General features: G+C 44.2%; 1 protein-coding gene across 9 annotated transcripts; it reads right to left on the bottom strand.

Moving 5' to 3' along the window:
* Window positions 1-226,441: 226,441 nt before the first annotated feature.
* On the bottom strand, window positions 226,442-1,044,793 carry EYA4 (EYA transcriptional coactivator and phosphatase 4). 9 transcript variants are annotated; one of them, XM_069607660.1, is made up of 20 exons: window positions 1,044,323-1,044,457; window positions 853,595-853,706; window positions 556,304-556,353; window positions 476,694-476,818; window positions 476,308-476,373; window positions 399,891-399,983; window positions 357,195-357,261; window positions 335,064-335,206; window positions 334,792-334,935; window positions 323,342-323,421; window positions 317,361-317,544; window positions 304,226-304,362; window positions 300,083-300,166; window positions 264,750-264,839; window positions 254,854-254,912; window positions 254,583-254,743; window positions 246,045-246,159; window positions 235,647-235,768; window positions 229,624-229,724; window positions 227,130-227,357 (listed from the first exon to the last, which is right to left on the bottom strand). In XM_069607660.1, the coding sequence occupies exons 2-20, from the start codon at window positions 853,625-853,627 to the stop codon at window positions 227,277-227,279; spliced, it is 1,935 nt and encodes a 644-aa protein (XP_069463761.1). In that variant the 5' UTR covers window positions 853,628-853,706; window positions 1,044,323-1,044,457; the 3' UTR covers window positions 227,130-227,276. The 9 variants fall into 9 exon arrangements, with proteins under 9 accessions (XP_069463763.1, XP_069463762.1, XP_069463767.1 ...); XM_069607659.1 differs by lacking the exon at window positions 229,624-229,724 and adding an exon at window positions 229,486-229,586; XM_069607662.1 differs by lacking the exon at window positions 476,308-476,373 and having other exon boundaries at window positions 226,442-227,357; window positions 1,044,323-1,044,793.
* Window positions 1,044,794-1,153,433: the final 108,640 nt, after the last annotated feature.

Below are 1,153,433 nucleotides of genomic sequence, written 5' to 3'. Positions count from 1 at the left end.
TATTGAAGAAGGAACCAGTAAGCATAGTGCATATAGTGAATGACAGATGCCTAGAGTCATGGGCCAAATACTCTAAGTTACTAACATGGGTCGACCATGAAGCAGGACCAGTGTCTATAATACCACTAAAGAATGCAGCAACCTGCTGCAAGAATGAAGGCTCGGTTCTGGTTGGAGAAAACAAAGGATGTGAACAGACATTTGAAGTCCTTGGGATGAATGGAGGAAATGCAGTATTGATGGACCGATATACGGCATGTGGATCCAGAGCTTAAATGCAGTTGCCTAAAAATTAGGGAGTAGTATGCGCCCATCATAGTAATACTTGTTCAGCATTAGTGATCCCTCAAACGGACCTCAATATCGATGAATTTCCAAAAATGAATGATCACCAGAGGAGAAAGAGATCACTCAATCTACGCCGGCTGAAGAGGGAGAACTACTTCTCATCAAAATCAATAAGGCCTTCTGAGTACATTACAGATGAGCATAAACTATTCACCAAGACAGCAATGATAATGACATCTATATTCATGGCAGGACTTCAGACTGCAGTGAATACCAAGTGGCTGCAGATTACCAGATGGGAGCTGTTACAAACGATCAGTGCAACAATAAAAGAATTCGACACAATCAGAGAAGAATTAAGAGTCATCAGGCTGAGGACTCTCCAGAATAGGTATGTCCTGGACTTAATTACAGCAATGGAAGGAGGCGTGTGCGCCAAGGTCAGGCTTCTTGCTTTACATTCACACTGTCTCATGATGGAGATAATGGAACCCTGATGGAAGCAATAACTATGCTGACGACCTTGCATACGAAGATGATAGATGAAGTTGTGAGACAGCAGGAGATGACTGGTTCTCACTCCTATTATCATGGATTCCAACTTGGAGCATTATTAGTGTGGGTATTGCTAGGATTTTGTCTCATAAGGATCACCTTAGGACAGTGCCATGAACCAGCCAAGAAAGCTATTGGGATGAATATAATGATTGACATAGATTCTGAAGTGGGTGAGAAGATGCAAGATGAGAATGTAATGAAAAGTCAGCTGGCACCTTCAGGAACAAAGTTCTACTGCCCTAAGGATCATACAAGATATGTAGGATGTTAGATATTCTGTGCACCATCCAGAGAATGCAGTTATATGACCTGGAGTGTGGATGAACATTTAAAGAATGCAGGTCACCTGAGGTGGGGTGGGGGGTGACAAAGCTATGGATCCCAAAGAAACAACACTATGAAGAGAAGATGAAGGAGATTGAAGAGGAAAATATGGTTGAGGACTCAACCACAGGGGGTAATGTAGAGTAGAAGGTAAACTCATTTTCCCTTGCTCGCACACCCACACCTCTGTCATACTGGAACAGCAAGAGAAGAGCTATATGTGGAACACCATGTGTTATGCCTATACTGCATTGAGTGTAGGAAACAATATGCACTCAGGCAACCATACAAAATGTACCCTGGCACTGAAAGAGTGGAAGGATGTCAGCATACACAATTGGACATCTGATGAGGCCAGAGTGATGACATGAAGAAGATATACGCGGACATACAGAAACTATATGAAAATACTTAAGAGTGATGATGTAACTGAAGTGACAAGAGAAACATGTACACATGATAAAGCAATCATATATACAAAGAAAATAAAGTTACTTGCTGACCAGTAAGTGTAAATATGCAGTAACATAAGGTAGATGAGATATATATAGGATGGCTATAGAGGAAAATATAACGTGGCTAAGGCGGCCATGAAAGGAAGATGGAATTTGGCTTGTGTCAAGACTCAATCCAGCTACCTCAGAAACATACCAGGGCTGCAGAATCAGGAGATGGCGGAGAAATAGCTTTGTGTGCAAAATAAAGAGGAGTCTAGGTTGGCCTGGGATCAAGGATGTTATTTTAAGGAATAATTGCAAGGCACAAAGGGCGGCAGATGGATAAAGCTATGTACAAAGACGTATTTCTCCTAGATTAAAGAAGAAGAAAACATTTGCAAGAGCTAAGTATTGGAATATTAACAATGAATAAGGTCTAGACAAGATGGAGTGAGCAAGCCTCTAGAGGCCAAGAGGACAAGAACACCCAGTATAATTAAATCAAATAGCAGTAAATAGGAGGTTGTGATGCAAAGGTCGAAAACAACGGCTATTCTTTAAGCTTCAGATGAAGATAATGATGTGCTTGGACTCCCTCAAATGTCCTAGAACAGAGAGCTGGTTACAAGGTCAACTTCAGACAAGAAACGTTGACGTATGGTTGGGCTGGTGAAAGATGATGGACTAATTGGGAAAGTGGGGAGTAATCGGACTTGACTCGAGCACCAGGGATTCGTTTTGCTCACGTGCTGCTAGCGAGCTGAAAGTCCAAGGTTGGGTGAGCATGCCAACCAATCAGAGGGTCTATGGGGCAATGTCTTCAACGTCTTATACAATGTTGCATAGAGCAATCTGCTGCCATTTTCTTTGCTATAATCAGCATTATACATATTTAGAGGTAGTTCAAGGCGTGCCCTACAGATAAGGGGCAGCAAATTAAGTATTAACCCATACATATTCTTTAGGTACACATGTTCCCCTAACTAATCCTTCCTGTCAATAGGTTTTACAGTTTGCCACATAGGAAGACTTAATAGATGATACATGATTGGGGTATATAACCCTTCTATAATCAAATTTGTGTGTGAGTGTGCAAGCATCTGTCCATTGTTCGTCAGTTCGCCTTGCTCTATTAAATTGAGAACAAAGTAGTATTTTGACATATTTTCGTAGTCTGTCTGGTTATTTGGTCTGAGATCTTTATTGGTAATTCCATCTAATACAAGAGGGGCTTCAACATTGCAACATTGCAACATTTCTAAATGATTTAACACAGTCTAGCGTAATGGCGAAAATCCACTGCTGGCAAATTAATGTGTTTGTGCATCTGGCATCTCATCCAACAGATATATAATCTTCAAGAATGGCAATCTACTGTGCCGCCATGGAAACCAAATTCTTCACTTGTGCAACAATCTATGTCAACAGGAAATACATGCATTAATGTCCAGCTGGGGGGAGTTCAATTCAAGGGCCCTTAACTGATATTTAGTAAACAAATAATACATGGCTACGGAACATTTTTGATGTTCAAGACTTTATTTCAAACAGAAACAATGTGCTTGCCAATAATTAGTACAATGTTTTGCCAGGATATGCATTTCCCATAGTAAGCTGCTCTATTGTAATCATTTAATTTTAACAAATAAGCAAAAGTATGGGGAAAAGTAGGGTTAACGTCATGTTAACCATGAAGAAAATATTTCCTTTTCATAAAAAGGAAAGAAATAAACATGAGTCAGCCATAGCACGTTATAGTTTAGTTACACTCCCAAAAGGAAGAGCACCTTTTCAGATTCCAATATAATGGCCCCAGTCAACTGCAAAACTACAAAACCTTACAAAGAATAAAGATCAGGCTATGAATCTTTTTGGGAAAGATTAGTGATATCCTGTCCTATAGGGTAGGGGCAAAGACAAGAATAGGGTGGAGGTGCCCAAGTTTGCATTTCCCATGTCCGCACTCAGTTGGACACACCGTGGATGTTCTCATCTCTGCAGACATCCCCATATCCAGCCCTCTCACTACTCCTATCTCCTAGTCTGATCATGGTCTCTTGTCCTCTCACCTGGACCTCCAGTGCACCCGGCTAGGCCCCCACCTGCACTGCCAGTCTCCATCTCCGTCATTCAACCTATGAAGCGAGTGTCCGTTGCTGCTTTTGCCACCGCCTGCACTCCAACTCCTGCCACTGACCCTCACTCTGTCACAGCCCTTACTAACCTTCAACTCTCCATCTCCAATACTCTGGACATCCTTTGCCCTGTCATGAGGATCCGCATGAAGCCTGCCTCCAAGCCCAACACATGGTATGACTTTGACCTGGCCTCTCTGAAACGCAAGTGCAGAGCTGGTGAGCGGAAGTGGCAGGTTTCGAGCACATCCTCTGACAAACTGGCATGCCATCTGCTCCAAAGGAAATACAGACTTTCCATCTGCATGAGGAAGAGAGCCTATATCCAGGACCACATCTCTGGGGCCACTAACAACACGGCTGAACTTTTCAAAATATGCAAGGAACTCACCAATTCTACTGCAGTCTCCATTTGTCCTCTGCCTTCCCTGGCCCTCTGCATTTCAGTTGGCCTCTCACTTCATTAACACAACTCAGGACATCCTGTCCTCACTCTCCCTTACACCACTCCCTTCTGCCTCACCAGCTGTCAGGTTCCCTTGGCCCCTCCCCCCTTTTCTTCTACACTTCTCTTTCTCTCCCAAATCACCCAATGAGGATCCTAGAGAAGTCCACTCTATGAAGGTCCCATCCAAACAGGTTCTCCCCTCGTCCTCCTGAACCATCAAGGACAAAATGGTCTCCCTTGCTCCAGCCATGGCTGATTTCTGCAATCACTCCTTTGCCACTGCTTCCTTCCCCTTATCCCTCAAGCACTCTCTTGTGCACAGTTTCCTCAAAAAGTCTTCTGCCGACCCCTCCTGTCTGGCTAACTACCTACCTAACTCCATTACCCTCCTCCTGGGCAAACTCTTGGAGAAGCTGGCCATCTGCCAGTGTATCCACCACATTGAATCTGTTGGTTGTCTCTATGACCACCAGTCTGGCTTCAGAACTGCCAGAGTCATTGAAACCGCACTCCTGAACACCTGCGACGATATGCTCTATACTCTAATTTCCAACTCTCCTTCTGTTCTCATCCTTCTTGACCTTTCCTATGCCTTTGATACGGTCAATCATACCACCCTTATAAATTGGCTCTGTGATACCCTTGGCATCACAGACCTGGCTCTGGACTGGTTGTCCTCCTTCCTCTCTGACCGACCTTCCCAGGTTTAACTGGGCTCTTTTCTCTCCTCCATCTCACTCTCCATCTGTGGTGTCCCTCAGGGCTCTATCCTCTCACCTTGGCTTTTCAACATTTACCTTGCCTCTCTAGACCATTTGATCTCTGCCCTCTCTCCTAACCTCCAGTGTTATGCGGACGACATGCAGCTCTCCTTCAAGCTTCCCTCCTCTGCCTCCTCCTCTTCCTCTCTCATTCCCAACTGTCTGTCTGCTATTCAGGAATGGTGCACTGCTAACAAATTCTGCCTTAATGCCAGTAAGATGGAGATCCTTCTCATTGGGACCCCAGGTCCCTCTTTTCCTCTACACTATTGCCGCCCTCCATGGGCCCCCTCCTCTCACCCTGCTGTGAGGCAAAAAACCTTGGTGTGATCTTCAACTCATCTCTCTCCTCACATCACAGACCTTGCCAAGAAGGCCCACTATCAGCTGCACCTCCTCAGAGGCATTTTCTCACCTGCCCTCAGAAACTCAATGTCTCCTGGGCTCTGGTCCTCTCCAGACTAAACAACTTAAAGAGCCTCTTCTTCAATCTGCCTAACTCTTCCCCTCACCCCTTCAACTAATCCAGAATAGGACTGCAAGACCTGTTCTTAAGCCGATTGGCCGCATCTCTACAGGTCTAACGTCTCCCCACTGGCTCCCGGTTGCTGCAAGTTTCAAGTTCAAGACCCTGTTCATCTCCACAAGGCTATCTGAGGCCTGGGACCCTGCTACATCCAACCTTCTCTCCCTAAATACCTCCCTGCTAGAGCCCTTCGGTCTCTCTGCAGATCAGTGCTTATCCAAGCAGAGAGTTGCAGTAGATCTGTCTTCTCCGCAGGTGCCTCGCTCTGGAATGGTCTCCCTTCCCCTCTCAGACCTGAGCCAGATCTCCTAGAGTTCCCGAAGCTTCTCAAGACCCTCCTTTTCTCTTTCTCCTACCCTCTCCCACTCCGCCCTGACCGGCACTTCCCCCCTTCCCTCTCCCCCTCACTTCTCGTTACTGCACGTCCACGATCCAAAGGTCACAAGACCTAGTGGAACTGTTTTTGCTTTTTTCATCCCTGCCCCGTCCCTTTGTCTTGTTAAGCTTTGAAACACATTGTGCTTAGGCACATTATAAATACTCAATAAATAAAAATAAATACATTCCAAAAGAAATGTTTGTACTCACCATGAGCAAAAACTGCAGCACATTTGTTCACCTAGCCTGCAAGATAAGTTTGTGTCTGGTAAAGCTCATGAACTTAATTTGGTCTAGTGAACATCTGTGCAAAGGATTTATTAAAATAAAATAGAAATAAGTGTGTTTAAAAAGTAAAAATAGAGTTAGCTTTATTTCGAGCTTGCAGGCAAATTCACAGACTCACCTCTCATTTCAGAGCAACCCGATTGGATGATTTCATGGATCAGCCAAGCGTGGTTCCTCATATTCTGCTCAGAAAAATATTGGAAATAGGGAAAATAAGTACTCTGAGAACAATATACACCTCGGAAGAGAGTAGTATTGGCTGGTAAATGCAATTGTTCCTAAATTAGAAGTTTTGGGCTATTACCAGCCGGTAATGCCCCCCTCTGAAGTGTATATTGCTATTAGCACCCCGGGCAAGCGTGCGCTATTGCTAATAGCAGTATTTTAAATTTTGCATGCCAAGGTGAGCAGAGAATTCCTTTTAAAGAGACTACAAGCAACGGTGACCACCATGGAAAAAGAAACTATTCTTTTGATTATTTGGGGGTAAGCTTCTATCCATGTAGTATGATATGATATGATTGGTTATTTATAACACGCTTAATACCCAGAGGTTTCTAAGAGACCCGGGGATTGAACCTGTGCTGCTCCGTCTTGCTTCCAAGGCGAGCGCATTGCCCCTGAGCTATCCTCCCGACACAATGGCCACTCGCACATTGAGAAGTAGCTGTTTAGGATGACCCAAACCATAGGTGGGGGATTTACTCTAATGATGGGGATTTACTCTAATGATGCAGAGATGTGGGGAGCAGAGTCAGTGGATGGAACGCAGCGGATTGCAAACACATTTGGTACAGATCTATTACCCCTCTTACAAAGTGTGCCCACCTTCTCTGTTCAATCAGAAATCGGTATGGGGGTCCATTGAGGATTGATGTACAATAGTTCCTGCTCTGATGTGGCTTTCCACCTGGGCAAACCCAACAGCTGTACTATGCAGGCAAATAATGACAGTTCTAACGGGCAGAGCCTGTGCCAGCAAGATCAGATGGCTGACAAATATCAACGCGACTCAGGCCTGTAGAAATACAAGTCTTGAAGTTGGACAATCCTGGCCTGGTTGGCAGACCTAATACGGGGAGGGCCAAGGTATTATTAATGGATCCAAGTCATGTCAGAAAAGAAAAAGTGGGCCTCCTGAAAACCTGAATTGGAGCCCATTCACATTTCAAATCTTTACTTCAGAGGTTAAAGTCACCATAAAATAATGCAGTACAAATTAAAAGAGTTATGCACAAGATCACAATAGTAAAATCCATACGAAATATATAAAAACAAATTGCTCTGGCGACATCCTTCATTCAGTGATAAAGCTCCTTCAATGAAGGAATATGCAATGTAGGCAGGTCGTTTGATCGGCACCAAACGCAGGTATGTTTTCGCATCAGCTATTGTTGTGCAATTATTCTCTTTTATTAGCAGAGTTAAAAGCCTCGTTTTAAGGGCAGGCAATAATGAGCAGAAGAATAGCACGAGTGAGATCACCGTGTGATCTGTCTTTGCAAGGACAAAGAGCACTGGAATGATGACCACGTGCATCTGTAGGAAGGCTCAGCACAGTGGGTATAGGTGGCCAATTGGCCTGTACGCCGAATACCACACTCCTCTTGCACGGACTCGAGAACCAGCGTACATAATCAGCTTTGGCTTGATGGCAACCATGTGCAAAACAATGGTAAACTGATGTCTCCCCTATCTCAATACTATGGCGCAGGTTCCTTTGTTCCACATATCTCGAATGCACCAGAATTGTGTCCGTTTTCCATATATTAGCGAAAGTTTGGTGAGGCCAAGGGTACTAAATTCCTTTTTTAATTGATTAAACCAGGGGATTCAAGAAAACACATCAGAGACTAGTAACTTTAGGTTTGGCCTTAACCTGATCCAGAATAATAGTGGTTTGAGAATGATTTGATCACTTATATAATCCATAGCAGCTTCCTGGTGTAGCAGATGTATCGGGTCACCTTTTGTAACTCCAAAGAGATATCGCAGGAATATATTTTCTATAATTTGGGTTGATGACACGGGAGAAAAACCCCACATTTCAGCGCCAAATGCACTAATTGCAATTGACCTAGCCTGATAGATTTTGAGATGAGTGAGTCATGTTAATCCAGTGGTGAGTAGACGTTGAGTCAGTGTCAATAAGGGGGGGCTCCTTCTGGGTCGAGTCGGCACTTGAGACGAGGCAAGACGATGAGTCCCAACAGGTCAAGTTGGCGGTCGTGTTGGGTTGAAATGATGCTTCCAATGGGTCGCCTCAGAATGCAAAATGATGGCTTCCTGCAGTTCAAGTCAGCATTCAAGTCGAGTTGAGATGATTCTTCTTCAGGGTCAAGACAGTGCTTGGGATGCAGTGAGTTGGATGTTTCCAGAGCAGCAGGCTGGTACTCGAGTTAAAGAAGTATGCTCTACACTGGTGCAAAACAGTGTGCACGCAGCTCAGAGAATCAGGTAGACAGTCTGAAGATTGAAGCGTGCCAAAAGCAGAACAACAAGTCCTTCAACTATTGAGCTGGCTTGCATACACTTGAACTGATGAAACAGGGTCCACAATGTTCCTAGAATTCTGGGTTACTGGAAGGCCTATACCATGGTCTACATTACAAGGTGGGTTCTTTAGTTCTGCACTTCCACTCAAGGGGGTTGTCTTGCATCTACAGAGGGTCCTTCACCTATAATGAAAAGCATTCCAGTTCAAGTGAACAGGCAGCATAGAAGCATATTGTTCCCTGGGGAGGTTAGAGAGCAGAGTGTGCCTCTGCCTTGGATGCCTTCTATTTTGTACCCTCCCTGACAGAGTGATTTGCTATAGACTCTATTCCCAATAGAGGTCCCATGAATTATCATTTTTGTGTTGAGAGTCCAAAGATGAATCAAGTAAGGAGAGGATTAACCGTCCTTATAAAGTCAAAATGTCACAGGGAATTCATCCAAACAAGCCTGTTCTAAGTGATCCAATCCAGGCTTTTATGACAAGTGCCCTTTGCCTTCTGACATACCAAAAGTGCTCTCTCTGCAGGAAAGGGAGAGGATAGGAAGTTGTAGAGCACCTTAACAAAAACCTCTCCTGGTCTCTAACTCCACCCCCTTCCCATATATATTCTGACTTCAAATAGGCCCTGTGGTCATCATGCGAGCGTGAGTGTGACTTTAATATGTCATTGCCGCCTTTGAAGCTCTGATTCCCAGGAGCTCTACTGAAGAGGGTTCCTATGCTCTGGGAGAAAGGTTTTGGCCTTCCTCTTGGGATCCAAGAGGCAGATTCGGGCCATTGTCCTACATGGTAGTTGTTGAGAAATCCATGCCAGCTGGATACTAAACCTTGCCCTATCATAACTGAGCCCTGTTCTCCAAAGCCGACACTATTGTGATATCAAATTGCTTTGGCTGTTTAATTGTTTGACCATAAAAGCCATCATACCAACACAAGGCATAACTTCTATTTACAGTTTAACATGACACATGGATGAGTAGTTAACACAATTGTTATAATATGAATCAGAAGTGCAGACAAATGAATAAACATCTCTGCCTGCTTTCACTTTTTATTCCAGCAACTGTTAAGGAGATGCATGTGACATTTGAACCTGCCCTTTTCCACTGCAGGGCTGCTGCTGATGGTGTTGGGAAATATTTACCCATATACACATGCTTGCACAGTCATTTTGCCATGTAGCATTTATAAGATGGGGGGGGTCCGATTAGCAAAACTCTCGTTTGGAAACACAGTCATCTCCATCATATTAATTACACTAAAAAAAGGCTAGCGCTTTGATACCCTTGCAGAAGGCAATCTATCTGAGTGTGGTTAAATATTATGCTTTGGAAAGAGTTAGGTACTACCCACTGATGATAACCAGACTGGGGTTTCCCAACCAAGAGTAGATCTGCATTTGGAACATTCTCTCGGATTTCATTAATATGTGTGTGCCTTTCTTTCCCAGATAATCTTGTTCAGATAAGGGGACGTTTTCTGGATTTTGGAAGTTCCAGCAATTGGATCTTCTTTTTGAGCAGTAATTAAATCAATATCTGGAGCAGTTCTACTGCATTGGACAGTAGAGAGTTTACTTTCAGCATGAGATGGTAATTGACTGCTGCCATTTGTATTTCTTCCAGGGTGTGTTCAACATCAATCAATTTCCCTTGAAGAACTTCAGTTTTTGGCTAATTTATCTGCCAAACAATGTCAAGTTTTGTCAAGATGTTCTATCTTAGAGTGACCTTTACGTTTCTTCTAGTAAATTGTTATGGTTAGACATAACCAAATAAACAATTGTTCATATTAATTTTCGATGTTTAAAGGGTATGTTGTTAGCGCACTGCATAGTACTGGCTTACTAGTTTATTCAGTGCTCTATAAAACATTTTGGGCATAATCAGTAACTATCACTTGTTCCTGGAGTTGATGATTTATGTCATTGAGAATAGCTTCATATAGGGCCATCAGCTCCGCCGCCTGACTACTCTGGGAGTCATTTTCTAACTTGTTACAGATTCCGGGCGGACTTTCACCCAAGCATTTCTGATGTCAGCTACTAATTTGTTCTTGTTATTTTCTGTGATATGGTAGGAACATTCATTCACATAAATTATAGGTATTCTTGACAGGTCTTTTGTTCATACCACTTGTCATGAGCAGGTAGGTATGCCCCATTGTGTCAGTTGTTTTTAACTCTTCATCTTCTACACAGATATACTTGACCTAGTCACTTAGATTTTATAATCCTTGAGCCATAAATGTATTGTTATGTTTGCCATATCTGATCTTTGCAGAGAAAGAATCCAGGAAATTATTCTTGAATTAGACACATTCCCAGTACGTATCTGGTCACTTTACAACATTGCAGAGGCTAGTGGGTGATCTCTACTATAATGTGAGCCCCATTGATCAACAGACAGTCGTTTTTCAATCCTCATAAAATTTCCAGGAGTGATTTTTAGCATTCATTAAACTTAATTTGGACAGGTGGTAATGTACAACTGTACAAATTACATTATTAAGCCGGTCATGCTTCTAATACAAGACCACAGTTCAACAGGTGTCAGAAAATCCTGTTTCCTGGAAAAACTCTTTGTTATTGATGGGATGAGACACACAGGGAACTTGGGATAGACTTCTTTTCATTTGCTTGACAGTTTATGTTTGAGGTTCACCCCACTCCCACCTCACCCCTGTCTACAACTGATGTACTAAGGGTGGTCCCTGACAAATTATTTATAAATTTACAATGGTAGTTTGTCAATCCTAAGAGACTTCCTAACTCAACTGATTTGTGGGGTTCTTCAAATTTAGTAAAGCTTCACCCTTCTATTTCATAGGATTATGCCATCAACTGTAATTTCATTGTCTTGGAAGTTTAATTTTCTTCTGAACCACTCTGTCTTCTATAGAGATGGATTCACACCTGCATACCGTAATTGTGTCAGCAGATGACAGATTCCAAAAAATGTTTTTGCAAAGTTTTAATTTTTATTAGTAGGTTATCTACAAAGATCAAGTTCCCTCTATCTACAAAATCAGGCATGGCTTTAGGTTGAATTTGTCCCAATTGTTCATGCACCCAAATGGCATACACGTCCACGCATACTGCTGCCCCTAAAGGTAAAGGAAAGTTTATATTGGTGTTACGTAGTACTGAGAAAGTCCAATATTCGGTTGTCAAATTGAGATAAGAGTATATTTACAAACGTGTACCTCATCAATGTAAGAGTCAGGCCACCTTGAGATGTGTATGGTCTTGTTTAGTTACCTTAGGAATATTTTTGGAGTACCAATTTCTGAAATACTTGGAGAGATGTCTATTCATCATATAAACCTGGATGGATCTACAGGGATGGATTATCTCTTAATATCAAGGTAGTTACTACTGTAAGGAAGGCATGGTATCAACCGTAAAACAGACACAGGAGACTACAGTTCAAGGGTGTTTATTGAACTTCAATTGGGTTTGAAAAACAACTATCTAATCCTAGATCTAAAGATGGGAGCAAGCTATGACCATCAAATAATAATAACGCAGTCCTAGTGGTGTCTTGTAAAAAAAAAATGGCCTATATTAATAAACCTATTGCCAATCCGGAACTCTAAATACGAATAATGTGGGAAACAATGATATGCAAAAGAGAAGTGTTCAAGAAATGATATGTCAGGATATTCAAGCCGTTGGCTTCCCTTTCCCATGTTTTTGGCATGGGATAAGGCAGCAAACTCGAGCTTGGCACAGTCTGTGGCTTCTCTAGCTCAAGGGTGCAGTTCAAAACTTCAGCATCATATTCTTTTGTGTCAAATCTCTTTGCCATTCAAAGACTCTTCTTTCAGAGGGCCTGATGCAACAAACAAACAATACAGTTGCTTTCCTTTTTGTATTTCATATATACACAATTTTCTTAGGTGATTTACTATTGACCTCGGATCCCCGTTCCGCCAGGCTCAGATCTGCTTTGACATAAAATCTTTAATCAGCTTCCCTTTGCTGGGCTCGTACCAATTTATCTATTGTAACATAAAACTTGGTTCAACCCAAAACTTACAATTGATCTCCCTTTGACAGGCTTGGACCAATTTTGTCTGCTTGTTACAAACTTTCTTTACTGTATCAACTTCGAAGACTTTCAATTGTGTGTGGAATTTTGCTTGACCCTTCGCAGGACCACTTTGATTCACAATCCTTTTCCACTCTTTCACTTTTGTCAACTCTCAGCTGGATACCTTACAGAGACCTTTGATTGAGCATACACGCAGTGCCGGGCCACTCTGTCAAAGGTATCGTATCTTGGTTTCAAAGTTCAATAACTCATCTGCAGCTCAACTTTACTCACGTTGGTTATCACATGCGTTTCATACAACAATGTTCATTCCAGCTCTCGCCATACAATGTTGCCGCTTGTAAACTTGGCTTCAACACAGATCGGTCTTATATCAGTCTCCCCAACTCACTTGCTGTGTTGATTTCAAAGATGTCGCTTTGTTGTTGGAGCCAAAGAAAGTACTACGGCACCTAGTGATTCTCCCCACCTTGATTATCGATGTGGGAGGTCTCCGGGTACCTCCGACACACAATGCAGGATTCCTGAGCCTAGTTTCCTGGTCTTACGCTTTCTCTTGTTGAGGCTTTTTGAAAGTAATGGTTCCTTGTTGAAAAGGTCAAGGGAACTTCCCCCCTTGTGATCCCCTTCTGTTTTGCCATCTTTCTCCTCTGCTGTTTCCTTGTGTGCTTTGTCTCTCTCAACGTGTGCTCTTGTGCTCTGCCTTTTATCCATGTGGTGAAGTGTAATGAAAGTCAGGTGTGTGTGTGATGATCATTAATTCCCTGACCTTACCTGACCATTGTATTGAGACACATCAGGTATATGGCTCGAATGCTAGTCCGGTTTCTCTCATAGTGTGCTTGCTGTCTGTGAGAAAGTGTTTGTGTTGTAAAAGGGGGGGGTGGGTTGATTCTCTAAATATCCTACCGTGTAGGATGGGGTAAAGGTGTTACAGGGAAGGGGATACTGTGTCTCACCATCTGGTGTCAGACTCCTACTCCCAGAAAGAACCCTCACACAGGTGATCCTCCCACACTGGTCCACCCCCAGGGACTGGATCCAAAAGCAATGTCTGTGTCCTAGACACCTGGAAGACAGATCCCTGGGGACTAATGGGTGACGCGCCATCTTGCCCAGAGACCCAAGCTACTCCTCACTGTTGATGCCAAACAAGCCTGAAACATGTCTGGGGATTATTGTAGTCTTGTGCAGAAGGGATGTGACCTAGCAGTTTGGGCTGGACTGCCCATAGCTGCAGCGGGACCAAGCCTGATTTACGTATGGTCTTTCCCCTTCTGTAATAGCTTGGCGGGCTGAAAATACAATGGTCTAGAGAGTTGCCCAGAGCCGTGCCAGTGGTTATGATTAATTCAAAACCTTCCAGCCATCACCTTTTGGTTTCGCTTTAGTCACCTTGAGTGGGACGTGTATGCCCAGACATGGGTCCCGAGCTTGCTGGGCCTAGAGGCTCAGGTTTCTCCTCACTGATAACGCCCAACAAGGACGAAATATGTCTGGGATGCTTGTGGTCTTGTGCAGAAGGGACCTGACCTAGCAGTTCGGGCTGGACTGCCCAATGTTGGGGTAGGACCAAGATTGATTTGCATATGGTCTTTTCCCTTCTGTAATGGCTTGGCAAGCTGTAAAATGATGGTCTGGAGGGTTGCCCAGAGCTAGGCAAGTGGTTATGATTAATTCAAAATCTTCCAGTCAATACCTTTTGGGTTTGCTTTAGTTGCCTAGAGTGGGATGGGTATGCCCAGATGTGAGTTTAAAGCCTCCTGGGCTTAGAGACCCAAGTTACTCCTCACTGATGATACCCAACAAGGCCAACACATGTCTGGGGATGCTTGTGGTCTCGTGCAGAAGGGATGTGACCTAGCAGTTCAGGCTGGACTGCCCTTTATTGGATTGGGACAAAGTCTGATTTGCATATGGTCTTTCACCTTCTGTAATGGCTTTGCAGGCTGAAAAACGATGGTCTGGAGGGTTGCCCAGAGCTGTGCCAGTGGTTATGATTAATTCAAAACCTTCCAGCCATCACCTTTTGGTTTCTCTACCTGGGTGGAAGCCAGACCTAGTCCTTCCCCATAGTGGGATTGTGGCAGTGGGAGGGGGGGGGGGGGGCAAGTCCATGTCCCTTCATTATGTGCCTGTGTGTTTGGCAGTAGTATGACTGTTGATCACCTGACACTTATTTTACCAGATGCTGGCCGGTTTCTTCCTTATGTGAATTTTAATGATTGTAACACCTCCCGGGAGTAGAAGACAAGGATTAATTGTCACAGAGAACCAGAAATAGAGAACATTTGGAGGAAGTTGGGAGGGCACAGGAAACAGGAAGTCGTGGGTTGTTCAGGTCTGGTCATAGGAGGTGGTGGTGGACCAAGGGAGCAGAGGAGGAAGGATGCTGTAGAGGACCCTGAAGGTGATGTATAGAAACTGTGAGAAAAAGCATGTGATTGTGCATGTAGGGTGTGTGAGTGAGATTAACAATGGGAGAGTAGTAGGTTAATGAAAGGGTGACTCAGGAAATGAAAAGACAGTGATAGAGGAATATGAAGAGGAGGAGTAGTTGTTGATAGGCAGGAGTTGCAGTGTTGTGGAGGAGGAAGTAGCAGTCGTGTGTAGGAGGACATAGTAGTGTTGTTGAGGGAGGAGTAGTTGTGTGCAGGAGGAAGTAGTAGTGCTGTGGAGGAGGGAGTAGAAGTAGTGTTGTTTAGGAAGGAGTACTTGTAGTGTGTAGAAAAGAGTAGTGGTGTGGAATAGGGTGTACTAGTAGTGTGGAGAAGTGGGAGTACTAGTGGTGTGGAGAAGGGAGAATAATAGTGGTATGGAGAGAGGAGAATTTTAGCAGTGTAAGAGGGGGAGAGAAGTTGGAAGAAAATAGAGATATCAGAGGGATAGCAAGAGGTATAGAGGGCGATGAGAGTGTAAGGGAAAATAAGGACATTAGCGTGGAACATAGAAAGGGTGTACAATATCAGCGAAAGGAGAAGAGAAGCATGGAAGACCAGGTGAGGGCCTGCAGCAAATAAAAGGCACCATCCCACCCGTGTCTCTGATAGGTGTCAACTAGATTGGTCCCAGAGAAAGTCTAGATAGATAACGTTTGTGCCTATAGTTCTTGACGAGAAGGCAGATATATTTTAGGTAGTAGGGATCACCAATCGATAGTACCCATTTGGGGTCAAAGGATGCCTGGCTTCAAGTGGGACTGCAATCCCTAGGTTAAAGAAAGAGGAACGGACAATAGGCCCATTTCTGACATTTCAATCAAAAAGCCCTTGAACTATAGCTGAGCATGGTATTCTTGAGGCCCTCTGTGAAAAAAGTAAATGGGCCTCATTACAAGTAAGATGGTCTGGAAATAGTGGTGCCGGTAGCACGACACTGGCACCATTTTCTGGACAGGCACATTCGGAATCACAAGTGCAGAAAAACTGTCACTGCAAAGTGAACCCCACGGTGCTACCGCACCCGGTAGCACAGTGACTGTAAATAGTCAGCGGACGTCCCTGAATTACCAGCACAGCAGAAGTACGAGCACTTTCAGAGTTCCGGCTACACTGAAACACCACCATAAAAATGGCGGTGGCACCGTGACCACCGCACCTGCAATACCAGCACCGTGGACCAGGCATTAAACAGTACCAGGTGAACAGCAACAGGCCCCAGGTGTAGTAAATCAGCCTAGCTGCACACCATTTGCCACTCGGAATATCCAAAAGCACCACACCCAACCCACCTCCCAACACAACCATGCTGGCGGATGCTGTAGCAGCAATTGGGCTGGGGACCCTGCGAGGAGCTATTGATGATGAAGCAGCACAGAAGCAGAGGAGGTGGCGTAAGTGCAGGAGGTGAATGAGGAACCAGTTGGCCATGCCTAACATCAGTGTGCAACAGGTAGCACCCCGCAAGCAGCCACCAATACCCTGAATCAGGGCCTCGCCCTGGAACCTGACCCCAAGCCAAATCCACACCTTGTACCGGCTTGACTGGGAGAGCAAAATATCAATAGTCACCCTTATTAATGACGACATCAGGAGCAGGATAAACATACGGACTGCAATTCCACCCTTGCTGAAGGTAGTGTTGGTACTGCACTTGTGTAACCGGCACACACCAGCACACTGTGGGTGAGCTGCACATGCTGTCACAACCCTGTTTTTCAAGGATTTGATTCCAGGTACTGGATGCACTGCTGTACCATGTGGCAGACCATATTGACCTACCCCGAACCCCTGCCCAGGTTAATACCACCAAAGTGGCCTTTCATGCCCTTGCAGGCATGTCCAATTGCATTGGTGCGTTAGATTGCACCCATGTGGAGTTGGCGGCCAGGCAGTATTTCAAAATCACATATAATTCCATTCCCTCAACATATAGATGGTCTGTGATGCCGAACACATCACAATCCATTGCTGTGCACATTCTCCTGGATCAACACACAAGTTAATGGTCTTGCGGAACTCCACGTTCCCAGGGTACATTGCACGGCACATCGGAGAGAGCACCTGGCTGTTGGGTGAGTAGAATGACCAATGCTTGACCCCTGTGTAGTGTGGGGGGTAAATAGGCACTCATCAGAGTGCACCTGGCAGTTGGGTGAGTAGAACGACCAATGCTTGAACCCTGTGAAGTGGGGTGGGAGGTAAATAGGCACTCACCAGAGTGCACCTGGCTGTTGGGTGAGTAGAATGACAAATTATTGACCCCTGTGTATTGGCGGGTAAATAGGCACTCACCAGAGTGCACCCAGCTTACCACTGTATGAGTTCCATGACAGTTTTCCATGTCACAGGAATCCATGTACTGGCTAAAGTAAATACGCCCTAACCATGGCGTGGCACAGTATGTAATGGTGAAAATACAACAGATGTCCAGACTTTGGTGGAACTCTCCCGTCCCTTGCACACCCTATGTGTGTTGTAAATACAACAAATCAATAACTTGTCTCTTGTGAAGAGATATTGTCATGTGCAAGGGACGGGAGAGTTCCACCAAAGTGTAGACATCTGTTGTATTTTCATTGTAGATACCACCTGGTGTCAGGGTTGGTTAATCTCCCTTGCACCCCACTATCTATCTCAAATACCAGAAAAGTAATTAAGGATAGGTGTGCTCCTAGTCTTTGGATAAACAGTATGCAATGGTGACATGTACATGGGATTATTGCCACTGGTGAGAAAGTAGAAGGTGCTCCAATGTGCACAATGCCTATTGGCCCTGCTGCGCGCAGCATTGTCTTGACTCTTGTGTGCTGTGGATGCAAAACGCAGATTGTTAGCACCATACAAGACATGAGGCTCCTAGTAGGCAGGCACACACCATTGTGTACATTGAAAGGAATAACACATGTAGTAGCATTGCAGGCTATATCATGATTGCAGATATTTTGCAGGCCAAACAGTCTCAGTAGGAATGAGTGACCAAAGTTTGGAATATATAAAAGTTGTTGCAATCAAATTTAGCTACATTCATTTGGTCATCTGTGGCAAGTACTATGTTGTGTGCTAACGATATCCTGAGAATGTGTACATGGTTTCATCAATGACTAAAAATGTCCACAACAAACATCCAATCACCTTTCGGACACTCCCATGCAGGTGATGGCCCCTCACGCCATGGTGGATGACACCCATAGAACAGGCATGAGGAGGCCTACAACCGGGCATACATCCATACACGGGGCATCATAGAACAGACATTTGGACTGCTCAAGGCCATGTTCTGCTGCCTCAGCAGATCCAGTGGGGCACTAATGTATAGCCCCATAAAGATTGGGAATATTGTCCTGGCATGTTCCATGCTGCACAATATGTGTATTCGTCGGATCATTGCACTGCCCCCAGACATGGACCCAGCAGATGAGGTGGAAGGGGAAGACGATGATGATGTGATGGGAGTGCGACCCCGGCGGGATGCCATGGATGGGGAAGCACGGATTCACAGTGTTCTTTTATCAATCCTCACAAGCAAATGGAGCACATTTCCACACACGTAATTTGTAACACTTTCATTAAATAATTAATTCACACACAGAAGAAGAATGTTCACTCGTAATTCAGATGCAAAACCCAGGGTATTATGATCAAGACAAAAGAAACAGGTGCACCAACAATATCCTCCCAAACGTACCCTCCCACCTCCCAGGCCCCAACTACCTATCCCAACTATGCCCCACATCCCTCCCAAACCTACCGTCCCACCTCCCAGGCCCCAACTAGCTATCTCAACTATTGGATCCCCCTTCCAAACCTACCCTTCCACCTCCCAGGCCCAAAATAACAACATGTGGAACAAGAGTCAATGAATCAGCACTACTTCCTGCCATGCTTGGCGGCATGTTTGTCCCTCTGAGCTGAGCCAGACAGGTGCATTGACCTTCTCCTGGGGCTGCCTGCCTGGGAGCTAGTAGGCATGGGGCTGGAAGAGGGCATTGGGGTGTTTTGAGGCAGTAGGCATGACATGATGGCCTGTAGGGCCAGTGCCATTGTTTTGCCAATGTTAGATTGGGCACTATTACCCTTCCATGCCATGAGAACAGTAGCATGGGCCGAAAGCCCACTTGCACAGGCAACCCATCACCCAATAGCCGGGTTGCTCTCCCTCTGAAGCCGTGACTCCTCTAAGTGCTGATGCACCAGTGTGGTCAGTGTGTCCTGGCACTCCTCCATCCGTTGGAGATGCACATTGAGCTCCTGGAGTGATGGGTAGGGCGAGCGCATTGGACTTCTAGGGCTCATGGGGCTGAATGTGCCCAGCACATCGGGGGTGTGCTCAGTGTCCTCACCGGTGTTTCCTTCTGCCTGAACAGCCACATCATCAGCACTGCTGTCGGTACCATGAGACTCGGCCTGTTGGGGTAGTGGTGCAGCAGGTCTCAGTGGGAATGCACATGTGGCAGCAGGTGGGAAAGCCAGAGGGTCTGCCTGTGTCACGGGGGAAGCAGCTGGGACAGCCAGAAGGGCTGCCTGAGTGAAGGGGGCAGCGTGGTGTACCATTGCAGTGGTGACTGCCCTAATGGCCCAGGTGCTTGCAGCAGAGGTTGAGGGACATTGCACTGTGGGCCTTGCATGTCCACTGTCCCTTTATGTTCCTGCTTGACAGCCATTGGTGTCAGATGATGTTCCTGTGGCTGAATGAAAGGCATGCTGTTAGGGGACTAACTGGATGAGTATTGTACGATTACAAGCAACATGGTCATATGTCTAGCTCATGCATGGGTTGTGTTGACTCAGCTGCAGGCACTGTGCAGATGGTACATGTGACACAGATGTGCTGGGTATGCTCACATTTACACCCACATTGGGCTGTGGGTAGTGCCATGTGTTTTTGCCCATGTACAGATATTTGGGATGTGTTTCAAAGGTTGGGGGTGGGCCCGGGTGCGTGGACTACGCCATAGCCATGCAGTAAATGCAGTTGCATATGGGTGTCCCTGCATGGGTGTGTGCTGCAGTATCCAGGTGAAACTGTGCCTCATTGTGAGTGATGTATTGACCATGCCAGTACTACCGGCACCTTGCTACTGGAGCCATTACCAATGTACATATGCTGACATAACAGTGCAACTGTGATGTTCTAAGTCCAGGGCCGAGGAAGTCAGGCAGCAGGATGTTCTTGATTCACATTGAGTCCCATACAGTCCTATTTGGGTGGGTGGGCATGTGTATGTGTCAATGTTGTGGATGGTGGCAGTGATTACATGGCAACTCAGCATGCCAGGACAAGAGCACCCGCCACAGACAGGCATGTTGGCTGCTACAGCCCTGGCAGCGACTGTGATGGGACATCCTCATGTGTTTGCTGAACCTGTCATGTGTGGCGGTCTACTTACATGAATCATATTGTCAATGCACACACAGTCATGTGTGGTTCATTATCATGTGGTTGTGTATGGGTCATACTTGGGGGCAAGGAATGTGACTTGCTTTGCACTGTATTCAGTGAGGAGAGAGGATTGGAGTACTGGGTGTGGTCAGGTGATGTGGACAGTGCTATGGGCATTTATGTGCATTGATGGTAGAGGGGGGGAGGATTTGCTTGAGTGAGCTTTATAGTTGTGCACTTTCTGTACTCACCAGCATCTACAGGTGTCCCAGTTCCTGCCTCTGCTGCACCGATTCCCTCGATGCCCTCTAGATGCAGCACATTGCTGCGCTTGTCCTCCCATTGAAATTGCGTCAGGGGTGAGGGTGGTCCGACACCTGTGGATGTGCATTTGAGCCTGTGTGCAGCCAGAAGTTTCAGCACCCTTAGCCGGAGGGCATCCAACCGCTTGTGGCAGTCTTTTTCGCTCCGTGTTGTCACACCCACAGCGGTCACCTTCCGGGCTGCTTCTTCCCATATAGCCTTGCACCGGAGCTGCATGCTGCACCGCTGGTCTGCAGAGAAAAGCTCCACTGCATTGGCCACTATTTGATCGACCAGCATGGTGAGCTCTGCCTCACTGAAGCATGGCTTCCTCTGTTGGGTTTGGGGAATCCTTGATGTCATGTCCCTGTATGTGTTGGGCCACTCACTAAGGCTGGATGGCTTCAAGTACAGGGAGATTGAAGTGGCTTGTGATTTTTGTAATGGCCGACGGCCTCATTCCAGTTCCGGCGATCATGTTATTTCGGGGACCGGTGTTTCCGCCCACGAGTAAAAGGTGCCGCTATGTCTGACATGCATGCGGCAGAGGTGGATGCACTGCCAACATTGGTGACGTCCATCTACACCAGTGTTTCCGTGATGATGGTGTCACCGGTTGCGCGGGTAAGGGATGCGCACAGCCGACAAGCCGCAATCCAACCTTGTTTGTGGCACCACGCAGATTTTTACTGCCAGACTCATAATGAGGCCCATATCGCTAGTTTGTCTGATTAGATATGCAACATTTTTCTGCTACGCACCAAATTCATGTAAGGGCTAGAAGTGTGTTGAAAATCCTTAAATTGGAAGGTGCAATCTTGAGATATGAATTCCGAAAGAGGAGTGTTTTTCGGTCTATGGGAAACGAAAAAAGCAAAAAATACAATTGTTCAAAAATATTTTTACAATGAGGAAATCCTGGAAATTTAACCAAATGTGTCATGGGTGCTCATATGTTGTCAGATATGTTCCTTGCCAAATTAGTGAACATTCAGGGACTAGGTCAAAATTTACAATATAAAGAGATTTTTGATTTTCTACGGAAAAGTGTCATGTAAATTTAACTACGGTATCACTAACATGGCATTAAAGTTATGTTGAAAACTATGAATCATTCAATTTTTGTTTAAATTCTTTTATTATTACTTTTGATTTGTTTGATGTGTCTGTCTGAAATTTGGCAAAGAAAAAGTCTGTCTGCGGTCCCCCTAAATTTGCAAATCTGGACAAATTCATTAAATTGTTTAAAAGTTATTAAGCATCAGAAAAATCTTCACGGCACTAGATGGGATTGCACCAAATACGAAACAAGCTGCCCACAAAGCAGTGCAGGTGTGTTTTTTGTTGGTACGGTGTAACTATTCCAGTAGTTTTTTTAAAATAATTTGACAGAATTATATTTGAAGAAGGAAAAGGAGTGTTCTCACATCAGGGTAGAGCTGGGGTGGGTAAAAGTTGACCTCTTTGGGAGGACTCTTGGGGGATATTTTAGTGCAATTGTTCCATATTTCCTCCAAAATATCCCAGGATTACTGCAGGCAATTTACAGCGTTATTGCAGGAATTTAAGTGCAGCAAGGAAAGAAGTGAAGGAAAAAATATATTATGAGAACGGGCTGAGGGCAGTTGGATCTTAGGAGGATCTGGGGAGACTAAAAAAACTGACTGAATTACAAAGCTTTTCACTGAATTTCATAGGTTTTTGTTAGTGAAACCTAACCATAACCTCCCTTTAACAACATTGTTTCACTGAATGTCATAACTTTGTACCAGTTCACTTTTAATTTGCTACAAGTTCCTTATATTGTGCTCACCCCCAAAGTAGCAGCTCTAGAGTCCACGGACGGTATGAATGTAATGTCCATGGACAGTAGGTAGCATTCACAAAGCCCAGAAGCACAGCTGACAACAGAAAATGTTGTACCTCTCAACCAACAAACACAATAACATTACTTACACTTACTACACCCAAATATACCTTTTTGTACAAATCATCATTTGAAAATGTACAAAATATGTTTTCATTTGGTTGTAGGTGAAAGGGTCGACTGCAATTGATTCGAATGCAATAGTTTCGAGTCAAAAGGACCGGAAAAAAAGGTTGAATGTTTTTTTTTTGGGGGGGGGGTGGGCGACCCAACCAATCCCCCGTTTTTGGTGTAAAAAAACATTTTTTTCCTATACGGAAGCCAAAAAATAAAAATACATTTTAAAACAGGCATTCGACCTTTTTTTCAGTCTTTTTGTTTCAAAACTATTGTAATTTCGAAACAATGTATTCGACCCTTTGACTGGACACCTTTCATTTAGCACACACTATAATGGAATGGACTAAGCACAAACCATAACTGTACACCTCATATTACTACTTCAAGACAACTCTTCATACAGACTCTCATACACCACATAAACACATACACAGACTCACATACACCAGGTGGTCATTGGAAAACTACCTCTTCCCAAATAGTAAGTACACTGAATTTATTTCTGTAGTATTACTATTCATTATGCAAACATTTCCTATAAGTGAAAAGCACTAATTTTCAATTTTCACAGAAATGGCAAACACACTGGAATGGTTGGAAGAAAACTTCCCAACAGAAGAAATGAGTGATGATGACATCTCTATTGGTAAACAATACATCTTTCAACATAAACAAATAAGGTAATGTATGCACAGTTCATTCAAATGATATCTTATTTTCTTAAAGCACATACTTTACATGAAGAAACATCCCAATTTAATTATGGAGAATACCAAGAAACACAAAGACAATCTCTATGATCTTGCCTGCAAAATTGGATGAAGTAATGACTTCAAGTAACTTTAGAATTTTGTTAAAAATCATGTTATTAGAAATGTTGTTTATCACTGTCCTTCTTGTGCATGTTCCCCTTACCCCGAGCAATCACCCCCATCAAATTCCCAAAGTATAAATGAAAAATGCTTTGATGAAACTTCACTCCCTCCCTCTCCTGATGATCATTGTATAGAAATTCCAAATTCTCCTATGCATGTTTCCCATTCCGATACTCCATCCCTTTCATAAATAAATGTATGCTGTATACTATAAATATCTTGTATATTGTTCTGTCATTTTTATTTTTTAAATCACCAATTAGTAGTCCGCAGACAATACCACTGTCTGAACATGTCCGTTCTCTCATGATGTACTTTTAATTAGTCTGTGGACAGCACGCCAATTTGCAGACACAAACGTGCATTCGCTCGGCGGTCTCCCTCTTGATGGTATTCATGGACAACAGTCAGCCCCGCGGACGTCCGGTGACGTCATGTGATCACACCCATGCAGCGAGACGGCCTGCTGCGAACGGTGTCTGTGCTCCGCAGACAGTTTTAACCTGCATTTTCAGCCAATATGTGTTTAAAGTTGAAATTTTACCCTTTCAGAGCTCTAGACCCAATAGCAGGTGATCTGGCAACTGTTTACTACTTTCCAAGGCCTATTTGGGACTTGGTTGTCCATGGACAGTCAGCTGGTCCACGGACAGTTCATCTGAAGGGACCCACTCATTCATTTCAGTCATTCTCAATCTGGCAATCTGCTCTAATTGCATCTGTTATGGCCAGACAGCCAGGGTGAGATGCACTGAGTGCGGGATCATACTCTGTCACAGAAAACCTGGTCTGGACTCCTACAGAACCACCTCCATGCAGCGCCACACTAGATCCAACCACTCGGGTGCTCTGAGAAAGACGGTTCCTTTCTCAGGGAGAATCAGGTTAACAGCCTCTACCACATCTTCCTCGACTGCTCCTACCACCACACAGACTACTCATGTTTGGTAGAGAATCCCAGTGTCCGCCTCGCAGGCCATACAGAATGCTGTTGACCCTTACCTTTCGATGGTCACAGTACTATGTTTGTACTGCGAGGAACCAATCTGCTTGGAGGAGCAATTTCACAGTTCTTTCGAGACTGCGGTCAAGGAGCATGAGAAAAATTGACCCTTACCTTAAATTTAAGGCCCGCCCAACATCTCCCCTGTCCACCTGGCCCTCCATCTCTGTGGTTGGTGCCCATACCCTCCCCCACCTTACCTTGTCTCTTCTGAATAAAACTGAAAAAGTCTCCTTTTATAGTTAAAAATTAGAACAAAAAAAATCACAGGCCCCTTTTGCAGGCTACATGGTCTGTGGTCACCTGGAAAATTCCAGCCATGGGGTAGGGGAAATGAAACCATTTAAACTGTTTTTTGTTCAAAAATGTTGGCTCTTAAAAGAGCCTTTTATCAATTTCTGGCTGTTATATATATAGTTTTGATTATTTGCTTTTATGTACTGAACTAACAAATGTTCCGCTGAACTTAATTATTTGTTCTAAATTTCGCAAAAAGTGCTTCTAATTTTGCTTTCTGTTTTTCGTTTGTGTCTACTTCAACTACTAAAAAATACTTGAATGCATATTTTATGTGTTCAAACTGCTTCAATTCGTTTTGAACATTTTCAAGAAAAATCTGATTACCCACATTAGTCACTCCATCTCTTTAAAAAATGTTAACAATATCAAATTTGATATTTTCATTATGAAAAGATGTCATGCCAAAATCCCACAAAAGGGCACATACAAATGTGCTCAAATTGAGCCTTACTTTCTCACTTTGTGGACACAATACATTTGAGCGCATCCATATTAGTCTCTGAGCTATCTGAGAAAAAATAACTTTCGACTGTGAAAACAGCTCCATCAACTTTCCAAATGTATCCTTCATTGCAAACTGTAACATAGCCTAAACTGTTGCTTCCACACTGAACTACAATGATGTCCAGATGCTTCAAGTGAACCATATTCTCACAAAATGGGAGGAATTCCGCCCACTTCATTCCTCGAACTCCATACCATGGAACTTGAAATTCATCGGATCCAAGAATCTCAGACAATCCACAGTGCTCAGAATACATCTTCAGCCAATGGATCCAAGATTCTCCCACAATCCGTACACTCTGCTTCCTCAAGATCATAGCCACCTTCGGTGCGCTCACCAAACAAAACTCCTGCTATCCTCTCTTCCTGTACATCACACCCGGGAAACCTGATTGGCTGATCCCTGAAATTCACAGACATCCACGCCTTTCTGCAGTCTCTGCAGTCACCTTTCCATCCTTAAAAGACCTGGATGGCATGTGCTGTGTCTGCGGACTACCACCTTGTCTGCAGACGGCATGGGCAATTAATGAGGGTGGAGAGGTTTACGCTCAAGTAAAAAAAATGTATTCTCCATTTATTCTTCATGCAAGCCTTTTTTTTGTTTTTTCCAGTTTTCAGTTTGTTTTCTCATTTTTATATCCTACACCTACTAAAAAATGCTTTATTATGCACTCCACATTTTCCCATTTAAGTTGTTCATATGAACTTTTTCAAAGCATTTTTAACATTGAAAAGAAAAATTTGATTCCCAACATCATTTAAATGCACTCCATTGCTCCGAAAAGTCTTCACACCATCCAACATGATATTTTCATTCTTAAAAGATGCCATCGCTGAAGCAAATAAAAATGTACATACACCTTTATTAACAAGCTTCCTCGGTTTTTCCATGTCTGGAATGAACGCATTGGGACATCTCCACATTTGCCTTAATTAATTTCAGAAATGAAAATCTGCACAGTTGGAAACAGTTCCATTAGGCTTTTTAAGAAATCCTTAATGACAAGCTGCAACAATACAGCCGTCACATGGCTCAAACTGGTCCCTCCACAATGCACAATCGTAATGTGTGGATGTTAAGAGTAAGTCATACTCTCACACAATGATAATAAAGGTGCAAAGTTTACCCCAGAAACTGCATTCCAGGAAATGTCCACTTCTTGCAATCCAATACCACCACAAGTGCCACAACATTCACTATAGACCTTTAATGCTCACATCCAACAATCTCCCACCATCCACACACTCTGCTTCTTAATAGCAATAGAAACATCCACCTTCACTGCACAGAACAAACAAAACACTTGATACCCTGTCTTCCTATAAACCACAAAATGCAATTAGCTAATCCCAACAGTCCTCTTTCCATTCCAGGCACCATTAAAGAACCCGGATGGCACATCCAATGTCCGCAGACTACCGTGGTATTCACAGACCACACGGCACAAGGCAGCCCAGCCACCCTTTCTACGTTCATGTTTGTAACACTCCCTCATTGGCTGCTTTCAAACAGTCGCACATCCATCCACCAACCACATCCAAAAAATGAACACCTAACCCTTTAATCTTAGTTCAACACTTCAGGTGCACACTTAAACTCCAAGAGCACATATCTCCTGTTAATCAGAGCCACCTGCATCAAAAGGAAGTTGTTGGTTTGAATATAACAGCAGCTCCATTACTCCAAAACATAGGTTACCAGCAAATCTAACAAATGCCTACTTAATATTCCTTCAACCCAAATGTACTCACTAAACTGCAGCACAACAAACAGAATACACCAATGGGTGTCTAACTCCATCCCTAATACTACAATAGTACTTTTAAAAGCCAAAATGGTGAGAATGCGCCAACAGGTATCTGTCAAGGTCATGAAGTCAGGGGCACAAGCATGCAGGGGTTGCATGCATAGGAGACCTGGGTGGACACAGTCCTGGCGCCTTTGGCTCCAGGCTCATCAACAAAAGTAAACAAGAACATCCATTTCAAAAAGCTTTTATTATGGACATAGCACTTCAGATGCATTAACCTTGAACATTCCATCCATTAAGCAGAATGCATTAACCTTGAACATTCCATCCATTAAGCAGCACCAAGTGTATTTTTGGGTGTGGCTGCTAATGGATTGCCTTCGCATGTGCTCACTTTCTAGGAGTGGCAGGGTGTGGCTGGTAAGCTGGCCCTAATGGGCGTGCCCACGATCTCAGCTATATAAGCTGCCCTGATCCTCAAGACAGACGTTTCGCGTTATTCTGCACTTGCAAGCAGCATATGCGCACTGTCGCCTGAGGTCAGACTTACCTTTGAAGATCCTGCTTCCTGGACATTCTGCTTCCTGCCAGCATACTTACCAACTGGGGGAAGCTGTTCTTACCTGCACATCTCTTCGGCGAACCAAGTATTCATCTTTACACTTTCCGGAAAGCCGATATCTTCATCTTGGCACCGCAGCACGACACGCTCCATCATCGACAGCAGCGCCTGCAAGGAAAAACAGAAGACGAGGGTAGACATCGAAAAAACAGTCAGTTCAAGGTTGCGCTTCGCCCTCCTTTGCGCTTTTCCTTAAACCATCACTTACCTGCTGTCGAACATTGCGGTAGCATCCATCTCCCATCCGGCCGCGTATCGCGTCTCACAGCTGCATTGAGGGCACATTTCCATCTAAGGGAAGAAAACAGAAGAGAGACATTATTGCGGGCAGAAATAGGAGCAACATATAAAGACATTAAACAGAACGAACAGCATCACAAGAGCTTAAGAAAGACTTACCAATCATAAGGAGAAGCATAGTCGCATCTGGACTGGACTAATCCTTATCAGGGATCAGTGAAGAAACTAGATCCCATTCGACACGCCCCTGCCAGAAGTAGCAGGATGGAGAGCTTATCTTCCATAATTCACCGGTGAGCTTTAGGGGCCGGCATATGCTCACAGAAACCGTACTTTGTAAAGGGTTCGAGAAGTACAACAATCACAGATTTGCGCACTCAACACTTATCGCCACGCAGGAGCAGTATCACCACATACCACCACTCACAGCTTTTCTACTGAGGGAGAGGCCTGAAGGGGGTGATTCAAGTTCAGAGAGGGCTGCAACCGTGCCCCAACACCTATCCAACATGTACGATATCCACAGACATCACGCCACCTGTTAATTGGCCCAGACATGTCCGCAGTCACCAAATCGAGAAGTGAGTCTGCAGACGGGACCCAGATATCACTAATTTGTTTTGACCTACATTTTGCCCATTTTTAAAAAACTTCTGGACTGATTTACACCAAAGTTACAAAAGCATGCTTTCAGGACCAGGACATCAGTCCTGCCGCAAATGTGGTGAAAATCCGTTTAGCTGTCTGGGCTGTAGGCGCGAGCAAAACTTTTTTTGCATTGCGTTGCTGAGGATTTCCACACATTTTAGGAGCTCCCCTTTAACTTTACCCCCATGGACGAAACCACATGAAACTTTGCAGAATCATTCCAAGGGGGCTATATACTCTTTTTTCAAAGTTTGGTGAGGATTCGTCTGTAGAGGGCAAAGTTATAAGACTCCCAAAAATGCTCTATTAGTTTAGCAACTTAACCACAATTACAGGGCCACTACCGTAGGCCCAGTAATATTTATTTTAAATTCTACACCGAGATATCAGGTATGACCGTAAAGATAGAGGTAATTTCTTCAGACACTATGCTGGAGTTAAAACTGCACACATTAAACGCAATGTTATTTACTTTGCGCAGATATACAGGGAGGGGGCGAAGTCGGCCACTTGCATAATGCATAATAGGAAAGGGACATTTTAGGAGTATTTATAACAGAGATGATGCATGGACTTTATAATTAAATGCCAACACATTGAGCGATTCACCCGTTGGAATCGCCATGAAAAAGGGGACTTTACTCTTTGATAATAAATGACAAACATCTCGGAGTCTGCTCAGACCATGCGAGCTCTTAGTACCAATGGCCGGCCACCACTTTCACTTTAAAAAGCGGAAACAGCTGTGCATTAGGGGATACTCTTTTTCCTAAGAAATAGCCTTGCATACTTCACGCGCCATTTGATGGAGTGCTGCAGTGGCGAACTTTAGTAGTCAAAACATTTTGTGGAACGGGTGACGTGCAAGTTGTCCTGTTTCCCTGCCGTTCAAGAAAGGATTGCAAGGCGGCCCTGGGAAACTCTTACATGGGTGGCCCATCTGAGAACGATGAACGTTGCGTCTTAAATCAAAAGGAAATCTCCCCGACAAAACGCAAAAATGTTGGCTTTCAGTGCCCCCCACCACATCAAGAAAGGCAGGGTATTTAACAGCAAATCCATCAAGGATGGTGTCCCTGCCAAAAAAAAGAAGCAAGCAATGGGTCTTGATGCAAGAGTTCATAGGCCCCAGAGCCCGCCTAGAATGCCACGTGACATAAGGACCTCTCGGCATAATTGGATCACATCAACATCAGCTTTCTGCCAATGGGAGCTTTCATCAGGAATTCATCTTTTTATACTTCAAAGATCATACTGAAGTAATGTCACTTTGAAGGAGTCAGAATTAATTTGTAAGTGGACTGCTTGCCTATTTGTGACTTTTGCTGCTGCGAGTTTTATTTTTTTTATATAAAGCCGAATGCTGCAGGTTCAAATGTATCAACTTATTTAGATGTATAATTGATTATGGATTTAGGGGCAGTCACGTGTTAAATTCAGTGAACTTTCAATGTTAAGTATTTTGTGTGTTTTAATGTTACGGATTTTAAGCTTTAGAATGCTTTCTCCTGTGATGTGTATTGACAAAATATATGCATTTAGCTTGTAAAACAAACAACCCTCATTAGGAGTGAGTCGGTCTGAAAATAAGTTGCTGGTAATTTACTGCCACCTTTTCCGGACTGCCTCACTCCAAGTCTGCCTGTAGGGGCTGTGAACTACCGGCAGGCCTGACATCCCTAGTTCAGGCCCCCACTGGCAGAGAATAACTGAAGCACCAGCAGTGTTACTAAAGGTGCCGGTGCTTCAGTGTTCCCATTCCCATGGAGTCTTATATGGGACTCCACAAGAATAGTAACTTACCGTTCCATCACTGCCCCTAATATCCCTGTATTACCGGGATATCGGGCAGCGGAAATGGAAAGCCAAGGTTTCCTACCAGCAACCTCATAATGAGGGCCAATACGTCAAACAAAGACAGATGATGATGAGTAAAATGATAATGTTGCATACGTAGTAGGGTTTCCAGGTGTCTCCCTATCAACAGGAACAACATGTGCCCCCAGTCAGTTGGCTTCTGGGAGTTGCAGTTTTGGGTCCCTTGAATAGCATAACATGGACTAAAGTAAAGCTAAAGTACAAGCAAAGCCCAGAACTTTATTAGGATGTACCAGGTACCATGGAGTCATCTGGTAACACTGTGAAATAGCATATGCAAACTCAAGGGCCAAACCCGCATAAAGGACCATACTGACAAGCAGAAGTTCTGCTGCGACTCTTCTGTGAGACTCTGTTCCCTCAGCTTGCATCACTCATTCTCCAAGACACTTGCTGAAAAGAAATGGCGTCAGAAGGCGTTCATGCCTCTCCTAATTTATTTAAATATTGACTTCACTACGCAACAATAAACTCCAATGATGTCAATGTCCACTCAGATTACACAATAGAGGGATGTTGAGAGCAAATGCTCACAACATCCCTCTATTGTGTAATGCAATAGCTGATCACGACTCAAAATCTGAACTTCTTGACACAGAATTTCAACATCCAGCCAATACAATCTTGACCAGTCACACAACAGCAGTACATTTCAAACAGAGCATCTTTGTTTGTAGAAAGTACATTGGAACACAGTGCATTACACCCATATTACTGTTTTCCATTATTTCTCCATTGTCGACTGTACTCTGTTCAGAGGCACATACCCTTGTCAAGCCACCATATCTGGCCTTCATGCCGCACACTAAAACGCATGTATGCTGGGCCCCGGCACTAAAGAAGAATAAGGCACCAGGATCGCCCAGCAAGAATCTGTTTCTTCATTACCCAAACGACTTACATTATAAAGTAGAGGTTATAGGTGACCCCAACAATCAGCACTTGACAACTGTAGCCTTGAACTATCAATGGACATGGCTTCTGTGAGCGGACACCTCCGATTCCCAGGTCCCCCTGCTCACCTGCACATGCCCTACTGCCAAGCCATTGCATTATGATATTTCAGACTTCTGCCGGTTAGAGGATCATGTAGCCCCTGGAGTGTAACGATATATTGATAGACCACTCCTAACATGGGTAGATACTCCCCACTGCAATTAAGGTGCCACACAACACAACTGTTATTTGGATTCTGGCTAGCACTGTCTTTGACTCCTATAGAGCCACGTAGATCCCTCCCCCTGTGCCACCAATCAGCCAAGAACCAGGCCGGGGTACAGCAAGAATATATATTTATTAAATAATAGGTTCAATGAATATTTGAACCAAATGATTACCTTCTCTGTGGCACAAAACCAAGCTTAAATACAAAACTCAATTTTGGGGATTTTCTGTTTGTTTGGTCTCATGTACACAAACACAGGCTAAATAAACAGTTCACAAACCCCTTTATGTGAACATTAAACAATACTTAGGAACATTACCTGATCATGAGAACTAGCATTCCCTGATAAGGTATAGAGTAAATCAAATGCAACATATTTCTATTTTCAAAAGCAATTTCACACATGCAGCCCTTTGTATGTTTAATTTCCCTGCACACTTTAAAATGCTAGCACTTCTGAAATCACAACAGACTTTTGATACTACTTTGGATTGATAGAACCCTTCTTCCTTCTTCACGACCAAAGCAATACAACATCTTTCTCCTATCAGGGCCACTTTCTCACTCTCAGGAAAGAATGTGCATTTTTCAATTGGGAACTGAATTTGGTTTCATTTAACGAAGCACTTCTCTACCTAGCAGCAAAAAGCCTGACTTCAGTTACATTCAGCACCCCTCTTCTTAAAGGCCATGTCTGGGGAGCGGTGACAGGAATTTATTTCATTTTTAGCCAAGGACACCCCCTACCTTTAGAGAATTCTGGGGTTGACAAGGAAATAGGTTTATCCAATTACTTTATATGACTATATCTTGATTTAGCGCTAGGAAAAAGAGCAGAGGTTTCAAACTCCCCCGAGGTCCCCCTATGCCAATAACTATATGGGAGTTAATTAAATTATCATTCAGTAAAATATTCTATGGGTCTCCTCAGTTTACTCCCCACCCACTATTAAGGGGAAGATATTAACTCAAACAGATCCCCAACAAATTTGTTTCTCTTGGACAAACTACTTACATTGGAAATCTCAGTTTTTGGTGCTCAGGAATGTCTTCAGGGCTCCTCTTACAGGTACAGGACAGGGGCATCAAAATCCACCATCACTCAGGGATATTCAGCAGGCTCAATCTGTCAATTCAGCCTCTTTCCCCTCTCCTGGTGTGGGTCCCAGCCAGCTTCAGTATTTCCCAATTGCTGTCTCCCATGTAAAATTAATCCTGCAGCAATCTGTAGTCCTTCCACCCAGATGATGTTTAGGTGGTTCTCTCAGGATTCACTAAGATGTTTTTTAGGCAAGTCCCTCCCTTGAAGATCTATAGGCAGCTCTCCCCATTTCCATTGTGCAAGGCCTTTTTATCCGCTAAGCCGCACCTCCAAAATATTAAAATTAGAATGTGCCAGTTTATTGCTTCTGAATTTTCATTGGAGATTATTCCCTTCTCCTCCCCTAAGATTCAACCCCTCTCTCACGATAGGCTCTTGGAGTTCTGAACTTGAATTGCTGGGACAGAGGAAGACACCTCCTGGAGTTTTTGTAGCACACTTTCAAATGTACAGCTTTCTTCATTTTAGAAATAAGCACAACATATATATTTCTACAGTCCGCGAATCATGGCAGACTAATTAAAATTACTCCCGTCTCAGCAGGAGGTTGCATGTATGAACTGTGGTTTTTCGCCATTTACACACAAATAATAAAATGTATTTTCACCAAACTTTACACCCAGTTACATGGTTTGCTATACAACTACCACCCCAACATTCAGTCTTGTGATATTTTCAAAGGAGCTAGAAATTTACCGGTTTTCCAAAAATCAGATTTGTATACAAATTGAATCAACACAACAGGCTCCTAATAAGCTTTAACACAATTCTTGTCCCATTTATGTAAGTGTCATGGTCCAATGATTAATGGGCAAAATGTAATTCCTAATATAAACCTTTCATTTCCCCAACAGAACATAAGCTCTGAGCATCTGTTCCTTCATTGTTGACTTAATCCTTGGGTAAAATGATCAATCTTGTGAAGTCAAAAGCTGGGCTAATGGATGCTGAAGAGATTTTCTCTCTCTGGACAGATGGGTCTCTGGCATCATGTGACAATCTTGATTGCAGGCCATCTCCAGTCAGCCCAAGGATGGTCCATAAACATCTTGAATGTTGGTGATTTTACAAAGTTTAGCCCAAAGTTTATAGTCATTCAGTTGCTTATCTTAGAAAACAGTTCCCATAAGATCCCTTGCTGGTCACCAGTGTGTCCTGAATAGAAACTGGCTCCTTCTCAGGAAACAGAAACTTACAGTCATGTCTCTAGCAACAGACACTTATTTTGGTGAAGGCTACATTTCCTTGGGCACATGAGTCCATTTTATTGTTAAATCAGAAACAAAATACAGCTGTTTCAATCTGTTGCATTTACTTTTCACGTGAACCCTTTTAATATGTCTCATCATGTCATCAATGTCCATTTCACTTTATGATCTTTATTTGAAAGGTTTAGGCCAGGGGGTTTCACTGTAGAAGAATTCCTTTCCATCCAAACTGTTTAATGCCACATTTTCAAGGCATCTTTCATTCATCAGCAAAGTTACCGGTGTTGAAAATTAGGCCTCAATCACATGTAATGAAAGGTATTTTCATGGTTTTTAATATTGTATTCAAGGCCCATTTTGTATAGTGTATGTCTCTTTATTTGAATACCACATATTTAATATTTAATGTGGCAGCTGAATGAAATGCTGCCTTTTTGTCTGTCAGCTCACAATGTGCCTTTATAATTCTCTTCTTTAGCCCAGTTTCATTTTTCACATGTTCCTTGTTTCAACTGCAGAAAAACACACATCTGAATCCACTAGGCCCCTTGGCTGTGCTAAAGTTTGGAGGCTGGCTTTTCATTCTGCCAGTGTGCCTTTACATGACAAGAATGTATTTCAGCACATCAGAGGCCTAACATGGCCTTTCTGTTCATTTGATCCTGGGGCTGCCATTAAACCCTACAGGAGCAATCATGTTCTCATCCTCATTGTGACATGATAGTCAATGCTTTGCCACTGGGGCCTTGTTTCATTTCATGTCTGACCGGCTTGGAGACATTTTGTAAAGCTTCCATAGAGAGACTGAGCCCAATGGAAATCACTCAATTTTGCAGTAATTGATGGATGTGGATGTCCACAGGTTTTTCAAGAACCTACTAAACACTAAGGAAAACTATGATTATGCATCAGGACCTGTAGCTTCAACAGCTCATTTTCACCTACAGGCCAACTCAGGCAGTGGCCACTTACAACAGACTAAGCAGTGCCCTAGTAAATTGTATGAAGCCTTCCATGCAAGATTTAGGCAACTTGCAAAGTTGCACTAACTGACTGATAAAGGTGATGAGATCAGAGTACAGGATATCCAAGGATACATGTTGGTGGAATTAAGACACAATATTCTCAGTAATCCACACATTCTTCCATGGAAAATTCTGTACATGACCAGAAACTCCAACCTTGCAAACTCCTAGGCATCAGTGATGGAGAAGGCAAAGGTCAGAGCCAAAAAAGGTCCACATATTTCAGGGCACTGCCTCCAGCATCTACCAAAATCTATACAGGTGCCAAGAAAGGTGGTGAGGGAAAGGTTTCTGGTAATGATGGAGCAGAAATGCCAAAGTGCTCAAATTGCACATATGACTGTAGGACTTAAGGACTGCCTGGCCAGAGTTTCATCTGTGGTTCCTGCAAGAGGTCTAAGCACTATGCCAAAATATGCAGATCACACAAACACGATGGAAGCTTACAAGGCAATCATTTGTCAGAAGGAACCAGCTGAAGAGCACAACGTGCCTGACAGAGCAGACTGCTTGAGTAAAAAGAAGATGTTCTTTGTCTATGACGTTCACAAAGACTCCCAACATGGGAAGACAAAGCCTCCTGGTGCAAAATTGCTAAAAATTGTCTCAAAATAGCAGTCATGATTGAGACCAGAGCCTCTGTCAACATACTCCCAGCATTCAGGTTTCAACATATTATTCCCATTCCACAACTGCAACAAGCTACAGTAAAGATATTTTCTTACAGCACTAAAACGTCAATCCCCATCAAGCAGGTTCTCACTCAAATTTTCTCCCATAATGCTTTCAGCACACTGAAAGAGTATTCATCATAGATGCTGGATCCAATATACTGCCAAGTTGTGACATGGCAGAAGCACTTAACCTCATACTGTTGACCTTACAGCTGCATGCATTACAACTCAACAACCTTCTGGAGGACATTCAATACCTCATTGATATCATTTGGTTACTCAAAGCAAAACCAGTCAAACTTCTCATTGATCATTCCTGCCAATCAGTCAGCATGCATTGCTGAAGTGTCTGGTTTCACATTCGGCAGAAGGTTGAAGGGGATGCCAGAATAAATTAGAAATTGTTGTGGTCCATGCTTAACATAGTATGAATCTGAATAGATATGCATTGGTGAACAAAGCTAACAAACAGGAATGCCATATCACCCCTACCTATGAGTGACTGTTGCCCATTTTTCATCAGTGACCATTTCTTCTCTGAACTACGCCCAGAATCTGCCTATCACAGATTAAAGTCAGACAAACACTAATGAGCAGTCGTCACCTTCTCCACTCCATTAGGACTCTGCAGGTACAAATGCCTGAAGTTTCAACTGGACTTCCAAATTGTTCCAATACCATCAGTAGGTCCCTTGCCAGTCTTTAAGGAATTCTGAATGTCAACAATGACATCCCAGTATTTTCCAAGTAAAAAGATGACCAAGATGCTAGAATGTGCAAAAGAAAAGATGTATAATTGTATCCACTCTAAACCAATAACAACTTGAAAAATCCCAGAAACAAAAGGGGTGACAATCAACTCATGGAAAATAGCAAGGACTGCTGATAAATGCCGTGATAAAGACTTGGTATCCTTTATAAGATGTTTCGATATTGTGTACCTTCAAGAAACCTGGGTAGATGTTTCCTGGTATCTTCCTGGAATCTTCCTGGATTATATTATTTTTCCCAGAAGGCAGTGCATAGTTAAAAGGGGGTGTAAGAATGGGTGCTTGATGATGTTAATCCGTTGTAACCTGTTTGTAACAGTAAAGATCATTGATGATTTTGAATATGGCTTTTTGTCCTTCTACTATATAATATAAACAGGGTTAGGGCATCCTCGGTTTAAGTTAATGTTTACCTACCACATTCTATTCAAGCTAAGAAAGCACTATGAAAAGGTGGTTACCTGAAACATTTCTTTGATACCTACAGAGATAAAATCCATCTTGCTTTATGGGATTTTAATGCTAAAATGTCAGGGTACTGGGTGTTTTCCGGCAGATATTCCACCTTACCCTACCTTCCTTAGTGATAATAATTAGTTAATAATTGATTATATTTTAATTCATACTTTTAGCCTTCATCACCTTACAGGACATTGACTGACTTGAAAGTGTCATAATCCTCTCTTTTGTAATTTGAAAATGCTGTCTGATTATGTGGTGAATAGCCGAGACTGGGACATGAGTTGTAATACACATGGGAACCCAGAGTTGATCTAGAATGAAAACAAGAAGGTGGCTGCTGTTAAGGATCTTTTATTAAAATTAGAATTTCTAAGGGCTCAAATTGTAACTTGGGGTACGGACAGCAATGGATATAATCTGTTGGAGGATTTTTCTCCCCAACATGATTTCATGTCAACCACTGCCTGGCAAAGTCTGAGCTATACAATTTTCTTAAGTGTAATAACATTTGTAATGAAAGGATGACTGCATTGTAAAAAGATTACAAATGATTAATTACGCAATTTTTAAAACAATGGGCCATGGTCTGGCAAGCTTCTAGGAGGGAGGCTAATTGTTCATCATGGCACTTAAATGGTAGCTAAAGGTACAAATGCTGCATCAAATTCTACTGAATATCGGATTCAGATGAGAAACTGGGTGGCCCACTTCCAGAAAATGTTATATGTTTCTGATGCTGTCAATGTGTCTTTTTCAGCTCATCCAATCTACGTTGATCCCCCAAACATGTGCTGAAATCCAGGAAAGGCTTAGGTGTCTGAGAAGAGAAAAAGCATGCAGCTGTGATGACCAGATTTTCAAAAAAGGGCGATGATTTAGAGCCGTGTTGCTGTATCGTTGCTCAATATTTCAGGAAAGCTGCTTACAAGCTGGATTGCCAACAGAATACAGGATTAGAAAAATATCTGCAACATTATTCCAAAGGATCAGGCCTGTTTTGACCATCCTACTTATCTACAGGTCATGCTCACTTAGTAGACTAAGTATAGAGGCTCTCCGTGCCCCCGAAGGGTGAGAGGGCTGGAGCCCTTCCCTTACCGCCAAGACCACGACCGACGTGATCCATGCCACTCGACCAGCACGTGATGCCTGACCTCAGCAGACTAAGCATCCAGCTTACTCCACGCACATGGTGAGGCCAATCTGCGTCCATATAGGCCACTTGAAGCCAGCAGCACCTACAAGCTGGTCTTTTCCCCTGCCAGATTTGTCCATCCGTGCTTTTGCACACCTTTGCACCGGAGGTGCACCATCTTTGTCCTCATTTCCGGCCTGACCCCAAAATGGCGGTCGCAACGCGGCACCGAAACGAGGCTGCCACTAGTTGCTGAGCAACTAGCTTTATCCGTGCCCAATCCGCAACGCTGGCAGGCGGAAGCCGGCTCCCGGAAGAAGGCCCGTGGAAAAAGGCCCTGTTCCACCCCAGTGAGCCTCATTCTCTCCGTGCCCCCGAAGGGTGAGAGGGCTGGAGCCCTTCCCTTACCGCCAAGACCACGACCGACGTGATCCATGCCACTCGACCAGCACGTGATGCCTGACCCCAGCAGACTAAGCATCCAGCTTACTCCACGCACATGGTGAGGCCAATCTGCGTCCATATAGGCCACTTGAAGCCAGCAGCACCTACAAGCTGGTCTGTTCCCCTGCCAGATTTGTCCATACGTGCTTTTGCGCACCTTTGCACCGGAGGTGCACCATCTTTGTCCTCATTTCCGGCCTGACCCCAAAATGGCGGTCGCAACGCGGCACCGAAACGAGGCTGCCACTAGTTGCTGAGCAACTAGCTTTATCCGTGCCCAATCCGCAACGCTGGCAGGCGGAAGCCGGCTCCCGGAAGAAGGCCCGTGGAAAAAGGCCCTGTTCCACCCCAGTGAGCCTCATTCTCTCCGTGCCCCCGAAGGGTGAGAGGGCTGGAGCCCTTCCCTTACCGCCAAGACCACGACCGACGTGATCCATGCCACTCGACCAGCACGTGATGCCTGACCCCAGCAGACTAAGCATCCAGCTTACTCCACGCACATGGTGAGGCCAATCTGCGTCCATATAGGCCACTTGAAGCCAGCAGCACCTACAAGCTGGTCTTTTCCCCTGCCAGATTTGTCCATACGTGCTTTTGCGCACCTTTGCACCGGAGGTGCACCATCTTTGTCCTCATTTCCGGCCTGACCCCAAAATGGCGGTCGCAACGCGGCACCGAAACGATGCTGCCACTAGTTGCTGAGCAACTAGCTTTATCCGTGCTCAATCCACAACGCCGGCAGGCGGAAGCCGGCTCCCGGAAGAAGGCCCGTGGAAAAAGGCCCTGTTCCACCCCTGTTCGCCCCGGGACGCCACGGACCTGCGGCCACATATGCTCGAGCAGCTTCCACTAGCCACAACCATTTGCTTGGACACTGACTACTCCCACCCTTAATGCTCTGCACTGCTACACAAGACCGTTACGCACAGGGGTCAGAGCAGGAGCTCCCCCACAGCAACCCGCACTGCAGGAGCAACACAGAGACACCTTGTCCCTTGACCTTTGTCCTATAAGGTAAACCTGCGGGCTTTATCTACCCCTTGCACTATCCCCAGACATGCATGTTACTTTCATATGTGCCGCTCAAAATGCCATAGTCATACTATTAGCTACGCACTCAATGCATATGTACCTTGCTAGCCACTCCTTGTCCTGCCCAGTCTATGCCACTAAAAAAATTATATGCCTACCCTACCTCAAAAAAATCAGCCTTCATTCCATAGTGTGCCCATATAAATTCGAATCTAGCCAATTGCTGTGTCACCCTGCCATTCAAATCTTGCCATTTTAATGTGATATTCTGCCATTCGAATCTAGCCATTTTGATGTGATACTCTGCCATTCGAATCTAGCCTGCCCTTAGCGGCCTTGATCCACTGCGTAACTGCCTGCCCTAGCGGCCCTGCCCCAGCGGCCCTGTACTGCCTGCCCCTAGCGGTCCTGCTCTATTGTGTTATTGCATGCCCCTTGCGGCCCTGCTGTACATCTCTTATCTACAAATGCAGCCCCCTGGCTCACACCCCAAAGCGCCTACACACCTCCCTTCCTCTCTATCCATCTCCTTCACATCCCTCTCCCTTCTGGCCATCTACAGCATGACGCATGCGCACCCAGACCTGCATGCCCACCCATGCCTTACCCCACCATCTGACCTCATACACACCACAGCGCCATCTGCACTCCAGTCCACACTCAACTACCCCACCAATCCGACCGGACATCACCCACTCCACCTCAGGCTCTATAGACTAAGAATACGCACCAAACACCTCCTAACTCTCCGCAGCACTCCACACTCCGCACTCCTTAGGAACAACAGACTCAGCTCTCGCACCCATACATCAGCCGCCCAGACTCACCTCTCTGACCACGCTCACTACCCTAGCACCCATCACGCTGCATCTATCACGCCCCAGCTTCACACACCCAAATACGCATCGCCCACCCCCAACACCACCAACGCCAACACACACACCCTACAACCAGACTTAAGATGCGCTCTCATCAATGCGCGCTCTATCCATGCCCATGCCATTGAAATCAATGACCTTATCACCACACACAACCTTGACCTACTTGCCATATCCGAAACATGGCTCCATGAAGCCTCCAGTCCTTCCATCCACCTCGCTCTCCCTCAAAACTATACCATTCTCAGACAGGACCGAAAAAACTCCAAAGGTGGTGGCGGCGTCGCCCTCATCTTTAAAGACACCCTCTCCATAAGAATGTGTAATCAACAATGGGACAACAACGCTGAGCTACTCACGGCTAAACTAGCCCTCTCACCTAACTGCACCATAAACTTCTTTATCACCTACAGACCACCAGGATCACCCTTAGACTTCCAAAAACAACTCCTCCAAAACATAGGCAACAACCTCAAAAGCACCACCAAAAGCATCCTTCTAGGGGACTTTAACCTTGGTCTAGCTGACCCAAAGGACAAAGCAGCCGCAAATCTAGCCAAAGAACTATCAAACATGGGGTTCGAACACAAAATTACTGCCCCTACTCATAACAAAGGCAGATCCATTGACTGGCTAGCGGATCACAACTGCTCATCTGCAATTACCTCCATCTCGGCCCTTCCATGGACGGACCATTACCTCATTCAATTCTCCATTCCTACCACGCCTACTCATAAAACCTTAACTCATGCCCCACCCGCTAAAGTAAGAAGCTCCAAAAAACTCACTGCTTCCAACCTCGCCCCTCTCCTCGACATCCCTGAACTCAAGCCTCCTTTCATCCATGACCCTACCTCTCTAGCCAACATCTACTCCAGCACACTCACTCAAGCCATCGATCTCATTGCCCCTCTAGAAGAAAAAAAAGGGAAAAAATCTATGCACTGCAACTCATGGTTCACTGAAGAACTATCTGACCTTCGCACCAAGAAACGCAAAGCCCTATCCAGATGGCAAGCAGCACCTAATCAATCCTCGCTTAAAGATTTTTAAGAGATCTCCTTGACCTACAAAAAAGCCATATTCCATGCTAAATCCGAATCCTACAATCAGAGAATTACTAATGCCAGCTCCAAATCAAGAAAAATATTCTCCATATTCAAAGAACTCTCCACACCTGTCTCCGTCCCAGATGAAATCATCAAGGATGAAGCCTGGTGGCTATCAATGGTCTCTGCCTAAACGGAGATAAAACCGAAATCATCATCCTAGCCCCCATCGAAACACTAACCAAACTTAGCCCCAACTATTTTCACATGATCGACAGTATTAGCATACCTGTCTCCTCCGCCGTCAAGACCCTAGGAGTCTACATTGACGCCACACTCTCAATGACTAGACAAACCAGCGCCATCGCCTCAGCTTCTGCTCTGACCACCAAACTCATCTACGCCATAAAACCCTACCTCACCACGCCCAACTGCCTCTCCATAGCCAGAGCTACTATAGGAGCCAGTTTGGACTACTGCAACGCCCTCCTCGCAGGCACATCGTCAAAAAACCTAAGCAGACTCCAAATAGTGCAAAACAATGCCCTCCGCGCTGCACTACACATCCCCAAAACTAAACATATTTCACAGGCCAGAAGATTTGTCCACTGGCTCCCAGTCAAGGAAAGAATCAACTTTAAAATCCTCACTCTCACACACAAGTGCATCAATCATACAGCACCCCCTACCTATCTGAAACTATAACTAAGAACTCTTCCACCCGTCCCAGAAGAAGCCACCACGCCAACCAACTCCGAGTACCCACTGTAAAAAGAGCCAAAGCCGGCGGCATTGGCTTCCCACACATAGCTCCTAAGCTCTGGAATGCCCTCCCTAACGCACTCAGAGCAGAACCTTCTCTGTACTCCTTTCGCAAATCTCTAAAAACCACTCTATTCAACTAACTCCATCCTTCTGTCACCCACACCAGCTCGCATATGTCTGTTACGAAATATGTCTGATACGAAACGTGCCTTGTAATGAAAACTGCTTTGTAACCATCTTCCTTCCACGGTAACCAGATTATGTATGTCCTCATGTAACAGCGCCACGATGCCCCCGGGCTGACGTGCGCTTTAAATAAATCCGAATAAATAAATACAAATAAATAAATAATAAATAGAGGGCTCATGGGAGGAAGCTTTGTGTAGCATTTTCAGATCTAAAGCACACTCTTGATTTTGTGAACAGGAACATTTTAAGGTGCAAACTGGACAATTTGGGAATTCCAGAGGGGCTTCTTAAATTAATTTAGCTAGTTAATGAGAAAACATAATTGGTGGTAAGGTGTGGGACCAGGACCTCTGCACCCTTTAAGTCCAAAAGGGCAGTCAGACAAGGCTGTCCACTGGCCCTGGTGAGAAACCTAGGGGTGTTCTCTCGAGTAGGGCCCAGGAATCCCTTATCCAGGTGGCCAGGACACGGCCATCGCTGTTGGATCCAGTTCCTTGGGGTGGACCAGTGGGGGAAGGATAACCTGGGTAGGGGAGCCCGAGATTATGCTCGGGGGGATGCCCCAGTTGAGGCGCAGTACTCTACCGCGGAAGAAGAAGAGAAGGAGAAATCAGGAGATCTTCTTTGGTTATTCCATACACTACCTTCTTTCCACTCAAAGGAGCTCCCTTAACAAAATCCTGCCACCCAGACAACTCTGATAGACCAACTAAGAACCCTATTACCCTTGGGAACCACATCTCCCAGAATCCAAATCATTCTTCCTCCTGCTCCTCTGATTATAATTTTTTTCAACACTCCCAACCTGCTCAGACAAAATACCACAGTTCCCACAATCCCCCTTGTTCATTTAACGGTCCCAATTGTTCCAGTTTGTCCCGTAAAACCTATCATTCCTGTCCCTCTGATTGTCACTTTTTGAACTCTCAGTCGAAAGCGTACACCACTTACAATTCCCAACATCCCCTATATTCTGTTTACAATCTTGGTCTTTTCCATTTCACAAACCTTTCCCATCATACCCTGAGGGACAATCCGGCAATTCCTTTTGTCCATCCTACCCCATAGGACACTCAGGAACTCTACCACCCTCCTTTTCCAACCTGAACGCTTCCTCACATTGTGACAGACAACAGACTTGTAATGCACCTGTTTACCTGACATGTCCCGATACAAGGTTCAGGCAAAGTCAGGCAATTAATTTAAATCACACACACCTGACGGTCCTTCCTTTTCCCCACAGAGATAAAAGGTGGAGTAAGAGAGCAGAAGAGGAGCCAGGCGAGCATGGCAGACAGCAGGATGAGATGGCTAAGCAGGCACAACAGTTCAAATGAAAGAGAAAGGCGGGGGGGCGAGGAGAGAAGTGACCTTGCCCTTTTCATCCAAGGCCCGCAGAACCTTCATGGAAGAGAGCCTAAGACTGCAAACAATAGCACTAGTGTCTTGCAACAGATGTCAACGGTACACAGGGCAAGCTTACTCTGATTTGGTACCGGCCTTCACTCCAGAAAAGCCAAAAGCCAAGCGGTTCATCACAACCGGTGAGTCAAGGGGAGAACCAATAGAAATGGGCTGTGTTGAGTGACAGAATTGCAAAGTGGCAAGTTTTGAACCAAGTTCAAGGAACTGTGAATGAACTGTAAAAAGGTGTTAGACGGGAGACCAGCTGCAGAGGGAAACAGGCACCATGTGTGTGCTAAACTCAATAGACTCTGGTCTATCCCCATCTGAGTGAAACTACAATTACCAGAAGGCCGGAGGAGGGTTAGAGAGATAGTTCAAAGTGGTCATACAGAGGGTCAAGAAAAATCTGCTTACAATCGAAAGACTTTGATCTAGAAGCAGTGTGAAAGAAAGGGAAGCGAATCCTGAAACAGTGAACTGTATAAAAAGTAGACCTGTTAAAGGAAAAAGGGGTCAGTGACCAGAACACTGGGACCCTGGGGTGAGCCACTATCACCCTGATCGAGAGCCAAAGTAAACCTGGTTAGGGGTAAGAATCGAGAGGGGCCGGAGCCCGGGTTAGTGTGATCGACGGGTGAAAAGTTGTCATCCTAAGATTGAGAAAAATGATAGCAAAAGTTGAAAGACGGCAGGAGTGAACCCAAAGGAGGGATGCCAGAGAAGGGAGATCCAGAGGTGAAGTTATCACCCAAGTACTAGAAGTCAAGAGGGGTCTGAGCTCGGCAGAGGGAGAACCAGGGGTGAAGCCATCACCCGAATACTACCAGTCAACAAGGGCCCAAGCTCAACGGAGGGAGATGCAGGAGTGAAGCTATCATCCAAACTTCAAGTAAGAGAAGAACGGCCATATGAATTGAGGGATACAATACATGAAGGGTCAGCGCCCAGAAGAGGGGGACCCAAGGGTGACCCCATCACCAAGTGAACATTGTAAACAAACTTTCATTTGTTAAAGGAACTGTTGTTTTTGTTATTCGAACACGTCAGGCCCCAAAGGCAAGAGACTTTAGAAAGGAAATGAGACTTGGCCATCAATGGTCCTGAAAACTGCCATTTGAACTGTTGTCTCGTGCTGGAGAAGCCGAGACAGTACTGTGTTCCAAACTCCCATCTTACCCCGTACACAAAACGTGGGGAAGGGAGACCCAAGCTACTGCATCCTGACATATTATTTGAGAACACTTCTTCCTTTTCTTGAGAACTATCCCACACACATTTTTTTATTAGTAATTAGTATAAGGTTTGGCAATAGGTTTCTTAGTATAGACCCCTTTGATTTGACACAACCCCACTAGGGCTGCCTTATTTTTCATTTGATGGTTGGTGCTCGCTTCCATCCATAGATTTAGGTTTAGATTAGCCATTTTTCCAACCTACATACAGCATTTCCTCATTCAATAAACACCATTGAACTTTGATCACTTGTGTCTATCTTACTTGTTGCCACCATGAGTTTCTCACACCCCTTAGCTATTTATATCAATGCTGGTAGAAATTGAATGCTGTCTGGCTGATCATCAACATGAAGCACGCCCTCAAAGGTATCACATATTGCTCACTGCTGTATGCAGATGATACCATTCTGATGGGCTCCAGTAGGTCTACAAAGAACTCATAGCACTGCTTAGGAGTATTTTGAGTCGATACATTCAGAACTGAATCCACCGGAAAACAAAGTCCTGCCATTTGGCAAGAATTTCTTTTAATTTAAATGGTATTTAGATGGTATATTTGCAGAGGAGGTAAATACTACACATATTTAGACACCACTTTCTTGAAAAACGGTTCCTTGTTAGCACAAAAACAAAGCATTAGGAACTCACTAAATCTGAGGGTGAGAGTACATTTAATCATGGAATCCCAAAAAAAACAAAATTTTGCTAGGGGTATCAGGAGATTTAAACCTTTGTGAACTGTGCCCACACCGTTTCTAAACCCCAAATGACTATCAATTAAGATTATTTTATCAAAGATCCAATCAAACAATCGGCATGAACGACGCAACAAAGAATTGCCAAGGTCCCAAATAATAGAAAAATAAGTATTTAGTCTTTTGGAGATGTACTCTTCACTTTCTTGTGTAAGGGAACAATTGCCCCTATTCGCCAGAACTCTGGCATTCTACCTTTGATTAAGCATGCATTAAAAGAGAGTCTCGGAACCCATAACTACTTTTCACATTTAAAACCACCACTATATCAACATCATATCTAATGGCATTTAACCGTTGTGTGAGTTTATTTAAAGCTTGAACTACTTCCTTCCAATTAAAAGCAGGAAGGTCAGAGTTCATAATCCCTCCACATATGCTGTCCCGCTAAGCAGCTACTGTGTATGGCAGCATCTCATTAGTGCCTAGTGCATAATATCAAAAATACATCTTCACCCATTGCAACCCAGAGCCATGCACTTTTAAGGCCTTATCTATTTTTTGTAGCATTATTTTCTACAATAAGTTTACAAAACTTTGAACAGTCTTTTCTATCAGCAGCATCCAAGAGGTTATCCCAAAGTACCTCTTTTGTAGCACATCTTTTATGCTCTGGGGCCATACGTACCCTCTTTTAAACGCGAAAGTTTGTTTAAGTGCATTAAGCAGAATCCTCTTTGAATGTATACACTGTTGATCGGCCAATGATCTGGTGACCCTTGGTCTGCAAATACCAGGCTTCAACATTAAGGGCCCAATAATAACATCAGAGTTTGAAATCTTTTACACGTTCCAATTCACTAGGGTTTTCCTCTAAACATAATTTGATTAATTCTAATTTCAAATTCTAAGTCAGCTTGTCATATAAATCAAAGTGCGTTGATAAGTACCATTTTATTATCTTTACTTTGTTAGTCATTTCGGATGGATTGCTATTGTCTGCCTTAAACTACAATCATCTGCAGCCAAATGTAAGAGAAGTGGGTTATGATCACTTGTGAGTCAAGAGATCATTTCAAACCATATAATCTCAAATATCTATAGGTAGCAAAATGTAATCCATTACACAATGGGTACTTCCATAATGAGAAGTATATTTGGTGGGAAAATCAGGATCTATGCATTGATTGGCTGCTCTAAAGCCAAATTCTATTAATAAAGATTAAATAAGCAGTCTTGTTTGGCCTGCCACCTCCACACAAGTTCATAATCCCCAAATATTGTGAAACTCCTCATTTCGATCATAATGAAGCTCTCTACCCACCCTGTGTCTTGCATTAAAATGACCCACAATCAGCTTACACCGTCATCGCATCTATCGCTGTTATTAAACCATAACTGAAACAACGTCTTGCAATTTATAATTTAAAAGTTTTCTTTCCCTTTGCTTAACTATTGTAAACGTTTGCAAGAGAATGTTTCATGCTAGCCTAATCATGAAATACAATAGCTTGTACATGTTCCAAAAGGATAGAATAACAGTTTCTAAATCCAATTCAAAAGGAATAAAATACTAATGCCATCTACCAGTCGTCCCTATTTTTAAGTGTGGGTACGAAATATGAAAGAAAACTTTCCAAATCTACCTGATCATTTTTTTTTCTTGAAGAAGGAGCATGTCAAATTGATTACAATTATTTGGTAACTTTCCATCCTCAATTTTGAAAGCCAAACCTGCAATATTCTATGATAAGGTTTTAATTATCTGGGGATCAGCTGACAAACTCTTGGAATTGCTTTTGTGGTTGTTACCAGCTATTATCCCCGCCTCGCTGGTGTGTTGTATCTGTCATACCCAGGCAAATAAGAAGCTTCCTTTACAATACCTATTGAAAGAGCAAAGCCGTCCCGCCCGACCCCCCAACAGCTCTGCTTTCTATAACCTTGATATACACTTCACTTATTGGGTCACTAAACTGCAAGGAGAGTATGAGTACTAGTCGAGAGTGTCAGTAGATATAGAGGCAGGATTTTCCATTTGGTTTAACTATGCACACCCCAAGGCATTGTGTTTTAAAGGCAGTCTCAAGCTCTAAAGCAAGCCTAGGTTCCCACAGCTCCACTGGCAGACAGGTCCAGGGTGGGTAGCTTTCCCAAAGTTGCAGCTGGGTGTATAGCTGGGGTGCACTTCACTGCAATTCCAGAACCATTTGTGTTTGATCCTCCATTAGAGAATCCTGAAGCTCCTGGTAGGATTAATACTACAGCCAAAGAATGTTATGGGTGGAAGGTTTTGAAAACATCTTAACCACTGGCAGTGCTCTCGACATCCTTCCATGCCACTGTTTTGTAGCTCCTCTGTACCATTGCAGGTGGTGACTATCCGTATGCAAATCAGTCTGCTACTGCCAATGGGGGCAATCCAACCCAAACTGTAAGGCCACATTCCCTCTGTACGGGAACACAAGCAGACCCAGATATGCGTTGGCCTTGCTGGGTCTCAGCAGTGAGGTACAGATTGCTTCTCTATGGAGGAGATAGCAAGGAACAATCTCTCTCAAATAGGGAGACAAGCTGCAGCCAAAAAATGCCATGTGTGGAAGGTTTTGAATAAATCTTAACCACTGGCAGTGCAATAGCCAACTTTCCACACCACCGATTTTTAGCCCATCTGCACCACTGCAGAAGAGAACCAGCCATATGCAAATCAGCCTGCTACTGCCGCCAGTAAGGGTGGTCCTGGCCAAACTGACATGCCAAGTCCCCTCTACACAGAAATACCGAAACCCCAGACATGCTTCAGCCTTGTTGGGCTTCATCATTGAGATGCAGCTTGGTTTCCTATGGATTAGAGAGCAGGGGACCCATGTCTGGGCATACCCTTGCTCAATACTACAACCAATGGTTCTTTCTTACTTTTTTCTAATACCCTTGTTCTCCAAGCTCCTCCAACTGCAGACTTGAAAGCTGGGTGTCAACAGGCTAAAACATTCCACATGAGGTGTATGATGACTCTCTCAGCTGTTAGTAATATCAGTATGGTAGAAACAACGGATGCATCTGGCTGTATCACGATAGAAAAATTGGGTTTTCAACTATTTCCAATCTCAGTTCCTTGGTCCAAGTGCAGGATAATCTAGTGGGCCTAGGCCAGAGTAGGCAATACTTATTCTGGATATTCTAAATTCAGGGTAAATCTGTGTAGGTCTGGGCGACATGCCTTACAAGTCTGATAGGGTGTCTGGTGCATTTTGGGGATAGCAGGCTTCAGCCCTATCATGCATTTACAGCCACAGTGCCCGCAATGAACTTGGTAGAGCAGCCGCTGCCTTATCCTACTTAACGCCTTCCTACCTAAACTTAAATGTTACTTAGGTTCACAAAATATGGCTTGTTCAAGTAACCCCTTTTGCCCCCGCCTGGAAAGTCAAAGGTATTGACACAGAAAACTGCCTTAGCCTAAGATCAGGATATTGTCTGCGATTTCGACAGGTGGTTTTGGCATGGCAGGGTCTCTTGCTATAGATACTCACATTAGCTGCAACGATCTACTAACATATGATGGCATGAGCCTCAGGAGGAAGGGGACTCCCCCGACCCCAACCCCACTGGATGGTTAGGAGGTCTATTTAAATCCGGGTTCATGTTTCCCTCAAAGGGATGCATAGGACGATGCAAGCAAATCAAGGCACAATCAAAAGGCCATAGGATTTTACTCCAATCTCCATTCTTCCATCAGACCGTATGCTACAAGAGGTCCAAGAACTATGGCTTCATAGAGGGATTAGTTTAAAACTTTAGGGACCAAATCAGAGAGTGGGAAATGTAGTTTAGTGGGTCGATAATTTCATATTGAAACAATGTTGTTCCATAATAATGGGAAGTTTGTGGAGCCTTAAAAAATAGAGCAGATTTGAGCAACGATGGTCATAGAGTTTACTGTGTACCACGAATAAAGGATAGAAAGATAAAGGCCCTACCCAAAAATTCATATTGTTTTCACTTATACATTAATGGAAAATCTGATTGTACCTCTAAAGAAAGGATAGCTTTTTGGCCTGCGCTATTTTTCGAACCTCCTGCCAGAAGCAAAAAGTAATAAAAGTAGGTAGGAGTTTAAAAGGTTGATTAATGAATTTAAGGGCATGGCAGTTAAGGTGTTTCTGCAATGCTGTGCCTACTTAAAGGTTAGATAAGATAACTCTGCCCGCTTTGCATGGACTAAAGAGCAAGATTTGTCTCCTTAAGTGTGGGATAGACTGGGGAAGGTGCATGATCAAGGCAATTGAAAAGTGATAAATGCCTTGGAGAGGGGCAGGCATTTGTAGTGCTTTCCAAGGTTGATTTTAAGCCTGTGCTACTCTCCCTGGGATCCAACTTTGAGGGTGTTAAGGCACAATTGCACTTTCACAATTCTGCACTTTCTGTATCAGGGTGTACTTTTAGCAAGAGTATGCCCTTTGCACTCCTGTTTGGGTTCCCTTTGTGCTTGGTATATGGAATATACAGGGTCTCAAGAATATTTCCTCCTTAAACTAACTTAATGCGGATTGCCTTGACCTTTTGTAAATAATTACACACCGTTTTGCTCTAAATATTTCTATGAGACCTCCCTTTTATTTTAGGATGATATTTGGCACTTGTTAGGATGTGCAGTGTTTCCAATGTTTACCTGTTAAACCATGAGTGTATAATATTTCCTTCACTATGTCTATTGTCACTTAGATACTATAGAACATAGAACTGCATCTTATGTAGCAGGGTTCCAAGGAGAGCCAGTGAAGAAGCAGGGCCTTAGTGGGAAGATTGTACTCCTCCTGCTGGGGGTCGTCTTATGTCATCAACTTGCAAATAAAAGGTTCTTTACCTTTAAACTACTGGTTATGTGAAAGCCTCCCTTTGTACATAACATTTGGCGACGAGGATTTTGACTGGGACCCGGAGGACGACCCCCAGCGCCTTTTCTACAGATCTAGTGTGCTGGCTGTGGAGCGGAGCCAGTCTGACTTGCCTGAGGGAGGGCCTTTTTCAGTGGATTATTGACGGCCTGACATCCAGTGTGTGGCATCCACCGGAGGGACATTGCTAGCGCCAGAGGTAAACCCCTGGAGGCTCCGTGGTCTGTGGGAGCTGGAATTGGACCCCTGCAATTTTGTTGAACTTGTGGAGACCGGGCTGGCAAAGACACGGCTTTGGCACTTTTATAATTGGATTTTGGGTTGTGTGTTTTCCGAGCGGCCATTGGACACCCTGGCCCCACACTGAGCAAGGTTGAGAAAGGAGTCGCCGCCGATGACCCTGGTGAGGCGCTCCAGGGTGAGTACATAACCAAGCAGCTATCTTTTAATTAGTGTCACCTACCTGTTTGGGTGGGAGCTCTATTGGTTAAACCAGAATTGCAAGCTTGTTATTTTATTCTGCAACTTTGAGACATGGCAAATGTGCCTGCTCCTGTGTTTTTTCTGGCAGTGCCAGGTGAACCCAGGGTTAGATGGGAAGACTGGAAGGAAGGATTCAGCAAATATGCCTTAGCAGTGTTTGGTGCCAACTACTCCAATGAGCGCAAGGAGGCATTGCTATTTCACTGTTTGGGAACTGCAGGCCAAGAGGTCTTAAAGAGATTGCCGGAGCCTTCTGACATTTTGGATGCTGGTCCATATGAAAGGACATTAGCCAAACTGGACAGGCATTTTAGAGTGGAGGAGAACATTATATTGGAAAGATATAAATTTGCCACGAGAGAGCAGAAGAATGGGGAAAGTATCGAGGATTTTGTCACGGCTTTAAGGGGCTTAGCAGTGAAATGCAAATTCACTCACTGTCAGGATGAGCACTTGAGAGACCAGCTAATGATTAAATGTTCCAATGACAGTATTAGGAAAGAACTATGGAAAGAGAGGAACCCCACTTTGGATCGAGCAATTGAGATAGCGAAAATGGTGGAACACACAGATAAGTGCATTGAAGTTCTTCAATCGGATACTGTGAACAATGGTAAACCCAAGTTGGATGAGAGTCAGGGTTCAGTGCTGAAGGTGTCAAAGGTTGTTCAGAGGCAGAGTACGTGGAATCCAAGACGTGCCTCGCAGAATGCTAAAAGGAGCGAAGAGAACAGACCGGCAACTGGCAGAGGATGGCGTCAATGGGTTCCTGCAAAAGATAGCAGAGGGATTCCCAAAGACATGAATTCTTTCAAGATGGTTAGGGATTCAGGACAATCCAGAGGTTTTCCAGGGAGAAGATGCTTTAGATGTGGAAGCTTGTCGCATATAGCCTCGGATAAGGATTGCTTTGCTATTCATATCATATGCAATGAGTGTGGTGTGAGAGGGCACATTGCCCGATGTTGTAGAAATTTTAATGCTGGGTCAAATCAAGTGCATGAAATAAGTGCAAGTTATGAAGATGAGTCATATTGTGAGGATGGCAGAGAAGTGGTATTTACAGTGAATGCTGTCAATGGCAGAGTGAAAATGCAGAAACCTTATGCTGAGGTTGTAATTCGAGGTGTACCCGTACGCATGCTAATGGATAGTGGTGCTGACTACACCTTGATAAGTGTGGAAGTGTGGAGGAACAAATTCGATAGTTGTACTCTGTGGGAAAATACTGTTAAAGCAAATGCTTATGGAGATGTTCCCATAGATATTATAGGTTGCTTTGATGCTGAATTACAGTTTAAGGACAGGAAGGCCAAAGGTTGTGTGTATGTTACCAACAGAGGGGGTGAATTGTTGTCATGGAGTGATCAAGCTGAATTGAAGATAAGGCTTGAGGCAAGTCATCCCGAGCAGGTAATGTCTGTTGCGGGAGGAGAGCCCACAGAGATACAAACCACGTTATCTGGGAAATTGGGGTGTCTTAAGGGCTTTGTACATGTAATTCGCCTAAAGAAAGGAGCTGTCCCTAAGATTGCAAAACTGCGAACTATTCCTCTTGCTCTTAGAGGAGATGTAGAGGAAGAACTCAAGAGAATGGAAAGAGATGGTGTCATTGAAAAGATAGAAGCATCTGAATGGGTCAGTCCTATAGTTGTAGTCAGAAAAGGCAATGGGTCTTTGAGGCTCTGTATAGATCTTAGACATCTAAACAGCATGGTTGTGGCAGACAGGTTTCCTCTTCCCCGAATAGATGATTTGATGGTGGGAGTAGCTGGGTCAAAAGTGTTCTCCATACTAGATCTTAAATCGGCCTACCATCAGGTTGAATTGCACCCTAATTCCAGGGATCTCACCGCCTTCATCACCCCGATTGGATTGTTCAGGTGTGTTCGCATGCCATTTGGTTTGGTCTCAGCCGCAAGTGTGTTTCAGAGTATTATGCATAAATTACTTGGGGGTGAAAAAGGGGTGATGTGTTATCAGGATGATGTTCTTGTATGTGGGAGCGATGAGAAGGAGCATGATGTTCGTTTGAAAAGAGTTTTGGATATTTTGAAGGAGGCAGGCCTCACCGTTGCCTTGGAAAAATGTACTTTTAAAGCCAACAAAGTGGTGTACCTGGGTCATGAGATCACTGGGGAAGGGGTTAGACCCAAGGAGGAGGCTATTGAGGCCATAAAAAGAATGGAGGAGCCTAAGTCTAAAGGGGACATACTATCATTTTTGGGACTGGTGGAGTTTTACGGCAAATTTGTCAAGGGGTTAGCAGAAATGTCGAGGAATATGAGATTTCTCACTCGCAAGGGAGTTGTTTTTAAATGGTGTGACCGGTGCAAGAAAGAATTTTTGATGATAAAAGAGGCTATTGTCAATGCTCCCATTTTGAAAATATTTGAGGAAAGTAAACCCACATTGCTTTTTGTTGATGCCAGTGATTATGGTGTTGGGGCTGTTCTGATGCAGGAGGATCAGACAGGTTTACAGACTGTGGCTTTTGCGTCCAGGTCTTTGAAGGGCCCAGAATCTAGATATTCAGTTATTGAGAAGGAGGCTCTAGCATGCGTTTGGGGTGTCGAGAAATTTAAAAGATTCTTGTGGGGGAGGAGTTTCACCATTTGCACTGACCATAAACCCTTGGTTGGAATTTTTACGAAAGGTGGTTTGGAGGGAGTGTCAAGACGCATTATGAAATGGGTCACGGCATTGCAAGGGTTACAGTATACCATGCTCCACGTAAAGGGGGAGGTTAATGTGGTTGCAGACGCCTTGTCTAGATCTGTCCAGAGGGAAATTTCTGACGATAGTGACTTTACAGGTTCAGAGGAGAGTGCAGAAATATTCCAGGTGCATGAAACATTAAAGAAAAGTGAGTGGGATGTGTCTTGCACGGAGGATGTTGTATATCAAGGAGTACTTACTCTGGTTGCAGAAGGTAAAATTAAGAGCCACAGGGGCGAGATGAATGGTTTTGCCAAAGTGAGGGAGGAGCTATGGATTCAGGATGGTTATTTATACAAGGGTCACCAGATGGTTGTGCCAGTCGGTATGAGGAAGTCTGTCTTGGAGTTGGCCCATGTTGGGCATTTAGGTCTGGCCAGGACAAAGGGACTGGTGAGGTCTGAATTTTGGTGGCCTGGTATCGACAAGGACATAGAGGAACAAGTCAAAGACTGTGTGGAATGTATTGAGGGAAACAAAGGCTTGAAAGTGCAAAAAGTTCCCATGGTAGTGAGGGAGTCCCCGCGTGTCCCTTGGGACGAAATTGCGTTGGATCTCCTCGGTCCATTTAATATTGGTGGTGGCAGAGATAGCTACCTATTAGTAGTCATGGATTTATTATCAAAATGGCCAGAGGTATGTGTACTCAAGGACATATCCAGTAGTAGTATAATCAGATTTTTGGAACAACTGTTTTGGAGAGAAGGGTTTCCAAGAAAGTGTTTGTCTGACAATGGGACCCAACTTGTTTCCAGAGAGTTTAAAGAATTCTTAGAGAATCATGGGATTGAGCAGGTGAATACTTCTTTATATCATCCCCAGAGTAATGGGTGTGTGGAACGATTTAATAGGACTCTGATGGAGGCTATTAGGATAGCGGTGGCTACTGGAGGAGATTGGGTGAGAACAGTGATGGAACGCACGTTCCAGTATAGGCTAACTACCCATAGTGTCACAGGCGTGAGTCCATTTGAGATCTTGAGAGGAAGAAAACCAAATACTCATTTATGTCCAGGTTGGATGGGCAAATCAAAAATGGTGGATGTGGATCTAGAGAGTGTAAAAAGGAGAATTTTTGAAGCTGGAGTTAGATCCAAGGAGAGGTATGATCAGAAGAATTGTTGTAGGGAACTCAAGGTCAAAGAGGGTGATTGGATTAAAGTCAAGCTCCCCACCAAAGTTCGTAAAGGAGCCTCGTTGTTTTCTGAACCCAAGCAAGTTGTGAAAGACTTGGGTTCGTCAGTGTTGGTCAAAGGAGGAGCTATTTGGAATAAGGAAAGGGTGGCTTTTCCGTTTCAATGTTAATTTGTCTTCAGTTAGTTGGAGACAGGGACTTTCTTGTGACTCTACCTAATCAAACACTAGATGTCATATATCTACGCTCTTGATTTGTGCCAGGACTTGCAGCGCATCCAATGTTTTACCTGTTAAACCACGAGTGTATAATATTTATTTTACAGGTTTCAATTTCAGTTGTTCAATATGTGTTTTACAGGTTTCAATTTTAGTGGGTCCTCACCCACACAGTTACTTGTTATGTTTAAGGAGGAGAGGTGTTAGGATGTGCAGTGTTTCCAATGTTTACCTGTTAAACCATGAGTGTATAATATTTCCTTCACTATGTCTATTGTCACTTAGATACTATAGAACATAGAACTGCATCTTATGTAGCAGGGTTCCAAGGAGAGCCAGTGAAGAAGCAGGGCCTTAGTGGGAAGATTGTACTCCTCCTGCTGGGGGTCGTCTTATGTCATCAACTTGCAAATAAAAGGTTCTTTACCTTTAAACTACTGGTTATGTGAAAGCCTCCCTTTGTACATAACAGCACTTCAGAGGGTAAGTACATTCTTATATATATATGGGTACGAGTGACATAAAGCATTGCTCTTATTTAAGTTATATATGTTTCTAGAAGACACAGATTACATGCACTCTACGGTCACTGTTTATTTATATGTGCATTCATATTAATCGTTCTGAACAATTGTTTAGATTCAGGAAACGTCTGTGGCATTCAACGTGATTTTTGTATTTGCTTTTTCAGTCTATGGATTGGTTATACGTGTTTACCGTATACTGCACTCGGCCTAATTTGCACTCTTGGGGACATTATATCTGCCTGACGGGAGCGCCTTAAAAAGCCTATTCTGAAACAGTGACTTAAAATCGCTCAAATAAGACTGATGTTGGAGAGGGACACCTTCCAAAGGCAGCACCACTCTCTCTTTCTACACCCTCCTTATCTATACTTTTGGAAGGTCCCCCTGCAACACCAATCTCACTCCGTGCCACCCCAGACACAACCACACCCATCCCTGTGCCTATGTTTCCCCAACGACCCTTACATGATTCACTCAGTCCCATTTTTAATTTCTGCATTCCGCTTGTGGGAAGCAATCACCATTAGGAAAAGAGGAGCCCTCAATTCTGTAATTATGGCCCATGAATTGGTGGATGTGTGGAGGAAAAAGCATGTGAGGAGATACTCATTCTTCTCCAACCTGCATGGTCATTATGGCAGGGATGACTTCCTTTATGCAGGGATAGAGCTATTTGGGGTAGCTCAGGCTGAATCCTTGGGGGATCACATTACCAGACCATGCCCGCCCCCCTCACCACATAAGCAGATGGTCAGGAAACTGTGTAGGCTTTGGTCTTTTAATTGTAGGTTTTTGGGAGGCAGGCAGTTTTGTACTTTGAGCTGAGGGAATTTGTGGTCAATAATTTGAGGTCTGCAAATGAGAATACTGTTTGGGATGCCATATGTGCAATCGTCACTGAGCTGGTGATCAGCTCTTTATCTGGGTTCATTGGAGGGCTTCAAGCTGAAATATCATTTGCTGACAAGGATGCAGTTGGAGAGTAGGCAAACGGAGGGGAATTTTGGCCAGGTGTTTGCTCTGGAGCAAATCATTGTAAGGGCTGCTATTTAAACACTTTGCCAAGAGGCAGTGACCAGCAGGACTTGGACATATAAAGACTGAACAATGGAGGCTGGGAGAGAATATTAGCACTGTTCTAGCTCATCAGATTAAATTAAGGTTTGACATACAGGTATGCAGGAAGACTTTGGGAGCGCAAGGGGAATCTGGGCTAGTCTTAATCATTTGACTTTGCTATCTCTTCCATAGAGGCTCCAAACAGCACATCCGCCCTTTTCTTCATCACAGAAAAAGGCAGTCTAGAGCAACTTTTCTCGTTAGTTGTAAGATGGCTGCCCCCATGTCGTTCCTGTGTAGAAATGTTTTCCTTTGAAGTACCTTGTGTCAGTCTTTCACTATTTGCAGGTAAATGAAACAGACACGGCCTGACTCGTGGAAGCGGGCAACGATTGTGGTCATCTCCATGCAAGGTAATGCACCTTAGTGGTCTCATCCTTTACTTAATGGGGACAACTAAATACATTCACGGGTCTTAGTGTGATGACTCTTGGGGGTCCTCGCTCTATAATAGAAAGAGGACCAACACTGTTTTGTGACAGGCAGGTGCACGACGAACATACAAACATGATTCAGTTGCTATTCAAGAGGTATGTATTTTCTTTTCCTTATGTTTTTTGTTATTTCCAGTGATATTATTATCATATAAAGATTAACAAAAGGTTAAACTAAAAACGCAGCATTGGCCATTCACTCTTTAAGTACAACAATGCCACACAATAATGGAAATTGCAACTCTTCTATGTAAGGGAAGGTAAAAGGGTGGAGAGGTTTGTAGGAAAAATGGGGTACTTCATAGGTGCACAGTAGCAACTGTATTCTTTACATAACCGACGTTTCAGATATTTCTGAGAAACCATAGGTCAAGTTGAGTTGACTGAGCAATCTGCTCCCCACTGTTTCCTCCCCTGGTTGCTTGTAGATTCCTTTGGCCAAATTGCCTGCCCTCCCACTCCGCCGTGGTTAGCTTCCCGCTGCCTTGTACTGATCTCTTGCAATCTGCTTTCCTGGCAGCGTACCTTCCCCTATGACTTGTAAAGTGCTCTGTTGCTTCCTGAGGCTAGGTCCACACTGAATAAATACACTAATAGCTATAACAATAATAAGGTTCCTCTATGTGAAGAGGTCTCTGCAATTATGGCTCAAGAGCTATTTGTCCCTTATAAGCTTATAACAATGTTCCTTTCCTCAAAGCCCGTACAAAACTCGCTCCAGAGATGCCAGCATGGTCATTTTAGTCAGCCAGGTAGTAATGGAGATTTAATTGTTGTCCTCATTGTCTCCGAATATTTTGCTGTTTGTTTCTATGCCCACCACCACACCTCTCTTTTCCATGCTTTGACGTCCATAGGAATACAGCCCATTGTGCTCAGATAAGTAAACAGGACAATTTTTTTTGTTAGTGATATTATAACTTCTAGGCTTTCAGTCAAACTGGCGATTGCCAACCACTCTGAAATCCTAATAGCTCCATAGCCTGTGACATGAGCCTACCTTTGTGTTATCACATAGCTAGCATTTGCTGTAGTATGCAAGTCCTATGACCTCATTATAAGTGTGCTGGTCTGGAAAAAATGCTGGAAGAAGTGTCGGTAATTCCAGCTCTGGCATTTTTTTCAGTACCAGCCCACTTCACGTCTGGCGGTGAGGGCCACAGATCTCCTGGCAGGCCTATCCTCCTGGTAGTTGAGGCTACTACTGGCAAAGAAATGCCTGAATCACTGGCACCAGTAATACCGGTACCAGTGATTCAGGCAATCCCATGCCGTGGAGTCCTGTTGGACTCCATGGGAATGGGAATTTACCAGCTCTCCACCTTCCCATAATATCCCAGTAATACCGGGATATCAGACAGCGACAATGGTAAGGTCAGGTTGCCAGTATACTGGCAAACTCTTAATGAGGGCCCTAGTCTTGGAGCTTAGCCATTGCCCAATATAATCTTAGCGCTATTATTTGCTGAGGATGGAGTATGGCTAGTCTTAGGCCCGGTTATTAATGTGTATTATTATACTCGACCATTTCTCACCCTGCAGCTGCTCATCCAGTTCTTTTCTCAATCTACTAACCTTGTTTAAAATTTTGTTTTTTGCCTCAGAGATACATTTATAGGTTGTAAATTCAGAGATACTGAAATTCTGATCTGAAATCATTCTCCTCATCAAATGTGCCAGTGGCGATTGATCTGAGAGCTGCAGAATATAGGCATGGACGCATTCTCTAACTACAGATATCTTTCTGTCTTTGCTATTTGTATCTTGTATGTCTTTTTGATTGTCTGGAAAATCATCTTTCTTTTACATTCCATGATATGGGGCAGAATGGCTATTCCCTTGCCCTTTCAAGCTCGCCTGGTCCATCCAGATTAAGGTGGGGATTTTTCAGAATTGGTGAGTTTAGCATTCAAGGGAATGAACCAAGCTTTGTGCATACCTGTTGATTCATCTTTCAAGTGCACACCATTGGTTCACACAGTTTTTAATTCCATGTTCTCCTAGAGCGTGAGGCGTTTGAAATAGGGATGAGCCTTTAGTGTCTCACTGCCGTCATCCTCCTCGGGTCCGGGGTTCCTGAGCCAATGACATTTGAGATTGTGGAGGGTTGCTTGTTTTCTCTCAAAACCTCCCTTGCCCACTGTTTTTTCATCTAGTGAGAGCCCATCTCATCACTTGTGCCAAAACATGTTCTGAAAATCTAGCCCATCTTTTCTCAAAATCCATATGCTATTTGTTTAAGCCTATTTGAGCGATAATGACCTATAGCTCAACTTGATTTGCAGTGAATTGATCATTTACCAACCTTTTATTCAAAGGTCTGAACCGGAATTCAAGTCGAGCATTTTAAGGCTTGCACATCCATAGATGTGATCGTCCTTATTGTGTTACTTAATGTGAAGCATCTGTTGTATATTTGTACTTCCATCATGACACCTTAAAAACCCCTACCTGGTTAGGCTAGATGATACTCCCAGACCTCATCAGCTTTTTGTCAGTCTTGCATAGACTAACAGCTTTAGCTCCACACATACTGTGATCCAAAAAGCTATAGTATGGCAGAAGGCGATTGGTCTTCACCCAGTATATTTTAGCCCACACGCTCAGATTCAGCTATCCCTAGATCACACGTTCTATGTGCACAAATATCCAATCTGTATTTTTTATTTGAAAGGAGGTTCACTTTCTTCCATGGCAGCAGGATTCCAAGGTTTTTCATCTCCTTTACCCATTTCTGCAGAAATATAGAATAGTCCTTTTTGTCCACCATAATGTTCAATTTAGACCACTTAATTTTGTAAGAAAGAATAGTACTGAATTAATTGATTAGATTTAGTAGGCAATATGATCAAATGCTATCCTCCCACCCATATAGCACATCCCATTCCTCCTCCATTACAGCATCACTTCCAACCTTCAGGCTACTTCCACCTCAGTACCAGAGTCCTACCACACACACCCTCATCTGGAGTAACACATGCTATAAGTCTGATTTTCTCACTAAAAAGTGAAGAGTTGCAACACAAAAAAAACAATCTGGATCTCCCTGAGTCATTGAACCCACTCCTCGGAGACAGGAACATGAACACACTCACACCAACATAGACACTAATGATTAGTGAAAGGTTTTAAGGTTGACCTCCCTGTGCTATAGAACCTACTCCCAGAATATGCCCAAATGAACAAAAATGCAATAACACCGAAACCCTTGAATCATTGAAAGCCCAAAGTATGCTAAAACACAGGTATTCTTACATCAGTGAGTAGTTTGAACCCCAAATCCTGAATAAGTACCATAGAAAAACGACTCCTGTATAATACACAAATGAACTAACTTCACCAATACTGAAACCCAAGAGCTGTGGAAAGCCCAAACCCTGATCAAACTCAATACCAACACACATGCGGTCACAGAAAGTCGAATGTCTGACCATCCTGTACTATCACAACCACTCCCACATACCACACAACACAAATAAACAAATTTGCACTGACATCCAGGAGATTGAGGAGGCCCAAAGTCTCACCCCGTGTGCCAAATACCAAAATAAAAAATACACCCCTAAGGAGGAACTTGCATATATCTAACCCAATTTGGGATCAGGGAATGGTGCTCTTTGGTAGAAACTACTGACTGTTCCAAGAAGCCTTGATAAGTAACTAATTATGTGGTTTTAATGAAATATATATCTTGGCTGAGCTACAAGTTCTACAGCCTGCCTGATGCTGGAAGGCAGCGGCATTTTGTTGTTGAAACAGATCTATTCCCTTGGACTAATGTATATGAAATAGTAAAGGTTATGGCACATGAAATGGGTTTATGGAGTTTCACCAACATATTCCACAAAAACAGTATAGCCTGGTGAGTGGTATTGGTGGCTCCTTGGCATAGATGCATGTATGCTTTGGAGTACAGAGTTTTGTAGAGATCTGAATCACACGGAAGGTGACCGTTTTCTCTATAGATACATAGGACCTTCAAACATGGTAATAGTGTGGCTAAAAGTGCATAGCCCTGAGATTTTTTGACCAAGATCCTCTTATAGCACTTCTTGCTAAACAAAACCAATAGGTTACTAGTTGGTTCGATCTTCAAAGAGTTAAATACAAGTCCTGCAATATGATCTAAGAGACCCCCACTGTGGAAATCACAAGATGTTGCCCTGAACCTCTGATCCCTTTCTGGATTAAGATCCGATTAATGGCAATGCTAGATAATTAAGCCACAGAGCTGGCTATGACTAAAAGAAACATAGCAATTCACATCAATTTATTGTATCTTTATTCAAACTCCATTTCCTGTCCCAGAGGGAAAGGTGAGATTGTTTAATTTTGCAATCTGTAAACTCAAGAATCTGAAGCAGGGAATTGATGCACCCGTCACGTTGCTTGCAGAGGTCAGGGGACCTTCAAGAAGTATCAGGATTGATCTATGGACTGCTCACGTGACATATGAGCTCAAAACTGCCATCTCTGAAAGGCTTTTCCACCTCCAAAACAGGCTTCATGTGGGCTGAGAGCAATGCAGTGTTCACCATGACAGCACCAGAGGCACTCATTCCATCTGCTTAAAGCTGCCTGCAGATGCAGCTTGGCTCCCCCTACCGGCTCCTGCTCCCCTCATCAACATGCACCAACATCAAGCGACAAACAGGATGGCTGGAGCAAGGCTGCATCTTCTGTCCAGCCCTGCTCTGTAGAAGCAGGCTGGTGGTCCCATCTCCCCCATTCCATCATTGGATGCTCCTCACCATTTGCAGTACTTGACTTGGGGGTGACTCAAACCCGGGCAACCCAGCAGTGGTCAAAAAGCTAAGGGCCAAATTCCAGCCTTTCCAGCAGCCTCTTTGCCTTTGAGTTATTGCTTTGTTGTGTCATGCTACTCGCTTGTGAGTACCAACTACGTCTTTGCTCGGCTCTGCCCTCACCATGCACTGATCTTACCATCTCTTGCTTTCCCTTCTATCTCTATCTTCATTCACCTCTGTTCAAAATCATTTCAACTCTGTTCCTCCCCCATCAGCTCTTTTCCTCAATGCCACCCCTCTTCTCACTCACCTTCTCTCTCTATTCACAAAACCTCCACCGTAACCTTCATAACACTTCCCCTTCTCGCATCTATGCCCAGCTCCTCTCTTCTTCGCAGACTCAACATCAGTATGCTTCTACATATTCCTCTTGTTATATTGCTCTTTTGAATGTGCAATCTGCCTGTAGGAAGACGTCCTTTACCTCTGACGTCCTTCTTTCCCATTCTCCCTCTCCTGACTTCATTACCCTACACCTTCACCCACACTACCCACCCAACTGGTGCACCTTCCATGCTTTGTATCTCTCCCAGTCCCAAATCTCCCGCTAGTTCTCACTCTTTCGAATATCTTATCTCCCCAATCGGTACTCCTATGGCATTCATATTATGTCTCTCTATCATCCAACTGACCCCACTGGTTAATATGTTGACCAACTCTCCCAATTCATTGACTAACTTCCTTCTCATCATTACCTCATTGCCACTGGTGACTTTAATCTCCCCTCTCTGTGTCCACTCCTCTATCCACTGATTTTAGCACTCTTCTCCATAACCACTCGCTCTCTTCTGTCCTCTCTGTGCTCACCCATTCAAATGGTAACTCCCTTGTTCTTATTTTTATCTCATCTCAACTCTCTCTCAACTGTTCCTTCTCCCTCTGATCATTCCATCATCTTCACCTCAATCTTCACTCCTACTTCAACCCTACACACGACATCACCACATTCATTACCAAGCACAGTAATCTATCACTCTGACCTACATCACTCTCTCTCCTGAATGTAAAATTCACCATTCCATCCACTGATAAAGCCTTATTAACATGAACACCTCTCATAATGCTCCCTTTTCCTCTCCCTTCCCTCTTACTACATTCATTTTTAAACCCTCCCCCTCCACGGCCTTAGATTACACCCACCATCTGCAGCCGGAAAGCAAAAGTGAGGGAAAACCTTCACACACTAGCAAAGATCTAGACACTGCTCAGATCTCCATTTCTACCGGACTGATCTTCAAATCTACTGCTCTGATCTCGACTCTGCTAAACGTGACCTCTATCTCTCTCAACCATTTTGCATCAATCCTCTCAACCTCTGTGCCTCCAAAATTCTCTCAACTCAATTCTCCCACCTCCTAAACCCTCCTTCATCTCCTCTACCTTGTATGCAAACAATTGAGATCTCTACTATGCTTCTAACATGTCCAACATACAAAATACTCTTGCAAATGTCCTTCTCTCCCCCTACCTTTTCACCTTTCTCTACCTTCTCTGCCCTCCTCTCCTTGCGACAATGTCTTCATTTGCCCCCTCCCACCTTGATAGTATTCTTGACCTTCTCCTCAGGGCTAACACTTCATGTGCCCCCATCAACCATCTTTTCCCACAAATAGTAAAGCTCATAGCTCCCACTGTTGCTCCATATGTTACTTCCCTCTTTAACTCCTTTCTTGACAGTGCTACTTTTCCATCATCTGCTACCGTCATCCCCATCCTTAAGAAACCTGACCTAGAATTCCAAGATGGTGGCCGAGCAGGGCAGACGTGCGTGAGCGTAGCTCCGTCCCCCAGCTCGGGCCGCGACAATAAAGAAATGAAATAAAGCAGGCACCAAGGCCTCCAAGACTCGCCTACCTCCCCCGGGAGAGGGAGAAACGATCACCTCGGAGGCGACAGAGTAAAACTCTCGATCCGGCCCGAGATAGTCTTCCTGCCGGTGCCGAAACCCCGACAGAGCAGAGATCCGGAGCCCGCCAAGGCCCTCGAGACAGCACCCGGACCTCCTCCGGAGTGAACCCCGGCAGAGATACAAGGGGCCAGGTAGAGGACCCCGCCCTGTCGAGACACCGGAGAAGCGAAGCAGGCAGAATCCGGAGACATTGCAGCACCGGTAAGAAGAGGACCAGACAAGAGAGAGGCCACGCGGGAGAAGACGACGGCTGGGCGAGAGGAGCCATACGCCCGACCGGCCCGGGAGAGAAGATTCCAGAAGCGGGCAGCGTGGAACAGTCAACCGATCCTAGAGGAGCCCAGCGGTCCAGCCGGAGCCACTAAATGAGGTACACGGCGGGGTGGAGAACCGTGGACAAGCGGGGAGGGAGCCGCCCCCCCAGGCATGGACAGAGACGCGGCCCGACACAGCGGGGGTGGCTCCCCCCCCAGGAACTAAAATGGACAGAAATTGGGAGCCCACCCCCCTGAAGCAACAGAGACCCGGTCTCCCCACACAAGGCGGCCCCCCAAAGGCATAAAAACAGGGAGGAAGCCCCTCTCTACTACCGTGCGACGAACCAGGGGGGGAGCCAAACAACCCCTCGAGTTCAGACCCCCAGGCAAACTGTTCAGCACCTAAACGAAGAGACCCAAGAATCAAGAAACGGGACATATATCATTTGAACACGCAAGAAGCGGTGGGCCCTGTTAGGGAGAATTCTCTGTTTAGGCTGAATTTCCTAACCTAGTGAGTCCCCCAGCAGCTTTGCTGGATTTTTGGGGTTTATTTTTTTCTCCTGCCAAGAGTGAGACTCTTTTACCCTCACTCTTGGACATGATTTGAGTGTGTTCTTTTGACTCTGGATGTGTTTAATGGGCTATGGGGTCTTTTACTCCATAGGGCTTCATGTGTTTTTGTGATGTGTGTTACACAGCACCCTCAGTGCAGTAACACAGGGGTGTCATAGTGACTCCCCAGTATAGATTCCATATCCTTGGACTGACTACTGTCTCCCAGGGTCTGTAAAGTCACCATTGACTTTACTAGTCTTAAATTCTGAACAGAACCAGTACAAACCATCATATTGTGGACGTACTGGCTGGGGCAATTCGACTGCCCCGGGGTCTGTTAGTCGAGGGGGCACGTCTCCGTCCCCTCTGATCGAGTTTTGGCTGGTGGCAGTGGATACTACTTTTTATATTCAACCGTGAATATTTCTCTATGGGATTTTCCCATTGTTCGAGGCTACTATCTTTATTTATTTAATTACGATAGCCTCGAACATACCGCCGGTTTATTTAATTAATATTAATTCTCCGGTTGGTATTTTTTGCCAAAACTCGGTTCTAAAATGGCGTTTGTGTTCTCTTCTGTGACTCCAACACAAGTCGAGCCCTTTGTTTCACTTTTTGGCAGGCTTCTCCACAGAAGCCCTCCAAAGTGGTGCCACTCTGTCTGGGGTACTTAGGAGGGGGATTTAGGCACCCTGGACTGAGTTGCCTAGGCAACTCAAGTCACACTCCGTCCTGATTGGCCCAAGTGGTGAGCCGGCCGGCTCACCACTTAGCATGTTTGAGTGACAGCTAGGCTGAGTGAATGGGGGTTTTCTGCATAAAAGCAGGGCTTTGGGGACTGGAACTTCAGAAGTCGCCACAGGACCTAAGAATCCAACGAGGGAGAAGCTGAGCCGACCTGCCACGACGACACCACCGGTGGAGCCCTGCTGGACCGTCTCACCACTTTTCCCAACGACAGAGGAGATCTCCAGCCGGAGAGTCTTATTCTTTTGACTGGTGGGGATAACCAGTTTCTCTGTCTTTTCGCCTTCCCGACGTATTTCGTGGCCGCCTTGCCTGTGCCAAGCACCCCGGCAACCGGGATACCACATTTTACCACAACCGCGAATTAAAGGGTAATACCTTTAACCGGAAAACTCTGCGGCTGGTTTCTTCCCTGGCAGTGCAACGACCTTCATCTTTCCTCCAAGTCGAGATCTTCTCTTCCCCTGGACGATGACAAGACTTGCACGCGCTGCCAGGAACAACTGCCCCCGCTGGAGTATCCTTCCCACTTAAGGTACTGTGTCCCGCCCGGCTTCCCTTGCCACTGACTGTACGGGGTAGATTTAGCCCCCGGCTTTCGAACCTGGGTTAGCCTGGGACACCCTGGCTAAACTTTTCTGAGCCTCTCTAAACTCTTTTCAAACTCTCTGCAAGACTTTCTAAGCCTAGTGTAACTGTGTGATCTTGGGCGCATTTGTGCTCTGCTCTCTCTAAGAATGGGCCCAGCCTATGGACTTCGGCTCACAAGTGACTTTTGCTCTTCTGCCTTGCTAATAGTGTTCCTAAAGCTTAGAGTGGTGTACCTTCCCATATTCTGTCTTTTTCCCTCCCTTCTTCATGAACTTATTGGAGTGCCATCTATAGTTAAGCGCTCACCTCTGTATGAAAATAAGTGGTGTTAACTAAGACTTACCGAAAAAGGACTAAGGGTTGTATATATTATAATAGTAACTGTGTTTAGAGTGTTTTACAATAAGAGTGCTGGAGTGTTTCAAACAGTGTGTTTTTAAATAAATAATTATATACTTTGATACCAAAGCTCTGGTCAGTGTTTGCTTTTATTGTTGTATCTGAGTGCCTATTGTGTATACTTTGCATACTGCCTAACTCTTCTTGAGAGAAGTCTGACTGCTCAGCCACAGCTACTAGGTAAATCTGGGTGGTGCAGACTGCTACCAAGTGGGTTTACTGCTAACACCTGTAGTCCTAAATCTTTTGCAGTGTTCCCAAAGGGAACTGCACAGGTTTCTGCCTAACACTGGTGTACAGAGGTGGGATTTGTATTGAGTATACATTTTAGAGTGCTTTAGGATACCTTAGTACAACTAACCACAAAGCTTAGCACTGAAAAAGTAATCTTTCTAACATGTCAACTATGGAGAATTATAGTCAAGAGTCCCTTGCTACAAAAACTGCTGATTGTTTAAGAGTTCTCTGTAAGCATAAGAATCTCCTGACTAAAGGCAAGAAAATGGAATTGATAGAAAGGTTGTTAGCTAACCAAAGTCTGGATGATGGTTCAGAGGAACCTACCATGCCAGAAAATGTAGATAACAGTATAGAGATTGATGTTGATCAAAATATTGATAATCTTGAGGAAGAGTCAGAAGAGGAGGGTGAGGCTGCTGTGACTGTCCCCCCTAGGCCTCTGTCTGCTCTGCCAGCTGTACCTACTGGACCTTTACCAGGTCCCACACTTAGTCCTCAATATCTTGAGCTAGAAAAAATGAAACTTGAACTAGAGTTCAAGAGACTGAATACTCAGGCTGAACAAAGACACCAGGAATTGAATCAAGAACTAAGGCTAAGGGAAATGGAGCTCAAGCATGAGCTAGAAATGAAGAAATTGTCTGTTGAAAATACTTCTCTCTCTGGCTCCTCTAGAAGTTCCAGCCCTAAAAGACCCCGGATGCCTAAAGAATTGGTTGGTATGTATGAGCCTAAGTTGGATGTGTTGGATTGGTTGTCTCTGTTTGAATATAATCATGGGCTCCAGAACATCACAGGAAATGACTTGCTCACCTGGTTGTTCTCTAGGCTTCCCCCTGTTGCAACTGATGTGGTAATGGAGTTGGGGGAGGAGGATAGGAAAGAGTATGAATGTGTGAAACTAGCTCTGATAGCTAGATTTGGGAAGACCCCTTCCCAGTATCTTAAGAGGTTTAGAACCCTCAAAAAGCATGACGGTAACCCTTGGGCTACCTGGGTGAGTGAAGGGTTGAAAAACGTAGAGGGATGGATTAAGGGTTACAAAGTGAACACTTATGAAGGTATGAAGAATCTTTTTATGTTAGAGTCAATTTATGATGCCTGCTCTCGTGAGCTCAGACAGCACTTGGCTGATTCAAAGGAATTAGATTCCCAAAAGCTAGCTAAGGCGGCTGACTTGTGGGTTGCCAACAGGGCCACTCACAAGGATTCTGGGGTAACTCAGAAAAAGGATGAGGGCAAACAGCCTAAAAAGGACTCCAAAGAGAATTCTAATACTGCAAATTCCAAAGAGGGCCCCATACAAAACCATAAGGGTAAGCCACAAGGGAAACCACAGCAGAATAGTGTACCCTCTGGTGCCAAACCTGAGGGAGGCCGGAACAAGCCACCATTCCAGAAGGCATTCAGTAAATGCTTTGTTTGTGGTTCTACTGACCATGTGAAAGGAGATCCCAGATGCAAGGGTAAACCTTCAGGGATCCAACTTGCCTCCTTAGCCTTCGCTCCAGAGGAAGAAGTCCCAATGGCAAGTGGAAACTTTGTACTGCTGGCTGATGAACCCATTGGAGTCTCAGCCAGTGTTTCTTTAGTCTCTCTGGGGTTGTGGGAACAACAGAATTTAGATGTGTATAATTCTATCCCAGATAATACTAAAGAGTATTATAAAGACAGTGTCCAGGTGAATGGTCAGGAGACTCCTGCCATTGGAGACACTGGGGCCAGCATAACTGTGGTGGATGAATCATTTTTCAAGGCAGAGGAGGTTGCTAAGGCACCCAAATGCCTCACCAAGTTAGCTGGAGGGCCTGTGCAGATGTGTCCCCAGTTACCAGTTCTCATCCAGTGTAATGATATGGCTGTAAAGATACCTGTCAGTATACAATGTGAAGTACCAGGTAGGGTTCTGTTGGGTAATGACCTGAAAGCTCTTGGAGTTGTGTCACACACCCCCAGACCGCCTAATAAAAGGTTACAGGAGCTCACAAAACCTGCAAGAGAGAAAACCCTGCGAGGGTTATCTAAGGAGATGATGACAGAGATCACTCCTTTACCACTGGAGCAACTCACTGCAGTAACTACCAGATCAGGAGCAAAGGGGCAACCAAAGACTCCTAGGAAAAAGCCAGCAGCAAGTACTGCAGTGCTTCCAACAAGGACTTCCCCTCGGTTATCCACAGTTACACCTGTAACTCCACCTCCAGCTGAGGCTGAGAGGGAGGTACAACCCTGTGTGGTTGAACTAGACTCTGAAGACGAGCTAGTGGGAGGCCAAGAACTTATTGGAGATCTGGACCCTGAGAACCATCCTGAACTGCAGTCTTTACTGGCCGAAGGTGGGCCCACCAGGGCAGCTTTCTGTAAGGGACAAAGAGAATGTCCAACTCTGGAGGGTCTCCGCCACCAGGCAGCTGCTCAGGCTGATGGGCAAGAGCCTGGGAAGTATAGGTTGCACTGGGAAGATGGCCTCTTCTACAGTGAACCAACTGAGTCTGAACCTGGAGACTACAAGCGCCTTGTAGTACCTCAAGAAAACAGACAACAGTTCTTGCACTTAGCCCACGAGATTCCTTTGGCTGGTCACTTGAGTTTCAAGACGACCAAGGAAAGGCTATCACTCTACTTCTATTGGCCAAAAATGGGGGCGGAAGTAGATAAGGTTTGCAAGAGCTGCCATACCTGCCAAACTTCTGGTAAGGTTGGCTCCAGGAATGTGGCACCTTTAGTGCCTCTCTCAGTTGTGGGAGTCCCATTTGAGAGGGTAGGTATTGACATTGTTGGTCGCCTTGATCCCCCAACCTCCTCAGGCTACAGGTTTATCCTTGTTGTAGTGGACCATGCTACTAGGTACCCTGAGGCAATTCCTATGAGGACTGTTACAGCTCCGGCTGTAGCTAAGGCCCTCCTTGGTATTTTTACCAGGGTTGGGTTTCCTAAGGAAGTAATATCCGACATGGGTCAAACTTTATGTCCCACTACATGAAAGCCATGTGGAAGACCTGCAGAGTTACTTACAAGTTCTCAACCGCATACTAACCCCAGACCAATGGGTTGGTAGAAAGGTTTAACAGAACCATGAAGAGCATGATGGGTGCTTTAGAGGAACCCCTGAAAAGAAAGTGGGACCTTCTACTGCCATGCCTTCTCTTTGCTTATAGAGAAGTGCCTCAGGAGGGAGTAGGTTATTCTCCCTTTGAACTTCTCTATCGACATCCAGTCAGAGGTCCGTTGGCCCTGATTAAGGAGGGATTGGAAGGTGCTCCTCCCCTCAAACCAGTCAGAGTGACTGACTATGTGATAGGTCTCCGAAGGAGAATGTCACACATGATGGCAGAAGCTAGTGATTACCTGAAAGCTGGACAAGCTTTGGTCAAGCATTGGCATGATCAAAAGGCTAACATGGTTGAGTTCACTCAAGACCAGCTAGTGCTCATTATGCTCCCCAGAAGGCAGAGTGCCTTGCAAGACAAATAGATGGGACCCTTCAACGTTGTGGGAAAACTTGGGGAGGTCAACTATCTGGTGGATCTGGGCAGACCCAGGGAAACTCCTAGAGTCTTCCACACCAACCGACTGAAAGCGTATGTCTCCAGACCTGAAGTAGGAGCCTTGCTTCTAGCTTCAGCAGCAGAGGAAGAAGAGAGTGAGTCTCTCCCTGATCTCCTCAGAGGTGTACCTTTAGATGAGAAAATTGAAGGAGTCAATCTCTCTTCAGATCCAACACCTGAGCAACAAGAGGAGTGCAAATCTATGTTAAATCAGTTTGCCTCCATGTTCTCACTCTCACCAGGCTTGACCCCTTGGGGACAACACAAGATACTTACTGGTGACTGTCTGCCAGTCAAAAGCAGAGGATACAGAATGTCAGAAAATGTGAGAACCCATATCAAAGGGGAGGCCAAGAAGATGCTTGATCTCGGGGTAATAGAGCCCTCTACTAGTCCATGGTCTAGCCCAGTTGTGTTAGTACCAAAGGCAGGATCAAAAGACTTGAGATTCTATGTTAAATCAGTTTGCCTCCCTGTTCTCACTCTCACCAGGCTTGACCCCTTGGGGGCAACACGAGATACTCAATGGTGACTGTCTGCCAGTCAAAAGCAGAGGATACAGAATGTCAGAAAATATGAGAACCCATATCAAAGGGGAGGTCAAGAAGATGCTTGATCTCGGGGTAATAGAGCCCTCTACTAGTCCATGGTCTAGCCCAGTTGTGTTAGTACCAAAGGCAGGATCCAAAGACTTGAGATTCTGTGTGGACTATAGAGCTCTTAATGCAGTCACAAAGACTGATGCCCACCCTTTGCCAAGGACAGATGAGTTGGTGGATAAACTTGGTGCAGCCAAGTACCTCAGCACATTTGACCTTACGTCAGGCTATTGGCAAATAGCCTTGACAGACCATGCCAAGGAGAAAACTGCATTTTCAACCCCAGTTGGCTTGTACCAGTTTAAGGTCATGCCTTTTGGATTATAAAATGCACCTGCTACATTCCAAAGGATGGTGAACCAAGTTCTAGCTGGGATGGAGGACTTCTGCATGGCATACTTGGATGACATTGCAGTCTTCAGCCACTCCTGGGAGGAACATGTGAACCACCTAGGGCATGTTTTGCAGGCTCTTGAGCAGGCCAATTTGACTATCAAGGCAAGTAAATGCCAGATAGGTCAAAGTAAAGTGGTCTACCTTGGGCATGAGGTAGGAGGTGGAGAAATAAGGCCTTTGCTCAGCAAAATTGAAGCTGTGCAAAATGGGACAACACCTACTACTCAAACCCAGGTGAGAGCCTTCCTAAGCCTCACTGGGTATTACAGGAATTTCATTGAGAACTATGGGACCATAGCTTCTCCACTGAATGTAATCTCCTCTCCAAAATTCCCTAAAAAGGTCAAATGGAATGAGGAGTGCAATCAGGCCTTTGAAAAACTGAAGAAAGCTCTTTGCCAAGCTCCAGTACTGAGAGCTCCCGACTACCACCAAACTTTCATTGTACAAACTGATGCTTCCAATGTAGGTATAGGTGCAGTTCTAAGCCAACTGGATGAGAAGGGTAGGGAGCACCCCATTTGCTTCATCAGCCGTAAGCTGAAGGATCCTGAGACAAGGTGGGCAACAATCGAAAGAGAATGCTTTGCTATTGTGTTGGCACTGAAGAAGTTTAGGCCATACTTGTATGGTTCTATTTTTGTCATTCAGACTGACCACCAACCCTTGAGATGGTTAATGCAAATGAAGGGAGAAAATCCAAAACTATTGAGATGGTCAATCTGCCTGCAAGTGTTTGATTTCACCATTGAGCACAGGTCAGGGTGTCACCATCAAAATGCTGATGGACTCTCTAGGATGTATGTCATCGACTAGAGGTATGAGGTTCATCCAGGAGTGGATTAAATCCTCCTGTCCCTTAGTCTGGGGGGGGCGATTGTTAGGGAGAATTCTCTGTTTAGGCTGAATTTCCTAACCTAGTGAGTCCCCCAGCAGCTTTGCTGGATTTTTGGGGTTTACTTTTTTCTCCTGCCAAGAGTGAGACTATTTTACCCTCACTCTTGGACATGATTTGAGTGTGTTTCTTTGACTCTAGATGTGTTTAATGGGCTATTGGGTCTTTTACTCCATAGGGCTCCATGTGTTTTTGTGATGTGTGTTACACAGCACCCTCAGTGCAGTAACACAGGGGTGTCATAGTGACTCACCAGTATAGACTCCATACCCTGGGACTGACTACTGTCTCCCAGGGTCTGTAAAGTCACCATTGACTTTACTAGTCTTAAATTCTGAACAGAACCAGTACAAACCATCATATTGTGGACGTACTGGCTGGGGCAATTCGATTGCCCCAGGGTCTGTTAGTCGAGGGGGCACGTCTCCGTCCCCCCTGATCGAGTTTTGGCTGGTGGCAGTGGATACTACTTTTTATATTCAACCGCAAATACTTCTCTATGGGATTTTCCCATTGTTCGAGGCTACTATCTTTATTTATTTAATTACGATAGCCTCCAACATACCGCCGGTTTATTTAATTAATATTAATTCTCCGGTTGGTATCTTTTGCCAAAACTCAGTTCTAAAATGGCGTTTGTGTTCTCTTCTGTGACTCCAACCCAAGTCGAGCCCTTTGTCCCACTTTTTGGCGGGCTTCTCCACAGAAGCCCTCCAAAGTGGTGCCACTCTGTCTGGGGTACTTAGGAGGGGTGGAGGGGGATTTAGGCACCCTGGACTGAGTTGCCTAGGCAACTCAAGTCACACTCCGTCCTGATTGGCCCAAGTGGTGAGCCGGCCGGCTCACCACTTAGCATGTTTGAGTGACAGCTAGGCTGAGTGAATGGGGGTTTTCTGCATAAAAGCAGGGCTTTGGGGACTGGAACTTCAGAAGTTGCCACAGGACCTAAGAATCCAACGAGGAAGAAGCTGAGCCGACCTGCCACGACGACACCACCGGTGGAGCCCTGCTGGACCGTCTCACCACTTTTCCCAACGACAGAGGAGATCTCCCGCTGGAGAGTCTTCTTCCTTTGACTGGTGGGGATAACCAGTTTCACCGTCTTTTTGCCTTCCCGACGTATTTCGTGGCTGCCTTGCCTGTGCCAAGCACCCCAGCAACCGGGATACCACGTTTTACCACGACCGTGAATTAAAGGGTAATACCTTTAACCGGAAAACTCTGCGGCTGGTTTCTTCCCTGGCAGTGCAACGACCTTCATCTTTCCTCCAAGTCGAGATCTTTTCTTCCCCTGGACGACAATGAGACTTGCACCCGCTGCCATGAACAACTGCCCCCGCTGGAGGTTCCTTCCCACTTCAGGTACCGTGTCCCGCCCGGCTTCCCTTGCCACCGACTGTACGGGGTAGATTTAGCCCCCGGCTTTCGAACCTGGGTTAGCCTGGGACACCCTGGCTAAACTTTTCTGAGCCTCTCTAAACTCTTTTCGAACTCTCTGCAAGACTTTCTAAGCCTAGTGTAACTGTGTGATTTTGGGCGCATTTGTGCTCTGCTCTCTCTAAGAGTGGGCCCAGCCTATGGACTTCGGCTCACAAGTGACTTTTGCTCTTCTGCCTTGCTAATAGTGTTCCTAAAGCTTAGAGTGGTGTACCTTCCCATATTCTGTCTTTTTCCCTCCCTTCTTCATGAACTTATTGGAGTGCCATCTATAGTTAAGCGCTCACCTCTGTATGAAAATAAGTGGTGTTAACTAAGACTTACCGAATAAGGAATAAGGGTTGTATATATTATAATAGTAACTGTGTTTAGAGTGTTTTAGAATAAGAGTGCTGGAGTGTTTCAAACAGTGTTTTTAAATAAATAATTATATACTTTGATACCCAAGCTCTGGTCAGTGTTTGCTTGTATTGTTGTATCTGAGTGCCTATTGTGTATACTTTGCATACTGCCTAACTCTTCTTGAGAGAAGTCTGACTGCTCAGCCACAGCTACCAGGTAAATCTGGGTGGTGCAGACTGCTACCAAGTGGGTTTACTGCTAACACCTGTAGTCCTAAATCTTTTGCAGTGTTCCCAAAGGGAACTGCACAGGTTTCTGCCTAACAGGCCCAATCAGTAACGGGGGGGAAAACGAGTCGCACAACGCCAAGAAGCGCTCCGGCAAAGATCAACACACATGTCCAAAGCCAGGACGAGGGTTGGGTCACAGGCAACGGTGACAAACAAAAGCGGAGATAAACAGATCCAAGACCTAACCCATATTTGGGGAATTGGAAGCGCAACACCAAAGCAAACAAATAAACTGAAAAATAAAAGGGAAAACCCTATAGAGCGAAACGAAGACCTAGATATGGCCTCAAGAGACGATAATAAAATCCTGGTTTAAAGAATTTCAAGATCAGTTCATGGTCACAACACAGTCGCAATTTGACAACATGAAGGGAGAACTGAAACAGGCAGTCCAGGAACTAAAGAAAGACATTGAATCCCTAGAGGAGAGGATGGACAATCTGGAAAGGACAGTCCAGAACATGGACGAGGAGTCGCTCCAACAAGCAGAAGCACAAGACCGCCTCGCACGTCTGGCGATGGAACTGGAATCGCAATGCGAAGATTTGGAAAATAGATCTAGGAGATCAAATATACGCATCAAAAATATGCCGGAAACAGTAGAGGAAAAAGACCTTCGCACAGCAGTACAACAAGTATTTTAAGACATTCTGAAGGATGGCCCCGGGGAAGATATTCACATTGATAGAATACACAGAGTAGGCCCAAGGAGAGTAGGGGACCCTGGATCCCGCCCAAGAGACGTTCTAGTGGCCATGACACTCTACACACAAAAGTAACGAATCCTGAGGAAGGCCAGGACGTTAGAACAATTAAGAATGAAAGGCAAAGAAATTCTGCTGTTCCAGGACTTAGCACAATCCACGCTCATAAACAGAAGAGAAATGAATCAGCTTACCAAAACCCTAACCGAAAAAAAAAATCCAATACAAATGGACATTCCCCTTCGGCCTCCTATTCACGTGGGAAGAAAGACAACATCGAATCACAACATGCGAAGAGGGCCTCAAGATCATGGGATGCCACGAAAATGAGTCAGAGCCCACAAAAACCAGGGAACCCCAAAAACAACGAAGACAACCGAAGGGCTGGCAAACGGAGAAAAGAAAAACAAGACTCCAATCACGCAACCGGGAGTAAAACTTGCCACCCCATGAAATGAAACTTTAACGCAAGATCGGAGAGAGAGGCAACACTGGCACAGACAACCCAGCTAGGGCAGATGCCTATCGGAAAGCACAGCAGAGCCCAGGACTGCCGAGGAATCTGCATCACAAGCAGGGTTTAGGAGCCCCTGCGAACAGTTACCCTGAGAAGTTAGTGGGCTTGGAGCAAAGGCGCAACGCCGGAGCAACCATAGGGCCCAGGGCCCTCCTCAGGGACAAATTTTGGGGGGGGATGGGTTGGGGGAGGGGAGGGAGTTCAGGGGAAAGTTGGGAGGGGAAAAGACTTAAACACCGGTTCCGATGCACGACCCACAGGACACACACATTAAGAAACTACAGACACTCACGAAAGAATGGGGCTGAAAATCTTAACATACAACATCAGAGGGCTGAACATGCCAGTGAAGAGGAAAACCCGACTGAACACTTTCTACACAGAGAGCAGTTCGACATAATCTCACTCCAAGAGATGCACCTTCAGAAGAAGAGAAAGAGTCAACTCCAACTGAGAGGATACAAACAAATCATACAATCCAACGCCGAGGAGAAAAAGAAAGGAGTACTCATTGCCTTCGCGAACCATCTTCAGGTCCGAATCATTGCAACATTAACGGATAAAAACGGCCGCTTCATCTTTGCAAAGACCCAGATAGACAATCGCAATTTGACCATCGCAACCCTATACGCCCCAAATACGGACCAGGAAGGATTTATCAAAGACACAATCAACAAATTGGAAAACTTCGCGGAAGGAGCAGTGATCCTGACAGGCGACTTCAACCTGGCTTGGAACCTAACAGAAGACCGATCGAACCCCAAAAACACCCAACAAGGGACCCCAACACCAGCGCTCAAACAGACAATGCAGAACTTGGCACTAGAGGATGTATGGAGAAGGCTCAGAGGCTCAACCAAAGGATATACGTATCACTCACACGTACATGATACCAGCTCCAGGATCGACTACATATGGGCAACGGGAACCTTAGTCGGAGAAATACAGGACATCGAAAAAGGCATATCATCACTTTCAGATCACGCACCATTATGGATCACCCTTCCCAAACTACGGCAAGAGAATCAATTAGAGAAAATATAGAGGAATACTTTGAGCACAACGATACCCCGGACGTCCCCCAAGCACTACCTGGGAAGTCTTCAAAGCAATGATAAGAGGCCGAATAATAGCATTGAAAGCACAAAAAGATGAACTCTCATACAAATGGGAAGATGAACTGGGGAAAAAAAACTGGAAGAAATGACCAAAAACACCTCCAGGAAAATAAAGAGCGCATATCGACATGTCCAGAGCCAGATAGACCTGATAAGGACCAAAAGGGCCGAAACACAATTATTGCATACGAAACACTGGTACGCGATGAAATCAAATAAAGCGGATAAACTACTAGCACGACAATTAAAAGGCAGACGGCAAGATCAAACCGTGAAAACCCTGATAGACGGACAAGCTACGAAGAAAACACAGACGAAAGACATCAAAGAAATATTCCAAGATTTCTACCAGACCCTATACACCTCTCAACGCCCGAGCGAAGAGGCACAGGAGGCATTCCTAACAGAGATAACTCTCCCAACAGTATCACAATCAGAAAAAGAGGCTCTTGATGAACCGATCACAACAGAGGAGGTGGCGAAGGCAATACGGGACCTCCCGAAGAATAAAGCACCGGGTCCAGATGGCTTCACCGCAGTGTTCTAGAAAACATACGCGGAAATCTTAACCCCCTATCTAACCACTCTATTGAACACCTTCAAAACTACGAACAACATTGCAGCGTCCATGAACAAAGCAAAGATACTAGTCTCCACAAAAAGGGGAAGGAGCCAGAAAAACCGGGCTCATACCGCCCAATTGCCCTAATCAATGTCGATGCCAAACTCTATACAAAGGTCCTCGCCAACAGACTAGCACCCCTGCTCCCCAAACTAATCCACCAAGAACAATCAGGCTTCATCCCAAACAGGAAAACCCATGACAATATCAGACGAATTGTACATCTCATAGAGAAGACAGGAATCATGGAAATCCCCTCGGCAATAATCTCGTTAGACGCCGAAAAAGCATTCGACCGGGTTGAATGGACAATGCTATTTGCAACACTATGGAAAATGGGCATGGGTAATGACTTCATAAACATGATTCGGGCCAATTACAAATCACCGATGGCCAGGATTGCAGTCAACGGGGAACTATCGGAGCCCATCAAAATAGGAAGGGGCACAAAACAAGGATGCCCCCTGTCACCTCTTCTATACGCAATCTTCCTAGAACCCCTCCTAGCAAAAATCAGAGTGGCCCCAGATGTAAGGGGCATAGAAATGGGAGGACATATGCACAAGACAGCGGCTTATGCAGACGATATGCTGATGACCGTGGCTGACCCAAGCAACACGCTCCCCCTCCTCATCCAGCTGATAGACAACTATGGGAAGATCTCGGGGCTGAAAATAAATAAGCAGAAAATATCGGTAATGGCCCTGGCAGGAGACAAAGATGAAATATACAAGACGACTAAAGACCTTCAACTACAAACTGCCGAAGAAGGAGTGAGATATCTGGGAGTAACATTAACACCACAGATCAAAAACCTCTACAAAGGGAACTACCCCAAACTCTTAGAAGATGTAAAAAGCGACTTAAACAGATGGAACCCGCTGGCAATTTCATGGTGGGGCAGAATAACAGTCATCAAAATGACGATCCTACCCAGACTGTTGTACTATTTCGAAGCCCTCCCTATCCGAATTCCACCGGCATTCTTTAAGACACTCTCCAAAACAATCACCAAATACATATGGCAAAACAAGACACAGAGATTATTGCAACAGGCGCTCACAGCACTTAAACCAGAGGGAGGTATGGCGCTCCCCCACTTTAAGAAGTACTACGAGGCGGCACAACTCTGGGTCATACAGGAATGGATCTCAGACACCTCAGAGAAATGGTGGGAGGCACAGGATAGAGCAGTCGCAAGATCAAATCTGCGCCACGTCCTATGGAGGAAACCAGAACATAGACATCAAAACATCAAACTAAGCGAAGTCATGAGTACCATCATGGAAGTATGGAACAGAGCAACTCCGAAAGAAACCCTCACGATAGATCCCGCACCGTTTATACCAATTTTCGATAACTCAGACTTCCCCCCCCCAGGAATGGTAAAAGGATCTTTTCAAAAATGGCGGGAAGCGGACTGTACAAAAGTGGGAGATATGCAAGAGGGACATCAGATCAGAACCTTCATAGAATGCCAGGAACTGCTGGGCCTCACGGATAGGGACAGATATCAGTACAAGCAGCTCCACCATTGGCTCACAACGCCGAGAATAACAAAGGCACTGACAAGGGACCTCACCCCATTCGAGACACATATGATGACCCAAACGGGTGAAAAGAAATTTGTCTCCTCTCTTTACAAGTTCTTAAACTCCCAAGGAGAAAACATCACCTGGCAGTACATAAAAAAGTGGGAAACAACACTAGGGAAACAAATAACGAGGGATCAATGGACTTACCTTTGGCAAATAATCCCGAAAAATGGACAAGGGCAATACAAACGAGGGAAGCCTGGACCAAAGTGATGATTCAATGGCACTATACGCCGGAGAGAATCCACAAAAGGTTCCCAACAACGCAAGGGAAATGCTGGAGGCGCTGTGATTCCATGGGAAGTTGGAGGCATATATGGTGGGACTGTAAAGAACTGCAGCAATACTGGGGGGAAGTGAAAACTCAGATGCAGGACATTTTCAAGGGTGCAGCCAACCTAGGAGAAGAAATATGGTTGTGTGGCATGTGGGCCCCCCGAGACAAGTCCTTCACAAAGACACAAAAACTGAACTTTATGGGATTCCTCATTGCAGCGTGGCTAGCCATATCACAAAAATGGAAACAAACGTCCCCTCCAACCACACCTTGACAACAACCAAGCTCCTTCACATACTATCATAAATAACTTGGAATTATGCCCACTACCAAAACCCTTGCAACAACTCAATTTATATGAGAGCATCATAATTCAAACAGAGCACCCATTTCAAGCAATAATATGGCTTCAACCAAAACAGCTAAATTACCTCCCTCTGAATTAGTGAAAGGCATTTGTGGCAAAGTAGTTTCTTTACCATTAGATCTGAAAGAAAATATGAACACTCTGGGAGTACAACATCCAATAGAGCAATCTTTAATTGTCTTTGTAAATGGTGTATCTACAAAAGACAAATACATTTGTTAACAACTCGTAGACTTACATAAAGTTAGACAAGCCTTGTAATATCTAAAAGACAATAATGAATACTACAAAGAAATGAATATTGAAGAAAACTTGAAGGAAACCACTAAAATAATTAAAGAGTCAAAAGAAACTGGTCAATTTCAACTTCTAGATCCTGCTACACTATCCAATATTTTAGACCATTATACAATTCACCCATTACACTCTAGTGACACCATAGATGATGCACTAGAAAGGTACCAAATGCGACAAACCAAAGGATCACCAATCAGCATATGGGAAAAATATAGAAGCACATGTTTTTCCACTACTCTTTCCTACTGGAAAAGGAGGAAGGTACGATGATAGGCCCATTCAGATAACAGCATCATAATACCGCTCATTACAAATGTATTCTGAAGATCACAGATTTAGACAAAATGTGGAATACATATTCCACCTACTCTTTGAAAGTGAAGTAGCAACTCCATGCTAGGGAGTTGCACACACATTAAAATCAGGTACCCAATTCCAAAATATGCCAGCTACGCAATTACTACAAAAAGTGCAAGAAAAAGATGAGGTTCTACAATCAAGCATAACAAATCTGTTAGCAAACATGCGTGGTACTAAAGAGTAATGGTTCAGACATCACAGAGATGTATGTTGTATGATAAGAAACCTTGGCCTGCCCACTTGGTTTGTTACATTAAGTTGTGCAGAATATGCATGGGAAGATTTACATGATTTCCTATGCATAGCAAACAAAAACAAAACAAACAGATATACTAACCCCCGGAGAACTTTGCTCTCTAGATCCTGTTTATGTTTCAAGATATTTGCATCATCGCTTCATTGCTATGCTACACTTTATTTGTAATAAAACTGTTCCTCCCCTCGGAGAAGTGCAACACTTCTTTTGGAGAAAAGAATACCAAGCCAGAGGAGCCCCACATATCTTCATGCTTTTATGGATTAAAGATGCTCCTAAATTTGGTCAAGACAGTGATTGCACTGTTTTACAGTTTATCGAAAAATATGTCACTTGTGAAATTCCATCAAAAGCAACAAATAGTGATCTTCATGCACAAATTGAACAATTTCAAAGACACAAATGTGGGAAATATTGTCGTCGCAAATACAAAACCAAAGGGAAATACTACACCAAATGCCGCTTTGGTTTCCCTAGACCAGTTAAAGAAACTGGTGAAGTGGACAACTTCATGTCTTCAGTTAGACATAGTGTTAAAGGTAAATCACCTAAAAACACATATTACATAAAAAGAACAGAAGAAGCAAAACATATCAATGATTACAATGCAATCATTGCCCTCTTATGGAATGCAAACATAATGTGCAGTGCATTGCAGACAATTCCACTGCAGTTGCATGGTATGTTACAGCCTACTTAACCAAAGCAGAAAAACAGAGCTGCAAGACCTCTGGAATGACCTATCATTGGACAAAACACTGTCTCAGAAATTGTACAGCTTAGCCATAAAAATGCTCTCCCATAGAGAATGTGGCTGCTATGAAGCTGCAGATTGTTTAACCGGTACTGCTTTATATGGACAATCTGACAATATAGTATGGCTAAGTCTTGGTCCTGCTAAATCTAGAAAAAGAGTTCTCAAATCATACAACGACATAGAAACAATATCCAGAAATGATCCCAACAGCCAAGACATTTTAAAAAAACAATTTACTAGACACGTACTACCCAAACAGAAGTACCACTTTGGAAACCATGTGTCTATACCACATAGCCCAAAACCTCACCTACAAAAATAATATAAAACCCGATGAAAACAAAGAAAGATACAGAGCAACAAATTTTGAAGGCAACTCAGTGAAACTTACCAAAAGAAACATAATTAATCATATAAAATTGTCATTAAAAACTCCTCAACATAAAGAACTATATTACATGTCCCTGCTACAACTTTTTAAACCATGGAGAAAAGAAGAAGAGATACTAGGTATCTAGGACTCTTATGAAGACGCTTTCAAAGCAAATGAAAGCACTATAGCCGATGTAAACTGTGCACAGTACAAAACAATGTTGCAGAATGAACAGCAACACAAAGAAGAACTCCAGGCTCAACTAGATAAGGACACTCCTGACAGTAGTCAACCTTCTGTAACAGGAAGCCAAGAACCACTGGGACAGCCACTAATAGCTAATGAGGCGGAATTAGCTATGCCAGAAGTAGAAAACACCATGTGTCGCTATGAAGAAGATACAGAAGACTTAACTGTACTACAATCAAAACTAAACCAAGAGCTGCATACCATTTTTCAAGAAGTAACAAAAGAAATTGGACATGGTGTACAACATGAAAATAAAGAATGTACCTGCCAAAATTACAAACCTATACTACTATATGTCAGTGGTGAAGCTGGTTCAGGCAAAACATTCTTATCAAAATCATCAGCAAGTTCGTTCAACAATTGACAAACAACAAACTGTCAGCTGTTGTAACTGCCCCCACAGGTTTAGCTGCCTACAACATAGGCAGTGTCACTTTACACCGATTACTACTCCTTCTAATAGAACACCAAAACAAATTGGAATCTTACAAACTTTCTAAAGAAGCTGCAATGGAATTACGCAGAGTGTTAAAACAAATTAAAATGCTGCTAATAGATGAGGTGAGCATGGTCTCCAATCTAATGTTGGCTTTGATTCACCTCAGATTACAAGAAGTACTCAAAACAAACTACGAAGAGCTCTTTGGAGGAAAACACATTGTTGTTTTCGGAGATCTTCAATTGACACCCGTGAAAGGTGAACCTATTTTTAAAACCTTAGGACACACCCTGCCATAAAACTGTTGGTAGCATAGGAAATGTTAACCTTTGGCAACATTTCCATTACAGAGAATTAACAGAAAACATGCGCCAGTCTGCAGACCTCACCTACGCCAGCATTTTAAAAAGTATTAGAGTTGGTGTACTATCTCAAGAATCACAAGCAAAATTAAAAACCCGGCACATCCATGCACTTTATGGCCATAACTCATGTGCTACTGACGTCATGGAACAATTGGCACACAAAAATGTCACTTGTATGTCCTTGATGCCAACTCTTGCAAGCTGTTCCAAGTTCAATGAAACAATGTTGAAAAAAGAAATGCAACCAATAATTTAATTTTTTTTTTTTTTTTTTTATTTTGTTTGGCTTACAAATTCAATCTTTCAAAATTACTCCTTTAATTACAGCATAATTAAACAAATGATTATTACAAAAGAATACATTACATTGTTTTTCTACAGCATTACAGACAAAAACACTATTATAGTGTATCATCACGCTACAACAAATATTGAAAATAAGACAAGTATGATTGGAAATTCATGGACAAGAGATAAAAAGCAGTTTTTAGTAAAAGAAAGTCTGTTTCATAAAATGTTTAGAATCACATTCGAATTAGCCAAAATCTATTACAAAACATAATACATTATAGTTTTTCATTTTTCATTAAAAGAAAGATTACGCGGCAGAATTTTTTTTATGAACTGTGTAAGGGCAATATATATAACATTTCTGTTGCTCGTAATTAGAAGACTCCATATTTCATAAGAAGAGCGATCACATGAAAATTGCAATACATTGCGGAAATAGTGTTCTCGTAACCCAGACAGTGCAGGACAATCAACTACTAAATGAGATAAAGTCTCTGACTGCCTTACATTTTTACAAAATCGGCAGAAATTTTCATTTTTAGAAATGAAACCTCTTCTTGCCAGAATTTGATTTGTCAGGCATAGATTTAAGCGTAATCTTAGCATTTCAGAGCGCACAGAGGGAGAAGGACATTTTTTGAGATAGTATCCCATTTGTTTAAATTTCTTATGTGGGAACAGGTTTAGGTCAAAATCTATATAACTTGTACAAGACTGTTGAGTCAAGATCCAATCATGCCGATATAGTTGTCTCTTACCTTTTTCAGGATTGGTAAGTAACAAATCAACTGATATATCAGCATCAACAAGCACATTCAAGATGACTTTAACCCACTTCTTTGGAAACTCATTTTTTGATGAGCAAATATACACTGCTACTGAGCCTAAGATGTTCGGTGTATTAACTCCCAATAGACATTTTCGATAAAAGTTACACATCTTCCAAAGTACCAACCCAAACATTGAAATCGAGCCCAATTCATATCTAAGAAAGCAAATCGGAGTGCAAGCGGGTAAACAAAAAACTGCTTTCCAAATTTCCCTTTCAAGCGGTCCCAAAATGTTCTTGGTTTCGGTAGTTGTGTATCCGCTCCATAGGAGAGAATAGGCACTGCTTTTTGATTAAAGAAGGTAACAACATGGGTTGATGTGAATTTGCCATACTTGTGCAATATTATCTTGGCTTGGGATATTAGTGTCATTGTTTTGGCCTTCAGAGTGTCATCATAGATCTGATTTTTCACGGGTCCTGCAAATGGAAGACCTAAATATTTATAGTAGGGGACTACCTTTATTGGAGAAGTCTGAAGAAACCATTGGTAGTATGCCATTTTTGCGTTCTTATTTCTTTGGCATACCACTATTTGCGTTTTAGCCACAATAATGGTCAGGTTGTTATTGCAAACATAAGCATCTAATTTATTTAACAATTGTTGCAGGCCTTTAGGTGTTTGGGAAAGTAATACAAGATCATCGGCATATAAAAGCCATATGATCTTTTGTAATCCCAACTTCGGAGAATCAGACTCAATATCTTCAAGAGAAACTCCTATATCCAACAGAAAAAGGTTAAACAATGTCGATGCCAGTATGCACCCTTGTTTGAACCGTCTTAGGGTCTTGATATTTGCAGATAATAAGCCATTGAGTGAAAGTCTGACTTGCATACTGGTATTTGTGTGAAGTTTTTTAATCACAGTTAAGAGAGAGGATGGGCAACCATATTTTTGTAATTTATGGAATAGTAAAGTTCGATCAACCGAATCAAACACTACACAGAAATCCACGAATGCCATGTAGATTGGTTGGTTGATCTCAGAATATTTGGACTTTAGCATATTTAAAGTGAAAAGGTTTACAGAAGTCCCTAATCCAGCAACGAAGCCAGTTTGAAACGGGTCTCTTTTGCACTCTTGAATGGTCCACATGTTCAGTTCTTGTAAAATAATGTGACTGTAAAGTTTTCCTGGGGCATCTAATAAAGCAATGGGTCTATAATTTTCCAGAAGACACTGATCGCCTTTTTTATGGATAGGGACAATTAAGGAGTGTTTCCAAGAAGATGGTATATTTTGCGTGATGTTAATGTGTTCAAAGATTTGGTAGAGAATTGATTACCATATTTTTGGATGTTGTTTGAAAATGTTATTAGACAGGCCATCAGGACCCGGAATTCTTGACTGACTTATTTTATTAATGAAATACAATATGTCAGATTTGGAGATAGTAATATGAAACGGGCTGTGAGAGACCGTCTTGGAGTCTAATCCTAAACAGGAGGGAAGCGCATAGATTTTAGTAAAATAGCTATTCCACTCCGCTTCAGGAACACTATGAATTTGAGACATGGTCTGAGACGGAGTTAGAACATTATTCAACACTTTCCAAATTTGGGCACTATTCTGATCAAGAGAAACTCGTAACATTAACTCACCATCCTGTTGAAACAATTTGCTACGATGCCATCGCAGCCAATTTCTGTATGTGGTTTTAGCTTTGGTTATCACTTTTGATCTTAAGCTCAAAGGTAACTTCATAGCTTCCTGCTTTTGGAAGCGAAATTCAGTTTTCCTATTTTTGACTTCCACGTCAAACATGTGGTTACCTCTATAAGACTGGCGTTTACGTGCATTTTTATCCACAAAGCATTGCATAAGATCGTAATAGGGAGTGTCAATTGCTAGTGTATTTTCTCGCGAGTGATGAAAAGCAACTTGTAAAGATTTGTCAAATGCATTCAAGTTTGTTTCATTCCAATTTATATGATTTAAGTGATTGTTAACAGACAAAGTGCTTGTAAAAACTATTGGACATGGAGTGATAGGGGCCACAGTAGCCAACCATTCAACAATAAGCATTTGATGGTCACTGTTTGTTTAATTTTGACTTGATGTTTAAGGTTTTAATTTTAGGGAATAATTTGTCATCAACATAAATGTAATCAATGGTGGCTTTTAAGGTGCCCTGTTGCCAAGTGTGTTTAAGAACACTATTATCAAGACTACTCCCGTTTAACATGCAAAATCCACTAGCGGTCATAAGTTGTTCCCACATTATATGTCTCGAATCCTCAACAGCATTCTTTTGCAGAAAAGATGAAGATTAGATCGCCAGCCACAATTGTATACTGAATCTTCGGAACAAGTAGAATATAATCCAACATAGTGGAAACATCAACTAAAAACCTCTGATTGTCAATGCCTTTGGGATTGCAGTATAAGTTAACTATTGCGTATAAAATTTGTTTCGATTGAAATAACAGTTAGTTGGGAAAAGGAGTTTGGTGCATGAGTGAAAATGATGCTAGTCTTTGAACTCAATTTCGAACCAGTCAGGAGACCTGACATGGGACGACCTTTTTCTCCCTTCAGGGCTGGCAAAAAATGAAGCGCATGGTTGTCCCAAGAAGGTTCGGTCGTTAACCAAGTTTCCTGTAATAAAATCACATCAAGGTTATTGAGTGTATCTTGCTTATTATTAAGTTAATGATGGAAACCCTGAGTGTTCCAAGATGCAAGAGTTATAAGACGTTCATTTTCAATTTTATACTCTAGTTAACTTCTGGAATCACAAATACAGCAGCATTTGGAAGTCGCTTCAACTACTGATTTTGCAAATGGAACATTTCCAAGGGCTTTAGTGGCCATTTCAACCCACGCACCTGCTTTTGGGAGTGCATTTTTGGAGCTGGTTGGCCCCAATAATAATAGAAAACCTAATCCTAGGAGCTGTAGCCTCCCAGATGAGATTTCTGACCACTCGAGACGTGAGCCACAAACACGCCGTACTCACAGAGCTGTCATTGAAAAACTCTACTTGTTCAATGTCTGCTGAGCCAATGTCCTGCAATAACCGAATATCTGAAAACAATTCTAATATACTGTGCCGATTGAAGACATATTGAGGATGAGGCGGCGGGCGACACCCCAAAATTAAAGCAATGTCATGCTCAATTTGCACTTTTGTTTTCAGAATTTGCTTTGCAAGTGGATTTTTGTTTTGGTGTATTAGAGCCGCAGCAGGAGCAGGCTTGTTTTGGAGAGGGCGCAGTGATTGTAGCAATTTTGCAATTTCCACATCATGAGAGGACGAAGGGGGAAAGGTGAATTCTACTTCAGCACTTTCATTGCACTCGACTGTAACTGTGGGTTTAGGTGCACAGTGCTGATGGGAATCACTGGGCAAAAAGAAGGTGCTTGAAGTATCGGTATGGATGAAAATCTGCTCATGTAGGAGTCAACTTCTTTTCGAATTTCTTGTCTCCGAATTATTAGAGCAGCTTGCTCATTTTCAGCGCATGTGTTGGTTTTATTAGCCTTGGGGTGCAGCACTGGGCTTGGATTCTTTTCCTTTCTAGTCAAATCAACAGCGCTTTTCAATGAAACTTGCTCTGTGTTAGCACAAGCCGCCGCTATGGAATTCTGGACTTCCAACCCGGATTGCTGATTTTCATGGTGCTGGACCGCTTGCACTAAGCTATCTAGTGGTGCATAAGGCGATATAGACGTTGGATTATTTTTTAAGGTTGCGAGTTTTAGTTTGCGGACTTGACTCAATTATATATATTTTTTTGTTACCGCAGAGGAAGCCATCTGGCTATGCTTAGTTGGAACAGTAAGCATTTTGATAAATTGCTTTGAACTTGCTGAGGTGCCAGTTTTGCTTGTTTTAATATTTTTGGATTTTTTCTCATCTACAGGAGTCACTTTTTTTTTCAGTGGAGGGGGGTTTTTACAAAAAAATCGTATACGGCTCCTTGTGCTGGTACGTTAGTAGTTGCACTTGGGGGTACAGCCGCACAGTTTTCATTGCCAGGATTTTGTTCTCTGATAATTTGGCCAATATAAGGTAGAGAGCACAATATGGCAGAATTGTCTATGGTGATAGGTGACATTTGACTCATCAAGTTTGGATTTTACGAGAGACTTGTCCAGCAGAGGCTTTGGCCAACTTGAGAAAGTATTAGTTGCAACGGATGATGTTAGGATTGCAGAAGTTGTAATCTTTATCAGTGATGAACATTTATCCACTAATACAATCGGAGTCGTAGTGGAATCACTTGTAGATGATTTCTTTTGTGCCCAGAATATCTCCTGTTTTGCCTGCCATGCCAAAACAGATATCAACTGAGTACTTTGGACATCCAATTTAGTGTTTAGAGTGTTAAACAATTGGGTGATGGTTTGCATAGTTAAATGCATGGCTTCCAAAGTCAATTCAACCACTTTCGGCACGTTTGGAGGAGGTTGGCACTTTTTTATTGAAGTGCACTTTCGAGGAGTGGGAGCTAGAAATGACGTGGTTATATTAGATTGAGTAAGACCGGCATTAGTGAACATTTTAGGTGAAAAGGATACATTTTCAAACGTTTCTTGGAGCATAAAATTAAACCCTTGAGATGGAAGGTCAATCACTGCTACATCATCAGAAGTTTTTGGAGTCGACTGGCTTCAGATATTTGAATCATGGAGTCTCCTCTTAAGACCGTGCTATCCGATAAAGAGACATGTAAAGTAGTACACTGCACGGCCTGGCTCTCAATGGCTATTTTGGGAGGAGACTGACTGCTAACTACATTGCTCTTTTGATCCTGTGTTTTAACTATGCAATCAGGATAAAAGAAACGTATGTCATTCGAACTGGGATTTTTTTTTAACACATTTAGAGGACGGTGAATAACTCGCTTTTTTATTTTAGCGCCAGCATTCGAAATGCCTCCTACTGGCCGAGGTGTTGAAACACATGGAGCTACTTTGACTTGTTTGTCACTTAAATTCAAATTTATACAATTCAAAGATGGCATTCCGGTCCGCAAAGTATACAGATTTCGCTTAATTTATATTTCAGAATAGTCTAATATAAGCGAATCAAATTCCAAGATCAGTCGATTTCACAAGAGCCAGAAACACACATAAAAAGTGAAACGCTCGATTATCCCCACCTCTTTGTATTCACAGAAGCGTTCACGGAGAGTAACTCGCTTTGCTCGCGACACCGCGGCGAAGCGGCAAAGCGGGACTTTCCGGGACTTCGCCCACTTAAATAGGCACAGGTGGAGTCACAGCGTAATGAAAAGAAATGCGGAATTATTATACGTTAAATACGTATTGTCAACAAACACAGCTGGTTTGGAGAAAATATTAAAATTATCCCTAAACTGTAGAGTAATGCTTAAACGTAACCTTGACGTGGAGCAAGGACTAGTTAATGGAGCACTTGGTGCAGTTGGGTAACGCTCACCTGGTATCCCACGGGGCCGTCACTCAGCCTGTTCTGACCTCCTATGACCTCGAACCCTTCCCTGGAGGCTATTCGACTGCAGACTGGGCCTGAAACACAGGATTGGTAGAGTTTAACTCCCTATTGTCTCTGTGTGCTTGAACCCCTTCTTCCCCGGGGTCCAACCCTTCCCTTTGATCCACAGCTCATCTTGTTTTCTTGGATAGTGTGCTCTCCGTCCTGCCTTCAGCACAGGGGTGCGTTGATTGATTCGGGCTCGTTGCTGCCTAGTTACTTCACTGGCAAGAGTCCGACAGGTAAGTATAATGAGTCTTTTGAACAGTTCTCCAACTTCGTTCCTTTCCATCCTTAGATGATGGCCGGAGTCCGGGGATGGCGGCATGCTGCTGAGATGAGTAGCACTGAAGGTGAGTGGGAGCGCGATGCGGGATGCACCTCTTTCGTATTTGCATTGAACTGAGTTCTTTTTCTGTGTCTTTTAGGTGCCGCGACGTTTTCAGCGTGGATGCCGGTTATGAAGTACAAATGCGGTGGTTTAGCGCAGTATGCGGCGCCTCTAGATGTTTCCACGCTAACCTGGAGTGTCTTTTCTCTCTTGCAGATGGATGAGAAGTTCCGGAGACAGAGTTCCCCCAGAGCGGCTGGGATTCAGGTAAGCGTTTGAAGCTCGTACAGTATTTTAAAATAAGCGAGATTTGCAGAATGCTTACTAATGCCTTTTTTCTGTTCTTTTCCCTTTTCCTTAGGAAGCGGCATGCCGGGATGGGAATGACACTGCCGAAGATGCCCGCAGAACAGAAGGAGCGATAACTGATGGGCAGAAGCGCTGCTAGGTAAGGATGTTCCTAACAGTGTTCTTGGTCTTGCAGGAGCTGAGCGCAGAAGAAAGATGCTGGTCTACTGGAGACCGATCCGAACACGGTGAGTGTCATGCTGCAGGTGCAGAAAATGCAAAGCATGTTTCTCAGCCTGGGTGTGGCTTAAATAGTCTCTGGGTATCCCAGGTGTCTCTGGAACCACACCCAAAAGACTAGACTGCACATGCAGTTCTGGGAACCGAATATGTGGGGGCATGCATCTTGTCCCCATCAATGCACTACAAGTCCAATCCCAATGTTATCCTATGGGAGTGAGTGACTCTGGAGCCACAAGCGCCAAGTCTGACTCCACGTGGGTCTTTGGAGGGATGGAGAGGCCCTTGAGGGCCATGTAGGTGATCGTGGCCTAGCTCCAGCCTGACATCTTGGAGGGCTGGGGACATGAGGGGCAGGAATCATGACAGTTGTTGGCTTTCAAATATACCCACATGACAACAACATTCAGTTTGTCAATATTCTCTTTGACAAACTACCAGAAGTAAAAAGAATAGGATGCTCAATAGCTCGATTCCTTCTTTTCAAAGACATGTATGTACGCAGAGAGCAATTTTCTCTAACTCTAGCATACGCAGTCACCATTCACAAATCACATGGTCTTACCCTAGATAAAGCATTAATAGATATTGGGAGCACAGTCTTTAAAGAAGGCATGAGCTATGTAGCACTATCACGCTTATGTACACTTGACAGTCTATTTCTAATCAATTTTGATGCAAGTAAACGCTGATATTCCTTGCATTTTAGAATACAATAGACTACGTTCACTGTACACCCCATCTAAACACCTATCCTCTTCCACAAAAAGCAAAACGTTATAAAAGAAAACTACTTCAAACAGAAATGCAACAGGATCTCACTGCAAATCCTCCAAAGAGAGTAAAAGAAGCTAATACTTCATCAATTGCTACAACCAAAGAAGAATGTACTACTCAAAGTAACTCAGAAACTTCTTCAAAGAAGCAACACACACTCCAAAGAAATTTCTTGCACACAGAACTATCTGGTCCATTCAAATTTTCAAATGTAACTGGTGTAAATTGATATGCAAACACAGCAATAAATATTCTATTTCAATTGCCACCAATTATTGACAACATTTACTTACACAATACAGACCAATTGTGTTTGCAAATGTTAGTCCTTCATAGAAATGCAACCAACAATCCTGACAACACTTACAGTGTTCATGGAATAAGACAAGAATTGGACTACTGTGCTGGAATGGTGAAATTCACTATAAACTCAATTTTGCTACGCATACAGCTTTAGTAAATAAAATGTACACCCTCATTCAGGCATGGATGGCAACCCATGGCCTCTGCCTGAATGACGAAAAAACAGAGATCCTCATTCTAGGCTCACCTAACAACTTAAAAAAACTTGATTCCAACTACAGTTCCTACAATATCGACGGCAACATAATCCCCGTCGCCAAAGAGGTGAAGTCCCTTGGTTTCTACTTGGACTCCACCTTGTCCTTAAAGAAACAAGTGAACTCCCTGGCCTCATCCACTGCCTACACTGGCAAACTCATTGAAGCATGCAGACCCTTCCTCTCACCAGCTAGCTGCATTATCCTAGCCAATGCACTGATCCTCTCTAAACTGGATTACTGCAACGCACTTTATGCAGGCGCTAACAAATACATCATCAATAAACTCCAAACCCTGCAAAACAACGCGCTCAGAACGGCCTTGAACCTCCCAGTCAGAGAGCACATTTCAAATGCGCGCAGAAACTACAATTGGCTAAAAATCAGCGATAGGATCACCTTCAAAATTGTCACACTAACATTCAAATGCCTGAACAATGCTGCCCCCCCATACCTCAGGGACAGAATAATAAGAAAAACCTCTTCACGACCAACCAGAACAGCCAACTCTTTCTGCCTCCAAACCCCAAGATTCCGAAAAAACAAATAGGAGGCAATAGCTTCCCCGTGCAAGCAGCTCAGTACTGGAATGCCCTACCAGTTGAACTAAGACGGGATCAGTCCTACAACAGCTTCAATGTATACAAAAGAGGGACTCCCAAAGGTTCAGGAACTTAATGGAGAACAAAAACTATCTTGAAACACAAGGGTGTTCCTGAACAAACTCAGGTAAAGGTATCATTTACATTAGCTATCAGTATTTATTCAACTGATAGCCTAAACAGCCTGTGACATAATCCACGTCAGCTTGTGCAATTATCACTTATTTAACTGTTAAACTAAAAAGCAATTGTATATTTTGTTTATGTTGCTGTTCTCTTTAGCTGAAATTAGGCTCTATACACAGCATTTTGTGTGATATTGTTTATGTTGCTGTTTTCTTTAGCCGAAATTAGGCCCTATACACAGCATCTATTGTTTGTTGTATGATTTGTGTCACTGATGCTGTCTCTTTTAACAAGGAGACTCGCCACGAATGTTTGGATTAATTTTATCCCTTAGATAAAATTAAGGGTCAGCCAGGGTTAGTTCAACTCTCATTAGCTATCTCTGCATTTTTTGTTTATATTAAATAGTGTTCATACTTTTGTTATACTTAGTTACATTGTATGAATAACTATCGCTATTGGTCATCATTGATCCTTTTTTCGTTAGTGTCCATATGTTGTCTGCATATGTACAATCCGATGTGGGGTTGTACTCCTACTCCTGTTAATTTTATTCATGTATGACTTTGTTTCCATTAACCTAATCAACCAAATATTTTTTTTTTTCTGTAAACTGTATTCTTCATGTGCGTTTGTTGCTCTATTTTCTACTTATTAAATTGGTTTATTTTTGTTCCAAACAATAAAACAACAGAAATTTTATTTCCAAATTAGTGTACCTATTCCCTTCTTATAGGGTCAACTTGATTGGTGAGATACCAGAAAATCAAACACTGACAATTTGATGTATTGTGCTGTTTAGGCTATCAGTTGAATAAATACTAGGAGCTAATGTAAATGATACCTTTACTTGAGTTTGTTCAGGAACATCCTTGTGTTTCTACAACAGCTTCAGGCACCATACCCGCACCTGGCTCCGTCGCAATGACCTTTGAAACTTGAGACCTTGTGTATTGTGTACTGATACCATACGCACCTCTCCACTCTATCATGTAAAACGTACATAATGCATCTCCTGTTTATAATATGTACCTACATGTAAAGTAAAGATTGTATATAATGTAATTACTGTATATAACATATAATACCAACATGTGATAACCCTGTAACCAAGTTCTAAGTATTCTTGTTACTCTGTGCGCCCAGCTACCCAAGGGTTTTCTGGCACCCTATAAATAAACAACCAACCAACCAAGAAGATCCACAAGAATTTCTAATGTACTTACTACAAGTACTGGAAAACAAAAATATATCTATAAATGAAATCTTACAACTTGTACAAAATGCAAACCATGGCAGATTATGTACTACCTGCAATTCAGATAATCACTCCACCTTAGAAATACAAACGCATAGTAAATATGTAATACTAATGCTTTTACGTTACAATGCAGTTGGTACCAAAAACAACTGCAAGCTGACTGGATTCACACATGGTCAAGTATCACTTGGTAAGAAAACATTTACAACAATATGTATAATCTACCATACAGGAGCCACAACCAATGCAGGTCACTACACTGCATATATAAAAAACAATTGTGGATGGTTTGAATGTAATGACAATACCATTACTCTAAAGCAAAGATTACCAGCAAATCTTATTTAATATTCTTAAAACCAAAATTTAATAACTAATCGGTGCATAAACATTAATAAAACTTCAATTAGAAAACTATAAACAGTTACAATACGCCAACAGTTATCTAACTGCCCCAATATTTTGCAACAACCAAACAGATAAATCAATACCACTAAATTATAAAAAGAAATAAACAGTTAGAATACACCAACATGTGTCTAACTGCCCCAAGAATCTGCAACAACCCAACAGGTATATTAGCAAAGTTAATAATATCAATAAAAAACTATAATCGGTTACAATTCGACATCAGGTATCTAACAATCTGCAAAAACCAACAGATACAACATTAGCCAGAAACAAGTAAACACTAAAAACAAAGAAAAAAATGTACTGTACCATAACAAAAAAGTTTTTTTTTTAATCCAACATGGATTTTATTTTTCCCACAGACCCAATGATTTAAGCAACAAACACAGAAACTGAGCAAATTGCACAGTGCAGTGGTTTGTGAACTACTAAATATGAGGGTCGAAATAAAGCAGAAATGTCTATTATGCAATGTAATAAGTGTTTATAAACTACGTACACTAACATGATCTTTTCTTTTATCACAGAAATTGAAAAAGAATATCTGCTCCAGTTACCCACATCATGAAAAAAATATATCCAATCACAAAAAATCAAACAGTATAATATAATAAATTATAATAATTATAATAAATACAAATCATAAATACTGCTCCATAACACAACCATTTAAGCAAACATCTTACTTTACCCCACAATACAAAATGTTTACTTGTATGAATATGTTATACTGCAGTGCTTGTTACCAAACTCTACAATCTGAATGACATGACGTAGCCAAAACATCACATTCAAACTATACAAATCAAACACAACACAAACTGTAGATTTGCAAATATTTGATAGATGTTTGATTCTATGGGTGTGCTCTATGGTTGTGATATGCTGCGGTGGTTGTGGCCAGGTCCTAGAGTCTTGGGTGCATGGCCTACGGCCTTGACATCATCCCCCGTTCAGTAATGTCATCAATGACATTTGTGATGTCATCTTTTATGTCCTGGGTGTTAGTCTTAGCAATGCACGGTGCTGGCGCGAGTTATGGTTGCGTAGCTTAACATAACTGGCGAATTTCAGGGGTTTTTCGGTTTTACTTTGAACCATAACGTCCCTTTAACAAAGTTTTTTTACTGAATTTCATAGGCTTTTAGTAGCACAACTTAACCATAACGTCCCTTTAACAAAGTTTTTTTTACTGAAAATATAGAGGAAGTCAAACCGCATTCCAGGCGAGCAGATAAGAGTATCTCCATAAACAGTGTCCCCAAAAAAATTAAAACTCAAATCAACAACATACAGTCTAATCAGGGCAACAATGCCTTACAGTTTTCAGAAAATAAATGCATAGTGTAAAATACTCATAGAAAAAATTAAGAACATAGAATTTGAGAAATATGAAGCACAGACAGCAGCATTGAATAAAATACAAAATAGTGCATGATCACACATATAGCAACATTATGAGTAAAGTACAAAATAATGCAACATTGCATAGCTAGCAGCATTGGGAATAATGAGCAGAATAGTACCTGGTAATAAGTAAGCATATAGAAGCATCAATATTCAGAAATGAAGCATCGAGAATAAAGTGCAAAATAATGCAAGATACATATTGGCACTAAAGATTAAATGCAAATTAAAACATTATTGTAAAAAAGGCAGCATTGGAAATAAAGTGCAAAAGAGTGCATGATCATACATATGTAGCAGCACTAATATGCACAGTCATTCATTTTTGCACATTCATTGAAATAATGATCATAGAAGAACACAGGACATAATTGAGAGTACAAGATGTATAGCTCCAATCTAAAGTGCAAGTGCATGCTGGTCAAATACAACAGATGAGGTGCAATATCGTTACACACCTGTGGAAAAATTAAATCAAGCGTCTGAGTGTATTAACTGGCAGGCTGACAAGCAAATGCAAACAGCCATAAATGCCTGGCAATATGACAGATCAGAAACACTTCCAGATTAATACAAAAGGACACTCAAACCACTCAAAAAGGAAACAATTCAACAACATACAGGAAAGATACTCAAGAAAATCAAGATACTCAAATGAGCACTGATGTTGAAAACCATCTCACATACCCGTACATCAGTGCAAATTAAGGATAAAAAATAATTAATCCTAAAATGGCCGCAAGAATATACCACAAATACCAAAATTAGCCAAATATAGAAAAACTATGAGTTCAAACAATAAGCACTAAAAGAATTGCAAGAGGCATCAAAAAAAGGGGCCGGAGGCAAAAGAATAATTTGCAACCACACAGATAATACCAGACAGAGCAAAAACCAAACAAGAAAGGGTTGGTGCAGGAGTCCCCCAAAGGTCAAGATAGTTCCACCAGCCAAAGAATTAAAGAAATATAAATGGAAATCCACAGGCCACAAAAGGACCAACAATAAATAAAACGAACAACAAAATGGGCCAAAATAGCAAGGTGAAACAGCAACATGGCACCATTGTACCAGTGAACAGTAGAGCAAATACAGATGTTTACACTCCCAGGAAAGTATAGAGCTCCTCGTCTATATTATGGCCATTAGGAGTTTTAGTGTCAAAATCAAGAATAAGGGATTCCAAGATGGCGGCGAGGAGGAGTGGACGTGCGTGAGCGGAGCTCCGTCTTCTCCCCTACCAGCCACGCCAATAAAGAAATATAATTTAGACGTTTGCGGTCCCCACATTTATTTCCCCTAGAACGCTGAGGGTGTGGACTATCAACGGACCAGACAACCCAGACCTATAGCGGCCCCCTGTCTCCGGGAAGGCACCATGGGAGAGAGCAGAAGCGGGCAGCCCCAACTGCAGCTCAAGAGGCCACGGAGCATCGGAGAACGCTGACCGCCGAAGCAGGGGCTCCTCCTCCCAAATTGACTCTGGCTCCTAAAGAAGAAGTGGAAACAGCTGCTGGAGCCGTAGCAGTGGTTGAGAGGAACCGGAACGGGCAGAGGGGGTTCCTGCCCCCCCCAGGGACAGACGGAGGACAACGGCAAGGAGACCGCCAGCGGGGGAGGAGCCGGGCGGCGACCATACCCGCACGCGGCAGCCCGAAGCACCAGACGGGCGACAAGGAAAGAGAGCGGGAGACTCGGCGGGGGACATCCAGAACGCAACAGCAAGCTCCACGACGGGACGACGATCGGCGAACTCCATCAAAAGACAGCGGAGGGAGACCCACAACGGGGCAGCCCAGGCGAATGGTGGCAGACCACAGAAGCAGACTACAAGGGGACTCTGTCTCCCCTCCCCCTCAGAAAAAGGTACAATTTGAATAGGGCAGTAGCGGGGGAGCTACAGGAGGGGGTGGTAAATAATCGAAAAGGGGATAACATAAGCTCCCACAAGGAGGGGCGCACAACCATAATAGGAAGCAAAAGGAGAGGCAAACCACAGGGGGGAGGAAAGCAGAAGGACATCCAAACGAGAACTGTATGAGGGGGAACCCCCTCTAATCCCACCCCCCCCTGAGGTAAAAGGACACACTGTGTAAAGCACATAACGCTTCACAGAAACCACCCCCAAAGAACCACGGATCGGCGAAGAGAGCCCCAGACTGTACAAGAAAACCCGAAACACGCAGGTCGCACCACCGGGGACGAAATACAAACCAAGATAACCGTGAAAGGAGGTAGTAGGGGACGGATATACCACTGCATCTATGTCCAGATCCAGGGGGAAAATAACGCACCTACCGCAACTGTCACCCCAAAGGAAACGAGAGCAACGCCTCACTCAACTGTGGGGAACAGAGGCAGGTGCACCAGCAAGCTCAACAAGGAAAAAGACGCAAGAGGCTCAGAGTGCCAAGGCGGGAAACACAGAGATGGAGCAGGAAGAAATGGCAACGAAAGAAGACATGAAGTGGTTCACGGAATTCCAGGCACAGTTCATGGCCAATGTACAGACTCAATTTGAAACCCTAAAATCAGATATGAGATCCATGGTACAAGAGCTCAAGACAGAACTAAAGGAAGTGGGGGAGAGAACAGACACCCTAGAGAAGATCACGCAGAATCTGGATGAAGAAGTACAACAACAGGCGGAAGTCCAGGAGCAACTACTGAGAAGGACCCACAACCTAGAACTGCAATGCGAAGACTTGGAAAATCGGTCAAGGAGAGCGAACATAAGAATCAAAAACATGCCAGAAACGGTGGAAGAAAGGGACCTGAAAGAAGCAGTCCAACAGGTATTTAAGGACATCCTAGAAGTCAACGAGGAATGAGAAATCGCAATAGACAGAATACAAAGAGTGGGCCCAAAAAGGACAGGGGAACCAGGTGCAAGACCCCGCGATGTTCTGGTGGCTTTGTCCTCCTATCCCCAGAAAGAGCAAATCCTCAGGTGAGCCCGGACAATGGAGCATATACGAATGAACGGGGAAGACATCCAAATATATCAGGACCTGGCACAGTCCACACTGCAAAAACGAAGGGAAATGGCCCCGGTGGTAAAGGAGCTCACCTTGAAACAAATTAGGTACAAGTGGACCTTCCCATTTGGCCTGTTGTTTATGTGGGAAGGAAAGCAAAGAAGAGTAACTACATGCGAAGAAGGGAAGCAAATACTGGGAATACAGGACCAAGAAGGACCTACCCAAAGAAGACGATCCGAAAAATGCACCCAAAACAAGCCAGAATGGGAATGGAAGAGGATCGACAAGAGGTTAAAAGGGCCTCTACATAAGGAGCGAGAACCCGAGGACCCGGTTGGAACAACTTGAAACACATGGATCTCTGTGATCCTCAGAACCAGAGACACCCCAATCGACCGTGCATCCTAACAGTAAGGGGGAATGTGGGACCGCCAAACACACAGGGGCGGCGGAGAGAGGGGAATAGAGTTAATACTCGGAAACCAGAGGGGTTTTAGTATACCCCACAAGTTATCCCTGAGACTAAGTGGGCATGGCGCGGATGGCGCAACGCCAGAGCAGTCATAGGAACCAGAGTCCACCTCAGGGCAGTTTAAGGGGGGAGGGGCGAAATAGTTCGAGCAGGTTGGGGTTTGCTCAGGAGGGGGGAATGTACACTTACGGGATTGACCAGACACACTTAGACTCTGTCCGGTGTATCCGCAAACAAATATCCAAAACAGAACAATGGGGCTAAAAATACTAACATATAATATTAGAGGCCTTAACTCCCGGTCAAAAGGAAAAAAATGGAAGGTTTTTAAGACAAGGGAAATACGATACATTGATGCTCCAAGAAGCTCATATACGGGACAAGATAAAAATAAAATAAGACTAAAAGGCTACAATGTGATTCTGCAGGCAAACACGCTAGAGAAAAGAGACACCCTCAATCCACATATTCTCCAAATAGAAGGGGATAAACAGGGGAGATTCTTATTTATTAACACAAAACTGGGCGGAATCCCCATCACCTTAGCATTAATATACGCCCCAAACTCTGGACAAGATGGTTTTCTTAGAGAGACGTTAAACAAATTGGAAACATTTTCTGGGGGGGAGATCATTCTGGGAGGAGACTTGAACATAGCGTGGGATCCCGCTCGTGCTAGATCAGGGCGCAGACAACAGGGGCAGGGGATCCCGTCAAAAGCTCTGAAACAGAAAATGTGATACCTAACCCTGGAATATGTGTGGAGGCATACCAACCCAACCCAACAGGGATACACATACTTTTCACATGTCCATGGGACAATGTCCAGGATAGATTATTTATGGGTCACTACAGGCTTGTTGGGCAAAATACGGGGCCCACATACAGGTTCCATCTCGTTATCAGACCATGCCCCCCTTTGGGCAGAGATAGCTCTAATTCACAAACCACCGGGGCTGTGGAACTGGCGGCTTCCGGAGGAGATAATAAGGGATCTGGTGCTAGGGAACACACTGCGGGAACATATCACGGAATATCTGGAAATAAATAGTCTTCCGGAAATCTCCATAGAAACGCAATGGGAGGTTCTAAAAGCAGTTACCCGGGGACACTTGATAGCCCTAAAGACTCAAAGGGAGAAACAAAACGCCCTATGGGAAAGAGAACTAGAGGAAAACATAGCAAAGATTCAGGCAGAACCCACCCAGAAATCTACCCCAAAGCTACACAGAGCACTCGGACACGTCCAAGGCCAGCTAGACTCACTCCGAACAAAGAAAGCAGAAAGGAACCTGTTGCAACTGAAGCACTGGTATTATATTAAAGCCAATAAGGCTGACACATATCTGGCTAGACAACTCAAAGTGCAAAAACAAGAGAGGACAGTAAAGGCGATGATAAATGAGGGAGGGGAAAGAAAGACACAAACAAAGGAGATAGGCCAAATATTTGCACAATTTTACCAACAGTTATACACATCTGACCAACCAGATGAGAGTCAGCAAACCACATATCTGAATGACATCGATCTCCCAAAGGTATCTGAATCTGATAAACAAATGCTAGACGAGGAAATCACTCAGGAAGAAGTCATGACAGCAATAAGGGCCCTTCCAAGGAACAAAGCCCCAGGCCCCGACGGGTTCACCGCACAATTCTATAAATCATATAAGGACATACTCGCTCCCGCACTAACAAAGCTATTCAATTCCTTTAAGAATAAGGGGGACATTACGAAATCAATGAATGAAGCAAAACTGCTAGTTCTACATAAACCAGGGAAGGATCCTCAACTCCCAGTTCCTATCGTCCCATAGCCCTGATAAACATAGACGCTAAATTATACACAAGAATATTGGCCTCCAGACTTAAACAAGTACTCCCGAAACTAATCCACCAAGATCAAGCAGGTTTTGTCCCGGGCAGACAGACTCACGACAACATTAGGAGAGTAGTACACCTGGTGGAAAAATCGGGGATTAAACAAACACCAGCGATAATCCTTGCGCTAGACGCCGAAAAAGCGTTCGACCGGGTAGAATGGTCGCTCCTTTTTAAAACACTAAAGAAGATGGGGGCGGGAGAAACATATGTCCAGATGGTAAAGGCAAATTATAACTCCCCCAGCATATGTGTGGCAGTGAATGGGAGCCTATCGGATAAGATATATATCAAGAGGGGGACGAAACAGGGTTGCCCGCTCTCCCCACTCCTATACACCATCTTCCTAGAACCATTGCTGGAAAGAATAAGGGCCAACACGGACATTAAGGGCATAGATATGGCGGGTTACTCCCACAAAATAGCAGCTTATGCGGACGATATGTTGGTAACACTGGGGGATCCGGAACACTCACTCCCATGCTTGATGTCGAATTGGACACATTTGGAACACTGTCGGGCCTGAAAATTAACAGACAGAAATCGGAACTCCTAGACCTGACAAGGGACACTGCACAAACTCAAAAAATGGCAGAAGCTCTACAGTTTAAAATGGCAAAAGCAGGTGTGAAATACCTGGGAATAACACTGACAGGGAAAATACAAGACCTCTATTCACAGAACTACCCCGCAATCCTGCAACAAATTCAACACGATTTTACGAGATGGAATCTCCTATCAATATCATGGCGGGGAAGGATAACGGTGATAAAAATGATGGTACTCCCAAGGCTGGTGTATCTATTTCAGGCTCTTCCAATCAGAATCCCTCCATCCTTCTTCAGAACACTAACAAAGACTATCACGACATATATTTGGCAAGGGAAAACCCCGAGGGTGTCTGGGTTGGTCCTTACAGCCCCAAGAAGTGAAGGCGGGTGTGCACTCCCACACTTCAAAAAATGCTACGAGGCAGCCCGGCTATGGGTGCTGAAGGAATGGATACCAGTCGAATCTCAGAAACTATGGGCGGCCCAGGACAGAGCAGTGGCGACTACACACACCAGACATATGTTCTGGATAGGGAAAAAGCAGAGACACCCAAACGTACAAATCAGCGACATCATGAAAACAACACTGGAGATCTGGGACAAGGCCACACAGAAAGGAACGCTAAAGAAAGATCCGGCTCCCCTCAATGCCTCTCTTCGGAAACCCAGAGTTCCCGCCAGGCCTCGAGAAGGGGGCGTACCAGAAATGGGATGAAGCAGGGTGTAAAATGGTCGGTGATATGCACGAAGAACAAAGCATAAGGTAATTTGAGGACTGCACATCCTTACTAAAACTCAAGGAATCAGACAAATTCAGGTATGACCAACTATATCACTGGCTGGACACGCCAAGAATCAAAGAAGAAGTCTCAAGGGAGCTAACCCCTTTCGAAAAATTCATAATGACGAACACAGGTTCCAAAAAATGTGTGTCCATCACTTATAAATTTATAAACACCTCTGTGGAAGAAGTGAAATGGAACTACATTAAAAAATGGGAACGCACGTTAAACTCCATGGTCACTAAAGGACACTGGGAATACATATGGAAAATGATCCCATAACTGACAACAGCAATCCAAACAAAAGAGATGTGGATGAAAATCCTACTACAATGGCATTACACCGGAGAGGCTTGGTCAAATGTTTCGAACTTCGTCTAAAATATGCTGGAGGGGCTGCGGATTTGAGGGAACTTGGAGACACATATGGTGGGATTGCCCTAAAATGCAACAATTCTGGGACGAAATCAAGGCACATATGGGCTTGATGTTCCCATCGATGGGGACCATAGGAGAAGAGATATGGATGTGCGGACTGTGGAACCCCAAGGACAAAAATGTTACCAGAACGCAAAAAAGGAACTTCATGGGACTCTTGACAGGCGCATGGCTGGAACTGGCCCATAAATGGAAACAGAAGCGCCCGCCCGTGTCTATAGACTGGATAAGAAGGGTGTGGTCCCTTTGGCAATGGAAAGATTAACATACAATATACAAGGGGCCCACCAGAAATTTCGAGAGGAATGGAAAGAAACCCTGGAATACCTCCAGAGTGACTATATGGATAAGGATTTTGGACATGTTTAATTAAGATAACTAGGAAGAACATCTTGGACAGACAGAATGAAAGATGTGGACATTCCCGGGGGAGGGGGGATGTGCGGGGGGCAGTTGGGGGGAGTTGAGTATGTTGCTTATAATAACCTGTAAAAACCAATAAAAATATATTTAAAAAAAAATATCAAGAATAAATCTTGTTTCTAGCTGCCTTCAATTCAAAATCCGGTCACCCTCTCTTTGGTGTATCGGAACATGTGCCACTGTAAAGAAAGTTAATAGGCAAACATAATTTCCGTGTTCTTGCTTGAAATGTTTAGCCATGGGGTACGTAGGATCTGAGTTATTTATAGCTCTTAAGTGCTGAAGGATTCTCAAGTTCAGCTTGCAGGTAGTGCTGCCCACGTACCAATTCAGGCAAGGACACAAAAGTACATATACTACGAGGGCAGTGTCACAATTGATAAAATGATTGATCTCAAAGTTGGTATCTGCAATTGAATGCTTAAATGATTTTTTTCACCATAGCATGAACACAAACCTTGCATTTAGAGCACTTGGTAAAGCCTAGGGGTGAACCGGAAAGCCAGTTAGTCAAAGAGCTCTTGTTGAGGGGAGGCAGGAAACTTGACACCAGCCTGTCCTTAAGAGATGGTACTCGTGTATAAGTTAGCGTTGGGCATTTAGAAAGTAAAGGACACAAATCTTTGTCCAGAGTAAGTATGCACCAATGTCTCTGGACAATTTTGCAGACGTCGATGGAGGCATTATCGAAAATAACAATGAGACAGGGGTTATCATTCTTGATGGATTTGTCAGAGCCGGTGCCCTATGGAAGTCTATTCCTGGAAAGGCCACGTGCCTTCATATAGGCAGATTCAATGATTTTTTTTATCATAGCCTTGCATCAAGAAATCAACTGTAGGCAAAGCACAACATTGATCATATTGCAAGATATCAGTGCAATTACAGCAAAAGCAAATAAATTCACCATAAGGAATGCTATTCTTGCAAGAAGGTGGATGGCAGCTACGGGCATGCAGTGGAAGGCCAGTATTGGATGATTTTTTATACAGGGAGGTACGGATATCTGATGCATCAAGCGTGACAATAACATCAAGGTATACCATTTCAGTATAGCTATGGCATTCTGTACATTTTAAATTAACCAAATTAGTCTTAATTCTGCTTACAAATAACCACTCCACCTCAGTGCCCTTCCAAATTATAACAACATCATCGATGTACCGCCACCATGAAACAATCTATGTTGGAAAACTCAAAGAAAGTAAATCAGACAAAAAGGTTACCTCCCACCACCCCACCACCCCATGGTCATGCTAGCATAACATGGAGCAAAGGTACTGCCCATAGCAGTACCGCTGACCTGTCGGAAGAAAGAACCTTCAAATAAAATAAAAAAACATTTGTCAAACAAAACAATAACATTTCCAAGATCATGGTAGTAGGTCCCAGTAGATTCAATGATCGAGTGTCCAAAAAGTGTTTACAGGTGGTCATACCAACCTTGTGGTCAATGGAGGTGTATAAAGAAACAACATCAAGTGTGGCCAAAATAAATGCCTCCTCCCACATGTATAAAAGCGATAACAAGAGTAAGGATAGGGAATCTCCCCGAGTGGGGGGAGAAGGTGGCAGCCACAGTGCACTGTCCCGACCAGTGCGGAAAAATGGATATAAGGAGACAATTAGGAGCCCTGTATAATTAGAGGTCTCTGGAAAAGTAGTGATTGTTGTTTTAGCTTGTTATTTTAGTTTGCTATTCTTGGCTTATTTTTCTTATGTGCGTAGGAGGCAGAGGAGGGGCGTGTATGGTGTGTGTGTATGGGTGAATACGAGTAGCATTATGAGAGTGGAAGAAGGTGTTCTAGGAGAGGAATACTTAAAATATCTACATATGTAAGACCGTACCACTATATTGTGAGACTATCAAAAAGTATCACAATCAATGGGTAACAGAAACTAAAGGAAAAGGAATGCCCCACTCCTGAAGAGGGGGGATCCTTCGACATGTGTGCCTTAGACCATATGACGGCCAAATATAAGGAGAGGCCACTACAGAACAGGTGAGAAATACTGGACTTATGGAGAATGTTTGAAGAGACAGAGACCCCGAAAAAGGAAGGGATAACACCAGACAAGGGGATCGTCACCAACACAGGGGAAAATGAAAAGACGGGGAGAAAATGAAGATGATTTTCCTGTTGTTAAGCAAACCAGCAGAGTGGTACACGTATCCAACATATATGTCTGGAGGAACTATGTTAGCGGACACCGCACAGCCCTGCCCCCACAGTATATTGCACCCCCAGCCGTGTCCACCAACACAGGACTAAGCGCTAGAGACCTTGCAGTAGCATTGTCCACCACACATACAGAATTAGTTAAATTACGAGCAGCTTGTGAGATAGAATGAGCACCAGAAGTTCCAGTGCTGCCCCTGGGAACCCCACCCATACCACCTGGGGACGAGTGGAAATCTGGGGACTTTTTGTTCAGGATTGACAGTACACCCTTAAGAGACATACATGTAGAAAGGAAGGGAGAGATGGACAGCTTGGGGTAAGAGTACATCAATCCACAATAGGGGAAGAGGAATACTGGAGTGATTTCAATGACACAGATAAAGGGGCAACAGGATGAGCTGAAGCAGCACCCCCCACCACACCAAGCGTTGAAAGCTCGTGGGACGGAGGTTGAGGGAAAGGTTCGGGATAATAGCATTGGCAGAGAAAAGGGGAGGTGGTCTGAAGATGGGGAAAGTTCAAACGAAATTGTGAATGCCCCTAATACACAACAATGCAGGACGCCCTCATTATGTCCCTTGACGCAGATGGACAAAAATAATCTCCTCAAGGCCCACCCCCCACTCACTGCAGGGGCGGGAAATGGATTCATGCTTTTGAAAAACGCACCACAAGAGTGCCCCTCGCGATAGGAGACATTAAAAGTTTATTGGTGTCAGCAGTAGGAGATCAGGCAGAATTAGTGTGGGTGAAGGCAGGGTACCCAGGAGTAACACTGAGTAACGACTCCCATGATGGAGTGTCCTTCAACAATATCAGAGCATGTGTTTGGGGGGCAGTGTGGAGAACCTTCCCGGATACTCTGATTTACAATCAATTATGGAATGCACAATAGGAGATGAAGAAGATACTGCACAATACATTGTTCGAGTTCAGGAGATGTGGAGAACACAGACGAGCAGTGCATGGGACCAATCAACGTCTTTGTTTTATTTCATTGTGAAGCAGGGGCTCTCTAAGGAAGCACAGAAGGCGCTCGATAAAATAGCAGGGTGGAAGCAAAAGGTTGGCCTGAAATCCAAAGCATCATAGTGCACCATTGTAGGAGTATCAAAGAGCGTGAAAAGGAAACTATCCAAAGAAGGCAGGCAGAAGAAGCAAACTAGTTCAAAATAAACTAGTGAAAGTAGCCGCAGTGTCAGTGGCACCAGCCCCAGAACAGATGGGAAAAAATGGTGTGTCTCCATGGCCACACAGGCAAGGATGGCAGCTGTATGGGCAGACAACAGGCACAGACAGTGGGAAGGAAACCAATACTATACAGGACCCTACTCTGGATAGTTCCATTCTATTAGAAAACATAATAATAATATGGGAACAGTTAAGGAAGACTGGCTAGAAGGATCCTGATTGGATTTAGAAGAATATCACTACCATTTAGGTAAGAGTATTTTTTTTAAACAGACCCTGTTTGGAGTAGATGTTATTTTTTCATGGTTTTTCTGATGGATGAATTGGTTTTCAATTAACAGGGACACTTTTTGGAATTGTTGATTTCAATGGGAGATGTTTGAATTATAAGGAGAAGCTGAGGAATAGTACAAAGATTTGATACAATTGGGGAGTCGTTCAACCAATTGAGCGGTTATGAGATACTGTATTTTAAAGATGGGTTTAGCCCAATTATCTGTTTACTATTCCTGTTTGTTATCTCTTACAGATACAAATTCAACTGGGGAATCGCACCAACTTGGGTGCATTCTCTCTGAATATCCTTGTGACGTGTTTTGCCCATACAGCACCAGGGTAAGGTTTTTGTACCATGTATAATGACAGCTCTAGCTTTTAAAAGGATTATCAGCGTCCAACTAAGGTGTCATGTTGTTATTTTTCTGATTCAGAACTCGGTTTTTTGACCAATTTTGGTGAGTTATTATCTCTTTACATTGGTATATGTGCTGTTGCATGTGTTCTAACAATAAGGTGGCACCTGGCTGTCCATGATATATAGATATATAATAATTTCCAATTGGACAACATTTTCACTTATGAGCACATATAGAATCAGTCCTTGGTTTAACATGGGACACACTAAGTGATGCTAATAATCACTTCAGTAATATACAGGGGTCAGCACAACCCCTCAATAATGAAACTGGCCTCTCACGCTTTCTAGCTTTTGAACTAACTACCCATTTATTCAGTATTAACTTAACACAGGAAAAGCACCTGCAACACATGGGGCATAATAATGTATATTGATGTTATTCTAATGAACTAACCATTGTATCTCTGTCTCATTTTTCTCTACCTGCTCACCCTAGCCTGATACTGATTTACATCTTGGTATGTAACAACCAATGCTTGATACTATGCTAATATTTTCTTTGCGTGATACATCAAATGTAATGGTAATTTTTATCTACACAGGATACATCTGGACATTATATACATAAGGACTTCTACGCATTAATGTTTACGAACTGACAAATGGAATCATGGTCACTGCGCTGATCAGCAACATACACTCTCGTTATATGATTATACAGGAACCCAATGGCATGGAGGGCCGCAAAGAGGACAAAGTGGGTTGTGAGGACAGACAGAAGGGGGATTTTGTGGACAGGGGTCAAGGGGTGGTGGACAGGGGCAATGTTGGTCATGTGGTAGATGGGGACACTGTTCCAGAGAATGTTGTAACAGACAGGGGGTGGGGGACTACAATTACAAGCATATGGGCACCCCCCGCCCGGGAAACCCACAAGGATCATCCATGGGTCAACCATGATCCCATACAAAATACACCAAGCATACACTAGTTACCTCCCCAAATCCCAGGCCCATATCGACCACCACCACAACAGCACGCTATGCAGCAACACCAGGCCCGCCCCAAAACAACAGGCTGAGGGAAGCAGACACCCTTTTGCAACTGCCCCCATTGGTGCAGTGGACCCCTATCAAGGGGCCACCGTGGTAGGAGGGAACCCTTTTTTGTTCCCAGGGACAGACACCTATCCTGACTAGGACAGCCCACAGAGAGCACTTGCATGTCCAGTACTATCGATGACCGTGCATCCAAAAGAGGAACCACTGGTGGGGGCAGAGATGGGAAATAATCAATTCATCATCATGGCGGACTCAGGGGCGTTAAAGTCATGCATAAGTGAAGGTGACTTCCCGCTGCCAGGAAAAGCTCTCGACACTCATGGATTCTCTGGGGCTGTAGTTACGGTTCCATGCACAGAGATTTAGATGTCAAAATAGGTGGGAAGGTTGCACGGGCACCACTCCCATATTATGAAAGCTCCCCTGTCAACTTACTGGGATGAGACCTGCTCAGCAAACTGAACATGACCATATCATTTACAGATAGAGGAAATGCCTGTGCCACCCTTTGCATGTGCCCCCTCCAGGCAATGCTAGTGATACATGCGGTGGCTAATGAGATGGTGGTGAGAGGGATACCTGTGAACCCAGATATGTTCATCTATGGCATTAGTGTGCTTGCCTGAGTGGTGGCCCAGATTTCAAGGAATGAATGTAGAGTGCTCGCTGATTTCATTTTCTGACCTGTAGCACTCCTTGAAATGGTTGCTGGTACTGTCTTGTCCCTAGACTTAGAAGGGTTACAGGTGTCAGCAAAGAGAAATGTAGTACTGGAAACAGATATGCATGGGTGCCAGTGGTGCACAGTGTTATGCATTAACCCTAATATACCCCTACAAGGACTAACAGATGAGGACTTGTTCGAAGATGACAATAATGATGGATAAATAGTGCTTGAGATATGTATACCTTCTGAAATCATGATGCAATATCAAAAGGTGCAGGGCCCACTCATAGCTATTGTTAGTAGGCTGCCCCCGTTCGGTGAACAGGACCTAGAGCAGGTTCTCTCTAAGTTATGGACCACCAACCCGCATGATGTACGGATGTTAAAGGAAGTGATGCCAGTAAAAATAGACGCAGTGTTCCCAAGAGTGAAACAGTAACCCCTGTCCAGAGAAGCAGAGGAAGGAATACAGGAAACATTACAGGGCCTATTACAGTAGAGGATTATAGGGCCCTCCACGTCACCATGCAATACCGCTATCTATCCGATCAAAAAGGCAACCAGGGGTAGTTGTAGGATGATGATTCAAGACTTGCGCCCCTTAATGATATTGTGCAGAAAGAGTTTCCTCTCGTTCCAAAACTTGCCTCTATCCTGTGCAGCAATCCAAAGCAAGTCACCCATTTCACTGTGGTGGACCTAAAATATTCCTTTTTCTCAGTGCCCCTTGAACACCATTGCTTGCCCCAGGGGTACTGTGAGAGCCCAGTATTATGAACAGAATCCTGCATGAAGACCATGGCAACATTCAGGTGCCCAGCACGATCATTCAATACGTAGATGACCTACTGGCCTGCAGTGACAGTGAGCAGGGCTGTCGAAGGGACTCTATTGCCTTACTCCAGTTTCTAGATCACAATGGGTACAATGTAGATAAAAACACACTCCAGTACTGTTTGTAAGAAGAACTCTACCTGGGACAGCTCATATCCAAATACTACATTACTGGGAATAAAACACAAGATGTGCCTCATTTACCACCCACAAGTGAATGGAATGGTGGAGAAAATAAACGGCCTACTCAAAAGCAGACTCTCCAAACTATGTAACATGCAGTAAAAGAATTGGGTATACTGCTTATTCCTGACATTATTTCAGTTAGGCACACAACCCAGCAAGGGCCATCACCTGTTCCCCCACAAAATAGTGACTGGCCAGTGCATGCAGACACCACTGTCACCAGTAAGGAGAGCATCAACCCTTCTAACTATAGGCCTATCACCACTGTGCCATTCTTATTAACAATTCTGCACCGTGCTGCCTATCTCCAAATTCAGGAATACCTTGAATCAAACCACCTATTGGGACTCCGTCAATCAGGCTTCCGTCCTAGACATGGTACAGAAACCGCCCTGATTGACTCAAACGCTCAAATTGAGGTTCTAAAAGACAAGGGTAAGCTTGCACTACTCCGCCTACTCGACCTTTCTGCAGCTTTCGATTTGCTTGATCATTAAATTCTCTGTCACCACCTCAAAACTGCAGCTCACTTCTCTGACGAGGCCTCATCTTGGATCAGTTCTTTTCTGGCCAATAGAACCATGAGGGTCTTTTCTCCTTTGGCTTCAGCAGATCCAGCACCTGTCGATTGTGGAGTCCCACAAGCATCCTGTGTTTCCCCCACGTTATATAACGTGTTTACAAAGCCTCTCTTTGACATACTTGACTATCTGGGTGTCTCCTACACTAACTATGCTGATGACTATGCATATCATGGTTTAGGATTAGATGCAGTTGAATACCTTCGCCATCCCGAACATTCCAACAGTTGGTACTCTGACATGAGTGCAAGGGAAGACAAACGACTAATGGGAGTTGCTATGTTTGTTCCTTAATACTGCATGCATCTGGGGCACCCAAAGTCTTAGTACCACAAAAGGTATCCTTGGTAGAGAAGCAATGTCTGATTCAGCTTGCACTATGTAGGGTAGAAGGCACATTTTAGGCACGCAGCGTCCACCTACAACTTGAGCCAGACAATTGAAAGCGCAAGACGAGCTCCACCAACCCCAACTATTTCAAAGAAGCACACCTAGCCATACATGGGGAAAAGTATACAGACAATAAGTGGCAAAAGACAACTCTCGTTTGCAAAGCAGAAGGACTAGTCGGCTATCCAGAGAAAACACTAACCCTTGTAGAACAAGCATGTGCGAAAATATGGACAGAACATGTTGCAAAACTGACATGGATCACAGCCATTGAGAAGTCAGTGAAAGTGCACCAAGAAGAAAGTTATGAACTATGTTTCTACAGCAAAGGTACTGTTCCCGTGGGGTCAAACAAAAAATGTAACCAAACATTACTCATTCCAGACCTCCAAAAAGGCTTCACAGCACTGATGGATTACTACTGGGTCTGTGGAGAGAAGGCATACTTGCACCTCCCGCCATTTTGGAGGGGCTACTGTTCACTTGCAATGCTGCGTCGGCCCTACTAGTAGTACCAGAAGAACACCTAAAGGGGGGACCCTTGCCCGGTGAAGAACAAGAAGTGGTTAATGAAACCACAGAATTAATAGCCACCTTGCCACCTCCAAACTTATGCATCCTCCCTGAAAAAGAACGCCATGATCAGCTCAAAAGAAAGAAGCGGTCGTCCAATTACTTGTCTCAAGATTCATCTGACCTGCTTGCACAAATACCTGATGAATATAAACTGAACAGCTCTGTAGAGAAATGTTTTGCATCCCTAGTGCCCAGCATCCACACACGGGCCAATGCCAAATGACTCCAGATTGTTAGATGAGAGCTGATCCAGCTGGTAAATGACATTGAGGAAGGGTTCAACGGTATCAAAGTGGAATTAAGGGCCCTCAGACTAATGACAATGCAGAATAGGTACGTTCTCGACCTCCTGACAGTAATGGAGGTTGCTGTTTGCAAAAGGATCGGGAATTCATGTTGCACCTTCGTACCTTCTGAAGATGCTGAAAATGGGACACTATCACATGTCATCGCAGCAGTACACAAACTTGGGGTAAAAATGAAAAAAGACGCCGAAGTTCAAGAAGAAGATTGGTTTACTATGGCTTTCAGCTGGGTCCCTTCATGGCTCAGAATGTTGGTGAAAATGCTGGTCCCTATATTCGTGGTTATCCTGGTGCTTTTCTGCATGTGCCAATTGGGTCCCGTTGCTGTGCCGAAGCAGTTCATAATAGTGCAATGATGATGGTGACGATTGGAAAAAACTAATAATAAGGTACCTCATAATACGCAGGAAGTAGAGATCCAAACTGAGCAGGACGATGACCCCAAATACCGCATGGTAGCTGTTTGTATGGGTGATGTGGTAGACACCCTGTACAACACCACCAGTGTACCACCCCCAGTCCCGATGAATTACAAGGAAGTATGGGTAGATTTGGCAGGGGACGGGGGATGCATATATATTACCTGCATGTCTAAACAGTATGCAGTGTGGGGAAAATTTAAGACATGTCTGTAGAGCATTGATGTCCAAAGGGCACACCTGCATGGGATGAAGCAGAGAGATGCAACAATGAATGGAAGTATGGGGGGGATTCGTTACTGTAGAAGTAACGAAAGGGGGGAATGTTGAGATAGAAATGAGACTATCCCACCCCCCTAGGCACTTCCAAATAAGACAAACCCCATTTGAGTCAATGTAACCTACAAGTAGGGAGCAGTACACATTACCAGGTCTCATATAAAGGCCTTGCAGCGCATAGAAGTAAGTGTCTAGCACAGAAAATGCCCACAATCCTTGACACCATTTTATATTAGGTCCAAACACAACAGGCTGCACATTCACGCTGCTCATGTTTCTAGATCACAAAGCCCAATTTCCATGCTGCATTCTGGCTCCACTCAAGCCCTGTTCCCACGGATGTCCATTTCCATCTCATCTCTTGAGTTTTGCAAATATTTAGTATTGCCTTGAGGAATGCACCCACAAAGAGCGTGTGACAGCACCAGGTTCTGCGTCGTGTCCATTCAACTCCACTAAACTGCCATTAGGTCCCTAACGCCCAACCAGCCGGGCCAGAGCTGGCCACACACCCCCAACCCACCCCCCACACCTTTGAATTCTTGATAAGCACAAGACCCCCAGGTCCTAACCTCCATAAAGAGTCCACCACAAATCTAAAGCCTGCATGGCTGTATTTCGCTCTAGCAACAACACCCACCTCCTGTAACATTAAGTACCAGGAGGGGTAAATCAAAGATCAATTCCCCGGGGGTAGACATTGGGTTTGGGAACTGCAGTATCAATAAAGCCCTGAATGTATGGATCAGTACGACTGTATTTTATCCTCCCCTCTCCCTGCCACCCCTTTCCTGTGCCACCCAGGTGTGCCTGCCATACCGATTGAATAGTCTGCCTTAGTTTTTTAGTTTAGCCAGAAACATTGTGTTTTATGCATGCCCTGACCTTCACCGTGAGGATGAGCCCAGCTGACCCACATGCACCAAGATCAATGGGGAAGAGCCAGCCAATTACTGCCTGGCATCCCCTATGGGGCAGGCCCATGTGTAGGGTGCCTCCAATTAGTGGCACCAACTCAACCCATATGTGAATTACGATTTCTATGTTTATAAACCCATGTTTGCGAATGTAAGACCAGAGCACTCTCAAGCAGCAGAGTTCTTTGCTGGCATTTTTATTTTGTATTTCATGCATTCTGAATCAATAACACAGCATCTATGACACAAATCTACAAAATTCTTCAGCAATTTTGTGCAAACATGCATTGAAATGATGGATTAGCAGCTCACAGCACCATATTTACATGGGAAATTGTATGTATGTGACAGCACTCTGATTCCAGCATTTGTTGGTGTTATTGGGGAAAGCAACATTTTGAACATTTGCCATGTAACTTTATATGTAATTTAGATACACTTTGGAAGTAAAAGGAATTCTGATACAATGACCGCAAGCAGCAGAATTAGGACTATAATGCTTCTTTCTAATCAGAATGAAACCTATAGAGATTTGAATATACAAATGTGTGAGAAACAGCAGGATTTATGCAGGCAGATTATTATCATGTGTTGCTGACATGCTGTTTGTCAGTGCATGGTATTGTGGTGACTTTACCTTCATAATGATTGGGGGCCACCTTTGCATTAATTCACTACAACATATATAGCAGTTAATTTCTGCCACACATACATAATATCCTCTATTTATAGTCATGCCAAAAAAACACTTTGCCCATCTGGAGGTGGAGTGCTCATTAGGTGTGGCACATCATGGCCATTAATTATTTTAATTAATTATGAGGGTGCTTCTGTAGTACATGACAATCAGAATATGCTGATCACGCTCAAAATATCAAATGCTGCTCTTTTCCTCCCAAACTGTGCCAGCATAGTCTATCAATGTAACAACTGTCTTAAGGGCCCCACAGATCCTATGAAGTACAGTTGAAATGATAAAGGAGACTTTATCTCCCAGATAAGAACAATGTTCTATGAATTTGTTACATGCTATAAAAGCGAGAACGTGTACTTCGTGTTGACACTGATTATCAGACTTTATCAATGTATTTGAATGTCTAACATGGATAAAACTATGTTATTATGAATAACAATAATTTGGAATGTTATGTCTTGCGGGCAAGAGATATGGAAATAAAAAGATTAACTCAAAAAAAGAACAAGTAGAAATATCAATTGAATATGAATTATAAGATGTAACATCAAATGGCTGCACATGTAATATAGCCAAGCTATGTTTTGTAAACATACCGAAACCATAGCTCTATAATGTCACTGCACTCCAGACTTCTATGCCATGATCACCAGGAAGAATGGATATAATAATAATCACCGATTCAGTGGGCTTTGTTGGCCTGTTAAAGGACTTGTGCCCAAATTAGAGGCCTGAGCAAAGCACAGGGCCCTGATATTGTTAACATCTCAAGGCCAACCATTGCCATACTAAAAGCAGTTTAAAAAAATACCAACCGTGCTACTTCGTTTATTGCAGCTGATGAGAGGTGTCAGAGCCCCTCTTGCATTTACATGGCTGCATGAGGAAGGAAGCTGGAGCAGTTTGGGCCTTGTGGCTGAGGGAGGCCGCTGAGTTCAGGCAGGGAGAGGTGGTGAAGTGGTGTACGGGGGCTTAAGCTGGAGGTAGCAGGGGACACAAGAGGATTACAGGCAACAGGCAGATGGAATGAGGGGGGGGTCTTGGGTTGATCAGAACCTGGGCTTGGGTCACTGAGGGCGCTACTGCAATCATCAAACCGACCCAAGGCGCAAGAAGTTGAAGCAAGGACTTTATGGGCCTCATTACAGGTCTGTGGGTCCAGAAATAAGGGTGGCGGTAGCAACGTGCCAGCAACTTGTCTGGACCACCAGGCTAGGAGAATGCCTGCAGGGGCCGTTGCTCCTGTGGGACTCCACGGGAATGAGGACATACACTTTCCGCCTCCTGACATCCCGGGCCACCAGGACTTATAATGTCCTGGTGGCACGGAGATCTCAGGCGAAGGAACAGTGTTACGAGGGCTGCACAGGCGGGTTACCGTGACCTTGTAATGAGGCCCTATGACTCAAACAAACATGTTCGACCAGGAAGCATTGTTGTAAATGATTTTATTACTTGTGACTGTCAATAGTCATGTATGTGTATGATGCTGCAATAACATGCATTGTTTCATAGTTGTCAGCATGTACAGAGGTCTGGCTTTCTGTGAAAACAGCAGAACTGTTCATTGCACTCTCCAGGCTGTAATAAATTGCTTGGCTGCTTCCTTTCTAGGGTTTGATGGTGTATAGGGCCTTGACTATTCCGGACCCGCAAGCTTCAGCCAGTGGATATGTATGCTGTTTGATGGGTTTGGGGACTTGGGAGAGTATGGACCTCCACAGTGGCAAGGAACTTCAGACAGAACAGGAGAAGTCAGAAATAACACCAAGCTGTTGGGCTGCCGTAGCCAGAGGAAGATAATAGGGAGGAAAACACGGCTAGAGACGTAGATAGAAAAGAGGACAAAGAAGAAGCTGAAAAATAAAGATTTTGAGTTTTAGAAGGGGTTAGGTAAAGCGAGTGAGTAAGAATCCATGTCTGGATAGCAGAAATACAAGAGTAAAGATTAGAATGAAGTGAGTCTGAGAACCTAGAAAAGGAGAACACGATTTCAGAAGCTAAAGTAAAGGAACAAAAACAAATTCTTGAGGAGCACTATACTGAAGAGGATTGGAAGAAGAAAATTGACCAGCCATTGACATAGGATAGGTCTGGCCAGAGAGATAGGAAGAAAACCACTGAAGAAATCTAAGAGGGGAGCAGCTAGTGCTATACAGTGTTCACTGTGCGGAAAACAGCTGAAACATCTAACAGAACAAGTAATGAAGATCGTTTAACAGAATGAGAAGAGGGTTAGTAAGGTGAATAAGAGAAGTTTCCCTGGAATTACATGGTCGACCTCCTGTTTGAGCTATGAGTAGAAGACAAAACTGGACAATCAATTTGATACTCAAAACTAGCAGTAACCAGAAGCCCCCTAGAAGAGGTTTTGCATTACTAACTTGTCTCACATTTTTAAAGGGACTGTTAAGTGCCTATAAAAACCACCCAGATCTGAAATAGTCAACTAGTCTTTAGGCTCACACCAAATCACATTCTGGTACTTGTAGTCCTCTATTTATAAATTATGCAAGAATTCAAAAGGACACTTCCAAATAAAAAGATTCATAGAATATGCCTTGAGTGCATGTATGTTTGAAACACAACGATGGAAGAAGCAGATGGGTGATACAAGGGGGCAGTGATAAATCTGTGTTTTTACCTGTAAAACGTTCACACAAAACTTATTTTGCACATAGATTACTTTTGTACACAAAATACAAACACATTTACCTATGCATGTAAGGGGTATATAGTGCAAACATACCGAGCAAACAAATGAGCGCTACGCAATGAAGGGGGAAAATGAAAAGGTGAAATGGGGGTGAGAGGGATTAATCAGAGGGTTTGTGCCCTGTTTCCAGTTTCGAGATCATGTAGCTATCCAGTGATCTTTGTGGAGCTTGCAGGCAAATGTTTGTTTCTGGCAGGGGGCCATCCTGCCTTTCATCCTTACGCAATCATTTATTTATGTATGTAACTAAGTATAAGCAACTCTGTAACAAGCGCCACGATGCCTTCGGTCTGCTGTGCGCTCAACAAATGCGAATAAATAAATAAATATGTGTTTATTGTTTGCTTGATACAGCAAGTAAAATACCGTATCAAAGCACCCACAGGGCGAGGGGAGGGAACGGGGAAGTGAAATACATTACAATCACAACATTTAATAAGAGCGGAGAAGAGGAAGGAAGAACCTACTATGCCTTGCGAGTATTCAGAACGCAATTGTTACCATTTAGGTGGGTAACATTACAATAGCCTATAACGCTCACACATCGTCCTGGTCCAAGGAGCATGCAAAGATAAACACTCCAGTTACATGCTTACAGTTCATGGAGGGCTCGGCCCACTTGCACACTAAACAAACCAGCTTGTAGAAACATTCCGGCTACACCTGTGCCCAGCAGGCTTGTGATAGAAATGGAAAAGTTCAGGAAGTCGCGACTGCAGATAGTTGATGCTCCTGTTAGCACTCCCTGTCCTCAGTAGTACAGGCAGTGCATACATCTTTTGCTACCCAGAACCGGCACAATGGGAACATTTGCAAATGTAAATGTGGCTTGTTGTATAATTATTAGGAGAACCGTTCAGTTGGGACCTGGGCCACTGAGCAGTACTTGAGCTGCACTTTTAAATTGCTCCACCAGAACGAGTATTACACAGCATATTCCTAGCCATTTGGGAAGATGTATTGCGGTAAATGCGAATTTGCATGTTCAGAAATCTTTGCAGCATCGCCATGACTTTCTTGGGGACCATTATATTACTGGGAATATCTCTTAGTCAGCATCACCCTGTCGCATCAGAGGCTCCTGGGCAGTGCAGGCACACCCCACCGGTCCTTGAAAGGTTCCATTGGTGCAAAACCCTCTGTTGCAGAAGCACTTCTAAACCTGTACATGCTTGTAAACGTGCATTTATGTTGCATGAAGGTACGATAACACAAAACAACACCTTTCTGGGATCTGGGTCAGCACAGTGCACGTTCAGTGAAGAAGATGTGTTCAATGGCCTAGCCACTCTTTGTGAAGAAGGTGTGCCATGTAACTGGGCAAAGCAGTGGCGGCTCGTCCATAATGGGCAAGGCGGCACAGACCCACCAGTACCCTCACCCAATATGGAGGAGCCGAGTCAGCCCAGTGTAAACACTGACCAAAGCAGCTGATGGAGCGCTCCTGGGCTGGCTTCCATTTCATCGTTAACTAGGACCCAAGTGTGCGTGTCCAATGAGCCATGCAAGGCCGGGGCGTTTTGTTTCCCCAGCTTTACATGGCTCATTGGTAATGCAGGTTGTAAATGTGAGAGGGGCGCTCTTGTTCCTACACACACATATATGGGCTAAAGGAGCAGCGAGATGGAGGCGTTCCAGCTCCACTGCAGTGGTCGAAGTGAGTGGGAACAGTTGGGAATGGTGTTCCATTACTTTTATTTTTTACTGTTAACAGTTCCACTACTTTTTTTACACTTCTCCAACACCCATTAGCAGTTCCAGTTAAAATTAGATCTGCATCAACTCAATTGGCTCCCAGCCAGCATGCCTGCAACCTTTGAAGAACGTGTTACACGTTGCTCCTTTTGTGCCTCTTCCGTCCCCTGCCAGGGTCACAGCTCCACTACTTGTTTGGAAACACTTCTACCCCTGTCCACTGGGCACTTGCAGGAGCCAGGAAGGTTCCTGTTGTATGGCGTGTGGCAGCTAGTGGGCCTTCATTGCAGCAGGCAGCATGAGGCAGAGAGGACAGGACTGCGGCGCAGGGCAGCATGTAAGAAAAAAAGAAAATGTATGGAAGTAGATGCGTGAATCAGAGAGTATATGTTGCTTGGGTGTGTGTGTATGAATAAGGGAGCGTATGAATGCTGCATGGGTGACCGCGTGGGTTAATGTGAGTGAATGAAGAATGGATGATTAATGCTGTATGAATGCTGGTGCAAGTTTGGGAACTTGAAAGGCTGACTGAACAAATGCCGTATGAATGCAATTGCATGGGTGTGAATCATGTGAAAGAATGAATGAACGAATGATGCTGTGCTATTGCTGATGCGTGTGTGCCAAGCCCTGGGAGCAGGCCACTGATTGTGGGGGAGGAGGAGCTGAAGGGGACTGAGGGTGGAGGGACGGCAGCTCCAACTGTGCCATCGTATTTTTTGCTCAGTGTCAAGTTGATGCTGAGTAAATAATGCCATGCAGGAGTGAGGCAGTAAAATGACATTTCATAGTAAAGATATGTCCAGACTGGACCCACCAATGTAGGCCAATATCACACAGGAAAACTCATTATGCTGCCTTCACCCTTAATGCCCAGTAAAAACTGCTATGGCAAAATAAAATAAAAACACCTCCAGACAGGACCCACGAATGTGGGCCAGTATTATATGTCATATGGTATTTGTTTTCGCTGCATCAAGAGTGAAGGCAGTGTGATCAAGGTTGCTACATGGTAATGTCCCACATTGGAGGGTACAGTCTGGACACATTTATTTACTGTATCATGGTCATTTTTTCCGAGCGTCAAGGGTGTAGCAGCATGATGAGTGTTCCTATGTGGCACTGGCACACATTGGCGGGTCCAGTATGGACATTTTTCTTTACTGTGGAATGGCATATTTTACTGGGCATCAAGGGTGATGGCAGCATGAGTGTTCGTACATGGTAGTGTCCCACATTGGTCTCTACAGTCTGGAAATATGTATTTACTGTGGCATGGCATGTTCTGCTGGTAATGTGAACAGGAGTAGGTTCTTATATGGTAATACTGGTATATAATGTTGCAGCCCCCATGGATGTGTATGGCCACATGTTTTTTATTCTGGCAAAGGCAACATGAAAAGAAGTTAGAGAATGCTCCTGTGCAATATTGGTAACTCGTTTCATCGATTGGATTTTTACATGTGTTACACTACAAAACCTTTTTCAAATTGTGGCTTTTTATCATTTTTTTTACCGAAAATGTACTGCAAATGTACAATTTGAACACACTATTTTTTAGAATTTTCTTCGGGCGAACCCGACTCCCAATTGGTTGATTTAATACTCCCTCACTACGGTCGGTCGCTTCACAAAGTCAGGGAAACCCCTCCAATTAGAACATTAACTAGCTGCCAGTCCGAAAATGTCCCATCAGGCATCTTAGCATTGTGAAAGGAAACTATAGTGCAGACAGTTGGCACATTATGATTACTACTAATATCAGAGGTTACCACATGGGGTTTTTCACGTCAGGCGGCAGAGACATTTCCAGCTGTTTCCAGTCGCATCATGAAGAACATAGGAGCTGAGTACATGGGCATAGAGGAGGCACCCCTTTCACCCCCGTTCTCCTTCACCAATGGGGGCAGGAGTGTCCCTTTGCCCCCAATGAGATTTTGCAAGTGTTTGAATGGCGACTGGTGGCAAGCGTGAGCAAAAAAGAAAAAAACAAAATCCGGAATGAACGACACGTTCTGCCCGAAGACTGGCCCAAAAGGCAAGCATGTTGTGACACCATCACTGGATACTGCAGGGCTTCTGGCACCGCTCTCACCCCTGCAGGGGTCGGGCTTGGTAAAGCGTAAGCACACATCTTGCGCAATTAGCAAGTGCTGCTCACTTCAAAGTGTGAAGGCCTTCTTAGTCAGGAGCGACAGGCAGAGCTGTTTAGCAAACCGTTCTCCCTCTGCCTGTTAGGTTGTGCTTAACCCGGGGACTACCGCATGCAGGCCTCACTCCACCCGTCCTGGAAAGGAACACTCAGACACAGGTCCTGTAGAATTGGGCTCCTGGTGCTTGCTGCTGAGGTGCGGGACCAGCCCCTTTATTTGTAACTCCGTGCAACGGTTTAACGTGGCCGTTGCACGTCACGTCACCACCTCACATTCCTCCTTTTTCATAATGTACAAATGAAATACCTCTCTTCATTGTTGACAGTTTAAACATAACCGTCTTAAGGTAGAAAGCATGGTAACATACCAAACTGGTTTTGGCCCAACGTGGGCAAAATCGGTTGGCTTCATCTTGACCCTGTAAGTTTGAGCCTATTCACCCATTATATAGTCTTTAAATTGTGTGGGGAACCTCCTGTTCTCTTGGCTGGGGTATCTGCTTTCGCCTGCTTCCTCTGTGATGTTATCTTTGACCCTGGCTGGCATCAGTGTCTCATTTTCCCACATGTCTCCTAGTCCTGGCTCTGCTCCCGAGGTTCCGGTTGGGAGTAACTCGTCATCCTGTTCTCCTATTTCCTCATTTTCACCAACCTTTCAGAAGAAACTGGAGTTTTGAGTCACTGTCCCCCTTTGATCTGCCGCGGTCACCATCAAACTCTTGATTTGGACAACAACCATGGAGCAGGGCTAGTAGGTGAGAGACAACTTCTCCTCTGGGCATCGATTTTGCACAATTACGATGTCTTCTATGGCTATGTCAGGTGGCTTGAGGTGCCGTCAGAGGTTTACGCATTCATTGTGAATCCTCTGATCCTCCTCTGTTCTCTCTTCGTCGATGGTCCCTGGGTGGCGGCCCTCTATCTCTGGGATGAGCCCTCTTGGGCATCTCCGGAATAGTGCCTCCGCTAGGGCAACTACTATGGTGTGGTGGGGCGTAGATCTGTATTGCCGCAGGAATTGGTACAGGGTCCATTTTAGCGCATTGCCTTGGCCCTGTGAAATGCGGAACACCTTATTCAACGTCCTCAGAAAACGTTCGGTTTCCCCATTGGCCGGGGGCCAAACTGGTGTGACTTTGCAGTGGGGGATTCCACAGTCTCTCAGGAACTCTGCAAAGGTCTCCCCTTGAAACGGGGGCCCATTGTCAGAGCATGAAGCCGTGCCGTGGGTTGCAAACATCTTCTCCATCACCTGCGCAACTTGGTCAAAGGATATGGATTCGACTAGCTCAACCTCTGGGTACCGAGACCACTGGTCCATCATCACTAGGAAGTGCATCCCACAGCCTGTGGACCCAAATTCTGCATGTACAACATCCTACACCCTGATGCTGTGAGGCATGGACTCTATCCCGGGCTCTTTGTTGGCTGGGGCAGCTGCTTGACACCATATACAGTTTGCGACAAACTCGTCCACTTTTGCCTCGAGACTCGGAAACCATACCTTCAAATGTAGCCTTGACTTGGTTTTGGCTGTCCCCTGATGGCCACTGTGTGCCAGTTCGATTGCTCTTTTCACCAGTGCCTGCGGGATCACCAAATTGCGTCCTCTTGACAGGAGCCCTTCTTCCGTTCTGCTCCAGGTTCTGCTGCGCTCCTCGGTCCCTTCGGTGTGGGCTGGACAAGATGCTCTTCCAGTCTCCATTGACCATGGCCACTGACCACTTCAAAACACATGTCACAGTTTGATGCGTCCTCCACTTCTTGAATGGAGAGCGCTTCATGTTTAGCGGCCTCCACTACCATGCACACATGCCTTCGACCGCAATATATTCGGTACCTTCCCCTCCCCCCCTGCTATTTGGGTGAAACGCGAGGTAGTCTGCTGGATTGTGAGCCCCAGGTCTGTACATCAGACTCACCCCGTGCTGCATCAGTGAGAGCATCCAGCGTGCAATTCTCTGGGGCCGTTTAGACGAGGACCGCGCCATGATGGGTAATAGTGGTTTGTGGTCGGTCACTACAGTTACATGTTTGCCAAGGATGTAAATGCAAAAGTATTGGCATCCCCATAGGACAGCTAGTGCTTCCCTTTCAATTTGGGAGTAGTAGTGTTCTGTATTTTTTAGCGCTTTTCTGGCATAGCTATTAGTCTTATCTGTCCTTGTGTGTCCTGTTGTGACAGAACTGCTCCCAATCTGACAGGACTGGCATCAACAATGATCTCCGACTCCTTTTGCGGGTCAAAGAAGGCCATGGATTCCTTTCTGGCGAGTGCCTGTTTGATGGCATTGAAGGCGTTCTGCTCTTTTGCGGTCCATTCCCTCACCCTGTCCTTTCTCGTGAGCATTCCGAGGGGCTCTTAGAGGGTGACCAGGTTTTGGATGAAATGACTGCAGTACATCACCATCCATATGAAGCTCCTAATTTCTGACACATTTTCTGGCGGGCTCACATCCCCGATGTCTCAAATTTTCTGCAGGTCCAGGGATCTACCGTTTTCTGAAACATGAACCTGAAGAACTCTATGCTGTTTTGCAGGAACTCGCACTTCTCAAGGTGGAGAGTGAGCCCGAGGAGTTGAATTCTCTCTGTCTTCTCGAGTCATCCAATATGTTCTGCTTCCGACGTGGCGTACTCCAAAATGTCATCACTGAAGTTTATGACTCCATCAAGACCCGCCAAAGCCCCACATATCACGTTCTGGAATACTTCTGCTGCAGAAAAAATCCCAAAGTGTAAGCGTTTGTATTGATAGAGGCCTGGGTGGAGTTCCAGTTGATGGTACCCAGACTGCAGATCCAGCTTCGAAAATACTGGAGCACCCTGTAGTTCACCCACCACGTCATCACGAGTCAGGGTAATGTGTCATTTCCTCCTGATGGCCTGATTCGGAAGTCTCACGTCGACACAAATACCTACCGATCCTGGTTGCTTTGGTCTGCTTGCAACGACGATGGGTAGACCCATGGAGTGCATCCTTCCACTCTTTGTATGATGTCTAGTCTCACCAGGTTTTGTAGTTCCAACTCTTCCTGCTCTCTGAGGTGGAAAGGAATCTGAATGTGTTTCAGTGCGGTTGGACGGACTGTTTCATCGATGTGCAGCTTGATGGGTTCGCCTCGCAGCTTGCCAAGGCCTTCAAACACCGTTTTGAATTTCTCAATTACTTCATTGATGTCCTCAGCGTATACACCAAAAGCGAAATGAACGATACCTAAGGCCTCTGCCACCGCACAGCTCAGTAATGACTGAGTACTTATGTCAGTGACAAAGAATTTGCATTTAATTTCCTTTCCTTCATGGACCACTCTGGTGATGAACACACCCCTGAGGTGTATTGGGTGCTGCCAAATGTCAAAATATTGGCCTGGACTTTGAACAGAGTTGGGGGCCCCAGGAGGGCTTCATAGTGGTGGGTTGCCATCACACACACACAGACGCTCCCGTCCCTACAAGTACTGGTGTCTTTGCTCCCTCCACGGACACAGTGCATATGGGTTTTCTCTTTTTTTTTTCTCATGGAGTCTATGCTGGAGATGAAAAAGATCTCTTCCTCCTCCTCCTCCTCCTCATCCTTCTCCTCATCCTTCTCCTCTTCCTCCTCCATCAGCTCCTGACTTGGTGACTCCTGTTCAACAACTGCCAATTGTCTTCATCGCCTCTGGGTCTCAATGGGCGTCCTGCTTGGTCCTCTGGGGATGGTCATGGGTGGGGGAGGGGCTTTGCACATCCTTGCGAAGTGACCTACTGCTCTGCATCATCAACACACACTTCCACTTGCTGAGCAATCCCCTGCGTGGGGCAGGGCATAAGTGTTTCAGCTCTCCTCGTGTTCTACCAAGGTTTTGCCGGACCAGTGCCTTGTTGCAGCCCATCGCGCAAACGTCCTCCAATATAAGTGACCGGATTGCAGCGTCCATTTTGGTGGCGCGGCTTTCTACCAGTTCATGTGAGCTGCCCATTTCCATTATGCGAGCTAATGTCAGTCCTGTGTCACGCAGTACTTGACGGCGCAGATTCCCTGAAGCACACCCTTGTATCTGTTGGTTCCTTACCATGTCCTCCTCATTCTCCCATGAGCATGTGGTTGCCAGATGTCGGAGGCTGCCATAAAAATTGTCTAGAGACGACTCCTTCTGCTTGGCACCGCACATAACAAACCTCTCATAGTGCTGGTTCGACCAGTGGCAGGAAGTGTTCCTTGAGGCAGTTCTTTGCCGCTTGATATGAGTTGTTGATGGGAATGAGGGACTTGAAGATTTTGTGAACCTCTGACCCAGCAGAGTATATAAGGGCTACTTTTTTGGCCTCGTCATCATTCTCCCCGGTTGCTCTAAAGTACCTGTCCAGCATTTCTATCCACAGCAGTCATTTCGGTCCCAGACTCGAACGGTTGCCTGAGATATCAAAGTCCGTCATCGGGGCTAGTGTGCCTTGTTGATGTGGTGTTCATCTTCCCTGAGGGGGGCTTGCAACATCCTGTCCGGCTGCCTGTTGACCTTGGTCATCACTCATGGTCGCAGGTCACACAGGCACCTCTTATGTGAATGGATGCCGCGACTTGCAATTGTTGATGCACTTAGGGGGTTGCAGGGTATCGACAGCAGCTGTGGCGCATCAGCTCTGTCCTCGGCAGGGCCACTAGTCCCATTATGGCTATCTCTACTATCGACCACGCCAGTAGGAATAAGGAAAACAAGGGGGGTGAGGGGAGAAAGAAAAAAAGTCCCCCAAAAAATGTTTTTGGATTGTTTTTTAAATGGGCCCTTGGTGTACTGCAGGCAGTCTCTTGCCTAGTAGCCGTAGATTGTAGGTTCCAATAATTTCCCACACGGCGCACAAGCATTCCATGTGTGGAGCCACTGCCGTTGGGAGCACAAAATGGTGGTGTTTGCCTTACCGCGATTGGGAAAGCATATGACAGGTGTCGGACCAGGTCACCGTGGACAATATCTGCGTCGGAGTGCCTTCACCCTGCCCTGATGCATCCTCGTCGCCAGTGTTAGGTTGTGCTTAACTCAGGGACTCCGGCATGCAGTCCTCGCCCCATCTGTCCCGGAAAGGAACAATCAGACAAGTCCTGCAGTATCGCGCTCCCGGCACACACTGCTGTGGTGCGGTACCTCCCCCTTTATTTGTAACTGTGTGCAATGGCTTAACATGGCCGTCGCGTACCACGTGACCACCTCACACTGCCTGGGCCTTTCTTAGAAAATCCCCACCATCAAACTGATTTCCGGCAGTTACATTGTGTGATTAATTGCCCTGCTCCCTCCTTTGAACATATATTTGTATTTATGTCCTCTATGTTTCTGGTTTGTTTGCAACGTGACAGTCACCGAAGTTTATGGCCAGGATTTTGTGCCGAGTTTTAAGCATACAGCAGTTTATTGGCTCCCGTGTTTTAACTTGTGCCATTCTTTCCTTGGGTTTTCCTAATTTAGCTCTCTTTCCTTGTCTTCTTTTCTCTCCCATTGCTTTCCCTTTGTTGTTAAGTTTCTTCCTTTGACTTTCTGCATTTCTCTTTATTTCCATTCTTTCTTTCCTTACTTTTTCGTTCTTTCTAAATCATTGTATCCGGTGGCCGGACATTTCATCAAAAAAATTCATCGATAGGACATTTGGTCGGCGTAATTTCGTCGAAAACCAAATGGTCAAATTTTTTTTTAATTATATATATATTTTTTAGGTTGTAGTTTAGGGAAAAAAGGGTTTTTTAGAAAAAAAAGGAGGTTGGGGGGACCCCCCCCAAAAAAAGGGGTAAACATAAAAAAAATAAAAATTAGACCATTTGGTTTTCGAGCAAATTGGTTCAACCATTTGTCCAGTCGACCAATTTTTTTCTATCAAATGTCTGGTAACCATTGTATCCGTCCATCTCACCTGCCAGCCCCCTTTCTTTGCTTCTTTTGTGCGTCCCCTAGCAACCATTATTTTGCTGCTGTCTCCATCTCTCTATTTTTCCTAAACCGTGACTTAACCCTCTCTCTCACCTGAGTCACATCTCTGGCCGAGCGGATCCCCTGCACCGCATTCCCACCAGCGCTTTCTGAAGCCTTCCTGGTGCTCACACTCTCCACCTGGTGTCTTGATATATAGGTCACTGACAGGTTTACATTTTTTCTATTGTGCTGTATAAATGAGTGCCAAACACACCCACTTCCCTTTGTGGGGGTGCAACCTCATATTCACTCCACTGTCAGGTTTCAGTGCACCCTCCTTACCTGTGCACCCTCTCTCGCATTGTGTGTCGGGGACCTCCCACATCAGAACAAAGGGCAGGGATGCCATCCCCCTTGACAGACTCAGTACACTTACTGTGCAGGACAGATAGTCTTGTGCTTTGCTGGAGGTAAGGCATGAGACCGGACCCCAGTTTCAAATGATATTTCTCCTCTCATTCTGCCGCAGTCCGCGTTTATACCAGCATTTCCCAGCCAGTAAAATAGAGGGTATGACGACATCAGGCTGCAGCAATCTGCACCTTGTTTACAAATCATATGGGCCAGGCCACCTGCAAGATAGATGAGTATTTTAATACAAGCGAACACCTGTTGCAGAGATCTGTTATCCCGAAGGCTCCACGCTTAAACCCCAATAAGATAGCTCGGCATGTTAATGCGCCTGCTGCGGTACACTATGAGCAACCAGAGGCTGCTGCTGCCCAAGAGATTGGGCGAGAAGACTCGGATGTAAAGATGGAGAGAAAGGAAAAAGATAGAGATGAAGGTAGGTAAAGACATGGAAAGAGGCAGGCAGAGGGGTAGGGATAGAAATGCGAAAGGTAGAGGAGGGAGGGGGCAGAGAGGTGGGGAGTGAAAGAGCATGGCTAAGTGGGTTTGGGAAAAGACGAGCAAGGAAGAAAGAATGAGGGAGGGATGGGGAGTGATTCGTGGAGGGAAAAAAGGAGGGATAAGGAGGGACAATTGAGGGGGTGTGAGTACGAGAGATGGAAGGAGCAAAGGGAAGCAAAATGAAACAATTGAGGAATGGAGAGGTGAAGCGGAGTGATGGATGGGAACATATAGAGGGAGCGGAAGGGTAGGGCAGGTGGTGAGTGGAGGCATATTGAAAGGAGAAGGGAGTTGGGAGAGGGGTGGATGCAGGGATTGGGTAGATACACCAAGTGGCCCATCATGGTGCAGGCCCACCACCTCGAGATATTTACACAAAGACAGACACCCTGGGAAAAGAGAGATTTAAAACAGAAAAATAAGCAATGCCCCTGCAGAGGCCGGGAGGATCCAGGAAGCGATTTGCCACTCCTATCCTGTGCAAAAGATCCACAGACCATCTCAAGCACAGTGCCTCTCTGAGACCCTCCCTCTATGGGGCAGGGAACACGCCATCCAATCATGGAGGTATTCATCCCAGTTCCCAAGCATTGCTTTGGGGACCATAGCTTGTTGTCTGTTTCGTTTTGCCTTGTATAACCCTTCAGCCCTAGAACGAGGGTGATAGGCTCTTCCAACCCATGTTCACGGGCTTGACTTTAATTTATGCAGTATTGGCCAAACCTCAAGAATGTTTTCCGTGTGTGACACAATTTTCAATTTTCAGTGGGAAGGCGGTTGCTTATATCGACCTGAACATCATTGTTTGCTGTGCCAGCTGAGCGGCTGTGGCTTGAATGGCCATGCATTATGGCCTACCTCACTCTTCTCATTTGGGCAGCTTTTGGGTCTCTATAGGGGTGTAGCAATATCTTGATTTACAATTATTATTCTGATATACTGAATGTTTGGACATGAACGCCATTATGGATGCATTTATTAGATGTGCAACTGTACATGAAAATAGATTTGCATGGAACACTTGCCTGTAATAGGTGCAATTTCAGTCAATTGCATTTCACATTTAGAATGTCTTGTCTGTCCTAGTCTCCTGAATAAAATGCAAAGCATTGTGCTCTGCTCCTTTAGACACCTTACAACAGCATCCCATGCTTTAACCAACTACTTGAAGGTGTTTACAACGTGCTGGTGCAAAATGTGCTACGCTTCGCCTTATTTGCGTTAAGGATTCGGTAAGTGCAAAACAAAAATGTGGACCCCATGATGAAGAAAGTAATTTCTATTTAACTCGTGTAACTCACAGTGTTTACATTTTCCTCCAAAAACACATCCTGCAACTGTAGACAACAGAAACATGTGGTAAGGCAGGTTATGAATTTGAAAGTTGCAGAGTGAAGTCATGCAGTTAGGCCTTCTGCAGTTCTTAAGTGGTCCCACTGACCAATGCGTTAAAAAGGATGGTTGTACATTTGAAATATGCAGTAGCAGCACCATAATAAAAGGTCTTAGTGTCACCTCATTTAAGATACTCAAATTATTTACGTCGGGAGGATGAAAGGCTGCGCTACATGCAGTTTGAACTCGTGTCTGCGAGTTGCACGCGGAGGGGGTTGCTCAATTCGGTGAGTATGTTGCCATAAAGCCTCATTTGCACACCGAGCAAAGGTAACCTACTACACTTAAAGTAGGCATAACAAGAAGCGAACACAAAATGACCCTTCATTTTAACCTGCAGTAAGAAATGGTTTTAGTGATTATTCCAACTTCTCGAAAAATGTGTCGGACTCTGAAAGTGGCAACATGGGTAACATACGCCATCTAGTGGCTATAACAGAGATAGCAATTTCATGAAACAAATTTATATCTTTGGCCATTTCCACCCGCAATAGGAATTTCCCAATAATGATACTCGAGCTGCAAGTTTTGGCTTCGGAAGGGTGAACATGGAGAAAAGGGTACACGGAATAAAATAAAATCCATTCTTAGAAGTGCCGAGGGAACACATTCCTGGAAATATTCCAACACGAGAGGAAAGCTACAGTGTTGGGTAACACAAGAGGACTGAGACTGCAAACAGTTCTTTCCCTAGTTTCACTTTGTTAGAGTGGTTGGGTTCTGGTTTGTAGGTATACGCGATGTGCGTTGAGTCTTGGGTTTGAACTGGGTAAGGAAGTCAGGAAGGTACTAGGGATCATTTTTTGGTCTTCATTTGGATTCTTGGGTCAAATTAGTAACAATCAGGGGGATTCCAGGGTGTGGCCAGTGCTTTAAGTGGGATTGGAAATCGAGGGGGGGCCTAGTTAGGGTGTGCGGCCTAAGGACACGCCCCCTAACGAGCCCCCCCCCCCCGATTAAGGACGGTGGGGGGGCGGGTGGTAAAAGTTGGAGCTGATGCACACTGGCATTATTACCTTTGATGCACCCAGCCCCTCCTTTTAAACAAAAGAAGGGGCTGGGCGCACCAAAAGGTGTGACACCAGTGTGCTCCAGCTCGCACGCAGCAGGCAGCCCTTTCATTCAAGGAGCCGGCTTTAACCACGGGCTCCTTGAATGAAAGGTCTGTACCTGAAACAGGAGGAGGGCTGGAGGGCCCAGTCTCTCCTACTGTTTTCGAGTAACTAGTCATCAACCAGCATCATGCTGGGTGATGACTAGTTAGTTACTCCAAACAAAAGGAGAGCTGGGCAGTCCAGCCCTCCTCCTGTTTCGAGTACATAGACATCAGGTAGCACGCACTGTCCAGTTACGCCTGCTGCTTGCAGGTGTCAGTACTTCGGTTTAGAAAAAAGAAAAGGCAATGTTTTTTCTTTTTTCTAAACTGAAGTACTGACACCTGCAGGCAGCTCGTGTAACCATGAAGCCTCTACGTGGGCTGCCTGAGGTGTCGGCTGGCTAGGGCTAGTCGAGGTTGGGCCCCGGCAGGGCTCCGTTTTAGGAGCCCTTTCTGGAGACTGCCAGGGCCCGGCCTGGCTGGCCCCGGCCCACTTAAAGCCCTGGATGTGGCCCATTTTGTCCGAGCAGAAGATAACCCTAGCTGTGCAATTGAGCACTAGTTGAAGTTGTTCTATGGGGCTTGAGCGAGGCCAAGATAAACAGCGTAGCATAATTGGTTTTGTTCAGGACAAGCAATGGGATGAGATGGACTTTATGTCAGGGGTAAAGAAAAGGGATGTTTGAGTTGGGCATATTGGGTCAGAGCCCTAACTTGCTATATGAGTTAGATTGGAGCCTTGGGCGCTGCCTAGGTGCACGTTGTATTAGTTGGGGACAGCCAAGGATAAAGAAGTCATGGGAATCTGGGCGCTGAAATGCCATTTTTATTTACCTCTGTCTGGTTGGAGCTGAAACAGAGTGTGCTGGGATGCATGTACCAATAAGAGGCATTCAGATATTGGAAGGGGGGGGGTGGTTAAGGTTATTGTAGTTTGGCGCTGTACCGTTTTGGTATAGGCAAGCAGAAGGTGTAGAATATGGTTCAGAAGTTTAGGATGCATTTAATCAATCTTGCTAGGCAAACTCATAGAATGGCCTGCCCCCTCAATAACTCATTTTTCTCAATGTGATATTACAGTTAAGTAAAGCAGGTTACCATTCTCACTACAATTCTCTGACGGTAAAGAGATGAGAGCTGGAGGCAGAAAGCCCGGATGCCTGTGGTCTGCATAATCCAAGAAATAAATCCCCCAAAACATCAATTGGAAAATCCCACCACTGTCTATTATATTAAAAGCACCAAAAATAGGAAAAATGCGTCAAAAATAATCTGTGTCAATTGAGATTGACCATGCTGCCAACAATAGCTCAGTCAAAAAATAGTAGTTAATCTCAAAAGCAAAAATAATAAGTACTTTTGGGACTCAAAAAGCCAAAAATCCAATTTGATTTTCTTTAAAATCAGGCACAAAAGGGAGGGCTTTCCCAGCTTCATCAGAACAGCTTTTTTGCTCACGCCAGATAATATATAGTTTTGGAGCTTTGTTTTACTTTAAATCGTTAACACCCGTCTCTGCAGAGTGCCTCAAGTGAGTTACTGTCCCCCTTCCCTTGCAGCCAGCACGGTACCTGAACCTTCAGCCCAGAAGCAAGTTGCTGTATTATCTCTAAACCAAGTGTAGAGGAGCAGCTGCAGGCCCCTGCAGGAAGACCTGGCCCCCTACCTCCAACATGTTGGGGACCCAAGATTGTGCAGTGTTTGACACCAGCAGTTGTGCTAATACTGCAGTGTGCGTTCGAAAGAAGACACCCATTGAGACAACCCTATGGAATGTATCCCCGAAGGGATGACAACTTGAGGGGGTAACTCCCTGAAGGAAAATGAGAAGGAGCAGAGAAAAGAAGCCAGTGACATCACAAAAAGTATGCACAACGTCTCGGGATACTGACTGAAGAGAATGTATGGATCCTAAAGAAACTAATGACGTAAAGAAACAAGTGAACTCTCAAATATAAAGAAAAAAGATTACACATGCATGAAGTTCTGCAGAAAATCGACCGTTCAATAAGTGTACTGACGCTGAAATGCAAGGTAGACCAATTCATAATAGAAGCTGGCTATATGTAATGATTAGAACGCAGGTGAAGCCACCATTGTATAGAGACTGGACATCGGTATCATGAATTTAGTAAGCCACGACCCATGAAGCGGGAAGGGAAAGCTGTGTTGCAGCAAGAATAAGTGGAATCATGGAGCTGCAAGATGAGGTTGTCTGGCCTGGAGTAAAGACTGAAGCAGCCAAGGTCAGCTATCTATTCTGGAAACGGGTGAAGGATCAATCATCACTCGTTAAAGTTGTAAGGAAAAAGGACTTGCAGGGCTGGAAAAGGCCTTCATTGGGTGTGTTTAGTGCAAAAAAGGGAAACTACACATCCCATGAACCTTTGGGCGGCAGTTGGCTGAAGTGATATAAGTACAGCCAACTGCTATTTAAGAGCTCCTTCGGCCCGTGCTCCCTGTTGGTGATTGTTGGCGTGGCACGGCCCGGAGGGAGGAGGTGTTCTGATGGAGCTTGGAGGATTTGTTTTCATGCAGGGCAGGGTCTGGTGGTGAGATCATGATGACCTGGCGGTAAACGCTGCGACAGAAGGCAGCTCTTCGCTGGGAGCGGCGCACAGCACGGCAGGAGTCTGTACATCGTAGGAGAAATCACTGCCTGGCGAGGTGCCAGTGAGTGCCCCCAGGCCTCAGAAAATTGTTGGCATGAATGTGCATGATCATTGGCGCTGCAGCTCTAGTGTGAGTCTTATGTGAGGTATATTTGCTGTGTCTATAACAGCTCTACGAACTCACGCACAACTGTTCAATTAAGTGTGCGTACTGGTCATGAATTAGTGCACTACTATTCTGTTAGTGTGCGGACTGTTGCTACGAACTAGGAGCACAACTGTGCTTATGAGGGTGCGAGGAGACAGCACACATGGTTACCTTGCTTAGAACGCGTGTTAGCATAACACGGGCATTTGCCAGACTGTTAAAAGCACTCACAAGAGTGAAAGCAGTGATTTGAGCATATTGTTAAGTAATGCTATGTTTGTTTGTGGCAACTCATTGTCTCCTTTTATGTTGTATCCATTTATCATGTGTTAAGTAAAAAGATCCATGTTGGGGGCATTACGAATCAAGAGGTTCCTGCCCAGTAACAATCCTTCTTGGTACAGGAGTATAGAAGTGTTTCACGTGTTATGTGCATGTCTTCCATGCTTTATGTGCTTCTGTTTGTGGCAATCTCAGGACATCTTCACCAAGGCAGGGTGAGGAGATAGTGTTCTAATTAAGAAGAATACTAACTGTAAAAGTTCTGAAGTAAGGTAAGTTATGCTAAACCGTTCCATGCTTTGTATGTTATCCCATTCCCCTTTTCCGGTTATCCTAAACACCCCCTCCCCTATCCACAACCTCTCCCTAACCAACTTCCCCCCTTAGGCTGCCACGGGGTACCTGTGTTGTCACAATCAGGAGCCTGTGCCAACCAAGGGTGGAGGGGTCACAACATTTGGCTTCCATGTCTAGGAAGGAGTTGTGTATGCTCGATGGGTGTGACAAAAGTGCAAAGAAAGAACACCAAGAGTGCCGAGTTTAATTCATTTCAAACATTTAAAAGCTCCAAAATCGACCAAATCATGGTCTTCGGTCACATGAGCCAAGGATGAACATAGAGTTTGAACTTGGAGTCCCAGAACACGATAGTGAGTGCTCTCACTCACATGCATTCTAAAAGACAAGGATACTTTGCAAGTACAAGTTCAAAGACAATCTTCATGGCAGAAGGCATGGGCGATGAGATGCTGGGCTAATTGGGTGGGGAGGTTGTGTCATGGCCCGCGGTCATGATGCCTACTCCTGGAGAACCAGTCCAGGACCAGCGTCCCCGGAAGCAGACATGTTCCCGGGGAAAAGGCCAGCAACCCCTAGTAGGGGCCCTTTGGACACTGTCCTGGCGCCTTTGGCGCCAGGCTCATTTTGGACCTCAGTCCTGGCGCCATAGGCGTCAGGCTCATAAAGGGAGTGTTTATGTGAACTTACCTGATGCAGACCGTGCTGCCAGATCCAGACCTCTTTGAGGCCTGAAAGGGACTATTTTACCTGTGGGACTATTTTGCCACTCGGGCGTGGCCAGGGAAGAGTACGTACCGGGAACTACTTTGGGGGCTATTTAAGCCACGCCCAGACAGCAGCTCACGCTTCGCGTTGTTCTGCACCTAGCAGCTGGACGCTCACCGTGTCTGCTCCTGCATCCTGACTCCAGCCACGCCCGCCTCCATCCTGGAACACCTGAAAGGAAAGAAGAGAAGGGGAAGGTGAACAGAAGAACATTACCTGCTTCTACCCGGACTCCGGAGTCATCACGCCGGCGATCCTAAGGGAAGACATTTATTTTAAAGACGCATCGCGTTGCTCGCTGCAGCACCGCGTTCCACTCACCTGTTCACGAGGCATCTCCGTGCTCCTTAACGACCATCTGCACGATCTGCCGCATACCTGCGCCTAAGGGGGAAGAGAAGAACAAAAGGTGAGCAAAAGGAACATATTGAGGAAAGCCAGATTTTCACCATAAGACTTACCTGATTATTGTTGGGAGAATCTTTCCTCATCTCGGGTCGGCGCCGCTTCTTCGGCAGTACCGTACCCCGGCCCCTATGGGGGGAAAAAAGACACACGCATTAGTGGGTGTATATAAGGACATTAAAGGAACCACCCATCATAAACTCACCTGAGTTTACCTTCGGCGAATTGTTTCCTCTACGCAAAATCTTCACTCAGCACCTGTGATAAAAGGGATAAGAGACGGACTACTGAATATAAAGGCAAATAGAAAAGGAGGCCAACTCTTGAACTTTTACAACAGTATACTTACGGCACCTTGCCAGGAAAGTCAAGTAAGCTTGGATCCTCACCAATCCGAACACCAGTGAAGTAACTGGATATAATCGCACCCCTGCACCAGAAGCAGGATGGAGAGCTCGTCCTTTCAAACCTTAAGTGAGAGTTAACCGGGAATTTCGGAGGTGGTCTGAGGAGAGTGAAAGAGGGAAGTGGGAGGCCGACGCGCTACTCCGCAGGTAGTTAATCCCCTTTCTCCATCTGCAGAAGGATTCTCCTGCGAATCAGACAAGCAAGATTTGGGGGTCCTGTCCAGTCGGTCTTCCAAGTTCTGCGCATCACCTTAGAAGAGGCCGCAGCAGTCCAGACCTGGTCAGCGTCTCCGTGGGAGTCAGGTGAGCGTTACAGTCATCTCCTTGCACCTAGTTCTGGTTTTACATGCTGCTAAGTGAACCAAATGTTCTAGACCACACACAAGTTCGCTAACCAATTACAGTAGTCCATATAACAAAGGACCTTATTGTTTGAAAACCAATGAGAAACTGTGTATCTAATGTTTCTGAAGATTACATGTTTTAGAGGTAGGCATATGTTATCCACCTGATAGTGGGCAGCCAATCACAATCCTAGTTCCTAGTAAGCCTAGTAATTGGATATATGAACCCCCCGCTTATAGTAGTGACGATAGTCCGGAAGAGAATAAGAGAAAGGAAAATATTTTTAAATTCATACAAGACCAGGAAGAAAGAAGTGAGCGGTCGAAATTGTCGACAGATATAACTCGAGAAATCGAGAGATGGAAAGGAGAAAAAAGAAGGCTGGCGAGCCAGTGCTCGTACAAAACAAATGGAAGGGAGGACAGATATTACTTAAGATAGATGGGAAAAGCATTGAGGAAGGCAGGCACGGAGAAGATGTGGACTAACACAAGAGGAAGGAAAAGGAACAAGTGAAGAGATTAATGGAAGATGAGCAAAGAAGGAAAAGCAGGGAGCGGCAAGAACAAATATATCAGGAGTAGCAGGAGAAAGACAAAAAATAGGCAGAGGAACAAAATGTATTACAGTAGACAAAGAGCAATAGAAGAGACCGACAGGAAGGAAAGAAAGAGAAGATTACAGAGACGAAAGGAGGAAGAAGAACAAAGAGAAGGAGTAAGAACGGAAGAAAGAGTTAGAAGTGATTTGAGAAAGCAAAGGGAAGTAGATGAGTAAACAGAATGAAAAAGGCGATATCGAGGTTTCGATGCCAGTCTCATTCGGAAAGAACAAATGAGGCCGAGCCCAGAAATATGACGGGACAGAGTGGAAGAGATTCTTCCAACAAAGGAAGGAACGCCAGCAGTATCGAGAGTATCGCTAGAAGATAAAAGAGATTATGCGGAAAGCATTGGAGAAAGGATTGATAAGGTCTATTAGCAATTAATATGAGATAGTGAGTATCGGGCTCGAAGGAACGATGATCGATCCCCAGTTTCTCAATCACAAAGTGAGGAAGAAACCTTGTTTAGTGATGAACGTCAAGCATTGTCTTTAAGCAGATTGAATTTGGACAGAGGGGAGGAGGATGTTAGTCATACTAGTTGGGCCCTAGACATGTCGGACGAGGAAAGTCTGGTCTTGGGGCAGAAGAAGGGTGCGCATACGCCCCTGTAGAAAGCCCACAAATGGATAAGGAAGTGAGATCGCCAGCTCTGGAACAGCCTAAAGATAAAACACCAGATCCCATAGCATATCCTCAGCAGCCCCAAGGATGATCGGGCAGTGAGAAGGGATAGTCTCCATCATATGTTAGTAGTTTAAGGTCATTACGACAAGGAGACCGCCATGGACAATTATCCCTGCCATGGATAAATGTATAGTGGGATCCGATTGTGGGATGGGGTTCATGCAGTTCCCCTTAGAGAAGGGAGGGCAAGACCGCAATATATTACATGGCCACAGATGGATAAGGATAACTTAAAATGTATGCTCCCTAGTTTAACTTTGGGAGCTGGGAAATGGATATACGAATTAGATAAAATGACAGGAGGAAATACACTGGTCATAGGGGACATAAAAGGTCTCCTGGCAGCCATTCTTGGAGAGAGGGCTGAGGACATATGGTGGAAAGCGGGATATTCAAGTGTGACTGCAAAAAACATAGCGAATGATGGAGCGCCATTCAATAATTGTAGGGCAGATGTTTGAAGGACTCTCAGAGTACAGTATCCTGACACATTAGATATGGGTGCAATTGTGACACGTAAAATGAAAGAAGAAGACCCTATTGCTTATATTCAAGATATTCAGGAGAAATGGCAGCTTGCAACTCGAACCATGGGAAAAGACAGTGGCATTTCTTTAACCATATTCTATGCCAAGGGCTGCCCGAGTCAGCCCAGAAGCAATTTAAAAAACAAGTGGTGATGGAAGCAAGGCCATGGACTGAGATACAGTTGACAATAGTACACCATTGCTGATTGTTACAAGAACAAAAAGAAAGATGAACATTGAAAAATTGAGGAAGCCAAGTTGGTTCAGAAAAAGTACATTTGCCATAGAAGGGGTGGTATTGACAAGCGGAGAAGGAATGGGAAGGCAGGAACCAATGGGTAGATCACAGGCAAATAATCTGCGCCTGATGGACCAAGGTGGGTACGGGTTTACACCACTAGGCAGAGGTAGGGGTCATAGGGGAAGAGGAGGCGGATTTCTGAATAACCAAGGTGGGCTTCAAAACCCACAGAGCGAGAACCTGAGTGTTCAGGGAAGATAAAACCAAGGAGGGATTGTTGGAAGGGTTCCCCCAATAATTTGGAATTGTGGAATGAAAGGACATATTGTGTGTCTGTGTGAAAGCTGACGGAATGTAAACAATTGCCAGTTTTCCAGAGGCAGGGACAGCTTATCCTCTGCCATACAGCACACAGACCAGAAAGGGCTTTGCCCAAGATCATACATCTTATCAGACACAAGTACTGCAAGTACAGCAGGTACCGCAGCAGGGACAATAACAAATGAATCCACCACAGCCCCTATGCAGACACACAGCAGGTATCCGGTCATTGCATTGACAAACAAAGCATCTAATGCCATACATCTAAAAACAAGCATTAAAAAAAGCATCTAATGCATTTTTTTTAGATAGTAAAGGGTTTAGTTTAAGAAAAATTGGTTTTAAAAGTCAAGAAAGGGGGGTAGAGGGACCACCCCCATTAAAAAAAATCTTTTTAAAAATGCATTAGATGCTTTTTTTTTAGATGGTATGGCATTAGATGCTTTGGCTGTCGATGGAATGACTATAAACTGACACAGCAGTATGTGAATACCGGACAAGTATTGAAACCTAGAATAGGAGGTGTCACTGTGGAGGGAGGAAATCCTTTTACAGGGATGGGGGTGAGTTATACCCACAATAGGACAGCTCACAGGGTGACCTGATGTGTTCAGTACTATCCGTGACACTAGACCCACAAGAGGAACCAAGGGTCGATGTGACACAGAAGGCAACTCCTTTTCTTTTCTTGTAGACACTGGAGCAACTCATTTGTGTATACAAGAGGGAAAATATCCAATGTCAGGTATTGCCATGAATGCTCAAGGGTTCTCTGGAGCTACGAGTCGAGTTCCTTTTACAGATACAGTACCAGTCTCCGTAGGAGAATGTGACATGTCCGTTCCTTTGTTACATTCAAGACAGACACCAGTGCCCAATCCCTAACCATCTTCCATGTCAAGTTCACACTTTGTTGCACCATCCAATCACCTCACACTAACCTCTAACATTTGTGTGCAACATTTAGAGGTGGTCGCAGGAGGAGTCACAAGATATGTTTCACTCAATCGCCACACTAACCGCTAATAGAATGTGTATATAGTTTAACTTACTAACCAATCCCTAACCTTGTTAGGCTTTCTAGGATGTAACTTCATTTTGTGACATCATACATTAACAAAACTGATTGACAGGCTCAAGATCAATGAGAGCGAGTGTGGAGAATGCTGCATTGTTCAAACTGCAATCTCTGTCATTGAATTCTTAATAAAGGTAGCAAAACTCTATGGCTGGATCTTTCACTTTTTGACTAAAATTCAGGTGGTAGCAGAGGACGGTGGCTCAGACACCTGGCAATTAAGACGTTTTCCCCCACCACGTGCCCGAAGGGATGTCGCGACCCACGAGGACCAGATTGAAAACCACGCGTGGACACAGAGGTCATCAGGAGTTGCCTTGGAGAAAATCCTGCCCTCTCACCGTCGGACGCCAAGCAGACCAAAAGGCAGAGTGGCAGGTTGTGGGAAAGACAGTGCCCGAGGGCTTTAGTGGATCCACAGAGTGTAAGTATAGACTCCATATGACAAATATTGGGGAGGGAAACTGTTGTGATTCATTTTGCTTTATACATGAAGTAGACCCGTTTTCAGGCGTTTAAATATGATACAGATGAATTATTTATGAGTTCCATTTTTCTAGGTGCTAGCTTAGTTAAGCCGATGATTAAGTGTATTTGTTTCTAGGCGCTAGCTTAGTTTATGGATGAATTATGTGTGTATACCTGTATAGGAACTCGTTTAGGTCACGGAAGGTGGTTTCTTACTTTATCTTTATAGGTGTATTCCTATGCTGCTTTATAGAAGAAGGACCACATATTTGTTTGATTCCCCTGTGATTTGAGAAGGAGGCTGTATGTTGTATTGTTGTGTCTTGGGGTATTGTGGGAATTGAGAGGAAACTCAAAGTATTGGGATGTTTGTCTTGGGTTAATAGGACATGGCGTGTCGATGTAGGGGTGAAGGCCCACATTGGGGCACTGACTTGTTGGTGAGAGAAAACAAGAAATCTGGGAGAAAACAGTGGTTTTTAACTTGACACAGTGATGTTGAAATTGTAAAAGTGTTCTACCATTTGGGTTAGGCTCGAGGAGCACATGAAAGGATTGTGGCTTGGCCCTTAAGGACAGAAAATAGGGTGTGGGATTCAGTAAGCCAGAGAGGCTGGTGGAATATGTCGAGAGCTGCTGTGGTTTCAGAGAATTTGTTTAAGAATTGATGATCATTGTGATATATATAATTTGACAAATTGTTGAACGTGTAAAAAAAATCCCGCCATGAGGTCAGGTAAGTATTGGCAGTCAGAAAGTGACGTGCCACCATGTGGGATACACCACTTCAGCATTTGTGCAAGTCTCTTCTGCGGTATCAGGACCAAATTTGTATAGCACGGAAAGGGCCCGTGACACAAAGGGCAAAATGGCAAAGCCATGACTCTGGCACAGCAGTCTTTCCAAATCTGTGCTGCAACACATGACCCCGTATTTACATGCCGTATTTAAATGGAAAACATGGAGTAATCAATTAGCGATATCGAAGCTATGAAAAATCTTTAAGGACTAGGAAGAGGACCCACCAAAGAAAGACTGGATACTAAGCAAAGTGCCTATGTCGGCTCCTCCCCCTCCTCAAACCACAGACTCTATGAAAGAAGGCCAGGGATTTTACCCCTTGAAAGAATTAAAAGCAGCATCAGATTATACCAACCCCGTTTATGCAACACCAGTTTATAGCAGCGAGGACACACTTATGCGAATAAAAGAATAGCGACTATGACTGATGAATGAAAGGAGCGCAGCCACCTGCAAGTGAAATTGACTGGGAGCAAAAACGTGAAATCAGGACCTAGTGGGGATAACAAAGTGACAGCCTGCCAAATGAGTGGGTAGGAGGACAGATACTGCTTACATTGGACAGAAGGGATACAGAAGAGTATAGAAGTGCTGAGGAGAAAGCTCAGAAAAGAGGGAAGGAAGAGAGAAGCACAGGAACGGTTGAGAAGGTAGGCAGAGAAATCAGAAGAAAAGGAAAGAGGGGAAAAGGCAGAACGCAATAGAGGAAAAGACGATGAAAAAAGTCAGAGGAAGAAAAAGAGGCAGTTGTGAGTGAAGAGAGAAAGGAGGAAACTGAAAATTCAAAGACTTGTTAAAGAGCATGGGCATAGAGAGGAAGAAGAAAGACAGAAGATAGGATTGGGAAAGAGAGAAGTAGAGAGAGACGCCTCAAGGAGGTAGAGGACATCATGATGGGACCAAAATGTTTATATGACTAGGAGGAAGCAGGGATACAAAGAAGAATAGGGATACTGCATAGGCACAGATGGGATAGCGCCTCTGCCCCCAAGGCAAGCAGGAGTATAGCAGGGTCTCCATTGAGGGGGTAGAGCTACTCACTGGACAGAGTAACGGGGAAACGACAGAGGAACCATATGCGGAGGATGCTTAATTTTGAAGATGAAGAGAACAGCAAAGGAACCATGGGGTCAGATGAGGACCTAGGGGAAAGTGATGACGACGACGAAGGTAGGAGGCCAAACAACCCCTCCAGGGAAGTAATCCCTGAGGGGGAAACACTGTGTGGCAGAGAGGAAGTCAATGAGAAGGGAAAGGTAGGACCCGAAGGATGCATTGGGCGTTCCAAAGGCAGATCGCATAGCACAGACAAATTTACTCCATATGCACATATGAGAGCCTTGCTGGGATGGAAAAGATTAGCTATACCGAGCTATGTGGTCCTCTTTTTAGGGGCCGTGTCGGTGAGAACTAAACTCTGTCAAAACAAACAAAATCCCACAATAACTGCTTCCTCCCTCTCACGCTATGAGTTTGTCTTTAGTATCTGCCTACTACACATACACGCTACCCATTCAATATATAGGTAGACACACAAGGCCTTTAAAAAAATAACACATATTAATGTCTATCACAGCCAGAAAAAACTATAAAACACAAATAATACATGTAAAAGAACCCTAATGGTTCATACAACAATACATCTTTTCACCATTTCATTAAGTATGCATCTAAACACCCTCCGTTATGTTTGTACAATCAAGCATAACATGTGGACACACCTTAGTTGTGCGCTCTTATTACAACGTTCTCCTCTTCTTTGGGAAAAACAAATGTGCCAACACTAAACATGTGTTTCTAGAATCTATACATTTTTTAAGAATACAATCAAATTAATTTCCTTTGTATTTCGTCATAGATTCTGTTTTCAGGACACTGTTTCTTTCTCACGCAGTCATGTTAAAATGCGTTGCATACCAGGGGCACCATCGTGTTCCCAACGTAGACCTAAAAAGATTTAAAACAAGACAGACATCTATATCAAATATCATGTGTGGTTTCATATAATATGTAACAAGGCAGTGCTACTACATACATAATCTCCTATTGCTTCTTAGCTTGTGGGATAATTTTTACTCAAGCCCTGATCGCACCTGAATCTGGGCCGCACCAAACACCAAAAAATGAGTTGTGTGCTTAATTTACAAATTCATTTACTTTTGGGTCTTCCCTGTCGCCATATGCATATCAATATCACATGCAGCTTCTATGCCCATATCCTAAATTCAGCATATCACAAAAGAACATATTCACAAGTCATCTATGGTTATCATTATTTCCTTATCTGTTCGTTTCCACCATCACATTTTTACTCACTTGTAAATGAGCTTGGATGCTGTGTAAGTGTTCTTCACTTTGTTTTCTTAGTAACCTCCTTCAAACACTTCTAGTGCACAACCACGTACTCTCATGTCGCTGACTTGCCGTGATTTACCTATTAATTAATCACAATAGAAACGTTTCCCCAAAACTAACCAAAGTCTCAACCCATTTCAAAATAATGTCACCGCCTCTTCTAATGCTTACAGCAAATTGGCAAAACCAAGAGCAACTTCCTCGTTATTTCAATGCTGTGTATCCTGTAGGAATTTCTGTTTGTAGCCTTCAAAGCTTCACATCAGCAAACCTCTAAACATAAAAATGTGCCGTAATAATAGCTCTTAATGCCTATGAGACACCCCTCTTGCTGACGACAAATTTCCCTGAAGTTACCTTAGTAAAGGAATTAACGCACCTCTCGTTCGTTCACTTCCCAAGTCTCTGTTGTGACGAGTGGTCACTTTTTTTCATCTCGTGACAGCGGGGCGTGGGACAAAGGACTACTCGGAGCCCAGGTGGTCATGGGCTATGTAGTCTCCACATATACTCGCTGTATTACTCTTAAGGAGCCTGATTTCTCATTGATTTTATTACTACTAATGGTCATAATATACAATATAGAAACAGATGTGTTTGTTGTAGATAACTATGCACGGCATAGGATTAAAACCGAGCAGTGACCCCCCCATGGTCCACAAAACGAAATATTTCGAGTGCAAATGGAATCGGAAGATATTCCATGCGCAACAGATGTTAAGGCAAAAGCACCCAAATGGTGAACATTAAAGAGCACAGTGTCAGTGTATGAACAGGCCCCATTCTATTGCAATATTCAAACCGTCCTTGACCGTGTTGAGGTCAAAAATCAATTTTTGTTCCATTTTTCTTAACTTTAAATCTCTATCCCCCCTCTAGGATGGGGGCTAATTGTCTGAATAATGGTCCAGTGGATGTCTTCATGGGTATGTTTCGCTGAAATGAAGTGTGCCACTAATGGTTTGTCGGGGACCCTGTTCTTGATGCAGGATCTGTGTTCACAGATCCTTTGCCGTATGGGTCTCTTGGTCTTCCCAATGTACAGCAAACCGCATGGGCAGTTTATAACATAAATGGCCCATTTCGTATTGCAATTGGAAAAATGTTTTAATGTCCACTTCCTACCTTTCAATTCAATTTCTTTGGTGTTTGATGTAAGATTACATACTGAACATTTTCTGCACTTGTAATGGCCCGTAACAGGTTGTGTATTCCACAACGTTGACTGTGTGGAAGTTATTGCTGAGTCTGTGGCTTTATATGTATGGACCAATTTGTCACGTAGGTTCGTCATGCGTTTAAACGCAAAACAGGGTTTCCCTAATGAGAAATCTTCTGTGTTAATCATCCCCCAGTTTTTCAATATACTGCGTCGCAGTGCATTACTGATCGGTGAAAAGGTTGACACACAGGTGATTTTTTCTTCCTTGGTTTGCGCCTGTTTTTTCAAGCACTCTTGTCTATTCGTATTTCTGGCTCTCTTAAAGGACCTATGTATTATATGCGGATGGAAAAGAGCCAGTATGATGAGAAGGTTCACTACCACAAAGGACATAGGGAAGCACAACAGAGGGGTAGAGCTGACACAGTTTGGCTGACGATGTTTGGAAACACGGCGCACAATGGTGTACTGTTCAATAACTGCATAGCAGCCGGCTCAGAATAAAATATGCAGACACATTGGACATAAGCGTGATCATGGCACACAAAATGCATGAGGCTGAAGACCCACTTCAATATATTCAGGAGATAGAAGAACGTTGTGTCTCAAGACACGAGAACCATGGGACAAAACTGTGGGTTTATTTTATCACATATTAAACCAATATTAATCCAAGGGTTACCAGAGCAAGTACAGAAGTAATTAAATACAACAGTGGGGATGGAGGTGAAGCCATGGTCTGAAATTCAGGTAACTATAGTACATTATGGGCAACTAATGCAGGAAAACGTGAGAAGGAAACAGGAGGAGAGAAAACAGGTGGAATCAAAGTGCCGTAAAAGCTATCAAAGTATACAATGGAAGGGGCGATGCTGACAAGCGGAGAGGGAGTAGATACTCAGAATGCACAATATCGGCAGCAGGTGGAAGTTTTGCAGGAGGAGGAGATACTAACTATTGGCCACGGGGAAGAGGAGTTATGTATCCGATGCACCAGAGTGGAGGGAGGTTTAACAGGAGAAAGCCGAGACCCATGGTTGGTCCACAACAATGTTGGACGTGCGGTTAAGTGGGTCACATATCATGAATTTGCAGGAGTAGAGGTGGAATGTAGCACAGCACAATGGGGGGGGGGGGGAGAGGCTGACATATCAGCCAACATGCCAGGCCAACTAGCCTATTATGCACAAGATCTCATGCAGACGGAGATACAGTTCTAGGTGATTTTAGTGAAAGAAATGTCAAAGAGGGATGTTTTACTGAAAGTTCTCTATTTGGGGGGGATCCCTAGCAAGCCCCTCATTTCCCTATGATTTTAACCCCATGCAAGCCCCTCCCCCATTTTACCCCCTTACCCCACCATCCATATATATGTTTTTAAAAATCAGTATTTTTTTGGGTAAAACTTCCCTCTGTGAATTGTTTCCCGTTAAAATCACGATACCAGCAGACACATGTGCCACAAATGGCACCAGCATAACAGGCACCAGGACAGTTACAAAAGCCCATGGTGATCACACCATAGACACAATGGTACACACAGCCACCGCACCCAGCACAGCAAGCCCCGGCACAGCAGAATGCTGTAGCCATGAGACACGCAGACCCCATAATGCAGACTCCCATAAAGAGGACAAGGGGGAGCGACAGTAGTGGGGAGCAACCCCTCTATGGGGGCGGGGATGACTTTATATCCACAACAGGATAGCCCACAGATGGACCTCATGTGTTCATTCCTATCTGTTACACTCGACCCAAATGAGGAATCACCTGTTTAGGTGATGAGATGTTTTCTTTTCTCGTGGATACGGGGGCAACCAGATCCTTTATTAGGGAAGGGAGATACCCAATGTCAAGCATTGCCATGAATGTGCAATAATTCTGTGGGGCTACATATTTGGTTCCTTTTACTGACAAGCTTCCGATTTCTATAGGGGAACATGACTTTACCATGCCACTGTTATATTCCCGACAGACACCAGTTAAAACAATGGGAAGGGATATGATGAGCAGACTTAACTTGACCATATCGTTTATTGAGCAGGGGGTAGTATGTTCTACCCCAGGAATTCACTACATAAATGCACAACAATTAATTCATGCATTTTGCGGTCAGACCGTACATAGGGGGGTGCCTATAGACCAAGAGTTGGTTCAATATGGAGTGGAAGCACTATTAGCAAGGCTTCAAAAGATACAGGGCAAACGGCTTCATCCACTAGGCCTACTGACATTGAGATTGTGCAAGTACAGGGGAGAAAAGAAGGGGAAAAGTGCCAGGGGAAGGGGAGTAGGAGCAAGTGCAGGACACAGGATCAAAAACGAGTAGTGCAGTCAGAAGGTGGCAGTGCAAGGGTTAAGTGCAGACAACAAGTGTCCGATAAGAGCAGGTAAAGGGACTGCATGGTTACAGATACAGACCCAAGTGCAAGGGTTGCCAGGAGGCAGTGTAGGTGTGCAACTGGGCGGGCGGGAACCTGGGTCCACAGTTCAGAGGTAGCCAGGTGACCCATGCAGTATCAGACAGGAGATAAGCAGGGAAGAGGAAGAGAGAAGGCAGAAGCAAAGAGGAAAGTCTTGAGAGCCTTCCAGAACCGGAGATGGTTCTGCTCAAGTTTCATAGAGGCTGGGAGGCTGTTCCAGAGGGAGGCGCCAGCCAAAGAGAGAGATTTGCCCCCAACTCGTTGCTTGGAGAAGCGACTGAGCCTCAAGGAGTTGGAGGTGGAGGAGCAAAGAGCTTGAGTAGGAAGATATTTCCGAAGAGAGAGTTGGACTTATTGCAGTCCCAGTCCCCAGAAGGCCTTGTGGACAATGCAAAGGGTCTTGAACTTGATCCTTGCAGCCACTGGGAGACACTGGAGAGATTTCAGGGCCGGAGAGATACAATCCCTGGGCTTGAGGCCAAGAAAAATTCTTGCAGTCCTGTTCTGGATGAGCTGTAGAGGCAGGCAGATTTAAAGAGAGGCTGTTGCAGTAGCCAAGCCTAGAGAGAACCAGAGCTCTGGAGACAGTGAGCTTCTGGGGGAAGGAGAGGAAAGGAAGAATACCCATGAGGAGGTGCAGCTGGTAGTTTGACTTCTTAGAGATGTCAGAGATGTGAGGAGAGAAGGAGAATGCGGAGTCGAAGATGACCCCAAGGTTCTTAGCCTCACAGGTGGGAACAGGAAGAGGGCCAAGGGAGGCCGGCCAGAGAGTGGCAGGAAAAAAAGGTGCAGGTGTGCCGATGAGGAGGATCTCCATGTTACTGGCATTCAAGCAGAGGTCATTGGTGGCACACCACTCCTGGATTGCAGACACACAAGCAGGGATGACAGAAGGAGAAGAGATGGCAGAGGGGAGTCTGAAAGTAAGCTGAGTGTCATCCGCATAGCACTGGAAGTTGGAGCAGAGATCAGCAATGCGGTGGGAGAGAGGTGCCAGGTATTGGTTGAACAACCAGGGAGAAAGGTTAGACCCCTGGGGAATACCAGAGGTAGAGAGTGATAGAGAGGAAGTACCCAATTTGGACCTGGGATGGTCGGTCTGAGAGGAAAGATGTCAGTCAGGCCAGAGCCTGATTAGTGATACCCAGGTTATCACGGAGACAGTTGAGCAGGATGGTATGGTTGACTGTTTCAAAGGCAGAAGAGAGATCAAGGAAGATGAGGACAGATGGGAGATTAGCATCAAGGTTAGAGAGCAGGTCTTCATGGATGTTCAGGAGAGCAGTTTCCGTGCTTCTGGCTGCTCTGAAGCCAGACTGATCGTCATGGAGACAACCAACAGATTCAGTATGAAGATTAAGCTAGGAGAGGGCCAGCTTTTCCAGGAGTTTGCCCAGGAAAGGAGTGATGGAGATCGGGCGATAGTTGGCCGGACAGGATGGGTTGGTTGAGGGTTTCTTAAGAAGAGGCTGCACAAGAGAGTGCATCGGGGGGGAAGGGAAGGTTCCAGTGGTGAAAGAGTGGTTGCAGAAGTCAGCCAAGGCTGGAGCAAGGGTGTCAATGTGGTCCTTGATGGTTTTGGAGGAACATGGAAGAACCTGTTTTTACAAGGCTTTCATAGAAGGGGGAGGTGGCCGCACGGGGGCCGAAGGAAAAGGAGAGAGTGGGGAGAGAAGCAGGAGAGGACGAGATAGTTGACAGGATGTCTTGGGTTTTAGAGATGAAATAAGAAGCCAGGGCCGTGCAGAGGGCATGGGAGGAGACAGGAGAGGTGGAGACTCTGGCAGGATTGGCCAGCACCTTGCAAATTTTAAAGAGTTTTGCTGAGTTCTTAGACGCCACAGAGACGCAGGCTTGGATGTGGAGTCGGTAGGTATTGCCTTAGTAACAGTCATCAGGCGAGTTTGCCAGAGGATGTACAAGATGCCAACCATTTCCTCTTGGCCACCCTACACTTGCGTTTAAGGGTGACAAGGTCTAAGTCATACCAGGAGTTGCACTTGGCTTTAGGCTTCATGCAGATCCTAATGACAAGGGAAAGTACATTAAGCATGTCAGATATAGCAGAGTGAAGCATGGAAAGGGGTGTTCCATGGTGTGAGTCAGCCAGAGGTGCAGGAGGGGGAGAGAAAGAGGTAGGTGAAAGCCTCAACTGACAAACGCTTCATGGGTCGAATGACCGAGAAGGTGGGTGGCAGTGTGGGGGATGGCTTGGCCCGAGGGGTAGAGAGGGAGACAAATGAGAGGAGAAAGTGCTCACTCCAGGAGAGAGGAGTCGTGAGAAGGTTAGAGAGGGGGAGGTCTGAGGAGATTGGAACATCAAGAGTGTGCCCTGCAGAGTGAGTCGGGCCAGACTGAAAAATAGGGAGAGAGAGTAACAGAGGTCATGAAAGAGTCCAGTGGAAGGACAGGAAGCATCCAGGTGGCTGTTGAAGTCTCAAAGCAGGTGGAATTGAGTGGTCGAGGCAAGGAGGGAGGAAGAGAGGTCCACCCACTCGAAGAGGAAGGAGTAGATCTGACCAGGTGGCTGGTAGATGGTAGCCACTGTGAGAGAGTGGCCAGGAAAGAGAGAAGTCTACAGACCAGGCATTTGAAGGAGAAGTAAGCCTGTGTGGAATGATAGAAGTAGGAATCCACTCAGAGGAGATCAATGCTATACCCCCACCGGAATGGTTGGATCCGGGCGCAGAGCGGATCTTGTAGCCATCATGGAGTAGAGTGTCAAAGCTTGTGACAGAGCTGGCCGTGAGCCATTTCTCGGTGAGACCAAGGACATCAAGGTCGAATTCTTCCAGCAGATGTCAGAGGAGTGTTTGACAGCTGAATGAGAGTTAAGAGTGGCAAAGTGGAGAAGGATGCCATCATTGAAAGACTTCCGGGGGGTGGGGGGGTACACATCAGAGGTACTCCATGTGGAAGTGTATAAGGAGCCCAAGGGTGGGCAGAGGAGGTGGAGGAGAGGGCAGAGTAACCAAGGAGGAAGAAGAGGGCACCAGAGAAGTGGCAGAGGGGGAGGCACGGGAGCCAAAGAGGGGAGAGAAGGGACTGCAGGAGAGGAAAGGAAATTGATAAAGAGCGGGAAGTGTATCAAAGAGGGGGAGGTTGGCCAGAGGTGCCATTCAGGTAAACATTAATGATGACCTTAGAAGAGTGGAAGGAAGCCAGGAGGGCCTCCCACCGGATGCCACCATTAATGGTAGAGGAAGAGAAAGGAGAGATCACAGAGACCATATGAAGAGTCCATAGGTCTGGCGAAGGAACGACAAAGAGGATGTCAGTGAGGGGCTGTCTGGAGGAAGTGGTGGTGTAGGTATCGGCAATAGGGAGGCCTGGGTTGGAGACCAGGATGTCCTTTTTGAACTTCTTCCTGCCAGACCTAGTGAGAAGGGTAGGATAGTCAACAGAAAAGCAGGGGAGTAGGTGGGGAGGGAGAGAAAATGGTAGGGGAGGGAGGAGACACTGGGGGAGAACAAAGGGGGGGCAGAAGAGAGAACGAGACAAGAACAAGCGGTAAAAAGATAACTAAACTGAAGTAGATAGAGGGTGCGGGAGAGAGTACCAAAAAACAAAGGGCAGTATGATGAACAATAACCAGGTTAGCAGGGCAACAAGAAACCAGAGCAGTTAACAAAAGAGAATTTAGAGGGAAGGAAGAGCACAGCAGTACAAAACATAAATCACAGCAAAAACAGAACAGATAGCGGACGAAAGCAGAACACTGAGGTACATAGCAACAACCGGATAGTTTATGGAGGACCTAGAAGATGGAAGTGAGCAGCAGAAACAAAGAGCAATATGAGCAAAACAGAAACCAAAGAGATGGGGGAGAGAACACAATCAAGGATAGTGAGGGACCACACGGGGTAGGACATGCAGGTGGAGTAGTGGCCAAGGATGTAGGAGGCATGTTTTTAGGCGAGGCATGGCATTCCCCTTTCCCTGGTGACCGTAAATGTTACGCTACCCTACCTTCATAGGTTGTTGCCAATCATTTCTTCTAATTTCCCCTCAGTCAGACCACTCTAGTACTGGGACGAGGAAGAGGTGACTAGGAGTTGCACACACTAACATACAATTATACCACTTTAGAACTGAGACGAGGAAGAAGTCTGAAAACTATTGTGAGGGTCAGGCATGTCCAGGCAATTGGACTCAAGGGCTCACACCTGCAACCTGTTAATATGTTATAGGTACATTAAAGGTGGAACCGAAACCAAGGAAGGCGAAACTTTGACAGTGGGGCCAGAGCGGGCAGTGAAACGGTCAAGGCTGACAGAATCCCCTTGGTCTGGTGCCCACAGCAGGAGCTGTGGGGCATGGAGGACTTACAAGTACTGAAGGCCACTTGTACCATCCGTGAGCGACTAGCAGAGGTTTTGGCAACCCACATCGGGATTCGTAGCAGGCGAGCACTGCTCGCAGATATCCAGAGAAGTGCACGCAGAGCAGAGGAGAGAGACAACATCCCCAGAGGAACCACTGAGGACCATTGAGTGAACCAAACACTTGTACTGGGGTGTTCCTGGGGCTAATGCAGGGCATATGGTGATGCCGGCCGAACAGAAATTTGTGCAAGGGACAGTGAACCCAAAGGAAGGTTTTTTTTTTAATACAACGAGCATTATTGAATACTTAACTAAAGGAAAGCTAAGCAAACATTATTGAATTCTTAACTGAAGGATAGCTTTAAGACGCCTATGAATGAAATGTAAAGAGGTGTGAAACAAACGTATTGAACATTTAAAGGCAGAGAATGAAAGATTGTGAATAAAGTGGAAAGAAAGTGATGAGCATGTATAAACATTGTAAAAGCAAGGTGGTGAAAGAAAGTGGGTACCCCGGAATGAGTTATGTGAAAGAACACATTGTGGCAAAGCCAAGGGACTGTCAAGGAGGATTCAAAGTGAATATGAACCAAAGCCCAGGCGCAGTGAGAAAGACACCTGTGTTGCCAAGAGAGCCAAGGGTTATCGGTCGCATGACCTGTAAAGGGTGGACCATGTGGTCTGACAACTGTGCCTAGACCGAGGATACCCTGTCTGGAAAAAGCCTGGGAATGTCAAGATGACTAATTTTCACTTGTGCATTAGATTACTGAAGTGAATACAGAATATAGCAATCTGTATAGACTTAGTGAAGAGGCTTAAGGATTGTAAAGTTGACCTGCAATAGGTTTTGAGACTTAAGAGACTTGAACTGATTGTGAGTTTGCAAGCTGGAAGAGCGGTCGTCTTGGGGAAGGGAAAACCAAGACATTGTTACTGTGTTGTCGCCTTGGGGAAGGGAAGCCTAAGACCCATCTTGGAACTGTGGTGTTCCCTTGGGGAAGGAAACTGAGGTCTTTTTGGAACTATTTTGAGATTGGCGAAGGGGGGCTGGAAAATAAGCATATTTGGAACACTATTTTATTGGTTGCTGACATCGCTAGACATTGTTTAGCTTTAGTTGTGAGGGTAAGTATAGGTTTTGAACATAGACAGACTTAAGTTGAACTTACTGACTTGGACTATCCTTATTTTCTTTAGGTAGGGAAATCCCACCTTAGCATAGGGCAAGTTAGGCCTTACACCCGCCTGACATTTAAGTTAATAAACCTCTTTTGTTTGAACTTTGAATCTGTTGTCTGTTTCTTACTTCATGATGCCTTCACAATTGGAACAGTATTACTGCAGAAAAGCCCGATTGGTCCAACAAGTAATAAAAATGAACATCAGGAGGTTTTGCAAGCGGTTTTGTGGACTCAATGGACAAAACGGGTGGTGCACAGCCGTACAAGACATCGAAGATACGGCGAGAACAATTACGTTGACATTTTCTGGATTTTGTGGTCTCTACCTCTTTACCCTCTTTGCATTACAAAAAGTTGCATTGTCTCACGCACATGTTATAGTACATGTTAACACAACCCCTATTCCTGCTATTACTGAAGCCATGTATTGGCGAGTAACTAATGCTGCAAAAGACTTGGCGAAGCGCAGACATAGATTTTGAACACGCAAGCGCATATCTAGCCATTTCTGCCCATGCGTGGTATCAGCACATGCCTAAGGTGGGGAGAGGGACAACCATGGAGAGCTGCTATGTGTGCTCGTTCATCCCTTATGCAATGAGTGCTTCCAGAACATTCGTAGCTACAGAAATCCGAAGGGCCAGAGAACAATGCCTCATGCACCTATCGCCCTGTAAAACAAGACGCTGATTTCAAGGAAGATGGGCCACACTGGAACGGATGTCACAGAAGATGTTCCCATATGAAGATCGCTACATCAAGATTCAAGAAATGATAGATGACTATTGGAGCACAGACAAGACAATAGAATAAGTTCCTGATGGCTCAAACAAAGGAGAAGCCTGAATAGTGACACAAAAGGAGTTACAATGCCCAAAGACAGGACAAAAGGAAGCAGGAGGGATACCAGGATGGACCTCAGCTGCTAGTATATGGACAAACATTCACAGGAGGTCATATACTCTTGACAGTTCCAATAGAAGTGATGCCGAAGGAAAATGACGACAGCCTCAAGGAATGGGCAGCAAGTGCAAAACTGCTCATGTGGGTGGAGAATGATGCAGGTCATATGTCAATCATACCGCTTAAGAATGCTTCCATGTGCTTCCAGACCATCTGTGCTTCCAGATGGTCCAGTGAAGGTTGGAGAGAACAAAGGATGCAAACGAATATCGAAGATACCATGCATGAAGGTCGGTACCGCAGTGCTAATAGATCACTACTGGGCATGTAGGTCCAAAGCATACACGCAGCTACCACCAAACGGGGGAGGAATAGGCTCTCTAGTGCAACTGAACACACTAGCATTAGTAGTACCTCAAAAGGATGAACAACTAGTTGGGTTCCCCAAAATGAATACACACCAAAGCAAGAAGAAATCTGTGGAGCTGACAAGAGTAAAGAGAGGAAACTATGCGTCAACAAGGATGGAAGATGCATTGGACGCATTACCACAAGAGCACAGAAGTTTTTAGGAGAACCAACATTTGTTTGGGTCAGTAGTCCCAGGAGTTCGGGCCAACGTGAATGCCAAATGGCTCCAAATCACCAGAAGGGAACTGTTGCAGACACACTTGACTGTCAAGGGATTCAATGCTATCTAAGAAGAGTTGATAGCTATCAGACTGATGACTCTACACAACAGATACATTCTGTATTTCTTCATATCTATACAAGGAGGCATGTACACCAAGATTGGGCCTTCTTGCTGCATGTATGCACCTTCCCATGATCAAGAGAATAGGACACTGACTCACAGAGGCAAGTGAAAAACCCCATACGAGAAGATTAAGATTGGCTGACATACATCTTTTTCTGCATATCATCATGGATGGCTAGAAGACTGAAGGTACTCATAGCTGCCTTATTGCTAGTATTATTTGCCTTCTGCATTGTTAGAGTAGCTACAGCACAATGCAAGAAGACTAATATTACAGGATGAAGCAACAAAGACCGTGAGACCCAGACTTTTGACATACTGCAATCACACCTGAAACAATGTCCTCTGTTCCTGACAGGCACAAGGTTATCATTTCTCCCAGATCCACACAACTATTGGGAAAGATGGGTAAGGTGCAAACCTGATGGAATCTGCTGCTATATGATCTGAAGCTTAGACGAACAAGTGAACTATCACAGACACTTGGGAGGAGTGGCGAAAGTATGGATCCCAAAGCATCACATGAACCTAGAGAACGGTCAAGGAAGTGTGGTCAATTTATCGACCAGACAGGGGATTGAAGAGGGAGACCGAAACGTGGCCCTCATTGCAACTATCCCGCTCTCATCTCACCAACAGAGAAATGAGGTGTACATCATTCCTGGGCCCTTCCTCCCCATCATTGATGTATCGCAGGTGAGAGAAATGCCACTCACTCAGACAACCGTTCAGACCCTATCCTGATGACAGTGTTGAAGAGATGCATCTGCAATCAATGGAAAAAGTTGCCTGACTAACCTCAAAGAAAGTCGATGACGTCACAACTGACACCATGACATAGATGCGCTAGACATAAAGCACATAGGCATCCCTGCATGAAGTTATGCAGACACTTAGATTTATTGCTGGCAGATACGAGGAACACGCTTATGGTTCACATAGAGGACTGACACATGTACACCTTTGCCACACGGAAACCGCAAGATGCACAAGAATACACATGAACTGCTTGCTGACACTTAAACGCATCTGAAATGGGCATCCATATAAATCAAGATGGAAGCCACTAGTACACTGGAGTGAATGGAAGGAGCAAAAAGGACTTGAGGATACAAAGAAAAGCAGAGAGGCTGATCCCGCTGAAGCATGCAGACCAGGTTTCCAGTGCAGCCACCGTGCTCAGCCTTTCCAAGGGCACAGGGAGAAGGGAAGTTTTAAGTCAGCAGAAGAGATAGGACACCTGCAGGGAATACAAGATGAACATCCTCATAATTGCAAGCAGGAAAAATCCATTGTGTGGTCCCTACACACATGATCTGAACCTGCAAGACAGAGCCTATTCATTCTAGCTAGACTGAGGGGGCTGTTCCCATCAAACGGAAGGCAGGATGATACAGAGCAATATTAGGTTCAAAACCAAACGTTCTGTCTCAAGGCCTAGGAGATCAGAGATGTTAGCTGGTTGAGTACATTAATCACCTTTGGGGCCGTTCTCACCACCTTGAATAGTTGCACTTTGCCTGGTGACTTTACAAAGATCGAAGGCCGAGAAGACCTTATTGCCCAATCCCTAACCACCTTCCACATTAAGCTCACACTTTGTTGCACCTTCCAATCACCTCACACTAACCTGTAACGTTTGTATTTGCAACATTTAGAGGTGATCGCAGGATGAGCCAACAGATATTGTTTACCCAATTGCCACACAAATCCCTTATAGAATGTGTATATAGTTTACCTTACTAACCAATCCTGAACCTTGATAGGTTTTCTAGGATGTAACTTCATTTTGTGACGTCATGCAATGACAAAACTGGATGTCAGGCTCAAGATCGATGAGAGCGAGTGTGGAGAATGCTGCATTGTTCATACTGCAATCCCTATCATTGAATTCTTAATGAAGGCAGTAAATCTTTGTCATATGGCTGGATATTCTGTTTTCTGGGGCAGGGGATTTCCTCAGCCCTGTTCTTCTTGAATGTAACTGGGGAGATTGATTATGGTTCCCCTGCCTGTAATTCACAACCACAAAGAGCACTGTGGCCATACAAATGGGTAAAAGGCACTATGTAAATGACTAAATACAATGTATGTCTGCAGATGAAATAAAGAATTCCGTCACACGAAAGGTTCCAAACATTTCTCATCTGTCATTAAGGCTACAGCTTCGGTGCATTGAACAAGTTTTCTGTTATTGGTCATAACTAAATAAAAAGATGATCAGCGACAGGAGGAATCCAGCTGTGAGGGTGTAAAGCACAGGTGTGATCCCAGAGTCTATATTTCCAAATAGGTGCAACATGCTTATCAATAGATTGAAGGAGATATCTGTATTCATCAGCCAGTCAGTAATGGATCCCAGGATGGTGCTCCCATTCATTGGAGTGCAGCTCTCCAGTAGGGCTTGAATCTCTTTTGGCCAATCTGGTGTTTTCTGCAGCAGCATTCTGGCCACCTGCAGACACCTGTTCAATACTTCTACTAGGGTTTCTGTGGGTCTAGTGATTTGTTTCTTCATTTTCAGGAGATATGACAGTTTCAATGATAACTGCGGGAAGATCAGAGGAAATTTCTCCACTTCCGGCCAAATTAATCGCAACAGCTCAGTTTGCACTGCAGAATGAAGGATGATGTTGCAACATTTTACCACCTTCAGGATCAAGCTGGCAATCCCCACAGGCACACCGCAGCATGAGGCAGTAAACTGCACAATGTAAGATCCATTACGTAATAAAGCTCTGCTATTAAAGGTTTCCATCCGTATTGCATGCAGCGCACATTTGGTTGAGTTTGAGTTCCACTTGCATGGGCTGATATTAGCAATGTCCTTGCATATTGCATGGGCTGTTCCCCCACAATCTTTGAGGAGTACAGATGAACTGTATAGTCCCCATGCACCACACAGGCATGGCTATTTGGCACCTGATAGATGGTTTGTATCCATTGGTTGTCTACCTGGTGTATGGTGCCCCAGGACTGCAATACTTCACACAACAGTGGTGCTCTTGCCGGCACGAGAACGTTCAGGATCCTATAAAATGTCCAGGACATCAGGTCTTTGTCCATGCCGATATGCCATAGAATGTCTTCGTGAGAACACTCAGCAGAGTGTAGGTGGACATTGAAGTGGCCCGTCTCTGAGCCTGTATTGATAGGTTAAGATCTGTCAGTTGCTGTGGCAAAGTGATTGGAGTCCTGTAGACAGTGTGTTCCGGAAGTCTGTAACATTCAGAAGTTCAACAACTGCGTGTTCATCTTGTAAAGTTTCCAAGTCTTCTTGGATGATCTGTACCATATACCCAGTACCATATTTCTCAACATGTAGATTCCCTGTTGCAATGCAACAAAGATGTCATAAGCAGCACAAAGTCTCAACTTTATGGACCAGCCTGCCATTCTTTGGGTTTCCAGGACAGCTTCTTTCCAGGTGTAGGAAATTCTGCTTTTTTCACCTCCTTTTTGGTCTTAGCCTTTCCTAGTTGACCTATCCTATCTAGGATTGCTGATCAATTATGTGACCTTCACCATGTTTATCTTGCTAAGAACCCCATTTAAAGGTGCTTGCTTTGCCATTAATGGACATGCTTTGCCGATGGAAATGGCATAGGTTTGTGAAGCGCTTTTTGAAACATAAGCTGCATAGGGACCTCTGCCTATACCTTTGTATCTTTTATAACACTCATTGGTGCTAGGATTGCAGCTTACCGGAATGCCTGAGGCATCTGTAATATGTTTAGATGTGTGTTCTGGCATTGGTTTGGTAAGCTGCTCAGCTGTCAACCAAACTGTACCCTGTTTGGCTATACAATCTGGATAGTATGTTTTAAAGTTAGAAATACAAATTACTGCATAATCAGTGTAATTGAGGAAGTGCACTAAATGCAGATTTCTACATGCTAAATCTAAATGTCTGTTGAAGATTTGAAGATAACAATACTTTCTCTGTTCCATGAGCTTGCCAGGATTCCCCCAACCCATGTCATGTTAAAGAGGGACCAAATCTTGCCATGTTTCCTCTGTCATTGTGGCATAGAACGTTTTGTCATACACCATGGAATGTGTGGACCACACAAATTGGACATCTGCAGGTGGTGGGGGACATTTGATAGGTTTTTATTACTGCAACTTAATGTCCCTTTAACATATATATATGTATATATATATATATTAGGTGAAATAACTTTGTTAAAGGGACATTATGGTTACAAGTAAAACCAAAAAACCCTTGAAATTTGCTAATTATGGTATGCTAACCAACCATAACTCGCGCCACCTCTGTGCAATGCTAAGACGAACACCCGGAACATCAAAGATGACATCACAAAGTATATCTTCCTCTACCACTCCCAGCCCCTCTCTGGCCGTCTCTCCTCCTTTCTCTCCTCCTTCCCAATGTTCACTTCCGAGGTTGTCTCTAGACAAGTCTGATCTATGAAAGTCTCATCAAAAGAGGTGCTGCCCTGCTCCTCCAGAACCATCAAGGACCACACCAACACCCTCGCTCTAGCCTTTTGGCCAATTTCTACAATCACTCATTTGCCATTGCAACCTTCCCTTCCCATCTAAAGCACCCCCTTGTGCACCCCCTGCTCAAGAAGCGTTCTGTCGATCCTTCCACTCCGACAAACTACTTACCGATCTCCATCACTCCTTTCCTGGGAAAACTCCTGGAAAAGCTGCTCATCTCCCAGCTTACTTTCCATACTGAATCTGATGGTTGTCTCCATGAACACCGGTCTAGCTTTAGATCAGCCAGAAGCACTGAAACTGCTCTCCTGAACACTCGTGAAGACATGCTCTCTAATCTCGACTCAACCTTCCTTCTGTCCTCATTCTCCGGGATCTATCCTCCACTTTCGATGCAGTCACCCACACCATCCTAATCAATCATCTCCATGACAACCTGGGCATCACAGGTCAGACCCTAGCATGGTTCCCACCTTTCTCTCTGATCGACCCTCCCAGGTCCAACTTGGGTCCTTTCTCTATCCAACCTTTTTCTCTACATGTGGTATTCACCAGGGTTCTAACCTCTCACCCTGGCTCTTCAACCATTACTTGGCTCATCTGGCCCACTTCATCTCTACCTATTGGTCTAACTTTCAGTCTTTTGCAGATGACACTCGGCTCTCCGGCAAGCTCTCCTCAACCTCCTCTGCTCTCTTGCTCATTCCGGTCTATCCGCGATTCAGGAATGGTGTGCCTCCAACGATCTCTGCCTTAATGCCAGTAAGACTGAGATCCTTCTCATTGGGACTCCTGCTTTCCCTCTTTCACTCTGGCCGCCCACCCTGGGCCCTCCACCTGCACCTACTTGTGAGGCGAAGAACCTTGATGTCATCTTCAACTCCACCCTCTCCTTCTCCCCTCACATCTTGGTCATCTTTAAGAGGTCACACTATCAGCTGCACTTCCTCAGAGTTATTCTTCTTCTTCCACTTTTCCCCAGAAGCTCACTGTCTCCAGAGCCCTGGTTCACTCTAGGATGGACTACTGCAACAGCCACTTTCTAAATCTGCCTGCCTCTACTGTTCACCCTTTGCACCTAATCCAGAACAGGACAGAGATTTGTGACCTCAAGTCTAGGGATCGTATCTCTCCAGCCCAGAAATCTCCCCGCTGGCTCACGGTGGCTGCAAGGATCAAGTTCAAGACCCTCTGCAACATCCACAAGGCTTTCTAGTGCCAGAGACCACACTACATCCAACTCTTTCTTCCTAAGCATCTTCCTTCTCGAGCCCTCCGCTCATCCACATCCAACTCTCTGAGGGTCAGACGCTTCTCCAGGCAGAGAGTGGGGGGTACATCTCCGTCCTTGGCCGGGGCCTCCCTCTGAAATAGCCTGCCTGCCCCTCTCAAACTTAAGCAGGACCACCTAAGGTTCCGGAAGCAACTCAGACCTTTTTTGCTGGTGCTATCTCTTTCTCCTGCTGATGCTCCTGGCTGCTGTGCTAACTGGTTACCTGGCCACCCACTGAACCTCCCCTGCACAGCCAGTAGACCCTTGCACTGCCTCTGAGGAGCCACCACCCTGGCAGCACTTAACCCGTCTTGCCACTGCAATCTCCCCTCCCCCCAATTTCCCTGGCACTTAACTTCCCTCCCCCTCGCACGATCTGAATGACACAAGGCCTAGTAAGATCGTTTGCTTTGTCCTCCCTTCGTCTACACTTCCTTAACTTGCTGCACCTAGAAACACTTGTGTACAGGTGTGAAAACAAAATCAAAATATCGAGGCTAAATACCCCAAAAGGAAATACACCGGACACGGGTTACAAAGGAAGATACAAAGTACTTTTATTTATACTGAATCCAGTTATGAAGAGCATAGCAAAATCAGATAGCTATCGGCCCTCAGTGCAACACAGCGAACTCCAGCGTGGTTCAGTGTGTTCAGTGCGAGACGCTGTACATTAGAATGCATTGGTCTTTTATACTCTTCGTGAGCACAATGTCCAGCCCTTACTCTGGGTTAATATTCCACTAATACATCACCGATCTAGGGTTCATGCAGAGTTTCGCACATCCACATGTAACTGGTTTGCCTTTAATACGTATATCAATAAGCTTATATGGCAACTGTGTATTCCGGGATTTCCCATGCAGGTCTTCTCAAACATTAATACAATGTAGTTAAAGAAGTGTTCTACGTTCAGTATTTGAATACATTGTTTTTAACATATGCCTGTGGATTAGTTTCATTGCATGAGTAATCCTTTACACACAGGTCAACGAAGGACAAGGTCTCAGTTCACGACCTCGACAAGTGGCCTCCAGGCAAGTTATATATTAGCTACATACAGAGTTCAAGACGGCCATGTTGTATTCCAGAATGACATCGTCCACCATTTTAACTCACTTGGTGACTTTACAAAGCGAACCTAAAATGGCGGCTTACATTGATTTTAAGGTCAGGACCTTGCAACACGGATTTCTTCGCAAGCGACTTATAAGCAGCTTGGCGTAGGCCAATATACATATATTTATTGCAATAGGAGGCACGATATAATTTCTCATTTGACAAACCCTACTTTTGGCCTATGCCAAGTGCTAAAACTACTTTGGATCTCCTTGCAAATAACTCCATGCATCATCGTCCATGCACCCTGAATCGCTGTCGGAAATATCTATTGCCATTAGGTAATTCGCTAAAATTTCTTTCAACACATATTCTTTGGAAGTTTTATCTGGGGCATACACTTCATGTCCTATCGTACCTATCGATTGTGCACAACATCCCCCTAGCTTCGAACATATACTAGGTAGACATTGAATACAGCAACAAAGAAACAACAGGATTCCCAAAATCATCAGCAAGACCGAAAGTACTTTCCAACCCCAAGATCGCAAGAAGTCCCAGAACCAAGCGCTAAGATCCCAGTTTCCCTCGGGAACATGCACTTCTGAACTAAGGACGTGCAGATTCTGTATTGCCTTGAAGATAGTTGGGGAGGAATCTGGCACAAAAAAACAGCAAGCGGACCCCACTAATTTACACACTCCACCACGTTCAGCCAGAATGACATCTAATGCCATCCGGTTTTGAAGTGCTACTAGTCTTATCGCCTTCTGTTCTAATGTCATATTATAGAGTATGTCTGTGGTCCAGTTGATGGTTCTCTCCAGTACTCTCGCTAGTCTTCTGATATCTTCGGAATTCGCTATCTGCCCCCAAAATGGCACAACTGATTTTGCTATATCTCCCAAGATTTGTGCCGGAGTATCACCATTCTAGTCCCGCCGTGGACGAGCCTTTGGAACTTCTATTGTACTAGCTATAAACACCCCAGGTAACAGGATCCCTAAATAACAGATTCCCTACCAATCCCTGGGCAACCATGGGAATGCAACATTACCGCAGATTAAGTAGACAGGTTCGCCTACATACAAAGGTCTGTTTTCCCCAGTCAAATTTGCAACGTTGGCACAACCTAGAAAATCTCCCATTGACTGCGTACCATTCCTCTGTATGCAAAAAGAAACTGAATCGGGGCTATGGTTGACAGTATAAGAAGGAGGCATGGCATCCTTATTGCCTATCGGAGCCATCTTTTTTTTCTTAAACTCTTTATTTCTCATTTTCAACAAGTTACAATAAATAGCAGAATTAACATCCTATGTCATTGAATTGAAAAATACATAACAGTGGAAAACAAAATAAAACAATTCCAAACCATAAGTCTTTATTCCAACATATGAAACTTAAGACTAACCTAAAACAAAGCCAGATGTATCAAACAAATGACAACAAACAAGTAAGACCACACAAAACAACCACATAGCCAACACAAACCCCCTCCCCATATATTAATGCTAATAGACCAATGCACTCCACTCCAGAACCTAATCTAGCATCATCCATAAAGGTCAATAAAGCTCCCCCACATTTCCTCATAAAGGGTTTCCTTGTTTTGTTTACAATACATCATTTTCTCAAGTCTGGATACAATTCTAACATCTATCGGAGCCATCTTAAAGGAGATCAAAGATTAGAAAGGACGGGATAGTCTATCAGAAGGCCTAATAGAAGTAACGTTAGGTTTACTCCTGTTTGCGAAAAGCGAGCATCCCAGGGGAGTCAAAACACGTTTCTCAAAACTATTCAAATTAGTGCCGTCAAAGTTCCCTGAGATGCTATCATTCCAACGGTCAAAGAACAGTGCTCTTAGAGAAGCATAAAAAGCAGTTGTCAAAGGTAAAGGATGAATATACCAACCTAGCCCCTTATCCCCATGTTGCGGTAAATGTGAGCAGACCCAACAGTTAGACTTATTAAAAATGGCATGCGTGGCATTCATGATAAGTAGCAGAGTATCATTGTGGTACCTTTGTCTATGCTGAGAGTCCCTAGGGGACAGAGTATGCAAATGTACAAAGGGAGTAGGAACAGTAGGTACACTTTCAGTAGGCAACAAGAATTCTACAGGATGAGTTTCCTCAAGGTACCACAACCCTAAGGCAGTGACTATTATAAAACTAAATATCATTATAAAAACACAGCAATACGTTTTCGGGGCCCAGGCACACTGTCCATTGTCCCGGTTGGTCACCCTATCATTTATAAGTCCCATATGAGCGGTAGCGGTGGCAGGCATTGTAGTCTTCAAACGGAAACCCCCAATGTTCGTTGCTGGCGACTTCCCGGCCGTGCAACTTCTTAGTCCTTCGAAAACCCTAGCCAGCAGAATCCCCTTTCTCAAATTTGGGCAAAAACAAGCCCTCGGTGATCCTTTTCTTCTTTGAATGCACAGCAAAACCGTGCCGTAAGTCTATTTTCTTGGACGCAGATTGTACCTTGCTTTTCCTGGTACTGATTGATCCGGAAACAATGTGTCGTCACTTCCCGTTGGGAGCAACGTATCAGAGACAAGTGAAGATCCCGAATTTGGAACAGCAGTTTCTGGATGCAAAACTTTTGGAGAGTGTGGAGACAAAATGGCTGTTTCCCCAAGTCTCACGGGCTCAGAAAGATTCTCTGACACACTCTCGGTGCTATTTACTGCTTTAGGATCGTTGGTTGCAGCGTTAACGAGGGGTTCTGTTTCTTCTGTAACGTGTGGCACTGGGTGAGGAAGTTTCTTGACATGGGACGCGTGGATCCAGTTCTTTCTTCCAGAGACCCGCACCGCTGTTTGGGTGACCAACAGGACCTGGAACGGGCCACGCCAGCGAGGTGCAAGGCAGAAAGAGTGCTCAAATGCCTTGATGAGCACCCAACTTGCAGGCCGTATGCTGTGGCCCAGGCCCTCGTATCGCACAGGTAAAGCTTCTCGTACCTGGTGATAAATCAAATACAGGTTTTTAGTCAACTGGCTGCAATAATCTGAAAGTAATACATTTTCAACATTTCTTAACGAATGACATTTAGGAAGTTTCGAGATATTGGCAGGTCTCCCCATTACCACCTCAAATGGAGAGAGCCCAGTCTTAGTTTGAGGGGTTGTACGCATGGATAATAACACGATCGGTAAGGCGTGCGGCCATTTTAACTTAGTGCCGGCACACATCTTAGCGAACTTGTTCTTGATGATACCGTTGTGTCTTTCTACTAGTCCAGCGCTCTGAGCATGTGTGGCCGAATACAACCGTTTGTCGATCTGTAATGCCACACATCTGTAGAATTACAGCAGCGACAAAATGTGGACCATTATCCGACCAGATAACTCTTGGGAGCCCGAACCGTGGAAAATATTCCTTTGACATGGTTTTCACAGTAGTCATGGCTGTAGCATCTTTGACGGGGAAAGCCTCAACCCATTTGCTAAAAGCACAGATGACCACTAGCATGTATTTCATATTGTTGCACCGCTCCATTTCAATAAAATCAAAGTGGATAACTTCAAAGGGGACAGAGGGTGTCCCAAAACATCCCCTTGGAGTTCTGTCCCCTTTCCCACATTGTGTTGTAGGCAAATCATGCAATCCTGGACATAGCGCTGGGCAATTTTAGAAATTTTGTCATTTGCCCAAACTTTCTCTAAAATTTTTGTCATTTTCTGGGCACATACATGCATAGGACCATGGGCCATGATGACTATCATCATTATATATGCGTCAGGGAGTAGCCATTTCCCTTCAACTATGTACACCCAAAACCCGTCATCATCAAGTTTCCCCAAGCCTTCAGCCCAACTCTTGGATTCTTCTAACGTGGCATCAGCTTGGATATCCCGTACAGACCCAACACCCTCATCCATTGCATAAGCATTTACAGTCTCCTTTGAAACATACATCTCTGGAAGGGGATCGATAGCAGTTTGTCTAGCTATCTGATCAGCGAAAGCATTCCATTTTCCTATGTCATCTGTAATCTTCGATGTGCTGCACATTTCATAACAGCTAACTGAGTAGGGAGCGCAAGCGCTGAGAATAGTTGTACTATTAGGGAGCCATGTTGGATTTTAGTGACGTGAAGTTAAGAACCCTCTCTCTGACCAAAGTCTCCCAAAGTTGTGAACCACCCCAAAGGCATACTGACTATCAGTATATATGTTTACTGCAAGCCCTTCAGAAAGTTCACAAGCTTGGGTCAATGCTATAATCTCTGCGGCCTGCGCAGAGTTTTGCGTGATTCTCTTGGTTTCCACGACCGTGCTTAATGTGGTGTTTGCATAAGCAGTTGGTGATGTACCATCCGGAAGTTTGAAGCAGGAGCCATCACAGAACAGCTCTCCTTGCGGATTATCCAAAGGAGTGTCTTTCAAATGAATTCTACTCTTTGTTTCTTGTTCGGTAGTATACAATCATGTGACTCTTCATCACGCAAGTAGTATCTTGTGGGAAAGGTAGGAGTTCAGCCGGATTAAGAACACAACACCTCTTAATTTGAATGTGAGGAGCAAACAAGATCAATTCATATCTTGTCAACCGTGCAGAAGTGAGGTGCTGCGTTTGGGTTCGGTTCAGTAGAACATCTACAGAGTGAGGCACCATCAGGGTTAGATCATGGCCTAGGACCTTTCCCTCACTCTGTTTTACAGATGCAGCAGCAGCAGCGATAGCTCGCAAACATCTTGGAAAAGCGCATGCTACAGGATCAAGGGCGGAAGAAAAGTAAACGCACAGCCTATTCTTCCCTCTATGTTCCTGCGTTAATACAGCCAAAGCACATCCATCACATTCATGCACAAACAACTCAAAGGCCTTATCATAGTTTGGTGTGCCCAAAACTGGTGCAGAGCATAATGCAGTCTTGAGCAAGTCAAACGATTGCTGGTGTTCCGCGTTCCATGGCAATGGCGAAGAAATGCCCTTCTTCCTTCTGTGTATTTGGGACAGACATGCCAGAAATGTGTTTTATTCTTTCAGGTGTCAATCTTCTTCCCTCCTTTGACAGGAGATAGCCTAAATAGGCGACCTCCTGTCAACAATATTGAAACTTTTTAAGCGAAGCTTTGGGACCATGCTTAGCTAGATGGATAAGCAATAACACAGTGCCCTCCTTACAGGCGCTCTCAGAGTCAGCAGCTAAAAGCAAGTCATCAACATACTGAATCAATGTACAAGTAGAGGGCAATTCAAGGGTATCAAGCTGTTCTTAAAAAGCCCTACTATAGATGCTAGGACTCTCGGTGTACCCTTCAGGTGCACGAGTAAATATGAACGAGCGTCCCCCTAAGGTGAACGCAAACAAGTATCTACTATCCTTGTGTATAGGAATACTAAAGAAAGCATTCTTTAGATCCACAACACTAAAGTAAGTAGCTGTAGCTGGAATCATGGTTTAGATTGTCGTCACATCAGGCACAATTGGAAATTGTGGAGCGATGACTTTATTAATGGCACGTAGATCAATCATGAAATGGAATTGCATTATTGCCTTTCTTGTGCATGGGTAAAATCGGACTATTGCACAAACTTCCACCCCGCGATGCACAAAATCAGAAACAATGCATTTCAAAGCTTGCTCACCCTCGACTGAAATCTTATACTGGGGAATGCTTGGCAGCTCAATTCCATGTTTCAAAACTATCTTAACAGGCTCAATCTTTTATACACTGACATCATTGTCGTCAACAGCCCATAAGCTCTCTGGTACATCAATGAATTCTGGCGGCAAAGGCCTAGTCAAGAATTGCGAGACAGAAAATTGCTGTGGTGAAATCGTCAAGCACACTCCATCAGAATAACAATAAATCACTGCATTTAATTCTTTTAACAGGTTCAACCCCAGCAAGTTCTCTCGACAATTCGAAGTCAACAGAAATGGACAGTGGTCCATAAAGGGACCCAAAGAAATGGCTACCGGCAAAGAAACTGTATTAACAACTGGCATGCCAGAAAACCCTACAGAAACATTGGTTTGCCCTGACAGTGGAATGTTTGGAACCCGTGAATGATCAATGGAACACTTCTGTGCTCCAGTGTCTATCAAAAACTGATGTTTCCTATTTCCCACCACCATTTCAACATAGGGACCTTTCTGATTGACGGGAATAGGTGTAGGTTCCAAACCCTGCTTCGGGCAATCCTAACAAAACAGAATGTTATCAAAAGGAAGCTCTTCAGATAAATATGCAGCAGAAGGATGATCAAATATGTTCCTTGTATCCACTCTTGGAGTCCGATTATCCTGTGAAAAAGGTTGCTGAGGATTCTGTGCAAACTGACCTCTGCCAGGGCCCCCTACACCCGGGCAACCTCTGGATCATCTACCCATATTCCCAAATGTGTTATTCGACCTCTGTCGAAGGACGGGGCATTGAGCACGCAAATGACCCTCTTGACGACAATAGGCGCACTGGTTAATGTTCACAGGACCCGACGGTACATTCCCTTGCGGGACATACTGACCTCTAATCTGAGAACTACCCCCTCTGGGGCCTCTAACAATTTGTTGTAATAGCACTTTAGTCTTTAAATCACCTTTTTGTTTTTCAACTCTATCTTTTTCATTATTGACACGATTCTCGTAGTACTGAGCCATATGCAGCATTACTGATTGGGACTTCACCTGCCAAACGCTCTCAGAAGACATAATGTGTGACTGGATGTCAGGCAGCAATCCACGCACAAATTTGTCCACAAATAACCTTTTCCCAGACTCTGTGCCTAGGTCTTGTCTGCTGAAATCCAAGAATACCTGTTCGAACTGATTAAAAAACTCGGTAGCACCCTCAGACTTCCCTTGGACACAGGCCGTAAGTTTCTCCCAAATAATTCTTTTCTCTGGAATTATAGTTTTCAATTTTGCAATGATTCTATCAGGCAAAGTTAGTATCACCTGAGGCGGTCTTTCACTAGCTGGCCTTTCTTCATCGAGTTCTCTTTATATTCACCCATATATCTCCCAACCCTGGCATGATATCTATAGTTCTAACTTGTTTCCACAAATCTACAGCAGGAGTACAGGAAATAATAAATCAATATCTCCTAAGGTGAACACTGAGGACTGCAAGACGGACTCTATTTCTTTATAAAATCCTGTTGGAGTTTTCCTAATATCAGGAATAGATTGTCTAATAGTATTCACTTACTGTCTTGAGAACGGGACGTGAAAAAACTGCGATACAGAATGTGCAGGAATGTCCACAGCGACTATACCCCGTGCCGCATCGGCCGCAATCTCGACCTTCGGGACAAATGTCGGAGGAACCCCTCTCATAGGCAACTGAGAAGTAGGCGACTCCGAACGCTTACTAAGCAACAGAGCTAAGTTGAGCGCTAAAGCAGGTGAAGTGTCAAGTGAAAAAGCTCTCTTATAAATACTCAATAACTCTGTGGGACAACTAATCTTGCTTTTTACACAATCATCCTGTAGGTACTCTATCATTGTAACACACAAAACAGAAAATGGACAGCAGGCTTTACCTGAGCCAATTTCTTTATTGCACCATCAATGCAGCCCTAACACTCTCCCTAGAGAGGACACACTATCCTAGCCCTTCATGATGCTCCTCGCCCTAGAAAGCGCTGGTGCACCGACTAAGAGCGGGGGGTACATGTGGGCAAAGCTCACCCTGTTCGTATATACGATGAGATGATATTCAGATAGAATTTTTCACAAAAATTGCATTCAACCCAATATTGATTCTGGCCCAAACAAATTAAAAATTAACTGTGGATGTACTCCAAAGCAAGAGCTTATTTGTGGGTTCTGATATTTATATTCTTAAAATGTTCTAGACATTATACTTGGGCCAACCAGACACACCTCACGGAGGGAAAATAAATTGTGTGAAGCTTGACGCCCAATCCCATGTGAACTGTCTGTTTGACCATTTTAATTTGTTTGGGCCAGAATCAAAATTGGGTTGAATGGGATTTTTGTGAAAAATTCTATCTGAAAATCATCTCATCGTATGTAGGAACAGGGTGAGCTTTGCCCACATGTACCCCCCACTCTTAGTCAGTGCACCAGTGCTTTCTAGGACGAGCAGCATCATGAAGGGCTAGGATAGTGTGTCCTCTCTAGGGAGAGTGTTAGGGCTGCATTGATGGCGCAATAAAGAAATTGGCTCAAGTGAAGCTTGCTGTCCGTTTGCTGTTTTGTGTGTTACGGTTATAATTGATAACAGAAAGGATTCTATACCCGTGTTGGAGGTAATGTGTATCAAAGGAATTCCCTGTGTATTAGAGGTACTCTATCATTACCTGTAACACTTTCCTCTGCATTTCTGGCGTATACTGACTATATGTGTCATATACTTCAACTGGAGTTATCGACATATCTGAAATCCTTCTAAGCGTGTCCTTCGTACAAATTCGTGCTTCCTCAGATATCGATTTACAACAAGGAAGGAACCGTTTCTGCACATACATACTTTCCCCCTCGTCATCCTCATTCTGTAACCTTTCTAACTCCTTTCTATACCAAAATAAACTCTCAACATGCTCATTTACTTTCTCCACAGTGTCTCTAGAAAACGCTAAAGTATTTAGATCCCTAAACCCTTGCGAGAGATCCGCATTATTCAATTTACCCCACATTACACATAAATGAATCCCTAAACCTTCAATAAAAACATTTTTCTCAGGAAAATTGTCCATATTACAAAGTGTGGCAGAAACATTAGCTTGATCATCCCTCTCCATAAAATGCTTGGCCCATGCAATCAAATCACGTTTCTCCTCTGGTGGTACAGTACTGCGAGTGACAACCTTCGACCCTGCACCTCGATCGACTACAAGTGGCTCAGGACCACTTGGAAGAGAGGGAGCAGGCAAATTCAATGGAGGTACTGTCACAGGTGCGATAAGGAGAGGTGGAGGAGCTGGAGGAAGAGGAACATTAGGAGGAGCAGGAACAACGGGAAAAACAGCAGGTAGAGCAGGAGGAAGAGGAACATACGGAGGTGGCGCAGAGGCAGCAGACCTTCCTTCATTTAACAATTTGTCTATGAATTCGTCAGAAACATGGAGTTCTTTGGAAGGATAGATTTTCTGAATTCCAAGTGAGAAAGCCCTATCCATAATCCTAGTCGACTCAGAATGTTTATCTTGGTCATACAATAATGCTTTTTTGGCATTCGTCTTATGACGGCGCGCATGTTTTTCTCTACTTTTAAGTTGCTGCAACGCTTCTTTTTTCCAATTCTGCAAAACATCAAATGCTGCAGGTCTAGCCTTTTTCTTTAATAGAATTGACTCTAAATACTCAATATGAGGGATTTCAAAACTACCATTGATTGGCCACTGAAGTTTGGAGGCATGTCTGGTTTGTCTGTGCCAAATGTCATTAAAGACTATACTTCCAATGCCATGCTTACAGTACATAGTACAAGCCGGCGACCCCTCCTGTGGTGTCGCACGGCTAAATTCCAAAGATTGTCTATCGCTGCGGAACAACGCCCGGAAGCAGGTAGACAATTTCCAAGGCATATCAAATTATTGGTGTTACCTGGTCAATAATTGTGTCTGCAGATACAATACGCCAAAATCAAATTATCAGGATTAAATTAAGAGTCGGGTCACGACTCGCCTGATCAAGCCTAAGGAGGTCTGATCGGATTTCAAAGAATCTTACCCAACTTAATCTTACCTCGTGAATGGTGATTTCGGCAAATCTGCCCGCCTCGATAAGTGGACCCTCGTCAAGATGCTGTCTCGGACCACAAGCTAATCGTCCAGGGATCGGGTCGTGCAGCGCTGCTGAGGTGTCGCGTCTCGTTCAGTGGGGCCCCTTTTTGTCACACCATCCGATCCCGGTCCGATAGCCTGCGTCAACCTTCAACAATCCGGCATCGATCTTGAGGGTCCCTATTCGGGCACCAACTGTGAAAACAAAATCAAAATATCGAGGCTGAATACCCCAAAAGGAAATACACTGGACACGGGTTACAAAGGAACATACGAAGTACTTTTATTTATACTGAATCCAGTTACGAAGAGCAGAGCAAAATTAGATAGCTATCGGCCCTCAGTGCAACACAGTAAACTCCAGCGTGGTTCAGTGTGTTCAGTGAGAGATGCTGTACATTAGAATGCATTGGTCTTTTATACTCTTCGTGAGCACGATGTCCAGCCCTTACTTTGGGTTAATATTCCACTAATACATCACCGATCTAGGGTTCATACTGAGTTTCGCACATCCACATGTAACTGGTCTGCTTTTAGTACCTATATCAATAAGCCTATCCGGCAAATGTGTATTCTGGGATTTCCCCTGCAGGTCTTCTCAAACATTAATACAATGTAGTTAAACAAGTGTTCTACGTTCAGTATTTGAATACATTGTTCTTAACATATGCTCGTGGATTAGTTTCATTGCACGAGTAATCCTTTACACACAGGACAACGAAGGAAAAGGTCTCAGTTCACGACCTCAACAAGTGGCCTGCAGGCAAGTTATATATTAGCTACATACAGAGGTCAAGATGGCCATATTGTATTCCAGAATGACATCGTCCACCATTTTAACTCACAGGGTGACTTTACAAAGCAAACCTAAAATGGCAGCTTACATTGATTTTAAGGTGAGGACCTTGCAACACGGATTTCTTCGCATGCGACTTATAAGCAGCTTGGCATAGGCCAATATACATATATTTATTGCAATAGGAGGCACGATATAATTTCTCATTTGACACAGGAGCATTATAAATGACATGACCTATATCATTGATATCACATATGAAATACATTTTGATGAAGTCCCTGGGTTGTGTTTATGATGTTGGTAACAAGTTGTCAGGGGTGATCGGGAGACTGATCATGAACTACTTAATGTGTTAAATAATATACTCATCTAAACAAAACATATTGGAGTGTTGTTATCAGTACAGCAACCAAATCATACATAGGCAATGGCTGCAGCATGCACCATAGAAGTACAATATTTTTAATCTGGTAATTTTGGATTTTAAAATAATGAATGCTATCTTAATAGAGTTTTGAATAATGTTAAACATGAAATAAATAACAATTCAGGATTTACTACACACTTGTGTTAGTACAAACAATATATTTGATCACCCACAATACAGACAAATCAGAGGCACATACAGGGAAACTAAAATAAGGAAGAAAGAAACAACATCACCAGATAATGTCATGTCAATAGCATTGAAGTTCATTGTTATGTATACAAATGAATTGTGTGTTTGAGGCCTGCTTATTGTCCCATATATGCACCATGAATGGAGACCAAACCCTAAAGAAAGTACTTTAACATATGACAAGTGTAACGTCTAGCACATTTTGAATTTTCATATTCTGATTGTGAACAAAAACACCTGGCCAAGATATGTCAGCCAACAAAATCAAGTGGCCTAGATATGGGATATCATCAGTGGTGTCATTAATGCCATTTGTAATGTCATCTTTGATGTCCTCGGTGTTAGTCTTAGCAGTGCAAGGAGGTGGCGCGAGTTATGGTTGCTTAGCTTATCATAACTGACACATTTCAAGGGTTTTTTGGTTTTACTTGTAACCATAACGTCCCTTTAACAACTTTTTTTACTGAATTTCATAGGTTTTTGTTAGTGCAACTTAACCATAACACCCCTTTAGCAAGGTTTTTCAGTGAATTTCATTGGCTTTCACTAGTGCACCCTTAATCTGCTACAATTTCCTTATGTTATACTCACCCCCAATGTGACAGATAGGGAGTCCGCGGACAGAGCGGTAGTCCGCGGAAGTCATTCACAAAGCCCAGAATCATAGGGGAGACCCAAAAACGTTTTACCCATCAACCAACAAACACATGTACATAAAATCATAATTATTGTTTACGACACGCACATATACCTTTTTGTACAACACTTAAAAAATATGAAATATTTTTTCATTTAGCACACATTACAATGGAACGCACCAATCTGAAACCATAACTGTACACTTCATATATTCTCCTCAATAGAACTCTGCATACAGATTGACAAACAGCAGGTGCTTATTGGAGAACACATTCTCACTAAATAGTAAGTGCATTGTACTTATTGCTCTATTATTAGCTTTCATTATATAAACATGTGTTATAAGACAGAAGAACTTTTTTTTCTCACAGAAATGGCAAACACTTGAGTGATTAGAGGAGAACTTCCCAACAGAAGAAATGAGGGACAACATCTGCAAATGCACATAATAAATATTTTAATGTAAACAAAAATAGAATGTGTACACTCCTTCCTAAAATAATAATTTGGGTTTTTCTTACAGTACATAATTCATGAAGAAACCATGCCCCAGTTTAATTATACACAAATCCCAAGAATCGCAAAGAGAAGCCCTTTCCCCAACTGTACATAAAAAGATCATGAACTGGTCTAAGAAATTGGATGAGCTAAGTAATGATTTAAATGAACTTGTACAATTTGTGAAAAATGTCAGTAAAAATGTTACTCATTACTGTCCTTCTTGCACCTGCCCCCCTTGTCCCCAGCAATCATCCCCATCAAATGAATTTTTTTTTTTTAATCAAAGACACTTTGATGAAACCTGACTCCTTTCCTTCCCTCATCATTATTGTACAGAAATTCCTAATTCTCCTATTTATGTTTACCATTCTGATACCCCATCCCTTTCATGAATAAATGTATTTTTGAAACTATAAATGTGTTGATTATCATTTTGTGACACTGCGATTGTCCAGGGTGTCCACACTCAAAATTGAGGTGCCCCTGTACAGGCGTGATGTCCGGACATGTCCGGTTTTGCATGATGCAGTTTTAATTAGTCCACAGACACTGCGCCTGTTCTACGTACACCCAGCACATCCGCCCCCTGCGATTCCCGTCCCGATTGGTGTGCATGGACGGCCATCAGGGCCGGGAACATCATGTGACCACACCAGTGTAGCATGACGGGGATGTCGGCGAAGGGTGTTCGTGACCATGGACAGTTTAAAAATGCATTTTCTACCAATCTGGGGTGTTTCAAGAGCCGAACCTTTACCCATGCACAGCTCCCAGATCCATTCCTGATTGATCTGGCAACTTTTAACAACTCTTAAAGGCCTATTTTTGGCTCAGTAGTCCACGGACAGCATGACTGTCCGTGGACGGTTCCTCAGAAGGGACCCACCCATTACTTTTCCTCATTCTCAATCTGGCTATTGTAAGGAACTCATGGTGGCAACACAATAAAGACAGACACAAGTGATCACAGTTCAAGGGTGTTTATTAAACTGTATAGATAGGTTGAAAAACACCCAATATAAACCTAAATCTAAGATGGAAGCAAGCTACGACCATCAAATAATAATAAGGCAGTCCTAGTGGCATCTTGTCAAATAAAAGGGCCTATACTAAGAAAGACCAATTGTCAATCCTGACAACTAAATCCAAAAAGAGTGTGGGATAGAGTTCACAAGAAATAAAGAAGTGTTCACAAATGATAAGTCAGGATGTGGTAGGCGGGGGTCTTTCTTCGCCACGTTCTGAGCAAGGGACAAAGTGGGACTCCTGAGCACAGCACACGCTCAAGCTTTTCCGGCATGGGACCACAGTTCCCTTCTCTGGAATCAGAACCTTCTATGCGGTAAGCCCCTTTTCTACAAAGTCTTGTGCCTCCGAGGACCTGATGTGTTCAAAATAAAAAACAAAATGTTCCTTTCTGATTGCACTTGTGTGAAGATTCTTCACCCCTGGGCTCCCCTCTACCGGGCTCAGACCCCTCTCGAATATCATCCTCCCAACATTGGGCTCACTCTTGCTTGTATTCAAAAGATTTGATCTGTTGCATTAATGTGTCGGTGGGTGATGACTTTTCAACCCCTGGATCCCCCTTGTCTGGGCTCAGGCCCTTCTCGGTTATTTGCCTCCCTCCGTCGGGTTCACTACAGCTTTTCTCAAATGAATTTCACCTGTGGCCTTTACATATTTGTATGTCTTTTTAAACAGTCCACTGTGGAAATCCCTCCGTCGGGTTTACTCTTGTCAACACAATGTTCGTTTGGGGCATCAGGCTATGTCCCGTTCCATCGGCATCCCTCTGTCGGGTTCACTCTTGCAAACCACACAGTTCTTTCTCCTTTCTCACTATGCAGCATTCGTCTCCCTTTGCTATCCACTTTCATGTAGTTCAAAACTTTTTGACTGTACAGGGGGATTTGCTAGACCCCTGTATGACCACTTTGACCTTTTCCTTCCGGCTCTCCCAAGGCTTTCTTGTATTGGTAGTTTTAACAAACAGGAGGGTATCAACCAGAGTCTCTTCAATGGGCACCCACATGGTGCCGGACATCTCTGCAGCTGGTTTCCCCTTAATGTTAACAGTTCTTTATTTTCCCTTTAACTTTGGCATTTGTAACTTTCATTCAACACAGTTCGTTTTCTTAGCAGTTCTCCCCTTGACTCACCAGCTGTGATGAACCCCTTGGCTTTTCTTGCTTCCGGAGTCAAGGACGGTACCACAGTAGCAAGCATATCCCCCTGTCCTTCTTATCAGTGTACAAGGGCTTTGTGTACTGTTGACATCTGCTGTAACACACACTGGCTATTGTTCCCGGTTTTACTCTTCCTTCCACGGAGGCGTTGCAAGTCTGTGTTGGAAAGGACAAGGTTGCTTATCTCCGTGTTACCCTTTCGGTTCTTGCCGCCTTTCTCCTCCTCTTGAACTTCTGTGCTTGGATAACTGTCTTGACATGCGGTCTGCCTTGCTCGTAGTGTGCTCTTGTTCTCCACCTTTTATCCTTTTATCCATGTGGGGAAGGGAATGGGCTGTCAGGTGTGTGTGTGTGTGTGTGATTCTGTTCAATTTCCTGACCCTTGTGTTGGGGCATGTCAGGCAAACAGCTCCGGTGTTAGTCCATTGTCTTTGCTAATGTGTGAAAGTGTTCGTGTTGGAAAGGGGAGATGGGTAACGTTTCTGAGTATCCTAGATGGTAGGATGGGGAAAAGGTGTTAAAAGAAGGGGGATACCACGTCTCACCCGTCAATGTCCCTCTTCCACTCCCTGAGGATCCCCCACATCTAGGTGATCCTCCCTCACTGGTCCACATCCAGGAACTGGATCAAATAGTGATGGCCGTGTCCTGGCCACCTGGATGACAGATCCCCGGGGACTAGTCAGGGAGACACCTTCAGGTTTCTCACACTATCCTGGAGCTTTGGAGTTTACTTGCAATACTGCATCAATGGCATTTGCTATGGCCATCTCTGCTTCCCAACCACCACCATCACCATCTGGAGGGCCTGGACAGGGGAACTGGCGCAGAGAGACAGATGACTATCAAGAGGAAGTAGAGGAGGAAGTCCCAATCTCCAGTGCTCGGAGTGAGTCTTGGGTGTGGACATTTTTACGACCATTGGAAATGTCCCAAAGACTTATGCAAGCAAGGTGAAATGCACTGAGTGTACTCGGTCATGGAAAACCTGGCTTGTATTCCTATGGGACAACTTCCATGAGTCACCACACCAAATCGAACCACCGTACTTCTCTGAGAAAAGCGATACCTTTCTCAGGTAAGAATAGGTTGACATCCTCCACCCCATCATCTTCAAGTGCTCCTGTTACCACAAAGGATACTCCTTAGGGGCAGAGGATCCCAGTGGCAGCTTTGCAGGCCATACAGAACGCTGTTGACCCTTACCTTTTGAGGGTCGCAGTGCTATGTTTGTACTGTGAAGCACTGATCGTAAGGGGCAGCAGAGTGATTTTGAAGCTGTGATCACGGAACACACTGCCCCCACCTTAAATTTAGACCTGCCCAACATCTTCCTCTGTCCACCTGCTCCTTTGTCTCTGTGGTTGGTATCCCTACCTTCCCCTACAAAAAAAGTCAAAAATATTACAAAAACAAAAACAAAAAAACACAAAAAAGGGTTCCTTTAGGAGCCAACTTTCACAATTAAAAAATACAAGTGAGAAAAAAGGTCACAGGACCCTTTGCAGCCTGCATAGTCTGCGGACAGCGTGGTAGTTTGCGTACACCTCCAAAATTCCAGGCATGGGGCGAGGGCATGAAAATCATTTTAATTGGTCCAAAATGGTGGCTCTTAAAATAACCTTCTTTGTGTTTTTGGCTTTTATATATTTTAATTTTTAATTTGTTGGTTTTATAGACTGAACTAAGAAACATTTTACTGAATTTCATTATTTCTTCTCACTTTCACAAAAACTGCTTCAAAGTATTTTGAATGTTTTCCAGAAAAATCTGATTACATCAGTTAGATGGACTCCGTCTCTCTGAAAAATGTTGGCAATATCAAATTTAATGTTCTCATTATTAAAAGACGTCATGCCACCATCTAGCAGAAAAGCATAGACAGCTTTATTGACGTTGCACATCACTTTTTCCATTTGCGGACCAAATAAACTTGAATGCATTCACATCTGTTGGAGCAATGCAAGAAATAATTTTTGAATTTGTGAACATTTCCTTCAACTTTCCCAATGTCTCCTTTATTGCAAACTGCAATGAAATTCCAGTCACATAACCCAAGCTGTTTCCTCCACAATGATGAAAATAATGTCCGGATGTTTCAATTGAACCATATTTGCAACAAAATGGGAGCAAGTCCACCCACACTTCATCCCTTGCACTCCATACCATGACACTTCAAATTCATGGAATCCAAGATTTTCCGCCAATCCACACTGCTCTGCATATACTTTCAACCAATGGACCCAAGAGTCCCCCAAAATCCACACGCTCTGCCTTCTCAAAAACATAGCCATAGCCATTGTCAGTGCTCTCACAACTCCTACTAACAAAACTCCTGCTACCCTCTCTTCGTGTACACCACACCCAGGAAATTTGATTGGCCGATTCCCCGATGTCACCGGACATCCACGACTGTCCTCGTCTCCGCAGTCCCATTTCCATGTCAGGCATACTTAAAAGACCTGGATGTGGCAAATGCTGTCCGCGGACGTCACATCCAATCAAAGGGGTGGGGGCAGTGTAAACTCAATTTCAGTTGTTTGTTCTTTAGTCGTGGCTCTGAAAATAACATTTTATTTGGGGGGTTTGTTAACAAACACCTTTTTTTGCATTTATCTACAGTAGTACTGTACTCTCTACATCGTCTCTTAACATTTTCTTACAGGAACTTTTTCAATGCATTCCTCACATTGTAAAGGAAAATTGCATTTCTGACATCTGTGAAATGAACTATCTTCACACAAAAAAGAATCACACCATCAGACCTTATATCATCATTCTGAAAAGATGACCTTCGTGCAGCATATAAAAAAGCAGATACTGCTTCATTGACAAACTGCCTTGATTCTTCCATTTGTGGACTGAAAAGGTTTATTGGAGATCTCCATGTTTGCCTCAGATTTATTTCAAATGATCTTGGTAGCAGGAAACAGTTGCATTAGTCATTTACAGAAGTCCTTCAGTGAAACCTGCAATTACACTGGAGTCACATACCTCAAATTGTCCCCTCCACAATGCACAGTTACAATGTCTGGACATTTAACCCTTTAAGTGCCAAAGAAGCCTGTGCTTTTTTCCTTGTAAGAGCTACGAACAAATGGTTTGCTGTGCTGAATTCCCCAATTTCCTGGATTTTAAGAAGAGGTTGAGTGGAAATGATAAAAAGTTATTTTGATGTGGTTATCAACCGTTTTGTGAAAGGTAGTCGATTTTGGCCATTTTTGCCAATTGGGCAACGGTGGACGAAATGGAAGAAAAGGGTAGGAAAGCCGAATTGGCGGACAGAAAGGCATACATTTCGGGAAAGTAGACAAAATTCTAAGTTTAGGAAGGGGTGATTTGCGCAGGTCAGGTAACAACTAGGTAGGGGAAAATTCCATAGTTTGGGGAAAAAGCAGGAAAATGACCGAAATAAAGGTATGTGGTGGACATGGTTGGCTTGGTACGGCAATGGCTTCTATACATTTTGAGAAAACAATGCTCTGCTACATTCCCCAGACTATTGCAGTTAGGAAATCACACATTTTTTGTAGTGTTTTACAAAACAAGCAATACCACAAGCCAAACACTGAGCCATGGTACACAGGAGTTTTATGCTTACGGCCTGAACAGACGTACTTAGCATGTGTAAATCAGGAAAACCAATGCATTTTTTGAAAGAGCACAGGCAGACCTTTTCAAGGGTAGATGACTTGTGTAGGTTACAAAAGTGTAGGGTGCCTAAAGCAGCGACTAAATGTAGGGCACATTTGGCAAATGAAAGGGTTGTGTGACAAAGGGCACCAGTAAATGGGTTGAAACGTTATGAAAACCACACAGACACAACAAATGTCATACCTTCCCGCGTTCCCACATGTTTCCCGATGAAAACGGTACCTTACATGTGTGGGTGCACCTACTTGGGTGCCAAGGGGAAAGCCTAAAACACGGCTAACCCCAAGTCTTTTCCGACAGCTGAATTTCACTATTTTTTCAGAAGGGCACACCATACAGATACGGGCCTAGGGTGTCCAAGCCACCAAGGAAAACAGAGAACCCCATGCATATCCGAAAAGAGGGTATCCGCGAAGTCTGACTTGCGCAAATCGTCCCAGAATTTATTACCCAGAAACCACAGCAAAGTCCGAAATGTGGCGAAAAAAAACCCAATTTCTGCACATTTCACTCTGCTCACCCACCAAAATACGCCGCCAACAACACATGGCCTACCTTCCTGCATTCCCACACGTACCCCGATGAAAACAGTACCTCACATGTGTGGGTGAACCTACCTGGGGGCAAAGGGGAGAGCCAAAAACGCAGCTAACCCCAAGTCTTTACGGACAGCAGAATTTGATGAATTTTGTGGAAGTGCACACCATAGAGATTTGGGCCTAGGGTGTCCAAGCCACCAAGGAAAACTGGGAACCCTATGTATTTCTGAAAAGAGGACACCCGTGGGAATCCACAGAGGTCTGACTTGCGCAAATCGTCGCAGAATCTACTACCCAGAAACCCTGACAAAGTACGAAATGTGGCTAAAAAACACAATTGACGCACATTTCACTCGGCTCACCCACCGAAACACATGGCCAACAACACATGGCCTACAATGCTGCGTTCCCACAGGATTCCCGATGAAAATAGTACCTCACATGTGTGGGGGCACCTACTGGTGCACAAAGGGACGAAGCCGAAAACATGGGTAACCCATACACTTTTCTCACAGCAGTATTGCAGGATTTTGACTCATGTGCACACCATACAGATATGGGCCAGGGGTGTCCAAGCCACCAAGGAAAACTGGGAACCCCATGCATTTCTGAAAAGAGAACACCTGTGGGAATGCACAGAGGTCTGACTTGCGCAAAGCGGCCCAGAATTTATTACCCAGAGCCCCCGACAAAGTGAACATTGTGTTTTTTCCCCACCAAATATCAGAAATTGTCAGGGATTGTAGCTAATAAAAACTGGGGCAATTTGTGAAAGGCAGACCTCTGCGGGTTCCCACAGGTGTGCTCTTTTCGGAAATGAATGGGGTTCCCTGTTTTCCTTGGTGGCCTAGACACCCTTGGCCCAAACCTGTAGGTTGTGCGCATGTGCAGAATTCCTGAAATTATGCTGTGCCGAAAGACTTGGGTTAGCCGTGTTGTAGGCTTTCCCCTTTCTGCCCAGGTAGGTGCACCCACACATGTGAGGTACCATTTTCGTTGGGACACCTGTGGGAACGCGGGACAGTAGGCCATGTGTTGTTGGCAGCATATTTTGGTGGGTGAGCAGAGTGAAATGTGTGGAAATTGGGTTTTTTACCCCCAAATTTGGACTTTGCCAGAGGTTCGGGGTAATAAATTGGGGCCAGATTTGCGCAAGTCAGACCTCTGTGGATTCCCATGGGTGTGCTTTTTTGCGAAATGCATGGGGTTCCCTGTTTTCCTTGCTGGCTTCGACAACCTAGGCACACATCTGTAGGTTGCCCACATGAACATAATGTGCTGTGCCGAAAGGCTTGGGGTTACCAGTGGGTTAGCCTTTTTCTTTTGCGCCCAGGTAGGTGCACCCACACGTGAGGTACATTTTCGTCGGGACACCTGTGGGAACGCCAGAAGGTATGACATCTGTTGTTGGCGATGTGTTTTGGTGAGTTGACATAGCGAAATATCTCGGAAATTGGCTGGAAATAAACACAATTCTCACATTTTGCTCTGGCCACCTACCGAAACATGCCGTCAAAACCACATGGCCTACCCTCCCACATTCCCTCATGTGTCCCGATGAAAACGGTACCTCACATGTGAGGGTGCACCTACCTGGGCGCAAAGGGGAACGCCTAAAACACGGATAACCCCAAGTCTTTTCCGAAAGCTGAATTTCAGTATTTTTTCAGAAGCGCACACCATACAGATATGGGCCTAGTGTGTCCAAGCCACCAAGGAAAACAGGGAACCCCATGCATTTGTGAAAAGAAGACACCCATGGGAATCCAAAGAGGTCTGACTTGCACAAACCTCCCCAGAATGTATTACCCACAAGCCCCGCCAAAGTCCCACCTGGGAGAAGGGTGCCCAAGGCCAGGGATATTACCGCCGACTTTGCTGGAGCTTTGGCTGGCCTGCGTTACAGTTTATCTGCACCAGGGAGTCCCGGCAGTGTGCCAATACCTCCCCGAAGGGAAAAGCTGTAATGCAGCCCCGCCACAACTCCAGGACGGTTGGAGGTGATGTCCCCGGCCTTGGACATCCATGTACCATCTAGGTGTACCATCCCCTAAGCACAGCAGTAGCTCCAGGGATCCAATGTGCCCATCTGCACCAAAGCAACTTTGGTAAAAGAAAAAAATTGAAACTGGTACACTACACTTTTCCTCCGGGGAAATTTCCAATGTAAAGGGGGGTGCCCCCCCCCCCACAGCCCTCCCTGGGGACGGATAAGAGGGGGGCATCTCATGCAGCCCTCCCTGGGGTCAGATGACCCTTCCTAGGAGCAGATATCTGCCCCCAGGGAGGGCTACCAGGGGTGCCCACATTTCCCCTTGGGGTGAGGGGGAGAGGGCCAACCCCCTTCTCCATAAAATAAATCCCTGGTGGCTAGTGGGTAGCTCGCCCTTGGCACTTAAGAGGTTAAAGTGAGCCATACTCTGACAAAATTAAAAAACAAGCTTGCTCAGTTTAAGCCCCAAACTACATGCCAAAAAACTTCCACTTCTGCAAATCCAATACTTCCAAAGAGTACATGATTTACAGCATACACCTTCAATGACTGAATTGAAGAGTTGTAACGCTCACCTGATTCCCGGAGAGGCGCCGGTCTTGACTGGGTGAATGCCGTATCTTCAAAGGTGATGTGTAACACACGGTTGGCTCTTTGGGCTGGACCTCTGTGCACTGTATGTCTGACTCGAAGAGTAAGATGTCTGCAGATAGAAAATATGGGATTAATGGACTGGGGTTATTGGGTGCCTCTCTCCTCTTCCCTTTCTCTTCTCCTGTAGAACCCCAAAGGTTAACACCCTCACCTTAGGTAAGTGAACGCCCAGCTCTCCATCTGCCTCGGGGCAGGGTGCCGTAACCAGTTTCTTCACTGGATAAGGGTGCAGGCCTCTTGACCTCAGAGGACTGCTGTCCGTCGTTAACTGCACGAACGGTAAGTTCTGGGCACTTCAAATGTCTTAAAAGTCTTTTGTAATGATATCTCTTGTTTTGCAGGGTTCCGGCGATGGCGGATGGCGGGCTGATGAGGGTTGAGGATCGAACCCGCGTGAGGAATAGAAGCGCCTGCAAGCACGTAAGTAAGCGCTTGTAGCCTGCTTCACGATGCGCACTAACTGTCCCTTTTATCTTGCAGGTACAAGTTCGGAGCTTTAGAGAAGCTGAAGGATGCTGGAATACCCACTGGATTCGGCGTGGGAAGGAGTAATGGCACGTGAGTAATAAAGTTGCCCAACGTCTTTAAACGCACCTTCTTTTGTCTTTCAGATGCGGGATGCAGCGCCGAAGGTCTCCGGAGCGTGCGAAGAGCTGGTAAGCTTTTGTCTTTCAGATGCCGGAATGCAGTGCGAAGACCTCCGGAGCATGCGAAGAGTAGGTAAGCCTTTGTCTTTCAGATGCCGGAATGCAGCGCGAGGCGTTGGTGACAGCCGATGGACCAGGTAAGAGATGCGCTGCCACTGAAGACCGTAGTGCTAACCTGTTCTTTCTTTGTCTTAACAGGTGCTGCTGAAGACTGGATTGCAGGATGGTGAGCCTTTGTTCCCTTAGGCCCAGGATCAGAAGCAGAAGACACGATGAGCGTTCTGCTGCAGAGAATGCAGAATAACGCAAAGCAAGATTCATCCATCGGGTGTGGTTTAAATAGCCTCCTGTAGTGCTTAGGTGTCTCCTTCCACAGCCACGCCTAAGAAAAGAGTTCCTGCTTTCCAGAAGAGTTCCAGTGTTCTGAACCTAGGGAGTGGCTCCTGCCCCACCCAACAGGAAAAGTAGTCCCAAACAGAAGAGGATCAGGGGTTCAACTGGCAGGTAAGTAAGCAGCATGGTCTGCTGCAGGTAAGTCCACCCAAGCATTATGAGCCCGGCCCTTCCAGCGCTGGGATTGGGCATCTTTATGAGCCTGGTGCCACTGGCGCCAGGACAGGGTCCAAAAGGTCCCAATTGGGACTGGCTGGCACTCGGAACCGGGGTTATGGGTCTGCTTCCAAGGGAGTCGGGCAAGTCCTGATCTTTTGGAAGCAGAGATCATGACAGCACCCCCCTCAAGGCCCCTCCCAAACCGGGCTTCTCCGGGGGTTTGGGCTTGGTAGGAAATGTTCGATGAAATCTTTTGATTAGACAAGGCCCGTGGACATATTCTGCAGGTTCCCAGGATCTTTCTTGGGGACCGTAGCCTTTCCAGTCAATCAGGTAAAATAGTTTAGATTTGGAGATCTTGGAATCCAGGATGCTTTTGACTTCAAACTCGAGTTCTCCATCAACTAGAATAGGTTTTGGAGATGTAGTTAGTCGGGTTTGAGGTTGCACGGGTTTTAATAGAGAGACGTGGAAGACCGGATGTATCTTCATGTGGGGGGGCAAGTCCAACTTGACCGCTACTGGATTTACTATGGTAGTGATGGAATAGGGACCAAGGTATCTTGGGTTGAATGTGCGTGGTCCTTTTAGAGGTAGATATTTGGTGGATAACCAGACTTGATCTCCTACTTGATATTTGGGGGCTTCCTTCCGATGTTGGTCTGCTCCTTTCTTGTATTGTTCTTTAGCCCTTTGAAGGTGAGAAACGGCTTCCTTAAAGGCTTGGGTGATTGTAGAATGCAGGTGGTCTACTGCTGGTGTTCCAAGATCTTGGAGTGGATCCAACTCCGAGGTTCGAGATCAGTGATGAAGTCCATAGAAAGCGTATGCCAAGGGCGAGGCGGGATGTCAATAGGGCGTAAGAGGCCGGCTGGTTTTTCCTTTTGACTCTTGTTTTGGGCGCATACTCCACAGGACATTATAAAGTCTCTGATATCTTTTTTCCAAGACGGCCACCAGAAGTAGCGCTTGATCTTTTCCGAGGTCTTGGTCATACCGGGATGTCCTTCCATTAAAGAATCGTGATAACAAGAGATTACCTTTTTCTGTAAATCTGTGCTGGGCAGGTATAACCGTTCTTGGAAATATAATAGGTTGTCCTTCACCGTAAAGTCCTTTCCCTGCAGATGCCAATTCTGTATGTCTGCTGGAGTTACCAGTAGCCTGGCTTTATCCTTAACTTCCTCTATGGATTGTGTGGCGATTACACCTAGAATTCTTTGTTCGGGAATGATAGGTACAGGTTTAGGATTGATCAAATGTTCTTCCACTCCCATCCGAGAAAGGGCATCAGCTTTACCGTTTTTTGTACCAGGTCGATAGGTAATTATGAAGTCAAACTCGGCAAAGAATAGTGCCCAACGGAGTTGCCTAGAGGATTGAGCTTTTGCGGTTTTCAAATATTGCAGGTTTCGGTGATCTGTAATTACAGTAATGGTGTGTCGGGCCCCCAGAAGATAATGCCGCCAAGCCTTAAAGGCGGACTTGATAGCTAGAAGTTCCTTATCAGTAATAGTGTAATTGATTTCAGGAGGCGAGAATTTGCGGGACCAAAATGCCACGGGATGCAACTGATTGGTTACTGGGTCCTTTTGTGATAGAACTGCCCCCATGGCAAGGCTCGAAGCATCAGTTTCAACAATGTAGGGGAGTTCTGGGCGTGGATGTTTTAAGATCGGTGCAGAGATAAATCTAGTCTTGAAATTCTGGAAAGCTTGTTCCGCCTCGGTAGACCATTCAAAACGTTTGTTTTTCTTTAACAAGGCGGTGATGGGCTGGACTATTCGAGAGAATTCGGGGATAAACCTGCGGTAAAAGTTAGCGAAGCCTAACATGCTTTGAACACCTTTTACGGAGGATGGCGATGGCCATTTGAGAATTGCATCGACCTTCTTTGAATCCATACGCACTCCGCTAGGTGATGATATGAATCCCAAGAATTCAACTTCAGTCACGTTGAAAACACATTTTTCCAACTTAGCGAAAAGTTTGTGTTGACGCAATCTCTCGAGGACCATTTTCACATGTTTCCGATGTTCCGTTTCGATGAAGAATAAACAAGGATGTCGTCAATGTAAACAACAACACACACATCTATGAGCTCTCTGAGGACATCGTTCATAAAATATTGAAAGGCGGCCGGGGCATTGCAAAGTCCGAAGGGCATGACCTGATATTCAAATAGCCCATACTTGGTGCGGAAGGCCGTCTTCCATTCATCGCCCTCTTTTACTCGTACCAAGTGGTAGGCTCCTCTAAGATCCAGCTTTGTATATATGCATGCTTTTCTGACTTGGTCCAGGAGTTCAGGGATCAAAGGTAACGGATATCTATTCTTAACGGTGATCTGGTTCAGGGCGCGATAATCTATACAAGTTCTAAGGTCCCCTTCTTTTTTTGGAACGAAGAACAAAGCTGAGGAAGCAGGGGACTTGGAAGGACGAATGAACCCATTCGCTAGGTATTGATCCAGGTATTGTCGGAGGTGAAGATTCTCAGGCTCGGTGAGGGCATAAATTCTACTACAAGGAGGAGTAGATCCAGGTATCAGGTCTATCTGGCAGTCATAAGACCTATGAGGAGGTAGAGAGTTAGCCTGATCCTTCCGGAAAACATCTTGGAATTCTAGGTATTCAGGAGGTAACTGAGGAGCCTCTGAGGAAATTGCTGCCAGTGCAACACCAGGTCGAGGGTGACAAGTGGAGGCACAATCTGGAAACTGAACCGTTCTTGCTCGCCAATCGATCTGAGGATTGTGCTTCTCTAACCAAGGAATTCCTAGAATAATCTGGAACTGGGGGGCCTTGATCACATCGAACACGATCTTCTCATGGTGTCCATCTTGACTTACTAGCGTCACTTCTTGGGTGGTATGCATTACTGGTCCGGAGGCTATCTCCGTACCATCCACCGTAGTAATGACGTCCTTTACAGCCTTTGGACAAAGAGTCAGATTCATCCTCAAAACCATTTCATGATCCACATAATTGCCGATGGCACCGCTGTCGACGTAAGCTTCAATCGCATGTAATCGATCCGGATGTTCAGGGCTAATGAGGACCATAGGTATCACGAAATGCGAGGTCACGGAACTGGTTTTAACGCTCGGCAAGAGGACCTCTATTCTTGTCGGGCGAGGTCGTTTCCCTGCTCAGAGTTTGTGACCCTGGTAACTGCAGCTCCTACTGCCTTCTTGGCTGGTTTCACAGGACAGTCTCGAAGAAAGTGCCCCGAGTTTCCGCAATAGAGGCATAATTGCAGCTGTTTTCTCCTTTCCCGCTCCTTTTGTGTTAGTGGTCCTTTCAGGCCCCCTATTTGCATGGGTTCCCCGGAGTCTACTCCTTTGGTAGGAGTTGGTGGTTTGGAAAATACTCGAGCATCAAACTTGGAACGATCGGCCTTCCTGTTCTGCAGTCTGTGGTCAATTTGAACGACTAAGTCAATATAGTCCGAACAGTCTTGCGGGGGATTCACTACTTGGGCTAACACATATTTGAGCTCTCCACGTAGACCTCTATAAAACAGCGTAATCCTTTTGTCCTCAGGCCATCGAGTTTCCACTATCAGTCTGTTGAAAGACGCAATATAAGCCAAAAGGTCTTGATTACCCTGTCGCAATGAAAGGAGCTCATTGTCCAAGGCCTGCCCCTGTGAATGTCTTGCAAACAGTTTTTCCATACTGAGCTGAAAAGCTCGAAAATCATGGAGAACCGGATCATCTTGATTAACTAGAGGGATCGACCAGTCTGCCGCATTGCCACTAAGGTACGAAAGCACGAAAGCTACCTTAGCTTGATCGGTTGGAAAGGCTGCTGGCCGGCATAAGAAGTGCAACCGGCACTGATTAATAAATACTGCAAACCTCTTTGGGTCACCAGAAAATCGTTCGGGCGGAGCCAGAGGTACATTCCCAGGTAGGTTGATCTGCACTGGGTTCGTAGAGGATGTTGAAGGAAGATTTGCCCCTGATGCGGGTAACGGAGTTTGTCCGGCTTGTGACTGTAGCAATTGTCTAGCGAGATCGTCTGTTCGCTCCTTGGAAATCATCAGTTCCATTCTTAGAGCATTTGTTTCCTGACGGGCTGCATGCACTTCTGCTCTTAGTTCCCCAAGTAACTAGGCTAGCTGGTCGGTATCCGAGATTTCCATAGCGCCTGGGTGGGAGTTTTGCGATAGGCTTTGCGTTCTGTAACGCTCACCTGATTCCCGCAGAGGCGCCGGTCTTGACTGGGTGAATGCCGTATCTTCAAAGGTGATGTGTAACACACGGTTGGCTCTTTGGGCTGGACCTCTGTGCACTGTATGTCTGACTCGAAGAGTAAGATGTCTGCAGATAGAAAATATGGGATTAATGAACTGGGGTTATTGGGTGCCTCTCTCCTCTTCCCTTTCTCTTCTCCTGTAGAACCCCAAAGGTTAACACCCTCACCTTAGGTAAGTGAACGCCGAGCTCTCCATCTGCCTCAGGGCAGGGTGCCGTAACCAGTTTCTTCACTGGATAAGGGTGCAGGCCTCTTGACCTCAGAGGACTGCTGTCCGTCGTTAACTGCACGAACGGTAAGTTCTGGGCACTTCAAATGTCTTAAAAGTCTTTTGTAATGATATCTCTTGTTTTGCAGGGTTCCGGCGATGGCGGATGGCGGGCTGATGAGAGTTGAGGATCGAACCCACGTGAGGAATAGAAGCGCCTGGAAGCACGTAAGTAAGCGCTTGTAGCCTGCTTCACGATGTGCACTAACTGTCCCTTTTATCTTGCAGGTACAAGTTCGGAGCTTTAGAGAAGCTGAAGGGTGCTGGAATACCCACTGGATTCGGCGTGGGAAGGAGTAATGGCACGTGAGTAATAAAGTTGCCCAATGTCTTTAAACGCACCTTCTTTTGCCTTTCAGATGCGGGATGCAGTGCGAAGACCTCCGGAGCATGCGAAGAGTAGGTAAGCCTTTGTATTTCAGATGCCGGAATGCAGCGCGAGGCGTTGGTGACAGCCGATGGACCAGGTAAGAGATGCGCTGCCACTGAAGACCGTAGTGCTAACCTGTTCTTTCTTTGTCTTTACAGGTGCTGCTGAAGACTGGATTCCAGGATGGTAAGCCTTTGTTCCCTTAGGCCCAGGATCAGAAGCAGAAGACACGATGAGCGTTCTGCTGCAGAGAATGCAGAATAACGCAAAGCAAGATTCATCCATCGGGTGTGGTTTAAATAGCCTCCTGTAGTGCTTAGGTGTCTCCTTCCACAGCCACGACTAAGAAAAGAGTTCCTGCTTTCCAGAAGAGTTCCAGTGTTCTGAACCTAGGGAGTGGCTCCTGCCCCACCCAACAGGAAAAGTAGTCCCAAACAGAAGAGGATCAGGGGTTCAACTGGCAGGTAAGTAAGCAGCATGGTCTGCTGCAGGTAAGTCCACCCAAGCATTATGAGCCCGGCGCTTCCAGCGCTGGGACTGGGCATCTTTATGAGCCTGGTGCCACTGGCGCCAGGACAGGGTCCAAAAGGTCCCAATTGGGACTGGCTGGCACTCGGAACCGGGGTTATGGGTCTGCTTCCAAGGGAGTCGGACAAGTCCTGATCTTTTGGAAGCAGAGATCATGACAAGAGTCCCCCAAAATCCACACACACTGCCTTCTCAAACACATATCCATAGCCATTTGCAGTGCTCTAACGCCTGCAAACAAAACTCCAACTACATTCTCTTCCTGTACACTACACCAAGCAAACCCAATTGGCTGATCCCCCAACAGTCCCCCTTCCATGCCAGGCATCCTCAAAAGATGTGGCATTTGCCATCCACAGACTACTGCGGTGTCCACGGACTCAATGATTAATGTCAATAGAACAGCAGTGTGTCATACAAAGATGTTTTTCCAAACAGTTCTTAGAATGTATGGTTTATGAGGGTCTAAAAAAGTAAATGTATATTCAAAATCTTATACAATTAAAGCTTTTAAACTATCCAGTTTAACAAATTATACTGTTTCTTATCGACAGAAAATGAAGCAGATATTCCAGCTTCATAACAATATGGAACTAAGTAACCATACCAAGTATAATCAAATACATATTCTATAAGCACCATCCTCAATTGTACTACAATCACAAGTGCCATATACAGTTCAATTATATCTTTCCACCATATTACAAACACTTTATACTGACGCTACATTATCTATATGTACTATACACAAATTACTACTGTGGTGATTCTGGTCGTACTCCTACTACATTACCTATAATTCCTATAAACATTACTGCTGTGGTGGGCGTGGCCACTGGCAACAACCATCACAATAAAATTAACCGTATAACAGGTCTGTACCATATAACAAGTACGTACCATACACCATCAACTAATAAAACTCACCCTGAACACCTCATCATCAAAATGATGTTCGCAGACAACGACACGGACCGCAGACTCTGCAGGATCTACAAATCCTTTTTTCCACCTATAGAAACAGCTCCATATATCATCTTTATTCCACTCCCCTACCCTTTCCAAATACTCTTCCACCCACCAAATATCTCCAAGTGTGTCTCCCATGATGTCCTTTCATGGCACTGTCCGTAAACTACGACACCTGCCTGACCTTTTACCACCTACAAAAATATCCCCATATCTTTTTTCCACTCCCCTACCCCTCCAGGCCCCTCTTTCCACACCCAAATAACCCAAAATGTGTTTTCCAGACTTTTTCCCCACCGCAATGTCCACGGTAAGCAGCTACTGTCCGCGATATACAACATGGTGGGCGTTTCAGAAAATATGACGCACCTCATGCTTTTCACCATCCAATCAGTGGGCACGTCTGTTGTCTGCAGACCTCACACCACCGTATGGATCAATTGGAGGCCCGTCCGCAGACCATTTTCAAAATAACTACTGGACGTATTGATACTAAATTTACAAAAGCACGGTTTTGGGGACAAGCTGCAGCTCCTGCTGCAAATTTGGGATGTAGGCATGAGCAAATCATTTTTCCATTGCGTCCATAGGAAAAAACACACACTTTGGGACCCCCCCTATAACTTTGTCCCCCCTGTACAAAACCTAACCAAACTTTGCAGAATCAATCTGACAGGGCCGTATACTTTTTTTTTGCAAAGTGTCGTGAGGATTCGTCCAGGAGGGGTAAAGTTATGAGCCACCCAAAAAGTGCTCTTCCTATGGGTTGAGCAACTTAACCATAACTACACGACTGCTACTGCAGGCCGTGTAATATATATCCACCTCTGCCCCCTATTCCTCTGTTGAGAGTTTTGTTATGTATGGGAATTGTGCCCTTAACCCTGGTGGGGAATCTGGTAAGAACAGGACAGTGCTCCCAGTTGGCTTCATTTGGCCACTGCACTGATCTTTTTTTGTAAAATAAGAAAGGTGTCAAAATATTTCACAAAAGATACATGATCTGCCATGTCATGTAATTTTTCCAGATAATCTTCAGTATCCAAGAGTGCTCTTTGAACAAAAGCTTCTATTGTGGCTTATTTATTTTATTTATTCCGCGACGAAGCCCACTAGCATCAGGGCACTCAACCAGTTCCTGTAGGTATCTATGGCATGCATCTTAGGGGACACTATCCTAGATGAATCTCTTCACTGACAGTACGTGTACCTGGAGCTGCTGTTTTTTAATGGTGTGCTCAGAATTGCCCTAATTCTAGAGGCTATATGCTTATTTTATGTTGAGATTCCACCCTGATCAAGAGCCTATACCTCCCTTTTATGTAGTGTATATGCTATAGCTAAAGGTGTTATATTTAAATGTCTGCCGGTCATCGGGATAAAAAAAATGTAGTTAGGACAATAAGACAAAAAAGGTGAGAAGACTTATCCACAGCAAGGTGTAGAAAAGGATAATTGCTCTTGGTGCACTTAGGATGGTCAAAAATCCTTCTGATGGACCTCACCATTGGGTCTACTTCTAGCTTTATTTCTATCTTATCTGTTCCTAGTAAAATAAGAAATATTTTCATGGGATCCAGAGGTTTCTGGAGAAATTGTCAACATCTCGTGTTTTATTCTTGCCTACTGGTCAGGTTGTTCAAGGTAGAGGGTCTCCTCCCTCAGGACATGGGTGTAAACATCTGGAGCTGGTTTATGGTGGTCAATGCACGTATCCGCATGAATGACTGAAAACCACCCACAAATGGTGTATTTGTTTGAATTTCATCCAATTTGTCTTGGTGAAGCACCGCAGCACCAAGACAAATTGCAGATCACCTTGAAGTCTGGGGACTACATCCTGGAGAAGATACACAACAAAGAATCACTTGGACCGTGCTACAGACCTCCCATGAATGTACTCTTAAATCATTGGCTAAAGAACACCAGTCCTACCAGCCCTGCCTTCTAAGGAAAGTGTAAATTGATGGTTGTCCATGATTTGATCGATTCAGAAATGTCAGAGGGAGAATAAATGAAAATGATTCGTTTTTTTTTTCTCCCGACATTTCTGGTAACCGCACCCTGCCATCCCTTTGCTTACCTTTTGGTGGCCCACTTTGCTGTGTGCCGCCGACTCCCTGTCTCTCTGCGACACTGGTTCCCTTCACTTCCGTACACATTGTGGGAGGACCTTATGAGAGGGACTCTCCTACTGGGGATGAGAACGACTACCTGGTTGATAGGCGACACATCACCTGAACCTGCTGAAACCTCTAGAACCGTTTCACACCCCCTCTCTGACTGACATATCCATTTTCTATCGTAACATCATGTCAGTTTTACCAACTGAGATGAAGAAGATCCTCTGAGACAAAGATTACTCCCAAAGCAATCATTGAGAAGTGGCACCAAGGAGCCATGAAGAGTGGTCCTTTGGAACTGGAGGAAACATTCTAGTGCCGTGCATGGGATTTTTCACCTAAGAAACAAAAATAGATGAATGGCTCAGTGAAAGAGAGAACAGACCTGGATGCCACCAGCCCAGGAGGAGAGCAGCATGGGAGACAGTCTAGCCGGGGAAAAGAAAGGAGACCCAGAATGCTCTGCAGAAGCTGAAGGCAGTCATCTGCTGGAGACCGGAAGCAGGCAGCAAGAATCCTTTGCCTGGTGGTGTGGAGCTGGCCAGGAACGTGACTAGAGGGTGGGAAGTGATGGCACAGCCTCTGAAAGGTGTACTGTGTGGACACGTGGAGCGAGATCAACAGAGACAGAATGCTTGTGCAACGCTCCCAAATTAAGTATGACCTATGAGAAACATGAGGGTATTCTCCAGAGTAGATTCCCGGAAATCCCTTATTCAGGTGGCCAGAGAAGAACTAGCCCTCTCTTATCCCAACCCTAGGAGTGGCCAGATAGGGAAGGATCACCTGGGTAGAGGGACTCAGAGTTATGCTCAGGGAAGTAACCCAGAGACGAGGTACACTACCGTGGAAGAAAAAGAGAAGAATGAAGTCCGTGAGATCCTCTTTGGTTATTCCATAGCTACCTCCCTTCTGCCCAAAGAAGCACCCTTAACAAAATCCTGCCACCCCCACAACTCCGGTAAACCAATTAGGAAACTCGTTATCCTCAAAAACCACAACACTCGGAATCATTGTTTTCCACCCGAATACTCCCAACCACTCTTCTACACGTCCCTGTGATTATTCTTTCCCGAACACCCAATCTACCTTGACAAAATCCTACCAATCCCGTCCGTCTGATTGTCATTTTGCGAACTCTCAAACGGCATTAACAAAACATTACCATTCCCACAGTTTCCCCTGTACCTTTCACAATAATAATCCTGGTCACAGTCTGTTTCACAAATCCTATCCATCTCATCCTTCAGAGTTAACCAACTAACCCCAGGCTTATAATAACTATTTCCCATTTTACCATGTAGGGTAATCAGATACTCTAACCCCACCCCCTTCCCAACACGAGAACTTTCAGACACCACGAAAGACAACGGACTAAGTCCAAAGCGGTTTCAATGACATGTCCCAACCCAAGGGCCAGGAAGAGTCAGGCAATAGTCCCGAATTACACAGACCTGACAGCCCTTTCCTTTCAACACAGGGATAAAAGGTGGAGCACAAGAGCCCAATATGAGCAAGGCAGACTGCACGACGAGACAGCTATCCAGGCACGGCAGTTCAAGAGGAGAAGTAAGGAGGGAACATCGAGAGGCTGACAAGGAGAGACAGTACCTTACCCTTTTTGACACAGACACGTGAAAACTCTGCAGAAGGAATCGTAAGACCGCAGAAAATAGCTCAAGTGTGTTGCAGCAGATGTCAACGGTACACAGAGCATGTGTAATGCTGATAAGCAGGACCGAGGGAGGCACCTGCTACCGTGGTACCGGCCTTGACTCCAGCTATTTTGAAAAGCCAAGTGTTTCATCACAGCCGGTGAGTCGAGGGGAGAATCAATAAGAAAACCGAACTGTATTGAATGAAGCCGCAAAGTAGCAACTTAAGGGAAGTTCAAAGAACTGTAAGAATAAAGGGGAGACCAGCTTCAGGGGGTTCCGGCACCACATGGGTGCTTACTCGAGACACTCTGGTCTAAACCGTGTTTATTGAAACTGCTCATACCAGAAGGCCTTGGGAAGGCCGCAAAGGAACAGTCAAAATTGTCTGTACAGTCGAATGTCTTTGACTGACAGGTGATCGAGAAAGGTACAATTGATAAGTTGGCTAGAGTGAACCCTGGCAGAGGGCTGCTGCCAAAAAGGGGTGAAACCTGTAGTGTGTAGGAACAGTGTTGAAAGGAGTGTACCCAACCTAAGTATGTCCACAGTGAACTGTTTAGCAAAAGGGGGCCAAAGTGAACCCGGCAGAGAGAGGCTGACAAAAAAGGGGGGAACCCTGAGGAATTGTTTAAAAAGACATTAACATTTGTGAACCAAGGAAAAGCCAGAGTGAACCCAAAAGTGTGAGGCTGAAAATTGAGAAGGGTCTGTGCCCCGAAGAGGGGGATCCAGGGCTGAGTCATCATCACCCTAACTACCATATAAAAGGAACAATTTGGTTTGTTATTTTCAGACCCTCGAAGGCAAGAGACTTTGCAGGAAAAGAGACGTGGCCATCAAGGTTCTAGTAGGTTGAGAACTGAACTATCGTCTGGTGCTGGGGAAGCCCGAGAAGTGTGCTGTGCTCAGAGGTTCCACCTTATCCCATGCTAAAAACGTGGGGAAGGGAGATCCCGACTACTGCATGCTGATACATTATTTGTGAACACTTCTTTCTATCTTTCTCATGAAACCTATCCCAAACTCTTTTTGTAATTAGGGTAAGGATTTGAAATAGGTTTTTCTTAGTATACGCCATTTTATTTGACAAGCCACTAGGACTGCCTTATTTTCATTTGCTAGTCGAAGCTTGCTCCCATCTTAGATTTTGTTTTAGATTAGGCATTTCTCTTACCCACTTTTGCAGTTTAATAAACACCCTTGAACTGTGATTACTTGTGTTTGTCTTTACTGTTGTGTTTGTCTTTACTTTACTTACAGACCCCATGAAGAACAGGCAGAGCGTCCCAGAGCCAGTGAAGGCAATGGGTGCAACTCAGGAACCGGTAGTGGTGCAAATTTGGTGAATGAATGTAAAGTAAATGAAAATAATGATATGAGTAATCTCCTTCATGGCAGTACTTGGCAGGAGAGTGAACGAGGTGGGCCTAGCACAAGAGGGAGAGAGAAGGGTTTGGAACCAAGCAAGATAAGGGTCTATATGACCCGAATCGGCACCAAGCAAATACCAGAGGGAGGCACACTCCAGACCGTGGCAGAGATAATCCCACTGGCCACCAAGGGAGAGTCTGTCCACAACCGCAGTGGGGAAGAGAAGCCCACTGATCACCAGGGTAGGGTCTGGGACCTTGACCACTGTAGTGATGGGGAAGAGGAAACCACTGGTCAAACAGCAAGGGTCTCGGACCCCAACCAAAAGAGATCAAAACAGAAGCAGTCTTCCTCAATTTACTGGCAGAGATAGGTCCACTAGTTATAAGATCTGGGATCCTAATACGAATTGGGACATTGTTGAAAGCAAGTCACAATGGAAAAATGTTTATCAAGCTGGAAGCACTGAAAAATGAGTGTATAAAGGAATACCAGGTGAAGGGAGTCATTCTCCTAGTACCACATTAGAACTTTCAATAGAAGCAGCAGGGCAAGGGAGCCATTCCCCCTAGTTTTATTGGAAGCTGTGCAGAAACACAGAAGGGACCCATTCTACTGGAGGGAACATTGTGTAAAGACTTTCTGAAACCTGCAAACCAGGTGAAGGGAGTTATTCCGCCTGGTAGATTTGTGTTGAAGGAAACATTTTTGTAAACGCTATTGACAAAGCGGGTGAAGGAAGCCATTCTCCTAGAAGAAGACATTTTCTGTTAAGTTACCTTTTTAGTGGTACTGTGAGGGACAGAAGTAGGTTATAACACAGGAAGGTGGAATTTACATTTACGTACATCTGACAGACACTTTTAGTATTTGTTTCTGAGGCAGGAAAACCCTGTAGAAGTTAAGCATAGTGAGGACCCTTTTCACCGGAAAATAAAAGTCTATAACCCAATTTTCACCATCTTTGTGTCAGTCTCCTTCTTCAACACCATTACAGATGCTACCATATTTTGTACAGTCCGCTGTCCTGCAGACTAATTGGCAAGCACATTGTCCGCAGTGTGCACAGAATCATTTCTGTTTGGTCCCGTGCCTGCTGGGCCTAGAGACCCAAGCTACTCCTCACTGATGAGGCCCAACAAGGCTAAAACATGTTTGGGATGCTTGTGGTCTCGTGCAGAAGGGATGTGACCCAGCAGTTCGGACTCGACTGCCCCTTTTGGGGTGGGACCAAGCTTGATTTGCATATGGTCTTTCCCCTTGTGTAATGGCTTGACAAGCGAAGAACGATGGTCTGGAGGGTTGCCCGGAGCAATGGCTAAGGTTAAGATTCATTCTAAAACTTCCAGCCATCACCTCTTTGTTTTTGTTTGGTTTTGCATGCATGACCCAGAAGAGAGGTCTAGACTTTTTGATGTCTGATACTTTTTGCCAAAGTTGTTTTGACAATATTGGATTGCCTTTGGAATCTCTGAATAAGTCGGTTTACCAACATTGAAGGTCAAAATGATAACTGCTTGTTACATAGTATGAATCAGACACAATTAAAGTTGACTTATGTGGGTTTACTTGTCACAGTGCAAGGAGGAGGCCTTGTAACTCACTTATCTGAGCTGATGCATCTTCGAAATGTTTTGTTTGGGTATCCTGGTGTTCAAATTTATTTTTATGGTTAAATCACACTTTTACAGCAGCACAGGCAGCAGAATACTTAGAGCACTAACGGTGTGTTTATGTGCATATACCTATTAGCAGCTAATATGTGTTCCTTCTGCACTATTATTTGAACTGCAGCCAGAATGTTCTTTTCTGGTGCACACTTCTGCTCTGGAATTGTATAGACATGTGAGTGGTATATTTTAGGGTAGATATCTCCCTGTACGTAATCACCACTCCTTGCGAGTCCCCCAGCACTTTATGCTGTACATCATGATTTGTCATGCTAACTCTACTGGGCGAGTAGGTCCCTTTTTCCACACTCACCTCTTTTTAATCTGATCATATAACCTTTTTCATTTCTTTTTGGGATTTCATTTTGGAGTAATGCTTTCCTCCGACTTTTAGGCATCTGCTTTTTACTAAAGCAACATACAACACCTTCTGTGCAGTGCTGTGAAGCCCCTAAAGCTTCTCTTTCTTCATTTTTCTTTTCTTTTGCGGACTAACTCTTGCAGTTACCAGGGCAGAGGGATAATTTGTATCCTACCTGTGTATTATTTTTGCTAGATCAGCACACACCACCTTATTTTGGGTGCTGAGGGGATAATGTGCGTCCCTTTTCTAAACTCTCCAGTAAATCTTTGTTACTCTGACAAGCCCATCTGTTCAGGCTGGTGGCAGTGTACCTTTTACACAACATTTTCTATACTTCTCACTAGAGGCTGTAATCGCAGCTCCAATGACGTTACCTAGGGAACCTACTACCCAAAATGTAGGACCTACTTTTTTAAGCCCTGAACAAGATGGGTTTTTCTTTCTGATCCCTTCTACCATGCAAGGTGGGAGAGGGTCCTCTTGTCCCTTTGTCTTAACTGGGCTTCCCTTAGGATGCCTGCGAAGGGTCCTTGAGTGCCTGGCAGGACAGGAAGTGGGGGGAGGTAAAGTGAAACTCCCCTGCCTCTCGTTCTGCAGTGTGCCTGGCTGAAACCAGTTCGGACAGGGCGGGAGGCTGTTCCCATTGGACCGCCATCTCCAAGTTTGAATGGTACATAGGACATTAATGGCAGACTCAGCCGGTGTTCCTGGATACATTCCAAGGTCCTGGAGCAGAAACCAAGAGTCGACCACTGTAACATAAGTATCCGAAGAGGACAACCAAGAAGGATGTTACCAGCTCTTCCAATGACCGCCAAAGCCTGTTGAGTTGCTGCTGCTTTTCTGACTTCAACACTCCAATCGAAAGGGATGATCTGAAGAAGAGGACTTCCTTCCATAGACGGGTAGGCTTAACTTGTCTCGAGACAAAACTACAATTTGCACAAGCATAGTGAGGACCCTTTTCACCGGAAAATAAAAGTCTATAACCCAATTTTCACCATCTTTGTGTCAGTCTCCTTCTTCAACACCATTACAGATGCTACCATATTTTGTACAGTCCGCTGTCCTGCAGACTAATTGGCAAGCACATTGTCCGCAGTGTGCACAGAATCATTTCTGTTTGGTCCCGTGCCTGCTGGGCCTAGAGACCCAAGCTACTCCTCACTGATGAGGCCCAACAAGGCTAAAACATGTTTGGGATGCTTGTGGTCTCGTGCAGAAGGGATGTGACCCAGCAGTTCGGACTCGACTGCCCCTTTTGGGGTGGGACCAAGCTTGATTTGCATATGGTCTTTCCCCTTGTGTAATGGCTTGACAAGCGAAGAACGATGGTCTGGAGGGTTGCCCGGAGCAATGGCTAAGGTTAAGATTCATTCTAAAACTTCCAGCCATCACCTCTTTGTTTTTGTTTGGTTTTGCATGCATGACCCAGAAGAGAGGTCTAGACTTTTTGATGTCTGATACTTTTTGCCAAAGTTGTTTTGACAATATTGGATTGCCTTTGGAATCTCTGAATAAGTCGGTTTACCAACATTGAAGGTCAAAATGATAACTGCTTGTTACATAGTATGAATCAGACACAATTAAAGTTGATTTATGTGGGTTTACTTGTCACAGTGCAAGGAGGAGGCCTTGTAACTCACTTATCTGAGCTGATGCATCTTCGAAATGTTTTGTTTGGGTATCCTGGTGTTCAAATTTATTTTTATGGTTGAATCACACTTTTACAGCAGCACAGGCAGCAGAATACTTAGAGCACTAACGGTGTGTTTATGTGCATATACCTATTAGCAGCTAGTATGTGTTCCTTCTGCACTATTATTTGAACTGCAGCCAGAATCTTCTTTTCTGGTGCACACTTCTGCTCTGGAATTGTATAGACATGTGAGTGGTATATTTTCAACACCTATATAAAAGATAACCAGACCAGAGAGTCAGACAATTTATAAAGAACAAAGAAGTACTAAGGATAAGTGACATCTTGGGATCAAGATGACAAGACTTATGCCACAACCCTGATGGAGATATTTAGATAGTTTAACAGTGTACAGATGCAATGAAATGCAAGCAGCAATGCAATCATGAAGCAAGCCACATGCTTTTAAATAGATTAGACCGTGGCAAGCGCCAACGTATACATATATACACCTCAGTAGATACATATGAACAAATAAAGGATGAATGTTCCCGCTACGTATATAAGCAGTACTGAACAAGCAAGAAGGCCTCATTCAGTGTCGCAGTTGAGAAAAGCAATTGAATTAAACAGAATAAAAGCTCAGCTAAGGAGTTGACAGAGCCAAGAAAGCCAAGGTCTTCTCAAACTGGAGTTGGCTGAAATTGGATACAATTAACATGAAAGAACAGAGGCTTCTGTGCAGAAAGGTCAAGAAAAAACAAAAGACGTCAGAGGACTATTGAGAATAAGATCAAATACATGTAAATGCTAAATGTCATGGTGTCGAGTCAGGTGATAGAGGGAAGTCGGACGAGTGAGATGATCACACCTATGCACGAAAGCCGGATAGTGCCCATACTCCTTAAAAATTCTCAGAGAACAGCACAAACTCAAGGCAAACTTCAAAGTACTAATCGACACTGGTCCATTGAGGTGATGATGGATATTTTAATTGGTGGGAAGCTGGTATGAAGACATGCTTATCTGCACCTGGTTGTTCAGTCTGCGTGCTGCTAACGTAGGTAGGAAAACTGCTGATGGGGGGGTCAAAGCAGGCCAGTTGTAGGGGACCACGTAGTTGCGGTTCCTATAGTATGTGTAGCCAACGGGACGTCGTACATTTAGTGACGCTCATAGTGGCCATTTTGAAGGGAGGGCTTAGTCGCCCCACCTGATGTTGACTATCCAATTACCTCTTTCTGTTACTCTATTCAGATATAGAACCCATGCTTCGTTACTCATTTAGAACCAATCCCGTTTCCCGATAGGTTTTAGTAGTTGGCCAAGTAGGATGATGTTGGTAATGACACAGGTCAGCACGTCAGTGATGACCACTTTTGGGTACAAAAGCCCAGCTTTTTTTATGCAGTAGTTAAGAGTCAGAGTATGGAACGATTGCTGATGTTAGTTGTACTCCTTGTTTTAAGATATTTGACATTAAAACAGATGAACTTTGCCTAACTATTTGTGTCGTCTTGATTATTGATGTATGAATAAAATCTGCATCCCCATCTATCTCCATGGTACCGCTACGCATCTTAAAGGACTGGAAGCCTCCAGTTCACTTGTTATCTGAACAGAACTGTAATTCCTCAGCACATGTCTGCTGTCACCAACCTCAGAATTGTATTGAAGTGACTGGTTATTGTCGTAGCCTTTGTATTCTCTGGCTTCGACGCTGTTCTTTTTGTTGCAAAGTGCAGCCCTCTGGCTTTAATTAATGAGTTCTCTGTTACTATTGAAATTTGTCCTGTTACTATGGTCTGTATTGTGCTCATTTTGTTTGGGTGTGTATTTCCTTGTGTGCCTTGTTTGTTAACTGTATGTTCTATGTACAGCGCCCAGATGCCTGCCGGCTTTCGGCGCTATGTAAGCATACAAATAAACAATAAATAAATTGGTAGCAGAGATTGATGGTTAGATAAGATTCCATCGGCCGTCGACTTAAGTAATTTTTGAGTATCGGCAATATCGCACGACCTTTGCCATTTGGCTGACAGGACGTGAAGCTCCCCGTTGAAGTGGTTAGAATAAGTAAACTCCTTGCAAGGGACGGTTTGACGGGTCCCCTATTTTAAGATAGAAACCCCTCCCATGTCTACGTGAAGCGGCTCGGAAAGCGGCTCGAAGAGGCGGTAACGAAGGAAGTGATCCCAAGGGTCTGAAGACGAAAAACATGCAAACGGTGAGTGAATAGACCAAAGAGTGAGGCAAAGGGATGCATGCACAGTGAATAACAGAGTAACGGAGGGAGGGGGATAAAATATAACGCAAGAGTAAGAGTGCAATATATATATATATATATATATATATATATAATACATTACTCACCGTAATCGTATTTCTGATGCTTGTATCTGCTTAGATTCACATGCTGTGCATAGGCCGACATCTAGTGGAAGCTGCGGAGTATTAGTTTGTTTTTCGAAACTCGAAAATGGGCGTCGACACAGGGCGTGCCAGTAATACTATCCCTAGTGTGACGTCCACTGTACCCAAGATCCCTCACGCGTCTAGGATCCTCAGATTGTATTTTTTCTGACATGAGGTAGCATGAGGAGTAGCGTGAGTACAGATAATCCAAGCAGATAGATAGAAAGGTAAGACTACAAGCAACCATGCGCCTTCTCTCAGAGGGGAGGAAGGGTGGGTCGCATGTGAATCTAAGCAGATACAAGCATCAGAAATACGATTACGGTGAGTAATGTATCCCTTCTGAGGCTTGTGGAATCTGCTTAGATCACATGCTGTGCATAGATTAGCGAGCAGTACCTGAAGAAGGAGGTGGGATGTGAGAAGGGTCATGAGCAAATAAGTGTCTTAGAACCGCTTATCCCACTTGTGTATCTGCCTTGGAATGGGTGTCAATGCAGTAATGCTGAGTAAAAGTGTGAATAGAGCTCCAAGTAGCTGCTTTGCAAATGGTGTCAAGGGGTACATTTGCAATGAAAGCCAGAGTGGCCCCAATGCCTCTAGTAGAGTGGGCTCTTGGCGTGAAAGGCAGAGTTCTTTCAGAGAGTGAGTAACGCAGCTGGATACAGTTAATAATCCACTTCGAGATGGCACCTTTAGAGACGCGATCCCCCTCTCTGCCTGTAGCTACGAAGACAAACAGTTAATCTGTTTTTCTTAGCGGTCTGGTTTTATTTACATAGTAGAGGACCGCCCTATGCACATCTAGGGTGTGTAGTTTCACCTCAGCCGAGCTTTGAGAGTCCTGGAAGAAAGCCAGAAGCTCGATGGACTGGTTTACATGGAATTTTGATATAAACTTAGGTGAGAACCTAGGGTGTGTGCGTAAAACCAGTTTGTCTTTATGGACAGTAAAGAAGGGATCCTGCACTGACAGAGCCTGAATTTCACTGACCCTTCTTATAGAAGTAATAGCTACTAAGAAGGCCGTTTTATAAGTCAGGTGTTTGAGACTGCTTTTATGCATGGGCTCGAAAGGGGGTCCCATGAGCTTGGCTAGCACCACATTAAGGTCCCACCTTGGTGGTGGGTTAGAAATAGGAGGGTGAAGTCTCTTTACTCCTTCCATGAAGGCTTTAACTACTGGTACTTTCCACCACGAGACCTTGCTATGGGAAGTGGTGTACGCCGACAGGGCTGCCAGGTGTACTTTCAGTGAGTTAAAAACCAATCCTGCATCTAGCAGGTGGAGCATGTATGTAACAATAGTGGAAGGAGTGCAATCAACAGGGTTGATTTGTCTACTCTGGCACCAGATAACGAACCTCTTCCACTTGTCAAAGTAACAGTGCCTTGTGTTTGGTTTCCTAGATTCCTTTAGGATGTCCATACACCTCTGTGGTAAATTGAGATGTCCAAACTCTATGACCTCAGGAGCCATGCTGCCAGGTTCATTGAGTTGGGTTGCTGGTGCACTGTTTGACCTTGGTGCTGGGACAGTAGGTTGTACCAGGCTGGAAGTTTGATGGGCTCGCACACCGCCATCCTGCGTAGGTGTGGGAACCACGGTTGTCTTGCCCACATGGGAGCAACTAGGACGAGCGTCATCGACTCTCTGTTCATCTTGTTCACCACTTTCCTGATGAGAGGATTTGGGAGAAAAGCATGCGCAAACATCCCTGACCAGTTCATCCACAGGGCGTTCCCCTGGGAGTCTGGTTGGGGGAACCTGGATGCAAATCCTGGGCATTGTCTGTTTTCGCTTGTGGCGAATAAGTCTATAGTGGGGAAACCCCACTGAGAGAAGATATCTTCTACGACCTCTCTGTGTAGAACCCATTCGTGTTCCTCTGGGAGGGAGTCTCTGGTCATAGCATCCGCTAGGGAATTGAGCTCCCCTGGAACATATTGTGATGACAGGAAGATGTTCCGTCTGAGTGCCCATACCCAGATTGTCTGGGCACGCTTGGACAGATTTGGCGAACGAGTCCCTCCTTGCTTGTTCAGGTAGAACATGGCTGTTGTGATGTCCGTCCGGATCTGCACTGACAGGTTTAGTAGGTGGGGCTCGAACGCTTGAAGCGCTCTGAATGCTGCCAGAAGCTCTAGCAGGTTGATGTGGTTCTTGGCCACTGAGGGAGACCAGAGACTCTGAGTTGTGTGGTGAAGATGGTGAGCTCCCCACCCCGTCAGACATGCATCTGTAGTGACTACTGCCTGTACTTCGGGATCGTAAAAGGGTTTCCCCTGTGCGAGATTCTCTCTTGTCCACCAGTGAAGGCTTTGTACTAGTGTTGGCGAAACGACCACTAGATCGTCCCACTGACCACTTGCCTGAGATCACTGTTTCGCCAACCATTCCTGCATGGGACGCATGCGCAGGCGCGCGTGGGGGACCAGGTAAATACATGACGCCATCATGCCCAGTATACGCATTGCTTTGCGTACCGTTATTTGGCGACTGGACTGATAATGCGGAATTTGCAGTAGTATATTCCGAATTCTTTCCTCTGAAGGAAAGGTCAACCCCTCTTGAGTATCTAGGATTGCTCCTAGGAACTGTTTGGAGGTGCTTGGCACCAGGCTTGACTTTTTCTCGTTGATTGAGAAGCCTAACTCGTGGAGGAGGTCGATAGTCCTTTGAATGTTTGTCCTGCAAATTACTGGGGTTTCCCCCGTTATGAGCCAGTCGTCCAGATAAGGGTACACCGGGATTGCCTCCCTGCGTAGGTGTGCAGCCGCCACCGCCAGTACCTTGGTGAATACCCTTGGTGCTGAAGCTATCCCGAAGGGCAGTACCTTGAATTGGTAGTGTCGACTGTCCACCTTGAAGCGCAAGTACCTTCTGTGCGCTGGGAACATGGAAATATGAAAATAAGCATCTTTCATATCCAAGGTTGCCATGTAATCCCCCTTTTTTAGGAGGGGGATTACCTCTTGTAGCGTAGTCATACGAAACTTTTGGGGCTTGACATACTTGTTGGCAGGCCGTAAGTCCAATACTGGGCGCATTGTCAAATCTTTCTTTGGCACAAGGAAGTAAGTTGAATAAATACCCTTGTTTACCTGGTGTCCCAGGACGAGTTCTATCGCATCCTTTTCTAGCAGAATGGCGATCTCCTCGAAGAGAATCTTCTGATGTTCTAAAGAGTGTACTCTTTGTCGTGGAGGATGGTTCCGGGAACGCTGTAGTAGTTCTATACAGTACCCTGTGGATACTGTTGACAACACCCATCTGTCTGATGTGATCCCTTCCCAAGCCTGGGTGAAGTTACCCTCTGCGGAAATCCGAGCTAACTGGCCCTTTAAGGGTTCCGGAGCAGAGGCTATGAGTGCCGCGACTTCTTCCCACTGATGGCAGTTGTAGCTGGCCAACAGGGTGGTGGAGTTTGCAATCCTTGCCTGATAGGCGGACGTTGAGGCTACTTTCCTGCCGAAACCATATAGTTTTTTGCTCTCCTTGTCTGGAGGGGCTTCGGACGATGACAAGGGTGTTCCAGCCCTCTTACGAGTGTTAGTGACAACTAGAGAGTCTGGCTTCAGATGTCCTCTTATATAGAGAGGGTCAGACTGGGCTGTCCTGAAAAGTTTTTCAACCCTGGGATTGACTGCTCTGGTGAGGTTCGGGTTCACCAGGGATGGGTCTATTCTTCGCTGAATGGACTTAAGGATAGGGATGGTCTGGGCAACAGGCCTCCTTTCTCCCACCAACTCCTCTGAGAAGTCCCTCTCCTCCTGGACACCGTGGGTGTCAATATGGAAATGTTCTGCTGCACGTGCGAGAACCTCGTTTAGGAGGGGTTGGTTATCGACAGGGGAGTCAGTAACCGGGGCTTCGTTTTCTACCGGGGAATCTACTCTGTAGGTTCCAGGGTCTTCCTCTTTCTCTTCTTGGTCCTCATCATCCCCATAGTAGCCCGTCCCGGTTTGCTCTTCTATCATGCCAAATTCTTGGTCCTCACAAAAGGAAGCCTCTCCTTGATACAGTGAGTATAATCTTGAGTATGGTGGGTTTTAGGCTCTAGGAGTGGAACCTGCCAGTGCTAAGCTCCTAATTATTGTGATTTCAAATTTACGCGAGATCACAGGAGCGGTTTTTGGGGTTTAGCCTAAGCCCCAGTTTGGTAAGTTGAAAATCAGAGGTTTGTTGCTCCCGGCTATCTTGCTTGCAGTTTGTGAAATAAATAATATGACACTTTGGTTAATACGAATTAATTCGTTTTATTATTCGGCGTTTTTTCTAGTGATTTAATCTGGATACATGTGTTTATGAGAAACACTTTTTGGAACTTGACGAGCAAGTTTTCGGTCAGCCGACACGTGTTTCGACCTTACGGTCGTTCTCAAGGCTGAACAATATTCAATTTGTGATCAAGTAGTGACATATTGCATTATTTTCAGCAGTGGTGTTTTAGGTGATGTGCCCACATAGTGATAGATAGTGACATTGCATTAAAACACATTGATGTGTCGGTATGTAACAGTTTTGGAAAAAAGTAAGAAAATCATTGGAAGAAAAGGAGGGAGGAAAAGAAAAGAAAAGTAAGTTGCTGGTAATTGGACTTGTGGTGTATTAGATTGAGGTAATTGCCTCTTACCCAGTCGTGGCTTGCTGTGTGCCCTCAGTAGGGTTCTAAATTGTGAACTGTCCTTTACGGCAGTTCCGGCTCCTGTTGGGCCCTTTGGGAGAAAGAGAGTGGAGGGGATGGTTGGTGGGAGCTTTCACAAAAGGAGAGCCCCCAAGGTGCATTATAGTCACATTCGTCTCATTGGATTAAATCGGCTGTGGTCATTGCACAAGTAACGGGTGGAAAACATCAAGGGCTTTTCTTGAATAGCCCTTGTGTATTTTCACCTGTTGAGCGTGTTAGTAGTGATAGTGATAGTATCATCTAACCGTGTACTTCCTGATGGTTGGCCCCAGGTAGTGAAGATGACTGCGGTTGGTGAATTGGATGGTCCTAGATGTACATCAGGGGCTTTTTAAGCAGAGAGCTCCTGTGTGTACCCAGCCATAGATAGCATTTGTAATACATTTCCTATTGTTGGAAAGTGAGCATGAAGAAAATTAAGATTAGCGCTAAAAAGCTAACTATATCCCTTAGTTGGGCAAGGTACTTACTGTCTCTGGGATGGGCTAGGAAGCTCACCTGTGTGCTCTGTCTGACGTCCCAGGCGGTGCTCTGCTGCTTCTGCACACCGCGCTGGGTGCCGCCATTATAAGCTGTTTGTTGACTCACGTTCGTCTCGGGCCGCACATGCGCGGTGGTGAAGTGTCTTAGCGCTGGTCCCGGCGCATGCGCGTCGTAGTGCGCGACTTGCGCATGCGCCGCGGATCAGTGAAAGGCCTTCACCGGGAATTGCTTGTGATTAGATTGGAGGATCGAGGGTGGGTGGCCCTAGCCCTTGGCTATGTGGCAAAAGGGATCTAGGTGAGCTTGAAATGAAATGGGTTGTGTGTTTCTAGTCTGTTGCGAGGGGTGTCAATTAGAGTGACGGTGTGTGTGGCATGGTCTCATGTCGATTCCGGAACTTAAAACCAAATCCAGATTCACGCCGCAACTCTATGCAGAAAATTACATCGACACTTTTCATCAAGCAGTAACCATGGATTTACACAAATTGGAAGACCAACGGACGCATGAAACAGAGAACAAGGGCAACCTAACCAAGGAAGAACAGACCATTCTCAGAAACCTACGAGAAGAAACCAATATCATAATTAAGGAAGCTGACAAAGGTGGAAATATAGTAATAATGGATAAATCAGATTACATCAAAATGGCACTTAACCATCTGGAAACACCCGGCAATTATGTCAAATTGGACAGCAACCCACAGGCGAAGATTCTGAAAGAACACCAGGAACTACTAACTAATTACAAAGCGATGGGGCTGATAACAGAGGATGAATACAACTACCTTAGGACAGACCACCCCATCATGCCAACAATCTATTTTCTGCCAAAAGTCCACAAAGCTTTCAACACTATTCCAGAGGGCAGACCAATTCTGAGTGGTATAGGAGGAATCACGGAGACATTAGGCCAAATTCTCAGGCTGTCCCATCTTCAACATCACTGAGCACATTAATTGTAGAAGTAAATTTGTAATTTATGCAATCATTTGTGTTTGTAATAAAATATACATAGGCAGCACCATCCGAGAGACACGCTTCAGGATCAGAGAGCACATGAACAGTATACACTCACAGGACCCCAAACTGCCATTGGCAAACCACTGGCAGAAGAACCACCAAATGGAGAACAAGAGTGACATAAGGTTCATCGGACTTAAGTTGGTCCGGCTGGGCCCAAGAGGAGGAGACAGAATCCGGAAACTGAGACAAGAGGAAGCACGTTTAATTTGTCATTTTAGATGTGTGAAGAATGGCCTTAACAAAGACCATGATTTAAATGTCTTCCTATAAATCTTCATCATCCTCCTTTTCTACAATTTTTCTCTACCTAAATCTTAATCATCAAACCCCGGCAGGGATAGTGACCCAAATGTGGGTATGACACGGCCCGACATGAGACCATGCCACACACACCGTCACTCTAATTGACACCCCTCGCAACAGACTAGAAACACACAACCCATTTCATTTCAAGCTCACCTAGATCCCTTTTGCCACATAGCCAAGGGCTAGGGCCACCCACCCTCGATCCTCCAATCTAATCACAAGCAATTCCCGGTGAAGGCCTTTCACTGATCCGCGGCGCATGCGCAAGTCGCGCACTACGACGCGCATGCGCCGGGACCAGCGCTAAGACACTTCACCACCGCGCATGTGCGGCCCGAGACGAACGTGAGTCAACAAACAGCTTATAATGGCGGCACCCAGCGCGGTGTGCAGAAGCAGCAGAGCACCGCCTGGGACGTCAGACAGAGCACACAGGTGAGCTTCCTAGCCCATCCCAGAGACAGTAAGTACCTTGCCCAACTAAGGGATATAGTTAGCTTTTTAGCGCTAATCTTAATTTTCTTCATGCTCACTTTCCAACAATAGGAAATGTATTACAAATGCTATCTATGGCTGGGTACACACAGGAGCTCTCTGCTTAAAAAGCCCCTGATGTACATCTAGGACCATCCAATTCACCAACCGCAGTCATCTTCACTACCTGGGGCCAACCATCAGGAAGTACACGGTTAGATGATACTATCACTATCACTACTAACACGCTCAACAGGTGAAAATACACAAGGGCTATTCAAGAAAAGCCCTTGATGTTTTCCACCCGTTACTTGTGCAATGACCACAGCCGATTTAATCCAATGAGACGAATGTGACTATAATGCACCTTGGGGGCTCTCCTTTTGTGAAAGCTCCCACCAACCATCCCCTCCACTCTCTTTCTCCCAAAGGGCCCAACAGGAGCCGGAACTGCCGTAAAGGACAGTTCACAATTTAGAACCCTACTGAGGGCACACAGCAAGCCACGACTGGGTAAGAGGCAATTACCTCAATCTAATACACCACAAGTCCAATTACCAGCAACTTACTTTTCTTTTCTTTTCCTCCCTCCTTTTCTTCCAATGATTTTCTTACTTTTTTCCAAAACTGTTACATACCGACACATCAATGTGTTTTAATGCAATGTCACTATCTATCACTATGTGGGCACATCACCTAAAACACCACTGCTGAAAATAATGCAATATGTCACTACTTGATCACAAATTGAATATTGTTCAGCCTTGAGAACGACCGTAAGGTCGAAACACGTGTCGGCTGACCGAAAACTTGCTCGTCAAGTTCCAAAAAGTGTTTCTCATAAACACATGTATCCAGATTAAATCACTAGAAAAAACGCCGAATAATAAAACGAATTAATTCGTATTAACCAAAGTGTCATATTATTTATTTCACAAACTGCAAGCAAGATAGCCGGGAGCAACAAACCTCTGATAATCTTGAGTATGGTTGTACCTCGAAGGGGTCTGTAGACCTCATCGGTGTTTCAAACCGGGGCTTCTTACTTGGGGGGATAGGATCATTAGAAAGGAAATGTTCTGGATTTTTATCGTAAAAATCAGCCAAAGAAGACATCCTTGACATGACCCTATCTACGTCTTCACTGGACCATTTTTTGGAACTGGGAATGACTCTCTCAGCAAGTCTAGGGGATTTATCTTGAGTAGATTTGCTGGTTTTAGACATATCAGCAGACCTGGTCTTATCTGTATGTTTAGGGGGAGTGGTGTGTTTCACAGGTGTGGAAGAGTGCAAAGGTTGCTTCTTCTGCTGTTTTCCCCCCTCCCCGTGAGTGGAAAAATGTTTTCCCTGTCCCTTTGTGGCTCCGGAGGTTTCCGACGCCTGGCGTCGAGGATCGGGGGTAGGGTCCCTGTCCTTCGAGCGTGGGGCCTCACTGATTTTGTCTGCGGGCTCCGACTCCTGGAGCGCGGCCTGGGGGTGGAAGTCGTCTTCGTCCTCCGACGATCGAACTTCTGTTAGCCTAGGGAGCGAGGCACTCTTGGCAAGAGTGGATGATTGCCTGGAGTCATGCGGCGATCTCGATCGAGAATGCCCAGAGGACACCGAATCGGACCGTTCTGTTTGTGCCTCTTTCCGAGAACTCGACATCGTCGAGTCTCGGTTGGACTTCGTGTGTTTAGTGTGTGTGGTGTGTGAAGCGCTTGTGTCGCCGGGGGTGTACCCCATAGCCGCCCTGCCGGACGACCTGCCGAGGTCGGGGACTTGCGCTCGGCTGTCTTTCGACGCCGTAATGCCCTCACCGTCCGAAAGTACGGCGCCGCCGCCGTCGCTGAAGGCGCCCTCCGCTGCCATGGCCGCCTGCCTGGCGTGGTGGGCCCAACGCTTCGTCGAACGGTCCTTAAGTGTCTTAGGTTTAAACCTACTATACGCTCTGCAGTTCGCTTCGGGGTGGTCCCTCGGCAAGCAGAGATTGCACGTGGCGTGCCTGTCGACCCAAGGGTATTTGCGATTGCACTTGGGGCAGAATTGAAAAGGGGTACCCTCCATACGCACCTTGAGGCAGCGGGCTAAGTGTAGGAAATGTATAAGGTGTACCTATATACCAAGAGTGTAGAGTATGTACAACCCCCCACTCTCCCTACATGCAGGGCCGAGGCCAGAGGCCTTCCAAGGCCCGGGCCGAGGCCTTCCGAGGCCCAAATCCGTCGTGCAGCAGCCGACGGTCGATTTCTTCTCCAGCCGGCGTCGAGTGTCGAGGTTCGACGTTGGGATGGGGAAGGATGTAAATAAATTAATATTTTAGCAAAAGTATGGCTAAGGCCAGGGGACTCTGCAAAATGCTTCCGACCAGTATGGCGGAAAAAAACAACTGGCACGCCCTGTGTCGACGCCCATTTTTGAGTTTCGAAAAACAAACTGTAATACTCCGCAGCTTCCACTAGATGTCGGCCTATGCACATCATGTGATCTAAGCAGATTCCACAAGCCTCAGAAATATATATATATGTGTATGGGAAATAAGACATTGACTTGAGAGTGGCCAAGCAATATATGAGGAAGAATAGTCGGGAGGGTGGCCACACTATGAGGATACGCCCAGTTCCTAGGCTTTAAAGAGTGCTAGCAGAAGTTTTAATTCAGAGACCCTTATGAGGGACATATAGAAGACAAAATTGGTTGAAGACAATTTTAAAGGAATTAGCTCAAGTTCCAAATCGGAGCAGATTATAGAGGGAAAGACGAGTCTTAAGGAAAAGACTATGCATAGTATATGTGGCCGGTCAAGTTTGTCGGTTTGTTTTATGTGGTTGAAAGAGGTGTGATGACGTCAGAGTTGAAAGAAGAAAATGTTATGTAGAGAAGAAGTGTGAAGTTGAGACGCAAAGATTGATTGTTTAAAGATTAAACTTTGATGGTTGTTTTTTAGCAAGATTAAAGTAAAAAATTGAGTTGTGACGTCATTGGAGCTTGCGACGATTGGTGCTCGCTCATAAGTGCATTTTTGAAAAAGAAGTAAATTAGAAACTGTGATTAAAACATAAACAAGGGTTAGCAAAAAGAAAAGTGAAGGTTAAGAATGTAGGAAGTTGCTCCATTAGTGCACCTCTGCAAACAGCTACCGAAACATGCACTTAAACTTAAACAATACAGTGCAGAGTGGGTTAAAGGAACCACGGACAAATGTTTATGCCATGGCCACAAAGCGGGTCATTATCAAGAGCAGTTTTGCAGCACATGACGACATATTTTCATGCAGCGTGCACAGAAAAAAAGAAAAGTTAGAAAAGCGCCTAGAAAATGTATGAACATGAGAAGGACGAGACTCCTTTAGATTCGATACTCAATATATGCAACGAGGGGCGTGAAGAGCCTTCTGCTCCGCCTGAAATAAAAGACGAAACTAAGAGTGACAAAGGGTTATACCCATTAAGGGAACTTAAAGCAGCGACGGGATAGAGCAATCCGTCATATGAATCACCTGGGCAAAGTAGTGACGAGGGCCCAGAGAAAGATACCGAGAAAGATATAACCTCCAAAGTCCCGAAGGACAAGGAGAAACGCGACGAGGAGAGAAGTGATCAAGCAAGTACATCTCTAAATAGAAAGGAGAGAAATAAAGAGATGGAAAGGAGACAAGGATAAAACTGATGAGATGGCGTTCTTACAGAATTAATGGATAGGAGGTCAGAGTTTGCTTAAACTTGATGGCAAATCTATCGATGAAGTAAGACATAGGGGAGATCAAGACAAACAAGATAGGAAAGACAAAGAAAGGGATGAACGATTAAAAGATGAAGGAGCGAAAAGGAAGGATAGACAAAGACGAGAACAGTTGTATCAAGATGACCAAGCTAACAAACAGGAGAGAGCAGAAGAGCAAAGAAAACGTGACAGTAGAAAGAGAACAGCCAATGAACAGGAAAAGCTAGGAAGAAAAGAATAGAAGATGAGGAACAGGAAAGGATAAGAGAGAAAGGAATACAGAGACAAAGGGATGAAGAAATACGAAGGGCATATGAACGAAGGGATATGAAAAAGAAAGAGGAAGATAGAGTGAGAGAAGAAGCGAGAGCACGCGATCTTGAGTATTTGGAAAGGGAGGTAAGAAATCCCAATCCACGCGTAGCATGGGAAGATTTAGAGGAATTAGTTCCCGAAACCGAGTCGTTACCAGACCCATCTAGAGTAGATCTAGAAGATGAGTTTGACTCGCGGTGTATTGGGGAAACAATTGGTAAAGTTTACCACAAAATGCAAACCCAGAAAGACTGCCACTATAATACTAAAAGCAATTTGTTTTAAGATTGAAAGTACAAGGAGCCAACTTGTTTTAAGGTCTAATATCCATTTTATTATGCTTTTAGGAACGAGCGCTTTTGTAAGTAGCTGGGTAGTAGCAGTTTGGCAGTTCGGTAGCTCGGTTGTTCGGGGTTGAGGCAACATTGGGTTTTACTCCCACGTGTGGTGTAAACTGCCTAAAACCACTCACTCGTCTCAAATAAAAAGTAAATTGGGAGAACGCGCAAGGTGAATCTTCAGATACACTCATAGCACATATACATTGGGTCTACAGCTGCATAGAGGCAGGTCGACGAGGAGGACACAGATACCCGCAGAGATTTACACTTTTGGGTTTTGCTCATAGTAAATGTTCAAAACAAACGGGATAGTAATGAGGTGTTATTGAGCATTTAAACAGTGATTTGATATTTTGTGTTTGCCACTAGATATAATAATAGCGGCACCCGCAGGAGGAGGTTCGCTAGTGAAATTAACTAAAACACAGTAGTAAACTTGTTGCGCTAATTTGCAAGGGCTCCACTGAGAAGCATAGAGAAGGGTAGTCTGAAAGTGGATGAAAAAATAGATGGTAAACTATACTTAACTGATGCTAAATACAGCTAACGATTTAAAGAACTTAAACATCCCATGCTTGTAAATCCTCCTGGAACTGGGTGTTATATAGAAGTGGGAAAATGGGACCCAGATTGAGGTCACAGAATCTGAAAAAGAAAAGGGATAATAGGGGTGTTTCACCCATTAACTGTCCAGTAGCCAGTAAATATTCCCATGTGGGTAAAAAAGGCACTACAGAGAAGGTAAGGTTGGAACAATCAAAAATATCAAGCTTTCTGACAAAAAAGTAGGTCTTAAAAGATATATTGGCTGAAGCAAGAAATCCATCACCTGGAAACAGGTCCATGATCGACAATAATTCACTCTTGAACTTATGCCATGATTTCAGGGGACACTATGAGGCTTTTGCTGGGTGGGGTACCCCCAAATTGGGAAATGGCATCGAGAATTTAGAGAGCATGGACAATGTAATAGGGAGCAATCGGTCAATGACACCAGACTTAAAAAAAACTGGTCCAAGACAACATTTCAATGAATGATGAGGATTGCTCTAGGAATAATCCTGGAAGTATAGCCGATATCGCCATTAATTTGGGGGGGCGGATATCGATATCACCATTAATTTGGGGGGGAAATTGATTAATTCATTACAGTAGATATACTCGGCTCATAAACAAACAACAAATTGTTAAAAACCTAGTTGAACAAGTTATGGAGCAAATGAAAATAATGAGTGAAAAACTCTTTGAAACAAGTGAAAACAAAATAAATAATATCGAATGGGGGGAAAATTGATAAGGAAGTAGGAGATTTGAGTGAGCTCTGTATGATGGTGAATGAGGAAGCTGTGGTGATGAATGATATGGGTATAGAGCTACTAGAGATAAGTAAAAATAGAATAGGGGGAAGGTAGTATAAATAAGGAGATGCATTCCAATGGTGTCAATTCCCAATCACAAGGATCAAAAAGAAGGTTGCATCGAAAACGCAATTATAAAAAAATGGATTAAACCAGTGGTAAGGGGGGTAAAAGTAGAAAGACTACCAAGGTGAAAAAGAATAGTGCTGCATTGGTGGAGAGATCTCCAAAGGATGTAGAATGTGTGGAAACAGATTTGAGCTAAATTTAAATCTTAAAGAAACAGGTGAAGGAAGTAAAAAATCAAATAAACAAGAATTGGGGATTGACAAAAGGTTGAATCGGAAAAATGTGTTAATGTGTTCTGATGTAATAACTGCTACTAATATAAATGAAGACACCAGTGCCCTGGACGAATGCAATGAAAGGGTGGTGAAATACCTAGATGTACAAGTAAATAAAGATTCTTTTTTTTTTTTAAATACTAGAGAAAAAGAAGTATACATGGGGGAAATGGAGAGACTGGCAATGAGCAGAAATAAAGGAATTGATTGCAAAAAAAAAATGGTTGATAGGGTCAGGGACAAAGAGGAGCTGGTGATGAATTTGAGAAAAAAGTATTAAGATTAGGGAAAGAAACCCAAAGGAAGAAAGCCCATATTTAAACTGAAATTGGTTATTGGAACGTTTACAGAAGATCCCACATCTTCAATGTATAAAATTCACAGATATAGGGAGAGTAAATTACCAGAATACGGCAGCTGGGAGAACAGGTCAATTATACAGTTCGGGACAGCAGTAATTGTAGATTTAATTAGCAAATACTCCAGCGCTCTGTGTGAAATCATAATATGTAATAGCAGAGAATACAGGTGTGAATGGGAATAAAATACTGAAGCAACACGTGAAGAAAGATGTCCCACCCAGTAGAGTAAGTATGGAGAAGTGGGTACTGAGTAAGTACTACCTGGAAGATTGTTGAGATAAGGAGGTGGACCAGGAAATCATTATTTCCTGGAATAGTAGAGGATTCCGCTCCTTTTCGGATAAAGATGGATTTAATCTTGTGAAAAAGTGATGTGTTTGCCTTACAGGAGACATGGGTCAATGGCTCAATACTTCTAGATGGTTATAATATTTTGATGAAATCGGCCATTGCTGGGGGGAAGGTACAACCAGTGGGGGGCTATGCTTAGGGGATAAAGGCCCTCTAACTATAAGAGAATATGAAAAATTCAGCAGCTCCCCCTTTGTATTGAGTGCTATTATAGGAAAGCTTGGCAAGTTTGAAGACATACTATTCATAAATGTCTATTCACAGCCGGGGGCGTTAACATAGAAGCTGTGGGAAAGTTGATATTTGACACAATTGATGTATAGTTGATGGAATCCCCCCAACTGTGAGGTTATAGTAGTGGGGGATTTCAATGTCTATTGTGAAGTGGCTTGGGAACATATGGAGAAAAAAGCAAGATCTATGTGGGGACTTTGAGATAATTCCTCCTTCTGAACTGGGTAAATCAGGAAATAAGAAGAATCACTCACTGCAAATAGCAAATGGGATTACTTGGGTTAATCTGTTACAGAGCTGTGGTGTCACTTATCTAGAGCCAGGTGTTCCAAGAAAAGTAATTCCAACTAGGTTTAATGGTACAGTGAGCTATCGCCGAGATTATATCTTCACAACTCAGGAGATACAAAAATACTTGACAGATTTCGAACATATTTGGACACCTGTTAGTGATGACAAAGTGATCAAATGTAAATTGTCTATATCCCAGCATAACAGAGGACGAAAAGGCAATAATATGAATATACAAAGCACTGCGGGGGAAATAGGATTTTTTGGACTGAAAAAAAATCTTGACAAGTTAGATAATATGTTTAATTTACTCCCCATAGATGGTCATGAGATAACCACTAATGGGTTGCAGGCAATTGGTGATCCTTTGGGTATGTTAGCAGACACTGGTAGTAGAGCCACAGAAACACAAAGTAAGGCAAAAAACATGTCTCGAGAGGATAACTAAGGGGCAACATGCTCGCCTTGGAAGCAAGACGACACGGAGCACCACAGGTTCAATCCCCGGGTCCACGCTTAGAAACCTCTGAGTATTAAGCACGTTATAAATAACCTTTCATATCATATCATAATCATTTGTACGATTACCAGAGAAATGATAAGAAAAAGGTGGTTAAGTCAGCCATAACTAGAGTGAAAGGAGGTATAGAGTGGCCATTATACGAATGAGGTACAAAAATTGGTTAAAAGTACATAAGCAAGATGTCCACAATGCCAACTGGAGGATGACTTTCATCCTATGTAAGACACACAACGCCAAATAATTCTGGTACCTGTACAGACCGCATCTGCTAGAAAAAGAGAATAAAGATGTAAATGTCATTACATTGCAGGAATGGACTAAGTATATCTCCCAATTATATTATGTGGAAAAGAATTTGAATGGATTAATTAGAAAGATTTGGGAGGGTGATGGGATGACTTTCCCTTTTGGTATAGTTGACATCCTAAGAACAATAAACAAGATGAAATCCTCAAGAGCCCCAGGCCAGGATGGGTTGGCAAACATTGTAATAAAAAGGAACCCAAAAAAATAAGCGGTTATACTATTAGAACTCTTCACTCCCATATGGAAAAAGGGCAAACTACCAGATAGTTTTCGAAAGGCTATTTTTGTCCTTATTTATAAAAACGGGGATAAGAACGTCCCCAAAAAATTACAGGCTACTAGCCATGGCAGATAGCTCTAAAAACATTTGCTCACTGTTAATGCAAAGTATAAATAAATTGAGTAGGGAAAGAGCCTATTACTATCACTAGAAACAGGCTTTAGGCAGGGGTATAGTACCCTAGATAACTTGGTTATGTAGAACCACATTATTGCTGATATTATTGATAAAAAGGATGCAAAATTATATGCATGTTTTATCAACTACTCCAGAGCATTCGACTGCCGATAGAGACAAGCTCTGGAGTAAATTTGCAGATTGGCAAATCGGCCCCATAATACTCAATTTTTTTGGAGAAATGTAGCAGGAAACCATGGTAACTTTACGACTAGATAAGGGTATTAACATCTCACTGGTTATCAAAACACATTTGGGGCTAAAACAGGGCTGTGTAACATCTCAAGATCTATATAATCTATATTTGGCAGATATGTGGAAAAGGTTTGAGAACATAAATAACCATCCACCCAAAGTTGGGGAGCTTGTCATCAGCTGGATGATGTATGCAGATGACAGTTATTTTAGATAAAACCCCAATAGGAAAGCAAAGGTCGATGAATTAGTTATATTATTCAAAGGAAAACAACTAAGATATTAATGTGGAAAAAACTAAAATCATGATATTTGGGGCTAGTAAAAGGAAGAAGGAAAACAACAAATATAACTGGAAAATTGATACAGAATTGATTGAAGTGGAGGATATACACCCTTATCTAGGTATGTCAATTATGAATAATCCCCCTACCCCGAAATTTCTACCATGATATGGTAGAGAATAAGGTAATAAAAAAATTGAATGCCATAAGAATATACATGGCCAAAAAGGGGGAACACTCTATAGACGGTTTAATAGAAATGTATAAAAGGTGCATTGTACCAGGTGCTTTATATGCCTTAGAACCGGCAGGGACAAAAAACACAGAGGCCCTGGGTAAGATAGAGGGTAAACTATGGAGGCCTGTGATGAGGTTGGCAAGATCAACACCTGTGTAGGCTTTGAGATGTGAGTTGGGACTTATCTTAGTCACACTGTGGAAAATTAGATTTTTGCAGGCTATACGTAAAAATAATGGTAACAGACAATACAGAGGCGAGTTTGATGAGTGTGATTGGGTGGAGGATGGCCAATAGGGAGAATACAAATAGTTTCATGAAGGACTTGGAAAAAACTGTCCTCTCCCTTCTAAAAGAATTAAATCTTGACCTGCCGGGGGAACCAGAGGACATAAAGCATTGGTATAAGCGTATGAAATTAAAAGCTTTAGATTGGGATGTAATTGAGAACCTGGCCATCTTGTCCAAATCCCCCGAGTTGCCTATGGAAAATTCGAAATAGGGATTTTTTTCCATATTTATAACAATGATGAGATTTAACATACTGCCATGTTATGAGTACATCGGAGCCTGGAATGGTGTCCACGGAGATAAACAAGTGTGCAGATTCTGCTTAAAAGAGATTGAATCGATTAGGCATCTATTAACTGCTTGCCACAAAAGACATCAATTGTATTATATGGGATATAAGGAGCTGGTGCATGACCTAAGGATGAGAATAGATGACCAGTTTTGGTCAATTATTTACATGGCCGAAAAAGTAGTATATATTTGGGCAGCTTACTACATATGGAAACGAAACTTGAATGAATGGAAGAGAACTGGACAGGAGTTGGTGGGTTCAGAAGATGTATAGAATTATTTCTATGTAATATGATGGGATGCACTAAATGAGGGGACTCAAACGGAATTAATGTAAAAATAGTATAATATGGAATTCTTAAAAGTGTATACGGTTTTAATTAACCAATTACACTATAAATAAATAAAAAAAATAGATGCTGTGGAAGCTACGGTATACGCAGGCCACAGAATGCATCAAACTTTCTCAACCACTCTCCCTATTTCACGTTCATTGTGCTGCAGGGGGATGTGGGGGCTGAGCTACAAAACAAATTGTCAAACTTGGATATTCATTTGTGAATGGTAATTTTATCTACATTCTGGGAGTGGACCCAAGGCTCTTCCTTTACTAAAGCATTATTATTGTATCGCATTAAGGGAGAGAGGACGTCTAGATTTCCAATTATGCCACCTGAGCATACGCCCAGTACTATCGTACAGTATAAGGGCATACAACACTGCAAAGGCTGAAACCATTTGATATAAACTAGCAATAGGCTGGGCAACTGATAAAGCAGCAGCCACAAGTGGGCGATGGGAATCAGCACTTAAAGTTTCTGTTGATGGGAAACAGTGGACCAAAATGTTTAGCCTAACTAAGTATATATCTGTAAACCATAAATATAGGTTAATGCATTTCAAATATCTGTATCAAGCCTATTACATGCCTAGGAATGTACAGACATTTACCCTCCTCTGCTTCCAGTTCTGACCCCAAATGCAAACAGGAATATGCGTAATTTGTACATTTAGCCTGGTCAAGCAGTAGTTTTTCTTCTTTTTGGTCTGATATTATCACTATGTCTGAAAAAACACAAATCATTGCTACTGGATCCTTTATACTTTTTACTAGGTTTGGCACTACCAATCGGTAGAATTATCAACATAGCATACCTCCTGGCACGCCAATGTGTCACCCTAACTTGGTTGAACTCTAAGCCCCATCTATATCAAAATGGATACAAGAACTAAAATATGTGATCGTGAGGATACCTACCATGAACAGAGGCACAATGCCATGAACCCAAGGACATCTGGTCGTGCTTCAGAAAATACTTGGGGGAATCCTCCGGAATTGGCAAACAGTTATTTTAAGGCAATCAGTTGAAGCCTAAATCAATGTAAAGAAGTGTCAATTAGATCATGTGGAAGCATTGGCTAGAGATGAATCCCTAACCATAAAACCGGCCGATAAAGGAGGAGCCATTGTTGTCATGGACACGGATGATTATACAAGAAAGTGCCTGTCACTACTTAATGAAGTTGGCACCTATACTAAACTGAATGGTGATCCAATCGTGAGAATCAGATCGCTGATTGAAGAGATCATCGAGCAAGCCTTGGACAATAAATGGATTAGCTGTAAAACAAGTGAATTTCTGATTAACCAGCATCCAATCACGCCGGTGTTTTACGGATTACCAAAAATCCACAAAAATCAAAATGATCCTCCATTAAGACCGATTGTGGCTGGAACGGACAGCATCTTCGATCCACTATCCATTTATATTGACCGGTTACTTCAACCACTCATTCAGAACATTCCCACGTACCTTAAAGACACGACAGACTTCCTAAACTGTATCCAAGAAGTCAGAGCACTCAGCCCAGATTGCATATTGTTCAGTATGGACGTATGCAGTTTATACACTTCCATCCCACATGTGGAGGGCATTCAAGCAGTAGAATGGCTATTGTTAAACTCACAGGCAACGAGGGGTGACCCGGAGCTGATTGTGAAACTCCTTAGCTTAATACTGAATAACAATTACTTTAGATTCCAAGGGAATTTTTACCTCCAAGTTACGGGAACATCTATGGGGTCAGCAATGGCCCCTGTATATGCTAACACTTTTATGTACAGATTCGAGCACAGACATGTCCTGGAGAATGAGAATTGGTCAAGCAGAATACTGCTATGGAAACGCTACATCGATGACATATTTGGAATTTGGTGTGGCACTAAGGATGAACTCACATCTTTCTTCAATTTCTTAAACTCAGTACATCAAAATATTAAATTCACGATGGAGGTAGGCACACCATCCCTACATTTTCTGGATGTCAGCCTGGAGATCAAGAACAATCGAATTGCAACTAACGTCTACCACAAACCGACAGATGTGAACAACCTATTGCACTTCTCGAGTTTCCATCCAAAGTCAATGCTAAGTAGTTTGCCCTACAGCCAAATCCTAAGGTTGAAAAGGATAGTCTCTGATCCTGAAGGACTCGACGTTGAATGTGCCAAGTTGTTGGATAAATTTGAAAAGAGGGGCTACCCACAACCTGTCCTGGAAGAAGCCAAGGAGAGATCCTCTAAGGTTAGCAAGGAACAACTTCTCACGCCTAAAATCAAAAATAAGGAGACTCCAGTACTCTATATCTCAAAGTACTCCCGGCAAAGTTTTCAAGTAGGGAGAGCAATCAAGAAACATTGGAGTATTCTCCAGAATGATCCATTGCTTGAAAGACTATTTCCCAAATACCCAATGATGGCCTTTAAGAGAGGCCAGAACTTGAGGGATAAACTTGTGCGAGCCGAGAAGCCACCTAAAGATAAACAGACGTTTCTACAGACAAAAAAGAAGGGCACATTCCCATGTCTGGGATGTTCCCATTGTAACAATGTAATTAAGGGTGAAAACATATCACATCCCCTTACGGGCAAGAAATTCAAACTCCGGGATTACGCGACCTGCATGTCGACAGGTGTTATCTATTCAATCAAATGCCCCTGTGGTAAACTATATGTGGGCCAGACCACAAGAGCGGTGAAGGAAAGAATAACAGAGCATAAATCCAACATCAGGTGCAAGAACACGAAATCTCCATTGGCAAGACATTTCATGGAACACCACCACACGGTGGCCCAGATCAAGTTTCAAGTCTTGGAGGTCGTCAAGAAGCCACATAGAGGGGGAGACTACCAATCCATCCTCTCCCGTAGGGAGAAATTTTGGATACACCAGCTGGACACACTTAAGCCGCAAGGGCTCAATGAGGAATTTTCCCTGAGGTGCTTTATCTGAACTTAATAGACCCCTGGCTCTCTCGTAGAGAAATGGTGTCCCCACTATGTAGTGTAAAAAGATACCTTTTTCTTTTTTCATCTGCCCCCGCTGGTTTATACTACTTGGGGTAGAGGACATCTTAATTAATTCTCTTCCTATTCAAAACTATTTACTGGATTTTTTTCACCACAATTCCCCCGTATTTCTTCCTCTAGTTAATTAATTGTACTTATGTAATAGTTAAAATTTCTACCTGAATAGACATATCAAATGTCATTAGCCGTTACCAACAGTGGAATAACTGTTAAAGTCTAATCAGTCCGGGACATGTTGACCGGCCCACTGTTCATAAGCTCAAGCTCTGAAGTATGGTGTGGGTTCTATCTACAGCATATTGGCATCCGTTTCTTTTCTGAGGTGTTTTCCACTTGGGTGCGAGTTCGCTTTCCAGACATACACATTCAATCTGAACCAAACCATGGAAATTGAAATGTTGTTCCATCAGGGGGATCCTTACTGTGGCCACAGTGTGTAGTGCGCACGCTTATTTACCATAGTCAATTCACATAACTAACCCTTTTCTTTGGTTTAGACCAACATGAAGGACTTAACATTTTACATTCCTTACTTTACACAATATAGTGTTTTACGGGTCCTTAAATTGTTCTACATTAATGAGCAGACATTGTCTATATGCTGCAGCAGTCACTTTTTCCATTCTACAAAGTACATTCCAAAATGGCGCTCCCATTTGCACCAGTCTAAGAGCCACTTTTTGTATTGTGTGCTCACTTAGGACGTCTTCTATGTTTACCACGCACACACTTAGTCCTAGATGGGCTACTGTCTGTGTCAAGGGTTGTCAGGGTTACCAGTAGACCCACCTCAGCCAGCACGGGGGACGCATCCTCCTGCTCGGAGGCGCTCGCATTCGGGAAGCGTTCATCCGCTATTGCGGCTGTTTTTCTACACGTGTCCAAGTATCCCTTTGGATTCCATTACAGAGGTGAATATAATATTTGTTTACAGATTGTCAACTCAATGCAGACACAGACCCCGCAGTTCCGCCTTGTGGAACTGATTGAGCTCTCTTATCTCTCTCTTTCTCCATACAGAACAATCTGTCCTGTTTGCGAAATAACCTGGGACACTTTAAGATCACCGTGCTAGCGGAGTACACACTCGTTTTCTCCCGTCAGATTTTACGACTTTAGAGGTAAGCCGTGACTTTATAATTGGCCCTGCTTTTTAGCGCTAACTATATAAAAACCATACTAGTGTGTTGACCTCTTATGTGGGAAGTTAATATTTGATCCTTAGAATCGCTTTGTTCTTGTTTGACCCGTAGGCACTATGCACTTTTGAAAAGAGCAGTTCTCCTTCACTGACCGGCGGAAAGAATTGGCACAAACGGTTTTACCATGCTTTGAGTGGAAATTTACACTTGACCTTGATTTAAACTTAAGGTACGCCACTATTCGAATTCCTTGAATATAATTAATGGAGGCTGATGTAACTGATGGACATGCCATTATTTGCATTATTTGAATGGCTTTGATATATGTAATGGAGGCCGTTGACACTGATAGGCAACCGCTAGCAACTCTTCTTGATTACTTCTGTAGTAATTAATGTACACTCTCTGGCGCACTGATCCCGGGTGGGACCCCTCTAACTGGGATGACTCGGATTAACATCCTTTATAGATGTCTTTGAACTACACCCAATTGGATAGACCAATACATGTAATGTCTATGTGAGATCAATAATAATTACTTTGTTTAATGTCTAATATATGAACATGTTGTGTATTGGAACAGCTCTTTATGTTTATTTAGGTTCCGCAGTCCAAATCAACTAGGCTCAAGAAGAAGGGATATGTATCCCGAAACGCGTCAGCCATAAATTGTATACATGGACTATCATTGCTTATTGTTTTCATGGTATTTTTTAGACAGTCATTTTGGCTTTTTGTACACTAAGGCTTTATGGTTAACTAATTGTGACTATAATTAAAACCACCTTTTGGTGTCTTTATGAAATCATTGAATGTTTATTTTTATTTTCTATCTAATTTGAAAACTATTGTTTAACTATTACTAATGCTTTTGAAAGTTTGTTGAACCATCCTTTGATGGATTTATGATAGAGTGCAGGGGACGGGAGGGTTCCTACTTTTGGATCCTCGTTTTTCCTCTACATATACTGTTGCAGTGATCCTGTGCCAGGTTCACGTTTCCTTCCCCGCACCTCAAAAAAAGTATTGATATTATTTTACACCATTGATTAAACTAATTTCTAAATATATAATATTAGGTAGTGCTTCTACTGATCCACCCTTTTTCGAAGCCTAAATGGCTCACTGTTCTAAGTCTATGTAGACCAATTTCAGAACATCTATCTTAATAAGCCTGTTAGTAGGTAGAATGTCTTGTGTGAACAGGCTTTGATAGTTCACTCTTTTGGTTTACGCTCAATGCACCACTATTATGTTCAGTTTTTGTCTAAATGAATAAACATAATAAAAAAAGAAATACATTTCCTATCTCTCCTAGAGTGCCTTGCTGACTGTGCAATCTCCCCTGCCTCCATTTGAGCTCTTATATCGAGTATTCAGATTATCGTTTCATTGAATAACTCCTCCAGTTGGTTCTTCTCGATCCACATTCCTGTTTCATCCAGGACTGACACTGAATTGATCCCCAAAGAGTTAACTGTGCTCTCATCAAGTGCTTCACATGCAGACATTCCCACTCCCTTTCCATGTGTTTGGGCTCAGCAAAGTTCTGTGTTGGTGGTGACCAAGGGTTTAAAATCCTGGTCTGTCATTTGAGTGTCAGACTGTCTGTGCTCCAGGCTGGTACAACAGAAGTCCTGGGACACTAATCTGTCAAGTGTAAAGGTCAATAAAACCTTCAATTAAAATGGGAAACCCCATAGCCTTGAAGGAAATGACAGTTGCTTGCAGGTGGAGGAAAAAAAGGGATCTAGTGACAATGGACTGCCTTTTGGTTACAAAGACTATTTTATAAAGAAACGTTAAAGACATTTTATCTCTGCAGCAAGAATTAGTAAAAATGTAAAAAGTTTGCAGTCTCAAATCTAATTTCACAGGCTTTCTTTTAAAACTTGGTAGAACTAATTGCTGCATGGGGAACAGAAGTTACAAAATATGACAGATTCCAAGAAAGTATCAATGTTGCAAACATAACATTTTGTACATACTTCCCTGGGGATAATGCGCATCTGTGTATAAAATTGTGGAATTTTAGACCAAATCTTACATGTTTAAAATTACCAAAATGTATCAGAAAGGCAAAACAAGGTCACACAGACTGGAGGATTGGACTGAACTGTGCTGCACATAATATGTAACCTGTGTGTATAATTTGGTTTATAGTGACTTTTTCGAATGCCATATTTCTGAAATTCCATTTTGTCTGCACCAAATTGCCGGAAAAATATGTTCTAATGTTTTTATTCATTTATTTATTTTTTAAATGGGGGTTCCCCAAACCCTCATTTTTTTAACACTTTTTTTTATTTACGAAAAAAAACATAATAAAAAATAATGCATTCGGAAAAAAATATTTCGCCAAATTGTTTTTGACAAAATGGTATTTCAAAAATATGTTTTCGAAAATATGACCGGATACTGTATAATTTGCCAAGAGATTGTAATTGTAGAAATGTATGTTTTTGGCAAAATCAGATTTTCAGTAGATTAAATGTGGGAGTTTCTAGACATTGTAAAACTCACCTCATAGACCCGACATCATTCCCTTAGAAATCCAACCCGTTGAGAGCAAGACGGAGACTAGCACCCCTGCCCAATCCAACCAGTTTAGGGGCGTGCGTAGTTAACCCTGCCCAGCCTATACTTTGATGATGTCATTTTACACTATAAATAAGGGTCCCTGACAAGACACTGGGACACCTACACACACCCACAGACACTCTTGTTGATTTTCCTGCACAGGCGTCCTGTTCCTTTTTCATCTATCCAGACTCCATATCCCAACTACAAGGCCAAGCATTGCTGATCCTGCTCCAGCAAGGCCTACAATATTAAAAACCCACTAATCTCCCATTAACCAGGAGAAAACTTTGGTACTTTTGGCATCCTGATCCAGATTGGCTTGCTGCCACTCACTGCATGCTGATGCCATCCTGCTACCCTGATGACCTATATTATCCAGTGAATTGCCAGTCCAGAAGTGCTAGCCGGTAACCAGTCCATGCCCAGCTGATCCTGTCCCGCTGATTTTGTCCAGCTGTCCTTGGTAAGACCAGATCCGTGTGGTGACCAGAGCGCTGACTGTCCAAAATCCAAAAACTAAAAAGTGGACTGAGTATCAATAGGAACCATAGAAAACCATAATATAACTTGCCTTGCTTTGTTCCATCCCAATCTCTAACCTATCCTATTCTGACCCTGATATCTTATTAAAATTGTCAGCATCATATGTAAAACCCTGCCTTTGATTCCTAGTGTTGGCGCTGATTTTCTTTTCATTTTCGTTTTGCATAGAATATAATCCATTAGCGATTTTGATTAAATAAATTAATTTCCCAAAAAGGAAACTGGGTGCACCATGTGAACGGTTACAACGGCTGCCTAACTATGGAGATTCACTGGTGGCATTCTCTTTTTCTTAGTCATTAAATCCAGTTTAAGTATAATTTGCAATCCATTTGAAAGCCGCTTTTCTGTTTTTCACTGCTCTATTTCCTAAAAACGAACCTCACTCTATCTTGCATAACTCACTCAATTTACAAGCTAGAGATCTAATTTCATAGTGTACCTCTGATCTATAGCTACACTCCAACACAAAAACCGCACTGCAATTTACAATATTTCACCCGTTTTTTATTAAAAACTGTTTTGGTAATTTCAGGCAGAAATTGCAAAAGTTTGCTAATTTTCCAAAGTGTCATTTGCTGCAAACATGTTTTAAAACCTGCCACTCATTTTCGAAATGTATGCTCTTGATTATACATTGCTTGTGATTGTTAGTACCTTTACATTGTTGCTCTAGTGAAGAATAATATTTGTTTCAAAGTTTTTGCACACATTCATTATTTCATTCATCTATTTCCAAGTGTCATTTTTAGCATTGCCAGGGTTTAAATCCGTTTTTCTCTCTTGTTTGGGGAGGGAAGTTCGGACTTCAATCCTGTTTTCCATTGTTCATTCCTAGTTACCTGCCATTTCTTCATATCCACTCAGCATTGATTATTTGTGGGTGAAGGGGAACATTGCAGGAGGAAATTCTAACTCAAGTGCTATCTTACCTAAAATCAAAAAGTGCTCCTATTCCCTGGTGTTTTGTAGAGGTGTCAATAGAAGGTTAAACTAAGTGCATTGATTACATTCCTATTGTTATTATCACCCCATTGGTGATTGCTGCCCCATATTAAAAATTGAATGATTTCTTTTAATTTTCAAATAAATAAATATTATATTTTACCAACCAGCCTGGTTCATGGTCCATTGTGACCGGGGGTATTTGAAAAGGGGGTGTGATATGAGTGGTGTACCATCTCAATATTGAATCTCTAAAACATATTCATTTCAATTGCATGCTGCATACTGGGCTGAGACTAAGGTGTGCGTCGCCTGATTGAAATCCTTAACACATTTAAATGAACAGATGCATTGCTGAAGTGCCACTCTTTGCAGAGTGGTTTGGAGGGTGGCTTAACTTGATAAACATTGGTGGGGGATCTGCCAACAACTACACAGACTGTCTTCCGTTATTCTCTCCTGGTCTTGACTGGGCATTATGAAGCATCTGGCAGAGGCAGCTGCTCTCGTCAGAAAGGAATGTCTGGGCAGTCTATGTGAAAGAAGCTTAATCAAGACCAGCATACATGTGACCCTTTTTTTCCTCATTCTGCAAGCAGCAGGGTATGGGGGAGGGGACTTGCTCCAGACTTCCTGTGGCGCACTGCTAGGGAATTTAAGCAGGGTCTCAAGGAAGTCCTTTTTCTGATGCTTCCCAGTCCAAACAATCTATAAGGGCATCAAATATTTCCAACAAACACTTATCTGATGTTTGCTTCAGCCTGCAACCATGGATACCTAAAGAATAATCCATTAAATCATCACTATGCTGTGTTGTCTTGGAGTATCATAACGCATTTGTTCATGCAGGACTCATAAAGCTTAAACCTTTACCATGGCTCTATGAGGCATTCAGCTACTCAATGGCTATATCGTGAAGAATTCACCAAGTAGCCTTATACTGAGGATGTTTTCTGTAGAAACAGTGTTTCCTGGCTCCCACACTGATGCTTAAACTTATGAATAAATGTATGCCCCTCCAGATGCTTCAGAATACATCTTTTCCATGATATACCACGACTATGTTGTAGTGCCAAAAATAATTCAGGAGGGCCACAATTGAGTAATGTGACCTACTTGATGTAGCAGAGAAACTTGACATCAGCAAAATACAACATACCAGAACAGCCTATGAACAATATCAAAAGTTTGCAGTAAAGAGTAAAATATTGCTAACATAAAGACACCATCTCAGAACAAAGGGCGATATGATTTATCGTGATGACTCAAAGTATACGAAAAATGTTAATCAACAAACTTACTTTCTGCTTGCAGGGTCTGGCGCTCTTCTGCGAAAAGAAGCATTAATGATCCAAATAAAAACACATACTTGTCTTTATTTATTTTATAAACTGCAGCAAATAATTATTTATGATGCAGTTTTCCCCGCCAATAACGTGAACTTGAAATTTGGTCATGTCAAAAAAAAAAGATCACAAAAGATTTTTTGTATCTACATATTTTTAACCAAAATTACATTGTAACACACAAACACTGTCTTTTCCTCTTAAGGCACAACACATCATTATACACATTCTGATCGCCAAACTTATAAAAGAGACAATAATATATTTCCTTCCCGACCCCAAAAAAAGAAAAAAAGGAAAAATTGCATCCACTTCCAAAGTCAGCTGCTAGAACGATCACAGTAAATTATTTCCATCAATAATTTACACAAATTACAGGTCTAGACATGATTGTCGTCACACAGTCCGAGTGCATTCCAATTCATATTTTCTGGGTTAGGTAGGATAAAGTCTGATTCAAACCTCAGTGTTGAGATATATCCCGTGTTGAGGAATGTTGAACACCACCTCGTCGGTCAGAAAACGCATGTTGGTGATAGGCTGGCAGAAGTCCTGTACCAAAGGCTGTCCTCGCTCTGCCTAGGGATCGTTCGGTGTGTGCCAGCAACCTCCATAGTTTTTGTTCAGTAAAATGTTGCATATGTAAGACCATAGAGTTTCCTTATGCAGCACTAAAATGTTTACTCCTTTCAACAATCTGAATTCCTCTTCAGTCACTAAGAGTTCTTCCCTTTTTTTAAGACAATCCATGTGTGTGTAAAAAGCAAGAGCTTGGATCACACACAGAAATTCAGTGTACTTGAATTATAAAAAAAAGGTTCTCCAACTACAGAACACAGTTACAAATACTCTAGTTCCAGTGCTTGATGTAGCGCCAAGAGGTCAGAATGGCTTGATATCCTCCAGAAAGGCATGTTGTGCTGTGTTCATCAGAAGAAGTTGGAGGAAGGAAAAACAGCAACGGTCACACCTCAATATAAATGACTTCATTTCAACTCAATAGCAGCTTCCTCTTTAGGGCTGGTACCGTATAGCCACCAAAAGTCTAAAATCAGGGCATGGTTGCATGAATACCAAAAACATGCAAACAACCTCAATTACAATACACTTTATGTCATTTTGTATAATGCATATTAATTGTGGATCTCCTGAATACCGGAGAGGATTTTTCTATATAGTGCTTACAAGCCCAGCCCTGCAATGCATTAAACAGTGCATATTTTTATATCAAAGATGCATACAAGAAAACTTGGAAAAAGAGATATGAGATTGAATCGCAAATCTGGAGAAGCGTATAAGACCTTTGGGAAATGCATTATTTCCAGGTTTCACAATTCAGATACATTTGTCAACACAATTTTATTGTCGCTATGTCACATCCACACAAACCGCATAGCACAAAACCATGCAAAACAAAAACTACACCACCCAAGCATTTCCTGCGCAACACACTAGGCTACAACTTTATACCATCACCACTTATTTAAAGAATCTATACAGTTGTAAAAGCATGTTGTGTAACTGAGTCCGACCGAGTTCAAACAAACCTGTGATTACAGGTCATTACTGAACCCTACATGAGAACCTCCAATGTTTTGCAGAAATTAATTCCATGTATAAGTTAAATGAACAGGATAAGAGGTTTTAAGAATATTTTAAACACGTATACTGCATTGTTGTGTAACATTGATTTCACCTCACAGTAGGAGGGCACCGAAGCAGTGTGGTTATGGTGGTGTGTGTCTCATTCAACACCCACCTTTGGCATAATATTTCAATTCTATCAGGTACTGGAGCACAAGCACTCTTCGTGCACATAGGTCGGTCTCATTTACACAGTTGCTTTTACTGCCATATAAACACTTTAAATTCGTATCAGGGAACCATTTGGTAACAGCATTTTACTTATTTTAGCTTAAGGAAATAAAACATGGCTGCACCTGCATCTCGTTGGACCGGTACAGTGGTGGAAGGATTTTACTTCTCAGGAATATTGTTCAAATACCAGACTGGCCCTTTAGATTCATCACACTGCTGTATACCTTAGATATTTAATTTACTACTGACTAGAATAAGTTCCTGTTGCCCATTAAATATAATCCTGGGTAGCACTATATTGTTTGCAAATGTGTGGTGTAACAGCAGATAACACTAATTCTTGCACCAACTTGAGTATTTGCATACACCTAGCTCTATAAACTATGCTGGTATATATGTAAAAGGCCCAAATAGATGTAAATTGTAGTGTGTTGTTAATAGTCTACCATATGGAATTTTAAGAATGTGAACCAATGATTGCAAAGAACATATGCATTAATGAAAGAGCAGGGTCTTCATTTCTTCCCTTTGGCTAAGTCACTCATAAGGCATTGCCCTTGCCTTGAAAGAAATGCATTAGAAGATGCTAGAACATCAGTTATATGAATGTTCATTAAGGAGTCAAGGCTCATGAAGGGCCGTGCAAATACTCTGCTCACCGATTCAAAGCATTTTACCGTACTCTATTCTCGGGCTTTATACAAATGCAGTAGCAGGATTTATTTTGCACCACCCTCCATAATGTATTGAGAAACTTATTTTCACTAATATGGCAGACATATTACATTAATATATTATATTTTAATTGGAAGTGTGTAGATGGATGAAAGACACTTTTTCTGTCCATTGTATTTCTTTCGGGTCTGTGTCCAATGTCCACCTTTTTCACCTATTATTTTGTCAACCACACATTATTTGTCCTCTGCTTAATTGTCCTGCCTTGATGGTTTAAAGACACCTAATTTTGTCGAAAGTCCAATGGATGGACATTTATTTAGTTCAGTCTTATTTTCAGTAACATACCTTAGCGCACAAGGCGCATTAACAAATGCTGGAATCCAAATGGTTGTAATTTTCAACTTAATGTATAGCTATGTGCATGCTCAGGCCGCTTTTTTCCATTTGGTTAACATATTGGTTGGAACCGGACATGGTGCAAAGCTGGGTAACGCAGACAAAAAGGCTTGCACTAGTAACTAAATTTCACACCAATATTATGCAAGATATTACCTTCTTTGCTGCCTGTTCTTCTTCTACACCATCCCCAATTACAACATACACTACTTTTCTGCCAAACCTTTGCATTATTCGCTCAAAGCAACTTTCTTTCCCTGGAAAATAAACAAGATAGGTTCAGCGCTAAGTTACCTGGTTCGCTGCATGCTCCTCATCGCGGGCATCTCCAATCACAACATACGTTATGTTGGTGCCAAATCGGGACACTATACGTTCAAAACAGCTTTCTTTTCCTGAAAAGACAATGCAGTTCTTATTCTCCAAAATACAAGCCAAATTGATTTAATTATTTGAAAGGATTACTTAGTATTTTTTCCATACCAATGCTTCGTAGGCAAGTAAAACAAAAATTCTGTGGGGTCTCCAAAGTATTTTTTTTAGCAATTGATGTATCTTGCCATTTACACTGCTCCATAGGCTATTACAATCTCAACACAAGAAACCCTCAGTATCCTAATCTCTTTACAAAACGTTCCCCAGCAACATCCTTGAAATATGTTAGGTATTTTCATACCACAACATCAATTTAAAAGGAATTGGCTTATGCCACAGTGCAGTATGCCATACCCTTTCAAGGACTGGGTTAGTTTTCATTTGTAATGCCAGTTTGCATATTTGGAGATAAGTGTTGCTGGTGGAGCCCTCTCCCCAAATAAATTGGAGCCCTCTCTCCAAATTAACTCCACTTATTCTTGGAATGGACAATTTAATAGTCTAACAACATCCTGAGAAATATCTGTGGTCAAATCCTTGATGGTGGGTTACGCCAATTCTTTTCACGTCAATATTATGTTGTGGAAGTTCAGGTCTAGATCATTGTTGAGGAGATTTCTGTGATAAGATTATGACTAGATTCCCAAAATATTAATTGGAGGCAGTTCGAGAAAGAAAGTCAATGAAAGATTTTATAGTTGAGACTCTAAACTGATGATTAAGTAACAAACAAAGTACTTTTCATCTTTCTGAAGGGTACAATCTTCCGAACACAGATTTCTCATTTTAAAATAGCTCAAGGTGCTCTCTGCATTCAGTAATCTTAAAGTTGCAACCAAATGGTGCGGCATGACGCCATGAACAGTGCGCCACTTATTTATGAGCATCGCCAGTAACGGCTAAGGAATAGCTGGCACATATACATATGGAACCATACGTGCTCCCATACCTCAGTTAAATACAAATTCACATGACTCACTAAGGTGAAAAAAGTAACTTTAAAAGTAGGACAACTATAAAAGCAAAACAGGCTCGATTAAGCTTAATATTTCAGTAGGTTGAGGGATAAGCAAAACATTGGTGACTGGGGAGGAACGGAATGCAAGTTTATTTTGTCGATGCAAGCCTGCTTTCCCAGCCTCTTGATTGGCAGGTGCCCCACCCCGCATGATAATGAAGCCAGGTAATGTATTCCTTTATTGTATTCCCCTATCCAACCGATTCTCATCTTTTAAAAGGCTCCAAAACCATAAAATAATAGAAGATGACGGTAAGGAGACTACAGGAAACCAGATGAGAAATTGCTCCAAGGTGACTGCCTAAATTGGACATTGTGCTCTGTTATGGCATTAGTCAGGGATAATTAGTAAAGTTATTGTATGCAGACAAGAACAAGAGGCAGCAAGACAGACGTCCTGCATGGAAATTCTCCTCTGCACATGGCCACCCAACCAGAATGGGACCTAATGCTGTCAGATCTCATCCATCTGAGCTGTGGAGTCCCCCAGGGATCTTCCCTGTCTCCATTGCTATTTAATTTGTATATCAGACCTCTTCTGGAAATCTTAAAACGCTATGGACTGGATTTCCATTATTATGCTGATGACACGCAAATATTTGTACAAATTACTAATTTTCAGGAAGCATTCAGCAAATTGGAGCAATGTCTGGTAGAAGTGAGCAACTTGATGTCAAATAACTACTTACAGCTTAATGCTGCTAAGATGGAACTTATATTTTTTGGTCCTAAGCATTTGCTGACGACTGCTAAGAAACTGCCTGTTCCAACATTGCTGGGGAAAAGTTTGAAATTCGTATCAAAGATTACAAATTTGGGATGCATGCGGCAAGAAGATCTTGGCAGTGAAACACAGGTGGGAGCTAAGACCAAAGCAGTCCATTTTGTTTTGAGACTATGACGTCAGGCACTTCCTTACATCCCTAAAGAGGATCATGCTTCGGTAGTCGGGGCACTAACTAGTGCCCATCTTGACTACTGTAATAGTCAACTGTTAGGCATTCCTTCTAAACAGCTTCAGCGGCTCTAGAGAGCTCAGAATGCAGCTGTTAGACTGATTTTTAAATTACATAAATCTATTCATGTGTCTCCATATCGTAGGGAGCTACACTGGCTCTCAATTGCTGACGACATCAAATTTAAGACAGCCTGTATTGTCTTTAAATGCGTAAATGGCATTGCCCCTCTGTATTTAAGGGAGCTAATTCAACCATACCATCTTGTGAGACAACTACGCTTTAGCAATAGCCATCTCCTGATCATTCCTCACTCTACCTATACATCCCGAGGTGACAGAAGATTTGCTGTCTTTGGCCCCAGGCTGTGGAAATCGCTACCGCTACAATTTACGACCACGAGTTCTCTCCTGCAATTTCACCAAGCACTGAAAACTTTTCTCTTTAGGTAGATGATCCCCTTTTTTTTGGGGATCCTAAACTTCGTTACATTATCTACCCAGTTTACACCATCTGTGCCAATATACGATTGAGTTTGTTACGTGCACTCTACAAATGCAAAAATTCAAATCAAATCTAATGCTGTTGGGAACCTCCTTGTTCAACAACTCATAGCAGCGCTTGATGCACATGACCATCCAGTGATATTCTTTTTAGTAATGGCCTTGGCTTTCTGTCCTCTAGTAAACCAAAAACAAAATAGGAGTCTCAGCCGAGTACACCATGGACCAAGACACATAAAAGAACAGTGCCTCTTGGCAATGAAAACATCTAAATCAGGGGATGTACCCAACTCTGTGGCCTCATGCAAATCCTATACATTTAAATCAGGGGTGGGCATATAAGTGACTAAGGGTTCCATCAGTTATAAGTGCATGAGGATGCTGAAGTGGGAAGGCACTGGTCAATCATCATCAAAAGAGTCATTCAAAATGGGCTTGAGCTTGCAGCATCAACAGTCACTGGATGCCATATATCTCCAGCACTGGAGACAATAGCCAGCTTGGTGCAGAGAACAGTGCCTGACTCTAAGCCAGGAGACTGCCAGGGGAGCCTCTCTGCTGAAACCGATCTTCAGTGATGTTAACACGGAGCAGACCCTGGAAGTGATCGCCAAAAGACTGACCCCAGAGTGGTATGGTGTTTTGTGTCCACACAGTTCAGCTCTGCAGGCTTCAGGGTGATTGGCTGGAAAATGGCAAGCATGGACTGATCGAAAGTCCACATTTTAGCCAAAATGGAGGTCTTGTAGGGAAAAGGTAGTCACTACGCAATTGATTTATTCTGAGAACTATGCTCTCAGAGTTCAATGACCGGCTTTTATGGTGTCGCCTCTTAAGGTGGGGTCCAAAAGAAGAAGACACTTCGGAACCTGGATCTCTTGTACTTCCTGAACGTATCCTTCTGTTATGGTTGAACAGCAGGGTCAGCGCCAGGGTCATTGGGCCACCTAGGTGACAATTGGTGCCAGAGTTTGGAGGGGAACGAGGGAAGGAACAAGAATGGCTTGCTCCAATGCAGTCGACACATGTGTTTCCTGCTCCTGGACAGCCTTTTGGTGCATTGCCTTTCAAACATGGCATGCATTGGCATTGTGAACCATTCCCCAGTCACACAAGTTTGAACAACAAAGCCTTCTGTTAGAGGCACGCTATAAACGCAATGGATTTAGTGAACACACAGTTTCTAGTTCCAGGAGCGGTGTTGAGGCATGTGGGGGGAAAAGAAACTGCTATACCTGTAGCAAAACAGGAACAAAAACACACTTGCTCGTCTCCTCACAAGCAAATAATAAATACATGCACTATACAGATGCAATGCTTATCACCATGCCGACTATTACAATTCCTGGGGGCCACAGACACCTTCAGGAGCTCTTCTCCCAGTCAATGTCCTATAAAATCAGCATCTATGAGAAGTCATCATTCAAGGCACACAAACATTTGTCAAACCTCGGAAGGTTGGACAAATGTTTCATGTTCCTTCCTGCCCAACGGGTCTTTTGCAAAGAGACACCACGCCAACTTTTGCAGCTTCAGTCCCGTCTCAGCAGATCTCCCGAGCCCGGCACCTTCCAGACCCAACCTGTGACTCAGAGGAAGAGTGGGAACCAAATGTGACACAAGCTAAGAACAAACATCAGAAATGGGCTATACCCAGGAAGGTAGTACCATTAGACCAGACCCCCTTCACCCAGTCCGTGTTCCATGATCTAAATCTCCTTGCAGCTACTAAATACAATTGGGATAACCCAGCCCCACCTTATGGCTTGAATAACCTCCAACCCAGATGCACTAATGCTCGATCTACAATTAACAATGCCTCCAACATAAAACATTGTGTAGGCCAAAAAATGAGCATGCTTGACCTCAATAGAACCATGCTTCTCAGATAATTTCACCACAATCATCAACCCTTTTATTCCGATTGACTCAACCATGGTAAATAAAATTAACAAAAAGGACAAAAAAAATGTCCTGGTTGTATCCAATAGTTTAAAATGCCACATCATGCATGACAGGAGCCACACACCATTTGAACCTAGTGCTAAAAGCCTGCCCTAACACCCACAATGGTGTACTGATCACCTCTGTCTACTGCCCTACAGAGCTTAAACCCAAATTCCTTACTCAATCGAGTGCTTTCATGGCAAAACAGTCTAATGCAGCTGATAAAATCCTCATTATGGGTTTTCCCGAATACCAGAATTGACAGTTAAGATCATGGGACTGCATGCGATCTCTATAATGGTTCCAGGTCATTTCATCGACAGTAATTACCTTGTGATAATTTACTATGAAGTAATTACTTTGACATTTTACTTTAAATGTTGTTTTTATTTTGGGCTACCCCCCAACCCCTCTTTCCCCTTCATTACTTCCCCTCCCCAATACCCTCTTCACCCTCTTTTTACTTCTTAACCCATAAATACCCATATTTGTTGAAGTAATTTCTTCTAAGTAATTACTGTTGGGAAAGCAACGGGATACCCTTAGCAATACCATGAAAGGCACAGGTTTAATGCAAGACACGCATGGCCCCATCCATTACCGTTGTCACACATTGGATACCCTCTTCCGCTGCAATTGCGTTGTCTCCAACACCTTGAAACTGCAGGTGCACACATTCAGATGCCCTTTGTGCATTTCGGTGCCCCTGTTTTTGGCACAAGTGATGAGCTGCACCAACACTTGTGTATCTAATGTCTCAGAGGTTTGAGAACCTGGCCCTTAGTATACAGTCTTCGGTCAGTGTATTCTAGTGCAGTGGAGCTTGGAGAATTAGGAACTTTCCAAACTTAATGAAGGTGTTCGTCACTGGCTTAGACGAAGACATAAGTGCCATCTCTGTGTATTGTGACTGCATCCAACAAGTAGTCCCTGTGGGTGCTAAAAATCACCACTGTCTCATGGGTTTGGATTGGTCGGTGGGTTTTTCCGTCGGTGAATCAATGCTTCGCTACTATGCCACTGGTCCCAGAATTCCTATTAAAATGATACCTATAATTACCCGTGCATATGCAGCTGGTATGGGGGCAACCTATGGGAGCAGGCATCTTTGGCACCTCTTTAGTCCCCCTTTATTGAGCAGCCTTAACAAGTAATGCTGCACAAAATAAATGCACATAAGAAAAATATATGAACAAGACTTGAACAGCTGGAAAGAAAGTATGAACCTCTGAAGGGTATGTATGCAGTTAGATACAAAAGTGAAAATGAGGTTAATATTCAGTTATAGACACGATGTCACCCCTCTAACAAGTGCTGGTGGCAGTGTACGGTGTGTACTGTGTGTCATTTGGCCCTGCTGCCCAACAGCGGACACACATTATACAATCTCTTGCTCTGGCAAGTGCTTCAAGGAGCGCCAGCAAGGCAGACACCATTCATGAAAACCAGCAAACACACGAGTTAAAAGTGCATTTAAACAGTGAACCCCAAGTTTACTTAATAATTAAGCATGCTTACCTATTTTAGTTGCACTGTAAATATTTTCTATCGGAAAAGCGCCACCTAAACTGTACAGCAATACTTTTGCAAGTGCAGGGATAAGTTGCGTTGTTGTTACCAGGACATTTACACAGTTACTCCTACAGAGAAAAACACATATATTAAACTTTAAGACACTCCTAACAGGTTCAATAACTAAATAAGGAGATACACAAGCACATTTGATAAAGGGCTTCACCACACTCCCAGGGTGTGCTAGAAAGCAAACGGGACACTCGATAAGGATATTAATAATTATCGAACACAAAATAAAAGAAAATTAACATTAATTCTATGAGCCTAAAGTTGTGTTTCATGCACAAATATGTCAACACTTGATTAATTCTAAACTTCGTTTTTTAGTGCTAAACATTCCCTAGGTCACTGATAAGGCTGGCTGTGGCCCTGGGACTTTTTATCAGGAACCCAAGGGTCAGAACTGTAAAAATGTGTAAATACACCCGTCCACATCTCCACGTGCGTTTCTAATTCAACACTTTGTATTAATATCTGCGGGACGCATCTGCTTAAGTCTTCATATGATGGCTGCGCTGTTAAGCATCCAGACGCCCGGGGTGACTTGTAGCAAGCCTGGCGCGCGCTATTCGGGGCAGCACATTTGAATTAGTTGCGCATGCTAAGCAGTCCTTCTATGCTAAGCATGTCTTCCCGCCAGGATGCTATTCATTACTTCTTTTCGGGAGATCATATTCCTGGCGCTAGCCACACCAAATATAAAAAGGTTGTGTGTCTTCCTCAATCAAAGGAATGGGACCACCAGGGACGCCGGCCGGGTCAGGTGACATTAGTGGGTAACAGAAGCCCTCCTCACCCAGCTGACTGCTTTCAGCCCAAATAAAGACAATGGTTCGGATTGTCTCTCTAGGAAGTGAGTATTTCGTTCTAAAACTTGGAGGGAGAGACTGCATTCAAGCCATAAGGAAAAGTGTTACTTAGCTGCAACTGTAGATTTGTACCATGACGTCAACTATAGATTCACACGCTGAGCCTATTCCTGGAGGAGACATTGGGGGGGTGGGGACTCACCTGAAAGTCACGCGGCTCACTTGTGCAACTCTCAAAAGGCTCAGAATACTACTGGATGGCAAAGTCTTCAGAAGAAAAACATGCAACTTTCTGCACAGGTTGCGCCGAAATAATCAAAGGATTCCATGAGATAAGTGCAGGGTTTCAATGGGTTTCTTGTGCTGTGGAACAGGTGCAGTCAGACTGTCAATGGTATTCCAGTAGAGCCAGTACTGTACGCTCCAGTTATGGCCACGCGGAGAGCGCAGCAAATACTACGGGGAAGGTGCAGCCTTTCACTGATGCCCGCCACAGCAATGTAGCCACATAAGACATAATTTAAAAGTCAGATGAATGTGTCACCTGAATGCTAAGTTTATTCATCAAAAGTATTGCAGACATGCATTTAGACAGAGTTGTGGTACTATAAAGTGTGAGGGGATATTAAAATAAAGCTAAGAAAATATGACTTACTCGCTGATAAGTCTTCAAAAATTGTCACTGTTGATGCGAGGAAAGAAAATGAAGTTTGCGATATCTATCTCGGATAACAACATTTTTTGACACCCAACAGTATCCACTACTTAAACGTGGATCTCGTGAAGCACACTTCATTTCCTGCACTTGCTGAGCCGTCCACAAACAAACGCGGCTAAAATAAGTCCATAGTTGAGAGTCAAAATAATGTCCTCTGTACTAACCTTCTACTGCCACAACGATCAACGTTTGCTTTTGGCACCAACTAGTTCAATTATTTACCACCACCAGAGGGGCACTACGGATTTTCGTTAAGAGTGACCCAAAAAGACTGATCAAAGGAGTCCAAAATCGAAGAGCAAAAACGCAGAATTAGAAAGGCAGCCAGATCGATAAAATGTACACGGCACACCGCTGCAGGAGACCACACAAGACAGCATTGCATTAATACATAGTTTTTTAAAAAGAGCCTCACCTGGCAGGTTCAGTACCTCCAATCAGAGGGAACAAGTGGGGCAGACTGGCATAGGACTGTACACACAGCAACGGGAGAGACTACACCGTGGCAAAAACCTGCAACTGCCAGGAGATGAAGTGCAATGTGGAGACGGAGGCAGCCCATGATGAATCGGGCAAAGAGGAATCTATGCTTTTAAAGCCACTTCCTGTATATCTTGAGCGGTCTTTGTGTCTCTGCAGATATACCGTGCTGGAGCATGAGGGAGACTGACTGCTCTGAACTGCAGCAGTATGATGGAACCCACCAAACAGAGGACATGCTCCTAGTACAGCGAGGCCGACATAACTCCCATTTCTCGATTTACATTCCCTTTACAAAGCTTGTTATATCTTAACAAGTGGCGTGCATGAACTGAAATCAACCCAGCCTTGTTGCAACATAGCTCACTAGTTTAATCTGCAACCGGGAGCAATTTTAAGGCGACTCCGGTACAATGATACCAAATCTCTGGTGTTTTTTAACCGGACTAGTAGTGCTACGAGTATGCAGAGCTCTCAAGTTTCACAATTCCATGCATGAGAAAGCCACTCAGTCCTGTTTTTTTTCTTGGAATTTTGTTAAGTGGCAGCTGGTGATTTTTTAATTGATGGGGCGTAAATGTTTCCCATGAATATGTGGGAGCGACCGAACATAGTGAGGGAGCACAAACCAACCAAAAAGGGATCGGGGGAGGGGGGGCCAGGGGAGAGGTCTCTCCCAACCACCTGATAAATTTGCTAACGATAATGGGTTAAAATAGAGCATTTTACAGCACACTTTTTGGAATGAAATGGGTAAAAAGCCACAGTTTCCAATCTGTTTTTTAAGTTCACTCATTAAGAAATTCAAAATACGCAAGTCATTAAAAGTGCACAGATACATGATAACTTTTCCCACAATCAGTGCCCCCCCCCGCCCCCGCAGACATTTTTCATAGGGGTGGCCTGATGAGGCCACATGAAATCTTGGGGTGGAACACCAAAACAAACACAACTGAATTTCAGGAAATCTTTTATGCTGATGTAGTATATAGTCCAGTTGAAAACTATGTATATATGAGAGTTAACGAATTGCATATTGATCTAGTTCCATGTATTATTTAACAGTTAACTAATTAATTTATCTGATGCGCATAGACTAATACCAGTACCAGATACAAACATGCATACAATCCCAAAATACAGCCCATGAGACCCCAACCTCTAAAAATCCTTATGCTACAAGCAAAACACTCCACATGCATACATCAAAAAATAAACAAATTATAACACTGAATACCACTAATAGGGAATCCACATAGTTTCTCCTCTTGTATTCATGCACAGCCCATCCAAAGACCATAGCGCAAAGACATATGATATGCCATATGTGCAACTAGTCATCGTTAATTCAGTAAACAACGCATAAACATACAGATGTTACATGTTGTTACAGATGGTACATGTTGCTACCACACCAGGAAGAGCCCAGCCAAATCTGAGTGGCTACTCAGGTAGATGTACTTAGTGTACACGGTAAGTGTGGAGCCACTAAAGACCAAGTTAGCAGAGAATGTTCCACGTGGAGTAAAGATTGTGGAAGAGAACAGCTGAATTATCCTGTTTTGTGGAAAGGGAGCGTTGCAGAAAAGGAACACAGAATGGCAAGCCTGGGACTAACACCTTCAGCCAAGTTGTTGGACAGTCCGCTAGAACCCATTACAGAGTGGGAAGATTTGTTCAAGTTTTATTTACTAGCAATGAGTGGCAACACATTTTCGGATGGACCCAAACATACCACATTAATGAACTGCTCGGGCAAAGAGGCAGTAAGCGTTATTAAGAATACCCCCAGATCCACTTCCAGCAGCGCAAGGTATAAAAGCAGTGGTGACTAAGAAGAACAAAGCGCTAAGTGCTCAAGGAAGTTCATCAGTGGGAACAAGCTTCAAATGTGCTCGTTTCTGGTATGAAATCCCAGGTCACATGGTGTCAGACCCACATTATTCAGCAATAAAAGGGGTGTTTTGGAAATATAGCAGGCAAAGACAGTTTGCTAAAGTGTCTCAATCATATTATTCTGGGAGGAAGCAAACTGGTACGAAGCTCGAGTGGACATAGTGTGGATGAGGCAAGAGCATATTCTATGGTGGTGGTCAGGGGAGTATCCAGCATTGCAAGAGTGTGGGTGCGAGCCACTAAAAAAGTCCTGCTACTTTCCCCCCAAATGCAGTGCATGCAATTCCATACAGTCTCATTCGTGCCCCCAGCCCGCCCACACCGGCCCCAATCTACTTTTTTGGTAACATTTGTGGCAGATGGTTTTTAACGCATAACAAAAAAAAAAAACAAAATTGCAGAATCATTACAGATGCAGGGAACTCATCTATTAGAGCTCTGTCCAGGCGCTCTGGGCCAAAATACATGCAAACCTTCAAATGTGCATATGGATTGCACCAACAGAAGTGACTTCACAGAAAGGGACATTTCAAGGAGTATCATCAATCTTTGATACTTGGAGGCACCATGGAAGTGCCTTTAGAATACACACCAAAAGATATCCACATCCTGACAGTTCTGCAGAAATGGAAAGAACTGTACGCATGTTTGTATTAAATAAAATGCATATCGTCGTTAAAGAAACACTATTTTCAATTCAACAACAAAATAAAACCTCTAGCTCTGGCGATGGTGAACCGAAGATGTAAACCACCGGCCAGACCCTACCCAATTGTTCCTAAAAGCCTTTTGCGCACAACAACCTACATGCAGCGAGCCGAGGATGGTAACCCCGAAATAAACACAGCCTGGCTGGATGCGCGAGATAAAGCAGAAATGCGCGCGTCCAGGCCCAGGCTGGGTTTATTTCAGGGTGCGTATACCGCCATGTTGTCTGCGGTCTGCTTGTCTGCGTTTCTGCAAGATGAGTGCCCGTTCATGTGTTCTTGCCTTTCGCCTTTGCTATATGTTTAGTGTTGCAGTGGCCTCTCATGTTCTGAGGGTCTAGATATGCACAGTGTGCTTATTCCGATACTTGTTCATTGTGGGAACCATTGCAGGATAGTGGCGGTCGTGGGTAGGCATTGCATGCACAGCCATGTCTGCACTGAAAGCAAGGCTTGTTTCCTGCAGCCATCTGTGAGTGGAAGTGCAAATTCCCAATTTTGAGACGTACTGTACAGATGTTCCAGTGTTTAAATTACATTTTATGGAATTGGTTTATCCCTCTTATACACCTTAACCTTTGTTTGGGTCAGTACTTGCTTATAATTATGCATCAAACATACATCCACTTTTCCTAGTACGTGCAGACGCGGCATGGTAATAAACATGTTCTTATAGTGCTCTCAGCATCACTCTTTGTTTCCAGTTCTGAATTACTTTCACTTGGGTTCCCTACACAAAGCAGTTAAATAATTAAATATCCATTAGCCTTCATGAGGGACAGCTACTGCATATCTACATTGTTTGGGGATAGCAAAAACTCTATAGTAAAAAGGTACTTTTTAGTTTTCATGTAGTGCTTGAAACAGGGTTTAAGTTATTTTGAATGCTCCCAATTGTGCCAAATGAGGGGATTTAGGACAAGCGATATAAGGTGATTTGCCAAGAATCACACAAATTGCTTCAGTGGAGCTGGAATTGGCCTGGCCTCCCAGTTCATACATCAATTTAGCAGCCCTTTGTTGCTTTGTTGAGTAAAGGTACAAATAGGAGCAAATAATGCTATAATTTACATAGACTGGGGGGGATAGCTCAGGGGCAACTTGGCAGTTAGACAACACACATAGCAACACAGGTTCAAATCCTGGTCTTGCACTTAGAATACCTCTCTGGTGTAAAGCGCGTTATAAAAGAATAATTATAATAATTATAAAGATATTATAAAGATATCCTGGTAACACATGCTCCCCACAGTCACCCAGGGATCTTTTTATTTTCCCAAGGGTATCATGAATTCAGCTGTACAGGGACCTTCACTACATGTTGAGTTGTAGTATTCTTGCTGAAGAATCTTTATTGTCTCCTTTGGCAGTGGAGATTGTGGTTGTCAATGCTTGTGAGTAATGGCACATCCCGTGTTCAATGGGCTGAAAGTGTGCACAGCTGAAGCAATGATGACCTGCTCAATGCGTGGGCGTGTGTGTGTGAGTGTTTGGCGGCAGAGGTGCATGGCGGTCTTAAACTTTAGTCTTCCCTGTTATAGTCATTTCATTATCGTCCCAGGTATGTTTTAAAAAGATAGTTTAAAACCTGAGGGGGAAGTAGTCCACGTAGCCGTGATGTTTGCGGCATGCATGGGCCTGTGTCTGGATGGGATGACACAATGGCCTTTCGCCCAGAGCAACAACAAAAACGTTCACTGCCACAGCTCCAGTGCTTATTCTCGTGTGCACTCAGTACTAATAATAATGTGTAGTGTGGAGTGAAGGGTTTCATGTTCATACATCTCTATGTAGTGGGCTGAGAGAAAGAGGGTGTTCTGTAAGGACAACGGCTAAAATTAAAATCTCAGCAAGTTTTTTGCTCGTTTGTTCAGAAGATAGAAGGACCCAACTCGAAAGGAAAATGTAACTAATTTACGCCATGACTTGGAAGGAGTGGGAACCGTCACTTTCCCTGCATGTGCTTTCTCTACCCCCCACACCTCCTCTGTAGTCGCTGAATCCCCAGTCCACCTGCTCTTGCTTCCTCCCTCCCATCTTTTGCGTCCTCTCTCCCACATGTATCTCTCAAATGATGCCTTTCTACTACTCCACCTCATGCCCGCACTCAGGGTCCACTGGCTGAGCATGTGTGATCAGTCATCAATAGGGGGCCACCATCATACGTTGCTCCCTGACCCCAGACCGCAAAAAAAAAGCCAAAAAGAAATACTTTTTTTTCGCACTGAACTGTGCATGTTATTTGTCCGTACACAAATCAGTGTGAAAAAAAAGTATTTTCTTTTTTGCTTTTTCGCGGGGTGGCTGATGGGGGGCCAGCATTTTTATGAGGGTGGCCTCCCTTGGTCACCCCTTGGTGGCGACCCTGCCCACAATATGGCAGATTGAAATAGCATTTCCATGCTGGTTGTGCCTATACATTCCATGCTGGAAGCACCAATATATGCCAGTATTCCCATATAAGAACATACACGTTTGCTTGAACAAAATGCCAGTGATAACAATATAAGAAAGCATGTCAATTCTGTACTTGCCAATATATGTTAATACCCCTACGTAAGAACAAACTCCTGTTGGCTTTGCCCAAAATGCCAGTAAATAATGCATGCCACTTCACACTTGCATACTGGCTGCACTAATATAGCAGAGATGGATTTGCAACAACGCCCAACAAACCGCAATGTAGGCCAATCTAGCTGCATAATATAATGAGCCCCATCCAGAGGCCCCTGCCGTGAAACAAATGCACAGCACAAACAGCATACACTCCCTCATTCACATGCACACCTATACAATACATGCATATACTTTCTCATACGCACGTACACCCATACAACATAATCTATCCCATTCATTCACGTACACACACACTTACAGACACGAAACCACACATACACATACATTTGTACAATTTGTTTCTTAATTACAACCCTGATCTCGTCTCTGCTCATTCTTATGCCACTTGCCACGAAGGTCCTCTGCTTCCCGCGCAGCACACCACAGAAACTAGGAAACAGCAAGAGCCAATTGTCCAGGGTCCCTCTTCTCCCTATTCCCTCCTGCATTGATGGTAGAGATCCTAGGAGAAGCCTGTATTTCTTTCCTGTGTTGCTGGCACTTTCGGTGGCCCAAGATTCATGTCCTAGGAACCGAAACTAGCAAACCCAAACATGTGGGAAAGAGCCTCTTACTCAACAGGTTGCTTTGCACTGCTGGAGTCGTTTTTGCCAAAAGTACCGATGTTGAGTACCTGTGGGCCCATCTCCACCACGAACCAGGTTAGATATTTTAACCTGGTTTGTGGTAGAGATTCTTGGGAGGTGAGAATTTACTGCAATTCCCCATAGACTTTCATTGGGGTGTGGGGGGTTTCTCTGATTCTGTAAACTGTTTTTGCTGGGTGCAGAGTCCATCTTCCGAACTCTGAAACACTTCCTTGGGGTCTCCTGTGGCCTTCACTGGCATTGATCATCTCAGCATCTTCACCTGTGGGGTAGATCTGTGCTTACCACAAGTGTGGATTTGCCTCTAACATTTCCCTCAGTTCTATGGAACTGTGAACTGATACAGGAACGCTCAATAAAAGTGACTCTTGGGTACTTTACCTGCCCATGGCAAGGGATGCATTCGTTTTCAAAAATTGATTAGCAGAGCTTGCTAATTAACATTTTCATGAAAAACAAACTTATTTGATTAGCAATTTTGTACTCGTTTTTTTTATGTCACCAGATGTTATTTGTACCAAAGACATACAATTAGCAACAAAACAGCATTTTTTGTGTACCTCTGAAGACAATAGTTGAGTTGAATGGCTGTAAAATGTAAAGGTTAGCTGCATGAATGGACAAATAGATGTGATGAAAAGGCTCTGCAAATACTTTTCAGTACAAGTCTCTGTGCAGCTGGGTATAGTCCGTGCTGCACTGGACACAAGCCCTGCCTGCCCCATCACTTGAGGAGTTCAGAAGTTACATAACTAAGATCACAAAGTTAAAAGGAAGACATAGATGCAAACTTAGTACTTAGTATGGCGTTGCGGCATGCAGGGTAATTTTCAACACGTATATATAGCGTTAAATGCCACTTTTGGGGGAGTTAGGGCTGGTACCATACCTCAAGACCAAGCAACAAAGGCCCAAGCACAGCATACCATCCATGCACACCCAGAAAAGCAGTATTTATCGCTATTAGCACCCTGAGCCACTATCTAAGGTGCCAATCCTTTTTATGTTTGTTTTTGAGGGAACCAGGGTTTGTGCAATTCAACTTTCCCTTCAAAAGAAATTACACGTGTGTCTGCAATTGGAAATAACTATTTCCAGGGCCAGGAGGTGGGCCGGTGAGTGGCAGCACAGTTTACTTGGGGGATCAGATGGGGAGGGGACAGACTCCAGTAAATGGAACTAGTTTTAGGCTTTTTTTGTCAAATCACCCCTTTCTGTTGCATCCTTCAAAAACAAAATCATTGGCAAAGCCAATAGTTTTGGGCGTTTGTAGTTTATTGTATTTCACATTTAGCATAGAGATAAGGAATGATAGCACAGAGAGGAAGAAATTACAGCATGCGAAGGAATGAAGGGCCAAGCCGGGAATAAGAGAAGCACAGTGGGCGTCTGGGGGCGGGGGTAGAAATACATATTCAAAGAAATTGTTCCTGGTGGAGACATACAATTTTTAAGAGAGTTAATTATTTGGTGTCAGAATTAATCCAGAGGACACTGAACTGGGTACAAGAAGGTGTGTTTAATTTTTACTCGTAAGTAGTTTCCTTTACACCTTATTTGACAATTAGAAATACAGACATATTCATCGACTTATTAACATCTGTTCAATTCTTCAAGGAGGAATTTTGTCATGGCGAAAGACTATAGCGTTGGGTGCATAAAAGAGGAAAGTATCCCAACTACTCCCAGTGTAGAGTGAAGGGAGGTGGGATATATGTGCATGAAAGGGTGTTTTTAGGTGCAATGAGTAATAGCAGCCTAAAGAAATGGTATTAGGCCAAGGTGGCAACAACAGGAAGAATGAAACAATCCAATGGATGAACGGTAGACCAGCAACAGTAAACAGTAGAACTGTACAACAGTTGAAGGAAGGAGTGACCGTTACATGTGATTTTACCTAATGAAATAATTTGAGGGCCCCCCAAACCACCTGTTTCTCTTAGTTTATAATCCTACTCCAACCCCCTCATCATCCAACCCCTTACCCCACCCCCCCATATATATAGTGACAGAGCAAGGGGGGCAGAGCGACAGAGCAAAGGGGACAGAGGGACAGAGCAAGGGGGGACAGAGTACCAGCATAAGGGGGGGCGGGACAGCACCAGGGGGGAGGGACAGCAGCAAGGGAGGACAGCACCAGGGAAGAGGGACAGCACAGGGGAGAGGGACAGAGCATTTGGGTTTAAAATCAAAGACTGTGCCTTGTAATACTGTTTTGAAGGACTATTAATAGCATACATGCTTCAAGAAAAACTTGCCTTTTAAAAAATCATCGAATTCTAGAAATGCAACCGTTTTTAAAGAAAAAGAACATCTGAGGAAAGAATACTTTCTAGTAAATGTACACATGAAAATGATGGCTTTAGCAAAGGCTATGCAATAATGAAGACACAAAAATAAAATATATTGGCTATGACATTGTACCATGTCTAATACAAAATAAACACATACCAAATGTCAAAAAGCTGGCAATTACTGTTGCAGTCCATATGCACAAGTGAACTTACCTTGTGCTAATAATGGACAATGATTTTAGTGCATTTGACAACCAGGAATCCGTCAGAGCTTCAATCTCTGCCCTTAACTGCAGCCAGGCATCCCTTTTAGCTGGGCCAAGGAGTCCTTCAATTATTAAGTGGAAGAGGAGGAAATAAAATGTACACCTGATGACAGATTCAGAGAACATGCCTACATATACATATATTAATTTCTATAAACATCTGTACATTTGAATACAATAAAATGGGCATAACATCACCTCTACCATTGACATACAATGTTTTTTTTTTAAATCAATATTCTTTATTCAGCATAAAGCCATTATCTTAATAAATAGAAATACAACAAAATCACATACAAAATAATAATCAAAGGTTTCCTGTCGATTGTATAAAATACATTGAAAACAGATATTGCATATAAACAGTGAAAGCAGGGCTTATTCTCATGTATAGAACAAGTCAATAAAAAGCATAAGACAACAGCCTAAATATACAATTGCAACCCCATACATGCTGTAGTCACTGGCATAACAGGGGCCCCTGCAGCCCCCTCGGTTCAGTCCTTTACGGAAGTAATTTCTTTATGAAGTCAGAGTGACTTCAAAAAGAAGCAAATTATTTTTGAAGTATTATGACTCCCCTCAACCCCATGACGTGTGCGTGTGTGAGTGATTCGTGAAAGAGTGCACACAAATGTATGAATGGCTGGGTGTGTGTGTACAGTGAGAGGGTGAACACTTAAATGTGTGGGTGGCTGCATGTATGAGTGTCTGGTAAAAGGGTGCACACAAATGTATGGGTGGCTGGGTGTGCGTGTACGGTGAAAGTATGCACACTTAAATGTAAGGGTGGCTGCCCGGGTGTGCCTGTATGGAGAAAGTGAGCACACTTACATGTATGGGTGGGTGCCTGGGTGTGTGTGCATGTATGGTGAAAGGTTGCACACTTAAATGTATGGATGGCTGGGTGTGTGTGTGTATATATGGTGAATGGTGTGTGTCCTTGAGTTCAGGAGTGCAACAAAACCTAAATTTCAGAGGGGCTAACCCTTTAAATGTTGGGAGAGGTGCTAACTTCACGTCTGGTGGGGAGGAGCAAACCTATTTGTGTGGGGGCATCTAACTTCTTTACACATTTAAATGAGATTATTCTAGTGCAGCTTCAATGTTACAAGCAGTTAACCATCTCATTTAAGTCTGAAAGCCCCACTTATGGACTGCTGTGAGAATGACTGGTCTCATGTTCCCTCTCTACCCATCCCCTGGCATGCAAGTACTAAACCCACATCACAATTTCAATTGCTTAAAGAATGTGGCATTTGAATGCAGGTACTTACAGTAAAATGCTGTACATTACTCATTGCTGGGCCGGGCCTTTGTTAACAGCAGAACCCAGGTGCCGTTTAACATCTGTGTCCTTTTCTGTCCAGCAACTGCTCTGTAGGTCAGCCACTCCAGGGCCTGATTCATGATGCCCAGGCCAAGTCAACGTAGCCCACAATTTCAGGGCAGGGGGTGGGTGCCGAAGCCCAGTCAGCTCAATGGTGCTGCACCACTACTTGTGTTTAATGCCTTGATTACTTATTGGTAATCTTCATTACTCCTAGCCCTATTCTTCCTCATCCCAGTACATGTGTATGAGGCAGTACTTGTGTATGAGGCACTATGCCTCATACACAAGTACTGAGATGAGGTAGAGGTACATGAAGGTAATTCCTGACTTAGCTATCTGTAATCTTCATTACTCCTAGTCCCACTCATCCTCATCCCAGTACTTACCTATGAGGCTGGAACCTCATACATAAGCACTGCGACGAGGAAGAGGGACGTGGAGGTAATTCTGGGCCAATGAGCTGATTTTGGAGGTTGGGGTAGGGAAATGGGAGGAAGAGGGGATATGTGATGGGGTGGGATTGTGCAATAAATCATAATGGTTGTCTATGTCCATGCTAAGCAGGCATGATATGTGGTATTAGTTGCATTTTGGTGCAGTCAGTCTAGTCTTTCCTCAGTTTGGTATGAATTTTTTTAACTGGGCATTTCTGATAAAGCAGTCCTGCTAAGTGTAATTACCTGGCTAGACTGGCATTTGCGTTCTGCCAGTCTAGCCATTTCTTACTGCAGCACTGTTTATTTTTCTGGGCATCTGTGATAAAATTATATGATACGGTAAGTCATATATAACGAGCCTGTACACAAGTGCTTTTAGGCACAACAAGACAAGGGAAGCAAAATAGAGGGAGGACAAGACAAACGATTTTACTAAGCCTTGTGTCATTCAGATCGTGCAAGTGCGAGAACAAGAAGTGCAATGGGAAGGGGAGGTGGGAAGTGCAAGGGAGAGGTGAGGGGAAAACAGGCAGCAATGCTCTGAGTAAGTGCAGCCAGGGCAGCACAGCTCTGGGTAGTGCAAGCAGAACAAGGGACTCTAGGGTTACAGTTACAGCCCCTAACTGCGTGGTAGGCCCGGAGGAAGTGCAAGGGTGACTGATCAAGGAAGAGCCTGGACTCGGTGAGACTGAGGGTAACCAAGCATCCAGTTGGTACAGAAGACAGGTAGGTCAGCAGGGGACGGAGAGAGAGAGAACGCAGAGGAGAAGAGGAACGTTTTGAGCTGTTTCTGGAACTTCAGGTGGTCCGGCTCAAGTTTTGGAGGGCCAGGGAGGCCATTCCAGAGGAGGCACCTGCAGGGGAGAGGGACCTACACTCCCCCCCCCCTCTCTGCCTGGAGAAGCATCTAACCCTTAGGGCTCCAGAAGGAAGGTATTTTGGAAGAGAGCGTTGAATGTAGTATGGATCCCAGCCCCAGAAAGCCTTGTGGACAACGCAAAGGGTCTTGCACTTGATCCTTGCAGCCACCAGGAGCCAGTGGAGAGATTTCATGGCTGGAGAGTTATGGTCTTTGGGCTTGAGGCCAAGGATAAGTCTCTCAGTCCTGTTCTGGATTAGTTGCAGAGGGCGGAGAGTAGAGGAAGCCAGATTGAGAAAGTGGCTGTTGCAGTAGTTCAGCCTAGAAAGAACCAGAGCTCTGGAGACAGTGAGCTTCTGGGGGAACGTGAGAAAGGGAAGAGTCACTTTGAGGAGGTGCAGCTGGTAGTGGGACTTCTTGGTGACGTCCGAGATGTGAAGAGAGAAAGAGAGAGTGGAGTTGAAGATGACACCAGGAATGAGTGAGAAAGGAGAGTAGGCTGAGGTGAGCCTCAATGAAAGCTGAGTCTCATCCGCATAACATTGAAAGTTAGAGAAGGTAGGGATCAGGTGGGCCAAAGGGGCCAAGTAGAGGTTGAAAATCCAGGGTGAGTGGATAGAGCCCTTGGGAACGCCACAGGTGGAGAGAGTTGGCAGAGTGAAAGGGACCAACTTGGACCTGGGAGGGGCGGTCCAAGAGGAAGGAGGTCAGCCACTCCAGGGCCCGATTCATGATGCCCAGGTTCTCACAGAGTGCTTGATCAGGATGGTGTGGTTGACCGGGTCGAAAGCAGAGGGAAGTTCAAGGAGGATGAGGACAGAAGGAATGCTGGAATCATGGTTAGAGATCAGATCTTCACAGGTGTTCTGGAGAGCAGTTTCCGTGCCTCTGGCAGTTCTTAAGCCAGACTGATAGTCATGGAGACAACCAAGAGATTCAGTGTGGAGAGTAAGCTGGCAGATGACCATCTTTTCCAAGAGTTTGGGAGAGGGGAAAGATCCAGTGGCAAAAAAATTATTACAGAAATCGCCCAAGGCTGGATCAGGGGTGTCAATGTGGTGCTTGATGGTTTGGAAGGAACAGGCAAGCATCTGTTTCGATGACATTTCCATAGATGGGACTTGTCTAGAAACCTCGTCAGGTGTTAGAAAGAAAGAGGAGAAAGGAGAGGGAGAGATTGACAAAGGCGGCCGAGAGAGGAAGAGGAGATGGTGGACAGGATGTCCTGAGTTTTAACGGAGAAGCGAGAGGCCAAAGCTGTACAGAGGGCCTGTTGATGGAACAGGAGAGGTAGAGACTGCAACAGGATTAGCCAGTTCCTTTCAGATTTTAAAGAGTGTGGCTGTGTTGTTAGAGGCTGCAGAGACGCAGGCTTGAATGTGTGCTCTCTTCTTGATGAGTCTTATTGCTTCAACTGGCATTTTGGTGCAACCAGTCTAGGTATGTCTTAATTTGGCCTAGCATGCTTTACTGTAATGTTATTATGTGTTTACACTGGTCTACATTGTGCAGCCAGTTGGACATGTTTTCATTGTGGCATGGCATTTTTAATAGCAAAGCATTAATTAATTAATGTTCATGTGCATTGTTGGTGACTTGCATGTATTGGATTCTTGTTACTCTACAAAACAATAGAAAACACTGGCTTTTTAGCAAATGTTTCTCAGAAAGTGTGCTGTATATTGCATTAAAATACATATGTATATCTTTCTCCTAGTGCAGTGTGTGGCATACCCCTTCAGCAGCATGTTAGTGCGTATTGTGCAAGCGTGGTAATCTAGGCTGGCCCCGAGTGTGGCGCGGCCCATGATTTGTTGCCGAGTTGGGGGGGGCCCTCAGCATAGCTCGCAGGGGGGCCCCCCACATCTTGTGTTACGCCACTGGCCGTAGTATTCAATATAACCAGCTGCCACGCAGAGATATGCCATGCATAGCACAGCGAGAGGTAACTCGCAGCACTTTGGTTACTTCAAGATATATCTTAGTCAGGGGGAGGGGGGGGGGACTTGCAACCCTGTACACATGTAAGTTTGTTAAGTTAACACAAAAGCAGTATCGGGTTGAAAACAGTGAACCAGGCGGACACAATGAAACAACATCATTTCTTGGGCCTCTTAAGCCAAACCCGATTAATACATTTGGCTACTAAAATGACAACAGACTGATCCCGAGTGCAAACCAGAAGAGTCATTGCATCGCTGATGGTCACCACGCTGGTCACCCTCATAATGGGTTTCAAATAAAAAGACCTCAAGACTTTAAGGATTGTGCAAAAAAACAGGAAATGGTTCACAATCTCTATATCCAAACTACACAACAGGCATATATCTATACAACCACTGCCCCAAAATTGTGTATACAAGGCCAGTCTCACCGTGCCCATCCAGAAGTCTAAATATAATGCCCGTGCATACGAGTGTTCAATATAGTTTAGGCACTTTTTCAAAGCCAAAGTCGAACTTCCTTTCAGGATATTTCTTTGCCAGCTTCAGTTTTTTGGCAATTGGTAACCATAGTTAATCTATCTGTGAAATGACGGCTTTCTTAACCCTGTTTAAGTCTGCTTTGTTGACAGACTCTGGATGCCACCAGAGATCTTGTTCGTTCTTTGTGGTCAGGGTTTTCTTCACATGATAGCGCGCTGTAGGCTCTTCCCTCTTCGCCAAACTGAGCAGGTGCACAATAGCATCTCGGTGTAACTCCAAAACTGGGTTGCACCACAGCCTTAGCTAACACACAGCCGGTTTCACCATTAACTAGGCAACCAGCGCTAAATAAAGCATAAGTGGATATGGTGACCCACGAGATAGCAGTTACAACTTCTTAAGAAATTAGTTTTCTGCATTAGCTATATCTGGGTTGCTTACATAACCCCAGATGTAATGAAATGATAAGCTCGTTTCCTGTATAGCTCAACTGCGGGATAAGTGGCTCTCCTGCCATGTCATTTATAAAAACTCAATATCCCCACACAACATTTGTACAAGTTGGTGCAAGCTCTATCAATTTAGCAGGACAAGCACCCGTTCTCATTAAATCGAACCCCCAAATAATCATAAAATGTAACCTACTCAAGCACACAGTCTTCAACTCTACCACAAATTTAGTTTTCCCTATATTAAGGGTAAGTTTAAGCTCGCCACACTTTTTCACGAAGTAGAGAACAATACGGCATTGTCTGCAATGATTAACAATGAGCCACTAGCACACGGATAACGTGAGAATTTGCTTTACACTAAAGTGCATAATTCAGATATTTGCACCAACAAATCTTGCTCATTCGGTCATATGTCCCATCAGTGGAAAAACATATATTTAAACAATAGAGTATACAAAATATTTGTTTTATTATCATTTGACCCCGTAAATAATAAAACAATTATTAATACATTAGATACATTTAACAATGGGTTTGGGAAAACACATTTCTTTATTTTGTTAGACCGTCTAGTTATGCTATAAATGTCCACTGGGGGGCACCACATAATAGGGAAACGATATACGATGTAAATGTCTAAACTTTGTTTATGTAAACGTTATGGATGTTGCGTTATTTATCATACACGCTGTTTTTCCAGCGATTTAATGACCTATGTATTCTGTCATATATTGTAGCCACAATGACATTAAATTATCACGGCATATACGAATTTCAATAATGTATAGTGCACAAAACAAGAAGCATTATCTATTGTTGCTTAAGTTACTATCCAACTTAATCGCACTAATGCTATTTAATCTGGAAAGATGTAAGAATCCAAGTTGGGCCTTCTAGTACCAGAACATGTGACCAAAAGGTGGCACACAGTCCTCTTCACTGGGTGCCTACAAAGCCAAAGAGGCTACAGCTTCCTGTATGATGTTTATGAAGGATACATGTATGAATGATATCAATCAATCGGTACACACACATCCTGAAGGTGTTAAAACCGGTTAGCTTTTAAGCTCAGTTTCGTAAAGTGGTATTGTTTGATTTGCTTCCCTTTTAATTGTCTCTGCGTGTGCCACCGTGACGCATGCAAGCAAATGAGTGAGTGAGGCAACTCTGTAGAGGTAATTTCAATGAGGCATCTATTGCGTCTTGCTGCTATGCCAGCGTGCCTCAGACAGGGAAAAGAACGCAGAGCCACGATGACCCGCCCTCGCATAGGACAGCTAAACACCACCCCATGAGACAGTCCAAATGCCCGCCATTCCAAAGCTGCATCTGCATACAACGCTCGAGGTGATTCCGACAGCAGGACGAGGACACAGCAGTGGCAAATGGGCACAGTACAGATGCCAATTAACATGAACAAGCAGTGCAGTTTTATGTCTTTACTACCAAACCGAACGATAACGCCCATGTTCAGGGGTCAATTATGCAAGGGCAAATGTGGAGCTCTCCAACGGTTTGCACATAATTTACTGGTGAAGACGGGTACAGAACCCCAGAAAGCAGAATGAAGGACAGGGGCATTACTCACTTGAGTATCCAGATTATTTGTTCATAATTATGGCTACATATACTGTGAGACTTGAGTGCAGCAAAGCAAAGTAAAGATGCAATCGCTAGATGCGCAAAACGATGCAGCCAAGAAGTACACATTCAGAAATGCAATGGGATTCCTTAAAATAAAACCGTATACTGCCGTTAAAGGCAGTACTGATAGAAATGTCACGTATAGGGCAATGTTCATTTTATCCAAGGATCACGTCTATACAATTTATTTAAAGAGATATTTCCTGGTGATTTTCTGGGGACAACAGCGGAAGATGTCAGATGTGTGCGTAGGCGTGTTACACTTCCTGCAAAGAGCTGAAGCTCTAAGACCACCTCCAGGATGGTGGACACTAGGCCCTGGCGGCTGGCAATGAGGCAAGAAAGAGGTCTCCAGGGAGAATTTTATGGGCACGCATGATCTCGTGTATCCTATTGAAAAAGCACTTGTTTTTTTATGTCCCCTGTTCACTGGTGCTGAGCTTTATGGACCAAACTGCGCCTTTATGAGCTCCCACAAATGTGTGGTTCTTTAGGATTTCAATTGAGTCAATGACTTAACACATACACATAAAATTAGTTGGATAAATAACGTAAACACTGATAAAAGTACAGCCTATAATGGCCCTTGTGTTAACCTAAAAGAGACATTTAATTGTGCAGAGGTGATGCTAACATATTGGAATATCTGCACAGGGAGCTACGCGCAAACCCACCAGGCCTGCTCACTTAGCACCAACTCACAGGAGTGTAATAATGGTCCTTAGATTACAGCACTCTCCCATGAATGTCGGCATGGTTCTTTAAGGGACAGCTCTCTTATTTTCCTTAGCACCTATATTTTTTGGGTCTCCAAGTGAGCTGCATAAGATAAAGGGATGTTTGAGGGTTTTTTTTTTCAATTCATCAGTCCCTTAAACATAATTTTCCAATGCAAAACATGCCACAGTTTGCAACAAAATCCTGCCATGTGTTTCCTTAGCCAATATATGGGATAGACATGATGTATACAATCTGTATTTAATTTTCAAGATTCTCTGAATGTTAATGAATGCAAAACAAATCTCAGGTTACTTAACCACCCGTGACAACCATGCAGTGTTGTGTTGCATAAATAAACAGCTGCCAGGCACTTAGGTCAAACGTTAAAACTTTTTAACATCAACCACGCAGGTAGCATTAAGTCATATCAAAGAGAAAACACTTAGTTGTTAGCTATAAAATGCATGGAAAGATTGTCCCCCCTCAAACAATGAACTTAATGCAAAGATCCAGACTGTTGGATTGCGGACATATGATGTTTACAACTGTTCAAAAACATGAAATGGGATGCTTGAGTTATGTTTTCACATATGCATTGCTATTTCGAAGCATACCTCCAACGTTGTTCTTGTACGTATTGTATAGTTCTTTTACTCGTCGATACCGGAACGCCAGCTTCCTCATCCAGTCTACTCCTCCCCTTACACCGGTTGGCAAACAAAGGTTTGCGCTGCTGGCCGCCGCGTGGAAGCCATCTGTCGCAAAACTGTAGGTGCTAAGAAAAGGATAAAGCATGCAAAGGAGTATTGTTTAGATCATGGCTGAGGGAGTTCTAAATGTAAAGCATGGCCAGGAGGTTGCAGAATGTGTGACGAGATCTCTTACCTCAAATCCTGCCCATTGTCATCAGAGGACACGTCATCTATGTGCACCTGGTCGCATTCCTAGGAAAAGAAAACACCACCACATGTTTCTATCATGTCCAATGTTTACACATTGTTTATATTTAGGGTGAACTACAGGAATTAACTAAGTAGATCACAGTTGTGTCAAGTAGTAGGAAAAGTGCCTAATCTTTATAGAACCATCCACGAGTTGGACAATGAATGGGAGAGCACGGCAGTAAATTCATCATCTTTAATGCAAACCAACATGACACAACCTACACAAATGGCCACTTTTAACGGCACAGGCATTAGGTGGCTCCGGGGTGTACAAAGGGCAGCACTGAGCAAACCGTGGGTACCAGTGTTGCAGTAGATGATCAATGAATGGGCATAGGGCTAACGTGGTACGCAAAAAGGAGAGCACAGTGTTTGTGACCAATTGGGTGCATCCTGATATCCCCCCCTTCTGAACTTATCCTCCACTCCCTCCCTCTTCTGTACCATCTGTGCACTTGCACGATCTGAACGTACCATGCATTGAAGATTGTCTTTCCTTTCCTCCCTGTCTCCCCTCCCGCATGTTGGCACCTCTATGTTCTTGGAAAAACATCAGAATAGTTGTTCGACCTATTTGTTGCTATCTACACTCTTAATTGTACTATATGCACTTACTCTGCCTGGCAGACTGGTTATCGTTCAGAAACTCAAGGGCTCTGAATGACTTTTTCTCCCTTGTTCCCTCCCTCCTTGAGTGCCTTGAAACAATTGCCTTGTGTATTTTTACAAATTAACATTATAATCGCTAGTGATGAGTGGCGGCTGGTCGCGCCCGAGTGCCTGTGGAGCAGAATACGCTTCTTCAAGGAGCTTGGGGTTGGCCCTCAGTAGATCTCACAAGGCGACTCATTTTTTATTACAACACTGGTTGTCCCGAAACAGTGATTTTAGGCAGTAGGTACCACATCTTTATCATCAGCAAAAGCCAAAGCACTACACTCGCCAGATAATCACCTGGGGATGCTACCTGTACTTCTGCATGATTTCTATGTAGATGCTAAAATGTGGCTTCTCAAAAAACTCAGCCAAAACAAGTATAGTATAATCTTTATCTGCATATTGGTTGTGCAGTATGTTCGGATCTAAACCAGTAGATGGCACTGTACATCAAGATTTGCCTTCACAAGAAAAATCTATTCACGAGAGACACAGCAGATTTGCCTTCTCTCCACTACTAAGAGTTTTTCCCAGAAATTCTAGCTATAAGGCGATGAAATGAGTGTGCAGTCGAAGAATAGCATTCACTTTTTACCTTTAAGCATTTCAAGAAGAGGTATCGCGGGCCACATGTGACTGCCTTGTGTGAACCTTTGATGGCATGCATGTAATCAATTTTGTTTTCGAAACAGCTGCCAGAGACTGAGGGACCAAGAGAGGACCTGAGACGACATATATTTGCTTTTTAAAAGGCTTTATTCAGTACAAAAACACATGGATTGGTGCAAGGATGCCACAAAACAAGTGCAAGGATACAACCAAACAAGGATGCTTCTCCATAGAAAGCAAATGAGGGTCAAAGAAAAAACTGAGGAGAGCAAGGTGCTCAGAAACAAATACTAATCTCCAGTGGAGTCCAGGGCCCAGTTGCAGTATCTAGGGCCAGGTCTACTATGATCTCAACTCCCCTATCCATCCTGTCACTATATATATATGTCGCTATGTACGTCCCCACCGTTCTGCTCACATGCCCGGTCTCAGGCACTTGTACTGATATCCACCATTTCACACCACTATGCTTACTCTCTTCTACACACCATCATTCAACTAGAACACAGCTATACCATGATAATTCGGCCTAGCTGTTCTCATATGAACACGACCCCACGAACACCTCATCACCCTAATAAAACGCAGCTAGCTGAGCACATTCCGGCTAGCTTAGGCGTCTCCTCAGGCCTAACGCAGCCAGAACCCAGTCTGGGTGTCCACCCACCAGACTGAACACATCCAACTGATTTCATCAGCACCACACCTATCGCTATAAAGCAGCTATCATCCAACAACCACATCATCTGCACACATATCCAGTGCACCCACGCACCATACGACACTCTTTCTCTCTACTGACTTGAACTACGGTTCCCGAGGGTGTTCGACCTACCAGCGCTTTGAAGTCATACCAATGATACATAAGGCGCTATATAAATGCCAAGTAACATAACCTAACATAACAAGCATTTGGGTCCTGGCTGCACTCCAGATCTGGCTCTACTGGTCCTGTTTTCTACCTCTCAGCACCCCATTCAGCATTTGGACCTCCCTGGCTTAGCGCCAGTTTTACTCTATTCTGAAATTGTACAGTTCACTTCCATCACCTTCCTGTGTCTCCAACCATGCTCTGCCTCCATCTGTGCCCCCCCCTTCCTCTCTCCTCTGCTCTATTCCAAACTCCTCCCATTTGAATTGCTCCGTCCGACCTCAGACTCTGCCCATTCCTCGTTTCTTCCTGTCCAGGGATTGCCCTTCTTTAACTCCATCCTTGCCCTGTTTGTTCCCTCTCTTGCTTCACTTAGCCCTACACCTCTGCATTTTCAACTAGTCTCCAAACTCAAGTTTGGTCGGTCTACCCACTTTTATATGCATGCTTTGGATGTAATTTGGTTCTGGAATGGTTTATCAGGGACACACGGGTTTGGATAGTCACTGGTTTGAATAGTGGCTCTTGATCCGCCCCCGCCCCTGCTCCATTTGTGCCTAATGTGGTATGTACTATTTGCAGACGGTCCATAGCTCGGAGGACTGTCCTGGATAATGGGTGCACACCATCTTTTAACTGGGCAGACCCGTCATGTTGACCCCCCCCCCCCCCGAGTTTGTTATGGTACCCTCGGCCTGGCAAGTGCTATTATCCCTGAAGTGTTGTTATTATCCCTGAAGTGCTGTTTGCATTTGTTTGTAGTTCCCCCTAGATTTCCTGCCAGAGGATAAAAAGGAGGAGAGGAAGCAGGAAACGCTGGGTTTTGGAGTGATGTCGCAGAAGGAGGACCAACAGACCAGATGGAAAAAAGGACAGTTGAGAAGAGTGTGGAGGGGAATTGCTGAAGGAGTGTGCAAGGTGAGGTATTGGTTGGTGAGAGATAGTGTTACTGGGGTGTGGATTCGTTGAAAGGGTGTGAGAGAGAGTAGGATGATAAGATGTCTTGAAAGAGTGAAAGGAGGGTGGCTGTAGACGGTGCAGGCGGAGTAGTATTTTTGTGGAGAGGGGAGAAGTAGTAGAATTAGTGTAGAGAGGGAACTAGCAGAAGCATGAAGAGGGGAGCATAGTTGAACAGAGGGTAACATCGGAGTCTGGATATAGACAATAGAAAGGAGGAGAAAGGGGAACATTGCAGGGATAGAATAGGAAGTGCCAGGGAGAGAAAGGAGAGTCGGTGTGTGGAGCGGTAGGTTGGAGAGAGTAGAAGCAGAAAAGGGAGAGAGACAAAAAGGAACAGGAGGGTGTGGAAGGAAGAGACAAAGTGGGACCTATGTCTGAAAGGCAGCTATCCTTACAGTACACTATTGTTGGGGAACACCTAGATTGTTTGCAGTGGGAGTTAGGGAGAGAAGGTATTTGCCTTTAGGCTGGCATGCCCAGTCAGACAGTTTTTAGATAGTAGGGGTTACCAATCTGTAGTGAGAAGCCTTGGGTTAAGGGGCACCTGGGCTAGGGAATTAACTGCCCACATTGAGAGGGAGGGAAAGCGAGAGGCAGGGGGGTGGCACTTAGCGAGCCCTTTCACTCTTGAAACAATAAAAACCGTCAACTGTCTTCAAATTAGTGTGTTTTTGAGGCCATCTGTTAACGGCTACAATTGAAATGAGTTCTACATAATCCATTTATATTGGTTAGATGTGGCTACTCCAGTTAACCAGCGATTCTCAATGAATATTAAAGTTTTGAATGCAGATGAAAGTTGCAGTTTTGAACAAACAGCACAAAGGCTGGGTGCAAAAGTTCTTATTTTCCGACAACACTGTGGAACCGCATAGATGTAAAAGCTCTTTTGTCTTGAAAGATGAAGTTGTCCATTGATTCACTATGCCACGCATTGGTGTCCAAGATGGCTTTACTGTACTGACGAAAGGGAGGGGTGCATGCACAGATTTCTTGTGGGTTATAAGAGGGGCCCAATAATATATGTCTTTTACTCTGAGGCAGTGCCTTGAAAGCTTCTTTCTAGCATCATCATATCTTTCCAATAGGGATGAATAAAGACCTCCTGTTTACGAAAGCGAAGATTAATTGGAAAATGTTGATGGGTTTTGGGGAGTTTCTGGTGGGGCATGGCAAGATATTAGCACTCTCATGACTTCCAAATTGAGGTCTTGGGAAAACGTAACCTCCAGACACCCATTGGAAATTTAGAAATTAGAAATTTGGGATGAAACCTGGCATGTTAATAAAGTGTGCTGAAGAGAGGGTCTGTGGAATGCCCTCCCTCACCCCGATGAACATGACGGCCCAAAGAGTCAAAAATTCACAAAGTCACACATTAGTCGGACAGCCCTCGGTAGGACCAGTGACTGACACATACAGAAAGATATTCTCTCAGACAGCCTTTCAAACCTTATCCAGTGAATGTCTTTAACGATGCAGGTGCTTCAACATTGGTCATGGACTCAAATGCCTTTATGGATTGCATTGACTAATACAGAGAAACCACTGAGCCGACGTCATTAGTGACACCATGACTTAGCCACTTTTGTCACGAAGTAGACTTGCAGCCACGCACGGAGTTACATGAACACACACTCGTATACAGAAAGAACATGCTTACACAGTTCTGTAGATCGAGGACAGATGCATATAAATACTGTCAAAGCTTTTATTATTTTTCTCATTAGCTAAACGCAGATGTTTATGGCAACTAACCCTATGGAACTACAGGATCACATAAGGAGCCTGGCAGAACCAAATACGACTAACCTATAGGAAACATAGCACGATATAGATGTGTAGAAATCATAGTACAAGTATAACGAGGATCACATAAGGCCATACGCCGCAGGACGAGAGAAAGCAGAACCAGGCTGCACAAAACAGGAAGGCCAGGGCTCACAGCCAAGGTCAGAGACCAGCAACACATTCGAAACGTAAAACGACAAAGGGCCAGCGGCAGAAAAACAGAATAAATCCTCAAATTGCACACCAGAAGAGCTCGATTTCGTGGTCCTCTACCATGTGATGCGGTCGTGCTAGACAATGGTTATTTACACATGGTGAGAAGACTAACAGTTCTCAGCAATACAGACATTAAATGAAACATGAACAAGTTAACAATGTTGCATCATTGAGGGCACTCTCACAGGCAAAAGTGGTACTGCGAACAGATACATTGGGAACACAGTCATTCTCATCACCTTGAAGAGGTGCACAAAGTGCAGAGAACAGAGCTGGGGACAGAAATCCAGGAGACAGAAATCCAGGAGTGGATGGCAGGGGGCAAGGGCCAATGGTAATCCTGCGACCCCGCAACAATGTAATAGATAATTTCGTGGGGATGGGTCTGGCAGCCACCTGACATGAGAGGGCCAAAATTCCTAGCGGCAATCTATACGGTATACCACTCTGATCACCCAACCAGAAAGCGGGATAGGTTTTTTGGGGGAAGGGCCCATGTTGTGATGTTTCTTTGCAACAAAAAGGCCTGACATGGGTTTGGGAGCAGAGACTCTGGAGATTTTTGAATGTCCTGTATGATCCCTGTCAGTTTTTGTAAGAAACAACAGTTCTAACGTCCCCTTGGCAGAGTCCTCCGTTTGTTACTGGGGGAGGGTTGTTGGGCCCTGGGAGCTGAATGGGGATGTTCGTGGTAACCCCCAGACCTCTGGCATACCATACCTCACAAATAGTCCTCAAGAGTGTGAGCAATGTACACCTTTCATAACGACCACAAACTTCTAAGAAGCCTTCAGCTTTGCCATATACTTACACGCACAGAAAGGCAGAGGTGTACAAAATATGTGGTGATTACAGACATCATGGAGAGATAAACAGAATTGTCTGGTATTTTATCTCAGAAAAAGAAACAGGTAGCAAGAGAAGGCCTTTATTTTGCAATCTGAAAAATTGTGAAAAATAATTCACTGGCAGTCGAATATTAAAATGTTGTCCCAACCCGTGCAACAAAACGGAACACAACGCAAAGTCCCACCAGGCAGAAAGTCTAAGTCCTTTAAGAATCACACCTGCTATAAGAGGATTAGAGTTTCATTAAAAAAAACCTTGATAAATATGCGAGGATTTGGGGTGCATTTAATGATCTTTATGCTTAGTCATTTAGTCGTATTGTAGGGTTCTTACTTTACTTTATTTTTGTAATGTTACTCTTTTATTTATTTGTTTAGCTGGCTTTCCATTACTTTACTCCTTGACTTCTGGCCTTCTCTGTTATTCATTTAAAGATTAGACTACAGATTGTATGTGAATAAGTATCACTTTGTACATTTGAATTATTGTATTGTGTTTTACCATTTCTGTAAGGTACATAATGAATAAATAAATTATTGGGGCGGGGAAACAGATTTCTTTTGTTGGTACAATTGTCTGGAGGGATGCCTGTAGTATGAGGATACTCTGTGACCCAAGAAAACTGACCTACCAGGTCCTCATTGCCAGAGCTTTACGCTATCTGGAAGGTGTACAGGATGGGAGTAACAGGTCGCTGGGAGCCATTCTGCAATCTTAAAACCAAAGATCATAAGATAATGCCAAGAAGCTCTGCCGAGAACCCTTCAGTCATGAGGTATGCCATATATGAGAAGGCAACCACACAGAGATTTGAAACAGACCCACAGACTGGGAAAATAGGCAGGAAATTGTGCAACATGTGATTCAGCCATGCATCATACTACATTTCAGCAGAGACCCCTGCAGGGAGACCCCACTCTGAGAAGGCTATAGCACGGATGATGTGACGACAGCCCGCCCTGCCCCAGGGAAATCTCAAAGGAGCTGTAAAAAGCCAGAGTGGAGTAGAGCGAGTAAGGCAGGACTTCCACTTGAACTTAATATGGCAGCTAAGGCGAGTGAAGTCCCAGGATGCTACAGATGTGCGACACCTGGTGCATATGAGACAATTATCCACCAGAGCGCATCCCAACACCTCCCACAACCGAAAGCAGAAACAAACCGGTGTTGGCCAGAGAAGTTTGGTCTGTGAGGGGCACCTGGTGCATATGAGACAATTTGGTCTGTGTGCGACACCTGGTGTGAGATATGAGACCTGGTGCATATGAGACAAGTTTGGTCTGTGTGCGACACCTGGTGCATATGAGACAATTATCCACCAGAGCGCATCCCAACACCCCCCACAACCGAAAGCAGAAACAAACCGGTGTTGGCCAGAGAAGTTTGGTCTGTGAGGGGTGATGCCTATAGAAGGTGGGAGATAGATGGAGAAAGGGGAGAAGCAGTCAGCCAGTCACCATGGAGCCACAGGAATGGAGAGCACACCAGCCAGAACTCTGAGACAGAGCAGAGACTGGATTAGACTATGCTGACTGAGAGCGTAATAGTTCCTGGGAAAGTTTTAATGGCTAACAATGTGTTTTGCCCTGAGAGAACAGAGAGGCATGGAAGGCTGGAAACCAGACACAACGAAGTCCTGGAGCTGATGAACAGTGAGCCAGGCACTATATTCTTTGGTCGGGCTGGGCACTCTATTCCTGAAGGGTACAATTGGCACCAAATCCCTTGAAACATAAAGAAAGTAAGGTAGGCACTATAACCTCTGGTGGATTACAAATAGAGAACTGGGAAGTAGAGCCTCTGAATGAGGAAAAGCATACCAGGCACTATATCGCAGGGATAAAATTGAGATTAGCGAATTCAAAGGGAGACCAGTAGAATCCTGATGCCGAATTGTTAACCTTAACTTTGGCTTAGCCTGTAGTGAGGACATCTCTTTTCTGGTGTAGATCGAGCCATAGTTCCTGCAGTGTTAACAAGTCTAGTAGATTACATTTCAGTTGGATAAGAGAAAGATCTCCTATCCTGTGGGGTATATATAACCGTAGTAGACTAATAGCTCCGGCAGCTTCATAGTTGAACCCATCATGATATACCCTTTGCTCAGTCTGTTTCAAGATACGAACACCATTTACAGTTGTAGATAAAGCCCCATTCTCCATAGGAACTCCTACCAAAATCACCCTGGCAATTTAAAAAAAGGTTGAAACTATGTATCAGGGTCATATGTTGTGTCAATCTGCCACAAAAGTCTGTAGTTTTGCATGAATCTGAACCTCCCCTCAATCACTCCTCAGTTTTGCAAAAGTTACCCTGAGTGGCCCTGATGGGGGTCTCCAAACTTGGATTGGTTAGAGACCCAAGCTACACCTCATTCAAGATGTGATATGAGGCAAAGGCATATCTGCGGCAGCTGGTGCAGAAGAGATGCGATCTAGCCTTTCAAGCGCGACTCACCTTTCGGCATTGGACCAATGCATGATTTGCATATGGTTTTCTATATTATAAATATCAATGGTCTGGATGGTTTCTCAGTTCAATGCAATTCTATTATGATTCATTCAAGACCTTCCAGCCATCACTCCTCCATTTTGCTGAAGGTCTTTCCTGAACGGCCGCTCAGTCTAGTTTTAGAAGGTGAAACAGAAGTAAACTCGTACCGTAGACCAACAGCGGAAATGAAGGGGTGTTTCAAAATAGACGGTCAAGTATGGATGCAAAAGCATTTATTATTCTTTTCTAAAACTGTCAGTTTGAGAAGTAAGAGTAACTGCAACTTCCTTAAGAATAACCATATTACAAAACAATCAGTTTGCAATTGCGGTTTTGAGGAAAACAGAGTGATGCACCCTTGTGCCAACTCTTGTTTCTTGAGTATCATCAATGTGGAGGGGTTCTATGTGAAATTCCTGCATTTTAAGACTGATTTATCTTCGTCCGATTTGGCTTTAAAATAAATGCTGAAATTCGGACTTCCCCCGCCCCCAGGGAAGGCGATTCCACCCCCACTGTCTCTATTCCTGGTGCGATTTCAATGATACACCTATCATACCCCGCTGCCACCTTTCCCAGCCCAACGCATTTCCTTCCGCTAAACCTCACCAACGAACACGCAAACACAGTTTTACCCGCTTCCACGCTCCCTTCCTTCCCCAGCATACACATTACCCCTCCTCTCCCACACAGACACTCACTCACAAACACACACATTCATACATACAAGCACACACCCTAAACACTCACTTCACTCCCACGACTTCCCTCGCCTGACAGTCCCTGCGCGCACGCGTGTGCAGCACGGACACGACAGTTTGAATTAGAAAAACAGCTCAAAGCATTCTCCGAGCACTCTTTCTAAAGAAGTCTTTTTAAATTTTCCAATTTTAAAAATACCTTTTCACATAATACCATGTGGCAATTACTACCGCTGAATGCCAAGAACATTCAAGTAAAATGAATGAGGAGAAATCGTGTTCTGCATTGCATGCCAGAAACGTAAGGAATTATTTGAAATCAGTTGCAAACGATTTTTGAAATAAAAAACTTCGAGAGGAGATTCGAGTCTTTTGGGTGTTCAGAACGGATGAATCTTTCCCAGTGCACATTAAAAGGGAACAAACGCCATCGTGCAGTGACTTAAAAGTAACACCTATTTTTGAAGAGATTTCAACACGGTGCTGAGCCGCTGGGTAATATGCTGTCGCTCTGCGCCACCAGCTAGTATTTAGCCTCCCAAAAAATGCAGGCATCCAAATGTACGCTTTTCGCAGTTGGTTTGAGTACCCTTAGAAAAATGGATCCATAACGCAGTAAGGGATGCACGAAGCTGATATTACAAATTGCTGTATGCCACAGTGCAACTGTGAAATATGAACAATGCTTACCTCCAAGTCATTAAAGAATAAGTGCGTATCTGCAAGGTTGAAAATCATTTCTTCCATTCGAAGCCCGAGGGTCACTGCCATGGGTGGATCCTTAAAAACAAGTTGCCAAAGACTGTTAAAACTAGACATATGCAATAATGCACATGTCTGCTACAGCATTCAACAAAAACTTAACAGTGGCAAAAAATATCACTTGACACGTTTGAATAATTACACCGTGAAATTGGTACAGAAAGTTCAATAAAATGCTATAAAGACAAAATCTTCCAACCAAACCTATGCATCCTGCTCTGTCATTTGAGCCACACGTAAGTCGGGTGAACCGAATAACAATTGACTATGTAAAGGATTTCCATTTGCATGTAAATGTCTCTCATTAATATTAAGATATTCTCTGAACTGGACCAGGTTGCAGACCGGGCCAGCTGCAGCGGAGCACCCGTGCCTTCTCTGTGTGATCCTCTAATCTTTCCTGTGGAAAGTATCTGCCGGAAGAAGCATCTCCAGGGAGCATCAGACCAACATTAGCAGCTAGTCACACTTTATGTTGCTACGTACTACGGTATATCATTTTCTAAAAGTTGAAAAAAAATGGACAACCTTGCCAAAAAAACGAAATAATTCTAATACAAATATTAAAAAGAATGATGGGCAATTAGTAAGGATGTGTGAACAATCTCTACATAGATCTTAGGTAGGCTCAAACTAGCATCTAACTCAAGTGAAAACAGCAACATTTTGCTCTCAGCATACAGCTTCAACAAAAAGGAAGGGTCTGAAAATTGCTAATTCTCCACTTTGCTGGTTGTTGACCTAGAAAAAATGCTTTGGTAGGCCATTATTGCGATTGCTGGATTTGCTACATATAAAAAAAAGAATGTAGAGCCCCCGACGCCATTTAGCTAGATCCCAATAGAAGTGCAAAATGGCTGCTTTTATTTTGCATGTATTGCATTTGATCCCATTTTTGCAATGGTTTTCAATGATGGGGTGGGACCGATCCCAAGCCCATACACATTCCTAGGCACACTTTCACTGGCTGGGTGCTTTGCAGCCTCAATGTTCTGACCACTCCCTGCCTGCTCCTATAGACAGTTCCCTCAGGGCAAATACCACTAGCAGCTTACATCTCACTATTTCCTAACAATATTACCTTCCTCTTACAGGTTCTCTATAGTGAACGAGCCTTGGTTTACTGCCAAAAGCAGTGTTGTTGGCTGCCTCACCATCAGCTCACTTTCTTTAGTGCAGGTGGTAAACAATGTGTAAGTGCCTGCTCACTACTGTGGTCTGTCACACTGGTTCCTGCTTCAGCAAGTCTCTGTTTTTTTGCTGTCTTTATAACACTTTTTTAAACCAATTTTTTCCAAGTTTATTTTTGCATGTTTTTATAGTCTGGTTTTCCATGATAGACATGGCTCCAAGGCAACAAGCAACTGTTTATGGTTTACTACATCCCTGCCCATTAAAGTAGTGCCACTCCATGTAGTTTCAGAAGGATTAATGTAGGATCAATGTAGAAAAACGAATCTGTCTAAATGAGAAAGATCTATTAGGATTTTGCATCATGCAATTTTGTAATACTTCGATGGCAAGCTGCGGATAAAAGCTCAATATCTTCTGTACGGAGAGGTCAATTAATTGCACTCAAAGTATTTTTAATATTGTATCTATCAAAACATTTGCTTTCTCTGGACATGAACCCAACAAATGCACCATTTCCGCTGCTTTGTTAGAACAGCGAGGGGTCAACAGCATTGGAGAGAATTTTTCAATCTTGTGCACCCTACAATGGAAGCAGGATATCACACTGATGGATCTGTTGGTTTGAGAACATCTGGAACAAATTAGAAAGATTTTTCCCTATATAACATACTCTCCCCACCTAGATTAGGACAATCTGAGACGGTCATTCTGATATTACAAGGCGAGATTTGCTTCCAGAATAGTTAAACAAAATATCTAAACATCTCTGATCATTTATCTTACGTGAAAACAGCCCAAGTACATTAGTTCTCCTGTTCCCGGACAAATATTTCCAAACTCATTAAGGCAATAAGGGCTTTGCCTCGTTGAATCATAGTTATACTTTTGGGAACTGGATTCTAGCATTCCAAACGTTAAGAATGGCCATTGCCCTCATCACTTGGAGGTTCTTAGGCAAGTGAACTGTCGAGATCACAGTAGGTTTCTGAGTTACAAGTATTTTAAGATAAGAGGCTTTTAAGAAAGTTCCCATTTATACTAGAAAATATACACATAGTGGTACATTCTTCTGCAAAGCTCTGTTTGTATTCCTTTCATCTTTCTGGATTCTGGGCCATGATATATAAACACGCATTGGCAATGCAGCAGTTTTGGCTTTTGTGTAGGCATGGGAACGGCATTTGGCAGGCCTTTCCATAGTTGTATAAGCTTACCAGCAATGGTAGCAGCTGCAAAACTGTGCGAGTACCTGGGCATCTAATAGCAGTGCATGGCAAATGCCTATTACTCATACATAAGCCATAACTGTTCACTTTGCCAATGCTTGTTTTAAGAGGCCTTCAGTGAAGGACACGCACAGTCCTTATAAATCGAGTGGCTGAAGGCAGACCTGGTTAAGACATTTTTTATTACAGAAGAAGTGTGTTTACAGCTTCAATAAAGTCATTAACTCTGAGAAGACTGCTTTGAAAAAACACTGGCAGGCACTTCGAGCACAAAGTATGATGGAAGAGCTTGATAAAGCTAGCTCAAAGAGATGCGTTTTGGGCAGGAAGTGGGTGGCAATGGCCATAGGGATTAGTATGCCATGGGCAGTAAATGGGTGGGAAAATAACCAAACAACACCTACATGCTTTGTATCCTTCCTCATATGCCATTCCTCCCTAGCTGTATTGTAATGTAATAATTTCTACTTATACATTGGGCTTTTGTGCCATCTAATAGCCAAAACTGAAAATATGGCATATGCTATTCAATATAACTATAGTGTGGAAATAGGTTATGCTTATCTGATCAGTAGCAGATAGGAAAGTTTAGACATTCAGAGTGCCCTGAATATACTAGATTGGCCCCCGTGGAAAGCAATATATTCAGATGTTTACTAAGGGCCTCATTTAAAGTTTGGCTGTCTTTCCTGTGGAACTACCGCCAAACACAAATATCATTTCCGGGAAGGATCTGCATGATTTAGAGTCATTTATTGCACAGCCAATCTCTAAACGTAGCCCTTAGAACATCTTTAGTGGCAACTAGATTGGATCACTTTACCTAAGAACCTCAGAAAAAGCATTACCGTGGATTGTGAGAAACATGAGGGCGTCCTCACATCTACTCCCCTAGGGTCTTCATCTCAGGTGGCCAGGGAAAGGCCATCTCTTTTGGATCCTAAACATGGGTGTGGAAAAGCGGGGGAGGATCACCTGGGCAGGGGGTCCTTGGGGATTGGGGCCGAGACATTCTCGGGTGGGACACGGTATTCCGCATTTGTCTTTTATAAAGAATCCTCTATCTCAGAGGCAGTAATGGGATATTGTTATCCCTGTCCCACTGACCAAGAAAAGGACAAGAGATATCACCAACCCAGAAGCATCAGAAAGAGGGTGGAAAAGAGAGGGGTTAAAGCTGAGGTAGGCGAGGCATGGTATCCCCTTTCCCCATTGAAGACCAACTAAACCCTCCCCCGGTCTTTATAGGCTACTGTAAAATATCTCCCTCATTTTCCCACATTTTCCTGATGACAGTACTGGGAAGAGGAAGAGGCGACTAAGAGTAATGAACACTAAAACCTAATTTCACCACTCTGGTACTGGGACGAGGAAGATGCCGGCAAAGTACTGTGAGGGTCAGACATGTCCCTTTAACTATGGTCAGGCTAGTCCAATTGAAAGTCCACACCTGCAACCTGTCAAGTGGTTGTGGGTGTGTAAAAGGGAGACCAAAAGCACAGCACAGGGAGCAACAGGGAGGCCTGCGTGGGAGAGACCAGCAGGGGACCCTTCTTGTGAGGAGACAGCCGTGGTGGGTTCTGAGAGGAAGCCTGGATGACAGCCAATGTCCTGGAGGACCTGTGGAGCCCAGGGTGAACTGGGCTGCTATGCTGCCACAGGTGTGGGAGCCTACATGTTGGGGAGAGAGCAGCTGGAGCTGCGAACAAGGAAGAAAGAAGAATGGACACTGTGCACATCCCTGTCGAAGAAGCAGAGCTGCAGGCATGTGTAGGACTGCATCCGGAGTGCGAGGGGGCTCGCAGAGGCCGGGCTGAGAGGCAGAGAGGAAGCAGCAGAGCCGCTGGAGAGGAACGCTGAGGACCGGTGAGTGTAGGGGGAAAGTCACTCAAAGCTGAGGTGCTCCTAGAGAGCTTCACATAAGTAACAAAGTGCTGTATGCCTCATATTGAATCCCAAAATGTATGAAAACATCAAGCAAAGTTAAGACACACATTGAATACCAAACTAAATGAAGATGTGAAACAAAGCTAAATTACACATATTGAATACCGAATGGAATAAAACTCTATGGGCAAAGCTAATAGCTGATGAAAGCTAAAAAGGGAACATGCCCAATTGAAAGCAACCTACAGAAAAAAAGAGCGCAGTGCAAGTATGAAAGAGTGCAACATAAAGGTAGGGCATGCACAAGACCACCACAAAGTGAACTTCATGAATAGATACAAAGTGGCAAGGCCAAAGACACGCAAGAGATGTGTGACACATTATGGCAAAGCCAAGAGGCTCACCATGAGAAGCAAGGAGAGAGTGAAGCTACACATAAAGCCAAGAGGCCGACAAAGTGAATGTGAATCTGCACACAAGGGCAGATACAGAAGACCTGTGTGGGCTGAAGAGCCTAGGGTTTCTGGTTGCGGGACCTGTGATGGGTGGACTGTGTGGTCCGACAACTGCGCCTAGACCAGCAAGCCTTAAATTGTGAAAGCCAAAGACATTGCAAAACAAGCCGAGAGGGAGCACTGCAAGTGAACTGGTGAAACAATCCAGAAGGAGGGTCAGGTTGACCTACAATTGTGTTTAACTTTGAAAGACAAATGTACCAGTTGCTACATTGCAGTCTTGGGAAAGTGTATAGGAGGCATGGTATCACAAGCATGACACTGACACAAAAGGTACAATTGTAAAACATTTATTACATTTTCTGGGTTTGGAAATCGCAGAATCCTATGAAATAGGATTGGTAAGATGTACGAGAAAAGGGGGAATACCACATCTCACCATATGTCACCTCAACCTCAGTCCCCAAAGACCCCTTACCAAGGTAATCCTCACGCACTGATCCACCCCCAGGGTCTGATTCCAAAGGCAATGGCCGTGCCCTGCCCCCCTGAGAGAGATATCCCTGGGGACTAGTGGGTGAGACACCATTTGGTTTCTCACAGAAGGGAACCCTTAGATTTCATCAACTGCAAATGATGTCTCGAGGATTGAGCCTCAAAACCCTTTTATTTTAAAATGCATTGCCTGAAACTTGGGGAAAGGAACCCCGATGATTGTGTAGAACTGTGTTGCAATGAACCTGGAAAAAGTAAACTTGAGATTTTTGTGGAACTTTCTTGAACTTAGGGTAGGGGAGCTGAAAAAGACGCCAGGAGCTGGAAGAAGCTCAGAACATTGTGTTGATCACTATTTATTTTATTATTGACATCCCTAAACGTTGTTTAGCTTTAGTTGTGGGGGCAAGGATAGGTTTTGGACACAGGGAGACTTGAGTTGATTCAGACATTCCTTAGTTTCGTTCAGGTAGGGACATCCCACCTTACCATAGGGCAAGTTAGGCCTTCTACCATCCTGACATTTGAGTTAATAAATCACTTTATTTTGAACGTTGAATCTGTTGTCTGAGTCTTGCTTCATGATGCCTTCAGAGGATGCGTGCATTACTCTCAGCTCTAGAAGGTTGAGGTGAGGCTTCTGCTCCTTCGTGAACAGAGTGAATTCACTGGGCATTACCTGCTGTAAGATCCGTAAGCAAACGCCAAGGACAAACGTGGCAACAGAGTCACGAAGGGGCAGATTCTCAAAAGGTTCCACTTTTGGAAGTCATAAACTCGCAGCACAATAAGAACGAAAAGATGCTGCAGGGAAAACATAGATGGATCTGAAAATCTTGTTCATTTAACGTATGAGGATATGAGGATATGAGACTTAGAACCCTTTAAAAGAAACATAATAAAAAGCTTTCTGTGGAATTTGCATTTTCAGTGTAAGGGGTAAAATGTTTAGATTTTTTTAATATGGTATAGCATCTTCGGGATAAATGCTTTGGAAGAATGGAGTACTGGCTAGTAAAGAGAACAGTGAAAGGTCTGTTTTATTGATTCATTAAACAAACTCAGCAAACCTAATTACCTCTAGGCACTACAATTGCAAGATGAGAGGGCACATGAGGGTAGGGTGGAAAAAGAGACAACTAAGACAATGGAGACATATGCAAGTTTCCAGTTTGGTTCAGAAGAGTACATTGGCAAGGATCACAAGAGTGGGAGACAAGATAGTTTGAGAGTAGAGGACCAAGGACAAAATCATGTGCTGTACCCCATTTTAAAGTTTGATAGAGGCATGGCAATAAGTCCTCTTTGGATCTCAGTGGTTGTGTTGGGATTCAGCTGGAAATTTTGCATAGCAAGTATTTGGGCACAGTTTTGTGGAAGCTTTTATATAAGAGGCTGAGCAGTTTCAATTGGACCCTGGAGTCGACTGGTAGCCAACTAAGGTTTCATGTTCGCATTTTTTTAACATAAGAAATCAGGCTGATTGGACACTTTTTTTGCGTAGTCTATTCGGACATTGAGCAAGGAACACACCACCATACAGTGCTTCTCTCTGGGAATTAATGACAGGAGCTGGTTTAGGGTTAAAGTGATAGAAACTCCTTTAAACACCACATTGATTTGAGAGTATTGTCTCATACCATGGACCTATATAAAAAGAGGTATACATATGTTTAGATTTGGACCATGTCCCTGATAAATGTCGGTGGAGGACAACATTATCCCCCATGACTGGAAAGTAGATGTTGTGGATGCTGAAAAAAACCTGCCCAAGCAGCACTGCTCAGTTCACCCACATTAAAACTGGCTTATAATTACACAGCGATTTGGCTATACTAACTTTAGAAGGGTCACTCTAACAATGCCTTTTCATAGCATAGCCTTGTGCAAGTGGGGTACAAACCTACCTGCAACCCTCACAAACCATCACACAGAGGCCTTCCTTCAGAGTCAGAGGAGAGCAACACACATTTCCAAACTCGATTTTAATGAAAAACAGCCACAGTAAGGTGACATGTATTGGTGTATGTCCCCTGTTGGATGCTTATGAAACCAGCTAAAAGGTAGCTACATATGGGGGAGTGGGGGTCAGTGGTGACTAGTCTTAAGACTTTCTGGCAAACAATTTAATGAAGAAAAAGTGCTTTTTATACGAGAGTGTAGTATCTTCAATAAGGGGTGTTTTCAAAAGGAACTGGGCAAAATATCAGCAACATGATAAAACCCTTCCTTGATCCTGTCCAGTAGAGGGACAATGGATCTCTCTTGACCCTAAGTGAACTTAACCTCAATAATTAGGATGCTTGTAATAGAAAAAAAGTGATGTCGTACAGGAACCAGCCTCATCTGAATCAGGAAATACAGTAACTGGGGTGAGGTAGCCATGGTAAGAAGCAGACGAGAACATCTATTTTGCGAAAAGCTGTGAGCAACTATTGTATATGCCCTTCAACGGTCTCTGGGTGGCAATGAAAGGAGAGCTGCTGAGTCAATGAAACTGCCTTGAATATGTGGAAAAATGTCAGTAAGGGAATGGGACCGGTGTGTCATAATGCATGTAGTGACATTGCCAAAGTTCATCGTGATTAGAAGAATAGTTGAAGAAATGAGGAAAGGAGTATCAAATGCTGGCAAATGTCACCAAAGACCGCTTCTGCCTTTTGGTTGTGCAGAAGCATGGGACTACCAGTGACATTCTAGGGTTGAGGTGGAATGGTGAAACGTGCTGTAGAAGAACACTGGCCTTGAGCCATAATTGGCCAGGTGGACAATGCAATCGTCTTGAAAATTAATTCCTGAACAGGGAGCCAGTGAAGCATTTCAATGGCTGGGAATTTGGAGTCTTGTTGCCAGCAGGTGCCAAGTGGTGTGTCGGTCAGGGCTTCTGATCCCCTGAGAGAGTCGATAAGCAAGCCACGAAACTCAGAGACTAAATAAATCTTCCCCACAGATAGGATGGCAATAGTAGAGGATACTTTGAGTGGTAGGGCACAAAATGAAAGATTCTTCAAAGCAATTTCAATTGGTAGGAGACGTTCTACGCAAGAGTTGTCTTGGAAGACAACAGAGGTGCTGGGCAAGCATGGCACCAGAGTTCAGGACAGTGGATGCTGTAAACAGGAGCTATTGGCAGGCAGAGTGGAGTATCAGGGCCCAAACTTGGTATAGGCAAAATAGCCAGAGACATAGCAAACCCCCCATGGGCTAATGTAAAATGGCAAACCATGACCAGTAGGCAAGTTAAGCATGCTTAAAGTCTGAGTAGTCACAATGCTTTGCTTTTTACCTGCTCATTCTGATACCGACAGATGAGACTCAGTGCAGATTAAAATGCAGTTGGTTTCTAAAAAGAAAACAAAGAGGCAGTAAGCAATCTTTTAAAGAGCATTTTCTCTCTAGGCTAACACATATTTTGTGTCTCCCTTTCAAGATTGCTTACTACCTACTGTATTTGCATTTAAGAACACTGCATTGAAATCAACGGAATTAACACTTAGCCATAGAAAAAAGCCCAATTTCTATACCAGCGTTTACGTCTTACAAATCAGTGTGCAATCTGCTTTTAAGTGCTCCTAGACCTAGCACAATTGAGGCACAAGGACATAAAATGATTTGCACAAGGTCTTACAATTTTACACAAGTGGGGATGCCACTTGTGGCTGAACTATTGCAACAGCCTCTTCCTTAATCTTCCTTTATCTTCCCTTTGCCGCCTTTAACTAATTCAGAATAGCACTGCGAGACTTATCCTTGGCCTCAAGCTCATGGACCGCATCTCTCCAGCCCTAAAATCTCTCCATTGGCTCCCGGTTGCTGCTAGGATCAAGTACAAGACCCTCTGCATCATCCACAAGGCTTTCTGGGGCCTGGGACTCTGCTACATCCAACTCTCTCCCTAAATACCTCCATGCTAGAGCCCTTCAGTCTTCTAGCTCCAACTCTCTGCAGATCTGACACTTCTCTAAGCAGAGAGTGGGGGGTAGACCTCTTGCCACGGCAGGAGCCTCACTCTGGAATGGTTTCCCTGACCCTCTCAGTCTTGAGCCGGAATTCCCTAAGTTCTGGAAGTGCCTCAAGACACACCTTTTCTCTTCTTCCTTCCCTCTCTCCCTCCCCTGCTAACACCCCCGTCTGTCGCAGTGACTGGCTGCCAGGTTCCCTTCGAGTTCTACAGGGCACCAGGCCCCTCCCATCCAGTCGACCCCCCTCCTCGCACTTAGCATGTTTACCCTCACGCCTGACACCCCATGTAAATAATCCCTGGCACTTGCCCTCCTGTCCTCCTCTTACCACTCACATAGCCCCTGTGACCAGCGTTCCCCGCTCTTCTACCCCTCCTTTTCACTTGTACTCTCTCCTCTCTACCATGCACTTCCCAACCTAGCACTTCATTTTCCACGCAGACCGACACTCCTCCACCATTCTTCTTGTTATTGCACTTGCAAGATCCGAATGTGCCAACACCTAGTAGGACTGTTATTGTTTTCTTTCTCCCTTGTCCCCCCTCTCCCTTTTTGTCTTGTGATGCCTTGAAATACCATCTGTTGTATAGGCGCCTCACAAATATCTGATAAATAAAGCCTAAAACCCACATCTTCTTATTCCAAAGGGAGCGTTTTCACCTACTGCATCTGTCTATTAAAATACAAAGAGGGCATGCTAACAACAATGCTTAATGCACAGTTCTTCTGACTTGAAGATATAAATCAGAGCCTCGCGTCACAAGAGAAGCATCATGAGCAGTAAAATACAATGGCAAAAAAGTGACATCTGTCTTTGCAGCATGAGCAATAAAAGACCATGGTGAGAAAGGGTCAGCTGTCGTGTTCCAGCATAAAACGTTGCACAAGCCTTTTGAGATATCAGATGTCCAAAGTGTGGCATTGTTTGCAGATGCCCAGTATTAGGCCACGGTTTGGAAACATTGGGCTCTGTTGGAAGGGTAACCACTAAATGGTATTTTCTTAATCTGGCTTCGAATTTATTCATTAGCATACAGTTATTCAATTATAAATGTAATTTACTCTGATTTTTTTCAGATATAAATATTTTTAAGATGCTGTTGTGGTTTTCTAACGATGTACAATGCAAGTGACTGATTGAGCAGTTGAAGCTCAGAGACCCATTGAGCTGCAATTATAAGAAAGCAAAACTACTATAACTAGGATTTTGCGGACATCCCATTTGTAAATAAGAGGCAAAGTTGTGATAGTCTTGGGATGATAAAGAATGGTATGCATATGTTACTCGATATTTACAATGCAGCCATCACCACCGTAGTGATTTTATGGCGCCTGGCCTCATGAGAGAAGTGGCATTATTGTGACCTCACAAGGGTGTCACCAGAACTTTTTCTGAGAGTATGAAAGCAGGGGGTGAGATGATAGAAAAGGGGGATTAGTCAATAGAGACAATTCATTGTGGTCACATTGCAATAGATGAGTGGGGTTGTGGTAGCTGGAAAGCAAGCTTTTTTGTGATATATTTTTATTGACTTTGCCCGTAACACAACTATTTTTAAAACCAAAGATATGACACTTACAACGCAGTGTATATTGTAGCATGTTGCCCTCGCATTTCCAACCTCACCCAACCCCCAATCCTCCTTCCAAGGATTCCATAATCTCTTTTCTTGGCAATGAAAGTATACATCCACATTAATTCAAGTCCAGGAGTAGAAGCCTCTGAGGTCACCACTATTGAACATAATAATCCTTTAGAAAGGTCAAGACCTTAGTCCATACTTGTCTGTAGGCTGCTAGATCGGGCCTTAATAAGTACAACAGCCACTCTAGAGCTACAAACTCCCTTATTTTCTGCACCCACTCACCATAGGTAGGTATATTGCTCTCCTTCCAGTTCTTGGTGACAAGGAGCCACGCAGCGGCTAATAGGATCCCCACTGATTTCCTATCCACCCCTGAGAGCCGTGGTTGATCCAGGAACCAAATTTCCAATAGTTGTGATCGTATCTGGAATAAAAGGTGGTCGTATTTGGTAGCAGGAATCCCAACACCTTTGGCAGTGTGTTTCCTACTGCATCCCAGAAACCCTGTGTCTTTGGGCAGCTCCACCAAATATGCAGCCAATCCACTCGTGCTGCGCAGTCTCTCCAGCAGTCAGGAGATATTCTGGAATTCATAGCGTGTAGCCTGGAGGGTGTGTAGTTCAATTACAGCATCACTTTATATCAGATTTATCTGATTTGAATGTCTTTGGCGGTTTTGTGGTTATTTTCTCACAACTCCTCCCACTACTCCCTACCTACATCCCCCTCCAACATGGCTTCCCATTTAATAACCTACTGCAAACAATCCTCTGGTGAGGCTTCTACAATTATGTTATATAGGGATAAGATAAGGTGTTTAGCCTGTGTGAGTGAGGATATGTGAGGATATATGTCTCCAACAAGGTGAAGCCCTTCGTTGAAGCCCCCTTAAGTGCCAGGTTAGAAACCCAGCGCCTGAGTTGATTTTATCTCTGTCTCTCCTTTTCCGTTATCTGAAAGGTATCCTTGCATTCTACAAAAGAGCACAAAGATTCTTCATCAAAGAGATCCTGGACACTTCTACACCCGGCTGTTTCTCAATTGATAAAAGCCTGACCCTGCAATCCCAGACTAAATTGCATCTTGCGGAGCAATGGTGTGAACAGTGAGGGAAAGTTTCATAAATGGCGCCTACAGACCAGATCATCCCAGACGTTTCCCAGCAGTCTTGTGATCTGACAGATTCATATTTTCCAGTCAATCTTCCTTAGGGAGCCATACTACCTCATCCATTGGGGATCCCACTATTGCCCTGTCATTTTAGCCCAAAGCTTAGTAGATGCTGGCAAAAGCCATTCTTTAATGACTCGAATTTAGGCCACCTCATCAATATGCCTTAAAATCAGAGAAAGCTAGACCCCACTTTAATCTTGAGTAGCATTAGCACCACACGTTGACACCCTTGGATTCTTACCTCTCCAAATAAAGTCACTCATCACTTAACAGTTCATTTTTTAAACATTTTTTATTGTTTTAATCAATAAGATTTTTACAAAAGAAGAAAAGAAAACATTTCGTTTTCAGTGAGAAACTACAGTAGCAAGTAGAATCGTCAGTGATAAGATCGGGAGAAGTATTGAGGCCGGAACTCATCGAAGGTCATTGGGCGGACCAATCAACCTGAGGACGGTCGACTAAGAAGTTCAGTGTTTACATAGACCAACATTTTATAGGTGGCCAGCTGCCATGAAGGTCTGTCTCCGGCCATCAATCTGGACCAACAAACGTCCTGGTCACTTAAAATGTGCTCCGAAAAGATCTTCGTCAGGTAGACTGTTCGGATACTGGCTGTGCGGGGACATACTAAGAGCAAATGCCTAATCGACTCTGGTACTCCCGGCGTTTTGCAGAATCGGCACTCGTTCGATGGAGAAAGCCCTCTGATTGCTAAGATTTCGTTGGTTAACAGGAGATTTAGTCGCGCTCTCATTATTAAATCACGGGCGTGTCTAGAAGGGAACTTTTTGATGTACGGTTGTAAATCGTTGAATCTTCTGATGTTTGGCGGGAGATGCTGTGTCAGTTTATTCTTTAGAGCTGCCTCGCTGGTTTGGATCCAGTCGATTTCTTTCAGTTTTTTTTTAATTTTTGTGGGGTTTCTGACGAGTGTCTCTTTGTCACACTCTGTGGTAGCCAACAGTTCATTAAAGAATGCAGGGGGAAGAGAATTTGGGAGGGCCAGAATACAGAAGTTTGGAGATTATTGACATTTTAACTGTTACAATGCATCCCAGCCAGGAAATTGTCAGAGGCTCCATTTAGAGAAGTCCTTTTTTGATGTATTTAATTGAAGGGGGGATTGGCAGTATACACAGCCTCCAGGGTCTTATTTAGAGTAATTCCCAGATACCTAATCCCTTTCTTAAGCCATTTAAAGGGAGAGCTTGCATTCACCTCCTGGGGGAGCTCAGCTTGAAAGAGTTAAATTCAGAATTTCGGATTTATTCAGGTTGATTGCCTCCTTGGCTGCCAGTCTGACAACTACCCTGCTGTGTGATTGACAGCCTCGGCTGTGCATGAATGGAAGAAACCTGCTTAAAAGGCGAGTGTTTTGGAACTACAGGCAGAGTCGACCACTGGGAGAAAAACCCGAAGAAACCGCTTGCTGCAACCTCCTGGACCTTTGAATTGCCTGGTGAAGCCCTGATGCTGTGCTGAACTCCTTTTTCACCTTGACAGAGAAGCATCGGACGGAACGACTAACCATGTGTCAGGGATGGCACTCTATTAAGAGTGGCACAGGACACCCAGAAAGGGTTTGGGTGGTTGTGCCAAATAAAGTGGACAGACAAGAACACACACAGCGGAAAGGAAAGAGAACGAAGAGTAGGCAAGAGTAGCAAGGGAAAAGATACAGAATGAATACCCTCTTGGGGTGTATGCAGATATAGGAAAAGAGTATTCCACAAACCTTGGAAATACTCTAGCCTTCTGCACAGTTTGCTATAACAGAGGCCCACGCTGTTTGCTCATGACTTGGAACAGCAGCTATGGGTGTCTGTAATGTAGAAACGAGACAAGGGAAGGGGCAGAGGTTGACTGATGGGAACCAACAGTCAAGCTCTGTACAAAAGGGTCTACAAACAGTACAAGAGAAGATACTACAGACAAATCCAGCAAAGGAGGTGATAGCAAACTAGCAGAAGGAAATGAAAGGAAAGACGTGTAACAGGATAGGATAGCAGAGGACAGTAAGGAACAAGGTTGAGAGCTCAGAGGAGCAGGAAAGCAATGAGTAAGCCCACAGGAGTAGGACTGTAAGGTAGAACGCCCAGAGGAAATGGGCTTAGGGCAGCAGGGTACAGCAGACTGCACGGCAAGGATCCCGTAAGGCCGGGCAGTAAGGAGTGAACCCTGAGGGACAGGGCCGCTGAACATAGAATTTAGCAGAGGACTGTAGAGGGCTGCTAGGCCGAGAACCCAGCGGAAAAGGTAGGTAGTAGGCAGCGGAGCGTGATAAGCTGCAAAGTAGGAAGGCCCAGAAGAAAAGGGCTGTAGGTAGCCAGAGAGAGGTAGGCTGCAGAGCAGGGAGTCCCAGAGGACAAGGGCTAAGGCAGCCGGAGTGAGGCAGGCTGCAGAGCAGGGAGCCCAGAAGACAAGGGCTGAAGGCAGCCGGAGTGAGGCAGGCTGCAGGGCAGGGAGCCCAGAGGACAAGGGCTGAGGCTAGAAAGCAGCAGAGCGTGATCAGCTGCAATGTAGAGGGTCCGCAGGGCAAGGGCGGAGGCTGGGAAGCAGCAGAGCGTGATCAGCTGTAATGTAGAGGGTCCGCAGGGCAAGGGCGGAGGCTGCAAGGCAGCAGAGCGTGATCGGCTGCAATGTGGAGAGCCCGGCAGAGCAAGAGCGGAGGCTGGAGGGCAGCAGAGCGTGATCGGCTGCAATGTGGAGAGCCCGGCAGGGCAAGGGCGGAGACTGGAAGGCAGCAGAGCGTGATCGGCTGCAATGTGGAGAGCCCGGCAGGGCAAGGGCGGAGGCTGGAGGGCAGCAGAGCGTGATCGGCTGCAATGTGGAGAGCCCGGCAGGGCAAGGGCGGAGGCTGGAGGGCAGCAGAGCGTGATCGGCTGCAATGTGGAGAGCCCGGCAGGGCAAGGGCGGAGACTGGAAGGCAGCAGAGCGTGATCGGCTGCAATGTGGAGAGCCCGGCAGGGCAAGGGCGGAGGCTGGAGGGCAGCAGAGCGTGATCAGCTGCAGTGTGGAGAGCCCAGAGGAGCAGGGCTGTGAGGCAGGGAGCCTGGAAGGCTATGGCTGGAGGCAGCAGGGTGGAGCAAGCAACAAGGCAGGGTCCAAGCAGGAGTGAAGGTAAGCAGCATACAAGATCCGTAGGAAGATGCAAAAGGTGGAGGAAGGACTCTCAGATGCAAGAGGCTGAGCCACTGGGAACAGCAGCTTTTATACTGCCTAGCCCAGCACAGTGGCAGGCTAATTGGTTGCACCTGGCGAAGCACACCTGCAGGCAATCGGCCACCTCCCTTTCTGTTCCTGGGCTGGTGGAAGCAGGGCAAGTCCCTAGGGCTTCTGGGGGGTGTAGTTCCTTTGATAACCAATAGGAACAGCCAGGAATCGATGCTTGTAGCCAGGTGCATTATGGTATGCGTAGTTTGTTGGAAATAATAATAAAGCACCAAAGTCTCGCAAATGGGAAATAAAGTTCCCAAAGTAAATATAGATGGATCCAAGAGTCTGTTGTAAATAAATGATAAACATATAGTCCAAATTGAGCGTAAATGGATGCGCCCATGGCGCAGGCATGACAGTATGCCCCTCTCCAGGCCCCTCTCCAGGCTCCCTGAAGACCGACCTACAGGAAGAATGTCTGTCACACCGTACAAGAGTCTTAATCCAAAAAGGCACATCATGAAGCACCAGAAACGGGTTGCAAGGTGAGAGTCTTCAATGACGGAGATAGTACCAAAGTTCTGAACTTTTGATGTAGAAATCAGAATAGACGAAGTCTTTGGAACACAGACCCCAACTGTGTGTGCATGAAAAGAGGAACTGCGAAAAACTGCTGCAGGCTCCATGATAGATTTTGCTTTGACGGGCAACAATATGGTGCTGGAAAGTGGAGCCATAGGTACAGCAGAGTTGGTAGCTTTAGGAAGGCTTTCCAAGACATCCGGAGCAGCAATGACAACGTTAGGGTTAGCCGCAGAGAGTTCAGGAGTCACAGCAGCGGTTTTCCCATGATTAGTAGACAGATCAGAGGTTACAGCAGCAGTGAGATCCTGAATGGCTGTAGAGAGAATCAAGGCTGTAGCAACTGGGTGTGTGGGTGTCATGAGAGAGCCAGCGGGCTGGAACACACCTGAGACTGGTAGAGTAGAGTCTGGCAGTCTTAGTGCTACAGATACACCAGCAGGAACAACTGGAGCAGTAGTCTTAACAGGAAAACCCTTCGCTGACTTTGCAACAGTTAGCATGGCGGATGTAGGATCAGGAAGAGAAGGTGCTGAGGGATCAGGTTGTGTAGCAGAGGATTCTGCTGCAGCGAGCACAGCTGCGAAGGAAGTAGAAATCTGGGCATCGGGAGCATCAGAATTAGCAGTAGCTTCAGGAATCACAGTAGCTATAGCAACCTCAAGATTTGCAGCAGAGACTTGAGGAGTCTCAAATGTGGCAGGGAGTTTAGGAACCACAGCAGCAGGGAGATCATGAATTGCAGTTGGAATTTCGGGTGCTGTAGCAGCTACAGACAGTTCAGGTGTTGCAACTACTGGTGGATCGGGTACCAAAACCACTGGCGATTCAGGGGGTATCGAATAAACTGAAGATGTTGATTGCTCAAGAGTGTTGTCTGATAGCACCGCCACACTTTGGCAAGCCCCGCTTGCCAACTCAGCATGCTCCGTATGAACTGCGCCAGTCTCTTCAGCTGCCATTGTCATTTCAGAAGAGGTGGTAAGTGTGAGTACTGGACAATAGGCAAGGGTGAGGGCGGAACCATCCTTTGACTCAGAGGGATTTCCAATCAGAAGACCACCCTTGTTTTGTGGTGTAATGGCTGTGTGCGTGATTTGACCCACCGGAGGAGTTAATTCTTTTCTGTCAGTACAACAACCTGAGTTTCTGTGGCTGGAAGGTGAAAGAGCTGTGTCAGTCTTTAGAAGGGATACATATGCTATATTTAGGTCTTCCATCTGCTTGGTATAAGTCTGTATACCTTTCTGAATGGCAATTCCAGGCCTTATCATGTCGATCTCTAAAGATAAGATGTCAGGTGTTGGACATAGTGTCAGATGGTCTGGTGACTTGTGTCCCTTCATAAGATTCTTATAATGCAAATAAACAAAGTCATCATAGAGGTCTTCGGTCTTTCTTTTAAGGCGTAGGAGTTGTTCGTGTAGCAGGTAAGTATCATTAGTTTGATCTAAAGCTTCAGAAGCTGGTGTGGCATAAAATTTGGTTTTGTAGCAATGGGAAGACTGACCTTAGGGTTATTGTGGTTAGTAGATACTGTGGAGGCATTAAGACAACCGATGGTTAGTATAGGTCTTTTGTACCCAGGACCAGATGCACAAACCTCAGGATAATGACTGCCTTGTCCTGTCAAATAAGGGTTTCCAGCATTCTGGGGAGCTTGCCAAGCTGATCTTGCGCATATCACTCTGGCAACAGCATATTCTGGTTTAGAGTCTCCCACAATGAGTTCAATATCCTTGGCTGTTGCGGTGTTAGAAGGCTTGTCAGAAGACGCAGGAGTGTTTTTCACTGTTTGGTTTAACAAGATCTGTAAGAATTTATTATCTTGCTGTAGCTCTGCAACAGATAAGGACTGCGGGTCATAGTCGCAAATGTCATAATAATTGTACATGGAAGAAGGGTCAGCTAGCCAGTGAGTATAGTACCGTGCTTGTAAATCCTTGTTTACTGAGGCGAGACTGTCCTTTAGACTAAGGTTCTTGTTTGCTGTCTTTAGGGAAACCATAGGTTTATGCAAAGGTTTCTTAACCCGAAAGGAAAGCATCTTTGTTCTGTGTGTGCCTTTCCGGCCTATGGAACAAGAAAATTTTGGCTCTTGCATTCTGTCAGGGATGGCACTCTATTAAGAGTGGCACAGGACACCCAGAAAGGGTTTGGGTGGTTGTGCCAAATAAAGTGGACAGACAAGAACACACACAGCGGAAAGGAAAGAGAACGAAGAGTAGGCAAGAGTAGCAAGGGAAAAGATACAGAATGAATACCCTCTTGGGGTGTATGCAGATATAGGAAAAGAGTATTCCACGAACCTTGGAAATACTCTAGCCTTCTGCACAGTTTGCTATTACAGAGGCCCACGCTGTTTGCTCATGACTTGGAACAGCAGCTATGGGTGTCTGTAATGTAGAAACGAGACAAGGGAAGGGGCAGAGGTTGACTGATGGGAACCAACAGTCAAGCTCTGTACAAAAGGGTCTACAAACAGTACAAGAGAAGATACTACAGACAAATCCAGGAAAGGAGGTGATAGCAAACTAGCAGAAGGAAATGAAAGGAAAGTCGTGTAACAGGATAGGATAGCAGAGGACAGTAAGGAACAAGGTTGAGAGCTCAGAGGAGCAGGAAAGCAATGAGTAAGCCCACAGGAGTAGGACTGTAAGGTAGAACGCCCAGAGGAAAAGGGCTTAGGGCAGCAGAGTACAGCAGACTGCACGGCAAGGATCCCGTAAGGCCGGGCAGTAAGGAGTGAACCCTGAGGGACAGGGCCGCTGAACATAGAAGGTAGCAGAGGACTGTAGAGGGCTGCTAGGCCGAAAACCCAGCGGAAAAGGTAGGTAGTAGGCAGCGGAGCGTGATAAGCTGCAAAGTAGGAAGGCCCAGAAGAAAAGGGCTGTAGGTAGCCAGAGAGAGGTAGGCTGCAGAGCAGGGAGTCCCAGAGGACAAGGGCTAAGGCAGCCGGAGTGAGGCAGGCTGCAGAGCAGGGAGCCCAGAAGACAAGGGCTGAAGGCAGCCGGAGTGAGGCAGGCTGCAGGGCAGGGAGCCCAGAGGACAAGGGCTGAGGCTGGGAAGCAGCAGAGCGTGATCAGCTGCAATGTAGAGGGTCCGCAGGGCAAGGGCGGAGGCTGGGAAGCAGCAGAGCGTGATCAGCTGTAATGTAGAGGGTCCGCAGGGCAAGGGCGGAGGCTGGAAGGCAGCAGAGCGTGATCAGCTGCAATGTGGAGAGCCCGGCAGAGCAAGGGCAGAGGCTGGAGGGCAGCAGAGCGTGATCGGCTGCAATGTGGAGAGCCCGGCAGGGCAAGGGCGGAGACTGGAAGGCAGCAGAGCGTGATCGGCTGCAATGTGGAGAGCCCGGCAGGGCAAGGGCGGAGGCTGGAGGGCAGCAGAGCGTGATCGGCTGCAATGTGGAGAGCCCGGCAGGGCAAGGGCGGAGGCTGGAGGGCAGCAGAGCGTGATCGGCTGCAATGTGGAGAGCCCGGCAGGGCAAGGGCGGAGACTGGAAGGCAGCACAGCATGATCGGCTGCAATGTGGAGAGCCTGGCAGGGCAAGGGCGGAGGCTGGAGGGCAGCAGAGCGTGATCAGCTGCAGTGTGGAGAGCCCAGAGGAGCAGGGCTGTGAGGCAGGGAGCCTGGAAGGCTATGGCTGGAGGCAGCAGGGTGGAGCAAGCAACAAGGCAGGGTCCAAGCAGGAGTGAAGGTAAGCAGCATACAAGATCCGTAGGGAGATGCAAAAGGTGGAGGAAGGACTCTCAGATGCAAGAGGCTGAGCCACTGGGAACAGCAGCTTTTATACTGCCTAGCCCAGCACAGGGGCAGGCTAATTGGTTGCACCTGGCGAAGCACACCTGCAGGCAATCGGCCACCTCCCTTTCTGTTCCTGGGCTGGTGGAAGCAGGGCAAGTCCCTAGGGCTTCTGGGGGGTGTAGTTCCTTTGATAACCAATAGGAACAGCCAGGAATCGATGCTTGTAGCCAGGTGCATTATGGTATGCGTAGTTTGTTGGAAATAATAATAAAGCACCAAAGTCTCGCAAATGGGAAATAAAGTTCCCAAAGTAAATATAGATGGATCCAAGAGTCTGTTGTAAATAAATGATAAACATATAGTCCAAATTGAGCGTAAATGGATGCGCCCATGGCGCAGGCATGACACCATGAGACGAACTCCACTGGACCACTATCCCCAACTTGCTGTGCCTTTGTTGCTTCAGAAGCCCAATGCCAGAGGTGCAGGACCAAAGGAGTGAAGGAAGTCGAACCGGTATCCATGATCCACATTAGTGCTGTTTGCTAAACGTTGAAACCGCAAAGTGCTGCTAAACTGAAAAGAGCCAATAGTTGCCGACAACCTCCCAAGAACCACCGCAGGAGCCCTCCAGACATCCTCCCTCTTGTCCCCATGGCTGGAACAGGAACGAGAATCCAGGTGGATCACTTTTCTTCTAACCAGAGGTACTGTTTAGGCTTGGGGTACTTACCTCACTGTCTGTAGCCGCGCCTTTCTCACTTGGTAATTTCATTGGCTTACCTTCTTTTCGAGTTGATTCCAACTCCATTCCCACAAGTTTACAGCTTGTGATCTTAGATTGATTTTATTGAACCTCTCTAACTTTGTGCAAGACTTTGATCAAAGAAGTGCATCAGATCCACAGACTATGTCCCAAATGACTGACTGTCCTGGCTCCCTGAAGACTCTTCTAACTCAATTGACTTTGATATTGTTTATCCCTCAAAGGTGGTAGCCTGTTGTGTATTGGTGCTGCTGGGAAAGGCTCATCGAGACTTCATTGGAGGATAAAGTTGTCCTCACATTTACATAGAAACTGTTCTAATCTTTTTACTTCCCTAATCCTTTCCTTTCTACAAACCTCAGACTCTGCAAAGTTTACTAGTGAGATATATAAATGCCATTACTGTCCTTGTGATTGAAGTCATCTCAGTGTGTAGAAATTGTGTAAGAAGCATTTCCAAAGATTATCCACAAACTTGTTTTGAGTCTGAAAAGTAATTTTAAAGCCTATTTACATTGTTACAACAAATTGCCTTTTTAAAGAATGCTTATTCAAAAATTGATGTTAATTAAATAAATAACTATTTATAATTGAAACCTTGAGCATAAGTGTTACTTGGTTACATGTATCGACCAATTACATTTGTACAGCTCACATTTACTCTTGAGCTCACTCTTGAGATGTGCTCAGTCACACTACCAACTTGTGTAGTACAGACCTATACCAAAAGGTGGGTTACCTAATACCAAGCAGATAAGTGTTGTGCAGTCTCACACAGTGCGACTGCACCAATTCTTACCTAACATAATGTAGTAAGCGGGATATGTGAAACAGTGTTAGGCTACGTTACGTAGTGTGTGATGGAGTGAGTTAATCGAGTTTACCGATTTCATATGGGCCAAGTGGCAATGCTGGGTTGAGAAAACATTTGGTGGAGTGCCGCATGTACGGTGAGTGGAACGAATTAGTGAGAAGAGCACAGGAAGGGAGTATAGTTTTTGGAGACTGCGAAGCATGTCATGGTTATGACATGATAGGATAGGATAGGTTATTTAGAAGGCTCTTAATAACCAGAGGTTTCTAAGCGCAGACTCAGGGATCAAACTTGTGTTGCTGAGTGTTGTCTTGCTTCCAAGGCTAGCACGTTGCCCCTGAGCTATCCTTCTGAGGTTATGGGTAGAGTGATGTCATGACAGGACAAGGTAAGAAAGGTGGGTGGATGAGTAAATGGGATAAGTTCAGTGGGTTGTGGAGTGGCCTGTGCAGGGAGAGTAATTGGTGATGGGGTGTTTGATACGACTGAGAAACAAGAGGTGGAGTTACTGAGGGAGTAGATGAGTGTGCCGGGTGATCGAGTCAGCTCAGTAGTGGAGTTAGATAAATAATGGCAAGGAGAAATTTGACGGGAGAAACAATTGGCGAGTGAGAGGTGGCGATAGGTGATGGGGGAAATTAGGTGAGTTGAGAGAAGAGAAGTGAGTAGACTGAGGTTGACTTGGTGAGATCATTCGGTCTATAATGTAAAATGATGTGGGGAACATTAACAGAGATGTGTACATTAACAAACATGAACTGTGTAAAAGCTTGCATGGCTTCAAAGGGTAGCCAAGATAGTTTAGAACTCATCTTGAGGCATGCAAACCAGTGCTCACTAAATGCACCTCTTGAGGCACCTAGTGGTAAGGAGGCTCTGGTGATGGCTATGCCGTTAGTAGGGCTGATGCTTTAGAAAATATTATTACAGTATTTATTGAGTATGCACCTAGCTTCAGGAAGCAACAGAGAGCTTTACAAGTAATAATGGGAAAGACACATTGAGGGAAGCAGAGATACAAGGGAGGGCAGAGCTAACAAAGGAAGAGGAGAAGTGTGTGCAATTTAGAAGTAAGGAATCTATAAGCAAAAAGTGGAGGAAACAGAGGGGAGCAGAACCCCCAGTCTCTGGTTAGGTGGGGAGAGGAGGGTGTTTGAACATAGGAGTTAGGGAGAAGCCATTCATTCCCTGAAGAGCACAGTTTTTAGCTTCTTCCTGAAATGTAGAATCAAGTGGGTGAGTCTGGTGTCGATTGGGAGGAGGTTCCAGAGACTGGAGACATTGACAGAGAAAGCCTGTCTTCTGATGATTTCCTTTCTGCACCATCAGAGTTGAAGTTCAATATTGAGAAATCTGTTACGCAACCAGAGTGACAGGCAGAATTAGTTTGCTTTTCTCAACAGCTTGCAGGCGTGTAGTCCCACATTTCCTTTGGGGGTGGGGGCTCATATAGCAAGATGTCCACCACTCATTTGTTAAGCGAAACAAGTAACAAATCACTAATGGTGTTTAATAAGTCACCACCCAGTGAACTGTGGAGTGGTTGTCCACATTTTATAAAGTATGCTGTTGCTAACATCCTCACTCGAGAGGGAACTCTTAGAGGGACATCCTGTCAATTAAGAGCATGAAGTAAAGAACATGGCACAAGTCATTATGGCATCAGTTACAGGAAATTAAAGACCATGACTGCAAGCACAGAGCACAGTAGAGGAGGCTGAGAAGCAAAAGTGAATTAATACCTTAGGAAATAGCGTAGAGACTGGCACATAATTTTGATTTCAGGGTACGTGGCCTATATTTCACTGAACAGGATGGTGGTTTAGTAGTTGTCAGTTTAGATTTGTTCTGCTGTGCTTGCAAAATTATTGAAAACAAACGTGTTAAGGAATGACGGAATAGTAGGTACCTAAAACTAAAATCTAGAATTAAGCTGGCTTAAAAATTAGGTTTATTATTACAATGAGTCTTGCTAAGAGGGGATCAATAAACGAGCCTAGCAACTGCCCAGGTCCACAAACCATTTAATACGAGGACAGAAATGGGGACCAATCACCTTTTTTGCATGAGGTTAACTAGTCTACTGGCTATCACTTGAAAACACCATGACTTCCTAAAAGTCTGGTACAGAAAAAGGGTTGCTCAATCGATTACTGAAGGAACAGAAGAATGCCAAAATAAATGGTTACCCTACGTGGGAAGGCCCCAAGTGAATGAGAATTTTGGGGATCACAGTGCCAAGCAGCCCTTTAACTTGATCGTTCATGCCCTCGGTTTTTCCTCTTACAATAGTGCTTGAAATAAGATTGGTTGATGAAGAGGCGGTCTCAGCACAGAAACCTTTCTAGGTTGCGAATGGCACAATTATTTAAAGCCACTCCCTTTTTCCTACTTGTGCTTGTAACATTTCTCTTTATAAAGAAAAGAAAATTAAATGAGACATTTCGACTTGGTCTGATCAATGTCTGAAACAAATGGCATCTAGGTGTGAGAACCAGGACAGTGGAGCAGGTAAGGCTCCAGCTGCTGGGCAACCACCCAGCACACTGCCAGCCAGTGGTAGTGGCAATAATGAGCATCTGACTGGTCCGGATCAACCCTCCTTGATGGTCCTGCTTAACCCTGATCAACCCCATGCAGTCAGAGCCTGACTCGGGTGTGGAGACATTGGCACATCTTCCTAGCACAGAGCTGGTCAGTAATAAAAACTAACTTGGTAATTAAGGCTTTAAAGTATATCAACAGTGATTCTGGCCCGGAGAAACAAGTCTGCCCCAAAAGGCCTGTATGAGACTCTTAACGCTACCAAAAACATTTTGCACCCATTATATCATCGCAGTCCCAGATAATTTTTCCTGTTGATGATGCAGTCAATTGTCATTCAGCATATCCCTTCTTTCCAGAAGGGATCATGTCTTGTCCAAAGGATACACATAAGTAACACATCTACCCGAGTAACCTCAACACCAAATGTTCACTTCCACATTGTGATATCACTTTCTAGAACGTGTTACGTTATGGCTTTCACACCCCGGCAGGAGGGCAGACATGGCCGGTAACAGCTTGCCAGCCTGAGCCATGGAAGCCTTGGCGAGGGCTGTGGGCTGTTAGCAGCCATGTCCACCCCTCTGCCATGGTGTGAAAGCCATTCGCACCCCAGGGTTCATCCGGGGTGCAAATGGCTTTTTTTCTTTCCCATCGGTAGAGTCGTGCTGCTTGTGCAGTTAATTAGGGGTGGGAGGAAATTTTAAAAAAGAACCCCACCACCATAAGGAAAAGGGCTAAGGTCCCTTTTCCATTTTCACTTGCGGCAGCCAGAGCAGGAGGGGAACGGGAGGTGTGGCGGACTGGAGCTCAAACCTCCACTCCCCCAGGTACGTATGGAGGGAGGGAGAGGTTTTGTTTGTGGGTTTGTGGGCTTGGGAGGCAGCAGGCAGAGGCTCTCTGTTGCATACCCACATAAAATTATTTTTTAAATTGTGCCACCCAGGGAAGGGCCTCGGGTGGCTGGCACAACAGGCAGAGAATGTATACTTTCTCTGGCTGTTCCAGCCACCTGATTGAACAATGGCCTTCCACAGGTGTCCTTACTCTATCATCACCTTCCACATAATGTCATTAAAACATATTTATAATTAAGCAATGCACCCGACCGGGGGGGGGGGCATTACCATTTCAGGTAATGCCCCGGGGCCCATGGTTATAGGCCCGAACGAAAGCAAGGGGCTTCATGAAGGCCCTGGGACATTACCTGAAGTGGTAATACCGCCCCCCCCCCCGCGAGGTGCTTATTGCTATTAGTACCCTGGACCATAAAACCAGGGTATTAAAAGCATTTTGAGTGTTTCGGAACAGAAACAAATATGTACAAAAACAAATGTACAAAGAAAAGGCTGCCGGGGAAGGAAAAATGAAGTTAGTTTTCCCTTTCCATTCCATAGCGCCCATTAAAAAAAAAAAAATGGCCATCATCGAAAGGAAGAAGGGACTACGTGTAGTCCCATCTTCCTTTCCATGATGGCCTGTCACATATCGGGAGCAGACGAAATGGGGACATAAGTGTTGCCAGCGCGTCCTCTTCCAAAATAGACTTCAAAGAAGGTAAGTGGGGATGTGGGGTGGGGAGGGAATTCTGTGGATGAGGGGGGGAGGGGAGAGGGGGATCACACTCACCTTGTTCCCCGGCAGGGGGAAGATGGCAGCCTTGAGGAGGCTTGGAGCAGGGGTGGGAGGATTACTGCTGGCAATTCCCCCATTCCGAGCCTTCTCATTGGCTGAGAAACAGCCACCCTCCCTCCATCCCGACTGGGTTCTAATAGTGAAAAACATGATTGTACAAAAGTTGAGGCACACTAAATATTTAGGGAGTTAGAAATTGCCCAAAAACAAAACACCTCCTCAAATGAATGGTGTTGTCAAAAATGTTCTGTATTGCCAGAATGATGTAAAGACAAAAACGCATAAATGGGAAGCAGTTCCACCACCACGTTTGCCACTTGATAAGAAAAGCTAATACATATAAAACACTACATTACAGACAAACATCACTCTGAATAAGGTTCTAGCTTAGCGATGGTCTATTAAAGCTTGGCTAACTATGACAACTATTTTTCCGCTCATACTAAACAAGATAACCTAAACCAATCACCACTCTTCAAAACTCAAGGACATTAACACAGAGCTCCCAAGACAATTGGAAATCAAAGCCAAGCACAACGAAATGTTGCAACTGGTTTTAGCACCTTGGACCTTACAGTGCTTCTTGGACAATGTTTTTTTCAAACGGACGAACCTGCATGTCACAGTTTAAATATTGCTGCTGCATATAGCTGTAATTCACCTGACGAACAGAACAGAAAATAAGTCCAACACTTGGTACTGAGACGAGGTAGAGACATGGTGGAACAATGAGGATGACTAGAAGTGGTAAGCAAACAGTGCGTTCTAATTTAATACCAGGAAGTTTAAAACACACACAGCTGAACAGAATTCGAGTGTGAGGCAGAGACAGCAGTATAATGCAGCTTGTGAGGATGCTGGTTGGAACACTGGAGGTAAGCACACTGTGGAAGGCAGCATGGAGGCTGACGAGAAGGGCCAGAAGAGAGACTGGGCCAAGAGAAGCTCACTGCTTTATTGCTATAGGCAGCTGGAGCCGATAGAAGCAAAGGAAGATAAAACGGGAGTCCAACAGCCAACGGGACCCACCCCCAGTCAGTGAAGCGAAGGAGAAGATGACGTAAGGACTCGAGGAACACCAGAGCTGCCGTTAAGCCCCGGGAGAGCGAGTGAGTTACCGCTTGACGGTGAGTGTTGCATATCATTAACACTGTGGGAAAGCCCAATTAAAGTAGTTAAAAAAAACTGATACAAATACAAACAATGTTACAAAAGGGTCGGGCCCAAACTTTGGAACGTGAGATTGATACAAATACAATGTTGAGAAAGGGTTGGTGACGCCATAGTTGGAAAGAGATTGATACAAATATAAACAGTGTTGAGAAAGGGTCGGTGACCCAATATTTGAAAGGAGGATTTGATACCTATTAAGAACTTTACTGAGAAAGGGTCCGTGACCCAATACTAGAAAAGCAATATTTCTTGGATGAAAGAAAAAGTGAGCAGAGAACAGAAAAGCCCTGGCAGGGCACTGTGCAAGTCTTGGACCTGCACCCAAGAAACTGAACTGTGATATTTTGGCAGAAGAGTAAATTAGGAGTGTGAAGAGAAGTAAACCTGAAACCATGGAACAGTAAGAACGAATACAAAAGCGAAGACCCATAAACCCTTTTAAGCATCAGCGATAAAGTCGCAATACCCTGGCACGAGAGTACATCGGGGGGTAAAAAGAGGAACAGTCAAAAGAAAAGGGAAGAACCATACCCCTTTAAGGTACATTGAGATAAACTGAAGATTCAAGGAAACTGTGTTTAAAAGAGACTCAAGGGAAGACTTATTCCCCTTGGAATATATTTGATGGTGAAAAACAGAAAGAACAAAAGGAAAGAGTTATTTTCCTTAAAACTGTGTAAGCATAATAAGTGGAGAAGCTCAAGCGCGGAGTCATCCCCCTTCAAACTGTGAAGTGAAATATTGAATAAAAAAGGAGGCACGAGGGGAGAGCCCTTTGAAACAGTGGAACATTGCTTGACTTTTTTCCAGAAGTACTGGACAGACAGTGAAAGACCAAAAGAAACATGGTACTTTAATTCCTTTTTGTTTTCAGCACCTTAGACCCTTATGTTTGGAATTCTGAAAGGAAGCTACAAGTGCATAGCTTACAGAAATCCCCCTGTACACATTGTTTTAGGTTTAGTATCTAAGTGTCAGTTTAGGGTTTTGGACACAGGACGGAGGACACTCTTTGATGTCCATTTGTTTTGTTGAGGCAGGTACACCCCTCCATTGAGGCAGGTAAACCTCTAAGACATAGGGACAGGTAGGATTTCCCCAACCCATCTGTAAGGTAAGCATTGATGTAGTAACACTGTGTGAGACTGCACAATACTATCTGCTTGGTATTAGGTAACCCACCTTTTGGTATAGGTCTGTACTACACAAGTTGGTAGTGTGACTGAGCAGCCAGGCCTATCTCAAGAGGGGTCAATGTGAGCTGTAGAGCTGTAGCAATGAAATTCGCGAATACATGTAACCAAGTAACACTTACACTCAAGGTTTCAGTTGTAAATAGCTATTTATTTAAAATCAATTTTTAAATAAGCGTTATTTAAAAAGGGCAAGATATGTAACAATCAAATATACTTTAAAATACTTTTCCAGAATCAGCACAAGTTAGTGGATACTCTTTGGATATGCTTATTACAGACTTCCTGTAAGGACAGTGATGGCATTTGTATATCACCAGTTATACTTTGCAGATTAAGGTTGCAGAAAGGAGAGGTTAAAAGGAAGGAAAAAGGTTAAACAGGTTCTCAGGGCATGTGAGTATACTTAAATCTTCAAATGAAGTCTAGACAAGCCTTTCCCAGCAATAACAGTTTAAAACAAATTACAATTTATGAGGGACAGAAATATCAAAGTCAATGGACTAGAAGAGTATGCAGGGAGCCAGGACAGCAAAAGTCAATTGGAGCACAGTCTACGGAGAAGAGGCACTTCTTAGCTAATAAAAGTCTTGCACAAAGTTAGATAGTTTTGTAGAAATCACTTGTAGGGTCAGAAGCCATAAAGCCTGTGAAAAGCAGAGTTGGGATGAACTCTAAGGGTAAGCCAGTGCAAGTCTCAACTGAGAAAAGCACAGCTCAAAAGATAATGAGGTAAGTACCCAAAGTCTAAACAGTACCTCTGATTTGAAGAGTAGTCCAGCTGGATTCTGTCCTGCTACAGCGGTGCAGACCCTGGGTTCATGGGGATAAGAGGGAGGGAGGCGCTTGCGGCGGCAATTTGGAGGTCTTCAGCAGCTACGGGCTCTTTTCAGGTCAGCAGCACTTTGCGGTTTCAGTGCTCGGTAAACAGCACCACTGCGGATCTCAGATACCGGTTGGGCTTCCTTCACTCCTTGGGTCCTGCACTCTGGTGAGTCGACTCTGGCCGTCCTGCTTCTGGAGGGTCCGTAGGGGACACCTGGAGCTTCTGGCAGGATTTCAGACGTTTCCCTCGAATACGGATTCTCGACTCGGTTCTTGCAGCAGCGAAGAAGTAGACCCAATCAGGGAAGATGTTCCAGTGGAGTTCGTCTCAGGGTTAGTTGGTCCCACTAACCCAAGGGAAGAAGTCGTCGCTTCCGGATGGATTCAGCAATTGATTCATGGTTTCAAAATGGATTCATGGTTTCTTCGTCGGGTGTTTCTCCCAGTGGTCGACTCCGACTCTAGTCCTAAAATCCTCGCCTTTTAAGCAAGTTTCTCCCATTAATGCACAGCCTCCGCTGTCAATCACACGGCAGGGTGGCTGTCTTGAATGGACAGGCAACCAGCCAATCAGGACTGGTTGCATTCAGACATACCAAGATACAAAGGACAGGGGAGTTTCGGGAACCTCCCTCACATCCTGCCTTTCCAGACACACTGGAGCCAAAGGCAGGCTTCAGGGCTGAAGCTTGCCAAAGGAAAAATGAACAAAGGTCTCAACTCAGCCTCAACGCACAAAGTAAAACCCAAGAAAGACCTCACAAACAGAAAATGGTGAAACAAGAAGACCAGGGCCATTTTGACAAAATGGTCATCCATGGGTGCTGTACTGCAGCTGAGGATTCAGCCTGCGGTAGAGAAGCACCGAGACCTTAGACCTAGGGCCCTTTAAGATGAGGTAGCAATACTTAGAAATAGATGGGGATGCAGAAGTTACTCAAACATCAATAATCAAACCGACTCAGGAAGTTGCAAAACCTGGTCTGTTTTATTTGCAATTGTCTAAAACAGGGAGTTACAACAGACGTTCGCTCGATTTCTCTCAGTGCATATCACAAAAACATTACTTTTATAGTCAAAACTCATCATTAGTGACGTCACACTACGTGGCAAACTACAAAAACCTACTTGGGGATGTGATAGGCTTACAGGGAACATCTAAGTATATGTTCCATACTGACAGAGATGTGATTGGGTCTCTATTGTCAGGTGGGCAACTAAGCCCATCCCAAGTGCAAGTCATCATCCGTGCCACACTAATACTCAACATTATTGGTTATACAAACTACAGGGCTCTTTAATATGTGGCCCTCTACAATTGGTTTGGCACCCTCGTACCCTTCTGGAATATTCCACATGCTAGCAGCATGCAGGCTACCATCCCAGGTGCAGGGAGGGTCGGCGTGATCATGCCTCCCCACCCAATTAGCCCAACATCTATCACTCTTGCAGTCTGCCAGTCAATTAAGGCTTTGCACTTGGCCTTGCAGAAACTCTCTGTTCCTGAGAATAAAAAGGGAGTATCTTCTTGGTTTTGGTGTAGCTCGACCCAATATCTATATTGATCTGACCATGTGACTAGATCCCACATTTTCAAGCCCTTTGCAGCGTTTAGTATTATTAAATGAACTCGACGCCTTCAGTGTTTTTCCATGTCACCTCAAACAGAGGTTTGTTTCTTTCTCACATTCATATAACTACAGTGGCCTCGACTTCTTGGTGCTGGACCAGCCAAGCTTTTCTTGTATTCCTCCATCGCCTTTAGTTATTTTCCAACTGCGCCACACTGAAAAAACCTTTCCAATCATGGGGTTTCAAGCCTTGCTTGAAGTGCATTGTGGAATATCCAGGTTCAATACATTCCTATGTATTATACATTGGCGCACTGCCGCAACTATTCACTACGTAGCCAGCCTTAAGATCACTATGTCTACTTGCGTTACTGCATCTGTACAAGTGTAAACTGATTTAGCATTTTCTTCAACGTTTCTGTGGCATGAGCATCTTCATCTTGAGCCCGAAATGTTGTTCATCTTTACCATCTCCTCTTCAGATTTTATAGAATGTCTATGTTCTTTTACCTCTCATCTTTTCTGGGCACATTAGCTCTGTTCCGCATGACATCACCATTCTTCTTTTTCACTCATTTTCAATTTTCACTTTGTCCAAATGGCCATTATTTCTTTGTGAATGCATATAGGGTTTTCTCAATGGATACCTCATTTCCAATATTCTCTGTGGTACAGGCATTCTCACTGGTACTGCACGGGTCACAATTTCCGGTTCCCAACATATAGATAACATGGGGGCAGAGCTTTTGGTGTGGGTACTTGACTCCTCCTCTACAGCACAATGGTAGGAAAATTAAACCACTGCCACCAGCCATTGAAGGTAGTGAGAGGAACAAAAAATGTTACAGGTGATGTAGGATAAGGGGCTACTAGGTAATCCCCCAGCACTTCGAATCAGATGGTGAGTGCTGGACCTACAAAGAGAAAAGATAAGTAAAGTCAATTTCACTTTACTAATCTTGGGAACAGTAGTTCACACAAGAAAAGGTATAAACCTTATGAGAAATCTAAAGGATTTACCTGTGACACTGCACTGAAGTTGCTGTGTGTTACCATACAAAAATACGATGCCTATGGAGTTTGTCAAACTACAAAAACTAAGGAAACCCAAAATCCAAATCAGGTCAAAATACATGAGACAGTGAGAAAAAGTCTCACTCACTCCGGATTAAAATTAAAAATTCCTAAAGTCCAGCAAAAGAGGTTCTCTAAGGTGGGAGGAATTTAGCAGCAAAATGCAAATTCTCCCTAACACCTTATTATTTTGACAATAAAGGTCCCATTTCGTACTGAAACGTGTTAGTGTGCCTGAGTCTTAGTCTTGATCCCTTACAGTAGTGTGTGTGCAAATCCCCAAACCAACCTCCAAAACAAGTTATTGCCTATCCACCGTACCTTTTCAGTTCAGGCATGCGCATATACATGCAGCAATTCAAGTAAAGTAGGGGGCAGGAAAGATTTTAAAAAGGGAGTAATGATATACGATATACATGATGTGGCATTTATAACACGCCTGTACACAAGTGTTTCTAGGCGTGACAAGACAAGGAGGGGGAAACAAAGAGAGAACAAATTAATGATCTTACTAGGCCTTGTGTCATTCAGTCTGCCCAAGTGCGGGGAAGAGGAAAGGGGGGAGAAGTGCAGTTAACTCACAAGTGCAGCCAGTGGGTGGTTCATATGTGTAGAGAGAAGGGACTGTAGGGTTGCAGATACAGACCCTTAAGTGCTGGGGAGCCCGGGGGCAGTGAGAGGGCTCCCCCAATGGTACTGAAAGTGTGAGTGTGAGACAGCGAAACAGGGTTTCAATAGAAAAGTAGGCGTGTTACACTTTTGTAAGCAATGCATAATTCATGGCAGGGATGTCAGGTGCTCAGTCCTGGGACTTCATTTGAATCATGGAGTGTGCACTGGCACTTCTGGAAGTTTTGTTTGCCATGCTTCTTCTGCTACACAAAGCAGCTACAACATTCTGGCCTGCCCCTTGCAAAGCAGCGGTTTATGATGTAAATCAGAACGCTCCTGATGGGTGCAAAACATCCTTTTTTCCAGCTGTGGAATAATAACATTTTGGAATACTGTACCACATTCATTTTCAAGTATTGGATTGGTGTAGTACTGTCTCTTAATTGGGGTCAAATCTATTTCTGTTTAGACAATATAGTTAGAAATGGATTTAAAATGCAGTAGTTGTCCCAGAAGAGTATGCGCAAACGCATAGCTGCACACTGAGAAATAAAATAGAGGGAACGTTCCCTGTGTTTTCCCTAGTTACACAGACCCATGTTATTTAATCAATCAGGTACTGAATTGTCTTGAGTCCTAAGCATTCAGTGTTCTTGTATTCAATGTGGGACAACTTAGAGCAATGGAGGGCCCAGGCACCTATTATTTTACAAATAAAGCCTACTAAACTCATTCATGGTCTGCCTTCCCTCCCTCTGATTTTCACCAATGTCTTGATGCATTGGTTCTCCATTCGTTTCAAATTCATGGTCAACCCTTGATTTCTCTGCCAACCTCTGTCTCTGCTCTGAGGGGCTCCCCCACTGAGAGTCCCCTATGGAGCTAATTGTTTTATGTAGACCATAATACTGATCGTCTCTTTCTAGGTACTACAATTTTTAGTAGATAAGGTAATTATAGCACAGCTTTGGTCCTCTAGCTCACAGACCATGACCAGAAATTTTGAAAAGGGACTGGGCCTCAAGTGTCCAATTCAACAAGACAATTTACATCGCTAATAACAAGCACATCTAAACCTGGACAATGGGTGTGGAATTGGCACCAGTTGATACATAATGCTCCCAAAATACCTACAATTGCTAATATTAAACTATATAATATTCTAGGACCATTAGGTGTACATCGTGTTGTGCTATTTGTAACACCACCATGTACAAATAGGTCATTTTGTGAGGATTGTGCATTTTCCGCTTAAGAAAATTCAACTGGGGCCCACTTCTGGGGCTTCAACCTTTCACAGGTTGTTGATTAGTTCATGTTTGATACAAGAAGACATTTGATCAGCAAAATGCAAGGAACATGTTGGAACTCCATTCCAAACGTCCTATTGTTTCTTCGTATTATTAAAGTGTTGTTTCTCTTTTCAAATAAAACATACAATATATTTTAACACAAAGCACCTGCCCTTTTAAAAATATGAAACCAAAAACAATGTGAAAAGAAACAGATAGCCCTTTCTGAATTATTCCCACTTCATTTTCTGGCTGGCAATAGCAGTTTACACAAATCATTATTTGCTAAGCTACTGTGCCTTAGGCTCTCCTTCAGGTGAATGCAGATGTAAGGCCTGGTCCTAATGAGCATCAGCTAGTTTGGTCTTCACTAGACAGATGTAAATTATTTACAATGAGCGTAAGCCTTAAGGAATGGAATGCTGTGAAAAGGGCTTGCCTGCCTCAGTTTCACTAAAAGACAACTGCATACTTTTCTGCTCATTATTCTGCATTAACATCCAAGGCCGGGGGAAACCGGTTAGTAGCTTGGAACGCTGGGCTGAATCCCCTATTATACACAGGTGTTCCAAGAGGGCTAATCGCTGCTCACCCACGTGCTGGTCTCCTTGCTGCTATTTTCCGCCCCTTCTCGCAACTGCCTGTTTGCACACGACTCCGGCTCCTCCCCCAAATTTGCTGCTGGACCTGCTTTCCAACTTCTGCTCCAACAACCTGGTGCGCCATGGTAATCGAGAAGGGACTGGCACCTGTGCCCCACTTGTGTCATCATGGCGGCCACCTTCCCTTGAGCTGTTCTTCCCTTTGATAGATAACTACACCACGGCATACTCCCCAACAAAGAAAATATGTTCTCCCAAAAAAAGAACACTCAGCACCCTAGAAAATGAAACCCATATTCTGGGATGGACATGGGCGGTAATGGTTCTAAGCCCTCACTGTAGCCCTTGTAGCTAGCAGGCTGTTATCACCCAAGCCCACCCTGGAACGCAGAGTTCATATATGCTATGTGCAAAAGGAAGGTCAGGGTACAAGCTTTGGAAGCGGATGGACAAAAAGGGCTCTTCATTTTTCCCTAGAAGCAAGCCCCTTTAGGAGTTGGTTTACACAAAATGTAAATTATGAAATTTAGACCAGAGTATTCCCCAGTTGACTGACTAAGTTCTGAGAAATGGCAGACTTAGCTTGTGGCAGTGAGGAAAGACTACTTTCTCACAAACGTTCTGTCGACAGAGAGAACAGACTATGTGGGAACTAACACACACCTACTGGGATCCTATGCAGGAGTGCTATAGGACATGACAATGCGTAGTTCTCCAGCCAAGACAGAAAGGGGTTGTGCTTGTAAATCAAAAGATTATAATTTACATGGCTCAAGGAAATGTGATGATTTAAGGTTTTTCAGGAGAGTCACATTTTATTAGCACGCTGATGGGGGGGCACAAGCTAATGAGAAAGCTCAGAACGCTGGCTGTATTCGGATGCGGGTGGTAAGGGCTCCATAGAATTTGCAATAAAAAACAGACCTTACGCAGCTGTTCTGAGCCGCAAAGTACCGCCTCCCCCCCACACAGTCCCTTTTCTTCATTGAGGACTTTCTGGTCATCAGCAAAGAAAAGGGACTTCACAAGAAAGGAACTCTACTTCCCTGCATATCCCAGCTCTACATTCTCTGATCTGCCATGACCCCATGTAAGTAAGTACATTATCTCATTTTAAAAAGAAATAAGAGATGCGAACGGCCATAATCATGCATACGGAGGGCCGTACTGGATGGTAGTGGCTTGGTGCCCGTGTTAATAGGCTAGAGCATATGGAACACATGATAATGGCTTAAATGACTGTTCGGTACAACGTCCTTTCATCGTGGGATGTTTTTTCATGTTTTTTACCGCAAATGTTTTGCCGCAGAAAACTCATTGGATTTTTTTTGAGGGGGTTAGAAAAATATATAAATTCGGTGTGGGTGTTCGGGAATATATAAAATATTAAAGGGGATGGGTGTATTGGGAGGGGATTCTCCCCCCCCCAAAACAAAAAATGTGTAGAGATTTTTTGGAAAGAAATCTGTGGTAAAAAAACAGCAAAAAAAATCCCACAATGAAATGACATGGAACCGACTGTTCACCTCCCAATATTATTTGGAGTGCTCACTATATCCGTATGGAACTTCATATCACTTACAAAATTGGTGAAGGCATTAGATGTGAGTACGAGACCTTCAGTTAACTTACATAGTGTGACATCTGGCACTCACATTTTAAGAAATAGCAAAAGATGCAATTTTATACCAGAAAAGAAATTACATCGAGCACAAGATCCTTTAAAACTGCAAATATACTTTCCACTAAAAGTGTCCTACCTTGCCATATTTCTGTGCATAAGATCCAGTGAGTAACGAATGGAAAATGATGATTGTTTCGTCTAAATCCCAAACAAATACTCGCTGAAACAAAAGAAATTAACATGTCAGAACATCATCTGTAACATTTGAAACTATCATGCTTCTGTCTGAAGTGCAATGGTGATCCACAAGGTTCTCATTTGAAACCAACAAATAAATATGCCTGCTAGGGCGGCGGTTAACCAAGCCAAAACTCCAGTTTCTACACGACCTGATCAAGATGAAGGTCTAGCAAGTTAAAGAGATGCCTGCAGAGCTGTGCTTCATCGAGCAGATCTCGCGCTGGGCTATAAACATTAAACTCCATGCTCGATTGCTTTCCATTCTTTGTAAGTCCCAGGCCTGGAGCATGCTCATTCTTCCCGAACATCAATGGCATTTCCATATAGGGTTAGCCGAGGGCAAATGCTAGTTTTGCTTATTTCTAGAAAAGTGTGATCCATTGGCTCAGGCATGCAACACTCTGAATAGAGTCTCGGAGAAACACAATCTTAACATACTGTTTATCATAATCAACACTGTCAGCCATTCTCTTTGCTAACAATACACTACTTTAGATGTAAAATATATATAAATATATATATATATATATTCTATTTTTTTTTAATTTGAGTTAATAAACAACGATAATATGACTGGATACCAGTTTACATAGGATTCTGCGTAACATGTTCCCACTTTACAGTGTCTTTCTATAGAGTTTATTCCATTCTTAAAAGCATAGTAAAAAATATTATTCATTCGTATTGCTTAGGCTGGGGTGCCGGTGGAATTTGAGACAATAGCTGGGACAATTGGCTCCATTGCTGGGAGACCATGCAGTCACTAGAGAGGCCACAATTACTGTGTTTTGGACAAATCATTAAAGAGACGATAAGTTTCATCATGGCTGAATGCATGTGTTAGGCAGAAACCTGTGCAGTTCCCTCTGGGACCACTGCAAAAGATTTCGGACTACAGGTTTTTGGCAGTAAACCCACTTGGTAGCAGTCTGTACCACACAGATTCACTTGGTAGCTGTGGCTGAGCAGTCAGACTTCCCTCAAGAAGAGTTAGGCAGTATACAGAGTATTCACAATAGGTCAAGAGAACACAATAGAACAAGTAAACACTGACCAGGGCTTGGTGTAAAAGAGATATAATTATTTATTTAAAACCACATCTAGAAAAACACACAGGCACTAATCGTAAGCAATTCAAAAACACGGTCACTAAAAGATATACACTCCCTTAAAAGAATATTCGACAAGTCTTAAGTAAAGCCCCACTTATTTTCAGACAGCGGTGAGCGCTTAACGTAGATGGCACTCTAATAATTTGTTTTAAAAAGGGAGAGAAAAGCAGAGAATAAATTGAAACAGATCCCAACACTTTTTTCACGAACACAACAAGAGAGGAAGGCATAGTAACACCGTGAATTCAGAATCAGTAGGCCGGATCTGCTTTAAGAGGATCAAAACGAAATGTGTCCAAGGTCACACGGTTGCAGTGCACAAAAGTCTTGTAACGGTTCAAAAAGGGGTTGGACCAAAGAAAGGGACCAGTTAGAGGGTCAAGACGGCCAGCCCAGTCCAGAAGGTTAAGGGGTTATTATTACCTTGTAGCAATCTTTAGAAAGGGAGGCATGGCGGACACGGTACCTTAAAGTGGTGAGAATACTCCAGCGGGGGCAGTTGTTCCTGGCAGTGGATGCAAGTCGGTGCTTCGTCCGGGGGAAGAGAGGATCTCGTCGGGGAGGAAGACAGGAGTCCGTTGCACTGCCAGGGAAGAAACCAGCCGCAGAGTTTCTCAGGTACAAGGAGCGGTCCGTTGATTCGCGGTCCAGTGGTAAGTGGCTATCCGGCTGCCGGGGTGCTTGGCACAGGCAATTCGACCACAAACCGGTCTGGGATGCGAAGAGAAGAAGGTAAAATGGCTGTGCCCACCAGTCAGGGGAAGAAGCCTCTCCAGCCGGGAGATCTTCTCTGTCGTCGGGAAGTGGTGAGTCGGTTCCGCAGGGCTCCACCGGTGGTGTCGTCGTGGTAGGTCGGCTCACCTTCTCCCTCGTCAGATTCTCAGGTCCTGTGGCGACTTCTGAAGTTCCAGTCCCCAAAGCCCTGCTTTTATGCAGCATACCCCCATTCACTCAGCCTAGCTGTCAATCAAACATGCTAAGTGGTGAGCCGGCCGGTTCACCACTTGGGCCAATCACACAAGAGTGCGACTTGAGTTACCAAGGTAACTCAGTCCAGGGTGCCTAAACCCCCTCCCACACCCCCTGTGGTACCCAGACAGAGTGGCACCACTTTTGGAGGCTTCTCTGGAGAAGCCTGCCAAAAGGGGAACAAAGGGCTCGACTTGGGTTGGAGTCACAGAAGAGAACACAAATGCCATTTTTGAATCGAGTCCTGGCAAAAAATACCAACCGGCGAATTAATATTAATTAAATAAACCAGCGGTATGTTCGAGGCTATGAGAATTAAATAATTAAAGTTGGTAGCCTCGAACAATGGGAAAATCCCATAAGGAAATATTTGCGGTCGAATATAAAAAGTAGTATCCACTGCCACCAGCCAGAACTCGATCAGGGGGGACGGAGACGTGCCCCCTCGACTAACAGACCCCGGGGCAATCGAATTGCCCCGACCAGTTCGTCCACAATATGATGGTTTGTACTGGTTTCTGTTGATAATTTGGGACTAGCAAAGCCAATGGTGACTTTATATGCCCTGGGAGACAGTAGTCAGTCCCAGGGTATGGAGTCTATGGTGGGGTGTCACTATGACACCCCTGTGGTACTGCACGGAGGGTGCTGTGTAAAACACATAGTAAAAACACATGAGACCCTATGGAGTAAAGGACCCCATAGCCCATAACACATTAAAAGTCAAAGGAACACCATAAATCATGTCCAAGAGTGGGAGAAAAAGAGTCTCACTCTTGGCAGGAGAAAAAAACAAACTCCAGAAATCCAGCAAAGCTGCTGGGGGACTCACTAGGTTAGGAAATTCAGCCTAAAGAGAGAATTCTCCCTAACAGCATGTCAGGAATTTAATAATCAGTGGACCAAAAGCATTGCACTGGAAACCCTTGCATCCAAGAACACCTTTAATAATGTAATTCATTTTGGAGCCCAACACGTTTGAGTGCAACAGCCAATTAAACAATGACACAAGCACACTGCACCAGAGAGGAGTTGTTTGGCTACCGACAAGAGATAAGAGTTCCGTTTTTCCGCACTGGCGGTGCAATCATTCACATAATTCAGCTTACTTCAATTACCCGTAACTGGGGTTAAGTTAAGGAACGCAGTACAACCTGGAAAAAGACCTATGCTCGAAACACACGTCGGCTGTGTTATTCTTATTAAATATTGCTTTGTTTGACATCCTTTGTATATGCGCAGTATGGTTGTGTAACTTAATTGGCTGTTTTACTGGACACTCTGAGCATAGGGTCCATCTTGACACAACCACCCGCTGCAGTTACACTCAATGTATTATTCAGTTGCAGTGCAATAATTATATTACTCTTATAAAAAGATCATAGAACTGAAGCGCTTTGGGTTCCAGTTGTATGCCCCATAAGTCGTTTCAGTGCAATCCATCCATTATAATGTTCACTAGACCAGTTTTCCAATCTTTGCACTTCCGTGATCTGGAGAATCCCTTCTGCTTTGCAGAACTTCCCAGTGGAGCCTCTCAACCAAGCAGGGGAGCCAATGCAAGGGGAGCCAATGCAAGTCTGGAACTATCAAGAGAGAAACTCCTCTGCTGGGAATAAAGACGCAGGACTACTGCAAGATGTTTAGAAAAAAGGCCCATGTTCTGGAAAACCTTTCAACACTATGTACGAAGAGGGGTGTACAGCATATATGTGCTGACCCTACACACAAGTGTGGGGAGATCGGGTTTCCTATTCTGCACCTGAGCGATGCATTATTTTCAGTTTACCTAAGATTTTTTTCACATATTTTTTGAACTTTCAGGTCGAATCTTTGTAGGTTAAATAAATGTTTTTGTTGATGTCAGCATTTTATCTCGTGCTGTTGCTTCGTTGATTTCCAACAGCCTTGTGGAGCACGTTACCGTTTTGTTTCTACGCAAATAAAATAAAGCATACCTCCAGGTCGCTGTCCGGTGGCGGTGACGGATTATTCTTTCTACCCCTTCCTCGAGATTTTGATCCCGAGGTCCTACACGTCCTGTCATCGAGATCCTTGATAGGGGTTGAAGGACTCTGCACCGTATCGAACTCTCCTGAAGAGGCAACAAGTATTAAAATGTCAATGCTTGAATGAAATGAACCAGAGAAGAGCATTCATAAGCTGGTTCCATTTCCGACAATATTTGGGACAATTTATGCTGTGATACCCTTGGGTTTGGGCGGGTTTGGGCGTGTAACAAATGCAATAAATAAATAAAATAATTCTATAGACAATACCAGAAACTGCATAGTAACAACACTTGAATTGCAGTAACACTCCTCCTTATGATGCTTCATACTACCGACTACTAGGAAACTTGCGCAAGCCAATGCTGAACATGAACTCTTGTATACAGCTTATAAATTGTGAAGCACTATCACCAACACACACAATTCTACTATGCAGCCATTTCCCTGCCCCCCCCCCCAATTACATCCACTCTCTGCACTTCACACTTGATTCCAGATATGCAGCCTTCTGGTTACGGACTATTTTTGGCCGAGAGCATATTCAGGGATCATGGAAATGAACCAAAAGAAAAAGTAAATGATAGAAGGGCTAGGGGTTATCCTGATGTCCATCTCCATCAGATTTCGAAAAACAGGGGACATATTAAACATTTATTGAAGAAGTGTGCCAGTGGCAAGCTTGAAAAACAAATGTTACAAAGATCAGCTTGGTCAAAATACGATTTTGCTTGGGACTGAAATCCATGGAGCAATGATTCCAGAGCATTATAAAGGTGAGCCACATGCCACCCTACTGACTTCTTGGGACTTTGACACAGCTCTGAAAAATCACAAATGTTAATGCATCGCTTGTGCAGTAAAAATTTGAAATGTTTATTTCGGATTAATCCGCAGGTATAAACAAAACCCAGTGTGATATAGCATGAAACAACCCGATAACATTAAAATTCAGTAACAGCTTACCATGCAAAGACACGCCATCTAAAGAGCACAAAACATTGAATAAAGTGCATGGGTGCGTATCATTGTTTCAAATCCTGGCATAATAAAATTTGATATTTATAGGAACAGTGTAATGTGACTAAGCAAAGAGCCAAATTCCATTACAACTTCATTAACGGCATGCAGTGCAAAAGCGTGCCACAGGAAGAGCTTAGACCATGACGTAAAAATATACTAAATGTATTGCACGTTTAATTGCAGCATTGCCGCCATTCTCCATGATATATTGTGTACATGGAAAGTTGGCTTCTTCCAAGTAGCCATGCACGATGGATGTACTTTGAGAAGGCAAACATGGTCAGCTCATCTGTGGACAATTTAAACAGTGTTAATGCATCTGTCATATGTCTAATATTGAGGCGATATGCCCCGAGGTGGCGAGCCCACCCTGTGGGTAACAGCCCCCCGCCCAAGTTAAGGGCCGGCGCGAAGGGAGGGTCCCTTAACGACGGTGGCGGTTTGTTACCCAGAGGGTGGGCCCAGCCACCGAGGGGCAGATCACCATTAGCACCAGTGTAGCATGCTACTCGGGTGCTTTTTTTTTTTTTAATGTAAAGTATTTTCTTTCCGTGAACAGACGGAAAATACTGTGCCAACATGGCCACCATGGAATAGGAAGGCAGAGTTTCGTATGGAGCCCTCTTGCATTTCCATGGCGGCCAGAGCGGGGTTGGGAGCAGCAGCAGAGGGACTCGTCACCACAGTTAAGTGAAATTGGGGGGAGGGATTCAAAGAAAGCGGGGGCATCGGTGGGGGGGGGAGATTGATGGCAGGGGAGCAGGCCGTCAGGCGGCATAGAACGCAGGCTTTCACTGGTAGTGTCAGCCTGCGTTCCTAGCCACCTGATTGGCTGGCTCCCCTGCCCAGGGAGCTAATATCTTTTAACAAGTTGGGTTCCAGGTAACATCTCCTAGAACAGTTGTAATATGGACAAAGAAAAAGAAAGTGTTCTACGTTCTCTAGCTCTGCAGCAAACACGTGGAAATGCTCAGACTCTGCCATATGCCAGGTATATAACTGCGAGGCCAGGGGCAAGGGAGTGACTTTATGCCTTATGGACAGAGAACGTGCAAAAGATGGTGTGATGACATCCACATACCTCTCTAGACCAAAAACTGGTTTGAAGCCTTGGTGTTCAATGGCTTGTGAAGAACTAAGGAAGTATCTATTTTGCCCTTCATCTTTGTTGCAAATGTGGCCTGAACTTGTTTCTTAGTGTGGCCATTTTTTAACTTGGAGTTGGCTCATAAATGCGTTAGATCCATAGAGGCTAATCCTGCTTTGACATGCCTACATCAAGAAATATCCTTCCCTCCATTCTGAGACAGGAGGTCCGATAATGCTCCTCTATATTTCATCAAATCTGGGGAAGTCCAAAGGTGTACCCAGTACAATATCGGGCAGTTAGCCATCACATCCGAGATACTGTTTTGGGCTGATTCTACCCGTATGGCCATGTTTCATGTACTACTGGGGAGAAGAGTGGCCTTTTTATAGGAATTTATTCTCCACTATCTGCAATGTTGCAGTTTTGACGTGAACCCAGATTTTGGCCCCATAAACTGCTGCGGCTCTGGCCTTCATATTCTAAATCTGCAGTGCAGGCGATAGGGCACCATTGCCATGTGCATGGGCCACTTTTAGAGCGGCAATTATTTTTCTATCAAGATTTATTGTTGATTTCTCCACCTGAGCAGATCAGCTGCCACTGCTTTAAGTTCTATTGCCTAAATAATCAAACCTATCAACTTGCTTGACTGGGAGTCCCTCGATAGTTATATATATTTGTGGTTGTTTTTTATACGATGGATGCAATGCGATCACTTTTATTTTACTGATATTGCCACTTGTGCAAATACTATGCAGCAATGATATTGGGCAGTAGTTTCCCAGGTTCATCTTCCCATCCTTTTTTATAAATTGGCAATATTTCTGCCAACCGCCAGGATTCTGACACAGGGCCTCATTTACGACTTTGGAGGTAGCCATGCCCTTAAGAAGGGCATGGCTACCTCCAATATTGGGTCCGGGGTCCCTGAGTGGGGAAATACTGGGCCATTCCGACTTTAGAGGGCCCGGTATTTCCTCCTTCAGGGAACCCGGACCCGGTCCTTCCCCATTCCCATTTGAGCCCCCTTAGGGCTCAATGGGAATGGGGAGGGAGCTAACAACGGGCCCGTTAATAACAGGCCCTTTTATAGCTCCCTGGTCCCCTCGCGGGACCCGCTCTGGACGTCTGGTCAAACCAGACGCCCAGAGCTGGTCCCGCAGGGGAACCTCGTAATAGGGCGGAATGGCATTAACGGCGCCGGCACCATTACCAGCGCCGTTAATCACATTCCGCCAGCCTCGTAATGAGGCCCACATTGTTAGTGTTAATGCAGGCCCTGAAAAGTTTCCATAAAATCGGTGCCCAAATAGACAATTCTTCCTTAGCGATGTTTATAGGACTTATCAGGGCATTTTCCACATCTCCAATGCTAAACAGGCAACCCTCCTCGTTTACACTGTCACAGACATCAGTTGTTCCCAAGACAGCTGTCTGCCCCTCTCCACCATACAGGGCACAGAAATGAACTAGCCATTCCCCCGCTATTATGGAACACTGTTTTTTCAACATATCTATTTAGGGGAGTGCCTCTCCACATATACACATGTTACCATTGCTCCTGCACAGGCAAGGTGAAATATGTGCAAAATGTTGCTGCATATTGTTAGGGGTACTACAGCTGACACTCTGCCCAATTACAATAATGTCCCCTATGTCACTAATCTGTTAGGATATGGTAGGGCTAATATTTGTGGTGCCAGGATTCTCATCCTTCATACCCATATCAGAATATAGTTACCCCAATGAGGCAAATATATTGCTTGTTGGTATGTTATGCTGGATAAGCATGTCAAGCTCACCTGCTTCCCCTCCCATCTTACCCAGTAACATTTCACTTCTTTTGATAGTGCGTTCCCTGGGTGTCTTATGCGTGAGAAATGCAAGTCACTTTCTGAGCGATACTGGCATGTTGGAAACAGCAACCTACACATTAATCAACAAGCTATAATCAAAAAGGTAAGGACCTGAGTCACACTCTGTCATTTGGGACTTCAAAATGTTGGCAATTCAAATGAACACCACTAAAAGTTACTTCAAGGCTTTTGATGGGTAATGATATTTACCCAGTAGCAGCCTGCAAGCCCGTCCCAGAATAACCAGCATTCTTAATAAAATTTCAATGCCCATATCCTCTTTTATTAGAGAACCACATCCCCTATGGAGTCTCACTATTTATATAAGCATTAGTACCCGGTGCTCCACAAAAAGAAACAAATCTACACACCGATTGGTGTGTTTGCAAGCCTTACCTTACGGTAATCCATTTCACGTTGCGGCGTGCATCTCACGCCGGTCACCAGCATTGTGCCGCTTAGAGGTTTCCATCATCAGGCCCCCATGAAAAGGGAGAAGGGACTATGCTCTGGCCTGTAACTATGGGTTCCTGGGGCATTACCTCATATGGTAATGGCCCCCAGGCTCAGAGCTTATTGCCTAAATATTGACAACCCCTCCTCTTAAAATAATGTCTTTCTGGAATTTCAAGTTGACATAGAATATTGCATTGTTGCATATGGGTTCCATTGAACCCATTCAGACACTATGCAGCATTTTGAAAGTCATATTTCATTGAGGTGACGTCACACACCTGAACACCTACCTTAGGCCGATGGTCCAAAACAAGAGCTCACTGGGCCTCATCCTTACGCTGCCCCCATCGCCTCCACCACAGTCCAGAGCCCACTTCCTGCTGCCTTTATTGCCTTCTCTGGAATCATGAAGCGACAGCCCCCTTAGAGGCACTGACTCGACCCTTTCTTCCAATAAGCATAATTGTTTGAAAGACACTGATATACAACATAAAAGCTTACATGGGTGACTATCAACCCTGGGAAATATATACAGTTTTAGAGTTGGAGCATAGACAACGCAAGATTCACAATTGTAGTCTACTAGATGTGACTATGAAGTCCAGAGTGGAATATTTCCCCATAGTGGATAGCCACCCGTGTAAAATTCAATATGCTGCTAGTGATTACCTCTGCCTAAGGAACTCCAGTCTACTGGAACATACATTATTCCACTGGAGCAAGACTGACCTCTGTACTCGTCCCGTATGCATTCATTCTAAGGGTGAAATTAAAGGTCCACGTGGCACATACATCTTTGTCTTTTCTCCTTAGTCTTTCACCTTGGAATCACTAAATGCCAGCTGGGGAATCCCTGTACTAATGGAATATGTAAGGATGGAGATTTTCTAACCTGATTGTCAGTCAATCGCAGACTTTTGTCGTCCATGCCACCAATGCGACTAGAAAACCACTCTGTGTTTTTCATTGTACATCCTGTTTAGTTCTTCCACTCAGGTTAGGTCACTTCCTCAGCCTTTTTGACATTCCAAATCTTGGGAAGAAAAGGTGGTACATAACTCAACCATCTTTCATTTCCTGGAACATTTAAGAATGTAAGAATTGCATAGCACCCAGAAAATAATTCACAGAATCTTTGTTAAAGGTAACTTGCAGTCCACTGAAAAAGCATGAACATTTCCAATGCATCACAAACGCATTGTCTACGAAATGAGAAGAGAACGAGATCCTCAATGATGAACTGGGCCCTGGGTGGGCGACACAGCTTTGTGTCCAGAAATAAGGGCTTAGGAAGCCAGATCACCATTACTCCTCAAGCTCCTGAGCATCAAGACCTATGGTTCATTCATTTAAACTTATTCCATTTTCGATTGATTTGCTAAATTACCTTTAAGCTAAAAATCTGTTTTTGACCCTTTGTAATGTCAGGGGAGCACAATGCAATGCTCTGATTACACAACATCTTAAACTCTTCCTTTTTTGTGAAGTGTTCCAATGACCATTTGGAACAGGTGATCTGGGACTCATGATAACGCCATGATGGGAGTGGAGGTGAGAAATAAGGCATTCGATACTCTACCATCAGATAAGGCAGCAGAATTTCAAATGGGTTTCAGAGGTGAAGATGGAGATTTCCAGAAGTATCAGCAGGTGCATCCAATTCATTTTAATCATTGGAGAGGAAAGTCATTTTTCTGTGAAATCTAAAGGAGGGGCCGCCCTGAAAAAAGTTACCTTTGCACTTTGGCTTCAGGAAGTTCTCAGACTAATAGATGGTTGCCCACAATGCTTTCCAAGATATGAATAGCCTTGATTCAATTGAGGGAATTGTGGTGTACAACCTCAGAGACAATGAGAATGCTCAGAGAGGGAGTATCTGCTGCTCGGGGTCCAAGAAAGATGGCCATGTGGCTCTCAGAAAGTTGCTGCTCCGTTGGTTTACAGTCGGTGCAGACTTCCATCAAATGATGCATAATTTAAAAGGTCTCCAAAGAATGTATGGTGAGTCTATCTTGACATTTTGAGGTGCTTTCAGTCAGTTCGGCTGAGCATAATTTGTCAAGTTATTTGGAATGATGTGTAACACAAAGTCAGAAAATCTCATGGAGCTGCTGCAAGTCACTGGGTTAAGATCACTGCCTTTACTCACATTCTCGATTAGAACTCATATGGCCATTGCAAGTAAAGACAAACTTCTTAACTGGATATTAGCTTCCAAGCCACCGCAGAGTTGACCTCTACCTGCTCCTGGAAGCCTATTCCTGTCCACACCCACCAAAAGCCCAGCTGACTGATAACGAGCCAGTCGCGTGTTTGCACAGCGAGGGGTGAGGGTTGGTTTTGACATGTGGCCTTGGAGATATGGCGTGGTAGGATAAATCCTTCAGAAAAGCTGTTAAACTGCGTTTGTGTCTTTTGCCATCTCAGTGGATACAATGGAGGCTAATTTAAACTATGAACTTTGTAGGGCACCCGTCTGCTCCCCTTCCCAGACTTCCTTGCCCCTCTCTGGTGTGCTTTATAACTGTGTTCTTGAGAGGATGGCTAGGGGTACGTGACCCACACAAACACCAGTCACTGATCAGCAACATGTTTTATCATACTCCTCATTTGCCTCTCTGACAGCCAAAAGCGCTTCAATGCCATGAACAATGGCAGTAGGTGCTATACAAATGCAAGATAACAAAGTTACTGAAGATATCCCTGAAAAGGGATTGTAGCAGTTGACTTTCACTCCACAGGCCATTAAATGAGGCGTGCTACACGGTAGTTGAGCTTCAACCCCCGATTCTTCTTGCTTGGATTGTTATGGTCTGTGAAAGTCTTAAAGTTGCTAAGTATGTGCAAAGCATTCTAGCATTATCTCGGTCCTCTCATCTTACAGGTGAAGGCTGGACCTGGAATAGGCAGACAAAGCCACCGGGTAAGCATAGTTCTAGGCTGGGAGCATGGGTTTATATTCAAGTTTCAAAACTAACCTTTTATCTTCATCTGTTTGTTTCCACAGTGCCCACGAGGATTCGAATCTGGAGTCACCAGAGCATAAAGAGACGAGGTATGCTTCAGCAGATAAGTACGCTTCCTGTAAAATCTTGTGTTCTTAATCAAATGCATTTCTGATTCTTGTTCTTTCTTCTTGCAGGGGATTTGGGAACGATGAGCGTTGAGTGCAAAGAACCGTCCCGGTAAGCCGCCCGGGACATCTGGCATGTGCTACCTGTAGGTGGAGCCTTGTGTAGACTCACGGGCGGAGTCTTGCAATATTTCGTTCGAAATCTCCTTGTCGGGTGTGACTGCCTCCCCTGCCCATTCCTGTCTGCTTGGGTTGGCCTGAAAACCATCTGGTGTGCTACTTATGGACCCTAGCTGACCTTGTGTCCTAGGTGGGCCCTATATGAGGGGTTCCCGAATTGAGGGTGCGCCCTTTGAATGTGTCCATGACACTCTAACCTCCAGTGGTCCTTGGAATATAGCTTTGACCCTAAACAATGGAAGTAAAAAAAAACTCTCTCTCATGAAAAGAAACAGTGAGTGCTCAAACACCTGCAGGTCTTTTGTCCCTAAGTGGTGACAATTGTCATCCCGGCACAGCCAGAATCAAACTGTAATGCATCGACCTTGGAAGGTTTGGAACCGATGGAAGTACACCTAACATGGATGCTGGAAGCTTTGTGTTGCGGTCTATGCATCATCCAAGATGGCCGCCAGCACGTATTTACGCACAACGCACCAGTGCTCTGATGCGTTATATCAAAGTACTTTCGTATCTTACCAGCGCTGTGTTTCTGAATCTCTCGCTACCTATTATTGCTTCCACTATCTTACACCGAGGTTTACGTACTATTTTTTGGGAAGCTTTCCTTTATACGGTTGGATCCCTGATAATCGCACTTTGAGGTTAGTTCTTTAACTCCTCAGTCTCTGTATCTATCCTTCCTGCTACGTACCTTGTTTACTTTCTCCTTGCCTACCGTGTCTTTTCTTCTTACTCTGTTTCTTCCGCCTGGAGTTTCTTCTCTCTAGTTACAGTCTAACCTTTCTAGGCTACTAATCTCCAGTTCGTTGGTTCGCCATCTTGGCGTTCTTCTACCATCCGGCCATTTTTCCTGTGCCTCAGTTCCTTCGGCACCACCGGCTACTATATACTGCCTTGTGGACACGAATTCTCAGTTCTACACCGAAGAAAGGACTGGACTCGCTTCTACTCTTCTACCCAACCTGAAGAAGACCATTCATACAGGGTTTTTTCAGCTTATGGCTTTTTCCCCTGGAACAACGGGTTAGCTCCTGGGAGGCTTCTGGGATTTGGTTCCTATCCCGTCACGGTGGCCTGTGGGGAGTCACGCCCGTATTTGCATCAAAGAAGGAGTAAAGAAGCCAGAAAGACACGAAGGAAAAAGAAGACGGAATTCCAAGAAGATTCCGCCGGTGATTCAGGTGAGGAGGAGTTGGAAAGGAGGGAAACCAGGGTTGCTGTGGTACTCTTGTTCAGAGGAGAATTGCCTAGCATTTCGGTGCTGGACTGCCCCTGGGCAGGACAAAGACTGATATGCGGGGAAATTTCTTCTCTGTGAAAAGAACAGTGAGCTAAAGACTTGGTTGAGACTCTCCCAGGGGCCATCCACCCAAGAACAAGTCAATGGGCTGTGTTCGTGCTGGTAGAGAGTTTCCCAGCCCCCCCTTCTTTTGCATAAATTAACTTTGGGTCTAACCCTAAGTTACCAGGGCGATCCAGACGTGGACCCCTTGCTCACTGTTCTTAGAGAGGCGCAGCTTCACCTCACTGATGATGCCCAACAAGGCTGAAACACGTGTATGGGGTTGCTGTGGTACTCTTGTTCAGAGGAGAATTGCCTAGCATTTCGGTGCTGGACTGCCTCTGGGCAGGACAAAGCCTGATATGCGGGGTAATTTCTTCTCTGTGAAAAGAACAGTGAGCTAAAGACTTGGTTGAGACTCTCCCAGGGGCCATCCACCCAAGAACAAGTCAATGGGCTGTGTTTGTGCTGGTAGAGAGTTTCCCAGAGCCCCCTTCTTTTGCATAAATTAACTTTGGGTCTAACCCCAAGTTACCAGGGTGATCCAGACGTGGACCCCTTGCTCACTGTTCTTAGAGAGGCGCAGCTTCACCTCACTGATGATGCCCAACAAGGCTGAAACATATGTATGGGGTTGCTGTGGTACTCTTGTTCATAGGAGAATTGCCTAGCATTTCGGTGCTGGACTGCCCCTGGGCAGGACAAAGACTGATATGTGGGGAAATGTCTTCTCTGTGAAAAGAACAGTGAGCTAAAGACTTGTTGAGACTCTCCCTGGGGCCATCCACACAAGAACAAGTCAATGGGCTGTGTTCGTGCTGGTAGAGAGTTTCCCAGACCCCCCTTCTTTTGCAAGGAGGGGAACCAGGGTTTCAAGTTTTGACACAAACTAAGATGCAGGTAGATAAAAATATTAATCTCTCAACCTGGTCAGGTGACGAGGCTGCATTTATTTATATGTCCCGATGAATTGCCATTTTTCCTAGCAATAGGAAGCCTTCCATCACATCATCTTCTACCTTGGGGAAAAACAAAAGTTGACTTTTCAGCTTATGAGATATCATTTCTCAGTTTAGTCCATAGAGGTAGATGCTACAACACACGCTGGAATTTTCTGGGCAGAGCTCTCCATTGAGAAATCATCAGTGTGTTTATATTATTTTCCTTAAAATAAAAACACTAAAAAAACTATCCAATTATCAGTTTTTTACAATGGTCGTTTTTGTCCTACAGGGAATTTTGATCAGATAGCTGAGTAATTGGTGCAAAAAAGTTCACACGTTATGCTTTTGGAAAGAGGAAAAGTAAAATTGTGATTACAGGTATGTAAAATTATAAAAAGATTAGAAAGCTTCATAGCTACCAAAATGCAGTGCCGGCATGCTTAATGCCACCTGCACAAGGTTCTGCGTCATCACCGGAGTGTCATTGAACAAAGAGGCTTCAGATAAAGTTTGGCCGGGCCCCAGTCGCAGTTGAGGTGGAAATGTAGGATAAGACGAAGAAAAATATCCGGGGCATGCAGTGTATTTTCAGTCTCGTGATTCATAGATATTTTCATTTGTATCTGACCACAAGCAAACCCTGTTCAATGCCCAGTGAATTGCTTTATATTCCTTCAATCCGACTAATGATTTGCAACTATAAAGCCCTTTGCTTAACAATATTTGCTGCTAACATTCTGTAGCCACATTTTTGGAGACACAGCGTACAAAGCGACAAATAGAACATAAACGTGCTATTTTTGCACCATGCAACGGTTAACATGTGTCAAGTGCTGCTTCCATAAAGCATGCGTTTATATAATTATGCACCTGTAACATTACCGCTATTCTGGTGTCTTTACTCAAAACATGTCAGGGTGGCTGTTTAAAATAAAAGAGCTGACTGTGGACAATTGTATTTCTTTTACGCACTGCCCTTGACCCATCAATGCACGCGATGTCTCGACTCGAAGAGCACCGTGCCTTCCTCTCCCATGTGCTGGCGATGCAGATCCTCGTGCAATTCATTAGGCTAATCGTTAATTCGGAATGAGCAGCTGCCCAAGCGGGCACAAGGTATGCTTCTATTTTGGAAGTGTACGAGCATCAAGGAATGGTGTTGGAACAACTGTAGGTTTTAGCTGCACGACCGTCTTTAAGAGCAGTGCTAACCCGTGCTAGAGCATACAGTGACCAGACGTCCCCTCGCCCCGAGTTATTTTAATTTAAAAACCTCAACCTGGTTATGCAGAATCCTAGCTGCCAGAGTACACATCTTAAGCTCAGCGGCTCCACAAGCGTGTTCACCAACACACCCACATATTTGCTACAGCCCAAAGAAATAATAACATATCTGTGATCATTCAATTTAACAGATCCTACCCAGGCTTCGGCCCCTCGAACCACCTACCTTTCAGGTAAGAGCCACGTGCATTAACTAATTGTGCTGGTTTTATAGCCAGCCTTCAAATAGCAAAGCAAAGCGGGCTTACAGCAGGCACAGCCAAATCTGCAATTTGTATATTATGGGGAAGGTCCTGAATATGCTCCCTAACCCTGTTTTCCACTCCTGAAGTCTCGTGCTGTTAGCCTGTAGTCCTACTTTTATGTCGGTGGCTTGTCCCGGTTTGTGATTTGGGGAATCTGGTCACACTAAAACAGCAGCTTCTCCCCGAGAACTGTACGTAAAGACTGTACACTTACTAAACATTTAGAGTTTTGATCAACCATGAACGTGTATCGCAAATGAGTCGTACTCAAAACAATTGTGGCCATCATTGCTTTAAACAAACTATCCCACAATGCTCAACTCCTCCCACTGTTCTTGGAACACTGAACTTCAACAAAAACGTACGGAAAACTCCAAATTTCCCCGATGAAGTACAGACCTGACCTTTGGTAATTAGCAAAATAAAAATATGAAAAATACAAACGTGTGCAGAAATTTCGAAAATAAGATATCCTGCTTGGATCTAGAAAATGTTAACATATAGGGCCTCTTTACAAGTTGGAGGCTAGTCCGGTAGTAAGTCTGCTGGAATACTGTCCAACGGAATTACCGTTACCGCCACTTGGTACGGCAAATTTATCGCCAGATTACAAGCAGTGGTGGCGGTGTTAGTCCCCATTAATTTGGAGTCCTTAGGACTCCTTGGGGGGATTTCAGCAGAAAGTGGGCGATTTACCTCCAGCATGATGCTTAGTATGGCAGAGAGGCAAAAGTGGCATCAATTCCGTTACTGCCACTTTTTTCCCGCACCGCCATTCTCTTAATGAGCCCCATAGTATGTTATTGTACATCTATTAAGAAATTGCAAAGTCAACTACATCTAATGTATGGTTTCAAAATCTTTGCTTGGCATTACATTTAATTATCTGGTGTTTTCACTGAAGTGCTTCTCCCAACCAGTCATTTTTATCTGCCCCTTTTTTATGTTGCCAAAGTTTCCATCTTGTTCTTCCACCATTTGACATTCTGTCTACGGTCCTCAGTTAATCGACAATAGCTAACCAAATTCTTTCAATTCAACAAAATGTATTTCATCTAAGACTCCTCTGGCTGTGACTCGTGTCTTGCTTTGTCACACAACAAAGAAAGAAATAGCGTCCTTCCTATTCGGAAAATGCATTTTCCATTTCTAGAGTGGTATCATTATATTAAAGGATAATGGTTTGGCATTTTAAACATTTTATTTCACCTTCCCTTGTACTGCAGCTGCTCTTGTGGCCGGTTTACTCAAATATGTGATTGCAATATCTGCAGTTTTTGTTCACCGAAACGCAAAATACACCAACATTATATTAATTTGGTGTACACAGACCCCCACCAGAACACACTAGCAGAAGATAATACATTCAGCTTGGATAACACCAACAGTAGGCCCCCATCTCAATTAAGAGGGAGTACAGCGGGGTCTCATTTTTAGAAACAGTAAATACAAAAAGTTAACCGGACAATGGGCCACCAGCGAAGAAACGTCAACATTCACAAATGCAGTAATAGACTGCCTTTACTGAAAATATATCACTACGGATTAACCTTGCACTTTGCATTTTTATGATTAAGAAATGGGTGCTCTTATTAAAGCATGATAAAGGTATTCAAAGAATAAAATCCTATCTTCAAGGTGTTCTCACCCGGATGTAGGTCTGTTGCTGGTTGGCTGTTCAGCCCCGGCAGAGTTTCCTGTAGCTGATACGTCGAGGAGGAGGATGAGGTACCGTCTGTTGTGCTATTTGAGGTCATGTATGCACCATACGTTGATGCGGAGTAATACTGTGCATATTGATTTTGGCCAAATGTCGTGTACGAGGGATAATCCTAGAACAGAAAGAGCAGTTTGTTATGCGAGATGCAAAAAGTTGAACTATTTTAGTTTCCAAAGACCAAAATATGAATCCGACATGAAAATGAGAGGTCAGGAACAATGGTAAAAGCATGAGAGGGTTCAGAATTAAAGATACAGGCTAAAATAAAAACATATCTGACTTGCATGAGTTTGACTCAACACGCTATGAACACAAATACGATCACAATACAAAGAATAGAAGATCAAAAATGCAAAAGAGGTGGCGAGTGTGAGCTTGATACAGTGACTCACAATGGAGGATAGCGCTCTGTTCTATGAAAACACTGGGGGGGATGTGAAGCGTATGGTGTTTAACAAGGAAACACACTGAGGTTCTTACCCAGTACCATTACTTCTCCCTATGATTTGTACTCTTTCAAATGTGCCAAACTATAAGAGTCGTGGCTCTCAGCATGTGGACTCCAGAGTCCATTCTAAAAATAAAAAAAAGCAAGAAGCAAACAATTTACTTTGCACACCCATGTGCTCTGAGGCATGAGCATCCATATTGCATTACAGGAATCGTCCATTGAAAACTCCAGACTTCACTTGAAAGTGGGTTGCTGGTGCAGAAACCCTTGGTCTAGAACACTGTATGGCGACAACTGATTTCACTGGGTAAGCAGTATGTTCTTGCTTTGCACACATCATTGTATGGCGGTACAGGAGGTGGGATAGCTCAGGGGCAACGTGCTAGCCTTGGAAGCAAGACGACACAGAGCACCACAGGTTCGATCCCCGGGTCCGCGCTTAGAAACCTCCGTGTATTAAGCGCATTATAAATAACCCATCATATCATATCAGATCATTGTCAAGAAATAAGGGGCGGCTGACCTAATGCTAATCCAAACCCGTTCGTATCACCAGCGATAAGACTGAATCAGAATTATGCAGAGGAGTCCAAGCATTTGGCCCCGATCCAGCCTTCAAGAAAGACAGGGAACATGGAAAGCTTTTCTTCTTTAATGAATGCATTTAACCGCTATCCAAAGCATCATGCTAACTGGAGTGTGAGTGAATCTATAAGACTGGCTCAAAGGAAACATTCCATCCATCTAGGGTGAGCAGTGGTGTGATGCGATATGATGTCGTGAAAGGTACTCTCTGCTCTCTCCTCTCCAGTGTTTAAGGTTTCTGCTACATTAGCACTGGGGATTGAGATAAACACAGAAGCTGAGGACTTCCAAGCACTGGAATGGTGGTGGTGACTGATTAGCTATGCTGGCATCTCCACACTACCGGATGACTGAGAGGATTTGACCATTCCTGTTCATCATTTTTGTGAAAATACAAAAAGCCATTCCAGCCACATCACATGCCACATCATTCCACATTATCCATCAATGGAAGTTCACCTCCAGTTCACAGCCACTGAGCAACGAATTGTGGGTATGCAAATTAGCTCAAATGCTTTCTAGCTCCAGGAGAATGGTGAGGCCTACATTTCTTATACTACTTTTACATTTTAGGTGCAAGGGTTTGTTCCTGCTTTCATAAACGGCCCATAACTTTGAAGGTGTTCACTAAACACAGCCCATTGTTCAAACCACAATGATATCAGACTATACTTCACTGATGACCCCTGAAAAGAGTGAAATGTGTGTGCGGTTGTCTGCATCCTTGACAGTGGTCTACCTTAGGCAGATAAAGCCATGTATAAAGGGGCACTTCGCTATGAGACACAATTTAGTGAAGCTAAAAGCAAGCATCTGAGCTAATTTGCATACCCACATTGTGTTGTTCAGTGGCTCTGAACTAGAGGTGGTGTTCAATGGCTACCAGGTGGTACTTTGGCATGTGAGACTTGGCTAAAACGACTTATACTACTTTCACATTTCAAGTGGAAGGCGTTTTCCCTGCTTTTAGAAACCCAACATAACTTTGATGGTGTTTGTAATTCTTAAAAATTAGGCATCCCAAAAGTCTTGGGGCAAACGTAGATGGTTTAAGATACAGTTATGCTCGAGGAGGGCACATAAAGGCATAGCAGGGTTCGGCGGTCTGATCTTTAGTGGGACTACCATTGTCTAGTTTATAGGTATTGTGAAGAATAGTGGCAATAGCCAAGTTATTTGCAAAATGCAAACACAGAAAATATTCGGTGGAGAGGGCATCTCTATGGGATTCTAATGGAAATTGTTGCTTCAGCTAGCCCCAAAGGCATTTCTCCTGCTTTATTCGAAGCATCCAGAAAGTTGGTTTCCTATCCAATTTTTCATCAGAGACAGCGGTTAATTCTAAAGTTAATAAGGAGCACCAGAATGGCTTTATTAGCTTATTGAAGGGTACATTCGATCCTGCTGGCTTATACCTCCCCCCACCCCCTGTCCTTACTTTAATGGTGATCTCCAAGCCTTCTGCCACCCGGTCTCACTGCCTCCTGACCCACATCCGCACCTCCTTACCTGAGCTTCACTTTGGGCACCCCACTCGTAGGCCGCCTCTTCCCCATCCAGCCTCCTGCATCATGCTGAAGCCTCCCGCACACACCATGAAACTGGAAGAAGCACTCCTCTCTGTGCCCATGCTTCTCATTTTTTAAATCCAAAACACTGGTTTCGCACTTGCTGTGGAATCCGGGTGTTTGGTCTGTTCTTCCAATAGCCGTAATGTTCCATTCCTCATGGTAATGGCACACAGCCTGTGTTAAAGGCCCTTTGCATAGCTCATGCATATTAACTTGTGCCGTGGGCAGATACCGCCTGTTCTGCCCTCATAATGTGGATTATTTATTAGTTATAGCACTGTGCTGCAGCCTGGAGTATGTCCTGATTCCACAAATAGGCCCGTTATTATTTACTTCTGCCTCAGCTGACTCCCTAGGAAAGCAGAGGTTGAAGTAGTGGTGCCCTACCACTGCAGAAGCACCTTCGATGCAGTACACATTTGCAGAGCTTGTCAGTGTGCTGTATAGATTACATTCTCTCTTTTCCATAACTCCCTGTTACTGATATTTTTAAGCCAATCAAAATGCTCAAAACATGGGCTGTATTCACCAAGGACAGCCAGCGCTCTGAACAACCAGCGCCTCTTGCCCTTCCCGCTTCCCCCGTCCCCTCACCTCTTAGCATCCAAATGTCAATAAACGTACCTTTGTTGAGTGGCCAGGCGCCATGCAGTGCTGTCTTCCCAGCAGTCCCTTTTCAATGTTCATTACAGCAGTCATGAACATTGAAGAGGGACTTCCCTGAATGACAGCACTGAGCGTCGGGCCACGCCGCAATGCTAACTTTTTTTAAAGTAAAAAAAAAAACATTAGTGTTGTAATGTGTATCTGAGGTGAGGTGGTGACATCCCTGTTAGATGGAATGTTGTGATGTCAGAGTGTGTGGAGTGTTGGGATGTTATTCTCTGAAGCTGGGTTCTATGTTTTACAGTTGAGCGACATGCTGGCTTGAGGGGACATGTCAATGTTGTTCCAGGCAACTATCTTACAATAAACCTACTTATATCTTACCTGCTGGTCCTGGTGTTATTTCAGGTACCAAGATATTACAAGGATCTACACGGGTGCTAATGGTGATATGTCCCTTGCTGGGCGGCGACCCTTTAGGTAACGGCACCGCCACCCTGGTTAAGGGACTCTCGCTGTGCTTGGGCCCTTAATTTGGATGGTGGGTTGTTACCTACAGGGTTGGCCCGCCACCTCAGGGCATATCGCCTCAGTACATTATTGCAGTGTGTGAAAAAATAATTACTTACCAATTTTGGAAACTCACCTCGTACAGGTGCTCTATTCATCAAATACAATTAAATGGAAAAGAATAGAGCCTGTATTGAAAAGGGGTATTAATATGCTAGCAATATCCAATTTGAGCTGGCTAGAACAGTGATAAGTCTCATATATACAATACCTCAGTTGAGCGTCCAAGGAGCTATCAATTCAGGCTACTTATATAAAAGCCTAAGCCTTCATCTCAGAAATTACAGGTTTTTTTTTTTAAGGTGTCTGGGAATGTTTGGCTAGCACAGGAAATCGTTTTAAAGAAGCATCCCGGACAGCAAAGGCAGACAGTTGGCCATGAAGACAGGTTTCATGTAAATATATGCCTCTGCCTCCGGGCTCCACTAGCTGGGTTTAGCATATCAGTATCACTGAACCGTTAGAGCCAGCTGGCAAACGATCAGGATTTAGACCAGCCAGTAGCTAATCTAAAACTTGCCAGTGTCCCAGTGTGTGAGTAATGAGCCTCCCTGAGTCCTGGGACATGAAGCACGACCTCAGGCAACCCCATCAAACAGAGGATGGGCCATCAATGACCTCATATCTAGGGGTTCGGGGGGCTCTACATGCCATTCCACCACACCCACCGAGCAGGGTCATTTCTACTACACTGTCGATTGGACAGCTGGTCGTAAATTGGAAAATGGTGGACATTATCTGACGAAAATGGGGATTCTTTCTGTAATTATACTCTTCCTGGGTGGTGAATATCACAGTCAGCTCAAGCGGATGGTAATGTTTGGCTGCTGTTGCCCCTGCCAGGGCTCTAAAAGTTGAATAAAGTTCTATGGTAAGTAAGATTTATTTGAATCGAAAATGTCAAAACTGGTAATTTTTTGGTGAGCATATCTGCGCTTCAATACAAATGCTTGATATGGAGCAATCAACAGAGTAAAAGGTCAATACATTACTGGGTAAGCTAGTAAACACTAACCATTCACTAAAGCTGGAATCTATTCAGCCCTGGGGCCAATCACTATAGAAACAGTACCCACTCGCTCAGAATTGAACTCTTTTTGACGTGGTTGTGTGCGGACTGGAACCAAACGTCCATTGACTACACTCCGATTTTACAGCGGTCATACCCTAGGAATTACAAAACGAAACAGATTGCAAAATCCACCTGGAGGCGGAACATACATGAGGGTAGTTGTGGGTATCACCTGCCACTGAACGCATTTGCCACACAGATTTAGAAAGGAATATTCTGTACATTTCTTCCATTGAAGCCACATTTAGGAAATATGTAAGCTGAATAAAGCGCTAGAAGCTAGACAGCGTTATCACCACACGTCCGACCAAAAAGAGCCCAAACCATATGCATTGTAAAGTCACTTATGCTGCAAGATACCCATAACCCGCAGAAACACTGATTTTTCCCCTACTTGAATGAGTTCTTGATGCACCCAAGTAGAGGAAAAGGTATTGTAAAGTGCATGTTTCTTTCCAGTTTTTTTCCACTTTTTATGAACTCTTTCTTTAAAATGCAAAGGCATGTATTGCAAATACTAAAGGTTATTGATATGTAAATGTAGACAGCCACTTACATGGGTTCTAGGCTCATTTTTTTGGCGTTCATTTCTTCAATGGGGTTTTTGACGATTTTTCTCTTGAAAAAATGCATCGAAAAAAATCATTTTTATTTTATGGTGGGGGTTCATCCCACTCCCCTCTTCCACTATTAATTTAACTCTATTACCGACCCCCCACACTTTATATTCCCTTCCACACAACCCCTATGCTTTTCGATGGGTTTTTTCAGTGAAAAGAAAATCGACAAAAAAAATATCCAACAAATGACTTTCGATGTATGAGCGTTGTACCCTTACAGGGACACACTAATCACAGGTTGCCAAAGAATGCTTACTTGCCAACAATTGTGATCTACAGCGTCGAGTAGTCGGGCAAACATTGACAGTGCCCATGTTAGGAAGACTTTCTCCCAAAACTCTGCATGTCATGCTTACTGATTAACTTGAACATGCACACACTGAAATATCTGAATTCGCATTGGTCATCAGATTGCAAGGCTAGCCTCGATGTACCTGCTGTGAACTACTGAAGTTGGTTGAATTAGAGACTGAATTGTTTGCATAGATACCAGATGATGGAGTAAAACTCGAACCTGTAAACAAAACAAACGATAGAAATCAGTGCATATGTTATGTACGAAAACCGCTGGCAATGCAAAAATACATTTTTATGCTGTCGCACGAATTTTGACCTGATCAACATTCTAAACACATTTGTCGGCCTGTGCGTAAGCCCAACAATCACCTATGTTTTTATTCTGTCTATCTGGTCACACGTTAACACAACATGAACTTTGGAAAGCTAGGTCTCATTTGGAGGATGTTGGAAAACAGCACCAGAGCATCATATACACATAAAACAAGGCAAAACCTATCATCAAGATGACATGTTGGGACAACGGTTGCTTTCTTGGTGCATTTTGGAGGGACGGGCAGAAACAGGCAGTAGAGGCAGGATCACGCCAGTTTCTAACCTAAGTTTCCTGTTATTAAATACAAGATAACTGGTAAAACACGCAATAGAAAAAACAAAGGTGATGGCTGGAAGGTTTAGAATTAATCTTAACCTCTGGCATAGCTCTGGGCAACCCCCCAGAACATTGTTTTTCGCCTGCCAAGCCATTGCAGAAGGGGAAAGACTATATGCAAATCAGGCTTGGCCCCACCCCAAAAGGGCCAGTCCAGCCCGAACTGCTAGGTCAATTCCCTTCTGCACGAAACATGTTTGGCCTTGTTGGGCCTCAGCAGTGAGGAGTAGCTTGGGTCTCTTGGCCCAGCAGGCACGGGACCCACGTCTGGGAATACCCGTCCTACTCGGGGTGACAGAGCAAAAACAAAGAGGTGATGGCTGGAAGGTTTAGAATGAATCTTAACCTCCGGCATTGCTCTAGGCAGAAATGATATGCAGCTTTGGATCTCTTTCAACCTGTCCCATTCTCCCAAGTTTTTCACACTATTCACTGGATCCATAATGCGTGGGAGTTATTGATGGCAGATGCTATTTCTTTTTTAATTAATGTTAAATTGTTTTCTAGTGTTTTGAGTTTTGCTTGATTTTTTATGATCCACTTCGTAATATAAGTATCATGCCCTTATTATTTGAAAGGTTTGAATTGAACATCACAGTGTTGATTCATGTTTTTAGGAAGTAAATAAATACATGCCAGGGTAATTATGATAGACTGATTGGCAGTATGAGGATTTCCAGGGAATACTTCTTTAGGCGGCAATAGATACATACTCCAAGTGCAGACAAAGTAAAGGAATGATGATATCAATAGTCACCTTACTATGCTGCGAAAACCAGGCTAGAATGTGGTTTGGTGCAAAGGGAAAATCTACCAAGCTTTAGGTTAGAAATGTGTACAATAATAGTATGTTATCCAAACGGTTTGTCTATCAGTATAAATGAGGCAGTACATCCTCGTGGAAGCTTTGGACTACTACCTGTGCAGTTCTAGGTCATCAATGCAGTTTTCTTGCATAGAACCAGAGCTGAAGCAAAGATGTTACTTGGTGCATTTTAGAACTTTATGAACGCTGCGAACCTAAAAATCGATGCTGGGAAAAGAAATCTGATCATTTCTAGTGGAAAGAGGAAGCACTAATATAATGTGTGGGACAAATTGAGGTGGTGAGGTTGCACTTTGGACCTCCGAGAAGCATTAGAAGCTCTCCATAAAGAAACCACACAGAGTCAGACTGGACAGTAGGGGCCTGCTGTCCAACAACATTAAATCAGAGAATGGCCTGAAGTAGGGCTGTCGTCTAGCAACAGCTGTATTTTGTCTGTTTATTTCAGACATGGACGAAGCCTTTGCTAGACAAGATGCTTTCCACCAAAGATGGCAAGGAAGTCAGTAGGCCGACTGCTTTTCGCGGACGATTTGCTGCTGTTGGATCAGACTGAAATCGCCCTGCAGAGGCAGTTAGAGGCCTTTGTCACCTATGTAAAGAACAATGCTCTCAAGATCAACACTAAGAAATCTAGGATTCTAATACTGGGAGATTGTAGAAGTACCAGGATGACCAAAAAAAAGCATTGGACTTTGGACGGCGATATTATACCCGTAGTTTCCTCGATGGTGTATTTGGGGACAACTTTAAATGACAGCCTAAATGATGCACCTGGGGTGGAGGCTCTACGAAGTAAGGCCAAATATTTGGCATCACAAGCTCAGATTATCAAACAAAAATATTTTAAGTTCTCGTTGCTACCGCTACTGGTCTTTTATAAACTCAAGGTTTCGCCAATTCTAACATACGCCGCTAAAGCTAACTTCTTCATAAAACCATCAGTTTGGTCCAGTCTGGAGGGACTATTCTGGGGACGGGTTCTCCACTTACCCAACTTGTTGCCAATAGAGTCCATTAGGAGAGAGTTGGGCTTAACATCCGTGTACGTCTCCATGGTTTGGAAATCACTGGCGCTCTTTAGAAAATGCCTAATTACGGCAGGTCCCAGTGGTTTTAACATCATTAAGTTGGAAATGGAAAGGAAACTGGACCCGATTCTGATTGTATGGCAGGAAACCTGTGTTTCTATAATACAGAATGTTGCACTAACCAAAGACCTGCTAATGTCAAATCCAGCGGGGGTTAAAAAAAAGCTGTTAGATTTGGACTGGATCCAAACTAAGGAAAAACTCAGCACTTACAAGACCACAGTTCAAGGTCCAGACGAACACTACAAACGAGGTGTGGATCTGCCATATTTGAGGAGGTTTACAGCACAGGTGGAAAGGCAAAACTTCTTGAGGCTACGCTTGAACCTTGTCGCAATCCGGGAGGTCACTGAAAGGAGAAAACTGGAACGGGTTTACAGAGACTGGTTCTGCCGCCTTTGTAAAAAAAATGTTGGAGTCGTTGAAGCATTTAATTTTGTTTTGTGAACCACTACTAGCTTTGAGAGAAAGGTACCTGGGGAAATTCTTTGAAGAGCCACAATAAGAACACTGGATGAGTGGTGGCCAATTTTGAGGTGGGGGGAGGGGGTTGTCCTTGACATTGGCTCTTTTAAATATGGTGAAAGTAATTTTAGAATTACTGGAAAGAGCTGAAAAGGGTCTGCAAGACACAAACCTTTGATAAAATCACAGTAAAAAGGACCAAAACCGCGATTTTAGATTAATGCAGTTCGGGCCTTTGTGATTATTGAGATTAGTTCATGATTATGTTATGATTTTTCATGATATACTGTGAATGAGTGGTGTAAAGCTGTTGGATGTAGCATCAAAGGTTTTCTTTTTCAAATCAATTGAAGCTAAAAAATATATATATATATATAGTTATTATAAGAGCAGAAACGTTACAACTCCTCCTTGGGCTGGTACATTTAGGGGGTACAGTTCTTGGTAACAAAAAAGATGGTTTGCCCATATTGTGAAAACTATTACTAAAGATGATCATGCAGGAGGGAGGGGAAGGGTTATTTAACAGGTGCCATGTTCCCAACTCCCAGAAGGCATTTACTAAAGCCTGTACTAGAAGATCAAAGTCAATTGCTGTGTACACTTCAGAGATGTGGGCATTGGGAAGTCCATATACCTGAAAAGTAGTGCATTACTTACAGAATACATTGGGTTAGTACAGCAGCACATGAAATAACGTCATATTGGATGAAATAGGTATACCCCATACGCCACATTTAACCAGAGTTACTCATTAATATATTTGATACATCTATAGAAGGCTACTATTGAAACAAAGTCGTAAGGCATTTTAGTTTAGGGCAGTTATTCTCAAAACTGAGCAGTGCCTCCATCTGTCCATATGAATCATACATCATACACACCTTAGTAAGGTAGTCCTTCAATTTAAAAACTAAAAAAATGCTGCTGTAGATATTGTGCAAATGTTTACTTTTTACAACATGCAAAGTTGAACCAGGCCTACTACCGGAAAAAAAGAGGAATTTGAACAAGATAGCTCACAGTTACTAACAAGTTATGAGCAACATGTGTCTATGAGTTGAAATAATTGCACACTCACCAACATGCAATTTGAAGGAAATGTTAAACTCAAGCCCCATCTGTCGTGGATCAACTATAAAAAGTACAGGATCATTTTTTTATTGCTTCTCCCTCCACCAATTCCTAGTTGCTGATGTGATAGGAGAATAGAAGGTACAAAAAAGAAAAAGGTATATGTTGGTTCAGTGGCACTAAGACCACTCAGCCTCTGCTCTTATGTTATTGAAATGAACCTACTATGATTAAATGGCTTACTCCATGTAGGTCAAGCCACTAGCAGAAAAGGTTAGTATGGGTCTAAAAACTTCCTTTAAAACAAGCCTCAACTCTTAAAGTTTGTTTTCCGTAGACATCTTAGGCCATGACCTTATATTGCCATGTTCAGGGCTGAAAGGGTGAGCTGGACAACGTTAGGCCTGCAAAAGTGTTGGTTTTCGAGGAACTGGCTATTTTTCTGGCTGCCTCTGTTGGTGCTTTCCCAAGCAACCCTTGAGGTGTCTTTGGAAGTGGCTATCAGCATCCTCTTCTCTGTTATAACACTGCTTCAATTTTGTTGTCGATCTAATTAGTTGGTCCTTAAAATGAAGGACTTAACGGGCCAGCATTGTCTGGAAACACCCCTTTCCACTGCACCTGCTTCTGGCTATTTAACACCTTGAATATCAATACGATTTTAAATAAATCTATCTTCTCGCATGGACTCGTCTCCAGCTCCTCGAGTCTCATAGTCCGATGCTCAACCACCAGAGGAGGCAGGACTTTCAACTACATGCCTGTTTCATTACTTTAAAGCCTTGGGTGATGCCCGTTTCATTTATTGATCAGCTATGATAGCGCTTCAAATATTCAACGCTTAAAACCTTTTGCAGAATACAGACGCATTAAATGGCAAAATAAGATGTTTATGGAACTGGTGTGTCTTCGTTGAAATACTCGCCATATATACCAGAAACTTAGCCAGTTAACCTTTTCTGGTTTTGTATAATTTATGAGTCATGAATCCATGGGAACTCCACTGAGCGCACAATTCATGGTTCTGGGTCAAAAGGCGTTATTCAGGACTATGTACACAATTGTCCAACTCATAAGGTGGGGTCAGAATGGCAAACAAAGGGACTTGCTGCTTCAGAAAGGTTCCCAGAGAAGTCTCTGCCAGACTCCTGCTGGTGTTGCTCACAGACTCGAAGCACAGGGTCTCAGGGATGTCGTCTTGGTTCCAAACGGGCCTCTCATTGCTGCCATGGGTTGTGTCGTGTTTATTAAGTAATGCAAACACTATTCCTGAAGTTACAAGGTTTGTTGTAGCACGACCTACAATGTCTCCCAGAGGTGAGGGAAGCTAGAAGTATAGGATAGGTGTAGGGCCAGATACAACAAAGTTTCCCGGTTCCAGAAGTCTCCTCGCTGAACTGATGCTCACTCCTACCTGGAGACTTTCTCCATGTATCGATTCTGGCCCTTCAGCTTGCTGTAGGTTAGCCGTCGATCTGATTTGCCACAAGCTTGTTCCTCCTCCCACTTCTCCCGGAAACGATATAGACTGATTGCATCACTGCGATTGTCTCTGGCTCTTCAGCTGCAGAGAATGCAACCTCTGATCTTACCAAAAGCCCCTTTTCTACTTCTTCAAGAAAGAGCCTGCCCTCCTTCCTGTGGATGATTTGTCTATCGTTCACTCCTTCTTAGCCTCCTCCATCATCTGTGGTTCTCTACACTCCTGACCTTTACGACCTCCAGTTCCTACTCCTCATCAATGTTCTTCACCTTCAAAATGTTTTGTCCTCTACCCTCCTCGCTGATGTTCCCCTTCAGCTTTTTCTGTATTTCCACTTCCTCCTTCACCTTTAGCTCGATCTGCACCTCCACCTCTTTCTGTGCCATTAGCTTTAAATGCACCTACACCTGCTTCTGCACCTTCAGCTCTATCTGAACCTCAATCGCCTTCTATAAGTACAGCACCCTCTGCACCTCCACCTCCTTCTTTACCATCAGTTGTCACTGTACTTCCACATCTCCATGTGCCATTACTCTAAACACCCACACCCTATGTATGACTGCATGGGTTTATATATGACCTCTTTCCATACCCCTGGCTCAGCTTCAGTCTATGGCTTGCAGATCTGCTTTTGGGATTCGCTATGCAGTAATGCATCAAGTGCAGGGATTTCCCCACTGTATGTTGTGTTCCATGGACCAGGCCTTTAAAAGGCTGGTCCACCATCTTTGAACATGCAGACTTGGTGAAATGGGAGGCAGTGGGACAACCAACTGCTTAGAGTCTTGCTGGTGAGAGGTGCCCAAGAGGGAAAAGACTCATTGGGGCTCAAGTGGGAAAACCAGGACTTCTCATTGCTACTAATGCATGATGCACCCTGCAGGAATGCAGGCCACAGCGGTTGACTCTGCTGCTTGAATTAAATTATCTAAAGATTCAGAAACAAAGGTGGAATCCATGGGATGTCCCTTGCACCAGGTCCCAGCTACTGCAGGGGGCAAGGAGGGAGGGACCAGCCAATCCTACATAGGCCAGCTGGTGGCCCCCTATTATATATCTTTAGGACCAGGCAGGGGGTGCTGTAACACACCCTATACTTCCAACAAATTGGTTTGAATTGTACTCATTTCTCTTATTCTGTTTGAACAAGTCCCTCTGATACTGCCAGAAGTCAAAGTGAGAGAGCAAAACAGGGTGTGATTGGTCCTTCTCACTTGGAATGCTTTCCACATAAAATATGAACTGATAAATGTATACTGCTTTTAAGGACTTTGATTTCCTCTGTACTTGGTGCCATGCTCCTGTATGGACTGGCTCTTCTCTTCTATTGAAAAGTAATCGAACCACATGTCAACAAATCATTTGACTTTGTTCCAGGTAGACCTGGATGTTACTTTACTAGTGCGGCATCTGTAATGCGCTCCATGGAATGGGGACCACTCATGCCATTCTCTGGCTTGACAGGCTGGGTGCTTTAAAAATCAAATTCTTAACGATTTAGCCAGAATATGGACATTTAAGCAAGGAAATTAGAGTGTAGATTTGGAGATTATTGCTCAGGATACTCGTTACCTCTACACAGTACCCTATGCTTTTGAGTGCCTCGGTCTCAGACATTAATGATCATTACTGGCGTCGATCAACCATCGAGACAAATCCTCCCTTTAGTGAAGGAAAAATGTTCAAGGACTTCCATGCAGCAGGAATACCTTTCAGCATAACAGTCTTCTCTGATGAATCCAGTTTGGACGTGTTGGCACACGGGTAACTTTTCCACTAAAACCAAATAAACCTGGGAGTTTAATATCCACAACAACATTTGAGAAGTCAGAAGAGTGATGCTGTTCCCCAAGTCGTCTTTTCCTAGTCTCAAATATACATCTGCATTAGCCACGATGGACAAGGTATTGTTCACCTTCTCCCTAATAAAGCAGGGAGGCGTTTCTATTTTATGGGGGAGAGCAATAGAAAGAAGATGCATGAACCAGACAAGTGACACCCACGTGCCTTTGCTAGAAACGCACTCAGTGGGGAAGTGGGATGTGTAGCACGATGGTCCTGAATGGAAAGGTCCAGCCGAATTAGCAAGTGCAAGGAGGTCAATGTTTGTGCCAAGAGATTGACAATGGGATTCTTTTGCAAGATGTTCTACAGTTCACTTCTGATCTACATGCCTGTGTGATGAATCCTTGGATGTTACCTCTTCTTCCCTAGGGGGAGCCCCTTCCCATGAGGCCAGGGAGGAGAGGCTGCTACCCGACAGTCCCCACTGGGGGTGGTACTCGCAAGGCAGATCTCATGGGGAGGGATCCCCCCCTATGGGACTAGGGATTACAGTCTGTGAGGAATATGGTAGATACAGAGCATATCCCCACCCACCTCATCCACCTGCCCTATAGAGGACTCCCATAATTCCACACACTTCAATGTATCCAAGTAAGATAGATGACATGACCTCTCCAGAATATACTGGGACGAGGAAGAGTAGGAATCACCCCTGTGAATCACCTGCAGAAAATGGCATTTCAGTGTAAGAACATCAATACTGAGAAGAGGAGAAGGCGTGGAGCAATGCGGAGTGCCCCACGGAACCAAGACGAGCCGTCCAGATAATGTGAAACAAACAAGTACACACCGAGGATAAAAAGAGAAGAAGGACTTGTACATAACGAGGATAAAAAGGGAAGAAGGAAACTGTACGACCTGGCAGATCCTTCCTGGAGGAGCATGGAATTCAAACGCAGTCAAAGCAAGGGAGATGCCAGGAGTGCAGAGGCATCCCTGGTAACTCCACCGTGGTCCGAGCAGAGAAGAAGCCACAGGTAAAGACAACCAGCCGATGAGGAGGGCTGGTGTGCGCAGAGAGCTGGAAGTGCACCGGCCTGGAGCAGAGGTATGTAGCGAGGATGCTGTGGTTCGTGGAGAGACCGCGAGAAGCTCGAGTGGGAGGAAGAGATCACACAGAAAACCAGAGGTGGCCGGTAAGAAGTCTGGAGAGGCCCGGGTAGCTGGGACGATTGGTGGGAACCCTGAGCAGCGGAGAGGTTGCAAGAAACGGGTCTGGGATCCGCAAAAGATAAACTGCCTCCAAAGTCATCTCAGTCACAGTAACTGACAGGATAGTAAACCAGGTCTGCGACATAGAGAAGAGAAAATCTCATGGGTCTGGAACCCGCACCCTTTTCTGAAGAGTAGCCCAAATCATCTTCACAGTCACAGTGCATGGCACGGTATACCCCCTGGTACTTGGGAACATTGTAGTAAAGTTTGTGAAGGCCAAGAGAAGGCATTACAAGAAGCCTAAGAGAGACCCGGGGAAGAGAGCATACACCTTGGCATTGTGCAAGCCTGAAAGAGGCCAGGGGAAGAAACATACCACCAAGCCTGAGCAAGATCAGGGGAAGAAAAGCATACCACCTACTGCTGTTTGTGAACATTGTGACGAGTCTAAGAAAGGCCAGGGAATGGGAGTCATTCCCGCTGATATTTGTGAATGTTGTGAAAAGCCTGGGAAAGACCAGTGGAAGGTTGTAATTCTCCTGGTACTAAGATTTTGAGTTGGAACTTAATTTGGAACTGAGACTTTTAAATCTGGAACTTTTTTGTGCCTTTGAGAAGAACTGGGGACTGGGGAATGGAGTCATTGCCTCAGGAAATAGTCCCTTCAGAGTACTTGCAAAGTGGTCCACTCTAAGTAAAAAGAAGCCATGCTGTATTACAAAAAACGTGCCAACCTTTTTAGTTGAGTTAAAAGTTTAAGGGATGGCAACAGGCTTTTGACACTGGACGGTGGACTATATAATTTCAACAGACTTCCTGGCAGAACACTTATGGAAACCCCTCTTTGAGTTAGGGATAGTAATAGTTTTTTCTCCTTTATTTTCACCAAATAAATGTTTGTAACCACAACAATGCCACCTGTGCGTCAGTCTCCTCCTCCCACACGTCAGATGTAGATCTGTTTGCCATGCAATGCCAAGGTTTTGCTCCCAAGTGGCAAGGGCCAGAGTGCTTAGGCATTGGCCTCTAGGTAGTTTTGCAGAATGGTCTCATTGTAAAATAAGAGTGTAGGAAGAAATTGAAACTTGCACTTTCAGTGCGCTGCACTGAACGTTCCCTTAAACAGCAGGTGCATGTGTTTGGGGGTTTGTATTGTGCTTGCGAGGGGGCATGGCAGTGTATTTTCTGGGGAGCGGGGGTGGGGGGGGTAGGACAGTAGGGAACAGTTCCACTCCTTTTCGTACACTTTGACCACCGGCCCAGTCAGTATTTGGGCATGGTGCTTTATGCATACAATTGAGAAAAGTGACTACGGTGGCTGACACACATACTTAACACCTTAATGTCTCAATAGAGAATCAGTTAAGTAAACCCTGTATCTAGCAGACGTGAGCATTACACACTCATCAATTAGGAGTTATGTTGCTAAAACAACAACTTGCAGGCCAAGCCCTTCCACGTGATAGTGGCACCCACTAATCCTTTTAGAAGGCTTGTCAAGCAATTATCTCTTTGTTGTTAAACTGGCTCCTGTGTGGGCAGAAAAGTTGGCAATGATAAAGCAGTTCTCTCACATTTCTTCCTACCTGTGACCCTTAATTTCTCTTTCCCACGCCTGACCTCAATTGGAAAGTAACTTAAAACCAAAAATCACATTTAAATATTACCAGATACCACACGCTATACCCACATCGACACAACAAGTAGGTGTAAAAGTGTTGACAAATTCACCCTCTTATGTAAAATATAAAGGAAGGTTTGAGCGTCTCCTAGTTAAATTAATGATTCCGAAATAGCTGATGGTGAGGCTTCAGGTTCTACGCCCTCCCCCCCAAATGTGGTATCTTACTAACCCAATATAAGAAATGTGAAGATTTGCTGGTGGTACTGGGGCGAATGTCGTCCCACTCTATAAATATTACAATGGATGTGGTACCACATGCTTACAAATGAAACCTTATATTGCAGATAATATATTTAGTCAACTACTGCTGAAGAACTTTTCACTCCTCGTTGAGCTCGTTTTCATAGGTACAAGTTTATTTTTCAGAGACGGTATCTCATAGACTTTGTCCTGCGAGTACTATAGGAAAGGTGCCTGCATGGTGAAAGCCGAGTATTATATTAATGCCGTGTAGCACATTGTCTGAAATAAGCTTGCATGGCATATTTCTGTGTACTGTGATACTGGAAAGATCCCTCTTCATACTCTTAGTATGGCACTTTTGTTTATTAAATAAAATCTATCCGATTAAAATGTTGCAACGGGAACCTACATTTCTTTAAGATAAATGGCCCAGAATAAGTCAGCAGAGCAAATGTGTTATAGAATTTTAGTGGGGTCAGGCATTTTTCCAAAAACTAAGTAATGTTAACATCCTTGCATTGATACCAGAAAAACACTTCAGTTGGTGCCGTGTTTTCGGTTAAGGAAAGTTGCGATCTATGTTGTTATAAAGCATGAACAGGGTTTCTATGGCTATTTTCATGGAGAATGCTGACACCCAGTGGACAGTTGTGTGAATGAAATGCAAAGAGCCTCCAACAAAGGAAAACATACATTAATAATTCGGTTCAAGTGTATTAAGCATCGTTTGGTTTTCTTGCATCGTCCACCCATATCGCCCACTTTCAGCCTGTTTTGAAAACCTAGTCAATTCAGCGAGTAATGATGTTTTTACTCCTGCAGCATCGGCGATGGAACACGAAGCTGCGGAAATTACAAATGCTAATTTACTGTAACGTAATAAAATGAATGCATTTTTACTTAGGTCTAAAATCCTACAAGGCTGCAAAACTCACTAGCCCTATGGCCCGGCTCAAAGAAAATATGGGGTTGCTCTAGAATGAAAGGATTTCCAGAAGATTTAACATTTATACTATACTCCCTCAGAAAAATGAATACAGAAATAGGTAATGGTCTCATCAACGTCACTGGATCAGCCGATTTACTCACATTAATTTACAAATGGGGTCTCATGTTAGCGAATACCAACCTGGCATTTGGTATGAATAAGGTGTTTGGCCGGGTTGTGGGGTTGAAAACCCAGGGCTGTAACTGAGGCACCCACTCTGTAATGGCGACTGCGTTTGCGGGAGTCCACTTTCTGTCTTTATGCCTGGCAACATCACACCCAAGTCTGTGTAAGCAATTAACAAAACATATTAGGTGAATTTTTTGGAAATAATAAATGTAAACATTACAAAAAATCATGCTTTTAAACATTGAATTTGGAAAAAAGGTACTAAGCAAAAGCCAGTGGAGTACCGTAGGTGGGTAAGCTGTAAGGCTGGCCGCTCTGCGAGTAGGCGGTGTAGACTGCTGGCTGCTGCATTCCCGAGTACTGCGTCTGACCAGCATAGGCCGACATGCTCTGAGCGGCTGGAGTAGAAAGAATGTGTGGATAGGGCCTAAATGTTAGGAAACATAGAATTAGTAGAATAAATGCTTGCTTTACAATTTCAGGGTAAATTATCTCATTAAAAATCTCCTGTCCTCGTATGTTTGTGGCAAAGTATTTATTCCATTAGAAAATTCCCCTCTCGGTGCCGAGAAGCTGCAAACAGGAATACATGGTTCAAAGTAACAAGGATGCTCTGTGGGGATTTCTGGATCAATGGATTGCTGGCCAACCAGTTCTAGTCGGCTCTCACCGCTAATCATATTTAAGAATGGCTTCTGAATTGGGGCAGTGATATATCACACATTTTGTCTGCTACAGTTTGGCTTTTGTGTAGGCCTGGGAAAGGCATTGTCAGGCACTCCTGTATTGGTTTTAACTGGCCATCTAAAAAAACATGTGAGAATACCTGGCCATATAATAGGAGTGCCTGGCAAATGCCAAAAACTTACACACAAGTAAAAAATGTTTGTTTTGCCAATGCTTGTTTTTAACAGGACTTCAGAGAAGGACATGCATAGTGCGTATAAATCGAGTGGCTTGAGGCAGAACTGCTTAAGACATTTTATTACACTAGTATCATGTTCACGGCTTCAATTAAAATCATGAACTCTCAGAAGATGGCTTTGAAAAAAGACTAGCAGGCCCTTTGAGCTAGCTTTACGAAGCCCTGCCATCAAACCTAAAGCTCAAAGAGATGCCAGGAGGATGTGTTTTGAATAGTCAATGGGTGCATAAAACAACCAACCACCACCTACAAGCTTTGTGTCCCTCCTCAAATGCCCTTTCTCCCTAGTTGTATTTTAATGTAATAGTAAGCAAAACTAGTAACAGACTGATCTACAGATCAGGTTCCTTTCTTTCACAACTCTCGTTACCAATGAATGTTCTATCCTAGCTCAAGAAAAGGCCCTAGAACTGCTCCTGGTTTTGCAAATGGAATGATGGCCCTGTGTCACTTCATGTATGGACTATGCACCATCACATGGAAGCTCGTGGACCTTGTGGGGCACCGCCGCACTCATTACTCCAATGTGAACTAATTTAATATATGGATAGGGTGTGCATAATTCAAAGCAGAACACACTCCGACACATTTCGAGTCTGAAAGAGGGGGCACATCTCTACAGGAAAAGGTGCCAATTCCAGAACTTCGATAGCTAGTGCTGGCTCCAACACTCGTTCAAAGTCGTGAGAAGCAGTGCAAATCACTTATCTTCCCGTTACAAAATTATAAAGATGTGTGCCGTACAAAGATAAACAAATAAAATTACAAATATCTATACATTGTGCTCTCTACCGTTGTTCCGATGACATGCCCAGTTCAGCCCACCTACCCTTCACAGGTTGGTTTCTGCGCAGGTTCAATCTATTCAATACACCATACAGGTCCACCATATGCCATGTCTGAGTTACACGTGCTATTGTATTTATTTATTGCATTTGTGTAGTGCTGAAACCCTTGGGTGTCACAGCACTTGTACCAAGAAGGTGAGGTGAAAGGACGTAACATCGGTAGAGACAAAGTCACCTGGGTCAGGCACTGAATGAGGCTACTTAACTAAAAACTCAGAAATGCATCAGTAATATTTGTTTAACAGCCAAGCTTTTAGTAGTTTCCTGCAGATGTTATATGAAATTTTTGATGACAGTGGGGAGTGTTGCAGAGGGTCGGTGCAGTGACAGTTAAGCTGGAAGCACCAGCTTGCATGTTTTGAGAGAAAAAGAGAAAAACGAGAGAGAAAGAGAGACAGATTGAGACAGAGAGCGACAGAGAGGGAGAGAGACAGACAGACAGAGGGAGAGAGAGCGAGAACCTTTCTGGAAATACAGTAGTTGAGGAAGGATGGTGTGGAACTACATCGGTGGGGGTAATAGATAAGATTCTGAAGTCAATGTGTGCTTTGATACACGTCTGGCATGCGAGATGTCATCATAGTGCCTTAAACCCCTGGCAGCTCCGAGGGCTTTGTTTTGCAATAATTGAAGTTTTGAATAGGTTCTTGGCTGAGTTGCCAATGAGTAGTGCATTGCAATAGTCAAGTGTACTGCCTATGATGGCCCTGGCGAGTGTTAGGCAAATGTCAGGAGATAGAAATGGTCTGCTGAGGTTGACGAGTTTGGTTGTGTAGGCTGTAGAGGACGCTGGGAAGTTGACATGTTAAGCTTTGCACCCAGATAGACCCAAAGAGTTTTTACATGCCTGTCGACAGGGAGGATGACGCCATCAATGGTGAAACGTGAGAACGCAGGGACAAGGTTTTTCAGGCAAAGGGGAAGCCTATGATGAGCAGCTCTGTTTTTTCATCATTAACGAAGAGGTGGTTGTTGGCCATCCAGTTCTGGATGATGCCAAAGATTTGATTAAAGGCAGTGGTGTCTTGGGTGTAGTTGTCTGAGATGGGTAGGAGGATCTGGGTGGCGTCAGCAAAATTAGTGTATGGAATACTGAGATTGTATACGTGGTCCAATAAGATAGTGTAGATGCTGTAGAGTGGGGGAAATGCAGGGGCTTTGAGGGACAGGTATGGGATATGTGGCAGCTTTGCAGGGAAGACTCGATGTACCTTCACTGAGGACATTTCTTACCCCAGAAGCTGCCTCGGATGAGAATGAACAAGTTACATACCTGTAACTCTTGTTCTCCAGCATGGGTCTTGCATGGATTCACATGCTCATGAATATTCTGTGTCATTGGGCTGGGAATCCTCAGTCAATTTAATGCAGTTTAGCTTTAAACTAAACATTGCTCGTCTGCTCTATACCCCATCAGTGTCACTTGGGTCATACTGCACTAGCAATACCCTTACCCCTGGAACAGACTCACCTCAATCAAACAGGTTGCGTAGCATTGCCTGACCGAACCGGGACACCTCCCTGGAATCCCTGTAAATGCAGTAGAATTTACAGATGTTGGGCAGGGGAACACCACAGAGAAACGCTGCTGTTGCTGCAATGACTGGTGGACTGGGCTCTTGGTTGGCATGGAAGCGGTCTGTTAGCCAGACAATGACAATTAATGATACAGCCATAGATCCACCTGGAGATGGAATCCTTAGACAGGGCCTTCCCATGTCCCACAGGTCCAAAACTGACAAAAGGCTGAGATGTCTTTCGAAGGTCCTTCGTGCATGCAATATAAAACCTCAGGGAACGCGCAACATCCAGCATATGCACCGCCCTTTCAGCAGTCAAAGAAGGATTGGCGAAGAAAACTGGCAGAATGAAAGTTTTGTTTAGATGGAAGTCCAACAGAACCTTTGGCATAAAGGAAGGATGAGTTTGTACAACTACTTTAGCGGTGTGGACGGCAAATACGGAGGCTTACAGGAGAGGGCTTGCATCTCCCAGACACTCCTGGCTGAAGTTATCGCCACCAGGAAGGCGGTCTCCCACGATAGAAACTTCAAAGGGCTTGATTCATTGGTCAAATGGAGGCCCCATTAGTTTAGACAATGCCATGTTGATCTCCCATGCCGGCGTGGGAGCCTTCACCGGAGGGAGTGTTCTTAAGAGGTCCTTAAGGAATTCCTTAAGAAGCCTGTGTGACCGCAGGTGGAGCTTGTCTGGGCTCTGTGTGTAAAGGCATATGGTGACCAGGTGGACCGTGATAGATGCATGGGCGAATCCTGCCTTGGCCAGCGAGAGCAGGTATGGTAGAAGCTGCTTAGCAGTCACACACAGTGGTGAAATCTTCTACGTCCGGCACACCTCTGTAAACCGCTTCCACTTGTGCTTGTAGCAACACAATGAAGGGAGATCCCCTGGCTTTAGCTGGCATCTTCTTGCATTCCAAAGGCAGCAAATAGTGTCCAAATTCTAAGGCTGCAGGAACCAGGGCGTGAGGGTAAGAGACGCTGGTATGTGGTGCAGTATTGAAGGCGCCCCTGGTTCTGCAGGCATCAGTTCTGCCACTGGAATTGGCCCAGGTGCTGGAACTAGAGGTGTCAGCTCTGCAACCAGAGCTACCAGAGACATGGGCAATGGTGGGGGTGCAGGCTGCACAGGTACCGGCTGAGGTGGCGTGTGGCGCCAGCATCTCCTGAATAATGCCTTTAAGGATGTTCCTCATCTGTGGAGATCACAAGGGTAAAACAACTTGCTGCAAAAACGATCTTCGCAAGCAGGTTGGGTGCTATCTTGCACCAGCGCCGGCTGCTGTGGATTAAAGGCCTGTTGCATGCCCCCACCTTGTGAGTACATGCCCTCATGGTACCATGCTTGACCCATGAAGCTTGGATATGAAGTGGTCCACTTGACCAGAGTCAATGGAACCCAATCCGCCCTGGCCATAGGCTTGCACTGTTGGCAGGCTTCTGTCCTGGGCACCATCTTGTTTGCACAGCCCGCCATCTTGTCTGTACCTTCTGCATGTGGAGCCATGGAGGACGCGCGCCTGGGCTCGGCCTGCATGTCTTAACGCATCGGCTCTGCCCCAGCCTGCACCTCAGGCGTGGGCCTGGTAGGCAGTTGGCCCGCAGCCATGGGGCCAGTAGTGCTGCATGTAGGTGCCCCCTCAGGTGTGTGCCGGTAACCGAGCTGAGCCCCTTGGGATGTGTCCCAGTACCAGAGACAGTGGCTCCTCGGGTGGCATAACCGGTAGGGCCCTTAGACCCCTCGGCCATTAAGCCAGTAGCTACAAGAGCGTCGGTGTCCTTGCTGCCGGTGTGAGGATCCACCTGAGCCCTCCCGTCAGCAGTTTTCCCCGGGAAGGAGTTTCCCCTGCAGGGTGCTTTTGATAAGAGTACACTTATCTTCTTGGTCTTTATGTGTATGTATTCCTTAATACTCTATGGCGGAGTCCTGTAGAACAACTCTCTCCAGAACGCAAGGCAGTTTGAGGGACCGGGGCGTGACAGCCGAGCAGCTTTCCCAACCATGTTCTTTCCCAAGGCACTGGAAGTAGAGCACGTGTGAATCCGAGGTGGGAAAGGAACCGTTGCATGACGGGCACCTGCTTAAGTCAGCCGCAGCCGACATACGCCGGGGACCGGTGGACGTTGTTCCCAGAAATGGAAATTTGAAAAAAAGCAAAAGATTAGGGAAAGCGCATGGCTTGAGGCCTCATGCATGAGCACTGTTGAAAGCAGTCTACTCCCATTGACGCTGAAAAGAGAACTGAGGTGTGGCGCTGGTTGGCAGAGTTACGGGAGTGCATGCTCCCAGGGCTGCGCCCCCGCGCGTGTATACATTTGAAGGGGAAGTGTTATTTTTCTGGTGAAAAAGGTAATGTTCCTGTCCCTAGAGAGGGATGCCCATACAGGATGGAGGAAAGGGGACAGGACGTAGGAGTATAGGAAAGCATAGGTGAGGATGGTGGGAGCGAATGGGGAGGTTGAGTTGAAGGTTAGGGATCATCTTAGTCCGGCAGCCCCAACAGATTCTCGATATACATATGTCTGTTAAAAAAAACGCCAAAACTTAAGTGTGGCAATAGCAGGCATTCTTGAACACGCCTATCTGACTGACTATAAATTGCACAGGATATCTTAATATCAAGAGCTGTACCATTATTAATTCTACAGAGTTTGTTGGCAAAAAAGTTAATTTGTGGAGATCAAGAACTAGTCACTTCTGTCTGCAACCTCAAACTATTCAAAATAGCTACACCTAGCAAGGTGATTTCTCTGCATAAAAATGCAACATGAATTTTTCATTCCTCAGTAGTGTGGGCAGTCCAAAGCAAGAAGCAGTCAAAATATGGCGTGTACAAAACTGGGAGTGCACACATTCAATTAACTTACCTTTGCCTATACTAAACATGGTGCTAAAATATGACTTGACAAAATCCACATAGAGAGTTAAGTTACATATCTGCCACTCCAATTCTCGAGCATTGGGTTTTTCCCAGATTCCCATTCTCTGAATATTCCCTGAAAGGCTGGTAATCCAAAATTATAAGTTACCATTGAATTAATGATAATTTATAAAGTATAGTCATATCTGTAACCTATTGCTTCATTTGCACACCTGTTAATGAGAGATTGAGCGTCTCAGCTCTGACCTAAGAGCTCATGATCAGATTTTAACAGCCTAGAGTTGCACTCATCCAAACAGTTTGAGCCTTATTGAGGGATGTGTGGGAGGGGAGCATCTGGATGTATGAAAAATACCAATGATGGAGAACTGGAGTTACAGATAGGTAACCAACTACTTCTCCAGCATTGGATCTTTCATAGATTGGCATGCGCTGAATAGATTATAAAGACGTAGTCCTTGAAAAACATGCACCTAAAGTCCACAGAGAAGGTAGTAGGGGCATGAGGGTCACTTTGCTGGAGAAAATGTTGAGGAACTGTTCGGCCCACTTCTGCCACGTTCTTAACTGTATGTGCAGGCAGTAGTGTCTCGTGAAGGTATGGAGAACCAACCATGTAACCACCTAGCAGATGTCTTGCAGCAGCACCCTTGTCTACATCGCAGCAGCTCGATCAACTGCTCTTGTAGTGTGTGCACAAACATTTGCTCCTTGAGGTTTACTGGCGATTGCCATGGAACTCTACTGTGCAGTTTATTGAGACAGCATAAACAGAACTGTTTTTGTGTGATTTTCAAAGCCACATTGATCACATTTTGTGAGGCTGGTGTTAGTAAGTGACATGTATAAATGTTTTGTTTCAACAAAATGTTTGTCGACTCCAGTTCATGGCAAAATAATAATAATAACAATTGCCATATGCGTGGACAACAGTTTTGCCCATCTGTGTTTTGTCAAGGCAGTTTAGTCAGATAGTATAACCATGCAATATTTAGGAGTCATACATTACCATATGGATTCTAACCATAATATTACATGTCAGTGAGTACACAGGGGAGAAAGAGTAAGAAGCGAGGGGAAAAACACAGAAGGAGGAGGGGAATAATAAGGTTTTGTTTGCTAGTGTTAGCTAGGATAGTTTCAAATATGCTGTACTTTTTTGTAGCAATTGCCTAGATGTTCTAGGAGCAAGCATGCAGTGGTATTGAGTAAATGCATACATTGCTAGGTTGCTTGCTGTCCTGTGAAGGTTGGGGGGGGGGGGTGAAAAAGATTATTTGTGTATTAAAGCCCGAAGGTTGTGTTGCATATATGTTTGCGTGAGATACACATAGGTATCCGGGGTGGATTAGGGGTGTACCTTGGAGAGCAGCCGGGGGACTATTGGTGGTTATGCGCCGTGATATTAAGATGTCATAGTCATGTTAGATCTAGGGCAGCTGTGGTGTAAGACTGGACCCTGCCATACTTACATACAAGGTTCAAAAGGATAGACTATAATATGGCATGTATAGGTCAGTGGGTTGTAGGTCAATTGGTTGAATCTAAATGGTCGACAGGACAAATGGTCGACACCAAAAGGTCGACAGGTCAAATGATTGAATTTTGTTTTTTTTGTTTTTTCACTTTTTTTGGGGGGTCCCACCCAACCCCCTTTTTTTTTGCTAAAAACCCCTTTTTTTCCCTAAACGAAAACCTAAAAAATATATATATAAATGAAAAAAAAATTCAATCATTTGTCCTGTCGACCAAATTGTGTCGACCATTTGTCCGTCGACCATTTGACTAGACACCGGTCACACGCATGATACATTTGGATGCCTACATTAGAACAAAGGTAACCAATTATAAGTAGTCAATTAATTGTGGTATTTTAAGGTTCTGGTTGTTATGTATAAGTTGAGTTGAGCTTGGTTGTGCATGGAGTGCAATGAACTAAAAACTGCCATTGATCTGCCGAAAGGGGTTGTCAGATACTGGTTGGAAAATTATGGGTGTCCCACATGCTGTTTAGTAAGACCTTTAAGGGGAAGACAAAGTTGTGTGTAGCTGTGATTGGTTGGGAAATAGTGTGCCCAGTATGTGCACATGTACTATCAGATGCTGGACCTAGTTGGTACCCAATTGGATTAGTGGAGAGGAGAATGAAGACAGCTTGATGATGGCGAAGCACTAAAATAAGTGGTCACACAAATAGGGGTTGCTAAGAGTAAGAGAAATGTGCATGCTAAGCTTTGTCCTATAGAGGAGTTGATCTGCGCCTGAGGGATATCCCAAGTTGGGGTAATGAAAGGCCTGAGTTGTGCATACCAGTTTAGTAAAGCTGGTAAAAAGCATGGCTCGATTGCGAGGGCTCAAGTAGATGACCCGTCTGGCGACCAGAGCTGGTAATCCAATAGGGTATTGTGAGTTGCCTGCTGTGGTTCACTAGTGAACAATATGCTGCAATATAGAGTTAATCCCTCAAGTCAGAGTGCCCTGTGGTCAAGGAATTACCAAGCGCCACAATTAAGCAATGCATTTACCAGCTTTACTAACTGGTAAATTATTTGGAGGGGGCAGGTAGGTTTTTGCGAGGCCTATCATGGTAATCTAAAAAATGCACATTTCTTTGATGGAGACATTTCTACTGGAAGTTACGGTAGAACATTTATGAGTCCAAAAATACACCCATGTCACATACTCAAAATATATTTAACCTACGAAATTAAGGGGTCTATTTCCTGGGAGCAATGTTCCCTCTAATTATTTTTCTCGAAGTGCGGTTGTGGTTGGCTTTCATGCGCACATTATTTTCCATGTGCGCAACTGAATAACGAGGCAAGCTATTTTGTGAGCATGGGTAGTTATTTAACTATAATCTCTGAAGAGATTTTGTAGGAGATGTATCCCCTTCCGAACCTTTGCAATTCTTTACAAATCAGTGAAAAAGGTGCATGATACAGCAATTTTTCCGAAGATCTAGGCTAACAAAATGTTTTATGTGATTATAAAGAGAGCTTAACAACCAGTCCAAGACTTCAAGATCTGACACAGTACCTAGCCAAAGTACTCCTATGCCCAGAAAAATGTGTATAAACAGAAACAAAAGATATTGTATGCTCAGTATTAAGCAATAGTTTTAGATGTGGCTATTAATTTGTTCACACTGCTCAAAGACATTACAGAACATGTTTTATGCCATTGCGGGGAAAAACACTAGTGTTTTACAAAAAACAAATATTGCTCCTCACAACTGATATAGCTGTCAGAAAAGACATACATGATATATTTTTTTAAGATGAAACAATGACAGCTAAAATGAGTGTGCCAGAAAACATGCCAATAAGAGTTAATGTGCCACAGGAGAACATGCCTCAAAATGTGTCAGGATGGTAAATTGCATCATAATAACTACACGCAGGTATGATTATCATGATTCCTGTGCCACTGCTTACCATCAACATTATATTGTCCTGGGGACACAGCAGTGACAACACTTACTCAAAGCAAGCCCTACAAATGAGGCATACATACCATCCTACTACACTCCCCAAAAATATGGAGTACAAATAAGGCCAACAAAAAAATTGGAAACAATGAACAAATCAAAGCCTACCTCCTTCTTCTACACACAATATTCCACTGAAATTTTGGAATCAGTAACCAACAGCGCTCTGGCATAAGAAGAAAGGAGCTCTAATAATATTACTGCCCTATCTCAAGACAAATAAGAGGAAAGAACCTTAATTTTATCCCCCCTAAAAATATAATTTGATTCCAAGTAAGGAGCAAAATCTGATTCCTGTTTGTAACCATTGCATAGGAGGTGAAATGACTGGGCACGTAATAAGCCGATAGTCCTCTCCCCTATACCCCCCAGCCTAGACCCAGCCTAGACGAAATTAAGTGAGACCCTCACTGCCGCCTCTTTGAAGAAACTCACATAAGAGTGTCTTAAGTTAATAGCAGCAATGCTTAGATGTACAACACATCGAGTGCCTTCTCTTGTAAGCATGTGTCTATCTTCTGCTTTTCTCTGTTATCCATTAAACAGAATGCATGTGGATGCTAGAGGCTCTAAAAACGGAAACAATGATTATGTTGAAAAGCCCTCAGCAGCTGAACATTGAAAGAAACAGAAGGTACAGTTTCCTAGGCTGTTACTAGAGTTCTATCCTTATAGCAAATAAACAACAGATGTCCTTCATTGTACTATACTGTACTGCCCGAACATCTAACTGGGATTTTTTTAAAGTTGCTATTTTGTTCTTTACCCCCACCCTCTCCGCAGGAGTGTCCTCCTGTGCCCTCCCCTCTCACCTACGGATCGAGTGCTGACATTCAATACTATTTGACAGATCTCTATAAAAGGTGACGGACTATGGCAGTAAAAAAACTCTCTGGGATATTTGCATACCCACAAAACTTTGGAAGCAAAAATATTGAAAGCCTCACCATGACATTATGGGCAGTTTAAGAAAATGTCATGAACATACATAAACACAATTATTTTGCAGTGCAAACCAGATTGTTTGCAACATTCCCTAATATTGTTGGCTAGGATTATACAAGTGTTCAGTGAAATAATTTTTGTATAGGAGAGAACTACCATAGCATTTGGTAAGGTTTATGCCCATGGAACTCGAAAACCTAGAGAGCATGCAGGATGTGTGACAAGGAATGCAGCTATTTGAATATTCATTGCCCTAATGGAATGTATGAGTAGTGCCAGGCATATTGCATACCCATAATCGCTTGTATAGCAAGTAGATGATATTGTAATGTTGCTCTACATTTGAAGGGTAACATTAGTTATGCCAACATAGAAGAGATTGAAAACAGTATTTGCCTACTCGAAATCCTTAGAGGGCACATTAATATTTGCGTTTTATAATCCATTAACTTCCAAAGATACCCCTTGAAAGTGCCTGTGTGACATAGAATAGGTATAATGGTAAGAGGTTACACAACCAAGTAGCCTGCTTACTTACAGTCAGTATCCAATATTTGAACTGACAGTTGGGTTACATGGTGTGGGTGACGCTTTTGCTAAGGCACCATTGTCTATAGAAATTCTGGTGCATGAACGTTATTCATATTACAACCAACATAAAATGGCTGTGGCTTGTGCCTTTCCAGTTCTTGAGCAGGTGGGAATTGTCTATGTGCACTGCTTAAACTCTTCTGAGTGGAACCCAGGAGGTAGCTGGGCAAGCGCACATGCGCACAAGCTTAGCGGGAACATTGCCTGGGAGTGTCTTCCTGTTAAGCCAGCCAATGGGTAGATTTGACCAATAAGAAGAGAACTTTGGAATTGTGAAGGCTGCAGAAAGGGGAACCTCTGTCCAAGTGGGTGAGCACTGAGGTGGGATGACATCTTGAATGATGAGAAACACCATGGGCCTTGTCTAACAGGAAGACAAGTAGATTTAACCTGAAGCAGGCCTGATTCCTCAGATGTGGTTAAAGCAGAAAGCAGAGGTGCCTGGGCTGACTGGGGAGATTACCCTGAGGTTTTGAGGGAGCTTCCTGGCACTGTGTTATAAAAGAATTATCCAAATGGGAATATGCAAAGCCCAAATGCAATTAGATATACACCCTCCACAATCATTTCTCTCAAGTCCTTGGAACGAGAACTGGGAGAGCCAGCCATTGAGAGTGACTGGCTCCAAAGAGAATGCTTTTCAAATTTAGTGTGAAATGCAACCTGCTGTTTAATTATAGTCATACCCAAGTTAGATCGATTTAGTGTAGAACAAATAGCATTCACCTGCACACAGAAAGCATGATAAACTATATCCAGTTAAATGTAAGTAAAACATTATGGCAGGTCAGTGTGAAATGGCTCCTGCTCTCTGAGCATATTCAAAACCAAAGGATGATTCATTTAATATGGAACCCAATAGCATTTCTGCACAGGGTGCACAATTCATTGCAAACAAAACCAAATACATTGAACCCTGTAGGTTTTCACAGATTTGGAAATAACCAAGGCTGTGGGCCTATGGCCAACACCTTAAAGCCTAACAGAGTTTATAAATCAGAACCAATGAAATCATAGTCATTTAAAAAAATAATAAAAGTCATTTGGATAAAGGGAGCTGAGCTAAACCACTTCCATTACCATAGAGAATTATGAAATTTTAAATGATCAATCAAAACTTGCAAATGACATTCATTTTAAGTGAGAAGACGTTGAAGTAGTTACACCCAAATCATCCAAGGGGGATAGTTGTTTTTAGAAAACCATAATTAGGGGTTGATACGAAGTGTACATTAAAATCAATATGCTGTGCATTCTAAATCGACACTACAGCTTTAATCAACTAAAGTGTGCAGATTTAGAGGCAACCCACCCATGCTTGTATTTTATTTACATGTACATAATAGAAACTCACAGCACTCACAAATATCTAGGGGGGATTCATTGAAATCTAACTCATATTAATGTTGATTTTTTTGCAACTTTTCTCAGATACCAATGGGGGGTCATTGATATTGGAGAAAATAAAGTGTGACAGTAATATAGTTCAGCGGGTTGAGCGCCCACTGCTGCAATGTGTGTGTGATCTGCTGGTCCGAATCCCAGCAGGCCAACTCGGCCTTTCATCCTTCCGAGGTTGATAAATGAGGACCAACTTTTAGTGGGTGAGAATTGTACGTAAATATGCTCTGTGTACACATCTTTGGAGAAAGCTATATATTAATAACAACTCATTCATTAAAACAAGGACAATGCATGTATATGTGTATGTATTTGTGACATAGTGCTTTACACTAAAGCACTGAACAGAGAACACACTTAATAGTACAATAACATGCAGGGTTAAAAACTACGAAGATGTATTCATGATTGTCGTTCTAATCAAAAAAGATCGGTCTTAGGAGTAGTACGAAATAGAGAGTAAGAGGTAATAGAACGATTGGGCATGGGGGGACGAGGAACTGATCATACAAAATTGAGAATGAGAACAAAACACATGCAGGAGAATAAAAAGAGACAAGAAAGGAAATAAAGGCGCAAGGCCATAGAAAGATTTAAAAACAAGGGAAAGAAAGTTTTAATTTGAGACAAGAGTGAAACGAAAGCAAGCCAAGAGAAGAAAATGGTGGAGAAATTGAGTTACAGGGGGAAAGAAGGTATAGGAGACGAATACATGCACTGATAACAGACTTTAAATGGATCAAGCAAGAGACATGGAGTCCAAAGAGTGTGCCAGAGCAAAGGAATAATCGTGAAAAGATAAGTGAAGAATTCAAAAGCTTGGTGGCATCAAATGTAAGAAATGGACAAGATTTTCAAATGATAGACAGATGATAGCGACAAGCATGTGAAGTAAGAGATGTGATGAGAAAAGTATCAATAGTATCAAGATAAAGACCAAGATTATGAGCAGAAGATGAATTAAGTAGTTGTGAAGGAGGAAATGTGAAAAGGGGGAGGAGTAGGATAAGGAATAGTATTAGTGGGAAAAAAAGAGAATAGAAATTTTAGTAGCATCCAAGATTTAATAGGTAGAAGACAAGAGGTAAGATTATTATGTAGAAGCTGAAAAGGAATAAAAGGACCGAAAAAGACAGCTATCATCAGCATAGACATGATGAGATACCCCAAAAGACAAGATGATGGCAGCAAGAGGAGATGTTTAGAGAGAGAGAGAGCGAGAGAGAGAAAAGAAAAGGTCCTAATAGAGTACCTTGAGGAACGCTGTGAAGAAGAGGTAGAGTGTCAGAAGAGGACCCAGCCCAAGATACTGAATACGTTCAGTTAGGTAAATATAACCAAAACCAAGATGAAACAAAACCAGAGAACCCAAAAGAAGAAAAATAAGATAGGAAACGAGTATGAACCACAGTGTCAAAAGCCTGCGATAAAGCCAATAGAATCAAAAGAGAAGAGTGTTTAGAGTAATCACAAACAGAAAGGAGAGCAGTTTTAGTGGAGTAGAGAAGACGAAAGACAGACTGGGAACAAGGAAGAATAGAGTTTTCAGCCTGATGAAGATTTGTGTATCATCCACATAGGAATGACAGCTTAAATTTAACTCAGAAAAAATGTTTAACAATGGCCGAATGCAGATATTTAACAGTGGGCGGGGGGGACAGGACGCTTGTGGAACCCCACACGGAACAAGTAGAGAGTCAGCGGAATAATAAGCTCTCATTTTAACTTGCTCTTGTCCAATTTGATAGAAAAGGAAATTAACATTTTAGGGATTTCTCAGATACAAAAGCCACCTTAGACAGTCCAGAGGCAATAATGTCAAAATCGACTGTCGAACGCTGCAGATAAATCAAGCATGACTCACATGCTTAAATCCCCTTTGTGAACAGCCCAAAGAATATCATCCCAAAATGCTACCAGAGCAGTTTCAGTCCCATGGCCAGGTAGGTGTCGAGGATACCATATTCTTCCAATAATTTCTGCAAATGCACCATCATTATTTTTTCTAGCATCTTGATGGGCCATATCAGTCCCGCAATGGGTTGATAATTGGAGAGCAGATTGTGGTCCAGTGATGATTTTTTTTATGTAAAGGGGTTAAGCAAGATTTTGTTTAGGTCAGAGGGCGCATGACCTTGGGCCATGCAGGCATTTAACAAAGGCAGTGATAACATCACTTAATAAAGGAGCATGCTGTTAAGCAAGACAGACCAGGATTGGGTCGTAGTTATGATTAACGGGTTTAACTTTTCAAATTAATAGCTCAATTTCCTCTAGGTAAACCGGATTAAACGTACATGTAGAGGACGTTGATAAAGAAGACCTAACAATGTTGGTCTCTGACCTACAAATTTGATGATTTGTAAACTGAGAGTCGATATTAGATCGCATGAGATTGACTTTATTCATTAAAAATTCATAGAATTCATTCGTCAGTTTAGGCGAAGGAGGAAGACTAAATGTTGTGCATTCTGGGGTAATCACGTGTTTTTATTACTGGCAAGAGTTCTTTCAGTCTATTATTGGTGAGATCAATCTGATTGTATAGAAATCGAGATTTCTTTTGTATTTGAATTCAGTGCTGTTTTATCAGCCTGGTAATCAATGAGATTTCTGGCCTTAAGCCAGGGTTGTATACGAATTGTTTGAATGTCAATTGTTCGAATAACAATTGACCTTCTGCACAATTGACCAAATTTAAACGGTCAATTAGGATACATAGGCAGGGGAAACACCCCGCAGCCCTCCACCCAATCCAACGCCCACCCCAACACCCCTCCCAATCCCCTTATATTATTATTACACCAACCCAACCCATAATATATATTAAAATGACCATACGGTCAATTGTGCAGAAGGTTAATTAGGACCCCTATTATTCGAACAATTGTGTCATTTGAACAATTGTAAACGAACAATTTGGGTAATACCTAAGCCAGCACTACTACTTATAGTATTCTTTCTTGAGATTCCTAAATGATTGGGAGCACTAGAAGTTGTTTTCAGTTTTACATTTTTTTAATGGTTTTAAGGGTGCAGTTGAATTGCTATTTTTATGTAGAATTAGATTGTTAGTAGTCTGCACAGTTAGATTCGGTAGAGACCGATGTAAATTCATAAGTCCATTGTGAACCTGTAATGCTAATAAGATCTTTTTTACTAGGTGATAGAGTAATGGTAGCCGGGGAGCTTAATGAGGACCTACTTGATATATCAGGATGAGAAAACAAACAACAAAGCGATCAGACAAAAAAAATTGGAATATTTTCTTGGTGAGATAAAACATAACCTCTAAACATTACTAAATACAAATATGTATGGGAAGACTTGACTGCAAGTAATGAGAGGTCATGTGATTCAGAATGCCATTGAGCGTAATACATTCTGGATCTTCAGGAATGTCACACCAGATGTTAAAATCTCCCAGAATTAACATAACGAAGAGCTTCAGTACCAAGAAAGAGATCAAAGTTTTCAAAAGAAATACGGCATGGGGGACGATACGAAAGAACTAATTTGTAGGAGTCATTGGATGAGATGGAAAGAGTACAGGCAAAAATGTGAGATATCTCATGCCAATTCAGAGAGTGAAAATTAGACAATGCCAAGAATGACTTGACAATGATGGCGTGCCCACCCACCCCCTTTTCTAGTGGTCACAATTTAGACATTTCATTTGGAAATTGTCAGTAACAAGCTTGTGAAAATGTGCAGTAAAACGAATAGTAAACCATGTTTCAGTTGTAAAAAGCAGAACTAAATTTGCAGACAAAATAAGTTCTTGAATTGCAACTGTGTTTTTTACAGCGGATCTAACAATCTGTGCAGCACGAAAAGACAGGTTATGATCATTAGAAATAATAGTGTGTGGGGTTTTCGCGGTTCATTTGTTTTGAAAATGCCACAGTCTCTGATTTTAATAAGCGTGCAAAGGTTGAATGAGCCCTGTCCATTATTTAAAGCAAGAAGAATTTATCTGCTAAACTGAAACATGGCTCCTAAATAAAGTATAACAACGTGAGCCTAAGACACGACCTAGATGAAGTCTCCTTTCATGGATGGTGGCTCGTAGATGAGTCATGTGATTTTTCTTGAGGCTGTCCATTCATGGACAATGCGTTGTCAAAGAGCCGTGATCTTGTTTCACAAATGGGCCCTTTTCCTTCTAGGAAGTGATGCTGTGTGTCCTGGGGCAGGGTTCCTTGCCTGGAGCCCAAGTCGGGTGTATACCTTTGACCCTTTTAACCCTTTTAAAAGACCCCCGTCTTTGGCTTATTTATTTCGCGCCGGAGCCCAAAAGGCATCAGGGTGCACAAAAAACAGACAAAAACATCCTAAAAAAGAGAAGAGACCAGGTAAGCATATCAACTGAACAGTAGAGTTTTCAGATGCTTACGAAAGGTTAGTAGAAAGGTTAGTAGATTCGTCTCTAAATCCACTGGCAGCTTATTCTAGGCCAAAGCCACTTGGACTGGAAAAGAATGGGCAGGTTCCTCTGGCACACTCGAGGACAGGTTAAAATACATAGCATTACTAGACAGAGTCACACGTGTTGACTGCAGCTGTGCACAATTCTCACATAGATAGGACGGTGCCAGTCCATAGAGGCATTTGTGCGTCAGTATATTGATCTTATAACAAATTCTGGCCGCAACCACAACTAATGCAGGCCACTTCTATGTGTGGTGATGTGTTCCTTCCTAGATACACCTTTGAGGATGCGAACAGCATCGTTCTGCAGAATGTGTAGTCATAATACAGCCTTTGCTAGCATCGCTCAGTAGAGCGCTGCAGTAATCAAGTCTCAGCATTATAGTCGACAGTGCCAATGTTGTACAGTTTTTAGTAGAGACATATGGCTTGACTAGCCTCAGCAATCTCAGGTGGTATTGAGACTTTCACCACATTATTTACCTGGGCATCGGCCCCCAAGATGCTTCAAAAGACTTCTAAGATGTTCAATTTTTTTGCTACATCAATATGCTGGTTATCAATGGAGAACCCCCGACTACTGAGCTCCCAACTTAGCGCTTGCCTGGACTGAGCCAAAAAAAAAAAATAAGCTCAGTCAAAGCCAATTCTTTGTCATATATTCTTGGATTTTCTCAAAAGTATGTGAAATGTTCTCTGCATCCTTGTTGTAGTTCCCACTCAGCATCAGCATCATTTGTGAATTGCGCTCCCATGTGCTCAAGTAGATCACATAAGCAGCGAATGTACACACTGCAAAGTGCCGGAGAAAGGCAGGTGCCTTGGGGTACACCACAAGTAATCAATGCTGGATACGAGGTAGCATTTCCCCAGCAGATTTTTGACTTCCTATTTTTAAGAAATGACTTGATCCATGCAATGGCTTCTCCAGAACAACACCCTATACTTGACAGGGTATTAATAAGCTTCTTGTGATACATGAGGTCAAAGGCTGCTGATAAATCTAATAACATCAGCAGCCCCAATTTACTTTTGTCAATGATATTCAGCATATGGGTTTGCAGATCCACCAAAACACACTTGGGGCCGTGGTAGGAGCTGAAGCCCGATTATGTCGGGTGTAAGAAAGCCAATTCTTCCAAATGTCCTTCAAATTGTACAGTTGCGATCTTGTTGACTATCTTTAACAAAAAAGGAACGTTCGTAAAGGGTCCAGGGGTGGACTGAGAACTAAAAAGAGGCCCTAGAAATAATGTTCAGAGTGGCCCCATATTATACATTTTCAGCAAGTCCAACTCTTAACCCATGGGAACATTTGGAAATACCACTCAAAGAGGCCCTGGGTGCAGAAGCCTACTGGGAAATCTCCAGATTTCTCCATGGGCCAGTCCACCACTGAATGGGTCTTAGATTGCTGTCTATCTTAGGATCTGCTCTATCTTTTTTCTTGTTTACGAGCAGTAAGGGCCGATGTAAACCAATTCTGATTATTGGATCTTTCTCCAATTATCCTTACTTTCTTGGGGGCCACTCGATCTAGTAAGGCAGTCAAGTAACTTTCATAGTTGGCTGCCAGTGTATGTGGAGAGTCGGAATCTGAGGTGGCCTCCATAAGCCTGGCCACACAGTTCCCCTGCATGCACATTGTTAACATGTCTGTCTAATTACTTTTTCAAGCACGTTCTTTTTCTGAGCTAAGTTAGTCGGTAGAATGAGTTCAAAATTTAAAAAACAGCGGTACGACCAGACACATGGTCTGATATCTAGGGGACCAAGGTGAAGGTTCCTTGTTGGCAACCAATCTAACATCTTGCCCTTAGTGTGGGTTGGCCCTTTACTATGAATAACAAAATTGCTATTCTGGAGCACTTGCTAGTTTGTCCTGATTTTAGTTTAGCACCTTCTATTTTTAAGCTTTGAGATGCGACAAGTATCACAGCAAGCTACATTTTTAGTCCTTTTCTAAGGGAATGGGTCCTTGTTCTCAGAAAACTCAGTGTGTGATTTAGCTACAACATCAGCTGAATGGGGTGAAAATCCTCTTGGAACAAGATGCTGGCAGACAGCCAGTTCACAATACGAATACTTTGCTGTGCGGACATTCTTTGTTATTGAGGACATGGTAGAGCTCTTGGTTTTGCCTGGGGCGCCATCTTTCCCTCTCTTGGGCCCTGCGATAAATGATTAGCTGATGAAACAGTGGGAATTGCAATGCAGGTCAAACAACCAACGAAGAACATGCCACAGTTCCAGTACCCAGTAATTTTACCGAAAATAAAACAGAGTGGTATGTTTCACTGAAAGCCAAAATATCGAAAAGGTGAATTAAATATATATATGATGGTGGGGTAAGGGGTTCAACTGGGTGGGGATGGGTTAAAAGGGTAGAAAAACCAGGGGTTGGGGGGCCCAAATAAAAAAAGAATTGCCTACTCTGAAATGTACCACTCAGTAAATTCACATATAACCCAAATTGCCACCTAAGAGCATCACCTCACTTGTGCCAAAAAAGGTGCACCCCAATCCAGAAAGGGCATCTCAATGTATGCATCTTGGATGGACACATTCAGGTACCCTTTTCATTTTGCTCAAAAAAGGGGGGCCTCTCTGCATTTCAATGTGCATCCCGAATCCTAAAATGGAATGTGCTTTGAAATACAATGGGAGTCCCTCGCGTGTGCCTGTTTGGACTAGGTGCAGGGGAAGATGCAGTGCATCACATGTTCATTTCTGAACCTTTCATGCATTGTCTTTGAAGTGGTAGAACAGTGGCCTGAAACGTTGCTCTCCCACTTGCATTTCTATCCTTCAAACAAAAGTAGGAATGCTTTTTTTTTTTTAATTTTGATGCTTTGCACAGTGATAGGCCCTTTAAGAACCTGCCTCTGTGAAAAGCACTCCCAGAAACCACGTTGTTGCTGGGAGTCAGTGATCCACTAGTGTTGGGGAACAGGCTCCTGACACTAATGTATGCAAGGTGGCTGGATCGTTTTGCTATTATCCAGGCCCTCTTGAAAGGCGCAGGTCACCTTGGAGAATAAGGTCACCCTACGTATTTCTAGAAGTAACGCAAATGAAATGAGTGCATTACCACCACCGTTTTCATTTGTGCTACTTTTTCAGAATCTGGCCCCTACTCTTCACCACAAGACTTTGAATATTTTTTTTAAAGACCAGCATAACTCCAAGCGAAAAGGCTTGGCTTGGGTCCCATTCCATGGGTATCTCTCGATGCAAACAGCAAAGGAACTCATCACAGGTGTGGAGCGCTTACCTTTTCAAATGGTTGTGAACTGCTTTAATCCCACTGAGAAACGCCATCTATTGTACCAGGGGCAGCTATGCACGTGGCAGAGGAATTTACCTATTGTAAAACACACTGTCGCAACATGTGCTTAATCGACACAAGGCACACACCTTTCCGGTACCAGATACGTAGAGGCAATAGCAAACACAGAGTAGTAGGGGTTGAACGCTGCAGTAGAAGCGGGTAACCACCTGTTGGTAAACATAGGTAAATCTTTTTTTTACAATTGTGACTTCCAATTCATAAATGTATCTTTGGCCACGTACGTCCTAAATTCTGAATTGACAATATGAATTAAAAAGGGGGAAAGAGGTTTGGACATTCTACTGATTTTGTATAGTAAAGTGAAAGCTCTGGCTACAGGGTCCAATGGATAAATTTGGCGGGCATTTTCTTAATATGTCTATTTCTCTCGGAGTATTACACCAATTAGTCTGAAAGCACAACCAGCGCAGTGCACATCCCATGAGGTGTTCACCGAAAATGAAAACCAATACCCGTTTGCGTATATGATGTTCCGCACACAAATCAATCTGAAACAATGAACAAATTCCGTCTGAATACGGAATTTTTTGCGTTCACTTTGAAATGAAGCATTCACGCCAGCCTCGATAACTGGCTGCCAACTGCGGCGTCGCCAGGAAGCCAGCAGAGCGGCGTCCTAATGCTGCCAGCTCAAGCGACGCGCGAGATTCACGTTCTCAGTTACAACAAGCTGAAGGATTTAGGATGAGATGTAGACACGCAGGTTCTACTATTGGATGGGGTCGGTGAGTGCGCCATTTAGGAAAAGCTTTCAATGGTGTCCCTGTCAGAGGAGCCGAGGTATCCTGCCAATGTCTATGAAAGCACAAAGAGCTCCACCTAGTGGCTGCCCCGTTTCTACTTGTACATCCTGTAGAAGCTAGACACAGTAGGACGAACGAGAGACCAATATAATGTGGCAAGATACCATTTCACCCTCATTAACTCGGACATCCTCCCAAAAAAGGGAAATGCAGGTTGCCGGCAGTTAAAGGCTCTCGATTTCTTAAGCTACATTAGCGTGACCAGATTTTCATGGCAACAACACAAAAGTAGGACTAATATCATTCACCCTCAGCTCGACCTCCCCCCTCACCATCCCACTATACCTGCATAAAAATGGTGAGGTTGTGACAGTTGATAAAAGAACGTGAATACCAAAGGAGCTGTTGCTCTGTGTGACATTACATGCCTTACTATGTGCTTGGTTCTCAGCCAGGGTCTGAGAAGCACGCAGTTAATGCATATGGCTGGTACCTGGAAGGTTTAGGGTTCGAGTCCATCCTAAGATGGCAAAATTAATAAAAGATAATGTTTATTTCGTTTATAATTGTTGGCGATTAAATAAAACTGGACTATCACCCTCCCTTTCCACAAAACTGGGACAGTGTTTTTAAATAAAAAATAACTCTTGGGACAGGGGGAGTAGCGGGCCCAATACCAGGATGTCTTGCCACCCTCAGCTACATATTTTGCGTGATGCTGCCAGCACCCTTGTACAAGATAACTTACAAGGTGCTAAATATCATTTTGATATCTGAAGCATCTATGAGCCAAATTCTTTACAAAAAATAATAAGCAAAGAACAGGAGACACTAGATTAAATGCTTATGGTCCCACCAATATGTAGTACTAGATTTAACCATGTGGCCACAATGAACAAACATATTTGGCTGAACAAAACCTTTATCATAGTCATGTGCTCAATCTCACCATCTCCATCAAGCTTTGTGATCCTGGGCAAATCATTGCGCTGTGCCTTGGTTCCAACTCTGAAAGTCCTTAGAAGTGGTCAAGGGCCCACCATGTGGACATTAACATCGTTAACGAGAAGTGGACACACGTGTGTAATTTCGTTGGTTACATTTTGTGGAGTAGGGGGTCTGCAACCCTTGGCTGTCCAGAGGTTTTGGACTACAACTCCCATCAACCCTTGCCAGCATGGTCAATGGTAAAGAATCGTGCTGCCACAACAAGCAAAGTGCATTTCGACAGCCTGACTGGCATGGAGCTGGGTGTGCAAGTGCTTAGGGAAGCGTTTGGTCACTTACTTGGTAGGGTATAACTGAGGAGAGTATTGGTGTGCCGATCTTGGACTGTAGCCACTGCTTGTGATTACTGTAAAACACAAAAACAAGCTCACAAAACTTAGTGACATAAAGATTTAACATTCTCTCACTACCAGAGTCATTGACTGCGTAAATATATCTGCCAGCTCAGAGCCCCACACAAAACAGGAGATTGACATCAAAATGCAAAAGCAACGAGCAGCATAGCTCCGCAACTGCACCATAACTCTTGGAACTACAGGCAATGCGCATTCATGACATTCCTCGCCATGCTTTAGCGGTTCGTATTTCATACATGTGGGGATTTTGAGGGGGAAATAGCCTTCCCAATACGATGCAGGTCACCCCATTCCATTTGGAAGATGATAGTCCAGCATAAGGCTTTTTTTTTAAATATCCTGGGCTATTTCCAGTCCTGCTCTTCCACCACAACAAATTCACAAATTCAGAACTACAAGTCCCAAAATGCAAAGGGAAAAAAAACTAAGGCTGGACTAGCATATCCTGAAAGCATCGGTCATGTTGGTGTGTATGCGCCCAACAATTAACACTTTGCATTTTGTAGCAATCAAATGCTTATTCGTGGCTTGTTGGAAAGGGCACAGGTTATGCGACAGATAGAATCAAAATGGAGAAGACACATTGGGCCTCATTACACGGAAGGCGGTAAGCCATGGCGCTATTAGCGCTATGGCTGCCGCCGGTACCTTACCGGGTCCGCCTTGGTGGATGGCGGAATTAGCGCCATATTCCAAGGTGTGTGGGGGCGCTAATTCCGCCATCCACCATTGCCCCTTCACCATTGCCAGTCAGCCCCATAGGGCTCCATGTTAATGGTGAAGGTGCTAATTACGGTACCGCAAATTGCGGTACCGTAATTAGCACCAAGGTCCCTTTGCGGGTCCCGTACTTAACGCCTGTAAAAACCAGGCGTTAAGGGAGGACCCGCAAAGGGACCTCGTAGTAAGGCTATAAGGGTTTACCGGTAACGGTAAACCCTTACCGCCTTCCGTGTAATGAGGCCCGTTGTCCGGGGTTGATTAGATGGTTATTCCAATTGTTATATATTAAAATAAAAAAAAAAACAATTCTTAAGCTTGCAACAAAAGGTACATGCACTGGGCGCTGCAATTCTGAACAAGCAATCCTTTAAGTTAACTATGCGAAGCCGGGAGAGGTAGTGCAAAAAAACACCTGACTGTTCTAATAGAGCATGCAGAGCAGCAATAACACAGGGAGTCCAATTAAAATATAATCCCAGTGCACTCCCCAACTGGTCAGCTTCCAAAGGGGCTGGACAAGTCGTCTTGCTTTGCCATCTGTCCCGGTGTAGACAGATGTAGTCCAAATATATGCTCTGAATGTGCCGAGCCAGTCCCTTCGGAGCAAATCCATACTGGGCAGACGGGGTGGGTCTTTCTTGCCATCTGCTCCCCATTGCCGTCAAGCGAGATGAAAGCCGGCCACAGTACGAGGCGGCGTGGCCGTTCCCGCCTCATCAATCTTAATTTTAAAGCCCTGGCGCTTCAGACGGGGTTTACTCGAAGGTTTCCGTACATTAACTAAAAATCATACAGTAGACTCCAAAAGTGGGATGTTTTTACGTTTAAGGCACCGCTAAAAAGAAAATGTTAGCGCGATAGAAGTTGGTGGCAGTCAGAGCTGTGTTAGTGTGCCTCTGCTACCGAGATGGGGCTTAACAAGTACTCGAGTCTTGGGAATTGGGGTACAATGTTCAGCTCACAAAAAGGACCGGTTATTGAAGATAAAACATTTAAATTAAATAACTCTATTCTAAGGGAAATAAACTGACTCAAGTATAGCACATAGTACCCACTGTTGAAATCCATTTCTATATATAGATAAATACCCATTGGAAAGATGTGTGTGCTTTATATAATGATGGCATCTGGCTTATTGCAGCCGTTTATTTTTCTATGCACTATTCCAGTATAAAAGCATAGTAACATAACATTTCCTTTTCATGGTTTGCAAAAAAAAGTGTTGCAAGCATGTGATGTTTCAGAAAAAGGGACAAACAGTAGATGAAATCTACTTGTGTCCCATCTTTGTGGCCTAAATCAATTAAATACGGCTTACAGATATTTATTAGCCCATCCATGAGAAAAGCAATGCAATCACCAGTGGCTAAATGACTACTGCTCCACACGAGCACAGGAATGAGAAGTGGCTAACCCGCCTACTCAGCCCCTCACTATTACTAAACCAGCAGTGATCCCAATCATGAAGGTGAAACGGGCAAGGCCCAAAAGGTATACCCGGCTTGCCTCTTTAGGGAGCTCAGGTTGTGGTAAGGCTATATCTTCAGGAGGTTGTGAGCAGATAACAGTACCAACCCAAAAAATTTAATGCAATGATGCCAAAATAAAAAAATGCCCCATCAGGGGTCTATAATAATATTGAGTTTTAATCATTCAATAAGTAACAAGTTACTTACCTTTAACTGTTGTTCTCCAGCATGGGTCTGGCATGGATTCACATGCTCATGAATATTCCCCATCATCAGGCTGGGAATCCTCTGGGCCATCACCTCTGCCCGAAGAGTAGGTGAGATCCAGGCCCTGTCCTGCAAGCAGCCTTATTTGACTTTCCACGAGACAAGGGTGGTGCTCGGGATACACCCCTCCTTCATGCCCAAGGTTCAGTTGGAATTTCATCTCAACGAACCCTTGGTGTTACCTGTGTTTTTTCTGACACCTTCGTTGCCGGCTGAAAGGACTTTGCACTCGCTGGATGTGGCTCGAGCGCTGAAGTTTTATGTGGCTCACACAAAGAATTTCCAGAAAACTTTAAAAGAAAAAACAGTTTCACTTTCGTTTATAAACTGTCTTTCTCCTGTAAACTAATCACTGAGCTTTTGGCCATACTGCCCAGCCACTGACTGCCCTCTCTCTAAGCCCCTCCTCTGGCAGCCATCTTCATATGTTGGTAGCACGTAAAGTATCAGTAGGACAAAGAGAAGAGCCACAGAGGGGTAGGCTGGAGGGTTTGCATGTGAATCCATGCCAGACCCATGCTGGAGAACAACAGTTACAGGTAAATAACATGTTCCTTCGCCAGCACGGGGTTTGGCATGGATTCACATGCTCATGAATAAAGAATAAACAGTAATACACAATTACACAACCACGCGAGGTGGCAAGTCTCAACAGAAGCAATCACTCTTACCTCCTCACCAGGCTCTCCTTCAAGCAAACTGGTTGCGCAGCACAGCTTGGCCGACTCTAGACTCCTCCCTGGAATCCCTGTTGACGCAGTAGAATTTCATGAAGGTGTGAGTTGACCTCCATGTAGCAGCCCTGCAAATGTCCAGCAGGGGCACACAAGACAGGAACACCATCGTTGCAGCGATTGCTCTGGTGGAATGGGCTCTCCGAGGGCAAGGCAACGGTCGGTTTACCAACCAGCGACAATGAGTGATACAGCCGGAGAGCCACCTGGAAATGGAAGCCTTGGACAGGGCCTTCTCATGGTTCACAGGGCCAAAGTTCACAAGTTTTCCGGCAACTCTTTGTGCAGGCCACATACAATTTCAGCGCTCGAGCCACAACCAGCGAGTGCAAAGTCCTTTCAGCCTGGGACAAAGGCGTTGGAAAAAACACAGGTAACCCCAAGCGTTCGTTGAGATGAAATTCTGACGGAACCTTGGGCATGAAGGAGGGGTGTGTCCGCAGCACCACCCTCATCTTGTGGAAAGTCAAATAAGGCTGCTTGCAGGACAGGATCTCACCAACTCTTCTGGCAGAGGTAATGGCCACAAGGAAAGCAGTCTTCCAAGACAGAAACTTGAGTGGAGTTTGATGCATAGGCTCGAATGGGGGCCCCCCATGAGCCTGGTCAGTACCGCGTTGAGTTCCCACGCCGGGGCCGGAGCCTTGACCCGCGGGAACAAATGGAACAGTCCCTTGATGAACTTTGTGATGAGATAGTGCGACCAAAGAAGATTGTCCTGGAGAATGTGTGTAGCCATGGATAGCCGCCATGTGCACCTTGATGGAGGTGTGACTCAGCCCCGACTTAGCCAACGACAACAAGTACAGAAGCACTTGGGGTGCCGTGACCCTCAGAGGGTTAATCTTCTGTGATAGGCACCAAGTTGCAAAACGCTTCCATTTAGGTCTGTAGCACTTCAAAGTCGACAACACCCTGGCCCTGGCGGGGACCTCCCTGCAGTCCGCCGGCAGCTCATAACCGCCAAACTCTAGCACTGCAGGAGCCAGGCCTTCAGGTTCAGCGACACAGGGTGGTGGTGCAGAATTGCGCCTCACTCCAAGGCAAGGAGATCTGCGACCACTGGCAGCTTGACTGGAGGGGACACCGACATGCTGTGAAGGTCCAGGTACCAGATCTGCCACGGCCACACTGGTGTAACGAGCATCATCCTGCACCAGTACCGTCTGAGTTGATTGATGACTCGTAGCAGTAGATGCAACAGGGGCAATGCGTACAGAAAGAGGCCTTCCCAAGGGAAGGAGAATGCGTCCCCCATGCTAACCAGCTGGGGGAATCTGCTGGCAAACCTCCGACAATTGGTGTTCGTCGCCATCGCAAACAGATCGATCAGGGGACTGCCCCACTTGCGGAAAAGGTTGTCCACTTGATCCTGCTGAAGTTTCCACTTGTGGCAAGAGCGCAGCTCCCTGCTGAGAGAGTCGGTGACGGTGTTCTTTACTCCTGCCAGGTGAAATGGAATGAGGAACATCTCCTGGAAGATGGCCCAATGCCACAAGTCCTGTGCCCTTTTGGAGAGCGCTGGGGATCTGGTGCCCCCTTATTTCCAGATGTAAAACATTGTGGTGGTATTGTCCGTGAAGACCCTCACCACTTTGCGCTTGAGGGCCCAAAACACTGCCCATAGTTCCAGCACGTTGATGTGAGTTTTCTCCTCCGGCAGCCATAGGCCTCTGGCATGAAGACGCTGGTGTGGGGTCCCCATCCTTCCAGGGAAGCGTCCGTCATGACCGTCTCCTGGTACGTGGGCTCTGGAAGTATGTGCTTCCGGCAATGTCAGAGCGCACGCCCCACCACCTTATCGCTCGACGGAACTCCTGGTCGAGCGCGATCCTGTCCTGGAAGCCTCCGGACACCTGGATCCAACGGGCTTCCAGGAATTCCTGGAGCAGACACATCCGCAATCTGCAGAGCCGGATCAGGCATATACAAGATTACATCATGCCGAGCAGCGACTTGATGGTCCTCATTGTGGCAATATTCAGTGCTAACCGCCGTTGCACCTTGCCAAAGATGGCCTCTATACTCTTCTCTGATGGCGCCACCAGGCAGGACACCGTGTTAAACCTGTATCTCAGGAACAGCGCGTCCTGCGATGGAGTCAAGTAGGACTTTGCATAATTCACCGAGAACCGCAGGTCCATCAGCAGCTGGATGGTCCTCGCCGTGTGATCGACGGCGATGTCCCTCAACTAGGCCCGGATGAGCCAGTCATCAAGGTAAGGAAACACATGAATCCCCTATAGTCACAAATGGGCCGCCACCAGAGCCAGGCACTTGGTGAAGACTCTGGGCGCTGACTTCAGTCCAAAGGGGAGAGCCTTGAACTGGTAATGCTTTGCTTGTACGACAAAGCGCAGGAACTTTTCGTGGATGGGGAAGTACGCATCCTCCAGATCTGACGATGACAGGAAGTCTCTCTCCTCCAGTTGGCGAGCATGTGCTGCAGCGTGACCACCTCGAACTTCTGGGACTTTATGTACTTTTTGAGTCGCCTCGATCAAGGATGGGTCTCCAGCCCCTGGTCTTCTTTCTTACGAGAAACTCTCTTTAGTAGACTCCGGAGGCCCAGAGTCGCTTTGGAACAAGCTCCATCACCCCTTTTCTTAACATGGCCCGGATCTCCAGCAGCAGCTGAGGGATGTGTTGTTCCTGTCGGGCCACCAGTGGTATCTGCGGACACTTTCATTAAACTCCAAGGTGCGTTTGTGGGCGAGAGCATCCGGCACCCATCGATCAGTGAAGATGGTCTCCAACAGGCTGACTAAGTTCGCCAGCCGGCCACCCACCGGGGTGCTGTGGTGGGTGCACGACGCCTTGGCCGGTTCAGTCCTGTTTGGAGGCCGGTGCACCGCCCAGGGAGCCTTGACGACAACGGCAGCCACCTCCGAAGGCCTTGGAGTGACCCCTGTTGGCTTCCTGGGTCGTGTAATGGGAGGGTTGACGATAAGTGAAAGAGCTCCCCCTAAAACCCCTTGATGACCTGTTCAACTTCCCTCCTGAGGATTGAAAGGATGGACGGTCCTGTTGCAGTGTGTCCAGGGCACGGGCCATCTACATGTCAGTCTTGATGGCCTGGAGGGATTCATCAATGGCCTTCCCAAACAGGTTGTCTCCGTCAAACGGCATGTCCAGGACCCTCGCCTGGACCTCCTGCCTATTGTTGGTGGCCTTGAGCCAGCCACGACGATGAAAGCAAACCCTGTTTCTCATCTGGCGGAAACCCGTGTCCGCAATGTCCAGGGCCACGGTGATGGCGTGGTCCAATGCCACCTCTCCTTCCTGAAGGATCTCCAATGCCTCAACCAATTTGTCATCGGGGAGAAAATCAAGGAGCGGGGCTATCTTGTACCAAAGCTCCCAGTCATACGTGGCCAAAATCGCTAAGGCTTTAGCCGCTTTGACCGTCATCGCCGCAGAATAGATGACCTTTCTACCCATGGAATCCAACTTCTTCCCCTCGCTGTCCAGTGGTGCAGATGAAGAAGATGATGACGAACCTGCCGACTTCTTCCTGGCAGCAGCCGAGACCACCGAGTCCGGCGATGGTTGGGACCGCAGACACTCGAGCGCAAACTCTGCCACCCGGTATTTCTTTTCAAGGCAGTCCCTCTTGGCTGGGGCTGAGGAGGGGTTCTTCAGCAGAGCCAGCCCCTCATCCCAGACGTCATCCAGGAGCGGCACTGACAGAATGGTTTTCCTCTTTGCCTCCTGGCGCTGGTACAGGAAACCTTTGTTCTTCTCTTCCGGGGTGAGCTTTTCCCCAGAGTCTTTTCGATTGGCTTGAACGAAGACTCCCGCCTGGCAGGGAGAGTCACTCTGGCCGCCTCCGCGGCACCCTGGACTGGGTCAGTCCCCTTTGCCGTGGAAAGGGAGGCCAACACCAACTCGACTGAGGAAGACCATTTGACCTGAGCCATCTGGGCCTTCACAGGCAGGTCGGGCACCTTATCCTGCTTGGCCTTCTTTGGTCTCTCCCGCAGTTTCCCTGGGGTAGCTGACTTTCTCTTGGACGAGGAGCTTGAGTGGTGACTGGGGACCGAGGTAGACTGAGACGATGAATGTACCCTGCCCGTCACGGGACGCGCTTGCATGGTGACCCCAACGAGAGTGGACTCATGGTGCTTGGCCTTGTCTTGGGCCCCCACGGATGGAGCACCCTCAAAGGTATTAGAAGCCCGCTCTGGCTGGCTGGATCTGGATGCGGCCTGCCCTTTTGAACCACCCGGGGTAGAGGCCCTGGCCTTAAACCGCGTCACCAGCCGAACATGTCAATCTTTCATTATGCACTTGGTGAAGCCACGGCAGATCTAACAATCTTCTTCCTTGTGCGTCGGGTGCAGGCAATACAAGCACTGGGAATGCTTGTCATCCGTGAACACATTCTGGAAACTGCAGCTGGCGCAGAGCTTGAAGAGGGAAGAGCCATCCTTCTCCTCCAACAGGGTCTGGTGCTGTGTAGGCCTGGTGGTCTTCTGGAAGCTTCCAAGAAGAAACACTTGACGATGTTGCCCTTTAGGGGCATTGAAAGATGCCAAAAAATGGGTCCCCGTTGATCGGTTGAGTAGACGATGGAGCACACAGGCTCAAATTGAACAAAATAAGGATTTTCTATCAAAAAAGCATGAAAAAAATGCAGAAGAGCGAAATATGATGGCGTTTGTACTGATGAATGTTGCCCTAGTGGAGTTCTTCTTGGCAAAGGCTGAACTGACTTCTTCGGCATTAAAGACAACTTCGTTCATAGGTGCTCAGTTGACGCAAGTTGCACTAACTCGAGATCTCCTTCATTTGCAATGACTTAAATGATGAAATTTACAGCTATCAGTGTTCCACCAATGGAGATCTGTGGGGTAAAAGATAGCCCCTGAATGTCAGAAATAAAGAGGCCAGGCCACTATTTAAGAGTGAAGTTGGCTGGTGCTATCTATGGGAAAATGCAGGCCAGTCCAAAACACTTCTTTTTCCGACTTAAGGGCTAGTGACATGGAAAGAAACAGGCCAAGTTAAATTCTACTAGAATGGACAAGTGTGCAAGTGGAGAAAGACACTTAATTTTTCACAAATTAACTGACATTTAAATGGAAAGGCCGACTGAGTATTAAGGGGCACATCGGTTTCCCATGGTAAATAATGGCCTATGCATGGACAATACGGAAGGGATGCTCATGTTGTTTCAACTGTTATATTAAAGAAATACGTTACATTACACATGGACAGATTTAAAAACTGCAGCAGTGCACATGGGATGACAAGAAATAGTTGTGCATTTAAAAGCTAAAAAGGAGGAATAATTACTTTTCAACTTAGAAATAAAGTCGAATGGCAAACTGCTTTTATCCAGTAATAACATACTTGATTTCAGCACATCAAAATGACAGTTGTAAGAGAAAGGCATATTTCGTTTTCTTAAAGGAACACTGATTCCCTGTGCTAACCATGGCCTATTTTGTATGCAGGAGATTGATTCATTGACCTCTTTTCTAATATTGTATAAATAAAAGATTATATTGTGAACAACAGGGACTTGTGCAGCATTGGAAGTTACAGGTACAAGGTGGGTAAATGTAATATGCTAGCCTTTCAAAATGGTAAACTGCAACTTGTTCTGTCTGAGACGAAATCCCCCACCGAACTGGGAGCTGAATATTGTATCTGGACCCTGACCTCGCAGCCCTTTGGTTTGACGCATACCAGGAATGCAGGTCTGGTTTCAAGTAAATGCTTAAATATACAGAAAAAGAGATCAGAATTGTGGTGAATTGCTGACAACATGACCAACAGAAATGACCTTTATGGTCAGGCTTCACATAAAATGTGCATTAGCTCTAAACAAAGACCCTTTGAAAATCTGAACTAAAGACCTTTAGCTGAGTCCACCAAGGAAACGGGTCTGGCTGTCAATTTAAATGCTAAGATATACAAAGGAGTAGATTGAAATTATGAGAGTTGCTGATAATATGTCCTGCAGACGTAAGGTCAGGCCTTCCCATAAACGGTACATTAAGCTCCAAGCAAGGACCGTTTGAAGCAAGGAGGAAAAGGTTAAGATCAACATGGAGAAACTAGATGGCTGGTCACATGTTTTAAGACAAACGGAAACTGCTTGTTGGACCTGAATGTGAAACTGGGGGCCATGTTATGCCCTGCCACTGATTAAACATTGAACACATTTTCCTAAATAAAAAGAGCATTGTGTGTTTGGACCATTGCAAAATGACATTTTTGTGATGTATAAAATTTTAATTCTGATCAATATTATGATTCTACCATTTTCATACACCTGGGAAATGGGAACGTTGGCAAAGTGAAAGATCATGAAAGTAAGGTTTGAAATGGAAATTGTCCCCTTTTTAGCTATTTCGGCTCAGCAGCAAACCGCAAAAATCATTATCTCCATTGAGGAAGGGCGTGCAGAAATAACATTAGTATTGTCCAACTCGCCATAAAATATAGAACTCGAATATATCTATATTCATGTGGTTATCTGAAAGATTAAGGGAGTTGTCACATGAGGAGATTTTTCAGAACACAAAATGTAAAACTCTTGTCATTTTTACATGATGCATCTTTTCTCCTCCCTCAGCCTACATCATAGACTCCTCTGAATTTCTGGTCCTATCAGCAGGCAGGGGATGTGGTGGGGGGAGTGGAAGGGAGCAAGCTATCTAGCCAATCCTTACCGTGGGAATTATGACCATGTTGGAGTGTCATCAGCACTATAAGAGGGTATTTTTGCATCAGAACAGGGCTTTCTGACTTTATGCCAGGAGATTGGCTGCTGCTGGACTCTAGCGAGTAAAACTAGCAGAGAGGCAAGGAGAGCTACCAAGACCACCGGGGAAACCTTGCCTGGAAACCTGAGAGGCCTATCTGTATGGACCTTGCTGTGGGAGAGGCCTGTGTGAGCAGACTATCAAAAGAGGGCCCTAAAAATCTGTCTGGCCTCCTGAGCAAAGAGCAGAGAGCTCCCATGTAAGTAGATATCCCAAAGCCATCAATTGCATGGGGAGCCATCTGCCTTGATCCCTTTCCAGTAGTGGGTAAAGGAAGGGTGAAACTGGGTAGCCCCTTCGCACAAATTTATTAAATCTCATTCCAATGATTTCCCCATAGAAAACCACCCTCTCTATTGAAATCTAATTGTGTTGGGAACTGCTTGCCCTAATACTTTCCATTAAATTTTGGGGGAATGGGGAGACACTGTGTAGACGCTTAGCACATTTGATTAAAGTAAATCAATGAATTCCCATATAGAAAATCATGGGATGAGTGTTGTTAGAATTCGAAACCAACAAAGCTCATGCCTAGTGTGTTACAGCCAGCATAGCCCACAAAGGCTTGGTTGACTGTTTCCTGAAATCCTCGACTTCTGTACAAAGGGGGGCAGGAGGGTATTGAATCCTAAAAGAAGTAATCCACAAAACACTGCCGTTCAAGTCAAAATGAAATTTCCCATTCATTTTACATCAGAATTACAAAGCCTTGCATCACATTTGAATGTGTGTTGCAAAACAAAATGTCCTTTGTTCCCATTTGGCTCTAACCCAAATGAGAAATTCCTGCCTTTCATTTTCATGCGTGTTGAAAAACGATTTTCCTTTGAGTTCTTTTTCCCGACTGTGTCTTTCAAATGAAAGCCTAAAAAGCAAATATTCCCATTGATGCCCTTGCCTCCCAAACCAGAATCCAAAAGCATTGTGTGTCTTTTGAATGTGTATTGCAAAACGATTTTTTCATGGTATTGTGAATGTTTTACATTGGTTACATTGAAATTAAATCTGTTGTAAATGTGACTGTATGTTTCCGAATTGTACCTGTGTTGTTTGAATAACAGAATTATTGTTGTGATATTGGGTGTTGCCCCAGCGTTGGTGGCTGATATTGGCTGCTGGTTTTCTTTGTCAAACCTTAAATAAATATATACTCTTACTATACACCAGCCTGGTTCCTAGTCCATTGGTGACACAGGGTATTTGTTGGGGTTGGGTGGGAGACGGGTTAGAGGCCTCACCAAAGTAAATCTGAAATCAAAACCACTTTATTGTGCGCCACCGTGCTTGTGGGGGGGTGGAACTCCCCGAGTTCAGTGTGAACTGCGACAGATTGCTTCAACAAACAGAGCAGAGGCAAACATTGCACTGACAGTGAATGAGTCAGAGGAGAGAGCTTAGGAACAGTTTGTGGTGCAACACCGTTTAGGTCGTAGCCCTTCGATTGTCAACATTCTGACATGTCTCATCCGATTTCACACTTTTCTGGGAGGGTGTTTTCTTGTAGATGTTTTTTCTTGGATGGAGCGGATGAGCTTTTGAAGGATTGCTTCTGATGCAGCATAAATAGGCTTTTTACTGTTAATACCTTGGCAGGCTTGAAAAAATCCTTCACATAATGAGGAGGCAATGACCAATGAAAACAGTCCTCAGGTTTGTCTTCAGAAAATGTATTCTTCATGCCACGAAAGTCACAGGTTCTAAAAATAGGCTTTCTTTATAAGATGAATCAGAGACGAGGTGAAACTGAGCAAAAGAGCTCTCCGGGTTGAGAGGCCATGACAGAATCAGGATATCCCTTACAAGGAACTTAAACGCCAGTAAAGCATCCAAAATATGCAGCCAGGAACGAAAGTGTTACCTGGTAGCTTCATTTTCAGTAATAACTTTGAGAGAAATCTTCACAAAACGAAAAAACGAAGAGATAATATTGAGTAAAAGAAAAGCATTACTCAAGGACTCCCTTAAACATGACCTTTGGTTAGACCCTGAAGATGGCAGCTGGAGACGAAGCTTGGGGCCTGCCCACCTAATTGGCAAGGGGCAAAGGGCTCAAAAGCAATGTGATGAAGTTTTGAATTTTAACTGCCATTAAATGATTTCCAAGCTTATGCGACTGACGATGAAGATATTCAAAGCATGGCAATCTGAGCCAAATTTAGCCACAATGCTAGCAAATAAAAAATACAAATACACATAAACGTGGCACTTTTCTGCTTAGGATCGCCAATGTACAATTAGAGTTCAAAGCGTACCAATGGGGTGTTAAAGGAATGGTTCGGTCAGAAAATATTGGTCAAAAAGATGGCCAATAATAAAACAAATATCTAAAATATATTTGTTTTTTAAGTCCCTATAGAAAGTTTCGAGCAAATGAAGCTCAAACTTTAAAATTGGAAGCAGTAGGGGGCATCCATTTTGTGATTTCAGGCAGCCTCGTCGGCTCTGCCTTTGCGGTACTAAACAAGCAGCAAAAGCCCCCTAATGGGAGCTTTTGCTTACGTCAGCCTGAGCAGAGCTGAGGAGGCTGCCTTCACTTTCATTTTACGTTTTCTGTGCTCCCTAAACCCAGGGAAGCACAGAAAACATAAAATGAAGGCAAAAAGCCGAGGCGCACCAATTAAAAATATAACGTTGTTGTATTTGTGATTGCCGTGGTTGGAAAACCACGGCAATCACGAATATAACAATGTTGTTATTTTGACAGCGGCAGCTTTCGCGTGGAGTCTCCTGGGCTCCCCCAACCGTGAGGGAGTCCAGAAGACTCCCAGCGAAAGCTGCCACACTCAGAATAACAACGTTTTGGATTTGTAAATACTGCAGCATTTACAAATACAAAAACGTATTTCTAAACACTGCGGCATGGAAACACAACTCTGTTGTGTTTCTGCCTACAGCGGCTTTCACTTTGGAGCTCTAGGGCTCCCCATAGGGAGCCCGAGAGCTCCAAAGTGAAAGCCGCTGTAGGCAGAAACACTGCGGCATGGAAACACAACCGTGTTGTGTTTCTGCCTGCCTTGGCTTTCACTTTGGATCTCCGGTGCTCCCCCGGGGGCAACCTTTTAAAAGCTGCGGTTTTATTTCTAAGATTTCCGGGCCGGAAAACTTAGGAAAAAAAGTGCAGCTAGTGCTTATTTAAAAAAAAAAATAGCACTTAACAAGATGCAGCTGCAGCTTTCCTGCCTGTAGTCTCTGGTCCCCGTCCTCCGAGTCCGGCACCAATGAAGCACCCAGTGGTAGCTTTTGTTTACTACAGCTGGCGGGACTTAACAAAATATATATATTTTAGATATTTGTTTTATTATTGGCCATCCTTTTGGCCAATAATATTTTCTGACCAAACCATTCCTTTAAGTTGATTTAGCAATTCAATGTCTCAGGAAGTTTGCTGCAACTTTAAAGTTGTGACACACACGTGCACCAGTGAACAGTGGAAATTTTGTATATTACGTATGCCCGAGCTGAAGAGAAGCACACTGGTCTGTTGAAAGTACAATCGCCAGCATTCCACAGGATCCAACAACCTCAGGTTATTTTCTGAGAGTAACTCAACCTTAAACGTGCAATAGTACGGACTGGTCAGCCTTACAGGTCAGTTACACACAGTGACTGTCCAGTACACCACAGTGGACTAAATCACAGAGTCTAGCCAAGCAAAACTGAAGTGAGTGTGTGTGCGCGTGTGAGAGAGAAGCAGCCAGAGAATGTACATGTGAGAGCATGTGTGAGTAGGAATTTATTTTGTGTATGCTAGTGTGAATCTGAAAATGTGTGCGCGTCTAAAACTATAAGCATTACTATACAGTGCACTTTGGTCCCGCAGAGATGCTTTCTTTGAAGGGACCAGACACACACTATCGTTATGAGGACCGATCTCAATGATGTTCAAATAAGTTTAGACAAACAAGTAAAAAGATGGTCAAAGTTCCGAAAACTTTGGTGCAGTGTAATACCTTTCCCTACCACCAAAGCAGGCATGGAGTCGGAATAGTCAATGTCCGGTACTAATACAAGATAGCTGTGATTGGATGTGTGTTAGGGAGTGCGTGCATGTGTGCATGTCTGAAAAGCAGCATTAATACGGGATACATTACTCACCATAATCGTATTTCTTATGCTTGCATCTGCTTAGATTCACATGCTGTGCATAGGCCGACATCTAGTGGAAGCTGCGGAGTATTACAGTTTGTTTTTCAAAACTCGAAAATGGGCGTCGACACAGGGCGTGCCAGTAATACTATCCCTAGTGTGACGTCCACTGTACCCAAGATCCCTCAAGCGTCTAGGATCCTCAGATTGTATTTTTTCTGACATGAGGTAGCATGAGGAGTAGCGCGAGTACAGATAATCCAAGCAGATAGATAGAAATGTAAGACTACAAGCAACCATGCGCCTTCTCTCAGAGGGGAGGAAGGGTGGGTCGCATGTGAATCTAAGCAGATACAAGCATCAGAAATACGATTACAGTGAGTAATGTATCCCTTCTGAGGCTTGTGGAATCTGCTTAGATCACATGCTGTGCATAGATTAGCGAGCAGTACCTGAAGAAGGAGGTGGGATGTGAGAAGGGTCATGATCAAATAAGTGTCTTAGAACCGCTTGTCCCACTTGTGTATCTGCCTTGGAATGGGTGTCAATGCAGTAATGCTGTGTAAAAGTGTGAATAGAGCTTCAAGTAGCTGCTTTGCAAATGGTGTCAAGGGGTACATTTGCAATGAAAGCCAGAGTGGCCCCAATGCCTCTAGTAGAGTGGGCTCTTGGCGTGAAAGGCAGAGTTCTTTCAGAGAGTGAGTAACACAGCTGGATACAGTTAATAATCCACTTCGAGATGGCACCTTTAGAGACGCGATCCCCCTCTCTGCCTGTAGCTACGGAGACAAACAGTTCATCTGTTTTCCTTAGCGGTCTGGTTTTATTTACATAGTAGAGGACCGCCCTACGCACATCTAGGGTGTGTAGTTTCACCTCAGCCGAGCTTTGAGGGTCTTGGAAGAAAGCCGAAAGCTCGATGGACTGGTTTACGTGGAATTTGGAAATAAACTTAGGTGAGAACCTAGGGTGTGTGCGTAAAATTGGTTAATCTTTATGGACAGTAAAGAAGGGATCCTGCACTGACAGAGCCTGAGTTTCACTGACCCTTCTTATAGAAGTAATAGCTACTAAGAAGGCCGTTTTATAAGTCAGGTGTTTGAGACTGCTTTTATGCATGGGCTCGAAAGGGGGGCCCATGAGCTTAGATTGCACCACATTAAGGTCCCACCCTGGTGGTGGGTTTGAAATAGGAGGGTGAAGTCTCTTTACTCCTTCCATGAAGGCTTTAACTACTGGTACTTTCCACCACGAGACCTTGTTATAGGAAGTGGTGTATGCCGACAGGGCTGCCAGGTGCAATTTCAGTGAGTTAAAAAACAATCCTGCATCTAGCAGGTGGAGCATGTATGTAACAATAGTGGAAGGAGTGCAATCAACAGGGTTGATTTGTCTACTCTGGCACCAGATAACGAACCTCTTCCACTTGTCAAAGTAACAGTGTCTTGTGTTTGGTTTCCTAGATTCTTTTAGGATGTCCATACACCTCTGTGGTAAATTGAGATGCCCAAACTCTATGACCTAAGGAGCCATGCTGCCAGGTTCATTGAGTTGGGTTGCACTGTTTGACCTTGGTGCTGGGACAGTAGGTTGTACCAGGCTGGAAGTTTGATGGGCTCGCACACCGCCATCCTGCGTAGGTGTGGGAACCACGGTTGTCTTGTCCACATGGGAGCAACTAGGACGAGTGTCATCGACTCTCTGTTCATCTTGTTGACCACCTTCCTGATGAGAGGAGTTGGTGGAAAAGCGTACGCAAACATCCCTGACCAGTTCATCCACAGGGCGTTCCCCTGGGAGTCTGGTTGGGGGAACCTGGATGCAAATCCTGGGCATTGTCTGTTTTCGCTTGTGGCGAATAAGTCTATAGTGGGGAACCCCCACTGAGATAAGATATCTTCTACGACCTCTCTGTGTAGAACCCATTCGTGTTCCTCTGGGATGGAGTCTCTGCTCAGAGCATCCGCTAGGGAATTGAGCTCCCCTGGAACATGTTGTGATGACAGGAAGATGTTCCGTCTGAGTGCCCATATCCAGATTTTCTGGGCCAGCTTGGACAGATTTGGCAAACGAGTTCCTCCTTGCTTGTTCAGGTAGTACAATGTTGTGCTGTCCGTTCGGATTTGCACTGACAGGTTAAGTAGGTGGGGCTCGAACGCTTGAAGCACTCTGAATACTGCCAGAAGCTCTAGCAGGTTAATGTGGTTCTTGGCGACTGAGGGAGACCATAGACCCTGAGCTGTGTGGTGGAGATGGTGAGCTCCCCACCCCGTCAGACATGCATCGGTAGTGACTACTGCCTGTATTTTGGGATCGTAAAAGGGCTTTCCCTGTGCAAGATTCTCCCTTGTCCACCAGTGAAGGCTTTGTACTAGTGTTGGCAAAACAACCACTAGATCGTCCCACTGACCACTTGCCTGAGACCACTGTTTCGCCAACCATTCCTGCATGGGACGCATGCGCAGGCGCGCGTGGGGGACCAGGTAAATACATGACGCCATCATGCCCAGCAAACGCATTGCTTTGCGTACCGTTATTTGGTGACCAGACTGATATTGCAGAATTTGCAGTAGTATATTCCGAATTCTTTCCTCTGAAGGAAATGTCAACCCCTCTTGAGTATCTGGGATAGCTCCTAGGAACTGTTTGGAGGTGCTTGGCACCAGGCTTGACTTTTTCTCGTTCATTGAGAAGCCTAATTCGTGGAGGAGATCGATAGTCCTTTGAATGTTTGTCCTGCAAATTGCTGCGGTTTCCCCTGTTATGAGCCAGTCGTCCAGATAAGGGTACACCGAGATTGCCTCCCTGCGTAGGTGTGCAGCCGCCACCGCCAGTACCTTGGTGAATACCCTTGGTGCCGAAGCTATCCCGAAAGGGCAGTACCTTGAATTGGTAGTGCCGACTGTCCACCTTGAAGCGCAAGTACCTTCTCTGCGCTGGGAACATGGAAATACAAAAATAGGCATCTTTCATATCCAAGGTTGCCATGTAATCCCCCTTTTTTCGGAGGGGGATTACCTCTTGTAGCGTAGTCATACGAAACTTTTGGGGCTTGACATACTTGTTGGCAGGCCGTAAATCCAATACTGGGCGCATTGTCAAATCTTTTTTTGGCACAAGGAAGTAAGTTGAATAAATACCCTTGCTTACCTGGTGTCCCGGGACGAGTTCTATCGCGTCCTTTTGTAGAAGAATGGCGATCTCCTCGAGGAGAATCTTCTGATGTTCTAAAGAGTGTACTCTTTGTCGTGGAGGATGGTTACGGGGACGCTGCAGTAGTTCTATACTGTACCCCTCGGATACTGTTGACAGCACCCATCTGTCTGATGTGATCCCTTCCCAAGCCTGGGTGAAGTTGGAAATGCGTCCCCCCTACTGGGGTTGCGTGAGAAAGGACCCTGAACTGAGCGTCACTGCTTTGGTGGAGGAGTGCCGCCTCCTTTACTGGGGCTGACTCTGCCTTTACCACATCCTCTCCTATTACCCCTGCCGTAACCCTGGGTAGCCTGTTGGCTGTTGTTCCACTGTGTACCCTGCCCCTGGGAATAGTTAGACCATCTCTGGGAATTTCGGCCGCGTGGGCGACGAAAATTACTATTCCCTCTCTGGTTAGGGGGTTTATTGGTTAACTGGCCAAGGGACTTGAGTGTCTCATATTCGTCCTTGGCATTCTTCAGTGCGTCCTCGACCGCCTTACCAAACAACAGATCGGCTTCCACCGGTTTGTCCAACAATGATGCCTGGGTTTCTGCCTTAAAACCAGACTGCCGTAACCACGCAGTACCTTCTGCTATCAATCTGCCTGCGTTGTCCGCGGCATCAAAGGTTGCTTTTAAAATGCAACCAGACACGGCTCTACCCTCTGCGGAAATCTGAGCTAACTGGCCCTTTAAGGGTTCTGGTGCAGAGGCTATGAGTGCCGCGACTTCTTCCCACTGATGGCAGTTGTAGCTGGCCAACAGGGTGGTGGAGTTTGCAATCCTTTCCTGATAGGCGGACGTTGAGGCTACTTTCCTGCCGAAACCATATCGTTTTTTGCTCTCCTTGTCTGGAGGAGCTTCAGACGATGAGAAGGGTGTTCCAGCACTCTTACGAGTGTTAGTGACAACTAGGGAGTCTGGCTTCAGATGTCCTCTTATATAGAGAGGGTCAGACTGGGCTGCCCTGAAAAGTTTTTCAACTCTGGGATTGACTGCTCTGGTGAGGTTCGGGTTCACCAGGGACGGGTCTATTCTTCGTTGAACAGACTTGAGGATAGAGATGGTCTGGGCCACAGGCCTCCTTTCTCCTACTAACTCCTCGGCGAAGTCCCTCTCCTCCTGGACACCGTGGGTGTCAATATGGAAATGTTCTGCTGCATGTGCGAGAACCTCGTTCAGGAGGGGTTGGTTATCGTCAGGGGAGTCTGTAACCGGGGCTTCCTTTTCTACCGGGGAATCTACTCTGTAGGTTTCAGGGTCTTCCTCTTCCTCTTCTTGGTCCTCATCGTCCCCATAGTAGCCCGTCCCGGTTTGCTCTTCTACCATGCCAAAATCTTGGTCCTCACCAAAGGAAGTCTCTCCTTGATATAGTGAGTATGGTCGTGAGTATGGTTGTACCTCGAAGGGGTCTGTAGACCTCATCGGTGTCTCAAACCGGGGCTTCTTACTCGAGGGGATAGGATCATTAGAGCCTGAGGGAGTAGCCCCTTGTGGATCATATGAAAGGAAATGTTCTGGATTTTTATCGTAAAAGTCTGCCAAAGAAGACATCCTTGACATGACCCTATCTATGTCATCACTGGACTATTTTTTGGAACTGGGAATGACTCTCTCAGAAAATTTAGGAGATTTATCTTGAGTAGATTTGTTCTTTGAAACATCAGCAGACCTGGTCTTGTTTGCCTGTCTAGGAGGAGTGGAGTGTTTCACAGGTGTGGAAGAGTGCAGAGGCTGCTGCTTCTGCTGTTTTCCCCCCTCCCCGTGAGTGGAAAAGTGTTTTCCCTGTCCCTTTGTGGCTCCGGAGGTTTTCGATGCCTGGCGTCGAGGATCGGGGGTAGAGTCCCTGTCCTTCGAACGTGGGGCCGTGCTGATCTTGTCTGCGGGCTCCGACTCCTGGAGTGCGGCCTGGGGGTGGAAGTCGTCTTCGTCTTCCGACGATCAAACTTCCGTTAGCCTAGGGAGCGAGGCACTCTTGGCAAGAGTGGATGATTGCCTGGAGTCATGCGGCGATCTCGATTCCGAACGCCCAGAGGACACCGATTCGGACCGTTCTGTTTGTGCTTCTTTCCGAGCACTCGACGTCGTCGAGTCTCGGTTGGACTTCGTGTATTTAGTGTGGGTGGTGTGTGAAGCGCCTGAGTTGCCGGGGTTCTTCCCCATAGCCGCCCTGCCGGACGACCTTCCGAGGTCGGGGACCTGCGCTCGGCTGTCTTTCGACGCCGTAATGCCCTCGCCGTCCGAAAGCACAGCGTCGCTCCCATCGCTGAAGGTGCCCTCCGCTGCCATGGCCGCCTGCCTGGAGTGGTGGGCCCAACGCTTCGTCTAACGGTCCTTAAGTGTCTTAGGTTTAAACCTACTACACGCTCTGCAGTTCGCTTCGGGGTGGTCCGTCGTCAAGCAGAGATTGCACGTGGCGTGCCTGTCGACCCAAGGGTATTTGCGATTGCACTTGGGGCAGAATTGAAAAGGGGTACCCTCCATACGCACCTTGAGGCAGCGGGCTGTTAAGTGTAGGAAATGTATAAGGTGTACCTATATACCAAGAGTGTAGAGTATGTCCAACCCCCCACTCTCCCTACTTGCAGGGCCGAGGCCAGAGGCCTTTCAAGGCCCGGGCCGAGGCCAGAGGCCTTCCGAGGCCCAAATCCGTCATGCAGCAGCCGACGGTCGATTTCTTCTCCAGCCGGCGTCGAGTGTCGAAGTTCGACGTTGGGATGGGGAAGGATGTCAATTAATTAATATTTTAGCAAAAGTATGGCTAAGGCCAGGGGACTCCGCAAAATGCTTCCGACCAGTATGGCGGAAAAAAACAATCTGAGGATCCTAGACGCGTGAGGGATCTTGGGTACAGTGGATGTCACACTAGGGATAGTATTACTGGCACGCCATGCGTCGACGCCCATTTTCGAGTTTCGAAAAACAAACTGTAATACTCCGCAGCTTCCACTAGATGTCGGCCTATGCACAGCATGTGATCTAAGCAGATTCCACGAGCCTCAGAAATATATTTACAGAACATTAACAATCAGCGAAGGGTGGATGCTGAGGCTAGGCACCACTGTTTGCCCAACCATCTCTTTGTGTTTGAACCTCCAGGCAGCAATGCTCGGAAAAGCTTAAGCAGTACTGCCTAGCTTCATCACACTGCCCGTCATTTTGAGACATTTGCAACTTTACCAAATAGGACGGATGTCCCTAAGCTAACCTACAACTCAAATTCCAACTACACGTCATCCTGACAGGAATTCTGCGCTTTAACGTTATATGTTCATTGTGTTAAGGTGTCTTTCAAACTTATACTGGAAATGTAGCTATCAGATAAAACTTTCCATGTTCACAATTTTGTGAATGTTTTATGTCCCTTGTTCGTCCCTGGAGGGGGTTCTTGGATCCTGCCATGGCCTCCCTACCAGGTGAGCTCCTATTTTTCAGTTTCATCCTGAATTAGCTTGATATTCTCATAAATTGGAGATGCACAAGTACAGAAAGTCTCTGTGGCTCTCGTGGCATAAAGAATATATTTTTTGAAGAAGAACCCGAGGAGCGATTTTATGACCTTCGCCCTCCTATTGTGAACCATTACCAATTCTACCAAGGTTTCAACAATAAAAACCTATTCGCGCAGCATAAGAACCAATCATTAAAACGCTTGCAGTTCGCTCAATGCAAGGAAAAACATCTACGTGAACAATCTTCTCAGAAAAGTGTGAGATCTGAAGAGAGAGGTCTAGACATTGAGAATGAGATGAGCTTTGAGCTGACCGTGGCAGTACCAGTACCTGTGTGTAAAGCCACCCCCGTTAATGCACTCGCTGTGTCAGTGCAACCTTCGCCAAAGCGCTCCCTGATAAGCAATCTCCTTTGGCGTAATCACGGTCACTGCAGCTTTCATAACTGATATACTCACGTATGAGGGAAGATGTCAATGCGCCCTCCAGCAGCATGATCTAATTCCGTCAATTGAGCACCAGTCACTGACGAGATTGCGAGTGAGTGCGTGTGCGTATCAGCCAGTCCTCACATCAATTGCCTGTAGGTCCCAACATGACTCAGATTTTTCCGCGTCCCAGAGGAGCTCTGCCTTGGGGGTTGCAGGCTGAGTCAAAGAGCAGCACCTCCCAGACCGGCTGGCAAAGCAATTTATTATTGTAATTTTTGCATCTATTCTCACTCAGTACAGAGCAATAAACAGCTATGCCCGATAGTCAGCAAACCACACATAGGATGTGTTCTGCGCACACAACAAAAACAAAAAAGATCTGGTTCTCTGGAGAAATGCGGTAAATACAATTTGTGGTTACCATATCGGTGGATACAGCACGGCTTATGCAGCGGGCCACCAGAGGCTGAACCCCCAATCAATTCTCAGAAAAATCTAAATGTCACAGACTTTGATTGCCGATTAGCAGAGCCTAGTATCTAGACTTTAATTCAGGTACCCCCCCCCATCTCTTATTGCATTGTCTCGCACTATTAAATCACCTACCAAAACAACTCCACACAAAGTTGTTGCAGTCATGTTGCCTAATAGTGCAGCCTCATCGCCCTCACCCACAGTCGTCAACACCATTTAAAGCAGCCTGGCAATAGACATTTTCCACCAAAACACAAAAAACACAATGCATGTATGCATGGGATGTATAAAGCACAAACTTCGTCGGGAAGAAACAGAGCCATGTAAATATGGGACGCACCCATTGGTTACAGGTAGCAGAAGTGAGGTGGGAGGAGTATGTCACCCAACCCACACACACTAGGCACAAAAGTCATTGGATAGTATGTAAACTGGAAAGAAAAAAATATACAGAATTTGCCAACTGTCTAATTGCCCACTAGACAGAATAATTAAGAAAATGTGTTCCTGTCAACAGAAAACTTTTACTGGGGATTGGGATATACACATTTCACACCCTTCCTTTATTCTCCCTTGACCTCCCACCTGACGCCCCACCCACCTCACAGTACAGTAAATTAGAGGAAGAACAAACTAATATTTTTCAAAGTAATTCATGAAACTGTCATACAATCAGTGTAGAGAAAGTTGTAAGATGAAGGACAGAGTGCACAACAGAGTAAACACTGTTATACATCCACCTGAGAGCTCATACAGAGGGAGACGGGCAATACTGGCCTAACAACTGACTGGCATGTGGAAGAGATTGTTAGGAACTCAAGGATGCCAAGAGGCTTTATGTCAAGTGTGACACCATATGGTAGTCGTGACGTTTGAGTTAACAGAACTTCATCTTTCCCACAAGAAGTGTAGGCTTATAAGTGCTGCAATGTAATCTGCTATTGGCTCCGCTGAGCCAAACCCTATGCCACCTCGTGCCCACCCCACAAAACCATGTCTTTGTGCAGTGATAGGAATCGCCTCAGCCTCTCTAAAGCTCCCACAAAGCCCAAAAGACACTGCCACAGACACACAATGCTGATCCCATCAGTCACAGCAACTGACATTTGCAAGGCCAAAGCAGCTGTGGTACTGCTCTTGGGTTGATCATCTTCAGAACCGAGGACCTGCTGCTACTGCATGGTAGAATTAATTGTGGGGTTGGGGGTTTGATTTGGAGTCTTTGCCACGTGCAGAGGCTTATTATAAAAATTGTAATTAAACAGAGACCAGAGTTCATGGTTTCAGGGAGCAATTGGCTGAATCGTCTTAGCCTGGATCGAGATCACAGGCCTAGATAAGGCAGCTACCTGCCCACTCCCCACAAGAAGGATCACAGACGCTATTAGATGCAGTCAAAGTTGGCATTAGAAAAGTATATGGAAGATGAGGATGCTATTTTCACCATCCTGAAGCCTACACTGACTTGACCACTATGTACCAGCAAGTAAGAAATGCTGTAGAGAATATCCTATTAAAAGCCTGAAAGGGCCTGCGTATGGTCCCTAGCAGCGAGAACGTCTGCCTGAACTAATCTGTAAGCTGTGGAGAAGAGTGGAGACGTATTAAACCCAGAGAAAGCAATAAAAGTAAACATGGCTCTCATTCTGTGAGGAACATTACCGACTTCGGTGCAATTTAGAAAAGCAAAACTACAAAAAAGTGACCCATGCGTCACAACCTCAAAACAGGTTCTTGTTTATACAGATCAGTAGAAGACGATGAACAGAACTTGCAAAGGGGTGCAGCCTAGCAGGAGGCTTGCCCACCACATCAATGACACATTATGGCACAGATCTAAATAAAAGTTTCCAGCAGTAACTCCAACTACCACCTGGAAAAAGAAGAGTAAGTTAGAGTTACACCTGGTAACGTGTTTGTGAATCATCCCTTCTGTTTTTTTTGTTCAATGTGATTACGAAAGGAGCTTATGCTGGTCATGCCACATAAGAGCATTACCATGACCTGGGCTTCTGAGGGTGATGAAGAAATAAATTGAAAAAAAACTTGTTCAGATCCAAGCTATTTGTAATTAACAAGTGGTTTTTTGAAGTAAATTAAACATGCTAATTACTGATTGTTCAGGGATACTATACTAAGGAAAACGTCAATGTACATTGCATGTCCTCTACTTGGACTGAAATGAAAGTCCAAGCTTGCATTCCAACAAAATGTCCACTTCAATCAGTGACCAAAAACATGCTAATATGCAACAGCCTCTGCTGGTCATCACTCGCGCTATTGGACAGCATGTTATTTTAGTTGCATACCAGGACCAGCCTCAGATGAGAACAGTGATGCAGACCCACAGGCTGGAAAATGCAGTTTTGAAGTTCAGATGTGTATATATTTTTATTTTTAGTTTTTACTGTTTTCTCCTCTTCTCCCTTCTACCTCCCTCCCCCCCCCATTTACTTTTTTCTATGCACTTACTCTATCAGAATTGACCCTGGACCTACTATGATAGCAACAAATGTTTGTCTCCACCCCTCCTCCCTTTACTTGTCTACCCCCCCCCACCTCCAGCACTAACTGAAATGCCAGTCACGCCTAGTACGATTGTCACTTGTTTTGTTCTTCTCCCTCCTGTCTCCTCCCCCCTCTCTCACCTCTTGTTAATCTCCGGCTCTATCAGAAATGTCGTCAGTCCTAGCACAGTAGTTGCCTGTCTGTTTCCCATTTCCTTCCTATCTGTGTTTTAGCTCTTGCACTATCTGAAATATCGCCAGGCCGAGTACGATAGTTAATTTCACATTCTTGTTGTTCATGGCCTGTAAGAATGTCATTGTATTTTCTCTTGTTCCCTCCGTTGCTGTGAAGCGCTTTGTAACACATTGTGTATAGGCGGTATATAAATAAACTATCATATCATTGCTATTATTTTTAGGTCTCTCTACACAGAGTTGATCGTACACTGCCTCGCGTTTGCTTTTACAGGTCTTGCAGTTTACCTAGACCCACCTGGATGTATGTTTCAGTTCACACACCTATTATGCAGGTGCTGCTCTGCTGAATGACCCCCCTTCCTCTATCTTCCTAGTCTCGAGATGGTGCGCTTTCTATTGATTCCAGGGCCTCCTAGTTGCAAGGAGACAGGGCCTCAATGAGGTATTAAAACTGGGATGTGGTTTGTGTATTTTTCTCGTTTGGCCATGAAGCAAAAAGGTATTTTTTCCAGCCAATTTTCGAATCTGGACCAAACAAATGCTGTTGGTTTTTCACTCTCCAACAAATGTGAATAGAACCTGTCCTGCTATATGTCAAATGAATGTACATAATAATACTGATGACCGCCTAAAATTATACATAAGTAAAATAGGAATTTAAGTAATTGCCTTAGACAACATTTATTTGATCAAAGTACTGAAGCACATGCATCCAGCATAAGTTAACATTTTTTTAGTACAGCGTACACACTGCTAATCAATCGGCTACTTCAGAGCGCTTTCCAGTGGAGGGGGAAGTGGGTGGGCGCAGGCCGGGGATTCAGAATCCATCTTGAAAATTGCTTAGCGGACACCGGTCAGTGCACGTGAAGGCAGAGTAAGGTTTTCAGCCTTTTCCAGAACCTATTAAAGAGAGACGCTAAAATACAGGGGAAGAGGCATGGTGTTGAGAGCACAGAGGATTATCTGCCTTCCCCCACAAACCCCACTAAAAAAAAAACTGGCTTCTTATTGGACTGGATGGGACGGGTCTGTTCTGTGGAGCCTGCTTAATGCCTCTTTTCAGGTGGGAGGGTTGCTGCACAATTGCTGGGTTTGGCAGGACACAGCCAGCAATGCGGCGATGTCAGTGCTGCAGTAATGTGATGCGTCCTCTTTATTCCAAGGACAGAACAATGCAGAGTCTGTTTTGTACTGGTTTAGTTTGTCCATTATTTTGACTGGAAGACCTCTGCAGACTAATGCAGTTGTCAAGGCGGGGATGATGGGAGTGCCTTAATTCTGGTAGCTCACTTATTAGGAGTTAGGCACCCCGTTATCCTCCAGCTGTGTGTATGTCCTTTATAAGCTCCGCTATGAAAGTAGGTTGGTAATGCCGACGCCAATCTTATGTGCCACAGTTGCTCTACTGCGCCAAATCAAACTCGTAGTAATCAGAGTGCCTATTTTTATATAAAAAAATTGTAATACAAAAATAAAATGGCATATTGCACACTCCACCCGGGGTCTTCAGACTGTAGTCTGTGAGGAAAGTGAAAAGGGGAGGGTTTAGAGCAAGACAAAAAGGGGGTGATCAACAAAAGCCAAACAGGGAAAGATAAACTAGTAGGGAAAATGGAGAAGGATAGTGTTTGTCAAAGTTTGGATTCATGACGCTTCACAAAGGCCGAACGTTAGAGAAATGCAGAAAGTTAGAGGAAAATCAAGGTGTCTGAGGGTAAGGGAGAATTTACTTTGTAACATATACCTGTGTGATGGATTCGAAGTGCGATCAAACAACATTATGTTAGAGGTGTGATACTAGCCTGCCCTTCAGGTAAAGATCAGTGTTCCACTGCTTACTCTGCCCTGCGATATAACAGCTGCAAAGGATGCAGGACTGGTCAGGGAGCTTGCGGACCATTGGGAATGACCCTCCAAGTAAAATACTCTAAACCCCCTTTCTGTTGCAAAGACAGGGATGAAGATGCAAATTCATGCTACTCTGCCTCTTGCTCGTCTTGGATGACAACATAGTATTTCGAGTACAGAGAATGTTAAAAAATAATTAGCAAATTAGCGGTTTTATATCTCCCATATATTAAATGGAGGAATAGCCACATCGCCAGCTCATAATTTTTTTTTTTTCAATTACATTCAAAAACTAAAATCTCCAAGAGCTTGCCTCGTGAATGTTCTGGTATGTTACCACACTGCCATTTTGATAGTGGTACATACGCTGACATCTTTTGGGGTGGGAGATTTGAAATAATTACCCAATTTGTTTAGCATGATTCAAAAGCTTCCATGCATCCACCCCTTTTTGGTTTGAGTTCTTCTCGCTAATTAGGGCGTACGGGAGTCCTGTACATGCTATGCCACAGGGACCCAAGCAAGGGCGAAACATCTCTGGATGTCCGTGAATTCACGTGCAGAGGAGACATGACCTAAACATCGGGCTGGAGATCGGTCTCTGGTCGCAGGACCACGAATGATTTGCATGTCTGGCTCCCTGCCGTCTGTTATGCTGCTGTGGGCTCAGATACATAGCCTATAGAATGGTGTGTGTAGAAGTTTGCCGGCCACACACTGGCACTAAATTAAAACTTTCCATGTATTCATTTTAGCTTTCTCGATTTACAGAGCCACAAGGTGTACTCCTGTCCTATCATTAACAAAACACCACATGACTGACAAAGGGGACAATACAGACTTTGAGGTCCTCTGTGGGCTCCGATCTCTTTGAGGAGAGCAATACAACATTTCTTATCTGAACTATGTCCCCCCAATTGGCAACTTAGGATTCAATACATAAAAAATAAATAAAAATACTAATGTAGTAAAACTATCAGTAGCTTGTGCTGCAAAATGAAGTGGTTAACGCTACATAATTATACAAAAATTTAATTAATGAAATTCCCTTGCTTTTGTAATAGAAACAATCTCTTTTTTAAATAAACTTAGTCACAGTGAAAAAACTCGGACCACCACCCACCTAGGAGTGATAGTGAAGTGAGAGGGTACAGTGAGAACCAGACTACAACCAACGTTTCTTTTTGGAGAATGATTGAGGCGACGGGCACAAGAGATGGAGTGTGTTCCGGCAATAACCACAAACGATCTGCACCAACGCATCCTTGCTGTGCTCTTTTTTCCATTGATTTTTGATTTGCACCCGGAGAAGAGCGCTCAGCCAATCATGTGGCTGGAACAGAGGGCGAGAATATTCTATGTACTGCCTGATGTTTCCAGCCACCCGAGGGTCTTCCCTCTGTGGCACCATCTTGCTTGTGGAGAGGCAACAGGGAGCCTCTTCCTGTTGCCTCCCCACATCCCCCCTCACCCTCCTAATGACATTAGAATCATCCTCCTAACACCAAATTACTTGCTGGATTGGAACTTTGTGCTCTGGTCCGGCACTCCTCGAGTGGCTGCCATGGAAATGTAAAAGGGACTAATGGGCTCACGCAATAGTGTGAAGTCCATCTCCCAAGTAAAAAAATAAACTATTTGCACTGTGGGCAAACCCTGCGCTGTGAATAGCTATCATGACAGAGCCAGGTGGAGTTTTTGTAGGTGGTAGCAGCCCGCAGCCCTCTGCGAGGACCGAGCAAAGTGAGGCTTGGCGGGCAGTTACCGGCCATGTACGCCCCCGGCTGGGGCGCGATTGCTACATTACAGATGGACTTGATGGGAAAGAGGAAGATCTTTTGGCATATACTCTTCGAGAAGAAACAAAGTGACTGGTTTTTGCATCTTCACTACATTTCTGATGGTTTCATGAGCATCAAATGTATTTATTGTTCACTTGTTAGGCGCTTATACAGCAAGTAAATTCTGTTCCAGTGCCCCCGGGCATCAGGGAGGGGACATGGGAATGAAAAACATCAAAAAGAGAGATCTTAAAACACAGTGGAGGGGGAATAAAAGGACAAACCTACTATGCCTTGTGAGTATTCAGAATGTGCAAGTGCGGAGGGGGCAGTGAGGTTAAGTGCTGGGGTGCCCAAGCTCATGGGTGAGCAACAGATGAGGTACAAGGTATGGTAAGTGAGATTTCAGAAAAATCCTGCTCAAGACATAGAAGGGGGGGGCTGTTCCATAGAAGGGAGCCAGCTGAGGAAAGCAATCAACCTCCTGCCCTCTGTTTAGCGAAACGCTTTACATACAAAAAGTTGGTGCCAGTGGAACACAGAGGTCTAGAGGGAGAGTTGTGTGTGTGGTCTGCTTAACACAAAGTTGGGGGAGAAGGAGGAGATGAAGAGTGCCAGCTGATTAAGGCAGATGTTAAAGAGTCAGCTGAAGAGGATGGAGCCCTGGGGGACACCACATGAGAAGGAAGTAAGAGAGGAGAAGTTGCCCAGGATGACTTGGGAGTAGCGGTCAGTTAGGAAGGATGTCAGCCAGGAGGTCAGCCAGTTCAGTGCCCGATCCGATATATACCAAGGGTGTCATGGAGCCTTTGTACGAGGATGGAGTGGTTGACTGTGTCAAAGGCAGTGGAGGGATCAAGTAGGAGGAGGACAGCTGGGGAGGTGGAATTGAGGGATGTGAGAAGTTCTTCACAGGTGTCCAGAAGAGCAGTTTCCATGCCTCTGGATGCTTGGAACCCATATTGATGGTTGAGAATACCACTAACAAGTTCAGTGTGAAAGTTGAGTTGGGGCACGGCCAACTTCTCCAGCAGTTTCCCCAGGAAGGGGATTGTGTAGATAGGGCAGCAGTTGGCTGGACAGTTAGGGTCTGCTGATCGTTTAAGGAGGGAGCGCTTGAGGGAGAATGGGAAAGAACCAGTTTCAAAAGAGTGGTTGCAGAGGTCAGCGAGTGCGCGGTCAAGAGAGCCAATGTTGTCCTTGCTGGTTCTGGATGAGCAAGGGGAGACCTGTTTGGAAGAGACCTTCATTGAGCAAACAACTCTGGTGACTTCTTCAAGTGTGACAGGTCCGAAGGAGGGTAATGAGGGAGGGTGAGGGACCAAGGGAGGTCAGAGGGTGTGGGAAGGGTTGCGAGGGTGAGTAACAAGGCTTTTCAGGATAACCTGAGTTTTGGTGGTGAAGTGAGTGGCTAGTGTGTTGCAGAGGGCCTGGGAAGGAAGAGAGTAGGAGAAGACTGTGGAAGGGTTGGCTAGTTCCCTGCAGATTTTGAAAAGTTCAGCTGTGCTGTTGGAAGCACCAGATACTTGTGCCTGAAAGTGGGCTCTTTTCTTGGGACGGAGGGAGAGTCTGTATTGCCTTTGGAGCAGGCGGCAGGCTAGTTTGTCAGAGGGTGAGCCTGAAGTTTGCCACTTCCGTTCCGCCGCTCTGCTCTTTCCTTTCAGGACTGCAAGATTGGAGTCATATCAGGTGTTACGCTTAGAGGCGGGTTTCAGGCGGATGCTCATGATTGGGGTAAGAACGTCAAGAGGGTTGGTTGTGGACAGATGGAAGTTGCTGAGAGCAGTGTCAATGGTGGAGTCTGAGTTGCCAAGGAACTAGCCCCATTCATAATATCCGTTATCAACGCCTCATTCAAATCTAGCACAATACCCAACAACCTGAAAGATGTGTGGGTTCTCCCGCTGCTAAAAAAAAAACCTTCTCTCGACCCAAACAACCCGACTAACTATAGACCCATTACGACGGTCCCATTTCTTCTAAAAATACTTGACTGTGGTGCTTATTTGCAGATACAACAATACTTGGAAACTAACAACCTACTAGGTCTGAGACAATCCAGCTTCAGACCTAGATATGCAACCGAAACTGCCCTCATCAACCTTAAGACCCAAATCCAGACACTGAAAGATAAAGGCAAACTAACTCTGCTCCTCTTACTCGACCTAGCGGCAGCTTTTGATTTGGTAGACCATGAAATCTTATGCAAACACTTGTCCGCAACTGCAAACTTCTCAGACCAAGCCAATGCTTGGAGTAAGTCCTTCCTTAATAACAGATCTATGAGGGTCTTTGCACCGTCTGCGTCTGCCTCACCAACCCCCGTCACTTGCAGGGTGCTTCAAGGCTCTTGCGTGTCCCACATTCTCTATAATGAATTCACTGAGCCTCTTTTTGATGAGTTTGATTATCTGGGTGCCATCTACACAAATTACGCCGATGACACCCATTACTGGCGACTACATTGCAGACAGTGAGACACTCAATAACATTTACACCATCATACAAGCCTGGATGGCGAAGCATGGACTCTGTCTTAATGATGACAAGACAGAGTTGCTCCTTCTTAAACTAAACTGAGTTAGAGGGAAAGGGGATAATAAAGGTGAAATTTCAGGCAGCAGCTGACACTTGTTTCATCGGATGGATGTTCATGAACGAGGTTGGCAGGGCTTAATGCGGTGCAGTCAGCGGGCCAAAGGGACTCAGGTGGGAAAAGAGGAGAGAATGGTCTGACCAAGAGAGGCGTGACCAGAGGAGATGAGGGAGGTCATAGTGGATGAGGGTGTCCAGTTTGTGTCCTGTGGAGTGGGTTGGACCAGAGGGGAGAATGATAGAGAGGTGCAGAGGTCAATGAAAAGAGTGGATGAGGGGAAGGAAAGTCCAATTAGATGTTGTAATCACCCAAGAGGTGTAGATTGGAGGAGGGTGAAAGTAAGTTGGAACAGAAACCATCCCATTCAGAGAGGAACAGGGAGGTAGTGCCTGGAGGCCGGTAAATGGTAGCAATGGTGAAGGTGGAGGCGGGAGAGAAGACCAACTTACAAACCAGGCTCTCAATGGAAGAGTAGAGTTGGGTGGGTAAGATGGAAGAAGGAACCCACTCAGGGATGATTAAGGCAACCCCACCGCCATTGCCAGCATGGTGAGGTTGAGGCTTGGAAATGTTCTTGGAGCCGTCAGCTAGGAGGTAGTCAAAAGCACTGAGCTGGCATTGAAGCATGTGTCGGTAAGAGCGAGAAGGTTGAGGTCAGTGTCTTCGAGAAGGGGGCAGATGTCAGCAGAGTGTTTGTTGGCTGAGCGGGTGTTAAGAGTCGCCAGGTGAAGATGGTCTCTGCCTATAAATGTTTTCTGAGGTGGAGTACAGGGGTGTGGTATTCTAATCAGAATGGGTGGGTGGACAGAGAGTGGTAGGGGGAGAGGCAGGAGAAGGCAGAAAGTTAATGAGGGACAGCAAGATCCCGTTAAAGAGGAGGTTGGCTTGAGAACCCTGAACCAGGATAGTGCCAGTGTGGTAGACATTAATGATGCAGCATGATGAGAAGAAGCCCGCCAAGACGACTTCCCACTTGGTGCAACCATTAATGGGAGAGGATGTGAAAGGGGAGAGAGTAGAGATGAGAAATCCATAGGTCTGGAGAGGGGACAGAGAAAAGGATATCAGTAAAGATTTCTCTGGAAAATGAGCTGACTTAGGTGTCTGCGATGGAAAGGCCAGAATTTGCATCCAGTATGTCTTTTTTGTGATTTATTCACCCAGACTTCGTGAGAGAGGGAGGATATGTGATAGTTTAGCAGTTAGAGAAGATCGGAAATATGGTGAGTGCCATCTCAGAGGGAGAGGATAGATGAAAGAAGGAAGGAAAGTAAAGGGGGGCTGCACTGCACAGTCCTGGAACTTACTCCAAGTTGGCCTAGTAGTTAAGAGGGCACAAGTACAAACACAGAGCAATAAGTGGTGTGCAGGATTCAATTGTAGAAATATCACAATGAGATGTACAAAATGGATGCAAGATGAAAGCACACCCACTTAGATAACATTTTTAAAAAGGATAAAAATGAATGTAGGACACAAAATGGATGCACAATGAAAGCACATCCACCTAGATACGATTTTTAAAAATGGATCAAAAATGAGTGCAGGGCACAAAATGGATGCACAATGGAAAAAGGATGAAGCACAACTTGAAATTACTTTTGTAACACAGAGTGCAGTGAAGAAAAAGGTGATAGAGGGAGCAAAAGACTGAATAGGATAGGCACAGAATAGGGTAAAGGAGATCGGTGGAGGAGGCAATAGGAACGTTCAGCCATCACTCACAATTGAGCTGCACGGGAGTGTAAAGGTGTTGTGTACCAAGTTGGTCTAGGAACAAGACATGCACAGGAGGCTGCAGCATGGTTTGTGGTAGGGCACAAAGGAAGAGGGCCCTCAAACCTCTCCAGGCCCAAACAGGTACAGACAGGTGCCTTAGATGTCGGCCTTTGTTGGAGGGGCCGGCTTCTGCCTGCCGGCGCCACCCATTGGCCGACGAGGAGGCGGCAGCCAATTGAAATGGGGCAGCCGTTCTGTAGTAGCTGGAAATTCGGACCTAAGGACAGGTCGGCCATCTTAAAGAGTGGGGATTTCTGGGCTCTATAATGGCAAATGGCCACAGAAAAAGTCTAAACCCTTTCAAGTAGAAGCTTCATATGGGTGCTTTGCAGGATTATTAAAAGCGCTTCATTGCTGATATCATGAGCGTTATAGTACACTCGCTGACAGTAATTTTAGCTTTTTTGTTTTTTAAATGCACCAACTGAGTGGGAAGGGCCCATAAGGGCTTACCTTCTTGATCGCTGCAAAAAAAAAAAAAAAATACGCTGCTCCAGCAGCTTCGAAAGGGCAGCTTGTGATGAAGGGATCCAAGGCTTCACCCCCGATTCTGCTGATGGAATTGATTCTGAACAATGGTTTCACAGTCATGGTTGATGAAGAGAAAGCCATTAGCTGAATTTTATTAGGCAAGTAATGCAGGATTAAATATTAAAAGATAACCATTAAGTGCCCCATAAAATATTTCCCTGTTGCCAATGACAAATGAACTATTCTTGTATTAAGCTGAGAGACTACGCCAATTATAGGGCCTTGACAAAACAGGTTAAGGGCATGCATCAACAGGAGATGCATCAACAGGAACGGAGAGGGATATGGAGATTTCCAGAGCCAGTTTTCCCTACCAGGGAGATCTATTGAAAGGGCTGCAATTTCTTGCACCACACCCCATTGCATCAGTATGCAGCTGTGAAAACCACTGATATCTTCAGCCTTGCCTCAAAGAACAGACACATGTCAGTGTTTTTCTGGCGATTGCAGAATATTAACAGAGGAAGAAGCAAAACCTGGAAGGTTCTACAGACTGCCACCAAGTCCTGCCACCACAGAGCGAGACCGGAGGCAGCAACATACCAAGATCAGGAGAGAGGCAGAACAACTCAGGGGAGCCAACACCAAAGGCAGTGCTGCGTCTCAGCAGGGACTGGAAATGCTGCACACAGAAGCTACTGCCATGTGCAGCAGGCTCACTGCTGTGCAACATAACGCCGGCCCCCTTACTACTGGGGACCAAGAAGGGCCCACCTTTCCCAGGAGATTTACAGGGAGACCAACCGGGACTGAAGCCTGGAACACAACCAGGAACTGTTGCCTTCCCGGGCCACCATCTATCATAGGCGGCAAACCCATGCAGAGAAAGTGGACAGGCTTAGCCCCTATTTAAGACTTTTACACTTTACACACTCTCCCCGCGAGGGAAAGTTCAGATTGGTTTTGGAATGATGCCCAATCCTGGACAGCAGCAACATATATTAACCACGAACAGACAGTAGGACGTCAGATTGTTTAGGCGAGCTCAGCTGTGGAGGTGGCGAGCGAATATGAGACCAGCCGGAGAAAGGAATGTGGGGCGTATTATCGAGGTGAATTGTGGAGCAGGTGAGATATTGGCTAGAGAATGGGTCTGCAACATTTGGATCTCCAGATGTTCTGGAATACCACTCCCATCTGCTCTCGCCAACATATTTAATGGCGAGGCATCACAAGACTCTTTGTCCAAAACATCTGGCGAGCTACCGATTGAAGACCCCTGGCCTAGAGTGTGGAGGTAGTTCTGCAGTGTCTGTGTTTATGTAGCAGACAGCGGATGGTTAGAAAAAGATTGTGAGGGTGATTAAGTAGTAAGAAGTGCGGTGGAGGACCGAGTAGTAGTGTGGTGGAGGAGGGAGTACTAGTCTGGTGGTGGAGGGTGTAGTAGTGCAGTGGTGGAGGGCGTAGTAGTGCAGTGGTGGCGGGCGTAGTAGTGCAGTGGTGGTGGGCGCAGTAGCGCAGTGGAGAAGAGCGTAGTAGTGTGTGCTGGAAGACATAGTAGTAGTGCAGCAAAGTAGGGAGTAGTAGCGAGGGGGAATATCAAGAAACAGATCAGTCTAGAATTTAGGACAAAGTTCAAGCCACTCATATCACCACAGAATATTTTCATTAAGCTGTACAAGTACAAGCAATGTATATTGGCACGATACTTAAATTAGTCCATTCAGAATGTTAGATCTCGCACATACAAGAGGGAAAACCATGCATGTATTCTCCATATGCAACTTGTTTTGTAAATGAAATTAGCAATGCACAGTGTTGATTAATGCAATTAACTTAGGCCCTGTTCAGACTGTGACCACCCAAACACTATCTAACGTACTGAACTCTGCTATCAATGTAATTTATTAAAAAGTATGTTTTATAGATGTTAAGATTTCTTCAAATCACAAATTATGCAGGACAATCAATTAAAAAAAATATATCTTGCCAACTCTAACTCGGTCATGTTTTACAATCCCTGTTTTAAAGGAAACTCTTTGCCCAGATGCGTGAAGAAGGCCCTGTCTAAATAGGAAGGCTCTCAGCAGACCTGTTTCTAGGGGCAGGAGAAGGGGGCGGTGGCCTGGGGCTCGAGTGGGGGAGGGGCGCTGCAGGGGCAGTTGTATATCAGTTTCCCCTTATCAGGGACAGATAGTGAGGGACTGACGCACCAGATTAACGTCTGTGTCAGCAGTGCACTGGCCATGGACAAAAGACAGAAGCCTGCGTTTCCCTGCAGCGCGCACCCACTTGAAACCACTTTCTATCATCCTAAATGGTCCTAATTTCTGCAGGGCTGCCAGCCTTAGACAAGTTGTCACCATGAGCCACCCCCTCACCGCTCCCCCCCACAGGGAGGGGATTGCCAGGGCTCAGTGGGTGCTGCAACGCCTGACAAAAGTTGAATCCAAGTAAAACTGAAGAGAAAGGAAGGGTGGGTGTGGGGGGATCTTGAGATGCAGGAAAGGCTAAGTGAGAACATGAGGTGGAGAATGGTCAAGGATGGGGTTAATGCGTGAAAAGGTTAAAGAACATGAACAGGAATAAAAGGAGAAGACACAGAAAGGAAATGTGCAAGACTGCCAGAATGAAAGAAAAGAGGGGGGAAAAGGAAGGAAGTGAACATTACATGGGAAACAGAAGGCAATTAATGAGAAAAACAGCAAATCAATTTTCAAATGAAAAAAACACAGTAAAGGCGTTAAAAGATCAAAACAAAGCAGGAGATTAAACAGAAAACAAAAGGAATACGTAATGTAGCAAAAAAAGGAAAGGATGTAAGGAGGAGAGCGTGCTGGCTGAAAGTAGGAACAAGCAGTAGAAGGGGATCAGGAAAGTTTATGCAGCACACACCGAAAAGGGGAATGAGATGACGGAATGCTCTCATCTCTCCCTGCATATTGGGTGCCTCCTACTCCATGACAAGCTGGTACTCTGACTGGACAAGTTGGACTAGGTGGAGGTCAGGGTAATTGTCAGAACTCAGCTCTATCTGACAATTACTGGTATTGGTATTTAGGTTGGTTCCCAACAGTTCTGGAAAAATATTGCCATCACCATGTGGCTGACTAACACTTGAAAAATGTCAGGGCATTTTCTAGCCCACAATACACCATTCTGTTCATACACAGTTTTAAGGTCTGCACTATTCGTATACATATTGTTGATCATTTGTGCGATGTGCCACACAGGCTGATGTGTGCCTTGTCTCACTCACGGCATCATCACATGCAAGGTATCATCCTTTCCTAATAGAATGGTGAGGCATACCTCGCAATTCACACGGCTTTGGCACGTGTCACAGATCATGGAGCCAGTTCATAAACACAGCTATGCAAATACCATCCATAGATTTCAATGGGCCCTATGCCAATTCGGATTTCATCCACTTGGGTGATTCAAAAAGATTGAGATGTATGGGTGTTTGAATAATATACTGCAGTGTTCGGTGGCTAAAGGTGGATCTGGCTTGGGCAAGGCCTTTAACTGGGTGGGGCACCAGCCTGTTCAACAATTGCTTGTGCCAACCCCAGGTCATTTGGCCCAGGCACACTGATGTTTGGTATGTCCCTGGGGAGAAATTGCACATGGGGGCAAGTTTGTGGCATTGGAGGTAGCTGCCCGAGGAATTCGAGAATCCGTATGGTGGGTGTGCGGTCGCCTGTTTAAATGAAATTGAATGATGGTAGGTCAACCTCAGGAGAATGTGTGGGGCTAAGCCACACACATTTTTCTATGCCCACTGCACGACATACAATAGACCTGTGTACTCTGGGTGGACGCAGCCAATAGGCGCAGTCCTCCTGTCATATTTAGTTGGGATATGATAGCCAGGAGTACACCAGGTCACCTGAGAAGGGGAGGGCTAAACCTCCCCCTGCCATGGCCAGCCTAATTAACAAAGGCTCCATGGCTCTGCCCTGTCCTTTTGCTGAGCCATGTAGCTGGTGACATCATTCGCACATTCAGACCGGGGAACATGGGGTATAGGTGCACATGCTAACAAAGTAGACCGAAAAGCCCAAAACCCTTTGATATGCACTGTGTCAACCGGATGCCAGCTCCCACCCTCAGTATCGATTGATAGTGAAATGTTATGTCTTTGACTGTGTGTTTACAGTAGTCATCCCTGCAGGGAGACCCTACTCAGAAGGTAGTAGTATGTCGATTGACAGTGCCAGAAAGTCTGGTCTCACTGCCGCTTCAAGGGAAACCTGCCACCTTAATCAGGAACGCAGAGAGCCATATTAACCAGAGGTACCCTTTGATCCACAACAGACAGGAAGATGGGTGGCACTCAGTATGACATGTTATCACCCCTTTACCTTTTCTGTTGCAGAGCACTCTGGTTATGATCTCATGCATACAGGAGATTGTTGGCGGGGACCCAGGATTGGTTCATGAAGGTAGGCTTAGCCTACAACAATCCCTGTGGTCCATGTGGCTTTAAAAGAAAGCGGAGACCCTCTTTTGGGAGATTATCTGAAGGCTTCAACAGAAGGAAGAACTTATCCTTGGACCCCGGCTGAAGGTACAGTCTGCCTTCCACACTCCACCAGTGAAGAAAGGCCATGACCTCCAAGAGGGAAGCAAGATCCCTCCCCTAAACATCTCCCAGGGAACAGAGGGGGATACTGCATCCAGAAGACACTCCAGCAGCTCCAGAACCAGTACCCAGCCAGCACACAGCGTGCCCTGCTAGGCTCTGCAGCAAACTTCCTAGGTGGGAAGTGCCAGCGAGTCTATGACCCAAAACAAGCACAAGGCAGCTTCCTGCAACACACTCCTCAGCTTTGGGCCACTCGCCTTAAAGGATGAAACAAGCCCAGTGAGTAATCTTGGAGGAGTGCATCGACAAGCATCTACCGATGTCTGCTGTAAAAAAGCAAATTTACGAGCCAGTCGAGCCCCTTGAGTTGCAACTGACTGCACTGTTGACTTTTGTTACGCCTCGACCAGTGCTTTAGAACCGCCAACCAGCAATGAGATGATTCCTGACCCAGAGCCACTGCGTAGGCCAGTCCGCAGACGTCCATTTAGCTTCACTCACTGAACTGCCTGCCAACTAATACCCGCAGCTGTCTCCCATCGTGAACTCTGCTGCAGAATCTGCAAAGCACCCTGAAACCGACTCGACCCTGTTGAGCACCAAAACTCCTACAGCACAACGTACATTGTGGTTCTGTCCCCCTGGTCCTTCTCCGAAGGCCCCTAGTGACATTTATTATGACCCAATAATCCCTTTGTGTTGAAACCAAGTATCCTTGAACCATTGCGATTAATTTACTATACCGACTGCCCTCCTGTCAGTATACAGAGTGCATTCCTTTTCCCTCTTTGAAACTGTCTGTCCTCTATATTCCTTTGCAGAGTGGGTTGTATTGTGTAGTGTGCTAGATCTGTCTGTTGTGATAATAAAGTAGATATTTTCATACAACCTTGACTGGACAGTCCCTTTTATCATTGGGTAATAATTGTATTTTTGCTGTGTTGCAACTAACCAACGATCCACAACCTTTCAGAGATAAGCAGCCACTTTAACCAAATTGGATAAGGAGGTTTCTAATCTGCTTGTTATTCAGTTCTGTTTGGATTCCTTCTGATGTACTAGAAGTGAGGGGCTGATTGATGGTTTAGAAACCAATATTCATCCCTGTACCACTGGTGCCCCAGAAGTTGATTCGTCACAAGAATATCTGGGCAGGGCACAATTTAGCTGTTTGCCCTAGGTGCCATATTGCCTTGAAACTGACCTGGCCCTCAGAGGAAGATAAATGACTGGTAGGGTTATGATATATGTTAAGATTATTTATAACGCGCTTAACACCCAGAGGTTGCATGATATAGTGAGGTATTTATTTGCAATGATGACCTTAATGTGGCTAATTATCCCAAATTAAAGAGAAAACAATGGTCAAGCAACCCAGACGGAAGAAAGACGATATTTCCAGCCATTTAAATGAAGTCAAAGCTGATAATGAAATTCATGTGATAAAAAATACAAAGAGCCAGAAGCCAGACTGGAAGTTGGAGTGAAGATACAATTCAAGATATGCTCACATTTTTTGAAAAACGTGCGAGTTGCACCAAAAGAACTATTCATGTTACCCCCATATCCTTCAGACCTCAATTATCCTGACTCTGAACCTTTGAATGTAATCAATGGGCAGCAAATGCCCAAGTCAGTAGAATAAAACATCACAATAGTCGGAGACACTCAGAGATGTTCTGTGCCTTTACATAACAAACCCCTACTGCTTTACTCTAGGGATTACCATCACTATGCTTTTATTAAATGAGAAAGTCCCAAATAAAGACTTATGCAAAATGAGGAGTGATGCTGCACTATGGCCGACGGTGGTGGCTGAGGGACCCATAGGATATTGGTATCCTTTGCAGTGATTCTACAGCTTTTCCATTCAGTACTCTTGCACTAAAAGACTTGCAATAGATCAGACAAGTCTTTCCTTTTACTACACCCGCTTATTAGAGTGGAGGAAGCAGGGCCTCTCTGCTTCATCATATTCCCTTGAACGCTCCAGAGGCACACAATGAAAACAGAATAGCCTACTGGCTGCAGAATATGGCAGCATAAATATGCATACACTGGGAGATCTGTCAGGACTCAATTCTTTCATATACTGTACCCTGCGCCCAGACAACTAAATGCCAACTATAATTTACAAGGAACACGTACAGTGTCATCATTTTCAATGTAAACATCCCTTCAAGGCTTTTCTGAATGACTTATCAAAACTGCTCCTATTTGGAGACCATCAATAAAGCAGTACCACGAGAACTTAGTATGTTGGTGTAGCACAGGGTAGTAACATAAGGAACAAAGACTGGGATTTGCTATGATGAAGGGATACGTGTTTTTTTAAACATTTACTTACCTAAGGGAAAAACAAATAGATGCACTCCATGAGGACACGAAGTTCCCAAAGCAATTATTGTTTATGACCACAGAGCGTCTGAATAGGGCAAACCCGGTATTTAAACGTTAATAACTTAACACAATCGCAAATGTAACCATTCGAGTGTACCAAGGATTTAAATATGCACCCTTGACATTAGGGTCATATTTAAAGTCCTAGTTCTTTTTTGGAGGGGGTGGTAGGGTATGATATGGCATTTATAACGCGCCAATAGACAAGGGTTTCAAGGCGTGACGAGGCACGGGAGGGGGAACAGTGGGAAGACAGAGACAACGATCTTTCTAGGCCGGGTGACAATGCGTACACGCAAGTGCAGGGGAGGGGGAAAAGTGCGGGGGAAAGGGCAGGGAGCAGTGCAGTACATAGGATAACAGTAAAAGTGAATAAATAAATAAAAAGTGCAGCCAGCTGGTGGCGAGGGTAAGTGCAGACATCGGTGTCAAGGGGCTGTAGGGATACAGAAACAGCCCCCAAGTGCAAGGGGGGCAGTACAGGTGTGCAGCTGGCGGGGAGGGGGACCTGAATCCGGGATCAGAGGGTAGCCAGGTAACCAGTGCAGTTTCAGTTCTGCCAGGCGATCAGCCGGGGAGAGGAGGAGAGAAAGCAGAAGCAAAGAGGAAGGTCTTGAGGTGCTTCCAGAACCAGAGATGGTTCTCCTCAAGTTTCAGAGAGGCAGGGAGGCTGTTCCAGAGGGAGGACCCAGCCAAAGAAATATCTACTACCAACTCGTTGCTTGGAGAAGTGACTGACCATGAGGGAGTTGGAGGCAGATGAGTGAGGAGCTCGAGAAGGAAGATATTTAGGAAGTGAGAGTTGAAGGTATTGAGGCCCCAGAAGGCCTTATGGACAATGCAGATGGTTCTGAACTTAATCCTCACCGCCACTGGGAGCCAGTGCAGAGATTTCAGTCCTGGAGAGATATGATCCCTGGGTTTGAAGCCAAGGACAAGTCTTGCAGTCCTGTTTAAGATGTGTTGCATAGGGTGGAGAGTAGAGGTAGGCAGATTTAGAAAGATGCTGTTGCAGTAGACCAGCTTAGAGAGAACCAGACCTCTGGAGACAGCGGGCCTCTGGGGGAAGGAGAGGAAAGGATGAATACCTCTGAGGAGGTGCAGCTGGTAGTGTGACTTCTTAGAGACATCAGAGATGTGAGGAGAGAAGGAGAGTGTGGAGTCGAAGATGACCCCAAGGTTTTTAGCCTCACAGTTGGGAGCAGGAAGAGGGCCAGAGAGGCCAGCCAGAGAGTGACAGGAAAGCAGGGAGCAGGTGTGCCGATGAGGAGAATCTCGGTCGACTGGCATTAAGGCAGTGATCATTGGCGGCACAACACTCCTGGATAGTAGACAGTCAGAGATGAGAGAAGGAGAAGAGGTGGTGGAAGGGAGCCTGAAAATGAGTCGAGTGTCATCCACATAGCATTGAACGTTGGGGCAGAGAGCAGCAATGCAGTGGCCAGGAAATGCCAGGTATTGGTTGAATAGCCAGGGAGAGAGGTTAGACCCTTGGGGAACACCACAGGTAGAGATGGATATAGAGGAGAGGAAGGACCCAAGTTGGACCTGCGAAGGTCGATCTGAGAGGAAAGAAGTCAGCCTGATCAGTGATACCGAGGTTATCACAGAGACGGTTGAGCAGAATGGCAGGTTCGATGCCACTGCCTCCCCTACAGATGCACAAGTTACTGGGCCCCAGGGCAATACCTGTGTCTAGACTTTGCAATCAGGATACCCAGGAAGGGGGCACTCAAAAGGTTAATTGACTATATGCAGGTACTCATTCATCTGAAGATATCCTTATGTGTGCATCTGTTCTCTGAAGCACAAGCATACACCGACACAGGGGGGCGGTCTTTTCTTGTAAATGTTAGAGGCACTACCTACATTTGAGAGGGCACAGAGTCTCAGAAAATTCTGTGCTATGGAAACTAATCCTACAATTTGAAGGGGGCAGCGCCCATCGGTGCACACAGAATTATGTGCACCCACCTGGTGATACGGCAAGGGAACATTTGTGGATCCCCTTTAAAAGACCCAATGCTTAGGAAGCACAGATTGCACACTTATAAGCCAGGGGCAGCTTGTCCCAAACGAGACATAGGACGAGTACAAATTATTCATTAATCTGCATAGAGTATACCCAAAGGAAAATGAAACTGACAGAACACAACTCCATCAGTAGCCTTGTGTATTAGCAAAGAGCACGGTGACAGGCTAAAGTACTTCGTGCAAATAGAGGACTGCACAACCTTTCACGCAAAGCACACTCAACTCACGTAATTTATGAAGTTAACATTTAATTTCCTCACCACAACTGTACACAAGTGCTGTACTAAGTTTGATTGCATTGCCTAGTGGCAAGTTACCCGGTGTGTCGATGCACAACTTAAATGAACTACAGTTAACAACATAGTACATAGGTTCTCACATTGCTTAAGAGCTGGTTAATCTAATGATGTTTTAATATTATGTTAGTATCTTCACTGTATGGTATGCGCTTGGTCATTTGCCACCACGCTGACAAAGAAGTCACCAACGTTGGCTGGTCCAAAAGCAAGCGCAAGGTCAGGCGGGACACATTCTGTATCAATTCTAATCAAAGCAATGCCACGTCAGGCCCTTTGGGTGTTGGGCACATTTCTAGCCCTTTCCCATAGGGGTCTTCACTTGTGGCTCTCCAGATGTTTTGGACTAGGACTCCTATGACTCCTCACTATTCACTACGATAGGAAGGACTGATGGGAGTTGTAGCTCAAATGATCTGGCAAGCTCTTAGGGGGAAGCTTAAGGCTCTGCTTGGCGTCATTTTGTATATGGTTTTGTATGGAAAAATACGAGTTTATGGATTTACCTGACCCGGTAAAAGTGTCAAGGGATCCATCTCCAGTTGTTGCGGCTGTTTCACTGCTGTTCAAAGGCTCTGTTTTGACTGCAAGAAGAGACACTACACAGAAGAATAAGTAGACATGAGATTGTTTCGTTCCTAAATATGCACCAAAGAGCCCATGCCAGTTTCACTTTATATTTCCGATTAAAAGTACATGCATCTTAAAAAATGTCGAAAGTCCAGGAGGATAGTGTGTGTGGATAGTGAAACAGGCATGCATGTCTTACCTACTCTATTTCTCAAAAGGGCGATATAGTATCTGACTTTCCATGCCATGATGGCCCCCTACATCAAACCCTGTTAGTTAACTCTCAACATGAACCCAAGAAGGGGACAGACAGATGGCATGTCTCACAGAGGGCGCATTTGGGATTGTCATAGGAATTAATATACAAACTGCATTGTCTCAATACAATTACATTTTATTGTTTTTGCAGTTTAATAAAATCATTTAATTGGGGGGTATCAGTGGGATGCCGTATTAGCAAATCGGGTATATGAAAATAAATGTTTGCTTAACAAGAACACATTTGTTCATAATATATTTGAGAATTCATCATATCTATAAGTGAACTTTACACAGCAGCCTTTTCGCTAGGGGGCAGAGAAACTCAATAACACTGCATGGTTCATTTACAGGAAACATTTGTCAAGGTAAGATACTCAAGAAATATACAAAGAAAGCATTGCCACACAATCTTCTATTGGAGGACATTTAATGGTATAACTCAGTTTATAACATGTCCTGATTCATCCAGCAAAATAGTCAAAATATACATTAGGAAAAACAATACAAATATTTGAAAAAGGATTTACAAAAACTTGATAGAGTAGAAAAACAGAATAGATGAAAACAAATGAAGCCCTCCGGCCACCTGGTTTTTCCATTAACCTGTTGTCATATCTAGGTATTTCCCAAAAAATATGGCCTTCACTCGTTAACATTTTCAACATACTTAGAATATATTTTTTATTTTTTTAAAACTAAACCCAAACATTATAATTGGTGTCCATAACTAGTAGCCTTATTGGAGGAGGCGGGCAACTAGACTTGACCATCACGATCATTTCACAAACGTCCTTGCCAATGCCTCCAAAGATTTACACTAGGATATCACCCTAATATACTTACTTACCTCACCACAATAGGTCGACATATGGTTTCCGATCACAATGCGCCGAGCACCTGAACCTACTCTCCTCCAATGTAAAATCACACAAAGGCAGAACACTCCCACATCCCAGCATGGGACAAACACATTTTAATGTTCCCATCACACCTCTATGTCAATCTTTTGTGGCCAGAAAAAAGGTGGATGCATGCAGAGCAGGAACCAGGATGTTCCTAATAAATCTGATCAATTCAAGAAGAAGTGTACAGAATGCTATTTGGGTAAAGCATCTAGCTATGCTCTCTTATTAAGAATTATCTGCTGGTCAGCATTCTTCAGTGGAATTACACAGAGTAACCAAAGGAGGGCCTGAGAAAGTATGTTTTTCTCAACACAGCATGTCTAAAGAGGTTGCGGTCGGAGAGTTTAGCGTGTGACAATATGTGTTATTCAATTACAAAGACTAATCTCAACAGCAGCTGGCTATCTTGCTGTTTTTCTAAGTAATATAAGAAGGGATAATGCCTGCATAGCATATGCTATGTTACTCGAATGTATACGGCACACCTCTGTCATGCTCGAGATTCACCTTCGCATTTGTTAATACAATGTAGTGGGCTCAGTGAATTTAGGTTAACCAAGTACGTTTTAATGGGGTTTTCAACACTAGTGCCAAACCCTTTTAGGCCTAGCTATGTGAAGCTTTAGTTCTGTCCCAGAGCAATATGAAAATGGGAACTGGTATCAATCAAGTGCTCTGTTATGCATTGATAGTACATCAAGAGGAAAGCTTTTGGACATTTAATAAGCGCATGCTCACGTATTTAAGCTGAGCAATGTTAAGAGTTTGTATTGTGTATGCTAATTGGATGGATGGTGCCGATGTTCTTGTGGTTAAAATGTGTACATACACAAGCAGTCCTTTCTCTATGTTCATAACTGCAACCATTATGGAATTGTGCAACTCAACTGTTCTTAGGTCCCCATTATATAAATAAGATCCTATATGTATGTTGATAAACACGTTTGGTGTTACCTGCTCCCACACAAACCTTTCATCCATGACCTGGCCTCCTGTTGCAGAGCACTTTGTCCTTTCCTTGCCTAGGCTGATGTTGTGAGACAGTCTTCAGGATAAAGTGGGGAAGAGATTCATGTAGGAAACCATAGGGATATTATCTACCATTGAAAACCTTCTTCATATCTGTGGTGATGGCTCATGCATTAAGGACACTGCTTAACCAGCACTAGGTCCAGGGAGTAGCTGTGGAGTGCTTTACTGATTTCAGCAATAGGTGGATACTAGACTAGCTTTCCAAAGGGAAATGGTCAATGTAAATGTGTGAGGTTTTTTATTATGTACATTCCTCACAGACTATCATCAAAACAATATGGTTGCAGTGGTAGGTATGGGCTCCTGGGTTATTACAATTAAGTGCCCCAGATATCCTGAGGTGCCATGGTGGGGAGAAATGCACAGAATAAAAAAGAAGCAAGAAGCAGCCACCACTGGGGGAGATGTAGCAGATATGAATTGTCAGAGTCAAGAGAAGGTGAGGGAGGAGAGTCATTTTGCACATATGCCCGAGTCACACAATATTGTGTGATTTCCTACTACTGTGTGACTGATCTTATTGTGTGAATATGTGTGCATATATGTCTGTGAACATGGTCCATGCTCTAAGAACACCTACATAAACAGAAGGTACGTTTTACAAGTGAATTACATGTAAGTGATGTCTTAAGGGGCGACCAGGAATCAGTAATCACCACCTCCTGATGAGAGGCTGTGATGAATGGCTTCTGGTCATTAGTCATTCATGCCCAAAGCAAGCCATGCTCTATGCCAGCACTAAGCATCATAGGTCTTAGTATATTGTGCCTTTGGCATGATAAAGACAAACAGCTAGGGAATTTTGGTTCGGAAACCATTTGATGAGCGCTCTGAATCGTTGCACAAATGATAATGGCACAGAGTTATAATTTTAACGCATTTTAATATAACCCATTATCACCCAAAAGCAGATACGTTTGTTAGACAAGCAACTATAATGGCAAATTTAACACACCTGACCATCACTCCTAACAGCATAAGCGGTGAACAACTTGACTACGAAACAATGAAAAAAGTAATTTTAGTTTAAATGCATGGACAGCATCTCCCCTGTACAACACACCTTCGTCTATGCACAGCCCAGACCCATTGTACTCATGTTGGAAAGAAAAAGAGTTTGCACAATAAAGGGCTTCCTCCTGCTACAAGCCCTCGTCTGCTGCCTTCTGCTTCCTTTCTCCCCAGCCCCTTGACAAGACTGCTTTACCCTGTGTTGTTATCCTGTGACAAAAAAGGCAGCCAATAAGTTAGAACATTAAGAGCTTTATAAATTTGAATGTTGAAACCTTATTTCATGCGGTCTGGGAAGGCTTGTTCGATAAGGAAGGTTAGTTTCAGCTCTTCCGTTCAGCTTTTCTAAGCGACTTCCTGCACCTAGGATTTTTTGGAATTTCCCTTTTAGCACTGTAGCTAACAAAGGGCAGTTAAACATGTATTAACATCACATTGTCGAAAGAGTGCGTGTGGTCTGAGAAAGTCCCATGAAAGCAGGAACGTGTCTCTTGCAGTCCCCTACTGCAGTCCTCTTTTCTATAAAGGAAATAGTATTCTAAAAAGGTTGGAAAGTTAGGTGTTACCCTTTTGAACTCCGTTCCTGCTGCAGTTAAGAAATAATCAGGTTTGCTCTCCAGAAAACCTACGTGGAGCTGTACATTGTGATTACATGGCTGAGCTAATTCAATCATGGGCCATGTGTAATGCTGCATTGTTCTGATGGCAATGTTTTATGTTACATGCAAGCAATTATATACACCATGTAACACTCCCCTTGTGCACATTTCCCAGTCTGTTACAACGGTTTTAATCCCATTGCTTTGAGTGGATGACTCGGTGCGTTTGTTGGCATATGGAGAGTTTTAGTAGTGTTAATGGTAAGAATGGGGGAATCCTTATGCTGTTGTTGAGTATAATGTTCAGTTTAGACCGAAATTCTTTGTGTCGAAGATATGCCAGACATGCATTTAAGAAACATCAAAGGAGAACATTCGGTGGGAGAAGATGGCAAGAGGTCAAATAAGCAGCAGGTGAAAAGAAAATGTTTGTGCAAATAGTATCCAATGGCTTGAACACAAAGGAGCGTGGTTTAGACTCAGCACCGACCAAACAGAGCGGTTAAACTCCCTTAGGGGTGTGGGGGTCTTCCCCCAAGACTACTTCGGGAGTACAAGGATCTGTAGAAGCCCCCAATTTCAGCAAGCACGCTGAAATCCCAGATTCAGACTGCGAGGCAGGTGGAGACAGACTTAGTCCTGCCGAATAATACAAACAGAATGATTAACATTTAACAGCCATAGGGCCCAATTTTCTACCTAATAAATGTTTATTTTTACATTTGTAAAGCACCGAAACCCTTGGGCATCGAGTTCAAGTACTTTCCAAGAGTGTTCGGTTCCTTGTATAAACAATACATCAAATGTTGCATATTTCTTGGAAGAACAGTATCACTGTTCCTCTCTACAAAAAAGTGTGCAATTTCTATGCGAGAATCATATAGACTGATCAATTTAATTGATAATATTTACAAACAATATTTTGTAGGACATACAAGATTGGGTGTACTAATCCGGCCACTGTAGACGCGATACTAAATTGAGAGTGAGGTCATTATTTTATTTAAAAGACCAATAGCATACTTAAAGTAAGATTCAACAGTTAACGCTGGTATCAAGATAAGAGGAATGTAAATTAATGTTTGGCTACGAGGGTTACCTTGATTGCAGCACCCTTTATCTTAAATTCAGGTTGGGTATATTACTGCTGGCAGATCAAATTAATTCTTGCAATGTGCCTCTGTCAGAGAGATGTCCTTATTGTAACAATGAAATAGAAACAGAGGAATATTTCTTGTTATTATGGCCATTGTATTATAGGTTTCGAATGCTGTATTTAAAACCAGGTGTTCAGAACATTATGAAAGCTTTGATCTTCTATAAAGCAGAAGATAATAAAATGATGGTACATGCAGTAGCCAAATATTTAAACAGAGCATGGATCCACGGAACGATGCTTGTGAATGTGTCATGTTAATTAGTTACTGGCGTATTCAAGTATTGTATACATTTTTTCAAGCTATTTTCTACTGATTTATTTTAATTCTATTATTGCGAATATGTTTTTAACTATTATACTACTAGGATTGTACACTTACATTTATCAATATTCTTAGGTTTACTGCTCTTATTGATTACTTATTGATATTGTTAATGGCGAGGATTGTTTTTCTTATATGATTTGAACTGCTGTTTTTTTCTAATGAGGTGCTATCGAAATAAAGGCAGTTCCTCAATCAAAATGTTGCTTTTCTGTGGTAACACTCTCGTGGTAACGGAAGTCCGAGCATTGGTTTTCATGGTTATGGTCCCCGCTGGTAATTTTCAGAGTAGAATATCACAGGAATGAAAGATGCGGAAACAAGATAAAAAGGTGAAAACACGGGCCAGTGGGTGGAATTCCATGATCAATGGGTCATGGCTTTTCACCGTAATTGGTGCAAGGTGGCAGGGGCCAAAGCAAAATGTCATCACCAATGAGACATGGGCATTTACTACTGAAGTGGATATGGCCCAGAACTGCAGACAGTGGCCACTTGCCATGTCCAAAGGTTACATTCTTTTAACATAATTGGTACAAAGTGGCCTGTGGCCAGTGGCCAAAAGCGATGGCTCACAGTCCTTTACTGTAATTGGTGCATAGCGGTCAAGGGCCGTAGCCAGTGGCCCAACTTATTAACTATATTTGGGTTAAGATAGGGTATAACAAAACACTTTAAATTCAGTGAAACCAAACTTTGGTTGACCTTAATAACTAACGTATTGCAAAAAGGCTCATGAAATTCGGAGGGTGGCAGTAGTGACTACTTTAAATCCGAGTCCCTCCCACCACCGATGCTCAGCCCATGGACACACACATGATATCACTGATGGGATCAGTAATGATATCCTAAATGATATTTATGACGTCAATGTTGGGTGGAATATGAGCTACAAGTTGCAGTCACTCCCACCACCTGCCAAGTTGCACTGGTTGTGTTACGATAAATTAGTTCACCTTAACTGTCCCTGAACTAAAAATGTTACCTGAATGAATAAATATATATTATAGGGTAGTGGGCACACCCTATAGTTAAGATGAAGCCTGGGAACATAGACATTCCCCAAAATTCTATTGCTAAAAACATTTGACTCGTGACAGATTTGGGTGAAATTCGCCCCCAGAAAATATTGTCACTGGCCATCCCAAACTGGATATTTTGGTAAAATGTATTAAAAGGTGAGAAAGTTATCAGGAAAACAAAAAAAAAACACTGTTCTTCGTTCTACTCTCATTCATTTTCCCACAAAGAAAAAGTGTATTGATCGAAGACCAGTAGCGCGATAAACGCTGAATGAATTTGGAACAAATTAGAAACCACTAGGGCACAGAGCACCCCAGATGTGTCTTTTGCTGGTTTGGATAAATCCGTCCAGTAGTTTTTAAAATATTTGATTCAATGAAGGGGATTCCCTCTACTACCGATAAAATAATCTTGCCATCTGGATCTCTAACACCAAGGTGTGTAGAGTCGATAGAAAATCCAAGGAAATATCCCTTGGCTGAGAAGGCAGAACAGGAAAACTAGGCCCTGATCTGTCATCCTCGCTCGCCAACAACGTCTTTGTGGACCATATGCAAGGACTCCTGATCTTAGTTGTCTGTGGACAAGACCTCCATAGTTTGGGTGACAACCTGAGAGGTTTGTTTCGGGCACTCCTCGCCCCCTTTTTTCCTCCCTGAGGGTCTTGAACCGGTATCAGGTAATAATATCCCCAACCAAATATCGCCGTACATATGGTCGTCGGGAACGGCCATAGGCGATATTTCTGGTGGGGATAATTTATGGGGTAAATGGATGGGGGGTTTGCTGGGGTGTCCCCCACTCCCTTTTAAAATATATGGGTTTGCAGGGGTATCCTCCGCATGTTCCATGCGTTAATATCGCCGCAAAAATATGGCAAAAGTTTGGAAGGCGATATTTCTGCAGCGATATTATCACATGGAACCCTTGAACCAGGACCTGGGCTGGTTTCACTCTTCTGGCGTGACTACAGACTTCTCAGATTCCACCTGTAGCTTAGCTCTACCTCCTTATGGGACGGGTGCAGGCAGTAGAGGCATTGTAGGTGCTTGTCCCTCCACAAACACATTCTGTAGCCCGATTTGTTGCATGGCCTGAAGAGGGACCTTCCCTCCTTCTCCTGTGTCATGGTCGGAGGGCGCAAAGTACTTCCAAGATGGCCTTCTGGAATCTTCAATGGATCTTCGCACTTGAGGAGCGCAGAACTTCACCGACAACGGGTCCCCGCTGTCGGCTTTTGAAGAAAAGAGCACGAAGGCTCTTCGAAACAAAAATGTAACTTTTTCCATCAAACATGAAAAAAACGTACAACTAACTCGGAGAGCAAACTCAGAGACTCCCAACACTGAAACGTGCAGTAAAAACCAGAGGATGGCTGCCAGAGGTGGGGTTTAGGGAGGGGACTGTCATTGGATGGGGATAGTCCCCAGGGGACAGTGATTGGGTTAGAGGAGAAATAATATAGTTTTAAAGTGAAACTGTTTTTTCTTTTACAGAGGATTCCCAGCCTGACGACGGGGAATATTCATGAGCATGTGAATTCTTGCCAGACCCATGCTGGAGAATTAGAATATCTAGAAGAGGGAATGAATATCAATATTGGACTGGCCTTACTCGTAGGAGTCAAGAAAAGACTAAACAAAGAAGAGAGGCAAAGAATAAGAGAAAATGCTGAACAAAAAGCTGGAACAAAGTATAGATACAGAGGATATTTTTCGCAGTTGTGAACTGTGTATAGAAAGAGCAACTGTAAAAGAGGAGACTTGAAAATATTTGATAACCCTATCAGGGAAATAGAGAAATGCTACTATTCACAAAGAAAGTCAAAAAGAAAGAACATAATGGAAATCACTAACAAAAGGGGAAAGGGAGAAAAAAATATATTTTTGAAAGATAAAAGCAGTTACCAGAGACTACAATGAAGATCATTTATTGAACAGCAAGTTTGCATGAAGCAAATACATCAGGGGAAGGGGGTCATTCACCTGTCTTTAGTTATTACATAAATGGTAGGGTCAGTTTGAACGGTGGACATATTCTTTTTAAGATATTCACTGAAGAGTAATAATAATCTTAACTAGTTGTGTTAGGTAGGGACGCCGTATATTATAGGGAAAGATAGACCTATACGTTTTTTCTTTAAGAAACAAACCTGTAAAATAAAATCAGCAGAGTCTGCATCCTCCTTTTGACCTGCCACACAGCTTACAGCTGCTTTCAATTGGGGGGTGAGCAGGTGTAGCTGTCTTTTGTGCAAAAAGGTAACCCATAAAGAACGAAGAAGATGTATCAGAAGATATGCATCGCAATGTACTTGCAAGCATGAATCCTGTCTCTCCTCTACTGCCTATCATTATGCCCATTATGGGACAGCAGATCGCATACTGCTGCTGTAAAAAGCACTGAGCAATGTCCTCCTACTACTCATATCATAGAAGTACATATGACTGACTACTCAGGTATGTGGCAGAGCAGACCTCTCATCCCCTCAAAGCGCACACAACTCCAGAAATATGATGCAGTGAAATTCCAGCTACCTTAGGAAGAATACATACACAGAATGACAGAATACTAGCTCCTTATGCCAAACAGGAGATTCATTTGTTACTTTGACTCGAACATTAGACTGTTGGTAAAGGGGTTTATAATTGAGCAGAGGCTTCCAGTCATGCGTGTTCAGTTTAGCTTTGCTTATAATATGGAAAGAAATTGAGTTATTAGGCAATGTTGTAGTTATGAAATGCAGTGTATGGAAAATTCCTAAACATAATTCCTTTCCCCCTCAATCACCAGTGATCTTACAAAATCTCCTGGAGAACCCCATGGCTTAAGCTTCCTGCAATACTCCCATTCCCTTTTGGCATATGTGTTTTATTTCCATATGTCTCTGGTCATCATTTTTCCAGTAAGAGACACTGCTTTCTTAAAAGGCATTTAGCTTCACCTACAAATGACCTTAAGTTAACATTCTTCCTTGCCTAGCAAGAATTTGCAGCATAGCTCCTTGTGGCCATACTTACAGATTTTCTTATCAATTAGCTATTACCCCTAAATAAAACACTACACTTTTTGCTCAGGTAGCTAAATATAGTCTTTGTCAGAAAATGTAATTACTGAACTGGGCCTTTGAAACATTTACAGGCACGTTTTATTTGGAAAGGCAGGTATTATTTCAGTCTCAACAATTAGGTCTTGCTCATTCCCTTGAGTGCTCTCGAAGATCATCCGTTTTTGCTAACTGGGAATTAAGGTGATATAATGGTAGCTCTTCGTATCTGAGAGAAAATGCATTTTGTAGTGAGTTATAAAAAAAGGCTGACACAAAATTCTGTGAATCTGATCTTTTGACTTTATCGTATACCATAATTTAATGCAGCTTTGAAATTGTGTTATAACCACATTAAAACCCCTACTCACGGAATATTATTGTAGTTCAGGTGAAAAGCATGTTTAATGGAGTTTGTTCCATATTATGCTTTTGAATAAAAGTCTGGGATCTGTCTGCTTCGAATAGTCTCAAATTGGGTCTAAATGGGCCATGTAAATCGCTACATTGGTTTTCAGAGCTTTGGACTAATTATCTGTTACCACTACAGTTTATCAGAGTTTTACCTTGAACTATACTTTTTATATGGTCTATTCAAACTTGATATGCAAAGTTTTATTCATGCTGCTTTTAATAGTCTTCAATAAATGGAATGTTTATAGGGAAGGTGAATATTTGGTACTACAGTGGATGGAGTTGCATTTCCACATGCAGCACAGTTACTGCAACTAATGTGCCCGCCCGTCTCTTGCCTCCCCTTACATATTTTGTTTTGTGGTCCACAAATGCATTTCCATTCCACCCAGACATGGGCCTAGTAGTTGGTGCAAGCCCACACACCTAGTGGAGGCGGGCGATAGCCAAAGCAATCTCAGAGAAACACCATTGGAAAGAGTGCCAGCTTTGAAGACAAACAGCCAGGGGAGACGCCTCTCAATCTTGCCGCTGGGTAGAATACATGACCCGCACAAGTTAACATGAGGAGACAGCTGCAGAAATAAAAGCTTTAAGCACTCACCAAACGGCCCACAGCCTGGAGCATAGCGACCAAGTTCCTCCAGCTGGGTGGGGAACAGATACGCTTCCATAACCAGGCGAGCCCAAAAAACCCAAAGAGTTATAAAAGGGGAGGAGCTTGACATAAGAGGCGAGGATCGGAGGCATTGGAACATATGGGGTGGAGCGGCACAGAGTCATTCCAGACTATGAGCTATCGGGATACCGACTGGAAACGCTAGAGGGCGGGTATGAAAGAAGGGGACAGAATGTTGATAGACGTCTATGTTTTCTCTTGCTACAGGAGATCGGAGAGTATGAAACAGTGCAAAAGGAATTTTATAGAAATGAAAAACATTTTAATAAGAAAAGCATATTGTGCACGATTTGTCATCCGTGCAATGATAAAATATAACCAAACAAAACCTCTCCCAGCAATGTTTCAAAACTGCATTGTGGAGTTCAAGGACCTAGCTCAATGATCCTCTCCTTTGCCTTCTGCTATGAGAGAGGAAGCCAGAAGAGCATGTTAACAATGATTGGGTTTATGTCATATTTATTACTGAACATGTTACAACTCTTAGCTATATTCACTAACTATATTCATGAATCTATTTTGTGAAATTTTGGTAAATGGGGCCATATTTTTCTATGATATTTGTGGAACAAAAGATCAAATATATGTATGTCATTGTAATCGGTGCAAGATAAATCTCGCTCAAGTATGGGCAAGAACTGTTTTTGAAAGTATTGCATAAGTACTAGTGTATAACTACCAAAATGGTGACAACAGCGATGGTATACATTTAGAGAGAAGCATCTTTTATATGTTCACATTCGAACATCCAAAATTAGGCCTTTGCGCCACTACCAGCCACATTTGAAATGCAGCAATACATTCATTCAACGTTGACTTAAATGTGAATTATTACAATTTTGAGATTTACTATTTTAATCTGAGTATTTCGAATTATTACTCCAAGATTTTGTATATTAGATGAAACATTTAATGCATCAGATTACTGACCTTCTGAGATGTGGTTAAAACACGTGTGAAAGGTTATCCACATTTCTTTTTGAAAAAGTGTTCACACTGCTGCAGTGTATCGTCTCCAAGATGTGGTTAACACAAGAATTAGAAGGTGAGATACTATAGTTCTATTCGAACAGTGGGACAATTTTACACTTTCGTCTATGTTTTATTATGGTAGAAAAATCAAGTTTATAATTGACAGGGTTTTTTATACAGCTGTTTTGAGAAATTGACATTGGAGTTAATACTTTTCCAACTAGTTCTATAATGTATTAATTTCAATATGTTCATAGCCAACAAAGGCTTTACATATATTAACAATGCACACAATCCAAATTCATCACAAATAGGTAACAAAATCAATTTTTCAATTTACATTAATTATGATTAAAACAGATTTCTATAAAACAGAGTACTGATAAGCTCATAAAACTTCATGTGGAAGATAAGATTCAAACTGTTTCCATGTAAAAGAATTTACCATAGTTCATTCATATTCTCACTATAACAAGTGCGATCATAAGCTTTCAAATATTTAGTTCTTAGGAAGTTTAGACTCTCACATTGACAAATAATGTCTGTGGCAGTTTCAATTTCAGATGTAGCACACACTATACAGAGTCTATGCCCCCTTACAATACCACATTTTGCCCCCATTATTTCTAGTGTATCGCACATACTAAATTTAAACAATAGATAACGTCTAATAGTGCTACTATCTGGGAGTGCAGCTTGGTATTTTGGTTTTGTTAAGGCAGTTTACCAGTACTCCAAAAATAGACCACTATTAGCTTTTGTGGCTAGATTAATCATGTCACGTTCTTTCCTAGACATGAATGAACATTTTCCTTTGACCATTTTAAGTACACATGACATCTATTGTACTTAAATCATGGTAATTTTCCATTCTGTTAAAACACTTAATTAAATCTACAATAAACTATAATTATATAATGTGCTCAATTTAACAAATAACATTCTGAGTTTGTATTCTAAAATATGGCTACACCACATCAAATTACACTCCAATCGTTTTATAATTAATATCACCAGACCAGACAGGAAGAATATATTGACATTTTTCAAAAAAACAAAAATAGATTTAAAACAAATGTTTACCAATTTATATGTCTAAGAAGGAGGGAATTCTGACAGTGCTAATTTCGATTGTTGCAGTGTTGATGCACATGAGTCCTTGCTTTTAAAATGACAGCAATTGCCTACAGCATTGACCGTTTTCTTCATAGAATGTTAGTGACATTACTGTTCCAGAGATAATTATGAGCAAAGTTATTGACAAGTTTATTCGATGCATCTTTGTAGGCAGACAGGAAGTTCATGATAATAGATGAATAATGTTAACTTGGACAGATCCAATCTGTATAGACATAATGCCGGAATTTTGGCTTGCCCTGAAATGTGCCATCTCAAAAATATTGCTCATCATCTAATGCAGGGTGCAATATGTATACCGGTCACTAGCCAGTGGCTAGTGATATTTGACTCTTGGCAAGTTAGAAATGGTGTGTTCCTTTGTATGTATAGAATTGCAGTGGCAAGTGACCACATTATGGCTGGGTATTAGTTTGGCTTTAATTTTTGCCCCTTGATCTAATTCTAATTGATCATATTTTGAAAAGAATTGTGTATATGTGTGTGTATATATATATATATATATATATATATATATATATATATATATATATATATATATATATATATATATATATATATATATATATATTCTCTTGAAACTGATCACAGGTCAGTCTGGTGAGCAGCACTCTCCGTAGTCGGCAGTAAAGACATCAGGATCCGTCTTGCTTACAAAAACACACTTTCTTTATTGGACGTTCCTTCCGAACGTTCGAATCACAGCATAAGCAATACAAGTAAAATCATTGGATTAATACGATGCTCCCATTCCATGGCAACAAGTTCCTAGCACTGACCCGTTTCACGGCTTCCTCGCCGCTTGATCACAACCACTTAGCCCTTACACCTGTGCATATTTTAAGTAGGAAATCCAAGGTTCAAGGACAAAGGTAAGTGTAGAGAAAGGACTAACATATCCAATTTCTTATAGTTTTCTGGCGGCCATGTTGATCTAGTAAAAGTGTAGTCCTATTTGCCTAAAACGTATAACATATTATAATGACACTCTTATCCTAATGGCGTTGGCTGTTAGGGTTATATACATTAAAAACCATAAAGTGCATAGTGCTTGCCCTCGCATAATTCCCATTTCAACAATCCTAGTTTAGTGTAGTACACATCATTTCTTATAGCAGTTGCATCATAATTTAGCCTACATCTATGTCATTTCTATAGCAGTCCAATTGTGTAATGTTGTCAGTGATGTCTCCGTTAGCAGTTTAACCATGAAATTGTACAAGCTGTTTTGTTCGAATTTAAACATAAAGCAAATGCCCATATCTTTAGACTGTTATAGCATTTATAAGTTAACATCTGTTTAAAGTGCATCGTGCTCATAGCAGCAAATGTTCCTATATCTGGTCCGTTCCAAAGTGTGAAATTGCTGGCAGCATGTCGCGTGTACTCAAACTCCAGCAGCTGTTTAAAATGCATAGTGCTTGTAACAGCACGTACTGTGGTCAAGCGGAAACTCTAAACAATGTTCTAGCATTTACAACTTAGCCACTGTCTAAAGTGCATCATTCTCATAGCAGCAATAGTTCCTATGTCTGATCAGTCCCAATGTTCAAAATCGCTAGCAGTTTGTTGCATGCATTCATATTGTAGGAGCTATTTAAGGTGCATAGTGCTCATAGCAGCAAATGATATAGCCAAACAGAAATGCTATACATATCATACATAGCAGCAATTATTCCTATGTTTAAGCAGTTTTACTTTTCAAGGTAGCTATCAGCATATAACTTCAATTTAGCCTCTATGGCTGTTTAAGGTGCTTAGTGCTCATCACAACAAATATTTCATTCAGACTCTACAGTTGTAAAAAGTATATAAGACTTCTTAGACAGAATGATCTATGTGGCTTAATCCTTTGCATGTAAACAGTCGATGACAGCATTATTTTCTCTGTCACCAACAATTGCTATAAAGTGCATAGTGCGGATTGTTGATGTGCCATTAATCCGAGACCACAACCATATGTCAGAATATCCAATTCTACTCTTTGCCGGCACTCAATTGCACGGCATAATCTTCACATACATCATGCAGGCCTTTGTTTTGCAACCTTGGTAGTATTCACGGATATTTATGTACTCTTAATTAGGCAGTTCTCTCTTACCATTTACCATTTCCTGAGCACTTTTCTGTCCCACTGACAGGAATGTATGCCCCATTCCAGATTTCCTAGACAATAAAGTGTCAGAGCAAGATAAGAAAAAGAAAAATACTAATGAAACAAGAAAAGAAAAAGAGGAAAGAAGAAAGATTAAAATCCATGTATATCTCCTAAATAGCCTACATTGATCATAGATGAAATCCATGTCCAACTGTTGGGCACAATCAATACCAGATCTCTTGTAATATTGTTCCAATTTTTTACCAACCGGACTACCAATAAATTATAAACTAAGTATACTTCATGCATTATGGGAGTCTCTCGTTTCAGGTTCCTACAAAAGTGTAGAGTTCCTCATCCACATTGTGGCCACTTGGTTGCTTACTTTCAAAGTCCAAAATACAACATGTCGCTTTTTGTCTGAGCATAAGCTCACGATTACCACCTCAAGGCCCAAAGTCCACTACACAGGTACCAATAAACCTGAAACTTTCCAAATTTCCTTGGTGGCAGTCGCTAAAATGTTTGGCCATAGGATAGTTAGGGTCATTATGTAAAATGGCTCTGACATGTTGCTGAATTCTTATCTTTAATTTGCACTTCGTGCTTCCAATGTACCACTTCTGACAACCACATATTAGGGCATACACAACAAATTCTGTGTCACATGCGATTCTTTTCAGGATCTCCACATTTACTTCTGTTACTAGATGCTTAGACGACAAACAGTTTCTGGCATATTTGCATACATTGCACTTAGTGCACTTGCTGAAACCCTTCCTCTGATTTGTCAGCCAATCGCTCGTGTTCTTTTCAATTATCTTCTTCATAAAGCTTTGCACTAATGGGTCTTTTAAAAAATAATTTCTTCTGAAGGTTATATCTGGTCTTTTGTTCAGATTGCATACAAGATCTCTGTCTGCCAGCAGAATTTTATTTTCCAATGTTTTTACAGTATGTGCCTGATCATAACTGCCTGATTATCAAACGTTAACATTAATCGTGTGGTATCCTTACTCTTTATATTCGGATTTAGTTCTTTCTAAGATCCTGTCAATAGTCTGTCTATTTTGTAGTCTAGCCTTCAAGTATGCTCTTTTGATGACATTTCTTGGATACACTTGATTTCTAAACCCTTGTGCTGTGATCTTGCTTTCTGAGTCGTATGCATCCAATGTAGTGCTGTTACGCCTTATCCTGATAAATTCGCCATATGGGACACAATATTAAATTCTTTGGATGTCCACTCGTCGCATGCAGTGGAGTGTTAGATCCTGTAATTTTTCTGTGTAATTCACATGTCAAGTTTTCATCCACCACCCTCAGATTCACATCTAAAAAGTTAGAAATGATTTACTATGAGTCTCTGTAAATCTTAGATTGTGGTTATTTGTGTTCATCAGACTAACAAAGTCGAGCCAGCCCTTCTCTGTGCCTTTCCAAACAATGAATAGGTCGTCGATATATGTAAGCCACAAGACCACATTGTCCGTATTGTTTTGATTCTCTTCAGACCATATTTCGCATTCTGCCCAGGCGCTCATCGTTAAGTTTGCATACGACGGCGCGATTGTGGTGCCCATGGCGGTGCCCTGGACTTGTCGGAAGAACTCTTCATTAAACAGAAACACATTGTTAGTCAGGCAGAAATCTATCATTTGTAGCACCATCTGTGTATGTTCCAGATAGTTAAGTGACCTAGAACTGAGGAAGTGTTGACATGATGATTTCCCATACTCGTGCCCTATTGACGTGTATATCGATACAACATCCATTGTGGCCATTATGTACTCAGTGTCCCAGGGAATTTTATTGATCCATCTAAGGAAATCAGTAGTGTCTCTGATGTATGATGGGAGAGAATTTACAAAAGGGATAAAAACTTGTCTATATATTTGGAGGTGTTATCAAAGACGGAGCCTATCAGGGACACAATTGGTCTTCCAGGGGTTTTTTTCATATTCTTATGGACCTTCGGGAGGAAGTAAATTGTCGGTGTGATAGAGTTTTTAGTTTCTAGAAAATTGCAGTTCTCTTCCGTGAGAATGCCCTTCATTTCCCATTCTTCCAGAAATTATTTTAACTTGGTCTCCAATATGATTCTTGGATCTGCATTCATTCTTTCATAGCATTTTTTGTTGTCAAATTGCTTGTATGCCTCTGCTATGCAATCACTGCGGTTCATCAGAACTATATTTCTCCCTTTATCTGAGGGTTTGATGATGCAGTTCTGGAGGTCTTGGAGTTCTTGTAATGCAATTTTATAATTTCTTGACATGTTGTCTTTTGTGTTTCTTCCACATCTTTTCTTTCGTAAGCTTTTTAAATCCTCTATAACTAGAGTCTGGAATGCCTCAATGCTACCCCCAGTATTTGGTATTGGGTTGAATTTTGGACTTTTGTTTGTTTGTTTTTCGTAGTCCAATCTGTTTGAATATTGAGCTCTTCCAGATCTATTACCACTTCTTCAGTGTCTTCTGGAAGATCCTTTTCTAATGCCACCAAATCTGATAATGTTTCCAGATCTCCTATGTGTATTTCTGTCCGTCCTGTTTTATCTCGTGTTCGAGGACGTGACATCAGGGCATTTGTAGCAAAGAATTTCTTGAAGTGTATTTTTTGTATAAATGTATCGAAGTCTAGTCGGGTTTGTACGTAGTCATTGTCAGCTGTTGGACAGAAATTCAAACCCAGACTCAGCATTTTATGTTGGTTTGGAGTCAACACATGGTCTGACAAGTTAATGATTTTTAGATTTCCTTCACTGTCCAAACAGGTCTCATCTACTTGCCAGAGTGCAGCGATCTGGCCGGGCTATTGTTTGTGGCGCCCATTGCCCCTCGTCTCCCTCCTTGTTTTTTTCAGCCGCCTCTGCCCCGATTTTGATTTCCGCTTCTTGCTTGCTTTTTTGTTTGTCCATCCTTTTGTAGCAAGCGCATCTCGTCTAAAAAATGTAGACGAATGCTCGGTTCCTCGCTCTCACTGCCTGTGATGTCTGATTCGGAAGCTGAAGAGTTCACTTATATCCCCCTCCTGTGTGTTACCTGACGTTGATGGTTTGCTCACAGTTGTCTTTATGAGGTGATCAAACCTTCGTGCGAAGGTATATATATATATATATATATATATATATATATATTTATTAAACTTTAGGTCCATAGTTGTTGGCACCTTCGGCATCACATCACCCATCATGCTGCTGAGGAATCTCCATGTTGTTTTCACATACAGTTATAAGTTTCAGAATTAGTTTTTAATAAGAAAAGACATTGTATTGTGTAGACTTTATAAGGAAACAATTTTCAAATATTAAATAATCCAACAATGTAGCGAATTTTTCTTTTCACCTTTCTTATGGAGCCTTTCCTGAAAGCGTAAAGCTACATTATGGTATATCTAACAAATAGTACCCATGAGAAAATCAAATCCCGGTTAACGCTGGGTAGATCAGTTAGTTATCTATGATTATGAATTACCTACCATACTTTGAATACCTGAATAAATCAGTAAGAATTACAGCATTCAACATTAGATAATGGCTCTGCATGGAGAGTGCCATAAGGACCACGCACAGATTATTCATGCTCTTTACAATGCTCCTTTTTAGGACTTTGACATTTAAGGAAGCCCACTGCACCATTCAGGGTGCAGAAATTAAAGTTAGAAGCTACTGGCACAAAACAAATATTCGCCACATCAATTCTATACATTATTATTTATAACGTGCAACATGCCCATAGGCCTCGGTGTGCACAACACACCATTCCTTACTCGCCAAGAGTCAAATATCACCACTTATGGCTAGTTCAAATTTGTCACCCTGTGTAAATACCGGTACAATATTTAACTCTGTATGTTTCACTTAATCTTATGTGACAGAAGATTATTACCAGCATGGCCACCTGCAGACTTCAATGGAGCTTCTAACGTGAATTCTAAGAGTCAAACTCCAACAATAAAATGTGTCTTTATTTTATTTATAGAGTATGTATATGGCGCAGTTACTAGGCGCCACAAAGCCACAAGGGAGGGGCCAGGGGATATAAACACAACAGTAACAGTCCTAGTAGGCCTTGTGACATTTGGATCATGCAAGTGCAAAACAAAGTGCAGGGGGTAGGGAGAGAAGAGATCGAGGGGGGTTAGGAGGGCCAAAATACAGGAGAATAGGATGCAGGGGATCGGGTTCGGAAAGGGTCCAAGTGCTTTAGGTGGGGGGGGGTTGGCCCAGCAGGGCAAATGCAAAGGTGAGTGGCCGGGAAGCACCACCATCTAAGTGTGAAGGAGTGGGGACAGGACCACACTCAGGTTGAAGACTGGTCAGGGGGGCGTCCTGGAGCTCTATCTGACTCATGAGTGAACCAGGGCACGAGTCGAAGTGGCAGGTGGGGCAAATTAGCTGGGGAGGGGGAAGGAGGTGGAGAAGAGAAGGGTCTTGAGAAGCTTTCGAAACTTGAGGAGGTCCATCTCAAGTTTGAGAGGGGCAGGGAGGCCATTCCAGCGGGAGGCCCGGCCAAAGAGAGAGCTCCACCCCCCACTCTCTGCTTGGAGAAACGTCTGATCTACAGAGAGTTGTTGTTAGAGGACCAAAGGACTCTAGCAGAGGTATTTAGGGAGAGAGAGTTGGATGTAGCAGGGTCCAAGGTCCCATACGGCATTGTGGATGATACAGAGGGTCTTGAATTTGATCCGTGCAGCCACTGGTAGCCAGTGGAAAGATTAAAGTGCTAGAGAGATGCGGTCCCTGGGCTTGACGCCAAGGATAAGTCTGGCAGTCCTGTTCTGAATTAGTTTAAGGGGGCAAAAAGTGGAGAGAGGTAGATTGAGAAAGAGGCTGTTACAGTAGTCCAGCCTAGAGAGAACCAGAGCTCTGGAGACACAGTTTCTGGGGTAAGGTAATGAAGGGAGAATGCCTCTGAGGAGGCAAAGCTGAAAGTTGACCTTCTTGGCAAAGTCGTTGATATGAGGGGAGAACGAGAGAGGAGAGAAAGGAGTCAAAGATGATACCAAGGTTTTTTACCTCACTAGATGGTGACGGGAGGGGGCTCAAAGAGGGTGGCAGGGGTACCTGCTCTGATGAGAAAGATCTATGTCTTATTGGCATAGAGACAGAGAACATTAGCCATGCACCAAGCCTGAATGGAAGACTGACAGTCAGGAATGAGAGTAGAGGAGGAGGAGGTAGGGGGGGGGAACTTGAAGGCGAGCAGAGTGTCACCAGCATTTGTGAAAGAAGCGACTGCAGTATGTGTGTATATGATAGTAAAGCTTAAGTGACCACACTATTTATTTTGAAGAAGCAGATGGTAACATTGGGCTGCCTGAATAAACTATTTACTCACCTGGAACAACCTCCCACACCACATTTGCTACGAGTAGGAAATCCTTGAATGTCAGAGGCATCTCAAGACTTTTGCCTTCCCCTGAGCCTATTGCAGACTTTGGGGCAACCCATTCTGGCACCCATCAGAAATAAGGGATTGGCAGTCTTGTCTACTGGCACTGATACTTATTACAGTTATTTGCTTATGACCGGCTCCAGTCACCTTCATTTTTAATTTACGACAGGTGCAGTACATCTTAAAGGCCTTCTGCATTAGGACGATACCCAACATGTGGCCATTCTACGCTACAAAACGTATACCTGGCCCCCGGCGAAGTGAATGTCAATCTCGGCCATCGAGGTTAGTTTCTTCCCTCCACTCAGCCATCTTTGTTATTAGCTTGTGGCTTCTGAAAACGATGTACACTCTTCTCTCTGAATAAACAAAAGGATGCAGGAACACTGAGTAGCTCGTTCTGTTAATAGTGCTCCTAAACAAGAAGTGATGGGTCTTATTGAAGCTTGCACATCTGTATTGTATGCCGATTTTCAAACCTGTGAACAGTCACAATTATCAACTTCTACTTCTAGAATGTGTACCCTCGTTACTGGACACGTGGAGTAGCAGTTAGTCAATTAGAATTACAGTGGTTCGAGTCAGTAAATTAAGTTTGTTGCGATTACAGATTACCCTTTCATTTGGACTCAGTTGGGTGTATGAGTTTACCCATTTACTTAATGTGTTGGTTTTTCTGAATGCAGATCTTATTTAATAATCAGCTGTACTTTTCCGCAGAATCAAAGCCCTTTAAGTAAATTCACAGAACATTATCAGGCGCAACATCATATATGCTGCTTCCTTCATACGGGTTTTATAATATGAAACTACCTATTCCGGTCTTAAAACAAATTAAATGCTGGCAGTGAAAACTGTGGTTAGATGCAACCTGCCAATTACTCCACTTGTTTGCACATCACTTTGTGGATCTTTTCCTGGAGTATGCCAACATTTTGGAGTGTTTTCATTAGCATAGCTGCCTAGTAGCAATCCTATATTAACTTTAATTTGACAGGAGTCCTGTACACTTCAATCTGTCAAAGCAACTTATGGATAAATATTTTTCCAGTTTCGTTTGGTACACGCAGGGTTTTTTTCATTGAAAAATGAATCCAAGTAATCTTTTCTGCAGACAGACTTTTGGAACATTTCCGCAGAGGGAAAGCAGCCATTTTCATTAAATTGTTTGCTTCTTATGGAAACTGCTCAGTAGCAAATAAAGGACTTCATTAAGGAACAGAGTTGGCAACTTACATAGCCTGTTGGTCGTAGCATGGCCTTTTGCTTCCACATGTGTGTATCATCAAATGTCTCCTCTAAACTCCTTGGTTAGGTATAAAATCATGTACCAGAAGCAGATGGCAATGAAAGGAATGCATCAAAAGGAGGGCTACTCTTACAAGTAACTTGCTCTCTTGAGGTTTTCTCTACACTAATTCCCACCATCCTTTCTGACCATGTAACACACCCAAACAGGACATGGAGAAAAAAAATAAAGTCTCTATTTGGTAACCTGCAAATTTCAATGTCCACTGCAAAAGGGTTAGTGCAACTGTGAATGTACACACAATCATGGATGTTATAAGCAGATGCCATTTTGGCAGACAAGATGGAAACCACCAACCCCAGTGGGAAATTATGAAGAACATGATCTAGAGCACACAGCCACAGTATTTCTAGAGACTAGGACAACTGTCCAGGAATAATGCTAGGCTGGATGACATCCCAATCACATTTTAAACAGCAATTGCAAAGATTTTCTCATGGAACTATCAAATTCATCACTTCTTTTACTCCTGTTTCTTTTGCGTATTTGCATCTTACTCGCAGGTAAAAATGTCAAACTGCAAGCTACTAGCCAGACATAACAAGTCACTTGCCTTCCCACATGCAGAGAGCACACAATTGTCTCTCACCATTGGTTATGGAAGAGTGCACATTTTGAGGACTGATCCGAGTACAACAGCAGTTTGATTCCCAACTACTACTGCTAAAATATCTCCTCCAAGTGTAGATGAGTAAAGGCTTTTGGCAATGTTATCTTTTTCCGTATTTGGTTATCATCTCAACCCTATCCCAGAAGGCACCATATAAAAAAGGAAATGTGTAGGCGTATCAAACAATATTCTACACAACACAGGAAATGCCTTACAAGGTGTCCCTATTCTATTCTTGCATAGGTATACAAGACAAGAGCACCTTCTCCCCCCTCCCCGAACCGCTTTTCCATCACCTCCAGTTTAGAAAGGCATTGTGAGGTATACTAAGCAATGCCACAGCAGATCATGGCCACAAGTAGATCACTTTGTCGAAAGTTAATATGGATGACAGCCACATCCCTGCATTTGTACTCGGTACAGAAATAACGCAAGAGAGCTGCATTTTTAGTTGATAAAATTATTTTATTGAAGAGTAATGTAAACAATGCCAAGATTTGAAGAAGCAATTATGTTCCGCCCCGAATAGTGGAAAAATGTGGAAGATAATTAAAGGGTGATTGCAGATGCATGGTGGTTGACAAAGGGGGGGGAAATGCCAGGAGTGTCAAACCCCCAAACAAAATGGTTAGCTATTATTAGGCATAGCTTTGTTACAGTAACTTGGATAAAAGAGGGCAAACTGATTCAAGACAAATGTCATGCAATAAATGTAGATCAAGGCAGAGACAAATGAGACTGTGGATCAGCAGCAGGATGACTTTAGACCTGGAAAAAGGCACAGCGCTTATTGACTTTTGCAGTCCGGAGGCTGCCAGGGAGATGCCTAATACGCAAAAGAGCATTGCGTGTAGGCCGATGAGTGCTATGCCCGATGGCCTCAGAGTGCAAACGGTCTAGACGGACTGTGGGCAGGTAAGTGGGGACACCTGCAGCAATGAGATGTGGGGTTGGGGGGGATTGCATGCTGAGGCAAAAAGTGGTGTGCCCCCCGAAAAGGGAATGCTGGCATAAAGTGACCTTGTGGTGGAGCGCCTTTAGATGGTGGCTTTTCTGCATTTGACAACCTCAACCTAATCAGTTGGCTCTATAGGACTTACAGATCAAGAATTGAATCATACTACCTCGTTCTTTAGTCCTGCACAGCGATAAGCAGCTCTGAATCCTAAAGAGTTGGGTCAGAACAAATTATTTGTTGGTATACTCTAGAGTCAACAATGCCGCCAAAGCTTCTTTATTGTTCCTCTGTCCGACCTCAGATTTTTTGTAGGAGTATTTTTATATGCACGATAACACCCAGTTCACTACCTATACGATGGAGGGTGGAAATGTCATTCCCTACATTGAAGCTGTGCATACGAACAGTGGCAAACTGGATGAGATCAAACTGCAATAAATCAAGCGCCACCAAGTCAGAGAGAGTACAGTGTTCGGTTTTACATTATCGATACCTGCTAGCATTCTCATTCCTAGCCATACTCACTTGGACCTAACTCTGAACCAGAGAACAATGTATGAAACACTATTGTACAATTTCATTGTTGGGGTATTCGAGAGTAAAGCAGAGCCATCATCGACAACACTCAAGAGTACAATATGCCTGTAAGAATGAAGGTTAAGGAGACGCATAGCCTGGGAAAAGTATCACAAGATACTCGTGGGAGTTTTGCCAAAAATGTCCATCAGAATATTTGGGGGGAGGAGGGTTGGGACAGGGTAAATAAAGGGTTGGAGGTGTCAGAAATAAAAAAAATAATTACATTAAGGGGGGTTTAGGGGAGGACCCCCACCCCCGAAAATAATTTAAAAAAAGAATTCGATGTTTTTCGGCAAAACACCCGTTGGAAAAAAAGGGGTCGGCGAAATGACATGGAACCCTGAAACTCACGTGTAACAGAATGTGGTCTGGATTACCGGCTGCAACACCAATACTAGCATTTCTCCATCTAGCTTAAACATGATCACCCGTGGACCATCCCCTCCAAAAAATCCACCCGAGTTCAATATCTTGGCATCCATAAGTCCCCAGATAAATACAGTGCTATTTTCTACCTCTGAACCACCAAAAGGACCCTTTCGTTCAAGAAGTTACCCATAAAAACGACTGCTGTCATTGACCTCATCTTTTTCAGGCTTGACTATTACAAAATCATCCACCGAGGCCTACCCTTTTCTCTACATCCACAGTTCGGAACGCTGCAGTCCATCATCTCATCCCCAGTGGTTTCCAGTAAAAAGCCAATCCATTCTGTGTTTTTTATTGCACCTTTAGAACACAGGTCTAACCTTTCATGGTCTCCAATTTATGACACTACCATCTAGCTAGAAGCATTTTCCCTTCCAACAATATTGCATCAGTTTCTTGCTTCCAGATAAATTGCGGCCAGTCTCCGAATTGTCGTGCAAAACCCTCAAACCCCTCTGCCTTTACCGAGCGGCGTTTGCTATCTATATTTCGCAGAAATATTAAACAAGAAATCTGCAGACTCTTCCTCCACATTCTTTTTGGGGCTTTGCGCCAAGATACCCAGTGGTGTTGTAGGGCACACCTTAAAAAAGGCTACAATAATTAGCAAACATTTAATAACACACCACTGGATGGAGTTATATTCAGAGAGGTCGGCTGATGCAATCCCTTCGAGTAGGTCTTCTTTCAAAGCTTACTTTTTGTCTTTTACAGAGGACAGTTAAACAACTGAAGAAATAAATTGCACGGCACCCAAACCTTACATGCTTGATTTACTTACAACAAAACCAGTATATATTCTTGCAGGTAGGTCACATATGCAATACATTTAGTAGCCCTTTATGCATCCTTTCTTTAGGATTCTTATGTAAACGAGTTCCCTGGAGGGGAAGAATGCTTCCCTGCTGGTTACATATTTATAGAACACAGCTCAGTATGAACTCTGTGCACATGGACAAGGGGTGCTTCTACATAGACAAGTGACCAAGGTGTCATAACGAATCACACAGGAAGAAAACCTAACTTTAACATGAGAGAAGGGTTCTCGAATTGTCTAGCGCGTTGGAGCGAGTGAGCAGAACCATATCTGACAACCAATAAATGCAAAAATATCTTAGCAACTGAGCAAACTCTCAAATAGATGGCTAGCGGAGAACCTTGTGCAGTAGGGAACAGTGCCATAAAATAGCTACTGACAACTGTGGAGACAGTAAGGAGGTTTGTCTTTTTTTTTTATTTGGATGGTATGTATTATTAGCACCTGCTTCTAGCGCCAAAACACCAGTGAATGCACATATTCAGAGGGAGCTGCAAGCATTTGGCACCTAGAACTTGGCACCCCAGTCTTTGCACGGTCTCTTGGCTACCGTCTACCTGCTAGTGGTCCCCCCCATCCTCCATATCTACCTGCCACGCTATGGGAGCAGTCATGCGCCTCCCTCCTCTAACAAGAGCAAGAGGGTACTTGCTCCTGGGCCTCTCGTGTGTCTTCTTAGCGGTCATTCTGCCGTAGTCTAACCTTCCATTTAATGATAGAAATGGGTCACACAGTTGTGTGCCCCATTTCTATCAAGAGGAATGCTATTAAACAAAACTACAGATGCGTATTAATATTCCAACTCCCTGCCCCCAAAAAATGAAATCCTTTAGAAAAAGCTGGCTTGCGATTTCAGTTGATTTTTAACATCGAGGGCAGTTCTCGCATGGATATTTAATGTAAATGAACTGTTCTTCATGTCTTTTGATAACTAGTATACAAATCACAATAAATTGGGCATCAAACTACTAGAATACACAGTGGGATACTGGTTAAAGCCTGGATCGATGGGGAAATTGCCTTACCTGACAACTGCCACAATTTTGGCAATCAGATACATTTTTTTCTCAACTCAATCAGTGAATTTAATGTGTATGTTGATTAATGTAAGGAGTGGTCAAGGTTTCATAATCCCTACGTTTTTTTCCAAGTGTTTTAGTTCCGAGTATGGAGTAATATGCACACCAGTGAAAAGTTTTGATAGAACTACTTTATAAATCAAATTTCAATGTTCTACTAGTTTGTGTGACAATCTTAGAAGGTGAGCTGTCTTCTTTCGACAATATCCAATTTCATTATAACCACACCAAAAATTGTTCTCCAGATTTCGCCAATTCAGTAGCATTTATTTGGGATCTAATTTATAAGAGAAATATCATCCCTGGAGTTCGATCTATTCGTCCGGAAAGCGGTGATGCGGCAGTCTTAATATGGAAATCTTATAGGAGTTTTGGTGGAAAAAAAGATTACCAGGTGAGGGGGTTTGAAAAATTGGTCGTTTTAATGCCTGAACAAGAGATGAAATGACATTTAGATTAGAGCCTACCCGCATCATAACAAACAGACCTTGCCTCTAGATCAGGGATAGTCATACGACCGGACACCACTAGTGGCGATTCAGAAAATGTTTAACAGCTCGTTTGTACTAACTTTTGCTTTGCCTCATTTGCAAATGCAAGCTACACAGTGAACGAGCCGATAAAGGGCCTACTTGTTGAGTTTCAAATGTTTCTACTAAACCTTTGATCTGTTATCTATTTTCCAATTAACTTCAACTTTAGGGTCAAGGTAGACAGTCAGTCTACAACAAACATGGGTGTTAAGTGGGAACAGCTAACAAATTAAATATATTAAATATATTATCCCACGAAAACAGAAGATAAATATTGAAATAATAAGCTCTGACAAAATATATGGTTTGGCTGCTGAATGCATTTTTGTTAGTTGGGGACACGGTAGCACTTTTTATTGTAAAGACACAGCATTACAGGTACTGCCATCAAATGCAAGCACAGACTCTGATACCGCAGAAATGTCATCCAATGATTAGTCTATTTCCATTCATCATGTGCTATGCTCAGCCTCAGTGCCACAGTATTACCAAGTTAATGTCTTAAGCATGATTTAGTCACCAAATGTAAGGTGTAACCTGCAAACATATGCCAAGTGCAGCATCAAATGCTTTAGTAATACCATCCATCTTCTATCAAAAACCTCATAAGCAAAGTGTAATAATTTGTGATCTTAAGTAGAGCTTTGAGGCAGATTCCTCATGATTTTAAGCACTGCTCGTGGGATGAATCCCAATCTAGGGTGAGGAATGAGGCCCTATAGTAGACGCCTAGACATTCAGAAAATGTGGTGGTTTGGAGTAGCAGAATGCAGTAAAGATGAAGAGGAAATGCAGAAAGAGAAGTGCAGAATCTGTTGAAGGTGAACACTGAAGAGAGAGAGCAAATTAAATTGGAGAGGAAGATCCTGGAGGAAATGAGAGCAGAAGAGGTTAGAGGAGGCGGAGAAGAGGTGAGAGAGGAGAGGACAGAAGGGAAATGGCAAGTAGGCAATGGGACATAAGACAGGACAATTGTAGAACGTCACAATGATGGGAAGGACAGTGACAGCCAGAATGTAAGACACCACCAGTCTGTTTTCTTTGAGAAGTGACTCGAGGAACACACACGTGGCAGACCAGCGAGGTGGCTAGCTGACAGCCAGCTCAAGGATTAGAAGGAGACTTAGAAACAGGCCCAAAGGCATGAGTGAACATCAACCTGAATAGGAGAAAAGTTAAGACTTGTTTGGGGGATAAGTTAAAGAACCTGAGAGAGGGAGATGAAGAAGGGCCCCCATGCAGCTCCTAGCAGTTCTCCTTAGCTACCTCATCTCAGGGAGAATATGTGGAACCTACTCGCACAGAGCCTCAAGCTCCAGCATGAATGTCTGAGCAACCTTAATGAAGCTACGCATCCAGTGGGCTATTGAGAAAGAGACCACTGACCCACCAGCTCTTCCTTCTTCAGGAGACCACCAACTAAAGGCTGAGTGGCACTGGGGGAGAAAACCACAGAGCGACTATTTCTATCATAGAAATTGTTGTGTGGAGCAAAGGAAAGAACAGATCTTAAAATCAGTTTCAGGTTTCAATTACTGACATATGGAGTCAGAGTGGGATTACTAAATAGGTAAGGCGGGGGGCTGCTCCTCACCCTGCTTTCCTTCATAGTGGCCTCTGCAGTACAGCCTAACCTTCCCATAGCCACCTCAGTCACTCTCTCTAGCAATTGGGTACCTTCCACTCCCCTGGCAGAAGCCCCCATTAGGAGAGTCCACCTATGATGGAGAAGCCTGGGAGACTGAAGTCTGAATCATAAGGACAACAATTTTGAGCCTTCCTCAAGAGAGACCTGGCCTCCAGTGAAAAGTAATGAATGCAGCTAAATCCCATACTAAACACCACCAATAACTGAAATCCAGTCGACTGAGCATGGCAGCAGGACTCTGACAAGTGAATGGGATCAGCACACTGATCTGATACTAGAACACCAAAACAAATTAGAATACTACAAATTATCAGGAGAAGCTGCTACTGAAGTATGCAGAATTCTGAAACAAATGAAAGTGCTCCTGATAGATGAAGTAAGCAAAAGTTCAAACCTCATGTTAGTTTTAATTTATCTCAGAATGCAAGAAGTCCCAAAAATCAAAAAACTATTTGGAGGAAAACCCGCAATTGTTTTTGGAGACCACCTACAGTTAACACCAGTAAAAGGTGAACCTATTTTGAAAACATTAGGACACAAACAATGCTGTGACACACCCGGCAGCATTGGAAATATAAATCTCTGGCAACATTTCCACTACAGAGAACAAACTAAAAACATACGTCAGTCTACAGATCTCATCTATGCTAACATTTTAAAAAACATTTGAACTGGTCTGCTTACTAAAGATGCAAAATCCATCTTAAAAACTAGACTAATCCATGAACTATATGTGCAAAACACATCTGCCCCTGATTTCATAGAACAATTAACTCAACAAATATAAAATGCATGTCCTTAATGCCAACTCTTTCAAGCTGTAGTCAATTCAATGATACAATGTTGAAAAAGGAAATACAACCAATAGTGCATATCAGCTCCACAGAAACTAGAAGTGCACGGGATGAAACTATTTGTCTGTCAACAAGCAATAGCACGATTAAACAGTTTAGAAACCTGCATCTCCAAAAAAAGTATTCACTCTGTGTCTAAACTGCAGAGTAATCCTAAAACGTAAGCTTGATGTAGAACAAGGTTTTGACAATGGAGCAATTGGTGCAGTTTTTGGATTCCAAACATATCCACATGAGAACAGCATTCAGTTTGTCAATATCCACTTTTGACAAACTTGCAGCAGTTAAGAAAATAGACCACACAATAGCATGCTTCCTTCTTTTCGAAGACATGTACATAGCCACAACCACTTCAAGCCACTGTACTGCATATGTTAAAAAACAAGTGGTTGGTTTGATGTAACACATCAGTGACTCCAAAACATAGGTTACCAGCAAATCTAACAAATTCCTACTTAATATTCCTTCAACCCAAATTTGCTCACTTCAACCCCAATTTGCTCACTAAAGTACAGTACAGTAAAACATTCAAATATGGCAATGGGTATCTAACTACATCCATAGTACTACAAATGCTAATTTTAACATTCAAGACAGTTGGAATATGCTGACGGGTATCTAACTACTTTAAACATCCCTTTCATTGTAATAGACTGCAAATATACCATAAAACACACTGTTACTGCAATACTTCATCTAAAATCCAATATAGTGAAGACTACGCCAACAGGTATCTTACTACTTTAAACATATCTTTACTTACAACACATTTCCAACAAACATCGTACCAGACCTACACTCACAACATATATCAATGCTACCAAACACATGTCCTCTGTAACATGTTTATTCTTTAAAATGTAGTAGGGTTTTATTAATCCACTATGGATTATTTTTCCCAATGAACCAACTGTTATTTCAAATCAATACAACAACAATGTAATACACACAAATGTAGCAAACATAGTACTTGCAATGTACTGTTTATGATGGTCTAAAAAGTAAATGTTTATGTACAAGTGAATGCAAATAAATGTTTTAAACCACTGTGTTTAACAAATAATATTTTTTGCACAGAAAATGATTAATAGATTCAAACTTTATTTATATATGCAACCAAGTATCCATTCCCACTGTTATCTTTCATTGTTTTCTTCACCTACAGATTCCATCACCCTATCCGCAATTCTACTGCAATCAAAAACACCATGTACACTGCAATTATATCATCCCACCATATTACTAATACAGTATACTCCCCCTACAGTACCTATAATTACTATACTGCTTGTGACCAGTGGCCAGAATCTTGGGGTTATGGCCTACGGCATGTGACATAACAGCATGTGCAGGAAGAGTACATGGTGCAAGTGTGTGTGTGTTGTAAAAAAGGACATCTGGTGAGTGCGTCTGGCAAGAGTGCACATGGTGTGAGGCAGATGAGTATTTGGTGTGAGTGTCTGGCATGCAAGTGTATGGTTTAAAGTTGATGTATGAGTTTGTGGTACAGTGATACCCAATGTAATTTCCTATATGCCTCCTATATGTATGAAAACTCACAAAGTGAAGTTTTACTTTGATGAGAGTTTTTATACAGACACAAGGCATACAATCCGTACTTATCTTAAATTTACTCCTCCAGTGTTTCTAATATACATAGAAAAATTGACATTGATGTCAGTTTTAACTTTCATGGGAGTTTTCATACATATATTAGTTTGTATATAAGAAATGTACATCTTCTACACTTACATGTAGAGTTTGTATAAAAGATGTACGTACATACATTCTGTGCATATATTTTATGCTTACTATGCTTAGGGAGGCTCATATTAAAGTGAGATATTTTATACATATAGGAGGCATGCAGAACGTTTACATTTGGTACATGTACATAATTTACATCTCTTACATGACTGATATACAAATGAAAATTTACATAAAATAGTCCTGAAATGGATGCAGGTTTGTTCATGCATGTAGTAGTGTACATGTACAAAATATACCTCTTCTATATGAAAGTATATAGTTTGAATTAAAAAAAATACACATTCATTCTGCACATGCACGATATATAGATACATCTTAATACTTGAAAATGTCAAAATTGGCCAGTTCGTTTTCCCAATCAATCAGTGCATCATTTCATAAGTGCAAGGAATTTTGAAAACTGAAACAGTGAATTGTTAGATATTTTCCCAGAGAATGTTGTGCTTTTCCCTTTGTTAAAAAAAAAGCTGTTCAAAATGTGATGGAAAGATCCTTTATTTTAAATACGAAGCAACCCATGAAAAATCATGACATTTTCCATATAGAGCATGTTGCCTCGAAAATATATTGGATGTCTCCCTGCAGTTTCCCACATTTTTCAAGGAAGTGTTCAAGAGTTCAGAAAATGCATTTCCTATAACTCCATAGCAATCCCACTTAACATTAACTATGATCACCTTTACACTAAATGTATCTGCACCTTTAGAGTATTTGTATCAAGTGTTCAAAGTAGTATGACCAGATAAAGTCCTCTGTTTAAAACTGCTACCATCACTGAACAAAAACAACCACCCCAGATATGTGGTGTCATCAGTAATGCCATTTCTGAGGTCATCTTTGATGTTCTGGGTGTTAGTCTTAGCAGTGCCTGGTGGCGGCATTAGATATGGTTGCAAAGCGTACAATAACTGGTGAATGTCTTTGGTTTTACGATTTTACCTTACAACCAGAACAGTTTTTTCACTGAAATGTATAGTTTTCCATTAGTGCAACTTAACCATAATGCCCTTTTAACTAAAGTTGTTTCACTGAATTTCATAGGTTTTTACCAGTGCAAAAGAATTTCCCTGCAACTTCACAATTCCCCTTTACAAACTTTGCACTTAAGAATCATTCTCCCTGCCACATAACTATGATATCCGCGGACAGTATCTTCCATTCATGGACATACCTGGGCACAGGTGGCATCAATATTACCCAAAATCACAGGGGGACAAAATCTTTTTTTCTATTAGTATACCAACAATCCAAACAATCAGTACATACAGTCATCCAGATAAGGGTTGTACAAGGCCTTTAAATGCATTTAAATAATGTAAATGCGACAACTTCTATTTTTCTGTGCATTTCATTTACACACTAGTTGAGAGTATAGGGTCAGTGCAAAGGTCAGGTCACTTGACAGAAACCAGAACATTTTCATTTTCCATGCCTGGATGACGTTGCATGCTGTAGAAAAGCAGCCTAATAAAAAATAAATGTTCTCTCTGATCTGTGTGCATTTAAACTTTTAGAAAGAAACAGTGCAACTGCTGTTGGCTGCGTTGGGTTCTCTGCTCTCCTGCAGCTACATTACAATTTGAAAGGTATGTGCCTGATCATTATTCGGTGGCTCCCCCCCAATCCCAGAAGGCACCTTTAAATACCAGGGGGAACAGGGGGGGGCACATCCTAACAAGTGCTCCTGCAAGTGCTGTTGGCTGCGTTGGTTTACCTGCTCTACAGCGGCCACATTACCATTTGGAAGGAATATACCTGGTAAGTATTCACTGGCTCCTCCCACTCCAAGAAGGTACCTTTAAATACCAGGGTCACGTGCATCCTAGCAGGTGCTCCTGCAAGTGCTGTTGGTTGCACTGGCTTCCCTGCTCTCCAGCAGCCACATTACCATTTGGAAGGAATATACCTGGTACGAGCTTCAATCAGCCCCACTTGGACTTTCTGCTAAAGGACTTTTCCCCCTGTTGTTATTTAGTCCTTCATAGTCTTAAACTACTCACTATAACCGTTCTTTTCTCTTTACTTTAGGTCATTATTCACTGGCTCCTCCCACTCCCAGAAGGCACCTTTAAATGCCAGGGGGCGCCACATCCAGCATGCAAGCATCCTCGCAAGTGCTCTTGCAAGTGCTGTTGGCTGTTCGCTCTTAAACTAACAGCAACAGCCAGCAGCCAGAGCACTTAGTCCTTTTGATTTTGTTAGGTCTCCTACCTATGTTATATTGATATTTGTTTGTTATATACTGCCACAGAACAGTTTTGTATCTCTTAGTGTGCCATTGTGAAAATATTTCCTACCGTTGGAGCACTCCGGCGTGTCACGGTTCCCATGGTGCTTAATTGAAACTGAAAGTGAAAGGACATAGCTCCATTTATGGGCTTCCTACGAACACTTTTTAGTTCAGTGTCACCACGCTCCACTATTACCTCTAGTGGTGTCCATATTGGTTTGACGGTTTGGTCATTACGGAAGCTCTCCTTTCTACATGTTACCATAATCCTCTGTAAGTCCATTTTGCTAGAAATCTGGATGTGCATTCTGACCTGCATGCTCTGTCTTTCTAATTGGGTCCTTTTTAGCGGGCCATTCAATTGGATATATTTATACCTTCCAATACATTCCGGCATAGCCAACAGTGACACGTGCAGTTTGCGGGACTTGCGTCTTGCCCCTGCAATTTAGTAACTCTACCACCGCTGGGAAATCGTCCCTGAGACAATGGAGACAATGGCGAGATACTGGCGTTAGATTTGTTCCCTGCTCGCCGGCACTTTGAGTACATATATTTACTACGATAGCTTTGTGACCATTGAGAACACTCAGAAGCCAGTCTAATTATCAGCTCAATAGCCTGTGAAGACGTTAATGCATATTTTGGGATTAGTTGCGGCTTGTCAATCTCGTTTACTGCCCAGCTGCACTACGTCTGACCATATGTCAACCACCATGAATGCCACAATCCCCTTGGTAAACTGCAGCGTTCAGAGTGAAATCCCCCTACCTTTATTAATAACTGACAGTCCCAATAAACTATTGCGACGAGGTAGGAGTATATGCACCCTTAAGACAATCAGAAAGCCTCAGACGGGAGGGAAATCTAAACAATTGACAGCCTATTTCCCTAAAGCAACACAGAAAATACAGCCCTTAGAAAAAAATTGACGAAGAATCAGCAGCTAAGGAGATTGTTGCAGAACTTAGTGAGGCCATATATAGTGTTTTTTAAATTTTTTAAAAGTGTTATGCTATCACCGTTATATGCAGACATTGCTCACATGACTGAAATGTCTGAGTCTAACCACATGTCTGAGCACCAAGATGTAGCCACTCAAATTGACATATATGAACCACGTATCTGACACAGAGGTGCCATCTGTGCCAATGCTGGGTGCTCTGGCAGAGTCGAAAGGGCTTGCGAAGGCTATGGTACATTCATGTGCAAATGCTACTCATTCTGTTCCACTTAATTTAACCACTGATGTAGATCTAGTATGCGACGATGTAGAAGTGGAATCTATTGGAAATGTCTCATCTAGATCTTGTACCGGGAGGATAGCTTAGCGGCAGCATGCGCGCCTTGGAAGCAAGAAAACATTAAGCAACACAGGTTTCATCCCCGGGTCCACGCTTAGAAACCTCTGGGTGTTTAAGCGCGTTATAAATACGCAACTAAAACACAAAAAAACTATTACGCAAAAAAAAAATTCTGTAACAGTGCCTCGATGCCGGCAGGCTGTGTGAGCGCCTTAAAAATGTAAAATAAATAAAATTAATATAAATAGATATAGATCCACAAGAATTCTATCCCCCTCCGAAGTGTGCTAGTTCTATGAAAGAAATAACCAATCATAACACAATTGAAAATGATCACATGTTGCTTCACATTAAAGGTAGTGGTAGTGAGAAGTTTAGGACTGTTAAAGAGCCGAGTGAAAATGAGTATATAAATAAACAGGATGTTAGTAACAATAGTATGACCTCGAGTGAAATGTTTGATGACTTTGAACATCTTTTAAACACTCTTAGTGGCTAAGTGTGAGCATATAGAGAGGAAATCAGACATTCAGTCGATACTTCTACATAAGAGTATCAACCGAAGCTGGAAAATGCTACGTGACCAAAGTACAGTCACTGACCCATTTGAAATTAATGAGTCTGTCCCCAATATATCACACAATAAATACTCTGAAGTGAGTGTAAATACTGGTAAATATCAAGTCAAAAGGAAGTTATCCTTCAAGGAAAAACAAACAACAAGAATCTCCCTTTTGCCATGCCTTTATGTACAACAGCTGTGTTGCATGTCGTAAAAATGTGTACGTGGCGACTAAATTCTTTGTTGCATCTATAACTCGCAATAACAGCTGATTCTCCCCTAGCAGTAACACCCCCTATCCTATCTGAGATCGTTCCATTTATATAGGGAAGCTCAGAGGTTGGTAATATTGGTGAGAATGTTAAGAACTTAGTGCATGATCTGAGGTGTGAAGAGTGGTTAACTGGTCAAGAAAGCTCATCTACATCTAATGGAGAAAACCCTACTACTTGTGGTGAGGTTGTACAATTAACTAAGACACATACGCAAAGTAAACTACCTGGAATATGGCTTACCAATTCCAGAAATACACGCACTTCACCACATATGAATGGAAGTTCAGATAATACAGGTTATCTCAGAGCACTACAATTTCAGCACGTGACATCTGACACAAATATGGTCCCTCTCAAAAGATCAGCGGTTCTATGTATATTCCATACCGTGGTTGCCCTTCGAGTATTCAAATCAGATGACATTAAAGTTGTATACCAAGTAGAACATGTAGCAGAATATATATCTAATGTTTGGTTCAAATCAGTCGCAACTCTTGATTATATTCTCCGTTAAGAAGAAGAACTCTTCATAGGCTACACCTGTAAACCCGTGTGGATACCTGAGATAAAGTCTTGGGTCAACTGTGCTAATGGCACACATGATAACCCTTGTCCATGCCGAAGCGGGCTGAATACTGCTACAACCACAATCCGAGAAGGTTGTTCTGAGATCTCAGAGTATGGTAGTACCACATGCCATCCCTCTGTCCCAGGCAAATTAGCTCCCATAGAGAGGGTGGTCAATATATCACTCAATGGTGCAGATGCTACTAATGGCTACTGGCAATGGTTGCCAGTAGCCTTCAAACAACATTTCACATCAGTATGTCGATGAGGTTAGTCTTGTATATTCTTGGAACACGAGGGGACTCACACATATATTCAGTGAGGATGGGCTCCTTGCACAATCCGAAATCTTTAGGATTATAGCACTCCAAGAAACCTGGCTCACTGATATTGTTCACCTTGGTGGCCGCTGCACTGTTCAGCAGTTGGCCACCGAAGGGGAAAAAAGGAAGGCAGAAGGGTGGACTGATGAGGGTGATAACTGTAGAATTACACTGGTTAGCGATGACACTAAAAGAATCCACTAATAATATCCAGGTAGTAAAGCTGTGTCACCAGCAGCAGGTCATTATACTTATAAACATCTACGATCCCCCAAAACTATGTGGCCATGAGAGAAAATATAAAAACAGTAACATCAATTCTCAGCATCCACTCGCATCGGTATCCAGTTTGGATAGTAGGAGATTTTAATGCCAAAATTGGCGAGCCACAATTGAGTCAAAATACAGGGAGGGTGCTTAATTCTGCACCTGTTAGTAATAATCATTCGAATCGCCATGGGAGAACATGGCCAAAAATCATCAAAGAATATGACCTTACTAGATGTAATGGTAGTTGCCCCAGTGATGCTGGGATGGCCTTTTGTCAGGCTGAGATTCTGATCTTGCGTCTGCGGAAGCTGCTGAACCCCCAGACAATCCACCTAAAATGTAGCACTTAGAGCTCCAGATTGTTTTTCAGGTCAATTTATCATACTTCAAAGGGAAAAGGGGAAAAGTGGATAAAATAACAAACACCAGGCTGGATGCTATTGACTAGCTGGTTCTTCACCTGTAGTTGAGACATAAGCATATACAACACCACAATTACTCATTGAGTCACTGACCTTATAAACTATATCCTTTACTAAATAGTTTAAAAGACCATACCTGATACTTCTCCTGAAAATGCCCCGAGAAGTGATTTAGTAGATAAGACTTCCTTACTAGTTGCCAGGAAAACTTAATGATCATTCAGCCTCCTTCGATAGGTCCTTGAATGCTTTAGCAATCTTTTCCTGTAACTTCTTAATCTTCTTTTAACTTTATAAACTTTTTAAGTTTAAGATGAAGTAAGGGAAGTTCCAACGAAATCCAATCTGGTAAAGTTTTTGTATGCTAAGATTAGTCTCTTAATGATGATGAGCTTGAAACTTGCGAAGGGATTTCACGTAGTAAAATACATGCTTGCGCGCTAAAATTCCATGTAGCAAAAAACACGCACACGCGCTTAAATTCCACATAGCATAAAACACGCACACACGCAATTGTTCCATGTAGCAGAAAACACGTACACGCGCTTTAGTTCCACGTAGCAGAAAACACGTACGCGCACTATAGATCCACGTAGCAGAAAACACGTACGCGCACTATAGATCCACGTAGCAGAAAACACATACACGTGCTTTAGTTCCACGTAGCAGAAAACATGCACATGCGCTTTAGTTCCACGTAGCAGAAAACACGTACACGTGCTTTAGTTCCACGTAGCAGAAAACATGCACATGCGCTTTAGTTCCACGTAGCAGAAAACACGTACACGCGCTATAGATCCACGGAGCAGAAAACACATATACGCGCTTTAGTTCCACATAGCAGAAAACATGCACACGCGCTTTAGTTCAAAGTAGCAGTAAACACGTACACGCGCTATAGATCCACATAGCAGAAAACACGTACTCACGCGGTGGAATTCCTTGGCTAACACACGTACTCGTGCTGTTGATCTACGTAACAATATTCTCGCACATGCGCGATCAATTCCCGTAGCAAACACACGCACGCGTGCCGTTGATTCAAGTAGAAAACACTTGCACACGCGCTGTTGCTTTATTTAACGGCTCAAACACGCGCTAGCTCTAAAGAGTCATGTAGCATATGAAAACATGTGCGCGCATTACAGTTTTGTGTGTATAAAATGAACTTGCTCATGAACCTTTTCAATTAAATTAACCTTTTCACAAAAATTACATAAGGCTAAGATAGTTCTGTGTTTAAGTTTTCTTCCACTTAGAAATTACTAGAAAACACGTATCTCTTGAATGAGTCTTAGAAAAGTTCTTCTCACTGAAAATTGAATCTTCTCACTCCTGTCCTGTGTCCAATACGAAATCCAAACTCTTTTCCAGTTTATTACTCAAAGAAGCCGCTCGACCGCTTGAAACTTGAAACCCCGGATCAAGTTAAGCAGGAGCAGCTTTTCACACGTCCTCTCAGCTGGACTTCGACGATGAAAGGCAGTTTAGAATGTTCACTGTCCTTCCTATAAACAATCACCAGCCAATCAAAACTTAGGCTGAGCACTTCCATCTTGGCTTGGGGCCTTTTCCAAAGGCTGCAATTAAGGTTAAGGCTAAATTGTCTATCACAAATAAAACCAATCATAACACAACAAATCCTTTCCTTACTACATATGTGCCACACCTGACCCAATGTATGTGAGAATATGTCAATGTATGTAACCCCTGACCTAATAACACACAAAAACCTTTCCTTACTACATATGTGCCATACCTGACCCAATGTATGTGAGAATATGTCAAAGTATGTAACCCCTGACCTAACACCTGACCCAATGTAAGTAAGAATGTGTCAACCTGACACTTTACATGCACAGATGGGAGAGCAGCCTCAACTATTGATTATGTATTTATTAATAATACTGGTCCCCTCTTAACAATAGATAAAGTAATAGTAAATCGAAATGAGAGCCACCATTTCCCCTCTTTGTGTTCTCTTATCTACGCTTGAGGTAAATAATACATTGGCTGTATATAACAAAAATTGTCAGATCATCTTAATGATGCTCAAAATCATATAAAGTGGCATGGCAAAAACCTTCGCCTCGCTAACTGTGTAGTTGTAAAAATAGTTCCAGACTTTATCCTTCAGTGTGAGGACAGAAGCCATAGACCCATTGCAGAAATAATTCCTCAGTTTATGGCTATGATTGCTACTATTGGCACTCATCCTTGTGCAACTAGATCTTATAAATCTTCCCTAGAGAGAACTAATAAGGCCATGCCTAATGAGACAGTTTTGTAATAAGAAAATAACTGAAGCTAAAAAACAGCTAAGTATGGCGATCGCTGTAGTCATCGGGACATCTCTTGGGAATAGCGACCCCAAGGTAGTGGCAAAAAACATTAGATCCTGTAAAAACACGTATCATAAATGGTTAAAATATTATAAAAGGGAATTTAGAAATAGATTGGTGGAAAAAGATAGCAATTCTTGCCATGAATCGGAACACTGCAATTTGGGATGTAATCCGAGATGGAAAAAGAGATCTGTCAATTAATTGTATTTCTGAACCCCATTGGATAGATCATACAAACCGAACCATGGGTTCAAAAGTTGATAATGACCCCCCACTTTCTCCTCCTTCAACTATACGGTCCTGCAAAGCGAGTGTGCTCTATATCACAGTAATAATCGAGCAGTTGAAAAAGTCTTGTGCAGCTGGGCCTGACAGTGTGTGCAATAATTTGCTGAAACTGTCCCCATACATCTGGGCCCATGCCCTCGCTCTTTTATTTAATGAAGTTGGGCTTACAGGAAAGATGCCAGAAACATGGCAATTAAGTCATTTGCTCACCGTATACAAAAAGGGAGCTTGGGATACCACTGCAAACTACCGTATGCTAGCTATGCTAGACATATCATCTAAGATATTTGCTAGGGGATTGATGGAGGAGTTAAACCAGTGGATCGAATCAAATAATATTCTTCCGATTCAACCAAACTGATTGTCGGCCCAAAGCAAACACCTCACACAATGTACTCATCTTGACTTCGGCAATAGAATATTAATGGAAGCAGCACAATTGTTTATTATTATGCTTTTATAGATTTCAGTGCTGCATTCGACTCTGTTCTCCGAAATAAACTATGTAGGAAATTGAAAATATGAAGATTCCACCGGGTCTACTGAAAATGCTAATGTTGTTGTATACCGACACCACAGTATGCATTCGTCTAGATGGAATGGGAAAATTATCTGCTCCAATATCCACCTGCCAGGGAGTAAAACAGGGCTGCATTGTAGCAGCAACCCTGTTTAATCTCTACTTAGCAGATATGCAATCCCAATTCATGAATCTAGCCACGTGCCCAGTTAAGGTTGGGTCCACCTCAGTCAGTTGGCTCGCTTATGCGGATGACCTGCTGTTGTTGGACCACACCCCCAGAGGCCTACAAAGTATCTTAAATGCATTGTCGGATTCTCAACGCATGCCATTTTGCTGCTGTATGCAGCAAAAATCCTCCCAATGCTATTATATGGGGTTGAGATTTGGGGGCATAACTACTTCTCTGTTTTAAAAAAGTTTGAAGCACTCATTCTAAGAAAACTGTTAAGAATGGCGCAGAATCTCCCAATTGGACTAATATATCTGGAATTTGAACTAAAAGGCGTAGTGATTGAGTGCATACGCATAATGGTAATGTGTTTTGTTAATCTGATATTAATAGATAACACTATTATATGCATGCATATCTGAAGATTGACCACTGTATCTCCATGGGAATTTTAGGCAAAATTATTAGTCTATATAATAAATGGCCTGCAGGTTATATATGTATGACATCTTATGCTACCAACAACATTTCAAAAATTGGTTGAAAAAGAAAATGCTTAGCCATCTAGTTGAAATGGCAACCAAGAGCAATAGTGGGGAGTTCTGTAAATACTGGATGGCACATACACCCTTGCCCAAAACATAATGTCCTATCAAAACCCTCATATCTTTAGAAGTTATCTCACAATGAAGTTTAATCAATGTGAAACACTTGGAAGTACAGGGCGCAAGACTTGGGAGAAGCCGAGCAGAAAGAATGTGCCACTTATGCGGCTGCCTGGAGTTGGAGACTTTAGAACATTTATTGTATATTGTGATTGCCTAACTAAGATCCACACCAGTTTTTAAAAATCGTTTTAACAACTCAACTAATCCTAGTGATGTGAGAATGTTATGGGGGGATTTTATGCAAGGATATGATATCAATTTTATGCCTTTTATGGTAAAATGTTACCAGAAAATAGCAGACATGTTTAACTATTTGTCTTAGATTGTTTCTCTTTTACATTTTGAATTTTATGAGATTTTATGGATGCTACGATTTTATATACTATATTAGTATATGTTATGGCTATAGACATATTAAGTATATATGGATCTGTGTATATGCATGTATGTATTTTATGTTGTATATACAAAGCTGATCGACTATAAGTATATTGCTAATAAATAAAATAAATAATAAAAGGTTTCTTTTGTTCAACTTCTGCTGGTTCTATCAGTAATAAGATGGATAACTTAGTTACCGTTGGGAAGTATTCTTTGGAACAAATACATTATGCTTTAAGTGAATGTATGGTTGCAATAAACAAAAGTATTTTTCTAAGTCCCTGTGTTTTGTGCGTTTTTCATTGAGATGCATATATGTGCCACGTTCATTCATATTAATGCATACGAGAAGGTAATATACAACTTTGCTACACAACTTGTGTAATACTAGAAACCACAGAATAAAGCCAGTTTTGCGATGCAGACCCCGGCCTGGAGATAGCAGTTTAGTACCAGTTTCAGAAGGTTCTGGCATGCCTGCAGATGAATGTTTGGTAGCCATTGAAGATTGACAGAATGTGAGCGACGTTCCTCATTAAAATTAGCTCATGGAGATAGTTATTGACCTACTCTCAACCTATCAGAATGTTTAGATTGCAGTCAATTGCTGGCATGGACTGAATGCATAAGCAGACAGGGAAACAATGAAATTACCAGGCAAGATTTCGTTTTCAAGTTTAGTCATATTTTGGTTGCCTGTCGCATACATTTTTGCATCTCTTACAATTTAATTAGCACTCCAATTATAATAAAATACTTGCACCTCAAAACAGTATATGAGGCACAATGAGTATGGAATGTCTAGTTTAAACGTCGACTAACCTTAACATAGAGCCAATGTGGTAAATACTAGAATTGGTTAGTGGGAGCAAGACCCTTGCTCACATTTGAACGTTGTCATTACACCAATCATAAGGTTCACAATATCTTTCAATCTTCAAGTCTACAATTCTAACATTCAAAACCTGACACTCCATCCAGTGCAAGCTTTGTACAAAACTAAAGAAATTAAATGGTTTCATTTGTAATTGAAATAGAAACTAAGGAAGACATTTACCAGTACAGATAATCCAGATGGGTATTTAACTTTATATAGTTGTTCACGCAGACTTCCTTCAACTTCTAAGCACTGTAATTATTATTGCCTCAGTCGATAATTTACTGACTTCTGAAGATTGTAAGTCTAACTTTGCAGCAAAAATTTGACCATGAGATTCTGTGCATGCCAACGAAGCTCAGAGTGTTAGTGCATATCTGTGCCATTGGTGAGAGGGTGCTACTTCACTCTGTGCTTTATCTGGTAATTGTGAGAGAAACATGATATTCTGTCACAATGGCAACTATTGGCACATTAATCATTTCCATACAGTTAGCTTTTTGCACGAGTCAGGCTGGATATAAAAGTTTTTACTCTCTTGAGGAGAAAATTCATTTTTAATCCCTTGAAATTGCATTTACTCTCGAAGTTGAAAAATAGGCAGTAAAATTTCCCACCTCAAGATCTTATCAGGAGCAATGAGTACACACGTTTTACATCCACTACAACGTTGTAAAATGAAATACCTTTTTTCAAAATGATAACACAATATTGTAGATTGGATCAAATATTGAAGAAAACTGTAAATTCTGTGTAAACAATTCACTTCAACATCCGACATGAATCACTACATTGCATACCGTGAAGATCATTTCAAAAGTGTAATAAGTAAACAGCGCCTTTGTATTTCATTTGTAAACATGCAGTAAGTAATTGTAATACATGTGTGAAAATGTTACATAACTAAATGTAAACATATATATATCAGAAATGGCAAGCACTCTGGAATGGCTAGAATTATACTTCCCAAAAGAAGATATAACTGAAAAACAAAGTACTAATGTTACATTAGTTAATATATTTTACAAAATAATAAAATTCTGTAAATCATGCATAAACTATTAAAATCTATTACATATCTCTTCTACTTCACAATATAGAACAAGTATAAGAACAACAAAGTAATCATGAGGGGGAAAAAGAAAACTGTGAAAAAGATGAACTAACATTGAAAATCAAATAAAGAAATTATTTGTACAGATGACCTGTGACAAATCTAACCACAGAACTATCTACATATGTTAAAAATCAAAAATGATTTTCATTACCCAACCTGTACCTGGGACCCTTTTCCCTGCATCAATCACCCCAATCATGTCCAGAAAGGATGAGTGACCAACATTTTGATGAGAATTCTATCCCTAATTAACACAATCATGAACTATTACCACACCCAAATTCACCTATTTTATTTCCCACAGTAATTCTCCCTCCCCATCATAAAGTATATGAATCTAAGTATATGTACATGTGTTCAATTTTTTTAAAACGCTTATTTGAAGTCTGCTGAATATATGGATGTTTGCTCAGCCACATATAACAGCGACATCACATGGGTGCGTGAAGTTCGCGTACAGGGTGCCATGTTTCGCAGCGTCATTGACTCAAATTTAAATGGTTTGTGAACGTCACAGCATGGTCGCCGTCTCGATAGCACACCTGGTTGATGCCACTCGCGGACATTTGAGATCAATGGAATTGTCTGCAACTGCATGACGCACTTTTAATTAGTTCACAAACGTCACAATGCGGTCATCGCAGTGCACCCGCGTGATTTCACCTAGGTGAGCTAACGTTTGCCAATGATGCAACATGACCGAGCCCGTGCAGCATGATTACATGTCCACGGTCAATGTCTGTGCTTTGTGGACATCTTGAAATTTGGGCCCACACTACCAACTCTCAAGTTGAAACTTTACTCTTCCACAACCGCTACTAGCATTCTTTGCTGCTCTCTGAACATTTTACAACTTTTAACAGCATTTTCTGGCCTTCAAACTTTGCAGACCAGAGGCAAGACTGCAGACGGTTCCTCCAAAAGGACCCTACCATTTATTTTTCTCAATCTGGCAGAGAACAGGAAAACAGCAAACTTGGCAGCTGTCTTTTGGGGGCTATGAAGAGGATCTAATGGCATCGGTCATGGCCATCTCTCCCCCTCAGTGACCACCACATCTACCTGGAAGTCCTGGACGAGGGAACAGGGGCACTGCAGCAGATGAGCTGCAGGAGAAAGAGGATGAGGATGTAGTGGCGGGGGTAGCTACAACATCAGGTGGTCTGAGGGAAACCCTGTGTGTGGAGGTTTTTTTTACCACCATTGGGTGGGAGTTTTGAGAAACCTGAAGGTACTCCCACATCTACTCCCCAGGGAATCTTCTGTTCAAGTGGCCAGGGAAGGGCCAATGCTATTGGAGGATCACCTGGGTGGAGGGTCCTTGTGGAAAGAGGAAAAGGTGCCTGAAGGCGAGACATGGTCTCCGCCCTTTACTAACACTGATCTGCCCTACCCTCTCTCAGTCTTCATGGGATATTGTCAACCTTACCCCATTTTTCCCTGTAGTTGCCCACCAAATACTAGTAAGAGGAAGAGGCAACTAAGAGTAGTGCACACCTCCTATTGCAAACACCAACTTAGTACTGGGACGAAGAAGGGGGGACTGGATCTGAAGGCATGTCACACTAACAAGGCTTCTACACGGTCAGGAAATTGAGTCTTACCCCCTTCATTTGCAACCTGTTCATAATGGTAAAGGGTATAAAAGGTGGAGCCCAAATCATACATTGAGAGGAGAGAATCCGCCGTGTTGGGATAAAACCAGGAAGTTTGCGATGCCGGCAACGATCCTGGGAGACCTGCAAGAGGGACTTTGCAGGACCAGGATCCCTCATATTGGAAGGTGGGCAGCAGGCGCTGCCGTACAGAAGAGGAACGAGAAAGGTTGTCCGTGCCCAAGCACGGGTGCAACTGAAACTGTGGAAGCAGCCAGGACCAGAGGGGACGCAGACCGCGCGCAAAGCAGGGAGGCCGGTGTGTGTGGATATGTGCCCGGCAAACTGGAGGCCCATTTCCCGTTCTGGGAGAGACGCCGGGAGGAGCTGTGAAGAACCGGCTAGTGTCAGAAGTCCCTGGAGCACTCATAAGGGACCACAAATAAGTAATGGTCCACGAGCACAGGTAAATGCACCGAACTGAAAGAAAGCTATTTGAGTAAACAACGATGTGGTAAATGTAAATGAACACTCCAAGTCAAATAGACATAACAAATGGCACTCTGCCAGTAAAACGCAATGTGAATAGACCTAAAGGTACATGAAAGATTGAAGAGTTGTTTTGAGTATTCCAAGTGCAAAGATATCAAAAGGATGTGAATTATAACTGTAAACGTGAGAAAGAGTCACAAACGTATGACAAGACAAAATTGGTATAAAAGAGTGTTACAAGGAATATAAGTGTGGAAAGTGAAAGCCCAAGGCAGAAGAGCATATGAGGCGTCCAACAGCTTTGGGGATACTTATGGTTGCGTGACCTGTGATGGGTGGGCATTGCGGTCTGACCACTGCCCCTAGACCAGAAATTCTCCTACTGTGAAAGTTACAAACATCAAGAATCAAGCCAAATAAAAGTATAGGGTTACTGGTTGCGTGACCTGTTATGGGTGGACCATGTGGTCTGACAATTATGCCTAGAACAGGAAACCCTGAATGTTGAACAAGCTTTAAAGAACTGTGAAACAATTGATGAAGCAAACCTGAAGGTGTGTCAACCGGACCCAGTGTTTCCTTTTGAACTTTGAGCAGATGAAACCAACATGCGTGCTTTGTTAAAGTCTTTGGGACGGGAAGAATCAAATAACCGTAGAACGCTGTTTTGAGGAAGGGAGTCCCAGGACCGCTGTTTTGTGTGAACTGTGCTACATTTGACCTTCGGGAGGGTAATCAAGACCTCCTCTTTGTGTGAGTGGTGGTACATTCGATCTTGAGAAGGTAATTTTAGAACTTGACGGAACACTACGAAGTGAATCTCTATTGCAGTGGTGCGCAACAAGTTTAGCTGGAGGGCCGAATGTACCACAGAAGTATCATACAGTGCGCCGAACTATCCATGGGAATGAGTGAGTGGAAGGTGCATCAGTGCATGAATTTAATTTTTAAAATGAGTTTTAAAGGAATAGTTTGCCCAAACATTTGTATTGGCCAAAAAGAAGTCCCTATGTACAATTTTGAGCAATTGAAGCTCAACATTTACAAAAGCAAGCACATGGAGGCATCCATTTTGTGAAATGGATGCCCGACTGTGCTCGCTTTTGCGGCACTAATGAAGGAAAAGCCAGCCAGCTGTAGTAAACAAAAGCTATCACCGGGTGGCTTTTCCTTCATTGGTGCCGAGACTCGCAGGACGGAGACCAGAGACTACAGGCAGAAAAGCTGCAGCTGCATCTCGGTAAGTTCTATTTTTTAAATTAAAAAAAAGCACTGGCTGCATTTTTTTTCTAAGTTTTCCAGGCTGGAGGAGCCCAGAAAACTTAGAAATAAAACCACAGCTTTTAAAACGTTGTATTTATGTTTGCAGTAGCTTTTGAAGCTACCGCAAACATAAATACAACGTGATTGTGTTTGAAAACGCTGTGGTTTTTCTTTCTAAGTTTCTGAGAAGATTCCCACCCCATCTTTAGTTATAGTTGCCAGGACAAGCGTAGGTTTTGACACAGACAGACTTATTTTGGACTTGCAGACACAAACATTCCTTAGATTCTTTAGGTAGGGAAAATCTCACTATAGTATAAGGCAAGTTAGCCATTATACCATCCAGATCATTAATAAAGTTTTGTTCAGAACTGCACATCTGTTGTCTGTGTCATCTCTCATGAAACCATGCCTCTCTCACTTAGTGCCGAAGGCTTAGGCTGCCTTTGTGTGCTACACTAAGTGTGCAGTCACACTCGGTCACAGCCAGAAGGGGCAGTACTCCTTTCAGCATCACCTCCATGCATCGCCACACTCGGACTGTTCACCAGACTACCCTCAGAAAGGCAGTGCCTTTTCATGGAGCGTAGATGTACCTCAACTACTGCGTCTGTATATTCCACGCTAGCCACCACTCATTCCACCTCAGTAGGGCAGAGGATTCCTTCTGCTGCATCACAGGTCATACAGGAGGCAGTTGACTGATTCCTTCAACAAACAACTGTCTTGCGTGTGTACTGTGATGCACTCATCTGAAGAAGGTAGCAATTCTGCAGCTCCTTTGAGGCTTTTGTTAAAGCCCATGAGAAGAATTGCCTCCTATCTTCATTTTTATACACAGTGCTCAACTTCTTCCTTTGTCCACCTGTCCCTCCCTTATAGTAGTTGGTGTCCCTGCCGTCCGCCACCCTCCCCCTCCTTCCCTCCCTCTGCCAAAAAAAACACAAAAAACTACAAAAAAAAAAATGGGGAACCACCTTTCAAAGTCTAAAAGTAGAATATAAATAAATGTGCATTACTTATAGACTTCATCTACTTTATATTGATGCATAAAGCAGATGAACTCCAATAAGAATCTCCAGAATTTCCATTGGCATCAAGATCCATGCTGTTGCAAATACTGAAGCATTTGTATAGCAAAGGGAAAAAAAGGTGAACGAAATAATGTTCTGGTGCACCCCTCTTCTCTGCCATACAAACAATTAAAAATACAGTGTGTTGCGAATATAAGATGTTAAAGCTGCACCCAAGGTTTTTACACCTTCCATTCACACTACACCACCAAACACCATGTTTCCTCATCTTTGATCTCCATGGACGGGATAATATGTCCACGGGCTACATGATAAAAAAGGGCTTTAAGCTGTATGAACTTTACTGCTTTTCATATTCTTTAAAGTTAAATCTTAAAAGAGCCTTTTTGTTCTTGTAAGACTGTTTCACTGCATTCTGAATTTTGGAAAGAAAGAAAATTGCCATTTGCAACACTTGTTGGATGTAATACATCTTTTCTGAATATGTTCATTCCATCATGTCATATTTTATTTTCAAAAGCTGACATTCCAAAATCCGGCAGGAATGCACATACATCTTTATTGACATTTGCCTTGCTTTTTAAATTTGTGGACAAAAAAACTGCTCTTTTCCACACTAGTCTATGGCTAATTTGTGAAGCCATAAACACTGTTTGTGGGAAAGGTTGCATTAGACTTTTGAAAGTATATTTCAGTGCAAACTGTGAAGATACACCAGTTACATATCCTAAACTATTACCTCCACAATATGCTACAATCATTTCTGGATGTTTCAAATGCACCACATCTTCACATATGGGTAAAGGTTGACTACATTTCATTACACATGCTTCATGCTATAGCACCACCACATTTTCTAAACCAAGATAATGTGCAATGCCAAGCTTCTCTGCATATACCTGCAGGCAATAAACATATATCCCATAATCCAAAGAGTCTTCTTGTTGAACTACGTGATTTCAGCAATTCAAACAAGAATTGGAGCACTTGCTACACTGTCCTCCTTTGCAGTTGGAATCCTCCTCCACAAAGAGAAATCCCTGATTGGTTTAGCCTCATGACATCTGTGATGTCCGCGGCCTCAGCTGTCCTCTTTCCATTCAGGGCATGGTAAAAGAACCCAGTTGGTCCATGAACAGTCGTGTATATCCGCGGATGTCTGGCAAAGGGCACCCCTTCCCTTTTTACCTTTATCTCTGTAACACTCCCTCATCATTGGCTGCATTTAAACAGTCACATAACCATCCCATCCACCAATCACATCAAAAAACTCAACATCTAACCCAGTCACTTTAGTTCAACAATTCACAGGTATCTTTCAACTCAGAGTGAATTTGTGCTGTGATTCAGAGCCGCTCTATCACAACAGATTGTACAAACGTTTACAGATTTCTATTTCCACATTCAACAATCTACATCTATAAAAGGCATCCAACAGGTATTCTTTCATTTTCAAAAGTAACATTTTGTACCACCTTTTCATAATATAACTTGACGGACAGCTGACGTTATGTGCTCCTAAACTTAATTCAGTTCAGCACCTATCCAAATAACTAATAAGTGCTTTCTCCATACATAGTGACTCACATTTGCTAATATTGGTAGTGCTTCACAATTCCATAATTGTCAACATAACCCATTCCCATCTGTAGATGCTTATCCAGTCCTGTGTTTTCCCCCCCTTCCATTCCAGAACTTGTACTTCGGTAAGTTAGCAACTATGCACTTCAACAATGTAAAATACCTTCATTTTCAAACTACAGTTCAGCAAATATTAGCACTTTGTTTTAAAAAATGACCTGCCTTCCATCAAACCTACAACAAACCTTTACACTGCACTGTAATATACAAACTTGCATTTAACTTCTCTTCAACTGCAAGAGTTTTCTAAGCTACAAAACATGCTTCCTTCCAGCACCCATCCCAGCAGCTCTTTCCTACTTTTAAACATACTTCTGCTACCATAGACAATGCCACATGATACTACTTACACCAAGGAACAATTTCATAATTAAAAGTATATTAATTATCAATCTACAGTACAAAGAATGTCATCTTTTTTAGAAAATGACCTGCCTTCTGTAAAAACTATAGCACACCTTCCGATTATTACACTATATTGTACAATCTTGCCTTCAATTTCACTTCAACTGCAATTGCTTTTCCATGCTACAAAACATCCTTCTCTGCAGCACCCATCCAAGTACCTATTTACTATTTTCAATAGTACTTCTACTTCCATAGTGAATGCCATGTCCTACTACGTATACCAAGGAACAATGTTCACACTTGCCAAGCACCTTTAAATTACAATTATAGAAAAAGATTACCAAAGAAACCTACAGAAAAAAAGAAAAACGCTTCCATTTCTAAAAAGTAAGTATATTGATGTGCTATGTATGTTGCAACAATTATAACAACTATACTGTGTGTTATCCTAAACTTTCCATTCATACTATACTCTATTGTATTTCACACTTCCTCATTCCATTGTATCAATCACACTATTTTCCATTACAGCACAGCATTCCTCTTCATTCAATAACACCACCACTCTCCCACCTATACCACTACAAACACTATCACACAATCCTCATCAACTACACATACTTCTTCCACAACCCACTTCACAATTACAAACGATCATTTACCAAACACCCCACAGCTACCTCTCACTCTACAAACTTTTTATACCACACCCAACATGTATACATCTCTCTGCCTCAAGTTACTTCCACACCAACCTTCTTCCTCATACCACTACCCAACATTAGTCTACAACTTCAATCTTGCACCACTCTACCTCATGTACCTTTACTAACAATGCATTCATTGTTGTATTTCCCCCTATCTCACACCATTGCTGAAATCACATTATTTTCCATTACCACCACACTCTTCATCATATCACTACACCTGAGGTCTACAACTCTGTCTATAAATGTTTCACTTCATACCTCCCATTAGCTATACATTCCTTTTCCACATCCTACTGCACAATTCTAATGTATATTACTACAATGCTCCTCTTCCTCATCCCCAGTACCTAGTATTAACCTCTATCTTTAGGCTTACCACACTCTCACTTATGTGACTTCACTAACAATGGATTTATTCCTGTATTCCCCCCTTCCTCATATGGTTACAGACATAACATTATTTCCTTAATCTACACATCCCTCTTCCTCATACCACTACACCAGGAGTATACAACCTCTTCCTGTACAAATGTTTAATTCCACAGCTCCCATTATCCATACATTCCACTTCCAAATCCAACTCTAATCTATACTATTATTCCAACACGCCTCTTCTTCAACCCAATATTAATCCACATCATTATCCGTACAATAACACCCACAGAACCCTTCAACAATATTAAAGTACACACTTTCTTTTCTCCAACAGATACAATACAATACCTACTAAAACTCGGCTGTGTAGAAAACAAAGACATTATTTAACAGATAAAAAGAAGGGAAAGTCATATACTCACTTTCCACTAAAGCAAATTATAGAACAAGTACAAGCAAGAGAACAGGACAGTGCTCTTGCAAAGTACTACTGTCACCACTAACAAAACAATTGCACCTGCTTCAAAAAAGAAAAGTAACCAAATATGTTGTAAAAAATTAACAACTGAAAATGAACCTCAAAGTAATCTAGCAGTGTCATTGTAGTCACAGAAAAACATTAAAAACAAAAATACATTTTAGAATGTTCTGCAGAAACCTCGCAATCTCAAAGAAAGATCTGAAAAGTCATGTTCCTCACTTAAAAATGACCACATAAAACTGATGCTTGAAGCATTGAGAGGCAGCACATTCAAACTAAAATTAAAGTTCTTTATATTAGATCTTAACAGAATGAAACCACTAACTAAATTAATTTAAAAACTACAAAAACAACGTATAAATATGCGCAATGTGAACATAGACAACTTTTCTAACTTCCGTACTGGTGAATGTTTTCACAGCAGTTGCACATAACCATATTTAAATGAAGAAGCATAACAACAAAGAAACCAAATTGCCATAGAGAGTAATGGAAGTGGCTATGAAATACTAGCAGACACCATTATTGCAAAAGAAACCTTAAAAGAAAAATCTTCCCCAAAAAACATTCAGCTAAATTTTCCTTATGTCCACACAAGTCGTCCATTGCACAAATGGATGTGCAGCTCCATTTGTAATGTGCGCCAGCAGTCATTCAAATGTTTATAACAATTCCTCAATCATTCTGTTAAAATAAAACACAAAAGTAGAATCAATATTTTACAAACCAGGTACTCCGCACTACGAGGATATTCGTTAGCCTGCATTTCAGGAACTGCTTTTAAAAGAACCTGCCATCATATTAAAATGTTAGTAACACAACATTCTACAATGCGAAACCTTGTGCATAGATTGTACAATGTTAAAAAGCTCCACTCTAGACTACAACAAATCAACCTCAATCTCCTAGGTGGAGCAGTCAAAGAACTCCTCAGACAAATAGAACACATAAAAGGTAAATACTTCAGAACTTAACTAGAATTAGAAAAAACAGTCAACTTACAAAACATAAACCAACAACTTTCTAACACTAACCTCCTTACAGGCACATACAAAAAAGTTTGAAAACATGTCTACTGAAATTCCAGACAAAGAATGTGTCTGTTGTCACATAATGTTCTATAAGAAAAGTACTAAAATAGATATGTCCCACAAAATGGAACACAATGAGGAATCACAATAGTTCCAATTAACATATCTAACCACATTACATAAATATATAACTGAACCCGTAATAGCTTGCACATACTGCAATACTAAGCTTAATATCAATAACTTGCAAATATTTCCATTTCCAAAAGCTCTCCAACAACTTAATCTATACAAGAGTATCATAATTCAAACAGTGCACCCATTTCAAGTTATAATACGTCTCCAACCCAAAACTGTCAAATTGTCTCCATCAGAATTACTTAAAGGCATTCGTGGCGAAGCAGTATACTTGCCATTAGACCTTAATGAAAATGTGGAAACACTACAAGTAGGATGACCAGAACAACAATTTTTAATTGTACTAGCTAATGTTGTGCCAACACAAAAATATTATTTTTGGCAACAACTCGTTGACTTAAACCAAGTTAAAGAAGCACTAGAGTATCTTAAACAAAACAATAAATACTATATAGATGGAAGCATAGACGGCAATGTAAAAGAAACAACACACATATATGAAGGCGCAATATGAACTGGTCAATTTGAGTATGTTGATCCTATTGCTACAGACATTCTTGACCAGTATACAATTCACCCACTACATTCCAGAGAGACCATGGAAGATGCATTTGAAACATATCAAATGCATCAAACCAAAGGGTCCCCAGTTAGTATATGGAAAAAAAGTTTAGAAACATGTTGCTTTCCAATACTCTTTCCTACAGGAAAAGGAGGAAGACACTATGAAAGAACCATGCAAAATCCGTGCATCAGAATATTGTTATCCACTAATGTATTCTGAAGACCCAAGATACCGGCAAAATATTGAATACACTGAATACATTTTCCATCTCTTATTTGAATGTGAATTAGCAACTCTATGTTATGGAGTTGCACACACACTAAAAACAGACACCCATTTCCTAAACCTGTCAGCTACTAGTATTACAAATCTCTTGCTAAATATATGTGGGGTACAAAACAATACTGGTTCCATCATGATAATGTTAATTTTATGTTAAGGAACCTAACCTCTCTGCTACATGGTTTGTTACTCTAAATTGTGCAGAATATGCCTGCGATTACTTACATTACATTCTACTCACTGCAAACCAAATTAAAGCAGAAATAGACATGAAATGTTGAGTAGAACTCTGTTCTCTTGAACCTGTCAATGTCTCAAGATACTTTTGCTATTGTTTCATTGCCACTTCATCTGTAATAAAAACTGCACTTCCTTTGGAGGAAAGAATATCAATCCTGGGGAGCACCAAACATCCAAATGCTTTTGTGGATTAAAAAGGCTCCCAAATGTTCCCCCTGACAGTGATGACCCTGCTTTACAATTTATTAGAAACTGCATAACCTGGAACATCTCTTCAGAAGCAATACCTAATGACCGACAGACACACATCTTACTTTCTCTGTGACATAAGTGTGGCGTCGATACAAAACCAAAGGAAAATACTTCACCAAATGTCACTTTGGATTCCCTAGACCAGGTTGTGCCAAAGGTCAAGTAAATAGTTTCATGTTTTCAGTTAGACACAGCGTCAACAGCAAATCTCCCCAAACACATACAACATTCAAAGAGATGAATATCACTGGCCTCTTGTGGAATTCTAATAGACATTCAATACATTGCAGTATATGTCATAGCCTATCTCACCAAAGGTGAGAAACCAGAGCTAAAATACCTTTGGGATGACATATCTGACAAAAGCCTTTCACAATAATTGCACAGCTTTAGTATTAAAATGCTGTCATATAGAAAATGTGGGTCCTACGAAGCTGCAGATCTATTAACGGGTACAGCCTTGTATGGGAAATCTGAGAACATTCTCTGGCTAATCTTGGTCCAGCTTCATTGTGAAAAAGAGTACTTAAATCCTACCAAGAAATCAAATCGATAGCCACAGAAGATCCTAACAGCCAAGACATCTTAAGAAATAATCTGATTGATACAAACTATCCAAACAGTAGCATGTGCTTTTATTATACAGCCCAAACCTATACCTACAGAAATAATGTTATGCTAAATGAGACAGCGGGCAAATACTCAGCATTAAATTCTGAAGGAAGTCTAATTAACAATGTAAAGTTATCATTTAAATCTAATGAGCATTAAGAACATTATTACATGGCCCTACCACAACTATTCAAACCTTGGAGAAAAGAGGAAGAACGGTTTGGTGATCATGACACATTTGAAACTGCATTCAATGCAAATGAAAGCAGTATAAACAATGAAAATGGTAAACAGTGCAACAAAATGTTGGACAATGAATGCCAAAGAGAACAATAAATAGAAATAATACTAGAAAAAAACACTCCTACAGGGAGTCAACTATCTCTTAAAGGAAGCCAAGAATCACTTGGAGAACCATTCATTGAAAGTGATCCAGAAATAGAAAAGAATGGGGTAGAAACCCACATGTATCGATCAAAACAATCTAAAGAAGATTTGCCAGTGCTCGAATCACAGTTAAATAATGAACAACTCACCATTTACCTAAAAGAGAGTGATGAAATTGAATATGGTCTAAAACATGAAAATACTTGGCTATAAAAATTACAAACCACTGCTCTTGTTGGTAAATTGTGAAGCCGGTTCGGGCAAAACCTTAATTAAAACAAGCCCTTATAGGTCTAGTTGCTTACAACATAGGAGGTGTAGGTTTACACTGACTGCTCTTCCTACCAGTAGACCACCAAAACAAATTAGAATATTACACAGAATATATATTACACATATATTACGTACACAGAATTCGACAACAAATTAAATTTTGCCTAGTAGATGAAGTAAGCATGGTTTCCAACCTAACGATTGCTTTGATTCACCTAAGAATGCAGGAAGTCCTAAAAACTGGATACAAAGAACTGTGTGGAGGAAAACATGTCATTGTTTTTTGAGACATTCTACAGTTCACACCGGTGAAAGGGCAACCATATTTAAAATATGGATGCCCGAATAAACTCTGCAGCATAGGCAAATGTCAACCAGTGGTGCCATTTTCCCTACAGAGAAATTGCACAAAACATGCACCGGTGTGCAGATCTAACATATGCTCACATTTAAAAAAGGCATTAGAACTGGTGTGCTTACTGAAGATGCAAAGTCATCCTTGAAACGTAGACAAATAAATTGTACGGACAAAATACACCTGCCCCTGATTTAATGGAATACTCAACTCAACAAATTCAAAAGCGTATGTGCTTGATGCCAACAAACTGGGACCAAATCAATGAAACAATGCTGGAAAAAGAGGTGCAACCCATATATATCAGCTGCACACACACACAAACTACAAGTGCACGACATGACACTCCCTGTGTCAACAAGCAACAACAGTACTAAATCATCTAGAAAAATGTATCTCAATCACAGCTGGGTTGGAACAACTATTAACTCTGTGCCTAAACTGCAGTGGGATACTAAATTGAACCCTTAAAGTAGAACAAGATTTACTCAAAGGAGCAAATGGAACAGTTATTGGCTTTCAAACATATCCAAATAAAAACAATATCCAGTTCATCATCATCGGTTTAGACAAACTAAAAATATCCCCTGCACCACAGTAAATTTCCTTCTTTCCAAATATACGTATGCATGCAGAGAACAATTCTGTCTCTTATATATGCTGGTACCATTACCAAGTCACAAGGTTTAACCCTCAGCCCTGCCCTTGTAGACATTGGCAGAACAGTCTTCAAATGTGGTATGAGTTACATTGCACTTTCGCATCTTTGTACTCTCGCTGCTATATTCTTAGTTAACTGTGATGCAAACTAAGTCAACGTTGACATTCCTTGCATCCTAAAATACAACAGGCAGGGTGCAGAGTACACTCTGCATCTGGATATGTACTCTGTACCGCAAAAAAGAAAACCACTAAAAAGACAGATACTACAAACAAACCATAGCAGATATTCCCATAATCCAAGTAAAAAAAAAATGCAGGGACTTCAAACCAAACAGACAACATTCTCTGGTACTTTCAGAATTCAGCAATAACACTTTCCACCAATTCTTGACAAAATCTACTTAAATGGCTCATAGCAGCTATGTTTACAAATGCTCGCTGTGCACAGAAATGCCACTAACAACCCTGACACTTTTCTACAGTCTCTTAGGTATAAAATACAAATTGGACTAATATGCAGGAATGGTTAAATTCACCATACACACACAAGAGGATCCACAAGAATTGCTAAAGTATTTACTACAAGTACTAGAAACACAGCACATCCCTATGAATGTCATCTTACACATTTCATAGACTTGGAAACATACATGCAGTCTCTGCAATCATGTTTCACAAGAGCATATCCCTAATAAGCAATTTGTGTATGTATGTTTACCAAATTGTAATTCAATTCCATTTCAACAACTTCTCCAAAATGCAAATCAAGGCATATCATGCTCATTTTGTAACTTAGACAATCTCTCCAAAATACACAGATTCACATGCCCAATGTGTAATATTAATGCTTTTAAGATACAATGCAAATGGCACTAAAAATAACTGTAAACTCACAAACTTCACACACACCCAAGTATCTCTTGGCAAGAAAACCTTCACAACAGTAGGCATAATATACCACACTGATGCCACAACCAGTTCAGGCCATCATACTGCATTTGTGGAAAAAAAAGAAGTGGTTGGTTTGAATGTAGCGACAGTGCAGTTACTCAAAAACATAGGTTACTAGCAGCCAACTTAATATTCCCTAAACCTAAATTGAGTCATTAAATTACACTTTAAATTCACAATTACAATTACAATAACATGCAGTTAGAATATGCCAGTGGGTATGTAACCAAGATAAGCAAACACACAAAACAAATATTCCTTAATTACAATTCACTTAATACTCACCATCACCTTTCTAATTATTTGCTACATCCATTCTACCACTATACTATTTTTACAATACTATACAGTCAGCATACACCAATGGGTAGCTAACTACTTCTAACATAGGCAAACACACAAAACAACTATTCCCCAATTACATTACCCTTAAACCACACCATCACCTATGAAATTAGGTGATACACCCATAATACCACTGTACTACTTTCTACAAATACAAAATGTGTCTCCCTTTCATAAATTTAACAGTCTGAAAAGAAATGGAGAAAAAGTTTAAACATTTAAATGTAATTTACAGTAACTGTAGAAAATAGGTTTTTTCAACAGTGCACCACACACAAATGTTGTAGAAATCATAGTACATACAATGCACTACTTATGAGGGTCTAAAAAGTAAATTATGCGTAAAACCTTAACTATTGGCATCTTCCATATTATGTTTTACAACTAACTATATTTACTTTTCTTTATAGACAAAGAAACAGATATTCCCTTCTTCCAATGTCCAACTAAGCACACTATTTTGGCCATTGCCATTAACCACATTGTTACCCCATTCAATCCAAACTAAACATCTTGTGCTTATAGCCATTTGCCATATTGTTCCAAGTTTAGCCATGGCCAGTGTTCAGATGGTTCAGGCATTTGTAAAGACTACTATGTCGTCAACAAACCCAGAGCAATCTTAACACACAATAACACATACATTTTACCTTTAGTTCTTTCCCTCGACCTCTGTTAAGATGGATTTCTGAACTCTGCCCTGGTGGGCAGAGGTTCAGAAGGCCGGCCTAGTTTCTTAGAACAGGGTAACCTTCTGGACAAGCCAGACCAATTAAGATAGCATTGGCGGCGGTCAAGACTAGGTCTCAGGAGGTGTGATGGTGACTGAAAGCCCACAATGAGCACACACAGTAAAGGACACTACAAATCACTCCCATTCAGGTGTTTATTCAAACACAAAGCAAATATTAACAGTAATACTTCAAACCAATACAACACTACTATGACACATATAGTAGTCATACTAGTGGTCCAATAGCACAGCGAGTAGAGTGCTCGCTTTGACCTCTGTGCAGAACCTGCTGACGCAGGTTCGAATGCCGGGATGGCCAAACTCAGCCTTTCACCCTTCCAAAGTCCATAAATGAGCACCACACAATGTGGGTAATAAGCAGCGCTCAGATGCCTGGGGTTCGTAGCGCTATATAAATGCTTCATTTTTATTATTATTATTAATATATAATACCAAGTGTCCTAAAGGGTTAGTGCACAGAATGAATGGGTCCACAACCTAAAAGAAAAGGGAGCAAGCAGTGCAAATAGACTTAAGGCAGTTCTTCATCAATCTATCCCTAACTGAGATGCAGTCCAGTCCCTACGAAGAGTGGAGCCTAATTCTCAAAAGTAGTTTCAAGTGCTGGTGCACAGTACAGTGCAAAAGGATAAAAATGGGATCTCTTGCAGGGGCTTTAGCAGCTCACCAAACCATTCATGGAGGGTCTCCCCAAGAGGGCAGAACAGGTTCCAGGAGTTGGGAATGGGACGTTAGCACAGGCTACCTGAGAAAAGGTGAGTGGCCCTCAGGGACAATTGTGCGTAAAAATTGATGGATGCTCTAGGGGCCACTGCAAAGGGTTGCAAGTACTCACCAACCCCCAGCCCCCTCCACACCAAACTTTGGCAATTGAGTCCACTTCGGTTGCAGGTTGAAATGCGGAAGTTGTGCGGCTCTGAGGCTTTCAGCGGCTAAGATACACTGTTGATTCTGTGGCAGGACATGTGGCGATTTCTCTGCTCCTGGAGAAGGGATCAGGGCAGTTTCACTGCAGCAGGCTTCAGGGCACAGAGGGGCACATCACCAAGGCACCTGCGAAGTTCGTCACCACAGCTGGGCAACACAGTGACTGTGTGTACTACGGTTTGGGCGCTCTCCTTTTATTCCAGACATGGGAATGCCAAGTGTACGAAATTTGGTGTGAATGGCGTGAAAACAGAGATTACGGTCTACCAAGTTTCAAGTGTCAGCTCGAAAAGACAGTGGTTTCAGAGCAAACGTCCTGCACAAGCTGGTCAGTCGGCTGGATGGCCCCGGAACATTTCCAAAGATGCTTATTTCCAGGTTAAGATGAAGGTGCCATGAGTAGTTACTCCCATTATTCAAATGGGTCGAAGAGCCTTTGCAGACCTTCTGGCTGGATCAGATGCAGAGGGGTCCAGTGGCACAACAGCGGGCTCAGGGTGCCAAACCTTCCAGAGGGCCACCAGCTGTTCCTCGACTCGGCTTCTTAGTTTCAGGATACTTGGATCCTATCCTAGCTTCAGTGAGAACTCAAGAGATCAATCTGGTATGGGTGTTTGGAGCCTTCTGTTATCCAGAATCTCCTTCGCGCCTAAATGAAGAGGACCCAATGGGAAATCTGCTGAGATACAGGCACACCAAACATTGATCAATCACGAAGGTCCCAGTCATTCTCATCACACCAGACTATCTTGCACCCAGGATGTGTATTGGAACTAGATAATCCAGCCCACATCCTGGAGGCACACACACAAGGCATGCAGAAGCCTGCGATAGCTTCGGTTTCGTGGGAGAAGGCATGACCAAATAAGGACTGACCTGGGTCTGCCCGACCTGGGGAAGGCAAAGGGGCAAGATGGCCAAAGGACAGGACAAAGAACCTTGTGGCATGGCCATTTTGGAGTCAGGCCACCTTTCTGTGCCAACCGCGATAAACGTGGTTTGCATGGCAAGAAAGTGTTAAAAATAAGTGAAAAGATAAGCTGCCACCAGCCCTATCCAGGGCACATCTGCACTTCTCCTAAAAATCCTTTGAGGGAGTCTAGGGCCTTTGGAAAAGAAAGGAAGACCCACGGGCAGTGTACCATAACGTACATTGTGCACTGGTAACGTTGCAGAAAAGTTGCAACTTTGGAATGGACTAAGGGAAACAAGTCTCCCAATACTGACCGTCATTAAGGGCATGCCAGTTTCCCCATAATAAAATGAGCAAAAGCCCTGTGGGGTGCAGCTGAAGGCCGTGCTTCACTGGCAAAAGTCAGACTATGATGTTTCAATAGCAGCAAAAAGTTGGGGGGTACACAAGTGGAGGGATAATTACACATAAATGGAAATCTTTCCTTACAACCTCCACAATCTTTCATCCTCAAAATAACCAGAAATACACAACTATTAGTCACACTTAGTTTCATTACTAACAGGAAAGGCTACTCACCAAAGTGACTATTGTACTTCTAGTCCATAGTCCACTTGTGGGTTATTCTGTACTTCGGCACATGACTGTAGCTTTTTGCATCACCCTACAAACATTTTCTGTCAGATTTTTATTTTGCAGCCCAAGCACATGCTTACCCACATGCCCGCCTCCCCAATCCCTGCCTCCATGCCTCGCACCAAGTCCTTTTTGACCAGTGAAGGTCAGTGCGACTTAACTGAGGGCATTTACGGGGATGGTGGAAGGGCGCATAGGGGCTATAGACTAGAAGTACAGTAGTCACTACGGGGAGTAAGGTTTCCTTATTCCTACTACCGTCTCCTTTCCTCCATACTTGTGGGAGATTACCAAGCACATGTCTTTCCAAGGGTGGAAGGTACCTCTTACTAATTTAGCCAAAGAGGTTTTTCAATATCATTTGACCAAACTGAGCATCGCCTCTCGAGTCCATGTCCAGGCAATAGTGCTTACAGAAGGCTGATGGTGCAGCCTGGGTTGCTGCCTTTGTAATAGTGTCCCAAGGAATGAGTTTTTGAAATGCCACCAAGCTTCTTTAGGTCTGACCAGATGGGCATGAAAACCTTTTGGGGGCAGCAGTTTCTGTAAATAATTACATTCGAGAATGTCTGCCACAATCCACCTGGCATTGTTGCTTTTGAAGCTGATGCACACTTGCTTGTCCCTCCAAAATGTAAGAAATAGTTTAGATTTCCAAAATTCTCTAGACCTGCCGAGGTAGAACATAAGGGCTCTCTTAATGTCCAAGGATTGAAGAACTCAGACTCTGAAGCTGGGTTTGGCAATTCAGAAACTATCTTGGGATGGAACAACAAGTGTGAGCGTAATAACCTTGTCTCGATGAAAGGTTGTGAACGGCATATCCACCGCTAGGGCCTGTATTTCACTTATTCTACTGGCTGATGTTCCCGCCACCAGGAATGCAGTCTTCGAAGACACCAGTTTCATATCCGCAGAAGCCATTGGCTCAAATGGTTTGACACACAAGGCTATTAGGATGACATTCAAATTCCATTTGGGATGGAGAGGCTTGACCACTGGAAACAACCTGCGCAGTCCCTCAAAATGACGCCTACCACCGGATTACCAATGAAGAGGTTTTGGCTGTCTGAATTCAAATAGACACCCAGTGCTGACAGGTATGTTATGCAGGTGTCGGGCTTGTTGCCAGACTTTGCCAAGTAAGAAATAAAGGCAGCATCTAAGCCTCTTTCACTGCTCCATAGTGGAAACCTTCCAGACCACTTGTAATATTTGCATGTTGTCATTGGAGAGTCCCAGGTGACCTAGGGATATGTCCTCTGGAACTATGCTGTCAAGCTCAGGGATTGTGGGCAGGGGTGGAGAATCTTTCCCTTGTCCAATGACAGTAAGTTGTGGTGAAGTGGTATCGATGCTAGTATCTGCCTAGTCAGGTTGACTAGATCCGAAACCAGAACCTTGCTGGCCACGATGGTGCAACTAGAATGAGCGAACAGCGTTCTGTCTTTTGAAACATCCGCAGGGCTCATTGCATCAGTGGAATTAGGGGGGGAAGGCGTAAGCGATCATCTCATTCCACTGGATTTCTAGTGCGTCCCCCGAAGAGGCCACTCACTTCCTGTCCCTCTCATGGACACGTACGCAGGACAGTGGCTGTTTAGGTAGGAGGCGAAAAGACCCACCTGGGGAAAACTGCACTGGTGTAACAATTTCCTCAACACCTCTGGGTATAGCTGCCACTCGTGTTTTGCTTCCATGAGACAACTTTGTTGATTTGCTGCCATATTGAATGATCCCGGCAGGAAGACAGCCTGGAGCAACATCTTGTGAGCGATCGCCTATTCCCACAATTTCAGGGCTAGACGTATGAAGGGAGGAGATCTCGTGCCCCCCTGCTTGTTAATTTAGAACTTTGAAACAGTATTGTTCATTCTTATGGACACAGTTTTGCCCTGATGTTGGGTAGAAAAACCTTTAACACCAGAAAGATCGCTTTCATTCCAAATAATTGATGTCACTGGAACGGTCCACCCCCATCCACAGGTCGTACACTTGGAAAACGTCCAGCATTGCATTCTCCTCTGTATTCATAACATGATATGAGGTCTTGTGAATTACAGCTACTGGATGTAATTTCCATTCTCCACACAACTATGGGATTTTCTCCTCCCTAATCATTGAAAACAAATGTCACGTGTACGTATATCATAGGCAAGCTGGTCACTAGGATTTTCACCTTCTTAGAAGAAGTCACAAAAATATAGCACAATTAAGGCACTGAAACGCAATCCCATACCTGCCTACAAAAAGCTCTGCGATTTTCATACAGAACCAACATATCATATTTCAAATCTTCCTCAACAAGGTCTTATTTCAATTTTCTACCGCAACCACCCCAGAAAACTCTGGCAGCTGCCTTTGCCTACAAAATTGACAAATTAACTCCAACTGAATGACCCAATATAGCCTGCAAGTCACCCTCACCTTAACCACACTGCCCGAAAGAAATAAAATACAGTTATGGAAAATTAGTGGCAATTCAGGTGAATAAGAGAATCGAATTAAGCTAGACCATGCTTGTTCACAAAGGTCCATTTTCAATTTCTGTTTGCAGTGGAAACTCTAATGGTAACTTTGATTATTAATCCTACGACTCGCTCATTGAACCCCTGCCTAAAACTCTCCTCCCAGGTGGCCAGGGAAAAAGCAGATGCTTCCTGATCGTGGCATTGGGGGCGGTGTACTGCGGGAGGATCACCTGGGAGGACACAAGTCCCAAGGTGGTGAGGAGAACCTGTGGTATGAGACACAGTACTTGTCCTTTAAAAGGGAGAATCTTTTAAAATTGCCAGAACAGGTAATGGCCTATTGTCTTTATAATGTATCTGAACCACACAGGATCTGTGGCTCTGAATGCAAATGCCTTTAAACCAAACAGATCTCAATAGCAGAAAGACCATGTAAGGTTCTTCAGGATAAAGATCCTCCCTGCTTCCAAATGTATAGTGGAAAGGAAATTTAAAATATTGCCTTAAATAGACTATATTTCTCTGAAACAACGAATTCCATTGGTTCATCCTTAAATAATTTTAAGGGAAATAAATCTACCCTTAAAACCCAGACGTTATTGAAAAGAACTAACTTTGTTGTTGGGGACTACAAGTCCCAGAATCCCATAAGTACTGGGACGAGGAAGATGGCTGAAGAGGCATGTTGTAGGAGAAGTCAGGCAATTAAGCCTAACAGTCCACACCTGAAGGAACCTCAGAGGCATAAAAGGTCCCCTCAGGTGCAGGCAATATGGGGGAGCTGGAACTGTGACTGAAGCACGTGCTATAGTATCAGAGGCAGAAAGACGACGACACAGGGCCTCATTACGAGAAGTGCGCTAAAAGCAGGGTCATTACCGGCATGGAGAAACTTGCGGGCCCGTGCTCGTTTGACGCCGCTAATAGAGGCGGATTTCGAGTGCGCGAGCACGCGCAAACCCCCATGCCGGTAATGGCCATACTGCCATGCCGCTAAAGGCCCTCCAACCCCCCCGATAGCGCTATCACAGGACCAGCCGATACCGCCTCTGCCTAAGAGGCAACCCTTAATACTGATCCGGTAATAACATCATGCTAATACCGGGCTCGTAATACCGGACCCGGAAGTAACGTCATCGCGTAGGAAAGGGAAATGCGCCGGTGGACATCTTTAAAAACACAATCCATTGCAATCCTCCCAAACCACCAGTGTTGCACAGGAGAGACCAGGGCCTCCCAAATCAACATGTCCAAGGCAACCAGAAAATCAAACCCCGCCTACGCAAGAAGCGTTTTTCCGATGAGGAACTCAACATGTTGTCAGACACCCTCGCTGCCCATGGTGAGGACATAAACACCCATAACCTCAAAAGGGAGGCGCAGCAGAGAAAAAAGGAGATTTGGGAGGAGGTAGCCTGCAAGGTATCTGCAGTCGGCACCACCACACGGACAGTCAAAGACTGTAAGAAAAGGTGGGATGACCTCCGCCTTAGGGTACGCAACATCCTGGCCAGCAATCGGAGGGAGGCCATGCCACAGGCGGGGGTGCCCACTCCCCGACAAAACTAATGCGCTGGGAGAAGACGTGTCGTACCTTCATCCAGATGGAGTCTATCGAGTGCTTCGGGGAGATGGAGACGGGTGCCGCAACATCTGGAGATTGAGGCGAGTGACCCTGCAGACCCCAGTAGGCGAAACCATGACATAGCACAAGTGATCTGGAATAGAGTCTTGGCAAGGCAATGCATGTCCCAACACGCACACATCAACATATCCATGTCCTGATGGTGGCCCAAACCCTGCCACACTGAAATGCATGCTGAATGACAATCCCATTACCAACAGACAGCCAACACACACGGACCATTCCCATGTCATACATCACACAAACCCCAATAGAACGGCATGCAGCATTCCTGAATTGAGACGTCACAGCAAATGCCAAAATGCCCTCTTCAAACTACCCTGTGTGACACACCTGTAGGAAATGAATGCATGATAAATGAAAATCTCCACAGCACCATATAATGCATCTTGCATGTAACACCATCACTGATGCCCTGCATCTCTTCTACCCCCTCAGGCACCGATGGAGAAGATGCCAGTGAAGAACCACTTACAAGGGCATCCATATCCTGGGCCAAAACTACTGTCACAGGCAAAACCACCTCCGGGGCAGCCTTGCAGCCCACATCAAAACCCAGGGCGTTTGCCCAGGCCATGCCCACACATGAGGGCCCCACAGCTACGACTGAGACCGGAACCATAGATTGGCAACACCAGCGGAAGGGGAGGTCAGTGGCACCCATTTGGCAGAAACAAGTTCCATGGGCGAGGCAGCAGCCACTGCCCCACTGAGCGACATCGAAATTGGAGCAGAGGAGTATGTGGACGGGGAAGGCCTAATCCATGTAGCATGTCCATACTCCCCAAGCCCCCTGTCCACCCCCCAACCCCACACTCAGGCCACACCCACCAGCACCATTGCGGATCCTGCACTCCACAGTTCAGACCTCAGCACCACCCCTGAGGCCAGCCCTGCCAATGCACGTCCGGTCGCAGGACCCTCAACCACTGCTGCTCCCACCAACCTTGAGTCACGGCTATCAAGGGTGGAGGCAAGACAGGACTCCATGCTGGAACTTGTTCAACAATATGTTGCGGAGGGAGAGGACACAAGGCGAGAGATAGCGCAGGCCATTGCGGGGAACACTGCCGCCATCAATGCCTCTGCGGTGATGATGCGAGACAGTCTGGGGGCCGTCACACAGGTCCTGACCTCAATACTGCTGCACAGGCAGCAGCAACAACCCGCGCCAGCCATGCCAATCACTACGGCATCCACCCCATCCACCACACCCCCATCCTCCACACCTGCTTCCTTTGCACCCTCCAGCCCTGTGTGTCTGACAAGGTGGAGTGCGAGGCAGTCAGAAATGCTGCCACCGGACACCAAGAAAGCACAGCAATAGTGTTGGACAACAATGGGAGTGGGTTAGATGGTGGTGGTGGTGGTGGTGTATAGGTTTATAAGGGGGTATTATTGGGGGGAATGGGGAGTTCATTGGGGGTATGGGGAGTTCATTGGGGGTATGGGGAGTTTTGGTGTAGTGGGGGGCAATGGGGTAGCACTTTTCTGTAGTTTACATTAATACACCCGTTGTGTAAAAAATCATTTAATGCCTGGACATTGTTCTTTTTGTGTGTATCCATTTCATTCATGACAGTGCACAGTGCCCAACTCCCCACATTCCCTGTGTGCATGTCCACATGGACCTAGTGCTCAGTGGAACACTGATGCATATCCATCAACATCCCTGTAGTTCAGAAGTATTCGTCAATCAGTGATTGGCGTACAGCACGGCCATCTTGTGCATCAAGTACTGGCAGGGGTGCTGCTTCTCCTCCGTCTTCATCCTCCTCATCCACACCCGATGCATGCATGTCAATGTCAGGTGGTAGTGGTACATTTCTCCGGACGCACATGTTGTGCAGCATGACACAGGCCATGGTGATCTTTGCCACCTTCTCATGCCTATAAATGAGTGCTCGACCAGACCTGCCTAGGCAGCGGAACTGCGCCTTGAACAGGCCAAAGGTCTGCTCAATCATGACACGGGTACGGGTATGAACCCGATTGTACTCCTCTTCATGACTGTTCTGCGCGTTCCGCACAGGGGTAAGTAGCCATGGCTTCAAGGGATATCCTCCATCACCTGCATGCAAATACAAAGAGGTCTGTGTGAGTCACTCTGAGTTGCCACCTTCAGGATTCACAGCCATGGCCGCAGCAATTTGCTGTTGACATGCACATGTCCCTGTACGTATGCGCAAATATTATTTAGATGCATTGTATACTGCAATATGGTGTGCTAGTCTAGATGGTGTTCAACAGATGATGCAGGGTGATTACTTGCATGCTGATGTGGATGTACTGTGGATGCAGGACGATGTCTTGCCTCCCATGATTGCTGTGTATGCTACTCTGTGCATAATCACAGTAGCCACATTGGTACAGTTGCAATCATGTTTGGTCATGCATTGCTTGACATACCCATGGTGGCCTGGTTGTGCGTCTTACATGTTGTCATTGATATACGGCATTGGTCCAATGTGTGGCAGCGATGTGTCATGTTTGAGTTGGGAGGTTCAGTTCAGGAGTTTATAGCTATGTGTGCATTCTCCACTCACCGCCCATTCCCACCCTGGTGGAGTATGCATCCCCCACCTCACGACCCCGATGCACTGCCATGGCCCAGTCAGGCAACTCACCAAGCAGCCAGTAAGGTCGTCCAGCATGTCGCTCCATGTGACAGGGTAGCGTGGAGTTACAGAGCACCATGGCATCATGTGTAGATCTGGGATATCGGGCGCAACAATGTGTGATAATCTTGCTGGAGTCACATACCATCTGCACATTGATGGAGTGGTATTGCTTACGATTGCGTTACACACCATCTATGGCATGAGGGACTACTAATTCGACATGGGTGCAGTCGAGGGCACAACTGCAATTGGGCATGCCTGCCAGTGCATGGAAGCCTAATTTGGTGTCAGCAATCTCTTGGACAGTCCGTGCTAGGGATAAGTGGGTGCTAGCGTGCTTCAGTAGGGCATCCAGTACTTGGGTCAGCATGCGTGAAAAGAGTGGTTGTGAAATGCCATGCAGCTGGCCCACTGTGTGCTGGTAGGTGCCTGTGGCCAGGAAGTGGAGCACAGACACCACCTTTAGTAGAGGGGGGATGGCACTGCGTATTTCTATGAGGCTGACAATGTCATCATGTATCATGTCCACAATGGTGCTGATGGTGTCCCGGTCCAACCGGTAAAGGGTGTGGATCTGCTCAGGGGTTAGATTGAATGGACTGGGTCTGATGCGAGGGATTGGTGGCCGCCTACGAGGTACTAATGGCTGCACTGGTGGCAATTGCTGGGCCTGTCTCACCCTCCTTCTCCTACTGCGTCTCCTCTGTGCTGCCTGTGGTAGTGGTGGTTGTTGTTGTTGCTGCTGCTGTAGTTGTAGCAGTATAGGCATGTCCTCTAGCCCCATGATTGCAACAGCTAGTGGAATCATTTTGGTGTGGGAAGGGGTGTGGTGTGCGGGTGTACTCCTTTTATGCTGGGACAGGCTCCATTGACTCCACCTGTGGTGATTGTGTGCACCTGTAGCAGATGCCCTGACTGCAGATTGCTGTTTACGGGCGGTCCGCGATGCCTGTATGGCCGCCATCATACAGGCCTTAATTACCACCTTCGGGATGCCGGGAATTGCATGCCCGCATGAGTTGTGATGTCCTCCTATTACCGGCATCCCGGAATTTACTCCGGGAAGGGGCGCATGTATGCACGTGAGCTGGTATAAAGGAGCACGGAACGGGCGGTGGCCATATTGACGGGTTGTCAGGTCGTAATGTCCCAGACCCGTTAACGATGCCGGTAATACCATTCCACCTTCCTATTTTCGTTTCCTCCATTCTCGCAATGAGGCCCACAGTGTTGGCAATCCAGGGAGAAGTGGGAGAACCAAAGGGACACCAGAATGTTGATGCAGCAGATTTCACCTGCTTGTTCTGTGAGGGTACTGTTCCCCCAAACTCTGAGTAGCACAGGCTGCACAGCGAAAAGCGTGCAGGAAGGCTGCCTTTCCCCATGTGATCCCAATTGTGGAAATTGCTGTGCCAGAAGTGTGTCGGAGACCGAAGGCGGTGAGTCAAACCTGGCATTCTGATTCTTGCACGAGCACTGTCGGCAACAGTATCCAGCTCAATATTCACTTGCGTATAAGCAGAAGCAAGCAGAATTCGGTCATTGAGTTATTAAAAATTGGGCAATGGGAAAGAAGCACTTGCGCGTGATCAGCAATTACTCTTTCACTCGCGTGAAGAGAAAACGCTACAGAAAGCCATTGATAAACTCTTTAAACTTTGTAAATCTTATAAAGTGGTCTTGTAGGCCTAATTTCACTTTTCAAGTGAAGAGTGAACTTTGCATCTTAATTCACACAAACATTGATTGCTCATAAACTAAGTAAAGTGTTTAAATGTTGCATCTATAGTTGGAGAGAGAGCAAGTATTGCCCAAGCCAAGAGTATTCCACTGTTAAGACTGAAATAAGCCTTTCTTAAAGCCAGAAAACAATCAAACCAATACTGTGAGCCCAATAGAAGTTCAACCGTGCCTAAGATACAAGTGTGCAAGCATTACCTGAAGCCACGAGAGCGCACCAAGGCTAAGAGTTGGCAGAAAGATGAAGGCAAAGCTGGGGAAGGGAAACTGGCTGCTCATGCATATTATTTGAAGTTGACACAACCTATATTGCCAAAGACTGTAAGCAACAGTGAGAAGTGGGTCATAAAAGCAAACTTAGGTTGTGGTTGTGGCAGATGGACAAGAGAGGCAAAGAGGCAGCCACTTTTGAAGAGAGATATTCGGCGGAAAGGTGCCTTGCCTATTTGAAGTTGTTAAAGTGCCTTAAAGTAAATCTTGTCAGAACCAAAACCTGTTTTGAGTCGCTTAGTACTTAAACTGTGGTGGTATCACAAAGTACTGAAGCTGTGGTGTGTGAGGTACATTTACCAGTCCAGCAGAACTCCCTCACATCACCAAACTGCACTTCAGTTACCAGCCGAATGGCTGTGCTGGCTCTATTGAGCACTATTGTTTTGCATCAAAACTGCGTTTTGCAGTCACCAAAATAATGGGTGCGCGGTCTTTACCAGGCACATATGGGGCGAGATGAAACATAGAGCACCCCGAGAGTTGCTGCAAGTTATTTTCTTCATTTGCATGAAAAAGAAGAATTCAAAAGCGGCCTAGTGCAGCAATGCTGTGCTGCCAGCTTGAAAACTTCCAACTAAAGAAAAAGGAAATGTTCTGCGTTTAAAATGGCTTTGCACTGATGACACTTCCATTTTTTTCAACATTACACAGCTGGTTCCTGTAGGACACATTCATGCCCATCTATCTTCAGGTTATACACCAGCAAAGGAGGGCACCCCTCCTCGAAATGCATTATGTATCAAGGAAAATCTGTGAAATAGCAGAGAAAGTCACTCCAGACCGCACGGTAAACATTTTGCATTTGCAACAATCTAACAGTCAAACTCTTCAGAAAAAGCTCGCTCTCTGCTTTTGCCTGATGTCAGTTTCAGAGAACCCTTGTGTTGGACAGATTTCTGTGTATTAGCAATTGACTAGGGCTATAACTAATGTTCAGAATATAGATGCGAGAAAACGCTGCATTTGTAAAGTGACATCCAAGAATTAAACCACATATAAACGGGTGCTTTTGCTAGACAAGAAAATGCCTTTTAAAAAGTGAAATGTTAAACTAAGGCTTTGTGCTTGCATAGAAATGTGATGGGGGGGTTTTCTTTACAAAAGACCTGCTTTCTGGTTAAAGAAATACAAAGAAAGAAAGAAAGTTACTGTGAGGCCAGCAGAACAGGTTTGGCAGGCCTTGGCTTCAAAGGGCCCTGCCTCCCCTGGGAACACAATCACCTTCCCCAAGTGGACCAGCACCTGGGCACATGCAAGGGGCCAAGGTGGAGAATCTAGCAACCTTAATAGACCAAGAGGCATTGCTCCAGCATGAGGCAATGGATGCCATGGCACACAAGTGTGAATTCCTGGTGACACCTCCCCTCAACTCAAATTGAAGGACTTCAAAGGCGAATCCATGGCAACCTTGGGCTAAGCTGACCAGAGCCTGACATTTGGCTGGGGGTTGGAAAGATTGCCCATATTTGGAAAAGAAGCCAGCCCTTTTGATTTCAGAGACTGTTCAGATCATGTCATTTATTTCAGTAATCAAAAGACATATTAATGTGAAATTATGACTGTTTAAATGTCATGTTTGCGCCATTAAAAGAAGACATTGTAGGTTTTCCTAGCATGTTAGGGACGCAAACGCCAGGAAAAATTCTGGGAAAAGCATACATGGTGCAGCTTAGAAAACTAATGAAAACATGCTCTGTGATAATATGTATACATATATACAATTATAGAATTTTAGGTGAAATGTTTTCCATGTAAATGGTGAAAGTTTGCCAGAATGACTAAACAGCATCACACCGTTTTGGGATTTGAATGGTATATTCTTTGTAAAATATGGCAGCTGTCTATCTAATTTTTATAAGGGTGACTAGTATAAAAAGAAGTGTTTTGCTCCATAACTTATTTTGGCAAAAATAACTTTGGTCACCTCCTTCAGTCCAATCTGCTTACAGGGAGGGGGTGACTTCCATAGGCTGACCTATCCGATTTAGAGGTATGTCTAGCCTAGTTCTGCATACATACTAAAGATGCTCTGATGTCATCCGGCCTATAAAGGTAGATACATTCGAAGTTCAGAAGAGACCTTCCAGAAAATCCGACGGGCAGACATTCAAGAAAATCCAGCATTCATAACTTAACATCCAGAGATCCAGATATTCCCGATTCACCCTGCAAGATTCCAGATTCCAGAAGCCAGGGCAGAGCTAGCTAACTCTGCCTAGGCTGAACCTCTGATCCAGAATTAAAACCCTACTAAAATCCCAATATTTCAGGGAGAAAAGTGGAAAAGCTGTGGTACCCTTTTTGGGAGTATCCTGTGACCAGACTGGCGCTTTTGCCCTACTTTAGCAAAACAAAAAGGAGATGGCTGGAAGGTTTTGAATAAATCATAACCACGGGCAAAGCTCTGGGCAACCCTCCAGACCATCGTTTTTCAGTCTGCCAAGCCATTACAGAAGGGGAAAAACCATATGCAAATCAGGCATGGTCCTACCCCAAAAGGGGCAGTCCAGCCAGAACTGCTAGGTCACATCCCTTCTGCACGAGACCACAAGCATCCCCAGACATGTTTCAGCCTTGTTGGGCGTCATCAGTGAGGAGTAGCTTGGGTCTCTAGGCCCGGCAGACTCGGGACCCACGTCTGGGCATACCCGTCCCACTCGGGGTGACTTTAGCAAAACGAAAAGGAGATGGCTGGAAGGTTTTGAATAAATCATTGCTATGTCACCCCGAGTGGGACGGGTATGCCCAGACGTGGGTCCCGTGCCTGCTGGGCCTAGAGACCCAAGCTACTCCTCACTGATGAGCCCCAACAAGGGCGAAACATGTTTGGGGATGCTTGTGGTCTCGTGCAGAAGGGATGTGGCCTAGCAGTTCGGGCTGGACTGCCCCTTTTGGGGTGGGGCCAAGCCTGATTTGCATATGGTCTTTCCCTTCTGTAATGGCTTTGCAGGCGAAGAACGGTGGTCTGGAGGGTTGCCCAGAGCATTGCCAGTGGTTAAGATTAATTCTAAACCTTCCAGCCATCACCTCTTTGTTTTTGCTTTTGCCCTACTACCTGCTTGCCCAGCTGATGCACCTTGCTGTCTCCAGTGACCAGACTAGGCCCAGCTGCCCCCTTCTTGGAGAGCCCACCGCTCTACAGAGACCAGATCTTGCCTCGCTGTCCAGAAACCTGGTTCGCTGTCCAAGCTACCCCATTCAAGTGCTGCTTGTGAGTATTTCCCTTCCCCAGTAGCCACAAACTGCATCCCTTGCTTTGTTACCTTCTATTAGGTCCAATCCCATAGAAGTCCTATAACTGCCCTAGCAAAATCATTAAAATTGTCAGAATCCTCTGTGTACCCTGTTCTTAGGAAAATCTGCAGTGATCTCCATGTATTAGCGCTGTTCCTTCCCAAACATTTCAGTCTGTTGTATATGTCCTTAGCACTATTTGGAAAACATTAATTTAATTCCCATTGAAAGAGACTCCCAGAATCCCCTTTGTTTTGCATGGCGTGAAGGGGTTGCAGTTGCAAAGTAACCTGTTCCGTGGGCGGCATTCCTCTTTTCTAGCCACTAAAATATAGTCTCAGTAAAACTTGTAATTTCCTTTTCAAACTGATTTTCCCTGTGCAACTGCTTTCATTTAAAAAAAAAAAAAAATGTTCCTTCCCCTGTAAGAATTCCATCCTGTCATTCATTCAGAGTTACCATTTCCCTTTCATATCCTACCTGTGAGGTGTCTTGGTACTTTAGCATCAAAACTAATTCCGATTTTGCCTGTTTAGCCCAAATTCCAAACCGTTTTTCTATTTTAAACCCGTGCAATGAATCAATTACAAGTTCTCCATGTGTGATTTTGCAGCACTTTGTTTTTCCTTCCAAAGTTGATTTTCTGAACTGTATGCCTGTTGCTAGTACATTGCCTTGTAGTTTGCTAGTTTTCTGACATTGTTGATACTTCTATACTCACTTTTGCCTTATTCATTCAACCGCACATGTAAAACAAGTATTTAGTAATACTGAGTGCTATTTTGCTCAATTTCAAGGGTTTCAATCCGATTTTGCCTCCTATTCAGAGGTGGAGATAGGATTTTAATTCTGTGTATTGCCTACTATACCCGACTCCTTGCTACTCCTTTTTACTCACATAAAATTAGTTAACAGGGGTATGAGGGGGTGTTACAGGGGTAAAATACTAACTGTGGTGCTATCGGAAAATACCACCCAAAAAGTAATCTTGCCTTAATCAATTGTGCACTGTATATCTTATGTAACCAGGTCAAACTAAGTGTATTCCATCCATTTACAGTGTAATTATTACCACACTGGTGATTGCTGCCCTATATTACATTTGTGTGATTTTCATTGGAATTTAAAAATAAATAAATATTGTATTATTACCCACCCACCTGGTTCATGGTCCATTGCGACCCGGGTAGTTTGTAAAGGGGGTGTGAGACGGGTTGGGTGCCTTCTCAAACCGAATTCGTAATAAATAAAAGTGTTTTAATCGTGCACTGCATCCCCGGCCAGTAGAAAGAGTCCTGGTCTGGAGTGTACCATGCCTTTAAAATCCTTATTATGTGGCATATATAGTGGTCAGTAGATGCAAAACTTCAGTAGTACAAGCGAAGTGGAGTACTATGAGACAAAGGAGAATGTTTTCATGGTAGACTTTAGTAAAAGTGAAGTTATTGAAGTAGAGGCAGCATCACTGTGAAGTCATCCTGACAAAGATACATACTGTGAATCCTAATCTTGTAAATAGTGACATAGGAACTGTTAACCAAGAACTGTTTCATTAACAATTCTAGAAGTTGTATTTATTTTGAACTATGGCAAGTCTTCTTGGATAACTGGAAGTGGTGGCAAAGCATTGTGGTTGGGAAGGGTGAAATTTTGAAGAAGCAGAAAGTCCTTGTTTCACCAAGGAGAAAAGATTTGCTATTGTTGGAACATTGGTTAACAAAACTTTACCTTGAAATTGAAACATAAAGAACTGATCTGAGACTAGCTTACCTACATGGTTTTTCTAGTTTCTTTTTGTTAAACTTTGGAGTGGAATTTACAATGAATCCTGAGGAAAGTAACTCGCCCAGGTTATTGAGAAGTTATCAAGAAATGTTGAATATTATTGTTGAATTTATTTGAAGTGCCATATATTTTCTTTGTGTATTGGATTTTTAAGTGTGAGGGTCAGACATCCTGTGTTAGAGAGTTTCCCTATAAATTTGTTAGGCAGGGAAATCATCAGCAGAGTAGGGATGGTGAGGCATTTAATTTAATTTTTTATTCAAATAAATGGTTTATTACAAACTTGTATCATAATCATCCATAATATAATGTATACTTCAATAAAATGTCATCTTTTGAACAATCATTAAAATGTTGTCCACCTCGCATTGCTGACCACTCACATAACCCTAGATACCCATTTGCAACTTTGAGATGAGCAGTGTAGCAAAGTTCTTCCACACATAGGAGTAGAAAAAGTGTTTTTTGTACCCACACAAACCAACAAATAACTCTTGGTGGAGCAAATGAAGACTGGGGTGTGTAACAAGATCACAAGAACGAGGCAAAGGGATGGAAAGACCCTGGGGGCTGGAGGCCTGTGTACGCTCAGCGATGTTAGCCCCAAGATGAGGTATTCTCCATGGGTTCTGTCCCATCATCCACCCTCTGTCGGATATCTAGAATGCTATTATGGTAAAGAGGTCATAGATCTCCCACTGCCTCAAGAACCCTGTTCTGGCCAAAGAAGGACTGAAATACTGCAGTTATTTGGCCTTTGGATGCAAGACTACCAGGCCCTGGAGCTGTCAGTAGCGAGTGGCCGCTGGTAGCAGAGAAACGATACTCAAGCTCATAGGATGAGACGCAAGCACAGCAAACTGCAGGAGCTTGCAGTCTTCAGCAGCAAACACAAAGCCATACCTTTGAGATGTTGGGGCGCAGGAATATTGAACGGGACTATCAGAGAGTCAGGAGGTCCAAAGGAAGTGCCACCCAACTCCACGATACCAGTCTCCCATTACATAAACCCAGCGTTTGGCGTTCAGGGCCAGTCCACTGCACAGTTCAACTCAAATGGAGTAATTGTAGCCCACACAACTCTAAACCAATCAGAAGATCCCCCCCATCCCTGCAGACAGCTGCCCTGTATCACACTAACTGGCCCAATCACCAGGGCCACTAGAATAGAACAGCAGACACCTAGTTAGGGGGGTGTGTGGGAGGTATGGGATGAATTGCAAACCCGTAAATAGGCAAGCAGCAAAGAAAGAAAGATAGGCTTATAGTGAGAATTAAAATTGGCTCCTCATTGAGAAATGTTACTTCTTTACCCCTCCTAAAAAACAATCCCGAGAAAAGAATATTAATGTGCCAGTTCTTGTCTGTCCCTTACATTCTCTAAAATGTGTTATTCATTTAAAGGGAGACACGAGCTTTGATAATAAGCTCTCTGCATAAAGACGTAGGAGCTGACAGATCAATCCCACTCTAGGCACCCTACAATAGGATGCACAGTGCTTTTTGTAATACATAAGCATGTGATGTGCACTGAGGCGTGGAACTTAAGGAGGAGCGAATATCAAACTAAATGAGTACAAAGGGACATATACATCTGTACATACATGTGGACACAGAAGAAATGGGACAGAGCACGGGATCACAGTAAGTCGATGGTAAAAAATAACTCCATTCCACAAGGGAGGGAAGGTGCCTTTTCAGAGTAAGCTCAAATTCCTTTTTTTCAACATTTTATTATTATTATGTTATTATTATAAGCAAACAAATGTGCCTGACGTGCTACTACTCAAATGCAACAAGAGTGAGGGAGCCACTCGATTGAGCAGGAATATGTTTCACATAACCTCTATGGTTGCTGATGTTACTCTTGTTCAGAGGGGAATTGCCTAGCATTTCAGTGCTGGACTGCCCAAGTGGGTGGGAACACACTGATATGCAAATCGGTGTTTCTCCTCTGTGAAGGGTCGCAGTGAGCTTAAACGTGGTTGTGGACCCTAGTGAGTGAAAGAACTTCCATAGAACAGGTTATTTGAACCATGTTCGTCCTCAGTAGGGGGGCTTCCGCACTCTTAAATGTTGTACTTCTCAAATTAGCCAAAAAAGATGATCTAAAAACCCCAAAGATGCTTGGACTCTACCCAGCATTCTGATGGGCCTGTGCATGCACACCCAGCAAATAACCTTTCAACGTTGGCCTCCTCCATAACCCAGCATTCCTTGGAAGAGCTAAGTAGAAGAGTAAACACAGAAGATTCACACCTGAAACAAATTGCAGCAAAAGCAAAAAAAAGAAGCAAGGCACAGCAGTCAGAGAACCACACAGGCACGCACATGCACTGTACCATCGTCTTGCATACTTGCAGAAGATGGGGTGCTGCAACTCAGCAGCCAGTCGGCAGTGTTTAGCACAGTCATGTTCTCTCCTGAGAAGAGGAACAATGTTAAGGACAAACATTGCAATGAAAACTCGACTCGAATAACGTGTAAACACACTGTACAGATTGGTTTTGAAAAATGTTGAGAACATTGACTGTATTCACACAGTGTGAGGTTATTCCAATATATTGAATATCATTTGGTGTATTTTTTCCAGTTGTATGTGCTACAACTGTACTGCACTTAGCACAACTTCTATTACGCAGCAAGAGTGGGAGAACAATGTTTACACAATCTGGTCAGATTTGCACTACTTGGCTTTACTAGCAAATGTAAACAAGATGGCGGTGGTGCAGGGTAAACTCACCTCCTGTGCCATTCGTTGTTACTGAAGTGCTGCTGAGATTAGATTTATCTAGTTTGGAAACACCAGGTGTATCACTGCTTCCTTCACGACTATGAGGACTTGCCACGTCCTGCATTTCCATAGACCTAAACAATTGGAAGAAAATCAGAGACATTCAGTCTTTCTTTGAAAGTCATTAGCATTTCATTCACAATTGATTATTCAAGGTGGTCGAGTGTTAATGTAGGGGTTGGAAATTGCTACCAACCCCCTCCCCTCCTCTCTCCTGCCCCCGCACCCAAAAGGTTCTAGGTAAATAGCTCTTAGTTCATAATGATCATGTTACATTTTTTTAAGCAAATAAACGGTATTACGTTTCTTACATAGCAATTTAGGTACACAAGATGGCTGTACTACAAAAACGTTTTCATCTCTATGGCATCAAATGAACTAAAGCGCAATGTGCAGTTTTAAAAAGTCTTTTGCACTTTCATTTTATTGGGCTAATATTTTTGTAAAGCGTCTTCAGAGGACAGAGAATGCACAAATCAAGATGAGAACTTAAAGCCCGAAAAAAGGGGAAGGGCCAATCGAAATTTAAGGGCAGCCTTGCGCTTTACAGTCTAAACACCTCTGCTCAAACTGGGTTTCCTCACAGGTCAGAGGCAATGAATAAAGAAACTAGAAACGTCAGCCATTTTATCTACTTACTCGACATATGCAGTCTCTGCAACCTTTGGGAAAATGTCTGTCCGAGCACATAGACACTCATACAGTTTACCCTAAGGTTTAGGTGCTTCAGTGATCAGACAGAACTTATGCAATTCATGCCTATTAATCCTGCACCATTAGTACTACATGCCATCAAATGGTACCTGTGTGTTGTGATAGGTATGTTGGGCTTCTTTCTCGTATATGTAATTCTCTGGCACATTCTTAGCAATAGTACATCACTGAAAGACGTCATAATCTACCAGTGAAGCCCTCCTAACAGGCCCAAATTCCCTGACCAATAATAGGACCTCCTTCAAAATACATCATCAAAATACATCTTCAAAGCCACTGAACTTCATGGTGGCCAGTTTAATGGTGTAGCAGGTGGGTACAGGGCCTGGGGGGCCTGGGTGGCCTTAATAGGTCTACATTTCCGCCTGAAATGCTTCACGATTGTGCAAGATTTGCTCTGTATGATTTCTCATGCGTACAACCAAATAAAAACAGTTTTTTAAAAAAGAAAATACATCTTCAAAATACATCTTCAAAATAGGCTTGGTGGTCCTTCATTGTAAATAAGATTAGGTGCGTTTAGCACCCACTGCCAGGTATGTGAAATTGGATTTCATTGAATGCTTGGCACCCTAGCTCTAATCCTCTCATTCTTTCTGGAAAATATGCAGTAATACAGTGCAGTGCCAGGAGGAATCTTTGAAATGTCCACATCTGCCCCAAACCCAGAAAAGGCACACACATTGAAACAGTTTTGACCTGATTAGGTCTGGAGTACTCAGTTTTTACCAGACTGGTGGAAAATCGGGGGTATGGATCAAAGCCTCATCTCACCTCTTGGCGTTATGTTGTAAGGGGCATAGAGACATTTTTGTCTTTTTAGTTTGAGCTGCGAAAACATGGTTTCTATAACAGCAGCTTGCTCTTCTTGACATATGGCCCAGATTTGGGATTTTTAAGTGCAGTATACTGTGAATGTTACATGGCATGTGTACTGGATTATTCTGGGATTGTGTACACTGGAAGTGTACTGGGACTGTCGAACTGGAACTTTGTAAGCCAATAACATTTTGAGTATGCTTTGATTGTCAAACTTGAGTTTTGTGGTAAGTCAGACTCGGAAGACGGACAAGAGGTCATGTTGCAAGCTGGCGTTTTATTAAACCAAAATAAGGCCTGCTCTGACCCAACTTCTAGGAGGTTCTCTTCCCCGTCTAAAAAGAAAACAAAGGGTGCTTGTCAGCATGTCTTACAACAGAACCCAGTTCTCCGTCCAAACCTAGCCCAACCTAAGCACTGTCCAGAGGCGTAGACAGGGTAGGGCCTGATCGTGCAAGGCCCACCCAAAATCTGTAAGTGCCCACTCAGCAGAACTGTGTGGGCATTTACAGATGTTAATGTTACTGCAGTGGGCCAACTACATTAGTTCAGGCCCCATTTAATAGACAATCCTGGCTACACCTCTGGCACTGTCCCTAAGCTCAACCAGAAAAGGTCTCTCGAGAATTCCCTCTCAACCCTGAAACGGGTGGCTGGTTTTCGACATTTGCCCAAGTGTCCATCTGGTTTCTCCCAGACCCCATGCCTGGTTATACAGTTCAAAGTATCACTTGATTCTGCCTCTTCTCCTGATGGTGGAGGTCCCCTACAAAAATGTCTTTGTCTCAGTCGCTCTCTCTCTCGCTCTCACAGGCCCTTTGCCTGGTTGTACAGTTCAACATGTCTCTATTCCCCTCCTGGGGTATTGATCCTCTCACCTCAGCTTGGGGTATCCTTTCCCCTCCCACTCTTGGTATGGTATTGTTTATTTATATAGCGCCTATACACAGGCAAGTGTTTCAAAGCCCTCAAGGAGGGTGGGAACATGGGGAAAATACAACAGTCGCTCAGAGCCCTTGAAAATCTGAGACGATAATAGTCTGCGCAGTGCATAAAATACATTTAACAGTATGGGATATAGCAAATAGGCATGACAGCGATTCTGCAATTTTAACAATACAATTAGGGGTGGAGACAAGGGAGAAACAGAAACTTCAGGCGTGGGGTGTACGGATCGAGCAAGTGCACAGAGAGTAACAGGGAGGGGAGGGTCAAGTGCACCCTGTCATTTGAGACTGGGGTAAGTGCAGACAGAGCCACTCTCTTGGTTTAATTTCTCAGTGTGTTGGGTGTGGGTGGGGTGTAGGGCCCTGAGGCAAGTGTGAGAGAGGACTGGCGGGGTGCCGGGGACCAGTGAGTCTGAGGTACACCAGGCCGCCAGACAGCAAGCTGTAAGTAATAGGAGGGAGAGTGGGAAAGGACAGAGAACTAGGTTAGGAGGGTAGAGGGAAGAGGCAAGGAGAGGGTCTTGAGGAGTTTCCAGAATTTCAGGAGATCCGGCTGAAGACATAGGGTGGCAGGGAGGCTATTCCAGAGGAAGGCACCTGCTGAGGATAAGGATCTCCCACCAAATCTCTGCTTGGAGAACCGGCTCACTCGCAGAAGGTTGGGGGTAGGTGAGCGTAGGGCTCATGAAGGATAGTATTTAGGTAGACAGCGAACATTTTGTGGAACATCTTCCCTCCTTCCCGGCCTGGGACCTTGTTTCTCATGCCCCACCTTGCGGCTCCTCTCATTCTCACCCCTCCCTATGGTACTGTGTCTTTCACTGAGAGCTCAGAGACCCCTAAAAGTGGTGAGTCTTGGGTTACTGCTCCGTTCACCCCACCCCAGGCTATTGTATTTCTCAGCCCGTCTATGGGTACCTGGTTTCTGTCTCTCAGCTCTCCTTGGGCTATGGCTGGGACTACTTGCTCTCCTCCCTGAAACAACTGTGTATCTTGTTTCCTGTAGCAGCGTTCCCAAGGAGGAGCGGTCTCCTCAGCTGGCACGGCACCGTGATTTGGTCCTTCGCTTGGGTTTCCACGTCAGCTAGTCGAGTCAGCTTCTCTCAGCCACTCCTCGTCGGTTCATTGGCGCTGGGTGAAGCAGGCACTGCTTTCCCACGCTTGATGTGGTCAGGGTTCTCCTCGCCTATGGCCGGATGGTTCCTGACAGAAATTGGGTAGCCTGTTGATTTTGTGGTTCACGCAACATTGGGAACATCAAAGGGACAGAAACCAAACCAGCCAATTCAAAAAAGTCTTGCATACAATTGATTTCCTCAATCCCCATATAGCCAGCAAACGCATGGGATTCGGTATATCAGAGACATTGATTAAAAACCCTTTCTGGGGATTACTTGTCCCTGAAGGATCCTGCTAAATAATATTTTTTGAAGGTAAAGTTTTGGACTTGGAATGGTGAAAAAAAAAAGAATAATTTCCCCCCCCCTTTTTGTCTTTCTTTAGGGTGGTAAAAAGGGAAAACATGATTTATACGTGTGTGTCTAGGTGTTGAGTTTTTTTTTTATTAATGTAAGGGAGGTGTAACATTCATTTGATATGAGTTCCCTGTTTAGGAAAAAAGGTAGCTCCGCTGGCAGAGACTGTCCTGGGGTAACTATCTCGGGTTGGTCTAAGTATAATAAACTCGCACAAACTTGGGCATGTGGAGCAGGATTAAGTGAGACCTGGGATACAAGCATAGGAGAAGCGAGCCCAGCCGAAGTGTCAAAATGCTTGCATCAAGTATCTATGGAGAAGGTAAAGAATGCTCGGCTCTAGGAAGGAGGAGTTGAATTCTATTACATGCCTTTCGTAAAATGCATCAACAAAATGTGGAATTACAAGCAAATGTTGAAAAATTGGAAAAAGAATTAGGTGCAGAAAAACAAATTGCATTAATGCAGCAGCTTCAAATGAAATGATATCATGATAAGGCAGATAAATATCAGTTGCTGAACGAGCAGCGGTGAGGGTTGCTCGCTATAAATAACGGAAGAGACGAAGAAGGGTTAATTCCCTTAAGGTAGCAACAGTGATTGCTTCCACAGGTGTGGATTGGGACCCTGATTGGTGGTATGGGGATGTGTTTGATAGTACTACTACAGATAGTGGTTCCGAATTGCAGGTTGTAACCAAGCCGGAACTAGCTCATAAAGAGGTGACTGTTAAACCCGTGCTATGTAGAAGGATGGGTCGTCATCCGATTAATACGGGAGGAGGTGTGGTGGATATGACCGCACTGGAGGATTTTTCGCAGCTGGAGGTCAGGGAGATAATTAACGGACTGAAACACAGGGGCGGTGAATCTTTGTTGGACTGGATGGTTTGTTTATTGGATGGAGGGGCGGCGGGTCTCTTAGTAGATGCAATGGATTCCGCTACGTTTTTACCTTCAACGCAGGAAGCCCAGATTCAGGAGACCCTACGGGCAGGCCCTCCTCGGGATGCTAATGGTGATGAGGGACAAATGTCTCTTTTACAGTTAGCGTCCCAAGGATGTAACCACAAGTACCGGATTACGTTCGATTGGCCGACGGATGATAAAAAATGGTATACGTTGAAGGAAGCTGTTAGGAAACATGCTATAAAGGAGGCCATTCATATGGAAACCCTGGAGCATATGGAGCTAGTAAACCTATCATTTTCTGCTAGAAATACCCTTATTCGAACTGCCCCTCCAGCCTATAAAAACATCATGATGAAGTTATTCATGGCATAGTGGGCAACGCGAAATGGTGCGAAGGCAAAAAAAATAATCCTGGATTTTTGTAACCCCTAAAACTAAGAAACAAGTGCAACAGTTCATTGGACTGTTTGGTTTCTGGAGACAGCACATGCCACATATGGGGCAGATTTTAGCGCCTCTTTACAAAGTGACGCATAAAAAATATCATTTCGAATGGGGTGATCAACAGGAAACTGCGTTCCAATTGGACAAGGAGACGATTCAGAAGGTGCTTGATTTATGGCCATTCAGGGATGGTGAGGTGGAATTAAATGTACCCGTACAAGATGGATATGCCAACTGGAGCCTATGGCAGAAACAGGACAAGAAACGGGTGACTTTACGATTTTGGAGTAGAAAGTTACCCGATGCAGGTGACAGATATCCTCCTTTTGAAAAGCAGTTACTAGCATGTTACTGGGCACTCGTAGATACGGAACAAATGAGAGTGGGTCATGATTTATTGATTCAACCTGAAATTCCAATCATGCAATGGGAACTGAGCTCCCCTAAAACATACCGAATCGAACATGCACAAGAGGCTAGTATTATAAAGTGGAAATGGTACATTCAAGATCGTGTCAAGCCTGGTAAAGGTGGCATGGCAAAATTGCATGAGCAGGTAGCGGGAGTTCCATTCATAGACCTTGAGCCGGACGGAGAGTTGCTGGTTGATGAGTCTCCAGTTACATGGGGGATCCTGTCTGGAGAATGATCGGATGAACAATTCGAGCATGCATTGTTTACAGATGGTGCAGCCAAATATGTGGGGGTTGAACGACGCTGGAAGGCAGTGGCATATAATCCTAAACTGAAAAAGGTGGCGACCACCTCAGGGAAAGGGAAGAGTAGTCAGTTTGCAGAATTATATGCTGTGTATCAGGCTTTGAAGCAGGAAACGCCTGAAAGTTGTCATATTAATACTGATTCATGGTCAGTGGCAAACAGGTTGGTAGTATGGTTACCGACTTTGAAAAAGAATGGATGGAAAATTCATGCAAAAGAGGTGTGGGAAAGGAATTGTGGCAAGACATTGCCGAGATGCTAATGCATGCTACTGTAACTGTATATGATGTAGATGAACATTGCACAACAGATTCATTGGAACAGTGGTTCAATTCTGTTGCAGACGAACATGCAAAAGTTGCAGTCATGGACACAAGGGCTGAGGAGGATGATTTGGAGGGAATTGCAAAATGGGCCCACCAGAAAAGTGGACATCTCGGAGAGAAGGCTACTATCAGGTGGGCACAAGACGGGGGAATTCATATTCCGTTAGAAATTGTGAAAACAATTATCTTGCAATTTACAACATGTCAGCATCAGAAACATTGATCAGTTCCTCACATTATTCATGGTACACTGAAGCTAGGTAAATTACCTGGACAGATTTGGCAGATCGATTAAATCAATCTTTTGCCCACTAGTAAAGGATGTCAATATGCGTGCACAATTGTGGACATGTATTCTGGTTACCTCATGGTTCTGCCATGTAAAAGAGCTACTCAATTGAATACAGTGAAATTATTGGACCAGGTGGTCGTGTACTACGGCATCCCTTTGCAAAAACAAAGTGATAACGGATCTCATTTTAAAGGGAAAATGGTCCTAGATTACTGTCAAGAAGAAGGTATCAAATGGAATATTCATGTCCCTTATCACTCAGAGGCTTCTGGGTTAATTGAGAGAATGACTGGATTAGTCAAAGAACAATTGCGCAAAACAGGTGATGGTACTTTGAAAGGTTGGTGAGAATGTCTCTTAGAAGCTGTTAAAATGTTGAATAACCATCTCATTGCGAACAGTGAAACTCCATTAATGCACATGTTAACGCCAGCCTTGCAAATCAAACAAAATTGAGCTGTGGAAACTCTTTTGTATTGGGAAATATCCCCTGGTGCACTGGCCCCTTATCGTGTCACTCCTGAGTCTGCTGGGGTGGATTTGCATGCAAGGGAAGAAATTCAGCTTGAGCCTAGGGGTATTGCTGTGATTGATACAGGGATTGGAGTACAGACTCCTTCTGCACATGTGGGATTAATTGCCCCAAGATCGGGTTTGGCTTTGAAAGGCATTCAAGTGTCGGGTGGGATTGTGGATGCAGACTACCAAGGTGTGAATAAGGTGATTCTCATTAACAGTGGGGAGAATATGCTACCGATACATAAAGGAGATTGAGTGGCCCAATTAATACTGGTACTTGTAAAACTGTCCATGGTGAAGAAAGGGGAGCCACCCATGGTCTTAACTGTTCGTGGGGACAAGGGTTTTGGCTCATCAGATGCAATGATCCCAGGTGCCAAAGTAAGGGTCTAGAAACCTACTGGTCCGCCCGTTCCGGCGGATGTAATAGCAGCTGGGGGAAGATCAAATAGTTCTGGTTATGGAACCAGGGAATAGGAAATGGACCCATATCCCGGCTGGCAAATGTTATTTGCGCAAGTGATGTACTCCAATGATATCTTGTTTTTGAATTCTGATGTTTTAGATCCTGAGTGTGCCGAGTGCCTGTGTGCGGCACAGTGGAGTCCATCGGGGTGGGGGTCTGGGAACATGTCGAGGCATATGGCAGACGTCTCTATTCTCCAAATGGAATGGGGGATATGGATGAAGGCTGAGGTTCCTCCTACCAGTGTTATGCCAGAGGATGCGTATATTGCAGCTTATCATGGCGCATTAGGGAAACGACGGGGGCAACAACATAATGCTTTCTTTTACCCCCTTCTGGGATTTAGACATACTTTTCACATCATGGTTAGTCAGCCCTAGTCAGACAGCCCGAAAACGTGTGGGTCTATTTGGCCCAGCGAGGTTTGAACATTTTGAATTTCTGCTTGAATGATGTGCATAGCTCTGCAGATTTAATTTCGACATGCCTTGTGGCCATTCCAACACCTGTCCCCGTTTTAAAGGAGTTATTTGGAGTCTTGCATAATGATTCCTTGGTGGAGCAATCAGATATTCAGAGTAGTTTTTCAGTGTATGAATACTGTAAATTCTGTGTTGAGACTATCCGCAAATGGAGAAACGTGATCCGTAACAGGACACATGTCATCGCTGCTGTTGATGTCTTATCAAATTACTTGTGATCTGTCCTGCATTGGGAAGTGTCAGCAGCTAAAGATTAATGTGAATGTAAAATGGACTGCTTTTGAGCAACGGTTATGTACAAGATCTATAAGTGTTTGTGTTGACGTTTCAAACAATATTGTATTCAATTTTACTGTTTTCACTGCTAGCCACCTGAACCATGTAAAACCTCCCCCGGTTGATTGTTTTCCTGTGGAAACTTCATTTACTCATACATTCCTGCTAATATTTCAGGTGGCCCAAGCACTTTGACACGCCTTGATTTAATGATGTATCCTTTAAAATCTATAGTTGGATGTTGTATACGTGCTGCTTCATATACTGTAGTGATTCGTTTTTGTTGTTGTGTTTCATGTATTTCTAATTTGTGGCAAATGTTCTGACGATTTTAGGTGTCCCCTGCACGCCCGTCAGGATATGGTAGTTGAGTGTCCAAGGGGTGGGGGTCTAATGGGGTGTAAGGCTGTGAAATGCGACCTAGAACAACATTGCGTTGGTGCGCTGCCATTTTGGGCACTCATCTCCCATCACAGTGATAAAAGGCTATGTCTTGGCGGGCCTCGCAGAATAAACGAGCATTTCAGTAGCAAAAGCAGAGGAAGGTCATTTAACTACATAAATATTGTTGCTGAGTAGATTTGCTGTTGTGAATAGTTATGGTATTGTCCACTGAAGGACGAATATGGAAAGGGAGTCGGATCGTCCTGCAGGTGCATGATAAGGGGTTCTGCGAATGAATTTGAGGAGAGGGGCGCTTTGTTTTTCCACTCCTGGCTGGTTATTTCCACTCTTTGCCCCTTCCACTTGTGATCTGCTCTTCGGCCGAGGGCAGACGCAACTGAGAAGGGCGGGGACATGCCCCCCCCTTAAAAATGAGGGCATTGGGTGGCAAAGTTAGTGAGAACTTGAACCCCCAGATGATGCAGTCTCACTGAGAGGGAGACACTCTGCCTCAGACCCGGTTAGCACGAGTGATCTCTTAGCCTACCTGCTCAGGGACTAAGTGTGTCGTAGTGGCCAAGATGAAGGTGTCTTCTGCGTCTTTACTAACAGTGACGCAATTTATATCTATATTTCTATATATCTAAGTGTATGTTTGTTTCTGTATGCTAAGTTCATATATACAAATATTGTGTGGTAAATAAAGGGCCTATAACAAGCCCTTTTCATTTTACTATAATAATTAGACTATGTGTGATTTCCTGCCTGTCTGAGTCCAATAAATAGTTCTGCCTGGGGCCGAGTGTCATGATCACAGCAAAAGTTCCTACAATTGCGTCCAAAAAGAATTGGTCTTCAATCTACCATTCGTGGATGTTAAGAAAAAGCAACTCAGGGCAGTGTTAGGCATGGGCAGTACTTCCCAACACTCAACAGGGCTGCCTGGTTTATGCTGATAGAGTGCGCAGTGTAGGTCTAGTTGTTTTCTCTCTCCTCCTATTTAAGCCCCTCCCCTCGAGCATTCCCTGCTTCGCGTTCGGAAAGAATCCAGTCAACGCTTGCCGCTGTCCAGCTTTAGGTCCTGTCACGTTCCAGCGCCACTAGTTACACTTCCCTTTCAGTCATTTTGGTTCCCTTTTCAGCCCGTTATTGTTTCCCTGAGTTCCCTGCAATTCCTATAATTTCCAGTCATAGTATCTTCCACAGTCGGTGTTTGGAACTCTCGTCACAGACTTCATTCCGGTCACTCCTTTAGCCCCGGAACTCTCGTCACAGACTTCATTCCGGTCACTCCTTTAGCCCCGTCATTTTCCAGTCACGGAACTACTTCCATAATTCAAGAGTTTCCTGTCAGAAATTTTTCGCAAGTATCCTTGCTCTTATCCTCTGAAGCAGCATAACTTTTCCTATGATATTGTGAAGTTCAGTGTTGCGTTGTAATCAGTCACTGAGCATTTGTTGCGCGTAACGTATAGAGCTGGGTTGGCGCTTCATTAGCTACTGAGTGTTCCTTAGCTTTGGATCTTAGTTTGGCGTGTGTTCTTTACATATTGTGTGAGTGTGTTTCCTGAGGTAAATTCGATTTCCGGTTGTGGTGCCCATGAATGCGTGGGTGTAGAAATTCCTCTCACACTTTAGGTACTCCAAAATTTCCCAGTCCTAATTCCAGTCACTTCAGTCCGGCGCAGTTATCTTGGTTTCACACTCTTATCTGTTGAGTGATTATTTGTGCGCTGTACCTTTTAGTTTATTGAACATTAGGGACAATTTCCTTCCTAGCGACATTAGTTAGCACCATCTCCCCTCTTCAGAACTAGCGCCCCTGCACAGATACAGGATGGAGAGCTAACAACATAAATTCCTAAGGTAATTAGAAAAGCTGAAGTGTTATATGAGAGTGTAGAATTAGTTTAAAACTCCATAGAAGAGCTAATCAAAATTCTTAGAAATCTCTTGTGTTTGTCCTAGGAACGCATATTCGTATGGTTGAAGGGAGGATTGGGAGCTACACCAATTGAGAAGAACTGTGGTACGTAGTTCCATCGTGAGTGTCCCCGCAGAGTCCAGGTAAGCGTTACAGAACCGAAGCCATTTGAAACATACTCTGCCTGGACATCATGGGAACTCCTGAGGTTGATCTGTTGGCCCAATTGTTGGGGGAATTGAGAGCGGAAGTGCATGCAGCACGTTCCGAAACTAATGCTCTGAGGAAAGAGTTAGTGATAAACAGGGATAGAACTGAGGAGTTGGCCCGCCAATTATTGCAGTCACAAGCTGGTCAGGTTCCGTTGCCTTCTGGTAACCCCCAAGTTTCAGCCCCAATTGCACCATCAGTTCCTGTCCAAGTAATCGTACCAGGAAATATTCCCTTGGCCCCCCCAGAACGCTTTTTTGGAGACCCAAAAAGGTTTGCAGTGTTTCTAAATCAATGCAGGCTACATTTCTTATGCAGGCCGGGAATGTTTCCCACAGACCAATCTAAGGTGGCCTTTGTGTTGTCTTACCTGGGTGGGTATGCTGCTGACTGGGCAGTTCCTCTTGTCAATAGAGATGATCCTGTGTTGAGAAACTTTCAAAACTTCCAATGTGAACTAGAAAAACTTTTTGCCCGCCACACCCAAGGACAAGCATTAGATAATGAATTGTTGTCACTTCGACAGGGTAATCAAGATCGGCTAACATATGTAGCCACTTTCAATAGACTGGTTGCAGAAACCAATTTGCCCTCAGAGAAAAGAATTACCTTGTTTTACCGTGGGTTGCGGGGTGAGCTGAAGGATGTCCTAGCACAAGTGGTGAACCCACCAGAAGGAATTGCCGAATTCATAGACTTAACCATCCAGTTGGATCACCGACTTCAAGATCGGAGAATGGATCGAGGTCGGCCAGAGAGTCGGGCATATTTTGTTCGTCCCAAGGAAACTTCTGGAAGGGTGTCGTCAGAAAACCATGCCGAACCTAGGCAACTGGGTGTCATTCGTGGTCCTATCTCCCAAGCTGAGAGAGAAAAAAGGCGGCAGCAACAGCTCTGTTTGTACTGCGGGAAGGCTGGTCATTTCCTGAAGGACTGTCCTGTGAAACCTTCATGAAAACCCCTGGGCGGTGTAAGTCAGGAAAAGAAGGAGCAAACTCCGGAAAACTTAAGTGCCCGACAAGCATAGAGGTCAGCTTGTCGAGCGTGAAGAAGGTTTTGGCGACCTCACACTTTGTGATTCCAGTTATCCTATTTAGTCAGGATTGTCCTACAAAAAAATTCACGCTAAACGCTTACATTGATTGTGGGGCCATCGGCAACTATATGGATTTAAACCTGGTAAGCAGATTGGGCATCCCGTTAACTGATAAGTTGGAAGCAGAAAATGTTTCTGGAGTGGATGGCACTCCCCTTGTGTCAGGTCCAGTTACACAACGCACTAACGATATCATAATTCTCTGCCTGGGAGAACACAAGGAGGAGATTTCCTTTGACCTTATTCAGGCGCAACAATTCCAGATCATCCTAGGAATTCCTTGGCTAGAAAGACATAATCCTGTCATTGATTGGCGTGCAAGAACTGTGGTGTTTGGTTCAGAGTGTAAAGAAACTTGTACTGGGACAGAACATGTTCAGGAAAAGAAACTACCGCCGAACACTCCAGAAGTCACGTTGGGTCTCATCGGGTTGTTGCCCTATGAATATCAACGGTTCCAGGATGTTTTTCAGGAGGAGAAGCAAGCTGAAGTACTGCCCCCTCATAGACCTTATGATTGCCAAATAGATCTGGTTCCAGTAGCCCAACTTCCGTGCCATCGAATTTATGCATTAACTGAAAAGGAAAACCTCCATTTGAAAACGTATCTGGATCAGTATTTGGCCAATGGATTTATTCGACCATCCAAGTCCCCAGCAGCATCGCCTTTGTTCTTCGTGCCCAAAAAGGAAGGAGACCTAAGAACCTGCATCGATACAGGGCCCTAAATCAAATCACTATAAAGAACCGATACCCCTTGCCTCTGATTTCCACGTTGCTGGACCAGGTGAAAGGAGCCAGGATCTTCACCAAACTAGACCTTCGTGGGGCATACCATCTCATTCGCATTAAACCTGGAGATGAATGGAAGACTGCCTTTCGCACACGTTCTGGACTCTTCGAGTATCAGGTTATGCCCTTTGGGTTATGTAACGCGCCAGCAGCCTTTCAGTTATTCATGAATGACATTTTTCGGGAGCTTCTGGATATCTGTGTTGTGATATATGTGGATGACATCCTGATTTTTTCTGCCAACCCCCGGGAACATGTCAAACATGTAACTTCTGTTCTTCAAATCCTCAAGGAAAACCTCTTGTATGTAAAATTGGAGAAATGTCACTTCCATGTTCCAGAGGTGGAATTTTTGGGATACATATTGTCTTCGGAAGGAGTGAAAATGGACAACAGAAAGGTTGACGCAATTCTATCCTGGCCAGCTCCAACATCAGTTAAAGGAGTCCAAAGTTTTTTGGGGTTCGCTAACTTTTATCGACGATTTGTGTCTGATTTTTCTCAGCTGGTTCATCCTATCACGTCGTTGCTGCGAAAGAATAAGACCTTTGCTTGGACAAATAAGGCTGGTGAGGCCTTCCAGAAACTGAAAGAGAAATTCACTGCAGCTCCTGTCCTTCAACATCCTAAATTGGATCTTCCCTTTGTGGTAGAGACCGACGCATCCAACTTCGCCATGGGCACAGTCTTGTCGCAGCGTGATCCTATCTCACACGAATTACACCCAGTGGCCTTTTGGTCAAAAAAGTTCTCAGCAGCGGAATTGAATTATACAGTCACCGATAAGGAGTTGTTGGTGATCAAGTGTGCATTGAAGGAATGGAGACATTATCTGCTTGGGGCTAGGCACACAGTTACCATTTTCACAGATCATCGGAATCTGCAGTACTTGCGTTCGGCAAAGGCACAATCTTCGCATCAGTTGAGATGGGCTCTTTTCTTTGCTGAGTACGACTTTATCACATTTCGGCCTGGTATCCGTAATGGAAAGGGCTACGCTCTGTCCCGAATTGGTAAGGGAGAAGAAGCTTACAGTGCCACAACTCAGGTGGAGATAATTCCAGTTGAAAAGGTGCTTGGAGTCATGGATGTTACAGATTCCTTATTTGAAAAATTGAGAGTTGAAATCAAAGCCGATATCAGTACAGCAGAATTGCAAAAATGGGAATCCGAAAAGGAACATTGTTATGTACAGGACGAATTGCCCTTTTATAAGGGGCGACTATTCTTGCCAACTCAAAAGCTACGAGAGCAAGTGATTACAGACTACCATAGTGCACTAATGGAAGGACATCCGGGAGTCACTAAAACCTTAGAAAGAGTCAAGAGATCGTATTGGTGGCCAACCTGGCGTAAGGATGTAATTCAATTCATCAAGACCTGTGGAGTTTGTGCTCAAAATAAATCGCAGAAAATGAAACCTGCCGGTCTTCTCAAACCATTGGAAGTTCCGCCTCTTCCTTGGCATACACTCTCCCTAGATTTTATTACAGACTTACCCAACTGTGAAGGATTTGACACCATCCTGGTGGTGGTGGATCTATTTTCTAAGATGGCACACTTTGTGGCATTGAAAGGATTGCCTACTGCGTCGGTCCTAGCCAAGGTATTTTTGGAAAACATTGTAAGGCTGCATGGATTTCCTTCCATTGTGGTGTCTGATCGGGGAAGTCAATTTGTCTCTGAATTCTGGAAAAGATGTTGCAAGATGGCTCAGATGGAGATACGTTTGTCCACTAGTTATCACCCACAAACCGATGGGCAAACAGAACGCACAAATCAAACGTTGGAACAGTACCTCAGGTGCATGCTTCATCCAACTGACGACTCTTGGCAGAAAATATTGTGGATTGCAGAATATGCCTACAATAATTCCGTACACTCCTCAACTGGATTAAGTCCATTCTTCACTGTATATGGTCGGCATCCACGAACCTCGGTTCATGATCCACCTGAATCTCTGGAAATGCCTGCTATAAAGACACTGCATGACAACATTATAACCGCTGTTCACCTAGCCAGAAAACAGTTGTACTTGGCGAAGACCGCTCAGAAGAAGTTTGCTGATCAAAAGCGAAGAGACTCCCCGGAATACAAGGTGGGAGACTCAGTGTGGTTGGCTACAAGGAATCTGAGTTTTAGAGGATCCAGGAAATTTCTTCCAAGATTCTTGGGTCCATTTACCATTGAGAAGATCATCAACCCGGTGGCCATGAAATTAACACTCCCCAAAAACATGAAAATTCATTCAGTGTTCCATGTGTCCTTATTGAAGGCTGTAAATCCAAATACCCGAATCCAGGGTCCACTGGCTCCTGTAATTGTGGAGGGTGACCAACCAGAGTACGAGGTAAAGGCTATCTTGGACTCGGTTGTTCGCAGAAAATTGCATTACTTGGTGGACTGGAAGGGTTATGGGCCGCAGGATAGAACTTGGGAACCCCTCGAAAACATTCACGCTCCCCGATTAATTAAATCCTTTCATCTGAATAATCCTAGCAAGCCAGGGGGAGAAGGTTTCACCGTAGGAGGGGCCTTGGGGGGGAATACTGTCATGATCACAGCAAAAGTTCCTACAATTGCGTCCAAAAAGAATTGGTCTTCAATCTACCATTCGTGGATGTTAAGAAAAAGCAACTCAGGGCAGTGTTAGGCATGGGCAGTACTTCCCAACACTCAACAGGGATGCCTGGTTTATGCTGATAGAGTGCGCAGTGTAGGTCTAGTTGTTTTCTCTCTCCTCCCATTTAAGCCCCTCCCCTCGAGCATTCCCTGCTTCGCGTTCGGAAAGAATCCAGTCAACGATTGCCGCTGTCCAGCTTTAGGTCCTGTCACGTTCCAGCGCCACTAGTTACACTTCCCTTTCAGTCATTTTGGTTCCCTTTTCAGCCCGTTATTGTTTCCCTGAGTTCCCTGCAATTCCTATAATTTCCAGTCATAGTATCTTCCACAGTCGGTGTTTGGAACTCTCGTCACAAACTTCATTCCGGTCACTCCTTTAGCCCCGTCATTTTCCAGTCACGGAACTACTTCCATAATTCAAGAGTTTCCTGTCAGAAATCTTTCGCAAGTATCCTTGCTCTTATCCTCTGAAGCAGCATAACATTTCCTTTGATAGTGAAGTTCAGTGTTGCGTTGTAATCAGTCACTGAGCATTTGTTGCGCGTAACGTATAGAGCTGGGTTGGCGCTTCATTAGCCACTGAGTGTTCCTTAGCTTTGGATCGTAGTTTGGCGTGTGTTCTTTACATATTGTGTGAGTGTGTTTCCTGAGGTAAATTCGTTTTCCGGTTGTGGTGCCCATGAATGCGTGGGTGTAGAAATTCCTCTCACTTTAGGTACTCCAAAATTTCCCAGTCCTAATTCCAGTCACTTCAGTCCGGCGCAGTTATCTTGGTTTCACACTCTTATCTGTTGAGTGATTATTTGTGCGCTGTACCTTTTAGTTTATTGAACATTAGGGACAATTTCCTTCCCAACGACATTAGTTAGCACCATCTCCCCTCTTCAGAACTAGCGCCCCTGCACAGATGCAGGATGGAGAGCTAACAACATAAATTCCTAAGGTAATTAGAAAAGCTGAAGTGTTATATGAGAGTAGAATTAGTTTAAAACTCCATAGAAGAGCTAATCAAAATTCTTAGAAATCTCTTGTGTTTGTCCTAGGAACGCATATTCGTATGGTTGAAGGGAGGATTGGGAGCTACACCAATTGAGAAGAACTGTGTTACGTAGTTCCATCGTGAGTGTCCCCGCAGAGTCCAGGTAAGCGTTACACCGAGGAAACCTAAGTGTCGGTGTTCTCCTCACATGGCCAAGTAAAAGCAAAACGCCACCCGGGTTCATGAGCACCCCACTTGCCTCCAGCATAATGCATTCTTTTTGCGATGGGTACATATGATGTATTTGAGTGTTTTCATTGTAGCATAACACATGGTGTATTTGAGTGTTTTCATTGTAGCATAAGACAGACAGACTTGTGCCGGATTGCTAATATTATTCATTAGGATAGGCTATAAAAGATGGCCACTGGGCAATGTTAGAAACACCTTCCAGGCCAGAAAACCAATAAGAACAATTGGGCAGGATTAGTAAGAGGGGTCATATCAGGAATGAATAACAATTACCAACGCGCTCTGGTGCCCCGACCCGATAAAAACACACTGTATGCAGGTATTATGCAGGAATTATCTCCAAACACGAGCTATGTTATCGGTGTTTGGTTTCTGTTGCCTCCCCAAAGCCATGTTCCCTCCCGCATCCTGCACCCGGAGCTCGACTTTTTGCCCTCACTCAGTCTCTTCCACATGGCCTCTGCTCATCTTTCAGCCTTCCTTCCACCCCCTTTTGCAGCTGTCTTGATCCTGTTTTCTCTGCCATGCCTCTGACCCACCAGTTCTCCCAGATGGCAAGCACAGCCATCACTGCTCATGCCAATCTACATTGCATTTGCCCTATAGTTCTAAGAATAGGTTACAGTTTTACTCATTCAGCCGACACCCACAGCTATGTTGGGAGGATAGCTCAGTGGCAGCATGTTCGCCCTGGAAGCAAGACGACACAGAGCAACAAAGGTTTGATCCCAGAGTCCACGCTCTGAAACCTATGGATATTAAGCGTGTTATAAATATCAAATCATCTATCTATCGATTCAGACCAAACCCACAGCTTGTGTGAATATCCAAAATAATCTTGGGTTGGGCTTTACTTTGTGGTAATGGCCTTCCACCACCGTTAAAGACATGGCATCATTCAGGCCATTTCCTCTGGACAGTTGGTCATTCTCATTTGGAACAGCCCTACACTGATGCCATTATGGCCCAATTACCATATGAAATATTGCCACACAGCGATTATACTGATTATTTGTGCTTTACCATTAGAATGGATCTTTTGAATTCTGACCTAGTGGACAGATATTTAGCAGGCCACCCTTATTATTGTGACCAGAGAGCAACTTCTGGGAGTTTAGCCAAACCAATCAAGGTGCATGGAGAGAGGCAAAGTCTAAATCTCCGGAGAAGAGAGTGGGGTCAGTGGTCCACAATGAGTCCACAAAGTGAAACACCAAGGATTACATTTAGATAGTTATAAAAGTAACACATGTATTATAGGCCCAAAAACACATGAAAAATGACTTCTAACAAGTAATATTATCAAACAATACTAAAATATTATACAACATATATACTGTCACTGAAGTTGGTGCAGAACACTACAATAACCACCCATTCCCCCAAATTCCTGAAAGCAAAGGCAAATGGCTAGGAGAGCACCAACTGTCCACAGGATTTACAATCTGAACTTTATAAATCCAACCCTAATTTGTTTGGGGCCTTGTGCCCAAAGTTTAGAGTCACGCACTGTTTTGCAAGTTAGAAAAAAGTTAGGAGAGGAGTCCGGGAGATGGGTACAAAAAGTTTGCTGAGCTAGTGAATAAAACTGTCCCCAGCTTTTGTTGTGCTTGCGTGAACAAGCAATGGCAAAACCAAACTAATGTAAATGTTTCAAAAGTCAGGAAAACTTTTAAAAGGGGACACAGGGGCTCAGGTAATTTCAACTGTAACTCACCCCTGTACTCCAGTTTCTCTTGGGACTTGGCAGCTCGGCAGAGGGCCATTAGAGGTCACACTTCCCACCATTTATCTTTTTACCTTTGCGCCTAAGAGTAGCAGGGTTCAGTGAGTCCCTGTTGGGCCACCAATGCTGGTGCAACATTTTCCAGTTGAATAATGCAGCTCACTCGGGCACAAGCCTCCTCTCAGCACACGACGGGATGCAGGACAGCAGTTTCTGATAACAGTCACGGTTGCAGGGCTACAGCAGAAGCCACAGTTGTTACATCGAAGTCAGTCTCATATGTCGGACCCTTTGGATGTTGGAATGCCGATATTTGGCAGAGATGACCTCTGTAGGACAGACTGGCAGTCTATAAAGTTCAGAGCAAAAATACAAAAACATAACGCTCACATTGCAGTAGCCCAATTTAGAGTTGGTCAGCCCACTGTTTGGGTCAGGGACACTTTGGAAGACTTCAGTTGGCTTGGGCAACAGGAGACTTCGGAGACCAGTTATTTCCACAGGTCCAGAGGGTCGAAGCACCGACGAGGGTCTTCTGGGATCAGAAGTTCTACAGGGCTTCACTTGTATTTCAGCAAGAGTTGATTACCAGCCACATCAGGGATAATGCACGGGTATTTCTACGGTCTTCACAGCTGCACAGGATGCTTGGCTCCTCTTCTGATCTGCTGGAATGGCATCAGGACACCTCTTGTTATCCGAAAGTCAGTTGAGTGATCAGACTCAGGCCTCCATTGGCAAGATCTGCTCCACACATGCACACTAGCAATAGTCCAATCAGGGACCACTGTCGGTCTCATGCAAGCATGCACACTGGACATACTGGCACTTTTATGTGGATTGGGACCAGACAGTCCCCAACCATTTCCTGGGACCCCACACCCAAGCCCTGCACTAGCCCACGAAAAGCCATGCTTTTCCCGGGCAGTGCATGACCATAAAAGGATTTTCCTAACCTAGCAGTGCAGGAACAAGGCTAAAATGCAAGATTGCCAAGGAACAACAAAAAAAAATGTGTGGCAAAGCCATGTTTGCACAGTAGCCACTGTTAGTAGCCAAACACAGTAAACACAGTAAGGCTAACAGTAACTGCTGTCACCAGTCTTAGGTAACCAAAGAAAATCCTTTTTGGTGCAGTCTAGGGTCATACAAAGAAGCCCCATTGCACTACATTCTAAGATGCATTGTGCAATGTTAAAAGGTTACTCAAAAAAGTAACAAAGTTAAAGACTAAGGGGCAGATAGTTTCCCAGTACTGACAGCCTGGAGGGCTAGTCAGTGTTTCCCCATAGCATGTGAGGAAAAGCCCAGCGAAGTGAAGCTGAATGCTTCAGTTCACTGTTAAAGGGCAGGTCAGTGTGAAACAAAAACAAAAAGTTGGGGGTCCATACAATATGGTGGCATAATTGCTAAAAAGAGAAATCTTTCATAAGATTAGCCAATGTACTTCGTACTTCGATGCACACAGCAAATCCAACACAAGTATTGGACTCCAGTAGTTAAGCCCAATTAAGTAAAAACACCAAATAATTGTTTTAGCTAGCCTACTGGACATCAACATTCTTAAGGACATGCTCTTATTGGCTAAATCAAAATAGATATTTCACAGGTTCAATAACAAACAGAACATTTGATTGAAATTAAACAATGATTTTTAACGTCCCATTAATAAAAGGAGCATTAGAATGTCTTCTACAATCAGTATTTCATTACTCCATAGAATCTATTTAGTCTTTCATTTATCCCTTTAAACCATAAATGCTCATATCAGTGCTCGTTATTAAAACAATACCCACGATGCAGAAAAAAGGTTGTTCGCTTTAACACATTAAATTAAATCTAGGGATATCCTTTTATTATATTTCGTAACATTGTACCCATATCATACGGTTTCTCGTTTCTAACAACTTCTGGGTTGCAGCTCTCCAAAAAATCTCCAAGTGAATGTCCTTTCCCATTGAATAATCCACCAACCAAATTAAAATTGACCCTATTTCACCAGCATTCCAAATTTTGGCGTACATTTAGCATATTAAATGACTCAATTTCTTGCTTAGCCAAGACTTTAATTTCACGCCCTGTTTGCATCAAACAGCTTCAACTAATCCTTGATTACAATACTATAACAGAAAGAAATAGGTAACTCAAAGCACTTCCAAAGTTAGCAACCATTACATATTAATATGCTTCTAAAATATTGAAAAATTCTTGAGGTAGAGTGCCTACCTCAAGATCAAGTTATGCTGGCACTAGTTTTAAAAATCCATTATTTAGGGTTTCCAATCATTAGAGAGACAAGTTAGCTCAAAGAACTACTTAACACGGTGAACACCAATATCAGTGTTTCCCAAGGTCTTCCAAAGTTAATGCTGACTTGTTGACATATCTAAAAGACAATATAGACAAAGGACTAGTGTGTACTTTGTGGTGGCCATAACGCAGTGAATAGCTTTGCAAATGTAATCCAAATTAACATTATGTTACTTATTGAGAAATGTGTCCTCACTATTAAATGCAAAAATCCTTTTTGCTTATCCATACACTCTAATAAGAATTATCTATGTCCCATCATAATCAATTATGCAACATAACCATTCTAGTTTTGCTAAGTATACTATGTGCACACCCAATACACGTACTAATGTTCTTTTCTCAAAACAAGTTTGGCTTATGCTTTTAAACATATTTTGCACACATCCAGTCCAAACTCTTCCTCCGAAAGATTGTTGTAAGCACTTTAAATACATCTTCAACTAAAAAGTTGAATTAATACCTTGTCATGAGGTTATGATCAATTTGTTGTTAATTTTTGCAACAAACAAACCCCTTTGGTGCTACATATTAGCTTATAACAACTTTGTGTTTATCTTGGGCACAACAAGTAGATAATTTTGTTTACATGGCAGATTTGATATTTCTCTAGATTATGCTATTCATCAAAAAGATGTTGGATTTGTACCTTGTTAGCAACCTATACATTGATGAAATCAGCCTTTAAAAACACACAACCCCTCTTTATTTCCAAGAAATTCTACTGCTCATGTCCCGGGAGGATAGCTCAGCAGCAACATGTGCGCCTTGGAAGCAAGACGACACTAAGCAACACAGGTTCGGTCCCCGGGGCCGCGCTTAGAAACCTCTAGGTGTTTAAGTGCGTTATAAATACGCAACTAAGACAAAAAACAAACAATTACCCAACTAAAAAAAAAACAATTCCTGTAACAGCGCCTCGATGCCCGCGGGCTGTGTGAGCGCTTTAAAGAATTTCAAATAAATAAACTATTTAGACCTCTAATAGTGTTTTATAAGAGATACATCCTAATCTCTTTTTTTTGTCACAATCTTTGTTCTTGAATTCCTCTTCTTATTCATTTGAGGATATGTTCAATCCCCCAAAATGTAAATGTTCATCTTGTTATTCTCTGTAGATTGGATACCATATGTTCTGGTATTCATTGACTAAGATCTACATTTCTTGTGGTTCTGGTATGTTCTAATATTCAATCTTATAATCTATCATAATCCTGATGCATCTTTTATTACATTTACGAATGATACGAACAACACAGAGTTTTTGACAATTTGAGAGGCTGCTGATTTCATATTCTTATTTAGCAGTGTGAAAAGCAGAGGGTTTTTCACAACCTAGTCCACAGGGATCCTGTATTCAGCGGGTCAGGTAAAGTCCATCACTTTAGGATCCCGACCGTGGGGGTGAACAAATGAGAGAGGATTGCCTGGCTAGGTGGGGATTGGGGAAATAGCACCCGAAGGTGAGACATGGTATCTATCCCCTTTTTTCACAACCCATCTAACCCCCATCCCTGCTTGTTTTATGGGAAACTACAGCTCCCATAATTCCTCCCCACTTTACATTGACAACCCTACTGAGTCAAGGAAGAAGAGGAATGAGGCCTGAAAGATTACCTCTACTGACTTGCAATGGCTCTGTCCCTGTAATGAGACCAGGCAGAGTCAGGCACGTAAGCCTAACTTTACACACCTGCCACTTGGTAACATTCCCTGTCAGATTCCCTGTCTGAATGAGGCTAGGTACGAGAAGGAACAGCTTTTTGGGGGCTGATGTGAATCAGGCTATGGAAGTTGGATGGCCACGGGGGGTGGGGGGATATGCAGCTGAGGAGAACAAGAGAAAACCATGCGAGAATTCCACACTTTTGGGAAGCCATAAGCATTCCAAGACTGAAACCAATTGAGCAGAAGAGAGAACCCTTCAAGGTCAAAGCGGCATGCGGCCCTCCCGGGTGAACAATGGAGTTGGGGGGGAGCAGAGGAGGCGTTGTTAAGGGCCTTGACTACTGCATGAAAGGCGTTGATGAAAGAAGACTAACACAACTGTTGAGTTATCGAAGACAACAAAAGCCTCGTTTGTGTTGTTAAAAACAAAGGTAACTGTAACCCAAAAGTTGAAGGCTGCTCGTGTGCCAGTAAAACACAACTGAAAAGACAATTGCTGAATTGTAAAAGGAAAGGATACAAAGTAACAAAGTGGTCCTGCGAGGCAAAATTACACATTCGAAAGTCTCTGTGAAATGTTCTGAGTTGAAGTGTATTAGAAAGGGAATGAAAGGCAAAACAATAACCCTGATCCCGAAAGAAAGTTGAAAAAGTGAAAAGCAAAGTATGTAAACGCTGAATATGCCAAAAGGGCAAAGCATATGAACTTTGAAAGAGGTCAAGAGAGCAAAGTAAAGAGAAGAAATTACAAGTACCAAGAGGCACTGGTGTTGCAAGGTGAGGAAGACTGCTGATTGTTGAATTGTTTAAAGAGGTCGAAGTGGTCATGCAGAGGTCTACGTAAAATCTTTGCAGTTTTGAAAGTCTTTGACTGTGTAAGACATCCAAGACAAAATGTGGAGAAGGGAACCCCCCCATGTGTAGAAAGACAGGCTCGAGCCCGGTAGAGGGAAGCCTGTGCAGAACTGTGATAAAGCCAAAAGGTGAAAGTAAAAAGAGAGGCAGGCTTGAGCCTGTGTTGAATTGTGGGAAAATAAAGAACAAAAGTGGAACTGTGTATTTATGACAAGGCAGACAAAGCCTAAGGAAGTGAATGAACTACCAGAAGCTTGAAGCCCAAGTCTGAACTGTTGAATTGTAACAGTAAGCCACATTTTTCAAGACTGATAGAAATGTGCCATTCACCTATCCTTTTTAAGAAACTCTCAAAGCCATTTTGTGCTGAACATGGGGAAGGGAGTTCTTACCTAAGCCATTCTGACATTTCTTTTGAGACACTATTTTCCTTTTGTATTCCATGAACACATTTGTTAGTTTGAGAAGGATTGCGAGGTTAGGTTTTTCTTGGTATAGGCCTTTGTATTTTGACTAGACCGACTTGGACCTGTTCGTTATTTGTTTAATGGTCAAGACTACTCCCATGAGTTAGTGCCTATTAGGAACTCTATCAACCCAAACAAAATACCAAATAAAGGTTTTTGAAACTTGTAACTATTATGTGTCTACTACTGATACCATGCCTTCCTTACAGCTGGTAATGCAAACCACCTTGTTTATTCAGTGTGTATGGGCAAACACTGAACTGTCCACATTTTAAGATTCCGCAAGGACTTTTCTGCAACCAATTTTAACTAATTGTTTGAATGAGTGCAAAGTACAGCTGAGGGTTAATACACATGTTAATGTTTGTGCTTTTCTGTAGCTTTTAGATTGGCTTTTCATTTACTGTGCCATTTTTAGATCAAACCCTTTACAATATCAAAATAATCAGATATAAAATAGACAATCAAACATTAGTCTATAAGTTACATAAAAGGAAACTGACAGTTCATACTAGATCTTAGGTCAAGATCTATCAAGAAACAACAAATTCCAGTTCTTTCAAAGAAATACAATTGTCTTGGGGTCCTAGAAAGTGTGTTATACAGTTAATCCTATTCTGGTTTCGAGACTGTGGGTTTTGGTTTCATGTCTTTCTCTTGTCTTCTCAATAGCCCTCTGAATTGTTTTTTTTCTAGACTGTGGGGAATATTCAGATCCGACAAACAATATTCATAGAATGATGAAGGGCAAGCAAGACTTTTTGTGTCTTGAAGGATTGCCATCTACAGAATATAGGAAATGTGTACTTGTCAGAAAGCAAACGCTGTTATGTATCTTCTACCATATATTCATAAGGTAAGTTTTGATTTCCCTCCCCTTAACCTATTTGCAAAGGTATTGAGACAGAAAGAGAACGACACAAGAAACAGAAAGACACAATCTCATTATAGCAAAACCCGAAGTCATTAATCTAGAGTATTAGACAAGAAGTATATTCATTCAAAACAATTTAAGAATTTACTGTTTTACTATTTTGAAAATAAACTAGAACTAGTTGCTGTTCAATAAGGACATTAATTAACAAAGGAAGAACCGAAGGTAAAATATTTTATTTTATAATGGTGGTTTCCCATACCCAGCCTGCTGCCCACCCTTCACTCACCTTGAGTCACTTCCTCCCTTATGCCCCTTGCTCCTAAACATAACTATTATATTGCCATTATGCAATTTCAGCTAATTAAATTATGGCAAGTTAATTTATTTCTACAACAGAGTAAAATAGGGACAGTATTAAGTTGATTGTTGCAAAATGTTCAAAAGGAAAGACATTGGACTAACATTTATAAGAGATTTAACCGAGACAATCTACATGTTAAGACATCTAATAAAATGAGACTCACATATTTAAAATGAACAAAGAATAACACATTTATTTGCACCACAGATACATTTTGCTAGCAGCTAGTGATAACATTTAAGGTTTGACTAGATGAATTAAAGACAAAATAAACTATTGAGTAATGAAATGCTGATTGTAGAAGATATATGCTAAGGTTCATGTATATCAATTTATTAATTTTGTTTTATTTTTTAATTACACGTATGGACCAAAATCACTGCAATCTTTAAAATACATGTGAAGGCATAACGGCATAAAGGTGTGAAACACAGGTTGGCAGATTGACTTGTTTTTACTTTGATTGCAATTAAACAATTATGTTTATGGCCAGTTCCAATCCAATTTTAAGTATCAGATAGGAGTAGGAATAATGACAATGAGGTGGGATTAGCAATACCAATCATATCATGGATGAATACCAATTACCACCATATGAGACGTATTAACGATAAATATCACAAGACAATATTAGGAAAAAAGACAATTGGGTAGGATTAAAACAATGGTGACCTGTTGCAAGAAGACTTATCAAATACATGTAAACTTCATATACAAACATATGTTACTGAAGTTAATTAAATGCCTTACAAAGGTCTGTACTTTTGTGGTCACAGTGAACCAAAAAATATGCAGCCGTAACTATCTAACAAGTATACACACATGTCCTTGGTAGGCTGCAACTGAGCTCAATAAAATGTAATTTTAAAAAATGGAAGGCAACACATTAACTAAAAAGCAAAGTTAAGTACGTTGTTTAAAATGTAATGTAGGATTTAAAAAGAAATTACCAAATGAATAGCAGATCCAAATTTTAAAAAGTCTGTAGGGTGACCTAAGAACAGAATGTACATCTATCCATTCAAGCTACATTTTAGTTTAAATACCAAGTGGGGAATGTCTTTCTCTACTTGAATGATTTCAACCATAATGACAAGGGATTGTAGAGCAAAAAGCACATCATGTTTTAATAACAGAAAGAATATTTGGATTCTTTGCATTACAAATGTGTTTTACAAAAAGATTACAGGCTAAAATAAACAAACAATTGTTCATGTTAGCAAGGTGCATTAAGCATGGTCTATGAAGTAAGACAAGCACAGGAGGAGTCCATGAGAGGCCAACGTTTGCTTTGGCTGGTGTTTGATGGCCTATGTTTTTGTGATCACAATAACGTATGAAGAAAGGTTGGGGCAAGTTGCAAACAGCACAAAATGTTTTTATCCAATAATTTCTGTGAGATTTTTCATACAACAAAAGGCAGTGTCTGATTATAAAATGTTGATCCGATTCCCACAGAGATTTCAAATGTAGTTCTGACATTTCAGGAGGATGTTATCTTATCTTATTAACTCTTCTGTGAAATCTGACATCACTCCATAGGCCTGGAAGTACTTAGTTGTAAAAACAAACCTTCATTGGACCCTAAAGAGCTGGGTAATTTCAGACTAATACCACAAGTCCTGTTCCTGAAAAGGTATTTCTGATTATACACTAAATTGAGAACATTCTGAAGAAGGAAGACCTGCTTGACCAAGGGCGGGCAGGCAGGCGTGAGACCGAGTAAGAGCACAGGGTTGTGGGCCACAGCTACATTTGGTCAACTTTGAGAAGAGTTGGATGGTCGGAGTGCAGATTCTGTTTACTCTGTCAGCTGCCTTTAATATAGGCTCGCGAGCTACCGGCGCAATATAAATATTAAATAAAATAAATAAATACTGCCAACTACTACATCCTCCTGTGAGGGCTGAAGTCCCATGGCACTGATTGTACAGTACTTGAATTAATGGTATTGTACAAATCAGGGAGTCACTAAACAGTCAGATTGTCTTCTTTTACATCCTAAACCAATGCTCTGCGATGTTCAGGAGGGGTAAACTCTGCCTCCTCCTCTTTTCATTCCATATATTTAGCCATTGGGTATATTGATTGATGCCAGTGGCTTTCATTTTTGTTTTATTATGGGGATTGCAATCAGATCTACAGAAAAGTATCCGGAAATCACAACCTTAATGCAATACATTGACTGTCTCTCTTCGATCGATTCCTAGATGGTACATAATCTAGATGTTAATAATAGTTGTTAATACCTCCATCAGTCCATGGAACTTTACATTTTACCAAGATTGTTTTCGTTCCTGGAATTCACCTTTGACATCTGTACAGAATATGGTGCCCATTACAAATGCTGCTCTGTCACTTTAATGTCACCTTTTAGTAACAGTCAAATCTCGCTTCTTTCAGCTTAAAAAATGAAGACATCTACTGTCTTCATGTTTTTTCCCTCTAGTGCTGGTTGTGAATGCTGGTCTTGCCTCCAGTCTTTTTTTTGGGAATAGTATTTAATTAGGACTATTTGCAAACAAATGGTTTTTCAGATGGTCTGAATGCAGGGGACAGACATGTGCTTGGTCTCCATAGGTTTGACAACATCACACCTGTTGTGGCCTCACTCCCTGTATTGAACCTAGCAATGTTCAAGTCTGTGTACATTATTCAAAAGGCTGTACTCACCATCAATGAGAAATATAGATCTCAATAATCCCACAGACACTTCTATCCCCCAAAATCACACCATTGTAGTTCCTTAATAGTGCAAGGACAAGATAAATGGCCAATGGTTCTCGTCTTAGCTTTCAATATATAGAGTTCTATGCCTAATCCGCCCAGAATTGAACTGAACCAAATCATCTGACATTTAAGAAGAAATTGAAAACCTGGATGCTTTCCAACTCAACAAAAGTGACAAATAGCTCATAATAAAAGATCTTGGGATCAATTGCATTTGGTCTAAGAAGTTTTGGCTGGGAAATATTTGGTCACCAAAAACATACAAATATTTTAGAAAAAATTCTTACAGACAATTGATTATTGATCCAAATAATTGAGGAAACCTAATAAAGAGTGAAGTGGTCTTCAGTATTTAAGTTAAATATCATCCCATATACCAATGGTACAAATGTCAAATAGTAATCTTTCCCCACTCAATAGCAGAAAATGCCTCACACTTCATAAAGCACAAAATATTTAAAAAAGACAATTCTAGACAGAAACCAAGGCTGCATCCAAACGTAGGGGTCCTGTGAGACATTCATCTACATACAAAAGGAAGATTTGTTACCATGGTCTATGCCATTTCATTTGCAGGCATGACACATAACATGCGGGATGCAGCTAAAGAGAAGTTTAGGGGAGTGTTAACAGCTAAGGGCACAGCTGTCAGTTCCCCTGTGCTCAGTGCAGACTTCAATACCCCACTTAATACCTGGTCTTTGAGGTCTTTTTAAGGTATTTAAGAACTTCACAAGAAATCTGCTGAAGGTAATCTAACTTGGAGACTCGCATACCAGAACCCTTAGCCATGCACACATAGCATGCCACCTGCATCATTATCACACAGCTTTGCAGGCATAAGAAAGTATCCACTACCAATGGCTCTCCGCTCTGTGTGAGGACTTCTTTATGAGAATTAATTTCCAAATCATCTTCTACAGGCAGCTCGATCCCACGTGACATTAATGAGAGAATATTTGTGGGTGGAGTTCATGATTCGGTGATTTGTAACTCCACCTGATCCGGCCTTTGGGTCACAGGGGTCTGATAGGATCAAACGTTATACAGTTCAGGCCGAAAGACAGATGACAAAATAGATTTTATTTTCACTTTTCATTAATTAATTTGTAGTCTCAAATGGCAATAATTACTACATGCATCCAAAACAATTCAGTTAAAAAGGAAATATATATTCTGCTCCATGATAGTTTTCAAGAACTTCTGAAACGTTAATCCTACTATTTAGTGATCCTTACATTTTGATACATGTCAAAGCCAGTGCTTTGATTAGAAAAAGCATACAATTGTTAACTGTATCTGCCATTATTTTTGATGCAAAAAAAAAATCTATTATGGCATATATGTCAGTTAATTTGGCTTTCCAAGGGAATGTTTGTATTGCTATTCGCTCACTGAATAAAGGCAGTTGTCAAAACACTGCAGCTACATTTTAAAGTGGGCACCATAAATCCTAGACAGCGTGGAGCCAAATCACAAAGAACTGCAATACAGATGAGGGCACTTACCTTCTGGTTTCCATCAGGGGCACCAGGAGCTGGAGAATAAGTGCAGAAGTGCAACAGATGGAATTTAGATCTTCATCTTTGAAACTTTTATTTGCAACAGTCCCTCACCCAGCACGCCTACCATGTGCTGTGCTGTAGTTCCTTACACAGAGAATATTTGCAATGTATGTGTGCTCAGCCATGTACGAGAGGGTTTAGTTTTTCTTTGCCTTGTTGCCTAGGAGTCTTTGCTTTTGCCTTCTTCCTGCTGCACCTGCGAGTTCCCCTAGTTTGACTCTGCACAGAGTCACATATAATGCATTCACTCATGCTGCTCCTCCTACTGACCACTACCTTCGCTTCATCCAATCACGATAAAGCATCCTCCTTTGATATCCCCATCATAAAACTTGTGTCTCAAAACTCCCACTTCTCCATCTCTCTTGCACCTCTCCAATCTAACCATAATATAACAACCTACACCAGGGGTAACTCTTTGGATCTGTTATTCATCTTCACCTCTCGCTCAGCAAATAATACTACTGTCACTCCATCCCTATCTGATCGCTTCACTGTTTCCTCTACCATCTCCTTTCCACCCCCTGAACTCTCCTCACCATTTGCCTAACCTATTACTGAAAGGAAATGTAAACTTTCTGACATTCCCCCCTTCTGTTTGACCTACAATTGTCACTCTCTCCCTTCACACACTGTGCCTCTTCCACTAACACCACCTTCTCCAGCTTTTACTCCCTAATATTAGACTCCTTCTCCTTTCACTTCCCACTACTAACACCCAAGTCTCAGTGTCATCAACCATGGGCCACTATTCATAAGCTCTCCCCACACAGCCATGCATCGGTGGCCATTGCAGGTCCTCATGTAAATGCAGGCATACCATTTTGCATGAGGCCCTGCAACTCTACCTCTCTGGCCTGAACTCTCTCAAGTCCTCTCTTGATCGGGCAAACACATTTCTACTTCACACTCATTGACTCTCACTACAACCATCCTTGCCAGCTACAGGGAACCCTAAACTCACGCCTCCTAAATATATAACTATCAAACAGGATGACACATTCTGGCTCAGTTTATCAAATTTAGCCAGAGGATGTCCCTCTAGGAACATCAGATCATGCACAACATTTCAACTAGTGATCCCACATCACAACTCTGAAAGGCTGGGCGGTTCTTCCTTCTCCGTCCAAGCGCCAATCATCTGGAGCTCCCTACTGTTACACATTCACAAAACTGACAACCACCAGAAATTCAGAACAGGCCCTTAAAACCTGGCTTTTCCCAATATTCCCCTGATTCCTGGTACCTCGAGACTAGACCACTGAAACAATACCCCTTGCACCAATTACAACACAGGGGCCGGCAGCTTTCGCAGTGGCTCACCCGACAAGTACACCAGTTAAGCCAGCAGCCTTTGCAGTAGCACACCTGCAATAATCACACCCGTGCTTGCCACTCATTAGACCCCTACACAAGAAAGGCCACGAAAAATGAGACAAATAGTCCAGGGTAACCTGCCCCCTCCCCCCAATAAGGCAGACTGCAATTAACCAGCCCACGCTCAGTGGATTCTCTGACCCTTTTCACTCGAGAGACCATGAATGACAAGACCACGCCTTCCGCTCTGAATGGCGATCGCACCAGCCGAACAACCCTGAAGACTTTCGGTACGTGTACCTACACCACAACTATGGACACAGGCTGCAGCCACGGCCAAGCACCATAGAATGCAGCTACAGCTATGCTTTCGGGTCTAGAAGCACATATAGCCGTCCACACAGAAACACCTGACGTACCTCAACACCTCTCCCACTAGCATACGGCGACTACCAACAAAAAGAAATTCGGTATCGCTGGCCACAAATTGATTCTCTCAACAATATCACTATCGCAACCTCCAACAGTGCCCTCCCACATGCTTGTACCTCTCGGGCTGTTTAGTCGAGCCTAGCCAGCCACCCAAGTCCTAGACCAGCAATAATGCACACATGCATCTCCTAACCTAAACTTCAAGAGCTTTCCAGCACATTGACTACAGACACTGAGGGTGTTCCAACCTGGAGAAAGCGCACGGAGGCCATAGAAATGGGGAAAGACCACTATATAAATAACCAATTACAATACAACAAAAAAAAGGCAGTTTCAAACGTGGTCGAGGCCCACTTGTTCTCCCATGTTAAAGTCACTTATTCAGGGTTCCAAAAGTTCTTTCACACTTCAACAAAAGTTCACGTAGGTCTCCCTCTGTCGCACTCAGACGTCTCAAGATAAAGTACCTGATTCCACGTAGATCCCCCTGTTGGGCACGGACTTTGCAATCACAGCACTTGCAGGGGTAATCTCTCCCCACGTTTCATTCACATTCATTAGAGGTTCCCTTCCCCTAACTCAGTTCATATTCCAGGTCTCCGTTAGTCGGCCTCGGACCTTTCACTGATGTCGAAGATTTTCAAATGTGTGAGGCTTTTTCCATAGACCTCCACACGACCACTTCGACTTTCACTTTAACTCTCCCTTATGGTATTTGCCCCAGTATTTCTTGGTCTTGCTAGTTCCACAACACAATCCTAAAAGTTCAAGAAATCCTTCTCTTAAAGCAATCACCTTTTTACTTCCCCCTTTTGATGGAATTAGTCTTGACCATTGCACATTTCAGAGTTTGTTCTCTGTCGTTTTTTTAACAAGACATTCAACATTTTGCAGAGACTTTCAAATGGGCTATTTCCTTTCGCCGGACCACTCTGCTACTCTGTATCGCTGGCTTCACAGTTATTGGAATCTTTAAAGTTCACTACTGATTTGCTTTCTTTCGAGTCTCATTAGCACGCAAGCAACCTTCAATTGTAAGATACACTGTTGCAGCTTCAATCTTTCCTTGACAAAAACAGCCCTCCACGTCTTTCGCTAACTTCCCAGTTGTCTGCATTCCTTTCTTTTTTCTGCGGCCTTGATTCAGGAGTCAAGGTTGATACATAGGCTTGACCTCCACAGCTCTGCCGTTCACCCGGGAGGGTCGCTGGCGTCCTTGAAACACAAAGAAGGCTTCTTCGTGTCTGGGATTTGGCTTTATCTGCGTATCCTTCATCGCTTCCCAGAGGTAATGACCTCCAGCAGGGATCCTCAGAGTTTCTCTATCCCTCGCTCTGGTCCCTCGATCGGTCGTCTTGCTCCAGTGGATTTGCCTTTGCCACGGAAGATCTGCTCCTTCTCGTGTCTCACTCTGCTCTGGATGTGTCTCTATGTTCCGCCTATTATCCGTGTGGTGGGAGCTAATGGGTATCAGATGCATGTGATTAAGGTCAAGTGCTTGACTTATCTGACTTGATTAATGGGCCATGTCCAATGAGATATGCAAGTGTTAGCCTCTTTACTCTCAGTAAACCTCTACACCTCTGCTCCTGGGGTGCTAATTTCCTCCTTTGGGTTCTTGCACCACCTCTTCGTGGATGACACCCAAATCATCTTCGCTTTTCCTGAACTCTCCTCTGATCTCTATCAAAATGTCCAACTGGTTCTCTGCAATTAAATATTGGATGGCTTTGCACTCTCTGATGTTAAACTCTACCAACACAGGTGTTCTTCTTCCCTGCCAAATACTCTGTCATATCTTCCCCTGCCTATACAGTTCCCACCCCACATTCTCCTTTACTCTTCTTCAGCTAGAAACCTCAGCGACATCTATTACCCCTCTCATGCCTTTTCGACTTACATCTACAAAACGGCAACAGCCTCAACTGCCTACATATTAGGAAAATCAGGCACCTAAGCATTGCTTAACCACTCTTGCCTTCTCTAAACTGGACTACCGTGCCAGCATCCTTTTTGTCTCCACGGCTATGCTTTCAGTCCCTTCGGCAATCTAATTATCTTTACTATCAGGACTCTTTGAACTCCTTCCTTTCACACCTACTTCCTCGTACCATCATCAGGCAGGATCAACAATGCACAAGAGTACCATATTTAAATGTGTTCTCCTGTTTCACATATCTATCCATGGAAAGGCACCACCCGTATCCATCCTCCTCTATCCAAGTGTAGTCAAGGAGGCGCAGGGTAGCTTAGGAGCCTTCTCGTAAACTAACCTTTGCCTCCTTGACTACACTTATGGCACCTTGCCCTCCATGTGCTTCCTCTTGCTTCTGCCCTTTCTCTATTCCTGCATCACTTCCATGGAATTCTCTTCCTCCAGAAATCCAAGAAACAGTCCACACCGATTTCTTCAAAACCAAATTAAAAGCCTACATCCTAGCCTCGCAGTTATCCGCTTAGCCTACTCTCACCTGCCTTCTAGCTAACATTTTTCCCTCACATCTAACCTGCATCTGTCCCTCAATTTCTCTGCCCCCAATCTAGTACTTCATCCATCATGTTAACACCCCTAACACAGCTGGCCGTACTGCCTACCTACATTTTAAAATGTCTAATGTTGGTTGTCCTTAATCTATTTATGTCCACCAATGTATTGTCCCTGGTGTTCCATCTACTCCCCTCTACAACCTGGTGGAATGTCACTAAAACTCACCCCATTGCAAGCTGCTCACTGCTTCATGTCAAATCTGATTTTGTATCTATTGTGCATTCTTTTGTGATCAAAAAGGCAATGTTTCTCCCTGTGTATGAATAAAGAAATCAAATAGCTCTGTGAATTAGTGCACTTTCAGAATGCAGGTGTTTTTTCCACTTGCAACTTGCCGTGCATGGGTCAGGTCCCAGCTTCGGAATTGTAAACAAGCATTGTGCAGCCCGACCCAGTTGGAATAAACCTGCACTAGCACCGGGCTCGGCTTGGGCAGCTATCCAATTACTTTGGGCAGCTATCCAATTACTTTGAATGCTAGCTGCATCTGCCGGCATGAGCCCCTGGTCCGAGGACTGCTTACATTCTCCAACCTCAGCTTCTCCATGTACTATTTTTTTTAAAATAACTACTGTTCTTTTCTCTTTTGCTCCTGGTTATGCCACCACCTCTTTCACCCCATTTTCTGTACCTATACTACCCTGAAAAAAGAAGCGCTCCTGATTTTCATGGTCGCTAAAGGGTTCGAAATTGAGATTCTATGAGCAGGAGCTAAAACCAGCTCCTGGGTGTCAGGCATCACCCAGTAGGCAGGAGCTACCACAGGGGAACCAGGAGTAACCAGAGATGCTCATTTACATTTGTGTCCATTTTGTATTAACTATTGTGTTTAAACGTGTATTAGATGTGTTCTAATTCTTCTTTATTGACATTCTCAAGTACTCAATGTTAGTGTCATATTTACATGTTTGGAAAGTCATCAGTTTGCCCTAGCAGCCAAATGTACCCCCTGGTCACTGTTGGTTTTAAGCTAACCAGGCTCTACTATGCTAGAAGCAGGAGCTAAATAGCTCCCAGCTCTTCTCAATTTCGAACCCAGTTGCTATATTTTAACATTGTTTTTGAAAGAACACTCCATGAACAAAGCAGAATCTTCCCGATACAGTTCTTACAAAGTAGTAATCCCTTCACCAATAGCACCTTGAACGTTATTGATGTAGTAGTAACGGTGATAAACATCAGATGGGAGGGATTTACCAGCTGGAAATGGTGCCCGTTTGTTCTGGTCCAGTACCTTTGCCCGATGGCACATTACCAGCTGGTATGGCCAAAACAAAAATGATTCATCACCTCCATCAGAGGGCTTAATCAGAGCTCCCAAATGAATATTTTATTTACCTTGGGTTGACAAATATAATCTGCAAGGCTGCCGTTCATATTAATTGTTTTCTTCCAAGATGTTGGCAGCTTCCTTAGTCTCACAGTCAGGGAAGACCTGGCTCTTGGGAAACTATATTCAGCCCGTCACCTAGAGGTCTGACTGCTGTTCATCTCGAGAGGCTCATTCGGACGTACTAGGAAGTAAGTTGTAGACTGATGCTTGTGGTAACAGTAGATTACAAAAAGGAACGTTCTGTCGAGAGTGATCAAGAAGCCTCTTATCTGCAAGCCCAATTCTTCACTGTGTTATGTTAAAGAGTCTGCGATACTGCACACGTAAGCAACATAGTGATCTTAAAGTGCTGATCTATGCCCGCATAGAGGCAAATTGTCACCTCGCCCATGGAAAAACCATAGTGATGTGGGGTGACTGGCGACAGGAAGTAGTTGAAAGGGAGGGACAGGCAGTTGGACAGAGATGAGACAGACGAACAAGTTACTCTCTTACCTGGTAACGTTCTTTCGATGGGATGGTCCGACGACGTATTTCATATCTATGACAGTAGTCACCACAGCTGTGCTGCTTCGGAAAATCTTTCAGCGTCTGCATCCTGCGTCAATGATGTCGATACGCCGTCCTCGAGGGCCTCCGTCGAGCCAACGTCACCGGATGTTTTAAGTAGGACGCACGACGCCCGTAGCCTCAGTTGTAGTTTTTTTCCCCAGAATGTGTGGCACCAATCTACTGCCAGTATGACCACAGAAAGCCTTGAGGAAATGTAAGCTGCAATCGCATAAGAAATAAAAGAGTAACTTGTTCTTCGATGGGATTGGGTCCTCCAACGTATTCAATATCTATGACAAACTCCCAAAGAAGTACCAACGTAAGGAGGTGGGAAAAGAATTTAGAATATACAAATTTAGAATGTCCAATCAAATTGCAGAGTAAAGGACCACCTTGCCAAAGGCCAGATCCTGCCCATGGGAAGAATCTAGGGAGTAGTGATGTACAAAAGTATGAACTGAAGCCCAAGTGGCTGCTTCACAGATGTTACGAATAGGAACACCCCTCTGCAGAGCAGTAGAGGCAGCTATACCCCTAGTCTAAAGGGCCCATAAGCCTACCGGAGGGCCCTTACCCACCAGGCGGTAACACTCAGAAATTGCCAAGATAATCCATCTAGACAAAGTCTGCTTAGTCACAGCTTGTCCCAAACGCCTTCCAGCATAACCAATAAAGAGCTGATCGTCCACTCTGACGGAGACCAACGACCGCTGACTATCAGCTCGTTGGCATGAGCTCCCCATCCCGTGAGGGATGCGTCCGTCATGATCGTCACCTCTGGCCAGGGTAGCCAAAACAGAGCCCCCCTCATCAGATTGCCTTCGACGGCCCACCACAGAAGGTCCTGGGCGACCGAGGGCGGCACCTGAACGGGGTCCGACATCCTGCCGGAGGGCTGTGACCGCTGGAGCTTGAGAGCCCATTGCAAAGATCTCATCCGCAACCTGGCCTCTGGCACCAGAAGAATGCAGGATGCCATGAGGCTGAGCAACCTCAAGAACTCGAACACTGGTTGACTCTGGGAATGCTGAAACTTGTGCACCATCTGCTGAATGTGTTGAGCCCTCACCTGGGGAGGAAAACACTGCCCAGGGACATTTTGAGCACTGTTCCGATGTACTGGCGCGGCTGTGTTGGCGTCAAGTGGGACTTCTTTAAGTGGAGGGTGAAGCCCAGCTTGTGAAGGGAGTGGCAGATGATGGACAGATGATCCAGGACATGCACGTGAGAGCGCGCCCTGATCAATCAATCGTCCAGGTAGGGGTAGACGTGAATCCCCCTTTTCCTGAGATACGCTGCCACCACCAGCATGAGCTTGGTGAAAACCCTCGGTGCGGAGGTCAATCCGAACGGCAGGACCGAAACTAAAAGTGCAAGTCACCAACCGCAAACCTCAGGTACTACTTGTGCTTGGGATGGATCGGCACATGAAAATAAGAGTCCTTGAGGTCAAGAGACACTAACCAGTCCCGAAATTGAGGGGGCCTGGAGGACTTCAGAAAGAGTAACCATCTTGAACTTGTCCTTCCTGAGGAGCTTGTTTAACGCGCGCAAGTCCATGATGGGTCTCAATCCCCCATCTTTCAAAATCAAAAAATAAGGGGAATACCATCCCTTGTTCCTCTCCGCTACAGGCACCCGTTCTATGGAGCCTTTCTCCAGCAGGGATTGCATTTCCTGTGCAAGGAGCGGATCCGGACTCTTCAAAGAGAGATTCCCTGGTAGATTGTCATGAGGCCTCTGCCGGAAAGGAAGACAGTAGCCGTGGGCAATGATCTCCAGAACTCACACATCTGAAGTAATGGCACGCCATTCTACAAGATGCTGCGCCAGCCTTCCCCCCAACCGGAGAAGCATGGGCCTCATGACTGAGCTGAAGCAGCTGCGGCAGTGCCTGAGGGCAAAGAAGCAACTGCTTGCGCGGCCTTGGCACCTCGAGTACCTTGTTTTCCACCTCTGGCACTCCTACAGCTGCCCCTTTGACTTGCAGCTCCTCTCAATTTACTAAAGGACGAGTAATATCAAAAGGAACCTCCCCTCCATTGCTGTCCCCTAGGACGAAAAGGCGGAGGTTGGTGAACTGCAGCGCCCAACGACTTCGCTGCAGCTTTAGAGGTCTGCAACCTCTCAAGACTCTCGTCAGCCTTGCTGCCAAAAAGATGTTCACTATCAAAGGGCCTGTTGAGGAGCCGGGCATGTACATCAGGAGCAAAACCCGACTTGCGCAACCACGCAAACCTGCGTATTACGGTGCTCGCCGCCATGGACCGGCTGAAGCAATCAACCATGTCAAGACCCGGCTGAATGGATTCACACATGGCATCCTTGCCATCCTGCACAATAGCAAGGAAACCATCCCATTCCTCCCTTTCGGGAATATGATCAGCCGCTAAGGAAATACAGTCCCACAGAGTGTGCGTGAAACGCGACAAGGCACAAACGGAGTTGGCTGCCTGAAGCGCCATACCCCCAGAAGAAAATACCTTCTTCGCACAGCCGTCAAAACGTTTGTCGTCCCTATCAGGAGGGATGGTAGGGTACGACACCTGCTTTGCTGGGGCTGTAGCCGCCTGCACCACCAAACTCTCCGGAGTAGGGTGCGTGGTCAAGTAGCAGGGGTCGCCACTGGCTGGGCGATATTTCTTCGGCAAGGACTTGCTCACTGCCGGGAGACTCTCCGGAGAAGTCCAAGTCGCAGCCACCCTTCTCTGCAAGGCCATATGGAATGGCAGCACCGGGTCAGTTGGAGGACCTTGGTCCAGGAGATCAGTCAGGTCATCCGGCTGCAAATCCCCAGGGGGGCAGACCACCCCATGTAATTCGTGACCCTCGACATGAGCTGCCGGTATGAGGAGTCGGCATGCGTGCCAGGCTCCGGCCTACCAAACTCCACCTCCGGAAAGGTGTCAAGACCACTGGCGTCGTGCAGCAACTGACACAGGACCTCAAGTTGACTATGACCAGAAACAATGTCATCAGGAACCCCTGCAGGAACCTCACCTTCCTCAGATCCCTCATCCACCTCAGAAATATAATCCAGAGGCTGGAAAGAGGGAACTGAAAAAGGAACAAAGACATGTTTTGCATTAGCCAGAGCCTTTCTGGGGGGTTCCCCCATACCACGAGGCATCCCTGACAAAGCCGCCTCAAAAGGCATCGATGGAATCAGTGCCGGCGTCGAGCGTGGCGCCGACACCTTTGACAGCTTCGACGGCATCGACACCGGCCTCGAGGGCAGAGCCCCGAGCGTGTCTCGACAGCCTGAGCGCCGATGGCGGCGATGACTTCCTCAGAGGCGGGGCCTCGAGAGAGTCTGTCGACGACCTCGCTGCCGCCGGCGTCAAAGTCTTCCTTGAAGACTGCACAGGTTCTCGCGGTCTCGAGGGCGTCAAGGACCGGGACCTTGAACGGGCATGCTTAGAGCGACCATCCTTGTCCGACCGGGACCTCAAAGGCGCCCGGTGGTCGCAACGACTGCTCGAGCCCGAAGGTGGATGAGCGGTGTCTCTAGCACGGCCACGACCAGCGTCCTCAGACGGCGCAGACGGACCGGAGCCCTGCAATTGAAAAATCGCCAACATCTCCTTTCGGAAGGAATCCCATTCCTCAGCAGTGGAATTATTGTTGGGACAAGCAACCCACCGACGGGTGGAGTCTTCAGAAGAGGACGGGGAAGGCGACCTGTGACGGCGCTTCCTGGAGTGCCTCGACGAGGCAGAGGAATGGCAGGACCGACTCCCAGACCGAGAAACACTGGCCTCACGACGAGGACGCGGAGAGTTGCTCCTCGAATTGTCCGTCGAAAGACCAGTGGAACACGACTTACCGACCAACAGCTTCTTCTTACGCTCCCGCAACGCCTTCGATGTGAGCGATTGGTAGTCGACACAGTCGCCCGTAGCATGGTCCTCCCCGAGGCACCAGAAGCAAGCGTTGTGCGTATCCGTTAACAACATCTTAGACCCGCACACCTGACTCTTAAACCCGGAGTCGAAGAAGCTGAAGACATCATGCTTACAAGTAGCAACGAAGAAACAGGTTCGAAGAACCGAAAGAACAGGATTCAGTAGAATCGAGGTGCGCCGAGATCTCCGAAGCAAACACGTTCGCAGAAAAAACAGAACTGAGGCTACAGGCGTCGTGCATCCTACTTATAACATCCGGTGACGTTGGCTCGACGGAGGCCCTCGAGGACGGCGTATCAACATCGTCGCAGGACGCAGACGCCGAAAGATTTTCCGAAGCAGCACAGCTGTGGTGATTACTGTCATAGATATGGAATACGTCGGAGGACCCAATCCCCTCGAAATACTGATATACAAGAAAGAGGGAATTAAACTGGGTTATGCAAATGGTTGCAGAGATGCTCGTAGAATGGCTATTTGAACAAAAGGAATTTTTTCAGAGAAGAATTGGGAAAGCAGCCCAATCTGGCAAGCAAGCCTACGTAAATGCCATTTTAGTACAGTACAGGAGTTGCACTAACATTGAAAAGATCATGGATGCATGATCACCTTCAAATGTGTGCATGTTGCCTTAGTAGTGTGGGAGCTTCTACAGTAACTCACACCTACTAAACCCGCAAGGTAAACTGGTGGTGCCAAACCAGCTGACAGTGTACAAGTGCCAAAAGTTGCTTATGTTCATTCACGTGCTTAAAGTCTCAAAAAGGAGGAATAAAGATGGCAGTGAAAAATATCTCAGACTCCTTCCGCCCCAATCACCCCTCTCCCCCCAAGCCAAACCGGCTTGGCCACTAGGGGAAATTTAAAATTGAATTGGAAGCTTGTCTTTGCAGTAGAAGAGAGATGAGGCTCAATGATCCATGTAATCATGATATTGTCTAGGGAAGAAGTGAGACCGAGTATCAGTCCTCCATATACAGTAAACTAAACAAGGTATGAGACGGAATAATCCACATAGTGGCTTGGTGTTTTTGTACATTGTCATAGATGTGCACAGCCAATAGAATTATATCAACACTGAGATGCTAGACCATTTGAGAGCATATGTTGAGAGTCAAAGAATGTCTTCTCCCAGAATAAGTGGAAGATGTTGCCAGGGGACGTTTGGGACCATTAATCAGGGTCAAATCACCAGAGAATCAAAAGTAGGGGGGAGCCGTATGCCAGGATTCATCAATGAATTAATGATGTGCTCTAATAGGGTGCCACTCCAAGTCAAGGCAATTCAGGGAAGCAGCCAACAAAGGAGTCATATGCTCAGCAGCCCTCTTGTGTGTCCGTTATGAGCCCTGGAAAAGGGGCAATTGTTAGCTTTAGGTTCTGAAGAGTCGATGATGTGATTAATCTGAGGAGGTCATCATTCCTTTCCTCTCGGTAACCTCTCCCCATGTGGCCAGGGAAAAGCAGTTGCTACCGGATCCTGACCCAGGGTGTAGCTATATGAAAGAGGACCACATGGAGGGATGTGACCCTCAAAAGGGTGAAACATCATTGGATGCAACATGGTATCTCCTTTTCCACTCAGGGATACCCCTTCCATTCCCATGCTTTAAAGTCCTATTGTAATAGCTCCTTTCAACCATCCACGGAACCTAATGATAATAACTTCCACGGAACCTACTGATAATACCTTCCAATGTTCGGTACATAAATTACCAAAAACTGACTACCATTTCCATGCATGTGAAAGTACAGTGACAAGAAAGCTGAATAGAACAATGAGGATCAGTAAAGGCAAGCGGTACAAGACATGCTCTAGTGGTTGCGAGCGCATGGTAGGTGTCGGGACATTTAAAAAACCTAACCAGCTGGCAGGAGAAAGACGCTACCTGGGAATGCCTCGTCCTCTCAATATCGACCGACTGACTACCCGTGCTGCTGACAAGACCGTGGAGCCAGCCGGCTCAGGGAGCAGGCCAGAGGAAGAAGACTGCCGAAGCCGGTGCACCGTGTAGAGGCCATGAGTGGAAGAGGGAAGAATTCCTGACATTCGTGGGAACTGAAGAGAAGTATCCATGCTGCCCGAACACAGAGGAGCAAAGAGCAGGCAAGAAGGAGCTGCGGAGGACACAGGAACTGCCAAGTGAAGTTGGTGAATCCGGGAAGTGGGAATGGGACACCAAAGCGCTGCTTTGCCTTTACCGCGGGAGAACCGAAGAACATAACAGAAAGCCGTTGAGACCTCGGGAGGGAAACTGGGACACTGGAGAGCTTCAGCAATCTTTCCAAGGACAAATAAGAGTAAATGAAGTGCAGAAAAGGGAATGTGAAACACAATATTTCCAAAGGGGGAATAACAGAATGATTACAAGATATATGCAAGTTGGCAAGTGTGTAAAGTGAAGCACATGAGTATGTCCAGGAAGGAGAATAATCCAGGCAAAGCCAAGACTGAGTAAAGAGTTACATTAAAGTGAAGAAGAAACCTGGCAGGGAAGTACTCCAGGTGTACTACGAAATTGGGACTAACAGACAAGTTGTTTAATTTACAAGTTGTCTTTTTGTTGTTGATCACAGAATTCCAAGGAAGACCCATGCCCATAAGAGTTTAAAGTGTCTTGAGTAGAAAACCTTTGGAAGTGTTTGCTGCAGCATTTTACAGTTCCAAGGGTGCCAGTAGCTCTTGATTTCCTTGACAAATGGAATCATTCTGTTGGCAAACTAGATCCTCCATCTTCATATTTCAATTTCAGAATATTTATGTTTTTTTCTTCAAAATTCAATTATCTAGGAATTCAGTTTTTTGTTTAAAATGTCAGTCAGGGCCTATTTCCCATGTGATTTGTCCAGGCTTTTTGCCTGCATTTAACTTCAAGACAAGGTGCCTTTATTGCAGGATGTTGTAGCTGGGGAAATTAGAAAATATATCAGCTGCATACTATTTGTCGCAATGTGTTGTCCGTAGGTTTACCCAACTGCACTGTCCTAATTGTATTGTGCCTAATTAAGGGCTGGTACTCTCTCTTATATGCCTTTCATTTACATACAGAAAAGGCTTCCTTGGAGTTCCAGATATTATGGCCCCTGCAGGGCTTGTTTCTTCTCCCCCGCCCCGTCCCCCCCTAAAGACACAATTACCATTTTCAAAGAGATTAGTTCAGTCTTTCTAGGCTGCGTTTTATTTTGTGATAAGTTGCATGGCTATCACAGAACGAATGCCAAAGCAGGGTCTGCATGCGTGTGTGGTTAATTAATCTCTGAAAGGTTTATGGCATCACCTTCCTACATTCAGATAGTGTTAGGGATGACGAGGAAGATGGATGAGGAGGTAAGCGCCACATTACTTATCAGCAATTTTCAGTACTCAAGCCCATGTGTTCCTAGTCCCAGTCTTTGATATCTCTCCCTTGCCAGAGAGGCATTGAGGTTTTAAACAGCTTGGAAATAAACAATTAAATTTCTGCGAGTCACAGGTGTTTTTATATGCAGCTCGGGAAGGAGTGTAAAAAGATTGAAGAATCAAAGCATTTTTAGGGGGCTTGTGAATCCCTCCCATGTGAGGACTCCCCTCAGAGTAAGGATTGTGATGGGGAAGATATATAACTGGAATTATGAAGATTAAAGATCAGTGATAGGGCCAATACTAGACCCCGGACAAATGGAGCACAATCATCATTCCTAACAATCAGTACAGCCACCTTCTATACAGTACACCAAATACTGCAACCGCAAACACCACACAAATCCTGAAAAACGTATGCTAGCGCCCACAAATCTAGTATTTCTAAAACAAAACTAAGAAACTGGCAGTCAACCACAAAGCCATCCTCATTGCTATCAAACATTGAAAGGACAAAAACACTCCAAGGTGCTATTCAAGCTCTTCTCTCTAATGATCAGCCGAGACCTCATCAAACAATGCAGAAATACATCACAGACCATATGCAGCACTCATCATTCCTTCACTAAAAACCGAAAAATACAGAAAGGCTTTGCTCAATTTCATAGTACAGTTTCACAAGTTCTTGGCTATTGAGGTCTGGTCTAACATGGCGACATGTTGATTCCAATTCTATCTGTTTTTCTTCGATCCATCAAGTGTAGTAGGTTGCGTCTCACTGGGTTTGTGGTTTAGCCAGGTGAGAACCACATGTACAGATAATTATGATGAAAGAAACCAGAATGAGACTGCGCCCAATGTTCCAAGGTGATTTAATATATTTAGAAAAGGTGCCCTTCCTGATGACACGTGTTTCAGTCTCCCTTGAGACCTTTCTCAAATCAGGGCCGTTTAATTTAACATAACACATGTAGGATATTACAAAACATATTCCAACATTAACATAAGAGAATGTAAAATTTCACATGTTATTCCCATTTTACAATTACATGGGAAAAAAGGCAACATTATGTACACAGTTGTAAATCAAAAAACAAAATGTAAAGTGCAGAAAATAAAATACCAGACAAAAATAGGGTTGGGGGAAGGGGAAGGAAGATCGGGAACAAGAGACAGATAAAAATATCTTATTTAGTAAGTGCTTATTGGGGAGTGGCATAAGCGCTTTCATCAAATGAATAAGTAGTTCCATGTTACCTTGTTTCCTCAAGTGCCCCTATTAGGTTAAGAAACTTGTCTGTTCATCAATATTCGGGTTAGATCCCCATTGTCAGTTGCATAGTTACCGCTGTGCAGCTTGGCGGCCATGTTTGAGGAAAGGGTCAAATCATTCAATACATTGGATGATCTGAATAAATATAAGGCTACTTAAAAGCAATGTGTTAAAAAAAAGCCTTGGATAAGAGTTTAGCAACGACACAAGAACAAACCTTAACACCCAAGAGTAAAGTGACAGAACAAACTACAATTGGATTAATTACCAAATTCAGCAGTGACCATAGAACCTTGCACAAAATCCTAGCAAAACACTGATATCTTCTCAAATTAGATGAGAACATTGCAAATAATGTGGATGACAGACCAAGGATTATCTTCAAAAGGGCGCAAACACTGAAAAATGCATTGAGCCCATCTAATTTATTAGACCTGGCCATGGAAGAATCATCGAACTGGTTGACAACAACAAATGGATTCAGAAAATGTGGGTTATGCACATATGAAAACGGACATATTTACTAGCACAAATAACAAGGTTCTTAAAATTCTACAACCTATCAATTGCAGAACAAAATACGTCGTGTATGGAATTATGTGTGTGTGCAACCTGGTCTATATTGGCAGCACGATCAGAGATTTAAGGATCTGTGTAAGAGAACACTTAGCCAAAATTGGGAGTCAAGACCCAAGACTACCACGCCATTAGCAAGAGAAACACCAAATGTACAATAAGGCAGACATAAGATCCATTGGCCTCCATAGAGTCACACTAGGTAGACGAGGGGGGAACAAAGAAAAGAAATGAAGGTAAGCCGAGGCGAGAATAATCTGCAAACTGAACTCAACAGTCCTTGGTCCAAACACGGACAATGAAATGGTGTCTGTTCTATACTAGAAGTATTATTGACTTGGCTGAAGTGTGTCTCTTGTTCACACTTAAGTAGATGTTATCATGTATGAAGCCAGGAAACCAAGTCACCATAATGTGATTCTCATAAGCAAGCGCTACATTGAGCCTCTGGATAGGCACTATATGGATAAAACATACAAAATTTCAATAAGTTATTTGAATCATCCCATTGAGAACTAATCAGGCGTTTACAATCCTAATACTTCTTTATATGCATTTTTGAATTGCAACAAAATCATGTTCTTTCCAGAGAATATGAATCAGTTTTCCACTTCCTATCTGCAAGTGTTATATAACCTATCAACTGTACTTATAGTATTAATACTCTTTAACTATGAGGGCTAGCTGCCCTATATTTGACTTGGCCAGACAGCACATTTCACATAATATGCTGATGGAGAGGAAGCCTACTGGTGCCACCTAGAGTTAAAAGAAACTCGCGATTCGACGCAGAAATTAACCACATTTTTGCTAAATAAAATATTCACTCTTTTACACCTCATAATTTTCATGAAGCATGCTAACCGCAACTTTAAGTATTAACACCCTGCAACTATTTTTGTTAACCACGCCACATTATATTTATTCAGATCATCCAATTTATTGAATGATTTGACCCTTTCCTCAAACATGGCCGCCAAGCTACACAGCGGTAACTATGCAACTGACAATGGGAATCTAACCTGAATATTGATGAACAGACAAGTTTCTTAACCTAATAGGGGCACTTCACGAAACAAGGTAACATGGACCTACTTATTCATTTGCTGAAACTGCTTATGCCACTCCCCAATAATAAAATATTTTTTATCTGTCTCTTGTTCCGGATCTTCCTTCCCCCAACCCTATTTTTGTCTGGTATTTTATTTTTGGCACTTTACATTTTGTTTTCTGATTTACAACTGTGTACATAATGTTGCCTTTTTTCCCATGTAATTGTAAAATGGATGTATCGTATCCAATCAAAGCTACCTTTGCTGAACGTCATGGATCGATTGCTCAGAAGATGTACTATGAAATTGACACGTGTTTCAGTCTCCCTTGAGACCTTTCTGAAATCAGGGCTGTTAAATTAAACATAACACATGTAGGATATTACAAAACATATTCCAACATTAACACACATTTGATGTGGCTTTTGTAATACAACGCACGTGAACAGATTTACTGCCCGCCATTTTGGAAGTCGGCCATCCTAAAGTGTAATTTGCATTATCAAATTAATGATGCTTGAATACTTGTATAACTTACGGGCCAAATGGTAAGACACATTTGCACCCTCTCTACCAAACATAAAATGCCATTAAAGATGTCAAGTTGTTTTCACTGGCACTTGTTGGCACCAGCAATGACAGGGCTTTCGAGCAAGTCTGTACTGCCGGCTTTTTGTATTCCATTGAGTTTTAAAACATGTTGAATGCTTCTGTGTGGAATCCTGCGGCATCCGTGCACTCGCTGCACACACCACATCATTCACAGCGTGACCATTTTTTTCCAAGGTAGGGAGAGCCACACTTGACAAAGAATGTGCAGATACACAAATGCCACTCCAAGAATTCTCCAAAGTTCACACACCCAATTTAGTAACTTCACTGTACAATAACATTTTCCATCTGCATATATTCGAATGGGTTACAATCCAAAACCAACACACCATAAACCTAGGTAAATAAATGTACGTTTTTGGCCGAGCCCTAAGCCAGGAGCTATCCAGTAAGGCTGTAGGTCCTCTCACATTCCCTTTAAATGCTGAAGTTTCACTTTGTATCCTATGTTTTCACTTAATCCTTGTTTAGAGAAGAATTACCATGCTCCATGCTTTAAATCTGTGTATACACATGTCATTACCATTTTCCTTTTTATTTGCCTTTAAATGGTCCTGAGAAACCGCCATTATAGTTTCCAACTAGAAGGGGCTGCAGGACGGCTCACATGTGGCTTTTGTTCTCATGACAAATCTTCACAAGATCCTACACAGTAAGCAAACAATTAACTTTATTGACATCATTTAGTATTTCTAGTACCCTATAAAATAACTTCTAAAGCAAATAGGCAACGACTCTAAACGTGCGTCTCCTTTAGGCAAGTTTAAATACTTACATAAAGTGTAACAGCATTTTTCTAATGCGAATGATAAAATGACACACTTGTAGTTGAACGTTCCCTTTGGAAGCAGTGCTCTTCAAGTCCTCGTCCGAGTAAACAAACGTGTTCCGATGTCAAAGCTCTGTGTGACGACATTGAACCATCTATGTCAATAACAAGCATTAACACAACAAATGGATATGCCTTTTCTATAGGCATTTGCCAGGCATTCATTTCCCAGTTATTGCCATCATATGAAGGGAGCGGTGCCCCTCAACATTTTCTAATTCACTTTTACCGTTCCTATACTTTTATTTTAAAAAGAAAACGTTCCGGAATGGTTTAGTTTTAAAATAAAAGTGTAGGACAAAGTTTAAACTTGCACTTCAGTGCAGTCTACTGAAGATTCCCTTCAACACGAGGCACATTTGTTTAGGGGTTTGTATGGCACGTAGGATGGGGCGTGGTGATGGGGTTTGTGGGAAGCGGGGACAGGACAGCACGGAACATAGTTGTACTACTTCTTTTCGTACACTTCGACCACTGGGTGTTCACATCATTGACTGTAAATTGTTAATATATTTACTTTACTCTGCACGTGGTTTAAATGAAACCTTACAGAATTATTTTTTCAAAAAATATAAAAATCAAATAGAAACTAAAACATTGTGACCAATGAATACAAAATAATTAGGGACTGTTAAATAATTAGAAACCCCTGCCACAGGTTAACTCATTGGCATCTGCTTCCCATACACTAAACGAGACCTTTGTTGTGGTTCAATGGCTCCAGCATAGTATACCCATTTTCTAAAATAAGATGTCCTAAATTGGCAAAAAGCACATAAATGTTCGAGTTTCAACAATATCTTTTCCTTTGCAGAAGCAATACACTCTATTTTACCATATGAATTTAGACCTAGTACCATCTATCTCATTATTTAGAAACCAGTTCAATCGAAAGTACACAACTAATCTTGCATATTTCCAATTGGACTCAGAGGAACTTTATCTTGAGATTGCAAAACGTTGAGACAAAGCTAATATAAAGAATAATCTATAGAATTCATTAAATCCACAGGGTTTCTACAGAACTCTAATAGGTAAAGATTTTGCAGACCACCAATAAAGATATTACCCTGAGCTAACAGAGTATTGGCGTCTGTAGATCTTTGCTTGACCAATAAACGTAATCCTTTTAGCATAAACCAGCCATATATATCAATACCAATCATAATTCTGTTCTCATGACCTCGGCTAGCACTGGCATCGATAATCCCGGAAGAGCCCTCCAAATTTTGACTCCAATTCCAAGCCATATCACACAATGGGTAAAATGTTCTGCATATATAACTTTATTCAAGAAAGATATGAAAAGCCCCCAAGTTGACATTCACATTTCTTAAAGATATCATAGGAAAGATCCCGTTGAACTATCACATTTTTTAAATATACTTTATGCATCACATTCCCCAGATATTTCATGTAAATAATTCATTTGCTGTCCAAATATATAAAAACAAATTTAAAAAAAGGTTGAGAGACTGCTTCCTTGCGAAATGTATGTTTTGTTAATGAGCAAATAATTGTCTAATGAAAAATGCCAAATTCCTACCAGACTACATCGAAGACCCACCAGACTATGTGGAAGACAAATCCTCGTTTGATCTATCATGAGCACATCATCTGCATATGCTAACCGCAAGGATTCAAAAACATGCAATTTGGGGGGAAATCCATGCCTTATTGAGATGAGAACCCAAATCGCTAAATAGGGATAAAATAAGGACAGGACCAAAACACATCCCTGTGTCATCCCAGTGGTGGCCGGATCAGGCAGGGATGGCTTTCGTGCTATATCTATTTTCACCTGAATAACGGTATCAGAATTCAGCATAACAAAATTCAAGAGGCAAGGTGGTATAAACCAGTGGGAAAGTTTTGCCAGCACCTAGACAACCAAACATCACAGTCTGCCTGGGACTTGCATTTGGGTCTTCTGCTGCTTCAGTATATGGCTTCCCCGCTTTGGCAGCTCAGCAGCTGCTGGCATTCTTCAGTCCTTTCTCCCGACTTGGACTGCGCGGTCTGCCTGCTTTGCCAGCTACCTGCAAGGTCCTTTCAGAGACACTTCTGACCCTCTGACAGCATCCTGGTCTTTCACCTCTCGAATCTCCTGCCGCCAACTGTGGCCTTCCTGCCGGCTTCTCCAGGAATGGCTTTACAACATTGCAAGTCCTGCCTTCTTTTTTATGATAAATGGGAAAAGATAACTAGAATGCTCATTCAAGTTCTCACCAGTGCTCTTCATCGCTACGCACCTCATCCTCATCCTCATCCCAGTACTTGTTAAGTTATGTCCTGTCTGGGTAGTCCCTACTCTTCCTCGTCTCAGTAAGAGTTAGAATTTCAGACCTACAAGCACATATGAAAGTCTGGGACATGGTACTGAGGTTTATGGGTTTGGGAGGTGTATGATGTAGGTTGGAGGGTTGGAATACTGCTTTCTCACGAGATGTTCTCCCCTGTCCTCAGAGCGGAAGTCTCTTGCCATGAGATCCTCCTGCTGAGTACCGCCCCCAGGAGATTATCGGGTAGCAGCCCCTCATCCCTGGCCTCATGGGAAGGGGCTCTCCCTCGGGGAGAAGTGACATCATCTCTGGATTCGTCACACTTGCTTAACTGTAAGTGACCTAAGGGGCTAACCTTACATCTATGTGTACTGACCTGACTCCAGTCTGGATCCTGCTCCAATGCAACTTCAAAATATAGTATGCATCTCATACGATGAAACTGTGCACTAAAGAAAAGGATAGGCTGCAACTCGGAGGACAATTAGAGACATAAAGAAAAGGGGCTGCACGTAGCAGAGCTGAGGGACAGGAAAGAGAAAAAAGGGCCTGATTAAACACAATGTGAATGCAGGGCCTGCGAGCGTTGGTGTGCCAGCACATTAAGAGGTCATATTTGAAATAAAATGCAGTCACTGAATTTTAGTCAAGAGAGCAGTATGATCTATAGACTGCTCCCATGAGCTTGCTGGGAGTGGAGACGACATGCCTTGAAGTGTTGTGGCCTTCTGGAATTGGAGCAGGAAGTAAAGGTGCAGTTCTGTTAGCTTGGTCTGAACATGCATAAGTCACAGAAGTGAAATACCACCTTCTGCATCAAATAAGACAGAACTTTGAGACACTGATTGGCTGGGCAGGAAATCAAATCCACACACTCCATACACATTGAAGCTAATTTTGCTCTCAACCTAATTTGCCTGCTATGTTTGCACTGAGGTGTAGCCAGGTGCCAGCCATCAAATATTCATCATTTTCACTGTGCGGTGCAAATGTAAAGGGCAAAAGGCGGCGCACAATCCTGTATGCCACCTTTTGCCCTTCAAATTTGCACCCTGCAGTGCAAAGTAAGCAAATGCTGCCTTGCATGCTGACATGCCAGGCAGAATTTCTTTTCATTGTGAGCGCTGCTTGCCAAGCGAGCATGGCAAGCAGCACTCACAATTACAATTAAACCCTATGCGACAGGGAGGGTTTAATTGTCATTGTGTACACTCCCTGCCATGCTCGCATGTCAAGGAGCATGTACAATGGATCCATATGGGGTCCGCCTCCCTCAGGATGATGCATAAAGCAGGCGAACCACATATGGGAAAAGCCATGCCGGTACAGATACTGGAGCAATTGTATTGTGGAGAGAAAGGGAGCGGCAAAATCGCAAGTTATGTTCATCCACACCTCTACCCAGACAAATGCTTGAAAATGAGCCGTGGTGTGAATGGAAAGTTAAAGCCTTATACAAGGCCTTTCTGCCTTCCATTCATGTTACGGTCCTCATGAACATAACCATTATATATTTGTTGTGTGTTGTTGATTCCAACTCCCCCCTCCCCCCAAAAGAATCTTGTACGGTTAGTTAGCTTTAAAATTACAATATAAGAATTGTATTTACCAATTTAAAGATTAATGTAAGGAACACATGGTGGCAACAATAAAGACAGACAAGTGATCACAGTTCAAGGGTGTTTAATAAACTGTATATGCAGGTTGGAAAAATGCCTAATCTAAACCCAAATCTAAGATGGGAGCAAGCTACGACCATCAAATAATAAGGCAGCCCTAGTGGCGTCTTGTCAAATCAGGCCTATATTAAAAAACCTATTGCCAATCCTTACAACTAAATACAAAATGTATGGGATGGTGTTCACAAGAAAGACAGAAGTGTTCACAAATAAGTCAGGATGTGGTAGCCGGGGGTCTCACTTCCCCACGTTTTGAGCACGGGACAAGGCGGGACTCCTGAGCATAGCAGACGCTTGAGCTTTCCCAGCACGAGGCAACAGTTCCGTTCTCAGGTATCAGGACCTTTGGTGGTTAAGTCTCTTGCCCCCTAGGACCTGATGTGTTCAAAAATAAACAAAAAGTTCCTTTCCAATGTACATTGGGTGATGACTTCACGCCTGGGTCCCCCTCTTCCGGGCTCAGACCCTTCTCATATTTTTGCCTCCCTCCGTCAGGTTTACTACGCAGTCACTTGTCATTGAGTGATGGCTTTTCACCCCTGGATCCTCCTTTCTGGGCTCAGAACTCTCTCATAAGTTAGCCTCCCTCTGTTGGGTTCACCACGGCTTTTTCCAAACGATTTCAACTGTTGCCTTCACAAGTTTTAATGTCAAATAATTGTGGACCTCCCTCTGTCGGGTCCATTCCTGTCAACACAATGTTCCTTTTGCTTTCTCACTTTTTGGGACTCAACTTCCTTGGCTTTCCAATAGTTTGTCAGTCAAAGACTTTCGACTGTACAGAGGATTTTGCTAGACCCCTGTATGACCACCTTGACCATGTCCTTGCAGCTCTCCTAAGGCCTTCTGCTATCGGTCATTTCAACAAACGAGGGATCAACTAGTGAGAGCCCACGATGTGCCGGACCCCTTTGCAACTGGTTTTCCCTTAATGTTAACAGTTCTTTGAATTTGCCACTTTGCGACTTTTGTTTAACACAGTTAGATTTCTTTTCGGCTCTCCCCTCGACTCAGCAGCAGTGATGAACCGCTTGGCTGTTGTTGTATCTGGAGTCAAGGACGGTACCATGGTAGCAGACGGCTCTCTCTGTCCTGCTCATCAGTGTAGGCATACTCCATGTACCATTGACATCTGCTGCAACACAAGTTGGCTATTGTTTGCGGTTTTACGATTCCTTCTACAGAAGCTTTGCGGGTCTGGGTCAGAAAGGGAAATGTCGCTTCCCTCCTTATCACCCTCTCAATTCTCGCCGCCTTTCTCCTCCTCTTGAACTGCCGTGTTTGGATAGCTGTCTCATCGTGCAGTCTGCTTTGCTCTTCGTGTGCACTTGTGCTCCACCTTTTATCCCTGTGGGGAATGGAAAGGGCCTTTGGGGGTCTGTGATTCTGGTCAATTGCCTGACTTTGCCGGACTCTTGTATTGGGACATGTCAGTTAAACGGCTCTGCTGTTAGTCTGTTGTCTTTCGTGATGTGCGAAAGTGTTCGTGTCAGATAAGGGGGTGGGGGTAGAGTTTTTGAGTATCCAACGTGGGAGGATGGGGAAAAGGTGTTATAAGAAGGGGGATACCACATCTCACCCGTCCGTGTCCCACTTCCACTCCCTGAGAACCCTCCATCCAGGTGATTCTCCCTCACTGGTCCACTCCCAAGAAATTGATCCAATAGCGATGGCCGTATCCTGGCCACCTGGATGAAAGATCCCGGGGACTAGTCAGGGAGACACTTTCGGGTTTCTCACATTACCCACACAGTATGTTTGTATGTCTCATTATGCTGTTATATTTACCACAACCAGCATTAATGTAATTTTTATTTGTATTATAAAGCCTTCCACATCTGTTACTAGGGAGAGCCCAACTCTGTACCAGCACTTTACTGCCAACTTACAAAGGTCAAGCCCAGTGCTATGGAAATTCTGGCTTTGTGATAAGACCCTCTTGCGCATAAATGTTGCTGGTGTACCACACGATTGGTGTACCGCAAAACAGATGCCACCCAGCATGTGCGCCTTATTTTAGCAACTGCATACTTGCATTCCATGCCCTTTTTGGTGCCTGTCCTGCGTTGCAGAGCCAATTTTGATGTCTTAAGTCGATGCTGCTTGCATTCCACCAAGGATGGAACAGACGCCAAAGTATTGGTGATGAGCTTCACTTTAATGTGAGCATCTTCCAGACTGTGGTTTATCAGTTCGACATTGACCAGTTTGTCGGCAGATTTCCTGGGAACATTCATAAATCCCTCCATTCCCTCCATTCCTTTCCCAAGAGACCCTCAGCGAGTAGGCAGTCATGAGAACAACATCCTTGTCGATCCAGTGGGCAGTTGTGTGAGGCTACATGAAGCATAAGAAACCTTTGTTGAAATAGGAACAGTCTTGAAATTATGATATGCAATTACACACATGTGCCCTGGACACACGAGAGTTTAATTTTAGCATTTGGAGGACATCATTTGAGACAAGTGATGCTACCATCTCATCATTGGTCTCCTTGGCAAACTTTTCACTGTTTACGAAGTGTGGCTCTGTCAAATGTGCAGTTACAGGAATTTTAATCACTTAATAATATTCCAAATTCTGAAAAAGCTTTCCGACATCAGAATCCATAGTCCATGAAATGGAGAAACCAGTAATTGGAGAAACACTGCTTTATTTAGATCCCTACAACTAAACATGAAATTAAATAAAACTGTTTATCAGTTTAAACATGTATGTAAATGCATTGGTCTTCAAAGGAATTCATTTTTCTGATAATTTTGAACGTTTCAGCAAGCAGAGCTCACAGAAAGTGCAAGGATGCAATTACCTCATCTACCTCATCTAGGTTTGCAACAGTGATGAACCATCTATTGTCTACCTTTAAATGTTTGGATAGACCACAAATGTTACTTGTAATGTTTCAATTGGACTGTACTTGCATGCATTTTTGCGAGACTAAACAAGCTGCTTGGAAACACTTGTTAGGTCAAAATCGGACATGTAGCACCCACTGGTGCAATTGAGCAGGAAAAATATAATCACAGGACACTGTGGGGGCGGGGACACAGTTTTAAAGAGGGGTGCGAAGGAAACCTTGGCATTCAGAGGGCATACAGACAGGCATACACTGCAACACACCAGTATGCTGATGGCACACAACTAAATGGGCTATATGCTGATGACAAAGTTAAATGGGTTATATGTGATTTTACCAAATCCGAGTGGTAAATTTCAACGGACAAAATACCGAAAAATACTGAATGTATTATTTTTTTTAATTTGGGGTCCCCCAAGTCCCCTGTTTTTCTATCTTTTTAACCCCAACCCCACCCATTTAAACCCCTACCCCACTACCGTATATATATTTAAATCATATTTTCGGTATTTTTTCAGTATTATGGTTCACATCAAAACTTGACTCTTTGGTTTTCGGTAAAATGACTGGATACCAGCTAAAGGTTAATTGTACACAGGACTTTTCCCACCTCATGGACTGCCGCACAACCATCCAGACCTCGATGATGGGCACCTGTTCAAAGCTCAAACCCGACATAAAGAGAGTTTTTCCTACTAGGCAACCCCTCTAAACATAAGGACATCCAAGGTTGGCTAAATAATATTCAATTAAGAGGGGCTAGCACCTCATCTTGCAACATCAGCAAATACACTTGGTTTCATCATCAAAAGCATTCTATTTGTTTGCCCGCAAACAATTAGCGGCCATCGAAATATCAAACTTTCTCCCTAAATTGGACTTCTGGAACAGGAGATTCATTCCTGGACAGCAATAATGCCATCTTTGCAGGAATTGCTACCTCATACCCATCTTAAATATAGTCCAGCACGTTGTAGCATCCGAATGACTGGAGCAATACATTGGACCATCTCTCTCCAACCCTCAGCCCTTGGCTGCCCACTCCATCCATGATACTGTTGCGGACAGCATTAATCACACATGAGGCTGAGAAAACCAGGCCATGAAACCTGTCAATGATGGAGGCTAACATACATCTAGGAGCCACTCTATCTACAGGCATGAGTGAGGCTAAGTAATCCGAGAGGAGAAAAGAAGAAAACAGGCATTCTCAGGTTATGGCCCAGCCAACCGGAACATCATTCCTGTTTCATTTAGAACAGCTTTGTTGCTCATTCAGTTGAGTAAAGGGCCAAGGACTTTACTATTTAGGGCCATGCAGACGACATCACAAATACCTAGCCCCCATTTCAGGAGAACCATCCTCTGAAATGCCCTACAAGCCCGACACCTCCACACCTTGGATGTACAAGCTTTCATAACCCTTCTTTTACTATTTGACGGTGCTCAGTTTACTGTGAGACAGGCATGGTATCAAGAGAGGCACAGACCCAAAAGGGTTAGTTTGAAAACCTTTATTTACTAAAGCTTTTGGTTTGGTGTTATTCCTAACTGGCCCTAACTCTAAAGGGGCCGTCCCCTTAACTGATGTTTTTGTCTAGTAGTCCAGAATAAAAGTCTGTCTGTGTCAGAATCTATGCTTGCCCTCACTCTATGCAAACATGTGATAGGGAGTCTTTCAAAAATAAGAAAATAGTGGTTCAACAAAAATGGGAACCAGGGTTGGTTCCAGGTGGTCTGCTTACCAGGTGATGCTTTGTCAATGTCAAACAATAGAGCTGTTCGTAGGACCTTCTTCTCAGGGCTCTTGTGGTTAACAAAGTTCTTAACTTCTCTTGGATTCCCTTCCCCACTTTTCAGTTTGGTCAAACTCCAAAATACCATAGAGACACAAACGTATCACAGTTCGTTCTGTAAGCTTCTTGGGATTCCCTTGTCCAAGCTTCAAACTTCTCAATAACACAATCAGAATGTCAAGTCTTCAGGCCACTTGAGGCTCCCTTCCCCAAGCTCAGGCCCCTTTCAACTCTTAAAACACAAAGTCCCTCTTCATCGGGTTGCATTCAGATTTCTTAAAGTTCCAATTGTTAAACACACACCACTCTTGGAATATGTTTTACTCAATGGTTCTTTCATACACTGTTTCTTCTTGGGAGTAGGATCAGAGAATTTTGAGAACGCCATGCTTTTAGCTTTTCCTAGGCACGACCACTATGACCCTGTTGCCCCTCTCTTGGCTTTTGTTTCTCCACTTTATCTTCATGCCTCTTGCACCTTCTTGCTTTGCTTGTGCACCTACAGCTTTTGTTTCATTCCGTGCACTCTTGCACTTTTCTTTCTTTCACTTTGCTTCTTTCTATATGCTTTACTCCTTTTGTCCCACTCGCCCAGCTTTATTTTCAACTTGCTTTTCACTTGTGCTTCAGGCCGCTTGCCCGCTTTCAGTTCAGCTTGCTTTCTGCCCTCTTTGTTTCTGCGCCGCTTTTGTGCATCTTTGCCTTTACATTGCTTTCTTCCTTTTTGCTTTCTTGCTTACTATTTCTGCTTTCCACTTGTTGCTACATCTTTTTTATCTTGATTTACTCGTCTTTCTCTCTGTGCCACCTGGCACTTTAACAATACTGTTGTCCCCCTTCAGCCACATACACCCCACTGGGTCTCTGCTACTAAACACATGTAGCACAGCACTGGCGGGTTCTTCCTTGGGCATGCGGCTGAGGCCAGGGTCTCACCACCTGCCCCTCAGATACACCTCTGGGACTGGCCAGCATCTCAGAGGAACGAGCACTCGCACAAACTCTGCCAGCAGGGTCCCAGCTGCCTTCCTCCAGATTGCACAGGATGCACGGCTCCTTCAACACACTGCAGCACACGCTGCAAACCAGGTCAGCGTTTCAGCACGGCTCGCTCATCTGGATACATTTTCCTGCAGCACCCGGCTTCTCGCATCCTCTGTGCTTCCCCAACTCAATCATTCACCTGATCCTGACTGCACCTTATATAGGGAACCAGCTTGTTAAGTGGAGTAAGGCGGAAACAGTCCGTATTGCGTGCCTGACTATCAACGGGACAGTGTGAATGTTTTCTACAGTCAGTTGCCCTGGGTTTACCCATGTTATTCTTAGGGGTACTCTTCATGGATCTCAGTGGCCTCCTTCTCATCTCAGAAGTTCTCAAAATTGAGGAGGGGGAGATGAAGTGTGATTGTAAACACCCCCTTGAGTTTAAGGAAAAGGATTTAAGTGGGAACCCGGATTTAGAAGGTGTCTCGAGCATTTAATCAGGATATTGATAAGGATAGTAAGTAAATCTCCTGAGCTGCCCTTCCCGACAAAAGGAGGTTATTCTTTCCCTTATACCTTTGGATGGTTCATATATGCAAGGTTCTAGTTGGGTTTCTTTATAGTTGGAATGGCTCTGGGTCTGTGTTACTGGGGCCTTCCTTCCTTTCCCTCTTGGGTATTCAACTCCTTCTCTTCTCGTTTTAGGGCCATGATAAGTAGAACGAGGCCTAAACAACTTGTCACTTGGATTTGGGTTATGGAAACCAAGGTATCCGAAGAAGGCATCTGGGACTTCATCCTCCTTTGTCCGGTGGGGATACAGTGCATCCCTTGGGGCATTCCCCGGAAAGCAACCCCAGTTTCCCATACTCAGGTGACCCTCCCTCGCTCGACCACCCCCAGGGTTGGGATCCAAAAGTGATGGCCCTCCCCATGCCAACTGAATAGAGGATTCTCTGGGTCTGCCTGGAGAATACCCTTATGTTTCTCACACTACATATATACAGACAGGAGGGATCAATGGAGAGAGGTGTCACAGAACAAGCATATGATCCAGACATGCCCAGTTGAGGCTAGAGGGGGCAGTCATAACCTTGGCACTCAGCAATTGTTAACCACAATTGTTAACTACAATTTGACTATATATAGGGATTTGATTCTATCCCCCCCGACTAAAGAATCAATGTTAAATGAGAGGTAGATTAAAGTGAAAAGTTGCATTTTTATTTCAATGACAGTTAATGGACCTTTGCAAACAATTGAAAGTGCTCTAACGAATGTTTCAAATACTAAGATTGTATTTTCTTCTCATTAGAACAGTTTAGTTTAGTTTATTATTTGTATAGCGCGCCATACCCTGGAGTATCAGGGCGCAAACAGACAAGGATATGCTCAACTTAGTTACAGGTACATAGAAATCAGATGGAGGTACAGAGATGCGCTGAGCTTGGTTACAGATATGCTCGGCTAATTGCAAGTACAGGAAAAGGCAGGAAGTGTAGACATAGACATCAGCAATATTACAGCAAGCAGATATGAACAGGGAGAGATCAAGGACAGGGGAGCAAGGAGCATGCTCCTGTTCACGTAATATATAGTTATATACAGTAATGTACAATGTGACAAGTGGACTAGTTAGCTGTCGTTGGCTCTCAGCCACCTAGTGAGGTTTTGTCTAAATTTTGCAAAAGGCTGAGGTTCTCTGACGTCATGGGGGAGGGAGTTCCATAACTGCGCAGCCTTAACCGGGAAGCTGTTTCCTCCTATAGTGGCAAGTTTGAAACGCAGGACTTGGAGGCAGTTTACGTTGGCTATTCTGGTAGGTCTGGAAGAAGTCCTTTTACGTAATCTATCCATGAGGTAAGGTGGAGCTTTGTGGTTGATACATTTGTGGGTGAGGGAAGCGATTTTGAGATGAATTTTGTCTACGGTGGCGAGCCATTTGTATTCTCTTCTTGTAGAGGATATATGCTCGTTTCTATTAATCTTGAGTGCTGCTCTCAAAGCATTGTTCTGGAGCACTTGAATTTTGTGGATGGTCTGTTTATTAGCTCCAATGTAAAGTCCATTACAATAGTCTAATTTGGATAGTATCAAGGCTCTGGCCAGTGTAATGCAACTATCTGTGGAGAGGAATTGTTTACTCGCTCTGATAAGTTTGCATGTATATGCTGTGGCAGAGGCTAGAGAGTTAACTTGTTTGGTAAAGGTCATGGTGGCGTCTAGGTAAAATCCTAAGGTTTTTACTTCATGAGCTACTTTTATGTTGTTCCCATCAATAATGAAGTTGTCGTAATCAGGGCTGAGTTTGGATATATAGGTAATGGTGCCCAGGATGATAAGCTCAGTTTTATCATCGTTCAGGCATAGGCCGTGTGTGGCCATCCATGCCTGAACAATGCTATAGATCCTGTTCACTAGGGCCAGGTCCTTGGCGTAGTCTCCTGAGAGCGGGAGGAGGATCTGGGTATCGTCTGCGTAGTTAGTGTAGGCGATACCCAGATGATCCATTTCATCAAAGAGAGGCTTCGTGAAGACATTATAGAGGGTGGGTGACACACAAGACCCTTGTGGAACACCGCATGTGATGGGGATTGGATCTGCTGAGGCTGATGGAGCGAAGACTCTCATGGTCCGATTACTCAGGAATGACTTGATCCAAATGATGGCCTCTTTTGAAAGCCTTTTACTGTTTTGTGCAAACTGTTCAAAATATTGTTCAAAGGAGAATTGGCTAGCATTTCGGCTCTGGACTGCCCTTGTGCGTAGGACTAGACTGAAATGCAAATGGATATTTCTCCTTTGTGAACGCTGCAGTGAGCTAAACCGTGGTTTTAGACTCTCCTCAGTGGAAGAAATTCCATAAAACAGGGTATTTGACCCATGTTTATTGTCAGAAGAGGGGCTCCCACACCCTTGTTTAACTTGTTCAAAATATTGTTTGTTCAAAGACCTGTTTTTAGCAACAGAAACCAGGTGAGACAGGCCTTGCCAGGGTGGTCAGTACAAACCAGTTTTCTGATTTGCTGCACGTCCACGTCGTAGCTCCACAGCATAATAAAACTATATGAGAATTAATTTCCCAAAAATTAATGCATTTTTATCATTTATTTCACTCAGGAAAATTAATCATTTGAGCTCAAATTGAAACGTTGACAGTTTAAAGTTGCCACTGATTAGAAGTTATTTTTTATGTATTTGTGCTTCAAAAGTTGTTAACATTGAAACATAAAAACATGACTGTATATGTTTTTATCTCGAGCACCGTTGGTGTCATGAAGTTAGCTACAAAATTAAAATCTCCTATACAACGGCACATATACATTATTTAAAAAGGATAATCGGAATATGCATTTCTACTCACAAACCGCTGGGGATGGTGTGAGAGTCCCCACGCTTGCAAATGTAAAAAGTGCACAATCACTCGAAAGGGGTCCAAACTGAAACCAAATAGATTATTTCTATTGACACTCTTATAAGTGTTTTCTATGTTCATATAGAAGCACTACCAAAAGCAACTCACTGAGCTCAGAATTTGGTGAAGTGGAAGCTTAAAGAATTAGGGGCAGGGTATCTATTTTTATGAGTGATGTCTTGGCCTCACTACAAAATCCTTCAGTGGCCTACTGCTAGCTCTCCTGAATGTTGCAGGCATTCCCTGGTGTGATCATCTGGTTCTCAAGTGCTACGAAGCAGCTGTATATCCATCCACATCCTCGGTGGGCATCAGATGGACTGTAGCAGGTATATCAGAATTACTGCTTCACACAAGGTCCATGAATGACCACATCTTTCAATGCGGCCATGCGCTCAAGAATAACGCAGTCTATTATACAAAAAAAGACAACTGTACATCAAGGTTCTATTTTGTAAAAGAAAAAACGTGTTTTTTGTTTCAATTTGTGAAAAACTGTAATTTTCCCCAGTGGTAAACAATGACCCCGGTAACTGGCCACATCAATGTGATAAACAGTTATTAAGTGCTGGAATATTAGCCTCTATTTCCTAAGAAAGCAGATACATTAAGGCTGACATTTTCCTTCTCAAGTTTTTAAAGAAATTAAAGTTTGGCTGAGTACCAGTAGTGCACATTTTACCACAGTTGCAGACTTTTGAAAAGGGCATGGATGACAGTCACTTTACTTATAATGACTTTAAATGGACAGTCTCCCGTACACAGAATCCTACTCTCCCTTGAAGGAGGATTGGTGTAGAGAGGAGGTTTTAGTTCCAAGGTGTTTGGATCTTGCTGATGTGGGTTGACTCTAATAAACCACGAGTGAATAGAACTTGGATGATCAATTAAAGTTACTCACCATATTGACTAGAGTACTCATAGCCCATAGTTCCCTTTCCTCTATCCTTGTGGGTTTCCCCCAACAATGGGATGGCACCGAAACCTTTGGAAGTAAAATGGAGCTTACCATTTAAATTTAGTATAGTGCGCTCCGGCGCCTTACCTCAGTCCCCTTTTTAATACATACAACGCTTAGATACCTGGCTACACTTAATATATTAGCCCCTGGCATACATGCGGGGGAAGGTGGGTGGGACGTATGGAGGAAAGGGGACTATGGACTGAGTACTCCAGTCAATACGATAAGAACTTTAATTACTCATGCGTCCAGTCACCTTTACTCCATCCGTGTGGGTGAGTACACCGAGCAAGACCGTAGGGTGGAGCTGTGACAACCTGCCTCATATCTAGGATGAAGCAAAATGGTTCTTCAGAACTGCCTCACTGAACTCAGATTTGCACCTGAAGCAAATATCCAGGGAATAGTGCTTACAGAAGGCAGACTGAGTTGCCACAGTAGCCGCCTTGCTGATGACATCCCAAGAAGCATGCTTCTGAAACGCGACAGGCGTGGCCTTAGCCCTGAACACATGGGTATGAATCCCCTGAGAACGTGTTTGTCCATGGCCATATACGCCTCTGAGATGGCTCAGACCATCCAACGGGTGACAGAGCTTTGGAAGCATGGGTGCCGGAACAAGAGCCCCCGAATATAATGAACAATGCCTCGGACTTCCTGAAGGATTTTATCTGTGAAAGATAGAACCTGAGTACTCTCTAGCGGTCCAAGGAATGTGAAGCCCTTTCTGCCTCTGACTCCAGGAAGAACACCGGTATGCAGATATCCTGATTCAAATGGAACGAAGAGACCACCTTGGGCAGAAAATGTGGATGAGTGCGCAAGATGACCTGGTCATTATGAAATGTGGTGAAGGTCTCACGCGATGACAACACCTGCAGCTCGCTGACCCTGTGTGCAGAGGTGAACACCACCAATAGTACCGCGGTGTCAACAGCCGGATGTCTGGCAAGGCCATCATCACAAGGGCTTGCGCCGCAAGGCCGCCGAACCACATTGAGGTCCCAGACCAGATGCAGCCTATACCCCGGGGAAAAAAGCCTGGATAACCCCTTGATTTAGGCCTTAAACACCGGGTTGGCTGCTGATAGAACATGTTCAGGGGAATTCTTGTAGACCCCATTGGCTGCCAAATAGGTGCGGCAGTTATTGACCTGGACGGCAGAACAAGCCATATGTGCAGAGAATGCCAGCATGTCATCGAGGGGGCAGGAGATGGGGTCCAACCCCTTTTTACGAGCCCGGTGGCAACACCTAGTCTACTGGCTCTTTTACCGGGACCAAGTAGACAACCTCCTGGCCCCCTGTATGACATCCCAGTTGTCACATGAAAATTGAGCATGTTACAGTCTCAGCTGGTCAGGATCCAGGCTGCTAGTGCAGGTCTGGCTGGGTCCGGGTGCTCCACTGCACGCCCTGCTGCATCAGGAGACCCCTGCTGGGGATCGAAAGATGGAGAGGCCCCTGGGACACAACTGCAGCAGATCCGAGAACCACACCCTCAACGGTCAGTGGGGTGCCATCAGTATAAAGCTGCAGCCTACCAATGCCCGGAATATGTGGCGGGTCCGCTTTAGCAATGGGGAAGCAGGGGGGGACGTGTAATACCTGCGGCCGTGGCAGCAGATCTGGAAGGTGTCTCCGAGACCGGCCCATGAAGCAAACAGGGGGCACTTGGAATTCAGAGGAGATGTGAATAAGTCCAGATTCAGAAACTGCCAGTGCTGGAACCGGGGCAACAATGAGTTGACGTGTAACTTCCACTCGTAGGTGTTGAACCCCAGGAAGCTCAGCCGATCTGCATCTGCATTGCTGTCCCCTGTGAGGTGGACTGCTGAAATCCAAATACACTCCGTCAGGGCCCATTCCCAGATCGATACTGCGTCCATGCACAGGAGGAGGGATAGTGGGGGGTGGGGGACTGGTGCCACCCTGCTTGTTCAGGTATAATATTGTCATGGAGTTGTGTGTCCAGAACAGAACCGCCTTGTCCCTGATGAGGGGCAGAAAAGTGTTGAGGACCAGGCCAACTGCCCTGTGCTCCAGCAGATTGATGTGCATAAGTGCTTCCTCCCTAGACCATGCGCTATGAATGGAGTAGCCTTCCGGAGTAGCCCTCCAGTGTAGCCCCAACCCCAAAAGAGAGGAATCTGTCATCACAACAAGAGTGGGCTCCAGCCAGATAAAGGGGGCTCCCACTGCCACATTGCCATCCATCAGCCACCAGCGAAGATCTTTGAAAAGGAGCAGGGGGGATTGGGATCCTGTCTGACTGAGACCATATCTCCTGGTCCACCAGGTGGTGCTGGAGGCGCCTCATCCTGAGCTGGGCGTGCTGCACTTTGAGCATGCAAGATGCCATCAGTCCCAGAATGTGCTGGAACCACCATGCTGAGGTGGTCGCCTTGCGGAGACAAAACAGCCTCTCGGGTGTGGGAAACACCTGCTGTGCAGCAATATCCCAGCACCCTCCAAGAAAGACCAAATCCTGGGTGGGAGTCTGCTGCGACTTCTGCCGGTTGAGGGAAAAACCCAGCTGGTGAAGAACATCTGCCAGCCGTTGGCAGGAGCGCACTGCCCCCTTGGGTGAACAAGTCCTGACCAGCCAGTCTTCCAGATAAGGGTGTAAGTGATGGTCCTTCAAGCAGAGGAGACCCGCCACCGCATTCTTCAGTTTCGTGAACACATGAGGGGCCGAATTGAGGCCGAAGAGCAGCACCTTGTATCATGAACCACAGAATCTTCTGATACGGCTAGTAAGTGGGGACATAAAGGTAAGCAACCTTGAGGTCTAGGGAACACATCTAGTCCCCTGCACACAGAGATTCCACTGGGTGTGCAGGAGTAATCATCTTGAAGCATTTGCAAGTAGAGACAAGTTGAGGAATGACAAGTCCAGGACTACCCTCAGGCCAGCCTGCGTGTTCTTGTGCACTGCAAAAACCATGGAGTAGAAAGCAGAGCCCCTGTCTGACTGAGGAACCGGTCACACTGCCTGCATTTCCAGGAGAGAAGGGATCTCTCGTAAAAGGGCTGGGGTCCCTATCTGATGTAGAGGAGGAGAGGATGTTAGAGGAAGAGGAAGACTGAAGCCTGTGGAGACTATAGAAAGGATTAAAGGACTCTTCAAATAATGCTGTCCTGGAAGAGAGCCAGCCACCTACTGTGTTCCCCGACCATGACGTCACTGCTTTTTGGACAGACAACTGGAGGAGGCTTCTGAAAAGGAAGATGTAGAAGATGATGGTTTAGACTAGAGCAAGGCCATGACCACCACTGAAGAGTGTGGCTAAGTAAAGGAGGCCAGGAATACCGGCTCCCCATCTGTCAACCTGAACCTGCTGTCCAACTTCTTGTTCATCTGAGCGTTGCTTGTGGGCTTCCCCCAGACCTTTCTCACCACCTGGTGGACATCTTTCTTGAGTGGAATGCCAGAATGGTACATGGTGCGCGCTTGCCCAAAACCGCTGCTAGCACTCCCGTCTCGTGGGGGGCTTTCCCAAGCAGGTGGACCACCCAAGAACTCAGCAAGGCCCTTAACGTGGTCATGAAAAGCCTCAACAGATGCAGAGAGTTCATCGTCCTGCCCGTCATCACCCCCCACACCCTCTTTTTTACAGGCTGAGGGGAGTCCAGGCCCTGGGACACAGGTGCCAGCGGGGTCCATCGTTGGTCCTGAAATTAAGACAGGTCCAACTTTTGTTGAGGGGGAGGTGTTGGCAGTACAGGAGGAGGGGGGGTCTGGATAATTGGCAAAGCCTGGACTGGGGGAGGGACAGGCACTGGCAACACCGGAGAACAGGCAGAGGGCCCAGAGGAGGAGACTGAGTAGGCATAACCTGCATGATCACCTCCTTCACTATGTCCCGGAGGAGCCCTGTCATCTGTGGGGAATGCATGAGGAGGAGGAAGCCCTCATAGAAGCGGACCTTGCAAGTCACCGGGTCCCAAGGGGCCGGCCCTCCAAAATGCTGGGTCTCCGCTCCTGATCGAAGCACAGAGGTGCGTGAGACATATAGCCACAAAGCTGCAACGTGTAGAGGTGACCAGCCACCAGCACCATACAGTCCGCCACCGCTTCCAGGAGGGAAGGGGACTGGAACCTTCTTGCAAAGCCCACACAATGGGCGAGAGCATGGGAGGGATCGGTCTCGAATCCAAGATGGCTGCCGGCCTAGCAGGGTCTGCCACGTGCTTTTCCGCCATCTTGGAGCCTTGCGTCACACCCTGGGAGGGAGGGCCCAAAGTCCCTGTACCACGTGCTGGCTCAGGCATGGGAAGACATGACTTGGGCCTTGAACCCGAAACAGAAGCGTCGACCTCAGATCACTCTGGTAGGCGCTGGTTGGTAGTCTAATCGCTCTGAACCACAACCTCGGAGGGGGCTCTGGTAGCCTGTGCGCCCTTGGCACCTGCGCCGGTAGTCATGCTGGATCGTGCAAAAACATGCTCACCCCTCCAAGGACAGCCCGGTAGGGCCCCTGAGCGCCTCGGCCTGAGAGCCGGTACCCTGTAGCGGCCTCATGCCTGCCAGAACCTGAATTCAAGGAACCCTTGCCCATGGAAACCCCTGGGAAGAAGTCTACATGCTGAGGAGCTGTACTAAACAGAGGGCCTACACCTTGTATTGACGTTAGGTCCTAAGAAAAAAGTCTTTAAGGTGAGTCAGAGGAGAAGTGTGAAAGATCTCCATCCAATGCCATAAACGATTCTACAATGCCTGGTGAGCGAGAGCGCTGCAAGCCGCGCACGTGTCCTAGCAGTGGTCGGGCCCTGGGCACCCAAGACCGAGTGCATGGGGGTCTGAGGCCAAGAACGAGTGGTCACAGGATGAACATCTCATGAATCCTCCTGCAACCAGCATGCACTGGGAAGGCGAGGCACCGAAGCACGATGAAGATTGAAAACAAAACAACGGAGAGCAAACAAAGTTAAGTCTCTCTGCTTAGCTGCCAGGACACTGTCCGTGTGGGAAAAGGGCCTGGAGTGAGCCTCCCGGGTCGGCGCGCATTACTAAATTTAAAGGGAAAGCTCAATTTATTTTTGTTGCCAAAAGTTCCAGTACCATCCCCATGTTAGGGGGGGTGGGGGGGGGGGGGAGGAGCACCCACAATGATCTAGGAAAGGGAACAGGAAATACGATTATGGTGTTGATTGAAGACCAGGCTTTGCTGTAGTAAATCCTCTTTGCCAGGGAAGAGGAATGTAATAGCAATCCATCAATTTCTGACAGGTGATATCATGTGTCATTATGGCGCCGATGCTCCCTTCTTCCAGAAGGTGTCATGGTAAAGATTTGATTGTGCTTGGTTAAGGGTGCTCTTTGAGAATAGCTGTCATTTTAACCCGTGGAGGTGGCGATTAAATTCTGTTCCTTATGATATAGGGATAATGTGGTCGACTTCCTCCCCAATAGAGGCTAACCCACAATACGCAATGACTGAGACCTAAAACAATTAAGCATATGCACAACAAGAAGAGTGTTGAATAATTTCATTAGCTTTGCCTCACATTCGTAACACACAATATTAGGACCCCTTACCTAGTTTTCAATAACACAAATGTATCACAATCCTCACTATGTCTAGCTCAAGAAACCATAATGCACCTTACAAATATAAAACATAGTACAAATATGCATTTTACAAAACTACATATAAATGTTCACAAATACATCAGACTGGCCTGGACACATATTGTATCTCCATGTTTTATCAAGAACTTCCATGAACAAAATAGTATGTAGTTAACATGGGTCAAGTCCTAAATAAAGTGGGGGACTTGTCAACAAATGCCACGGGATGCGATGTGATGTCACCAGAAATTAGCATATCAAGTTGAAACATGCAAATGTCGTTCAATTAGCTTTGCATAATCATACAATTCACAGCATGAATGGGCATTTGCCTTTCATAAAATCAACACAAACAAAAAAAACGAGGGAGTATGTATTTATTTTATTTATACTGCAGTGGTAGACGCGCCCAGAAGCATAATAGCGCACCATGTGAACGAACACACAGGCAACAGGAAATGTACCGCACCAAAGCAGATGGCGGAGCGGATAAGATAAGAAACAAGGAGAACAGAGGCAGAAAATGAGCATTTATTCAAAGAGATGTATTTTTAATCTGCTCTTAAAGTTGCAGATTAGTACATGACCTCACATCTAGCAGAAGCATATTCCAGAGCCATGGTGCTGCATGAGGAAAAGATCGCCGCTCCATGTAGGCCAGGTATGCTCTCGGTGTTTCCAGGAGGCTACTGGCATTAGACTTGAAAACTATACGTGCCGGTAGTTGAGAAATGCGACTGGTCAAGTACTTCAGAGCTTGCCCCGACAGGTAATTCTGCGTGCGGCACATCACCCGGAAAAAAGTAAAGCTCTCCTAGATGATGTAATATAGTCTCTTCTTTGAAGCCCTGCAACAATACGCAGAGCCTTATTTTGAATTACCTGCAGCCGAGTCAAATCTTGCTTAGAAATACCCAACAGCAGACTTGAGCAATAATCGATCTTAGCACCAATAATGGCACAGGCTACTTTGGCACAATTTTCTGAAGACAGGAATGGCCGTAACTGTGCCAACAGTTTAAGATGGTAACATTAACTTGACACAAGGAAATTATTTGTTTCTAATAGTGTTTGAAAATGTAAAAAAAGTGTGCACGTATTCCAAGAATCAATGCTGCTGTTTTCCATGGCGAGTGCACTCCCGAAATGTAACATTTTGCCTTCAGTTGTTCGTTATCTGTCACTAGCTATATGATGGCGCAGTGGTGAAGTCCCGGACCTCTGAACATGGCGATAGCGATTCGAATTCCCAATTCACGCTTAATAAATGGGAAAAAGCCCGTCTAAGTGTACTGTTTTACACACAGCCTCTAAAATACCAGGGTGTACAGCGTCCGCCCTCTGAGAAAGTGGGCAGACGCATTGCACCTGCGCGTACCCTTGACTTGAACCCCAGTAATTCAAGTTTTTAACATCTGCCACCCAAAACTCCCCACTTTCCAATAAAACGCTCAAAATATCCTTTGCATCAAAGACGGAAAATAAATTGATTACTAACTCTCATTGTATTACGTAATGCGCTTAATGCACTTTACAAATGGCCATGCTTTGGCATGCTGCATGCACCCAGCCATGTTCTAATGTCACCTACAAAACTCCTACATAATCCCATGGCGCATCATAGAACCCTCACAGCTTCTGGTCTATCAAATGTTAAGTTGTTCTCATTTAGGACTAAAACACATTTCTATTTTCCCTTTTAAATGCTAACACGGGAGACCTGGATGTTTTAAGCAATTCCACAATGGATTCACACATTCTGTTATGTTTTTAATCCTTTTGTATTTATTACCAACTAGATATAAAGGATGGGAGTTTGGTAACGCAAAATAACAAGAATTGCATTCGCTTTACCCTGCAGAGAAACTTAGACAAGTTTGCAGGGGGGCGGATGTTAGTCAATTACTGATATAACAATCTCATTCACATTACTGTCGTCTTGAGCAGATAGTCAGATTCATTCCTTTATCATTAATTTTCCCAGACCCTTTACAGCTTTTAAGTGTACTGTGTTGAAACCAGCTGGTCAAGGGTTTCATTGTATCATAAAGTATACCGACATACCAAAATCCAAGTTTTCATATCTTGTCTTGAACCAATTGAAACTATTATTCCGAGACCATACAGTGCATGAGATTTTGAAGTCCCATAGATGACTTTATCAGATGGCACCTTTAGAATGATTGAGAATATTGCCCACGGATGGTGACCTTATTTTAAGTGACATTAGAGATCCGAGACCAGAAAAGGATCCTCTTTGAAAACCATTAAAAATTTTGAGATGTTAAGAAACATTCTACGTACACAACATTCTAACACATATTGTGGCCACAAGCTTAAGTGTGAGGAATGTGAAAGTGGAAGTAGGTTAAATTGTTTGAATGGTGCAATGTTATCACAATGTCCCTTAATAGTGAATGCCAACAATTGGAGCTTGCACACCCAAGATTGGTATTGTGTATGCCTCAACAATGAGGGTTCTACACAGTAGCATGTCACACCGTTGGTGGTACGGACAGGTCACCACCATATCCACTTTTACTCTGGCAATGTTGATGTGGTATTCAAAGAATGAAACTTCGTAACGATAAACATCTTGAACAACAAAAGTAACAAGTGGATCACCACTTCACACATGACAGGCACACATTGCAGGAATGGCATTCAAAGGTCGTCTCTCAAACACAAAAGCCCAAAGACAGTGGGAGCATTAAGTACTTGAAGATGAACAACCTAAAATACATAGGTCTGAAAATATACATAAGATTTATGACACTATGGCAAACTACGAACCCTGGACTATCACAACTATATCAAAAGCACAAGACGGCATTAAGGGTGAAGACATAGTACATGAATAAACATGGTCTTTGGGCAATATAAAAGGCAGGAGAATGTTACAGTACTTGTGCCTGAATGTCTAGTTGTGGCATCTCGTGACTGCTTTACCACCATTGGATGTCGAGAGATTTTGTTAGAAGAGGCTGGCTGAAATTGTCTATGTTGTTTGTGTTCCATTGCCCCATGTGCCTTTGTTTCCTAAGGTTAGGTTGCTCGAGTCTGTCCTTTATGTCTTTTGTTAAGTGATGTTAGACTCAACAAATAATCAGGAAAGCAAGGAATGAAAAGTTAAACAAAATACATGTTATTTTTGCAAACTATTTGCAAGGTTGTCGGGTTAAGGCCTTTGTAATTCAGGGTCAAGTTGTCTCTGGTCTTTAATTTGTGTAAAGTTGTTATGTCTCCCAATTGCATTTATTCAATATCGTCTGACACAGTCCTTTGATAGACTGCTTCTAATGCTGGTCCGGGGGGGAGGTTCTGCATCAGTCACTGGGGTCAACGAGGATGGCGGGGACATGAAGCCTGGTGAGCACCTTCTGCATGCATCTGGCACAAGCTGCAGCCACATGCACCACTCTCCCAGGAGAAATAGGATCAGGGTGCAGATGGCAAGATAATCAAGAGGATTGTATCCAGAGTTGATTGGGTGATAGTTAAGGATGTCGCCATTCTGCCAGTTCATGTGATCATGTACACACAGCGTACTAGTCGTGTTTCCGCATCCCTTCACCAAAATGTATCACTTCATGTCACCATACTAACAGCACCATTGCAGTGCTGCCAGGAACCACATTGTTAATATAGAACAGCTCCCACAAAAAAAAAGAGGTGAGGACAGCTCACTTTCTTTTGTAGCCTGTGGCAACAGCCCTTTATAGAATATGCTTCAGACAACATAGGATATACCCAAAGCTCTACAGGTAATTGGACTGCCGAAAGGCCTTTTCATTACAGGTCACAGGTCACCAACTACCACATTCAAGAGCATGGGGACTTTGCTGCCACACCCCCTCCTGCGGGCACTTGGACAGGCTCTGCTTTAAAGGATACTGGTCAACTTTAACCCAATCAGCCCCTAGTGTTGGCCCTCAAGACATAAAGAAAGCTTGCCGCAGCTTCAAAGCAGGGATAGCGTTAGCTGGCGTCAAGACACACTGGCGGCTTCCTCAACTACCTTCTTATCCCCATCAGCATGTAGAGAGATAACAAAAGCAACACCGCAAACACCACGAGCCCCTTCAATCCATTGACTATGATAACAATTACCCGACAGACACAACGAAAATCAACAGAGACATAAATATGCAGATTCCCTTGTGTCAATCAGGACATGGTGGTGAGGACTGAATCTGAACCACGTCCCACAAAGATAGAGCTATGGGTATGGGCATAGGTCACAACTAGATAGATCCACAGGGATCAGTTTGCATCAGGCACAGACTGGGATGTAAGGGCCAGCCTGAGAAACAACAAAGACAGAATTGTGGGGACTAACTAACGCAATTTATAGATAGAGAGGTGAGAGACAGCCATTTGTCATGCTGAAACAAGATCACTCGAAGGAAGAAACTTCATCTAAAGCTTGAAAGACACAACGGAATGTGTGTCTCTTTAGTCAAAAATGCTAATAACATACCCTACTAAAACCTCACCGCTCTTCATGAACACCTTTCAAACCTTAACCAGACACAACCATACTTTTTACACCACAGCAGCCCACACACACTTTACTACACTACAACAACAAACACACCACACAGAGCCTTGCACAACAGCACACAATAGACACCGATCGGATACCACACCAAAAAGCTCTGCGAATGATGTTAACTGAACTGAAGCTAGCTACCAACAGCACATCACAGCTCCCTTACTCGTTATACAAACTTTGCCCTACTAACATACCCTAACCAACGTCCCTTTCTTTCAGATCCGCCAGAGCACCAGGGGAACAAAACATTAACAATTGCATCTCCCATTCCTTGGCTGCAGACTTCTGTGCATACTCCCCACTCCTAGCTATATAAATCCAGCACACAGTCACCCTCACCTGTCTACACCACCCTAATGCTTCCACCCAGGATGCTTCTTCCCCTGTTCAAACCCATATGGAATACATTACTCACCGTTATCGTATTTCTGGTGCTTGAATCTTCTTACATTTGCATGCTATACATAGGCCGACATCTAGTGGAAGCTGTGGAGTATTACAGTTGTTTTTTGAAACTCGAAAATGGCCGTCAAAATAGGGCATGCCAGTAATACTATCCCTATTGTGACGTCCCCTGTACCCATAATCCCTCATGCACGTGTGTTCCTCAGATTGTATTTTTTCTGACATGAGGAGCAGTGTGAGTACAGAGTTTCCAAACAGATACATACATACATGGAACGCTCAAGCATCTATGCACCTTCTCTCAGGGGAGGAAGGGTGGGCGCATGTGAATCAAAGCAGATACAAGCGCCAGAAATACGATTACGCTGAGTAATATATTCCTTCTGATGCTTGTGTAATCTGCTTAGATCACATGCTATGCATAGATTAGCGAGCAGTGTTATGAGAAGGTGGTGGGTTGTGAGAAGGAGTAGCGGCAAATAGATGTTTTAGAACTGCTTGTCCCACCTGTGTATCTGTTTTGGAATGTGTGTCAATGCAGTAGTGCTGAGTGAAGGTGTGAGCTGAGCTCCATGTAGCTGCTTTGCAAATGTTGTCTAATGGTACATTTGCAAGACAGGCTAACGTAGCCCCAGTGCCCCTTGTGGAGTGGGCTCTAGGTGTAAAAGGCACTGTCTTTTGTGATAATGAATAGCATAACTGTATACATTTGACTATCCATCTGGAGATTGCTCTCTTTGAAACACACTCTCCTTGTCTGCCTGTAGCCATAGAGACAAACAGTTGATTTGTCTTTCTAAGCGGTTTCGTTTTATCTACATAGTAGAGAACTGCTCTCCAAACATCTAGTGTGTGGAGTTTGACCTCATCTGAGCCAGTTGGCTTTTGAAAGAAGGCTGGGAGCTCAATGGACTGGTTTACGTGAAACTTTGAAATAAATGTAGGTGAAAACCTAGGGTGAGTCCGTAAAACCAATTTGTCCTTATGGATGACAAAAAAGGGGTCCTGCACTGACAACGCTTGGATCTCACTGACTCTTCTTATGGAAGTGATAGCCACTAAGAAGGCAGTCTTATATGTAAAGTCTCTATGGGTAGCCTGTTGCAAAGGCTCGAAGGAGGGTCCCCATGAGTTTTGCTAGTACTACGTTTAGATCCCAACCAGGCGTGAGGGTTAGAGACTGGAGGATGTATTCTTTTCACTCCCTCTGTGAATGCTTTGATGACTGGCACTTTCCACCATGAGATTTTACTTTGAGAGGTGGTGTATACTGATAAAGCTGCTAGGTGGACTTTAAGAGAATTAAAGACCAACACTGAATCCAACAGGTGGAGCATGTAAGTAAGAATGTGTGATGGCATACACTCTATGGGGTTGATCTGTTTAGATTGGCACCAAATGACAAATCTCTTCCACTTGTTTAAATAGCAGTGTCTGGTGTTTGGTTTCCGTGCTTCCTTTAGGATGTCCATGCACCGTTGTGGAAGATTAAGGTGTCTGAACGCTATGACTTCAGGAGCCATGCTGCCAAGTTCAAAGAGTGAGGTTATGGGTGTAACGTTACTCCCCCGTATTGAGTCAACAGGTTGACCTGGTACGGGAGCTTGATGGGATCGCACATCGCCAGCTGGCGCAAATGTGGATACCACGGCTGTCTCACCCACATAGGAGCAACCAGGATGAGTGTCATCATTTGTTCCCTGTGTATTTTTCTTCACTATCCTGCTGATTAATGATGTCAGGTGGGGGGGGTGGAGGGGGGAGTGTAAGCAAATATCCCTGACCAGTTTATCTGGTCAGGGATAGATAGCTCAGCGGGTTGAGCACTCGCTGCTGCGATCTGAGTGTGATCTGCAGGTTGCAGGTTCAAATCTCGGCAAAGGCCAACTCAGCCTTTCATCCTTCCGAGGTCGATAAATGAGTACCAATTTCGGTTGGGTGATATTGTATGTAAATATGTGCTCTGTAAAGCGCTTTAGATTAAGGCGCAATATAAATAACACATCATTATCATTATCCATAGGGCGTTCCCCTTTGAGTGTGGCTGGGGGAACCTGGATGCGAAGTCTGGCAATTGCTTGTTTTCTTTTGTAGCAAACAAGTCTAGAGAGGGGTAACCCCAAAGAGAGAAGATGTGGTCTACGACATCTGTGTGTAGTTTCCACTCCTGCTCTTCTGGTAGAGGGTCTCTGCTGAGAGAGTCCGCTAGTGTGTTCAGTATCCCTGGAACATGTTGGGAGGACAGGGTCATCCCTCGTCTGAGTGCCCACTTCCATAATTGATGTGCCAGCTTGGACAGATTTGGAGTGTGTACCTCCTTGCTTGTTGACATAGAACATTGCGGTTGTGCTGTCTGTTAGGACTTCTACCGACAGGTTCGTCAGTTGTTCCTCGAAGGCCTGTAGGGCCTTGAGGACTGCCAATAACTCCAGAACCTTTATGTGTTTCTGTGCAGTCATTTGTGACCACAGGCCGTGGGCTGAAGGTTCGTGGAAGGGCTTCACCTTGAGTAGATTTTCCCTTGACCACCAGCGTAAGTTCTGAACCAGGGTTGGCGAAACAACCACTAGATTGTCCCACTGATCACTTGCCTGAGACCATTGTTTCACCAACTATTCCTGCATTGGTCGCATGCGCAGGTGCACGTAAATGTATGATGCCATCATACCTAGCAGGCGCATTGCTTTGCGTATGCTTATCCGGAGACCGGCTTGATACTGGGCTATTTGCCGAAGCATATTTTGCACTATTTCTATGGATGGGTAGGCTAAGCCTGTCCTTGTATTTAATATAGCTCCTAGGAACTGTTTTGATGTGTTTGGTATCAGACTTGACTTTTTCTCATTTATTGAGAAGCCCAATTGGAAGAGAAGGTCTATTGTCCTTTGCATGTTTACTTTGCAAAGCTGGTAGTTTTCTCCCGTGATCAGCCAGTCGTCCAGGTAAGGGTACACTGGGATTGACTCCCTGCGTAGGTGTGCTGCTACCACCGCCAGTACCTTGGTGAACACCCTTGGAGCCGAGGCTATATCGAAGGGCAGCACCTTGAACTGATAGCATTGGTTTGCTACTTTGCATCGCAAGAATCTTCTGTGCGATGGGAACATTGAGATATGAAAATGGGTATCTTTCATGTCCAATGTTGCCATGTAATCCCCCCTTTTTAACAGAGGGATTACTTCTTGTAGCGTTGTCACTGCGAAATGTTTGTGGTTTTACAGATTTGTTTGCAGGGCGCAGGTCTAGCACCGGGTGTATGGTCAGATCTTTCTTTGGAACAAGGAAGTACGTTGAATAAATACCCTTGTTTACCTCTTTGTGTGGCACGACCTTGATGGTGTCCTCGAGGAGTAGAGCTTTCATCTCTTCTAGCAGGATAAGTTGTTCTTCCTGCAATGGTTTCTTTTGGCAAGGGGGGAGGTTTGACGGTTTTCCTTGAAGCTCTATACAATAACCCCCATTCACTGTTGACAACACCCATTTGTCCGATGTCATACCCTCCCATGCGTGGGTGTAAAAATATATTCATCCCTCGAGTGGGGAGGCCTGGGAGGGGACCTGTAGCGTGGTGTCATTGCTTAGAGGGTGTCCCTCCACTTCTGGTGGGGGAACCTCTCTCTCTTCCGCGGGCCCTGGGCTGACCCCTGGGTTAACCCTGGGTGGCTTGTTGATTGGTATTCCAAGAGGAACCTTGGTTTTGGTGGTATCCGGTTCCTCTCTACGCGCTTTGCCTCTGAAAGCAATGAAAATGACTACCCCCTCTTTGGCCTGGTTGTTTATTCATCAGCTGGCCAATTGATTTGAGGGTCTCATATTCATCCTTCGCAGACTTGAGGGCGTCTTCAACTGCTTTCCCAAATAATACATTCTGCTCAACTGACATATTTAGTACGGTAGATGAGTCTCAAGTTTAAAGCCTGACTGTCTAAGCCAGGCATGGCGTTTTAAAATGGTGGCTTCGGCAATAACGTGTCCAGCGTTTTCAGCTGCGTCGAAGTTATTCTTTAAGAGGACACCTGCTGTAGCTCTGCCTTCGGCAGCCAGAAGGGAGAGTTTTGCCTTCAGTGGCTCTGGCGCTGACTCTGCTAGGGTCTTTACCTCATCCCACTTTGTGCAGTCATAGCTGGATAGCTAGGTGGAATTGTTTGCTATACGAGCCTGGTATGCTGCAGTGGACGCTAGCTTCCTACCCATGGCATATAATTTTTTGCTCTCCTTGTCCGGGGGCACTTCGGAGGAGGACAAGGGGGTACCAGCTCTCTTGCGGATGGCGGTAATGACCAGAGAGTAAGGTCGAAGATGGTTTCTTACATATAGGGGGTCGGAAGGTGCATGTCTGAAGAGCTTCTCGATCCTAGGGTTTAACGCCCTGGTTTCATTAGGTTGTTCTAGGGAAGGGTTGGATTCTTCTTTGGACCGATTTGAGCAGGGGGATACATTGGGTTGCCGTTTTTTTATCGCCCAACATATTCTCTGCAAAATGTTTGTCCTGTTGGACCTCTTGTGTTTCGATGCCGAAATGCTCTGCAGCCCTTATCAGTATATCATTGAATAGTGGCGGGTTTTCCACCGGGGAGTCTGGTAAGACAGGGACTGGCGAGTCCATCGCAAAAACCACCGACTCAGAGTCTTCCTGGTCTTGGTCGTCTTTTCCCCCGGCGTCGTAAGCCTCGATGTCACCATAAGAGGGTTCACTCTCCTCTACGTATTCATCCTCCCCTACATCCTGGTCATAAAGGTCGTAGGAGATACGAGGAGTCTTGTGTGGTGGTTCAACCACCAATTCTACTGGTGGAGAGATCTTTTCTTATAGGGTACATCCGATGCCTGGTACTGAGAGGCTGTAGATGTTATTTTGGAACTAGATGTCTCTGTAGTGAGAGGCGTGGTGTTCAAGTTTTGCAGAATTTGTGGATTTTTTTCAAAGAAATTTGCTAAGCAGGTCATGCGACTCATGACTCTGTCAATATCCTGTGCAGACCATTTGGCCGAACTGGGTATAATCCCTGGGTAGGTGGAGGCAGGAGTGGGGGTAGAGGGATATGTTCCTCTTCTTCCTCAAGATTTATAGGGTCAGGCTGATGTGTATCATCAGACTGTATTGTAGTGCCCTGTAAGGGCCTACCCTTATGTTGGCCAGAAGGTTGTTTAGTTTTCTCCTTGCCAAGGGAGTCTCTCTAGAGGAACTGGAATTTTCTCTCTCGTTATGGTCCCTGCTCTTAGAAGATGATTTTTTGAAGCTCGTGGTCAAAGAGGGGTTAAGGAGGACTCCCTGGGCTTGTTCCCGGATATAGGCCAATTTTCGACCGTGTGGATGGTTTGCGCGGCGTCTTTCGCTGTTGCGTGGCCGGACGGGGGAGTATCGAGTCGGGTGACTCTTGTTTTTTCGGGCTTGTCATGCGGCAGCTGCTCGGAGCGCACAGAGGACATTTGATCGGAAGATCTGCCCTTCACCGTCGACTCTCGGTGTGCGACCTTACTCGCATCACCGTGGGGTGTGTGTGTTTGTGGAGGAGTGTGGTGCCCTTGCCGCCAGGTGTCTTCCGCATAACAGGACCGCTGGCCTGTCTCTTATGGTCGGGGGCTGGCACTGGGGAACTTTCGGGTTCCCCATCAACCTCGCTGTCCGAAGCGCCGGCGTCGCTGCCATTGTTGGATGCCTCTTCGACGTCTATGGAGGCCTCGGCCTGCATGGCGTGATGGGCCCAACTTTTAGTTCGCCAGTCTTTGAGGGTTTTCGGTCACAGTAGTTTACACGCCAGACAATACACCTTGTTGTGGTCTCTAATCAAGCAGAGGTTACAGACCCTATGCTTGTCGACCCACGTGAACTTCCTATTACAAGAGTGGCAGAGCTTAAAAGGGGTACACTCCATAATATATGCAGGCAGCTGGGCGACTATGGTAAAGGGTGGGAATATACATGTTTATGACCACCCCCCACTCTCCCTACTGTAAGGCCGAGGCCGAAAGGGCTTTCCAAGGCATGGTGGCATCGTCGAAGTCTCCGTCCGACCGTCAGCTTCAAAGTCTTCTTCAGTCTTTACCACGTTGAGTCACGGCGTCGGCAAAAGGACAGGAAGAAACATTAACTTAATTAATAAAGTTCAATGGCGTACGCTGAAAATGGACTCCGCTTGTATTTTGTAATACTCTGCAGCTTCCACTAGATGTCGGCCTATACATAGCATGTGATCTAAGCAGATTACACAAGCATCAGAAGTTCCATTTCTCCGCACAACAGATGTTCTTCACGAATCTATGCGCTTATGTCGAAAAAAATATTCTTTTTAAAATGCATTTTGCTGCATATATATGCAGGGGGAGACCCCCCCCCGCATTCCCCTCATACCTCCGCACAATTATTATTACCCTTGCCCACCCCCCACACATATATATGCAGTAGCCCTCAACTCTGACACTCTAGAGTGTTGAGAAACCACTCTTGTACCCCAGTGGGATGGTTGGCGAGAAACACTGCTCATGCTTTTTTCCTTGTTATCCTCCACTACCCCTCATGAAAGGTTTTCTTCATTCAGGTACAGTGGGTCTAACCCATCCCCTGGGGTCTTCTTCCAAACCATATTAATTTTTACCAAAGCTTGGAGGCTGGTCAGCAACTCCGGTTTATTAAGCAGGAAGTATGGGTTTTTCAGGTGAGGTCAGAGTTGGAGGAAAACCAATAACCAGCATGAGGAAGGAGGAACCAGTGGTTCATGGAAAAGGTGAGGTATTGGCTTGGGAGTGGTAGTGGTTCTGTAGTGTTGGTGTGCATGGTTGTGAGATGAGTGAGTAGAGCGGTTATGTAAGAAGTGAATGTAAATAGATTGGTACAAGGTGAAAGGAGGGTGTTAGAGTAGTGGGGAGGAGGGTAGTAATAGTGTGAATAATGGGAGAAATAGCACGAAGGAGGAGGGTGGTAGTAGTTTAGAGAAGAGTAGGAGTGGGGAGGCGGGGAAAAGGTGTGTAGTGGCAGAGGAAAGGAGTAATTGAGTAGTGGAATGGGAGGAGAAGTAACATCAAAGGATGGAGACACGAAATAGGAGGAGTGAAACATCAGAGATACAGAAGAATGGTGGGAGGAGAAAGGTGGAAACAGATAGTAAGAGTAGAAAAGAGGAGGTATGAGCGGTTGTAATTGAATTAGCCTGAATTTAAGAGAGTAAGTGCAAGGCATTTTTTCAAATCCCGTTAGAACACCAACCCTTGGATAGTTGGAAATCCCGGAGGGAGTTTAGATAGCCAACACTTCGGGAACCACCGGTATTTAGACAGGTAGGGGATCAACAATTGAAAGCGCTAACCGAGAATTATGGACACCTGGATTAGGGAGGTGAGTCAATTCAAGATAAGAGAGAGGGATGACCCTAGGCCCCACAAAGAAAAAGAAACATAGTAAAATCCATTGAATGTTCTCTAAGGTTCAGAGTGAATGCTTTGCCATCTGTGGCACTATTGAATGGCTATACGCAAGGTTACGGTGTTGGCTTTTGCAATTCTCGTTTTGCACTGGAATGCGTGGCAAAAATTCATAAGGACACACGTATTGCTTATAAATCACGTGGCTGAAGGCACACATGGTTAAGACATTTGTATTACACCAGAAGCTAACTTACAGCTCCAATTGAGCCATTGCTGTTCAACAGTTTTTAAATAACATTTGCATGCACATTTGCATGCACTTAAAAGCACAGAGCTAGCTCAAAGAGATTCCAAGGTTGTGTGATTTGGGAGGGTGAGTTAGTGGGTGGGAATAGCCATTGGGAGTAGCATGCCCATGCGCAACCGGTGGGTAAGTAAAAAGTCAAACACCCACAGGTTTTGTGTCCATCCTTGCACCCTTTCTCTCTCCCATCTTTACTTCCCATGTCAACAGTTTCAGGTTAGAGGCAGTGCATAAAGTGCGACCTAACAGAAAAACAGCTAGCATTGATACAGTAAACACCACGCTAATGTATTGAAGTTACAACCGAGAAAAGCATATTAACAAAAAGAGAGAAGCAATTCGTTTTTATTAGGGACGGGTTTTGATCTCAAATGAGACCCCAAATGCGTCAGTGCAACTCTACCTGGAATTTGGAGGCTCTGAAACATCGGATTCCGTGCACGTTTTCTTCACCTGTAAACGAGAGAAAGTCGTCCAGTTAGTTTAGACACGCAAACGTCTTCCTTACATCAGCGTTAAAGCAATTTCCCGTGGTAATATAAATGCAGTTCTACTTAACACATTTGCTATACAATAATTCCCACATTCTCAAGCGCCGGTACGTGACTTTAAACAGTGCGTGATTTATTGTTGTCCCAGGAACAGCTGCACATTAGCATGTAAAATGTCCTGTTTAGAATAGCTTGGGAATAGTCGAACAGAGAAACCAAAGAGCTGGGCACTTATTTTTTTTAAAAAAATGCTATTCTCAGATAAGTAGAGAACCGCGATCCCCCAAAAAACAGCTTCTCTTTCCTGTTCAGTAATACACTACAGATTCCTCCAATGGGGTTTCTCTCTATGCCACCCCGCTTGCTAAATGCAGTGCCATCTCTGGCATAATATGTATGAGCACATCACACCCCATTCATGGTTAAAACCCGGATGCTCCCAAGTGATCGTCACAGGGTGTTTGTTGTGATGTTGTTTGAGAGCACTCCTGCTCTGCCTGCCCGCCACACCCTCAAGGAAGTCACAAAGAGGGCCCCCTGAGGCAGACATTCATAGCAGCACCCCGTTTCAAACTGTATCTCACTCAGTAGTCACCCCTCAAGACCAAGCTAGGAGTTACATCTTTGAGGGACCCCGCCTAGCTGTAGGGCCAATGGAAGGCCACCTGCAACACCTCTTTCTGAAACTGTGGAGGTTTCTTTACCCTCTCCAAAAACATACCCCCATCTAGCTTGCATCAGGCCCAGTCCCTTACAAGTGCATCGCCTGCACATTATGTCCAACCTTGATGCTGCAGAAAGCCACATGACGCCCACCAGAAGCCCAACAAGTGGAGGCACAATCGTTTCATAACCATGTGAATATACAACTATAACAAAAGGCTGCTGCAAACAATCACAACTACTCTGTTCAGATCATGAACACAGTTGGGACCCAACTGTCCTTTGTTGAGACTGCCCTATTCATAAATAAGTCACTTAGGGAACAGTAACTTCTTGTTGCCTCCTTCTCTACAATGCAAGCTTTCCCATATAATCTCAGGGCTCGAGCACCAAGAGAATCAGAACTGCATATGTAGCATTTTGATTACGGAGACATGCGCCACTATCAGACTGAAGCATCTCGGGAGGGTAGCTCAGGGGCAACACACTCGCCTTGGAAGCAAGAAGACCCGGCGCAACACAGGTTCCATCCCCAGGTCCGTGCTTAGAAACCTCTGGGTATTAAGCATGTTATAAAACATGCACTACTTACCGTAATAGCATTTCTGATGATTGTATCTGCTTAGATTCACATGCTATGCATATAGTCCAACATCCAGTGGTACCCACAGAGTATTGCATCTGGTCTTTCGAGAATCGAAAGGGGACGTCAACATGGGCGTGCCTGTAACACTATCCCTAACTTGACGTGTAGTGTACCCTGTGTTCCAAGCTGCCTGATGGCCAGCTCACCCCACCGCCATCTTTCCCCCATTTTTTTTCTTTTTCTTTTTTTTTCTCTCTCCCTCCCTCTCTCCCTCTCTTCCTCCCTCCCTCCCTTCCCCTCTGGTTTTGACTCCCTGCTCCCTTGCATCTCTGCTTCCCTCACTGTGTATTCCCCTAGGTCTTTGCTCAATGAATACCCGAATAATATTAAATACATACAGTGGGGCATTCACTTATTTTTTTGGTTGTCAAATTATACTGCGTAGAGGGTAATTAGCCTCTCGGTTGTCACAGGGCTCCTATTCTACTGGCACTATCTACAGGCTGAAATTGGGAAGGCACACACCAGCCAGGTAATCTGGTCCTACCTTGCCTCTTTGGATCAAGGTAAGAAGGTGGCCCACCAGCTATGGTCCTCTTCTGGCTCAATTTGAAATCCTTTGTGGCCCATCCCTTCTTCCATTATGCAATTTTGGTATAAATTCCTTCAGCCAAATTGTATGTGTCAGCAGGCAATGAGAAAATAATCCGAACTCCTGTTCTTTTCTCATATTAACAACACTTTTTATACTAGGCTAAATCCCATCCAGGTAGCATAATTTGACAATGCATTCTGGAATGGATGGCCCTGTGATTGGTTTGCTTTCAATCTCAAACCCATAAAGGCCCACCTCCTTGATTCCATTGGCCCATTTAAGTTCGTCAACTCCAAACCATCTCCCTCCCTTATGGCTATGTGCCAAGGTGCAAAAATAATGTTTCATACAATTTTTTTTAATATCAGGAAAGGAAAATGACATTCAGATTTCTGAGAATATTCTAAATACAAAGATATAATGGGAGTTTGTGTCACTTTCTCCAAAATGGTAGAGTCAATATAGACTAAATATGCACAAAGCATACATCTTAGGGCTACTGTTATTCATTTGGTGATGCTGAATTCTGATGTGTATTCAGTTTCTCAGTGGGACAAACGGTTCAAATGTTATCATTGCACATCTACTGCCAAAGGTAATTTGTTCTATACACATTTTAAGCAGGTTTCTTGTATACATTAGGAAATATTAACCTAAGTTTCAAATGTGTGGCCTAATCATTGTCAGTGGCAGCCATTCTGTTGATTAACAGCTTATTTAACTTGACAAAATAATGATTTAATGATCTACTTCCCATCAGCTAAGGCCTAATAGCAAAGGGTGCACATTCTTTCTTGGTGCTTAACATTTCCAAGTGTCAGCGTTAATCAACCACTCAAGACATCTGTTTCTGATAAGGACTTAGTGGTGAGTGAAATTGTCTTCATCATTACTTTAATTTGGCGTGTACCATACAAGTTTCATAAAGGATAAACAAATATAAAACAGACAGAAGATGGCTCCTCTATACATAAATACGTGGTTCATCAATGCATACACATAGGTGAAGAATAAGAAGTTCATAGCTCACAATATAAAACAGAAATGTCCAGCCACCTTACAATATAATAGAAATCATACCTTAACCACATCATTTATTAATAAATCAATGAGCGATGATTCATTTTTTAAAGCAATGAAAGGTATTGATCAGTACACACTAAACATTTGAGTTTCTGATTCTTCAACACTGAGGTATTGTTGTAAACACTTGGAAATCAGCATAACAAGAACTAACATCCAATAGAACAGTGCAGGTCTGCAAGTCATAAAACCTCAAGACTCAAGTGCTGCTATTAGTGTTTTTGCATGAATTTTCTGTTATCTTGGGAAAAACAAAAAAGTGTAGGGTAATCAACCGTGATACGGACAGGCCAGAACACAGGTGAATTTAATTATCCCTTCCAGTGAACCAGTAAATGGCATTCTGGTATCAGATTTAATCAAACGCGAGTAATTAGACATGCAATTTTTGTTTCAGGTATCTGGACAAGTAAAGATGTAATAGCTACATGAACTCTGTTACTGGGATTTTCAAATTCACGATCATCTCTCTGACAAGACCATTTCTTTCTCAAAGTTTGGTCACGTGGTCCAAATCTTTCATCACTACTGGACACTGCCAATTTAAACGCCCCACCAGATGTGTATTCTTTAGTTCTTAAAAATGTATCTGAACTGAGGGATTCTAAGTGGGTAGTCCCTTGCAAGTACGTCGGGCAAGCTGCATGAGACAAGAATGCATATTGATTACACTACAATACACCTCACATATTGGCCTTAACCCATGGCAATCAATTACGTATGCTTGTTTTAACACATTATGAATAGAAAGGATTGGAGCCAAATATGCACCTTAAAATGACTCCTCCTTTTGTAGCTGACTACAGTGTCCCTGATGCCACACATTTCGGATCCACACAGAGCAATTTCATTGCGTTTAGCATCATACATCTATTTAACTGAGCCAATGAATTGATAATCCCATAATATTACTCAGGCTGGTGATAACACTACATGCTTGTGACATCAATTGAGATTAATAATATGATCTGTCCCCACCAATTAGAGGCAAAGGCAGCAGCTAAATAGATGAATTACTGAAGATCTTTTAATTTAACAATTATTTCTCTAAAGCAGTAGGTAAATCAAAGTTTAGCTCCAACAATCACTATCTTTGACTCCACAGAATTAACCTTTAGATCCCCTGAAGTCATGAAATCAGTAAATCTGCTATTTAGTACCTGATGGAGACTTTGCACTTTGGTGATGTGCACAGCATCGTCTGTGTAACTTAATACAGGGACTTGCCCCACCCATAGTTGGAACAACTACACAAGTATCTTTTAACTCCACCTCCAAAACATTTGTTATAAATTAAATATTATGGGTGCAGCAACACACACACTCATCACACCTCTATCAGAATCTTTAAAAAAACTCTGTGTATTCGCCCCACAAACCAAGGGGCAATGAGGCTTCAGTCTGGTGGTGAAATAACTTGTGTTACGTGTCATTTGTCAATTTAATTGTCATAGCTTGGCTTAAAGATGCAAGACCGTCCTCGAAGGGATTTCAAATCATAATGCTTGTATTTTCATGTTATTTTCGACTTTGGAATGAAGACAAATTAGCTTAAACATAAAGGCAGTTCTTTCATTTATCTTCCATATATTGATCAAAGTGGTAGGTCTTGCAGTGCGCTTTTAAGAACAGTACACTTCTCGTTTGACAAGGAATGTGCTGTTCTTAAAAGCTCACTCCAAGAAGCTGTGAATAAAGGAGGTGAAGGGGAAATCCTCACTCTGCTTAGTAAAAATTACAAAACTATGCTTATACAAAAGAAGAAAGGATTCTGGAACAGGAACTGTGAGAAAACAACAAAGATCAAGGCTTTTTGGAGGGCAGTGTGGCGAAGGGTTTTGGGCATCACAAATGTTGTGATCTTGTGTGCATGCAAATATATCCGAGGTCGAATGGATCTCATATTTTGTATTCATCTTCAGGCAGCAACAGCGGATGCTCCAACTACCTCACAGCTGGTACCCTCAATCAATGGTGGGACCAGTCAAATAGAAGCTCTATTTTTACCATCAAGATCTCAGTGGAGGTCGGCAGCAACAGAGAGAGGCAAGAGGATCATGAAGTAATATTTTTCTCTGAAGATGAAATCCACAAAGCGATGAATCATCTTGCTAGCGAAAAGGCCCCTGGGCCAAACACAATCCCAGTTGAAGTATTCAAGTACGCGCATGCGCGGTGGGAGCCGATATTTAAAGCAGTCTTCCCTTGTTTTGTGATATCTGGGGATTATCCCATATCATGGTCCAACTCTATTATTATACCCATCTACAAAAAAGGTTTCACCCATGAGATACGTATTTGAATGGAATTATAAGAGACCAAAGAGCAGATGTATCACAGGAGGAGTAAACTGGTCAGGCTCAAAAGAGTAGCCAATCACTGACTTGATGTTAACCTCCTTTCAGGGGAAAAAGGCCCAAGAAGACTAGCTTGGCTGGTCCTACAATCAAATCTGCATTTCTGCAGGCTAATTGTCCTGCCTACTCTTGAAACAAAGAAAACATGATCTAGAATGTTACATTTTCTTTCACATATGCCTTCCTTTAACTGTCTCAGACCTTTCTGAATCCACATTGTGTTGTCAGAAATAATTGTGATGCATGGTAGTTTCATGCACTAAACATTGTTTTCTCGCACTACCCTTCTAGTTTCACTAGAACAACACGGATACTAGAGATGTACTTCAACTGAAAAACGTTTGGCTCTTCTTGCTGTGTGTATTCTTTTAATTGAAAGTCCAATAAATGCATCCTTTCCCTTTGTGTATGCACATTTTTATTTTCTGACGGCTCTTCGTGGCACTCACGGTGTGACATCAGTCTCTTGACGCTCATCACTTTTGTCTTTTTTTGGTCTACAGATGTGGACTTCTGAAACGAAACCTGCAAATTAGCCCCCAGCAGCGAGATTAGCAGTGGTGCCACGAAGGCCTTTCTTTGAACAATGTTTTTACACTCCCAAATCAAATGTTAGTACAACCCCCAAATTCTGCTTCTGTTGAATGGCCTCAATGCCTAAACTCCGTTCGGTGATCTTCAGCAGCTAAAATACAACCATGCACAGAGTATTTTGCTTTTAAAGTGCTTAATGCGTGACTTTTCTGCACTACACATTTCCACCGCTAAACCAACTTCCACCACTCCATCGGAATTGTTCAAGCAGTCCATGACAAATAAGGCACTGGACTCTTGTGAACCACATGTCCGTGTGGGCTGCACTGAGCTCACATTTCTGTTACAGCTCAGCTAGAGGTAAAGTTGGTGTAGACTATGAATTGCATGCAATCTAACACACTGCTCTGTCAGGGTGCTAGGCTGTTTGCGGTTTATGTTCTATTTGTTCAGCGCCCTTAAGCCCCCGAGTCAGTGGTTTGCGCTATATAAGTTATAAATAAATAAAATAATAAATAAATTGCACTGGGGAAACATTACGTCGATGCCATTTGATCAGACTACAATACTAGCATTACATCACTTTTAGTGTATTAGAACTGTCACCAAGATGCTAACAATGTTCTACTTTACTTTTGCCTTTGATAAAGATCTTTGCATTTTTTTTATTGACTTTTTGGGGTTACTTTTCACAAGTATTGGAACTGAATTGATTTTAAGTTTACCCATTTTATCTTTTCACCTTTTATTTTTAATTATCCAAGTATACATTTTTATTCTGAGTATCTCGAAGTAAAAATATATTCAGCATGCTTTCAGACACAGGAAGCCAACCCCCTTATAAAAAGGGCATTCAATAACACAATTTCTCCCTCTCCACCGATATTGCAGAATCACTTTTTATTCCCGAATGGAGCAAGTTGTAAGGGTTTCAAAGTGGGACATCAAATGGCATTTAAGAATTGGGAGGGAGGGCCAAAAAGAAAAATGTAATTGGGACTCCCGAGCATTTGAAAACATAACCACTTATCAGGCAGTTGGAATGTTTACAATAACAGCTCCCAAGCAGTGCTAGGCATTTCTCGTTTTTTTTTTTTTTTTTTTTTTAACTAATCACTAAGTAAACCGCTTAGAAAACGTTCACCGACTGTTAACTTAGCCAACTTTTTGTGCCGTTTACATGACTCGGCAAGGCTAAAGTAAATGCTTAAATACGGCATTTTGCATGCAATTTACTTACTTAGTCAATGCTTAAGAAAATGCTTTTCATTTCGACTGAGGAAGGTTCAATGTGCTGCGTCACTCCTTTTGATTCAACCAACGCTTCACTAGGATAGAGGAGATGGTGTTCGGATCACCAATCAGTGTTTTACTTCGGATATCTTTTTCAAAGGGTTTCCTCTGGTTAGAAGTGCTTTAAAAAGTGTAAATGCACAGAGAACACGGGAAAGAAGCAACCAATAGAAATCGTCCTGTACGTGCACCGTATCTTGAAAGGTATTTTGAAAATTAACCTATATTACTAGGCACGATTTCCGACATTTACATAAAAGGCCAATACGATGATGCGCAAGTAGAACGCACAAAATGTCTTCTGTAGTTTTAGGCGACAAAAGCTTCAAATGCATTAAGTAGCAGTCTAGTTGCCACGTGAGACAGGGGCTGCCCTTGAGGATTCCACCTGTCAGGGCCGTGGAATGCTCATCGCCAGCTTTGAGCAAAGGAATGTAATTGCACTGGGTGCATTCTACAAGTGCATCTCAGCTGCCACCAGCCATCTGACTTCCCGTCTAAATAGAAAGCAGATGCTTTCCATTTTTACAGGGGGCTATGAGCAGAGTCCACCATAGTCAAATAGTCTAGAGAAATGCGGCAATTAAATCAATAATTAAAGGATTAAGAACATCAAGTTCCAGCTGTTGCGCCTTGCTCTCAGTCCTTAACAAACGCCTGCAGCTTGAGGTCGTCTGACGGCGATCAGTCCCTCTATACTATACTACAGCTATGAGAAAAGTCTAGGATTTGGTAGGGCAGGACGATGCCCACTTTTTGAGAGTTCCGAGCCTGCATTTTAAAGGCAAACACCCAGTCCTTTGAAGTACCAACACCCCAAATGTACGTTTTCTTTATTTTAAAAGAGGCCTGAAAAGGAGAGGAGGCTTTCCTTGGAAGCCTGTCAGATAACGTAGAAAATTGAGCACTACATACAATTACAGTTTTGAATCTCGGAAGGGCAGATGCAACATCAAGTTGATTAAAACGAGAATGCCTACTGGCTTCAGTCCTCTGATGTTTATATATAAACAATATGGTGTCTGAAGTACTAACGGCATCTCCTAAAGTGCCATACATTGCTGACAACCTGTTCCCATGCTGCACTATGCAAATAATTCCGTCCTCATCGCTGGGACTACAAAAGCTTTAAATGCCCAATTAAAATCAGTATGGAATCACTGCAAATCCAACTTCTTAGTCCTTAAAAAGGCTACATCAAAAATGATGGTGCTGAATAAACAGAGGATAATGGATAAATATTAGCTTAAGCTGGATAAAGAACTTACTGAGCAGGTAGACGATGGCTCATATAATGGTAGTCAAAACTTTTCCAGGAAACCTTCACCATCTTATTGCTAAAGAAAGCTGATGCATTAGCAAGAGCCTAAACAAAGTTGGTAAGAAAACATCTATATAGGGCCAGAAGTAGAGAATCTTTTGAGTAAAATATGCAAGCTCTGTGTTATGGGAGCCGGGCAGAAATAGCACCAAAATTGTAATCGGCAAGAGAACATTCTGGAAACCGCTTCTTTGTCACAAGGGTTACCGGCTTCTGATTTACAAGCAGATGTGGGCTATTTCCCAAAGCAAAAAAAGGGCATCAGCCAGTCCGCCACCCAACCACGCATATCAAACTACAGAAAGCAACTGACGGAACCAACGATTCTAGGTATGCAGGGAATCTTGAAACAAAGCTTTGAAAGCATATCCGCACATAGCTGATTACTTTCACAACTGGAAATGAAACAACATAACCAAAACAAGAAACTATTGGCAGGGGAACTCTTACGCATAAACAATCATGTCTAGGCAGAAATCTATGGGACACATCATTCCAGAGGCCATATTTGAGTATTTTACCAAAACCAAATGGGAAACGACTCTTAGCTCTCGCAATAGCAGATAATTTGGCATTGCATAATAATATGAGGAGATGGAACCACTCTGCTGATTCAAACTGCAAGGTATGCCGTGCGGGGGACGAGACTCTTATGCATTTCTTGCTTCAATATCCAGGTTATACTTTTCTAGGGTCCAAAGGAGTCCTACCTTTATTAGAGTTTGTAAGCTTCCTGGACAATGAAAATGCAAACATGATGCTCCTTTTGGGAGATTTTTGGACATATCATTAAGATGACTGCCATTTTACTTGCTGGTGCCTGGAGAAAACGAGGGAAGTTTGAACTAAAAACATTGCCAGAATCGTAACCATTGGGTGGGTTTCTTAATGTGAGTCAGGGGCTGCAAGGGTTGGTCGGATGAGTAATTGCCTCTCCCCTGGCCCACGCATCATAGTGGGCTGATGGACTAAGGTTATGCACACACTACAATCCTTTTATTTTAATTTGTTATTTTAACTGTCAATCTTTATGTGGTTATTTTGCTAAATGTATATAGTGCAACAGTATTTTGAGCATGTTTAAATTGTACGGTTATAGATGTCTGTAATTATTGGTTCTTAATTGTACTGTTGGGCATTTGTTTTTTATTTTGATATTGGCTCACGCAGATGTAACACCCCAATCTAATACTCTCATTTATAAAATCCAACCCTATAATTGAGACAGTGAGGAAGTGAGGAAGAGAGCACTACAATATTGTGGGTATCCAACATAAATACTTAAAACAAAATTGCACCCGCCTATATGAATCTCACTATTATAAATCCACAAGTGCATCCCCTTTCAAACATTCACTCTAAATTTCACATACATTAGATTCTACAAATACTAGAACTTCTATACATCGCAATTGCTTTTCATCAGTCTATCTACACGGTTAACCTTTTGGTAGCATTTCACAAGATACATTTTTCTATTTGCGCCAACTCTTGACACTTGCTCTCCTCCAGTATCAAGACAAGTATGGTACCAGAGAGGAGCTGCCCAACAGACGTATCAATCACTTTTCCAAATACTTATTTTTCTCCAGCATCAAGACAAGTATGGTGTCAGAGAAGCTACTTCAATCCAAAAAAAATCTTTGTTTTCACTTAACACTTCTGTACAATAGTGAAGTTGTAAATGTGGGGATTCTGTGTAAGGCATGTGTAGTAAACAAAGGCTTGAATGCATAAGTTATAAATTAGGATTTGACAAATTGATTTTCAGTCATTTATTTACCCTGTTCTGAGCCCACGTGTGTACTGGCTTTTTCAATACACCCGGGCTTGGCTTGCTCTGAACATGTTTAAGTGACTTTCAAACAACATGAGAGTAGTGTTTGCAATCTCTACTTATATATACACGTGTGTGGGGCAGCTTTCCTTCAACATGAATGTATTCCTTTAAATCAAGATGAATACCCAGTATTAAAGAGGCTTGAGTAATATGCTTTCAGTCCCTTTATATTTCTGGATTTTAGTACTATTTGCCAGTAGCATACTTAGTTGAAGACCTCCTCCCCCACATTAAACCTGACTCGGCCTATGCATTGAAAGACAAGGGAATGCAGATGAGGTGCACTTCGCAAAGTTCTTGCTGAATATAATACATTTCTTTCAGCATGTATCTCGTTGCACATACACCGAGTCTATACTACGGTCTTCACCAGTGGCATTAACTGCATGATGTCTCTTGGATCATGATTCCACTATGATCTAAATGACTCAACACCACATTGAACCACTAACTGGATTTGCAAATAAAACATAACTTTACAAAAGGCAATCCCACTAAGTGGCAGGCAGGCATTGGATTTCGTTTTTCATTGCAAAGTGGTCTATGCCTTAAAGAAACCACATCTGACGTTGTATTTAATATATATAAGGAACACACAACACTGGGATATTAGACACCGTGTCCCTGTTTTTAAATTCACCCCCACATTCCCATCCCTTTTGTATTCCAAGTCTTTATCTTTATGGTATTGCAGGGTTTGGGGATTTGGGTTGATTTACCTTTCCAGGTGTAACTTCTGGTGTTGGGAGAACCAGCAGGGAACCCAATCATCCGATCATCATTCTTACAGCAAACCCTCAATTCAGGTGGCTTATTCTTAAATCAATCCCCAAACATCGACATGTCTTCCTTCTATGAACTGTTCTGGACTTTTTATCTCAATGGACAGGTCTGCCCTCTGACAGCAGGGACTGCAGTGGAGAGCAGGGACAGGTAAAGCTAGTTCCTGCTCTCCACATTCTCCTTATGAATGTTCCTCACCCAATATTCCAGAATCCTTTCTCTGTCCTATCTGTATACATTATAGCTCTCTCACCCATGACTTGTCACAGAGGTGAGTTTTCTTTAATCAACAGGACTAACAAAGGTGGGCGGGAATTGCTTTGTTTTTAAAACATCGCAATACCTTTTATATGTATAATTTCTGAACAATATGTGCTACCTTGATAAAACTTTGCATATTCTGGGGGCAAACATTTAAAGACATTAATAAATATTGTGCAATGAAATTTGACGATTTTTCACGTTTCTACCATTTCCGAACAATTTAACACATGATGAAATTTTTATTACAACTTGTCATGAAGGTCACTCTTATCTACAAATTGTCCAAAGTTTTAATCAATCGCATCTTGCGTTGTGATGTACCGCTCAAATTCGTGACTGTATATTTTAGGTAATTTTTACACATATTAAATGCAAATATGTATTTTGTGTGCAATTACCGCTGTTCGTCACAAAGAGCAGAGATGATACTTTGCCTAAATATTCTCTTCCCATGTTACACTATCCAAGGCAACATTTTCTTGGAGTGCATATTCTCCATAACTTTTAACCTTGACTAATTTAAGGCAGGCATATCAATGTCAATCACCTCTTACTCGACCTTTCATTGCAAACACATCTTTTACAAGCTTCTGGCTTTGATGGATAATAACATAGGTTACAGACTTTCTTGAAGGTAAACTTTGGACTCATGACATACCTGGAGTAGGGTGTATTGTTACAGTCTCTAGAGTCAGCCCAAACTGGACTGAAAGAACCCATTATGTGTGCCCTTTCTGTCCATTCTAACTGTGTCAGGCCAAGAAAGTTAAACCTGCCAAGTACAAGTTTTCTTCTCAGCACTTTCCACTTTGCTTGGCAAGCAGAAATGAAACCCAAAGGCAGCTTCAGTTTTGCTCTTAATTCTAAAGAAAGAAAGTAACTTTAAATATTGAATTTTTCTCTTCTTAAAGCTGCACTAGGCCTTTTATCTTCTTACTATTGTGTTCTGCCCACAATACATATAATAGCCCATGCTTGATATTTTGGGCTCCAGAATTGATACATGACAGACATATGCTTTACCAATATAAATCTCTGTACTTCAAACACATATTAAAAATGGAAATTGAAAGGCAAATACATTTCCAATACACTTTCTTTTGGTTGCGCAATGGCTGAAAGAAAAGCAGTGTCTGTGCATTGGTATTGTTAAGTCTGGCTTTGAAAATAGTCAGTTCAAAAAGTTGTTTCCAATATTTGGGTGTGCTATGCAGTATGAGAGCCATCCCTTTTAATCGTGACTACAAGCAAGAAGCAGTAATCTCCAATAATTTACAGTGTATACACGTCTAGTTCATCTTGCACTGCCAAGAAGGCACCTCTCAATTTATTTAGCCTAGGCCTCATTTTTATTAGCTATAACATCTTCCACAGTATCCAAGTGTTTTATTCTATCCTCATGAAAGGCTCAAGTAGCCGAAAGTGTTACTCAATAGATCAAAATTGATCTCTATTATTGGTATCACAAATGTGCAACGGGTGACCTTATTGTCAACATGATACTAAAGGTAAAATAGGTTCCAATAAATGTAAGTACATGGTGAACTCTACAGGAGTTGCATTAAGCCACTGAACTATTATAGTGGTCTTGTATTGTGCTGCGATCATACCCTTTTCCTGCAAAAGTCAACAAGTAAGAATGCTGGAAGCAAGATTGCAGTTGATGCTCCCGGCTTCATTTATGCCTTTCCAACCCACAGGCCTGTCACACATCAGAGGAGTTGGTGGGTGGGTGTGTTTGTGTGACCCTTCTGAGTACATACATCATTTCTTTCTAATTAGCTTCAGCATAACAAAGACATGAGGGGTTTATAACAAATGATGCCTGTAAATCTTGCATTAACCCACTTCGCTAAGAAAATTGTGTTTAATTCACTGACATGCAGGATACACAACTGCAAATGGTGCTGAGCCCTCTGGTACATGATACTGAGAATGACGTCGGTGCCTGTGTGGGTCAGTCTCTGTCTCTCGCTCGCTCGCTCTCTCTCTCTCTCTCTCTCCCTCTCTCATTAACTTCAAGTAAGCATCACGTTTTGCCTCACACCTCACCATGTCTTTCACTTGCCTTTGTATTGCGTTCATAAATGTCAAAATGATTGCTTCGCCAAAGATCGTTTTCACACATTTTGAACAATCTCTGCCGTGAAAAGCAGGGGTTGTGAATGGCAAGAAGTCACTCTCCCAACCTTGTGGCACCCATTTCCCAAATTATAATAGGAAATACACTTTTATGGTAAACAAGCCCATATATTCAAAGGCAGTGCTGACAAAGTACATATGCGCGTGACTCGCATCTTTTAGTGTTGGGTAAGCACTTTCCCCATACAGGCGATGTTGATTTGCAAGACACATTACTTCTAAAAAGGAATGCATTATTATTTCCAATGCATAAGGTAGAAAACAGCAAACTTAATCTTAGACCATTTCTGGGCCCATTCCAAGAGATCACCCAACATGAGGAAAATTAGTTCAACACCTATTCTCAGACTCCAGACTGAATGCCGTGCCAGCACAAACTAACAGCTGGTGTTTTGTCCTGCTCCAAACAGGTCTATTATTCTGCTCACAAAAGACAATCAGTCTGGCTGGGCTCATGTTCAAGGGAAAATGGCAAACGAACCAGGAATATGGTGCACATCCTGATTTTTAACAGGAGACAGAGGCTCTCGGTGAGAGTAAAATTCAGATAAGGCAAATTTGACAGCATAGCACTAGTGCAAACAAAAAAAGAAGTCTGTTTACATAAATGCATTATAGAGGCCCATATAAACTCCAGAGGAAAGGAAACTCAATCGAATACCAATCTTGTGAAAAGCCATTTTTATAGTTAACATACTACATACATTAACATTAGGCCAGGAGATATTCCATAGAAACAGTGCAGTTGAATTCTGCTCAAAACAGCAAGACTATGCATTTTCAAAGCAGAAAAAGCCCACTGTGTATACGCTTTTGGATTAAAAAAAAAACACACAAATCGGAACTTTCCATTTCATAGCTGTGTTAAGTTAATATTTTTTGAGGCAGTAAGCTAGCTGAACTACTCAATCGCACCCAACATATATCAATCAATGTGAAAGCAGAAGTCTCAAATTTGAACCTTGGCAGGGCTGACTAAGTCCCTCAACCTTCAATGGTCAATCAATTGGATACAATAAAACTTGATACCTGGTGGTCTGGCATCGACTGCCGACAACCAATCAGAATACTCAAGTTGTCATCTATAACTACTGAAATAACCCACATCTGAGAATTGGCTCCCAGCTGCCAGCGCCGGTCTACTTTGAACATTGTGTCATCCATTGCCCCCATAGTCATCTCAACAATTTGTCTGGCACCCTTCTTACCGCCTCAGGTTATTTTTCGGAGGACTTTGCTCTGCTCGAAGCCGTGGTTTGTCAATCCCTCTGTGGCCATCTTGAAACAAGCTGCCACCACAGCTACCCCGTTTGAAAAGTAGCCATGTTAGATTGGGAGACTTTTTTTGGACCCTTGCTGCTCTTATTTTTGCAGGGTCTGCAAAGGATTGAAGCAATATGCTAAGCGGTAAAATGGCTCTGCAGGTTAAACGCTTGTTGTGACCTGTGTTTGATCATTAGATTGCAGGTTCTAAACCTGGCAAGACCAACTCAGCCTTTCATTCTTGTGAGGTCGACAAAGGAGCACCAATTTTGTTTGGGTAACAATAGTAATGTATGTACATATGTCCTATGTAACGCGCTTTAGATTAAAGAAGTATAGAAAAAACAAATTATTATTATAATTAAATTAGAGTTCCTAATAGCCTGAGACAATACAGGAGTGCCTGGGAATATGCAAAAACTAAGAAACAGGCTCCCCCTTCCTTTCTATCCATTCACTAATGTTATGTTACAACCTCCAGTGACGGAAGGTATTCAAATCATCTGCACATGAAGACGAAGGCTGTTAAAAACAGTTTAATGATTCACTTTGCATCAATTGAATTTACATAGAAAACATATAAACACGCACGCTTACGTCAGTTTACGTTGAGCAGCCCGATGTTTCCTTGACCGAGCAAAGCAATGCGATGTTCACACCATGGGGTTAGTACACTGAAAATGTGTGAAAACAATTTTAAATACCACAAAACATAAGAGTTACACAAAGTGTAATGGCAAAAGAATCACAAGTTCCACTTCTCGTGTACCGGACGGACATATAGAATGATCTTAAATGTAGTATTTTAATGGCCTTTTTAATAGGTGATGATTGATTACACAGTACAGATTTGTGGCACGTTGTGAAAAATGAGTTTTGGTCCTTAAAGGAACAGAATTGCACCCAAACAATATCTAGTCAAAATACATGTCCACACACAGCGTTTCGGTCCCATATTCAAGACGCATCTATCAAGGGACGTTCTTGTAGAATTGCGAGGGGAGCGCATCATCAGGACAAACAATTTCTTTAAGTGTGGATACTTATATGACAACCCCGTTTTCCTTGCATAGGGGAACTTGGACTTCTTGGAAAAAAACGTTCAGGGATGGTTTTCTAATTTTCTCTTTTTGAATTGAATCAAGAGGGCTGTGGTCTCCCATTCCTTGCTGTAAGCATCTGGGAAGCTTCACAGATGTCACAGGCTCATAAATGGTCCCCAGTCTTTTGGCCTCAGCTCCCACTTTCTATGGCCAGGTTGTGGGCCATTTACTCTGGTGAGTGTTCTCGATCTGTTCAATCGCCTGGGAATATGGAATTTTCCCAAGCTGGGCCTATAACTTGAGGTCGGGTCCTCATCCTGTGCTCATCATGGCCCTCACTCAGTCTACTATAAGTATTAAATATTAGAACACTGGATTACGGGAGAGCTCCAGCATGAAGCACTATAAAAACGTTCCATTCAGGGATCAAGTCGAGGGTACACGGAGTCCACCCCCTTTTTTCAGAGGGGGTACTCAGTCCCCCTCAGCTAAAATGAGAAACATTGAACGTCTTATTTGAATTTATACATTAAAGCCAAGGCGACCATGGGAATCGAACCACAGTCGTGGATCGTAAAACAGTCCTCAGGTTTGCAGCCAGGACACTTCACCACTGCACTATATAACCTGATGAAAAATAGCACACAACTAAAGGTAAAATGTCCCATTTTGGTACTGCAAGTCCCAGGGAAAACATTTGTATTGGCTCTTGGATTTTAAAACATGCACATCTTTTAACGTTTTCAAAAACACTATTAGAATAAATATATCCTCTCTGGGTTTTGTGTGCGTGTTGTTTTTATTAAGGGTAAATGCCATTCGTCCTGTGCAATTTGAGTGGTTATGCAAAGCCAATTTAATGAAATCTACATACTTCCCCTTGATATGCTAATTTGTGGCGACGTCACATCCCATTACAGGTGTTGATGAGTCCCCCCACTTTAATTTTTAGGACTTGACCCCATTGTAATTGCAGGTTTCTCCTTGTTTGGAATGTGCTGTTTTCGCAAAGTAATTTACTTACAAGGAACCTGCTGGCAGGACAGAGCAGGCACAATAGAGAGTTGAGGTCGTAATCTTGAATCAAATTAAAAATGTTCATCTCTTCACGATTCCTAGCTGGGTGCAGTGCTGGTTTTTGCACTCCTCCATTCGCTAACAGCGCTTTAGAAGCTCTGGTGCAGCTAGTAATGTCCATTTACCATCTGGGCAACGTATGACCATGGAACATGGGAGGGCGAAATGGCATCTGTTAATGCAGACATCTGTATTTTCACCAGGGAAGGACAGCACAAGCTGGTTCTAAACGCAGGCATTGAAACTGTGCACGCCCATCAAGTGCACTCCGGCTGCTGCAGAGCATCTGTCTGGCTCCATGGGCAAGCATGCCAGAAACGCGGGACTGAGCAGCCACCAGCTTTGCCTGCACTTTGAAAGCATATGGTCCCGATTCATGGAATATTTGCCAGGTTCAAAGTTCATTTTCACTGCTTAAAAGTGACCTTGCACTGCCGACACAAACCCTGATTCATGGAACTGTGCAAACTGTATTTTTGCCAGGCAAAGTCATTTTGTACTGCAAAAATGACTATGCGCTGACTGTGCCCGGACTTTGCACTGCAAAAATACACTTTGCACGGTTCCATGAATCAGTCTGTCTGTCGGCAGTGCAAAGTCACTTTTCAGCAGTGCAAATTCACTTTGAACCAGGCAAATATTCCATGAATCGTGCCCATAGACCATGCTGAAAAGTGTGCAGATGAACTGAAGTTCCACTTTGTTTTTTTATTTCCATTCGTCACTAAGCACCCGTTTATTTATCTTTGTAAAACATGCAGATTATCAGGCAGAATAAGGCCGTACAATATTCTAATAACAAAATAATTAAATAAATACAACAAAATGTTTAACATTTTTAAAAAGCATTTTGTCTAAGTTGCCATTGAACATATACCGATAGAATGTCCACTGATCCATTACTGCTTCTCTGGGGATCACCCCCTCTTGTTTAGTCATTGTAGGAACGCATCAGATAAACAGCAATAGTGGATGGTTCTTCTCTTCACCAGCCATGAGTCACAATCATTCGTCCATTTTGTGTAAACAATGTGGCCATTGTCTAGCAGGTAATATACCACTAGTTCTTTATTCACCAACAAGAGAACAAGATGTGCAAAGTGCAAGTACTCTCTCATTAGGACCCCTATTGGAGTCACAGAAGGACTCCATCCATTCCCTCATTTAGAAACTTTTCCAGGTTCAGCCCCAACTTCAAATAGTCTGTTTGGGTCAAAACATATTCCGTTTCAAGCAACTATTTGAAAGTATTCTTGAGGTCAGAAATAATTATATTATTCTGCAGAGATGGATAAATCCGGACTGCTAACAGCAAAACAATACCCTATTCCAGCCTTTATGGCAATTGGTTGAGGGGCAAAGGCGGTGGGGTCATTTCTAAGAGCCCATACTTATGTAGTGCAATTGGCGCTATTAATAGCGAGTGCTAGAAACATTATTTTTTCCCAGGGGTTATTAATATGTGTAGTGGTTTATTTATTTATTTGCATTTTTAAAGCGCTCACACAGCCCAGGGCCATCGAGGCATTGTTACAGGAATGTGTCTTAGGTGCATATTTATAACGCGCTTAATACCCAGACGTTTCTAAGCATGGACCCAGGGATCGAGCCTGTGTTGCTTTGTGTCGTCTTGTTTCCAAGGTGAGCACGTTGCTGCTGAGCTATCCTCCCGGATGATCCTCTTATGCAGTGCTGGTCATTGGGCCGGCTCTCGGCGGATCTGAGATCCGGCACCACATATGGAGCCGGATCTTAGGATCGGCCAGAGTCAGCCACCCAAGCCCATGAACCGCACTGGAATACTTAAAAAAACAAAAAAAGAAAAACAACCGCCGCAGTCGCGGAAAAAGTCAATGCTACCGTCGCAGGCAGGCGCTTTTTTCCATTTTTTATTTATTTTTTAAAGTATTCTAGCATTGCTGGATGCCCACTACGAGGCCCGCCCCTCTAGACCACGCCCCTCCAAACTCCTCCCGACCCTGTCCCTTGTGTTGTGGGATCCCCCAGCACATTTTTTCCATTTCCACCACTGCTTCTATGACTCAAAAATACGGTTACATTCAATGTCCATTCACTATTTTGGGCTCTTCATTTGGCAAGTCTGATAATGGCCTGAGTCTTTAGGCGACTGACCAGCCTGTCTCGGACCAGTGCCTTCACTTGCAGAGAGGCCGCAGCAAAGCGGGCGCTTTACTTTCACTAGGTAAGATTTCCAAAACTCAGTGTATCGAGCATAGCATTAGCCCATTCATTAAGTGTGAACTGTTAAGTGAATTGCCATTTCTCCGATCTGTAAAAGTTTAATACAGGAATAAGAAGCATCCGGGCAGGATTGCAACCGATTGGAGTAGCCATTTCTCAAGCTCGGAAGCAAGGGGGCATTGTTAACTGTTCATTCTGTGACGGGTCTGCCTCAAGGCCATGCAAGCACAGCAGCCTACCAATAAGACAGTGGCAGCAAGGCTGTACCCACACAGCACCGCGCCACGATGATCACATGCTGGATTAAAAATAATAGGAAGCCTGAAAATGGCCGACTCCCATTACTTCCATGTTAGACAGACTAAAACGGCCATATTACTCGTGGGGACTGAAGTTAAAACGGGATTTCTTTTCTTAAAGCTAGCTGGGGAACATGTGTGTGCTTCCTCACAATTGGTCTATTGTTTCTAGGATCAGACGTTTTACTAATAAACATCCAGAGAAGTTGCAATGTTCAAGTTCACAGGTCCTGCTGAAACCGTTTAATAGGACCGACTCGGAAGAGTTTTCCTCAAAATCTTAATCCAGGCCCTGTTACTGTCACTCTCTCCCCCACCCCCCCTGACCCGTGAGGTTACTTGAGAACACCTATTTTTAGAGCAGAAGACACTGCCACATTGTTGCACTTGTGAATCTCGAAGGGCAAGAAGGTCAAGCTCTTAAACTGGGGGGTCAAGATCCGTGACCTTTTCGTATGGCTGCATGGGTGGCACATGGCCCCGTGATGTAAAGTAGAAAAAAAGGTATCTAGCCTGTTCTGACAGATAGTAGCAAATCAGTGCTAGGGTTGCATTGCCTGACACCTAACATGGCAAGTCTACCGCCCACGTGCCTACTCGAATTGAAAGGTCCTTTATGTAACCGCTTAGTGACAAAACGTTCCTCTCACTTAAACGTGTCACGGCCCACATCCGCTAGCTGCACATCACAATGGGCTGAGCAACCCACCCCTCCGCCAAGGAATTGCCTAAAGAGCCTCAAATGAAAGCACGTCATGTCGCAAAGCACTGCTTACCGAGTCTTTGATAGAGAGATGTGGAAAGATTGTTGACATTACGCTACTAAGTCGTTCCATGTACACTTTTTTTGGGTGTGAAAAATATTGGTCCACATTCTTTGACAAAGTAATGGTAAAAAAATAACCGTGTGTGTATTAATATTCTACCCACTCTTTTTGCCGAGGTGTACTGCACGGGGCCAGGGCGTTTTCTCCTTACCCATCCCACTTCCCTTTCGGTCCACGTCATTGCCTTCCGGTAACTATTAATAAATTGCAAATACCCAAAAATGAACATTTTACTACTCGGATGCCGACCCAGGGCCAGTTGCACGGAGCACTAGGGCAAAGTTTGCCCTATTTTTAAAAACACTAGGACATATTAGAAAACTATTGCACCATGACAATTGCACCTTGGCATTGTATAAGCACCTGGGAAAAAATTGCCCTAGTGCAAGAAAGATACATTTTGTATGCGTTTTTTTACCAGGGCAAAGTTTGCCCCAGTGCTAATACCATTCCGTATTAGCACCAGGGCAAACTTTGCCCTGTTGCAATAATGCTGTGAAAATCTATCTTTTTTGCCCAAGAGCAAGTTTTGCCCTGATGCCTACAACATGCTAAATTGCACTTGTCATGGTGCAATAGTTTTCTAATATGGCCCAGTGTTTTAAAAAATAGGGCAAACTTTGCCCTGGTGCTAATACCGTGCAACTTTGCACTTGCACCAGTGCAGTTTCTGTAATCTGGCCCCTGGAGTTCTCTGTGTATAAACTTTTGAAATGCTTTAACAAATTATTTACAATCGTACATTTTCTAGGACATTTTTTTTTAGAGTTTTTAAAAAATCATAACGATTCTGTGTTCCCCTATTATTTGTAAAGTTACCAGTCACTATCAAATAGTATTCACCTCAAAATGTGTTTTTTTTATTGTGTACTTTGATTCCTCCGAGTATACGAAATCCACAGAAAGCTTTAAAATTACCCACATTTTAATTGAAATATAACTAACTTGTGTGACCATTGTCCCGTTTTTTTTTTTAAAGTTATGCAACATTTTTAAGCCAGTACGGTGATGCTGGGCTAGGCTCTTAAACCAACCACATAGCAAGATCCATCCAGATTTTTAGGATATCCTCAATTCATTTGCGTTTGACAAATGTACTTTAATGACTCTCAGGGAAAAATATCTGCATACATTGTATTCAATTAAAAAACCCAGCTATTGTTTACCCTTCAGTGGGTGGACTAGCTTGGAGATGCATAGACTGTGGCATGAAATAGCAGTGCACAGCGGTGAGAGTGTGTGTGGGGGGCAGAAGATTTGACTGGAGAGAAGTTCTTAACCTTCCTTTCCTACAGAAACATTGATAAGCAGTGTACCAGATACTTTTACTAACTAAAATTAGACAATTACTAGCAAGAAAAATAAACATGGAGTAAACATACTCTTAACAATACATTTTAGAAAACGGACAAACAGGAACCTATCCTCGCCTTCCACCCACACAGCTCCATGGACCTATGTGGATCAATGATAACCAGCAGAGCACAGGAAAGAGTACCAATATTATCACAGCCTGATGTGAAGGGGGATTTTAAGATTAGCATTTATCTTTTAACTAGCATGAGTTACTAGTTACAAGGAAGCGTCGATTACAAAAGTATATTGGTTTTATTAGTTTAAATACATGTTAACTTGCCTTAAATAATACCACCATAGAAAGGGGAAATTCCCCTTTATCCTCCCGAAAAATCGATTTACTCCAGACTCCAAAATTTAGGGAGTAAAATACCCCCATCTTCTAATTGTTATCTGGAGACCTGGATGCTGGCGAGGAGGATGTTCTGCTACGATAGCATTCGTTACTCAGACTTCAGACCACGATCTTCAGGTTCGCTGTGGGCTCTGTTTAAGGAAAACATTCTGGCGGTAGGCAGGCCAGATCCGCCAAAGGCCCTGAACATGAACAGAGGCTCTTGAATTAGAAACTTTGTTCTATGGAGCAGTTCACGCATGGTCGGAGTCGTAGAAGATTACAGAACCTCGGTCCCAGGAACGCGCTCATGCCTGTTAAATGGAGAAGACATTGTTGGTCTACATCAGATTCAGGAGGATTTTGAAGTAGCGCATTTACAGATGGAATCCAGATGAAATGATAATTCATAATCACAAATGGAATTTTTCACGGGGTAAAGCAAAATTTGAGATGTAATGCAGAGGAAGTCACCAGGCTATAGCAGACAAGTGGAACATCTCGATTGAAGAAAGGCACTACAGTGCAGACTTTCCATAGCAGTATTGATGCGGTCAAAAAGGCTGGGGGCGGAGCGTGCACAATGCTAGGATCAGTGTGTTAAGGATGTAACATGTTTCTTGTGCTGTGGTGTTGGCTTCACATGTTGGGAACACTTTCTTTTGCACTGCTGTGCATGCATGCATGAAAATTATCAATTTGTTACAAGGTTGGGTGCTGTAGGAATGCTGAACATTTCTCTACATTAAACATGTAGACAGGGTGTTATGCAAGGAGAGATAGGTGGCGCTTGGGTTAAAAAAATGTGTTATTCTGAAGAGCAAAGATTCTCAGTGTTGTGAGGAATTTAAGGTAACAAGTAAGACAGACACAAGTGATCACAGTTCAAGGGTGTTTATTGAACAATTAAATAAGGTATGCAGGTCGGAAAAATGCCTAATCTAAACCCGACTGTAGAATGGGAGCAAATGTCGACCATCAAATGAAAAATAAGGCAGTCCTAGTGGCTTTGTGGCAAAATAAAAAGGACCTATACTAAGAAACCTATTGTCAAGCCTCACAACAAATACAAAAAGGGATGTGGGATAGTTCTCTAGAAAGAAAGAAGTGTTCTCAAATAATATGTCAGGATGCGGTAATCTGGGTCTCCCTTCCAAACGATTTGGACATAGGGTAAGATGGGAGCTTGGAGCACAGTAAGGACTCGGGCTTTCCCAGCACGAGACAACCGTTCCAATGACAGTTCTTAGGACACACTGTTGGGTTTGTCTAGCACGAGATGACAGTTCAGCTTTAACCCTGACCTTTCTGTAAACTGGGCTTTCGATGGTCAAGTCTTCTTTCACTCGAAAGTCTCTTGCCTTCGAGGACCAGACGTATTCAAACAACAAAAACAAAAGTTCCTGTAACAAATGGAAAAGTTATTTTCCATGTTCACTGGGTGATAATTCACCCCTGGTTCCCCCCTCTTCTGGGCTGACCCCTTTCAATTGTATTCCAAAGTTCAGATAGGGTGATGGCTTCACCCCTGGATCCCCCTCTTCTGCGCTGACCCTTTCTCAATCGTATTTGTTTGCATCTCTTATTCTTTTCTCCTTAAACTATGGGTGATAGCTTTAATCCTTGGATCTCCCTCATTCGGGCTCGGACCTATCTCGACTGCAAGCACTTAGGTGATGACTTCACCCGTGGATCTCCCTCTTTCGGGCTAGATCCCTTCCTAGTTTCTTAATGTCTCCATCAAAACAGTTCATTGTATCTCCCTTTTCTGAATTCACTTCAACACTATGTTTCTTGAGACGTTCAAACTTCATCCCTCTCCTCCGGCATCCTTCCTCCTGGTTAAATATTGCCTTTTCATAACTTTACACTGGTTTCAAATGTTTGCGGGACTCACGGCCCCTTCCTTCATTCACAATTCGGAACTCACTTCCCTTTCCTTCACAGTGCTTGTAGATCAAAGTCTTTCGATTGTACTGGGATTTTGCTTGACCATCGGTATGACCACTTTGACCTATTTCACCGGCCTTCCTACGGCCTTCTGGTACTTGTAGTTTCTCTCATATAGGGTTCGACCAGTCTCTCGAATTAGCACCCATGTGGTGCCGCTTTCCCTCTGCCACTGGTCTCCCCTTCACACTTAACAGTTCATTCAAAGTTCACTAGCTTTGATTCGATGCTTGTCACCCCTGCGATGGTCACAACATAGCCCGGTTCTTATTGGTTCATCCCTCGACTCACTGGTTGCGATGAACCGCTTGGCTTTTGGCTTCTCTGGAATCAAAGGCGGTACCTCGGGCACGGGAGCTTCCCTCGCTCCTGCCTATCAGCATAAGCTTGCCCTTTGTACCGTTGACATCTGTTGCAGGACATTTGTGCTATTGTTGCGGTTTTAGGCTTTCCTCTACGAAGGTTCCATGGGCCTGGGACAAAAAGGGCAAGGTAACTTCTCTACTCGCCACCCTCTCGATTTCTGCCACCTTTCTCCTTCTTTGGAACTGCCATGTGGTAGCTGTCCCGTCAGGCTGTCTGCTAGGCTCGCCTCGCTCATAGTGTACTTTTTTACTCCACCTTTTATCCCTGTGGGGAAAGGGAAGGGCTGTCAGGTGTGTGTGCGTGTGGTTATCGCCAGTAATTAACTGACTCTGCCCGACCGTGTCAAGTACACAGTTTCATCATTAGTCAGTTTTCTATCACTGTGAAGAAAAGTATTTTTATCGGAAAAAGAGGGTTTTAGAGTTTTCGAATGTTCTCCGGCATAGGATGGGGAAAGTTCACGAAAAGGACGAAAATGACCTGGATGTAGACCAGAAGATAGGGGATGATGGCAAGTGTAATCATGGGTCACTTTGACTGGAGGTTTAGAAAGTGACAATCCGATGGACGGGATTGGTAGGGTTTGTGGGATAAACGGGAATAAGTGGGATTGTGGGAATGGTAGTATTCTTTCTGAACAGGTTGAGAGTACAGAGAATAATAATCAGAGGGACTGGAAGAATAATGATTGGGAGTATTCTGGTGGGGAACAGGACAGCAAGGATTCTGAGAAAGATTATTTCTGAATACAACAGGGTGTGTAATAGATTTAGCAGAGGTCAAGGGGATGGTGGATTCAAGAAGAACAAGTTACTTTCTTACATGGTAACGTTCTTTCGATGGGATGTTCCTCCGACGTATTCCACATCTTTGATATTGATTACCACCGCTGTGCTGCTTCGGAAAACTTTTTCGGCGTAGGCATCCTGCGTCAATGACGTCGATACGCGCCCTCAAGGACCTCCTCCGATGGTCAATGTCACCGGATGTTATATGTAGGATGCACAACGCACGTAGCCTTAGTTGTAGTTTTTTTTCCCCGCAGAATGTGTGGCACCAATCTTCTGCCAGTATTACTATAGAAAGCCTTGCCGAAACGGAACCTGCAATTGGGCAGGTAGGGAGGGTATGATGTGGAATATGTCAGAGGAACATCCCATCGAAAGAACGTTACCAGGTAAGAAAGTAACTTGTTCTTCGAGGGGATTGTGTCCTCTGACATATTCCACATCTTTGACAGACTCCCAAAGCAGTACCAACGTAAGGAGGTGGGAAAAGAATTTAGAATTGTTTTGCATGCCCAATCAAATGGCAGAATAGAGGACTGCCTTGCCATAGGCCAAATCTTTCCCATGGATAGAGTCCAGGGAATAATGTTTCACAAAAGTATGGACAGAGGCCCATGTGGCTCCTTCGCAAATATTGAGAATCGGAACACTCCTCTGTAATGCAGTGGAGGCAGCCATACCCCTAGTAGAATGAGCCCGTGAGCCCGTAAGCCTACTGTAGGGTCCTTTCCCGCCAAACGATAACACTCGGAGTGCGTCAAAATGATCCATCTAGAAAAGGTCTGCTTGGAAACAGCCTGACCTAAACGCCTTCCAGCGTAGCCAATAAAGAGATGATCGTCCACTCTGACCCGGGACATCCATTAGAGATTGAAACTCAAAGCTCTCCTAGGGTCCAACCTATGGAGCCTCTCCTCTTCCTTACCAGGATGTGGAGGAGGATAGAATGCCGGAAGAATTACCTTCTGGCTCAGATGGAATTCGGACACAACCTTCGGAAGAAAGGAAGGCCGTACCCTAAGGACAACCCTGTCCTTATGGAACACAGTGAAGGGTGGTTTGGTGGAAAGTGCCTGCAACTCACTCTGCGGGCGGAAGTAACCGCAACTAAAAACACAGTTTTAAAGGACAAAAGTCTCAATGGACAAGAATGCAAGGGCTCAAATGGAGCTCCTATTAGGAACTTTAAAACCAAATTCAAATCCCATCCCGGCACCGGGAAAGGCGACGGTGGAAACACATGAGTTAGCCCTTTTAGAAACTGAGAAATCAAAGGGATTTTAAAATAAGAACATTCCTCTGACGAGCGCTTAAATATGGACAGCGCCGCCAGGTAACCCTTAATGGTACCCACATTCAGGCCCTTGCGGGCTAAAGAAAGCAAAAAAGACAAAACCAAAGGAATGGAACATTGGAAAAGGATCCACATTCTGTACTCTGCACCAGTCAAACTTCTTCCAACGGCAACGGTACAGGGATTTCGTTGCGGGCCTTCTGGCCGAAAGCAACACCTCCATCACGTCTTCAGGGAGGGCCCAATAGTTATATCTCAGCCTTTCAGATACCAAGCATGAAGCCTGAGAGACTTGACCTCTGGATGGAGAACTCGACCCCCCCTCCCGTGAGAGCAGATCGTATCGGTAGGGAATACGACATGGAGGGCAGATGGACATGTCTAGAAGGTCCGGGTACCACGCTCTCCTGGCCCATGTCGGAGCAATGAGGATCATCTGGGAACCGAACCTCCGCAACACCTGCGGAATGACAGGGACTGGAGGGAACGCGTACAGCAGTGGGCAGGACCACTCTACTACGAATGCATCCCCTAAGGCTCCTCTTGGAGGAAATTCCCACGAGCAGAATCTTTCGTACTTCTGGTTGACAATGGTGGCGAAGAGATCCACTTGTGGGGTTCTCCAAAGGGCGAAGTTCTCCAAAAGAATTTCCTGAGCCAGCTCCCACTCGTGAGAGACTGTGCTCTGCCTACTCAGAGCGTCCGCCGCCACATTTTTGTCTCCGGCCAGATGAACTGCCGAGATCGAAATTTCCTGCTGGTTGGCCCAAAACCAGAGCTGCATCACCTCCTTGCACAGTGGGAGTGACCCTGCCCCCCCCCTTTTTGTTGAGATAGTGCCTGGTCACTGTATTTTCCGTCATAGTCAGGACATTCTTCCCCCGCACAGACGGCAGGAAAGCCTTCAGGGCTAGCCTGACAGCCCTCAGCTCTAACAGATTGATGTGGAGTCTGGACTCTGACGGAGACCAACGGCCACTGGCTGTCAGCTGGTTGGCATGAGCTCCCCAACCCGTGAGGGATACAATCGTCACCTCCAGCCATGGTTGTCAAAACAGAGCCCCTTTGAACAGATTTCCTTTGACGGCCCACCACAGAAGGTCCTGGGCGACCGAGGGTGGTATCTGAACGGGGTCTGACATCCTGGTGGAGAACTGCGACCACTGCATCTTGAGTGCCCACAGCAGAGATCTCATCTGCAGCCTGGCCTTGGCACCAGTAAAATGCGTGATGACATGAGGCCGAGCAATCTCAAGAACTCAAATGCTGGGAGACTCTGGGCACGTTGAAATTTGTCCACCATCTGCAGAATGTGATGAGCCCTCACCCGGGGAGGCGAACACTGCCCGAGGGATGTGTCTAGCACTGCTCCGATGTGCTGGAGCCGCTGGGTAGGTGTCACATGAGACTTCTTTAAGTTGAGGGAGAAGCCCAGCTTGTGAAGGGAGTGTCAGGTGACGTACAGATGATCCAGGACGGGCTCAGGAGAGCGTGGTCATCTGGAACAGTCGAGGTCCTGATCAGACAAGGATGAATGCCACCGTGCCCGATCCAGTTCCCGGTTCACTACGCCGTCGAGACCGTTGGAGCCTGTGAGGCATTTGAAGAAGGTATCGACGCCATCGGCGCCATGTCTGTCTCCATAGACAGGGTGAAGAGACAGAAAATGTCAGTTTCCAGTTTTGCCACCCTCTTGCAGTTTTGGATGAGGGGCAGCGTGCTCGAGTCAATGGCTGCTGTTGATGGATCTCATCTTTAGGCAAGGCTGTGTGTATCAGGTCATCTATGTATTGGTGAATCTTGATGTTGGCAAGAAATTCCCAGAGGGATTTCATCTAGAGGCTGAACAGGACATGATGGAGCCTTGTGGAACGCCCAGGATTACTGTGCACCAGTGAGATCTGTGTGGGCCCATCTTGACTAGTGGGCCTCTGTTGGAGAGGTCTGAGGTAAACCATTGCAGGACAGTTCCGTCAATGCCCATGCACTTGGCAAGTCTGTCGAGGTGAGTTTCAAGATGAAATGCATAAAAGGCTGCAGAGAGTTGAAGAAAGCGAGTAAACAGGGCCCCTCTTTGTCCAGGATGTGTGAGCATCAGATCACTTGGATGGTAGTGGCCTCTTGACTACAGCATCATAGTCAAAGGTGGATAGGTAGTCCTGTAGGAGATGTGATTAACAATCCTTTTGTTCAACTGGATGGCATTGATCTTCTCAATCACTTTACAGAGGAAAGGTAGAGTCACAATGGAGCACTATCCGGCCATGTCATCTGGTCGAGTGTGGGCTTCTTCAGCAGTGGATCTGTCATGTTTTCAGTTAATCTGAGAAGGTGCTTTGTGTGACGGAAGGATTGGTGATGTTGGAAGTGGTACAAGTGCTTCACCTTTTAAGCCCTTTACAATAAAGGAGGGGAGAATATTACTGTGTACTTGGGGTTGTTACGGCAATAATGCTAGATTAGTAGTTCTGATAATACTAGAGATAGAATATGCTTTTGTGATTCAGCACTCTTAAATAATGACGGTGATGGTAATGGAAGAGAGGGGGAGGGGATTGGTTGTCGTTCCACAAGAATTAAGGTGCCTCCTGTTTGGTTCAAGGATTACGAGATGAAGTGTTCCAAGAACAGAACCATGCGTGGTTCAGGTTGTGTGTGTGTGTATGTGTGTGGGTGCGCAGTGTTCATAGTGTTTGTATGTGGATGGTGTGGTTGGTTAGGGGTTAACCCATGCATTTATATTGTTGTTGTATTCATGATTGTTTTGTTCATTATCAGGGGAAAGAAGTGTTGTAATGGAACCTTGGACTGTTAACCTACGTCCAAGGTTCCACATTCTAGTCAGTTATTAACCAGGGAGAGAGGGAGAGACCTGCTGGGTCCATTTTACGCCAATATTTTCATGCACTTTTTTGAATGTACCCACGTGTTAGAGAACCTTATATGGAAAGACAAAATCAGAAGTTGGTACATGTACATCGACAACTTGTTTGGCATTTGGAAGGGCACTGAATCTGACCTCCTAATTTTCTGGGAATATCTCAACAATTGTAATTAAAGGATCAAGGAGGCAGCAAACTTCAAGAGGAATACTTAGTTATGAAATCCTGATTCAAGGATAGACACTTTCCAGTTCAACTTATTCACAAGGCCATACTAAGAACAGAAGCACAAAGTCGGGCAGACTTATTGGACACAAGGACTAAAGAAGTGAAGACCAACCTGATACACTTTGAAATACTCTAGCCAGAGTTTACAGATAAAAAGAATTATCCACAATAACTGGAACATTATCAAGTCTGATCCATAACTCAATCACCTCTTTCCAGAACCACCTATGCCCGCCTACAAAAGGGGCAGAAACTTCTGTGACAAATTGATTCATGCTGAAAAACGCAAAACTACCAATCAAATTTCTTCAACAAGCCAAAAATTGGCTCCTACCCATGTTTGAACTGCCAACACTGTTCAAATGTGATAAAGGGGGACCATATAAGACATGCCAATACCGGCAAAAAACTAACCTTAAGACAATATGCTACTTGTGATTCCAAAAATGTAATTTATGCTTTACGTTGCCCCTGTGGGAAATATGACATTGGGAAAACAGCAAGAAAAGAGAGAACGATGGACGGAGCATAAATCAAACATCCGTACCAAAGATATCAAATCCGCAGTTTGCAGACATTTTAGAGATCACAAACACACGGTAGCACAAATGAGAGTAGTAATACTTGAGGTTGTACACCCACTCCCGAGAGGAGGTGACCTGCAGAAAATATTGTCACAAAAGAGAACTTTTCAGGATTCACTGTCTTGACTCACTCACTCCCCTAGGGATGAATGAGGATTACTACTTGCACCCTTTTCTATAATCTACTTCTTCTTTTCAACCTCACCCAGGTTCCTTCTTTGAATTCATTTTAACCTTTTTAGTTTTCTGTGTTTGATATGTGAATAATCTGAAGTTTGGTTGTTGTGGTGTTTTCTTCCTCCACTTATCTGTTTTGAAAAAGATGATATGTTAGTCCAAACTATGTTTTTCAATTAACAATTAGAGTGTGCATCCATATTGGAACAGGATATGATTATTATACAAATATGCCTACTTATGTATTTCATGTTGACCATACTAAAAACATAGGTTTATATTTCTATCACCTATTTTACCCTTAATCTGCCTTAATTATTAACAACCTCTGTTTTTCCTTACTCCTTCTTGGTACTGCTCATTTACTCGGTCTAGTCAGGTATTTGACATCATACACACCTTTTCTCCTACGTCTACAATATTTCACCACTCTCGTATGATTAGGAACATTACGGCACTCCTTACATTATAGGACTTCCAGCAAGTCCCATTTATTAAGCTTTTCCCAACATGTGCATGCGCGCATGTGACATCACTGATGTAACATAGATTGCGCATGGGCATGGTCTAATTTAGAATCTGACATATTATTTTCGCTTTGAGGTTTCTTCGAACATGCACATGCGCGTTTGAAATGTTACACTTATGAGGTAGGTTGTACATGATTTATCGCACTTGAATATGCACGTGTGCCCTTCCGGCTGCAACACTGCGCATGCATGAGTGCGGGTCATAGTAAAACACAATATTTAAGACCGTCTTCATAGTGGAGTCGCATCCTGGTTTTGGCAGATGGACCCAATATGAAGACTCGATACGGCTACAAGTCTGTTTACAAGTAAGTTTCTCTGCAGCCTCTCCTGTATCTCCACACGTAGCTATAGCTCTTTTGGGCACTTCTCTGACCTGATTACCGCTTTTATATTGCTCGCCAGCTGGACACATTTCCTACTGGCCTTTGACTACTGAATTACACCTATTTACAGTCCAGAAAGTGATCTGTTCACAAAGGCACCGATTATACCCATCTGAAAGTGTAGCACTCCAGATTGTTCTACCAGAAGTAAGTCCACATGCCCCTTTTTTCTGTAATTGAGGTTGTAGAATGCAGTATTCATAGGCTCTCCTATATTCACTTTAGATTTCTCCTATTTTTAGTTAAGCTCTTGATTTTATGAAGAATTGTGACTACAACTCTGAAGCTCAAAATATGGGATATTGAGTGTCAGCTTCTCGACTTTATCTCTTCATTTTTTCAACATACCTTAGTTGGTAAATTTACCTGATACCACTTTAATATTCACCCCTCCGGAGTAGGATAACTCTTTATGATCTACTTGTCCTGTCCAAATGACTGTTTCACACACCAAAAAAGTGGAATAATATGCTATACCTCGGTTAAAATGTATATTGGCTGATGAGTAGTGTTAACCCAAAGGACTACTAATATGTAGGGTCTATGTAGGTTTTGAAACCTAGTAGGTTTTTTGAAGATTGGATCTACTAAATATTATATGTAGGAGATTTAACTAAGTCAGAAAGTGTATATGGACAAATATATATGGACTATCGTGTTAAGTGATGGTTATTCTCTCTCTTTGTTTTATAGAAACTTCAGAAATTGTGCTAATGACCCTGAAGAGGAGTTGATCACTCGAAACGCTTTGGGCGCTATTATGTATTTTGTACAATAAAAATGATAAAAAATGTATTTGTAAAAAAACCTTTTGTCTGAAGAAATGGTTCTTACCATATGCTTTATATATGTTTCACAGAATTAGTACACAACCCCATTGAACTATTGGTCTGTTGTTACAGATAATTAATAGTGTGCAGGGACGGGAGTTCCTAAAATCTTTTGAGAACAACCACTTTTTGTCTCTATGTATCCAACCTAGATGTCAAGGTTGAGTCCATTTCCCCCCCACACCACAAATCTACTTCCTAAACTTCATACTTTGAACTTACCTGATAATTACTATCTTTTACTTGTATTGTATAGAGGTGTGCCTCTAGGTTCTACACACTTTTCTCTCCTTATATCACTGTGTAAACATGTGGCTGTGGAGGCAGGACGGCCTCTAAGTTTGACCCATGCCGTGTCGGAATCAAAGGCCGGCCACGAAGCGAAGTGGGAGACGCAAGCGGAGGGAGGTTTCTGGCCGGCAGACAAAGCTGAGCTCACCCGAGGGGCCCCGGCAAGTAAACCGAAGTTTCAGCTCAAACGCAGATGGGAGGGGGTTGGGGAGGGTGGTGGAAGCTCAGAAATGGGAACTCGGAACCACGGGGAAAGTGAAAGGCGTCTCTGGCGTCCGTTCATTAACAATGATGAACAAACAGGAAAGGACGCCGAGCAAGAAACGTGACACGGACTTGACAATACCCGCTCCCCGCTCCTGCATAGAAATATTAAACTCAGCTGTTAGTCGGTTCGGCAGCAACCCATGGAAGGGGAAAGCCACTGGAACGGTGGATGAGACATCTTGGCAACCTTCGTACAGAGAGGAAGGCGGGGCGGCTTATGGGGTATTTATAGACTTAACAACCAAGTCCCTTCTGATTGGTCAAAAGCCCTCTGTCCCCTATTTAAGGAAGAGACTGTGTGTGTTTCATCTGATTTCTTTCATAACACCCGAGCTGAGGGAGAGAGGGCCACACCGAGACGCTCTGGGCTTATGAGGATTAACCTAAGGAGACAACAGGTTCATCCCTACAAAGGAAGGCGCAGAAGACTGAATTGAAGTTCTTTATATTTTATTTTAAAACTTTTCCTTGCCCACCTGAATAAAAGGCTGTTTTATTTTCCAACTCACTGTCTTCCTGCCTCATCCTTACTGTCATGCCTGAAGAGGAATTTACGGAAACATTGCCCATTTTATTTGCATTTACTAGCTGTAAAGTATGACTTACAAAAAAATATTGTTTTTATAGCTAAATGTATTTTTACACACCTAACCCCTCTCCCCCTTGGGAATTGGAATAACATTTTGTATTCCCACCTTGAAATAAGCATTGACAAAGCCAACAGTTGGGTTTTGAGAAGGCTTGGGATAGGCATTTTCAAGGCACTGTCATAATTATTTTATTTTTATTTTATTGGTTAAAGTGCAGGCCTAGCTTGTGAGCAACAGAGAGCAGTACAAAGTGTAGCTATCCAGCATTTGGCCTGGCATCTTTTAACAGTAGCAACATACTGTTAGGTCTGTGTGTCAGTATGTGTGCCCATTGGAATTAGTCCCAGTCGGAAGATGCTGTCACCTGGAAAATCGTGCCAGTTCCTGGGTATCTTATGACTGCGCCTGGAAAATTCAAACCCCGTGCCAATACGAGAGTCAAAACTGTCAGTATCCAAACCTTGTTTTGAACAATAATTTGGTGCAAGGGAAAAAGGCAAGGACACACTTACTACTTATAAATCAAGTGGCTTAACATATTTGTATTACCCCGGGAAATAGCATATGACTGCAACTAAGCCATTATATTATAGAAGAATGCATAGAAATAACATTTAACTTCTCTTAAAAGAACAGAGCTAGCTCAAAATGATCCAAGGGGGCGGGGGGGTATATTTTGGTGGGGAGGGGCAAGTAGTGGGTCCCAATGGACATATGGTCTAGTATGCCAATGGGCGGTAAATCAATTGATGGGTAGAAAGCCAATCCACACCCACAGGCTGTGTGTCCCTCCTCACATCCCATTTCTTTCAGAGAGAAAACATAATATTTAAAAAAAGTAGTGCCCGGGTGTTTGATGGATTTGAGATGTGTTCAAGTAGACCATCTAAGCAGGTTGCCTTTGAATGTCAGGAAGCAGGTTTACTTTCTCCCAGAGAAACACCAGTAGAGTAATTCTGGGACAGCCACGCCTAGTGGCCAACTCGAGAACAGTCTTACAGCAATTGTCAACAGAGGACAGACACGGACAAGATGGAACAAATGTCTTCCACTTGGTCATCCTTTTTGTGTGAAATGTTCTAGTAATGGAAGTGTGCTTTGTGCTTAGCAGTGGAAAGGCATTGAGAGGCTTTCCACACTGCCTGGGCCGATCATCATTCACATGGATATGTTGAACGTCTAGGTTCTAGGGCCAGTAGAGCCGGGAGTAAATATGGGCATTCACTCTTAAATGAGGCTGGACTTTGAACTGTCTCCACTCTGGGAGAAAGGCCCTGTACTGGGAGAACTTGAAGTTATTTAGGCCTACCACGACTCTTATGGGCATGGCTAAAGTGATGTGGGTGGCACAATTCCTCTTGCACCAGGGCTGAGTGCTCCTGGAAATTAATTTGAAAAATCCAACCCCCGTCAACCCTTCTAGACCTGGGCTATAGTTACTTTGTCCTGTGAAGAGAGAGTGAAGGGGAGACCTTATAACCAAACTGGGTGTATAATCTGCTTACCAACTTACATTTGAATTACTCCTTTGAAAGCTATGGGCCTTTTCGTGAACTGGGTGCTACGTATTACTTGCTTGGGTGTTTTGTGGAGTGTCATGTGTTACTTTCTGGCTGCATGAAAGTGCTGTTGAGCCTTGTATGAAGAAAAGAGACATCAATGTTAACCAGCATAAAAAATGAAACACTATAACATGACAATGCCAGCCAATATAACAAAACCAGCAATATGTCCAAAGAATAAATAGAGTGGGGCTGGGATAGATAAACAAATGGAAAGCAAAAAGTTGTAAAACGTCCTTAACAACGGAAAATGCATTTTGGGGAATCAAAAAGAAAAGCCCAAGGGAGAAACAGGGTTAAGTATGGGTGCAACAAGGGAGGGAGTGGAAGCCCAAGGGGTGGATTGGTGGAGGAACATGCAAGCAAAAGGATGAGGCACAGTAAAAAGCACAATGTCACGTGAAAAACATCGATCCTAACAGAGAAAATTTGCTGAACATGCCCCAGCAGCTTAACATGACATGGTACCGTATAAAATGCAGCTATACAGATACGTGGCATACAAGCCACTTATACGCTCTGAACATAGGCAAACACTCCCAAAAACACAATTTCAATAACAATACGCTCAACAACAAAAAAGGAAACAGACACAGAGGTTGCTCCCTATGCTTCCAAGCACAGATACGTTTGGATCAATGGTACCAGCAGAGCGGCATCACCAGGAACGATAGTGCTCGATATCAAGAAGACATCCCAATTGAAAACGCATGTTTTCATTTCCTTGAACTACTTGGTGCAAAGAAGTATTGATTACAAACAGATTTAGTATTAAAACGGGTTTAAACTCCTGAAAAAGGCCTACTTTGCAAATGGGAGCCACCTTTTAGACCCAACTTCAAAAAATAAGAAGCCAAACGCTCCAGCTTCAAGATTGTATCTGTTGACCTTATAGCAAAGTGGCGCACACCAAACCTAAGAGAGGAAAGCATGTCCAAGCCAGACAGAGCTTAGCAGACTAGCTCAGAACTATGTAGCAAAAACATGGCACAGCGCAGCATATCACACAGGGAATAGTGTAAGCCAGCATAGCAGGCGTGAAGAGTTGGGTAGAGAGGGGCTGATCTTTTCACATTGACCTATTGTGTCTGCTCCCTTCCATGTAATTTGAGACGGTAATACCTCACTGGCTTTCTCACTATCGGTTTTACGGATGTGTACCTTTTTGGTCTTGACTGCCAGATGTGTGCCCATTCAACAATGTATTATATCACCTGGGTTTGAAATCATGCAAGCATAAAGTTTGGGGGTTTGACTTGTGTATTCTGATAGTATTTTCATTTATATGTGTTTTTCAGACGTATAGTCTACATAGAAGCCTGGAAAAAGATATCGAAATAAATAGCTGGATTGAAAGCGAATTAAGAGAAGGTCTTACTAAGAGTAGACACCGTGATTCCATGTGAACCGACAGTGATTAAGGGGGTCAATTCGCAGACAGGTAAGTTGGTTACTTTTTGGGCTAATAGTCAAAACGCAGTGTGCGCAGTGTGTTTCTCGTGTTTCCTGCAAGGATCATTTTCAACGGCGGTCTGTCTACAGTGCCTTTGGTTTCCTCACTGGAGTGGGCGGACTGGCCTTTCAAATAGGCATTTGTACGCGGAGCGCGCGGTGTGCGCAGTGTGTTTCTCGTGTTTCCTGCAAGGATCATTTTCAACGGCAGTCTGTCTACAGTGCCTTTGGTTTCCTCACTGGAGTGGGCGGACTGGCCTTTCAAATAGGCATTTGTACGCGGAGCGCGCGGTGTGCGCAGTGTGTTTCTCGTGTTTCTCGGGGAGCGAGGAAGGAGCAGAAATCAGGAAACCAGGAAAATCAACGACTAAAGGTACTGTGAAAATCTTCTTTGAAACACATGGAACCTGGCCATTAAAAATGCTTGCTTCTGCTGGACTACCTATGGCAAATATTAAATAACTAGCGTACTTGCCTGATTAAGGGAAGGGAAGCTTGGGAGTGAGAGAGTTATTATTGTCACAGCCCTCGATTCCGCTATACACTATTGCACAGACCCTGGGAGTGTGATAGATATTCTACCATAGCCCTCAGTCTGCCCTTAATCTATCCCGGAACCACAGACAATTGACTCTATTGTGAGCCGAGTGCAAAACTAGATTACTAGTACATAACTAAGGGAATCATAAGCTCTGGTATAAATCGCCCAAAATGCCGGGAAAGGCGGCAAATCGTAATAAATCTGCGGCGGCCAGGGCGAAGAAACCTTATGGCTTACGTTCAAACAAAGAGACCGTGGACACATGTAATAAAAAGTCTCTGGAACGCGGGGGACCAAAGGAACTTGGAGATAAGCCTGAGGCCCCACAAAAGGGACCGCTAGATGCCTACTTCCCAAGTAAAACGAGCGAAGGAGAGGCTGATGTTGCACGGAATAAAAACAATGTCTCACAATTGGAGGGAGAAGGAAGCTATCTCCCTCTGGACTTGGATAATGACTCCCTTTTGCAATTGTGCTATGCACTACAAGAACGAGTGGGAACTCAAGAAGGGACCCAACTAGGAGTAGAACAGTTGGAGCTCCCACAATTTGGTAACTCATTTGTGGAAAAACCGGCTGAAAATACAGAACGGGTGCTCGTACATGAGAATTTGGTGGCTAGTCATGTACTAAGGGGAAATGGATCTCCCATTTTGATATCCTCTGCATCACAAACTGAAACTACCCCTTATGTCTCCATACCTGCCGCCACAACTACTCCTGTACCAAAGGCACCAAGGCTATCAGCGAGTCCCAATATGGTTTTTGACTCAGCAAATCCAACAGAAGACCCCATGCATCCAGATTTCAGTGTACATGAAACTTCTCAAACTGGAAACGTGACACTGAATTTTGCCATTAAAATCCTATTAAAACTCTGTGGAACGATGCATGAGGATCTGAAAGCTCAGGGGAGGGTGATTTTAGCCCTACACAAACTCCTAAAAACAACTAACAAAATACCTAGTTCCCCCTGTACAGACCGGAGAGGCACACCGACATTAGAGGATTCACATGAAGATTTGGATAGAGTAAACGCAGCCCAGATGGCGGAAAAGATGCCAAATGACCGAGATGAGAAGAGATCAGCGGGAGAACAGGAAGAGGAACCCGAAATAGTGGGTCTATTAAGCAGGAAACTAAAAAGAACAGCGAATAAAAGGGCAGAGAAAATAACTAACCCCCCCCTCCCCGGAACTCCACTCCTTGCCCCCCTCCGGGCAAAAATATCTCCAAAAAAAATATCTCCAAGAAGCAGCGCAAACGTGCGGCACGTAAGAAAAGAAGATCTGCCCAAACAGTGGGCACTTTGACGAGCTGGCTTATGGAAGAACAATCGGCGCACGCAAATCAGAACTTGGCAGCTCAGTCGGTCTCCTCTACTTCAACTGACCCGGACTTATCCCTCAGGAGGCCAGAACCAGTACCCGAGCTGGAACCCATACCGGGCCCACTACAAGAAGGAGAAATCATGGAGGAATGTGGGAGTGATGACCCACCTAAGGTGGACATTAAAAACGTGATTATATCCCCGGTTGAGAATGGCAAAACTGGCATACAGCTGAATCGATCTACACTCTTTGCCTTATTTGCCAAAATACCGTCACTAAGAATCTTATATTCTGATGACGTAGATTTTGTTGAACCCTCACACAGTAAAGAAGGGAAACATACAACCATCCACTGCTACCTCCCGGAAACTGCTGCTATAATAAGGGCTAATCATTCATCTATTAAATATCTAGGATACGAGTTGGACGTACCTATTATTGAAGAGATGATTGATGAAAACTGCCAAAAATGCAATTGTGCATGTTCTACTAGCCCTTTAACATCAAATATAACAAAAGCCACCCAAAGGCTTAGTGATGAGCAAGGTTGGGAATGGCTCCAAGAAAGGTTTGCGCAGAAAAAAAGTGGGTGAATTTCAATAATATCTAGCTGGAATACAAGGGGATTTAGTCACTGGACGAGTGAGGGCCCTGCCCGGGAACTACTTTTGGCCAATGACTTATTCTTACTCCAAGAAACGTGGGTAACCTTTGATCTGGAATTTGATGGATATGTAACTTATCAAAATATGGCCATCAGGGGAGAACGGGGAAGACCGAAAGGGGGATTATTAACTAGTGCTAAAACAGCATACAACCCTAAATTGATCCATCAGGATGGCCCTGGAGGTAATATCCTAGCAATTCAAATAAGTCCACCAGGTGGTTGGGCTGGAAGAAAGAAAGTCCTCATAATAAACATCTATGATCCACCTGGGGACGCGATCACTGAAGCATTGGGAGATAAGTTGGATTCACTGTTAACCACCTGGAGTTTGGGGGAAGAAGGAGCTGCTATCCTTCTGGGAGGTGATATAAATGCGAGATGCCGTGATACAGAAGGGTGTGGGAACTACCCCTTTGTACAGAATATCTGCGAGATACCTACACCGCAGAGTAATAATAAAGGCAAACTATGGCTAGAAATTCTTAAGGAATGGAATCTTACCATACTAAATGGACGGACAAGGGGGGATATACCGGGCAAAGATACTTGGTTGGTAGGAAAAAAGCATTCTGTTCTGGATTATATAGCCACCTCTGAGGGCCTGCTGAATCACGCTCTGCAGTTAAAGGTTACCCTGAATAACTTTAGCGATCATGGCATGTTAACTTTAAGTATGGAGGGTGGTGGAGATTTGGCAGAGGATGGCATATGGAGTGAAATTAGACCTAACGAGGCGGGAAATAAGATCAGATGGTCCCAACGAAATATCGAAAAGATGACATGTATTACCTTCCCAAACGGCATTAACATTAAACAGCTACTGAGGGGAAAGAGCCCGGAAGACATTGAATGTTGGATTACACATCTGACTCACACACTGTTTAGGGGTACTCAGGGCCCAGGATTGAGCTGGAATAGAAGGGGAAAACCAAACTTTGATATTAACATAAGAGACCAAAAACGTATTATGCGCCGAGCCATTAGAAGCATCAGAACGCATAAAACTATCCAAAGTAATGAAGAGGAGTACAAGGCTGAGATGGCTGCAATAAAAAGAAAATACCAGAGATGGCTTAGAATGTACCGGCAAACTCAAAAAAGAAAACAATGGCAGAATTTTGTAGTAGCTTTATGTAGCCGGAATAGCCGTAGTGTTTGGCAGATACTGGCCCAGGCGGGGGGTGAACAGAAAATGAGAGTTCTCAATCCCATTGCAAGGGATACGTGGGTTGAATACATCTCTAACAAATTTTATAAAGAGACCATGAACATCACGAATAGCTTGGGTTGTGTAAAAAGATGGCCCCTCCCCCTTAGCTATAAGATTATAAAACAATGTATTCTGAATCTAAAAACATCAAATGCCCCCGGCCCAAATGGCTTAGCTAACGCAGTCTTGAAGAAAGACCCACATAATTGGGCACAACTTTTACTCACCTTGTACTCAAGAATCTGTAGAAATTGTCAGATACCGACTTCCTGGAAAAAATCTATATTAATCCCGATATATAAAAAGGGGGAGCGGACTAAACCTATTAACTACCGGCAACTCTCTATGCTGGACGTCACCAGTAAAATCTTTAATACTCTGGTTCTTAACGAAATAGAAAGGTGGGTTACTGAAAACTGCATTTTAAATTATGCACAAACGGGCTTTAGGCCGGGATCTAGCACTACACATAACATCAGGATACTGGACCAATTAATCAACAACACCACGAGCAGCAAAGACTCCACGCTATACATCGCTTTTGTAGACTTTAGTAGCGCCTTCGATTTGGTGATACGGAACATATTATGGTCTAAATTAAAGGCGCTGGAATGTCCGATGTGGATTCTAAATATATTAATTGCCTTATATAGCAATACATCTACCAGGGTGCGCCTTAACGATCAAGGTGATATTACGGATAATATCAATATCAACATGGGAGTCAAGCAAGGTTGTATAACCGCACCCATGCTATATAATATATATATAGCTGACCTGCTAGATCATATGGCTACAAAATCAAATTGCCCCCCGAAACTAGGTAACACTCCTGTAATAGGAATGCTATATGCGGACGATTTGATTCTTTTAGATCGCACGATGTCCGGTATACAGAATATGATGAATGAGTTAGGGGAGTATGCCACCCAGATAGGACTTGTAATTAATGTGGAAAAGACAAAAATAATGACAATAGCACGAAAGGGACCTCATCGCACGGGTATAGATACCAAGGTGGGTAAAATTGAGGTTGTAGAACAATATCCCTACCTGGGCTTGGACTTTAAAGCACCCACAAACTATGATGCCATAATAAGACACAAGACACGGAGAGCGAAATTACTTACACTCCAGGTGTGTAAATTCGCAAAGGGTACGGCTGGCTTCAGTATGGCTGGTATATTGAAACTCTACCTTCAATGTTTTGTGCCGGCAGTTCTCTATGGTTTGGAGGCATTGGCCATGCAAGACCTAACCTGGCTTAACACCTTGGAAGGCCACTTCTGGCGTATGGTGCTGGGACTGGGTCCTTCTTGCTCGATACAATATCTCCGCCTAGAACTGGGCCTCATCTCCCTGAGAGGTAGAGCACTTCGGGCCCGAGGTGCTTTCTACCTAAAATCGCGTGCAGAGCCCCATTGTAAACTGCTGGGCCTGGCAGGAAAAAATTACGACACAGAAAGGCACCTACGTGGTACTAATTACAAAGACCTGAATGAAACATTATTTAGGGAAATTGATTGGTACTATGCAAACTTGAGCAAATTACCATACATCCATCAAAAAAAGGCATTTGAGGACAAGCTGAACAAATGGGACTGGTGTGCAAACCTAGACCACTTGTCCAAATTGAAGGGATATGATGCGGTTAGATATGTCTCTTATAGATATTTAAAAGTGCAGCCATATCTGTTACTATGCCCGGCCCCTGAGGTGAGAAATTTCTTGTTAAGATTAAGAATCAATCAGTTGCCTGTATTGACTATCATAGGACCACGACTGAAAATACCTGGGGAGGCCAGGATATGCCGTATCTGTCAGGGGGCAGGAAAATTGGAAACCACTAGACATGTGTTAACCCTGTGCCCTAATTTGGGCCCTATATATATGAATGCATATGATAAATGGGTCCATAATTATGAGGCAATTATTGAGGATGACTTTTGGTACATGTGTTTAAATACTGAATCTCTTAGTTTGCAGTTGTCCCTTTTTAGAGTATGGACACAAATTATGCCCTTACTATCACCAACACAGGAATAGCAGCAACAAGGACATCAATTAACAATAAATAATAATAACAATAACATCAGTAGAATTAGAACGCACCTTTCGTACTGTAATTATGATTATAAATGTGATTCTAATGGTATTGTAGTATACTGTTGTGACATTACGCTGTCCTGTGCTTTTATATTTTAACTTTTGTATTTGATATATATTTGATACATTTTATATTGCATATATTTTTATTATACTTATTTCCTTATATAACTTATATTAGTATAAATTTTTATATATGGATAAGTGATGTATCAATGAATGTGTTTAAAATGTGCTGTGTAAAATCCATTTCTTGGATTATACCACAATAAAGTATTATATATATAGTCAAAACATTGCACGGTTACATTTCATTTTTTGTGAACTGTAAAACTGCAGTATGATTTCATTCTTAAAGTAGAGTCCCATTTGTAAAATTATTATGAAAACGAGCAAACCGAAGAAAAGACTACAAACCCTAAAAATATTTAATAGCCAACTAAAATCCACCTATTACAATTAATGAAAAACAATTTGGTATAAACTGTTGATTTTGGGGTGGGCTATAACATTATCCCCTTTACTACTTCACGGTCATAGGCAAGGGCCAAAGTCCCAAGCAGGCCTTTTACAGTTTCCCTGAAGCAACTATGCAAATGACAATTTTGGACATGCTACCATAATGCCCCACGATAGTGTCCCTAAAAAAAAGTGGAAGGCATGACATGTTCTGCAAATGGCTATGAAATCCACACGAACCATGAAACCGTAGCAAAATGCTGCCTTACAAGACTGCAGTTTCCTCCTGGAAGTTAAATGACATTGTTCACACGGTCATGAAATTAACCTAGGTATTCAGTGCAGGGAGTCGATGACTATTGTTTTGGTGTCTTCTTATACTATGCAGGGGTCTACAACCTGCGGCTCTCCGGATGTTTTGGACACCAACTCCCATGAGCCCTCCTCTTTAACGGTGCTGACTCGAGCCGATGGGAGTTGTAGTCCAAAACATCTGGAGAGCCAAAGATTGCAGTCCTCGGGCTTAGAGGCTGCCCCCAGACAAAACTGTAAACAAACAAATAAGCCACATGCCACCAAAATGTCTCGAAGTCAGGAAACTAGAACAACGAGCACACAAATAGTCAAGACTTTTTTTGTGACGCACCAGCTTAATAGCTAGAGGGTGATTAAAGGACATTTGAAAAAAAGTGTCTCTGAAATAGTCCAAAATACACCTAAAAAAACTTCAGTATCCAGCTGCTTACAAGTGCACGTGAAAGTGTTGCCAATGTGACAATTACATCAATCAAGTGATCACATATTTATCAAAAAGCGCCATGTAATTATTTGCAATGAGAAAACGGCCTGCACATTTGCAATGAGTCTACCCCACAACGTAGGTGCCAGGAAACGGTGCCATGATACTGCTCCAATCCGAAATTAAGTGCGCACGCAGAGCCAAACATTGCCATCACATAGCATGTTTTCCTGAACGGCCATACTTTCATATTCGAATTAGAAACACAGCTACAGTAAATAGTTTATTACTGCACTTTGTGGTGCAAACCTAGCACTACAGATACACGGAGCACCAGCCATGTGCAAAGTCTACAAACGGGTAAATCATCCCGAAGAAAAAATAGGGAGTAAAAGTACTAGGAACGAAATCAGTAAACAATGGACTCAGGAAAGCCTCCCCCCTCCCACAAAGCTCCATGCACACGTGCAGGAGAGGGGTACCAGAAAAGCAGCGATGCTCAGGAAGGAGCAGTGCATGAATTACTGCACGATGGAAAGCAAAACTTTAAAGTAAACCGGCATCATTTTATGTGCATGACAACTACGTGCATGAAAAATAGAGTACAAAAACAGATCTTTTTAAGAGTTAAATTATATTTGTACTCACCTAAAAAGTATTCCAAGTGGGAAAAGAAATTACTATTTACTCCCCAAAACTTTATTTCCCACCTTAATTAAAAAAAAAAAAAAATGTAACATACTTGACTTAAAAATCTGAACTCGTCACAGTAGCCCATGAAATATCCACAACATTGCTTGTTCGCAGGGACCTGCGACATTAGTAGCCAAAACGACTTCCTAACTGGAGCCATTATTATGGAAAATAGAGTATTTGGAGGCCGCAGAGAAGGTCAATAACAATTTGGACTATGGACTAGGGCCTGGTTTACAAAAATGTTTTTCAACATGGGAAAAGTCCCATTGAAAACATTTGTGTGAATCAGGCCTTTAGTGCTTGAAGATCTGTTCTGCAAAGTCAAAGCAAAATAACTGGAGTTTTGATGACAGGTTCCCAAGTATTATTTTCTTAAATGTTCATGTTGAGTCTGCACATTGGATTTTTCTAACCACCATTAGACCAGTAACAACTTTTATTTTAGTTTTGATGTTGCACTTTGTACCAGGAACAAAAACTAAGGTTGCTCCAGAGGTTGATGGAAGGGCACAGAACGTCCAACTCCCCCTAGCAACCCGGGTGAAATGGTAAATGTATGCTACAAGAGGCAAAGAAAGTGATGGGGGAAAATCACATTCATAAATGTAAACATTTCAAGTGCCCAGGTTTGAGCACTGTTGCTCCCACGTCTCCCCGCACTATTACATGCTACAATCTTTTAGGACTGTGCATTACAAATACAACTAGACAGCTGCCAATCCGAGATAACTTGACAGTGTTAATGTCAGAACTGGAAACATTCCCCATTTCTCAGTGGACTCCATAGAAAAAAGGGTTACAGTTGATGAATCCCATATTAGTCCGCATTACCTACTGCATTTCATTCCAAAAGAACAGAATAATTTGTTGACAGCCCGTGCGGCAATAGAACAAATCCTTTAATTTTAAAGTCGTCCTAAGAGGTCCCGATAGAGTTCAGTCAAGCACGTCAGATTTGGAGAGAGCTCTTCTGTTAACCTCTTTCATCGAGCACCACCAATTTAATTCCCAAGGATAAGTGGAGGAGACACAAACCCTCCGCTGGCTGAAGAACAGGTCTGGGAACATTTGAGAGATCTCAGCTTCCAGGGATTATGCAATCCTTTTCAATGTTCCTAATGACCGAGGCCTTCATCTGCCTAAATGAGGCAAATTGAGGTGTAGTAGGGAAAGGGAAGCCCCCTGGAAAGCCCTCACTTGCATATGGCACCAATTGGTGGGTGATCAACCAACTCTCGAGCAAAAAGGCGTGGGTGTCATTTGAGTCAACATAGCCTTATTATTAACCAGATAAACGCAATGCATACGCAAAAAACCTCCCCCACTCAAAATTGCAATTAGGGTCCACCCTTTGGGGCCTTCCCTCTGTTCCCCCTCCCTTGCCTCGTTGCGCCTTGAAACACTTGTGTATAGGCGCGTTTTAAATGCCAGATCATATCATATTGCTGCGGGCAAACTACTGCCTAGAGCACACCATCTTGCAGGCTCTTTCACCACAACTAGGACTACTGCAGCACTCTGCACACGGAACACCCAATGTTAAAGCTGCAGAGAGACACATGATCAGGCAGCCTGTATCGGAGCCAGAAAAAAACAAGAGCGCCTTAAAAACTCCCTCTGTATTTATTTGGTTCAAATGATAGGATTCGAGGCCTTGAGCAACATGCAGGAGGATGTATGGGCTGATGGACCCAAATACCTTCTGCTACAAGGAACTGGAGACTGAAGCACAACACGACAATCTGACAGTACAAGATGAGAGGGGGCGGGGGGATGAAAGGAAGAGCAGTCAAAACACAGAGCCTGCGGCCAATTAAATCCTTCATCTAGGCCTTACAGTTACAAAGCTATTCAAGACAAAAAAAATACCCTAAAACTGCAACTAGTTGATGACCAGCACAATAAAAGGATATCAGCAGAACTGTGTAGAAGTGTGCATATGCATGTCATGTTGTGCAACGGCGATGATCTGAAGACCCAACGTCGGCCATACTGTCCCTACTATTCCTGGGGGAAGGGAAGCAGCAGAAGTAAGGAAAGAAGGAGCAAAAAGGAAGGAAGAAGTGAAAGGAAGAAGCGAAAGGAAGGAGCGGAGGAAGGAAGGAGAAAAGGAAGGAGCAGAGGAAGGAAGGAGAAAAGGAAGGAGCAGAGGAAGAAAGGAGCAAAGGAAGGAGCGGAGGAAGGAAGGAAGGAAGGAGCAAAGGAAGGAGCAAAGGAAGGAGCAAAGGAAGGAGCAAAGGAAGGAAGGAGCGGAGCAAGGAAGGAGCAAAGGAAGGAAGGAGCGGAGGAAGGAGCAGAGGAAGGAAGGAGCAGAGGAAGGAAGGAGCAGGGGAAGGAAGGAGCAGGGGAAGGAAGGAGCAGAGGAAGGAAGGAGCAAAGGAAGGAGCAAAGGAAGGAGCGGGGAAGGAAGGAGCGGGGAAGGAAGGAGAAGGGGAAGGAATGAGCAGGGGAAGGAAGGAGCAAAGGAAGGAGCAGGAGAAGGAAGGAGCGGGGGAAGGAGCAGAAGGAAGGAGCAGAAGGAAGGAAGGAAGGAAGGAAGGAAGGAAGGAAGGAAGGAAGGAAGGAAGGAAGGAAGGAAGGAAGGAAGGAAGGAAGGAAGGAAGGAAGGAAGGAAGGAAGGAAGGAAGGAAGGAAGGAAGGAAGGAAGGAAGGAAGGAAGGAAGGAGCGGAAGGAAGCAGAGGAAGGAAGGAACTTTTATGATGCCAGTATCATTTAAAAAACGTTGTTCCAGTCCATTCCAGGGTACACTATAAAGCAAAACGGGTTCTACGACTAGTATTTTTTCCACGGGTTACTGGGTATTACAATTGAATGTTCACAAGTCGGTCCATTAATGTGCTATCACTCTTCATTTTAGAAAAAAAAATGTACAGACATTAATTAGCACGGTGACAACTAGCCAAAGGAACGCGATGTTGTGAACTTGCTTCATCAGTTTAGGACCGACATGAGAAGTTATATCAACACAGTGGAACCCTTAAAAAGAAAATATCCTCACAAACCTATAATTCGCTAAGAGGTCAACGGTGCGGTCTTTGAATTATTACACAAAAGGTACAATGCTGTGTACTTTAAGTTGAACAAAATCGTATCCCTCCATGATAGATGTCTCATTTTAACAGGTTTGCCCGAAAAGTAAACCGCGGTTTGTCCACAGCACAGGCTCCAAGTGTGGGTCCTTGTAATCAGCTACTACGCGGTAGGTTCTGTGTTGTTAAGTACATCAAAATGCCGAGGAATCGTCATTATACATCAGCCCGGAGGGTGGTGACAGACAGACAGACAGAGCACCACGGCCACTATATGCAGAGGCGGTCGAGGACACTGGTGCCCACTGCCCGCTTCACCACGGGAGGGGCGTGCGTTGTGTCGATGCCCCCCGACCCCCCTCTGCTTGTAGCGTACAGCACTGCACAAGTGTGCGCGTGTGGTGTCCTCGCAGACAGATATTGCATTAAGCTGAAAGCCTGACCATTTGGTTTCATTGCAGCGTAGTAGAAAAAAAAGGGGGCTACGCCGACAGCGGCAGGCCGAGTTGCACGGAAACGTGCGAGTCCAGATGAGAAGAAAATAAAGGAAAGAGCGGCCGGCGACGCCGGCCTCCTTCATCTCAAGTGCCTCTCAGAACACAGCTGGCAACCCGAGAAAAGCGGCGCGTAACCCGAGCCCGCGGCTCGCCGGTCACCAGACCATGGGCACTAAATTAAAGAACACGCGGAGGGAGGGCGGCAGTGGAGGGTACCTTTCCACAGACCCCGCGCCCCCCCCCCCAGGAAAGCCCAATGTCCCCGCTACCCTGGGGCGGAAGTGACAGTTACAGGTGAGCGCGCGCCTCTTCTCATGTTGACAGTTGGGACCGTCATGAAGGGTTCTCCATGAATTCAATTTGGCTGCGCGTGTGGCCAGATGAAAACCAGGCCAATGCTGCTCGCCCAACAACTGCACACAATAGACACCACTGGACACCGAATAGCCAGCGCCAAAGAGTCAAATGGCTCAGTCAACGGAGAAGCCACACATCCAATACCCCCACGCCTGCAACTGGGCCCAGTAGGTCGTTCCACGCGGAATCGCGGGGCTAATAATCAACGCCACACGGGAGTCGGGACAGGCTATGATTGCGTATGAGTGACCGCAGGAGACATTTTCCAAAGGTCAGGTTGTAGCTCGCACCTTGCACTTGCGGAGCGGGGCTGCCGAAAGCGAAATGCGTATACACATATTTTCCACAAAATTGTACCGATAAGGAATCGTGGGAGATTCATACTCAACTTACCGTATTCTTGCGTTATTACACGTTTGATAATGTAGTTAGAGGATTAGGGACTAATTCACACAAACGTTGTATGACAAAACGCCACTGAAAAATGGTCTGTGAATAAAGGGCCTTCATTTGATAACCAAGAGATTTCAACAACGGCGATAAAAACGAAATGTGCAGGGAGAAAAAGCACAGGTTGTTTGTTGTCCATTTACCTCCGATAACTTTACAGACGCCTTTTCAACTGATTTTTAAAAATGTGTCTACATCACCCCTCCCTCTATAACTTGGCATTACCTTTTCAAAATACGTCACAAAACAGTAATTATAAATACACACGGATATAATTTACAGTAGTTTCATTGAGGCCCAATAAGTGTGCAAGTCATTACTTTGAAATAAATGCCCGATTACGTCAGCTTGAAATTCAATAATTTACTTGAATAAAAAAAACACCTGTCACTTGTCTAATGGCATCTAGCCCTTTTGCTTAGTGCCTAAGTTTAAATAGAATATATCATGGCAAACACGAGAGTTAAAGTGCTCTAAACAAAAAGAGTAACGTAAATGCATTTTTCGACCCTTCGTATTTTAAACATATTTATTTTAAAAACAAGTGGTCTTAAAACAACAAAACACACGGTACATGCCAAGCGTTTGCTGGGCTATATGCATTTTGAATGCAGATAAGCAACCTACGCACTGCACATATTTCGTAATAAAATCCACTCCCAGACAGAAAGCCTGGCTTCCTCGCCAGCTCAGGACGCCGCTGACACATTCGTAACTCTAAACAAATGCACGGGGCGAGCCATTCCTCATGCCGAGCTTAATTGAACCCACATCCATCACTCTTAATGGTACAATAAATCATCTCACCTCGTTTGCAGCTAAATTCCCAAAACTGCGCTGGTTGTGATTTCCAAGAGTGAACGCTGAAAAGGTCGCGCGTCCTCCCAGTGAAGTTGAGCGTCCCTCCGCGAGCTCACGTGCCGGGAGCCGGCATACCCCCCCACCCCTCTCTGGAAGTGGCCGCGCGCCGCCTTGCTCCAGGCCGAGTTACCTCGGAGAGTGCCCTGCCGGGGTGATAAACAAGGCTCGCGGCGGCCACCGGCTCCCCAGCCCCTTCCGCTTATAGGTGGTAAGGTGCCTTGCACTCAGAGGTCACCCCCATCTACAGTCTGTTTTTCTGGGGATCTAATGCGCTGCCTTCATCCCGGTCCCTTGTGCCGGAGCCACCTTGCCGGTCCCTGCTCGCCTGCTGTCGCCGTGACGCATCTGGCCCCGGCTTTGTGTAAACTTCTTGCAGCAGCAGCCACGTGCTTCTAGGGGAAGCCTCCTGACCGACGGACCGCGACTACGCATGACATGTCAGTCCACCACGCACCCACCGCCACACCACCGGCAAGAGAGGGTCATTATCTGTCAGCCGTGCGAGGATGGGACTACATAAATCACACACACACACACCCCTCCCCCTGCCTAATAAGCAGAGACTGGAAGGGTGGCGCGTACTTTGCGAGTCTGGAAGGGGCGAATTAGTACATCACGTCACAGGAGTTTCCCCAGATGAGCTTCTTCGGAAGTGTCCTGCGTAACACACGGCCCGGAGCCTTCTGGCGTCATTGATTTGATGTCATTTTAAGGTCTCACTTGGCCAGCCAATCAGCCGGAACCACAAGGCCTTGCTTACCGCGCAACAAGCGTGGAGGCATACTCGATCAACAAACCGTCCCCGTGGTACCCCACAACGGCAGTAATGAATTGTGTTCACCCGTGAACCCCCCCCCTCTCTTTATGAAAAACAAAAGGAAAAACGTGCAACATGTGTCAACACAGCCCCAGCCGAAGATTTCGCAGAAGCTCTTTTGAACGGAAGAGGGCGCTCGCTCCCCGCGCGCACGGCTGCCGCCCCAAAATAGCCGGAGTGAAAGTTACACCTGCAGGCCGCGACACATTTGGGGCACCACGTTGTGTCACCACTACAACGTCTCACTGACAGATAGCAGCTTGGCTCCCTTGAAGCTAATAAAACATGATTGATGGGCTGGGTTATAAAGCTATGCCAGTTCAGATGGGCTACTGGTGCCATCTTTTAACAGCGCCGGTGCTTTATTATTAGAAAGACTCTCGAAAACTGCAGGGGTCTTTATAGCGTATTTGCACCCAGTCAAACCTTCCGGGCAGACCTTACTGGGCTGAACATGTTTTACGGTATATCTAAAGTCAGGGACCTAGTTCATCGACTTTAAAAGTATCAAACACGCGTGTAATACCCGGCCCCTCGAGTCCCATGCAAGAGAATGTGGTCGCGATAAAGACGATTTGGTAAGTCTCTATACCCCAAGAGTCATGTTACAGGTGCTCGTACAGCGCGCGCCTGCCGTTAAAATGGCCGCAGAGCGCCACAAGCGGTCGTGAACGCGCATTCCTAGGAACGCAATGGACCATGCGAAGCAAGCACTCGGATATAAGACAACGAATTACGTTTTTGCAGTAAATCGAGGAGCTGCACAGGACAATGGCATTCTTCCAGCTGCCCCGTGCAAAATACAGTAAGGGGATATTTCCGGGACACTGTCTGCACGCATTCTCCCCTCCAGATAAGGTTCCCGAGCCACTTGGCAATGGCATGCATCATGTCAGGATGTGTTACACTATGCTTGTGTACTTCGCCGTTTCAATTTTACGCGGATACCTAGCTTCCATGGCATGGCAGAAAATGTCACTTTCCACACGCTGCAGCAAAAGCATTGTTACAAGCTAGCCTCACAGTTAAGTACAGTCCCTGTTGCCAGAATCCCCATTGCCCGGTCAAGCGGATATTGCCAGTTGACACTGTGCAGTCAAATAGATTCCATATGTTTTGTTCTTGGACAGTTGTGGCACCAAAGGGTCAATCGGTCACGGCCACTCGGAACCACCAAACAGTACCCCACAGAACGTGCCCACATCCTGTTCTTCTGCCTGGAATTAAGCTCTTCTCTGCCACCCGCAGCAAGCACCCCAAAACGGCCCAGTCAATAACAGATCATCCAGACTTTGCCTCTATTTGGGGTACCCAGACTAACACCTCACATTGTGGTTGACCTTCATGGCGCCCGGCAAACTTATCCCTTTTAGATTGTGCTCTTGAGCCAGAGCGTGCTCCCTCCTAACAATCGGCCGCCCCAGGAAACGACCACCCATAATGTACCCCAAAACGGTGCCACTGCGTCCCAGAGTGTGTTCATAAAACACTGCCCCTCTTCCCCGGTTGCATCCTGAGCAATTGCAGACCACAAGAAGCGGACCCTCCACATAGGACTCAAGTCACTCCCTCATAGGACATGCAAGAGTACGCTCTTCAGCCCAACTTAGGGAGCTCCAGGACTGTACCCTAGTTGACTCCAGTTTCTAGAGTGCAACCCCAGATAAAGCACACCACCAGGGGCGGACTGCCCTATAGGGAACCCTGGGCCTCTTGTGTGGTAGTTCAAAATGTTCTCATAGGAAAAGCATTGAGCTTGCTGAAAATGTCTCATATGGGGCCACTTTGAAAATTATTTCCAGGCCCTATTTTGGTCCCCAGTCATAATTTCCAGGGCCTCTAAGTTCCCAGTCCAGCCCTGCACAGCACAGTGCAAATTGTCCAAGGAGGATCGCTCAGCGGCAACATGCTCGCCTTGGAAACAAGAAAACAAGACGACACGAAGCAACACAGATTCGATCCCCGGGTCCGCACTTAGAAAGAAAGCTCTGGGTACCTAAAGCATTATAAATACGCAACTAAGTTATATTCCTGTAACATCGCCTCGACGCCCCCGGGCTGTGTAAGTGCTTTAAAAATGCAAAAAAAAAATAATAATAATAATTCACATCTAGTCTGTGGGCAGTGGCTCTGTGATTAATTTAAGAAAAATATCAAATCAAATTCGAGTGTCCTCGAAGGCATAACCTTCCACGTTTTACATGCACGCAGGTATTACCAGTGGGAAGCGTCCCCCATCAATGAATAAGCAAAGATTGTCAATGCGCTTTTTTTACGGCCAACAACGTGGAATCAGCACATCGTGATTAGATTTGATTAGCAGAATAATAAACACTTCACTAGTTAATTCCCAACAGTATAAGCAACGTGAGCATAACACGGAGGCAATATCTTCGATAAAAACAATTCAATCTTATGTTTCTACGTCCTCAATCCCTTAGCCAGCGATTGGGACAGAATCAAACGGGGCTTCTGACAGTAATATGTCGGCCACGTTTTTGTTTTGCTCTCTCAAATTTTTCTTTGAAACTTTCATGGAGGTTTTTGGTGTTTTTCGCATTGGATTCTCTACAGACTCAAAAATCGCATCCTTTTTGGGACACGTACCTCAACATGTTCCGAGATGATTTTAGAGCTTTTTGGCACACACCGCATTTATCTCGAAATTGTACAGGTCTCAAATACTTTGAAAGACCGGATCAGCCAAACTCGTGAGAGTCATTTTTAAAATCCCCAAAAAAGCAAAGCAAATATAATTCGGACCAATGCTGTAGCCTCTGAAGTAGCAATGGCAACACACAAAATGCCCACCACCATCAGAATAAACCCACATACGCACAATCTGCACAATCTGCTCGCAATGCAAGTGAGCACAACAGATGCACGGAACACACAAGGATCATATGCTTTGAATGAAAAAAAAAACACACACACCCCACCCCCCCCTCATTAACAATATTAAAGGTACAAACACTCAATCCTAATAAACATATTTCTCGATTAAAAACCCTGCCTCACAACACATTAATCCTTAACTCACAACACCACTACTTCACAAGACTAGATTTAAATATTTGGTAACTCAGTTCCATTCTATAGTTAAAGTGAGTCCTGAGAAGAAGCAGTGTATTTCACGTTAGGGTTACATTTCCAGGACGAAATCCAAGGAAATTACCTTTCAGAAAGCTTGGCCTGGGAGGAACAAACCAGGCTTGCTGGCATCTGAAAGCCCTCCAAAAGACAAGCCATTTTAGAAGGGCCCACACAATGCTGACTGGCAGCTCTCCAGAAGCATCAGACATGGGCAAGTAAAGCATTGCATTAAAAAAGCCATCCACGCATCCCAACATTAGCTAACATAACTCTAGCCTATAAACCAGCACAATATTGTGATGCTTTGTCCATTGCAGTGCACCTTACCTAACTGCTATATGTCAAATGTTATTCTCAAACAATGAACATCAAACCACCTTTTCCTCTTATGTTGTCATGGTTTTGATTTTATTTGTTACCTCTCGACCCTCCTTTCTAATCCTCTCATCCCTCCTTTCTAATCTATGTCGCCTTAAATGTTTTATCTATAAAGTCCAGAAAACCTTTAGTGCCATACAAAAAGTGTTTCACGCCTACAGACTCTTTCTCAAGGATGCAACAATATAAACCAGGATATGCAAATGATACCAAACCATCTAACACACTGTACTGTATGGAGTACATTAAAATCCGAAAGTGTAATTTTGTTTGTATTCACTTGAATTTATTTGACTTCTACATGACTTCAGCCAAAGTGCTGAACAATTCAAGAATTGAACAATCCCTACAGGCTTTAATAAGAAGAGGCTAGTGAGAGGAGATGTTCTTAATTGGGAGACGAAAGAGAGGAAAAAAGACATGACCGACACATGCAGTTGATCCTAATTGTTTGGAGCCAAAAGGGAAAAGGAACACAAAAAGACTACACAAGTGTGGGAACTGTTAGAAGAAACCGAGACTGGGAGCTAACAGAATAAGGAGGGGCGTAAAAAAAAAAAGAAGAGGGGTAAGGAGTACCCAATCCATGGGCAAGTTTAAACACGATACAGAGAAAATGAAATATGAAACCATAATGAAAAGACAGCCAGGGAAGTGAGGACATAGTAGAAGAGATCGTCACAAGAGGAAAAGCAACAAAACAGACAAAAAAGGTATTACAAAAACAACAAAGTGTTTGCCTTTCTTTGTGCTTTGCGTTTTTTGTTTCAACTGTGCCTATTACACACTAACAGAAGTTTGAGGTACATATTAATTGGCTTCCCTTCACTACATTTTATGGTATACACTTTCAGCCAGAAATGTTTGCAAATAATTCGGTTTCATTAAATAAGTTCAACAAACCTTGTACATAAATAAGCTCATTTTTGATTGGTCAACTAATTCATACCTTATTATGGAGTGTGCAAATCCAATATACCTATTCAAGAGTTATTGCCAAAGCTTGCTTCTTTTATTACAATAATTACATAAAGAAAGTCATACCTGTATAAATGGAGTACATGCATTGTATACTTAGGATTAGGGTTGGTCCAAAATCGGTGGATTTGGTCATGCAACGTACCTGTGAAACTACCTCTGTTAATATACAACAGGGCAATGTTTGGCTACACCTCCCACGACCCCCTACCGTTAACCATGCAAGCTGGGGCTGATGGGAATTGTAGTCCCAAACATCTGGAGGGTCAAAGGTTCCAGATCTCTGGTATATAATAAGCACAATACAGAGCTCAACTAGGTGTAAATGTTAATAAAATGCAGTTTGAAATTTCTAGTTTCCGGTTTATGTTGCAGCCTTGAGAAGCCACCTGAAGGCGTGAAACATGCTGGCTGGCAGCAAAGCCTTTCATGGGTTTGTAAATGCATTCAGAAAGACAAAGCCTCAATATGAGCGAATAACTTTTGAAAAATGTTTTTTGGAATAAAAACTAAGATTTATGAGGAACGAATGCTTTAAATGCATTGTATTGTTTAGAATGAAATTTGATTTAAAGCAGTTTGGACCAATGTAAAATACACAAAGCATACATGTTTTAATGGGTCAGTAATTACACGTTACACTGCTGTAGTGTACTCTTCTACTTCAGCAAGCAATGCTGTGGGAAGTGGCAGAAGCACACTTCTGCAATACATATTTTGATTGGGCTATTTTTTCACAGTGCCAATGCAGATGTAAACTTGCGCCAATGCAAGTTTTTTTTGTTTTTTGTTAAATCTACTAAGTGTCCGATGATGCTGCTGTGAATTGAGCCTAGACCATGCGTCCTAAGGCCTTCTCCCTCAGCTCACATCACACACCCTTACAACATAAATAAGTGGTCAATGCATCCGATTCAGCAAGGCAGAACGTCTTTTACAGCAAATATCACTATTTCTAAATAAACGCAAAGCAAATAAACATTACAATTAAAACAAGGAAAGTAGGTAACGCACAAATCCTTCTATTTCATAGTTAATTTTGGTTCCCCTAACTCCCCCCTACATCCTATGCGAGCCGTCCTCACTGACGCTTACACCCAGATAATCTTCTCTTTCCCAACCTACAGCCATGCCATCTTTGATTAGATCACCACTGCCTGGCTACCATCTGCTACTGCATGGCTCTTTCAAGGGAAATCATTTAAAGCTGTAAGCTACTAGACCTGGCATGAAATGGCCCTGGCACCACACCACTTCTTGCTCACCAATAGCTTGTGCAAATTCTGAGGCCTGGCTCCATGGTAATTCGCCTAGTGCTTAATTCATCCAAGACTATTACTTTTTCTCCCCGAGTCTAACCTGAATTTGCTAAACCCACCATCCCTTCTCCCATCTGCTTTCCCTCGACCTTCTCAGCCCAGCAACCATAGCTCACAACATTGCAGTTCTCATGGATAGCGATCGGAATCGCTCAGGTTTTATCATCATTATGAAAAATCTGAATTCAGATTGTTCAATACAATTCTTAAAAGAACAAATCGTAATTTAACAATTTGGATAATAATAAAACATAAAACAAGAATCAGGTACCAAAATGACATACATCTAAATCAAGGCATCACTAAACATTTGTTGAAGTCGAATCGCTTGTCTCAAAAAATTATTCAATGCTGTAGAGACCCCTGGAGATATAAATAATCAGATAGTTAAAAGCCGGAGCACACGGTTTTACATTAATAACTAAAAACCGGAAACAAGTATTATACGCGAAAATGTGCATATTTTGGGCACAGCAATACAAAATGGAGGTATGTCTCTTTTTTATCAGGAAAAAAGGGTCAACAAGCATTACTTCATTTTACATTAGTCTTCCAAGAGGCAACCCAAGTGTTTAGAGGCAATGCATTAAAATGAAGTCTAGTAGCAACCCAGGGATCGCGCACATGCAAAGATGTTTATAAGGATGGCTGTAGCCCCATCATAGACAAGGTTTGGTGTCCCAATATCCTGACCTCCCTTTGCGCCCTATCCACAGGGTTGCCTTTTCCAGTTAAGTTAAAGATCCTCATTAATTCTTCTATTTGTACTTTTGTCATGTTGAAACTAGAGGCCTACAGGTTGTGCATGTTCAAAACAGTTAAGCCTCAGAGCACATGGTTACACCAAGGTATCTTATTACTACCTGATGTGGCAGTAATATGATCAAGTGAATTATTAGTAAGAATGGCACTATCGTTTGAGTGGGTTGATAGCCATGCCTTTAGCAGGGCACTCTCCCAAAACACGAATATAGGTCAAATTCACAATTCTATACAAAGTTTGTGTCCGGGGTAGTATATTGGTAAACCTAGCAGCTTATGAAAAAAAAAGTATTTTTGGCTATCTGGAGCTCATTTAGTTCTTCAAAGCCCCACGCTTCAGCACCAAGCATCCAATTGCCCTAGGATGTGCAGTGTAGATGTCCATTATAACTAGCAATGACTGTCATCTGTAAAGAGACCCAAGTTTGATTGACCCCATGCTATGTTTCATCTTTATAGCGGCAGTAGATCAATGTTCTAGGTCCTGTAAATGTTTGGTAAACGCAACACCCAGATGTGTTAAGTGGTCTTTTTCGGTATTTCCAGAATTCCGTTTCTAGGACTAGTATAATAAGGTCAGGCATTTTTTGTTGGGGTAAATAGCCAACTACGACCGACTTTGCTGCATGAACCTTTCATTCCAGAGTGTTCATATATTTTGCATACCTGGTAAGTTTCTGCAAAAAGCACGGGGCCCTGGCGATGAGGGTAACATCTGCGTATGCCAAGACTTGTGCTCTTCCAGCGCCAAAATGGGGGAGATCCACTTGAAAGTCCAAAGGAGCCATTTCTAATTTATTTGTATGTAGGGATAATAGCAGGGGTGCCAGTAGACAGCCCTGCCAAACTCCTCTATTAACCATAATCAAAGGTGTGTGATCGCCCAATCGCCCCATTCTAACCACGGTCCTATTATCTCTATGGAGATCAACGTTTTATCATAGTCAATACCACCACAGCCAGAGTCAACCCCTTTATCAGAAAAATATACCAGCGCCTCACACACTGTGCAACTAAAATACTTTTCTCTACTCTAGTGAACAGCAAACAACTACTGTGCAAGTCTACTCTTTGCTTTACCCCATCTACTGCTTAAAACCCCTCCCCAAAGTTGTCAACTTTGCAACTGTGCGGTATAATTTCAGCCCCAAAAGGACAAACTAAAAGGCCAAACTAGGCCTCACATGCAGGATTTAAGCTGGCCGACGAAAGAGATCCATTGGAACATGCAGGCCAGCCCAAACCCATAATACCGAGCTGAGACCCAGTGAATGTGAAAAATGAGCCTCAGTCAACATTACCGAAATGGGAAGGCACTCAGGTGAAGAAAAGTGAGCCTTAAAACTTAATACTGCTGAATGTGCCCAATGTATTTCAAAAGACAGGTGTTGCTGCATACGCTGTCTCCATGTAAAATGGAAAAGGCGCAGTATGATTGAGATTCAAAACTGCTGCAGTACACATGGGAAAAGATGCATTGAAATTTTGTGCATCTGGGAAATAAAAAGGAATTCCGCATATATGGAAAAGCAAAGCCAAGCGACATGTCATTTGAAATAAATAAAACACTTCCTTTCCACCATGCAAAGTGACATTATGTAAAATGGAAAGGCCTACTTGAAGTTTTAAAGTGGACACCGGTTTTGCATGTTAAACTGTGGCCCATGTGTGGACAATACAGAAGGAACACATGTCTTTTCAACCATCCGACTAAAGAAATATATTTACACATGGACAGAAGGCCCAGAGGAAATGTATTGAGATTAAATATGTTACATGTAGCACCCATTCCTTTGATTTAAAATGCCATTTCTTACAGAATTATACATGTAGCTTGCATTTGCAGCTTCCCCCATTGAACTGCTGAGCTGTGTTTCTGGATCTCTGACCCCAGAGATCATTGGCTGATGCCTACCAGGAATGCAGATCTGTTTAAGCAAAATGCAAACAAATACACTGTTTTCAGATTAAAATTGTGGAAGGGTCAGATAAGGAAATCCAGGCCTGAGCTTTCAGGACTGTCATGGCCCCAATAAACTGGCTCTCAGCTTCAAATAGACAATTACTAATGGAACTTACATGAGTGTTACATAAACATTAGTGCCACCTTGGATAAGCAGATGTCCTGTCATGTGACTTTTGTGAACTAGAAATTCAAGAATGCCCATATTATGCATTGCCATTTGATTGAAATTGGACTCCTTTTTCCTTAACAGGAGAACCGTACGTCGTAATGAGCTCATTCAGGACTCATTTAGAAGATCCCCAAAAACCTGTCAGCCCTATATAAATATAACATTTTTTGTGATGTATAGAATTTGAGTTAATAAGAAAACTGAGATTCTGGCCTTCTCATAAATCAGAGAAATCAAAACCGAGTGAGCTAAGAGAAGGTCAAATTAATGTGTGTTTTGTGAAGTTTCATATTCATAACTATTTCAGCTAATGAATAAAGGGTGAAAAATGATAACATGATCCAGGAAGGTTGTGCCGAGACCAAACTTATTTTAATAGGCCTGATAGGAGTCTATGAATCTGAAAATATATACTTTATGGTGGTTATTTGTAAATTGAAGAAAGTTGTAATTTATTTATTAGAATGTAAAAGCGCACAGCAGCCCTGAGGCATTGTGGCACTGTTACAGAGGGCTCACTTGGATTCATTGGATGGAGTAAGGTACAAAACATTTACATGGTTGCTTGCCAAAAACAGTAGGTATGTTCCATGGTTACAGGGGAACAACATCACATACAGTCTAATTAAAGAGCTTAGTTTTCTAGGCTTTTCCGAACACGGTTAAGGAGGTTACATTTCTGAGCTTGAGTGGCAGTGCGTTGCAGTTTTTAGGTGCTAACACCAAGAAGCTAGTCCCACCATCTTGGACTCTTTTGAAGGCCGGGACTGTAAGCTTGTGCGAGTATTGGGCCTGTTTGGGTCTGTTTGCGGGTGTCCAGTGAATTCTTTCTGACAGGTAAGGGGATGCCGAGTGGGAGAGGCATCTGTGGGTGATGGCGAGGGTCTTAAACAGTATACACTCTTTTACTGGGAGCCAGTGGGCATCTCATCTGGCCTGAGAGATATGTTCTCTCCTTCGGATGATTAGAGGCACTCTAAGAGCATTATTTTGTGTGATTTGCAATTTGTTGAGGTTTTTCAATGAAGTGCCTAGGAGCAGGACACTGCAATAGTCCAGCTTGGACCCAATGATGGCCCTAGATATATTAAGGCAATTTTTGGCTGAGAGGTACGGTTTAACTGCATTAATAATTTTGGTTGTAAGAGCCTCTGACTATGAGATGGCACTGACTTGACGCTTCATTGACAGGGTGGAGGCAAGGTACACACCCAGTGTTTTGACTGCAGCAGAGACTGTGATTACGGTGTTCTCAATGCTGAAGTTGCTGTATTGTCTGTCTAGTTTGTTCAGAATTTCCTTGAGGCCTACCAGTAGAATTTCTGTTTTGTCCCCATTGAGACATAGACCGTTAGCCGCCATCCAGGCCTGGATGAGGGCATAGGTCTCCTTGAGGGTGTTTAGGTCTTGCTCGTAGGAACTGGGGAGGATAATTTGCGGGTCATCGGCGTAGTTTGTGAATGCTACTCCGTGCTCGTCTAGGTGATTAAAGAGGGGTAGGGTGAAGATATTGTAGAGGGTGGGGGAGGTGTATGACCCTTGTGGGACTCCGTAATAGATGGGAGATAGGGTGGCCGTGGTCTGATCAGAGAGGACTCATGACTCTACCATGTAGAAAGGAGGTTATCCCGGCTGTGGCATCGTGGCACAAGTGGGAAGCCTCTATGAGGTGTCTGAAGAGGATCTTGTGGTCAACCAGATCGAAGGCAGCCGAGAGATCCAGGAGAAGACGCAGCGCAGGCTTACCTTTGTCCATTGTTTCTAGTAACTGATTCTTGAGGTCGAGCAATGCAGACTCAGTGCCATGGCTTGGACGGAATCCAGATTGCCTTTTCCCCAGGATGTGGTTTGATTCTAGATAAGACTGTATCTGCAGATATGCAGCATTATCTAGGATTTATAACATGAAAGGCACAGTGGTAATTGGCCTATAGTTGTTGGGGGAGTCAGGATCAAGTGTTGTTTGTTTAGTAGCCGTCAAACCCACGATTCCTTGAGAGAAGGAGGGCCGATGCCTGAGGCAAATGAGGCATTGATGAATGATGTGAGAAATGGAGCTAGTGACTCTGCACCATCTTTTATAAGGCTGGCTGGGCAGATGTCACCCTTTCAGAGGGATGGCTTGATATGTTTCACGATAAATATGACTTCTGCTTCAGTTATTTCTTTAAAATCAAAGGGCTTTTGGTCTTTATTCAGCAGAGTGTCAACTGGCACTGGCACAGTGACTTTGGGCAAGGCGTCAGGCACAGTGACTTTGGGCAGGGCGTTGAATTGAGCGTTAGTTCTATTCTGGAGGCTGCTTATTTTGTCCAGCATGGCATGTTGAATATTATTGCACCAAACCTCGGCTTTCACGGTTTGTTGTGTGTTGGTTGGGGGTATGCAAGTTCTTTGAATGTTGCAAACAGCTCTTTAAACTCAGATTTGGCATTAGCGATTCTAAGGTTGTATGATGAGGCTTTGGCTATCATGATAGCCTTCTTGTATTGTTTGGCAATAGTTCTGTAGGCCTCTTGTGTGAGGTCAGTGAGGCAGGATTGCCATTTGGTAAATGCTGCACACTTAAGGGCTCCTAAGTCTAGTAGCTCTTTGGTGAACCAGGAATTGGAGTGTTTGATGAACTTGGCACTTTTCTGTAATGGTGCGATGGCATCTATGGCATCTTTGAGCGTAGCATTGCAGTGATCTATAAGCTCTGTTGGGTGGTTAGGGAATAGTGGTTTTAGGGCTGATGCTTCTAGGTTCGGTAGAATCCTGTCTTTAGTGAGGAGTCGTGCGGATCTGGCCATGGCTGACGGCACTGGCATGGTGGCTTTAGGTGTATCTCTGGAAGGTAGGTGGAAGTGTAAGAGATGGTGATTGGTCATGTTGCGACTTTCTTAGAAAGAGAAATGCAACTTCAAAAGTCATTTAAAAAAAAGATGCATTTCTCTCCACCCCTCATTATCCATAATCTGGACCTCCTAAAACTCTTGCTCCCATCGGCTGGCAGAGGCCAGACTAGAGAGGTGGGGGAGAAAATGAATTTCCAATCTGATCAATGTGAAAATGGCTTGTTATATCCCCATATTCATAATTTGGAATGTTTCACAGATACTATATACACTTAAATTCTCTATGGAATGGGGAGGTGAGCTGCCAAAACCATTGGGGTACCACCTGGCCAGGAGAAAAGCTGACTAAAGACCATCTTGGAGGGAGACATCGGTCTACATTGAGAGGTCTTAAACCTTGCATGGGAGGCAGAGACTGGGAAACCTAAAAGCTGACTGGACCTGACATTTGAGGAGCCAGATGAGGATTGGGTGCTGGTGACTATCCTTCAAGGAAGCCTTTGATCAGATCTGTGCTATTCAAAGATGAACCCTGCTGTTTCCCCTGAGTGCCCAATAACCACGGTCTCCCATGTAAGTAGATTGATACAAATGACAACAAAAGTGGGAGAGGAATCTACCAGCCTTAATTCCCTTCATGCATAGTGGGTGGGGGGCAAAACTGTGTAGACCCTGGCCATATTTGACCTCAAATATATCTCAACTAACTCCCTTCTAAACAAAAAAAAAATTGCATCCATTTTAAACTCAAGTGTGAGGGGAATCTGTCTGTTTTAACCCATTCCTTTTACTTAGGGACTTCTCTTCCATTAGTGGGAGGGGGCTAAAGGTGTGTATACCCGGGTAAAAGTGTGTATAGCCTTAGCTTATTTAATAAAAAATATAATGTAATTAATTCCCACAGGGTCATATATCTCGGAGTGATGTTTTGTTTACATTCGAAATTAACAAAGATCATTCCAGTGCGCCTTAAATGACTAGTCTTTAATGTAATTGGATAACCCTGCTGTTCATTTCAATGTGCTGTGTCCCACAACACATTTTTCCATTGATTGCATGGCCCCAAATCCCTGCTTTTCATTTGAATGTGCTATTGTCCCAAAAAAAAACATCCATTCCATGGTCCCAAACCCTGCATGTCAAAATAAGCCAGGTGTGAGTCTCCAGTGAAAGAAATGCACTCTCCTCTGGAGTGAGCAAGTGACACACATAGCAGAAAGGTTTGAGACTGCTTTGGGGTAAAGAAGGAAACAAAGGTCCTTATTCAAAATAAACTGTGTGTGTTCTCAAATGCATTTATTTTGGGTGCATAGAGAATATGCCCATGCTCAAATTGAATATATAAATCCCTGTGAACTTTCTAAGCTGATAACCAAATGACAATTTTCCCGATTGAACCGTCATATTGCAACGCATTGTGTGATTTAACAATCTGCAGTTTGCGGGGCAGGAGATAAAAAGAGTGAACCCGATTTGCATTCTGTCAAATGCTAAATGAAAAGTGTCCCATCTATTTTGTTTAGATTTGGATGCCACAGAGAAGGGTGCGTGTGTAAATAGAGTGTTTCTAGATATCTATTAGAACCATTGTTAGTAAAAAAAATCTATTGTCTCAATACCCCAGCCTGGTTCTTGGCGCTTAGTGTGCCACAGGGGAAGAAAGCCTTGGTGATATAAGATGTTGTTCAGACGGGGCTAAGCGAACTAAATATTATAGGAATAATGGTATTTGTTGTGGCATTTTAACTGCAGGGGACAAGGTCCTTCGCCTGTCGATTGTGGTCCTCAATATATTACGCAACACACTTTTCAACCTACCTGGTGCCCCCCCCCACCTCTATACCCACAGTCACCATATGTTGGATGGCTATCCCAGCAAAATAGCTCTCTTTAAATCCATTCATAGTGTTGCCCTCAACCAGCTTGTTGACCGCGCCTCTTTCTATATGCACCTAACCAAAATCTCTGGCACTCTGACTGCTCTAACCTACATGTACCTTGCAGTACATCTTCCCGCATGTGTTCCCTTTCTCAAGTAGCCCAATTCGACGGGAATGCTCACCCTCCTAACAAAATAAATCATGTAACCCTTAGTATTCTCCAAAACAATAAATATCTACTTCTAGCTGGTGATGTGCTGCAAAGATCGAAACTCACATCCGAGAGCTGCAGGACACATCCTTTTGTAAATATTGTGTGCTAAGTAAAACACCTCCAACAAGCACACATTAATTTGATTTGGTTTCTTCCAGAGCGACTTGGAACAATTTGGGGGCAATGGAAGCTTGGGGGGGCACTTTATACTGTAAGAGAATTCAATTCAACACTACAGCTAAGTCAATGCCTAGTCTGGGATACTGAATGGAAACCCTTATTGATATATCTTTACGTCCAGTTCATGCGTTCTGGATGACTACCCCTATATAACACCCCTCTCTTGGAATCCCCCTGACACCACTGAGCCAAGAAGTAGTTCTGTTTTGCAAGTTTAAAGGGATTATTTGATAATTTAAACAATAGATATATATATCACACTTTATAATAAATTAATAATTGAATATCACACTTAATCTGAGCAGTAATCAATAATGGATCGTCCGGCACTAGCACACTTCTTTATAATCAATGATGAGTGGTTATAGGATGGATAAGATAGCAACAATACTTTTATGGTTTCAAATGGATGCAAGGTGGAATGAAATTGCAGTACGGAAATACTCAATATGATTTCAACAAAACAATGTAATCACTTTTCTCTGGCAATCCACTCCCCCCTTTATGCAATGCAAGGAAATGGAAGGAAAGCACACAGTTCTCAGAAATGCAATCAAATGTAATTCAGTTCACCCCAGCAAGCTTAGACTGCAGAAGTTTGAAACACAGGCCCAAAATGCTTTTATATGTGCTGGCAATGAAGTGAAAAATATGCTAAAATGCTTTTAATTCCCTCTAGAGGTTCAGGGTGAGTGGTATCTAGTTAATATTAGTCCAGGCTCACTCTAGCAATGATTCAGGGATGGTTCTTAAGAGGCAAACGAATTTTTAGCAAGGAAAGCAAGGAAGCTGCTGTTTTCACACGTGGCTGGATTTTTAACCAAATCGCAAATCGCGGTAAAATTCACGAGTGCGAGAATCGTGATTACGGAAGTCGGTTCTAGGCTTGTTGGAAAGGTAAGAGTCTAAGCTTTCAGAGGAAAGTTGAACCAAGTTCCTAGCCCAAACGGTTCCAGAGATACGGACGATTAAATAAAGGTAGTTTTTTGGATTTGAAATTTTAAAAGTTCAAAGCGACAGATTACAGCTTGCAGATAGAAAATGACAGGTGACAGCTTTTAGGCAGTTCTGGTTAGATTAAAATAGATTGAATTATATTATTTTAACTAAGAGATTGGTTCTGCACAGTTCTGCTAGGTACTCACAATATATTTTTGAATTAGGCCTCGCCACGGATCTGATCAGGTTTTGGACTGGAGTCCGGTCTGGTCTGGGTCTCTTCACAGTGATCTGGGTCAGCTCTCTGGTTCTGCTAACAGCGGTCTGGGTCAGCTCTGCTCTGCTGGTCTAGCCTCTCTGGATTCTGGATACTGCTCTGCTTTCTAGGTACTGCTACAGGTTCTGGAGATTGATGGATTTGAAGTCTGGATCTCTGGATGTTGTATGGTCCGGCAGCATGCTCTGCAGCAAATGGAATTGAATGTCTCTATCTGTCCTGACTGTCTGATTTTATGTGTTTTGGAAGTGGGTGTGTGTGCAACATCACTAGCCAGCCCCTCTTTCAACTTGTCATTGGCCCAATTCTCCCCTCTCCCATGATTGGGGAAGGAACTGTGAGTCAGAGTGATGCTGTAGGTTTTATGGGTTAGCGGATCCTCCCCTGGTCAGTTTGCCCACAAATCTATATTTGATTCAAAATGCACATTTCTCAAATACATAGTGGTTTGTCATTGCATGAACATATTACCTATCACATGAGGTAGTCTCTGTCCCAAATATGCTCTTCCTAGGAGCTTGGGTTAAAAAATGGCAACATATTTCACTTTTTAGTCGGGTTACCAATATTGGATTTTTCCCCGCATTTACACAGATGTGCCCATGGTGTGTGGGCATTAGGTGGTGGAGTGTCAGATTTTTAACATACATACATTTAGAGTAATATCCTCTTTTCCGCTAAAACCCCCCTGAACATACAACCGGGTCCTACCACGTCTTCAAATGTGCACAGAAAAATCACAAGAATAATGATATCACTTATAAAATTTTCACAAGTCCACTCTATGAATGATCCATCTTTTTAGATTTATGTTCTGGCCCCAAAGGGGTGTGATTTCCCCCAGCACAAGGTTGAATTTCTGTTTTTTCCAGTTCCGCCAAGCCAGCTTGCTCTCACAGGCAGTGCTCCTCCCCTTTCCTTCCAGGAGGAAGCCACTTTTACGACCCCCATAATAAAACATTTGCCTGAGTCAGGACAGGGCTTTGTTCAATTTCCTGCAGAGCCCAGGTAATTCAATCAGAGAAGTGTCATATCCCTTTTGGTGGGAACAGCAAAAGGCAGCTAGGCCTGGGAACACAGCTGTTGTGCAAGTCTCAACTCCTGTTGGGGGTAGCTGGTGGGCAGAATTCAGTTTCATTAAGCCAGGTTTCAGATAAAATGTCACTTTTTGTTCCCCAGTTTAAGTCAAGACAATTTTTACATATGCAGCTAGAATGCTGATTCTAAGTTCAAAACTATGACATTTTAACAGTGACAAACTATGTGACACTCAAAAGTAGGTCACTCAGTTAATTTAAACATTTTCGATTTTTGGTAGTTTTAAATCCAGTTTCAGTTAGGCTGCTGCAGACCTGCAGAGCTCAGCCAGTCTTGTTATGAACATTCAAGTCACTTCAGCATATAACCTTACATTGTATCTACCACTTAGTAAGTATTTCTTTGGCCTGCTTTGGGTTCATTTATTCAGTTTTACACAAAAGTCTGGTGTTGTTTTAAAACGCCGGCTTTCTGATAGTGGTGAGTACTGGTAATGCAACCATTTTTGGGATTTAAGAAAATGAATTCCCCACAGTTCTAGGTTGCTTTTGGCAATCAGCATTGCCATTCCCTACTGTGTGGGTAGTCCAATGGTGGTTTTAGGCAGTGCCCTTCTGTGCCCATAACATCGGCAAAAATGGGTGGCAGCCTATTCTTCATGCATCTCCCTGGGCATTTTCTGGGAAGCTCTGGCCATCATGATGTTTTCAATGCCAGTACTGCAGAGTTTTTGTGGTAGGGCTCGGATGCATGGGTAAAAACATCCCACAAGCCCCCCTCTTGCGATAGCCATTCTGTTTCACTGATGGAACTCGCAAGATCTGGGATGTCTCCTCATCTTCTTCCAATAGATAGCACAGTTCAGCATCTTTTTCTCCATCCGGTCGGATCGATCGGTTCTCCTCGCCGGTCCTGATGGGAAGATTGGGCGGTACCCCGGGCCCCTTGCGTCTCTGCTCCCGGTCTCCGGATCGTCCTCCCTGGCCAGTCTCAAGGTTTTCTTTCTCCTAGGACGACAAAGGAAGAGCGGCAATACCTATTCATAGACATTTTTCCCCCACCATTTATATAGTGGGGTGGCATATAAATTTATAGTCAAAACATATGAACATGCACATTTCTTTTTGCATTCAAAAACGAAAACACCCACATTGAGAAACTCAGAATTCGATAGGCGATATGTAGGATATTTTAAGTTAGAAATGAATTAATCTGAGACAGTACCCTCTAGGATTCCAGAGGATTCCTCCAGTTGTTGCAGAGTGTGCCTGGGATGGCAACACGTAAGCTGATTTATATGTACCCACTTGTCTTCCCCCTCTGCCAAACCGCCTTTGGGGATGCGGATCTTGTAGGCCACAGGGGAGATCTTGTCTATAATCTCATAGGATCCCTTCCATGTAGGCAAAAATGTTCGCTGCTTGGCCTGGTTCCTTTGGAAATTGTATAGATAGACCCGGTCCCCCACCCGATATTCCTTCCTGGAAGTTTTCAGGTCATAGTGGGTCTTCATACTCTCAGCTGATCTTTCTAGATTCCGCTGAGCATAGGCAAAAGCATGTTGAAGGTGTTTCCTTAAATTCTCCACATACTCATGAGTTGTGGAGGCATTTATCAACGTTTGCTCTTGGGTTCTGTAGAGCAAATGCTGAGGAAGCACCATCTTGCGTCCAGTCATCAACTCAAATGGTGACATTTTGGTTGCAGATGAAGGGGTAGATCTGATGGCCATTAGGACCAGAGGTAATCGGATATCCCAACTTGGCCCCGAATCTGCCACAAACTTTTTTAAGATGCTCACAATGGTTCGGTTATATCTCTCTACTGCCCCAGAAGAAGCTGGCCGGTAAGCAATATGCAACTTCCTTTTGACCCCCAGTATCTCCCACATCTTTGTCATCACTACACTGGTGAAGTGGCTACCTCTGTCTGACTCAATCCTTTGAGGTAGACCAAAACGGGAAAATATGTGGTTAATCATCAAGGCAGCTGCCGTTTCTGCCTTGCAGTTTGGGGCTGTAAGACATTCCACCCACTTGGTAAACAAGCATGTAACGGTCAACATGTACTTGTTTCCTCTAGACGAGCGAATCACAGGGCCTATGAAGTCGATTTGTAAATCTGACCATGGCAGTGTCATCCCCCTCTTTTGGAGGGGTGCACGGTGCGTGAGGGATGATGGCTGAAATTGTGCACACACAAGACACCCCTTCAAGTATTGGTCAAGGTTCGGCCCCATGTGTGGCCAGTATGCAACCTCTCTTAAGATTTCCAGTGTTGTGTGAAACCCCCTATGACCGGCGGTGGCCGCATCATGGGTGTGACTTAACATCAGGCTTCGGAATGAGGTAGGAACCACCCACTGATCATGGCCAGCTTTGGATTTCCTTACCAACAAACCGTCTTGGATCCGGAACATTTTTGGACATTTCATCAACACTCTTAGGTCCTCCTTCCCAATGTAATCGGTATCCGTCAGGGGAAAGTTCTCAGGGTCCTCAAGGTGTTGGTAAAACGTAGCAATAATTGGATCCCCCTTCTGAGCTGTAATCAAATCAGCATCAGGGGTCTCCTTACTCCATTGTGCAATGGAAAGATCATTGTGAGCATTTGTCTGGGACCTAGTGATAACAGTGACCTGGATTTCCCCCAACAGGGACTCAATCTCAATTAGATCCCCTTGGATGGCCCCGGTTTTGGCCAGCTGATCAGCTAAGTCATTTCCAGTTTTGTCTGGTCCCTCTACTTTGGAATGACCCTTGATCTTTTTCCAATAGATGGTCATCCCATTCGAGGTGACCAGATCGTCAATGTTTTGGATCAACTTCCCATGTTTCAAGGGTTTGTTGTTAGCACATAACATGCCTCTGGTTTTCCAATTAACCAGGTGCTCCACGAACCCATTCCGTACATAATCAGAATCTGTGATTATGACCAGTTCGTGGAGTTGATGTTGGACAGCGGTGAGGATGGCTTGATGCACAGCCATCAACTCTGCCACCTGACTACTTCGGGGACCAATTTTGTATCCAGCGGAGGGTTCTGGGGACTCATTCACCCATGCATTCCCTACGCCGGCCACCAGTTCTTTCTCCCCATTGTTGTCAACATGGTAAGAGCATCCATCCACATAGACAGTGGGCATTCCCTCACACTTGTCCTCTTCAAAGACTTTGTGTGGGGAATTAAGGTATGCCTCCGTGTTGTCCTTGATCTTTAGACTTTCGTCCTCGAGACAGTTTTCTCTGGCACAATCATGCAAGTCAGCCAAACCTTGCGTGAGGGGACTCTTCTTGTTTTGGCCATATCTGACCTCCACAGGAAAGCCTTGCATGACAGAATCCAGGAAGTAATTCGGGAATTACTCACATTTCCGGCCCGGATTCTGTCACTTTGGAGATATTGCAGAGGCTGGTGTGGAGTCTCCACTATGATGTGTTCCCCAGGGATAAACGGGCGGTAATTCTTCAATGCCCACACCGTTGCCAGGAGTGCCTTCTCACAATCGTTGAATTTTTCCTCCACAGAGGATAAAGTTTTGCTCGCATAGGAGAATACTTTATTGACCTTGTCATGCTTTTGGTATAATACTGCCGTCAAGCACGTATTAGAGAACCCCGTCTCCAGGAAGAACTCCTTGTTTCTGACAGGGTAAGCTAGGCAAGGCGCTTTTGAGAGGCTTCTCTTGAGTTGTTTTACCGCCTCGGCTTGTTCTGGTCCCCATTCCCACTTGACCCTCCCCTTCAGGAGATGAATCAGGGGTGTGGTGATCTCTGCGTAGCCCTCAATGAACTTTCTGCTGTAATTAGTCAGTCCAAGGAGGCTCCTTAGTTCCCGCAGAGTTGTGGGGTCTTTCAGTTTCTGAAGTGCTTCCACTTTCTTTTCCTGGGGACAGAGGCCCTGAGGAGTAATCTCATGCCCCAAGAAATTAACACGGGTTCTACACCACTGTGCTTTCTGAAAGGAAAGTTTTGCTCCGGCGGCCCTCAACTGCGTCAGAACATAACGGATCTCCGCTATGTGTTCCTCCACAGATGAACTTTTGATGAGGACATCATCTACATAAGCCAGGTTACCCCTTGCACCCAGGTCGGGCATGGCCTTGGTTAGGAAAATGTTGAATTCATTGCCGGAGTTGAGGTATCCGAAGGGAGTCCGGGTCCATGTGTACTGCTGGCCCCCAAAGGTAAAAGCCAGCTTGTATTGGTCCTCCCTACTGCCAGGCACAGTCCAGTATCCATTGGTCAGGTCTATTGCAGTGAATACCTGTGACCCCTGGATCTGGGCCAGCCCTTGGTCAATGTAGGGCAGAGGCCATCGGGAAGTATGGACCCGTTTGTTGAGCTCCCTGAGGTCGGCGCAGAGTTTCCACTGGCCGTTTGGCTTCAATATTCCCAGCACCGGATTATTGAAGGTGCTGTGAACTGGACGGATTATTCCCCGGGACTCAAGGTTCTTAATTATTTCAGTAAGGGACTCCATGGATGCGAGAGGCAAACGATATTGCTTCACAAACACTGGAGTCATGCCAGGGTCTGTGGGGATTGTTGTTGTGTGGATGTCGGTGCGGCCACAGTCATATGAGTCTACCGCAAAGAGATCTTGGAAATCCAAGAAAACTTGTTTCAACTTTTGCTTTTGTTCCAGAGTCACACAGGCATCAGCTAGGTTGACTCTCTCTTCCACCATCTGCCTGAAGCCTGGAAAGACTTCTGGTTTGGCTATTTCAGCGACCTCCTCCAGATGGGTGGAGAAGTCCCTGGTCAGAGTGCTGATTTGGACTGGAGGCTTCAGGTGGGAAAGGCAGCCCTCATGGACCTGGAAAATCACCTCATCCCTCCTGAAGTCACAAGTCACATCTTCCTTACCATAAGGGAAAGAAGTGTACACCAGGAAGTTCCCCCTATGCCGGGTAAAAATCCTGTCTGGTGTTGTATTGTCATCACTGTCACTGTCAAAGCAGTCCTTGGGGATTGGTCCTAACAGTTCATTTCCTAAATCGATGGAAAAATGTCGGTCATCAACCGCCATTCCAATAATGGTGCCTGCGGCTAGGGTAAAACTCTTTAAGTCGCTGTTATCCACCTCTATTAGAATGGTGTCATGTTCTATGTTGACTAATAGAGTTGGGTTTACCCCCAACCCTTGCTGTTGGAGAGAAGCATTTAGATGAACATAGGCATCAGGGTTTTGCAAATATTGTCCTCTTTTAACTTTCATTTCCAGGGACAATTGTCGGGTCCTTTCTGGGCTGGTGACTTCCTCTTTAATCTGAATTTCAACTGCATAAGGTAGCAATTGAGCTGACCTAAATGCTTTTTCTGGATCATCAAAGCCCATGGGATTATCCGCTAATCGGGACCAAGCTTTGAAGTTTATTAGGTCCAAACTAATGGCAAAGCGATTGAGAATGTCACTGCCTAAGTAAAAGGCGGCAGTGACGTCTCGCACGACCCAACAATTATGGACTATGCTCTTGTTGCCAATGGAGAGTTTGAGCATACACCTGCTTGGCAGGAGATGTTTGGAATTAGGTGCTTCCAGGTCCATTTCCCATTTGTCTATCAGTTTGAATGTGGGAATGGCTGGATCTTTTGGGAGTTGGCGGAACATGGCTTCGCTGATGAAGCTCTTACCATTGTTCACACACACTCGAGTGAGAACAGAGTCCTTCCCAACATTTAACTGGAAAGGGATGAACAACTGCTCTCTAATTTGCTGAATTTCAACCAGGCTCTGAGCTGATTTCACATCTTTCTGGACTATAGGAGTGGGAGTTTCTGATTGTGGATTAGTAAAGAATTTCAAAGTGTTTACTTCCAGCGTGGAGTACCACTTTAAACTGGAAGGAAGGTTGATTTTCAGAAATAGAGAGGACCCCCCATCACCAGTCTGTTGTCCTACTGCTATTACTGTCGCGTCTGGAGTTTGGTTGTTCTGGAAGTGAAATTCTACTTGGTCAGATTTTTGTTCAACCATGTGGCAGGTGCCGTTTAAACTAACATGGTTGACACTCTGTTTTAATTTTATGGGTCGGCTAGTCTGGGTCCAGAGTACCTTGTTTACACAATCCTCTAAGGGTGACAACCTTCTCAGGAGGTCATTCCCTAGTAAACAAGGGGTGCCCTCTGGAGTCACAACTATGACCGGGTGTCTCAACTTGTGTCGCCCAATTTTAATGTCCAAATCTGCCGTCCCCTCGACGGGAATTTCCTTCCCGTCAAAGTTCTGGAGTTGTCCAGGAAGTGAGGTGAGAGGAATTTGGTAATTCCCTCCCCTTCCTGCATTCAGTTCATCAAAGGCCCTTCTGGACAGAAGGGTAGCTTGAGATCCCGTGTCCACCAGCGCTGAAATCGTACCCTGCCCCTGTACTTGAACCGGGGCATAATATCTTCCCTCCTTCTCCTCAAGGGGGCACAGATAATGCACATTTTTGGACAACTAGTGGGCTAACTTTCTGGTTTTGGACATTGCAAGAGAAGAAATTTGGGCAGAATTCTGTGGAGAGCCTTGGGAATCTGAAAGAAAAAGTTGGCAACTGGAGATCAGAGCCATTGTAGGTTCCCCTGGTTCCGGTTCTGGGCCTCCCCCCCTTTTTGGAGGCAGTCATCAGGATGGGTTTGAACCAGGGGATTTTGGTATTGTGGGTTCTGGGATGAGATGATGGGCGGCGGTAGCTCAGTCTCCATATCTCCCCAGTCTGGATTGGAATCCCTTGGGACCCATTTTTCCTTGGGAGGAGTTCCCCCATCTCTGAAGGAGAAGGTCCTTTCCCCAGGATCCTCTGAGGATCCCTCTCCCTCAAATTGGAAGACCTGTACTTCCTCCACAAAGTGGGTCTGTTTGGGTCCTTTGTTTCTCCTACCCCCCCCCCTCTGCTCCTTGGGAGGCAGGCTTTCAGGGGCAGGAGATTTTGTTTCCGGTTCCTGGTTTTCCAGGGGCTGTTTACAAGTTGGGAAGGAAGCTTCCTCCAAGGCTTTACACCCCCCTTCCCCTTGTGCCTCCTCCCTGGGAACCGGTGTGTTATCGGGGTGCTGCCCCTGTCATTGCTCTGGAGCACCAGGCCCACAGTTTGGTGCATTCTGTGCCGGCATGCCCATCTGAGGGTTCTGCTGAGCCCTTAGCACGCGACCCAGCTCCTGTGCCATGTTCTGAAACTGGCGCTCTAACTGGGAAACCCGCTCAGGCTGATACGGGGCCCTGTTTTCTCCCCTGGGCTGATCCCGGGAAGGGTAGCTATCCCTTCTCTGGTAATATCCCGGATTAGGAAGATTTGGGTACCCCTCCACCCTTGGCCTCCCCTCTCCCGGATTAGGTTGTCTGGGCTCAGGGAATTGGGGAAAGAAGGATGGATGATTTTGGGGTTGGAAGTTGAATGGATACCTGGGGAAAAAGTTCTGCCCAGGATTTGGAGAATTTCTGCTCTCCAGTGGTGCTTGGCTGGATCCCCCCCCTTGGGCTGGAGGAGTCCACACATAACCCAGGATGGGTCGATTTCCCTTGTAACGGGGACTTACATAATCAGGAGAGCGAGGGACCCCATTTGTGGGGCTGCCTCCTTGGCTCCCTGTCTGTGACTGGCCCGAGGACCTTCTGGGCCTAGCATTACTAGGTGCAGGTAGGTTTTTAGGCCCCCCCCATCTCCAAATCCAAAACGGGGGCAAACTTTACCTCTGCCACCTTGGCAGCAGCAGGGGTGCTGTTGGTTTTGGGGTTTTTGTTTTCCACCGGTTTCTGCACCTCGTAGATGCAGGTGGCTTGTTCAATGACCCAGTCTAAAGATCTTTTCTCATGAAAATCTCTCACGAGCTGGGTCATTATATATTTGGGCAAGGCATGGAAAAATGTATTGACAAATTCTCTGCTGTCTGTGCGCACCCTTCTGGTGGTCTGCGCAAAGGCACGTTTCAGTTCTTGCACAAATTCTTGTGGGGCCTGATCCTCCCCACATTGCAAATTGTAGGCTGCCTTGCGAGCCTCTTGAGGATTTCTGTGAACAGAAAAATGTTTCAAGATGGCCGCCTTATAGGTGGACCAATTTAAATGATTTTGGTCCTCCAGCCCCGCAAAGAAACTGGAGTATTCTGGGGAGAATGTCCATTTGACGTACTGGATGCAGCTACTGCTGTCCTTCAAATGGAAAGTCTCCATCATTTGCTCATAGAGCTCCAAGTGTTCCCAAACAGAGTACTTGGCGTTCTTATGATAAGGCGTGATGACACTCCTGATTGCCTTAATCTGTTTCAATGGGTCCTTAAGCAAGGCCCTTTTTTGCCTTATTGGCCTTTTTGGTTCGGGTAACCCTTGTCCATTCATCCTCTGACTCAGAGGCACTGCTCCCAGAGGTACCTGTTTGATCTTCCAGGTTTTCCCGGATTCTGCGAGCCTGGGAATGGCTGGCAGAATGTGGGGACCTGGTCTCCTGTGTCCTGTACCGTTCAGAGGAGTCTTCAGATTCCTCTTTGCTGCCAGGATTTGATGGGTACCCCCCCCCACTGACCTAACTAGGCAGAGGATTTCAGGATGCCCTTAATGGGCCTACTCTCCTGGGGTTCCCCACTAATTTGCACTGTGCTTGGGTGCCCATACCCGGATGCCCGCCCATCCATTCCTGGGAGGTACTGGCCTATGAGCCCCCTGCTTCTGGCTGGATAGTAATCTGCCATCCCTGTGGCCCGGTGCTCATGTGCGCCAGGGGACATGGGGGTGGCAGAGTCCAGGGACTGAGAGAGATAAAGGCCTCTGCTACTAGGGCTCCTGAGGTTATGCTCAGGAGTTTCCCTTTCCCAGCGAACCCGGTCTCTTTCCACCCCTGCTCCCTGTTGCAATGCAAGAGCCTGCGCCTTCAGTTCTTCAGTTAAGGCCTTACTAGACTATCAGTCTCTCCTGCATCGCTACCTGTTGTTGGAGCCTATCATTGTGCTGGCAGAGAGCCTCATTCTCTCTCTGCGTTTCCTGATTGGTCCTGGAGCACTGGGCCAGTCTTTGCTGCAGGAGGGTTACCTCCTGAGCTGTGTCCCTATTGGCCTGCTCCTGTCTTGCCAGAGCATCCTCCACCCTCCTGGTGTGCTCTAGCAAGTCCTGGTGTTCTTTTTGGAGGTCACCCAGTCCCTGGTGGGCCAGGTGATTTTCTTCCATTTTTCTTCTTAAGTGGCAGACTTCCTGGCCTAAGGTGTGCCTTTCCTGATCAAGAGCTTGAATTTGTGACGCCAGGTCGTCCCTTTGCCTTTGGAAGGCACCAGCTTTCTGGTGCTCCTGATCAAACTCTGCCTGGGCATCCAGGTCTTTCAGGATCAGTTTATTGCTCTCCTTTTTCTCTCTGTCTAGTTGGATTTGCAGGGTGGCTACCTGCTCTGTGCATGCCCTGTTGAAATGGATCTGTTGCTCCAGCTTTTTCTGGCTCTGCAGTAGGGAGTCCAAACTGTCTTGGCGTTCCTTCTGCAAAGCCAGAATTCTGGTATCCTGGTCTGTCTTTTCCTGTTGCAGCATATCCATGTCCTCTTTTATTTTAATGATATACTGCCTACTATCATTTTCTGACTCCTGGCTCCCCTGCAGCCTCTGCTCAGAAGAGACCAGGTCAGATTGGACCTTCTGTAGTGCCAGCAGTTGCCTACTCGCCAGATCTTGGCCTTCAGCACATTTGTCCTGCATGGCTCCCATATGTAAATATAAATATGCCGCTACCCTGGCAATCTTGTGGTGCTCATCCTTGGCCTTCGGGGCCATGTATAGTTCGCTCAGGGCCACATGTAGGGGACCCTGATCTCCCCATATATCTGACCCTGTTTCAGTGACCTGTTGCGCGTTTGCCTGCAACCAGACCGTTTGGTCCTGATGAGTCCACTCGCCTCTCACAAATAGCTTATGTAAGAAGTGTTCTCCGGCTATTTTCATATCTACCAAGGTCGTCATTCTAGAGATTGGTCTCTGTCCTGACTTACAGAAGTTTATATTTTATTTTTGCAAAACAGACCTTTTCCTTAGAGCGTTCCTTTGAGGAGTGCTTTGCAGTGTAACACAGCGTGGTGATCTGACCGGATGTGTATCTGGTCAGCTGGCACGCTGTATTAATCTGCACAAGTGATAGATCTAACCCAAACGTCCGGCCCGAGCCCCCAATTTGTAAGAGGATTCAATTCAACGCTACAGCTAAGTCAATGCCTAGTCTGGGATACTGAATGGAAACCCTTATTGATATATCTTTACGTCCAGTTCATGCGTTCTGGATGACTACCCCTATATAACACCCCTCTCTTGGAATCCCCCTGACCCCACTGAGCCAAGAAGTAGTTCTGTTTTGCAAGTTTAAAGGGATTATTTGATAATTTAAACAATAGATATATATATCACACTTTATAATAAATTAATAATTGAATATCACACTTAATCTGAGCAGTAATCAATAATGGATCGTCCGGCACTAGCACACTTCTTTATAATCAATGATGAGTGGTTATAGGATGGATAAGATAGCAACAATACTTTTATGGTTTCAAATGGATGCAAGGTGGAATGAAATTGCAGTACGGAAATACTCAATATGATTTCAACAAAACAATGTAATCACTTTTCTCTGGCAATCCACTCCCCCCTTTATGCAATGCAAGGAAATGGAAGGAAAGCACACAGTTCTCAGAAATGCAATCAAATGTAATTCAGTTCACCCCAGCAAGCTTAGACTGCAGAAGTTTGAAACACAGGCCCAAAATGCTTTTATATGTGCTGGCAATGAAGTGAAAAATATGCTAAAATGCTTTTAATTCCCTCTAGAGGTTCAGGGTGAGTGGTATCTAGTTAATATTAGTCCAGGCTCACTCTAGCAATGATTCAGGGATGGTTCTTAAGAGGCAAACGAATTTTTAGCAAGGAAAGCAAGGAAGCTGCTGTTTTCACACGTGGCTGGATTTTCAACCAAATCGCAAATCGCGGTAAAATTCGCGAGTGCGAGAATCGTGATTACGGAGAAAGTATAAGGAGTAGGAAGTCGGTTCTAGGCTTGTTGGAAAGGTAAGATTCTAAGCTTACGGTTCCAGAGATACGGACGATTAAATAAAGGTCGTTTTTTGGATTTGAAATTTTAAAAGTTCAAAGCGACAGGTTACAGCTTGCAGATAGAAAATGACAGGTGACAGCTTTTAGGCAGTTCTGGTTAGATTAAAATAGATTGAATTATATTATTTTAACTAAGAGATTGGTTCTGCACAGTTCTGCTAGGTACTCACAATATATTTTTGAATTAGGCCTCGCCACGGATCTGGTCAGGTTTTGGACTGGAGTCCGGTCTGGTCTGGGTCTCTTCACAGTGATCTGGGTCAGCTCTCTGGTTCTGCTAACAGCGGTCTGGGTCAGCTCTGCTCTGCTGGTCTAGCCTCTCTGGATTCTGGATACTGCTCTGCTTTCTAGGTACTGCTACAGGTTCTGGAAATTGATGGATTTGAAGTCTGGATCTCTGGATGTTGTATGGTCCGGCAGCATGCTCCGCAGCAAATGGAATTGAATGCCTCTATCTGTCCTGACTGTCTGCTTTTATGTGTTTTGAAAGTGGGTGTGTGTGCAACATCACTAGCCAGCCCCTCTTTCAACTTGTCATTGGCCCAATTCTCCCCTCTCCCATGATTAGGGAAGGAACTGTGAGTCAGAGTGATGCTGTAGGTTTTATGGGTCAGAGGATCCTCCCCTGGACAGTTTGCCCACAAATCTATATTTGATTCAAAATGCACATTTCTCAAATACATAGTGGTTTGTCATTGCATGTACATATTACCTATCACATGATAGGTAGTCTCTGTCCCAAATATGCTCTTCCTAGGAGCTTGGGTTAAAAAATGGCAACATATTTCACTTTTTAGTCGGATTTTTCCCCGCATTTACACAGATGTGCCCATGGTGTGTGGGCATTAGGTGGTGGAGTGTCAGATTTTTAACATACATACATTTAGAGTAATATCCTCTTTTCCGCTAAAACCCCCCTGAACATACCACCGGGTCCTACCACGTCTTCAAATGTGCACAGAAAAATCACAAGAATAATGATATCACTTTTCACAAGTCCGCTCTATGAATGATCCATCTTTTTAGATTTATGTTCTGGCCCCAAAGGGGTGTGGTTTCCCCCAGCACAAGGTTGAATTTCTGGTTTTTCCAGTTCTGCCAAGCCAGCTTGCTCTCACAGGCAGTGCTCCTCCCCTTTCCTTCCAGGAGGAAGCCACTTTTACACCCCCATAATAAAACATTTGCCCGAGTCAGGACAGGGCTTTGTTCAATTTTCTGCAGAGCCCAGGTAATTCAATCAGAGAAGTGTCATATCCCTTTTGGTGGGAACAGCAAAAGGCAGCTAGGCCTGGGAACACAGCTGTTGTGCAAGTCTCAACTCCTGTCGGGGGTAGCTGGTGGGCAGAATTCAGTTTCATTAAGCCAGGTTTCAGATAAAATGTCACTTTTTGTTCCCCAGTTTAAGTCAAGACAATTTGTACATATGCAGCTAGAATGCTGATTCTAAGTTCAAAACTATGACATTTTAACAGTGACAAACTATGTGACACTCAAAAGTAGGTCACTCAGTTAATTTAAACATTTTCGATTTTTGGTAGTTTTAAATACAGTTTCAGTTAGGCTGCTGCAGACCTGCAGAGCTCAGCCAGTCTTGTTATGAACATTCAAGTCACTTCAGCATATAACTTTACATTGTATCCACCTCTTAGTAAGTCTTTTTTTGGCCTGCTTTGGGTTCATTTATTCAGTTTTACACAATTGTCTGGTGTTTTTTTAAAATGCCGGCTTTCTGATAGTGGTGAGTACTGGTAATGCAACCATTTTTGGGATTTAAGAAAATTAATTCCCCACAGTTCTAGGTTGCTTTTGGCAATCAGCATTGCCATTCCCTACTGTGTGGGTAGTCCAATGGTGGTTTTAGGCAGTGCCCTTCTGTGCCCATAACATCGGCAAAAATGGGTGGCAGCCTATTCTTCATGCATTTCCCTGGGCAATTTCTGGGAAGCTCTGGCCATCATGATGTTTTCAATGACAGTACTGCACAGTTTTTGTGGTAGGGCTCGGATGCATGGGTAAAAACATCCCACAATACCCAAACAAGCTGAACTTACATGAATGAAATAGTACAGAAAACAAGTCACCCAACATAATGTGCTATTGGGCAGACACCTTCTCTTATCGCCCACACTGTGTGCAAAAACATGATATAAGAGTATCGTGCCTCTACATCCACCCACACCCCTGATGACCTCCTGTGCCCTCTCCCATTCTCCCCACAACTGTTGTTTCTGTGACACAGCGTCAGTTGAAATGTCAGCTAACCGCTCAGCATTATGTTGGAAATCTCCAACTTCCAAATTTCAATTGGTGTTCTCTTGCCTCTCCTCGCCTCTATCCTGATGGCATTTGCATGTTTTTTTTACCTGCAAATGGCTTTTATTCTGTATTTTATTTTCTGGTACCATGAGTATAAACTGGGGTATAACTGCAGCTATCATTTGCATCGAGAAAAAAATAAATAAGTGGCAATCGTTTCATTCATAAACACCCTAAACACCAGGATGCTAAGTGTATCCGGGCAGATATAGCTATTTATCTTTGTGTAGGGGGCACCCCTTCTCGGTCAAATAATTTAATGGATGGAATAACTACAAACCACAAAAGGATTGCGAGTCTACGCGTCTTGCCCAAGTTGTTTCAAACCTGGTCCAAATCAGTTCAGCGGGTTTAGCTGTGTGGTCGAGCAACAATTGATCTTTTTTGTCTATGGGAAGATGAGTGGGAATTAGGCCAAAAGTGCCTTTTTTGTTTTAATAACATTTCAAAACAATCTTTCCCAAACATTCCAGTCTGGGAGTGTCCATATGTACCAAATTGTCTGCAAAATGTTGGTTAAATATGTCTCACAAGTCAAAAGTATTATCAATTCATTTTTTCGATTTCCCTGTGTAACTCGGCCGACTTTAACTATAGGTCGGCGACTGCCGCCATAATGCACATATTTCTATATATAAATAAGTCCAGGAAATGAATGGGCTGAAACTTTGCAGTACAAGTCAGTTCAATGATAAAGTCATTATAATTGAGCCTGATTGTGTATCGATCTGTTGTATGGGATGAGCCAAGGTAACTGGATTTGGTAAACCTTTTATTTCCTTAGCAGATAAGTAGGTTAATCACAAGGAGGCTGACCGCTCCCACATCCACTTCGACCATCAACACATTTCACATGAGCACTCTGATTTCAGAGTGGAATGGCCAGAACAGCTCGAGCATAAACAAGGAGTGAGAACATATTAATCAGTTAAGGGAAATAAGTGAACTGCGTGCAACTATGTACATACTGGGGGCTCAAAGTGCAGTATATCACATACTCCAGTTCTTCACGAGTGCCCTTCCAAATGACCAATAATATATCCTCAAAATACCATGACCACAAAATCCCATTAGCCACTAATGTACCCACTGTCGGCGAGAGGGCATGAGTTATATTGTCCTACACACAGATTAGTCAGGGAGGGAGCATATCGAGATCCCTTAGTAACCCCTTTTGTTTGCTAGCATAGGTACTCACTGAAAATGAATACATTGTTACTCATAGTGAACCCTATTCGTTCCAACATTTCACACGTGTCAAGATTAGCAAACTCCTTTATTTTGTATAAGAAGCAGAAGGGCCCAGTTCGCCAATTTGTCTGCTATTGAAGTATAAAGAGCTGTCACATCATACGTGATTAGGATGGAATTCTTTTGCCATTGTATTAGTATGGTTTTTCAAAATGGGCATAGAACCACAAGAATACAAATGTAGTTCCATCACTATGGAATTAAGGTGCATCTCTATGTATTTAGAGACCCAACCATTGCCACTAACAAAAAGGATGTACTGGTGGCGATAGCAAAACCTGGACTCTTAACAAGGTAACGCTTTTCATCTGCTGTTATCATGCCTGCATCTGCCAATTATTTGATAATTTCCTAAGCTTTTTGCACGATAGTTTGAGTAGTATTGTTGGGTAAGTTACAAATAACAGTGTGGAATTTAGATGCTGTATAGCTAGCTGGATGTCTGTTCGGTTGAGAACAACAAACCTGCCACCGCTTTTCAGCCTCTTTGATGATTCCATAGTGTAATTGGCCAGCTTGAACATAGCACCCCCTCTCAGGTTTGTTCAAGTTAGGTCTGTATTTCCCTTTGCTTGCCCATTGTCCTGCATCTTGTGTAATTCTGTTGTAATTGCTTCAAAAAATAAATCCATGCAATGGATTCCTTGCATCAGTGGGGTGATCAGCTCTTGTAGTAATAGTTCTCTAGTGGATTTTCTTTCCTTCTTCTAATGATAGTAGTGGTGTCACTCAAGGATAATCAATCGTTAGACTCATAATGGTAGGTTCAGTATTGTTTTCTGGTAGGTGAAAAGGCAAATCATAAATGTTTCTTGAGCTTAAGGTCTCTAGTGAATTTGAATAAGTACACAAACATCCGTGGTTTTGCATGGAGAAGTTCTAACCAAATTTGCATGCCATCATGGATAATGAACTGCTAATTTTTAATAAACCCTGCTAGCCATTTTTAGGGTGTGTTCTTATGCGAAAATTGTGGCTAGATTTACGAGTATACAATGGGTAGTTAAAGTGCCCTCCAGCTTCAGAACATGAACTAGTTGTTAAAAAAAAGACAACAATTAGATAACCGAAGCAGAATACATACTTAACTGCTTATCGTTACATGGAACATTTGTCTGCAAAAGAAGCAACTAGCAGTGTATTTTTTTTTTTAAGTTGTGCATCAGAAATTGCAAACTGTATTGAAATTCCAAAGCATTTATTAATACACAAATTAAACATGGCCAGCAGGTGTAATAGATCTGTGAATAGTTAAATCCTTTATCGTATAACAAATTGAGTCTAGTTGAACCAGTTTTTGTCACAAATGTATTCTTTTCTGTAAAAAAACGATTCCCTTTTCTCCAGGACTCAAATGTTTTGTTAATTTATCTTTGTAAAAATCAATTTGTACTTTTCCTTAAGTGAAAACTCTTCTTCAATATGGGGATAATTCGCTGCTCGCTAGCGAAGGAAATTTGCAGTCATTAACAACATACTTGTCTTCTGGACAAATTTAATTTGTGCAAAAGAGCGGCCCTTTATGCAAATTATATATTGCTTTTATTTGTGGTGACAGTGTTTTCTCGGTTCCCCGTATACAGCAGTAAAACCCGCTCCCCATTGATGCGTTTCAGTTAGTAACATAGCTGTAATGTTGCATACCCAGCACTACCACTCCCTGCTGTGCAGCTAAAAACACTTATGGTAATCTACTAATAATATCCCACAGGCACAGCTGACCTTGTCTGCACCTGCCACACATCAACTCAAAACTAATACACTGAAGGAAAAGAAAACTTTAGCATTGGTGCTTGCCCGGGCATCTGGGCAATTAAGAACTGCTAGGAATTTTTCAAAGCCTGACAGGATCCAAAAGGGCACGCCAACATTCCTCAATAAGGCAGATTTCAGCAACCTCTTTTTGCCGACACTGCAATATCACACTGCATCTTTACAGTTATTCCCTTATAAAATAAAAAAGAAAGTAAAACACAACTGAAAGGATGATTCAATTTCTCAGAAATACGTTCCGTTTCTGGCATAGCAACAAAAACGGGCAGGTGACCGTTGAATAGACACGTTTCTGAGAAAGTGCTCCGCTACCGATATTCTGACGCACAACACTTGAAATCAATCATAATACAGTTTTCAGATTTCAACAGCTGGTGAGAAACACATTTTGACTTCTCTAGATTTGCTAAGAAACATTTGACAATAGGGCTAATTCTGTATTTGGCCTGCATGAAAATTACAGTGAAAGTACACCACTATCTTGCGTTACCCAACTCACTTCCAAGCATCGAGTATTGTATGCATATGCATTAGACTATGGCAGGGCTCTGCAACCTTTCGCTATACTTACGTTTTGGGCAACAACTACCATCGGCCCAGTCCAGCATAGTCAATGGTGAGGAATCATGGGAGTCCTATTCCAAAGCATCTGGAAAGCCCCCAGTTGCAGACACCTGAGAATGCAAGAGGAGACTTGACAAGAAGCTCTGTACATATATTGTTCATGGACTGTTCTGGTCAAGCTTTAAAAAAGCAGAATAGTAAAGGCTTTGCTGCTTAGTCAATCCGAAATGTGCACATGCCAATGATCCACCACAGGATTCTATATTGCCTGCCAGCACTGGTCCTTGTGCACCACCTTGGGCTCTTTCCTTCTCTCTCTCTCTCGTCATTCCCCCCCAAATATATTTCTGTGCTCTGATTTTACTGTTCAATGTACTTTTCATGGATTTGAAATGCATTGTCTTTACCAGCTTTCTAAAAAACCTCAACATGTTAACTTGGCTGTCGATTGTTTTACCTTTGTACTATAAGCTTGCAAAAAGTTGAATACACATTTATAAAAAGAGTAAAAGGAAACAAATCTACATAAGCAGGTATGGCTGATTGGGCAAACCCAAGAATGGGGTCCTTACAATAGTAAATGAGATGCAAGGACCATTAATCGGGTGTAGTAGCAAGTCCTGGCACAGTAAGAGGGGACAGCATTGACACACAACGATTACTTTAGGCATAGCATGATAGAGTATTTGCATATGCTTCAAGATGATCAACGTGCAGCAATTACACCTATATACAGATAGTTGGGCAGAATGGGGGTGATTGGGGGAAGTTAAGAAGCACATGTGTGCTTTATCTGGGAAATCCTGAAGCCTGGTAGGGGGTGGATCCGGGGGGGGGGGTCAACTGAGCATTCACAAATATGTTGGGATCAGTGGCTCCAGGAGAGTGGCGTCACTGGAAGGAGATCCAATACTATTACTCCATAATCTTAGGAGAAACGTTAAGGTAAGTCTGTATCTCAATTTGAATTACTAGCTACAAAGAAATAGGAATTCGAAAGAGACCAGTTTTGAAGATGAAATATAATTTAGCACTCCTCTAAAGTACTCAATTGGACATGGGAAATACGTTTTTACGCCCCAGGGCTCGCAAAATCTACTAGCCCACTCGCATTGGCGAGGAGATTTTATGAAGAGGGAGTACCATCGGCAGCTATTCGGGCTTGCTGGCGTGTAAGGGGATTTTTAAAACCTTTATTTGGCATTTACTGCAAACAAAATGTGTTTACAGTAAATGGCAAATGCAAGTTTCACTGTGCATGGCTGGTTTTTGGATGGCAGCATTACATCAAATAAGAAGTGTGCATATGGTGACATGCAACATTTAACGGGAAAGTACAGGCACCTATTTTGAAACTTGACATCATGGGGCATTTGTATCTCTTGTAGATCGAGTGTGTAACCTAAGGAAATTGCCCTACGGGAGTAGTCGGATTTTTTTTGAATTTGCAATGCCTGAACCCTAAAAATAATTCAACACCCTACTTCAAAAATAGGGAGTAAAATACTCCCACTTCAAATTCTTATGTGGAGCCCATGATTGATGTGTAGGCAAGAAGAAGGAATTGAATTTAAAGTGGGAGCCATTCTGCATGGACAGCCATCACAAGTGGAAGTGGTGCTGAGAGGACAGGGAGGATCAAGACATGTTGGAAAGGGTGTGGGCAGAAGTAAAGTGGCTTAACCAAGTTTAGGAGAGCCTTTAGGTGGCTGGAGGAGTAACTAATCCCAGGGTGCAAAGGAGTCCCAGCCGCGTAAAGGGTGAAAAAGGAGTTATTTTAACAGATGTATAGGAGGTCAAACATGGCCAGCACAGCACTGGAGTTAAAGAGCTGTTGCAGTTTCAGATCATTGTGAGCACCCCGTAGCCATGAGCTAGGACTGCTGGGGTGAGGGAATTAGGCAGAAAGGGCAGGGAGAGTTAAGTGTGAGGGGTTCGAAATGAAAGCCGGACACAAAGTGGTCATGTTTTGGTTAAAGACCTTTATTAACTTAAAAGGGTTGGGAAAATGCCTCTATGGCACTGCTCTAAGAGGAGTTTCCCTACCAAGGATCTGTCTTTGTCAAGATGTCAGATCAAAAGCCATCCGTGTGTCCAAACGTTCAACACTGATCCTCACACTACAAACAAAATAATAAAGAATCTGCAAACAGTCTTCTTAAATAAAATGAGAATTGCTCCAATGTGAATGTTCTCCAAAATGGAAAATACTTAGTTCCAAAGGGTTATTCCCTTGCCCTGGATTCTTCACTGGTATTACAAATGTCTCTGGGTCTTACAGTTCTTTGTGTCTTTCTTCGCCCTCATAAATTCGTTTAGATAGAAGGTGTTCAACCTTGTAGGTTCTTCTTTAACAAAATGTCCTTCATTAACGCACATACCTCCTTCATTTAACAACACTGTTTCTGCTTGACACTCCTAGGTTTGCAATGTACCTGTTATACTCCACTGCCAGGATTGTTTATGCACCTCCAACTGCCTGGTGTACTCTTCTGCCAGGACATCTCATTGTACTTTCAACTGCCAGGTGTATGCTTGCCAGGACATCTCATATTATAGTTCCTTTTTAAATCCAAGTAGCATATACCTTTCTTGGTTTGGTATATCTATGCATTTCACTGTTCTTTTAAGCTTTCCCCACATTTGCATTCATTTCTTGTTGGGTGTCTTGGCACTCTGACCTTCCAATTCACAAACAATCTTCTCATTTCCCTTTTTGTAACTTCACAATATTCTAATTCTCTTTGGCGCAGTTGCCGAAAAGCCCCAGGGTCTCCACTCTGCTTAGGCTGACTCATCAGCTCTGTGTAGTGTCTTCGGTCGTGCTCGCAATTATGCAGCTTCTCTTGTGGCTCCGCGTCTGCACGCTGGCTTCCTTTCAACTCCCGGTAAGGACAACGCTGTTGTTCCCAGCTGCCGGATACACAGGAATCCTCACACGGTTCCTGGCGTCTCCATGGCATGCCTTGCTTGCACCACGTTTCTTTCCTTCTCTGCTGACAAGGTCCTTTGCTTCACCACACCGGCTCACACCTCCAGCTTCTGGCCGTCTTCAATGGAGATGCCACATCATCTCAGCTCTCTCTCTTGTAGTTCTCATACCATTTCTTAAAGGTCCCGCCCAAAGGTATTTTTCACCCAACAACTAGCATGCTCATTAAGCTTGACGCTCCTGCTGCTCTGTATTAATTCCTTCATCCTGCTTGTCTCAGTACTTGGTGGTTGTGGGAATTGAAGTCCATTGATGGTTTCTGATGCAGTATGTAGTAATTTTAACAAATCGAAAATGGAGAATGCAATTTCTAACAAACTTAAAACAACAACAAAAATATGGAATAAAAAAGCATATGTGGTGTAAGGGGTTAAAATGTATGGGGAGGTGTTGGGTGGGGTTTTAGACATAGGGAAATGGGTGACGGTGGGACCCCCCTAAAATAAGAGAAAATAGATATTTATTCATTGTTTTGGGTTAGTTAAAAATGCATTCTTCATATATTCATTGGTTAAAATCACATGTAACCTTCGGATGCATAGTACTTGGAACAGATGCATGACAATAGGCCATTCGGGTATTGGGTAAAAGGGGGTCTTCCTCATGGGCAAAAGGGGGGATACTGGGCCTCATCCAATAAAGCCATGACATGCCCCTGTGGCACTCTCCTCCCATGTGATCCTCCCTCATATAGCTGCCACCAGGGTCAGGATCAGGTAGCGGCTGCTGTCCCCTGGCCACATGGGAGGAGGATACCACCAGGGAATCTGTGAGGACTCAATTTGATTAATCACAAGAGGGAGAGTGAGGAATTAGAAGCTGTAAGGCAGATCACATAGGTTTGCCACTGTTTTGTGGGAATTAAGCATCAGGCAGTGCACATCTGCAAACACATGGAGGCTGGGTAGTTCTGTGATGGGGAAAGATAGCCCCAGAGTGAGGAAGTGGAAGGAGAACAAGATTTATGTCTCATCAGAAAAGATAAAATATCAAAATCCAAATAAGCTATGCTTACAAAAGGTGCGAGATGCAGAATGAATAGGAGGGAACAAAGGACAGCCCTTGATGGGCCCCGACTTGTAGAGTAGTGGGCGTGGATGTTTCACCATTTCAGCACATGGAACAGGAGCTACGTAAGAGGTGAGTGCCTTACCTTAGATGCCAAGTAAAGGGAGTGGAGACATGAGTGGTTTACTAAATGGAAGACAGCAGAGGGCTTGAGGAGGATTGATGTGTATTTTAGGCGGAAGGGAGGAAGTATAGGGCCATAAGTAAGGGCCCCTTAAGTGAAGTGGCTGCTGCACAAAATCGTGAGATGAGGCCATTGCATGGATTCATTTCAAGGTAGGTGGTGATGTGGCTGAACAGCAAATGCTCTAGTATATGCAGATAAGATATTTTAGGGTGTAGTGTAAGGTATTGTATGATTTGGTGTGATGGTAGCCACCTTAAAGCAGGCAGAGAAAATCACACAGGCCAGGCAGAGGATCAAGAAAAAAAGGGGCATGTTAGGTGCAGATGAGGGGTGCATGATCCTTAAATCTCCTGTGCAAAGTGGGCTTTGCAAGAGAGGTTGGAAGACTTGTGGAAGGGTGCCACTTCAGGACCCACAAGAAATGGGGCGAGTTAATGGAGATAGAAAGAGGATTGAACAGACAGTCTCACACACGTTTGAGATATCAGTATATAAGCAGTAAGCAAATCCATCAAAGGGAGAGGAGGAGTTGAGGGGTTTGATTAAGCTGGGTGGATAGATTGCTTGGGTGAAAACAGAGAGAAAATATGAATCAGGTTGTGTTCCCAGAGCAAAACTGGAGGTGCTTGTGCTTTAACACATTCTGTTTTTTTAAATTGAGACCGTTTAAGGACGTGTGGTTTGTTGGCCACTAGGCATACTTCTGCAGCATACTTTGGCACAACACCATCTACTTCAGTGCCTTATTTTGCTTTCAGGTTTAATTCTGTAATTGCACTCCAACTCAAATCATCCTCCTAAGACAAGGGAGAAGAAAAACCCAAACACATCAATTGACTCCAATCATCTGCCAACCTCTACAATAAGCCACCAAGTAAGTTTGTAGAAGACTTTGGTAAGGTAATTTCTCAACTGGTAACCTTCTGTTCCAGGTTGATTATTCTTGGGAGGGGATCTACATTTTTGGCTGGAATCGCCAAGCGGTGAAGATAAAACATTGATCCATTTTCTTGAAAATCTAGGTTTGGATCAGGTGGTGCCCTTTTCTACTCATCTAGCAGCTCATAACACACATTGCATCTTCACAAATTTGACCTCCAAGAAAGTTTCTAATACATATCTCTTCCTTGGTCAGATGATGCCATGGTTCCTGGCAGAATCTAAGTAGATTTTTCAACACCTAATATCAGCTGCAGTATTGTGAAAAACATAGTGAGTAAATGAGATAATATCACGGTGTACAGTTTTCAAAGATAATTTTTAAATTTGCAGAATCTGCTGGAGAGGACCTTTTGACCTCTCCTCTTTATCACTATTTTTATGATAAGAGATCGCTTCTAAACAATCCAAGAAAAGATACTACTCATATCAGCTAGTTACTGGCACAAATTGGAAAAAGCAATTGTTCAGGTTCCTATATGAGCTTTGCCCTCTGCAAGCTCTAAATCCTTTTATTCCTTCACAATTATCTTTCCTTGACAATATTAGAGCACAAAGAGGTTCTGATGCTCCATCGGTAACTGAAATTTTTTATCACGTAACCTCCAAATATATGTCACTCTTCTGCAGATACGTTTGAGACTTTACTTTGACAACATATGGCCAAACATAGTCCACAAGATCTTCTCAAGAGCGTTGTCCAGTCAGAATTCATAGGTCAGTGGGCTTCAGTATTATAGCAGAGCTTTGCGAATTTGTTAATTATTCATTAATTACTAGAATTGTATCAATAGCCTATTCAAAACGCAAGTGGTCACTCAGTTAATCAAAAGGTCTTCTCTGGATCCATCATTACCAGCAAATTAGTGACTAATTTCTCAGCTTCCACCAGTAGCAAAGCTCGTGAAGACAGTGGTTACATCTTAGCTCCAGACTTTCTCAGAAGCAGCTGGATGGCTTTGCAAGTAACAGGCCATAGTACCGAATTGGTATTGCTCCGGGGAACCTCTTTACTTCTATTAGATCGCTCCATGTTTCTTTCTTCTTTTTTGTTTCTTTGCAATTTATAAAATGTACATCTTTACAAGTTAACCCACACAGGCAGAATCAAATATGGTGTTAGTACGGTTCCATGAATCTACTATAAATCTTCTTAAAAAAGCTTATTTCCTTAAATCGGTGGAATATTATTCTATCCATAGCAGGAAGTTTGAACATTTCCTGCAACCAATCCTTCTCTTTCGGAGACACCTTAGATTTCCAAACTCTCAAAATTAGTTTTTTTACAACAAGAGAGCCCCTGAACAGCCATTTCTTTTGGGCAGAACAAAGGTTCTCTACCAACTCATCATCCCCTAAGATTAGGGTGGCAAAATCAAAGTGCAAAGATCTTCCCAAGATCTTGTTAAAAATAATGCAGACTCTGCCCCAGAAGGTCCTCACGTTGACACACTCTCAGAGCATATGTCCAAGGGTGCCTACCATATGGACGCAACCCCAACAATGATCAGAATCAGACATATCACGTTTGTGCAATCTCTCAGGCATCCAGTAAACTCTTGTTCAGTATCTAAATTTGACATGATCTCTCTCCCAAACTCACAGATGAAAGACAGACCTTCCCACAAATCCTCCACCAACGCTCCTCTGGAAAGTCACATCTCAATCTCTCCCTCCATTCTTTCAGCAAGTCCTAATTGTTCCTTGCCCTTGACACAATCAGCTTGTAATATTTACTCGCAAGATGCCCTTTCACATTTGCTTGACTGTTTAAAACCTGAAGATTTGCCTCATTCGCCCCTGAAAACTCCCCAATTGCCTTTTTGAGCCTCAAATAATCACGAGAACTACAGTTCGGAAGATTTCCCACTGCTCGCACTTGATCCACAGGTACCCATGTGCCACCTCGCCTCAGGTCTCCAATAAAATGAATACCCCCCAGGAAACCAGTCAAGACAGAAAAGCAACTTATTCTTCTCCTTAACCTCTGGGTTACACCAAATAAAAGAGTTGAGACGTTTATACAAATTTTACCACCACATTCCCATCAAACTACTCCACGACTTCCTCCGGAATTCTGAAGTTAGGTCAGCTCCGGTCGCCATCATGGATTTGGTCATTAAAGTCAACATTGGTGTCAATGTGTCCCGTAAACTCGCTTCAGCTCTAGCCCATTCATCTGGATTGCGGGCCATCAGATGCTTGAAAAACCATGCAGAGAACACTAGGTGATATGCAAAGAAATTCGGCACACCCAGACCTTTCTCCAATGCTACCTGCAACTTCCACAGTTTCATCCTGGGTGGCTTGTCATCCCAAAGAAAGCTCTGTAATAGAACGTCAAAGTCCTTCCACATCTTTGAAGTTTTCAAAGGTAGCATGCTGAGCACATATGTAATACTCGGTGTTGAGACCATTTTAAGTGCATTCACTTTTCCGCACAGAGACCGTTTCAAAAGCTGTCATCTCTACAGATCTTGTTTCAGACGATTCAGGATAATGTTCATATTTTTCTGGTACCATATTCTCAACCTCGCTTGTTAAATATACACCTAAATACTTCAACTTATCCCAACCTGGTGATCTGTCTCTTCCTTACGTTCTGTCAGTGGAAATGCCTCTGATTTCGTCCAGTTTTTCTTATAACCAGATCTAGGACTGAAGTCTGTTATCAGCTCCATTAACTTAGCAACAGAATTGCCCAAGTCTTTCAGTACCACCAACAAATCATCCAGGTACATCCATAATTTCTGAACCATTCCTCCATAACGAACTCCATGAATTTCTTTGTCATTTTTGATTGACCAAGCCATAGGTTCGATTGCAAGTACAAATAATAAGGGAGACAATGGGTGTCCTCGTCTGGTCCCACGCCGCAGGGAAAACCTCTAGAGCTCACACCATTTGTCGTCATGTTTGCAGATGGAGAAGAATATAACAATCTCACTCACTTTACAAACGGTTCACCAAATTCCATTCTCCTCAATACTGCATGCAGAAATTCCCAATTAACGCGATCATACGTTTTCTCAGCATCTAAGGAAAACAGCGCTGCATTGTACTCCTGTCTATTAATTGGTGAAATTGTTTGCAATAGTCTCCTCATGTTATTCGTGGCATGTCTCCCCTTCACAAAACCTGCCTGGTTTTGGTGAACAAAATTAGGTAATACCTATTCAAGTCTTTTTGCCAAGGTCTTCGCTAAGATCTTATTGTCTGTGTTTAGTAGGCTTATTGGTCGAAAATTCCGAAGGAGAAGACTGGTCCCTGTCATTCTTCAATAGTAACAAAATAGACACATGACGTGTAGTCTCTGATAATGCACACTGGGACAATGATGTCACATACATATCATGCAAAAGTGAAAAGACCGACCCTGGCATTATTTTGTAAAATTCCTCAGGAAGTCCATCCTTGTCCAAACTAAGATGACCATCCAGGTCCACTTTCTCCAGGAAGTTGCCAAATTCTGGGGCAAAATTGCAATCTTTAGCACTAACAATATGTTCATTAGTCAAGTGGATTCTGGGGAGTGAACAGGACTTATTTATGTATGAAGGAGCTTCAATTTGATTTAACCCCAGGTTACAGATTGATAACAAAATGTTAAATTGTAGGAGTTGGGCTAATAGAGGAATTTTAAAAATTGAAGATGTATGGAAAGATGACAGAATGGTTCCCTTGGATAATTTGGTTAGACAGTAAAAGCTAGGCAATAGAGAATATGGGCAGTATAGATCTTTAGCACAACTGATGACTGAAAGACAACAGATGTTAAGGGAGCCGATGAACAGTAGACCAAAAGTATGTGAATTGTTTGATAGTCAGCAACGTATGGTATCTACGTATATTAAGCTAATGCCATTGGATAAATGCACGGAAGAGTCATGGGAGAAGTTGCGATTGGCTTGGATCTGCCAGTGGGAATATGGGAAAATGTTTCGAGGGTGACAGTAAAGGCTAAAATGGATTTGAATTTACGATATGTTCATCAAAGGATGTTAGGTTGTGTATATTCGACACCAGAGAGGATGTATGCAAAGGAATTGGCAAATAATGATCTCTGTTGGGGCTGTTGTCGTATGAGGGGGAACCATATTACATATGCTTTGGGAACGTGGGAGGGTGTTGAATATTTGGAATGATGTTTTGGATAGGATTAATTTAGTAGAGAATAGATCCTTCCCACAAACTTTTGTAGCAGTTTTTCTTTCAAAGGAAGGTAGATGTGAGGATGCCTGCGACTCTTCATATTGGATTGATAGAGCTTTATTGGTGGCAATTAGCATAATCATGAAAGTGTGGAAAAGTAGAAAAAAGCCACAACTTGAGAACTGGCTGACAGACATGAGAACAGTTTCTCCTTTTGAGAAATCAAGGTCAATTAGACTAAAACGGGTGGGTGAATATGTGGAAAGATGGGGACATTTAATGAAATGTATGTATAAGGTGTAGGTTGGGGTATTGTAGGTATTATTGAGAATTGATCGTGGGGCGGAGGGAAGGGAGGAAGGTGGGTGGGTGTTCTGTCTTGCGAGGATCTGTTTGTGGGGTCTTACTATGGGAGCTCAAGGTTGGGTTTGTCTATACTTATAGCTTATATAGTTAATATGCGATAGTAGAATATGTGTATATTATCTTGTTTTTTCTTTGTACTCACTTAAGTAATGATCATGATGTTTATGGAAAAAACTAAATTAAAAAGACAACAAAAAACTACCCATTTCAGACTTCACTCCAAAACCATCCATTTTCACCATCACCAATAACTCATTCCAATAGAGTGCCATATAGTAGTCCCTAAAAACATCACTTATTTCCTTGGGGTCATACGTGAGAGATCCATCCAGTTTCATAATCATAGGAATCCCTCTTTCTGCCACCTGTTTGGGCAAACGATGTGCCAACCAGCGGTCACATTTTTCACCCTTTTCAAAATAGTTGCTTCTGATCTAGAAAAGTTTATTTTCTGCATATTCTGACATTTTCTTGTTGTATTCACCTTTACGTTTACGTAATACCTGCACTCTGTCATTCCTGGGGTTAAGCATCACTTCCTGTTGAATCCCATCTTTATATTCAGATCTTTCACCTCTTCCAGGTTTTTTCTCTTCCTCCAGCTAGACAGCCCGATCAAACTCATTGTGCACTTAAAGGCTTCCCAAACGGTCCTCGGGTCAAATTCACCTGTACGAATCTCTTTAATGAAGTGACTTGCCTCACTAACAATTTTCTCAACAAGAGCATGATCGTCCAAAAGTGAGGTGTTCATTCTCCAAACAGTAATCTGTTCATTTTTAAATCGTAAGTTCAAACTTATTTCTACTGGTGCATGATCCGATAAATGTATATTTCGAATAGCACCACCAACATAATTTGTTGTTGCTGATCCGACTGATTAAATCATATATATCCTAGAATAAGAACTATAAGTGTTTGAAAAAAAACACATTCTCTGCAGTAGGATTTTCCATCCTTCAAGTGTCCAATAAACTCTGCTCTTTAAGCAGGTCACTCAACGCCACTGATTGGCTGCTTCTGCATCTCAAAATACTGTTATTGCTTCTAACTAACAATGGGTCTAACACCTCATTGAAGTCTCCTACCAAGATGATATTGCTCTGGTCCTGTAAGACTTTTGCTACAAACCTCAAAAATTAACAGTTATCTACTGTTGGTGCATAAATATTACACAATTCGCCTTGTACTCTTATCAGTAGTGACGCTAGAATTCTTGACTTGAATACCCAGGTTCTTCCTAATCAAGATCACAACACCTCTAGATCGTGAATTGAAAGAAGAACCATACACTTTTCCTAGCCTCCCTTTTGCAGTTTTTCTGTCTCTTCATTTGTCAGATGTGTTTACTGTAACAAGCAAATGTCCGCTTTCAAGTCATTCAAATGTCACAAATAACCACACATCCCCGGTGGAATAAACTGGAGATTCAGCTTCCAGAAGAACTCTTAATTGGGACCCTGGACTCAATATGGATATATAAAGTTCTGGAAGGATATAGCTTGACAAATCCTTGTAAAAATTGTTTATAATTCAATTGAATCAAGAATAAAAATAAAAAATAAAAATAAATGTTGCAAAATTGGATTCCCCTTCAGTGGGCTATTCATACCTTTAACATTGCAACACAAACTAATTCCTCCCTTTGTGTCATTTTTGAAATCCCTGAGATCAGGTGATCCAATATAAATATGAACACCGTTTGCGAACTAGTCAAAATTAAAAAAAAGATCCACTCTTCGGGTAATCTTGGACAGAAGAGGCATCCGACTACAAGTAGCTAACATAACAAACCCCCGTTCCCCTGCCCCCCATATATAGAAAACACCTAATAGAACCTTCCAACCCAAAAAGTTGACATACAACCCCTTGCTCACATCCCACCCTACCACATGTCTTGCCACCAAACAAATTCCTTAAAAACTGAACTCAACAATCCCCACCCAAAGTATTCACACTCTTTAAAGCCACCATAAAAAGTCAATCATCTTCAACACCATGGGCAGAAAAATAAAGGCAAGTTACAACCAGTCATGGACATGGAGATTGTCGAAGTTTATTGACTTCACCCCTAGACCAAGCTGAGAAATAATGACACTTCGGTGTGATCTAAAACATGAATAAATTGCTTATACACATGTACAATGTGATTAAACCACCACGCAGCACTCGCTATTAGTCCTTCAAGTGTTAAAGTATTATATAGCTCCACAAGTTTGATAGTGTGTAATAGCCAGATATGACGTATGTATTCGGTTTCTTAATTACTAAACAGTGCTAAAATTGTTCAAAGTGGGAACTACCATTGGCCTGTTGGAGGGAAATAGTTAACACAAATCTGTCCACATTCACCTTATATACTGTATATGGTTCAAAAACATATCAGGCACACCTGACATCATCTCAGCAATTACTATAGAAATAGCAATAATTAATAAAGAGCATGCACATTGTAAAGAACTACCCTTCAAAATTCAATCAGTGTCAATACAACACAAAATTATAGTAGGTTTTGTATTCAAAGTCCACTTGAACCTGCTTTAAAAAAATGATCTCTCTCTATATATGGAATATATTACTCACCGTAATCGTATTTCTGATGCTTGTATCTGCTTAGATTCACATGCTGTGCATAGGCCGACATCTAGTGGAAGCTGTGGAGTATTACAGTTTGTTTTTCGAAACTCGAAAATGGGCATCGACACAGGGCGTGCCAGTAATACTATCCCTAGTGTGACGTCCACTGTACCCATGATCCCTCACGCGTCTAGGACCCTCAGATTGTATTTTCTCTGACATGAGGTAGCATGAGGAGTAGCAGGAGTACAGATAATCCAAGCAGATAGATGGATAAGACTGCAAGCATCCATGTGCCTTCTCTCAGAGGGGAGGAAGGACGGGTCGCATGTGAATCTAAGCAGATACAAGCATCAGAAATACGATTACGGTGAGTAATGTATCCCTTCTGAGGCTTGTGGAATCTGCTTAGATCACATGCTGTGCATAGATTAGCGAGCAGTGTTAGAAGAAGGAGGTGGGATGTGAGAAGGGTCATGAGCAAATAAATGTCTTAGAACCGCTTGTCCCACTTGAGCATCTGTCTTGGAATGGGTGGCAATGCAGTAGTGCTGAGTAAAAGTGTGAATAGAGCTTCAAGAAGCTGCTTTGCAAATGGTGTCAAGGGGTACATTTGCAATGAAAGCCAGAGTGGCCCCAATGCCTCTTGTAGAGTGGGATCTTGGCGTGAAAGGCAGAGTTTTTTCAGAAAGAGAGTAACACAGCTGGATACAGTTAACAATCCACTTAGAGATGGCACCTTTAGAGACGCGATCTCCCTCTCTGCCTGTAGCTACGGAGACAAACAGCTGATCTGTTTTCCTTAGCGGGCTGGTTTTGTTTACATAGTAGAGGACCGCCCTACGCACATCTAGGGTGTGTAGTTTCACTTCAGCCGAGCTTTGTGGGTCTTGGAAGAAAGCCGGAAGCTCGATGGACTGGTTCACGTGGAATTTTGAAATAAACTTAGTTGAGAACCTAGGGTGTGTACGTAAAACCAGTTTATCCATATGAACTGTAAAGAATGGATCCTGCTCTGACAGAGCCTGAATTTCACTGACCCTTCTTATAGATGTTATTGCTACTAAGAAGGCCGTTTTATAGGTTAGGTGTTTGAGACTGCTTTTATGCATGGGTTCGAATGGGGGTTTAGATAGCATCACATTAAGGTCACATCCTGGTGGTGAGTTTGAAATAGGAGGGTGCAGTCTCTTTACTCCTTCCATGAAAGCTTTAACTACTGGTATCTTCCACCACAACACCTTGTTATGGGAGGTGGTGTGTATGCTGACAGCGCAGCCAGGTGTACCTTCAGTGAGTTAAATACCAGTCCTGCATCCAGCAGGTGTAGCATGTATATGACAATTGTGGAAGGAGTGCAATCAACTTGGTTGACTTGCTTATTCTGGCACCAGATAACGAATCGTTTCCATTTGTCAAAGTAGCAGTGCCTTGTGTTAGGCTTCCTAGATTCTTTTAGGATGTCCATACATCTCTGTGGTAATTTGAGATGTCCGAACTCTAGGACCTCAGGAGCCATGCTGCCAGGTTCATTGAGTTGGGTTGAGGATGCACCGTTTGACCTTGGTGCTGGGACAGTAGGTTGTACCAGCCCGGGAGTTTGATGGGTTCGCACACCGCTAGTCTGCCCACATGGGAGCAACTAGGACGAGTGTCATTGATTCTCTGTTCATCTTGTTGACCACCTTCCTGATGAGGAGTTGGTGGAAAAGCGTATGCAAGCATCCCTGACCAGTTCATCCACAGGGCGTTCACCTGGGAGTCTGGCTGGGGGAACCTGGATGCAAACCCTGAGCATTGTCTGTTTTCACTTGTGGCAAATAGGTCTATAGTGGGGAAACCCCACTGAGAGAAGATATCTTCTACAATTTCTTTGTGTAGACACCATTCATGTTCCTCTGGGAGGGGATCTCTGCTCAAAGCATTCGCTAGAGAATTGAGATCCCCTGGAACATGTTGAGATGACAGGAAGATCTTCCGTCTGAGTGCCCATATCCAAATTTTCTGGGCAAGCTTGGACATATTTGGCGAACGAGTCCCTCCTTGCTTGTTCAGGTAAAACGTGGCTGTAGTGCTGTCCGTCCGGATCTGCACTGACGGATTCAGCAGGTAGGGCTCGAACGCTTGAAGCGCTCTGAATACTGGCAGAAGCTCTAGCAGGTTGATGTGATTCTTGGCCACTGAGTGAGACCAGAGACCCTGAGCTGTGTGGTGGAGGTGGTGAGCTCCCCACCCTGTCAGGCATGCATCGTTTGTGACGACCGCCTGTATCTCGGGATCGTAAAAGGGTTTTCCTTTGGACAGATTTTCTCTTGTCCACCAGTGAAGGCTTTGTACAAGTGTTGGCAAAACGACCACTAGATCATCCCACTGACCACTTGCCTGAGACCACTGTTTCGCCAACCATTCCTGCATGGGATGCATGCGCAGGCGCGTGTGGGGGACCAGGTAAATACATGACGCCATCATGCCCAGCAAACGCATTGCTTTGCGTACCGTTATCTGGCGACCGGCCTGATACTGCGGAATTTGCAGCAGTAAATTCCGAATTCTTTCCTCTGATGGAAAGGGCAACCCCTCTTGTGTGTCTAGGATAGCTCCTAGGAACTGTTTGGAGGTGCTTGCCACCAGACTTGACTTTTTCTCGTTTATTGAGAAACCTAATTCAAGAGGAGGTCGATCGTCTTTTGAATGTTTGTTCTGCAAATTACTGGGGTCTCCCCCGTGATGAGCCAGTCGTCCAGGTAAGGGTACACTGGGATTGCCTCGCTGCGTAGGTGTGCTGCCGCCACCGCCAGTACCTTGGTGAATACCCTTGGTGCCGAAGCTATCCCGAAGAGCGGTACCTTGAACTGGTAGTGCTGACTGTCCACCTTGAAGCGCAAGTACTTTCTGTGCGCTGGGAACATGGAAATATGAAAATAGGCATCTTTCATGTCCAATGTTGCCATGTAATCCCCCTTTTTTAGGAGGGGGATTACCTCTTGGAGAGTAGTCATGTGAAATTTTTGGGGCATGACATACTTGTTTGCAGGCCGTAAGTCCAATACTGGGCGCATTGTCAAATCTTTTTTTGGCACAAGGAAGTAAGTTGAATAAATACCCTTGTTTACCTGCTGACCCGGGATGAGTTCTATCGCGTCCTTTGCTAGAAGATTGACAATCTCCTCGAGGAGGATCTTCTGGCGGTCCAAAGAATGTATTCTTTGTCATGGAGGGTGGTTTCAGGGATGCTCTAACAGTTCTATGCAGTATCCTGCGGACATTGTGGACAGCACCCATCTGTCTGATGTGATCCCTTCCCAAGCTTGGGTGAAGTTGGAAATGCGTCCCCCTACTGGGGATGCGCGAGAAGGGACCCTGAACGGAGCGTCACTGTTTTGGTGGAGGCGTGCCGCCGCCTCTACTCGGGCTGCCTCTACCTTTACCATGTCCTCTCTTATTATCCCTGCCATAACCCTGGGTAGACTGCTGGCTGTTGTTGTTCCATTGTGTACCCTGCCCCTTGGAATAGTTAGACCCTCTCTGGGAATTTTGTCTGCGTGGGCGACGAAAATTGCCATTCCCTCTCTGGTTTGGGGCTTTATTGGTTAGTTGGCCTAGGGATTTGAGTGTCTCATACTCGTCCTTGGCTTTTTTCAGCACGTCCTCGACCGCCTTTCCAAACAATAGATCCGGCTCCACCGGTTTATCTATCAATGATGCTTGGGTTTCGGCTTTGAACCCAGACTGCCGCAACCAAGCATGCCTCTTGACAACAGTACCTTCTGATATCAATCTGCCGGCGTTATCCACGGCATCAAAGGTTGCTTTTAATATGCAACCGGACACGGCTCTTCCTTCCACCGAAACTCGTGCCAATTGGCTTTTTAAGGGTTCTGGGGGAGAATCTATGAGTGCCGCGACTTCTTTCCACTGGTGGCAGTTGTAACTCGCCACCAGGTTGGTGGAGTTGGCAATCCTTGCCTGGTAGGAGGAAGTGGAGGCTACTTTCCTGCCCAAGCCATAAATCTTCTTGCTCTCCTTGTCGGGAGGAGCTTCGGATGATGAAAAGGGTGTTCCCACCCTCTTACGGGTGTTTGTAACTACCAGGGAGTCCCGTTTCAGATGCCCTCTTATGTACCGTGGGTCTGTCTGGGCTGCCCTGAAAAGCTTCTGAACTCTGAGGTTTACCGCCCTAGTGAGATTGGGATTAACAAGGGAAGGGTCTATCCTTCTTTGTATTGATTTAAGGATAGGGATGGCCTGGGCAACAGGTCTCTTTTCTCCCACTAACTCTTCGGCAAAGTCCCTCTCTTCCTGAGCACCCTGGGTGTCAATGTGGAAATGTTCTGCCACTCTGGACAGAACTTCATTCAAGAGAGGCTGGTTGTCGACAGGGGAGTCGGTAACCGGGGGTTCTTTATCTACCTGGGAATCTACCCTGTAGGTTTCTGGGCCGTCCTCCTCCTCCTCTTGGTCATCATCCCCATAGTAGCCCGTCCCAGTTTGTTCTTCCAACATGCCCAAATCTGGATCCTCACAAAAGGATGGGTCTCCCTGATATTGAGAAAAGGGCTGTATACAGAAGGGGACTGAAGTAGGAGCTTCAACCCGGGACTTCTTACTTGGGGGTATAGGATCCTTAGAGCCTGAGGGTGTTGACCCGTCTGGGGCATCGTAGAGAAAGTGTTCAGGGTTTTCGGTGTAGAAATCTGCCAATGATGACATCCTTGACATGACTCTGTCTATGTCATCAGTAGACCATTCTCTTGAACTGGGAATGATTCTTTCCTGGAGGGCTTTCCATTTTATCTTGACGAGACCTACTGGTCTGAACAGGGGTCTTTGGGATAAGAGAATACTGAGACTTGTCCATCTGTTTATGTGGAGTAGAATGTTTTTGAGGTGTGGAAGGAGGCTGAGACTGCTTCCTTTGTTGTTTTTCCCCTTCCCTGTGGATGGAAGAGTGTTTACCCTGTTTTTTCGCCCCTACGGAGCCTTTCGACGCCTGGCGCAGAGGTTCGGGGGTAGTGTCCCTATCTCTAGAGTGTGGAGGTTGGGATTCGGGAACAGCCGTTGCGCGGCCTGTTGACGCCGACTCCTGGAGTGTGGTCTGGGGATAGAGGTCAGCTTCGTCTTCTGACGATCGAACCTCCGTTACCTTGGGGAGCGAGGCACTCTTGGCAACAGTGGATGGTTGCCTGGAGTCATGCAGCGATCTAGATCAAGAACGCCCAGAGGACACCGATTCGGATCGTTCTCTATGTGCCTCTTTCCGAGTACTCGAAGTGCGCGTCGAGTCTCGGTTGGACTTCATGTGTTTTGTGTAAGTGCTGTGGGTAGCGCTTGTGTCGCCGGGGGTCTTCCCCATAGCCGCCCTGCCGGACGACCTTCCAAGGTCGGGGACTTGCGCTTGGCTGTCAACTGACGCCACGTTGCCTTCGCCGTCCGAAAGCACGGCGTTGCTGCCATCGCTGAAGGCGGCCTCTGCTGCCATGGCCTCTAGACGCCTGGCGTGGTGGGTGTAACGCTTAATCGAACGGTCCTTGAGTGTTTTTGGTTTGAACCTACTACACGCTCTGCAGTTAGCCTCGGGGTGGTCCCTCGGTAAGCAGAGATTGCACGTGGCGTGTCTATCAACCCAAGGGTACTTGCGGTTGCACTTGGGGCAAAATTATAAAGGGGTACCCTCCATACGCACCTTGTGGCAGCGGGCTAATAAGTGTAGGAATATATAAGAATGTACCTATATACCAAAAGAGTGTAGGGTATGTCCACCCCCCACTCTCCCTACTTGCAGAGCCGAGGCCAGAGGCCTTCCGAGGCCCAAATCTGTCGACGGTTGTTTCTTTCTCCGGGCCGGCGTAGAGTGTGGATGTTCGGTGAATCGATGTTGGGGTGGAGAAATGGGGAAATAATATTTTAGTAAAAGTATGGCTAGCCAGGGAACTCTGCGGAATGCTTCCGACCAGTATGGTGGAAAAAAACAATCTGAGGGTCCTAGACGCATGAGGGATCATGGGTACTGTGGACGTCACACTAGGGATAGTATTACTGGCACGCCCTGTGTCGACGCCCATTTTCGAGTTTCAAAAAACAAACTAATACTCCGCAGCTTCCACTAGATGTCGGCCTATGCACAGCATGTGATGTAAGCAGATTCCACAAGCCTCAGAAAGATATATATACATATTATTTTAATTCAATGACCCTAAAGAACTTCAAAAGCAGAAAATCAAATATACTATTGCTTTGGTAATAACTTTACAACCTTTGTGAATTATAACCTACATACGTCCTAAAATAAGTGTTAATCTTTCACAACAGTGAAAACTGCACTAGATTTAAAATTCGTTTAAAAATGCAGCAGGTTTAATATAGGAACCCGTGACACACCCCATACCAGAGAGCATGTATTCAAGCCCAAAAGAAAACCAAAGCAATACATAAAGGGCATTTTAGATCCACTTGCCCCTTCAAACTATCAGCTAACGCTACCCTTATCGCATATTCCAAAATGAAAGCCATCTTCAACATCATTGTCGATGCACTTTTAATTAAGCAATCAATACTGTTGGTGTCCGACAGTAGTCCCCTTATTCTGTAATGAGGATATTAACCTCCTTGATTGGCCTGAACATCTGGGAGGTTTTCTTTTGTTTTGCCCCTGGGGATAAACCCGTTTCAGTTTTCTTTTTAGCCATGTCCTGGCTTTATTTGGGAATCCCGCCCTTGCTCAAAATGAACTAATATCAATTTATCAAAGGGATTCCCTGCATTACGCCGCCCCTCCCCTGCCCCCTCCCAAACCACTGTGGTTGAACCAAACTGCTGCAGATCCCCACAAAACGTGTGCCAAACAATTCGGGTAAAAATGGTGTAACTTGCCCGGGCAGTTTTAACGTTTCAGCACCATCACAAAGCTCCAAGAATCGATACAAATAACACTACTTCCCGGATTAATTGTAACAATACAGCACAGGCACAAACACACTGTCAATGCTCCGAAAAATCATGAAGAAAATGGCAAGTTTGAATATCCAACAGCAAATCTCATGTAAACACCGTGGCACCATAAATCTGGAGCGGATAACAATGTTTAGAGGGTTCTCTAGTGAAGGACTGTGCTCACAGATTAAGCGGAATAGGCCATTACTGAGGCCTATGTGGAAACCGGAATCTATTCAGGATTTATTCATTTTTATTATTTACTTGGGTGTAGTACCTGAGTCCGTTACTAGAGGTCCCTCTAGAATAGGCATACACCCCCTACCTTATGGTACTAAGATTAAGTTGATAATGGACAGCACTTATTGGCTTCAGAGATATCACAGCGCACAGACATCCCACTGTATAAGTAGAATCAGGGCTCTATCAGAATATAAGCAATGGGCTCTACCTGTAAAAGAAGGAGGTTAAAAGTACTGAAGGCACAATGTTATCAGCACGCTCGAGGAAGTCTAGTTAATACAAGAGGTATTCCAAACACTCTCTGCATCGTGGAAACTCAGAGTTTAATAAGAATTTCCCAGGGTGCGCTACCCGTAGATTGTTGCATGTACCTCATAGGTAGACAAAGAGTTTATAGAACTTATTCGCTCCCATTTCCATAAATGTGTAAGCAAAGGAGCAGCATGTAGACAGTCTTTCTTTAATGACCGTACCTTGTAACGTGCCTCCGATTCACCCTCATTCCGAACAGGTAGCAAGTAGTTTGTTGAACTGCCATTCATCTCTGTATCCTTGCACGGATGAATTGATTCATTATATTGCATCTTCCCGAAGCTACGCACTCCAGACAACTCCATTGCGCTGTGTCTCAATCACGTGCTGTGTGAGCGTGATCACGCTTGCAGATCCATTCCTTTAAGATTTAGGCGAACATGGGAGCCCAGGAAAAGATGAAAATGTGTGTGCATCATGAGCCAAACAACAACAGGAGGGATTCCATAAAAGCATGTAAACTGCTATATAAATGCGGCGCCATTTATCCAGTTAATAAAGATGTTAAAGTTGAGAAATATAAATATTATTTATAAGCAAATAGAGAATAAATATACATAGTCGGTAGCAGAGGCAATGGGCAGCCAGGATGCTTACAGAAGGCATGCCAACCCAAACAAATCAAAGTCTTACTGTTCTATGGTATCTGACCATGAAGCAATTCTGGAATCCGCTTGTTCCAGCAAAAGTAGAGCCTCAGAGGCATCCATGGTCGATTTCTCCCCGTCAGGAAGAAACATCTTAAAAACCGCTTCCCTTTTTAGATATGCTTTTAATGCTCTTCTCCCTTGCCAGAGCTTTTACAACATTATGTGAAATACCGGAGGGTATCTCACATAGCAAACCACAAGAAACCCTTATTCAGGTGGCAAACGAAGAGCTGATCCGGTCAGATCCCAACTCTAGAGGTGAAAGAGCGAGTAAGGCTCACCGGGTTGGGAAAGCCTGGGGTTTTACTCGACGTTATCACCCAAGGGAGATGCAGTATTGTACCGGAGAAGGACAGGAGGGCGAGATCCATGAAACTTTTGTAGGCTTTATTACATCTGCCTTCCTTCGTCCCATTAGATCTCCCCTGTCCCAACCCAACATACCCTCCATATCTGGTAAATACACTCTAAGTACGAACCCCATTAGACTCGAAAACCACATCTCAGAGAAACCCTGCTTTCCCACTTTCTGCCCGAATACTCCCAACTATTCTTCTTCTGTATCCTCCGATTATTATTTTCCACACTCCCAACCTGCTCAAATAAAACACTACCATTCCCACAAACCCCTCCGTTCATCTCATGATCCTAGCTATTCCTGTTTGCCTCACAAACCCTCCTACTAATTTCAAAACCTCTCCAAAGCCCACCCTTCTGAGTTCACCCAAAATCCCTCCAATACGAAGGTTGTAATTCCATATAGCACAGTTTCCCCATCCTACCCCTGAGAACAATCTGACATTCTAAACCCCCCTTTTCCGAACCGAACACCTTTATTCCCCATGAAAGACAACAGACCCATAGAGCTGTTTAACTGACATGTCCCGACACAAGGGTCAGGCAAAAACCAGAAACACACACACCCGACGGCCCTTTCCTTTCCCCACAGGGATAAAAGGTGGCGCACAACAGCACACTACGAGCAAGGTAGACCGCATGACGTGGGAGCAACTCAAAACGGTAGTTCAAGATGGTGCAAGTGAAGATGACACCAAGGGGAGAAGTGGCCTTGCCCTTATCGACAGAGACCCGTAAAGCCTTAAGAGAAGGAATCGTAAGACCGCAAATAATAGCCAGCGTATGTTGTACCAGATGTCAAAGGTGCCCGCGCGCCTCCTCCGCTGACAGCCAAGCCGGGGAGAGATGCATTGCCCCCATGGTACCAGTCTTGGCTCTACAGACAAGAAATCAAAGCAATTTGTCACAGCCCATGAGTCAAAGAGAAAACCGATAAAAAAAAACGAACTGTGTTGAACAAATGTAGCAAACGGCTAATTGAACTTTGAGTAAGCAAAGGAATTTTTGAGAAAGTGGGGAAAAGCCTGCAACAGAGGCCTCCGGCACCACGTGGGTGCTCATACAGAAAACTCTGGGTGATTATCGAAAGTAGAGACTAGTAGAGACTACCATAACCAGAAGGGCTTGGGAAGAGGTCAAAGAGGTTATACAGGGATCTTGTAAAATCCTGTGTACCGTCAAAAGTATTTGACCAACAGATGATTCTGAAGAAGGGAAGTGAATCCCACATGGTGAAATCAGTAATGAACTGTGTTCGTAAAGTTGGCAAGAGTGAACCCGGAAGAGGGAAGCAGACAACCAAGGGCAAAGCCTGATGAACTGTATAAAATACATTGAAGATTGGCAAGAGTGAACCCAGCAGTGGGATGCCTACAAGAAGGGGCGAAGTCTAAAGTCCCATAATGAATTGTGTATCGTAAAGGTGGGCAAGCGTGAACCCGGTAGAGGGAGGCTAACGAAAAGGGGCAAGGCCAGAAGTCCCTATGAATAGTGTGTTGACAAAGTGAACCAAATGGAGGGAGACTCACACTACATTGCTTGAAAAGACATTGAGATTCATGAATGCAGGAACTATTACAAGATAAGGGGAAGGAAAGTGTCCCCCCTTTTCATCTGGGATCTGAGCCCAGCCGAGGGAGATCCAGGGGTGGAAACATATCACCCAAAGTTCACAGAGAAAGGAACTGTCTTATTAATTTGTTGAATACGACCTCTGAGGCGTCTGTGCCCCAGACGAGGGGGACCAAGTGGTGAAGCCATCACCCAAAGTGTTCATAGAACAGAACTTTGTGTTTGTTTATGAGAGCATCAGGCCTCGAGGGCAAGAGACTTTTTCATTACAAAGAGACTTGGCCATCAAAGAACCTGATAGCTGATACAGAACTGTTAGCTTGTGCTGGTAAGGCTTGAGCATGTGCTGTGCTCCAAGGTTCCCCCTTGTCCCGTGCTGCAAACGTGGGCAAGGTAGACCCCTGTCAATCATGTCCTGACTTTTTATTTGTGAAGACTTGCTTCTTTATTGAACCCCTATCCCACACTCTTTGTATAATTAGTTGTAAGGCATTGGCAATAGGTTTTTCATAGCATAGGCCATTTTATTTTGAAATAACGCCACAAGGACTGCCTTATTTTTCATTTGATGGCCGACGCTTGCTCCCATCTTAGATTCAGGTTTAGATTAGGCATGTTTCCACCCTGCATTTACAGTTTAATAAACACCCTTGAACTGTGATCACTTGTGTCTGTCTTAACTGTTGCCACCATGAGTTCCTTATAATTAAAGACCTTTATTTTTCCCAGAACTTCCCTAGGGTAATCTGGGAAGATAAAAATGGGTTAACCTTTGAAAGACAGGTTTTTGATCCTCGCAGACTTCAATACGTTCTCCTTTACTCTTACAGTATTAAGGGCCAGCAAGATCTTTCTTGGTTTTGATGGAGATGATTTCCTAACTCTGTATGCAAAGTCCACATCACAGAAGGTTAGTGAGTAAGGGCCAAGGCAGTCTGTCCCAATTGTCTTCACAAAGGAGCGCATATCACCCTTCTTCATTGGATTCCTCCACACTAACTTTCCTCAGATTTTTCCTTCTGAGTTTTAAATCCAGTTCTAAGGATTTCTCTTTAGTCTTCAAAAGATCAGCTTTTAAGTCATTATAAGTGGGTTTTTAACCTCTCCAACATCCTGGGCTACCATCAGCAAGAGAGCGTAAATATCTTGTGTACCAGGAACAACAGTCATGTCAGAAACTTGTTTGGGCTTCTTAGGTAATGGGTTCTCTGCAACATTTATTTTTTCTTGGTGTTCATAATCCTTAGTAAATCCTTTCAGGGAGGCACAGGAGCTGCAGGTTGCAGCTGCTGCCTCTTCGACCAACATTCCGGAATCTCCATGGCTTTCGATAATGTGGACCATGATACTATTTAAGGCCACCTTTACATGAGTCTAAGAGCAACACCCTAGAGTTAGGTTAAATCGTATCTAATCAATTGAACCCAACTAATAGTCCTTTGACCAGATTGAAACTGGGACAGTGCTATCACCTGTGGAATGCCATAAAGATCCTCTCCAAGTCCATTTCTATTAAGCATGTCAATGAAACCTTTGGCTGACTTCATCCACAGTTTTGATATTTTGTTTTACATGTATGGTGATAATACTCTGATCATTCTTTGGATGGGCAATGTGGATCACAATCCAAATGACCACTTCAAACTACGTATGGAGCAGGCTAGATATGGATGACAAAGAATTGGATATTAATTAATGGGCTAAAAACAGAAATCATGTTCTGTAAAAAACAGTTTAACCCACCAGATTGCCCTATCTAACTCTTCCATCTCGCAGTCCAACAGGGTGCCACACTTTATGGTCAGAGTCTTTAGGACCATTAATTATGCCATCAATGTAGGTTTGTAACCTTGGTGTACAGTTCGACTCAGACCTTGAAATGATCCCTCAAATAAATAAGCTCAAACGTGACTGCTTCCCTCAATTTAAAATACTGAAAAGGTTTCTGGATTATTTTACTTTCCCAGCTAGGATTCAAATCATGAACGCTTTTATATCCAGCTGTCAGGACTATTGTTATACCATATATCTTTATCTTCCTAAGAAAGAGCTCATCAGCATATTCCCCAGTGTATTTACAATATAGCTGCTAGATTGATAGTTCATTAAATCTCTGAGACCATAAATCTTTTGTGGGATTTACACTGTTTGCCTGTGGATAAAAGGATTGATTGTGCATTAGGTCTAAAGTATTTTTCAATAAAGAACACTCATTTATCCCCACGCAATATATCAGACTGAAATCGAAAATCAGCATCTACAAACATGTTAACAATACTGAAGTTTACGTACAAACGCTGCAAAGGTCGATCTTTTGCCTTGTTGACCTCAAAGCTTTGGAATGGACTTCTGCTGAGACTGAGCCTGTCATTGCAATTAAAATAAGTGAAAATGTTTGTGGGCGCTGTTAACCACCTAATTCTGCAAACCCTTTAGCACCTAATAAATCAGTGGCTGGAACAAGACTCTGTGGCTAGCTGCGACAGATTCCTGGAACATGCTTATTTAAGCTTGCATACCCTTTGCTTCTTCTCCCACTCCTTGATCCTTATCCCACTCCTATTCACTCCTCACCCTGGTGCCCTGAAATGGCTCTCAAGCAGCACGCAAATTTCAGGAAATCACCTATAAAACACTTCCCTTTACAGAAAACCAGAATTGTAATCTCTTTCTTGGACGAGCCTTCCACTGTTATTAAACAATTTTCATACTATAATCAGAGTTTTAGACATTTTCACCATTATTATGGTGCAGGAAAACAAGATGAGTTATTCATCAATAATAAACTTTGATTATCAACTACAGGCACATATTCCATTAAAAGGATGTGAGTGGCATCTGCTAAAAAATGAGAGCGAAGCTCGAGTTGTCTATGGTGTCAATCAAAACGATGAGGTGGAATCCACCCGATCCATAGTTACAGGCTGCCAATCTAGAATTCCATTTTGTGTTACAACCCTTTCCATCACCTGTTCAGTCCCTTATTAGCCATCGTTGTAAGGAGTGCAGAATGGAGGAAATAGTGTACAATAAACAACATTAACACAAAGATACTACTTGCTCATCCCCAGTAACATCAAAAGAAAAATAATGGATATGTAAATAGGCAGGCTCTTCCACCTATGAAGACAGCAGGGAATTATTCATTCCACAGGCTTCTGCATGGACGTCACAGTAGGAAGAAATAGTTGCACATTATTTTCTATGGAAGCCATATACAACAAAATAACTGGTTTAATGCCATCTTGGACAATTTGAAGCATGTAAGTAGATGTTAAAGACACGCTGGAGATAGTCTCCCTAAGAAGTTAAGAAATCTAGGGATCACCGTAAATAAATAAATATATATACATTATATAATTACTGCTGCAAAAACAGTATTTACCAAATAGAATTGCAGAAGCAGCATCAGATATTATTTGATCTTTTAAACGTATGTGAAGGACGTGCACTTTTTAACAATGTAGCTTCTCATTAAATTGTCTTCCTGTCGATGTGAGAAGGTTGATCAGCGTATTTTGGCTCAAATTCTGGACAATCATTCTCCAATAGTGTTTCAGACAAGACTAAGTAGTCTCCACTGGCAAATACTTGGCCAACATCTCAGGTTTTATGGCAGCCCCAGGATGAAATGAACTGAAAGGCCATGTTAGGCACCAAATGTGCAGAAATACCTTTTGGTCATGGGAAGGCACACTGGTAGACTGAAAAGTCAGCATCAAAAATGTCAATACTGCTAATGTGCCTAGTGAATTTAAACGTTTGTACTTCTGCAGTTGAAGCAATGGATATGTTAAAAATGAAACCAGGCTGCAGAAGGTTATTGGAAAGGCACATTGTTGACTGATGGACAAAAGGCAGGATTTCACTCGCAACTGCCACACATCAAATTGCTGTGTAGATTGAAGAGTACAAAATGGGATGCAAAATTCAAAGCCATGAAAGTACCTTTGATTATATGGGACTGAGGCCTATTTTTCAACACTGAAACTAGCATGTAAATGGAAAGTGTGTGTATTTTGTAGCGTGAAATGAATACACGGAGAGAACATTTTCCCTTTCCAAAACAATCTAAGCCTATCATGATGGAAATAAACAGGGTTGGTTCTATGCAAGTATATTTAAAATAAAGAGAGGGTCTCACATGCCCAACAAAGTTAACCTTCCCCAAACATGAGTTTCTATTTCCTGAAAAATTACCTCAAGTTTCAGTTGTAAGAAACATGACATTTTCCATTTCCTGAAAAAGGGGTCAGTTTCAATTCAGAATGCTCAGGTAGTGATGGAGTTCATGAGCAGCGGCCCTCTAAGATAAGCAACAGATGCCCATGAGCCCTGGGAGAACAAAGGCTAATGACTACAATTGCAGGGCCAAAGTCAACAAAGGAGGAACAGAGCACATGTTTGATTGGAAGAAATGAAACCTCGAGCAAGAAAAGCCAGTGTTGTGTCATTGTAATAATCATTTGAATCATTTATTTTGCCATTGGGATACATATAGAATCTTCGGCATAAGAGAAAGGAATTCACCAAAAATCTGGCACAGCTGCAGAAGACTGTGTGCACAAAAAAACAATCCCCTTCACGACAACCAAGAAGGGGATTTTTCTGTGTTCATTTATTGTTATCACTACAATATACTACACTGAGGACAAAAATAACCCTGAACTCGGTGATAGTGCCAAGGGTTTGTAATCCGAGGTCACTCGGACATCTGTTGATGGTATCCCGCACCATGTGCCTGAAGCCCAGAAACATTTTTAAGATGCTTTAGTTCTGCTTAGCCATAGGAGACAAATAAAGTTGATATTTCTCCACTTGACAAGCAAGACACACATGCTGCACATAGTACAACATGTGTTTTTTAAAAGCGATACTGCATCCACTACAATAGCCTAAATCCATGGGCAAGCTACACTCTTCATACCCTCGCTCTGGAAAGGAAATGCCCCAGTGTTGCAAAGAGGAAAAAAGATACAAAGTCTAGTCTAAAACTGTAGGAGGGCAAGAGAATCAGGATCTGGAATTTCATCATCATTACAAACATTATCTTGATTGCATTACCCAAGTTTCATTATGTGTGGCAATAGTGAATAGGGTATGTCTCAGGTGCCATACCCGACATGGTCCTATATTTGTATGTTTATTCAGTACATATAGAATCACCATTTTTGTGATTTTTGTGATTTTCACCAGATGATGTCATAGGAAAACCATTCAGGTGTCATGTTAAAGCTTGTTAGGTGGCGTTATGTTAATTTAATTTTTATCAAAATTCGACATTGGGAATTTTAGTTACAACCTAAAATGTATTTATTGCTCCCCAGAAAATTTCATGAGACCAAAGGCTGGGGAGGTAGTAGCATCGGGAATCATGCGACTGGGTGTAAAGTCTTGTGATACAGACTTGTATTATTGGTGAGTAAAGTGCGAAAAACCATTAGTTGGAACTGCAACCTCGTGCCAAGACGGGAGTTAGTTCATTACGAGCGGCTTGATTGGAGGAACTCAAAAATATATATGCTGTTATGTTTATTTGTAAAAGAAAAGTTATCATGTAGTGATGTAAAAGTATAAAATACTCCCATGGATGGATTAATTCCTCCCATCATTTCAACTGCACAAATCCGGGGGCCAATCCACAATGAGGGATAGGGCTTTGGGGGTGGAGAGAACTGTAGGGGTCCAATTAAAATGAAGGGCTAAGAAGCTAGCAGTTCCTAATTTCAATATTTCTGTGGTGCAGCTTTGAGATTAAAAACTCTTGCACAAGCCAGAAAGTGGAGAACTGCCTAAAAATCATCTCGGTGAAGATTGAAAGAGGGTTGCAGAATGTAAGCGTGCATAAAGTCCTCTGGGTGGAACTGTTTAAAGCTGGATGGAGATGTCACATTGCCTGAGAAACAGCAATTGTGAAAAACTAAAGAGGCTGGGATATTTGCAAGGAGAGCAAGACAGAGGGATGAATGCTGGTGGCTACCCATGACTGAAGTGTCTGACCAGATGCCTGTGCTTCCCCAAGAGAGGGTCCTGAGGCGCTGATGTCTTTCATGAGTGCCAAACCCAGAAATCCAATTTAAGTAGTTTGTCCAACAGAACCAAGCGTGGGGATTTGTTTTATTTAATACCTTCCCCTTAGTATGGAAGTAGATCCTTAGTATATCTTGACAAATAATAATTACATTAATTCCTCTATAGCTGAATAACACAGGCTGATGTTGTTACAATTTGGAATTAACAAATATCACTCGCAGTTTGAATAAAAACTATAGTCGGTAAATGTAAATCGGGGACACCTATTCTCCTGGTCCACCCCAGAATTCCCTAAAGGAACAGGGTGTCCTTGTCTAAAATCGCAATTCCTAACTTGGACAAGGTTATGAATGTGAGTGGGCATCATGTGTGGAAGGTAATGCGAGTGTCAGCCGGTCCCTGGAATCGGATGGCGATGCGGAGATGCTCGCGCGCCCCCCCTGGAGAGAATATGAAAGTTTAACACCTCGCTTCCAAACAGCAATGCCAATTAACCAATCCACTAACAATTTCACCCCTCTGCATACACCTCTCAAACTCTAACCAAACACACCACAAGCCTGTAACACAACAATCCTCACAAACTTAACTACACTGCAACAACAAAACAAACACATAGATTTGCACAACAGCACATGACGACTAGCGACCGAAAAACACCCTAAACCCAGCCAAAGGAGTTAACCAGGTTGAGGCCGCCAACAGCACATCACTGCTCACTTGCACTTCTCCAGTTTATTCCCACTAACTCATCCCCATTCCATTTTTTTTCAGAGCCACCAGAGCACAACGATGGTGGTGATAATGTTAAAGTATATTTGTACCGTGCACTAACTGTCACCAATCCTCTGACCTGAACTTTAAGGAGAGCAGTGCTGAATGTAACTGAAAGTCTGAGTTTTTGGTGCTACGTACGCATACACGCATATTCACAACAAGGCCGACTAGGCCCAGGCCTAGGGCTGCAGATTGCCAGAGGAGCTGCATTTTATTGCAGGTTAGTTTCAATTTACTTGTAGTCATTTTTTAAATACAATGCCAATTTTGTTTCTATGAGTCTGGCTGATCCACAACGCTGTGAGTACTTTTACGCTGTTAGCAGCCATTCCACTCGGACAGCTAGAGTTGTTGATTGCCAAACTTGTATATATGCTTGATATTTGCAAAAGCTTAATTGTTAGGGTGAGGTTTGTATATAAAAACTTTTTTTTAAAAGGAAATGTGTACCAAACCCAGCATGCTTTAGGTATTTAGTGATTCAGTCAAACAGCTCTCCGAGAGATATAGGATAGATATAAAGCTCTTTGGTCATTCTCAAAATGCTCTTTCATATGCAAAAGAGTCAATACCTCATTGGTTTTATTTATTGGTGCCACTTCACATTATCTTTTGAATTCTTTTTAATCAATACACACATATACTGTGTTAAGCAATCACTTGCTTTAAAATACACAACATGCATGTTTTAAACTATTACAAAAGTTAGGGGTTTCCCTTCAGAAAAGTAAAGGTTAAAAATGATGCATCAGTTTACAATATTAAACACATGCCTATGCTTAAGTCAAGCATAGAGTACCCACAGGAGGCACTAAAAGGATGCTCAGAAGCAAGCACTAATTTCCCTCCCCTGCTCCCACCTTTCAGGGATCTGCAGCTACCCAAAAGGTGCACGCATGAAATAGATTATAGAGAATTTAAAATGGCAATGGGTAAACCTGAATGCGCGAGTGCATCAAGAAACCTGTGAAAGGATACCCAAAGTCATAGAAGGTTGAGAACAGAACCTATGTGCCAAAGGGACACACTGTTTCCCAGCTGTAAATGTGTCCCGTAAAGATATCCATTCAGCCATCTTTAGTGAAGATGCTCAGCGCTAAGCAGAAAAGTGGCATCCCAGCTGTGTTAATCATGTGTCTTTGATAACATTCTGCTGCACGCTCAGTACTACTAGGAGAACCAACTGCAAAGTATGTCACACAATGCATAACTGTAATGCTTATAAGTAATCTTTACATTAATTATATTTTAAATACAAGATAGGACTTTTACTGCGAAACAGTACTTCAAACGACAGCAGGACATCTATATCTATACGCACACATCTCAAAATGTTCTTATTTATTGTGCAGTCCAACCAACTCTAAAGAGTTAAACATTTAAAATGAACGCTTGCTGGCAAGACCCATAGACTAAATCCCACCGGCAAAGGTGATATTGTGCTGGAATGCCCAATCCATTGCTCAGTTTTACTCTTGGAGTGTTGGGTATTTTGAACAATTGCACAAACAGCGATGTGCACAGTATGTACCACTTCATTTGTTATAAAAGGTGCCTGCATTGTGCAGCTATGAGAAATGCTCTTACTTCCCACACAGGACACGTTCAGGGTCCCCCTTATCCATTACTCCACTGTGTGAATGCACAGCCAAAAAAAATCAAGAACCTTCTGCAACTGCCTTTACTGAGGTGTTTATGCCTAGGCAGTTCACAAATTTCACTTGTGATTTTGCCATATTTTAATGCCGTTCGAGCCCAAGGGATTGGAGGTATATCGACTGAAGAAGGAAACTTACCTTATTTCCATTTTGCCCCCTCCCAACCCCAGAGCTGTAACCATGAGAAGGGAGTCGAGTTCTTTTTATTCAACATTTTTATAGTTGTGTCTGTACCACTGCATATATTTCATATGTAAACTTTACCATTTGGCAAGACCGGATGAAGACATTTTGTTGTGTTGCATTAGTATTACAGACCAATCTATGTGGTTTTCATAGAATGACAGCAGGCTATTTTGTGAGCGAAAAGCAGATATTAACATTGAAACCAACATTCTCATTCCAACCTTCTCTCACTTGTGTCCAGTTGCCAGACAGCTTATGTTCTTATGGCCTTTAAAAGATTGTTTTTAGACTTTGCAGAAAGTAGACAATTAGCTATCACAATTACCCCTAGTGAACTCAACTGTAGAACACACTGCCATCTCCAAATCCTGGGCAGCAGGGATCTGAAAACATTCTTTCAACTAACATAACATAGAATATGATAGGCTTACATTAATAGAGAGGAAGCAATAACATTCTAATCCCTACAACCTTAAAAACGTCCTTGTAATATTATGGAGCAAAAATGGGAGACAAAATGGAGGTGAAGGGGCATAGTTTGGACAGTTTGTTGAAGGGGTGGAATCTGGTGCAGGTGCACAGTTTGGCAGAGGTGGAGTAAAGTTGGAGGGGGTGTATGCACTTATTTGAGCCTTGGGCAGAAGAAAGCCTAAATACGCCACTGCTAGGTAGAGAAAGTCCTTTGCTAAATGAAACAACGAGTGATTCCTAATTGGAAAATCCACACTCTCTAATGAGAGTGTGCAAGTGATCCTGATAGAAAATGTTGTATTGCTTCAGTTTGAAGAAGGAAAAAGGGTTCTATAAATCCAAAATATCAAAATCCCATAGTGCTTTCCAAACGTGTAGGGAAATTAAACATAGAAAGTGCTGCATTTATGAAATTGCTTTTGAAAAGGAATGCTCATGATCTTGTATTGTTCAAAGGTATTGTTTAATTTTGAGATTCAGGGTTTTTTGTGGGACAGGAGGGTTGAACTGTTTATTTGGCCTGTGTTCCATGTACATGAGACCCAAAAGTGAAATACCAAAAAGTGAGTTTTTGTATTGAAGCTTTGTTTTGTGCCACAGATAAGGAGGCATGTGTAATCATTTGGTGCAAATATTAATTGAACCTATTTAATAAATGTATATTCTGTCTGTACGCCGGCCTGGTTCTTGGCCTTTTTGGAGGCAAAGGGGGAAAAGATCTACGTGGCTCTGTATGTACCATAGACAGGGCTAGACTGAATCAGATAAATGATATATTGGACAGCGCTTTAACTGGGGGGGGGCAATGAACTCACGACGCTAAGGGTAGCCTCTAAATATATCGTTATAAAACCCACACCTTAAGCAATATCCTGCCGGTTTCTTGAGGGATTACATTGCCAGCTGCTGAAGGGCCACATATTCTGAGGCATCTGTATAAACAGGGTGCTTTCATTTTGCCTTAAACAAGTGATAGTATGGACTTTGTTAAAAAACAATTAAAAAAACTAAATGGGATCCTTCTATTTTGGCTGTATACAGACCAATCTCAAATGCTCCTTCATTTCCAAGATTCCTGAGGGGAAGATGACAAACAAGTTCCCTTTATTTAGGGCAGGGGATACGTCTTGAAGATTGTCCATCAGGTTTTTGCCCAGAAAGCAACACAGAGAACACAACTGTTATAAGCAAAGAAAAACTGTTCAGCCTGGGGGACGGAGCAAGAGCAGACACTTTGATTTTCTTTAATATACCAGTGGCCTGTGACCCAGGAGACCATGCTCTCCTAAAGAAAGCTTGGACCGGTAATGGGGACCAATGATGCAGAATTGACCTACATCTTTTTTTTTCTTTAGGAGAGATGCCCGAGGGTTCAGTTGGGTGATTTTATTTCAGCTAGTCACACACTTGCTTGCAGCTTTCACGAGGGCTTCTATCCCATTATTGTTAATTCTGCATCTGCACCACCTTGTCCAGGTGGTTGAGGATTTGGGTGTGAAGTATTAACTTTACATAAAAGGCACCCAGATTTTAGTGGAGTTGCGCAGGTATGCATTGATAGGTATGTGAGAGCTGACCAGCATTGCGGGGCAGTCCTGGTTCTGGGATACCTCTATTCCAGTTCACTCCACTTTGAATTGCCTTATCATTTATGGGCATTCCGATCCCTGCTGGTGTGGTAAGAAATCTCAGCGAGGTCTTCAATAATCTTTTCTTCTACCCCCAGAGTCAATATCTAAAGTGGCTAACAGATGAGGACCAAATCCATCCACGTGTCTTCAAACAGCTTTGGATAAAAACCTTTAACATAGCCCCAAATTCTCTCAAATCTATTTGTCCTAAGTTCAGACCCACTGGCCCAGGCCTGCTGCTAAATTGCAAGAACATTGGTATCACAAGTAGAGTCTTGAAGGGGCGGTGGGATCTAGATCAAAGTCCAGGGGTCAGCCTTTGGAATACTCTTACAATCAGTATTAGTTTAATGACATACATTCTTACCTTCTATTAAGGTCAGACTAAAATAGCATCTTTTTGTATAGGAGTACCTGCTCATGCCAGAACTTGCTCTGCTCTTTGACTGGGGCGGTCATTTCACTTTTAACCACAATTATGTATGTGTATTTTTGTTTTGTTTACTGTATCCATGTTTTGTAGCCTTGCAGCTATTTTTGATGGCTATTGTTCATCTTCAAAAAAAAATTTCTACCACTTGCTCATTAAACCTACCTTTTCCAGCTCCTCTTCCACCCCTGAACGGAACTTGTAAATCCCCATGTGCGTCTGTCCCCTACCTAAAACATTTTTTTAGAACGCGGGATGCTCAGTGCGATAGGATATCTTGCTCTGTGTCAGAAAGAGGTACTGGATGAAATGCGGTTTTACACATTTGTATTGCTTGCAATTAAAAAGCAGCAATGGCCCCTTTTTGCTCTAGAATAGCGGGTGATGCTGCCTTATTTTTTGCGCGATGTTTCTCTGGCTGCCCAAACATTTTTATTGGGATTGATACATCTATATTCAACCACTTCAGTGATGGCAGTGTATCGTCCAGGGAAACGAAAGTGGGTGCACCATCTCAAGTGACCAAGGAGCCTGCTCGCCTCAATAGATTAAAAACACCAGGTGACAGATCACCTTACAGGTGACTGGATTAACAGCACCCACTGGGTCAGTGAGAATGTATTCATGATCTTGTAGAGTCGAATGAGCGAGGGGAAGGCAGACAGAGCACCAGCCAGTTCAGCAGATGAACCGCTTTACCTTTACTAATGATGCAAACAGGAAGCCATTTTCATACTTAACTACAAAGCCCTCTGTGAATAGAGTACAACCGATTCTTCACAGAGCTCTTTAGGTTCCCTGTTCATCCCTGTTTACTGAGAACTCAGTGGGCCCTCCCTAAAGGGTAGCCAACTCAACTAAATGAGTCACAAATATGGGGACTTTACAGACAACACCCAGAGAGGTGGCATGTCTACACCTCGTTATCGATGTGAAATATTGCACTGTGTTGTCCGTCGTAACTAACCAGTGTGCTCATCCTGCATGAATGGCAAAAACACCATGTTAACAAGATTGCCACCAAGTTAAAATTGCAAAAGACAGGGATTCTATTGAAATGTTCAACAAGCCCAACAACAATAGTCAAATTTAATAGACACTAGGAAAATAGCTGAGCGACAAACACACTCCCCTCAGACAGCTGTGCTTAGCCTGCAGCACACTGGCTCCAATCGTGAAAAATCCAACTGAGTACTATTACATTGGGTAATAACACCTTTTATTAAAAGGATTTGCAGTAGGAGAAAACCGAGATGACACCTTTATATTACAACCTGGTACCTTTGCATATCAAATTCTTCCCCCGCCCCTTTTCAAACAGAGGATTCAGCAACCTGGAATGAATCTCCACATTTTCTCCAAAAGACTAAAAATGAACAAGCAGAAAATGCAATTGGACAATTGAATGAAGGGGCGATAAACCCATTTGAGGAAACCGCATAAAAAGTAGCATTACATAAAATAAACGAGCAGCACGCAATGACACCACATTTCTACTTCATTGACTACTCAAACCATGTGCCTTCTGTTCCCCAGTCCTGACTTGCTTCTATTTGCCCCGAGTGGTAAAGGTACCTGGAGCAAAATGAGATTGTCTTTTTTAAGAGCTGTAGCCTTCTCGCCAGTGTCCTGTGAAACTCAGTGGGCGCAACAATTTCAGTGAACGCCAAGCAAACTCCCAAGTGCTGAACAGTTGTGGCAACCCCTCCAGGAAGCTTGGAATGAGACTTCGATGAACAGCCTGGAAAAAGCTGACCAACAGAATGCCTGGTATCTGACAGGCTGTCACTCGGGCAAGAGTGCCTGCGCATGCATGTGTGTGGGGCAGAACAGAAGGGATGGGTTGATTGTAAAATATATATTTAGAGATTGTTAAAAATAGCTTTGAAACACATTATTTTTCACATTGATATGTTTGGCTGATCCAACCTTATGGGGGCAGAAATGCAATGCAGAGTATCCCCACCACTCCTAAAAACCTAATAGAGCTTTCTATTTAGTATAGTCATCGTCATGACAGCATGATCTCAAATAGGCTTCCCCAAATCGTGAGAAGATTCTACACACTGTTCACTGTATAGTACCACTAGCACAGGGACACACACCAATCACATTTCGTGAGGTTTTGTGTCTGTCTACTGTAGAATTAGCTTTGTTCCGTGCTCTGAATGCTTATCCTGGCTTCCCCACTAGATCAACATGTATGATCTGAGTAAATGCCTGTACCGCCTTTCCCAAATCTTAAAATGACAATCCTTTACACATCTAACCCCAGAATTAAATTATGTACCAAAAGATTTATATTGGTATTCACAAGCCACTTTTTGCTCAATACGTATGGCATTTTTGACATTATGCAATGGTTTGTACTTCATGCACTTTGCACATCTTTCATAGCTAATAGAGATTCGATAGCAGGGATACAGTTTGTTTGTTTGTTTGTTTGTTTATTGATTTATATTGCGCACCAGACCCAGGGGTATTCGGGCGCGGAGGCAGAAAGAGGATTGTTCAACTTAGTTACATATTGCACATAAACAGGGTACCATGGTACAGTAACCAAAAGACCGAAGCGAATAAGCAAGTCAACTAGAAATCACCAATGCAAGGATCGACTTATTCACAAACAAAGGTAATGTTCCTTTTGAATGTCTTTTCAAAAGGAATTTGCACAATGCCGAGCTTGAATGAAACCGTACGCACATGAGTGAGGACCATGGGAAGATGCTGAGATGGATTAGTGCCGAGAAGAAAGTTCAGAAATGCTCATGCCCATAACCCCGGATCATGGCAATAATGTGAGGGGATGCAATATGAGACCCAACATAGTTGCAAGATTACCTTTTGTTTCATAAATATGCAAATGTGCTTTGATTACTCTCCTCGGTGCCCTGAAAAAAACATGCCAGCATGCCCCAATGAGGGGCTCTGTCGAGGTATTCTCAGTTTCGGATGAAGCAAGGTGCAATGAACTACAACAAACGATTTGAAAAACAGTGTAGCATAGAAGGTGGCAAACATTAAATTGACCCTGTATTTGGGTTGCCAACTATTTCTGGTCACTGATGGGTATATATAATAGGTTATATCCCATAGTGTTTGTAATTGGGGGACTGTGTTGTAAGGGATAAAGAACAGTATGAAAGAAGAATGAAACACAAGCTACCCCCTTCTCCTGTTGGTTTTTCATAGTATACGCCAACCACTTTATGACAAAAGAGTGATTATATCACTCTGAGATCACTATAAAACAACCAGACCCAGAGTTTTTTTGTGCTTAGATCAACAAAACATTTTCAATGGTTTATTATGTGACAAAGGTTCTCCCTATTTTAAAAATTCATACAAAAAACACATCACATTACAGAACATAAAACATGTTTTGAGGGTTATAAGTGGACTTCATCGCCCCACGATTTTACATTTTCTTTTCAAAAAGAAACTTTTTAACACATATATGCTAATTTCAGGTTGATTGTTTCTCAAACTAAAATGTCTTAGGGATGTTACGTCAACGCATTTCGGCCTATTTCCATGGAATAAACCCCATCCTAGAAAATGTTTTTCCCGGAGGCCTTCCTCAGGACATACGATGATATTTCTTTTCTTGTGGCTCATAAATCTTCTAACCCTTATTCCTTCATAAACTGTAGACATTGTGATAAAATAAAAACAGAACGCTGAGTCAGTTGGTTGATCAGTCTAGGTTAATAACTGTTTGTCATATGTGGGGCTAAACTACTTACTTTATTTCAGTAGAATCCAAACCAGGGACATCTTAAAAAAGGTTCCTCTCAATGGAGCCACGCAAGCTTGTTCTCTTGAATAAACATACAAAAAGTCTAATGTAACCGAAACGTTACTTGTTTGATGACATAGTGGATATATCAACTCAAAAGGTGAATTGAATCAAATCGCCTACCTTGCATATACAATGGTGTCTAATGTGGTAGAAGGTGCGTTTCAGAATCGTCAAATTCGTCTTCTAAGGGAAAAAGCTATTTGTATCGAAATTATATGAAGGCTGGGGACATTTTCCAGCATTTGTGGTGAGATACATATACACCAGTTCCCAAATATTTGCATACATTTAGAATCATTGTAGGCAAATGTAGCTCATGAATATTATTGAGGGATATCCTGAAAACCTGTGAGTATTCCGGCCCTCGAAGCCTGGAGTTGGACAACGCTGCACCAGTACAATCACCAGTAGCACACTCAATTAACTAAATCTAAATTCTGACCACATTATGTAATTTAAAAGTAGTTTCTGCCTGCAGAAACAGCCTACGCTTTAATGGGTTTACTACAGCAATTAAAACGATCCTCATCTGGAGTCTTGTCACATGCAGGTGATTTAAAAACAATTCTTGACTGCAAGAGCATCTGTCTAAATGGCAATGGGATACTTCCAGTTAACAAGCAGAGTCGGGGTCAATAAAGCATCTTAAGCAGGTGTGGCTGCATCCTCTTGTTGTATAAGCAATACAGCATCCCAGCATAAACTCCGAAATGCATTCTAATTTATTTTTCTATTATGTAGAAAATGAAAAACTAGTAGTAACAATGTATCAATTTATCCTTTGTAAACGAAAAGTAGTATGTTATATATTTTATTGGCATCATATGTAAATATATATATGTGTGTGTGCGTATGTCCATGCACGTGCATGTTTGTACATATGTTATGCCTTCGCAAGGTATAGTTAAGGTTAAGACTAAGTTTCTAGAGAGTTTCAGAAAATAACATTTGAATAACTTTCAAACTCTTGCATGAAAAAGAAAAATCAGAAAATATTCATCAGTAATATTTTAAGGCAGCCACATATGCATGCACACTTGCAGGAATGTACAGTAATTACTTCATAGTTTACATTGACTAAGTTACTCACCGTAGTGATTACCTTACTCCTAGTCCCCTTTCATCCATACTTGCGGGACATTCCGTCGATCGGGACGGGACCCGAGCACTTTTAAAGCATCACAAAATAAAAATGTATGTCCTTTTATTTTTACGCTGGGCCACCGCACGTAACCGCCATAGGTTCAAAGGATTATGGCATAAGGCGGTGAGGACCACATTCAGATCCCATTTGGAATGAGGGGCCCGAACTGGTGGAAAAAGCTGAAGAACTGCAAAATGTCTCTTGATGACTGGGTTTGCCAGTGAAAAAGAACAACTGTCTGGACAGATAAGCCGCAATGGTGGATAGGTATGTCCTGCATGATAAGACATGAATGACAGAGGCTGCAAAGTCTGATAGAAAAGACAAGACACAGTCAATAGAAGCCTGTCGGGGATAAAGCCGTTTAGCTAGACACCAATGACAAAAACAAAGCCATTTGCTCCTGTACTGAGCCCTCGTAGAAGGCTTACGTGCTGCTTGAATTATGCACATGTTATCCTCAGAAAGGTTGAACTGCACTAATGATCGGAACTCAGGTACCATGTGGCAAGCTGAAGGATTGCAGGGAGGTATGCTACAACTGGTGATTGCTCTGGTGAAGGTTGGGAATCTGCGGCAAACTGATTGGGGAGCACATCGACAGGTGCTGCAGTTCCCTAAAAAATAGAACCTGGTTGGCCACTAAGGAGCTATGAAGAGGAGAGTGCAGTTGGAAGCACTCCTGAATTTCCAGAGCGACCAATGAATCAGTGGCAAAGGAGGGAAGGTGTAAGCCTTCATGTTGTCCCAAGCAATCTTGAGAGCATCCCCCAAGGAAGACACACTGAGACCATCTCTGGAAGCATAAAGAGGAGGTTTTCAGTTTATTGCGGTCACAAAGAGGTCCATTGCTGGAGAACCCCATTGCTGGAAGATCTTGGTGAGAACATTGGTGTTCATCTCCCACTCGTAACTCGCCAGATTGGTGGCTGAGGGAGTCTGCAGCCATATTGATGTGACCCGGAATGTGCACTGCCTGAAGCCAGACATTGTGTTGGATTGCCCAATTCCAAATTTGGATAGCTAGATCGACCAGAGGAGAACTGGCTTGTTGATGTAGAACATTGCTATGGAATCGTCAGTGCAAATTCGAACCACACTGTTGGAGAGAGGGTTAAAAAGCCTTGAGCGATAGAAAAACTGCCAGGAGCCCTAGGTAACTGATATGGGACCGCCTGTCATGGGGCGTCCACAAATCGTACCCCTCAAGGTGACAGTGTTGCTCCCTACCCTAGAAGGGAGGAGTCTGTAGTAACTGTCGCTTGTGGGCAGAACTCCTGAAAGGAGGTCCCCACTAAAATGTTGCTGGTGGACGACCACCATTGAAGATCCGCAGTCATGGAGGATGAAACTGGAATCATCTTGGAGTCCGGATCCGAAGCCTGAGACCAGCAGCTCCGAAGAGCAAGCCGAGTGCGTCTCATCTTCAGTCGTGCAAGAGGTAGAGCAAACACGCAAGAGGCCCTAAGGCTTAGGAGTCTCTTGAACCACCAGGCTGACATGTGGGAGGACTACAGGAAGAGCCGACACGTGGTTGAAATGTCTGCAATCCTGTCCTCCTTCAGGAATACACTCTGGTGCTGACAGTATCCCAACGGAAACCTAGAAAGATCAGGTTTTGACCAACAGTCGATTTTTCTGCCAGTTCACAGACAGCCGAGATGGAACACGTGCTGGAGGAGTGACTGAAAATCGGCTGTTGCGGACTGTGGGCAAGGACTGCACAGGAGCCAATCATCCAAGTATGGATATTCATGCACTCCTTGCAATCTGAGGAATGCTGCAATGGCTGCCATCATTTTCGTAAACACACGCAGTGCCGAGCTGAGACCAAGCGGTAGCACTCAATACTGGAAGTGTTCCATTCCCACAGAGAACTGCATATATTTCCAATGCAGGCTGCAGATCAGGATATGCATGTAGGTGTCCTGAAGGTCTACCAGGCTGAGCCAATCGCCCTTCTGGAGAGAGCACTTTATTTGGCTGGGCGTAATCATATTTAATTTCTCTTGGAGTAGAACAAGATTGAAATTGAAGAGGTTGAGGATAGTGTGCTGGCCAGCCTGGTTGGGTTAGGGCACTGTAAACAGACGGGAGTAATAGCCCTCCCCTTGATCCAGTAAGAGAACAGGCTCCACTTCTCTGGGGTCTACAAGTTTCTGTACCTTGGCTCTAAGGGAGGGCGACCCAGTATCTTGAAGAGGAGGTTGGGAGGTGGGAGGGGCAAGTGGAAGCCTGCAAGGGCTACGGAAAAAGTCCATCGGTCTTCTGTCATGGTCTGCCATGCCTCCAGATGAGACAATATTCCTCCTGCCACCAGAGTCACGTGCAACCGATGGAAAACATAATTTAGATGGTTTATCGTCAGGGAAACAACCTGTTGCGGAAGAGGAGGCTTCTGACTGACAAAACAAATTGCCTCCTTGCCTTTACTGCTTGCGGCTGGGGATGTCAGCAGGAGCATCTGTCCAACGCGCCAGAGGTCCTGTAACCCTCTGAAGCCAGAGAATGACCTTGTTTGAGACCTCTGAGTATAAGCCACCTTAGCTGGGGTTTTGGCAAGGACCAACGAAGTCTTAGCGAGTTCCTCATCAGTGGAGGAGTGGAATAGTTCCTTACCTTCAAAGGGAAGATCAAGTACTTTGTCCTGAAACTCTTTCGAGAACTGCCTAGCAGGCAGCCACACTTGGTGGGAGATGTCTACTCCAACCATAAGGCCCTGAGCTGAAGTATACACATGATGGGCCGTGGCCTCCAGCAGGTCCTGCGCCAGAACGTTGGCATCGGATAAGCCACCCTTTAAGTCTTAGAGCTTGTCAGGAGGAATACATTCCTGAAAATCAGCAAGCTCTTTCCACATTCTAAGATTAGCAGTGCCCAGGATGACCTTGGTATTTAGCCTGACGCAGCTGGAGGGCTGAATTGGAAAACACTTTTTTCCCCCCAATGGAGTCAAGAAGCTTGTCCACCTTGCAAAGGACTTGTGACACTGCGGTGGAGGATGTAGAGGACGGCTTGGACTGGAGCGTTGCTGCTGCCATCATCGTTGATGAGGGGAGTGGACATGCAGTGAAGGATATGTCTTCAGACGTATGCAGCCTGTAGCAAGCGTCAATTTTCCTTTTTAGGTGCTGCCTAGAATGAGGTTTTTCCCCAGACCTTGCGGGCTTAGGCCAGAACATCCCTTTGAAGGAATAGGCCGGTGTGCTCCTGTGTACAGAGTAAAGGCCTCTGAAAGAACACCTTCTTGTGGAACCAGAGGCTCGGGTATTGGGATATCTAGCAACGCCATCATATCCACTACCCGGTCATGAAAAGGCTCTAATAGAGCAGGGCGAGTTGTCGCTGTCCTGATCCACTTGATCTTCATCCAGTGCAGCGGGAACAGAATCCTGATCCGCAGCATGTGGCACCTCAGATCCCGGGGACAGACTTGACTACTCAACGGGAGCCTTTAGCATAGGTGAAAGTGGAGGCAGAGAAGGTGTCGGCCCCAATTAAAGTGGGTGAGGAGATGGCACTAGCGGGACCTGCGGAGGAGTAACTGGAGCAGGTTGCGGTTCAGGTGGCTTAGTATCCATTTCTTTGACAAGCTCCTTAAGGTATGCCTTCACTGGATCAGAGTGCATACGCGTCTGAAACTTGCCAGAAAATGCATCCTCAGAAGGCGGCCTAGACACTGGAGTGGATAGAGGCCGCTCAGAAGGGGCATACCCCCAGGATTGCAAAGAGGATGGCTGCCAGCAAGGCCCTCTGCCTACCGGGTCCATGTAAACCAAGGGAGTGGATGTAGGAGGGAGCGGGACTGTGTGGCAGTGGAAAACAAGCACGCCAATCCATCGGAGGAAGGAACAGATTCTTATTATACACATTACGTGGAAAATGCTGCACCACCCCAAAAAGAGGCCCCTCAAAACCAGCCGTTGATAATATTGGTGTGAGAGAGGTAGTCAAAATGGCCACCATTTTGTTACTGCATGAGGTGAACTGCGTCACAGGAATCAGTGAGGCCGTTTTCACCACAGGGGTATCAGGGGACTTATTTTTCATTTTAGCCCTGTGACAGGGAACCTCGGCAGAGCCGTTTATAGCAGATTTAGAGCGCTTCTGCGACCCTAAGAATCTGCTGAGAATTATCCCTCAGTGAGGGAACCTCGGCAGCGCCGGTACTCGGAGGAAACTCTGTAGTCCAGGTTTGATCCCTTTCGGGACACCTCAGGGAGAACCCTGGTACCAGAACCACTTGGGCCCCTCCCGAAACCAGAAGACCCTGAGAAGGAGTCCCCTGGCTGAGGTACCCTGAAAAGGAAGGAACTTACCAGCATTTTCCTTTTCTCTTCAATGAACTGCTGTAAATGTGGAGGAGGAATCCACTGGCACACCTCCTCCAACCTGACAAGTTGACGCTGGAGTGCCCGGACGGAGAGAGAGTCGCAGTGGAAGCAAGAGTCCCACCGGTGTTCTGGGCCCAAGCCCTCCAGACAGAGACAGTGGGGATCCGCCCTCATGAAACGACGTTCGCACGAAGCACAGAACACGAATCCCAGATGCTGAGGCATAGACGGAAGAAAGACGACGGTAGAACAGGAGCAGGAATATGAAGGACAAGGGAACAAAAAGAAAAAATTCCTTAAAATGCAAGTGCGTCTGACCCCGACCACATGCAGAAAAGGACAGAGGGGCGATGTGCAGGGCAGAGCTCAGGAAGGCGGAGCTGCCATCACGTGCGGTGGCCCAGCATAAAAATAAAAGAAGGACAAATTTTTTTATCGTTTAAAAGTGCTCCGGTCACACCCAGATGGACAGAATGTCCCGCAAGTATGGAGGAAAGGGGACCGGATGTAGGAGTATTTATTTTACTTTGAGCGCATTTTGAACAGCTTTTCAAATGTTTTTTCCCCAAAGGGAAAAAAATGTTTTACATCAAAATTGGCCGCTTCGATTATCATGATGTTTGGCATGCGCCTAGATTTAATCAGGAATTGGTGCAATGAAGAAAAACATTGAAAATCGAATTGGGCAATTTGCAGTTAAGTTATTAATTATGTAATTGTATCTATATATTGTGCATGCCAAGAATGAACTTTGATTTGAACTGTGGCAAGAATGTGTGAGTCTCGCAGTTCACACATTACGCCTACAACACACCCTCTTACCACACACTGCTATGACGCATGCTCTTACGACAAGCTTTTACTACACAAGCTCCTATGACCAACGCTCCCACAACATATGCTACAACATGTGATCCTGCGACATCTTCTTACCACACACTTCTATTACATGCGCTGCTATGATATATGGTCCTAAAACACCCTGTTAAAACACAAACTCCCACAAAAAGTGCTCCTACGACATGCACTGCTATGACATGTGCACCTACAACATGCGCTCTTAGGAGACATGCTCTATATATATATTTGGTGCATGCTCACAATGAATGTGCATCTTTAATATGAAATATGCTCTCACCATATACAACATGAATTCCATTCCTACAACACACCATTTTACCACACATTCTTACGACATGCTCCTATGACACATGGTCCTACAAAAAGCGTTCCTACGACACATGATTCTACGACACACTCCTACAACACACGCTCTTACGAGACATGCTCCTATGACAAGTGTACCTGGGACATGTGCACCTATGACATGTTCACCTACAACAAATGCTCTTATGATAAGTGCATCTGGACATACGCTCCTACAACACATTCTTTTACCACATCATCCTATGACACAACCTCTTACGACAAGTTCTTAGCAGACAAGCGCCATTGACCCAGGCTCCTATGACATATGACATGTTTACCTATGACACGTGCTACTACAACACCCTCTTACCACACACTCCGATGACATATCCTCTGACTCATGGTCTTACATTATTACAGCACACACTCTCACAATAAGTTCTACTAGGACAGGCACTCCCGACACACGCTCTTAGGACATGCTCTATATATATTTGGTGCAAGTCCATAACAAATGTACATCTTTAATGTGAACTATGCTCAGAAAGTAGGAGTTTCACAGTTCATATGTTATGCCAATGCATCTTATGAAAACTCACAAAGTGAGGACCAACGTTGATGTCAGCTTTCAGAAGAATCAATGTGCGCAAACGGTACAAAGTGGCATGGGAGATTTACAGTTCAAACATTACACTACTGCTACAACACGTGCTCCCACATCACACCCTCTCACCACACACTCCTACAACACATTCTCCTATGACACACTCTTCCAATGCACACTCTTACATCAAACTCTTAGAACACACATTTCTATGACCCGAGCTCCTGCGACATATGCTACGACATGTGCTCCTACAGCATGCCCTCCTACGACACCATCTTACCACACACTATGTGCTCCTATGACACATGGTCCTACAACACACTGTTACACACACTCCTACAACAAAAGGACATGCACTGCTACATGTGCTCCTATGAGACACGCTCCTACGACAAGCACTTTTAGGAGACATGCTCTAATTCTATTTAGCGCATTCGCAGAATGAATGTTTATCTTTCATGCCAACTGTGCTAAAAACATATGAGATTCACAGTTGATGCATTACAACATTGCATCATCAGAAAAACTCCCATGAAAGTAAGGGGTGGCTAATGTCAATCAAATTTAAATTGTTTAATGTACAAACAGCAAAACAGCTTTTTATACAGTTCGTCCACATTAATTCAAGTTCCAACTGTACACGTTTTATACACCTCTTGTACGTATTGAAAATGCACATCAAAATTAAATAAATGCATACATTCTATTTAAAATATACACGTACATGTACATTAAACAAGGATGAGGGAGCCCATCTACTGAGGACAAATATGTATCAAATATACTGTTCTATTGAATTTCTTTCACTCAGAAGAGTCTACAACCATGATTTAGATCGCAGCAAAAAAATATCCATGTGGATCTCAGTCTGGTCCCACCAAAAAGAGCAGTCCAGCAGCAAAATGGTAGCCAATTCTCCTCTGAACGAGAGTACCATCAGCAACATTATGTACATTACACATGCTCAGAATGAATGACAAATCCCATCCAAAATATACACGGAAGTAGAGTATATGCTACGCACCCTCAGAATTAATGAATATATAGCTTGTATACAAAATGTACACAGACAATTAGAGTCTGTACATCATGTACACACTGAATGAGTGTATAAATTCAATTTAAAATGCACACGGACATGTAATGGATGTACGTTACGCACATTCAGAATGAATATACATCATCTATACAAAAAGTACACAGACATACAGTACTTAAGTTACACAGATTAAATGTACAGCTTCTATGCAAAATGTACACACATATGTAGAATATGTAAATTGCACACGTTCAGAATGAATTTGCAGGTTCTATATAAAATGTACATAGAAAAGCAGAGAATGTACATTATAAGCATTCAGAAAAAATGTACAATTTCTATACAAAATGTACACGGACATGTAAAGTATGTACATTACACATGCTCAAAATAAATGTACAGCTTTTATACAATATGTACATAATGATGTAGAATATGTACATTACACACATTAAGAATGAATGTACGACGATTATACAAAATGTGCATGGCTAAGGGACGTATGTACATTACAAATGAAAAACTATCATGCAACCATAAAAACATTGGAATTATTTGCAAACAATCTATTTTACAAAATAATTAAGTTTAAACCAACAAAGTCCACAAATATTAGACATGATAATGTGAAGTAACATTAACTATCAATTAATTAAAAAATATATTAAAATCAAATACCATGGTAACCTTAACTCACCATGTTCTTGGTTTACAATGTCTTGCTTTGACTCTGAAATGTTTATTGTGAAAGTAATGTAATATGTTGTGTGAATAATTGTGTTTACCAAAATGTTAAATTGTATTTATGTTTTTAATCTGTTACATTTGTGCTTTCTTGGTATTTACATTTTGTCTTATTTACTAAATTTATTTTTATTTTCATTATGTTCATTGTTTACTAAATCTTATATTTACAATGATCAAGTGTATGTTGTAAATTGATATTTCAATGTAGTGTATGATACTTACATGTTTATGTGTATTTTGTAATTTTAAAATAATGGTTCATTCACTTTTATTATTTGAAAAACGTTCTGAGTATTTCATTTCTTTAATTGCAATTTTTGGAGGAATTCTGCTTGTGTATATCGTTTGAATGTATTACATAGTAATGTTATATTGCAAAAAATGTTTTATACATGAACATTTATTATAGGTGTACATTTCATACATTTTAATATTTTTATTTTTTATGTAACAACGTGTATCTGTATTACTTGATAATATTGTGTGCTTATAAGTTTATGAATGAGTTAAGGTTATGATATTTGATATTAATATATTTTGTAATTAGTAGTTAGTTAATTATGTTCATACCTTAACAATCATTTCTAATATTTGTAGACTACGTTTTGTTGGTTTACCCATAACTATTTAGTAAAGAAATGTTTGCCAGATATTATATACATAAATATAAATAAATGTTGAAAATATCCAATTGGGGACATGTATATCTAGAGGAAAGCCAACACTGTTAAAGTAGAGAAAAATGTGGTACCTTTCACGTACTCTTTCATTCCAGGATCAAGATTTTCCCAGCTTACTTATTGCCCATGACTCCAGAGGCAGATGCATTTGTAACAAATTAGCATTTATAAAGCGCAACAAACAAAACAATATTTCTCACAAGATCTCAAATATTTGAATGTACAACAGAATAAAAATAAGTATGAAAATAAGTAACTTAAGTATTCCTGTAGAAACCACCCTCAACACATATAGAAATCAACAAGCTGTGGAGATTTGTTGCCTCAAGAGAAGCACCAAGGTCAATCACGCAGTACAATGTATAGATGTAGGTTTCTGTGTGCAATAGGTTACAATCAATTAAAAACAGCCAGCTGTCAACCTTCAGTTTTGGGATGGGTATTAAGGATATTAACACCCGCAGCATTTGGTACATGGAGATATTACTGACCGGAATTCAAAAAGTGTCACCTACAACACATAGTGAAAAAAGAAAAGGACTCAAATTTGACTATGATTTGGAGGATGACTCCATTATGCCCCAAGTGAAGGGTGTAGATATTGGGTTTCAAGATCAAAGTGAGGCTGGGGTATGGTGGGGAAGAAGGCAGGCAATGCAAAGGTCTAGAGGTACAATATTAAGCAGGGCAATATAGTGAAAAATAAATAGAATAAAACTACAATAAAAGCCACAGTGGAAGTGCCGGTAAATAAACAATGTAAAACAAGTATTTCCAATAAACATCAGCTGAGGAAATGGTTGGTAATAAATAAAGCCACAAATAAGATAAGTGAACTATACAACTATGAATAAGTAAACTAGTATGTGGGGCAAACAATGCAGTTTTAAATGTGCCAAAACACAAAGAGTTAGCAGAGTTGGTGAAATGGAAGGAAGGTGTTACAAAAGGTCTTTCAGGCAATTCCAGAGTAGTTGGAATGATCCCCATGCATGCTTCTACCACAAGATAACAATCTGATGGGCCGTGCAACACAGGTAATTTGCTAATAAAAACATTGTAGCCATTGGATACAAGATTTGATCTCATTCATAAATCCCCTTGATTATAGTCCCATCTTCTGGCTGCATAACAGTGGCAGGACTACACTTGGTGACACCTAGATGCTGTAATGCAGCTGGATGTTATTATACTTACCACAGCACCACAGAATAGTCTTCTGGAATCTATCCAAAAAGAGGACTGTGCCACAGTTGCAGTCCAGAAATGGTTTTCCCTTAAAGGGTTAATTAAAGACTATGCCAACTAATATATCAAAACCGCAAAAGAAATGATGTGGCAATCCTTGGATGTGATTGTCAAACATTCTTAATTGACAGAGCTAGAATGGAGATCAACTTCTCAAAATGAAATCAATACCTCAACCCAAAGTATTTGGAAATATTTTTAATATATGAACTAAAATACACTTTTCCTTGCTGAAGGAAGTTTTTAGTCTGTGGGAGGGAGCAGTGTTGGTGCAAATTAGTGTCCATTTTCCAAAGTGATTAATGTATTACCACCTAGGGTTTGAAAGGGTTTTTGACAGGTTTCCCTAGTTGATCTACTGCCCAAATGTTGGAAATGGACCTACGATATGAGAGTCGGCTTTATTCCAAATTCATTTGAATTAAATTTGCCTTGTGACAGATTTTAATACAAGCGTATAAGGTCCCCAGATTCGCCTACCTATGAGTGTGCTTTTGGAGCAAGTTAATTTCTTTAAAGCCACATACTCTCGATTCTCGGCCTGGAGTCTGTCATGGGAACTTTGGGCCTAAAGACTGTTCAGCTGGAAAGATTGAGCTGGTTGTCAATTAAAAGGAGCTGTTGCCACCAAGCAGTCTGTGTTTCTCCATACTGCAATCTGTTTAACAAAACAAGCCAATTGCAACTCCGAGAAATGGCACAAAAAGGGTGATTTATATGCAGACTATTTCCAGAGGATCCCTGCAAATCCTTAAGGGGGACACAGTCTCCACAAAAATACAGGCATCAAAATTAGTACAATTATCTGGATGCCCGAGGTCTGGAGGTGTTTAAGAAGGATGATTTGATGGATTGTTAAAGGCGGTAGATAGGTCAAGAAGAAAGGTCACACACTGCAATCATTCCTATCCATTGTGTTGAACCAGAAGAAGCATTCTGACTACATTGGGTCATAGTTCAAGATGTTCATTTAGAAAATAACCAAAATGCCTAGCTAACCCAATCACTATGAGGGAAGTTCCCTACCTAGCGAGCTAAGGGTGCACATCAAGTCCAACATAAACAGTATTCTGTCTGAATTCTTACCCACCAATTGGCCCTACCTCTTTAGAAAATACACAACTAAATGAAAAATGCAAAGCTTGCACCATAGCCTCGGTATGTGCTTAGCCCAATTTGTAATCGACTCACTCTCAGTCTTAATGTTCCATTAGAACATGGTGGTATAGTTTTCACAATCTCTGCATCGAGTCTCTTGGACACAATTATAATTATCTCCTGTATGAGTTTCACTATCTCCTTGATAAAGAACATTGATTCTTATTTTACTTTTCTCAGGTTTTATTTACCATGTCCAAATCCCCCAAGGATTACTCAAAAAGACACTTCTCTGTCTCCTACCTTCATGGTCCTGGGACTCCCCCAGAGTCCTCTGGCTCATTGGTAGATGTCTTGTTCCTTAATCACAATATTTAACTTAGGGCATCCGCCTGCTTGGGTTTTTCAGGTTTCCATGGCCTCATGCACTTTGCTTGCCTTGCTACAGAGCATTCACCTTCATTTCACTCTGTTACTCCTAGGACATAGGTCTGTCCTCCTTTAGTAGCCTTTTCAGCTTTTCCAAGCTTGATATATTTCACACGTGTCTCTTTCACACCGTTCTTCATAGGGCGTGTGCCCGTTAGTTTCTCTTAAATTCTCATGCTTTTGGCAGCTATTTCAGCCTGGATATACAGCGTTTGCATCTCTTTCATTCTGTTTTAGGGGGCTGTATGCCCATTAGCTTCCCTTAAATTCAAGATTTTGGGCGATTATTCCAGCCATGCTATATAGTGTTCGTATCTCTTTCACTCTGTTTTATCAGGGCCCTGTGTCTGTTAGCTTCCCTTAAGTTCTCGTACCTTCATCGGTTTCGGTACTCCTGGAAACCAACAGTGCTAAGGTTTACTGGCAACCACAAGTTGGTAGCGTCTGTTTCCCCATCGGTACTTCTCTTGGTGTAAAAGGTAACCCTGGCTCCTCTCTGGTCTCAAGTGTCTGTTGTTGGGTGACAGACCCACCACTGCTCTTCAGTGGTCACACCACCAGAAAAGACGGTGGTTTTCCAGTCTTACCTGACCGGAGCCTCCTACTCTGTCAAATCACACACCATCCAGTCTCCAGCTAGTGGAGTCTCGCTTCATTCATGCTACACGTCTTGACGTGGTGCCTCCCCTCCAAGACGATGTACGGAGGCTTGTGTGATGAATCCTGTGGAGTTATCACTGATTCACTGACTAGGATCTCCTCCTGTATGGCCAGGGGATGGCAGCCGCCACCTGATCTGACCCCAGGGGTAGTATTATGAGGGGGGGGGGGGTCACATGGGAGTAGACCAATGTCAGGTAGAAGTGGTGATCCCATCAGGAGAGACATAGTATTCTGCCCTTTCTAGAGAAGAAGACGTCATGATTCCTAAATTCTTGATGGCACGTTGTCACTGTATAAGAAAATCCCTCTTATTGTAAAACTCAAAAAACTCCTTCCTAAAAATCAATCCAGTGAATATGCCATTAATTTCTCTCTCACACACACCCCACCTACTTAACATCTCCTATTTCTAATGTTTTTACAAGTAAAAGTTCTAAATCATGTCACTTAGAAATTCTATGGACTCCAACTCCCATCTCAAGTAATGAGACGAGGAAGAAGGAGCTGATACAGAGAAACACAAAGCTGTACATGCGGACTAGTTTTGACGAGTGAAGAGTGGGCAGGCCATTTACAGATGGTATTCACACTCTAAAAGCCAGAGAAGGAAGCGGTACAGGGACGACCGCGCTGGAGATCGAGAATGCAGGCAATTCCAGACAGCAGCTTGCAATTGCAAGAGCTACATACTAGAATGGTGCAAGACCAGGTGAGATGCTGTGTACACCGTTCAAGGACCTAAGGAGCTCCGGCAGAAGCAGAGCTACTGGAGATGCAGTCATGTTGAGAAGCAGCAGTTTTCAGTCCCAGTCGCACAGAGAAGCCAGCGGGTGAGCGTGGAGCTGTTGGGAGACCTGGAGGAAGATCTGCAGTGTGAAGGAGGCCATCCCAGAGAAGAAGCTTCATTGTGGCAATGTGCTATGGGTCGGGAAAGCTGCAAAATACTGGTGCGTTTGTCCAGAGCCATTCGGGACCCCAGGGCATACCGACAGGCATGTAAGCCAATAAACCAGGTAAGAATATTTGAATACCGAACAAATAAAGCAGAAAAGCAGAACTTGAATAGGTCCCCATATATTTGATGTCAGGGTGGGGAAAGTTGGAGCAAGTATTACCTGAAGCAAAGAAAAGTAGTAGCAAAGTGAAGCAATACAACGGTGGTATACTAAAGTATAGTGAAACTGAGAAGAGGTCATCGTTAGAGGAATCCATCAGACACTGAACATTTGGCAGAGAGATACCTAGCAGAGAGTATACCAGGGGTTCTGCAAGACCCCAGAAAGGGATTCCTGGCAGAAGAGTACACCAGGTAATCCACCAAAAGTAGATGGAAGTATAAGATACTGTGACAAGATACCTGGCAGGGAAGTATACCAGGGGATCAGATGAACCTACTAGAGGATTCCTGGAAGAGGAGTATGCCAGGAGATCCATTAAAGTGGTACAAAGAAACTTACTTATTTTGCAAAACACATGATAAAGTATACCGGACGTTCCAGGAAGCACAAGGAAAAGATCTTGATAAATAAATGTACCAGGCATTTAAAGCTTTAAAGTTGTAAAGTTGAACAAAGACCTTTTAATTTTGAAACCAAATTATCTGGAAGAGGAATATACCAAGAGACCTAAAGTGCTCAAATGAAGATTCCTGATGGAGGAGGACTTCAGGTAATCCACAAAGACACAAAAGAGGTTAAAGGAAACCTTATACGGTAGTTCTCATCTGAATACCATAATCCATTTCTGAAGTCAGTGAAAAGAAACCTAGGAAGAGCTAAATGTTTTGAAATATATTGTTGAATAAGATCTTTTTGAACTCAGTATAAAGAAACATAGAAACTGTTTGAAAAACACTGCCATCCAACCCAAATATCCAGGGGAAGGGAAGCACCCTCTGGATCCAAGGATTTCTCCTTGGAAACAACTTCTTCCGTTAGAAGTATTTGTTTTAATTATTGACAAACATAATTCAGAGATAATTCCTTGCACCCTTAGTTGATCACATCTAGTGTGGGGGTCAGATTAATATGTTTTGGACACAAGGACAGTTTATAAGTTTGACTAATTGACACAAATTGACACAGACTGATCTTTAGATTTAGTTTGCTAGTTAGGGAAGGCCTTCATGCAAGCCTTTTTGTTTTAATAAAGATGCCTGATAATGAGAATATTACTATTTTGTGTCTGCCTCTCATTTCTGACACCTAACCCTCACCACTGCGTAGCAGTTGCTATCCTCCCACTGTAGGAGTCTCATCTATTCACAGTCCTTTCTCTCCATATTCACGTCATTCAAACAAAAGGAATTGTGTTAGTCTTCCTTGATCATGGCATTCAAGCGATGGTCAGCATTACTTGAAGCCAAAAGAGAGAAACAAGGATCTTTGTTGCTTATAACAGTAGATGCCAAAGTCTTTCCAACATCCATATAGGCAGAAATGATGGTTTGGACTGTCCTTGTCCCCAAAAGAGAGTCACTCCCAGTGAGGTGCACTTGACCAGACTCCTGGGGGCGGAGGGGTCTTGCTTAGCGGGCTCACCTCCCTAGAATCAAAGGGGGTGGCTCCCCTCTTGGGAGAAGGCACGAATTGTTCAGATTCATCACACCATCCTCCTTTTATCTAAATGGTGGTTGTCACTATGTCAGTACGTCTGCCAGAATGTGCCACTTGCTTCTAAGTTCTCCAAACATCTCTTGGGGAGGAACCCAAACACTAAACATCTATGCAATGTCAAAGGAAGCTGCAAGCCATTGTACATTCCCCTCAAGTAGGTTTGCAGTTACTGTTAATTGATGCACATTAACAACATGCCATATTTATAATGGACAAGTTACTCTCTTACCTGGTAACGTTCTTTCGATGGGATGGTCCGATGACGTATTCCATATCGCTCCCTCCCTGCCTTCCCCGCTACAGAATTTCTTATGCGATTGCAGCTTACGTTTCCGCAAGACTTTGTGTGGTCAGACTGGCAGAAGACTGGTGCCACACGTTCTGGGAAAAAACTACAACTGAGGCTACGGGTGTCGTGCGTCCTACTTATAACATCCAGTGAGGTCCGCCGTCGGAGGAGTTCCTCGAGGGCGATGTATCGACGCAGGACGCAGACACCGAAAGATTTTCCGAAGCAGCACAGCTGTGGTGATTACTGTCATAGATATGGAATACGTCGGAGGACCCAATCCCCTCGAAACAACATTTAATTTTAGTTATATTTTATGATGGAAAATCACCTGCACGCTGATTGTGTAGTTTATGCTTTTGTTCACCATTTTATTTGATCTGCCAAAATTAATGCCTGGAAAAGATTGATGGAACCTTGTTCTATTTCACTACACATTTCTGCTGAAAAAAACAGTGCACTTTAAAATGCTCTGAGTGATAAGTGCCAATAATTGATTTTAGTTCTTAGTCAATTGTAAAATGTAAACAACTCTAGAGTAAAAAGGCCCCGACTTTACATTTAAGTTTACAATTGATAAAGGACACAGTGTAGTAAAATAAAAGTCAGGATTGTAGTGGCTATAGATGAAACTACTAATTTACACACTGTCCTCATCAAATCCCCTGCTCTATGTAGTTGCAGAAGTTTGTTATTTTTTTAATGAAAGTCCTAGTTACCATGATTTATTTTATGATGTAATAAATTGTATAAAAAGTTAAAATGCAATAGAAAATTAAATGAACAAATACAAAAATGGAATTCCATAATAAAAGAGGGGCCCTTCACCTGACCAATACACCAAGAACTATTGGGTATGTAAACAAAGGAATGTGCCATCAAATTTTAGATCATACAATGTACGGCTTTTGCATTGATCTAGCGGCTCATAAATTAGCTGCGTTTTTACACATTATATAATTATGAAATGCGTGGTATACTGCCAGCACCTTGTATTGCTTATATAGCTTCATATAAATACATGTTTTAGAAAACAAACAATAGCATCATTTTAAAAACAATGGAATACCCTGCAAATATAAAATTCATATCATCTCTAATTACATAACAAAAAAAATCAATTCAACAGCACATATGATCAAATTGCAAAAGAAAACAACCAACTCCGTAGCTTCAGAAAAGCATTGTTGCAGTAAAGTAGGTCCTTTCTTAGAAATGGAGCAGACAAAGCCCTTATTTATTATTCATGCTGTCTTGTGCCGATGTCAGCTTCTGATTAATAATTAAAATTAATCTCATTACAGAAGATTTCATTACAGGATAATTTAATTAAATGATGAATTGGCTCCCATATGTCAACGTTTGTGCCATCTTTTAAATAATGCTGATGATGACACAGGGATTTGAAAGGTTTCAGCCCGGACTGGATAAGGTGCATTATTTAAAAGCTCTGCTACATCACTAACAAGTAAGGCCATTCGGGGACTGGCCAAGGTGCATTATTTAAAAACTCTGCTACATCACTAACAAGGCCATTGATGAGAAGGCCACTTTTTGTGTTCTGCCTTGGAGTTGGAAAACGTATAATAATTTGGCAGTGCAAGTTTAATTTGGACATCCTACAAGATAATTTGAAAAAGCAATTTCATAGAGTCTAGCTAAATTAGCAGTGGTTGCAAATCCCCATAAATCAAAAGTTGTAATTGATGTTATTTATTTAAACTGATTTAAGGAAAATTACATATTTCCTGTTACCTGCATGTATGTTTTTCAACTAATAGGAAGTACGGAACATCAACCAGCTGATCTAGCTAAATTTTTCCCTAAGCAAGACCATGACACTTAATAATGTAGACACAGCATGCAAAGAGTTTTCCAGGCAATTAGCTATGCCATGCTGTACATTGGAAGCTGAACATTACAGCTGTAACCAAATTTTAATTGGTATAAGTGTAGGAAAAAAACTTCAATGACCATGAGCCAAGTTCATAAATTAGCAAATCCACTTTCCAGAACACATCGAAATAGGTGACAATGGTCTGAGAGCACCAATGACTGGCACACTATAGCACACACAAAGGCAATGAATTCTCTGTGGAAAGATTGTCTGGGTCATGACTCATTCAAATGTCCTCATAAATGTACACTTTCACGTACATTGTCTTCATTGGATCAAATATCTGGTGCAATAGAACCCAAAATAAAAACAGTGATTTGCCGATTTGGCGATATTGGTGGAGTACACAGGAGGGTTTCCATTTGTGTGAGGACAGAGGCCCTGGAACCTCCCATTGGCCTGATGGAATCTCTTTCAGCTCTCCCCTACTCACCCTCCACCCCATATCCTAGCATTACAAAACCAGTAGCGACTTTCTGGGAAGACTGTCGGTGCTCATGAACAGTAGTAGTACTATGTGCTACCATTTGAAGTGTTGGGTGGAATGTGTGCCAACATCTGGCAACAGTAGACATTCTGCCAGGTCTCCAGTAGTAGAAAAGGTGTGATGAGCCCCCTTTTCCACATGACCCAGTGAAGTGTGATTATTTAAACTAACTCCCAAGGTGGGGTGGGATTTCCACCTGGTAATGAATCGGGCCCAGGTTACATGAATGAGCAGAGAGTGGTCCTCATTACACGGTAGGCGCTAAGGGATTACCGGTAAGGTCACCAGTGCCAGTAATCCCTTAGCGCCCTACTACGAGGTCCCTCAGCGGGTCCCGTCCTTAACGCCTGGTCTGACCAGGCGTTAAGGACGGGACCCGCTAAGGGACTTCAGAGCTAATAATGGTACCGCAAATTGCAGTACCGGTATTAGCTCCTTCCCCATTCCCATTGAGCCCTATGGGGGCTTGAATGGGAATGGGGAATGGTATTTGGCATGGGGACTTACCGGGTCCTCCAGGGTCGGAATGACCCGGTAAGTCCCGATACCGCCTACCCGGACCCGGTATGCGGTAAGGGAGTAGCCATGCCACTAATAGCGGCATGGTTACCTCCTACCATGTAATGAGGCCCAGTGTGTTGATGTGGGCACCAGCACTTTCCAGGTGGGAATAGAAAGCGTTATATTTACGTGGCATCACTGCTTGCACCTTTGGTTGTCTGTTTTAAATAAATACAATTATTCTTAGAATGTGGGAGTCAGTCTGACAAAACTAGCCTTTTCGACTGAAAAGTTATGTTTACAATTTGTTAATTTCTTCACATTAGGATATTTTGCAATACACGAGGTAGACCCGAATCTGTGTAGAACTAACCAATATCTAGTAATCTGATAATATTCAGAAGTCTTGCAAAAGCACACACGACGACAGCCAGTGCGGGGATTGCATGCCAAGCAAGACATAGTTGGAGAAATGGGTACAAAAAATGGAGGAAGAACAGTACCAACATCTTTAAGAAGAAAAGAAAAAGAAAAAAAGGAGAGAAAGCAAAGTGGTTCCAAGTAATATGCTACAAGATCCTCTCCGAGAACCAACCTACCCAGAGTTGTACTATATGAGAAACCTGAGGTTATTATCTAGAGTAGACCTAAAGAATCCCTTATTCAGGTGGCCTGGGAAGGGCTAGCGCACTCAGACCCCCAACCCTGCGAGTGGACAAGTGAGGGAGGATCACCTGGGTAGGGGAGCCCGGGGTTGTGCTCAGAGGAATACCCTAGGTGAGATGCAGCATTGTACCGCGGAAGAAGGAAAGGAGGACAACATACCCGAGGCCTTTGTAGGATAAAATACATTTACCCCCCTTTCCTCCCGTTATATCTATTTTACCCAGATCCAATGACTCCTTTGTATATAACAAATTCCCTAGGATCCCAAACCCCAGTTCACAATGACAATCTTGATCATTTTCGTTTGCCTCACAAACCATACCAGTCTCACCATTCTAAATTTACCAAAACCCCTAGTACAAGAACTATAATTCCATACCACACCTCTTCCCCATCCTACCCGTGTCATATCTGGAAACTCTAGAAACCCACTTTTCCACAGTCTCCCGTCACAAAAAACAATGGACTAACACTAAAGCCGTTTATGTGCCATGTCCCAATACAAGGGTCAGGCAACTGTCCAGAATCACACACACCTGACAGCCATTTCCATTCCCCACATGGATAAAAGGTGGAGCACGAAAGCACAGTATGAGCAAGGCAGACCGCACGACGTGAGAGCTAACTCAGCACGGTAGTTCAAGAGTAGGAGGTAGACGGCACATACCGAGAGGGTGTCGAGAGAAGCAACCTTGCCCTTTCCGACCAAGGCCTGTGAATCCTCCACAGAAGGAACCATAAGACCGCGAACAATAGCCAGCGTGTGTTGCAGTAGATGTCAATGGTACATGAGACCCTCCTCCGCTGATTACCAAGCCAGGGAGACACACTGGTCTCTGTGGTACCAACTTTGACTCCAAGAAGAAAGAAAGCAAGCAGTTCATCACAGCCAGTGAGTCGAGTGGAATGTCGATAAGAAACCGAAATGTGTGGAACGAAAAATAGCCAACGGCTAATTTGAACTTTGAAACACTAAAAGATACTCTTGATTAAGAAGAGGGGGAAAACTAGCAACAGAGGAGTCCGGCACCACGTGGGTGCTCACGCAGGAAACTCTGGGCGATTACCCAATGGTAGAAACTATCGTAACTAGGAGGCCTTGGGAAAAGGCAAGAAGAGGTCAAAGTGGTCATACAGGGGACTTGTAAAATCCTCTATAGTGTCGAAAGTCTTTGACCGACAGATGATTGCAAGGCTAAGGGAAATGAATCCTGCTTGATGAAATGAGCGCATGAACTGTGTGTTGAAAAGGTGGGCAAGAGTGAACCCAGTGGAGGGATGCTAAAAAGAAAGGGGAAGTTTGAAAGTCCCATAGAATATGGTGACAAAAACCTAACCGAGGGATGTCCATAGTGAACTGTTTGGTAAAGGTTGGCAAGAGTTAACCAGGCAGAGGGATGCCAAAAAAAGGGGCGAGGCCTGAAGTACCTATGAATAATATGTTGACCAAAGTGAACCCGGCCAAAGGTTGTCCACATTGAACTTTCTGTAAAGGTTGGCGAGATTGAACCCAGCAGAGGGAAGCCACCAAAAAGGGCAGAGCCTGAAGAACTGTTTAAAAAGACTTTAAGATTCGTGAACACAAGAAGTATTGGAAGATCAGGGGAAGTGAATTTTCCCACTGGTCATTTGGGTCCGAGCTCGGTCGAGGGAAATCCAGGGGTGAGAAATCACCAAAAGACTATTTTACAAAGGAACTCTTTGTTGGTTTGTTTGTTGTTGAATACATCAGGCCCTCGAAGGCAAGAGACTTCGTATTGGAAAAGAGACTTAACCATCGAAGAACCTGATAGCTGGTACAGAATTGTCGGCTCGTGCTGAGAAAGCTCGAGCGTGTGCTGTGCTCAGGAGATCCACTTTGTCCTGTGCTCAAAACGTGGGGAAGGGAGACCCCTGGCAATCACATCCTGACTTATTATTTGTGTACACTTTATCCCACACTTCTTCTTTCTATAATTAGCAAAAGGATTGGCAATCGTTTTTTTTTTAGCAAAGGCCCTTTTATTTCACAACGCCACCAGGACTGCCATATTTTTCATTTGATGGTTGAAGCTGGGTCCTATCTTAGATTAATAATAGGCGTTTATCTTACCCACTTTTGCAGCCCTAAACTGTGATCATTTGTTTCTGTCTTTACTGTTGCCACCACAAGTTCCTTACAAGTAGCTCTGATCTTATCTGAGTGGGTCCCTGCTTCTGTCATTGATACGCAGGCCTACTCCTCCTTTGATTACCTGGTCTGCAGGATTTCTATCTCCCCTGGCCTCTCTCTGACTGTGGCCACCATCTACAGGCCACCTGTCCAGGTCGCCCTCTTCCGCTCAGAGTGGGATGACTTCTCCTCTTCTCTCCTTGCCTCTACCTCTCAACTTCTCCTCCTCTGAGACCTCAACATCCATCTGGATGCTTCTAATCCCTCCTCTGGGCTCTTCCACAACCTCTGAGACACTCTCTCCATTCTACCCTGTAGTCCGACAGTCTGCCGGTCAGACCTAGGATGTTCTCATCTCCTCAGACATCCCCCTTTCTAAACCCTCTCATCACTCCTCTCTCTTGGACTGACCACTTTCTGTTATCCTCTCACCTAAAACTCTTTCCCTCAGGCGGCAAAGCCCACCCCAGCACTGCCACCTACCTTCTCGGTCATCCGGCCCATGAAGCATGCGTCAGTGGAGGCCGTTGCCTCTACTTTCTCTGCTCCTCCTCGGGCCACTGACTCGCACACTGACACAGCCTTCTCCAACCTGCAACTTTCTATCTCCAAACCTCTGGACATCCTTGTCCCTGTTATGAGAATCCGTCTGAAGCCTACCTCCAAGTGCAACGCTTGGTATGACTCCAACCTCGCCGCCCTGAAACGCATGTGCATGGTGGTTGAGAGCAAGTGGAGGGCTTTGGGCGCATCCTCTGATAAACGGGCCTGCTGACTGCTCCAAAGGCAATACAGACTCTCTGTCCTGCCCAAGAAGAGAGTCCACATCCAAGCCCAAATCTCTGCAGCCTCTAACATGGCCAGACTATCTGCAAGGAGCTTGCCAATCCTTATGCAGTCTCCACCGCTCCTGTTCCCTTCCAGGCTCTCTGGCCTCCCACTTCACCACTAAAACTAAGGGAATTCCATCCTCGCTCTCTTCTCCCTCTACGTCTCTTGCCCCGCCTCTCACTTTCCTCCCCCTTTCTCCCCTACTACACCTGATGATGTTTCTATAACAAGTCTATGAAAGTGTCATCCAAAGAGGTGCGCCCCTGCTTGTCCAGAACCATCATGGACCACATTGACACCCTCGTTCTAGCCTTGGCTGATTTCTGCAATCACTCTTTCGCTACTGGATTGTTCCCCTCTCTCCTCAAGCACTCCTTTGTGCACCCCCTCCTTCTGCTGATCCTACCTGCCTGGCAAACTATCACCCGATCTCAATCACTCCTTTCCTGGGCAAACTCTTGGAAAAGCTGGCCTTCTCCCAGTTTACTCTCCACACTGAATCTGTTGGTTTTCTCCATGATCATAAGTCTGGCTTCAGAGCAGCCAGAGGCATGGAAACTACTCCCCTGAACACCTGTGAAAATCTGACACCAGCATTCCTTCTGTCTTTATCCTCCTTGACCTTTCCTATGCTTTTAACATGGTCAGTCATGCCATTCTGATCAATCGACTCTGTGAGAACCTGGGCATCACGGATCAGGCCCTAGAGTGGTTGACCTCCTTCATCCTGGGCCGGCCCTCCCAGCTCCAACTTGGGTCCTTTCTCTCCACCACCTCTCTTTCCACATGTGGTGTTCCCCAGGGATCTACCCTCTCACCATGGCTCTTCAATGTCTACTTGGCCCTTTTGGCCCACCCGATATCTACCTTCTTCTCTAACTTTCAGAGTTATGCGGATAATACTCAGCTCTCGTTCAGGCTCCCCTCAGCCTCCTCTCGCTCATACCGGACTGTCTATCACGATTCAGGACTGGTGCACCTCCAACGATCTCTGCCTTAATGCCAATAAGACAGAGAACCTTTTCATTGGGACCCCTGCTCCCACTGTCCCTTTCACACTCTGGCCGCCCTCCTTGGATCCTCTCCCTTCGCCTTTCTGTGAGGCAAAAACATTGGGGTCATCCTTGACGCCACTCGACTCCATTCTCTCCTTCTCTCCTCACCTCACCCCACGGACCTTGCCAAGAAGGCCCACTACCAGCTGCACCTCCTGAAAGGTATTCTTCCTTTTCTCACTTTACCCAATCTCATGGTGTTCTCTCTAGGCTGGACTACTGCAACAGCTTCTTTCTCAATCTGCCTTCCACGACTATCCGCCCTCTGCAACTAATCCAGAACAGGACTGCAAGACCTATTCTTCGCCTCAAGCCCAGGGACCGTAGTTCTCCAGCCCTGAAATCTCTCCACTGGTTCCCAGTGGCTGCAAGGATCAAGTTCAAGACCCTCTGCATTGCCCTCAATGGTTACATCCAACTCTCTCTTCAAAGATACCTTCCTTCTCGAGCCCTTCGCTCAGCTACATCCAACTCTCTATGGGTCAGACGCTTCTCCAGGCAGAGTGTGGGGGGGTAAGATCTCTCTCCTCTCCAGGTGCCTCCCTGCTCTGCTCAAATTTGAGCCGGAACATCTTAAGTATCAGAAGCAGCTCAAGAGCTCCCCTTTCTCCTCTGCTTTCTCTCTCCCTCCCCTGTTGAACTATCTGGCCGCTGCGCCGACTGGTTGCCTGGCTACCCTCAGATTCTCACTGGGCTTCTCCATGCTCAGTCTCCCTTGCACCGACTCCCAGCATACCACACACTAAGGGGCTGCAATTGTAACCTCTACAGCCCCCTTCCTCCTTGCACTTACCCAGAGCCGCAATCAATTATCTATTTTTAAACATGAAATTGTGGTAAAATATTTGTGCTTAGGACACTCATGCTATTCAATTATATGACGCTGTGAATTTCATTAAGCATGCATAGAACCAGAGTACAAATTTGATCTGATTTTGTAATTCAAAATTACTGATACAAAAACACGTGGAAGCAGAACAAATGATACTGACGAGTGCTGTGTGCACCTTTCCTAGTCTGAGCTTGTGTACTCTCTAAGAGGAGGAATGGGGGGTCCTTACCACCCAATGAACTGAGCAATACTCTCAGGAGGTAGGGACATCCCATTGCACAAAACATGGTGCTAAATGGTGGAGAAGCCTGCTGGAGGGAGACTGCAGTCATACAGTAGGAAGGCGGGATTTAATTTGCGTTAGGGAATAAAACCCCATGTAAATCTGGGCCTGTCCACCCTCAACAGTGACTCTAAATACCATTTAAAATTAAAAACACCTGGTATTAGAAAAGGCTTTTGCTAGAATGATATTGTTATTTGCTGTTATTCTAGTGATTTATGTTTATTATTGTTATTTGAAGGTGCCCATGGATCAGGCAGGAAACCGTGACGCTCCCGAAGTGAGGACATCACATGCCCCACCCCTCTGCCCATAGGATACATTTTGCCCAGCAATGCAATATAACCTGGGTGGGAAAGACCAAAATGGTGGGAAATCAAATGACTCATCTTTCTATTGCTGCCAGGGCAGAGTCCGATTCCCCCAACACAGGGCATTTCATCCACTAGGAAAATTGGCAGTTGGTAAAGATTGCACCTACCTAAAAAATTGCTTTGCAGCTGTTCTGATGGTGCGGTGTGTGGACTCCTCCGGGTGTGAGACGTGAAATAGCATGATACATTTATAAGCTATTATGTGATACATTACATCACATATTTTTCAAGGTCATCACAGAAGTAGAATTACCAGGTGTTAGCTGGTCACCGATTGGTAAGAGAATCTGTTGGAAGCAGTAAAAATGACACAAAATGTGTTACTGTTTAGCCACAACATTGCATCAGGGGCACTAATACACGGTCATACCTAACCCGAAAATCAAGAGACGCACGCCTACTAAAACCCTCCAATCAACCTACAACGTCTGGCTCAACATACCAAGATTAAAGCAAAAAAGAGCGGGTGGCGCCAGCTTCCTGGTTCGCTCTCCCACTCTCTAGAACAAGCTCCCCCGCCTACTGCGAGAAGAACCCTTCTCCCACCTATTCCAAAACAAATGGAGATATCATTTGATTAACCACATATCATCTGTCTCTTCTGTTTACTAAATGTCATTACTTGTTACTACCTGTTATTTCTGACTCTCACTGCCTCGAATAGCGCATACATTCCTAAGGGCTATTACACCCCACTATAAATGCCAAAATATGCAGAGGCGATTTTATGGGAGAGCAAAAGTGTCACGTGCCCTGAACCACCTTGGGAGTTGCCTCCAAATGGCTGGCTGGGAAAAAGCAGGCAGAGCACATTTTATACCAGACATAATATTGATTGAATTGTATGCTTACTCTGATTTTTTGCAGTGTTGTGAGCAGTGATGGCCATTGTCGCTGCTAAACACACTGCAAATAATCAGAGTACGCATACAAATATGATATTCATGCAAGACTTTAATTCAGAGGTAAATCAAAATTTGGTGTTCAATTAACTAGTGAAAATAACATGTATCGAGTTTATTGCAAAAGAAATAAATGAAAAGAAAGACGCACACACTCATCTAAAACAATTAGAAAAAAAAAGCAAGAAAAGTTCAGCACAGACACCACGATGATGAGCATTTTCTACAAATTACCTGTAGATGGTGTGCAGAACACCACAAAACATAATGCCGAAAAATCAACAAAGGTAAATTATCTCAGGAACGTGATGACCTATCGAGCTAGAAATAGTTGCATTCATTTGGCAATGAAATAAAGAATAATCCATGCAAAATTCATGACGCCAAACCTCACCCTTCATGAGGAGCTACGTCCTAAAGATCAATGCACATACAAACCCACAAACAATACATACATACATACATAAATACATACACATGATGTAGACAGGTCCTAATCGCTTTTGCTTGGAGAGTTGAGATGGAGATACAGTCCAAGCAGGACACCTAAGCAATAAAAACAGCAATGAATGCAGGTTACCAGGTCGGGTGTGAGAAACTCTACGCATGGCGGGGGACGTTTGATGGGGGCTGTACTGTGTTATTTGGATTGCTTAATAATTTTTTCCACTCCGTCTGTGAGCTGAGACAACAAAACATGTTATTTGACCCATAGCAAGGATGGTGAAATAAAGCAGTTCCGTAGGAACTTCAGGTGATACACAGGTACGCTCTTTTAATGCGGTGCTTCAGGTTACATCAAATTCTCAAAAGAGCCCACAGGCACCCAACACCCAGGCTTGATCTCTCCAACAGCCCGAGAATAGCACCATATGCCAGACACACTCTCTCACTCATACAATATTCTCAAAGCATTCTCTCTTACATCATATGTTCCATGCATCCCTCCGAGCACAACACAACAGATGGCATTGTTCAAGTATTTATGTTTCAGTGTCAGCAGCGCTCATACCATGGCTGTAAAAATGCACATATGCTTTCAGGTGGTCCTATATATGTATCCACGCTTTCAGATGTAGAGCAGGTTGCAGATTCATGGCAAAAACTGCACTCTGAAAAATATCAATTACTGCTCACCACCCGAGCAGCAAGTAAATCATTGAACAAATACAATCATTCATGGTCGGATTGGCCACTATGCCTATTGGCCCGTGGCCGGGCCGAAATCGTCCCTGGGGAGTGGGGGCCGGTTTCTGCCCACACCTGGGCCGGTTTAAAAAAAATAAAATACAAATGAATAAATCAAATCTGTGCCTGAAGCAGGCCAGCTTCAGGCACAGATTTGCAGCCTGGGTTAGAGGAGCCAGTGTGAGGAGGGAGTAGGCGGGGTGAAGGGAGCAAGGCAGGCCAAGCAGTTCCATTGTCTGCCTAGGGCCTTTTGACTGATGGGGACATCAAGTAGCCATAGACTTCATTGTGCCACAATGAATGCTTTGCTGTATTGTGTCTATATTTCCCATCTGCCTGGCATGCTGTGCAGGATGTTTGTTTGCATGTATGAGGTAACGAGTGCTCAGAGTATGGGATGTCCTGTGCTGCTTTTCCTATTTTTCCATTCTCTGAAGCCTGAAAGTAGATGCATGTAGGCATGACATGCGGCCAACTTTGCACCAGACCTCCAGATGAACTTAACTGGTCTGTTGTTCAATCTCAGTTACCAGTTTAAAGGTGTCCACTACAGACTAATTGCTCATTTTAATATAGTCGATATGATAGCTCAGTGGGTTGAGCACCTGCTGCTGCAATGTCTGCGTGATCTGCAGTTTGCAGGCTTGAATCCCAGCAAGGCCATCTCAGCCTTTCATCCTTCTTAGTTCGATAAATGAATACGAACACAGGTTAGGTGATATTGTATGCATATTTGTTCTATAAAAAAGAGCAATACAATAACAGTATCATTTGGCCTTCGACGTCTGCTTGCATTCACAGTAATTTGGTAATATGGATCTATACACACAGATATTAATGATACATATTGTGATCCATTCTTGTATAAAATGTATATCACATTAGAAAAATCATAACCATTTTTTTCGTAGTGTACTTAGGAACAATGCTATTTGGTGCCACTTCCGGTATTGTCAAGGGGTAAAAGGTTGTGTTTCATCACTTCCCAGGATGCCACTTTGGGGTGGGGTCAAATGACATCACTTCGGGTGATGCCATCAGAGGTCAAGGGTGGGGAGGGGTGGACCACTTTTTTGAGGCAAGGGGTGGGACACTTTTCTTTGGGTGTCCGGGCCAATTTCTTTCCCAGTTTGACCCTGAAATCATTGCGTTTACAATGTTTTGAAAGAATTTCCATTATTCTTACGGTAATGATGATGTGCTTAACTTAAATGACCGACTGTTCCAGAACATGACTTTGGTACAACGTGGGACCAGGATTGGGAGATGGGTGGAGGTGCGACAGCCTCTCCTAGCCCCCCAGTCCCCAAACACTGTGGCTGTTGATACTGCTGGCCAATAAGTTTGGTGTGGATGGGGGTGAGGGTTATACATTGGGCCACAAGAGGTACTGGAATGAGCAAGGGCGTATTTAGTCTGCAAGGCTATGGAGCCAGGTAAAAAGATCATTTTAAGCTTAGACGCATCACATCAAACAACCTTTTCCACTTACAAGCAGTCAAGCGCTCTGTGGACCATATCTGGCCCAGAACACATCGTTTTGCCACATGTGCCACTGTCGTTCATTCTTTATAAAAATAGAGGCTGATGTTCTTGGTATCTTACAGCTTGTAAGACTTTAAAGCCCCTAGAAGAGCATAACAATAATAAACTCTGCACTGGCATGACACTTCAATGCATAGTTTTTTTTAAAACCTGTGAAATTAGGGATTTTCCTAGGAACTATTTTTCACGACTGATCAAACAGAGCACAGGGACATCTTCAACATGAGCAGAGAGGACAACAAGGGTTTTCACAATTATTGGCAATTGTGTGTTTAGGAAAAGGGAGGCAACAAGGGGGACGTGCAAGCGTTTCATCCTGGGTGATTTTGGGTGCTGCACAGGCCAGTGAGCTGGCCTGCGTACGGCTCGCCCCTTGCAGTATATATAGTGGGCAGGGAAGTTTCGGGAGCAAGCGATGGTTGTCGGCGTTAGTTTGTCAGTTGCTGCTCCCGTTCCATCCCTGCCTGTTTGGGGCCCGTCGGTGTTAAGTCAATGAGGGTGAGTTTAGTCGGGACTGTGGGGGCGGGAGGTATAAATAAAATGTTTTAAAAATGTGCGGTAGGTTTAGAAATTATAAATATATATAAAAATGTGCATATGGCAGTTTTTTGTTAATATTGCTGCCCTATCACCTGCGTCTGGTTTTTATCTCACCCAACGCCCTGTGCCGTATTTGGTCGTTTGCTGGCTTCTTTTGGGGTGGCACAAGTTTCAGGAGCGCCTGCCCGCCTGTGGGCCTCGGTATGGAAGCACGTCCCTGCTGCTTATGTGCTGTGGGTTGGGCAGTGTCTGTAAGGGCAACCAGGGTGGTGCAGGAGCTGAGCGGGCGGCAGTTGAAGCAGGAGTCGGCACGGCTTTCCCGGGGGATGGTCTGGACCACAGTGTACCTATGCACCACCAGGGGGCATTGTGGTGCACAGTTGCATGCCGTGTATTGCTGGCTCTGTGTTAGGAGAGCTGCAGGAGCTGCGTTGGGGGTCGGGTGCATAATAAGAGATTACCTTTTTGTCTACACATTACATTAAGAAAATAAGTTTCTTAGGAGCATTGCAGTGAGATAATAGGGCAGCCATCTAAGGTAAAGATGGTTGGCTTGGTGTGGGGCTCCTGTTTCTCATTGTGCCAGGACATTCTTGGAGAAATTGTAGGGAGTGGTTATAGGGCCCTGTTTTGCCACTTGGTCATGGGTTCATTTTCTATTTTCCGGGCAGTTTTGTGTGTGGGTGGATATATTATCCCAAAAAAAAAATAGAAGTGAGAAGTTGTATAAGGGAAGGAATATTAGGTCATTTACTGTGATAGTGTACGCCAGGTGTCTTTTGGTAAGGGCACCAGACAGTTGGAGTAATGGGCAACCCGGTGAGTTCAGTTAGGTTCATTATTGGGGTGGAATTGTAGTTTGGGTGATTATGTCAGGGAGTGTGGTGGATGCCTAGGCCTTACGGGAGGCTCTGAGCATTATTAGTAGGGCGACTCATGCCCAGCTGGAAGGGACAGTACAAGAAGCTACAGGGAGAAGAACAAGTTACTTTCTTACCTGGTAACTTTCTTTCGATGGGATGGTCCGACGACGTATTCCATATCTATGACAGGTAATGTCCACAGCTGTGCTGCTTCAGACAATCTTTGGCGTCTGCGTCCTGCGTCGATGACGTCGATGCGCCGTCCCCGAGGACCTCCTCCTATGGCCAACATCACCCGATGTGATAAGTAGGAAACACGACGCCCATAGCCTCAGTTATAGTTTTTCCCCAGAACGTGTGCCACCAGTTTTCTGCCAGTCGGACACACAATGCCTTGCGGAACGCAAGCTGCAATCACAAAAGAAATTCTGCAGCGGGGAAGGCAGGGAGGGAGCGATATGGAATACATCGTCGGACCATCCCATCGAAAGAACGTTACCAGGTAAGAAAGTAACTTGTTCTTCGAGGGGATTGGGTCCTCCGACGTATTCCATATCTATGACAGACTCCCAAAGCAGTACCAAGCAAGGAGGTGGGAAAGAATTTAGAATACAAATTTAGCATGCCCAATCAAATTGCGGAATAGAGTACTGCCTTGCCAAAGGCCAGATCTTGCCCTCTGATGGAATCGAGGGAGTAGTGACGTACAAAAGTATGTACTGAAGCCCAGGTGGCTGCATCACAGATGTGACTAACAGGAACTCCCCTCTGCAGGGCAGTAGACGCAGCGACTCCCCTGGTAGAATGGGCCCTCAAGCCAGCCGGAGGATCCTTACCCGCCAAGCGGTAACACTCGGAGATAGCTAAAATAATCCAACGAGACAAAGTCTGTTTCGTCACAGCTTTTCCCAAGCGCTTTCCAGTGTAACCAATGAAAAGTTGATCGTCCACTCTGACCTCGGACATGCGCGAAATATAAAAGCTCAACGCTCTCCTAGGATCAAGCCTATGGAGCCTCTCCTCTTCCTTACCAGGATGTGGAGGAGGATAGAACGCCGGAAGAACAACCTTCTGGCTCAAATGAAATTCCGAAACCACCTTCGGAAGAAAAGAAGGACGAACTCTAAGGACAACCCTGTCCTTATGAAACACAGTGAAGGGTGGCTTAACTGAAAGTGCCTGTAACTCACTCACTCTGCGAGCGGAAGCAACCGCAACCAAAAACACAGTTTTCAGAGTTAATAGCCTCAAAGGGCAAGAATGTAAAGGCTCAAACGGAGCACCCATAAGAAACTTAAGAACAAGGTTCAAATCCCAACCTGGCACCAAAAAAGGTGACGGAGGGAACACATTAGTGAGCCCTTTCAAAAACTGCGAAATTAAAGGAATCCTAAAACAGGAACACTCTTCAGACGAGCGCTTAAATATGGACAGCGCCACCAGGTAACGTTTAATGGTCCCCACTTGCAAGCCCCTGTGGGCCAAAGAAAGCATAAAAGACAGAACCATGGGAATGTCACATTCAAAAGGATCCACATTCTGAACTCTGCACCAGTCGCAGAATTTTCTCCAAAGGCAACGGTACAGAGACTTTGTTGCCGGCCGCCTGGCCGAGAGCAACACCTCCATCACGTCTTCAGGGAGGTCCCAATCCTTATATCTCAACCTTTCAGAAGCCAAGCGTGAAGATTGAGGGATCTGACCTCTGGATGGAGTACCTGACCCCCCTCCCGTGAGAGCAGATCGTCTTGGTAGGGAAGACGACGTGGAGGGCAGATGGACAAGTCTAGAAGGTCCGGGTACCACGTCCTCCGGGCCCACGCTGGAGCAATGAGGATCATCCGGGAACCGAACCTCCGTAAGCTCCGCAGCACTTGCGGGATCACGGGGACTGGAGGAAATGCGTACAGCAGTGGGAATGACCACTCCACCACGAACGCGTCTCCTAAGGCTCCTTTTGGAGGAAATTCCCGCGAGCAAAACCTTTCGCGCTTCCGGTTGACACTGGAGGTGAAGAGATCCACTTGAGGGGTCCCCCAAAGGGCAAAGATCTCCAGGAGAATCTCCTGAGCCAGCTCTCACTCGTGAGAGATCGTGCTCTGCCTGCTCAGAGCGTCCGCCATCTTGTTGTCGTCTCCGGCCAGATGAACCGCCGAGATCGAAACTTCCTGCTGGATGGCCCAGAACTCGAGCTGCATCGCCTCCCCGCACAGCGGAAGTGACCCTGCCCAGCCCCTTTTTGTTGAGGTAGTGCATGGCCACTGTGTCGTCTGTTAGAATCAGGACACTCTTTCCACGCACAGTCAGCAGAAAAGCCTTCAGGGCTAGCCTGACGGCCCTCAGCTCCAACAGATTGATATGGAGTCTGGACTCCGACAGAGATCAACGACCGCTGACTGTCAATCTGTGAGGGATGCGTCGGTCACGATCGTCACCTCCGGCCAGGGCAGCCAAGATGGGGCCCCCTTCATTAGATTGCCCTCGACGGCCCACCACAGAAGGTCCCGGGCTACCGAGGGTGGCACCTGAACAGGGTCCGACAGCCTGTCGGAGGACTGAGACCACTGGAGCTTTAGTGCCCACTGCAAAGATCTCATCCGCAGACGAGCCTCTGGCACCAGAAGAATGCAGGATGCCATGAGGCCGAGCAGTCTCAAGAACTCGGACGCTGGGAGATCCTGGGCAAACTGAAACTTGTTCACCATCTGCTGAATGTGAAGAGCCCTCACCTGAGGAGGAAAACACTGCCCCAGGGACGTGTCGAGCACTGCTCCGATGTACTGGAGCCGCTGCGTTGGTGTCAAATGGGACTTCTTTAAATTGAGGGAGAAGCCCAGCCTGTGAAGGAAGTGGCAGGTGACGGACAGATGATCCAGGACTTGCTCGGGAGAGCTCCCCCTGATCAACCAATCGTCCAGGTAGGGGTAGACGTGAATCCCCCCTTTCCTGAGATGCGCTGCCACCACCACCATGAGCTTGGTGAAAACCCTCGGGGCGGAGGTCAATCCGAACGGCAGGACCCGAAACTGAAAGTGCGAGTCGCCAACCGCGAACCTCAGGTACTTCTTGTGCTTGGGATGGATCGGCACATGGAAGTAAGCATCCTTGAGGTCGAGAGACACCAACCAGTCCTGAAGTTGAAGGGCCTGGAGGACTTGAGAAAGAGTCACCATCTTGAACTTGTCCTTCCTGAGGAGTTTGTTCAAACTGCGCAAGTTCATGATGGGTCTCAATCCCCCGTCTTTCTCCGAAATCAAAAAATAAGGGGAATACCATCCCTTGTTCCTCTCCGCTACAGGCACCAGTTCTATGGCGCCTTCCTCCAGCAGGGCTTGAATTTCCAGCGCAAGGAGCGGATCCGGACACTTCAAAGAGAGGTTCCCTGGTTGATTGTCGTGAGGCCTCTGCTGAAAAGGAAGACAGTAGCCGTGGGTTATGATCTCCAGAACCCACACATCCGAAGTAATGGCTTGCCACTCTACAGGATGCTGCGCCAGCCGGCGAACCATGGGACCTGGCCTCATGACTGAGTGGTAGCGGCTGTGGCATTGCCTGAGGGCAAAGAGGCAACTGCCCGAGCGGCCTTGGCACCTCGAGTACCTTTGTTTCCACCTCTGGCACTCTTACGATGGCCTCTTTGACTGCTAGCTCCCCTCGCTTTACTGAAGGACGAGTAATAGCGAAAGGAACCTCCCCTCCATTGCTGTCCCCTAGGACGAAAAGGCGGAGGTTGGCGAACTGCAGCGCCCAACGACTTCGCTGCAGCTTTGGAGGTCTGCAACCTCTCAAGGCTCACCTCAGCCTTGCTGCCAAAAAGGTGTTCACCGTCAAAGGGCATGTTGAGGAGCCGGGACTGCACATCAGGAGCGAACCCAGACTTCCGTAACCATGCAAACCTGCGCATTACGGTGCTCGCCGCCATGGACCGGCTGACACAATCCGCCAAGTCCAAACCCGACTGAACGGCCTCACACATGGCATCCTTGCCATGCTGAACCATAGCAAGGAAACCATCCGGTTCGTCCCCTTCGGGAATATGTTCAGCCGCTAATGCAACACAGTTCCACAGAGTGTGTGTGAAACGAGACAAGGCACATATGGAGTTGGCTGCCTGAAGCGCCAATACCCCGAAGAAAACACTTTCTTTGCCCAGCCGTCAAAACGTTTGTCGTCCCTATCCGGACGGATGGTAGGATACGACGCCTGCTTTGCCGGGGCCGTAGCCGCCTGCACCACCAAACTCTCCGGAGTGGGGTGCCTAGACAAGTAGCAGGGGTCTCTACTGGCTGGACGGTATTTTCGCGACAAAGACTTGCCCACAGCTGGAAGACTTTCTGGAGCAGTCCAAGCCGCCGCCACCCTTCTCTGCAGAGCCATATGAAAAGGCAAAACCGGGTCAGTGGGGGGGGCAGAGATCAGGGATGTTCATGAGATCATCTTGAACGAACTCCCCTGGGGGAGCTGACCAACCCAAGTACTCTGAGACCCGAGACATAAGGCGCTGATATGAAGAATCGGCATGAGTGCCAGGTTCCGGCCTACAAAACTCCACCTCCGGATAGGTGTCCAGTCCACTGGCATCATGCAGCGACTGCCGCAGGTCATCAAACTGACTATGGCCCGAAATAAGTTCATCTGGAACCGGAACCAAGCCGCCATCAGAGCCTTCATCACCTTCTGAAATGTACTTCAGGTGGGGAGAGGAAGACCTCTGGGGACCAAAGCAGTGCCTGACCTTAGCAAGAGCCTTTCTAGGGGCAAACCCCGTGCCACGGGGCCCCTCCGACACCACCGCCTCGAAAGGCGTCGAGGGCGCCGAACGAGTCGGCGTCGACAGAAAAGGCGTCGACGTCGAGCGAATCGGCGTCGACGTCAGCTGCAGCGCCGTCAGCATCGGCGGCGTCGACACAGGCCTCGAAGCCGGAGCTCCGAGCGTGTCTCTCGACAATCGTCGATGACCCCGGTGCCACAGGCGTCGAGAGACACGCTCGGAGTATCACAAGGTCTTGAGCGCGTCGAGGACCGGGACCTGGAACGGGCATGGCGAGAACGGCTACCCTTGTCCGAGCGGGACCTCTCCCACGAGCCGTGCTGACCACCCGAGCCCAAAGGCGTACGAGCGGTGTCTCTCGACTGGTGTCGACCGACCCCACTCAGAGGCGCGGACGGACCGGTGCCCTGCGATTCAAGAATCGCTAGCATCTGCTTCCCGAAGGAAGCCCATTCCTCCGGTGTCGCTTGCATGGAGGGATAAGCAACCTGCCAACGGGCGGAGTCCTCGGAAGAGGACGGGGAAGGCAACCTATGCCGGCGCTTCCGGGAATGCCTCGAAGAGGCGGAGGAGTGGCGAGACCGACTCCTGGAAGGAGACCCACTGGACTTCCGACGATGACGCGGAGAGTTGCCCCTTGAGTCATCCGTCGAAAGCCCCGCAGACCTAGACTTCCGGGGCTTAGACACCCGGCCTACCGATTGCTTCTTCTTGCGTTCCCGCAAGGCCTTTGTCGTGAGCGACTGGCAGTCGACACAGTCGTCCGTATCGTGGGCCTCCCCCGAGGCACCAGAGGCAGGCGTTGTGCGAGTCCGTGACCGACATCTTGGACCCACAGCTGTGGACATTACCTGTCATAGATATGGAATATGTCGGAGGACCCAATCCCCTCGAAGGGGTCCATTGGCAAGAGGACACAGAGCAGAGCAGCTTCAGAAGGGGCCCTGGCAGCAGTGGTGGCGTGCAGCCCGGCAGCGGGGAGAGAGAAGCATGGGATAAAGGGGCTAGGAGGAGCAGGGGGCGATATGCCTGGGACAATGTAGAGTAGGGGCCAAGGTGCGGTCCTAGAGCTGCGGGTATGGTGGGTGTCCAACCGAAGAGGGGGTTGGGGCAGAGGTGGGCATGGGGCAAATCAGTGAGGGACAGATCGAGGGGGTACGGCGGTAGAGAGGGGGCGAGATGGGAACTATCTGCAGAAGAGTGGAGGAGGGTGGAGGAGGACAATCTCCCGGTAGATAGACAGGGGAAGGTACAGGGCGACCTAACCGCAAAGGGATTTGGTATGCAGAGGGTATGGCACGTCCCCCGTGGTTGTAGAGGATGAGGAAGGAGAGGGTTTTGGAGCGGTCCCTCTGGCAGGAAGCAGCAGACAGCCTAGAGGGTGCGGTACAGCCCCTAGCATAAGGGAATGCACATTGGAAGAGGGAACTCCTCACCTGAAAGAAGAGGAGCAGGCAGGGGTTTGTGTGACCCCGCTGAGAAGACGACACAGGAGCTTTGGGATGAACGCCACATGCTGGTCTGAGGAGAATCTGACCGGTCCAAGCAAGTGCTCATAACATGAATGGAATATGACTGGGGAAGATGAATTTGGTGATGAGGATTGGTTGCTGTGGGAGCAGAGGGGCCAAAGAGAGCAAGTTGGGAGAGAAAGGGGTCAGTGTAGTTAAGGTTTGAAGATGAAGACAGGGCTGTGGGTAGCAGGGCTAGGGGAAGTAGGAGGGAACATGGGCTGGAGAGACTGCTGCTGTTTTTTGTCCCGACAGTAGGAGCCCGTTGAGCAAAGAAATGAGGAGTAGTGGTGTGGATGCCAGGATGACGTGGCTAGAAAAAGACCGGGCAGTAAAAGGTGAGCAGGGAAGGGAATGGCCCGTGGCATGGGTCAGGTTGGTGGCTAGGTGGGGGACACAGAATGGGGGGGGTAGGGCACCTGGAACGGGCGGGAGAATAAGGGTGTGATGGCAAGGGCCTTGGTGAAATCAGAAGGGACAGGGGTCGCTTCTGTAGAACTGCAGATGGACAATGTCCCAAATCCAGAGGCACAAGGGTGATGGAGCTGCCTACGGTAATTACAGGAGAGAGCGCAGAGAAGTTACTACATGGGCATAACAAAGCCACTGGGTGCGCATTGGATGGTGGCTACAAAGGAGACAATCTGGGCCAGGGAATTTATAGACGTGTTTAAACTTAGAAAGGGAGAGGAGAGCCAAAGACAAAGAAGGGTCAAAGGATTAAGAGTGGGGGATGGGATCAAAACCAAGGGTACCGGTTATGATTGAAAATTGGACGTCAGCATTTAGAATATATGCTAGCGTTTACTGAGAAGTTCCCTGAGAGGTGTGTGGCTTTGTTAAAATATATGGATGTGATTAGGCAAGCATTTACAAGTTTTAGTGGTTTTGCTTGTGTGAGGTATGACAAGGAGTTCAGGGCCAGGATGGGTGAGGACAAGCAGGCAGTTTGGGGGGAGATTGACAAAGACTTATTGTTGCAGTGGATGGCGCCCACGTGCCCAGCCCCAACACTTCATACAGCGAGTGGTTTACCCGTGCCTTACCGGTCATTTCCTGGTCACCCCACCTTTGATGGGGCAGGCGGAGAGGGCAGGGGCCAGCCATCAACAGCATGCTGGCCCTTTAATAAAGAGGGCTGCTCTAGACCAATGTGAAAATTCAGACATGAGTGCAGCAGATGTGCGGGACAGCATCGTGTTACACAATGTTTTGCAAAGGGAAACAGAGGGAGGGGTTGTGGGGAAAGGCCTATATGTCAGTTGAGGTGGAGGTGTTGGAGGAATGGCTCTGTTTTTACCCGGCCAGTGTTTTGGGTGAAGGTTTTTGGGATGGTTTGAAGTTGGGATACCAGGGTCCGAAGATGCGGCGGTAGGCTGAAAACCTGAAATACAGGACGTGGTAAGGGTGGAGCTGCAGAAGGAGGTGGCAGTGGGAAGAGTGGTTGGCCTGCTTACAGATTTGCCGGTTGACTCGATTGTGTCTTCCTTAGGGGTTGTGCCTAAGAAAGCAGAAGGGGAATTCAGGTTAATTCACCATTTATCATGGCCTGAGGGCATGTCTGTGAATAATTTAATTGCTCCGGAGGATTGCGGAGTGTCCTATGCGAGTGTGGATCAGGCAGTGTGTTTGGTGAGCAAGGAAGGGTGTTGTGCTTTTATGGCCAAGTCTGATATCAAGTCGGCTTTTTGTTTGCTGCAGTTGCATCCGGAGGACTTTTGGTCGTTCGGAATGCAGTTTGAGGGTGAGATTTATGTGTACAAAGCACTGACAATGGAATGTACAGTGTCGTGTGCATTATTTTAGCTCTTTTCTTCAGTGGGTTTTCACTTACAGTTCTGGTTTTGAGGGAGTGCTGCATTATTTGGATTTTTTGTTCATCCGAGGGGGGCGGGCGAAGAGCAGGCATGCCAGTGGATGCTGGATGTTTTTCAGTCATTGATGCTCGAATTTGGAGTGCCATTGGCGGTGAAGACAGAAGGGCCAGCTGTGGTTCTGACTTTTCTAGGAATTGAGCTGGATTCAGTAGCCATGACCTCATGCTTGCCAGATGACAAGATGAGAAAACTTGTGCCGTTGCTGGAGAGGGTGATAGCGGCCCATAAGATGATGTTGTTCGAGGAATTTAATGGAGTGTCGATGTGGCTCCAAGGGGACCCAGTGGAGTGGGAAGTCAGGTGCTGGAGGATTTGGCATGTACTGGAGGGGTAAATGGTGCATTGAGAGGTGGCCTGAGCAATGGAAGAGAGGGGGGGAGCAGCATCGCTTTTTTCGAGTTTTTCCAGCTACTAGGGGCACTAGAGAGTGCATCCAAGATTTTTTACAGAGTATGAGGTGGTGGGTGGATTGCCCAGGGATGATGGCCAGGGTAGAGGGTGGAGGAGAAGCTCGGTGTTGCCACACACCATGATTTCCATTTTGGTGGGGTTTAAGAGGAGGTGGTTTGTAGTCTACCAGCGAATAATGTCACGGAGGCATGCAGCTAGGTCGGGCCGACAGTTGAGGTTTAAGTTGAGGAGTTTTAGGATTAATTGGGCGTCGTCGGCGTAGTTGTAACACAGAATAGTGTGCGAGCGGATTATTCCTGGGAGGGTGGACATATAGAGGTTGAACAGGAGGGCTGATAGGTATGCTCATTGTGGGAATCTGGTATCGACTGGTCCGGCGGCGAAAGAATGAGGAGAGGAGGGTTATTTGGTTCCTATTGTTGAGGAAGGATGCTATCCACTTGAGAGCATTTCCACGGATTCCTAGGGAGTGGAGGCAGTCGAGGAGGATTGAGTGGTTGATTGTGTCAAAGGCGGCAGATAGGTCTAGAAGGATTAGTGCAGCGCACCCTGCAGAGTCTGCAGTGTTCTTAAGGTCGTCCCAGATTGAGGTCAGAGTGGTTTTGGTTCCATGTCGAGGTCTGAAGCAGGATTGAGCGGGGTCTAGGAGATTATTGGTTTCGACAAAGGCATTTAGTTGGGAGTATGCGGTTCGATGAGTTTAGCAAGGAACCTGGTGTTTGAAATAGGGCAGTAGTTTTTGGGGTCGAGCAGGTCGAGGGAATGTTTTTTTAGAAGAGGCTTGACATGAGCAGTTTTGGAGACGTCGGGGAAAATTCCCGAGGAGAGGGAGTCATTTATGATGGTTCTTGCGTACTCTCCTGCACAGGTTGATGCGAATATTTCTTTGAGGATTGAGGCTGAGCAGGGTCCTAGGGGGACCCGGGTGGTTTCCGGGCGCGGAGAAGTCTGAGAATTGGTCTGTTGGTATTGGTGTGAACGAGTCGAAGGTGGGTTGAGTTGCAGTTGCTGGGGCAGGGGGTTAAAGGTAAGGTGGTTGGGTTAGGTGATGGGGATATGAGGGCCAGTTTGTTGTTTAGGGAATTCGTTCTTTTGAAAGCAGTGGTGTAGAAGTGGAGAGAGAGTGAGTCCAAACTTAGTTGGTTGAGAGTGATATGGCCTGGGGTTGTGCTGGTTTAGACAGTTGATGCCAAGAAGGGTGTGTAGAGCAGCTGTGAAGGAGGGGGCGGTAGAAAGGAGGAGGAAGAAGATTAATATGGACATGTTGAATTTCTGTAGGTCCTCAGGGGTACAGATGCTTGCACACCTGGTGATCACAGGAGGCTTTCGGGAAGATAGAGTTCATTTGTCACTTATGGGGAACATGCACTATTTGATGGACGTTAGGTTGTCGGTTGAAGAGATGATAAATGGTTGGAGGTATTAGGGTCTCGGGGGGGGGGGGGGAAGAATACCTCAGAGGAGGGATTTTTCTGGTGCCGTGAACATGGCCCTTTGGAGGATGGGTGGGGGAAGCAAACAGGGTACTAGCGCAGTAAAGGAGAAGGGTTGGCACTGTTTGTATAAACAGGCTAGCCAGGGGGTACAAAGAGAGGGAAGAGGTATTGAAGGAGGTGCATGGCTTCGGGGGAAAAGATGGGGGAAGAAAGCAGGAATGATGGTTGAGATGAATTGAGGGGGAGGGGGATTAAGGGGCAGGAAGTGATGAATTGTAAATTGTTTAATTATTTAAATTGTTTAATTATTTAATGGTTTGGTGATTCTTAACGAATATGTTAGTCTGTAAGGCTAGGGAGCCAGATTAGTGTGTTTTGTAAGCTGTGGCCTGACCCATTAAAGCAACCTTTTCCACTTTAAGAGAGTCTTGTGCAGTGAGCACAAAAGGTAATGGAATTTTATTAGCATGGACGGGTCATCTTTAAAAAAAAAACATTTAGGATAGGTGTGATCTGAGTATTTCATTCAGACGCCTAACCTGGAAACCTTTTTTTTTCTTTTTTGCTTCGTCTCTTTTTTTGAATGATTAAAAGAAACGCGACACAGTGCAACAGCCAGCCAAGCTCCAAACATAGAAACAATGGCTGTACATGGCAGAACTCAATCCTATCACGCATCCCTTTTGACAATACCTATTCAGCTCCTGAAAACATGTCTCACAATGCCACCCGCCTCCAGCCATTTAGCGGGGAGGGGGAAGGAAATTGTATTCAACAGGCACATCACAGGCATGGCACTGTGGATCGCATTACACCTGAGAAAAGGGCTGAGCCACAATTACCACTGACATTGTCACATTCGATATCGGGTGTCCAGACAACAACACAACGCCTGAATCATCCTTACGCTGAAAAATATATACCTTGTTGATGCCGCAGGCCCGCAAAGACCATGAACGCACAAGTATTGCATCGGCGACTAACTGGCATTAAACATGAACTCCGAGTTTACTGTATGAGTCATTCGGCCGCAAATTAAAATGTCATGCCACTGCTTCCTGGAACTTTTGGATATCTAAACATCTTTTTTCAGCTTAACCACTTTGTCATCCAAATGAATGGCATTTCTTAATTCACATTTGCTACCCGCGCGGAAACAATACATGCTGACCTAGTATAACTGACAAAATACCCAGAGCTCCGTTGCTGTACTTTGTCACATGATTCAAACAGCAGTCATTGTTTCTACCCATCACTAAGGACGGAATTGGACCTTTTGTCTTTCCGGAACGCCGTACCGTGAAGACCCGAGGGCGTAAAAAAGAATTGCTCAGTCAACGATCATTCAACAGCATAACAACACATACAGCCATGCAAACGGTTTTTCTCAATGATTCTATTTGTTGCATTTTATGATTTTGCCAAGTTGCTTTGTTTAGTTTGCGACTGTGCCGTTTCCTGTAGACATGGTGCAAGTGCACCCAGACCTTCGCCCGAACCACACACCAGTAAAATGTGCCTTATATCATCACCCCCGCTGTCAAGGTGCCCACCTGTTATAGCCCAACGTTTCCGTGTAATCTTAGATGGCAGCGTCCACCACCTCAAGGCACAGCAGTACAATGCTTGCAGTGCCATTGTCAACCCTGAATAACACCGAGCCATTTTTAACAAGTTTACTTCAAAGCGAATAACTAACTAATGTAGACACGTGCAGCATATTGTGCTTCTACTTCACCTACTGGGGGAAAAGTGGGTTCAAAGTGCTGCTTGAAGTCATCTGATTGGCTACTGTTGACAGTGATGAAAGCAACAGAAAAAAGTCAAATATGTTTTTCCTCTTTGTCGTTTCCCCTCATCCAAACAAAAAAGAAAACATTAGCAGGCATGGAAAAGGCATTTGTCAGGCACGACCAACCATTCGGTATTACCTGGCCCTAAAATGCCAAAAAGCTGTTAAACTCTTTGGGAACGGCATCGGTTGTCAGTGCCGGGCAAATGCCCATCCTATGCACAAGCCAAAACTGCTCGCCTTGCTCATTCTTTTTTTTAAAATTCAGTGCAAGGAACAGATCTAAGGAAACACATTGTTTATAATTCAAGTGGCTGACAGAAAATGATTTTTTTTTTACATCAGTAACTAATTTACGGCAGAAATTAAGCCATTAAGTCTGAGAAAACAGCTTAGAAATAACACTGGCAGGCACAATAGACACAACTTTTGATGTTATTGCCTGCTAGAGCTAGTTCAAAGAGATCACTGGAGGATGTGTTTTAAGCAGCGAGAGGCAGGTAGTGGGTGGTAACGGTCATATGGATTAACCTCGGCCATGGGCAGTCAGTGGGTGGGCATGTAACCAAACAAGCCCAATAGGTTGTGCGTCCCTGCTCACAACCCCATCTTCCTCCTATCTGTACCAATGCAAGAGGTGGGGTGTATAGGCTACGCTTAAGCACCACCTAGTAGCCAAAAATAGAAAGTTTACTTTAAAAATGAATGACTTCGCTTTTATACTGCGCCGAGTCACCCCCAAAGTGATCTCAAAGCACATATGCCTTTGGCTGAGATTTTAGGATGTATTGCGTCCCCACCGAGATACTGCAAGAGCTTCGTGTGCTGGAGGAAAACGAAAATAGGGGATTACAGATGGACGAGGCAGGAGTGGGCTTGAAATGTTATTGGCCTATCATAAATATAGCGAAGGCATGGCTGAACAAGGATAAATAACTAGGACAACCAGCACCACAAACTGAATTGAACTATTCATTCAATGTCATAAGAAGTCGGATTTATATTAGCTACAAACACCCAATTTTTCTTTTTTAACAGAAAGATAATGAAACTTTGGCAAAAAGCATATTTATAATCAAATGTTTTAACACCCATTTTAAAAATACTTAAAAGCAATGAACAAAATTTTGCAAAAAGATGAAAGTACAGCTAGGATTAAACACCATTACACAATCATCAAAATGCTAAGGCAGTTTAATGTTTTTGTTTTTCCAAGTTAGACTGCAAAGACCAGGACGCCTGCTTACAAGAGAGCAGCCCCAGGAGACAGCAATAAACACATGGCAAGACAGCAGAGACTGACTGCGACCATGTGGGTTGCTGCCTGCAGTTCAGGAGCGCCGAGTGAACAGCAGCAGGCAGGTCCAGATTGCGAGACCTCCCGAGCGACCCCGACAGAGTTAGAACAAGAGGACCACGGCCACCAATTTCAAACAGCAAGTTGGGTCCGGGAGATTCATCTTTATTCCAGTAGGAAAGAGAGTGGCTTAGCATGCGCCGGTAGGAAAGGGAGTGGCTTAGCATGCGCCGGTTGGAAAGGGAGTGGCTTAGCATGCCCGGATTGCTTGTGGGCCGCCCTTCCACTGGACAGTCCATTGCGCAGAGGGGCGAACCAGGACTATTTTTAGAAAGGAGTGGGGGAGTCAAATGGACGATGCTTTCTCGAGTATCGATTGAGAAGAGGGCATGTGGAAGCTTGATTCTGGTTATTGGAAGAGCTCTTTCTTCAGTGTGCTTATCAAGATCTTGGCGCTTTTACTTTGATCAAAGATTTGCATGTTAGAGAAGATTAAGCAGAAAGGGGTATAGATAACAGAAAGGTAGAATACTTTACTTTTCTCGAGACTGGTCACAAAGGTGTGCTAAAACCTTCGTTTATGGAGTGCAGGATTTCCCTCCTCCTGAGAAAGTGAAAATGGGAGCTACATGCAATGGCAATGGTAGGAATGTGGTGGTGAGGAGGCCATGTTGTGCCTTGTTACAACTTTTCAACCCTTGCCATGCCCTTTAATGCTTTATAATTACTTTTCTGTCACGTCATGACTTTTCATGTTACAATTTATGTTGTAATTCTGTGTTAGGCTTTAATATTCAATGACAGTCTACGCCACGCCATGTCAGGCAAACTATAAGAAGCGCAAACTGAGTGCCATACATTTTAATTAAATGGTCAAGGGCTCCCCACCAAATGCTCACCACACTTCACCACCGATTCTTACATAGAGTACGATACTGTGCGGCCAGACATACACACTGCACAAGCAAATGGAATAGCCAAACGCACACCCGCACACAAACGTTTCATGCAGGTAACAACTACCAGTAAGGGACAACCAACAACATACTGCAAACTCAATACGATATTCTTCATGCAATACTTATGTTAATGCCCATTTGCAAATAACATAATTACACCAAATGCCAACCATTCTGCTGAGTCACACTCACTGCCACATATTCTGCATAGAATAAGATAATCCGAGCCAAGAGGTTGAGTAAATACTGGAGGTTTGTTCTACAAATCCCAGCTAACATAATTTATCTCGGCACACTGCACTTAACACCAATGACACACTGATTTGCCACCACATGGAACACCAACTACACAAAACCTCTACGGACTTCTAGGAGCAGGTACAGGGTTTCAAGCCATTCATACTTTCAATTCAAAACTTAACATACAACAAAAGGACCCCACAGAACTCCCACTTCTGCAGGCAGTGGCCTAGGCAGAGGCTTATGAACCAGAGGGACGGCTGAAAATGGCCTCCTACATCAACACAACTTTGAGGTAAGGGCGTAACTACCCTCTAAAGTGGCCCCTGCAATGCCCCACACACAGAAAGCCTAAAGGAAAATAGGCACTGGGTACTACATAACGAAGCTCAACAGTGTTCAGGACCAAGTATCATACATGTCAATAACACTCTTACAGACTTTATTCACAATGCATTTCATTTAAAAAGGTAGCTAACTGCGCGATTGTATGGTCTGCAGAGTTCACCCTTTAACATTTGTGGGATATATTTTGATTAAGGCTTTCAGCTTTCTGTTTTTACTGATTTTTACACATAAATACAGATGGAAATCAATCTGCTTTCTGTATATGTATTAACAATAAAAACGTAAAAACTGGTCTTTCCGTCCGGCCCTAAATGTCGATTAATGTATTGACTTTGCATTATGCAGGTTTTGCTAATATCATGCTTCCAACTTGTACAGTCCCACTCCACAATTATGTGCAAGAAAAAAGCATTGTAGCAAAAACTCCAATTTATTTAAATAAAGATTAAAGTCAAATCCAGCTTAAGGTTGTCCCCAGCTTTATGCCAGGGAAGTCACACAAAAAATGACTCAATCACAGTCAGCTATTCTCCAAAATCAAAATGAGCCCGTCTGCATTAATCTCAATGGTTTTCATGCACAGGTACTCATTTCCATAATCGATTCTATAAAGATATTAACTTCTGAAAAATACTAGACATTTCAATTATACTTTATTTCATTTTCCGGCGTGATCTTCGGAACCTGAATCCCTTGGCCCTTATTGATTCTATTTCTATTAAACTTAGGCCACGATTCATCATCTAGTCTGGATGGCATGATTGAGGGCTTCAACTCTGCAGTCCTCTCATCTCTTGACGCACTATGTTCTATGTCACGGTTCACCCCAAAAGTTGGGCCTCCTCGCCCCTGGTTGTCTATCTCTCTGAAACAACAAAGGATCTGTCTACGTAGAGCTGAATGAAATTGGCTGAAATCTCAAACGGAAGCCAATTTCTCTTCTCTTCATCAGTCCTTCTCTGCTTCCCTGACCCAGATAATTTTCATTATCTTATTCAGTCTCAGATGACTTCTCTTAGATTTCTATTTAACACTCTTCATATATTTTTGGCTCCACCATCTAATTCCCCATTAAATTGTAGTCATGACTGATGACTTTGCTAACTGTTTTCCATCAATGATTCACAATATTCGATCTTCACTCGAACACTCTAGCTCTTTGTCTTCATCTTGCCCATCTACGGCTGTAAATTCAGCCACTATACTCTTTTGCTGCAGTCTCAGATAGTACATTTTAGACATTAATATGTGTTCCCATCTTTCTTCTGCTCCATCTGATCCTCTTCCAACTTCCTTGGGCAAGGACATTCTCCCTCTTTTGACCTCTTTCGCACCTTCTTTTTTAATGTGTCCCGATTATTCAGCCCCTTTCCGGATGCTTTTAAAACAGCCAGTCGTTCATTCCTCTATTGAAAAAAACATACACTGGATGTCTCTGATCTTGTTAATTTCCACAATATTTCACTCCTTCCACATCTGTCTAAGATTCTGCAGTAACAAAAAACAGCGCCCATGAGAATCACTTCGCAACTCAGTTTTACTGACTATTTCACAACTATCGTTTGAATCAACACATCCCATCTCTAATCATACCTTACGTTTAATTTCAGGAGCAACCGAAACATTCATATACAAAAATATATTTTATTTCATTTCACAATTACAAAAATACAATATATTTTCACAAACAATACACAAAATGTATACTCAGAAATTATTGTGATGTGGTTAGTAAAAGTGTGCCTCCATTTTCTGTAGTGTAACACACGCTTCCTTTCGGCAAATTTTGACTCCATAGAACACAGTGGATTTTCTGTACTCTGTGCCTTGTACCTCAAACCTGGCCCGTTTCAATTTAACATCGTCATTTCCACCACCTACATCGGTAAGCCTAGTTGGCACCCACAAAAATTCAATAAAGAAAAGGGATTGACTATGTTTCCTGTCTGAGATTTGTCTATGGAATAAAGTTTGACCCATTTAGGAGAAATGGAAGGACCTTGAGAACTTTACATGAAGGGGGACTATACGTTAAAGCATTTAAGGATTGTATAAAAATACTCTTGTATTTGAGTCCAGGAGAGGCTCCCAACATTAACGTGCATATGGACTGGATACCCAGATTTGTGTAAGGACATCTATCTTGAAAAAAGAAGCAGAGGAAATCGCTAGATCAAAACAAACGTGTGAGCTACGACCTGCACACAGCATCTGAAAAAAGTACAAGTAAAATGTACGATGTTCGCAGCCCAGCTAAAAAAATAATAAAATGTCCTACATGGTTTGACAAGGAACAAAAAGGAATTGCTGGGTTACATGGAAGAATCAGCATATTCTTATTAAAACAGAGAACTGTTCAATCGGAGATGAAAAGCACAGTATTTAAGATGACAGAAAATCTGAATTGGGGCTGCATTGCTGCAGGCCTTTCATTGTGTACATTTATCTTTTCAAGATTAAGGATCAGCTTTATGAAACCTTCAGATGTAGATAATTTATATGCATGTATGATACAAAGGGGAAATAATCTCGAGGGGAGTAATACTATAAAAGTAAATAGATAAACCCCGGCCCCTGTTATTTACAAACTACTGAGGGTCGGGAATATATAGATTGTATATCCTGAGAAGTTAGGCAACAATTCAGAAGTGTATGTGCTTCTGAAATTATACAATTGACAAAATCAGTCCGATGGTGTGTATACAATGAGATCCTCTCACTCCATCTCTGGGCAAAGACATCTACCATAGAAGTAGAATTTTTGGAGTCAAATGGACATCTCACTGTGTGGACACCTAAAAGAATATTATACTTTAGGACGTTAGAGGGTACACCATCAAGCAGAACACTCATTAATTCTGAAGGAAAAGGTGATTATTTGCTACCCATTTTCCCACTTTTAAGCTGCCCATTGAAAGTGAGAAAGGTACACTTTTACACAGTAATGCAATAGAGACAGAAGAGAATTTAGTCAATGTATGCTTTCAATTTGCAAGGGATTCACATACAGATATGTAATAACTTTAAATTGAATTGACTTGTATAGAACATTGTTTGAAATGGTGACATGTCCAATGAATAAGGAGAGTGGTATCTATTTATCATAAAGTGGAAGTAGACCGAGATAGCAGGGATGTTTTGATATAATTGGGTTTTTAACAAATGAAAGCCTTATCCTGCACTCCTCATGCCTTTTCCAATCAATGGTGCATGTGTGCCCTGGGTAAATGAAATGTACATATGGTGGGTGATGTGTGTGTTTAAAAAAGTCTGTTCAAGTAAATGTAGCATGTAAAACTGATATGACCACTTAATTGCAGTACTATTTGACATTCAAGGTTCATAGATGCCCATTGGGTTGATATTTAAACAGTTTGAATTATTTCTATGTCATCAATAAATAGACCTTCTGTGTAACCCTTTTCGTTTCCTGTCCCAAAAAAGGAAGGAGGCTGCAGCAAATAAATACTGTTATTTTCAAATAAAGAAAAAGTGTGCGCCCCTGGTTTGGGGTGGGTGGAAAGTTCCCCTGAATTAGATGTTGCCAGATTAAAACATCCTACATTGGGGAGGAATATAAAAGTCACAGCATGAAGCTGCAGATGAAATTTCATGATTTTCAAACCAGGGAACAAACTGTTGTGGCTGCCAAATCCTCTCAGGAAAATAGAGTTTCTAGACTGTACAAGCCAACAACTCCATGATTATAGCACCCACCATGCCTGCTCGAGGGGAAAAGGGAGGAGAAACAGAGAGAGGGAGAGACAGAGAGCAAGGTAGGGATAAAGACTGATGAGCTGTAGGGAAAGGAATCAAGGTATAAATGGACATTTCCCTTTGGTTTGCAATTCGGGCATAATTACTAGGATCTAATCATTGGAAAAGACAATGGTTGGATTTGGAAATCTAAAGTGGATGGACTCAAACGCATCAAAATACAAAGTTTGACCATGGTAAAAAGAGTAAAAACCATAGTGAATAAGGAAAAGCACTGAATCAAGGCTGATGAGCATTCATTTGTAAAATGTAATGTCTGTAATTGAACTGCAAATGAATTATATCAACACATTATAGAGAATAGCCATTTATATCTTCTTAAATGTGTATGGATGTCTGTGAATATGCAAAGTAAAGTTGTTCTAGGTTTTGATGAAACAGATAAGTGAGACCAACATAGGAGGGCTGCAGTTGTAATTCATTTTTTTTTGTCGTTCAAATGAATTTGTGATGTTTTGGGTGTATTCTTTGTGAGCTAGGGCCCTGCATTTGACCCATTTATTATTGTTAATAAAACAAATAATAAACAGTCAGCTTCTTGTCCCGGCATGTGGAGTGGGATTGTTGTTGTGGAATGCATTATATTCATACCATTTCCTCCGTAGTAAAAGAACCACTATACAATAACATATATTAAATAAACACAACATAGCTTGACTGAACAGAACAACTGTCACCAGCTTGCTATGCTCTGAACTTCCATTAACAGCAGTCCCCCCCCCCAGTGTGTTTCCCTGGCGTTTTGTCCTCCTAAATCCACCCCCAGCACCTTCCTATGAAATAGCTTGTATACACTGAATTAAATCCAACTATATATAGCCATAACGATTCAGAATCCATATAAAGAACAATCTTCATAATATGTGTAATCAGTGAGCACATTATGCAGAATTCCACCCTCTTCTAAGCACTGTAATAATAGGTTTGAAATATTACTAAATGTATGGACCTTGGAATGATGAATGACTGAGTAAGCTGGTAGTGGGTTTTATCTTGAAAAGTGCATGCTGGGCCAATGTCTGCAGCGGTTTATGACGTATCCACCCATACATATTTTATCTTAGATAGAAGCAATTTACTGTGAGAATTAGTTCCTCAAAACATAGTTAATGAACACAACAATTCTTTGAAACAGAAATAAAGTGAAAAAGCCCTTAAAGCACAAAAAATGTACTCTAAAAAACGAACAAATGAATTTAGCAGACAAAAATACTGACATATTAACTAGAACCTGGGAGGGACATTGAAAGTATTAACAAGCAAATGCAAATAAAAATGCATTTCCCCTTTAACAAAATGCTTAAGTGACAGACTAAACATTAGGTCACTAACAAAATATTAGCATACAAACTCCAATTCAGGGTAAAGGAAAAAACAAGACAGAAAAGGGGAGAAGAAGCAAAACCTATCGAAACCGGATGCTTGTATTCTGCTGAAATTGCCCAGAAAGGCTCACATCACACCTGCACAGATGTCAAAGTACAGACTCTCTGTGGCCAAGTGCACAGGTTTTACGATACTCTGGTTAGAACTAGATTTAGCAGTGTATTCAACAGGATTGAGATTACAGAGCAAGAAAGGAAATCCTAGAGGTTCCCAGTCACCCCATACACTAGTGAAGACAAGCAACGTGTTTTTCCTAAAAATAATTATTTCTAAAATCAGAGCACATTGAAGTGGGAAGGGAGGCCTTCCTCCTCAAATCTGGCTCCCATACTTTAGAACTCCCCAACCCCAACCCTCTTCCATCTACTCTGCAGGCTACTGAGAACCATCCAAAAAGAAAGGAAACAGTTAAAAATGTTCTTTTCACAAGGTAACCGTGCAAGACCAGAGATTCCTCCCACTTTGCTTCCAGCGTCAAGGTGCCCCAGCAGGGGCAACAGCTGCGCTTCATAAGAGAGAATTAATGAATACATGAATACCCACTTTATGAAGAAATTGAGTTTTGAGCAAAGTGCAATATCCCTCGTCTCCCATATTGTATTATAAACGAAAATGTTGCCAAAAGTTTCCATGAAGACATTTCCAATACAGGACTGTAAAATTTGCACGATTCATCATAGAACTGTTTTTTTTTTTTTTTTATTTTATTTTTTTAACAATCACACTCCTTAAATAGTTAAGAAAAGATGGCATTTTCACTGTCAGTAGTTGAATAGATTTACCAGGTTACTCACCGTAGTGACCACCTTACTCCTAGTCCATAGTCCCCTTTCCTCCATACTTGTGGGACATCTCACCGTCCTTTGGGACGGGACCGGAGAACTTTGTAAAAAGCATCCACATTTTTTTCAAAAATGTGTCCCTCTTCCCTTTCCTGCATGGGGCCCGGCACGCGGCCATAATCCCGCCCACCTTGGCTCTGCCCCGCGCATTGCCCATCAGTCCTTTTTTATCGCCGGGTCAAAGACCCATTAGCAATAACAGAGGAACCTTATTAGAGGGGACGGCGGGTGGGCGTATGGAGGAAAGGGGACTATGGACTAGGAGTAAGGTGGTCACTACGGTGAGTAACCTGGTAATACTTCTACGTCCTGTCCCCTTTCCTCCATACTTGTGGGAGATTCCCAAGCACTCCTACGGGTGGATGGAAATACCCCTTACTGAAACAGGTTCTTCAGCACAGCCTGACCAAACTGAGCATCAGCTCTAGAGCTAATGTTGAGACAGTAATGCTTACAGAAAGCAGATGGGGAGGCCCAAGTAGCTGCCCTAGCGATGGACTCCCAGGGAACATATTTCTGAAAAGCAACCGCGGCTGCCTTGCCCCGCACCAGGTGCGCATGGATACCCTTAGGAGGTTTCAGCCTTTGGACGGTGAAAGACTCCGTGATGCAGGCAGCGATCCACCTGGAAATAGTTACCTTAGACGCCGGCTTGCCCTGAGGGTTACCGAAGGTCACAAAAAGTTGAGAAGAACTCCTAAGCTCAGAAGTCCTGTGCAGTAAGCTCAGAAGTCCTGTCCAGGTAGAACTTAAGAGCTCTTCGGACATCAAGACAGTGTAGAACTCTTTCAGCCTCTGAGGCAGAGTTCGGGCAAAAGACCGGAAGGGAGATATCAGATGGAATTCGGTCACTACCTTCGGTAGAAAAGCCGGGTTTTTCCGAAGGACTACCTTGTCCTTGTGAAAGACCAAGAAAGGATGCTCCACCGACAATGCCTGGAGCTCACTCACTCTCCTTGCTGATGTACCGGCGACCAGAAAGGACGCCTTCCAAGACAAGTACTTGAGGTCTACTGTAGCCATTGGTTCAAAGGGTTTATGGCACAGCGCCGTCAGGACTACATTTAGGTCCCATGGCCGGTGTGGATTACGAACCGGAGGGTAGAGGCATGTCAAGCCAGCAAAATGCCTCTTCACCACTGGGTAAGTTAGAGAATAAGAACACAGGTCTGTAGAAAGGTAAGCGGAAACCGCTGAGAGATAAGTACTGCATGACAGATCATGAACCCCTGACTCTGCTAGGGAGGACACGAAGGGCAGCACCGTGTCAATCGTGGCCACCCTCCGATCCAACTTCTTCTCCAAACACCAATGACAGAACCTCAGCCATTTACTCCTGTATTGAGATCTGGTTGAGGGTTTCCTGGCTGCCTGGATAATGTGCATGTTATCCGCAGACAAACTCAGATGCTCTAAAGACTTGAACTCAGGCACCATGTCGCCAAGCTGAGCGATTGTGGGGAGGGGTGCCACATCCGTCGTTCCTCTTGGTGAACAAGATCGGGAGTTACTGGTAACCTGATCGGCCGATACACCGACAGGTGTTGAAGTTCTGAGAACCAAAACCTGGCCGGCCACCACAGGGTTATCAGTAGAAGGGAACAGTTCACCGAGTTCTTCAGCTTCCAAATTGCACGGTGAACTAGAGGCAGAGGCGGGAAGGCGTAAGCTTTCATGTTGTGCTATGGAATCTCGAGAGCATCCCCCAGAGAGGAGGCTTCCAGCCCCCCCCCTGGAGGCATACTGAGGAAGTTTCTTGTTCACCGCCGTGGCGAAGAGGTCCACCTCCGGTGTACCCCAACGCGAGAAAATCCATGAGAGGACCTCTGCCTTCAACTCCCACTGGTAGCTGACCACTGTCTGCTGGCTGAGGGCATCCGCTGTGACATTCAGCTGGCCCGGGATGTGCACTGCAAGCAGCCAGACACCATGAAGCACGGCCCACTCCCAAATCTGGATGGACAGGTCCACGAGGGGCGTGGGGGACTTCGTTCCCCCTTGCTTGTTTATGTAATACATTAATACCACACTGTCCATTCTTATGCGGACCACCTTGTTGACAATGAGCGGTCTGAACGCCCCGAGCGCTAGGAAGATCGCCAGAAGCTACAAATGATTTATGTGCAGGAGCTTGTCCTGAGACGACCAGAGGTCCAGAGGTCCGAGACCTGAAGAAGCTCTAACGTCGCACCCCACCCAAGGAGGAAGGAGTCTGTTGTGATCATCACAATGGGGACCGTGTCCTGAAACCCTGCGCCCCCAGACAGATTGCTGAGAGATGACCACCAATCCAGGTCCACTCTCATGGAATCCGGAATCATTATCCGCATGGAATCCGGATCCACTGCCGGACGCCATGAATTCCGAAGAGCCATCTGGGTTCGTCTCATTTTGAGACGAGCAAGAGGAAGAGCCAGTACACACGAGGCCATGAGGCCCAGAAGCCTCTGGAACCACCAGGCCGACATGCTCTCCGACTGCACAAACATCTGACACGTGGCCAACAGATCTGCCATTCTGTCCCCGGTCAGATACACTCTACAGTCGATCGTTTCCAACGAAAACCCAGGAAGATCAGGTCCTGCGAGACCGTTATGGAGGATTTCCGCCAGTTCACCGACAGCCCAAGATGGAACAGGAGCTGAAGGAGAGACTGGAGGTTTCCCGCTGCTGCCAACGGACAAGGGCTGCATAAGAGCCAGTCGTCCATATAAGGATACACATGGATACCCTGGAGACGAAGATAGGCCGCAATCACCGACATCATCTTCGTGAAGACACGTGGCGCCGAGCTGAGGCCAAAAGGGAGCACCTGAAACTGGAAGTGCTTCCCTCACAAAGAGAAGCAGAGATATCTCCTGTGTGGGTTCCAAATCAGGATATGCATGTACGCATTCTAAAGATCCACAACGCTGAGCCAATCGCCCATCTGCAAAGAGGAGCGTATCTGGCTGGGCGTGATCATCTTGAATTTCTCTTGGGGTAGGAAAAGATTGAACTGGGAAAGGTCTAGGATGGTGCGCAGGCCCGCCTGGTTGGGTTTGGCCACCGTAAACAGCCGGGAGTAGAAGCCCTCCCCTCGCTCCCCAAGGGGAACGGGTTCCACAGCTCTGAGGTCCAGAAGTTTCTAAACCTCGGCCTTGAGCCTGACAGCTGAAAAGGAGGGTTGAGGGGTGGGCTAGAGGGTAAAGGTAAGCGGAAGCCCGCTCGAGCGACTGACAAGACCCATCTGTCTTCTGTGATGGTCTGCCACGCCTCCCAATGAGACGCAATGCGTCCTCCCACCACGGTCTCGTGCGAGCGCGTAAAACCCTCATTTGGCAGGCTTATCTGTGACGATGCCACCTGAACCCGATGAGAGGCAGAGGAGCGGGAGAAAAACCGCGTGCGTTGTCGTCTACGGCGGTTATTCCCCGCAGAAGTATCCACTCTGCGAGATTTGCAGTCGAGGAAGCCCCTAAAACCAGAGGAAGGTCGACTTTGCGACAACGGTCTCTGGCGATTTGAAAGGAGCTTTAACCAGAACAGACAATGATTTAGCCGTCTGAGTGCTATCCTTGGTTTTGGTGAGCTCTACATCGGTAGAAGAATGAAAAAGCTCCTTACCATCAAATGGAAGGTCCAACACCTTGTCTTGCACTTCCTTAGAAAATTTAGTGGCATGCAGCCACGCCTGCCATGAGGTATCAGGCCTCGAGCCGAGGTGTCTACGTGATGAGCCGCAGCCTCCAGGAGATCCTGGGCCAAGACCCTGGCATCGGAAAGGCCTCCTTTGAAGTCTTCCAACTTCTCGATCGGGATGTGCTCCTCAAACTCCGACAGACCATTCCACATCCGCATGTTAGCTCCCGCCAATATCAATTGGGCGTTGGCCTGCCTGAGCTGCAAGGCCGAGTTGGCGAAGATTTTCCTCCTGAGGGAGTCGAGGAGCTTGTCCTCCTTTCCCAGAACCTGAGTAGCCGTCGTGGAAGAGGATGCTGCAGGCCTGGACTGCAAAGTGGCCGCAGCCACCACTGTGGAGGAGAGAGTCGGACAAGACGACAGGGCCACCTCTTCCGAAGAATGCAGCCTGTACCTCGCGTCAATCTTTTTATTGACAAAAAATCCCGAGTGTGGCTTTTCCCAGACTCTTCAGATCTCGGCTAGAACGTCCTTCTGCAGGAACAGGCCGGTATGCTCCAAGGCAGACAGGGTGAATGCCCCAGAAAGCACGCCCTCCTGTGTAGCGGGTGCCTCGGGCACCGGAACATCTAAGAAACTCATCATGTCCAGTACCCGGTCATGAAAGGCTCTGATAGAGCGGGGAAGGTCCTTGTTGTCCTGATCGCCTTGAGGGTCATCTGACAGGTCAGGATCCTGCTGAGCCGTGTCAGGCACTGCCTTGTCCACTGGGGACAATGGAGGCAAAGGCGGAAGAGCAGGAGGGGGCACCACGGGCAAGGGAGGCGCCGGCGGAACCACCGGAGGAATGGGTGGAGCTGGAGGTGCAGGTGGACATATCTCCTTGAAAAGCCATTTGAAATATTCCCTCATGTGGTGCGGATAAGCGCTTGAAATTTACAGAAAAAGGCATCCTCAGGAGATTGTTTCGGGACCTGAGAAGGCCTCACATGAGGTGGACAAATCCAGGGATGTAACGGGGGAGGGTGCCACACCGGCCCTCCACCGTATCCACATAAATCAAAGGAGCCGCCCCCGCGGGCAACAAAAAATTGTGTTGAAGAGGCATCCGGACGTTCCAATCATAAACCGGCACTTAAGGATGCGCACAAGGGACCTTAGGTTCACCCAAGAGACCGAGCCCTACACCAGAAGCCGATGGCGTAGTTGTAGGGGTAGCACCTATAATGGCTGCCTTGGTCGTGGCGGGAACGGGCGCCATTTTGTCCTCATCTGAGGGGAACTGCGGCACGTGAGGAAGTGAGGCAGGGGTCCCAGTCGATGGATCAGGGGTCTTAATCTTAGCCTTAACATAAGGAACCTCGGCAGAGCCAGTACTATGGGGCCTGGAATGCTTTTGTGACATTCCAACCGCCAACTGAGCCTTCGAAGGAAGGACCTCGGCACTGCCGGTAAAAGAAGAACTTTGCTTCTTTGCCCCCTCAACAGATCTGGTGTCACCACAAGAGCGGGAACGGTGAGCAACCGCTTTCACCGACAAAGCCTTGTCTGGCCTCTCAGAACTGTTGGTAGCTTTAGCCTCTGTACGAGGGACCTCGGACCCAGGCCCGGTAACAGCCTTATCTGCGCGGGCCTCGAACATCCGTTCGATAACTACAAGCCCAGCCAAGGCCTTGGGCGCACACCGGTTTTGTTTTTGAGGGAAGCCGACAGATAGGCCTCAGAGCGAACTCCGGTACCCCACGACTCAGTAGAACTGGGTCTACAAACAGCCCCCACAGGAGGGGCCTCGGAGCGTACTCTGGTGTTCACAGGCCCCTTACGGAGACCCTCGGAGAAAACTCTGGTAGGATTATTAGGCCCAACGGGCACCTCAGGGACGAACCCCGGTAACATAGCGATCAACGCCCCTCCCGGACCGAGAGGAACCCGGGAAGGTATCCCCCGGCCGGGGTGCTCTGAAAAGTAAAGAACTTACCGGGCATTTTTTCTTCTCGTCGATGAACACCTGAAAATGCAAAGGAGGAGTTCGTCGGAACACCTCCTTCCACCGCTCCAACCGACGTTGAAGTCCGAAAGGGAGTCACAGTAAAATCAGGAGTCCCAACGGTGTTCCGGACCCACACACTCTAAACAAAGAGGATGGGGATCAGTGACACGATGAACAATCTGGAAAGTCTAATTTGAAAGACATAGACAGACTAGTAAACGAACGCAAGCGAGAGCCAGAGAGGAAAAAAGGGAAGAAAATCTTCCGAGGATGCAAGTGCGTCCAGCCCGATTGAGCGGAGAAAAGGACTGATGGGCGATGCGTGGGGCGGAGCCAAGGTGGTCAGGGTTACGGCCACGGTTACGGCTGCGTGCTGGGCCTCGCGCAGGAAAGAGAGGAGGGACATGTGGATGCTTTTTACAAAGTGTTCCGGTCTCATCCCACAGGACGGAGAGATGTCCCACAAGTATGGAGGAAAGGGGGCGGGACGTAGGAGTATGGATCTTTTCAATTATCAGAACATGCCCCAGTTTCAGCGGCCTTTTGAATGCAAACATATGCGTAGCAAACCTGTACAGTGTCTAGATATATTTTGTATATTATAACTGTTCATCAATATCACTGATTAAAGATCCCCTAATGTAGAATCCCACCCACAATTCTGGGACAAGAAACAGGCAGTATGAGGGATCAAAACAGTTTTATTCAAAGAAAATCACTTAAATGGTGATCCCCTAATTATGCTGGGGAAATCACCACAATACAATATGTGTACATTTGTAACTGATTTAGAGAAACATGAATTGGCCTGCCTGTACAAAACACAATACAAATCTGTGTAAAGACATAGTCACTCCATATATCAAAAGATAATATTTCTAAACATTTATAATGCTATTTAATAGAATGTCATCTATAAGCACCTCACTTAAATCTATGACACGATTGTTGTTTATTGGCCAGTGTATTAAAACTCTTCACTTAACCACAAATAAGTTAACTAAATGACACTTTTGACATCGTATTTTCTCTGATATCAATAACAAGTATTGGGATCAAAGAAAGGTTACATGGACAATCATCATCATGATAAATGAATCACATTTAGCATGTATTCTGCCTCAACAATACAATCCTATGCATAGTGTTGTGGAATTCTAGCATATGAATGGAAACAAAATACAAACAATGATCGGTTGCATTTCTTCAGATGCAATGTGCTATCAATTTAGAATACACAGTGTAAGCATCAACCACTGCACATTGGGATATAGTTTTCTGATAAAGGAATAAATACACCCCCCACTTAACTTTGCAGATCGAATGCCACTGGTGCGATTTCATATAATTTACATTGGCATCATTTTTTATTGAACGGGCAGTTTGTGAAGGCATCACGAAGTAAGACACAGACAAAGTTGAACCAAAACGTATTTATTAACTTAAATGTCAGGATGGTAGAAGACCTAACTTGCCCTATGCTAAGGTGGAAGTTGCCTACCTGAACGAAGCTAAGGAAAGTCAAAGAGTTCAACTTAAAATTCTGTGTCCAACATCTATCCTTGCCCTCACAACTAAAGCTTAACAAAGTATAGGGAGGTCAATAATCAAAGAAATGGTGATCAACAAACTTCTGAACTTATACCAACTCTCAGCTTCCTTTTCAGCTCCCCTTACCCAAGTTTGAAAAGTTTCATAAAAAGTCTCAAGAGTGCCTTTCTTAAGTTCAAAGCATATCCACAAATCCTTGGGTTTCCTTTCCCCAGGTTCAAGGCAACACAGTTCCACACAATCCTTAGGGTTTCCCATCCCCAACATTAAGGCAACATAGTTCAAAGAAAAGGGTTCTCGAGGCGTTCAAGATAATACTTGTGGTTCCTTAAGTCTCAGGGTTCCCTTCCCCAAGACTAACTCTGCCACTTGTATGGTTTTCAGTCTTTCAATCCTTGACACAATTCCAGACCACTTAACACTCCTTCTGGAATGTATTAACAGTTAATATCACAGTGGCTCTCTTTGGTTTACTTCCATTGTCTTTCACTTTCAAAATGTAGGTCTCCCTGGTCTAGGTGCAGTTGTCAGACCACACAGTCCACTCCTCACAGGTCATGTAACCAGGAGCCCCAGGCTCTTCATCCCACAGAGGCTCTTCTGTAACTGCCCCCGTGCAGATATTCACCTTCCCTTGGTTTCTCCTTGCTGGCCTCTTGTCTTTATATGCAGGGTTATACTTGCTTGGCTTCTCCTAGTTAGACTCTTGGCTTTGCCATCATGTGTCACACATGCTTTTTGCCAGTCTTTGATCTTGCCACACTGTATTCATTCATAAAGTTTGCTGCCTTTCTCTCAGGCTCCTTCACTCTTACACTCCTATTTGTTCTGTTGCTTTGAAGTGGGCAATGCTTGTTTTCATCGACTCTCCAACAATGTTTTAAACACTTGGATATTTATTGCCTGACTTGTAGCAACCGCAATAATGTTTCAGAGATCACTCTCCCTCTTCAGAATTTTTAATGAGGTACACACGATCACTCCTTTTTTTATTTCAAAGCTTTTGAAATCTGCAACACTCAGTCTCATTGCGTTTTGTTCAACGCGAAACAGAAGGATAATGCTGGTCGCACGCGAGTACTACTTTTTAACATATCTCATTGTTAAACACTACTTCTTGTGACAAACTTGAAGGTGTCTCCCTCTCTAGTCACGGGGGATCTCTCATCTGGGTGGCCAGGACAGAGCCATTGCTTTGGATCCAGTTCCTCGGATTGGACCAGTGCAGGAGGATCACCTGGATGGGTGGTCCTTGGGGAGTGGGACACAACCAGGTGAGATGTGGTATCCCACTTCTTTAAAGACCTTTTCCCCATCCTACCACATAGGATATTCCAAAACACTGCCCCCCCCTTTTCTGACACAAACACTTTCGCACAACACGAAAGACAATGGATTAACACCAGAGCAGTTTACCTGACATGTCCCAATACCAGGGTCAGGCAGAGTCAGGCAATTGATCAGAATCACACAAACCTGACGGCTCTTTCCCTTCCCCACAGGGGTAAAAGGTGGAGCATGACAGGACACTATGAGCAAGGCAGCACACATGACATGAGAGCTAACGGAGCACGGCAGTTCAAGAGAAGGAGAAAGATGGCGCAAGTTGAGAGGATACCAAGGGGAGAAGTGACCTTGCCCTTATTGACAGAGACCCATGAAGTGTAAGAGAAGGCATTTTAAGAGACAGTGGATAATAGCCAGCGTGTGTTGCAGCAGATTTCAATGGTGCCCATGTGCCTCCGACAGCCAAGCCGGGAGGAGACGCATGGTCCAATGGTACAGGCCTTTACTCTAAAGACAAGAAAGCAAAGAAGTTCATCACAGCCGGTGAGTCGAAGGGAGAGCTGATAAAGAAACCAAACTGTGTTGAACAAAATTAGCAAGTGGCTAATTGAAATTTGAATGAACAAAGAACTATTGATATAAGGAAAGGGGAAAGCCAGCATAACAGAATCAAACCCCACGCAGGTGTTCACTTGAGAAATGCTAGGCGATTACCCTGCCTTTGAACTACAGTAACCAGAAGGCCTTAGGTAAAGGCGGAAGGGGATCAAAATGGTCAAACATGGGTGCCAAATCCTCTGTACAGTTGAAAGTCTTTGACTAGCTGATGATTGGAAAACAACGGGAAATTAATTGTGCATGGTAAAAAGAGTGCATGAACAGTGCGTGGTAAAGGTTGGCAAGAGTGAACCTGGTGAAGGGAGGCTGGCAGTTGAAAAGGGGTCCAAACCCGAAGGAGGGAGATCCAGGGGTGGAAAGTCATCACCCTAACTATCGTATGACAAGAACCATTTAATTTGTTGAGTAAGACTGAGGTGTCTGCGCCCAGAAGAGGGGGACCAGGGATGAAGCTGTCACCCACAGCCATACGTGAATCACTACTTTGTGTTGGTTTGTTTGTTGAAAATATCAGGCCATCGAAGGCAAGATACCTTTTATTGAAAAGCCACTTAATCAAGGAACCTGATAGCTGGATTGGAACTGTCGGCTCGTGCTGGGAAAGCTCGAGTGTGTGCTGTGCACAGGAGACCCACCTTGTACCGTTCTGAAAACGTGAGGAAGGGAGATCCCTGGTAATCACATCCTGACTTATTATTTGTGAGCACCTTTTTCTTTATTGAAACCCTATCACCCACTCTTTCTGTAATTATTTGTAAGGATTTGGCAATTTCTTTTTTTTAGTATAGGCCTTTTTACTTTGACAAGACGCCAAAAGGACTGCCTTATTTTTTATTTCATGGCCGACGCTTGCTCCCATCTTAGATTTAGGTTTGGCATTTTCCACCCTGCACTTAGTTTAATAAACACCCTTAAACTGATCACTTGGGTCTGTCTTTACTGTTGCCATCATGACTTCCTTACATTCTCTTCATTATGCTTACGCACGAGTACGTGTTTGCCTGGATACTGTAACAGCTGGTGCAGAGAGCAGCCTGGCATTTCTGCCTTCAGAAAAACTCACCAGCACACACGTTTGCTTCTGTGAATAATATGAATACTTCCTCAAATCTCTACAGTGTTTAGGCGTTTTCACTCTTCCCCTCTCCCCTCTGGTACTCCAGGCCCTCTCACCTCTGGAGATAATGAGCAGCTTTTTGGGGGTTTCCAGAACCGGTACAACACATTGCGCGGCTCGCTAGGCAGCCTCTGCCAGGCGAAGCTCCCGCTTCAGTGCCACTCTCAGCACCCAGCCTCTGCGTCTTAGGGCAAACCGCAGCACGATTCTCAGCAGTCCTTGGCCTGCTACAACTCCTATAGCGGTCACCCCTTCTCTGTTCCTCTTCAGCCTCCGCTGACATTTTTAACATACTGGTCTGCAACCTGCCCTTTATGGGGTCTTGGAGACTGCTTTTTCCCACCACCACAGCCACCACCATGTCTTTTGGGATTTCGGTATTTAAACCTCCCGCTATACTGATTGGTCCAGTGAGGACTAGACCGTTCATTCGTTCTTTGGGTAATCTTCATTACTCTTATGGGTATCCTCCTCGACTCAGTACCAGAGTGGTCTTTATCATTATGAGATTTAATTAAAAAGTGATGCTTTGATCTTAATTGTCTCTTCCTCTTCTTAGTACTTAACTGTTTTGTATTAGAATTTAAGTAAATGAGGAAATAGGGATGGGATTGAAATGGCCTACAAAGGCATGGGGTGTGGGTTTTTTCTATTAAAAGGGAAGAGGGGGACACCATATCTCTCCTATTGTTTCACATAATAATGTCCCTATATATATGGTCACCGTACATAATGTCGCCGGGAAAAGTTTGTGGCAACATTATATAGGTGATCATATATATAGGGACTGGGGGAGCTGGGGTCTCAGGAGTGTCCCCGCATGTTCCATGTAATAATGTCTCTGTAAAAAACTGGCATTTTTTGGCAAATATTTTGCATGGGGACATTATCACATGGAACCTCTCTGACCTCAACCTTAACCCCTCTCTTCTCTACCCTCTTCCTGATGTTTCTGGATCAGTAATAACCCTGGTATGTTCTTGGATAGTGGGATAGGGATAGCAACATCCCATAACTACCTCTGGGACAGAGGACTCTTCCTGAAAGGGGAAGATGGAATATCGCGCCTTGCCTGAATATATCTCATCCCCAATGACCCTCCAACCTCCTTCACTTCTCCACCCCCAGGGTCAGGATCTATAAGTGATGACCCTTCTCTGACCACCTGCGTACAGGATCTAAGGATGTAAATGGGAGGACACCCTCAGGTTTCTCACAAGTGGCAAAGCTCCCTTTCATCCCCAATCTGTCTTTTAAAATATATTGGGCCTCATTACGACCCAGGCGGTAAGGGTTTTACGGCGGCGTAAACAGCGCCGACCCTTACCGCCGGAGTACGAGGTCCCTTAGCGCCATGGCGGACTTAACACCTGCTTTTAGCAGGTGTTAAAATCCATGGCGCTAAGGGACCATGGAGTTAATTACGCCACCGTAATTTACGGTGGCGTAATTAACGCCTTCCCCACTCCCATTATGCCCTATGGGGCAAAAATGGGAATGGGGAAGGGTAAATGGGGATTGGGGACTTACCGCCCCGCCATGGTCGGAATGGGGCGGTAAGTCCGCCAACCACCATGGCGTAAACGTAGTTTACGCCATGGTGGTAAAGTCACGGCCCAGGCGGTAACTTACCGCCTGGGTCGTAATGAGGCCCATTGTCATGATGCCTACCTCTAAGGAGCCAGGCCGGGCCCAGCAACCCCAGAGGCAGACATCATTTTCCCCAGGGAAGTCTCAGCGGGCCCAAGTCGGGGCCCTTTGGACTCAGTCCTGGCGCCTTAGGCGCCAGGCTCATAGCGGACCCCAGTCCTGGCGCCTTAGGCGCCAGGCTCATAGAAGAGGATATGTGTTTAAGTGCTTGGGTGCACACTTACCTGATGCAGACCTTGCTGCTTCATCCAGGCCCTCTTGAGGCCTGAATGGGACTACTTAACCTGTAGGACTACTTCACCACCCGGGTGTGGTCGGGGAAGGATACATACCTGATTGGTGGAAGGATACATACCAGGAACTTCTTCCAAGGCTATTTAAACCCCACCCGAACAGCCACACATGCTTCGCGTTGTTCTGCACCTAGTTCTGCTCACCGTGTCAGCTCCTGCATCCTGACTTCAGCCACGCCTGCCAGCACCCTGGAACACCTGCAAGGGGAGAAAGGAAGAGAATAGGGGAAGAAAAGCCCTTACCTGCTAAATCTGCATCCCAGAGTCATTTCTCCAAAGGCCCTGAAAAGGAAGACATCATTTTAAAGGCATTTCGTTTCGATCGCTGCAGCGCTGCATTTTACTCACCTTTGCAAGGCGCTTCCATCTTCAGCAGCGATCTTCCGGATTCAGCTACGCCCCGGCGCCTAGAGGAAAAAAGACAAGAACAAAGGTGAGAGGGAGAAAAGGAATAAGGAAAGCTCAGTTTCCTTTTAAGTCGTACCTGTTGGATTATTCCCACTGCATTTCGGGTCCTGCCGCTTCCTGGCATCTCCAGACCCCGGCCCCTATGGGGAAAAAAGACAAAGACATTGAATGAGCAAATGCAAAGACATTACCTGAGCGCTCATCCAGAACTGTTTCACTTCGGGTCGGCGCCATATCTCCGGCACTCCGAACCCCGGCCCCTAAGGGGAAAAAGACATAAGCATTAGCGCTTGCTGCAATTAGACAACGAACATTATTATTAAGCTTGAACTTTTGAACAGAACTTTTACAGCGCCTTACCTGAACAGTCAAGCTTACCTGAACTCCCATCAATCCTCAATCCAGTGAAGTAACTGGGTTTCAACGCGCCCCTGCATCAGAAGCAGGATGGAGAGCTCATCCTTCCAAACCCTAAGGAGGGTATCCAACGAGCCAGGGAAGCCAGAATAGAGGGGCCCTTCCTGTCCATCTTCAGAGTTCTGCGCCTTCGACGCCACGCCTCCGTGGGAACCAGGTGAGCGTTACATATATATGTTTTTCACAGGTTTCTAATTATCAATCAATCCCAGAGATGAGGAAATGTGCACCCTTCTAGAAATCTCATGTCAGACTACACATGTGAAGATTTGGTTGCTATGGAAACCTCTGTGCTTTAGTCTGCACAAAAAGGCTATCCTTTCTCATGGAAAACAAATCTGGTTTGGTTTTCAACACAGTACGAAAGCAAAGTGCAATTCCAATTTGATATGCTCAAGCATTCTGTTTGGAATGCGCTCTCCCTAGTGGAGGTTACCTCCCAGTACACCCTATACTGGGAATTCGCAGTGAAATGGTTCCAGACGGCGCATGTCCAATTGCAATTTTCACACTCGCTTTGACTAATTATTTTAGGCACAGAGCTAGGAGAGACCCTAAAGAGTTTTCAGAGGAACTCCCAGTTACCAAGCCCTCCTCTGGTCTCTTTCATCCTCCAATTAAACCTGTCTGTTTCAGGTAGAGGTGTCCTCCTTGGTAAGGCTCAATCAGCACTAGATAATATCCAAGCTCAGCTGGTATCCATTTTCAATATGGGTTCCCCTATTCTGCAGCCTGCAAGATCCAGAGTTTGCCTCATTCCCACTGTGTTTCTACTTTCATAATTGGAATGATTCCATTATTCCCATACTGTCATTGTGACATCACACTTTTTGATTGGTCAAGTCTTTCCATTGGCCTGCTTAATAGGCAGACAATCCCAACAAATACACCCCCTTAGTTGTCATAGGGGGAACAGATTTCTGCACATTTAAAATGGTGGGGCTGTATGCGGTCAACCCTTTGGAATTCAAAATCATATTGTATTCCATATCCTATTTTAGCAACATGACATTGATGAACACTGGGTTTCTAGATTTCCATAGACCCTCTGAAAACAAGTACATGCGGCATGAATTTATGTTATATGACTCATTTATTATACTTGCAACTGCATTTATTTTTACTAACCCTACAAATATTGTTTTTGGACTCATTTGATAGAGGAGAATTGCATGATCACCACACACTTTCCATTTCATTCTACATCATATGCTTGTGGAGATATGTTGAACATCATCTTTAAATGTATTTCTGGTACTAAGACAAACTGAGTTTCATTTGATTGAATTCACTGAATTCTGAAACCTTGTGCTAGCATATAAATCATGTAAACAGTTCTCAGAGACCACTTTATCTGAAATTTCATTACTTGGCACATGGACTTTAATTCTTGGCTAATGATAAAAGGTTAGACCTGAAGTTCATTCCGGCCTTTGAAGTCCTGAGCCCAAAAAACAGAGCACCATGTCATGTAGTTAGTCCAGAATCAGATTTACTCTCTGCTGACCATGGTTGAAGCCTATTTGGAATGTTCATATTTCTTTTAGGGGTATTTCCTCTTGCAATGCAACCATGTAGCGGGGGGGGGCTCCCCTTAACTCCTAGGCTTTGAAATAGATGCTATCTGTTTTATGAACGTTTCATGGGCGTCTGATACTTTACTACATAGGTGTGTTTTCTCATGATGTAAATCTCCTGGAATTTCAACCGTTTCCCCATTCAACCATGTATGCAGGGCTTAAATAGAAATTTAGTTTGTCAAGTTTCCATGGAGCGATAACACAAGCAAGCATTGTGAAAGTCATATCAAAATCCCAATGATTTCAACTACATTAAATATCTGTTTACTTATATTGTGTTGACAATGCACACACCATTCTTTATAAATATCTTAGTGATGCATTTCTTTTGTGTTCAACATATCTTGAATAAACACATTACAATTTGCACACTATGACAATATTCAATTTTCATCTTGCTTAAAATGTGTTTAATTTAAAACACATCATATGTGAGCACATACAATGACAAGACATATACAATGACAAGAGGGTTTGCTTTACAAGAGTAATTACATTTGCAGTGCTCTTCAATAATGTAAACTAAGTTATCTTCTGTTCTTTGCAAAATTTCTAAAGTTTATTTTTGCAATGAAAGCATGACTTTTATTTTATTGATTGAGTATTTATAAAGCACTGCACCACTAGGCAACAGGGGGCAGGAGGGAAGCAAGGGATATAATACAATAGTAACAGTCCTACTAGAAATTGTGACATTCGGATCGTGCAACTGCAGGGAACCAGAAGTGTGGGGTACGGGAGGTAGAGGAATGGGAAGGGGGGCATAATGCTGGGACATAAAATGGTGGGGAGTAGGGGGCGGAGAAAGTGCCTGGCCCAAGGCCAGGCAAGTGATAGGGGATGCCAGGATTGTGGGGCAAGTGCCAAGGGGATGACAGGTGAGGTCCATCATTTAAGTGTGAGGAAGTGGAGGGTGGACCACTCCAGTACAACTTAATGACATTTCCATTGAACCAGGGGTGCACGAAAGGATGATATGATGATGATAGGTTATTTTAAGAACCAGACACCAATATAGATGAACCAGCCCCTAGATTATCAAGACAACATGAAGCCAGCAGAAGCATAGGCTACAATTTCTTGGATGAGATACAACTCTACAAAAAAGGAACACGCGCCCTGCACAAAAAACAGGTGCGTTTTTTAGACCCCACTCAGGGCAATATACCACCCAGATTAGAACTAAGAGGGGCAAGCGAGCGGGGATCAAGAAGCATACAAGAAGAACACGAAAGTGCTATCAGACTGACAAGATCAAAAACACTATCATAACAGGGCACACAGCGACCCCGCACCTAGTAACTGACCTCTCGAGTCATGCTCTATCTGAAAATGACATCAACATGCTGAATAAAGGTCTCTCATTCGCCCCAGCCAACCGTACCAACTATGTGGACCCCCAGATCGATTTATTCAAATACACTAGAAAACTCAAATTGAAAACATTTTTTGCAAAACAAATCAATTGGAAGTCCACAAGGACTGAACATGTGTCGATAAGTGGAACCAACATGGTACATTTGGAGAATACCCACCTTTTAGCGACATTGGAACATTTTCCCAACACTCATGTCCAGACCATACAACAGACTATGTCAGACCTTGACATTGAGGAAAGTAATTTGAAAATACCTGAACTTAAGCCCAAATCGAAAGTCACTCCTAATTTACAAGGTCACAACGCCATTGAGATCTTCAGCCAAGCTGTCACAAGGGATCTTCAAATTATGGAAGATCAAATGAGAAATAAATGCCCTAATTATGCAGATAACTTTACAAAACAAGTGAGACATGTGCTCAAGGAATTACAAGATAATCACCAAATTGTAATCAAGGAAGCGGACAAAGGGGGCAATGTGGTTGTGATGGATAGAACAGATTACATACTAATGGCATTAACCCACCTCTCAACCCCTGGCTGCTATGACACTGAGGAAAAGCCCGACCAGCGAATCCACATCAGCAGCTAACATCCTTTTGACCAAATGGCACAAAGGTGGACTCCTAACAGCTGACGAACTGAAATATCTGCAACCCAAATACCTGAGGATGCCTATAATTTACTTTCTCCTTAAGATACACAAACATTTCTCCAAGATACCGGAGGGCCGTCCCATCCTGAGTGGAATAGGATGGGTAACAGAACCACTAAACCACTACATTAACAACGTACTAGCACCCGAGGTGCCGAAAATACCAACGTACCTACGCAATACCATGCACACCCTACTAGTGTTACAAGACGTCACATGGAGAAAGGAATATGTCTTAGTGACACTGGATGTCAAAGCTTTATACACATCCATCAACCATGGACTTGCACTAAGAGCGATTGATTTCGCCTTTGCTAAAGCATCAGCCTCCTTTTGTTCACACCTGGAACTCACTAAGGAGTGCCTAGAATTCTCCCTCACTAATACCATCCTTCTATTCAACAAACAGTACTACAGACAAACCAAAGGTATAGCGATGGGGCCCACATACGCTCCTTCTTTGGCCAACCTGTTCATGCATCATTACGAGCAAGTCCATGCCTTTGCTAATGAAGATTTCAGCCAACTCATACACAAGTGGTTCCGCTTTAACAATGGAACAACTGAACTGGTTCAAAGAATATCTCAATGACAAAAACTTTGGCATAGAACTCTGGTACTGAAAGTAGCACTTCAATCGATTTCCTAGACATTACCATCATGCCACTGGGTAACAAGCTCAAGACAACTACTTTCAGGAAATCCACCGAAGTCAGCTCAGTACTGCATGCAACAAGCTGTCACAAGAAATCCATAATCAACAATATCCCCAAGGGTGAATTTTTACGAGCCAAACGGAACTGCAGCTCATTACCAGACTACGGAAAAGAGTGCACAACCCTAACCAGACGTTTCTCAGAGAGGGGGTAACCAGAACATGCCGTTCTTGCAGCACAAACCCTGGCAAACAAAAGAGAATGTACAACGCTACTAACTCCCAAAGAACATGGTAGGGAGCGGCCCAAGGATGATAACCAAATTCGATATATATCACCCAATATTGCAGTGACAGCCATCGAGTACAAAACATACTAAAGAGACATTGGCACATCCTAAAAATTGATGAGGATATCAAGAAATGGATACCGGATAACCCTTGTCTGACCTACACAAAAGCAAGAACACTCAAAACCATCCTAAGCTCATCTTTCTTGGCACCAACTACCACAACAACAGACAACTGGCTTACAATCAATAAGCCCATTGGTTTTTTCAAATGCGGAATGTGCTCCATGTGCAAATGTTCTTTGAATACTAAGACTCACAACTTTGGTGACGGGAACATTCACATCATCAATCAATCAATACATCAATTGTAAATCTAAATATGTCATTTATGCGATTATCTGTGTATGTGAACGCAAATATATTGGGAGCACTAAAAGAGAGCTCAGAATCAGAATAAGGGAACATCTAAGCTCCCTACAAGCACAAGACCTGAAATATCCACTGGTGATCCACTGGCAAGAACACCAGTGGGCCAACAAAGATGACATCACCTTCGTAGGACTAGAAGCAATACCAGCAGACGCAAGAGAAGGTGACAGAGAATTCCATCTGCGTCAGAAAGAAGCTTGCCTGATATGCAAATACAGAGGAGTCACTATTGGCCTAAACAGTGAACGTGATTTCCATGTGTTTATATGACCCAATGTCTATGACCCAATTCTGTAACTGCACCAACTAATGTGAAATAGCTTAGCTGAACCATTAACTCACACATTTCAATGTCCTAACCAACAGCCCCACATGCTCTAGCAATTCTCCTCCCCCTCCGACTCTATTCACCTTACCAAGGATGCCCACATGCCCAAATCCCTTGCCCCGCCCCTTACAGGCTTCCCCTAATTCAGCCCAATCCAACCACACCCAGTGTAATACGAGCCATTAACCAATCCCCTTGAGCAAAACGAACAAAGCTCCCAAACTGGACCTCCTAACCATCAGGCCAGCACTACATACACCCTCTGTCATGCCAATCCTGGCACCTCCCAATCCAGAGTACTAGACATAACACCACACAGACAGCAATTTGCTGTCCCACAACGAACAGCTACCGAGGATCCATCATGGACCCCTTGCTGCAAATGAGGGGCACTCGTAACGTAACTGGAATCCCAGGCACGTCATTAACACACGCTCTCTTCCCAACCGGACGGGCTCACTGAGGGCTCACATGCTCTGCCTAATTTACCAATCAGGGCAGGCACTGACCACGCACCAGAAAGCATGCAGCCCAACTCGTCATATCAAGGCTCAATCACTGCCCCGTAACACTCCCCACCCAACCATTTTGGATAGGCCAATCAGGGGCCACGGAGACCTAACACACCAACCAATCGCAAGCAGGCATGGCCGCCTAAACAGGAAGTGATCAGACAAACAGTCCGTAACTCACTCTCCAGCATGACTACGGCTGGACAAACTCGCCGATCCCAGCACAAGTAGGTCTTTAACCCCAGACAGGCCAGCACAGGGTCCCAGCAGGGGCTCGCCACACTCCACGAGAATCAACTCGCCCCCCACAGATTCTCCCATCAGCTGCTCCACACTCGGTCGTTACGGGGCTATGCGCATTGCAACTCCCCAATTTATGCGATCCCACCTATACAGTCAACTCTTAGATTGGGTGGGTCACTCCAGTCCCGTTGATCTCACCATGCCCAGCCACCTCTCGAGCACTATCACTACCTGCCCCAGAATGCATATTCGGCCGCCTGGCACCGGGACCCCCAGACCACCGGGCGCGGCATCGACAAGGTCCTGGACACGCCCCATAGCTACGCTCAGGCACCATCCGCATTCCTCCAGTCCTATTAACGCAAACAATGTCCTGTACTTCACACGGCCTTAACTCACACAGGTCCAGGGCCTCTCCTCTCTATTTGGAACATATAATGCACGGCCTTCCAGCCGGCACACCACGTGGTTCTTTAGACACCATCACCACAAGCAATGCATCTCGACCCAAGCAGCTCTCACTTCTCAAGTGATCCTCAATGGTTGGACTCCCCATATGACCATCCTAGGCACCTCAGCAGGTTCCCACACACCCCTGCCTGGATCCCCTGGCACCTCACAATCACTGTGACTTTCTATCCACTATTAGGGTTCTAGCAAATGGACACCAACCATAAGCTTTATATATATTCCCATTATATTCTTCACAGATCAGGCTAACCAGCCACCTTTGTGACATTCCAACGTGTGTCAACAAGCAACAGCTCCAATACGAGCTATCCGACATGACACCCCTGGTAAGATCCACTGCTCAAATTTCCTTCCTAATTTCTCTTTAAATCAATAATTAGCCTTCTTAACTCAAACTGGCTCTAACATATCTCTCAATACCTCTTCTCCCCTTCCTTCCTTGGTACTGTGTCTGTCAAACTAATCTCTAATCAATTGCAATGATGACAATTCTACATGTTACAATACTAAATGACTAATGCAATATTGATGATAATGTAATCACCACAACGCACCGTGCACCACCTTTTTTTATAATCAATGGTTTTGTTACATGCTCCTTTGTGATCTAAACTGCTCCCATGAACACATGTGTGAACTATGATGCAATAATGTGTAATATCGATACAATAATATGGTAACTTTCACATGATGTAACGGCACTATATTCCTAACACCCACATCACCACACCACTCACTTCACTACTCACAGCCTTGAGAAAGACTTAGGTTGAAACGCGCGTCGGCTGTTTTGTTTCACTTCTGGCGCACAATGCCATATGGACTGGTTTTGGTAACTTACACCAATAAAACACCATGTCTACAAACCTAAAGACTGGACTATTACTAGACAAAAAGTTTGCTTAATTGCCAGCATTGGACACACAGATCCAGCCAGCGCCCACACCCAACTACGGTTTGTCACTGCATCAAGCATAGGTTATTTATAACGCGCTTAATACCCAGAGGTTTCTAAGCGCGGACCCAGGGATCGAACCTGTGGTGCTTCGTGTAGTCTGCTTCCAAGGTGAGCACGCTGCCCCTGAGCTATCCCCCTGAAACGAAATGATGCATCACAAATGGTAGTCCGGTGTCAATTGTCTTAAAGTGCTCCCCATAATGACACAATAATTCCTGATCGGACAATGCTGCACACAGGAACGTGCTGCACAGTTCAACATAGTAACTCTCAGCATGGCACCATGGAAACTATGTGCCAGAGGTTGCCAATGATAATCGGAAAGCTGGCATAACATGCCATTGTGCTTCATGGGCCATTAGAATGTTGTAAAAAAATTCTTAAAAAACAATTGATAACTTTCAGCTCACTTTTCCCTATTTTAATTTTCCTGACAGGCCGTCTCTCGCAAAGGGCGGCATGACTGTTTCAGTGTCTGCGCAAATTTACGCATGGATTAAGGAGGACTGGAAGAGAGTGACAGCATGCCGAAAAGCTAAGAAGCAGGCCAGGGGTAAGGTTAAGGTTTCAAAAAAGGTAGAGTTTCCATGCAAGGGCAAACGAAAACTGTTTCTCCACAGTGCCAAAGACGGAAACAGGGCTTTGGCAAAAACAGCTTGCTGGTAAATAACATGGACCCATTCAAGCTACAGACAATATTATAAGAGTGCTACACAACTTCTCAGGGAGCTATCCAATACACCAGTGCACTGTCTATATTATTAGGCTGCTTTTCAAACACCAGGATGACACTCAGTGAGACAGGGTGCTGTCAAAAAATCAATGATTTGCTTAAAAAATGAAAAAGGGCACCATAATGTTATCTGACATGCCCTAATGGTATTGGCATTACCATTAGGCTGCGGCTAATTAGGGTGTTTAAGTAAAGTTGGTGATGCCAACAGCATGCAATACTGCAATAACAATACTAAGGCCCGATTCCAGTTTGTCTATTTAGCCTGCGTGACAAAGCTGTGCGGGCTGCCATGGAAGGCCCAGCCGACGTTGGTGCATGAGGACGAAGGGAGGTGCCACGACAAGGGGCACAGATGCTGATCCACACAGCAATGGCGTGCATGGTACAGCGGGATGTGGTAAATGCAGCAACATCGGCCACAAGACAAGAGGATGCCAGGGAGACTATTAGCATGGCGTCCTGGAGCAGAGCACAGCTCCAACAGGCAAAGTCTGCTGGAGCCTGGGAAGGGCAAAGTAAACCACTACACCACCAGGGATTTCTGTGGATAGAAAAGGGCCTCCAGACAGGTTCTAACAATCCCAGTAAACCACCACAAATGAAGGCCTCCATGAAGACCATAGGAGCGAATACACCACTAGTCACTAGTGATCCAAATATTCAAAGAAGACCTGAAGAGGAGCCAAAGTTATGGGGAATAGCAGTTCCCTATGGGATATTGTAGTGCACATGCCAGACACACAGTGGTAATACTGTGTAGAGAAGGGGACAGGGCCAACATACCCTTTAGAAGCTTCCTAATCCCTTCCCTTGTCACACCCCTGGAGTCAGGTTGGTCCATTGGTCAGGGTAAGTGGACCTACTTAAGGAGACCTCCAGCCTCTTTTCCTTTGCAGCTGGGGAGCCGGTGTAAGTAGATCTAGGTCACCTGGCCTAAGCCCCGCCCACCTGCTGCCTTCCTGGATGCCGCCCTTTTCCCTACTTAAGGAGCCCTCCAGCCTCTTTTCCTTTGCAGCTGGGGAGCCGGTGTAAGTGGATCTAGGTCACCTGGCCTAAGCACCACCCACCTTCTTAGCCCTGCCTCTTCCTTCCTGCTCTTAACTCTTAGATCAAGGACGTCTCTCGCCCGGGCGTCCAAAGCGAAGGGCAGTCAAAGAAAAGGGCAATTCCTGTTTGGACCTGGATACTCAGTGAAGGGCAGTCAAAGAAAAGGGCAATTCCTGTTTGGACCTGGATACTCGGTGAAGGGCAGTCAAAGAAAAGGGCAATTCCTGTTTGGACATGGATACTCAGTGAAGGGCAGTCAAAGAAAAGGGCAATTCCCGTTTGGACCAGTTCGGAACAGGAGGATCCAGGGCCCGAACCCTTGCTAAAACAGCAGGTAAGCATGCTCCAACATGTGCTTACACCCTCTGTCCCCACAGGTCATCCCCACCCTCCCTTGTGCCCCCCCCCTTCCCGCACACAGGAGTCTGTCCTGCTACATTCTGGTTCCACCATCACTGTCTTGTGGCCAATGCTAGATTTTACTTTTATGGACTTCATTGATTCACGATGTGCTACCCTTTTTCATCTCTCATGCTGGACTTCCTTTGCATCTTTTACTCATGGTGACCCTGAATCATGCTGTTCCCATCTTCATCTTGTATCCTTGCTTGCAACATTATGTGTTACTACTGACTTCTGCAATTGTATTTGCTCTACCCTCTTGCTTCTCCACTCTTTTTGACAGCTTACTCTCGGTTCTCTCCTCCCCTCTCCCTTTCCCTATCGCCTCCCCCTTACTGTCTTCTATGCATTTACTCTATCAGAATTGTCCCTGGACTTAGTATGATAGCAACCTCGTCTGTCGCTCCCCCATCCCCTTACTGTTCCCCCCCTCCCTCCCTCCAGCACTATTGGAAACGTTGTCAGGCCTAGTACGATAGTCGCTTGTTTTGTTCCTCCCCTCCCTTTCTGCACCCCTCTCCCTCACCTTTTGTTTTTCTCCGGCTCTACCAGAAATGTCGTCAGGCCTAGTACGGTAGTCGCCTGTCTGTTTCCATTTCCTTCCCACTCTCCCCCTCACTTCCTTATCTATGTCTTAACTCTTGCACTATCTGAAATGTCGTCAGGCCGAGTACGATTGTTAATTTCACATCCTTACTGTTCACGGCCTGTAAGAATGTCATTGTATTTTCCCTTGTTCCCTCCCTTACCTTGAATCGCTTTGAAAAACATTGTGTATAGGCGCTATATAAATAAACTATCATATCCATCCTGGAAGGGAGTGGGACATATTAAGTCTAGTGTGTGAACATTTGGGCGTGGGATAGTTCCATGAGGACAGGAGGTGGAGGACATTGTCCAAGAGACCAAAGGAGGAGAAAATGGAAGGAGTGTGGAGGTTACTGTAGAGAGAGGTCTTCTGAGTGTTTGGGTGTTTGGAATAAGGAATGAGTGTAGTAGGAGTAGAGTTGAAGTAAGAGGATGGAGTAGTATTTGTGGGAGCAGGCAATGGAATTCATGGAGTAGTAGTGGGAGGGAAAAGTAGTTGCAGTGGTAAGACGTAGTGGTAGTAACTGTAGTAGAGTGGCAGTGAGAGTAGAGAGAGAAGTAGCAGCATTAATAGAGTGGTAGTAGCAGTAAATGACAAGGAGTGGTAGTAGAGAGGAGGTAGTAATGAGACACGGTATTGGAGTAGGAGTAGTGATAAGAGCCGGGAGTTTAACAGTAGTAGCGGAGAGGTAGTAGTGGCAAGGAGACGGCATAATAGGAAGGAAGGAGGAGAAGTAATTTAGCAGGGAGTAGTTTAGGTAATACGAGGAATTGGAAGTAGGGAGTGGGTTAATTGAGAAACAGAGAGACAAGTAGCATCAAAGGGTGGATGCATTAAGTCTGAGTCCAACATCAGAGGGATAGCACAGTGGCCGGAAGGAGAACATCTTGGGATGCCATAAAAGTAGAGGGACAGGTGAGGTTGTGCATGCAGGGAGAGCAAGTGACCCAGTGCGGAAGAAGGCACCATCACACAACTCCCATAGAACACTAAGTAAGGCTAAAAGAGAAATAGCAAGAATGCCTGTAGGGAGTAAGTCAGCCAACCTTTGGGGATATCGCCAATAGCCATAGGAAGAATAACAGATAGTAGAGGTCACCTGGCCATAGGACTAACACCCAGTATGGACACCTGGTTAGGGAGGTAGAGGAATACAAGTAAAGACCATAAAGAGAAGGATGGCCCTAGTGCCAAATTTCCCAAAACCCCAGTGGTCCCTTGAACCTCTACTAATTACGCCAAGCCATTCTTTCTGTAATGATTCAATAATCGCCCTTTGAACATTATTCGCGCATCTGGGGTGATTATTTGTAGCAGACCCCTTCACACCTAGCATACATCCCACCATATCCAGTTAGAACAACAGGGCCATATTCCAGAAATCCCAATTCAATGATGCTCAAATAACAACGCAGTGATATATTGCATTAAATGTGCATAGTACTGCAGGGCCAGATTTCACAGCACTTGGTACAGCAGTGCCAGATTCCATTATGCGCAGTTAGTAAAGCAGTGCCAGATTACACATTCAGCAATGGCGATAGGAGAGCCAGATTGAATTATGTGCAGTTAGCACTGCAGTGACAGATTACATTATGTAAAATGGTGTTAACAGTGCTGTGCTCTAGTGTGACCAGTTAGTCCAGCGTGCCACATTTGATAATGCCCAGGAGGATAATAGTGACATATTTATACGAAATGAGGACAGCAGTGTCAGATTCCATTAGGCCCAGTTGGAAAAGCAGTGCCAATATTCACTATGCTCAGTTAACAGTGGAGCTGGCAAAGCAATGGGAGAGTTCTTGGGTCAGTGGTGCAGGTCCACAATTAGTGATGCTAACTAAGGTCGATGGGAGCAAGAGTGGACAAAACAAGTGTGAAGCTAGACAGTTAGTACAGGCAAGACTAAAGCGAGAGTGAGTAAGCCACTGGGGAGTCACATCACAAGTAGCTCAAGGTGTCCGACATCTTTCAGGAAAACAGCAACAACTATAGACCTTTGGATCATCCACATTCAGTGCAAACTAAATTCAATGAGACTGGAAAATGTCACTTATGTTGCTATTTATTTATTTAATTAGTTTTTTATAATGCGCCTAATACCATACCTGAGTTCGGTTTCTAAGTGCATATCCAGGATTCAAACCTCTGTTGCTCTGCATGGTCTTGCTTCCAAGACCAGTGCATTGCCCCTGTGCCATCTTCAGTTCCCAACCACCACTGTGTAACTTAAAACCTCAAAACCTCTACATGTGTTTTGCCACAATACAATAAAAGGCTTCAATCAGGAGGATTTGCATGATGAATACAATTTCATTGCTGACTGAAAAATCTCTTTATTTCCTTTTTAAATTTGAATCCTCATTATTTCTAAGATATCTCCTCATGTTTTTCAAAGACTACAAAATGATTCAGAATGTCCACAAGATTATTTTTTGCTTAGATTGTTTCAGTTGTGACTGAATATGATAATCCAGGGTAGTTTAGATGGAGATATGCGTGGATTCCACAGCCTTCACTAAAAGAATGAAGGAGAAATCTTTGAGATTACTTTTGGTTAGATGTTTCCCTGACCAGCTGATAAATTGACATAAAAGTAAATAACTCAGGCTAAACGGATTTGTTTGTAAAGTACATACAGCATATATAATCATCAGTATATAATTGAACTTTCAAATTGGGGCCCCTCCACTGGAACAAAAATAGTGATGGGCAGAAGGTATTGAATGAATCTGAACCACTGCCGTTGCTCTGGGTAGCCTTTCACACCACCCTTTTTTTGCCCGTCTGCACCATTGAAAAAGGGGTCCAGCCATATGCAAATCAGTCAGGTACTGCCACCAATGGTAGCAGCCCAGCCTGAACTGCTAGGCCAAGTCTCCTCTGCACGGAAACACAAGCAACCCCAGACATGTTTCAGCCTTGTTGGGCCTACTCAGTGTGGTGCAGCTTGGTTCCCTATGACACAGCAAGCAAGGGACCCATGTCTGGGCATATCCTCTGTCACATAGTGAGACAAACTACAACAAAAATAGTGATGGGTGGAAGGTATTGAATGAATCTTAACCACTGGCATTGCTCTGGGTAGCCATCTACACGACAGTATTTTAGCCCGTCTGCACCATTGCAAAAGGGGTTCAGCCAGAGGTTGAGATTAATTCTAAACCTTCATCACCTCTTGTTTTGCTTTTGTAAAGCCCGAGTGGGACAGATATGCCAAGACGTGGGCCCCGTGCCTGCTGGGCCTAGATACCCAAGCTACTCCTCAGTGATGAGACCCAACAAGGCTGAAGCAAATCTGGGGATGCTTGTGGTCTCGTGCACAAGGGTTGTGACTTAACAGTTCAGGCTAGACTGTCCCCTCAGGGTGGGAACAAGCCTGGTTTGCATGTGGTCTTTCCCCTTTCTGTAATGGCTTGGCAGACGAAGAACGATGGTCTGGAGGGCTGCCCATAGCAATGCCAGGGGTTGAGATTAATTCTAAACCTTCCAGCCATCACCTCCTTTGTTTTGCTTTTGACCCCCCTCCACTGGAGCCAGTGGGCGGCTGAGTCAATCCTTATAAGCTTTGCAAGTGGCTCTATTGCAATATCGAACAATATAGGGATCATTGGCAACCTTGAAATGTACCCCTTGTTATTTGGAGGAACAGTGACATTTTTTATTGATGGTGATGGTTTCTCACAGTTTTCATAGAGCTATTTAATACTATAAACGTTTCCACAATATCTGCTTGTAATGCCATAAATGTCTCCCAGCATACACTGTTGAATGCCTTTTCAGTATCAATAGGTAGTAGAGGAAGTGGTTCACAGTTTAACTGCCATAGCCAAACCGGAAGTATATATTTGTGCATTTAATAATATGTCAATAATGAAGCCCTATTGATTCTTGTGGATAATGTTATGGTCAATTACACTCAACTGTTTCTTTTTTATTCATACAGGAGAAACTTTTCTCTCTTGATCATAAAAGAACACAAGATAGGATGTTGATTTGACAGGAAGCAGTAAGCTTCTTACAATGGGGTGAGTTTGAGGGACATTCTGACCAGGTAGTGGAGGGTAGTAAATAGACCAGTCACCGGGGACAATACATAGGTGGACATACATAGATTAAGGACAATGAACCTTAGACATTTTTAAGTGCAGGTAGGAGGTACGGCCAGCTGTGCTCGGGATGGGCCCATGATGAGGGAAGTGCAGGACAGAGGAAGTTTAGAGACAAGGGAAAATGTTAGCTAGCAGGCAGTTTAGAGGTGTGTTAAGAGAGTAACTCGGAGGAGAGAAGGTATGGTTTTCATTTGGTTTTGAACAAATCTGTGTAGACTGTTTCTTGGATGTCCGGAGGAAGAGAATTCCATGCAAGTGGAGCAATAAGAAAGAAAGAGTGGAAGCAAGAAGCAGCACTGGGAGGGCTAGGAGCCAGGGTAGTCGAGGAGGCAGAGCAGAGTTTGCGAGACGGTTTGTAGAGTTTGATAGAGGAGGATAGATTAAGTGCTACCTTACTATGGATAGATTTGAGAACCAGGAGAAGACATTTAAATCTTGCCCTGTTTTGCATCATTAGCCATCCAGCCTGGTGAAGGTACAACGGAGTTCAAAGACAGTCCTGGTAGCAAAGTTAATTATCTTGTTGAGAGAACAGAAAGCATTGTTGGGAGACCAAAGTGGATGCTGGAAGAGTAGTTAGTTTAGAGAAGACAAGAGTGGTTAAGAGATGCTTGGCAGTGTTGAAAGGACAGAGCTTTTCCAGTTTTGGAGATCCAAGTAGTGAAGGTGTGAGAAGGGTCACAGATGATGCGGAGGTTTCTAGCTAAAGAAGAGTAGGGGAGAGTGTGAGGTGAGAACTGGATAGGCAGAGAAGAGATGGATTGGAGAGAGCTTTGGCAGGGAAAAGAGCACCCCTATTTTGGTACAGTAACATCAGAGAGTGCAAAGCCATCCAATATTTAATGGCAGAGACATCCTGAAATTTTGATAGAGCGCTCTTAGGCGAGATCAGGAAAAGAGAAGAGTTGGGTGTCGTCTGAGAAGAGTTGGTACGAGGACCCAAAGGAGGTGATTAGTGCCCCCAAGAGCAGAGGTGTAAAATGATTTCCTAGCATTTTTTTAAAAAATCACCATGTCACACTTAATTAAGGAAATTAGATGATAAAACTGACATGTAATGGGCCTTAGATATGAGCATAGTAATACTATGTGCATTTAAAAATGTTTTACTCTTTTTGAATTGAACATGGTCTTTTCCAATACACTTCATTTGGAATGCCATCAGGTTCTGGCTATTTGCCTATCAGCAAATCAGCAGTAGTTCCTCCTAATTCATTGCAGGATATCTCTTTAGCTTAGATCCTCAACAGAGATAACCTGTTGGTGCAATTTCTTCACAGTATAATCCTATTTGACTAAATATCCTGTTAGCTGGGAAGGTATCCTTAAAGCTTTTATCTCCAAGTTAGCGCTAAACTTCAATACAAAAATTCCAGAAAAAGACTTAGCCCCAGCTCTTCCTTTCGGTCAAAGAGGAAATTGCTCTCCCGCAATACAAGAATGCCATTTCTGAGTTAGCCTTTTCTGCGATTGACTATTATCCATGAGTGACTATTTGAGACCATGTACTTCTCCCTTCTAAACATAATTATCACCTGTCCACATTCTGTCCTATCGTATACAGTTGACCTTCATTTTCTCAGGGAAAACTGTTGTCAGGTTGAACACATCTAGTAAAAATCTGGTCTTCTCACTGCTATCTCCCCTTAAAAATACACCTGTCCATTTGTACCCAAAAAAAGTAATCTTTGTGGTCTCGAGTACAACTAAGCATCACAATCCACTCTGCAGCTCTACTGACCAAAGAATGAACAGAACTTTAAGCTTTAATAAATGGTTAGTCATTGTAACCTCTCTTTCTTCTAGATTGCCATTTACCTATTTGAAGGTCAAGAGAACACTTAGTTATCAAAAATGCCTTATTTGGATCACACTTTTTCACCAAGCGTGTATACAGTTTTTGGTAACATGGTTTTCCATGATCCTGGAATAAATGGTTGCAGCGCAAGGCAACATTGCTCTTAAATTATAAAACTAGTTCCCTTCCTATGCACTTGACAGAACACATATTTCTCTGTTCTGGTGACATTTTGCAACATACAGACTAAAGCCAACATGTTGGCCACTTTGAAAATAGGTCAGCTCCTCATTGTGGACTGCCTCATCATAGCCACACACAATATGTGGACATCCTTGGAGTGTTTTGCTCTCTACTACCAGATCTTTTAGCTGGAACTGGGGGCCGTGTCAACTACTGCACATTTTCTGTCTGATGCTCCCATGAATTCTCAATTTTTGAAATAGCTCCAGATACTATTTGAACCAAATATCTTTAGGCAGCATGCTACTTTATATATGTAAAATGGTGCATCATCAAGGTGTAGATTAACACCTTGTAGGAAATATATTTGGAATGCAATGCAATTGCAACATAAACTTGATGGGTGGGGGCAGAAGAGCCACATATAGGGTTGCTACAGCCAGGTGGCAATTGGGAATCAGTGTACTGAAAGAAACTCTAGAGATTGATGGCAGTTACTGTTTTGAGGCCCATAAAAACTGTCTATGAATTACAAAGAACACCTTACCTTCATATATAAGCCTGACTGCTGCATTCCATTCTGAAATGCTTGTCCATCAATGAATATTAAGTTGATATTCCAATTACAATTATAAAAATATAAGTCCCACAAAAATCTTGGAAAATCATTTTCAGGAAAATAATTGGGCTATATTGAAAAAGCAAATATCTTTTAAATGGCTCAAATAATTATAATCAGTAATTATGGGGAGGAATATGACATAATTGGTGGGACAAACTAATCCCACAGATCCTGCAGCTGCTCACTTGCCTGACCAGTATTTTAACCTCTGGCCCACCATTGACCTCGCATTGATGCGTGTCTGAGCAGATAGGATCCTACCTTTAGGCCAAGAAACCCATGTATATTGTGGGCAGGCACAATGATCCGTATTAAAATGATAAGGACACACCACACACTGCTCCAGTGGCTATGCAGTCCTATGCTATGCATGCAGCCAATTGCCCCCTAAGAGTAAAACATGACTGCTCTGCTACACTACCAATGGATTGGCTTGATTGACACCATGCTTTGACACTACAGGGCTATCAACAGGGCTATCAACACGTGCTGTTTGTGAAGATTTGTCTTGTGATCATTTGTTTAAAGTCATTGAAGAGATACACATGAGTGAAGAATAGGTAATCATCCAGTGTGAAGGGAGGCATTCTGATTTTGAATGAAACTTTGTGACATGGTACTTTCGTTTGAAGACAAATCTATGACTTCTGATCTGAAGAAAATATAATTACTTGGATGACCATAGTGGAAACACCCTGCTGAACAATCATGCAGAAGATGTTTTCCAACCAATCATAAGCCAGCCATAGGAGTGAGCTCTGGCTCTGTAAGCAGGGATGTGTTAGTTGAAGATTGACACAGTCAGCGAGAGGATCCCTAAAGCTCCTGAAGGTAGAGGAGGAAGGGCCGCTACTGGAGAGGGGAGCTCAGCTCGAGAGAGGAGACCGCCTGCCTGGGAGAGCCACCTGGTTATGCTGCTTGGAGAAAAGTCCTGCAGTTGCCCGACTGTTCTGGGGGTGGTGCCTAGGGGGTGGAAAAGCCCCCCTGCATCTACTGAAACCCTGCACAAGAGAAGGAAAGTCTGGGTGATCCAGGGACCCTGGCAGAAGAAGTGGAAGATGAAGAGTTGAATCCAGTTTGAGTATCACCCCATCCTCCTTAGAGTGTCACCAAAGTGGGCCAGCCATCGCGCAGTGGGGTGGGAGAAAGAAGTCAGAAGCCCAGAGTGGGGTAAAAGGGAGAGAAGAACCCCAAGCAGAGGGTGTACACCAAAGCACCCCAAAAAAGAAACAGGTGGTATGCCAAAACAACCAAAGGTACAGGGGTTATACTGAAGCACCCCATAGAGAGTGAAATATCCAGAGCACCTCAAAAGAGAGAAAGAGAACCCTAGTTTTTACCAAGGTAAAGATCAGTAAGTTAGAACTCTTGCTGGGTCAACATGTACAAGATATTGTTTTGTGTATTACAAACAGAACACAAGACATAATTACAAAGATCAAGCCGCAATGTACTTTGCTTGGAGTAGGAAAAGTGGACCGTTCAGGTTGGGTTTTGTACCAAACGGCTTTATTGTGTACATCCTGATATACAAGACTTATTTTGAAATGTGCGTTATGAGTTAGGGAATGGACTTTTGAAGCAATGACATTTTAGTTTGCCTCTTTTGTTTGCTGGCCAGGAGGCCAAGCTGTTTAGTAATAAAGATCTGTCTGAGCAAAGTTACCAGGACTTTCCTTGTTCTTTGCAAGGTAGAGTGACCCTGACGGATTGCCCGTCATGAGCATTTCTTTTATTTGTATTTATTACTCCCACTACTCTTTTTACTTCCTCCCCCCCCTTTTACCTATAAGCACATTTGTTGGCATTGTGGGCTAATTATGACTCACTCTGGGCTTCATGCTAGATAGGAGAATCCAGATACTGACATCTTCATCTGAATGCAAAGAGAGGCAACTACACATCACAAATGTTGTTCAGGGAGGCAGAAACATGTGTTGTTGCTTACTGTTGACACTCTTAAAGTGTTTTGTGCCAAATAATCATCATGAGCAGGATAAGACTGCTATGAAAATGGTTATTCTCCTCAGGTATGGCACAGAAAGATATTACATGATGTATATCCTCCTGTGTGGGTTTGATCTTGTTAATTCTCCCTAGGGATTCTAACTCCCCCAGCTCATCTGTCCCTCACGGTTTCCCTGGGCCTCTCCTCTTTCTATGGTCCTCCTTAGATTTTCCATGGAACATCTTGTGGCCCCTTTCCACAACCACACATTCAAAGTCTATTCCTGCACTCACAATATGCAAATCTACCTGCATCTCTCTTCTGAGCCCAATTCGCTCCAAAACTTGCTTCAGGGTCTGTATGCTCTCAAGACCTAGAAGCACAAAAAAGGCCTAAAGCGCACATGAGGACCAACCAAAGCTCTTCTACTATGCCCCAAACACCAGTTAAGAAAATATGAAATATCTTCACTTTGTCCCACCTTCTGCGGCTCTCCTATATTAACATTCTCCAAAGTTAGGAACCGAGAAGTCATAATTTGCTGAAGGCATGAACTCCCAAATGAAATTTGTGTTGAAATCATGCTTCATCCAACTCAAGTCTATTGAAAATCCCCTCTTTCATCCCACAACAAATAAATCACATGCCCATTGTAGAATATCTTGTCAACCCTTGGCTGGCCAATCCAAACATATTTTAGCCATCTTTCCCACCTACCAGAGTCAAAAACTACAACTGGTTTGAACTGTCTCATTGCTATGTATTGGTTGTGTTGAGCTATACCTTCGTAGTGCGCCGAAAAATAATGGAATAGGCAAGTAGTTATGATCAGAGTTATAGATTCCTTTTATTTTTGTGATATTAGAGCCTTTGTGGATGACACGTGTTTCGGCAGAGCTGCCTTTTTCAAATCCAGGCTGTATGGTTAGCTCATAGGTCACTGCATAATGCATGAAGAAGCTGATGTTCACAGGGATGAATCCCTCCTGGACAAAGAAGTCTCATTGCTAGCATGCATCTGTATCTTCCGATAGCCCCATTCTGTTCTTACAAGAAATTGTCTACCAGTTAAACCCGCTCTGTGACAGACTTTACCCATCTTCATCTACCAAGCAACCTTCCAGCTTCAATTGAGAACTCCTGAAGGAACTTCTCTTCTTCCAATCCTAGATTTTCTATATTGTCTTTTGCACCCTCCACCCTCTCCCAGTTTCCTCGTTCCATAATGCTCTTTTCACGGCCTAGTTACAATTAATTTTGTAGTGTCCATATTATATTCCCCTAAATAAATATAATTGTTCATCCACCTCCCTCAGTCCAATCAATCAATTTTGCTTTCTGACCTTAAATATAATTTAGTTTGCATTACAAAATCGTACATAAACTATTAATAAAAAAAATGACTCTGCACCAAGGGAGGGCTGCATTACCAATGATCAACTATTAATTCCTAACTATCGACACAAACACATGAAAACAATTCTTAAAAAAAAAAACTAAACAACATGGGGCAAACTAACAATTTCCTCTATATCTGACAACAAAATATGTGCATGCCACTGACAATTGGCAAGTATTCATTTACTTGTGGCGGGTAAGAATGAGTTTGCGATGTGCATTTGGAGAACTGGCTTATTCCTGAAGAATAGCTTGCAACTCAAAATCTGCATCCCCACTGTATATGATTCAGTAGGTATTCTAATGATGTGTGTCAAACCTATCATTATATGAAAACATTAAATTAAAATTCTTGGCAACCATGAAAACAGAGTTTGACTTTGCAACAGTTAATTTTGGAAAATCGCACTTGTGGACCATGTTTCTGAAGTATGCAAAGCCATTCAAAACTTCTTATGCCATTTCTGTTGCATCAAAGCAAGTGCACTGAAAGGCTGATGCACTTCTGCTACAGCTTCTCTAACAATACTGTATGCGTATACCCTCTTTGCTTCTCTCAGGCTCCCCTCCACCATTCTTCCTGCATCCAGGCTTCATTCTCTCAATTTCATTAAATGAACAAAGTCTTTTTTCCTACACAGCTACTAATAAAAACACAGCAGAGCAAGGCACGACGTCAACATGTAATGCCCACATCTGGAAAAAACCTCTACAGGTAGCACGTTTTAATGAACTTGGCTGCTTCCGCTTTTTTAAATAAACATAACTTGAACTTCCTTTAATGATTGTAGGTTTCAGTGTGCGTTTCATGGTGATTTAAAAATGTGCAGGTAGTATTATTTCGAAAGAAGTTTATCCAAGAATGAGTTTCCTTAAAAATAAAATTAAAAATGTAAAATAAATAATAATAATAATAACCTCCTTGTTTTATATGCATCACACTCATTACTTTTAACCAGACAATGTTGAAAACAGTGCGTTATGTGATGTTGTGCCATTTTATACCACTCCACTTCCATTTATATGGTTCTCGTCACTAGATTATACAACGTGACCTAAATAACTGAAACCCAAATGGTGCACTGTATTTTATGCCATAGGAGTCATCCAGCAGGTAGGGAATACTCAATTCGCATTGGCAAATGGGTGTATCATAAATTACAAGGGTGTTAGTCTTTAACTCTAATTTTGACAGATATAAGAACCAGTGTATGTAGATAAAGTGATTTGGCCAGATCAATTTATTCTGGTCGAATGGAAAAGCTAAGATAGGAACCTGTTGCCTCCATTTTGCAAAGTCATTCAACTTAGCCACTGGACTGCATATTACACAGGCCTATCTGTACATAAACACAAACTGTACAAGTAGTCCGTATTTGGTCGGCATTAGCATGCTAACTTTATATTATGCATGTATGAAAAAGACAACTTCAAATGATTTAAAAAATGGTGTACAAAAGCCCATTATGCATCAAAAAGCCAATGGTCCAAGCATCATGCGCTTTACTCCCGATAGACTTTTCTCAGATATATATATATAAATATAAAATCTCTTTAAATCCCTTCATATAAAATTAATTCCAACAATTTTGTCCTGTTATCATTCCACTTATGAATCTAGTAACCAGGACAGAAGTGCAACAGATAAATGTAATTCATGCACTTCTAATACATTTCGATGCTCATTGTATGGTATTACACGTTTGTCATTTCCATTATAACGTGTTCTAAAGAAGTCAATAATTGTACTTCCTCGCCTCTCCCTAGTCAATACGCGTTTCACACGGTCTGGGCTTTCTCAAGGATGTGGTGATTATTGGCAATTATTGCGATTATTGTGGTAACAGTTTTTTGTACAATAATTATGAACTAAGAACCATGTTTAAATATATGCATAGTTATACCATTCATCAAATAAGTGTAAACGTATTTTTAAGGCAATTGTACATCAATAAAAAGTATACGGAGGGTAATAAAAAGGAGGACTTTAAAAAAAGTGAATTCTAGTTTTTATAACAATCTTGTGTCATGTAACTTAGCTGAATAATTGCTTAATTCAATGTCAGTGTATGATACTCTCAAGGCTCTGGTTAGAGAGCTCCTGTTCCGTATGATATGCTGAATTATGTAAGGCACCTTAGTTCTAACATAAGTCCTGTAAGTAATAATCAGGACCATGAGAGTGTCTACTATACGAACATAAATGATTTCAATAACTAATTTACATGAGACAAGATAATGTTATACAAAATTAGAATTAACTATTTTTTTCATTCTTTTCTCGCTCTATTGTTCTTCATTTTATTACCCTGGGTCTACTCTTTATTGATGTAGAATGTTTTCCTTCAACTTATTTGATAAATGGCATGACTATGCCCCTACTTAAACATGGTTCTTAGTCATTCATTAATGTACAAATAGTTACCACGATCATCTGCACAGCCTTGAGTACGCTTAGAATATGTGATCCACGTGTGGCAATTGAGTGGGGAGGAAGTACAATTATTGAATACTTTATGGGACATGTTATAATGAAAATGATGACAAACATGTCATACCATGCATTGAGAATCTAAATGTATTATAAGCTTATGAATTACAGTTACTGGTTACTCTTCTGTCCACGTTACTAGTTAGGCAATCATGGATGGAACGTAACTTTAGGAGGTTGGAGATGGAAAAACTCTGGGGAAAGTAAATCCCACTATTACCCTGTTAAGAACCAAATTTTAATTCTGTTAAGTTACACCCCTTTTTAGAACCATTGTAATGAAGTCTTGCTGCAAATGATCCTTTAGTGTCACGATTCTTATTATCCCCTATGTTTTCTGCGACAGATAGCAAACCCTGGGATACACTTTGACAAAGAAGCATTAGAAGCAGGGTTTGCATAATTCCAGCTATTTATAAGTAAGTAAAGCTTTTCATGGGGCAAGATCAGTTGAGAACTCCCTATGTTGCTTCCACTGAGAGCTGAGATGGAGTAAGGTAGAATCTAAAGGAACTGTGGGTCTGAACACCTGTTCCCCCCACAATGTCTAGGGTTTCATCTAAGTTATCAGTAGGATGTGTACTTGCAGCATGCAGGTATACTGTGTGCCAACATCTGTTTTATACTAATTCAGTTGCATTTGTTCCTTATTTTATGATGCATTTTTATAAAGATCGAAGATGGGAATCGAGTGCATCAGTGTGCTGTACTTAAAAGCACACAAAATATTAAGTACAAAAAAATGCATACATAAAAGACAAAATCCTAAAAGACATAGCACGACATAGACATATTTTAAAAACGACCATTTCATATATAATAACAGCAAGCCCATACACAAAAACTAATTACATTTAAAAAGGGAAGTATTCCAAAGACATGATTTTAGTGTATGCCGAAACATCAAGTAATCTTTGATCAAACTAGTTTCTGTGGGGAGCGGGTTCCATAATTTCACGGCAGCTCCGGCAAACAAACAATTCAGAGTTATGTTATGTTGAAATCTAGGAACTTTGAGCTATAAAGAAGTACGTCAGAGCCTGACAAAAAAGTGTTGTATAGGTAAAACAGACTATTTTAAAATGAATTATCTGTTCTATTAGGAACCCAGTGTAGATCTCTTAGTATTGATGTAATATGGTCAAATTTATATGCACCATAAACTAAACGTTCAGCTTCTTTTAAAAAAACAATTCAAAATGGGGTCAATGTGGATTTAGGAAGGACAATTAACAGGGAGTTCCCAAAAACACTGCAGGAAAGGACTAAGGATTGCACCAGTAAACTAAACCTTGAATCAGAAATTAACTGTTTTATGACTCATTGAAAATAAATGAAAATGTGCGGATTTCACCAGAGTATTCATCCGTGGACTTAATGATTAATGTGCATGTAAGATTTTGCAGAAATTGCAAACTCAGAAGGAGCTCCTAAAATGTTTGAACTGCAAAACCATTTAATAACAAAAAGCTTAGGTTCAGCATGAGACAATATGAGGAACTCCGTTTTTGATGGATTTAGTTTTATTTAGTGAGGAGACATCCATGCATCAATATCGTGTAGGCATTAACCAAACTGCTTTATTTCCCCAGCTGATGAGATTTAAATATGCAGCTGTATCGATACACCGATGTGGTGATAGCACACATTTGCTTTGACACAATATATCCAAGTGGATCCATGTACAAATTGAAAAGCAGAGGAAATAACATTGATCCTTCATGTATGCTAAATGGCACTTGACAAGACTTAGAGGGTTCCTGATCCACTGACGTTAATTGGTGATTTGTAAACTATGAATGAAGCCACTTCATTACCAATCCCTCCAATTCCCATCACTGTGATAATGTTTCCAATAGTACCTCATGATCAATTGCATTGAATGCAGCCGATATGTCTAGGAATACAAGTACACATGTATCCCCATCCCCCAAGATTTTCAGCAAATCATCTACAATATGTAATGTTGCCACCTGCTCCTAAACCCGAATGGAAGACAGCATGTAGATATTGCCTTTCTTTCAATTGATCGGCTACTTCTTTTTCTGAAAACAAATATCCTAAATAGGGAAATCTAAGTAACATGTCAGTATTTGGAGAGAGTCAACTTCCAAATTAGGTTTCTTTAACAAATGACAAAGGACAAACATGACCGGTTTTCTTTCTTTATCAAATGTATTCTGATTTCAAGATTAACATTATATTTATACAAACACATCTTATACCAATTAAAATTGTTATTCAGAAAGTAGGCTAAAACATCACAATTACAGTCTGCTGATATAAAAATTAATACAATTATATTTACTTGATATCTCAATATCAAATCTCTACAATGCGCAGTTATTGGATAGCAATGGTTGTAATAGTTTGATCTTAAGACACTGGTTGTACAACCAATACATTTGTGAACTTCCTGTATCATTGTTTTAGTTGAGACCTCATCATAAGTGCTGTTGTAATATATTCAGCTTTACTGTATAGGGACAATGATTCATCTGTGTCAATTAACAGAGACATAGCTTCAGCACAAGATCAAATATTATTTCTCCGGAAGAGCGGTTTTAACCATTATCACCGCTCAAGCCTTCTTACTGTGATCTGACAGAAGAAGCAGAGTAAAAAGGAATACAACAAATCCTCTTCATGCCCAAAATTACAAGAGCACTTATGTGGGCCATTGAGCCAGCTCCTTTATTTTTTTAAGCAGCAGTTGGTTCGTTAACATCGTTACCGATAACCTTCTATCATTAGGGGACCTAGCAATTCTCGCAAACATTTGTTCTGAATTGCTGTTGCTAAAACCCCAAATTTCAGACCCACTGAGAATTACAGCGGAAGCTTTAATTTTGAAAACCCCCAAGCACTTGCCTAATCTAAGGACCCCATACAAAAAATAAAACCTAGCTAGACCATTCAATTTAAGAGCCACCCACTCCAGCTGGTATTTTATATGCGTGGATCATGAGCGAGCCATTCCTTGTAAATAACCTTGCAAATGAGCTGTTTTCCGTGCATTTGAAAAACAACCAAGAGCCAATGAAAGATACATCATTTGAAGAAAGAACAACACTAAGATTGTAAATAACCCTTATCTTTAAAGTCAAACATGGGTCTTCTGCAAAGTGAGAGTTTTAATTTTGACATTATAGAAAACCTTCAGTCTCAAGATAAAACTGTGTTGCTTCTCGTTCTTTTATACAGTCCTATGAAAATAAAGTGCACCATCTAGTGTGCTCTTTGACAGCGGTGGAGGAATATTTTCTTCAGCAGAGTCGCAGAAGTGTGTTTGGGAGGTCTCTACAGCAATCTTCCTTCTCATGGTAACTTAATGGAACAGGATGGTTGAGTTGTTTTTAGGTGTGCTTGATCTTACCAAAATGTATCCTGAAAGCAAAGTCCAGCCTATGTGTTTGACCCTCTCCATCTGATTCCCATGGGACTTACCAAGATTCGCATCCCATCACAGATAGGTTTTAAGGCCTGTTCTCCAATCCAAGGCCCCAGACTCCAAAGGTGAGTTAGACAAGCCAATCAGACACCCTGATCCATTCAGAAACAGGTTTGATGGCCTTTAAAAAGCCCAGCTTGCTTCCGTTGTGGATTTTATTTGGCTGCTGACTTCGGAGTGGAAAGGAGAAGCTTCTAAATAGGTGGCTTGTAGGAGTGGAGTGTTTTGGCGAATGGATTAGAGTTTTGGGAAGTCCATTTGTGTTTTTGGCGTTTCCAGAGGCTGTTAGTTTGTGTGCGTTCTTTCGGTTCCCTCTATAATCTTCACATGTTATCCTTAGCTGCTTTTTACAAAAATGTCAAATGTCCTCTTGTACCTTCCCTGTTCTGTTTGAGTCGCCTCAAAACGTTAAAAAAAAGAATGTATTTTTTCTGGATTTATGTGAACATGAAAAATCTTCCTGTGCTGTGCTCAGTCACTGTCCATGCTGTTTGTGGGTTTACAAAACCCGTTCTCCTCATGTGCGCACTGCCAGAATCCATTCATCTTTGCCACTTGTTTTGACACCTCAGGCAAATTAGGCACATTTGGGTTTTGCACAATGTGAAATTAGGCAAAGTGCCTTTTTATTGGCGTGGAGTGCTAGGGAGAACATGAGGAGCTGGTCAACTCTTCTACCTATCAATGAGAGGCTGAGGTAGTGCCCGAGGTGAAGGGCGGACAAAAGTTGAGATGGAGCATGAGGCGGGGAAAGACCATACCTGAGAAGGGGAACTGGGTGACTGAGGAGGGGGCAATGGTGGATGAGGTGTATGTGGCTACTAATCTGGAGCAGTTTATGGTGTCTGTAGTCGACCAAGTAGTAGCTGGAGCAGCTGGGTGAGTAATTTGTCTCTCGAATTAGCAGGGAGGAATAGGTACTACAAGAGCAGCAGTGAGAGGTAGTCACAGTGTTGAAGGGGGACACAGAGAGGAAGAGCTGGTGGTGCTGCAAAGGACAGAAGGTTACCAGGTGGAGGAGTCTTGAGATGGCTCCCTCTGCAGATGGCTCAAAGTAAAGGTATGTGGCCATGGCAGTATTGCTTGTCCATGCGGATGGGTGGGGGAAGGTGACTTCAGGCTTTCCTGAAGAGGATGAAGTCAGGTTAGAAGACATACCCACCCACAAGAGCAGCTTCCATCTATTCATAGGTGTGGGACTAAAACTCGATGGAAGATGTGACTTTTGTGGTTTGAGGGGTAGGGGGGCACAGTGTAATAAGCAACCTCTGACAGAAGACAGTTCATCAGGCCGCAAAGTAAGAGTGCCTTTGGCATCTGATCGATTCACAGTGAAAACACATCATTGTGCCACAGACACAGCTAGCGCAAAACTCACCTGCAGTGGGGGCCACAATCGATTGACAGATGAAACAGATGAGATATGCCAAAGTCAAGCTCTAGAAAGCGACTTCCGTCCTTCCTAACTCTGGGCCAGCCAACAGTCTCCCTGATGCCTCCCACCCCATGTCTCATCCAGCACAGCCTGGCCCATTGACGCAATCAACAAGCAGAGTCACTAACTAGTATCACAGTCTCCAGATGGGTGGTTGTCAAATTCAGGGTGCTGAGCTATTTGGGCGGGCAGGCGAGACATAGCGAGGAGGACTGCAGAACATACTGCATGCATTGCCTAACCTAATAATCGTGTGAGCTGGATGACGAGCTAGAGGTGGAAAATACATTTGGGAATACGCAACTAGCAGACAGCGGCATAACAAAATTTGGAAGGCTCCATGCAGCCATGCTGAGGGCCTTCCCTCCCCTCCCACAAGCTCCTCAACAAAACTGGGCTATGCCACAATCTGAGCCTGCCTCGACCACCATGCATTCACAATGCCTATGATGATCCTCCTGCTGAAGGGGCACACACGCACTGCACTAAGAGAACGATGTAAGTATTTTTTTAAATCAAAGCTTATAACATTCACCTATACAGAAAGAAGGGGGTGACCCCCAGGTACGCATATGTACCAGCCAGCATTGTTTTATTGGAGGGGCATACATTTACCACAAATATCAAAGAGAGACCATGTAGCAAGGGAGCCTGAACCAATGAAGGAGAGTGCAGGGGGTTCTCGAGTAAAAGAGGAAAATTATACAGCACACCTATGAAATGTTGGGTAAAACCCAGGAGGTTGATGAAATCAAAATGTATGCAAATGCACATGCACATTTTCCAATACATATTCATGATGCCTTTATAATATATGTCAGTATCAAAACATGTTCACTTTGCCTGTGCCCATATATTTCCATGCTGGCTGCACCAATATATGCCAGAATTCCAATATAATAACATAATCAGTTTTGCTTTGTGCTAATGAAGTAATGCTACTATAAGAAAACATGCCCAAGCTGGCTGTGCCAACATATATCAGTATCCTCAAGTAAGTGGTTTTGCCATTATAAATACTCAGCCTCAATAGAAAAACCTGTCCAAACTGGCTGAACCAATATAGGACAGTCTAGACAAACAACACTGATACAGTGTGACCATGCAAATCCAAATAGTTGAACAACTAACACAGAGTATTGAACATGGTTATGTTTAAACATTTGTGTCCTTGTCTACACATGTTATATTGCATGGGTGTGGAATACCTCCCGGACATTGGAGTACTAATTGTTTTAGTTATCATCCTCTGAAGTGATCTTTTAGTGATCACCCTCTGCACTATCAGAATCTGTAAATAAAGCCTCATGTATTTCTTTGCTTATTGGGTCTCTTTGGCTGGCTGGCTGACTTAAAAATATGGAACATGTGTGTCATGTGTTAATGCAGACAAGCTATTCAGGACCTTTTCTTATTGAGTTTGCGATATTGATCTAATGAGATTCTCTAAGTCATACTTTATTTTTGATGTCTCCCATTTTGAATTTTGTAATTTTTCAATCATGTTCCAATGCATCGCTGTGTCCTTTTGCCATGTAATGTTGTATGAGTTTTGGAAATGTAGTTCCTATTCAAATTCTCGAGCTATGTTCAGTGATACGTAAATCTTGCAAGTTGTATAAGCAATACATATTAAGTTGCAAGGACACCATCAAGGATAGATCATTTTTGAGGAATTGCAAAATCGCATGGCATTGTCATTTCCAATTGATGTAAACTCAATTTTCACAAATGTGCTGGTTATGTTGCATGAGAGGCAATGACCAAATGGAAAGTCCCATGTTAGGAGTAGATCCCACAATTATGTCAGAGAGGTTTTCATAGCTTCTTGATACAATGATACTATATATTGTCAAATATGTGTACCTCTCTTGAAAGAGAATAGTGGGGTTTTCTTAATAACATTGCTGTCACAAATGTGCTCATTATTTTCAAAAATCCTATTACTATTATAACTACAATGGTTAAAAGTAATCACACATGTAATTTGATCACACATAGTGAATTTAGTTTTTATTCGCAGACATGTATTCCTGTTAGTGTATTTGGCTAGTTTAAAAGTGTAATTCACCACTTTACATGGATACCGCCACTCTTGTAATTTACTTCATTCCACGACAAAGACATTTATTTTCATACAAATCCCTACTACGGCTGAGGATTTGTCCCTAAAGAAGAGTTGATTTAAGTCCCAGTGTATGGTCTATTTTCTGAGTGTTTAGGAGCACACCTTCTATTTCTATGTATTCCTTTGATTTATAAAGAACAGCAGACATCCACACTTTTGTGGAACACTCCCGTCCCCTTCACACATAATTTATATTGTATAACAATCACTTAAGAGTATTATTTTTCTTTTTCAATAATCCACCATATTACACAATATTCGATAGAAAAAGGACCCAGTATATGGTAACAATTCTAATGAAGTACGAGGAAGTACTGTTAACTGTTTGCACATCATTCTCTGTCTGCTGTGTGCTTCGTGGCAAGTTTCTCCAATCCGAAAACCCGAAGCGATTTCGACGGGAGGAAGTCTTTTGCTGCAACACGGAAGTTGCCTGACCTGGACTTGAAAGTAATTTTACTAACCTGGGCAGGGGGGTAGCCTTAATAACGACTAACAGCTTGAATTATTTATATCCTGACTGTGTCATCTCCCCCTTTGTGCCTCTCTCCCCTTACAGCTCCCGCGGGATTTGCCTAGACTCCCAAGACCCTCCTTTAACTCCGCCCCCTTGTGTCTACAAATACAGAGTGCCCTGCGCACCCGCGCGCGCACTCGTGAAGTACGAGGAAGTACTGTTAACTGTTGTCTGTGGGCGGTGCGCGGTGAGCGTTTTAGCTTGTCCATTTGTATTTTAGGAACTCCTTCTATTTTTGCCTCTGGCATTGAACTTGCTTATAGAATTAGCGAGTCTCCTTTGAAATGAGCCGTGTATGCGGGGCATATAGTGTGGTGTCTGTTTGAAGTGTTAACTGTTCGACCCTCACTTGGACAAGACAATGGCTAAAGTGTATTTGTTAAAGTCTAACATGCCTAATATTGAGTCCCTTGTGGATAAACCTTATGATTTTCAAACTACCCCAAAACGTATTGTGAATGGCTCTTACCCCTGCATCGTTGTGCGGGGTCGCTCTTTATCCCATACTAGCGACATCAGGAAGTTTTGTGCGGATATCTCTGCTGGTCAAGCCAATCCTAACGTATGCGAGCAAGATAAGAACCGCAAAAATAATCATAAAAGTGTATTCGGAGTTCCTGCCTGCAGTGAATCATTCTGCATTCACTGAATGTCTGTCTCCTTGCTTCGTGTATGGCGACCCTCTGCCTAGATGAACAAGTGGAGCCCCATTTATATAATTATCTTTGTGTCAGGTTCTTAACATGTACAACCACAACATTCTATTCATTTTTGGTTGATGAAGGGCTCCCTCCCCTTGGACTTCCCCCAATCCATACCTCCGTAGTGAGCTGTCATCTGCTCGGTTCATTCATGTTCATGTTCTCAATCGCCTTCTGCTTACAACCTACTTGTCCTGCACACTTTCTTATCTGCGTGTATCGGCTGCCTACATCAAGCGTCTATGTGGACTGCGCTTCCACTCCGCAATATCTAAACACTAGCCTGCTGCTTGTGTCAGAAACGTTTTTCAAGAGTATGTTTTCTAGTGGCGCCATCTTGGAAGTGCTACCCTATGTTTTTAATCAGCACTCCCCACTGAAGGGCGAACCTCGTTTTAGTTATTACTACCTCCTACAAAGGGGTTTGTTGTTACACAAACTAAACATAGGGATATCATATTATATGATCCATGTTTTTATTTGGTCAGTAGATTGTCCAGTCAGTATTTTTCATGCTAACCAAAAGGTACTGTATTGACTTTATGGCAGTCCAAACTCATGCTGAAAAACCTCAGTAGAATGTCTCTTATTTATGTAAAATAAGAATTCAATTCAGTACATAAATTAAGACCTTCCTCCACTGTACTTAAATGCTGTATCCATGTCTGTTTCAGAATCCTCAAGGTATGATCCATATCACACTCTATCCAATTTGGAATTATACTTTGAATGAAAACCCCACAACATCTAATTTGAGCCTTGGTTGAATATAATGTCAGGCACTTTATTCCAGATACATGGTCTGTGTTCACAGATGATTTGGGGTTGATTTACCAAAGCGGAATGTTCGAGGGAGAAAAGGCCAAAGATAATTTTTTAGAAAAAATCTTTGGTCTTTTCTCCCCTGAACATTACCGAGTTACCCAAATCCCTACCCATACCCACCAACCCCCTACTTACTTTGCATTCCGTCTCGCTCTGTCCCTGCAAAGCCTGTTTTCTTTCACTTCTGCAGGGTCCTTTCCTTTTTCTTTTCGGTCGGGTCAGCTGTGGCAGTGTCCCACGCAACCCCCGCTCACTATACTGTATTGTATAGTGTGCGGGGTGTTGTGGGGGACACCCATGCAGCCCTTTTTCTTGGGGCAGGGGACTGCAGGACAGCTGCAGGGGACACCCCTGCAACCCCCTGCTCACAGTATAGTTAACAGGGGTCGCGGTGGACACTCCTTTTGGGGGGTGGCTGCAGGGGACACTCCCGCAAACCCCACTCACAATAGAGCGAGCAAGGGTGCGGGGGACACCCCAACAGCACCCTGCACCAAATGTGTGATTTGGTCGAATTTTTCGTCCGTCAGATTTTTTGACCACCCGAAATTCGCCAAATCACAAATTCAGCATTTGTTATTCGCTCATTTTGGATGGAACCTAAGTTACGTTGCCTGATCTCCCTTGGTATTACCAACGTTTAATTGGTGACATGAATGGAACAAGTTACTTACCTGTAACTGTTGTTCTCCAGCATGGGTCTGGCATGGATTCACATGCTCATGAATATTCCCCGTCGTCAGGCTGGGAATCCTCGGTAAAGAAAAAACTAGTATCAGTTTCGTTTCTGATCTGTCTTTCGTAGTAATAACCAATCACTGGTCTCTGCGTCATACTGACCACAGCCAATGACTGCCCTCTACCTAAGCACCGCCTCTGGCAGCCATCTTCAGATTTGGAAGCACGTGAAGTGGCAGTATGACCAAGTGAAGAGCCGCAGAGGGGTAGGCGGGAGGGTTCGCATGTGAATCCATGCCAGACCCATGCTGGAGAACAACAGTTACAGGTAAGTAACTTGTTCCTTCTCCAGCATGGGGTCTGGCATGGATTCACATGCTCATGAATAAAGAATACATAGCAGTACACACATGCACAACCACGGGAGGTGGCAAAGGCTCAACATTAAGCATTGCATCAAACTCAACATTAAGCATCTTACCTCCTCACCAGACTCACCTCAGGCGAACAGGTTGCGCAGCACTGCTTGGCCGACCCTGGACTCCTCCCTGGAATCCCGATCGACGCAGTAGAACTTCGTAAAGGTGTGCGTCGACCTCCACGTAGCAGCCCTGCATATGTCCAGCAGGGGCACACCAGAAAGGAACGCCGTGGTAGCTGCGATCGCTCTGGTGGAATGGGCTCTCGGACGGCCGGGCAGCGGTCGGTTTGCCAACCGATGACAGTAAATGATACAGCCGGAGAGCCATCTGGAAATGGAAGCCTTCGAGAGAGCCTTCCCCTGATTGACAGGTCCAAAGTTCACAAAGAGTTGTGACGTCTTCCGAAAACACTTCGTGCGGTCCACGTAGAACTTCAGCGCTCTAGCCACATCCAGCGAGTGCAAAGTCCTCTCAGCCGGCGACAAAGGCGACAGGAAGAACACAGGCAACACCAAGGGTTCGTTGAGATGGAAGTCCGACGGTACCTTGGGCATGAAGGAGGGGTGCGTCCTGAGCACTACCCTTGTGTCGTGAAAAGTCAAGTACGGGGCCTTGCAGGAAAGGGCCTGGATCTCTCCCACCCGTCGTGCGGAGGTGATGGTCACAAGAAACGCTGTTTTCCACGACAGAAACTTCAACGGGGCCGAGTGCAGAGGCTCAAACTGAGATCCCATGAGCTTGGTCAGCACCACGTTGAGCTCCCACGCCGAGGCCGGAGCCTTCACCGGCGGGAACGATCTGAACAGTCCCTTCATGAACTCTTTCACCAGAAGATGAGACCACAAGGACGTCCGTCCCGTGGTTCTGGTGTATCGGGAGATCGCAGCAAGATGAATCTTGATGGACGCGTGTGCCAGTCCAGCTTTGGCCAGTGTCAGCAGGTACGGCAGAACTTGGGGAGCCGTAATCCGTAGAGGGTTAATCTTCTGTGCGTGGCACCAGACAGAGAACCTCTTCCATTTGTGTCCGTAGCATTTAAGAGTCGAGGACGCCCTGGCCTTTGCAAGAACCTCTCTGCAGTCGGCCGGTATGTCGTATCCTCCAAACTCTAGCGCTGCAGGAGCCAGGCCTGCAAGTTCAGCGATTTCGGGTCGTGGTGGAGGATGGCGCCTCCTTCCCTGGAGAGCAGATCCGCGTCCACCGGCAGCTTGATTGGCGGGGACGCTGACAAGTCCAGAAGGTCCGGGAACCATATCTGCCTCGGCCACGCAGGTGCGACGAGGATCATCCTGCACCGTGACCTCTTGAGCTGGTTGACGAGCCGGATTAGCAGTGGCAAAGGAGGGAACGCGTAGAGGAACAGGCCCTCCCAGGGGAACGAGAAGGCATCGCCCATGCTCCTCGCCTGGGGAAACCTGCTGGCGAACCTCCGGCACTTGGAGTTCGTCGCCGTCGCGAAAAGGTCGATCTGGGGTGTGCCCCACCGTCGGAAGAGGCGATCCACTAGATCCTGCCGTAGTTCCCACTCGTGGCACGAGCGCAGCTCCCTGCTGAGTGAGTCGGCGATGGTGTTTTTTATCCCTGCCAGATGAAACGGCACCAGAAACATCCCTTGGGCGACTGCCCAATGCCACAGGTCCTGCGCCTCCTTGGACAGTGCTGGGGACCTGGTTCCGCCCTGTTTTCTGATGTAAAACATGGTGGTGGTGTTGTCGGTGAAGATCCTCACCACCTTGCCCTTGAGGGACGGAAGGAAGGACCTGAGGGCCCAAAACACTGCACGGAGCTCCAGGACGTTGATATGTAAGGATTTCTCCGTCGGGAGCCAAAGGCCCCTTGCGTGCAGATTTTCGGTGTGCGCTCCCCACCCTTCCAGGGAGGCATCCGTGGTCACTGTCTCCTGGTGGGCTGGGGTCTGGAAGTCCATGCCCGCCGTCAGGTGCGCGCGGGTGCCCCACCACCGGATCGCTCGTCGGAAACTCTCGTCGAGTGTGATCCTTTCCTCGAAGTTGCCCGTCGTTTGGATCCAGCGCGCGTCCAGGAACTCCTGCAACGGGCGCATCCGGAGCCTGCACATGGGAATGAGGTAGATGCAGGAAGACATCATTCCGAGGAGGGACTTGATGGACCTCACCTTGGCCGCGTCGGCCACCAACATCCGCTGCACCTTGCCCAGGATGGTCCTGGTCCTCTTCTCCGACGGGGAGGCCCGAAGGGACACTGTGTTGAGCCTCGCTCTCAGAAACAGAGTGTCTTGCGCGGGTACAAGGTGGGATTTGGCGTAGTTCACGGAGAATCCCAGGTCCGTGAGAAGTTGGACGGTCCTTGCCGTGTGGACCACGGCGAGCTCCCTTGTCTTGGCTCGGATGAGCCAGTCGTCCAGGTAGGGGTAGACGTGGATCCCTTCGCGGCGCCGCTGAGCCGCCACCGGTGCGAGGCACTTGGTGAACACCCTGGGTGCCGACCGTAGACCGAAGGGGAGGGCTTTGAACTGGTAATGCCACCCTGGACCACAAACCTGAGGAATTTTCGGTGCCCCTTCAAGATGGGAATATGGAAGTAGGCATCCTCCAAATCGAACGACGACAGGAAGTCTCCTTCCTCCAGCTGACCCAGGACGTGCTGGAGGGTGACCATCCGGAACTTTTGCGCCTTGATGAACTTGTTCAGACGTCGCAGGTCCAGGATGGGGCGCCATCCCCCCGTCTTCTTCTTCACGAGGAAGTATCTCGAGTAGACTCCGGAGCCCCGAAGCCTCTTTGGGACGAGTTCGATGGCGCCCTTCTTGAGCATCGCCTTCACCTCCAGGAGAAGTTGAGGGACGTGAAGTTCTTTCCTGGCCACGGGGGGGACGCGCGGACACTTTCTTTGAAACTCGAGCACGTGGCCCCGGGCCAAGGCGTCCAGCACCCAACGGTCGGTGGAGATGGACTCCCACACGCTGATGAAGCTCGCCAGCCGGCCTCCCACCGGGGTGCTTTGGTGGGGGCCCGACCCCCCGGCCGGTTCAATCCTGCTTCGACGAGGCTTTAGCGCCTTGTCCTTGGCGACGACGGCAGGGTCCGCCAGGCTTGCCTCGTCCTCTGTAGGCCTCCTGAGATGACGAGCGGGCCGCTTGACGGTAGGAGGAGAAACGGCCGCCGGAACCTTTGGAGGCGCCCTTGCCTCTGCTGCTCCGAAAGGGCGTCCGTCGTTGTTGCAGAACTCCAAGGGCCCGGGCCGTCTCGGTGTCCGCTTTAATGGCCTGAAGGGAATCGTCCACCGTTTTCCCAAACAGGTTGTTCCCATCGAAGGGCATGTCCAGGACTCTGGTCTGAACGTCTTGACGGAAGTCCGTAGCCTTGAGCCATCCACGCCGCCTAAGGCAAACGCCGTTGCCCAACTGGCGGAACCCAGTGTCGGCGATGTCCGTCGCAACGGTAATGGCGTGGTCCGAGGCCACCTCACCTTCCTGCAGGATCTCCAGGGCCTCTGCCCTCTTGTCGTCCGGCAAGAAGTCCAGCAGGGGAGCCAGTTTGTACCAGAGCTCCCTGTCGTATCGGGCCACGATAGCCAAGGCGTTGGCAGCTTTAATCGTCGTCGCTGCAGAGGAGATTACTCTGCGTCCCATAGCGTCCAATTTCTTTCCCTCGCCATCTGGTGGGGAAGTCGATGTGGAGGCCGCACCCCCCCCCTGCTTTTTTCCTGGCCGCCGCGGAGACGACGGAGTCCGGGGTAGGCTGCGCCCGGAGGCACAGGGGGGCCGTGTCCGGGACCCGGTACTTTTTCTCGTACCGGTCTCTTCTAGCTGGCGTCGTGGACGGGTTCTTGAGGAGGGTGAGGCCCTCATCCCAAATGTCGTCCAATAGAGGCACCGCGAGGACCGTCTTCCTCTTGGCCTCGCGCCGCTGATAAAGGAAACCTTCCTTCTTCTTCTCCTCAGGGCAGAGTTGGAAAAGCTCGGATGCCCTGGCGATCATTGAGTGGAACGATCCAATCTCGTCGGGTGGAGAAGCCCTGGTGGGAGGCGACGACGGTACATCCTCGTCGTATACCTCGTCGTCTGTACCCGTCGCTGCGTGTCAGTCCCCGTATCATCCCCTCGGGTGGACGGGGAGGAGGGCTGGAAGGGGCGTGACGGCTGAAAAGGAGGTGGAGGGTGGATCCTTCTTTTCTTGGTAGGGGGAACACCAGAAGGTCCCGGTTCTGGGTCCCCCGACGGGAGAGGTTCCGTCGGCAACGGTAGTCTCGTCCTTATCTCAGAGCATAAGGACTGTATAGCCAACAAAATGGCCGCCGAGTTGTCTCGCGGCGCTGGCAGAGGGGAATCCCGACGGGCCGGTCTTCTTCCACGCCGAGGCCGTGGCTTAAGACCTCGACCAGCTCCTCCTCCGAGGTTGAGGCCGAATCTACGACGACGCCCTGCCCCCCCTTTTTCTTCCCCACAGGGGATTTCACGGGGGTCCTATCGATGGGCACAAAAGAGGACTCCCTCCGAGGTGGCAGGGAGACTCTGAGCCCCGAGGTCGCCACCACTGGTGTAGCCTCCACAGGCTGAGCCAGGGCCGCCGCGACAGTTTCGATAGAGGGCTTGGCCGGATGGATTAAGGCCTTCACCACCTTAGGTGCGCTCACCGCCTTATCCTTGAGGGGGGGGACACTGCCTCGCTCCCCCTCCGCCATTCGAGCTCGACCTGGGGCCTCTCCAGGAGCTTCGCCGGGTGCTCGGCCTTCCTCTTACCCGACCCAGAGCGTTGGCTCGTGGTTGATGGTGCCGGGGAGGGTGCGCCCTGCCTGGTGCCCGTAGAGCCCGACCGTTCGGCGCTCCCGGTGCCAGCGGACTCGCGGTGCTTGGCCTAATGTTGGACCCCCGTCGCCGGGGCGTCCTCAAAGGTCTTAGAAGACCGCTCGGATTTTTTCCTCTTCTTCTCGCCGGACGGGCTCTTCCCTTCTAGCCAGTTGGCGAGACGTTGATGGCGGTCCTTCATGGTCCGCTCCGACATGTTGCCGCAAAACGCACAGTTCTTCTGCACGTGCGTCTTGTCCTCATGTAGGCAGTAAAGACAAAAAGAGTGTTCGTCCTCCTTGAAGACGTTCTGCAGCTGGCATCCAGGGCAGACCCTGAACAGCTTTCCGGGCATCAAGCTTCCCTTCTCCTGGGCCATGGCCGGGCCTGAGAAACTTCTGGAGTCCTCCAAAAGCGTAGCTCGACGAAATCTTCACCCTTGAGGGGCGCAGACGAATCCGAAACGGGTCCCCGTTGATCGGATGGAGAGTCGGTGGAGCTTGAGGCTCTTTTGACCGAAAAAACGAAGTTTTTGAGAAAAAACGTGAAAAAATAGCACTAACGCTCGAGAGCAATAGCACGAGGATCCCAACACATGAACGTGCGGTAAAAATCTGAAGATGGCTGCCAGAGGCGGTGCTTAGGTAGAGGGCAGTCATTGGCTGTGGTCAGTATGACGCAGAGACCAGTGATTGGTTATTACTACGAAAGACAGATCAGAAACGAAACTGATACTGGTTTTTTCTTTACCGAGGATTCCCAGTCTGACGACGGGGAATATTCATGAGCATGTGAATCCATGCCAGACCCCATGCTGGAGAAATTTAATCACATAAATCACATCCTTGCTTCTGCAGTTGGAAATCTGCTCCAGCTTCCATGTGAGCTCTTTAAATTGCATACATTTTTGATTCTGGGACAGGAAACACAGAAGAGCCGCCACATCTATAGCGTCCCTTCATTGGTGGCAGGGGAGTTGCTAGGTCTGGAAAAGACCCGGGGCTATGCTGATGTCAGAACTGTTGGGACTGGGGGCTAGCTAGTCTTTTGGCTGTAGCTCCTGAGATTCTATCCGGGGCTACAACCAAAAGATCAGGGGCTATAGCCCCCTTAGCCACCCCCTAGCAACGCCCCTGATTGGTGGACGGCTCCAGTGTATTGGATAGAAGTGTTTTTTCATTCTTACATTAAGTATGGACCGGTGCTTCTTTACTGTTCATAGCTCTTTCATGCAAAATTAGTTTTTAGGTTTAAACTCTGGCTGTTGGAGAATATGCCAGTGTATTACGTTTTGTAAGGCATTCGTTTGCACCTCATTTTCTTTTGACGGTTTTGGGAGAGTAATTTAACAATGAATATGTTGTGGGCGTTTCTTTGCGCGTTTACTCTTTTTGGGCTAGCCACCAGCCACAATTGTAGATGTGCCGCATTACTATCAAAATCTCTTCTGTCCGTACAGTTGCATCTAATATGCAGGAATTGCCCATATGGCAGATTATCTTTTAAGCCACGTGGATGGAAACTCCAGAAATGTAGTAACGTATTTTCGTTGGTCGGCTTTTGATAAAGCAAGGTGCTTAAATGTTAATTTTGTTTCATTGTCATTGTACCCAAGATAAGAATATTGTGGGCATCAAATTTCATAGTGAACCTGAGGTTCTGATCTCTTTCATTTAACCTTTTGACCATTTTCTGCAAGATGAGACAGTCAAAAATTGGTCATTTTTGTAACGCAGAAAGAAATATATATCAGACCGCTTCATTTTGGCCGCAGTGCAACATTTTTATGCAATATGAACTGTGGCAAAACCCGTTAGATGTATTCTGTATTACACTAGTTGCAAAATAATTGCTTTAAATATCTGCTAAATTGTTAACACCAGTGCAAACATTAGATAATCCGGCCCTGGTGCATTTCCAGGGGGGGGGGAGGCGAAGGGGGGAGGGGGTGTCCCCTGGCTTCACTCGACAACAGCAAATTGTTACTGCTTATAACAAGCATTAAATGCTGGTGTAGGCAGTAAAGATATTGGAGGTGTTGCAGCCGACATACCGCAATTGGATACAGTTCCAAGCACAGCACAGAAGAGTTCACACTCAGTGAATCGAGTAAAAGTAGCATGGCCCTACAAGTCCCTCCACCCTTGCCTCCTTGTAGGCCACACGTCGAGGGACATTTTTTTCAGAGCGCTTTAGCTGCCCCCTTCTGTTGTTTTTAAAGCCAGCTGCAAAAACATACTGGCTCACTCCCTTCACATGAATTAATGTGTTTAGTGCATGCGTGGGAATTCAAACCCAGATCGACAAGTTGTCTGATCAGACACTTCCCCACAAGACCACATGATCAAATGGTTTAAAACGTGCACACTGCTAGAGACCTTATGCTGCAAGGACTGTTACAATACAGATTTTTGGGTTGAAAAGGTGTGAAACCTTTAGACTTTGCCAGCCAAGTTATAGGACCATGCCTTGACTCAGGTTACATTCTCGTAGGTCATGTGCACGTTCATTAGAACAGCTCAGCCAAATGAAATGTGCATGCATTACTGTTATATATGTTCCCTTCCTGTGAGAATACTCCACACTGTATGTTAAAGAGTCCCTCCCACCTCCGAGCCACCCAAACATTTTTTAAATGCATTTTATTTGAGTACAAATGTCCTTCCTGGTGTCCTTCATCTGGTTTCATTTGTTCGCTGAGAACAGAATAGGAAATGGTGACTAGATTTGAATACCATGCTAATAAAAGCAGGATACAAGGAATCTACCCATTTTAAATAGATAGTATATATTAGAGTGGGAGGAGCCTACATTGATTCCATATGGAATTTCAGGGCAACATACTGGCCCTTAGAACTTATTTCCATGTCCCTTCCACCGAGCAACATAACTTAAAGGAAATGAATGAGATCACACTGGTGGAAATCAAACGCATGATGAATATACAGTACTCACAGCAATCAAGGTGCCCCTTCGCAAGCATGCCTTCAACCAGCTTTGGCATTTTCAACAGCAGTACTTCGAATGCTGGGACGTTCATACCAAACTTTTAATGAGCAAGGCAAAAAAAAAGTCAAGTGTGTTTCAGTAATAAACAATTTTAAAGGAAGTGGGTAAAATGTTCCCATGGCAAAATCTTCTTTGTGATATTATCAACCAATATTCGTTTGCAGACATACACATTTCCCAATATCTAATTATTTATGTGTCATTTGTAAGGCACGTTGAATCCGAGGGCATGTGGGCACTAGTTACATTTAAGACATAAGACAGATCAGACAGTCAGAACAGATTAGGCCGAAGGTGACATCACGTACATACATGAAGAGTAAGCATAGTAAGTAAACGTCTTGTTAATATATGTAACAATATATTAAAAAGTGAAAAGGGCATCTGTTAAAATATTCTAGGATTTGTAACTGTACTTGCAATGTATTTATTTTAACATTGTGATGAATCATTTTTATCTATTAAAGGGCAGCGATGGTCACCCTATAGTTAATGTGAGTTGGACTCCCATAGGAACTCCTTAACATTTTATTGTTGATAACTTTTGATTGGAGTAACAGATTTGACTGAAATTTAAAAAGCGAGTAGGGCCTCATAGCCCTCCACCTGACCGCAAAGTTTCATAAAGATCAGTTAAAAAGTAAAAAAGTTATTAAGAAGACAAGCAATTTTAGTTGCGGCCTACTTCCTATTCATTTTCCCCATAGACAAACAAGGTACATTGTTGCCAAAGCGCACAGCCCAAACCGCTGGATGGTTCTGGACCAGGTCCAAAACAACTTAGGCACAAAGCGTTAACTCGCGAACCATGCTTCGTTTGAGGTTTTTACGTGCAGTAGTTTTTTAAATATTTGACGGAGAAGGGGGTACCCCCCTTCTCAAAAATAGATAGCTATATCTCAACCAAAACCGGGGTTTTTAAAAAAAAATGAAAATGTCACACTCTTGTTTTTCTGTCAATGTGAGAGATAGCCGCAGATATAGCTGAGGATATGGGAAAATTAAACGTAGGAAAAAAGGTATTTGCAGGTCAAAAAAAGATGCAACTTCCAACAGGCTAGAGGTGGGGGTGGCTAGAGGGCACAGAGTGAAATTTAGGTGTTGGAGGGGGTCTAGGGACTGAGTTTGCAACACAAACCTTTCTGTCGCCCTCGAATAGCCAACATTGCAAAGCAAACTGTCTCACTGAAAAAGCTTGTGTTGTGGGGGAAAGGGAGAGGGGAGGTGAGGAGGCCATCTGGGGAGTGGGGGGAGCTGGGACAGATGAGGGCAGAAATCATTCTTTCTAGCCGTTTTTCTGATATTCACAGCTATTTTTCCGATATTCGAGGATATGTGTAGTTTCGTAACCTTGGTTAGAGTTTTATTTTTTAAAATCATTTTAACAGCTATAATGATGTCAGGGGTGAAAAAACACTGGCCATTGCCAGTGACACGATAGCCATCCAGGTCTCCCATCCATGCTGTAACCAGGACAGACCCTGCTTAGCTTCAAATTGAGGAAGGGGCCAGTAGCCTTCAGGCCATATTGCCTTATTAATGAGCCAAAGTTATAAGACCCCTTACAGAAACGGGCCAGCCCTTTCCTTGCTTTAAGCTAAGCACGGTCAGTCCTGCTTTGAAGCTAAGCAGGGTCAATCCCGGTTACTGTATGGATGGGCGAACAAATGGGCATCTGAATTCTTCTTTTTTTTTTAACCATGGTGTCAGTCCTTGAAAGTTTTGCAGTCGGAGACCATTTTATTGCATTTTGTGGAATTGCATTATTTTATTTGTAGTCTCTGAGTCAAGATGGAGGGGAATAATGCCTAATGCCAACATTGGACACTTCGTTATGTTACGTTATTTTGCATTTATATTTCGCCTTATGTATCATTGGTATAGTCTCAAGGCGCTGGTAGGTTGAACGCCCTCGGGAACCAAAGTTCAAGTCAATAGAGTAAAGAGAGACAAATGTGCGTGTGAGTACCGGATATGTGTGCAGCTGATGTGGCATTCGTGCGATAGCTGATTCCTAGGGGTAGGTCTGGTGGTTAGGAGATCAATAGTATGTGTTTGTTCTGGAAGATTTTATCCAGACCGATTCTGACTGCGTTAGGCCTGAGGAGAAGGCTTAGGCTGGAGGGTGTGTAGCCAGCAGTGTTTATTTAGGGTGATGGGAAGTATGAGGTAAATGATGGTATGGGAACAGCTATACCGAATGGTGTCATAGTATCGCTGTGTTCTAATTGAGTGATGGTGTAAGGAAGAGGCTAAGCATGGAGATGTGATATGGTGGTTTACCTTAGGTGTTTAAGATCGGGCCCACTCCAATAGTTCCATGTGCTCTATCCGTTCCATGTACTCTGCCTGTTCCATGCATTACTACTGATTCAGGCACTCAGGCCGTTCCTTTCACTGCTCTTTCAGACATTCCATGTAAATCACGCCATTCAATGCGCTCCCGTCCGTTCCAGGCACTCCCGTCCGTTCCGTGCACTCAATCGGTTCTTGCACTCTAATCCATTCCATCTACATACTTCAGCCGTTCGCTCCACTTGCTTCTCTCGTTCGGTCCACATACTTCTCTCCTTCCATCCACATACTTCACCCGTTCCACCCACTTTGTGCCTAACATAGTTCTATATATATATATATATATATATATATATATATAGGAGACTTTGGTATGTGTACTTTTCAAGTTAACTTTATAAAGCAGAGTATTGTTGAAAGCCAGACATGGGGGAGAGGAGAGGAAATGATGAGAGGGAAAGTCATGAGTATTTGCCCACGATGTGGCTTGAGAGTTTGCAATCCTGGACACTGGTGCAGTTATTTTCGCCTGATAGTGGCTGCTTTTCAGGACACATGTGGGTGGACAGCGTAAAAAAATATCAGAGGGCTGACACAAAACCTTGTCTTATTTTTTAGGTTGGCAAGCTTGCTGAAGTATTTAGCTACAAGGGTTTTACTCAGGTTGTCATGTTCCCAGTGAAGACACTTACCCACAAGATCACAAAGCACTTGTTTTGTATTGGGATTGTGTTTTCCAGGGAATATTTCATGACAGATTGCCACCTTTCATACTATAGCATATTCATTGGAAGATTTTCTCTCTCAGGTTGAACTACATTTGTATATTTCACTTTAAAATACATGTTCACTTACTGTGCGCATCTATTCATGGGCACCAACTTTTGATTTTCGCTATGGGTCTAAAAGTGCCTGGACATATGTTATTCTTTCAGCTGGTCATTTCTTTCCCTTTTCCCCACTGCTTAAATGTGGTTAGTTGTGGTTTTGCAATGTATCACAACCATCATCAAGAATAGACCAGCCATAAAGCAAGGGGCTTGTAGCACGCTGCTTAACCAAAGTGTGTGATCCTCTGCAAACAATTTAATCTCACTGTGGCTAAAAGCCTGCAATCTTTTACACATAATAGCAAAGTCAAAACAGGTAAAAATCAGTTTGAAATTAATGAACGTCTTTGAGTGATGGGTTGCAAGTGTTTTAAAATAGAGTGGCCATGGCTAGTGGTCTGTTAGTGTTCTAACATATACAGGGCATGTACAGAAACAATCTATGGTATAACAAAACCCCTGAAATTCAAGTAAGAAACTTTAGTTGCATGGACGTTAACTTCACACCCCATGTTGTGCAGCCTTTGAGCTTAATAAAGCATACATTAATTTCCCATAGAAGACCAACATGAAAACAATTGTAGATAAATTAACAAGTTATACATGCATCCAAAATAATTTCCAAAAAAAATGTGAAAGGCCAGCAAGTTCAGAGTACACACCATTTTCCAGATGAAAAGGTTATTGCCACTTCTGTATTTTGTAGCACCAACAGTATTTTCTCCACTGTAATATAATACCTGCTGCAGTAACAGACGGATCATGACACAAACTGGGCAGTGGTACAAGACCGATAAGGGCTTCACATTTGTACATAGTTGCGAGGTTAATATTGGCAGACTCCACCAACAGGATTTAAAAGGAGATTCCTGCATAGCTAGACACTAGACGCGCACACACATGCATGCGCACATAAGTAGCATCCATTCGACACAGTAATAAGATAAACTATGGAGAAATTGGGACAGCAGAATTTGAGGCCTTTGTATAAATGTGACATTGATGTAAAACTAAATACAAAATGCTTACAATTCATCAAAATGCAGTTGCGGCTGGTGAATTTCTTAATTGGAAGGTTGTATTGTAAACAGTTTTTAATGAATATACCAGAACAACGGAGCCAACCCTCTTCTCCCTCCCACACATAAGAACATTTTTAAATGATGGGTTCAAATAGTGCATTTTACTGCACACTTTCTGTGAAACAGTGGGTAAATATCCACAATTGGTTTTGTATGGTAAATCATGAAAATAATTACGTCACCAACAGCACAACAGAGTATGTCCCACATTTCCATAATACCTTTACTCACACTATGCCATTATTCCTTCAGTGAAGAAAAAAAACTTTTTCATGCTAATATGTTAATTTTGGCTACACCCCTTTATGCCAGTATTCCCACAAAATAATATATTCATGTTTGATTTGCCTATAATGATACCATAAGAAAGCCTGTGCAAACTAGCTCTGCCAATATATGCCAGTATCCCCACATAACACACTCCTGTTAGCTTTACCCATAATGGCAGTAACAAATGCCATGCCAATGTAAGAAAACAAGTTGCCCATTGGCTGCATCAATGTAGGCCAGTATGGCCATGTAAATACAGTCAACAGGTTGACTGTGCCCTCCATACCAGAAAACAAATGCCATGCTACAGGAAGGCAACATATTCTTGCTATATGCACAATGTACCCTCCTCCCTAAATGTAACAAGACTCATTGTGTTGGCTTTGCCCAAAATGCAGGAAAAAGGACATGGCAAAGTAAGAAAAATGTCTTTATGGCTGCACAAATACAACTCCCTGCTCCCCCTCCCAATAAGAGTCCCGTTTCCCACCTAGCACACATGCAACCACACAGATACAGCGTTCACGTTCTCATTCACTCCTGCACTCTCCTATTCACATGCGCATCCCAACACATACCGTACCACATTCAGACCTCAAAAACATGCACTACCTTGTTCAGAGGTACTCTTTCAGAAACAAACCATTGCATGCACTCCCGATGCCATCAGCCTCATGCCATCTGTCACAATGGTCCTCCAGCTCCCATGCTGCATGAAACTGGAAGCAGGAAGTGGTTCCTGAACAGTACAGAGAGTGCCTCTGAATGTGTGAGGAGGCACAAAGTGCACTTTACAAACATTCAGCCATGCAATAGCAAAGCCTGAATTCCCAAAGGGCCATGAAAAACTGGGGAAGTCAAACACCCCTGTCACTGCATGGACCATTAGGCACTATGATGGCTGGCTTGGCTGATGGGAACAATAATTACAAATGAATAGGTTCAAGAAAAATAGGTGTAACAGTTACAGTTACTAACGCCTCAGCCAGGTCTCTGTGAATCGTAGAATGACTCAGCGGGTCATACGCTACAGCGGCAGTCTGCGAGCAGGACCTGCACCCTGACGGGTTTTTGTCCGCTGGGCTACTTGAAATAAAAGAGAAACTAGGCTCATTTAAAAGTGAAATTTCACCTCCAGCTGAGAGGATCAGACAGAGATCAGCCCTTGAGGCTTATACAACTTTCAAATAATAGAACTTTTGGAATTAATACACCCATAGCGCAGACATCATACAGTACAGACCCCCGTCCTGATGAAGGCCGTAAACCAGATGTGGCATATTAAGCCCACCTAGAAACAGCTGAAACACTGTGGTGTAGACGCACTATCCCCAACTGCAGTATATTCATGCTGCTTTACACAAAGAAAATGACTTGTTTTTGTTGAAATATTTAAGTCATGTTGTAAATGTCCAACTGTGTATATGTTCGCTATTTTCATGTGAACTCCATGACAAATGAAATTAGAATTTGATTTTGTCTTGCACACACAAAATGGTTGTTTTACTGAAAAACTTTTGGCTCCGTGTGATGTAAATATTTTCTGTACTTCAGGTCAATGACCTCCCCTTTTTTTTATGTCAACTCTGGAGCGTCTGATTTATATTGAACTGCACAACTTTAGATAAAGAATAAGATTGAAAATATGTATTCTTTCTTTATGCAGAGGGTTACAAAAAAACAGGAGTATTCACACAGCACCTATTTTTCTTGAACCTATTCAACTGTAATGATTGTTCCCTACTAACCCTTCTGGGTAGAAAAGGCTCCCAACCAGGAGCCCTATTTTTCGAATCCTGGCTTGGCTGATGGCAATATGGTGGCAAGTTGGCACGCAGTCTCTGTCAAACTAGTGCAAAGGAGATAGATTAACAAAAAAAATACAATGAACTGCCCAGTGATACTGAGAGAAATGTATTCATAGCATGGCAAATACTGAAAACAGAACTGCTTCTAGGCACCAAGGAGAATTTGAAGAATGGATATTGTGCCAATGACGAAAACACTAGAGCCTGAAGTTTTAAACAGCACAGCAAGCTTCTCACACTATCACACATCAGGCAGCTCTGACAGGTGGGGAAGTATGTCAGATTCCATGTGGCCTCTCTGATGAAGTTGCTAAGATTGGTTGTGATTTAGAGCCAATTAAAGTATTGGTTTTCTGAGAAATAGTGCGATAGAGGTTACCCGGTCATGGTACTTGGATGTGGTCAAAATTGCATTTCGTTTTACCACAAAGTAAGGAAATTAATTCTGGGTACTTATATTATTAGACTTAACTGCAGCTCCTGTTGCTTTACCATTCTCATGTGCATCCATAGTACAGTATGTACAGTATGAGAAATGTCAGTGCTCGGCTGCTGCATGATAAATGGTCTAAGTTACACAGGCTTACCCAGTGGCGCAGGCCTAGCACGATATCCGATTTCAATAGCCTGGGACAAACTCGAGTTTTGATGGGGATTAAAAAATGGATGTTGGAAGGAAAGTGGACCTTGGGTAACGCCAACTGCCAGCTCCTTCAGTTTAAACTGAAACATTTTTGCCCGGGAAGACAAAGGGAACCTAAACAACATTAAAAGGAAAACCTTTACTGAAAGCAGTTTATAAATACTTAGGGATTACATTTCGATGACATATAATGGATTACCAGACTCCAATACTCAAAGGGTGCATGCGTTGAGAAAAAGAACAGTATATTAACATATAAAGCATAATGAATACTGCTAAAATCAGGTTCTGTCATCTTTTTCAAACAGGATGTGTTGAGAAAACCTTTTGTGGGAGGATAAGTAGAAAGAGGCAAAGGGTGGTCCAAGGCTGCCATGTTCCATGTCCGCACTTCATCCACAACTCGGCCCATCAGTGTTTCAAAGTAGGCACTATACGACTTTCAACGTTTTTATTGGTAGCGTGGGCTGATAGGATAGGATATACTATCCAGTTACGTGGAGCATCAGTAGAAGTTTCTCAACAACAGTTCCAAAAGCACGAAAATAAACACCATGTCAAATCTCTTTAAAAAGAAAAACATTCTTTACTAAAACACAGACTCGCTAAATACACTATTTACCTAACCCTGTGAGGGACAAACACACCAATAGAGGCCTGGTGAGACAGACAGCTAAACTGGGAAATAATCTGCAGGAAGTGTATCAAAAATAATCATAATCGTATAGATGAAGGGAGGGTAAAACACATACTAGAAATAGGGATCTGGGTCTGCAAGTTGCTTTTGAAACAGCGATGTTGCGTAAGGCCACCCAGTAAACGCTGTGCCCGCAAGGTCGCTCCTTTGTGCACCCCGCTTCCCTTTGTCCATTTTGTGGGGGTCCCCTTCCTGGAAGTCTCTTCCTGGTGCCTCGCACCGCAGCCCCTTCCCCCAGCCCTCTCCCACTGTGTTACCCCGTCCCTCCCCTTACTCACCTCCCGGGCACATCCCTTCATTTCAGTCTCCACCACGTTGCCGGCCCAAATAACATACTGTGCATCAGTTGACATGCGGTAGTCTTTTGTGCATCCCGCATCGGGACAGCAGTCTGGAGACTGCAATGGGAAAATAATCACCTAAATGCCTTTTGTCAAGATAAGCAAAGCGAAATTAGCCAGACCTTAGGGCTCAAGGTAAGGCCACAGTGTCAAGTGCTTAAAATGCTAGAAAAAGGACACCTAGACCACAAGTTCAATTTCAGATGGACTAACAGCATCAAGCAGGTCTTGTTGATGATGCTACACAGCAGAAAATGTGGCCCAGGTGGCTCGGTGTGGTGAGCGGTGTCAAAAGGTCTTGATCGGTGGTAATAACCAGTATAGCAGTATATCTGAACATGAGATCCAGGAAGACAATACACATAGCAGGGTTCCAGACACAAAGGTTGCAGGGCCTCAAAACGTGCTTCAATGCTTCTTTTGATGTGCTGAGAAAGAGTGCTGCTTCAGGCAATGTCTTTGGATCTAAGAGTCCTGTGGGTCTATCAAAATGAACAACCTCAGAACTGAAACTGTCTTCAGCACTGACTTGACATGGGGAAGTATGGAGAGTAACCCACAGGTACACTCTTTCTGCACTTGCATGTCATGATCAAGGTATTCTCTATGCAAGCAAGCACCACATATCTTCTAGCAGCATCCATTATTTTCCTGAAGAGTCAAGGGAAGGTTGCTATGAAGAGATATTTTAATTGTCAAATATTCACAGAGTGTGCCAGAGTGTTTGGTGGAGCTGACGGCAGTGCTGGCAGATATCTCCTCGTTGGATCCAAGCACACATTTCTACAAGGAACCAGACACTTGCCCTTTAACTCTGCCATTTATTTATGTATTTATTTTTACATTTATTAAGCATACATAACCCTCAGACATAGGGGTGCTGCTACAATAAGGTACACTTGAACTTGATGAGGGGGGGGGAGAAAAAACAGGCGACGAGCAAATGAGAGCGAACAGTGTAGAGGGTTCTAATTAAAGAGCCACGTTTGCAAAGCTTTTCTGAAGGCCTAATAAGAGAGTTCCGATCTTAGGCGAGTCGGGAGAAAGTTCCGTTGGTGGGTGGCCACGGAAAGGAAACTGGCGCCTCCACCTTTAGCTCACTTGGACTTAGGTAGGACAAGTCTGTGGGTGTAGGCCCGCTTGATAGGTCTGGAGGACTGGGCCTTTGTGAAGCATTGAGTCAGGTATGAAGGGGCATAGTTGGACAAGCGATGGTGGGTGATATATACTCTCTTTTAGGGATGTTGAGAGCTCTGTGGATTGCATTTTTCTGGATTAGATGTGTACAACGCATACAAAATGCGGTGGCCAGACTGCTCCTCAAACTACCCCGAAGAGAACACATGACACCAGCACTGAAAACGCTACACTGGTTACCGATAAAACAGCAAATCAAGTTCAAATCAATGTACATTATGCACAGAGCAATCCACGACCAAGGCGCAGAGTACCTAAGAGAAACTAAGCCTGCTTCGCCCAACAAGAATGCTCAGATCAAGCAGCGACATCCGTCTGGAACCAAAACCCTGCAGCACCTTGCCCCAAAAACTTGGAATGAGTTACAAAGGAACATACGTAACACAAGAAATCACCTCCTATTCAGGAAACTCCTCAAATACTGTCTCTTCACGCCATAACTAGAAGAACACCTATGGGGGTATATACACAGCTGAAACAATGCGGAGAGCAGAAACCTATCTTCCCATTCCCCTAAGCTGCCGCCCATAAACAGAAGTTAAGAAAGAATCAATCTAGGGCATATCAACTTATCAACTGAGAGATGGGTATGATCGAACAATATCAAAGAAAATCACAGATAGAGCGGGATGGAAGAGCAAGGATGAGATAACAATAACTCCTTGGCCTACAAATTGCTCACAAGCAGCAATGGACCACCGACATGAAATGAACAGCAAGGACGGGGGTGATTGCTCATTACAGCACTAATACCAGAGTAGGGGACAAGACATGCCCCTACCTATTACACCAAGTTCAAACAACACAGATGGGACCACCACTCATGACAATTAGATGGACAGGAAAGAAAAAGTGAAAATATGCCTACCTATAGAAAAACCGGATACATAGAACACGATTTATAATGGACTAAGACATATACTCCACAAACCCCTTGCTCAAATCTCTGCATACCTAACTCACACTAAAATCCACACAACCATCCTCTTGCCCAGCAAACCGCGCGCACTTCACCACATCGCAACAACAAACTAACAACACATAAACCGCACCAACAGCACACAAGGTCTTGCATCGGTCTGATATTCACACCAAAGCTCAGCGCACAGTGAAAACCGAACTGAAACTGTCAACAGCACACCACCTTCTCACTCTCCTATTACCTCTTCACCCTACTAACCCATTCCCACCTTCAAAGTACATTGTATGGAGTGCGTCAGTAGAGTGTTTGCTGGAGCTGACAGAAGTCTTGGCAGTTATCTCCTCGTTTGATCCAAGCACACGTTTCTACAAGGAACCAGTCACTGGCCCTTTAACTCTGCAGTTGTTATATTACCCAGGAGGAAGCTTGAAGCTCATTGCGCAGTGTGTGTCAGTAGAGTGTTTGGTGCATTTGGCATTGGTGTTACCGGTGCTCCCTGCTTAGCTAGGAGAATGACGAGAAGTAAGGTAACCTAAACTCAATATCCAACACATAAGTGCTCCTCTGATCCTATTACGATTTTATTGTTTCACTGTGGAGCGTTACATCTGGGTCAAACTTTGACTGAACTTTGCCTATTCGTCTATGTAGGGTCAGTAACCCACAAATCCTTTCTTCCACATTGTCATCTTTTGAAAACAAAAAACTATTGTATTGCTGCATTGTTAAACTAAGTCTTTGGAAACCAAATCTAGAAAACTGATAAACCCTATGGAAAAGTGGTCCCTTGTGCTGACTTGCGGCTGAGAACCTCACATGATACGGGGGCGGTACCATTGGAACTAAACAAGGAGTCTGTTGCTACCCATAAATATCCACCTGTCATAGGCAAAATTGCAGACTATCACCCCGATAAAGGGGACAAGTCAAAAACTCTTGAAAACTGTAAAATAAAGTGGTCATTGAAATTCTAAATGGCTCAAACTCAAGACTGTGGGGACACTGATAATAATTTGCTGCTGGGCTCTGTTACTCTTTGCAAGGCATAATGGGGACCATTACTGTGAAGGTCGATCCATCAACAGAAAATGGGTGCCAGGCACTAGACCAGGACATACTACCAGCTCACGTTCACCCTTCTCCGTCTCTCCATTAAATGAACCAGTGCCTTTTATCTTCACCTAACCTGTTTCCGAATACAACAAGCGAAGAAGGAAGTCAAAATGCAACACAAAGTAGTGGTCATGGAGAACAAATGGATGTAAACACCTCTACTGGCGTGGTGCACTTCGCTGTAAAAACTCTGCTAAAACTGCATAGGGTTATCCTAAACAAAGTGCAAAAGCAAGGCAGATCCATGGAGTCACTCAACAATCAATTGCAACCCTTGGGCTGCCCTAAGCTGCCTTCTAGTAATTCTACAACAGAGCAGAACCACAAAAACAGGTTTCAACCGCCTCATAACTGGTCATAGATCATATGGAAGAAAATCAACAGGATATTTCCATCAAAATGTCCAGAAAAGAAAGACGGCTAATTAAGCGAGCCAAGGCAGGCCATCTGGTTCTCCCCAAATGTCATCTAAAGTGCAAGCACATGAACTACTAAATTCTACAACCATTTCGCTTGAACAGTGTAAAAGCAAGATAGATAAAAAGAAGCTGCACGGAAGAGAAAGACAGCAATTTGCTGGTACCCTTAACCAGCTGGCTAATTGGGGACGTGGTCTGGCCGGTCCATCAAGATGCAAGAGTGGAGATGGCATCAATACCCAGAGGATTGCACTAGAACACCCAGGGAAATTATACAAGCAGGCATATCGTCATACCAGACCGATCAGAGCCTAATTAAGCCAGATACTCGTCCTCCTATTATACCACCAGCATGGGCTGACACCCTTCAAGGTACACAGGCCAACCTGGATCTAAAAACTGTTACGCTCAGCTATGGACCACAGACTTTTTCAAACAAATGTTCCAACAGATCAGACCTGCTGACCATATGTAAGTGTGTACTGGCATTACGCGTTCTATCTTCCGCCGACTTGAGCTTTGTAGAACCTGTTAAAGTTAAGGGGGGAAATGTTGTGCATGTCCACTGTGTAACCCCTGAGGTCTCTGTCCTTGTCAGAGCACACAAGGCTTCCATTGAGAATGTGTGGTACGTGGTTGATTGTCCCTCGCACGTGTGCCCAATGAAAACAAGCTGATTACGAGCACACCGAAGTTAGTGGCCATTGAGGTGGCTATGGTCAGCGGGGGGAGCTTACAGAAATGCTTGTGATCAATATATATGCGCCCCCAACTATACAAAATCTAGATGACATCCACAAATGTATTGATTTCATATGTACAGGTTAGGTGACCTCAGCAGGCCACGACTTTATCCTTCTAGTCAGGGATTTAAATGCCAGCTGCAGAGATACTGACAAGGGCTGTGCCTATAGATTTGTCAACCAGACTAGTACAATGAGTACGAAACGAGGAAACATCAAGGGGGCCAAGGGCATAGCATTCTTAAAGGAGTGGGGATTGACAATGCTAAACCGACAAACTCTTGGAGATAGACCCGGCCGGTGTACCTAGTAGATGGATAAAAAAATCCTCCACCCTGGACTATTTGTCCACAAGTAACAGCTGTGCGGAAAAGTCACTCACTATCCAGGGTATAGATAACAGTGATCATTCCTTACTGGTTTTTTCATTATGGCTGAATATATTGGGTAGAAGACCAGTGGGCAGAGGTAAACCATGCGGGTAACCGGTTAGGTTGGACCCCAAAGAACATTGAGACGGCGAGCTGGCTTCTTAAATATAAACATCCATTATTTGAGTCACTTGGATTATCCAGAATGGGAGAACACCTGCAGTCACTTGAGTTTGAATCTGGATCTCTCTGTCAAAGGCATACGATCATACACAATCTGTCACACAAGCAAGTCTTTGATATATCGAAATCCAAGAGACCAAGCATCAAATGTGAAGGCACATCTGAAAAGTAAAACAGACAGGGGGCACGCAGGGGGAGGTGGATGCCAGGATAGGGAGGCTGAAACCACAGAAACTGGCTCAAAGGAAGAAGGAGTTCCTCACAGAAGAATAATCAATGGCAACAAATGTTTGCTTCACTGTGTAGTAAAGACTCCGCTCTATGTGATGACTTCTATCAAAGCCAAAGGTGACAGCAACCAACAGTCAACCCAAATCCTGCTGAAATGATTGATTGATTACATCAAATCCAAATGTGTTCCAACATTAACAGCGAAGCAGGTGCATGGGGGTGGTGCCCACTGGCCATTGAAAATCACTACTCAGGAAATCTATACAACCATTACCCATTTAAAGGGATTGAGAGCACAGGGGCCAAACAACTTGTCAAATTCAGTATTAAAGGCAAATCCAGGAGTATGATCCTTAAGATTTTATTTGATAAAGTGTGTAGAGAGAGTGGTTACTGAGACATGGCAGCAGGCAATACTACTCCCAGTGTACAAAAAAGGGAAATACCAGTAAACTGCAGGTTGCTCTCTCTCCTAGACCGGACGGGAAATTGTTTGACTTATTTGTTTTGACTGCCATGCAGAGTTGGGTTTATGAGAGGTAATATACTGCACCCAACACAGACCAATTTTAGGCCAGGGTCAAGTACTACCCATGTTAGGTTACTAGACAAATTGATACGGGAGGCTGCCCGTAGGGGCAACCCTGTGTTGTACCTACTTTATGTAGACTTCAATGTGGCCTTCGACTCCGTAAACCGTGCTTTTCTGTGGCAGAAGTTGAGACTCGTTGGTTGCCCCAAATGGCTCCTGACTATCATTATCTCCTTACATAAAAACACAGGTGTCCAAGCATGGCTAGATAATGCCGGATCACTATCAACTATGGAAAACATAAAGAGGGGTGTCAAACAGGGCTGTGGTTTGGTCCCCCTGTTTAATTTAGATCTCTCGGCCCTCCCACATTCAGTTTCGTCTGAAAAGGGTTGCCCAGTGAAAATGGGGGACATTCTTATATCCAACATATTATATGCTGACAATCTGGTTTTAATGGACCATACAATAAGTGGTGTTAAGCTAATTTAAAGCCCTGATTGATTATGTCCTTAAAAACGACCTCCCCTTTAACATGAAAAAGACATAAATGATAGTAATATCGGAGGGTAAGCTGCACCGGGTGAGTCTGGAGTCAGAATTGGGAAAAATTGAATATGTGGTAAACTATACATAACTGGGAATAGAGTTATCTTGAGGGGGCAAACTACCATACAATCCTCGCAGGCAAAAAGCACAAGGCTCGGCAACCAACCCAGGTGATCAACCAATTTTCCAAACAGACAGCGGGTTTCTCGATGGAAGGTATTATCAAATTCTATAAGCCAAATTTTGTCCCTGCAATCCTCTATGGCCCAAAGGCCCTGGCCATGAGAGAATTATCATGGCTGGACGTTCCAGAAGGTATTCTTGGAGGCTAAACTTCGCTCTCCCTCCTGCCACCTCCATGGCCCATCTGAGGTTCGAACTGAGGTTGACTTCCTTGAAGACACAGGCTATGACCCGAAGAGGTCTTTTGTATATTAAATCCAGGTCTGAGCCCAAATGTCCCTTATTGAGTATACTGGAAGTTAGTGGTGAGGCTGCGCCCTCAGTCAAAATGTGTACAAAAAAACTACCAGAGACTTAATGAAGAGGGTTTAACTGATAGAGTGGATACCGAACTTTGAACGTGGTACCAATTTCACTGTATTTACAAACGGAAGATCAAACAACGTGATTGGATAAATAATTATACCCATCTGGAATCCTTACGCAACTATAAATACGAGACCAGGGTTTCTCACAAATATATACAAACCCAGCGCTACCCGATTAAGTGCCCAAACCCGCAGATTTGCAGCTTTATATTGCGCCTACGGGTAAACCAGCTCCATTTGCTCGTTATACAGGGCCCCTATACACAAACTCCAAAGGCTCTGCAAACCTGTCGTATCTGTAAAGAGCTGGATAAGCTGGAAAGCCCTAGACACAGTGTGCGAAAATGGGTACAAAATATATGTGCACCCTGGGCCAATTTGTAAGCCAGATCAGTTTTGGGACTACTGGTTAAATACAGACAAGGATGCAGTCCACATAGCACTGTTTAGCCTTTGGTGCCAGATAACACAGTAGGTACTTACAAATATTAGTGAACTACCAATGTAATGTAAGTGTTAATGGTCTAAATACTTTGTACTGTTGTTGCCTACTTTTCTTCCTTTATTTTACTTTTGCCTGTATCTGAGCAACTGTATTCAGGTGTCTGGTTGTAGAACGATGATTGTCATTGTCACTGTCATTGTTAAACAACTTACATTTGGTTTACTGGTGTAGTGGGCTCAATGTCCTAAGATTCGTGACTTCTGCTTCAGTTTGTGTTTTAAGCTAAAATTAAATTGTTCTTACTGTTTTAATGTTAATATTATTGCATATTATATTTGTAAAAGTTCATTTTTGAATGAAAAACAAATTAAATTGTCAACAATTTCCATTGGTAACCAACAGAGTGGTGAATCCCCGACTCAATTTTACATGCATTCTTGCAGGGGATTGGTGGATTTCAAGTCTAGAGCTAGAATGCAATGTCAACACCTTAAAATGGTGCATTTGACAGGTTTCACAGCATTGCCAAGAGTACTTTGCTATACGAGGAGTCACTTTGTGGCAGACATTAAGCATGGTGGCAGAGTACAAAATGGTACAATTGATCTGACCTGACCCCTAGAGAACAAAAAAAGAACTTGCACAGAAACTGCCATCTCCAATCAAGGACTAATATTCCACGCTCCAAGAGACCTTTACGAGTCTAGCACAACCCTTATAGGTCTTCTATTCATATTGGAATGAAGTAAGATCATTTCCAATCGACCAAAGGACATTCTAAGTTCATTTTCCATCAGCTGGAGAACGAAAATACAGTGAGAAAAGGGGGCAGAATGACATCTTCAAACTACCTCAGCGCCAATCACAGATGCCCAGGTTTTGCACATAAAAATAGAAGAAAAATTGTCAATAACCTTATTTGTGTCATACAACAGCAAAATCGTTTCACAAGAAACTGCTTTATGTTTTAGGTGTAACCATCATTCCACTTCGAGGCTGTTGGGACACTGCAAGCACCAGCTATACGGACGCACACAAAACCTAGTAGGTCTGCCTCTATCTTACAGTGCTATATCTAATTGTACTCCCATGGTCCCTCCCCCTGTTGCCCTGTGGGCGCTTTGAAGCACAAATTACTTGTTGCATAAGTGCCTTACAAATGCACAATAAATACGAGACACAACCAAATGCCAACGTAGTTATACCAGGGCATTACATGTATAAATCGAACTATTCCGCTGAAGCATGATTTTGGCTTACAAGTCATTTGAAACGTTAATGTACTTTCTCTGCATACTAGCTTTGATGCTACTAAAGCGGGGGGTGCCCATCAACAAATTTATAATATTAATTTACTTTACCAAGTTCAGTAGGCATTTCAATAACAGTACATGGATTCTGTTTAGGAATGAATGCCAAGTTCATATCTCTTTGCTTTAAGTAACTTTTCTCAAAAATCGTTGGCTCAACCAGAAGCACCTGCCCAACAGCTGATGATGTGTTAATAAATGCTGCACAGCAGATAGGTTACCTATCTAGATACATAAGGATGGTAGTAATCCAGATATGCAACCTTTGTGCAGCAGGCACACCTGGGCAGAACAAGTAACTCCACGTTTAAAAGAGCAGGGCCTTTTATTAATGCAAGGCTTGACAACAGGCCTAACATTCATGGAAAATTAATTTGCTTGACATCCTGAAATTTTAACAGAGCACAAGAGGATTTTCCAGGCAGATGGAATTCCATCGTTGTAATGTATGGTATTTTAAGGAGAGGCATCAACACAGACCGAGAAAGGATAGATTTAGACAGGACTCCGATTTTAATTTCCTAAAGATGCAAGAAGCAGATGTGTGAAAAATTCCTGATTAACCAGGAGTGTAATAGCTTAAAACAATACGTCTGTTGATGCAAATTAGACGATGGTACCTACAAAAATGGCTTTGGGAAAAACGTTTTAACATTCCCACCAATCGGAATCCAGGTTCTGTAAATTAAGTTATGACTAAGAACAAAACATGTGAGGAAACTCCTTTTCTATCCCTTATGTCGAAACGTAAAATGTCCTGTGATCATGCATTCTCTTAAAGGTTGTGCATCTATGGAGTAATAATCTAAAATAAATAAGTACAATTATTCATAGATGTCTGGAGTGCAGCTGTTTGAGTAATAATTTTTATTTTGTTATTTTTTCTTCTCGGTTCGAGTAACAAATTGAACAGATAGATAAACACAGCCAACATCAGTAGGCGACAAAGGGGAAAATGCAATATGATGCATCAAAAGAGGCACAATGAGCAGAGACAGGGAAGGGACAATCCAGGATAGGAGGGATTTGCTAGGACAGGACTACTTGCACAACCGTGGCTTAGACTATGATTACCAAACATATGAAAGGCAACATGAAGAGAAAGCGATCAAAAGCAAATGCAGGCCTTGAGTGTCTAACACATGACAACAAATTGAACAGATGTGCCAATTTGTGCTTTGCTCAAACGGAGCTGACGCATGACAACACCAAAAACATTTGAGATATAGAATTTGAAACTATAAACGAACAAACTGAAGTTACATAGGAATAAAGGCATGCAAACTGTTGGAGCAGTCAACTACAGGAATAGCCTCCCATGCGGGCGGTGGCATTCCACCTGACAAAGAAGCGCTATAAATCACAGGTGCAATCTGAAGCATGCGTAATCCGCAGCAGCTCGCATGCACTGCCGCGCCTTATAATACACACAGTAAAATGGGCTACGCGAGGCGCTGGTCAATCTGCATGGCATAGGCCCTGGTGTGTCAGACGCATGCAGCACCTCAAGGGCTCCTTTCTTAAAAGTAGCCTGCATGAGCTGGATTACTTAGTGTTGAGCGTCAATAGTAGATACAATACGGGAAATTAAATCATGTTTCTAGACCCCGAGTCTGTGAGGCAGCCACCATCAGTCGTTTATTGGAATACGGATTTTCCCGTAATATGTGGAGTTTTCCATTAAAAAAAAAACAATACAAAAAATACGTAAACACAACCCAATATGCACAGGGAAATACACAAATATAATCATAATTAATGGTATTCAGGCTTAAGGGCTCGACCTTCTCATGGCTCAAAATATCATTTGAGTTGTGTTGTTCAAACTTTTTGAATGGAATATATTGATAAATGTTCTTAATTCGCTTTCACAAAATTGTTTGAGCAGATGGTTCGATCAACCGCGGGCTTCTGTAATAAGGAGCTTAATTTGACCACCCATTATATGCGATTTCATCTTCGCAATTTTGAGTGTACTGTTTGGACATTACAATTTCGCAGTTGCTTTCTGATTGTTTTCTCCTTTCTTTTAATGGGTGGGGGCAGAGCAACAGATACGAATTTGAAGTGGGAGTATTTCACACCCTATCTTTTTAAAAATGGGAGTACAATTATTTTTGGAGGTAGTGAAAATGTAAGTCAGTTTCCCAGTGGGAGCATTGTATAAGCGAGTAAAACTATTTTACCTGGAAAACAAAAATGTTTTTGTAATATTTATTTCATTGCACCATTCACGCACATTAAACGATAACAGTTTACTTCTTCTGATCAGGAAACAATACTAGCCATTTCTTCATGTGGTAATAAATGCACTACTGGCCCAAACATATTCATGAAGCTATTTGGGAGAAAGCCGGGGCACAAGGTCTTATGTCTACATGTCTGTGTCCTATTTGTTGGGAGCATTTTTACTCCCCATTTTTATTTTTTGGGAGTATTTGTGTATTTTTCAGGAGTACAAGTGTCTAATACACCCTTATCTGCAGGGCTGGGTAATCAAACTGTTCCTCTTACAATTTACTTCACAATGAAAATAGGAGTGGCTTTAAATGTAGCTGTAAACGTATGCAGTATATGAATGACTACACTGCAATCACTAGCAGATGAGTGATGTAGCAAGAATCAGCATGCCATTAAGTTAAAAGGAAAACGTTGGTTTCTATATGTTACACTTTTAAAGAAGCCAATTAGTTTTGTGTGCAAAAATTACTACACAAAACTATGACCTGAACTTTAGATGGTCTTGAATTAATTAAAACAGTGTCGGATATTGGGCTGCTTGCTCCAATTAGTACTTCGTGAATAATCAGCACTATAAGGCATTTAAGTAGAAGATAGAACAGCTTTTAAATCTAAGACATCTCTTTCCAATTGTCCCATCACAGATTGTGATGCCGACTTGAAGGGGATTACTGGGGCTAGACTGGGGGTTGAGAGGAAGGTGAAGGGAAGCCAGGAGGGTGTCTGATAGGCTCGCAGAATGATACAAAAATAATCAAGACAATGATTGATGCTTGACAAGCAACAAGAAGAACATATCAAAACATATAGCTGGAATGTCTATAGCCTGAATGCAATATTCAGCAATCCAATATTTTGCATCATCTAATCAGGATATTGCATGTCCGCAAAGGGGCGACTGCGTTACAGAGTTGAATGTAAGCTTCTGGGTAAAGGTGTAAAGGGGGTGTTAAGGATATGTTAGTCTCCTCTCAAGGCTATTGGAGTTGCCATTTTCATTTGTAAGCCAGAAGTAAAGAAAATGTGATCCAATTTTGATCCCAATGGGAAGCCGTGTCTTGATCTTGCAAGTGTGAAAAAATAGCTAGCATACTTGGGCATATGCCCCCAAAATTTATTCTGCATTCTTTTCAATATAGTACAGCTTGAATTGGCAGTGGCGAGTTCAGATGTGTGGTGACTAATTCCCCTACCACCCCGTATTAGACAGGAGAGACACCAGCCAATAGATCAGAAAATTTAAATCCCAAACTGCACTACCCTGTCAACGCAAAAATCAGAAGCTATGAAAAGTTTGGGAAGTTTAGTATGGGCAAACTCTAGACTTCTCTTTCCATTCTCAATTCAATGGACAATATGTATTCTGCACATTCACTACTATATTCCAAAGGCTTACACAAGAGTGCACTACAGTCCGATTTTTCCCTTTGGTATTTTACATAACAGATGCAAAAATGATGCTGCATGTGAACCTTTGATATGAAAGCTTTAGAACATGAAGAGGAGAGGCGATACATTGAGCATGAACTCAGCATTGTTTTTCAAAAACCTTGGTGTAGAAGATTTTCTGATGTGTTATCATTAGCCATCTCACTCTTTCTAATGTCGCTCTCTCTCATTCTCCCAAATGCGTTTAGACATTTCCTGAAGCTAAATCACACCATTTTCAATAAGATGTGTGCTTAAATTATTCTCTGTAACTTATCTAAAAACACCAACAGAAGGATCAGAGGTTACCCATTCCAACTCAAATATATAGGAAACTACCACCGCTGCAACAGGATAAATTAATAGCTGCTAACTCACAGATCTAGATTATTCAAATTCAAAATACTTTATCAAATTAAGTAATCTGGTGACTTTCAACGACTGGGCACTCTATGTTTCAGGAGCATTATCAATACCTCTATTCAGATTTTAGCATGGAGTATGCGGCTTCTAATGAAAGATATTTGGTAAGAGGCTACATTATTGAGCAGAGACCTAGAACTGATGTGTATAGCTTCCAATCTCCATAGAGGAAATTGAGAAGCTGTTAAATGATTTACCAGGAAGTAATGCTGCTTTGGTGGACGCAATCTCTTTGCAGATTTATGAACAGTATTGTAGCTCCCATTTCCTTTGAATGAAGTGTTCAACTAGAAAGCAAAGACAAAGATAAGAGGATGGAAGGACTTGATTATATTTGGTGTTGAATTATGGGACCCTATCCCAACAGCTCTGAACACACGGAACCAGCTACCAGAAGAAGAGACTATAAACTTTATCATTCTGTCACTCTTTTGGTCAGTCATTGAAACATCCGGAGTTAATGTCCAAAATATCTTTCTCCATAGCTCATGGGAGATCCAGTAGGAGATCGCTCAAGCGCCACATGCTTGCCTTGGTAACAAGTAGATGCCACCTGTCTCGTGCCTTGAAACACTTGTTCGCGCCTTAGTGTATAGGCACGTTACAAATGCCATATCATATCATATCATATATCATGGGTGAGATACCCCAGTCGGACCAATTCAACACTTCATCTTCCCGTGAATGATAAATTGAGGAACACAAGTGGGTAATAAGACTCCACAGTTATTACAGCGCTTAGAAACTGGACGAATTCTGCATGAAGTGCTACATGAATCAACAAGATGATTATGGTCATTATTATCAACCTGCAACTTCAGATCGCAGGGGATTATAAACTGGCACTTGCCAAATAGACTTCGCCAATGGGCAAGATCCTTTGTTGTTAAGGTTCCCAAAAGCCGGAACGATCTGCAAACAGACTTAAGAACTGAAAAGCACTCTATCGAACTTAGTGAAAACCGTAACAATCTGTTTCAGAAAGCTTTTCCAGAAATGATTTGAACCAACCAATCCAGGGCTACCAGGAGCACAACACCCTCAAACTTACAGCAGACTACACGATTACTCCGTTACTCGTCGAGCCTAGTCTGAAGATTCCCGTTGTTGCCTGTGTTTACAAAGTGTGGAACTGGTGTTTGCACACATTTGCTATGCTTGGTAATTCATGAATTCACAATTGCTGTACCAGGATTGATTATTGCACTAAACTCCTTCCCATACACCAGCCTCACTAAGAGTGGGCTATGGAGTGGTTTTGCTACATAATGGCACCAAACCAAAAAATAAACAATTAAAGGTATTTTGATAAAGAAACTTTGTTTTGGACTCCAAATGTTAAACTCTTTTATTGTAATTGCGCTTTGTATAAAACAGGCATGTTTAATTGGCAGACATGTGTATACAAATGCATATGCATCATAATTGTTATGAACCGACAAGCAGAAAGTACCCATAGTCTGAACAGGTTCTGTAGACAGACATGATAACGCTTTGCAATTGTTGAAAATCAATGCTCCTATAGGTCGCTGTTCGAGTTGCTTACCGCTTGATGTGCTTTGCACTCTTAAGTAAACTGCACTGAGGGGCCTATTCTCAACTTGGTGCAGCGAAGGTGCTAAACAGCACAATTCACTGCGCCAAAAGAGGACGCCCAGGCTCCACTACTATTCTTAAGTGGGCCTGCGCGTCCTCGTAGAGCACAAAAGTGCTCTGTGTGGATTGCGCCTGTTCTAAGGTGTTACGGGCGCAATCCAATCTCGGCAGCATTTTTGTAAAATAACGACATATTTGTTATTTTACAAAAATGCTGCCGAGAACACAGTTCCTATACACCAAAGTGAGCAGCTTCAACATTGCAGGATGTTGAAGCTGCTTACTTTGGTGTATAGGAAAGTGTTCATAAACACCCGTGTGGTGTACATGAACACTTTAATTTAAAGCGAGCAGCTTCAACGTTGCATCATGCAACGCTGAAGCTGCTGGCTTTGGTGTAAATGAAAGTGTTCATATACACCCGTGCTGTCTATATGAACACTTTCCTTTACACCAAAGCCAGCAGCTCCAACGTTGCAGAATGCAACGTTGAAGCTGCTCGCATTGGTTTAAATAAAGGGGTTCATATACGCCCGTGCGGTGTATATGAATACTTTCATTTAAAGCGAGAAGCTTCAACGTTGCATAATGTAACGTTGAAGCTGCTCGCTTTGGTGTAAATGAACTGTAAATATGAAGTGTTCGTATACACCTGTGCGGTGTACATGAACACTTTCTGAAAGCGTTCATATACAACCGTGTGTTGTATATGAACACTTTCATGTACACCAAAGCCAGTTGCTTGATGTACTTGAAAGTGTACATGTACAACACAGGTGTATGGACACTTCCATTTACACTAAAAAAGTCTTCTTGTGACACTCCTCCAGTTGAACGGCACCAAAAGGGTACCGTAAATGTGCGCTAGTTTAGCGCACATATTAAACTGGAAGAGTGCCATAAGAATAGGCTTCCAAAAAGCCAGTTTACGAATGTGGCGGTTGCTAGCTTGGTTTACAACCCATCCTTGCAACCGCCACATGTATTCCGAAAGTGCTGCATCCCTTCCGACTTCGGAAGAATGCGCCACCTTCAGAATAGGTCTTAAGTACTGAAAAGGTTGTTAATCCTTTTAAAGTCGTTTTTGGTACTTAACACCTGGATGAGAATAAGGCCCTGAGAATGGGCATGTGTTACCACAGTGCAGACATGGAGGGGAGAGTTGGCGTGCTGCAGCATACTGAGACCTTCCATGCACGTTCCCCACCAGTCATCTCACCCTGGCGCAGTACAGTGTGTTGTGGTGCAAATATCTCAGAAACTGTGCATCCTAGGGCCTTGAAATATAAATTTCAAGCTCTTGAGTTTCGTTCCTCGCGTCAAGATGCCTCAAATAAGCTTTGTCCAGTCCTTATACGACCACATTGATGTTTCGCCGATTTGGGGCAACCATCATGTGTAAAGGGGCTGAAATCCATGGAAAGGTATGGGGTGCCCAAACGTCATGTAGCCAATGTCCAGAGGGGCTCAACAGGTAACTATGCTAAATGTGGTGCAGATTGGTGAAACAGTATGAAATTGTACAAGAAACAAACAGATGTTCTGCTTTATAAATAGAGTGATTGTGCGTACAAAATGTCATTTAATAAATATCAAAAGTATTCAGGTCACTAATCAAAAGCGATCCAAAATGGTAGCACCTCTTTTGTACGCAACTGAGGCAAGAATAAGATTTGTAAATTTAGTTTTCAAGTTGGCATTTTGCAGGCTTTTAAGATATTGGGATTTGTGTCAAATCACATGGAAAACAGTTCTGGCCCTATGGCACAGAGGACAAAAGTCCAAAGCCCCAAAACTTTGGCTCACACAGGTGTACCTAACCAATAACCAATGACACACTTCTCCCTCCCACAGACTTCCCTTCCACATATGAACTGTGCTTGTGCAATCCTTACCTTGAACAAACAGATTAGGAATCTTGACGCAGGGATTACATAAAAGCTTTATTGGCTCCCGCAATCAACTATGCAGCCAATTACAACATAAGGTGGAACCAAACCCACGAGCAAACAAAAGACAACCATCCCAATCCCCACTACCAGTTCGCTTCTGACTATGCTATTTTATCAGTCAGCATCTTGCTTCACAGTATTTCGTACATACGTTACCCATGCCTGGTTCAGAAAGGGCCGTACATACCATCACTAAGGGCAGTTTGCCTTTTTTTCTTACCTCCATCATTTATGTTAATTCCCGAGTCATCCCGCCAATTATGTGTTTTGAGTCAGTCAGTAACTCGGGAAAGCTCATACAACTTATATGTGCCTTGTAGAATAAAGTTCCAAATTCAAAAAGAAATTCTGAAGACGGAGAAAACTAACTACCAAAATCTGTACATTAAGCGCTCACATGGTTACTCACAAGAGTCCCATGTGTTCAGTGAGATATGCTTCACTTTTGGAAAATGCAGTCCACTGGAGCATTTTCCCACACATTTTTACGACCCCTTTGCCCACAATATATACCAGTATTCGGAGTGACTACAAAAGCAAGTCTATGCTTGCTGAACCAATATATACATGAATTCCCACAAAACAAACGTTTTCATTGCCCATAATGATACCATAAGAAAACATGCCCATGCAAACGCCTATAATATATAGCCGGATCCTCGCATAAGAACATACCCCTGTTGGCTTTGCCCATAATGTCAGTAAAACAAATGCCCTAAATCAATGTAGTACTGGCTGCATCAATGTAGGCCAGTGTGGCCCTGTAAGAACTCACAATACGATGTATTTGGGCATAATGTCAGTAAATAAACATGACACTTTAAGAAAACATGTCCAAGATGGCTTCCACAAATGCACCCCCCTCATACCTCCATTTAAGCACACTCATGTTGGTTTTGCCCACAATGCCAATACAAACATATGCCAATATAAGACAACCTGTCCATGCTGACTGCAACTGATAATTCTCAGTTTTTCGATGTAATGTTTACCGAAAAAATGCCATTGTAAAACCCCATCAGAATATCTAGCGGTGGATAAAACGGCTAGGGAGGGGTTTGGGGTAGGTATGAAAATATAGGGATGGGGCAGGGAGAAATCCCCCAAATATATTTAAAAAATATTTCAATTAGTTTTTTTGATGCATTTTAGTTCATTAAAAATTACATTGAAAAAAAACTCCCGTCGGCAAACAGACTTAGGACCTTCCCAACAAAGCCCAGAACTTTGATCTACATACAGATATCTCCAGTGCAGACAGAAAAAAATCAGAGTATTTCACAGGGATGTACAACCTGTGATAGAATATTTGGGTGAATAAAAAACGCTGACAGAAACTGCAACAGTACAGAAGGTAATGTTTCCATTAATGATAGAAAAGCTTAGCTTTAACCTGAGTGCAGTTGGTATAATAAAGGAGATATGGGCACTCGCAGAAACCACATAAACCAAAAAGATTGGAAAAAGCATGTTAAATCCAGGTAAACTTTGCTAGTTGTGGGGCCTTATGAACAATAATAGACTTGCCACTAGTTGTGGGGCCTTATGAACAATAATAGACTTGCCAAACAAAATAACCAGGTTACTCACCGTAGTGACCACCTTACCCCTAGTCCATAGTCCCCTTTCCTCCATACTTATGGGACATCTCTCCGTCCTGTGGGATGGGACTGGAGCACTTTGTAAAAAGCATCCAAAAATGTTTTCCAAAAATGTGTCCTTCCTCTCTTTCTTGCGCGGGGCCTGGCACGTGGCCGTAACCCTGCCCACCTTGGCTCTGCCCCGTGCATCGCCCGTCAGTCCTTTTCTATCGCCAGGTCAGAGACCTATTAGCAATAACAGAGGAACCTTATTAGAGGGGATGACGGGCGGGCGTATGGAGGAAAGGGGACTATGGCCTAGGATTAAGGTGGTCACTACGGTGAGTAACCTGGTTATACTCCTACGTCCCGTCCCCTTTCCTCCATACTTATGGGAGATTCCCAAGCACCCCTAACAGGAACTACAGGTGGATGGAAATACCCCTTACTGAAAAAGGTTCTTCAGCACAGCCTGACCAAACTGAGCATCAGCTCTTGAGCTCATGTCAAGACAATAATGCTTACAAAAAACAGATGGGGCGGCCCAAGTAGCTGCCCTAGCGATGGACTCCTAGGGGACATATTTCTGAAAAGCAACCGCGGCTGCCTTGCCCCGCAGCGGGTGTGCATGTATACCCTTAGGAGGCTTCAGCCCTTGGACGGTGAAAGACTCCATAATGCAGGCGGCGATCCACCGGGAAATAGTCGCCTTAGATGCCTGCTTAAACTGAGGGTTACCAAAAGTCACAAATAGTTGAGAAGAACTCCTAAGCTCGGATGTTCTGTCCAGATAGAATTTAAGAGCCCCTCTGACATCGAGACAATGCAGAACCCTTTCTGCCTCTGAGGTAGAGTTCGGAAAAAAGACTGGCAGGGAGATCGACTGATTCAGATGTAACTCAGATACCACCTTCGGAAAGAAAGCAGGATTTGTCCGTAGGACTACTTTATCCTTGTGAAAGACCAAAAAGGAGTGCTCCATCGACAAGGCCTGGAGCTCACTCACCCGCCACGCTGATGTTACAGCGACCAAAAATGACACTTTCCAGGATAGGTACTTGAGGTCCACCGTGGCCATTGGTTCAAAAGGCTTATGGCACAACGCCGTCAGGACTACATTTAGATCCCACGACGGGTGCGGACTACGAATTGGAGGATGGAGGTGTGTCAAACCTGCAAAATGCCTCTTAACCACTGGGTTACACAGAGAGTAAGAGCATTGGTCTGTAGAAAGGTAAACGGAGACCGCTGAAAGGTAAGTTCTGCATGACAGAACATGAACACCTGACTCCGCTAAGAAGGATACGAAGGACAGCACTGTCAATCGTAGCCCCCCTTGGTTCCAACTGTTTTTCCAAACACCAATGACAGAACCTGAGCCATTTGCTTCTGTATTGGGACCTAGTCGAGGGGTTCCTGGCTGCCTGGATAATATGCATGTTATCTGCTGACAAGTTAAGATGTTCTAAAGACTTGAACTGAAGCACCATGCCGCCAAGTTGAGCGATTGTGGGGAGGGGTGCCACAGCTGCTGTTCCCCCTGGTGAAGAAGATAGGGAGCCACTGGCAACCTGATCGGCGGAAACGCCGACAGGTGTTGAAGTTCTGAGAACCAAAACCTGGCCGGCCACCACAGGGCTATGAGTAGAAGGGAACAGTTCACCGAGTTCATCAGCTTGCAAATTGCTCGGTGAACTAGAGGCAGAGGCGGGAAGGCGTAAGCTCTCATGTTGTGCCATGGGATCTCGAGGGCATCCCCCAGAGAGGAGGCTCCCAGCCCCCCTCTGGAGGCATACTGAGGAAGCTTCTTGTTTACCGCCATAGAGAAGAGGTCCACCTCCGGTGTGCCCCAACACAAGAAAATCCATGAGAGGACCTCTGCCTTCAACTCGCACTCATAGCTGACCACTGTCCACCAGCTGAGGGCATCCGCTGTGACATTCAACTGGCCCGGGATGTGCACTGCAAGCAGCCAAACACCATGAAGCACAGCCCACTCCCCAATCTGGATGGACAGATCCACGAGAGGGGGAGACTTGGTTCCCCCTTGCTTGTTGATGTAATACATCGACATCACATTGTCCGTGCGTATGCGGACCACCTTGTTGGCTATGAACGGTCTGAATGCCCTGAGCACCAGGAAGATTGCCAGAAGCTCTAAATGATTTATGTGGAGGAGCTTGTCCTGAGGCGACCAGAGATCTGAGACCTGAAGAGGATCTAACGTCGCACCCCACCCCAGGAGGGAGGAGTCCATCGTGATAGTCACTGTAGGGGCAGGGTCCTGGAACCCCCACCCACCGACAGGTTGCTATGAGATGACCACCATTCCAGGTCCACTCTCATGGAAGCTGAATCATTATCCGCTTGGAGTCCGGGTCCACAGCCTGACGCCAAGAACTCCGAAGCGCCATCTGAGTCCGCCTTATCTTGAGATGAGCAAGAGGAAGAGCCAACACGCACGAGGCCATGAGGCCCAGAAGCCTCTGGAACCACCAGGCCGACATGCTCTCCGACTGCGCAAACATCTGACACGTGGCTAACAGATCTGCAATTCTGGCCCCGGTCAGGTACACTCTGCAGTCGATCGTGTTCCAGCAAAAACCCAGGAAAATTAAGTCCTGCGAGACTGTCATGGAAGATTTCTGCCAGTTCACCGACAGCCCAAGATGGAACAGGAGCTGAAGGAGAGACTGAAGATTGCCAGCTGCTTTCAACGGGCAAGGACTGCGTAAGAGCCAGTTGTCCAAATATGGATACACATGGATACCCTGCAGACGAAGATAGGCCGCAATCACCGACATCATCTTCGTGAAGACACACGGCGCAGAGCTGAGGCCGAAAGGAAGCACTCGAAACTGGAAGTGCTCCTCTCCCAAAGAGAAACTGAGATATCTCCTGTGTGGATTCCAAATCAGAATATGCATGTACGCACCCTGAAGATCCACCACGCTGAGCCAATCGCCCATCTGCAAGGAGGATCATATCTGGATGGCCGTGATCATCTTGAATTTCTCTTGGGGTAGGAAAAGATTGAACTGGGAAAGGTCTAGGATGGTGCGCAGGCCAGCCTGGTTGGGTTTGTGCACCGTAAACAGCCAGGAGTAGGAGCCCTCCCCTCGCTCCCCAAGGGGAACGGGGTCTACAGCTGAGGTCTAGAAGTTTCTGAACCTCGGCTTTGAGGGAGGGCGAGCCAGACAGCTGCAAAGGAGGGTTGAAGGGTGTGGTAGGGGTTAGGGGTAAGCGGAGGCCCACCCGAGCGACTGACAAGACCCATCTGTCTTCGGTGATGATCTGCCACGCCTCCCAATGAGACACAATGCGTCCTCCCACCGGGGTCTCGTGTAAGCACAGAGAACCCTCATTTTGTAGGTTTATCGGTGGTGTTGCCACCTGAGGAGGAGGCTGAGGAGCGGGAGAAAACAGAGTCTGTTGTTGCCTCCAGCGGTTATTCCCTGAAGGGGTATCCACTCTGCGAGATTTCCGGTCTAGGAAGCCCCTAAAGCCAGAGGAGGGTCGACTTTGCGACATCGGTCTCTGGGTTTTGAAAGGGGTCTTAACAAGGACCGACAAGGACTTAGCTGTCTGAGTGCTATCCTTCGTCTTTGTCAGCTCCACATCTGTTGTAGAATGAAAGAGCTCCTTCCCATCAAACGGAAGGTCCAACACCTTGTCCTGCCACGCCTGTCGTGAGGTATCAACCCCCAGCATAAGGCCCTGAGCCGAGGTGTCTACGTGATGAGCCGCAGCCTCCAGGAGATCCTGGGCCAAGGACCTGAGGTCGGATAATCCCGCTTTAAAGTCTTCCAGCTTCTCGACCGGGATGAACTCCTCAAACTCCAACAGACCTTTCCACATCCGCATATTAGCCCCTGCTAACACCAGTTCGGCATTGGCCTGCCTGAGCTGCAAGGCCAAGTTGGCAAAAATCTTTCTCCCAAGCGAGTCAAGTAGCTTATTCTCGTTTCCTAGAACCTGAGTAGCCGTTGTGGAAGAGGATGCTGCAGGCCTGGGCTGCAAAGTGGCCGCAGCCACCACTGTGGAGGAGGGGTGCGGACAAGACGACAGGGCCACCTCTTCTGATGAATGCAGCCTGTATCGCGCGTCAATTTCTTACTGACGAAAAGTCCAGAGTGTGGCTTTTCCCAGACCCTGCGGACCTCAGTCAGAATGTCCTTCTGCAAGAACAGGCCGGTATGCTCCAAAGGAGACCTGGCGAATGCCCCAGAAAGCGCGCCCTCCTGTGGAGCGGGTGCCTCAGGCACCGGAACATCCAAGAAGCACATCATGTCCAGTACCTGGTCATGAAAAGCTTTAATAGAGCGGGGCAGGTGCTCATTGTCCTGATCGCCTTGCATGCCATCCGGCAGTTCAGGATCTTGCTGAACCGTGTCGGGCGCTGCCTTGTCCACGGGGGACAATGGGGGCAAAGGCGGAAGAGTCGGAGAAGGCAGCGTAGGCAACGAGGTGCCGGCAGAACCACCGGAGGAACCGGAGGCGCGGGCGTACATATCGCCCTCAAAAGCCATTTGAAATATTGGCTCATGGGGTTGGTACGCATGAGCGTCTGAAATTTGCCGAAAAAGGCATCCTCCGGGGACTGTTTTGGAGCCAAATGAGGCCTCTCATGAGGAGGACAATTCCAGTGACGTAACGGGGAAGGGTGCCACACCGGCCCATCCACCGACGTATCCACATAAATCAAAGGTGCCGACCCCACAGGCAACGAAACATTGTGCAAAGGGGCATCCGAGCGTTCCAGTCAAACTGGATGATAAGGATGCGCACAAGGAACTCTATGTTAACCCACAGAACCAAGCCCTACACCTGAGGCCGATGGCGCAGTTGTAGGGGTAGCACCCAAAATGGCCGCTGCAGTCGTGGCGGGAACGGGCGCCATTTTGTCATCACCTGAGGGGAACTGCGGCATGTGAGGAAGTGAGGCAGGGGTCCCCGTCGATGGATCAGGGGTCTTAACTTTAGCCTTAACATAAGGAACCTCGGCAGAGCCGGTACTATGAGGCCAGGAATATTTCTGCGACATACTAACCGCCAAATTAGCCTCGTCAGGAAGGACCTCGGCGCTGCCGGTAAAAGAAGAATTTTTCTTCTTTGCCCCCTCAACAGATCTGGTGTCATCGCAAGAGCGGGAACGGTGAGAAACAACCTTCACCGATAAGGCCTTGCCAGGCCCCTCAGAAATGTTGGTAGCTTTAGCCTCTGTAGAAGGGACAACGGTAACAGCCTTATTCATGCGGGCCTCAAACACCCGTTCGGTAACACCAAGCCCCACCAAGGCCTCGGGGCGCACCCCGGTCTTATTTTTGAGGGAAGCTGATAGAGAGGCCTCAGAGCAAGCTCCAGTACCCCACGACTCAGTAGAACTGGGCCTACAAGCAGCCCCCACAGGAGTCCCAACGGTGATCCGGACCCAAACACTCTGAACAAAGATGATGGGGATCCGCCCTCGCAAAGCGTCGGTGACATGATGAACAATCTGGAAAGTCTAGTTTGAACAACAGACAGACTAGTACACGATCGCTAGCGAGAGCCAGAGAGGAAAAAAAGGAAGAAAATCTTCCATGGATGCAAGTGCGTCCAGTCCCGAACGAGCGGAGAAAAGGACTGATGGGCGATGCGTGGGGAGGAGCCAAGGTGGGCGGGGTTACGGCAGCATGCCGGGCCCCGCGCAAGAAAGAGAGGAAGGACACATTTTTGGAAAACATTTTTGGATGCTTTTTATAAAGTACTCCGGTCCCGTCCCACAGGACGGAGAGATGTCCCATAAGTATGGAGGAAAGGGGACGGGACGTAGGAGTATAGTTGTTTACTTGTAGCACTGAGAAGAGATGAACAATGCCTGGCCTGCTACTTTCTACAGCATTCTGCCACCGTTGGAAACGCCTGAATCATGCTTTTTGGCACGGTTAGAATACCCAATTGAAGACATAAGGGCAACGAAGAGGTAAATATAAACAGATTGCTATTTTAAGATCCATTTGCTATCTATTCCATTAGCCAAAACATGCAAACATATGAGCGCAAAAAGTGCCCATCAACAAGCCCCCTCCCGCATATCTACACTTTCACAATTCCATTCTGCACTCCTTTGATCAGACTGTGCCAGGACAAACATTTGATGTGGTAGACAGGGATCGAAATTGCTGTGACCTATGGAGCTTCTGCTTGTAGCACTGAAGGGCCCAATTATGTTACAAGCAGCAGCTTCCAGTTACCTCTTGAGGCCAACTAGTACCATGCAAACATACTTCTGTCACATTATCTGTGTGTGCACTTGGAGACAAATTCAAGAGACAAATTCAGTGTGGTGACAGCAGAGGTGCTGCAGCCCCACATAGATGTTCAGAGTGGTGTGCCACATTGTTGCCCCATTGACAGTTACAAACGATGCCCTCATGAGCAGATTGCTTTAAAGTATGGATCAGTGAACATAACGGGCATAGGGGAAGCTCATCTTTCTGGAAATGTGGCCCGGCAACCCTGCACTCATGAATACAACTGTAGAGGGCTGAGATACACCACAATCGCAAAGGTGGCTTGAGCAGGGGGAGGTGCGGAAAGAAAGTTACTGAAGGAATCCAAATGTTTCTTCACCCCCATGGAGCCTTTAAGAGTAGCTACAATAGTGAGGAGGATATGTAATATAACGGAATGCGCAGACTCACAAAGTGCATATTGGGCCCCAACAGCCTTACTGTGGTCTCTTCATGCATAGTCAGCCCCAACAAACTTAACGGGTGACCCTTGAGAGACCTAATTGCAAGGGGTAGAAGAACGGACGCATGTATAGAAGCAATTGGAAAGAAGGTCAATTCATCGGGGAACTTGGAGGATGTTGCTGCCAACAATATAAATGCAATTTTCAAGTTTCTAAAATATTTGCTTCCCAACAGAATATATATTTTAAAATATTATAATATAACATAGCATAACAAAGGAACCCAGAAACGTTTAGTCCTGTTCATGAAGTATAAAGGATAACAAATAACATGGGCAAGGTAAGTGACAAGAGGAACAGGGGCGCGGGAGACCATTTTGAAATATGCTGCCTAGAAAAGCAGTCTGCATTATGATGTGGGCGACCGTCCACTTCTCTTCTGAGATTTGAGCACTGAGGTTATGTTGATAAAGAAACAATTATGACTTAAGAGTGCTTCTGAGGGAGTGTCTATATAGAGGATTTAAAATGGGAGCCACACAAATGTAGAGTTCATGGTGAGGGGAAAGACCACTGGATGCGACCGAGCATTCATAGAAACGGTTTCTAAACTAGTTTAATCGGTTCTTTTAAAAGGTAACTACCTACTTCCGGATTATAGAGGAGTACATATTACCATGATCTGACTGCCTCCTCACAGTTGTGTCTGTTTTTGTCCCAAAGCATCCAACAGGATCATTTAATCAACTCTCACATCAAGTGGCCAAGCAGTTAGCGGTCTAGGAGGATCTGGCGTTTGCTTTCTTGCCCATCCCCCTTTTCCTTTTTGTGTTCCCTGCATTGCCCTGTACACGGCTAACTCTTGCTTCCCGGCACTTTGAAAATTCAGTTTAGGACTCTCCGATTATCCCTTAGTGATTAGGGGAGACAAATCGTTATCTGGTGAAAAAGCCTCCACACAAGGAAGTGTGAGCTCCTCTGAAATCCATCACGTAACCATGCTCCAATTCTAGTGCAATACAATAACGTACCAGAACATTAATTCCAAAAAAATACTTGGCATTACAGGCAAGTTTTATTCCCACTTTTCATGATCAGCAATAAACCACTATTCGGACAAGACTGCACCAATTGTCAGTGTGACATTTTCTGGATATGGTCATTATGTTCACCAAGAACAGGTTGGTTTGTTAGTTTATTTAATCATTCTGAGGCAGCTTGTGCTGCCGGGACTATATGTGAAATGGCTTCACACAGTCCATTACACACAGTTTCGATTATTGCCTAACAGATATGATCACAATGTATTGCCTGAGCAGAAAATAGTACTGAAATTGCTAGTCTTTTGTCCAGCTAAATAAAATGTATGAAACATAAACATATACTATGATGGTCAAAGATTTCAATGCAGTTCATAGTAATAAGTGTCTCTTAAAACTTAAAAACTTCAACTTAAAACAACTTAAAACAGTCTAAAAGCTTGCAAAAGTTGATTGTGGCAGGGAAAGACATTTTTGGAGGCAAAATGGATTGAAATGTGATGGACTCATTTGGGCTTCATCATCTGACCAGGAATCAAATCATTTTAACAAAAAAAAACTTTTCCAACTATACATTTTTGATAAAAATCAGTTACTCGACGATTTAACAAATGATTAAAAAAATTATTGATTCCACTCCATTCATCTAATAATATTTAGCTCTCAACAAAATACAATTAAAGTGAATTCCTACCTCCTTTTTGCATTGTTCTGCTACCTTAACACACAATGCCCTTTTGGGCATAACTCGCTTAGACATTTAAAAAATCATTGACGTATTTTGCAAACTAAGTAATTACTCATACAACAGGGTTATTATACCCTTCCCAAAAATATAAAAGTGTCAAAATAAAACCAAGTACCAATTGTAATTACTTACAATCCCCAACAGACCAGTTTCTCAAAGGAATTAAAACTAGGGGTGTACCGACCTTCAGCTTCGAGTAAGTATTCAGCTGAATTCCGGCTGAAAAAAATCTATTTGTCTCCGGTCGAATAGTTTCTTGCTATAAGGCTCTTGCCGAATACTTTGACATTCTCATTTGAATACAATGCAATATGAACTCAGAAAGGCAAATATAGACTTCAGTTTGCAAAATTGAATAGAATTAGACCAGAGAAATTGCTATCACACAGCTGAAAAATATCTTGTATTGTAATCTGCTCTTTAGGGCATGTTTTGTTACAGATTCTTAGACAAAAAAAGTTTTCACCTTTTATACTTAGCCCGCAACAATACAGGAACATCTTTTGACGGATGTTTATATGCAATGTGCACTTTTTTCAGTTGGAAAAACCAAACTGAAAGAAATGTGCATAGATACTTTCAGTTCCTGTCATGTCACTTCCCATTGCGTACCTCATAGTCCCCCCTTTTCTTTTTTTAAGGACTTGAGTCGTGAGTTTAACATTATCTGATATTTTATCAGGAGTTATAAGTTGCAGATGTTTGTGTATTGGTGAGAAAGAGTGGCTAGGATAAGTGAAAAGTCAAAAGTGAGCAGCATTTGTTTGGGTGGGGTGAATAGTTGTGAGATGGAGTTCACGCATTTCAGATTTCCTCTTGACTTGTGTCCTGCATGAGCCGACATGAACCATTTTATACATTTCTATGTGAGCTGCAAAGAAGTTTCGAAACTCGACCGTATCGACTTTGCAACTGGATAGAGAATGCAATGCATCCGATTCAGAAAAGCAGTCCTTTTGCATTTGTGAAGCCTCCTACTTTTACTGCCACTGAATATGTAACAATCTTCTGTACATTTGGTCCCTTCATGTTGGTTAAATCTGCTTTATTCCTGGATTTTATACTTTAAATAAAGAGGTTACATTAATTACAATGAAGAGAAATAAGAGTATAGAATGCATTTAAAATTCTGCTTTATTTGTTTTTTTAATAAGTGTGTTTTTTGAAGGTGAGAACATGATTTATTAAATAAAGCAACTATTCGGCTTCATATTCGGCTTCGGCAGAATAGTTGATAAACTATTTGGTATTCGGCCGAATACTAAATATGCTATTCGGTACAGCCCTAATTAAAACGGAATAAGCTATAACAGCAGATTTGCCTGTTACAATATAATCAGTTGTACCATTTTTGGTCAGTGCAAAAAAAGGATTTTTCTATCCAATTTGAAATGACAAGTGCTTTTATGTCAGTTACATTTTTTTCAGGGTGCAGCTGAATTAATTGAAAACACACACTTCCTATTAAACCCCAAGACATGGGGGCAAACGTTGCTGATCAATCTCTGCAAACCCATTGTATTAGTGTCAATGTACCAAGTGCGGTAAACTGAGGGGTGTGTGTTCACATACCAAACACTGAAAGGATCTAATTTCAGGGTTTGCTTTAATGGAGCCCCAACTTGGTTGCAGCAGCAATGGGTTTGCATGGATCTCCAATCTTTGGTTCTGCAGATGTTTTCGACCAAGATTCCCATGAGCCCTTCTCAGCAGAGTGAAGGTGAGGGGTCATGCGAGTCACATTTAAAAAGATCTGCAGTGCCCCAACTTGTAGACCCCTGATTTAGACCATTTATAAAGAATGTCACAGTTAGGACCTTTTGCATCTATGGGTTAAGGTGTAAAATTGAGATTCGATGAGCGGGACCTAAAACCAGCTCCTGGGTGTCAGGCATCACTAAGCAGGCAGGAGCTTTGGCTGGGGAACCGGGAGCGAGTATGGAGCACACTGCAAATCTGACTTATACATGAGATACACACTTTCATTTTGCCCATTATGTATGATCTGTAATCTTTAGATATGTCCCAATTATTTTAAATTATATTCTGAAACACTCACAGTTAAAGTCACATGTTCATGTTTGTAAGCCCCTAGTTGGCATGACGAGCCAAAAATATCTCCTGGTAACAGTTTTTTCTAAAGCTAACCAGGTTTCCCTGGGGTAAAAGCAGGAGCTAAATAGCTCCCAGCAATTAAGAACCCTGATGGGTGAAGAGCTCATTCGTCTTGTGATAAATACAATAGCACTAGACAGAGGGCAAAAAAAAAGTTGCAAGCTACTAGCCAGCAAGAGAAAAGTCACTCGCCACCCCAGGTATATACACACACAGCACGCCATTTCTTATTCGGCAAGAGTCAAATAGCCATTGGCTAGTGGCAAGTGCAAATTTTGCACCCAACGATAGATAGTGTATGCATGGCCATTTCCTCTATCTGATGTAGATCAGCATTCTATACATTTTCAAGGTTTTCTGTAGTGTGGGCCGCATCCCATCTGGCGCCAGAGCGTGGAACTTAAAGCATGGTTGAATGGGAGAGGGGAACCTAGGTTCAATATACCTTACCCCATCGAGATAATAACTAGGCTATGCGGTTGAATCTGCCCCCATTAAGTTTCCAGTGTAGTTGTACCTTACAAATGATGCGTATAGATCTCACCTGGGACTACGATTACGAAATGAGCAGCTGCACTTGAAATACGATTGCAGCACCTGTGGGGTTATACCTGAATGATCTCAGTCACTTATTTATTTTAACACTTCTCCTACCAACGTGTATATTTTAAACGTCTAGTGTAAAAAAAATAGAATTACTGCAATGTGACAGTCTGCGGCACAATGGGCTTCTTGTTCCCCATCCCTTCCTCTTTTTGCTCTGTGCTCTGAAACTGGCGAACATGTGGCACCTTATAAAACGCCAGTAGAAAAATCTCATGATGCTGTGACTACACTAGGCATATGATGGCATTATTGGGGCATTTGAGGCTGCACTTGGCTACCCCTTAAATATGGTGATCAAATGACCGCTGCTCACACATTATCACATATTGCCATCATGTGTCTAATTACCTGCACTGTTCAGAGGACGGGTGGCTACAGCCTTTCCTGTTCAGAGAGACCTTGCATAGCCATGTCTGGAAAACTATGGGACTAGAGGGACACATGATGGCAACAGCAAGCCAATGGCGAGAGTAGCTGGACACATTATGGTGCCTGCCAAATGCCTAGCCACTGCTAATCAAAAGCCAAGTCTGCTGCGTTTAGAAATGCCCGATTAGATTGCAGCTGTCAATGTGAAAAGTCTGATCTAATTACCTCATTAAGGTAAGACGGTTTCAAGCATTTAGCAATTTAGAACATTTCTGCATGATCCGCCAGAAAACAAAAAAAGCGCTTTTTAACATCTGACAATATTTCCAAAACCCCAATGTAAGAGTGAATCCGTTTTTGATAGTGTGTGCTTCTGAAGAATATTGTGAGTATATTACAAGGTAGATGCAATTGGATCCTGGATTTATGCAGCAATTTACTCTAAGTCGGCGATCAATGATGGTGCTTGACGAGAGCACGCAAGAGACAAGATCACACTATCTGAATTCATTCTCTAATCAATAACATGTGAAGAAGGCTTCCTCCTCTAATCAAAAAATGCAAACTTCATGGTTTCCATGACAGCTTGCAATGTCATAAGGGTATGAATGGAATATTATTTCCATAAAGGGGCACTACAATACATACATGTTTAACATTGAAGTAACCAACAGTTGAACCTTAAACTGTGTTCACGAATTAGATTTAGGTGGAACGTCTGTTACAATGTTTCAACATCAGGTTTACTATAAACACATTCCGGGCTCCCAGTGGTTTTTATGCTCACCCTTTAACAGAACTGCCGCCTGAATCCGACAATAAAAATAGTCACACTAAAATGACTCTTCAGAGGCGCCTTAGAGTACTTATTTGTGCAGTAAATGTACATAGTTTAAAAGTGTGTTGCTGATCTAGGAGGTTCAACTGGTGATTACTTCAATGTTTTAAAATGAATACACGCATGCACGTTCAGCCTTCTACACAATGAGGACTATATCAACAAATGGGGACACATTCTATCTAAACTGGTTCTACAGAGAACAAGAATAGTTTGCATCTCGTGCATCCCCTTGCTCAAATGCATGGCTCGTATGAGTTACATCTGCAAGTGAAGTTTGTGTCGATATGACCCCTTTGGCTATTAATGCCTTGGTGAATTGACGTCAATTCTATGTTATGGATTATATTTTTGAACGTATTGATTTTATAGATTTCTTTTGACAGTCTGAAATAAATCTGTGTAATCTGGTCTATTATATCTCTTTGGAAGCAGGAAAGATAGCTCAGAAAAGGTGCTATATCAACTAACGCCGCTTATATTAGTAATAAAAGAAAAATACATCAAATCAGAGGCTTCACTATCAATGCAATCCGGATTTATAGACTATGCACAAACTGCGATCACCAGAAGCCAATGTGTTCACCATGCTCGTCTTCTATTGTGTTTGGAACACAGAACAAGACAAACTCCTTAGAAAAATAGAACTTTTTGCTTTTGGTAGTAAAGTAAGTTCTTTACTTATGAAAGAGAAATCTATTAGAAGCATAGTCACCTACTAAGATCAATTGTGAAATCACCCTACCTCCAACTTACCCGTGATCCTGATCCCATTAACATGTTGCCATTATCTGTAGCAGATTTAAAAAAAAAATCCCTCTTATTTGCCTTTTTTCCTCCCTCCATTGGTTACCTGTTAGTCTTATTTTACACAATGGTATAGTAATGTGTTTTTATAGATCCTGATCTGTGTCTCTTGTATCCTCTTTTATTCGTCTGTCCTGGATGATTATCCACTGCAATTAAAATTATGGTATTATTCTATTTAGTATATTTTAACATTCGACTATGTATCTATAAGTCACTAAACTATAGACCACTTGATGCTCCTTATCGTCATACAGGGACGTCATTTCAACAAAATGTCTGGGGTAGCGGAAGTGACATCACATGACCCTTGACCGCTGATGGCATCACAGGAAGTGATGTCATTTGAGCCCGCCCTGAAGTGACATCACGGGAAGCAATGGAACACGACCTTTCACCCCACAACAAAACAGGAAGTGGCATCACATAGCATCGTTTCTGAGAACATTACGAAAAATATGGTTACGATATCACTGTAAAGTGATACGCATTTCATACAAGAATGGATCACCATATGCATCATTGATATCAGTGCGTACAGGCCCATATTACCACATCACTGAATGCAAGCAGACTTCCAAGGCCAACCGATAATGATGTGTTATTATATAGCACTTACGCTTAAGCACTTCATATAGAACAAATATACATATAATATCACCCAACGTGTGTTAGTACTCATTTATCAACCTCAGCAGGATGAAAGGATCAGTAGACCTTGCTGGGAGTCGAACATGCAGATCACACACACATTGCAGCAGCCAGGACTCAACCCACTGAGTTATCTTACCGACTACAGCCATCAGTAAACCAGCCACTCCAGAAACAGAGCCTCATGCTGCTGGCCACAGCCCATGAGCCTCAATGTAAAAAAAAAAAAATATTAAAGAAACAGGTTTTTTTGCATTGTTTTTAGGGGTAGCAAGGAAGACCACAGTGGTAGCAGTTGCGACCCCTGGCGACTCCTAAATGACATCCTTGACATTTGACCCCTCAACATTACAATCAGGTGTATTTTTGTATCATGTTTGCACTTAAGGGCAGTCTGATTCTGAATTTACCTTGAATGTACCCAACATATCCCTAATTACTCAAAACTTAAATACAATTTCTAATCCAATTTAGTTTGCACATCATATTAAGTTTCAATTATGTCTCTTTTTCGAGTTATTCTTTCAGTGGTAAGTTACTTACCTTCTTAACTTTTTAGTTTCAGATGGTGGCATTCCAGGGAATGCCACCATTTTGTATCCGTCTTTTATGGTGGTCACACTTTTCAGCATGCCATGACGTCAGAGGTAAACAACCACACAGTATTTGTGTTCGTGCATCAGCTAGGATTCCCTTTCATTATTCTGTGGCCAATTTCTTGTCTTTTTTTTTATATATTCATACTGAATCATGGTATCTTTCATTTGAGTGGCATTTTCCATATACTAACGAGTTTGAGACAAAGTTGGAACACTTTACAACCATTGATTCCCTAATTTACATCTACATGTTTATTCCACAATCTGTTTTTTTCTTAGTAATTATTACACAATCTGTTTTGATCATTATATCACTCAAGAGTGTTTGCAAAGTGTTTTACTTTTTAAACATTAGACTGTGTTGCTACTAATTTCCCTTTCTTCTACTTTTGTATATAGTTCTTGAGCTATTTTGTGTTCCGTTTATTCTATACCCAGAGTCTCCACATATTAGTGTGTAACTGCTCCAAACACAATATACGTAGGTGTTACGTAGTGTTATTATAATTCCATATGGTTATCTCAGATGGTCTTTATGCTAGACACAAATATATTCACATGTAAGCAGTCCGGAACAATAAAATACCCTTATTTTTCCTTTTTCGACAGTAACATTCCATTGATCCATTAGGTACAGTATTCGCTTCTTATAAGCAGAAGGATTTTGTCCCAATCATAATAGCGTAACATATTGCAGTCCTCCAAATAATTTGGGGTCTTTCAAAGTAAATAATGCATCAAATGGTCAAGATTCAGTCCATCTGATATTGTTCTCAACCTGCAGATTATTGTAGTTTATTCCTGACAAAGCATTTTTTCTCTATGCCCCAATCCTGAGTCCAAATCAATATGTTTGATCCCAAAGAAGTTCAAGTTCACATTTTGTTCAGTAGCATGTTCCTTTAGACAGTGTTCTGCTAATGGTGTTTTGAGGTCTGTTATTCAAGCTGCATCATCCTTAATTCACAAATGGTTCTCCCAACATACAGTTTATTACATGTGCATACACAATAATATATATATATATCATGAATGATGTTTGACAATTTATACATTCTTGAATCTTCATGGTTTTACCATTTTTTGTTTTACACATCTGGATATTATTTAGTGCATGCTTGCACATATTACAGCTCGAGCATTTATAAAATCCTGTCAGTGGTATTCCAGTAATAATATTGGGTTGTACCATTTTGGTTTGAGTGTGTTCATAAAGCTTGGACTAAAAGTAGGTCTTAAGAATCAGTGCTTTTATGTATATAAATAAAAGATGTTCAGGAAGACATTCCCTAAATTACGGGGCCAATCCCATAATGTACCAGAGATTTTTAAAAAATATCACAGATAAAACCTTCTACTTGTGTGTCTGGTTATCATTCTAACCTTGTCAACCCTGGTTTTATTTGTGTGTGTTTCAGGTTGCAGAGGGTCCACCCTAGGTTTGGCTGCTATCCTGTCTCTAGCTTCCGCAATTGTTTCCACAGAATATCCTAGTGCCAGAAACCTATCCTGAACTAGTTCACATTCTGATTGGCAGTCTAGCTCATTGCTAAAATTCCTCCTAGCTCTTGTAAATTCCCGAGCTGTGATGTTTTTAATAGTGAATTTTAGGTGGCAACTACCAGCATGTCAAGTTGCATTAACCTCAGTTTTCTTGCAAGGTTTTAGTGTGTTTTCCATGTCTCTTATATGAATACTAAGGTCTAATAAGTTTATATTTTCATCCAAGATGATGATCCAAGCCAAAGTCAATATTATTCAGATATCTACAATATTCATCCAGTTCCGATTCTTTCCCGTTTCAAATAATCATCACATCATCAATGTAGCGGATTCACTTGATTACTTTGTCCGACAATACAGGGTGTATGTTGGCATGTGTGGTTTCAAATTCTTCTACAAATAGGTTCACCATTATTGGTGCAAAACATGTCCCCATAGCAATCCCTCTTCTCCATTGGTATCATTTTTCATCAAAAATGAACACATTATGCATGAGTGTAAATGCTAGAAATTCTTTGAGAATTTCAACAGATAAAAAATATTAGACTTATACATATAATCAATTGTTTTTCAGTGCCAAGTCATGACGGATCAAAGTGTACAGGGCGTTCACATACATAGTAGGCAGTATATAATCTTCCCACCATTTGATTCCATTTAAATTTTCTAATGCATGCATTGCATCCCGTACATACGATTTTAACTAGTACACCTCAGATCTTATAAAATCATCATTATATCTAGACATGTTCTCAGTTGCCCTGCCAGTTCCACTTACTATTGTCCTTATTTCTTTTAAATCCTGATATTATTTATGTACTTTAGGTAAAAAGTGTATCGTCGGGATTCTAGGTTTTTCGGTAATTAAATAAGATCTTTCATCGTCTGTTTGTGGTCCTTTTCGATGCCATTTAAAAATAATATATGATCAATATTTAACAGTATCATAAATAAACTGTCAGTTGATTTCCCTATGGCAGTTTTGGGTGTTAAGGTGTGCAATCGCCATTTTTATATTATATGGTTTATCAATAATCACAATATTTCCCCCTTTTTTCTGCCTCTTTTATGATGTCATTGTAGGATGATTACCATCCGATAGCCTGTGTGTCTTCAAAGCTAAAAATGTTTTGCCCCTTTGTATGGTGTCTGGAGTCAACATACATGGATTTTTCTATGTCCCTAATGACAGCCTTATGGAAGGCAGCAATACAATTCCATTGCTGAATTTGTGTAATAAAGCGAGATTTGGGTTTCAATGTGTTGCTGTCTATTCCTAGGTGGTCAATTAGTTCATTACCTGGTATTACAATACCTTCTTTTATTGACAACAGAATTTTAGTACTCTGTGACTTTAATAGTTAGTGGACATATGTTACATATAGGCTCTGTCTCTATTTTTCTCTTCCATGTTATGAATTTTTCAATTTCCCCACAAATTTAAAAGTCTATCTGAAGATTTATGTAGTCATTATCAACTGATTGTGCGAATGTCAACCCTCTATTTAGTATTTGTGTTTCTAGTGGGTCCAATATTCTTGCCTGTATCTCTATGAGATCTTTAGACCCTCACTCTCGCAAGGAGACTCTTCACTGCCTCCATCAAACTTACAAATGTGCTACCCCTTTTGAACTTTTGAAGACACCCTCTCCCGACCCAAAAGACTCAGCAAAACTATTGTCCAGCTTCCCTCCTTCCCAATTATTTATAGAAGTTCCTTGAATTGGTGGTTGTGGCAGAGCAGAAGGACACATACACTCAGAGGGCATCTTTAGAAGGACTTTATTAGATGATAAGGTGAAAACCTAACTATCCCTATCGCTGTGGGGTATTCCCTACCTTTAGTATGGTGCTCCTCAGTGGTCTTGAAATGTCCAAAAATAGTGAGTCCACCATCCAAAAACTAATGCTAGCTGATCCTACTACTAAGTTGAACCAGAAAAAGAATAAGGTTGTGAGAATGTCTCCCTTCTCCTGACAGATGCTTCTTATACTGTTCTCTTTATTCTTTTAAATTCCAGTTTAATATATAATTTTCAAATAGTCTTTCATGACTCCTCTTATTAGCTCAGACAACTCTTGTTGCTCCCTTTCCTTGATGCAATTACATTCCTTGAGCCTTGTCAATTCCTTAGGTTAATCTTGAAATAGTTTGCATATTCAGGCAAACTAGAAGTGTCTATGGGTTTCTCATTTCTCTTGGCATTATATTTCCCCTTTCTCTCCTCTGTATTCTATTAGCAGTAACTATTTTAAGGCTTTCTGGGCCGTCTGCTCCTGGTCTTCTGCCGTTCTTATATGTTTCATTCACTTCAAACACATAGTGAATCATGCCTTCTTTCCAGGATAATATTGTACTTTCCTGAAAGTTGTTTATCCTAAAGGCTTCCCAACCTTTCTCACTTTCTTTGATGTGTGTTTCAAACTTGTATGTTTTTTTTCTCAATCCTTTTAGGATTAGTTATTATTCTCTTGGTCTTTTAGGCCACTCATGTCTAGAAACAACTCCCTTTCTATTTCAGCTCTCCTGGTTTTCCTCACAGGGTAGGTTAAGCTTCTCTTTCCTCCACACCGGCAGTTCAAGATTGTCAGATTTACTTGTGCACTTTTCTCGTTTCTACTGGGGCGAGTTTCAGCCTTCTTATAATAATCCCTGCCTCGGTTCCTGTGCCTCCCTGGTTGCCAATTACCTTCTCATTCAGGTGGGATCATCTCATGGTAGCGTACAGTCCAGGTCTCTCCTGGCACTCTATATTCTTCGCTCGTCTACTGGTTGGCGTCTTTACCCGATGCAGCTTGTCCTCTCTCCCATCTTCAGTATTCCAAGCTAGGAAACCGCGTCAGCTTTAGCAGTCGCACCTCGGCGGTCTCAGCATCATTACCAGGCAGCCTGCCCAGCACTGTTCTCATGGTCACGCCACTACCACGAGTCTGGTTTGGAGTCCCGTCTCTTACCGTATCCATGTAGCCACCTTCTCTGATCCCGGCTCCCAGTAAATTTTGGACTTCACAGGCTCTGTGCTCTTCCCTGGCCCGGTCTCTAGATAGCATAACTTTACTAGGGTACCTCCTCTGCTTCACCATGCAATGCCCTCTCTTCGCTCTTCGTTTCCTCCCTGGAGTAAATGAACACACTTCTTTAATCCACTTGTCTCAGTGGATCTAGGCTTTTCACTTAAAGAGTCAGTTTGCTCTTTTCTCTTGTGGATAGCGTATTTTCTCTGGTAACTTCTTCAAGTCTTCATAATTAAGTATTGGCTATGGGGGACAGTTGCATACATACAATTATATGATTTGGCATCAGGAGGTCCTCACAGGAACGGGAGACCTTGTCCCCTAAGAGGGAGTTTCTCCCGGTGAGGTCGCACTTGCCTCGACACCTAGCAAGGGTGTTGCAGAGCAGGTTCACCTCCCTAGCATCACAGGGAGGGGCTCACCTTTCAGGAGAAGTGACTAGTCCCCTTGATTTGTCACAGTCTTTAACCCCACCATTAAGTACATGGCTTTGGAAATTCACCTTAATCTGGCTTCACTAACAACCACTCCACCAAGATTAAACTCATGCCTGTCTCCAACTTCGTCTGTACTCTAGTTTTTGGACCTCGCTTCTGCTTTTGACACAGTTAACCACTCCTTCCTCCTCCTCACTTATCAGGAACTTGGGTTTTACAAATCTGCTCTAGCCAGAATTGTCTCCTTTGTGGAAGGTTAAACTCTCCAGGAACGTGTACATCTCTGACACCCATTGTCATGGTTCCCCACTATTGGGCCAGCTGGGAGTCTGGTATGCCGTTTGGCACAAGCATTGGTAACGGTCTAGTATTTGCAGCTCCATTCACATGTTAGGTGTGTATTCCAACATGGCGTTGCTACATGGCCCAGGAGGAGGAGGAGGCTCCTTGCATTGCACTACTCTCCTTGTAGCAGACGTGGTGCTTGTAGGTATGCTCTGTGTTCCTGCCCAGTCCTCATCTACGCAATCTGCAGCACTGAGACCACACGGTGCGAGTACATCAGATTCTTCATTCTTTTATTGATCTACAAGTTATTTTCATGCAAATGGCAGCTACCTTTTGCTTCGTCTGCCCTCTTCACTCTCTAGTAACCATCCACTCCACTACATTCCACATTCTCCATTCTAGATTATCCTCTCTGGATGATGTCATTCCTTCATCACTCAAAATAAGAATGTTAATACATCCTAACATCTCCCTTCCTTCTACCATCATACATCTCCCAAACACTACTGGTTGTAGCTTTGAACTAACCACCAATAGTGGTATTGTTGAACTACTATTTCTCTTTATTTTCTCCTCTTCAACACCACCATCCTGTCCATATTCCACACCCTTCCACCCTTGACCTGGACTAATCAACCTATATCCTTCAAAACCTCAACCTCCTTGGAAAACCTTGACTTCCCTTCCTCACCTTCCCTGGTAACCTCAGCTTCTCCCAGTCACCAGGTTCCACTTCAGCTTCTCTGCAATAGTTCTGGAGATCATACCTTATTTTAGCTGCTACCTCACTCATGTATTCTGCCTCTTACTGCTCTCATATCTGTATGCGTAATAACATATCTCCCTCCATCCTAGGCATTAATGTGCGTTAGGCTCCCCCCCTTCAAGACTTCAAATGGTAACGCTCCTATCACAGAATGCAGAGCCAAACGATATTGGAACACAAGCTTCATTACTGCTGTGATCTCCCCTCACCCTTATGGCAATCCTCAAAACACCATTAGGAGGATACAAAGCTGTGGTCACATGTTCTATCCCAAATACATCCAAGAATTCCTTGAATTCCCTTGACACAAGTTGAGGACCATTATCGGTCAAACACCTGGGTAAACCCTCCCTCCAAAACAGTGGTTCATGAAACCTAATTATACTACTCTAGTTAAAATCCTTCACTATACACTCTTCCGGCCACATAGACAACAGGTCCATCACCACAACTATGGGCGTGTCCGTTGCACCCCAGGAATTGAAAGGACCAAGAAAATCTAATGCAATCTCCCCCCATGGCACCTTAGGAATTTTATGTACCTTCATTGGTGGAATAGAAGTGCAAAGTTTCTGGTCACTCTCCACACACTTATTACACTCCCTAACTCTATTTTCTGTAATGCTTACCTGGGACTCCGCGGGAGCGTAATGCCTTCTCAGATAGAGTATCTGTTATCTGGGCTCTTACTCTGTGAAAACAATAATAACAATAGAACTACTGTAATTTCTATTTGCAGGGAAAAACTGCATTGCAGTGTGCCTTTGATAAATCCCTCCCTTCTCACCTGTGCTTAAGTTTTGTGAAGCTCTCCAGCCTGTATTCTACAGGGGTGCATTGGTTTGAAAACTTTTACTTGAGAGGCTGCGATATTCACAAGATTCTTCTCAGAATAATGTCCTGGCCTTTCTTTAGAGTTATCTTGGGTGAGTTTTTGGTCAAAATACATAGTTCATCAGATTCTAAGCCATCCCTATGTTGGAGAGATCGCTCTTTCTAAAGTTTTCCCTTTTATTTTGCAGGTTCTTGGTTCTCAGAAAAGGTTAGATGCTGCGGTATTGCTGCGACTATACTCGGTTTGAGGAAACGTTTAATAAATTTGAGTTTGTCTTAACTGAGTAGTTGCAGCCTTCAGAGACAAGCGCAGTAATAACTATGCAAAGAAAAACTTGCTGGGACTTCAGGTAAGCAACATATGTAAAAACTACTTCTTTCTTATTTCACAAAGTTCATTCATTAACGAAAATACCTTTTGTTTTGCATCTTTTCGGAAAGCTGTAGATAAAATACCTTCGGGCGATGCAGAGACTGCTGAGGAAAACTTTTGAATGAAGGCACTGTGACCGCGAACAAAGACTGCTGTGAAGAAGATGATGCAGCGGTACTTCTGACAGAAGGTGCAGAGACTACGAAATAAACAGCTGACCGAAGAAACGCTTCGTAAATACTTCAGTAAGTCTTTCAACTAAAACAATGGAATTCTGTTGATTTTCTGTGGTAACTAATGTCTCTTAACTTCATTTTTTCTTTGACAGGTTCCGTCAGGAGGTCGCTGGAAGCGTAAGCCGCTATCAGCGAAGAAGACGCGAAGCGAGCGCTGCAGCGCAGGCAGGGCTTCAGTAGCTCCATCTGCAATAAGTGTAGTATGTGCTATAAGTTAACAGTGGACTTGGCGGCAGCCATGTTGAGTGTAGGAAAAACCGATGTAAGCGCTATGTGAGCCTATGGGTGCAATGCTATGAATGAGAAATGCCATTTGTGCCAGGCTTGAAGCCACTGTTGACCCACTGACTGATATGAAGTTCCTTGCTTCCCTGGTATTTCTGAATGGGAACTGTGCTTCATTGCTGGATCTTGATATTTTCCACCATTTTGTCCACCCGACCACCAAAAGTCTGCATGAATCAAAGCCTTGGTCCCACCTATTCTCAGATGACCTTTATGGCCACAACTTGGCTTCCCATACCATTGGGAACCACTAGACTGTGTGCTATGCACAAATATCTTCCACTGATAGCCAATTCATGCCAAATCCTCTTCTCACGTACCTAACTCTTCACCCCCGGTCTCACCAATTCAATTCTCCTATAAGAGATCCTTCACTCAACCATCTCTCATCTTGTGTGCACGCCTCATCCCAATCACCTTGCTTCACACTCCCTTTAACCAATAGTAGGTCTCTCACTTCATCTTCCTCCTCATTTTTGCCTCCATCAACAGCCTTAATCACTACCCTAGATGGTGTGTCAGCTACCACATTGATCCTTCCCAGAAATATGCTCAACAGTAACATCTAGTCATTGCAAACTGCTCACACATTGCATTATCCTTCTGGATGCACCATCCAACCCTCCTTAGTTAAAAATGGTAAACGGCCTATGGTCAAACCTCACTAAAAATGTCCTCACAGAAGTTATACCTTAAACTTACTTATCACCCAAACACAGATCAGGACCAAGGATTTGATACAAGCACATGGCAATGCATGAAGCAACATTTCATGGCTACCCCCTGAGCTCTGTGACAAATTCCTCAATGGACGCTCATTGCTTTTGTTCCCTGATGGCAAAGTGGTAGCAAGTGAGAATCCTATTTCCTACACTTGGTAGTGCATGTCAATTTTGCTAGACTCATTTGAAATTGGCTCAAATCACCCACATCAGAGAGTTCTGGCAGCTTCTTAAGTATCTCCTGTCCATCGGACCCAGTCAATAGCAACGCATCTTTGCATTCATTAGAGTAAGTGTGTCCTGCACGGTTAGGACATATTTGGTAAACACTTCCTTTCACTCGCCCCACTTGGTAACGGATTCACCAGGCAATGGCAGGAACAACAAAATCCCTGGTACATTTGCCATGCCTTAAAGCAATCCCTTTCATCACCTTAGCAGCGTGTCAGGTTCTGTTGGGTTCCTGCTCTAAACAACTGCTCACAATGTGGTGTCCCTCAACAGCAGGCAATGACACTCCATCCTCGAACGGGCATCCAAGACTTTGCCAGGCAGCTGACGTTCTGCACGCACATGTCTCTTGTGCAGGGAAACAGGTGTGCATGCAGCAGCGGGAAGACAAGGCCGGAACCACTGTGCACATGGAAGGGGCATGCATCTGGGGGGCCTCCTCACAACTCTAGTCCTCAGGCCCTTTACAGCCACAAAACGGTACCTTCACTCCTGTGCTCCTGACAGCGCTGCACCATCAGACTATTCAGCACACGTACACCCTCAGCCATTGCCACGATGGAGACTGGTCACCAGATATTATGGAAGTATCTACAATGTCCACAGCATAGACGGTGTGCAGTCATAATGTCGACATCAATAATGTCGACAGTCAAAATGTCGACAAATTAATGTCGAAAATCAATAATGTCGACATACAAAAATGTCGACATTTTACATTAATGTCGACATTTTTTCGAAATGTTGTATACATAAATAAATATATATTTATTGTTGTGTTGTATGTGTTGAGTATGAGGGGTGGGGGGTGGCAGGGGGTATTGGGTGAGAGGGGTTGGGGGGGACATCCCCATAGTAAATGATATTCTTTTTATTTATTTGTTTATTTATTTATTGAATAATAAATAAATATATAATTACTATGTGTTGGGAATGAGGGTGAGAGGGTGGTTGGGGGGGTGTGGGGGGGTGTCAGGGGGGTGTTGGGTGAGGGGGGGTTGGGGGGGGACCCCCCCCATAGTAAATTAGACTCTTTTTGGTTATTTATTTATTGAAAAAATAAATAAATAAATAAATAAATAATTAGATTGTGTTGAGTATGAGGGGTGAGAGGGTGGTTAGGGGGTGTGGTGGGGTGGCAGGGGGGTGTTGGGTGAGGGGGGGTTGGGGGGGGGGACCCCCCCATAGTAAATGATACTTTTTGTTGGTTATTTATTTATTGAAAAAATAAATAAATAAATATATAAATAATTAGAATGTGTTGCATATGAGGGGTGGGAGGGTGGTGGTGTGGGGTGTGGGGGGGTTGCAGGAGGGTGTTGGGTGAGGTGTTGATAGTGTTAAGGGTTTATAGTCATATTGTCGAAAAAAAAATGTCGACATTTTTTTTTCGACATTATGACTTTTTACATTAAAAGTATAGAATGTCGACATTATTATTTTCGACATTTTTTCGACATTTTTGTCTGTCGACATTTTTTTGTCGACATTATGACTATAAACCGCATAGACCACACGGTGGAAGTACTTTTGATTCTTTATTTTCTTTATTGATCTACAAGTTATATTCATGCAAATGCCAATGATCCTTTTCACCGCCTGCCCTCTTCGATGTCTCTCGTAACCATCCTCTCCACCGCATTCAACATTCTCCATTCTAGATTCTGCTTTCCTGATGATGTCATTCCTTCATCACACAAAGCTAGGATGCCAACATATCCGAACACCGTTCTTGCTTTTCCCATGTTTACTCTTTCCTAGTCCTGCTCTTTTCTCTCCTTTACATACACTCCTGCATGTGATCTCCATATCCTTCTGTTCGCCACTTTGGCTCCGCCTTGAATCTTCAATACAGATTAAGTTAGCACAGCACTCCTGATCGAACCGTGCTCCTACTGGTGGAGTGGTGTCATCTGCCATCAGGATGTTTTTTTTCCCTTGTATTGGGCTGGTCAGTTGAGGTGGGGTGTCTTTATGACAGCCAGTATATCTTCAGCAGATGGGCTGGCATTCCATATGGCCAGACCCAATCTCTGGTTCCAGGCATCACACAGACCTGAGGTGAGGAACAAGCCAGCCTCGGACATAGACTGTGACATCCACCTGTCTCCCTGTCAGAATTTGCCAAGAAGCAGTTCTTGTACCTCTCCTCTTCCCTTGCTGTACCTCTGCCCTAAGTAAACTTATCTCGTATTTTAGATTACACTACCACCTTTTTGTTGACACCCAAATATTAATTTCCCTCCTGCACCCCAGCCATCTTAGAAGAGATTACCTGCTTTTTCATTGCAACCAGTCACTGGATGGCTCTCCAATGCCTCATGCTAAACTCTGCATGACTGGAAGTCCTCTTTCTACTAGATTCCAACACAATCCCTACCTTCCCTTCTCCAATCTCCTTCCCGCCTGACCTCCATGCTTCCTTGCCCAAGGTTTACATCCATGGGGTTCTATTTGATAGCAACCTCTGACTGCAACAATTCCCTGTGGCAAACCTGCAGCTCGCGCTAGCCTTCTCAATATTTACTCCATGAAAACTCTAATCTTCACCCCAACTTCCTCTTTACTTTCTACCGCTACACAAAATCCTCAACTTTGCTAACCACTCTTTTTACAACCTACTCAGATCCTCACCCTTTCTAATTACTTAAGCTCTGCTGGATGTCGCTTTATGAACATCTGTTCCAAGAGCCTTCTCCTAGTCTATAAATTATCAACAGTCTTGCTCCTCCTGGCAGCCATATCAACTACTAATCATCTAGTCCTCTCTGAGCTCAACATCACTGTCCTGCACACAACCCCCGTACCGCCTCCCGTTTCCACTCATTCCTACTTGCCTCACTGGAATTGAACCTGATGCCCATCATAATCAAAGCAAGCCTGATCTTTAAACCTCAGATTAAACTTCACCTTCTGGCCGAACAGGAATCACCATCTACACCCTCCCCATTGTACATATTCTTCCCTACAGTGCTGCATGATAATATAACTCTGTATGTTTGTAAAGCACTTATTAGTCTGCAACATGCCGTCCTCTTATCGCCCAGAATAATATTAACTTTGTAAGTCACTTGCTTTAGGTTTGGTCTCAGGTGTATGTCTGCTTTGTTCACACTCCTATACTGGTTCAAGGCCAATCCATGTCACAGGTTTCCCCACTTTCTCACCTGAGTTTGCTGCTTGCTGGAGTTCTTCGGAGGGGTCTTCTTCCGTACGGTTCGGGTTTTGTACAACCCCGTACAGCCGTCTTCGGGTTCCAGCATTCCTTCAGCTTCTACTTCAAGGGTGAATTGCAAACTCCAGGAAGTCCAGGATTCGAAGGTGGTTTACTCGGAGGCAGGTACACGGAGTCCGGGAAGCAAGACAGGATAAGGAGGAAGGTAGGCGGAAGCGGGGGGTCTGGGAACAAGGAAACAGAGTTCAGCGAAGGCGAACTACGGAGCACACCTCTAGCCACAGCAATCAGTAGCGTTGAGACGCGCGGGGCCGCAGGGGCGTGGCTTCTTTATAGAACGTGCTACGTCAGACATGAAAGCTGGTAGGCAGCGTTCTGTGTTTAATGGCCAAGTTGGAAGTACAACAGAGTGTAAGCCCCGATGTGTCAAGGACCAGGAGGTCCAAAAGGGGCGTGTCCGACAGTTCATGACAATCCTTGCAAATGTCTTGGCTTTATTCTTTTCTTTGTAGTATTGTACGGGCACCGTTCCCAAGTATGCCCCACACCATCTGTAAATGTGCTATTTTAAGTCATTTCAAACAATACAAATTCTCTTATGAATTCCTTTGTCCATTTACCTACGTTTTCATCCCTTTAAACCTATTTTATTAAGTGATTTATTTGCAGGAAATTCCACCACTTTGACCTGAGCAAATGATGCAATTCTTGCAGAGCTCCAAATACAGGGTTAAAACATGAAGAGGGTCTGGGAGCTATTCATCAAATCCTCTATTTTTATACATGCAAAAGTCTTGGCTTTATTCTCCAATATGCCCTTGTCTATTATAACTCTTAATTCATCCCAATTCCTTGATCACTGCATTCCCATAGTATTATCATCATAGATCTATTGGTCATACTTGTTCCAACATCACAGTGCAGCTGAAACTGCTGGCTAAATCAATGGACTGGATGGTGGCCTTTTCATTTCATAATAAGCATTATTCATATTTCATCCATAAAAGCACTGTAATACTAAGAGAAACAACACCACATATTAAACGTCCATTCCAAACCCTGCACATAAAACAAAGCTAAAGAAAGTATTGGATAATTATACACAATTCTAATACAACTTTAAAATGTTTATAAATGGAAGTGGCTCACTTTAAAGTATTTTAATAATACTATAGAAGTGCAGTCTCATCAGTATAACTTAATTTATTTGTACAGGAATATATATAAAAAAATGAAATGCTTCTGCCCCTTAACAAAAGTACGTCTCCTCCACAGGTTCTCCAGATTAATTTTACTACCTAAAAAGTATTTCTGGGAATATGGCACAGGAGCTCATAACAGGTCCTCTTAGGGATGTCTCAAGCCAGCCTGTAAGTTCTGACATAAGCCATTTGGACCTTAGGACACTAAACACAAGGCAAAAAAATAAAAGAAAGTGAACTACCAACTCCTGACTGAAACACACGGCTTGACACACACACGATCCTGGGGATTCAAGACCAGATCTGCTGAAACAGTACAGAGTGAGGGTGTCCAGTGTAAATTTAGCATGTAAACATTGCATGTTAGAACAGGTCATCTGATTCACACACTGCTTAAAAGAAAGCCATGTGTCTAAAGATAAAAAAAAGCCTACATTTTATACAGGCCAGCTCCAAAAACTCTGTTTTGATCAAGTCACAACAATGGCGCTGCAGTTCCATAGTATCAGATCATATTTGAGACTTGACAAAGAAAATAAACCTTCTCAACCCAGGTGTTAATGTTGAACAACCAGGGTATGTTACTTGCACTCCTGCGCTTGCTAGCCTCCTCTAGATGTGTTTTGTATACAGGGCCTGGCCTAGACCAGATTCTGAGCCAAAGCAGAGAGGCATTAAGGCAACTACATTATGTATGGGCCACACCCACAATTTCACTGTTAACAGTCCCAAAGAGCAACCTGTTGAAAGATGATTTGTAAGTGATTTTTTAAATCTATTTTGCATATTCATCATGAAAAAAATGTCACTACCCTACCAAAGACAATCCCACCCCAAAATTCTGGGACAAGAAACAGGGTATTTTTGATTTCAATATTAAGTTTCATTTAAAATAATAAATCAAAATTAAAGGCAGTGACCCACTTTATGCTGGTTTATGCATCTACAATATCCCATACAAATACAGGAAAGTTACCTACATTAGAACAATGACTTGTATTTTCAAGCTAATAATTACATCCACGATTTATATCCATTTCTATAAATTAAATCTGAATAACTGTTCTAGACAAATCAACACTAGGATAAAAATTCAAATTGTTACTGCTTGCCGGCATTGGAGTTGAAGAGAAAACATTTCAATATGTTCATCAGAAATGTGCAATATATACCTGCCTTATTTCTCCAACACCATTGACAAGTGTTGACATCAGAGAAAAACACATATTGAAATCACATACAACTTTCCTATTTTGGGGGTGTACTTACAATACACAGTGTGGTAAATTGTACAATTTAGTCTGCAGGCAGACTTTAGGATACACGTTTTATTTAGGAGAGCACAAAATCTAGGTTCATTTAAAGTGTCACGAAAGCAAGAGAATATATCTGAACAACAACAGGAATCAACACTTCATTCCTACTTAGCATTAGGAGTTCACATAATGCAGAGTAATTTCTTGTTTGTGCAAGGTTATTTGGAGAAGAATTACATTGTTTATTTACATTACATTCTTTTTGAGAATAAGGTGAACAGACTAATCCACCTCATATACCACTATAAGAGAGATAGCTCGATTTAGAATTTCGGTTTCTATGCAAATTATGGTTTCCACGGGTAAATAAGTTTAGCAATTCCTGCAAATGTGTGAAAACGTGTTGCAAAACATTTCACAAATTTTGGCATAAATGTTCGCAATGAAAACTCAGAAAAGTATTTATTTGGCTGACAAAGTAGATTATGTGCCCTGTACAATCAATTTTGGATCATACTATTTTAATAAACGTATCGCCAAAGTTTCCCTTGCAGGTTACTTCCCATTCAGTGGCCTAGCGTGTAAATAATTCCCCTAAAATACTTTAAATTGCCATCTGGGGTTTAAGTAGTTCTTAGCCCATATCTAAAAGCAAAGGGGCCAATATATGTACGTTTGTTTTGTCTTTTAAAGGCACAGGACAGGGAGGAACATCAATGCCTCCAGGCCGCTCAACCAAGTGAGCTTGGCTCTCAGTCAGTCCCCGCTTCTAAAATCCCTCTCAGACAATATGGTTCTTTCTTGAACGAGGGAGAATTTCATCAGCTACAACCACGGCAGAGCCCCACATAACACTCCCTTTGCAGATTTCCCGAGAATTCTCTCCATTTCCTGTTTAACATTAAATAATTAATTAATTCCATCAATGCAGTGTCATTTGATGCAGCATTTTTTCATTAGACAAGCATAGGTTCTCTTTAGATACCAACTCTCCCTCCTTTATTTTTATTGGTCCAATATATTTTTCCATGTGACAATGGGAGGTTTTTCCTTCGCTCATCTGGAGTTATGATCAATTTGGACTGTAACATATTTTTTCTCATAATTTCTGTTATGGATACCTGCCATTATTTAGGTCTATGTATTTGAAGTCATAAGAACATTCTGCATCCCAAGACATCTTTCAAGTTCCAATAACTTGTAATATGAAAACATTATTGAAACGTACATTTATTAAACATTCACACATCAATATATTATGTTTACACAGTTCAAATCGGTTTTCATTTTTTAAATCAGGTAAACCGTTCCAAAGTTAAAGTCAGTATTGCGATTTAATTTTTCTGTGCAAGTTAAATAAATAATACTGATTCTTTTCTGTGCATGCTTAGGCCGTCTCGATATCCCAGGCTATGAAAATGACATTTGTTCATTTATGGTTTGCCACAGCTCAACAGTTCAAGGACTGCTTAGATAGCTGTTCTTCGGAGGCATGGGGCCTCATTACGAGTCTGGCGGTAACTGTGCCAGAAATTCCGGCATGTTACCGCCGGACTCGTATTACCATTCCGCCTCCGTGATTGCCGGAATCACCAGGGCATTACAACCCTGGTGACCTGGTAATTCCGGAGGCGGAATTCTGTTAATCCCCATTTGCATGGAGTCCTATGGGAATGGGGAAGTGGAAACTCCGGCACCATGATGTAATGTTGCCGGTGTTTCCATGTCCGCCTGCAGGCGGGTGGTGTTAAACCCGCCAGGTCAGACCTGGCGGGAGTGACACCTCCCACCCGCAAGACTCTTTTACCACCACCGTTCTTCCGGACCGGCAGGGTCATAATGAGGCCCAGGGTCTTATTTAAGAAACCGGGCCTGACTTTATGATCCATAAACTGAGTCACTGTAAAAGTGAGGATTGTGGGACTGAAACATGTGCATTACTTATATCTTTTTCTAAGGGTACCATATGGTCTGAATATGCAAGTGCGAGATCAAGTCAGCTAATGCATTAGCTACCGATTAATCATGTGTGTTCATTACACCAGAGAACTGAACTTTGAACCTCTGTCTTCTGAATGAAATGAATAATCTAATCAGAGTCCTGCTGCATTTGACCACTTTTCACATGATGTTCAAATAGAATTATGGTGTAGTTTAACAGAACTCAACAGTTGGTATTGTAATGTAATCAATATGTATAATGCGTAGTACATTAAGTTACCACTTTCTGGGGGCGCTGTTGAGCGCCGAACAAGATGGCCGCCTGAGGCTCGAGCTCCGGAGCCGGCAGATCACGAGATCCTGAATCGGCACTCTTAAACGCCTGATAGCCGAACCCGGCTTACACGTTTCTGGAGCAGCTACCCCAGGGACCCAGCGGATCGAATCCCGTCAAAAATCGGAGCTCCGGAGCGCGATTCCTGGACGCCGCCGCACCATCCCCCCACCTGACTGCAGTGCTTCCGCGCCAAAACTCATCCTCTGGCGGAGCGGACGGGCTCGCCCGGGGGCCGGCGTTGTGCCCCCGCCTCGGTGGATGCACGCTGCCGGGTGGCAGTCCGCCTCCCCCCTGCCTGGTGGTGCGATTGGAGGCGGCCGAGGTAAGTCTTGAGACCGCGCACCGCCGGCTCGAGCGGCCGCGGCCCGGGGCACAGTCGGGGGGACGCCCGCCCTGCATCGGAGCTGCCCGGGCCCCTTTCTTCGCCTGCTGGACCTCGCCGGGGCTCCCCCCCCGCCGACAGTGGGACTCTGGCACCCGGGAGACACACGCGGTGCACCGGATCCTTGCAGCCACCAGGTACGTGGGTCGGGGAGGCCCCAGCGGACTCTTCCTGGGCAGCGGCATTGCCTCCATACACGGGGCTGCGGATTACCCGCCGGCGCCCCCGGCCTCTGGGCCCATTGGCGGTTGGCGTTGCCCCGGACCTGGCGCCTCCCCGGCCTGCATTTGTCCTGGTGCCCCCCCGGAATCTCTCTCATCCCCCCGCTCCACTGGTCATCGCGAGCTGTGGGTGTCTCCTTCCTTGGGGGTCTCCTGTGTTCGGAGGGGGCCGCGGCGATTTCGCCTTCACTACATCGCCCAGGACCTTTAGCTCACCGGCTGCCTGCCCTATCTTCCACCACTGTGCTCGAGGCTGCGGCCTGTCTACCCTGTGGGCATTGCGCTGGGAGGCGCCCCCCCATCATTCATCGCACTCGACCACCCATATCTGGATCCAGGCTCTCACATTGTCCGCTGGGCGTCATCGCCCCCAACCCTGGGACCTACTACCCCCAAGGTCTCCTCACGTTTCTCCTCGCGCCTCTCTGGGCTGGCTGAGACCTCGCGGCCTGCGCTGGTGGCCGCAACATCACATCTACACGGATTCACAGCCACGGCTCCCCCTGCATTACTCCCTGTCTCGTGCCACACTTTGCACTCTGCCTCAAGTGGTACAGGGCCTGGGCTCCCCCCTTCTCCCCACTCGACCTCCAACATCGCCAGGATGACCAAGGGAGGGGCGAGGAAACAGAGCTCCATCAACATGTTTGCTAAGGCTGCGTCGAGATCATCAGAGGAGACCATTGAGCAGACCCCAGCTGCACCTCCACCCGACGCAGTACCGGAATCCCAAAATATGATGGACTTCATTCGCGAGGGCTTCACCGCACTCCACTCAAAACTGGATGACATGAACGGTACTATATCCTCCATTAAGGCCCACATCGAGCGGACTGACAGCCGGGTGTCAGAAGTCGAGACACGGGTCGGTTCCGCAGAGGATGCACTGGGAGCCCTGCGCTCCGAGGTCACTGCTCTCTCCAACCGAGTCCTTGAGGTAGAGAAGAAGAACGAGGACTTGGAATCTCGATCGAGGCGTAACAACCTCTGCATTATCGGGGTTCCCGAGAACGAAGTGCATAAACCGATGGAGGACTTTGTCGAGCGCACATTGGTCTCGCTCCTGGATTCTCCCAAGCTCTCCCCGCACTTCGCCATTGAGCGGGCACACAGAGCCCTGACGCCTAACCCAGACCTGGTGCTCCACCTCAGCCCATCATAGCCCGGGTGCTGAACTTCCGTGACCGGGATGCCCTCCTCAGGGCAGCTAGGCTAAAAGGGGAGCTACTACTGGATGGTGCAAGGATTCATCTTTATCCGGACTTCTCCACGGCTGTCCAACGAGAACGCAAGACTTTTCAGGCTGTGAAGCGCAGGCTGCGGGACCACTCAGTCAAATATGCTATGCTCTACCCTGCCAAACTCCGCATAGAACACGCCAACCAGGTGTTTTTTTTCACGATCCCGGAGGAGGCCTCCAGGTTCATCGACGAACATTTCCCTGGTTGACCCCTCCCCTCTGTTCACGGTTTTGTAGTTATCATTCTGTCCCGACGTGGAGGGGCCAGGCAAGGCCGCCTTCCTGCATCGGGGTTACTTGATCCTCTATTTCGGAATCTGCTTGTTGTGTTCATTTTTACAAATGTGTGCCACATCACCATGTGCCAGAACCCTGTTCAAGTTATTTGCTAAGGTCCACTGTGGGCACCTCTTGTCTTATTGGATCTGCCGCAGCCCGGACTACGGCGGCGAGTCCGGCCCTCAGGCCTACAGGCCCTGATGCCCTTGGTTTGGTTTTGGTTGAGGGGGGTTGGGATTGTCATCCCTCTGTTTGGGGGGGATGTGGGTGGGGGTGGGTCATGTCAGGGTTTTTGTTGTAAAAAAGTTGGCGTTGGCAGCGAAGGCGAGCCGCGTGGTGGTGCTCAGGACTTGGTGCTGCAGGGCCGTGAAATTGGCCCGTAGGGTACTGACATTTGTTCTTTTTCGATCACCACTGTATCTGTGACCAAGAGTGACCTGACCTTCATGAGCTGGAACGTACGTGGGTTGGGAAATTATAAGAAGATGAGACAGCTCCAGCTGCAGGCCGAGCGTCATGGGTCCAAGATTTTGTTTCTACAAGAGACACATGCCCGCGCGGAACAGTGTATGCGTTTTGCCAAAACCTGGGGTCCCCATAGATTCTTTACCGATTTCTCTACCCAAAGCCGCGGGGTCATGACCCTTATTCACAAAAGCCTCACGTTTTCTCTTATTTCTTCACAAATAGACCCTCAAGGCAGATATGTACTGCTTCATGCTACGCTTCAACACAGGGAGGTGGTCCTGATGAACATTTACGGCCCTAACCTAGATGACCTGGATTTTTATGTACAGGTCACGTCCCTCCTTGAAGGCTTCCCCCTGGTTCCCATCCTTTTGGGGGGGTGACTTCAACACGATTTTCGATGTGGCCCTGGACAGATCTGGATCCAGGCCCAGTCTACTCTCTAGGGCAGCCTATGCTGCACTATCATCCCTGCCCCGTCTCGCCATGGTGGACGCGTGGAGATTCTTCTATCCGGACTCCCGTGTGTTCTCTTTTTACTCCTGAGTCCACGACTCCTATTCCCGCATTGACAGATGGGTGATCTCCAACAAACTGGTTAAGAGCGTTATACAGCTAATGATCCTCCCCAGAACCCTGTCTGACCACTCTCCAGTCACTGTGACCATCGGTTGGGGTCCCGATCCCGGCCGGACACGTAACTGGAGGCTGAAACCCCTGTCCTTACTGGATCCGGAGTTCTGATCCGAGCTCGAGCGGTCGATTGAGGAATTCTTCGAGACTAATGCGGGCTCGGTAGCGACCCAGGCCACTCTATGGGAGTCATTTAAGGCTTATATCAGAGGGATTGCGTTGTCCAAAGAGAATGGGGTCCTGAAGTCAATCCGGAGGGATCTGGCTGCTAGTGAATCCAGACTCTCTACCCTGGAAGCTATATGCTCACTTCACTCCACCCCGGGCAACCTGGCTGACATAGGGTCGGAATTGGACACGTTTCGATCCCTCGCGAATCGCGAACAAAGGTTTTTGGATAGTCCTGGCATGGCGAGTAGATATGGGGAGGGGGAGCGCCCTGGTCGATTTCTTGCATGTCTGATCCGTCATGAGACGGGGTCCCCACACATAATCGGGGTCGAGAGACCTGACGGCTCCATGGCGGTCTCCTCGCAAGACATCAACAGGGAATTCTTCACATTTTACGAAACCCTATATTCTAACTCAGATGAGGTGCCGGTGGTGGAGATCGACTCCTTTCTCAATGCCCTCCCTCTCTCAGCCCTGTCCCCGGAAGCCGCGGCCTCCCTCGACTCCCCCCTTACACTGGAGGAGCTGTTGGACGCTATTGACTCCTTATCCTCGGGGCGTGCCCCCGGTTCGGACGGTATTCCGGTCGAATTTTACAAGCATTTTAAGTCACAGCTGCTCCCTCACTTGCTAGCTCTCTGGGAGGAGTCTGTGGAGTCCGGTGTATTCCCCCCTTCACTCTGGGAGGCCACAATCACAGTACTGCTTAAATCAGGTAAATCCCCCCTGCAATGTGGTTCATACCGGCCGCTTTCACTCATACATTGCGACGTCAAGGTATATGCCAAGGCTTTGGCGCTCCGGTTGGCTCCCCTCCTGCCATCTATCATCCATCCAGATCAGGCGGGTTTGATTCCCGGTCGCTCCACCTCTCTGAGCCTGAGGCGCCTATTTAATATAATTAACAGAATCAGTCCCGACATGCAGGCAGTGGCTGTCACCCTCGACATGCAAAAGGCGTTTGACTCGGTCTCCTGGAGGTACCTATGGCGGGTTCTCGATAGTTGCAAATTCGGCCCCTCCTTTCTCTCCTGGGTCAGATTGCTTTACTCTTCCCCGGTGGCCAGGGTCCGCACTGACGACCACTGCTCCCCCCTCTTTGAGATCGCCAGGGGGACGAGACAGGGGTGCCCCTTCTCTCCCTTGATCTTCGCTATAGCAATAGAGCCCTTCGCTGATATACTCCGCCAACTTCATGCTCACAGAGGCCTCCGCACTGCGGGCCAGTCGGACATAGTGTCCCTATATGCGGATGATGCATTGTTGTTTGTGCGCTCTCCCTCCATCAACTTACCCCCAATATTGGAGGACATCATTTGGTTCGGTCGAATCTCTGGCCTCAAAGTGAATTGTTCAAAATCCATTCTCTTTCCACTCACAGAATGCACTCTCCCTCCTCCTGATACCTTGGGCTTCACATGGGCTCAGTCCACATTTACCTACTTGGGTATAGTGGTGACGCGCCAACAGACGTTGACCTTCCAGGAAAACTATCAGAAGTATCTCACACACCTGACGGCTAAGGTCCGGGCCTGGGACAAGCTCCCGATCTCCCTGGCAGGCAGGATAGGGCTATTGAAGATGGTGGTGTTACCCCAGTTGCTTTACAGGTTCACTAACATACCCTTGTGGCCGGGGGGGGCTTCTTCCGGGACTTGACTCGCACTGTGAATTCCTTTCTCTGGCACTCGGGTGCGGTCCGCCTTAAAATTGACACCCTATCCACTCCCATCTCTAACGGGGGCTTCGGTGCCCCTAACTTTCTCAAATACTGGCTGGTATCCCAAATCCAATATACTTCTCACTGGTTCAATACAATTGACCCTCCCCCGCATGTTCGACTCGAGAAGTTTGCGGTTTGCGACCGGGATATCCGCTCCTTGGTGATACAACCCGCCCCCTTGGTATTGGACTCACAGAGCCCGGTCGCCTGCACTATCATTGCTTTAGCAAAGAGGTGGAAACTAGTCAAAACTACTTACGCCTTCCACGGCAACCTCCCTCTCTGGAATTTCCTCCCGGGGGTCCCGCAGGTCCCACCGGGCACGGATCGCCGCTGGGCGGACGCAGGCTACGAGCTGCTGCGTGATGTGTTTGACCAGGGTATATTTGTTGAATGGCCCGATCTCCCGTTGCCCCTGAGGAGTGACCAGGGTGCATGGCTTCAATACGCATCCCTCCGCAGGACCCTCAAACGTAATTACCAAACGTTCCCTGCGCTGCCCCCGGACGACCCGGCTATTGAAGAGCTCACCTCCCCTGGGCCCACAAGAGGTAAAATCTCTAGGTTATACACAATGTTGCAATCCAGATCTGTCCCAGATTTCACTAAACTGAAGTGTGTGTGGGGGGTAGACCTGGGTGTTGAAATGTCGGACGAGCGCTGGGCACATCTATGCGAGCGTACGCATCGAGTGTCCTTTAACTCCCGTCTTAAACTCATTCAATTCAAAGTACTACATAGGTTTCACTACACCCCGATCAGACTACATCGCATGTCCAGGGATCACCCTTCCAGCTGCCCTAGATGCTATCGAGACGACGCTGACTACATCCACATGATTTGGTCCTGCCCTCGCCTCTCACAGTTTTGGGAGGCAGTTTGCTCGACGATGTCTGCAGTTCTCGACCGTCCCATTGTTCCTTCCCCGTTGGTATGTCTCTTTCACGATCTCCCAGGCCTTTCCCGTGATTCCAAAAAATTAGCCGGCCTTTGCCTCCTGCTGGCGGTGCGCTCCATCCTGCTTTGTTGGCTTCACCCCTCGCCTCCCACACACGCTCAATGGCTGAGGGCGGTTACTTGGGCCTCGGACTCTGAGGAAGCCTGGTCCCATATACAACCTGCCCACTCCAGACCTAGAAATGTATGGCTTAAGTTCCGCTCTTACATGTCCAATCTAATTGCGACACCGGATACCTCCCCCCCCGCCCTCTTCCCCCCACCTGCCCGGGTCCTCACCCCTGTTGTGCGCTTCTGTTGCCCAATCCATGCTGTGATTGTACCCATTGATTGTGATATTATGTGAAATAACCTCTGTGCACCTACATTATGTATACGGTATTCATGTTGTAACGCCTCATGCTGTTCGTTTGTGTTTTGCTGCCGCGCTGAATAATAAAAAGAACTTTAAAAAAAAAAAGTTACCACTTTCTTGCACACATAATATAATTTTGGATAATTTGTGTAATATTTCTGCGCAGAACTACACTGTGTGCATTCAACATTTACTTCCATGTGGTTTTTGGAGATTTAAGATGTAGGGATGAATCAGTCACGCACAACACATTTTCTATGGTAAACACGTGTTTCACTTACATGAAATAAGCCTTTATAGATTTGAATAACCCATTTTCCTTTATTGGCAGGTCTGACGAATTGGTGTGCTACCACAGTTCCCTACTTCATTAAGCCCTTGGTACAACAGCCTTGACTGCGTACAACCTTACCAATGCGGAAAGTGCAGACATCCAACTCACTGGTAAAAGGGTAAAACACCCGCAACCACCTGCCTCTTGACAAGGGCACTTTTGTTCATCTGCCTAAGCCATGAAAGGGTTACTGACAATGTAATGTCCATAAAACTAAAGCAGGTAGGGAACCACCACCAGATGTTCACCACCTAACAATCCCAAGCTGCAGCTGCAGAAGAGACCCCATGATGATCTGCTTAATTTAAGATGCATTAACTTGGAGTCCCTTACAATTACAGAAGGCCAGAAAACCTCATGGGAGCCTGATCAATCCTGTCTCAGTATAGGAACGGTGGACCATAAAGAGTAAAACTGGAATGCTTTCAGAGCCCATTTTGGTGAAGTTGGCACCCACTCTCCGGAGCCAGCCCACTTTGTCATTAAGCAGCAAGTTAAAAAGAGTGGGAGAAAGCACACAATCATAATGCACAACCTGACACATTGGGAAATCTTTGGTTACATCCCCATTAAGTACAAATCATATGCATCTGACTGCATTCTCATCATGGGCTTGGAGGGGTTTCAGGTACATTTGATCCATACCTTTCTCGCGTGGGGCACCGCACAATAGAGCCGATCTGTCCTTGTTGATGGCCAAGTTAAGGTCCATGAATAGCATGAACAACCTCATCTTGCAAAGCTTGTCATAATTCATATAAAATATTAACAGTAAGGGGGTCCAGTTCTGCCAAACCGCACCACCACCCCTAAATCCTCTTATGAGCACGGCCATTTTCCCATGGTGACAGTATATATGATTTATCTTCCATTTGCAATCTTCCAGGCAAAAGGTATTCATTAAACGGGCCTGTAATTTGCCATGCGGTAGCACTAATTTGGGATTTTCTCTCCTAAATTCTCCCACATACATTCATATTCATTCCAGTATCTCAAATACAAAATAGATTCTCTACCATTCTTTTTTAGACAAATCAGCACTGTGCCTCCCTTTACTAATAAATGATGTGGGCAACTTTGTTTTGCCTGATAAGATCTGTCAATCTAAACTTGCATGTCTTTGAATATAATATGCATGATTTCCTGTCTGATAGTCCATATTTCATGAGTTCCTCAATTATTTCCCTTATATCGCTCTGCTGTTTAGCTTTAGGAAGTATGCTAAACAAGTAAACTAGCTTTGGAGTAATCACTGTATACGATCCTCACAAGTTCGTGTAGGGAATTTTCTGGCTGTGACAATATCATCATTCCATCATCCACAAAAACGAAGCTTTGATGTCCCTACTACTTGTGCTTACTCTGCCAATGTTTTCATTGCTTGTGCTAATAGCTCAGGAACAAGAATAAAGAGTAGAGCAAAAACAGGCACTGGTGTCTTGGGCCACTACTGTTCACAAGGCCAGAAAAGACACTCACAGTACACCCTAGATGATAGGTCAGTGAATCCCTTCACTGAGAAGAAAGTAGGCCAAATAGCCTTTTCGACGGGATGTGCCCACTGAATCACACCCACATTTTAGTTCACTGTGCCATAACAGAGGAGACATATCCTCCTAAGTGGGCACTATCCCTTAGAACAGGTTATTGGGCCTTGTTTATTGTCAGTAACAAGTATGTTACTAAGGCTAATCCATACGCTGACCCCCTTGCTCTCCTTGGCTAGAGAGACACTGCACCTCAACCATACCACCAAGATTTCATGATACAGAAAAAGGCAGAAACATAGGTTTGGGACCTCTGCTGATAGTTTTGTTCCAAGGAGAATTGGCGAGAATAGCTGGACTGTCTTTGTGGGTGGGGCCAAAGTGATGTGGCAGAGAACTAAAATAAGAGTATTGGCCTCATTTGTTCTAGGTAAAGGGCCCCACACTTTTGGCATAGGAACCCAAAATAAGTTCAGCTAGTTAACGCCTGCTAGCCACGCTCCACGGCACAGGCAATTTTAATGTCATAAGGCTTTAATATATAATGTAGGTTAGAGACCATGCTCGATGTAAATGAATGAAATGTCATTTTTATTATTTAGCATCTATAGTTGCTATCTATAATTGTAAATTAACTTTAATGAGAGGTTTCTTTGGGGGGTTGGAGGGAGTCTTTAGGCTGTCAAACTAAATAACTTGTATAGACTAAACTCTATATTTGAATGAGTTAGACACAATTGAATTAGAATGAAGATCCCATGAAATACAGTGTATTTCAGTATAGTATAAAATTTGATTTTTTTTTCTCCGCCTCCTAGAACAGTGCATTTGAACATGTGCGTAACTATGGCTATGTCAACCAATCGAGTAGAAAAATCCAGCCATATATTCATAATGACCAAAGATATTACATCTGGGGTTCCGTGGGCACTACCCGTACGATCAGCATGTCTCTATTCGGCCAGAAGGATGGCTTCCCCTTGCCTGCAATGCTGGCGGTTGCCTTGGAGATGTTGTATTCCCATCTCTGGGATACTGGCTTACCGCGCGTGTCACGTGAGAGGGCATCTGACCCCAGTGCGTCTGTGCAGACCCCGCCTCTCGCAGAGTCCTCAAAAGCACTCAAATCCCACCTAACGCTGCTTCTAATTGTAGCATTACTTTGTTGAAAACTTGTATTTGTCATTCTGAAATCTGACCCCGGACTTATATTCGACTTGCCTCAGTCTCATCCCTTGGCCTTGATCAAACTAGAACCTGATCTTGACCCGGACCATTCACAGACATTTCTACCATTCCGATTACGAAGCCAGATTCGTTTTAAGCTCTGGGTCTCTGTTCCCTGGGGAATCTTCCGCAGCCTGCTCCCGCTGTCCTGCCTGGCTCCTACCTTCCCGCGCACTCTGCATCCGCCATTCCACCTGGCTCCATCTCTGGGCGCACAGTGTAAACAAGGTAAACCAGTCCATCCATTCCCCATTGACATTCAACAACCGTGTCTGTTTTGCTTGCATTGTTTGCTTCTGGTTATTCAAGACTTCTGTGTACATCAAGAACCGACCCTCATTTCAGAACTCCAGTGACTTCTTGGAACAATTAAGTGTGTACTCTGGCTTCCTGCATGTGCGGTCCGGACGCTATCCTGCTCAGTGCATCACCCCAACTCTAGTAACGTTCCGCGTGCCGCCCGGGGAGTTCCCTCTACTAACCTACCCATTTTTTGTTTTGTCCTACTGTTTCCTTTCCACATTTCTCAATGTTTCTACAACTATAGGGTAAGCCACCCCAGATACATAATAATTGTTCTTACACTCTAAGGTATTGGCAGTAATGGGTCCTTCTCTTCTTCCTTATTTAGGTTGGTTCTCATTTGTCTTCCATCTCACACTGTTAGTGATACGCAGTCCAGGTTTTTCAGGTACACTTACTACTGTTTGGAATCTCATTTCACTGTAGTAATCAGTTGTCTTTTGCCTTTCAGCCTTGGTGTGGCGGTGTGGGTGTCCCCGCTCTTTTGGGTAATCAACTCCTGTGTCTATCAACTTAGCACAGCAGAGGGGTGTATTGCATTAAAGAGATCCTGAGGTTTAGGAGGCCTGGTTCTGGGTGTCCCCCTTTTTGGTAGGTTGCCACAGTTTGGGCTGAATATTATTCCGGAGCAGCTCCCTCTTATCTGCGGGTTTGAGGTCCGAGCAACACCCCGGCCTGTTCAGCTTGGTGGCGAGTATCACAAAAAAAGCCAGAAAATTGGTTCCAATGGAACCTTCGGAGACAATGGCACAGATCCTGAATTTGGTTGCAGATCTGATGGCCGAGATGTCTTCCATGAGGGATGCCATGCAACAGCGCATCAATGCTATCCAGACTTTGGTTACTCAGGGGCTTTATGGGCTTCTGCTTCTGGTTTTTCCTCCGCCCGACAGGAAGCCATCCCGATAATGCTCTCTGCACAGTTTTCTTTGGCACCGCCCAAACGCTTTTTGGGTGATCCTAAAGATTACAGGACATTCGTTAACCAGTGCAAACTGCACTTCCTGTGCCGGCCCTCTTCTTTTCCTACTTCCACCACCAAAGCTTATTTTGTCGCACCTGGGGGGCACAAGCGCCGCTTGGGCCAATCCCTTGTTGGAAGCTAATAGCCATGTGCTGTATAACTGCTACGCCCTGCTATCTGCTATGAGCAGGGTGGTTGATACAGATATACCACTCTGGCTTCAGATTTGGAACTGCTCAAGCTCAGACAGAGTTCTTCTCCTCTTCTCGCCTACCTGGCTCGCTTCAATCAGCTAGCGGCCGAAACTGATTGGCCCAAATAGAAGAAATACACAGTTTTTTTTTTATCAGGGTCTCTCTGAAGAACTGAAAGACACCTGTGGTACCAACTGCGTTCAGGGATCTACTTGACATGGTGCTCCAGATTGATGCCCGTAGGGCTGAACGAAAAGGAGAGAAAAGACCAAATGTTCCTCTCTCACTTCCCAATATCCCTACTGCTGTAATCCCCATTCTGGAACCCATGCAGATAGGAGCAATCAGGGGACCTCTAACCCCAGCACAAAGGGAATATCGGTGTAGCCATAATCTGTGTATGTATTGTGGTTCCTCTGAACATCTTCTCCCCGAATGTAACAAGAAACCGAAGAAGAAGGCAGGAAACGCCAGATCCCAACAGTAGACAGAGTCCCTACGTTGGGAAAACTAGTTCTGGACTCCCTTGTGTACAACCAGGCGGCATTGTTTCACCTCCCGGTTACGTTTTCGGTAGCTTCTGGTCTTCCGTTTCTCGTCTCTGCCGTTATTGACTCAGGAACCACTGAGAACTATATCGACCTCCATTTTGCTACACCTCAGGTATTGCGCTGGTCTCTAAATCCGAGCCTGAGTCATTTAGTGCAGTCGACAGCTTCGCCCTTGTGTCACGGCTGGTCACTGAGCAGACCATTCCTCTCACTATGTGCAAAACAGAGGGACACTCGGAAGAGATAATTTTTTATGTTATCAAGGCCCCGGCTTACAAAGTCATCCTGGGCATCCCCTAGCTCCGTAACACAATCCTGTTATTGACTGGGCCATGGGTCTGATCCAATTCCCTTCTGCTGTTTGCGATAGCACGTGTCTCACTACCCTGGGGGTCACCCGTGGGGTACCTTGTCAAGACCTGTCCACTGAATCGTCATGCATAGGGGCAGTCACAGCGGCACTTTTTATTTATTCTTTAATGTGATATAGATTGAATAAAAATTCAAACTTTACACATATTACAATTTATAAACAGTAATATCAAATCATGAATATTCAAAAGTATACATTAAGTACTAAAAGAGAAAGGAAAAAAAGAAACAATTAAAAGGAAGGAAGAATTACACAACTTTCCTTATAATATTTACACATAGTCATACGTAAAAGTTTTTGCATAAAAAAAATGTGTAACCCGAGTAAAAAAAGAGTATAATTAATCAAAAGCACCTTCCTATAGCACATAGAGTGCCCAATCAGAGTCTTAGCATCCCCAGTATTAAGATGGATCTAGTCGGAGAGCCAGACCTAGTTCCACTTGTTGCCATACATTATATAGTGCAATGAATAGGTGCATGTTGCAGGTGTTAGTGCGGTACAGCCAGAATGACATTTCAGATATAGTTGTAGGATCATGCACAAATTCACCCAGATAATGTAGGATAGTATCATTCAATGTTTGGCATTCCGTGAGAAGATGTCTGGCTGTCTCTAGACATTCTAGTGATTTACAGAGGCGGCATGTTCGTTATTCCGCAGGGATGTTCTCCCAGGCTCCTGTCAAATATAGGGTAGGCAATTGTTCCAATCGGAACAAGATGATAAAGCGTCTAAGCCTTCTAGTGGGACAGAGGTATAGGTAGGCTTGAGGTTTCATGTAATTATACAGTCTGTATTTCACAAAATGATAGGTCTTAAGACTGCTTAGGTGAGCGAAATTCTCAAGCCAATCCCAAAGGTCCACTTTTTTTTCCAAGTGCATTTAGGGTTTCCTTAGTGACAGTAGCCCCACTGTGTGTCCAACCAATGTCTGTTAGAAATGTAGTCATATCTTTATGTAGGGGAGGTGGTATATTTTTTAGTCAATTCCTGATAGATAACGGTCAATAAGGAATTGGGAAAGCCATTTACCATCTTAAGGAACAACCCTGCTCTTATTTTCAGTACCATCACTTTCAGTGAGGGAAGGCCCAATTCAAGTCCAATTAGGGCCATCGGGACACCCGAGGGTAATCCCAATATTCGTCGCCAGAACTTGCCCTCCATCACTTGAAGCCACGCTAGGTCCAATGTAAGCAGCGACTCAAGGCCATAGATGATCATGGGGGCAAGGACTCGAGTATACAAATGGCGGGTACCCCAAAGAGTGAAGCCACCCTGCTTATTGGTGAAAGATGAAATTAATGCAGTGACTTGCATTGCCCTAGTAATGCGGTCCTGTCTACAGAGCAGATAATTGCCCTGAGGCTCAATTTCCACTCCTAGATAACGATAGGATGGCGCAATAAAGTATGAGGTTTTTATGCACTATCAGATTCACTTGGGATACTCTTTTTCTGGTGATTCTGAGCACCTTTGTCTTATCTATATTAATGGTCAGACCATTAATCCTGGCATAGTCCCATAAAATAGAAGCAGAACGCCTAAGGCCGCCTATGGTGTTATCAAACACAACCAGATCATCCGCGTACGCTAATACCACACATGGTGCTTCACCAATTTTGGGAGGGCAATTATCGGCCTCGGTTAATACTGCAGGGATGTCGTACACATACAGATTGTAGATAAGAGGTGCTGTGACGCAACCCTGCTTTACCCCCCTATTTTGGATCACGCTTCTGGTCCTAATGCCTTCCTGGTTTAATCGGAGGCATGCCGAGGTATTTTGGTGGAGCAGTCTAAAGTAGTATAGTAGCCCTGAAGGGCATCCCAATATTTTGAGCTTAGTCCATAACCTCGTTCGAGGGATGGAGTCGAAGGCAGCCTTAAAATCGATATAAAGGGCATACAGCGGAGGCTGCCCCCTACTAAGGGCCCATGTGCGTAATATGTCGATGACCAATAGGTTATGTGAAGTGGAAAAATCTCGCCTGAAACCACATTTGAATCTACTAAGAATTTTGGTGTTTTCTACCCATTTTTGCATCTCACTGAGTAGTAGCGAGGCGAAAAGTTTTCCTGTGATGTCAAGCATGGATAAAAGCCTATAATTATTGGGATCAGTGCAACTGCCTTTTTTAAATGCAGGGATAAGAATGCCAGTTTGCCAGGATCGAGGGATTATCCCCTGAGCTAGGATCTTTTGGAACAGTAGGGAGAACAGGTCGGCCCAAAATAACGGGTGGTGCTTTATCACTACATTAGCCAACCCATTAGGGCCGGCGGCTCTGGATGACTTAAGGGCAACTATTTTGTTCAAAAGGCGGATGGATAGGTGCCTTCTCCGCAAGTCTACTCCTAATCTCTCCTTCCCCTGAGTTTTGGTCCAGTAGGAATTTTACCCATATCTCCTCACTTATTGGGTTAATTAGTGGACCTTTGACCTTCTCTCTGTTCTCATTAAACGGCCAGTCGCGGTGGCACTGGTTGCTTCTATTCCACCGGCCTTTTTCAGCATAAAATAAACGAAGTACTCTGTGGCATGGTTTGGGACCACATTCTGGAAATTGTGTGTGAAATTAGTTTAAAAACAAACAAAAAAATCGAATTTAGGGGTCATGCCTGTGGATGGCAGCATTGGAGAATTTGGAGTAATAAAACTGCCCCCTCATCGAGAAGTATTATTTCAAATGAGCACCCTGGTAGGGTGGGTGCGCTGGCCAATCAGGATGCTCGGAAGACAGAGATATTGTATGGTACAAGCCCTGTTCCAAGCAGCCTGGGTAGCCACCGCCCCCTTCGTCTCCCCCCTCACCTCTAACCACCTGTGTAGTTTCCTACACAGGTGCTAATGGTGTCTTTTAAAATATATATATTTTATTAAAGTAGCTTTGCTGTGCGGCCCAGTACCGCACAGTGCTGTGCCCAGCGTCAGTTTACAATGTTAATGACATTAGTCATTAACATTGAAAAGAGACTTCATGGGACAGGACAGTGCAGCCCTGGGCCAGGCAACAAAAATATGTTTCTTTTTGTTTTTTAAAGGCACCATTAGCACATATGTAAAGAATTACATGGGTACTAACGCAACATGCCCCTCGGCGGCGGGACGACCCTGACGGTAACGGCACCGCTGCCCTCGTTAAGGGGCCATTGCTTCGCTGAGCCCTTAATTTAGGCGGCAGGCCATCTCCTCAAACCGATACACAAATAAATGAATATAAGCAAATTGTAGAATCAAAAGGAGAAATGGCAGCAATTAGAATGAGGAATTCTGTGTTCTCGTGTAGCAGGTAGCATGGTTTTATTCACTTGTCCAACAACGCCTTATTCTGTAATCAAAGCTCATGGGATAGGACAAAAAAATGCAGGTTAAAACAAATGTGTGTGCTCATTTGCAGTTAAACAGACTGAAGTAAAGGACACATGTGTACATTTTCCGATATCGATACAACCACCCCCAAACACACACCACTACATAAACAATAAATGGAAATCTGCAGCCTCTGCGCATTAGAATAGAATCAATGTTGGAATTGAATTAACACTAGGAAGCATGTCTAAACTTTACAAATGATCTACTCACCCTTCGTTCCTTTTCTTCCTCTGGACCTATGCAATATATTGTTTAAACTAAAGTGCGGGAGGGGTTGCACATAAAATGATTTCCTATGTAATAAAGAACCAAAAATACACACCTTCCCTTAAAGAGAATTATTTGTATCATGGTAGGTGTTGCACTACGCACTAGCACTCAAACAAATTGCTGGGAGTTAGCCCCCCAAAAAGGGATGATACAATCCCACCAACACATGTAATACCTCAAAAGAAGAATGAGGAGCAGTGGCAGGCGTTCTGCTTCAACCACGTTGCTAGACATTTTCGAAACCATATGAGCGTTTTGCAGATAACAAAGTGGAAAGAGGTCCACTTCGAACGTAGAGTCGTACTTACTGAGTGCTCGTTCAAGTCCTGGGAGTCGTCCATGGGGTGGGGGTGGTGGTGTTCACTGGTTTTCCTATTTTTGCTAGATGTGATGCCTCCCGTTGAATGACCCTGCAAAGTCCTGATTCAAAAACAAAAAAAATAAATAAACGCAATGAGCATTTTGATTTCTATAACATGCGTCAAAAGAATGCTTTAACACAATGCGAGACTGGAAAACGGATTTAATACAGTGCTTTGGCCCTCTGCGCAGAAGCCAGCGCTGCTCGGAGAAATGACACCTGGTGAGAATTCTTCTCGTAGCTAAAGGAATATGTCCCTAGAAAAAAAAAAAAAAAAAAAGACAGCGTCTATTTGTGGAGGTGCACAGCTATAATAAAGATTATTAATGTAAGCAGCTGTTGACACCGAGAGCAAAACATATCCCCTGGGGCAAAACCATTTGCTCAAAACTTTTGTAACTCACTGCATATACATTTTAATGTGCACAGCTCGACAGAAACACCTGGCAAAAAGGGAACATTTTGCTCCAACTATCAGCCTCACACGAAGGCGCATTATGGATTCAGAAAAACGCATGGAACCTACCAAGCGCCTTAAAACCGGCAACATCTTACGACGTGCTAGATTAAAGTGCTTTAACCAATTATCTGATCTCTCCGTGCAGAGCTGGGAAGCGATCCGCTGTGCTGCATATTGTGCATAGTTGTGGTTAGGTTTTGTGTGCGAGATGTCTGTGGCATAGCAGAACACCAGCATGGAAATTACTGTAAAAACGGAATACAATAAATAACCTAGAATGCAAACCAGATGTGAAAACCAAGACTGAGCTTGCGTTGTGCGGCCTGTTTTTTTTTTTAAAAAAAAAGACATTTTAGGCCCTTAAAATGTATCAAACAAAGGTCTCCTGTGTTGGAGCGAAAACTAAATTGCAGTATTATATTCAATAATACAAATAATTAAATTAAGGATTGTTGACGAAATGTCTAAAAACAGAGAGATATCAACCCGGTTTCAAGTCATAATACTACTCAATGGCATTTTGTAAAAGGAGAGCGCTAACTATTGGCAGTATATATTCCATGTATGCTCTTGTTATTCTATTGCTGAAACAAGGACTGAAAAATACATATTCATAGATGGATAGCTATCAAATCTAACACACATTCAAAGGAGGATTCCGACTAACATCTGATGGACAATGAAGGCAAAGATGGACTTCTCTGTTATGTCGCTCAGAACCTGTAGGTGCAATGTACCTCAGAGTAAATAGCAGACACTTGGTATTTGTATGCTGTGTACGACCCCCGAGGACCACATGGTATAAGATAGGAGAAAAATGGGAACTAATTAGAACATTAAAAAATCTTCCCCCACACACCAAAATAAAATATCTAATACTCTGCCTGCCCAACCATCTCCCTTGGGTACACAGATTCCCTCCCCCTAGCACCTAACAGCCCAGCAAACCTCCCCTAACCTAAAAATGGAAAACCTCGCCCTCCCCCCAAATAACCCGTTGCTATCCCACCTCATCACCAAATTCAAACAGTCGATAGCTTGTGTTCTGCAACCCTTCTCCACCACCAACCTTCCTCATATGGCCTCTTCCGTATTACCTAGTTCCAACCTCCTTTGCCTCCACCACCTCTCTTGCTCCTAGCATGGTTCCCCCCCCCCCTCAGCCCCCATTGTGGTAGTCTCATCACTGACAGGTTGTCAGAGGCACAACTCCCACACTGACAAGAACAGAGCCTGACAAACTATTATTTATAGAAATGATCTCGAAAAATTGTGTCTGCATTCCTCATGAAGGGTACCTCCCGAAACTCAGTGTAATTGAAGGACACAAACATGGATTAATGGAATTGTCATTTTGAGAATGTATACATTTGAATATATACTGTTTTGTTATTATATGTTGGCTATGCAAAAAAGCATAGTTTGCAAAATATTTTGTTTACAATTATGTAAATGTTTATTAATGTATGCAATTACATTTTTGTTGAAATATTTCTTGTTATCCCAACAGAATATTTAAGTTACTTTTTGTGAAACATACATGGGAAAGATACAATGAATCTAGTTAAAGGAATGGTTCACCCAAACATTTTTATTGCTCAAAAAGATGGGCAATAATAAAAAAAATAGATAGGGACTTAAAAAAAAAGTGCCAATGTAAAATTTTGAGCAAATGAAGCTCAAAATGTACAAAAGGAAGCACATGGGGGCATCCATTTTGGGAAATCGATGCCCGCCTGTGCTTGCTTTTGCGGCACCAATGAAGGAAAAGCCAGCCAGTGGTAGCTTTTGTTTACTACAGCTGGCTGGCTTTTCCTTCATTAGTGCCGCAAAAGCAAAAGCAGACACTGGCGGGCATCGATTTCACAAAATGGATGCCCCCATGTGCTTCCTTTTGTAAATTTTGAGCTTAATTTGCTCAGAATTTTACATAGGGACTTAAAAAAAAGTGCCAATCTATTTGTTTTATTATTGCCCATCTTTTTGTGCAATAACATTTTTTGGGCGAACCATTCCTTTAATTTACAATTCATAACTTTAACCAATTGATGAGATTGTGACGATTTATTTGCGTAGTATTAGCTGCATTTGGGACACTTCCCCCTATGAGTGCAGCCTCTTACCTGCAGTTGAGGCAGCAGGTTTTTTTATACTTTAAAATGTATAGAAGTGAGGAGCAGATAGGTATACCTTAGACGTTTGCACCAATACCTTGAAGCAGGGGTCAAGTCCTAAAAATGAAAGTGGAGGGACTCCTCAACAAACGCAATTGGATGCGATGTCGCCAGAAATTAGCATATCAATGTGATATATGAACATTTCATTAAATTGGCTTTGCATAACCACCCAAATTGCACAGGACGAATGGAATTTGCCTTTCATCAAATCAACACACACACAAAACCAAGGGAGGATATTTTCCTCTAATAGTGTATTTGAAAACATTAAAAGGTGTACATGTTTTAAACTCCAAGAAGCAATACAAATATTTTCCTTAGAACTTACAGTACTGAAATGGGACATTTCACCTTTAGTTGGCTGTTATTTTTCATCAGGTTATGTAGTGTAGTGGTGAAGTCTCCAGCCCACAAACCCTGACGACTGTGGAAAATCCCTGAGGCCATCTTTAGTTCATGAATTCAAAGAGGTCATTCAATGTTTCTCAATGTAGGTGCGGCGACTGAGCTCACCCTCTGAATAAAGTGGGTGGACTCCGTCCCCCACCCGTGTACCCTCGACTTGAGCCCTGCCTTGAAGTAATTTGATATACAGTTTTGTAGATTTGAAATACAGTAGAGCACGACCTTCAGACTTTTATTGCCCATTAGTTTTGACAAACTGTTAAAATCACATCCCCTTCACTGACAACAGTCAATGGGCTTTGCTGACTGGGCCACGCACAACCCCCGTTTCAATCAATCCGGTCTCAGAAGACAGGGGGAAGACAACGAAAACAAAAATGTTTTCCCCGTGCCATAATACCACAGCAGTGAATTTCACAATTTAAAAACCCCTGCTGTTATAGTACAGCATTGTGAAAAATAAAATAAATTGTTGCCAATTGCTTGACAACAGTAACATTAGTTGGATTTAGGCAAAGGGGACACCACAATTCAGCTTCGTAGCAATTAGGAAGTTGAATAAGTGCACCATATTTATTATGCCCTAAGGTACACACTTCACGTATTTTGCAATCCATCGCTTTTTGAGATACCGCCACCCCTCTACCTTGTAAGAATTATTGCCAGTGGTACATCAATGGTCCACTGGAATTATTACTCTGGCAGGTGGTAGAGATTGGCAACATTGTGTCTGCATATTACAGATTGTGGTATGGCATTACCGCCGGAGGTAAGTATCATTGAAGTAAAAATACCACTGTTTTAACACTTCGTCATCATTTTCAGCCATTGCAGGACTACTGCAGATTGGGAAAATGTACATATGACGTCAAATGTTTTGAATTTAGGCACGAGAATGACACTAATATAAGACATCCTGCAGTATGGGCAGGAAACAGGCTGTTTCAGTCAGAATATTTTTGTTTTCTGAACAAGATCAAACAGGTAAAAATGCTGGTGGTGCCCTAACTCAGAACGCTAGGGAGGTCAACCAAAACACCACGATTGGATTCGGTCCACAATAAAAATGAAATTAAACCGCAAATAGACTACTAATTGTTTCACTAAGGAGTTTTACCAAAATATAGTACATCAAGTTTACTTTGCATATTTACACAGGCATCCATACATTTGAAATCAGATTTGAATGGCTATTCTATGCCCAGATATTTAATTTATAATTCACAAACAAAATAATTGACATCACGTGAAATGCACTTCAAAGATTAGGAAATGCAAAAATCAGATCATGAAATGTATTTATCAGCAAAATATGCCTGTCATGACCTTTCAGGAGGGTGGACATGGCCTTTAACGGCCCACCAGCCTGAGCTAAGGCAGGCCCGTCGCTCGGGCCTCAGCTTGGGCTGTGACCCGTTAAATGCCATGCATGCCTTTAACAGGGCAGGAAAGCCACTCACACCCTGGCGTGCGAATGCCTTTCACAGTTTTTCATCAGGAGATTCGCATTGCTAGCGCGGCCAATCTCCCGATGAAAAAAGAAAAACGATGGCCACCACCGTATGGAAAAGGGACTAAGTCCCTTTTACATGTGTATATCAGCCAGATGGGAGGAGCTCCGGGACCAGAGTGCAATGCTCCGTTCCTGCAGGTAAGTGCAGGGGGTGGGGAGGCAACAGGGAGAGGCTGGTGCCTACCCGCAATGGAAAAAGAAAGAAAGAAGCACAACCAGGGGAAGGTCCTCGGGTGGCTGGCACACTGGGCGGGATTGCGCATTCTCACCCGCTGCTCCAGCCACCTGATTGGCTGAGCACCCCTTTCCTGCGTGCAAATATATCATATTGCACATGGAAACTGGGTAAGGACTTGTGATTCTGGTCCAAGGATTACACTCTAATCAATGGCACCTTTAATTTACTGTGTGAAGTAAGTCTTGCATATTTTGACTTCCCATTTAAAATGACATGTAGTTCCATTGGGAAATGCAATCAACACATTTAACACATCTGTGCAAGTCAAAATTATATTGACAATTTTAGTATTTGGACCAGAAATGGCTTCTATTCAGAGTGCAAGGACTGAGAATTTCAATGATTACTTTGGGCTTTCAAATTGGGAACAAACGAAAGGGAAATTCAAGATGGCTTTGATTTTTCACTTAGCAAGTGCCTGAAATTGGATTTCTTTAACGGAGACCACACTCCCAATATTTTACATATTTGGGAAAATATTATCCTCTTCTACTTTGACTAGGTCTGACACAGAGCATCTGGTACTTTAGTCCCTTTCCAAATCCATAAAATCGCATGATGTAGTCAAAGATTACAGGTGACACTTTGCTTTCTGAAACAAGCCTAGAAAATTACCTTTTTATTTTATCTGGGAATTGAAATGACAACTCCTACCCACAATTCTTTTGCTAGGGAAATCAATATTTCAATACACAGTGGGGCCTGGATTCACATGCATATTTGTCACTGCATTTAACTCTTGTGGACAGGAATCAACCACTACGATGCATTTAACAGGAGCCTTGTGGGTGGCACTGCCCTATTCTAGATGGCAAGGCACTGGACTCCAGGTCTTCTGTTCTCCTCAGCCCTTTGGATCCAAGTAACAAGGTTTCCCAAGCTCTGAGCCACTTCTGCCAGAATTTGGAAAATCCTGCTGTGTTCATTGACTCAGTCCTTTCTCTGCAATTTAGTAGAAATATCCGCAGCCAAATTGTATGTGTCCGTAAACAGGAAGAAAAGTGTTCCACTCCTCCTCGGTGTCATTATTATACTACAATTGTTATTTGAAGGGTTCTGGGATTGGTTTCGAAGGCACACACAAAAAGACCAATGTACTAAACATTAGCAATGGCGTTTTTTTCCATTTCATGAAGAATTGTATTTTCTTATTGAGATTTAAATGGAGCACTCTTGCAGTTTAGGGAGTGTCGTTTTTGATTCAAAACCTTCCTCATCTGGAAAACTAGTCCTTTTATGTGCAGCTATCTGTAATATAGAACTCAGTAAGTCACTAGGTTATGTGGCTGCAAAGCACTTGTCACTACACTTACATTTTAGGATAGCCAGAAACTTTCCACGCAGACTAGAATCCACTTGATTGTCTCTGGTCAAAATGCCTCAACTTAATGTCCTTATTGTAGTTTTGCATTCGATAATAATGCTCCATTTATACATACAATTTAATATCCCAGTACTGTCACCTTTCACACACCGCTTTGCTCTTTGCAATTAAAAAGGCACAGGACTCTGGTCTTCACTGCAAAGGTTCCTCTATATAACCGGTCCAAACAATTCCAAAGCAGGCCTTTATTTCAGTAATGTCTCTAAAATGGGAAAAGTTGAATGCCGTTTCCTCTCACATCCCAATATAATTTCCCCCTTTTGAACCAAGGAGACCAGTATGTTCTCTTTCTTCCTGCCCCATGACTGCTCGGCCTTCATTTCTCTCGCCCCTGTTCCTCTGCTTGTGTATTCACGATCTCTCAGATGCTCCCACCAGTAATAGGAGACTGGCATCTGTACTTTTAAGTTCTCTCCTGACATGCGTCAAGAAACTCAGAACAATTTAAGACAGCCTTAACTGCCCATACAACTCGTGCACTGTTAGTGTGCTCCGTTTTGTGTGCACCGTTATGTTATCAGTTGTAACCAAACACGTGGGGGACAGGACTTCATCTGCAATCGTTTGTATGTTTGCCAGTTTATCCAAGAACAAGGAAATGGTGCATTTCCTGTCAGAGCCAGCCGGCTCATAAGCCACAAGAGGTCTGTCGGGGTAATTTCCCTGGGGGGCCGGCAGGGACGTCCATGGACCTCTGGGGTTGGGGAGGCCCCAACTCCTCCCGTGTCCCAACAGAGTATGAGGCATACACGAGAGCAAAGAGTTACTGCTGTTTATTACATGAAACAAGCTGGGACGGGCTCACAGGTGATAGTCATACTTGTCTTAGAGGTCTTGGATGCCTATGTGTCAGTGGCGGACAATGGACAGGTCTGACCATTGGTTGGTGTGCATGTCTTTCCCCATCGCTGTAGTTGTCCAATTTGTCACTTCATTGTTGTAAACTGTGTCCCAGGTGTGAGACCCCAGCGCTTCTCTTTCCCGTAGGGCTTGGCATCGTATCAGGTTGGCTCGGTCACGTGTTAAGAGACCGTTGCTGGAGCAGAAATATGAGCATTTGATTTGTATTTCGGCTCTGAGGACCGTCTAGCAGTGGGAGGTGTAACCTTGGCAAGTGGAGCGCGCCATGTAGATTGCAACATTGCAGCCTTGGCTATGCCCTCTCGTTGGAGCTCGTTCTGCGTGATCAGCGCCTTGCAGTTTTGTCCGAGAGGCTTCGGCCTGGGAACTCTTGCTTTGCGGCCTACCTTGGCCTGGCTTATGGGTGGCGGTACATGGTTCATAATATGGGGGTCGCGAAGGGCGACAGTGTGTCATACGCATTAGTAAATATGTAAGGTTACATCTTCATGGTATTAGTGGCGAGGAAGCGTCTGCAAGCATGTACAAGAGCTCTTCTGGCATCTTGCGTTTCTGCGGTGCTGTAGGTGGCCTATGTGAAACATAACAACGATGCATGTGTGGGTGTAAGTGTTCCTCTATGTCATAGCACTGAGTATGTTCTTCGTGTGGGTTGGTGTGTGGGTGTCCAATGTGCTTGTTGGCACGTGTGTTCTTGCCTGTTGGCTATGTCGTTATGGCATCTCTAATGATGGCGGTATTTTGTGGTTGCTGTCTAATCAAGTTGATCAATATGGTCGATGTCGGTTCTCTCTGAGGTTCCTGCTCTGGTTTCATTGACGGGCAGACTCCCAGGCCGTGTGGGGCGTGGCTACAGGGAATCTTGACATCTGGGGCGGTGGTGAGCAGGTTGAATTCTTCTCTTGGGGGGTGTTTGGGTCGTGACGTCCTGGGCCATGATCTGGATGAGAATCGGCGGAAGGGGACGTCCCATTTTCTCTCTTCAAGTCAGTTGGCAGCTTTGAGCTGCACACTGCTGAGTGTTAACTGATAAAATCAACACAGGAAGTCGCCTTTTTATAAAGATTTGCAATGGTCACTTTTTAAAAGGACGAGCCAGTGTTGCATAGCTTACAGTGAGAAGCGGCTTGTAAAAGTTAATAAGATTCTACCTTTTGATCGAGAAAGCCTTCTGACATAGCCTGCACAAAACTGGGACTCTTTAATGTTACAAATTCTACCTCTGATAAAGAAACCGAGACGTTACCCAAAATATATATCCTTTCCGGTCCTAACCAGGATCCTCAATCTCCTGGATAAGGGGCATGAAAGGACACACGGAGAGATTCAGGAACTACGAATCATGATGGTAGAATGCTTGGAAAAAGTAAGTAAGGTGGAAGGGTTTGTGCATGCTCCGAATATATACAAAAAATATATCCTACCACAACCAGATAAGGAAACCAAGGTGAGGCATAATATAGGATACCAAACGAGGGACAAAGTCATACAGAATAAGCATCATAGCAAAAATGTGCAAGAGAGCTCCACTGAAGAATTGAAGGAAATGAAGAAGTTGATTATGATCAACTCGGAGAAAATAAAAAATGTGGGAAACCAGAGAGAAATGGAGTATGAAATTAGAGACAGTAAAGAAACTAATGCCTCAGAATTAAGTATTGGAATTAAATCCGACAGTCCATCTATTCTATTGAGGGTCTTAGAAGAGGAGGTGATGGAGAAGCAGACATTGAAACAAACACAAGGCTTAGATCCCAACCAGGGAGAAGATCAACCCTTTGTACATGTCATTTCACGTAGAGAAAAGAAAATGAGGGCAAGAGCTATTAAAAGAAGAGCTAAGAGTGAAAGGATTGCCAACTCAGGATCATCAAAGAAATCACAAAACCAACCCTCCTTAAAAATAAAAAATACAAATATGAACATTAAAGATATTTGTAGTTTATCAGGTGAGGGTGGTACATTAGATTTTACCCAACTTAATGAAGAAAGTAAGTTGGCATTGTATGTAAAAGGAAGACTCAGGTAGACAGGATCTGGGAAGAGTGGGCACTCCCACACAGACAGTAGAAACTGTATGTAAGGTCCATGATGCTGAATACGGAGAAGCCCAAAACACCCTATCTGAAGCCATGAAAGGGGAAAATTGCTACCACTGAACAAAAAATAAAAAAATAGAAACAATTAAAAAAAAAAAAAGAAGATCTCAAAAAGTCGTATGATACTGGAGCAGAAGGGTGTAAAGTGGTAAGGAGTATCCAACAGTTTTTCAGCACAAAAACAAAAGAAAAGACTGTTATAGAAAACGTGCAGGAGACAGGAATGGATAAGACAACACATAAGGATGCCCCTAAGGGTCCGGACCCCCTCACTAATCCTACCGAGCAAGAGGGGACCGGAACCGTGGGAGGGATTGAAATTAAGGAAGTCAGTGATATTGATTCAACTGTTATTCCCAGTGAAGATATGTAAAATACTGGTACAGGAAGCACTTCTCAAAATTCTTCAACAGTCATCCAAGCTTGCTCGAACCCTCCCTGCTCCAATATTCCATTTAGAGCACAAAACCTTGGGGGAAGCATTAAGGAGGAACCCTCCTGAAATTGTCACACAAAGTAAAGAAGACTACAGGGACCAAATGATCGATCGCATGAAGATGGGTCTAATACCGATATGCCAAATTTAAAACATGAATATCTCTCCATTAAGGCCTCGGTCAGCAACACTGAGATGAGCACGGAAGGTAGAGGGGAAGGACCACCGATTAATCGAATACAACAGGTGGACAAGGAATTTGACGAACGTATCAGAGAAAAATTTGAACTATGGAATTTAGAGAAGGCTCATGAAAAAGGAAGGGACATCAATCCAGGGTGGGATGTAAAGTTTGAGACCCGTGGTGGTAGGGAGTGGGAATCAGATAAGCAACCTAAGCTTGAGGAACAAGATCCTAGGTATCAAGATGCCGGGCAAGAGAACTGGAGAGAATGGTGGGAACCGAAATAGGTGGATGACCCTAGTGTCTCATTGAATTTTGTATTAACAATAGGAGGTCCCCCCTCCCTAAACCGAGTCAGAATCCTCTAATTGTTTAACGAAATTCCTCGCCTCTCATTGATCTCCTCTGGGGATATTAAGCTCATAAACTATATCCATCTGACGAGATATGATTGTATCAGGATTGTGTTCTATTCGAGAACAACTTATGAACTTGTACTCGCAGAAGGAGTGGCTATGCAAAGATTTGGTTACGATATTGTAAATTTTAGTCGAGGTTCGGGAACACAACAGGGTGGGGACTGGATAGGTTATTCCAGTAAGTCAGAAGGGAATAACCAAACAAATGGAGGTTTTAACGTAAACATTGAGAAACAGCTCAAAGACATGAATGAGTTTAGAACATTGGCACAATCCCTGAGAGAATCTATAGCCAAGATTAAAGGTTTGAAAGACTCCACCTATAGTATTGCGAAGCTAAATTTCCTATCATGGAACTCTAGGGGGTCCCGTCCTTTAACTTACTCTGTAAACACCTGTTCAGAGCTCGTGAAATATTCCTTTCTGTGCATTCAAGAAACCTCGGCAACAGCCGCTATATTTCTAGATGGCTTTACAATTTTTCAGGAGCCCGCTATGAAAAAAGGGGAGACCGGCAGGGGGACTGATTATTACTATCAAGAATAATACCAACTTTGAAACAATAAAGAATTTTAGTATAAATAAAGGGTGTATAGCCTCACTCAAATGTGGGTTGGAAGAGTGCACAAATTTATTTGCTAATTATAAATATATATTGGCAACCAGAGTGTGATTTAAAGCAGTTTATCGAGTCTATTGATTCATTAATTCAGGAATGCCAGGACTTAGATGATGATTTGTACATTGGTATATGTGGGGATTTTAACTCTTAAATTTGTGTGGAAGAAGAACAATATGTAGGAAGGGTTGCTCGTACTAGAATTGAGCGGGGAGACTCACGTAAGCACCTTCAGGGACAGCAATGGGCACAATTTATAGGTGGCTAGGGGCTTCAATGTGCAAATAATCTGCTGGAAAATTCAACGGACAAATCTACCTGGTCAAATGGCAAATGGAGCTCTACTATTGACTATATTTTTGTGTGTACGAAGACATTTCAAAACATACATGAGTTTAAATTAATGGATGTATCTGTGAGTGACCACAAAATGTTGAGAATGGTATTAGTAACTGAGGTGGACAGGGTGGATGTATTTAGCTATGATATTCCACTGTCTCTAAATGCCCAACAGAATCGAATTGTATGGCACAAAACAAACATCAACATCAAACAAACAACATATGTTTTTTCAAGAAGATTTTGACAATAGCACGTACACTCAAAAAAAATTGTTATATGCACAAAATTTCTTTGGGGGCTATATAGAATCCATTGTTATAGGCAAAGCGAGATTAAACAAAAAAAAATTATACAAATAGGAAAGAACCCCACAAGCACGTATTCTCTGAGGAAATGAAAACACTAAAGAACAAATGTAATCGTGAAATACGTACATTCCTAACTTATCATAAAAACTCACTAAAAGCGTTGAATAGGAGTGAATTCTCCCAGTTAAAAAACAGATGGAAGAGGAAAGCTAGGTGCCTACGTGCAAAATTATATCAGGGAGATGCCGAAGACATGTTGGTATCTCTTTGTGATGCTAACACACGTAGATTTTGGGCATTAGTAAATAAGGGAGGAACAACGCAAATGAAAGCCCAATCTGTTTGTGTAAATTCCGAAAAATGGGAAGGACATTTTGGTACTTTATATTCCGCTCCAGGGGTGGCTTGGAATCCCTCACTGCAAATGGTAAATGTAATTTGGGATATTCCATTTGATGTGAAAGATATCGAATGTATCATCGTTAAAAGCTCCTCTTCGAGGGCCCCTGGCCCAAATCTGCTCTGTAATAGTGTCATGAATGGAAACGTAAATACATGGGCAAAAATGTTATTCCTCTTATTTAAAGACATTCTGTTCACAAAGACTATCCCTTCAAGTTAGAGAATGTTGTATATTGTACCCATTTATAAAAAGGATAGGTCACTTCCATCAAGCTACGGACCCATTGCTCTGTTAGATGTTGACTCCAAAATTTTTGCAAGTCTCATATTGGTTCATATTTGGAGTTGGATGGACAAGTTTGGGATTCTGTCCCCCAATCAGTTTGAGTTTAGAAAAAATGTAGGTACAGACGCAGGTGGTCTTCTAATTAACATCTAACAAAATGCAGCGTGGACCCCAGGAAATCCACCTATCTATATAGCTTCAATTGATCTCACTGCTGCTTTTGATCTAGTGGATAGAACAATTTTGTGGTCCAAACTTGAAAATGTAGGTATGCCAACACCTCTGTTATCTATATTGTACAATATGCATGAAGATTCTAGACTTCAGGTGAGACTTAACGTGGAGGGAGTCCTATCTCGAGAGATTAGGGTCAAAAATGGCCTAAGGCAAGGATGTATTTACACACCGACCATTTTGAATCTGTATTTCTCGGATATGGGGCAGAGTTTTAAACATCTTTTAGTTAACTCACCAAAGATTGAGGATACCAAGATTGTACGGACTGCATATGCAGACGACGTGACCCTGTACGAACATACTCCCACTGGACTCCAGCGTCTCTTATCAGCTTTTAAAGATTATATCTTTGTAAACACGCTAAAAATAAACCACTCAAAAACAGTCATAGTCCGTCTTTCTCATAAGAAAAAACAAAATGGCTTCTCATGGTTTCTAAACCATGAGAAACTTCCCACCATTACAGCAATCAGATACCTTGGGTATCCTGTATTCGGGGACAAAAAAAAGGAGAATTTTCGTAACCTCCTGAATGCGAAGGTCGGCACAATGACTGCACAAGTGAGAAAAATGGATTCAAAATAAGGAAAATTCTCGTTAATGCCATGTATTCGCCTGTATAAAAGTCGAATTGTAGCCCAATTTAGTCATGGCCTAGAATTATGGTGCAGGTCAGAGGTGGCACTATAAGAAGCTAAAATTGCAAAATCAATGGTGAGGTGTCTGCCTAAATGTGTGCCCTTGCCGGCAATTCGGTATGAACTTGGCCTGCACTCGTTGAGGAGCGTTTTAGAATGGTGAAGATTGTCCCTTTATAGGAAAATGATCACCAGCAATGAAACTACATTGTATGATATCATGGGGAAGGGCATCCGGAGTGGTGCTCCTACTTCTAAATATCAGAGATATGATGGAGGAAGCTAATGCTGTATTGGATCTATTGGGTGTGCCTAGAGATATGTTAATTCGGAACCCAATGAAAGTAAAAAAACTACTGTCACATGGGGACTGGAATCTTACAGTACATGAGGTTAGAAAAACCTGCCTATACAATCATATTGTAAATGTCAGCAAAAAGATGGGGGAAACTGCATCATATCTAATTAAATTTCCGGATCGAGAATGGAGACAATACTTTATGAGATTTCGATTTAATGTTTTGGGAACGGGAGAAATACAAGATATCAGAAATTGTGAAGTCAGGGGTTATTCGTTTTGTAAACAGAAGGATTACTGCGAGACACTAGTGCACTTGTTGACCCAATGTGACGGATTAAGAAAGGAACGTATCAGCTATTTCAGTTGCCATGTACCCAATACTGAGTGCGTGGATTTGGAGCTTCTGTGGCAAGATATGTTGAAAGAGTAAAGTTACAGATTGCAATAATAGGATTTCTAAAAATGTGTTGCAATCTATGAAATTCTTTTAAAAACCATATGAAATAATGCCATATAATGTACTTGCAACGCACTGGCACCATATTAATTAATGTGCTGAGTTTATAAAACCCTGTCAAAGCAATACAAAATAGCCCATATAATGTCTGGCAACGCATTTGAATCGTATCAATTCCTAAAAGTAGCATACTGGGGTGTGTTATGGAAATGATAACCGTTACTCGTATGTACTGTTGGTAAGAAAATTGCTGTGTTTGGATGAGTGTTTTTATATGTATTTTATTGGAGCGTACTGCAAACCGAATCTTAACATTATTATTAGCCATATGGCGTTTTAGAATGATAAGATCTGAGTTTTTAGGGATTTTATGAAATTGTGTACGTAATTGTTATATGAAATTATATGGAAATCTTGAGACTTCTTTGTTAGTATTGTTTGCACTTGTCTATATTCCTGTTTCTTTGTATGTTGAAAGGAAAAAAAAAATGAGAAAAAAAGAATGTTCTTGTTTTGAAAAAGTTACTTAGTAACTATAAATACATTTTTAAAAAAAAATATATATATATATATATATATAGACATAGTAATAACTTGAGTATTTGGCGAGAATTCATTACACCCACTTTACACTGCAGCTGCTATTTAAGAGTATGAAATTATAAAATAAAATTCAGCTACAAGAGATGCGATTTTTGGAGGTAGTAAGATTGCTTACTTCATTAGGACTGGCTTTTACTAATGCATTCACCACCAGTGGTAAGTCATTTAAGTAAATTATAGTCGGTTGGTTTTTCTGTTCCATAATTGGAGGTATTGTGAGGTTTACTTTCTTTGTCAGTACTTCTTACTGGAATGAAAGATAATGAGTAAATTTGAATTGTCTCTTGGTACATCAGAACATGAAGGTCTCTACGAAGATCTCTGCAGTAAGTTCTGGACACACAATTATAATGTATAATGAGAACTCAGTTGGGTGATCACCTACTGCAAACATAAACAAGAAAACCAATGCGGGTGGCACTGATTTGAATTACTTTCAATATCTGTTTTATACAAATACATGGTATTGCTTCTGTGTGATGCGCTCTTGCAAGATAAAATGCAAGCATGTCAATTGTAAAATTTAAATTAATGTTTGTCTCAGCATCTCTACATGAATTCAGCTTAAGGCATTTACTTTCCTAAAGTATATGTCATTGTTCTAAAACTTGACTCTTTCCAGATATTTTGGACCTAGACAATCATGGCCCATAATCAGGACTATGCCAGCCAGTGATGATTGGAGTTCTAGAGCAAAATATCTGGAGCATGCTCATTCAACGGAAGTAGCCTTAGACCATGGTGATGCATTTCTAAAGGCCTTTAGTCCCAGTGAGAAGGGAAGGGGGCTGGTTTGTGAAGACACGAGAGTTCTGTACAACTTGGGAAGACTTCCACCATCTTGTTTCTCTCTGCCTCTCTCTCTCGCCTTCCTGTTCCCTTCACTTCCTATAGAGAAAATCACTTTGGGTGAGATGTCCGAAGGGCAAAGTCCACTTGTTTTAAGAACAGAGATTGGACCACTGAAGCAGGCTAGCTTCAGTCCAATCACCTGGCTTTTACCTTTAAAAGAAGGGGTAACGCACCACTTCTTTGAATCACCTTTTGGACACCAACTCTTGAAAAATATTTCCTTTGGAGAGCAGTCCTTTCCAGAGTCCTCCAGTTGTGAGGTGAAGGCGGGTTTTCCAAGTGTGATGAATCGGAGGGTGTTGTCCCTTCTTTCCTACAGGGAAACTTATCAAGTGGGCTGGGCAGTGCATCCACAGTACAATAGTCCCCTGGGGGATGGTGCACCAAGAGTGGATCACATGGGAGGGGAATCCCCATATGGGATTGGGTACAATCATCACCAGAGAATGCAGTATCTCGCCAATTCACTCCTTTTCCAATCCTCCTGCCCCTCCCTGGATAGGGCTATTGCTATCAAGTTAAGCAAACTAATATATAATGTCAACAATGAGGAGCCAAGTAGTCCAGGCTCGAGCAAACGTGCCGGAGAGATGTGACGGAGGGCGCGCCATCCCCTGAATAGGAATAGCAAGAGACAGGCCTGTACACAAGGCGAAGCGTGGAGGAGACAGAACGTGCAACCGGAGAGAAGTCTCGGTCTGCAGGGATGCTGCAGATTCCCCTGGACACCCAAACAAACCCGGAAACTCCAGAAAGAATACAGCTACCAAAAAACCATCAGTTCCACCAAGAAGGAAGCAAAAACGTACGTGGGTTGCCTAGTAGCTGTGAGAGGTCTGAGAAGCATCAGGGTGAGCTCACGAGTTGTCGACAGTGTGTCTGGGACCCTGAAACAAAGGAGAGACAGTTGTATACTTGGCAGGAGAGAGTGAACCGAGCGTATATGGCACAAAGGTGCGAGTCTGGGACCTGAACACAAGAGAAACAAGGTCTGAGATTCAAAAGAAAGAGCGTCTGGGACCCTGAAACGAAGGAGAGACAGCTGTAGAATTGGCAAGCAAGTGAACCAAATGGATACAACACAACCATGCGAGTCTGGGACCTGCACCCAAAAGCAAGAGGTTCTGGGACCCTGAAGCAAATGAGGGAGAGAGTTGTGTACTTGGCAATCGAGTGAAATGAATGGATACAATGCAACCTTGCAAGTCTAGGACTCACACCCATATGTGAAGCCAAAGTTTAAAGCCAAGAGGGTCTGGGACCATGAAAGAAGAAAAGAGACAACACAAGAGGAAACACTTGCTTGGCAGGGAAGCAAACCAAGTTGTGTAATGTATTGAGAGTCTGGGACCAACACTCACATGAGAGGTTAAGGATAAGAGGGCCAAGAACCCTAAGACTGATAAGAGAAAGGAATCCTACGCTTGGTCCAGCAAATTAAGAGAATAAGAAGTTGGGAAAGGAGCACAACTCTACCTTTTGGAGTCGCATATTTTGGAACACATTTTGCATCATTATTACCAGTGAGACTGGGAACCATTCTGTTTGAAAGCACAACAAACACTTTATACTTTAGGAAAAGACCACCTTGAACAGTTATTTCATATTGTTAGTGTTGGCGACAGTAGTAAGTTTGTGGATGCGACAGTGACAGACTTTTTAATTTCTGAACTTCCTGATAATTTCATATTTTTCCTTTGAGGCAGGGAAACCCCTGTTATCTTTAGGAATAGAAAAGCATTTTCCCAACCCTCTTATTATTAATAAGTATTTATTCAAAAATATACAAGTACTGTGTCTGAGCCTTACTTCTGCACCCTTGCATAAACCAGAGGCAAATTCTGCCCCCTACCCATACCCAGGGACCATGGGGGGTGAACCGGCTGCTGGAATAAAACCTGCCCCTCTGCTAGCCACAGCGATACCCAGGACCTCCCTGTGTTGAAATACCCCTGCATTTGTGTGCCAGCCTCCGTTTGTTTGGGAGCCTGAGAACAAGGTGCAATTGTGTCCCTTGAGTGGGACTCGCAGCAACCTGAGTAGGGACCTGCTGCTGGAGCAAGACCCGCCTCCATGACAGCCACAGCGGTACCCAGGACCTCACTAAGGACCCCTGCAGTTGTGTGCCAACCACCCCTGTGTTTGGGACCATGAGAAAAGGACTTTGATGAGGTGATGAAACGCCTGCCAAAGAGGAGGAGATTAGCTTGAGGGCCTTAGACCATGACGGTGCAATTAAGGTAGACATTAATGATGACTTTAGAGGAGTCTAAGGAAGCCATGAGAACTGCCCAGCGGGTGCCACCATTAATGGGAGAGGAGGAGACAGAACAGAGATCATATGAAGAGTCCATAGATCTGGTGAAGGAACGACAACGAAGATGTCGGTAAGTGTCTGTCTAGAGGAAGTGCTGGAATAAGTATCAGCGATGGGGAGACCTGGGTTGGAGGCCAGGATATCCTTTTTTAATTTCTTCCTACCAGATTTAGTGAGAAGGTCCTACCAGATTTAGTGAGAAGGGAATGATAGTCGATGGAGAAGCAGTTTGAGAAGATAGGAGAAACAGAAACCGCCATGGGAGAGGTAGTGAGGAAAGGAGGGAGAAGCAGGGGGAAGGCAGGTAGGGGTCAAACAAAGAGCAGTAAAGTCACCGGAGTGGCATGTTACAGAGAAGCAACAGTTACAAGCAAAGTGCAGAGCAAGTTAACAAAGTGCAGCAAGATTTGACTTTTAAACCAAAAGCAAAACCGGCAAGATTCAACCTTACAATTGGGTTCAGATACAGGATTATTCATCACAGATTAATCAGATGCAAGCAAAGGGTAAAACAACAATGCAATTCAATGTGTGAAGTAGAGAGGGTGAGTGAAATTCCAAAGATCTTAGGAGTAAGTCCAGAAAGGAGGGAACTAAACCATGGTAAGGATGTGTGAACGTCAAAGTTGTTTGGAGTTGTTAGAAATGTTTGGTGGCTCCATTATTGAAAGGTCTGGTTCCAGGGTGTAGGAAGGACCCGGGTAGCGGACAGGGGCCTTAGGAGTGGGCCTTTGGCGAGGGGCCGGCTAAAGCCTGCTGGTCCTTCGTTGGTCAGGAAGAGGAGCTCCCCAGCCAATGCCAGAGCAAAAAATAGGGGAAGACAGGATTGCACACGCTTCCTCAGATGGAAATGAGGCCCGGGCAGCCATGTTGAAAACACTGCATGGTGCCAAGGTTTGCAGGCATCAAATATGCTCCACATTTCGTGGTGCAGCAGGCAGCAGGATGCTACAGACACTGTCAAGTAGTGCGAGGTGGAAGCGCTGGTATTTACACAACAATTCTTTTTTTTGTGCAAATTTCAATTTCTTTTCCTGAAATGTGCAGGCACAATAAGACACAAAGTAACAGACAATGGACCCCCACACCCTTCCAACCAGCTCCTTCTCTATAACTGAATAACTGGCTTCCAAGCATCCTTATTGGAACCATGGGGTAACAAAAAACTTCACGAGGCATGGAACCTCTGACATCACACCCACCTACACAGACACCAAGATATAACACTTCTCCCTCCATTAGCACACAACACAAACAGGGCGAACAGCAGCAGTGACCATAAGCTAAACCATAAGTCAACCATAAGTCACATGAGCGCCACACTCACCTCCCCCCCCCCAAAGCACTTTCCACAAAGTGGTCAACAAAGAAGGAACATGCCAGGGCCATAGGAAAAAACAAAAAGGTAGACCACCCCAGACCAGAACCCGGACCAACAAAATGCCACAACACAAACATAACTGAGAGTGTTGACAACTGGATTGAAAAACTATTCCTACGCAGAACGGGAATACCACCAGTGAGCATGGACAATACTCTCCTTTGCAGAACAACAATACCACCATTGAGCATCCCCGAAATCCACCAGATCATCAAAAACACTCCACTCCCCCAAAAGCATTTCAAAACACAGGACAAGAGCATGATGCCCACCAACATGGACAAAGGACAGATACCCACTGTGCCAAAAAACCGGCAGGATCACACAACCTGAAAAATTCTCAAAAATGCACAGCAGCTTCTGCTCTGGGCTGCCACGCCTGGGCGCAGCTTTGCTCTCCTCTGAGCAAATAAAAACCACCAACAAACCTGTCAACCAGGGAAACCTCTGAACTCCTGTTCTGGGCTGCCACCCAAGAGCCTCAGACATGTCACACCTGAGCACCGCCCAGCTCACCTGCAAAGTACACAAACAACCACAAATCCTGTTGGGAGTCACTAAACGAACCTCAACCAAATCACCAAATGTGGAACACTAGTGCCCACCTACACACTCTACTCACTCCACCACCATAATGCCCAAAAAAAACAAAAAAAAGAAGGAATGATGAAAACCCAGATAACCACAATGCATTTGCACCCACGCAAACCAAAGATCAAGCAAAAATGATCAAAAACGAACCTCCAAGGCCACAAACTATTTCCCAAAAGCAGAACAAACACCAGGGCCAAAGATGAACACCCAGATGGATACCCTCACCACTTCACCCACTGACATCATGGTGTACCTTTACACCACGAACATCCACATTGGTGCAAAATATGGCCAAAACTAACAAAAGATTGTATGTCCCTGCTGCATGGATAAACACAGTGAAACCTGAACTCAACCAACCAGAACTCCAACTTGCACAACCGGACCAAAAAGCGCCAAAAGCATGACAACGACCTAGCACCATGGCTAAATCCCAAACCAACATGTATAGAAACAATCATGAAACAGATGGTGCAAAAAACATCTACCCAAAATGCACCACCAGCCTGCATATGATTTCCCCTCAAATTCGAGTATAAACCACCAATGCAAGCAGTTGAACCTCAATGCAAGCACAAACATGCACTTGGAGATGCTCACTAGTGGTATTCTTGCACCGAGCAGGAGAGAGTATTTTTCCATGCACACAGGTGGTATTCTGTTTCTGCGTAGGAGAGAGTATTTTTCCATCTGGTTGTCATCACTCGCTCAGTTCCGGTTGTGTTGTGCTTTTTTGTTGTTTCATCAGTACCACTACAGCACTTTGCTACACAGTACCAGCAGTGATTGTCAATTTTAGCACGCACAGTTAAAGATTTCTCTGGTGCCCATATGTGTATCTTTGCTGCATAAATATTATGTTGGGGTCACATGCACACCTCTTCAGATTTATTATGGCCTACCATTCTCTGACAGAGATTACTTATTTCCATTTTTTAAGTGGGCACATGTCCTCCTATAATTCCTGCTCAGACATGTCTTTGTATAACTAGACAGTCATGTTTCAGGTTGCTGTCTCTATCAAGAGCCATGCAAATCTGTGAGGCTTACATTTGTATTGGTCACTGACCAAACCCCATTATATAGGTTTATTCTTGAGATAATTGCTTTTTTCCTTCTGCCACATTATGTTTGATCTCAATCATGCTTGAGGTTTGCACTCCAAAATCTTTGAAAAGTTCACTCAGAGTTGTAGGCCATTACACAAGTCCTAGCATTCATCACCTTGCCTGCCTGCTTTGTTTTATTCTTTGGCCATGGAAGATTGTTACGACCCTGTGCATGAGGGGCTCTGCATTGTATAGAATGGTAGTGGGTTTCCATTCTTATTTTTCACAAATATAAGATTCCAACTCTATTTTGTTTGTGGTTTGCAGCAGTGTGTGGGTGTCCTTCATTCTGGATCATAGTAAGTGTCATGCCAAGGTTTTCTGAAGCACTGCCCTTTCCCCAGTGGCTAGCCTTCTGAGTCACGGTTGCCTTGTGGTAGATTGTTCGGCTTGGGAAGTGAATCTTCTTTTTTCCATAAGCAAATAACATTTTAATCACACCTAGAAGTGCTTTCATTCCATCAACCATAAAATCTTAAATGTGCTGATTTTTTTCCCAATCTGGAATTTCTAGTAGGAGAAAAGGATTTCCCACCTCTTTCTCATGTTATTCATTCCTTACACCATTGGTTTGAGGTGTGTTCCCACTATCTTTCAGTCTTTTCGTGGGATTATTTAAGCAATAAGCCCCGAGCAGGCGGTCATTAACATATGCGTTAATGTCCTGCCAGCTCGGGGCTTATTGCCATTAGTATTTCTGGGTTGGAAGCCCCAGGATACTAATTTTTTTGTATTTTTTTACTCATTTCGTTTGTACATTACCGCGGTAGTTGCAGTACGCGCTAGTGGAAATATAACTAGACCGCGTGTATTGCTTCTTTGCTATGGAACATTGAAAGCGAGTCGGTGACGTTGAAGGTGATTTCGGCAGGCGCGTTGGGAGGAAGCAATGTGGACACAGAGGCAGTCATGTTTGCCAACGCCATGGATTTTATCTGTTTAGTTTTTGTTGAAATTCCTTTGGCTTTCAAAAGGAAAGACTGCAAGTGGGTGAGGTAACGGAGCGATGCATGTTATCGCAGAAAATGGCAGAGTTGGAATGCGAGGTAAGAACAATGCCACACCGGCACGAGGTGCACGCAGTTGCGTGGCTTGCCTTACCATGCAGTAAGGCTCAGAAAACAACCAATTGGCGAGAAGAATTTCTCGCTTTTGTATGTAGACTGTGTACTTATGTTAAAAAACTGAAACTGAGTGGCTCACATCTCAATGGCCATGTCTACAGATGATGCCAAAAGCAATCTTTGGATTAAGGCAAGAAATATAATGCCTACATATAATACCGAATTCATCTTGCATCTAGAGAAGGGCAGGGATTTTCCATTAGAAGTAGGAGGCAAATATTAGCATATTATCTGTGTACAATGCTACTTTGTATTCTTCCATTTGCACACACTGCTGCTGGCTAACGTCCTGATCTAGTGGCTACTGCATAAGCTAGCAGTGACTGGGAGCATCCTTCCTTGTACCTCATTCTAGTTGAGAAAAAGTTGATTGGCATCCATTAACTTATACACAAGCCTGTACTGCATTCTGCATATTTCCCTCACCAAATCCTCAGTTGTCCAGAGTCTAAAGGAAGGCCCAGCAAAACCTGTCACATGTCGCCTGTCTGTGAGATTACTAAGTGGGATCCTCACGTTTCTCATCAATGATTTGCAGCTCCCAAAGTCCAATGTTGGCGATTCCTTCTATGCCTTTAATGAAATCCATTTGATTCTTTCGGATCCATGTCCTCTTTGCTGTGTTGTGTTGCAATACCCAGGCATATAAATTAGTTTAAACATTTATTTGAGATATTGGCTGATAGCTTGAGTACTCATTCTCTGGTCTCTCGACCTCGCAAATCACTATAATTTGCACTGGCCTGTGGGTGGGGAACATTATTAGTTGTTCATTTTCCATGAATACTTACAGAAGCATCAAGAGAACCAGACTGAACACATGTCTTAATAATTGTACAGCAAAGCCTCTAGTCCTACAATTATTCCATTAAGCATTCCACTGAATGCTTCCTCCACCTCATTCAACTAGATAAAATAATGTAATTTGGTTACTTTTTCATCTATTATTGTAAGATTAAGGTTATTCAGAAATCGTGTTTCCTCCTTATCTGCATTTGTGCCGTCTGCTTCTGATAAATGTTTCAAAATTGGGTCAATATCTGTTTTGCAGAGCGGACAATAGAGGTGCCCCGAGTTAGCATAGATGACTTCAAGAGGTATGTTGGTAGATTCACAGTGCATTCGCTCAGCTTTCCCAAAAATCATGACCAGACTCCTACATTACAGTTTTGCCATTACAAGGTACTTCTAATTTATTAAACATCTTATTCTGGTAAAGGCTAACGTACGAGTTGTTTTTTTTTTTCTCTAGCAGAATTACCCCATGTTTGGGTCATACTTGCCCATCTTTCATTTTTGCATTCAAAGGAATCTACAGACCAAAAGGCCAAATGCATCCCTAGGGCATTTGTTTAAGATTCCTACGACCAGGATGGGTAATAACTAGCCATAAATACAGTATCAAGCACAACCTTAATACCAAAATGCTCAATATCGAGGAGCCTCCCATAGGCCCCCATGCAAATCCTTACTGGCATTACTCTGGGTAGAGGTAGTCTGATGCAGAACTGCTCCGGGTGAGCCACCTTTAATTGTTGCGTCATAGGTTTTACCTTATAACTTGAACTGGTACAAGGTTAAAAATAAGCTAAATGAACCCTTGTAAATAATAATAAATGTTTTGCTATGTTTATAGCTCAAACGAGCTTTATCATAAAAACAAGTACAATTACAGACATATTTGATTACACATAATAAATAGGAGAGTCAAAAAATACAATTATTCCGTAGAAAAATACAATTGTTCAGCAGGTTTTTAGATATGCATATCCAATACATTACATTAGCATGTTCAAGTACCGATATTAATCAGACACCAGTGCCCAAGAAATCACATTAATGACTGAGGCATAGGAAAAACCCATTCAGAGACTGGTAAATTGTGCAAAAATGCAGTAATAGTGCAATGTTAAGGATAAGAAAGTTTAAACCAGGCACAGTCATCACAAAAGCTACTTAGTGCTTGGGGCATTATTTCCAGCTTTGCCCAGCCTTAGAATGGCCTTCCAGATGTTAAATAGGGCTATGTGCATGGTTTTGTGCTTGGAGTTTAAACAATGCAGCCAGATCTTACACAAAAGACCAAGCTTCTGAACTATTAAAGGGCCATGCTAACTACATTCAGTCAGGATGTGCAGTCTCAAGTTTACCCATGGTACCACATGATAGACAGATTCTATTTTCTTTCGGAATGCCTAGTTTAGAACCGATAGAGGATAGTAAGGGCAGTTTGCCAATTCATAGCAGGAGAACAAACCTGCACAGCTCAGCAGATGGAGACTGTTTGATATAACCTTGGGCAGTCATAATGCCGTGTGACATGAGTTGATAACCGAGCAGAAACTGTTGAGTGCAGAGAGATGCATATAGTTAGCACACCAATCCCATTGGGCCATCTTGACACTTAATTTCTTGGACAGGACATGAAGGTTATCGTCCCAATGGGAACTCCACCCTGTAGTGTCAAATCTTGCTAGGCACAAGGCTGACAAGGTGACTACTACAGAGAGGTAGGCGTCCCAATAAATTGAGGTGACGGATCGGTGATTTACGAGCCTTTAGAAATAGCAAGTTTCTTCTTTTCCGTGCCATAGATGCCATGGACATAAGGCCCAGTTCTAGGCGGATGATTTCAACCGGTACTTCAGCATTGTCCTCCAGAATCTACCTTCCAGAATGTTTAGCCAGAAAGAGTCCTTCATAAAAATAGCATCCAGTCCGTACAATAAAGATGTGCAGACACATTGTTTATATAGGATCAATATCCCTTGATAGCCGAAACCCGATGACGCCTTCACACATCTATAGAGCATGTTCATCTTCATCATTGCCTTCCTTTTCCTGGCCTCCACCAGTCCAGTGTTATCATGCTTGGTCGTGAATACAACTCCCAGACATTTAAAACTGTCCACTTGCTCTATGACATTCCCGTTGATGACCAGGGTGGGTACCTTAACACGATTGTGAGAAAAGACCAGGACCTGGGTTTTCTCAGAATTAGGTCATGTTCGTTAGACACCAAGATTTGTTTTTTATTGGTGCCGTTACCATACCTCTGCTATAGATGCAAAACGGGAACACAAGACTGGTGTAAATACCAGTAAGTAGATTGTATGCAAACATTGAAATATTTATGCCGACATTGAGGTGGCGCACATCCATGACAGTAGTCAAACTAGAAATAACTTTTTCTGCGAATTGCAGTTCCACAAGTGCAAATGGAACTCATCACAACACCGCTAAAGCACAATGTTTGAATGATTCTGAAACAGTGACAGAAAAAACAACTAAGGGTATGGTGGTTGCTAAGGAAAACAGAAGTAAAGCAAGGTAGTAAAGACACTAAACAAGAACCAAATCTGAACCACCATCAGCATCCTACAAGCATGGTAATTGTTTACTCCTTTAATTGGATAATACACAGCGTGTCACCACAGCAGGTTCAATGCATACCAGAAGGCGGGTATCCATTGCAACGTTACTCGGTTAAGTCAATTAAAAACCTCTGACATCACTGAAGCAGCAGCCAAGAAACTGAAAAAGGCCCTTTCAGCCAAAGAGTTTCAACAAGCAGCAAGGTCTTGTGGTGATGGACATGAACGAAGGTAACGTGTATTTTCAGCAGTTTATTTGATAAATCCTTAAAGTGAAACCCCCCTTAAGCTATAATGACACACAGAGACTGGACATATGGTGTACGTGTTTCAGTGAAAGCTTAGTTGACTGCACTGCACTAAAACCAACAGGGAATAGATTACAGAATATGCTAATTCTTATTCAGTTACACGAATGGAGTAACATCAGAAAGTACAGACGTGTGCTCCAATTATGTAACCAATGCACGTAACCTTTTCGCCAAAACATCTACATGCTTCAAACGGGCTGTCCTGGACACAATATGCTTTTTAGTTTGGGCAATTAGGTGGCACTTAAGCACCATCTCTATGCTGAAACTATTGTGTTGGCAGTACAAACATGCAGCAATTGAGATTTGAGTATTGGTGTTGTTTGGTAATGTATCCACCCATTGACTGCCCATGGACATGCTAATCCCTGTTGCCTTTGAAGCACAACAATACACCCTGCTAGGATACTTCAGCTAGCTCTATCAAGACCTGTGCTGCTATTTTTAAGTAGTTTTCTGACAGTGGTTTAATTGGAGCTCTAAATGTGCAACTGGTGTAATAAACATGTCTTAGTTAAGCATGCCTTCTGCCACCTGATTATTAAGCAGTGTGCCTTTGCATGTGTTGCTTGCATGGAACTGCAGGCTGCTCAAAACAAACATTGGTAAAGCCAACAGCTTTAGCTTGTGTACAGGTATTAGATGGGCATTTGACATGCACTGCTATCATATACCCATGTATTCACACCATTTTCCATCTGTTGCCATTTTATGGCCAGGTAGCGGCATTATGGCAGTGCCTGGAAAACGACTATTTCGTGCCTACGCAAAAGCTGAAACGGTTTCTTTTATTGTAGGCTGGTACATCTGCATCACAATTTTACTTCAGGTACCATGTAGAATCATTGCATTATTACAACTCCTAAAGAAAAATGTGTGCTGTATACATCCACACATACACAATTCTGCTACCAGGATTAACCTCCTAAATACACAGAAAATCCACCCCCATTTTATTCTCCACCCTCAAAGACAGTAAACTTGACTGCTACACGAGCTTACTCCTCGGTCATCCACTCTACACTTGTATTCCCATAAAAAGAAAGCACTTCCCTATATGCACGTGCTTCAACCTACACAGATCCTCCTCCGCCACTATACACTGTAAGCACACTGGATGGTTCACCATACAAAATAACTCTATATGTAGACTTCCAACCTATCGAGGGCCGTGCACTCAAGGATCATTCTCTAGTATCCCTCTTAAAGGCTGTGATCATCTTAACTGCTCAACCCCTGTCCTACGCTACACACCATGTGCCTCCACCCATTTTCGCTTCTTCCCTCTAATTGGCCCCCCTCCACTGGAATGCCCACTTCTTGGTCCTCAAAGCCACTACTTTGGGCAGTATGGCAGATCAAAATGGCATTCCTGTAAAATAAATGCAAGTACAGTGTTATTTAGCCCATTGAGCACAAAAGAATAAAGCTACATAAATTGCCCTCTATAAAACATAACCATTTTAGAACTTTTTAATGATTTAACATCCCAGTTTAGTTCACAAAAACGGTGCAGACCTTACTTCTAATACAATTAAAATCAAGTAAACAATCTTCCGAATTCTGCATGTCAGGTTACCATTGGAGCTACGATCACATCATTGGCTTACAAGAATTAGTATATGTAAACTACACAAACACAATAAAATCACATTTGGCAATACATGTTAGGTTCTCCCATGGAATGTTTCTTAGAGTACTAAACTACCCACCAAATCTATTCATTAACTAACATTTATTCTATTTCTTCCCACAATTTGTCCACACTAGAATTGTACTCTAACACTGCCTTTGAATTTAGCCACACTTGATTTGCAATGTTTTATTTTATTTTATTTAGCCACACCAGAATTATATCTTACTGCTTTTGAATTTGAACACACTAAATTTATACTGAGTTACTTAACTCTGCTTCTGAATTCAGCTGCACAAGATGCAACCTAGTGCTTTTGAATTTAGCCACACTAAAATTGCAATCCACTGCTTTTGATTTAGCCACAATAGGACCATACTGATTTGGCGTCTGCTGCTTTTGAATCTACCCACACTTTAATTGTACTGATGTATTAGCTGCTTTTAAGTATAGCAACTGTGTTGAACTTAGCTGCACTTTGAATGAGGTGGCAAGTGACTTTTTATGGCTGGCTAGTAGCTTGCAACTTGAATTTTTGCACGTTGCTTATGTGTTTGTACTAGGAAGCAACACCATTCGGCTTCAAGGCTTGCAACCTTTTGCCTTCAGAAGGGCAAATCATGATGTGAACTATTTGTTTTTCAGTATTACTATGGCGAAACCTATGTGTTCTTTTAGGACATGTCATCCATAGCGTGGGAGACAACCAAGCAAAGGGTTCAAATCATCATTAGCACCTGGTCATCAAGACCTTTGCCACGGGAGAAGGACAACATTCCAGCCCTAGCAGGCTGAAAGATGCACATGCATCATCAGGCCAGCTCACTGGGACAATGGGCCTCATTAAGAGTTTGGAGGTAAAAATCCGTCATTACTGGCATCCCGGTATGAACATGTCCAAGTAGCCTTGATGCCGCAAACAGCGGCCAATTACGAGTCCGCGTGCACGTGCGTACTGGCATGCCGGTAACGGAGGTACCACCATGCCGGTACCGTCCCATAAACCCCTGAAAGCAGCATCATGAAATGCACTGGTACCTCCTCACATCGACATACCCAAAATAACAGTACCGCTAATACCCATAGCGTTATTACCAGGTCCGCCATTACCGGAACCGGGAATAACGTCATCGCGCAGGAACAGGAAATGCACCGGCATCCATCTTCAAAAACACAATCCATTGCAATCCTCTGCAGACAGGACCTGTGCAGGCAAAATCTCAAACACTCCTGGAAGAAGATGTCCAAAGCTACCAAGAAAGCCGCAGCTCGCTTGCGTAAACTGAGATTTAGCGATGAAGAGCTAAATATGTTATCTGACAGACTAGGGGAGCAGGCCAACATAGTATTCTGTGCAGACCTGAGGCGTCCAGCACAGCTAAGGAAAAACAGGATGTTGCGAGAAAGCGGAGTGCGGTTGGCACCACCGCACGCACCGTAAAGGACTGCAAGAAGCGGTGGGACGACCTGCTACTGCGAGTACGCAACATCTTGTCGGCCAATCACAGCCAGTGGCTGGTAACAGGTGGTGGTGCACACTCCCCCATAAAGTTGACAAGGTGGGACGAGACCTGCAGCTCGACAATCGATATGGAGGCCATTGAAGGAGTTGGCGGAGCAGAGTATGGAGTCCGATCATTGGCTGATGAAGGTGAGTGACCCTTTGCGCACAACACAAGTCCCCACAAACACATGACATCCAAAGTACAATGTAGTCCAACAAATGTGAAACTGATGAGAGCTACTACATGGCCCATCATACACACATGCACATATGCCTGTCTAGATGCTGGCCCCACCACTGCCACATCAAAATGTATGCTGCATGCCGCTTCTATACCTAATACACACCCGATAAACAGAATAACAGCACATGTCACACAACACGCAAGCAACAACACACCTGTAGGCCACACAGCAGACACCATGCTAAACATGTCAACCCCTGAGGGATGCCAATACTCCACCCCCCAATCTTGCGCACACCCTGTCCACCACAACAGCAAACATGCAACGATCCACATGGCACAAACTGCACAAACACCAATCCATGCATGATGCAAGTACTCCCATCACTGATGCCCTGCCTCTCGCTGTCCCACACAGGCACAGATGCAGACAGCGATGAGCATGCTGCTTGTGCACAGCCCAGGACAACAGCCAAAACATCCAGGGGTCGGGACGATGGCACCAGGCCATCCACATCCAGGGGCACAAGGTTGATCCAAGTGGCACACAAGAAACACACCAGTGCCCAAACAGCTGCACAGCCCCCAACACATGACCAGCAAACACCTGCCCCAGCACCCCTGAAACACACGTCTCACAGGATGAGCCCACATCTGTGGAGACCGAGCATGACGGCACACAGTCGGCAGCCACTAGTTCTGTTGGGGAGGCAGCAGCATCCACACCACATAGTGCTGATGAGGACGAGGGGCATGAAGAGTACACCCATGAAGGAAGCATCTTGTCGGGGGATGTTGTACAAATGCCCAGCCCGCAGGACACCCCACAGGGCACTCCACAGGGCACACCTCAGCACGAGCCTGAAGGCGAGGACCATCCTCCTCCTCCACCATCCAGCTCCACCGCAATACGGGACATCGAGGAATGTTTGTCAAGAATGGAGGGCCGCCAACAGTAAATGCAAGAAATTGTAAAGCAATGTGTTGCCGATAGGGAGGCAACATGCCGTGCGATGAGGGAGAACACTGCGGCTATCATCAAGGCCGTTAACAGAAATTCCAAGCAGGTCCATGAGGGCTTTGCCTTCTAACACAAAGGAGGTAAGGGGGAATATTTATACTGCTCGAGCAAATGGCCCCCTAACATAGGCAACCCTATAAACTACATACACCAGAATTTGGTAAACAGTGTTTTATCGCAGGTGGAGAATCTATCTCTCACTGTGATTGGCCAAAACAGAGGGGAGGGTTACTACAACCCTCATTACTAATTGCTAACATCCTGGTGTGTTGGACAAATTAAACCAAACACTAGATGGTACTAGAAAACAGAATTATATCAAATACATTTTATTCTTGTGGTTCACAATCATTAATAATCAATCATTTATAAAAAAGGCACCTTAAAAAGTTATTTTAATTCATCAGAAATATACAATAAAAAATAAGGAAAAGGGTAGCACACAGGAATCGAAAGTATATATAAACCAAAACAAGGAAGGTTTATAAACAAAGACAAATGATAAATCACTGTCTATGATCAAACTAAGATAATATAAAGTTGATCAAATTCAAAACAAAATTGTCAACTAACCAATAAATCTCACACTACTTCATTCCCATTCGACCCTAGGGGGCTTTGCTACTGTGGCCTAGATCCTTGCAAGAATGGCCAACACCATGAAGCAGTGGCGTCAAGTGGCATCCGAGCCGCAGCCACCACCTTCGCCGGCAGCCATGCCTGCCAGCTCAACGCATACCAGCCCTGTGCGCAGGTCCCTGCGCAGCATGCGGCACACTGACATGCAACCCTCTCCTCCGAAGAGGGGGCGGCAGTAGCAGGGGTACCCTGCACGTGTTGACTGGCAGTGCATCTGGACACATGTTGTGCACTTGTTGTGGGGAGGGAGGAGGGGGAGGCTGGAGGGGTGGGTGGGAGTGTTGGGGGGTGGAGGGTTCATTCATGTTGTAAATACCATTTGTACAATACACCTGGTGTGTTAAAAAAACAAAATCACATGACTGGACATTGCTTCTTCAGCGTGTGTCAATTTATTGAATGAGAGTGTACAGTGTGAATTCATCCCCAAAACCAGTGCCCATATTCCCCCGTCACAGTTCCCAGGGTCCCACATCCATGTCACACTCTGCATCCCAGTGCATCAGAAACCATGGTTTATCAATGATTGGCGCACAGCACGTCCCTCATGTGCATCGCGGCCTGGCCGATATGGAACATCTTCTCCTTACTCATCATCTTCTTCACCTGGTGGTGGCTGGTCCATGTCAGGTGGCAGAGGAACATTCTGCCGGATGCACATGTTGTGCAGCATGGCACATACCATGATGATCTTGCCCACCATCTCAGGACCGTAAATGAGTGCAACATCTCGTTCTATAGCGGAGTAGCGAGGAGTTCCGCAGCACGATTGTATCATTCGTGGATCCTGGGAATCTGGCACAGCAATGTGTTATCATCTTGCTGGCATCACACACCATCTGCACATTGATGGAATGGTAAAGCTTCCGATTGCGGTACACCACCTCCATGGCATGAGGGACTACCAACTCCACGTGGGTGCAGTCCACGTGGGTGCCAGTGCATGAAATGCTATTTTGGTGTCATTACCCTCCTGTTCTGTCCGTGGTAGGGATATGTGGGCCCTTGCATGCTTTAGGAGTGCATTCAGCACTTGGTTTAGCACACCGGAGAAACATGGTTGCGAGATGCGTGCAGCTGCCCCACTGTGTGCTGGTAGGTGCCTGTGGCCAGAAAAGTGGAGCACAGACACCACCTTCAGCAGAGGGGTGATGGCGGTGTGAATGTTGATCAGGCTGACCAAGTCTTCATGTATTAGATTCACTATGGTGGTGATGGTGGCCCTGTCCAGGCGGTACAGGGTGTGGATCTGTGCTGGGGTTAAGTTGAATGGACAGGCCCTTATGCGAGGGATTGGTGGCTGCCTGTGCGGAACCACTGCCTGCACTGGTGGGATTTGCTGGGGCGGTCTCACCCTCCTCCTCCTCCTCCTGCCTCTCCTCTGTAATCCCTGGTGTACTGCCTGCACAAGGAGTAGTAGTGCAGGCATGTCCATCTCCAATATCACTTCTGAAAGTGGAATCATTTTGGTCATGGAAGGGGTGTGGTGTGTGGGTGTGCTCCTTTTGTGCAGGGCCAGGCTCCATTGCCTCCACCTGGGTTGATTGTGTGCACCCGTGGCAGTTGGGAACACAGCAGTTTGCTTTTTATGGGTGATCCGCGATGCTGGTTTCGACGGCATCATCGTGGCCCTTCTTACCGGCATCTGGATGCCGGTATGTGCGTGTCTGTGCGACTCGTAATGCCTCTTCCTTGCGGAATGCCGGTGTTACTGGAACGGCGCCCACACGCACGCACGCCGGTATGGTGGTGAACGGCCACAGCGGGTCCCTGTCAATGCCGGTAGTACCGGCATCTAGGGTCGTAATACACTGGTCCGGTAATGGATGCTGGTATTGCCTTACCGGTATCGTTATTACCGGAGCGCCAACCTTGTAATGAGGCCCAATATCTTTATTATGTGAATACCTACATTTGTGTCACTAATCTAGATATAGTTTGTGGCAGAATGCATGTGTTCCAGTCTAACTGAGGGATAAAACCTGGCTGACATGCTGTATTATAAACACTAGATACATATATATCATCATCTATATGGGGACCAGATGTAGGACCAGATGTAAGAAAACAATCTTCATATGAGCGCCTGGAAAACAATTTTTAGACGAATTGTAAATCTTAAAAAGATGCTCAAAAGTTTCTTAAATGTCCATCTGCACGTCATGTGTGGTGAATATTTGGTTAAATAGTATGATTGCCCTTCCTCCTATGCCTGTGGAACATGCTTTACAGGACATATAAAACAAGATGATGTCAAACTGAAGTGGAGTGCCTTCAAACATGTTTTGTTTCATTTGAAAACAAAATAAAAACGTATTCAACCAGGAGCAGATCCTTAGAAGGCACTGTTTCGATGACGCCACGTTGGCCTGTGATTTAGATTATGAAGGAACGGTTTTTGCCGTGTTGGAACCAGTCATGAGCCCTTCCTCATTGCTACAATCTGGCAATGCCCATTCTGTACCCAGAGGCAAGTGCTGTGCACAAGACTTTCTAATGTAAATGCATGGGACGAAGGCAAAATGGCAGTTGCCACTGCAAGATGTAAGCACAGTTTCCAGCACTCCTAAGCCTGTCTGTGTTGTCTACATGGAAATGAACTTGTGCCTTATTGATTAACGGGAAGAAAATATGTCTGACCATATTACCAATTGTTGGCAACATTTAATAAGGGATCAATGAATGTTAGCTAATGGAGCAGTACTCCAAGGTGTCATAATTATTCTAAAAACACACTACACGTAACCCAAATGTACTGAAATCACCACTGATCAATCAGTATTAAGTGTTTTGACTTTCTCTGCAGTGGACTGGCCTACAGATTAATATCAAGCTCATCAACTTTAAATAATACATTAGAAATAATGGAGTCTGTATAACTCTGCAGCTGAAGTATAGGACCTCATCACAAGTTGGACAGGATATCGCCCGCGCTAATAGCATTACCGCCCCCCGGTATAGCGCTATTAGCGCTGGATCAAGGGTTGGACGGTAATTGGTATTCCCATTTCCCATTGGGTCCATAGGACCGAACGGGGCATCTTCAGCGCTTTTACCCCCAGCTTAGAGCTGGAGGTAAATGCTGCCAGACTCATGATTGGGCGGAACCTTAAATGCGGTGGTAATAGCGTTACTGCCGGATTTAATTGTTACCGCCCAACTCGTGATGACCCCGTATGTCTAGGTGTCTGTGACATCTCACAGCGCACAGGCTTCGGAAGGCGTTGAAAGCAATGTTCGTACCTGCCAACTCATGCTGTGTCTGTATATTTGTTTATATGTTCCCTGCTCTAAAAACGGAGGACTCATAAGGTGTACGACAAACATAATGAATGCGGTCTCAAAATTATTATATACTAAACTACAGAGTCTACATCACAGAGCCTACGCTAAAGGGAAAGGAGTATGATCATGAGCAGAATTTAAGAAACATAAAACAAAGAAATTATTTATAAAAGGAAAGGGAGGAGGACATATTTTCTCTCAAAAATGTGACCTTCTCCTCAGATTCGACCAGTTTAGTTCTTAAGGTTATGGCGAAGAAATTCATTTTATGGGACACTATTAAAAGATTTTAAAAATTGCGATAGCCCTCTTGTCAATTTTGAGTATGTGAAATCCGCAATTCAAAAATTATTGGTGATGATCAAAACTGTCGATTTACAAAAATGCTGCAAAATGGTTAAACAAGACATGGAAGGTTCCGAACAATAGGTTACCAGTTTTAAGTATTTTTATCACAGCCATCTTTGCTACTTTTAGCAATAAATAACAATAAAAGATTGTGGAAAATGCAAAGGAATGCACTCACACAGAAGAAGCTGAGAGTTGGAAACTTCTGGTGTATATGTCGCAAAAACTGCACAGTGTGCCACTTGCCTTTGTTCACGTTACGGATGCTGCATTGCTTCTTTGCATCACATCATGGGTCTTGTAAGCCAGTCTCAAGTCGACACTGCACACCACATTATTTGGTCTACAGCACCTCACGTTTGATGCTCCTTCTCAGAGGCATAGCCGGGGCTGTCTAACTAGTCGGGCCTGAAGCTAGTTGGGCCCACCACAGCGACATTAACATCTATAAATGCCCACACAGCACTGCTGAGTGGGCATTTACAGATTTTGGGTGAGCCTTACCCACTCAGGCCCTCCCCGGTCTATGCCTCTGCTGCTTCTATATTAAGTAGGCACTAAGCCCTATTCCTCCTCGTTTGTGGTAGTTGCACAAGCCTCTCGAGCATTGTTGAGAGTCAGTGGTCCACTCAATTTGTGCTGTGATAGCGCCATGCATCTGTGTGAACGCGATTGTTCTTATAATCCTTTATATCTTACCTTTCTTTGTATAGTTTTATCTCCTCTTGGTACTTTGGTGGTATATTTATAAAACTAAATCCCATGTGTTCACCTCTATAGATGTCTTCTACTAGCTGTTCCCACCATAACATCCGCCATTCAAGCAGATCTTAAAGGTTCAATATCGGTCAGTAATTCAGAGGGTCACTTCTGTCCCCTCATCTTAAAATATCGGAATTACCAACGATCACTCCCAGGAAGTAGGTCCCTGTGACTTAGTGGTTGTTGAAAAGGCTAAACGTATAGATAACGGTCTTCTTTTGAATTTCAAAGGCCTATTTTTATCAGATGGAATGAGAGGTATGCGCGGTATACGAACAGTATCTATCCAAGTTCCACCGATTACACAGGACTCTATGAAGTGTCTTTGTAGAAGCGTAATTGTTTATTTGTAAAGTGCTTATACACAAGTGAAGTGCTTCAAAGCGTTTCAAGGCGGGAAGGGTATAAGGGATTACAGTCGTCATTCTTAAGTCTTGAAGATTCCGAATGATCAAACAATAATAACTAGCATACTAGGCCAGAGGCACATCTACTAGCGTAAGTGAGTGATAGAGAGAGGAGAGGAAGGAGGGCGGAGGGGAGAGTGAAAGGAACGTACAGTACAATAAACTACAGTACTAGGCGAGAGAGAGAGAGAGAGAGAGAGAGAGAGGGAGAGAGAGAGACTTAAGGAGTTTCCAGAACTTAAGGCAGTCCGGTTCAAGATGGAGAGAGGCAGGGAGGCTGTTCCACAGTGAGGCACCTGCAGAGGATAAGGATCTATCCGCAAATCACCATTTGGAAAAACAGCTCACCTGCAGAGAGTTGGAGGAGCCTGAGCGGAGCACTCTAGAAGGAGAGTATTGGGAAGAGAGCACTGTAGATAGCAGGGGCTCTGGCCCTAGAAAGGCTTGTGGACTATGCAGAGGGACTTGAACTTGATCCTTGCAGCCACGGGGAGCCAGTGGAGTGATTTCAGTGCCGGAAAGATGCAGTTCCTGGGCTTGAGGCCAAGGATAAGTCTTGTAGTTCTGTTCTGGATAAGTTGAAGCGGTCAGAGAGAGGAAGTAGGAAGATTGAGAAAGCCTGTTGCAGTAGTCCAGTCTGAGGACCAGGGCTCTGGAGACAGTGAGCCTCTGGTGGAAGGTAAGAAAAGGTAAAATACCTCTGAGGAGGTGCAGCTGGTAGTGAGATTTTTTGGAAATGTCCAAGATGTGAGAAGAGAAGGAGAAAGCAGGTTTGAAGATGACCCCCAGATTTTTTGCCTCACCGGTAGATGGGGGGGCAAGAACAAGGGAGGCCGGCAAGAGTTAGAGTGGGAAATTGACAGCTAGAGTCCCAATGAGGATGATCTCGGTCTTGGTGGCATTAAGGCAGAGATCATTAGCAGCACACCAACACTGAATTGCGGACAGACAGTCTGGAATTAAATAGGAAGATGAGGCAGAAGGTAGCATGAAAGAGATCTGTGTGTCATCCACATAACAGAAAGTTGCAGGTGAAGGCAGAGATCATGTGGGCAAAAGGGGCCATGTAGACGTTGAAAAACCAGGGGGAATAGATTAGATCCCTGTGGGTCACCACAAGTAGAGAGAGCAATAGCCCAGAGAAGGGTCCCAAGTTCCACCTGGCAAGGACGTTCAGAGAGAAAGGACACAAGCCACACCAAGGCCTGATCTGTGATGCCCAGGGTATCATGGAGTCGTGAGATCAGGATGTTATGGTTTACTGGATCATATTCAGTGGAGAGGTCAAGGAGAATGAGGACAGAGGGAGAGTTTGAGTCAAGGTTTGTAAGCAGATCTTCACACATGTTCAGAAGAGCAGTTTCCATGCCTCTGGATGCTCTAAAGCCAGACTGATGGTCATGGAGACGACCAACAGATTCGGTGTGGACGGTAACCTGAGAGATAACCAACTTCTCCAGGAGTTTTCCCAGGAAAGGAGTAATGGAGATTGGACGATAGTTTGCTGGAATAGACAGGTTGGCAGAGTTTTTTTGTTAGCACTGGGCGCAAGAGATGGGGGGAAACTCCAGTGGTGAAAGAGAGGTTGCAGAGGTCCACCAAGGATGGAGCTAGAGAGTTAATATTGTCCTTGATGGTTTTGGAGGGGCAAGGGTCCACCTGTTTGGAAGAGGCTTTTATAGACTGGACTTTTCTAGAAACCTCCTCAGGTGTGACAGGGAGAGGAAGGAGAGAAAAGGGGGCATTGTGGGGTTGTCCAAAGGGGGCACAGGAGATGATGGTGCATCAGTGGGTTGCAGAGGAGAGAGAGGACAGGATGTCCGGTGTTTTGGCTGTGAAGTGTGCTGCCAGGGCCCCGCAAAGGGCCTGGGTGTGTGCAATAGAGGATGATGCTGTACTGGGGTTGGTCAGCTTCTTACAGACTTTGAAAGGTTTGGCCGTGTTTTTGGATGCTGCAGAAATGCAGGCTTGAATATGGACTCTTTTCTTGACTCGGATGCAGAGTCTATATTTCCTTTGCAGAAGGCAGCAGGCCAATTTATCAGAAGTTGCACCTGAGGAGCCCCATCTCCATTCCGCTGTGCTGCACTTGCATTTAAGAGTTGCAGTTTTTGTGAGGCTTCAGTCTGACCCTCATGACATGGGCAAGGATGTCGAGAGCTTTGGAGATGGAACGTTGCAGGAAAGAGAGGGCTTTGTCAGGGTAGGAGTCAGCCGCAGGAGTAGGAGGAGGGGAGCAGGTCGAGGCACCCTCTGACACTTTTTTCATGGGTTGAAGACCTTGTAGGTTGGAGGCAGTGCAGTGACGGTGTTAAAGGAGAAGAAAGCTTCAAGTGAGAGGTGAGAACAGAGTGATCAGTCCAAGAGAGTGAGGTAGTGCGAGGGATAGAGAATGGAATATGTGTGGACATGAGAGCATCCAAGGTGTGGCCAGCTGTGTGCATGGGACCAGAGGGTAGAATGGAGAGAAAGGGAGTCAAATTGCTTGCAGAAATGTTGAGATCCCCCAGCAGGAGGAGGAGGTTTTTGTCATCTTCGTGCTTCTTTTTGCAACAGGTGCTTAAAACATGTACAAACCCTATAGGTAGGAATATTGAAAAACCAAAAACGTGCAAAAAAATAAATCTTACCAGTGCAAGTTTGAAATGTCTCGGGAGAGGAAAAACTGATGTTCTTGTCTTTTATCTTGTCAGCAGCAAAGAAGAGGTCAGATTGCAAAGTGGAAGAGTTTGGTTTCAGGGGGACATCGCTTATGATCTGTGACTTTGTTCAGTACTTATGTTTCCAGGTCATGCAATAAATAAAATGCCCTTCGGGCAATAGACCTACAGTAGCCAGGTATGAACAGTTGGCAGTTTATTCCATACACAGATTACTTACTACTTTTTTTCTGCTGGCTTTTATACTTGGAGTTGTCCACAAACCGCAGCCCTCGGTCTCCAAGAGACTACATATCTTGCAGAAAAACATGCCTCATCTCCTCATATTAAATAACAGAACTAAAGCCAGTTATTTCTAACCAAAAATATATTTGGGCCAAATGACCATTATTGAATTTTCTCGCTCTGATAATGTATTGTTATTTGAAACTGTTTGTATAACTAGGAATATATAGACCCGGGTTGCAGTTCTGCTTCAAATAAATCACCAAAATGCGTGATTACGGGCAAATTGCTTTACCTCGTAGTGTCTCAGTCCTTTTATGTGGCCAATTTGAGTGTGAATAAAGCAATCACTGAAGGGAGTTTTTTTTTTTTTAAACACTGCTGCTCTGTTCTTCCTCAATTGTTTGTGGGCACTTCAGCTTGCAGTGTTCAGCTAAGTTCAAGTCTCCTCACTAGGATGGTCACTGCCATAGATCAAGGTTTTGCTGAAGATAGAGAACCCGCTTATGGGGAGGGTGTGGTACTGGGGAGGCTGTGTATTGACAAGGTGTCAAACTCTGGATAGGCTTCAAGGTTGGAACCACTTATCTCTTGAAGCTTGAAATGCTGAATAGTTCTACTTAGGCCAGTAGGGTAAAAAGAACCTTTCTCATGACAGGTCATATCCCAGCTCACATTCCCTATTAGTGGGTGAACCATCCATCACTTAGTGAAGTCTGCTTTAACAACAATAGGAAGAGCTGAGATCGAAGGATCAAAACTAGACATCCATATGAACGTTTAGCTGTCATAAGTCAGTTAGCCCTGGCCACGTCTCTTCATGCCCACCTACATTTTTCATGCCACTTAAGGCAGCGGCCTGATTACACAAAGAAAGTGCCGTTCAGACCAGGATTCTCCTTTAGAATATTTTTAGGCATCGTTGATGGCCTGCAGACATTCCAGAAATGAATCAATTGTGTGAATCATTTATGTTTGAAAAAATCAGTCGTTATGTTAAAGTTATGACAATTTGTTTATTGTTTCATGATGTTAGACTTTTTCTCTTCGCCTCTACTGTACACTGTTGTCATGTTTTTTGATTATGAAAAATACTTTTTACCGTTTTGCTCACTGCGTGTTTAGTGTTAACACACAGGTACAATAATAAGAACAATCATATATTTTTCTAAACAGATGCATTGGTCAATACGCGGAAGATTAAGGTGTAAATTTAATGTTGATCTTTTCTTAAGGGAAATAATCATTCCCCACTCTCTGGGATCCATCTGCTAAGCATATGTGACCAAAATATACACGCAGTAAGGTATAGTCCTGTTTTTAAATGTTATTTACATGCGTTGGGAACCCACTCCTGTATGCAGCCCACACATTAAGGCATGTCCTTATTTGTACAATGTAGTGTCACAAAAATGCTTATTTTACCCCCACGAAACTGACAAGAATTCAATCCTGCACCATACATTAGGAAATGCCAATATCTTGGTGACAAAGGGTAATATTGTGAAAATAATGCTGAGCAATATGGTAAACCCATGATGCTTCCCACATTATTGTCAAGTACGTCATAGTTTACGAACTTTAGGGACTGTGGAGCGGAAACACAGTGTCTAGCAACTCCATTTTACTTTCATCACAGCAGGGGCATTATGGCTAGTCATCTTACCACGCGATTGCCCTGTGCGTCTGCTGACCTTATTAATGGCTCTGGTTGGTACCCCTTAATCCTCTTTTAACAGACGATGGGTCGTGGTGTTCTTCCCACTTCATAGTAGCCATTACAGGGCACTACCACAGTGCCCTCCAGTTCAAAGTGATTTTCCTCTTTGGTAACAGAATTAAAGGGGTCAATTTTATGAGCTCTTAAGTCGGCTGCACAGATTTACCCTGAATAGTGGTGCCATCCCAGTTTGCTCATGTGTCTTTAGGATATGTGCTGGGCTTCCAAAAAAGTGGTATCTATACAAACCTGTATACGGACTACTTGCAATGACTGTTTACAGCTTTTCTCAACCCTATGGGCCTCATTACAAGTGTGCCGGTCCGTTAACAACAGTGCCGGTAAGCCTACCGGCACCGTTGTTACCGGACCAGCAGATTCCGAATTTTCGGGCGGCTGCCGTCCACCAGGTTAGACCTGGTGGGCAGGATGGCACCCGCGCACAGACTTTCATGGTAGCACCAGAACCGTTATTAACAGTGCCGGTGCTACCGTCATCCCCATTGAGTCCTATCGGACTCCATGGGAATGGGGATGAACGATTTTCTGGCGCCTGACTTCCAGGAACACTGGGGTCAGAAACCCCTGGTGTTTCTGTGAAGTAAAAATATCATAACTCTGGCGGCAATCTGCCGGTTTTACCGGCACGGCTACCGCCAGATTTGTAATGGGGCCCTATGCATTTTTTTTAAAGATATTCTGAACACATGCCTGCTTTCATCATTACCTTTCCCAAAATGGCTCCAAATAAAATATTGAAGTGCAAATAAATCACTCCCTGTTTTGTTAACAAGAAGGGAATATATATATATTTTTTTGTTGGGCCTGAGAGGGTGGTGGGGGTGGAAGTGAAAAAGCAGTTCTAATTCACAATAAAGGAGTTTCATATTTGAGCTTTCAAACTTATTTATTTTTGTAATCTATTTGTCTTTACATGCTGTATGTAATACAAGAATATTAAAACAAGCATTTTTAACTAGGGTTTCTTTTAGGGTCAGGCAATAATAATGTATTGATTTTCTCTGTGACACTGCTCTGCTGGAACCGCCAATCCACATATCAGCAGACCCGTGCGGATGTGGAAACCAGGATCGTATAGGTTTACATAGGAGGGTGGGAGCCCATCTACTGAGAATGAACATGGGTCAAATAAATACCCTCTTCCATGGAATTGCTTCCACCCAGGAGGGTCTAAAACCACATTTTAGCTCACTGCACCCCCTTCACAGAGGAGAGATATTCATTTGCATATCAGTCTTTGTCCCACCCATAAGAGCAGTCCAGCATTGGAAAGCTAAGCAATTCTGCTCTTAACAAGAGTACCATCAGCAACCTCAGACAAGTGTTTCAGCCTAGTCGTGAAGCTGTGCCTCTCGAAGCACAGTGAGCAACGGGTCCACATCTGGATTACCCTGGGTTACTTAGGATGAAACCCCAAGTTTTAAAAAATGTGCAAAGGAGTGTGGGAGCCCCTCCACTGAGAACATACAGGATCGTATATGTCCTTGGTTTTCCATTTATTGTTGGCAGTATTTTTACTCTCTTATTGGGAGGGAATATTTTATGGGAGCAAGGTGTCTAGAATGGTGCTCATATGTATAGCCCCCTCCTCACAAGACTCTTTCCTGTCACAATTAATTCAGTTGTCTCGACAGTGCGGACTGCTGCCCAGGCTCTTAAATGTATGGAAATTATTACCGTACGTTCATGCACTAGTGCCTGCGCCTATGATTTTGTCATCTGTATCCATGATGCATTTTCAGTTGCATTCGTTACTTGCCAGGGAACAGCATACAGAACTTAGATTGGAACCATCCACTCAGCAATGCCGCATGAAGCATCGAGGGAGCCAACATAACTTGAATTTTTTCCAAAACTGTCGATTTGATGTCAAACCAGTCATGCTTTTGGGCATGGGAGCATGTGTTAAAAAAAAGAAAGAATGGTTGTATTCAGGTACATATGGCTGCACGATAAAAGGCACACCTCTAAATTAGAATGTAGCCTGCACTGGTGTGCTTTACAGAAGGGGATTCAATGTAATTTCCAATGTCAGTGCCTCTACTTAAGGAAACTATATCAGAGTTGTTGCCGATAATTTGGCACATCATGTCTGTGAAGAATTGCCATCTTGCAAGGGTGTAGTAGTCCTGGCATTTTGATTTTTATTAAATAACTAGTCAAATGTACCCGCACTCCCACAGGTTCTGTAGACAGAACACTCATCAATAGTTGAAAATCAATGATCCTGTAAATCGCTGTTCCAAGTCGCTTATCGCTTGATGTGCTTTGCACTCAGAAGTAAACTACACTGAGAATGGGTGTGTGTGGCTGGCTTACATACCTCGGAAAAGACATGGAGGGGAGAGTAGGCACGCTAAAGCATAGTCCGTGATCGGGCGGAAATCGTCCCTGGGGAGTGGGGGCGGTTTCTGGCCACGCCTGGGCCAATTTGGAAAAAAAATAAATTAAGAAAATTCTTTCAAAAAGCCTTTCATCCTTCTTAGGTCGATAAATGAGTACCAACAAAGGTTGGGTGATATTGTATGCATATTTGTTCTATAACAAATAGCTTAAGCGTAAGTGCTACACAATAACATTATCATTAGGCCTTGGACGTCTGCTTGGATTCACAGTAATTTGACAATATGGGTCTATACACACAGATATTAATGATACATATGGTGATCCATTCTTGTATGAAATGTATATCACATTAGTGAAATCATAACCATATTTTTCATAGTGTACTTAGGAACAATGCCATTTGATGCCACTTCCTGTTTTGTACAGGAGTGAAAGGTTGTGTTTCATCGCTTCCCAGGATGTCACTTTGGGGTGGGGTCAAATTACATCACTTCCGGTGATGTCATCAGAGGTCAAGGGTCGTGAGGCGAGGGGTGGGCCACTTTTTTTTGGGTGACCGGGCCTATTTCTTGTCCCAGTCTGATCCTGGACCTCAAGAACATATTCTGAGAACATTGTCGTTTTTGATTGCCATTTTCTTCATGTCTCATTACCCAGAGGTCTGCATCTATCCTATATTTGAATATTCTGTGTCCGTTCTACATGGTGAGTTTGATTGAAGTACATATTTTTATACAACCTTGATTTTACATTCCTTTATTTTGGACTGTCTAACGGTTTGGGAGGCCACTCTCAGCACAGGGAGTTCCTTCCCTGTCCAATCTAGGGGTCACACAATAAACGGCTTAGTGCCAGTTCTTTATACAGCCCTTTCTCTGATGCAGATCATACCCCTTGGATACCTCAACTTGAGCTACCAATGAACCAGGCCGGTGTACAGGAAATATATTTGTATTTATTTGGATGATGGCTAAATAGAAAATCGGCACTAAATAAAATCATACATCACTTTATCTGTGGCTCAACAAATAAACTTCTCTACAAATAAATAACCCACACAATTTGGTTTGGAAAAAAAACATAATATTTTACTTTATTCAAATTTCAAAATTAATGATCATCAACACTGGGCCCTGAATAACATCACTTTACATTTTCAATTTTCCTGCACGCTTAAAAGGCTAGAGTAAACACACACAGGGTGATTTAGAAGTGGGTTTTTCCGAACCCCCCCAGCCCCACTTTGGTCTGTGTTGAGGAAGTGAGACAGAGAAAATGAGAATGTTTAAGTATTTGGGATTTGGGAGTGTTGGGGAAGCTGTCAGTTTAGCGATAAAGACACCCTTCTCCCTAAAAGAAGTCAGCGTTAAGAGGCAAAATATGACTACCCAATTACATTTGTAGGGTGTCCTGACCCACGTTTAAGCTACCCTGCTACAACATTTGGTGCTGTGGGCTTAGGAAATTCAAGATGGCGGAAAACCCACATGTGCGCCGAAATCCAGGAAAGCTGCGCAGTTGTGCGCACACCAAAATGGTTACCTAACTTGCCACCCACCAGGGTAAAGAAAGGTCTTTGTTAACAAAATCCACTTTTACTGATGTCAAAAAGTTGCTGAAATCGTGACTCATTGGACCACTTTAAAGATTCAACCCTTTTTGTGGGGTTCCACATAACCATCTTACTGTAAGGAGCCCCATCAAAACAATGTTAAGCAAGGATTTACTACCATGTAAGAACCATTCCTGTTTAGAATGCATTAATCCAAGAAAATCCCAAAAATGGGTGCAGTACCAGTACTCACCACTATCCAAAAGCCGGCGTTTTAAAACCCACTGTGTGTTTTTCTGAAGGCAAGCAAAATGCCTATTTCAAACCTTGCAACATGTGCAAAATATTCACTGAACACCAGCAGACATTTGGCAGAATGGAGTTTTGTGTGCCTACAAAATCTGGGAAATGAAGAGCCCAAAAACAATGCTTATAACAAAAATGCTATGGAGTCAGCAGCTTAAGCCTAACTGCAACTGGATTTAAAACCACCAAAATCGAAAATGTTAAATTAAATGAGTGACCTATGTTTGGTGTCACATGCCTTTGTAACTGTTGAAATGTCATAGTTTTGCACTTAGAATCAGCATTCTAGCTGCATGTGTAAAATTACAAGTTATTTTAAAAGCAACAAAAAGTTAGCTGAAGGTCTGGCTTAAGGAACTTGATTTTGCCTAGCAACGGATCCCATCAGGAGTGAAACTTGAGTCACAACTATGTTCCCAGGCCAATGTTCCTTTTGCTGCCCACACTAAGGATATGCCATCTATCTGATAATTGAATTTCCTGTGCTCTGCCAGAGAGTGAACAAAGCCCTCTCCACTCAGGCAAAGGTTTTTATTACAGACGTCGTAAAAAGTGGCTTCCTCCTGGAGAAGCTGGGAGGGGCACTGCCTGTGAGAAGCAAGCTGGCTTGGCAGAAACTGGAAAGACTGGTTTCTGTACCATGTGACCTGAAAAGACACACCCCTGCAGCAAGGATATGGTTTTATAAAAAGGGGGATAATTCATAGTGCGGACATGTGAAAATTTTATAAATGATACCATAATTCTTGTGATTTTTCTGCCCACAGTTTAAGACGTGGTAGGAACCGGTGGTATGTTCAGGGGGGTTTTAGCGGAAAAGTGGATATTACTCTAAATGTGTGCATGTTAAAAATCTGAAACTTCATCAGTTAATGTCCCTACCCCCTGCACACATGTATGTAAAGTTGGGTCCATGTCGGAAATTGAAAAAGCAGTTAAAAAGTCAATTATGTACACTCTTTGAATGCAAGCTCCGAGAATGAGCAGATTTGGACATAGACATGGCTAAATTCAGCCACACCATGTATATGTAATTTCAAACAACTGTGTAACTCTGAAGTATGGATTTTGATCATATATATATTTGGGTGCACAGATGATAAGGGAGGTTGTTTCAAGAGATCATAAAATGACATCAATCTGACTCACAGTTCAGTTTGCCAATCAAGCGCAGGAATGGAAGCCTGACCAATGACGAATGAGAGGGGCAAGTCTAGTGATGCAACACACACACCCATTCTCAAGAAACAGATAAAAGCAGAGAGTCAGGACACATAGAGACATTCAATTTCATCTGCCGCTGGAAGCCCTGCCGGAAAAATCCATACTTACCTCCATCAAACTCCAGAAAGCCAAACTAGAGACTTCAATCTATCCAGAGCAGAGACCAGACCAGAGAGAAAGCAGTGCTGTGCCTAGCAGAGACCAGACCAGAGAGAAAGCAGTGCTGTGCCTAGCAGAGACCAGACCAGAGAGAAAGCAGTGCTGTGCCTAGCCGAGACCAGACCAGGCGCTGTGAGCAGAATCCGGAAAGACCTGACCAGACTGAAGATCGTGACCAAGTCGCTTTCCTGTTCAAAATCTCTTGTGAGTACTTAGCAAAACTCAGAACACATCTCTTAGTTTAAATTCATCTAATTCAATCTATTTAACCTAAGTAGAACTGCCTCCTATCTGTCACCTGTCATTTCTAGTAAAATTTGTCATTTTGAAAAAGTGTGCGTTTAAAATTTACAAAACCAAAAACGACCTTTACTAAATTACTCATATCTCCGCAACCGTTTGGGCTAGAGACTTGCAATAACTTTCATTTGGAAGCTGAGATCCCAGGCTTTCCTAGGACCGCAAAACGGTAGAGATAGTCCTTGCGGTTCCTTTGTAATAGCGCTCGGCGCATCCGCGAATTTTGCCGCGATTTGCAATTTCTTCACATGTAAAAAACTGCTGCTGCCTGATTTCATTTGCCAGAAATTCGTTTAACCTGCTAACTATCCCTGCATCATTGCTAGTGTGAGCCTGGACTAATATTAACTAGATACCACTCATCCTGAACCTCTAAAAGGGAATTAAGAGCGTTTCCAGCATATTTCTCATTCATTGCTAGCACCTATCAAAGCATTTGCCTGTGTTTTCAAACTTCTGTTTAAGCTTGCTGGATTGAACTGAATTACAGTTGATTGCATTTCTGAGAACTGTGTGTTTTCCTTCCATTTCCTTGCCTTGCATCAAGGGGGGGAGGGGAGTAGCCAGAGAAAAGTGATTACATTGTTTGGTTGAAATCATATTGCGTATTTTCTGTACTGCATTCATTGAATATTGCATCCACCTGAGCCTACATAAAGCATCCTCTACCACATTATACTTTTGTTCCTATTTACCAGTGTGCTACCTTATCCATTTCATGTCAACTCATTAGTGATTAAAGAAGTGTGCTAGTGCCAGATTCTCCGTTGTTAATATTTACCATATCAGATTAGGTGTGATATTCAATTATTAATTTATTAAAAAGTGTGATATATATTTTAATTTATCAAATAAACCTTTTAAACTTGCAAAACAGAATTACTTCTTGGCTCAGTGGGGTCAGGGGGATTCCAACAGAGGGGTGTTATACAAGGGTAGTCATCCAGAACGCATGAACTGGACCTAAAGATATATCAATAAGGGTTTTCATTCAGTATTCTAGACTAGGCGTTAACTTGGCTGTAGTGCTGAATTGAATCCTCTTACACATTACAGTATATAGTTTTCAGCGCACAATGGTCATGATCTTTGTTAATTTCAAATTTTAACAAAAATCACCCTGTGGTGTTATGTTAAGTGGAATTAATTAAATTGATATTGTTAGTTAAATAGGTGAAGGATCTACACCGTGTCTCCCTCCCTCTCTGCCACCCACTATAAAGGGAAAGGATTTAAGGCCAGCAGATTCTCCCCACCTTTGGGTTGCAAAGGGTTCACGTCTACTTACATTGAAAGCCTCTATTCATTTCCCAGTCAGCTTTTAGGCGGTCCTATCAATGGACGGCACCACCAAGATGCACTCTCAGGAAAAATCTCCTTTTGGTATTCCCTTGTGGCTGTGAGATGACACATTTCAGCAGCTCTCCTGATGGTAATTTTAGCAGACATATGGCAATTCCAATTTGCAATCTCCTTTTGTCTTCATGTCAATCTAGCTATGTGTCAAAATCTTTGTGATTTACTAGTAACCGTCATAATATATATATATATATATTTTCCGGTTCAGCTAATCATGGGGAATTAAATAAAACGACAGCCAGGTCTGCACCATTTTGCACAGCCCTCTGGCAACTGTCCATCATTTTTACAAAAAGCATAAGTTAGGAAGATGTAACTTATTACCCATTCCCAATTTTAACTTCAACCCGTTAGCCAACCCTCAAATTCCGAACATGTGTAGGTGGAGGAATTTGATATCACCAAAACCGTCTTGAAATTATCTAAAACATACAAGAATACAGTGTGATTTGTATTTTCAGAAACAGCAACAATTATGACAGTCCATTTAAACTAAAGGGAATCTTCATACGTGCAAATATAAGCTTCCCTTCCTCTGTGCCATTTGCTACCCTCTGAGACAGCAGGTCTAGGGAAATGTGGTTTTTCAAAACCCTTCGGGCCACATTTTATTTCAGTTGTAAACAGTTGGGATGCAAGCCAGGCTGGCAGTGGGAGAAGACACTTGTGAATTTTTGAATTTTGGCCATTGTCCTTGGCTGAAATGACTTATATACAGCATTTTCTAACATCAGCCTTTATTCTTTGACAAACAGCGTGTTTTACTGATGAGAGTTCACTTTGCTTTTGGGCTGAAAGTGTAGGACTGCTTCTTTCAGTCATTAACAAAATACACTTTTAATTACTTGCTGTTCTCTTTTCTGCTAAAAAGCGGGTCTGAATGGTCACAGTGCACCCTCTTTTGGTGGGTGAAAGTTTCAGTGAAATAAATTGGTGCGTTTGTTTCTCAGCCTGCAAAATGATGTGCTTTTGCAATCTGCAATTTGCACTCGGAATACATTTTTGTTTTAGCCTTCTCTGGATTTCCCAAGCATTAAGACACCTGCATAGTCTGCATAAAAAGGCCCAACTTTTCAGCGTGCAGGTTTCTCAATGCTGGCAGGTCAGTTTCTCAGTGGGCCCTTTCTTCCGTAAAATAACACTAGTAGTGTAAGGGCATTGCAGAATCGGGACAGATTTTTTCTAGCATTCTTTTGGGGCTTACCTCTTTTTCTTAAAATCTGCAAATCAGATTTCACTATCACGCACTAACATGCCAGCAACCTTCCATTGCTGAAATTGAAGTATACTCCTTCCACCACAGATGGCAAGAGGACACACGGGGACAATTACGTTGAAGATAAGGTTTTAGGCATGCCTGGTCTCTATTCAACTGGTGTCACCACCCCCATTCCTTTATCCTAGATTGTTCAGCTTGTTTGAAGTTGGAGGCCACAAACTACAGTTTATACCTCCGCAAGATATGAAAAATAAAATAAAAATATAGCTATTTTAAAGTTAACCATGTCCATTCAGTGACCACAGTGCAAGGAACCTGCTTATTTTCTGAGAACCAGACTACAAATGGCAGTAACATACCAAAGCCACAGTGACTAATCTCCTGTCCAATGTCTAATCATGAAATCACTAAGTTGTACGTAAACAATAGTTATAAGTCTACTACTATTATTAAACATGTGTAACTTTGTTTGCTTTACATGAATGTACTACTGACCGTTTGCAAAAACTTCATTAAGAAATAGCCACTTGCCACTGACTATTCTTAACCATTTTATGCTTGAAGAAGTTCTAGTACATTTATTAGCAATTGGATCATAATGTTCTAATCTGGTCGACCAATCACGATCCATGGCTTCTGGGAAATTATCGCCAGTGGAGCTATAGATCCTTCTGGTCAGCAGTATCGTCATTTGAACATCTGCTCAGAGTTCCTCCAACTTTGTTCTCTACTGCCCACAACCCCCTACTTGCCTTTCTGTGTGCCCCTCCATTGCCGCACTCTGTAAACCTGGCTTGCAGTCCCTTGGATTCTCTCTTGTCTAATTCAGGCTCTGGAGATTAAATTGTATTGTGGTGGTGGATAGTGACTGAGGTTATGGTGAACAACAATTTTGTCGATGCCCTGCCCAGTGTATAATATGTGTGTGCTGCATTTTGTCGATCTACTATAATAGGAATTCGATCCTGAAGTGGTCTGCCTTCTTTCAAATGGCTACCCTGACTAGAAGGTGCAGTCTTCAACACCAAAAACATGACACCAAGCCAAAGTTGATCTTTTGTAATTTTTGTGATACTTTTTTTTTAAAGGCGTTAAAGAAAAATGAAACCAGCATAAATAGCTCCCCTCCCTAAACAAATCAATATTTACAAAGTTCCCCTGTGCCAAGCCACCACAGCAATTTTCAAATGTACTCCAGATAATACTGATCAAAATGATGGCATGCACTCGACATTACCGCATCCTGCACCAATTCTCCCTGGCTGTACCCAGTGTGTGGGTACACCTTTATTGTCCCCATTTGCTGGTGAATGTTGTCCATGGCAGACTTGGGGTGGTACATTGAAGGGGGTGGTAAAATATGAGGTATGGGTTGGGACGGTTGGGCAGTAAAATGGGCAGAATGGGAGGCTGGCCACCCATAAAAATGTTGCAGTAAAATGCAGTGAAATGTCCCCAGTGGTGATAGTTCATAGATCTGTGAAAAGAAACTCTGTAAAGTGGGGCTCGTGCACATTTTCGGTCAGTTCTCATAACTGCCCCACATAGTTGAACAATCATCTCTTTCTAAAAATAGCAAATCAGATTTCTTCATGTCCCATCCCCTTTGATGAAAACAAAATTAAATATTTTTCGGAGAATTCTTCTAGAATAGGCTGTAGGTGTCATCGGCACATACCCGAATTAAGGGAAGAATCATTACGAGGGCAAGTAACTATAACACCGGTCACAGTCCTACTAATATTATAATGGCTGTAACCATTATAATATGCCAAAATCACAAACGGAGTTTAAAAAAACTTTGGCGGAGGTGCTTGGAAGATTGAAGTGAGCATTGTCAAGGTGCTATGTTGGTTTAGGGAGACAAACACTGATCCCGGATTTTGGGAGAGACGTTGCAAGCCTTGTAACACTGGTTAAGGCTCTTTGCTGACCCACTGCTGAAAAAGGTCCACCAACAGTCAAATGTATTCATTAGAATACAAAAACCGTGGCTGTGGGCTGGATTGGCCGGTAATGGCACCCACCCCAACCCCCGAAGTTACAGGCCAGAGCAAACAAGGCCCTTAACACCATGACCAGGTAGGTACCCTCACTGGCCGATCAAGCTCGTAGTTATGGCACCCCAGGGCGGAGGTGTCCCATGAGATCTCAAGCGAGCTGGGCATAGAAATGGAAGAAGGGCTGCAGGTGGAGCCAGTCTTCCAGTGATGCAACGGGCAGGATCCAGAAGTGAACCAGGAGCAGAACTGAACAGGCAGGGATGGTTGGGGGGGGGGGCAAAGGGGCAGTGCAGGTAGGGGAAGGTGGTGGGGGCAGTTAGAGTGCTTCAGGGTGCAGGGTAAGGGCATCGCCGGGAAGGTTCCAACCGTGGAATGGCGCACTGTTTTCCGACATTCAGCATGTGTTCCAGCATTACTGATTGGGAAGAGCCTTCTCCCTGGTTGCAAAAGATTTAGAGAGCTGTACTGAAGCCTGTACCAGGCATCGCAAGCCCAGAAGACCCAGTTAAATGTCAGAGCACAGTAAGGGTGTTTAGCCTTTTTATGGGCTTCTGCTATGGCCCGACGAAGTCCAGTCTATAAAGCTAGCAAGTCCTGCTCACACTGCATAAAGAGTTAGAAAAACAATGAAGGGGGGAGTGGGGCTGAAAAAGTAGGGTTTTAACATGAATAGTAAAACAGGTTAGAAGGGGGAAGAGTTTAAGGAAAAGAATTTCACGTTAAATTGCACACTGCCTTGAAAAATTGGGAGTGCAGTTTATGAATGGTCCTCGTGTACAGAGACTGCGGACTTCAGTGATGGAGACATCTGCAGGCGAGGCAGCTGCAGGGGTATCACAAAGAGGTGTTGGTGGAAAAGGAGGTTGTTGCAGCGTTTACAGATGGAATGACGTCATTACAAAGAGGTTCGGACAGTTGACTGTTTTCGATGTGTTGGGGAGCATAGGTTTGGACAGTTGACTGTTTTCGATGTGTTAGGGGGCCCAGTGGATTCTAATTGGGGATGTCTTTCAGTGGCCAGTGACAGATATTATTTGGTAAAACTCCAGGCCAGCATTGGCCACAATTTGTACAGGCAGTCAGTGAGTTTTATAGATGGTGCTGAAATTGGCTTTTATTTTACAAACGGTCTGCATGATGGAGCCTTTTACCCCGTTGCCAGAAGGTGTATGAGATGAGGTCTGCTTTGGCCTCTTAGACTGTCATGTGTTTCTCCACTATGCAAAGAAGCAGCAGGCATTGTGTTGTGAGTTACAAAAAAGGTAGCAGGCGCCCCTCTCTCGAAAGAACAAGGCATGATAACCTGTTCAGTGGTTATTAACCACATTGCGAGTTCGCAGCCATTGCTTTTTGCTCACTGTACCTTCACAGATGGGAAATATCCATTTGCATATCAGTCTTTGTCACGCCCACAAGGGCAGTCCAGCACCGAAATGCTATGGCAATTCCTCTCTGAACAAGAGTACCATCAGCAACCCCATACACGTGTTTCAGCTTGTTGGGCATCATCAGTGAGGTGAAGCTGAGCCTCTCTAAGCACAGTGAGCAGGGAGTCCACGTCTGGTTGCCCCCAGGTAACCTAGGGTGACCAACCCCAAGTTCCTTTCAAAAATACAAAAAAGGTAGCAGGCAAAAAGCAGATGGCTGCGAACTCTCAATGTGGTTAACAACCACTGAACAGGTTATCATGCCTTGTTCTTCCGAGAGAGGGGCACCTGCTACCTTAGTTGAATTTGTTGAAGGAACTTGGAAGGCAAAAAGCAGATGGCTGTGAACTCTCAATGTGGTTAACAACCACTGAACAGGTTTTCATGCCTTGTTCTTCCGAGAGAGGGGCGCCTGCTACCTTAGTTGAATTTGTTGAAGGAACTTGAAAGGCAAAAAGCAGATGGCTGCGAACTCTCAATGTGGTTAACAACCACTGAACAGGTTATCATGCCTTGTTCTTCCGAGAGAGGGGCGCCTGCTACCTTAGTTGAATTGTGTTGTGAGTTTTTGCATGTACAGTTGAGAATCTGCAAGTAACATAATTCTCGCATACTACATACATACATGTCACAAAGTAGCATACTACGGACCATCATGAATGTGAAAATGGGGAAAGTGTCTGCAGGCACGTGCAAGGAGTTAAATATAATGAAACTGGTCCTGTTTTTAAGTCTCTGCAGATCACTATCAGAGATGCAGAACTTGTGAGCGGCGTGACGCTTTGTTTCGCGCCTTGACTTTTTCATAACTGAGACAAGGAGATTGTTCACACTCTGGAAATCTTCCCCATGCATGAGGTCGCCATGACAGGTAAGGGAGGTTGATTGTCTGAATCAGAGACATTAATAAACTCAGCATAAATGTGCACAAATAGTTATTTAATATGGCTACAGGTCAGGGCTTTAAGTGGGCTGGGGCCTGACGGGCTGGGACCCGGCAGGCTCCAAAATTTCATTTTGAGGCGGGGCCCTGCCGGGGCCCACTAATCTCCCCTGGCAGCCCCAGCCACTACACGAAAAGGCATTTTTTTCTACAGCCTGAAGCTCTCACTCGTGTACGAGAGCTTCAGGCTTCAGAAAAAAATGCTGTTTAGCCATAATGGTGGTGCCGCACCTTTGAGGCATCTCTTTAAGCAAGAGATGCCATGGCTGGTGCCAGCATTATGGAGAAAACGTGAGGCTGCTGGAAGCAGACGTCTTGTTTTCCTAATTCTGAAACTCCCGTGAATGCGCGGGTGTTTCAGTCTTCAGGAAAACGGCCTCAGCTTCCATTGGCCTCACCCTTTCAGCCTTAATGGTGACGCTGCCCCTCCCCAGCTGGCGAGGGCCCGTGCCACCATTAAGGCTGAATAGGCGAGGGCTGCCCCATGCCAGGCAAGCCTTTAGAATATAAATGCAGACATCAGCACCCTCACTGCTATGGGGAGAGGGTGCTCAGCTCTACAAAAGGCTGCCTGGCAGGGGTGCCAGTAGCCCATTGAGCTGGGGCTCGTCAAGAGGGCATGGCCTGACAGGACCCCCGCCGTTAGGCCACGCCCGCTTGATGAGCCCGGCTCATTTTGTAGTGCCACTTAAGGCACTGCTACAGGTAGACTTTCGGAATTTGGGGGGGGGGGGTTATTGGTTCTGAGCCAACCAGTTGTTAAAAAGGTATCTGTGGCCCAACTGGTTGCAGTCTGTGTGTCAGCCACACACCTGTATATTTCTAGTGGGTTTAAATCTTTTTCAGAAAGAGTGTCATACATTGTATGCCTGGTGTTGCAAGTAGTGGGAACCGGTGCACTGTCTGGGTGCCCTTAATATGATTCTAGATCCAAACATTGCTACGGGCTGAGGTTTCCGAGCAGATCAGCACCGTTGCAACCTGCCTCATACAAAGAAACGTGCTGTCCAGTGTGGAAAGGCCAGAGTTGCTTGAGGGTGCAATAGACCGAGGGGCAGGCAGTGTGAAATATGGGTGCTGCCTCTCCTTTGGAGCAGTGGAATTAAGCACAAGGGGCAAACGGGTGCTGAGGCAGAGCGGGTCCGGAGCATCATCAGTTGTAAATGTGGCAGGGGCAGTTGTTTGTACAGCCCGCAAATAATCCACTCGCCCTAAAGAACGACCTCTAATTAAGTAATAACAACTGCATAGGTGACCTTTCCCGGGTCGTAATGGCCCGGAGACTAAGTTAACCTGAGCAAATAAAGGGCGTTTAATCCGGTCTCCAGGAATGGTGGCACTAAAAGAGGGCTGTTTTAAATGAGTGAGAAAGCCTGCATGTAAGGACATGATAGCAATTAGCACCTCAAAAAGATGTCTGTTGTGCTAAAAGCATATTTTCTAATGTTGAGAATGGGCGCAGTGACTCTTATTCAAGTTAAGAAAATGACAACATTGCGAGTGGGCAAGGGATTTACACTGGTAGTCCCTTCTCGTCTTCCATAGGTACATAGGCATAGCCAGGATTGTCTAACAAGTGAAGCCTCAAGCTTATGTAGTTGGGCCCACCGCAGTGACATTAACATCTGTAAATGCCCACACAGCGCTGCTGAGTGGGCATTTTACAGCTTTTGGCTGGGCCTTGCCCGCTCAGGCCCTACCCTGTTTATGCCTATGCATAGGTAGTGTCTCTAGAAGCGTTAAAGAAAAGAGGCAAGCAGGGAGCGTTCGGGAGATCGCGAAGTCTGTGCTTGGAGGCAGGGTCAGGAGAAATAAGGGGACAGGGATCGGTTTGAGAAGCAGCAGTGTGGACGGTGCTGGGTCCTGGAAGTGGAAAGCAGCAACATGGGAACAGGACAGCCAGTGCGGGTGGTTAGCGTAGCCCGTCCAAGGGCTTCGATTGTGGGTCCATACCAAAGGGTAAAGGCCGGCCAATTGTCCGGAGAGGATGCAGAGGTTACGAAAATATGCGGCCTCTTTTTTTCTTTTTTACACCCCTTTCCATTAACCCTAGAATGACAGAAAGTAACATTTGATCAGTGTATTTTCAATGAAGACAATCAATGGATTCTACTTTGAGTGTATATATATATATATATATATATATATATATATATATATATATATATATATATATATACATACATACACACACACACTATATACACAGCGTAATGAGAAAGCATACACATTTAATTCTTGGTTGCTGCTTTTAAACCCGCCGTTTACCTATAACTGCCCCAGATATTAATGCCAGTTTTAAAGCCATTAAGGTTGTGTCAAATACTTCAAGCCACAAAATGTGCACTCACCACTAGCCATTGGCTACTGGTATTTTATTCTTGGGGAGTAAGAAATGGTGTGCTTTGCATGTGGTGAACAGAGTGGCAAGTGACTTTGTATGCCTTGCTAGTAGCTTGCAACTTGAATTTCCTACTGAGTAAATGTTCCTATATTGTTAGTGTAAAAATGTTTACAAGTACGTGTTTTATATTGGCTAACAACACACACAGTTACAAAGCAAATGGCAAAGATGCAGTGTAACTAGGTCACTTTCAAAGAAAATATTAGCGCACAAGTTCCCCAAAAAATACCTGTAAAACAATTGTCTCCAATAAACGTCAAGTGCCTTTGGTGACATGACAGGAGGTATCACTGAACTCTATCAAGCCACAGCAAAGTAAGTTGCAGTTTAATAACAAAGAGATCGCAGGAAACAGACGTGTAGACCGAGAGGGCCTTTAATCTCGCAACATTTTAATTAGAAGATCACACTAAATAGTACTTCAATTTATACGCAGTAAAATATTGCCCTAATGAAATGTTAGTCTAAGAGCGAAGCATAGGAAAATACATGGGAAGTCAATGGTTGGGCAAATAACCAAATAACATGCTGTGTGACCCCCTCCTACATGCCATTTCTCCCTACGTGTACTCTAAAGCAGGGATCCCCAACGTGCAGCTCGGGAGCAACATGTTGCTCGCGACACCCTAAATTGTTGCTCGCCAGTTGCACTGGGCCATGGTGTGGAGGACTAGAAGGAGGTACTGAAGGGATGAGACCTCAGTAGCACTATAGTCAAGACATAGTCCTGGACTGTGCAAGAATGTTGGCCAATGAGCCGCTGTGGTTCAGCTGGCTTATTCTTATACATGCAAGATTTCTGTTTCTGTACAAGTAAGGTTTGTGTTTAATGCTACCATGCATATTTATCAACAATATTCATTTTGGTGTCACCGATATGTATTAATACAAAGTGTCCTAGCAGAAAAATGGTCATTGTTTGATACTTTGCGCATCTGGCACATGGGTAATGGGCAGATAAGGTAAATGCATGCCACATTTTTCAAAATTAATTTGGCCTTTATTCCATTCCAATTAAGTTACTGTTAGTTTAAACTAACAAGCCAATTAATTAATCCAAATACTTATTTAACACCACCACACCCCTCTATGAATTGGTCATCAAATGCTCTAAGTTTTGACCAATGTTTGCCACTAAATCTTCTGTAAAATCACTTTTGCGCCCAGAAAATAGGATCCAAATCATTCAGAAAGGTATTATTTTTATTCCCAACCACTTTTTCACCAATGTAACAGCCCTCTGGAGCTTTAAAGCGCCTCCTTTTCCACAGCATTCCCAAATAATTCTTAGGAGGTAACCTCCAAAGGCCCCATGAAGTGATCTTTAAAGCTTGCCATTTAATGACATGTTGTACACAAATAATATTTAATTGCATTTCTCCATTAAGTTAGCAACATTTCACATTTTTCATACAATTCACACAGAACAAGCCCAAAATAAAAAAGTAGCTAACATATTCAAGCTTGCTATATATAAAAGCCTGATCATTACAATGAATTATATAAAACATAGCTCCCATGCATGCCACGCTTATGGAAAACAAAGAAACAATGACAAATTAACAGGAAATTAACCAAATCTTTGACTCCTAGTTAGCAAGCACATTTTGTGCTTCCTCCTGCACACCTTCTTAATTTATCGAGGAGTGGGTACATTTAAACGTACCATTACCACCAGCCTCCTGCATTCTCGGGATCTTAGTTCACAGATTTCTCCTTGCCATTTTATATGTGTACGTAAGTCTTTATATAAGGCTAAAGTGGGCAGCCTATGTATATTTTGGACATCTGACTCTTTTTCCATCGGACAAGCTCTTGCTTTTGGAGTTATTTTGTTGTGACTTAATGCGCCAAATTTAGTTATATCCCATTCCTATCCAAATGGACAGTGCCTTACAACAGCCCATACCCACAAGTATTTTTCTTCACCAGGGGAGTCTACAATCGCACTTGCACTGAAATTCACTTTATGATTAGCAGAAAATCCCAGATGTGCTTTTAAAAAATAAGTAACATCCTTAACTGACCTGAAACTTTCAAATTGAACACCCCCAATTCAGCGCACAAGGCGCTACCAGGTGTATCTGCAGGAAGACCTGCTATTTGGCACAGTGATTTATTTTGCAACCCCTCCAGGAAATGACAGTTCGAACCATCCTAGATTTTGCAGCCTTAAAATCATAGAACAGATCTTTGCCTTATATACCTTCAGGCACTTCTCCAATCAGAATGCCCCACACTTGAAATAATGTAAAAAGCCCCTGAATCCTTAATGATGCCTTTTCAGCTATCTTCTTAAAATGATTGATGCAAACTCCGCTCTTTGAGAAGAGTAAGCTCAACAAAAAAATGACTGTCCCCTCATCTCTACATGCACATTTAAAAACTAGCTACACTGTTTCACCCTTTGCCTGAAACCCATACTTTTTGTTTCTATCATATTTAATTTCAAACTATAGATTAACTTTCCTAAAAGAATAACTAGAATCGACATCCAAAAGGAATACATTGGGGCCAACTGACATCCCTGCTTTTCACCTTTATTGGTGCTGGAAAACAATATATAATTCTGCGATCTTGTGTATTGGACAGATGCTGAGATGACTGCATATCACTGTTGGATAAGACTAAGTAAGACTCAGACACAGTGGGCTCATCCTGAATAGTGGAGCCATCCCAGTTTGCTCATGTGTCTTTAGGATATGTGCTGGGCTTCCAAAAAAGTGGTATCTATACAAACCTGTATACGGACTACTTGCAATGACTGTTTACAGCTTTTCTCAACCCTATGGGCCTCATTACAAGTGTGCCGGTCCGTTAACAACAGTGCCGGTAAGCCTACCGGCACCGTTGTTACCGGACCAGCAGATTCCGAATTTGCGGGCGGCTGCCGTCCACCAGGTTAGACCTGGTGGGCAGGATGGCACCCGCGCGCAGACTTTCATGGTAGCACCAGAACCGTTATTAACAGTGCCGGTGCTACCGTCATCCCCTTGAGTCCTATCGGACTCCATGGGAATGGGGATGAACGATTTTCTGGCGCCTGACTTCCAGGAACACTGGGGTCAGAAACCCCTGGTGTTTCTGTGAAGTAAAAATATCATAACTCTGGCGGCAATCTGCCGGTTTTACCGGCACGGCTACCGCCAGATTTGTAATGGGGCCCTATGCATTTTTTTTAAAGATATTCTGAACACATGCCTGCTTTCATCATTACCTTTCCCAAAATGGCTCCAAATAAAATATTGAAGTGCAAATAAATCACTCCCTGTTTTGTTAACAAGAAGGGAATATATATATTTTTTTTGTTGGGCCTGAGAGGGTGGTGGGGGTGGAAGTAAAAAAGCAGTTCTAATTCACAATAAAGGAGTTTCATATTTGAGCTTTCAAACTTATTTATTTTTGTAATCTATTTGTCTTTACATGCTGTATGTAATACAAGAATATTAAAACAAGCATTTTTAACTAGGGTTTCTTTTAGGGTCAGGCAATAATAATGTATTGATTTTCTCTGTGACACTGCTCTGCTGGAACTGCCAATCCACATATCAGCAGACCCGTGCGGATGTGGAAACCAGGATCGTATAGGTTTACATAGGAGGGTGGGAGCCCATCTACTGAGAATGAACATGGGTCAAATAAATACCCTCTTCCATGGAATTGCTTCCACCCAGGAGGGTCTAAAACCACATTTTAGCTCACTGCACCCCCTTCACAGAGGAGAGATATTCATTTGCATATCAGTCTTTGTCCCACCCATAAGAGCAGTCCAGCATTGGAAAGCTAAGCAATAATTCTGCTCTTAACAAGAGTACCATCAGCAACCTCAGACAAGTGTTTCAGCCTAGTCGTGAAGCTGTGCCTCTCGAAGCACAGTGAGCAACGGGTCCACATCTGGATTACCGTGGGTTACTTAGGATGAAACCCCAAGTTTTAAAAAATGTGCAAAGGAGTGTGGGAGCCCCTCCACTGAGAACTTACAGGATCGTATATGTCCTTGGTTTTCCATTTATTGTTGGCAGTATTTTTACTCTCTTATTGGGAGGGAATATTTTATGGGAGCAAGGTGTCTAGAATGGTGCTCATATGTATAGCCCCCTCCTCACAGGACTCTTTCCTGTCACAATTAATTCAGTTGTCTCGACAGTGCGGACTGCTGCCCAGGCTCTTAAATGTATGGAAATTATTACCGTACGTTCATGCACTAGTGCCTGCGCCTATGATTTTGTCATCTGTATCCATGATGCATTTTCAGTGGCATTCGTTACTTGCCAGGGAACAGCATACAGAACTTAGATTGGAACCATCCACTCAGCAATGCCGCATGAAGCATCGAGGGAGCCAACATAACTTGAATTTTTTCCAAAACTGCCGATTTGATGTCAAACCAGTCATGCTTTTGGGCATGGGAGCATATGTTAAAAAAAAGAAAGAATGGTTGTATTCAGGTACATATGGCTGCACGATAAAAGGCACACCTCTAAATTAGAATGTAGCCTGCACTGGTGTGCTTTACAGAAGGGGATTCAATGTAATTTCCAATGTCAGTGCCTCTACTTAAGGAAACTATATCAGAGTTGTTGCCGATAATTTGGCACATCATGTCTGTGAAGAATTGCCATCTTGCAAGGGTGTAGTAGTCCTGGCATTTTGATTTTTATTAAATAACTAGTCAAATGTACCCGCACTCCCACAGGTTCTGTAGACAGAACACTCATCAATAGTTGAAAATCAATGATCCTGTAAATCGCTGTTCCAAGTCGCTTATCGCTTGATGTGCTTTGCACTCAGAAGTAAACTACACTGAGAATGGGTGTGTGTGGCTGGCTTACATACCTCGGAAAAGACATGGAGGGGAGAGTAGGCACGCTACAGCATAGTCCGTGATCGGGCCGAAATCGTCCCTGGGGAGTGGGGGCGGTTTCTGGCCACGCCTGGGCCAATTTGGAAAAAAAATAAATTAAGAAAATTCTTTCAAAAAGCCTTTCATCCTTCTTAGGTCGATAAATGAGTACCAACAAAGGTTGGGTGATATTGTATGCATATTTGTTCTATAACAAATAGCTTAAGCGTAAGTGCTACACAATAACATTATCATTAGGCCTTGGACGTCTGCTTGGATTCACAGTAATTTGACAATATGGGTCTATACACACAGATATTAATGATACATATGGTGATCCATTCTTGTATGAAATGTATATCACATTAGTGAAATCACAACCATATTTTTCATAGTGTACTTAGGAACAATGCCATTTGATGCCACTTCCTGTTTTGTACAGGAGTGAAAGGTTGTGTTTCATCGCTTCCCAGGATGTCACTTTGGGGTGGGGTCAAATTACATCACTTCCGGTGATGTCATCAAGGGTCGTGAGGCGAGGGGTGGGCCACTTTTTTTTGGGTGACCGGGCCTATTTCTTGTCCCAGTCTGACCCTGGACCTCAAGAACATATTCTGAGAACATTGTCGTTTTTGATTGCCATTTTCTTCATGTCTCATTACCCAGAGTTCTGCATCTATCCTATATTTGAATATTCTGTGTCCGTTCTACAGCATGGGTTTTGGACATGGTGAGTTTGATTGAAGTACATATTTTTATACAACCTTGATTTTACATTCCTTTATTTTGGACTGTCTAACGGTTTGGGAGGCCACTCTCAGCACAGGGAGTTCCTTCCCTGCCCAATCTAGGGGTCACACAATAAACGGCTTAGTGCCAGTTCTTTATACAGCCCTTTCTCTGATGCAGATCATACCCCTTGGATACCTCAACTTGAGCTACCAATGAACCAGGCCGGTGTACAGGAAATATATTTGTATTTATTTGGATGATGGCTAAATAGAAAATCGGCACTAAATAAAATCATACATCACTTTATCTGTGGCTCAACAAATAAACTTCTCTACAAATAAATAACCCACACAATTTGGTTTGGAAAAAAAACATAATATTTTACTTTATTCAAATTTCAAAATTAATGATCATCAACACTGGGCCCTGAATAACATCACTTTACATTTTCAATTTTCCTGCACGCTTAAAAGGCTAGAGTAAACACACACAGGGTGATTTAGGATTGGGTTTTTCCGAACCCCCCCAGCCCCACTTTGGTCTGTGTTGAGGAAGTCAGACAGAGAAAATGAGAATGTTTAAGTATTTGGGATTTGGGAGTGTTGGGGAAGCTGTCAGTTTAGCGATAAAGACACCCTTCTCCCTAAAAGAAGTCAGCGTTAAGAGGCAAAATATGACTACCCAATTACATTACAGTATATAGTTTTCAGCGCACAATGGTCATGATCTTTGTTAATTTCAAATTTTAACAAAAATCACCCTGTGGTGTTATGCCAAGTGGAATTAATTAAATTGATATTGTTAGTTAAATAGGTGAAGGATCTACACCGTGTCTCCCTCCCTCTCTGCCACCCACTATAAAGGGAAAGGATTTAAGGCCAGCAGATTCTCCCCACCTTTGGGTTGCAAAGGGTTCACGTCTACTTACATTGAAAGCCTCTATTTATTTCCCAGTCAGCTTTTAGGCGGTCCTATCAATGGACGGCACCACCAAGGTGCACTCTCAGGAAAAATCTCCTTTTGGTATTCCCTTGTGGCTGTGAGATGACACATTTCAGCAGCTCTCCTGATGGTAATTTTAGCAGACATACGGCAATTCCAATTTGCAATCTCCTTTTGTCTTCATGTCAATCTAGCTATGTGTCAAAATCTTTGTGATTTACTAGTAACCGTCATAATATATATATATATATTTTCCGGTTCAGCTAATCATGGGGAATTAAATAAAACGACAGCCAGGTCTGCACCATTTTGCACAGCCCTCTGGCAACTGTCCACCATTTTTACAAAAAGCATAAGTTAGGAAGATGTAACTTATTACCCATTCCCAATTTTAACCTCAACCCATTAGCCAACCCTCAAATTCAAATTCCGAACATGTGTAGAGCAGCCAGTAACACCTTTTAGCTGGTCATTAAAATTCCCCAAGTCGCTGGTGGAGGAATTTGATATCACCAAAACCGTCTTGAAATTATCTAAAACATACAAGAATACAGTGTGATTTGTATTTTCAGAAACACCAACAATTATGACAGTCCATTTAAACTAAGGGGAATCTTCATACGTGCAAATATAAGCTTCCCTTCCTCTGTGCCATTTGCTACCCTCTGAGACAGCAGGTCTAGGGAAATGTGGTTTTTCGAAACCCTTCGGGCCACATTTTATTTCAGTTGTAAACAGTTGGGATGCAAGCCAGGCTGGCAGTGGGAGAAGACACTTGTGAATTTTTGAATTTTGGCCATTGTCCTTGGCTGAAATGACTTACATACAGCATTTTCTAACATCAGCCTTTATTCTTTGACAAACAGCGTGTTTTACTGATGAGAGTTCACTTTGCTTTTGGGCTGAAAGTGTAGGACTGCTTCTTTCAGTCATTAACAAAATACACTTTTAATTACTTGCTGTTCTCTTTTCTGCTAAAAAGCGGGTCTGAATGGTCACAGTGCACCCTCTTTTGGTGGGTGAAAGTTTCAGTGAAATAAATTGGTGCGTTTGTTTCTCAGCCTGCAAAATGATGTGCTTTTGCAATCTACAATTTGCACTCGGAATACATTTTTGTTTTAGCCTTCTCTGGATTTCCCAAGCATTAAGACACCTGCATAGTCTGCATAAAAAGGCCCAACTTTTCAGCGTGCAGGTTTCTCAATGCTGGCAGGTCAGTTTCTCAGTGGGCCCTTATTCCGTAAAATAACACTAGTAGTGTAAGGGCATTGCAGAATCGGGACAGATTTTTTCTAGCATTCTTTTGGGGCTTACCTCTTTTTCTTAAAATCTGCAAATCAGATTTCACTATCACGCACTAACATGCCAGCAACCTTCCATTGCTGAAATTGAAGTATACTCCTTCCACCACAGATGGCAAGAGGACACACGGGGACAATTACGTTGAAGATAAGGTTTTAGGCATGCCTGGTCTCTATTCAACTGGTGTCACCACCCCCATTCCTTTATCCTAGATTGTTCAGCTTGTTTGAAGTTGGAGGCCACAAACTACAGTTTATACCTCCGCAAGATATGAAAAATAAAATAAAAATATAGCTATTTTAAAGTTAACCATGTCCATTCAGTGACCACAGTGCAAGGAACCTGCTTATTTTCTGAGAACCAGACTACAAATGGCAGTAACATACCAAAGCCACAGTGACTAATCTCCTGTCCAATGTCTACTCATGAAATCACTAAGTTGTACGTAAACAATAGTTATAAGTCTACTACTATTATTAAACATGTGTAACTTTGTTTGCTTTACATGAATGTACTACTGACCGTTTGCCAAAACTTAATTAAGAAATAGCCACTTGCCACTGACTATTCTTAACCATTTTATGCTTGAAGAAGTTCTAGTACATTTATTAGCAATTGGATCATAATGTTCTAATCTTGTCGACCAATCACGATCCATGGCTTCTGGGAAATTATCGCCAGTGGAGCTATAGATCCTTCTGGTCAGCAGTATCGTCATTTGAACATCTGCTCAGAGTTCCTCCAACTTTGTTCTCTACTGCCCACAACCCCCTACTTGCCTTTCTGTGTGCCCCTCCATTGCCACACTCGGTAAACCTGGCTTGCAGTCCCTTGGATTCTCTCTTGTCTAATTCAGGCTCTGGAGATTAAATTGTATTGTGGTGGTGGATAGTGACTGAGGTTATGGTGAACAACAATTTTGTTGATGCCCTGCCCAGTGTATAATATGTGTGTGCTGCATTTTGTCTATCTACTATAATAGGAATTCGATCCTGAAGTGGTCTGCCTTCTTTCAAATGGCTACCCTGACTAGAAGGTGCAGTCTTCAACACCAAAAACATGACACCAAGCCAAAGTTGATCTTTTGTAATTTTTGTGATACTTTTTTTTTAAAGGCGTTAAAGAAAAATGAAACCAGCATAAATAGCTCCCCTCCGTAAACAAATCAATATTTACAAAGTTCCCCTGTGCCAAGCCACCACAGCAATTTTCAAATGTACTCCAGATAATACTGATCAAAATGATGGCATGCACTCGACATTACCGCATCCTGCACCAATTCTCCCTGGCTGTACCCAGTGTGTGGGTACACCTTTAATGTCCCCATTTGCTGGTGAATGTTGTCCATGGCAGACTGGGGTGGTACATTGACGGGGGTGGTAAAATATGTGGTATGGGTTGGGACGGTTGGGCAGTAAAATGGGCAGAATGGGAGGCTGGCCACCCATAAAAATGTTGCAGTAAAATGCAGTGAAATGTCCCCAGTGGTGATAGTTCATAGATCTGTGAAAAGAAACTCTGTAAAGTTGGGCTCGTGCACATTTTCGGTCAGTTCTCATAACTGCCTCACATAGTTGAACAATCATCTCTTTCTAAAAATAGCAAATCAGATTTCTTCATGTCCCATCCCCTTTGATGAAAACAAAATTAAATATTTTTCGGAGAATTCTTCTAGAATAGGCTGTAGGTGTTATCGGCACATACCCGAATTAAGGGAAGAATCATTACGAGGGCAAGTAACTATAACACCGGTCACAGTCCTACTAATATTATAATGGCTGTAACCATTATAATATGCCAAAATCACAAACGGAGTTTAAAAAAACGTTGGTGGAGGTGCTTGGAAGATTGAAGTGAGCATTGTCAAGGTGCTATGTTGGTTTAGGGAGACAAACACTGATCCCGGATTTTGGGAGAGACGTTGCAAGCCTTGTAACACCGGTTAAGGCTCTTTGCTGACCCACTGCTGAAAAAGGTCCACCAACAGTCAAATGTATTCATTAGAATACAAAAACCGTGGCTGTCGGCTGGATTGGCCGGTAATGGCACCCACCCCAACCCCGAAGTTACCCTTAACACCATGACCAGGTACCCTCACTGGCCGATCAAGCTCGTAGTTATGGCACCCCAGGGCGGAGGTGTCCCATGAGATCTCAAGCAAGCTGGGCATAGAAATGGAAGAAGGGCTGCAGGTGGAGCCAGTCTTCCAGTGATGCAACGGGCAGGATCCAGAAGTGAACCAGGAGCAGAACTGAACAGGCAGGGATGGTTGGGGGGGGGGCAAAGGGGCAGTGCAGGTAGGGGAAGGTGGTGGGGGCAGTTAGAGTGCTTCAGGGTGCAGGGTAAGGGCATCGCCGGGAAGGTTCCAACCGTGGAATGGCGCACTGTTTTGTACCCCGACATTCAGCATGTGTTCCAGCATTACTGATTGGGAAGAGCCTTCTCCCTGGTTGCAAAAGATTTAGAGAGCTGTACTGAAGCCTGCACCAGGCATCGCAAGCCCAGAAGACCCAGTTAAATGTCAGAGCACAGTAAGGGTGTTTAGCCTTTTTTATGGGCTTCTGCTATGGCCCGACGAAGTCCAGTCTATAAAGCTAGCAAGTCCTGCTCACACTGCATAAAGAGTTAGAAAAGCAATGAAGGGGGGAGTGGGGCTGAAAAAGTAGGGTTTTAACATGAATAGTAAAACAGGTTAGAAGGGGGAAGAGTTTAAGGAAAAGAATTTCACGTTGAATTGCACACTGCCTTGAAAAATTGGGGGTGCAGTTTATGAATGGTCCTCGTGTACAGAGACTGCGGACTTCAGTGATGGAGACATCTGCAGGCGAGGCAGCTGCAGGGGTATCACAAAGAGGTGTTGGTGGAAAAGGAGGTTGTTGCAGCGTTTACAGATGGAATGACGTCATTACAAAGAGGTTCGGACAGTTGACTGTTTTCGATGTGTTGGGGAGCATAGGTTTTGGACAGTTGACTGTTTTCGATGTGTTAGGGGGCCCAGTGGATTCTAATTGGGGATGTCTTTCAGTGGCCCATGACAGACATTATTTGGTAAAACTCCAGGCCAGCATTGGCCACAATTTGTACAGGCAGTCAGTGAGTTTTATAGATGGTGCTGAAATTGGCTTTTATTTTACAAACGGTCTGCATGATGGAGCCTTTTACCCCGTTGCCAGGATGTGTATGAGATGAGGTCTGCTTTGGCATCTTAGACTGTCATGTGTTTCTCCACTATGCAAAGAAGCAGCAGGCATTGTGTTGTGAGTTACAAAAAAGGTAGCAGGCGCCCCTCTCTCGAAAGAACAAGGCATGATAACCTGTTCAGTGGTTATTAACCACATTGAGAGTTCGCAGCCATTGCTTTTTGCTCACTGTACCTTCACACACGGCAAATATCCATTTGCATATCAGTCTTTGCCCCACCCAGAAGGGCGGTCCAGCACCGAAATGCTATGGCAATTCCTCTCTGAACAAGAGTACCATCAGCAACCCCATACACGTGTTTCAGCTTGTTGGGCATCATCAGTGAGGTGAAGCTGAGCCTCTCTTAGCACAGTGAGCAGGGAGTCCACGTCTGGTTGCCCCCAGGTAACCTAGGGTGACCAACCCCAAGTTCCTTTCAAAAATACAAAAAAGGTAGCAGAACAGGTTATCATGCCTTGTTCTTCCGAGAGAGGGGCGCCTGCTACCTTAGTTGAATTTGTTCAAGGAACTTGGAGGCAAAAAGCAGATGGCTGCGAACTCTCAATGTGGTTAACAACCACTGAACAGGTTATCATGCCTTGTTCTTCCGAGAGAGGGGCACCTGCTACCTTAGTTGAATTTGTTCAAGGAACTTGGAGGCAAAAAGCAGATGGCTGCGAACTCTCAATGTGGTTAACAACCACTGAACAGGTTATCATGCCTTGTTCTTCCGAGAGAGGGGCACCTGCTACCTTAGTTGAATTTGTTGAAGGAACTTGGAAGGCAAAAAGCAGATGGCTGTGAACTCTCAATGTGGTTAACAACCACTGAACAGGTTATCATGCCTTGTTCTTCCGAGAGAGGGGCGCCTGCTACCTTAGTTGAATTTGTTGAAGGAACTTGAAAGGCAAAAAGCAGATGGCTGCGAACTCTCAATGTGGTTAACAACCACTGAACAGGTTATCATGCCTTGTTCTTCCGAGAGAGGGGCACCTGCTACCTTAGTTGAATTTGTTGAAGGAACTTGGAAGGCAAAAAGCAGATGGCTGTGAACTCTCAATGTGGTTAACAACCACTGAACAGGTTATCATGCCTTGTTCTTCCGAGAGAGGGGCGCCTGCTACCTTAGTTGAATTTGTTGAAGGAACTTGAAAGGCAAAAAGCAGATGGCTGCGAACTCTCAATGTGGTTAACAACCACTGAACAGGTTATCATGCCTTGTTCTTCCGAGAGAGGGGCGCCTGCTACCTTAGTTGAATTGTGTTGTGAGTTTTTGCATGTACAGTTGAGAATCTGCAAGTAACATTATTCTCGCATACTACATACATACATGTCACAAAGTAGCATACTACGGACCATAATGAATGTGAAAATGGGGAAAGTGTCTGCAGGCACGTGCAAGGAGTTAAATATAATGAAACTGGTCCTGTTTTTAAGTCTCTGCAGATCACTATCAGAGATGCAGAACTTGTGAGCGGCGTGACGCTTTGTTTCGCGCCTTGACTTTTTCATAACTGAGACAAGGAGGTCGTTCACACTCTGGAAATCTTCCCCATGCATGAGGTCGCCATGACAGGTAAGGGAGGTTGATTGTCTGAATCAGAGACATTAATAAACTCAGCATAAATGTGCACAAATAGTTATTTAATATGGCTACAGGTCAGGGCTTTAAGTGGGCTGGGGCCTGACGGGCTGGGACCCGGCAGGCTCCAAAATTTCATTTTGAGGCGGGGCCCTGCCGTGGCCCACTAATCTCCCCTGGCAGCCCCAGCCACTACACGAAAAGGCATTTTTTTCTACAGCCTGAAGCTCTCACTCGTGTACGAGAGCTTCAGGCTTCAGAAAAAAATGCTGTTTAGCCATAATGGTGGTGCCGCACCTTTGAGGCATCTCTTTAAGCAAGAGATGCCAGGGCTGGCGCCAGCATTATGGAGAAAACGTGAGGCTGCTGGAAGCAGACGTCTTGTTTTCCTAATTCTGAAACTCCCGTGAATGCGGGGGTGTTTCAGTCTTCAGGAAAACGGCCTCAGCTTCCATTGGCCTCACCCTTTCAGCCTTAATGGTGACGCTGCCCCTCCCCAGCTGGTGAGGGCCCGTGCCACCATTAAGGCTGAATAGGCGAGGGCTGCCCCTTGCCAGGCAAGCCTTTAGAATATAAATGCAGACATCAGCACCCTCACTGCTATTGGGAGAGGGTGCTGATCTCTACAAAAGGCTACCTGGCAGGGGTGCCAGTAGCCCATTGAGCTGGGGCTCGTCAAGGGGGCATGGCCTGACGAGCCAAGAGGACCCCCGCCGTTAGGCCACGCCCACTTGATGAGCCTGGCTCATTTTGTAGTGCCACTTAAGGCACTGCTACAGGTAGACTTTCGGAATTTTGGGGGGGGGGGGGGAGAGGTTATTGGTTCTGAGCCAACCAGTTGTTAAAAAGGTATCTGTGGCCCAACTGGTTGCAGTCTGTGTGTCAGCCACACACCTGTATATTTCTAGTGGGTTTAAATCTTTTTCAGAAAGAGTGTCATACATTGTATGCCTGGTGTTGCAAGTAGTGGGAACCGGTGCACTGTCTGGGTGCCCTTAATATGATTCTAGATCCAAACATTGCTACGGGCTGAGGTTTCCAAGCAGATCTGCACCATTGCAACCTGCCTCATACAAAGAAACGCGCTGTCCAGTGTGGAAAGGCCAGAGTTGCTTGAGGGTGTAATAGACCGAGGGGCAGGCAGTGTGAAAGATGGGTGCTGCCTCTCCTTTGGAGCAGTGGAATTAAGCACAAGGGGCAATCGGGTGCTGAGGCAGAGCGGGTCCGGAGCATCATCATTTGTAAATGTGGCAGGGGCAGTTGTTTGTACAGCCCGCAAATAATCCACTCGCCCTAAAGAACGACCTCTAATTAAGTAATAATAACTGCATAGGTGACCTTTCCCGGGTCGTAATGGCCCGGAGACTAAGTTAACCTGAGCAAATAAAGGGCGTTTAATCCGGTCTCCAGGAATGAGGGCACTAAAAGAGGGCTGTTTTAAATGAGTGAGAAAGCCTGCATGTAAGGACATGATAGCAATTAGCACCTCACAAAGATGTCTGTTGTGCTAAAAGCATATTTTCTAATGTTGAGAAAGGGCGCAGTGACTCTTATTCAAGTTAAGAAAATGACAACATTGCGAGTGGGCAAGGGATTTACACTGGTAGTCCCTTCTCGTCTTCCATAGGTACATAGGCATAGCCAGGATTGTCTAACAAGTGAAGCCTCAAGCTTATGTAGTTGGGCCCACCGCAGTGACATTAACATCTGTAAATGCCCACACAGCGCTGCTGAGTGGGCATTTTACAGCTTTTGGCTGGGCCTTGCCCGCTCAGGCCCTACCCTGTCTATGCCTATGCATAGGTAGTGTCTCTAGTGCGAAGCGTTAAAGAAAAGAGGCAAGCAGGGAGCGTTCGGGAGATCGCGAAGTCTGTGCTGGGAGGCAGGGTCAGGAGAAATAAGGGGACAGGGATCGGGTTGAGAAGCAGCAGTGTGGACGGTGCTGGGTCCTGGAAGTGGAAAGCAGCAACATGGGAACAGGACAGCCAGTGCGGGTGGTTAGCGTAGCCCGTCCAAGGGCTTCAATTGTGGGTCCATACCAAAGGGTAAAGGCCGGCCAATTGTCCGGAGAGGATGCAGAGGTTACGAAAATATGCGGCCTCTTTTTTTCTTTTTTACACCCCTTTCCATTAACCCTAGAATGACAGAAAGTAAAATTTGATCAGTGTATTTTCAATGAAGACAATCAATGGATTCTACTTTGAGTGTATGTATATATATATATATATATATATATATATATATATATATATATATATATATATATATATATACATACACACACTATATACACAGCGTAATGAGAAAGCATACACATTTAATTCTTGGTTGCTGCTTTTAAACCCGCCGTTTACCTATAACTGCCCCAGATATTAATGCCAGTTTTAAAGCCATTAAGGTTGTGTCAAATACTTCAAGCCACAAAATGTGCACTCACCACTAGCCATTGGCTACTGGTATTTTATTCTTGGCGAGTAAGAAATGGTGTGCTTTGCATGTGGTGAACAGAGTGGCAAGTGACTTTGTATGCCTTGCTAGTAGCTTGCAACTTGAATTTCCTACTGAGTAAATGTTCCTATATTGTTAGTGTAAAAATGTTTACAAGTACGTGTTTTATATTGGCTAACAACACACACAGTTACAAAGCAAATGGCAAAGATGCAGTGTAACTAGGTCACTTTCAAAGAAAATATTAGCGCACAAGTTCCCCAAAAAATACCTGTAAAACAATTGTCTCCAATAAACGTCAAGTGCCTTTGGTGACATGACAGGAGGTATCACTGAACTCTATCAAGCCACAGCAAAGTAAGTTGCAGTTTAATAACAAAGAGATCGCAGGAAACAGACGTGTAGACCGAGAGGGCCTTTAATCTCGCAACATTTTAATTAGAAGATCACACTAAATAGTACCTCAATTTATACGCAGTAAAATATTGTCCTAATGAAATGTTAGTCTAAGAGCGAAGCATAGGAAAATACATGGGAAGTCAATGGTTGGGCAAATAACCAAATAACATGCTGTGTGACCCCCTCCTACATGCCATTTCTCCCTACGTGTACTCTAAAGCAGGGATCCCCAAGGTGCAGCTCGGGAGCAACATGTTGCTCGCGGCACCCTAAATTGTTGCTCGCCAGTTGCACTGGGCCATGGTGTGGAGGACTAGAAGGAGGTACTGAAGGGATGAGACCTCAGTAGCACTATAGTCAAGACATAGTCCTGGACTGTGCAAGAATGTTGGCCAGTGAGCCGCTGTGGTTCAGCTGGCTTATTCTTATACATGCAAGATTTCTGTTTCTGTACAAGTGAGGTTTGTGTTTAATGCTACCATGCATATTTATCAATAATATTCATTTTGGTGTCACCGATATGTATTAATACAAAGTGTCCTAGCAGAAAAATGGTCATTGTTTGATACTTTGCGCATCTGGCACATGGGTAATGGGCAGATAAGGTAAATGCATGCCACATTTTTCAAAATTAATTTGGCCTTTATTCCATTCCAATTAAGTTACTGTTAGTTTAAACTAACAAGCCAATTAATTAATCCAAATACTTAGTTAACACCACCACACCCCTCTATGAATTGGTCATCAAATGCTCTAAGTTTTGACCAATGTTTGCCACTAAATCTTCTGTAAAATCACTTTTGCGCCCAGACAATAGGATCCAAATCATTCAGAAAGGTATTATTTTTATTCCCAACCACTTTTTCACCAATGTAACAGCCCTCTGGAGCTTTAAAGCGCCTCCTTTGCCACAGCATTCCCAAATAATTCTTAGGAGGTAACCTCCAAAGGCCCCATGAAGTGATCTTTAAAGCTTGCCATTTAATGACCTGTTGTACACAATTAATATTTAATCGCATTTCTCCATTAAGTTAGCAACATTTCACATTTTTCATACAATTCACACAGAACAAGCCCAAAATAAAAAAGTAGCTAACATATTCAAGCTTGCTATATATAAAAGCCTGATCATTACAATGAATTATATAAAACATAGCTCCCATGCATGCCACGCTTATGGAAAACAAAGAAACAATGACAAATTAACAGGAAATTAACCAAATCTTTGACTCCTAGTTAGCAAGCACATTTTGTGCTTCCTCCTGCACACCTTCTTAATTTATCGAGGAGTGGGTACATTTAAACGTACCATTACCACCAGCCTCCTGCATTCTCGGGATCTTAGTTCACAGATTTCTCCTTGCCATTTTATATTTGTACGTAAGTCTTTATATAAGGCTAAAGTGGGCAGCCTATGTATATTTTGGACATCTGACTCTTTTTCCATCGGACAAGCTCTTGCTTTTGGAGTTATTTTGTTGTGACTTAATGCGCCAAATTTAGTTATATCCCATTCCTATCCAAATGGACAGTGCCTTACAACAGCCCATACCCACAAGTATTTTTCTTCACCAGGGAGGCTACAATCGCACTTGCACTGAAATTCACTTTATGATTAGCAGAAAATCCCAGATGTGCTTTTAAAAAAATAAGTAACATCCTTAACTGACCTGAAACTTTCAAATTGAACACCCCCAATTCAGCGCACAAGGCGCTACCAGGTGTATCTGCAGGAAGACCTGCTATTTGGCACAGTGATTTATTTTGCAACCCCTCCAGGAAATGACAGTTCGAACCATCCTAGATTTTGCAGCCTTAAAATCATAGAACAGATCTTTGCCTTATATACCTTCAGGCACTTCTCCAATCAGAATGCCCCACACTTGAAATAATGTAAAAAGCCCTTGAATCCTTAATGATGCCTTTTCAGCTATCTTCTTAAAATGATTGATGCAAACACAGCTCTTTGAGAAGAGTAAGCTCAACAAAAAAATGACTGTCCCCTCATCTCTACATGCACATTTAAAAACTAGCTACACTGTTTCACCCTTTGCCTGAAACCCATAATTTTTGTTTCTATCATATTTAATTTCAAACTATAGATTAACTTTCCTAAAAGAATAACTAGAATCGACATCCAAAAGGAATACATTGGGGCCAACTGACATCCCTGCTTTTCACCTTTATTGGTGCTGGAAAACAATATATAATTCTGCGATCTTGTGTATTGGACAGATGCTGAGATGTCTGCATATCACTGTTGGATAAGACTAAGTAAGACTCAGACACAGTGGGCTCATCTTGATTGGCATATACATTTATTGAACGTAAAAAGGGTTTGGGATTGGGGAAGCTACTGCCTTTCCCTAAAGCTAAGAGGGGTTTCCCTACATAAAACAAAACTAAGGAAACTGTCAGGATGTGTTTTTCTAAAGTAAATAGTCCACGGTCACAAGTCTGAAGCCTATTCCCACACCTCACACTATTGACTGAACTATAAAAAACAAAAGCTCTTCTTAATTCAGAAGAATAGGTCGTAGAGCCGATCAAAGATTTCGAAGTAACAAAGGTTTCAAACCCACAGTTCATAAATGTAAAACAAAGTTTAGATACTTCTCTGTTGCAAACTTCGCAACAACCAGGTGCAGTGACTCCTTTTCCCTGGTTTCTTCTCTTGTAGGGCCCAGATCTCTGTTTTTCTCTCTTTCCACTTGGGCCAACTTGGTTCACTTCCCTGCCAAGTGTGGTCCTTGTAAATTGCTCTGTGGTTTCCCTTCTTCTCATGGGATTGGGCCCCAGACCCCTCTTTATGTTCGGGAACTGGGAGTGCCCTTTTCTCCCAAGTACCACCTCATGGAAGAGGACTTGTGTGTTTGTGTGGTGGGTCCCAGACACCCCTCTTCTTTGCGTGCAGGTACTTGGAGCCTTCTTCTCCCATGTACCACCGCAAGTAAGCTGACCTGTGTGGTTTCTCGTATAGTGGGTCGCAGACACCTCTTCTTTGTGTGCGGGTACTTGGAGCCCTTTCCTCCCAAATACTGGCACGAGGAAGAGGACTCGGGTTGCTTTCATCTGGTGGGTCCCAGACCTTTAAGTTTCTGTTGTTGCGGGACAGACCTTGTTCATGTGCCTGCCAAGTACTGTGACTATTAAGATGCTGATTGCACCTTCTTAGTTTACCACCAGCTAGCCCTAGGGCTCTGGGCTGCACCGGAACACTGCAGTGTCAGTCTTTCCCTGGGCAACATGGTTTTCCTTTTACATGCTTCCCAGTCTTCAGGAACACCGGGAGCTTATCTCTGCCAGCTCGCATTCTGGTCCTTCGACTGTGGACTAGCCCATGTCCTTCCAGCTCCACTATTGGCATCCTGGTGTGCTTCCTTGCACCTTCCTGCACCATGCTGGCTCCTGCAGCTCCTCCATGGAAGACAAGATAACTTCTTCCTGAGTCTCTCTTACTTTTCTACTCTGCATTGACCAATGAGCTGCCAGCAACTAGACTGCTCATTGTGGTTCTTGGGAGTACTCTTCATGCCTCTGCTCCTCATCTTCATGCCAGTACTTATTCCAAGTTGTCTAGAAGGCTCATGTTCATTTTGCAGGGCACTCTACATTCTGTCATGCATCTTCTTTGTCTCAGTGTTTGTCAATAGCACATCTTTCAACTCTTCCCCATTCTTCCTTGCCTCAGTATTTCTACCCTTGATCTCCCTTGGGTCGGTTGTGCTTTTCATAGTCCCAGTAGGTATCTAGGGAAATGGCAGGGCGACTGTAACTCATTAGCCTATTAGGGAAAGGGTTGTTCTTATGGTTATAGGAATGGTGGTCTACGGTCTGTTGATTGGCGGGATATCGCATTCTCAGGGGAAGGTTGTTCCTAGTCCCATGAGGGTTTCATCTCCCATGTGATCCTCTCCCTGTGCACCACCCCCAGGGGCAGGGGTGTTGCTAGGTCTGGAAAAGACCCGGGGCTACGCTAATGTCGGAACTGTTGGGACTGGGGGCTAGCTAGCCTTTTGGTTGTAGCTCCTGAGATTCTATCCGGGGCTACAACCAAAAGGCCAGGGGCTATAGTCCCCTTAGCCCCCCCTAGCAACGCCTCTGCCCAGGGGGACTATTGTACCGAGGATGTACCGCCCTGACCCCATGGGTATGGTGTCCCCCCTAGGGGAGAAGGGGCAGCATCCACAGATTCGTCACAGACCCCAATAAAATGTAAATTACGCCACACTATGTTTCTATCAATCAAATACCGCTGAAATTCACCCTGGAGTCCTATGTACTCCCTCATTGGGGACTAACAGCACCAAACCACCACTTGGAATCTGGCAGTGATACCACTGGACCAAGTGGCAGTAACGGTACCGTTGAGATGCCACCAAACTCGTAATGAGCCCCAATGTCTAGTAAGGGAATAGCCCTATAACTGTGAGGGGCTGGTGACCAAGAACTACTTGTCTAAGGTGATGGCATAATGCCTGTCTTGACAACAGCATTAAACATAAAACAAATGTGTGCCCTTCATAAAAGCTCCCATTGTTTCTCAAATTCGTTTTTTGTCTTTAGGAAATTTTTAATGCCATTTTGAAACTATAAATCTGACCAGCAATGTACACACCATTCATTAAATCATGGTTCATTTTTCTATTCACCATTCTACATTATGCATCGAACCATGGTCCATCCCTTTCTATAACCTGGAACTCCCGAACTTGGGGACACTGTCTGCCCATAGCTCTGTCCTGGATAGTTTCTCGTAAAGACTCAAACCAACTGACACTTTCCTTTGTGGCCTCTGAACGGTTTAACAATTTTAAGAGAATATCTTAATTTCTTGTGAATTAGTCATTCTTTCCAATGCCTCCTTTTGGAGCGTAGGCATCGCCAACCAGCCTCTCTGGCTGTCAGACATCTTCCTTGTGGTGCCTAGCCTGGCCATTGGAAAATTAACTTGAGGATAGTGTTTACTCTCTGATCAATAAGAAATGCAACATTTCATAACATTCCTGAAAAAAAAGAATCCGCAATATAGTCATACATGACTGTGGAACAGTATTGCCGATCTTGTATGCTTAGGAATGCACCATTTGCCATTAAAGATCCCATAAAATCCTAGGCAGAATCCCAAAGCAGACCTGAAAAATCAGTGCTTCATTTGTGTCAATTTTTACTGTCCAAACATTTGCACTAATAATTTGCTCGGGAACCTGAAACCCCTGGTAATGTTTATTTAATCCTACTATATTTTTGAACAGCTGGACTGGTCCTATGTGTCTAAAAATGTACTACTGACCACTCAATTTCCTCAACATTTTTTTGTAAACAACCACTTAACGTCAAATTAAGTTAAGGGCCTTGCACATTTCCTTGACAAGAATAACACATGATCTAGATAACTATGAAGTACTGCAAATTAAATGTTCTATACGCAGTTTTAACTTCGTTACATTTCTAATTTGTGTTTCAATCATTTGTCTGCCAACTGTGCGCCGATATGTTCCGTCGAAAAATGAATGTTGCTCACCATTTAATTTGAAATGCCAATTTTGCTCATTGCACACAAAAGGTTGGGGACTGCTGCTCTAAAGCAATAGTTTTGGCATATAGGTGGCACAAGTGCCACTAATAGCCCAAGTTAAAACCATTCAGATATCCACCAATATTACCCTCCCCATTTCCCAAACTCTGTCCACTTGCCCTGGGCTCTTGAACCAATCTTCAGCCCTCTGGCAAACAACGAATAAATCATTACATTTTCATATTTGTCAAACCGTATTTTTCACACACTGAAATCTTTCAGAAGACATTTCTTTAGAAGAAGTAATTATTTTTGTTGGACCTATAACTAAACCAAATATTTGCAACTGATGCAATGTCACATCAGTTACACTCTCTCATGAAGGAAAACACACATCTTAGCATTCTCCCTGCAGCTGCTGCACATAAGCATGGGTTTAGTTTTATTTTCGCATAAGTGGGTATGCCTTCATCAGTGACTTGTGCTTGTTAAACAAGTTCGAAAATAAAATACTTGCACAAGCAGTCCCAAAGCACATGTTTTAAAGAGGCACCTATCATAAAAGCACTTCCTGCCTATGAAATCTTGCTAACAAATGACTTTTTTTCTCAATTGAAAAATGTAGATTCTGTAGGTCTTACTAAAAGCACTAGCCACACATCCCGAATTTTATTTTAAGTGCTAAATCAGTCTTCAAAAGATGCCCAATGACTCTCGATCGCATTTATGCCGAGTAGCTATGTTTATTCAACTACGAGTAACAGAATAAACCACTTAAGAAGGATGTACTGGTCTACCAAAAAGAGAACGTTAACGCTTAGATACGAAGTGCTCCATAATACAGCAATTAAATGATGTAACATAAAAACAAACGAGTCGTAGATGCATCCCCTTGAGCTGCACAGAAGATCAATGCTGTGAGCATTTAGGGATAAAAATGGCTACGAGGGGTTTAGCTCCTGCTTGGAGCTTAGACCTCTGGCTAGATGAACACCAGGACACATCTAGAAGACATCAGATTCATAATGGGTCATACACAATGGACAAACGTTCTGGTTTTATCCCTCCTGTGGCTAGATGCGCTACACAGTGTACTAACTCTTCGTTCTTCAGAGGTAGCTTCTGCTTACTTGATGAGGCCTGATGACCAGGAGCTGCAGTATCACAAATTCAGTCTTTACGTGAGGGCCATTAAGTACCCGGTTTATTAAATAAATAATGGGCAGTAACATAAAAGTACTAAAAATGTTTTCAATGACAATGGGAGGAATGGGATGATGCTTTGTCATGATTTATTAGGCGGTCACTCTCGACTCAGGGTGTCCCCTCAACCCCCAAGCAAGTAGGCGTGCACCCAAAGCGCTTATACAGATTCAACTTTAGTGAGGTCTCCAACCTATCTCGCACCACCCCAACAGATACCTTCTGTACCACCAATGAGCTAGGAACCAGGCCGGTGTATAGTAAGAATAGATATGTAAGGTTTGACAAAGAAGAATAGCAACCAATACATCAGCCAGCAACGCCATGGCACTACACAAATGTCGCAATTTCAAATTACTTGCACCAATTGACTGACTTGTATTTCTAATGAACTTACAGATACTAAAACACACAGGTAAAATTTTGAGACTGTACATGAAACACAGAGATTTTCTTGCACATTAACAATTATGTAACTTGAACAACCCCCAGTGATTGCTACGGTTAGCACCATGCTCTTCTCTCCCAGCAACCCTCACCCCAGGCATCAGTTATATACGACTGCTTTATTTTAAGGCAAGGTATAGGGAGTGGGAATACAGTAGCACAATCGTTTTGGCTTTTTGTTAAAAGGCAGGGTTTGACAAATTGACAATGAAAACAAAATGTTTGGGGTTTTTTCATTGAAAGGCAAAGTCTGGAAAGGAATTCAATGGGAAAATCGTTTTGGGCTTTTCATTTGCATGAAATGCAGGGATTTGGGAAAATGGTTTTGGGATGCTAGTACATAAATGGGAAATTTCATTTTGTACACTCTACATTCACTTGAATGGCAGCATTTTAGGGTTACTTATTTTGGGATAATGGACAGAGGAGTTTCAGAAAGGTAGAGTCACCCAAGTACTTTATTGTCTATACCGGCTCTAACACACTGGGCAGGAACTTTTTAGTTTCAAACTCTAACACTGATCCTGTGATTTTCTATTTGGGAATAATTGGTTTCATTTCAATTCAATGCGCTAAGGACCTACACAACTTCCCCCTCCCCAAAATGTAATGGAAAGAATTAAAGGCAGGCAGTTGCCAACACAATTCAATGTAAATGGATAGGGCGATTTTCTATGGATTTAATAAAATGTGCTAATGGTCTCCTCAGTTCCACCACCCTACCCGATATGCGAGATGGGATTAAGGCTGGAAGATTCCCCCCCCCCCACACTTGTGTTGGCATTTAGATTAATCAACTTATATGGGAAGTCTTGGTTATGGGGCATCCAGGGAAACACCAGGGCTCCTCTGTGGACAGCACAGATCTGGTCAAAAGGCTTTGGTCAAGGGTAGTCCCTGGCACCCAGACGCCCTCAAATGGCAGGCCCAGCTAGTTTCTAGATTTCCCTGTCTCTGACTTCAATACAATGGCCAAGACATCGGTAGCTCTACTGTCTCTCTGCTAGTTCTTTGCAAGAGTCCAGAAGCAGACTACCTCCAGCAATAGAGTGGGACAGTTATGGGAAAAATCAAAAGTCCAACGGTCGCAAGAGTCCCTTCTTAAATTGGAAATTGCCAAAATATAGGGCTGACGACACCTACACATTTTCATAATTCCCATGATACGGATTGGCTAGCTCTCTCCCTATGACCTCCCATCAAGACGCCCACTGGCTGCTGATAGAACCAGAAGTTGGAAGGTATCGGTTATGGAAGCTGAGGGAGGAGGAAAAATACATAATTTCAAAATGATAGGTAGCTTTACACTTTTGGGTTCTAAAAATCTTCCAACGTGGCAATTACCTTCATCTTTCGGATAACTACATGAACCTATATATTTTTAAATTCTACATTTTATGGCGAGTTGGAAAATACTAATATCTCGGCAAGTCCATCCTGGGAGGAGCTACTGTTTTTATTGATTTACTTCTGAGCCGAGAAAGTCACAACACTGACCCTTCATGATGCACACCTTATTTCCTTAACCTATCACCACACCAAATGTCCATTCCCTCAGAATTATGAGAAGACCCGAATCATAATTGTCTTTATAACTCAACTTGTATCCATCACCCAAAATGTGTTTTTTACCTGGTCCCAACGGGTTTCTGATCCCCTTTAATATGAACCCAGGATGAGCTCAGTGGATCACACATTGCGCTTTTTATTCAAGAAAATGTATTCAATGTTATTCAATGGCAATGCACCACAAGTGTCCCAGAGTTTCACACCTGCCCCCACCATTTCTTAGGTTTCATTCATCTCCTGTGACCTGATTAGAACATCTGGTTCGCCCATGTGGTCATGCCCTCCCCTCCTGGGCTTCAAAGGGTGTTTGTTCGAAGCAAATGCACAGTCAGTTAATGGGGACACCTGACCTTAAGGTCACTTCGGCTGACTGGCTTATCTGCCACCTCCACAATTCTGATCTACTCCTCTGTGATTCTTACCATTTAAACAGAAAACTAGACCACCTTCTCCTAGAGGTCCTTAGCCAAAGGTCTTCAGGTCAAAGTTTCAGAGGCCCAGACCTTCCAGTTAAATGAGGAAAAACAAGTCACATACATCCTTCTAAAAGAATAGCATTTTACATTGACACGATGTGTCAATTTGTATTACACCTAAGCCTGCTGTTCATAAATACAATCTTTCTTTTCTACTGTATTAGAACAGAGGTAGATTCGTTATTAATGTTATGCACACAGATAGGCCACAGTTAACATAGGAAACCAGTATTCACTTTTACAAAAACGAAATAGGCCTTTCTCTTTACATACTGTGATTTTATATGATGAAAATTAAGTCTCTTTAATCCTGATAACGCAATCTGTCACTTGACTGCTGCAGTTTTAAATATGTCAAAGGTTCCTTTTCCCCATTTACACAAAGTCAACATCTGCAGCACAACCTGTTTCTTTTTGTTTGAGCCCATTGGACACAGTTAGCAATATTACAGTTCTAAGGCACATTCGACTTCAACTCAGTGTCTTTGTATTTTACTAAAGTTGAAATTGGCCCTTTTCTGTTCATTCACTAGGCCATATATTGGAAAACAATGTTTTGAACCGCCTCCATTTTCCAATGGGTCTCAACATCAGCCAGCTTCACTCTCGCAATAGGGTCCTAGCATCGCCTCCATCTCTGACATTTTAGGGCTGTATTTTACCCTACACCGTGAAGTGGGAAAAACATCCAGGCAAAAACAAAACAAGCAACAGAGTAGTGATCTAGGGTTTAAAACGGGCAGAGCAGTTTCATCGTTTTTCTTAACAAAATGTAAACGGCCACATTACGCTACCTTCCAGGAGAGTTACATCACTTGGGAAGCAGTCAACTGGTCACTAGGGATATGGGGTGAATTTCAAGCAGTGCTGTCTATCTGGAAGGCCTGTAGAGAGGAGGCAGAATTATCCCCTCATCAAGGATGCCTTATTCTATACAAGCCTTTCAAAAGCCAATGGACTGAAAAGGAACGTGGAGATTTTGACAAGTGCTCCATGAAAGACCAAAACAACTAAATTCGGATCAGTGACATGAAAGCAAACATAACAGGTCTAACTCAATCCCAGGGCTCTTGGTCTTTTAGTGGTACCAACCAGTTAGGAACCTCCCAATAGCTCACACACCACACTATCCCTTTACTGCCCCCTTTTCCTGGACAAATATCTGGACAGACTGATACAGTTTGAATTCTAGAAAGCGAGCTCTGCAGGATAATGCCTCTGCTGTATAGATCGCGTGTCTGTCTACATGTCACAGATGTGAATCCCTGCAAGACAGCTCTGCTGGTTAATGACCCTGCTTCAATGAGCAGAATATAGCCTGCAGGTCACATGTTCAAATGTCAAGAGGTTAGGGTCAAGCTACATAACAGCAACAGACATTTTGCAAGTCTCATCAAATATGAAGTGGGCATCAATTGCTTAACCCTTACAATGCCAGCCACTTCGATCTAAACTATTCTGCTTTTGAAGGACCTGTCCAGTCATTGTTTGCATTTCAGATTAGATATCGTATGCACTTTTTATGGAGGATGGGGTGTACATTAAGAATAAATTGCTGCTCATCTTAACAACTCTGTGGGTGCAATGAGGACTCCTTCTCTGAGCAACTTCAGTAATGGTCATGACTATGTAACTAACTCAGTTGCCAAGAGCCAGGTGTACAGATCATTAAAATGTGTCCAACGAGTATCCTATTTTTCTTTGCATTCCTTCCTCCTGTGAGCTATCTTTGCCCTTGTGGATAAAGAAATTAGACTCTTTCCAACCTTTGTACGTTGGTTTTCTGTCAGATCACCACAGCTTTAGAATCCCCTTGTGCACAATAACTAACCCCTTGTACAGGCGTGGGCTCGTACATTGATTGTGCAGTTCTGTGCTGTATGAAATGCACCTAGGAGAAGTAGCAGGGGATATTGGGTAACTGGTGATCATCTATGCCAGGGGGTCTGCAGCTTGTGGCTCTCCAGATGGTTTGCAGACCCCTCACCTATACAGTGCCCAATAATAGCCAACCCTCCATCCAGTAGTCTAAAAGCAGTTCACAATTACAAAACACATGAATTACCCTGTGTCGTGTGTGACAACTCGAGCCAGTCCCCTTTTTCCCCAATGCATGCTGGGACTTGTAGGAGCATACCCACAAAGGGAAAAACAAGACTGCAAGACCCAGCATGTAATGATAAAAACCGAATGGCTCGAGGTGTTATATGTCACAGGGTAACTTTGCAGCTATGCATATTAACCAAAGTGCCAGTGCTTTAAGTCCCACAAATATAACGTTTTCTTTGATCGCTAGCAGAGCTAAAAATTATTTCTTCCAATCCCCTTTTAAACCATAAGCATATGTTTTCACTTTTTTTATTTTGGGAGGTTTTTTTGCATAACTCTGCTTATCCTGCTTCAATGGTTTCGAATGACTTTTACAATGGTTGGGTTGAGTGCGTGGCGAGTGCTGACGGCTGTCTGCTCCTGCTTACCTGCCATCAACATTTACTGTGACCCTGCCAAGCTTTTTTGCATTTACTACAATCCACGAGTTGGAATACTGTTGGAACACTAACTCAGAACTTACATTGGTTAAAACAACAGAACTAATTAATTATATTGGCTTGAATCTGCTGAGTCCTGCCTCATGAGCAGGAAATGCTATAATTGCAGCACCTGCGTGCATTGGTGCACGCGCATTGGGTCAAGTCGTGGCGAGTGCTGTCAGCTGTCTGCATTTAAACAAAGGACAGATATAATTTCAGGGATGGACACAAGCCATTGAATACTACACTAATTCCTGAATTAGTAACAAAGCCACCAAAGATGGCGGTCGCGCATCCTGAAACAGCTGTAATTAACCCTTACAAGGAAAGGGGCAAGATTACATCCTATCAGGTGGCAGCAGTGGTAGCAACATCTAGCGGAAATCTGACTTCCAAAAATCCAGCCACGCCCACAAGCATGGCCCAAGGCTTATCGAGCAATTACCTACTGTCATTTGATGACAATCACTAACAATTCCTTATGAAATCTTTGTTATTCGGTGCAGCAAAGTATGTCAGCGCCGGTTGACATTGTGAATTTTGACAATGGCCTAGCAACGGTGGTCAAGCAAAAGTAATTCGAGATGATGCAAGTTTTGATTTGCTTAAAACACAGAGCGCTTATCTATCTCAGCAAACCTTTTAATGCATTTGTCTCTACATAAAATTAGTGAGCAATCAGTTGAAAGTCAAGTAGTGTATACCGCAAAAAATACAATCTTCACTTCTATTGGTGCACTTTCCTTTGAAGATTCTGCTAAAACTTTGAGGCAGCATCTTTGACGTTGTGCAACCACAAGCCGCTTTGCCAATTAGTGAGCCAGAAATTAAGGTGGATGGCCTACAAAATGAAGGAGAGAATCACGACATACCTCAGGACAGTCATACAGAACCATCAGAGATTGTGGACACTACCAATTTAAATTAAGATCTTAACGCTCAGGAGGCGGTAAATATCCCGGATGAAGTACCAGATCCTTTTTACTCCCAAGGACAAAAGCGACTTGCTAAATGAGCTATGGTGAGACAGAGGACACAACCTGCAGAACAATTGGGGTCATCAACTACTGAACAACAAAAGTGCTCAAAACACGCCAAAAAGAAAATTGCAGCTAAAGAAAGCAAGAAATGTAACCAGCTCTACGATTGTGACAAAGCTGGATGAGGATGGTGTGGAAGTAACTGAGAATAGGGATCTCTCTCTGTACTTGAATAATGCATCTAATCCAGGGGAATCAATTGAGCCGGCGTCGTCTCTGCTATCAATTTTAGTAAAAAAAGATGGCAGAGAACCGAGGAACAACTACACAAAAGGCTTGTGATAAGAAGTACAAAGAGGAGCCTTCTATAAACAGATGAGAAACCTTTAATAAAAAATATCAACCAGAAAAATAGATCTGCATGGCTATGCCATACCACATTCCGAATGCATGCGAGTCGTATTCCACAATTGCGTGTATTGGAATCCAAAGATTGAGTTTTTCCAACCACTGAATTGCACCAATCCAAATTTATCCAGGATTCATTGTAAAAATCCAGGCACGGCTAAAACTCTGCAGTTTAAAAAAACTCCTTCTTAGCAGTGGAATAGAGTTGGATATAGATGAAGATTACGAAGACCCGACTCTCCCGCTGAGTAGAGTTGTCACAAAAACTGGGCGACTCATTGACTCTTGTCTAAGCATATGTACTGCAAATGTCTAACTCTCTGACATTCGGACTACATTGAAATGGTTGGCAGAATCTCTGCCTGCCATGCTCACCCATCAGAATTGAGGCACATCTATAATGACCTGGAATACGTGAGGTTTCACTTGCCTCCTCATCCTAAACGGCTCTGCAAATCTTCTAACACAAAATCAATTTATTTTAATACAGGAGTCCTGGCTCATGACTAATACGTATCTTGATGGCTACACTGTATAACAGACTATGGTGAAGAAAGGAGAAAGGGGAAGACCTCATGGAGGATGGTTATTGTGAGTCACTCAAATATAGATTGCGAAGAATACCAATGTTAGATACAGAATATGTGTTGGCGGTTGAAGTAGAGTTTCCGTCATCTATGAACGACCTGTGTTGATTCTCTAGATTTATGATCCTCGGGGTCAGGATATAGTTTTCAATATTGCAGAAGATATTTTTCTCATGGGCTGAGGGAGATAGTGAGGACTTTAAAATTATGGGAGGGGATTTCAACGTGCAACTTTTCAAGAGGAACGTGTTGGATGTAGTGGAGTTAGTAGCCATAGCTTGATGAGGCAGTCTATTCCCAGCAGTTCTGGCACTAGTTGGAAGTAGTACATGGATAATTGGGATTTTAAAATGCTTAATGGTCGCGTAGAGGGTGGCTTATACCGGAAGGCAAGGACAGAAGAAGGCTACTTTAGATGATTTGTTTGTTAACACACGTGAGCTCCCAAGAGCATCTACCCTATTAGCCCAATGGAATGATTGGAGCGATCATGGTACTCTGGTATTGAGTTTGGAAAGCGCTCCAATGAAGCATGATAAGGCAACAGGTGAAGTTGAAGTTAACCACTCTGGTAATAGCATTGGTTGGTCACTAAACAACGTACAGTGGGCTAAAGATCCTACTAAAGCCTATGATCCCCTTTGTATGTCGGAATTTCTGAGAAAAGACATTGACGAGATGGAGAGTTGGTTTATTGCATTCTCGGATAAGTACAATGTATTTAGGCAGACCACTAATATTCAAACGGAAGGTAAGCACGTATTTTATGATAAGACAATAAGCGTCAGAAAGCGCCAACTCAGACAGGAACTGCAAAGAATAAGGAGGAGTTGCCTTAATCTATCAGAGTGACAGAGAGAAACGAAGGTTGCTAAAAATGCATACAGGAACTGGAAAAGTTGGTGGCGTACGAAGCGGTCTAGTAGCCAGTGGCTGAGAATGGTTAAGATCCTAGTATCAGGAAATTGCATAAATATATGGCTACTACTTGGTGAAGTGAAATATAGTAAAATACAGAGGGTTCTCAACTCCATTAGTGAGGAGGAATGGAAGCAGCATTTGAGTGAGGTCTCCCTGATAGAAGGGTCAGCAGGGGTAGGTACAGTGTGCACTAGCATGCGTGGCTACTCTCTCGAGAAAGATGTGGATGACATAAAATGTATAATTGGCTGACTAAAGTCATCAAGGACCCCTGGACCTGATGGTCTAGTCAATGTTGTCGTGAAGCAGGATCCCGATTTTTTGGCAGCACTTCTAAAGATTCGGTTTGACAAAATTCTATCTGAAGGTAGAATACTGCTATCTTGGTGTACATCTATTAGGAGTCCAGTGCTGAAGAAGGGTTCTACACTATCCCTGTGCAATTATCGCTTACTATCTATGCTTGATTGCATGGGGAAGCTTTTTTCAACATTCTTGCTGAAGGGGCTGCAGAGATGGGTTGACAGAGAAGACCTTCTTGATAGGTTCCATAGTGGATTTCGTCCTGGGTACTCGACATCGCATAATCTTCAGCTAATCAATGATCTCATGGGGAGAGCATGAATGAGAGACTCGCTGGGACTATATGGTCTCTGTGGATTTTCGATCCGCCTTTGATTCTGTAGACAGAAATAGATCATGAAATAAGCTGGAACTTCTTGGAAGTCCTTCTGAGATCTCACATTTTGTGAAACTTCTTTAAACTGATAACACAGTTAGGGTAAAGTTGGATGGCAAAGGAGCTTTGACTGCACCCATCCCCATTGGTAGGGGGTAAAACAGGGGTGTTTCTTGGCTCCCTTGCTATTTAACTTATATCTGGCTGACCTGCCCGACAGCCTAGCTAAAGCAGGGAGTGGTCACCCCAAGATACATACCATTCACTGCCAAGTATTAGCTTATGGAGACGATTTAGTATTTCTAGATCATACCTTCTCAGGTATAAGTCGAGCAGCTAAGGTTCTATGGAAATATGCAGATGAACATTTCTTGAATATAAATAGAACTAAAACGAAATTGATGCCATTTGTAGCAAAGAAAACTGCACCTGGCAGTTGAGACAGACAATTGAGTATGTAACAGAATATATATTTATAATATATAGCTCGTGTAGAATTGGAGTCTCAATTGGGCTATCACACGTGTATGTCTGTCTGAATGAGGAAAGCAGCCCAAATGACATCTTTGGTCCATTGGTTTATAATTCAAACCGGGGGGTTTCCCTGGAAGGAGCTAGAAGGATGTATACGATTTGGTCGTGGCACAATTGTTGGCGGCCGAATTGGCGGCGGTCAATTCAGTCGCAAAGCCAATTTTGCAATGCCAAATTGAAAACTACAACCCACCGACCTCTATAGACTTACCCCACCCGCCACCTACCTACCTTTTCACCATCTGCTCATCTTCTGAACCTGCGGCATCGGATCCATCCCCCCTACGCGAGTCGGATCAAATGCTGCAGGGTCCGCTTTTATTTTATTTATTTTTTCTTCCTGTTCCCCGCCTCCAAGCCTCTGGAAGCAGGGGACACCCCCACTACCCCTACTACTACCACTGCCATCATCTTCCTGCTCCCCGTGTTTGGTAGGGATTACCCAAATCGATCATTTCCAAATGATCAAATAGTACTGGCCGAATTCGGACAGATTTACCATACGGTCAATTGGAAACAATCAATTTGGGTACTACTGGCTAGAAGACTATCTACAGTGCTTTGTTCCAGCCATTATATATGGCTTAGAAAGCTTGACAATTATAGAACTCGATTGTTACAGCGAATTGACAAAAGGTTCTGGAGAAAACCACTGGGGTTGCCCCCTTGCCTCCTACCAATGACCATCATTAGATTGGGCTGCTCTCATTGCATGCTATCATCCTGAAAAAACAGGCATTACTACACTTTCAGACACAGCTTTGTTCTGAAACACATTTCCTGTATAATGCGGGCCACGACTCTTGCAGAAATCAAGGAAATGTATAGTTTGAATCCAGTATTTCAGCCTTTTTGAAATATTGGGCTGGTCTCCAAACTTGGAGGTGGGATTTTATGATCTGAAGAAAAAAAGAACTAAGAAAATTGAATTGTGGGATTGGGGAATAAATGTCTCCCATTTATCTACACTATGGAGCTATGGCTTTGTAACTGAGACATATTCTTACATGAAACCCCAGGCACATCTGACCATCTGTCCATCTAAGAACCTTCGACGGTTCATACTTTTACTTTGTCTAAATCGTCTTCCTGTTCGCTCTGTGATAGGTAGTTCAATGAAGGTCATGAAGACGAAGATATTGTCGAATTTGCCAAAACCATAAACTGTTGGAGACCCCCAAACAAGTTTGAACTGAGTGCCCTATATTAGGTCCCACTTATATACGACACCTAGGAGAATACGTATATTAATAGAGTACTATTAAGACAAAGTAATTTTGGTTACAATGTGGCAATACTCAAAGTAGATCTTTGATTTTGGACCTATATAGGGGCTGGTTAACAGCCCAAAAGAAACTGCTAACATCAATGGATGGGGAAGATTGAGTTGGATTTTGTTACGTAGTAGGGAGGAAACGTTAAGGAATGCAATGAAATGAAAATAAAAGTCAGGGAAAACCACTTTAAAAGGTTTTGATTATAATACTGTTGATTATATGCTAGTTTTAATGTATGATAATTATGAAAATAGAAAATTACTTTTGTTATTGTTAATGATTTTATTGTGTAAATTTGTAAAGTTTTGTATACTAAAACACAATAGATAAAACAATGATTATTTGTATGCTTCTCTTTTTGTGAGCCATAAATGATTTAGTTTAATTATACACAACAGCTTGTAGACTTAGTTGAGTTCAACAAAAATGCTTAAGTACTAATTAAGAAGGGAATGCTTTACATAAAGGCGATGAGCGCACAGACTTCTACTTTACTGCAGATATTGGGTGAAATTTTGAAAGGAAATATGCAATGTGGATTGAAGAGGTGTAGAAGCCGCTGGGGAGGCTACTTTAAGGGGACTGGCTGGTGTCCTAACTTGGGAGCACGGCGAATGTGTGCTGTGCCAGGAATTTAAAGCTAGGGAATGGGACTGGATGAAGGTGCAGGAACATGTTTCTAGTTTAAAGAGCGATTATGAATTTGCGAGGTTGCATAGAAAGTTCTTGATTTTTGCTAGGTATCTGATCATCCATCCCTCCCCAGTACACTGAGGAGTAATATTGCTCATGCATCTGAATAATATTCCTCCCCTTGCAGTAACTGGACTTTGGCGAGGTATGGTAAATACTGACTGTCATATCTATGTAAAACTGTGCTCGAGACTAACAGACACATTGTAACCCAATACCCATCAGGGTTTGAAATCAAGACTGGATAAGCAGGTGCTAAAAGCAGCTCCTGGGTATCCTGCATTAACCAGTGGCCAGAAGCTACCACAGAGGATCCAGGGGCTAGTACATAGTGTTCCACAAATCTAACCTCCATGTAAGATGCAAACATAACATGCTGTCCATTATTTGTTACCCTTTAAAAAATGTCGTATAGATTTGTCCTTATGTTTATAGATTGTCGCAACTACACAGAGTTAAATTCACATATATGTGTTTGTTTGGCATCAGGAGCCAAAAGCTCTTGGTAGCTGTTGGTGTCAAGCTAGCCAGGCTCTTCTAGCATACAAGCAGGAGCTAAATAGCTCCCAGCTCCCCTTAATTTCGAACCCTGCCCAGCGATTGCTAACTTATATGAACCACCATTTGGCCCACTTTGTTGGTTAACGTGAGCACATTCAGGGATAGGCATTTAGGGCAAGTTGTCTGGAATGTACAAGCCTCTCTCTGATGTTGCCACTTTCGAGGCTTGGCTGGGCATAAACCAGATTTTAAGTACATGGAAAATGGTTGATTAGCCGGCACAGTATTGCAATGTCAGCAAGTAATATTTAATATGATTGAAGTACTAATATGATGTGTAGTATTAATAGTAAGTGTTGTGGATAATCTTGCATTTTATGTATTTATTGTGTGTGTATTTTATTGATACATTATGTGCAGTGTTAAGTTATATATAACTATAACATACTTAATAAAACGTCATTTAAAAAAATGCCATGAACGTCCAGCATCTTTAATAACAATTGCCAGAGAATATGAACACTAAAATTTAAAAACATCAACATACAAAAACCAAACATTTTGACAAAGATCTTAGAGGAGCAGATGTTACCAGCCTAGACATCTCCTTGTGACCCCATCCTACAAATAATGAAACAGTCCTGGAAGACTAGATGGGAAGGGGACAAACTGATCAGGAAGGACAAGTGCAGTAGAGCAAAAACAAAACATAGTAGCACACAACATTATTATACAAGGAAGTAATCAACTCAAGGATAACAGCAAACCAATGGGGAGGTAGAGCCAATTCGAGATAGGTGGAACTAAAAGGCAGACATTGGATTCAAGAAAAAGTGAATGGCAGTACAACATGGAAGTCCATGTTGGAAGGAGGACATCAAAAGGAATACATCCCTGGAATCAAATAATACAAAAGCAGAAACAGAAGGATGTGGTCCACAGGGTGTCCAGTCAATTGGTCGACAGCAAACTGGTCGACTGCAATTTGGTCGACACCATTTGGTCGACTGCCAAATGGTCGAATTTTTTTTTTTTTATATATGTGTTTTGTGGGTTTTCGTGTGGGGAAAAAAAAAAAAGAAAAAAAAGGGGGTTGTGGGACCCCCCAAAAAAAACCAAAAAAAGGGGTAAAAAAAAATAAAATAAAAAATTCAACCATTTGGCATTCGACCAAATGGTGTCGACCAATTGTCCTGTCGACCAAATGTTTTCGACCAATTGACTGGGAACCGGTCCACAGGACAGATTTATCCAAGGGAAAGAAATAGCAGAAACAGAAATAGGATATCCTCACTGGGGTTCTGACATTATCCTACCATTGGAATGGGATGATCTTGGGAGAAGGAATGAGGCTGAGGAGCAGATCAAGAAAGGTTACCAGGTAGAGAACATTGTAAGGTGAAAACTAGCCATTACAACAATAAAGTATTGAAACTGCATCAAAGTGTGTGCCCTATAATAATCCTCGAGGACTTGCACAAAACTAACAATACCCAGCGGAAAGCAAACTTTCACAAACCCAGAGCATATTAACAGTTGAGGAAGGGGCAAAGGAAACTAACTGACCTTGGGTAAGTTTGCTGCCCGCCAGATCATGTCTTGGTTGGGGGACAATCCAGGGTAAGTGGAGAGTTACGGAACTGGGGAGAGAAAAATGAGCAAGTATCAGAAGTACGCCTGAAATACCCCTCATTTGCTCCAATGTTAACTCTGTGCTCCACAGTCAAATGAGAACATGGATGTGCCAAAGAATTGGCCATAACGTTCTGCCCCCAGTGTGGGGAAAGAGGAGAACTTACTGCCTACAACCCATTTACCGTCTAACCTTTCTCACTGAGATTTCCGACGCAGCTCGATCTCACTGTAAGAGACAGTTTCCTTTCACTGTCACTCCCTGAATTCCCTTTGGGCCTTCCTCTCTCCTACGCAACCCTTCCCCCAATCCTGTGCGCCTTATTCTTATATAGTGGACTGAAGGCATTATTTAGAGCAGTAATGGAAACCTGTATACGGACGTATTTTTTCATAGCTCGGTGCCTTTGATTTAAGAGACAGGGAATGTGATGAAGACCTGGGGCAGGGAGAAGATCATCACTGCATATGTTCCGTTTTTAAAGCCCCATAACTTAACAAGTTGCCATTAAAGTATTTTCTTTCTAAAAATGCTTAGCAAATATTTGCTATTGATCCATTAAAAGTCTCTTATGTTTTCTACTGCTTATTAGCCTAGTGTATGGGCGCACATATTGGGTATTAGGGCACGTGTGAACATATACTCTAAAAGAAAAAAAGTCAGACTGAAAACAAAACCGAAACTTACAGATTGCTGTAATTTAGGTTTTTACATTTCTAACAATCCCACTTTTCTTCTGCATAAAAAGGCAGCTTCTTGTATTTGTTATTGAAGAAAATGTCCTATAGAAATCACCACTCCCTTCCAGGCACGAAACACAATCCTGGCATTTACAGAATACTCGAAAGTTGTTTTTTGCTGAGAATGTACTTACAATTAAATTAAAACATAGTAAAAAATTGATTCTATTTAAGCCTTACCCCACTAATTCAAAACATGTGGCTTGGTCTAAAACAGACTTTGTGGTATGGAAAAAAATAATAAAGTGATGCGATTCTTTTAAAAAAAACTTGAGGCTCAAACGTTTCCATGCACGAGTATTTGATCGACCAAGAGAGAGAGTTCAGATATTTTGTAAAGATATAAATCACAATCAGAATGCTGAAAAGTAGGAACTAATAGTATTGACTGCATCCCAAACATTCCTATTTTAGAAGCATGCAGAGAAACAGCAGAAAGCAGTTCTCTGTATTGAAGAATCGAATCAGGAGTGCAAATCTCCCGCAGGTTTTCTTTATACATTTTTTTTTTTTTTTTTTACACTTGATCTCGAAGTATCTATTTTTTTAAAACTGCACCTTCATCAGGATAGGATAACATCCAATATAATGCAAAGTGAAAGCTAAAATATGGAAAAATGTCACTTTCACATAGGAAAACTGTTTCCGTTTACTTTTCCAGCCAATGCGCGCTCAGGTTACAACCGTTACAGTTCTATCAACCTTGCAATTAGAACACTTGAGTAGAAAGTGAGCTGGTTATTTAAATACCACAAAATAAAAGCGCATTTAATTCACTAGCATGTTGTGCCCATTTACATTACTCACTATTAACCCCTTAACTGCCATCGGTATTTCCCCCCAGTGCCAAGGCTTTTTTGGCGATTTCGGTATGTCGCCATTCAATGCCTTGTAACCTTTTTGTTACATGAGATATCTCAGCCATATTTGGCCTCTTATTTCCCCACATGTAGGCAGTCATAACCCCACCCAGCAATCCTAGTTTGCTGTAGGGGGGCGAGAGAAAATAACCAAAAAGAAAGAAATATTGTTTTTTTTCTGAAAATGCCAATAAAATGATGTACAAGTAGCCGGTGTTTTTTTCCCTGTAAGTATTAGGAACAAATGGTTTGCTGTGCTGAATTCCCCATTTTCCCGGCTTTCAAGAACAGGTTGAGTGGAATGAAAAAAAAACGTATAGTGATATGGTTATGGAGAGTTAGGCGATTTTGGCCTTTTTTTCCCCAATAGGACATGCGTGGACAGAATGGAAGAAAAGGGTAGAAATGCTAAATCGGAGGACAGAAAGGCATACATTTCTGAAATGTAGACAAAATTCCAACTTGAAGAAGGAGCGATTTGCGCAGGTCAGACAACTATATAGGGAAAAATTCCATAGTTTGGGAAAAAAAAACAGGAAAATGTCAGAAAAGAAAAAGGGTATGTGGTGGATATAGTTGGCCTGGTAAGGCAATGGCTTCTGTGAATTTTGAGAAAAACAATGCTACACTACATCATTTCCCCTACTCTTCCAGCTAGGAAATCACACATTTTTTGTAGTGTTTCACAAAACAAGCAGTACCACAAGCCAAAAACGGAGCCATGGTACACAGGAGTTTTATGTTTAAGGACTAAACAGACGTACTTGGCATGTGTAAATAAGGAAAAGAAATGTGGTGAGGAAGGGCAAGCATACATTTTTGAAAGAGCACAGGCAGACCTTTTGAAGGGTAGGTGACTTGTGCAGGTTACAAAAGTATATAGTGCCTAAAGCAGTGCCTAAATGTAGGTCACATTTGGTAAAAGAAAGGGTTGTGTGATAAAGGGCAGCAGCAAATGGGTAGAAACGTTATGAAAACCATACAAACGCAACACATGTCATACCTTCCCATGTCACCACAGGTCTCCGGTCGAAAAACATGTAAAGCCAAAAACACAGGTAACCCCAAGCTTTTCAGCACAGCAGATTTTCAGATATTTTGCTCATGATCATAACCTACAGATTTGGGCCTAGGGTGTCGAAGCCACCAAGGAAAACGGGGAACCCCATGCATTTCCAAAAAGAGGACTCCCGTGGTAATCCACAGAGGTCTGACTTGCGCAAATCGGCGCAGAATGCATTACCCAGAACCCCCGGCAAAGTCCAAAATGTGGGGGAAAAGACACCATTTATGCACATTTCACTATGCTCACCTGCCGAAACACGCCGCCAGCACCAAATGGTCTACCTTCCCGCGTTCCCACAGGTGTCCCGACGAAAACAGTACCTCCTATGTGTGGGTGCACCTACCTGTGCGCAAAGGGAAAGGGCTAAACCACTGTTAACCCCCAAAGGGTTTGGGGAGGCAACCTACAGATTTGGGCCTAGGGTGTCGAAGCCACCAAGGAAAACATGGAACCCCATGCATTTCCGAAAAGAAGACACCCGTGGGAATCCACAGATGTCTGACTTGCGTGAATCACCCCAGAATGTATTACCCACAAGCCCCGGCAAAGACCCACATGGGAGACAGGTGCAAAAGGCCAGGGACATTACCCCGACTTTCCTGGAGCTCTGGCTGGCCTGCGTTACAGCTTCTCCCTCCAGTAAAGGACAGGGAATGTCCCAGGCCTCCCTTGAACAAATGCTGGGCTTGGGGGCATTCAACCCACACGGGAGTCAGCCGCCCAAGGCCAGGGATATCGCCCCCTACTGCCCTTGAGTGGCTGAGTTGGGTTACAGCTTCTGCCTCTGGGAAAGGACGGGGACCCTGACGAGGCTCCCTGGGACTGCTACTGCACTTGGGGATGGTGAAACCACATGGGAGACAGCCGCCCAAGGGACATCAGCCCCGACCATCCTGGAGCGCGGGCTGGGCTGCAATACATAATTTCCCTTGCGGGAGGGAATGGGACCCTGCTGGCGCTCCCTGGAGCTGCCGCTGTGCTTGGGGATGGTACACCCACATGGTAAACAGATGTCCAAGGCCGGGGACATCACCTCCAACCATCCTGGAGTTCATCTCATGCAGCCCTCCCTGGGGCTCCTAGGCAGGGCTACATGATGTCCCCCTCCATTTGGGATGGGGGAGAGGGCCACCACAAAACGTGGGACAGGCCCCCCAATGGACGGGGCAGTAGGTTTTGGGCACCCTGGGGGCAGATGGGCACATTAATGTGCTCATCTGCCCCAAGGGAAGTTGGGTAAACAAAAAGAAAATGGTAGGATGCATTTTAGGGGGGGCTGAGGGGCACCCTAAATCACTGGGGAATGATGTAATCTAAAGGGGTTGGTCCTCTTCTCCACTACCCCAAATGGAGGGGGGCATCTCATGCATCCCTCCCTGGGAGTCATATGTACCTTCCTAGGAGCAGATATCTGTCCCGAGGGAGGGCTACATGATGTGTCCCCCATCCACTTAGGGTGGGGGTCGGGGGAAGAGGGCCACCCCCCCTTTGAAGGGACCACAAATCTTGGTGGTCTATTGGGCTTCCTGCACCCTCCCACCCCCACCCAAATCATTATATTGTGTTTCTTTTCTTTTCCTGGTGGCAGATGGACACCCATCTGCCCCCAGGGGGCCCAATACTTATGGCCCGCCCCATGCTTACAGTAAGCAGCCCCCTCCACGTCACAAACAGATCCCTGGTGGTCTAGTGGCATTGCTGGGCACGGATCAAGCGTTCTGTGCCCAGCAATGCTTAAAAAAAAAAGGTGTAATTTGAAAGAGGAGAATCTCCCCTTTCCAACGACACCTCCCTCGATCTTAATGGCAAAATAGCCATTCAGATCAAGGGGGAGAAAGACGGAGACTCACCTTTAATTTTCACTGCGGCAGCCCAAAATGGCTGCCGCGCTGAAAATTACGTTCAGTTTCATGTCGGCGTGCATTACGCACTCTGACATGAAACTGAAGGTAATCCAACCCCTGGGCCGTGAAGAGGGACCTCCCCCTTACATAGCCCGGGTGTTGGATTACAGTTTTTTGCCTAAAAGGGCGAGCTATCTCGTCCTTGGCACTTAAGTGGATAAACCAATGTTTTTTACTTCACTACTACAACAAGAAAACATCTATTGTTACCACTGCTATGTGGTAATAAACTAATAGAACTTGGTAGGGGATATTACTGCTTCGAATAAGGACTTCACCAAGTTATGGCCAGAGCCGATGGGTTGTCATGCCATGATAATGGCTCCTCCCTCAATCAATAGGGCTGTATTTCCATGAAGCAGCAGCAGCCCACCGCCAAGCAAACCCTATACAAATGTGCCCATAGCCACTCTACTGTCATCACTATTTTGCGACTCTTGTGTCTCCATCCTGGCTCGTTAGGTTTCATATTTTCAGTTATACATTTTATATCGCCTGTCTGCCAAAGGGTCCTTTTCTCTGCTCGCCTTCTTGACCATTTTACAATTGAGGTGGTGCAGATCCAAATATTTAATTAGCCCATGACTAAAACAAATAAACTTACATTAGCTATCTACCCTCCCAGTCCTCAGACCAATGGTCTCAAAAACACTGTTAGCTAGTCAACCTCCAGCTGGCCAGTGTTTGTATCTAATCACCATTTTCGCCCAACTTTGTGCCCTCAGATATACCTACACTGAACTAGTGCCCCAAATTGTGAGGATTCCTTCCTTCAGACAGCCTTGTAACACTGCCAGACCTTGCTTCCTACTCTAGACCCATGCCTGTGGAAGGAAAGAAAAATACTCTACATACCCATTCATTCTCTTAACTCCCAGAAAATCCCTGCCATAGCTACTGGTCAAATTCGCTTTGCCCCTCACCTTCCTACTACCACCACTGAACCTCTGTTACCCCGGTCAATTGTTCTCCTCATCATCAGCAAACATACTGCTTCCTGCACCATTCTACGTTCTAGACATGTACACCAGGCAATCCCTCACTTCCCACCATCTCAGAAACCTTAAAATCCCAAAATAAGCTCATTGCAACTATAGCCTCTAACAGACAACACTGCTAGTGGAATTACGCACTGTATTGGCATGTTTGAACAATTCCCCAAGAAACTCAACCGGCAAAGTCTGCAGGAGTCCTTCCATGCGCCGCTCAACTGGGCCCACCCTTCTATCATACCAATTCCAAGTTCTACTGCCAAGGATCTTTACCCCCAGAATGTGTTCCCGCTGAATGCCATCCAAGTCTCTTTCGTCACTATTATCAATGGATATAAACCACTTTCAATGAGTGACGGTATACACTTGACAGTTGTCCTTTCTCACTTCCCACACACAATTCCAGCATCCAACCATAGCTCATGTCTCAATTTTATGAAATTCAACCCATGCCAGCCTGTATGCATCCGTGTCAATTCTGCCAAAGTCAGCCCATGGAACCTCATGAACTGAACAAGACAACACATCATCAATGCAGTTTTCCACTCCTGTAATAAGACTCTCACAGAATACAATATTCCACCTCAAGCACAAAATCGCCATCTTCTGTAGCAGTCAACCCCTCAATTCCTTGTTACATTGTCTGTTCACTTCTGCAACAACACTCTTAAATGTCACTATCCTGTTCCAAATTTCAATCAGAACAAGAAAGTGCTCCAAAAAGGCAATGCTGTGCTGCTTTGCCTACCACTCAGTTTGCCACACCACTGGCCATGCCAATAAGCACTTCAGTCCATGTAACCTGCTGCATCCAATAATTCCTCTACTCCCTACAGGATAAGTTCAACTCGGTGCCACACCATATTGCAGTCCCTCAAAACCACACATCAAACATTCAAATCCCACCTGGTTTGTGCCATCTCCCTTATTCTGTGATGCAATTAGTACCAAAGTTAACTTTCTACAGAAATCCCTACCATCAGCCACTAATTTACTAGCAATGTTGAGATGCCCCCACAGTTGTTGTACCTTTCTTACCATGCATGCTTTACATAAGTCTCCTCATCCAACGAATCTCTCAGCCTTCCCCAGATAGTCCACCAGCTACCTTTCATTTGTGACAGAATTCTGCCCAATCCCTAGCAATGGAAGCACCACCGCCTGACGTTCCATTCTCTCTGGAGATAGTGAGACACCCAAGTCCCCGGTCAGCCAGGAAATTTACTCACCTTGCTCTATGGGCCTGCCTTCCATGGAAAAGGTCATCCAAATAGGGAAATATTTAATCAAAGTTTGGCCATTTTGTAAAAACCCATTTGAGAAGCATGATGCAATATTCAAACATGGTGCATGCCACTTAACATCTCATGGCAACGATTTGTCAGCATAAAATGGTCCCCAAAACATCATCCCAAGAAAAGGGATATCTTCCAGGTATAACAGTCTGAAAGCTGACTTGATGTCACTCTTAGTAATCTCAACCCAAGTCCTGATCCATTTTCTTGTGCGCTATCCCCATTGTCAATTTCCATAAATATGGGAGGTGCATCGTTTTCAATTGCTCTGCCATTCTTCCCCTCCCAAAACTCTTGCTCCAACTTCTTGCCTTCCCTGCTGTGTTCCCACAATGTACATGGTCAGCTCATTTATCCTTCCTCTGACCCCTGTATGAGAATCTGAAACCATCACTAAGAATCTTGGCAGCCTCCCTTCCCGGTTTTTGGTTCAGCGACTCCTGTTTTAACCAGAGTATGAGCCTTTTCCCAAGAACACCCTATTGTTGTAAGCCTATCTTCCCCCACACATTCCCTCTTGCCCATAACACAGTGTCAATGGTTGTTTAACAGCACACTTGGTGCATTCATGTGTGTATAAACCTTCTGCTCTAGTCCATGTCCCCCTGTTGTATGATCAACAAACCACTCCCACCTCCAGTGCCCAAACCATGCCTGTCCTCCAAACACCCTTTAGGGAACAAGCTGGAAAAGATGTGCGAAAGACTGCCAGATCACTGGCCATATCCACTACAACCAGAGTGCACCCCATCAATTAATCTCTATGTTTAGCAAATAACCAGAAGCATTTGCCAGATAGAACAGAACTGCAGTGAGCAATGTTAAAGAAAATACATAGAGGAGTATTTACCACGATTTAGCCTGCCTTGTACTATATGGAGCAATAGCAATGTATACATTGTTAAATGCTGGCATTCAGATTTAGCATGTTCTCTTCATGAGATAGTCATGGGCCGCCCAGCTACCAAAACATGTGTTCTATCCGCTGTTAACCAACTACTGTAAGAGTTAGCTAAACACTTAATTCTCTCCAAATAGGTTACAAAATATTGGAAGTGGACAGGACACAGCATCCAGGCTGGTGAATGGGTGCTTGTGAGCATCAGGACTGCAGCCCAGTTGAAGAAAGGCATCGCAGGCACTGCTCACCACTCAGAGGGCAGCGAAAATATTGTGCTTGCTAGTTTTGGATCCACGCTTTTATCCTTAAAACAAGTTTCATCCTACTTCTACTCACACCATTGCTTAATTTGTCCAATACTAAAAATGTACTCCTGTTGAAACATTTGACATTTGCATAATTGCTGTTCTTCAAAAGACAATTTGGGATCAACAGAGGAATCACAATATCCAGGATCTGCAAAATGGAGAAGAGGAATTCCTTCCTGTAAGGAACAACTATCGAATGAGCAAGGCCACCATTAAAGACTAACTATGGGTGAAAAGACGCTCCAAGGAGCAATTTGGCTCTAGAAGATCTGTCCAGATGGTATTTTATTTTGCTGTTGTAAGTTGCTCCATAATAAGCCATGCCAGAACCACATGTATGGCCATTTCATCCCAGAGAGGATTTGTTCAAAGAAGAAAAGAAAAAAGGTGTGCCACAGGGTTGTGCCTGCAGTACTGATAAAACTAAATGTTTTTAGATTAGGTGATTAGGTTATAACCGGAATGTAATGTAGCACTATCCTTGTTTAGTATAGTAATTCATGTCTCCAATGCCTTCCTGTCACAGATCACAGGCATCTTTAGAATCCAGTACACATTTCATTGTGCAAGAAAACATGATTAGAGAAATATTAGCTCTAGACATGGCAGATTAAGTAGATATTTAAGGGAACTATGTAAGAAAAGAGTCGATTGTGAGCTTTGTATTGAATATTGTATGCTTGGAAGCCGGTTTTTACATAGGTTTTCTGAAACGGAAAACTGCAAACAAACACTGAGCTCGTAATTTAAGTGAATGCTTATGTATGGATTCAGCCGCCCACTTGCGCTTACAAAACAAGTTTTAGTGCATTCTACAGCCTAAGAACAGCTGCGAAAGAGTATGTTGACGCCCTGGCCGGAGTGCAAATTTAGCCAGGGTCAAAGACCTCTTGAAAGACTACATTGGCTGTAAAATGTATGAAGACTCCTTTGAATGGGGGAGAGCAGACACAGATGGATAATGAGAGGGCTGGTGGTTCCCATGGTAAATTGTACGACTATCCGGAGATAGCTGCAGCTATATAATAACACTGGTGTCACTGAGAATAAGACAAATTCTGTTCCAGGTGTTCCATTTTGTGCGTTAAAGATATTTTGTGAACACAGCAGGAATACAAATAAATATTTTCCCACAAGGGGTTCACCCTTTGGTGTCACCAGGTCAACAAGACAACAGCTTTGCAAACCGCCTTTGACCCAGATCTTAAAACGGAGGAAACAAACATGTATAAAATTACCTCAGATGTCATACTGAAGATATGGTCTGCAAATGCTCTAATGGGTACAGTTTCTGTGGACCAATCTTGTTCTAACTGGAACAATGAGGCGACAAGGAATGTATCATACATAGCCCAAATAAATCTTAGACAGATGTGTATATAAGAAAAGAGATGACAATTAGGGAAAAATGACAAAGACCAAGCTAGTCTGACCTTTCACCTCCCCCACCCGAAACGGGGCACGATACCTAGTTATGTCACTCTTACATCAAAACTAGACATGAACATGTTTTCTGACAGTTCGAGAATTGTTTAAATGGCCATCGATGGCAGCACAAAGTGGTATGCTGCAAAAAAATACACAGGGTTCATTGTGTGAATAAATGCCACCTGTCGGGATGCTTTATAATAAAATGATGCAGGTAATTCGGTTTCTGAAAGCGAGTTCTGCTAATCTAACCCTACTTTCATGATGCACCATGCCAAAAAGAATAATGTACTGCCACCATCTCCTTACATGCCCATCAGGGCAGGTTCAAAGGTCATATGTGCATTCCTAAACACAGTTTATGGAACCCAATGTTCCAACAGACAGAGGTGGCTTTTTAATTGTATGCACCTTCTAGTTAAAGTTGTGTAATTGTGTACCACAGCAGCCTGGTGCCGGCTATAGGTCAGAGCTGGTTATGATATGGTGGCTACTGGGAATACATTATTGTAGAGCCACAATCATTGGCTGTCATATTATTGTCAGCTTGATGAGCAGCAACTAATTTATGACATGTCCGGTCATGCATTAGCTGTCTGGCCTGCATGTACCCACAACAAACAAGTTGGCACCAACCCAGGAAGCTCTTTCATCCACCTGGGAAGGGTTAACCCCTTCCTCCAGTGGACAGGAACACTCCCTAGGGGTTCCCCAAGGAACGGGTGCCTCAAATACAGTACTGTTATGGCAATGGCCTTCTCACACCATACTGCTGATTACTGGAGTCCGTTTGAAGTAGGCAGATAGAGGAACGGGGCAGAGATGAGAGTAGCCCATTAACGTTTCAGTCAACTGAGGGGGTCTCACCATCTTGAAGTTTGATCGTGCTCCCAAACTTCATGTTCCCTCTCACCAATTCCCGCAAAAAGTTATTTCTGGATATATCATCCGCCAGCAAAGGACAAGCCTTACAGCAGCCCAAATTAGACCCTTAACAACAGGCCTTTTCTAGACCCATTAGCTGTAGCATTTTGTCGATATAAGACAGAGAGACCTTCCCCTTAGTTGATTCATCTTTGGAACACTTTTGAAGAAGGATTAACTGGAACCTGATTGGAAGTACAGTGTAATCCAACTTCCTCTGCCAGAAAGGTGAAGACAGGAGGTCCACGAAAGAAGAACACTCCCAGGGCACATTTAGGGTGACCAACTGGCTGACAAGGCCTTCAATAACTGAGACACTGGTAACTGCTGACTAGAAGTTACAGAACCCTGCAGGTACCATCTACAAACCTTCCTGGTATGTAAGGGCAGAAAGGTCTCACCTGGCCAGAGACCCTGGACTCAATGTCCCAGCAACCAAAGAGCAAAGGATGCAACCCCTGCACCTCCAAACCACCTCAACGCCATCCAATATGCTTCATGGGAATCGCCTGAGTCACCTCCGACCCCAGCACTCACTTGCTGGTACATCTCTGAGTTTAGCTTGATGTGGACATCACACCACCTCTGCACAGGAGCCCACCAGACTCTGCTAGCAAGCCCAATTCAACATCCACCTGCCTTGTTACAGATTTTTTTACCACCAAAGTGTCGCAGATGCAGTATCATGATGCTGTGTTTGATCCTGTTGAGCCTGTTAACGGCCAAAAGCAAGTCTCCACTCATATGCATACTCAGTCTTTCAGCACTGCCAATCTGACATTGCTGCTGTTTCAAAGCATCTACAAACTGCAAGCAGTCACTGCTGAACCACATGACACCTACCCAAATATACTTAACCCTAGTTCACCACCAAAAGTGCCCAGTCTTCAGTTTGATGCAGAAATAATTAGACACAACCTGAAGGATAAAGTAGCCTATTCTCCTGGTCCACCTTAACAGACCTTTGAGACTTTTAAACCCCTTCTTTACCTATGGAAATACCCATTCAATAGCTTTAGTTTCATCGGGTGGTGCACACCATTTAAAAAAAATATATATATATGTTGCATTTAAAAATGCATGTCAAATATCAGGGTGCAAAAAACCCTAGGCAGCTATGAACCTACGGTTGAAAAAAACGACCAGAGAGATTGCAGTGGGAAATCACCCCACTGAGGGTTTGTGCACCTTTAGGTGGTCTTTCCACAGAACCACATCCGTTTCAAGGCAAACAATAAGCAGTGTCGTGTAGCAATTTACTATGGAATTCTGTAGGTTTGCTAATTAAATTGAAAGCTATTTAAGCTTCCCTGTTCAGTGAAAACATTGCTCATTCCGAATTCCTCTATTGCCCTCAAGGCTCTCTCAACCTTCTTTTCTCTGTTCACTGAAGATTTAAAATCGGCTAATGGACAGACAGAAAGTGGAGTAGTACAAGTGCCAAAGGCCTGTGTGCGAGTGCTAGGCAAGATTTTGTTCTTTTTAAAATAATTGCAAACCAGAAGTAATTGGGATAATACTTTTATTAAGCTAACTATATCCTGTCTGACAGTATGTGCACTTTATTTTTTTAAAGACAGTCATGCAATTTAATTCCTAAAAATGTAAGTTGTTAAACAATGCATAGCTACAGTACTGCTAATGTAAAACACTGCATTTTCTCCATGCTTTACAGTAAAGTTTAGTGTATCTAAATCTTAGAATGTCAACTATATTTCATTTTGAGGGGAAGATGCATCATATTGACACATTAACACTTGAAAATGTACATGATCATACGGCCAAATGCTTTTGATGGCAAACCTAGTTCTGTCCTCAACAAATTAGGCAGGAATCCCGGGTTGCACTCTTGAAACAAATACGAGTGCTGTCTCTATCTATTTCCGGGTAGGTTAAGCTGCTTTAAAAAGTAAGGAAGTAGACATTGGAACCAACAAGAAATGGGAACAAAGGACTTCTTCTAACTGTAACACCGATCACATGATTTACTTGATCAAATACCCCTGTGGCCTTCCATACATGGGAAAAACCTAAAGAAAATTGAAGACAAGGATAATGGAACATTGTAGCTGCCTGAAGAATAAAACAGGTAAGGCACTACTGGTCAAGCATTTCATTGAAAAGAACCACAGATATGAAGATTTCATGTGGATGGTCCTTCAAGTCCTAAAATGAGACAACTATATTCACATGGAAAATCTGCTCTTCAAAAAAGAGCAAGAGATGATTTATAGAGTGACATCAAAGGACTTAACAAGGCCGTAGAATGGCACAAAATAAGAAAATAAGAAGCAGTCCGACAACAGGCCAATTGGCCTGTGCAACACCGAATTGAGGGAACCAGAGTTCCCCCTATGTCTAAGAGAATGTCCAAGGATCCAAAGAGCAGTAATTAAGAGAAATGTGTGCAGTAAATGTAAAATAATAGTTTCACTGTGCATGGCTAGCCTCTGGGTGGCAGCAGTGTGCCGAACAAAGTGTGTTTGTAGTGACATGCACCATTTGACAGAAAGCGCATTTCAATCTTTTGTCAACCATTGCCGTGGGTCGAGTGCATTTCTCTTAGGTCAAATAGGTCAACTGAGTTACTTGAACTACAGGTCTAGTGGAATTTCTATGAAGTTGCAAGCCCTGACAAATCTCACACATGTCTTACTTCATCAGCGGTACACAAACATGCTGTATTGTTGCTCCTTTTATGTTTTGGTACAAATAACTTCTGGTGACATTAAACATATGTGTACAGCATTGCTAATCAAATGGGCTTGTTTGCTAATCAAGAACATTTTAATTAGCGAACTCTGCCAATCAATTTTTGGCAACTAATGTATGCCTTGCGTTTGTATCTGTATTCTTTTTCACAATAAGCCAAATGTTTTCACAATAAAACTTTCAATATCAGGTTATATTTCCAAAATACATAACAATGCCGCTTCAACAAGGCATCATGGCTTGTTGTACAGTAGAAAGATCTGTCACATGGCAAAATGTTTGGATCACAGGTCCTTATCTATCTGTAATATATACAATAATGTACATCTTTTTAGAACATGTAAGCAAAGATCACAAAGGAAAATAATGAAACAGAAAAATCACAGGCCAAAACATTAACTTTCAACACACAAAGTAGAAATCACAGAGAGAAGTAATGAAATTGGGATTACTATAAATCACAAAAAGGTATAAAATCTACCCATTAAAGCAAGAAACAGAATGTATTTAAAATCTATATGTGTGTTTGTAACAAAATCCTTAAGAAAAAAAACTAATAGATAGCAAAATAATTATAAAAAATTGTTTTAGTAGAAAATTCCAGAAAGCAAGAAATGCTTATGCCAAAATAAATAATGGAAAATTGTGTTTGAAAGTCACACCAATTTTATATGTCAAAATGTATACTTAGAAAATCTTACCATAGATTCCCACATATCCTGAACTGCCAAAGAGATAACCAAATATCTGAATTCAGTGATGCGAAGGGCTTAAAAATGTGTACCAACCAAAATGGTCTGTGAAAAAACAAAACTCATCTCCACTACCGAGTTGCAGATAATGATCTATAACACTGTCCTAACGAAATACAGTACAATAGCATCAACAAACAAAAAAAATCACTAAATGTAAATAACCCTGTAAAGCAGCTAGGACATGCTTAATCAGAGTGTTGCATCAACCTACAAACAAATAGTAGGCAGGCTATCCAATCAGAGTACATTCTTGCTCCAATTTAAATACCCAAGTAGTAGTACCTGAAAAAGACTCACGGCATGGACGTGGAAAGCAGACTACAAACCAAGTGAACAAACAAAACTACAAAAAAACTCACTATATAAACCAAAAATAGAAAAAACACACATGTACAACAAATCCATCAATTCTAAAGATGAAACTAAAGCAAAACAAATGTTTTTTCTCAATACAATGTCGATTGTAAAAAGCCACACCACACACATTGGAAACAGATAACAAAAAATGGTAAACAAACATTAAAATACAAATAAAGAGAACTAAAAGTAAATATGAAGTATGAACCATATCCAAAAATATTTACATGAAGAAGAGAACATTAACTTAAGAATTTCACAAAATATTTAACAGATACTTATTCTACTGGGCATTAACGTACAATAAAAAACTGAAATAGAATGTTCAATAAATGTATAACAAACATTGATAAAGAATAGCTAAAAAAAAGACCAACTAGACTTAAAAAAATACAATTGAAAGGATGTGTGCTAAAAGACAACAATGAATAAAATGCATAATTCCAATGTCATTTCACAAAAGACTCCATCAGAAACATGTTTATTTTAAACACACAATCAAACCCCTCGGGGTGCGTGCATCCAGTTTCTGAATCCAATACATTTCTCTTTTGGTTAATTGTTTCAGAAAATCCCCACCACATGGGTTAAGCTTAAGTGTTTGCAAAATGTGAAACCTCAACTGTGACACAGTATGGTATTTAGATTTTTTTTAAATGTCAAGCCACAGCAGAAGTCATTACCAGTGTGCACATTAAATCTCAGTTTGGCTTAAATACAAGCTGACCCACATAGTAGGAGCCACATGGGTATCGAAAGCAGTAAATTACCTTTTGGTATCACAAGCAGCACCATTTTGTAGTTGAAATTTCAAACCTTTGTATGGATGGTATACCACAGGACCTTTTATAACTGAAGAGCAGTTATTACAATTTAAGCAGGGAAAAAGTTCCCTTTCTCTGTGGCACATCAACCACAACTCGATTTTCTTTTTTTTGTAACATTCACTTACAAGTCCTTATAAAGACTAGAACGTTTATAAGCAAAGGTTGGTTGTGTCCAAAATAACCTCTTTCCCTAAATGTATCAAGCATGCTAGACTGTTCAAAAGCTTAAAAATTGGTTAAATGGTACATTTCAAATTATGGATGGTGGATGAAAGCTAGATGCTGGTAACACATTGTTCTCGTCTGTTGGTTTAACATGGTGTATCATGTAAATCAGTTGTAAAATGTCCTTGAGAGAGGTTAACATTCATATCATGCTATGTCACTTCAGGGGTACCTATATTCCAAGTAAACCTGATGTGATCATGCGAAGAATTTAGATTAACGTTTTACACAATCAGTATCTCCATGCTTCCTGACCAAAGCCCAAAAACATCATCAATATAACGATTACAACAAATGTGTAGGTTCGAAATAGCCAGGTTCAAAATGTTCTCCTATTCAAATTTAGCCATGTATACATGATGGTGCCATTTTTGCTAACATCGCTATTCCTGAAATCTGTAGAGAAAAACTCACCTTGATGGCAAAAGAAATGATGTAATGCAATCTATAAATGTTGAATCACAAAGAGACATTCATCAAGAACATTCTCTGCATTCACCAAATGGAATTCAACAGCATCCAATTCTCCCAATGGGGAATAGGGGTTTAGAGACCTAACATCTACAGTAAATAGAATCAGATCATTAATAATGTCCCTGTCAAGGCCACTAATCAAGGGGCCAGTCCTTCCTCATCCCCAGGATCCCATTGGACCCAGTCCTGGCGCCTCTGGTGCCAGGCTCATGTAAAAGTGTGCTCTGCACACTCCATGCTAAGGGGGTGGGCAGCTGGGCCGGGCGTGTCCATAGAACAAAACTGGAAGGCACGTGCAACAGTCCCAAAGAAGGGCAAGGTGGAGCCAGTAGGCGGGGCTTAAGGGAGTGGCCTGAGCCAGCCTATATAAAGGCAAGCCCATCCACGTGCCTTTGCTTCGCGTTATTCTGCTTTCAGCAGCGTAACGCTCTCCGCTGTGCTTACCTGCGCATCACTGGATTCCTGCAGCCCCATCCTGAAGATATTCCTGAGAGCGCTCCTTACATGCAGTCTACCGCTACATTGCTGTGTGCGCCTTCCACCCCAACTACTCCATCGCTGAGGGCGCTCCTTTCCTGTTGCCAGTCGCTACAACGCTGGGCACGCATCTTACCTGCTGCCAGCCGCTACATCGCTGAGAGCGCTTCTTACCTGCAACTCATCGCGCCCGGAGTCAGACTCTTCCTCTTACCTGCATTCCATCACGGTCGGAGCCAAAGTCTTCTTTCTCACAGGCATTCCATCATAGTCAAGTCGGAGTCAGAGTCTTCACCCTGCAACCGTGAATCTTCATCGAGAATCCGGACGCCATTCTTCATAGTCGGCCTGCACCTACGAGGTAATAAGAACACAACAGGTTAGAACTCATATGCATATCGAACACTGTTTATAGTGATAATTTCGAAAACAAAAATGTCGAAAGTCATTATTTCAAGAAAGAAAATGTCGAAAAATAAAATGTTGAATTTTTTTTAATACGTTTCTTTTCGAAATGGGGGGGTTCCCCCCAACCCCTTTTTTTTATTTTTTTTTTGTTTTACCCCTTTTTTTTTACTCCCGGACCCCAAAATAAATAAATAATTTAAAAAAACGTAATTCGACATTTTTTTTTTTACATTATTTTTTCGACATTTTTGTCAGTCGACATTTTTGTTTCGAAATTATGACTGACCACCATCGAACACACAGCCACATCATACAAAAGGCTAGAGTTCCCTTGTAAAGACCAACTTACCTGTCACTGTTGAAACTCCATCAGCTTCTAAGGTCTTCCGGACTCTCTTTGGTCCCGAGTCACTTCTCCGTACCTATGGAAGTGGAATGAGACATTGCAAGAATAACTATTAGACGAAATACAAACAGTCTAATCGAACAATAGTTATAACAAAAGACTTACCTTCAAAGAGGATTGGTCGCAATTGGTCTGGATCCACACCACGGATCAGTGAAGCAACTTGGTCCGTTCTACGCACCCCTGCTAGGATAAGCAGGACGGATAGTTCAACATTACAAAACTACAGGTGAGCTTATATGGGAAAGCTTGCACACTGTATATTGGCACGAAAGGGCTGGGAGAAGTCACGATATCCCCACTCCATTTTCATTGCCTCTCCTCTTCACTGAGGGGCAACACCCATCGCCCGAGCTGTAGGTCCAACTACTATCTGGAGAGGAAGGCAATTCTGAGGAGTCAGGTCAAGGGAGTGCTCCAACCGTGCCCCAACGCCCCCGCGTAGACCAGGTGAGCAGAACATTCCCCTAATTGACATATGTGGTCTTAGTGTTGTGTCCTTCACATATGATTTTCTTACCTGTACAAGTGGTTGAAGAATCTTGTCTATATAAACGCCTAATGGTTGTAATACACTATTAGTACTTGCCACAATAACTAACATTTTGCAGTGGACATTCCTGCCTTAGCATCCCTGTTTACAAAGACAGAGAGCTCTTTACTCTAAAGTCTGATTTCTCTGTGTATTCCCTTAAAGGGATGGGCCAGAAGTGTTATTAGATATACATATTTTTGTTTAAATATCCTATTTTTATAGAACCTTGGTTGGACAACTTTTTATTTTTGTATCCCTGTACTATTGTTCTTTGCATTGCTTATTTATCAGTTTACATCACTCATGAAGAGAATAGCCTGCCCTTGCCTACAGTACCAAAGAGGCAAAGGAGACATACCCACACCAGGCTGTACCCGTTTCACTTTTATGATTGAGATCATTGCACGTTTAGTCGTACTTTGCTGCTGAGTAGGTGCTTAAGCCACTACTCAACCCCGTACTGCTGCAGAGTAGTAATCATTTCGTCACACATCCATCAGGCATACCCTTGGTAGTGATTTGGAAACACAACTTCATCTCTTCGATCCTCTGTTCATCATACCACTTTCTAAATCTAACAAAGAAGCAGAAGCTTTCTTGCCCGATTTAGAGTGTTTTCGTAGCAATCAAGGAACGTTACAGTCATATTCATGTTACAGACAACAGGCCTTCTAGTTTTAGATAATGTACACATTCAGACCATCCAATGATTACATGCAAGCAACAAACTGTTTTTAAATTGAAGAAATGGTTAGCAGAGCCAACGCATGTGTCTAAGTAGAATTCCTGGAGGGGGGCTTGCTTTCTCCTGTTTCTTAGGAAAAAAAATCAACTAAGACCTTTAGTGATGGTTGAAGCGAGTTCTTGAATAAATCCCCCTAAAATATGTCAAGATCTCAATGACATGGAAAACCTGTCAACAAAATTGCTCTCCCACCATGTGCTCTTTGTTTCTGGAAGTGACATGCAAATTAATTTTATTCCTGGAGCAGTTAGCAATTTACTACATCGAATTTCATTAATTTTAGTAGTGCTCAAAAGGAGAAATAATATTAAGCTAGAATTCAATACAATGAATGTGTATAAAGAATATGAACTAACATATACAGGAACTTCAATGAAACATAGATTGGCACAGTAGGTCTATCCTGGACTTTATATTCCATTCCTCTTTCGTCCAATTTGAACCAAACTAGTGGATTAGATGTGAAGAAATTGTCAGTATGATCTCTGCTTGACTAATCTTCCATCCAAGCTCAAGGTCATTCACATCACTCTGCTGGGCAAGCTGAAGGATTACCCCATCCAATGGATAAACATGCCTCTTACAACCTTTGGATAAAACAAAACTGACACATTCACAATCCTCTAGAACAGGCTACACCCTACGGACCTTCCGAGAATACAGAGAAACATACCTATCGGAAGCTCCAAAACAGGGGGAAATCCAAATATAATTGGAAAGCACTAGGTCAACTGTTTTTCCATCTCCTTCCCTCTGGATACAACTTTTCTGGTCATGAAGTGAAAGCCGCTACTCGCTATCTCTCCCCAATGGTGTCCGTTTGTTCTTCCAATTTGGAAAGCATTCTGAACCACTGCCACCATTGTGCAGACATTCTTGGAGAAGCATGATGTTTACTGTACAAAAGGAAAACATACATGCCTCATCCTAAGGAAAAGTTAGGGTACAACTGACAAATGTTGCAATAACAATTTCTGATTTCCACCTCCCTTGCCAAGGATCGCTTTCTGTAATCCAATGAATTTAATTTACGTTTTATCTTCCAACTGATGGTTCATCTGCCAGTGGCTCGCCAATGGTATTTGTGGATGTTGATTCCTTACACTGTGCATATGCTCCCGAATACAAACACTTAGTTGCCTGATGGCACTCCCAATATACACCGTCGGGCCATCCTGACTGGAAAATGCATCTCAGTCTGGATAGGCAAACTGCCCATTGTACAGCTTCCACACATGAAAAATCCCTTGGCCCTCAACTAGTCTCTGTGGTTTTTTCAAAAATGTGTATTTTATTTTTAATTTATGTGAATGTATTTGTGTATTCTTGTATTTTAATTTGAATACATGCATATCTATGGTGGCAATGGATGTTTCTAGAAAGAGCCTTAATCAGAATAACAGGCTTGAGAAAGACCTAGGGGTCGGAACAAGCAACAACTAGAAATGTTATAGGCACACAATCAGTCAAATGAATATGACAATTAGTTGAGAATCATACGAGCTACTGTATTTTGTGTATTGACCTGTTTACCTCATGTAAACATTGGTAATAAAAGCCCAAGAATCACATTTAAGGGCTAAGTGCAAACATTACAGTTGATTAAATTAATTAATGAAAATACAGGACTCTGCGCCAACAACTCAAGTTGAGTTAAATCTTAGATTATGCTTTATTGATCATCCATGACCATTGAGCCCATAATTGATAACATGTTTCGGCTCCACTGAGCCTTTTTCAAATCCGGGCTACCCATAATTGTAATATAGGACATACAATATATCATAGTCAAAAAACAATTTGTATGAACGACATCATAAAGTATAACATAATACCAGTTTTCAAATATCGTGACCACAAAATATGCATAATAACATGAAAGAAATTAGACAGAAAAACAAGGATGGGCAAAAGGGAAGGGTTCATGGGTGTAGAAAAATAGGCAAACATATCATAATACATTGTTATGTTTGAGTAAACAGAAAAAGAGCACAAAAAACAGAAACAAAAACACAAACAAAAAGAAAAAAAAGAAAAAAGAACCCATTAGTAATCATTATTCTTCAATTCATTGAATAATATAACCAAATTCTGCAATGGTCCCTTGAGACAAACTGACAACTTGGTGGATGTCCTTACCCGAAATTTGATGTAACCAGTTCTTATGACTATTTGTCCATGTAGTAGTAACGGGGTACAATCCCCAATATCAATCTAAACAAAAAATGTAAGTAGCGAAGGTAAATAAAACTGATTGTCCAATTTAGAATATACATTAATTGTGTATATCAAGGTTGCCTGTGGCAACTAGGCATTTTCATGAGAATAAATCCCGCCCTTCACCAAACGGGCAAAACAACTCTTCTTAATGGTCACAGGCCATTTCTGCCTTATTCAAAACAATTCATTATAAGTTCCGTAGTGAAGACAATTGTAATTAACCATCATTACGTGAAATGATGACGCATTTCCAATTATAGAACACGTATATCAAGTACGGAAAGCACAACATATAGCTTATTTTGTTGCTACTCGTCAAGTACCATTAAAGCTAAATCTCATTGAAAAGTAAACCATGAGATAAGCGGTCCTCTCTTACCAGTTCCTGGAACACAAACAGTCACACGCGTCGGCAGGTAAGCCGAACGCTTACCAGGTATGCCTTCTTATACTAGGCGTCATCACTGTGCGCGGTTACCATGGCGACGCAAGGACAGTTTATTACTTTGCTGATTAGTATAATTCTATAATAGGTGTAGGGCAACACCTATATCAACTGCGGTTGCAGCAATCCGCACTAAATTGAATACAAGTTGCCAAGGCGCACTTGTACCCTGAATTTGCCTTACATTTGTCCTACTTTACAAATGACAGTCTAACCACAAAAACGGAAGTCGTCCAAAATCCTTCCTACAGGTCAGACGGGTGAAAAGAAAAACATGCGGATTAGCAGAACAAGTTCAACATGAGGGGCAGCATGGTTACAGACCTATACAACCAGGTAGAAGACTAATCACCTTGAATCTAGATTTAGAAGCCACACAACTACATAATAAATCTTCTTCACTAACTGGTTTAAGGTATCCTGTTTTAAATACAGTGTATTAACTCCCAAATATATCCGTTTGAAAAATAGAGTAAAGCATTTGATGATACACACATCTTTTAATAGCATATTACTCAATCAAGTGTGTTTCATTTTGCACAATGATTCTACAAATCAATTCATAGAAAACATCAAAAAAATAAAATCCTATATACAAAAAAACATACAATGCCACCTGTAAATATTGGGGCAGCAAATGGATAGCAATTCCTGACCGTCTAGTCGCTTTTTGGAAGGAATACTATTGTCATTTATGTCAATCCTGCGCCAATCGTGCATCCACGTGGCTCATCTCCTTCATAGGCATGTTATCTACCCAATCAACAATTCACATGCCTGACATGCTGAATTCCCCATAGGCATTAACACCTCACACCCTCTGTTGAGGAATATGGTGGCAAGTGACAGAATTTCTGGTGCGGCAGAACACCACAAGACAGAGGACATTGATGCATCGCCAAAATCTTCAAGTGAGATCCAATGAGCGGTACTAGAGTCAATGGGTCATCCGGGATACAAGAACCAAGAGAAGACTGTGAATTGCAGAAATTCAGATAGGAGAAGACCTTGACAAGTTAACTGTAAACCATACCATCAATAAATGAACATAAATGAGAGGGTTACCATAATATGCCTAGTTAGCACTCCGTCACTCCTATTGACAGACGCACACAAGCTCAAACTACAAGATGAATCAGCAATTCTACCTACTGTACATGAGCGGCTGTGGACGAAGATGCATTGATCACTACCACAAAGGTCACACAACAGCACCAAGGAAAGGTGAACAGGCATCAGACAGGTCAAAGAAATCAGACGTCTGGCCAAGCCATGCACATATGAAGGAATTACATAAGCTCCATGGTGTGATGTTATCAGACACGACAACCATTTCTCATTTATTCTGATCAAATTTGAAGATAAAAGGGATTTTTCCTAAAGCATATGGCCTCACGTTCACTTAAAGATGAACAGGTGGCAGTGGTAATATTCCACGGGAATCTGAGGGGTTACAGCAGGCTTCCTCTGCAGTCCATCAACCCATTAGCTGTCAAGCTAGTGAGCATTGTAGGAAGCATACCTGAAACAAGTTTCACAGTGGCCTGGCCCACTAAGCTCATATAATGTTCCTTCCTGGTCCTGCTACAATTTTAACACCAATGTGCACAAATGGCAAGCCATGTTCCACATTTTGATAGAGAGGGACAAGTTTCTTAGTGATTTCAAACAGCTCACATCACTGGTCCTCAAAATGTAGCGAACAGAGATGAGAAGCAGAAGCATTCAACTTTTTCACTTGGTGGTAGACCGGGGAAGCTGAAATGTCACAGCACTTGATTGGGGTCGGTTCTTCTACCCATCGGATCACCTACATGCTACGCAAAATATGTAGGTACCCTCGGGAGGATAGCTCAGCAGCAACGTGCTCGCCTTGGAAGCAAGACGATATGGAGCAACACAGGTTCGATACCCGGGTCCGCGCTTAAGCGTGTTATAAATAACCTATCATATCATTGCCGGCATCCTCGTGTCGTCAGGCTTTGCATGGGTCACCTCTTACTCCCAGATTAGAATCATACTTTGAGGGCAGCAGTGGTGACTCCCCTTCACTAAATACAACCAGGACCCACCAAAAATAGAAACCTACACAGCTTTATTGGAGAGACTCGTTCTTAAAGACACAGAGTCCCTTCAATTTGCTGAATTATCAAGATGCCTGTTGCTCTGAGCTGGTCACATATCAAGCAATACTCCCCACACCCACTTCTGAGTGGCTGCACCTAAACTGCCATGGTTTTTCCTTCAAGGTGTAAAGAGCTGTTCTCTTTCTAGGGCTTGCTGCAGTCATTGGTTTAGGCAGTATGCCCTGCAGCACACACACAGGGATTGGACAGCAGCAACAGAGTGGACATTACCGAGCAGGAAGAGGGCTGTAAATGACACCCCGACCCTTCTATTTCTCATGGCAGCTATAAGCACAGTAGCATGCACAAAACGCTGTCCCCCACACTCTATGAATGCGCATTTGGTACACCGAACAGGTATGCGGACCACCATGTATTAATGCACATTTTTATTGTATAGACATGGATTTATAGTACCTACTCAGAATATGTCCATGCGCATACTGTCACTGATAAATAGGTAATGCAGTTACTTTCTACAATAGCACCCATTGTACGGACCATGGTTCGATTAAAGGCAGGCTGAACTGGCCTGCAGGCTGCACACACGTTTCTGTGACAGCCAGATCATCCTGCAGGGCTCTACTAGTATAGTTCCTGTTGCAAAGATGGCATAACCAAGATCCTCTCTTTTAAAGTGAGGATCGAAGAGCACCAATTGAGTGAACCATTCACAGAACAATCCACACCCATTCAAATATTGCATTTTGGTCCTGCAGATTACAGTAGCAGCAAAGCGTCATTGTAGAATTTCATGTACCAATTTTTCCAAATGCACTAAGAGTCTGCAGTAAAAGGTGAGCCAGGTGCAAAGCATCACCGACAAAGGCCACATTCCGATGAATGCAGTGCCATGAAAAGAGGCAATGGCCCTCATTACGTCCTTGGCGGAGGACCATGGTGCAATTTGCACCATGGTCCATGGCGCTAAGCTGCCAACTCCGCCATGGGGGTTGGCGGACTTACCGGCCCATTCCGAGGTTGGCGGGGCGGTAAGTCCCCAATCCCCATTTACCCTTCCCCATTCCCATTCCTGGCCCCATAGGGCATAATGGGAGTGGGGAAGGCGTTAATTACGCCACCGTAAATTACGGTGGCGTAATTAACAACAAGGTCCCTTAGCGCCATGGATTTTAACGCCTGCTAAAAGCAGGCATTAAAATCACCATGGCGCTAAGGGAACTCGTACTCAGGCGGTAAGGTACGCCATGGTTTACGCCGGCGTAAACCCCTTTCCGCCAGGGTCGTAATGAGGGCCAATATGTTTTAGTTGACAGACAAGTGTGAATGAATGGGCCCTGGTGTTCAATGAGGATTACATGCCTCTGTTGCATCATGATGTGTGTGTTCTGTTCACTTCAGTCAATACACAACAATGTTACTGAATATGGATGGTTAGTGCACTAAGTCCTGCTTCAATAGCAGGGGCTCCAATTAGGCATTAATGCCTTCAGTGGTGGGCCATACCAGGTGTTAACGACCCACGGAGCCAGAGCATAGGGAGGGTTTTAAATGGGGGTGGCTGGCCATTGCCATCCAGGGACTGCTGGACACGGACTGAACACCATTAGTATCCTGGAATAACGTTGGCTACACCTTTTTTGGATTGGGAAAAAAGCAGAGCGTCCGAGTTAAAAAAAATCAATTATGTATTATGCCATGTATGTTATTAGAAGCAACTGTTTAAAATTGTTTATCAGCCAACACTTCGATATAATGTGACATTTTCATCATTAAAAAGGGTTTTGGAAACATTTCTTTTTAGAGTGCTCATCTCCAGCACAAAACAGTCATGAAGTTACATTCTAGAAATGTTTCACGTGCACAACTAATGTACCACTCCTGTGCATTTTTAAGCGTTATTGCCTGCAGGTCATACAGACTCGTATGCACTCTGACGGGCTAGAGCGAAGCAAGGGTGAGTAAGGGAGGGGGGGGCTGCGACAGCACCCGCCTGCATGCAAGAAGGCTATTAGCCAGCAGGGCTCAAGTTGAGGGTACACGCGGGTGGATGGCGTCCACCCACTATTTTCAGAAAGTGGACGCCGCCCCCCTGGGTATTTTAGAGGTGTCTATAAAAAAACATAGGCTTAGTGTGTTTTTGAATTCATTCCATCCTTGGGATTCGAACCATGGTCATCAGGTACGCATGCCTGGCTCTTCACCACTACATCAGAAATCCTGATGAAAGAAACATGTACAAACATTTTACCAAATAGCAGACAGGCCGGGTTGCAGCCTGAATCTGCATAGAGAAATTATTGCATTTATTTGAATTTCATTGGCTGTCTGTCAGCCAATCAAATTTGTTAACACTGGCTGGTGTAGGCGCAGTGGCACACGACACAGGCCATAGCAGAGCAGTCTTCACTTTATGCAGTGCGTGCGGTCCATGGCATTGCAGATTATCAGCATAGGCCCTGCTGTGAGCCAGGGTGCATTTGGCTTTGGCCAAGTTGAGCCTGCATGCGCCTCAGCCGAGATTCCCCCACTCCTGAGGGCCGAGTACTTGGTAAGTGAAAGCGAGTCTCAGTCGCACCATCTCTGTAACTGACTGTGAAAGTGCAAAGAGCGGGCCAGTGACCCTGGTCTCCCGTCTAATTGAAAGGCCCAGGCGCTGCCTCTACAGTACACCAGAGGCTTTTTGAAGGGTGGCTGCAGCGGCCGAGTAGTGCACAGACTTCTTGACCCGGGATGAAACACTCTGATGGTGAGCATGCCTCTTTGCTAGGATGGGGACACGTTTACTGCACATTGCGCAGCGATTGTGGGCTTGTGGCATTGGTCTTTGACCGCAACGCTGTTAAATGCTACTCTCCCGGAGGCCTAGCACGAGGGGCTGGCTCCGGTCCAGGAGGCCGCGCGGCCTTGAGTGCGGCGGGGGCAGGAGCGCGGAAGAAGCACACACACACACGCTGGTCTGCATACGCCCGGAACTGCCTCCCACTCCAGGGGGCGGGGCCTTTATTTAGCTGCCCTACTTCACCGCGCTGCGGGACGTAGGGCGGATATAACATTCCTCCTTTATTTGAAATCAACCTAACAAACAACACAAACAAACGTGATCAACTATAAACTCCAGCCACTGTTCTTGGCTTAGCATACATAGTCATTCAGCCTTGCAGGCGGTCTTGTGGTCTTTCTCAGACTGTACCGCTTCGCTTGGGGGCTGTCCCCGCTCGGTTCGTAAGTCTGCTCACCTTCGCTGCATGTGTCCTCACTGCTGGGCAGTCTCGGTGATTGCCAGCTGCGATCCCCTGCGGATTCTTCCTCAGGGTCTTGCGCCGGCACGTCGCTGCTTTGTTGCTCGTTGTCGTCGTGAGGCCCCTCGCAGTCCGTCCAGAGATGCTGAGGCACGGGCTTGAACCAGGAGGTGTTCCTTGTTACTTTCCGACCTCCCCGGGTGACAGTTATCATGGTCCCGCGCCGGTTGCTGATAGTCCATGGCAGCTCCTCGTACCTGGTGTCTAGTTTGGATTTCGTGGGATTTCGCAACATGATGACCTGGTCACCCACTCTGTGGTTTGAGGGCCTTGCTCTTCTCTTGACGCTCATGTGAGCGTTGGCACGTGTTCTCCTCGCTTCCACACGTGCATTGTCGACGTCGTCAGGGGTCCTGCTTGGATGATGGGGAATCGATGAGTTTATGATAGTTCCAAACATAAGGTCAGCAGGTGGTATGCCCGTGGTGCTGTGGGGGGTGACCCGATAGTTCCTTAGGAACCGGAATAGGTTGATCCTCCACGGACTGGCGTTTGCCTTTGATACTCTGAGTACCTTGTTGATGGTCCTCATGAATCGCTCGACGTCCCCATTAGCTTGTGGCCACCTTGGCATGATGTGGTGGTATTTAATGCCCAGTTCCTGTAGGTATGACCTGAATTCCTCCCCTGTGAACGGGGGTCCATTGTCACTCTTAATGGTCGTGGGCAGACCATGGGTGGCAAACATCTTTTCTATCACCGGGATATGGATGTGCTGCAACAGGAAAAGGTAGAACAGGATACCAGATTTCTGGCCTTGCAGAAGGAATACCAAGAAGGTTTGGACTCCCTACTGCAAAACCAGAAAAAGCTGGAGCAACAACTGGACTTCAACAGGGTATGTGCTGAGCAGGTAGTCACCCTGCAAGGCCACCTAGATAGAGTGAAGGCAGAGAGCAACAAACTAATTCTGAAAGACCTGGATACCCAGGCAGAGTTTGATCAGGAGCGCCAGAATGCTGGTGCCTTCCAAAGGCAAAGGGACGACGTGGCGGCACAGATGCAGGCTCTTAGTCAGGAAAGGGATACCTTAGGCCAGGAAGTCTGCCATTTAAAAAGAAAAATGGAAGAAAATCACCTGGCCCACCAGGGACTGGGTGACCTCCAAAAAGAACACCAGAACTTGCTAGAGCACACCAGGAGGGTGGAGGATGCTCTAGCAAGAAAGGAGCAGGCCAATAGGGACACAGCTCAGGAGGTAACCCTCCTGCAGCAAAGACTGGCCCAGTTCTCCAGGACCAACCAGGAAGTACAGAGGGAAAATGAGGCTCTCTGCCAGCACAAGGAGAGGCTCCAGCAACAGGTAGCGATGCAGGAGAAACTGATAGAGTCGAGTAAGGCCTTAACAGAGGAACTGAAAGCACAAATGCAGGCTCTTGCATTGCAACAGGGAGCAGGGGCGGATAGAGATGAGGTCCGCTGGGAAAGAGAGACTCCTGACCATAACCGCAGGAGCCCTAACACCAGGGGCCTTCATCTCCCCCAGTCCCTGGACTCTACCACCCCCATGTCCCCTGGCGCACATGAGCACAGGGCCACAGGGATGGCAGATTACTATCCAGCTAAGAGTATGGGGCTCATAGGCCAGTACCACTCAGGAATGGAGGGGTGGGCATCCGGGTATGGGCACCCAAGTACAGTACAGTTCAGTGGGGAACCCCAGGAGAGTAGGCCCATTAAGGGCATCCTGAAAACCTCTGCCCAGTTAGGTCAGTGGAGGGGGTACCCATCAAATCCTGGCAGCAAGGAGGAATCTGAAGACTCCTCTGAACTGCGCAGGACACAGGAGACCAGGTCCCCACATTCTGCCAGCCATTCCCAGGCTCGCAGAATCCGGGAAAACCTGGAAGAACAGACGGGAACCTCTGGGAGCAGTGCCTCTGAGTCCGAGGACGAATGGACAAGGGTTACCCGAACCAAAAAGGCCAATAAGGCAAAAAGGGCCTTGCTTAAGGACCCCTTAAAGCAGATTAAGGCGATCAGGAGCGTCATCACGCCTTACCATAAGAACGCTAAGTATTCTGTTTGGGAGCACTTAGAGTTGTTTGAACAAATGATGGAGACTTTCCATTTGAAGGACAGCCAAAGCTGTATTCAATGTGTAAAGTGGACCTTCTCCCCGGAATACTCCAGTTTCTTTGCGGGGCTGGAGGACCAAAATCATTTAAGATGGTCCACCTATAAGGCGGCCATCTTGAAACATTTTTCTGTTCACAGAAATCCTCAAAAGGCTCGCAAGGCGGCCTACAATTTGCAATGTGGGGAGGATCAGGCCCCACAAGAATTTGTGCAGGAGTTAAAGCGTGCTTTTGCGCAGACCACCAGAAGGGTGCGCACAGACAGTCGAGAATTCGTTAATACATTTTTTCATGCCTTGCCCAAATACATCATGACCCAGCTCGTGAGGGATTTTCACGAGAAAAGATCCTTAGACTGGGTCATTGAACAGGCTACCCGGATCTATGAGGTGCAGAAACCGATAGATAGCAAAAGTAATGCCCAGAAAAACCCCAAAGCCAACAGCACCCCTGCTGCTGCCAAGGTGGCAGAGGTAAAGGTCACCCCCGTTTTGGATTTGGAGATGGGGGGGCCTAAAAACCTACCTGCACCTAATAATGCTAGGCCCAGGAGGTCCTCGGGTCAGTCACAGACAGGGAGCCAAGGAGGCAGCCCCACAAATGGGGTCCCTCGCTCTCCTGATTATGTAAGTCCCCGTTACAAGGGAAATCGACCCATCCTGGGTTATGTGTGGACTCCTCCAGCCCAAGGGGGGGGATCCAGCCAAGCACCTAACCCAGGGAACTTCCCTCCTAACTTCCCACCGGAGGGCAGAAACTCTCCAAATCCTGGGCAGAACTTTTTCCCCAGGTATCCACCCAACTTTCAGCCCCAAAACCATCCATCCTTCTTTCCCCAATTCCCTGAGCCCAGACCACTGAATCCGGGAGAGGGGAGGCCAAGGGTGGAGGGGTACCCAAATCTTCCCAACCCGGGGTATTACCAGAGGAGGGACAGCTACCCTTCCCGGGATCAGCCCAGGGGAGAAAACAGGGCCCCGTATCAGCCTGAGCGGGTTTCCCAGTTAGAGCGCCAGGTTCAAAACATGGCGCGGGATCTGGGTCACATACTGAGGGCTCAGCAGAACCCTCAGACGGGCGTGCCAGCGCAGAACGCACCCAACTCTGGACCTGGTGCCCCAGAACAATGACGGGGGCAGCACCCCGATAACTCACCGGTTCCCAGGGAGGAGGCACAAAGGGAAGGGGGGTGTAAAGCCTTGGAGGAAGCTTCCTTCCTCACTTGTAAACAGCCCCTGGAAACCCAGGAACCGGAAACAAAATCTCTTGCCCCTGAAAGTCTGCCTCCTAAGGAGCAGAGGGGGGGGTAGGAGAAACAAAAGACCCAAACAGACTCAGTTTGAGGAGGAGGTACAGGTCTTCCAATTTGAGGGAGAGGGATCCTCAGAGGATCCTGGGAAAAGGATCTTCTCCTTCAGAGAGGGGGGAACTCCTCCCAAAGAAAAATGGGTCCCTAGGGATGCAAATCCAGACTGGGGAGATGTGGAGACTGAGCTACCGCCGCCCACCATCTCATCCCAGAACCAACAGCAAGAAAATCCCCGGGTTCAAACCCATACTGGGGACTGCCTCCAAAAAGGGGGGGGCGGCCCAGAACTGGAACCAGGGGAACCCACAATGGCTCTGATCTCCAGTTGCCAAATTTTTCTTTCAGATTCCCAAGACTCTCCACAGAATTCTGCCCAAATCTCTTCGCTAGCAATGTCCAAAACCAGAAAGTTAGCCCACCAGTTGTCCAAAAATGTACATTACCTGTGCCCCCTTGAGGAGAAGGAGGGAAGATATTATGCCCCGGTACAAGTACAGGGGCAGGGTACAATCTCGGCACTGGTGGACACTGGATCTCAAGCTACCCTTCTGTCCAGAAGGGCCTTTGACGAACTGAATGCAGGAAGGGGAGAGAATTACCAAATTCCTCTCACCTCTCTTCCGGGACAACTACAGAACTTTGACGGGAAGGAAATTCCCGTTGAGGGGACTGCAGACTTGGACATTAAAATTGGGCGACATAAGTTGAAACACCCGGTCATAGTTGTGACCCCGGAGGGCACCCCTTGTTTACTAGGGAATGACCTCCTGAGAAGGTTGTCACCCCTAATAGATTGTGTAAACAAGGTCCTCTGGACCCAGACTAGCCGACCAATAAAATTAAAACAGAGTGTCAACCATGTTAGTTTAAACGGCACATGCCACATGGTTGAACAAAAATCTGACCAAGTAGAATTTCACTTCCAGAACAACCAGGTTCCAGACGTGACAGTAATAGCAGTAGGACAACAGACTGGTGATGGGGGGTCCTCTCTATTTCTGAAAATCAACCTTCCTTCCAGTCTAAAGTGGTATTCCACGCTGGAAGGAAACACTCTGAAATTCTATACTAATCCACAGTCAGAAACTCCCACTCCTATAGTCCAGAAAGATGTGAAATCAGCTCAGAGCCTGGCTGATATTCAGCAAATTGGAGAGCAGCTGTTCATCCCTGTCCAATTAAATGATGGGAAGGACACTGTTCTTGCTCGAGTGTGTGTGAACAACGGTAAGAGCTTCATCAGCGAAGCCATGTTCCGCCAACTCCCAAAAGATCCAGCCATTCCCACATTCAAACTGATAGACAAATGGGAAATGGACCTGGGAGCGCCTAATTCCAAACATCTCCTGCCAAGCAGGTGTATGCTCAAAATCTCCATTGGCAACAAGAGCATAGTCCACAATTGTTGGGTCGTGCGAGACGTCCCTGCCGCCTTTTACTTAGGCAGTGACATTCTCAATCGCTTTGCCATTAGTTTGGACCTAATAAACTTCAAAGCTTGGCCCCGATTAGCGGATAATCCCATGGGCTTTGATGATCCAGAAAAAGCATTTAGGTCAGCTCAATTGCTACCTTATGCAGTTGAAATTCAGGTTAAAGAGGAAGTCACCATCCCAGAAAGGACCCGACAATTCTCCCTGGAAGTGAAAGTTAAAAGGGGACAAGAGTTGAAAAACCCTGATGCTTACATACATCTAAATGCTTCTCTCCAACAGCAAGGGTTAGGGGTAAACCCAACTCCATTAGTCAACATAGAACATGACACCATTCCAATAGAGGTGGATAACAGCGACTTAAACAGTATTACTCTAGCCGCAGGCACCATTATTGGAATGGCGGTTGATGACCGACATTTCTCCATTGATCTTAGAAATGAACTGTTAGGACCAATCCCCAAGGACTGTTTTGACAGTGACAGTGAGGACAATACAACACCAGACAGGATTTTTACCCGGCATGGGGGGAACTTCCTGGTGTACACTTCCTGCCCTTATGGTAAGGAAGATGTGACTTGTGAATTCAGGAGGGATGAGGTGATTTTCCAGGTTCATGAAGGCTGCCTTGCCCACCTGAAGCCTCCAGTCCAAATCAGCACTCTGACCAGGGACTTCTCCACCCAGCTGGAGGAGGCCGCTGAAATAGCCAAACCAGAAGTCTTTCGAGGCTTCAGGCAGATGGTGGAAGAGAGAGTCAACCTAGCTGATGCCTGTGTGACTCTGGAACAAAAGCAAAAGTTGAAACAAGTTTTCTTGGATTTCCAAGATCTCTTTGCGGTAGACTCATATGACTGTGGTCGCACTGACATCCACACAACAACAATCCCCACGGACCCTGGCATGACTCCTGTGTTTGTGAAGCAATATCGCTTGCCTCTCGCATCAATGGAGTCCCTTACTGAAATAATTAAGAACCTTGAGTCCCGGGGAATAATCCGTCCAGTCCACAGCACCTTCAATAATCCGGTGCTGGGAATATTGAAGCCAAACGGCCAGTGGAGACTCTGCGCCGACCTTAGGGAGCTCAACAAACGGGTCCATACTTCCCGATGGCCTCTGCCCTACATTGACCAAGGGCTGGCCCAGATTCAGGGGTCACAGGTATTCACTGCAATAGACCTGACCAATGGATACTGGACCGTGCCTGTCAGCAGGGAGGACCAATACAAACTGGCTTTTACCTTTGGGGGCCAGCAGTACACATGGACCCGGACTCCCTTCGGATACCTCAACTCCGGCAATGAATTCAACATTTTCCTACATAAGGCCATGCCCGACCTGGGTGCGAGGGGTAACCTGGCTTATGTAGATGATGTCCTTATCAAAAGTTCATCTGTGGAGGAACACATAGCGGAGATCCGTTATGTTCTGACACAGTTGAGGGCCGCCGGAGCAAAACTTTCCTTTCAGAAAGCACAGTGGTGTAGAACCCGTGTTAATTTCTTGGGGCATGAGATTACTCCTCGGGGTCTCTGTCCCCAGGAAAAGAAAGTGGAAGCACTTCAGAAACTGAAAGACCCCACAACTCTGCGGGAACTAAGGAGCCTCCTTGGACTGACTAATTACAGCAGAAAGTTCATTGAGGGCTACGCAGAGATCACCAGACCCCTGATTCATCTCCTGAAAGGGGGGGTCAACTGGGAATGGGGTCCAGAACAAGCCGAGGCAGTAAAACAACTCAAAAGAAGCCTCTCACAAGCGCCTTGCCTAGCTTACCCTGTCAGAAACAAGGAGTTTTTCCTGGAGACGGGGTTCTCTAATACGTGCTTGACGGCAGTATTATACCAAAAGCATGACAAGGTCAATAAAGTAATCTCCTATGCGAGCAAAACTTTATCCTCTGTGGAGGAAAAATTCAACGATTGTGAGAAGGCACTCCTGGCAACGGTGTGGGCATTGAAGAATTACCGCCCGTTTATCCAGGGGGAACACATCATAGTGGAGACTCCACACCAGCCTCTGCAATATCTCCAAAGTGACAGAATCCGGGCCGGAAATGTGAGTAATTCCCGAATTACTTCCTGGATTCTGTCAATGCAAGGCTTTCCTGTGGAGGTCAGATATGGCCAAAACAAGAAGAGTCCCCTTGCGCAAGGTCTGGCTGACTTGCATGATTGTGCCAGAGAAAACTGTCTCGAGGACGAGAGTCTAAAAATAAAGGACAACACGGAGGCATACCTTAATTCCCCACACAAAGTCTTTGAAGAGGACAAGTGTGAGGGAATGCCCACTGTCTATGTGGATGGATGCTCTTACCATGTTGACAACAACGGGGAGAAAGAACTGGTGGCCGGCGTAGGGAATGCATGGGTGAATGAGTTCCCAGAACCCTCCGCTGGATACAAAATTGGTCCCCGAAGTAGTCAGGTGGCAGAATTGATGGCTGTGCATCAGGCCATCCTCACTGCTGTCCAGCATCAACTCCACGAACTGGTCATAATCACAGATTCGGATTATGTACGGAACGGGTTCGTGGAGCACCTGGTTAATTGGAAAACCAGAGGCATGTTATGTGCTAACAACAAACCCTTGAAACATGGGAAGTTGATCCAAAACATTGATGATCTGGTCACCTCGAAGGGAATGACCATCTATTGGAAGAAGATCAAGGGTCATTCCAAAGTAGAGGGACCAGACAAAACTGGAAATGACTTAGCTGATCAGCTGGCCAAAACCGGGGCCATCGAAGGGGATCTAATTGAGATTGAGTCCCTGTTGGGGGAAATCCAGGTCACTGCTATCACTAGGTCCCAGACAAATGCTCACAACGACCTTTCAATTGCACAATGGAGTAAGGAGACCCCTGATGCTGATTTGATTACCGCTCAGAAGGGGGATCCAATTATTGGTAAATTTTACCAGCACCTTGAGGACCCTGAGAACTTTCCCCTGACGGATATCGATTACATTGGGAAAGAGGACCTAAGAGTGTTGATGAAATGTCCAAAAATGTTCCGGATCCAAGACGGTTTGCTGGTAAGGAAATCCAGAGCTGGCCACGATCAGTGGGTGGTTCCTACCTCCTTCCGAAGCCTGATGTTAAGTCACGCCCATGATGCGGCCACTGCCGGTCATAGGGGGTTTCACACAACACTGGAAATCTTAAGAGAGGTTGCATACTGGCCACACATGGGGCAGGACCTCGACCAATACTTGAAGGGGTGTCTTGTGTGTGCACAATTTCAGCCATCCTCCCTCACGCACCATGCGCCTCTCCAAAAGAGGGGGATGACACTGCCATGGTCAGATTTACAAATCGACTTTGTAGGCCCTGTGATTCGCTCGGCTAGGGGGAATAAGTACATGTTGACTGTCACATGCTTGTTTACCAAGTGGGTGGAATGTCTCCCAGCCCCAAACTGCAAGGCAGAAACGGCAGCTGCCTTGATGATTAACCACATCTTTTCCCGTTTTGGTCTACCTCAAAGGATTGAGTCAGACAGGGGTAGCCACTTCACCAGTGAAGTAATGACAAAGATGTGGGAGATACTGGGGGTCAAGAGAAAGCTGCATATTGCTTATAGACCAGCTTCTTCTGGGGCAGTAGAGAGATATAACCGGACAATTGTGAGCATATTAAAGAAGTTTGTGGCAGATTCTGGGCCAAGTTGGGATATCCGATTACCTCTGGTCCTAATGGCTATCATATCTACCCCTTCATCTGCAACCAAAATGTCACCATTCGAGTTGATGACTGGGCGCAAGATGGTGCTTCCTCAGCATTTGCTCTACAGGACCCAAGAGCAGACACTGATAAATGCCTCCACTACTCATGAGTATGTAGAGAATTTAAGGAAACACCTCCAACATGCTTTTGCTTATGCTCAGCGGAATCTAGAAAGATCAGCTGATAGCATGAAGACCCATTATGACCTGAAAACTTCCAGGAAGGAATATCAGGTGGGAGACCGGGTCTATCTATACAACTTCCAAAGGAACCAGGCCAAGCAGCGAAAATTTTTGCCTACCTGGAAAGGACCCTTGGAGATCATCGACAAGATCTCCCCTGTGGCCTACAAAATCCACATCCCCAAAGGTCCTTTGGCAGCGGGGGAAGACAAGTGGGTACACATAAACCAGTTGAAGTGTTGCCATCCCAGGCACGCTCTGCAACAACTGGAGGAATCCTCTGGAATCCTAGCGGGTACTGTATCAGACTAATTCAGTTCCAACCATAAAACATACCACATCTAGTCTCTAAAATATTGTGATTTGCATGAAACTGTCTCTTAGTTATACTGTTTTTTTTCAAAATAAGAATGTAATGTTTCATTATGATGAAATGCATATGCTGCCCCACTATCTCAACAGTGGTGGAAAAACGTCTATGAGCAGGTATTGCCGCTTTTGCTTTATCATCCTAGGAGAGATGAAACCATGGAGAATGACCAAGGAGGACGATCCGGAGACCGGGAGCAGAGACGCGATGGGCCCAGTGGACCGCCCAATACTCCCATCAGGACTGGCGAGGAGAACCGATCGATCAGTACCGGATGGAGAAGAAGATGCTGAACTGTGCCATCTACAGAAGAGGAAGAAGATTATGCGGACAGACCGGTGCGTGGGTCAAAAACCTTGGGCACGCGACTCCCCATCGACTCAAATTCGAAGTGCAGTCGCGTGGGGGGGCTTGTTGGGTATCCTGACCCACGTTTAAGCTATCATGCTACAACATTTGGTGCTGTGGGCTTAGAAAATTCAAGATGGCGGAAAACCCACATGTGCGCCGAAATCCAGGAAAGCTGCGCAGTTTGTGCGCACACCAAAATGGTTGCCTCACTTGCCACCCACCAGTGCGAGAATGATAGGCCGGGTTGCCATGAGGGAAATGGGTTGCCAAAGGAAAAACAGTAGCGCCGGTTAGCTTCAAAGCGCTTTAAAACCACCATTGGACTACCCGCACAGTAGTCTGAAACCATTGGGAGTGGCAATGCTGATTGCCGAATTGTGGGGAATTAATTTGTTAAATCCCAAAAATGGGTGCAGTACCAGTACTCACCACTATCCAAAAGCCGGCGTTTTAAAACCACCCTGTGTTTCTCTGAAGGCAGGCTCAAAATGCCTATTTTCAAACATTACAATATGTGCAAAATATTCACTTAACACCAGCAGACATTTGGCAGAATGGAGTTTGGTGTGCCTACAAAATCTGGGAAATGAAGAGCCAGAACAATGCTTATAACAAAACTGGCTGAGCTATGGAGTCAGCAGTTTAAGTTGCACTGGATTTAAAGACACTAAAATCGAAAATGTTTAGATTAAATGAGTGACCTATGTTTGGTGTCACATGCCTTTGTAACTGTTGAAATGTCATAGTTTTGCACTTAGAATCAGCATTCTAGCTGCATGTGTAAAATTGCAAGTTAATTTAAAAAGCAACAAAAAACATGACAGTTAGCTGAAAGTCTGGCTTAAGGAACTTGATTTTGCTTGACAACTACCCCCATCAGGAGTGAAACTTGAGTCACAGCTGTGTTCCCAGGCCTAGCTGCCCTTTTGCTGCTCACACTAAGGATATGCCATCTATCTGATAATTGAATTACCTGTGCTCTACAGGAGCTCTGAACAAAGCCTGTCTTGACTCATGCAAAGGTTTTATTACAGCGGTCGTAAAATGTAGCTTCCTCTTGGCAGAAGCTGGGAGGGGCACTGCCTGTGAGAGCAAGCTGGCTTGGCAGAACTGGAAAAACCAGAAATTCAACCTTGTGCTGAGGGTAAACCACACCCCTTTGGAGCCAGAACATAACTTTAAAAAGATGGATCATTCATGGAGCGGACATGTGAAAATTTTATAAATGATACCATAATTCTTGTGATTTTTCTGCCCACAGTTTAAGAGGTTTTTAGAACCGGTGGTATGTTCAGGGGGGTGTCAGCGGAAAAGTGGATATTACTCTAAATGTATGCATGTTAAAAATCTGAAACTTCATCAGTTAATGTCCATACTCCCTGCGCACATGTATGTAAAGTTGGGTCAATGTCAGAAATTGCAAAATCAGTTAAAAAGTGAAATATGTGCCATTTCTGAATGCAAGCTCCCAGGAAGAGCAGAGTTTGAACAGGGTATACCTCCTGTAATGCATGATGGGTGCATATGATTTTAAAACAATATGTACCTCTGCAAATATGTATTTGTTTCAAATCTAGATTTGTGTGTAAGTTGACAGGAGGAGTGGACTCTCTGCAAGCCATAAAATGACATCACGCTGACACACACTTCCTTCCCCAATCAAATGAGAAATGGAAGTTTGACCAATTAGAAGCTGAGAGAGAGGTAGGGTCAGTGATGCTAGAACACACCCACATTCTAAACACATAAAAGCAGACAGACAGGACAGATAGGGACCTTCAATTCCATCTGCCGCTGGAAGCTCTGCCGGAAAAATCCATACTTACCTCCATCAAACTTCAAAGAGCCAACACTTAGACTCCAAGATAAACAGAGACTTCAGAACCTTAACCAGGAAGGCCACTGCCAGCAAGAGTATTTGTCAGCAGGCCTAAAAATCTTTTTGCAACTGAACTCTTCAGACAGCCGGCTGACGCCGTCTGAATTTTGCCAAGAACTTTTGCAAGAACCCGGTGACAGAAACATCCAAAGAGAAGGCAGGACCCGACCCAGAGAACCGGTGCCTAGCAGAGACCAGGCCATTGTATCCAGAGTGCTGACCCCGATGCTGTGAGCAGTTCCAGAGACCAGACGCTGTGCCCAGAGACCGTCCGAAGTCCAGACCTGTTGACCAGATCGTGACAAAGCCGCCTTCCTGTTTAAAATCTCTTGTGAGTACCGCCAAACTGTACCAAACCAATCTCTTAGTTTAAATTCATCTAATTCAATCTATTTAACCTAAGTAGAACTGCCTGATAGCTCCAAATCTGTCACCTGTCATTCTAGCTGCAAAATCTGTCACTTGTCATTTTCTAGTTGCAAGCTGCACTTGTCTTTTTGAGCTTTTAAAATTTCAAATCTGAAAAACGACCTTTATTCAATCGCTCATATCTCCGCAACCGTTTGTGCTAGAGACTTGCAGTAACTTTCATCTGAAAGTTGAGAATCTAAGCTTTTAATCGCACTAAGAACCGCATTCCTACCCCCTATAGTTGTGCCGTAATTGCGGAACACGCATTCGCGAATTTTACCGCGATTTGCAATTTCTTCACGTGTAAAAAGCTGCTGCTGCTTGCCTTCCATTTGCCAGAAATTCGTTTAACCTGCTAACTATCCCTGCATCATTGCTAGTGTGAGCCGGAGCTAATATTAACTAGATACCACTCACCCTGAACCTCTGAAAGGGAATTAAAAGCATTTTAGCATATTTTTTAATTCATTGCCAGCACATATCTAAGCAATTTGGGCCTGTGTTTTCAAACTTCTGTAGTCTAAGCTTGCTGGGGTGAACTGAATCACAGTTGATTGCATTTCTGAGAACTGTGTGCTTCCTTCCATTTCCTTGCATTGCATCAAGGGGGGGAGGGGATTGCCAGAGAAAAGTGATTACATTGTTTTGTTGAAATCATATTGAGTATTTCTATACTGCATTTCATTCATTCAACCTTGCATCCATTTGAACTCTATAAAGCATTCTCTACCACATTATACTTCTGTACCTACTTACCACTGTGCTACCTTATCCATTTCATGTCAACTCCTTATTGATTATAGAGAAGCGTGTTAGTGCCAGATTCTCCGTTGTTAATCATTATCATATCAGATTAAGTGTGATATTCAATTATTAATTTATTATAAAGGGTGATATATATATATTTTTTAAATTATCAAATAAACCTTTTAACTTGCAAAACAGAACTACTTCTTGGCTCAGTGGGGTCAGGGGGATTCCAAGAGAGGGGTGTTATATAGGGGTAGTCATCCAGAACGCATGAACTGGACATAAAGATATCAATAAGGGTTTTCATTCAGTATTATAGACTAGGCGTTGACTTAGCTGTAGTGTTGAATTGAATCCTCTTACAGTCCGCGGTGGTGGACTCCAGTATCTCGACCTCTGGATAATGTGAGTGATCATCGATTGCCACCAGTAGATGTAGACCCTCTCTGATTTTGCAAAAGTCAATGCTGATGGCTTCCCATCGTGCCCGGCCACGCTCGGCCGACAGGATTGGTTCTGGGTCTGGCGGCCCACTCGTTATTTGGCAGGGTAGACATGTGTTCACTAGGTCCTCGACACGATCGTCGATGTGAGGGAACCATACCCTGTGTCTGACCCGGGCCTTTGTTCTTGCGAGCCCTTGGTGTCCTTCATGCGCTAGGGCAACTATTCTGTCTTGCAGCCCTGGGGGTATGATGATGCGGTCACCCCTTAGCAGGAGCCCTCCTTCAGTGATTGAGAGGTCTTGTCGAACCGTGAACATGCCTGCTAGGACCTCCTTGGCCCCCTCGGTTCTGTTGCGTGTGTGCGACATGAATTCTTTCCAGTTGCCTGACATGATGCCATCTTTTACCAGATCGCAACAGGGGTCATTTTGGGTTTCTGTTGCAATGTCCTCAATGTTTATCGCTTTGGGCCTCATGGTGTGGATTACTTGACAAATGTGTTCCTCCGTTTCCTCGGCGACTAACACTTCCTGCTGGGTGGCTGGTCGTGGGTGTCTCGACAGGAAGTCCGCGGGGTTGCCACTGCCCGGTTGGTATACAAGTACGAAGTCATATTGCTGGAGGTGTAGCAGCCACTTGGTGATTCTGGCTGGTGGGTGCGCCGAGGACCCAATGAAGATTGGTAGTAGGGGCTTGTGGTCGGTGATTGCCGTGAACTTATGCCCATATAGGTACATGTGGAAGTGTCGACACCCCCATAGAACGGCGATTGCCTCCTTTTCTATATGGGAATACCTTTGTTCCATTGCTGTGAGCGCCCTGGATGCACATGCAATCGACCTTTTTGTGCCGTCTTTCGTGACCTGCATCAGTATCGCTCCAAGTCCCACTGGGCTGGCGTCCACAAAGAGTTCTGTCGGGAGGTCCGTGTCGTAGTAGGCCATCTTGGTATCAGTTGATAGGGAGTCTTTTATGCTCTCAAATGCTTTCTGGCATTCGGGGCCCCAGTCCCACTTGGTGCTGGCCTTCGTCAGCTCCCGCAGCGGTTCAGATAGGGTCGCTAGGTTCCGAATGAATCTGCCACAGTAGGTGGCCATTCCCAGAAAACTCTGCACCTCGGTGGGAGTCGTTGGGGGACTGGCAGCTTGGATGTCCGCCACTTTCTGGGGGTCTGGTGATATGCCGGTGCGGTCGAACCTGTATCCAAAAAAAGTTATTTCCGGTTTTAGGAACTCGCACTTCTCTCGATGGATTGTGAGTCCGGCCTTTTCCAACCTGCCCAGTAGTGTCTTGAGTCTCGTGATGTGTTCCTTGGTGTCCGGTGCATGTATTAGGAGGTCATCGCTCACGTTCAATACCCCTGGTATGCCTCTGATGACCTCCTGGATGGTCTGTTGAAAAACCTCCGCGGCCGATGATATGCCGAAGCTCAGGCGCTTGTATCTCCTCAGACCTAGGTGGGTTGAGAAGGTGGTGATATAGCGCGACTCTTTGTGGAGCTTAAGCTGGTGGTACCCCGCCTTTAGGTCTACCTTCGAGAACACACACGATCCAGTGAGGTCGGTGATGATCTCATCAATTGTGGGTGTTATGTGTCGTTCTCTTTTTATGGCTGCATTGGGCAGGCGCATGTCAATGCAGATCCGAACTTTCCCAGGCTGTTTGGGCTTCCTGGTGACCACCATCGGGGAGACCCACGGTGTTGGTCCCGTGGCTTCATCGATAATGCCAGCAGCTTTGAGTGACCTTAACTCCTTCTCAACCTGTTCCCTCATGTGGAACGGTGTCCTTCGGTGTCTTACCGCACGTGGTTGCACTGATTGATCAATATGTAGTTTGATGGTCTTTCCCTTGAGACAGCCTATCCCCTTCTGTAGCTTGGGGTGTTGCCTGAGGAAGTTCTCGACCTCGGACGTGTCGTCAATGTGGCATATGAATTTGACCACGCCCAGGTCTTCAGCCGCATCTCCGCTCAGCAGGCTTTCAATTCCCGCCTTGACAACGTAGATCTTCGACCACACCTTCTGTTTGCCATGCTCAAGAGTGGTGCGGAACCTCCCGATGACTGGTAAGGGTCTCCGACTGCCGTAGGCAAATAGCCGAGTGTCTGTGGATTTTAGCTCGGGTGGTGGCACGAGGGTTTGGAAAACGGTGGTTGGCATGACGTTTACCGAGGCCCCCGTGTCAATGGTCATCTGTATGTCCTGGCCTTGTATGTTGACCACGCATTTTCGTCGCCTGGCGGTTCTTTTCGACGATGCTGGCCCTTGGTTCAGTGTCGATACTAGGAATACCTTTCGGCCCTTTCCTTCGTTCTCCGTGCCTGCTGTTTGTCGTAGGGCTGAGAGGTCATCCCCTTCCTCTTCCGTCGAGGAGTTGACTACCGCAACCCTCCTCGCGCTGGCTTGTTTCTTTATTTTCGATGGCCCTTTTTCCTGCAGAGGCTGTAGTGGCGTGTTCGCTGATCTGCACACTCTCGCGTAGTGATCCTTCCTGCCACATGCTCCGCACGTGGTGCCTTGCGCCGGGCAGTTTCGCCTTCCGTGCCTTTGACCCCCACACCATCCACATTCTGTTGGGCCTGGTGCTCGAGGCTGCCACCTGTTCTGGGTGTAGCCGCTGCCACTTTCGCTTCTTGTTGATTGTCTGTCCGAGATTTGGGCGACCATCGCTGTGGAGGGTGACGGCTGGAGTTTTTGTAGGGTCGCTTCCATGTTGGCGGCCCTGGAGTGGGCAAGCTCCCTCTGCCGACCCAGTTCCAGGATGCGTTGTAGAGGGATGCCCTTTTCACTGAGCACGAGACGCCTCAGCTTCTCCGAGTGAATTCCATTTATGATTTGCCTCCTAATCTCCCTTTCAGTGTTCGTAAACTCACACGACATGGCCAGCTTCCTCAGCCTCGTGTGGTAGGCGTCGAGAGTCTCATCGGTGGCCTGGATGGTCGTGCAAAAGATAAAAGTTTCATAGTCTGGATTGAGTTGCGGGAGAAAATGTGCTGTTAGAGCGTCCTTTGCACTCCGGTATGCGTCCTGGCCGTCATCCACATCCAGGGAGTTGAAGATGCGCAGCACCTCGTCGCCCACGCTGAGGAGTAGATGAGCCTTCATCTTTCTGGATGACGTGATGTCCTTACATTCCATGGCCATCTCAAACTTTTGTAGCCATAGCTGCCATCTGGGCCCACTGGATGATGGGTCTGTGAAGGGGTCGAATGGCTGGATCAACGTCGACGAACTCCCCTGCGTGCGAGGCGGTGGTGACGCCATTGACAGGTTTGCCGCCATCCTGGACGGTGTTGAGGGTCCCGGGGTAGATGACCCAGTCGCCATGGTGTTGCGTGCGCTTGGTCACCGATTCTCCGCCCTCCGGGTTTGTGCGCACCCTGTGGTGAGGCAGTGTTCCACGTGGTACCCGTTCCTACCGGCACCTGTGCTCCGATTGATTGGCGCTTGTGCCATGCAGGAGACGTTGTGCAGGTGATGACCGGGGCAAGCGAGAAGAAAAACATTTTTTCACCCCCTGAGGATGAGGTGTGGGAGGGGAGTGACGAAAAAATATTTTTTTTTTTTTTTTTTTTTTTTTTTTTGGGGGTGGGGGTCACTTGATCGTGGGGGCCCCCACCGGGTGTCCAAAAATTTACAGGGAGCGTCCGTGTGGCATCCGCGTGTGAAATGGTGGTGGAGCGCGTGGATGCTCGCTCACTTCCTCGTCGCCATTGTTAAATGCTACTCTCCCGGAGGCCTAGCACGAGGGGCTGGCTCCGGTCCAGGAGGCCGCGCGGCCTTGAGCACGGCGGGGGCAGGAGCGCGGAAGAAGCACACACACACGCTGGTCTGCATACGCCCGGAACTGCCTCCCACTCCAGGGGGCGGGGCCTTTATTTAGCTGCCCTACGTCACCGCGCTGCGGGACATAGGGCGGATATAACAAACGCCATTACTGCACAGTAAAAAAAACACACCGTCTCTTCATGTACATGGATGCGCCCCTTTCATGGTATGTGTGACTTGGATCTATGTTTTCAGAATGGTATATTTCTTCTTTGAGGGTTTGGAGGCCGTTATGTTTGAAGGAATCGCTGCTGTTCTCATAAAAGTAGGGCTAACTCTTGAAAGTGGCTGTCAAGGGACTACACTTCAGTAACGTTTGGAGGAGAAGGGGGTTTAAGTGCTACTGTTCAAAGAAACACAATCTAATTAATATATCACAAACTAACACTATCTTAAGTTAGTTGCAAAATGCAGCATTTCTTCTGTGTGAGATTGCGCATTCCTGCCTGCCAGCTATGAAGACCTAGTACAAAAAACCGGGACCACTGCAGTTTCCAATGGAACATAATCTTGAGAAAGGGGGACAGAGCACCAAATACCGGGACGCCTGCTCACCCTACTTTCATGCGATTTTGTTGTGTGGAGGGGGTGGGCTGCGTGCCAAACTAGGCATGGTAAATGCCTACGCAATATTGTGTGGCCCAGCCAGTACTGCGCCACCCTACGATTCTTTTTTTAAATGTGGCTGCAGTGATGTCAGTATGCACTGGCTGTCTCCGGGATGAAGTCCTTTTGGTCCTAATGCCTAGAGTTCCTCTTGATCAGCAGGTTTCCTGCTTTTTCTGGGACATTTTGGGTCCATGTTTCCTATAGTTTCTTCATCAGGTGCTGCAGGCGAAAGGCCTCCCCGCTGGGATGGATACTATATACTATATTTGCCAGTTCTGTCTTGCCCAGGTTTCATGCTTTTTCTGGGACATTTTGTGTCCATGTTTCCTATAGTTTCTTCATCAGGTGCTACAGGCGAAAAGCCTCCCTGCTGGGAGTGATACTACAGACACCCGATTATTTCAGCAAGTTTGTGGCTATTGCTGCCTCCATGAAAAGCAATTAAAAAAAAATGTTGCTCAATTGTGTAAACTGAATTGCAATTTTTACATGGTGTTGAAAAATGTTCACTGACTTAGATGACCAGAAACTAATGGTAGTTGCGAGACATTTGTTAGACTGTTATGTTGCAATCATTAATTACTATTTTTTTGTTAAACACTGCAAAATTAATTTACATTTTTTTTGTTTTGTTTAAAGCACGGTGGTGCAGCCTGTATTTACTTTAGATCAATTATGCATTGCTCCACCATTCCTTTCATTGAATGTGCTTCTATCTTTGTTCTGTGGAGCTGACTTGAATGGGCCAGGCCCAGGAGGGGGGCACTTAAGATCGGTGTGCTTCATGTGGTACCTTTCTGGTGCTCGGTTTACATCACCATATGTTCTATTTTTGTAGCGCCCAACTGACATTGTCATGGTCGCAAAGTGCTGCAGGTAGTTGGAATTTGGGTATACTGTAGTCTGAACATTACATGATCAACTGTGTTACATTTCAGGCAAATTACATTGCAGGTAGATAACATACTTTGGCAGAGCTGAGATGTACTGTAACAATAGCTTTAATAGCGTGTTGGGTGGGGTGTATTGTGAGTAAATTATTGATTGCTGGCCTGATAACTTAATAAGGGGCCACTGCAAAGTGATAATGTCCTTAATCAACTGATTGCAATTTTGGGCTCTGTGTTTACCTCAGAAAACTGTTCACTATTTTACAGGTAAAGTCAATTATTTTGGCAGGTGAAGTGAATGCTAGTTACACATTTCTTGCTAGACAGACCTAAATGCCACTCTCCCCAGTATGAACGCCAATTCACCACATCCACACAGCCTGCCATTTCTAATCTGCCAATAGATAGTGGCGAGTGCAAATGTTGCAGGCCCGGATGTCAAATGAGAAACTGAACATCACATTGCAGAAAAACAATTGTTTTGGCAAAGATGGCTAGCAATGTAACTCTCTGCTTAAACTACCCAAAGCAACTGATTGCCGTTGTGGGCTCTGTGAGTAACAAGAATACATTTCATTGGGAATAGATGTAGCATTATTCTGAAAAGTTCCTAATAAACAGTAAGAAAGGACATTGTATATGTCAATAAAGGGCTCAATGTGTTTGTGGTATCTGCATGTGGCAAGGGGGCCTTGGGTCCCCTCACTGGCCTGCCATTTATGCAGCACCTCATCACAATGCTCCCACTACTTTAGAACATCCTGATCGTCCAGAAGAAGATTAATATCGGGATCCTGGTGTATGTGCATCCACTTTTCACTGCCTATGTTGGAGGGAACCTGATTTGTATGGCACTCTTTAACATGCTATAAGTGGTGTTAGTATGGAAAGTGCTCAATAATTCTAACCTCGGTCTGAGTGCAGTTGGAAACTGCTGGAGAGAATCAGCCTTTCAGCTCAGACGCTATATCGACCATATAAAGAGTGCTGATGTTGTATTTTACAACTCTAACATATGGTTGGTCCGCATAAGTTATAATTTTTTGGGTTTGAGTGAAACAGAACAGAGTCTGTGTCAACTAATGTTTTCTCTGGCTTGGATTCACCACAGGAAATGCAGCTTACTGTGGCCAGATTTGTGTAGCACCCCGTAACAAGCACACAGTGCTACTGATGTCACACCTGGCGATGTCACCTCCGGCGATGCCACTTCCTGTTGGCTAAGCTAATGAGTCCCCCCGCCCCCCATTTCTTTTTTTAGGACTTGACCCCTGTTAGCCAGTGGTCGAAGTGTACGAAAATATGTAGTGGGACTAGGTCCCCTGCTGGCCTGCCCACCGCTCCCCACAAAACCCATTGGCCCTCATTACGACCCTGGCGGAAATCGAAAAACGATGGCGGAAATGTAATACCGCCATCGAATACCGCTCGGGGCGATCATGACCCGTCACCGCAAAGTACGATGCCATTAGCGACACCGTAGTGAACGCCAACGCTAACTGCACCAAGTACGCGCACGCGCGCCATGCAAAACCGTAATTACCACCATGGCGCAACGGTACGCGAATTCTGACCCTAGCGGACATTTACTTAACGCCATCAAGCATGGCGGAAAGTACCATTCCGCCATGGTGAGAATTACGGCATCGTGAACCAACCGTAAATGGCCCTACTGAGTGCCTGTACACCACTCCCTGCCCACATTGCACAACTCCCCGTAGGTGCAATGAAGTCACACAATGCAACCAGTGAAATGTACAAGTCACCCATGCATGCCAACGAACAAATGAATGTAGGGGCTCCAAGTGCCTTGTGAGTGGCCATCCATATTTGGCATGTCACCATTGCCGTACCGATGCAGCACAGGCATGTGAAGGTTCAAGTACAGCAATATGAACTGAAATATGAGACAAAACAACAACAGGCCCCCATCGCTTGACACCAGTGGAAGGCAACATTCAAAGCAGTATCCTGAGGGAGACTGCACCAGCCCTGTACTCTTGCCAGTAAACAAACCAACCATCAGCATAAGCATGTACCACACAAGTTGGCAGAGTGACTGAGCAGCCAGGCTCACCCCAAGAGGGGCCAATGGGAGCTGCAGGGCACAGATGGCACGAATACAGAAGCTATTCCAATGGACATGACCTCAGTCTCCCTCCAAGAAACGCACGCAAACACAGGCACCTGTGACCAGCCATATTCTGATAATCACATCAATCCACCAATCCACCTGGCTGACCGGCATCTGTTACACAAAAGCTAATCCCCCGCCCCTGAGCATGACATCATTAAAACAGTCAAAATGGCTGCCCCTATCCCTGACCTTACTGGGCATCGTAGGCAAACGCGGCCAGTACAGTACCACGCAACTATACTCAGAAGCCGGAACCCAATGCAGATCTTCTCACAATACATCGCTCCACAAATAGGAATATGCTACATTACTTGCAAAGAATAACGCTACACGGTTAATATCTGAATAAAATATTAATGCACATCAAATTCACCAAGCCCATACAGCTATTAGGTCATAAACTCCAAAATATTTTTCATTACTGTGGGCTGCATCCGCAATAAATGACCAGCTTCTTCTTGTGCGATGCCCTGTTCCTTCATGGTACACAGGGGCTACATCCACGTTCAAAAAGGCAACATGGAAGCGCCTAGAACCGCAGGGCCGTCCCATTAGGTAGGCACTAGTCCAGCTGAAAGGTTGATATGTTGCTCCTAGCCACTAGTACAGCGTAAGGGCATGTGGCCCATTGGCGATCGTCCCATAAGATCGTAATGGTGCTCCACTGATTAACTCGAAGCAGCAGGTGTCGGGAGTAAAAGCCATCTGCAGGAGTGGCATACAGATGGCAGCGGCAAAAGGGGAGGAGATACCTGTCACCCAAATTAAATGAAAAAGAATAGTATGGGCATCAGAACTTCATTTGTATTACTCACTTCAATGATCACACTAAATCTACAGGCATATGCATGCTAGCCCACTCAAAAGGATTATTTCCACCCAAAAATCACTTGCGAATCATAACCATATAAATCGAGGTGAAAACACTATTACAAACAAGTGTTTGTGTGCATGCGTCTGTTAAAACAGAATCCATTAGATGGGATTAGTAACGTGCATAGACACAAGTGTTTGAAGGCGCGTCGAGACAGGGAGGGTTCAACAAGGGCAGATAGACGATGGTCCCACTATGGCAGCTCTGCATCACATAGCGCAGGGGAAGGGGATAGATTCCAAAAAGCCATGTACATGGCAAACTCTCAATTAAATCATCTGTCCATGCATCCATACATCATTCCCTCATCCCGGTATAAAAACGCCTGATTATTTACTCACATAAAATTTGAAATTTCCATTGAGTCTGTGCGTAATGCAGTCTGCAAAATCCACTGTGCTCCAGCCCGGAATTCTAGTGATGTGAAGTAACATGTATTTGGGAACGTCCTGCCTTATCGTCCACTACGCTATTGCGCATCCCATACTATTCATATCAATCATTGCATTCTCGCCATGGCCCCTGTCCCAAGGACATTAAACAATAGAACGTTATATTTGCAGTCAGACCTGTGGGCGTCTCCTCGCCGCTAGCTGAAAACCGAAAGCGCTGTCTTTCGAATTCCTCATTTGCAACATCACGTCGAAAAGGCATCTGTGACCGCTCAAAATCACAAATTCATCCATGTAGTGCGGCAGTGTGTGAAAATGGCAACTGGCTTCACTCACAAATGGGACGCCCCGCCCGTCGGTGAACCTCGGTACAGTGCTGCATGAGGGTCCACCGTTAATCGAGTACTACATTCCACTGACCCTTCACAAGTTTGTTCGCGACTGCAAAGATTGTATGTGAAACAATGGGACCATAGCAGAATGAACATATAAACCAATATTACACTGCCATCGGGGTTAAATACATGATTGTAATAGCAAGATGCCATGCGTCACATTGCAGCGTTGTGTGCGGGACGTGCTCGCCCAAAGGGGATTGCAGCTGGCACAGGTGGAATGAATCACCACAGGTGGAGGCTATACAGCATGAAAACACATAAATTGCACACCCAACCCCCTCCCACAACCACACCCACTCCAAAATGCTACCGGCAGGACTAGCGATGTTGGCCCTGGGGGACCTGATAGCACTGCAAGTACTCCAACTTCAAGAAGAAGACGAACACCAACTACTACAACAACCGGCCGCACAGAGGAGACGCAGGAGGAGGAGGAGGGCAAGGCAGGGCCAGCAAGGCCCACCAGCACAGCCACTACCACCACGCAGGCAGCCCGCAATCCCACGCCTCCGAGCTCATCCGTTCAACCTCACTGCTGAGCAGATCCACACCCTCTACCGTTTGGACCGGGACACCATAATCGCCATTGTGAACATGACACACGCTGACCTTGTCAGCATGATAGATAGCCCAACCGCCATCCCACCCCTACTGAAGGTGGTGTCTGTACTCCACTTCCTGGCCACAGGCACCTACCAGCACACAGTCGGACAGTTGCATGGCATTTCACAGCCACTGTTGTCACGGACACTATTGCAAGTGCTCGATGCCCTCCTGAAGCACGCAGACGACTACATCTCTTTACCACGCTCGGAGCATGAGATTACAAACACAAAAGTGGGATTCCATGCACTTGCCGGCATACCGGGTTGCATTGGTGCCATCGACTGCACCCATGTGGAATTGGTTGTCCCACATGCCATGGAGGTCCAGTACCGCAACCGGAAACAATATCATTCTCTTAATGTACAAATGGTGTGTGACTCCAACAGGATCTTTACACATTGTTGTGCCCGATTTCCTGGATCAACCCATGATTCTATGGTCTTGAGGAACTCTACAATACCACGCTACATGGAGCGACACGCAGGGAACAGATCCTGGCTACTCGGTGAGTCTCATTTCATGCATGATAATGTGGGGTATGTGATGCGGCAATGACCTGGCAGGAAGGGGGGGGGTGCGTACGTAGCAATGTCATTCCACAAACATCCTTTATTGTCCACATACAGGTGATGCCGGGTATCCACTGAAGAGATGGCTCCTTACACCACTCCGGAACCCACAGAACCAGCATGAGGAGGACTACAACCATGCCCACTCATGTACCCGTGTAGTCATAGAACAGGCATTCGGCCTACTGAAGGCTCGTTTCCGCTGCCTCAGCAGGTCTGGCGGGGCACTCCTGTACCGCCATGAGAAGGTTACAAAGATGGTCATGGCATGTGTCATGCTACACAACATGTGCGTACGTAGAAATGTGCCCATGCCCCCTGACGCAGAACTGCAAGCACCTGAAGATGGTCATGATGAGGGTGGGGATGTGGCAGCACCTCAAGGAGTCCGCGAGGCACAGGAGGCCCGTGAAATTCGTCAGAATATCAGATTCATGCTTCTAGCACTCACGCCTGGTGGCTGATACATGGACACGGGACTTGTGGCACTGCGTGTGTCTGGAACATGCACAATGTGGACTGTACGCCTATAAAGGCCTCGTACACAAAGATCAATGTCCACACATCTCATTGGATGATTATGAAATGTTCATTGCATATGTGAAATTATATTACACACCCCATCGACCCGCCACCCAAGAAAGCCCAACACCCTCCCTCCACCCTCCTACCTCCCCCCCGAACACCAGTGTCCAAAGATGCTCATTGTCAGTGGGCAGATGCTATTGCAAGCCCCCTCTCCGGGTATCAGGGGCACCCCTGCCTGTGTAGCGCAGGTTCCTCCCAGATCTACGTTGGGGGCTGCCCTGGACGGAACTTGCAACGGATGATGTCTCTGCCTGCTCACGTCCATGCATGTCCCTAAGGGTTTGTGAGAGCTCAGTGAGCACACGGCGCACAGCGGCAAGTTCACCACATACGTCTTTGGACGTCGCATGCAGTTCCCCCCTCAGGCTCTCGGTGCTTCTCTCCATTTGTACCCTTAGTGTCTCTGTACTTCGCTCCATTTGTGCCCTAAGTGTCTCAGTAGATGTTTCTATGGCTGCCTTAGAACCCCCACATTCATCAGCATGCTCCTTGAGGAGCGTGGCCAGTTGCTGCTGTTGCACGATCACCTGGTCGAGGGACTGTTGCCTCTGCTGGGCCATGCCCATTTGCGGTGGTGTCACAGAGGGGCTGATCACCTCATGTTGCCTTGCCACAGGGCTTGTGGGGGATGGCCAGTCGTCGTCTTGTGGGTGCCCCTGCGTGGTATCCTCATGGTGTACGGGATGAAACAAACAGGGGGATTGAGACAGGTCATGGATGGGTCCTACATCGACAGCACCGTTTTCTGTGTCGGAGCATGCTGCCATTAATGCAGTTTCACCTATGGTGCTGCTGCCACCAGAAGCAGTGCCTTCTGTGGCATCCATTGGGGGGACCTGTGGTGCTGCTGTTGTGGGCATGCTGGCTGCTGGGGTGCCTGTTGAAGTCCCCTCCTGTGTGCTGCCACTTGATTTGTGCTGCTGCCGTGTCTTGGTCCGTGCAGCTGAGGTGGAGGGTCTTTGGCCGTTGGTCTTGGCCCTCTTTGCAGGTGTGCTGGTAGGGGTGTCCTGAAGCTCGTTGTTTGAATCGGACCCTGTGGTGGAGTAAAGGAGGGCGAGCGTCATTTATGGGTCTGTGGAAATTGGAATGGCAATGTATCACATGCATTGGGGTGGTACCTGAGGGTGATTTGGGTCAGGGCCTTGGAGGTGGTTTCATTTTTGTGTGGATTGAGGATGCAGTTGTTTTGCAGCCTGCAGTTAGGGTGTGCATGCTGCACGTGTAGAGGGTGTTTTTAGGATTTTTAATCATTTATGTATTTTATGTGACTTTTAGAGTGCGCTATCAGGCCAATGTATGTGGACGTTCTCCTGGACATGTGTTTCTGTTGCACTATGTGGACACATGGTACTTCACATGATTGGACATTGTGGATTTAGCATTGTTTTATTTGGCCCACCTACCTGATTCTTCGGTTGTCTGCACTCCTTTCTCCATCCCTCCGACTCCCTCTATACTCTCCATTCCAATGGTGGAGGCACAGATTTCTTCCCAGGGGGTCAACTTGATGGGTGATTCTGATCCTCCCCCGGTTGCTGTGGCAATGTTACGGTTGGCTGATAGTATGCTCCGTACGCATATCCGCAAGTCGTCCCATCGCTTTCTGCATTGCTGTGGGTTGCGGGGTGCGGTCCCCACCGCACTTACCCGCTGTGCCACCAGGGCCCATATGGCCTTCTTGTTCGCAAGTGCCGTCCTGGTCATTTGCGTCGAGAAGACGACGGCAGCATTCTCCTGGAGGGTCTCTGTGAGCACGGTGAGTTCCTCATGGGAGAAGTGGACCTGCCGCTTGCGGTCGCACGCTTTTTTAGCAACTTTTCCCATTTTGTTTGTTTTAACTAGGGTGGCTAACGGGTTGGGATGTGTCTCAGGGTTGGATTTTTGATGGTTGTGTTGGGATTCTGATTTTATAGGTGTACGGCGTGCTGTTTCCCGTTCCGGCCCCATGTTTTTACTTCCGTTTCCGTATATTTACGGTCACCGTATTTTGCGATTAGCGCTCATTACGGTGACCGCTATGATGGGTGGCGGAATTGCACCTAGGGCGCCGTACGACGGCGGTGAGGGGCGTTTTGGGGACATTTCCGCCATCGCGGACTTTGCACTTCCGCCATGGCGTAATGCTCGTGCCCGATGGGTCAGAATTAGCCGCACTTTACTCCATCGTGCAATGGCGGAAACGCTATTTACGCTATGGCGGTCAGGTCAGTTACTTTCCGCCAGGGTCGTAATGAGGGCCATTGTAATGCCATGCCCACCCCCATGCACAATCCAAACCCCCAAACAAACCTGCTATTTTTAAGGAGATTTTCAGTGCAGTGCAAGTTTCAACTTCTTCTACTCTTATTTAAAACTAAACCATTCCGGAATGGTTTCTTTTTAAAATAAAAGTATAGGAACAGTAAAAAAAAAAAAAAAATAATAATAATTTAAAAAAAGAAAGTTTCATGTAGAGGCGCACTGCTCCCGCCCACTTCGCCACTGCTATTAGTGCTGTGTTAGAGGTCAGGGTGCTAACCGAAAGGCCAAAAAATAAAAAATACTGGGGAAAAACTGGGGCAATCTAGCATCAATGCACAATATGCAGTGGCTGCAAGAGTGACACCGACTGAGAAGGAGGCACTAATGTGCCCTCCAGAGTCAGGAATCAGACTCCAGGCGGAAAGATGCACTGAAGGTTATGGGGGTGCCAGAGAGATGGACTGCAGGATCACTGGGGGCACAACAAATGCCGAGCAGGGCAAAGGGGGGCAGGGGGGAGTTTGGGGGCGAGAAGAGGACCCAGGGCATGCTGCTCATAGCGAATGTGGGAATCCTGCCAACCGGCTGGATCCATGACTACACCGCCGAATATTGTTGGATGCTTATATCCCAGTCAGAGTGCTAATGAGAATATGGGCAGACAGATACATTTTGAAAACAAGCTCTGAGCTGAGCGTTGCATGTAAAGCACACAAACCTGTACATTTTTTTTTTATATAAGGTCTTCCCGGGCAAGTGTTCAGTCAGAGCCCTTTGCCTTCCTCTCAAGGTGTAGACATTGGTTGTAACGAAAAACAAACAAGGAGGAGAGGTGGCCATCTAAGAGTTTTGTGGGCCTATGTCACAGACATGCTTGCCCCGTACAAAAAAATACATTAAGGGATCATAGGTCACCCCTCCCTTACATCTCTTCATAAGCCATGGTCTGTTGTAATGCCGCCTTGGCAGCTATCCAAATAAGCACGAGGGCTGCTTTGACGAGCCCCGGAACCTTCCATCTGTGCTGGAATCAGAATAGGCACGTTGCATTTCCATGTCAACATCACCCATTGGTGATGAGGGTACTTATGTCGTAGCATAAGTACAGGACACATTTGAAAAAATGCTGTAGTACACATTCAAGGCCACAGCTCTGTAGTCCAATGAAAAAAGTACATACACACTGGTATGGATTGGGAACGCAGGTTACATATTATGAGGATTGGCTATATGCCAATATGACGGAATACAATCTGTGAGAGCTGACAAGCCTGAGCTTTTTTTTTTTTTTTAATAGAAAATGTGGGTAAATCGGTCTCTGAAAGTTGACGCCTGCTAATGAGATCATACTCATAACGCTGAAAAGCACAGTGGAAGCATCTAACTGTGCTGATCCTGGCCACTAACAACCCTCAGCAGCAGTTTTGCAGTTTGGCAACGTGGCAGTTACAGAGTGACATGCCTTCCTGTAAGTAGCCTGACATAATGTAAAGTTCCAATATCCAGGGTCTGCCTTTGAGCACGAGTGTCATTAACTGTCCTCTTGGTTTCTAGTGCACTTCCTGTCTGTTCTTTTAGCGTATTCACTGTCTGGGACCTGGGTTCACCCAAAACAGATCAATTGGACTCAGCTCCAGCAAAATCCTTTTATTTTCCCTGGGAAAGATTTGGCACCTGCCAGGAGAACAATATCTGCCCCCAGGGGCAAGGGAGAGGCCCTGTGCTTCAAAGGGCAGGCACTGCCAGGCCAAAGGAAATTACACCACAGTCTTATTTACTATAGACACTGATGCAGGGCAGCAACTGAGTGGGTGCAGTACAAGTAGGTAGCAGAGGAATACCAGTCCAGAGGTCGATCCAACCATATTGAAATCTCACAGGGTCCCCTCTCCATTTCTTGCACCCCAACCCCATGTCCTGCAGACGACGCACTCTGGTACTGACATCACCAGACAAAAGACTATGAACACAGCATCCCGGATTGGACACCATAGAGATGGCTAGAAGGGGACCAATCTGATGTAGCAGATTATCTACATCATAAGATGCTAGACCACTTAAATTGGAAAAGGTGAACCATCTGTGTAATTCGAAGATTTCACCTGGAACTGTATTGGGGGTACAGTCTGCCCATAACTCCTCTTCAACAGAGGTGTAGATAATGGCTCCAAGAAGTGAGAAATACCATTACCTCACCCATCCCAGAGGAATGTTTGAGGTGACCTGATACAAGCAGAGACCACTGGCAGTCAGGAACCTACTCACTGGACGACAGAGCCCCTTCAAGTGCTCTTTGGCATCCTTCCTGGCTGGGACATGCAGTACAAAGATCCACCGTGGACAAAGTCTCCAAGAAATTAAACGTCAGAAATCAGCTCTTTGCACAGTTTCCCCACTTTGATCTATTTTTCAGCTGGCTCAACTGCTTCAAGTCACTTTTCGATCCAGTGCAAGAACCAAGAGCTGTCTTTGACACCGCTTTTTCAATCTGATTTCAAGCTGTTGACTTGACCATCGCCTACCATCACTCTCCAGCTTTTGAGCTGATCGTCACTGAAGACGCACATCGCAGGATCTCTTCGAAATGGCTCGACTGATTCCAGACAGCTGACTATCACTGTCTGCTGGTTCTTCACCCATTTTGAGCCGATCACTGCTACAAGACCGCATCAGATTGCCATAGCATCTTGACCCGACAATTAACTCGAAGCACTCTACTGACTGGAAACAACCAACTTGAAACATCAAGCCAGATTCAGTCCACTGTACAGTTCCTAGAAGCCGGTCTCTCGACGCATTGAAGAATGCAAGAAGATAAAACATATGTTAAGTGATTCTGTCCTCTTGGCCTTCCTAAAGGGCCCTAGTTGCATTTTTAGACCCTCCGCTTTACCTTTTTAAATACCTTCTTCATAGGACTTAACTTTGCTCCTCGAAATAGTTCCTGGACACACCTGTCTTTAGACCACCCTTCCTTACAAGGTGTTCATATTTTGGTGCTTTTCCTACAGGGGTGGGGTAGAATGATTTTTGATTAGTGCATCTGTATTTTACATCGATTTAAAGTCTCCTAATTTTATAGAAACCTGTTTGGACATTATTTGATATTGGTATCCCAGTACTATGGAGGTTTCAGTGCTTATGTGCTAGCTCACATCCCTCCTTAAGAGCACAGCCTGTTATCAGCCTGCGTTACCGCAAGACGCGAAAGAGGTACACCCATCAGGCTGTGCCCGTTTCACCTTTACGACTGGAATCACAACTTGTTTAGCAGTGAGGTGGGGCCGAGTAGGCATTTTATCCATCACTCATTACTGTACACCTGCAGAACCCTATTCATTTAATTGCACCCAAAGCACATGATAAGAATTTTGAAGCCACATGAAGGGTACATGTACGCATGGCTACGGGTTGCAGTTATGGAGCCTGGAATACGGAAAATATGCAGCAGGACAAAAACAGAACAGGAATTAGAAAATATGAGTAAAGTACGCATTGACCTATGAAGGACACAGATCAGCAGCTGCACAGAAAGTAGGAGTGCTAAATAATAAATAAAGGCGACAAACCGAAAGCAGTAAGGCAGATATGCATTGCATGGATACCTTTTACAGTTTAGGAGTAACAAGGACGTTTCCCCCTTCCAAACAAAGACTGAGATTGGAAGTTGGAAATTATTTTCAAGTGGTGTTGCCATGAGCGAGCTAACACATTAATTTGCATTGTGCAATATAAGAATGGTCTCCATTATTATATATGAAGTCACATTACAGCGAATTAAACCACGGATGAGTCTATTTCGAAGTCCTTGTCCTGTGAACTAAATTAGTCTTAAGGACTAAACATTTTGAAACATTTAGGGACTGAACATTTGGGCAGGTTAGGCACCACGAGGTTAAATTAGTTCTGCAGGATCACACGTATGGTTTAGATGGAGAAGCTGGGATTTCAATCCACTCTGCAATTTCATCTCTTGACCACAAGTTTCCCAGTTCCACTCATATGGCCTGGTGCAACTATTCCTGAATGTGCGTTTTTCAAGAACTAAAATAATAAACTGTTTTGTAGATATGACATCGAATGTGCACAATTCACATGATGAAACAGGACACCAAAAGTAAATTGAAGACTATGATACAACTACGTCAATCTTAATTGATGCGAGATTAAACAAATCTCATCCAGTTGTATTGCTATTTTTTTAGAATGAAATACATCAAACAAAAGCAATCGTGTGAAACGTGTGCCTGCTTATGGTAATCTTTGAGAAAGACTTGCAGATTTCAATTAATTAAATGAAAAACATTAGAAAATAATAAGGCTCGAGTGCAAGCTCATCTGTAGCCTGTGACATTTGGTCTGCACTCTAAGCCCCCTTTCCCTCAAATGGACCTACCTGAAAAGAAACAGTAGGCAATGGACTGAAGAACAGCACAAGTAGTTGAGAAGGTAAACCCTTTTTTCTCTGAAGGCATCACATATTTCTATTTGGGGATAGAAGATAATCTGTCCAGGATCAAAGGCTCATCCTGTAGCCATGCTGCAGTTTGGTGATCTAAGCAACACTCCCAACTAACGCATCCTGCTCTTCATTGTGTGTGGTAAACACAATGCCATGATGGATGCTGCCGGTTTCTACAACTCGCCTTGGAGGTAACCAGCTCTTAGGTCTGCATCGTTTTAGTTAGTTCTTAATAAAGAGCCTGCGTCTAAAAGTGGTAATTGAACAGTTGGTGCTTCCGCCTCAGAGAGAGGAAAGGCAGAGTCAGACTTGCTAGGATTTGGTAGTGAAATCTGGCAAGTGGACACAGATCTCTGAAATTAGTGCTTAACACACGGTTATCTTTGGTAAACTTCATGGAACACAAACTTTAAAATATGCATTTCAAGTTCGGTTCCTAAAGAAAAGGTAAAATGCTAAACACTATAATAACAAACTCCTAAAGTTAACAAAGAACATATTGCAGCATTCATTGGGCTGATAGGAAATTGAGTTTTCAAATTAGTTGTCAACACCTGGCAGGCTGCAGAATCGATCTCCAGTTTCTGTGTGTCGTTTTATTTTACAAACTTTCTTTCCGCTTTCACAGAAAGGCGAAACTAAGTATTTGTGAAGAAAAACATACACAACAGGAGAAATTGGGTGCAGGGTGCATGTGGAGGTCAACTCCCCGCATGCACCAAATTATGTACTCTTCCAAATAATTATTTCTTGCCAAATCTAAGCGGAGAGTGTACATTTGGAGGTCAACCCAAACACTGTACAATTTAAGCACTCTAGAAAAGATCCCGTGCCAGGCCCATAAATATCGAGTTGCTCTATGCGGAGGTCGAGTAGCTCCTCCAATACTGTTTTTTCTGTGTTTCTGCAATTGAGGTCGTAAATGCATGATGCAGTAGGAGGAGCAAATCTAAAAAGGTACCAGAATCCGAGACCTCAACTGTTGGAATAAGGTCAGTATAGCCCATGCAGTCCCGTTTCCCTCATAAATTCAGGACTACAAGTCCCAAAAAGTAAAGAAAAAAACAAGACTGGATGGGCATTGGCCAGCTACAGAATAACCAGAGAAAGGAAAATTCGGAATTGTTTGAAGCGTGAACAACTGAAACCCATGTCATCAAAATATGGTTCTCTCCTAAGCAAATTAATACGCACACGCTTCTAGGGAGCTCGGAAAAACGTGAAGAGCAAATGCAAACGTTCACGAGGATAGTGCATAATTCTGGTGTCTGATTCTAAGATTTTAAAAATTCTGTCAAATGCTGGATATTAGTATGAGGCGCCTGCATGAATTTCCTGGTAGAACGCAACTAGGCATAGTGAGGAAAGTTAGGGAATAGGGCTTCAGTCTCCAGAGAACACAGGTAACCACTCATTTGCTACAACCTATGTCCTCCATAGCACTCAAGTTGTCCCATGTCCGGCCATCTGTTACCCTGACCATCTTCAGTCTTGTAGTCCCACATTTAAAACTGGATAAGCGAAATGACAAGTCTCAGAAGGGGTAAGCAGGATCGGATGGCGATTCAGTGCTGACACGGGGCAACTTTAGAGCTCTGTGCCTCCTTTTTTAAATAAAAATCAAGCTGAAGTCGGATTTATCATCTACCCAGAGATACTGTATCTGAAAAAGAAAAAACACATAAAAAAGGTAGTCATACAATAATAGTAGTGGTTTGACATATTTGCTTCGATAAAAGTTATCTAAATTGCAAGCACTAGAAGGCAAGAAGAGGCCATCGGCTGTTGCTCACCTTCCCCTGTCTCACTAGTGTGATTCACCTACTTTCTGGTATAGGTAATATTTTTGGGGCTTGTGCACTTAGTGATGCAAAATGCACTCTGGGAAATTTAGCCTTATGGGTTCTTTCCTGTGTGCGGCATAGTGCCTTATAGGATTTGTAGCCCTATTAGCCCAGAAAATAAGAGAATTTCCTGTGGGCATGCATTCTCACAGGGGAATCGCTTTAGAATGATGCAGAGTGTATTCTTGGAAATGTAGTTCTACACGGATTCTGTGATGAATGAAGGGGAAAGCATATGGAATTTGGTCTGGGATCCTTGCCAGGTCTATTATATTCAATCAAAATTGTATGTTCTTTTGTGATCAAAAGAGCATTGTTATTCCCTGTATGTAAATCTAAATAAATATCAGCTCTCTAGAACTCCGCAATTCTCCGTATTCCAACTCCAGGATTGAATGTTTTCAAAGAGAACATTGCAGAGGTTACAGATGTGCAGTGAGCCACTTGCAGTGACCCCTGCATCACCCAATCTCCAACGTATTCGAAAACACACACCCGTTTTTTTCCTTCACCCATTACAGTTTTCCTCCCCAATAGTAATATGCAAATTTATCTCCTTCCGCTTCAGTCCTCCATCTCAAAATATTCTTCCCTCTCACCCACAATATGCAACAAATCCAGCAAACACGTTTTTTTCTGCTATATGGCAGCAGTACATGAATGCCATGCTAGAGCTACGCTGGGCCATTTTTAACATGCGCCAGACACATTTGTCCGGTTCAATTTTGCAACACTGCACAGATATAAATAACCCTGTGTTCTCTGCTCTTGTTACCGTTAAGCAGCACTGTATGTGGCATCAACGTGCACAGAGGCATTTTTTTTGTTTAGTATAGTATGGCTATTAGAATAGTCTTTATACAAATACATTTAACTGGACCATCACATTCACACAATAAAAAAAAAATAGAACTAGAAATATATATTATATATAGTAAAAAAATTACAAAAAATCAAATATCATAGTTATAACATTTTTCCAGCAATTCACCGTGGACTATCTTGACGGCTACAAAAGTCCATTATCTCCAATGTTTTTAAAACAATTGGTAAATTCTCTCTAGTCATCTAAATGCTCTGGGATTATTGTAATTATGTTTGGTTCGTCTTTCAAAGTCCCATGACAAGTAGCCACATCAATAGCTCCAGGTAACCCTGAAAGGAAGTGTTTCCTTTGTCTGTCCACCTGCACCCAAATAACTCTCAGGCAATCTAGTTGTGTCTTGAGAAAGGCTTATGCATTGAGGTACTTCAAGAAAAGGCCTTCTTAAATAGAATTTCCATCAGCTCCTTCCAGATGGAACCAAACTCTTCTTTCTCCTGTCTGGCAAGCTTTCTTTTGTGTCTGCTTCCCCAAAAACTCTCCCTCTCTTCCATTTGTTTGACTTTAAATACCCAGCAAGCTCCACCCACGTAGCAGCATTTGACAAAGCAACCTTGGATTGGACAGAATATGTGATAGCATCTGTCAAATTACTCACACCCACTAGAATCATCCTCATTGCTTCAATCGGCACAATGTATTTTAACAGGTCGTAAGTGGATGGATTTAGCTGCGAGTTTAGACTTCCTAATTATGATGCGATTGGACTGAAATATGACTTTCCCTTAGAATGTCTTGTATGGGCCTGTGTCAGAAGGACTATATATTCAGAATTGCGAAACAACTCAATTCGGAGATATCCTTCATGTTTCTGTAGCTGCAAGTACAACAAAGCTAGTAATATGCGATGATGATCATTCATAGATTTTAATATATCCTCCTTAAACGCTTGTGAGTGGGGCCACTCCACTGAAGTCAACTTTAATCTCAGGTTAACAAAGGGTTAAGAAATTAGTGCGGATAATGCATTTTATTCTTTGTCAATTTAAAATAATCAACTGTTTCTAAAGCTACACAGAATTACATGCTTTGTAGAGGTCTTGCTATCAAGAATTTTAAAAGTCTGCTGAGACAGATGTCTTGTGAAACAAAGGAATCATTTTAATAGGCGACTTTCGTGAAACAATGCAAATTAAGGAACGAGGCCTTTTTGAACTGCCAAATGAAGGCTCAGATCTGTACAAGCTTGCCAAAAGGGAAACCCGAAAAGCACTAAGGGAACAAATAATACAACCATCACACAAAAGAAGGGGGGTCCCCTCAATGAACAAATTCAGAATGTAATTCTATAGAGGCATGCTCTTACTGAAACGCGTACCTCTCATAAACCATATTTGAATGAATCTGCTGACTGGCACACAGTTGAATATAAAATACATTATTTATTCAGTAGGCCCATGGGTCCTATGAGAAAACGCATCATGAATTAAATAAGATCTTCTACGAATTGCACAGATGCAGTAGATGAATGACAGAACAATAAAACCACATCTCAGACCAGTGGGTCAAAACTAATATTGCATGCTAAATGGCCTATTGTACAGGCATTGACTCATATATACAATTAAAGATATTTATAGCAAAAACTATATTTTGTAACGCACAGGTTGAAGAAACAATGTAACAACAACAGCTGCACTTTGAATAAAGGTCAATCTAAATGACAAAACCCAAGGAACTAAATCCTTTACTGCTGACTCTATCGGACTACATTTAGCAGAGTACATAAACGCCAGTGATACATGGATAATGAATAATATTAAGATCTAGATACACATCCCGGGTCTACGTCCAGTGCAGATTGGCAGACCCCAGAGATATGTGAGGCCAGGGGTATCCAAATGGGACGTTTCGGAAGGAGATGGATTTGACTGCCTTCTTCAGGACCCCAAGGGAAGTTGGAGCTCTCTGGATGTGATATACCAAATATTACTAAGGCATTAAAAATTGAAGGATAAAACCAGGTTAAAAAATAAAGAAAAAATTAAAATGAAAGTGGAGGATGCAATGGAAGAAATACTTCTTTCAATAGCAGACTGCATCGCCCGCTGTGCGTGCCATCATACTTATTTAAATGGGCCCCAAGGAAAAATAAAAGTATCCACCTTAAAGAACCAAAAGGAGTGAAAAGAAAATAAAAGAAATCCATCTTGTGAGATGAGATCCAACCCGCATTGCCAACACCCAAAGTTCCAATTCTCATCAAATGTAACCAAACAGTATGAATTTACTGTTGAATGGTAGTATCTATTGTACGCAAAAGCGAATCTATATTGAAGTCAGGCAAATGATGACCAACAATGAACTGATCACATGTATCCTAGTATTGGTGCCTGGGTAAAGCTAAAGGAAAACAAAATATCAAATGAAAAACATCACAACACAGGGCAACAATCATGAGAATAGCCTCATGCCTATCTCCATATGGGCAGATAACTGTAGGCCCTGGGCTTAAGCTAGACCATATGCTGCATAGAAGTGGTGGCTGATCGACTAGTTCTGTATAGGGCACCCACCCAGATGGTGGGTTCCTACTTACCCCCAGCAAGGTCAAGGTGAGTGTGTAGATCGATTTATCTCTCTGAATCCTCACAGGCACAGACAATATCACGTCTGCCCGTCAATGGGTTAGACTCACGCCCACGAGTCTAGAGTGTACAGAAAGGGATATACAGAAAGGGATATGCATAAGCATTTAAATGAGGACAGTCACACTAGAACATTGTCGCACTAATGTGTTACTACAGAAAGTGGAGTGACAGTGCAAACTGGAATTCCAACAGAGCACTCAACCTATGCAAACGTCTTTGTTTAAATCAAGGCACTGGAGCACAGTAGGTCTCTCTTATTACCGCCGTGCCTGAGCTGAAAAACGGCCACCTGCACTAAGCATACTAGAGGGGCAACAAAAATCAGCAAATTCATCAAATTAGAAAGTGCGTGATTGGCAGCAACCGATGGTGTAGGCCGCTACTTGAGTGTAGTCGTGGCATGCCTAGCGCATACGCTATCGGGTAACACGTGGGGCATAGAGAGAAAAAGTGGATCAAACTGAAGATCTAGCCCTATTTAATAAACACGCTAATCAAGCAGACCGTTGCATTGTCAATAGCTTCCAAAAACAGTCAGTTAGCCGTTCTAATTCCAATAGCAAGGACAAGTAAATATGTACCTGAATGGGAGTTCCAATCGCTGCAGAAAAGGCTTCCGCTTCCAGATCAAGACTGAGACCGCTACTAAGCCATGAGCAGCTGACTCAGTATACATATAGCGTGGAAGTCACATGTCCGCAGCGTAACAGGTTGCCATAGAAATAGAACTCAAAAGTACTCAAACGGAAAACTAGTACAAAGTCTAGATTTCACATTGTACATTGCAAGGATTTAGCAGTTTACAGGGGCCAAAGACCATGTCAAAAGACCTAACAAACAAGGCAAATCCAAAACAATGTGATATGCAGGGGACCCCAAGTAAAATGGAGGCAAGGGGTAAAGTAATATATTGGGATTATCCCACAAGGGGCTGGTCTTGACCGGATCTGTATGATCTGAATTATTAGAGCCAGACACTGTAATGAAGCTCACATTGGAATACTGTTTAGGTTCTTGCAGAAGCCATGAAATGGACTTGGGTTACGTAATGTCAATACCCAAGCCAATTACTATACTGGCAAGATGAAACACAACTTGTTGTACATCATGACCAGTATATTCAGATGTATCCTCCAATTTGTCTATATGTACTATTGATGGCAATTTACCAGTGCTGTGGGAGAGCCTCATTCAGGCTATTTTTTATTGTGTCCAGTCAATGTATCCATCTGGCCTCTGCTTTGCTCAGTTGGTGGGCTGAACATGTGTTCTTGGAAAGCGCTTCAAGAACCCACCATGACAGATTGTCTGTGGAATGTCCATGCTCGATGTAGTGTGCTACCATAGGTGCATTTATATTCTTGCACCTTATGTCGGATCTATGTTCCACAATTCTGGTGTGGACTGGTCTTGTCGTCTGTGCCGCATATTCCAATCCACAGGGGCATTCAATACAGTAAACGGCATTGGGAGTCTTGCAGATGGTATGGAATCGAACTTCAAATTCCTTGATTTTATTTGACTAAATCTACAAACTGAACAAACTCCACAGGGGAAGTGACCGGTAAGGGGATGCAAATCCCAAACTGTCAAAATGTTCCTATTCCCCTGTGGTCTGGAATGGACAAACAAATCCTTGAGTTTTTCTGTATTGTCATGGCGAATAGGGGTAAATGTTTTTCTGCCATCTCCAGTCTTACGAGGGGATAACATTTCTTGATGACCTTTTTAATCAAAGGTATGCATGGTGTATGATAAAACACATACCAGTTTGTCTTGTTTTTACGATGTTCTTTCGAGGTGCGCAAGATTTCTCTGTGTGTATATCTTGCTCCCATAACAGCTCTCGTCACTAGTTTAGTGGGGAATCCCCTGGCCACCAAGCCATCTTTCAGACTATCGGCGTGCATCAGATAGTCTATAGTAGACGTGCAGTTTCTCCTCAGTCAGAGAAATTGGCCATACGGAAGGTTCTTTAAGGCTCTGCAGATGCAAGCTGGAAAGCGGAGCAAGGTGTTCCTATCCATAGGCTTTCTGAATAAGGAGAACTCCAGTACTTAATTTTTCACCCGAATGGGCCAATCCAAAAAATTGATTTTGCTAGTACTGGTATTGATGGTGAATTGAATATTTGTGTGGCGTTCATTTAGCCATAGGAAGACATTTTGAAGTTTAGCAGCAGGGCCCTGCCATATCATAACAATGTCATCAATATAATGATGCCACAATTCAAAGTCGGCAAAAAAGGAATTGGTATCGTAAGAATGAAGTGGTGGTCCCACATCGCCATGTACAAGATGGCAAGGCTGGGCGCAAAGGCTGCTCCCATCGCAGTGCCTTGTGTTTGCAGATACATTTGATCTTTATACTTTTAAGTAGTTCTTTTCAAGGGCAATGTTTAGCAGTTCCAAAATGAATTCCGCTGAGATGCCCCGTGGTGGTGCTTCAGTGGTAAGTAGCTCACGCATACATTGGATTGCCTCCTCCTGCAGGATACTAGTATAAAAGGGCCTGTATGTCCAGGGTGACCAAAATATCTTGGTTTGGCTTAAAGGGATGTCCCTCATCCAGTTGGATGACTGACATACTGTCTCGAAAGTAGGGGTGAGTTTGTTGACTCAGGGGCTGCAAAAATGAGTCAATGTATTTACAAATTGGTTCCAAAACTGAAACACAGCCCGTGACCATGGGGCGCCATGGAGGTTTATTGGCGTCCTTATGGATTTTTGGTATTGCATAAAATGCAGGGGTCTGTCCCTCTGATGTATTGAGGAATTCAAATTCATCATTGGAAAGCCACCTCCTCTGTTGAGCCAGAGTTGTAATTTCCTGTATCTCGATCTTTCCTTAATTCTTTGCAGCGGTCATCATCGTTAAGGAGATCCATTACCATGTACTGATACTGTTGCTAGTTAAACACCACTAACCCACCTCCATTATCGGCAGGCTTAATCACAAGTTCTGAGCCCTTGGATAGTGAACTAATCGCATGTCTTTCTGCATTAGTTAAATTGTACCTCAGACTTTGTTTGTTCCGTTCCAGTTTTCTGACTTCGGTTAGTATGCATGTCTCAAATGTTATAATTTCGTTTGGTACTTGATTGTCAGAAGGTGTGGAGGTGGAAGGACACGTCAGGCCTGTGTCTAATGGTTTCAGCTGGGCCAGAGTCCCTGAAGAAGGAACGCAATCAGAGTTTTCTCCGAAATTTGCGAATATCAGTCTGGACTGAGAACAAATCTGTGTTCGTAGTTGGAAGAAATGATAGACCCTTGGCTAAGAAACTACTCTGTGCTACAGTCAATTGCTTTCCCAATAGATTGAACACTGGCATTGTCAGCTATTATGTCATTAATAGTTGGCCCTTCGTCTTTGGGACTGCCTTGGGTGGCGGGGGGGGGGACACCAGTTGTGTGCTGGGTACTGTGGGGCCCCATCTCTGTCCGTGTATAGGGCCTCTGCCTACAAAGGCCTACAAGCTGAAGGTTGTGGAGGTGGAGGGGCATGGGGCAAAGTGTATGGATAAGGTGGGAAGTTGTAGCCTTGATTTGACACTTGTGACAAGTTACTACTCATGTCAGAGAAAGTAACCTGCTGTCCTTGTCCCCTCTGAGAGACACCTGTTTGGTTTCCACCGGTATTTCTGATCTGCAAATAATTTGCTGCCAGATAGGAATAGATGGTCTCCTGCGTGTCCCTAGCTAGCCTCTTGGTCTTTTTGATCAGGGTAATGTTTTTAAACTCCTCATTGTATCTGAATGTCCTTCAGTTTTACTAAAGTATCAGTGATGACAGTACTACTCCAAAAGATTGCCTCCGCTGTGTCCAGTTCCAATTGTGTTTGTGCTGCCAAGCGTTGTGCCGTGGAGATGGTTAAAACCATCAAATCCCAGCTACGCTTGGTAGCAATATAGCTGAAGTTGGTTTTATAATTTTCATCCTCTAGAAACAGACCTGGTTCATTTCTGACCTGCAAGCCCACCGGGATGATGTTGACCTTCAGATATTCCCACAGGAAGTGTCCATGTAACTCTGTATGGAATGATTTTTTCTTTAACTTCAAAAGCTCTTCTTCTGATGTCTGAGCTAATTGGGAGTCCATACTATTTGGATCAAAAAAGGAAGGGTCCTTAATTATATCATTAATTTGCAGCTCTGTATAACCAAGGGTAGCATTTTCAGCCATAGTGAACTGGCTATACAAATAGAGAAGGTAATGTTGAGAATTTCACAGGATCAAAAGGGTGAAAGACAGAATAAGTCAACCCACCAGGGGGTCTGTGGGCCATGTAAGCTGCTAAGTCCTTGCAATGTACAATGTGAAATCTAGCCTTTGTGCTAGTTTTCCTTTTCAGAGCTTTCAAGTTCTATTTCTATGACCATGGCAACCTGTTACGCCGCAGAAACGTGACTTCCACGCTATATGTATAGCGAGTCAGCTGCTCACGGTTTAGTCGCGGTTTCAGTCTTTATCTTGAAGTGGACGTCCTTTCTGCAGCGATTTGAACTCCCATTCAGCAATATATTCACTTGTCCCTACTATTGGAATTAGAACAGCTAACTGATGCATTTGGAAGCTATTGACAATGCAACAGTCTGCTTCATTAGCTGTTTATTAAATAGGGCTAGATCTTCAGTTTCCTCAACTTATTCTCTCTATTCCCCACGTGTTACCTGATAGCGTATGCGCTAGGCATGGCACGACTACACTCAAGTAGCGGGCTACATCATCGGATGCTGCCAATCACGCACTTTCTAATTTGATACATTTGCTGTTTTTTGTCGCCCCTCTATTATGCTAAGTGCGGGTGGCCGTATTTCAGCCCAGGAACGGCGGTAATGAAAGAGACCCAATGTGCTCCAGTGCCCTGATTTAAACAAGACATTCCATAGGGTGAGAGCTCTTTTGGAATTTCAGTTTGCACTGTCACTCCACTTTCTGTAGTAACCCATTTGTGTGACAATGTTCTAGTGAGACTGTCCTCATTTAAATGCGTTTGCATTTCCGTTTCTGTACACTCTAGACTCGTGGGCATGAGTCTGGACGTGACATTAATTGCCTGTGCCCACGAGGATACAGAGAGAGAAATCTATTTACACACTCTCCTCGACCTTGTTGGGGGTAAGTAAGAACCCACCACTTCTATGCAGCATATGGTCTAGCTTAAGCCCATACAATTATGTGCCCATATGGGGATAGCCATGAGGATGTTCTTGTGATTGTTGCCCTGTGTTGTGATGTTTTTCATTTGATATTTTGTTTTCCTTTAGCTTTATCCAGGAACCAACACTAGGATACCTGTGATCATTTAAGAATCTTTGTTGGTAATCATTTTCCAGACTTCAATATAGATTCGTTTTTTGCATACAGTAGATACTACCCTTCAACAGTAAGTTCATACTGTCTGGTTACATTTGAATGGGAAATGGAACTTTGGGTGTTGGCACTGCAGATTGGATCTCATCTCACAAGACACAAGATGGATTTCTACTTTTTTCTTTTAACTCCTTTTGGTTCTTTAAGGTGGATGTGTTTCTTTTTCCTTTGGCAAAATGTGAATAAGGGGGATGGCACGCACAGAGGGCGATCCAGTCTGCTATAGAAAGAACTCTTTCTTACATTGCATCCTCCACTTTCATTTTAATGTTTTCCTTATTTTTAAACTGGTTTTATCCTTCCATTTTTAAAGCCTTAGTAATATTTGGTATATCACATCCACAGAGCTCCAACTTCCCTTGGGGTCCTGAAGAAGGCAGTCAACTCCACCTCCTGCTGAAACTTCCCATTTGGATACCTCCGGTCTCACATATATCTCTCGGGTCTGCCAATCTCCTCTGGGCATGGACCTGGGATGTGTATCTAAATCTTAATATTATTAATTATCCATGTAAAACTGGCATTTATGTACTCTGCTAAATGTAGCCAGGGTCAGCAGTACAGCTGTTACATTGTTTCTCTGACCTGTGGTTTACAAAAAGTGCTTTTGCTATAAATATCTTTAATTGTATATATGAGTCAATTCCTGTACAATAGGCCATTTAGCATGCAATATTAGTTTGACCCACTGGTCTGAGATGTGGTTGTATTGTTTTGTCATTCATCTACAGGGTCTATGCAATTCGTAGCAGATCTTATTTAATTCATGATGCGTTTTCTCATAGGACCCATGGGCCTACTGAATAAATAATGTATTTTATATTCAATTGTGTGCCAGTCAGCAGATTCATTCAAATATGGTTTATGAGAGCTACGTGTTTCAGTAAGAGTGTGGCTCTATAGAATTAAATTCTGAATTTGTTCATTGAAGCCCCCCCCTTCTTTATCAGATCTGTACAAGGCCTCTGCTATTTGAAATTGTCATTACTAGTGCCATGAAGTCATCAATGTTGTTGCAGGGTGGCCTATTAAAATAATAGGACCATGGAAATCCTGGATTTGGAATGTATTTCTTATTTACTGTTTTACACAATAATTCTCATAAATGAAGTGGGAAAATCGGTTTTGGGAGGAAGCAAATGCAAAGGGAAAATACAGTGGCAAATGGAAATTCATTTACACTGGGGTTTACAATGACAGGCATCTCAGGGAAGGGGTTTAGCTTTCAATAGGAAAATCGGTTTTCAATGCCAAGGACAGAGACACATAACAGGTAGACTTCTAGGCAAAAGGGATTGCTCACAATGGGAACAACATTTTGGGTTTAATAGAACAGATGCAAATGGGAATTTGTTTGGTAATGCTCACAATACACGGACAAATTAATTTTTTTTGTTACAAGGAAAATTCATTATTTTGAGGCAACACTTTAATGACTATAACAGTTACATAAAAACACCAGGGATAAGATGGTTGATTTCGAATTTCAACCATCTTGAACTGTGAATTTCAATGGGGGAATTAATTGATTTACTTAAAAGACTAGTAAGGATTTACCCAAACAGCTGGGAGATTTTTCAAAGGAGATATGCTAACATAGACAGGCAAACAAGAGATTCTTCTATGGGGAGATGATTGGATTACACTGGCAATTTGGGGTTTTCAATGGGGTATTGGATTAAATGTACTACTACAAAAATGAAGGGTTAATGCATGTTTAGGGCTGGGGTTATATGCTACTTATAAAGAAACCCTTGGTTTAGGATTCGGAAAAGCCTGCTGGACCTCAGAACACTCTGGACAGATAGGACAAGGGTCTGGTCACTGCACTCTGAGATGGTAAGTTTCAGCAGCCTTCTCTCAGTTCCCGTCTCCCCAGTTGTTGTGTGTCCCTGTCGTGGTACAGTCCCCCTTATATAGCAGAAATGACATCCCTAATTCTACAATCTGCAGTGTAATTATCCCTGCTGCTCGGATAGGACAGTTACCATCCCTCTCCCCGTCCCCGGTCAGGACTAGTTCAGGGGAGGAGAGCACCATCTGTCTGTTTGCATTTATTACCCTCCTGTGTTCTCATTACCACTTTTTGGCAAAAACTAGTTATGTCTCATAACTTCATAATTATACAAGCCTCTGCTATATGAAACAGATATTTGGTTTTAGCTGGTCATAGGGAGTTAGGTAAGCCGATCGCCAACTCTGTACGATGTAGCATGGCCCGGTGGCACATTTTATTGTGGGATTGTTATAGGATATGTGTGATATGTTTACGTTTATATCCAGCGGGAAGTGGGGCTTTGTCATTATGATGTTCCTGCCTCAGCACAAACTGGTTTTTATTGCAGCAAGTGTCTCTTCAAAAGGTGACTGGAGTTTTGTGGGTTGAAACATATCCATTTGCTTAGGTCTCCCCGCACATCATATTTCCCTGACATTTTCTGTTTGAGCAATGCTATCTTCTTCCACTCTGGCTTTTTAACGCTGATTTTCTTTTCACACATGTGCAGGCTGTTTTTGCTTTTAATGTTTAAAATCCTGTCTGGCAGGTCACAGGATTCTTCGATTTCTCCTTCTTGGGTGAATTTACATTTGCTGTTTGTCCATAGATGATGATGGTTAGGCCCCTTTTCCCCATGGTTCTCCAATTTGACATTAGCACAAAGAAAAAGCCAGGCCGTTTTTTGTTTGCAGTGTTTAAAAGGCTGCTGTTCATGTAAAAGAGAAAGCAAAAGCCGTTTTTGGTTATGGTGTTGAAATTCTTACTCCTCATGTGAAATAAAAGTATAGCAAGGCTGTTTTTGTTGCAGTGTATAACTTCTTGTCATTCATGTGAAATCAAAGCAAAGCAGTGCCGTTTTTGGTGGCAATGTTTAAATGCTGCTGTTCAGGTGAAAGGGACTCTTTTTGGGGCCTTTAAATGCACCCCATACTGTGCGAGTAACATGGTATTGGTGTCCATGCCAATGTCTGTGTGAACTAGATCCTCTGGCACAGGGGACAGGGCCCCTACTGACCGAGGGTTAACAGGTGTCCTAGGAGGCGATGTTGGCAGAGACCGGGGAGGCCTTGGAGGAATCCTGGCTGGATCAGCGAAAGGAGCAGTGGGCATCCGCTGCTGATTTTCAGCCACCAGAATGTTCAGGGTGGTTAGGGGATCCAAGAATATGTCGCTGGGTGGAGAAGCAGGTGCAGCTGGCAGAGGTGGAGCAGGAACTGGGCCCAAGCACCCTGGAGGGCTAATTGGCCGGGAAGGCTCAGGGGTCAGTGACCACTCATGAGGCATGGGCAGGATCCTATTAGACATTTTCAGGCAGGTCCTCTTTGGAACTGGTACTGTTGGTTGGTGACCTTCTGGGGGACCCTATATGAGCCAGAGTGAAGAGGGGAACAGCCTTGGTGGGTTTGGGCTCTGACTAGAACGGAGCCCCTCGGTAAAGAGGCTATGACAGGAGCCTGCAGAGCAGGAACAGGGGTGGTCATCATCGGGATAGTCGTCTGGACCGTTGACAGGGTTCCAAGAGGCAGAGACACCCTGGGCATGGTGACCATTGTAGAGGTAAAGAGGACGGTTGTTGACAAACCGTCTGCCGCAGCCGCTGCTGAAGGAATATTTGTTTTCGCTGGCTTTGATGATGGGGTGCTCATTGACAGAGCGATGGTCCTTCTAGATGAAGTAGTTGATGAGACTCAGGTTGGCGAAGACCGAGTCGGTGACGGGTCCGTAGAAGACGTGCGCTTTGACAATCTGTGCTTTGATGAGGTGCTCAGCAATTTTCACGCAGATGGAGGTAACTCACCAGCTGGTAGGCTAACCATAGACGGAGCCGGGGACCAACCCTTCTCAGAATTTGGTCTTGCAGCCACAGAGACCATTGACGAGGATGTCGATGGAGGGTGGGATGTTGCATTCTTTTCGATCTACGCAGAGGAAGCATCCTCAAAGGACCTTGGCCTCTTCTTACTAGAGGGAGTACGCTCAGTGGACTTGCTGGGCCTGGAAGAGGCAGGACTATGCCCAGAAGACACGTCAGAGGCCTTCCCTTCCTCGATCCATGCCACCAACCAACGGCGGTGGTCCTTCCGAGTCTTCGACAAAAAGGATTGACATATGAAGCATCTGTTCGACTCGCGGTCGGGATGAAGACAATAAAGGCACTTGAGGCGCTGATCCTCAACAAAGATTTTCTTCAGGCCACAGCTTTTACAGGCCCTGAAGAAGCTTTGCTTCGTGGCATCAGCCATAGTCGAGGTGTGGAGATGTAGGCCCAGGCCTGGGCTGGCTGGCACCACAGGTTGAAGATCAGACGGTGGATTGAAGATCTTTGCCGGCAAGCAGACCCCCAATGCTGGTAGTCACTGCGTGACAGTTGATGAAGGATTTATTTTTACAAAAATGTAAAAAACAATGATTTGCAAGAAGTACGAGGACTTTGCCACTTTATGTGCGCTTCCAAATCTGAAGATAGCCACCAGAGGTGGAGCTTAGGAGGATGAGTAGAATTGGCTGGGGGAAGTATAACCCCAAGGACACCGACAGGCTATAAAGGAGATGAGCAGCTGAAGTTTAAAGCTGCTTTCTTTTTGCCGAGGATTCCCAGCCTGACGACTGGGAAGATTAATGAACATGTGAATTCATGCAAAATCCCGTGTGGGAAAAATCCAACTACCACCAGAGGAGTGATGCAAGGGATACCAGCAATTTCATGCTCGCCCTATTGAGCCATTGGCAGACGTACTTTCCCACACATTTGGCTTGGATATCAACTATACACATCACAAAGAATCAGGAACAACTCCAGTTAATAGAGCGCTGGCTCCTATTAATGCATATCCAGTATAGCATAAAGATTGGATAAACTCAGAGGACAAAAGCGGAACTAATGTATTCAACCCGAAACAAAACCCACATGCCACTTATCCCTCCTCCCATCTCCATAAAAAAATGGATTCCAGAGCCAGGGGTTAATGTTTAACCCTTGATTCCAGAGGAATCGTTAGCTGAAGATTCTAAGACTCATCACTCCTGAGGTGACCCCCCATGCCATGTATGAATGCCTCACTGACACAACCTATGTGGCATTGGTGACTAATCAGTCTTCTCTGCAGGAGTTCAAGGAGGAGTAGGGGTGAAAATGGCCACTCCACCCTCACACTTCGACAAACCAAGAGCCAACAGAATCTATCGCTACTTATTTTGGCAATAGCAAGTGTGGTTTGCCCCAACAGGTGGAGGAGAGCGATCGCCCAGTGAGGTGAGGCCAGAGGAGAGGGCTTCGGCAGCTGCTACTGCGAAACAGAGATGCGCAACGTAGGTGCTGACCCTTGCTGCTCATCACGAGAGGAAGCTAGGAGACACACTCTGGGTACCCCCCACCCCACAACGGTACCGAAATCAGGAGGTGACGTGAAGAAACCAGCCTGCACCGTGGTGGGCCCTGGAAAGCAATGAGGAGCGCAGCGGAACAAAAGTAAACAGCAGAGAGGACTGTGCAGAGGGGGAAGGCCGAGGCAAAGGAACAATCTGCAAAGGCGTTAAGCACACTAATTGGCTTTAATGAAACAGATGTTAAAGCAGTGGGAACATCTATAGTCTGAAAGGAAAAGACTGGTAGCATCACACCAGTTACTTCTGCAGCACCTCAGCGGTGGCCATATTGGGAGTAGTAAACAGGGAAGGATGCCTTAACAAAATATCCTGATCCAAATGGTCTGTTCACACTCAACATATCAGTAGAGGCTATGCACAACAGCACGCGCAATCCCAGCCCTTTCATTTACTCAGGTTCCGCCTCGCTTTAACACAGCACCACGAAAGGATCTATTCCAAAGCAAGAAGAAAGGGGAGAACAATGGCAGACAAATGCATCAAACCGTGACAGTTGCATCTGATCTCCCCCCCCCCCCATGGAGTGGCAAAATAACATTATGAAGATCCTCGAGGACCTAGCTGAAACCAAAGACTACCACCAAAGTTGATCAGAAAACAATGCTCATGCAAAACGAAATGCACAGTTTAAGAGAAAAAATAAAGACCCAGAGCAACAGATTAACAAACGTGAAGGAGCATATCTTGAGTGTGGAGGACAGATTAGAGGAAATGGAGCATCTCCAAAAAAGAATTAGGGAGCTAGAGTTAATCTGCTCAGATGCTGAAGACAATAGCAGGAGGGATAATATCCACATATTGGGCATCCCGGAGATAGCTGAAGGAACAAATGCAGTAAAGTTCATGGAAGAGTGGATCCCTTCAATCCTACATCTGAGCCTTGTGCTGCCATTAGAGATAAAAAGAGCGCATGGAGTGAAATCGAAAGACCCAGGCAGCATACAAGGCCCAATGCCCCCTAATTATCTGCCTCTTGCATCACCAACACACACAGCTGTTACTGCAAACCACAAGGAACATTTTGCCAATCCAATACCAAGGAAATAAGATCTTTTCCGCAGACTACTCCAAGGAAACCATGAGTAAGCCGTTCCTGTAGCTGCACCCAGAACTAGGACGTAGACCGCTGCAATATGGCATCATTGGCCCTGTGAAAATGCTTACAACCAACAAAGAGGGGTTAACAAGAGAATTCTTCAAACCTGAAGAGGTCCACTGTTACTTACAATTCAGTGCAGAGGAACACATAGATACAATAAAAAGTACAAAGACACCAGCCACAGGAACACATGAACAAAGGAGATCGCTGGAGCAGATTCCACTAACACAAAAGCGCTGCTGGACCAGAAAGAGAAGCCAAACAGTTTTAGGAGTGTCCAGAGCTGCCTCACAAGGGTAACAGTGAAACAAGCACATGGATATCTGTTACACCTCTGGGTGGAGTTCACCCAATGGAGACTGCCACAAGGCTCCCGCCATCCTCACACTACCAAAAAAGAAGCCACCGAGGAGGAAACCAGAGCAAACTAATTGGGCACACAGGCACTCTGGCGAATACAGCCACACCCCATAACAAAAGTAGTGCACAGTGACGACTGACACCCCGAACCTGGGAATGTAAACACTGCCTCTACCAAAATCACACTTACTTCAAGCAATTCCTGGGAGTTCTTTACAGTTACGGCCCCAGTTGGGCCAGCCACTGTTTGCAAAATTGTTAAAAGTAGCTCACAACAATATATTTCGGCACTCTATTGGCTTAACTGAAATCTGCAGACCCCGCCCCACCACGTCAGGATACAGCACCTTGATAAACTCAAGTCAGCATGCCAGAATGGCAAGCATTAACATTGTTTGCCTAAACACTAACTCGCTACATAAAAAAGGAAGAAAATACTCACATATCTCATATCAAAGAAGGCATACATCGCACTATTACAAGAGATGCATCACACCCCTGAAGAGTAGGGAAAGTATAGGACAGCTCATTATTCAAAGGCAGGAAGTGTGGAGTGGCCATACTGATCCGCAAACAGATAAATGCACAAATATCTTAAATCTGGTGGGACAGGGATGGCAGAATGATATTAGCCAAACAGCACATGGAAGACAAAACTGGTAGTTGGATCAATACATGCTCCTAAAACTGGCAAAATTCATTTCTTAAACCACCTTAACTGGACATTAATTGAAACAACAAATGTACCTAGTGTAATTGGTGGAGATTGGAACTTCTGGGCCCCTACTTGGATAGAATGGGCAAACCAAACTTTAACCACAACAGGGAAAGGGGCATGAAATACATTCTGGATAACGGTCTCCTGGATCTCTAGAGGCCGATCCACCCAGACAGCAAAGTATACACATTAACTTCATTTGTCTTTGGGTGTTGTCAAGGATAGGCTACTTTCTCATCTCTGAAACTTTCCTGCATCACATCCAGACATGAGAAATACTCAAAGCAGGTATATCAGGCCACTCCCCTGTTACTGTACAACTGCTCACGTCATTCCAGAGACCCATACAAAATAAATGGAGAATGAACACAACCATTTACAAAGATTTGAGTGAAAAACAGTCACTGCAGCAGAGCATTCAAGACTTCTTAGACCTCAATGTCCGAACAGTCGAACAAGCAGACAACTTGTGGATCTCGTGCAAAGCATACATGAGAGGGGTAATGATCCAACAGGCCTCCCTTCTCAACAATAGCACAGAGGCTCGAAGAGACAGAAAGAGATATTAATAGACTAACACAAGCATACGTCAGGGACCCGTTATAAAATCTCCTAAAAGGACTAAGCCAAAATACACACGAAGAAAGCAGAATACTCACTGTTCTGCCTAAAGCAGAAACACTATGAGCAGGAACAAAAGGCACACCAGCTCTGCCAAAGAGACCAATTCATGAATATTCACCAACTTTTTTTAAAAAATGTTTATTGATTAATTCAACCAAACAATACAAACCAAACAGGAAGTGCATATATCAGCAGTTTAATTATACATTAGTCACTTCTACCCACTGCTTCCCTTATCCCACGCCCCCTTACGAGTCTATTCCTTTACACATTCTGTTTCTGCATCCTGTGGTACGGTCTCTGCTTCTGTGGGTTCTGCCTGGTCTCGTATTGACCCAAACAGCTCAGCTAACAATGATTTCCAGGCCATCAGGGACTTGGTCTCCTCCTCCCCCCCTCCACTGCTTGTTTCTTGCCATACCATGGTTTCTGCCTCTGCCCATTTCTGCTAATCTCTCCACCACACTTCCACTCTTGGTTTGTGGCAAGTCTTCCACCCCATGGCAATTCTCCTTTTTGCAAGCACATAAGCCAGTTCTTTCAGTTTACCCACATGCTTGAGCTTCTGTGATCTTGGGAACCCCCCTTCCCCCAACAGACAGGCCTACACTGTGTCCACTACAATCTTGACCCCATTTTTTTCCAGTTTCTCATTTATTTCACTCCAGAAGTGTTCAATGACCGGGCATGCCCAGAACATATGCACCATGCCCGCGTTCACATCACACTTGGGGCATGCTTGCCGTCCTGCATTCTCAAACATCAATATCCTCTGGGGTATCATATATGCCCTGTGCGTAATATACAGTTGTATCCGTTTCAATCTTGCATTTCTAGATACCTTCTTATGATACCCACGTGCCCGTTTCCACATCCCGTCCTCCATCGGGGCTCCTACTTCCGTTTCCCAATCTAGTCTCAACTGTGTGACCTCCTTCCCCACTTTGGACATCAACATCTCATATACTCTAGATATCTCGTGGCCCCCTTCCGCTATGTTGTATATCACATCTATGGTGGCATCTGGTTCTTCCTCCAGCACAGTTTCGGGCCATATTCTCTTAATTCTCTGCACCATTCTGTGATATGTAATATACTGGCCCGCATGCAACCCAGTTTCTTCCTGCAGCCCCTCAAAGGTAATGATAGAACCCTCACGCTAAATATCGCCCATTGTTGCTAACCCAACCAGTTCCCAGTGGTTTCTGATTATCATTCTTAGCTGTTCATCTGCCCCTGTTAACGCAGCCAGTGGTACCTGCGGAGAGCATGGGGATGGGTTCTCCACCATCTGGCATGCCCTACGCCAACCTAATAGCATCATTTTAGGGCGCCCTATCATTTCTGCCTTGGGTACCCACATCATCTCTTTCAAATAAAATGGTGCACAGTCACGCCTAAACAGCCTGGATTCAGAGGTCTCTTCATCAGAGAGCCATTTGGCAACATACTGCAACTGGCTTGCTACATAATACACCTCATAGTTGGGCAATTTTATCCCTCCTTTGTCATAGAAATTCTGTAGCTTCCATAGCGCCACTTTGTTTCGCGTGCCATGCCATAGGAAATCCCTGCACATGCTATTCAATTTGGTGAAGAACTTCTTAGGTATCACGTATGGTATATTCCCAAAGTAGTGTAGGAGCCTAGGCAGGACCACCATCTTGAGCATTGCTCCCCGCCCCATCATTGCCAAGGGGAGCTTTGCCCAGAACCACATGCATTTTTCATTTTTTTTTATGGCCACCTCTGTGTTGCACCTATGCTCCTCTTCCACTGTGTGGTATATGTCTATCCCTAAGTACCAAAAGGTGCTGAACACCCATGGTACCTGCAATACGGGTAACTGCTCCGACGGAATCCCTTAATAACCCCCTAATGGGAACATGCTGGACTTCTGGGGGTTCACTGCTATACCAGACAACCCCTCATATCTCTCCATTACTTCTAGAATGTATTGGAGATTTTCTTCCGGGTGCCGCAAGTACAGCAGCATGTCATCTGCGTATAGGGAGATCAGATGTCGCTCTCCTTTCGCATCAATGCCTATGGTGTCATATTGTTGTCTCAGGTATATTGCTAGAGGTTCCACGGCCAGTATGTAGAGCATTGGAGACCACGGACATCCCTGCCTAGTGCCCCTGCTAAACTGCCACCTTCCCGATATCACTGATCCTGTCTTAACTCTAGCCAGTGGTTCACTATACAGTATTTTTGCCCACCGTACATATCCAGGCCCCAACCCATAGAACTCGAGGGCCGCAAGCAGCCATGGCCATTTAAGTGAATCAAAGGCCTTTATTGCGTCCAAGGACACAATTGCCATTTCACCTTCCTTTTCGCTGCCGCTCTCAATAATTTGTTGAAGTCGTCTATGGTTATTGGTGATGTTCCTATTTGGGACATTACCCGTTTGATCAGGGTTTATTAGTCTACCAATAACCCTTTTCAGTGTATTTGCTAAAACAGCAGTCAATATCTTGCTGTCTTGATTCAGCATTGACAAGGGTCTATAGGAGCTGCAGCTGTGCCCAGGCTTATTAGGTTTGGGAAGAAGTATTATAATTGCTTCTCTCAGCGACTCTGGTAAGCTTCCCGTCTCAAACGCTTCGTTTAACATTTCTAACACTGGGGGAGGGCAGGACCTCTTCCATGTATACTTTATAAAACTCACTTGGGAGTCCATCTGCCCCCAGGGTTTTGCTAGTAGGCAACTGCCTCAACACCTCCCCCAATTCTTCTAAGGTAATTGGTGCATCCAGCTCCTCTTTCTGATCCTCACTTATCTTTGGCAATCATATGTCCTCCAGCGTTTCTCTTATCGTAGCCCGACTACTCTTACCATCGTCTCCATATAATAACTTATAAGAGTCTGCAAATTCTTGATTTACTCCCTCTTGGGTGTCTGCTACGCTAGCGTCTTCTCTCACTATGGTCCTGATTGTGACTATGGGGGTCTCGCTCTTATATAACCACGCCAAAAGTCTCCCTGGTTTATCACCTCCCGCATGCTGTCTCTCTACATATTTTTCCTAGTTGAGGTTACACAATCTATCCCAATATTCCGCGCATTTTTGCTGTAGCATGATTATCAATTCTGACTTCTCAACTGTACCATCTTCGCCCCTTAAAGCCTCTTCTAGTTTCTCCTCCATCTCCTGAAGATCGGTTAGAATCCTACCTTGTAGACCTTTAGATTTTGCTATGGCTACTCCCCTCATCACAACTTTGAAGGCCTCCCATATTGTTCCCGCTGAGTCCACACTACCAGTATTCATCTCAAAATAATTTACAATCTCCACCCTCACGTCCTCCCTAAAAAAGGGGTCTCTCAGTGCTTCCGCTCGTAGGCGCCATATTGGAATCCTCGCTCTCGGGAGGGCAGTATTGCCATTCGAGAATCGGGGGCATGTGGTCCGAAAGGACCCTAGCTTTATATTCTATCTGTGTAATCTCCGCTATCACTTCAGGTGTAGTAAAGACATAGTCCAACCTCGTGAATAATTGTTGTGGGGCAGAATAGTGTGAATATTGCCTCTCCTGGGGGTGTCTCGTTTTCCATGCATCCTCTCTGAGTCACTCAGCAATGTCTGTAGCGCTTTGGCGGCAAGGGAAGGTCTATCCATCTTCCCATCCGATCTATCTACCCTTGGGTTCAGTACGCAGTTGAAGTCCCCTACCCATATCACCGCGCTCCCCACACACGTGCTCAGATTAGTACACAATGTTCTGATGTCGCCGCTGTGTTCTGGTTCGGGGCGTACGTATTTACTATGCTTATCTCCCTGTTTTCCACCAGTCCCCTCAATTTAACCATCCTCCCATCTGTCTCGGCTACCACTTGCAATCGCTGGAATGGGACATGTGGCGCCACCCAAATAAGCACACCACTGGCATAAGCGGAATATGATGAGCCCACCAACACTCCCTTCCACTTCCCAGTAATCGTATCCATTCTCTCCCGTGTCAAGTGAGTTTCTTGCAGCAGTGAAATATCTATTTTTTGCCTACGCAGGTACAACATAACTTTATTTCTCTTTAAATAACTATTGAGCCCTCTTACGTTCCATATAACTATTTTAAGGTCCCACATGGCTGATTCGAATTCCATTCCTCCTCCCGCAGGTGCAGTCTAACTTTAAGTTCCATTCCAATCTATATAGGCTTGTTCCCAGTTTAAACTCCCCTTAATCAAAAACACCCCAAACTCCCAGTTCCCCCCTCCCACCTCCCATCCCAACCCCAACATCTCCCCCCTCAACTGTTGCCCAGCTCCATCCCTGGATCTCAGACACCCCCGCATGTAGCTCTTTCCGGCCCTCGCCTGTACTCGAAGCTCCGCAGGGTGTGGTCGCCCTAATGGCTAACCTACTGCTACTACAACTATTGTTCGGTGGGGGGTAGGGTGCTTTCGCCCTGCTGCTCCCGTTTTGCTTCAGTTCAACCACACATTGCTACACAATTTGCGTATGTATATGCGCTGCTATATTCCAGTTCCTTAAGTTTGTTACAGTCAATGGTATCCCAGCCAAATATCAACCTTACTCAGTCGCACCCCTTAGTCTTAATATTTACCATAGGCAATACTGGGGTGCCTGCTCTGTGCCATATCAATATACACACAGTATCCCAGTCACTTATTGTGTTCCTCTTGCGCCTGCTCCATATCTTGTTCCGGGCAGCCCTGCAGGTCCAGCCATGTCGTTTCTTCTTCCGGAATCTCAAGAAAGTACATTTTGCTCTTGTGCAACACCTTCAATTTCGCGGGGTACAGAAGCCTGCATTTTATTCCAGCCATGCGTAGCCTCCTTTTGATTGACACATAGCCGTACCGTTGCCTCTGGACCAGCATTGTATAGTCACGATATGCCGTCATGGTGCTGGAGGCCCTTTCAATCGTTCCCCCTTTAAGAAAGTGCTCCAATATCTTCCCACAATCTTTATAGTTCAGTATTTTTGCAATTATCGTCCGGGGAGGGGCCCCAGGCTTCGGTTTCCTCATAAGGGCGCAGTGTGCGCGCTCCACTGCAAATCCTTGCGAGAGTTTTTCGCCCCCTATTTCTTGTAAGAGTAGGTTCTCAACGTAGTCTGTCGGGTCTTGTCCTTCCTACCCCTCCGGCAGGCCAACAACGCCGATGCTTTTCCTTCTTGCTCTCCCTTTCGCTTCCTCCACCCGATTCTCCAGGTTAGCTACCTGTTGCTTCAGTACGTGAACCTCCTTTGCGTTGTTGGTGCTAGTGTCTGTGTTGATTTTCACCGCACTCTCCAGGCTGCTCGTTCTCTCTGCCAGCACCCTAACTTCTTGCCTCAGCAGGGTGACCTCTATGCCTACTGCGTCTATTTTAGCCTCCAGGGAAGTGCGCAGGTCTGACATCGCTATCCCCCATGAGTCTCTCAGCTTCATAATGGCCGCTAATATCTGGTGATTTTCAGTCGCTACAGTGCTCTCCACTGGTGCTGGCAAGCCTTTGGGCGCTATTGCCGCAGGAGATTGTTGCGTTTTGGCGAATGCCTCCATTGTGGATTGTTTGTTCTTGTTCTTGCTTACGGCCCCTCGCCCTGTCATCTTGCGGCCTCAGTTATGCACCCGAGGTTGCTTAGTCTCAGGTGTGTCAATTCTGCTCCTCCGAGTTGATACGGCACCAGTGTATCTCTCCGGGTCTGGGGAAATTATCCCAGAGGAGCCCCAGCGTAGGCTTGTGTTTGCTACTTAAGAGTGGGTTGTGTCCTCATACGTTTCAAATTGTCTTATTGCGTCTTAGAGACCATGCTTTCCTTTGTCGTGATCACCTAGCTTCCAGGCTCTTTGCATTCTGCACACCACTGTCTGCTACCACAGCAGTCTCTCTTACATCAACCTCTGCTTGAATTCACCCTACATGACGTGCCTCCATGTGGAGGCATCCACTTTTTAACTCTTTGACTCCTCAGGGGTCATCTGCTTATCTTCAGCCCCCCAGAGTATGCACAGCTCTCAATGTTATATTTCCCCTTGTCACCAGGAGCACAAGAGCACCTTCATTAGAGCCAGTCCAGTGGTATTTTATTATGTCCTCCAGTAGCCTTTGCTACCAGGTGCCCATTTTCACCATTATCAGCCACTATTGTAATCCATAAGCAGCCGCTGTTTGCATCTGCTGCCCTTACTGCTGAGACTCCATATTTAGTTTCTCAGCTCGGCTCACACGCGCCACTGTCTTCCGCGCGGCCGTCCGAACTTCACCATCCAGTTCAGGCATCAGCTGTTCACATTGCAACAATGTGCCTTTAGTCCCGGTGCGCGGCTCTTGTTCCTTGCACAAAGGGAGTGCTCAGATGGCCGCTCCGTCTGACCCCAGTTCCTCAGCGCTCGGCAGCATCAAACTCGCGCAGCCAGCTCCCTCGATGGATCTCTCGGGGGAGCCCGGCTTGCGCAACAATGTATACTTAGTTCATCGCTCCCAGGCTTGCCTCGCTCCACTGCTCAATGCGGACTGCGATCGAGTAAGCAAATGCTCCGTCGGGCGCCCCGTCTGGAGCGAGCTCTTCGCACCCTGTGTATACTCGGACTCCGTGATTCTAATGGTCGGGGGGTCCCGATTCCTTTGTCGTCTGCCATTTTGTGGGACTACATGCCCACCGAGTCGCGCATGAAAAAACCAATATCTCGGGCACGCTTACTCCAATTAGCATGCAATTTGCTACGGTCGCGGGGCACACCTTCCGACGTCTTGGCTTATAATTTCAGGAACTTTTAGAACCATTTAGGTGCGTTGACACGGATCGACGTCGGATCACCAGGAGCTGCTGCACAGGATCACGTCCTACTCCATAGCTAGTTAGCCACGCCGCCATGAATATTCACCAATTTAAGGATAACAATTGCAAATTAATCTTTGATCCAGAACACAAAAGAATTTAAACAATTCAATTATATCATGATAAATATACCTGCAAAACGACATCCAACTCCAAAATCGGCATGAGAATGTTTATGGACCCCCTCAACTTACTGTCCATGTCGGACGTTGACAGAAACCATTTAGGAGCCCAAATAATAGAGGAGGAGATACAGAATGCCAATTATTACCTTCCTGCCAATAAAGCGCCTGGACAAACTCAGCTCTGGGAATCCATTAAAATATACTTAGAAAAACAGTCAGCCCTCAACCGCTCACTGTGGGGCAAACCACAATGTATGGACATGATGGGGATGCCCAAGCTCGCAAACGCCTTCAATAGGATTCCTCTCTCACCTAAACAAAATATGGTGAATTCTGTTTATGAGGTCAGAAGATTACGGTGGGGAAATCACAAACCAGGCCAAGCACGAGAACACTGCAATCCTCTGCCGAATCAGGCGGGATGGGATTACCAAACGCAGAATATCCCCCCTAGCATCAATGTCACTTCCTACAATTATCACGACTTCATTCAACCATCTGCACCTATCCAGACTGGTGAAGACAGGAAAACATTTACGAATCAAGAGGGGTGGGGACGGAGAGATAATCCACTATGCAACATCGCAACTTGTACATCTGATCGTAAAGAACAATGCAATAGTCTGGGGTGGGAATACAAACGATTATTGGCACATCCGCTCACATACACAAAAAGGCCCCAATATGTCGTAACAAAAGCCATCAAGATCAACTAAAAAACGATTTACTGGAGGACAGGGCCTATAAGAAGCATTTGCAACCTGCAAGACAAACTCATCAGGTCAAATGCTGCCTTTGAACAGACTACGGGGGTCATACAGACCTTAACACTCGGAACACTGGAAGTACGTACAGCTGTGGCACTGCCTACATAGTGGATGGAGACTAAGTGAAACAGAACTGCCGTCCTCCCCTTTCTCCAAACTAAGAAGTAATGACGAGAAAACCAACTATACAGTCAAAGTATACTCCGTCCTATCAAATGCTGCACACTTTTTGAAACTACCTGCAATACAAGAATATGCTGGATGAACGACTGCAAATGCATGACGGAGGAACACTGTAAAGCTATATTGCCAAGCAGACAGCGCCCTTACGAGAAGCCATGATGAAAATATCAAAAATTAAACTTATACATAACTGGTACTGATCAGCTAATAAGATAAAAGACAAGAAGTCTGATGGCTGAAAGCACCAGCTGGAGATGTGGAGGAGGCGGCGATGCCCTCACCCACATCCTTTGGGAATGCATTAAGCTTAAGCACTTCTGGTCCAAGATCGAATCTCCCCAGTGGTCATGCCTAAACATCAATATACTGTTAAATGCCCAAGCAATACTGTTACACTGCTCGCACACTGGACCATCACAGCAATACTCTCATCCAAAATCTGCATCTTAAGACTGTGTGGAAAAAAACAATGTTTGTCTATATTTAGGGTTTGAAATTGAGCGGAGCTGGTAGCCATTTAGCTCCTGCTTGCAGCCAGTAAGAGCCTGGTTAGCGTGACACCAACAGCCACCAGGAGCTACCTTTGGCTCCTAGGGACCAACTGATGGCGAACAATGTGAATTTAACTCTGTGTGTTTGGGACAATCTATAAATAAACATTATGACACATCTATATGACATTTAAAGCATCAGGGGTCATATATAAAGGACAAAATGATAACCTTGCATTTTATGCAAATGTTACATTTGCGGAACAAATACTAGCTCCTCGTTCCCCAGGGGCAGCTCCTGATCACTGGTTAATGACGGATACCTAGGAGGTGCTTTTTGCTCCTGCATATTCAATCTTAACTTCGATCCCTGGACAACATGGATGAACATCCTAGTCCCAACACCAAGCTACGAGAGAGTTCTATATAGACTCAACAATCAGGAGTAGATCTGCAAAAGAGGAACCCTTTCCTGCGCATGCTGACAGCCAGCTAAAAATACTTCCCTGCAAAGGCATGGGACAGTAACGTGACTTCTCCCGGCTCCATTGCTCTACAACAGTAGCCTGCTGGGCCAGCAGCCAACCCGCTCAATACCTGAGGTTCCACTACAAATACTGTTGCTGACAATGTGTTTATTGGTGGTCGATAACTCAATTAAAAAATCTGTAAGGTGTATAACATTGTTTAGATCGTCGAGCATCACCTTCCTCGTTAGAAAGTGACACACCAGACTCTATCCTCTCAAGGAGTGCCAGGTATCCCCCGTTCATGGACCCCCATTTAAACCCGGTGCGTCCTTCCCTACTAGATAATGAAATTAATTGCGATACCAATTGCTTGATTCTATGTTTTCAACTTTTAATTAAAATTATAATTGGAAAGGAAAATGCATCTACACAATAACTAAATAGGAAAACACTACACAAAACACAGCCCCGAGGAAAGAACAGAGAATAAGCAAGGATAGCACAATGCAGAACTCTTGAGTAATGAATCAGGGGTGTAAGAGAAATAAAAACCACACTGTTCTTTAAAAAGGATATGGTCTTGGATGCAAAAAGGGAACTTGTGACCTAACCACGAGAACTGGATCAAGGGGCAGTTAATATTCAATAGTATCTTTTTGCAGGTCTTATCATTTTGGCAGCAGTGAACCAGACTTCCTGGCGCTGCGTAAACAATTTGAAAAGTGGGTTAGTGCAAAAGGCAGAATCTGGGGCTCATGCTGAAAGCAAGGCTACAAGCAGTCAATGGTGAAAAACACTAGAATCCAGCTGTCTTGGCTCTCAAGGTACTATGCATCCCCAATCCAGGGGTGAGTCCTTTTCTTGTGCTTCCAAACACAGGAGAGGATGGCACACAACTGCATGGGTCCTTCAACACATTGAGGTCCATGGTACCACTGTGGCTGGCAGAGAGGCAGTTAAAACCCCCCAATGGTCCCTGAGGATGTGTAGGCGACATTACTTTACACTGCCTTGGACACTCAGTCTTCACCTAACTGGCGAAGGACTTTGGAAAAATCCACTCTCCCAACAGAAGTCCAATGAAATCTTCTTGGAAGTTTTGAGTCCGAAGTTTTATTCCAAGATGATTCACAGAAGCGGTGGGAGTCCCCTTCTTATAAAGTCAAAAGCTTGCAGGCGATTGCACTAAAGCTATCCTGCCTTAGGGATCAAATCCCTATTTTTTAAACAAGTGAACTTTACCCTTCCAACATCACACCCAAAGTACTTTGCTCTAGAGGAAGTGGAGCGGACAGGAAGGGGAGAGACAGGCATAGAGAAAGATGGTGGAAGTCTTCCTGCACTGAACAGAGCCCTCCCGTCTACCATAACCTCACCCACTTCCCTTCTCACTAGGAACAAAGGTCTTTAGAAATGCGGCATCCTATTATGAGGCTACTCTCTTTAAATGGTTGTGCTCCTGTTGTGCGGCTGTCTTTGGTAGAGCGTGTTACCTGCAATCACAAAGAGATCAAAGGAGAGGCATGGTCATTCAGGTTCCGGTCTTATCATTTGGCAGGCTCGGCCCATCCGGACAGAATACACATCAACTTCCACAGCTGAACGGACTCAGAGGAGCGGACGTGTGTGATATCAACTTTGATTTGTCTGCCATGATCATAAGTAGTGCCATGCACCATGCCTTAACATAGGCATAGCTTTATTTTGGAGTTTGCCCTGCTGCCATCATGGCTACTTATGATCTTCATAGTTTTGGTGCACTAGGGGATAGCTTAACTGTAGCCCCTGCACTGAAGGGACTTTGCTGTCACTGCAGCTGTCAAATGGGCAACTGTGACTCTTGAACCAGCTCGGTGCGACTGGTAAAGCAGGTGCCACAATTCAGGATACTGATGCAGCAGCACACAGATACACAATATGCTTTTGGCATGGAGTTCACGAAAGGGGAATACAATCAGTAGATTACCCTTTCAGACACAGAATTACCAGCATCATTTTATTAATTCAAACAAATCTAAAAAGCCAGGGCTTTACATCCTTGCCGGATGTCAATCAGTCACAAAACTGGTATAATCAGATGTGGGTCCTAAGTGCTCCTCACTTCCTGGTGGTTTCAGGGAATTGATTGCCACAAGAAAAGAAAAAAAACACTGGTATTTTGTATGCGATTGACAGTGTTTGGGGTCATGTTCCCTATTCTACTATTTATCCGTCCACTGCATTATTTATTATTGGTTATTTCTGTAGCACTTCATGTCCGACTCGTCCAGGTTCTAAGCGCCCGACCTGGGATCGAACCCATGTTGCATGGCATCTTCACGTTCCCAATGCAAGTGGGTTGTCCCTTACCCATCCTCCATTTGCATGTAGTGATTATTCAGACAAAGATAACTGCTCTAAATAAAATAGAAGGGAAATTCCAAACCAACCATATCTTCCAACAAACTACTAAGATTTACTTGTAAAACAGAATTTTTGGAAGACAAAGTTTCAGAAACCCTTTCAGCTTCGGTGATTACACGTAATCAAAACATATAGGCCTGGCCACAACAAGGTCAACTGAATATTTTTGAATGGTAACATTTACTTCACCTAAGGAGTGTATAACAATAGGAGTACAACAGCTTATGGGGGTGGGGCTTAGTATGAATACAAACCTTAGATCAACACCATAAATGCTGATGTAGCTTAATTTCCACTCTACATTCATATTATCATTCATACATAAAATAAGCAGGCTGCCTTTAGAATGTTACTTATTTTTCTGCCACATACAGTTAATATTGTGCCCGGGAAAGTCTCTACTAAGGACTTACACTAATGTTGACCTAAATCAGCAGACTCTATGAACCCCAATGGCAACGTGCCTTCAAACCTTCTCTACTGTATATCAGAGGAATAGAACATCACCAGCACCCACACGTCAAATTTAAAACGGGCTTTATGTAAACTTCATCATTTATACCAGAATGTGCACCTTTTATTGCAACAGGCAATTTCATATCAGGAAATGACATTGCCGTGCTTAATTATTGTTCCCACCCCCTTCCCTCCTGCATTCAGTTCCGACAGCACGTGGTCACAGAGGGATATGTTTGTATTCTGGAAATGGCGTCCACCAGGGGCTCACTAAAATAATTGTGTTCCTTTTTATTCAACATGGGCTCTGACACGTAATTCTTTAAATTCTAGAAAAGGCTTCTTGAAAGGAAAACCGGAGCAGAAAGGGTGATATATTGTCGTAAATAATATGGCATTCCCACACCAGCTACTTACTTTGCATGAGAATTCTTAATGAAAGCCTACAATACATATTTGACAGTTTGATACAATGTGTCGTTTGCTAGGCAGAGGGTGGATTCCTGCACCCTTGCATCTTCTTTTCATTGCAACACCCTTAATTGTTGAAAATGGAACTCTGACTGGATGAATAACCCAAGATTTTTTTTATTTTTATTATTGAAAAAGGATGCAGGCAATTCTGTTTCTGAAAGAGACATCTGCCAATCAGAACCCTGAAACCCCATTTTCATAAATGGTCCATGTCAAAATTATAATGCAAGCGTGTGCCTTTGCTGAGAAAGCTTACAAGCATCCTGAGCCCCAGCTCAGTGGGGGCACAGAGCTGGTTCAAAGGTTGCATGTATGTTCCTGACAGCTACTGGGACACAGAGTCCATACTAGTAAGCAGGACTTTTTAACGATCTGCACAGCTGATCTAAATTGTAATATTTGTATGCCTTTTGTCAGTCTGGTGGCACATACAACTAAGCCATCACTGGTTGTGGCATGGCAACTACTAACAACACACCAGTATACAGTCACAGCAATCTGATAACGCACTAGTGTCAGCTGTGTGAGTATTTCCCAGATATGACAGGGCAGACTTATCTGGTCTCACTGCCTCCTTATCTGTTATGTGGAACAATACCACAGATATTGCGTCTTTGATTCCCATACAGGAAGGATAACACCATCCCCAATGGCATAGGAACTTTCCCCCAGAAGGTATCCTGGGGAACCGGTGCCTCAAAGGCAGGATTGACATCATAATGCCACTCTCACAATAGGGTGCTGACCACTGTAGTCCCTTTAAAGTCAGCATTTCAGGGACAGGAGCAGAGTTACAGTAGCCAGACAGGAGAGGTGAACAGGAGAAGGGTCCCACCATCTTGGTTTCTGTTGGTGGTCCTTTTCCTGTCCCTACAATTTCCACTAAGCAAGGTACTCTGGATGTGATGTCATAAGGCAAAGGGTGCTTGTTACAACAACCTGATTTGTACCCCTTACAGCAGGCGTGCTCTGGACAAATGCCTTGTGAGATTCTGCCTTTAAATGAAGAGGTGCACCACCTTATTCTCTGGACTCTAAAAAGAAAATGAAGAATTAAACTGAACATACGTTGGGAATACAAAAGGAAGATGAAGACGCAGAAGTTGCCAGGAAAGATGTCCATGTATGTGCCATTTTCCCTCCAGTTGTTAACCCCCCCCCCCCCCAACTTGTTTGCTGTTGTCTCACCATCCTAACCTGACTTGCCAGTGGGGCCCAGCCTTCTGCTGTACTCGGCTGGGTTTTTGCTCACTTTGTTATGGGGAAACGGACATGCCCTTAAAGACAGTCAGTACTGGGAGACTTTGTTTCCCTTAGTCTTTCACTTTGTTGCTAGTTTTTAGCAACATGTTAACAGTGCACAAGTACCTTACAGTACAGTGCACTGGAGTCTTCCTTTCATTTTTAAGGCCCTAGTCACACTCAAAGGATTTTTCAGCAGAAGTACAAATGTGCCTTGGACAGAGCTGGTGGCAGCTGTTATTTTTCGCATATTTTGAACCTTTTCTTGTGATCCATATTGCATTTACCGTGTTTGGGCCAGGACAGTGGCTTAGCCACAAAATGGCCATCCCATGGAGGTACTATCTTGTTCCTTTGCCTTCCCCAGGTCGAACAGACCCGGAAGACCCTTATTTGGTCATGCAGCTCCATGCGCAAACCAAAGCTTTTGCGGGCTTCTGCATTCCTTGTGTGTGTGCCTCCAGGATGTGGACTGGAATATCTAGTTCCAATACACGTCCTGGATGTCTGGTGTGCTGGAAATGACTGGGACCACTATGGTTCATGATTGGTCCACACCTGGGATGGCTGTATGTGAGCAGATCTCTCATTGGGTCCTCTTCATTTTGGCACTAAGGAGATTCTAGATAAGAGCAGGCCCCTTACACCCATACCAGGTCAATCTCTTCAGTTCTCACCGAACTTAGGATAGGAGCTAATTATGCTGAAACCAAGAAGCGGAGCAAAGGAACTGCTGGTGACCTGCTGGAAGCTTTGGCACCCTGGGCCCGCTGTCGTCCTATTGGATCCCCTGTTTCTGATCAAACTTAGAAGGTCTGGACACGTGCTTCAACCCATTGGAATAGTGGGATTAACTATTCTCAGCACCTCCACCTTACCCTGAAAGCAAGCCTTTTCAGAAGTGTTTCTGGGCCAAGCAGTGACCTGGCCAGCTTGCATAGGACCTTTGCCCTGTAACTGGCCCCGTCTCGAGTTGACACTTGAGCATTTGGAGACTGAAAGCTCAGGGTAAAGGGCACTCTCCCGCAGAGTTTTGAACACCTAGCATTCCTAGGTCTGGAATTAGGGGAGTACGCCTGAACCCGAGCATATGCTGTCACTGTGTCGCCCTGCTGTGGTGACAAACTTTGTGGGTACCTTGCTGCTGTGCCCTCTGACCAGCTGCAGTGGAATTGGCCTGATCCCTTCATCGGGAGCGGAGAAATCGCCACTATGTCCTGCCACAGAATCACCCCTGGAATGCAGCCCCTGAAAGCCGCAGAACCACACAACTGCAGCATCCGAACCTGCAACTGAAGTGGACTAGACTGCTGAAGTTTGGTCCAGAGTGTGCAGAGGGTCAGTGAGTACTTGCAACCCTTACCGGTGGACCCTGGCGCATCAATTCATTTTTACGCTTGAGTGTCCCCCGAGGATCACTCTTCTTCATCGAGGAAGCCTGTGCTACTGAGCTATTCCCAAGTCTTGGATCCTGTTCTGCCCTCTTGGGGAGACCCTCCTCAAATAGTGGGAACTTATTCTTTACTGCCTCACCGACCATCCTGAGCTGCTACGCCCCTGCAAGAGACCACATTTTGGCTCAACCACACGATTGAATGCACCAGCACGAAAAGTAATTTTGAGCGCAAGGCTCCGCTCATCATAGGGTTTGCACTGCCTCTTAGTTAGGGTTTGCTTAGTGACAGATGCCTAAACAATATTTTCACTGTTTGCTCCCTTTCTTCACATGTTGTGGACCCTTTTTGTGCACTATTCTTTTAGGCCATTGGTATCTGTATATATGTTTGATAGTAGTGTTGTGTTGGTTTAGTTATTGCTATTTGCTTTGTGTTTGATTTAAAAGGCCTTTAATAAATGTATATGTATTTTTGATATATATACCTGACAGAGTAATGTGTAGTGTCATTTAGTGTGTGTGCTCATTGTGGGCTTCCGATCACCCTCACCCCTCCTGAGACCTAGTCTTGACTGCTGCCAATGCTACCCTGATTGGTGTGGCTTGTCCAGAAGGTTACCCTGTTCCAAGAAACTAGGCAGGCCTTCTGAACCTCTGACCACTGGGTCAGAGTTCAATGTCTATCTTAACAGAAGGCATCCAAGGCACTGGCCATCTCTGCTTCCCAACCATTCCCAGGGAACAGCAGGAGTGGACCGACTGCTGTTGGACCAAGGCCACATTGCTGGCTGCACTGTTACCATGACCTCTATGATTGATCATTGCTGGATTAGTAGTAGCGTGGCCCGAGGGCTGGCTATAATCTTCAGGAGGAGTGTGCCCTGGTTCTGAAGCAATCCAGACAATAGTATAACCACGATTAAAAGAATTTCATTTCTCTACCAGGTTTCGGAAAGATTTAATTTAGGGCTTACATTTTAAATGTACTTGTTTTAATGTCTGGTGCAGGAATTTCTTATTACAAAATGTTGTGAACACTTTTGCGATATGGAAAATATCGCAACTTCATAGTAAATATTTCAAAGACAGATATTCTCGATGACAAGGAAGCGTTTCACCTTTTTAGGAACAAACAGGTACGATGGACTGAAGACAGTTTCAAATATCTGGGGATTCAAGTAACAAGCAACATTCAAAAATTGATTAACAACACTAAGATCAAGTTGCAAGACATTATCTCTGAATGTAACCGGTGGTCTAAATTGAATCTCACATTATGGGGTAAAATTGGCGACATCAAAAGGTTTCTCCTCCCCAATTTGCTCTACTTCTTTCATATGCTCCAGCTTCCACTACCAAGCAAGATTTTTAATGATTTCTTGTAGGATGCGACAAAGAGACCCCTTATCCCCATGTAGATCTTAAGGTTTACGGTTAAGGATGGTGGTTTCGGTTATCCAATAATGAATAATTACCACGCAACAAACTCATTACGAGATCTTCATGGATGGCTAAATAGGAGTTCCGATTCCAATCCAGCTTGGATCTCTATTGAGAATGGAGTGTATCCTCCTCCTATGGATGGACTACTCGTTAACGATGGAAAAACATTGGATGAATAGATTAGTGCCACCAACAGTTCATCATACTGTAGTAACCTGGAATATTGTCCATAAATAAAATAAGGTTAAAACCTTGCTGTCACTTGAATCAAGTCTCTGGTACAACCAGGCTATTACCTGGGGGCATAATTCAATTCATTGGTGCTCCTGGCAGAAAGCTGGCATTTGGACGCTTAAAGATGCCCTAATTGGAAATGGATTAGCAGACTTTGGCTTTTTACGCTTCAAATATAAGCTAAGTGCATCAGAGCTATCAATTATTATCCAGCATTCTAGTGCTCACCCCCCCCCTCAATGCAACATTGCAAGGTGAACCACAGTTCAGTTGTCCTCTGAGGGTGCACACCATATCTGCCTCAAGGTTATATCGTCAACTGTTTCTAACTTCCTGTATTGCTGACTCAAAGCATTTATGAGAACGAACTTCAAGAGCCTATATCAGACGTAGTTTGGTCAGGCACATGTAGCACATCTTCCGAATGAAGGTAGATCAGGGTCTGCGGTACACCCAGCAAAGAAGTGTTTGTTGTTTGTATTGGACACCATTGAAGATGCGAAACTCGCCTGTTAACAGATTATGCTGGTCAAGTAAAGCTGTGAGGGGCACAAACTTGCATGTTTTGGGAATGTAGAAAAGTTGGAGATTATTGGGATGATGTTATTAATAGAATGGAGAAAGTGACAAATTGCAGTAGTCCTAGTTCGCCAATGCTCAATTTTTTTGGTCAAGTGTCATTGATTCCGAATGTGTCTCGTGAGACTAAACACTGGTTGTACAGAGCTTTAATAAAGTCCAAAAAAGGGATTTTAGAAAATGGAAGAGTTTGGATAAACCACTGCATGAAGAATGCTGACAATTAAACCATAGCATGCATCCAAAGGAAAAGGTGCCTTTCATGCAGAGAAAATCTCTAGATGATGATAATGCAATATGGGGTCCCTTTAATGATTTATGTGAGTGTAAATTTTTTAACATTATCATGTGTATCATTTGTTCACGTTTGGCTTATTGTTTACCTGTATCCCTGCCCTTCTTTTTGCTACAGATGTGCTGTACTTAATTAGATTTTTAAGTTTGTATGTTTCATGTATTGCATCTCTAGTCCATGGTCTGATGAGACTTTGTAATAAAAGAATTCTATAAATACATTTTACAAAAGTCCAACGAAGGTTCTACAAAAACCGAAACTTTTATAAAAGCTTACTAAGCAAACAAATAATTAAAAACACTAAAATCCCACCACCCTGAAAAGGGGAAAGTCTTTGAAACATGGGGCACTCTGGGTGAATTTGGGCGTGCATGCAATTGATTGGAGCAGCAAATGACAACAGTACTTGAAAATATCGTTAAAAGGGCAGAAAGAGTGGGGTCTTAGCCACTAGGTCCCCTTTAAGGCAGACTAGGGGAAAAAGTCAAACTAAAAACATCATTATTGCTGTTGGGGAACTGGGGGGCACAGCGTTGATCCAGACTAGTTGGCACTTTTCTGCATTCGAGTCGGTGAAAGATGATCAAGGTTAGCTGTTCCAGTGGCGAGTGGGCTCCTAGCCGGTGCGCTCTGTGGATCGAATTGGCATTCGAGATGCGTCAAGTCAATGGCTCCCAACAGGTCCAGTTGGCAGTTGATTCAGGTCGAGACAATGCTTTCACTGGATTAAGTAAGCAGTCAAGATAATGCTTCTGTTGGGTTGAGTAGGGGTCCAGATGCGGCATTCGGGTGCTTCCACAGCAGCGACTCAGCGCTCGAGTCACAGTGGTGATGTGCTTCTCTGGGTTGAGCCAGAGTTGAGACAACTCAAAGAAGAAGGAAAGCGGCTAGAAGTAGGCAAGCCTGCATGAACGTGCCTTGAGGTTGTAAAGAGGGTTCCCAGCTGCATCTGAGTTGCTGAGAGGCCCAGTCCAGGGACAAGATGAGTCCTTTGTTCTGCACTTCCACTGCAGGAAGACTGGCACATACAGGGACCCTTCCCCTTCAATGAGAAGGATCCTTGTTACAATGCACAGATAGCAGAGGGGGCTTGGTCCTCAGCAGTTTAACCCCAAATGGGCCCTTGCGATGGGTAGGGAGAAGAGATGTCCTCTTCCTTGGAGCCTATTGTATAAATCTTTATTTAGGAGGACTTTAGAATAGACTGTATCCACAACAGAGTGCCAGGTGAATCTTTCTTCTCTTAAAGTCCAAAGATGAATGAACTAGGAGGATATTCCCCGATTCTAATAAAAGGGTACAAAGCAACACTCATTTAGGGGGTCTAATCCAGGCTACTTTAACAAGTGTAGTTTGCCTTCTGATGTCATACACAGAGTACTAAGTCTGCAAACAAATGTGAAGGGAGCAGGACGTTTAGTCAGCCTTGGCAGAATCGATGATTGTGGAACCCCTCAGGCTTCACTAACACCCCCTTGTCTTCTTAATTCAAATGGACTCCAGTGATCAGCACCCTGGTGAGAAGGGAGCCTTTGTCATGGGCCATCTTTGAAGCACTTTTTCCCAGTGGACATCCCAATTAGGGTTACTGTCTCCTGGAGGAAGAGGTTGACCTTCCTCAGGGGCACAAAAAAGAAGCTTCCTAGGAAGGGTCTCATGTGGTTGCTGGTAGTACACTCATGCCACACAGCTAATACATGCACAGCCTTGTCATGTATGCTTCACCACCACATCAACTGGACAATAATAGAACATCCAAATCTGTGTGGCTTTATAATAGTGTAATATCAGTAGCCACCATATAACCAGACACAGCCTGTATTTCTATAGTGTGCCACCAGGCGGCTGGGGTACACAATTTTAAGAAGATTAACAAAAAGGTGCAGGCAGTTAAAAAGTCACCTTTGCATATTGGAACTTTGGGTTCTAGAAGCTGTTCTGTGATGCACGTGACCTTAAACACTGCTGCCAGGGCAGGCAGTTGGGATGTTAGGAGATGGTCACAGCAAAGATACATGGGTGCACTATGTTGTAGGCATGGGCCATTACGAAAGGGGATACCATTAGCAGTCCTCCCTTTAATGTAATTACCTTCATCATGGTATTGTTAATATCCTGCCCCCCTCAGATGGCATTCTCGTCACATCCGCTAATATCCAGTCATTACCTTTTCGGAACGGTCACGTGCTGATCATTTTTTCAGGCCAGTATTAACCAGGCATCAATTAATTACAAATATTGATACGTCGCCCTAAAACATTTAAATGCGTATTTGAGTGCGAAGGAAGTATAAGTGCATCCAACGCTCTACCAGCCTCAAACGCCTTTATTCGCGAACACACACTTCCAGTACAGTTAGACAGTCACATCAAGTCAAATGCCTTGTTTTTTTATTTTTTATTTGGCGATTCTTCGTGGGAAAAAAAAGTCGGACCACAGGGTTCGCCAATGCTCGCCCTCTCTCCTCCCCCCTGGGGCTGATCATTTCGGAGGAGTCCGTTATCGCTTTCCCGTGACAGGTAAAGTCAAACATCGGAATAACATCAGCAATGAAAAACAGAAGAAAGAAAAAAAAACGTTGACCTGCCCATCTTTTTCCGTTTGTTTAAAATAAGTAAAAACTATTCACAATCCCCAAACCAGTCGCGCAATATTGTCCCATGCAGCTCCAATTATGCTGGCGAGGGGTTCCATTCCGCGCAGCCTACCCCGACTAACGGAGCTTGAATTCAAGGGTAACCCAGGGGGGCCGTGAATTACTAAAGCATCATCGTGCGCTGTGCAAACTCCCGTTTCCTCCCGGATGTGTATGTGCTGCCACTTCTATTTTTTATTTCAAGGGTGGTCTTTTCACTGTATGCCAAATGAAAGTTGAACTCCCATAACCCCTGTAACCAGAAACGTCAGAAAGGGGCCAGAGAAGAAAGTATGGGCAGACTTGGACTCAAAAGAACAAGTAAGCCTACACGTCTAGTTCGAACGCTGTCTCTGCTCACTAAGCGACACAAGTATTTTGTTCAAAACTGGTAACTACGTTGCCAAAAATGTGCGTACGTTTAAAAAGTAAAATCAGGCTTGTCTGTTAATTGGCTTATAAACATGTCCCTGTACACTCAACGGAATCAGTAAAAACAGGATTTCTCACAAAGGGGAATAAGAAGGCACGTCACACTTGCACGCACCCAGAATTCGGCTGCAATTAATTGTTTTAACGCACTCTAAAGAACTTCTGCTTAACAATGCGCACAAGAAACATTTTCCAACCTGGTGTTGATTACAAAACAGAGTCAGTACGTGCAAGAACTCCAGGTGTCGATGCCGTTTCTATGCAGTAACTGAACACAGTTGCCAAGAAGGCCCATGAAAACCTGGCCTGGACTTCTCCTTACATAAAGCATATCTTACTGTATAGAAAGAGAACACTCTCCATATTAAAAGATAATTGGTCCATGCATAGACACATACATTTAAAGCATGTTGTATTATATGAACACAAGAAAATAAAAGTCCCCTCGCGCTAAAGGGCTAAGAGAAGCAAAGCCGGGTTCACTTTCCACAAGGAAGTGCCCAAAAGCACATTATTGTGATATGTTTTATTGTGTATTTTCTGTAAGAAAATAAAAAGTCTACGGCCTATAATTTTTCCACAACGAAACTGGTCTGCTATCTTATTCCATAGGTAGGGGTCAGGTAACAAGAGCAAAGGGAGCCCACACTACTAAGCCTAATGACACAAGCCTTTCATTGTGACTGGAAAGTGATCAATGGGAGCAAGCAGCTTCCCTTATTTTGAGGACAACACCTCTATTTATTTCTTGATGCTACAATGAAAGGTATTTACTGCCAACCATGACCTAATTTTAGGGTTTAAGCCTTTAACAGCTCAATGAAAAATGGTCAGCAGCTGCAAGGGGCGAGGGGGGGCGCGATGGAGAAGGCACTGGGGCTGAGGGCAGGGGCACAAACGCTAGAAAGGCCCCACTAACGCAGATGCCTCCCTCCGCTCCCTTGTTACCCACACTGATGTGGGTGCAGAAACGTGGGACAAGCAGAAAACAGGCCGGCGTCGCTGGCACCCAGCAGTGCGTCTGGAAACCATTTTGTCTAGGAGCGTTCGTTGCGCTTCCTTTTCAGTGTTAATGTTGCCTTTGGGCCAGAAAAGTCCGATTCGTAAAGCAACGGTTTCTGTTGGCTAGAAAATAAAACATGAATCCAAAAGTCCAACCTGTCCACTTTTGAGTTAGGGCTTAATGTTTAAGATGAAACTAGAAACGGGCAAGGGTGGAAAGACTTCCTTAGAGAACACAGCCCTGGCATATTCTGTCTGCAAAAGCTGTTCAGAGGCAAGCTTCCTTTTGGGGCCTGGGAGAGCAATTGGGTTAAAGGTCATAAAAGCGTGTCTGTAATAGTACACGTAATGTACATTTCAAATTGATTCAAGATAAAAAAAGACGTTTTAATTGGTTAAACAGACACATTATATGTTCAAGGTTAACATATTTCAACACCAAGCACGTACATGGGTCCTAATTGCCGAATTCCTCAGTTCACAGACTTGTATACATCACCCCTCCTTTGCTCTCTCACGCCAACTAAATTAAATAATTGTGCGGCGTGACACTCCTTGCCCATCCCAGTGATGGATTTTCGAGGGCCGCTGTTTGTGACAGAGGCAAGCAGCGGGACACCTCGTCAAGTCCTATGTTTAGACACGGTCCCCGGGTGACAAGGCTAACAGGGGAGGCCTGCACGGCGGGGGGTTGTCCTCGGCGACACTGGCCGCGGAGCTGGCAGCCAGAACCCGGTAACTCTTCCACCAAAGGGGGGTGTGGGGGGTCGGCTGTGTTTCCAGTTATAGTGCACAAGGCACTGATTAATTAAAGGCATATCCCTTAATCTACAGGGCATATGAAATGTGAAATACGAAATTGGGGTAAAAATGTGCGCTGCTTATACTAAAGGGACAGAGCAAGACGGCACGCCAGGGTCATCCTAGGCAGGATGATAGGCTGAGCGGGGACTCGGCGCATAAAAGGAAAGTGTAAAGGATAAGCGCCGTGCGTGTGAGAAACCGCAACTCCCCATTCCAGTGGGACTCTGTTGCTGACGTCTGCTCTTACTAGTACTATCCTCGCCGTGAAATGGCCACGCGCGACTTCTCGGTAAAAGTGTAATGATTTGCGACCCACATGGGCGAGAATGCCGCGGCCTGCTGGGAGTGGCTGTTGTGTGGTTGAGGGCGCCGGACCGCATTCACCGCCCACAGCCGTCCACGTGTGATGGCAGACCAAAACAATGTGGGAAGCAACAACCCGAGGGAGGAGGGGGGTGGGGGAAGACAATATCAGCCGGGCCTGCTGCAGGGAGAGGTGACCGGCATTCATCAAAACCAACCACTGGCTGGACGTCACTGCGGGGCACAATTGGCGTACGAGGACATAGAAGGCAAAATGCCACCGGCGACTGATCAGCATGGGATATGAAGAATTAGGGATAGTGTCAAAAGGGATCAGCCCCTCTACACCGAGGGCAGCCGCCAGCCTCGGGTTGCCCCCAGTGCCCACATCTGCAGCTAGCCCTCTTCCCGGGTGGCAAGGTGGCGGATAAACGACATGCCAACGCAGAGGAAGAGGGCACTTTGGTTAGGCTCTGGCGCTGCGAAGCTCTCAGACCCAGGCTTGAAACCCGAAACGTGCTGTCTAAACTCGAAAGCAGTAGCGGCTGTGCGAGGGTCTCCCGGGAGAATTAGAGGAAGGGGCGGGATTGGCACCAGCGAAGGCCTACTGGGGGAGGACTGTTACCCCGCCCCCACCTCCAGCAGGGGGGGGGTTTCTGCTACCCTTGGGCGGAGATTGTAGGATGCAAAACCATCAACGAGAAGATGTGGTTGTAAACAAAAAGCGCAGGTTTCTGCTCTGAAATAAAGTACCGTGTGGATACAGCTCTCTTTCACAATCACAGACCCAGTGAAGGGGTTAAAATCTCCAAAGCATCGCTGCCCAGGGGAGGACTGGGGCATGCAATCGGCTCGGGCGCCCATGAAAAAGTGCCCCTTATTTGCACGTTCCAACTGGTTTCTTTAGTAACATGCTATTCGAGTAGTAGCCAAAGAGGAGGTTTTTGATAAAAAATGTTGCAAACAGAGCATTTTAAAGAATATGCGGCTTGCGCCAGTAACGCTGGTCAAAATTGCAAGCTGTACAGTGAAGAAACTCAAAAGATTGTCGCACGTTGACCCAGAAATTAGCCCACACTAGTAAATTGGGCCTGCACTTCAGGATATTGCCCTATAAGCCAGCCAGAGCCTGCAGGGGAGCAGAAGGGGCTCTTGTTCATTTTAGTGCCTCCCTAAATCCGCGCTTAAATGCACACCATATTCAAGGCAAAGACTAACACTCCTAACAAAATAGTATACTATACTGCAATAGGTGGGTTCAACTAGAAAACGACCACGAAAACAATATGAAAACGTGGTGCTGTCAAATTACATTTTAGGGGGCAAAAAACACCTCCAGGCCGTCAGCACATAAGTAGTGGTAATTTGAGAATCGTCCCAAGTTAAAAACCACTTATAATTGACAGCAACTTCAGGTTTCGCCAGGTACTCAGCACCACAGCAGGGACTCATAGGTTAACAACCAACCCGCTTGGCTATACAGGCGGCTTACTAGTCTCCCCAAATGCATGTATAAGAAACATCCTATAACCCAGCTTTCCATGCACCTTAAACTGTGTCAATAAACCATACCGTTCTTCTTATATGTTGGAAGTAAATGTAACATACCTCGCAAGAAGTACAAGTTGCCTGAAGTTAATTTGCAAGCCGCCCCACATGCAAACAGGGAGGAGACAGAGGAAGCTTAACAACCAATCGCAAAATCTGCAGCAAAAGGCATTGATTGATTTCCCCAGGACAGGAGCACCCGCTAAGCACATGCTCTGTCCATCTCCCTGACGCCCGCGGCGCTCGGCGCTCTCTGGTCTGGGAGCACACAGTGTGCAGCCGGGCAGCCTGCGCCGGCGCTGCGGCCGCAAAGCACTCACCTTCCCGCCGCTGACGCTCGAGTGCGCGCTCACCGCTGCCCCGCTCCTCGCCGGGACATGTCCTGCTGGGGCAGTCAGGCTGCTATCACGGGTGGCATAGCACCTGGCGCAGGCTGAGCGCACCGGGGGCAGGCAGTCTGCGGAGCCCGGCGCGCACGTGTGCTGGAGCTCCTGGGGGGGCGGCAGCGCGGTCCCTGCTGAAGGCTAAGCGGGACTGTCTCGGGAAGGAGGCGGCTTCACTGGCCGCAGTCACAGCGGGCTCAGTCCGGTACTGCAGAAGGGACGGGTTGTTGGCTGTGGCCCCCACGCGCACCGGCCACTGTACACAAACACGCTCCCCACTCTTGCCTGCATAGTCTGCTTGCCCCTCAGTGGCGCAGTGCGCCTGCGCGGGCTGCCGGCCAGAGGAGGCTGCACTAAGTGCGCCGAGGAAAGGAGGTACGGTGCTGCCGGAGTCAGCGCAGGACCCTTGCTTCTCGCTGGGGCAGGGGTTGGCAATCAAACGAGCAAAAACAGCCGTGGAAACCACCTTGCACAGTTGCACTAGCACGAACACTTGTTTTCGAAGAGACAGCGCTTGAAATTGGAACCAAAGAAAATCTCCCTTCTCGAAAGTTCCAATACCGCTCAATTAATGGGGCAGGGAGCTTCCACTGTTTGCCTCTAGTCTTCGTCACTTAGTATTGGCAAAGGCAGTATTTTTGGCTTGTTTTTTGTAGACACTCTAGGTATTTTTTTATTTTTCTTTACCAGGTGCCAGCTATGGCCATCATATTTCCTTTTTACGTTTTTAAAAAAGAAATGAAGTATAGTCTAGCCAATTAAGGCTTTTTATTCATAATTAAAACCAATACACGGATTTATCAAGAACAATTGCGAGAATGCATATATATATATATATATAAAACACTTCATAAATCCACTGCGTACAACTATGATTAAAAGAATAACATTTCTTAGAATAAAAAGTCACCATGTGTAACCTATTCTCAAACAGTAACAAAAGCTAGTCGGCCCAACCACCCTTCACTGCTTTATAAAGTTTGATGAAAGTAAGCATGATGTGAACGAATCAGTGAATCGAACATGTGTTTGATGTTGAGCCACATCTTGATCAGGTGATACCATTGTTGCAAAATTATTTCCCTGGAAGTTTATAGCCCATAATCATTTGGAATCAAGCGTATTCACCGAATGGCCAATTGCCCCCAACGTGCGCCTGTGCACCATGCCTAGACCTTTGCATTTCACCATCAAGGCCCCTATTCATGGAAACTGGTGCAGAAAAGGCTCAAGCGCTGCGTGCCGAGAAGGAGCGTGCGCAGAGAAATGATTGCGCGGCAGGCGTATTCATGGATTTCCCGAGGCATCAGTAGCCGTGGCGCAAGGAACAGCAAGCTGCGCCAGTAACGCCCCAACACGCCCCCACGTACAGTAAAAAGCAAGTGAAATGCCTAACAAGGCGCAAGCCTCCGCACCCTCCCCGGGCCAGCATATAGCCCCCTTAGCGAAATTGCGTGAAAACTCTGCATGATCCCTAGCCACACCCCAGTGTAATCATGTGAAAACACCACACAATCCCCAGCCACACCACAGCGAAATAGTGTGAAAACGCCACACGATTCCCGGCCGCACCCCAGCGCAATCGCACGAAAACACCTCGCAATCCCGGCCGCATCCCATCCAAATCGCATGAAAACGTAGCACGCTCCCGGGCCGCACCCCAGCGTAATCGCGCAAAAACACCCTGCAAACCCCGGTCGCACCGAGGCGTATTCGTGCGAAAACACCCTGCGATCCCCAGCCGCACCCCAGCCAATTGTGCATCTGCACCTCGCAATCCGCAGCAAGCAGACTCCTCCTGATGGGATACCCCCACCCCAGCACCCATCGCCTGTGAAACCCCACCCTGCAGGCTGCCCTCTAAACATGGGACACCCCTACCCCAGCCCCCATCACCTGTGAAACCCCACCCTGCAGGCTGCCCCTCCACATGGGACACCCCCACCCCAGCCCCCATCACCACACCCTGCAGGCAGCCCTCTCCACATGGGACACCCCCACCTCAACCCCCATTACCTGTGACCCCACCCTGCAGGCAGCCCCTCCGCATGGGACACCCCAACACCCATCACCCCACCCTGCAGGCAGCCCTCCCCACATGGGAAACCCCCAGCCCCCATCACTGGTCACCCCACCCTGCAGGCAGCCCCCGCAACATGGGACACCCCAGCCCCCATCACCCGTCATCCCACCTTGCATGCAGCCCCCTCCACATGGGACACCCCAGCCCCCATCACCTGTCACCCCACCCTGCAGGCAGCCCTCTCCACATGGGACACCCCGATCACCTGTGACCCCACCTTGCAGGCAGCCCTCTCCACATGGGACACCCCCACCCCAGCCCCCATCACCCCAACCTGCAGGCAGCCCTCCTCACATGGGAAACCGTCAGCCCCCATCACTGATCACCCCACCCTGCAGGCAGCTCCCTCAACATGGGACACCCCAGCCCCCATCACCCGTCACCCCACCCTGCAGGCAGTCCCCTCCAGATGGGACACCCCAGCCCCCATCACCCATCACCCCACCCTGCAGGCAGCCTCCTCCATGTGTTACCCCAGCCCCCATTACCCGTGACCCCACCCTGCAGGCTGCCCCCTCCACATGGGACACCCCAGCCCCCATCACCTGTCACCTCACCCTGCAGGCAGCCCCTCCACATGGGACACCCCAGCCCCCATCACCTGTCACCTCACCCTGCAGGCTGCCCCCTCCACATGGGACACCCCAGCCCCCATCACCTGTCACCTCACCCTGCAGGCAGCCCTCTCCACATGGGACACCCCCACCCCAGCCCCCATCACCTGTGATCCCACCCTGCAGGCAGCTCCCACCACATGGGACACCCCAGGCCCCATCACCTGTGACCCCACCCTGCAGGCATCCCTCTCCACATCGGACACCCCAACCCCCATCACCTGTGACCCAACCCTGTAGACAGCCCTCTCCACATGGGACACCCCCATCCCAGCACCCCACCCTGCAGGCAGCCCTCTCCATATGGGACACCACCACCCCAGCCCACATCAGCTGTGACCCCACCCTACAGGCAGCCCCCCCCACATGGGACAACCCAGCCCCCATCACCCCACCCTGCAGGTAGCTCCCTCCACATGGGACACCAAAACCCCCATCACCCGTCACCCCACCCTGCAGGCAGCCCCCTCCACATGGGACACCCCAGCCACCATCACCCGTCTCCCCACCCTGCAGGTAGCCCCCTCCACATGGGACACTCCAGCCCTCAGCCCCCATCACCCCACCCCACAGGCAGCCCTCTCCACATGGTACACCCCCACCCCAGCCCCATCACCTGTGACCCCACCCTGCAGGCAGCCCCCCACTGCATGGGACACCCCAGCCCCCATCACCTGTGACCCCACCCTGCAGGCAGCCCTCTGAACATGGGACATCCCAGCCCCCATCACCTGTGAACCCACCCTGCAGGCAGTCCTCTCCACATGGGACACCCCAGCCCCCATCACCCCACCCTGCAGGCAGCCCTCTCCACATGGGACACCCCCACCCCAGCCCCCATCACCTGTGACCCCACCCTGCAGGCAGCCCTCTCCACATGGAACACCCCAGCCCCCATCACCCCACCCTGCAGGAAGCCCTCTCCACATGGGACACCCCCACCCCAGCCCCCTCCAGACCGGATGCCATCTGCATGCTGGACGCTGACATAGTGACACATCATCACTCCATCGATGGTGTGACGTGCACCTTGACTGCCGTGTTGTGACACCACCCCGAATATCCACTGGAACATGTATCCTGCAAACACAAATAAATGCATACACCTGGCCCACATCAATGAGTGTGGCAGCTGCTGAAACACTATTTCTGTCTACAACCATCTCCCAACATACACATGTAACAAGTTAATGGTAAAGTGAGGCCCTGCTGTCCCTGTGACAATGGCATGTCACAAATCCCCATGGAGAAATAGTCAGACACTGACAGAATAAAAAGAAGCCTCAATGTGTGCCACATGAACGGACACTGTCCAGGCGTGTCACAGTCTGAGACTCAAGGAGCTGCTATTACCAGAACAGATTTCCTAATCAACACATCACTGTTTCTCCCATGTGTGAAGGATATAATATGAAATCATATAAAATGATATGGCATTCATAATGCACCTATAGACAAGTGTTTGAAGGCGCAACGAGCCAGGGGAGGGGGAACAGAGTGAAGACAGAGACAACTATCTTGCTAGGCCAGGTGACATTGAGATGGCCAGGTGACATTGAGATGGTGCAATTGCATGGGAAGTGGGGAAGGTGAAAAGTGCGGGGGCAAGGTGGAAGGAGCAGTGCAGTACATGGGAAGGACATCATAACAAATACAATAACAATGAAAATCATCAAAGTGCGGCCAGCTGGTGGCAAGTGGAAGGCTAAGTGCAGACATCAGGTGTCAAATGCAGGTAGTGTGCTGTAGGAATACAGAAAAACAGTCCAAGTGTGGGGGATGCCAGGGAGGAATTGCAGGTGTGCAAGTGGCTGGTGAGGGGACCTTGGCCCGAGGTCAGAGGGTAAGCCAGGTGACCAGTGCAGATACAGACAGGAGTTCAGCAGGGGAGAGGAGGACCGAAAGCACAAGCAAAGAGGAATTACTTCAGTTCTGACTGAGTACATGGCAATCAGACAGTGTGCCACGCACTGAAACAGCTGCATGTGTGTGCCGATGTGTAAATCCAAAGTAATGCCAATATTGCATGGCAGTGCAAGAGGTAGACCAACACCAGAGACAATGATAATTGCACAAACGCATGCGGATGAAGGTGAAAGCACAACATGTGTGTTACACAGCATCAAAAAAATCATGTGCCAATATACTGAACATATAACACTCCCATTTACCCCACCCACCTCCCTCACAAACACAGTGAGGGCCACTACACAGTGATGCTGCACATGGGAAAGCAAATGCCATTTTACCTTGCACATCCAAACTCCCCCTTCACACTCCTCCACCGGTCAGCCACATGTGTATATTCACCACGCAAATGGATAGCAAACATGACACATGCATGCAAGTAACCACACACATGACCAATGATGGTCAGAACCAGGGACACTAAATGGACTAACAAACCGGCACACTGCCAAAAAAACATTTAGAAACAATGACTATGGGGGTCCCATTGACTCAGGCATTAACCATGGCGCTATTAGTGCCATGGTTGACGCCGGAATCCGCCATGGTGAATGGTGGAATTTCTACCCCATTCCAAGGTTGGCGGGGCGGTAATTCTCCATTCACCATTGGCCCTTCCCCATTCCCATTTTTGCCCCATAGGGCTCAATGGGAATGGGGAAGGCGGTAATTACGGTACCGCAAATTGCGGTACCGTAATTGCCTTCATGGTCCTTTTGCGGGTCCCTTCCTGAACGGCTGGTGAAACCAGCCGTTATGGTAGGGACCCGCAAAGGGACCTCGTAATTGGGTGGTAAGGGATTACCGGTACCGGTACCCTTACCGGTACCGGTAATCCCTTACCGCCCGGGTCGTAATGAGGGCCTATGAGTTAAGAAAATAAATGATATTGAACAGTTGTGTTGTGCTAATACACACTGTAAATTAAAGTTCAAAATATGTACATGAAAAAAATATAAAAATGCAAAAATGTCCATGTCCATAAAACTATTTACAATACCATAAAAAAAAGAAATGACCATTACTGCATGGTGACTACAAAACAAGACCAATACAACTATTTACACAATAAACATGGAGTAATGTCCAAAGTCCACTCCAAATAATAAGGAAACCCACACATGAAGAACTATGTACACAAAAACGGAGCAATGTCCCAAAGCTCCAAATAATGAATAAAATCAATGGAAATTTATACCTAAAAAACTATTTACAAAGGCAGCAGGCTATTCCTTCCCCTCACCAATCTCACTCAATGTCTCAGGCAGGGCATCATCGAACACTGCGTCCAATTCCCCTAGGCCGGCCTCTGCTCTCTCCTCGAGGGCTTGCAGGGACTCCAACATGGTCCTCTCCATCCCCTCTCACCCCCTGCAAGTATCCTCGAGGACCTCAGCCTGCCTCTCTGCCCGATGCAGTGCAATCTCCGCCCTGGCTATGGCGAGTCTCGCCTCCCAAGCCCGCTGCCTCTCTGCCCTGATTTGCTGCCCATACCGCACAGACACTGAAGAGATCCTTGTGCAAAGGTCCACATTTGCGTCCTGCCTGATGTCAGATACCGGCCCCATTTGGATGGTATGCCCCGAGTCACAAAGCCTCCTACTCAGAGCCTGTTGCTGCCTTATTGCCCGGTGCCTGCATCACATGGCCGCCCTCCGGGCTCATGAAATTACCCGGGGGCGTCTGGCACGTGCCCTGCTCCTGGGTGCCTGCTCTCCCTCCATTGCCATACCTCCTGTCGAAGCCTGGATTGGCGTGATGACCATCTCGGCTGATCCAACGTTGACTCCCAACTCAGGCAGGGATGTGATCTCCACATGACGATTCGACATGGTTGGGACAGATACAAAGGGGGCCCTGGTGGCATCTGGGCCAGAAGGCGCCCGGGAGGATGACCGACCGGTGCACAGAGGAGCAAGACAAGGGGGGGGTTGCATAAGTGGCCAGCCCACACATCCAAATCGAGACCAGGAACATTGCTAGCCAGTTCAGGAGACGCAGACATCATTGTGTTGATGTGCAAGTCCACGATTCTAAGCCTGCACATCATCACGAATGGCGCCTGTATGCCTTGTGATACCAGCTAGCAGGGGTTCCACTCTGTCTCGAATGGCCAGATCGGCAGGCATTGGGGTGTCGGTTTGTGTGGAAACATCCGACACCTGCGGATGGGGCATGCCGGCAGGTGCATACTGGTGCAGGCGCTGGCCCAGGGGCAGGATTTGGTACAGGCAGCTCCACAGCGACCTGCACTGTCTCCTGCCCCTGAGTCTGGACTGCACCAGTCACACCCACCTCATCACCCCCGCCGGGCCCCTGGACTGGGCTGATCTGGCCACCTCCTCCCCCGCCAACCTGGATGCCTCCCAGCGTCTTCCGCAGTGGATTGCCCCTGTTTGAGCTCACCTGTCCCCCCTGGTGCTGAGGAGACCACGTCCACCTTCGCCCTCTTGGACCTCCCCTCAGCAGCTGTGGCCGATGTTTGAGACGCGGCACCAGTCTCCTCGCTCCCCAATGATGTTGATGCCAGGGGCCACGATTGGGCCTTGCGTCTCTGCCTGGTGGAGGCATCCCTGCTGCCTTGCTCCACAGCACTTTTTCCTCCCTCTTCTTCCAACACTGCTGTGGATAAGGAGACATAGAAAACAAACATCAGGGTACTGTACCTTTGTGTGTTTTGCACAAAACATATGCACATGAAGTACACTGCCAAATGTCACAACCATCATCACCCTCCACAACACACAGGTACATGCAATGTACATACATGCACATACATGTCTGTCCTTCACAACAGACAATCACATCCTTGGACATGGCACTGTTACCACCTACAAATTGTGCATGCTACACACACATGTGTCATGGGATACACACATGTCATGCACACACATCACCTGACAGTCCTGAAGCAGTGCACTGAGCTATCAAATCAGAGTCCCCTCAACATCAATCAGGCAGCAAGAGTAAGGCACACATTGAAATGCACCAGTTACATCCATCCAGGAGTGATGCCCAGTCACACACACATGTACACCATGCCTGTTCATGATGTTGACAACAACACCCATGTATCACACCTCTCACACAGGCACATCCCAGACACATGTAAGAAACCATGTGCATGTCGCAATATGCTGCAGTACAACACACATTGCAAAAGTAGCACTGTTGGAATCACGCATGCTTCATTGAACATATGTGCAGCACTGTCTGGGACATGCACACAGACATCCGTACAAGAGGCATACTTGCCGTAAGGCCAAGGTGCACACTCCCACCATACATCAACATACACATGCACAGTGGAGGACAACAACAAATGGACACTCACCCGACGACTCCAGACGGTGCCGCAAATCGCTGACCTGGGTGTGCAGCGTAGGGTAAAACCTCTGCAGGACTGTGGTGTTCAACCAGCCCCAGCACCCCCCTTGGTTGGCACCAGCCTGGAGGAAACGCTGGGCCTTGTTGTGGTTCCTGGACTTCAGGTCCTCCCAGCGCTTGTGCACATGGTGGTAGTCACGGGCGACACACCCTCTGCGTTGATGGCACCCACGATCTGGTACCAGATCAACTTCCATCCTTCTTTGCTGACTTGCGTTGCGGGGTTGAAGAGGTCATCATAATGCCCCAGGACATTCTCCACCAGGATGTCAACTTCCCTGGCTGTGAAGTTGACAGCCCTCTGCCTCGCTGCCGTGGGGTTGCCACTTGCCTCTGGAGATGTTTGCTCAGACATGGCAACCCCCGAGGCAGGTGTGGGTGGGCAAGGTGGTCATGGGGCTGGGCTGTGGAGCGGTGATGATATTCTGACACATTGGGAGTCTTCTGAATCAGCTGAGGTGGTCACAGGGCCGAGAACAGGAGCACTGGCAATGGCTTGACCGCAGGCACTCATAATGCAGGGCAGGTGGGCAGCAGGCACACATAGTGGGCAGGCATCAGCACATGGCTCGTAGGAGGCAGCTCAGGGCAGTAGGAGGCAGGTAAAATGGGACATAGGCAGGACCGCGTGGGTCTTCCGTGTTACTCATGTGGGCAGCCAGAAACAGAGTGATGGTTACTTTGCGCGTGCAAAATTAGTACGTACACGTGAAATCAGAGGAAAGGGCCTAATCGCGTAAGTTACGTGACAGGCGCTGGCCGTTGGGCATTGCCGTTCAGATTCAGAATAAAGGAGTGCGTAGGAGAACATCACACGCTTGGAGCAGATGGACGTGTGAACTTCGGAGATTTTTGGGGTGCCACGCATTTTGTTCACTACTGTGGAAGTGCGATCTTCTTATTTTGGTGGGGGAATTGCCTCCATGCACACACGCGTATACTTTGCCCTATTTTCAGAGGCTAACGGTGAGTCGCGTACACATTATTCATACTCTAGGTGCCCCTGTGTATTTACCGCATTTCTTGTATTGCTGGGTGCCACAGTGTACTGCATGAAGCTTTTATTTTTCACATGAGCTACCGAGGGGTCGCGCACATGCATTTTTCATTTTTTGGGTGCCTGTGAGTTATGCGTCCCGTTTTCTTTTCAACTGCAGTCAAATGGAGCCTTGCTGGACCATACTAGTACGTTTTACATCACGTACCCTGCCTCCTCACTCCTATTGCCCAGGACAATTGCTTACTGCACATCCCATTGTACAGCTTAATATTTGCCATGAGTGGGAAGGGCACAAGAGGGAAAGGTGGCCGAGGTGTTTGAGGTGTCCGAGGGGTCCAGGGTTGGGGACATGCAGGGAGAGCTACGCCCCCCACCCAACAGGGTCAGGAAGCTTGAGGGGCAGTTGCAGTTCCCACCAGCCAGGGTCATGAAGCTGCAGGGGAAGCTGCAGTGCCCACCACCCAGGCTCAGGGACCACCAGCCATGGCTGTAGTGGTCACATCCTAGGTCCACAGAGACGCAGAGGTAGATGTTGTTCATGCATCCAAGGGCAAGGAACGTTCCCACAAAACGCATGTCTCCAGCACCCAGTGTCTGGGGAGCTGCAGGGCCAGTTGCTGTCCCCACAAGCCAGGGTCTTGAACTTGCAGTCCCCACCACCCAGGCTCAGTGACCACCAGCCATGGCTGTAGTGGTCACGGCCCAGGTCCACAGAGACGCTGGGGCAGATGTTGTCTGTGCGTCCAAGGGGAAGGGACGTGCAGCGAAAGGACCTGGCACCAGCACCCAGGTACATCTACCTGCAGGTGCACCTACTGTGCCAGCATCAGTGGGTCATGCCATGGCCCAGTCCACTAATGCTCCAGCCCCTACTGACCCGAGTGGTCCCAGCCACACAGGGTCTGCACGACCTTCCAAGAAGGTAAAGCGTGCAGTAGCAGAACGGGCTCAATCCCAATGCACGGCACAGGCGACCGCCACGTCGAGGAAGAGGAGCTTCAATGGTGAAGAAATCCAGATCCTTGTGTACTACTTGGGCATACACTACCGTGACATGCTCACGCAGGCAGGGAGCACACATACGTCTGCTCAGCGTATGGTCCCCTGGCAGCGAGTCACAGATAGAAGCAATGCCTTGGGCAATGAGAGGCGCACCGCTCGTGAGGTGGTGAAGTGGTGGAATGACCTCCACCGTTGAACAAAACACAAGCTGGGTACCAACTTTGCCTCTATTCTGGTGACTGGATGTGGGTCACCATGAGAGGATGAGGATCTCACACGAGACGAAGAGGCCATTAGTGAGTTCATTAATGTGGAGCAGGTCCAAGGCGTGGGAGGTCTGCCAAATTACGAGGAAATGTCCGGTGAGCGATGAAGCATATACATCCAGAATATGTGTATGTCGATAGAATAAATTGTTCTGTTCGTGTAGCACTTCTGCCTGCATTCCCATGACTGCCATCGGTGAACCATGTCATGGTGTACTGACCCATGCTTGGTGTCCTGCAGACTACATACAACCTATGTGCTGCGCACCAAGATTCTCCTCATCACCACACCTGCTCCCTCCTTTCCTGTTACTCTCTGGCCGGCCTCTCTTGGCCCTCTTCCTGCTCCCACCTGTGATGCTGGATACCTTGGGTTAATCTTCAGCTGTACACGCTCTTTCTCTCCTCACATCTCTGACGTCTCTGTGAGGTCAAACTACCAGCTGCACCTCCTCAGAGGTATTCTTCCTTTCCTCTCCTTCCCCTAGCTGCTCACTGTCTTCATTGCACTGGTTCTCTTTAGGCTGGGCTACTGCAACAGCCTCTTTTATAATACGACTGATTCAACTCTCTGCCCTCTGCAACTCATCCAGAACAGGACTGCGAAAATTGTCCTTGTTCTCCAGCCCAGGTATCGTATCTCTCCAGGACTGTAATCATAGCACTGGCTCCCAGTGGCTACGATTATTAAGTTCAAAACCCTCTGCATTGTCCACAAGGCCTTCTGGGTCCTGGGGTCCCAATACTTTTTACTTTATCTTCCTAAATATCTTCCTTCTCAAGCTCTTCAATCATCCCTCTCTTACTCCCTCAGGGTCAGTTGCTTCTCCTAGCAAAGAGTTGGTGGTTGATGTCTTTCTTCAGCTGGGACCTCCCTCTGGAACAGCCTCTCTGCCTCCCTGAGACTTGAGGGGAACCTTCTCCGGTTCTGGAAGCACTTCTGATGCTTCTTCTTGGATTGTGCTTTCTCTCTCCCTCTCCCCTGCTGAACTCCTGGCTGAATATGAAACTGCACTGGTCACCTGGCCACCCTCTGATCTCCGGCCCGGTCCTCTAGCCCGCCAGTTGCATGCATGCAATGCCTCCCTGGCATCCTCCATACTTGGAGACTGTTTACTGTATTGCTACAGCCCCCTACCAGCACTTGACACCTGATGTCTGCACTTACCCTTCCACTGTCACCAGCTGGAAGCATTTTACTTAGTGCTTATGTTGTCATGTTTATTTTTACTGCCGTTCCCATGTACTGCACTGTCCCCTGCCACTACCCACCCAAGTCTCCTCTTCCTCCTTGCCCTGAACTTGCGCAATCTCAATGCCACCTGGCCTCATAAGATCAGTGTGCCTGGCATCACCCTATTCCCCCAGCCTTGCCTCGTCGCACCTTGTAACACTTGTGTATATGCACTTTATGAATACCATATCATATCATCTCACATACATTGTACATGGCTTTGGGACAGTAGCAATCAACAACTGTCTCATGCTAATAGACCGTTCCGGCATGCCTATACAACATGCCATCTGGATATTTACATCAGTGATGTTAGTGACTCAACTATGCCAGTCAAGTGCTTGTGTCTGAAGAAGGTGCTATACATCATGCACTGGATGTGGTGTTAAGTCCATCCACACATGTCCATAGGTGGTTTCATGCTACCCATCCCTTCCATTGACACTGGCAACAGGTGGGACATTGTTCCATGAGTGACATAGCTTGTTAATGTGTTGCAGGACACCATTGTGATACCTATGTGTGTGGGCTATGCTATTCACATGGCTCTTCATGTATTTTGCTGTCCATGTGCAGGTGATGAGGCACTGGATGCAGAGGAGGAGGTTGAGGAGGAAGAGGATAATCAGCCGAACAGAGCACCAGTGGAGGATATGTTGTGGCAGCCCATGAAAATCCACTCGTGCTACAGGCCATCTGGGGCATGAATGAGTATGAGTCCACCTCTGATGAAACCAGTGGCTCTGGTGGTGAACCTGATCTGAATTCCTCTATGCTGTCGCAGGTGAGTGCATCAAGTGGTGGTGCTGTTGTATCCCAAGCGTCTGGAGGGGGTCACATCCCATCACATGGCGAGTCAGAGTTGTCACGTCCATCTGTGGTGGTTACGGTTGCAGGGTCACGCTCCACAGTATTGGTCCCTGGGCCAGGGACAGCTGAGCAAGGGAGAGAGGCAGTCCTGTAGTCACAGACAGCGGCATCACATCAAGAGACATGCTCCCTTGGGTCAGGCAGGCATAGGGCCCGCACACACGGTGGCAGTGTTGCAGTTGGCGATATAGTGTGGGAGCAGTCCATGTATACTGTTGCACAACAACAGGGTGCTTCTTATGAGATGTTGGCTCAGGCCATGGATAGGGTGGCCATTTCCATGATCCCACCAGCAACACAGATAGAGCACAAGCTGCAGGCGTTGCGGTCCACATGCCGCTCACACAGGCTGCACATGGAGGCCAGCAACAGGAGCCGACGGGCGGAACGAGGTCTCTGCAGGCATCACTGCTTGCAGAGGATCGGGGGCACAGGGAAGCCCTGAGGCATGAGGTTCTGTCCCTCAGAGCTACACTGGCAATGCTAGAGGTGGCCCGCAGTACACAGTTTGAACAGCAGATGCAACTGTTGACTCGTACCATCTTGGAAGAACTCTGTGCATTCCGTAAGGTGTTGAATGCGGACCTCCGAGGCTTCATGTTGCAGATGCATTCATCTCAGTTCCGCCTGGCCGCTGCCATGGAGGACCAGGCCAGTGCTCAGGGCTATACGTGGTGAACCTCCCTTACCACTACCATCTTCAGATTCTACACAGGAAGGTGGCGACAGCAGCGAAAGCCCTCCCAATCCATGATGGCCATGCAGCCCATGAACCCAAGCAGCTGTATTTTTTTTCTCAACATCCACACATGTGGGTGTTGATGTGCACCCTGCCCCTCCACCCTCCACCCTCCTCCAATATGGTCATTATTGATTTTTATTTACTTGTTTTTCCCCTTCTGAACCTTGCTGACTTTACTGCCTATTTTCCCCTAGTTATTTTAGTTGCTGTTCTTGTCCTCAGTTGTGCATCTGTTATTCCTTTGTTCAGAGTTAGTCTGCTGGGGTTCCCAGCAGGCAATCTGTGCACCTTCCCTTCCCTTGTCTTACCTGTGGTCTATTGTGAATTTATGTTACAGTGTGTTGCGTTCTGTTGCCTCCAAGGACATCCACTGTAGGTTCCGGCTGGACCCATACCGGCTTGTCTCATGTAAGTACACTCCTTGTTTATGACACAGAAGCCACTCCTGCTTCCCCTTGGGCTTGCAAGGAGTGGTGCCTGTAAAAGTAACTTACACAAAGGCATTTAGCTTCCCTTATATCTGTGGGCAGTTTCAAGTCCAACCTGTGTATACACCCCTAGTGGGATTCCTTATTGTTTGTCCAGTGCATGGTTCCCATTCCTTTTGGTTGAACATTGAGATCCATCCTTTGTTCCTGTTCCGTCATTGTGAATTAACTTGCCTATCTCAATTCTTGTTTGACTTTTTGCAGTATGCGCTTACCCGCCCCCTTAAATTAGCAGAGCCACGCAAAACCTACCTGTGTGCCCTGTGCAAGTTATGACACATTGAGGCACTTGTGGAAATATGATGTGTCACTGTCACACAGATTCACTGTTAGGTCCAGTGTTTATGGTATGTTGTACTATGCCATTACTGTTCCTGTCAACATTATTAGGGAATCATATGAGCGCGAGTTATTTCTCAACTTGTTCCATGCATCGTTGAGCGCTTTGTGATAGTAGTGTTATGTGTTGGCCATTTCTGTATCTCTTTTGACATTGCATGCCATGGCAAAGTGTGGCAATAATTTTACATGACATGTGGGAGGATTTATGTGACACACCAGCAATTAGATGTGTACTTTGACATGGTGTTAGTGGCATACTCCCTCTTCTATGTGTTCCTTTTGTACACACCAGATTGAATTAGTTTAAGTTCTAACGGTTGCACACAAGGTAGCACTTCCAAGGACACATTCTCAGGGTGGTTTGGTGGGCACAGATGATTGTGCCTTTGTCATCATTGAATGGCACCTGGAATGTGCCAGGGCTGTGTGCACTCCACGGGGGTTGGATTTTAGGTGAAAAATATAGCCACAAGCTGGGTATGGGCAGTCTCGCCACATGCCCTTTCCCCTGCCATGCGCAGGAGACATGCATGTGGTTGGGGATGTGGAGGCACCACCATGTCCACCGGTATGCCAAGCCATGTTGCAACATTGTGCAGGACACATGCTGCCACAATGATCCTGCACACTACTGGTGGTGCATATAGCAGCTCACCACCAGAGTGGACAAGGGTATCGGAAGCGTGGCTTGAGCACTCTGAATGTGCACTCCACTATGGCCGAGTTACAATATGGGCTGTGTTGTATCTTACCTGTGGTGGTGTGGCAGGGTTCTGTATTGGCGTCATCATGTAGGTGCTCTGAGGGTAGGTACTGTCCCCTGTAGAGGAGAGAATATTTGTCAGTGGTGTGTGTGTATGACATGCATGCGTGTGCAGGGGCATTTATACTCCCCAATGAGCCATGTGTTGCCATGCCTCCCAGCTTCCCAGGCCTGGTGTAGGGGTGACATTCTGAATATGAAACTATCACAAATAAATAAATTAAATTAAATCATTGGTGAACCCTGGATAGTTTACATATACAGAAGTGATGATTCCCTTGGCATCACATACAACCTGCACGTTGATGGAATGCCAGTGCTTGCGATTGTGATAGATGTGCTCTGTGGCCCTAAGTGGCCATAGAGCCACATGGGTGCAATCGATGGCACCAAGCACTTTAGGGAAGTGCGCCACCCTGTAAAAGTTCTGGACCATGGCCTGCCTTTCTGCCAGTGTTCTGGGCATGTAGATGTGCCTGCGGACCGAGGCGCGTACAGTCATTATTGCCAACACCTGGTGTAGGCAGCGTCACTGCGTGGGCTGAGAAATGCCCCCAACTATGGCTGTTGTCCGCTGAAATGACCCAGTGGCCAAAAATGCAGTACATTGAGCACCTTTTCCAAGGGGCTCAGTGCTTGGGAGCACAGGGTGGGTGATGTAAAGTCATCTTCTCACTCCGTGACCAGGTCTAATATGACATGTGGTGGAAACCTATACCTGGCATAGTCCTGGTCATCAGGCATTCCAAAAAGGCTGGTTCTGGGTAGAAAAATGCTGGTCCTGGCCATCCTCTGCCTCCTGCGGTGTTGCACGATTACAGCTGCGAGAAATGGTACATTCATCGTAGCTGTATATGTTGGTTGGTGGCGTGCCTTTTTATGCGCGGTGACGCTTACGGCAGATTTTGCGTGGCGGATGTGTTTCCGGATTTGCTCGTCTTTTTCAGTGCACCGGAGAGCCCTGTTCAATTCCATAAATATGGGTTGTTCGCGCGCATATAGGCATTGCAAGGATTTTACTGTGGTACTTCCCTCGTTACGCCCACATTTTCGTTTAGGAAGGGTGATTTGCTAAAATACGTATGTGGTGGACATGGTTGGCCCAGTAAGGCAATGGCTTCTGTGAATTTTGAGAAAAGCAATGCCCCGCTACATTCCCTGACTCTTCCAGTTAGGAAATCACACATTTTTTTGTAATGTTTCACAAAACAAGCAATACCACAAGCCAAAAGCTGAGCCATGTTACACAGGGTTTTTATGCTTACGGCCTGAACAGACACATTTAGCATATGTGAGTAAGGAAAACAACAGTGGTGAGGACTTGTGCAGGTAACAAAAGTATATAGTGTCTAAAGCAGTGACTAAATGTAGGTCACATTTGGGAAACAAAAGGGTTGTGTGCCAAAGTGTAGCAGCAAATGTTCGAAAACGGCATGTAAACCACAAAAACACAAGTGTCCTACCTTCCAGTGTTCCTAAAGGTGTCCCAACCAAAACCTCACATGTGTGGGTGCACCTACCTAGGCACAAAGGGAAAAAGCTAAACCACTGGTAACCCCAAGTGTTTCGGCAGAGCATATTTTAGGGGTATTTGCTCTTGTTGTCAACCTACAGCCATGGGCCTGGGGTATCATCACAGCCTCCAAGAAAAACAGGGAACCTCATGTATTTCCAAAAAGAAGACACCTGTGGGAATCCACAGAGGTCTGATTTGTGCGAGTCACCCCAGAATTTATTACCCACAATCCCCGGCAAAGTCTGAAATTTGGCAAAAAACCCACAATTTTCAGAACTTTCCCTCTGCTCACCCACCGAAACACACCGCCAACAACATATGTCCTACCGTCCTGCATTCCCACAGGTGTCCCGATGAAAATGGTAGCTCACATTGGTGGGTGCACCTACCTGGGCGCAAAGGGAAAAAGCTAACCCCAAGTCTTTCAGCAGAGCAGATTTTCTCTGTGGACAACCTACAGATTTGGGCTTGGCGTGTCTCAGCCACCAAGGACAACAGGGAACCCCATGCATTTCCAAAAAGAAGATACCTATGGGAATCCACAGAGGTGTGACTTGTGCGAATCGCCCCAGAATGTATTACCCAAAATCCCCGTCAAAGTCAGAAATCTGGTAAAAAACCTGCAATTTTCAGGACTTTCCCTCTGCCCAACCACCTCAACACACCACCAACAACACATGTCCAACCTTGCTGCGTTCCCACAGGTGTCCCGATGAAAATGGTACCTCACATGTGCGGGTGCAACTACCTGGGTGCAAAGGGAAAAAGCTAAACCACTGGTAACCCCAAGTCATTCCGCAGAGCAGATTTTGTGGGATTTTGCTCTTGTGGACAACCTACAGATTTGGACCTATAGTGTCGAAGCCACCAAGGAAAACAGGGAACCCCAGACATTTCCGATAAGAAGACACCCGTGGAAAAACACAGAGTTCTGACAAGCACGAATCGCCCCTGAATTTATTACCCACTAGCCACGGCAAAGTCCAAAATTTGGCAAAAAATACACAATTTTCAGACATTTCCCTCTGGCCACCCACCGAAACACGCCGCCAACAACACATGTCCTACCATCTGCGTTTGCACAGGTGTCCCGATGGAAATGGTACCTAACATGTGTGGGTGCACCTACCTGGTCGCAAAGGGAAAAGGCAAAACCACTGGTAACCCAAAGTCTTTCGGCAGAACAGATTTTGCTGGATTTTGCTCTTGTGGACAACCTACAGATTTGGGCCCAGGGTGTCAAAGCCACCAAGGAAAACAGGGAACCCCATGCTTTTCTGAAAGGAAGACACCTGTGGGAATCCACAGAGGTCTGACTTGCCCGAATCGCCCCAGAATTTATTACACACAATCCGTGGCAAAATCTGAAATTTGGCCAAAAACCCCACAATTTTAGACCTTTTCCTCTGCCCACCCAGTGAAACACATCACCAACAACACATGTCCTACCATGCCGCGTTCCCACAGGTGTCTCAATGGAAACGGTATTTCACATGTGTGGGTGCACCTACCTGGGCGCAAAGGGAAAAAGGCTAAACCTTTGGTAACACCAAGTCTTTCGGCAGAGCAGATTTTGCGGGATTTTCCTCTTGTGAACAACCTACAAATTTGGGCACAGGTTGTTGAAGCAACCAAAGAAAACAGGGAACCACATGGAATCCACAGGGAATCCAAATATAAGACACCTGTGGGAATCCACAGAGGTCTGACTTGTGCGAATTGCCCCAGAATTTATTACCCACAATCCCCGGCAAAGTCAGACATTTGGAGAATAAAACCACAATTTTCAGACATTTCCGTCTGGCCACCCACCGAAACACGCTGCCAACAACACATGTCCTACCATCTCGCGTTTGCACAGGTGTCCGACGGAAACGGTACCTCACATGTGTGGGTGCACCTACCTGGGCGCAAAGGGGAAAAGGCTAAACCACTGGTAACAGCAAGTCTTTCGGCAGAGCAGATTTTGTGGGATTTGCTCTTGTGGAAAACCTACAGATATGGGCCTCATGTCTCCAAGCCACCAAGGAAAACAAGAAACCCCATGCATTTCTGAAAAGAAGACACCCGTGGGAATTCACAGAGGTTTGACTTGCGCGAATTGCCACAATTTATTACCCACAATCCCCAGCAAAGTCCAAAATTTGGCAAAACCCCCCACAATTTTCAGACATTTCCGTCCGGCCACCCACCGAAACACGCTGCCAACAACACATGTCCTACCATCTCGCGTTTGCACTCGTGTCCCGACGGAAATGTTACCTCACATGTGTGGGTGCACCTACCTGGTCGCAAAGGGAAAAAGGCTAAACCACTGGTAACACCAAGTCTTTCGGCAGGGCAGATTTTGCGGGATTTTGCTCTTGTGGACAACCTACAGATTTGGGCCTGGGTTGTTGAAGCCACCAAGGAAAACAGGGAACCGCATGCATTTTTCAAATATAAGACACATGTGGGAATCAACAGAGGTGTGATTTGTGCAAATCGCCATAGAATGTAGTACCCACAATCCCCTGCAAAGTCGGAAATTTGGCAAAAAACCTGAAATTTTCAGAACTTTCCCTCTGCCCACCCTCCGAAAAATGCTGCCAACAACACATGTCCTACCATCTCGTGTTTGCCCAGGTGTCCCGACGGAAACGGTACCTCACATGTGTGGGTACACCTACCTGGGTGCAAAGGGGAAAAGGCTAAACCACTGGTAACACCAAGTCTTTCGGCAGAGCAGATTTTGTGGGATTTGCTCTTGTGGAAAACCTACAGATATGGGCCTCAGGTCTCCAAGCCACCAAGGAAAACAAGGAACCCCATGCATTTCTGAAAAGAAGACACCCGTGGGAATTCACAGAGGTCTGACTTGCGCGAATTGCCACAGAATTTATTACCCACAATCCCCAGCAAAGTCCAAAATTTGGCAGAAACCCCCACAATTTTCAGACATTTCCGTCCGGCCACCCACCGAAACACGCTGCCAACAACACATGTCCTACCATCTCGCGTTTGCACTCGTGTCCCAACGGAAATGTTACCTCACATGTGTGGGTGCACCTACCTGGTCGCAAAGGAAAAAAGGCTAAACCACTGGTAACACCAAGTCTTTCGGCAGAGCAGATTTTGCGGGATTTTGCTCTTGTGGACAACCTACAGATTTGGGCCTGGGTTGTTGAAGCCACCAAGGAAAACAGGGAACCGCATGCATTTTCAAATATAAGACACATGTGGGAATCAACAGAGGTGTGATTTGTGCGAATCGCCCTAGAATGTAGTACCCACAATCCCCTGCAAAGTCGGAAATTTGGCAAAAAACCTGAAATTTTCAGAACTTTCCCTCTGCCCATCCTCCGAAAAATGCTGCCAACAACACATGTCCTACCGTCCAGCGTTCACACAAGTGTCAAGATAAAAACGGTACCTCACACGGGTGGGTGCACCTACCTGGGCGCAAAGGGAAAAGGCTAAACCACTGGTAAACCCAAGTCTTTCGGCAGAACAGATTTTGCAGGGTTTTTGCTCTTGTGGACAACCTACAGATTTGGGCATAGGGATTCGAAGCCACCAAGGAAAACAGGGAACCCCATGCATTTCCGAAAAGAATACTCCCGTGGGAATTCACAGAGGTCTGACTTGTGCGAATCGCACCAGAATTTATTACCCACAATCCCCGGCAAAGTCCAAAATACGGCAAATAACCCCACAATTTTCAGACATTTCCCTCTGGCCACCCACCCAAACATGCCGCCAACAACACATGTCCAACCTTGCTGCGTTCCCACAGGTGTCCCGATATAAATGGTACCTCACATGTGTGGGTGCAACTACCTGGGTGCAAAGGGAAAAAGCTAAACCACTGGTAACCCCAAGTCATTCCGCAGAGCAGATTTTGTGGGATTTTGCTCTTGTGGACAACCTACAGATTTGGACCTAGAGTGTCGAAGCCACCAAGGAAAACAGGGAACCCCATGCATTTCTGAAAAGAATACTCCCGTGGAAATTCAGAGGTCTGACTTGCGCGAATCGCACCAGAATCTATTACCCACAATCCCCGGCAAAGTCCATAATACGGCAAAAAAACCACAATTTTCAGACATTTCCCTCTGGCCACCCACCCAAACACGCCGCCAAAAACACATATCCTACCATCCCTCATTTGCACAGGTGTCCCAACGGAAACAGTAGCTCACATGTGTGGGTCCACCTACCAGGTCGCAAAGTCAAAAGGCTAAACCACTGGTAACACAACGTCTTTCAGCAGAGCAGAATTTGGCATTCTCCACATCTTCTTCAAGCCTGTTGGAGGAATTAACCTCTTGCTGGGAACTTTTGGGGTTTTCAACCCTCTGCTCTCATCCCTTGGTCTGTCGCTTTGCTCCAGTAGGGTTGCCTTCACCCCAGAAGTTCTGCTCATTCCTGTGTTCCGCCGTGCTCAGAGTGTGTCTTTAGGTTTTGCCTTTTATCCATGTGAGGAGAGCTAATTGGTATCGGGTGTATGCATGTAGAGTCAAGTGCCTGACTTTGCTGCCTGACCCGATTAGCAGGACATGTCCAGTAAGATGTATAAGAGTTTGTCTTGTTACTCTCAGTCACCCTCTTCCTCAGGCCATTGTTTGTGTAAAAAGGGGGCGAGTTGGGACCTCAGAGAATCCTAAAAAATAATATGGGTTTCATGAACAATAAAGGGGAAATACCATGTCTCACCATCGGGTGCCTCACCCCACTCCCCCAACCCCCTCACCCAGGTGATCCACCCACAGTGGTCCACCCCTAGTAACTGGATCCAAAAGCGATGGGCTGTGTCCCGACCACTTGGATGACAAGTCCCAGAGGTTGAGACTAGCGGTTGAGACACCCTTTGGTTTCTCACAGGAGTCTATGAGTTCTCCCACACACCGAACTCCTTTACAGAAAAGAAGAATGGCATTTACATTATCTGATTTGCAGGTAGACTTCACTGTACCCGTAACCCATTCTTCCAGAGGAAACAAATACATGTTGACAGTGACATACCTCTTCACAAAGTGGAGGCAGAGATAGCCACCAATTTGATGATCAACCAGATCTTTTCTCGCCTCAGTCTTCCACAAAGGATTCCGTCAGATAGAGGTAGTCATTTATTCGTGAAGTGATGACAAAGTTGTGGGAAATTTTAGGAGTGAAAAGAAAACTCCACATTGCCTACTGCCAGCATCGAGTAGGGGTGTAGAGAGATACAATGAAACCATTGCAACTATCTTGATGAAGTTTGATTCTGGACCAAGTTGGGACATCTGATTGCTCCTTGTCCTGATAGCCATTCGATCTACCCCTTCTTCTGCCACCAAAATGTCTCCACCTGAATTAATGACAGGTTGAGAAATGGTATTAATTAAACTATTGATTTACCGAACTACTCACAAATACAGTGAGAACTTGAGGCATGTATTTGCATATGCCCAGCGAAATCTGGAGAAGTGTGCTGAAGGGATGAGAACATATTTAATCATTGATAACATTTTTCCTGTCACCCATAAGATCTGAATCCTAAAATGAGATCTGGTTGCGGCAAAATGGGTCACATCAATCAGTTTAAAAGCTGTCATCCTCAACCAGCTTTTAGGGAAAGGATGAAGAATGAAATTGGAAAACAGGAAAGGAAAAGGTGTAACAAAGAAAATTAACAGGTAAGTAATCAAATTAGAGTACAAGAGAATGACTGGATGAAAATAGTAGTATAAAGTTATTAAGTAATGTAAAAATGTCATCATATAGGTACTGTTTTTGTAAAATATGTATCTCTCGGTGTCCCTAAACAAGCCTTTGTACCCATCAGTGTAGATAATTAATTGAACAATTCTTTCTAGGACCTGTGGACTGGGGAAAGGATTTCCCAATAAGGAAAATAAAAACTCAACGGATGGAGGAGAGGATCCAGCTGAAAAAGTCGATCTCCATCATTCTCCAAATGGAAATTAACAGAGGAGAAAAAGTGTAATCCAAGATTAATCTGGAAAAGAAAAAAGTTCTATACATGCCCTTGCCCTGCCCCTTTTTGCTGCCGCTAGGAATAAGTGCAAGCAGAGGGGGGATTTGCAGGGAACCCTAATTCAAAGAAAAGATGCAGAGCAATGTGCCATGTTCTAAACAAACATGTAAGCTGTGGCCTGCACAAAGCAGTTGTTAAACGCATGTGCAAGCAAAATGTGCAATACTTTTAAGTCCCCTAAAATCATCATGTAGTGGCAAGGCCCAAGATAAGCATTTGCAAGGACAAAAAAGCACCCTGCAAGTTTTATTAAAATGTATACTTACTCAATCCCACGTTAAAATCACCACATTGCAAAGAGACAGAGAAAAGCGAATTTGTATTAGAAGTAGAAAACCTGCATATGTTAAAAATGTAGACCTTTGATAGGAGTTTGTTAAGCCAATACAATTGATAAACTGCCGTGTTCATGTAAAATGTAAAATCAAGGGCAACAGGAAATACATATTTAAAAGTGGCAATTGAGAATGAGACCAGATTACTATGAAGCCAGGACTGAACTTCAGCAAATCAATAAAACTGATATGTCTTGCACTACCAAGGAGTTGGAATTTTTTTGAAACTCAGAAAAAATAAAGATAATGACGGTCTCTGAGACTAGATAACAGGGAGGTCGAATTTGCAATTAATTTCTAAGGGCTTTCTTTATGGCATGGATCTGTATTGATCAATCTGCTATTTCAGTCTCCGAGGCTTCTCCTGAAAGACAGACACGATACCTGGAAAAACAAAGTGTTTATCTAAAACTCTATCAGTCCCAGAAACTGGTCCAAGAGTGGCAGGAATTAGTCATAAACCCCTAAGAACTTCAAACTACAAAGGACATTACTACTACCAGGCTGAAGCCATAAATACATGTATCCCTGAACTAACAGCTAAAGAACTAAAGACACCAGATGCTCCGTTATTGACTGTAATATTTTGTAATTGAAAAAAAATGTCTTTAAATGTTTAGGTGAGGTAACTTTTACTATACAAATTAGGTGAATTTGTATTTCGTTGCACTGAAAAAGCAGATGTCGGGGATACATATGTCCTAGCATCCACAGTGACGAGCCTGTTGCTTTGATTTGGAAAAATAATTTTTGAAGAAAAGAATAAATAAGTTATTACCCAAAATATTAAGTAATTATCGACTTGTTCCATCATGATAAAAATGGTGTTGTTTGGTTGGTGCCTGAGAGAGAAATTTGGTGAGATGATTAGTGAAGCGGCCATATGTGTGGCATTTACTGCTTCAGAATGCTACAATGTTTAATGCAAGAAATCTCTGAGATGACATCACATCAAATTGGAGGGATTAACACCAGAGCCATATACCTGACATGTCCCACTGTGATGGTCAGGCAGGGTCAGGCAATTCCTGATCATTACACACACCTGACTTCCATCACACTTCCCCATATAGATAAAAGGCGAAGCACCAAAGCACACTCTGAGCAAGGCAAAGCACACGAGGAAACAGCAGTTCCAAGATTGCAGTTTAATACAAGGAGAAAGACGGGTAGACCAGAAAGGGTTGCAAGGAGGGAAGTACACTTGACCGTTCTTGAGCCTTGGAAAGTAAGAAACCTAAGACCAGGAACTAATGCTAACCAAAAGTGCATAGTGTGTGTGAGGTACCGGGGTTCTCCCACGTCGATTACCAATAAGGGGAAGAGCGCTTGCCACCATGGTACTGCCCTTGGCTCCTACAATATAGCAGCGTCAGTAAAGACAGCACAGCCGATGAGTCGGAGAGACTGATACAAACCAGCTTGTGTTTTGAACCAAGGTTGCAGTGGCAAAATTGGAGAAAGAGAAGAGTGTTTGAGGCTTTTGTGATCAGCAGCACGAATATAATTGGAAACCAAAGCAGTGTTGAACTTTATAATTTAACTTTGGGAGGTCAAGAAAAGATACCATAGACAGAGTGGTCTGGCACCAGGTGGGTGTTCATTCTAAAAGTCTCTGCTAGGTATCCAACTGATGCTGAGTGTGAGAAAAAGGAATATTGAGATCAAAGGGGTCATGCAATGTATCACGAGAAACCCTGTGCACATTTGAAAGTCTTCGATAGTTTAATGTACAACACAATTGGTCCGAGCCCGGCTGAGGGAGACTAATTGAGTGAAAAAAAGGGATCTGAGTCCGGCTGAGGGGGATCTGGGGTGAACCATGAGTCACCCAAGAAAGAATTCTCTGAACATTGTTTTGAAGGGGATCTGAGCCCGAAAGAGGGGGACCCAACGCTGAACTTAGAAATCATTCTCTGAACTTTGTTTTGAAGGGTTCTGAGCCCAGAAGAGGGTTATTCAATGTTGAACTTTTGTTTTGAAATGGATCTGAACCTGGATGAGGGGGATACAGGGAAAACAGCCAAATTGAATACTGGTAAAAGGAAAATAATGTTTGTGTGTTGTTTTTGTACCCCATGCTCTCTGAGTCAAGAGACGTGCTAGAAGTAAAGAGGCTTGGACACAGAAGGTCCTGAACTGTGAAAATGGAACTGTATCCTCATGCCGCAGAAGCCAGAGTGTGTGCTTTGCTCGAGTGAACTGCCTTGCCCCAAGCTAAAATGTTGGGAAGGGAGGCCAACGGCCCGAACATCCTGACATATCATTTTGTAAACACTTTTTTTTTTTGCATGATCATTACCCCACATTATTTGTAAATTAGTGGTAAAGATTGGCAATAGGTTGTTTTTCGTTTAGGTCTGTTTATTTTGACAACTCCACTAGGACTGCATTATTATTATTTGATGGTCGTAGCTTGCTCCCATCTGTAGATTTAGGTTTATATAGGCGTTTATCACGCACTGTTGATATCATGCATTTCTTAAACCATGAAGGGGTATGTCTACAGTAATGTTACTTTTGGAACATAGTCAAATCACATACATTGACCAATTAGATTTGGGAAATTATACACACCTAACAAATGTGGGGGTTTTGGTCCATAAAATATTCAACACACGCTCACTAGGGGAACAGACTCATTCACTCACTGACTGATGCAATGGAAGAAGGAGAGTTTTAACAACAGGAATGAGAAGAAAAGATTGCTCACCATTTGGACTCATTCAGAAATATCATTGGAGTCCTTTAGGTGAGGCCTAGCAGGAGTTAAAGGGCCAGGACGTCTTCAGAGGAAAATACAGCAGACAGGCTGGGCAGGAAAGCTGATCCCATCTTGCTGACTGATGCCCACCTATCTATGATACAGCCAAAAGACATTCATATGTGATGTGGTGGGTCAGAAGAAGGAGTCAGACTTATAGAGGACATGTTGATGTTCTTTTCTTTAAATAATAAGGAAACGGCCTAGCTCACTCTATCACTATACAGGGATTCCATACCTAACTAAATGAAACTAAAGGTAGTTGTCTGTCATCCAAAAGTCCAAACTCAAAAATGGCCTCTGTCCAAACCCAAATCTACCTGACCCTACCACTAAGAGTAATAACTAAAATTGGCCAAAAGAAGGCTTCTCTTCTGGATCTCTCCCCTTGGCCATTTGCCTTTAGGCTTTATCTCAGGGTTTTCTTGTTATGCACCAATATGCAAATGTCTCTCTTTTAGAAAATCCATTCTTTATGGTAATTTCTTCTGAGACTTTTCTTAGGTTTTGTTCATGAGCATGGCAATATGACAATTATTAATGGTTTCATTGAGATATTCTCTTAGACACCTCCCTTTTTATGTTGTCCCCTTGTTTTGTTAGTGTTGAGAGTTCCACATTATTGATGTCTTTTAAGTCCACTCTTTCTCTCTGTGCTTGGTTCACTCTGCGCTTTTAGCTCATAACACATTCTTCAGTTTCCCATTAAGTGATCTCCCCACTCTTCCTTAATTATCACTTGTGGAATTATCTTCTGTTGCTTTCTCTCTCTCACCCAGGATATTTGTTTTCACTTTCTTAATGATTCACAATCATCCTTATTCTTCAGGTTTTTTAATAGTTCTTCAGATATCAAGTAAGCTGGTTCAATGTTCCATTATCCCCCTTATCGCAGTCCCTTCTCTTTATTGTGTCTTGCCGCAGTGGCTTCCCGCTTATTCAGTTCACCCCTGTACCTTTGTTTGCCATGGGGAACATCGCATTGTTTGGCATTTGATTAGGTATGTAGGTTTGCTTTCTCGCTTCTTCCTTTTGGGATTCACATTGCTTATCAGTCTTGCGTCTCTGCAGCTGGCCGCTTTCAGTGAACAACAGTAGATGGGAGCTGTTGACACTCCCGTCATCCAGGTTTTCACATTATTATACGGGTGCCTGGCCCACCAGCATGCTTCCGTAGTGTATGGAAGCCATGGTATCAACAGTAAGACAGACACAGGTGACCGCAGTTCAAGGGTGTTTATTGAACTTAAAAAAGGGTTTGAAAAATGCCTATCTAATCCTAAATCTACAGACAGGAGCAAGCTATGATCATCAAATAAGAATAACGCTGTCCTAGTAGTGTCTTGTCAAAATACAAGGTCCTATAGTAATAAACCTATTGCCAATAATTACCTCCAAATACAAATAGTGTGGGACACAATGATTGTCATGATGCCTACCCCTGGAGCACCAGACCAGGCCTCGCACCCCCGGGAGCAGGCATCACGCCCCCGGGTAAAAGTCCAGCGGCCCTTTATAGGGGCTCTTTGGACTCTGTCCAGGCGCCGTTGGCGCCAGGCACATGTTGGACATCAGTCCTGGCGCCATAGGCGCCAGGCTCATAAAGGGAAGTGTTTGGTGCACTTACCTGAAGCAGACCATGCTGCACACTCACCTGATGCAGACCATGCTGCATGAAGAACCAAGCCAAATGAGGCTTAGGAGGGACTATTTTTCTGAAGGAACTATTTTGTTACTTGGGTGGGGCTGTGGAAGAATACTCACCTGGAACTTCTTCCAAGGCTATTTAAGCCACACCCAGACAGCCACACGTGCTTCGCGTTGTTCTGCATCCCAGCAGCTGAACGCTCACCGTGTCTGCTCCTGCACCTGGACTCCAGCCACGCCCGCCTCGAACCTGGAACACCTGCAAGGGAATAAGAGAAGAGAAAGGTGAAAACCAAGAACTATTTCAACCTTCTTACCTGCATCCGGAATCTTCACGCCAGCATTCCTGAAGGAAGACTTCCATTTAAAAGCACCGCGTTGCTCGCTGCAGCGCCGCGCTTCACTCACCTGTTCCCGAGACGCCGCCCGGCTCCACCGCGGCTCTCAGTGCCGGTTGCCACATCTCTGCACCGCACCTAAGGGAGAGAAGAAGAGACAAAAGGTGAGCAAGGGAACACAAGAGGAAAGCCGGATTTTCAGCCATATTACTTACCGGCTATTATTGGTGAGCCATTCCACATCTCGGGTCGGCGCCTCATCTCTGGCAGGTACCGCACCCCGGCCCCTATGGGGAAAGGACAAAAGACATTACTGGGGAATTATAAAGACATTTAGAGGGGTCGCCCTCATCACTGACTCACCTGATTTTACCCCGGCAATTTAACCCCTCAACGCATCGCCTTTGTTCTGCACCTGAAATAAAGGACAGAAAAAGACAACATAAAAGGAGGCTCACACTTGAACTTTTGCATCTTCATACTTACGGCGTATCGCTCAGTAAAGTCGAGTGGATTTGCCAGCGCCATTCTGAAAACCAGTGAAGTAACTGGACGAACGCGCGCCCCTGCACCAGAAGCAGGATGGAGAGTTCAACCTTCCAAACCATAAGGTGAGCTTAAAACGGGGGATTTGGAGGAAGTCAGAGGAGAACGAAGGGGGAAAGGGGGGAGCAAGCACATTATTCAGCAGACAGTTAATCCCCTTTCTCATCTGCAGAAGGATATTCCTATGGGCCCGACAAGCAAGATTTGGGGGTCCTGTTCAATCGGTGGTCTGAATTCTGCGCATCACGCTTGAAGAGGCCACAGCAACCCAGACCAGCGCCTCCGTGGGAGCCAGGTGAGCGTTACAATGATACAAAAAAGTAAGAAGTGTTCATAAAATGATATGTCTGGATGTTCAGGCCTGTGGGATATTTTGACCCAGTCCAATGTGCCCCACTGCATCACTTCACAAACGGTGAAAGAAACAGCCTAACATGGATGCGCTGACTCCTGTGCGCGCCAAAATCTTGAAACTTTGTTTGGGTCTAAACCACAAAAAACTACACACCATGCCACACACAGTCAAGGGGGGTGAAAAACAGAGTCAGCTGTGCAGGGAGAAACTCTAAAGAAAGGCTGTATACATGTATCTAGACTGCAAACAATCCCAGCACTCAAGGGAAGACCTAATGCTGAATAAAATGTGTATGTGCTGCACAGGAAAATCGGATTTAAAGAAAGCAGTTTGATGTGCTTTTTATGAATGAAGTGCAAAATCACCTGTTGTGAATGTTTAAATGAAAGATTTAGGTGAAACCTAAAGTTAAAACCCAGTCTTGAGTTAATTAACTATTTTAAATAAAAACAATTCTGCTCTGACAGTCCTTAGCCTGGGAAAGGTTGACACTTCACTGCTGGCAGGAAAGGACTAATTGCTGTGGGGAGACCTCACATACTCATGACAAAGGGGCTTCATTAGACATTCCTCTGTGAACCAGGCGAAGACAATAACAGGCTTGGACACTCATCCTTCCAGGGGAGGGGCAGGATGCTCCACTCTCCAGGAAGCGGCTTCTCATTGAACTTCAAAGGACTTGCCAGTTGCTCACACTTGGGAAGAAAGAAAAAAAAATGGACATGTGATTTTTTTAGGATAAAATGTTTATTTTGCCACTGAACTTCAAGACATTTAACTTGTGTCATGCATGCTGGACGCTACGCTCGTAGGACAGCTAGACCGTTCTACTCCAAATGGAGGCTATTCGATACGTTACCGGGAAAACGACGTTTACACTTTTCACGTCGCTAACTTCACGTGACTTGCTTCGTCACGTGAACTACGGTATCACGTATTTAAACAGCGTAGAAACTTCACTCGCTGCTTCTGATCGTCTCTATTGGCGTTGTGTAGCTGAACCTCTGATCTACATCCTGGTATATTCCTACAGCTACTTTTGGGCCTTCGATAGCGTGTGTTCCGCCACACGCTGATTCCTGGAGCTATCCCTTCGCGTGATAATGTACACGCGTTCTCTGTCTTCAATTGCGGCTGGCCAAGGCTGCGTGAATCCTGCTCGCGTGTAAAATCCACACGCGCTCTTTGTCTTCAAGTGCGGCTGGCCAAGGCTGCGTGAATCCTGCTCGCGTGTAAATCCACACGCGCTCTTTGTCTTCAAGTGCGGCTGGCCAAGGCTGCGTGAATCCTGCCCGCGTGTAAAATCCACACGCGCTCTTTGTCTTCATACGCGGCTGGCCAAGGCTGCGTGAATCCTGCCCGCGTGTAAAATCCACACGCGCTCTTCGTCTTCAAGTACGGCTGGCCCAGGCTGCGTGAATCCTGCCCGCGTGTAGAATCCACACGCGCTCTTTGTCTTCACACGCGGCTGGCCAAGGCTGCGTGAATCCTGCTCGCGTGTAAAATCCACACGCGCTCTTTGTCTTCAAGTGCGGCTGGCCAAGGCTGCGTGAATCCTGCCCGCGTGTAATATCCACACGCGCTCTTCGTCTTCAAGTGCGGCTGGCCAAGGCTGCGCGAATCCTGCTCGCGTGTAAAATCCACACGCGCTCTTTGTCTTCAAGTGCGGCTGGCCAAGGCTGCGCGAATCCTGCCCGCGTGTAAATCCACACGCTCACGTTGTCTTCAAACGCTATTTTCTTCTAACTCCTGCATCTGTGGAATTAACAGAAGGATTGATCCCTAAAGTGGGAAGGAAGCCTTTCAAGGATTATTGGAAGTGACTTTGAACTGAACTTTGGACGCTATCCTGTGGTGAATTCAACCCGTAACTAGCGTGAGCCTCGTTCCGTTCGGGATAAGTCTCCCTTACTAATTACCCTTCCCTGTCGTTTTGTTCTTCATTTCAAATCCATCAAGAGACTTCTGGATTGTTCTACCCAGGGGTACAGGTCAGTGTGATCATTCCTGTCATTTTCTAATTCATCTTACTCAGGTTGGAGCAGTTATTCATGATACTTTAATTTGTCCTAGGCTGGATTACTATACCTTACCCACGCCCTTTCCAGTGATCCATCGCTCTGCCTGTTTTATCAGCCAGAGGGTTGTATCATTTGGATGGTCTTTGTTGACTTCACGACTATCAAGTCGGGTGAAAAGGGATCCGGAAGACCCTACCTCCTGTATCCTTTTGAATATTGTATCCTTTTCAGTTGATACTTTGGTACATTCTGACAGAATCAGAAGCCATGGAGGGTACGGATCCTTTAACTGTTTTGACGCAGTTGATCAACGATTTGAGAAACGAAATGGTTACTGCACAGGACATGTTACGGCACCGTATGGACGTTATGCAAGACGCCCTACATGGTAGTCCTCAGGGAACACAAGCGCCGATGGCTACTGCATCCGGATCTGGGACTACGGCACCCCCACAGGAAACTATTAACGTGGTTATGCCCACTCAGTTTCCCTTGGCCCCTCCAGAAAGGTTCACGGGTGATCCCAAAACCTACAGAACCTTTGTAAATCAGTGCCGACTCCATTTCCTTTGCCGTCCTACATCTTTTCCTGATCTAACCACAAAAGCAGCCTTCGTGCTTTCCCATTTAGGGGGCACAGCTGCTGCTTGGGCTAACCCTTTGTTGGAAACTAATAGCCCTTTGTTGTACGATTGTGATGATCTCTTGACTGCTATGAGTAAAGTCTTTGACATGCGTTACTCTACTCAAGCCACAGATTTAGAGTTGCTTAACCTACAACAGGGCAGCCAACCCCTTATGTCTTACGTTGCCCGGTTCAATCAACTGACGGCGGAAACCCAATGGCCTGACAGCAAGAAAACGGCTGTTTTTTACAAGGGTCTTTCTGAAGAACTGAAAGACGCCTTATCTACTGTTCCTGTGGTTCCTACGGGTTTCCCAGAGCTGCTCGATTTGGTTCTACAAATCGACGCCCGAAGGAATGCTCGAAAGGGAGAGAAAAAGCCCTTCATGCCAGTCACGGGGCGGTCAGAGACACCAGCAGTCATCTCTAACGACCCTGAACCCATGCAAATAGGCGCCGTGAGAGGCCGATTGTCCAATGCAGAACGGGAGAACCGAAGAAAAAACCACTTATGTATGTACTGTGGTTCTTCCGAGCATTTATTGGCAACATGTCCTAAAAAACCCGTCAAGCGTGCGGGAAACGCCAAAACTCGACATTAGCAGGAGTCCCTATGTCGAGTGTTTCATCGGACTCCAGTACCATTCCTAAACATGCACCTGTAATAGTTCAGGTGACGTTACATTGTGATGAGCGAGAAGTGGTTTCCAAGGCCATGGTTGATTCTGGAGCCACCAGCAATTATATAGACATCACCTATGCCAAGAACCGTTCCTTACCCCTAGTAAACAAAAAGAGACCTGAAACGGTGAACACCGTGGACGGATCTGTGTTAATTTCTGGTATGGTAACCCAGGAGACGGTACCTGTTCAGATGACGTTATCAAATAACCATTCAGAACAAATCATCTTCGATGTTATTGCTGCTCCGCAGTACGAGATCATACTTGGTCTTGCATGGTTAACCCTTCACAATCCTGCTGTTGACTGGGTTTCGGGATCGCTCCAATATCCTTCGACTCATTGCAATGAACATTGCTTTACCAGTCAGGAGGTGTCAAATAAACAACACATATTGGCCTCTGTGGTGGAGGATTCTACTATCAGCGTTGTACATCAATGCGACAATATCATACCATGCGAATACGCTGATTATGCTGATGTCTTTGATAAAGGCCAGGCAGAACAATTACCTCCTCATCGACAGTACGACTGTCCTATCGAATTGATTCCTGGTGCCAAAATTCCTACAGGCCGTGTTTATTCTTTAACACCCAAAGAAGATGTCGTGTTAAAAGAATACATTGACAACGCGCTAGCCACGGGCTTTATACGGCCCTCGCAATCTCCTGCTGCATCTCCTCTATTCTTTGTTCCTAAGAAAGAGGGAGACCTCAGACCATGCATTGATTACAGGGCACTTAATGATATCACCATCAAAAACCAATACCCCTTACCACTAATAAACGTTCTGTTGGATCAGTTAGGCACTTCCAGTTACTTCACCAAATTGGACTTGCGAGGTGCATACAATTTGGTTCGCATTCGTGAAGGCGACGAATGGAAGACCGCTTTTAAGACACGGTATGGTCTTTACGAATATTTGGTGATGCCTTTTGGTCTGTGCAATGCTCCCGCCACATTTCAATTCTTCATGAATGATATATTCAGAGACATAATGGACCGATTTGTGGTTGTCTATCTGGACGACATTTTGATCTACTCATCATCTTTATCGGAACACGTCAGACATGTTTCTATAGTCCTACAAAGACTTAGGGAGAACCACCTTTTTGTGAAAGCCGGAAAATGTGTCTTTCATTCACAGGAAGTGGAATTCCTTGGTTACGACATTACCAATCTAGGTGCTCGAATGAGTCGTTCCAAGGTAAAGGCCGTCTTGAATTGGCCGATTCCACATAACGTCAAGTCACTACAGTCTTTCTTGGGCTTTGCGAATTTCTATCGCAGATTTATCCATTCCTTTTCCAAAACAGTAGCTCCTTTGACGGCTTTAACTAGTTCCAAAGTACCTTTCTGTTGGAACCAACATGCCCAAGCAGCATTCGAAAAACTGAAGGAAGCGTTTACCACTGCACCCGTGCTTCAACATCCGGATCCTGATCGCCAGTTTGTCGTTGAAGCGGATGCATCCAGTGTCGCTATTGGCGCAGTGCTCTCACAAGTTTGCACAGAAACCAAGGAGGAACACCCAGTGGCTTTCTTCTCTCGTAAACTCACCTCATATGAACGGAACTACACCGTTACTGAGCGGGAACTACTGGCTATCAAAGATGCCTTCCGAGAATGGCGTCATCATCTTCTTGGGGCCAAACAACAGGTGTTGGTGTACTCTGACCATAGAAATCTCCAAGCATTCAAATCCATGAAATGCCTTACGGCCCGTCAGGCCAGATGGCATGTCTTTTTTGCCCAATACGATTTCCAGGTCACCTATCGTCCTGCCCGAGAACATGTCAAGTCGGACGCTTTGTCCCGTATGAGTAAAGAGGCGCAGGAAGAAAAACAAGTACAGATCCAGCTGTTGGCAGATCATGTGATTTGTAGTTGTTCGGTTCAACCATCCTTAAAAACCGAAATACAAGAGTGGGTAAAGAATAATCCACAAGTAGTCCAGGATATGAATCTGGACGTGCATAACGGTTTACCATTCACACAAGGAGTGCTTTATCTACCAACTCCTTCAATGCGGAATAAAGCCCTCAAATGGAATCATGATTCCTTGATTGCAGCCTATCCTGGACGGAAGAAAACACTGGACCTGCTCAAAAGGTGGTGCTGGTGGCCATCCATGGCAAAAGACGTTATAAACTACGTATCTTCTTGTTCTGTATGTATCCAATGTAAAAATACTCCTGGTAAACCAGTGGGCTTACTCCAATCCCTGCCTGTCCCTACCAAACCATGGGACATGATATCTATGGACTTTGTGGTGGAACTCCCCCCAAATCAGGGATATGATACCCTATGGGTCGTAGTGGATTATTTCACTAAATTGGCCCTATTTATTCCTTGTATTGGTTTACCAACTGCTACTGTTCTGGCTGATCTATTCATCCAACATATATTTCGTTTCTTTGGTCTACCATCAGTAATCATTACTGACAGGGGCTCGCAGTTTGCGTCACGCTTTTGGAGAGCCCTAACATCTGCATTACTAATTGATGACAGAATGTCCAGCGCTTATCATCCTCAAACCGACGGACAGACTGAAAGGGTCAATTGTACTATGGAACAATGTCTGCGGTGTCTGTGTTTGCAATACCAATCGGATTGGCTCACGGTACTGCCGGCGGCTGAATTCGCCTATAACAACTCTTATCATAGTGCCATAGGCACTTCACCGTTCTATGCTCTCTATGGACAACACCCCCGATCAATACCTCTGGATTCCGGTCTATCCCTGGACACGCCTGCCGCAGGCCGTACGCTTCGTGATCTGAAGAGATTACAAAGAAAGGTGAAGCAGCAATTGGAGCAGGCCAAACGACGTGACAAGTTCTATGCCGATGCTCATAGGGTATCTGCACCTGTCTATAAGGCTGGGATGAAAGTCTGGCTATCCACTAAGAACTTAAGAATTCCAGGCAAAAAGAAATTGTTGCCTAGATACATCGGTCCGTATGTAGTGCTCCATGTTCTTAATCCCGCTGCTGTACGTCTGGCTTTGCCACAACGATGGCGGGTGCATCCTGTATTTCACGTCTCGCTCATTAAGCCATTCTCTGACACTACTAGACTGCCTGTACGGCCTGTTGCTATTTCGGTGCGGGGGTCTGATGAATACGAGGTACAAGACATACTGGATATGAAACTCCGTTCTGGTAGACCATATTATCTGGTGGACTGGAAGGGCTATGGTCCCGAAGATAGGTCCTGGGAAACTCTTTCCAACATTCATGCTCCTGCTTTATTGAAGCGCTTTCACACAAGAAGGGGAGAGGTTGTCCCTTTGGGGGATGGCACTGTCATGCATGCTGGACGCTACGCTCGTAGGACAGCTAGACCGTTCTACTCCAAATGGAGGCTATTCGATACGTTACCGGGAAAACGACGTTTACACTTTTCACGTCGCTAACTTCACGTGACTTGCTTCGTCACGTGAACTACGGTATCACGTATTTAAACAGCGTAGAAACTTCACTCGCTGCTTCTGATCGTCTCTATTGGCGTTGTGTAGCTGAACCTCTGATCTACATCCTGGTATATTCCTACAGCTACTTTTGGGCCTTCGATAGCGTGTGTTCCGCCACACGCTGATTCCTGGAGCTATCCCTTCGCGTGATAATGTACACGCGTTCTCTGTCTTCAATTGCGGCTGGCCAAGGCTGCGTGAATCCTGCTCGCGTGTAAAATCCACACGCGCTCTTTGTCTTCAAGTGCGGCTGGCCAAGGCTGCGTGAATCCTGCTCGCGTGTAAATCCACACGCGCTCTTTGTCTTCAAGTGCGGCTGGCCAAGGCTGCGTGAATCCTGCCCGCGTGTAAAATCCACACGCGCTCTTTGTCTTTATACGCGGCTGGCCAAGGCTGCGTGAATCCTGCCCGCGTGTAAAATCCACACGCGCTCTTCGTCTTCAAGTACGGCTGGCCCAGGCTGCGTGAATCCTGCCCGCGTGTAGAATCCACACGCGCTCTTTGTCTTCACACGCGGCTGGCCAAGGCTGCGTGAATCCTGCTCGCGTGTAAAATCCACACGCGCTCTTTGTCTTCAAGTGCGGCTGGCCAAGGCTGCGTGAATCCTGCCCGCGTGTAATATCCACACGCGCTCTTCGTCTTCAAGTGCGGCTGGCCAAGGCTGCGCGAATCCTGCTCGCGTGTAAAATCCACACGCGCTCTTTGTCTTCAAGTGCGGCTGGCCAAGGCTGCGCGAATCCTGCCCGCGTGTAAATCCACACGCTCACGTTGTCTTCAAACGCTATTTTCTTCTAACTCCTGCATCTGTGGAATTAACAGAAGGATTGATCCCTAAAGTGGGAAGGAAGCCTTTCAAGGATTATTGGAAGTGACTTTGAACTGAACTTTGGACGCTATCCTGTGGTGAATTCAACCCGTAACTAGCGTGAGCCTCGTTCCGTTCGGGATAAGTCTCCCTTACTAATTACCCTTCCCTGTCGTTTTGTTCTTCATTTCAAATCCATCAAGAGACTTCTGGATTGTTCTACCCAGGGGTACAGGTCAGTGTGATCATTCCTGTCATTTTCTAATTCATCTTACTCAGGTTGGAGCAGTTATTCATGATACTTTAATTTGTCCTAGGCTGGATTACTATACCTTACCCACGCCCTTTCCAGTGATCCATCGCTCTGCCTGTTTTATCAGCCAGAGGGTTGTATCATTTGGAAGGTCTTTGTTGACTTCACGACTATCAAGTCGGGTGAAAAGGGATCCGGAAGACCCTACCTCCTGTATCCTTTTGAATATTGTATCCTTTTCAGTTGATACTTTGGTACATTCTGACAACTTGGCAGCGAAAATAAGTAAACGAGTGAAAAATACATACATATAAATCTGAATTTATGCTAGCCATTTGAAGACTTGGTAGGATTTCTTACTGCGTAAGGAACTGAAGTTATGAAAAAGGACTAATTGCGTCGAAACTATTAATGCTGCAAATCTAATATCGTGTACCCATGTCCTAGGAGTGATTGCACATATATGTACCGAATTAGGAATTGTTAGCCCAAACCTTTATGATTAAAATTGCCAGAATTCCACAGAAAGACAAAGCCAGGTCCCACCAACTTGGCAGTTGGATGTAAATGTGACCCATGAAATATGTAATATATGTGTCCGATTTTCTTAGAGGGCATAATAATATAAATATGTGTTTGTGGGGAAAGTTAAAATTTTGTCCCAATAACTGTGGGAGGTTTCCAGACCACATCATAAAACATGACAGCCCTTTCTGTCATCCAACCAGCAAAGAGCAAGGCAGGAACTGTGCCTTTGACCAATCATAGACTTGTGGGTGTGGGTTGTAAGTCTGCCCCTACCATAAACTTAGTGTAGTGATGTCATTTGGCAGGATAAATAAAGGAACCTCACAACACACAGAACACACTGATTCCTGACTCCATCCTGATTTCCGCGTGGCGCCCTGTTCCTGAATTCTCCATCTCTGTTCCTGATTTCTTTACAAAGCCAAGGCCTCAGCATTGCTGAACTCCTTTTTCAGCTAGGCCCAAATTCTGAAACAATCCCAAAACCTAAGGGAATTTTGATCCAGTTTGGCTTGCTACCATAAATGCTTGCCTGCTGAAACTCGCCATCCCACTGATCTACGGTGTCCAGCAACCAGAAGGGCCAATCCAATCCAGTCCAGTACAGTCTGAGGTGCCAGTCCAGCTGACCAGAACTGCCCATCTGACCTATCCCGCCAAAAGTGCCCTGATGTCCGTAGACCTGATCCGTGATGACCAGAATCCTTGACGGTCCAAAATCTTAATTTAAAGTGGACTGTAAGTATCAATAGGAATCATAGGCCCATAGCATATCTTCCCTTACCTTGTCCTACCCCATCTCTAAACCATCCTATCTTTACTTTAAGAGCCTATAATCTTGTCAGAACCATTCTTGCAACCCTGTTTGTGATTCCTAGTATTAGCGCCGATGTTCTTTTCATTCTTGTTGTACTAGACCATAAGCCATTAGTGATTTGGATTACATCAAGTTATTCCCATAAAGGAAACAGGATATCCACCACATGAAGGGTTACAGTGACCAAGTAACCGTGAAGATTCAAAGGTGGCATACTCTTTTTCTTAGCCATGAATCTAGTTTAAGTAAAAGTAACCTGTCATTTAAAACCGATTTTCTGTTTTCTCTGTTCTATTTTCCAAAAACACCTCTCATTCAAACTTGCATAACTTCCTCAATTTAATAGCTAGAGACTTAATTTCTAGTCTGACTTAAACGTAAGACCTTTAGATACATCCCTACACAAACCGCATGCAGAAACAGTGTATTTGACCCGTTTTTCTTCAAAACCGTGCAGTGAAAATTAGACGGGAATTCCCATTTCTGCAAAAGTTTTACACATGTACATTTCAATTCAAAGTATTTCTTTTTTAAATGTTTTTTATTTGTTCTTGATTCTATTACAAAGTAACAGAACCTTTACAAAAACGAAATAACAGATAATCGTTGCAGTATATATCGTACAAAAATGTAAAAACATCATTCCATAAAACTTCATAATAGCATATTTCTTAAAAAAGAAAGGAAAAAAAAGAAGAAAGATTTACCAAAAATGACCACACAAACATGCTCAGATTAAGAATACAACAGTAATAGTATGTCCCTTCACCTACACTAGTGAGTTTACATACATCATTTATCAAACATTGGCATTAACGTAATTGTATAGTTCCTTTTCTATCAGTTTACAGAATCTCGTTAAGCCATAAATGAGAGGTTTATGAGTGCCTTGCATCATTCTAGCCCATAGGAATATTAAACAATCAGTATAGGTGATATTCACAAATTCCATAAGTAAAACAGTTCTTGAATGTTTAAAATAAGGACAATATAAAATCAAATGTTTTAGTGTTTCTGTAGATTCAGTACACATGGGAAATCTACAATGCTTGCTTTCAATTTTCATCTTGTTCCCAGCCCAATTTGATGTTCTTTCTTTGGTATGTAATAAATTGAATTTTAACCATAGGTAGGCCTTCCGGGCATGATTACAAGGGAATAGAGTAATATGGTCGTATCTAGGTGTACGCTTTTTGGTAAATAGATGATATTCCTTGTAAAGTTTATATGACCCTATTTGATCAATGGTTATGCACCAATCAAGGTCGAACAACTTTTTTTTTGCATAAGCAGGTCTAATATAAACATCATCTACCGTAATGTTGGCCTCATTAAGAATAGCATGTATTCTGGACAAATATTGAGGGCATTAATTCAATTGTTTTCTTAATATCCACATATAGGCAATTCACCCTAGGATAAATTATTCTTGCGAAATTTGTGAGGAGTCGCCATTTCCAGTGGGTGGATAACACTATTAGACCTAGTTCATGTCTTAGGACTGCGTTAGGCAGGGACATTGGAAGAGACATTGCACGTTTCAGGGAGGACCCTTGTAGTTGGTCCAAGATCAAACCCATTTCACCTAAACATATATCCAGCGAGTATAGAATAACACTTTCAATTTTTAGTGTAAAGAACTCGATGAAAGGAGTTAAAGAGAACTTACAGTATTTCGCGTATATTAATTTTAACTGTGATGTAAGTGGTCTGATCTTGTTGTTTAGTAATTCAGTCCACATTTTAATAGAGTTTTTCTCCGATAGATGGTATCCTAGGTAATTTGTGTCTATAATAGAAGGAATGGTAGTTTGCATAATGTGCCATTGAAACTTTCCAGTTTTTTTCTGAGCACCGAATTTCATCACTGCTGTTTTGGCTGGGTTGGGAGTTAAATTATGTGCTTTTGCAAACTCTTCAAATAATCGTAGTTTAAGTTGAAGGCCTGCAGGAGTAGGATCGAACAGAATGATGTCATCTGCAAAGGCAAGCCATTTTAATCGGATGAGCCCAAATTTCACGGAGAACAAGTTTTTCTCATCCCAGCCTTTATCGAGATCTGCAAGGTACAAGTTAAAGAAAGTAGCGACTAAGTTACAGCCTTGCTTTAGGCCTATTTCAGTGCTAATTGGTTTGGTTGTTCGGCCTTCAGAAGTAAGTTTGATTTAGTAGGAGGTGTTGGTGTGTAGAGCTATAAACCAATACATTAACACTAGCGGTATTCCCATTTCAGTTAATTTGACCCATAATAGATTCCGTATCACAGTATCGAAAGCTGAAGACATATCGATCAGGGCAATATAAACTGGGTTTGCAGATTTTGTTTTGCTCCTGCGATGGTAAATGCCATTATCATGGCATTGAGCGAGATACTGTCATGATCACTGCTTCCAAGGAGCCAGGACCAGCCCAACGTCCTTGGAAGCAGGCCCCTAACCCTAATCCTAGGCACCAGCCGGTCCCCACGGGGACCTTTTGGACCTTGTCCTGGCGCTGGTGGCACCAGGCTCATCAGAATCATCGGTCCCGGCACTGGAAGCGCCGGGCTCATAATATGTGTGCAGATGTTTGGGTGGACTTACCTGCAGCAGACCATGCTGCTTACTTACCAGCCACTTAGAAGTCCTCTGTAAACAGGAACTACTTTCTTACCTGGGTGGGGCAGCTCCATTCCCTGGATTCAGCATGGGGAAAGCTTCTGGAACTGGAACTCTTTTCTTACCTAGGCGGGGCCGTGGAGGAAGACGCCTCATCACTCCAAGGCTATTTAAACCACACCCGATGGATGAAACTTGCTTCGCGTTATTCTGCATCTGCAGCAGAACGCTCACCGAGTCTGTTCCAGCCTTTCTTCCTCAATCTGCAAGAATCATACTCACCATTCCAGTATCCAGTCGACAGCAGCATCTGCAGAGACAAGAAACAGCAGGTTAGCAAGGCAGTCTTAACTTGCAGTGCTTACTCACCTGATCCATCGGCTGCGGTCATTTCGGCACGCTGTACTTTCGCCTGTGAAGACAAAAGCATTGTCATTACTTACCGGCACTCCGTGAACTCTGGAATTCTTCATGCTGCATCGCCACCTGCGGAGATAAAAGCATTGTATTTACTTACGGACCTTCCGCGGACTCCGGCGCTGCAAACAAGCTTCTGAAAGACAAAAGAAGAGACATTAGACAGGTATTTACTTACGCCCCTCGCGCTCTTCACAATAGAACGCCTGCAAATACTCCGGTGCCTCTTCAGCACGAACTACGCTGCAAGGGAAAGAACAGCTAGAGTGCTTGCATTTACTCACGCATTTCCAGGCGCTTTATTTCATCTTCCTCACGAGTCCTGCAAGCAAAAGGGGAGAATAGCATCATACGAAGTCCTGTTCAATGTTAACGTGCCTTGCACCTAAAGAGTCTAAAGACTATAAAGACTAAAGAGGTGTATGGAAACTCACCGCTCGTGCGATTAACGACGGTAAAGGTCCTCTGAGTCCAAGAGGCCTATGTTTCACCAGTGAAGGAACTGGCAACAGCGCCCTGCATCAGACGCAGATGGAGAGTCCAGCATTCACCTATCTAAGGTGAGCACGTTGACCTGGGGGCCCTACAGAGAAGCTTGGGAGAGAGAGGAAGAGAGACATTAAACAACCCAGACCATTAACCCCTATATTCTTTCATCTGCAGAAACCTCACCCTACGAGTCCGTCACACAGTGCGAAGAGGTTCAACCCCAGAAGCCCATCGAGTCCTGCACATCACCTTTCGAGTCACAGACACCTTCCTGCCACGACCTGCGCCTCTGTGGGAATCAGGTGAGCGTTACAGCTACTCATCCCTTTCCTGAATCCAGTTTGATATTTAGAGTATAATTCATGCATTTCGATATGTTTTTCGAGATCGTAGAGAAGAAGAATTGCAAAAAGTTTTGCTTCGGTGTCAATTAGGGCAATGGGCCAGTAGTTCTGAGGCAGAGAAGGGTCACCTTTTTTGAATACCGGTATGATATTAGCCGAGAGCCAGGAAGCAGGAACAATTCCAGAGTTAAGAATGGCCTGGAATTTAGTTTTTAGAATCGTGGCCCATAAATGTGGATCTGCTTTGTATAAGCAGGGGGGAAAGCCATCTGGACCAGCCGATTTAGAGTAGTTAAGTTTGGAGATAGCCCACTTGATATCATCAGTAGTCCAGTTCAAACGAGGAAGATCTTGGTAAGGTAAAGAAGTAATGCAAATATTCAAAAATTGAGAAGAGATCCAAAATTTATTTGTGATATAGGTATGCCAGATAGATTCAGATATGGCATTAGGCGTTGAGAGTGACACTTGATTATGTTTGTTTTTGATTGTTCGCCAAACGGTTCATGTATCATGGTCTGTTATGGCTCTAATAAGGTTGCAGTTAAGTTCATTATATCTTAGTATTCTTATTTGTTTTAAGTTTTGTTTGCACGTAGTCACAATTCGATTCCGCTGTATTTGATACATTTAGCGAGATAATTCATTGTTTTTTTCAAAGCTCTAAGAGCCTTATTTTTTTTCACGCTTCTGGGCTTTGCAGAGAGGGTCAAATAAATGTCGATGTTTGGTGTCAGCGTTTTTTTTTTTTTTACTAAAATGTAGTAATGCCACATGAATTATTTCGGCATAGATTAACTCCATTGCACTAAAGGAGATTCCCTCAAATATGACGCGGTTCTCAATAGCCAGCGTTACATATTGTACAAATTGGTTACATAGGGCTTGACTCCATCTAAGAGAAACCTGTGGGCGATCTATTTCGCACAGCATTGTAGAGGGATCGGTTGCCAAAGTAGGAAAGTTAATTTTTAACTTGCCCAGTATTTGTGAGTGATCTCCATAGGGCATCTGATTAATTATTAGCGGTGATGATGTTGAAAGCAAATTGTGCGTAACGAATATAAAGTCAATCATTGAGGATTTTGCGTCTCTTGACCATGTGGTCCAGTTGGATTTTTGATCAGGTGTAATAATATCTAGGGCCCAATCTTTTAAAAAGTTCCTCCTTGTCATGCCTCTGCGCTTCGATAGTATATTAATTTTGGAGCCTCTGAGTTCATCATTAGTTCTGCAATCACAATTGAAATCTCCTCTTAGTATTATTTCAATGTTTTGGTATTCATGAGTTACAAATTCTAGGCAGTTCTCAACAATATCAGTCATCTCTTCAATTAGGGTGTGCGCTGAATTCCAATAAATTGTAGTAACAATTAGGTATCGATATTTATAGGTGTTTGTCTTTAACAATATCGCAATCAAATTGCTGGCCTTCCAGACAATTTTGGAACTAAGCATTAGGGCATTGTCCACTGCTATCACGACGCCTCCAGAGGGGCGGCCAGCAGAGGATCGTATGGCTGGTATACAGTGCGTGGTATAATCAGATAACGGAAAAGCAATGGTTTTCATAGTTTCTTGTATCATTAGTATTGATGGACGGTTGTAACAATCTATCATTGAGTGCCATTTCATAAGATTGAGGTAGCCGCATGAATTCCAAGATTGCAAAGTTAGGAAAGTTTTTGGGGGCAGCTACGATATGGAAGGTGGTTCCTTGGATTTGAGAATGGAGTTAAGCATCAGGGCTAGCCACGGTAGATCCTGAGAAATGCCCGCTCTCTACAGTAGCTTGTTAATAGCTCCATTTTCATCCTCATTAATGTTGGGTAACAGAGTAGATTGCAATTGTGGAGTTATGACCTGAGGGCATTTGTACTGAATGAATTTCTCTGCTTCTTGTTCATTTGCCATTGAGCTTAGGACAAGACCTTCCTCTTTTATACCTTCCCTGTTGAACCATAGATATTTCATGACAGCTTCAGAGGTCAAATAGCACACAGCACAGTAGTTGTTTTCTGATGATAATGATACTCTGAGGATATCCTCTGATTTAATTCGTAATTGAGGGATTTGACTAAAGTGTTAGAAGAAAGGCTCCATTGATACGATTTGTGCCAAGGAATTCGCGATTTCCTTCGAGCCCTATTAGGTGGTGCTTTTCCATGATAGTATGTTGGTTCTTGTCAGGGGATTGATCGAACGATTTTATATGAGGGTCGGAGGTGTTAACATTGGAAGGGACCTGATTATTAGAGCTGATCAAGTTTGGACTTGATGGTTCGTTGTCCGGATTAGCTTTCGTGGATCTCTCCTAGAGTTCTTTCCTCAGGATGTCTAGAATGTCGTGATGAGTTAGCATTGTGGAGGTTTGAGCTTCCGAAATAGATCTATGCAGTGCGGGACCATGCACCTATATACGATTGTGATCGGATGATGGTGGTGCACTAAGCAGGTCTCGATTGCTTGTTGGCAAGGGAAGTGATTCTATGAGAGGTAATGTTGTGAGGGATGTTACTTTTCCTCATCCGTTAACTGCTATCTCTGGCCGGACTATACTAGAAGGTCCATTTTTCCAGCGTTAGTTGCTGAACAGTTTGGTTCAGTTATGCACTTGTTAGCAGTGGATGATGATACATTGGTGCTAATCAGCTCAGAATTTCTCATATGCGGGGATAGTATTTGTGCAGCTGGCAATACTGATATAGGTAGTTCATTTTCCCATCCGTTTACTGCTGTCATAGGACCAATGGTATTGAAAGGGTCCACTTTTCCAGTAGTAATTGGAGGGCAATTAGAGTCATTTATGCAGACTTCACTATACGTTTTTTTCATTATAGTAATGGCAGGGTCTAAGGGCAGTGTATCGTCATGTCGAGTGGTACGAATTCCGCCACATATTGGAAAGTAATTGACCAAGTTCGATTTGACTCCCGTCATTTGTGTCGAGGCCTGCTCATTCGAAGACTCCAAGCACAAGGGTAAGTTTTTTGTTATCACGTTGGCTTTTTTATTCCATATTTTATTTGTTATTGGTGCATTGTTGGTCTCATTAAGATGGCCTTCTGTTTCTTTGTTGTCTGGATTGACTGATTTAATTTCTTGAAAAGAATTAGAATTATCAGTCGAATTAGACATTTTTTTGATGTTTAATGCATTTTCAGATGGTTTCGAATTGGGTTTTGTGGGTAAAATTAAGGCTTCATGGCTTTCTTTTGAAAGTTGTTGAAGGTCAATGTGATCTTCATCTGCTGTTATTTCAATAGTAATGGATGATGACAATTTAGTTGAGTTGGTTTGAGTGTTGGAGCCTTTTGTCAGTGTGTCCTTACGTCTCTTAGCATACCTTTTGACAGCTCTTTGATGCAATTGTTTTGCTCTCCTAGACATAAAACCAGTTGTCTCCACTGTTGGACGTTGTTCTTGTGAGTCTGGCTGCATTTGGTTGAATACTTTGAGCAGTTCAGTGGGACTATCAGGGCTGTCTCTAGGCTGAGGGAATTTTGGGGTATATAGCGCAATGATGGTATTTATTTTTTCTATAGCTGTTTTTAGCTCTGTTGGAGCACTTTGGCAATCACACACGGGGGGGTTTGAAAATACTTCCGGAGATATTGAAAGAGGTGTTGGAGTTCGATCAAGACAGCACTGAATGTTTTTGTTTTTTAAAATTGGATTAGTCGCAGATGACTGATTTGAAGTTAAATCTTCTTTAAGGTTTTTTAGTGTTTCGGCTGCCATAATAAACCCTTCGATGCGATCCATCTTTGAGGACATGAGTAAGAGCATTGTTTTAATCTCCTTCAATTCAAGATGGGTCAAATAGTGGCCTTTGACGAGGAGGTCTAAGATTCGGAAAGGTGCCAGAGGAGTGTTGCATTTGACTCAAGTCAGGAGAGGATGGTAGGTGAGAGGTTTTGTTATGTATTTCCTCAGGTTCCGGGGAAAAGGTGGTTTGGGACAGAGGTGGCTCTTTATTTATGTCATCGACATTTTCAATACTCATGTCTAAAAGACTTTTAGAGTAGTTTGGCAAGTGCGAATGAAAGGACATGCGCTTCTTTACAGAGTTGAATACTACTGGCGTCAAAGTGCCAATAGAGCGACAGACAGCCTGATCTAACGCCTCCATTTTCTCCATGGTTAAGTCAAATTGCCTTTTGTCAGTTTCAAAGGCCAAAGGTGATTCTGAGCAACTTCTAAAATCATTGATGGCTTTGCGCACCTCGGGGCTAATGTAGGGGCCAGAGGCAGAAAGCGCGGAAGGTGCGAGGGGCAGAATGTGATTAGAAATTGGTGAGTTTCCCTGCACATGTATTTGGACAGCATGAGAAGCGCGACAAGACACAGGCATCTCTTCTTTGATAGAAGTCATGGCATGAGCTTCAGGGGCAGCCGATTCAATATATGAGGTTTTTCCATGACATACAAGAGAATCAATGCTAGTAGAAGAGAGTGGAGAAGGAGTAATCAAATTGCCCTTTCCACTTCTTAGTCCGCTCGCCATGTTTGCATTTGCAAGAGAGCAACGGATTTGGTCCAGAGAGGAAAGTTTGATGCAGATTAATTAATGCTTTGTGATTAATAATTATAAACACACTGATAGTTAAATCAATATATGCATTAATTAATTTGAAAGTGCATGGCTAAATGTCAGAATCAGCAATAAATGACTAGTTAAGCATATAGCCAGGCAAACAATGAGCAACAATTGTTCTCTCCCTTTTTACCTGATATTAGGTTATTTAGAATGACCAGCGAACAGCACTTTGCTACTTATAGCGTGTACTTAATGTGCGCACACAAATGCGCGCGGGAAGTGGTTTATATGCACTTCCTGTGTTAGGGGGCGGGACCAGCTAAAGTAATAGAAAGAAAGGAACATATGTAATAATAAGTAATATATACTTATATTAAAGTATATAGTAACAGTAGTGAGGGCAAGTGAAGGTGTACCAATGTCCAGGCAAAGTCAGGCAGTCCAGGCGTCTTCCAAGAATCTTGAGCGCGTAGAGCAGCGTAACAGGACAGCAAACAGCGCTACTTATAGCGCATACTTAATAAAGTATTTCCAAACTTCCATTCTGATTCAAAGTATTTACTGTTGCCCCTATTATAGCTTATGTTTGTTAAGACCTTTTCAGTGTTGCTCCCATAGGAATTTATATAAATTTAAGGATTTGTGCACACTTTTTATTGTTTCACACAGCCAATTTCAAATGTCATTTTAAAAGTGTTAAGTTTCCAAAACATTTTTCTCTCTTGTTTGGGGAGGGACGATTGTATTCAAACCCTGTACACTGTTCTTTATTCCTGAATGCCTGCTGCTTACTTCCACCTGCGTAGAATTGATTCTTTGTGAGTTGAGAAAATTGCAGGGGGAAATTTTAACTTAAGCGCTATCTTTTCAACAAGCCAAAACTGTTCTTTTCCCTGTGTTTTATCTTCTGTATTGCTATAAGTGAATTCAACTGCCTTACCTATTTTTCTGATTGTCTTGTCACCACATTGGTGATTGCTGCCCCATATATTAAACATATGTTTGATTTGAATTTTAAATAAATAAATAAATATTACCTTTACAAACCAGCCTGATTCCTGGTCCATTGTGATCTGGGGGTATTTTGAGAAGGGGTGTGATATGAGTGGTATATCACTCAGAATATTGAGCCTATAGACACAATAAAATAAGTATTTCATTTGCGCAGTGCAAACTAGGCTGAGACCAGGGTGTGTTGCCTGTTTGAAATCCTTAACAGGCCGTTAGCCTATCTTGCCCATGTTTTCAGCATGGGACAAAGCAGTACTCCGAAGCTTAGCACAGTTTCTGGCTTCACTAGCATCAGGATACAGTTCATTCATTGGCATTAGCGCCTTCTGTGTCCAAGTCTCTTTGCCTTTCCAAGTCCCTTTATTCAGTGGGCCTGATGCAACAAACAAACGATAAGTTATTTTCCTCTTTCAGATTTTCATAAGTACTTAATTTCTTAGGTGATTCACTATTCATCTTGGATCCCCCTCAGCCGGGCTCAGATGCTCTCAACACAATGTTCGTAAATTCATTATGCATCCAATTTCTTGTAGGATATTCTTTCCCGGGTGAGTCAGGGTTCACCCCGGATCTCCCTCAGCCAGGCTCAGATCTCAGATCCCCCTCAGTCGGGCTCATATCCCTTTTAGCTCAATGTTTAATTACTCTCCCTCCGCTGGACTGAGACTAATTCCAATTTCCAATATAACTTTACACAAACTTGCATTAACCAAAAGCTTTTAGCTGATCTCCCTCCTCTGGGCTCTGACCAACTTCATATACTTTTCCATCAACTATCGAAAACTTTCGAATGTGCACAGGGTTTTGCTTGACTCGTTCTTGGACCACTTTGATTTCACAATTCTTTATCACTCTTCACATTTGCCACCTTTCAGCTGAATACCTAACAGAGACTTTCATGTGAGACCCACGTGGCTCTGGACCACCCTGTCTATGGTATCGTATCTTGGCTTCAAAGTTCAATCACTCATCTGCTGTTTAATTGTGTTCGGGTTGCTTGCCACATACGTTTCATACTCTGTTCTCTTCAGTTTTCACTATACAATGTTGCCACTTACAACCTTGGCTTCAACACAGACCAGTCTGGTATCAGTCTCCCCAACTCACCTGCTGTGCTGACTTCACTGGTGCTGCTTTTTTGTAGGAGCCAAAGACAGTAGCACTGTGGCAAACGATTCTCCCCGCCTTGACTATCGACACAGTAGAGCCCTGGGTGCTTCTGACACACAATGCAGGATTCTTCAGCCTTGATTCCTGGTCTTACGTTTCCTATTCTCTAAGGTTCATGAAAGTAACAATCTTTCATTGAAAAGATGGAGGGCACTTCCCACCTTGTAATTCTCTTTGATTTTGCCGTCTTTCACCTTGTATTAAACTGCCATCTTGGAACCTCTGCTTTCTCATGTGCTTTGCCTTGCTCAGAGTGTGCTTTCATGCTCCACCTTTCATCCATGTGGGGAAATGTAATGGAAGCCAGGTGTGTATAATGGTCAGCAGTATTTGCCGGACCCTTCTTGACCATTGTATTGGGATATGTCACGTATACGGCTCGGGTGTTAGTCCATTTTCTCTTGTAGTGAGCTGTCTGTGAGAAAATGTTCCTGTTGGGAAAGGGGGGTTGAGTTTCTAAGTATCCTACTTGGTAGGATGGGGTAAAGGTGTTACATGGAAGGCGATACCGTAGCTCACCATCCGGTGTTCCACTTCCACTCACCGAAGATCCCTCACCCAGGTGACCCTCTTGCACCGGTCCACCCCCAGGAACTGGATCCAAAAGCGATGGCGGTGTCCTGGCCACCTGGATGACAGATCCTTGTGGACAATCGGGTGAGACACATTCAGGTTTCTCATAGTAGTTAGGCCACCACGTCAGAGGGTTCCTCAAACACCATCCTGATAACAGCTTTGCCATGTTCTGCTTTGCTGGGCCTCTGCTGACTGTGCTTGGCATTCTCGGCCTCTTGCAGTTTCGCGGATTCTGTGGTTCAACTCTCCTCTCCATCTCCCAGGTGTTCTGACATCAGAGGGTTTCCCCTGAGCACAGTTTTCTCTCTTCCTTTCTGGTCTACTCGTCCACTTTCATATGAGTTTCTTAACTTAAAGGGGTATTCCGTTTTCCTTTAGACGACAAGGTCGATGCACACTGCCTATAGTCAAACAGGAGGACACAGTGTTTTTGATGAAAGGCAGTCCCATGTTTGCAGATAAAGTGTCCTGCAGAGGAAGTTTCCTTTTAGAATGGGAGTCTGGGAAGCATGTATAAGTGAATCTAGGTCACCTGGCCTAAGCACCACCCACCTTCTTAGCCCTGCCTCTTCCTTCCTGCTCCTAACTCTTAGATCAAGGGCGTCTCTCGCACGGGTGTCCAAAGCGAAGGGCAGTCAAAGAAAAGGGCAATTCCTGTGCGGACCAGGAGGATCCAGGACCCAAACCCCTGCTAAAACAGCAGGTAAGCATGTACCAACATGTGTTTACACCCTCTGTCCCCACAGTTCATCCCCACCTTCTCTGGTCCCCCCATGTTGTTTCCTTGTGCCCCCCACTCCCGCACACAGGAGTCTGTCCTGCTACATTCTGGTTTCACCATCACCGTCTTGTGGCCAATGCTGGATTTTACTTTTATGGACTTCATTGATTCACGGTGCGTCACCCTTTCTCAACTCTCATGCTGGACTGCCTTTGCATCTTGTACTCATGGTGACCCTGAATCATGCTGTTCCCATCTTCATCTTGTATCCTTGCTTGCAACATTATGTGTTACTACTGACTTCTGGAGTTGTATTCACTCTCCCCTCTTGCTTCTCCACTCTTTTTGACTGCTTACTCTCTGTTCTCTCCTCCCCTCTCCCTTTTTCTTATCTCCTCCCCTCATCCCCTTACTTTCTTCTACGCACTTACTCTATCACAATTGTCCCTGGACCTAGTATGATTGCAACCTCTTCTGTCGCTCCCCCATCCCCTTACTGCCCCCCCCTCCCTCCAGCACTATCTGCAACGTTGTCAGGCCTAGTACGATAGTCGCTTGTTTTGTACCTCCCCACCCTTTCTGCACCCCTCTACCTCACCTTTTATTTTTCTCTGGCTCTACCAGAAATGTCGTCAGGCCTAGTATGGTAGTCGCCTGTCTGTTTCCATTTCCTTCCCACTCTCCCCCCTCCCTTCCTTATCTATGTCTTAGCTCTTGCACTATCTGAAATGTCGTCAGGCCGAGTACGATAGTTAATTTCACATCCTTACTGTTCATGGCCTGTAAGAATGTCATTGTATTTTCCCTTGTTCCCTCCCTTGCCTTGAAGCGCTTTGAAACACATTGTGTATAGGCGCTATATAAATAAACTATCATATCATATCCCAATTGCCCAGACTCCTAAGGGGGGCCTTGCCGAGCTGGCTCACCTCCCTAGCCTGAAAGGGGATGGGAAAAGGGACGAATACTCCAGATTTGTTACAGTGGGTATGATCTAAAGGAGAAATAATACTGAAGGGACCAATACTATAAAGGGAATTAGATCACATTCTGGACCTGTTATTTGTAAGCACTGGGGTGCGGGGGTATATAAATTGACGGCACATCTTGGGAAATAAGTAAACATTTCATAAGTGTATGTGCCTCTAGAATTATAGATTTGATTAAATAGATCCTATGGCGTGTATACAGAGACATCTATTTGACTCCTATTTTGTCTAATGTACAAGCACAGAAGAGCATACGACATCTCACTGTGTGCACACTTTGAGAAACCTAAGGGTATTCACACTCCTACTCTCCTTGGATCCTCTTCTCAGGTGGCCATGGAACAGTCATCGCTATTGGATCCAGACCATGGTGGTGGAGAAGTGAGGGAGGGATCACCTGGGTTGAGGGTCCTTAGGGATTTGGTGTGGGGTGCCTGAAGGAGAGATATGGTATTCTGTTGTTCCTGTTGAGGACCAACCTAGCCCTTCCTCAACCTTTATGGGTTAATATAAAGTTATCATTTTTCCCCAAATGTGTAACTTGACAGTACTTAGACGAGGAATAGGCGACTAAGAGTAATGAATACTGCCTCATTTCATCACTTTAGTACTGAGACAAGGAAGAGATGACAAATAGTAATGAACACTGCACCTTTATTTCACTGCTTTGGTACTGGGACGAAGAGGATGCCTGCAAAGAACTGGGAGGGCCAAGCATGTCCCTTTAACTATGGTCAGGCAAGTCTGATGGTAAATACCCACCTGCAACCTGTTGAAAGTTTACAAGTGAATAAAGAGAGGCCATTGAAGCAACAGAGAGGGATACAGGGAGGCCTGTGTGGAAGCTGCTAGCAGGGGACCCGTGTTGTGAAGAAGCAGCCATGTTGGGGCCTGCGGGGAAGCCAGGACACCGGCGGAATCCCAGGAAAGCTGTGGAGCCCTAGGCCAGATGGGCTGTTGGATCGCCACAAGAATGGGAGCCTGTGTGCCTGTGTGCTGGGCTGCGTGTATCAGCATCAGCGAGCAAGCAGGAAGAAAAGGACACCGCCCGCAACCGTATGGGGGAGGCGGAGATGCCAGCAGGTGCTGCAGAGCACCAGAAACATGAGCATGGCTTGCAGGGGCTGGTCCGTCAACCAGAGAAGCAAGAATAAGGCAGCCAGAGCTGCAGGAGAGGAAGGCAGAGACCGGTGAGTGTCGAGGGGGAGTCCCTCTAGAGCACTGCGTGTGAGTAAAGCAGTGCCGGTTAAGACTTATATTGAATACCAAACTGGGTGCAAACTTGATCATTGATTAATATATATTGAATACCGAATTGAGTGGAAACTTGAAACAATGCTGAACTGCATATATTACCGAATGAAGTGCAAGTTTAAAAACAATGCTGAATCATATGCATTGAATATCAAACTGAATGAAAATTGGAACTTAAGCCAAAGTAGGCATATTGAATGCAGAACTTTATGTTTTATGGGCAAAGCTAATGCTGAACAGAAGTCAGGAGGAAAAGTATCCAATTGAAAGGCATTATCCAAAAAATAGTGCAAGTGAGAAGAAGTGTAATAAAAGGTGGGGTATGAACCATACCACCAGAAAATGAACTTTATGGGCCTCATCACGAGTTTGGCGGTATGCCGGCGTAATATCCAGCCGAGCGCTATTTGCGTTAATGCCGCGATGTGTGGCGTAAACAATGCCAGATCAAGAGTTGGCGTGCACGCGCACACGGCCGTGGCATTAACGCAGGGGCAAGTCTGCCTTGGACAGGGTCAGAAAACCCATGTTCTCTGACCAAGAACTAACCATACTTGTGGAGGACGTAACGGTCCATCAAGATGAGCTGTATGGGCCACAGCAGCGTAAGACCAGTGCACAGCGGCGCACACAGATCTGGCGAGCAGTCAGTCAGAAGGGGACTGCAGTGGGCCGTGTGCCCAGGGACGGGTAGGACTGCCAGAAGCGGGACAACGACTCGCATGTCCGTGGGCTCCTGGACCAGCACAGGGGTGAGAGCATGGGGACTGGAGGAGGGCCACCACCACCACCTTCAGAGCCCACATCATGGGAGGAGCAGATAACCACCCTCATTGACATGGGGACAATTGAGGGAGTTGGAGGACTGAAGGCAGCCAGTGGCACCCAGGAGGATGCAGGTGAGAACCCCCTCCTTTGAAAATGCATCATTGTGTGTGGGCCACTCCTCTGTGAATGTTAGTGGTGGCAATGCGTGTAGCACTGCAGCCACCCATGAGTGGTCCCTTGTACCACCATACCCTAGCACCCCCAGGTATCCAGAGTAGCCTGAAGTACCACCATGTATCAATGTTAGCCCCAAGGGAAATATGTCCATGGCCTGGCCAAAGCAAAGTGATGTGTGCGTGCATGTGAAACCCCCCCCCCTCACGTACAGGGCCATGGGAGCTGTGCATTCACATCAGACATCCAAAGATGCTACCGCAACATGTCCAAGCAGTGTCCCTCCCATGTAGTATGTTCAAGCAATCCCAACATATTGAATGACAAATGTATAATGCCAAAGCATGATACCAAGTGCGCCCTAACCCCCTGTAAGCTATGAAATGCATGACACAAATGCAAGTTGCCATCTCCTGATACCAGACCCTTTGTCCCCAACATGCATGCAGCAATCATCACAGAGCAACATTGCCAGAGAAGAAGCAGGCCCATCCACACGCACGCCCAGACGTGCATCGACTAGCACCACCACCCCGAGAAAGTGGCGGCCTGAGAAACCACGGCATAGGACGCACCCCAGCTAACCCCACTGCAGCCCAGTCAGACTGGCTCAACATCCACAAGCCACCAGGGTTTCACCGCCACTAATGCCCGAAACCAGCAGGGGACTGCAGGATGTGGAGGTTGCCACCAATGGGACAAACTCAGAGGATGGGCACACATCAACAGATGAAGAACATGGTGCACCATTGTTCTCACCTAGCCAGAGTGGCAATCAAGACATGGCCACACCCCAAGGTACCCCGGAGCAAGTGGCAGTCCACATACACCCCTCCATGTCCCGGCACGTCAACATCATGCCCACACACCATTTCCCGATGTGGACACCCCCTAATATGGGACACTTGCAGGCTGCCCCTCCTCCCATCGCAGCCCCACCAGCCAGGCTGCTATGTCCAACGACAGCACCCCTACATCCCTGCATAGACCTGGCAGGCCAATGAACACTACACCTGACAGACCCATGGTCACGGGAGCTGCCGTAATGGGATGACTAGATGTAATTGAGGAACGTCAGAAGAAAATTGAGGCCTTGGCGGGTGAGCACATTCGCAACGTAAAGGCGATGAACCATGCTATTCGGTGGGAGCCAAGACCATGGCATGGGATAATCCCCGCACCCGTAGAGTGGTAGAGCGGTGTACTGCGCCCCTCACTGGATTTGTCCAGAGAGTATGTGAGCTCTGCGAGGTGCAATCTGCTCATGCCGAGCAGATGCGGGAGTCTGACAATCTCCACCGCCAGCAGCTGCAGTTGGCCCGGATCCATACCATCAACCAGCATGACACCCACAGAGGGATCTCTGCAGGGTTCGCCCAGGCGGCGTTCCTTGCGCAATCCCCAATGCCGCTCACCAGAGGGACCCGGACGTGGGAAGCCCCAAAGTTCGTCATAGATGGACAATATACAGTTGGCCAGAGGCCCGGGCACATGGACCCACATGCACTGTTTTGGGGCATCGGTGGGGGTAGGCGGGAATGTGTGTTGGGGTGTTGGTGGGGGGAGGGGGAATCTATGTTGGGGTGTTGGTGGGGGAATGGGGGAATGTGTGTTGGGGTGTTGGTGGGTGGAGGGTGTTTGTTCCACAAAAAATAAATCCTGTTCAAACTGCATAGAAAGCTTGGACATTCATGATTGTGTTTAAGTGTTCTTTATTTGCCAAGTGATGTACCCTCCCTCACCCCATCCCTGTGTGCATTTGCCCTGGCTTCAGGCACATGCTCATCGTCACTCGCATCCCCAGATGCTAGGCCATCACCATCCGGGGCAATGGCACATGCCTGCGGCGGCAGATGTTGTGCAGCATGGCACAGGTGAGTAAAATGTTCCCCACTTTATGGGGTGCATACATCAGTGCACCTCCCGTATAGTCCAGGCACCTCAAACGTGCCTTCAGCAATCCTCATGCATTTTTAATCAATGGTGTATACACGTCCAGGGTAAACAAAATATATTAGTGGTGATGTGTGTGTTATAAAAGTCTCTATCTCTATATCAGTACCATTGAAAACTGAGGGAATAGTGTGTTGATTATTTTTAATCATTGCATTAGAATTTAATGGAAGTGTAACTTATTTATCTAAATTGATCTAATTATTGGCATTTTGTTAATAAACAGACCTTCCATACAACCCTGTGTGTTTCTTGTTCGGAAAGAGAAGGGATGCTTTATGGGATCCATGCTGTTAAATTGGGGAGCGAGATTCATAAAACAATTTTAATTAAATAAAGGAAAATTGTAAGCGCCTTGTTTGGGGTGGGTGGAAGGGTTCCCTTGCATTATATGTAGCCCAGTTAAAAAAATAACTATACTGCGGCCATGTGGAGGACAATGATGTGTGTGTAGAATCAACCACATTATGGCATGTAGGTATGACGGGAAAGAGAGCTTGTTGCTCCCTTGTATTCACTTCTACACTAGAATTCACAGCCACAACAAACTTGTCAACGATTATGCCATCGGGCTCCAAGAGCTGTCATTATTGTGAATCTTGGGATCCTTAGCTGACGGAATGATAAACAACATGATGTCTGTGCATACCGACAGCAAGAAGACACAAGACAAGTACGTCCAGGTGAAAGAGCTATCATTGTGGATAAATTGATACAGAAAGCTAGAGCTTTCAAAGAAATGTTCATCAAAAGAGTGAAAAGGCAAGGGAGCACTTCTCCAGCGAAATCAACATTGTACATGTAAGAGAAAAAAGCAACGTAGGCACAGTGCATGGAATCCAAGAAAGTGATATCCCAAGATTGCTTGAGACAATGAAATGCCACAGATGTGATAGCAGGAAACATTTGCCCAATGATCCCCAATGTCAAGCCAAGTATGTATAGCGCATGTTCTGTGGCAAAACAAGCCATTCTGCAAACTGTACAGAAAAATGAAGAAAGTGTTGAATGTGTCATCGATACAAGAGAGCAGGACTTTCTCAGATGGCAAAACCCTCACAGCATTGATGGTTGAATCCACAAAAGGAGGGAAGCCTAAAGATACTTTGAAGTTAACATTGATGGAACAAAACCAAACTCATGGCCGATACTTGGTCAGACTTGTTCAAGAGTCCCATAAGTACATATGGACAGCTGTCAGTACCAGTCAGAGTTACTTGTCAACAAGGCAAAGGTGAAGGCCACAACCTTTGGAGGTACTGAGGTTGAATTCCTAGGATACAAAAGGTGGTGACCAGTGTTTAAAAGAAGAAAAGCCAGAACAAAGGTGAACTTGCATAGAAAGCCCATGCTGTGCTGTGTTGTGATGATCAAGCAAACTCGACATTGTGCTGAATCTTACATAATAAGTAAAGATCCCAATAGTTGATGAAGAGGACGACATCCAGGAGAAAGGATTTGTCAAATCTGCCACTGTTTTCTGGTTTGCGAGGTGCCAAAGGGTATGTGCACCAAATCAAAGAAGATACAAACAAACCAATCAAGGCTTTGGAGTAGCTCAGTCTAGTAGCTGAGATAAAGAAGAAGACTTCTGATAAAATCATGCTGTTTATGAGGTCAGAATGTTTTAAACGATAGACAGATTGTTAAGTAGCACATGCTAAGTATATTTTACTACAAAACTAGACTTGAATTGGACCAGGTATCAAAATATGACCGGAAATAGGGTGATCCACCATTTTGTGATAGGTCAGGCATGGCCAGGCGATTCCTAAAATGGTGAATTGCTGGGAGTCATGATGACACCATTAGAGATCTTTTTTATAAAGAGTTCATGTAGGGGACAAAGGAGGGTGCAAGGAGTGGATAAAACCGTTTTAGACTAGGTCGAGTGGCAGATAGGCCAGCGAATCACAAGTAGAAAGAGGAGCAGTACATTGATCATGCCATGTAAAATCAACGAATCACAGATAGAAAGGGGTTGTCTTTATGACCAAACCATTACCTCATCTCCCTAGAACTGTATATAAGGGTGGGTGAACCCAGTGATTTAGAGCAGAGTTCCTGAGATGTCCTTGCTTTATGAAGTGGACTGCCTATTGGAAGAAATTAAAAACCTGATGACTTCTGAAACCTGCCTGAGTGTCCTGCTTGCTCCAGAGTGTCTCTTCCTGATCCCCAGAAATGTTGAGGCACATGGGGTGGGGTGGTTGGACCATCCAGAACACCCGGGCGCTGGTACATTTCACAAGTTCGGCATGCAGCCTGCCGATTTTACCGGCAAGGCTACTGCCAAACTTGTAATGAGGCCCATTATGTTCAATCTGATTCAAGCTTGTCAAAACCAAGCATGAAGATTTGAAAAAAGGGTACATGCTCACTATGCATGGACTTTCCTCTCTGGCAGAATTTCAATTTCCAGTCTCAATTACTAGGACTTCCCAATTGAAATGGACCTCCACTGCTGCAACAGAGCACTGCATAACAAACAACATACATAGGGGAATGAAACTATAGACACAATGCCTGAGTGGACTGCACCATAGTTAAAGGGCAATCACATGGTCCCCACCACCAGAGGAAAACCAAAAACGATGTACCTGGCGTGCACTGTAGGAAAAACATCCAAATCGGACTTCATGTCAATCTTCCATCATCAAGTGGTAAATTTAGGATTAGTCAATTTATGTGAAGGTGGAAAAAAGGACTCTAAAAGCCTAAAACCACAAAATACAACTGATGTAAATATACCTGATAGATATGTACTGTCATGGAAAGAGAACTGTTCCAATACCCATTACTGCATATAAAACCATGCTCAAAAGATTGTGCAGCTAGAACAGCCTATAAGTGTAGACCTTTACTCCACAAGCAGTAAAAAATACAAAATGCAGCGAAAAATACAAAAAGTTAAAAGGACTCCAAACACACATGCATTTACATTTCCAGGTGTATATCAATGGACCACAAAGTGACATTGACATGTCCCTCGTGTGGTTGGAAAAACCAGCACCAGCTCAAAATATATCTCACATGCTTTCAGAGAATCAAAACAGTGCAGGAAGGTGAAGTGAAAAAGTGGCCCTTGTCACACTTCCCTGGTTGAAAAACCATACCTTCCTTTTCCTTGATAGAGAAGGTAATAATTTGCTTGCTACAAAAAATGCACACGTACACAAAACAAATGCACAAAACACCACTCTATGCCTTTAAAATCCTTCACGCGACCCATCTCGGCAGAACTAGTTAATTGAAAGTGATAACGGACTTACAAACAAACCCTAAGGGATCTGCAAGCATAAGAAGAGCACCATATTACTCTCCCGTGAGGCTGTACACCAGAGTAATTTACTTCCAAAAAATACTGCATTGGTGATACCCATGAAGCAATCTATCAACTATAAGAGGAACTAATCAATATCGATCCTAGATGGTACATTCAAGCAATATTCAAGAAAAATTATTATAGTTGAAGTAAAGTTTCCTGGTTAATACCCAATGTGCTTTAACCTCACAAAGCCCAATGGTCATGATACCACAACAGTTGCCGGAGTTTGAAAAAAGACACATATTCCCATGGTAACAGAGATGAGAGTCTCATATTGCTTTAGTGACAAAAGAAATGTTTTATATGGAGCAAAAATCTAAGAATTTATTTGTAATTGCCATCAATGGGAAACACTGCCAACCTGTCAAAACACCTTTGTGTCATGAGACAATCCTATTATACCTTTGAAGAAGGAAGGGAGAAAAAGGCAGCACAAATCTGCACAATGACACGATTTATAGGAGCTCAGTTATTTTGGGTTAAAGACATAGGATTAAAACATACGTGCATCAGGTAACTGCATTAGACACACATTGTATAGAACAAACATCTCTACGTTAAAATATGATTCACATCAGTGTTAAGCACTGCCATCCACTTGAGACATCTTTATGTTATGGAACATAATGAAGTTCATACTATTAAGCCACCTAGGATGGAGGGATATGACAAGGCAGCACCACTCTACAAAATTAGCACTGTTCATGGGTGTTCAATTCTTATGGGCAACAGACATGCATGTAGAATAGGAGTGCATCTGATAAATGCATTTGGCACACCAGTACTACATATTATTGTTGTGTAAAAGCAACCTGGTGCCTTGGTACGTACAATCTTGCTGACACGTCCTGTGAGACAGGCATGCTATCAAGAGATGACACAGACAACAGAATTCAAGTTTCAAAGAGCTTTATTAAAATGCCAGGCTGGTATTAGGCTTAACTTGCCTTATAACTAAGGTAGGGATTTCTCCTGCCTAAAGAAAACCAAGGAAAGTCTGTGTCTAAACGTCCAAATCAAATCAAAGTCCTGTCTGTGTCCAAAGTCTATGCTTGCCTTCACTTCTAGAAATAAACAAAGTGTGGGATTAATCTCAACATTAATAGTGTTCAAAAGTAAAGTCTCAGCTGCTCGCAGCTTAAGTTCATTTTGGGCCTTCTACTTCAGGCTCAATACAGTTCCATTAGCTGTGTGTTTCACCAATGTCCAACCAGGTCTTGAGGTTTCCTTCCCCAAGTTCAATATGATATAGTTTACACAAAAAGGATCTAGAGGTTTCCCTTCCCCATGTTCAACATGGTATAGTTCACAGAAAAAGGTTCTTGTGGTTTCCCATTCCCAAGATAAAACTTTGCAGTTATTTCAAGTCCCACGGTTCCCTTCCCAAAGACTTCAATGTATTATTTATTCTAAAGTCATTAGTTCAAAGTTCAATGTAGGAAAACAACAAGTTCACTTGATCTGCCTTTTGGCTTGCCTGATCAAGTAGTTCACAAGTTTCAGTGGCTTATTGACAATGTTCTTTGCTGGTCATCATTCAGGGTTCTCCTTGTGTATGCGCAGTTATCAGACCACACGATCCACCCAATACAGGTCACGCAACCAGGAATCCTATGCATCTGCTTTGCTTGCTTCAGGATGACTGTGATCTTTATAACAGAGAGCTGCCTGGTCTAGGCACATTTGCCAGACATGACTCAATTGAGCCCAATTAATATGACATGCCTGACCTTCAGTGTTACCTATGCTTACACCTCTCTTCTTCGTCCCAGTACTAGAGTGGGTTTGGTCATAGGAAGTGTGAATTGTTTCTAGTTTTCTCTTTCTCTTCTAAGTACGTGGAAGACATTTATAAGGAGTCATAGGACACGAGTGAACATATCCCATGAAGGCTGAGGGAAGGTAGGCTGATTCAATATTTGGAAAGGGGGGATACCATGTCTCGCCATCTGGTAAGCTTTTCCCAATCCTCAAAGAACCTCCACCCAAGTGATACTCCCTCGCTTGTCCACTCTCAGGGTCAGATCCAAGAGCGATGGCCTGTCCCTGGACACCTGCACAGAGGATCCATGGAGAATAGGAGGGAGAATACTGACAGGTTTCTCACACTCCATGTTAATTCAGGCTCAACATGCGCTAAAGTTGTAAGGCTCCAACTAGTTAATATAAGCACTGTGCCATCCCATACGTTCATTAAACTCAATGATATGGCTTGTGATCTTAAAAATAATAATAATTTAGCAGTTATATAGCGCTACGTATCTGAGCGCTGCTTATTATTACCCACGTTGTGTGGTGCTCATTTATCGACCTCGGAAGGATGAAAGGCTGAGTTTGGCCCTGCCAGGATTCGAACCTGCGTCAGCAAGCTCTGCATGGATGTCAAAGTGAGCGCTCTACTCGCAGTGCCACTTGACCAAAAAAATCCTTTTTTGCTCAAAAGTGAGCAATCTCCTATTGGTATTTTCCCAGTTGGCCCCCTTGATTTTCTTAAGGATAACCCAATGGATATTCTCAAAATGATGTCCCTGTTTGATGGAATGTTTCAGCAGAGGAGCCTGAATTATATTATTCTTAATACAACTGCAGTGTTCGATGAGCCTGATTTAGCATTTTGCATTGGTTTTACCAATATATTGTAGACCACAAGGACATGCAATCATGTACACCACATTGTTGCCATTACAATTTGTTAGATATTTGATATGCCATATCTCCTGTAACCCAATGTCTGCTTGTGTTGTTTTGACAGTGTACTTGCACACAACACATGACCCGCACAGAATGTGGCCTGTTACAGAGGGCATGCCGCACAGAGTGGTTTGTCTCACAATCCCCAATGACTTATTTGGAATGTAATTTCTGAATAGAATATTTCTTATATTCTGACTCCTCTTGTATGCTACAGGGGAGATGGCTCTTTATTCGGTAACCCTTTTCTCCAATTCTTGGTAACAACCAATTTAATTCTGTAAGATAGTTTGGAAAAAGTGTTAACAAACATTAGTTCTGTTGCTTTCTTTTGTTTCTCAGCTGCTTCTTCCAACAGTGCTTCCTGTTTATTATTATAAGCTCTTTTAGCCAAGACTTTGACCAGTTTCCTGGGATAACCTCTCACAATCAATTTGTTAGATAACATGTTAGCACCATTGTCGTAATGTTCTTTGGTACTGCTTCTATGCTTAAGTTTAAGAAACTGGCCAAACAGTAAATTAGTTTTGATATGTTTGGCATGATGACCAGCAAAAGAAGCACACTCCTCTCTATGACTTTACTATATGGTCTGACAAGAAGTTTGCTATCACAGTGGAAAATAGTAATGTCGAGAAAATTAACCTCAACATTACTGATGTCTTTGGTAAACTTAAGATATATGTTTGGAGAATTCAAGCGAGTTATGAAAGTATCTGTGTCCTAAAGAGAACCTTCAAACACATCAATATATCTTAGCCATTGTTTTAGATGGATCTTGAAAGGATTGTTGTCAGAGTAGATCACAGAGTTCTCAAAGGGTTCCACATGTACATTTGCCAGATTGGGGGCTGTACACATGGCTGTCCGTTCTACTTGGAGATAGAAACGTCCCTGAAATACAATTCTTTTGCCACAGCATATTCCGTACACTATAATACAAAAGCATTATTGACCGCATGGTCATCAGTTCTTTGAAGTAGTATTTCTTCTACCACCTCAAGGGTGGCCCTTTGTGGTATCTTGGTGTACAAGGACTGAATATCCAAGTATATTAACAGGTGTTACTCTGGGTAGAAATCAAAATCTTCGATTTTATTGATTGCTCCCTTCGTATCCTGTATATAGCTCTTCATTTGTAATACAAAAGGTCTCAAGTAGTAGTCTGCTTATTTCGATAGAGGATCAAGAATCAATTTAACCTCTGATACAATGGGGTGACCAGGAGGTTTCAAGGGATTCTTGTGAATTTTGGGGAGTATATAAAACACAGGGATCCTCCCATTCTCATCAGCTTCCTGTTTGCCAATTAGTTGACATTATAAGACTCAGGTCATTTTGTTTTTAATGTCATTAGCAATAAGATTGGTAGGGCCACTGTTGAGTAACTGATAACTATTCCCATTTGACCGAAGGTTATTACATTTCACGGTATAATCAGATATCTTCATAAGAAAAATGGCTCCACCCTTGTCAGCCTGGCGGACAATAACCTCATGGTTCCTGGCTAGATTTTGCATCCGAATTTTTGCCATTAGCTGAAATTGGAGTAGGTATCCCACTGCAACAATTACAGTCTGGTAACTTCCTCCAATTCTTTCTTATCAAACACCAGAGACTGAGGTGAATAACTATGTACAGGAGGATTAAAGTTAGACAGATTATGTAACTCACTATAGTTATTGGATTCAAAATCTGATGGATTTTGAAAGAACTCATGCAAATTAATTTTGCTCATGAATTCCTGAAATTCAGTTCTAAATTCAAAGGAATCATGTAGTTTGGTCATGACAAAATGCGACCCTTTGTTGAGTGTACGCTCCTCTACCTCACTGATGGGGTAGGAGGATAGATTAACTACCATTGTTTCTTGCTCCGGGTTCTCATCTGATCGCTGTTCCAATCTCACTTGTTGGAACCTCGATCTAAAAAAAGATGTACGACCCTGTGGATTTGCGTGATTTTTTCGTCACGGAAAAGTCAGTGACGGAAAAGTTTACATGAGAAATGTACGCACCTCAAAAGGTTTGTACATTTTCCATGCGAACATATATTGCAAACCACTACATACCCACATCCCCACCCACACCCACAACACAGCCATGACACACCCCCTACCCACACCCTCTACACACCCCCACCCACATCCCCAACATAACCAAACCCTACTTACCTTTTCGTCACTCTGTGTCCCTGCAGTGCCAGATCCCTTTCACTTCCGTGATCTGGAACCGGCGCCGCAGGGTCCTTTTTTTATAAAGTATAGTGAGCGGGGAGTTGCGGGAGATGCCCCCTGTTTTTTAAAATGTTTATTTTATTTTTTTCTCGGGTGTGTTGCAAGGGTGTCCCCCGCAGCACCCCACTCACTATACTACACTATATAGTGAGCTGTGGTTGCGGGGGACACCCGCGCAGCCCCCGTTTCTTTTTTCTTTTGTCGGGTGTGCAGCAAGGGTGTTCCTCCAACCCCCACTCACTATACTGTATAGTATGGTGAACAGGGTGTTGCGGGGGACACCCCGCAGCCCTGCAGTCTTTTTTTTTTTACTTACTAAAAATGCATGCCACATAGGTTCGAACTTTTGGAGTACGAACCTTTGGTGGTATGTATTTTTTGGACTTTCCGTAAAGTTTTTACAGTCCATTTGTACAATACCCGACCCTGTATGCACTGATTTCTGCCGCTATGGCCTCTGCCTCTTGCCATTCCCATTTCTTGTTCACTGGACCCACTGCTTGTGCTGGTTGCACTGCTGTTCCTATTGTAACCCATAGGCCTACCCTTACTGGAACTATAAGTGTCACAGAAATGTACTTGTCTCATCCGATTAGGTTCAACATATGTATTGCCAAACGTATTGTTTTCTGAGGTGTATGAGAAAGCTCTTTCATGGCTGAACATTTGAATATCTTTTCTCATTCTCTTAATTATCGCAGTGGTGGTGTCACTTTTAAACTCTGCCAATTCCTTCAATTGTAAATCTCATTTAGTCCTAAAAGCTTCAAGATCCAGTCCCTTCTTCATATCTTCCTGGATTTGATTTGATTTGATTTGCATTTGTAATGGGCCGGAACCCACAGGCATCAGGGTGCAGAAGAGGAAAGAAGGTAAAGAGTCAAGAACTGAAAACAGCAGCAGACAGAGAGTTATGTAAAAACACTTGTTTTAACCCCCTTCCTAAACTTCAAAATGTGTGTCTCTGCCCGTAAAGGTTTCGGATCTTTGTTCCATAAAGAGGCAGCTTGGGTTGTAAATGACCTGCCCATTCCTCGTGCCTGCTTGTTCCTTTGAACCGAAAGACAAATCCTGTCACTGGACTGGTTGAACCTGGTCGGGTTATGGATTTTAATATATTCTTTGCGGTAGCTTGGAGCTTTCCCATAGAGGCATTTGTTCACTTTTGTCAATGCCTTGAATTGGATGCGCGCTTCCACTGGAAGCCAGTGAAGATCCCTCCTGTGAGAGGAGATTGGGTCGCGTGTAGGTATGCTCTTAACGATCTGTACTGCATCGTTTTGAACGACCTGAAGTCATCAAAGGCTGTTTTTGCTTGCCCCTAACATAAGGGCATTCCAGTAGTCTAGCCGAGGCATCACACGTGCATATACCAACATGGTGCAGTTGGCCAGCGACACATAAGGTTTAGCTAGCCTTAGAAGCCATAAAATGTACTGTGCCTTGTTTGCTATGCTATCGGTATTTGCGTCTATGTTAAGAGATGACTCAAAAACCACTCCCAAAGTCCTGGCTTTATCCACCGTTTTGATAACATGACCTTCAACACTAAATGCGGCGTATGACAGGTCTAGCTTGGATCTTGCCTGCGAAGACCCAAAAAGTATCATCTCTGTTTTATTTGTGTTGAGACACATTCCATTATTTGCCATCCACTGTTGGATAGCCAAGTACACTTTAATAATTCGATTTGTGTTGTCTGTGTAGTGACCGATTAGTTCAAGCACAAGCTGGGTCTCATCAGCGTAATTAGTGAAATTAACACTGAGCTTGTCCAAGAGATCACAAAACGAGCAGCAGTATATATGAAAAAGGGAGGGAGACTTACAGACACCCTGAGGGACACCCCATTTGAGACATTTCTTTAGAGACGGCGCATGAACCCATTCGATTTTAGACATACAGTCTGTCAGAAATGACCTGACCCGGGCCAAGGCGTTATCTGATGTGCCCCCTGTGTTCCTCAACCTGTCTATTAACTTGTTGTGATCAACAAGGTCGAAGGCTGCAGATAAGTCAAACAACATCAGCAGCCCCGCCTCGCCATGATCCGGAGCATCTCTGACTTCATGTTTATTAAGGTGCTTTCAGTGGCAAAGTTATCCCGAAAGCCTGATTGCCCACAATGAAGAGCTCCATATGTTTCTAGAAAGTCCTGGAGTTGTAACGTAGCCACTTTGTCCAGGACTTTCAGAAAGAAGGGGGCATTTGTAATAGGACGAAAGTTGTAATGGGGTCACGGATACCTTTTTCACAGCTTCCGGTACACAACCTTCCCTAAAACTAGCATCAATAAAGCGGGTGACAAATGGGAGGAATAGGGCCTCATTACGAATGTGCTGGTTGCTTACCGGCACCGTTGTTACCGGACCGGCACACTCCGAGTTCTGTGGCTGAGTGCCGTCCCTCCTGCCAGCTCTGAAATGGTGGGCAGAACGATAACCGCCTGCAGACTTTGACGGAAGCACTGGCACTGTTACACACAGTGCCAGTGCTTGCATCCTCCTCATTCCCATTGAGTCCTATGGGACTTGAATGGGAAAGGGGAGTTATTTTTTCTGGCGCCTGGCTTCCGGGACCGCCAGGGCTGTAATGCCCTAGTAATTCCCCAAAGCCAGGTGCCAGAAAAAAACACGACTCCGGCAGCAGCCGTGCTGTTTTTACCAGCACAGCTACCGCCGGGGTCATAATGAGGCCCATAGACTTTTGTTTTCCAGAATAATTTTATATGGGAGGATTTCTCCTGCACAGGTGATGGGCTTCATAGTGGACATGATGTTGGTTAATGCTTCTTCAGTTATACTCCTGAACTCAAATACAGGGAGGTTTAGTTGGTTTATATTTTCGAATGGTGTAGAGCCATTAATGTTGTTCATTGCACCCAGTCTTTATTTTCATTTGTGCTGCTAAAATCCTAGTCACAAAGGCTGCTTGAATGCTTTCACAGTCAGCATTAGTGGGAATAATCTGTTGTGACATAGAAGCCGGTTTTTCCAGATCCCTTAGGTTCTGAAAAAGTTTCACTGAATTGTTATCCGCTTGAGTAATCTGATTATCCAGGAAGGATTTTTTGGCAAGAAAGATTTCTTCCCGATACACTCTCTCAATAGCCTTCCATTTGTCCTTGTTTAGCTGGGATTGATCCTTCTTCCAGTGTCTTTCGGCCTTCCTTTTATCCTTTTTAAGCGCATGTACGACCTCACCATGCCAGTTCTGGTCGTTTAATTTTTTTCTGATTGCTTTGGTAGTAATAGGAGCAACACAGTCCAACATAGCCAAGAAGCATTTCTCAAATTCCACCACCAAATAATTGGGGGAGTCTGAGGCAGACGTTGATGCCATGAGTGAGAGAAGACAGAATTCTAAGTCTTCTTTACAAATTTTATTAAAGTTCCTACTTATTACCCTAAGCAGTGAATTTTATTTCTGAGTAAATAGGCAAAGCAGCCCAAACTCAAAAGTAATAAGGGAGTGGTCCGACCAGATGCAGGGCTGCACCACAAGTGGGCTTAATGATATATTTTTACTAGTCACCCATTCTAGTATATTGCCCAAATTGTGCATTGGTTTCTTGCCATTACCAATAACAAATGTATTGGTGGTAAACAATTGCGCCTGCTGCGTGGCTTGGACATCAAGCAGGTTATTTAGCCAATTGTTAAAATCACCCAGATCTTGTTCAGATCTATTTCGATTTGTTTTGAAACCTTGTTTGCAGTGCCAATTATAAGAAGGAGCCATTCGTGCCCACATTTATTGGCGATGTAGCTCCATTTAATTTTTAAAGCTTTATTATCAAGGAACAAACGTGGTTCATTTCTTACAATTAGTCCTATTAGGAGCAACTGGCTTTTCAAATATTCAAGCAAGATAGCACCATGCAATTCCGTTCTGACCAACCATTTGCGTAATTGAGATAACTCATTCCATTGGTTACTATGGTTTTGTATGTCATCACGACGGTACCATTTCTGCAAAAAATTCTGGACAGGGTAGCCTATGCACAGATTCAAAAATACTTGGAATCACATCACCTGCTGGGCCTGGAGCAATCTGGTTTCTGCCCGGGCCATGCCACAGAAATGGCCCTAGTAGACCTTAAAGCTCAAATTGACCAGATCAGTGATAGAGGTGACGCAGCCATCCTTCTCCTCCTGAACCTCTCTGCAGCATTTGACCTTGTTAATCATAACATCCTATGCCGCCACCTAGCCAGTGATGCCCACTTCTCCAAAGATGCTATAGCATGGATCAAATCCTTCTTGTCACACCGCGTGATGGGAGTTTTCTCTGGGACTGCAGCAGCTAAACCCACCACGGTCACCTGTGGAGTGCCTCAGGGCTCATGCATGTCACCTACCATGTACAACGCATTTACTAAACCTCTCTTTGACAAACTGGACAATTTGGGTGTCACATATACGAACTATGCTGTTGAAACCCAAATACTAATCCCCATCACAGGGGACTACATAGTCGACACAAATGTATTAAATGCCATACATCTTATGATCCAAGCCTGGATGGCCCAGAATGAGCTCTGCTTGAATGATAAGACCGAGATCCTAATCATGGGCAGCCAAGCCAAACTCAAAAAATCGGTCCCCACTATACCGACACCATAACAACAGCTAAAGAGGTAAAAACCTTAGGAGTCTCCTCATTTACCTTATCACGTCAATTTAACGCTATCAGAGCGGCATCTTCGTACACCATTACAGCCTGTAGACCATATCTTGCAATAGAGAACCGCATTACTCTGGCCAGAGCTTTAATTCTATCCAGGATAGATTACTGCAATGCCATCTTTGCCGGCTCTTCAACAAAAAACATCTTGAAACTCCAAATTGTGCAGAACAATGCCATGAGAGCAGCCCTTAATATTCCCAAATCAGACAATGGGCCTCATTAGGACCCAGGCGGTAAGGGGTTTACGGCGGCGTAAACAGCGCCGACCCTTACCGCCTGATTCCGAGGTCCCTTAGCGCCATGGCGGATTTAACACCTGCTTTTAGCAGGTGTTAAAATCCATGGCGCTAAGGGACCATGTTGTTAATTACGCCACCGTAATTTACGGTGGCGTAATTAACGCCTTCCCCACTCCCATTATGCCCTATGGGGCAAAAATGGGAATGGGGAAGGGTAAATGGGGATTGGGGACTTACCGCCCCGCCAACCTCGGAATGGGGCGGTAAGTCCGCCAACCACCATGGCGTAAACGTAGTTTACGCCATGGTGGTAAAGGTACGACCCAGGCGGTAACTTCTCTCTCTACCACCAGAAGAAATATTCACTGGCTACCAGTGAAGTAAAGGATTACATTCAATGTTCTAATAAATGTCTATCTAACTATTCCCCATGATACCTCTCTTGTCTAATAACAAAAAACCAAACTGCCAGACCTACGCGCACTGCTTATCTTGGCCAATTAACCAAACCTAGATTCAACAGACAAAAAGCAGGGAAGCATGCTTCCCCGTCATGACAGTCAACTATTGGAACAACTTGCCACTAGCTATAAGGCTGGACCCTGCCTTATTATCCTTCCGTAAAAAGCTAAAAACGTGGCTCTTTACACAGGACACCTAGTTGCACCCACACCATCTGCAAATAACTTAGCTGACTCTACTCCAGCCCATGACCCCATAGCCAATGTAACCAAATTCTGAAGTATGCATTATATGTGATTAGCATAACCTGTAACCAAATTCTTAAGCCCGTCTATTATGTAACAATACCTTAAGATTGCCAAATATGTAACCATCATCTTAAGCTTGTCACTCATGTAACCATAATCTTAAGCATGCATTATCCAAGATATGTATTGCTTGTAACCAAATTCGTAAACTCACTAGCATGTTATCTATCATTCACTACCTGTAACCATATTCTTAAGCTAATGCACCCAGTTGCCTGTCGGTTAGGTGTGCAATGCAAATGTAATAATAAATAAATAAATACATTGTTGCTTTCCCCTACTAAGGCAAATATACAGTCTAATAGCTTTTGTACGTAGTCCTCACTATAGGCCAGACATTGTGTCACCATTATAATCAATTTTGTCTTTTCTTATTTTCAAAGGTAATGCCAGCAAATCAAAAAACACAATCTCTTCCCCAAATGGCAGGTAAAAGAAATGTGTGTATGCATATTGCAGTGAACCTTGAAAAGGCCCCCAGACCTAGAGATACCACAAGACCTAAAGTGGCCTCAGAACAACAAATATACAACAAGGGTAACTGATCCAAGAGATACCCCAAGAAAAGGGTAGTCCTTCCTAAAGACTACCTTTTTCTTGGGCTCTCTTTGGGATCAGTTACCTGTGTGGCATATTTGGAATAATCTTTTTAGACATAATTACCAGCTGCACTACAATCTTTCAGGCACATTGCACCGAAACTGAGCACATACTGTTCAGAGGAGAAAGGGATGTTCCACCTCATACTGTATGACAAACAATAACTGGAAAAGTTCATTGAGGCCACCTGGGGATCACACTCACAAATAGATGCATTTTCAAGTCTTACTGGAGGTCACAAATGGGCTCTGAAATAGAATGCACCATACTAGAGTGCACTATAAGTACTGACAGTAATAAAATATGAGTGCATGCAGCCCCACTCATGAACATAGGAAAACCGGAAAAGCCATAGCAGAAGATATGACTACACTTCATTTGGCCCTTGTAGAGGGTCAACAGAGAACATCTCTACAGCATAACTTTTTCTCAAAATGGACAGAAATAACATGTTACTCAGATCTCATGGCCAGCACTGTGAAAAGTGTACTGAAGCAGATCAGATCCTTGTCTTGTCGTTGTCTTGTCGTTCCTAGAAACACTTGTGCGTAGGTGCGTTATAAATGACATATATCATATCTTCTGCAGAGAAGGTGTTCCGAAAAAAACCTCTATCTGACAATGGAGTCCAACTTACCTCACACTAAATGCAAGTCATTTTAGCCTCCAAACATATCGGCCAATACAGAAATGCTCTCTACCCCCTTCCCTGTCCCCAGACCAAGAGAGCCAATAGATTTATCAAAGAAATCATACAGCTGGCGTTGGCATCTCTCATGGGCCCAGTAAAAATGACACTAGAGGCGATGCTGGTCATCGCCTCACCTCGAATTCTACTACAGGGATTCTTCATTTCATGTGATGAGAAACCCTTCCCTGGCTAGCAAATGTCTGAGAAGACACTTTAATAGACCCGAGGAGATGTGTTGGTGTATATCAAAGTCACAGAAGAAACACAAACACAGTCATGACAGCAGAAATCTACTAAGGACCCCTACAGTCGAAGAAGGGGTCCTCATGCAGATCAGGTTAAACCATGAGAATGCATATACTGGTTCCAAACATAGTGCAGCCTAGAGAGTAATCAAGAGAGGACAAAATCTTAACCGAAGTTAGTAGAAAATTGAATGTCAAATATGAGGTGAGATATTCCCCTCTCCAAGAGATACACCCAGGATATGAGGCACTGCTGGGAGAAGAGTCCCAAAGGAAACCTGATGGCATCCGCCAAACTGAATCTGACTTACATGCGTGGCATGAAATCCATTCTGGCTGTGAAAATCAGGTAAAAGAGAGGAACGAGGAAGCAACAATCACACAGGGAAGAAACCAGAAGGTGGCCCTTGGGACGAGGAAGCAACAATCACATAGGGAAGACAACAGAATGTGGACCTTGGCAAAACCTCTTCTGAAATGGTCAGCGATCGAAATGGAGCCAAACAGGACTCTTTAAGTGATAGGCCTGATCACATCAAGAGACTGCCCAGCAGGTTCAGGGAATGTGAGATGAACTGTAGACAAAGTAACAAGGGATTTTTCCAGGAAGAGAGGAATATGGTGTCTAGATCCAATGATACATCCCAACTCTTGATGGGAGCTCCAGAAAGACTAGAACAAAGATGTGGCATGTGTGCAGCAGACGTTGTGAAGTGCAGGCATTTTGGAGGAATTCTGGAGGGCCAGGTGCGCACGCCTGCTCCTACTCGAGTTGATGCACCACAAATAAATACATGCATGTCATAAAGTGTACAATACATGTTGATTTATTAAATTGTAAGGAGAGAAATATAAGCCACTGAATAGCTCACTTCAATAACTTTATTCATTATGCTCCTCATCATTACACCGAGCCCAGAAAAGCAGCACAGTACACCAAATGCTTAACAAAGATTGTGGAGTTGGGCCAACTCTCAGCATTTGCATGAACTGGGGGAGCAACTCCCGCTGTAATGCAATTAGACAATGAGCGCTATCACTAGTGAAGAGAATAGAGGGTACACTAACATCAGCACCATATTCATAAGATGACTGGTGCATGCTGCCTTGCACTATCCATTTCTTTAACTCACAAATATGCCTCCTTCTGTTTAAGACACACGGGCTGTCTACCCTTGTGCCACACCCCAAAAGAAATTGTGACAATTTGAACAAAGAAGACGGAAAAAAGTGAATATGAGAAACACATGAGAAGAACACACCTTTTGGCTTCTGAGCAATCCTAATTATGTGAGTGTATAGTCTCCGTTATGTTAAAAATTGCTCTCACTGTACGTTTTCGGTCAGTGATCCACTCTTTGTGTTATGTTTTAGCTAGAAACTGATTTAAGCGAACATCATAACATATTGGCTCAGTATTAAGAAGTTTCGACACCTCAATATATTGTCAGCTACAGTATTTGTCCTAATGAAGACAGGCGAAAGCCCTTGTAACCATACTCTTAAACTGTTGTTGAAACACATGTCGACCTCTTTATATTTCTAGTTGTATGAAAAAATAGTAAGCCCACAATTCTGCCCTGATTTACTGTTCAGGCCATTGGTTGTTACCCTGATATGATGTACTCAGTTCACTAAGTTGTCTGTCATGCGATTCTTGTATTTCAGTAGACATTGTGCATGTGCTTTGTATTGCTTGTCTTGAATATGAGCAAGGTAAAGGAGCTAAATAAAGATACTGTGTAACACTTAATAATACCTTGACTGTTCCATAACCAGGGACCACGCTCTAAAATACTACTTACAAACAGAATACTTTTCTGGTTAGCACTGTGGTACTTTGCATCTGATAATTTGCACTTATGGTATATTTTGTCAATGTTCACTTTGAGGGCCAATTTCTTTGTGTTTTTTCTGATCCTGCTAATTTGCAGTTATATTCTGGTTACACAGCTAGTTGTAATTCCACTAGCTGCTCCTCGACTGTGCCACTAAATGCGTTGCTCCTCATTGATGTCGGAAATTTTGGATTGCTGCCAATGTTTACTTTCCTGGTTGAAATATTACTCCATGATTTCACCTTCTGTTACACATCTCCCACTTAATATTTGTTCCTTTGTCTGTAATTGTCAGAATTCAAATGCATCCTTGGTCGTGATGGCAGCAGTGGAGACAATACAGGCACGCTCTAAAGACCATTCAGACCGTAATCAACTTTTCCCCCCATCAAGATGGCCACAACGTATGGATGTCTTGCAACAACCAAGGTGGCTGCCAAGCTCGGCACGCCAAGCATGAACATCCTTTTGCGTTCCAATGTTCAGGTAAGTCATCCTGTCGGGATGCTCTTAGCTTCCTGTTGATTTTTCCACGCCCTTGCCTTCTCCTTGCTCTTCTTCTCCTGGCTCCTACTCCTGACTTCAGTCCTTGTAGTTCTTCCATCCGCTTTAGCTGTTTCCTGAATCACCTCCAGTACCCATCCTTCTTGCTACTAGCTGGATCCTGAACCTATCCAGCATCTTCCTTCGTAACGCCTGGATTCCTCGTTCCAGCCATTCCATTCTGACTCCAACATTCAAGGGTTTTAATTCCAGGAGGGTTTCCCTTGGAGGTCACACCAGCAGTGGTCCTGGAGAGGCCTTTCATAATCTGCGCTCAGTGTTACCCCAGTTTGTGAAAGTAATATTATACTACTGTTTGATGTTTGGTATCTAAACTGCTCCCTGCGAACCTTCTCATTCTCTGACCATTGCTGACATCACACCATAAAACAACATTTAATACTCTACCCTTAGCACAACACCCAGAACCACCAATAACACAGACACAACATACTTGAACTGATTCATGTCACCATGCATGCTCATGTTTGAAGTAAAACACTATCACCTAGACGACACCACATGACTGTAATGATCAAAACTTTCCATAAAAAGCATTAATTAGATATGCAACTCATGCCACATTCCAAGGACCACACACCATTAAGACATTGAACCTGACTCACACTCAGAACCCATTTTCTTATGATCTGCACACAGTGGCAAAACCCCACAGCAAAGTAATATTGCACTAGACTGCTTCCTCTGCTCCTACTAACCAAACTGGCCCACTTCTCGTCAACTTCCCCAAACCATAAAGAGCCCATGAAAATGATAGCAATTGTTGTGTATGAAATTCACTAACTGTGATTAAATCAGTGCTGACTCCTTCCCAAGAGCTGAAGAGGCGTGAGCTACATGAAGGAGGTAATGGTTTGAATCCTAACAGTTCCTCCTATCACAGTCAGGATGAGCCACTCTTCCTGACCCGCTCTATGAGTCATGGACATAACACGTTTGGTCCTGGCTGGCTTTAACTCTCACAGGGAAACATGGTTTCCCTGTGACAGATAAAGTTCCTGTAGAGGAGGTCCCAAATAAAGCCTGCACTCCAATCGTCCATTTTGAAGTACCAGGAACATTCACACCAAGATATGTGACGTATGATGACCAAATAAACCAGCACAGAGCCACGGTAGGGCTCTGCCCAGTGCCTATTAGAAGAATAGCACCTATTGACGTACCAGTACCAAGAGGACCATGGACAGTAAGGTATCCATTGAGAAAACCATACCAACAAATGAAACGAAATGAAGATCATCTGTGTACAGTCCCTGAAGAAACCAAAAAGGCCTAAATAGAAGATGAATGGGGACGTCACGAGGGCCCGGACGGAGTCACAGATATAAGAAATGACGACCAGAGAATGACGCCAAGAGACGAAATGCCATGAACAAGGATATTGTGAACACAAAGTGAGAGAACGATGTCAAACATAAGAATCTTAAGCTGTAAGCAAGATGAAGATATTCGACCAGTTTACACCTGTAAATATGCTTGGAACCGCAAGAAAGCTAAGGAAACAGTGCAGCTTGCTATGCTTAGTAGAAGAATAGTGCGGCAAGCGCCACAATACATAATCTACCTCAAACAAAGCACGTTATTATAAGTATATTTCTACTTTGCACAAAAAGCAGAATCAATCCAGGTTGCTAAAGGCCACATGAGAAAAGCGTCATATTTAACAAAAACGAGAAGCGACGGCTGAAATGAAACTCAGCAGAGCCAACTCGTGCCAGGAAAGCCAAGGTCATATCAATAGAAGAGACGAACAGTAGCTACATCTAATTGAAACTAAGAACAGAATATCCTGCCTCTGAAAGGTTGAGATAAGAAACTGAAGGCAGGTAGAGGGTGAAACAAGAATAAAATACACAAATTGATGGAAGAAGAGGCAAATTCACAGTGTCCGAAGCACGTGACCAGCTGAGCAAGACGAAGCGAGAGATCACACCTACACATGGCACAAGGCCAGGCAAAGATATCAGAACTTTTCCAGACAGTAGATGCAGTCTTGAGGCCAACCACAGTGAAATAATAGACACATTGCTACTAAAGTAATGATTGATTGTAGCAATGACTAGAGGAAGGCCGGGTAACTAAGGGGCACCTCGCACCTGGCCGACCATTCTACTTGCTGCTAAGCAAAGTGGAAAAGTATGCATGTGGTTCCTAACCAATAGAATTGCATGTTAACTTTTGAGTGTTACACGTCAATGATGATGAGTTTTTAGTATAAATGTTACAATTTTTATGAAGTTCGTTGGAGTTGAAGCGAGAAGGAAGATTGCATCATTGCTGATATTCATAGCTCCCCGTTTTTGTACTTGTCATTAAATGGACTCTCTTTGCCAAACCGTTTGAGTTGTCCTTATTGACTGGTGCTGGAGCAATAAATCTGCACCCCCATCCATCTATCTCATGGGTGCTTCTATCTTGTCTTAAAGTGCTTCTGAGCAAACCCCTACTCTCTGGGCCAGTTGGAGGTCTCGGGGCACACTTGGTCGCAGAGATTGATGGTTATCGATTATCGATTAGAATAAGACACCCATTGACCATCGACATAAAGTAACTCTAGGTCCTTGGAAATATCACAAGTCCTTTGCCATTCGGCTGAGTAGACCGTGAAGCTTCCCGTAGACAGTGGTAGAATAAAAACAAAAATCTGCAGAACGAGGTCTGAAGGGACTCGTGCTTCCCCACACAACCCCTTCCCACTCCTACGGGCAGCTGAGCGGGAGAAAAGCCGAAGAAGGTGGTGGCGAAGGCAGTGATCCCGAGGATCCAGAGAGGAAACATGCAAACGGTGAGTGAAAAAGACTAATGCTTTGGCAAAAGTGCATTCCTTAGAAACAAGTAAAGGAAAAGGTAACCGAGGGAGGCAGGAAAACAAAATATAGTTAGAAGTAGAGAAGAATGGATATATATATATATATGGGTAAGGGAATAATGACTCAAGAATAATTAAGTAGATAGAGGGAAGATACCGGGGAGGACACCCGAGAAGAGTGAGGATCTGCCTTATTCCTATGCTTTTATAGAAGCAGCTAGAAAAAACTTGTATCCAGAGTCCCAAATAAAGGGGAACGAATAGACTACCACAGCGATTAAAGCCACTGTGAAAGGGATACTTTTAAACTCCATGTCGGGGTAATTTTAGATGCAGAGATACATGTGACCAGCTGGAGTTCGTCTAGTCTGTTAATGTCTGTCTTATGTGTTGATTGTTGTGACGTCATAGGACAGAAAGTTTTCCTTTGAGGAACTAGCATAAAAACTGTGCGATTGGATATTTGGAAGGTTGTAGAAGATAACCTGATGTTTTTCGAGTAAAATAGAAGATATAAAATTTTGTGGAAAAAACGAGATTGGAGCTTGCAGTGATTGGTGCTCGCTCATATTGTCGGAATTGTTTAAGTCACGTAAAACATTGACCAGTTATATATATAAGGGAAAGGGAACAGATATAAGCATGGAGGACATAACTCCATTAGCACACCTGTGCAAACAGTTGCCGAAACATGCAACTAAGCTGAAAAAATACAGTACAGAGTGGGTTAAAGGAACTGCCCACAAAATGTTTATGCCTTGGCCACAGGGCGGGTCCTTATCTAATGCTGTTTTGCAACACATGACGACATACTTGCACGCCACATACACAGGCAAAAAGTTGGACAAATGCCTAGCTATTCTAGAGCTTTGGAAAATGTATGAACAGTGGCAGGAAGAGGAGCCGCCAATAGAATGGATACTTAATGTATGCACAGAGGGAGGTGAGATGCCCACTTTGCCAACCCCCATCTGAAACGAAGATTGAAGACAATAAGTACGAAGGGTTATACCCACTGAGAGGACTTTAAGCAACCTCAGGGTATTGTAACCCAGCGTATGAGTCACCTACGCAAAGTAGTGAAGAAATTCAAGGTAAGGATAAGGATATCACCTCCACAGTCCCGAGGGACAAGGAGAGACGCGATGACGAAAGAAGGGACCAGACACAGACAAGTGCATCTCTCGACAAGGAGAGAGAAGGTAAAAGATGGAAAGGAAGTGAGGATAGAACTGATGAGATAGCACTCTCAAAGAACGAATGGATGGGAGGGCAGATCTTATTGAAACTCAATGGCAAAGGCATTGATGATGCGAAACAAAAGGAGAGATTCAACGATGTACAGAGAAGGGAGAAGGAGAAAAAAAAGGATTGAGAGACAAAAGAATAAGGAAAAAGGATAGCCAGAGATGAGAACAGTTATATCGTGAAGAGCTAGAAAGGCTGCATGATCGTAAACAAAGAGCAGCCATTGATCAAGACAGACAGGAGCAGCGTATGTTAGAGGAAAAGCAAAGAATACGAGAGAAAAGAATAAAGAGACGAAGGGATGAGGAAATCCGGAGGGCGAATGCACGTAGAAGTGAAAAGAAAGGAGAAGAAGATAGGGTCACAGGAGAAGCGACGAAGCGCAGAGAATTCGATGAAGATGTAGAACGTAAACAAAGACAGAGAGCACGCAATCTTGAATATCTGGAAAGAGAGGTTAAAAAACCTGAGCAAGTAGTAGATTGGGAAGACATCGAAGAATTCTTTCCTGAGTATGATTTAGTGCCAGGCACATCTAGGGAGAATATTGAGGATGATTTTGACACCAGAAGCATCAGAGAAACGATCGATAGAATATATGACGAAATGGGGCTAGAACAAATACCCCAAGGTGAGGGGGAAGACGAGCGCCTAGAGAGCACTCAGCTTTACGACACTGAGGATGTCTCCTGAAGTAGTGGGAATAGGGAACTATCCTTACATAGATTATAAATAAGCAGGAACAAAGAAGGCGCAAGAAGTTGCATGAGTTGGGGACAGACAATGTCTGACACCGAAAGAGAGGAGCGCAAGGAAAAGGAGACAGAGAGGAGATGCAAAAGACGAGTTTCGAGGGACAAGGTGATAAGATGGCCAGACACTAGTGAGTCTGCACCGAGGGTATCAGAGTCAGTCACACAGTCAGACCGACGCAAATAAATATTTCACGGTCAGAGGGAGGTGTCACCCCCACCCTATGTGAGCAGGCTAAGGACATTTCCAGGTAGGCGGCGATGCGGGCACATTACCCCTGCAATAGACAGGAGAACAATGAGAGAAGAGAGAGAGGACTATGCATCCCAATTTCCGTTACTCGAGAAAGGGGGAGCAAGACCCCATTATATTCCACGACCACACATGGATCGAGAAAACTTGAAAAACAAGCTTCCAATGTTGACATCAGGAGCCGGAAAGTGGATACACGAGCTAGAATAAATGACAGGAGGGAACACGCTAGCTATAGGGGATATCAAGGGTCTCTTAACCGCCATACTTGGTGAGAGAGCAGATGATGTGTGGAAACGGGCAGGTTACCCTGGTGTGACCACAGTTAATACTGCACATGACAGAGCTCCATTTAACAATTGCAGAGCTGCGGTTTGGAAAGCACTACGAGTGCTATACCCAGATACTTCCGATATGGGGGCTATAATGACACGGAAAATGAAGGAGTCGGAGGATCCGTTGATTTACATACAGAATTTTCAAGATGCATGGGTCGTCGAGACTCATGAATCTTGGGGGAAATCCATACCTGTGTTCTACCATATATTGTGCCAAGGGATGCCAGAGCTGGTACAGAAACAGCCAACAAAATTGGCTAAACCATGGTCAGAAATACAGCTGACCATCGCACACTATTGCAGGCAACTGCAAGAAAAGAATCACAAAAAGGAAGCTGCACGAAAGGGAGAAGAGGAAAAATGAGTACAGAAGAAATTATCAAAATATGCTCTAGAAGGAACAATGATAACTAGCACAGATGGGTTGAGCATGCAACAGGTGAATAATTCACAGCAGAATAATCAGGGCAACACAGGGTTTTACACTAGGGGAAGAGGATTTAGAGGAAGAGGATGGCAGAGTAATCAAGGAGGCTTTCACAATAATCAAGGAGGTTTTCAAAACATGCAACATGGCAATCAAGATATGTCAAACGGGCAGATGATCAGACTACAACCAGTATGCAGGTTTTGTGGGATGACAGGTCATTTAGCCTACACATGCAGAAATCAAGACATGATGAATCCACCTGCATTTTTACACCAGGGAGTTGCCCAGAATCACACGGTGCAAAAGCAAACACCAGGAGTACAGCAAGGCCCACAACCTCTAAATGTAGTGAGTCTCCCACACAGACAGTCTCAACAGTCACCTATGCAGCTGTCACAGACAGTAAGTACAGGACAGGCTCTGAACCATGAAATGAGGGGCAACACTGGTAATTGGGGAAATCCATCAGCACAAGGTGGGCCAAAACTATATATGGGCTAGGACAGCTCACTGGGAACCGTGATGTGTTCTATCCTATCAGTGACACCAGACCCACACCGGGAAACTAGGGTGGATGTCACTATAGGGGATAAAGAATATTCCTTCTTAGTTGACACAGGCGCAACACGTTCATGTATAGGTGAAGGCAAGTTTTCCTTGTCCGGCGATGCCATAAATACTCAGAGTTTCACAGGAGCTACAAGTCGTGTTCCCTTTGCAAACGCACTTCCAGTCTCTATAGGAGAATGTGAGATGAATGTGCCTCTATTATATTCACGACAAACTCCAGTAAACATCTTTGGTGGAGATCTAATGACGAAGTTAAATATGACAATCCCATTCATGGAGGAGGGCATAATATGTTGAACTCCAGGAATGCACTATTCAAACATATGTGAAATGATTAGAGCATGCGCAGGACACACAGCTATGAGGGCTACACCGTTAGAGCCTGAAATATTTGCGTATGGAATACGTGTACTAATGGCAGGGCTGCCAGGCTTTGCAGACAAGATCATGAGGACCCCAGATGAATTTCTATTTAGGCCAAGAATACCTATGCACGAGGAAAAGGGACAAGTATTTCCCTTGGTGATACACACAGCTGCAGTACGAGGGAAAATGGCTTTGATTGATGGTTATAACGATGAAGGCCGACAATGGTGCACAGTAATTGCCATTGAAGAAGGATATCGATTGACTGACATCACTGATGACAATCTGTTTGATGAGCACGCAGATATGGAAGAGACAACAGTTGAGGTGAGCCTCATCTTTTGGGTAAGAATGATCAAAAGAGAAGTGCCCCAGAGAATGATGTTGGCACAGAACCGTCCCGAATATTTTGATGACGACATGGCCCAAGTGCCTGTCTCAGTATGGACTACAGGCCCCTATGACGTAGGCTTATTGAAAGGAGTCAGAGAAGTGAAGATGAAACTGAAGCCAGGAGCAGTCTACAGAAAGTACGACAATACCCCATGTCCAGGGAGGCAGATGAAGGAATGTTTAAGACAATTTCTGCTATGGTGGAACAAGGAATCTTAGTGACATCAGAGTCGTCATGCAATACTGCGGTTTATCCGATCAAAAAATCAAAGGGAGGGTCCTGGATGCTAATTCAGGATTTATGCTCAATAAATGATATTATTGAGGCCGAGTTCCCTTTAGTCCCGAACCCAGCTACTATTTTATGTAATATACCTGTTGATGCAAAATATTTCACAGTGATTGACTTGAAAAATGCACTTTTCTCAATCCTGTTGCACCGTGACTCACAAGATTTGATGTATTTTACGTTCAGACAGATGCATCTGAAAATCACGAGGCTACCCAAGGGTACTGTGAGTCTCCTTCTATCTTTAACAGAGTCCTGCAGATGGACCTTAGCAATATTGCATTAGAAAGTGTTGTCCTGCAATATGTTGATGACATCTTAATTTGCAGCACGACAGAGGAGCAATGCAGACACATTTCTATTCAGCTCTTGACTATATTGGCTGAGAAAGGATATAAGGTTGACAAAGAGAAGTTACAATACTTTCAACAAGAAGTGCTGTACATAGGCCAGCTGATCTTGCATGAGGGGAAAAGAGTTACCCCAGAAAGAGCTGAAGCCATAGTGAACACAGCCAAGCCACACACAGTAAAACAGATGCAGAGCTTCTTAGGCCTGTGCAATTATGCCAGGGCATGGGTTTTCGACTACAGCTCGTACACCAAGCCTCTGCTTCAGGAAAGCCCAAGTGAAGAAAGAAAAGATTGAATGGTCTGAGGCCATGGAGGAAGGATTTGCTGAACTCAAAAAAGCTATTTGCACAGCACCAGTTTTAGGAATCCCCAATTATGCAGAGGAATTTTTTCTGTTCTCACACACGAATGGCAGCGTTATGACGGCAGTGCTCACACAGAGAACCACATTGGGGTAAAAGCCCCTGGCATACTATAGTGGAAATTTGGACCCTGTGATGAGAGGCCATTTCCTGTGCGAACAAAGTTTAGCTGCCCCAGCGTTCGCCATTGAGAAGGCTACTACCATTGTAATGGGATGCTCCATGACGTTGTACGTCGAGCACTCGCTATTTGCTATTCTAGAGAAACCAAAGGGTACACTGACATCTCAGAGAGATTCTGCTTATGAAGTGATCATATTGAATCCATCGATTAAGATAGTCCGATGCAAGATAGTGAACCCAGCTATGTTCATAGCTGAGCCAGTCACTGAAGGAGAGTCAATACATCACTGTGTGAATTATGAGGAATTCTATGATGAGAACCCCAGAGTGAAAGAAAATGCATTAGCAGAAGGAGAAAGTGTCTTCTTTGATGTTTCTTCGAGAATCGATCAAGGCGATGGGCAAAGATATACAGGCGTCTCTGTAATGAAACACACATGCAAATGGATAATTTCGAGTACTCCTTAGTGCACGAATACCATCTCATTATTCAGCACAGGCTGCAGAATTATTGGCGTTGATACTCGCCATTGAGAATCACACAGACCAGGAAGTAACAGTGTACAGTGACTCCGCCTATGTGACATCGACAGTGCACGCAGGCCTAGCACGCTGGAAAAGGACGGGCTACCTCCGTGCAGACGCCATGCCAGTGCAGCACGCAACCTTATTGGACAGGCTGATCAAGGCACTACAGCTCCCAGTGGGCATAGCAGTCGTGAAATGCGCCGCCCACACGAAAGGAACAGATTTTATCTCACGTGGAAACCAAACAGCAGACACGGAAGCCAAACGTATGGCATCCAAGAGTGAGGTGATCAGGGAAGTGGAAGTCACCCACACAAATGAGAAAATGATGGTTGCACGGATTGTACCTGAAAGCTATAACAATCTAGGACAAACACAGTTGATGGACCTCCAAGGGGAGGCACCACAGGAGGAAATAAGTTTGTGGAAGCTGCGAGGGTGTTCTTTAAACACCTCTGACAGCCTGTGGTGACAAGACATCACTGTTAAACCAGTAATGCCTATAGCCCTGTTAAAATTAGCGCTGAACAGTTACACTACCAGCACACGCTCAGTCACACACATACTCACATGCACTGTCACACTGCCAAGTCACAATTTGCACTCTCCGGTCCCTGCCAAATCATACTCCCAACTCACACCCTACTGTCCCCAATTGCTCCCACATTATACAGTTCTTCATTCTTGCATGCTACTTCTGATCTTGCATCATTTCTCCCATTCTATCACACTCTTCCCTCATCCTTTCTCCCAATCTGCAGCTTACTGCCTCTTTCCGGCCAACCTCTCTCTGCTTCTGGCCCACTACTAGCCCTTACCCCACGCTCCTTCCACTTTCTGTACCTCTGCTCTCTCTATGCAATCTTGCCTACTGCTTCCCCCTCTGACCCACTGCTCTGTTCTCCCTTTGCTTTCTTGCCTACCACTCCACAGCTCACCCATCACTCAACCTCTATATCCTTTCTCTCACATAATGTGACCATTTTTTAATTTTTGAAAACTGTAGATTTTGGCACTGATCCTCAAAAAATAGGGCATCTAAAAATAGAGCGGAGGATGTGCTGTTTTTCGATAACCAATTTTTGGAAATGAGCAGGCCATCTTATTCTCAAAGGTGACCTGCGCATTTCCACGGGGCTGAGCTGTAGCGCAAATGATGCGCTTGCCAGCCGCCTTGAATACGTTTGTGTTGGAAGCGCTCTCCCAACATTGGTCTACAGCCTCCCCGTGCATTTCACTGTGACTGGCCCCTGGGGTTCCTGCCACTGTAAAATCCAACCCAAAAAAACACATGTCTATCCTATTTGGGGAACAGAAATGCAAGTGAGACAGCAGCTGTCACACTTGAAGAAATGTATTAAAAAACTAATAAAAGTATTGCATTAGTCAGTAGGGTCAGCAAATACCCTGTAATGCAGTGCCACCCCTTGTGCACCTTTTAAAAGTGGGTGCATAGGGTTGCCTACAATTTCTGCTGCACATTTAAAAGCGCATCTTGTTTGTCAATTTGGGATGCGCTTTTAAATGTGCAGAAATGCCCCCTGATTTGCGCAAAGGCGTGAAGGACATCTGAATGGATGCATATAAGAAGCGTCCATTCAGATGTCCTTTTTGGATTGGACTGCTCTTTTTTTTTCGCAAATGATGAGATGTACTTGCGCATTTCATTTCATTTCTAGAGTAAAAAAAACAAGAGTTGAGAAACTGCTGTTTTTGCACTTTTAAAAAGAAAACGGTCCTTTTACGCTGCATTTTGCAGGATCACAAAATCGCTATAAGCTGGAGGGTCTGTGCAATGCAAAAATATGTATGAATACCCCTGAACTTCTAGAATTTTCGCAAACATCACAGGGCTGTCCCAGACCTCTTCACAGACATTGGGGATAAAAACCACCCATTTTATGGCTGTTTATGGCCATATCCCATCCCATCCTTATCACCCCTCACCTCCACAGACATTGTTTCATTAGTTTGATGAATGCAACGTTGTGTTTTTTAATATGTTTTTACTGCAATGTTCGCAGACATTGGCCGCTGTCCACGAATCCAACATGGTGGGCATTTTCCAAAAATATGATGCACCTCATGTTTTTTACTGACCAATCAGTGGGTGTGTCCAATGTCCGCGGACATCACGCCGGCCCCTGGACCAATCGGAGGTCCGTCCATGGACCGAACAGGGAAGTGAGTCCGCAGACCGAACCCACATATCACAAATTGATTTTTACCTACTTTTTGGCTACTCGACAGATTTACACCAAATTTACAAATGCACGCTTTCAGGACAATGCCACCACTCCTACCGCAAATTTGGTGAGATTCCATCTAGTGTTTTGGGCTGTAGGTGTGAACACATTTTTTTCCATTGTGTCTGTGGGAAAAAACACAAATTCTGGTATAACTTTACCCCCCTGGACGAAACCTCAGCAAACTTCACAGAATCAATTTGTCCAGGGGAGGCAAAGTTGTAAGCTGCCCAAGAAGTGCTCTTCCTATGGGTTGAGCAACTTAACCATAACTACAGGGCCGCTGTAATGCAAAAATATATATATGTAGTTATAGTTAAGTTGCTCAACCCATAGGAAGATCACCTTTTCAGGGCTTATAACTTTGCTCCTCTTGGACCAATTCTTACCAAACTTTGCCTAAAAAGTATATGGCCCACTCTGAAAGATGTGAGAGGTTTCGTGGAGGGGGGGGGTAAAGTTATATGGGGGTCCCGAATGTTTTTTTCCTTGGTCCTGAATGTTTTTTTCCTTCCATTGACTGAATCGCCAAAAACCTTGCGCACGCCTTCAGGCCAAACGGCTGGATGGATTTTAACCAAATTTGCGGCAGGAGCGGGGGCTTGGTTCCGAAAGCGTGCTTTTGTGTGTTTGGTAGAAATCTGACCAGTAGGTTTGTTGCAAAGAACTGAAATGTACATCTAAAAAAATGTGTGATATCTGCCTTCGCTCCGCGGACCCATTTCCCTGTTTGCTCCATGGACAAAAGTCTCATTGGCTTGCAGTACATCGTGATGTCAGCGAACATTGGGCGTGGCTGGTGGTTGGCTGGAGGGAAGCGTGCTGTGCATCAACATTTTTGGCAAACGCTGCCATGGTGTAGCGGAGGACAGTGCGGTGCTGAAAGGGCCTGTCAAACATACTTTATGCCATGTGGAGGTGGGAAGAAGGGATGGAAAGGGTGGGAGAGTGAGAAGTGGTTCATCTGAGATATTTTATTATTAGGTGGAAGAAGACAGTGGTGTGCCTGCAGTATCTGTGTGTACTGCAGCAATTTGCGGGTCACTCCAGAGGCAACTACCATGTGTGGGGAATGCAGGCAGCCTTCATTACGGCACGGTAGCTCGTGGGGCAACCTCTTACCGTGGTGACTGGTGGCAGCTCAATTGCAGAAGGGGAGTGCATTGCACATGACATAAACATTGCACCATAGCGTGTGTTATGTTGTGTTGCATGTGGTAAGGATGGCTCCCCTTCCATGCATGGCTGGAGGCCTTGCACCGACAACTATGGGCCCTGGTTGCAAGTAGGTTGACAGTGTTGCCTTGTGTGTGTGGTTTGTCAGCATTGCATACATTCTTGGTTCGATGTGAGCACCAGAAGTGAGCTGACATGCGTATATTGTTGGTTCCATGGGTGTGGTCATTGTTAGAACCTCCTACAGTTTTTGGTGTATGGCTGGGGATGGTGCAGTGACAAGTCCTGCAGTGTGCCCACTGGATGCAGTGTTGGAATACTGTCAGTATATAAGAGGGTCTTCTATGTGCCTGGATACTCTGCTTTGTGCAGATTGGTGAGAGTAGGGCCAATGCTGTGAAGATTTTGTGGTTTGGTTGGCAGTGACACAATATTTAGTGAATGAAGTGGGTAGGGGTGCCGGCGGCTATGGTATGTTTGTGGATTCTGCTAACTGTTACATGTTTCCATGCATCGCTGTGTTATGGTGCGGGGGTTGGGTAGAAGTGCCGCTGGCTATCTTACGTTTGTGGATTGTGATATCTGGCCACATGTTCACATGCATGGCTCCATTATGTTGTGCTGGGTGTGAGCAAGGCCTAGACTCTTGTGTGCATAGCCAAAGTCATGATGGGTGCCACTCTGGATGATTTTGGATGCTGAAAGCGTAGATTCTTTTGCAGAACTTTCTACTGGAGGTGCTTTGGAAGCACACCGACAGGCACTCGAAGTGTTTAACGGTATATATGAAGTGCTGTACAGAAATTATGGTGTTGGATGCAGAGGTCTTGGTTGTCATTGGTGCACGCGTGTGTGAATATTTCCCATTACCCAATGAGGGAGTGCTGGAAAAAGAACAGTGGAAAGAGAAGAAGTACTGTCCCTGCTTTACTGGGGCGCAGCCCTCGCTGCAGCTGGGAAAGCGCACGTGCCACATCCTGCCATTCTGAGCATGGTGGGCATTGAAATGGATCCGTGGGGTTTATCCAATCAGGTGTTCAGGGTGAGGATGACTAGAAGGGGCGGTTCTATATTTTCCCAATACTCTGTGTAGTGAGGTTGGTAGGGATGGAGATACGCACAGTGCTGATCGTGGGTGATACCTTTGTGCAACATTTGTACAGGTGTGCCGTGCAAAGAGGCATTGCTGCTAATTTTGGGTTGGAAGGAGTGGATGCTTTGTGGGGCAGTCTCTATGAGTGCAGTTTCCGCAGGATGGTTCGCCTTTGCAGATATGTGGCCTCTGTGGCTACCGTTAATGTTGTCGTGGTGCATTATGGAAGTCTATATTTGGGTTACATGTCATGTGGACATTTGCTCCGTCACCTGAAGAAGTTGCTGAATGCAGTGATTCAGATTTTTCCCAATGCCAAGGTTGTTTTCTCATGCATAACACAAGAGGAGTATGGGACCATGCCGGTGTAATTTGTCCCTAGCCACAGCTCGGAAGGTGTCTTATAAACAGAAGCATGTGTGAATTTATGCACACTGCTGGCATGTTCTCCACCCACTATGAGATCATGAGGTCACAAAATATGGGTTCCATGTAATAATGTCACCACAAAAATCTCGCCATGTAAACATATCACCGAAAAATGGCCGTTTTATGTGGCGACATTATTGCATGGAACATGCAGGGGACACCCCCGCAACCCCCAAACCTTTTTTTTAAAAACATTTTTTCCCCTGTCCCCATATATATGGTCAACAATATAATATCGCTGCGACCTTTTCCCGGCGATATTATTTACGGCGACCATATATATGGGGATAATATTACCTGATACCAAAATATGGAGTGGTTCCACAGAAATGGCATTTATTTGACCACCATTGGCAATGCCATTTTATTTTACACTGTGCAAGAAGCGTTGACCAGAATTCAGTAAATATGTAAGGACGAGAAGCAATCAGAAACTTATGTAAAGAGAAAAAAGTTGTTTGCAAGCACGTAAAAAAAGCATGAAACAAAAAAAAAATATTTTCAGAGCCACCACTACAAATCCAATCCCCTACCCTGTTTCAAATTTCTTTCCCTGCTCCCCTTCCTAGCACGATAACTCTGTGGATTCTGCAGTAGTTTCAGGATTGCACGTGCCCCATCCGGGCCTTTTCAGGATGCCAGGCATGCTACAGGACTGTGGAGGCTAATGCATTGCTCAAGAAGGTTTCTGGTTGTGGTGTGTACGCAAAAACTGTGGCAGAAGGTGAATTTGTACAGAGAACTACAGAAGGGTATGGTTGAAGTGTGCAAGGTAAGGGGAAGGTATCCTGTTTATATGCATGCACTGTATATACTTGTTGTACATTGCTAAGAAAAATTTAATGCTGCTTTTGTGCAATATTTGTACAAATTTTGTAGGAGATGGGTAAGTGCGGAACAAAATTTGTAGCATTGTCGGAAGGAAAGAAGACAGTTACTGTTTGGATATTAGAATGGCTAATATAGGTAAATGAAAATGTTGAAAGCATATTCCACAGCAGTGGCACTAGATGGTAGGTGATGGGAGAAAGAACAGTATGTCTTGTAAGTACGTTGTGGACTTTCAGTGGCGGACAACTTGCTCAGAGGCACTTATAACAGAGTAGTAAAAACACTGTACAGAAAATATTTCTAGCTGTACTTTGCGGTGATGGATGGCCGTGTGGATGAATGTGGAGGCAGAAATCTTGGATAGTTTTACAGAACTATCTACTGGAGGTGCTGTCGAATCACACGCCACTTGCACTCTGAATGTGTAACGGTACATATCAAGTGTTGGACAGAACTGACAGTATTACATGCTGACGTCTTCGATGCGATTGGTGGATGCATGTGTGACTATTTAACAGTACCCCTTGAGGTAGTGTTGGACAAAAAATTGTGGAAAGGGAAGAAGGACTGCTCCTGTGTAACTGGGGTGCGGCCCTCGCGGTACTTGGGGAAGCGCACGTGCCACGGTCTGTGCTTCTCATCATGCGGGCCAATGGGAATGGGACTGTGGGGGTTATGCACTCAGGTACTGAAGGTGTGGTTCACAGGAAGGGGCAGTAATACTATTTTTAATTACTCTGCGTAGTGAGGAGGGCTGACATGGAGAAACGCATTGTGTTGGTTTTGGGTGAGGCCTTTGTGATAGATCTGCACAAGTATACCCAGGAAAGATACTTTGATGGCGATTTCGGTTTGGAAGGAGTGGACGCATTGTAGTACGCTGTCCATGTTCGCAGTTTCGGCGATATGTTTGCACTTTGCAGACAAGTGGCCAGTTTCGCTACTGTTCATGTAGTCGTCGTCCATTATGGCGGCATGCATTTCGGTTGCATGGCTTGTTTATGTTTGTTCCATCAACTGAAGAGGTTGATGGATACAGTGAAGAGGCTCTTTCCCACTGCCCAGGTGGTTTTCTCAGCCATACCACCAACAAGAGTATGGGACTATCCTAATGTATGTTGTTCCCAGCTAGAGGCTGGAAGGGGTGTCATCAACAGAAGCATGTGTGATTTTTTTGTCCGCTCGTGGGATGTTCTTCTGCAACAATGACATCATTAATTCTCGAAATGCAGAGTTTTACCATGCAAATGGCATTTTTTGTCCAGCATTGGTGATGCTCTTTTGTTTGCCTATCTACAGGAGGCATTGAAAAGTTTGAAAACAGAAAAACCTATACAAATTGAAAATAAAGGTGTTTCTCTAGAAGAACCAAAAAAAGGCTCTTTTCAGAACCACCCCTACAGACGAAATCCCCTACCCTGGTTGCAATTTATTCCCCCATGCCCGCACATAGCACGAAAGCCACATCCGGGGCTTTTGCGGGTGGAAGCGATGGAAATGGGACTGTGGAGGCTAAGGGATTGTGCAATAACATTTCTGGGTGGGCTGTGTACGCAGAGGACTATTGTACAGACCTAATACTGTTACATGGAGAGTTCTTCAATGTGATTGGTGGATGTGTGTGTGTCTATTTAACAGTACCCAATGAGGGACTGCTGCAAAGAAGATAGTGGAAAGGGAAGAAGTACTGTTTCTGCTTTATTGGGGCAAGAAGTGAGAAGGCTAAATGCCAAGCAGAGCTGGGAACGATAAGAGGCGAGAGATACTCAAACAGGCTGAAAAATCTACTGAAAAATCTAAAATGCCCTGAGGTCCTCAAAGAGCAAAGGAGCCTAAGTGTCTCTCTCTCCCTCTCTCTCTCCCGCTCCCTCTCCCGCTCCCTCTCCCTCCCAGGTGAAAGCGAAAACCTTGCACAAGAAAGCAGCCCGAGTGAAAATATCTGGGATGGCTGTAGTAGCAAGCAGGGCTCTCTATCCCTATGTGCATAGTGGAGAGAGCACTATATCCCTGAGAATGTTGCAGAGCGAGCATAGCACTATAGTCCTAGGTACATAGTGATCCATGAGACTCTCTAGTGTATTAAGATGGGTACTATATGCAAGATACTATCAAGCAGAGGAAGCTAGGCATTATATCCCTTGGAGGTAACAAGGACGTGAATTGGGCATAATTGACTTGGAAGTGGGCTGGACACTATATCCTTGGGAGATGCAAATAGCAAGCTGGGTACTGTAATTCAAAAAATGTCTTTAGAATGGCAAGTGTACTGGGTCAAAATGTCTGACAGTGTGTGTTCAGAGTGGCAAGAAGTGTGCTGGGTGCTATATCTTTGACAATGTATTTAAGTTACCAAGAAGCATACTTGGTGTTATGATTCCGGATCAAGACTGTAAAATTAGACAAGAATAAAAGGGAGAACATTTTCCCTATCAGAAAGGAAGACCATAATCTATAGACAATCTGTTTATTACACCTTTTAGTTTAGGTAGTTCAGAGACCAGAGCCCTCATTATGAGATTGCCGGCTGGCTGCCTGTAGTACCGGTGGTCTACCGGCAACCTCGGCTCACTGTTTTTGCCGCCCGATATCCTGGTCATAATGGGATATTACAGGCGGTGGCGGAATGCTAAGTTTCCATTCGCATGGAGTCGCATAGGAATGGGAGCACCGGCACCATTAGTAATGTCGTTGGTGCTTCAGTGATTTACCTGCCGCTAGGTGCCTAAACCACCGGCAGGCGAGGCCTGGCGGTAGTTCACTGCTTCTACCAGCAGACTTGCAATTTGCCGGTCCAGAAAAGGTGACAGTAACATTGTTACCAGCACCTTATGTCTGTACCGGCAAACTTATAATGAGGGCCTACAACACCTATTCTTGTGAAGAGAAACTCGTAGGACCTAGAGGCGATCATCCCATACCCATACTGAGAAGAATAATCCCTTTGTGTTACACCTCGACCTTCGCCGCATCACACTCCCCGGGGTCTGTCCCGTGCCTCTTCAGTCTCCCGCGTTAACAAGGACAGTTGGGGAGCTCTATGTAAGGCCAGAAAGAGGGACAAGAAAGTGTTTGCTCTTCATAAGGGGCTACAGCGCCGTCATGCGCCTTTTTTCTCACGCTGGCAGCTGCCATGGAGAATAGCTGCAACAAACTACATTTCCCAGAAAACCTGTCATGGATTGTAGTTCCCGGCATTAATACGGGAGCCTCATTTTCGAATATGCCACGTCTCCTTGTTGTATTTAAACCACAGCGGTTTTCAGAACGCCGCTTATGTTTATAGTTACAACCAGCATTTTCTGAAGTGCTCCTTCTGTACCTTAATTCCGGAAGTCTCCTGTTTTTTCCGTGTACCGACCTTGCCTGCACACGGACTCCTACATCTTGATTCTACTTTGGTATTGTTTGCTGACCGTCTGTGTACCAGACCCCTTGCCTGCTCCACGGACTCCTGGATTGTGATTTTGTTGTGTCTGCTGACCGCCCGTGCACCAGACCTTTTGCCTGCTCCTGGACTCCTGGATTGTGATTTTGCTACCTCTACTTCCTGTTTGAATACCATATATCATTTGGCCACGGACTCTTGAAACCCTTCCTCAGAGTGCTTCCGTTCTTCTGGGGAATAACACTGGTAAGAAAAATTCTTCATTTTGGAATCCTGTCTTCATCAAACTGTTACCTCATGTTTGGATAACATTGCTTCATTTCTAAAGTGCATTTTGGAACGCTTTGCTGTGGTGCACCATCCCGAAACCAGTGCGACCCTCGTTCCGTCTGGGGATAGCTACCCTACTAACCTTCCTTTTTTTTTTATACTTTCGTTGTTTCCCAGGATTCTTTACACTACTCTTACTTCCACCAGTGGTAAAGTATATTTCCTTGATTACCATCACTGGGCAGTTTCACATTTAGCTAGTATATAAAGTCTCTTCTGCTTTATAGGTTGCTCCAGGTCCTTTTTTATGGCTTAAGGGGAACTCACTCAGGTACTCTATTAAGGGTAATAGTCTTGGGGAAAGCCAGGGTTGAATCCGACAGAATATTCATCTCTTGTCTTTTCTTTGCAGCTGGGTCCGTGGCGGTGTGTTCTCCCCGCTCTTTTGATTGATCGGTCCCCTTGTCTGTATAGTTCAGCGGGTGGTCATATCAGTTTAAAGAGTTCATTCCCTCACAGAGAAGAGGCTTGGGTGGAGGCTCCAACCCGAGCTCCTTCAAGCAACTCTCCAGCACAAGAGGACCGGTCTGTTTTACACACTCCCCATACCGGTGAGTAACACTTTGTAATGTATTTCTTGTCTTGTGTTGGTCCACTGCGTTGCATAAAATAGCACAGGATAACATAATAATTCTGGTACATGTTCCTATGTAATTGCCATGTGTGAAGGGACTGCTAATCGGGAGAACTTAGAGTGATGACACACAAGTCCCAGCATCCACACTAAACAGATGAAATATTTTTAGCCAGAAAATACCGAAAACAAATTGCACACTAGAGTTCATTTCAAAATCTCCCAGGAAGTTTGTAGATCACTGCCAGGATACCTGCACATTTAAGGAGCATAAGGGTACCAAATAGACCTCTCAGGAGCTTTCCTTGGAGGCAGGATGACAGCACTATAACACATTGACAGAATCCCAGGAAAGCACATGATTATTGCAGCTGCGGTGTCTGCTGATTTCAGTCTTCATGAGAGGCCACACATCATTGATACCGCTCTTCCTTAACACTGGAGTGATTTGAGAGTGAGGCACAGCAACTGAGACATACATTGAAAGTCGAGAGGGAGGTAGAGTGGCGACAGTAGAAGAGACCACCCGAAGCATAGAGACTAGGCACAGCAGCATGCTGAGAGGTGGAACTCAAATAGGAATGGGGACAAGTTTGGCAATATATCCAGGGTGGCTGCCGCCAAACTCATTTACCAATTCCACCACTTCTAATGGGGCTAAATTTGCTTGGTTACAAGTGGCAGAATGTCACTGTTAATCCATTGTTGGAGTCATATGGATCCATGGGGGTTTCGAGGAATTATAGTGGTGGAACTCCCACCATGATCATTTCTCTAGTTTTTGCCTATCAAGTGGAGGAGATTCCTCCTCCATGTTATTTCTTCACTCACAATTTGGTGGTGCGCAAAAGGGGCAGTAAAGTTGAGGCAACAGAATTACCACCGCTCTACCTCCACTTTTACCTACACCGTCAAACTGGACATGAGGCCAAAGGGCCCCTAAATGCAGCATCTGTGTGGAACAGTGGCACAGAGATACGGCTAGGAAATAGGTTGAAGAAAGGACTATCTGGCAAGGATTGTGAGGGGGGAGGAAATTCTCATTCAGATGGGACACCTATTTTGTGGTTAAAACTACCATTCGGTAGAGACTAGACTCTAGAAGCCTTTTGTTTGGTTATTTTAAAGGTCTAGAATGCAATGCGTGTGTCCTAAACAGTGTAAACTCTTGTGCCCTTGGGCATACTAGCCTCACTACGAGACTGCTGGTAACATGCCGGTGCTACCGGCGGGTTACCGGCAGTCTCGCCTTACCATTACCAGCACCCGATATCCCAGTGTTACCGGGATATTATGGGCGCCGGCAACAGCAGTAAGTTCCCATTCCATAGAGTGCATAGGACTCCATGGGATGGGACCCCTGAATCATAGGCACTGCTGTTAACAGTGCCGGTGATTCAGTGAATTCACTGCCGGTAGGGGCCTGAACTACTGCCAGGTCAGGCCTGCTGGTAGTTCAATGCAACTACCGGCAAACTCAGAGTACGCCGGTCTGGAAAAAGGTGCCGGTACACGTTGTTACCAGCACCTTATTTCTGGACCGGAATGCTTGGAATGAAGCCTCTGTGGCGTCCATTTCGGAATGCTTTAAAGAGCTGTAACATGTGGGGATTTTATACACGCAGTAAGTTGCTCAATGTTATTTGTACAGGGGGAGAAAATCAGACATCAGTCAATTTTTTTTTCTTTTCTTGCTCCTGTGAAAATACAAACCTTGACGACAAACTAATACAATCATAACAATACAATGGGCCTCATTACAACTCAGGCGTTAAGGGTTAATGCCGTCGTTAACCCTTAACGCTGGATTCCGATTTTAACGGCTGCTTTTAGCAGCCGTTAAAATCCATGGCGCTAAACCGCCTTGGTGCTAATTACGCCACCGTAATTTACGGTGGCGTAATTAGCGCCTTCCCCACTCCCACTATGCCCTATGGGGCAAAAATGGGAATGGGGAAGGGTAAAATGGGAAATGGGGATTTACTGCCCCACTCACCTTGGAATGGGGCGGTAAATCCGCCATCCACCATGGCTAAACGTAGTTTACACCATGGTGGTAAAGTTGGCGTACTTACCGCCTGGGTCGTAATGACCCCCAATATGTTTGAGACCGATATTTCTTAGAGTGATAAAACCACATACAATGATATACTGATTAACGAAAGGTACATCTCGGTGAACCTTGTGACATATTTCTGGGTTATTAATGCTGACAAGTCGGGCAGAAAATCAATGCAAGGGGCGTTTTCAAGGAAAAATGAGACCGTTGTCATTAACATGGTGTCCCATGCTGTATTGTTGCTGGAAGCTGTATTTCATTCTCTTTTCATGATCATGGATACAATTTGCCTTTCAGCGAGGAGCTTAGTGCACTGGCACAAGATAAAACTGTTTTTTTTAACAAAGGACTTGGTATCCACTTTCGTCTTTCTTCTGTGTCCTCGGCACCTTCCGCAGAACGTAACCAGGCTGCACTATCAGGAACGGAAAGGGCTAGCACCTTTGCCAAGAGCTAAACGCAGCATATAGGTGTATGCGTTAACTAACAAGCACAATTAACGCGCAAAAGACCTTATATAATCAGACATGATATACAAAAACTCAGTATATGGCATGCAGTGGAAATGCAAAATCGCAAATGAAGAATTTCTTCTAACATTTAACAAAATCGAGCTACAAAAACAGGAAAATATCACAGTAAAAATCGACGTTATGTGCATGTCATTATTAAAGAATGTTTAAAAAAAAGTGTGCCCTACAAAATCTCCATAAGTGTTTATCCCCAGCCAACGATTGGTCAACATTCAAATCTCATCCACATGTCTAGATGAAAGGTAGAGCTTTGCAAAATTGGCAAATTCGGATTTCTGTCTTACAATCTCTGCCAAATATTGGTGAGGGGGCCTAGGGAAGTAAGCGTAAGGGCTTTTCCGCCTGTGTTTTCATGGGCATGGCTTCAATATGCCCTAGACCACCATGCAGTCAGTAAATTCCAGGCATAACCCCTGACGCAGCAAAAACCTCTTCTCCAGTTATCTCTACTTTTGGCGCTGTCTCCCCCCCCATCATTGAATGCAGTTGAGTGCCAAGATACATTTGGTCCAATTGTACACACAGCTCTTCCACCTTTTCCTACTCATGCCTTCCTGAACACCTTATTTATGCCTCACCCTCATCCCAACTATCTACTTTGACTTTGCCCTTCCCTAAAACTTCTACATTTTCTGTCATGCTCCTCCTTTTCCCCTCTAACAGGAAAAAGTGCTTCAACGCCATGCACTATGGCAGTAGGCGCTATACAAATGCAAGATAACCTAACATAACATTCGCTCTTGATGACTGCACTCCCCCATTAAGCTGAATACTGAACCCCAGGTATCATGATTGCGGTTACAATTGGAACATTCCGGTTGTGGATTAGAATCTTAACAAACACGCAAGCTGTAGTATTTAGATCAGCTCTCCTGGATTTGATGAAACTGAAGGAGATGGAGAAGGAGATGGACAAAACTGCATGGTGTGGGTTTGTCAAATGATACCTTTATGAGAACATTCTAATAAATTCCAAAATTACTGACAAATTATTCAACCCAATGCCTCAAAACGATTGATCTGTCGTGGGTTGAACCTGCCCCTACTGTTTCTGCTGCATGATATGCCGAAATTACTGGGATATTACAGGGGGCGGAAAGGGCAGTACATCTCTATTACATGGAGTCCAATAGTACCCCCTGGAGGGGATCACTGGCAGTCCTGGCATTTATTTGCCGGTAGGGGTCTAATTTACCTCCATCTCTTAACTGGAGATAAATCAGTGCCCCCACCGGCAAACTTGTGTTTTGCCAGTCCGGTAAAATTACTGGTGCAGGAATTACCGGCAACTGGCAATTTTACCAGATTGGCAAAACTGAAATGAGACCCAAGTGGTGGCAATACCCTACCCTCAAACATTTACTGACCATATTCACAGTTGCTATTGTACATGGAACGTGGGCTTGGTATGCTACCTGTTGCTTTTGAGTGACAATGGGCCCATTGTATTAATTTGGTATTTGTTATTGCATATGTGACCTGATGGTATGAAAGAGCAAGAGCTGTCACATATAGCGCAAGGTAGGGAACTAAAAGCCTAAAGTGCTCATTTTCTTCTGAGGGGTCTTCAATGTGGTAGACTGCTTCATTAACACAGTCTGATGTCTGACTGTTAGCACAGTGAAGGACCTGCCCAGTGCTGTTGCACGTTTAATGGGTGGTATAACCACGGCATAACGAGTCCTGCTGTGCTGGGTTTAAGTTGGCATGTGCAATTTCAGATCGTTTTTCAAGTAGAATAGGTCAGGCAGTATGACTGAAGGCTTCACAGGAAGCTAGCAATGCTTCCTAAACACAGGATGGATGTGTTTTTCTGTAGGTGTTTTACAGACTAATTAAGAGTAACCTGATTGCTTCCTTAAAAAGTGTGCTGCTTTAATCAAGCTTTGCTGTGACGATGGCATGGGTTATAGTTGCAGAGTTGGACAGAAGGGGTCTTGCGCGTCTTAGTAACATCAAGTAATAATTTTCGGAGCTTGAGATACTGTTTACTTGCAAATACATGAATAAGGCTTACTAAAGGAAGACACCAAGCATTCTCAGGAATTTTTAGGAATTCTCAGTTCCTAAACAGGAACTGAACAGTCTGATATGGAGATGTCGGATTCTAATTCTATGAGGTTGGATAATGAGTGAGGAGCAGAGACCATCAAGATCTCTGTTTTATCTTGATCTAATCCAAGCCAGTTTTCTCTCAACAATCTCTCAACATATTTATTTATTTGTTTGGGTATTTATAATGCGCCTATACAGTAAAAGGTCTTTCAAGGTGCAACAAGACAATGGGGGGCTAAGGGGACAGGGATGAAGGAAAAACAAATATGGTACTAGTAGGCATTGTGTCATTCGGTTTGTGCAAGTGCAGTAACAAGAGGTGCCGGGGAGAGGGGAGGTGGGGAGTGCAGGTCAGAGCAGAGTGAGATAATGCTAAGGAGGGAACAGAAGTGCAGGTCAGAGTGGTGGGCGTGCAATACCCGGGGGAGTAGGGCTCATAGGTTGGGTGAGTGCTAAGGGCGGCCAGGTGGACAAGTGCCAGGGGAATGCAGAGAGTGCATGGGAAAGAAGGTCCACATGCTAAGTGCAAGGGATGGGACTGGATGGGCTCAATGAGGTGTAGGCCCAGCCAGGCTAGTGAGGAGGGAGGGAGCCCGGAAGGGCAAGTGCAGGTTGGGGGGTCAAGGAGACCAACTGCTGGGGTAGACTGGTCGAGGAGGGTCTGGTGCCTTGTTGAATAAGAAGGAACCAGGCAGCCAGTCAAAATGAGGCAGAGGGGGACATTAGCAGGGGAGGGGAGAGCAAAGGAGGAAGAGAAAAGGAGGGTCTTGAGAAGCTTCCAGAATTTAAGGAGATCCTGCTCAAGTCTGAGAGGGGCAGGGAGGCCATTCCAGAGGGAGGCACCTGCGGAAGAGAGAGATTTACCCCCCACTCTCTGCTTGGAAAAGCGTTTAATCTTCAGGGAGTTGGAATTAGAAGACTGAAGGGTTCTAGCAGGGAGTTATTTAGGGGAGAGAGTTGGATGTAGTTGGGTCCCAAACCCCAGCAAGCCTTTTGAATGATGCAGAGGGTCTTGAACTTGATCCTTTCAGAAACCGGGAGTCAGTGGAGAGATGTTAGGGCTGAACAGCTGCAGTCCTTGGGCTTGAGGCCAAGGATAGGTCTCGCAGTCCTATTTTGGATTAGTTGAAGGGGGCAAAGGGAGGTTTTAGGCATATTTGCGTGATGTTCACTCTGTAAATAAGAGATGATCTGGGTGTCTTCTGCATCATTCTAATTGCACCCAGGTCAACTAAGAGTTCATTAAAGTGTTTACTATAAATGGGAAAAAGAAGATGAGAGATACCAGATCCTTGTGGAACATTACAATCGATCATTTCAGGCTAAGTCTCCAATGCATTGTATCGGAACCTGAACTCTGTAGTCTGCAGAAATGCAGCAATCCATTTAGCCACACTCTCCAACATTACTGTCACCACCCCAATGATCATGAGCAAAAGGGATGGTCAAGGGTGCAAAAGCAGCAGAAAGATCCAACATAATGAGCAACCATGTCTGTCCCTTTTCTCAGAATCTGTAATATTTATTTATTTTATTTATTTATATACAGGAGGAACAATGCTCCTTTGATCATAAAAACAAGGTACAATAGATAAGAAATCAGATTTGACGGGAAGCAGTGAACCTCTTACAATGGGGTGAGTTTGAGAGACATTCTGGCCAGGTTGTGGAGGGGAGTAAATTGTCCAGTCACTGGGGACAATACATAAGTAGACATACATAGATTAAGGACAATGAACATTGGAGATTTTTAAGTGCAGCTAGGCGGCACAGCAGATGTGCTCATGATGTGACCATGATGGGTGAAGTGCAGGAGTGGAGACAGAGGAAGTGAGCGACAGAGGCAGGTTAGAGGCGAGGGCTGTAGAGTTGGATAGAGGAGGGTAGATGCAGTGGTGCCTTACGTGGATAGATTTATGAACCAGGAGAAGACATTTAAATCTGGTCCTGTTTTGCATATTCAGCCATCCAGCCTGGTGACGGTATGAGGAAGTAGGTGTGAAGTGAGGGAGTTCAAAGATAGTCCTGTTAGCGAAGTTAATAATCTTGTAGAGAGGACAGAAAGCATAGTTGGGGATACCAAAGAGGAAGCTGGCACATTAGTGCTGAGTGGTTAAGAGATGCTTGGTGGTTTTGAAAGGAAGGAGGTACCTGATTTTCCTAATATTTAGGAGGTTGAGGTGAGCTGCTGTTCCAGTTTTGGAGACGAAAGTAGAGAAGGTGTGAGAAGGCTAATAGATGACACTGGGGTTTTTAGCTGAAGAACAATTGGGGAGAGTGTCAGATGGGTACTGGATAGGCAGAGGAAGAGATGAGAGATATCTTTTGGCAGGGAAGAAGAGCACCCCTGGTTTGGTAGAATTTAACAACAGAAAGTACAAAGCCATCCAATATTTAATGGCAGAGAGACAGTTTGAAATGTTGATAGAGAGATCAGAGGAGAGTTCAGGGAAAGAGAAGGCGATCAGGGTATTGTCTGCAAAGAGTTGGTACAAGAACCCAAAGGAGTAGAATAGTGCCCCAAGAGCTGAGGTGTAGAGTGTAAAGAGGAGTGGACCCAAGACAGAGCCTTGTGGAATACCAACAGTTACAGAAGTGAGTTGAGAGGTATTAATTTTGCAGGAGCCCAAGAATTGCTGTGGTGCAAGGCAAGGTAGGATTCAATCCAGGCAAAAGCTCGATTGTGAATCTCAGGAAGAAAGAGAATATTAAGGAGATCAGAATGATTGACGGTGTCAAAGTCAGCAGGCAGGTCAAGAAGAATTAGGATAGATGATACATTGGAGTGCTTTTCAGAGGCAAAGAAGTTGGACACATTCATTTGAGCAGTTTCCATGAAATGACAGGAGCAGAAACTTGCTTGTAGGGGGTCTTGAAGGTTGTGGATGTCTAAGAAATTGGTAAGACAGTTGAACACACTTCTTTCAAGCTCTTTAGTAGATCTGTGTCAGCCCCTAGCTTTTTTTAGGAGAGGGATGACCGTGGCTGTTTTGAAAACAGTGGAAAAGCAAGCAGAGTTGAAGGAAAGGTTGAAGAGTTCAGCTAGGTGAGAGGACACTTTAGGGGTGATAGGGTTGACTAGCTGAGGAGCAAGAGGCTCTGATGGGGCACAGGAGGCATTAGCCTTCATGAGTAGATAGAGCACTTTGTCACTATTAGTGTGATAAAGTGGGAGATAGAGGAATAGGATGATGGTAGAGTCGGTAGAGTGTAAAATTTTGGAGGAGGGTGTGTGAGGAAGGTCAGAAGAGAGTCTCTAATTTTGAACATTTTTGCAGAAAAGTATTCAGCTAGGTCATCAGTTGTGAGAGTGGAGTTGATAGTCGTAGACTTAGAAGGAGTGAGGAGTGAGTTTAGGGTACACTGTAGCCAATGAGGATGGTTGGGATGAGAGTCAATGAGGGTTAAGGAGAATTTCCTTTTTGCTCTATCAAGAGTGAAATTGAGAGAGTTCAGGGCAGAGAGGTACAGTTTCAGGTCCTCATGCGAGTGTGTACTCCATTTGCACAGCAGCCAATGCATGTCTGTGCGGAGAGAGCATATGAATTGGGTGACCCATGGCTGAGGATGCTGAGGCTTAGCGGTGAGAGTCAGCAGTGGGAATTGAGAGGATAATAGTCATATTGTAGAGATTGGAAGCTGGAGAAGGCAGTGCTGGTGGAAGAGGCATCAGGTGTGAAGGAGGAAAGAAGGGGGAATAGCAGAAGGTTTACATTTCCTTTTAGAAATAGGTGAAGCAAGTGGTGAGGAAAGGTCAGAAGGTGGAAAGGAGAAGGTGGTGCAAAAATGGAGTGATCAGATATGGATAGTGTGACAGTAGTATTAGTGACTGAGAGAGATGTGGAGATGAATAAGGTATCAAAAGAGTTACCCCCTGTGTGGGTAGGAAGGTTATGGATAGAATGGGGTGCATGCTCACTAAGAAAAGACTGAAGTTCAGATTTCTGAGAAGTGGTTGGAGAGGGAAGGTTATAGTCACCCAAGAGAAGGATATAGTAGCAACCCTTAGCTCTGTCTTCCCTTTGCTCTGGACGCCCAGGGGAATGAATGCCCAAAGGAAGTGCTTATATACCCAAAGTAACCCAGAAGTAACTTTGCCAGAGGTCACAGGGGAAGTGACTAGATTGATCCTGGATGTTTCTTTTAAGTCTCCCCACCTCTGCAGGCAACCTCAGTCAGATGGAAAGAAGGCTTCTGCTGGTAATTGATTTTTCTTTAACTGTAAGAGCAAAAGGCAAAATCTACTTGCTTTTCATTCCTGTCCACAAAAAAGTTAATAGACCCGATCCAGGAAATTATCAATGGCTGGCAATGCTGTATTCGAGTCAGAAAATATTCTCTACCATCTTATTAAAAACGCTCACTAAATGGACTGAATACAGGGCTGAAGACAGGGACTTGACGAGGCCTTTTCAGACAGGCTTTAGAAAAGTGCACAGTATGCTTAACAACACATGTGCCATTCATTATTTAATGGCCGAAGCGACCTGCGAACCCAATCATAATTTGTGCTGTTGTTACATTGACTACAGCAAGGAATTTGGGCAATAGATCAACAGCTTTTACATTTTATTAAGTCCCTTTACACAAACACTTCTGTCACAGTCCATCTGAGATTAGCTGTTGAATTTACTGAGTATACAAAAACCAACCATGGCCTTAAAAAGGGCTGTTTGTTAGCACCCATGCTGTATAATTTGTATGCAGCGGACATGGCTGATTCCATCAATTCTGTTCGTAATGTTCCTCCTAAAATCAATGATAGGCCAAACTCTTGGCTGACCTACACTGATGATACTATTACTTTTGATGTAACTGCGGTCGGCTTACAACGTTCCGTTAACGCTTCATTGTATTATACCAACAAAAATTCTATGTTTATAAATATTATGAAAATGAAAAGAATGTGTCTTGGCAGCAATTTACTGAGAAAAAATGTGTTTGGAGGCTAAATAATGTGAAACTTGAAGTAGTGGACGACAATATCTATCTGGACTTTCCAATCAAATTAAATCCTTCCGCATCTATTTATGGCAAGCTGATCAGTCCAAAGATTTGGAGAAAATGGAATGTAATGAAACATGATATGATCAAAAGAGGGGGACAAAACATTGAAGCACTGCTGGATATTTACTGCATCAGTATTGTACCTAGCCTGCTTTATGGATTGGCTGTATTGCCACAAAGATCTATTAGTTAAAAAATAAAGGGGGCCATTTCGCAGTCATTGATAAATTTACCATCTTCAGCAGTGCCGGTGGAGACTTTAAGAATGGAGTTCAGCCTCCCACCACTCATTTCGTTATGGATTCCACAAAGAACCCTCCTTTTTCTTAAAACAATAACATTGCATGATAATTCAAATAATTGAGAGTCTGATTGGCAGTAATTGTGAAATGACCACTAAAAAATAATTTCTTCTTGCGTTGCAGGAGACCCCTGTATACTATCTAGCTACATTAGGAACTTCAAAAGAAATGGCCCTAAATGATCTGAATATTGAAGCCATTTTAAAGACAAAGGGCCTTATCACGAGTTGGCCCGTAATCCGGCGGTATTACCGCCGGGATACCGCCCGTGGCTAATTGCACTACCGCCACCCGGTCCAGCGCTATTACAGCCAGATCCAGGGTTGGGCAGTAATGGGTATTCCCCATTCCCCAAATGGACCCAATGGGGCATTTTCTGCGCAATTAGCCTGCGCTAATAGCGCCACACTAAATGCGCCTGAAAATGGGCTTTACGTTGGTGCATTATTTACCCCTAGCTTACAGCTGGGGGTAAATGCTGTCAGACGCGTGGTTGGGCGGACCCTTAAATGCGGCGGTAATAGCGTTACCGCCACATTTATGGTCTACCACCCAACTCATGATGAGGCTCTAAACTTGGGATAAAGTGAATAATATAGGCAAACTATCAATTAAGCGAAAATATATTGAGTATTCAACACAGAGCTTCTTGTTAAATACCCCTGGTTCATACCTAACTAAATTTTGTTCAATCGACATTAAGGGCCTGATTCATGGAACTGTTTTATAATGGCTTAATCCCATAGGAAAATGTTCCATGAATCAGGCCCTAAGCGTTTTATTTCATGTTTACGCTTAAACATTCTTCAAACAGGAGAGTTTTCTGGGGCATGGAATGGTATTCCTTTGGAGGATATGTTGTGCCATAAAGACAAGTCGCCATTTATCATCTTCCTGCAATTTGCTAGATTCTTATTACAGTAGGCAATATCACAATTTTGTTAATCATCTTGAACAGATCAAATATGACCAGTTTTGGAGCATGTTGTACTGCACAGAATCTGTAGTTATAACTAGTGCAGCTTATAACATATGGAAATACATTTTAAGTAACGAACAGCATTGTGAATTTTAACCTTTTGGCTGATTTATATTTAGACTATCAAATTTAACCTTTCAGTAATCAATCATTTTAAAGGTGTGGTTTCAAAGAAATGTTTATGTAAGTACTGAAATTGTATTACTATGATGTATTTTAGGTAATTTGTATTCTGTAATTAATTGTTATGCGTTGTGTGTTAAAGTGGTAACGGCTTGTTTAATAGCTAAATGCAAATAAAGAAAAAACAAAACATGCTTTTCACCTATCAAATGATGCTCCCCTGCATGCAGTTAAAGCTGTTTGGTGGCAGTCTGATAAACAGTTTGCAGAAGCAATGGCATGCTAGTACAGGACCATACGTTTCACAGACATCATGGTCAAAGAGCGTTCCCTAATAAAGGGAGTATGGACTAGCTTCAATTTTCTGGGTATCGAAAGATTTTTTGAACCTCCAAGACAATTAGTAAGTGTTACTAGCTTTCCTAAGCTCATGGCAGTGGGAGCAACATGGCCCTTTCCTCCATTTCCTTTCTGCTCTTCCCAGGGAAATCTTTAGTAGTTTAAGGTCATCAGCACAACTCCACTTACTGTCTGGGATATTAGGATGAATTCATTCAGCTTTAAATTCTTTACTTCATTAATGGCGTTGGGGATTAAAAAAAGAGTTATATATGTGCCCATTTGATCTGGGGATACTGCATTATTTTATTGTGATCCATTATTATTAAGGTAAGGATTGTTGCAGTGAGCTGTAAATGGCAGTTGGTAAGGAAGAGCTAAATAACATTGCAGCATAGTCAGTTCAGTCCAATGGCTCAACAGCCATAATCTTCCAGAAGATGACCCAATCCAATGTGTTTCCCATTATGTGAATTAGTTCAGTGGCCATGAAATGGAAACCAAATCATGTGAGTGCAGTGGCAAGAAAGATAGGTTAGAAATGTTATGGATCATTAAAGTCAGTCCATGTTAGGCTCACTTAATCTAATGAGAGAAGTCAAAAGCCTCATTAACGGTAGCAAGGTCTGCAGTAGACTTTGCAAAATGTACAGGTACAATTAGGGGTGGCCAGTAGATAACAAGCAGCTGGCAAGCGAAAGAACCATGGAAGATGAGGTTGGCGCATAGAATCTCACAGGAAGGAGTACTGGTGCATGGAACCATATATGTATGTTACCATATGTATGTTTCATGCAAGATTTAATGTGAGTGCTGTGCCAAACCCTTCTTTCCCTGGCATCCATTTGGCATTCAACATAGAATACCTCTCAAGCAGGACTCCAGCGGTTGACTGCCCAGAATGGTCTGTGATCATGTTTCTAATACAGCCAATAAATCACGTGTGTTATGAAGGATGAAATAATGCAAGTAGGTTGGCAGGGGATAGAATGGACATTAATTAATACCTAATTACGTTTTGTGATATAATCATTATCTGGATTGCTCAGCCAGCATTTATTAGGAAAGTAATGTGGTCGGACTCATAGGTGTGCCGTGAATTAATTTAGCAGTAAGTGGATCAGGTGTATGAAAGAGTGAAGAAAGAGGGGGCTCAGGAAGCCTGGTGCATACATCCAACCTGTGTACCACTGGCTGAGGGCTTTGCATAGATGTGACATGGTATATTTTACTACCAGCAAGCTCAGGCTGTATATGGAGTGACACCTTCTTGTCCACTGCAACACATTTGTAATAATCAAATGTGAGAGACTCCATGACGCAGGAACAGTCATGATGCAAGTACGTTGAACAGGAAACTGCTTTATCATGTAACAGAGGTAATATAAGGAGTTATGCAGGAAAGCATAGGTAATACATCTATTCAGTTCAAGATCCGATCCACAAGTCTTGTCCAACAGACGTCACTAGAATCTTGGGCTTCCCAGATTCTACATTCCAATATTTGATATGTACAGTCAGGATGCTACACACCTTCGTTCTTTCCAAAAACAAAATTCAAACATAACTTAACATACCAATAACGCATTGAGTCCCTTCTTGCAAAGAAAATCAGTCATAAACAGAAGCTACTCATGCCTCAACTTACATCTCACATAACTTACGCCAGCACAACCCAAGACCCAACCCTACAATCTCAACGAACAGGAATGTACTGACCACATTTCATCCGACACTGCCACCGTTGAACATAGAGCCTGCTATGTTCAAGCACTATCTTTCCCCCTAGGGACAACCACATAACCTTCTCAACCCATACAAAGAAAGAATTACTCCTTACTGCACCAACAATTGCAAAATAACTTACACAAAGATTCTGTTTCATGTTCAACCATGACATCTCTCAAAGAGAACATTAAAAGATATGAAAAGCATAGGCAAGCAATACACAAAACAAAACATGGCTGTTAGGGAACAGCCCGCTGTACTCACAGAAACAAGGAGCAATTTGTGAAATATAACCCTCATGCTCATGAAATATGGAGAAAAAAAACGTTTATGCACACTAGACGATAGACTGCTAACATTCCTTTTCCTTTTGATATATATTAACCTCTATCAAGTCATCTCCAATTTTTCTAAATTTTTGCCTAACAACTTCCCATGTTTGTGCCTACAACCAATGCTCCAAATCCCACACCCTCGCCAGGAATGGAATGACTCACTGCTCCATTTTAAACTGGTGCATATTATATACATTCAACTCTTACTGCTAAGCACAAACATCTGCATCGATGGTGCCAGAAACAAACTCTCAATCCTCAGTACTCAATCTTGTGACAATAGTATGCCATACATAAAGTGCAATATTTACACTGCACTCCTTGCTGCTCAAATGGCATGCTTACACACTTGCCCTAAGCCTTACTTGTCTAAGGCATGCTTAAAATCAATACTGAAGCCCAAATGGCATGCTTACACACTTGCCCTAAGCCTTACTTGTCTAAGGCATGCTTAAAATCAATACTGAAGCCCAAATGGCATGCTTACAACTTATGGGAAGTCTTAATGCTCGGTGGCATGCTTAAAATTACTGCTGCTCAATGACATGCATACATTGTATAAATACACCTAAGCCTTACTGCTCCAATGGCTTGCTTGCAAACTTACCCTAAGCCTTAATGCTCAGTGGTAATGTTCTCAACTTTTCTTTATTTAAATACATTTGACCATTGCCATTTTACACACCCGCATCCCTTGTCACTTTATTGGTTTCCTTAACCAATGTGTAACTGATGTACCCAACACTCTAACTCTGATTAAGTTCACCTCATGTTAATGTCGAGCATGTGATTTGTGTCACACTAGGTTTATCAATCAATCCTTTACAAACACACATTGGTCATGCACTCTAATCTCACATTGTATGTCAAACAGAAGAACACGTGCCTTATGATATATTATATACTCACTCAACTACTAAAAATGATGATGTTCAGTCATCACCTTAGTGTTTAACATGTTCCCGAAAACAGTGGTGATCAAGCACCGCTTTCCAGAAAATTCTCAAGATATTAACCTATAACAGTGCACATGTAGCTATACCTATAACATATTTCATTTAAATGTTCATATAATATCTTATTTAAAATGCTTGTGCTAATCTTGCATTAATAACTGCAAATTGTCTTTTCGCTACAAATCTCTTTTGTTGCTATATTACCAATTGCCAAAGCCCTACAATAACATCTAATCATTTTCCAAACACTCATTACAGCTGTTGTCAAACCTGTTTCATTCAAATGCAGCACATATTTTGTTGTCTCCCATTTTGGACAGCAAAACAGCCATCGGAAATTCAACACACATATACATTTAAAGTACAGGGCCTCATCAAAATATGGGCGGTGCGGTATAAATGCAGCGGTACTAGCGTTACTGCTGCATTAGAGCACCGCCCAATTATGAGTTGGGCATAAAGTCAGAGGATTCACCTCCAGCTCAGAGCTGGAGGTGAATCCTCTGACTTCATGCCAATTTTCAGCGCAATTACTGTGGCACAATTACCCCCACAATAATTGATATGATAATTTATTTATATCGCGCTCGTAGACAAGTGTTTCAGAGCGCGACAAGGCAAAGGAGGGGAACAGGGGAGAACAAAACGATCTTACTAGGCCCAGTGACATTGAGAACGCGCAAGTGCATGGGAAAGGGAAAGGGGAAAAGTGCATGGAAGGGGGAGAGTGGAAAGTGCAGAGCAGAGAAGAACATATGTGTTTAAGGCAGCAGACTGGGTAAGTCTGATAAGTGCAGAAAAAAGAAGAAAATGGGGTGTGGGGATCTGTATGGGTACAGATTCAGTCCACCAGTGCAAGAGGTGGCCAGGAGGCAGTGCATAATGGGGGCAGGGTGAACAGGTACCTGGGCCCAGGGGACAGAGCATCGCCAGGTGCACGGTGCCAAGAGAGCTGTTCAGCAGGGGAGAGGGAGTTCGAAAGCGGAAGCAAAGGGGAAAGTCTTGAGGAGCTTACGGAACCGGAGATGGTTCTCCTCAAGTTTAAGAGTGGCAGGGAGGCTGTTCCAGAGGGAGACCCCAGCCGAAGACAGCGATCTACCCTCAGCTCGTTTCTTTGAAAAACGACTGACCCTGAGGGAGTTCAAAGTAGATGAGCGAAGAGCTCGAGAGGGGAGGGATACGGGGGCAGCTGGTGGTATTTTGGACCCAGGCCCCAGAAAGCCTTGTGGACAATGCAGAGGGTTTTGAATTTAATCTTAGCGTCCACTGGGAGCCAGTGGAGAGATTTCAGAGCTGGAGAGATACGATCCCAGGGCTTGAGGCCAAGGACAAGTCTTGCAGTCCTGTTCTGGATTAGTTGCAGAGGGCGGAGAGTAGAGGCAGGTAGATTTAGAAAGAGGCTGTTACAATAGTCCAGCCTAGAGAGACCCAGAGCTTGGGAGAGAGTGAGCTTCTGGGGGAAAGAGAGGAAAGGCAGAGTACCTCTGAGGAGGTGCAGTAGTTAATTTGACTTTTTAGAGACCTCAGAGATGTGGGCAGAGAAGGAAAGTGTGGAGTAAAAAATGACCCCGAGGTTCTTAGCCTCGCAGGTGGGGGTAGGAGGCGGGCCAAGGGAGTCCGGCCAGAGAGTGAGGATGTTGTGATCTCAATGGCCAATAAGAGTGAGCTGGCTCAGAACCGCCAACAACCGTGGACTGAAGACAGAAAAACCTTTCTCCCAAGAGCGCGGCCTGCAGGGTAGTAAAGGTACTTGCCAGGCCAGGGGCTTGAGCGAAAAGTCAAGGAGCAGCAACAGTGCTAGGGGGAAGAAAAATAATAGCACAGCATAAATACAAAAATACACCAGTCCAACACTCTGCAACACCCCCAAGTGACCCCACTCTTACCTGCTGTGTTGGAAGATATTGCGGTGAACCTACGTATCTGGTGAGCAGAAGTTGCAGGAAAGAAGAACCAAGTCCCAAGAAGGCGTGTTCCCTGTGCAGATGTCCCAAAAAACCTAACCCGATTGGCACGAGGGCGCGTCTAAGAAGTCCAAATATATTTTCACGTGAAGTAGAAGCCAGGAAGTCCAAATGAGCTGCCAAGTAGTGACCCAGAAAAAAAAGCAGCAGAGCGTCCAGGGGTCACCTCAGTTCCTTGTGGCAGCAGGCGGGTAACCAGTGGAGAGTACAGAAGAGCGTCTGATGGTTACCACTTGATGTTATATGCCACAGTTGAATCGGCTGGCGTGGAAGGTAGCAGATCGTCCAGCAGTAGGAAAAAAGAATACACCAAAGGTAAGTGAGAACGGGGACTCTTGTCGGAAAGCAGCGGTGATCCCCAAACAGGTGCCGGAGACAAGTCTTGTAGGGGGGGGAAGAGAAGGAGGGAAGGACTGTACACAAGGCGAGAGGAATTCAGGTAGGAATCGTGTTGAAATAGGAGAGTAAAAGTTAAAGCATAAACAGCAAGAAAGCAGGTATTAGAGTATCTTGATGCAATGAGCAAATTCCAGGAGGGGGGCAGTCAGAAAAGCAGCGTCGGGCTACAGCCCGGAGGTCTGGTAACCAGGTGTGTCAGCCAGAAGGATAGGGGAAGCAGGTATCAGAAATCAAACAGGGAACAGACGTAATTCAATCCTTTAACAATTCCAATAATCGAAATACCAGGAGTTCAAGGGTACGAGTGTGACTTAATGAAACAAGAGTAACTCAGTTAAGGAGCACCGAAGGAGCGTTTCTCACTGTTACAAATAGTGTTAGTGGCCGGCAGCCGGGAGGTACGTCGCTTCCGTATCACGTGACCGTCTACAGGTAGGGAATGCTGGATGCTGTAGTTCTTTTGCGCCTTCGGCTGTAACAAGCGCCACGGCAGCCTGCATTTGTGTTTGTCCCCACGGCTGTGCGAGGAAAACAAACACCGGGGCAGTACAGTACCTCTCTGCAAAGAACCACTACCCCGGGCCACACGCAAACGTTCCAGCCAAAATGTGCTCAATAAACGTGGGGCATGAAGATTGGAAGCAGGTTCCCAAGTCTTGTCCTCCGGGCCATAACCCTTCCAGTCAACAAGATACTGTTGAACACCAAAGCGAAGGCGAGTATCCAAGAGAGCATGTACCTCATATTCCTCCTCACCCTGCACCAGTACCGGAGCAGGGGGAGCAGGGAACCAGGTGTCTGGCAGGCAAGGGCGAAGGAGAGAAACATGAAATACTGGGTGTACATGCCATTGTGCAAGGATATCCAGACGAACAGCAGCCGGATTTAGGCAACGTACAACCTTGTATGGGCCCACATAACAAGGCAGTAACTTGCGCTTTCCATGGATGGCGAGATGTTTCGTCGACAACCACACTAGATCACCTGGTTGGTAAACGGCAGCAGGAACACGT

Source organism: Ambystoma mexicanum, chromosome 4q (genome assembly GCF_040938575.1).
Source record: "Ambystoma mexicanum isolate Mex_15411 chromosome 4q, UKY_AmexF1_1, whole genome shotgun sequence".
Taxonomy (NCBI): Eukaryota; Metazoa; Chordata; class Amphibia; order Caudata; family Ambystomatidae; genus Ambystoma; species Ambystoma mexicanum.
The sequence above is the reverse complement of the archived record's forward strand: the minus strand, read 5'-3'. Positions and strand labels throughout refer to the sequence as shown.

Excerpts from the sequence above, each read along its gene's own strand:
- EYA4 (XM_069607660.1), bottom strand. The coding sequence starts at position 853,627 with ATGGACGACTCCCAGGACTTGAACGAGCACTCA. Across the intron at positions 246,160-254,582 it reads GTACAAGAACAACGTTGGAG|GACTCCTTGGCCCAGCTAAA; the intron begins GTATGCTTCGAA and ends TAATAATTGAAG. Across the intron at positions 235,769-246,044 it reads TTGTCCATTATTAGCACAAG|GAGTAACTGTGTAAATGTCC; the intron begins GTAAGTTCACTT and ends TTTTCTCTGTAG.